Here is a 1,153,433-nt window from a genome sequence, read left to right on the forward strand (position 1 = left end):
AGGCAACATGTTTTTGAGGCTTGACTTTTTTTTCCTAAATGTAAAAGTATCTTTGATTGGTATGCTTACATTATTTATCTTACTATGGCTATTAGTATGGTTAAATTTAAACCTCCATCTTGCTGCTAGATTTCCATCTATGTCTTCTTCATTCCTCTTTCATTGTTTATGGCTCTATTTTGTATTCATTAGTTGATTTTCATGACATTTTCTACTTTGTTTTTTATATTGACCTGTTAGTTTTAAATTATTGCTTTATTATTTTGTTTGCTTGTGATACAAATGGTGTCAATACCTTCTAGCTAAAGATTACTAGGAGAACTAAGTTCATTAGAAAAATTCATTGGAAAAGTACTTACCTAGCATGTGGGAGGCCCTTGGATCCCTAGCACCACAAGAGGAAATAAATTAGCAGGGGAGGGAGGCAGAGGATGAGGAAAGAAAAGGATGACTACCTGGAACACACCTGTGATGGCTCGTTTTATGTGTCAACTTGATTGAGACCTTAGTTACCTAGATATATGGTCACAAATTATTCTGAAAGCCCGATGTCATGGTGTACACCTAGAATTCCAGCAACTCAGGAGTCTGAGGCAAGAGGACTGCAAGTTCAAGACCAGCTTCAGCACCTTAGTAAGGCCCAAAACAAATTTGTGAAATCCTATCTCAAAATAAAATTTAAAAAAGGGCTGGGGATGTGGTTCAGTAGATAAACACCCCTGGGTTAAATCCCCGGTACCAAAAATATACGTAAATAATCTGAGTATCTATAAGGATGTATTTCAAAACATTAAAATTTGAAATAGTGAAGTTAGTGAAGGAAAAAAGCATACGGTTGGGAACATCCTAGGAAGACGTTGTTAGGAAGGACTTAATACAGAATCTGGGTTTGTATTAATTTTGGGGATAGAGTTAAAGGACACCAGGCTTTCCAACTGAATAAAAGCTGACATGAAATTGGGAAAGACTCTGCTTGGTTATATTAATACATTTATATTTATGGCACAGGGAATTAAATATAGGCTTAAAATAAAAAATCAATAAAGAAACAATTGTAATTCATACTGGTCAGAATAAAGGGATGTTGAATCACTTTTTTTTGTTGTTTGGACTATGTTTATGCTTTTGTCTGTGTCCAGTCAAGATTTTTTTTTATTTATTCTTCTTCATATATAGAACATTGAGGTATATTTTGACATATCACAAAGTTATGAATATAATTTGCTCTAGGTCAGTCTGTAGCACTTATCTTTCTCTCTCCCCTTGGTCCCCTCTTTCTACTTTACTAATTTTTCTGCAATTTATTTATAGATTTTTTTTCAAATTAGTGTCCTGTGTTTATACTTGATATTGGGATTCACTGTGTTGTATTTATTTATGTAGATACAAAACTTCAGTCAGGCTCATTCTACTGTTTTTCCCTTTTCCGGTCCCTTCATCCTACCTGCCCCCATTTTTTATTAGCTTTCACATATCACAGAAAACATTTAAATTTTGACTTTTTTGGACTGGCTTATTTCACTTAGCTTGATAGTCTCCAGTTCCATTCATTTACTGGCAAATGTCATGATTTCATTCTTTATGACTGAGTAATACTCTATTGTGTGTGTGTGTGTGTGTGTGTGTGTGTGCTATATCACATTTGCTTTATTCATTCAGCTGTTGAAGGAGGACATCTAGGTTGGTTATGGAGTCAAACTTCAATATTGTGAGTTATGCTGCTAGAAACATTGATGTGGCTGCATCACAGTAGTATGCTGATTTTAAATCTTATATATGCATCAAGAAATGGGATAGCTGGGTAATATGGCGATTGCATTTCTATTTTTTTGTGTGAACTCTCTATACTGCTTTACAGAGTGGTAGCACTAATTTGCAGTCCTATCCAGAATGTATGAGTGCACATTTTTCCCCCATATTCTTGCCAACATTTATTATTTATATTCATGATAATTGCCATTGTGATTGCAGTGTGAAATCTGAATATAGTTTTGATCTGCATTTCTCTAACTGCTAGATGTGTTGAACATTTTTACATGTCTTTTTTGACCATCTGTATTTCTTCTTTTAATAAATGTCTGTTTGGTTCTTTTGCCCATTTATTGATTGGGTTATGTGGTTTATTTGGTTAAAAGTGTTTTGAGTTCTTTGTATATTCTGGATATTAATGCCCTATCTGAGGAACTGCTGGCAAAGATCTTTGCCCAATCAATAGGCACTCTCTTCCTGCTTTTAACTGTTTTCTTTGCTGTGAGGAAGCTGTTTAATTTCATGCTATCCCACTTATTGTTTTTTTTTTAATTTTATTTCTTGAACTTTAGGAATCTTTTTAAGGATGTTAGTTTTTGTGCCAATAGGCTGGAGTGTTGGGCTACGATCTTCTAGTACTTGCAGAATTTCTAGATTAATTCCTAGGTCTTTGAATCACCGTGAGTTGACTTTTGTGCAGGGTGAGAGAAAAGGGTCAAATTCCATTCTTCTCCATATGTATGTATTTCCAGTTTTCCCAGCATCATTTGTTAAAAAGGCTGTTATTTCCCCAACATGTTTTTGGCATCTTTGTCTAGTTTCAGATAACTGCATTTATGTAGGTTTTTCTCTGTGCCTTTTATTCTATTTTGTTGGCCTTCATGTCTGTTTTGGTGCCAGCACAGTGCTGTTTTTGCTACCATGACCTTGTAGAAAGCATTTGACAAGTATAGCACCTATTCATGTTTAAAACATTAGAGAAACTAGGGACAGAAGAAACTTACTTCACCATTGTAAAGGCTATATATGATAAACCCAAGGTTAACATTAGACTGAATGGAGAAAAACTGAAAGCATTTCCTCAAAAATCAGGAACAAGACAAGGATCCACACTTTCACCACTCCTTTTCAACATAGTCCTTGAAACTCTAGCCAGTGAAATCAAGCAAGAGAAGGAACTCTGGGCACTTGATAGCTGAACCACATTCCCTGACCTATTTTTTATTTTTTTTTATTTAGAGATACAGTCTCACTGAGTTGCTTAGTTCCTCACTTTACAGAGGCTGGCTTTGAACTTGCAATCCTTCTGCCTCAGCCTCCCCAGCCACTGGAATTACAGGCATGTGCCATTTCACTCATAAATCAATTGCATCTCTATACTCCAATAATGAATCTGCTGAAAAGAGAAATTAGAAAGACTATCCCATTCACAATATTCTAAAAACAACAACAACAACAATAACAAAAAAAACAACTTTGGAATCAATATGACAAAATAGGTGAAGGACCTGTATAATAAAACTATAGAATTCTAATGAAAGCAATTGCAGAAGATATTAGATGATGGAAAGACCTCCAATGTTACTGGATAGACAGAATTAATATCATCAAAATGACCATACTATGAAAAGCAAAATACAGGTTTAATGCAATTCCCATCAAAATACCAATGGCATTCTTCACAGAACTAGAAAAAGCAGTATTAAAATTCATATTAAAAATAAGAGACATAGGGCTGGGAATGTGGCTCAAGCGGTAGCACGCTTGCCTGGCATGCATGAGGCCCAGGTTCGATCCTCAGCACCACATACAAACAAAGATGTTGTGTCTGCCGAAAACTAAAAAATAAATATTAAAGAATTCTCTCTCTCTCTCTCTCTCTCTCTCTCTCTCTCTCTCTCTCTCTCTCTCTCCTCCCCCCACTCTCTCTTTTAAAAAAAAATAAGAGACACATAACAGCCAAGACAATCCTTAATCAGAAGAATGAAGCTGGAGACATAATATCAGACCTCTGATTATACTTCAGGCATGATTTTTCATTGGTCCAATCTTTGTTTTTTTATCCAGAACATTCTTTTTTTTTAAAGCTAAAGTTTTTTTAAATTTTTAATTCTAATTTGTTATGTATGACAGCAGATTGCATTACAATTCATATTACACATATAGAGAACAATTTTTCGTATCTCTGGTTGTAATCAAAGTATATTCACACCATTCATGTCTTCATACATGTACTTAGGGTAATGATGTCCATATCATTCCACCCCCATGCCCTCAAAAGCTCATGTCTATCTCACCATGCAAAATACATTTAGTCCATTTTTAAGCATCCTTGCAGTCTAAATAGTTTTAGTATTGCCCAAAAGTCCAAGTCCAAAATGTCATCTGAGACCCGAGGCAAAATCTTAGTGTGAACCCTTATAAAAATCAGAAGTAGATTACATATATCTCATACATGAAGCACAGAGTGAAAACTTCCCTGCTGAAAGAAATGTATAGGGACATAGAAAGAAGAGATGGAACCAAAGCAAAATCAAAATCCGGCTGAGAAAACAAATCCATTATCTCTACAATCAGTATCTGGGACACATGACATCATGATGATCTCTCCAAAGGAATTGTGCAGCTCTGCCCCTGTGGCTTTGTTGGTTGCAGCCCACATGACGTCTCTGCTCAATTACTTCAGTTTTCATTGGCAGTCATCCCATGTTACTGGCATCTCTTAACCTTGGGGGTCTCCAGAGCTGCTTCAGCTTCCTTCTTGCATCTCTACCCACGATTTTCCCTCTCAGGGTCTCCTAACCTTCTGCATTTTGCCTGGCCTCCCAAACCTTCCTTCAACATCTCAGTGGAAGCCTCCATGACCCCCTTATTTCAGCGTCCTGCAGGCTTTTAGAACCAGAATCTTGTGATTGACACCAAGGTCTGCCACTATCTTGAGCAGTAGCCAAGACTCCTGGAACCCTGGCCCCTGGCAGCCTCTGAGTGCCTGGGTAGCTGAGCCTGGTGAAAGAACTTCCTAACCTCTCCCAACCATCCCCACCCTCAAGCATAATGCCTCCAAAGTCTCTTCTCAAGGGAGTTTTTACTTTTACATCATTGAGTTTGAGATGGATGAGGTCTTTCCAATTCCTGAGATGCACTGAAGTCATTTTTTTTTTAATTGTCTGTAGGTAAAGTATTTAGCATTTCTTTAGTGACCATCAAGTCTTTAAAACCACAATTTTAACCCCAGTTTTACTTGCATTTTTCTGGCCAAATTTCAAGTTTTTCAAGTCTTTCTGTTCCCAGTTATCACAGCAAATTTGGCTTACAACTGCCAGCAATGTCCATGTACCAAGGAATGCTGTGCTGCCTTGAAAGTTCTCTGCAAGATTAATTAGTTCATTATTTTTAAATTCAGCTTTACTGAAAGCCTCAGTATACATGCACAATATAGACAACATCTTATCCAGAAAGTATTACAAATGGCATGTTGTCCAATTTCCAAAAGCATTCTCCTCCTCTGAATTCTCATGGGCCCAGTCTTTACTGTCCACAGTTTTATTGGCATTCAGTCTTCTGAGCTGCCACAAGAATCACCCATTAAGCTCCACTTACAATATTATAAAGCTTTTCCGACTGAAATCTTTAATCTTTCCAAAATTCCTACCACAAATTCCAAGAAGCTTCAAAAATTTCTGAACCACATGATTGGTTGGTCACAGCAACAACTCCACTTCTTGGTACAATTTGTTTTAGTCAACTTTTTCACTGCTGTGTCCAAAAGACCTGCCACAAACAATTTTAGAAGGAAAATTTTATTTTGAGGCTCACAGTTTGAGAGTTTTCAGCCCGTATATAGATGGCCAATTCTGTCGCTCTGGGAGCAAGGTAGGAAAAGAGTGTGGCATAGGGAAGCAGCTCAGAACATGACAATCAGGAAGCAGAGAGAAATAACTCTGCTCAACAAGGACTAACTATAAATCCCAAGGCAGGCCCCCAAAGATCCAAAGTGCTATAGATATCTACAGTTACAACTCAGCTAATTCCTGTCAGTGGACTAATGAATTGATGAGATTAAGGTTCTCATCACTCCATCATTTCACCTCTATCTTTCTTGGTGTTACACATGAACTTTGGGGGAACACCTTATATATATATATGGTTTGTCTTGAATAACAGTTAATTACTGCCTTTCTTTCATAACTGTAGAGAATGACTACTAAATGCCCTGTATCAGTTATTCTTAGCTGGAATCCATAATTAAGAAAATAATCTAGATATCTATGTGTGGGAGTGGTTGGGTAAATTTCTGCATATATATTATATTGTTTTTTTTTTTTATTTTATCAATTTGATTCTTTCTAAAAGCTTAAATTATATGTAAACTATACAGAAAAATTATCTCCTTGATTTAAATACAAACTAGTATTTGAGGTCCTTGCTTAGCATCTCCATGGCCATCTGAAGTGACAGCCCTTTCACTTTGCTACTCAAGGGCATTTCTGAGAAAGGCTCACCACTCCCTCAGACCAACCCAACCCTTCACTACCCCATTAGGACCCACCCTCCTCTAACTTCTGAGCCTTCCCCATAAAAGTTGTGGACCCCAAGCCTGTATTGCCTCTCTCCATCTATGGAAAAATGGCCTTTATTTGTCATTTCTAACAAATAAACTCTCTCCTGTGTATCTCTGTCAGGTCTCTGTCTTTCCTTTCTTGCTTGCCCTTCTCCCATATATACATACACATTCCTATGTGTACATGTGTATGTATATATGTGTGTGTGTATATATATGTATATATATGTGTGTGTGTATATATATGTATATATTTAGAGAGAATATATACATATATATATATATTTAGAGAGAGAGAGAATATAAGTATGGTAAATATCAACAAATGCTAAATCTAAATAAAAATTCCATATTAATGACTACTCTTTCAACTAATTTGAAAGTTGAAATTTTTAATAGTTTGAAAAAATATAACACCCTATTTCTAAAGAATAATAGGTACTTCATAAACTCTTTGGGGTTATAATTTAGGCATACACAATAGTCCTTTGTTACACATAGTCATGAAATCTGTGTAAATAAAAATTATAAAGAACATTGAAGGATAATTTATGAGTCAATTTACATGGAATAAATTTTCATATGGATTTATTTTTATACCTCCTAATACCTGATTACAACTGATCCATAATTGTTGTGAAAGACTAAGTGATTAAAATAATAAAATCATGTTCATTAGTTTATAGCATATAATTTAATTCAGATTGTGTTAGATATACTTACTCTGGGCATATCACACAAAATGAAAAAAAGAGATTAATCTGAAATAACAAAAGAAATTATGGGAAAAGAAAATACTTAAATCCATTAACACACTGATAAGAATGATGTTTTATGTTAAGAAAAAGAGAAAATATGATTTTCACTTTAACAACTATTTAATAATCACCTACTTTGTATAAGATACAGAGGTAGATATCAAAAGGTTACAAAGATGAATAAGTCATACTTTGCTTTTAAGGTGATTTATTTCAATAACTTGAATGTATTTGTAATGTTTGCTTAAATTTATGACAAATTAGTTTGTTTTTCTTTTTTTTTTCTTCAAAAGGCAAATTACATGTTTGGAAATATGCAGCTCTGCTTCTTAGTAACTAAATACACTTTTGTTTTGTTATCAACAGAAGGGAGAAAAGCTATTTGATCCATTATTGGGTTAGCATTGTATTTTTTCAATGGAAAAATAGCTCTCATATTTAATGAGTCATTTTATATTCCAATTTCCATTTTTGTGGACTAATTTTATCTACTATTTTTTGTTATTCTAAGAAATCCACATAATCACAGAAAAAAAACATGTTACTCTAGAAAACTAAATATATTTCAATGTTCTTTTAAACATTTGATTTCATTAAAATTACATAAGTTTCTAAGATCAAAATATTTTAAGGATATTTCTAATGTGTGCATTCAAATGTTGATTAGTGATGACATTTTTGATGGGTTGTTTATCTTTGATCATATAACAGCAATGTGGAAATTCAAATGCTTTCATTTAGAAATTTGATGTATATGATATGTTACTAAATAACTGTTGTATAATATGCTAAGCAGAAAATTTGGGATATTCAGAGTATTTTCTCAAGAAGTGATTTGATGTATTTTATGCTTCATTAAAACTGCTTTGAAGTTGCTCTAAAGAGGATAGTAAATGATTTAAATGTAGGCCTACCCCTTTTAACAAAAATTTTAAGCTTTTACTAATTTGTTGCTTAATTAACAGATTCTATCTTATCTAAATGAGACTTGATATTCATCTATAATATGGATATGTTCATTTTGTTGTCATGGAAAAGAAATTTATGTATGAAAATATTTTATTTTTATATACATGAGGATATATACACATATATACACCTGTGTTAGTCAGCTTTTTGTTACCTACCCAAGTTCTTCTCTGCCATCTAAATCTTGATGAAAAATAACATCAGCTAAATCTTCCATTTAGAGTACCACCTCTGTTGTTCTTGCAAGCAATTTAAACTCATTTTGTTTGACCCTGAAGTCAATTACTCACTCTTTATAGCACATACTCTAGGATTTCAGCACAATGGGTTTTTATTGAATTCTGAATATCAGGTCTGCATGAAGCCTGACTTTTCAACTGCTGGGTGAGTTTTGTATGCTTCAGTTTTCCTTGTATGTGTACTTATCCTTCCCTGTCCTTTTCTGTCACAGCAGCATTAACTATTTGTGGGACTATAAAATTTATAACAATCTTGCTAGAATGAAGGACTATAAAACTCAAAGTCAATCACTGTTAGGGTGAACATTATATCCATAGATTATAGCACAATGCCCATTTTATCCATGGTTTTCTGTGAACTAAAAACCAGCCTCTACCTCAGAGCAAAGCCTGTCCAAGGAAGAGGCATGACCTTTATCCTGGAAAGACCCACAGAGTACTCCTAGGCAATACCCACCCCGCTGAGTTGTTTCTCTACAAATAACAGGAGAGATCTGCTGGCCAGGTGTCCCTGACTCAGTCAGACTAAGTGGGGACCCATAGCAACCCCCTAGCAGCCACCAATCAGCATGAGACAGGGAAATACTTGGGATGACAGATGACCCTCCCAGTAGTTTATGGTGGTTGATAACGTGTTGGGAAACCATGTAGTTCAGCATGAACATCCCTCTTAGCTTAAACCAATCAGTTCAAATGAATTCCCCTCTTGTAGTAACCAATCACCTTTATCCAACTTGTTCCTGCCAGTGAACATGTGCTAATCATGTTTTAGAGTTGTTATTTGATTTTCCCGCGGTGTGTGATGATTTGCTAAGAGATGCTATGATGTATGTGAAGTCCCTGCCTTCCCCAAAGAGTGTATAAAACTGCTGCAAACCCTGGGCTCCAGACCTCTCAGCGTCACCAGTTGCTGTGTGTGGGCTCTTTGCTGCTTACATTGGTATTGGTTTCTGGTGGTCTTTTGGGGGTCCCGAATTCGAGCATAACATGAACATTAGGAATGAATTAATAAATACTTATTTGTGTCTATATGTGTTCTTACAATAATAATTCCTATTATTTAAGTTAATATTGAATTTGTGACTTCTTTGAAATAGGTGTTAGCTACTTGCAAACAACCCCTTCTTAATATCATTCTTTTCCCTCTAAATTTTTGTTTCTGCTGTTCTCATTTCTTGAAATGTCATCTATCTACTTTTTCCTTTGGTTCAGTTCTATCTATTCTCTAAACAGAGTTCAGGTTGTACCTTTTCCTTGAATATACTAGCCTACTGGTTCAGGTTAAGTGTCTCTGTTTACAGACTAACACACACACACATTTATAATGGCTAATATAATCCCAACTTTCTTGTATTTAGAAACCATTGTCTAAGAGATTATAAGTATGTTACTGTTGAAACCATTTCAATTTTTTCATTTTTTAAGGGATACAACTTGTGACCAGTTAATATTTGTTGAGTAAAAAAGGTTAAAATCCTGTCTTTGCTTTAGAGAAACTCACTCCATCTGTTCTTTTCACTAGAAGCAAATTCCAAGTGTTTCACAAATCTTACCTATTAAAATTCATGTTACTACTTCAGTCATTAATTTAATATATGAATCAATTCACTTTTAAACATCATATGATTAAGCGATTGAATATATGTTAAGCACTGAGCCCTAGGACATAAAGGGTGCTCTAATATAGGCCCTGAAGAAAAAAAGTTGGAAAAAATGACAGCTGATTATATCAGAGCTGCTGATCTGTAAGCAGATGTAATATGGTGTATCAAAAGTAAGCCTCAGATATGGTGGTAATACTGACAAGGGAATACTCAGCTCCACCAAAAAGCAGAGTTAATCAGGCTTTTGAGCAAAAGCAGTGGTGTGTTTGAAGGTCAAGGACTGGTTGTTTTCTGAAGAACAAAAAGAAGGAAATGATATGAAAAGGGATTATAAGTCTAAATTAATAGAGAGAAAAAACAGCACATCTAGAAAATAATAATTATCTCAATGTTATTTGAATATAGTATGTAACAGGGAGAAACTAATCAATAAATGTGCGAATGAGTTCAGCAGAGGTTATCCTTGGGGTCACATGTTATGCTGTGCTAAGTTTCTGATCCTTCTGTGCAGTTAATAGGAAATCTTTAAGAGATTTTAGTAAGGAGGGATATGATTATTTCTGCAGAAAGAGAAACCTGTGAGGAATATCTACATTCTGAAAAGCAATGGCTAGATCAGTTTTAGAAGCAATTCTAAGCTCAATAATGATAATTCAAATGTAATAGGTATGGAAAATATTTTTAGTTTAAGAACCCATGGATTAAGAGAATTTAACAAGTGGTCTGTTTACATATTGCATGTATTAGTAAAGAGCTCTCCAGGACATCTTGCCCACAAGGGTACACAATGTTGATAATAGCTGATTTCTAGTTTAGCCAGAAAATATCACATTTGTGCCAAGGGAAACATGGAAAGAAACAAAATAAATGAAGAAGGAAAGAAGAAAAGAAAAAGAATACACAAAACTTATTTTATGTAAAAAATTATATTAATATTAATGAGGCAAAATATTAATAATTTCATAATATTGCTTGTTAATGAATATTATACTTGGTTAGTGAAAGTGATTGACGTTTAGACTCTAATCATGAATGTGATTCATCATTAGACTCTAAAATTTCTACTAGTGTTCCTTGTGGATTCAAGTAGAAATGTATAGCTTGTCAGAGGTAATCGAATGGAATGAATAAGTGTGGCAAAGGATACAATATTCAAAGAATTGTGGTTATAGATCCTTGTTTTTTGTCTATTTTGACTTATCCTATATGAAATTCACTGGAGTAATTTCATAAGAATATAAGAGTATTTACACAAAATAGCCCCAGAAAAAGAAGGGAAAAATGGTAAGTAATTACACAAAAATTTTGATCACAGTTTATTTTCCCTAAAGTAATGAAATGATGTTGCATATAAGAATGAAATTCTTTGTCAGTTCGTCCTTTCTTCCCACCCTCACTCTTTAGGTTTTATTTGTATTTTTTTTTCTTATTGTGTTTTTATGTAAAAGTTAATAAGTAAACTGAAAGTTGCAAAAAAAACTATACAGCAAATCAAATTGGTATTATTGATGAATTTCTTGAAGAGCAATAATATCAAACACTGTTAAAGAATTTAATATCATAAACCCTTATTCTAGAAGCACTGATGCAAATTTTTCCTTGCATTTCAGGTTGCTAAGCAACAGGCTTAAAAATGTTTTTGTTGACCATAAATACAATGCTGTGCAGTCCCAAAAAACATAGGCATTTCCCCCAATCATTTTTGAGTTATCATACCACATTATGCAAGCAATGCTTTCAAAATAACAATGTTCTATGTAAATAAGAACACTACATATGAAATGCAAATGTTTTCATATAGGATTCAAAATTTCTTTCTAGTCAGTAGCTATTGTGGCAGTACAATTATAATTAAAAGAAAAATATTGGATATGTAATTAGTTTGGATGCAAGTGGTAAAAAAAACTTATTTTTAATATATGTGGGGAAAACTAGAAATAATTATTAAAATAAGTCAATTACATGACAAGAAAATGTAGAAATTATTCTATATTTTATTCAAAAATAGAAGATACTGCATATAATTGGTAGAGATTTAAGTTGAAATATTTTGTTCTATGATTTATTGTGGTTAATGAATTCTATGGATTTATATATGTTTTATATATACATATATGTGTGTATGTATGTGTGTGTATATATATACACACACATATATATAATAATGTTTGATAATATATATATATAATGTAGTTATCTGAATATATATATATATATGTATATATATATATATATAATGTAGTTATCTTAATATCAATGTAAATTTACTTGAAGGTAGGGATAGGAATAGAACTCTAAAGAATTAAACACTGTACAGATACTTCTGGGAAAAATATAAAAAGGGGAACAAGGATTGTTTATTCTGTCATAGATATAAGATCAACAAATCAAGAGCTATGGGGTTATACATTATAGAAAAAGAATGTGGGAAGATTATATAAAAAATAAATTCACACTTCTAGAGATGAACTGTATTTGATACCCCTTGTGCTTTCTGAGGGAAGAAAATTGACCCATGTATTTTCTTTTTTATAATTTGATACCTTGGTAAATAAGAATCTAGTCTGTAGGGAAATAATAATAAACAAATACATTCTTTCTAATTTAACCCAAACTTTATATAATTCAATCATGAAATTTAACTTGTAAATCTAGATTATAGATTCCATAACTAATGGCAGACTTTTTTTAGCTATTACATTTTAAACATAATTTGTCATTATTATGACCACATTTGAAGGGGTGGGGCCAAGTCATGTTGAATCACAGGCTCAAGTTCATTTAAGATTTTAGTAAATAGCATTTATAATATTTTTCTCATTCCTTTTAATATGTTTCATAAGAGGAATAAAGCAAACAAATGTTTTATCAGTTGTTCAGGGAAGTAATGCTAGATTAAAAAAAGAAAAGTTACATAAATACATAGAAAAACAAAAGAACCAGTAATTCATTTTCTAAGAAATGTAAACCTACACTGGATTAGAATGGCAAGTATATGTAGTGCAAGAGATAGTAATAGAAAACGTGTAACAAAGCATAACTTTCCAGCTTTTTGTTTTTTTATTTTCATTTTAAAACATTATTTTTGTTTTTTAACCTTTTTATCTTTTGTTTGTATATAAATTGTGTAGTATGTGATACAATACAAATTCTATCTCTACTCCTACTTTCTCTAATGGCACCCAGTGATAACAGTGCTGAACTGTGGCCTTGGGGCCAGACTACCTGTGTGCAAATTTACAATTTCCAGTTTGTATAAACTTCCTTCATCTGTATGTGCCTCCTTTTATGTATTTTCAAAGGGCCTATGATAAAATCACATATTTTATAATTTTAGTGTGATAATTCCAGGAGATAAAAGCTTATACAAAAAGACTTAGAAACGGGGCTGGGGTTGTGGCTCAGTGTGGTAAAGCACTTGCCTAGCATGTGTGAGGCACTGGGTTCCTGTCTCAGCACCACATATAAATAAATAAAATAAAGATCCATCAACAACAACTAAAAAAATTTTTTTAAAAATTTAAAAAGACGTGGAAACATATGAAGTATGTAAAAGATATGTTATTCTTTTCATTATTACCCCAAATGGTAGTCATAGCTAATTATACTTACTTATTTGGGGTCCAAATTTTGAAACAATAAAAGAAGCACTCCTGTCTTTCTTTCTATTTTCATCAATGAAAATGCTCATAATTTGGTCACATTCATTCCTAACTGGTAACTAATAGAGGTTATGGCAATTACCATGCTTGATTTAGACCAACAATGATTATTCTGTGGAGCTAGTGAAAATATTTGTGCTAATCTAATCCAGCATATTAAGGCTCAAACAGAATTTGGGTTTAATAAACTAAGGAAGACAAATTGATAGCAACATACAATCAGCTTCTCTGAATTAATTGACACTGCTTGGCCAAAAAGTGGTCAGAGAAGCAGTTAATATTTTTATGTGATTTGTAGATTCTGTAGAAGAATCTGCTACTAATTATTCAATAACTGCAGTATCAATATTATCCATGCTTAATTTTCATTTATAAATTATTAAGGTAGCATGCTTTTAAGTCTAATGCATTTTAATGTTATATTAATGTTATGTGTGGAAATATATCTAATAGCAAATTCTCATTTTAAGTAAAGATAGAACTAGATATTTTATGATAAAGTAATGACTTAAAGTTCTAGAAAATTAAAAGTATTTAAAGTGCTCTATATTCAATATGGAAAATAATCAATTACTAGGAGCTGAAGATGTAAATTTCTAAAAATACAATGTTTATGGTTTTAAAGCTGTGGTTGTTACTAGATAAAAGCTTATAGAGCTTTTACTGACAGATCAAATTCATTACAGGTATTAAAAGTATACCCAAGCATGTGCATAAATTTATGTGATTATGTTTAAAACATCTGAAGATGTGGAATAGATTAAATATATTAACATGTAATACTGTAGAGAAGCACACAGGGACATGCTTAAATGCAAGCTATTCCATTTATTTAGATAAATAGAATTCATAATGCAGTAGAACCACAGATGATTGCAATAGTAAATTTTATATTTCTGTCTAAATAATAAAAATTTTGCATGAAATAAAGTTTCTCTTTTGATCCATATCAATTTGTAAATGTAGGCAATTCAGTTTGCTATGAAATATATCCTTATGAAGCATAACAAAATCCAATTTACCAGTAAAATCCATTTAAATTAAAATCAAAGACTAATCTTTATATAATCCTTTATAAGTGAGTACTACAATGATGAAAAATGAACAGGTACCTGAAATGAACACTTACACTGATTATTTTCATTTTTATTTGATAGAAATTTTCTTTAATAGGGGATAAAGGTATATGGAAAAGTCACATTATACACTTTTGTGACCAGTAAATTTATTAAAGCTATAATAGAAATATATAAGGCTGTCCACATTTTCTCAGTTATAGAGAATGGTCCACATAAAATTTTTCTTTAAAATCAAGCCTGAAAATTGTAAAATGTTTCCAATTCCCACAAAATTCTTCTAATCCAAGGATCAAACCTTGTGATGTGCCACCCTTCAGATGATCGTAAAAAATATATTTGTATACAATAAAATTGACATGCTCTTTCAAAAATGTGTCTGTAAAGGCAAACTGCTAAACATGGAGAAATATTGAAGGAAAAAGATGGATTTTTACCCTTAGATATCAAATTTTATATGCAGTCACAACATATATGCAGACACTGAGTGGATTATCGATTTGAACTGATCTATAATTATAGAAGGATCACTCTTACCCCTTGTTAGTAGAGATCTGAATGAGAGGCATATTCTAGGAGACCCAGGAGATTTTAGTGATTAGCCAGGAAAAACAATGCAATTTCTATGGTGATAACATTGAATCTAATAAAAATTTGTGAGATTATGATTATATTTTGAAGTTATAAGCAATAAACTTTTTGTATACATTCCATGTGGAATAAAATAAAAGTGAGAAATAAAATGCATCCCCAAGTATTTTAGTTTGAGCCATAAGGAGCAAGAAGTTCACTTATTCTAAAGTAGGGATGACCAGGGGAAAAAAGCATGTTAAGTTGAGGAAGTGGAACAGAATTGTCCAATATACCACTCAGTGAAAATATATTCTAAGAAGTATAGAAAAGAAATATAAAATTGGTTGTAATCAAACTCATAACTACTTCACTTTGAAACATGCTTAATTCTTATTTTCTAGATATTTGAGATTATAAGTATTTTCCAAAAGGTTTTTATCATTAAATAGAGGTTTTTCTTGGTTTACTTATTTTTTTCAGATTCTTTCAGCTTTGGTAATTCTTTCAATTTGTTTCTGTGCTTCTTTGGGATTACTCCATATTAGAGTTCTTTTCTCTTTTCTCACCTCCTTTCCTTCACTGTACTTTCTTTCTTTCTAATATTACAATATGCTCTGGACTGATTTTACATATCTTCTTCCCTGGTACTAGAATCAGTCATTTTCCCACTGATCCCTAATTTTCTTTTTTTAACTACAGAAGTTTATTAGCAAACAAGGTCTCAGTGCTAGATGTGCTTGTTATAAGCTTTCTACAATTCTTCTTGTTTCCATTTCTAAATTATACTATTGCCTTCTTTTCTATGCCTTTATATCGTTTTCTCAACTCCCAATATTCAGTCCCAAAGGCCATATCCCATATTTTAGATTTTCTTATAGAGGCACTGAATTTTAGGGTACTAATATCTTGATCTTTCAGCTATTGATTCAATAATGATTAGTAGCACTCCATTTCAAACCTCAGTAACACACAATGACTTATTCTCTACACAATGACTTATGTCTACAACCTTATGAATCAGCTAATGTAGGTGGGGATTTTTTGGGGGGCGGTTTCTACCTAACACTGTGGATCTGAATGGGCTTCAATATCTCACTATGCATCACGTTGACAATATCCTCCTTGTGAAAAAAAAAAGTCATAAAGAGCACAGATACATGGAGGAATGGATTATTGAGAATTATAATGCAATCTATCACAGTATCACTAAATTTATGATAATTGTTTATATTAATTGTCATAACTTTAGTTTACTTCAGTAGGAAATTATGGACTCTTTTGATAATAAACAGTTTTTAAAAATAATTATAAGCCAAGCCTCAAACAGGCAACCTGTAATAATTTTAAATATCATAAATAAATTACCAATTTACCAGTGGAAATGTAATATTCTCACTTATGTAAACGCTTTAACCTTTGAACACTAATTTTAACTCAATTTGTTCCTAATATATTTTCACAAATAGAAGAACCTCAAGGTCAATTCTGCCTGCAAGGAGACAGACATGGCACAGATTTTAAAGCAGATTTATTTACTCACCTTTGTTTTGAAGCAGTTTTCCCCTCAGGCACTATTTTGAGGAAGGTCAATTAAGTCGCAAAATTGTCTTATTTTTGCAAGCAGTCCCTTTCCCATTCACGTTTTTTTGTAATTATTTGCTTACCCTTGTTTAATTGCCTCTAATGTTCTACCACTGACTACAATAATTTTTTGACTTTCCCTTCAAGCCAGAATCACAGCAAATCATCTTTATCCTACTTTTCAACAAAAGACTAGTATCTCTCATACTGGAAAACAAAGCAGAGGTTCTGATCTCAGGCTTCCATGTGATCTTTGATTTGTGTCTTCTAGCCTCTCCAGGAACACATGACAGAATATTCTAGATGGAGTTGACTGTATCTTCCAGTATCCACAGGCAGCATAAGGTTCAATTACCTTTCCATTTATGAGTTAGGGTAATACAGAGATTCTTCTGTATTTTAAATATCCTTACATGTGCAGTTTGGCACAGTCTTCTCTTTGGTTAATGACCACTATTCTTACTTTTTTCTTTAACTCATTCAACAAGCAGATTCAGCAACATTCTGGTAGTTTGAATGGTTTGTTCAATACCCATGGGTAATTTATTATAATATCCCTAGAAATGAAATTAATAGGCAATAATTTATTCAGTTGGGCTGCCATAACTAACACCACAGACTGGGTGGTTTAAACAACAGAAACTTATTTCTCACAGTTCTTTTTATTCCAAATCCAAGATCAGGGTGCCATCATGGTTGGGTTTTGTTGAAAGCCCTCTTCCTGGCTTGCAGATAGCCCCTTCCTCACCCTGTCTTCATGTGACAGAGAATGGCTGGGGTATTAATGGGGTCTCTTCCTCTTATAAGGACAGAAATCCCATCATGTAAAGGGCTCCATTATCATGACCTCATCTAAAACTAATTACCTCCAAAAGGCCCTGACTCCTAATATTATCATAATAGGAATTAGGGCTTCACCATACGAATTTGGAGCGAACACAAACATTCATTGCATAACAGGTTATAATTAAGGTTGTGCTTAGACTACACAACTGAAAAATCATGATCAATAATAATATATCTAATGTGAACAACAGAGGCTGAACGGGACCACATATAGTTATGGATTCTGACCTAAATCTCAGGCTTGGTCAGTTCGAAGAATGAATCTCTTTGAGACTAAGACTGATACATTTCATGTATTTCTAATAACATGAGAAATTAATAATGTATGACTTCCTCCTGGAGTCTCCCCCAAAGAACTCATAGAAATTAAACAGAGTTATGGTGCATTAGAGAAAGGGAAATTCTTCATGATTTCACAGTGGTTCTGAGCTCCAAGAATCCCTGTTACATCAAAATGCCAAAAAGGATAATAGTGATCTAAAGGGATGAGGTGATGCATGGAGTTTTGCCTCAAGTCTGTCTCAGTGAAGGAGAGTGTATCCAACACAAAATACACTTTGATTCTTTCCCTAGCTCTTAAGAGATTGATTGGAAAAGAAATACGTGACCATTGCGCTATATATACATTGGGTACCAGACTGTTGTGAGTGCTGTTATTGAAGAATGATCAAGTATCAGATCAGATGGAATCTCACCCTCTCATTCCAAAATGGTAAACTAAAATAACAATAAGTCTGTTTTCTAGGTACGTTCTAATACACAGAGATCAATGACCCAGTTACAAAAACTAAGACAAATGACAAAAATGCTTATTTTTAAAGGCATGAAACAGCTGTGGAATAAACAAAAGAGAGATCAACAGAAATTCCAGGGAGGAGATAAATTCTCCTGAGTTACTGATTGGCTACCGTCTTTTTCAGAACCCCAGGAACATTTGCTGATTCTGGGCATAGACTGTGGATCAGGCATAGCTCAAGCAGAGAGGCTCTGCTGGAAGAAGGAGAAACCAGAAAGCTTTTTAGTTTATATGCAGCATTGGAATAAAAAAGCAGGAAACCAAGGGGCCTCAAATGCTTGACCAATTCTCTCAATAGGACATTTTCTGAGCTCTGGGACATGTGGGAGTCTGAGGAGCTTAAAAAAAAAAAAATGTTCTGAAATGTAGGCTGCAATGTCCTGCCATCTACAGTGCTTATGAAACAAAGTCCTGCTAAGGGAAAGTGACTGGGTTCAAACTGAGGATAGGCTGTTGGATCCATGAGAGAGAAAATTTGAAGCTTGGCTAGGAAAATTTGAAGGGCAAAGCATGAACTTTTATTTTAAGAAGCATCTAAGCTATCTCTTTTTATTTTTCCTTTGGCAAATGTATCTTGTTAAAGTTTCCAATGGAAAAAAAAAAAGAGTTGAATGATTTTCAAACATTTCCAAAGACTTATGATGCTCTGATTTACAGAAAACATAATGTGTTGCTAAAGTAATCATCTTTCACCTGCTTATAGGCCATTAATCAGGCCCCTGGGTCACAATCAAACATAAATCCATTTTATGTGAAGGTAGTACTATTCTCTCCACTACCTTCTCATCACTTGCTGTTGTTCATTTGGCCTAGAGTCTTCTTCCCCACTAATTTGATATGTGTCACTCTTCTAAGCTGAGATAGCCAAACTGTTGGAGGTAGGCCACACTATGTTTTCTTCTTATACACTGTTTACTTCTAATAGTTTAGAACAATTTATGAGTACTATATATTATCTAAATTAATTTTCTCTTGCAAATTCCCACTCCAGAATATTAGCATCATGAGTATAAACCATTTTTTAGTGTGTTTTTCTTCTTTGTATTTGTCCACAATGCCTAGCATGTGCCAGATATACAATAATTGCTTCAAAAATATTGGTTGAATTAAGCTTAATCAATTAATAAATGTTATTATAAGATGTGTGTTGTTATAGACACTATGCTAATTTCTAGCTTATTTTCGCTATTTTTAGGATGATAATTTTTTTATTATTTTTAACTTCTTATGCTTTGTCCATGAAAGAAAACACACATTCAAAGCACAGTATATCATGCAGCTTTTGACATCTTATTATACTAAATTATGGTTCTAAAAAAGAAAATAGACTATACCCTTGATGTTATGGACCAATATTTACAATGAAGTGGTTACTGAACATAACATTATTTCTGTTGTCTTATAAAAGAGCAAGTTTAATATACCTTGTTTAAAATTATTCTTTTGTTAAGATTTAAAACTTTTGTAAATATTTTTCTTAATTTCCAATTTCCATACTGAGAGATAATAGTGCATGGAATTCCAGTAAGTTATCCATGACTTGATGTCTGTTTATAACTATCCCGTTGACAAAACAAGTCAGTGTTAAGCTTCAGTAGGCTGATAAATTTAACATGATTAGTTCTCATTAATGTCAGAGTTAAGCTTTTTTCTCATAATAAGACAGATCCAATCCATCGAGATTTTTATAGAACCCAAATATCTGTCATACAATGATTGTCCTTTTGTGCACCATTAATTTCAGGTCAACTAACAGAACATTAAAGGAAAAGCAGCTCCAAAATTGAAAGGCCAGAAGCTAAAGTAAATGAAATAAATTTTATGAAATAGATACATATACAAAAATAAAATTTCTCTACTATATACATTTAACCCAAATTTTAATGACATTTCATATCTAATTTGAAATGTCAATGATTAAAAATATGCAAAAGAATAAAAGCTAAATAATAATCAGCAAACCTAAAACCTTGTGAGAATAGCCATCTTCATGTCAGTACATTTCTTTCTTGTTCTCACTTGTAGCATTTCTGAGGATGACCAAGATTAAATCATTCTGATAAGCATTTGTTGAAGAAAACCCTCCAGGAAAATAGAGCATTCCTTGACATCTTATTATGTGAAGTTATGAATCTTAAAAAAAAAATAAAGACTTTACCTGTGGTTAAAAAAAAAAAAAAAAAAACAGGTTAGGGGACTGGAATTGTGATTTTGATATTAAAAATAGTATAACTCACAGGTTTGTGAAGCATTTCCTAAGCAAGGTAAAAACCATTTTTTATCTTGCATTTTTACTTAATATTTAATAAAAATGTCATTTTTTGCATTATATTTGACAAAATTTAAAGACAGAGTTATGAAAAAACATGCTCACATATTCCATATCTCAAATAAAAGAGAAATAAAAATAAATGAATCTCTGTCTTTCTGGGCATTATTGATTATTTTCAAAGGAGTAAAATACCAATATATGCTGAAACATGAAAATATGATACATATTAACAAACTAGTACTTCAAAGGGTTTTACATTCACACTTCCCCTTCTTGTTATGAAGGCAAATATTTAAAAAAACTGTGAGTACCAGTTGCTATTTCTTTTAATTATTACCTAACATGTACGGACACACATCATATAAATTTTATAACACTGATTTCTATTTATAGTAAATATTTCTGAAATGTAAATTAGTTATTTGATCTTTCTTAGAAAATTAGTTATTAATATTTCAAAATTCTACTGAGATACAAGTACTATAGCTGCAGACAAGTAGGTTCTTTGTCATACAATGGCACCATATTCCCCAATTATTTATAATAAATCCTAAAATAACAAGCAAGAGAATTCTGTGAACAAAGTAATGTTCAGAATTTTATCAAGCTTACACATTATGAAATAAAGAGCAGGAATACTAAAGAGAAAACAATACCATTGCAATGTGCATTATATTGGAAAGAAAGAGGTAATTTTATATTTATTAAAATGTAATTTATTATGAATATTGCAACCTAAATCCAATAAGTATAAACTACATTAATCTGCCTTTTAAGCTAGCAATACATGACAGAACATAATTGGTATGAATTTTTCACACAGAAATAAACATAACACTCAATGAATGACTTTAAAAAATATACACGAATAGTGAAAAACAAAACAAAACAGGATAACAGTGAATTTGATAGTATATGCCAAGAAAAGGGAGGCTATCAAATATGATGGTTAGTCCCTGGTTCCCCCTTGATGTTAGTCACTGGTAGAAAAAAAAACTGTATGGAGTTGAGAATTGTCTTCACCTGGGAAATATTAAATCTGTATGAAAAAGTTTAATACAGAGTTGAAAATATAGAACACTGGGTATGGTAAAAATTTGAGAATAATATAAAATAAATGAAATAATGGCCATGGTGGACGGTGGACATAATCACTATATATATATATATATATATATATATATATATATATATATATATATATGTATATATTTATAATAATATATATATATTATTATTTTTTTTTTGAGTGATTCTGGCAAGTTGGAGACTAACCCCTGAAGGACTGAAATGTTAATTCCTTCAGAGCCTTTCCTCTACTCTTACCAAGAACGTAGCCCTGCTCTTATCTGTTGCCATGGTAACCTGTGGCAGGAATTTCCCTTCCCTACAGGGAGCTATAAGGTTGTTAATGAGCCTTTGGCTACTTCATCCTGCCATTCCCCCTTCAGCTCACCTGTTTCTCACCTTTTGGGCATCCTACCAACATTCCTGGGCCTAGTCATACAGGAAGGGGAAAGATAAGGGGAAAGAGGGCAGGAAAACCAAGGAAGCCTATGATATATAAAAAGGGCAGAACACCTCACTTCTTGGGATACCAGGATACCAGCTATGGCCCCCTTCTCCCTCCTGGGAGAAGTCTATGTTACTTCTTTTTAAATAAACCCTGCCTCCTAAGCTTGCTAGGTGTCCTTCTCTAATGTTCAAACTTCAACATGTGGGGAAGCAGGACTCATCCCCTGATAACCAGCAGTATCATGGTGAGAAAAAGAGAGCAGGGATTTCAAAATTGTGTCTTATTTGACAAGTGTAATGGTTAAAATATAAACACAAATTATTTTATGCAAGATTTATGTTTTCCCATTAGGCAACCCCCCACACATACACTTATTATATTTATCATTAAGATCTTCGCCCAGTTATATTATTTGCATGTCTTATTTCACACTTTTCAATCCTTGTAAAAGATTAAGAAAAATAAAAGAAATTTTAGGACTCAGCTTGGGAAAATTCAAACTGTGTGCACTTGATTTTGGAATGTAATACATTTTCAGACAATTCTTACCAAAATATCTGAGCCAGGACCAGGTTTTCTTTTTCTTGTTTTTTTCTTTTCCTATATATATTTTCTCTATATATGTATATACACACACATAGACATAATTTATAAATATACATATGTGATTTTTTTAATTAGCACATTGAGTATATTTATATATATACTTATATGTATTTTTAATTAGCAAGTTGAGTTGATATATGTATATTTGTATATATTGATTCTATTTATATATATTGATTCTATATATTAATTCTATTTATATATATTGATTCTATATATTAATTCTATTTATATATATTGATTCTATATATTAATTCTATTTATATATATTGAATATATATGTATAAACACACACACACACATACTCATATTTATGCGCGCATGTATGTGTATTTTTGGCACCCTGAGTGTTGGAACCTTCATTAATATTCTAGCTTTTAAGTGCTAGCATAACAAAGCACCATAATTTAAGGGGCTTACACAGCAGAAATACTATGTTTCCCAGTTCCCCAGTCTAGAAGTATGAGATTAAGGTGTCATGAGGTCATCAGGGTTGATTCCTTCTAAGGGTTTTAAGGAAGAATTTGTTCTATGTCTCTTCCTTAGCTTCAGGTAGTATGCTGGCAATATTTAGTGTTCCTTTGGATGTAAAAATATAGCCAGATCTCTGCTTTTATATTCATATGGCAGAGTCCCTGTGTGGGTGCCTCTCTGTCCAAATGTCCTCTTTTTATATGAATACCAGTCATACAGGATTAGGGTTAACTATCATGACCTCATCTTAACTAATTATATCTCTATAAACCTTGTTTCCAAATAAAGTTGTGTTCTGAATTGTTAGGAGTTAAAACTTCAACATGTGATTTTGGAGAGCACACAATTCAACTCCTAACAGTAATTACAATAATAATATCAGAGGAATGTCAATTGCTTCAAACATTTTTAAATGCTTTCTCTAGGAGGCCTATATTTAGAAATGCAGATTTGTTCAAAGGCACAAAGAATACTTAAAAATATTTGGGGGTGGTAGACTAAAATGCAGAAGGCTAGAAAGGGTAAGTTACAGTAAATCTGTATCAGATGCATTTTTTGCTTTGAAAATTTTAGGATAGTGTTCTTAGGACCATGTATCTTTTGCCAGGCAAGGTATTGTCTCTAGTTTCTGTCAGTGGCAAATCCTGTGCCCCAGGGTTCTGGGATTCTCTTTTTCTTTTGAAATCTTTATGTAGACTTTACTTTTCCTCTTCTACTAGCCCTAGAGAAATCCATGCTACCCATGACCTGCTGATTATTTCTCTGTTTTAATGAAAGCCACATATTAGGAAAGTATTTATGTATCTTTGTTTGCCTGATTCTAATCTATTTTACATCTCTGTATAAGAAGCTGTTAATGGAGATTTTTCTATATTTAAATCCTCTTTTCTGAAGTACTACTTTTTCAAAATCAGAAGTACAAGTCATCCTGAAATGGCTAGCAGTCTGGTATAATTTTCACTCTAGAAAAAGGTCCTGGGCGTTTGTGATATGTACATGGAACTCCACTTTACTCATCCCTTCTTTTCCTACTCACGTGAGCTTTTTTTTTAGGATTTTCTTCCTCCTGAAAATCAGACAAGAATAAAAATAAAAATTATGCTCTTAGAACTCTTACAAAATTGGGTAAACTTTCCTGAACATCAGCCAATAATTTCTTTTTTTAAAATCACCTTTATACATAAGAATAATCTGCTTTGGGTTGCAGAAAAAAATATATATAACTTTGCATGCAATCATGGTCTTTTTAAAGAAGTAATTTTAAAGTATTACTTGAAATTTTGAAAGGTCAATTACAGGAATTATAAGAATGTTACAAGAATATTTTTATACTAAGGAATAAAGTTGAATATATCATGTAAAGTTCTAATAGCAAAAATGAAAAGTAGCCAATAAATTTATATTAATAAATGACTAACAATTATTTGAATTATATCAAGAAGTAAAACGAATAGTTACCATGAATATTTTCATAACAGAACCTGTTCAGATCCTATTTTATACTATAGACTCCAAAAATATCTAAAAGTTATACCTTGTTGTTCATGGAACCGCTAAGACCATAAAAGGATAAAATATCCTTTTTATCCAAAAAGGATAAAACTAACAAGTTTTGTGAAAAAATTAATAGTAGTGCTATATAAACTATTAAAAGAATGAAAGTCAAAATAAGTTTTTTTAATATGTTCAGTTTTGATTTATACTGTCCCTTTGGCGCTTTTTCTTGAAGTTTTGAAAATTACTGTTTAATGATGTGACAACTTATTGAAAAGGAATGCCACTATATAATTTACAGATATTTTAAGAAATAAATATTTTTAAAGTACAAAATATGTAACATCTTCTAGACTCTGCCAACTTGGTGTAAATTACTTTCTTTTATTTACTTATTTATCTATGACAGCAGAATGTATTACAATTTTTATTACACATATAGAGCAGATTTTTTTTTAAAATCCCTGTTTGTATTCAAAGTATATCCACACCAATTTATGTCTTTATACATGTACTTTGTATAATAATGATCATCACATTCCACCATCTTTTATAACCCTATGCCCTCTAACTTCCCCTCCAACAACTCCCCCCTATCTAGAGTTCCTCTATTCCTACCATACTCCCTCTCCCTATTCCACTAAGAATCAGCTTCCTTATATCAAAGAAAATATTTGGTGTTTGGTTTTTTGGGATCAGCTAACTTCACTTAGCATTATTTTTCTAACTTCATCCATTTACCTGCAAATGCTATGATTTTATTCTCTTTTATTGCTGAGTAATATTCCATTGTGTATATATGCCACATTTTTTTTTTAATCCATTCATCTATTGAAGGGCATCTAGGTTAGTTCCACAATTCAGCTGTTGTGAATTGTGTGGCTACAAACATTGAAGTGGCTGTGTCCCTGTAGTATGCTGTTTTTAAGTCTGTTGGGTATAGACCGAGGAGAGGGATAGCTGGGTCAAATGGTGGTTCCATTCCCAATTTTCCAAGAAATCTCCATACTGCTTTCCATATTGGCTGCACCAATTTGCAGTCCCACCAGTAGTGTATGAATGTACCTTTTTCTGCACATCCTTGCCAAAACTTATTATTGTTTGTATGCATAATAGCTGCCATACTCACTAGAGTGAGATGAAATCTTAGAGTGGTTTTGATTTGCATTTGTCTAATTGCTAGTGATGATGAACATTTTTTCATATTTTTGTTGATTGATTGTATATCATCTTCTGAGAAGTGTCTGTTCAGGTACTTGGCCCATTTATTGATTGGGTTATTTGGGTTTTTGTGGTGCTTAGCTTTTTGAATTCTTTATGTACCCTAATGATTGGTGCTCTATCTGATGTGTGAGGGGCAAAGATTTGCTCACAAGATATAGGCTCTCTATTCACTTCATAGCTTGTTTCTTTGCTAAGAAGAAACTTTTTTAGTTGAGTTCATCCCATTTATTGATTCTTGATTTTAACTCTTGTGCCAAAGGAGTCTTATTAAAGAAGTTGGGGCCTAATCCCACATAATGGAGATTAAGGCCTACTTTTTTTTCTATTGGACACAGGGTCTCTGATATTATTTCCAAGTCCTTGATCCATTTTGATTTGAGTTTTGTGCATGGTGAGATATAGGGGTTTAATTTCATTTTTTTGCATATGGATTTCCAGTTTTCCCAGCACCATTTGTTGAAGATGTTATCTTTTCTCCAATGCATGTTTGAATATGCTATCCTTTCTCCAGTGCATGTTCATGGCATCTTTGTCTAATATAATTGTAGTTTTGTGGGTTAGTCTCTTTGTCCTCTATTCTGTACCAGTCTGTTTTGGTGCCAATATCATATTGTTTTTGTTACTATTGCTCTGTAGTACAGTTTAAGGTCTGGTATAGTGATGCCACCTGCTTCACTCTTCCTGCTAAGGATTACTTTAGCTATTCCGGATCTCTTATTTTCCAGATGAATTTCATGATTGCTTTTTCTATTTTGCTGAGAGCCATAGCTAAGTAAGAATGACACATGGCATGACCCAGGTCATTTTCAGTGACATTGCATGAAAGATGACTTTGCTCAAGGACCAGGGCGGATCCGGGTTTAGGGTGGATCAGAATTTAGGGCACTCCTTGGGTTTAGGGCAGTTCCAGGTTTAAGGTATACCCTGCTGGGAATAGGGCATATCCTGCTGCCTCAGGCGCGCCCGCTCCTTGAGTTCCCATTGAGTTCTAGTGGGATTCAGAGAGTATTTTGAGATAGAGCCCAGTGGAGGTGTGGATTTTCCCCAGAACGTGTGTAGAGTGCCGGTGACAGTTTGAGAATAAAGAGTTGCTGTTTGAATCTACAAGGCTGTGAGTGGCTCATGATTTGGTGCCCAGCCAGATTGTGGCATTTGGTGGCCTATACGCGGAATGTCTGAAACTTGGAGGTAAGTGAAATTGCTTGCCCCTGAGGGAAGGCGAGAGAATGGGTGACCATTTCAAAAAACAATGTTTTCTTGTTTTGATTTATTTTGGTTTTGTTTCAAGCTGCCTATCCCTAGAAATTTCTCAGGCAAACTGGGAAAAATGGTTGGCTCAAGGTTTGAAGTTTGTCGGACCTGAGGAAGAGAAAATTGATACAACGATTTTTTATTCCGTTTTTGTTTCACTCAGTTTCGGTTTTGTTTTGTGTTATCTTATTGGGTTGTGTTATCTTTATAGTAGATTAGAAATTAGTAAAAAACAAACCGAAAAAGTGTTAAGTAAATTGTTAGAGGTTCAGACCATGGAGAAAGACATTTTAGATCAAGCAAAAGAGAAGGTCTCTCGAGCTAGTCAGACAGAGGAAGAAAATTTAAAGGAAAAGGGGTTATTGGAAAAAGGCTACAATAGGAGGCTGTTACTAACTCAGGTTTTATCACCAGAGGGTGTAATTCAACCAAAAGCCCCACCTATGGAGACAGCTGAGTGGCCCTCAAACCCCATAGTTGATAAATGGGATCCTGAGACAGGACCTCAAAGATTAGCATGCCCTGTACTTGAACAGGTAGGAGGGCAGCGAATTCACCGTGCTTTAGATTTTAAAACAGTGAAGCAGTTAAAGGAGGCTGTAACAACCTATAGTCCCCAAGCACCCTTCACGGTAAGCATGGTCGAGTCCATTACTAACTTGGACATGATGCCATAATAAATTTTCTAGTCATAGTGTAGAAAGAGGTTCTAGGGATTAGGCTCCACAGGTGTAGATTGGGCTATGCTGTCTTTAAATTTAGATTCTTGCCCCATGCTAAAATTAAATATTCAAGGACATGACTTTAATGGGCTACTGGACATAGGTGCTGACCTTAGCATCATATCTCATCAAGAATGGCCAAAACATTGGCCATTACAACAAGCCACTCAAACGCTTCAAGGCCTAGGAGTAGCAACTAATCCCCATAGAAGTGCAATGGTATTAGATTGGAAGGATCCTGAAGGATGTGAAGGAACTATAGAGCCATATGTATTGGATCATCTTCTTATAAATTTATGGGGACGAGATGTCCTAGATCAATTAGGTTTGACGTTAACAAATAACATCAATCCTAATGCACCCACTACTAGGGCTAGACAAGGTTTTAGGAAACAAAAAAAGATTAGGAGAACAAGAACAAGGTATAGCACCACCAATACAAATAGGTCAAGGAACAGACAAACATGGGTTGGATTTTCAGAAAGGGCCACTGAGACAATCAAAATTACTTGGAAATCAGAAAGACCAGTGTGGGTTCCTCAGTGGCCTTTGACTAAAGAAAAGATACAAGTAGCCCATGATCTGGTCAAACAACAATTAGCAGAAGGACATATACAACCTTCCGTATCTTCCCATAATACTCCCATTTTTGTCATTAAAAAGAAATCTGGTAAATGGAGATTATTGCAAGATTTAAGAGCCATTAATAATGAGATGGTTATTATGGGACCTGCTCAATCAGGGATTCCTCAATTGTCTGCTTTGCCAAAAACCTGACATGTTTTAGCTATAGATATTAAAGATTGTTTTTTTTTTTCAATTCCAATTCATCCCGAGGATATTCCACGTTTTGCATTTACTATCCCTGCACTAAATCATGAAGGTCCTGATCAGAGATAAGAATGGAAAGTACTCCCTCAAGGGATAGCTAACAGTCCAACTAGGTGTCAAATCTATGTTAACAAAGCAATTCAGCCACTTAGAAATCAAAATCCTGAACTACAAGTATTTCACTATATGGATGATGTATTATTAGCACATAAAGATAAAAACACATTGCTGGAATAATATGCCACACTTACAAACTTATTAAAAAATTATAATCTAGAGAAAGCAATAGATAAATTACAATTAAATTTTCCAATTAATTATTTAGGAGTTTTATTATCCTCAACCATGGTCCGTCCACCAAAAATTCAAATACAAGTAGATCAACTCAAATCACTTAACGACTTTCAAAAGTTATTGGGAGACATAAATTGGATAAGGCCTTATCTAGGCATACCATCAGGAGAGCTAGGACCTTTATTTGATATCCTAAAAGGTCCATCAGATCCAAAATTCACCCCGCATGTTAACACCTGAAGCAAGAAAGGCATTAAAAATCATTGAAACATATATGGAAAATATGCATTTGGATAGAATTGATATAAGTTTGCCTTTATTATTTATTGTACTACCAACAAAAAATATTCCTACAGGAGTATTTTGGCAAGAAGGTCCATTATTGTGGATATATTTATCTTATTCTCCTAACACTATTCTTACTAGGCATCCTGAGGCTGTAGGACAATTAATACTCAAAGGAATAAAAGCAGCAAAGGGAGTGTTTGGAATTTCTCCCAATAAAATTATTACTCCATATACTATGGATCAAATTGATGAGTTAGCTAATGAGTTAAATACTTGGGCAATAATCATGTGTAAATCTAATGTTACATTTGATAATCACTTAGCATCTACTCCTTTGTTGTTTTTTTGGTCTAAGCATCCTGTAGTTTTTCCAAAAATGACAAGAAAAACACCTATCATGAATGCTCCAAATATATTCACTAATGGGTCAAATAATGGTACAGCAGCAGTAGTTACCCCTGAGCAAAATTTACATTTTTAGTACCCAAACAATCAGCTCAAAAGGTAGAGCTTAATGCAGTATTACAAGCTTTTGTGATTTTTAAAGATTCTGTATTTAATTTATTTTCTGATAGTCAGTATATAGTTAATGCTATAGTATCCCTTGAAGACGCTGGTAGGATTTCTCCTTCCTCTACTGTTTTCTCTTTGTTTTCCACTATACCAAGTCTAATCTGGGACAGAAAAGATCCATTCTTTATAGGAAATATCAGGGCACATACAGGATTGCCTGGAGCCCTTAGTTTGGGCAATGATTTAGCAGATAAAACTACACATGACATACATATTTTCTCTACACTAGAAGAAGCTACAAATTTTCATAAAAGGTTTCATGTTAATGCTAATACTTTACAAAAGCATTTTAAAATAACTAAGTAACAAGCCAGATATATAATAAAACAATGTCAAAATTGTGTGACCTTTTTACCACAAGTTAATCTTGGAGTCAATCCTAGAGGACTGATACCTAACCATATTTGGAAGATGGATGTCACACACTTGCCAGAATTTGGAAAATTAAAATATTTACATGTTACAGTTGATACTTCTTCCAGATTTTTGATAGGCTCCCTTCATGCCGGAGAAAAAAACTAAAGATGTTATAGCACAATGCTTACAAAATTTTGCCACTGTGGACATTCCAAAACAGTTAAAAACAGATAATGGTCCTGGCTATACCTCTACCTCTTTTAAACAATTTTGCTCATCATTTGGTATTACTCATATAACAGGAATCCCATATAATCCACAGGGACAAGGCATAGTTGAAAGAGCTCATCAAACTATTAAAACGTACTTATTAAAGCAAAAAGAGGGAATTGGAAAGGGGTATATATCCCCCAAAGATAAACTTAAAATAACCCTTTTTACTCTAAACTTTTAAAATTTGGACTCATCAGGACTTAGTGCTGCAGAAAGACATATGTATCCAAAAAATGTACATAAGCCTAAGGTACTTTGGAAAGATATTCTAACAGGACAATGGAAAGGTCCTGACCAAGTGATTGTTGGGGTTCTGTTTGTGTGTTTCCACAGGGAGAACAGCAGACAATTTGGATTCCAGAGAGATTTACCAAAGCAATTTCTACAGACCAAAAAGAAGATGATTTGACTCAAATCCATAACAGCTAATATCCAGAGCTCCAGCTTGGCTATTCTTACATCTGCAACAGTGATTAACCAGGATGCTTTTTTTCAATATCTATTTTATTATTACCTTTTCCCACATCATAAAGTTCTATTTTATTTTTTGTGCTCATACAAACCTAGGTTAATGTTTTTCTGATCAGTTTTATTTTTTGACTGTGGAGTTTTTAAAGATTGCTCTGGAAATTTCACCTGTGTAAAGCTACAAGGCCTTTACTATTGTCTTATGTGTTGTACATTTGTGTGCACTCTTGTGTCTTGTGTTGTGTGTCTGTATGTGCGTATGTCCATATTTCATATATGAGGAGCGCTCATGAAAAAATGGATCCAAATGTTTTTTTTATTCACGTGATTTAAATGGTTTAATTTAAATTAGGTAAACAGCTGTTAAGGATTGTTTTTAAAGGAGGTTAACAGATCTGTTTGTTTACTTTCATCTTTCCTTTTCATCATATTTAATAATTTTGTTCAGGATAATGTCTCTTTAGCATCATTGCCAGAATTCCTATCTCCATCCCAGTGCCAGTGAAGACAAAGATAAAACCAAACTAAAGCTTCTATGATAGTTATCACAGTAAACTGCATAAACTGATGCATCAATGAATATAACTCAACAAGTAATGCTAAATCAAGGAGTCAATTTACTTTGGGAGGAAACGGACATATTGATAGACTCCTCCACTTTGAACCACTTGCAGAACTTGCCTGGACTATGTATCACTTGTATACATTGTGAACTATCGTTTGGTGCAGCGAATTGTGGTAGTGCTGGCATATCTTTGGTGATGGTGTCACCAGTGATGCAATTTTTCCAAAGAAGCTGTCAATTGGCTTGGTGTCATGGCATTTCTATATACTCCTCCCTTCTGCTAGTGATGGTCTAAAATTTGGGGGCCAACAGAGGTGAGGCAAAGAACCTCACCCCCCCCCCACTGGTGCATAGGCCTATCCACAAGTATGGCTATATGCTGGACCGGTAGTCAGTGACGGGTATGATCCAATTGCAGTGTTATCAACCTAAGACAGGAGGCTGACGCCTAGAGGTCAGTTTTTCCCATGACGGGTAAGAACCATATGTTGAATTGGACAACCTACCAGGCAGGGTCCTTAAGCCACATTGCTTGTTGTTTAATTAATCAGAATGGGGGAGATGCTGAGAGCCATAGCTAAGTAAGATTGACACATGGCATGACCCAGGTCATTTGCAGTGACTGCATGAAAAGTGACCTTGCTCAAGGACCAGGGCGGATCCCGGTTTAGGGTGCTCCTTGGGTTTAAGGCAGTTCCAGGTTTAAGGTGTACCTTGCTGGGAATAGGGTGTATCCTGCTGCCTCAGGCGTGCCGGCTCCTTGAGTTCCCGTTGAGTACTCATGGGATTCAGAGAGTATTTTGGGATACAGAGTCCAGTGGAGGTGTGGATTTTCCCTAGAACGTGTGTGTAGAGTGTCAGTGACAGTTTGAGAATAAAGAGTTGCTGTTTGAATCCATAAGGCTGTGAGTGGCTCATGATTTTGTGCCCAGCCAGACTGTGGCACTATTTCTATAAGGAATGTCATTAGGATTTTGATCAGAATTGCATTAAATCTGTATAGTGCTTTTGGAAGTACGGTCATTTTGATAATATTAATTCTGCCTATTCAAGAGCAAGACAGATCCTTTCATCTTCTAAGGACTGCTTAACTTCTTTCTTTAGGGTTCTGTAATTTTCATCATATAGATCTTTTCCCTCTTTCATGAAGTAGATCCCAAGTATTTTATTTTATTTTTTAGGCTATTGAAAATGGGGTAATTTTTCTTGTTTCTCTTTCTGAGGATTTGTCACTGATATACAGAAATCCCTTTGTTTTATGGGTGTTGATTTTATAGCCTGCTATTTTGCTGAATTTATTTACTAGTTCTAGAAGTTTTCTGGTAGAACTTTTAAGGCCTTCTAGATGTAGAATCATATCATCAACAAATAATGCCAATTTGAGTTGTTCTTTTCCTATGTGTATCATTTTAATTTCTTTTGTCTGTCTAATTGCTCTGGCTAGAGTTTTAAGAACTATGTTAAATAGTAGTAGCGAAAGAGAGCATCCCTGTCTTGTTCCTGTTTTAGAAGGAATGCTTTCAATTTTTCTCCATTTAGAATAATATTGGCCTGGGTCTTATCATAAATAGCCTTTATGATGTTAAGATACAGTCCTGCTATCCCTATTTTTTCTAGTGTTTTGAACATGAAGGTGTGCTATATTTTGTCAAATGCTTTTTCTGCATCTACTGAAATGAGCATATGATTCTTATCTATTGATGTGATGAATTACATTTATTGATTTCCATATGTTGAACCAAACTTGCATCCCTGGGATGAATCCTACCTGATCATGGTACATGATCTTTTTGATATGTTTTTGTATTCGATTTGCCAGAATTTTGTTGAGAATTTTTGCAACTATGTTCATTAGAGATGTTGATCTGATCTGAAGTTTTCTCCTTCCTTCCTTCCTTCCTTCCTTCCTTCCTTCCTTCCTTTCTTTCTTTCTTTCTTTCTTTCTTTCTTTCTTTCTTTCTTTCTTTCTTTCTTTCTTTCTTTCTTTCTTTCATGTGTCTTTGCCTGGTTTTGGAATCACAGTGATTGTGGCCTCATTGAATGGGTTTGGAAGTTTTGCTTACTTTTCTATTTTCTGAAATAAATTGGAGAGTATTGGTATTAGTTCTTCTTTAAAGGTCTTGTAAAACTCAGCTGTGTATCCATCCGATTCTGGGCTTTTCTTTATTGGTAGACTTTTGTTGGCATCTGCTATTTCGTCACTAGAATTTGATCTGTTAAACTTGTGTGTATCATCCTGATTCAATTTGGCAAATTATATGACTCTAGAAATTTGCTGAGGCCTTCTATATTTTCTATTTTATTGGAGTACAAGTTTTCAAAATAATTTCTAATTATTTTCTGTATTTCTGTAGTGTCTTTTGTGATATTTCCTTTTTTCATCACATATGTTAGTGATTTGAGTTTTCTCTTTCCTTCTCTTTTTTAGCATGGCTAAGGGCTTGTCAATTTTATTTATTTTCTCAAAGAACCAACTTTTCGTTCTGTCATTTTTTTTTCAATTGTTTCTTTTGATTTAATTTTATTGATTTCAATTCTGATTTTAATTATTTCTTGTCTTCTGCAGGTTTTGGTGTTGATTTGTTCTTCTTTCTTTAGGGCTTTGAGATGTAATGTTAGGTTGTTTATATACTGACTTTTTATTCTTTTAAGGAATGAACTCCATGCAGTGAACTTTCCTCTAAAACTGCTTTCATAGTGTCCCAGAGATTTCGATATTTTTTATCTGTATTCTCATTCACCTCTAAACATTTTTTAATCTCCTCCTTGATGTTTTCTGTAATGTATTGTTCATTCAGTAGCATATTATTTAGTCTCCAGGTGTTAGAGAGGATTTTATTTCTTAATTTTATCATTGATTTCTAATTTCATTCCATTATAATCTGATAGAATGCAGGGTAGTATCTCTATTTTTTATTATATTTGCTAACAGTTGATTTGTGACATAGCATATGGTCTGTTTTAGAGAAGGATCCAGGTGCTGCTGAGAAGAAAGTATATTCTCTCATTGAAGGATGATATATTCTATATATGTCAGTTAAGTATAAGTTATTGATTATATTATTGAGTTCTATAGTTTCTTTGTTCAGCTTTTGTTTGGAAGATCTATCTAGTGATGAAAGAGGTGTGTTAAAGTCACCCAAAATTATTGTGCTGTTGTCTATTTGAGTCTTGAACTTGAAAAGAGTTGTTTGATGAAAGTAGATGCACCATTGTTTTGGGCACATATATTTATAATTGTTAAGTCTTGATGGCATATGGTTCCCTTGAGCAGAATGAAGTGTCCTTCTTTATCCTTTTTTGATTGACTTTAGATTGAAGTCTATTTTATTTGATATGAGGATGGAAACCCCTGCTTGTTTCTACAGCCCATGTGAGTGGTATGATTTTCCCCAACCATGTACCTTCAGTCTGTGGATGTTTTTTCCTATGAGATGAGTCTCTTTGAGTCTCTTGGAGGCAGCATTATTGTTGGGTCTTTTCTTTTCTTTTCTTTCCTTTCCTTTCCTTTCCTTTCTTTGGATCCAATCTGCTAGTCTATGTCTTTTGATTGGTGAGTTTAGACCATTACCATTCAGGATTATTATTGAGACAAGATTTGTATTCCCAGCCATTTTTGTTTATTTTTAGTATTTAACATGACTTTATTCTCCTCTGATTAAATTTTCCTTTAGTGTAATCCCTCCCTTTGCTGATTTTTTTCATTGTTTTTCATTTCATCTTCTTGGAATATTTTGCTGAGGATGTTCTGTAGTGCAGGCTTTCTAGTTGTAAATTCTTTTAACTTTTGTTTAACATGAAAAGTTTTTATTTCATCATAAAATCTAAAGTTTACTTTTGCTGTATATAAGATTCTTGGTTGGGATCCACTTTCTTTCAGAGCTTGGTATATGTTGTTTCACAATCTCCTGGCTTTGAGGGTGTGGGTTGAAAAATCTGCTGAGATAAGAATTGGTCCCCCCCTATATATGATCTGATTCCTCTCTCTTGTGGCTTTTAAGATTCTATTTTTATTCTGTATGCTAGGCATTTTCATTATAATGTGATTTGTGTAGATCTGTTGTAATTTTGTAAATTTGGAGTCCTATAATCCTCTTGTATTTGTTTTTCCAATTTGTTCTTCATGCTTGGGAAATTTTCTGATATTATTTCATTGAAGAGATTGTGCATTCCTTTGGTTTGAAACTGTGCCTTCCTCTATTCCAGTAACTCTTAGATTTGGTCTTTTGATATTGTCCCATAATTCTTAGATGTTCTGTTCATGGTTTCTAACTTTCTTCACTGTGTGATCAACTTTATTTTCCAGATTGTAGACTTTGTCTTCATTATCTGACATTTTTTTTTCTAAGTCATCTTATCTGTAGGTTATGCTTTCTATTGAGTTTTTAATTTCATTTCAAGGATTTCTGACTTTTTTTTCTTATTCAGAGTCTCTATCTCTCTCTTGAAGTAATCTTTTGCTACCTGTATTTGGTCTCTTATCTCATTGTTGGAGTGATAAATTTTTGCCTGTATTTGCTCATTTAGGTTATTCTTTAATTCACAGATCATTTCTAAACTCCTTCTCTGACATTTCATCAACTTCGCTGTCCATGGATTCTGTTATTATAGTTTCTTGGTTTGTTTGGGGCACTTTCCTCCCTTGTTTTTTCATGTTGTCTATGTGTCTTCCTTTCTTACAGTGTGGATCTTAGATATTATAGTTTCTTCCCTATATTTTTGTAGTACCCATGCAGATTGTCTGTACCTCACCTTGATGTTGGACTTCCAACCCCTGCTGGTGTCCCTCACTGCATGTGCTTGGTGCATCCTTGATCGGGGTCCTGCTTAAGTTGGAGTGGGTAGATCTGGGCTATTGGGCTTAATCTCTCCTGGTAGTCTGCTGGTTGGAAGAGGAAATCCTGCACCAGAGGCTAGGCTCTAGCTCGTGTCTGCCCCACCAGGGGAGGGGTGGACCAGGCCTGCTGTGCTCCTGGGACCCACATTAGGCCAGTGTGGGTGGATCTGGGCTAAATTATTGTTTATTTGTCTCTTTCCTTATTAATTTTTAGTCTTAGCATGAATGAGTTAATATTTATAAGTGAGTTACTATTGCTTAAATGTGGCATATTTTAAAACATTTAAAGATTTTATTTTATGAAGCTTATTCTTCACTATTAATTTGAAAACTTAATTTTAATATTCTGTCTATGAGACTTTAAGTTATATTCTTTTAGTTTTGATTTAAAAATTAGGTAATTGTATTAGTTGGCTTTTGTCACTATGACCAAAACACCTGACATGAACAACTTAAATGAGAAAAGATTATTTGGCTTATGGTTTCATAGGTTTAAATCCATGTTTAGCTGGCTCAATTTCTATTGGCATATATAGAAGCAGGGTATCAGGTTGGAAGGATGAGGCAGGAAAGCTGTTCCCCTCTTAGCAACCAGGAAGCAGAGAGAAAGGTGAAGAAAGGGCCAGGGAACAAGGTATACTCTTCCAGGCTGTGCCCCCAGTGACCTATTTCTTCCACCTAGTACCCTCTGCCTACATATTCTATTACCTCTTGATAATGCCATCAGATATAAATCCCTCCATGAATTAATTTATTGGTGAGGTCAGGGCCCTCCTAAATCTAATCATTTCACAAAATCTTCACCTGTAAATATTGTGGCATTGGGGAACACACCTTCAATATTTGAATCTTTAAGGATAATGAAGATCCAAATCATGGCAGTAGTACAAGATATAAATTATATCTTAATTTAGATACTATCACTAGTGCTAGGCAAAGTATCAGATGCAAAATAAAAATCTGTTTTTGTTGTCTTATTTAACTTGTGGGACTAGCTTGAAGTTAAATTAGCCTAGAAGAGTGGAAACATGGGCTGAAAACAAGCAGATAAATGATGAATCATCTATTGCTTTAGGTTCTAAGTATCCTTCCTCTCCCTCCACTCATCTTTAAAATAGTAATGATAATAACAACTTTTTCATTATATGATGCAACCATCTATTATGCAGCTAAAGATTTTTGACCATCTTCCAACATGCATATTTTAAAATAGAGTATACAGGTATAAAATTTAAGGAATAGCAAGTCCAATGGATTAGAAGATTAGTGCCATTGAAATATTATTTTATTATTTATAGCTCCCACTGGGGCCACACAAGAAAGCACAAATTTTGCTCATGAAGAAAATAGGAGAAACTGTGGGCAAGAGCTTTTATTATGATTTTCACAGAATAGGTTGAACTACCTAGAATTGGGTAGTTCAGGCTCCAGGGCATAGGGGATACTCTTAGTCATTTGGTATGTGGCTCTGGGTAAATTAGAATAGGTGTAGTTGTCTAGTAAATTAGACTATAACAGCCCAATAAAAAAGGTGGTTGGGAATGTAGTTGGTTTATGTTTCAAAAGTGTGTTCCTAATAGTAGACCTCTACTCCAGGAAGGAGGAAGGAGGGACAAGGGACCCTGGAAGCCAAGTCAGAGTAATGCAGGCATATTATCAAGTTGTCCACAACAACATGTGCCTCACACTTTCATGCAAGGCAGGTTAAAGCATCTGTTTATAAAAACAAGAAAGGTGAGTAATTTACTGGGCCACACAAAGATGTTAATTCCTCATCAATTATAGTCACATTTATCTCTGGATATTCTCCAGTTCCAAACCAAGTTGAAAGGTCAACTATTAGTACTTCTTGTATAAAGGGTTAGGACAAAATTGTAGAAGATAAAAATGGATAATACGTCAATGCAACTTGTCATGTGGAATGTTTTAAATTATTGATATCTTCATTTACTACCATTTTCATTTCTCTTTACCCTCAATTTGGACTTTATCTTGTCAAAGACAAGTGACAGACTGATTTACTCAAACCCACATTCCCAAAGGCCTGAGTGCCAATAGTTGTATAATTGAGGTAGAGAATTTTTCATTAGCTCCTCTTCTCTATGCACAGACTTACTTAGAGGTATCCTTGAAGGAACTTTTGAATTCTAAACCTATTCTTCTTTTGCCTCCATGGCTATTTATTTTCTGCTATACTGAAATGAGAAGTTATTTAATGATAACTTCTACAAAATAAAAGATTGTATTAGATGCTACATATTAAAAGTGATCAAGACAAAATTAGGTTCTCATAATTGTGTTGGCTACAAATATATAAAAAATTTCTAATTCAAAGAATGACTAGGGCAATCATAATGACAATAAGAACCAATAGGATAAAACAATAAAGACACAGGGAAAAAGCTGTTCATTTTCAACACCTAGTATATAACAGAAGAATGCTCACTGTTAGAAAACAGCAAATGAATGAGATCTCTTGGCTTTGAGCTACAGTCACAGTGTTTCAGCTTTCCTAGTATGTGACCATGCTGACTTCAGTATGGACAATGGCATGGAAGAGAGGAAGCATGCAACCACACAGAGGCACACATATTCTTATCTATCAAGATTTTCAGTACTCATCAATTTTCCTTACCCAGATTCTACACATTTCACAGTGCTGTTTTGAGTATCTATTTTATCAGGTCACAGAGGTAAAGAACTACTGACAAAAATGAAGACATCAGCTTATCAACCTCAGCAACACAATCTGAAAATTCTAATGCCAATGATTTTAACCTTAGATGTTCGGAGGAAAAGAAAAACAACAGTCTCCAGGAGTTGGAAGTGACAAGATATAATGATTTCTTTTTATTCAAATCACTCATACTAGCAAGTAATTGAATATAGCAGAATTTTCTTCTAATATGACATGTATAAATTTTGCAAATTATTTTATTACTTTCAACTTTTTTTTTGATTCTATCACATAGAAACCAATTTTAGTAATTATCAGAATGAAGCCTGATAGACATGTATTAGAATTAATAAAGGAACTTATCCTTGGAGAATGCTGGGATTTTAATAAAAATCACAACTACCATAATAATTATTATATTGTAGTAATTATATAATAATTACATTAGTATAAAAAATGGCTACAATACAACCCATCAAGAGCAACAATTAATATCTGGGAAAAGTTGTAGCTTTAAACTCTATAACAATATAGAAATAGTAGAAACATTATTATCTTTACAGACCAGCAAATGAATGAAGTTTGGCTTTGAGCTCATTTTCATAGATGAAAATGACATGCCAGATGCTATGTATGCTTATTATATAATTTATTCATACAGCAGGTCAAAATTTTAGGTGCTTTTTCAAGAGAAGACAGTGAAAAAGTACAGACAGACCTGAACTATTTTTATGTTTTGCACCTTAATGGTAGCTTCAGTGTCTATAAATTAGTGGAAAACATTTTTTTGCCTCTTTGTCATGTTAGTTTGGGGAATCCTTTCTCTCAAGTATCCTAAACAACAAGGTGACTCATACCTTCTGTTGTCTCCATTGTATGCTGTTCAGCATGGCCAATGTCAGTACCAGCATTATAACACTGACATTAGTTTATAATGACATAAATCTCATCTTCACTCAGTTTGCTACATCATAAACTTCTAAGATTAAGACAAAAGTTCTTCACCAACCTTCTGCCAGATGTTTTTAAAAGTACAGTAGTCAGATGGTTCTTGCTGGGCAAAAGTGTGACTTTTGTCGGAAAGAAATGGGATTTTTCACTTTGGGACAGGTGACAAGATAAAGTGGCTGACAACCTAAATATAGAGTTGAGAGATGAGAGTTCCTCCATAAGTATTCACGAGGAAGAACTCCTACCCACTTAACTTCTAGGATTTTAAGTATTTAGTAACTCAGAACAGTCAATGTCTCTGGGTCTACTAAATTAGCACTTTCCCAGAATCCTCACACTACCACTTCCTTCTTACAACTTTCCTAGCCCCAAATATCTAAATAGGTAAGTCATTAGAAATACTTTTCTTCTTACTCTTCCTTTTTTTTTAAAAAAAAAAAATTTATACCATGGATGTTAGAATGATTCAATTTATGACAATAATTGACAAATCAACTGTGATAGTTTAAGATTAATCCACTGATGGATTAACTGGTCAGTAACTGTAGACAGGGAAGGTGTGACTGGAGGAAGTGGGTCAATGAGTGTCGCGACCCCTTGCCCGCAAGGAAGACGCAACTCGGGAATCTTCTTTCAGCGGTTTATTCAGGCCCTTGATATTTCTTCTACTAATCCCTCGGATGCCCCTCCCAGCCTTAATATAGCATCTCAAGCCCCAATGCGAAGCTGCCACGTGGAACTTTCTCATAGGGTGCTGAAAAACCATGCGCCAACTCTCCCAAATAAGGAGTTGTTTGTCACATACCACAGCGGAGCCAGCGCCATCTTGTAATGGCAACCATAATCTGCATAAGCGGCAGAGGCGGCTCACCACAAATGAGCATGACTTTGAGGTTTATATTTTGTCCCTGGTGAGCAGAGAGCGCTCTCTCTCTCTCTCTCTCTCTCTCTCTCTCTCTCTCTCTCTCTCTTTCTTTCTGCTTCCTGGTTGCCATGTTCTGAGCTGCTTTCCTGTGCCACACCCTTCCACCATGATGCTCTGCCTCATCTTGGACCCAAAGCTATGGAGTCAGCTGAAAATGGATTAAATTTCTGAGACCATGAACCAAAATAAAATTTTCTTCCTCTAAGTTGTTCTTTAAAAAAAAAAACAAAACACTATTTATTTATTTATTTATTTATTTACTTATTTACTTATTTATTTATTTATATGTGGTGCTGAGTATCAAATCCAATACCTCACATGTGCTAGGCAAGTGCTCTAACACTGAGCTACACTACCTGCCCCTCTCTAAGTTGTTCTTGTCAGGTCTTTAAGCCACAGCATCACAAAGTCTACTAAATCATCAACCAACCAATATTTATTTTATGTTTCTCAAACACAAGGAGTAATCAGTTTTCGAACATACCCTAAAAGCAAGAAGGGTAGATGGATGGCACTAATAACAATGTAAATGTGAATACCCCATAGCAGCAAGAAAATATATTAAAAGTCAAAATGTTAAGGTTTATATTGAACATGTAATATTCTATCATTGCCCAGGATGAACTGGTTTATTATTACTAGTCCAGTACCTCCATTTGGTTCTAAATTATTCTCAGAGAAGAAAAGCAATGAAAAGAAGGAAAGAAGATAAAAGAGGGGAGAAATGCAGCAGCTACTGGTGATTGACTAAAAATATTATATTAAACTTATGCATGGAAAACTTTTGAGTTAATTCCAGTGATTTTTGAGGTCATTTAATTCCTTTTATTCTTATAAATAACAGCATTCCATGCTCTATACTTATAGAACACAAATGCAATGTACAAACATTTCTCATAAAATTATATCAAACTATATTGCCACCTTGGTAATTTTTAGCTCCAAACATTTTTCAATACAAAATTCTATGAAGAAAAGCTTACTGCACTATGTATGTTTAATAAATGAAATATTTTTATGTGGAGCACAAAAATAAGGAGAAATAGTCCTATTCTTTTCCCCTTCACACATCAACATCAAAAGACATAAATTGCAAAGTAATTAGAAATCTTATGTGAGATAGGCTGAAAAGTACCCCTACAAAAGATATCATGTCTCACTTTTAGGGGAGTTACTTTATACGGTTATAAAAGCCTTTATAGATGTGATTTAGTGAAGGATCTTGAGATGAAGGAATCAGCCTGGATTATCCAAGGGCCTTAGATGTAATCACAATCACATATATCCTTAGAAGAAGAAGTCAGAGAGAAATTTCACATCCATAGAGGAGAATAAATGTTAGGATGGAACAAAAAGGGATTTAAAGATGCTGGCTTTGAATATTAGAGTAATGGCACCACAAACCTAGCATTGTCAACATCTACCAGAAGATGAAAGAGAAAAGAAACCTTTTCTCCTCTGGAGCCTCCAAGGATCTTGCTGAAACCTTTAATTTCAACCCACTGCTACTGAGTATTAATGAAAGGTCAAATACAGCCATATGTCACTTAACAGTAGCAATATATATTCTGAGAAATGTGTGGTTAGGTGTTTCTGCCACTATGTAATATCACAGAGTATATTTAATATATATCATAAAGTGGCCTACTACAAACCTACGCTATGTAATGAATCCTATTACTCATGGTCTATAAACCTATACAGCACATTAAATAGTTCAGGTAATTGTTGCACAATAGAAAATATTTGTGTATCTAAACTTCTAAATATGTGTATATGAACACATACACGTGTATGGGTCTGATGTTTGTCTTTCTGGGCAAATGTTTTCTGGAACAAATCAAGATGAAGTCGAAGATCAGTGAAAACTTTCAATATGAAGACTAAAATGTGTGGGGCATAAATGAAGCCAAAGTTTGCAGTTGCTTTTATACGAAACAGGGAGAATTCATTCATTTTTACTACTATAGTTTTATATTTTGAATACAACAAAAGTTTCCAGAAGAGTGTATGGAAACAAGAACATAGATGGAAGAATTTATGTAACCAAGGGGAAACATCTTCTTTGTCTCTTCAGATAGGGACAATGGGAAAAAAAAAAAAAGAAGCATAAATAGAAATGTTAGGAATGGCAAAAGTCCATATCATGTACAACTGCAAGAACAGAATCCTAATTAGAATAAATTATACTCCATATATGTATAATATGTATAAAATATACTCTCCTGTCATGTATATCTAAAAAGAACAAACAAAAATTTAAAAAAATAAAAAAAAACGTAAAAATTTACTTATAAAATCAGATAGTGAACTGGTTTATTTTTCTCAGATCTAGAGATTGATGGCTTTGGAAATGTTCCTAAGAAATAAACTTCAACTTAAAGATTTATAACATACAGAAAATGACATCCTATTTGTAGATTATCTTTCATAAAGATGTGGTAATGCATCAGAAACATTGATGGCCATAGAAATAGAGATTCTACAATCATTCTGGACTTACTCAAGCAGAAATTCCAGAAGCTGTTTGCAGTTCTGTTTCCCTGAAATCTCTCACGGTGTCCTTGGTGTTATCAGTACCGCATATGACTAAGCACAGGAGAAGGATGCAGAACAAGAAAGTGAGCTTGGAACATATACTTGAATAAAACCGAAGCCATCCTGAGGAAAAGTTCATGTTGGGGGGCTAGGGTTGATAGAAGGCAAACATGAGTGTTGCTTCTACTTTACTCAAGCCTGAATAATAAAACTGCCAACTGTGTTTTAACACGTTTGTTTATTTGTTTATGTATTTATTTAATTAATTTATGTATTTTTGGTCCTGGGAATTAGGGGCACTTAACTACTGAATCAACCCCTTTTTTTGAGACAGAGTCTTGCTAATTTGCTTAGGGCCTCATTAAGTTGCTGGGGCTGGCCTGAAACTTGCACTCTTCCTGTCTCACCTCCCCTGTTGCTGGGATTACAGGTCTGCACCACCATGTCTGTCATTAACACAGGTTTATATATATATAATATTCTCTCTTGAATATGGTGTCCGTTACTAGAAGTTTGGAGCAATTTCAGATAACGAAGCTTCAAGTTCTGAGAATACATTACAAATCTTATTGAATTTAGGTAAACTCTTCTCAATTTTTTTTCCTCTATCACAGATTTATTTACCAATAGTACACTTATGCTTCATTATGCAATTTGTGTTACCCTTAAAAATGCTCTCCTATCACATTGTGGTAAATTATTTGTTAAGGAAATTATCAGAGTTGGCATTATTGATTATATATCTGCCTTCTTCAGCGAAGCATGGCTGTGAGGAGGTCAGACACTGTTCCATTTATCATGGCACCCTCAGAATTACGCTCAATAATTTGCACATAGTCAATACGCAGATTTAACAAAGGTAAACTCCATTTCACTGAAGGATTAGAACAAATTTTGATGTTAATCAGTTCATCATGTAGAATAAATCTAAAGGGAGAAAAATATAAAGGGAAGATAAGAAGTAGGAGATAAAACTCTAGCAATGTTATAATAAAGAGCATGAATCTGCACACACTCTTGTACACATGATATGAAATCCAGAGAAGGAATGGAAGGAAAAAATGGATATTATTAGAAGTAGTATCAAATGAGAAAAATACCAGAAACCAAAGAAAACTAAAGTAAAGAGGAGTGCTGGTCTGTGGAAGGACTAATCACCAAGTGGTAACACCTATGTAGTGCATGGTCCTTATAACTACCTGTTAGCTGTACTGTGCCTCTGGTGTTGAAGACGAATATGCTCAATGCATTTGACCATGCCTGCTTTGAGTGTCAATACGAGGCCCATTGTTCCTCACTCAACAGACTGAGTGGCATATTCACATTTATTACAACATGGATTAACCTGTGCTGATCTGAAGAAGCCAGTCATAGAAGAAAATGTTTACACGGACACTGATAGTAGATGAGGACTTGCTGAGGGAAAAGGCTGAGAAAAATTGTTCCCAAACTAAATAGAGGTGATGTATGCATTACTCTGTGAATACATTTTTAAAAACTATTGAACAATTTAAAGGGACATATTTTGTGGAATATAAATCATATTTCAATAAAAATGTCATAAAAATTAGATGAAAACAATTTGATACATGATCAAATAACAGAACAAATAATTGAAACCAATTCTTCTTTGGAAAATACATTGCAGATAGCATATCCAGCTTTATATGTCTTTTCCTTAGTTTACCATGCCCTCTATAATTTTAAAAAAATTTAAAAATATAGACCATTAAAAAAATCATAGGTCTTATTTCCCAATGCCACAATAAATGTTTATTAGGAATGTATCCTGTTTTCAAAACTTTTCAATGTATAAAACAAATAAAATACTTCACATCAATGTAAATGCCTCTTAAACCAATGTCATATTACTATTTTGTTAGAAACCAGAATTTGAAAAAAAATATTTTAAACGATATGCTTAAGCTACTCAGTTCCCTAATCTATACTTTTCTGTTGTTATATTGGGACCTAGAGAGTACAAATCAGCCATCAGTTATAAATATGAATATTTTCAAACTACAGTTAAGATTCTTGCATTGCAAAGTACAAAAATAAAATGTTCATCTAAAATGTCAAAATTAATAAAAACATTGTTATCAATCTATAATAAGAGAGGTAATGACAGCCATAAGAAATATTTCTGTCACTACAAGTCAGTTAGTAAAACATCTACTTTTTTCAGTGAATAAAGAAAATCTTGAAATCAAAACAATTGGGAAGATGACAAATATTCAGTTTTTGTTTTATTCTCTTTTGAGCTTCTTAAAATGATATTTTGGAGTGAAAATAGAAAAGGGAAAGAATATAGAAAATATGATGAGTTAACTAGTTAATATAAACCAAGATTAATTGTAGCATTTTAATAGGTAATAATTTGAAAAAGAGGAGCAGAAATTCTAATTACATTTTCTGAAATTCAAGTTAATTTTAATTTTGAGCTCTCATCTCTTCAAATTGGTGAGAAACATAAACATAGCCATTTATGTGGATCTCCTGAACTTTTCATAGGTTGGAGTCAATGAAAGGATGGGATTCTCAGTAGTCCAGAATGAGCCTCCTCATATGAGTAAGTAATCTCTGTGCATGTTATTACAAATATGTGAGAAAATTGACTTAGAGGAAAGCTTTATTTTGGGTAATAGTTTCAAATGCCTCAGTTCACCATTGGTTGGCCTCATTGTTTTTGGCCTGCACAATTAATGTCTAAACATGTTATCCTCACTAGGTGAAAGCATGTGAAAGAAAATGTCTGAAAGATGTAATAATCTGTTCTTGATGTTTGTAAATGGCAAGCTTCCTAGAACATTTAGGAAAGTGAATGTATAAGGCACAAAGAAAACATGCTTGTTGGAAGTTTTATGTTTCTAAAGAATTAAAACTACTCCATTATCCATAACCATGTTTTGACACTCAGGGTTTTTGAATGTGACCTTTATGTAATACATGTGTTTTGTTATAGAGCATTAAATGTGTTAAGTATAATAAAAAATAATTTTAAAACACTTAAATTTTTATGCTTTCAGTTAACTGAGGCTTATTTCAATGTTACAAAAAAGTTTGTTTTGATGATTTTGTAAGGGATTAATCAGAGAAGCAAACGATTTTTGAATGGAATTGTGTTAATTTCGATGGGTTTTATTTAACATATTCATTAATTTATCAAGAGCATTTAAAGGTTAGGTTTGTCTTCTTTAAAAGAGTCTCATTGAAGCTAAGAGAAGCAGAAAACTAGAAAGAGGATTACTTTCATCTGATAACATTGATAAACCTGAAAAAACTGCACATTAATTGCCATTTTTGAACCCATCACAGAACTGAGTCTGCAGTGCTATTAATAACTTATTGGAGGAGAGCCAAATGCAACATAAAACAGGCCCCAATTGTGGAGTGAATAAGAAACACAGGAAAAAATTCTCAGACAAACTGTTAAGGACCAAGTGTAGTCTAGATGGGTGTGAAAAGTCCAATAGGACTTCATACTTAAGATGTTCACAACCTTTGCAGAAATTCCCCTTTGACTCTGACCAGGAGCTCACAGAAAAAGATCAGAATGAAGCCAAAGTCAGTTGCTTCTGCTACTAGCTAGAAATTGGAGGCTTTTCCCTCAAACCCTTTATCCAGAGCCCACCTCTTCTACCTCCTATTCAGAATGAAAGATTAAATTTTCAGAATGGAAGATTAAATTTTTAGAGAGACAGTAAAGTGAAAACTGTCATCTAAAGTTCCTGGCGGATGTTAATAGAAGTGAAGAAATTATATTGATTGTAAACAATATCTTCCAGAAATAAAAGGGAGTAAACAATTTTCGACTCATTCTATAAAAGCAGTATTTCTTTAATAACAAACCAGACAAAGTCATTAAACAAAAAACAGAGACCAATATTTTGGAATAGATGCAAACGTCTTCACCAAATAATTAGATATCAGATTCAGCATGTATGCTAAGTAGGGATTGGCTAACTTCACTTAGCATTATCTTCTCCAAAGCCACCATTGACCTGCAAATGCCATGATTTTATTCTCTCTTAATGCTGAGTAAAATTCCATTGTGTATATATGCCACATTTTTTTATCCATTCATCCACTGAAGGACATCTAGGTTGATTCCACAGTTTAGCTATTGTGAATTGAGCTGCTAAAAACATTGATGTGGCTGTGTCCCTGTAGTATGCTGTTTTTAATTCCTTTGGGTATAGTCTGAGGAGAGGGATAGCTGGGTCAAATAGTGGTTCCATTCCCAGATTTCCAAGGAATCTCCGTACTGCTTTTCATATTGGCTGTACCAATTTGCTGTCCCACCAGCAATGTATGAGTGTGCCTTTTCCCCCACATCCTCTCCAACACTTATTTTTGTTTGTCTTCATAATGGCTGTCATTCTGACTGGAGTGAGATGATATCTTAGAGTAGTTCTGATTTGCATTTGTCTGATTGTTAGAGATGATAAGTATATATATATATATTTGTTGATTGATTGTATATCTTCTTCTGAGAAGTGTTGGTTCAGGTCCTTGGCTCATTTGTTGATTGCGTTATTTGATTTTTCAGCACTTAGCTTTTTAAGATCTTTATATACCCTAGAGATTAGTGCTCTATTTGATGTGTGAGGGGTAAAAATTTGCCCCCAGGATGTGGGCTCTTGGTTCACCTCACAGATTGTTTCTTTTGCTGAGAAGAAACGTTTAGTTTGATTCCATCCATTTATTGTTTCTTGATTTTAATTATTGCACTCTAGGAGTCTCATTAAGGAAGTTGGGGCTTAATCCCACATGATGAAGATTAGGGCCTACTTTTTCTTCTATTCGATTCAGAGTCTCTGTTTTAATTCCTAGGTCCTTGATCTATTTTGAGTTAAGTTTTGTGCATGGTGAGAGATAGGGGTTTAAAATCAATTTCTTGACACTGTGTATTTTATTGTTCTTTTAAATGGGTTATTCTCTTCCATTACATCTTGTAGCTATTTATTAATATGAATGGAGGAGAATAGGGCAGAAGCAGCAGCTGAACTGTGCCGCAGGCTGGATGAAGCCTCAGGCAGCTTGGTGTTAGGATGCTCTGCAGCAATAATTGCCTATGGTGAGGTGGTTCTTTGCAGCTGAGGTAAGACCTTGAAGGTGCTGTGAGCTGGAGGCTATCTCCTAACTTCAGTCCCAGCAGTTGGGCCACAAGTTTGTCTGTGAAAAGCAGATTGGGCAGACTATCTTTCTCATACCATCTGGGCTTCATTGTTTGAAGCTCAGGGAGATAGCTTGAGCATGAATAGCTAGTGACAGAGAACCTTGAAGAATTCTTATTGGAGAAGCAGAAGAGGGAAAATCTAAAAAGTAGACTGAAAAGAAGACTTTGATTGGAAAAGGTTTTGGAGCTCTGATAAAAGAAAAATAAAGAAGGAAAGAAAGAAAAAGGGGAGAAGCATAAAGATTGAAAAGTGTTTATTTCTTTATCAGATAATTTATTTTTCAAGTTTTGACTATGTATTTTAAAGTAAGCATGAATGTTTCCTAACATAGAATATAAAATGGAATGTAAAAAGGTTTTTTTTTAAAGTCAATTTTCAAGAAAATGGAGACTATTATAATTAGGAAAAATGCAGAGTAAAAATTAAGCTAAAGATATAAGGTAAATGGGTACTAACTGATTGATACTTAGCATTCAAAAACACTGAAACCACATATGAAATAATTGTGTTTTAGAGGACTAGGGACATTTTATCCATTGTGTTTAGACAGAAAAAGAAAATGGTTATGTGCGAAGTAAGTTTGTGGTGTACATGGCGATAGCTTAATGGAGTTTGTATGTGAAAAAGTCAAAATCATTTGCTGAAGTGAGGAATAAATTGGATATAAAGTTTAAAGAACTTGGGAAAGCCCAGCTCTGAACAATAACAATAGTAAAGAGAGAAAGCTAAGAAGGGACATATATTTGTTTGCTCCACTGAAAGACCAATTAACTTAACCAATTAACCAATTAACCACAAATGTAAATTGAACTTGGTATTTGATGAGAACGAGTCATGGAGAGAAAAAACTAGAAACATTCTATCCTGAGTGAAACAACAAAATAGAAAGGTAAATAGTCTTGGCAAAGTCAAATGTGAAGCAGAACAGATTCAAAGCTTCATTGGAGTTCAAAGCGTCAAGGAAAGACAAAGTCAGGCAGAAAACATGTTTGTGTTCTGAGGTCACACAAGAAGACTGAAGGTTTGTAATTTATTGGGAAATGGTATGGTGAATGATAGATATGAAGAACAGCAGGAATGATATAGTCAGGCCATAGAGGGATAAGTGGAGAGGCAATGTGGACTTGGAACCTAGTCTTAGATTAGGTCTGTGAGCCAACAACAGTGGTCATATTTTAGTCTGTCATTGTAACATTATTATTTTCCCTACATATGAATGAAAAAGTAACAGAGCACAAATGAAGAATCATGAGCTGTGCAGCTGGATAAATTTGTGCCTCAATTCCTAGATCAAAAGCCCTTATCTAGCATTAAATTTAGGCAACATTTCATGACTTCAAAAATTTTAGTTTCTTCATAATGGAGATTATACTATTCATCTCTAAAAGCATCATATGGATTCAATATTTTGATGCATAGAGCTCATCTGCTACTCAGTCCATTTAATTTTCCCACTGCATTCCAGCCATACGCTTGATTTCAGTTCCTTGGACACACCATGTTCATTTTTAACTACATATTTTTGTTGCTAAGTTCATCAGAGAAACAGAACAAGTGGGAGATAGACATTAAGAGATGCATTCCAAGAAAATCACTCTACAAAGTTGTTCATGCAGCTTAGTGGTGAGCACTGAGTGCTGTTGCAGGTGTCTGTCTCCAGACCCTGTCCAGTGTCCCTGGTTCAGGCTAACTTGTGAAGGGGACTATGGCAGTGATTGCAGTGGCCCAAGATGAAGGGGACTGGGGGAGCCCCACGCTGATACATGGGGGTTCACACGGAGCAGCAGCTACAGGGTCCTGCCTGGGTGGGCAGTGGGGGTCCTGCACAGACACTGAGGCTAGGGGACATGCATGGGCACAACAGCCTAGATTCCTGTGACTCAACAACTGTCAGGGGTCCTCTAATAACTTGGAGAGAAATAATATACCCAACACTTAAATCCCAGGTCCCAGAGTGACAAGGAATGCAGCCTTTCTCTAGCCTGTCATCTTGGATCTGGATCTCCCCTACTGGATTCTTACCCAGCAAAACCTTATAAACTCAATTGACTTGTATTGCTCTAATTCATTCCATTTTTAAAAAATTACATACTTTTCAAACTTGCCTACTATTCCCTTTTCTGTTCTTTAGTCACATCTTTCCATCTTTCTTAGACCATGGTGTATCTCTCCTAATCCCTCTTTGTCACAAGCATGTCCACTCTCCTCACTCCTTGAGCTTCATGCTTCAGCCTTCTTATATACTCCATATTTGATTTTTTTGTGGGGGTTACCAGTGGTTGAACTCAGGGGCACTCAACCACTGAGCCACATACCCAGTCCTATTTTGTATTTTATTTAGAGACAAAGTCTCACTGCATTGCTTAGTGCCTCACTTTTGCTGAGGCTGTTGAACTTGCCATCCTCCTGTCTCAGCCTTCCCAGCTGCTGGGATTATAGGTGTACACCACCACCTGGCCTCTGTTTGATCTTTCCACCATTTGCCTTTCTGCTCCTACTCCCAGCTGGCTTCAGGCTGTAGGTCAGAGAAAGGCACATGATTGTTCAGGTGTGTTTTTCAACTTTATCTGGGTGCTCAGCACTGCTCTGTGATCTTTATTCATGCCCTCAGTTGGTGTCCTCATCTGTTGCTCATAAGAGTTCTTATAGAACTCTGTCCTCAAATTTCTTCAGCAAAGGTATCCTTCTTGTTATCACAGAGTACGTTAAAGCTATTAACCATGAACGTGCCTCATCTCTCTCCTCTAATTTATTCTCAACAACCACATTAGACAGTGTGAAAATACCATCATTTCTAGAGCATTTTTTTTCTATTGATGGGCATACATTTTATTCCAAATCATAGCCCTATATTCAATGCACAAAACACATCCAAGATACTTATTTCCATGGAATACAGCCAGGAGATTTATGTTCACAGGGTAGCTTACCAAAAGAATCTCTGTCAATTCTCATTTCTACTGATAGTCCTCTCTAAGTTCTGACCATACATAGATCTTATAGCTCTTCTACATTTTGCCAGTCTGATTAGGTAAATTAATATAGATTTTTTAAAATTTTGAATGCGTGGTGTGTGTTTAGCAAATTTTCATCATGTAATTTCATATTCATTTGTCCAATTGTAAACAGCTAAGTCTAGATATTTTTTTCATGAAAACTATTATTTAAAAGCCATATTTTTTTCTTTCTGTTTTTGTTTGTTTTACTTTAATAATTATAAATGCCCTTTTGGCTATTGGCACATCTCAGAGAAGATGGGTAGTGCTTGAATTTCAAGGAGTAATCTTAGTCCATATTGGGCACAATTAACAGAAAAACTGACTGATTCCATGTTTTTTTAAACTTTATTTTCTCCTATTTTTCTGCAGAAATAAAAATTGAAGTCAGTTTATTTGGAAATTAGATTGTTATATGTTATTTCATAAGTATATTATGTTCAAAGTTATTGAGTCATTTTGAAATTGATAATAAATTTAAGCAAGACAGTAAATGTCATATTTTAACAAAATATACATATTTCTAAGATTGACAGAAGCAATTTAAGATAAAAACTGTCAGTTTCTCTACTGATTTTAATTTCTACTACTGACAGAAGTATATCTGTACTAAAAATTGGACAGTTAGTATTAGTTAATGTACATATTTAGGAATGAGAAAGTACATGAAAACTTGGTCTGTTTAGGAAAATTCACAGGTGTGCTGGGAAATTTTTAAAAGCCAAACCATGTGTCTCACTTATGAGTGCAACATTATGCATCCAGTTCATTAGGAGATATTAGACTTATAGCTGAGCTTGAGTATTCATTTATTCCTATATTAAATACATTTCTGTTTTGACTACATTTTTAGGAACTGTAAGTAGCACACACAATTATATTAAAATGTAACATCAGGGAACATATTTGTTGTTTAATGAGATTATTGTGCCTTCTCCTCATTTAAAATATAAGGTACATGCAAAATGTAAATGGACCCATAACACTCCTTTTTTTTTTAAATCACATATTTTAAAGCCAGTATTTTTGTTGTTGTTGTTGTTGTTTTTAGTTTACTGCACAGGGAGTGAAGAGCATGTGAAAATCCTCTATTCAATTTAAAATGTCTCCTTTCACTTAGGAATTTCATCAAAGTTTTAAGTCACTTTACTCATGTTGATACTAGCTATATAGTTGAGTCTCTATAACATTTCTGAACTTCTATACTTCTCTCCCTCTCTAAGGGTTACTGCTGGTGGTCAAATTCTCCTTAAGTTTTGATCAACCTGAATCAGTTAATAGGGCACTGCAGAAAATACCATGGTGGTAGAAGCAGATATAAGCTTTAGAGGTAAAAATAATAAATAAATACATAAAAATAAAAGGTGACAAATTAATTTGACTTTGGCTTTCTCTGGGCTTGAGTTCCAACAAATATAATATGATGTGATACCAAAGACTACAACTAAGACCACATGAGAACTGTAGGACAGGTCCTGTGGCTGGCTGCCATATGTGATATGTTACCTCTAGTAGCAAAATTTTCTGATCACTCTTGCAGAATGAATGTGAGTAACTATGAGTGCTTGAGAAATTTATTGAGAAATTTAGTAATTGTACTAACTTGCACCTATTAGGATTTTTTTTCCTCCTAAAGATGAAGTCCAGTAGACTTTAAATTTTATTTTTCAATTCCAAGGGTGATAAATAATAATTGTGCTAGTTTTGAAAATACAAAATGATTAAGTTGTGCTCCATAGCTTCAGGTTTTAAAGAAAGTGTATATTGATAAAGTCTATTACCAAAGACAAAATCATCCAAAAGGAAACAAAGAGAGAAAGTTGTAACTTGCGTGACCTTGTTGGTCTTTTCTATAGCTTTTATCCAAATTCTATTTTTCTTTATTGGAGAACATTTTGTTAAGGGAAATAAATTAAAGGTTAAAGACAATCATGCATGTTTTCTTTTATATTTAGTAGCTAAAAAATCATCAACCTAAAAGCAATCTAGAGATTGAGAAGGCTATGGGTTGGGGTAGGGGTGGAAAAGGGGCCACTGGATCTGATCAGTGCATCCTATATGCTTGTATGGAAATATCACATTAAACCACATTAATATGCACAATTAAACATGTTAATGAAAATACTATTCACTCTTTAAAAATTACAGTGAGTAAAAATCAGTGAAGCCCTTATATCTTACATCAAAAAACAAATGTAAAATCAGCATTTCACAATATATGTTTAGTTTTATTGTCTATGATTCTTAAAGTCTACAGTTTTGTTTTATTTTTTTCTCTTGAGTGTTCCCTAGCAAATAATGAAACCACATTTTAAGCATGGAGCCATAAATACTTATGGCAATATATTCCACATTACAGCCCCTTGGTAGACTCCTTTCTTTCTCATACAATTATTCTTTTAATAAGTATAACTATCTTAATATTGTAATCTGAAACTTGTTAATGTGAGAAATCAATATCTTCAATGAGTGAATGTACTACATATATAATCTTTAATGAGACATATCTTTAAAGCAAATCCTTATCAAAATGTGAGTATTCTGGATCTATATATTATGGAATTATTTAGATATCTGCTCTTTTTTCTGTCATCAATGAGTAAATGTACTACATATATAATCTTTAATGAGACATATCTTTAAAGCAAATCCTTATCAAAATGTGAGTATTCTGGATCTATATATTATGGAATTATTTAGATATCTGCTCTTTTTTCTGTCATTTGGATTTTCTGGCAAGTTTCCAGCAAAGAAATTTTGCAATGGAACCATACTAAGCTCGCATTATCTGCCACCTATATTGGTAGATGCTAGGGCAATTTCTATGTTAGTTTATCTGGCTCACGATTCCCATTGCTGGATATCTAAAGCACAAATTTGTATTGACCACATACACTGTGTTTTTCTGTGAGGGTGAGTAAGAAAGACATATAATAAAGCATTTTTGGTGCTAAAATGCCACATCAGGCACCTTAATTTGCTGCAAATAAGACCAAATTAGAGTTTAAAATGAGAACATTGCTACCTTGTGTTTCTGGTAGCAATGCAGCATCCTAACAGCATGTGAGCCATCACAAGATTTAGAGCTCAACTCAATCAGTGGCAACAAAATTAGAAATAAATAGAGGAGGATCAATACAAAGTGTCGTCTGGAATAATGAAACAGTCCTTGGCTGGAAAAATCTATTTTATTTTTCCTCTCTTAGCTTGGTGCTCTGGAAATATCTGACTAGCCCAATAGAAACTAACTCAGCTTATAAAGAGAAGAGTCAAGGGTAACTATATGATATGTAAACATAAGCATACACATATAGATATGCATAGGTACATGTGTATGTTTTTAAAGTTGAACTGACTGGAAAACAGAGTATTTAGGGACTACAATTTCACTATGAAAATTATAACTCCAATGGATAGAACAGCTTTCAATTTTTTTGAAATAATATTGCTATTATTTGATACAGTATTAACTGTCCACTACTCATTCTTTTTACTATAATGTGTTTCTTCATGTTTAAGCTTGTGTTATTACTTTTGAAAATCTTATATGAGGAGTTTCTAATACATTTTAGTGTTGAGGCAGGTGATATATGATGGCAAAGGAAAAATAATAACCAAGGTTGCTCATAGTATTTGGAGGTTCTTGAAGTGCTAGATGTAATCTTTGAGCCTGAGGAGCTCTGAACTGCCTAATTAAGTACAGGATTCTCCCCTCATGTTATCAGGGGCCAGGATTCAAAGCAATGTCAGAACATTAGCCACAGCTCCTTCTGGGTCAGCACTGATGTTAAGTGGGAGAACCAACACTTCTTAGGGCATTATCAGGGTGCTATTTTCCAGTTCTTATGGTTGCAACTGAAATGTAGCCATCCAATAGCAGAACTCACAACATCAGCCTTTGGTTTGGAAACCATGAGTTCTTACCTTTTGATAGCAGCTGGAAATGGAGTCTTAGTATACACACTTGCAAATGTGAACCATGGGCTTGTCCAGTTTCCATATGTTGAGAAGGCAGAGCACTTGACAGATGATCATTCCTAGGACATTATCTCCTAAGTTCTCTTTGAAAATGACTTATAATACGTGTGGCTCTTGAACACTCACTAAATACAGAGCTGATGTGAATTTTTACTTAAAAATTTGGGTCATGGAGAGATGAGAGACTTTAATGTTAAAATGGTTTTTTTTATAAGCTTTAGGTTACAGTATATGTACCATAAGCCAATATAATATTTTTTGAGACTAAAACACTTTTATCCATTCATTCACTGAAGGATATCTAGGTTGTTTCTATAGCATGCCTATTGTGAGAATTGAGCTACTATAAAAAACGTAGGTGTCTTTCAATGGATGAATGGATAAAGAAAATATGGCATATACACACAATGGAATATTACTTAGCCAATAAAGAAGAATGAAATAATGTCATGTGTTGGTAAATGCATGGAACTGTAAAAAAAGCCAATCCCAAAAAATCAAAGGCTGAATGTTCTCTTTGATTTGCGGATGCTAACCTAAACCAGGGAGGTTGGGGAGGGAAATAATAGAAATACATTGGATTGGACATAGGGAAAGTAAGGGAAGGGATCAGGGAGGGGAATAGGAAAAGCAGTAGAATTAATCGGACATAACTTTCCTAGCCTTGTATTTGAATACACACCCAGGGTAACTCTGCATTATGTACAATAACAGTGGGATCCTAAACAGGATAAGTTACATTCTATGTATGTCTAATTTGTCAAAATACATTCATTCTATTGTCAGATATAGCTAAAAATAAATAAATTAATTAATTAAAAAATGAACTTTTAAATAAAATTTCAAAACATAGACATCCATACACACACATCAGAAAAATCTTAACAACAAAGATGAATAGCATCACAAATTAAATATATGTCCCTCATCTTTTCCAGGAATATAAATACCAAATTTCTATTTCAAATGGTTATTTCCTCATGGGGAATCATCCAGTAGGCTAATGCTAGTTGTTTCAATCATTTGCTTTTATTTCAATTCATTCATATCTTTATTTTCAACTTTTATTCATCCTATAAATGTGTTGTTGGTTAAAGTGAAATGTATGTCTGCACACACACATATGTGCATTCTTGAACAACCAAAACACAACAAAAAATTTATGGCTCTTGTTTCCAAATAGTTAAGTGTAAAATTTTACCATAATTAAAGGCAGAAATTTAGACTTTGTTTTCAAATTTTTTTTTAAAGTTTGATTTTGTACTGTTTGTGTATAAAAAGGACTGACATATAAAAATATTTCTTTTTCTTTTTTTGTGTGATGGTACTTTATTTTGTTTTTTATTATGATTTTTATTTGTTCTAATTAGTTATACATGACAGCAGAAAACCTTTAGTTTTATTGTACAACAATTGCAGCACAACTTTTCATTTCTCTGGATGTACATATTGTGTCACACCATACAATCATACATGTACCTAGGCTAATGGTGTTCATCTCATTCCACCATCTTACCTACTCCATCCTTTTTGCCCTATCCAAAGTTCTTCCATTTCTCCCATGCCAACCCTGCCGCCCAAGTTATGGATCAGCATCCATTTATCAGAGAGAACATTGGGCCTTTGGTTTTGGGGATTGATTTACTTAGCTTAGCATGATATTATCAAATTTCATCCATTTAACTGCAAATGCCATAATTTTATTCCCTTTTAATGCTGAGTAATGTTCCATTGTATATGAAATATTTCTTTTTCTTAGTTATTGAGTACACTCTTCAGGCTATGCTATAGTACTCCATGTGCATTTTTGCTATTACATTCTTACTGGGTTTATATTTTTAAAAATAGAAATGTAAAATGTCAAACGTCTTCATCATATCTTGAATTCAAAATGATTGTTGGTACCAGGTGCCTTCAAGTCTAATGCCAGTCTAGGTTGGCAGTCATTTGTACTATGCGTTTTTAAAAAAAGAATTTTTATAGAAAACATAAAACATTTTAATGCTAGAGTTTCATCTACTAGTGATTCTAATTTATGTGTGCATATTCAAATGAACTTGGGTTTTAGTTAATCAACTAAAGCCAGATGTGTAATAAGTCATTTCAGAAAATAAACCATTTGCCATTGTCATAGCTAGAGGTAGTCAAGAGTGAATCCATGTTCTCAATAGACTGGCCTATCTGTGATTAAAGATGAACTCAGCACCTAATTAACATCTTAAATCTCTGAAAAAGTGAGGGAAGTAGCTGTTGTCCCCCAAAGTTGGGTGATAATGGGAAACAGCTGCTTTATTTTCTATTCCTTTGAAATGACCACCTGAGATAGCAACTCTTTTTCAGTTATTCAGAATTAGGTGAATGGTATCAGAGTTCTTAAACACCATTTGCAAGACATTAGCATCATTAAATAAAAAACCATGTCTCAAATTCCTTTATCAACACAGTGAAAACATATAAAATAAAATTGAAAAATAGGTTTTCTTATAATCAAAACATTATACTCCAGTTGAAATTTAAATCACCGCTTCCTTGGGTTCTAGGTGTCAAAAGAGGTGAAACACTATGCAAACATACAGTGAGGGGAAAAGTTTCTCTAACTGGTGTCTATATTTTACTCCTTTTTTTCTCTTTAGAATTAATTTTTTCATACTTTTTGCACAAGAATGAGCAGTTGTATGTTTCTACCCTCTAATAGCAGATTTGGGGGTAAATTTCATAGCAGCCATGTAACTTCTTTTTAAAAATATTTTAATATAATCATCTTCACTATAGATTAATTCTGCCTGATTTTGAAGATCATTAAATAAAACCTCACTGCTATATTCAGTGTTTCATTTTTTGCACATAATGTTTTGAACATTTGTTTTTATGGTAATACTCTACATAGTAGTAATTCAATGTTTTCATTACTGTGTAGTATTCCTTTGTAACCTACAACAATTTATTCATGCAGTCTACTACTGATGAATTTTTGGATCTGTTTTCTCCTTTCTTTCAACTGCAAATAAAGCTGTTTAAATGTTTGAGGACATGACTTTTGTTGGTCATATATGGTAAATATTTGGAAGTGAAATTATTTTATTTAGCTTCAATAATTAGAGCCAAACAAATTTCCAAAATGTTTTCACTTGTTTTTTTAAAGTCACTGACTTCAAGTTCAATAATTTTATCTTCCAATAAGACCAGAGTGTTGGAAATTCCATCTAATGAGTTATTAATTTCAGGTGTTATATATTTTGTCCATTTTATGTATTCTTTCAATACTTTTTTGGACTAAAAATCTTCTGTTGGAAAACCCTATCTTTTCAAATTTTATTGTTTTTGTCTACCTTCTATGTATTTTTCCATATTATCAATATTTTATTATCAATATTTAAAGATAACTCTTATCTGAATCACTTGTGGGTCTTCCTATCTTTTCAAATTTTATCATTTTTGTCTACCTTCTAGGTATTTTTCCATATTATCAATATTGTATTATCAATATTTGAAGATAACTCTTATCTGAATCACTTGTGGGTCTGTTTCTATAGTATATTTCCACTACCTTTTGATCACCTCTTGATCTTTAACTCAAACTTCTGAATCTTCAATAGAACCCCAGATATTGTCAATAATAAAATTTCAAAGTGACTGAGTGATACATTTTTCCACGCAGCCTTATTTTTTCCTCTGCCAAATGGACAGCATACCAGTAGATCACTATGTTTGCTTGGTTTTCCACTCTCATAGGACAATGAAACCAGCATTGGTATCTGAATTTTTTTAAGAAGTTGAAACTATCATTTTTATATTAAAGAAGAATTTTTTCTTCTTAGACTTAAAAAAATATTACTATTAATATTAATATGGGTTTCAGTAAATGCAAATTCTGTAGTTTAGTAGACTTTCAGAAGTGTGGCTGAGCTGACAGCAGCAATCTAAGATGTCATGTGGGAATATCCTTTTCACCAATTATCAAGCAGGTGCATATTTTGGGGAATCTTCTGTTCCTGATTAGCTGACTATCATAAGTGAGAGGCTGGCCCAGGTCAATTGACTAATAAATGTGTATTTATTGTTTTTCCATCAATCAATTCAATAATACAAAATGATTTAGCAACAGTGACCCAGAGAATAAAACAGGATATTTGCATAGGTTATGTTTTATGCTTTACTTTCCTCAATGATGATAGACTGCTTAAATCTTTCCTCTACTCTTTTTCTCCAAAACATTTCAAAATACTTTATATATTTTGTGGACCATTTACAGTTACATTCAGCATGAGAGTCAGTCTACTATGAGCTAATTTATCTCTTCTGAAACAGGAAGAATGTGAATAGAAAGATGAGTTAAAAAAATTAACTCAAGAAGATGTAGAACTGGGTCACACTCCAAGGCAGCATGCTTTCCCAAGAGCTAGCAGATTTACCATGGCCCACACAAAGAGCATCCACACATAGGTGGACAGACACTTTGAGATAGAAGCCAAGAACCTCCAAATAAGTGGTGACTTAAAAGTTCCACTTCTCAAAGTGATTTTCCATTGATTTGTTTGACTGAATGCCCTAACAGTCCTTGTTAAGTGGTCTTTTGAGATGATGCCTTTTCTCTATAAATCTGACTTTTCTCTATCACTTTGACACTGGGCTTAATCATGGAACTTTATTTGTCCAATGAAATAGGAAGAATTTTGTACAAAAATTGTGAAAAACTATTACTGCATTTCCATTCTCACTCTTCAAACCCTACCACTGCCATGAGAACAATCCAGGCTAGATCAAAGGAGGATGAGGAATATGAGAGAACATCCAGATTGATGAAATCCTGGGGTCGCAAGCCTCCAGTTAACCCATCAGCTCATCTCAAATGCACAGGTCTACAGGAATAAGCTGAGTCTCACTCAAGTCAGGAGAACAACCTTGCTAACATACAGGCTCATGAAAAAGAACCTACACTTTATGTTCTATGCTTTTATGCATTAGGGTAGATTGTTATTCAGAAATACCTAATAAAGGACAAGGGGAAGGTGCACATAACATTTCCTGTACAAGTGGGCTTGCTTCGCACATACTGTTCCTCCCTCCATATTGCTCCTCTAGTTTCTGCTTGACTTGGTGGTTCACTTCTTCTTGAAACATAATGAGACTTTTCTAATCATTCTGCATAAAACACTGCCCACTATTCCCCATTCTCCTCCCTAACTCCTTTGCCTGTTAATTTTTGCATTAGTAATACATCACACACACACACACACACACACACACACACACAATTTATTTTTAAAATCTCTCACTAGAATTAAGCTGCAATGCAAAGATCTGATTTTGCCTAGTGCAATTCAACAATTTAAAGGTCTAGAAAATCTGAAATGATTTAGATGATTGGTATATGATTGTTCAATTAATAGTGATAGAAGATATATATGTATATAGTGGCATCTCATCTTAAAAAGTAAAATAGTTCAAACCAACAATAAATGAGATCATTAGGACTCCTTGAACCGTATCTAAGAAGCTACTAATAAAACTAAATACACTGATTGAAGAGAGAATAAATACATAAATAGTTTGAAACCTGAACTGAGGTTATTTTTTTTTTCTTGAAAAGAAGTAGATATAGTTGAAATTAATCAAAAATAAGAAATTAAAATAGAAAATATAAAGGTCAGCTGCAATGAGAATATTAAGAAAAAAATAGTGCAGGGCATGGTGCTTCATGTCTGTAATCCCTGTAACTCACAAGGCTGAGGTAAGAAGATTGCAAGTTCAAGGCCAGTCTCAACAACTTAGCAAGACCCTAAGGAACTTAGCAAGACCCTGTCTCAAAATAAAAATTGAAAATTGCCAGGGATGTGGCTCAATGGTAAAACACTAAATGGGTTCAATCCCTGGTGCCCAAAACAAAACAAAACAAAACCTAAAAGCAGCTACCATATAACAAATCAATTTCCAGTGTAAAAGAAAAATATACTTACATATGGAATATCCCCTCTAAGTTCTGAACAGCATGATTATAAAGAACTTGGCACAAAAATGCTAACATTTTAATAAAAAAAAAGCAAACAAGCAAAACCATAATAAAAAATGAATACATGCATATTTGCATACTAAGTGGAAGACCTTCAAAGACATCAGATGAAGTTATCCATAGTTTGTTAACTCACACACAACACTAGCTTGTGGAAAGCAATGTTGAAATTGTTACTTATTAATCAAATTTAATGATGCAAATACAATTTTTCAATCCTGGCTCAAAGTGCTTGCAATATATTCATGTAAAAAAGAACTGAAAAATGCCTCTACTTGCCCCCTATCATTAATAACTTTGAACTCTAAATATCAATGACTAAATGAGCTTTCAAATGGCAAGTTAAAATAAATACCTTTTCAACATATAAGCACCCCAGAAATTTATCAGCCATAAACTAACTTGAAAGATTTATCAGAAGGTTTATCAGAAAAATGAAAAATGAACCACAAAAAAAAAAGGAAAGAGGGAGAAGTCAAGGGACATTTTGAATATCTTCTTATATCAACAAATAATCTTTTTTCTTTTGAAAAAAAAAGGAATTTGGGGGCTGGGGATGTGGCTCAAGCGGTAGCGCCCTTGCCTGGCATGTGTGCGGCCTGGGTTTGTGGGTTTGATCCTCAACACTACATACAAAGATGTTGTGTCCGCCAAAAACTAAATAATAAATATTAAAAATTCTCTCTCTCTCTCTCTCTCTCAAAAAACAAACAAACAAACAAAAAAAGTAATTTGGTATTATTTCTTGGTCTTTTGGCTTAGATCAAGTGTACAAAAGAATTAGCTAACTCTTATTATTAGGCAAATTGCATCAATTATTTGAATCCCTTTGCTGGAAAGAAAATATAAATATTACAATAGAGACTGCCAACATTCATTGCTTATCAAGTTTATCAAATATTGCAGTTATCTGAAACATTGGAATGCTACACCCCTCAAACGTGCTCCATACCAAACTTACACGTGAATGTAAAATCCATAAATATTATTAAAGCAAAACCAATGACATCTTAAACATGTTTTAAAATGAAATTCATTTCAGCATTCATGGAAATATATTATATGCATTAATAAATCCATGAACACATCTATTATACAATATGTTAATTTGCATTGCTGCATGACAGATTATCTCAAGATTAGCATTTTAAAGCAACTCACATTTATTATCTCATAGTTTTTATAGCTAACACGTTCAATCACACTTTAACTAGTTCTTATGCTTTGGGTCTTGCAAATTAGCATCCAAGATGTCTTACCTAATGTCTGGGTTTTCTCCCAGGATTACAGGGTTATTGGCATTACTCAATAGCATGCAGTTGTAGGACTAAGTTTCTCAATTCCAATTTTTACCTCTCTTTATTGACAGCCTGCACTAGACTTGAGAGCTTCTTTATGGCCATGGTGAGAATATCTCTGGTGCTTCTACTCTTCACTTCCTGTGGTCTGTGATCTTGAACCCTTCTTATAAATGACTAATCCTATTAGATGGAACCCTCTAGGATAAGTGCCCTTTGGATTAAAGTAAACTAATAAAGAACCTTAATTGCATCTTCAAAATTCTTTTATTTTCTTTGGTCTTTCTAAAGATCCCAACAACATTTGTTCTAGAATATATTCTCACATGTGTTTGTATAATAAAAAGTTTGGAAGATGGATACAATGTCATCCTACAGAACAAAGGAAAAGTATGTTTATTGGCTAGGATAGTAAATATAATATAATAATTAGACACATGTATCTTCCCCAAGGGCAAAGGTTGGGATAGTTTAAATGTTTCAAATGGAATTGGAAAGAAAAATATAAGCTCTTTTTTGCTATCCAAATATGCATCTGGAGATACTCTTCAAAATCATGTACAGAATACAAGAATAAAAAGACAATAAAGAGGCTGGATTTACAATCCACATACTAAAAACAAATAACTATGATAAAAGAACAAGGAATAAAAGGAAATATTAAAAGAGAAATTGCTTATGATTGCAGAACTTAAATATTCTTATATATAAGCCCATTAATATCAAGAAACTTTACAGATAACTACAAAGTATATTTCTAAATGACACAAAGTAGATCTAACATAAAAAAATGTAATTTATATGGATAGGAAATTTCAACCTCCCCAACCAAAAAACATAGTTTTTTCCCCTAAATTAACTTATAAATTTTTTAAAAAATGACCAAAATAGTGTCCAGTCCTTATCTCCAACACAGAGCTGCACAGGTTCATTAAAAATTTTACTTATAAGACAAAGAAGTGAGGTTATCCAGAAAACCCTGAGAAAGAAATACAAAGTAGATTGCTAGTAAATCAACTGAGAGACTAATGGAAAACTAATGGCTTGCACACATACCCTATTAATCAGCAAAGAGTGACATTTTAAAAAACACTATTGGGAAAAATAAAATATTGAGCTCTTCCCACATAGCCAATAAATTTAATTCCAAATTTATTCTCTTTACATTTACTATGTAAATATACCAAGTGGAAAAATAAAACCTACACAAGGAAGTATGTGTGATTTTTTTTCTAATCAGGGAATAAGGGATCTTATTCATGCGAACTCAAGCAAATCAATATCACAATGAAATATCACTTTACTCTAGAAAAAAATTATCAAAAAGACTAAAGATAACTAGTGCTCATGAAAATGTGGTGAAAAAAGGAACACTATGTTATGATTCAGCAATCACATGACTATGTATTTGCAAAGGACACAGAATCAGTATTGTAGAAGAGACACCTGAATTCTGATGTTTATTGCAGCAATATTCATAATAGTCAAGGAATAGATACAGCCAAGTGTCCATCAACTTATAATGAATGATGAAAATGTGCTACATGTATACAATTATAAAATAGTCATAAAAAGTGAAATTCTCTCATTTGTCACCACAAGGATGGCATAAGAAATTATTATGCCAAATGAAATAAACCAGGCACAAAAAGACAAATACCACATGATCTTACTCACATGAGGAATCTGAAAATTTAGACCTTATATAAGTTGAGAGTAGAATGGTGAGTATAAGAGGCTGGGAACATTGGGAGTGGGGGACAGAAGAGAGGGGGAGAAGTTGATCAATGAGTAGATAACAATTTTGTACTGCATAACATAAAATACTACAAGACTTTTGCTTGCTTTGCCTAAGAAATGATTGATGTTTGAGAAGACAGCTATACTTAACCTTATTTAAATGTTACAAAATATGTATATATACCAAAAAATTACACCATAAATATGTACAATTTTTATGCATCAGTTTAAAAAGAAATTTAAAATATATATATGGGTTGCATTCAGGGACACTTGACTACTGAACCACATCCCCAGCCTTCTTTTACACTTTATTTAGAAACAGCATCTTACTGAGTTGCTTAGTGCCTTGCTTTTGCTGAGGCTGGCCTTGAACTTTCGATTCTCCTGCCACATTTTCATGATCAATAGTTATCTTTACTCTTTTTGATAATTTTTGCTGGAGTAAAGTGATATTTCCTTGTGATTTTGATTTGCATTTTCCTAGTGATTGGTGATGATGATTATTTCCTCTGATTATTGACTTTGAACATTTTTTTCATATACTTGTTGACCATTTCTGTGTCTTCCTTAGATAAATATGTATTTCGGTGTATTGCCTATTTTTGTTTAGTTAGTTTCTTTGTTTTAATTTTCTTTCTTTCTTCCTTTTTCCTGTTGATTTTTTAATATTTATTTATATATTCTGTATATTAACTCCTTTATATATGTAGGGTTAGCAATTCTTTTTTTGTCATTCAGAAAGTTGTCTTTTCACTGTGTTGATAGTTTGCTTTGTTATACAGAAGTGTTTCAATTTGATGTAATTTCTTTTACCTATTTTGTTTTTGCTTCCTGTGCTTCTGTATTCTTATCTAAAGTATCCTTGCTGATTCCAATGTTCTCAAGTATTTCCCATAATAAAAATGAGACATTACAAATGATACCACAGAAATACAAGCTGAATAGCTTTCCTCCACCATGCCTTTCTGCTATGATGTTCTGCCCTACCTTTAGCCAACACCAGTGGAGTTGGCTGAACATGGCCTCAGCTTCTGAAACCATGAGAATTAAGTAAACTTTCCCCCTGTAAGTTGTTCCTGACAGATATTTTGGTAACAATGATGAAAAGCAGAAAAACACACTCAGATATTGGGGACATATATGTTTACAGTTATTTTTTCTTCCTGAATTGATTCCTTAATGACCTCCCTGTCCCTTTGTTCTGCTTTTAATTTTAAGTATATTTTATCTGGTAGAAGTATGTCTATTCCTGCTTTCTTTTATATACCCTGGACATGGACTTTTTTTTTTTAATTTCATCCTTTCACCTTCAGTTTATGTATGCCCTTAGTAGTGAAGGAAGTGAGTTTCTTATAAACAAAATATAGTTGAGACTTGCTTCTTCTCTTGAAGTCTTTTTCTTTGGAGAATTTTATGAATTTAAATTTGAGGTAAATATCAACAGAAAGTCTTTCTGTGGACGTTTTGTAACTTGTTTTCTACTTTTATTGTAGTTCCTTTCTTTCTGTCTCCCTTGCTTACATTCTTCCATTGTGATTAAGTTATTCATTTTAATAGGGTGTCTTGAGTTCTTGCTTAGAATTTTTGGTTTATCTATTATATATTTTGCTTTTTGGTTACATTAGACTTACAAAAGTCATCTTTTGATTATGTCAAGCTATTTTAAAATGACAGCAATTTAACATGTGGGAAAACAAAGGTAATAAAAATAAAAATAATCAGAGAAAATACTAAAATCCTATACTTGCAATCCATTTCTCCCCATGTTTAGAATTTTTGATGTCCTAATTTACATATTTCTAGTATCCTATCTCTTAACATAAACATGAATGGTTTATGCATCATGATTTCAATGTAAGAGCATCCCAAATTTGTCTATATACTTATTCTTACCAGTTATTTTTGTAACGTTCAATGGTTTATAGTGATTAACATCACTTTTTTTAAAGCTTGGTCAACTTCTTTCAGCATTTTTTAAAAAGAGCAATCTGATGGAAATATATACTCAACTTTTCAATGACTTTAATTCTCCATTGATAATGGATAGTTTTACTGGGCACAGAATTCTTGGCTGGCAGTTTTGTTTTGTTTTCTTCTATATTGTGAAAATTTCATGCTACAATTTTCTGGTCTCCAAGTTTTCTGCTGAAGAATCTGACATCAGGTAAATTGTGGCCCCTTGATGTATTGTTCATATTCTCTTGAGACTTTGAAAATATTCTCTTCATCTTTTACTATCTCGAGGGCTTGAGTGAATGTATTGTGGATAGACTTGTTAGAGTTAAATCTGACTGATGAATTTTTACCTTCCTATACCTGGATTTTTGTATACTTCTCTAGATTTGGGAAGTTTTTTGTTGTTATCTCTTTGAACAAGTGTACCCCTTCAGAATGTTCAAGTCCCACTTCTGATTTTTTTAATATCTCATTTCACATCTTTCTAAGTAACCTCTTAACATAAATATATGAGTGGTTTATGCACCATGTTTGCAATGTAAAAGCTTTCTGAATTTATGTGTCTCAATAATTTGAATATTCGCTTTGCCAAAATTCCCCAAAGTTTTATTCATTCGCCCTCCCTTTTCTTTTTTCCTCCTTCGACTGTTTATTTTCAGCTAATTCTTTCTTCTGTCTGATTCATACTGCCCTTGATGTCTTCCATTGCATATTTATTTCACTTAGTGGATTTTTTCTGCTCATGAACTCATGCTTGACTTAAAAATTGCTTCCATCTCTCTGATAAGCTTCTCTGTTAGAATATTGAATCATTTAACTATGTTTTCCTGAAACACATTGAGTTTCTGTATAGCAACTCTTCTAAATTCTCTTAGAGTTCTCCCATAATTATAACTATCTAATCAGCTTCATATTTTGACTGTTAGATGAAGTTGTATTTTCTTGAAAGCTTTTGAGACTTGATATGTGATATCATCTGGGTATTGAAGGATTGTGTGTTTATTCTAGTCTTTATAATATGCTTTTGTTTTTACCTGTTTTTCTAGAAATTCTAAACAGCCTATTTTTCTCTGAAACTTTGTTCATTTCTGCTATTTCACCTCTAGATGTTTCCCTAAATCTAGGTTTGCTGTGAGTTGACTTTTAGAATATTGTCACTATTTCAACAGTAGAGGGCAATCCAAGTTCAAGTTTGTCCCAAATCTGTTGTTGGTATGTTGTTCAGCATGAATCAGGAGGGTAGCTATAATGGGTAGTCCATCCCCTTAAGCCTCTCTCTGGAGTTAGGATAGGACCAGAGGCCTGATCAAGGTCATTGGCCTGTGGTCTGGCACTACACGATTCACTGTGGAGAGACAATTACTAAGCTCCCATATGTGTTACAGATAACAACTCAAAGCTGTACCCATTATGAAGCCAACAACCTGAAACAAAACGGCACAGTACTGGGATAGAATCAAGGCCCACACTGCTATGGGCTGCCTTCAACTGAGGTGGACTCAGGGCTCAAGACAGCTGCAGCCAGACACTGGTTATGCTGGCCAGAATAGAATTTGATAGTCTAGAGCTGCATGTCTCCACCTGGCACTGGGTCTCTTCCACAGGCTTTGTCTGAGAGAACTTTCCTAGTGGTGAGGGCTGTTAGAATCTTCCCTGTGCTAGGCTGCACCAGCCTGGCACTAAGTTCCAAAGCAGCAGTCTGTGCTAACTACCCAGTCCTACCCTTAGCAAATGTAGTCTTGCTCTGTACACTGTGGTGCCTGAAGTTGGTTTAGTGTTGGTAAATGTAGTCCTTTGTCTGCTGATGGTAAGCTGGTTGCACCTGAGTCTCATAGCCACAGAGAACTGTGCAGTCTAGGGGAAGGGGTACACACTCCAGGCCAACTCCACAGCTAACAATGATGCAGTCCAGAATGTGAATCTGACTCACTGATGCTCATGTCTCCACTGATGCCAGGGAACATCTAGAGGATTCATCTGTGAACTCTGGCCTGGTCTTAGGACCTGTGGATTTTCTGGCATTGGGTCTTATTATAGTGGTCGTAGTACTGAGCTCCAATACAAAGATCTGTTCCTCAGTGGGCATAGGCTGACTTACACCTGTTTGGTATATAAGGTAGGTGTTGGGGTAGTGAAGTCTGTTAGTCCTAACCAAAGTAGTTCCAGTGGCTCTGTTTTGAGGTATTGGGCTTCAGGTAGTGTTCATGGTACTTTTCCTGGATTTCATTGTACTAGGCCTGATGTTAAGGTTTAAGTATAAACTCTGGATTTACCACCCAGCAAGAGGGAGGCATCTTCATTGTGCTTAGAATTGTGGTAGGGGTGATACCAGCAGAGTTTTCCTGCCTTCTTTGATGCATAATTTTTTTTTTCAACTTAACAAAACTGGTCTTTTGTTGTTTCACTTGGAAATCATAGCTTTTGTGGTACATAAACCAACAGCTTTTGGATATGTTTAATAATTTTTGGATATGTGTGTCTGTGAGAATTAGATTATTAGAGGATCTTTCTCAGTCACCATTTTCTCTACCTCCTCAATTTCATATTTAGAAAATACTTAGCAAAAATAATCACAGAAAATTTTACATTAAATCTCTAATTTCCAGAATCTTAAGTGAAATGGAAAGATTATTCCAAGTTTTTGATGAGAGGATAAACTTTTAACAAACTTAGAGACCTTAAGGGTAATTGCTTAAAAATCAGGCTTAGTGACTGACCTCTCAGATTCTCCAGTCTCAGTATTCAGTAGTAATCTTTGCTTTTCAGAGCAATCTCACCATCTAATATTAAACTATATTTAAATGCATTTTATTTCCTTTTCTTTAATAGTCTACATTCAGCACTAACACACCACTTATGTATTCAACTTTTAATACTTACTTCTTTTAGTATTTTTGAAACATTGCTTTAACACCCCCAATTTCAAACAATATGTTGTGTAAACTAAATCACACTTTTCATCTCCTCTTTCTTGTGCTCTAACTTTGAAATTTATAGGATATTATTTTTCGCTTCTCAAATAGTTAGCAGGTTGAGACCTCAACTCTTCAGGGCCAAATCGAGGATTCTACCAGCACCACTGCTATTGGTGGATAACATTTCTTCTTCCATTACTCTAGCAGTTCATACAGTTACCTATGTTCCAAATAAAGTTGGTGCCTACCAAACAAGCACCATCGCCTGAGGCATCATCGCCTTGGTGTATATACAATTTATTGGGAAGCAAGCATGTATTTTTACTCATATTTTTACTGAAAATCATACACCAACATTTTATTTTCTGATGAATCTTTAAACCATAGAAATATCATGACAGACTTCTGCTGCAGTGCAATTTATATTATACCATACAGTGACAAGTGGAAAGCTATTTTTAGTGTTACTTGCGTGCATGCTCACACATACACACACACACACACACACACACACACACACACACACACCAACTTTTGGGGGAGGAATCAAATATTTAATGGCATGTGTATTGTTTTTATTTATTTTAGTCCTTTTATAGCAACTTTGAAAGGTCATGTTCATACCTTAGAGATTTTTCTTGAATTCCATTTTTCTTTAACTTTAGTGAAACATATCTTATGTGTTTGTCTTCCTTAGATTTTTATTGTTGCTTTCCTATTTTTATAGTCCCCAAGTTGTTCTGTGAGATTCTTTCATTATTTTTTACTAGTTTACTTATTTTAAAATGGCAGGCCCATAGACCCTTGCCATGATTTTCACCTTGAATGTGGCAAAAGCATTGTCAGAATAATGATTTTGTAGTAAGGTAGCATTTCAGCCCTTTTATTTTGTTTTCAAGTTGAGCACCTATTGATCTTTTGCAATTTCCAGATTACAGTGTAAAATTAAAGAACACAAAATACACTGTTGAATCAAAATTGTATTATACTGTTCTTCAATTTATTATGTAAAAAGTTTTAAATTTCTTTTTCTTGAGGAGTACAGTACCTTTTAATTTTATTAATTCTTCTATGTTTTTAAGTTATAGCTCCTCAGAAAAAAGTGTTATTTCTCTAGCATTAAAATTGAAAAATAAGCTGTGCTTATCCATTTTGAAACTTCAATTTATTAAGCATGACAATATTCCAGCCATTGTCAGTTCTGGAGTATAAGGAAGGTCTAAATGTCCCTTTGCTATGTTTGACATTAGAGAACATTTGCTTGGATTAAAATAAAATGAAATCAAAAGCAATAAGCTTAGTATTCAAGGTGCAAAATATACCGGATGCAGTTACTTATTGAGTGAGGGTTTTTTTCCTGTACTTCCTAAAGGTAAATAAATTTTACTTGACAACAATGACTTTTTTCTTTGTCTTCTGTTCTTCACTTTTGTTTTGTCTTTTGATAGCTGTTCGATGAAATCCCTTTTGTTTCCACAGCGGGTCTTTGGGTCTCCTCACCTTCTGTACTCTCACTCACCCATGAATCATGCTGCTTTAAATTCTGTCTTATGTTAATTAAAATGGATCTATCTTCTTCTTGACAGTTTGTCTATTGATTGCTAACACTATCTTAACCTCTGACTTCTTTTATTTTTAATGTATCATATTATTTATCTGTACATAAGATTACAATGCTTATTTCGAGTTTTCTGTTCCCAGTGTAATTGCTATGTTAATTCTCTCCCATTTTCAGTTTTGAAGTTCAGAGTAACTGGGCAGTTGGAAAAGAGATATACTGTAGTCAGCCTTTATCTACTGATAAATGTTAATTGTTCCTTTGATTGCTATGCATTTTCCAGCAACTATTTACTTTCTATAGACTGATTTTGTTTTGTTTTGTTTTGTAGAATACTCATTGAAGATGATGGATGAAATCATTGTTTTCTTAAGGCTAAATTCTCTTTTATTGGGAGGAAAGAAAGATAATATATTAAAACACAAATACAGTATAATAGCGGTAAGTGCCTTACTAAATAAGACAGAATAAAGGGACAGAGAGTATGAAAGTGAAAACAAGCTAATCTTTTTGGAGCACTCGGGTAATTCCTCTTTAAAGAGTAGCTAGCTGGAGCTAGTCAAAGGGCAAACATTCATGCAAAGAGATGTATCCAATTAGACTAAAAAACATTTTAGCAGAGGGAAGAATAGGAACAAAAACCCTGAGGTAGGAATGAGAGCAGGTTTTTTGTAGTATAGAAATGAGACTTGCAGGATTGAATAGAGCAGTGCTATGAACAAGCAAAAGGAAGGGGTCTTGAAATAAGATAGATATCACCACATTTTATTTCCACTTTGGACATGTGATTGTGATGTCTTTTGAAAAGGTGCACCAGTACTATATAGTCTATTCACTCATATTTATCATTTATTTTCCCTGGCCCAGCATGTAACACTTTTATTTGACCATTTTTCATATTTAGTCATCACAAAATCTTTGTGAAAATATAAAATCAAACATTACAGTGAATTTTGAGGAAGCAAATGAGTGAGGACTTGTCTAACAATCTGATAAATGATGTATTTGTTATTTATGAGGGCTTCTTTCTGCAATCACTTAACTTTTTAACTGTGGTCTCCCCTATTAAAAAATAATGCTCAAACAGTCAAATTGACATCTTCATTTAATTTTAGTAAGGTTGGCGCAATAACTCAAAAATCCTTAAGCCTGAATGAATGTAAGAAGCAGACTACAAATTCAAGCTGGAGACAAAATGAGATTTTCCTAGCAGAGGTCTGAAATCATGACTTGAGGTTTATGTTTCGATAATTTGCTTCCACATGCAGTCTGAGTTCATTTTCCTAGACATTTTCATGCACCGTCTCAGTTTTGTTTCAACAATTCTGTTAGCTTTCAAAGCTTTCAAAGAGAGTGGGTGAAAAAGAATGGAGTATCCGAATCCCAGAAGTTAGGTCTTGACATCTAAGACTGTAATCAAGGTACCATCTGTAGCAGGGAGCAGAATGAGACTTCTCTTCTGAACACCCGTTGATGGTGAGATGAGGGTCAGCTAAGTATCCCCACCTTGGCAGTAATGTTATTCAATGATATTGGACTCTCACCAGCTAAAGTGATAACTCCTTCACCCAAGAGAATGTGTAGAGGTCAAGAGAAGGATTGTAAAGAAGAATCAATCTAGTTGTCCTTTTGATATCCTTCCTTCCAAAGGTAAAAGGACATGAGGTCTTAAGAGGCGGAATAGTGATTCCCCTTCAATTACCAAATGTGTAATTTCTGAATAACTTAATTATTTTCTGTCCATTATATTTTTTCCTTGAAAAATTTCCACAATGTAATCAAATGGACAAAGTAAACAATAGTGGAGGAGAATTGTGAGAGCAGCCAAACAGCATGTAGAAATTAAAGCCAGGGTAGAAAAGATAATTTAGAAGATTTAGAAGTCTAGTTATTAGTTGTCTATGGATGCATAATAGATCATCCCAAAACTTTTTGTTGAAACCCAGCAAAATTTATTATCTTCATTTCTGTTTTTTAGGAATCTGGCTTAGCTAAATCCTGTGGCTCAGGGCCTCACACAGGCTTCAATCAAGGCATTAGCTTGGGCTGTAGTCATCTGCAGCCTTGGCTGGAGAAGGACCTTCTTCCAAGTACTCTCACCTGGTTGTTGGCAGGATTCAACTCACATGCTATTTAAATGAGGGGCTTGATTGCTTGCCTGCTATTGGCCAGATTGCATTTAATTCCTCATCAGTTAGTTTCATTAGCAGGTAGCAAGAGAAAGAGACAGAGACAGAGACAGAGAAAGAGAGAGAGAGAAAGAGAAAGAGAAAGAGGAAGAGGAAGAGGAAGAGGTAAGTCTCAATCTTCCATTACCTAATCTCTGAAGGGACTTTCATCATGTTGACTGTATTATTTATTAGAAGTGACTCACTAGATTCTGCCTACGCAGAAGGCAAAAGTTTGCACAAAGGCATGAATATCACCGGCAAAAATCACTGTGGAGCACTTCAGAAGCTGTTTACCATATCTGTGTCCAGATGTTTACTATATAGTTAAGAGCAATATGCCAAGAACAAGATATTTGAACGTTTTTCAATTTCCCAAGAACAAAGCTGTTTCCTTATCTGTGAAATGGGATTGTGATACTTCACCAGAAAGCAATATTTTGTTTCCAGAATTATGGAGAGGTGTACACGTAAAAATATGTTGAAGCTTCAGGTACAATGAGAGAGAATTGGAACTGATATAATTAATAATTAGTATAAATACAGTCTAATTAGTGATATTGCTAAAATAGCATATGTGGGATGAGGTTAGAATTCGGAGTCTTAAGAACAATATACTAGCTGGACATGGTGACATGCACATGTAATCCCAGCTACTCCAAAGGCTGAGGTAGGAGGACCACAAGTTCAAAACCTGCCTCAACAACTTGGTGAGGACCTGAACAACTTAGCAAAAACTTGCCTCAAAATAAAATATGAAAAAAGGGCTGGGAACATGACTCAGTGGTTAAGCACCCCTGGATTCAATCCTTGGTACCAAAAAAAATTGTTATTAGCAGAAGCCAAATATGCGACCCTAATGTTTAGAAGAATATTAGGATCCTAAGGTAAAAAACTCTCAGAGTGAAGGCAACAGGCATTCATTTACTTCATAACTATTTCTGAGCAATTTTTAATTGCCAAAGTAAATGTGGTTCAGATGTAGATCTAAAGGGGGTTTGGTTTATTTGAGTATTAATAATCAATTTGAAGGAAATAAATTTATCAATGTTAGAATAAAACTAAGGCAAACTTCATATTCTACAAAAGTGAAGAGAGGCAGGTTGAACTTTCCCTAGATTTTACAGCAAGTGAGCAGTAGGGTCTTTTCTAGAATCCTAATCCTCTGATTTTGGGGCCAATAATTCTTAAGAAAGACTGTGGTTTTTATTTTCAGATTTTTAAAAAATTCCATTGACTATTTTGTTATTTTTAATAGGAAGAAAATGAAAAAAAAGAGGAATGGATGAAATAGTATAAATTAATATTTTATCCCAACCCCACAGACTCAGAGGTATCTTTCAAAATAGTATGGTTACATTTTTGGAAGGGTGAGGGGGTACGAGGGATTAAACTCGGGGGCACTCAGCCACTAAGCCACATCCCCAGCCCTATTTGGTAATTTATTTAGAGACAGGATCTCACTGAGTTGCTTAGTGCCTTCCTTTTTGCTGAGGCTGGCTTTGAATTCAGGATCCTCCTACCTCAGCCTCCCAAACCACTGAAATTGCAGGCATGTGCCACAGTGCCAGGCTGGTTATATCATTTTAAATATTGAAATTTTTAAAAAAATGATGTCAATATGTTTTGTCTATGTGATTAAAAATGATTTTAATGAAAGTACTATCAAAGCACTAGAGTGTATTACAAGGGGAAGTAAACATTGTGTTCTTTTGGCTTGCACAAAATTTCATCATGAGATTTAAAAACCTAAACTCCTAATATTTTAACTTTCTACTTACAGACATTTATGGAGCACACAATGGAGAGTGACTCTAAGATAACAGTTATACACCAGAGTGTGTACTTGAATACTGGATTAAAAGAGGTTCTTATCACTGCTTCTAGGAACAAGAAGTTGAATTTTTTATGAATAGGGAGTAGAAAAACTATCAAGAGCTGGGGTGGTTGGGATTGGTGAGATGTTGGTCAAAGAACAGAAAGGTTATTAGGAAGAGTAAGTTCAAATCATCTATTGTACAACTCAATGGTTGTGCTTAATAGCAATGTGTTATATTTTCAAACTTACTGAGAATAGATTGTAAGTGTTCTCACCACAAAAACATAATGATAAACATTTGAGGTAATGCATATGCTAGTTAGCTCATTTGAATTATCCCACAATATATGTTTCAAAACATCAAGCTATACTGTGTGTGCATGTTTGAGTGTGTTTGTGTGTTTGTGTGTTTGTAACCTTTCATCACTCTAAGAAATACCCAAGAAAGGTATACTTAGAGAAAAGGTTTATTTTTGGTCACAATGTTAAGAGGTGTTTTGGGCCTATGGAAAGGAGCAAATTATGTTGAGGGGAAAAAGCAAAGTTAAAATTTTCCTTAATTCATTTTTCCCTCTACTAAGTACATAGTGGAGAAAAATCACACAGTTCAAGGCCGGAAATAAAAGAGAGAAAGAGACTGGGATCCTGCATTCCCCTTCAAATAATACCACCCTAGGGAATAACCTTAACACATGGGGCTTTGGGGACATTCCAGATTCAAATCATAGCTATAATAACTATATATATATATATTTTTTTTTACACACACATACACAAATACATGCACATTGACAGTTCTCAGAACTGACAAAATAAACCAGAATCTATGGGACTAGAGTCAAGATATCAATATTTTCAATGTTCTTTCAGTGATTCTAACACTCAGGTAGGATTGAGAACTCAAACTACTGATGTGAATTCCAGAGTTGTATGCATACACTGAAACCACCTAGTCTAAATATTTTCCATAAAAGAACTTTTTTTGATGTTTTTGGTATTCAAACACAGTTACAGTTACTTTCTCTTATGGTGCTCTTTTGGACTAATATTTTTGATGGCTTGTAAAGAGTTAGAACCATCAAGTTATCAAATTAATGGTGTGTCATCACCTGCTAACATGAAATAGGTGTTATGTTGCTAACAGCAAATGCTAGATGAATGTCATTTTAGTCACAAGAAGTTCAAAACCAATTTCAATGCTAATCAGTGGTTGAAAGAATAGATTAGTAATGCGGTGAATGCCTTTACCCTTTCAAGCTTCTCTGTTATGTGGTGCTTCCTGCTGAGGTGAATAAGGTTGTGAGGCTGTGATATCATAAAGCAAGGGTATCAGTTGAAAAAAAGAAGAAGAAGGAGAAAGAAAGGTAAAGGATTTGGCAGAGGAAAAAGCAAAATTAAAATTGTCCATAATTTATTTTTTCCCTCTACTAAGCTACTATATCATCACCACTGTGAACTTATTGTGATTAAAAATAAAAATTTAAATGCCCTCTGAATTGAAAAAAGAAAGAAGCTGAACAATTTTTGAAGATTTTAATATTACATCATTTAATTTTCAATGCAAAGTTTTTAAATTCATAGCTGTTGTTTTATCTCTGCTGTGCAATGTTATTTTAGAAATATATTGTATCTGCTCCACTATATTATTAAAATAACCTAATTAATAGAAGGTAGTGGCATGATGATATTCCCATCAGGAAATATGATCTTCTTACTTTGGTTCAATGATAATAAGGGAATGATCCAAAGTTCATCTTCTTACAAGTGTCTCATTCACTTCCAATGCAGGTTTGAATGATATTCTATATTTGTAGTTAGATTGTGTGTACATAAATCATCAATAGAAACAAATTCTGATTGATATGAGTAGATTTTCAATAAAAGGAAGTTATTTAAAAACTTAATGAGATTGTTTATTTTGGGCATGATAAATATATCTACTTTAGAAAGGCTTAGTTAACAAAAGATTAAAATATTCTTCAGTGTGTTTTGCTTTAACTTGTGGCACTAAATCCATGAATTTTGTGTAATATTCATAGCATCGAAATTGAAATGAAGAGCAAAATGCTTTATGTCTCTCAAAATGGACAAGTTATGTTGAAAAAAGCTGTGAGTACATGTACAGCTTCCGTACCTATCATAGGAGATGAGATGCAGTACATTCCCTTATATTCTAAGTATATCTTTTCTTTTAAGCTAGAATTTATGTGTTTATGTATTGTTAGGAATGAGTTATTTATTCTTTTGGTACCAGGAATTGAACCCAGAGGTACATACTCATTGAGCCACATCTCCAGCCATTTTTACTTTTTATTTTCAGAGTCTCGCTAAGTTTCTTATGGACTGACTCCTTGCTAAGTTCCTGAGGCTGGCTTTGAACTTGGCAATCCTCCTGCCCCAGCCTCCCAAACCACTGGGATTAATAGTGTGCGCACCACACCCAGCCTAGTAGTGATTTCTTGAGTCATTTTTATTTTGTGTAATTATTGTTGAACAATGCCTTCTTGATATCTTCTTTGTGCAGGGAAAAGAGCCAAACAAGTAGAATTGAAAGGACCTGTCAGGTGCTATGTGAATCCCATTCCTTCTAACATTGAGTCACAGGATGCTATGACCTTGTTCTAACCTTGTAACAGGCAGCTAGATTTTATCTTGAAGTCCTCTTTATTAATAAACAGTTCTCATTTTTATCATTTAATTTAGACCAAGTATCAGCTGTCTTTTCCAACCTGACACCTGAATTTATTGACTCTTTTATGTTCCCTGTCATTCAGTACAAAATAGCCAAGTTTTTTCCTAGTTATGTTTCTTATAATGTCTTGTCAAACACAGCAAACAGAAAAAAAAAATAAATGCTACCAACAAGATGTTTTTAACCTTCTATGATCCCCTACCCCTAAGTAAATTAGATGCATTGTCTGTACAAATCTTCCTATTTATTCTGGCATATTGTACTGAAGATTTCTATTACATATTACGGATACTGTCTTGCATTCTGATAATATTTTTTTTCATACAACCTACTATTTAATCCCTAAAACAATAATATTGGATTTCAGTTTTTGAGGCAGTATCCCATTTATAGGTACTAATTTATGTTTCAGACAGGATGAAGTAAATTATGCTGCTTTAAGAAGAATAACAAAAAAAAAACTCAAAGTTTTTCTATTTCTGATTCAGAGACTTTATTTTTTAGAGCAGTCTTAGGATTACTGAGCAATGAAAGAGAAAGTACAAAGAGTTTGCACACATCTCCCTCTTACCCACACAGAATTTTTCTGATAATTAACATTTTGTATTAGTGTGGTACATTCATTAGCAACTGACAAATCAATATCAATACACTATTATTAACTAAATTTTATAGTTAATTTTTAGGGTTTATGTCTAGTTTTATATGGCTATACACATTTGAAAAAGTATATATCCTGAGTCTATCATTACATATAAACAGAATAGTTTCACAGCGCAAAAAATCCTCTATGTTCCACCTATTTATTCTCCCCTCTGTGAGAGCCCCTGGCAACCACTGACCTTTTTACTGTCTAATTTTGCCTTTTGCAGAATGTCATACAGTTGAAATCATGTGGTATGTAGCCTTTTCATACTGGACTCTTTAACACAGCAGTACGCATTTGAAGTTCCTCCATGTCATGTCATTTCATGGTGTGCATAGTTTATTTCTTTTCTTTCCTGAATATATTATGTCCTGTGTGCACCACGATTTGTTTATCCATTCACCTTTTGAAGGGTGTTTGGTGGCTTCCAAGTTTGGACAATTTTGAATAAAGCTGCTTTAAACATCAGAAGCAAGTTTTTTGTGTGGATATGAGTTTTCAACTCATTTGTGTAAATACCAAGGGGTGTGATTGCTCAGACATATGGTAAGACTTTAACTTTGCAAGAAGCTGCCAGTATCTTTAAAATGAGACTGTACCATTTTGTATTTCACCAGTCATGAATCAGAGTTCCCTTTGCTCCATACCCTGTCTGGTGATTGGTGTTGTCCAAGTTCTGGATTTTAGCCTTTCTAAAAGTATCATTATTGTTTTAATTTGCAATTCCCTAGTGATGTATAATGTTCAGCGTACTTTCATTTGTTCATGTGCCATCTGTATATCTTCTTTGGTGAGGTGTCTGTTTCCATATTTTGTCTATTTTTAGTTTTCTGTTATTGTTGAGTTTTAAAATTTTTGAATATTAGGAAATGAGTACTTTTTAGTTAGGAATTTTGTAAATATCATCTTCCAGTCTATGGCTTGTCTTTGCATCCTCTTAACAGTTGTATTTTTCAGAGAAAAATTTAATTTTAATAAATTTTTGGACTTTAATTTTAATAAAGTCCAATGTCAATTTTGTCTTTCCTGTAAAGTGCTGTGATATATTAAGAAATCATCTCCAAATTCAAGATCACTGAGATTTTCTCCTATGTCATCATCTAGGAGATTAGAATTTTTAAATTTTATTTTGAAAATTTAGGTTTATGATCCACTTTGAGTTATTTAAAAATGTTTAAGGTCTATGTCTATATTCTTTTTTTCCCCCACTGTTTCTGGACTTTCTATTCTATTCCTGTTATTAATTTGTTTTTCATCCCTATTGCCATATCTTCTTTAATATAGCCTCATAGTAAATCTTGAAGTTGGGTCATGCTGGTCTTCTAATTATTATTGTTATTTTTTAATATTCTGCTGGCTATTCTGTATCATTTTCCCTTTAATAAAAACCATAGATCAATTTGCCAATAATCTACAAAATAATTTCCTGGGATCTTCATTGGAATTGAATTGAGGTATTAGACTAAGGAAGGAGGAAATGGCATCCTAACAATATTGAGTTATTATATTCATTAACAAAAAGAATCTTTATTAAATCTTCTTTAGTGTATTTTGTGAGTTTTGCAGTTTTCCTCATATAGATATTTTACAAATTTTGTGATACTTAAGCATTTGTATTTTGGGTGCCAATGTTAAGAGTATGCTTTAAATTTCAAATTGCAGGAAATTCACTTTTGGATATTAACCATGTATTTTGATAATTTGCTATAATTGCTTATGAATTCTACTTTTTTCTATTCTTTGGGATTTTCCCCCAAATAATCATTTCATCTATAAACAAATATGTTTATCTCTTTCTCCCAGATAGTTTATTTTCTTTCTGTAATATTTTGTTAGCCATTAGAATGTTGTATAGGAATGGCAAGAAATGATTTCCATGGCTTGTCAGATCTCGGATGAAAGCATTTAACTTCTCACCATAAAGAATGAAGTACCTGTATTTTTGTTGATAAATATTATTTATCTGGTTGAACAAATTCCCCTCTGTTTCTTTTTTGCTGAGAGTTTGTCATGAGTAGGTATTGGATTTGTCAAATGCTTTTTCTCGATCTTTTGATAGGATCCTATGAATGTTTTTTTCTTTAGACTGTTGATATGGTCTGTTATGTGAATTAACCTTTTGAAAGTTGAACCAGTCTTGAATTGTGATATTAATCCGAATTGATCCTATGTAGTATTTTTATACATTGCTGGATTCATAATGTTTACATTTTGTTGAAGAATTTTACATCTATCTTCATAAAATATTCTTTCATAATATTCCTTTCTTGTCATAATTTTGTCTGGTTTTGTGGTAGAATAACACTGGTCCTACAATATGAGTTAGAAAATATGCCCCCTTCTTCTGAAATTCTAGAAGCAGTTATAGAGAATCAGCATGTTTCTTGGTTCGAATTTGCCAGTGAAGCCAGCAAGGTCTGGTACTTTGTTTTGGTTATTAATCATTCATTCAATTTCTGTAGTAGACAAAAACCTATTAAGATTACATATTTTATATATTATTTTAGTAGGTTATATCTTTCAAGAAATTGTCCATTTCAACTTAATTATACACATAGAATGATTTGTAGTATTTCATTATTATTCTTTTAAGAAAATGAGTAGTTACATCCCTGATTCCTTTTATTCTTGAGTCGCCTTACTGGATGTTTATTAATTTTATTATTTTTTCAAAGAACCAGCAGTAAGTTCTGTTGAGTACCTATTTTTAGATTCATTGATTTAAAAAATGTCTACATTCTTCTGCTTACTGGATATAACTTGATTATTTTCTAGTTTTGTAAGTAAAAGTGTCAATTATTAATTTTAGATCTTTGATCTTTTCCATTATATACATTCAGTGCTATAAAGTTCGCCTGAATATAATTTTCACTGCTCCCACAAATTGACTAGTTTTATTTTTATTTTTCATTTAGTTCAAGTTATTTTGAAATTTATTTAGTCCTGTGTTATTTAGAAGCCCACGTTTTTAATTTATAAATGATTTGTTTTTAGCTATCTTTGTTATGTATTTCTAGTATAATCCTATTAGAATTTAAAATCAATTTTTGTGTGGTTTCTATTCTTTTTAGAAACATTTTTCTCTTTGCTCAACATTTCCTCATCCCTTTCTCTCCCTGCCTATGGCAAACATTATTGTACTCTGTACTTCTCTGAGTCTGAATTTTTTAGATGTTACATACTAGAGAGATTAACAGTATGTGTCTTTCCATGCTTATTTCACTTAGCATAATGTCTTCCAGATTCTCACAAATGACAGAATTTCATTTTTATAAGATAAATTGTATTATGCTTTGTGTATGCATCAAATTTTATTTCTTTTTTTAAGAGTCCATTTTTACAGCCTCTTTTAATTGATGTACTTATTCCATTTACATTTAAAATGACTATTGTTAAAGTTGGTTTTACTTGATTTTATTTATTTTTTATAAAACCTTCTCTTCCCTTTTTTGATTTCATTTTCTTTTCTAAGCATATAAATTATGTTTTGTTAAAACAATATTTTGTGGTTGCCTTAGATTGTTCTAAGATGCAATTATAATCAATAGTTTTACTTTAAAATAACGCTACGATATTTCTGTAATAGTATATACAGTAGTTTGTAACAGTGTTTTCAGCTCCTCCTATTCATCGATTTTGAAATTGCATTCATTCATTTTACTTATCCATAAGTTATAATAACCTAATGCATTATTATTTTTATTTTGAATATAATTATAAGAAGCAAAAATAGTATTAGGTATGCAATGTACTTTGAAGTTTCTAAGTGTTCATGTAGCTTAATATCTGGTCTGAATAATCAATTGATGATAACCATTTTTTTTATTTTTTCCTGGTACTGGGGATTGAACTCAGGCTACATTCCTGTCCTTCTTTATTTTATTTTGAGAAAAGAGCTCACTAAGCTGCATAGGCTGACCTCAAATTTGTGATCCTTCTGCCTCAATTTCCTGAATAGCTGGGGTTATTTATGTGCACCACCCCCCTGTCTAAACTGAAGCACCTTTAGATTGTCTTAGCCACGTTATTATGTTTATTCAGCAATGTCAAAACATTCTCACATACTATAGGTTGTAGAAATGTAATTTAAATTTAAAAGTGCTTATTCTCTTGGTAGGGACATGAAAAGCACATAACATTCCTAGTATTACCTCAAATTATTACTTTAGTCATTTCTTTCCAAAAATGAAACAATCTTAAATGAAGAAACTATATTAATGGTAATGTTAGTAATAGAATTTATTTCATGTCTAAAAAATTCAAAATTAGTTATCAGCTTCAAAATTCAGAAATGGACTGCACGAAATGTTCTAAAGAAAGAAGTTAGGTATGACTGACAGGTGTCTTTGAGATAAGTTACTTGAAAAAAATGAGTATGTAAATATTATTCTAGAAATAAAACAAAAATATGTTCACAAGTTAGGATAAAAAATCCCTTACTTTGTAAGAAAATTACTTCAATATCCATTTTCACTATCTATAATAACAGATTATTTTCCTGAAATATTTTTGTTAAAATGTAATAGGAAAAAGTTTCCTATTTTCCATATAAACCTAAGAATTCCAGTAGACTGACAATTTCCTAAGAAACTTTTTTCTTTTCAGTAGTTTATACATTTTGTATATTCTAATTTAAGCTGGAATGCAATGCAATCCTATCCATAAAATACCAATAATCTTTTAAGATTTGATAACTGAATGTTGAGTATGAAAAAAACTATAATAAATAAATATTTAGTATTGCCTTAAAAACTCATTTCAAATATATTCAAGTCTTTCTCTTCAGAGTTCCAGCTTTCATTGGTTTTAATTAGATAATGTTTCTACTTTAGTGCTAGGATATGTATAAATATTTATCATGTAGATAAATATCTCATAAATAATTTTATTTAAATATTGTTAACAGTATTTACATGTAATATTAGAATATATCTGACAAATTTAAGTATGTCTTTTTGTTTAAGGATTTTGCAAAATTAAAACAGTTAATGAAATATTGGCAAATAGTTGTTTTATTGTTAAGTACTGCAATAATGCTAAACCAGAAGTACTGAAGCAAGATCCAGCTACACTGAAATAAAATAATGTCACCCATAATTCCACTGATGACATAATTACATTGCATATTTTTACAATTAATAATAATTATCCTTCTATTCTTATGGTTCATGATGCAGGATCATTCAGAAAGTGAGAAGACCATTAGGGGTAATATGATCTTCTGGGTTCTTCAATAATAAAACTCTTTTAGCATTAAAATCTCATGTAAATTAAACAGTACAAAATATGTGCAAAATGCTTCAACATAGTATCTCTAACCACAATTATTCAGTGACATTTGTTAGAACACTTTATTTGATGAACTATTCTTTCCCAATAAAAGAAAAAATATATTGTTTCCTAATAGCAACCATATTGGATTGTGATTTAAAAGACTGAATCAATGGTCAGGGTTTAATCACTGAAAATCTGAATTTTTGTTTTGATGTAATATTTTGTAACAAAGGCTATTCTTGTCTGGTTTGAATTTTGTACTTTCTACAGTATCACAGGATGTAGTTCAGTCTCTTCTTTCATCTTCAATAGTTTTTAAATGTTATTTTTAGTCACAATAATCCTGTATGTGTAATTGTCATTAATGGAATAAGATATTTCCAATTTTATAATGTAACTTTGCTCATGAAGAAAACACACATAATGTTTTGAATCTACTCCAGGCTTAAATCTTATAAATGTTTACTAAGGATGCTATAATCAATTCAGCTATATATTCTGTGTCCAATATATATGATATTATTCAATATATTATCAGTTATATATGTAGAACATAAAACTATGTAAGGATTCAGGAAAAATTCATAGTAGTTATATTTCCACAGTGTATTTTGTGATGATTAAAACAAATGACATTTGTATCTTAATTAGGTAGAAAAAGAGACAGAGCAAACTTTAATTTAAAAACAAAACTTTCCTTGGGGAAAATATGGATTTTTTTATACCACAAAATTAGGCATATTTCCATTGAGATAGGATGGCTCAAAAATTTCTCTCAGGCACTGGTAAAATAAAAATTTTTATCATATAATTAGCCAAAAAGATATTTTGCTACAAGTAATACAGAATATGAAGCTAAATGACATCTATATTTATCTTCCAAAAAGTTCTGTTGTTTTTCTACAATTCAGGAGATTGGGAAAAATCCTTTGTTTTCACACTTTACTATGAACATGAAGCCTAATTATAATATTGTCTGTTTTTCTATTTGAATGTGTCAGTTTTCATATTATGATTTTCACACCTGTACTAGCTAAGATTAAACAGTCATGTCATCTGAGACCAACCGACAACTAAACTGTGAAAATTAATTTCAATTTCACCTAAGCACAATCTCATGCTGTTTTCCTATTACTCCCATACCAGGGTATTTGTGACTTTTGCCTACCAAATGGCTTACTTATTATTATGGAAAATACTCTAAAGAGTTGTGGTGACAAACTCTATGTCATATTTCAGAACAACTTTAATAAACACATCTTATGTTAGATGAAAAGGTATTATAAAGTGATTTTTCTAGTTTTTCATTGGCAGATGTTTAACCAAATATCTCTTGATGATACATATTAAACTCTCAAAAATATTTATGAGATGATAATACCTGTAGTTATATAATCAATTTATACATATCTTTTTCAGATATTACGAAGATACTATTTATAGGAAAAGGTGTTTAAAAATGAATGAAACAAAAACTGACAAAGCTAAAAAAAAGGAAAAAGCATTAGCACAGATGGAGATTTAATAGTGATCTCTTCATTAAATGAAATGTGAAAGCCAAACAGTGACAATTTAAGGAAATTCTACCCCAATTTGAGTGTATGTACGTGTATTGTTGTTATGTGGAAGCTTTCCTAAAAAATGCATATTTAGAATCTACCCATGTATAAAAGGGTAGCAACAGAATTTATCTTGGAAATTCAAAACTGTTTCAACTTTGAAAAAATCAGTTTTTTATATTAACAAGATAAATGAGAAAAAAATGTTCATTTTCTATAGGGGATATATCACTCAATAAAATTTTTAAATATCAGGGAATAATCTTAATCTAGTTTCTGATTAAAACCAGAGAGGAGAGGAACTCCTTTAATTTCCTATAGGGTAGCTCAAATAAAATATACAAAAGAAGCTAGCATAATACTATGCTTAATGATAAATATGAAATGCTTTTCCTTGAGAATTAATGAATATCTGAACTCTTTTGCCTTTCTTGCTAATGTGGTAACATGATCCTAGGAAATTCAAAGACAGAGAGAGAGGAGACTATAGGTTAGTTTACATCTTTTTGGTGATGATGTGGTTGAATATGTAGAATATTATTCTAAGGAACCTCAAAAAGAATGGTTAGTCCTTATAAAAAAAACTTATGAGTTTAGCAAGGCATAAGTTGGTAGGTCAGTGTATAAAAATCAATTACATGTGCAAACAATTGAAAATAGAAGTTTTTAAAAATTTGAAATCTAAACAGCTTGAAACTTTAGAAATAAATGTAACTGTACATGCAAGATCTGTAAGCTGAGAAATACAAAATACTATCAAGAGCAAGTAACATGTACAAAGCAAAGAGCTAGACTTTTTTGTTTTTCCCCTCCATGCTGAAAATGGAACACAGGGCTTCCTGTATGGCAGACAATTGCTGTACCACAGAACCAAACTTCAGCCCTAAACTGTTTTATTGGCTTAGAAGAATCCGTAGGGTTAAGAAACAGTTTATCTTCACATCAGCCTATAAATTTCTTGCAACAACTCTTAAAATCCCAGAAAACTACTGTAAAATTTGACAGAGTAATTTCAAAATGTGTATGAAAATTCTAAGATCCTGGTATAACAAAATCAAATTTTGAAAACAAGGAACAAATTTAGAGAACAAACACTGCCTATTTTGCTGGCATATTATAAATCTACAGTGATCAAGACTAGGTGGTATTGATACTAGGATAGACATATGAACCAAAGGAACAGCAAATAGATCCTCAGATATAGATCCTCACTTGTTCAGTGAATTGATATTAAATCTGTGGAAGTAATTCAAGAAAGTTTATTGAAACAGTGGGACCTTCACATATAAAAACAAATATCACACCTTACACAAAGATTATCTTAAAAATAGATCACAGACTTAAGTATTAAAGATAAATCTATAACATCTGGGAGAAGGGCTGGAGTTGTGGCTCAGTGGTAGAGTGCTTGCCTAGCATACATGAGGCACTGGATTCAATCCCCAATATCACATTGAAAAAAATAAAATAAAATCTGGGAGAAAACACTGGAGAAGTCTGTTACATTGTAAACATTTAAAAAGTATGTTCATCAAAATTAAAAGCTCTATTCTTTAAAAAGTGCTTTTAAGAAACTGAAAAAAAAAACATTTATATGCATAAGCATAATACTTTTAATTTAACATTTCAAAATAAGATTACCAATCCATTGAAAAATAGACAAATGTTTTGAACAGGTATTTAACTTGACAATTTTATAGACATACACAAACATAAACAGTAATAGGTGATGCATGAAAAGGGTTGCTATATCACTATTCATAAGATAAATGCAAATTAAAACTATAATGAAATACCGGTATAAATCTATAAGGGTAGAAAAAACATGATGTGGGCAATATCAAGATGTGAGGAAACTGGCCTCCTTTGGAAAACAAATTGTGAATTTTTTTGAGCATCAAGTATACATTTACTATACAATCTGGTAATTTTCCTAGGCATTTATTTTAAAAATGAAAACATTCAGAAAACACACATATCAAAAAGTCCAGCAAATGAATATATAAAAATTATATTTTTATAATTTTTGGAAATTAAATACTACTTGGCAATGAAAAGGTCAAATTAATACATGTAACAGAGGAATGAACCACAAAGCATTTTGTTCTCTGTTAGAAGGCAAATGTAAATACACACTGAATAAAATCATTTATATGAAAGCCTAAATCAGGAAAGATATACCTGTCGTGGCAAAACTGACATCAATGGTTTCTTAGTCTAACAGATTCATGAGACAGTGAGGGGGTATGTGACAATAGGCTTAGAATGAGTCAAAATGAATCATCTGTTTGGTTTGGTGACATTTTTTTCCTTGTTGATTTGGTGGTGCTTGCTTTATTATCTCATTCGGCCACAAGGAACTGTCTTGTATACATAAAATGGGAGGTTTGGACACGAAAAAAAATGGCATGCAGGATATATCTACTACCAACCTAAGACCAGACCTGATTAAAGATTTTGAAAGGAACCAGTTCCACAGCTGTTAAAAGAAAAGAAAATTTCCTCATACAAGAAGGAATAAAAAACTAAGAAAGTGATGAGTAAGACAGGATAGGTTTTTGGAAAAGTATTTAAAGAAATTGCTGCCACTGTGTCATTCCCAACCCCCAAACCACACACTCTACTACCATATCCATGCACTGAGATGAGGTGGGTGGGGAGAACATGTTTTTAAATGTAAAGTGAGAGGGACCATTTGAAGACATTGGTGCATATCAATTACATGGTTAGATACTCTTACGCATTGAATTGTGCCTCCAAAAAGATATGCTGAAGTCCTAACCCTGGACACTTATGTATGTAATCTTATTTGAAATAGGACCTTTGCAGATATAATCAAGTTAAAATGAGGTCATTAGTGCACACCCTAGTTCAATATGATTGTTGTCCTCATAACGAGACAAGAAGAAATTTAGAGATACAGGAGAGGACAATGCCCTGTGACAACAAGACAAAGACTGAAGAGGCATAAGGGGTCTCAAATATGTCTAGAAAACTTCAGAAGTTTGGAGGAATCACAGAATGATTCCTTCTCTACAGGTTTCACAAAGGGCATGGCTCACCCTTTACCTTGATTTCAGAATTGCAGCCTGCAAAACAGAGAGACAATATATTCCATTATCTTAAGCTAAGTCTGTGACATGTTGTTTTTCAGCCTTAGAAAGAAAATAGAGCGGTAACCCCTTATTCACGGGGGATGTGTTTGAAGAACCCCAGTGGATACCTGAAACCACAGATAATATCAAACCTTGTATAGATTGTTTTTCCCTATACCATACACAATATAGCCTAATTTACAAATTAGGCACAGTATGGAATCAATGATAATAATGATAAAATGTAAAAATAACAGTATACTATAACAAAAGTCGAATTACGTTTAATAAAATGTGATTATAATAGTATACTATAACAAAAGTTGAGCAAATATGGTCTTTCTCTGTCACAATAATGTCATGATGTACTTAGCCTTCTTGTGGTTATCTAAAATGATAAGGTACCCATGTGATGAGAAGAAGTGAGATTAAATACATGGTCATTGGGCTGTAACCTAAGAGTTTCCCAAACACAAGTACTGCAGTACCATGAAAATCCCATGACCAAGATGACTACGAGGTAATGGACTGGTAATGTAGGCACATAGATATAGATAATCAGAAAAGGGATGATTCCTGTCCCAGGTGGGATAGAGCAGTATGGCATGAGATTTTATCACATGACTCAGAGCAATTTATAATTTAAAACTTAAAAATTGCTTATTTCTCATACTTTCTACATCATATTTTCAGAACACAGCTGCATTCATGGAAAATCAAGCCATGGATAATGGGGGGACTGCCATACAGACATGTTTAGTAACCTCGATTAAAACTTTCATAGAGGGATCTAAGAAGACAAGATATTTTATATCATTGGAACAAGATTTGGGTTAGTATCAGCTTGCTTCTGTGTTGAGCTGAGCCTGTACTCTCAGATTTTATCATAAGCGTTCTGTTTTCGATAGAGCCAGGATGGAGATAAACCATACCCAAGTCAGACTGCAGATCTTTGGAGAGGATACCTAATTTGGGTGGAGTCTACTACTGGAAAGTGAGACTCTGGAAAAAGAGGACTGTCAGTCCATCTGGTCAATATCAAGCCAGGGAATTGGAGTTGATGGGCCCGGAACAGATAAGCAAGAGGAAGAGTATATTGAAATATTTATTTGCCCAGTGTGAAATGTGCTAAGCTCTTTTATGAGACTAAGCATCAAGTAAGCAATTTCTCATAATGCTTGCTTTTCTTTTTGTTCTTTTTTTTTTTTTTTTCCTCATCCAGGGAAGTTTGGAAACAGTTCCTAATTGAGTGGTGAATCAGGAAGACAAGATATAAGTAAATTAGAATTTTCTTATTACTTCAAAGGATTTTGGAAAATCATGATATTAATCCAGGGATATATTTTATATACATACATATATTTGTTTTTATATTATTTTATATTCCACTGATCCTAGCTGTACATAACTCAGAAGGCAGATGAATGGAAGTCAGGCATACACATGTGATCATTGCATCATGAGACAGGATATGAAAACATTTACAATTTACTACCTAGTGATTTTTATCCAATCAGATAATTTCTCTGGATAATTTTCTTTTTCTGTACTGGGATTTGAACCCAGCAGTGCTCTACCACTGATCTATAAAAACACCTGGAAATATCTATCTCTTCTTATATTTGGTCTTGCCAAATTGCCTAGGCTGGCCTCTAATTTGTCATCCTTTTGCCTCAGCCTCCCAAGTCACAGGGATTACAGGTGTGCATTACCACACGAAGTTTGCAGAAATTTAAATGAAAGAGGCAAAGAGGGAAAGTAATTGGAATAGTGCTATCCAAGAGACACAAGGATAAGACAAAACAGAGGTGAAAATGTGGTTGCAGGTTTTAGTAAATCAATGTTGTGAAGCTTAGAGGTAGAAAGGCGAGCTAGTTCTGGCAATTAACATGTGTGAAAATTCTGTGATGGCTCTCTGTGTCTCAGTAGAGCAGATATACTTCCAAACTTTCCCTACAGTTTTGAGTATTTGAATCCCTTTTGAGACACGGAAGTTGTCATTGTATTCTGGATAAGAAAGAACAACAATTACTGTCAGGAAAGTAAGAAAAGCTTTTTGTATTTCCTTACCAAGGTGTGACTTTTAAATATAAGCTTTCATCTCTAGGAATAATCTCCAAGGATAGCCCTGTATTCTAAAACCTATAGACAGTATTTAACCATTTAATGATAACCACTATATAAATTATGTTTTCTCTGTGTCTCTCTTTTCTCTCTCTCCACCTCCCTCCCAACTCATACTCTTATATAAACAAATGTGCACATACACTCAATATTTCTCAACACACTACATATTTAACAATATTGATAGTGGCATAATATAAATCCTGAATACGATATTATTAAGTGTAATGTTTTAGTCATTCTTTTTTTTTTTTTTTTTTTTTTGCCTCTGTGACTTAAAGACGAGACAAGAACGGGTCTCCTGTTTTAGAGGAGGGAACGTTTATTTTGGTTTACAGTTTCACAGGTCTCTGTCCATAGATGGCCTACTTGTTGCTCAGTACTGGAGATGAGGCAAAGCATCATGGTGGAAGAGTGTGGGGGAGGAAGGCAGCTCATGACATGGCAACAGAAAACAGAGATTGAGAGGGAGGGCAGTGAGAGCACTCTGCTCATCAAGGACAAAATATAAAGCCCAAAGAAAGGCATGCTCCCCAGGACCTGTCTTCTCCAGCCATATCCCACCTGCCTATAGTTAACACCAAGTGAATCCCTAGGGATTAATGCACTGATTAGAGTAAACCTTTTTATAACACAATTATTTCAACTCTAAACTTTCTTGCATTGTCTCACTGATGAGTTTCTGGAGGACACTTCATATCTGAACTGTAGTTTAGATATGTAATTGTAAGTACTCATCATGTTATAAGTTACCTCTTTAGATTTGTTCATCCCACATACCTGCTATTTTGAATCTTTGAGCTATACCTGTCCATTTCCTCTCCATCATTCTTTCTTTGATAACCATTTTTTTATATTTTCTCTGTATATTTGGCCTTTTTAAAAAAATTCTACCTCTAAGTGAGATCATGTGGTGTATTTTCTTCTGTGTCTACCTTATTTCACTTAGCTTGATATCCTCCACGTTTACCATACTGTTGCAGATGTTCTCCTTTTTAAAGGCTGAATTATATCCCTTTGTGTATTTATACATATATCACAGTTTATTTATTTATTTTTAAAATCTTATCATCTATCAAAGAACACTTAGGTTGTTTCCATATATTGGCTATTAGGAATAATGCTATAGTGAACATGGGAGTACATGTATCTTTATCAGGCAATTTCATTTCTTTTGGGCATAAACTGAGAAGGAGAATTTCTGGCTCATATAATGATTGTGTGCGTGTGTGTGTGTGTGTGTGTGTGTGTGTGCACGCTCGAACCCAAGTTTTCTCTACCACTGAGCTATATATCAGCACTTTTAAAAAAATTGTACTTATTATTGATTTAATATTTTGTCTTAAGGAGATGGGACCCAGGAGCACTCTATCACTGTGCTGTAACCCCAGCTTTTTTAAAATTTTATTTTATTTTTATCTTGATACAGTGTCTTGCTAAATTGCTGAGACTGGCCTTGAACTTGTGATCTTCTTACCGCAGACTCCTGAGTAACTGTCATTTCAGGTGTGCTCTACTATACCTTGTTCTATTTTTAAATTCTTTAGGAATCTTTATATATGAATCTTCATGCATATGAACAATTGTTTATAGATTCTTATAGGTAAATATTTGCACCTTTTCGTGTTCTTTGATAATATATGTCTAGGAATTGTTTTACCCAAATAGAAATATTAGATCAACTTATACATGCATCAGTAAATTCTTAATATCTATACCCAAGTTGCTCTTAGGTCTTCACCTAGTGTGTTAACCTTGTGTCACTGTGAACAAAATACCTGACAAGAACCACTCATAGTCGGAAAAGTTTAATTTGGTTCATGGTTTCAGAGATTTTAATCCATGATTGACAGACTTCATTGTTCTGGGCCCAAGTATAGGTAGGGCCTACAAAGGAAAGTTGCACAGGACATGGTGGTGGGATAAGTGTCAGACAGGCAGATGAACCTTCCAGGGCAAACCCCAACTTACTCTCTTCAGTGGTATCCCACTGCCTATAGAACCACCCGGTCAGGCCATTCAAACTATGGTGGACCAATTAGGTTTTGCCTCTTATATTCAAATCATTTCATCTCCTGTATTAACATAGACACTTTGGAGAGGCATCTCATACATAAACCATAACACAGTTAAGGATTCTTTATCTTCTTTATCTTACTAAAATATATTTAAGGAATGATTACTAATGTAATATTTTCATCAATGCTGTTTCACAGAACATATTTTTTTAGAGTTTTAAATAATTTTAAAAATACAAACTATTTAACAATGTGTTTCAGCTTATACCCTGCTTTAAGTCATATTTTTCAATTAAGCAAGTATATGTGTTAGAAATTCAAAGTTTGCTAATCCACAGAAAAAATAATTTTTGATTAATTAAGGAAAACAATTTATAAACAAAAGCTTCACACAAATTGAGATGCTGAAGAGTGTGCATAAACTTTTATTTATCTTGTCCTTTGGAGATGACCAAGACAACCTTAAAGTTCCCTTCTCAGTTTGAACATAAGAAGTCTTTTTTCTTACTCTGGGCATCTGAACTCCCTTTGCTTGGAAATTTAATATTAGACAGTATGTAATTGTAAATACTTTTCCTGCTCCTTTGATATGTAAATTACTTACAAAGCCTCTTTCCTGTTTTACAACCCACAAGTGTCTTCTGAAGTACTCTGGAACAGTCTCTTTGAAATGTAATAATCAAGGAGAAAAAAAATCCCCTACCTCCCAGTCTTTGGGAGGGAAGGTAGGAGCCTAAAATTAGCAGATACCTTGCAAGTCATGGAACACCTCCTGTCAGAAAGATAGGAGATACCTTTTGGTAACGCTCACTGGCAAACATAAATGGTCTTAGTCCCCACAAACTCACAAACTCTGCTCTGTGGCAAGCTAGGTGATACAGCAAGTTTCTCACCTTTACAAATGGATTAACATAATGCTTTCAAAACAATCACATGAAGTCATGTTATCCAAAATTTCAATCAATCCACAGTGCCTATAAATAGCAAAAATAAAAATTAATCAATGTTTAATATAATAATTGAACTTTTTGAAAGTAATGTAGATTGATTATAGTATAAAAAGGATATGATGGATATTCTACCTTTAAAATATATATATAAATTATAATCAATGTGAAGACATTGGATTTGGCTTTAGTGTATTTCAACTCAAACACTCCTTTAAAAACATAGACCATATTTAAGTAAAATTGTAAGGGAATTTTATATTTCAAAGTAATATTTAAATTACATATGTGTGGGTCTATGTGTATGTTTCACTGAGTTTTTTGTTTTTTGGGTTTTTTTTTTTTTTTGGTACCAGGGATTGAACTAAGGGTTGTTTAACCACTGAACAACTTCCCCACATTATTATTTGGAAACAAGATCTCACTAAGTTGCTGAGGCTGGCTTTGAACTTGCAATCCTTCTGTCTCAGCCTCTGGAGCCACTGGTATTACAGGCATGCACCATTCCCTCACCTTTTAACATGTGTTTGATGAAATAAATTAAAAGGGATTATAAGGAGTCATGATTATATTCAAATAACCTGGGAGTATAAGATTATGACTTTACCATTTAGCTAAATGAACTTTAGATTATGTATTATTTGAAAAACTACAACTTAAAATTATGAGGAGTTGGAACAATGCCACATGTACACACATACACTGGACAAGAAATAGCTGTACAATGAAAAACCAAAAAGACCACATATGAATCCTTTCCTTTTACTCTATAGTGACTAACAAATGCATAATATTTGCACAAGGATATTTTAATGTTTGGTATATTTCTCATAGTATATATTAGCTTTTATCTTAGGAAAATGTCTATGTGACACAAAAGAGATGTCAGAAGAAGACAGATTTGGCACATCTTAAAAGATATTTATTCATAGAAAAATACATCCCAATATATGTCATAGATCTTCACAAGTACACACAAATTTATATACATGTGCACACAATATTCTTGCAGAATCATTTTCTATCTGAAATAATCATTTTCTACTTCTAAAATCTTAGAGGAAGGAGGAAGATGTGGGGAAATGTATCTTCGAGAAGAGTGTAGAAAAATTTGAGTTATTTTAGGTACAGTCAATAAGTGTTTAATTATATACCAAGACATTCCTTAAAAACACTTCTAAAGTCACAGTCATAATGACTTTGACAAAGATTCCTGCCTGCATGCTAAGGCCTGAGCTGACTGTCTTAGAAAGTAGACTCAATGAAGTCAGAAAAATCTCTGTTCAGCCATGAGTGCCCATGCACACAAGGGCTCTGAGGCCTACTGTTTGTTAAGTCCATTGAGAGCTGTGAAAGCAGATTTTCAACCATTATTTCATTGTCTTCTGTTGTAAGAAGCTTGTTGTCCAGAGGAGGAGAAAGACTAGCCCAGGTAAAATGAACTGTAGCAGACACTGGGATGCACCACATATATATTGGTGGAAGCTAAAAGATTGAGCTTATAGAATTAGAAAGTAGAATAATGGTAGCTAGACAGTGGGAATATTGAGGGAAATAGGTTTGTTGAGAGGTTGTTTAACAACTATAGGGTGCAATTGGATAGAAGGAATCATTTAAGGATCTATTGCACAGTAAGATAACTATTGTTGACAACAATTGTGTATTTCAAAATAACTGGTAGAGAAGATTTTGAACATTCTTGGTACAAAGAATAGAAATTTTTGAAGTGATAGATTTGTCAATTTCCCTGATCTGATTACCACACATGTAGTGTAATTGTCCCACTATACCCCATAATATGTATTGAAACTTGCTCTCTGGGCTGGGCATGTGGCTCAATCGGTAGCGCACTCACCTGGCATGCATGTGGCCCGGGTTTGATCCTCAGCACCACATACAAAGATATTGTGTCCGCTGAAAACTAAAAAAAACCCATAAATATTAAAAAAATTCTCTCTCTCCCTCCCCACCCCCCCTCCCCCTCTTAAAAAAAAAACTTGCTCTCTTTAAGCTGTTCTCCATCTATAAATCCAATCACCTTTGCTAGGACCATCAGAATACTTACTCTGTTTTATGGAACAAAATGTTGCCTGATTCTAGAAAATAAAACTAGTTAAGAGATATTTAAAAAAAAACAAAAAACTAAAAATATAGTCTAAAAAATGCCTAAATAGAAACCACCTGGAATCTTTCTTTACTTAACATAATTATGTGCTTCAAACAATAGGAATTTTATTAGAATACTTGAAAGAACATCCTTGAAAAAGTTTAAAATAATTGTAATAAAGGAATACACAGATATTTTAAGAACTATTATTATACAACTCTATTCTAACAGTTTAAATTATCTCTCTTGGAATATGTACATGAGAGTAACTAACCCTCCTAACTTTTTAGTTCTATGAATTGAGGATTTTGATTTACATTACTAATATGTATATCAGACTTTTTAAAACTAAACCCTGCCTTGTGTTGTAGCCCTATTGAAGACAGGACTCTGGTGACATACTGTGACAGCCTATCAGTCTGAATTTCCATATGGTTTCTGCTTCTAGATTCTTTTAAGAGCCTCCCCCACTTCCCATCCTACTTATTGGAACCCCATTGTTTTAGTCAGCTTTTTCCTCCACTATGACCAAAAGACATTACAAAAACAATTTTAGAGGAGTAAAGTTTTTTGGAGTCTCATGACTTTAGAGGTCTCAGACCATAGATGACAGCTCCGTTGCTCTGTGCTCCATTGAGTTACCATAAAGAGTCCCAAATGGTTACATATCAGGAGTGTTGGCTGGGGTCATGAACAATTTTAGACTGTACTATTATAATTAAAATGAATGGTACTATAGTAATTTTTAGCAATAGGGAAGTAAACAAAGCATATGTGTAGGCTATGGTAGTTTAAATATTATAGTTTCTTTTTCATTTAATTTTTAAGTATTTCTCAGAGGCACCTTCATTTTAATAGATGGTAAAATTAACACAAACTGATAAAACTTTGAAAATTGATTTCTTAATATTTTATGTTTCATAGGTAAAACTTGACTTTAAAAAGTTTCACACTTATTAACTACAGAATTGCATTCTGATAATTTTATTCGATCATGTATTCTCTGCCACAAACATGCCATCAAAGTTTCATCACCCTAAAAGTTTTCCTCTGTCCCTTTGAAGTTGATGTCCCACCTTGAAGTCCTGTCAAAATTGGTGCCAGAGCTGGCCCCAGTACCTCAGAGTGTAACAGTATGTGAGATGGAGCTTTCCAAAATGGAATTAAGGTGAAAGCCATATATATGGGTTCTAATCTTTGATGTATTTGTAAAAATATATTAGGACACTGACAGGCATACAGGAAAGACCATGTGTAGACAGGGAGAACACAGCCATCTACATGCCAAGGAGAGAGGGAGGCCTCATATGAAATCAACCCTACTAATGCCTTAATCTCAGACTTCTATTGTCCATGCCTATTAGAAAATAAATTTCTGCTGTTCAAGCTTCCTACTCTGTGGTACTTGTTATGGAAGCTTAGGCAAACCAATACATCCTCTTACCCTCAAGAAATCAGTAATTTCCAAGTATCATTATAGTTTCAAAATTTTTCTTATAAGTAGAACTATTGGGTATGTCACATTTTGCTGTTGACTCTTAATATTTTTGAGACTCATCCATGTTGTTCTATGAATGAGTATTTGAACATTTTTGTTGTTGAGTTTTCCATAGTATGGAGATATCACAATTTTTTATCATCTTCCACTGGATAGACATTATCCAGTATGTGGCTATTATAAAGTAATTCCACTGTGAAATGAAAATGTGTATTCATATTTGAACATAGTTTACTAAGAAAGTACCTAGAATTAGGATTATTAGATTCTATAATAAGTATACTATTAACCTTGTATGATACTGCCATACTATTTTTAGAAGTTGGTGTCTGTTTTGAATTTCCATGGCAATACGGAAGAGGTAGGACCAGTACTCATTCTAACAAGCACATGGTTCTGTCAGACACTTCTTTATTAAGTATGTTGTTATATTTGACTGTGATTTTAATTTGAACTTTTTTGATAACTAGCAATATTGATTATCATTCCATGTGTTTATTTACCACCCTTCTGCTTTTGAAGTATCTTTCGTAATGATTTGCCCTTTTGTTATTGGGTGATTTGGTGAGTTTTATAATCTTTTCATATATTAGAACATAACTGCTTCTCAGATATGTATTTTTGAAAAGTTTGTAACTTGTGCCTTTATTTTATTCAAGGAGTGAATAAATAAATTATGGTTAAAAAGCACTTAATTATTTTATTTCATAGGCTGTGCTTTTCTGGGAATCCTGTTTGAAAATTGCCTAACCCAAATTTCACAAAGATTTTCTCCTATGATTTCTTCTCAAAATTTAAATTTTAATTCTTGTACTTAAATATATATCCATTTGATATTTTTATCATGTGTAATATGTATTGAATTTCATTTTATTTTGTGGATATGCAGTTTTTGAAAGGCAATTATCTTTCAACTGAATAACATTGGGTACTTCTGTTAAATCAGTTAACTAGCAAAGTGTGGTCTAGATCTGGACTCTGTTGTGTTACATGTTGATCTGTCTTATTCCAATATCACAATGTAGCCTTAAAGTAGTCTTAAAATTAGGTAGCGCTAGCTTCTAAATTGCTTTCCCTGATTCCTTCTGTATCCTTTACCTTTGCTATTGATTTTAAAATCAGCTTTCCAAGTTAGTCAAAATTGTCTGTTATAGTTTTTATTGGAATTGCATTAAATCTGTTAAATTTGATGAGAGTTTTGATTTTAATGAGATTAAGTTTTTCAGTTGATGAACATGGTGTTTTCCTCTATTTAGAAGTTTTTTAGAAGTCTTGGTAAGGTTTCATATATTTTGGGTTAAATATCTATACAATATGATTAAATATATTTCTAGGTTTTTATGTTTTTATACCATGATAAGTGGATTTTTTGAAGGTTTACTTGATTATTTCACTGTCTAAACTTCATGGCTCACACATGAATAACATTGAGTTTGTAGACTGACTTTTTAACTTGCAAACTTTCAAATTTACTTATCAATTTCTATAGCCATCTTCAAATAAAGTCAAATTAATTATTTCTAATAATTATGCCCATTACATCTTTTGTTTGCATTATCACAGGGATTAAATTTTCTAATGAATAAAAATGGAAAGCAGATGAAGATGTGAGAAAAAAAAGAATAGCGTGATCCTAGATTAGGTAGAGAGAAGTGATGGGAGGGGAGGGAAGGGTTTGGGGAGATAGGAAGGATAGTAGAATGAAACAGACATTATTATTACTGTGTGTATATATGTGAATGCATGACCAATGTGATTCTGCAACCTGTATACTCAGAAAAATGAGAAATTATATCTCATCTGATTCAAATGTGTGATATGTCAAGGTCATTGTACTGTTATGTGTAACTAATTAAAACAAATAAAAAATAAAACAAAAAAAATGGAAAGCAGAACCTCTTTACTTTTTCTCCTGCTATTCATGGGAGTACACTCAGCCTTTCATCACAGATGTAGTTATTTTTCTTTCACAGATGTTTATCTAGTTGAGGAATTTTCAAAAGGCAGATCAAATCATGCTGTTGTATACATTTTAGAAATGCCACTTTGGCTAAAGGGTATATATTATAGAATGCTTTGGACGATGCACAAGTAGAAACAGAAATCACTCAAAAGGTAAGCATGGTAGTCAAGATAAGAAAAGTAAACAGGCAAACATTGCATGACTGCAAATTGGTGCAACCAGAATGGAAAGCAGTATGGAGATTTTTCAGAAAACTTGGAACAGAACCACCATTTGACTCAGCTATCCCACTCCTGGGTTTATACCAAAGGACTTAAAATCAGAATACTATAGTGACACAGCTACATCAATGTTTATAGCAGCTCAATTCACAATAGATAAACTATAAGAACTAACTTAGATGTCCTTCAATAGATGAAGGGATAAAGAAAATGTGGTATATATACATGATGGAATATTACTCAGCCCTAAAGAAGAATGAAATGATGGCATTTGGTGGCAAATGAATGGAGCTGGAGAATATCAAGCTAAGCAAAATAAGCCAATCCTCTAAAACCAAAGACTGAATGATTTCTCTGATATGTGGATGCTGATCCATAATGGGGTGTGGGCAGAATGAAGGGAAGAATGAAGGAACTTTGGATTAGCCAGAGGGGGAGTGAGGGGAGGGAAGGAGTGTGGGGGTGGAAAGAATGGTAGAATGAGATGAACATTATTACTTTATATTCGTATACAATTAGACTGCTGGTGTAACTCTGCATCAGGTATAGTCAAAGGAATGAGAATTTGTGCTCCATTTGTGTACAAGTGTCAAAATGCATTCTACTGTAGTATATAGCTAATTAGAACAAATTAAATAGTAAGAAAAAAAAGATAAGAAAGATATATTCTACTGATCTAAGAAAGTAGTTGAGGGGATGAAGAGGCATGAATTGGCTTGAAGGATTTTAATGTGTAAGATCAATAGTATTTGTTTAATGGGAATGTGAGTAAACAGAAATAACTGTTAAGGATACTTTCATATAACAATATGCATGGTTGCACCAGCTACTGAGTTAAACATTGGAAGATACTGTTTTGCAAGCCACTAATAGGATAATATAACTGTGTTTTTTAAACATATGGAGCAAATTTCTTAGTGGGTCTGTGAGGTGGGCTTGTACATCTGGAGCATTGGTGAAAAATAATTATAATATTTTAAGAATGCTTGTCATGATACATGATAAAACTTTGTTTTAAACATACATAATTCTTAGTCTTTAAAATCCTTTTTGACCTCAATGAGCTAATATAAATTGATTCTACCCTTGTTTTATGGGACAGACCTTATAAAACATGTTAAAAATTTTTTAAACATCTCTGAAACACTTTTCCTGAATTTATTTTTTTCCTTCTTGCTTTCTTTTATCCCTTTATTCCAGTCTCTCACTGATTCCCTTGGGGCCTCTACTCTTACAGTAAAGTGGGGTTTGGTAAGTCTTTGCTGTAAAACACTAAAGAGTAAATATTTTAGAAATTAGGGGACCACTGTTTTTGTTCCTTGATTCTATTTGTTTGTGCAGCCTTTAGTAGTGTAACAATCATTCTTGGTTCATGGACCAATACAAAAACAATTCACAAGTCAAAGTTGGTTTCAGGGCCATGGTTTTTCAACCTTCTCTCTGATTTTTGCCAGTCTTTACTCACTTCTGGTAATCCATCCTGACTACTATTCCTTTCTGACCTTAACCATTTTCTCAGAGCATTAAAAGAAGTTTTTCCTCTTATACCCAATTTGATTTATTCTATAAAAGTTCACTTTAAATTTTTTCTTGATTCCACCCTCAAGTCATGTTAACCACGTCCTTCTTACATTCACTGTAATTTTGAAATATTCTATCATATTTAGAAGTTTCTATGGTAGGTTTTCATTTTATGTTTGCCTGTCCTATTAGATAATGTCTGACAAGATCCACGTCTTCTAGATGCTTAAAATATTACCCCAGGTCAAGAGAAATTACCTAATATGTATCTATATTTACTAATTTAATTAAACAGAATAAAATATATTCAAATCTCTCTATTTGCAACTAATGCTAATACATAATGCTAATTAATGCCATTAAATTACAAGAGGCAGCATGCTATACAGGTAACTTACTGGGGCAGACACGTCCAGAATGAAGCTTTATTTCTTATCTGTACTAAAACTCTGGCTTTAGTTTATCTTTCTATTTTTATAGATGTGGATAGTGATAATTTCATTTACAATGTTCTAGCATGGGCTGGTCAAAGAGTGTGGTGTTATCGCTATTTTTAAATCTACACTGAAGTCCTACACAACACATTTATATTTCAATTAGGATTTTCAATATCTTAGTTCAAATGAATTATCAGGTTAAATACCATTATGTATGATATATTTTGTATAACACTCTTCTCTCTCTCTCCCAATCTAAAAAGTTAATTTTTCTTTATTTTGCTTGCTATGAAACACTGTCACATAGATTGTACACAAGTGACAGCTAAGCTTATTGTAAAACTTCATAAGGAATTTATAAGTGTACAATAACATTGTAAAAATGAAATATTGCTTGCTCTAAAAATACAGGAGTAATTTAATTTAGAGACTTCTGTAATTTTTAAGAGTTGTTCAGTCTCTACGGGCCTACAATACACACAAACCCATTCCTTGGGGATTGGTGGTGGTAAGAAGTTAGAAAGGTCCAATATCTGTAAGATTAAATTAGACTGGGAAAAGCTACAGGGCTCTCCTGTGTTTCGATGATGCAATTATTCCAGAAACAAACTTGATTGTATCTAATAACATAGAGTATTCATCATAGGATACTCTGCCATTGGAGACATTATCGCAGCATAGAAGGTTTTTTTTTTTTTCCAAACCCATCCAAACAGATTATGTTATAAAATGATTTAGTAGTTGTTTAATTTATCTCATAAAATAGCCATAAATAAGTATCAGCTTACTTGCAGAGTAGAAAATGCCCAGAACCAATAATAACAATTAACGTGTTATGAGATATAACCCTATGAAAAAGCAATGTAATTACATTTAGTGACATGCTACAATTTGATTAGGGCTAATTAAATTATACTATTGGAAACTTTTGCTTATTTGCTTCATTTAAAAAAAAAACAAGTGTGATTTGGAGGTTAATTGCAATATTTATAAGATAATAAAACTGCTTCTCCATCAACTTTTTCCCTTTATAAATGAAGATGGATAATTCTGTGACTCTGTAAATAAATTTGTGGGTTTATTTTTTAATATCATACACTAAAGAGCATGAAGAACATAAAAAAGCATAAATACAAAATTTAATTTTAAATGAATAATCACTCTGTATTTCTTTTATGTGGGGGAATGATTATTTTTCAAGCCGAGGAGGATGGTCTCCTCTGTTTAAGTAGTCTTACTGTTGTGAGATTCTCAGAATCACTGAGGTTTTGATAGCAATTCCATTGTGCCCACTATTGTTGTTCAGTCCTTGTATGCTCTCAGATTCATTAATTTTTTTTGTAACCCTTTACCTCATTTTCAGAGTTTCTAACAAGAATTCTTAAACTTCATTGGGCTTATGTCTATTTTTTAATAGATAATATTGTTGTTTCTTTCGTAGGTGTCTTTATTCTTGTGAACGTCACTATTTACATGTTTCCCCTAAATTTTGTCATTTTTGAGAAGCACTTAGTACTTATTAAATTATCTAGTTTTACAATATTTCAGTAAATAACTTGTCTTCCCAACTACCAATATAGTATAAGGGGTGAGAGTTTCAGGCTACTCAGGTTATATATATTTGAATTATAATTCTTCCATTTACCAGCAATATGGCACTATGCAGTATGCTTAAAAACTCTAATCTTCACTTCCTTCAACTTTAAAACAGGGGCAACACTAAAAGTATTTTGATATTAATTAGATAATGCAACTAGCCCATGTTACAACTATTTTAATTATGGGCTTTGTTTTTCTGCAGTGAACTTCTCAGTAAAGTCTAAGTATTTAATACTATCTTTATTGGTGACTTGTCAGTTCTATACATGTAGAAATACAGGTCAACAGGTGAACATTACTATAGAAATTTCAGACCTCAGAATCCACCATAGATACATGTGTTTAGTGAAGAAAAAGAAAGTAGCTCTTTGACCTGAAAGATAAAATTGAGATATTAATGAAATGTTTTGTTACAAATAAAACTGTTTAATTTTTCCATAGGCTCCCCGCTATGTCTCAGTAACTTGATCCCAGGCTGCTCTAATTCAGCTACATGCTCAGTTAGGGGTATAATTAAACAAGGTTATCTCAGGACCTAAAATCAGGTAGAATTGGTACTCAGACCATTAGACACTGAAGCAGAATTTTTTCCAACAGAGCCAAAATAAAATCAAGTGTTCTATTTGGAGAAACTGTGAGCAAACCATTGTAATATGAGCTGTGTCTGGCCATGTAAGAGATTGAGTGCCTCCTAAGCTTAATAAAATAGCTAAGAATTTGGGGAACAGAGAACATTTGCCTCAATTATGATTAGTTTTTGTTTAACATGAATCATATTCTAGATGATTATCATTTTTTTCTGCAAGGGCAATAAGTACATTTCATAATCGAAGCTCATATTTTCATTTTTTAGTCTATAATCATGTGTCCCTGGATAGAAAACTTAATATTGACAAATATAATTCTAAAATGTTGCAAACCATTTTTCAATACTGATAAAACAAAATCTCATATTCCTTGTCTTGGGATTTTGTTTTATGGTCCTTATAAATTAGAGTGTTTGGAAAATACATTGGAGAGACTTGCACTGTGAAAAGATAATCATTTCATTTCATGTAATCTTTTCATGATGTACTAAAATTTCTAACATTATGATATGATCTGCTCTAATTTATTTAAGTCACTACTCTTTCACTCTATGCTGTACAGATATGAAAATACTATTGAAGTATTCATAAATGTGCTAAAGATAGTGGAATGATTCTTTTCAAAACCACCTTCTATCAGCATTTTTGGAAATATAACCTTCTGATATAATAATGTGAAATATAGCGCTAAAATAAGTCATATCCATTCAAAGATGTTACTATACAAGTTATATTTTTCCTGTGCTACTTTTTTAGAAGCTTTGAATAAAACTAACAATGAAAAGCCACAATTGGCAGGATTTGAAAGAGAATTTGCCTCTTTCTAATAAAAATACATTTCTCATTTGAGGATAGACATTATGATTTATAAATTTTTTAGGGTCATACATGTAAATAATTATCCACATTAAATTATATTTTTAAATTACAAATTTTAAAGCATTTCACAAGTTTGACAACTGAAATAGTCGTAAAATATTTACTTCGTGACTACATATGTGTGTATTTAGAGAAATTGAGAATGACACAAGTGCATAAAATATGAAAATGTTTGCAGCTCATGTGTTTTAAGTAATGCAAATGTAGAAAATTACAGTCTTGCTTCCTAGTACACCATAGATATTTTAGTTCAGCTCGTAATTCTAAAATAGCATAAAGTGATTAATATTCATCAAAAGGAAGTGGGAAGAGAAGCATCATTTTATTTTCAATTAATAGAAAACATGGCATTGTCTATTTTTAGTCTCCTAGCTATTTATCCATTCCCTATGGAAGCAAATGGGCTGCCTCACTCCTCATCTGCTTTCTTGCTAAAAGTGCTTGCTTGTGCTGCCAAGCTCACCGCACAATTTCTATTTGGCATTGAAGCACTATCTTTTTCAGCCATGCAAGTCTGTGTTCTGTGATAAAGTTCAGTTATGGGCGGCCTTGCTGACTACGCTGCCATAGAAAGAACTCTCTTTTGCTACAGTTCCATTTGAAACTCTTCTGATTCTTGACTTTCTTCTGAAAATGTACTTGCATCCTAATGGTTGTCTCTTTAATATTTTAACACATGGTACTTGTTTAATATGAAGTAGATATTTAATTCTAAATTTAACGGCAAAGGAAGTTGCTGACTACAGAAAGTAAGTTTTATAAGGGATTAACGACAACTTATATACTTGATTTAATCCAGGACAGATCATTTGAAAGTGTGGATTTATACTTGCCAGGTTACTATGGAAGTAGTTTCTGACTTGTGTTATGTTGCTCTGTTCATTTCAAATTCTACAAGATCTACAGTGATTATTTCAGCCAACACAATAGCATAGTACTCTGCCTCTGCAAATTTCTGCAGTGTGAAAAATGAATGGATCAGTTGCACTATCATCCGTGCATTGAGTTTAATGTATGTATAGGCATCATATTGGAGCATTCGTTTTTGGTATTTTGTGTGAACCTGAATTCTTGACTATTTCAAAAAGAGAATGATAAATATACTTTTTAAAAAAGATTTTAATATATATTTAAAATTTAGCTATCAGAAAATGCAGGCACCAAAAAAAATGGAAACAGTAAATTATTGAGCAGTATTAAATGAAAAAAAAATTAAAACGTTGAACAAAGCAATTTTGCGAGGGATGTAGTTCAGTGCTAGGTTGGGTGCTTTTTATGCATGAGAATCTGGGTCTGATCCTCAGCTGTGCAAACAAAAGAGAGAGAGAGAAATTCTGCAGAAGTTCTGAGTCATTTGTGTTTAAAGGGAGGGTGAAGGTAAGATCTCCCTCCTTATTGTCTCTGTATAACTGGGGATAATAACCTGACAAGGAATCTACATTTTAAGAGAGATTTGCAAAGGGAACCCTCCATACAACTATATTATTTTAAGTGTTATAAACCTCAAAAACAAATAGTTTGACTAAGAAGAAAAATCATTAAATCAGAAGGTGTCAGAAAAACGATTATACAATTGTCTAGTCTTGATTAAAAAAATAGAGAAAAAAAGAAAAAGTTAACTAAAACATAACAGCAAAACAAAAATCTAATAGGGTATATACATGTGCACCAACATTACACAATATTTCCAGAGATTAATTAAAAACATCACTAGAATTATATTCAGAATACAAAATAAAAAAAAAAAACTACAAGACAGAACATTCAACCATTGAGGAGATATAGCACGAAAAAAATAGTATCTGACCTTCAAGGACTTCAAATAATGAAATCATAGAACAGACTGTAACATAAGCATGATGAAATCTTATTAAATATGGTTAATGATAAAAAATGAGTAAATACTTCCTTTTTGTTATAAGAAGCAAAATGGAAAAGAAAAAAGCAAAAATGGAAAGAAACTATGGAAAAAAAATATTTCAGAGAAATTGAAGTGTACTGTGCCAATGAGAACTTCTGGACCCAAACCTACAGAGGAAACATGGAAATGAGACTTTCCCTTTATGGGTTAATGGAGAGGCCATAGAAAGGCTTAGAATCAGGAAAACCAGTAGAGATCATGTCAATTTGACAGGGTAAGAGATACCAAATTTAGGATTCTGACTGCCAAAGGCAGCATCTCTCAAGGACCTGATATCTGGGAGAAGCAGGATCCTCAGAGAAATGACAATGACATTTAGCAACTCTTCGCTCATCAGTCTGAAAGCCAGGGCAGTACGCTCAAAAAACACAGAGGGAGCCTCTGATAAGCAGAGGCAGGTTCTTTCATGTAGCTGAAAAGTCAAAACTTAAATTCATAATTTTTGAAGAGGGTAAAAGACCAGAAAATCCTTCCATGTCAATTGGGATAACAGTGATAAAATATTGAGATGTCTACTGTTGAGACTGAGAAAAGATGTGGCTTCCGGCCAAAACTTCCTGCATTAAAAATTATACTGCAATTCTAAGCCAGTAAGATTTAGTGGGGAAAACACACACACACACACACAAAAAAAAAAAAAACTAAAGTTTGGAACAATAGCAGTAAAGCTGTCATTATTGTAAGTCTAAATGATTAGGTTCATGTAACACATATACTTTGTTGTATTAAAATTAATAAGTGAATTAACTAAAAGCATGAGGATACAAGATAAAATATAAAAACTCAAATGTTTCTTTAAGTCACCAACAAACAAATTGATTTGAAATTGAAAACTACTATTTACATTACCACCACTCTTTTCTTTTGAAATAAATTTAATAAATGATATATACAACTTCTAAACAGAAAATCACAAAACATTATTTAAAAAATAAAAGCAGTTCAAAATCCAACAGGGGTGTGTGTGTGTGTGTATGTGTGTGTGTGTGTGTGTATGTGTAAAATGATAAATGAAAATCTGATATAGGAATTATTCAGAAATGTTAAGCAACCTAATATATGGCATATGGCAGAAAACAACAATACAGGAGGGGGTAGTGCCTGGAGACGCAGGTTTTAGACCTTTCCCAGTCCAAGTGAAGAAGTTTATAAAGTAATAATAAAAGGATCCATTCAACAGGAAGTTATAATAATCATTAATATACATACATAAGAGCAACTAAATATATAAATCAAATATAAAACAGATGTAATAATAGTATAACACTTCATATTCCACTTATTAATAGACAGTAGACTTGAATTACACTGTAGACTAAATGACCCTGACAGAATTAGAACAGTCCACACAACTGTAGCCAAATTCACATTTTTTTCTCAGTTGTAGCATGGATTAAAAAAAAAGTCTTAACAAATACTTGGTTAAAAAACAAGTCTTAACAAATTTAAGAAATTGAAATCATACTAACTACCTCTTCCAACCAAAGTGGAATAAGTTAGAAAAGAATAACAAAAGGGAAATTGAAAAAAAAAATTCAAATATATTAAACAGCACAATCATCAACCAATATAGGGTCATAGCAGAAATCAAAAGGAAAATTAGGAAATATCTTCTGAACAAAAAAAACCTCACAATTTATGGGATGCAAATTTAGCAGTACTAAGTGAGGGACAATGAGTTTTATAGGGATCAACTCATATGTTGTAAAAGGAAAAAAAAAAAAACTTTAATCTAGTATGACACCATAAGGGGCTAGAAAAAGAAGATCAAACTAAGCCCAAAGTAAGCAGAAGTAAATGGAAAATCAGAGCAGAAATAAATAAAGAATAGAAAAATGATAGAAAAAAATGATGAAATCTTGTTCTTTGAAAAGAACAAGAGAGATATTATAAGCAAAGTCACAACATTTTTTTAAAGAATAATTATTAGGAACAAAAATACACCAAAATATCAGACAACCTAAAGGAAATAGATGAATACTAAGACACAGATAATCTCTAGAATGAGGATACAGTTCAGTGGTAGAGTTCTTAGTATGCACAAGGCTCTAGCATTAATCCCAGCACTTGTGGGGGCGGGGGGGGGGGAAGAAACCACTGACCAAGAATCAATAAGTAAGAAATAGAAATTATTATCAGAATTATAATAAATAAGATGACCATATCAGTAATCAAAGTCTTCTGAAAAAGAAAAACTCAGGACCAGATATCATTATAAGTGAATTCTACCAAAAAGTTAAAGATAATAGCAATTCTTCTGCCAGGCATGGTGGCACATGCCTGTAATTCTAGCAACTTCAAAGGTCGAAGCAGGAGGATCACAAATTCAAGGCCAGTCTCATCAACTTTGTGAGGCCCTGCCTCAAAATTAAAAATAATAATAATAATAAAAGGGTGGGGCTGGAAATGTTGCTCAATGAAAAAGCCCCTCTGATATAAATCCCCAGGACGCCTCCCAAAAAAGAGGGAAAACTTGAAAACTCTTTATGAGGCTAAACTCTTGGCATCCTCATGCCAAAGCCAGAAAAAGACACAAGAAAAGTAAAGTGAATACCACTGATAAACATGGATGTAAAAGTGCTCAATAAACATCAGCAAAATAATGCAGCACATTACCATGACACAATGGGATTTATCCCTAGGAAGTCATAATGGCCCACCATTCAAAAATCAAGTAATTCTTTATACCACATTTACAGAATAAAGAGAAAAATCACATGAACATCTCAAAAGATGCAGGAAAAACACTTGAAAAAATTCAATGCCTTTTCATAATTAAAAACTCAGCAAATTCAATATAAAAGGAACTTAACATAAATAAAACCAAATATGAATATTCCACATAATTAATCTTATACTCAACCATATATCTCTCTGTCTCCCCTTCTTCATATGTCCTGCCCTCATTGAAAAGCTTGGAGATCATCTAGGTTGGTTCCACAGTCTAGCTATTGTGAATTGTGCTGATATGAACATTGATGTAACAGTATCCCTATAGTATGCTCTTGCTCTTTTAAGGTCTTTAGGGAATAATCCCAGAAGGGGAATAGCTGGGTCAAATGGTGGTTCCATTCCCAGCTTTCCAAGGAAGCTCCATACTGTTTTCCAAATTGGCCGCACCAATTTGCAGTCCCATCAGCAATGTATAAGTATACCCTTTTCCCCACATCCTTGCCAGTACTTGTTGTTGTTTGACTTCATAATGGCTGCCAATCTTACTGGAGTGAGATGGTATCTTAGGGTGGTTTTGATTTGCTTTTCTCTGACTGTTAGAGATGGTGAGCATTTTTTCATGTGCTTCTTGATTGATTGTATGTCCTCCTCTGAGAAGTGTCTGTTCAGGTCGTTGGCCCATTTGTTGATTGGGTTATTTGTTTTCTTATTGTTTAATTTTTTGAGTTCTTTGTATACTCTGGATATTAGGGCTCTATCTGAAGTGTGAGGAGTAAAAATTTGTTCCCAGGATGTAGGCTCCCTATTTACCTCTCTTATTGTTTCTCTTGCTGAGAAAAAACTTTTTAGTTTGAGTGAGTCCCATTTGTTGATTCTGGAAGGAGACCCTCATTGTTATACAAAATTACATATAAGAAGAAGTGAGGGGAAAGGGAAAAAAAAACAAGGGAGAGAAATTAATTAATTACAGTAGATGGGATAGAGAGAGAAGATGGGAGGGGAAGGTAGGGGAGGGAGGATAGTAGAGGATAGGAAAGGCAACAGAATACAACAGACACTAGTATGGCAATATTTAAAAACGTGGATGTGTAACCGATGTGATTCTGCAATCTGTATACAGGGTAAAAATGGGAGTTCATAACCCACTTGAATCAAATGTATGAAATATGATATGTCAAGAACTATGTAATGTTTTGAACAACTAATAATAATAAAAAAGAAAAGCGTGGAGATACATGCTTAACATATGCCTAAGTAGAGCTACATTTCTGACTGTTCACTATTATAAATAGCTCAACATGAAAATCTGAATGTTTTTTTCTTTATGATCAAAAAGATATGTCTATTTTCATAATGATGATTAAATATATTACCAGAAATCTTAGCCAGAGAAATTCAGACAGAAAAAGAAAAAAAATCAAGGACAAAATAAGTAAATCGATACATGCACATGGATATGATCTTATATTCAGAAAGTCTATAAACTTAAAAAAAACTGATAGAACTAATAATTTCAGCAGCATTTCAGTATACAACACAAATCAGTTATAATTCTATACAGTGAAAATAAATTATCTGAAAATTTTTAGAATATTCACAATCACATAAAAAGAATAAAATACTAAGGGACTAAGAAGAAAGGACATGAAAGATCTACAAACTGAAATATAAAATTCTGATAAAGTATACAAAATGAAGACATAGTATTTTCATGGATTCAAAGATTTAATATTATTTCAATGTCTACACTAGAACGTTATAGATGAGTGCAATCATATCAAAATTCCAATGGAATTTTCTTAAAGGTTTTAGAAAAAAAATTCTAAGATTTGTGTAGAACTACAGAAGAACCCATATAGCCAAATATGTTTTGAGTAAGTTAAACAAAGCTAGAGGCATTACACTTTCTGGTCCTCAAATTCATTACCACACTATCAGAACTTTATGATACTGACATAAAGAGAGAACTAAATATTAATGGAATTGAACAGAAAGTCCATAAATAAACTCATGCATACCATACTAGTTGACCTTTGACAACAGAGCTAAGAATAAATAATGGGAATAAGATAGTCTCTTCAAGAGATGAGCTGAGAAAACTCTGCATGCAAAAGAATGATATTGAACCACATCATGCACAAAGGCAAACTCAAAATGGGGTGAATATTTAAACATTACACAAAACTTTTAAAACTCAAAAAAAGAAATCTTGGAAAAAGATACTTGGATATTGGCCTTGGAAATGATTTCTTAGATATATCTGAACTGCAGGCAAAAAAAAAAAAAAATAGACTAGTGGGATTAAGTAAAACTAGAAAGCTCTGTACAGCAAAGAGAACAACCAACAAAAGGGAAAGGCAATCTAAAGAATGAAAGGAAATATTTACAAACCAAATATTTGATAAAGTGTTAAGATTCAAAATACATATAAAATACATGCAACTCAATAACAGCAACAACAAATTAAAAATGGGCAAAGGACATTTCTAGGAACAAGATACACAAATTATCAGATAAAGGGAAAGGTGCTGAAGATCACTAATCATCATCTTGCAGAAATGAAAACTACAATATCACCTTACACCTCTTACCACAAATTTTAATCAAAAAGAGTAAGAAATATTGATGAGGATGAGGTACAGAAGTGCATTAGTTGTACGCCGCTGTTAGGTGATATAGCCACTATGGAAAGCAGCATGGAGATTCCCCCAAGACCCAAAATAGAACTATGATGTGAATTAGCTTCTCACATTTTTTTCAGAATGATTTTGTGGCATAGGATTATCAAAGATAAAGATGGTCACCCCTTATCAAAAGAAAAAAAAAGTCTCTAGGTCAGTATCTTGATGCTCTGCTGCGCCCCTCCCCTGACTCAGGCAATGGCAAGGCCCTACTGTGGTGGATGGCGCAAGGCGTCCATCCTCTGGAGGAGCGCAGTATGTTTCTGGGAATGGGCTGATTTGTTTCTGTATTCCTTTAATAAGTATAGTTGTGACTTCTCATATGACCATTAAGTATGAAGGAAAAAACAGGACTTTCCCAATTAATGCAACTACTTCTAAAGCATAGATCTGTTTGCTCTAAATGCAATAATTCAGCTGTGGAGCGTAAATTGTTAATGTCTAATGAAAAACTCCCTGGATTCCTGTCAAGGAAGTTTTTGAGAAATTAAATTAAAATCTAGAGAAGAAAAATTAATGTTAAGAAGACAGATTAGTGCTTAGTACTGGGCAACTTGTTCTTGTTCCTGTGCACAATGGTTTGTGTTCTTACTCATGTTTGATTAAAATCAATAACAAGTCAACCCCTTGCCATAACCATGGCACCAGTTCCAGTCAGTAAGTCAAGAAAGAATAGTCAAGGTATAGGCCAATAGTTTGGGACATTTCTAACTATTATTAAAAGTTAACTAAGCAGAAAAAGCTCAAAGCAAAACTCAAACTGAAAGTACAAATGCTTGCTTATGCATAAGCCAAGATACATTCTTCTATTTTAATTGTAGCTACGTAATATTTTGTTTCTTTGAATAATTATTCCTGTTTTGTAACCACAAAGTACTGTGAGCCTGCCCAAATGAAAAGTATATATGATCAACTTCACAAGTAAAGATTGGGATCAACACCTTCACTTTGGTGTCTGTGTTGTTTCTCCACCCCTCTTTCGCCGACTCCTCACCATCCGTTTGTCTCCTGAGACCCCCTGTTGGAGCTGGTCTCCGACAATGCTCAAATTATACACACACAATAACATGGGGATGATTTTGTATATTAAAATGTTTTAATAAAAAAGAAAATGCATAAACTTCATATAAGATTATAACATATCTTTTAAAAATTACTTAGTGTATTTTTAAGACAACAATGTTTTGAATGTTTGTGGTATATTATTATTAATAACTATCTTAAGTTCCTATTCAGATAATTTATAGTCTTCAAACTTTTAAGTTAAACATATAAATCTGTATTATTATTTTTATATATAATAAACAAATACTTCCAGCAAGGCTTTTGAACAATATAAATGAACTCAAATTAAGCAACTAAAGTACTCTCCCAAAATGTCTTAAATTTTTATAAATACAAGCTTACAAATTTAAATTCTTGTATGTATCCTAATACTTTTAACAGAAAAACAAAACATCTTAGATATTTTTGCTCAAGTAAAATTTCAGTTATGCCATATTCCCCTAAATATGAGAAGCACGTACATTACATTGAGAACAATGCAGAATATTCTAATATTAATAATGAAGTAGTAGGGTTCGAGACTTGGCTCCTTTCTTTATGTCTTGATTCTCTTTTAGTCAGGGGCATGCTGGATGCGTCCTATTTTCTGTTGTAAGTTTGTGGAATTATTAACATTTTTGTTTACCATTTATACATTTGAAGTCACTTTCATGCAACCAGGCTCTGTTCCTACCAGGTACTAGTTAAACAGGAACAGTTTTAATGTTGCACCATTAGATAGATGGAATTCTCCACTCTTCTATTTACAGCCTAATTAAATTCCCTTGGTTCCCATGATCTCCACTGCAGTTCTAAAAGGCATTTTGATGCTTTCTCCTCTGGCTCTGGCACAATTCTAATGGTGTTTTAATGTCACTCACTGAATTTCAAAATTCTTCACATCTTCACAGATGTTTTCAGAATCTATAATTCTTGTTTTATTTATTTATTTATTTTTGTCTTATTTTGGTACCAGGGATTGAACTCAGGAGCACTGGAACACCGAGCCACATCCCCAGCCACTTTTTGTATTTTATTAAGAGACAGGGTCTCACTGAGTTGCTTAGTGTCTCGCTTTTGCTGAGGCTGGCTTTGAACTCACAGTCCTCCTGTCTCTGCCTCCCCAGCTTCTGGGATTACAGGCAAGTGCTTCCACACCCAGCTCAGAACCTACAATTCTGATGTCAGGTTAATGACATTTTAGAAATAATGAAGGAAATATATGAATAGTAGAAAAAATGATGTTAGTTTTTTTTTCCTGTATTGTAGACTGTTTAATTCACTCATAAATTGTATTAAGTTGTTTTTCAAGTCATCTTCTTATGGACAATGGCATGTGAAATGTGTTTTTCATATAGGAAAGGACAAATGTCAGCTTTAGACAATATCAAGGCCAAATTTCAACTGAGATCCTGAAGTCACAGTGTAGAATACTCATGAACACAAATTTTAGCATTGGATTTAGTATCAGATTGAGTACTAATCTGGTTTTACCAGCACCACCTATTTGACTTAGAAAAATAACACTTAAGTTTTAGATAATAGTTTCCATGTTTTTATATCTGGTGTAACTATACACACTATACTGATTTGTTGTGAAAATAAAATTATCTCATATTTCTATAGTATATTTTAAAGTATTTGACCCATATATAATGGTTATTAAATTAGAATTGCAATTAGTTCATCTACCAATATAGTCTTCATGGAGGGAGAAAATATTCATGACTAATATTAAATATAGCTTCTAAGACAGATTTTACTTTTAAGTTCAGTGATGCAAAGAATTTAATTTTAAATCTGCCATCTTTCATGCAAATGTCACAAACTGTAAAGAGACTGAGATTTTTTGCCTTATATGTGAGCTAAGTCAGCCTGCCACGAGTTCATGGATAGTGCAAAAAGACACATGACTCCTGCATAGGAGAAAAGGGAAGTTTATTACAGCAACAGCAAAAGTCAACATGGTGTTCCTGGTACCAGTTTCCCAAGCCATATTTCCCACAGGGTGACATGACAAGGTCTAAGTGAGGCCTGTTCACAGTAGGTTGTACTACAGAAAACTCTTGAGTTTAGTAAACCCCCAGTCTTTAAGGAGATTGCTGCTAAACCTACCCAGCCTTTGCCCTGGAGAAAGACAGTGCCATTAGTGATATAAACAGCAAATCAGTATACCATCTTCTTGGGGGATGACATAAATCTTTTAAGGCTGTGTATAAGCATCTTTGAAAGATAGTGTGAAACAAGCACTGTTAATACCTTTCCTTAGAAAACATAGAAATGGGTAGGAAACTCATGGAGAGTTGTTTCCCAAAGCAGAATAATACTAACTTTGGCCCTTTTAATGTAAAAATCAGGAGAAATTTGTATAAGCATATTCTTAAGTCCAACATTTGGCTGTATCCAAAGTGTTTAATTCCTAAAACCATATATTTATGGGCATTGTAAAGGAGACTCCTTACTTAATGGTGTTTCATAAAGTGGAAGAGGAAGTTCAGATGTTTAAGAGGCTTTGTGGGTTATAGTTTTAGGCAGTTGTGGGGATTTTTTGTTTGTTTTGTTTTATTTTGTTTGTTTGTTGGTTGGTTGGTTTAGCTTCCCATAGGATTGGTGGACAGACCATGGCTGAGTTTCATCCAAATACGTTTTTCTAAAGTTCTTGAGAAGAACAATAATGTTGTTTACATATTTTCTCTTTCTGGGCAACGGCTTCTGGAACAGCAAGATGAACTTAAAGATCAGTGAACTCATGTTAATATGAAGATTAAATTGTGTAGGTATACATGATTTGGGTTTTCAAATGTCAAATGACCTTCATCCAATGTCTGCTATATCTTATATATAAAACTGAACTGATGGCAGAGGGAGAGTCTGTTCATCTTAGTGCTCTAGTTTTGCATCTTCAACACCCAGGTGAGACAAAGGGTAGAAGAGAATATATCAAATGAAGAAATAACAGTTTGCCATGCTTTGTATTGAAGTGACCTATTTAAGTTAAAAAAATGCATAGGGACAAATAAACGGGAAAGAAATACATGCAAAAATTATTACTAAAACACAAAAAATGAATACAAGGATATAATATAATCACTTTAATAATAAGGAATTTCTTACTGTTGAGTTTAGGCTTATGGAAAAAAATCCTCTCATAAAACATGCCTGTCTAAGTGTATTTACCTATTTAATCTTCTATACAAAAGTGCTTCTTTGAGTAGTATTTTTAAGATATTTACCATGATTCACAATTTGCAGCCAGCTGAGAATTAATTTGTGTCTCTCCAGGTATTCCAATTTTTATTTCTTTTCCTATTTTCACTCTGTTTATAGATCTAATTTTTCCAGAGTCAACAGTTGTACAAATCTCTGTAGACAAGAGATAATTTATAAGCAAAGAGGGTCATCAAGATTAGGATGGCGTTCAAGAGAAGCTATAAGAGAGAAATTACTTGAGAGAAGAAAAGTCATTTTATGTTCCAATACAAATTCACCAAGCCTGTCATTCTGAAAACAAACTATTTAGAAAATGAAACATTTCTAAATTTGAAAATCATTTTTTTAACATGGCAAATAAGAGCTGTATAGCCAATGGACTTCCATATCCCAAGGATAATTTTTCAACTATGAGATGACAATAATGTGTATACATTTAAAACATTAATTGTTAGTTTTTCCCAGAGAATTGACATCTCTTCATGAAGTTTAGTAAACATTTTTTTTTCTATTCTGGCGCTCTGAAACCCATTATTGTAGCCCAATATAGCGTCATTCTCCCAATTCACCCATATTCGGCAATCTTGGGCCAATTGTTTAAATATTGTGATAGCAGTATTAAGCTGCCACAGAAAATCTGGACAGAGTTTAGGGTAGATGGCTAGACAGATCAAAGTTAAAGCCTTAAAATTGATTGTTTAACTTTTAAGGTGAACACTTATTATAGGTGAAAACGGAAGTATTTCCCATTTTCTCATGAAATAGATCTGATAAAATAATGCAATTTACTTCTAAAGGATGACAGAGCTGAGATGATATAGTAGAGTTCCTTAGTCCAGATTTTTCTCTAGAAAAAAAAAACTGAGTCAAAATTTGTGTAAGTGTGGTCTATTTCAGATTGTTATCCCAGGAAATGTTGGAATGCAAGACAGGGAGAGAGAAAAGGGAAAAGTAGAAAAGGTGACACCACCATGTGGTATTAAGTTGGATGCTCTTCAAGCACTATTCCTTGTTCCCACTGGGACCTTAGAGGAGCCATATAAAACAGAATTGACCACCCAAATACAAAACAGAAATATTTGTTGACTATCCTTTTTCAGGGTGGCCCTGTTGACATTCATTGCCAAAGTAATCAGATTGGCTGACATCTCCTCCTTAGGTGTCAGAGAAACTCCAGGGTAGAAATCACATTGAAACGTACCAGAGCTGAAAGCAAGTCACTGTGAGAATACAGCAATGAAAATTGGTTGAAGTGTGCATGATCTGGTTGCTGTAACCAGAGAATTTTCAAATAGAGTATAAGATGTGACCAGTACAAAAGGGTAGCAAGAAAAAACAACAAAAAACGTGTTGAGTCTAGAGTTTGCTGTTGCCTGAGGTTAGACAATATTGAAGGGAGATTTAATGATTTCAATGATTCAAGTACAGTGCATTCTAATGTATTTGACTCCAAATACCAGTTGCTTTCCAACACTTTCTGTATGATGGAATTATCTTTTAGGTATAATCCTAAATGTCAATAATGATAAGGGTCAAAAATATTTTCTTGTTTTGAATTTTGCATTTATAAAATCATATCAATATTACACAATTAAAAATAAGCATTTTAATACAAAAAGGAAAATTGAAAAGTGATGATTAAAATACCTCAACAATTTATGTTTGGATAAAAGGGAAAATAGGTAAACAAATAGCAAGTTTATCCCTATACCGGAATGCTACAGTGATGAGCAATAATGTGACATTTTTCATTTTAAAACTTAGTCCTTTCAAACTTATTAATGACTTTGTCAAATTTTATCTTTATATATTTGTACTCAATAAGTGGAATAGGTAGATAGTCTGATTTATCTTAAAATGGTTGATAAAAATGTTTTTTTTTAAATTTTCAATTTAAAAATCATTTCACTTTATGTAACACTTATTCTAATGGAAAATAATAAATAAAATGGTTTAAAGATGACTTTCATGTAGTCATAGCTACTTTATGTAGCATTTTCCATTGGTGAGATGAGACTAAAAAGGACAAATTTATTTTTCATGAATTCCAAAATAAATTACATTGAATTATAATAATTAGTCTGTGGAGAATCATAGAAAATAAATTTTATGATAAAAATCTAAGCATGCTCATTAATGGGCATGTTTTCATTCTTGCTTGGTTCTAGAAGATATCCTATATCTATAGCCCAAAAGTATCCTTAACAGAGCATTAGTCATGCATTTCCATCACTTTGGATAAAAATGTTTGATGTAAGTTCAAAAAAAAAAAACTACTAAATGTTATTTACACTGACTTCATTTGATCTATTGAATTATAATGATTATTCAGTTTTAGTAAAAAAACATTTGAGGTATTCATATGCTGTCTATTTGATTTCTCCTAGTAATAAAACACCATCATCATTTATAATGTCTCCTGACATTTTTCTTCTATTTTTGACTTTTTTCTATGCAAAAATTTATTTACTTACATTTTCTCATTGCAGAGTTAATAACCTTCTCTATTATTTCTGTGGACCAATATTCATGTAAATTATTCTGGTTGTTTGCAAGTATTTTTGTATCTCATTAACATTTGCATATTTTACCTTCAAAACAAAGATAACTCAGAAAAGAAACAAATAGGAGACAACAATGTCTGAGCTGGTCCTACTTGCACTCACATTCTCCTTCAGATCATACAGTACCTCATAGGTTGAATTAACTATCAAAATTTGTCTTTCCTATTCCTGGAACTTCATAATCGGTGCTCCTGTTTTAAAGATGACTTTCATGTAGTCATAACTACTTTATGTAGCATTTTCCATTGGTGAGATGAGACTGAAAAGGACAAATTTATTTTTCATGAATTCCAACATAAATTACATTGAGGAAATCATAAAAGAGTGAATTATGTTAAACTTTTGAGAATAATATTTGTGAAGAGAAAATAATAAATCCAGGTTCATTTCTTTTTTTCTTTAATATGAGCATGTATATTGGCTACAGTTGTAATGCTGTCATACTGTTGATTATTGTGCAGTTGCGTAAATATTTTGCCTATAAATTCAAAACCATTCTTATGAGCAATTTAAAAAACACTCAAAATTAATTTCTATATTTTGTGTTGACTTACTTGCATATTTATGTGTCTGATCAATATATGTGTGTGTGTGTGTGTGTGTGTGTGTGTGTGTGAAAGAGAGAGAGAGAGAGAGAGAGAGAGAGAGAGAGAGAGAGAGAGAGAGAGAGAGAGAGGGGGAGAGATATATGAGTATAAAGTTTGGATATGTTGTTAAGAATTTCAAACTATTTTATATCTGTAAAATTACATTTGTAATATCTGTAATTGTTGGGGTTTTTACCATAATTTCCCAGAAGATTGATGTAATTGTTTATAATCTCCTACTTGGAAGAAAAGCATACTATTCTTACAAAATGTTCTTTCAAATTGCAGTCATGAAAATTTCAGTCACTTCAACATAATGTCCTTTATTTGCTGATAACATGGTTTTTGAGATCAGAAAAGGGAATTTTGTTTGTCTGAGAGGAGAATTAGGTCCAAAATATGATGTAAAATTTATTTATTCTTTATCCATTCATATGCATTTATGTACCTATATTAGATCTAATATATATAGGTTATCATACACATATACATATCTAAATGTATATATTAGATACTAATGATTTTTAGTTCAGATATAGAACTACTTTCAGTTCAGTTTTGTTCCCAAAATCATGGATTGTAACACTATCACTTAAATATCTAAAAACTAAGAATTTTAGATTATTATTTTCACCAAATCTAAAATAATTTATAAAACTGAATATTAATGTTTTTACTTGATTACCTGAAAACAGATAAAATAAAGAATTTTATAATTTCAATCAACTCATATAAATTCTCAAGAACACAAAATATTAGAAAGCCATCAAGTTAAGAAATATTGACTTCTTTCTTTGTACTTTTCTCATTCTTACTCAGTTGCTCAACAATTTATTGTAAAACAATTTCTCTCTTATTTTAGTCAGGTTAACATTAAATCACCTAGAATCATTATTGATCGAATAGTGACACTGTATTAAAATTTTAATTGTTGTAGTTTTACAGAATTTGTGGTCTTGATATTTGAAAGCATTACTTCCTTCTATTATTATTTTTAGTACTAGTAGTAGTGGTAGTAGTAATATTGACTGGCTCTTTATGAGACTTCTTCTTTTTTTCTTTTCTTTCCACATTATCTGAGTTTAAGGAGGATAATTCATTTTCACCTTGCCTTATTTCTTATATGGGTGTTTTGGATGTTCAAGCTTGAATTTTATATAAATTTCCATGAATTGCAGACATGACTGTATTTGGAAAGGGTTAAACTTTTCAAGATAGATTTGAAAAGGGTTAAACTTTCCAAAGACAGATTTAGACAATTTAGTCATTTTTTTTCCTTTTCCTTGTGTTCAACTCCACTAGAAAGTTACTGTTTCATAGAGATAAGAGTTCCTCATTTCAAAATTCTTTACAAAACTTAGAATCAGTATGAACCAGTTACTGATTTCATAATAATTCTGTAAATGACTTCAGGTTCTAAAATTTCTTTTCTGCAAAAAGAAGAGTATAGTTATGTAGTTGATAGTAAACATTATAAACTTTGATCCTTTGGCTACAACCTGATATACTACTTTACTTAAATTATTTTTTTGTAACTGCCTATGTATATTTGATTAAAATAAAATGTTTAATATTCAATTGGGCCACTACTGAACTGATTCACTGGTATGAATTTTATTTTCATGATTTTTTTTGTTTCCAAAATAGAAAAAAAATTAACAATTTATACAGAAGAATAAAATCCAGTTTTGAAATATATAATCTGTATCACTAAAATTTATGTATAAATTAATTTAAACTTATCAAACAAATATTTTACATTTCTGAGCTCACATATTATTTTATTCATTTATATTTTAAGATAAAAATTAATTTTCTAGTGATCATATAGAATGACATAGTTAAAATAACTCAAGTTCTACTTTTTATGCAATTGGACTTTCATGTTTATTTTTATCTACTATTAAAACATAGTGATATATAGTTCTTTGTTGGTTGGGACACACACATTACCCAAAGGAGATTCAAGTGGTTACATGGCACTATAAATATTCTTTTGAAAAGAGTGACTGTATCTGAATCCACTTATGTTGGAGTCTGACTCTATAAATGACAGTTCCCTAAGTTAACTTCTATGTAGTAAACTGTATTTAACAAAGGACTAAAAAATATGTAAATCAGAAGCATATGTACAAGTTTTAAAATTTACCATAACAACAGCCTTTTAAATGTAGACTAATAAAAAAATTAAGGAAGGGTATTTTTATTACTTACAATTTAAATTGTTGTATCACTGACACTGTTTAAATTATTGAATCGTGTTGATAATAAATTACAGAAACTTTTCTTAGCTAATTTTATTATTTTTACAAATTATCTCCAGGCTTTGTCTCTCCATATTGCCTCCTCTTGGGCAGACTTCTCTCTCCCATGATAGGCAAAGGTCACATTGAAATGGATTTTCTCTATTAGTCAAGGCTTGAGGCAAATCTAGTACTCACTGATTTCATATTTATCACTAAAGGAAGTCTGTGAAACTGAATTTAGATAAAGAAAATACAACTATCTGGGTAGAACACAATGGAAATACAGGCAATTTAGTACTAGGATAACATTATTAATTTAATAAACAATTTAAATAGGTTAACTTAAGAAACATGTTTAAGTGTCATGCAATCATCTGACTTTTTCTGGTAGGATCAGGAGGAAGCAAAGAAAGAAGAAAACACTTGAGTGTTGTTTCTTGATTGCAGTAAAAAAGCTACTTTTATCCATAGACCTGTCTAATAACTTGTGGAAATAACTATGCTTGGGGAATCATATGACAGAAATACTGGTAACAGAGTTTCAGGGAAGAATTCTAAGGTCTGGGAAATAGGGATCATGGTACAGGCTTCTTGACCTAAACAATTCCACATTAAGATGCAATAGTAATAATAACCATTTAACCTAAATCTGAGTAAGCCATTTTAGGTTTTTCCTCTGGCAACTATAGCATTTCAAATGACTTTTGCATTTATAATATTTCATAGGTGTTCCAAAATGGTATTCAGCAGTGCCATTTTTATTATTATTCTTCAACAGCATCTGTACTATGTCCAGATATTCAGTTGAGTCAAATTAGTTTAAATTCTACTGCTATGACAACTCATTTACTAACATGGTTTAAATTCTACTGCTATGACAACTCATTTACTAAAATTGAACTTTCATGAACAATTCATTTCTAGTTTTATAACTCATTTTACCTGTTGCTGGATTGGACAAAGTATTTGATCAGATATTTTCCTATATTCCCTTCTTCATATGTCCAGGCTTCAATGAAATTCATAGAGATACATGCTTGCCATGTGCCTAAGTAGAGCCACATTTATGACTCTGTTCTATCTGAAACAGCTCCCCTTGAATTGGGGTTCCTTTATTCTTTAATGGTTGATGCTTTTATAAATTGCTCTAACTGTATCAAACTCCCCTTATAATGTATATATAATTGCCATAGAAAATGAAAATTGAGGTAAAATTTTGAGAATTTTTTATCTTTGAGATATATGAAAAGATTTCAAAGATTCATTGCTAAAATGGAATATTATTAAAATGATACATATTAACACAATTATAGCTTTCACATAAATAATATCCCCAAAACAAAATACTAAGAGGATAAATGAATATGTTAATAAAATAATGAAAATAAATGCTATTATTTTAAATCTATTTGCAATTACATTTTATTAATAAGTCGAGGAATTTTTTTTCATTCTTTGATTTAGTATTTACTATTCTTTTTAGGATTCATTTGTGAATCTTAAGAATATATACACTTCTTCAACTAAAGTACAAGGCAGCATGCTTCTAAATTGTATTACCCTAGAATAGCATTTTATTGTCTGTGGTAGAATGAGCATATATGGGGCAAAGTTGGATTTGGGGATAAGACCATAGTTGGAGTTTCTATACTGTGGACTTAATGGAGCTTTTCATAATCACATGCATGAGCCATGTTCTTTTTGACTTCCATACTTCAAAATTCACTATTTCTTCATTTCTTTGGGCCTTTCCTCCATACTCTATGTATTTTTAATTGATTTAAAAGCATATTTAAAAATGCCTTCCTTTGAAATTAAGAGCCCTTATATTAGTATTTTCCTCACTTTGTGATTCTATTTGATCCTGTGCTTATCTCATTTGTTAATATGCTTTTAAAATCATATATTTCAGTTTTCAGAACTTTCAAGTTCCAATGAAGCTTGTGGTGAATTTCTCCTTTTGCATTTCTTTTTCCATTTAAAGGGTAACATTTGTTATATATTTAATGCCATTATTTGTTGAATAAATATTTTTTTAAAAAATGCATAGAGCTTTTTTTTAATGGTTGTTCAAAACATTACCTAGTTCTTGACATATCATATTTCATACATTTGATTCAAGTGGGTTATGAACTCCCATTTTTACCCCGTATACAGATTGCAGAATCACATCGGTTACACATCCACGTTTTTACATATTGCCATACTAGTGACTGTTGTATTCTGCTATCTTTCCTATCCTCTACTATCCCCCCTCCCCTCCCCTCCCATCTTTTCTCTCTACCCCATCTACTGTAATTCATTTCTCTCCCTTGATTTTTTTCCCTTTCCCCTCACATTCTCTTATATGTAATTTTGTATAACAATGAGGGTCTCCTTCCATTTCCATACAATTTCCCTTCTCTCTCCCTTTCCCTCCCACCTCTTGTCCCTGTTTAATGTTAATCTTTTTCTCATTCTCTTCCTCCCTGCTGCATAGAGCTTTGTTAAAATCTTTTGCCAGGCATAGTGTTACATGCCTGTAATCCCAGCCACTCAGGGGGCTGAAGCAGGAATATCCTCATTTTTAAAGTCAGCGTCGTCAAAAGCAAGGTGCTAAGCAACTCAGTGAGACCCTATCTCTAATTAAAATACAAAATAGGCCTGGGGATGATGCTCAGTGGTTGATTGTCCCTGCATTCAATCCCTGGCACCCCAAAAAACCTTTTGACATGATAAACTTAACAGAGCTTACTTGAGAAAACAAAAGTTCATGAACTAGGTAGCACACAAAACCAGAAGAGATTCAGAGAGCTTCCCGGTAATATGGGTGATGCATACTTAATAAAATATAAGAGCAAAGTACTGAACTAACTCCATTGATTACAGCCAGCCTTTGCTTATTTGGACATGGCCTGATCAGTTGGTAGACTGTGATAGCTGAGGTTTAGCAGATTGTGATTGGCTAAGACCACAATATGTGTTACAAAATTAGACTTTTAAATTAGGTTTTGGTTGCTTTTTGTACTTAGTTAGGTTGCATTTTGTTACACAGAAAGTCAGAGTAAGGAGAGAGCTTCTGGCCAATGACTTGCTCATTTAATGTTGCAGAGTAAACATGTTGAGGATGATGAGGATGACAGCATCTTATAGTTCACCAGGTTATAGAAAAACAAACAAAACAAAAAGCTCACAGACAAATAGTAGCCATAAGTCCATCACAGATAAGAAACTGTTTTCTAATTTTTTAGTCCATTTCTAGTTCTGCCACAGCACCTTGCCCCGATTAATCATGGTCTCTTATGTAAAAACACAAAGAAGAATTTAACTACTTCTTAAACTATTTCTTTAAAATCCACTTAGGGGTTAATATCTGTGTTCATTGTTACTGACTTTAGTAATTCTGGTGCATAAAACTTGCCCCAGAACTGTAACTCATTGGCTCTCATTTACATCTCTAAAGAGCAAGAATTCCACCAATGAATAATGAATCACAGCAGCTGGACTTTTATTGCTGAACAGATATATATATAGTGCTATAAATAAATCAATATTTTTATTTGTGTGCTATGGCCAAAGTATTTTTTTTTCTCTCTTGAATTAAGCCTTAATGAATTTGAACGCTCTCTTGAAATTCAATGAAAAGTTCATCAGCAGACTACAAAGGTATTCCTTTGTGAGGTATTAAAATAGAAAAACTGCATGTTAGATGACCTGCTTTGAAGAAAGAAAGCACCTAGATTTTAAAGACCAATTAGATCTCACTCTTTATGTTCCAGAAAAGTTCTGAGGAAAGAGAATAATTCATCAACTTAGAAAGGGTAAGGTGGGGAAGTGGTGGGCAATAGAGGGTTGGATGGGAGTAAGAAAAGTCCAGACATAATACAGCATCCCTTTAAACACAGGAAAAACCAGAAGCATCTTCTCCTACATCACCTTTTTGTCACACTGATGCTGGATATGTGCTTCCTTTAGATCTCCAATTTATCTCATAAAGAAGAAATTTTAAAATGATATAGCCAGAGGAAAAAAGGTCAGAAAGTATGATTCTTATTTTTCTTCTCCTGAGTACTTCCTAACAAAGAAAATATGTAAAACTACTTCATAAATACTTTTTATTCAAGGCTAGTTAATACACTTCTTAAATATAATCATTTTCAAGAGTTACTGAGAGTCAAATAGTTTTCTTTATCACTGTGTTCTACTTGTTATTTATTTTGCAGGTGTCACATTATTTTATATTGTTAGAATAACAAAATAAGTCCCCTTAAGACACACTTCTATACCACTTAAGTTTAATTACAAATCATTTGCATATATGGTTGTTATATTCATTGAATTATACTTTGACATAATTTTTAATTTACAGACAAAATTAACAAAAATAGGTTTAACATTCTGAAATTACTGTTTACCTTATATTTTAAAATAAAGAAAATGTTATGTTATTTACAAAAAATCTGATATTAGGCTGTTTCAAACATCAACTGTTTTAATAAAAGACAATGATTAAATTTCCACAAAATTTTGTGGAAACATTATTATTCCTCAGTATTTATATCAATGATTAAATTTCCACAAAATTTTGTGGAAACATTATTATTCCTCAGTATTTATATAACTGTATTTACTCATTAAAATGAAGAAAATGGATTCAGACTGGTAACAACTACAGAAATAATAAAATAAATTTTAATTTATTTTAAAGGTACTTAGGTGTTATTTTAATGAATTAAAATATTTTTAATTTTTAACATTTTAGTTGATGCATAGAAATTGCATATATTTATGGCATAAGGTCTAACATTTCAATACAAATAATTATATCAGGATAATTGATGTATCTGTCACCTCAGACATGTATAATTTCTTGTTTGGGGGACTTTAAAGTTCTCTCCACTACATATTTTTAAGTATGCAATTGACTCTGTTAAACTATAGGTATCCTACTATGCTATAGAAATTGAAAGTTGTTCTTCCTACCCAATTGTACTCCCATACACATTAACTATCCTCTCTAGACCTCTCTGTACTCCACTCACCTATTGGGCTCTGGTCACCAGTATTTATTCCCTATTTCCTTGAAATCAATTTTCATCTTCCATCTATAAGTAAGAGTATGCAACTTTCTTCTTTATGTACTGGACTTATTTCCTGTAACATTATTTTTTCCAGTTCCGGCCATATTGCTATAAATGACATAATTTGATTGTTATTTTTGTGGCTGGATAGTATTACATTGTGTATGTATAACTTATTTCCTTTATCCATTTGTGTGTTGATGGGAAAACTACATTAATTCCATATCTTGGCAACTGTGAATTGTGCTGCAGTAACGTGTGAATACAGATGTCTCTGTGATATACTAAATTCAATTCCATTGACTATATAAGTAGTAGTAAGATTGCCAGATCATAAGGTAATTCTATTTCCAGTTTTTTGAGGAACACCATCCCGATTTCTCTAATGGCTATACCAATTTGTGTTGACACTAATAGTGCATTTCCTTGATGATTAGTGAGATTAAGCATTTTCTCATACACTTATTGACTTTTGAATAGCTCTTTTGAGAAATGTATATTCAGGTCAGAACTGATTGAATTCTAATTGAACACTACATATTTTTTAAGTCATTACAGTATTAATTTGATATAAATTAATTTTAGGTTTGATTTGACTATTATTGAATAATTCAGTTTTTAAAAAACTGTGAAATTTGGTTTTATAGTGAAAGCAACTTAACCATAGTAAAATTATTATTAATTCTTCTTAATTATCTTAAAGGATTATGTTCCCAAAAGTCAACTCATGAGCCATCTGTCTTCAAAATTTATTTTACCCACTCAACAACATGAATTGAGTTTGTTTCTGAGACTTAAATAGCTTTTTACTAGGAACACAGAAGATTCACGTTTCCAGACTGACAAAAAATATGTTCCATATATATCTTAACCATCAGCATTAACATAAAAATATTTGCCTAAGTTAATGTTGAGAAAATACTTAGCATTTTCCCTGGTCCCCTGTCTATGGTGAAGGTGATGCAAAAGTTCTGCTGTTGCTTTGTTATTTTTAGCACTCACAATTTTTGAAGCATTATGAGGATATATCCAGGCCTAATCATCTTTTATACTTTGATCCCCTTCTAAATAATTTTTTCTGGTGAAGGGAAATATTAAACTGAGTTTATTCTTTCAAGATATGTTTGAGAATGTATATCCTACTCCACATACCCATTGACCTATAAATGTTCATCAGTTTGTCATTTTAGTATTTTAGAAAGTACCTTTGTACTTTTCTATATTGTGAAGTATATAAAAAATAATTACATGTAGCCACTGAAAGTTTTAATATGAGATGATTCATAAAGGATACAAAAAGGAATGCAATTGAAAATAGCAAGATTTCAAGTAAGGGAAGAGAAATATCAGTGGCAGTCCTTAATTATGTAGACATAAAAAGTTTTGAGTGATTAGCTAGGTGTCATAGCCAATGCCTGTAATCCCAATTATACTGGGGTATGAGGCAGGAGGATCACAAATGCAAGGTCGATCTAGGCAACTTAGCAAGACCCAAATTAAAGTTGTGCTGGGGGTGAAGCTCATCTGTATAGCCCTCTCTTAGCATCCATGAGGCCCTGGGTTCAATCCCCAATACTGGAAAAAAAAATTCCCTGACTGGAAATTCTGAAAAATAATATTAGTTCTCTATCTTCATAAATTTTTTTTTTTCATTTCAAAGAAAGCATATGTGAGGCCCTAGTCTCGCTCCCCAGCAATAGGGAAAAAAAAAAGAGAGAGAGAGAGAGAATAACCTTAGAAGAATTTTGTAAATCTGACAAATTCACACCATTGTGAGTTAAATTCCCAGATACAGAAGGAATGTCCTGTAGTTTGTAGCATTGTGTTTTACAACATACCTCTGTTCTATATTTTACAAAGTGTAATAAATGACAGTTTTGTCTTTACTTCAATATATATCACAGTAAATTGTGAATGTTAATTGTGCACACTAATTGTGCCTGTTCACATGTACAGGCACACACACAAAATATGCTGTTACTCAATGAAAGTTATTTTAAGTATTATGTTGGATTCCTTATAAAGTTGTGATTAGAGTAACCAATCTGAACTCTCTGTTCACCTGCAGTAATAGTAGCAGCATCGTTAATATCACAATGTCACTATCCCCAGTTGTTTTTGAATTTTTTTACATTATCTCCTCTTCTTCAGTCTTTTTGACTGAGATAGTTCTTGATTTGGCTTATTTTATTATTAAACTCACCTTATTTTCTGTGCTGTTCCCTCAGTATTTTGGACTGACTCATGGTAAAAGCTCAATTTTGTTCCTGACTTCTTACTAAATTTATGACTTTGGGTAAATCACAGTACATAATGACCCCACAGTATTGTGGTAAAAATAGTGATAATTGTGAATATAGTAAAGCTTGGATGGCTTTATAAAAATGGAAGAGTGATTTCTCAATTAAATATCCAGAAAAAAAATTCTTAGATATTATTATTATTATTTTTAAATCCAGGAATAGGTTTTCAGTGAACAATTGTGGTTTCCAAAAGTCACTTGTGTTGCCATAGTGATGGCTCTCGTTAATTCTAAGTTATCCTGGACTACATAAGACCATTATTTCTTTACATAAGATATAATATGTTTCAGCTTCTGTTTTAACAGCTGACAATTGGTTCAGATCCCATGGAATGTAATGGTCAATGGCCAAGATTCCAGAGTCAGTCTACCTGAGTTTATATACTTTTTTTTTTTTGTACTACCACTGAGTTTGTGACTTTTTTTTTTTAAACTAGCAATAAGCTTTGTAAGTTTGGACAAATTACTGCAACTTTTAGAACATAATCTGTAAGAGGAAGATGATGATATTGTTGATAATATATGTAGGATTTATAAATGTCCATCAGTTTGTCCTAGAGTGTTAGTCAATCAGTTTTAGCCAGAACTCTTACTGTTGGTTTTGCTGCTAGTATTTTTAAAGGCCAAAAAATGTAGACCTAAAAAGGTCTTCTTAGGAACTTTAGAAAGTCGTGGATCTTAGTTCTTTAGCTTATTAGTAATAAATCAGTTTAAATTAATTATGTCCTTCCAATTTTCAAAGGCTTTCTCATTGAATTCCAAAGAACAACTTATAACTGGGTAATATATGACTAAACGTGAGACATTTTCCAAGTGGATAATGGAGAAAGTGAAGATATTTAGAGTATTTTATAGATCCCTTGATATTTTATTTGAAGAAATAATTAATTCAATATTCACTTAACTTTGTCCAGAACTTAAAATACTTTGATCGTTCTTGGATTTAATGAGAGCTCATTTGGCTGCACTACATTCCACTATATTTTAAAGTGGAATATCTTTAAATTCCTAATTAGACAATAGTACAGATAATTACCCTCTGAAAGCTTAAATGAATACAGAATATGAATACTTTATTTCAATTCCAAACTACTCAATTCAAATTATATGTAGTTATTTATAAATAAATTTGACATGACATTTTTTCATATAAATGCTATATCTTTCTCAGTTTATGTTTATTGTGCATGAGACTGCTTCTTTGAAATGAGTATTTCATTTGATATCTAAAGGAACACTCTTTGGTTTCTATTTTCCTTACTATGGAAAAAGTTCTCTACCTTTATTTTCTATACTATTAAAATTATAGTAGAAAAAGAAGTTGATAATATTGAACTTGCATCTTAGTTGAAATTTGGGTTCCTTAATTAAATTTTGAGATTTTTTTTTAGTTTAAAAAAAGGGGGGAAAGAAAATAACTTGATTTTTAAAATAGTAGTTGTTCCAGAAAATACTTTTCTCTCTTATTTTTTCTTTCTTATAAATACTGATATTAATAGTTTCATATTTGTTGAAAGAAAAATGGATGAATTTCTCCAGATTACAAAATAAGGTTAAGATAATGAGATCAAATGTCATCACCAAAATCTCAAGTAATTTGCACTAATGACTTCAGTAGTTGGCATATAAATTTATACCATAGAAACCTGGCAAATCAGCCCTAAAGGAAGACATGAGAATTTCAACTTGAATTCTAGAGGAAGATACTTGATAATGAATTAAGGACAACTGGTTAAATAAAGAGGAGACACAGGACAAAATTGAAAGTTGGCATAAAAAAAAGTTTTACATAGATTTGATTAATAGTTTCAAAAATATGAAGAATTAGAAAAGAAGGGCTTTTGTATATTATTAAGAGAGAGTCAATAATGAAGCTTTGAATTTATACCCATTGATAATGGGCACAGCAGTTAGGTTGTGGAAAATAAAATGTTTGGATTGCTAACCAAAAGTTCATAACAGGAACAACAGCCATAAAATAATTTAGGAACAAATATTGCATAGTTTATTCAGTAGTAGAAGCCAACTAAATGTAGACTACTGACAATTTGGGGTTTGCCTTTATTAGCTACTCTACACATGGATTAAGCTATAAATTTTACCAATATTCAGTAGCTTCATATTATAAAACACTTTAGACAACTTCAGTTTATTGAAGCATGTGGAATCATGTGCACTCAGTTATCCTGAGGTTTATCTTCCCAGAATGTTATAAAAATATGCCAAATAGCCATCAAATGGTGTCACTCTTAGAAAAACTAACAACATCTATAATGGTGGCTGCATCATATTAAGACCTACAAATGGGAAGTTTAGTGAGAACTTTACTTTGGTACATTTGGTGCTTTGTCTGTGATGTACTTTAAGTTAAAGGATTTTTTATATTAATTTTTAAAATTATTTTTTTATTTATATATGACAGCAGAAAACATTACAATTCTTATTACACATATATAGCACAATTTTTCATATCTCTGGTTGTATACAAAGTATATTTACAACAATTCATGTCTTCATACTTTGGATAATAAGATCCTTCACATTCCACCATCATTTCTAACCCCATCCCCTCTCCCTTCTCCTCCTACCTCTCTGCCCTCTCTAGAGTTTGTCTATTCCTCCCATGCTCCCCCTCCCTACTCCACTATGAATCAGCCTCCTTATATCAAAGAAAACATTCAGCATTGTTTTTTAGGGGACTGGCTAACTTCACTTAGTATTATTTTCTTTAACTCCTTCCATTACCTGTAAATGCCATGATTTTATTCTCTTTTGTTGCTGAGTAATATTCCATTGTGTATATATGCCTGAACAGACACTTCTCAGAAGATGATATGTAATCAATCAAAGAATATATGAAAAAATATTCATCATTACTAGCAATTAGAGAAATGCAAATTAAAACTACTCTAAGATTTTATCTCACTCCAGTCAGAATGGCAGCTATTACGAATAAAAACAACAATAAGTGTTGATGAGTATGTGGGGAACATGGAACACTCATACACTGCTGGTAGGACTGTAAATTGGTGCAGCCAATATGGAAAGCAGTATGGAGATTTCTTGGGAAATTGGGAATGGAACCACCATTTGACCCAGCTCTCTGTCTCCTAGGTCTATACCCAAAGGACTTAAAAACAGCATAATAAAGGGACACAGCCACATCAATGTTTATAGCAGCACAATTCACAATAACTAAACGATGGAACCAACCTAGATGCCCTTCAGTAGATGAATGGATAATAAATGTGGCATATATTGACATTTAGGTTTTTGTATGTCTTTATGTAGAATAGTCTCTCCTTTCCTTATCATCATTCCTGTTAAATGTTTTTTTTTATTTTGAAGAAATTGGATTAATTTTCTGTTATAATACCTCATAGTCCAATTTGTTTAATGTTTTTTCCTGTGTTATCAATGAATGTACTTATGTATCTCCTGTACTTAATGCAAACTGGAAGTGATATATAACATCTTGAGTAGATTCAGAATGAATGTATAAGAATACTGCACAGGCAATACCTTGTGCCTCAAACAGTGTCACATCAGGAGGCTGCAAAGCATCTTGGCCAATTAGGAGACATCAGTGGATTCAAGAGATGGCAACCTGTTAATACTATGACACAGTTACTCAACCATTATTTCTTTCTTTCTTTTTTTTTTTTTTTTGCAAATTTGATCATCCTACCTGGGGGTGTTTTATAATTGGTACCAATTAGCTCTACAGATTGGTGAGTTTCATTGTGGCATACTGGCACATTCATGTACTATTATTTAATGAGTTTCACTCCCCAAGACATCCCTTTGGCCTCCTTTCTTTACTACCCTGATCCCCATCTTCTACACTATTGCTCTTCCTTCTACTTTTGTGATATCCATAGTTATCCCCCCACCCGTATTTATCCACATATAAGATAAAACATATGGTATTTCTGAGTCTGGCTGATTTTTGTCTAACATGACATTCTCCATTATTATCCACTGTCCTGAAAATAACATAATTTCATTCTTCTTTGAGACCTGAAAATATCCTCAAGACCCCAGAAAGCAGAGTAGGAAATTTTACTCCTGTGACATTGTTGAAAGTGTTTGGTGTAGGTCTGGTTTTTTTTTTTTTTTTTTAATTCCCTGTACTTCTTTTCTTTTTCTTTACCTACCCTCTTCCCCTTCACTCCCCACACCCCCCAACTTTTTTTTTTTAACTTATGTCAGTAGTTAGCCATATGGTGTGTAATTTTTTTCTTCTGTTTTGGGAAGTCATATCATTTATTTTGACTTCAGTTTCTTCATATAAAATGTGGGGATCTCACTTGTCCCTCTCTCAAGTTGCTTCCATTTCTAAAATTTTGTTTTAATTTTCTGTTCAAGATTTTTCAGTGTACTCAAAACATATAGGTCTTTCTGCCAGTATTGACTAGAGTGATAAGTAGTGCTATGGAGAATATTCAAATATTATAAAATTTATAAGGTGAGATTCAATATGTCTGTATGCATATTCTCTTTTGTTATCAGGATGCCTGTGTGAAAGTGTGCTTTTCCTTTTATTTTGGAAAACATTTAGGGTAGACTGGCTGTAGGAATGGGTAGAACATGGGCTGATTGCATTGTTCAGATAATTATAATTTAATATGACATTTTTTAATGAATTGTTATATGTGATTTTCTTAATTTACATTTCTCAGTTAACCTCTGATGTATTATTTTGGTTAATATGCCTCATAAATTGTATTTCAAGGTGTTTTTGGAGTCAAAGTAATTTTTTATTTGAGTGGAAAAGAATGATTTGATTTCATATATTTGCAGGATAGTAAGTCACTATAATTTACAGAACGATAATCTGATAAAGTAAATAATCTGAAGACAGTAAATAAAATAAATTCATGCATCATAGAAAGCATCTACATATTTCAGCTGCATCTGATTTTCCCTATTAAAATTGATACTCCTACTAAATTAATATTCTTATACCTGTAACTCCTTTATATTTTTTCTGCTCATTCATACAGCAAATGGATTCTGCCTTGATAAATAGCATGACTCATAAAAAAAGCAAGCATTTAAAATTGCAATCCTCAAAATATTAAGAAAAATGTGTGCTGATGTTAAGTGAAACACACGAAATTCCTGCAATTAATTGATTATTTTTTGTGTGTATCTCTCTATCTATATAGATGCACATTTACATAGATAGATAAATAGCAAATTATAATACAGATTAATTTTAAAAAACCAAACTAAAATTATAGTATAAAACTTACACAGGCACATTCCTAATATCAAGGATAAAAAATAATTTCCTTGCTAAGAATGCCAAAATAAATTATATTTTCCAACTCAGAAATTTTCAATTCCATTAATACAGTCTTATGTATTATAATATCTTATAATTTTATTTTCTTCTGTGTATGTCATAGTTTCCTTTCAATTTTAAAATCCATTCATCTGTTATCTTAATCATAAAAAATACATTTTTCAAAGATATAATATTTTCATGTATTTACATACATATTTTTAAAATATATATTTTTCCATGTAAATGTATACTAACATATCTATACATAAATCACGGTTAATATGTTTAAAGATCTAAACTTTAGCACATCAATTCACATAACAATATATGATTTTATATAAATTATCAAATATATAATTAGATGTATCTAGTTAGTAAGATAATTTGAGTAAAAAAGTATCTGAATACTAAAATAATCAAGCCAATTATATCAATATTAAAATATACACATATCTATTATGTTCCTTAAGATTATAAAAATGCCATTTTAATTTTAAATGACATTAAACTTTTAATAATACACTATTAATAATTGTAGCTTTGAAAATGTGAGATTATCTGTATCACATATGTTGGCTTTAGTAGGAAATTGTCTAATATTCACATTTTTGTTTAATGAAATAGTCTGAAGGACGTAAGTTTGGCTTGAAATACTCTAGAAAAATGAATAGATTTGAGATTGGAAGTTTGATGTGGGTTGTAAAGAGATTACTAGAAATGGAAGCGGGATAAATCAGAGACTAACACATTGTTTAAGGAAGCTGCTATGTGAACTCCCACAAAAAATCTGGTACACCGACTTTCCCAAAAAAAGTAGTCTGGGGTTTGTGGGTGCCAGTTGTGGTAGGCGGGTAGAGGAAACAATTTTCAAAATATTACATATCTTACCAATAAAATCATTCTACAAGTGCTGAGAGATCCTGGATATAGTAATGTAACTTGACTATAAAAATAATCCTTGAACATGAGAGCCTACGTACACATGTATTCATATTTCATGGTTACATTCTTCGAATGATGCATGAATTTACAACGTTTAGAATTCATACATGTTATATGTCTGTAATATCATATGAGATCACTTTCCAAATGTAAAAAAAAGTAAATAAATCTATCAATCTATCCTGTCATTTGTGTCACATCTCAATGACAGAATTGTGCTTACATAAGCATGTACAGATTAGCAGTAGATTTGGGTGACTGAATTTAGTATTTTGTTGTCATAGCCATACTTTTGGTTGTCAAAACTTATAAAAATTGTTATAAGCCATGTTTAATAGCCAAGTGTTTTCATTAGGAGCAATTTGTTTGAATTAGCTTTTAAATATCCCCTAAAAACACAGCTCTTTTACTCTGTGAATTCTAATGTGGAGTACCATGTATTGTCTTACTCCTTGATATTGCTTTAAGTCCTTAGGAGCCCTGATGGCAAACACAAGCTCATTACACTCTGTGCACAGACCCATTGAAGAAGTGGGCAAGCCAGCCTTTTCACCAAAGTAAAATGTGGAACAAAGGCACCAAAAGTCAATCAAACAAAAGAACTTATTTTATTACAAGCTTCACTCCATATCCCATCTCCCCACAACATCCCATGGATGGAAAGTTTCTTTCAAAAACCCGTGAACTTGGCTTGGGAGGCTGAGTATGAGTGATAAAAATAATTAGTATTTTTCTGATAAGATATCTTTAATTTATAAGAAGTATCTTGTCTACATAAATAGAATTTCTTTAAAATTACTTTTAAAAATAACTAGAGATAGACACTAAATCGTAGACCTAATTCAACATGTCAATTAAATATAAGTATTCATAAATTCCCCCACATGAACATGATAGTGAATGATTTATTCTCCTTCATGAGTTTCATACACAATTCTATAAAAATATAATTTTAAAGTCAAATTTATTTTTAGAAATTATTTTTAGGATGTGATCTTTATAAATTTCAGAATCTTGTGATCTGTAAAAATCCTTTAATATAGTTATAATCCTGTATATGCAAACTTGATGTGCTCACATGTATTTTATTTTAAAAAACACCTTTTATGCTTTCCCTCCCTGATTTGACCAGTGTATACTATGTGCATGTGTTAAAATATTACATTTAACCCCATTAATAAGTATAATGAATGCATATTAATGAAAAATAATTCTGAATCTTTCTGAATCTTTTAAACAAGAAAATCATATTTTAATGAAAAAGTACCATTTTATAAATAAAATTATAAAATTTTGAACAAAAAATTCAAATGTGAATAAAACCTAATTTTTAAAATAAATTGACATCTTTCAATATAAGGGAGCAGTATTCTTAATGGATTAATATTAGAATTTTGGGCATTTGAAGATGTGATTTGAAAAGTCATATGAGATACTAGATGAAAAACTTCTAATATAAAGTGATGATTGTTGTGCTAATTAAATTGCATAATCAAGTAATGTCAAGGATTTAGAGATTATTATGCAGCTGCTTCAGAAGAATATGGAAAAATGAATGAGGATTAGTTACTGTTTACTCCTTTTTAACTCCTTTAAAACTTACAATACATTCAAGCTAGAGGTGGCAAAAGAGTAAGAAGAAATTACTGCAGGCTAACCCCTCTCTCACTTGAAAACTCTGCTTTATATCTTCATTCAGTATTCTCATTTTGGTGTGTTTGAATACATTTTCTTTAGTGCAAATCTGTTATTCAACTAAATGTTGTCATTGGCAATCACTTCTCAGTTTCATACTTGAAAAATATGCTTATTTCAAGGCACTAGACCCTATTTCCCACTTAAACCCCAGGAGGCCACCTGAATAAAATTCCCTTACATGTACAGAAGGCAACAAGACCAAATCCAGATGCACAGAATAATATTTGAATTTATTCATTTATTTTCACTTGCTTTGGGTGTTTGAGGTATTTGGTGGTTGTTGTTCACGGTGGGATTAAGAGTGAAAATCTTTATTAGCTAACATTTTCTTTTAAATATAAAGCTGATTTGTTTGGTTATTTACATACATGAAAACATTGGTTACATTATACTTCACCATTCAAAAATTGAGCATCTTTACCTAAAACCTTAATGTATATTTGTAGATAGACTTCAGTATTGATGCATTTTCATTCTTATATTTTTTCCCAAGAAGGAGTACCAGAATTTTATTGTAGACAAAGAACTTATATAAATAGAATCAAGCCAAATTTTGATGAAAGCGTTTTTGCTGCTAGTCTAGCCCTGCCTGAGAATGCACCATATCTGTCTTACTTAATATTATAACCCAAAATATGGAAGATAGTTGTCATTCAGCACATGGGTATTATATTTTTCATAGAGTATATTATCATTCATCATTTCATATGATAATGCAATTTTGTGATGTCTTATTTTTAAGATACTTTTAGTGTACTTTTATTCTTACTGTTGGTATTTGTGATAGTAAATAACTGATCATTAGAAAACTCTATGATATTATGTACTATGTACAGTGATCTGTGCTAGCACCTGAAATTGCTGGCTGATTAAGCAAACCTTTGCCTAAACTTTGATTCAAAGTTAAGTGTATAGGATATGCATATCTTATGGTTCTATCTGTATTTTCTTAAAATGATAGGGCCTTCTTGCATCTTATAATGTGTTTAGCAGATACATATAGTACATATAAAGAATCTCATTATAATCCTAATTTTTATACAGTTCAATATCAAAGATGACTGAACTTGTCTTTAAAATCAATTTCCATAACATTATCCATTTTTTGCTATAGGCTATTGTGTATGTTAATATAATGAAATACAACAGAAACACTGATTTGTCATTTAAAATGTATAAGTTTCTATGTAAAGAAAATACTATCAACTTTTTTGTAAATTTCAATCACATTCTAAAATTTGTTAACTATTCTTTTTGTATAATTTCATCTTTTTATGATCCATTTGCCTTTGTTCTGACACATTCTTAAAACATCTCAATAAAGAGATATTTTATTGTGATGGTACATTTTACTACCTTTCTAAATTTTGAAATGTGAATTATGCAATTAATGCCTGGTGATTTTTAAATAAGAGAAAGGATTTTTGGTTTCTGCTCCAAAAATATACAAAGAACTTAATAGTCATCACTCTTGTGCTTACAATAATAACTGAACAAAAGGAAAGTGAAGAAATGCTTTTGATATGTCAGATTACTAGGTTTACAAGGGAAATTACCACCCCAAAATCAGGAAGGGTGGGGAGGCAGAGAATCATAGCCAATATCTGCTTACCTGGAGTTGAATCTGCTGGAATAAATGGTGAGAATATTTAACTGGTAATATTGTTGAACTTTTGGAGGCTGAGTGTAGAAGAGCTTAAGAAAATCTTGGGGGTGGGCACTAAGTTTTGGAGAGCAAATTTTGTGGATTTTAATACAGAATCCCATCAGTTTCTCACAGTGAATATCCAAGAAGTTCCCCTTAAGTTATTTTGTCGAGAACTATAAAACTTCACACTAAAAGATTTATTTCCTCATTTATTTGTTTTCACCAAAATATTACAAGACATACTAAAATAAAACAAAAGACGCAATTGGAAGAAAGAAAGTATATCATAGAAAATCTACATGAGCATTAGTTCAGTCATGAGATTTTTAGCTACAACATCAAAATCATGATCCCTGGAAGAAAAATTGAACAAGCCAATCCTTATTAAATAAGAAAGTAAGAGTCAAATCTGAGGAACACACTAATAAGAGAATGAAAACACATATCTAATATCTGATCTAAAATGTGTATACCCCTCTCGCAAATCTACCACAAGACAAAGAGCTGAATTAAAAAATAGGCAAAGCAGCCATGTGTGGTGGCCCACACTTGTTGTAATCACAGTGGCTTGGGAGGCTGAGGCAGGAGGATGGAGAATTCAAAGCCAGCCTCAGCAAAAGTGAGATACTGACCAACTCAGCAAGACCTTGTCTCTAAATAAAATACAAAATAGGGCTGGAATGTGGCTTAGTGGTCGAATGCACCTGAATTTAATTCCTGGTACATATGTGTGCTTTTGTGTGCATTATATAATTCAAAGCAGTAATGAAGATGCATAGGTGGTAAATAAACATAAGCATATGAAAATGACCCAGTATCATTTGACACTGGGAATTGCAAATTAAAATATCAATGAGAAACCACCACATACCTATTAGAATGGTTAAGAATAAGAACAAACACCACCACTGGAAGACTGCATGGAAGTTTCTTGTAAAGGTACATAAAATCTGAATATATAATCCAGCAATCCTAGTTCTAAGCATTTTCCCAAATTGATATGAAAAATTGCCTCCATAAGAACCAGCATGTAAATTTTTATTGGAAACTAGGAACAATTTCTCACTTAGTGATTGATAAACATTGTGGCTGCATCAATACAAGTAAATATCATTCATTAATGAAGAGAACTATCAAATAATCAAAAACATCAGTGAATTTTAAAGGTGTGTTGCTAAGTGGAAGATTCCAAAATGAAAATAATGCATTCTGTATGACTGTGACTTTATAACATACTGGAAAATACAAAATTGAAGACTACAGAAATATCATCAACCCATCTTCTTGGGTTTCAGGGAAACGTGGAGAAAGTGAAGCATAGGGGATATTTTATGGCAGTAAAATTATCCTTCAAAATTCTGTAATGATGAATACATGTTACTATGCATTTGTCAGAAATTTACCCGCAGGGTATTAATATACACAAACTTTTAAAATATTGGAGTTCAATACCGGATTAGGTGCAAAACTGGCTACTATAAATTTGTAAAACAATCTCACCAAGAAAGGGGTGGGAGAACAAGATGTTAGCTTATATAATTTTGGAAAGAATAGAGTCTATATAAACACTGTATATAGGGTTGGAACTGGAACTTAAAGATAAGTAATGTTGAGCTCACTTAAAGCAGAAGGGAGAAAAAAAGAACAAGCTACATATAACGGGAAGAATCAGTATATATTCATGTATAGATTAACAGATGCTTATTTTTTTTACATGTAAAAATGTTTATAACTATAGAGCTACATGGATAGTATATATACATATATGTTCTTGTATTGTCAGTTGAGAGTGCTACGAAATGTGGCTACAGAATGTCTGAATGGTATTCCTCAAAACTATAAAGGTTGTCAAAAACATGGAAGTGAAAAACTCAACCGATAAAAGCCTGAAGAACATTAATAATTTAGATAATGTAATATCCATGAAGGAATCCTAGAACAGGAACAGAATATTAGGTAAAAACTAAGAAAATGTTAATAAATTATAGAAATTATTTAACAATAATGTATCAATATTAGTTTCTTAATTGTGGCCAGTATACCATAGTAGAATAATATTTTAATAATAGGGAAATAGGTAGAAGGGCATAAAACAATATTCTTTATGGATTTTTCACAATTTTTCTGGAAATCTAAAACTTTTCTAAAATTAAAATTAATTTTTAAAAGAGACTTTACCATCTATTTAAATAAAATCATGAAAACATTTTTGTACTTTTAGTACTATGATTTTTTTCTGCACATTTATGCCAAATTAAGCAATACATATATGCTCTAAATTTCTACATGATGATTTTTCAGTGTTAGTTACCTTCTCTATTTTCTTCCTACCACTAAATATATTGTTCATTTACTTTTACTGAACCCCATAATTTATTCTTAATAACACATTATTAATTATAATCTTTTGGAGAAATTTTACTGAATAGATTTTGTGTCATTTGCTAGTAAATTTGAATTTGGAATGATTGTGATAAAATTAAAATCTCCTGTGGGCTTATGAGAGCATTTAGAATGATGGCTTAGTAGTGTATTATGTTTCGGATGCACATTATTGAAGGACTGATATTGTTTAGAGCCTAACTGGAGTGCATGTACTACAGATATGATCATCGCCTCTTTTTTCTTTCATACCTTTTGAAATTAACTTGTTAACTTTGGATTTGATTTATTTCATTGAATCACCTATGTGTCTCAAACTAGATAGTGCACAAACTCTAACAGATTCTCTGCTGTTCCTGGTATATCTATGGGTATAGCTTCATAGGGATTAACTTTTCACAAATGTGAACTTCTGGCTGCTTTTTCTAAAGGCCGGGTATTTTTTGTAGTATGTTGAATTTGGAACATATGCCAGAAATCCTTATATGTTTTAATAATTTCTGTCCCCTGTGTGTTTTGCATGCATAATTTCAAGAGATTGAATAAGAATCCTGAATACACGATGCTTCTCCACTTATGAATTGAAAGATTTTTTTTGGATACCAAGGATTGAATTTAGGAACACTAGGCCACTGAGCCACATCCCCAGCCCTAATTTGTATTGTATTTAGGGTCTCATTGAGTTTCTTAGTGCCTCAATTTGGCTAAGACTGGCTTTGAACCCAAGGTCCTCCTGCCTCAGCCTCCTGAGGTGCTGGGATTATAGGCATGCATCACCACGCCCAGCGTAAGATTGGAACTTCCATTGTAAATAGATTATGATCAGCTATCATTAGGAAGTAATTTTATTGTTTTTTTTCAAATCTGCAGCTCCAAAATATATTTTGTGTTTAATAAGTCTCTGCATTGAATTCTCCTCGTTTTCTCTTTGTTTTTAGCTTTCTGTCATATTATTTCTGCCCTATGTAGCTTTCCCCCACTCATTTTACTGAAGTTATGCTTTCCTACAGAATTGATTTTAATATCTTACAGAAATAGCTACTAATTTCTTCATTATTTTATTATCTGGAAATCTAAGATTATTTCATATCATTATCAAAATTTTTATGTGGTAGGGTAATACTTTAGATACTTACATTTCCAGGCTTTTTATATATTTAAAGGCATTGCATGATATGATAAAATTATTACTGATCTAAAAGTGTTGGTTCCAGGTCCTCCGAGTGTGACTTTGGACAAGACAATAAGCCAGTAAATAAATAAAGGTGAGTTGATGTTCCTATCTTTAAGGTTCTTTCACAAACTGAATTTTTATAATTTTAAAATACTTCTCCAAAGGTATCACATGTTCTATATTTCATTGGAGCCTGAATGCATGAAAAAAATTTGAATAATACTATAAAATGGTGTGCAGAGCTCCCCACACAGTATTTTGGCTACAGGAAATATAGATTGTTTTCGTGATTCTCACACTCAGGTTTCTCATCAATCTAAGGGTAGCCAATAACACTGCTAGTATATAGTTGTTTTGTTTTGTTTTGTTTTTCTCCCTATAGTGAACTAAAACCTCTGCAATTACTCTCAAGAAGACTGCTGTCTGAATAATAATGAGAACCTATTCCAAGTATATCCATTGGCCTACATCAGGAACTTACTTGATACCTTTTTATTTGAAACTGCGTAATTTTACACATATTATTTACAGTTGTATAAACTCTAATCTTACAGATGTGTATTTTTTAACTTTACAAATTGAGTCAATTATTTTTTTGATCCATGAAAAAACATGGATCATGTAAATATTGAATTTTTAAGATTTCCATTGAGAAATATAGAATTTTGACCAAGTTTGATGACATATTTTATCTATTTGTCATTTTAGGTTTAAAAACATTGTTTGCTTTAATATATGAAATAACTGATGTTAAAGTTCACATCTAACATAAGCTTTATTAATGTATTTAAGAGTTTGGGAGGCCAGGCGCTGTGGCACATGCCTATAATCCCAGTGGCTCAGGAATCTGAGTCAGAAGGATCCTGAGTTCAAAGCAAACCTCATGAACTTAGCAAGACCATAAGCAACTCAGCAAGACCATGTCTCTCAATAAAATATAAAAAAGGGCTGGGAATGTGGCTCAGTGTTTAAGCACCCCTGGGTTCAATCCTCTGGACTAAAAAAAAAAGAGTATTAGGTGATAATTATGCTAATTATACTGATCATCTCTCTCAATTTTCTATATACATTTATTTTAATTGAGGACATATTTAAACATATCTAGTATTATTCTATGTATCCATATTTATTAATGTACTGCTTTAACAGCTTATGTTATCTACAAAGGTAGAATTCTTTCAGCAATGGTGTTCAAGTGGTCTCTTAAATTGTGTTTATGTACCTAATAAGCTACTCAACATTACTTAGAAAATGTGTTTAAGAAATTTTTAAAATAATACTTTCTATCAGAGTGGTTTATTATTTATAATAAAAATTGAACTTTTTTGAATCACATGTTGGTTCTAATGGGATTAATTTTGAATTCTTCTCCAATCATTTCATTTATAAGTAATCTATTTTCATGAAAATCAGAAATAATTCATGAATAGATAACCAAGATTGGAGTGCTTATCTTTTGGGTATGAATATAATAGATAAATAAGAAACTCATTTACCTTAGAAGAACAAAGCAGTTCGCTAATCCTTTTGCACATTTTAAATTTAGTGTTCACTTCATCAAAGCAGCAAAAATCTCACATGCATTTTCCCTTATCCTGGTTCTATCTGTGACATTTATATCATTAGACTTCTTGATGAGATTTCTGAAGTATTAATAATTTAGCTTTCTCGAACACAAAAGATAGTTGCATTTATGCTCTTTGGTTTACCTTATGATGTATAACATGAAATGTTTCAGATTTGTTGTATAATTATGAAGAATATTTTATCTCAACTGAGGCTACATAGCAACTTTGATATGTCTAGTTTACTTGCTATAATTACTTTGAATTCATAAATAAATAGTAAAAATTTCACTTTTAAGAAATAAGTCACTGAAATTTCTTTTATCTGTACCTTTTGACTATTATGTGCAATACCAGTAGGAAGATGGGTGCACAAATATCTCTTTGAATGGTTCTTTCTTTTTTTTTTTTTGTACTGGGGATTGAACCTAGGGACACTTAACCACTGAGCCACATCCCCAGCACTTTTTCATATTTATTTTAAGACAGGTTCTGAGTTGCTTAAGGCCTCATTAAGTTGCTGAGGCTGACTTTGAACTCACGATCCAAGTGCATTGACCTCCCAAATCACTGGGATTACAGGCATGCACTACCATGCATGACTCTCTTAGTTATTTTTTTAAATTTTTTATTTGTTTTAATTACTTATTCATGAAAGTAGAATGCACTTATATACTTTGACATATCATACATAGATGGGATATAATTTCTCATTTTTATGAGTATACATATTGTAGAATCACATTGGTCATACAGTCACATACATAAATACAGTAATAATGTCTGTTTCATTCTACTATCTTATCCCCACATCCCCTGCCTTCCCCTCCTTTCATTTCCCTCTACCTAATCTAAGGTAATGCTATTCTCTTTTTTTTTGCATTACAATTCTTAAAACATATATATATACCACAATTTTTGTATCTCTATATATAAAGTATGTTGACACCCAATTCAAGTCTTCATACATATACATTGTATAATGATGTCCATCACATTCCACCATCCTTGCTAATCCCCTGGCCCTTCCTTGTCCCTCCCACCCCTCTTCCCTAGCTAGAATTTATCTATTTCTCCTATGCTCTCCCTCCCAATTCCACTATGAATAAATCTCCTTATATCAGAGAAAACAGTTGGTGTTTTTTGGGGATTGGCTGACTTCACTTAGCATTATCGTCTCCAATGCCATCCATTTACCTGCAAATGCCATGGTTTTGTTCTTTTTTAATGCTTAGTAAAATTCCATTGTGTATATATGCCACATTTTTTTTATCCATTCAACCACTGAAGGACATCTAGGTTGGCACCACAGTTTAACTACTGTGAATTGTGCTGCTATAAACATTGATGTGGCTGTGTTTCTGTAGTATACTATTTTTGAGTCCTTAGGATATAGTCAGAGGAGAGGAATAGCTGGGGCAAATGGTGGTTCCATTCCCAGTTTTCTAAGGAATGTCCATACTGCTTTCCAAATTGGCTGCACCAATTTTCAGTCCCACCATCAATGTATGAGTGTATCTTTTTCCCCACATCCTCGCTAACACTTATTTTTGTTTGTCTTCATAAGAGCTGCCATTCTGACTGGAGTGAGATGATATCTTAGAGTGGTTTCTTTTGGGAATATAACTAACAGTGGAATTGCTGGTTTATTAGATAATTCTATTTTGAATATTCTGAGGAACCACCATACAGTTTTAAATATAGGAACACCATTTTACATATCTACCACTGGTGAACAAGTGTTCAAGTTTCTTAACATCCTTGTCAGCACTAGTTACATTCTGTTGTTCTGACAGTGGTCGTCCTTAATGGTGTGAGACAGTATCTTATAATTTAATTTTCATTTATCTAAGGATTAATAATAATCAGCATATTTTCATGGGATTTGTAGCCATTTGTATGTTTTCTTTGAAGAAATGTCTATACAAATCTTTTTCCTTTTCTTCGTCTGGTTATTTAATTTTGATGTTGGTGTTGTTGGTTTGTAATAGTTCTTTATTCTGGATACTAAACCCTTATCAGAAAAATGATTTGCAAATATTTTCTACAATTCCATGTTATCTTTTTGTTCTTTTGACTGAGTCCCTTTATGAACAGAAGTTGTTAATTTTAATGTATTCTAGTTTGTCTGGTTTTTGTTTACTTATATTGATTTTAGTGTTATATCCAAGAAATCATTGTCAAATACAATGTCATGAAGCTTTTCTGTCTTGTTTTCTTTTAAGGACTTTATAGCATAGTGTTACAATCTGGTCTTAGTCCATTTTGAGCTGATTTTTATATATGGTACAAGGTAATAGTATAACTTCATTCTTTTACATGAAGGTATCCAGTTCTCCTAACATAATTTTTTAAAAGATTGTCTTTTCCCCATTGAATGGTCTTGGTATTCTTGATGACAATCATCTGACCATATAGTAAAGGATTATTTATGGGTTTTTTATTCTATTACATTGGTTTTAATATTCCTCTTTATATCAGAATCACATTGTTTTGATTACTATAGCTTGTAATAAAGTTTTGAAATAAAGAAATATGACCTCCAATATTCTTTGTCAAGATTGTTTTGATTATTTGACCTCTCTTAAAAAATCCATATGAACATTAAGATAGATTTTTATATTTCTATAGATAAAAAAACATAAGAGCATGTCATTGCTATTTTGATCTGCAATTGAATCTGCGGATCTCTTTAGTTAGTATTAACATCTTACTAACATTAACTCGCCCAATCTGTGAGTACAGAATATTTTCAAATTATTTGTTATCTTTATTTCAGTAATATTTTGCAGTTTTTAGTGTATAAAATTTTCACCTCATTGGTTAAGTATATTTCTAAATTTAGGGTAAGTATATATGTTTTTTAAACAATGTTGCCAGTATCTAAGTATTTAGTATTTAGTCTATCTATGTTTCTTCTTGTTAAGCTTCCCATGAATATTTCCTGTCTTTTGGATCTATGCCAGTTTTATTAATAAACAAAATGCTTGTTTATGTTTATTTATTTATTTAGTTTCCCATGTTGAAATCATCCTCATGTTGTAAAATCAGCCATCTTAATATATATTCATGGAGAAATAAATCATTTAACACTGAATATTTGTGAATAATGAATTTCTGAGTTTTTTCTAAAAGTCAAATTTTTGTTCAAGTTATTCAAAAATAAATCTAAGAAGAAAGGCCTTATTTTAAAAAATCATATAATACACATGACATAAATCTTTCTGATTATTTTGATTAAAATTCATTTTGAGTAATGAAATTGGAATGCCCATTAATTGTAGAGATTTCTAAGGTATTTCTCTAAAAGTTATCAAGATAGGTTCAAGTTCTTTTGTGTAGATATGAAACAAGGACAGATAAAAAAATGGAAGAGGAATAAAAGATAATTCTATAAGTGGCAAAGTCAAGAAAAATAGAAGACAAAAGAGAGAAATAGAAGAATATCAATGAAATTATTAGAAAAAATAGCTGATAAAAGGATAAAAAATTCACCTAAAACTCAGAAGATGCAGATATACACAAACCTATGGAAAATAAGAAAGAGCAATAAATTGTGGAGAAAAAGAAGGAGGGAAATGAGGGAGAGAGAAAGTGAGAAGGGAAAAATATTCCAAAAGAAAAAATATATTTTATTTGCAATGGACATCATCAGGATATCACCAAACCATCACATTACAGATGCACATTGATTCAGAGAACAAAACTGACTCTGTGAGGAATCAAGATATTTTCAAAAAAGAAATAACAGTTAACAAATGTCAACCATGATGTGAAGAAGTTCTTCAGTCACACAGTTCAGATGAAAAACTGTGCAGAAGTGGTACTATGTACAATATGATAATATGTATTTTAGGGGGTAACTCAATAATGTTTTTTTCCTTTGGATGCTATCTGGTAAGAATAAGGTATTAAGTAAGATATGGCATATAATTTTAAAAACTTGGGACATTTAAGGTTCCAAGCAGCGATAAACTATTATGCTTGTTTTTGTAAACTGACATTATTACGAACATTTCAGAAGGAGAACTGATAGCAATGTAGGAAGAATTGATAAAAGAAATGACTAAAAACAGATCAAATAGCAGATTCTTGCCATTATATAGGTAAGAGATGATGAAAACTGGAAATAATGTTATGAAAGTTGGGAAATATGAGAGTGATATAAAGGTAAATAAAAATAGATGATGAATGGGGTATTAGAATAAAGAAACGAGACAAATATATGACTACAAGTTGTCTGGTTTGCCTAACTAGCTATGTGTTATGCTTTTTACCTAGAGAGTAGGACCTGAAAATTTCTCTTTCCAAAATGAATTTTTCTTTCATATTTAAGAGCTATGAATGGTTCAAAGACAGAATCCAAACTAACCAATAAAGTGCAAGAGACTCATCATTGCTCCAAACTCATCTCTGTTCATGCCCTTCATTTTTAAAGAAGGAGTGTGTACCCTATTCACTGCCATAGTTATCTGTTCCATTAATTAAAGTGCTTGGTATATGTGAGCATACTTGGACACTCCATCAACTGCCAGTTTTTAGATATACTTTTATTGTCTTCATTTGCTATATATATTGTAAACATTGAACACTGTGCATATCTTAGAAATGGCAACTGAAGCTGATCAAAGCTTTTCTTTTTCATTTCTTTCCTTTTCTTCTCTTTTCTTTCTCTCCTCTCCCTCTCTCTAGTAATTAAATAACATTGGTTCTTAACTGGAATAATGATGTTGCTTCTTTCCAATTCCCTTTGGTTCTTTGTCAGAAGAAGCTACCTTACGTGATGTCACTTCTGAAGAGGGAGGGATTTGGAAAAAAATCTTGCTATGGTACTTCATTTTGATTCTTCTATTTCTTCTCCCTTCCAACTCTGTGAATGAAGCTATATAGCTGCAGGGTGGATGGAGAAAAAGGGACATTTTATGTTACATAGGTAAGAGATGATGAAAAGTTGAAATAATGTCACAGAGGTGATTATATTATCTTTGCTTCCCCAACCTTATATAAACTCCATTTTTGTTAAGGAAGCAACAATTTGCTTAAATGTCAAATAATCAGACATAGAGCTGTGGCCCTGGAATGTGAAAAGTATCATGGGTTATGATACTTTTGAGTGTCTGATTATGTAGAAATTATTTCATATATCAAATCCAAGTGAAGACATGGATCTGAACATTTCATAACTTTTCAGTGTTTTTTTGTGTTGCCAGTATATCAAGTAGAGTATACATATTTTTTTCCTCACATCTGGGATTTTATTAAAATTCTAAAATAATTGCCTAAGTTATGGGGTAAAATTATCATGTAGTTTTATCATCTCACAATACATTACTCTTCAGCAATTAACAGAATTCATTAAGGCTTGTTTTTGTTTAGAAGCTAAATACTTTATAAACTTTAGTGTTATTTGGAACATATTATTAAGAAGGATATTGAGTAAATATTTACTTATGTATTCAGTTATCAGAATTAGACATTACACTTTCTTGTTTTGATGTAACTTTTGCAATTTTCCTGACATTTATATATGATGTACTTTTATATGGAAGTGCAATAACATAAATGATTATTAATCAAAATGCCATCATTCATAGTAAGAATCCTGCAATTTAAAGCAAAACCCTCTTCACACTATAAAATGTGGCAACATGTCTTTTATTTCCAAAAAGGAAATTCCTCTTATGTAAAATGATCATTAAAACTACACAAAGTGATATGATTTAATTTAACAAAAAACTTGGAATGTTTCTCAGATAAAACTGTACTAGTCTGATAGTATAGATTCTAGACTGTAGTTTGAAAGAAAGCAATAGTGAAAATAAATTTCATGCCAGTAGACACTTTAAAAACTAGATTTAGCAGCAGTCACATTAGCTTAGATAATGGGAGAATTTTTCTTCATTGAAAATGCTCTCTGTCGCTTAAGAAGAACTTACTGAGGCAGCCTGCCATCTAGCTTTTTCACAGAAAAACAGGCTTGCAGACTGCAGATGAGAGTCTGGAGCAGAGACAATTTTAACTTAGCCATTCCTAATTTATCTCAAGCGTTTTCAATTCATCTTCACTGCTCTATGCACACAGGAACACCAGATTGCCATCCCTGGGGAACAGAATGCAACCCGGGATCTAGAGAGCTGTCACATTCCAAGAAATATTTAAATTGTGCTGATTTTCTTCTGGAGAACTGAGCCCAGGGAATGAAACTCTCCATCAAGTCATAGCTTTGCGGGCAATAGATCAGAGGATATTGCCAGTTTTCTAATGGATTATTGTTATCGGGCAGGTTTTCTCTGAAGGTACGTAGTTATTTTCTCAATTCATTACCCTCTCCTATTTATCAGGTAATAGTCTAATGAGCTAGGGATCCAAACCTGTAAAAAGAGAAAGATGTTAAGTAGTCGGTATTCAATGAAGAATGACATTTTATTGCTGCATGCTTGTAGGTGAAATAATCTGATTCCTTTACTAAAGATGAGTAGGATATAGTTTGAATTGCCTTGTCAGCAAAAACAGGCAAAACCAAAACAAAACCGTGCTGCAGGCTGCATTATCATAAGTTCATATTAATTCTCTGAGGGATTTTCCTTTTGCAGCTGCAACATATAATGAAGGGAAATACATACTTTGGAAACTCAGGCATATGTATATTTGAATAACCATAATATTCTATCCATGTTTTCACAAATACAAACTTTGTCTCAAATGCTATTATTTTGGTTGTCATTGATGTTGATCACATATAAATACGTGAATTAGTATTGAATTTAGAGAAACTCCAGCAGAAGTCTGCTTGATAATACTATATTGGTTTACTTCGTTTGATAGATCTCATTTTTGAGCTTGAAAGAATTTTACTAAAATGAATCAGTACAGTGTTGGTTCATTAAATTATAAAAATGTTTTTCTAACTTTGTTCTGTTAAGTAAGAATGTTAATATAATCTATGGAAAGGTACAAACCGTTTAGCAAAGTAAAATGTTAAAAGCTGGAAAACTTCTGAACAGTAACTGAACCAATGAAAAGGCAGGAAATCTTCTCCTAAAATAAAATTTAGCTCATTATATCAATGATCTATTGCAACAGGAATGGTGATCTCTGTAATTTTTTTCCCTAAAAGTTGAAGGTGTATGTGTATATATGGGGACATGGTGTTCTGTCTCAGTGAGTGAATACAGGTGTGGGATAGAAAGCAAGCATAAAATAATCAGTGAATTTTTATAAAATTCTCTTTTTATAAAAACATGAAGAAATACTTAAAAATATGGTCTTAGGGCTTTTGATGCATTTTTAATGTTTTATTCCTGTGTGAATAAGCTTAGTGTAACGTACCTCATTGATATTGTTGTGTTAAAAATGGCTATTAGAATAGGTTTGACCTGGAGACTGGTACACCTGCTGCTGTGTTTGGATTGGAACACAGAGTTTGTGAACCCATCAGTGGGTTAATCACAGGCTTCAGAGAAGAAATGGTGGCTGAGCTTTGCAAAAGCACTTGTTAAATGTGTTCTGATTTCTTTGGAGAATTGAAGAAAGCATTAGAAGAATAAAGGAAACAGAGAAGAACCCCAAATAGTAACTTTCAGTGCCTCTTTCCTTATCCTCAAAAGGATTGTCAAAGGCAAAGAATAGAAAAGAGGAAAAAGAATAGAGTCCTCATAGGGTACTTCTAAGTCCTTCTTTTTTTCATGAACCATATAGGATTGGGGAAGGGGGACTTAAGTTTTTCCTAAGGATTCCTCCGTTTGGCAACCTTCTCCTCTTCTTTGTGGATTCTTTTCTGTCCACTCACTTAAAAAAAAATAAAAGAATAAGTTAGATTGCCCCTGACCTGGTTTGTTCCACAATAACTTGCTGCTCTAATATAATTCTATAGAAGTCCACTCTCTGAAACTGCATACACTCTTAGGTGGATCAGCCTTCCAATTCAATGGCTTATGAATGCCGGAATATGAAATGACTTAGCATCTTCTTTTTTTTTTTTTAATTACAACTGGTTCTTCTGAAAAATCTTAGGATATATTCAAAAGGAGGTACAAGTAGTGGTTAAAAAAAAAGAATTTCAGAGAATACATTTTATGTTCTTTTGTAATAAAATAGTACCAATGAAGAATGGAATGTAGTCATTTTATGTGTGAGCATGTGGAAGATATGATAACAGTTTAATAATATATCCTTAACTTTATCTTTTTTAATGTTAGAAGAATAGAACAAATATTAAAATCAGGAGAAGCAGTTTTATTTGTCAAATTGCTCCAAAATTTTTTTTTTATCACTCTGACCACCTATTAACCTTTTCTACAATAATCAGGTTAGTGTTTCCTCCCTCCCCACAGGTTTCCTTCTCTTACCCTGCCTTTGAAATCTGCTCAGCTTCCAGACCTAGTACTAAAACTTGTTTTACTTCATCTTATGGTGAATTCATTGCAAAATATATTACCATAATTTCATTTTATTATTGCTACTAAATAACATTTATTGAGTGCCCATGATGTTTGTTGCTTCCAAGCAACATGTAGGAAGAAAACATGTAATCATATTCTCTCTTAAATCAGCCAGTTTATTAATACTTCAGGACCTCTAATTGGTACACTAAAAGGAGGAAATTAAGCCCAGCTCTTTAGTGGCTTCTTATGTGCATATAGCACATGAAATGTCTTATATTCAGTCAATGACTTACATTCATCTTTACTAAGAACATTAAATATTGAATTGTTTTCGGATTCTCTCTTGGTCTTTTAATATGTCAAAGTGTTATAGTAGACAGAACATTGGACTGAAGATAAGGCAAATTAGGTTTATATAGGTTAAGCAAAATTGTCAAAGTTAATCAATCTATGTGTATATTTGTCCCATCATCTCTATAATGGCAATAATGTACCTACATTATACTCTTAATAGAGATCACATACATTAACTATCAGAGTTAGTGCACATTACATGTTTGATATATGGTACCTACTTTTTGAGTGTATTTTATCATAGTGTTTTATATAAGAATGTTCCAGTTGAAACAACTTTGACTCTTACCTTTCTTCAATGATGCCTGTGTGTTTGTTGGTTTATGTGTACAACGGTGTATTATATTAGATCTATTTATTTAGTAGTTTTAGAAATGAAAATAATCCATAGAGCATATATTTATTATTTGGTCCTAAAGTTTCTGTAGGTACACTAAAGCATTACCCATACATATTTAGATTTTGAAATCTATTATTTTGAGAAATTAGTCCGTATATTCTTTATGACTATCAAATAGCCAAATTATTAATCATAACTTATAAAGGAAAGCAGATAAAAAGAACTATATCTGATTTTGTTCTTATCCATTCTCCTAAAGGATATGGAAATAGAAGACAAGACAATAAATCCTCTTGCTCATTATATTGTACCCTTTGCCCCTTTCATTTGTGTTTTATTTTGCTACAGTGGATTGTCTAGTGAGATGGCCTCATATACCAGAGTAGTTCAAGCATTCAAATGTACCCCTCAAGGAACAATACAAATATATGAAAACTTTTATTAAAGTAAAAGACAGCTTCTGCTTTGAAAACATGCTAAACATTTTTTAACGAGAGTGAAAATGTCAAAGGTGAATGTTAAATTCAGCCAGATGTTGACCTTAACTGTGAATTTAAATCTTTATAAAAATAGTATCCATGCTAGAAACTGCTTTCACTGGTTCTCAAGGCTATTGAAAAATTTTTTGCTTGAATTTTCTGGATATATTTCATATCATGGTTAGAATATTCACGAAAAATATTTTAATATTTTTATATGCCAATGTTAATTCAGCATAACACTTATCTGCTTTATACTTCTTTGTATTGGTGTTTCCTACTTGGAACCACCAAGTAATTATTTGGAAAGTCCATTGCTGGAAAGTACATATCATTTTCTAATTAGATCAAAACTTGGACATAAAAGCAAGAGTCTGCTGACAAACCACCCTAGTTTGGTTTTTAACTTCATAGTGTCACTAAAATTGCTTCTATCATTACATTGCATTAAGTGGAGATGAGGTCATTAGGGTAAGCTGTAATTTGAGAAGAGGAAATTTGGATAGACAGACACACAGGCAAGACCCCGGGAACAACAGGGAGACCTATAGGCCAAGGAGAGTGGTCTGAGAAAATAATCATACTTGACCACTTGATTTTGGATTTCTAGCCTCCAGAATTATGAGAAAATAAATTTCTGTTATTTAAGCCACCCAGTCTGTGGTACTTTGTTGCAACAGTTCTTGCAAAGTAACACAGTAAACACATGAAGATCTTTGGCTGGGCACAGTGGCACACACCTGTAATCCTAACAGCTCAAGAGGCTAAAGCAGGAGGATCATAAGTTCAAAGCTAGTCTCAGCAAAAGTGAGGCACTAAGCAACTCAGTGAGATCCTGTCTCTAAATAAAATACAAAATAGGGCTGGAGATGTGGCTCAGAGTTGGAGTGATCCTGAGTTCAATCCCTGATACTCAAAAAAAAAAAAAAAAAAAAAAGAAAGAAAGAAAGAAAACAACAAAAAACAAAATCTTCAGCCCCCATAGTTCTTCCTTCTTTTCTTTTGCTTTTGGAAATGTAAAAAGTATTCTTGTTCACACTTTAAAATTTTTAAAAACACTCTTAGGCCAGATTTGGCCCAGTTTGCTAATTCTCAAAAGGTATTCCAAAGCCTTCCAAAGTTTAACTTAAAGTCCTAAATTTCATTTAATTGAACAAGATATCAACTCTGCAGATGGCAGCACTGATTTTGAGTCTCAAATATAGAACTTGATCTGTTACTTCTAGAAAAACCCCTCCAAATGCCTATATTTGATGTGAATATCTATGAGGATATTTTAATTTCATTGCTAATGGACACTTAGGTTTCAATGTTAAAATGGCATAAGAGAAAATTTGTAACACAATTGCAGTTTGCTCTTGGGCTGAGTACATTCTTTGCAATAAAGAACATTCAAAGCACTTACCATGTGTTTTCTAATAACTACCAACAACCTTACAAAGTAGTTGATATTGTAATCATTTTCCTGATATGGAAATAAAGGCACAGGACATAAAGCAACTGACTACTGTTTACTTAGCATAAGTAGCTATGTTGTTAGCCAGGACTGGATTCAGACAGAATCTTTGGCTACAATCTGGCATTTAACCACTATTGCACAAGAGCACTCAAGCCACAGGAGGATTTTATGTTTACTAGGAGAACAGCTGTGAAAATGCGGGAAAAAAACAAATATTGAGTGGCAATTTAGGGGAAAGAGAGGGAAAAATTACATGGTGTTCTTTAATCCCACATTCTATGTTATTACATTAGGTGTTTTTTTCCTCTAGGATTTTTTTTTTTTGTACTGTGAATTGAATCTAGGGGTGTTTTATCACTGAGCTATATACCCCCATCACTTTTCTTTTCTATTCTTCATTTTATTATTTTGCACCACAGATTAAACCAAGGGTGCTTAACCATTGAGGAACATTCCCAGCCTTTTAAATTTTTATTTTATTTTATTTTTTATTTTTAAGACAGGATCTCACTAAGTTGCTTAGGGTCTCCCTAAATTGTTGAGGTTCACTTGCCACCCTCCTGCCTCATTCTCCACAGTCACTGGGATTACAGGAATGTGTCACTGTGCCTTGCTCTACTTTTTATTTTTTATGTTGAGACAGACTCTCACTGAAATGCTGAGGCTGGTCTCAAACTTGTGATCCTTCTGCCTCAGCCTCCCAAGTTGGGATTACAAGTATGTGTCAACACGCCCGGAAGGGTGTGACATTTTATTCAGACTTTTTTCTCAAAATATTATACAACAAATGAGTATGGATAAAGAAGTTAGTTTTATCACAGAAAATCTAAAGAAAAATATAATATGGTTTTAAAAGTCACAGGAATTGTATTTTTAATTTTGCATATAAACTTTAATACTAAATTTAAAATTTCATTTTAAATGGAGAAATGATAAGTGAACTAATTGAACAAGTAGTCATGGATACTCTATTATTTCTAATCATTTTAACAGCATCAACAGGGAAGGTACTGGAATGTTTCTGTGAAAGGACAGGTTTAAGGAAAACTTTGCCAGGTGGCAATTCTGCTATAATTCTAAGAAGCATATGATAGTGTGTGAATTCCTGGGTTGTCCTTTTTAAGTTCAGTGATATATCTGATGTGTTGTTAGTATTTTTTGTTGAACTGAGTCATATTTTCTAGCCAAATTTGAATTTGGCACAGCATCTTTGAAAAGAAAAGTAGGCCAACACCTGCATGTGCTGTAAGTGCAGTTGACCTACTTCATGAATAATTCTTATGCTGCCTCATTTGCACAGTAGAATCCATGTCAGAATCCCAATCTAATATAAGAAATAAAGTCATAATTAAACAGAATACTGTTTCCAAGAGCTTTGGCTCATACCAGTAATCCCAGTGACTTGGGAGGCTGAGAAAGGAGGATGGCAACTTTGAGGCCAACCTCAGCAACTTAGCAAGACTGTCTCAAAAAAAAAAAAAAAAAGATGGGGATGTAGCTCAGTAATAAAGTGCCCCAGGGATCAAACCCAGTTAAGGGGGGGGGGGAGAAGAAGAAGAAGAAGAAGAAGAAGAAGAAAAAGAAGAAAGAAAGTAAATTAGTTGTCAATCAAACCTATCATTGTAAATAACCAGTAGCCATCTTTTAATTATAATTTCTATTATAAAGTTAAAAATATATACTTATCCATATGAAGAACTTTAACAAAACACTAATATTGTTTGGGAACACTTGAACAGTACTCTCTACATTCATGAGGCAAAATTAATAACAAACTATTCCATTGTTATAGAAGAACTCTTCTAAAGTATCTCCATCAATACATTTTCTCATTGCATAAATGTAGATATAAACAACGATGGATATGTATGGAAATCAGCCTTGTAATTCCTCTTAATTTTATCTACTAATGTTCTTTGGGTTCAGAAAACCAAATAAAATTAGTCAACTTTTTGATAGGTTGCTGTTGAAATTTACCTTAAGTTATTTGCAAGCTCTGTAATGTAAGACACAAGTCAGAATTCAGAAAAGAAAATAATCAATTTTTTTTCTCTAGGATGAGCAATAACAATTATGAATCAAACAAAAGAACAAAAACACTTGTGCCTCCAAAACATTATTAGTGTCAGAACAATTATTGTAGACCTTGGTCTTTTTGCTGTGGGTCACTGAAATAACTTTTAAGTTATAAATGCACATGAGTTTTTTTTAACTAAAAAAGAGAAAGAGAGAGAGAGAGAGACAGAGGAAAGGAAAATGCAATGCTACTGTGAATGAATGAAAACTTAAAGTGTGAATGGACAGATATTCGACTTTAAATTTTTAAAAACTTTTGACTTACATTTAACTGTTGAGTTATTTGAAACAGTTATTTCCCTTCAAAATTATATATTTTCCTTCAAAATTATAATGCTATCAATCAGATCATAAAACTTAACCAATTTTTAGAAGTATGGAAGGCTCTATGGACTATATAATTATATACATATGAAAATTATTTAATGAGTATTTTATCTAATAATAATGTAGCAATTGGTTCTTTTCAGTGATATGTGGACACAACTCAACCATTCAAAACTTTAAACAATTTCTCATATTTTAAAACTACCATTGGACATCATATCTAATATTCTTTCATTTTAATAAAAACTAAAAATTGGAATTTGTGTTTGGTTATGAGGTTACTTTTGATGGAACATAAAAGGCAATATTTTCCTTTTTGATTTTAGTATAGTGTATGTGTGTATATAATGCATACTTCATTCTTCAACTTTGTTGCGATAAAACTTATATGTCATAAAATTAATCAACTTTAAGTACATAGCTTAAAAGTTTTTAGAAATTTGTACTATTGCTATAATCCAAATTCAGAACGTTTTCTTCAGTCTCAAAAGAAACTATGTGTCTATGTATAGTTATTTCCATTTCTCACCCAGGACAGCAACCCAAGGCAATCTGAAAACTAAGCCACTTTCTGCCTCTATGTATTCGCCTTTCTAAACATTCATACTATAGGGCCATGTCATATGCAGTCTTTTGTTTTTGAGATTCATCAGCCCCTTTTCATTGCAGTAGCATCTTATTTCTTGGATATACCAGATATTTATCTACTAACCAGTTCATATACAAATAGATGGTTTCTGTAGTGACTTTTTATAGTGGTTCACTCTTAATAAAAAAAAGGATGGTTGTACTTAGATCTCTCTACTCACAGCATAATCATGTGTTTGGAAACTAATGTTCAAAATAATTTACACTGTATTGAGATTTTCAAAGTTCCTTTCTTAAAAGCTAAGGTTAAAACAAATGAATTTTTAAAATTTATTATGGAGGTATATTAAGATGATTAATAACTATATATTCTAGCCTGATAAGCTTAGGTTCTTTATTTAAAATATAATTTATATTATTTTAAATATTTCAAAATATAAATATTATGTTATATAGGCTATTTAAAATTCTTTATTATTGTGTTTACTGAATTCCTATTAAATATGGAAAAACTATCCTCTCAAAATATTTGATGTGTTCTGAGTAGATATTATGAAAATATAAAATCTATAGATAAGTGATTTCACTCTTTTGTTTGTAACAGATTTTCCAGATAAAGTGGATTTCTCAATTTCTGGAAATTTTCTACATTTAATTTTGTCCATTGTCGTATAACTTACTGGGTGAGAGCTAGATGGACTTTTTAGTTTTGATCTTTAGATACTGTTAATGAAAACATTTTGTGTATTCACTCAAAATCATGTAGATAACTGAGAAAACGTATAAATTCACTTACTTATTAATAGAGTTTCTGCTATTTCTTAAATTTGCTGATAGCCCAGACAGCATCTAAACTCCTCTTCAAGGATTTTACTCCATGACAATCTTTCTATTTATTCATTTACTTTTGATCAATTGACATGCTGCCTTTATACATATTTTGATTTTGCATTAGTCAACTTGGAAATGAAATGAAGCTTATTTGGATTTTAAGTAGATTTTTTTTTTCTGTCACACATGATATATATAAAATATCAAATTTAAAATACACCCTAATGCTTTCTCTATTTGTTTAAACATAAGAAATACTTAGTGTTCAAAGAATCCTTTCTTTTGTTCATCTCTTAAGTGTACATTACTCAGTTTAATTCTTTGCCTTTTCTATTTTTGCTCTATATTTGCTCAGTCTGGGTGATTTCATTCACTGTCCCATATTCAACTCTGTCTAAATCTGTAACCCTAGTCATGACTTCTTCCCTTTGATTCTGAGCTGGTAATTAAATGTTCAAGATTTAATAGAAATTTTGTATATTAAAGAAAGACTATTAAGAAAAACATTCAGGAAAGTTTAAAAGAAAGAAGAGTGTCTAATTCCTTTTTTTTTTTTTTTGGAGAGAGAGAGAGAATACTGTTTGCCATTTCATAACTTTGTGGACCATGTACATTGTTGCCCCAGGAACAAAGAGATTTTGCATTCTAATTAAATGCACTGTCTCCCATCATTATTCTCAAGGATGCTGTAAAACCAAACTTTTTGCTGCTAACATTTCCCACTTTCTACTTGGTACAAATGAAATTATTTTAGGTAGGTATTTCATATTAAATCATTTTGGCAATAAAAGTTGCAATTTCTTCACTATTCTTTTCTATAAAAATATTTTTATATTGACCATATAAATAATATCATTGAATTTGCTATGTAATACAATAAAAACAACTTTTCTAAAACATTTAAGTACAGTAATTTTTTCATTATCTTAGAATTCCGGGTGTTAATCGTCAAAATAACTAGAGCTGCTTGACTTGGTTTGAATCAATCTTTTTTTTAAGAGAAATCATTTTATTTATTTATTTTTTTTGTCATTTTAGGGGAAAAAAAAAAACATACATAGTCTAAAATCAAAAAGCCAGAAACTTAGCAGTTTACTTGTGAAGATTTGACAAAACATCCCCCATGCATACTTTATTTCAATTTATCTGTCACTTTGTTTTTCTTATTCTATTCCTTTGGTTTTCCTTTCTTTCATTAAATTATTTATAGAAGTTGTATTGTTATTGATTTTGTTTGCCTATATTTTTACAAATTTAAATATCTTAAACCAATAATTTGCAAGAAAGCTGTGTTAGTGAATGACCAGAGCTATGCCCCAGACTAGGCAGAAATTTCCTTATTACCCAAGATTTTCATTGATAGATTGGGTGCTGGTAAATGGAGCCAGGGCTTCCGGCATGTTAAACCTCTTCTCTAGTATGCATTACATTCCAAGCCTCCAGACCCGTGATTTTGAATGTGAGTGAAGTTAGCCTGTATGAAAATAAATGGCTTTAAGATTTTTTAGGATGCAAAGTTACTCCAGTTTACATATCTATAGAGACAACTTTTGCAAACATACATTTTCCATGTGATTTATTATTTGGAAATCCCTTGCTTGCTTTCTATGATCAAGCTGTTCCTGAGTATTTCTTTTCTCTAATTCATGTCTCCATTCCTACTTTAACAAACAAGATTTAGACCACATCTAAATATATGGCCTCATATTTGAGAAGGTGTCTTGATGGCATCTTGTGAAATTCCTAGACTTGTACATTTTTTTTTTTTGATATCTGCTTCATACACTCTTCTTTCTTCTTCACTGTATTTTTTATTTGGGGTTTCAGCTTTCACTTGGTTTTATCTAAAGTAGAACTTTGTGCTCTCAATTTCCTATCCTTCCATTGCTTTGAACCATTTTTTTTTTTTTTAGAGAGAAAGAGAGAGAGAGAAAGAAAAATTCCAACTTTATTCTTCTGTATTCAGAAGAAATTCTTTAATCTCATATTTTAAAACTATATATCTGGTTGGTCTACCTCTACTCAACATTTTCTAATAATTGCTTATGTTTTAATCAACAAGACAAAGTCCTTAAGGTGGTCCCCAATGTCCATAATTGGACCCAGATTCCAAATATGCTTTTACCTTCTCTCTTCCTCTCCTCCCTACAGCTCTACTCCTGCAGTCTCTTCTGCTATCAGCAATTATGCCAATATCCCCTTGCTGACCTTGATGTTTCCTCTCCTGTCATTTGTTCTTGCTTTCCTCTGTGAATAGAATCTTTTATCTTATTTCTGGACTGCACTTTCATTTAGTTTAGTTCCCATCCTAAAAATCTCTTCCTCTGAGAATCATTCACAGACAATTTATTGTAAATATCCCTTTACTCCCCTGTACATTTTCTTTATGAGTTACAACTCTAATATTAGAATGTTTTATTTTCTTTTGTGTGTTTTTTCTTTTTTTTATGGGTACCCCCACTAGATCTATGAGGACTGTGATTGCTTCCATTTTGTCAATGTTTAATATCCACATCTAGAAAAGTATCAGGCATTTTATATAATGATTGTAATGATTGTGTTTATAAAAAACATAAATTGCAAATGCCTAGGGTAACCCTATATCCAGTTTTCTAGAGTTTACTTTTGCAATACTTATGTAATAATTAATAGTATCATCTTTCACTGGTTATCTCAGTTTGGACAATAAAAGGACATCACACCCCTACCACCAATATCACTTGAAGTTGCCCCCAAAATTGAGATCCAATGTCCATAATAATCGTGTTATTGTTATATATTTTGATGAACATTAGTAGTTAATGAATTTTTAGTTGTATGCTTACATATGTTGCAGCAGGAATCATGTGGCGATTTCTCCAGTCTGAACAGCTTATATTTTATTATACTCTCCAAATGGTTTAAACAAGTTTGTCTTTTCTTCCAATCCATTTATCTAGTTTTCCTGTTAGCTGTCTGACTTGAATATTCATTCAAATTGTTAGGATTTAATTTTGAGGCATACTTTTCCATAGGTTTTATTGGAATGATTGTTATCCAGTCAAAAATAAAAAACCCTCTACCTTCAATTATTGGACATTTTCTTTATATGTCTTCTCTGACATGAATTTAAAACAAACCCTTATTAAATATAGCCCAGAGCCACACTATCATTTCAAATGGCATTATAACCTTCCTTCAAACTTTCTGACTCTGATCTATTCCAAATTTAATTAATATTGCTTTTCTTCTCTCCTCCTCCTCCTTCTCCTTCTTCTCCTTTTTAATTTTGGCATGGAGGACAATATTAAATCTGGGGGTTCACACATGCAATGGACATACCACTGAGTTACATTCCCAGCCCTGTTCATTTTTTTATTTAGAGACAGGGTCTCTCTAAATTGCCCAGTAAGGCCTTGAACTTGTGATCTTCTGCCTCACCCTCTTGAGTAGTTGGCATATGCCTGACTTCATATTGCTTTTCTATCCATATGATACTTAGATATACCTAGAATGGCTATTTTTTTCCTCACATTTCTGCAAAGATTCTATTTTTTTTTAAAGCACAACTCAACTGATGTTTCTTCAGTTAGGCGTCTTAGAGCCCTCTCTGTCACAAAGTTATTTTCTTCTCCTGAGGGGCTTCTTTTATTCATTTATTTTGATACTAGTCTTCTAAAATCCATTTCAAAGGCTCCATCATAACGTACCAGGTCTCTAGCACTCTGATCTGAAGTTGCATAATATCCTTTGCCCTTAGACACGAATGACATTTCAATAGCTTGGTGTTTTGTATCTTTTGCTGCATACCATCTCTTTCTAATTAACCTGTTTTGTTTATGAACACCCTTTCTTATAGATGATTCTTTCTTTCATCTTACTAAAATTACATGCATACTTCCAGATCTTTTCAAATATGACAGACTGCATCAAATTCCCAAAATATTTCTAGCCCTTCAAATAGTACATATTTTTTACTTTACTTTTCTTCTGTTATTAAACTTTGTATTCTGCTAATGCTATTTATTATATTGTTATCTTCCTCAGGAAGATCTCCCCTGTTGACTCAGGTTAATTCAGTTACAACATGTTTATTTTTGTTCACCACTGTTTTTACAATTCATCATTATGGCTGTTTTTGCTATTGTATTTGTCTTCTCTTTCGATTATAAGGTATAACTGGCTAATTATTGTGTTTAAAAAAGGGTCTAAAAGTATTAAATGCTGAATAATTATTTTTATTGTTTAAAATAAATGTATTAGCTTATTATAGTTAAACCTCTTTATTTTGGAAATGTGTTTTATAGGTAACTTTTTGTAACTTCTGTAGGATTGGCATATATTGGTCTCAATAAATATATATGTAATTAAAAATTAGATTAAAATATAAAGAAAAATGAAGTGCTAGAAAATTCTCCAGTAATAAAGATCCAGCAGCTTAACGTTACTTCAAATTATTAAGCAAACATAAAAAATAACAGGACCAGTGGGAAGAGTTTATCTCACTATGCTTATTTGCCATAGCTTTGACCTATATACAAGAATTATAGTAAAGGCATTCGAAGGCTATTATGAATATATTATAAAGAACTACACTGTACTTATATTTCTATAAGTAAGGTAGAACTTTAACTAGAAAGTTAATAAAGAGAAATTTTGGCTAAAGGATCCACTAATACTTATACTATTTACTTATCCAATTTAATTATTCTTTATGTTTCTTATTAATTAATTCTTCATATTTTTTAGATTTAGTTGTTAAGATCTCCTCAGTACAGAGTGGCTTCACCTCAGAGAAGTCCAAGAGAATCCTTGGAACCTTCAAATATGTCTCACATCCATTATATAAGTTGAATATTTATCATTTTATTATTTATATATTCAAATTTTTTTTATTTTGTTGGTAAAAAATCATTTAAATCAAGAAAAATTTAATTCTAGATCTTTGATTCATTTTGAGATCATTCTTCTTGCTTAGGGTTGCTTTTACTATTCTGGGTCTCTTATCCTTCCAAATGAATTTTTTAACTCTTTATAGTTCTGCAAAGAATGTCATTGATATTTTGATAAGGACTGCATTGGATTTGTAGATTGCTTTTTCTAGTGTAGCCCTTTTGATAATATTAACTTTGACTATTCAAGAGAACAGGATAGACCTATTCATTTTGCATAATGAAAATGTTACACCCTTTGACTAGTACCTTCACAATTTTCCACACCAAACCCCTGGCAATGATTAGTTCACACTTAAATTCTATGAACTTAGCTATTTAATTTCATATAAGTACACTTATATGCACTATAAAGTACCTACAGATAAAATAATAGATGTAAGTACTCATGAGTACTAAAATGCGACCTCTGTCTTTGAGCAAATGACTTATTTCACTTAGCATAAAGTACTACAGGTTCATCCATGTTACTACATTTGTAGATTTCCTTATTTTTGAGAGGCTGAAGAATATTCCAATGCATTTATATATCACATTACTCACTCATCTTTTGATAAACATTTATTTTTTCCACTTCTTGTCTGTTGAGAATGGTGCTTAAATGAATGTAGGAATGAATATATCTCTTCCAGTCCAAATTTAATGGTTTGGATAAAATCCCAGAAATGGGAATGTTGGATCATATGATAGTTATATTTTTATTTTTTTGCAAAGCCTGTATAGTGTTTATCTGTAGCAGCTACATTTTATTTGACAATAGTGTTTGTAGGTTCCAACTTCTCCACAACCTTGCCAACACTTAGCATTTTATTTAATAGTAGCCACCTCGAATGATATGAACTGATTTGTCATAATAGTTTTGATTTGCATTTTCCCAAGGAGTACTAACTTTGAGCATTTGTTTATAAAACATTGACCTAGACTTTTTTGTATTCACTGAAGAAATGTTTATTCAATTTCTTAGCCACCTTTTAATATGGGTTTTAGTTTTGCTGCTATTTAGTTGTAGGAGTTGCATGTGTATTTTGAAAATATCTCCTTATCAGATATGGTTTGCAAATATTTTCTCCAATTCTAAAGGTTGACTTTTTCATTTAGAATTTGATTGTTTCCTTTGCTAAAAGGAAGAATTTCTGTTTAATGCAGTCTTTCTTGTTTATAGGCATATCTTGTAGATGTTGTAAGTTTAGCCCTATATCACACCAATGAAGTAAATATGGCAATAAAGATAGTGACGTGATATTTTTAAGGTTTCCTGGTGAATGTAAAAATTATATTCTACTATCATGTATAACTAATAAGAATAAATTAAAAATAATAAAAATGAAAAAATATATTTACACTGTATCATAGTCTATTGACTTTGAATAGCATTGTGTCTGAAAAAAATGGATATACATAACTTTATTATGAAATACTTTGTTTCTAACAATGCTAATAAGTATCTGATTTTTCAGCAATATGTAGTCTTTTTGTTGGTGGAGGGTTTTACCTTAATGGCTACTAACTGATCATGGCAGTAGTTGCTGAACATTGGGGTCTCAGTGGCAATTTTAAAATAAAGACAATGAAGTTTGCAGCACTGATTGACTTCCATTCATAAGGAAATTATCCATAGCATATGAAACACTTTAATAGTATTTTACCCAGAGTAGAACATCTTTCAAAATTTGAGTCAATTCAAATACAAAACCTGCCACTGCTTTATTAACTGAATTTACATAAAATTGTAAATCATTTGTTATTTCAAAAATGTTCATAGTATCTTTACCAAAAATGGATTGTATCTCAGAAAACTATTTTCTTTGGTGTCCTTAGGATGCAACTTCTCATCCATTAAAAAGTTTTTACTTTTCTTAGATGCATCAGAGTATCTGTGTATGGCATCTATGTCCTTATGCATTGTGTTTCCTATTAATACTTAAAAGTCAGCATTTCTTTGTGACCCATGAACTACAGAATAGTTGTTGTGTTAGCAAGCATAAAACATTAATCTCATTTTACATCTCCATCAGAGATTTAAAGTATCAGGTGGATTGTGAGTAAGTAGTAATATTTTGATAGAATTTTTTTTTATTTTCTAAGAAGTTGTTCTCAACAGTAGGCTTAAAATATTTAGTAAGCCATTCAGTAAACAAAAAAACCTCTATTTTTTTCTAATTATTTATAACAGGCAGAATAGATGTAATATAATTCTTAAAGATCCTGGCGCTAGGGTTTTTGGAGTGGTTTATGACTATTGACTTCATCTTAAATTATCATCTGTAATAGTCCCTGTTCTTTGAATTTTGAAGCCAGGCATCAACATGTTCTCTGTAGTGGTGAAAATCCTGGATGGCATCTTTTTCCAATATATGAATATTGCATCTGCATTGAAAATCTGTATTTTAGTGGGGCCACTGTCATCAAGTGTTATATCTTCCAATTACTTGCTGCAGCTTCTACATAAGCACCTGCTGCTTCATCTTGCATTTGCACTTATATATAAAACTTTATACACACATATATGTATAATATGTATACACATACACACACACACACACACACACACACACACACACACACATAAAGGCTTCTTAAACCTCATGAACCAACCTCTACTGTATTAAAACTTTTCTTCCACAGCTTCCTCACATCTCTCAGGCACTGTAGAATTGAAAAGAGAGATTTACTCTAGATTGGATTTTAGTTTTAGGAAACATCATGGCTGGTTTAATCTATCCATACCACTCAAACTTTCTCCTTAACAGCAATAAGGCTGTTCTCTATTCTGATGGTTTCTGTGTTCACTAGGATAGTACTTTCAACTGACTTTAAGAACTTTTCCTTTGTAGTCACAACTTGGTTGCTTGGTGCAAAAGGCCATTCAGCCTATCTCAAGATTCAATGTGTCTTTCTCAATAGTCTCAATTTTTCCAGATTTTGATTAAAATGAGAGATTTGTAAATCTTTCTTTCACTTGAACACATAGAGTCCATTATAGGGTTATTTATTGGCCCACTTTCAATATTACTAAGTCTCATGGAATAGGGAGGAAGAAGAAGGAGAAACACAGGGGAATAGCCAGGTCCAGGTCAGTCTGAACACACATTTATCACTAAAGGTCTCCATCTCTAATTGATTTGTGTGGCACCCATGAGAGCTTCAATAGTAAAGCCAAAGATCACTGATTACATAACAGATGTTTTAATGATAAAAATTTTTGAAATATTTGGAGAATTTCTGACAAATTGCACAGGTATATGAAGTGAGTGCATGCTATTAGAAAAATAGCTCAGATAGACTTGCTGGACACAGAATGGCAATGAACATTCAATTTGTAGAAAAGGCAGTTATTTGCAAAGTACAATAAAGCAAAAGACATTAGAACAAGATATGACTTTTTTAAAAAATTTTATTGCCTCTGTTTTTAATGTTGTACTTATGGAATCATTGCTCAGTCCAATATTATAATGCTTTCCCCTTATTTTTTTCCTGTAGTCTTATAGTTTCAGACTTTACAGTTAAATCTTCAACTCCTTTTAAGTTGATTTTATTTTTTTAGAAATATTGTATGTTCTTTCATTACTTAAAATTATGCATTATTATTGCACATAATACTGGAATTCATTATGATATATTTGTACATGCACATAAGATACTTTGATCAATTACATTCTCCATTACTGCTCATTTCCCTTTTGACTTAGTTTTTCTGTAAAGCATAAGATACGGATCTGATTGAATTCTTTCACATGTGAATATCCAATTGTCCTGATACCATTTGTAGAAGACTATCCTTTCTTCATGTATACTCTTTAAAAGGTTGTAAATTGCAAGTACATGAGTAGATGTATGTCTGTGCTCTCTTCTACTCCATTGATCTGTATATCTAAGCTAGGACTATATGGTTTTGATTATTGCAGCATTGTAATGTCTTGAAATCAGGAATTTGATATCTCCAACTTATCTTAATCAAAGTTGATTTGAGTTTTCATAGTTTTGTGGTCCCATATGAAATATAGATTTTTTTTCCTATCACTGTAAAAAATGCCATTGGGAATTTTATAGGATAACAGTGACTCTGTAGATTGACTTGGGAGGAGAAACATTCAAATAATATAATCTTTTAATCCATGAACATAGTAGTCTTTCAATTGGCTTGTATATTTTTAAATTTCTTTTATTAATGGATTTTAGTGTTCAATATATAAGCATTTGGCTCCAAATTTTTTTCTTGTAACTATTCTTAATGGGGTATCTCTTTTAGATAATTTGCCATTTGGGTACACAAATTGATTTTAGATGCTGTTTTCTATATGCTGCTTTACTTAATTTATTTATTAGCTTTAGCAGGTTTGGGGGATTCCATTAGGATGTATTAATATATAAGATTACAGTGTCTGCTTTCTTTCTGGCTTGGATGGCTTGAATTTTTTTTTTTCTTTTTCTTCCTTGCCTAAATGCTCTGGCTAGGACTTCCAGTATTATGTTGAATAGAAGTGGCAAAATTGGAACATCTTTTTTTTAATTCATCAATTGAGAGAAAAATTCTTCAATTTTTCAGTTGTGAATGTTAGCTGTGGACTTTTTAGATATGGCATTTATAGTTTTGAGATAAATTTCTTATATACGGAATTTGTTGAATTTTTAGGATGAAAGAATATTGTATCTTCTCAAATGCTTTTCCTGTATCTATTTGGATGGTTTTATGATTTTTATATTTTCTTCTGTTAATGTGTTATATCAAATAAATTTATTTCCATATGTGGAACCATCTGGAATCCTAGAATAAGTCCCACTTACCCATAATATATGGTCCTTTTAATGTATTTTAATGTTTGATTTGCTAGTATTTTGTCAAATATTGTTGTATCTTTATTTATCAGGGTTATTGGCCTACAGTTTAATCACAGTGTCTTTGTTTGGCTTTAGTATCAAGGTAATGCCAGCTTCATGAAGTTAGAAAAGTTTATATCTAGTCCAATTTTTGAAAGAATTTGAGAAGAATTGGCTTTAATTCTTCTGTAAATGTTTGGCAAAATATTTCGAGTGAAGCCATCTGGTTCTGGGCTTTTCTTTGTTTGTAGAATTTTGATTATCAATTCAATCTCTATTCCAGTTGTAGGTCTATTCACAATTTTTATTTTTTATGATTTTTGCCTCAGTAGGATATACATTTCTGGGAATACATCCATTTCTACTAGGTTATCCAGTTTGTTGGCATGTAATTTTTCATAATGTCTTTTATAGTACTTTTTGTTTTATCAATTATAGCATTTCCTTTTTAAATTATACATTTTTTTTTGAGTTTTCTCTCTCTCTCTTTTCTTTTTTTTACAAGGGAACTATCAATTTGGTTTATCTGTTCAAAACACCAATTCTGTTTCATTAATGGGTTTTGACTATCCTTTATTTTTATTTGTGCTTTGATATTTATTTTTCCTTTCATCTGCTAAATTTAGGCTTAATTAGGTCTTTTTTTAATTTATAGAGACATTAAACAAGGTTGTTTATTTGTTGTTTCTTTTTTAAAAAATATTTTTTAATTGTTGTTGGACACAGTACTTTTATTTTATTTATTTATTTTTATGTGGTGCTGAGGATCAAAACCAGGGCCTTGCATGTGCTAGGCAAGCGCTCTACCACTGAGCCACCACCCCAGCCCATGTTTCTTATTTTTAACAGAGAAATTTACCTCAATGAAAATCCCTCAGTACTCCTTTTGTGTATGGCATTAGTATTTCTACATTGTGGTTTTGTTCTCATTTGTCTCGAACTATTACCTAATTTCCTTTTTATTTTCCTTTGACCTAATGATTGTTTAAGTATGTTTTGTTTAATTCCTACACATATGGGAATTTTTCATTTCTCCTTTTGCTATTCTTTTATAGTCAGAAATGACCTGGTATGATTTTGTCTTCCTCAATTTATTCATGTTGGTTTTGTGACCTGTGGTGACTAATTATGGTGAGAATGTATGTTCTGCTGCTGTGGGCAGTGTGCTCTATGTACCTGTGAGTTCTATTCAGTGTACAGTGTTGTTCAAGTCATTTGCTCCTTGATTTTCTTAAAGTCAAGAAACTTGGATGCTATACTCATAATTGAGAATGTGCTATTGAATTAGTCCACTTTTGTTGTATTGTCATCCATTTTCCCTTCAATTTTTTTAAATATTTGCTGCATATATTTGTGTATTCTTATGTTGAACGCATATATATTTAAGACATTTTATCTTTGGGACCAAACTTATCATTATATTTACTAATTCTTTTCTATCTTTTGACTCTTTCTAAATTAAAGTCTATTTTGTCGTTATAATTATAACCACCTCTGTTCTCTTGCTTATTATTTACATAATTTTGAGTCTATGTGTTTGCTTAAATCTAAACCGAGTTTCTTATGGCTAAGGTATAATTCAATTTTTTAAAAAGTCATTCAGCCAATAAGTATCTGGTGATTTTAATTTATTCCACATATATTTAAATTAATCAACAATAGAGATTACTATTGCCATTTTGTTAATGATTTCTCTTCATCTTATAGTTTCTTTGTCATTCTACCTTACTATCTTCCTGATTTGTTGATATTTTGCTGATAAGCTTTGACTTCATTTTATTTTTCATTTCTGTGACTTCTATAGGTATTCTTTTTTAATATGTGTGGCTCACTTGTGTTTTCAAAATCTATCTTAATAGATTTAAATATCCAGTGAACCAAATTCTTAATGAAATTCCAATTCTTGCATTTTTGAAAACAGGCAGATGATCTAACCTATAACTAAGTCTGTTCAATGTATTTTTAAAAGGTTACTTTTACTTTATCCTCAATGATAGCTCCATTTTCCCCCTTTATTTATCTTGTACTCTAAGTATTCTTACAGTTGTTGGAGCCACATAACTGCATAATGATGATTTTCAAGGTCTCTGAGGGTCTCTGAGGGTTGACATTCTGTTTATACTTTTTTACCAACTGCAAATTGTTTAATGTGTTATACACATGCTAATTCTCTAATGACTAAGTTAAAAAATGATATTTCTTATTTATTTAAACTTAACTTTATTTATGATTTACTGGACAGAATATATACTTTAAAAAAAAACAAGTCATCTAGTATAGGCTGGAAAATGTTTCATGATTCTTATCACTAATGAAGTGATGCTCTAAGAAAATTAAGTATATTTCACCACTGGATTCTTTCAATGTTTTCATTCATTACATCAAATATTGTAGAGTTTCATTTAATGTGTTATAGATGGGAAGTAGGAAACATTTATAATAACTTCTTAGACATAATCAGCAAAATAATTCTACTGTAAACTAATATTACACTGTTCAGCATGATTTATCTGTTTTCTCAGATATTTCCTTCACATTCAACCTGAAAAACCACATTAACAAATTTAAGATATTGTAAGTATATGTATCTTCTCATTAATCCATCTATAGTGGAATTCATGTGAAATGTTTGCATTGATTTATTTTTAAATGCTTTGAAAAGTTGAACTTGGAATGTCATTTTAACACTTTTGTAAAATACTTTTAAATAACTGTTGCACATGGTTAATTATTAGGGCTGTTCATACATACTGTGGTTCTTCTTCAAGGCAGGTGATTACTTTGAACTTATTGCCACTTAATGATAGACATCACTACTAGATTCTCTTTGGACATTGAGATCAGATATGAAGTTTTATATATCTGCTGATAGTGGCAGGGACCTGTTGACAGTGTCAAATTCTAATCTTCTCTTTTCTTGTTGGAGAAACCCCATGTGTGTACATTGTATCTCTGTCATACCAAATCCCAGAATTAGGGTCTTCCTCCCAACTCATAGTGGACATATAACACAAAATAATTGTTGAAATGTTGAGCCACATTTTATTTTGTTTGTTTTGGAAATATAACTTTTCCCACTATAACAAGAACAAAAAAAATCCTTCCTGTGGTTAAGATTTACTATGAAAAGTTTTCTAGATTAAGTTAAGATTAAAATCCTCTTCATATTTCCTAGCAGTTTCTTTTCTGAATTGCAGATAAAACTTTAAAACAGAAAACAACAAAAAAAAATTCCCTCAGGTGTTTCTGTACCACATGACAAATTATCCCATTATATTCTAATCATCATAACCCCAAAATTATGCTCAAATATTTTAGATATTTCTGATTATCAATTTTTTGTGAAGAGCTTTACTTAATTATTATATTTTTTAAACACTTTACTAAAACATTATTCTTCATATTGGAAAACTATACATTTTGTTATGTGTAAACTAACCCCTTAATTTCTAAGCCTCAATAGTGAACATTTAACTGATTTTCACTATTGATTAAGAAGAATATTGATGAAGATATTATGCATCTGAGTTAGTTATTTATATTTTAAATCTGAGTTAGTTCTACAAGGTGTTTCATGAAAAAAGGGATGTATTGTGAAATACACACACACACTCATAAACTGACTTCTAAAGGTTGGTTTAGAAATATAATATCAACTTTCATAAGACAGGTTTTGAAAAAATACACCAATAATCTGTTATTGGAAAAACTATTACTTCAGTTTTTCCCCAATATATTTAAAAACAATACCATTTTTACACACAACATATTTACAGACTATGAAATCACTAATTTGCATTGTATGATTTGGAAAAAATATTTAAATATTATAACTTCTAGAGGAAGAATGAACTATAATTTCTAGTGTAGATTTTTTTGTTTGTTGTTTTGCTTTTGTATTTTTTAAAGCCCAAAAATCCATACAGAAAATGGGAAATTAATTAAATATAGCATTCTATGCCACATCACAGTTTAAACAAAAAGGAAAATTTGTATCATATCTGAAACTCTAACTACCTGTTATGGGTTTAGGCAAGTTATTTTAGCTTCAGGTTTTTATTTGCTATTCAGCACCCTGGAGAAAACATAAGCAACTTAGAGAGATCCTGTCTCAAAATGAAAAATAAAAAGGGCTGGAGATGTGGTTCAGTGGTAAAGAGCCTCTCTATTAAATCTCCAGAACAGCAGCAACAAAAAGATAAAAACTATCAATATTAGTTGTGGTTTATATCAAAGTGGTTTATACCATTTTGCATTTGCATCAGATATGTGAAATTTGTCTCAACATCCTTGACAGTACTTTAAGACTTTATTTTTTACCATTCCATAAGTAGGTACTTTATTTTTTACCATTCTATAAGTAGGTACTTATGATTTTCTTTTGCATTTTGTTAGTATTTGCTCATATGCTTAATTATCCTAGTGAAATGTCTGCTCAATTTTTTTTTCTTTAGAAGATTTAAGATTTTTTATTTTTTTTTCCTTTTCCATACCTTATATCTAGATGGTGGATTTGTTCTCCTTAGGACCTATGTGCATCTTAGATTTAGATAGTAATCCTATAATTTCTGGAATATCTACCATTATTATTTTGTATTAAAACCATCTAACTCTACTTTGTAAATTCTTCTAGAGTTTGTCAATCATCTACCTGCTGAAAAATATCTGAGCTATTCCTAATTTGGAACTGTGATGGATAAAGCTGCTATGAATATTTTGTTTAAGTGTATTCATGTGAATAAAAGTTTTCATTCCTCTCTGATAAATGCCCAAAAGTTTAAATGATAGACTGGCGATTTTATGTTACTTCTTATAACAGACTGCCAAACTGGTTCCTAAAGTAGCTGTACCATTTTAAATTACCACCAGTAATATATGAATGATTCCATTTCTTTGTACCTCTGCCTGAATTTGCTGTTGTCACTACTTTTGCTTTACTTTTATTTTACCCATTCTGATAAATGTAGTGATGTTTGACTGTGGCATTGATTTGCATCTTCTTTCTGGATAATATTGTTGAATGTATTTTTATGTCCTTAGTTGCCAGAAATATTTATTTGACTTTATTTTTTATGTTCTCTTCTGATCTTTTGCCCATGTTCTATTCACACTGATTTTCATTTCCATTTTTCCTGTTAAGTTTTTAAAGTTCTTTATTATATAGTCTACATAAAGTATCAGTGTCATATACCTGTTTTGCAAATATGTTTTCTCTGGAGTTTATCATTTCAGTTTGTACATGAATTTCATAGGAAAAAAATATTTTTGATGAAATATATTTTAAATTTTTTTTTCTTATATAGATTGTAGTTTGGGGAATCCTAACAACTCTTTATGGAAGTGTAGGTCTTAAAGATTGTCTCCTATTTTCTTTTAAAAGTTTTAACTTTTACGTTATACATGTAAGTCTTTGACTCTTTTTGAGTTTCTTTTTTATTTGTTTTACAAAACGTGGTAAAGTGTATAGTTTGATTTTTTTTCATTTGATTCTCTTTAATTATACATAGCATTAGAATTCATTTTGACATAATTATGAAAGCATGTTATAAAATTTGCTCGAATTCAGTCTCTAGTCCTTCCTCTTTCCTCCTCTCTTTCCCCTCCCTATTCCCTGCTCTCTTCTACTCTACTGATCTTTCTGCTATTTACTTATAGTTGTTTTTGTTTGTTCATTTTTAGTTACTATCTTGTGAATATATGTGATGGTGAGATTCTCTGTGAAATATTCATATATGTACATAGGAATGTTAAGTCAGATTCATTCCACTGTTCTTCCTTTAGCCTGTCGTTCCTCCCTTTCCCTCAATCTGTCTCATCTAATCCCACAATCTTTCTTCTATTTTGATGGGACCCCCACCCTGCCTTATTTTGGAATAGCTTCTGCATATCAGAGAAAACATTTCACATTTGAGTTTTGGGGTCCAGCTTAATCTTATCATGATAGTCTCCAATTCCATGCATTTGCCAGCAAATATCTTATTTAGATGAAGGTATCAAAATATCTATTACTTGTTGTGAAATCTGAAATGAGAGCCAAATGGAAATAATATGACATAAATAAAATGAAACAGCTTTTTAAGAGATAGAATAACATGATTCAAGTATGTGTTTATTTTCTGGAACTTTGCTAAGGACATAGAAAAACTAAAAGAATTCGTGAATGAATGAATGATTTTCCTCAACATGTGGGCCTAGCTCACATGTGGCATGATGCCACAGGCCTGTAATCCCACTGGATGGGGAGGCTGAGACAGAAGGATCACAAGTTCAAAGCCAGTCTCAGCAACGTCAAGGTGCTAAGCAACTCAGTGAGACCCCGTCTCTAAATAAAATACAAAATAGGGCTGTTGATGTGGCTCAATGGCCAAGTGCCCCAGAGTTCATTCCTGGTACCCACCCCCCACCAAAAGAAAGAAAAAAAAAGGTGTGAGCCTAATGTAATAGGATAGAATAATGGATACAATTTTAAGTTTTAAAAGCTGTTAATAAAGTATTATATGTGCAACATCTTTTTATGTCAAGTACTTAGCACAGTAACCATTTATTTATCACAGATTGATTAAACGGAATCAAATAAATCTTAGCAAGAGCAGCAGATCTGTGAAGATACCCTGCTTATTTCAGTGCTGACAAAAGACTGGCATTCATGAGGTATTTAAAATACCTGAGCCATCATGACCTTTCAAAATTCTAAATATAAGGCACCTTGTGAGGGGGAGGAAAAGGAGGCTAATTCTGGGTTTACACAGGTGTCAATCATGTTGTTGTCAACTATAATATTTTAGAGACTATTTTAGATAATGGCTATTAACTAAGTATCAGAGCAGGTCCTGGGTTCCACATTAACAAGTCCTTAAGTGTGGCTGCAGGAATGTAAGAATAAAAAGAAAACAGGAAAAAAGAGAAGAAGGAGAAGGAGGAGGGGCAGAGGCGTTATTGAATAATTGGGTACTTCATTTACATAAGACTGATTTTTAAAATTCCAACCATAAGCCACGGCAATCTGACACCCCATTAGATGAGAAAATAAAATATTTACTTCAATATTTTGCATTACTTTCTTCTAAAAGAATCAGGCTTAGATATAATGGATATTCCCAGCTTTCACTGAATGTCTTGTACCAAGAAATTGAAGAAAAAATGATTCCACTTATAAAGTAATATATGTCAGATGACTGTCAGGGTGGTAAGTGGAAATTGGGAAGAGCAGAAATGACTCAACCCAACTTCATCCAGGAGTTGTCAGTAATTATCAGCACATTTACACTCCCATCTCCCTATCTCCCACCAACATTTATAGTCTTAATACCACTTTCTGCCTCATAACCAAGAGCTAAAAATCAATCCTTCACTCTGTTTAAGAAAACCGTTCAAGAGATCTTCTAGAAATTTGTGCTCTTTTCCACAGTGGTCTTCCACATTTGCTTTTCTCGTCCACATTTCTAACCTTCCCAAACTCTGAAACCTTAAAACTGAGCCCTGTGGAACTCAGTCTATTTCCCCAGTAAATGTCACATGTTGTTAACCTTTGTTTGCCATTCACCTGCCTCTTTCATCTTACTGAAACCTTGCTCTCTCCTAGGGACACTACTTCTCTTACAGCTTTTTTAAGTGGTGATTCTTTTTGTTCCAACATTTCAATTACTAAGGAGGTGACATGGTTAAATGAGGAGCACTATCTTTTATATTCTCCATTGCTGTTTCCTAACATTGTATCCTCCTTTCCCAAAACAACCTCTTCCCCAACTCTAAATCCAGTGTCTGCTGACTATCCATTTATGTCCCAGAAACCCATGTCCTTGGTCAGCATTTTGAATTCTTGTGAATTTTATGCATTCTTGTCAGCACTACTTCCATCAAGATTCTCATTAATTTCACTATCCATTAAAAGACTTTTCAACAAACAAACAAACAAACAAAAATAGACACAGGGCTGAAATAGTTAAAAAGGTAAAAGCAAATTTTAATTGGAACACAATTGGGCTCTATCTGAATAGACATGGAAACTTATAGCCAAGAAACAAACTATTGTTTCTGGTAGATGAGAAAGAGAAGATATCAAAGGTAGGAAGAGTCTGGTTAAGCAGACATAATGCATTTCTTGCTGAACACAGCCAACATGATTATATATCATCTGGAGTATGGTTGGGCTTAGAAATTTAATCAGTTATTAAGGGTGATCAGATATTGAGGATGGAGACTCTGGATGAAACTGACCTAACATGATTTTTTTTTTTGGTGAAATTAGACTATGCAAAGATGAACACAGAAGTACAAATGTTAAGTCAAGAAAATTGTTCAGAGGAGTCTGAATAAAGTTGGTCAAAGAGAGGAGTCTTTGTCAGGTTCTTTCCAATACCTTTCCCTCTCAGTTCTAGTTGCTCTTCTCTGATGATAACATATTCCTATAAGTATTTCTGACAATAATTTCCATGGCTAAAATTGATAGTAATTATTATAAATAACTACAGTCTTCCCTTTGTTTCAGTTTTATATATTTCATAGTCTGACTACAGATTCCTCTTTTCTTGTTTACTTCCTCTGATATTCATCTCTCAGGAAATCTTCTGTACCACCAGAACCCATAGTTCATTGATCCTAGTATCTCATTGCCAATTCTTCTATCATCTAGAGTACAATAGTAAAAACAGAACCCACTTTAGTATTTAGAATAGGTGGAATCTAAAGCAGGGTATTTGTTTTAAAATGATAAAGACTGCAAACAGGATATCTCAAATCAATCCTGAGATTACCAACAGTAGGATCACTACCAGATGGAAGGGACCAAAGAATGAGACTTACACTGCTAGAAATCAGGATACTGAAGCACACAGTATAAGCTGTTACATACTGAGTCTGTGTAGTGAGAATTGTCACCATAGATGTAAACTAGCACTATCATATGCCATATGAGGCTCAGGAATAAACAAGACACCGTACTTTATTCCTTTATCAGTGAACCATGCCATAACACAGATGACATGAGAGTCTTAAGTATAACCATCCAGAGATAAGTGGTAGGAAGGGCAGAGAAGGCAATGGTTGTATCTGAGGGCATCGGCAGGCTGGACCAAAGAGACCACATATTTTGCCATTAAGAATCCATTCTCTACTTTCGGCCCATGTTGAGCACAACTTCATGCATAATTCAGTGTCTCTGCCTAACATGAATCAACTACGCATTGCACAAACAAATGTGCTTACATTCCATCCTGAATTCACAGGCACAAAATCTAACTGGTCAAAGTATTTATTTCTGGTCATTATCTACAGGCAATATGCAGACCTGCCCATTAGGTTCAAGTGTAATTCTTAACTATCTGATGACTTACAATATAAACAAATGTAAACACTCTCAACAATACACATAAAAACAGAGAAGAGAAAATTTAAAAAGAAATAACTGACAATAAAGTATACACCTTAGGGGAAAAAAAATTAAAGGCCATAGGAAAGATCACATAGAAAAAAATAGTCGTTTCACTATTAAGTTGCTTCTGAAAAAAATATTTTCTTATGATTATAATTAATGGTTTATTAAAAAAACTAATATAATGATAACTTAAAGAAGAATGCTGTAAAATAGACAGCAATTTAACTTAGACCTCTGTATAGAAATGATGCATTTTAGAGAATATTCCTTTCAGGACTGACATTTAAAGTACTGTTTAAAACAGGCAAATTTTTGTTATTGGTCAAAAAATGGAAATAATATGGAAATAATGAGAAATTAGAAAGTTGATTTTGGACAAACAGTTTCAGAGGTTCAGTCCATTGGTTGACTATCTCCATTGCTCTGGACCCAAGATGATTCAGGACATCAGAGTGGAAGGGCATGGCTGAGGAAAGGTGTTCAGATCATGATGGCCAGAAAGAGAGAAAAAAAAGCAAAGAGCCAGGGGCAAAATGTCATCCCCAAAACGTATGGGCCCCATGACCCACTTCCTCCAGCCATGTCTATCTGCCTACAGTTATCATCCAGGAATCCATTCAAATTATTAACCCATCAATGCATTAATTCAATGATTGGGTTACATCTCTCATACAGGAGTCCATTAACCTCCAAACATTCCTGCATTGCCAGAAGAGCTTGTGGTGGACATCTCATATTTAAATCATAATACAGGGTGAGGTTTCATTACTTGAAGTCTGAAGAGCCCTTTACATTGCCCAAACAGAAAACGTTTAGACAAGGACAGAATGCTAAGGAATCAAAGACAGATGCAAACAGAAGCAGATAGGACAAGCAGTTACAAGAGCTGCAGTATTCATGGATGTAATGTTTATACAGAAATACTAAAGAGAACAAAACAAATGCATCCAGAATACTTAGTTATTTATAAAAGTATCTGTTGCATCTGGGAATGATTGACATAGTATAGTTATATGGTACTTATGGACGTCAGTGGTCTTGAAATAAGAGTTCAATGAAATGTGAGGAAGTTAAAAGAGCAAGAAACTTAAGAAAACTAGGAGAAAACAGAGAAAAACAAAAATTGAATAATAACTTTAGAGATTTGGGTATCAGGAAGACAGTTGTTTTATTCAGTTATTTATTGATTTCATTATGGGGAGCATTTGAGAGTATTCATGCTTATGGGAAGAAGCCAACAATTGAGAAGGAGAAAATAATATAGAAAATACCAGCACAGATTATATGAATAATGGAGAAAGGAAAGCAGTAGTTTGAATGGCTGTTATTTTTTTATTCCTGCTGCACTTAAATCCCTTTGTATGGGAAGAAGGAAATTAGATAATGTTACTACTTCAGGATTAGTACTGGTCAAGCAGAGCCATCCTTACTCCTGAATGTGGTCAGAACATCTTACCCTTTTCATTTTTCTTTCTTTCTATTTATTTATTTATTTATTTATTTATTTATTTATTTATTTATTTATTTATTTATTTATTTAGTAAGTATCAGGGATTGAACCCAGGGGCACACTTACTGACTGAGCCAAATCCCCAGTCCTTTTTATTTATTTTATTTTATTTTTTTTTACTTTGAGACAGGGTCTCAGTCAGTTGTTCAGGGCCTTGTGAACTTGCTGAGGCTGGCCTCAAACTTGCAATCTTCCTGCCTCAGCCTCCCAAGCCTCAGTGATTAAAGGAGTGCACCACTGTGCTAAACTCATTTTATCATTTTTTTCCCCAAATTTGATTTGTTTCTTATTTATTTTTAAAAATGGTACTCACATTGTGTGTGCTTACTGTGTACAACATAATGTTTTGGAGTATATATATATATAAATTGGGTAATGATTAATTCTAGCTAATTAACATATACTTCCCATGCTCATAATTTTTGTGATCAGAACACTACATCCATTGTCAGCATTTTTAAAGAATACAATACATGATAGAGTCACCCTGTACATTGAAGCTATTGAATTTATTTCTCCTATTTAACTGAAATTTTGTATCTTTTGATGAACATCCCTCCATCCTCTAGCTCCTGTAATCCTACTCTAAACTCTACTTTTACAAGATTAATTTTTATAGTGCCCGTTTAATAAGATCATGTGGTGGTTGTCTTTCTGTACTTGACTTGTTTTGGTTAACATGTGTTTCAGCTTCATCCTTGTCTCAAATGACAGGATTTCCTTCTTTAGAATAACAATCTTGCTTTGCTGAGTACCGGGAAGGCATGTTCTCTATTATGTCTCTTGGTACCAATAATACCAGCTCTGGCACTTAGCGAGTACTCAATAAACATTCGTGAAGAAAGGAGAAAGAGAAAAGAACATGATTAAAATGCAAGAAAGACAAGCACCTAGACATTTTCAGTGGTAATTTCGTGTGATTGGGAGCACATCAAGTGTGCAGGTATTATATATTATGCATATTATTATACAGATATAATAAACAACCTACAATAAACAAACATATCAAAGAAGTTACAGAAGGACTTAAAGTTCAAGTTACAGAGATTTCTTCCTGTGTCAAAATTATTGTATGAATGACCCAACACCAAGTAAACTTGAACATTTTTTTTCATGATCAGGATCTGCAAAGAATATTTGAGCCAACATAAATTTTTTAAAAGGTTGCTTGCAAAGCTGTATTTCCCTGCTCTTAACAATCATAAATCTCACATCATTCTGTTTCTAATTTTCCATATGGCAGTGAATGATTCCGCTTTCAAACCTACTTCTGAAGGGCTTTGGAGGTATTTATGTAAAAATCTCTATCAAACAGCAGGATTTAAAATCTACTAAGCTGGGAACAACTGTGCCATTCTGTATAGCCAAAAAATTTAAAGCAATGTAGGCACCAAAAGTTTCTAGATATATGCAGTAATTCCTGTGGAAAAGTTTGTAGGAAAATAGAAGGACAACAGTGGCTTATAGCAAGTATAATTGAAAATAATCAAGATGACTCAGACATATTTATTAACTTTCCTTCTTTCCATCCCCCTCTTTTCATGTTGGTCTCTTTCTCTATCTCTGTCACATCTAATATTTGTCCTTACCACTCACACCACAAATTCCATTTTGAAATTCACAAATTCAAGCCCAGAAGAAGAAAAACTCAACAATAGTACACAGATTATTTTTTCTTCACCTTTTCTTAATTATAACATAAGGCAAATAAGTTATTTCTCTCTTGTCATTGAGAAGCAGAAGAGTATTATAAGTAGAAAATAATAAATGTAGAGTTTCAAATAGAAGATTTTTTGTTTTATATTAAAAGAAAAGATTATTAACAAATGATTTATACATTTTGAAAACTAATTAATATATTACATGATATTTACCATAAAAATAATAATAGTAAATGAGATTTTAAATTGAGCATTATACGTATAACAAAATAGTAAACATTTTCTATCATTCCTATGAAGTAATTATTAAATCAAATACATTCTTGAAGCAAGTATTCACAAAAGCATAGGGTACAACCATTTGATTTTTATAGGCTTTTGTATTGTCCAAACATAGCTAAAAACAACAATGAAATTTTAGATACATGATGTCATATTTTATTCTAAAAAAACCAAAGAGAATATTTGAATTCTGTTTGTACTCAATTTTTCCCAACCTTGTGGCTTTAAAACAGTGAAAGGAGAGCTTGCAGTTTTCTTAGAAAATACTTTAAAGCATATTTTGAAGAATTTCACAGAGAATATGATTCTTTTTTCTGCTCCTTAGTATTTAATTTTTTTCTACAATAATTTTCTTTTAAAAATAAGTATTTTAAAGGAGAGTAAAATGATTTACCAGTAGTAATGTATTCTGGATATTAACTATACACTAAACATTAACATTACATAAACTTCTCCTTTCTAGAATATAGATTTTAACTGAAGCATGAAATACGTAGTGGAAAGAAAATGACTTAATCACTTTAAATAAAGTAAAATATTTTAAAAACTAATTTTATTAAAATTCATAATAAAAATGAATAAAGAACCTAGTTCCTAGCTTATTTGTTGAAGAAAATTAAGACAGATTAAAAAGTGTCAATTACTAAGTAAAATATAATTAAGAACATTCATACTGCTGCCACATTGAAACAATTAAATGGAAGTGTTTTGATGTCTTGATATACTATGGTTCCATAACATTTATTATAATTTCGACTCTATATTAATAGGAAATCATTAATTTTAGAAATTTACTTATCATTTTATTTTGAACAATATTTACCTAACTTGAACAATATTAACATAATTTCCAATATATGAAAAAATGTTCAACATCTCTAGCAATTAGAGAAATGAAAATCAAAACCACTCTAGATTTTATCTTATTCCAGTCAGAATGTCCATTATCAAGAATATAAGCAACAATAAATAATGTAGAGGATGGGATGGGAAGAAAGGTACACTTATACATTGCTGGTGGCACTACAAATTGGTGCAACCACTATGGAAAGTAGTATGAAGATTCTTAGAAAACTATAGATCATGTGGTGCTCAAATGGCACCACCATTTGACATAGATATCCCACTCCTTGGTTTATACCCAAAGGAATTAAAATTGGCATACTAAATGACACAGCCACATCAATTAGAACAGCAGCTCAATTCAGAATATCCAAACTATGGAGCCAACCTAGATGTCCTTCAACTGATGAATGGATAAAGACATTGTGAGATATATATATATTATTGACTATTACACTACCTTAAAGAAGAATGAATTATGGCATTTACAGATAAATGAATGGAGTTGGAAAATATTATGTTAAGAAAAATAAGCCAATCCCCCCAAACCAAAAGCCAAATATTTTCTCTGATATGTGGGTGTTAATTCACAATGGGGGGTGCTGCTAGGGGAAAATAAAGAATAAAGTTACCTTGGATTAGGCAGAGGTAAGTGAAGTGAGGAAAGAGGGTATTGGAGTAGGAAGGAAAGTAGAATGAATCAGAAATTGTTACTCTATGAACATATATCACAACCAGTGTGATGCTACATCATGTCACAACCAGAATGAGAAGTTATACTCCATTTATGTATGATGTATCAAAATGCATTGTACTGCCATGTAAACTAATTAGAACAAATTTTAAAAATTAAAAAATAAAAAGGCAATACACTCCATATCTGTTGTTTTTTCTTTGACATATTCTATTTTAGTATCTTTTAATTTGAGGGATAATTTTTTATCTATAGCTAAACTTGCTATAGAAATTCTGAATTTAAAGTAAAATAAAAGAAATCATGGAAATTTGAAAATTATTATGTTTCTCAAACATATTAATTGATATTACAATTGATATTTAAAAGGACTGCATTGTGCTTTCTAAGTCATTCCAATAACAGTATACTTATAACACTGTATAACTGAAGAATGCATGCTTTATTCAAAATAAATACTTGTTAGAAGTAGGTACTATTTAAAAAATACATCTTTCCTCTGTATTTATTGTTTTAATAATTATTGATTATTGGAGATCTTAATTAATGAGATCTCAATGAAAGTTTATAAATTTTGGTGATCAATTCAAAGTTATGTATTCTATAAGAATTACGAATATAGTACTCAGGTTACAATAAACACTACTTTATTTTTTTCTTTAATTGATCTCATTTTCCACTGTGCCCTGAAACTCACCACACCAGAAGAAACTACTGCTCTCGTTGTTGGTTGTTGATTGTACCCTCCATGGTCTAGAGGCCTTATGCTATTCTGCTATTTGTTGTTGACATAAGAATCTTGGTCAACACTTACTAGCATAAATTTCTATATGAACGTTTCTCTAAGTACCAGGTGCAGACTCCATTCAGATGTTTTTGGCCCTCTGTAATGTGCTACTAAGGACCTCCAAAGTCTATATCTCGCTTATTCCAAGCTCACAGTTTATGCTACCAACCTGGGTTTTTCTCCATCTCTTAGACAGATTCTCTCCCTCTGTATTTTTCTTTTCAGAGATGGATCTATCTCTTTATGTCTTCCCCAGCACACTCCAGAAAATGCCCTGAGTGGTTGTGGACTTCTGGAAGTCATAGCTGAGAAAGGCATGTTTGGTAAGGAGATAAGCTTTCTGTCTAGTCACAAACCTCTGCTTGAGCAAGGAAGCAGAAATGTTACTAAGTGCTTCAATGGGAGAAAAAGGAGTCAAAGCTGCAGGGAGAATAAAAAAGCATCTCTCAAATTCTTACAAGTAGGTCAAAAAAATGAGCACAGTACCACCTAAATGTTCAGAGGAAATAAAGCTTTTTATTATGTATAATTTAAGTGATTTTTTTTCCTCTCAAGCCTGAGACTTTCCCTCAGCTTTCATATTCACCCTGCTGTGGTTTAAGATTTAAAAATACAATAAAATAAACAAATAATAACATCTAATGAAGTGCCATAGTTTAAGAGAAATCTTTCTTGTAAATGCTCAAATATATATTTTTTAGAATCTGTTTTGTTTTTCTTTAATGATGTTTCTGTATATCAAGGAGCCCTTAGATGCATATGATATACCGAATATTTTGAGTGGGCTTCTCTGTTCTTGGGTCTTAATCATTTTCCTCAAATATAAAACTCCAAAATGCAGAGATCTCTTGGTCCAAACTCCAGCCCTTGACCCTCTAAGCACCTACTTGTCCCCTTAACAGAGCATACAGTATCTTACCTATCATTACTATGCTATGTTTAGGGGTATTGGAAGAATCTCCTCAGTCTTATCTTCCTGGCAACTTTCCAGAAATTTCCCAATGGTTCAGTTCTGCTGTTACCTACAAAATGTGGGCATTGATTATACAGTGAAGTTTTCTTAGATTATATTTTCTCAACATGGACTAAACATTAAAAACTCTCTCTCTCTCTCTCTCTCTCTCTCTCTCTCTCTCTCTCTCTCTCTCTGTGTGTGTGTGTGTGTGTGTGTGTGTGTGTGTGTGTGTGTATGTGTGTGTGTATATATGTTTGTGTGATTTACCCAAGAATATATACTGGGTAAATATATTGAAATATATTGGGTAAAAAAAATTTTACCCAATATATTGAGAGAGAGAGATAGAGATAGAGATAGAGATGAGAGAGAGAGAGAGATTGATTGATTTACCCAAGATTAAATTTAATAAGTCTGTAATGGGGATTTGGTATTGGCAAAGTCTTGGACTTGCCACTTTCTTGTTTTCTGTGGCTTAGATCTCCCTGCATCATGTGCAACTTTAAGTCAGCATTAATGGTGTCAGTGGTATATATTCAAAATTAAGGGAAAATTATATGATTTCATCTACAAAATTGGCTCTTCATATGTGAATGGAAGCTAGTATATCATATTGCTCTGCATCTTTTGTAAAGTCTGAATTTTAAGATTATTGCTTTAGTGTGCAGAGCAATACTTTTCATAAAAAAGCAAAACCAAAAAATAAAACTATCCACTGAAATTTAAATAGAGTCAATGGCTTTTTTTCTTCTAAATAGCAGTGACTCTATTTCATTTCCATAGGTTGAGATTCTTATAGTGTGTCTTAGACTATCAAGGAACATAATTATTGGAACAAATGGAATTCATCAAGGTAATAGGCTCCAAATGCAAATCTGATAATCTTATCTCTCTACAGAAATATTCAGTAACTGTCCTTACATGCACTTACATATTCTAGTAGTCAGAATTTCCAGCTGTATCATCAGTTAGACCTAGTTTGAATTCTAACTCAACCATTTATTGATTCATTAGTTCATAGTAGCTATTTAATGACTGTGCATTGGTTTTACTGTCTTCTGGAAAAACTCACCTTATTTCCTGTAACACCACTCAACTATGTTTATCACATGTGGTTGCAAGAGTTACTCAACTATATGCTCCAAAAACAAATGATGGCGCAGAATGATGACTGCTTTGTGTACTTCAGAGGCAGACAATTTCTGATCAAATCCAAGCCTTGCCATGTACACCTGTGTGAATGTTGTATGATAAATGAGATTCCTATTTTTCATCATATCATATAGTCACATACATGCACATTATACTTACTTCAAAATCTATAGGTTCATTTATTCAGAGACTTCAAAATTCAGAAAGTACTATAAGTTTTCACTACTGTTATAATGATATTCATGCTTATCATTAAACTGCACACAAATATATTGTTAGAACTAGTACAAATCCATCAACACATATCTTTATTGTTATAGGAATGAATTCCATTCTTCTAGACATGGAGAATCAAGCCAAGACTTTATCATGTTGAGGGATGAGACATTTGTATTTTCTCTGGACTCAGTTTTTACAATGTTCAATTGGAGTTAGTCATCCTGTAATCATGAAGGTTTATGTAATGAAAATTCCTGAGAGACTGAAGATTCAGAGTAAGAAGTTGAGACTTTAAATATTATTTACGTGTATTAAGCCTACACATTAACCTATTCTTTAAGACAACCCCTGTGCAAAAAAAATGTTTTTTTTATGTTAGCTGATACATTTTCTACTTACCAAAGTAAATGCAGATTGAGATTTCTGTTCTTGTGTGATCAAAGAGTCTTAAGAATTACGTGTTCTAACTGTAGTCTTGTGAAGATTGAAGGAGATAATCTATAGCTTTCAGTATAGATTGTTAGTTAATTCTGAGTATATTTCAACTATCATTTGTAGCAATAGTTGTTGGATATTAGCAAGAGGTGTGATGAATACCTGAAATCTAAATCAGTTGGCATTTTTAAATCATGAGAAATTTCTTCCTCAGTATTGTTTTTATAATGAGTCTTTCCTGCTTTTAGTTTACTCTTTTTATTATTTTAAAGGAAATTACTTGGTCATGAATGCAATTCTAGCCAACTACACATTTTCAAGTAATTGAAAATATCGTCTTTACACTATCCAAGAAGAAGCCTTGTTTTCTCAATACAAAGGGTGAATTTTATGATCTGGCAAGAAAATCTGAGAAACTTATTTCCTTTCAAAAATCCTTTCCAAGTCATAGTTGCTTTGCATATTGATTTGAGATTTCTTTCAAAAGTTAGAAGAGAATTTTCTACATAATGATGTCATAGAAAAACATCTGTACTATAATAAGTTTTTCACTAGACAGATTTTTAAAAAGAATCATCTATCAGAACTACCTATGAGAAACAATATTGTTTGATTCTGACTTTCATTACCTATGTGAAAAAAGTCATAGGATGTAATTCTGTTACTCTCTAAATAGAAGCATCTTGGTTTTAAGCAACAGAAATCAACTCTATGCAGCTAAAGGGAAACAAAAGGAACTATAGAAAGAATCAAGATAACTCATAGATCAAAAGAAAAAGAACGCTCTGTCAAAGGATAAAATGCATAGAAATGTGCAGGTCTAAGAAGGAAATTGATACATGCTACTACTATTGGAATATTTTAGCTACTCCAACTTTTTCTTCTTTATCAATGATTAAAGTTCAAATTTGTGGAAAGAGAATCAGAATGATCTCAATGAAAAGGGATATTTCCAAAAGATATGTTTTATGGAAATTAAATACACAATAAATAACAAATAAAGTAAAAACAGGTAAGAAATGTATGCTGACCAAAAATACATAACTCATCTAATTCTAGTCTAAACTCATTATCCAGAAACCCAAATCTTCCATTTTCATGACCCCCAGAAGGTAAAATAAAATAAAATAAAATAAAATGTGCAATCCTAAACATCCTGATAAAGGTTATGTTGTTAACACAGTTGTGTATTAACATCTAAGGGTGATGTCTGTTGGATTTGGGGGGATCAAAGGAGGTTTCAAGGAGGAAGCAGTGTCCAAAGTTGATGATAAACTTCTGTGACTTTGTCTTACTATAGGAAATAAGGGAGTCATCAAAAAGATGTGGGGCATATGATAGAACGATTTCCTTTGAAAAAAGCACATAATTTAGTGAGTCTGATATTTATAATTGAGGGGAATGATTCTAAGGATTACTAAAAGGCGACTTAGTTCAATGCAACAAATATTTATTTGAAACTTCTCTGTGCATAATATTATAGGTATAATAAAAAGTTAACAGAGAAAAATCTCCTGTGCAAAATGCTTACTAGTTATGGAGATAAGACAAGGAACAAGCCAAGCAATATGTAAACAGGATTAATGTAACTAATCACGAGAACTAGTGTTCTAAACATTCACAGATGGAAAGAGGAGAGCAATGGAGCTGAAATGAGAAGATAATCTTTAAACATGTACCAGGTCAAGACAGATTTTCATCCTTCTTAGTTTTATTTGAGATAGATTATTTTTAAGATAATGCATGCAATTCCATTAAAGAATAAAAATTTTAGCAGAGATTTGAAGGTAAGATTAAACTAGTGTATTTCATGAAAAAGGAAGGCCAGGACCAATTGTAGGAGATCGCTATAATCATACCAACCTATTTGGGTCCAAGATATCTTTTGCCTCATTCTTACTTTTATCTGAAAGAAAAGAAAAAGTTATGCTGACATCATTGGTTCATATCTGTTTGTTTTTCAAAGCTCAATCAATTACTAATCCTTTTGTTAAAAGTCTTTCTTTATAGTATTCTACATATAATAACAAGCCACTTCTTTCACTATATTCTCATAGATCTTGATTTATAAACTTTCATAATGGTTATCACATTACATTTTCATCAGATATTTACCTGCTGCTTTCCTGAGTATTTAAACTTTGAGAATACTCTTTTATTCATTTTTATTCCCTTAACATGTAACATGTGATGGCCAGCCATGTGGCATATGTAATGTCGAGTGATTATATATATTTATGGGCTGCAAGGAAGGTCATAGTGCTATATAGACAGAAAAAGGAAGGGAGCAAAATTGTGTCACAGGCTAATGATCTTTGCTTAATGATACAAGAGGTTAAAAAAAATAGAATTTAAGTTAATTTATTTAGGGTGTTAATCACTGGTAATTTCATAATGTGCTCTAAATCAAAAGAGAAAAGAGGGAAATTTGGATGACCACAAATAATCTATGCTTTTTTCAAATAATGTAAGATATCATGATATGCATTATAATTTTTTTGCATTAGCTGATAACTTAATTGTTAACATGTTGAAATAATAATGTTTCATTTAACACTGTAATAATAAAAGTTTATTATATTTGGCATGACCTATTTCACTTTTTATTGAATATTAGACATTGTTCTCACTAAAGTATAAAAATTAAGTAAATAAGTTTTATATTTAATGCTCCATAAGCCAAAAAAATTGTGTTTTGTGTGGTAAATCTAACCTATGTATAATATTTGCACATTGTGAAATGGAATTTAATTTTTCCTTAAGATTGGGACTTAATTGCTAAAAGCATTTATCTAATTTTCTTTTATGAACTTACCAAATAGTTTTGTATACACTATAAGTGTATAATAGTTTCTATATATTTTATTTTTTGAATGTTTTCATTCAATTTAGAAGTTAAGAGAAAAATGCACAGGAATGAAGAATAGATATTTTAGTGTCAGAGCAAGGGAATATTGCTGTTCATTATCTTGGAATCAATATAATGCATTCATTTTCCAGCAAATAGAGGCAGACATTTATGATAGCTTAGTTTTCTCATATTGAAATGATAAATAGTGCATGAAATAGCTATATAATTTAGCCACAATATTTATAGAGTTATTCCTGGCAGTTAATGCTGTCTTCCATTTAATCAAACTGTATAAAAAAAGAATGGTATAAAGAAAAGAAGTTCCTTAGAAGTTAACAAATGTTTTTTCTTCCAAACTTATAAAATGCATTGATCATAAGGCCCAGATTTGTCTAATTGTAAAACGTAACCATTGTTTCCTCATCTCAATCCAAGGCTTCCTATAATCCTTTCACTATCTCTTTAGTGTGATGTGAATTAAAACTTTGCCAGAACAAATTTGATATTTTACAATTTTTAAATCTTGCATGTAAATACAAAATGATAGACCCCAATAACTAACAATTTTTATTTTCTTTTTCTTCTTTAAGATTAGTATTAGCAGGAGCAGGGTCCTGTGTGTAGAATCTGGTCTTCACTTCTTGTTGCTTCATATAGGCTGCTCTTCAAGGGTCCACATGCTGTATTACTGGATACATGAGAATTCTTTCTGATCTTGTCACAGAATCCTGTGACACTCTGTTTGTTTCTTACCACCTCTTATTCAACTTCTCTAGAGACAAACCTTGTGGCCTTTGATAGTAGGAAGTGTTGCTACTGTGTGGTTCCCTACCACATTTCCTCCTAGGTGGACTGCTGGTGGGGTTGCCGATTGGTGCAGCCAATATGGATATTTCTTGGAAAATTGGGAATGGAACCTCCATTTAACCATGATGTAATTTCAGTGAATTTATTAGGCAATTAGGTACTGTTGAGAGCCACAGCAGAAGGGGCCCCAGCAAACTTTCATACTGCCAGCTGATGATTGGCTCACAGTGGCCCCAGCAACATCTAGCTGATTGGCTCCTCTGCAGTGATGCTCATTGGGCTGTTTCCCTGCCCTTTCAGACTGCCAGCTGATGATTGGCTCACAGCGGCCCCAGCAACTTCTAGCTGATTGGCTCCTCTGTGGTAATGCTCATTGGGCTGTTTCCCTGCCCTTTCAGACCTCAGAGCTGCTCATTGGGGGACTTTTTGGCTCCGCCCACATGACCCAGCCAATCGGCCTCAAGAGCAGGAGGATTGTGGGAGGTGGAGAGGCTGGTGGTTGGGTGAGAGGCTTGTGGGAAGCCAGTGGTGGCAGTTGGGCTCTGAAGGTTTTCCTGAGGAGCTGTTTTGTTTGGCGTGTGTGGTTCTAAAAATAAAGTTAGTTTCTTTTGACAAGTGGCTCCTGAATTGTGCCCAGCCAGACTGTGGCAAGGTACTATCAGTAATTTTATAGGTAAATATAGAAGTGGAGGTTGGGTCAGACAAAGTATACTCAAATGTCAATATCTTAATATAATTAAAACTTATTTCCTATCACTATCTCACCAAATTTTCTTCAAGTTTGAGAAGTGATAAACCAACCTTGATGAATGCTGAGGGTGTAGGAATCTCCCCTCCTATACTGGAAGGAAGATGGATAAAGTCTTTACCCTTATAAAAATTTCTCAATACCCCAAATAAATTGTCAGTAAGTACTATTAATTTACTTTTAGTCAGTATAAAAGATAAATTGATTTGATTTACGTTAGTATATTGTGGGTGACATCAGATTTTTAATAGAAATGATTAGCATATGTAAAATGTGATTATATTTTCATTAAAAAAATAAATTTCAGTTGGTTTTACAAAATACCAAATTTTAGGACCAAAAAAGAAAAAGCAGATAGTCTTTTAGGAGGGTTTGCTTTTAATTTAAACTCTATGAGTGTACAATAGGATATGCTTGTTAAACTTTTATAATGTTTTTTGAATTGTGGGGGATAAGTGAGATAATACATGTAAAATAACTTTCTCAATTACATTAAATTATATAAATATTTGATGATAAAGTTAGTATTTCCCTTTGTCAATCAAACTTTAACTATGCGCATGCTGCTGGATTCATGTTTCCATTTTACTCTTACGCCTTTCAGTCTTTATTCATTTAATCTGTATAGGTGGTGACCATGATATTACAATCCCCAAACCAGAATACTCAGCTTTGTGAAGAAACAAAGGTGACCACCAAAAAGCATATTTCTCTAAGTATCTGAATAATTATTGTGCTTATTTGTCATGATTTGGATCTGAAATGCTCCCCCAAAGCTCCTATGTTGAAGATTAGATCTACAATATTTAGAGGTGGGGCTTGGAAAGTGACCGGATCATGAGGGCTCTGATCTCATCAATGGATTAACCTGTTGATTGGTTTATAATTATGTGGAATTTTTGCTAGACAGTGGAAAGTGTAGAAAGTGGGCCCTAGTTGTAGAAAGTAGCTAACTGGGCTTATGCCCCAGAATAGTAGAGCTCTTCCCTCACCCTTTCCTCTTTTTCTCCTTCTGTGCCTCCTGGGTGTCATGAGATGAGCAGCTTTGAGCCAGCTAACCATGAACTAAAACCTCTGAAACTGTGAACAAAAATATTTTTAAGTTAATTTTTCTCAGAGATTTTGTCGAAGTCACAGAAAACTGACATTTATCTTATAGTTCTGAAAGCTTGAAGTCCAAGATTAAGGTTGGTTTCTAGTCAAGGCTCTCTTCGTAAGTGGCAGGTAGTTGATTTCTGACTGTGAATGCACATAGTTGTACTCTGCACATACAGAGAATGAGAAAGAGATTTGGTATTTATTTCTCCTCTTAAGAGACAGAAAATTTTTTATATTGGTGCTCAATCTAATCATCTCATTAATCATATTTACCTTCTTAATGTCTCCATCAACAAATACAGTCACATTGGAGAAAAGAAATTCAACATATGAATTTTGGGAGAACAAAGTTTAGTCCATAACATAAATCTTGCATTATTTTGAAAAAACAAAGCACATTTATATCACTAACATTTGTGACATTTAGTATTTTATTAGTCCTATTCCAAACAAATTCTAACTGTTAAACTCTTAAGACAAAAAAAAAAAAAAAAAAAAAAACATTTTGTCTTACTTTTGTGTAAAAACTTTAAAATAACCAATGCTTATTTGGCATCAATTTTCTTAGCTTGGTATATATTGTTAATGGCAGCTATTATGAATATAAATAACAATAGGTGTTGGTGAGGATGTGGGGAAAGAGGTCCACTCATACAAGGCTGGTGGGACTGCAAATTGGTGCAGCCAATATAAAGATTTCTTAGAAAATTGGGAATGGAACCACCATTTAACCCAGCTATCCCCCTACTCAGTCTATACCCAAAGGACTTAAAAACAACATACTATAAGGATGCAGCCACATCAATGTTTATAGCACCACAATTCACAATAGCTAAACTGTGGAACCAAACTAGATGCCCTTCAGTAGATGAATGGGAAAAAAAAATGTGACTTATATACACAATGAAATATTGCTCAGCAATAAAAGAGAATAAAATCATGGCATTTGCAGGTAAATGGATGGAGTTAGAGAAGATAATGCTAAGTGAAGTTAGATAATCCCCAAAGACCAAATGCAAATGTTTTGTTTGATATAAGAAGGCTAATTCATAGTGGGGTAGGGAAGAGGAACATGGGAGGAATAGACAAACTCTAGATAGGGCAGAGAGGTGGGAGGGAAAGGGAGGAGGCATGGGGTTAGAACTTGAATCAAAATGTGAAATATGATATATCAAGAACTATGTAATGGAGGGGTAAGACAAGATAATACAAATGGAAGAATTGACTTACAGTAGAAGGGGTAGAGAGAGAAAAGGGGAGGGGAGGGGAGGGGAGGGGGGATAGTAGAGAATAGGACTGACAGCAGAATACATCAGACACTAGAAAGGCAATATGTAAATCAATGGAAGGGTAACTGATGTGATACAGCAATCTGTATACGGGGTAAAGTTGGGAGTTCATAACCCGCTTGAATCAAACTGTGAAATATGATGTATTAAGAACTGTGTAAGGTTTTGAACAACCAACAATAAAAAAATAAATAAATAAATGAATAAAAAAATTTTAAAAAAGGAAAAAAAATAAAATAAAATAAATAAATAAATTTTTTAAAAAAAAGAAATCATGGTGGAATGTGATGGACATTATTATCCAAAGTACATGCATAAAGACATGAATTGGTGTGATTATACTTTGTATACAACCAGAGATATGAAAAATTGTGCTCTATATGTGAAATAAGAATTTTAATGCATTCTGCCAACATATATAAAAAAGTAAATTAAAAATAAATAAATAAATAAATAAAATAACCAATGCTTCCATACAAAAATAAACAATTTCATGGTAAACCATCCAAAGTATGTGTATAACTACATAATTAAATTGTTAAGCTTTGAAATATAATTTTAAATGTCTTGTATCCACCTCTAGACTTTTTAACCTATAAAAGGAAAGATCTAGGATGGAGAATGTTGAATTTCAAGATTATGATCTAAAATAACATTGCTACATTGGAATTTTCATGAGGATGTGAATGATATTGAATCTTTTTTTTCTTTCTTTTTTTGCCACTATGTCATTAACAAATGGAAAAAATACCTTCTTCAAAATAAGTGTATTAAAATGTTTGTTGAAAGAATAAATCATATATAATTAGACCAACTACTGTAATATCCATTAGCACTTGACAATTCATCTGAAACTTATCTTAATATATGGAAAAAGACCAAGGTTGATACGGTTTCAAATACCTACAGATTTATTAGACAGAAGTTTTTCTACCATCATGCTTTTCCTGAGTGCTGTTACCTCTTTAATTCTTTATATCTTTAGTTTTTTAATTTTTAGTGTTCATCTAAGATGCATATTACATAACTACTCAATTACACAATTGTAGTTAGAATTAATATACCATATATTTAACTTTGAAATTAACATTGAAGAGAAAACAAAAGTAAATTATGTTTTCATTAATTATCATTTAAAAGTATTGGTGTTAAGTATAAGAACATAACTACCCAAAAGTGAGATTTTGGCAAGTATATTACCTATATGGCTTTGTGAGAAAACTTTTTTCATTAATTCGAGAACACAGTTAAAAATACATATTGTTCTGTTTTGAAAGTGCATTTTTAAATGTTGATGATCCATATTGGTAGGTAATAAATATTAGTTTTTACAGAACTTCCTGGGGAATATTGGGACATTTCTCAATCATCTACAGTTTTTTACTCTACCTTTTGCTGTTTTATAATTTCTATTCTATACAGCATAATTGAAAGGCAGAATGCAATAGAAGAATGGGACAAGATTTTTGTTTTTTTATTTATTTAAACACTTTTTTTTGAAGTGCTAGAAATTGAGTCTGTGGCTTCTTACATGCTAGGCAAGCGCTCACACTAAGCTGCATCCTCAGCCCAAACCCAGATTTTAAAATTAAACATAACTACATTTTAATCCCTGACAGTTAAGCTGCTTACCAGCTGTGTGTTCTCTGGCAATTTCTATACCCTTTGTTTCCCCTTCCAAAAAATTGACCTATAAGGCACAATAAAGATGGTTTCCCTCCTATCTTCTAGTAGAGGCTTTGTTTGCCTGTTTTGTTGTTTTGCAATAGTTTTGGTTTGTTACATATTGAACATTTACATATTTGTCCTCTATTATATTAAAATCAAGTCAGACTCTCTTGTGAGGAAAACTAGAAATATAAATATAGATCTCTCAACTAATGCAGCTAATTGCACTCTGCAGGGAAATTGAAAAGGTTTTGAAAACATAAAAATGAAAGTTATGCCTTGGTAAGAAAGCTACCTCCTAGAAATCCTGTTTTCTACATTGTAATTTCACAACAGGGATGATTTAAATGACATAAGGCTATGTATGACCTTCTGTTACTTGTTATTCACAGGCTTAGCAGCCATAGGATATTAGTGACAAATATAAAAAAGTAGACCATCTTTGCCCATTTTGCATGTAGTAGAGCTTCTTTCCTTAGATACTTGTCAAATTTAACCTGGAGGTAGTTTTCTGGTGGCTAGGTATATTCTGTTGCTTATCTATACATAGAGTTTTACTTTCTTTTTATACAGCAATCTAGTACTTGAACAGAGCTAACTTTTTCTTAAATTCTTTCAACTCTTTCCCACCATATTTCATTCTTCTATTAAATATTAGAAAGGAAAAATTTCTTAGTGTTGTATTGAGGTGTATTGAGGTACCTTTATAACATGCATATTTTCTAAAACAAGCATCTTTGTATACACCTACTTTTTTCTCTCTCTCTCTCTCTCTCTCTCTCTCTCTCTCTCTCTCTCTCTCTCTCTCTCTCTCTCACACACACACACACACACACACACACACACGAATAAAGATGGAAAACTACAAATACTCCCCAACATTACCATATCCGATGAGCTCGATGCTCTACAAATAAGATTCTACTAATCAACTTTCCCACAAGGATGGTATTATTCTCATTTTTATATGACAGAATTCTGCCTGGAGGGAGAAAGGTATTACTTGACATAGGCCACACTCTTACTAAACCATGGAGCTGGGATTAGAATTGCAGTTTATTTGATTGGATCCATAAACTGTACTTATCTTTTTCCTTCTAGAGAGAAAAAATTTAATGGTATGATTTTAAAAGAAATATATTCTGCCCAGAGAAATACATAATTCATATAAGAAATTTCATGAATATACTGCCCCAAAAGAAATATATAAACAAATTAACCAGTATTATTCAAAATTAAAAGTTTTACATTCTATATAATATGGAGAATTAATTTTAAATATGTAGAAGACTGACTTCTTATATATTATTATATTTTCCTGATTTTGTCAGCATTTTTATGACTTTAGACTCCCTTATTCCAAATACTCAGAAAACATTTGAATATTATTTCAAAGAATTTCTGGAGGGTGCCCATAATTTGGGAGTCAATTTAAATTTGTGTATTCCTAGGCCAAAAGGAATAAGTTTCCTGTGCTATATATATATATTTCACTTTTCATGTTCCTCTATCTCAGCTTTCTAGTTTTCCAAAACTAACACCCTTGAATAAGGGGAAATCTGTGCCAGAGACTACTTGGAATGTTTCCAACCGCAGGATTCACAAGCTCCAGCTGCCTCTAATTCGTTATCTCCAAAATATCCATCAGAGATTCAAGCCAAACACAGACCAGGCCAGGATACTTTTTGATCTGCCAAACAATGTGTGAAAGAGGAAAACTGGTCCAATTCTGATAAATTATCTGCAAACAAATTAGATATTCTTCTAGTAGAGAAGTGTCAATACTGTAACCAACCAGAGATGACAGAATTCATAAGAAGTTCTACCAGGAGAATATATGAGAGAAAACATTTTTGTAACATTTTCTAGCATAATGCTAAGCTATATTTGCATTTAATAAAAATTACTGTAAGAAATCACTAAATATAATACAGTATCTTGATTTGGCAATTTACCATTAAATTTCATGTATGAATGTTGCTAAATTAGACAAGTTTGTTCTCTGAAGTCATTTGATGAAGAATTAGATAGCTCCTAGGTACAGTTTTACTTGGCTGTAATTTTTAGTTAAGCACACAATTTTTAGGATAATTTTTGTTTTATATAATATCTAGACCAAAAACAAATAAACTGAATATTTTCAGAACTGATGTTGAATGTAACTTTAAAGTTATACTTAAGAAATATTCTTGAATTGGACATATGGGTATGAAGAGTGGGAAGGAAGAAATATAACATGGAAAATACTGCAGTAGATAGCTTGCTATATTTTGTCTAATTAGTTCTATAATAATTGTAGAAATATCTATATCTTTAGATAGTAAAACTAAAGTTTATAAATGCACAAGGTCAAAAATTAGCAAATGGATATAATTTTCTTGTTAAATTATCTTCTAGCCTACATAAGACTCTGATGAGGATATTTATTTATAATTACTATTTTGATAAGCTATTGAGTTATTTAAGAATGAATTTTTACTTCTGTTAAACTATAAAAATTCTGAGTGCTGACATATCTTAAATAAACTTATCACAAAGAACTTCATGCCTGAAAATAGATCCCTGAATTTAAGCCAACATTTTAAGAAAAATGCCTTAAATGAGTTTTCTTATGAATGTATAAATTTTAGGGACATTATAGTAGTATAACATTTTATAAGTATGCATTTAATATATCAATAATTGATTTTTTGTCTTCCCTCTATCTGATCTCTGAAACTGTCTCTTTTCCAATATTTCCTACCATAACTATTTCTATTGTCTGTTTGCTCCCTATGCTAAAAATAAAAAAAATAATGTGAACTATCTTATGCTTGCTCTTTCTACTCAACTGCTGTATCTACTCAGTCATCAAGTTCTATAGATTCTGTTTTTAGGGTTAAAAGGGGAAAAATATATGCTAGAACTCCAGAACATAGGAAAGTAAAACTTGTGAAGATTCAGAAACTGTAAATTGCATCATTTTGCAAATGATACGATTATGTGTTTATGTAACCCACATTTCAGTCTTCTTTGTTCTTCCAAAGGTCTTCATTCACGTATTAAATATTAGTGCCTCTGTGAGATCTGTATTAAACCCTTCAAAAAAGTTACTTTCTCATTTTGCCTTCCTGTAGTGCTTTTATACACTGGTAAGACAGAATTATCAAACTTCATTTATTTCCTTATATGTTTGATATCTGCCCAAGACTTTCACATTCTAAGAAGTCATGATGATGCCTTTTTGCATCTCTAATATACACTAGTTCACAAGAAACCAGACATACAACAGATAAAATTATTGTTAAATTTCTAAGTAACTGCAAATATATAAATGACTATATTAAATGATTTTATATCATAATAATGCACTAAAGGTTATATGCATAGTTTATTTGTGTAATTATTAAATTTGTTAAATATATATATGGATAAAAATGAATTGATGTTTTTGTCCATGTGTATTTATGTTAAGGGCCAAGGTTTTATGCTATGTTAAGTAGGATGTAAATTCTTACTAAATATTTCCCAGTTAAAGTAACAGAGGTGACTTACCACTTGCCTACTCTACAGTAAAAGATAATTTATGCCTCTATGCAAAAAGCATTTTAGAAAACCATTTTCAATGTAGAAATACCCTGATGTTTTTAATAATATAATATATATTTAAAAGGCAGTCTTTGGTATTCTTTTAAGAAAGAACAACTCAGAATTATTTCTTCTTAAGAATAATTGACCTAAAGATAATCTATTATATTGATATTTTCCTTGCCAACACTTCTCTCTTACATTTCTAAAAATCACTTATCTATGGGGTGTTACCTCATCACATAATTAAGTACTCATGAGGCCTCATTAAGGAACCAACTCTATTTTCAATCATTAATTTAGTGCTATTAATAAAATGAAGTTTGAAACTTCTTGAATTACTTTCTTGAAAACAGTTCCTAAAATATTTAAAATAATTCTGAATGGTAAATGTAAATCCTTTGTGGTAATAATGAATTATATTTTCAGGTTCAGGAAGCTAATTAGAATTATATTGATAAATGTAGTGAATTATTTCATATACAAACTGCATTGCTATAAACAAGATTTCTTTTCAAAAAGAGAAAAGTATGAGAGTAGGTTAATTACTTGAGAATGCAGTCAAGCCCAACCATGAGATAAATAGCTTCAAACAAATATTTCTTATGTCCTTTTATTTATGTTTATTTACATGACTGAGCAAAAACACAAGATACCTTGAAAATTTATTTTATTTAAACTAACATGTTTTGACTCAATATAGTTAGTCATCTACTGCAAATCAAATAATCTATATTTAATTAGCTATTTTACAAAACTTTTGAAATACTTTGGATGCTTTTCGTAGTATGCTATATTGTATATAAACACAAATAAGTGTTTACAGAATATGTTCACTGAGGAAATTATCACACACATACATATTATAATTTGAGAATAGATTCGTATATATGTGTACACATATATACATAATCTTATAATTTGAGATATATGTGTTTTCATACATGCACACAAACACATAGGACTGGTTTTACAATAGTTAAGAGATGAATACAAATTATTATGATTATTATACAATAAAATTATATAGTATGCAGTTCCTATGTCAATTAAAAAAAGTGTTTCCCAATTTTCCAAGGAATATCCATACTGCTTTCCATATTTGCTGCACCAGTTTGCAGTCCTACCAGCAATGTATGCATGTACCTTTTTCCCCACATCCTTGTCAACACTTATTGTTATTTGTCTTCATAATAGCTGCCATTCTGACTGAAGTGAATTGAAATCTTAGAGTAGTTTTGATTTGCATTTCTCTAATTGCTAGTAATGATGAACTTTATATATATATATTTGTTGATTGATTGTGTATCATCTTCTGTGAAGTATCTGTTCAGCTCCTTGGCCCGTTTATTGATTGGGTTATTTTTTGGTGCTTAGCTTTTTGAGTTCTTTATATACCCTAGAGATTAGTGCTCTGATGTGTGAGGGGTAAAGGATGTAGTCTACATCCCAAGGTGTAGACTCTATTCACCTCACAGATTGTTTCTTTTGCTGAGAAGAAACTCTTTGAGTCCATCCCATTTATTAATTCTTGATTTTAATTATTGAGTCACAGGAGTCTTATTAAGGAAGTTGGGGCCTAATCCCACATGATGGAGATCAGAACCTACTTTTTCTTCTGTTAGACCGAGGGTGTCTGGCTTTATTCCTAAGTTCTTGATTCATTTTCCATTGAGTTTTGTGCATGGTGAGAGACAGCATCAAATCTAAGTACAAAATATTATATAAATATTGTCTAAATCAGGTATGAATGAGATGCTAAGCATGATTAAACCTGAGGGAAAATTTCTTTCCAGCCATGAATTTGTAAAATGAGACAAGTTTTTGCCTTTCAAAATACAGTGGTAGAACACATGTAGGGTAGACATTCCAATTTCAAAAAGAACAAATTAGAAAGAAAAGACCGACAGGTTTCAAGACAATCCAAAACTTAGCAGAGCAAATTTCAATAGATTTTAAGGCTCAAGAATGGTATTCTTTAGCTCAATTCTGTGTTTTCTGGGGTACAAATCCTATGTTTTAGATCCAAAAAGGTAGCAGCCCCATATTTTGTTGTTCAGTGGCAGTTTCCTGGCCCTCTGAAACTTCAGAAACTTTCCTGGAAGCAAGTCAAAGAAGTGTATACCCTGTACCTTTATTGTATAGGTTCTTTATGGTAATGGCAGCCCTAACAACCTGTGAAATGATTTCAAGGTCACTCTTCCCATTTATTGAAGAGTGATGCATATTCACAGCATATTAGCTCCATCAATCTCTTCTGGAGAATTCTAGAAGCGCAACAACCATCCTTCATTGTGTCCTATTTCTGTTTCTTTCAGTGCAAGCTGGGAGGGTTTCAGCTTTATAAAGTATACAAAAACTTTTCTGGCCTCACTCAATTCCAAATCATCAGACAAATAGATCCTATCCAGATCTTTCTTAAATACCCACATCTTTATTCCTGACATCTCCGGAGGTGGTTGAATCCACACATCCCCTCAGCAAATTGTCACATAAATGTATCCTTGGTGTTCTCTCCAGCTCATGCTTTCCACATGCAGTGTGGGTAACTCAAGGAGGTTCCATAATTTCAAGTTCTGATTCCTTTTAGCTTCATGATACTTTTATTCAATTTATCTCTTCCCTCTCACATTTCTCTCTCTCTCTCTCTCTCTCTCTCTCTCTCTCTCTCTCTCTCTCTCTCTCTCTCTCTCTCTCCCTCTCTCCTTCTTAAGAATATATCTCAACTTTTAAGAGAAAACTTCTTAGCTAAATATCCCAATATATCAAATTCTGTTTTGTGAAAAAAAAGTAGAATACAATTTTACTAAGTTCTACATAAACTATTCTTCCAGTTTCCAATAATATATTCCCCATTTCCACCTGAGGCCTCACCAAAGGTACATTTAACACAGACATTTTCACCAATATTTTGTCCCTGATGGTTGATGTCTTTTCTAAGATAATCAAAACCATTTTTCATAGCTCTCCTTACCAGAAATGCCTTAACATCCATATTTCTACCAGCAGTCTTTCCAAGGATATCTAGGCTTTACCTAACATATGCCATAAAACTCTTCCACCTTTATTTATCAATCAATTTGAAAGCTACTTTCATAGTTTTGATAGGTGTCACAGCAGGACCCCATTCTCCAGTATCAAAATCTGTATTAGCTTTGCTAGATTGGCTATAGTCAACTGTCACTTACTGAGGGCCTTCAATATTAGGAATTTATTTCCTCACAGTTATGGAAGCTAGAAGTGTGTGGGGATGGTCAGGGTTGTTTTCTCTGTAGGCTATGAAGGAAAAATGTGTTCCAAAACCTTCTCCTTGCCTAACAGTTGGCTGTATTCTCCCAGCGTCTTCCCATCGTCTTTAGTCTGTACATGTCTGTGTCAAAATTTCCTCTTCTTATAAAGAGACTAGTCAGATTGATTAGGAATTAACAAATGATCTCATATTGATTTAATTACCTCTGTGAAGACCCTGTCTCCAAATATAGTCACATTCTGATATACTAGAGGTAAGATTTGAATATATGAAGCAGAGGGAAGGGATACATTTCAGCTTATAACACCTCTGTTCAAATTAACACTGTATTATATGACTAAAGGTTTGTAGGAAATCCACTCAAGTTCATATTCTTAAACTCTTTCTTATTTATTTTATTTTTTTCCTGATTTAAATCCTAAAATGTTCATAATGCACACGTTGGTCATTAACTGTTTTTAAGACTGAATTTTGTTTTAATGAATTACCTGGATTTTACTTCCATATTCTATGATAAGTGCATTATCTATGTAAAAACAAAATGAACAATTAATTAAAAATTGTTTTTAACTGCCTTTTGCAAGCTCAGTCTTATGTATCATATATAATTTTTGGCACAGTTTCAAGAGGCCTAAACATATGTATAAAGAGAATCGCAGAAAGCTACAAAGAACATTGCCCCCAAGAATTTGAATACTCAACAAAATAATAATAGAGTGGTATTAATTGTATCTGGTCATTTAATAGTCACTTTTTTCAGTATGAAACCAATATTGGGTAATAAAAGATTAATTAATGAAAAAAATATATATCTCCTAAGGGGATGAGTGTAAAGTCAGCATTTATAGCAGTTTGGTATACTGGATATATAAATGTAGTTATTTCACAATATCTATAAGATTGCTGTCATCATAAATGGGTATTTATTTATTTTTCCTTCTTTATTCATTCATTATGATTATACAAAGTTTTAGAGTTATTTTGATATACCTATACAAACATGAAATATAACTTTCTACAATTCAGTCCCCATTACTTTCCCTTTACTTACTCCCTTTCCTCTCCCTGTTCCCTTTTATCTACTCCACTGTTCTTTTCCCTATTTATTTATAATTTTCTTTATTAATGCATTGTATATGTGTATATATATGGTTAAAATTCACTGTGGTATATTCATATATGTACATAGGAAAGTTGGTTGTAGCAAAACTTTCAATGCTTTTCCTTTTTCTAATCCCTCCTCCTTCCTATGCAGTCCCTTTCTTCTACCCCACTGATCTCTCTTCAACTTTCAATAAATTCTTCTCCATCCCTTTTTCTTTTCTTATTTATTTATTTATTTATTTTTATTTATTTTGGTCTAGCTTCCACATCTGAGAGAAAACATTTGAACTCTAACTTTTTAGTTCTGGCTTATTTCAATTAGTATGATGTTCTCCAGTTCCATCCATTTACAAGCAAATGCCATAATTTTATTTTTCCTTATAACTACAACTCTGTTTTGTAAATATGCCACATTTTCTTAACCCATTCTTCTATTGATGAACATCTGGACTGATTTCCTAATTTGGCTATAGTGCATTGTACTGCTATGAGTGTTGAAGTGGCTCTATCATGATAGTTTGCTCATTTTAGTTTCTTTTGATAAATATCAAGAAATAGGATAGCTGGGTCATATAGTATTTCATTCCTAGATATTTGAGGAATCTCCAAACTGCTTTCCAAAGTGGTTGTACCAATTTGTAGTCCCACAAACAATGTATGTATATACTTCTCCCCCATATCATTGACAGAATTTATTATTATTTGTATTTTTCATAATTGCCATTCTGACTGGAATGAGATAAAAATCTATTTTTTTTAGTTGGTAATCTTTTACCTTAAAAAAGAACTAGGCAGAAGATTCTTCAAGGTGATTTAGTTCACATGCAGTATAGCCTAATGGATACTTTTACTACCTTTTAAAGAAGCAAATGCCAGATTTATAAAACAGGTATATTAACATATAGGTAACAATTATATGCATCAGTTGGATCTCCTGGTAAACTGAAAGCAATTTTAAAAAATATTTCCCACCATCCTTTTAAGACAACTTTCAGGTTACCCAGGAATAGGAACAACCACATTAAAATGAGTTAAGCTACGAAAAATAAAAAGAGCCAAACTTTTATTTAGTATCTACTATAATATGTACAAGTGACATATGGTGCTAATTTTATTTGCAGATATACTATTTCAATCCAGGTTTACAAGTTACACCTGTGCCTCAGCCTTGGCTAAATCTTGAATTAGTGAAGAATTCAGTTGTGCTAGAGTGCTATTCTTTGCAGGCTTAGATGTGGAATACTTGTTCTTGAGAGTTATATGCTTTGTAAACCCACAAATCACCATGACTATATTCTTAGCTAGATGATACTTAACAGGAAGTATAGATTCTTTGGTATATGACAGGTAATGCTTTAGAGTTGGTTTTGATTTGCATTTCCCTGATTGCTTTTTCTTTTCTTTGTTGAACATATTTTCAAAGGGATTTTGTCATTTTTTTTTTTATTATTTTGAGAAGTATCTGTTTAGTTCTTTGGCTCTCTTATTATTTGTGGGTTTTTTCCTGCTGTTAAGTTCTTTATATATTTTGGATATTAATCCTCTATCAGAGGAACAGGTGGTAAAAATCTTCTCCCATACTGTAGGCTCTTTCTTCATGCTCTTGTTTCTTTTGCTGTGGAGCTTTATAATTTGATGCTTTCCCACTTATTGGTTCTTGGTTTTGTTTCTTGTATTTTAAAGTCTTGTTAAGGCAGTTGATGCACATGACAGTATGTTGGAGTATTAAGACCTGCATCATCTTCTAGCAGTTGCAGGATTTTTGTTCTAATTCCTAGGTCTTTGATTCAATTTGAATTGACTTTAATGCAGGGTGAGAGAGAGAGAGAGATCAAGTTTAATCCTTAGTTCTTATATTTCATTCTACATAATCCTTCTACATATGGATTTTCAGTTTTCCACCATTTGTTAAAAAGGCTGTGTTTTCTCCAACATTTTTTTGGTCCTTTTGTCAAGTATCACATGATTGTATTTGTGTGGGTTAATTAAAGGGCTACAAATAAGAAAATAATAAGTCAAATTATCTCTGTTTACTGATAACATGATCTATATTTAGAAGACCCTAAAACTTTACCAGAAGACTTCTAGAGCTAATAAACAAATTTAGCAAAGTAACAGGATACAAGATCAGTGCACATAAATCAAATGCTTTCCTATACTCCAATAATGAATCTGCTAACAAAGAAATTAAGAAAACTATCTCATTCACAAAAACCTCAAAAATTATTTAATAAAATTCTTAAGCATATGTCTAACCAAGAAATTGAAAGACCTCAACAGTAAAAATTACAGAACACTAAAGGAAGAAATTGAAAACCTTAGGACTATGAAAAGGCCTCCCATGTTCCTGGGTAGGCAGAATTAATATTATCAAAATGAATGTACTACCAAAAGGATTATTCAAATTCAATGAAATCCCCATCAAAATACCAATGATATTCTTCACAGAACTATTGAAAACTATTAAAATTCATTTGAAAAAATAAGAGATACAGAGTAGCCAAAACAACCCTGAACAAGAACAATGTTAGAAGCATCCCAATACTGAATGCCAAATTATACTACAGAGCTATCATTAAAAAAAAAAAAAGAAAAACAAAAACAGAGTGCTGTTGGTATCAAAATAGACATGAAAATCAATGGAATAGAATAAATCAGTATTTATATTAAAACCACTTAAGTTTTCCTAATTGTTCATGAAACTCAAATGTTTTATGAATAATATACTCTTTTCAAGAATGAAGGAAAATACATTGATCATAAATATAAACACCAATGTTCAACTTTGTGTCAATTTCTAATAGAATGGCTTCAGTGGCATTCTTAACTATATTCTATATGTAGAATTCAAGTGTTATTATAGTTACTAGCTACAGAACAATATATAATACACAAACATATTAATGTGTTAAGTGTATGTTTGGGTCCGCAACAATAAAAAAATTAAGTATTAGATTACAACATGCACAAAGTAATATAAAATAATTTAATCAGACTTATTAAAATTATCTGTAGAAGTATTGTGCATTATTTTAGGGTTGTATTCAAAGCATAGATATAGACACTGATGAAACAGAGAAATATGAAATGATGTGTGTCCTCTAGTTCACAATTTATTCAAGCATATAATATGTTTGCAAAATAATAATGAAATTCAGTAGAACACACTAATAGGATAGTAAATTAGTGTCATATTCAATCAGTATAGATTTATATATGGTTGTAATAAGATGAAAAAAAATACACATGAATATAACTCTGAAAGAATGGAAATTTTATATGCTACCTAGTACAATATATTCTTGTAGAGACAAAAATTAAGAATTGTAGAACAGATTCATAATTTTGCCAGAAGCTAAAGAGACAGGTATCACTTTTTAAAAAATGTTCCCTTGTTATTGACATACAAATTTATGTTTTCAATAACATTGAATCCTTTTCTCAGATAATTTCTCTTTCTGACTTCACAAAAATCAAACATGAACATGAAAATGTGCTTTATTTTACTATTTTTAAACCAAAAATAAATATTATTATTTTTAAACAAAGCCTTATGACATGCTTATGTTGCCATATTTTGTAACATTCTTCTCAAAGTATCAAAAAATTCAATAGGGACATTTTGTTACAAATGTCTTCAAGAAGAATAAATTCCATGGAGAGCAAAAATGTGTGTCATGACTCAGTGTCTGATTTATGTTGAAAACCTGCAAACTAGAGGGTTTTGTATTTGCTTTTTATATGAAAATGGCAGAAAAGAGCACTGAGCATCGTCAGGGTGGCTCTTTATTTATGTACCTTAAACCTGCTTCTGCTTTATGATGGCAGGCTTTTATACTTTGGAAATGTGTTCACTGTTTACTTTTTAACATGTAATAGATTGAGCTTTTAAAAAAAGACCCAATGTTTTTAACTGTCAAAAATACCCTCCAAAAGGCTTCTGCTTTTTCTTAAATCTCACATGAAAATATTTGATGGGCTTTTCATAGCTTACTTAAATGGGAGAAAATGCTGAGTGACACAGAAGACTTGTAAAAGACACCATCATAATGAAAGGAGAAATTTTCTCTTGTTAGTTGGAAAGAGCAGGCTGCTGTATTGTAAAAGCTGTATTGTATTACCAAGTCCTGAGAACAGCCTCAGGTAACAGTGATGCCCTCAACTGTCAGTGCTTATGAACTCAGTTTCTGTGGTCTGAGTTCTGCCCATAACCTGAATGAGTTTGGAAGAAGACCTTGAGCCTCCTACAAGGTTACAGACCTGACCATCCTCATGATTTCACTGTGCAGAGACCCTGGCAGAGGACACAGCTCATCTGTGTAGTGGAATGAATAATAGCTCTTCCAAAGATATCCTGTTCTAATCCCTGGAACCTTGTCTGCCAAGGCAAAGAGACTTTGCAGATGTGTGTTAAGTATTTTAAGAGGGAAAATTATCTTCAATTATTTGAGGTGGGATGGGGAGGAGTAGAGTAGATGTAATCACAAAGGCCCTTACAAGGGGAAGGAAAAAGATCCCGGGAACAGCAGGCAGTGTTAAAATGGAAGCAGAGATTGGAATGATGCACTTGAAAGATAGTGGAAGGAACCAAATCAGGGAACACAGGTGGCCACAAAGCTGCAAAAGAACAAGGATACAAATTCTTCTGTGAGAGCATCAAGAAGGAACCAGTCTCACAGAATCCTGACACCTGGACTTTAACTTATTGAAACTAATTTTATACTTCCAAATCACCAAAAATATAAGAGAACACATTTGTGTTGTTTTAAGCAACCTAATTTTGAATAATCTGTTACAATAGTAATACAAAACTAATATATCCATGCTTGAATTCCTGATCTCACAGTTTGAAACATTAAATTTGTTATATTGTTTTAAACTTCTAGATTGGTGATAATGATTACACAGCAATAAGAAATGGAGGTAATAACTTTGTAGATAACTATTGCCACATAATAATATTTAACCTGAATCTACCTCTCTAATAATGACCCACATTAACTAATATTCAAGCCAAAATATCTGTTACAATTCTCTGAAACAACATACTTCCACTGTACTTACTTGTGCCATTCATGAAGCAGAAAATAGTCTTTCCTTTCCTTTAATTTTATTAAATGCCATTGGTCCATGGAAGGTCAATTAAAAAATCTAAAATTTCAAAAATATTATGTCCAAGCCAGAGTATTTTTATCTTTGCTAATATATCATTGAATACAATTAAATTCCTGTGATTTAAGATTTAAGAATATCATTTAATACATTTGGTACAGTTATAGACCATCACTAAAAGTAAGATAGTGACTATGTTCATCACTTCCAAAAGTTACCTTGTATCCTCACATGATCTCCTCCAAGTCCTTCTTAAGTGACTTCCCAAGGTGAGCACTGATATGCTGTGTATATAAATTTGCATTTTTAGTTTGCATTTTCTAGTTTCATGGAAGTGGTAGTATATACAATGAATATTTTTTTTAACTTTTGGCCTGATTTCTTTTACCTATAATTATTTTGAGATTGTTGTAGGCGCAATTCCATTCCCTGAAGTAAGAGTACTTTCAGCAACATCTTCTCAACTCAGGGGATATTTGGAATTCCATTGGATCTTTTCTTTCTTTGCTAAAGAAAATAAATAATCTAGCTGTTTTCTCAAGGCAATGAGTTTAGCTATCATGAGACTCACTATTTTCTTTCTCAGTGTTCTGGGAACATTCTTCTTTCTTGCCTAACCCAGTGTCTCCAGATCTCTTGTGTCATAATTTTGTATAGAATTATTTTTTTTCTGTTTATCTTTTGGTTATTTATGACAGGAAATCCCTGACTTTATTTGGAATAGAAGTCAAAGCCATCAGTTGTTCAAAATTCTCATATAATTTATTATTCAAATCATGCAATTTTGCATTTTCCATTTGCTACTTTGTAAAGATGCTTATGTTTTAATCTACAAACTAGGAAATATAGTGATTTCTTATATTTCATTCTAAATCCATCACCATTATAGTGTTCTGGTCATACTTGTGCTCAGAAAATTCTGTACTACGGTATTAGTAACATAAGCACAGCTCAAGGAAAGTCTGTGTGCATTTATGATGATGTAATCCTTAGAGCTGCCAGAACTGCCTAATAAAATATCTACAATGTGTTAATGCAAATGATACAACTTCTTTGAACTTGATCTTTTGCATTGATTTGAGTTTGAAAATGTCAGTGTTACATAAATACAGATCCATTCAGGAAACTGTGAGCCAGAATTCTATTTGAATCTTGATTTTGTCATTTTTGTCACTTACTATAGAAATGGATTTGATAAATTGACTTAGTCTCTGTGCCCCCATTTTCCTATCAAGTAAATCAACGTTTCATAAATGTAGTTCTCTAAAAAAGGTTTGATGAGTTGATAAAGAATTCTACCTAAGAATAGAGCTTTAAATTTTTATTTAAAGTTATATATTTTATTTAAAGTTAAATGATGTATTTATTGTTTTAAAAATCAGTCAGAAATGAAAATGTGTCCTACCCTTGTTTTCTGACATCTTGCAGCTTTTCAAAATTCCTTTGATTCATCTTTATCCAAATATGTGCTTCTTTGATAACCTGCCAACTTGGTCTAGCAAAATTTTTAGTGGTATGTGATTGTGAAGTTTTGTAGCAATTTATTTTGGTGACACAGATGCAGGACCAAAGGAACCTTGGGTAATTGAAATGTAGTTTGTTGCATTTCTGTAGAAGCTCATAATGCAAGATCTCAATCAACAGTTCTGCCACCTATCATAAGAAAAATGTAAAGTGTCCCATAAATTGTGCTCAATATAAAATGTTCTTTGGACAATTTTTGAAAAGCAGCTATTAGAGAAAGGCATTTTCTGACTTACTTTTCAGTTCACCCTGAGGATACTAAATGTGATATCCATTGGTTCCATCGTAACTGAATTTAAGAGGTTTTAAAAGTGACCAGAAATGACCCATAGAGGACATAAGAATTTCAGTTGTTAAAATTGAGGTGAGGCTACAGTTTTAGCAGAATAGGAAACTGAATTACTACTTAGTGTAAGACAGGATGGTTATCTTTTCCTGCCTTGAGGTTAAAGTCAGTGGGAGGGCAAGAATTGCAGGGTTGTACTATATTACAGGGAGCCATTTCCGATGTAGCAGGCATATGATCCCATTTGTGAGTATCCTTTACACTTTTAATAATAAATATCTATTCCAAGAAGAGAAAAATCTGGACATTAAACATGAAATGGTATTCAAATATCTCTTAAAACTTGAATTTTTAAATCCTTTTAGTAGCATGAAGAAACTAAGTTTCCCTTTAGTTATCCCCAGTACTCAGGCAACAAAGTAGACAGATACAAGTCCATATTCCTGCACTTACACACACCTTCCCACTTTATTAGAGGGTACCTTCAGTCTAATTTATATCCTGTGTTTCAGTAAAATATTTATTTTAAAATTTCTTACCTAAAACCAATTTGAAAGTTTCTACCTTACAGTATTTTCCCTTCAAGTGGGAGAAATATATGTTATCTTATGCAATGCACAAAGACGTTTTTGAATATTTGTGTTTATGTTTTATGCAGAGTTTTTGAGAATTATTCTAGATATTTTAGATAAATTAGTTGACAACATCAATTTTTATATATTATTCAATCTGACAGCAGCCGATTGTGATTGCACTATTATAAAATTGAAGCGAAGCTAACACTGTGTTCATTGGAAACCTATTCATGTTTCGTTTTTAGAACAGCTATCTCTCAGGGCTTTGAGGGCAAAGTGAACACTAATGCCAGAACCGAGTTTCATCATAGATGCCTTTTTTTCTCTCTACTCCACACTGATATACAGCCTTTTATTTTATGGATTGGAAGATATTTTAAGCCAAAGCAAAAATAAGAAAAATACAATGAATTGAATGGAAATAGTTCTTGTTAATGCTTTAACAATGATGCTGGGTGAATCAATTATAGTATTTAATAAAACAAATAAGTAATAATATTCTAATAAATATGAAATCCCAAAGAAAATAAGTCATTGGTTTTATTTGGAGGAGAGCATTTATGTATTTCTGTGAACTAAATTGCTTCACTCCAAAACTCACATTGAAGAACCAACCACCACTCTGAAATGACTCTGGAAGATAATTAGGATTAGATGAACTTGTAAGGATGGAATTAGAGCCCTTTTTAAAAAAACACCAGAGAGTTTCTTATGCATTTGTGGGCATCACCTCCACCCCTCTACCCCCCACTACTCCCACCCCCACCCCGGCCCCACCTAACATCATCCTCACCCCCACCCCACCCCCACTAATGTAGGAAAGGCCAAGTGGCCACAAAGCAAGAGGTGGCCATCTGAAAATGTCAAAAAAAGCCATTCACCAAAAACTAAATTGCCAGCAACCTTATCTTAGATATCTTATGAAAAATCTAAGACTACAGAATCAAGAGAAATAAATGTCTGTGTTGAAGCCACCAAGCCTGTGGAATTTTGTTACAATATCCCAGTCTAACCACATATACACATATACATTGGGCTTACTTAAAAAAAATCACTTTAAAAATTATAAGTCATGCTTTAAATATAAATGAACATGATTATCTCAAAATATTTAATATATTTTATTAAATGTTTAGAATATGTTATTAGCTTTTTGGTGAAGTAACAAGCATCTTGGAAATCAGAAATATTATCCCTCCTCATGGTAAGTCTACAAATCAGTGCATATTATATTAGTAATTATATAAATTAGAGTTCTCCATAGAACCAAAATCAATATGATACAGACATAGGGAGATGAAGATGTAGCTAAGACACAGATGCATATGTAGTAAATGCAGGTGGATTAAGAGCTTTATTATAAGGAATTGGATCATGTAGTTGTGGGAGCTGGCAACTCCAGAATTTGTGAGACAGGACACCCAGTAGGAAACTCAGGAAAAGGTTGGTGCCACAATCTTGAGGCAGAATTACTTTTCTGGGAAACCTAGTTTTTATTCTTAATAATAATTGCAACTGGCTGATGAGACTATGCACAATAGTGAATAGTAATCATGTTTATTTAAACCAACTTAAAGTCAAGTGAATAAAGATATTAACCACATTACAAATGCCCTAACAGCAATGCTTAGATTGTTTTTTGATAAATAATTGGGTGCTGTAGCCTAACCAAGTGAATACATGAAACTAAACATGACAGTTTCCTACCAAATCTCTCTAAAGGGAAGCCTATGAGTGAAAAATCTAGATCCAAGTCTGATTGGATACATGAATAAAGTTACAGAAATAATATGCTGATTGCTATTCAGAGTATCACAGAAGCAAATACAGTGAAGAAAGAAAGCACTGAAACTGATCTTCTCATCTCTGTCTAGGGGAAGAAAGTTTGAGGAAAAAACACCATTAATTTTGAAAATCCTTTTACTCTTGAAAAGCATGGATACAACAAGATCATATAGCCTAATTTCATTAAGCAATCATGTACTTTGCCTAAAAGTACAATCATGTACTTTGTCTAATCCAAGGAACTACTATTCTTTCTTCCCCTACATTCTTACTATGTGTTAGCATTCACACACATCAGAGAGAACATTTGGACTTTTTCTCTCTTTTTTTCTAAGTTCTCACCAATAAATATAGTTATTTGCCTCCTAGATATCATTTTTACATGGATAAAATATCCACTTTCCAGGCTCCAATCCAAGTGACGTTTTTATTTTCTGTGTGTCTTTACAAAATTGCTAGTTTGATTGTGTGCATCTTTTAAACAGTTCTATTGGAATATAATTGAGATATAAAATGGCTACACATATTTTAAATTTTCAGTTGGTAGATTTTACCTTATACATACAATCATGAAACTAACAGCACAATGAAAACCATCATTTGTAATGTGCTACTATAATCCTTGTCTCCATCACGCCCCTGCTGCTTAAAGATGAGTTTGCTTTTCTAGAATTTTGTGTAAATGGTGATATAGTATGTACTTTTTAACCTGTCTTTCCTATATAATTATTTTAAGACTCATCCATTGCATTGAATGTAATAAAAATCCATGTCTTTTTATTGGAATGTCATATTTCCTTGCAAGAAAATAGCACAATTATTTCCTTATCAATTTAACATTTTGAAGGACATTTAGGTTGTTCCCAGTAAGGGATATTATAAATAGAGCTGCTATAAATGTTTATATACAAATCTTTGTGTACAAATAGGCTTTAATTTCTCTTGAGTAAATTTTTAGGAGAATAGTTAGACCATACATATATTACACTAACCTTGATGCAGCTACCCCACTCCTCAGCAAATACCAAAAGGATTTAAAATCAGCATAGTACAGTGACATAGATAAATCAATGTATATAGAACTCAATTCACAATAGCTAAGCAATGGAACCAAACAAAGTGCCTTTCAACAGATGAATGGAGAAAGAAAATGAAATATTACTTAGCCATAAAGAACAATGAGATTATGGCATTTGCTTGTAAATGGATGGAACTGAAGACTATCATGCTAAGGGAAATAAGCTAGTCCCCTAAAACAAAGGCCAAATGTTCTTTCTGATATGTGTGAATGCTAACACACAATAATAGGGCAGGGGAAGAAAGAATAGTAGTTCATTGGTTTAGACAAAGAGGGATGAAGGGAAGGAGTGGGGATGGGAATAGGAAAGTCAGTAGAATGAATCAGACCTAACTTCTTTACTATGTTTATATATGAATACATGATCAGTGAAACTCCACATCATGCACAAGCACAAAAAATGGATAAGAATAAGTTATAATCCATATATGTATAGGTCAAAATATACTCTAATGTCAGTATATCTAAAATGAAAAGAAAAAAAGAAGAAGAAAAAGAAGGAGAAGGAGGAGGAAGAGGAGAAGGAGGAGGAGGAAAGTAGGAGGAGGAGGAGAAGGAGGAAGAGGAGGAGGAAGAGGAGGAGGAGGAGGAGGAGAAGGAAGAGGAGGAGGAGGAGGAGGAGGAGGAGGAGGAGGAGGAGGAGGAGATGTCATCAGATTGTTTTCCAGAATTGTGCTATTCGCCTCTCATCAACAGAATATATGTTCCACTTGTTTCACATTTGGCCAGCACTGGGTATAGTTGATCATTTTAGTCTTAGACATTCTTAAATGTATAGTTCTGTTTCACTGTGATTAAATTTACATTTCCCTCATGACTAATGATATTAAAAGTCATTTCATAAATGTATTTGCCATCCACAGATCTTTCTGGTGAAGCATGCATACAAACTTTTATCTACTCTTTAATTTGAATTGTTTTCTGAATATTGAATTTTGAGGATTTTTTATTTGTTAGATGTATGCTTTGTAAATAATGTTTCCCATTCTAAGACGTTTCATTCTTTTCCAATGTCTTTTGTAAGACAGAAATTTTAACACTAAGAGTGTCTAGTTTATAACTTTGCTTATATGGCTCATAATTTTGGTATCTTAACTGAAAAAATAGTTGCCTAAATCCAAGGTCATAAAAATTTTCTCCTTTATATTTTTTTCTAGAAGTTATAGTGCTTAGGCTTGACAATTTCTGTGAGTTATTTGGAATTATTTTTATGTGATATAGAAGTATAAAATAAAGACTTGTTTATGCATATGGACAGAAACTTGTTAGAGTAAAATTATTGAAAATGCAATAATTTTTTGTTATTTTTTTGGTGGGTTTTATGATTTCAATTTGGTGTCCCTCAAAATATCATGTATGAGATAATGCAAGTAGGTTTGGAGGAGAAATGATTGTGTTATAGCCCTAACATAATGAGTTGATTAATCCCTGATGGGATTTACTAAGTGGTAACTGGGGGCAGGTAGGGTGTGGCTGGAGAAAGTGGTTCATTGCAGGCATGGCTAGCACGTATCTATCTTGTAGCTGTAGAATGAAGTTTCTCTTTGCTTTCTGAACACCATGTGAGCTGCTTCCCTTTACCACACTCTTCCGCCATCATGTTCTGCCTCACCTTGAGAACTGAGAAGCTGGCCTTCTATGGACTGAGACCTCTGAAAACAGGAGCCCCCAAATAAAATTTTCATTCTCTATAGTTGTTCTGGTCAGGTCCTTTAGACACAGCAGTGAAAAAGTTGACTGAAACAGTGGACTTCTTCTTTTTTGGAACTGTATGTATGTGGGGGTGGGGAACCCAGGGCTTTGTGAATGCAAGGCAAATGCTGCTTTGCCATTGAGCTACATTCTAGCCCCAAAATGCTATCTTTTTTGAATGAAATACCTTTATAAGCTTTGTCATAAATTGTTTGTCCAGATATGTATGGGTCTATTTCTGAACTCTGTTCTCTTACCTTGATTTAGTGTTCTAAATATGCTACTACCATGACTACTAAAATAAAATAAGAAAGACTGAATGAAGTAATATATTATTTATTAGAATACTCAATATTCTAAGATATTAATTTTCATTAAATCAATTTATAAATTCCTGTAATCCTAATCATAGTATTAGCAAGGATATTTGTAGAAAGCAACAAACTAGTACTAGAACTTAAATGACAATCCAAAAGACCTAGAGTAGCTAAAGCAAATTTGAAAATAAGGAGAATTAGCATTATCTGATTACAGGAATTATTCTAAAACAAAAGTGATCAAAAGAGAGTTGTATTTGTATATGCATCCATTTAATAATAAAATTTTATATTTAACTTTCTAAATCTAATAAACTCTGGAACATTGATGAGTCTGAGCATCACTAATTGAATTTTGAGGGCCAATAACAGGGTTCACTTAATTTATCATCTTGGGAAGATAAATCACTATAAATTACATATCCAAATTTTAGGTCTCTTCAGCTAATACCCCTTTACAGTGCAAAATATTTTAAAATATTAAACATCTATAGTATTTTATTTAGTGATCATTACATTTTAATTATCTCATTCAATATTGTACTTTTTTCTAATTGGAATTGATATACTTCTTTAAAAACTTTTTCTGTATCTTTTTGTTCTCCAACTTACATGAAAATAAAATAATAGTTATTATTAAAATGCTAATGCATTTTATTGAATATCTGGTTTATGTCAGTTTAGTATTAGATGAAGCCTGGTTCTAAGAGGAAAATTTTCAGATTTTATATGCTTAATTTTGCAATGTACTCTTCTATTTACTCCTTATAATTGCACTCTCATATACTATGGCAAACTACCTAACAAAAGTTGAAGGACGTTAGACTTATATTGACATTTTTCTTTCATCAGACTTAAATTTGCCCACTGCTGTGGCATAATTTACCCTAAATTATCATTAAATTAAACAATGTACCTAGAATTTCCCAAGATACCAAAATCTATAATCCAAATTCCTATAAAGAATTCAAGAAATATAGTAGTTAGCTTAGAACTATTAATGAATACATGACAAAATCAGAATTTTTTTTAAATGAGTCATTTGAAAAATGATATTATTGTGCTTTAAGATGCCCATTAAGTAGCTGAGCATGGAAAGGGTGGATTGGCATAGGGAGCAGGAAGAGCTATGTTTGATGGTTTCTAGCTATTCTTAATCTCCTTCAATTTCACTCTAATTTTCTGACACCTTACAGCATTACTTCTGCCTTACAATGACCTCTGCACAGTTAGCTGGTTAATATTCCTTAAAAGTATAGGTGTATCCTCACAAATTGATAGGGCCAAGAAATTAAGGAAAAGAGTAGCTTACAAGAAAATTACAACAACTGTATGATCTTTTAATTTATAGTAGATATATTCTGTGTGTGTATAACTGAAACGTTACGCTAACAAAAATTGATAGAATAGTATTCTCTATTCTATTCCCTAGCTGGGGCCTTTTAGAAACTAGTAGCTTTTCTTGGCAGTACTTCTCACCCTTATTTCTTTCTTTGGTCCCTTTCTTGTCATTGGTTTCCTAAGTTTTTCACTGGTAAGGTCTATTTACTATGCTTTCACCCCCCTAGTCTTTGATGTGCTAGGCTCTTGTGGTATGGACTATCCAGGTAAGTAACAGCCATTTCCTAGCATCCTAAACACTACTTCTACTAGATGCTGGCTGGCCAACCTATAACTCTAAATATTTACCACTGAAGTAAATGTCTGATTGCTGGAGTCTAGCACAGAAGCCAGACCTTACCTTTCTGAAAATTCATACCTGCCACCATCCCACACTACTCCCACCCCATCAGTCTTCATTCATGGTCCTATTGGAGTTGGTGAACAAAAGATACTAGCTCTCTGACTTTTAGGTTTATCATAGCTCTGAAGTCCCTGTTCTGTATTTATTTCCAAAGTTACTAGATAATTAAGCCCATGTTACCCACATTGGTCTTTTTCTTTCACATTTGTTTCTCACTACAGTATTTTTTTTTCAAATACATTCCCAAATAAATTACTTTCATTTGAATTGTTTTCTCAGGATCGTTTTTTTCTGGGAAAAACTGAAATAGTACTATGGGTAAGTTGGTTTTATTTTGTTTGCCTAAGCAAGGCTCTCCTACTCCAATGCCTTGGGGGCTAGTCAAAAATGTAAAAAGTAAAGCTTATCTAGTTTTAAATGACTGGGAATAATAAGTAGAGAGCATTTCCCTTGCTATTGATTTTCAAGTTTACTTTTAAGACATTCAGTACAAACAAAAACATATCTTCCAGCTGAACTCAGCCTGCTCCATGATGATAGCTTATGATACAAATGATTAGTAGTTGCAGGGTTTTAGCTGAGCTGTCACCTTCCTGAGAAACACATACCTATTCTATAAGGCTTTACTTCAGCTCTTGTAAAGGATTAACTGCATTTTTACAGTTACTTGAGCCTTAAACCAAATCATTTCTCCTATCTCTCAATAGGCCCTTATCGAGGGCTGCTTCCCTTTTGTCTAAATTTTGACATTATACTCTTCATCTCAATTTATTTACATATGCACCAGGGAAATAAAAGCAACAACCCAACAAATATGTTGATTCTTCCTATGCTCAACTTTATTCTAGATGCCCTTTGTAGTTCATGACCAAAGTTTTTACCATAATTAAGCTGAATAAACCTTGATCATCATCACTCAAGCCACATAAATCTCTATCCTCCATGGTTCTTAACATACAGGAGACATGTTGGGACAGACTTCAGTTAGAATCTCTGCTTCAGCTAACTGGGACTCTATAATTACCGAAGGAAAACCTTCCCTCAGACGTTTAAATGTCTTTGGAGCTGAAGCAGTGTCAGGCATGAATTCTGAGTTTGACACTGTATAATCTCTAAAACTGACAGCATTCTTTGCTGTGTGACAAATTATTTTTCCCAGCCAACTTAACCAAGATGTTTGGGGTAGAAACCGTGTTTGTCTTAAATTATTTGCCTGTTAGGGGAGGCAGGTGGATTATGGTTGGCATTTAAAAAACAAACAAACAACAACAACAAAAAACCAGTAAACATACACTATTTTCTGCTTTTTTCTCTTTATTAGTAAATTCTGTGATCCTTTGAGGATAATGACTTGTCTTCAAAAAAGAGGAAATGATATCAAACTAAAAGCTACTACTTTGCATTCAATGACAGCCACTATTTCTTTATGAAATAGTTGAAGGACAATGTAGGTTTTATATTAGAACCCTTACTGAAGTGAAAGTTTTTATGTGTTTTATGCAAGCTAATGCAATAAACTTAACAAAAGATAGATCATCTGTTAAGTACTAAAGAGATTTCACATTGTCTTAGTTTATTTCTATATAACAGTAAACATTGAATAAAATATTAAAAATGAAAGTCTATTATTTAAAAGTAAAGAAACTTGGGAAAGATGTTGAATGTTAAGAAAGGCTGCCGTTTATAAATATCTAATTATTCTTTATTTGTCGGCCCCTGTTTGGTCTGACTAGGCAATCATTACTGATATGAGATAAATGAAGGGGACAAATTCACAATGGGCAATCTCAAATGGGTGAATGCCCAAATGAGAGTGTTAGAAGGAAAGGAAAACAATGTGTCAGCTATTTTGTATGGTACCCGGATATAATCAAATAAGAAAAGGATGAAGAAAATTCCTTCAAGTTAAAATTTATAAATAAAAACAATACTTTTAACTAATAAAGTAATATTGGCATCTGATATGCTCAATTTTTAGTTCTTTTGTTTCTGTATCATTTTGTTAACATATGGCTTTGTAAATGTAACAAAAATAATTTGACCCTAGTAAGACATTAAAATTTATTTCTTGTACTGGCTAAAATCTCTATAAATATCCAGTGATTGATTACTGTTCCCCATCAATATTCTTGTTTGGTTTACAAAATATCGTACACTCTATATATTTGACCCTGGTTGCATCTTCTCTTATTTGCATTCCAAAGGCAGGTATTCCCTGTAGTTTTGTCCTCAATACGCCTCTATTTACTTTTTATACATTCTTCCTTGATACTCCTGTACAATCATAACCTCATCTAGTATCTTTATTCATACCTTTTCCAGATGTTAAAGTCAATTATCCTTGAATAGATTGGCATGTTAGGTACTAGAGTTCAAGTCCCCAATGATTTGCTTTCATTGATGAATGATTTGGAAATAAAGTGCTGAATTCCAGGCTATTTACCAACTTTCCAGTTTCTATAATTATAGATTCTTGATATTATCCAGATGCCAGAGGTCAATTCTAAGATAACTCTATCTTTCAAATTGATGAGAACATTTCTAACTGCATATGTTATCTGACACTGAGTTGATGACAGTTTTCTATAATCTATCTCAGTGTGCCTGATGATCATCCATTTAGTTCTACCATTTAGCATATTAATAGATTAACTTTAGCACTCTTTTATGAGCTATAGATGGCATGGTCAAATAAATTGTGTATATATCTAGATCCTACTAACCAAATATTCACTGACACTGATAATCTATAGGAATTTATATTGGTAAATATAGAAACAGTAATATAAGGTTTGGATCCTGTTTGTTTTAAATCTACATAAGAATTGATTCTAATCAAATTAAATTTCCTTATCATAATGGTGGTGACAATATGTGTTACAGAATTCTTAAATATTTTGGAATTCCAAATTCATTTTGTGGATAGAACATTTTTCTATGTGTTTGTCTCCTTATTCTGTGTCCTCCCTTCTGCACATATGTGACCCAGATCTGTGATCTTTCAAATTGAATATATCAGGTGTTTATTACGAGCCTTTTTTTTTTTTAATTTCCTTTCTAGCTACCGCTGAAAATAAGACTGCTGGTAGTTTTTAATTTCATTTTAGACAGCAAAAGACATATCTGCATGATTAAAATGCCAGATATCTGTATAAGTGTTATCAATTATATTAATTAAGGGAAATTGTAGTTAAATTTTCTCTGAGGGGAAAAAAAAGAAAAATAATATCCTAAAGCCTTTATTAGCACACATTTGTGAGTAACCTATTGTGTTTCTTATAATTTAGCTATATTTTGTCTAATTTTAAAACCCAAAAGTTTAAATGACTTGGAGAAATTGTGGTTTTAAGGAGAAATAATTGTGAAATTGGTTCACATGACAACTGCAAGTAGCTATTTTGAAGTGAATTAAAACAACCTCCACAGGAGTACGGGCTGATCAAATAGAGAATTGACTATTTTTAAATACACTCTTAGATGAACAGTCATTTACATTTTCTAATAAGGTGCATGGTCAAGAAAGTTTTTCAGCCATTTTAAAAAAAATAAAATTTAAAGGTTAGTTAAGTTAGAAGGTTAGAAAATTGGTGTTTGAATTTATAATGATTATAGCTGTAAATCAGTATTTAAAGAAATTTTCCATGCATTAGTTCATTTAATCCCCACTGAAATCCTACAGGGTGAGGAGCATCAGAGGATACTTTGAATTTATTAAAGAATTTCCCAAGATCACACTAATGGAATTGAGATAGAGATTCAAAATCAGTTTATCTGATTCATAGTACCATCTCTATCAATTCATTTATTTTTGAGCACCTAGTTAGTATCAGTGCCTTGTAAATATATCATAGGATAGGGACTTGGGTAATAAATCTAAATAGAACAATACTTTTTTTTCCCAATTGCTTAAAATGCAGCAAGTGAAGTGATTATTAGGTCATATGATTTTTAAACAATGATATCCAAAGTAAACAACATGTGTCTTTCTAGTACCTACGAAGGAGACATTACCAACATTTTGAAGGGGACACAAAGAAGATATTTAAGGGAACATTCATTGATCTTCTTATAATTAGTTGGGTGTATGGAGATGGAGGATTGTTCCAGAAGAGTGAGAGGCACATAGAAGAACTAGAGGTTACAGTAACGGTGCTTGCTATATGAACTGTGAATAATTCACTGTAGCTGAAGTGTAGTATTTCAGGGAGAAATATTCTAAACTGAAGAGATTTCTCAGCCTTCCCAGGAACATTTGGAAATATCTGGAGATGTGAGTATATGATGGAGATGCAATGATGGAGAGGCGGCATTCCCAAGAATTAGTCTGCATGGGGCAGGATTTCACAGTAGGTACAGTCCAGTACAGTGGATAGTTAGTTTCTTCCTTAAATAAAATCTTGGACTTCTGAGGAATACAGAGAGCCTTAGAGAATAAACCAAGCCATTTGTGCACTATTCTGAGGCACTGTGAAGTGCCACTAAATAGTTTTAAGCAGAGCCTATATACAATAAGATTTCCATGTTATTTTTTTTTTCTGGTTCTGGGTCAAGAACCCAGTGTTTCATGCATATTAGGCAATTAATCTATCACTTAGATATATCACCAGCCTAAGATTTTCACTTTTAAAATATCCATCTAGGTGCTTTGTGGATGCGGGGCTAATAAAGTAAAAAATGAGACAAATGTTGGTTCCACTTTGCATAAACAGGTCTAGAAGAGCAATAGAAATTTGATCAGTGGTGAGAAAATTTTACTACATTGACTCTATGCAACACAAAACAAGAATGCCAGCTTCATTTGAGCATAGGCGACAGGAGGGTGTGAATTGTGCTAGACGAACAAACTCCAGTAACAGTCTTACAGAGGCTGGAGCAAAAGCCACTTCAGAGAAGAGTGATGTTCCCTTCCAAAGATTGGACAGCTTTACAATTCTGCTTCATTAAAAATATGCCTCAAAGTTTTGATTAGTTTAAAGTCCTGAAGTTGAATTTCTATTTCTAAAGCTGGAAGAAACCCTTATTGATTTACATAGGAGTACTCAGTCATTCTGTATCTTGCATTTGACACAAAGTCATTACAAGAGACAGTGGCTTTAGTAGTTCTTTTTTTAATATTTATTTATTTATTTCCTCTTTTATTTTTTAAAGATTCTTTCAGGGAGCTAGATTTATTAACACCTTCTTTATTTTATCCATCCATTTACTCATTTACTGTTAATCAATAGAGCTTCATTGTGAGCATCAGATTAAGCATCAGATAGATACAAATTATGTTCAAAGTTTACTCTTTATAGGCAAATGTTTCTCAATATTTTTCTTGATATATCCAAGAATAATTGTATTATTTTGGTGTTTTTATTTCTTTTGAAACTTATTCACACTAGGAACTTAGGCCTACGACATTGTAAAGTTTAGCTTCCAAAATCAGAACTAGAAATCCAAAGCATAGATTATATTCATAGTCGTATGTGAATATCTTCTGAAATTGGTACTTCATTTATATCAAATTTGCCTTTAGTTCTTCAAAATACTGTGATTACACAGAAATAGGAGATTTCCTCATTTTCCAGATGCAAACTGCTTCATTTACATGACTGTTTTGGATCTAAATATACATGCCTCTCTTTGTACAATTTAGTTATTCCAGACTTTCTATGCCATTTTAAAAGATGAAATGTTTTTCAATAGCTGACAAGAGTCTTTAATTTTTTTTTTTTTACACAGGTGTAACACAGGTGGTACGCCCTTTCCTCTCTGCCCCATAGGGTGTAGCTCTAACTACCCTCTAGGGAAGAGAAGGTTGGGTGAACAGCCTTACTATTTCTCCAGCTCAGTAATTACCTGCAGATATTCTCTTCACTCCCCAGGATTTCTTAAGGCCATGCAGAATGGGCTTGCATCATGATTCTTCTTTCTCAACTCACTTCAGTCCCTTGCCAAACCTAAAACAAATATAAGGTATTAAGTGTATATATATATACATATATACATATATATATATATATTTTAGGGTTCAGATCACTGGTATGAAATTGTTTGTATTCTGGTGCAGAGATCTCAGATGTGGTTATCCTGACTGATACTTTTACCTAGTGGCACACATGGAGAAGTTTTTAATATATTGAATCTCAGAGTGATTCTATAAAGACATATTTTCACCCATACTTACAGATCTGTAACTCTGACCTTGTTTTACTGTGCATGTCTTGGCTTTCATACTGATGCCACCTCAAAATAGTAAAAAATTAGTAATGGAATATCACAATCCCTTCTGATTTTTACATTTCGAGAAGCACTGAGAACTGATTGATTATTAAGCATCTGTAGTTGCCTCAGCCCATTAAATCACTCCATGGAGAGGCAGAATTGCATGTATATTTTAGATAAATAAAAATGTTCTTTGAGCCAGGCACTGTTGTCTCCCTGTAATCCCAGTGGTTCAGGAGGCTGAGGTAGGAGAATTTAAAGTTCAAATCTAGCCTCAGCAAAAAGCAAGGCACTAAGTCACTTAGTGAGACCCTGTCTCTGAATAAAATCCAAAAACAGGGCTGTAGATGTGGCTCAGTGGTCAAGTGCCCCTAAACTCAATCCTTTATCCCCCCCCCCAAAAAAAAGATGTTCTTTGAACTGGTATGGGGTGAAACACAGGGAGATATTTGGGAAAGTTCTTTGATTTACTTTGAAACACTAACTAGATCTGATAAATGTATTCACTTTACCCCTTTAAATCTACCTCTTACCATTCTCTACCTGTCCTGGTGCCAGAGAACCCATCTTTGAGAACTTTATCAATGACCTCTGCTTTGTCCTCAGCATCCTGCTGGGTTTGACTAATGGAAGCCATTGTTAAGACAGGTGTGGAGTGGAGTGGAGATATTTTGTTCTGTGATTGTCTCCCTGCCAGTCAAGAATTAGCCTTTGCTGAGTTCTTCCACACATTCCACAGTTCTTGTGGGGCAGTACTGTCTTAGAGTACTCTAGCACCAGATGCAGCCTAGCCTGCTCTGAGTTTCAGTATGTGTTTCTGTCCAATGCTTCCTTAAACCAAATGATATTAATGGATTGCTGCTCTTGCTCACCTCTGGTGCTTCAATATGCCTTGTTGGTTTTCTGTGAATCTGCTCTCCAATTTATAAGCTAACCCTGCATTAAATTCTCCTGAATTACTACATTTGAATATGCTACATTTTTCTGTTGTAACCCTGACTGATACCCACATTCATTCTAATTCATACTTAATAACTATTTAATTGAGTTAAAAATGAAAGAGGGCCACAATTAACTGTGAAAAATAGAAGTGAATTCAATTTTACAACTGTCAAATTTTAAATGGATGACTAGTATCCCAGAAATCAAATGTCTTACTAGGTATTCTTTATTTTGTACTAAGTAGAAAAGAAGAAACTTAAGACACTCAGAAATCCATCATAGCCAGTAAAACTTATGTGAAAGCTGAGATAGTTACATTGTGCCAATATTTCCCAAACAATTACATCAAGTGTAGGAGTCTCATCAAGGAAGATCTTATCTTCCTGTGATATATATTATCTCTTTAAACATATAGTGTATATGTACCATAAATTATTAAATCACTGAAATATGTTACCATTTAAGGCAAAATATAATAGAGAATACATTTTTTGTACATAATATATGCATAATGTTAAAAACTTTCAGAAATTTATACAACATGACTATTTTCTATGTTCTCTGTAAAGAAATGCTTGCTTTAATTCTACAATACCCATGGTATCTTAAAGGAAGCCAAAGAGAATTCTGGGAATGACATCTAAATTAATTGTGTGTGTATCTGTGTTTTCACATATTTTCTTGGCCTAATGTGGTTCTTCTATTTTTTTTTTTTTGAAACCAAGAGGTAAAATATCTTTCAGTCTTTGAGACATTCTAAAAACATCTTTAAAGTTTTAAAGGTTTAATTTGAGAATAATTCATCACCTGTGAACATTATTTAATTAAGATGAAAGACTCATAACATTTTTTTATCATCTTACTTGCTCAAATTGGTACTAGCTTCCAGTATTATGTATACCAGTGTGCCTGCTAAAAAGTGTTAGTCTGTTTTCTGCTGTGATAATGCTGTTTAACAACACTCCAGAACCCAAGTGCTGCCCAACATTGACTAATTTAATCTCAACATTCTGCAGGTCAGTTAATTCCATCCAGGATAAATGGAGCTAAAATGGATCACAGCCTTAGGGTTTATGTGTAATCACTGACTGAATAAGAATGGCTAATTAGGGTTTGTCGTACTCATGAAACAAGGTAGAAGAAGAAGACATTTCTGTTAGGGTATCAACCCAGATGTCAGTTGTCACTTATGCATTGATTAAAGTAAATCATATAGTCAATTTAGCATTAATAATTTATGGAAGCACACTGAATCTTGACAAGAGGTACTTGGAAAAAAGAAAAAATATGGATATATAATACAATCTACAAAATAAGACTGTTTTTTTCAAAGATACTGTGCACTTAGTTGGTTTTAGTTATTCAACCGATATTTATTATGCTTCAATAAGTTTCAGAAATTAGTACCAAAGCAAGTGTAGTTTGAGGTAAATGATATATAAATCATTAATATCCTTAAGCCCCAAAGGAGATGCAAGAACACAACACAGATAAAAATAAATTCAAGACTAATACAGGAAATTATTCAAAAGAACCATAAATTACCTGTACTTGATTAAATATCAATGCTTACATAAATGGATAAACCTTATAAAAAATAAATATCTAAAGATGTGACACTGATCTTAAATAAGCCCTTATTAATGACAGTTCTATATTATATTTAGTGATTGAAAGGGACATTCTATTTAAAGGTAGCATCTCAGGTTTGAAAGAGTCCTTAGATGACATGAGAATCTCAGGTAGTTATGTAGGAAGAAGAGGAAGATGATTCATTGTGCACAAGCAAAACTATTCAAGGATACCTTCTATGGGTAGAACCAGAGATTGCTCCTGGCTATTCTTTGATAATGATTTAAAAGTATGTTGCTTCCTGTCAGTTATATAAAAAGTGTCCATGGAATATTTACACTTTGGATACATAAAATTGCACAAACCAAGACATCACACTTAATAACGAGACAGAAAACTTCAGGTACTTTCTTAGGAAATTAATTCCCCCAAAATTGATTATCAATTCAATATTCATTTCCATGACTTCATGAATATTTTACAACTTTTTAAAAGTCTATTTATTAAGAGATACAAGTAATCGATATAATGATATATATTTAACAGGGACAACATAATGTTTTAAAAATATATACATTGTAGAATGGGGAGTTTCATGAAAGTAATTTTATTATTCTCATAGAAAAAGGAAGGTTAAAATATCTAAGCTTTCTTATAATATTATGAAATAAAATTGACTCTTTTGTCCTCATAAAAGCATAGTTTTCAATAGTGGCTGAAAAGAATTTGGAAAAGGATTGAGATAATGAAGGGTTCTTATTAAAATGAAAGTGAACATTTTGCTTCAAATATCTTTATGATTTTGAAAATAATGCTTAGGAATCAGTGGCAGTTATGAACTTAAGGTAAAAGTGATATTTCTCAGTATTCTTAAAAAAGCTTTTTAGCTATGGGTAGCTCTTAAGGAACATTAGATTATGAATAGACTCTTTCAATTAAGGAAAAAATGTCTATATTACCTATATGTGTTGTATTTTGGGATATAAATATATATATTTGCATATATATTTTAGAATATTTATATATGTGCATATATAAATATATATATCTGTGTATTACTTATATATTTTACCAAAAGTAATATAGGCTTGAAATTATTTGAAAGTTACTGAGGAAATATATTTAAAGTCACATATATGAACATATAAATTATAATTTCGAGTGAAATAAAAATATATTCGAATTTTCTCGTTTATTCTAACCATGGATAAAACATAGACTTGTAGTCATAATTTCATTTTCTAAGGTTGGATACAATGATTTGCCAATGTCTGCTTTGCATTTAAGTTTATAACACTTATATGTCATTTGTTTTATCTTAATTTTAACATAGGGTTTTCTATAAACAAAGGAACAATGCTTTACTAGGCATTACTAGGCATCCAGTAACTTCCCTATGTTTTATACCTAAAAAGCAGTATTTAAGACAAATTTGAGTATAATTTCTAAACTTTCTTTTTTTCTTTTTCAGCTCTAAAAGTAGATAGGCATTTAATAATATTTTATGTTCAAAGAGTTCTGCAATGCTTTATGTTAATCTTTAATTTTTAGAAATGAGATCTTTAAGGATCAACTAATTTTGTGGCAGACAGGAAATTCAACTCCAAATTCCTAACTAATAAGTTCAATTTTGCACTATTAATTTGTTTTACAATCGAAACACCTAAAAGTATGTGTCAGATCATTAGCACTATTTCCATTGGTTATAAAATTTGATATTTTATTAATAGAGACCTTGATTTCTAAAAGAAAAGTTACAATTAAAAAACATATTTCAAGTAGAATTTCTATGAATTAACATAAAATAAGAGAAAATTCCCACTTTCATTAACACATTTATTATGGTGGGGGAATAGAAAATAAATAAGAAACAATATAAACATATGCCATATATTACATTGTGACAAGCATTCAAAAAGAAATGAAAAATAAAAGGCAGATGGAAGAATATTAAGTGGAGGAATTGTGAAGAAAATTTTAGTGAGCATATGATAGGCTGGAATGAAAAACATAGTTCTTTAAAAAATAAAGTATCTTGGGGCTGGTGATGTGGCTCAAGCGGTAGGGCGCTTGCCTGGCACGCGCGGGGCGCTGGGTGTGATCCTCAGCACCACATAAAATAGAGATGTTGTGTCCACCAAAAACTGAAAAATAAATATTAAAAAAATTATCTCCTCTTCTCTTCTCTTCTCTTCTCTTCTCTTCTCTCTTTCTAAAATAAAATATCTGAAAGAAACAGAAAATGTTTGGGAAGAGCATCCCAGGAAAAGGGTACTTAGAGCAAAGACTTAAAGTACAGTTTTAGTTTGCAGTTTTGAAAATTGGGAAGAGGAGCAGAAATTGAGAAGAGTTGCACTGGGTGAGTTCTGCAAGGACAAAAAGTCAGATTGTAAGTGGTCTAACAAATGAAGACTACAACATTCATTCAAGAATGAAACCAAGATTGATTGAAGGCTTCCTAGGAGAAAAGTATTGTGATCTGTCCTGAGTGTTTCTAGGACGACTCTCTCCTCATCATGTACAGCAGATTAAAAGGTGGGAGCAGGATAAAAAAGCAGGGACACAGGTGGAAGGTCATTTCAAACTCTAGGCAAGAACTGATATTGGCTTAAATTTGTGTGCAAACCAGAATTACTGAACTAATATTGTGAAAGAAGTACAAATAGGATTTTCTGATGAAAAGTATGTGCTGTGAGAGGGACATACTAAAAGAAGGATCAATATTTTCTAATCAGGCAACTGAAAGGAAAACAAAAAATCATTGACTCTGTTGGAGACACAGGAAGCATAGATTTTTGGGGAGGTGTAAAAGTCTTAAATTTGATTATGACTGAACTATGTAGCTGGATAAATGAGTCTAGAACACAGGAAGAATGAGTAGTTGGAGACATAAACACCAGACTAGGCATGAGATTTAAGTCTTTAAAACAAGAAAATATTACTTTAGAGGAATTAATATAGAGGTGCAGTTCAAAGTCTTAATCTTAGGGTAGTATACTCTTTAGGTATTTGATAGATGATTTCTTTTTAAAAAGACTGAAAAAATGGTAAAAAAAAAAACAGATCTGTTTGTTCTTAGGAGAGTTGGTACCACTAATCATTCTATCCAACTTAAAATATAATGATTAGTGGTACCAACTGCTTCTGATAGCTCCAAAATGGAAAGGAATGAGAACTGACTATTGGTTTTAGTAATGTGGAAACCAATCTCAACAAAAAAAAAGCCAGTTTTTGTGGAGTCATAGGGATAAGAACTTAGTGAGTTCAACATAAAATGGAAAGAAAACAATTAATAAATCAAATATAGATAGCTAGTTTAAGATTTTTTTTCTTTATGGAGAAAAGAGAAATGAAGTCATATCCAGAAAGTAAAATGAGGTCAAAAGAATTTATTTTTATAAGATTTGCAGCATATTGTTTCAATATGGATGGGCATGATCCACAAATATTTGATAATTCAAGAGACAGATGGGAAAATTACTAAAGCAATATTTTTGAAACAGGAGAGAAAAAGTGGTAGGCTGAAATACACAATAGAAGAGCTATATTTACTTGGCGATCAGTCCATCCTAAACAGAACATAAGTTAGAGCATTCAAAAGTCAACACTAAAGAGGAAGTTGGTGAAATCATTTTTTAATTTTTAATTTTTTGTATTGGGGATTGAACCCAGGGGCCCTTAAACCCTGAGCCACATCTGCAGCCCTTTTTAATTTTTAATTTTTTTTTATTTTGAGACAGGGTCTCCCTAAGTTGCTTAGGGTCTCGCTAAGATGCTGAGGCTGGCTTTGAACTCGCAATCCTTCTGTCTCCATCTCCCGAATTGCTGGGATTTCATGTGGGCGCCATCATGATTGGCTAAAATTTCTCTTTAGAATGCTTTATTTTCTTCTATAAAATAGAGAAAAAAATTTACCATCTGAGTGTGGAAGAAATTAAGGCAAGAATACACAGTGCAAAATAGTTTAGTACTACATTTAAAAGAATGAAAATACATGGAGCTAGTAGTGCACATGAATTTAGAATAAATCCAGAACTGGTAGTTTTGGAATTTCCTCTCTCCTGGAACACTAGAGGTGCAGATGCACAGTACATGGAACACTGGATTAACTATGGTTGTTGTTTAGTTCAGAAAGTACATAAATATGATAAAAATCAAAGAAATTGATGTTTCAATTAAGTTAAGAACTTTATGATACTTAGCGAAATTTGAGTTGGAAAATGATAGCAGTATGGATGTTAAGTGAGGATTATAAGATGAATATAAATAATAAAGTCTCAGTGACTTCAAAAGCTTACTGAAGTCGAGCTCCTATACATACCTGTGAACTGGAACAAAAGAAAACTGTAGCAAGACATGTTTGAAACTGAAGTTTGGGAAGAGTTGTGGACAAAAAAAAAAAAATTGGGTGCAATCACAGAAGTTAGTTTTAGCATTCAGGTGGGCACTGCTCATTGAGTGGGATGGAGGAGCCAGTTCTTTGACTTTGAATTCACTAATACACAATTAGTGTTGGAGATAGTTGCAATGAGTCAGGAACAAAAATTTCTCAAAGAGAAGAGGGCATCATAGATGATAGCCACAGGGAAGGTCTTACTGAATGAAGCTCTCATTCAGATCTGGAAGATTCCCTGAAGGCCCACATGCTATAGCTTTGGCCCATAGGTTGGTGCTGTTGGGAAGCTGTGTAAACTTTGAGAATGGGTTCAGAGAGGGTTCTTAGGTCACTGAGGGTGTGCCCTCAAAGGGTGGGACCCCAGCCCCTTCTTCTCCCTCTTTTTCCCTTCCTGGTCATGGGTCAAGTGGTGGTTCTCTATCGCATGCTTCCTTCATGACATATTGCCTTGCCACAAGCTTAAAAGCAGTGAGATCCTTCCATCATGGACTAAGCCTCTAAAACCAAGAGTGAAAATAAATATTTTCTATTTATAAACTAATTAACTCATGTATATGTTACAGTGACTGAAAAGTAATGCAAGAAGAGAGATCAAATTGTCTAGAATAAGATGACAGATGGGCGACTTTGAGGCTAAAACTACTGAAGTATGCAGAAGAAACAATCAATAGGAAATAAATAGATCTGCGTAAGACAAACACCATGAGAGAGAGTTTGAAGGAAGAAGTTAGAGCTAATTTTTCTAATGTCTGAATTGGAGGGAAAAGAAAATGTGCATGGTGAGTGGATAGACATTCAGTTTCAAAGGAGACCTTGGAATAGAAAGACCTTCAGGGATGATATAATCTAAGCTGACATCCCAAATCCTCTGAACAATATAACTAACACTGATCCAGTCTCTTTTATAAATATTTCCTATAGCTAGCTCCTTCCAAGGCTGCACATTCCAAAAATGAAACATTTTTTTTTCTATGTTCAAAAATGTTTCCTTTTATCCTACAGTCAACTGTAAGTCTGTACACCACTAGTTCTTCATGAGTATGAGTTTCCCTTGCTTTTTTTTGTGGCTCTTCTTTATACCACCACACTGAAATTGTCTGGCTTCCCCACCTTTTCCTTTATAATGATGACTATTTATAAATCCCCTTGGTATTGGATTCAGATCATTGATGATTTCTATAGACTGGCCAAGTTAACAGCCACCACCAGCACAAAGCAACTTCAGCATCCAAGTGCCTGTCTTCCTTATCCCCTATCTCACTACTTCCCCATTCTTCCTCCATGCCCTCTTCTGCTGTATCACATTTGCTATTACACTATTGAAAGTTTTCTCGAACTCCCTGGTTCTAATCTTACACTACTGGACAGAACTGGAACTCTGGAGAAGGCTTTCTCTACCTAACAGCTAAGCCCTGAACAGTAGAATGGAGTCAGAACAGTTTTCCTGTTCATCAGACTCTGTGGGCTCTCCAAATACACACAAGAAAAAAAAATGTTTCCTTGACAAGTTTACACTGACTTCCCACATAAAGTCGCATTAATCTGCTCTACTTAAATCTTTTGGCACTTCCTTAATCCCTCTACTAACCTCAGTGCATGATTTCACTTCTTAAAAGAGTAAATACATCAGATTGTAACAACAGAAATTTAGAGAATCGGCTTGTTTTCTTATCATTTATAGGAGTCAGGTCAGGCTTCTATAACAGGATATCATACACTAGGTGGTTTCAGCAACAACCATTTATTGCTCAGTTCTGGGGGCTTAGGAGTCCATAGTTAATGAGCAACAGATCTAATGTCTAGTGAGGACACTGGTTTGAAGTTAGTTATCTTTTTCTTATAGATTCACAGGGTACAGAGCAGAAAGAATAGGGAAGCAAAATCACCGGGGTCTCCTTGATTAGGGGCACCAATCTCACTCATGAGGGCACCACTGTCATGACTTAATAACATCTCAAAAATCCATCCCTCTTATAAGACCTACCCATTAGGATTAGGATTTCAACATATGAATTTAAGTAAGGGAACACACAAATATTCAGATCAAAGCACAACTCCTTCTCTTTACCATGAATGAAACACTGGTCCAGTCTGGACACTTAGCCAGCAGTTCTCTGAATCCACTGCCCCTCAACCTCTTTTTCTCTTTCCTGAATCTTCAGCATCTTGGTTTCTACTACTCACTCCCTGGGGTCATTCAAGCATGACAAGTTCTATAATCCTAAATAAAGCAAAACAAGCCTTGTCTTGACCTCATATCTTCCTTTAATTAATGCTTTAGTTTTTTGGTTTTTTATTTCTCTTTATAACCAGCTTTTCAAGGGAGTTTGTGTGTGTACATGTTTTTTCTTTTTTTCTTTTAACATATATTACTGTAACTTTCTCAGCTTCCATCTAATTTTCCACTCTTGCCACCCGAGGGTTCCATTCCCAGTGTCAACAGATGGTGCACTGCTGCTAAATTCAAGATGTTCCCATCCTACTTTAGTTTCCAGCAGTAGTACACAATGGACCACTACTTTTCCCTTGAAAGACTGTCCTCTTGATCTTCCAATGTGAAATTCTAAAACTAAAGTGAACACAGTATATAATTTTGTTTGTTTGTTTGTTTATTTATTTATTTATAGCCACTGTTAGATTCTGATGCAGATTATTTTCTGCTGGGTAGGAGAAACAGTTAACTGAAACACTTCAAAGTAAACTCAGTTTCTTCAAAATATTCTCAGGACTTTCAGGTTTTAATTTAGTTATTTCAAAATCTCCTTTCCATCCTTCTTTCTTTTTTCCTGGATCAGTTTAATTTCTGGAAATTATATGTAGAACAGTAATATCAGATGGTGAAGCATCTGCATTTCAGCCTTTCTTTGTCTGACATTGGCTTCTGCAGTGTACAATCATGTCACATACACTCGCCACCTTGGCATCTGGTGTGATCTCAGTATTCCCACCTGGTTTCTTGACATGCATTCTACTTTGATCTTTGTTATAATTTCCTCTCATTATCTTACCACAGACCCCCTCCAACATCTGCCTGCTTTCTGCCTCTCTGCCTCTTGTCAGAGGCAAAAGGAAATCCTGTTGTTCTCTCTTGTTGGTCAAGGACCCCCGGGGACCTGTGTGATGGGGGATGGACTTCAGGTAAGCTACCTGTGTCCTCTTCTCTGGCACCAAGCACTCATCCCAGCCCCCTTTTTTAAGTGAGGGAGAGAGAGAATTTTTTTAATATTTATTTTTTAGTTTTCAGTGGACACAACATCTTTGTTTGTATGGAGGATTGAACCCGTGCCAGGCGAGCATGCTACTTCTTGAGCTACATCCCCAGCCCTCATCCCAGCCCTTTTGCTCCCTTTTCACTGGGTTACTGAAGAAACCTAAGAGGATATTTCTTCTCATTTTTCCAAAAAAGATTAAGGGAAAATATATCCTCAAATCTTGGATCTCCAAACAGCTGTGGGTTCTATAAGCAAGTCTTATATTCTTCAGTAACTTAACAGCAGACTACATAATGAATAGAGCTTCTTTTTAGGTTCACAGGGTCTAAGTGTTTTCTTTAGTGCATTTTTTAACTATTATGTGTACCAGAGAGAGTAATTATCCTTTTATTCTTAAAAGAGGTAAGAGTGATTTAATTTTTCCATTCTTCCAATTATGTGTCTATTATATCGGTAACATAGCTTTCACTAACATAAAATTCAAATATTTGGCATCTTTGCCCTTAGGTCTCTACTTTTACTTCATTACAGCTTGCTGGTCTTAGAAAAAAAAAAAGGAGGTGGGACCACATGTAAAAATTAGAAGTTATTTGATGAGTAAAAGGAGAGAGTTATATTTCTGCAGTATGACAAAATGATTAATCTGTCCACTTTAAATGTTGAATATATTGAAACATTTAAATGCATTGATGAGCACAATAGAAAGTAAAGAATACTCTGAGGCAAAACTAAATGAAAGTATAAAATGAAAGTTAATGAAAGCAGAATACTGATACTACCTTCCACCTTGAGGGCAACTGCAAATTCTAGTGAATTTTAGTTTTAACTTTCAGAGATTTGCAGAATATAGGGAATAAAGAGAAAAGTCCAGTTGTGGCTTAAATTAAGAAGTATAATTCCATAATAGAATTAGATCCATCAAAGAGGCTAGATTCTAAAATAATTGTAAATGGGAAACAAATATCCACTCCTAAGAGTTTTACAAGAGGATATTCCTGTCCTGAATCCTAGTGCTAAATGAAAGGGGAAACTAATCCTTCTAGCTAAAAACCAGGCTCTATGTTGAATTCTAGTGTAACTTGACTTGTGCTATGAAAAAAATCATCAATGCAATATCACAATTTAAACTGCTCCTAGGTTGGTCTAGGCCCCAGGGACGTGGAAGAAACAATTGCAGATTTCCTCTGAAAGAATTTGTCTGTAGAGCATGCCACAAATTGTTCCCACAGTTAAAGTCCTAAGAAACACAAGTATATAATAAAAAGCACAAAACATTCAAGGAAATAAGAACTGCCCATTGGAGCCTCCAGAAATACAAGACAGAATACCATGAATGATACATAAAACATACTTCATAGATTGTACAAATAAATGATAATCCTGAATAAATTAAATAAAAAAACAAGAAATAAAGAGACCAAGAGGATTTGAGATAAGACTCAAGAGAATGCTGTGATATTGAAAACTACTGTTTGAAGTCAAGGTCCCTGGAAACAGACTCTAAAAGAGAGATTTGCATGCAGGAAGTTTATTTAGGTTTATTCTTGTGGAAAAACATCTCTAAGGCAAAAAGCAAAAGCTGGAGTGAGCAGAAAGCAAGAGAGATGCAGTTGCAATAGAAGCCTTTGCTGATTATATTATAAATTTAGTGCTAATTACTCCAAAAATTATTACTTAAAACCATGTCTGTCTGTCTGTCTCTCTCTCTCTCTCTCTCTCTCTCTCTCTCTCTCTCTCTCTCTTTCTCTCTCTGTATGTGTGTGTGATCAGAACAGCTACCACCCCCCAGGCTGAATATAATGTCTCTAAGGGTTAAATGAGATCACACACACACAGGTATGAAATTTCTTTATGAACTAGTAAATATTGTACACAAATGAATAATTTTGACTATCTACACAAAGATCAAACAATCAGTCCCTGGCTTCAGATAATCTTAGTTGACTTCTCCTTCTGACACATCACTAACTAGTTGACCAAAAGCAAACTACTAAGTCTCTGTATTTAATTCTCTTAATTCTAGAGTAGCATTAAAAATAAGTATCTTATCCTGACTCTTTCTGTGACTCTTTGTATGCACGTATGGTAGAATAAAATTGTAGATCTTTCATTGGTCGCAATGTATCACATATTTTCATAGTTACATTATTCCTGGGTCTACTTATTTTGGTATATTCCAACACTTATTCTTTTTATCCTAACAGTACATTAACAGAACAACTATAGATTATAGAACTAAGGCTTTATTGACAGAAGCTTCATTGTTAAGCAAACAACATTGAAGTACATGTTTTTCATCTGTGCCCTGAAAAGACTTAAGAGTTCTTCTTGAGTCTGTTATTTTCTTTCTAAACTGAGAACAAGCTGATGTGTAATTATTCAATTAAGTTAACTCCCCCCACTTATTTTTTTCCTGGCTCTTTGAAAAGAGCAAAATTGCTGTTAATTTTTATGGATAACATTTTCCATCTTCGGAATAGCAATTGGAATAAATCTGATATTGAATATGATCTACAATTTGATTCCTTTGCACAAATAAACAAGAACTTTGTTTTATTCTTTATGTTTCTTCAGATTTATCCTCATTTTCTTTAATGAAAATCTGGGTCTACTTGGCCTCTATGATAAACTGTCAGATGAAAAATCCACACTGTAATGTCAATTTGCAATGCTTGTTGTTCAAAGTATATTTGCAACACATGTGATTTATTTTTCAATCACCTAAGATTTAATAATAAAACTATGCCATGATTAATCTCAAAAAAACTGAGAGGCATTTTATTTTTAGAAATTTTGGTTGAACAATATAAAGCATGCAATTTCTGAACATGCCATTAAGAATAATAGCACAACAACTATTGAAGTTTGTATAGTGTAAATATTCTTTAAAAAGTCATCACTTAAGACCCAATAAGATACTCTACTCCTATTCTGGAGAAAGACTCTATGATGGTAGATATGGAGAAGTAATATGTTATAGTTTTTCAGGGATTTTATTATGAGATTAGGCATCTATTCTTCAAATGCAGGTCATCCTATTGAATCCTTTGAACACATGATAATTTATAACAATATATACACATTAGTTTATTATTGATATATATATATATATCAGTATACTAAGTTACTGATATATACTAATTTACTGATATATATATATATATACATACAATTTACTAATTTACTAATATATATATATCTACATAAAATAAAAATTCATCAATGTTGGAATAGCTTCACTGTTTCAAAAGCCCTGACTCTTGATTTGGGGAAGTGACTTCAAGCATTTCTTAGCATCAAGCTCAATAAATCTACTTTATAATTAATCTGCCAATATCCACTTTTATCTTTTATTGTGTTCAGGAGTAAACCTCTCAAATGTGATTTTGGCTGAGTAAGTGCTCAGCTTCCTTAGTTATGTAATTTTTTTTTTAATGTTATCATCTATCATTGCAAATTATATCTAACATAAATTCTCCTTAAGGGCTTTTTTTTTTGTTTTCTTTTTAAAGTACTTTAGTTTTGTTGTATTGTAACTACAACAATGTATTTAATAATAGACAAGTCTTAATAAATGCAGAATTATTCTATTACCAAAGCAACATAAATTAATTTTACTTTTTATTAAAAGTACATAATCATTAAATAATTAAATATATTTAAACTAATATTGAAAGATATCTAAGATAAATTACTAAAACAAAAAGTGAGTTGGTGTATTTTCATAATTGCATAGCAGTATGTAGAGATATATTTGTGTTAGATAATTGTTAAAACATGTTGGCCTGTACATAGAAAAATATCTGATATCATAGGCAACAAACTCAAAAGTAGTCATTTCTTGACAGAATAATAGTAAACATTCATTCCTTAATTTTACATATTATTTGTTTTGGTTTGATTTAATATCCAAATTTTTGTATAAGACATGAAGGAAATATGAGGCATATAAACTAACCTATTAATAATGACTAAACTCCCAAACATAAAACTATAGTTGATATTAAATTTCTTGCTTTTTGACTCTGGTTTTAAAATCTTTGTTCATGATTAAGGGTTATTAATATGTGTAATACAATGTAGAATTTTTCTGATAGACTGATATTCGAAAACTTCTTCATTTATGGCACTTAAAAACATGTCTCAATTTATGGCACTTAAAAACATGTCTCATTTCTCATACATTCTTCTTTCTGTTAAAATAAAATTCTATAAGCATTTAAGTTTTATTTCCAAAAACTTATCTATCAATAAAATCAGTGAGAATATGGAAAAATCACCAAACTAAATATGGTACTTCACATTTCTAATTTATTGCTTGGCCTTCTTCAGAACTTCAGCCTTTAACTTCATGGGGATTGGCAATTAAGTGGTTTTTTTTTTTTTTTTTCCTGGTGATAATATCACTACTTTTATTTACAGTCACAATTAATAAAAGTGAAAACCAACATACATCTTTTCATATATAACAAGAAAAATACATGCTTTCTATTTATAAGAAATATTTTTAAATCTTAAAAGTTTAAAGAAGAATTCTTTAAGCCAAATTTTACATATTTCATTTTTTTAACCTTTTAATGCTGCATTTTAATAATCACTTTTCCTTATGAACCACGTGGACTTTTAGATTTCATTAATTTATTTTAGAATTCTTGTATCATTGACTGTGCATGCTTTATTTCCTAATTATCCTCTCAATTTGTCTTCTTTCAGTCACTTTCTTTGACTTCTGGTTTTCTTTGCCTCCTCAGTCATCTATAGTAATATTTATGATCTCTGATCGTTCACAATAAATCAGAATACACTTTCAGGATCCAAGCCAATCATAATGTTTATATACTTAATCATGACTGTAAATAAAAGTAGTGATATTACCACCAGGAAAATAAAAAATAAACATCACTTACTTGCCAATCCCCATGCAGTTAAAGGCTGAAGTTCTGAAGAAGGCCAAGCAATAAATTAGAACTGTGAAGTACCACATTCATTGGGTGATTTTTCCATGCCCTCAAAGATAAGGCCTTCTGTTGATAGATAAGCAGTGTTTATGTATTCTGAACTTGCTAACTACTTACTACTTCATACTAAAAAATACACACTGCTTGACTACTGAGGCTAAAGAAGCCAGGTCATCTGACTACCAGCAACCTAATTTTTACATAGCTGCTTATAATTTTCATCATCTTGTAATTCCAATATGATTTATTAATTCTTTTGACATTTTTCTCCTTGACAGCTTATCAGCTGCTGTTACATCTTCTTGTATGGGTAAGTGCTATATACTATTTTAAAACTGTCCATCAAGTATTATATGTTGATAATAATTATTTGTTTTAGGGTACTTAGTTTTCTCTAAGAAGAATTTAAATTTAACAGTTTAAGGGTTCAAGATGACTGAGGATAAAGAAAAAGTGTATTTGCAGATATAATTGTAATATGATCTATTTATTGCAGAGTGGGTTAAAATACAGTTCACATCACATTTGTACAGATCCAAGTATTTTACTCTAAATGGAGACTATACCTCCATGTCCTCCATAGTATCTTATGAGTAATCAAATATTTTGATTTAAAAAATTAGCTACAATATTTAGAAATTGATACCTTTTAATCAATTTATTTTTATTTTCATTTTAATTTAAAGGTTTCAATAATGAGTTATAACCACTGATTCACGATGATGTTTAGCACTCTATATATGACTTACATTTTATTTAATTACTGTCAAATTAGATTTGATGATGCTTACATATTATACATGTTAGAAACAATAACAAAACCATTGGATGGGACTATGTATGTAATAACAAACATGCAGAGTAATTATTTATCGCATCTGAGCTGTAAACCAGATTGTATCTCTAGACTTACCACAATAAATAAATGAATAAATAAATACATAAATAAATAAAACAGAGAGAGGATGAGAGAGAAATTATGTGTATTATAAGTTCCCTCTGTCTGGTAATACAAGTAAATAATTTTTGTTTTATTTGGACAAATACATTTTTTCATTACACTAAATCCAGATGAAATTCAGGCATATATACTATATTAGGCATTATCATATTGTCCATCATGGATTTATACAGAAATTTCATTCATATGAGTGATTTATATTTCTTAATTTCTGTTACCTCTATTGCCTGCTTTTTTATTTATTGCCTGTTCATCCCATCTGTATAGATTTATATCTTATGTTAGTAAAAAAAAAAGTAGGAAATAAAGTTTATATGGATTTGTAAAAATACCTTTTGATCTAATTTGGTACATTTATATTAAAATTTGTAGACAATTATATAGTTATATCCATGAGATGATCTCCGATTTCAGTTGTTTCCATTTTTGTCGAGTGATAGAATATTTTTCTATTATTAATATTGAGTTTTTGAAATGTCCATCTAAAGCATATTTTCCAGTGTTGATTGAAGGATTAACCATAATCTTTGGACACTGACATTTTTCTGTGACTATTTGGAAATATGTTATTTTCTCAACTATTCAGAAGTGTTCTTATATATTTATTCACAGATGTAAAACAAAGGATTAATTGCTAAACATTTAATGAAAATGTCATCATACTCTAATTTAAAATATTGTTTCAATCATACAAAAAAGCTTGAGAAGGCACAATTTTTTACCATTTTACTTTAAAGTCATAATGTATGGCTAACATCTTAAATAGATGTAGTGACTGCATAAAGTTATACAGGATAAGAAGCAAACATTGGTGATTTCAGTCTCTGTCCAGTTTCTTACAGTCTTTCCTCTGGGTAATTCTAACTCAAAATCATTATCACTTAACACCCAAAATGCTTAAGGCTGGCAGTGTTCTTCCCTGAGAATCAGCAAACTGGAACATATCCAACAGAGAACCAAGTAACAAGAATTCCTTGTTTAAAGAAAGGTAAAACAGGAAAATCTGGTGTACTCTTATCTTGTAAGGAGGTAGATTCCTAAGTTCCAATCTCTTCTTTGATAATGTACAGAAGGTAATAGCTCTTTCCATAAGAAACATATTGATTTTCAAGTCACTAGTTTTTAAGCTATTAATTACTAACAGAGATCCTGTTAAAATTAGGTAGTGTTGACATTTAAACTTTCAGTAATTTTAACAAATTATTTATGTTAACATTATGAAAATGACATTTTACCAACTGCAATCTCTATTTTTCAAAATTAGCCCCTTTTTATTTTCATCTTGTAGTGACAAAGATTAATGAACTAATGTGTTATTCTTGTTACTGAATGTATAGTGAGAAGTTAAGACAATTATTAAGAGTCATTTTTCCCAGGCGCAGTGCCACATACCTGTAATTCCAGTGGCTCAGGAGGCTGAGACTGGAGGATCATGAGTTCAAAGCCAGCCTCAACAAAAATGAAGTACTAAACAACTCATTGCGACCCTGACTCCAAATGAAACACAAAATAGGACTGGCATTTGGCTCAATGCTCAAGTGCTCCTGGGTTCAATTCCTAAAATTATAACAAAGGTCATTTTTAAAATTACAAACATTTTAATCATAGACTATCTATGTTTCCAAAGCTATTGCTTAAAATTCCTTAAAACAGGTTCTAGGCCAATAAAAGTGAAGGATCCATAGAGCTCTGTAAGTAATAAGAAATAAAAATATTAATAATAAGTGTTGAATTATTCATATTTTAACTTTATCATTAATAAGGAAAAGTTGATTTCAGAAAAATGCCAGGCATATATAATCCCATCAAAGGACAATTAAGTAAAGATTCACAATTTAAGGAGGGGCAGCAAGACAAAGAAGTGACAAATATTGTCACCTTTTGCTTACTTTGTGAAAGGCAAAATTTAAGAGAAGTTTGACTGTTGGGGTGTTTGTTTTGCATTAACTGTTTTGAAATAAAAATTAATGGAAATGTTAATTTTGAATTATAATAATATATCCTAATTTAAAATTATATACATATATGATAAAAATTTATTAAATAAATTTGTATTTTAGTTTGGATTTTCTCAGAATGTTATAAACATGGTCGATATAGAAGTAGAAAGTAGATATGATTAACAGTGGCTTGGGTAGTTGGCAGTATGGGATGTGAAGATATTAGTCAAAGGATTCAAAATGTCAGACAGAAAGAATAATTTCAGGAGATTAATTGTACAACAGGATGACTATAGTTAATAGTCTATTGTTTTCTTGAAACACATTAAAAGAGTACATATAAAGTATTATTAGCCCACAAATAATAAGTATGTTGGGTAATACATATATTAGCTATATCAGGCATTCAACAATGTATATATTTTTAAACATTTTTACAGAAAAATTTTATACAATTTATCTGTTCACTTAAAATACATTTTTTTAAAAAATCAGAAAAAAAAGTTAAATTTACAATGCATGGGTACTAAATAGAACATAAATATTGCCTGATATAGGAAAATTTGGCTTTATTCTTTTAATTGTTACCTAAACAAGAAAAGGCATACACATGCATAATTTGCAAACATACAATTTAAGAAAGTCTTTTAGGGATGAACAATTTAATTACATGCTATTTGCATATTTACCAGTGAACTTTGTTGTAGTTACTACATTTTACTTTTATTATAACCTGCATAGAAATAAAAAGATTATAAGAATAGTTTGAAAATTGTTATTGAAATCTTTTAAAAGTTAAACTGTTGTTTGGAGAAAATTGTGAGGAAAAAAAGGAAACTGCCATGATTTGAATTGTGTCCTTCCTAAATTCATTTAGAGTCTCCCAGAACCTGAAAATAAGAACTTAACTTAGAAATAATATCTTCACAAAGGTGATCAAATTAACATGGTCTTTGGGGTAGGCTCTAGTGTTAAAGACCCCTGTCCAATGAAAGACCCTCAGTATCCCTGTCCAAGGAGAATCACACGAAACACTGGCTGCAAAAGCAAGAGGTTTGTTTATTGGGACACAGGCGCCTGCAGGTGCCCAGCAGAACCTCAGCTGGAGCTTTGGTGAACTGGCACACCGGGCTTGGGGATACAGAGATTTTTATAGGGTTTAGGACAGGTTTCCAGCGCGGGAAGTGACAGGTTTCTTATTGGTTTGTTTAAATCTAGCATATAGGCCACCTAGGGGGTACAGGTCTGCATTCCAAAAACCACAGGTCTGCATTCTATTCTCTCTGTTCCTGCTTATCTGTTCCTGTTTATTCATTCATGCCCCAGGATGTGGGTACTCTGTTCTTCAACCCATTGTCTGGAAAGCATGCCTGGTGCCTGAACCTGTTTATGGCTGCCTGGTATCTTGGTTTCATATCTTGGCCTTAGGTAACTGGGCTAACTGGGCTAGGGTCTTTCACTAGTCCAATATAACAAATGTCCTTATCCAAAGAGGAAAGTTGAATACACAGACTTAGAGGGAAAACAAGGGAAGCAGATCTGGAGAAGATGGCCATCTATAAGCCAAGAAATACCCAAGGCTACCAAAAGTAGGAGACATGCCTGAAATAGATCTTTCCCTTGAACTTGAGACCAGACACTTGATTTCAGACTTCGGGATCCCCAAATGGTGAGACAATAAATTTCTCTTTCTTCCTAGCCAATCAATTATGTTACTTGTTGTAGCATAACTAGATATATTATCACAAGAAACATTTCATGTCTGAGGTAGAGATTTTACTTCCACACCAACCAACTGGATAAACGTGTAGAATATTGGACACACAAAAAAATATTTATTAGTGAATTTTGGGAGAGAAATAATGAAATTAGCAACATTTGTGAATTATCTGAAAACTCAGTATAGTAAGAGCCAACTTTTTTAGCCAATTGTTTATAAATTCTGAATAAGCACTGTGTAATGGGCCTATCAGTATATAAATTAGTTGTGTAGACTTGGAACATGAATTCCACCTCGAATGCTGTACATTTTTCTAAAGAAGCAGCAATAATGAGCAGTAGAACACCTGAATTTAGAATACACTCAGAATATGATAGAGATGCAGTTTTTATATAAATATATAATTACCCTACTAAAATAACCCAGATCAGTCATGAGTATTAATTAGTGAAGACCAAGCTTTTCTCCCTTCTAACCTTTAAAACCAGAATGACAGATGGATGAATGATTCAGGTCTATAAAATTCGAGTTCATTGCTCCCTTGATCACAGAGATTTGTTTAGAAGTGTGTGAAAAAAACAAATTGGGTCACTGCTTTTGTCCCCGTTTGCTACTCTAGGAGAACAGAGTTAAGCAAAGCTAACATGTAAACAGACAGAGGCTCTATTGAATGATTTGAGACTTAGAATCTTTCCATTATCATCAGCCACCATATTTGCTTAACGTATCTATTATTAGGAATTGATTTTTTTTAACTTACATTTAAAATTGCTTATGTTTATGGGATACTGGTATATGCATTATAAAATCTTTAAATGGAGTTAAACATATCTGTCTCATCACCCATTTATCATCTTTATGGTGAAAACATTCAAACTCCTCTCTTCTTTCTAAAATATACAGTACATTATTATTTCCAGGCATGACACTCTGTAGTAGCCTCCCTGAACTTCTTATTTTAATTATAATTAACTATTCTAGATGGAACTGGAAATGATTGTTTTTAGTGAAATAAGCCAACTACAGAAAGACAAGCACCCCATGATCTCACTCATAAGTGGAATTGAAAAAAGTTTATCTCACACAGGTTAAGGATACATTGGGGACTGTTTCTTGATGAATCCACTAAAGATCTATTGACTTGGTGTGATATGATAATTTGGGACTTCCATGTCATCCTCTGAGGTAGCCCTGATAGTATGCTTGACTGTATCCCAGTGCTGCTTTATGACAATATAAATTTTTCACAAAAATTGTTAGACTAAGGAAGCATTTAGGCATATGCTTTCACAGTTTTTGTGTGTATGTGTGTGTGTGAGTGTGCATGTGCATGCATGCTTATGTATAATTTCTTTAGCAGATAAAATAATTACCAGGTCAATATCTTTAATATAATTGCAAATTTTCCATCTTTTCTTGAAATCTAAAGAATGGGCCTTGACTTCACATGCTTAACTGTTTTGAGGACATTTGCTTTTTTTTTTTCCAGTGTCTTTTAGGATCTTTGGCTGCATGCACAGAGTCCTATGTAGCCTGAAGCAATGCTAGATTTCTATCTCTCAGTTTGCACCCTGCTTGCTTCCTGTTATGCATAGTTAACAGTGCCCTCCCTCCTGCTGTCATCCTCATTTCTTTAGTTCTTGAGCTCACTGATGGGAGAAGAGAACCATTACTAAACAATGACTGCAAAGTGCTAAAATGCTCATTCAGCCATAAGATTCTTCTATTTACTGCCCTTGTTATTTATGTTGATATTTGCTTAATCTAGGATGTAAGAGCTTGAGTTATTGGGTGATTTAGCAACACCATGGAAATAAATATTATCCACAGTTCTTTCTATCATTAAATGACTTGACATTAATAATATCTAGGCTAATGATTCTACTCACATCAAATATCACAATAACATCTTTGGATTTACTCTTTTAAAATACACAGTAGAAGATGCTATTGAAGCAGAGTTTGTTATACACCATAAAGAGAATAGACTTAAACACTTGGCAAACCAGATTGGACCCCCTGGAAGACCTCTTGCAATTTTTGTTTCCTAATGTGTTATCAAAAGCCTTGTGGTCACTTTAAGACAAAAACACAGTCCTTATGTGTTAAAGGATTGGCTCACACAATATAATGATGAAATTCTAGATGTAATTTCAGGATTTTTCTTTCCCCATCCAGGGATTTTCTATATATGTCAAAGAAGTGGTTCTTCACTCTGTCCTACCTAGCATTCTGCCTTACATATTGGGTTTGTATTGTGGTTTAGATAGGAAGTATTCTCCAAAAGCACCTGAGACAATGCAAAAACATTCAAAGTTGAAATGATTAGATTATGAGTTGATTTATCCACCAATAGGGATTAACTGGTGATGACTATAATCAGGTAGGACATGAATGAAGGAGGTGGGTAACTGAGGGTCTGCCTTTGGTTTTTTTTTTTTTTTTTTTTTTTAACTTTGTCTATAGTGAATGGAGCTCTGCTTCCTAATTGCTTGTCCTGAGCTGCTTTATTCCACCACACCCTTCTGCCATGATATTCTGCCTGTCCTTTGGCTTAGAGCAAAGAAGTCAGCTGTTCATGGACTGAGATCTCTAAAACTGTGAGTGCCAAAAAAACTCTTCCTTCTCTAAAATTGTTTTTGTCAGGTCCTTTGGCCGCAGAAATGAAACAGGTAACTGAAAAACACTTTATTAGCTGAAAATTATTCTGCATCTATGATCAAAGTATTTAAGGGAAGAGAAGAAAGTGAACAAGGAATATTTTAAATGTGAATTCATATCTCCTGGACTAGATGGACTACTCAGTTCAAATTTTATTTCCTATGAAGGATTTTTGTGACTTTCTCAAGTTACTCTTGGGGGGCCCATTCCTTGGAAAAATCAGCATCTCTTTTAATTATTTCTTCCAATTAAACCTCACATGGTGACATCATACATACCCACAGCCTTGGCTAGATCTTCAGGCCCCAAAGTCATTCTATTGAACAACATCCCTTTCTAAATGATTGCAGCCAGTGTTCATCCTACAAGATCCACACACGTTACACTAGATTCTTTCATTTTCTATTCATCATCAGGACAGTCTCTTTATTTTGTACCTGTCACCTACTGTTTCTGCTTTGGTTTTCTCAAGCACAAGTCAAACACCATTCTACAGTATCCAAATACCCTCAGTGAACATATATCACTTTTACTTATTGGTTTGTTAACTTTCTCTTGCTAATTTGGGATTAGTTTCACTCTTCATTTCTGATATGCCTATGAAAATGGGATTACTGGGGAGAGCATAGTGTACAATTCACTGCTCAACTCTGTCCAAATAAATTTTCCTTCCATTTTTCTTTCTTTATTTTAAAATCTTTTCCAGTTTATGTCTTTGATTTGAGTGAAGAGATTTATTTTAATTCTCTGTTCAAACATCTATAAATGATCCATACATTTTATATTGATGACTAGGACAATAGTTTTTTCTTAATATGTTGTCACATTAGTTTATATTCTAGAATTGTGTTTCATATTTTAGAATTTTCTTGCACTAACTAGTGGGTGCCTCAAGGTCATGAATCATGTACTTTATTCCTTTTATTTTTCTTTATTGGTCATGACACAAATAAATCATCATTAGCAATTTTGGATCAATGATGGAGTTAGATTTTAAATTTAGCAAGAGTTGAGAGCTAAATTCTGATGGAAGGAAGGCTAAATCATAGGTAGGGTATAGACATTGATATTAACAGGACCTAATTGGGGTACTTCTTCAAAAGAATGATAACTTATAGAACACTGCAGTAGTTTTAAAATGTGTCACAAATGATTTGATTCTCCTCTCTTCAGGAAGTCAAGTGTGTGTCCATTCTTGTTGGACCTGGGTGATGTTGTGACTGCTTCAGTGGATACATTCAAGGATAAGTGATATTTCATACTTCTGAAAGTAGATTACAAAAGGCTGCCAAGAAAATCCAACCCCCAAGAAGATGCTATGTGAGGAGATAACAAAGAAAGAAAATCAGAAAAGAAAATATTAAGTTTTAATTCAAATTTAAAGGAACTGTAAATCAATAAGTCAGGATTTTTTTTGAACCTTCCTCACTATTTCCCCAGTCCCTATTTCCCCAGAAAATGTTTCTCACCCTCAGAATCTCTAAACTTCAAAATATTTTCAAGTTAAGATGTCAATTCCAATCAAGGTTCAAATTCAAAATGGACTTTTATTAAGAACTTAAAAATATCTGAAGTCAGGCACTCTCTGGTAAAATGCCTTCTGAAGATATTAACTGCATTTCTCATAGATAAGTCTCATTAAATAATAGAGTATCTAAGAACTTTAAGTGCTCTTCCATATTAGTATTATAAGAACCCCCAGGCAGAAAAAAAGCTTTATCCAAAGAAATACACACTCTATGTGTGTATATCCTTTTTTCTTTTTAGGAAGGTTTTATTATAAATGATTTTCAGTTTCATATTTGTTTTGTTTCCTCAATATCATTAATAAAAATGTATTTTTTACTTTGATTTTTTATTTTTAATTTGTTCTAATTAGTTATACATGACAGTAGAATGCATTTTTGTACATTGTACACAAATGGAGCATAACTTCTCATTCCTCTGGCTGTACACGGTGCTGAGTCACACAAGTAGTGTAATCATACATATATATAAGGTAACAATACCTGTCTCGTTCTACTGTCCTTCCCATCCCCACAGCCCTTCCCTCCCCTCTGCACAATCCAAAGTTTCTGAACAGTGGCCCTGTTTACTTTTAGTGTCAGATAGTTTTTGTTAGGAGGTTGCCCTGCACATTGTTTAGCATCAACCCTAATCAGACGCCAACTGCTTATAAGCATTCTAAGTATCAGTCAGGACTATAAAAAATGTCTAGAGACACTGCAAAATGACCTCCGGGGGTCAAATTACTACTGATTGAGAACCTCCTGTATTTTAGTGTCACTGCAGTGACCAAAAGACCTGACAAGAATAACTTAGAAGAGGAAAAGTTTATTTTGGCACATAGTTTTACAGGATCAATCCATGGTTAGCCAACTCTATATCTCTGTGCCTGAGGTAAGGCAGAATATCCTGGTGGAGGGTCATGATGGAGGAAAGTGTTTCAGAACATAGCATCAAAGAGCATAAAGAAAGCTCTCTTCACAAGGGCCAAAATATAAACTGCAAATGCACCCCCTCTCAGTGACCTACTTCTTCTAGCCTTATTCTGCCTGCCTACAATTACCACCTAATTAATCCACATCAGAGAATCAATGAACCAATTAGGTTAAGCTTCTCATAACTCAACCATTTCACCTGTAATTTTTTTTTTTTTTTTGCATTGTCTCATATATGAGCTTCCGGGGGAAACCTTATAGATAAAGCATAACAAACTGTTTAAATAAATTTAAGGAACAAATAGAAGGAAAAAAAAAACAGAAAAAAATATATAAAAGTTTATAATCTACATAGTCAAAAATTCATATCAAATCTGCTAATAATAAACCAGGAAATAAAGACTATTGAAACAAGCAAATTCCAAAATTAGGTATTATGTTTACAAAGTTGATAAGAGTTACATGCTACCTTATGTGAACACATAGAACTAGATTTCCATTAAGTTTTGAAGTTATCAAGGCTAACCCAATTGTTCAATAAATTTCTGGATTTATTCCTCTTCATGCTTCACCTGATTTTTTTAAGTTATAATCTATATTTTTCAATAAAAGTACTTTTATCAATTAACGGTTTTCTAAGACATGAGTTTTGTCCCTTAGATAACCCCATAATTTAGCATTTTGGGGTTTTAAAACTACTTATCAAGAAATAATCACTAATTGAGACTAATTGAGACTAATGTCATATGGCGTATATTCCTGACAGCATAATCTAACACTTCAAATTTTGATGATAATAATTGCATGAATTCAGAATTCAATCTGAATTGTTAGTCATGAAACAAAGGAGTTAGATTTGGAGGTGAGGGGACCTAAGTCTTAGCATCCATGCTACTCTTGAATTTTTAGTACTTTAAATTATTCACATTCCTAATTTTTGTTTTTGTTGAATCTATATTTTTGTGGAAGATAATTAGGAATGGACTATGTGGTTTGCAGTAATTTGTTACGTTTGCTTCAGTCTTTTCTCTCTGAACAACCAGATCATGGTAAAAATTATAAGTTTCTCTCTCTCTCTCTCTCTCTCTCTCTCTCTCTCTCTCTCTCTCTCTCTCTCTCTCTCTCTCTCTCTCTCTCTCTCTCTCTCTCTCTCTTACTTTCCCCCATCCTGTACCTTTCTCTTGCATCCACTTTTAAATTGTGTTATAGGCCTGAGGAGGTTGGGTGAAAAGAGAGCAAAATATTCCCCTCCCCATCCTGAGGCCAATGATGATGCTCTTATTTCTGTTTCCAATGCTGTGCTGTCACAGCCATGAGAAACCATGAGTAGATTAGTGCAAATCCATTTTCACTACTGGAAAGTGTGAATCCATCACAAGAACAATAAAAGCAGCTCAGAGTGTAGTGTATACTGCTAGAAAGTAAGAAGAATCAGCTTCATATTTAAAGAGCAAGGATTCATCCACTCCCCAAGTATTAGCATACTTTTGTTCAACTAGGAGTTCCAGTAAGCAGGTGCATACCTCCTCATATTCCAGAATTAACTCTCAAATATAAGAGACATTCTAGCCAATCCCTAAAAAACAAATACCAAATGTCTTCTTTGATATAATGAGAGCAACTAAGAACAGAGCAGGGAGGAAGAGCAGGAAGAAAAGATTAACATTAAACAGAGACATGAGGTGGGAGGGAAAGGGAGAGAAAAGGGAAATTGCATGGAAATGGAGGGAGACCCTCATTGTTATACAAAATTACATATAAGAGGTTGTGAGGGGAACAGGAAAATAAACAAGGAGAGAAATGAATTACAGTAGATGGGGTAGAAAGAGAAGATGGGAGGGGAGGGGAGGGGGGATAGTAGAGGATAGGAAAGGTAGAAGAATACAACAGTTACTAATAGGGCATTATGTAAAAATGTGGATGTGTAACCGATGTGATTCTGCAATCTGTATTTGGGGTAAAAATGGGAGTTCATAACCCACTTGAATCTAATGTATGAAATATGATATATCAAGAGCTTTGTAATGTTTTGAACAACCAATAAAAAAAAAAAGAGACACGTTATCATTTTCCTGGTCATTGACGTGCACTGCTACAAGGCATATATCTGTCATCAGTTGATAGAGTATACTTATCAGAGGACATTCATTAACCAGAAAATTCAAATAGATTAAGACCATTTTTCTCCTTTTTACCATCTTTACATAGTTCAATGACTTATAAATTAATTTGTAAACTATTCATAACTTCTTGGTGAATTTATTCTATACATTCTTTAGGAAGGAAAGGATTTACAAAACTAGATAGATCTAGCATGCCAGTATATTTACCCTTATATTACTGCTGTTGTTAATGTTACTTTTCTTTTCCCAAGGGAAATATGCTAAATGAGATGAGATAATTTAGATTTTGTCAGATTTTCTCTCAAAGAGTAATGAACACCAACCAAAGGAATCAAAAAGATAACAGTTGGTAGAGGCATGTTGTGAAGGAAAGGCAGTAGTTACTACCTAAAAGTGAGATGAGATTGCACTTGATTTATCAAAATGCTTTATTATTTAATGTTAATGACTATTCAAATTAATTTGGCACGTATTAAATCTTTTTGATTAATAATAAATTAATGTTTTGTTCTATTTAGTATCTATATGTACCTCCTTTAGCAGATTGCTGATAGTTGATAAAGGTTCTTGGCAATTAGTGGACAATTTATCTCTTTTAGAAAATCAGGAGGACAGTCTATGCAAACATTATGTATTGATCTGTGTTGAAACAGTAGGTCTTAGATTATAAATGGACTGATTAATTTTAAATGGATAAATTGAAATATAAAATAAGAACATAATTTCTAGTTTTGCTTGCTGTTTTTCTATCAAACACATTAAAACTACTTGATTTAAAAATAAATCTTTATAAAAGACAAATGCACTCCCTTTTGAAATTCAGTAAACATGATTTTGAAACTTAAGCATTCATACGTAAGAATACTAACCTTAAAGTATGCTGATTAAGACATACTAAGTCCAGAAAATATATCTTATAGTTCCAAAGTAAAAGGAATAGACTCTGGACATGTAAAATAAACATTGATTAGAAAAACAAACAAAAGCATGATGAAAAATGTTGAAATCTAGCTGCTTTGGGAGCTTGGGTTTGAAATTTCATCATTTTATGATTTCTTCTCCAATTGTCGTTGTGTCCACACATAACCCCAAATGGACAACAGTAAAGTCAATGAAATTTTAAACATTTTTTTCAAGCACAATATACATATAGAAAAACGTGCAACTTGACAAATGTCCACAAGCCAAACATAATCATGTCACCAGGCCAAGGTAAAAAAACAACATTGAGCAACCAAAATCTCTCCTTGTGTTCTTTAACTGTGAGTCAAACTTCAAGAGCACTCAACTCCTGACTTCCAACTGCATGGTTTAGCACATTTGATCTTTAGTTTTGTTTTGACTTTGTTTTGGGTAAGGTAGTTTGCTTGAAAAAAATATTGTAGGAAAATGTGGTTATACCATAAAAATGATGCTGCAACAAAAATTCATATTTTTGAGACCGTATTTAAAAGACTTTGTGTGTTGGGGAACATGTCTGAATAAATAAATTATTACTCATTTTTAAAAAATAGATAAAATATTTAGAAATGATCTATGATTTTAAATAATTGATTCTAACATAATGAGGTAAACTTTCATGGGACTTATAGTGGAACTGTCACCAAATCATAGTTATTCTTCAGATTTGGTATGTTATGAGATGATCTTAGCAAAAATAATTAGTCTTCAATTTTTTTGCAGGTCTTTTATTTTAACTCCTCTTCCAATAGCTCTACTGCATTCAATACTTCTTAAATGATGTCCATTTATTTTTCAAAAGGAATTTAGTTCTGTGGTTCCATGTATGAAATTTATTCCATGTTCAGGGTGACCCACACAATGCAGTACAACATATTATGTATAAGTCAGTTTCAAGAGGCTACTTCTACCATACCTATCTGTAGCACAGGTCTATAAACATTCAATAAATGTTTAAAATATGTGTTGAAAAAGGGACCTCTGAATTGAATGCAAGTATTTCCATATTTCCATAAAGACATAGACACTGGTGTTACAGGGTCTAAAATCAAGTCTTTGTTTCTCCACTTCCAAGATACAGAACTTTGGATAAGTTACCCAAATTCTTTAAACCTCAGCATCATCATTCTTAAGACAAAGATAAAATGGTGATTATTTCATAGAGTCTTTGAAACAATTAAGTAAGCTAATATATATAAAACTATTGATACATAGTAAAAGCTCAGGAAATAAACTTTTGCTTGCATTTTTGCTTTTTAGTCTTATTTACTACATATCCATAATCAATATTTTTATAAAACTATTATTTTTATAGCATAGTTCTTCAAAAGCTGTAGATATATAGATGGATAACTTTTACTATGGTACAAGTGTTTATAATACCACAAACAGTAAAAACCCCAAATATATCTCATGAATATTAATATATGTTACCCCCATCAGCCTTTGACTGTAAGAGATGCATTCATTAGAATGCAATAAACCAGGAAGATGAATGAAGACTTTCAGAATAAATTGATGCATCCTGAAAGGTTAGGGTCAATATAACACTTGTTGGTTGAAATGTTCAACAGTTGTTTGAACATATTATCATTTTGGTGGGGAGAGAACCAATTCCTGGAAATCAACAATTTCACAAAGGGAGTTGTGTGGTCTCATAGATATCTTATATTAAATGTCTAAAACAACTCCATCATTCAAACCATCTGTTTTGAATAAGAGATACAACTTAGCTGCAACACTGTTGTTTCCCATATAAGCAAAAGTGCTGGACATAGTAGTATAAATATCATGTGTGTCTGTTGTTTGGGTTTGTGTGTCAGGAGTACATATTTGAATGGAATGATTTCACAGTAATTAATCAGAGTGAAAACTTGGTCTACAGATATTTTCAGAATAAATAATTGGCAATTACAGATGGACTAAACTGTTGTACCGCTAACCTTTGAACAAAATCTCTATCCATGAAAGAGTTTTAGCAGTGCTCATTATTACTCTCATGGGGATGGGTGACTTTTTGTTTTCTAGTTTAATGGCTGTAGATCAATAGGTAGTAGGTTGTGGAAAATCATGGACTCTTAAGGAAGGGAACCAGAGGAGGTAAAATTATCAACAACTACTAGATGCTATGTAGATTGAACTTGATAGAGCACATCCTTCCTGATAGTTCAGTTGAGACCATATATACTCTGGTTATTCTATTTGCAACTTCTTCCAATATTAATTTTGTTTTACATTTTGTTATGACCAGCAGATAAAAAATTTTCAAATGCTTAGTTTTAATGATTAATACCCAAACTAAAAGTTAGTTTTCAAAATAATGTCATGATTCAGAGTGACACAACATGACTCAAAAACTATGTGAAGTAGACTTTCACTCATGAAATGTTGGACACTCATCAGGCAGATTCCAATGTCCCCTGAAGACTGATTTCTTCTGTGCTGGTAATATACAGCCCAGTGCAATGAATTCCCTGAGATTTATGAGTTTCTGCTTCTGACTTTTACAGACTGTCCAAAGATGTTTTTTCATATTTATTTTTATTTATTTGTTTGTTTGATTATTTATTTATTTATTATAGGCAGTCATTGATTTTGTTCTTTATAGGTCAAGAACAGGTAAACATCTTAACCTTGGAAAACATTTTATTTTAAATATTTAATCTTTTTATTGTTTTTTAAATTAGAATATTATGTTTTATTGTTTTCTTGAGTTAGAATATTATGTTTTATTAATTCAGAGTAAAGAGGAGTAAGTTTTATATTTATACATTTCAAAGTTATTAACTTTTAAAAATTTTGGATATATTTTCAGTATATAATATATTTTATGCATCTGTTTTCCACATGTATCTTCTATAATCTTAAACCAAAATGTTCTTATTTTACAATATAATTAAATAGGAACGTGGCATTCATTTAGAATCTAAAAGATTTTATCCTTTACATAGACATTTATAAAGCATGAGAAACATTCTTCAGCATATGGCAATGTATAAAAATTTAAAATCTCTCCATTTAGAGCTATAGTATCTGCTACCAGGCAGAATAGCCTCCATAGCTATATGAACTGTCTGGAACAACTTGAAATTCCCTTGCTGGGTTTGTGACTCCACTGTTGTCTTGAGATGCTTAAGAGTTTTTAAAAAGAAACCACACATTTTCGGTTTGTATTGGGTCAATCGAAAAGTGTACCTGGCCCTGACACAGAATAATAAAATTATGGAAAATGCCAAACTCTCTGAATTTGTGTAATTCAACATGTTAGGAATTGTAATATAAAAATACCAATTTAAATAACTATCTTTGTAAAGAGAGAGCCAATCTGGTTTCTATATCTTTTTCTTCTTCCTCTTATCCTTTATTCCAAATAACTTGTATCTTCTTTTAACTTGACAAAAAGAAAAAAAGTAAACAAAAATATTAAATTAAATTTTAAAAAACACACTAAAACAAACAAAAAATAATATCAATGAACTAAATTTTCATGAGTTTAACAGTGTAGGGACCATTTGACATGCAAAATTTTGAGTTTTTATTTGTGATTATTTCTAAAACCAAAACCATGTGATAGATCTGCTAGGGAACATTGACTGAATCCTCTTTATTATTTGGTCCAAGCACCCATCTCTGAGCCACCAGGAGAGTTGGATGCTAACATCCAAGTTTAGCTCACCCCAGCTTCCTCAACTGACAGATAAGGGAGTAACTCAGGAGAACCAGGGACAGACTTTACCTTAGACACATCTTTCCCTGGTTTGAGCTCTTTCTCTTTCACTACTCTATTTTACTTCCTGCCATAAGAGTCAATAAAATATATGTGCTGAAATCCTTTCAGAGGCTTGAACTTTTTACTAAAATCACAAGTAGACATATGATAGTTTAAGTCTTCAGGAAGCAATTGTAAGACAACATATTCCTGGTAGTGGAAACAAAGAGACAGTTATTGTTATGATTGGAGAAACTGCTTTCTGGAAATATTACAGAACGCCATACTGTCAGATGTTCAAGATTCTTCACCACATGTTTATCAACATTTATTGTTTTGTGAAAAAAAAAAGCAGGAGATATCCAATTTGAGAGCGAAAAATGACATCTCTTTTTTAATTTCACTATTTTTCAATGCTTCGTGAATTTGAAAGATTTTTAATATCTGTTGGCCATTCTTACACATTCTTTGGATTCATATTGGCATAGAAGTAGGAATTGGTTTACTTCATCATATAAAAATCTCATAACTACTTTTACTTGAAGAAGTAGGAATTAATTTATTTTATTGTATGAAAAATCTCATAACTTCCTTTTTATATGAAGGAGAATTTACCAGGGTCATCAATCAATAAATTTCAGTTGTTATTAAGATCAGAAAAAAAAATTAATTGTACTCAAAGAACTGAAGGATTTTTCTTTTGTATGTATGCAGGAAGAACTTACTATTTGCTGGACATTGTGTGAAGGTAATGCTCCAAACCCCACCTAATACTCGTATATTATAACTTACCACCTCAATGCAGATGTGTCTCTCCTTCAAATTCTCCTCCTTCAATGAAATCATCTTCTCTTAAAAGTCTGCAGGTCTTCCCTTGTGTGATCCTCTTTCCAGTCCCTCAATATCTATCCTTGTCTAGGACCATTGCAATATGCATGCAATTGTTGTGTTTTCCATCATACAGAAAACCCTTCCTTGTAGTGTTGACTCTTCCCACTGGGGTCCTCATGGAAAGTAAAGACTGTCTTCCAGGCCATGTTGTTATAACAGAGATTGATTCAATGATTCTCACCTCTCCCTACTTCCATTTATCCTACCACAAGAATGTTTCTTTAAGAGAACTTTAATCATACATTCAAAAGGTGTTCAATAGTATATCAGCACCCTATTTTCTCAAGTAAGGATGCAGTAACTCACAAAAATGGAATAACTGGTCCAGTGTCTGCTGTGGTAGTCAGCCTAGTGCCAAAATCTCCTGAGTCTCAAAAATTGTTTTTTCAACTTCATTGTGCTTTCTCTTGTCGCTTTTCATTCTCTCCAAAGTAACTTTCTCTTATATATGAATCTCAAATTCCTCTTTTAAGATTCACAAATTGTATTATACTGTATCAATGAAGCTTAATTGTTGATTAAGCTCTAGCCTGATCCTTATGATTTTAACTAAGGTATATCTTCTTGTCCCACCAATAGCTCACAGAGTTCTACATATTGAATCCACGATAGTTCCTTATAGGGGGCTATGGATGTAGCTCTGTGGTAGAATACTTCCCTAGCATGAATGGCTCTATCCCCAGCACCACTAAAAAAAACACAGAATTTTTTTTATTCCTTTGCTAGAATGCCTTTTTCCTCTCCTAAACCCATCCACCTTTCAAATACCCAGTGGATTTCTAATACTATTATAAAACCTCCTCTAACTTCTTATTCTCCTTTGAGGTTTGATCATTCTTAATAGTGTGTACTATAAAATTTAGTACTTAATCATGTGTTTTCCCGTGACTAACCCAGCTTCTTGGTGGCAAAAAATAAAATACATTCTACCTTGTTCAGCCTTTTAGCATTTTAGGTAGATAAGAGACAAAGAGGAGAAAAGAAGGGAGGGAGGAAGGAAGTAAAAGAAATCAGGTAGATTACTAAACACTTAAGGCATATATTTTGAAGTCTGTGCTGGCAGGAACAATATATTAAAAGGGTGTAACTCTTCTGGGAAAGGAAAATGTACCTGTGGTAGACAAATCTCAGAAATAAATCAAAGGTCTCTTGTGTTTGAGTCTGACTACTGGGGCCTGAATAACACACTTTCACCTTTCATTGAGAACAGCTTCAAATACTCATTCTGTTTATAATTTGAAAAGGTGGGAAAAAAAAATATGGTCAGTTACCTGAGCATGAAACTATTCAGTATGAATGAAGAAAGCACAAAACATGAAAACATTCACTATGACGGTATGAGTTTTGTTATATGTATGTTTATCTTGTTATTACTAAAACCATTTAAATCTTACAATTAGAATATCATGTGCTAAGCTTCTTTATACCAAACTGCTGAGTTCAAAACTCTGTTCCATAGAATGATTTTTAGCCAGAAAATTAATTTCACCACATATCACTAATGAAATTTACTTTTTAAATGTTGTAAAATAAAGTTTGCTTTATATAATGATTATTAGAACTGAAGGAAATAGCATAGGTGCCCAGTACAACTATTATGTACTTTACTTTCCTAGTTTCCTGTTTTTCTTTCTCCAACATAGATTATTCTGCAAATATTTATTAGTACAATGATGAACATATAAAGTTAACTGAAATATTTCTATCTTGTTATCAACAGATTTGTTAATAGAAATGATAGAATTTATAATTTAATGCTAATATAAGCACATTTATTTTGCTTTCCAGCATGCAAAAATCCCTACTTACATATTCTTCAAACTTCCCATTTAGCATCATGTGGGGAGATGAGGGTGAAGCCTGATGTACATAATAGAAACCAGAGTTCACCTTCTCCCACTTGAAGCCCAGCACAGAGGGATGGCCCATAACTTGAATTGGAATAATGTTCTCTTCCAAGAGGGTAAAATTGTTACCCAGGACAGAGAGAACTTACTTAATAGGATAATTATAACTTTTTCAGAGATTATTTTAAAAATTAGATGAAAATGTTCAAACAGAAGGCTTAGAGCCCTGAATATTATTAAAGATCATTAAAATGAGCTCTGGATTATTCACTTATTACTGTAAAAGATCATATTTATCATCATATTGCCTTTGGGTTGCTTTAACCAAACTATGTTACAAATAGCTGCTTCCAGAAATTCCTTGGCTCGTTCTTTCTTTCTTTCTTTCTTTCTTTCTTTCTTTCTTTCTTTCTTTCTTTCTTTCTTTCTTTCTTTCTTTCTTTCTTTCGTTTGTTCTTTCTTTCTTTCTTTCTTTCTTTCTTTCTTTCTTTCTTTCTTTCTTTCTTTCTTTCTTTCTTCTTTCTTTCTTTCTTTTAATATATATGTATTTTTAGTTGTAGTTGGATATAATACCTTTATTTTATTTATTTACTTTTAGGTGGTAATGAGGGTTGAACCCAGGGCCCCACATGTGCCAGGCGAGTGCTCTACTGCTGAGCCACAAACCCAGTGCCCCCAACCCTGTTTCTATTATTGCCCCCAAATCTCATGCCATGGATTCCCATGTTTAGGCCATTTGCTAGCCACAGTTACATTTTGTGGCTTACAAAACAAGGACTGTAAGTGACAAAAATATGAAAGAACTTTGGTTTCAAAATTTTGATCGAGAGCATTGAATTTCTTTAATTATTTGTCAAATGTATGAATTTTGTAGTTTAAAATAGTTGATCTGTCCATGTTCCTCAAACTGAATAGGAAACATGAAAAGATACAATTTGCAGACTAGGTCTCTATTTAAAACACTGAACAACAGAGTTTTCATATAGCCTCTTGACAAATTTTTCATATCCATGTTTTTATTGTATTTAAGTTCCTTAAAAGATTCTATTTTATAGTTTGATAAAAGTGGCTCTGTCATTTGTCAGTTCCATAGTGTTTTCTCTAATATCATTAAAACCTAATTTTCTCACTTTTGTAGGAGGAAAGTAATACTACTTTCTTCATACTATGATTTTCAGAAAAGATTATGAAGTAATTCATACAGTGCTCTATATCGTATTAGATTTTTTAAATCAAAAAACATTATAGGATCAACATTTAGAATAATAAGAAGAGTCAGCATTACTCAATTATTGAAGCAGGCTATACTAAGATTATGGTCATATATTAGCTTACTTTAATCAAAACATTCTTTTTACTAGTTCTTTCTAGATAATACATAACTCCCTGTATATGAACATATTGTTATATATGCATCACTTTTTCTTGGTTTTCATTAAAAGATTATTATGTAGAAATAATACTGTCAGAGTGTCATTTCATTTAAACAATGTCATCATTTCCTTTGAAAGTTATTAGATGAGCATAGTCACATGGCTCTGAAAAGCTTAACTTGCTTTTCATTGTCTTTTCCAGTATGTGCCTTATATTTTAATGAACCAAGGTGTGGAAAACAATACTTATAAACAATTTAACTTCTGTATGATCAGGTCTATGCATAGAAAAAGATCATGAAATTAGCATAAAAGTTAATGTTGCTGTTTTATATGTTTTTTATTGACAATTCAGTTTTTAATGTGTAAGTGTATTTTAGCCATTTATCATAGAAAAGTTTGGTTCTTCTTGGAAACAGTTTGCTTTTTTCTTGAAAGAATTTTTTGATACACTCCAAAATTGTTTTTTTAATCTTCCAAAGAACATTTTTAAAGTCTCAGTTCAATATAAATATGTTTAATGTGTGTGTGTGTGTGTGTATATATATATATATATATATATATATGTATATATATATATATACTAGAGAGATACATACATACATAAAAATACTTTGTGCTATGAATGTTTGAATTGCTCTGACTTTATTTAGCTACATATTTTCCAGGCACTACTCACCTGGTTCCAATATGGGCACTTTTAAGCAATGTATATTATTTTGCATTTTGTATTCATCTGTTGGTTTGGCTCTCTTCAGGATTTCTTTGCAGCTATTAGTAGATATTAGAGAAAAATAAATTTTTGATAAAAAGTAAAAACTAAGGCATATGCACATACTGTAAAATTACTTCTGTTTTGGTCAATGTTGTATGACTTTGAAGCAATATACATGCTCTGATGATCTAAGTTTATAAATAAATTTAGGTCCATTTATGATCAAAACCCAATCAGAAATGGAGTGAATAAATGAAAATAAATATATATCCCTCCTCAAAAGACATAGAAACACTACTCTATTGTACACTAAAAACAATCTAAGTGCTTATCCTGCTACAGCATATTGATTTTCTGACTGTAGGGATTCATCATGATTGGACAGTAAAATATCCTATTTAATTTGCGGCAGTGTTGTCAGAAGTATGTAATTTAGAATTATATACTAAATGAATTTAAATAAGTCCCTGGGATTTATTTATTTATCTTCTTTATTTGAATTAAACTTCCCTTCTGTATGGTAATGAGAAGATATAGAATCCCTACTTAATGATGAAGAATGATTAGAATTTTAACATTTCTTTTGGAATATAAATTAATCCTCTAGTTAGTAAAAATGGAGAAAAATGTGCCTGGTTGCTCCAAAGCACTTAACAGAGAATGCTATCTTGCCCATTAACTACGAACTTACTGCCTCCTTTTCCTTGCATATTTTTCTAATCAAGGACATACTTTCTCCCCTGAGGCACGTGGGAGTTTAGCAATTACTTGCAGCTCTAACACTAGGCAATTTCTTCTGGGACTGCAATCTGTTAGAGTTCAATTTTCTCAACCACAGACAAAATGATCAGAATGAATTCATTCCTTCAGAATGAAACCAAGTGAATAAACTAAATGTGATTGAAATGAACTTATGTGGCACTCATACATAAATCAATAGGATACCCCAGCACACATCCCCACTGTACATGCTTACCGCATACATTTCCTATTCCAGTGACTTCTTGAAAGTTGGTTTTCTTTTTTTTTTTAAATCTTCCAAAGAACATTTTTAAAGTCTCAGTTCAATATAAATATAATGATTGTAATTATGTGTTGCTATCACCATATCATCTGGGAAAGATGCTGTATACATTATATTTTCTCTACCATAAGAGGTGTAAGGATGTAAGACATACTACAACCCTACTGCTTTACTAATGGTTGAGGGGTAGTAAATATTTTTGTCTTTCCCAAGCAGTTAGGTTAAAACACACACGCGTGCGCACACACACACACACACACACACACACACACACTCTCTTTGCTTGCACCCCAGGTTGAGAAATGTTAAGCATTTTTTATATGTTTATTGGCTATTTATTTATAATTTCTTTGTGAATCTATCATGACCCTTCCTTTACATTTGAGTGGGATTATTTTTTCCTTTTTCTTTGTAAGAGCTCGATTTCATTTAAAAAATGGAGTCTTTCATCATTTGTGCGGCAGATTTTTCTCAGATTTCACTATGACACAGACATTATTCCATTCCTAAATCTGTGGGGGAAGATTCACAAAACTCTATGCATTGTTGCATGGTTGGCAAAAGCTAAGAAATAAATAGAGTTCACACAAATTTGGTGAATAGAGTCCTGATTGGATGCATTATGGTATATACATCCAATAGAATACAAAGCTATTGCAAAGGATGAAGCTGATCTATTTGTGATATTTAAGATAAAGTATGAGAGAGATAATACTGGAGAGTGATTTTAGGTGGCAAGTAGAGAATAGGATCAGGGATAGAGCTGTGCATTTCATTATGTAGCCTTCAGTATTACTTTAATGTTTAACAATGAACTTCCACTATCTTTGTCACCACCACCATCAGCATCAACATTGTCGTTGTCATTCTCATCATTGCTCTTGTTTAGTTAATCACAGTGAATTTACATTTAATTGAGATTTACCCAAATTTCCTAGTTTTTCATTTTCTAAACCAAAAGATCTGGAATAGCATTTCATTCTAGTAGGTAAAAAAAAAAAAGTGAATAGGAAATACTTGGAATGATAAAATTTAATTTGTGCAGCAATTTGGAGGACAAGTTCTGGTTCTGATTTTTCTAGTTGTGACTTTTGTGACTCTTGCCTTGCTAAGCTGAATTTCATTTCCCAGAATCCCAATCATACTGTAGCTATAAGATGATAAATTTGGACTGAGTTACCATTTTTACCAGTTCACTAGGATTCCCTGGCTGTTTCATTTCAATATCATAAAGTGATCAAGATAGCAGAAACACTCAGCATTAATCAATGATAAAGTGGCAGGATCACACAGGCAAACAACATGCATTTGTGAGACTAAAAATGGAAAAGTTGTAGTTAATGCCATAGTCAATACATATAGGAAATCCTAATCAGTAGCATACTGATTATATAACTTAATCACCTGAGTAGAGTTCATGGAGCTTCTCCAAGGGCCAATTGCGTTACCAAAAAAAGGAGATATCCATTCTTGTATATGAAATTTGCTGTATTGATCCATTGTTGATCCATTATTGATCCATTAAAATAAAGATTTATCTACTAAACACTATAAAATTTGAGCAAATCACATGATGATTTGGAGAGAGAAAAGGAAAAAGAAAGGCAAAATGGAGGCTATCTCCTACATCGAAAATTTGCAATAATTCAGAAGACAGCCTTGTTCCTTTTAGGCTTGAAATCTGATTTAAACTGTACACTCAAAACAATTTTCTCTTTGTTCAGTGGCTGCTTATACAGTGAAGCCATTAAGAAGATGTTAATAAATTACAATGCTGCATGACTAGTGTTATTTTTATCTAGGTAGGCCCATAACAAAAGCTAAATCACAAACAGAAGGTTGTCTGGAGACTATAGCTTTGTAACACTAAAAGTGAAATTAGGCTTAATGCATACTAAAATATCCTCTTAAAAAATTAGATGGTCATAAAAATGGCACCAGGGTTTTGAGAGTCCTTTCTGCATCTACTTCCAAAACAGGATGGACTTGGCACCAGGTCTATGTTTCTCAAATGTCTCTTCTCAAATTTTATTTATGGTGGAATAGTGTTTGTGAAGACTTCTGGATTTTTAAAAATAATTTATCATGTATGCTTTTGGTGCACCAATCTCATCTTTAGACTAGCAACTTCTTTTTGACATGTGAATATTCTTAATAATTCAAATGCTATTGTTTATGGGAACATTGCTGTCAATTTTCCAAGTGACCTTTATAGGTGTGCTTTGATCTCTTTCAAGTAAATTTTAAATTATATAAGTCAAGGAAAAATTTCATCAAATCATTAAAATACTGGTAATATCTATTTCTTGATTATTATAAGAAGTGCAATTCCAATTTTCCTGTACTTCCCTATTAAACATTTTTTTTTTCCTTTCTGGTTTCTTCATGTCAATATATATAAAATAACTTGAAAATTCGAAGGAAAAATATGTTAAGGAAACTAGAGTTTTCCCATTGGTCTCCCATGTTTTCTTATATTCAGTATCTATGTTGAACATGTAAGGAAAGACATTTATCAAATGTATAATAGAAAAAATGAGTAGCTTATGAAGAATAATATGGTAGAGGTAGTGTCCAAGAGAAGAGCAAAGGAGAGCCATAGCATATGATTTAACATTCACTAAGAAACCTGGAAATGTGGAAAGACACAACAGATAGATATTTCATTCAATGCATTTAGAAATATGTCTGGAAATTAATCATAATTTATTTGGAGACAATATATGTGGCAGAAGAATCTGTAAGTTACACGTTCAAAGTGTTTTTCTCCTCTATTTTTGGGTACCAGGGGAAAAACAAAATACATATATATTTTTAATTCCAAATTTGAGAAAATAAACTGGAAAGAATTGGACACCACTTTAACTAAGACTCCTACATATTTAGACATTAGTATTTACTGGCTAAAAGGAATAAACTGAAGAGTTTCTAATAAATTAGAGAAGATAGACTTCATGCCAGACACAAGGTTCACAAAGGAGATAGGAATAAAATTAATTTATAGTTGAAGTAACCCAATATCTAAAATTTCTTCTCATTTCTTACAATTTTAAGATTAAGTTGACCAATTAGGGAATGACAGTTATATAAAATTAATTGTTTCTTTTATCTTGTTAAATTTTCTTTGCTCCTAATGACTATAACTATCATGTAAGTGTTTTGTAAGAATAGCTTATTTTTTTCTATCTAGATAACAAATCAAGTATTTTTACACAGAGACACACACAATTATGCATCCAAGGCCAATTAGCTAGTACATATCATAACTAGAGATTAAATTTAAGTCAGCCTAACACAAAAGAGGTCAGAATAAACCAGATACTGACATATTTTAACAATACTTACAACATACTTCACAGTTTGGCCTTTAATTAACTTTTCAACATCATTCATTTATTTAAAATCTTTTATGGAATAAATAGCTTTCTAAACTTATTTACTTATTTTAATTAAGTACATATGACAGCAGAATGAATTTTGATTCATTGTACACAATTGCAGCACAACTTTTCATTTCTCTGATTGTCCATGATGTAGAGTCACACCATATGTGCAGTCACACCTGTACCTAGGGTAATAATATCCATCTCTTTCCGCCATCTTTCCTACCTTCATTCCCTCTCCCCATACCTCCCTCCCCTTTGTACCATCAAAGTTCCTCCATTTTTCCCATGTCCCCACCCATAATGAATCAGCATTCACTTATCAGAGAGAACATTCGGCCTTTGGTTTTTGGGAATTGGCTTACTTAGCAAGATATTCTGCAGTTCCATTCATTTACCTGCAAATGCCATAATTTTATTATCTTTTAATGCTGAGTAATATTCCATTGTATGTGTGTGTGTGTGTGTGTGTGTATAAACTTCATATATATATATGTTTCTTTATCCATTTATCTATTGAAGGGCATCTAGGTTACTTCCACAGTTTAGTTATTGTGAATTGAACTGTTATAATCATTGGTGTGGCTGTGTTAGCTGATTTTAACTCTTTTGGGTATAGTCTGAGGAGTGGGATAGCTGGGTCAAATGGTGGATCCATTCCAAGTTTTCTAAGGAATCTCTATCCTGCTATTCAGAGTGGTATGCCAATTTGCAGTCTCACAAGCTATGTATGAGTGTGCCTTTTCGCCCACAACCTCACAATACTTAGTATAATACTAGAGAAAAAATAATCAAGAGATAAATTTCTGGTCCTCATTAAGTTTTGCAATCAATCAATCAATCAATGTGTAAACAGCGTATAGTGACAAATGACATAAATAATGAAACAGAATGAGGTAGACACTAGATGAACTGCCTCACCTGCAAAGAGTGTTATCTGAAGGTGGCCTTCAATTATCAAACACTTCAGGGTTTAATTTAGCTACAAAGCACTGATTTACCCTAAACTACCCTTTTCCAAGGGTGGCCCAGGAGCAAAGGCTGACCCAGGCACGTGCATAAAGGTTTGACCAACCTGAGGGTGAAGACTACTCTCAAGGGCCACTCTAGTTACAAAAGGCCCTGAGGACAAACAAAGCTGTAGGTCTAATTCTGTTGAATGTCCTTTTTCCTGCCATCTTTGTTGCTCCCAAGCACTCTCCTTAATGAGCACTCTGCCTGCTACAACCCATCTCAGAATTCTATGATTGAGCACTCTTCATTTAAAAAAAGATAATTTTCCTGAGCTCTGTAGTACCATGTTTCTATAATTTAAAAGACTATGTACAAATAAGGGTCTTTATGAATATTAATATTATAAATTTTAAAATCTTTGTGCCATTATTGTTCTCTCTTAATTATTAAAGCATAGAATAAAAATCTTGCTATTTACAATGGTAATCTTATTTTCTTCCAGATGATTTTTACCATTTGTGTCTTTTTTTCACTGCTAATAGCAGTGAAATCATGCTGGGTATTTATCATCATTATGTTGAATTTAAAACAAATTGGTGAGAAATAAACTTTACAAAATTGAGTCTTTTAATCTATAGCATGACATACATTCCATTTATTTATGACTTCATTATTTCTCAATCAGAATTTAGTTTTTTTTTTAGTAAAAAGACTTGTACATTTTTTATTTAGATCTTAGTATGTTTTTAAAATTTTGTTCTTTTTAGTTATACATGAAAGTAGAATGTACTTTCAAAAATTAGCCATACACAGAGTATTACGTATTCTATTTAGGATCCTATTTTTGTGGTTGTTCATGATGCGGAGGTACCTTCAAATACGAGTCTAGGAAAGTTACGTCCATTTGTTCTTATTTTACTCCCTATTCCCATCTCCCCTCCCTTCCCTTTCTTCCCCCTTTCTAATCCAATAATTTCTATTCTTTCCCTCCCCATCTTCCACATGGTATACATACATGATGGAATATTACTCAGCCATAAAAAAGAATAAAATTATCACATTCACTGGTAAATGGATGGAAATGGAGAATATAATGCTAAGTGAAATAAGCCAATACCAAAAAAACAAAACCCAAATGTTCTCTCTGATATAGTTGATATTTTTGACAATTTAAATATAGTTACATATCTGCACATATTTAATTGATAGCATTTAATTATATACTGTATGTGGTATGTAGATCTTTCTTTGGATTTATACTGTTTACATCACTGACTTACTATGTTTTTTATGTCTAAACATTCCCAAATAGTCTTTCTTCAAATATTGTTGCTGTCCCATGCTCCCTTTCCTCTCCCCTCCTGCAAGTGTGGTAGAAACTCACATTACAAATATAGTTGACCTTTCTAACATGGCCCAGACACCTTTTGTAGTATTTACTGTATTTTCTCTGACTTTTATACATTTCTCTTTATCCTTTTAAAATATTTCTTCTATATTAACTTCCTTTTCATAATTTACTGGAATTAGAAAAAAGTATACTCGAACAAAATGTATACAGTTTAGAAATTGTGCAAAACATTGATTAGGAAGATGAAATTGGGTACAGTCACTGAAATTAATGCTCAACCTACTTTTCACTGCCACTTCCATGAAGAAACTCAGATAAATAAGCCACTGGCTGAAAAGTCACAGCAGAGCCTATTTGAACATTATGTAGGACAGGAAAGGTCCATCTTCTACAATAATACTGCAGACACATCAATAAGAAGTTCTCCGTGGCATTAGTGGAATGTTCCTCAGAGTCCATCATTTACCTGAGACATCAGCTTTCCAAGACCAACACAGGAAGCATTAGATGTAATACAAAATAAGGAATTCTTTATTATTGATACAAAACTCATTCATTAAAAATAAATTAAGATTCGACAATTCTGATGTTGCCCCAAAGAAGCTAAGAGCTTTCATGGATGTATCCATTAAAAGGACCAGTGCGAATGATTCACTCACAGGAGCAAGGCACAAAACTCCTGGGCCATTCACATGGCTCCATTTTTATATGGCATACTTCCCATTTGACTCATCTTCCATTGTAATGATTCTTTTCTCCACTATGACTACTATGATATTGAATCTATTTACTGATAGTTTAAATCATAATTTTTAGGGTTTTTTTTTTCATTTAGTTTTTTTTTCTATATACTCAGAAGACTTATTCTCTAAAAGATTTCTGCATTGTCATTTAAATGTGTAAACATAGATATTACAAGCTCTATATAACTTTATTATATAAGTGTCCTAAGATTTTGCTTGTTACCCACACACATATACACGCACATTCTGTATTTGTTTGGACATATTGTGTATCCTGCATGTTGTACTAAACATCAGATATACAACAGATTGTGAAGATAATTTGATAATCTTTAATCCTTCTGGATACCAGGTAGAATATGGAAAGATCACCGTAATCCAATTAATAACTTAGCTAGTTGGTGACAGCTTCAGTGCTGCAGCAAGCTGGCCACTTCAATTCATTCCTGTATTCCTAGGGAATAACCCTTTAGGGTTACAAACTCCAGCCTTAAGGTCTTTACCAGGGTACCTCTTTTTTGACTCTATCTCATCAACAATTTATGTCTTCAGCACGATGACATTGCTGAATACTCTTATATTTCAAAATCTTACCTGTTGCATTGAGTCTGCTGCACAAAGAGAAAAAGTGTTTCAAATTCTGGGATTATTCCACTTGACTTCTCTCCTCTACCTCATCTTGACTCTGCTATTCTTGCTGCAATGCTAGATACTGAATGAAGATTATTATCCAGTAATAATCGGACTAAGTGATAACAGTTATATTTAGAAATCCCCACTGGATAGAGTAATGTGTCAATATAGGAGAAATTTGAAAACTAGTTTTAGGTGAGATATTGGGCTATTTTCAAGAAAGAAGAAGACGAACTGCAGATATTAAATACCACTTTTTTTTTTTTTTTTAGCAATTTCCTGTAATGGGGAATGAATAATTGTGGAAAGCAAGAAGGACATGAATTAAACTGAGGATTTTTTTTCTTACTTAAATGGGGAATTCTTTTATAAATAATTGTGCACAAAGCAAAAACTGATAATATGAAAAAGGGAATATTTTCATTAAAATGTTTCATACCTAGAGAAAGGATGCAACCTGCAGGGCACGAACAGACATGAGCCTCAGGTGAGCAAATGGGCAGCTTTCCAGCAGGAAAGGGAAATGGAGAGGCAGGCACAGGTGCCCGTGCCATGGGTTGTGACAGTGACAGTGTGATGTGCTGGGGACATGAAAGAGGGACAATAATTATAAATTTGAGGAGAGAAGTGTGAATTCCTTCAGGTAATGGGAGAGTCACTCAACCCAGGAGGGCAGTGTAGTGGACCTCTCCACATCGTTGACGAGAGTTAACATGAGACTAATTAGCCCACTGTTAAGTCCCATGGATTTTTTTTTTCTGGTTTGTTTTTGTTTTGTCTTTGTCCCCAATTAGTGAGTCCTTCAGCCCCACTCATCTTCACTGAAGTAGACATAACTCCATCTGGAATTTGTAAGTGTTCTGTTTTTGATGGAAGAGTAGTTCAGGTCTATTTAATACAACAAAAGAAGGATTTGAAGGGGTAGACAATGAAATTTAAGCTAAAAGTACAGAAATGAAAATATGAGGAGGATGATTCATTGTGTTCTATAATGCTGAACTGTAAAGCAGATTTCCAAAGTCCTGTTTTATGATTTGGAAAACAAATAGAGAAATATATATTAATATATAATAATATATATAGTCTCCTCAGTGCCAAATAGGTTCTCTTTCTTCATACTTTGATTTATTTAATACTTGTAACAATTATATGAGTTATTCTTATGTCCATTTTATATTTAAAGAAGCTGAGGCATAAGGCTATTATATAACATACCCCAATCACAAAATGAGCAAAGTTTAAATCAGCTCCAAATTCAAGGTGCTATGCCCTGGATTCTAGTTTCTTAAACTTCCTGCTGTTGTTCTAATCAAGTGAAATATCCTGTCACTTTAAAGCCATATCCCTCCAAGAGAAGTTTGAGGAGTCATTTTAAGTTGCTAGACCTACATAACACGGGAATTTAAAAATGTGAGAGGTGGTGATAGTGGAGTTAGATAAGCATATCCTTCTTGATAAACCCTAACACTGTAGAAAGAGGGAAACATAGATCAAAATCAAAGTTTTTAAATGGAGTTCTTAAAATGTATTTGCTATTATATTTCTCTTTGCAGGCCATGAGCTGTATATCTTTGTCTGTAATCTATACAAGTGCATTTTGTACTAGCTCATTTACTAAGAAACTCAGAGAATGTAGAATTTGTCCAAATGGATTCATAGCACTTCAGGTTATAGTGTGGCAAATGATTTTTTTTTTCTAGTTATGAATCCCGCATCTAGTTGTCACAGTAGTTACAAATCAAGAGAGCCCCAATTATTGCCTCATTCAATCATAAAAATACTGAGCTAGAGCTAAATATACCAGCTACCAATGAAAAGGGTCAAGATTGCTTTAAAAATATACATCTTATGTAATGATGCAAAGAGGCATAATTTTTCAAAAAATATTGTTTATCCATTAATTAACTGAAAGTTATATTATGATTAAAACAAACATTTTCTTAAATGGTGCCAAAAATATTTCAGAACTCCCCAAAATAAAAGAATTTCAGTCACAGAAGTCACTGGGCAAAATCGTTTGTCCTTTGCCATCAATTTCATAATAAGTTTGTGCTTTTAGATTTTTCTCTTCTACTACATATGATTAATTGATGTCTTTTCAAGAATTTTTGACATGATAAAAATAGCATTGCTGTAAGTTAATTATATCTATATCCTCAGGAATTTGTTATTCAAGTATTTATATTGAAGGCATTATTCTAGGTACTAGACATATGAAGAAAAGTAAGAACTTAGTTTTTTTCTTATTGAATATTCTTATAGTAAATCTCTTAATTTCAGTTTTAAACAAGTTACTACTTGACTTGGAGCCTCAACCAAGAATTTTATTAGGAAAACATAGTACATTTAAAATAAATAAATGTCATATCATGTATTAAAAAAATTCCTATCTGTTCCCATGATTTACCCTTACTAAAATTTCAAATTAATAAAAACATACATATATATTTAATTTCCTGAACCATAAAGGTTGTTTGTGAATCATTAGCACTGTATTTATAACTGTTTATATCCTGATCCCATTTTACATAATAATTATGCACCACAGACTTAGATTTAAAAAATCTGAAATCTGTGTTCTACTAGTCACCAAAAGTTATTTTTGTGTGCTCTAATTACCATGTTGTTCATGTTTCCCTTCAAAATCATATTATATGCATGTCCAGTATGAACTAAGGGATGTGAGATAGAACAATGATGGTAGCAGCAAAAGTTGTCCAGATTTCAAATCATGTTTCTTCATTAAATTTCCACTTTTCAAGGTTCTAGAACTCAGAAACTTGCTTTTGACTTCAATTTAAGGAAGAATAAATTTTTCATGAATGAGTTTATGTTAAGCTTATTAAAGCTTTACATATCAGAATTTCAATACAGTAATTTATAATTAAGACTCTAATAAAATGAACCAGAATATACCTATAGTTGGAGCAGATGTCACATGGATGGAAAGTGACAATATAATTGTCGATTTCTTTGCATGTCCTACTAGTTTATAGAATGGCCTTTAGAAGATTTATCATTTCATGTTCATCTTTTTACTCCAAATAACTAGCATAGTACTCAATAAGTAAAAAAGTGTTTGATGAATGAGTGAGAGAGTGTGTAAATGAATTTGGGTGGCATTATCTTAAATGATTATTTACAATTAAAATAAAACCTAACTGATTTATCAGAGCACCATGTACATAATCTTTTAATATACATATTCTATGCAGAGGGAAAATCTCCTATTTATGGGGATTGAAAGTTTCATAGCCTATAAAGTAATTAATGTAAGAGCCTGGCCTCCTTTACATCAAGCTCTGTAGTGTGCACCACTTTTGATATATAGTGTGTATTTTTTAATCACATCAATGGCAAGCTAGTTAGTCCTGACACAGTTATTACAGAAGCTATTATAGCACCGCAGAATTCATAATGAAATCTAAATTCTCAAAGATATGATGATGGAATATTTTATGGATTAAAATACAGTATCTGTACGTGGAGAACAACATATTTCACAGGAATTTCTAAGTAGTGTATATTTTCTCCTTTGTGAATAATAGGTCCTTTCTCATAATTTTTATTTAAATAAGTATGCTAAGGAGGTTTGGAAATAAATTACCGACATCTTGAAAGCAGAATGCACAAGTAGTCTCAGGAGCATGATGTATCACACACCAGAAAAACAGTGCTTGCAGATGTATAACAAATAGACCTGCCTTCTTAGCCTGTTTCTTCATGAAGTTGTGGATTCAAACAGCTTTAAATTCATAGCCATAGAAAAAAGGAATGAAAAGAACCACAATGTAGGAACCTAGCATTTATAAATTATGTAGAATTGTCCTATCACATTCAGTAATATCTATCTCATTCTGTTTCAAGTACATGGTCATGAATTTACCTTCAGAGCACTGTAACAATGAATGTAATGTTTCTTTTCTGCCAGGAAATTAGATAGGTTAATTGCTATTATGTTTCTAAACCATTGTTTATTTAGAGGGTAAGATATTTGAATTGCTTGCTTTTTAAAAATGCAGACTTGTCTTAGAAACTGTGTAACCATATGGACAGGATCTGGTGTTCTATGTATCTTTTAAACTACATTGAACACAAAACAATTACACATCAATCCTGATGCTCAGCTGCTTAGGAAGAGGTCTGTAAAGAGCTGGGATTCTTCACTAACTCCCAACCATTCATTAGATGTCAGTTAACTTCTTTTATCCTAGTCTCCTTAAGTCTTTCTCAACTATGATAATGGTATCAGATAACCTGTGAAAGGATTTCACAAAATCTAAGGCCTTATGACATCTTCAATTAGTTTTATATACTGTAATGCAAATTCCAAATGATATCAAAGTAGATGAGCCATCTCTACAATGTGTCTGCAGACATTTAAAATACTATGTTCATTCATCTAATATAATTTATATATCATCTACTATGTGTCAATCTTTAACATTGAGAAATTGGCCAAATTCTCTGCCTTAGGGGCCTATGTTTTAGCATGGAATATAAACATATGATATATATATATATATATATATATATATATATTCATTCAACATGGGAGTATAACAAGATAATGAGAAGATCTGTCTGAATCAGTGACATTTTTCCAAGCTCTGGAAGACTTGAGGATGTAAAGAGACAATAATTACATAGGCCAATCTAGAAGAGTACGTTGTTTCTGTTCAGGTGGCAAGTCTCAACTTGTTTTAGTCTATTTAGGCTGCCATAACAAAATACTATATGCTGAATAATTTATACAGAACAGAAATTTATTTCTCACATTTTTGGACGCTGAAAAGTCTAAGATTCCATGTCTAGTGATGTCCTGGTTCTTGGTCACAGAGCAGAATGTCACCTTCTTGCTGTGTGTTCACATGGTAGAGGGGGCCAATTAGCTCTCTGTGGTCTTTTTTTTTTTTTTTTAAAGGTGTAACAATCCCATTCAGGCATTCAGGAGGGCGCCACTGTCATGATTTAATAAATCCCAAAGGTCCTATATTGTAGTATTAGGAGGCATCATCCTAATTTTTGTGGGCTAGGATTTTTGTATAACTTATTTCATGGTTGGAGGATGCAACTGTTCACTCTCTGTAGATGTAATAATCTTGCCATATGTCAACAACCATGAAAACATAAAAATTCATGGTGGGTTAAGAGTTTGCATTTCTGGTGCATTTTTGGTGTGATATGAAGTCATCAGAAAAATTTGGCCCAGAAAACATGACCTAGTTTGCATTTCAATGATCATGCAGGCTACTGTGTTTAGAAAACTTACAGTGAAAAGGGAAACTATGTTTCAGAGGTTGTTGAATTGAGGAGGAGATGGATGATACAGAACTAAACAGTGGTTATACAAGTGATGAACCAGAAGGTCTCAAGCCATTGAGTGTTAGGGAAGAGTAAGGTAAACCAAGATAGAAAGTATGAGCCTTGTGTTTTGGGCCACTGTAAACAAAAGGGAGAAATGGCTTGTTTTGCTTTGTTCCTTTTTCAGTGCAAATTTGAGGTTCTCACCAGAGATAATCCAAACAGAGAAATGAAGTTTTCTGTAGTGCAAGTGAATGTGCACATCTGGGTGTATTTGGAACTGGTGATACAGATGAGAGACTCATCAGCATTCATTTGGTATTTAAAGCCTTGGGACTGGATGCTGTTTCCTAGGGAAAATGGGTAAAAATAAAGAGTTCTAAGAGCTAAACACTTAAGATTTTTAATATTCTGTTGAACACTGAACAAATTTTGTTTAAGAATACTAATCTTTTTTTCTAAAGAATGAAGAAAGGTGTATTCAATGTTAATATGGCCACACTAATGACTGCATAGTATTATGCCTATTCTATTTAGTATTTTTATTTTTAACCAACACGAATTTCAACTATTTAACCTAAATAAATTAGTGTGTATAAACTCATTAACTTGCTATATCATCATATATTTATACAAGTTTAATTATTTAGAATAACCAGAACAGCTATTCTCTTTTCTTTTCTCTAAGGAAAAAATCATATTAAATTTTCAACATTCCTTGGCAAATTTTCTAGAAGTGAAAAATATTAATGTCTTTAAAAAGCTGCACAATGTTTCTAGACATATATCTTATGGATGGTTTTACAAACAGATGTTAAGAATAGCATGGAATTTGGAAGATGTGACTTAACTCCCTGATTCCTTAACTAAAAGAGTAATCCTAGGAAGCATATTTATGAGTAGCTGTCATGTCTGTGTCTGTGCTTTACCATCTGTATCATTTTATGAAGCCATGTTTTAAATGTCCTATAGTTCTGCTTCTCATGCTAGTGTGTGTTGCCTTCCTAGGATCAGCCTTCCAATGTAGATGTGCAACATGTTCAGTCCCCTGTCTCATAGTCACCACTTCAACAATGACAAATCCTCCTAAATTGACTCCTGTACTCCCTGTCTCAGGGATTATAAATGGTAAACTCATCTACACAGTTTCTCTAACAGAAATCTGTTCTTGATTATTGCAGTGAAATCTGAATGCCCATTTTGAGTCAGGTTTTAGCATTAGTATTTCATTAAAATCACAAATTATATATATATATATATATATATATATATATATTACTTCATAAGTATTTATTACATAATTTTACTTTATAAATACTTACATAATTTTACACAGTAAAATAGGCTATAATAAAATAAGCATACATATTTTTCAAGAATAAATGCTTAGATTTACTAACCATAGTAGCACAAATGTAAGAGTTATGACTAGAATAATCATTTCCATAAATAGGTCAAAAAGTGGGCTAGGGTTGTGGCTCAGTGGTAGAGCGCTTGCCTAACATGTGTGAGGCCTTGGGTTCGATCCTCAACTAAAAAAAGAAATAGTAAAAACACAAAAGTATAAATGCATATCTCTATGGTTGGTAATTGTGTGCACCCAGCTTTATAACTGCAGTTAACTAGAATACCCTGATGGATAACTTAACTTTTTTTTGTTTGTTTTAATTTTTTTTTGTTTTAAATGGATAAAATACATTTTATTTATTTATTTATTTATTTTTACATGATGCTGAGGATCAAACCCTGTGCTTCACACATGCTTGGCAAGTGCTCTACCACTAAGTTACAACCTCAACCTCTAACTTAAAACTTTTGACAAGATTGATTGAAAACTGCTATGGGTCATCACCATATTTTCAGCTGTCAAAGAACTGCAATTTTAAGAAATGTTATTTTCAGTAGAAGAAGACAGACATTATTATGCTATATACATGTATGATTATACTACTGGTGTGACTCAGCACTACGTACAGTCAGAGGAATGAGAAGTTGTGCCTCATTTGTGTACGATGTGTCAAAATGCTTTCTACTGTCATCTGTAACTAATTAGAACAAATTTTTAAATTTTTTTTTTAACAAATGCAGGTATACAAAAAGAATAACTCTTCATTTATTAAAGAAGTTTAAAATTTTGATACACGTGATTCCACCCAATATAATGTAACTATGCTGCATATAATTAGAAAACATAGTTCAGTGATATGGTCCCCAGGGGTCAATTCCCAGTACCACTCCCCTCCAAAAAACAAAACAAAACAAAAAAATGAAGAGGGATAAAAGCCAATTGTTAGAAAAGGGATTAAAACAAATTATATATATATTAAATAAAAGATAATCATGTGCTAATATTTCCATAATGGTCATGGAATGTAACTTGTGTTTGATTTTTCTCAAGATTCTTTAATGTCTTCCTTTTGCCTTTTGAGTTTAAAAAAAAAGGAAGAAAGGAAGAAAGGAAAATTAATTGACATCCTTGGCAGGATGTACAGGTTCCTCCGTAAACAAGCTCCAAGCTCATTAGTGAGGACAGGTGTCTGTGCTTTCCATTTATACTACCTGACACACAGACCTACATACTTAAAAATCCCCTCAAACATCCTATATTATTCTATCTTTTAAACTTTACATATTTTCCTCCTTATTGGTAATATTTCCTCTAATCATTTCTTTTTGCACCTGGATGAGTTTTTCAAGGTTAAACTCAACTCTTGCTTCCTCCTGGTGTCCTCATTCTACTCCACTCCTAGGCTGGTTGCCCTGCCCATCTGTGCTGCTGTAGAAACCTACAGATGTCTTTGCAACACTGGTTACAATGGTCTGCTCACCTGCTCATTCAATCACATTTATCAATGAACTCCATTACAACAGAGACTTTGCACTTTTGTTCTTTTCATATCTGTGAATATCAAGTGCATAGTAATAGAAATAAAATGGTGCAGAAAGAAGGATACAAGAAGTTGAGGGAGGGAAGCAGAAAGGAATATACAATAATATATTGTATAAACTTAAAAGTTTATATTTTTAAATTACATACATGTGTATATATATTTTGAAATCTTAAATTTGTATGTACATTATTTATTTATTTATTTATTGCAACTACCTAATCTAAGCATTTAGCTGGAGAGACAGAGAACTGAGAAAAATTAAAGAAGAAATACTAAATAGGTTTGTGACAAAGAGGAAGTCTTTGCCTGAATATACAGAACAGTGTACCACCTTCAAGTGATGAAGAGGGTGTATGTTTCTTTGTCTCTGTGTGTGTCTAAATTACTAGACACTGTATACAGTATAAGGTATAGTGCTTCATTTAGGAACTTATAATTCTTTAAGTTGTGGAAATGTTACATTTCAGATTTAAAGATATTTTAGCATTATGTTTCTTCAGCCTGTTTGCATATTAAGAAAAAATACAACTTCAAGAGCATTTAAAAAAAAAAATACCAGTGTTAAATCCCCATTTCATGTGAGTAGTGGAGTCTGAGCACAGTGATTCAAATACATAGTCAGAGTTGAGCACCACCGGTCTGTTAAAGCAACCTCATTTTACAGTTGAGAAAGCTGAGAACGTTTACATATAATCTTTAAAAGCCTTGGTCATCTGGTTCCCTGACCCGAAGTCACTGAGCAGAATCAGAGCAGAAGGCTGTTAGAAGGATGCAAGCAGGATGATTGCAGACATGACAGCTGACAGCTTGACAGGTGCTGCCTTGCTGCAGGGTGTGATAATGGCTGTTCATGATGGAGACTGTGAGTCATCAAGATAAGAGCAAATTCCTTTTAGTGACCTCTTTTAAGAAGACAGGCAAGTGTTAATAGTCTTCCAGAAGATTCTTATCAAAAGATGATTAAAATAAATGTTTGTATAGGACCCAAGAGGCACTTTCCACTTCTGGAACATTCACTAGACCCATTCCCCTTCAGTACTCAGTCATCTTTGGGGATTAAACAGAGACCCGGACCATCATTCAAAACCTACATTCAAATTTTGACAATGGCATATATTTGCAGCACAATCTTGAAGATAAGACATAATCTTTGTCAGACTTTTATATTCCCTCACTTAAAGATGGGGGGGTGAGTAATAAATATCTAATAGAATAATGAAGACAAAGTAATGTTAAGTGTGTTCCTGTTCTAAAAGGAATGCAAGGAGGCCAGATAAAATCATGTGCTAATTATGTACTTTGACTTATCAGGATTAAATAAATAGAAGATTCGGTAATATCCAGTGAATACTATAACCATCATCAAATATGATTTGTATGTATTATTCTTAGTTATATCCTTTTTAGTATAAACTGCGTATTCCCACAAAGTAAATATTTTTGTGATAGTTGTGATAAATGATTAGAGCAGAGTTCTATTTAGCTTTAAAATTATATATTATCCCTAAAAAAATCTGTCCTTGACTACTAAGAAACTGGCCTATGATGAATGTATAAATCGAAAGAAAACCTTTGATAGAAATGAGTAATATCATCTGGTGCAGTAGCGCATGCCTATTAATCCCAATAGCCTGGGAGGCTAAGGTGGGTGGATTGCAAGTTCAAAGCCAACCTCAGAAACTTAGGGAGTCCCCAAGCAATTAGTGAGACCCTGTCTCAAAAAATAAAACATAAAAAAGGGCTGTTGATGTAGCTCAGCATTTAAGCACCCCTGGGATCAATCCCCAGTACCAGAAAAAAATAAAATAAATAAGAAAAGTATTGTGGAATATTCTTCCACCTTTGTCAAAGAGTCTCTTTTAGAAAAACATTGAAAAATTTGATTATCATAATGAAACATAATTTGTGTATGATTTTAAAATATTAGAAAATATATCCTCAATATTTTAAGAGATATTTTTAATCTGTACATCTAAGTGGAATTTTGAGAATTTAATCCTACATCATTGATTCAGATATTTCATAGTATACATAATCCAGCTGGAGTTTTGACCACAGTTTTGTTTTCATGGTGGTTTTGTTGTTTGTGTCTCAAAGTTTGGGTTTTATATGACATTAAACCTGTAAACATTCATTTTAGAACTTATTTTTAAAAGGATCTGAGGGCAAGAATATAGGAAGTTTTATACTTTAGTAGCAGTACTGTCATTCATAATATATAAACATTTGAAGCTGAAAACAGCAACCAAATTGTTGAACTACTTTACCCAAAGGCAAATTCATAAATATGGAAGTTGGAATTCATTTCTATTTTTAGCTTTCTTATTGAATTTTCCGTAGTACAAGTAATATTCTAAACATAGAAATGCACATATAATGTTCAACCAGAGGCACAGAGTCATTTAAATAAGATGAAGAGTAATCTGTTAGTAGAATATCGTTATCTGTTTCTTTTCATTATAATCAAAGGTGGTTGTTTGATATTGCTCTCTTTTGCTCAAATCTGTGCCCTTAAAAATCATCAAGTAACTATTTTGTGAAAGTTAAAACTTTTTTTCTCTTCCTCTAGTAATTGTTAGATTAAGTATTCTTAAATGCTTTTGAACAAGGTCTATTTCTATGATTTAGGTGGGGAATTTAATTAATAAATGTTATATTTAAAGTTGATCAAGATCCTTTAAAGCTCACTAAGAGACATTTATCTGGATCACCTAATTTATCATACTTACCCAAATTGTGTGTGTGTGTTTGCGTGTGTCTGAGTGTGTATGTGAATGCTACTATGGTTGATCAAGGAGTTTGTATTAATGAACAAATGAGTCATTAAAAATGTTTTTTGATAATGATAATAAGCCAAACATCTCCATAAATCCAATTTTGTGTCAATCTCTATTTTAAACTGTTTACATAAGTGACTTTAAAACAACCTTATGGAATAGTTCTGTTGTGTAGGTGAATAAGCTGGTGTACAGGGTTCAGGTAACTTGCCATTTTAGTCAGCTTTCTGTTACTATAAAAATTACTTGTTATAACCCATCTATACACATGGCAGCTTTATTTTGGCCCACAGTTTTGGGCCAAATCAATCCAGAATCAATTGGCTTCATTGCTTTGGGCCTGTGTGCATCAGGGATGGAGTTCAGGGCCGAGCAAGCTACTCACCTTGAAGGGCTAGAAGTGAAAAAGAAGCTGAGGCTGGGGTCCCACTATCTATTTAAGTGCACACCCTGGTGACCTAAACATCTTCCCCTTGGCTTCATCCTAAAGGTTCCATCACCTATCTGGGGCCAAAGTCTTTAACACATGAGCCTTTCTGGGACACCTAAGATTTAAGCTGTAGCATTTGCCAAATTCATATAGTAATAAGGAATAGAACTCTCATTTGTACAAGTAATCTGTCCATATAGAATACTCACTTCACAACTGTATATGCCTTAAAAAAAAACATGAATACTGTCTTTCAAATTAGTATAGTAGTATCATTTGGATACTCAAGACTGAAATTCAAGTGACTGCCATGTGATAAATTAGATATTTTGTTATATTTAACTATACATTAGAACTATACAAATTTTATAGAAAAAAATGACTATTTTAAAATACCCTTTGATTCTCTAAGATAGATTTATAATAGTGATTGGATTAAGATTCAAAAAAACTAAAATAATACTAGGCTGGATCTGCCAAACTTATTTAATTTCTTTTATTTTTTTACTAAATTAAGCCATTAGGCTCTTATGTCAGAAGAATTGAATTAGAATACTACAAATCACTGATGCTATTGATTTTTGGAAAATAAGTTCAGAATAAAAAATCCCTTTAAAAACAATCAAACTGGCTTTTACATATCGCCAACATCAAAGAAATATTCTCACTTATTATACAGATTTCTGTGTACCAGGGTCAACAAACTACAATACATGGTCAAAGTCATGTCATACCTGTTTTTATGTAACCTGTGTTCTAAGAAACATTTTTACATAGTTTCAAATGATTTTAAAAATATCAAAATAGAGTAAAATCTTCAGTCATGTGAAAATTCAAATTTTATTATTCATAAATAGCGTTTCATTGGAACCTGGTCATATTCATATGTTTATTGTGTATGGCTGCAAACCCAGATTATAAAAGCAGACTTAAGTACTAGTGACAGAGACTGAAGGAACAGCTGATATAACATTAAAGTTTATGGAAAATGTTTTGCTAAAGCCTGCTTTATACATTTTATCTTTATACACTGATTTTTTTTTCACCTAAGGTAAGTGATGTTTGCTTGCCTGTTCAGAAAATGAGTTTGTATTTTAGTGATTTGCAGGATGACCAATGTAGGTTTTTGAAATTCTGAACTTCGTTTTACCATCTCAAGATTAAAAATCAAAAGTTTACGTGTTGGCCTAGATTTGCACTTGGATACTGTGTCAGTTCTGCCTAATCTAGCTTGTGTTTACCAAGTGACAGGTGTGTTTCCAATCCCCTGGTCTTACCTCAAGCCTTTCCTGGAGCTTCACAGGGATTCTATTCTTAGTTCTTATACCTGATTTTACCTGCTGTCCTTTTTCTTTTAAATATACATTCTGTAGTTTGCAAACAAATTTCCACTGTGTGTGTGTGTCATAGATTGTACTTAAATGATCCAATCTCTCTTCGATTATGGAAGTTTAATAAAATGTAGGAAATGGCCATCAAACAGTAGCATAGAGCAATATCTCTATGCTCCATGATCAAAATGCTTCCCAAATGTGTACATTGCACATCTTTCCCACAGGCACCCAATCATTTAATGCAAGCTACTGTTAATTCTCCTGACAGTTGTGCCTACCAGGGGAAATGATGTTGGGCTTCAGTTCTATAAAAGTGAATTTGAATGGTGATAACACATTTTTGAGAGCTGTGCATTTACTAATGTGATCTGGTTAGCATTTATTAGACTGATAGATGTTTACCAAATGCCAGTTCTGGAGAAAGTGGCTATTCTCATGCCTAGGAACACCTGATTCATAATGTGTCAGAATGACTGGTCAGGGTGCAAAGCTCATGATACCTCACAGAAAATACTTGAAATCTTTTCCACAGAGATATTTTTACCTTTCTTTGTGTTTCAAATGAATAAAAAACACTTGTGGAGGAAGAAGGGAGTTCCTTGTTATGATCCTTGTTGCTTTTCATAAGATGATAATTTTCTTTGTGATTCACATCAAAGAAGATGATAGTCCGTGAAAATGAAGATTGATGAAGTAATAATTCTCAGTAAACTTAGAATATTTTGTGCAGTTTGTCTTTTGAAAAGACAAGCAAAAAAAAAAAATGCCAAAAGATCTTAAAAAAAAAGGGTTGTGAACAAATAGGATGCTTTTCTAAATGTGGTGTGACACATCAGTAATATTTTAAGGTTGAATGAATTACTGGCATGCATTGGAATAGGATTTAAATGGCTGAGGATTTGAAGATATAAGAAACTTTCATTCTTTGCTCTGAGGCTTTTTGAAAGTAAATATTGTTTTTTCATATTTAATTGTATTATGTTAATTTAAAAGACAATGATGATCTTAGAACTAAAAAATATAATTAGGCTAATGGTGTCAGAGTGCAGGGATTCAGTAGACTGACTAAAAATGAGAGGTTTATAAGGAAAATAACCTAATGATTTACTTCAGAGGCCTTCTCTGGTGTGTAGCACCTTTGTGACATGGTCTGTGAACAGGTAGAGCAATGTAAGAAGGTATAACATTTATAAATAATATTTAAATTCTAAATGGTATCAAGTTTGTTTGCAGAATTGCAGTTTTGAGCGCCAGGTCATTCACTAGACTAAATGACTAAGGAAGACAATTTTGTGCAATATGCCTTTAAACATGTATGTTTCCTTGAATCAGAAGACTGTGAAGGAAAAAAAAATAAACAGTTGTTGCTGTTATGTTGTTATTCTGTTTGCTTTTTGGAACTACTTCTTAACGTCTCTTTTTAAATAGAGGCCAGCACAAATAGACTTATCCTTAGGCAATATAATTTGTCATCTCCAATTTTTCCTGAGGAAGATGATCACTTGCTTAGACATCCCTGTGCTAACCACTCTTATACCCTCTCCCTAATCTCACTATTTCCCGAGAACCAGTCAGAAGAACTCTTTAGAGAAGCAGAAAACTAGTTTGAAATTGTGTTGCCTCACCTGGGCTGGCTTCCCACTGACCACAGTATCACATAATTTAATTCTTAGGCAATGGGCCAATCCTATTGCTAAGTTTGCTACTTGACTAGGTTAAAATAAGCTAATTCTGTATGTGATGTTCTTTTAGGTAAATCCATTTTTTTTAAAAAAAATTAAGATACAATAAGGATTAGCAAGAGGGCTAAATTATTGATTATTCTACCATGTGACCACAAGAAATTTACATTGTCTTAGTGATCATCAAGCAGAAAATAAGGCATACAATTATACAAAACAATATAAGAGCCCTGATCAAATATTGTAGCAAATTGTAATAATTTAAAGGCCTACAAATCTGAATAATACGTGTATTATTATTTTACATAAATTACTGTATTCAGGTTGGCATTTACTGTTAACTACAGGTGAGGGCAGTGTTATACATCTGTAATCCTAGTGACTCAGGAGGCTAAGGCAGGAGGATCGAAATTTCATTGCCAGCCTCAGCACCTTAGTGAGATCCTCAGCAACTTAGTGAGACCCTAAGCAATTTAGTGAGACCCTGTCTCAAATTGAAAAATAAAAAGAGCTGGGGATGTTGCTCAATGGTTAACTGCCCCTGGGTTCAATCCATAGTATCAAAAATAAAAATAAAAGTAAAGTTAACTATAAATGCAAAAGAGAAGCTCAGAATTTTTTCTATAGTAATACATTGATCAAAAGCCTTTAGACCACATAACTATAGATTTTTAATATTTTGAATGATAATAAGCTCAATATTCTGTAGGTTGATAATTTGTCTAGATAGTAGGTGCTTTTTTGTTCCTTTAACTTATTTTCTTTCAGGCAATAATCAATGTCTGGAAAAAATTGCTCAACAGAGCCCCCAAACATCAATGTAGCATTCTTAACTAAAAAAAAAAAAAAAAAAAAAAAAAAAAAAAAAAAAAAAAAATCTGAAGTTTTCAAGAGCACCTAAGTGAAATTGATTTAACAAGAAATCGTTGCATAGACATAAACTAAAATCCTAAACTGTTGAGATAAAAGGTGGTTTTCTATCACCATGTGGGCAGTATTGCAATTCTTATTATTTCACTCTGTCCTGTTCAATCTGATACAAATAATAAACTCTGTTTTCTGTCAGAGCCATTTTACATGAATACTGAACTTTCAAGTCAAAGGATTTCTTCAGAGCTTCTAAATTTAAATAAAAAGAGACAGAGAGGAACTCTGAAAAGAGGAAGGAGAGGGAAAGAAGAAAGAATAAGAAAAGGAAGGGTAGGAGATGAGAGAGAGAGGGGGGGGGAGGAGAAAGCAGGGGCAGGGGAGGGAGAGAAAGGAATATAGAAGAAAAGTAGGAGGGATTTATGGAGAAAAGAAATAAAAAGAAAATAAAGGCACTGTCTCCAGAAGTTTCTCCCAGGTAGATATGTAGAAGAAGGTATTTGAAGCAAAAAGACTGTTGCCCGTGCATTGCCAGATGATAAACAACCTTCTTCAAAATTGTGACAGTTTGTTGTTGTTTGTTTTCTTACATTGACTGAATAAATACATTTCCAAATGCCAGAACTCCAAGTCCCAACAGGTAATAAACTAGAATCGACTAATGACAGCTGTGAAAAACAAAGCCTGATTAAAAGAAATACAGAACCTGCAAGAGCCAATCCCTTCAAATAACTTGAACTTCATTTTTGGCCTAAATCCAGGAATTCTTTGCCCATAAGCACAGGGGCCTTGAAACAGCAAGTTCAGTTCCCGACTCTTAAAATCACCACACCATTGCACTTAAAAAACTAAGAAACTAAAAACCTTTATTCCCCTTTCAGAAGTAAGTAGAACTCTGAAATAATATTGCATGTGCTGGGAGTGGGGGGTGGGGGTAATCTGTTAAGTAGTACTTTTGAAGTCCCATTTTATCTTTCTTCCACATTTGACCATCCCATTTTTGTTCTTGTGTTTTCCATTGGTTGTCATTACAGACGAGAATAGTGTAGTAAAAGCCGTAGTTAAGGATCTAGATGGAAAAATCAATAGGACACATTTTCCAAGTAAAAATCAATAATACTTAAAACAACTTTTTCTTACCTTAGAGGCAAATCCTATTGTGGCAAATGACTAAGTTCCTCATGTCCTCTGACCCTGTCATGTCTAACTTACTGTGTACCCTTGTTTTTATATGAATGGTCATCTGATCAATTAATTCTGACATTGCTATTCTTACTGAATAACAGTTCACTACTGTGAAAGACACATCAATGAATGAATTAGTCAGCATGAAATTATTTGAACTGTAACTATCAAATATTTATTTTATTTTACTAATGTCTCCAATTTAATTTAGAGGGAAAGTCACTGATGTTTCTAAAAAGAGGAACAGTGTTCATTTTTTTTTGACATCCATTAACATAGTTAATTGCCTTGCTTTTGTCCTTTGAAACCCCTGCTAGTTGATCAAGATAGTTTATGGTTGAAGGTTAATGCTTCTGCAGAGCAGGGCTAACACAGTAGCTGTAAGTAGAACAAAAATGAGAGGTGCCACTCTCTCTGTTCCCCTACACTGTGCAACATGCTTTACAGGCATTATTTTTAAGCTTTGGTATAATCCCTCCAGGTTGTAGCCTATCCTCATTTAGATATTAGAAGATTGAGGATCTGAGATATTGGGGGAGGGAACTTTACTGTCAATAAGAAATAGAATTGAGATTTAAAGCCACACATTTATAATATCAGAATTCTGTTTCATTTGGTTACAAATGTTCCAATGATTTATTAAGTAATGGAGGAAATATGAGCTATGATCATATACATAGGTAATTGCCAATGCTTCTCTGTTTGTAATCTTCATAAGGAAATTACTTTTCAAGTCATCTTGAGATAAATATACAGTATACAAATATGAATTTTCCAGCAGCAGCTATGAATTTTCTGCTAGTCAAGACTCTTTGCCAGGTTTAATTTTTTTCATTCATGTTTTAATTTGTCTTTCCTCCCAATGTAATTTTGTGATGGAGCTCAATGTATATCAATGACTTAGGGGAAACATGAGTAAATCTGCTATTTCTCTAAGTTTTGGAGACTGCTAGGGTTTCTGAGAGTCTGGAACTCACTAATGTTTGAGTATTTGTACATCAGTGAGGGTCTTCTTATTGTCCTGACTTGAAATAAATACTATAATTAAAAATATTCTGTGCTATTCTTAAGATTGGGCCAGATTAGGCCAAGGTGGTGTAATGGACACAAAAATGTATACATAAATAATATCTGAGTAAGAATGTGTATCTCTGTCTTGATTATATTTGATTTCTTCATTTATTCCCTGCCAATCTTCTATTCAAAGACACTACATTAACTGACCTTGGCATATTTTTAGCATTTATATTATCGTCTCATACTTTTTCTTTTTTTAAAACTATAAACTATATATTTTCTAACTTTAAGATATATAGTTTTATATTTTATAATTATTTGGTAATGAATTTAATATTTATATTTTGCCTGAGGATTTTAAGAATATTGTTTTTTCACATCTTTAAATATATATCTCATTTATTATAATCTTTAAATCTCATTGCTTTAGCTTTTAACTTTGATTTTATATTTTATTTTTTATTTATGTTCATTTGTGTAAAATTATTTACCTTATTTATGTGCATTATCTTGAAAATTTAGCTTTAATTTTCTAATGAAATCTTTACTTATTTTCATTTGGCTTTTCTCATTATCCTCTTTTATTAGATTCTTATAAGTTTTTCTTAATTGTACAATTTTTGCTTTTATAATTACTGACAGGAATGTGACTATAAATTAACCATGGACTTTCCAACCATAGCCGCCTGGCTTCTCCAAGGGATCTTGTAACTCACTTAAGAATTATTGTCTATGAAACTTCTCTGGGAGAGCAAGCTCTTTCTACTCAGGGTCATGTGCCCCATGCAGATGGTGCTCTTGATTAATTGTCATGATGTTGCTTCCCAATAGCTCACATCATTCATTGTATGAGAAATTATAAAACTCCATGATCTGCTCATGGATAAGGGAGCCCTGTCACGGTAGCCATAAATGAGAAAAGAAAAGGTGCATATGGAATGTGTCAACTCAGGAAACAAAGCCCATGGACCTCATAAGGCTTAACCTTGATAAGGAAATAAGTGATACTAAACATCATGAGGGAAGTCAAGGTAACAATGGTGACTTTTAAATAATAGTGTCATCGGGGGTACTTATCCATTCCAGCCTTCTCTTTTCATTCTTTATGAGATCATCCAATTTTAATTATATTACTAGCAACTCTACACTTGTTTGAATAGCAAATGTTTAATAATTATTTGGAACAGAAAGTGCAAAATCTATATCCTAGGTTTTGTCTCACTCCTAAGCTCCAGATCCTTATATCCAATCACCTAAAAAGAACACTTCCCCCTAGATATGTAGCATATAGCTTTACTGTCTTCATTCTCCATAAGTCTCTTTGAAAATCCAAGATGATTTTCTTCCTGAATTCCTCATGTCAGGAAATTAATCCTCCACAGGCAATCTAGGAGTTTCTGACTCCTCTTTCTTCAATCACACATTGAATCTGTCATCAAATCCTGTCAAGTCTACTTTGCTAATTGGCTCTACTTGTCTCTATGGTATCCACGCTCTTTTCCAGTTCTTTGGAACCATCATCAATATCTGTTGCTCTGAGTGTCAGTTATAAGCCTATCAACTCCAAATTCATGCTGCATTGCTTGACCTATGAAAAAAAAATCTGGACTTTTTAGTTATTATTTATTTTTGCCAGTATGGTTTTAAGCTTTGCCTGTGGAAGATGCTAGACAGATATTGCAAGAGAAAAGGAGTTTTGCTTCCTCATTGTAGTATTCCAACATAGCTTCTTCATTGCCCTGTTCCTACAGTTTACTAGACCAGCATTAAGCTTGGCATACTCTCTTGAGTGGTTGAGAAACAGATTGCCATAGTGAGCCATTGTCCAACCAACTTTTTTTTTTTTTAAAGACAATGCTTTTCCAGCAAATTCCACAGGGACAGCAACAGAGTAACATCTCTACTATATAGTAAGTCATAAGAACAATGTTCACTGATGAAATGTGTATCTCTGCTAAGGTTGGGGAAAAAAAGAGTTGAAGCTCTTTCTTGAATCTTCTATCTCAATCCTAGTGCTAATATTTGTGGCTGAGTGTGGCTATTTCTTATATTTGATAATATTATATTCTTTGCAGTTCCCTTTTTCTCTTACTTGACTGCCCCTTTACTCGAATTCTCTGTTACTGTTAATTTTTCTGCACACTAAACTTGACATGCTCAAATTTCTGTGTAGTTCTTCTCCCCTGAACAGATAAAGACTCTTTGGATAAATACAATAACCTTGTCCTCCAATTTTCTGTCCTTCCTACATTGATTCATTTTTTGCTCTTTATCTAGAAAAAATAAATGAAGTTGTTATAACTCAGCCGCTTGTATTTCTTCGTAGGCCTTTTAGGAAGATTTTGACCTTAGTTTTCAATGTTTTTCCTCTTTCTATCCACCTTCCATTTGACTAATGATCACCAGAGATTTAACTAAGTGCCAGGAATTCAACGATGAAGAGAAAAAAAGTCTCTATCCTCATAAATCTTAGTTTTACTTATGGATGAAAGATAGAAGTAAATATTACAGTAATATATAACCAGTGGGGAAAAATGCTACAAGAGTAATAAAACACATTAGAGGAAGTGTTTCTGCTATATTTCATGAGGTAGCTATTTCCCTGAAAATAGGCTGGAATATGCTGTGATAACAATCAAACCCAACTCTTTGAGGTTTACTGCAGTAAGTTTAATTTTGGCTGAATCTGTGGGTTGATCCCAGGTCAAGGATGGTGTTTCTCCATGTTGTCTTCCTTGGGGGATTCAGGATGATGAGGATACTTCTATCCAGACCACTAGAACACATCTTGGCAAAATGTGTCCTAGACAAAAATGTGAAGTTGCTTAAGGCTTCAGCCAGGAGGAAGAATCACTTCCTTTCACATCCTATTGGACAAAGCACGTCAGAAGGCCCACCTGAAGGCAGTGGGCAAGAAAGTATTATCCCCCTGGAAGAGGAAATAATTGTATTGCATTCAAAAATACAATCTAACACAGGTGGCAAAGAAAACCCTTTTTGAGAAAATGACATTTGATCACCTATATCTGAAGACCAGAAAGAAGTAAAAGAGAGTTGTGAGGCTATCTAGGGGCAGATCATTCCATAATAGGCACATAATAACTACTTTTATTCTTTTTGTTTTAAGTGAAAACACTTTAAGTGCAGAGAAAATGATTCTTTTAATAGTAATTCTCTTGACAGTAATTGCTGTAATATGTCATGCCATGTATAGTTAGCCTGTGAAGAAAATGAATCGAGTGAATCTTCTAATAATTATTCTTCTAGTGAATGATGATTCAAATAGACAAGAGGATAAGAATATCCTTAAACGCTTCCCTCTCTTGAAACTTAATGGAAGTTTGTGTTTTAAACAAAATATTCTCCAAGTATGATTTTTTTGTGAAATACTTTGTCAGATCCATCTGTTTTATCCATTGAGAAATTCTTTTCAAAACTCTGTTATTCATTAATCGCCTCATAAATTTTTTAATTATACAGAGACTGAATTTATGAATTGGCATAAATTCAGTTTTATTTAACACTTGATACAAACAGTAAACACTATATAAATACCTTTATGAAAACTATTCATAAAACTATGTATTTAGTTATTCTCACTTGACATATCAACACTCTGCTTTGTTTATATGAATAAATGTAATCATTAATCATCTTATGTTCACTTTAAAGCTTTTTAAAGGCAGAGATTAATCTTAATAAATTTCTTCCCTCATGATTAAAGTAAGTTATATTGTTTACTGAATGTTTTCAAAGTGTTAAATAGTTTATAAAAGATTGTCTCAAATCATAATAATCTTTAAACCCAGGGAACCACTGTTTGCAGATTATGTCCTCTTATTTTTAGAAAAAATTTTGAACAAGGTGCTTATTTAATTTTTTTTTAATATTTATTTATTTATTTTGTAGTGCTGGGGATTGAACCCAGGGCCTTGTGCTTTGAGGCAGGCACTCTGCCAGTTGAGCTATATCCTCAGCCTGCATGGTGCTTATTTAATGATACTATTTCACCCTATTTAAATTTTCTTTGTTGGTTTAAGCATTGGATTGATGCTTTTCCACTACATTTTTTCTATACAAGCATCCAGTTAATTTACTAATGTAGCAGTGTTCATAACATTCTCACATTTTTAATTGCTCCCATTGTAGTTATAATTGTTCTCATTAAACACTCCATAAACTTTTTCTCTCTTAATTAGAGCTGCCAGAAACTTATCAATTTAATGTATTTTAAAGAACTAAAACTTGGTTTTATTTAGCAATTTTATGATTGTCCAGTTACCTCAGCAATTACTTTTTCCTTTTTCACTATTTCTCTTCTTTCTCCTACAGTTCAATAATTGGGGCTGGGGGATGTGCTATCTGAGTATCAGAACCTTCTTCAGCACCTCCTCCCTTGCCCTCATTATTTTTTCTTTTGTAAAATATCCCATTGAGGAGATACCATTCTCCCTAGGGCCATGATGACATTCTGTTATCAAGAATTTCAGCATTAAGTTGAAGGAATAAAAAAAGAGTCCATTACTTTTTGCCTCACTTGGAGTGTTGTTTTAACTCAAACTTTCATCTTTTAATTTCATATATATTCTTTCTAGACTCATTCACCTTATTGATTCGATCCCAAGTTTCATCTTTTTGTTTCATAGAGATTCTTTCTAGGGTTTTCCAGTGTATTGACTCATATGCTCAGATTTTATTTTTATTAAATTTCTGCACATACACCTTCCCCCTTTTCATGATCTTTTTGAAATGAGAATGTAATAGGAGATAAAGGAAATGTCCTAGGTTTCAGATCCTGAATGAAAAGTTGACAGAAGGATTTTCATTGAAATCAGACTACTCATAAGTGAAATATAAATAATTCCAGAATATTCAGGCAAACAGAAATTTCTAATGTTATGGGATTCCATCCTGGTTTAATTAGAAAAGTTTGAAAATTCCCTCAAGTAGCTGAAATTTAAAGAAAATAAAATAAAAACCTCATTTCAGATATTTCCCTAAAGCTTTACTGAAGCTCTGCTATGAGTAAGTTTAAATTAATTAGAGAGGTATTAAAATCTCAGTTATTGAATTTGAAAAGCAAAGTCACTTTTGGCTCAGAGTACATTTAAGTTAGTATCAAAAGATGTATGTTTTATAGTACTCCACAAAACCACAAGCTTTCAGTATATATGCAACTTGTAATATGTTTTTCACACTCAAATTTATTCCCTGATATGTTTTCTGGAACCATTAAATCATTTTTGGATATTAAGTCAAGGAAGTGGTAAATACCATAAAAAGTCCAGTATACATGTCTGTAATTTTTCTGTTTAAAAACCCAATCCTCATGTGGATTGTTTAATGCCTTTTCCAAGTCAACCAAGAATACTGATTCAGAAAGAAAAGAATAAGGTTTTAAGAAGTATAGTATCATAGATGTATTGGCATCTCACATCTCCAATATCTCTCCTTTATTGAAAGCTGATTTAACTTTTTCTTTTCTTTCTTTTTTTTTTTTTTGCATTGATGCTGAATTTTTTTAAATGTAAAAATCAGGAACAAACTTGGTGTTTTATTAAAATTACTCTGTAATTAAATATACTTATTTTCTTCATGTTGAAATGCTTTTCCAACTTACTTCTAAAGATTTCTATGTCCATATACTCAGCAATATTATGTTATAGTCCATCACAGAAAGACTGTTAGTTTCAAGGAAGAAAAATAATTATGCTAAAGATTTGCCTAAGTTTCTCTAGAATCCATGTTAGTGGAACAGAACCATTCTCTTTTTGTCTTTCCCAGAATGCTTCTATAGACATTTCTTTCTTCTTGGCACCTTCCCTCCATTCCTCCCTCCCTTTATTTGTTCATTTCTTCCCCCAAAAGCACACCAAGTGCAATCAATGGGAGTGAAGGGCAATACCCACTGCTACTCATTTTATACTGCAGCTTTCTGTACCTGGACCCTAACTGGTAACTTAAAATATTTGTTGAATGAATGTTGACCATTAGCTTCCTTGCATTTGTTTGTGTGTTTGTGATTCTAGAGATCAAACCCAGGGACTCACAAGTGGTGGACAAGCACTCTATCATTGATCTATACCCCAGCCTTCTTGCATATTTTTTTTTGCATCAAATATTACTTAAAACTTTTCATATCTTCTATCTTAATTTCTTTCTTTTATGTGCCAAAAACAGTAGTACATCATTTTTTTTCAGTGATGTCTGTGTTCTAATCATTTTGCATGTGTAATTACTGATCCTTACCACAGCTTTACTAGTTTTTTTTTTTTTTTCTCAAATGTCCTCATAAAGAAACTGCTAATGACAGCAAGGAATCTCTTCCCCAATTCACACAACTAATGAGAATCAGAACCAGAATTCAAATTCAGCTTTGCTTGGCTAAGTTTTCTCCTCTGCTTCTAACACTTTTTAACTCATATTCTAGTAATAAGAGAGGACATTTATTTTACTTGTAATACTATGTAATACTAAATGGCAGAAATAGGATTTGAAATCAAGAAGAGAGCCGTGGAGTTTGTTCTCTTAACTAGTCTCCTTAAATTCAGAGGGAAGGCACCTCGCCTAGGAAAAGTAGGTTGTTTAATGTGTTGCCTGTGGGATGATGATCTAAGTGACACATTCTTGTACTTCTGCTACAGGAGCATGCTTGAGGAGCTGTAGACAAGTAAGTTTAGCTGAACAAACAAGGCTTTGTTTAATTGGCTGTGACTCTCAAATAGTGGGTATGCAGTAAATTGGGCTGCATAATATCTTGTCAGAAACAAAGAGCAAGAAAACCTAGGACAGAAACCCAAGGAAGTGTATTGAAGGTGGGGAGACAGTGGAGGCAAAGGAGGTTTCAAAGAATTTGTAGTAAACAATATTTTTGGTTTCTGCAAGAAAGGCACAGTAGTTTTACCGTATTGTTCAAATATGGGTTTTAGAGTTTAATGAAGTTTAGTGAAAAGGAATAGGGAAGAAAAGCAATTAGGAACTGAAAACTATCACAAGACGTATACAGGTCAAGAGCTAATGCTGACAAAATGGGCACAATCATTATTTGTTTCTTTTCATTGTAATAGTGCAAAATTTTATTGATTTTTCATAATTTGTATGATATTATATGTCAGTAATGGTCCTGCGTACCACAGAAACTTTAATGATGGAGAGAAATCTAGAGAAACAAATAGATACAGGGGAAAGAGTATCTTTCCCCAAATCACACAACTACGACATTGCAGGAAGAGAATCTGTTTACTTTTTTTTTTTTTTTTTTGGTGGGGCTAGGAATTGAACCCATGGCCTTGTGTATATGAGGCAAGCACTCTACCAACTGAGCTATATTCCCAACCCAAATCTGTGACTCTTGATTCTAAATTTATGTTCTTATAGCTAAACTAAAGGAAGATTACATGAAGAGGCCAAGTAGAATGTGTTGTTACCAAACTTCTTCAAAGAACTAATTCTGCTTCACGTTGATCCTAAAATCCAAATGAAGGACTTTTCATTTTACACTTTAAAATTTAGAACTAAAATTTGCCTTACATACAAACAGATATATGATAAATTGTGGTATAAAGGCTTATTAAGAATTGTAATGCAAAAAAAAAAACAAAGAAAGCTCATGCCTAATGGCATAATTTGGTGTAAATATACTTTATATACAAAGTTACGAAAAATTGTGCTGTGAATGGATAATTATCAATGTTATGCATTCCACTATTGTCATGTATGCAAGAAATAAATTAAAAAAAAAGAAAGCAAATGAATGAGGACATTTGGATGTATATATGAAAAAAATATATATATACATACATATACATACACATACATATGTTTATATGTATATATGCATATTCGTGTATATTTTTCTATTTTAATGCTTTTTTATATCATTCTGTTTCTCTACCACTTTGGAAAGAAAACTGATTCCCTTAGTTTTGAGGGGAAAGGAAAAAAAACTCAAACTTATTTTCCAATACTTTCTAACTTCTACATTAGATTTTTTTTTTTATCTTTCTCACATTAGCCACAATTTGTAGACTTTACTCTCCTTGTCTGATGCAATCAGTGTAAATGAAATGGAGAATCGAAAGGTCGATACCTTTCTAATCCAGGAAACACCATCTCATTTTTGCTTTCTTTAGTTTCTGCTAAGCCATAGTTCCTTGTTCATCAGTGGTTAAAATTTTGAAACCATAGTGCTTTTAAGTGTTTAGACACTTTCTTCTTTAATTCTCTCTAATATTAAAGCTGTTCTTACACCATTGTGGCAAAAATGACAACTCAGTCTCATTTGTATAATATTGGATCTTATTTTTATTTCAAAACTTGTTTTTCTATTCAAACAAAATTATAATACTGTTATTTATAGTGAGAAAAGCTCTATAAGAAGAATGATGGCCTGTGATGGTCTTTAGAAAGTTAATGAAACATTTTATTTCATATTTTGGTCTATTAAAATATGTTTAAGTTAGTTTTTTATTATTATTTATAAAATGAGCAGAATCTTTAAATGAGTAAAAAACATTTAATTGATAATTAATAAAATTCCTGGCATGATTGCTTCTGTCAAACTATGATTTCTAAGTATTATCATTATGTAGGAAAAATATATATAATAGGATTACAACAGGGCTAGGGTTGTGGTCAGCAGTACTCATCTAGCTCCTGCGAGGCCCTGGGTTAGATCCTTAGCACCACATAAAAATAAATAAAATAAAGGTATTAAAAAAAATAACTACAACAGAAAAATCATTCACTGAGAGAGATACTAATTTCTCACCAGTTACCCTCTCTTCCTTTCTTAACCCTCCACTGCTAAATTTTAGCCAGTTTGATAAGTTAAAAGATTTCTCATAGACATAAGAATGACTATTTGTTAAGTCCCTGTTGTAAGAATATGAGCATATGTGATATGTGCAACTTTCATGATATTTCCTTAATATAAAACTGCTTGTCATCCCTCCTTTATTCCTTTCACTTGATATGGAAGGGAGATTTCTGTAACTATGAGTTTGGATCCAAAGTGTGGGAAATCACATTTTGAGAAAAGGTTATAGCCAACCTCAGTCTCTGGATGAACACATGAAGTAAAATCACCTGGAGCACTTGATTAGCTAGAAAACTATGAGTAAGAGAAATAAACATCTGTTATTCCAACAAAATACTCTGGAAACTCAGATGTGCTTGAACACTACTATAGAGTCCAATAAACCATCATAAAATATTCAAAATAAAAATGTCTTTAGTGCACCTAAAATAACAATACCATAGATTAGCAGCACAGTACACTCAACAGTACCAGTTGCTTAGCCTCAGGATCTTGTGGGAGTTGTAGCTCAGTGCTGCTACCCAACATCCCAAAGATCCTCATATCATGTATAGTAATCCTCCAAAAAATGAAAGTTCAAAATATGAGGTATAGTTTCTACTGAGTGCATATGAGTTTTGCACTGTGATATGGCCTTAATATTTTTAAGTTGAAATATGGTTTAAGTGAAGGAGCAACATTATTATAAGCAGATATATTTCTATTACAAATGACAACATCAAACATCATAATTCTCTAAAATAACTCTAGTATGTGCCACAAGGAAAATATCAGTGAATTTATAATTTAAAATTAGTACCTATGAGCAAAAAATGTCAAAATCACGAGTTCATATAAGCACCAACTCTCTAGAAAATAGTCATTCTGAGTCTTTAAGAAATAACAGGTATGATTATCTTTGTTCATATAGGGTCATAATCATTTATATCTTGTTATCAAATAACAAATGCCCACTCAAATGAGTTTAAGTGAGGTTCGAGTGTATCAAAATATGGAAAAGAGGAAATAATTGTTGAAAATACATGGCAACCACAGCAGAGGTGTCCATCTGCAAAGAAAGCATCTGCATCTCTTTCTGTGTTTGCAAGACTTTGCATCTCATCTCCATATGTCTCTGTTCATTTTTTTGCTCTAAAGATTCGCTTCTTAAGCAGAGTGTTTCGTTTTTTATTTCCCCCAAATTTTCCTTGACCATTTATTTAGCTGTCAGTGGCACCAACAACAGTACCAATAACATGGGTGCTCTTAAAACTGTTTTCCACATTAATGACCTCAGTCTCTCCATTAACATTCAAAATTCACCAAAGAAGAGCAAGATGATTTGCCAAGGCTGGATTAGGAATCTATTCTCAGGCTTCAGAATCTCATCAATTTTCCAAGCAGCTGTATTGAGGGTTTGATATGGATGTGTTTCCAGTGAGATAATCTGAATTTTCAGGAACAAATTTAAATAAAGGGTGGGAGGAGATGGGATAAAATAAAATCAAATTTAAAAACCTTTTTGCTTTGTATTGGTTCATTTTAGTTTATAAATAACTTTAGAATTCATTTTGACATATTTATAAAAGCATGAAATATAATTTGTTCTATTTCATTTCCCCAGTACTTTCCAGTTCTCTCTCCTCCTCTCTCCCACTATTCCCTTCCCACTACTGATCTTTCTGTTATTTACCTATAGGATTTTTAATTTTTTTTTTTTTTTTTTTTTTTTTTAGTTTTTGTGCATATACATGATGGCAAGATTCACTGTGAGGTATTCATGCATGTACATAGGAAAGTTAGGTCATGTTCATTCCACTGTTCTTTCTTTTCTTTCTTTCTTTCCTTCCTTCCTTCCTTCCTTCCTTCCTTCTTTCTCTTTCTTTCTTTCTTTCTTTCTTTCTTTCTTTCTTTCTTTCTTTCTTTCTTTCTTTCTTTCTTTCTTTCTTCTTGATTATTTCAGTGAATTCTTTTCCCCTGCAATGTTCAGCCAATGCTATTGTCCTTCAGAGAGACCTAGATTTCTCTTTTTTTTGCCAGAAGATGCATGTGCCCACTCCAAGAACACTACAGTATCTTTATTTTAGTTTTTATTTTTTTTTAAATTTTATGTGTAACAGCAGAGGGCATTACAATTCTTGTTACACATAATTATACACAATTTTTCATATCTCTGGTTATATACAAACTATATTCACACCAATGAGTGTCTTCATACCTGTATTTTGGACAGTAACGATCATCACATTCCATCATCATTAATAACCCCATGCCCCCTCCTTTCCCCTCCAATCCCTCTGTCCTATCTAGCGTTCGTCTTTTCCTCCCATGCTCGGTCTCCTTATCCCACTAAGAATCAGCCTCCTTACATCAAAGAAAAAATTCAGCATTTGGATTTGTGGGGTTGGCTAACTTCACTTAGCCTTATATTCCCTAACTCCATCCATTTACCTGCAAATGCCATGATTTTATTCTCCTTTATTGCTGAGTAATATTCCATTGTGTATATATGCCACATTTTTTAATCCATTCATCTATTGAAGGGCATCTAGGTTGGTTCCACAGTTTAGCTATTATGAATTGTGCTGCTGTAAACATTGATGTGACTGTGTACCTGTAGTATGCTGTTTTTAAATCCTTTGAGAATAGACCGAAGAGAGGGGTAGCTAGGTCAAGTGGTGATTCTATTCCCAATTTTCCAAGGAATCTCCATACTGCTTTCCATATTGGCTGCACCAATTTTCAGTGCTACCAGCAGTGTATGAGTGTACCTTTTTCCCATATCCTTGCCAACACTTATTGTTGTTTGTATGCATAATACCTGCCATTATGACTGGAATGAGTAAAATCTTAGAGTGGTTTTGATTTGTATTTCTCTAAAGAAAGAAATCAAAGAAGACCTTAGAAGATGGAAAGATCTACCTTGCTCTTGGATAGGCAGAATTAATATTATAAAAATGACCATACTTCCAAAAGCACTATACAGATTTAATGCAATACCAGTCAAAATTCCAATTACATTCCTCATATAAATAGAAAAAGCAATCACAAAATTTATCAGGTAAAATAAGAGACCCAGAATAGCTAAAGCAATCCTTAGCAGAAAGAGTGAAGCAGGTGGCATCACTACCAGACCTTAAACTATACTACAGAGCAATAGTAACAAAAAAAGCATAGTATTGGTACCAAAACAAACGGTTAGACCAGTGGTACAAAATAGAGGACACAGAGACTAACCCACAAATTTGCAATCATCTTATATTAGACAAAGATGCCAAAAACATGCATTGGAGAAAAGATAGCCTCTTCAACAAATGGTACTGGAAAAACTGGAAATCCATATGCAACAAAATGAAATTAAACCCCTATCTCTCACCATGCACAAAACTCAACTCAAAATGGATCAAGGACTTAGATATAAACCAGAGACCCTGCATCTAATAGAAAAAAAAAGTAGTAGGCCCTAATCTTCGTCATATGGGATTAGGCCCCAACTTCTTTAATAAGACTCCTGTCGCACAAGAATTAAAATCAATAATCAATAAACAGAATGGCCTCAAACTTAAAAGTTTCTTCTCAGCAAAAAAAAAAAACTATCTGTGAGGTGAATAGAGAGCCTATATCCTGGGAGCAAATCTTTACCCCTCACACATCAGATAGAGCACTAATTTCTAGGGTATATAAAGAACTCAAAAAGCTAAGCACCAAAACAAACAAACAAACAAATAACCCATCAATAAATGGGCCAAGGATCTGAACAGACACTTCTCAGAAGTTAATATAAAATCAATCAACAAATATATAAAAAATGTTCATCATTATTGTTCTCTCTTTGTCCTTCTCCTTCTCCTCAGTCCCCTTCATCTAATCCATCAATCTTCTATTATGATAAAAACCCTCTTCCCCCCTTTTCTCTCTCTCTCTCTCTCTCTCTCTCTCTCTCTCTCTCTCTCTCACACACACACACACACACACACACAAATCCTTATTTCAGACTAGCTTCTACATATCAGAAAAAAATGACTTTTGACTTCTAAATTTTTTTTACTTAGCATAATAGTCTCCAATTTGATCAATTTACCAGTGAATTCCATGATTTCATTCTTCTTTATGGCAGAGTAATACTCCATTGCATACATATGCCACTTTTTCTTTATCCATTCATCTCTTGAAGAGCACCTAGTTTAGTTCCATGGCTTGGATATTGTGAACTGTGCTGCTATAAACATGAGATAGCTGAATCCCTATAGTATTGTGACTGTGGACCTTTAGGATATGTACTGAGGGGAGGAATAGCTGAATATTATGGTGTTTCCATTCTTTTTTTTTTTTTTTGAGGAATCTTCCTACTGCTTTCCAAGAATGTACGAGTGCACATTTCCCCCATCACATCTTCCCCAATATTTATTGTTATTCATACTCTTGACAATTGCCATTCTGACTATAGTGAGATGAAATCTCAATATAGTTTTAATTTGCATTCCCTAATTACTAAAGATGTTGAACAGATATATATATATATATATATATATATATATATATATATATATATATATCTGTTTTGACTCTTGGTATATATATATCTGTAACCTAGGACCTAACAAATACCAGTTAAACACACTACATGCTACCATTGGGCTACATTTCCAGCCCTTCATTTAAATTCTATTTTGAGAAAAAGACTTGCTTAATTGCCCAGGCTGGCCTCCAACTTCTGATCCTTGTTCTTCGGCCTCCTGAGTAGCTAAGATAATAGGTGTATATGAGAGAGATGGGAAATAGCATGGAAATGGAACGAGACCCTTAGGTTTATACAAAATTACATACAAGAGGAAGTGAGGGGAAAGGGAAAAATAATACAAGGGGGAGGAATGAATTGCAGTAGTGGGGGTAGAGAGAGAAGAGGGGAGGGGAGGGGAGGGGAGGGGAGGGGGGATAGTAGAGGATAGGAAAGGCAGCAGAATACAACAGACACTAGGATGGCAATATGTAAAGCAATGGAAGTGAAACTGATGTGATTCTGCAAGCTGTATAAGGGGCAATATGGGAGTGTATAACCCACTTGAATCAAAATGTGAAATATGATATATCAAGAACTATGTAATGGAGGGGTAAGACAAGATAATACAAATGGAAGAAATGATTTACAGTAGAAGGGGTAGAGAGAAAAGGGGAGGGGAGGGGAGGGGAGGGGGGATAGTAGAGAATAGGACTGACAGCAGAATACATCAGACACTAGAAAGGCAATATGTCAATCAATGGAAGGGTAACTGATGTGATACAGCAATCTGTATACGGGGTAAAGTTGGGAGTTCATAACCCGCTTGAATCAAACTGTGAAATATGATGTATTAAGAACTGTGTAAGGTTTTGAATGACCAACAATAAAAAAATAAATTAAAAAAAAAAAAAAATAACTGCACCTGGCTACCGATGCTTACTTAAGATACATAACTCCACAATTACAGGGATTCTGGCCTCAATTACCCTAACATTTCATTTGGTTAATATACCATGAAGCATCATCTTGTGCTTCAATAGATCACAGTAATATAGATAGGCTAGAACTTTATTCCAAGGTGGATAGCATACACGATATATTATTACTTTACATATCTTAACATTACATATAATTAGAATGTTAAATGCCACCAACTATGCTTTATAAATTACAGCTAATGCACCTCTCGCCAAAGTGTTGCTCACCTGCTGAGCAGAGGCATCATATTTAAAACCTGTTTCCAAGACTTCCTATGCCCTCAAGGGTAAGAAAGACTAAAGTAATGATACAATTGGAACTGCATATAATCAGCTCCTATAAAAACATCTAGTCCTGATTCCAATTATGCTAATTCACTGCAGCGGGAGTGTACATTTCAATCACCAGAAGGTTCAATGCCTTCCTGAAGCCCCTTGGCAGCACCAGGCAGTCCCCATGAAAGTATTTAGCAAATCCCTTTGTGATGCATGAGAGGTTTAAAGTAGTAATAAACCAATCCCTTTACACTGATAAATTCCTCTTAAGTCAATGAGGGCTTCTCTAGGACTGAAGACTGAGGATTTTTCTTTTCCAGTTTAGTTTCCCAAAGAATCTCAGATAATATATAATAATACAGACATCCATTTTCAACTTTTAGAGCCACTAGAGGGCAAGAGGATCATTATTCACAGTAGAACAACAGTTTAAATCTGAGCCACCCAATTTCAGTCCCTTAGAAATGCTACTTGTACTTTTTCTCCTGAATTTGGCATTTAAATGTGTCACTGTTGAATTCTTGTGTGCTTAATAGAGCTCTCAAGATATATTTGTTGTCTTGCTGTAGAAAGGAATACAATGCCATATTCTTGCTTTACCAGTAAACTCCCTTTATACAAAGAGGCTGATTTTTAAGTCCATAGCTAAGTGTCTAGCATAGAATTCTACTGAAGCAGAAGCACAATTTCATTTGAAGGCCAAAAGGAATACTGAAGTTCCACTCAGAGAACTATATGCTTAGTAGGATTGTTAACCTGATCTCTGACTAAATTATTTTATGTGGAGATCTTTCCCTTAGAATTTTTTTTTCCTAACATGAAGTCATTTATTAATGACTAATATACCTAATGTTGTCAGAGGAAATATATTCTGAGTGGAGCAGCTATTGTAAAATACAGAATGCCATGAAAAAGTATATTAAAGTTTATAACTCCAAAAGCATGACTTAATTAAGAATTGTGGTCTGCAGCAGTTATTTAGCAAACCTTGACTCTTCAATTTTCCAGACTGATGGTGCATTGCAGTAGGGAAAGTCTGACAAGGGTTGTCCTACTGACTTTGAAATTCTTTTAACATTTTTAATATTTTAAAATATTTTAAATGTTCTAATTTACAAAATCAAATAGGAACTGCAAATATATGAGACCAAATATATGAAGCAGAAGTTTTGCTGTGTGTAAATTATCAAGATCCTATGGATGTATTATTATTATCTTGGCATATTACCAGACATTTATTTATTTTTTTAATATTTTATTTAGTTGTAGATGAACATATAGTATCTTTGTTTATTTTTTTTTTAATGTGGTGCTGAGGATCGAACTCAGTGCCTTAGATTTTCAAGGCAAGCACTTTACCACTGAGCTATAGCCCCAGCCCCAGACATTTAGTTCAAAGTTTTAAAAGAATCTATGAAATAATTACCCTTGGATTAAAATGAGATCAGATCTTCAGTTAAATATTACATCTTCTTTGATTTTAACTCTTGGTAAAAGATAGATTAAATATGCTCAAACTCATTTTATATATAAAGTATATGTTAGAGCAGCATCTACATATCTTTGTGTCTTCTATTGTAGCTTTTATATACATATAATAGTTGTATATCTGAATCTGTCTATATATCCACATTCTACTGAGAATTTAAACTCTTTCCTATAGTACATATTAGATACAGCCATCTAATATCTAAATAAAATACTTGAGTTCAAAGTATTTCTTAATCACCCACAACATTAAATCATGTGGTAATAAATATAAATAAAAATTTCAACAATATTTTACTCTTCTCCTCAAGGAGCCTATTGAGTGAGTAGAGACTCTAAACAGATCATTTCAACAAGGTCTTAAACCATTCCAATAGAGGAATTCCCCGAGGTTTATCGACTCAGAGAAGGGCAATCAAAGTGGTCAGAACTAACATTGTGGAGAAAGTAATATTTTTTTTTACTCTCAAAAGATGTTGAAGTGTAAATATTAGGTATCTGAGGACACACAGTTTTTCAGATAATGCCACTTAGTATTGATTGTTGCTAATACCATTAAAAAAATTACATGTGTTTAAATTTCTGTTAAATATAAAAAGGATTGGACACATTGAAGGGTCCTAGGTAAAATCACTGTAATGGAATAACATAAAGCATAAACTGAAATCAAGGACTTCAAATTTTATAGCATGCATTGGAAAAATTGTAAAAGAGAAAAAAATTTTAGAACATAAGAAATTGATATTATTTACAATTATGTAAAAGTTTTGAGAAATGACATTAATCACTACAAAAACTAATTTAAAACATTGTGTAAGTGATTTATCTTGAATTCCACAATATGACTCATGATTGAAATAAAATGCTCTCTTAGTTCTGACTACTATAACAAAATATCATAGATTGGTGGAGTTAAATAAGAAACACTTACATATAACATTCCTGGAAAATGGGAAATCCAAGATCAAAGTGCCTGTCCATTTGTTTTCCTGCTGAGTTTCAGCATCTGGGAAGGTCCCATTTTCTGGTTTCAAGACAGGTGCCTGTGCTTGCAGTCATTGATTTCTTGTTTCTTTTCCACAAGTTCATTAATTAGTTCCATCCTAAGTTCACCACCCTCATGATCTAATCTAACTCCAAAGTCTCTATGTCCAAATATCATCACATTGTGAATTAGGGATTCAATATATGAATTTTAGGAGGACAGAAACATTGAGACCATGCCAAATTACAAAGACCAGATTAAAGGAAAAGCAAACATATTTGGTTCTGATTAAGTATTCTCATTTGACATAAAAGAACCTAATAGTTGGTGACCACACAGTGTATTTCAAATACATACATTACGAGTTTTTTCACATGACAGAACACCTATCTCACAGGTACTGTGAATACTATTTAATGCTCAATTTCTTTCCTTCTTACTATATTCCTGTACATGTTTCATTTACTAAAATTTATATTTTCTTTTCTTTACTTTGAAGATCCAAGACTAATTCAAACCAAATGTCACTATATTTTAAAGATCCCATTCATATTAAATAGCAGTATTCTTAGACAAAACATTTTAGAATCAAAATAATATATGTTAGTGGAGGTTCATTCTGAAAGATTTAGAAATTATAAATGGTATTTCAGAGGTAGTATTAGTTTAAAGAAGTAAAATTAACAGCAATATGAAGAAATTGACAAATTCACTATAGAAAAGCAAAATTTAAACAAATTTCTTCTGATGATTTGAGCTCCAGCAACTAAAATGTTAATAAGTATATATAATATTCATACAAAATAACTCCCAATAATAGAATTTTACTGAAAAAATTAGAGATCATATATTTCTTAATATCCAGTAATACTATGAAAATTGATCATCTACAAGATAACAAAGAAAATTCCCACACTTTCAAAGAATTAGTCACATACTTGTTTTGTTCTTGACCTTTAATCTATCAAAATAACAATGTAAATACATTGTAATTTTAACAATGTAATTACATATCAAAATTATATATAATCACTTTGTTAAAATATTAGTGCTGTCAGATGAAGAAATTTAAGCATTCACATGAATGATCAAATACAATGTTGAATTTGAAACAATATAAATTTTTCTCCACAATAACTGGTCTTTATATGTTCAAACTAAATTTATATCTTTGTAGATAATAAAAATAATTGAGAAGAAATTTCTAATACAAAAACCTAAAATGAAGTTTTAATCATTCACTAGAATCTGAAATCTGGAAAGAGTAAAACTTGCATTCATTCATTGAATAAAGACTTATTTGGCAAACATTGTTAGATCCTGAGTTTATAATTGTGAAAAAGAAAAATATGGCACCTAGTTTCATGAATTTTACTGTCTATTGGATAAATGAGAAGTCAAACAAGCTTATTTAACCAAAGAAACACCAAAAATATTACATGAATATGTAATTTTAATGCTCAAACTAATATTGGATATGAAGGAAGATTTCTGGGAGGAAACTATATTGAAATATTGACATCCATATATTTTAAAATTAGCAAGTCAACTAATCTTTCATATAATGAATATTTGGTGTTCTTGACAACAGGAATTTATTCATGCTTAATCCCTTAAAATACATATTATCTCTCTGGGTAAACTTATATTCTGTATGTATATCTATGTCCATATGTATGTTTGGTAACCAGCTAAGGATTATATCTTGTGACTTACTGAAGATAACCAGTGCATCCCAAGGTCAATTAAGTCAAAGAGAAAGTCCTAGGATTTCTAAAATTATAATAACTTGAAGACAGGTAAACACTTAGTTTAAAATTGAATACAGATGATAGAGTACAAAGGAAACTAAGATAAAAATCAGGTCCATTCGGTCAGTAGCGTTTGAAACAGTCACATTAAAAAAAAAAAAAAAAACATGGAACTGTGTCTCTGAATTTCAGAATTAGGTGAAGCAAAATATTCCCTCTTTCACTGAGTGAGTTTGAGGTTCGAATTAAAAATAAAATCCTGGGTAGGGATATATGTTATAAAATAGCAAAATAGTTGAATCACATAATTTTTCTGAATAAAATTCACCCCAAAGTTTAGTGGCTTAAAATAGAAACAATTTATTACTCATCATGTGATGACAAAAAATTACGGTTATTCTTCCAGCTCTATAAAACTAACTGGAGCACGACTGAATATATACATTGAAAAGCAAGAATCCTTTTCTTTGGGGAAATTCTCATAATTGCTGAAGAGTATCATGGAACACTGGAAGCACAAGCATTACCTATGTTGAGTAGAAACAAAAATGACTAGAATCTCACAAATAATGCTGTTTTGAAATTACTGGTGTGGTCACATTTCACTTTTAAAAACAAGCATAAAAGACCACTTCTGTCAAGAAGAATGGAATATAGAAAGTGCCTGCCATATAGATTTGACATGGGATCATAAAATATTGAATTGTGAAATTTTAAAACAGATTTACAAGAGAAATGTTTCCATGTAATTCCACTGTCATGAATACCTTAAAAACTTGCTGAAATTTTAAAGTTTGCAGATTTGAGATGGTACAGAAGATCAGGATAGAAATATTACTAAGATTTTACTTTATTGCTTACTGAATATTGTTCACTGCCTGATAATGCCTTGACTGATTTTTACCACAGTGCATTTCCTTAATAATGGTGCCACATTATACTGAGATGATTTAAACTTATAATTCAGAAACTCTAATGAGAAAAAGTGTATTTGATGTTGCTTATGATTTTTTATTTAAAAGTATATATGTAATATGTGAGTATCTCAGTAAAATAAAGTTTAAATTTTTCAGAGAGTTTCTGCTTGTCTCCATCATCGTAGACCAATATCCAGAGGTAAGCAATGCTAAAATGTGTCTTTCATCCAACTAGATTGTTTTTTAGTATTTATAAACTCTGTATTTGCTAGATCTTATATGTGTAATGCAAGTTAGCTATGAATACAATATATTAAATATAATATATAAACAATTTATGAATATCATTATCCTTGGAGGTATTTATATTTATGGATTCACACATTATTATATTAATATGTTATTCGTTGAATTAAATGTTTAAAATTGTTTACATTAAAATTTTACAACCCAGGTCCGGAGTTGTCGCACAGTAATAGAGCACTTGCCTAGTATGCTTGAGGCACTGGATTCGATCCCTGGCACCACATAAATATAAACAAATAAAATAAAGGTATTGTGTTCATCTACACCTAAAATCAATATTAAAGATATATATATATATATATATATATATATATATATATATATATCTCCCAGAGAAGAATGCAGAAATCATAACAAGTCAGTTCAGTGATGGTGTAACCATGTACTAACTCAAACTATAAAACCTTAGCAGAATCATAGAAATTCTTATTCATGACCTTCTGTAATGAATGCATGTTGCGTTCTTCCTAAACTTAAACAAAATCATGATTTCTAATACATGGTTAGGTTTGTATGTATTTTTACTTCAATTAACAATTTTATTTCATTTTACAACCAAATGTTGTATAGATGCTAGCTGATGGATTTTGAGTTAAAAGAGCAACACACTGCACATTCTTCTCATGGTTTATGGCATACACAGGCATTCATCTTGATGTGTGACACACCAAAGAAGAATTCCTAGTTAACAATGTACACAAATGCCCATCTTTAGTAGATTATGTGAAAGATTTTTTTCTAAGCTACAATACAAATTTGAATTTCCACCAGTAATGTACAGAGGATGTTGTTGCTGTTGGTACTTGAGGTTGCTGTTCCTTTTAATTCTATTGTTTATATAATTTCATTCTACTGCTCTTTAATCAGTAGTAGATGCTTTTGATTTTCATTTTAATTTCCTAAGGAGGAATGTGCATTTTCTAATGTGATTAAGCATTATTAAATATATTAATGGATAATTTTTATATCATATTTGAGAATTTCTGTTGAAATCTGTTTACCAGTATATAATAAGGTTATTGTTAATTCTTACTGATATGTGAAAGCTTTAATGTATTCTGAACATAAAACCCCATAAGTTGTGAATATCTTTTTCAACTTTTTGAATTATTTTTACTCACATGTAGTTTATTTGGAATAAGAGCATCTTAATTCTAAATGATTAAAAGTTATCAAGCATTTCAAATAATTTTAAATTTATTGGTTTTTACTCTCATTGAAGTTTATAATTTTCTTTAGAATATACAGACTCTATTTATCTTTATAATTAACTTTAAAATCCACCCTTAGGTGTTTATTAGTAGTAGTAGTAGTAATAGTAGTATTAATAGTAGTATTAAGATATAATTTACATAATCATATTCACCTGTTAAAATGTATAATGCAATCAGTCATGGTGGTGCTTGCCTGTAATTCCAGCGGCTTAGAGGATTGTGAGTTCAAAGCCAGCCTCAGCAACTTAGTGAGGCCCTAAAGCAAATTGGGAATACCCCGTCTCCAAATAAAATATTTTTTTAAAAAGGGACAGGGGATATGGCTTACTGATTAAGTGCCCCTGAGTTAAATTCCTGGTATTAAAAAAAAGTATAATTAAGTGGCTTTTATGTGTATTCACAAAGTGAAACAATTAATTGTGCACTAATCCTAACATATTTTCATAAACACTGAAAGAAACCAAATACTGTTAGATGTCCTATCTCATTTCCCTCTTCCTCCCATCCCTTTGCAATCACTTAACTTTCTGTCTCTGTGGATTTATCCACTCTGAATATTGTACTTATATACTCTGAATATTTCTGAATATTGGCCCTTATTTCTGGCTTCTTTCATTTAGTATAATGATTTCAAGGTTCATTTGTATTACAGTATGTACCAGTATTTCATTTCTTTTCACATTTCTTGTTCATTTTGCATACAATCTAGATTTTCCTTGTGCATCAGTTAATGGGCTTTCATGTTATTTCCACTATGGACTATTATTATTAATGTGGCTATGAACATTCATGTTCATGTTTGGAGTTTGTATATGTTTGTATTTATCTTGGAGATATATATATATATAATTTTACTCTGAGATATATATATTTATAAAAAATTTTAATTTTTTAATTTTTATAGTAAAATTTCTGGTGCTCATTTTAGTTTTGAGGGCTATCAAATAATTCATCAATGCAAACATACCATTTTACATAGTCTATCATCAGTGCATGGGAATTCAGTTTCTCTATATCCCCATTAAAACTTATTATTCTCACTCTCTTTTTTTTAACTATAGACACTCTAATGGATATGACATTTCATAGATACAGAAAAATGGTCTCCAACTTACAATGATTTGACTTATGATTTTTTTATTTTGGAATGGTATGACAAAGAAACCAATTTAGTAGAAACTGTACTTTGAATTTTGAACTTTGAGTTTTTCCTGAGCTATCAACATATGGGATTGTACTTTTAAGCACATGACAGTGACAGCTCCCAATCAGCCACGTAATCATGAGGGCAAACAACTGATAGTCTAGAGTGTACTATGTTGCTAAGCTATGAGATTTGGTAGATTAGGTGTGTGAACTTCATTTTTTACTTATATTTTCAAATTATTATGGGTTTATTGAAGATATAATCTCATTGTAAATTGCAAATTTACAATGTAAACTGAGTACCATGTGTACATATACATACACTGTATACAGTAAAACATGAAACTGATATTTTCAAAACTTTGATTCTCTGAAGTATTATGTAGCCTAAAATGGAAAGTGAAAGAAATAATTCAAAAATGAGGTTAAATTCCTAATGGTTTGAATGACTTCCCTCTTGTTAAATTTCTAGTAACTGGCATAACTGTTCCCTAGTTCCTTTACTGTCATCCTGCCACAACAGTCAATTTGAAAAAATTCTTTTTGCTTTTACTGGGGCAAATTCCAGAACTTGCCTCCTTTCGACAAAATAGTTCAAATGTTCAAAATAGCATTTTATCATGAGTCACGTAAAAACATAGTATTCTGCCTTGTTATACTTTAAAAACATTTCAAAATTGGTGAATTCCATATTCTGTTAACTTACTCATGGCTGTCTAATCAACATTGTCAATGGGGCAAGAATGAAGAGGCTCTGTTGATTCATGTACACTTAGTCATTTACCCTGGCCATGAGCCTACCAACAAGGGAAAGAGCAGGAGAGGATTTCCCAAGATGTTCCTTAGCAAATAGATTGGATTCCTTGTCATCCATCTCTCATACTCTTATGTATATAATCTCAGATTTTGTTTACAGCATTAGTTCATCTTTATCTCAGCATCAGTTACTTCACAGTTTGTAGTCACAATAACCATGCAACTGCATACTCTTTCTCCTTGCCTTTCTACTTCATTCTTATAATATCAAGGAAGGTATATTCTTCTTGATCCAAATATGTTATTATTAATAGAATATTTTAACTGAATATATATTATGACATCAAAATCATTTTTAACTAAAACAATGAAAAATACTTCCAAATAGGACCATCTACAGATCCACTGCTGTGTTTTTGTCCCCACACATTATACAACTTAATGATTCATCTTTATTTAAATACTAATATCCCTTTTCAACAAGAACTGTCTTCCAATAATACATCAATTCTTCTTTATTAGGAATGTTATATATGTTCTTTTGATTTCAACAAATAACTTTTTTGCTGATTTGCTGATTAGATGCTCTCTTTCTGGTTTTATCAGACCAACCCTATTCCTTGCTAAGCATGATTGCCTAGAGTCCTGTAATACTTCCCCATTGTTACTTTAATAAGCTAGAGAAAAGCATATCAAACTCAGTGCTGCCCATGTCTTTCCTCACACATTCCTATCAGAGATCAGGGCCTCTTCTTAGAATTCTTAAAAGTTATGGGCAGGTTGAGATAATTTTCTGTTTATTTTAGGACCTCTAATTTTAGAAAAACTCCCCATATTTAAATTTAATGTTAATTCAATCAAAATAACATCATCATTTATTACCATAGTTAATTATATTGTTGCATTTGACTTGGGGATAAAATTGTGAACACTGGCTATAAAAAGCAGCATAAAATATTCCCATGTAGTAAGTAAAACTGATCTTTATGTTTATATACTAATTTTATTAATCTGAAATATTCATTTAAAAAGATGTTATGGGATATAGTGTGATGTTTTACCTATATGTATATTGATTTGTAATAAGTATCTTTTTTCAATAAATTAGACAAAATTGAGCAGATATAACAAAAATGGAGTAATTTACAGTAATATCTAAAATAACTATATATATATAATATTATTTAATATAGAATTTCAGAAGACTTATTGACTAGGTCTGTAACTATCTGATCAGGCATCCAGTACAGGAGGCCAGTGTTCAAAGAAGCTTTATAATCTTGATGTTGCTGCATTTCCTATTTTAGAGTTGGAGAGTATCAGTTGTTGATTCTAGTCAAAACTATGATTAAACAGTTGGAAAATATTAACGTAAATTAGATCCCTACTATGCAATACTATTAATTGATTTTCTGCATTCACATTGAGAAGATTTTTTTGTTGTTGTTTTTAAGCATATGACACAGAAACATAAGGAGGGAGAATTGCTGCTTAGTGGTGGAGAGTCTGTTTAGAATGCATTAGGCCCTGGTTCAATACCTAGCACTACACACACACACACACACACACACACACACACACACACACACACACACACAGTATAAATATACATTATGAGTAAATCTTATGCCAAATGATTGCAAATGATACTTCTACCCAACTAATCTAGGAATGAGCTACATTTTGAAGTTCAAATAGTGATGATCCTTTTAAAAATCTTTTATTAAATCAAATAAATTGTCTGTAAGGTTCTGGCTTCCTCTACTTGGTTTTTTCTAAAGTCTTTGCTAGGTTGACATTGTAACTTTTTAATTTTTTGTTTCACTTAAATTGACATGGTAATTCAGGTAAAAGGTATATCTTCTTTCCATCAACAATGGCTCAAAAATAATAACAGAGGGGGTTGGTAGAGTGCTTGTCTTACATCTAAAAGGCCCTGGGTTCAATTCCCAGCACCACAAAAGTAATAATAATAATAATAATAATAGAGAAACTTATTATAAAATACTCTTAGTGACATTTTCAAAGTCACCTGCATCAAATGATCTTATTTTATAATAGCATCAATATAAAACTAAGGAACAGACTGCTTGATGTTTTAAAATGTAAATCAATATGTAGCAATAATATATACTTCAATTGTTTGAAATTTCTCTTTTATCAGATAAATTTTATAAGAAACAAAAATATAATTATGTATTGAGTAGAGAAAAATAATTTTTATGAATGACATCATGCAATAAGCCCAAGTTTGAAAAAAGTGAAATTCAGTCTTAGAACAAATAAGGTCCAATATTGTTATTGACATTTTCCAGTTGTTCATATATTTCTGTATACAAAGTCAAGGATCTTTTCCAACATCTTACATTATGTTATACTGTAACAGGGAGAGATTATAGGACTACCAAAAAGTTTACTAAGAAGATTTCAAAGTTAAAAACAATAATTGGAAAATGGGCTTCCGGCCTGTCCAAGCTGGGGGTGGGGGACATTTTCATGGTTTACAATATGTATGAGAAAAAAAGCACTTTATTATGGCCACAATATTTATTAATTATAAAACCTCTATGAACAATGGGGAACAAATTTTACTTCACTCATATAATTTTGCAAGTATTCATTTTAATGATGTAAAAAACCATTTAGCCTCGTATCCCATAAGCACTTAGTAAATGGTAGGTATCTGTTCTCCTTAGCATTGTATCACCAGTACCTAATACAGTGCCTTCCACAAAGTAGGTGCTCAGTTAAGAGCTATTGACAGTGAAATTAAAATGAATGAATGTTTTCAAAAAAGTAAAGATAGGAAAACTTTAACAGCTTCTGCATCTAATTAAACAAAATCACTTATATCAGTACCATTTTCATACTTCTGACCCTTCTATCTGCTTTCCACATCCACTCAAAGACTCTTAAAAGCACTGAAGTCAAATACTTTAAACTATGTCCATCCTAACTGGCTCTAACGTAACACCTACCAAAATATTACTTAGTAAGTAAAATAGTGGCCTTAAATTTTGACTTTCAGAATTTTTGCAGTTAAGATTCATGTAACTTTTTACCCCATAAAATAGAAACATAAAGCATAGAGGAGAGTTGAAAACAGTTGTTGGGTTTGTCAGGAGAAAGGGTCTTACAGAGGGTTAAATAGCAACTGAGGACAGAAGTAAGATAGTGTAAAAGTGGACCATCTACTTGATTTATATGATTGTTGTAGGTAAAAGAATTGTTTTTTGGCAGCAAAAGAATGAAAGTACTACTTACATTAGAAGTCTAGAAGAAAGATGAGCTTCTGAGTAGATTAAAAAAATGAATGTCTAACCCAACTATAAATATAGACAGAAGCTTCAGTAAATTAATTCACGATTTCATTTGAATATTTGTAGGCTCTGGACAGTTAATGTACTAGGACCTGGCAAATATAAGACTGAGCAAGGGCATGTCAGTGATTTAAAAAAAAAGAAGAAAGAAGGAAAGAAAGGAAGGAAGGAAGGAAGGAAGGAAGGAAGGAAGGAAGGAAGGAAGGAAGGAAGGAAGGAAGGAAGGAAGGAAAAAAAATGATATTCCAGTGTTGTTTCACTCAATCCAAATTTTAGGACCTATATTGGGTTATAGTAAGCATTAAAGAAGACTCTGAATAAGATTTAGAAGAAAAAAGTGAGAGAGTGGAATGTTTTTTGAAAACAAGATTTTAGTGACGTCTTCTTTCTTTAAATGGTAGATTCAAAATGAATGGACTCTTAAGCATGAGGGGGCAGATTAAACTTTTAGGACTATCTCTGGGGGGAATGATGGATGTTCTCACAACACCCCTAATAGGAAATCTCAAGCATTATGTCATATGGTTTTTGGAGAAACAATATGATTAAGATTCAAATGATAATGCAGTTAGGCAGACAAAATTCTAAAGATGTTTCCAAAGATTCCAAGTTTCTAAATTTTCAAATACCAATCTGGATTTTGATATGAAGGCAGTTTTGGGAAACCAGAAGAAACAGTCAGAAATCACACCACAGAAGAGAAAAGCACAGGAGAAAAGAGGCAGAAGATGAGGTCAGAGAAATTAAAAGCATGAGAATGAGTCTACCCACCATTGTTTACTTCAAAGCTGAAGGAAAGTGGACCAGAACAAAGGAAATTAAAATGCTACATTTAGAAGCTTAAAATCACACCCTGGGTGAATACCAGCAAAGAAACAGAAAACTTAGTTTGAAAATTACATTAAGATATTTCTACCTAAGTAATCTAGAATTCAGATTCTGTCTCAGAATTCTTAGGAAAAAATGCAACACCAATATTGCTGTTCATTTCATCTCATTGAGATACATGTTGACCACACAGTGAGAAAATATATTGTTTTAGTCAGGTTTTTTTTTTTCTACTGTAACTAAAAGATCAGACCAGAACAATTTTAGGGAAGCAAAGTTTATTTGAGGGCTCATGGTTTCAGAGGTCTTAATCCATAGAAGGCTGGCTTCATTCTTCAGGGCTGGAGGTAAGGCAGAGCATCATGGCAGAAGAGTGTGGCAGAAGGAAGTATCTCACATGATGATCAAAAAGCAGAGAGAGAGAAGTTTTTCTTGCCAGATACAAATATATACCCCAAAGCCATGCCCTCAATGCCCCACCTAGTACAACTGCATCTAGTTACCACTCAGTTAATTCCATCAGACATTCATTCACTGATTATTTTAGGGCTCTTACAACCTAATTATCTCCCCTCTGAATCCTGTCACATTACCTCTCAAGTAAACTCTTGGGGACACCTCCCTTATAAACCATAACATATATTTACTTTTTCTGGAGCTGCTACATTTGTGCTAATTTGTTATGGAATCATTGGGAAGCTAATATAATGATATAAAAATCTTATATCACACTGAAGGGCTGTAACTGATCTGAGAGAATATAAAGAGAAAATTTTTCCAAGGGAAACAGTCTGTCAGTGTCTTGGTACAGCAAGATGTACCACACACATAGAACACAGTGTTATTCTTCCCAGAGACAATATTTGGATGAATCTATTGCTTAATAAAATTTTAATTTCAAAGGAAATTAGATTCTGGAGGGAGAAAAATTTAGCTTTATGTAATCATTAGATATGTTGAGTGGAAAATATTCAGCTATACATAAAAATACTGTGGAATATGTAAATAAATATAGGAGTTGTGGTAATGGTAAAAATGCAGACATTATTTGAAGAATTTATGGAAACTATTTTTTGAAGTTAGTAATTTTATTTTTGCTGGATTTTTTTGGGGGGGAGCTAGGGTGGGATGAGGCAATAGTCATCTTTTACTTACATAAAAATGTTAGAAGCTGGGTGCAGTGGCACATGCCTGTAATCCCAGCAGCAGAGGAGGCCGAGGCCAGAGTATCACCAGTTCAAAGCCAGCCTCATCAACTTAGTAAGGACCTGAGCAACTCAGTAAGACCCTATTTCTAAATAGACTATAAAAAAGGGCTGGGGATGTGGCTCTGTTGTTAAGCACTCCTGAGTTCAATCCCTGGTACAAAAAAAAAAAAAAGTCTGGATTCCCAAAGTCAATAGTCCTGACAGTTTGGATTGGGCACTTAGGTATTATTGGAGACTCTACCATTGTAGGATGTTTAGAAGTATATTAGTTTTTTAACCACTGAATGCCATTTGCAACCCACATACATATGCTCTGGTTGTGATAGCCAAAGATGTTTCCAGACATTACCAAGTACACCCTGGGAACAAAATCACCGCAAGTCAAGAGCAATTCTCTCTAAGTATTGAATAAGTTAGTAGAAAGTAGAAACCAGAAGACCCTTTCACAATATTAAATAGTCATAAAGTTGGGCATGGTGGTGCATACCTGTACTCCCAGCAACTTGGGAGGCTAAAGCAGGAGGATTCCAAGTTCCAAACTAGTCTCAGCCACTTAGCAAGACCCCAAGCATCTTAGTGAGACCCTGTATCAAAACAAATGAAAAAAAAATTTAAAAAGGTCTGGAGGTGGGCTGGGGATGTGGCTCAAGCGGTAACGTGCTAGCCTGGCATGCGTGGGGTGCTGGGTTCGATCCTCAGCACCACATAAAAAAAAATAAATAAAAATGTTGTGTCTACCAAAAACTTAAAAATAAATATTAAAAAATTCTCTCTCTCTCTCTAAAAAACAAAAGTAGGTCTGGAGATATAACTCAGTGGTAAAGCCTTCTTAGGTTTCATTAAATAAAATAAAAATTAAAAAAAAACTGTAATTGAGCTGAAAACAAAGTAGTTTTCCTTTTACACTATAATATTGGAAAGAATCTAATCCCATTTTGCCTTTATATTGATATGCAATATTTTTTCATAATTCTGTTTCAAGTATACCTGCTATCATCAACTGGAAGCAGTTGGCTTAGATTCAGTGGTACTACCACCCATTTTACTTTAGTAATTGATAACAATTACTAAATATAACAAAAATAATTTTGAAATTAATAGTAGCTCATGTGACAGAGTAGAATTTCCTTATAATAATAAATTGAGATTTTAAATAATGAAAGGTTAAACAAAAAAAAGAGCTTAATTTGTAGCAATCATGAATATGGTCTAGTAATTTATTTCAAGATTTGGACCACTTCAAAATAAAAGCCATGCTTACTAGGTCTTTTTGGATTTGGAAAATTCCTTACACATAATTGTGATTGCGTTATGCAACATGGGTTGCCATAACAAAATCATGGTAAAATGTTTATCTTCAACAATAGGAATTCTCACAGTTCTGGAGTCAGGCACAACTAAGATTAAGCTATTGGTTAATTTGGATTCTGGTGAGTGCTCTTTCCCTGACATGAAGATGTTCTCTCTAGCTATTTATATGACTTCTCCTCAGTGTAGAAAGTAGCAAGTTTTCTTTTCAGATACACACTAATCCCTTCATGTGGCTCCACCAACCTCATTACCTCATCTAATGCAAATTGTAGTCTCACCTCTAATTACCATAACTTTGGGGGTTAGAACTTCAGGACAAGGATTTGAATGGTATATAAGCATTCAGTTCATAACAGGGACTCGAGATGTGCTGATTTGTCATTTTGAGAGATATGATTAGATGTCCTCGATGATATATGAAAGCCTTTCTCATAAGGAATTCCCTGCTCAACCAAGCTCTATAATTAAATTGAACAGGTATTTTCAGGAAGATGCTAAGGGGCAAGAAATAAAAGGCTGCCTCATGTCCTAAGAGCATAGTTCTACTTCTTCAATGATTTAATTTCTGCTGTATTATGTGCAGTGAGCCCACCATGTGATTTTATATTAGATTCAATCAAAAGGTAAATTGTTTATGGATGAAAGTAATAAAATGATAAAAAGATAAAGGAAGGGAGTGAAGAAAAAAAATGAGCAATGAAAATTACATTTGGCTATTTCCCACTGCTAGGACAAAATACCTAAGGCTGGGTAATATATAATGAAAAGCAGCTTGTTAACTCTTTGGATCTTTTTAGAATCTGAAATTCTAAGATCAGGAAGTCCTATGTGTTCAGCCTCTAGTAAGGACACTCTTAGGTGCATCACCTGGTGGCAGATGACGTCACCAGGAGAGTGCATGTAAGAGGGAGAGATCACATGTCCAGACAGGAAGCAACAGAGAGAGCATAGGGTCTGGTCTCACTGTTTGGTAACAACCCAGTCTGCAGGGATTATCTAGGTTCTACAAGAACTATAGTACTCTTTCTCAGGTCAGGCCCCAACAAGGTAATTACCTTATTCTCAGCCCCACCTCTCAAATAATCCACAACTTATGTCAACACACTGGGGATTTCCAACCCATGACACTTTGAGGGCTAAACCCTATCCAAAGAATGATAGAAAGTAAGTCTTCTCAAAGGGTCAAACTGCATGTTGAGGAGCTGTGCCCTTTGAAATAATATAACACTCAAAATGGTGTACAAAGCCTTATTTATTTGATCTTAATAAAATTCATTACCCATAGTCTTAGGAACCATACACAGGAATTATGAAAGTTTCTTTAATTCTGTCAGACCAAGACTAATATAGATAATGTAGATATAATCTTTCTGCTTCTAAACAAAGAAATGCTAGTGATTGAAATAGTTTGGGAAGATTCTAAGTTAATATGATGCATGACAAAGACATTTACTGAGATTTCAAAAAAATATATATCACATAATCATAAGAAATAATATCTGGATGACTTTTTAACTGACCTGACCATCAACAATTGAACACCTTATATAGTTGAAAATAATCAGTGAGAAAGAAAAAAGCCAAACAGAGGCTCTGGGATATTTTCTATTGTTTAAGTCAAGTTGGGGACAGGAGTTCCAAGATGAGAAGAGCAACCTTTATAAATCTGGCCTGATTGTAACCTCAAAATCTTGGACGATAAGGCTAGAAATCAAATGTTAATATAATTCTGGGTATTTAATCAGGGAGAGATTTTCATTATGTTAACATAAATGGAATCAGAATTGTGTAGTTTGAAATCCTAGAATACTAAGCTTAAAGAAAACAATTATGAAAAAGATGTAGACCTCAGAGTACCTGAATGTAGAACATGAAATTGCAGCCCACAGTATAGCTTACTACCTGCTTATTATCATGAATAAATATTTATATTTAGTGAACAATTAGCAGGATGATCCAGATTGTTACCTCAGAGGCTAATGCCCAGGGGCAATCAACAGTCTATAATTAATGAGTGCTACTTTGGAACTCATTTTTGCACTGAGTTGTCCTTAATAATCAGTCAGTGGTTCTGACCCCAGAAATATTTTCGAATATAATCACTGAAGATATTCTGTAGTCCTCATCTCCTTGGTTAAGGTGGCAAGGCAGAGGATATGTCTGGCAGTAAATACCCCTAATAATGACCAATCCATGGCGTGAACAAAAATTAAAGCTTGAATGATACCGAAAGATGTATAATTATGGGTTTATTATAGGACAGAATGAATTCACATGAGTAAATATTTTGATAATATTTACTGTGTAATTATTTGGCATTGGTAAATTGAAATGATAACCCCAGTGCTCTTTAAAATATAGAAAACAACTGTATACTTTATACAAGATTATTAAGAAAGTCACAGGGCTGGGGATGTGGCTCAAGCGGTAGCGCGCTTGCCTGGGATCGATCCTCAGCACCACATACAGACGAAAGATGTTGTGTCCGCCGATAACTAAAAAAAATAAATTAAAAAAAATATATAAAAAAAAGAAAGTCACAAATCAGCAAATGTACTTGCTTAAAAAAATAAGTATTTTTTAGAAAAGGTGAAGGACAAATTATTCAGTTGTTCAAGCAATTTAAAAATTTCTATGAAGGAACATAACACACTATTGTTAATTTATATGATAACTACTTCTCCATAGCATTTACCCCATTAGGTATTTGATATACTGACATAGAAATTTAAAAAAAAATAAGATTTGAGATATTTTCTGGTTTATAATAATTACTGTGAAATATATATAATAATAAAAACCTAATGAGTTAATAAGATGACTATAGCATGTAGCAGGCCAAGAAGTATATTTAAGTATTAGATTTTAGGAAGAATGTAAGTTAAACCTACTTATAAGAGAACCTCAGAGGGAAGCATTCAGACACTCATCCATCTGCCATTCAACCTGGCCCACACTCTGCTAAGCATGGTGCTGGTAATGGTTTTCAGGATATACCAAGCTGACTAAAGCTATGGATGTGAATGTTATTAAATAAAATGTATTTTTATCATATTATGACGCAGGCCAGCATTGATTGAAATTGCTCTATGCCCTAACGTGTTTGGGAATGGTCACAGAGACTGACTTTAGTTTTTATTCAGCAGCAGAACATGACTGATTCTTTACCTTGGTAAATTTAAAAATTTTCTAGGAATGCAAAACCCAGGGAATCACATAACTTCCAGGAGAGTTTAGATGCACAAGAAGACAGCAAATGATTGGTGTCCCAGAAAAATACTGAGAGGAAGAATCTACAAGAAATTTTTTTTGAAGAGGGGTGTACTGGGGATTGAACTCAAGGAACACTCGACCACTGAGCCACATCCTCAGCCCTATTTTGTATATTATTTAGAGACAGGGTCTCACTGAGTTGCTTAACCCCTTGCTTTTGCTGAGGCTGGCTTTGAACTCGAAATCCTTCTAGCTTGGCCTTCTGAGCAGCTGGGATTAAGGTAGCCTAACAGTGGAGACATTTGTTCACAAATCAAAGAGAGGCATATGTTAGAGACTAGAAAAGCTTACAAGCTACCACTAGCAGTGGAAGCAGAAAATGCAAGATTATTGGGGATGGGCTCCACTACTTCCCTTGGCCCTCCCTTCCTCCATTCCTCTTTCTCCTTTGTCTGTTCTTCTGTTCTTACTTCTATTGATTTACACACTTTTTCTTTCTACTGGTGTATTATAATTATACAAAAAAGGGGAAATCATTGTTATACAAGCATATAGCGTAATTTGCTCAATTTTATGCCCCCATCCTTCGGCTTTCCCTACCTTCCTCCAATCTCCTTGATCCCCTACTTATCTTTTTTAAAAATTTTTATGAGATCTGCTTTTTAAAATTCCTTTTCTCTCTCTCTCTCTCTCTCTCTCTCTCTCTCTCTCTCTCTCTCTCTCTCTCTCTCTAGCTTCCTCAAATGAGGAAAAATATTTGACCCTTGACTTTTTAAGTCCTGGCTGATTTTGCTTAGCATGATGTCCTCCAATTTTAGACATTTACCAGCAAGTGAATTGATTTCATTTTTTATGACCAAGTAGAACTAATTGTTTTTTTTTAAATTTCAAACAAACTTATGGAAATGTGTTCTTATTTTTTTATCCTCATATATATGTATAATAAGTCCCTTTCATTAACCAAAACCTATTTCCCTTCCCCTATTCTTATTTTCACTTTAGAGTTAGAATCACCCATGGGAATGTAAATTTATGTTACCTCTTGACCATTACTACAGCAAAAAAATATTGTGAGTAAAATAAAGGGATTCACGTATTACCTATGCAAGAATGGAAGATTGAACTTAATGTTCTAAGAATTTCGTTTCATCCTGGAGCTTCTAAGATGAGCTTTTAGTGTTATGGCTAAATAATACAGTATGATTTAGTTTAAAGTTTTGTTTACTTGTTAGGTTTCAGATAAAGCTATTATTTTACCATAGCACAATAAGAATAAAACCAGGATTTTTCAGTTTTAGAGACTCTCATACATTGATTTGTATGAAAACAACTGTACAGTCACAATATTCTACAGTCACAAAGCTAAGATGTTGACAGGAATTTTATACTACTTTATGATGTCTAATTATAATTGAGATTACAGGCATTTTTCTTGTATCCTAAAGGGGAAAAGTCAAATTAAATTGAATTATTTTCTTAATAATGAGTATTTGAAGGATTGTGCTCATATTTTCTTACTACTCACTGCAAAATATTCCACCAACTTTGAAAATTAGAGAATGCTGAAATATTTAAGTATCCCTGTAAGTCTAAATAGGAAAGACAGTTAATTCTAAAATATGTAATATACTTGATATGACTAGAAAGAGCAAACATAGTCTAATTACATGTCTTAGAATTAGTTATTATTACAATGTTTTATGGTCACAAGCTGAACATACTTTTTAAATAAAAACATGGATCATTTAATATAATAACATGGATGAGAAGGAAAATAATGGTAAGGTTCATCCTCAACACCATCATGTCCCTAATACTCCAAAGATATTTACTACTTCCTACTATGGACATATGATAAAGTATAAAATAAATAGCTTCATAAAGTGTGTTGTTTACTGACCCTTCAAATATAATTAATATACATATAAAATAGCAAAATATACTTCGAAATATGAAAGACAATAGTAAAGCTCTTTTTGTATGTATTGAATCTGAGACTCCAAATCCCAGTAATCATCTCTCCCACACAGTTGTCCAGCATTTTAGGGCATAATACTTGTTACCATTCTTTATTATTATTTAGTATATGTTCTGAATATGTTGCTGAATTTTCAATGTTATTGTCTGGATCTGAAATGTCCTCAAAATCTCATGTGTTTAGAGGTGGGGCTTTGGAAGTGATTAGATCATGAGAATTCTGCCCTCATTGGTGGCTAATCCACTGATGGCTTTATGAACTACTAGGAGGTAGAAGGAAATAGGTCACTGGTTCATGCCCTGCAAGAGTTTATCATTTCTTTGTCCCCTTCCTTTTCCTTTCTCTGTTTTCTGACTGCTATGAACTGAGAATTTTTCCTTCACCATTTTTCCCTTCTTTCTGCCATGATGTTCTGCTTTTTCAAAAGCCCAAAGCAATGGAGCTGACCAAATGTAAATTAATATTTCTGAAGCTGTAAGCTGAAATTACTCTTTCCTCCTCTAAATTGTTCTAGTCAGATATTTTTGTAACTGGAATGAAAGGCGAAGACATTCAGTATCTACAAACCTAATAATAGAAGTAGGATATATCAAAATGTTTCAGCAATTAGTCTAAACAACTACATCCTGTAGCAAAAATTTAAACTCTGACTTGCTGCTTAAACTGCTTTATAGAGTACTATTCTCTTTGATAGATGATAAGCAACTATCATATCAGCAAAATGATGTCATATAATAAAATCAGAACATATTATGGTTGTCCACATTGAATAGAGTGAAAAGCATTTTAATCAATTTTATCTACTGAAGCATAATTATCTTTGGCAAGAAATGGTTTTAAAATAGATTTTTTGCTGATTGTTTTAAATTTAAGAAACAGCTCAACAATATAGGTTATTTATTTTAAATATACATATTATATGTATTTTTTGTGACTGTCATCTAAGAAATTAGTTTTTATATTCTGAGCAAAAATACAACCTTCTTCAAAACAAATATTGTGTATATAACAATTTTAATTTGTTACTTCATCTGGCATAGTGTTTGGCTAATAGTCATGTAACTACTCTGGCTTTCTTTTAATTCATCTTTGTAACTTTTCCATACTTTTGCTTTTTATTATCCATATTTTTATTAAATATAGTTTCCTAGAAATTAACATATAGATATGTCTTACTTTTTTATTTAATTTAATATCCTCTCCTATTTAATTGAGATATTTAGCCCTTGTACATTTAGTATAATTTGTGATATAGAATTATGTCTACCATCTTTATTTATTTTTATAATTTCCACATCTTTTTTTATTTCAGTGTAGTTTGGATTAACTTTTTAAATTCCATTTTACTCTCATTAGTCTTATTAGATATAATTCTTAATTGCATTATTTTTGGTTTCTTTAGAATTTAGAAAGTACCTGTCTATACTAGGATAGCCAACTTAACAGTTACATGTTTTACTTTCCTTGCAAGGTTACCATTATGTCTGTTACTATGTTTGCTGATGCCCAGAGATCTCTCAGACTAAGTTGCCCTACTCCTCTTGCCCCTCCCCCTTCTCCTCCTCCTCCCCTGCCTTCTCCTTCTCCTCCTCCTCCTTCTCTTTCTTTTTCTTCATGTTCCTTAAACTAAATCAACACAATTGACTCATCCTCAAGTTTTTTTTTTTTTTTCTGCCAACTCCTACTTACTGTTGGGTTCCCCTACTAAGCTTTTCATTTCCATTAATACTGTATTAACTCCAGACTTTTTAAGTGCTTTTTAATAATTATTTTGAAGTTGTATTACCTAGTTTAATATTCTTCATGTTTTTATGCTTATGTTCATTAAGTATATTGGATAAGTAGATTGCTATTCTTATTTCATTTTGAATGCATTTTATCATTTCCTCAAATACCTTGTAGATTTGACTCAAAATTAAACCAGGAGTTTAATTTTGCTCTTTCTTATCTTTGTTTAACTTCCTCATTCTTTTCTGTATCTTTTTGAATATACAAAACATAATAATAGTGGTTGTATTATTTTAAAGTATTTTCCCCTAATGAGACTTGCTGTTAAGATTTTTTTTTAATATGGCATCAGTGCAATCTTTAGTCAAGGATTAAATTTTTTTCACTATTAAATGAAACTATTCCTTGGTTCTCTAATCTGATGCCACTATTATTGTCTTTCTCTTAGGGTTATCCCTCAACATTTCCAGTCCTGTGTGAACTCTCAAGATTGTTTACTCTAAAATCATTATCACACTTCTGTCTATGACTTGTGTAGTTGTCTCACATGGATATGTTAATCAGATATTGGTGATGACTGTAGGGTACCCTCTGTGGAACTAGAGAGGGCTTTCTGTACAAGCTTCTCATTTTCAGTAGTCTTTCCTAAAAATTTTTGCTGCCTTAATTCTGTGGATCCTTATGAGAAACTCTTCACCTTATTCTCAGGATTTACACTATTTCCCTTACTTGCAGTATAAGACAAATGCTCTCAATATAATACAACATTGTTATTCACAGGGTTTATTTATTTTATTCCCCTTGCACAGGGGGATAGAATTCTGTGAAGCCTATTTTCCTAATATCTGAAAGTCACTGTTTAAAATATTTTGTATAGTTTTTTATTGTTTTAAGTAGGAAGACAAATCCAATGTTTTCTTGTGCTGCCAAAGCCATGAACAAATGCCTTTTCACTTACTTTATATTTTCACCTAGATTTTTATTTCTTTTTTTTAAGTTAAATGTCCTCATTTTATTTTAAGTAATGACTTAACACATGCTTGCTGAATTGGAAAATAATATGAAACTGAAAAATAGTGTCTCAGGTAAAAAATTAGATCTCAAGAAATTATGACTAAAAAGTTCCTCAAATCAAATTAAAAGACAAAATCCTACATTTCCTTTCAAAGAATTTACTAATCATATGGTTACTTGAAAATCTATGCATTTTCAATAAATGGAATGGAATCAAATTAAAAAAAAATCTTCAGAGTAAGTAAAGGAAACAATCAAGAATGGGAAACAGAGTCTACAGAATGGGAGAAAATCTTTGCCCATGACATCTCAGTTATAGCATTCATTGCCAGGATATATAAAGAATTCAAAAAACTTAACACCAAACAGACAACCAATCAATAAATGGGCAAAGGAACTAAACAGGCATTTCACAGAAGAAGGAATAAAATTGGTCAAAAATATATGAAAAAATGTTCAACATCTCTAGCGAAATTTGAGAAATGCTAAAACTATACTGAGATTTCATCTCTCTCCAGTCAGAATAGCAGTGATCAAGAATACAAGTAACAATAAATGTTGGCAAGGATGTGGGGAGAAAGTTAGTCTCATACATTGTTGGGATTGCAAATTGGTGCAACCACTATGGAAAGCAGTATGGAGATTCATTATAAAACTTGGAACGGAACCACCATTTGACCCCGTTATCCTACTCCTTAGTTTATACCCAAAGGACTTAAAAACAATGTTTATAACAGCTCAACTCATAATATCCAAGCTATAAAAACAAATTAGGTGTCTTTGAATGGATGAATAGATAAAGAAAATAGAGTACATATACACAATGGAACTTTATTCAGCCATAGAGAAAAATGAAATATGGCATTTGCCAGTAAATGGATGAAAATGGAAACTATCACGCTAAATGAAATAAGCCAATCCCATACAACCAAGGGCTGAATGTTCTTTCAGATCTGCAGATCTGAAATAAGGGATGGGGGAAGGAAGAATAGAAGTACTTTGGATTAGATGAAGGGGAGTGAAGGAAAGGGAGGGGGAATGGAATTAGGAAAGAAAATGGAATGACCAGTGTAACTCTACATGATGTACAACTGCAAGAATTGGAAGTTGTACTCCATGTATATATAATATGTCAAAATACATTCTATTGTCATGTATAACTAAAAAGAACAAATAAATAATTTAAAATAAATTTTAAAAATGCAAAGAAAAATAAATAAATAAACTTGCCAACATAAAAAAATGTGTCTGAAGGTGAACAACATAAACTAGATATTTGAACCTGTACAAAGTAATAATGCCTTTTTAAGGCCTGAATGCTATCAATACAATACTATGCTATCAATACTTATATTAATGTTTTTTTTTTCTTAGCAGATTTTTGTTTCTTTAAGAAAGTTTTTCTAGCCAGGCCCAGTAGCATACACCTGTACTCCTAGTGACCCAGGAGACTGAGGTAGCAAGATTACAAATCCAAAGCCGATCTCAGCAATTTAGCAAGGCCCTGAGCAATTTGTCAAGACGCTGTTTCAAAATTAAAAAATAAATAAATAAAAAGAAGGTGGCTTAGTGTTTCAGTGCCTCTAAATTCAATCCATGGAACCAAATAAATAAATAAATAAATGTTTTTCTATATATAAGGTTGAGGATGAAGCTCAGTTGTAGAGCATGTTCCCAGCATGTGTAGGAACTGAGTATCATCTAAATAAATAAATAAATAAATGAAAGAAAATCTTTTAAATCTATAATGATTTATTATTTCATATGATAAATTGTTGAGTACTATAGAAAAAAAACTATAACTTTAATCGAATTATTTCAATAATTATGTAGTGTTTTCTCATATTAGGTCTATTTAAAAATATTTATCAGAGGATTCTTAAAAGGTCTTTTCACTTAATAAATTTGCAGATATATGGTAGAACAAGATAAGCATATCAACAAATACCTTTTAGTTATTCCTGTCAGAAGACGCAGACTATGTATACATTGTGAAGAAATTATTTTATTTTCTCTTGGACTCCTGGTAGAATTTTAACAGGTGAAAAGGACAAGGAATATCTTTTAATGAAAAAAAATAGAAAAAGCAATATAAAAAGAGGCAAGAAGGAATAGATGCAGGAGATGGAGTGGGGCAATAAGAACTGACAAACTAATGTATTTTTTCTGCAGAATATATGAGGAAAGTTCAAGAAGACAAAACTTCATAAAAGGGTAAAATATTTGGGAAGACATAAACTCCTCTAGTCTATGATAGAACTTCATCTGTGGACATTAAAGGAGAAAAGGGGAGAATTGTGCTGAAGTGCAAGTGTTTCTCAGACTTGTGTCATGAGAAATTGGCCCATGGCTGTAGATTGGGAGACACACTGAAGTGAGGGAGTTTCTTAAGGATTTCATGCTGTGGTTTCTGTGGGGGAAATAGGATTATTAATAGACTAAACGAGTCATGAGGTCAAGAAGGTTTAAAAGAGAAAAATCGGAATTCAGTTTTAATGCAAACAAGATATGTAGAGATGATTTTTACTGAGAAGATAATGCAAGTACTACGTTTATCTAAATAATAGTTAGAAAACTGGTCAAGATTATGGAAGATTAGAGCTTGCTCTGACATCAGTTTTATTACTAGGTTTTTAGCCACCTGGACCAATCTGTTTCAATTCATGAGGAGAATCAGGTCCTTCCTTTATATAAAAATAATATTTTAGAAATATGATTAATTCATATAGTGATGTAATAATACATTGTTTCTCAATTGCTAAAATTATTACTTACTGTGAGATACAGTTTTTCCAGTGATCTATTGCTGATAGTTGAACACAAGTAACACCTTTTGAGAAGTAAGCTTTTGAAAGACTGATTTCCCTCTGCGAGACCAAAATATTTATCCTCCTGCCTGAATGACTTGTAATATCAAAAAATTGATAGATGTGTATATACCTAGGTTTGTTTTTCTCTTCCTGGACTTTTGTATGTCCAAAGGTTGTAACAAACATTTTGAGTGAAAACTGTTTTCATTGAACTTGAAGCTGGGCAAAAAAAAAATGTTCTGTCAATCTAATAAAAGACAGTGGAGATCAAAACTATAATGATGCATTTTGTGTCATAAAATAGTAATGCTTACATTAACTGTTCTTTAAAATGTCCTCATGAGTGTCAAAATTTATTTTTGTTCATTCTTCTAATTCTTAAAAAACAAAATTCTCATTCTTGAAAAACAAAGTCAAATATAGCAGTTATTTAGGTTTACTTATGTTTTTAGTGATGTTGATTTGAATAACAATTTAATTATAAAATTTAATTTCTATATTAAATTATAAAATTTAATTATAAAGAACATTCTGGTGACTTTTACTTTTTCTAATTCAGAATCATTCCTTTAACGAAAAACACATATCTACTTAAAAAAATCCAAGTATTAAAAAAATAAGCAATTTTGCAATGATAGCAGGATTCTTTTTTAAGATTAAACCTAGTAATTTTCAAAACAAAGTTATTAGTAACAAAAACAGATACTATGGGGGCTGAAGTTGTGGCTCAGTGGTGGAGCACTTGCCTAGCATCTGTGAGGCACTAGGTTCGATTCTCAGCAGTGCATATAAATAAATAAAATTACGATCCATTGGCAACTAAAAAAATATTAGAAAAAAAAACAGATGCTACACTGTCATATGAATGCTGGGTTCGGGAGGACTAAATCATCACCATCTAAGGTATTCTGTGCATATTGAGTTTTCTCTTGTTTTTTGCTCTTAATATTATATTTCTAAAGTTGTCTCACTTTCCTGCACAATTTTAAATAACAATTATCTATCACTAAGGTAATAATCTTAAGTATAATAATTCATGGTTTGCCAGAAGCATAATTATCCATAATCTCTTTAATTATTATCTTAATAATTAATAACCAATTAGGGCTTTTATCCACACATTCACCACAGTATCAAAGCACAGAGAGCTGACTTACCTTTTTTTCACCTTTCAGACATGTCTTCCACATCCTGATCCAAATGCAGAGTTGTTTGTGCTATAGTAATTTTATAAGAAATACTAACCTGAAATTAATGTAATATTGGTTTTAGGTAGTTTTGGAATATGTAATCCACTTGCTACAGGATGGCCTGTAATAATGTAGGGAAATGATTTCTGAACTCATCTAGAACCAAGAAATATGGCCTGGCTCCTAAGAATCTGGTATTTTACATCATGGATTCTGTAAATCTCATATCTGCTTGTAATACCCTCTATTAGGAAGTTCAAAAACTCACTAACAGTCCATGTTTGATATTTGTAGAGGATATCACATACATCATGGACGTCATGAGCTAAAATTAGTTTTGAGTCCTGTTTATTGCTTTACTCACACAACCCTTATCCCTAGTCTTCTCATATCTTTTATATTGTATCTCTATATGTCTTTCACTGTGTGGCCAAACTATTTCTGAGAACTATAAAAAATTTGTATTTATGCACCCCAATTATACAGAATGTTGGGTTTCATTGTGTATAAAAATAAATTTTAAAAAACATTTCTTACTATATTTTACATTTATTTCTTATTTTGATCAGTTCTTCAATTTGTCTTTATTTGAATAAATAGTGAGAATTTTATAACATGGCTTTATATGTTGTTTGATTCATATGAAAATTGTTTGAGGTACATCAAATCTAGAATATAGAATTTAAAAAATTCTCCTGGAAATTACATAAAAACCTTCTACATAATGTTCTTCTGGTTATAGTAAACACAAGGTCTCTGAAAGATTCTCAGTAAAATGTTGAGAAAATTCTATAAGTATGTTCTTTAAAGAGTCATATTTCAAGACTATGCTTTTTGACAGCTGTGAAATAACAATATAATTACATTGTAACTGTGAAATATGACTTCTTGCTAGTATAGAGTAGATATTTTGCCAATTCTGGCATGTATACAACAGAAGCAGGGCATCTAATGTTTCCTCATTAATTAAGTCCTGATATCCATCTTGTCAAAGTCAAGCCACATTATTTAAAAGTTGAGATAAACAGACTAAAAAATGAAATCTAGTAGTTTGGAAAATACAAGCATACTTTTTTTTAAATTACATATCGGGAGATGCTATATATTTTAAAATGTGGCTATTCATATTTCATGCTAATACACCAGTTTGCTAATTAAATTTTTTATTGACAGTTCTAGACAGCAGAGATTTCCAACAAATTGGTAGAATCATCCTCATATATTAATTAAAAAGCTTTCAATTTTCCCCAAATGACTCTTTTAATTTAGATATATAATGTAGAAGTTCAAATCATTAACTTATATATCACTTACAGGGGAAAATTATGTAATTAATCCTTTTAGAGAAAAATGAACTTTAGATACATATCATTCAGTAATAAGTTTGGTCATATTATCATAAAAGGAATGCAAATGCCATTGATTATATTTTCTAATTCAGTTGGTAAGCACTTTATATTAAAAAGGAGAACATTAATTGCAACAATTTTTGCAGTTACATGAGAGCTTTTTAAAATTATAACATAATAAATGACTGGGATTTTGGTGAGTAGAATTTTAAACTTCTTGAAAAACAAGCTTGATTGTTCTTTTTTATGGCACAGCTACCATTTTAATTCAGTCTTCATGTTTTGTAGAACATCAAAATAAATCTTTATCTGGATATGAAAAGCTAAGGACTGAGATAAATATATAGCAGGTATTTATGGAGCATAAAGAACAGAAGAGAGCATGTAATAGCTGGTAGAAATGACAGTAAAACCAAGGCTTTGTGTTGAGAGCCACAGACAAGTCAAGATGGTGCCTGGCACTTTGCCAAGAGGAGTTGTTTGAGAAGTAATGCCAGCGAGCCATTAAGATGATAGAGATTCCTTAATGACTGACTGCTGTGTCTAGATTATGTCAATTAAGCTGTGTGTAATCATTAAGATGATGAAGATTCCTTATTGGTTGACTTCTGTATCTAGTTTATGTTAATTAAGTTAAGCTGTGTGTAATTAGTTGGGTATATATACTTCTCTGTCCGGTAATAAAGCGGCTCCCGCTGTATCAATCTTCACAAGTTCCTTGTCACTCGACACCCCCTACTGCCGCTGTTATTTCGCCCAGTCAGCGGCAGCTTTGAGCATGTTTGTGATTTTACCAGGTTGAGAAAGATGGAAGTATATGAGATCCTAGTGAATAGTATAATTAAAGAAATTAAAATATGAAATATTCTAGTATTTTCAACTATAATGCATTCAAATTCCTCAGTATCACTTATGGAGAAAGTGTGAGATACAGAATATTGAAAGATAAGTTTGACTAGGAGAGTAGATAGAAGTACTGGAATCACATGTTCAAAAGTTTGAAATATATGATAAGCCTAAGGATTGCTAAAATTTAGAAATCCTTCAAGTTGCCAAGGACCTTAAATGGTAGTTTTTAAACTTTCCACATACATCCAAATCCTAAGTTAAATTCTTAAAATCTATTTAAAATATTTTAAAAAATCTTTATGTATATCAACTATCATAATAAATCATAAAGTCTTAATATTATTACTTGATCACTAAACAATGACAATGTTCACTAATAATTTGCATTCAAAATAGTGAAATCCATACAATTAATGTTATAACATATACTTTATATATAAAATAAACACCGTACATAAAATATGACAATAAATTATTCAGGAAAATATGATTTTAAAAGGCTATTTACTGTATTGAATCATTACTAATTCACCAAATATGATTAGATTAATACTGGAGATAACTGACATGGTAAGAGACAAGCAAAGCTGACTGTGAGTTACAGAGTTGCTGGGGGAGGAAAAGCAATTTAAGGCAAACATTCAGAACTAGAGAGTCTGACTTATATTTCCTATCATTCTGTTATTGGTGTAGAGACTCCAGAAATGCAAGCATTACAAAAAAAAGCACAGAATGTTTTGAAAAAAATTGGTTTTTATCCATTTTATTTATGTCCTTGAACATTTTATTTTGTATGGTTCTGTAAGTGCAGCAGCCATGGACATGTGCCCCTCAAAGTTCCCTTCAAGAGAGAATCTATTTCAAGGAGTAGTTAGCTATACCTTCAGGACCTATTACCATTGTTATGGTTTAGATATGAGGTGTACTCCAGCAGCTCATGTGTGAGAAAATGAAAGAGCTTTAACCCCATCAGTATAATAATTCTCTGATATGGCTTATTTGGGCTATAACTGTAGGCAGGTAGGTTTGGCTGGAAGAGATGGGTCATTGCCGGACATGATTTGGAATATATATTGTGTAAGCTCAATTTAGTCTTTTTATCCACTTCTTTTTAAAACTTTATTTATTTCAATATGTAATATAAATAAATAAAGTTTTTAAAATTTATTTATTCGGATATGTAATATATGATAGCAGAATGCATTTTAATTCATACTACACATATAGAGTACAATTTTTCATGTCTCTGGTTATACACAAAGTAGAGTCACTCCATTCCTTTCTCCATGTATGTACTTGCGGTAATGATGTCTATTTGATTCCACAGTCCTTCCTACCCCTTGCCCCCTCCCTTTACCTCCCTGTATTGTTTATATTTTCTTTTTCTTTCTTTCTTTCTTTCTTTCTTTCTTTCTTTCTTTCTTTCTTTCTTTCTTTCTTTCTTTCTTTCTTTCTTTCTTTCTTTCTTTCTTTCTTTCTTTCTTCTCTCTCTCTCTCTCTCTCTCTCTCTCTCTCTTTCTTTCTTTCTTTCTTTATATATTTATATATATCCTAGAGATTAGTGCTCTATCTAATGTGTGTGCGGTAAAAATTTGTTCCCATTCTGTAGGCTCTCTATATACCTCACTGATTATTTCATTTGCTAAGAAAAAGCTTTTTAGTTTGAATCCATCCTATTTGTTGATTCTTGATTTTATTTCTTGTACTGTAGGAGTATTATTAAAGAAGGTGGAGCCTAATCTGACATGATGAAGACTTGGGCCTATTTTTCTTCTATTAAGCACAGGGTCTCTGGTTTAATTCTTAGGTCCTTGATCCACTTTGAGTTGAGTTTTGTGCATGGGGTTTAATTTTATTTTGTTGCACATGGATTTCTAGTTTTCCAAGCACCATTTGTTGAAGAAGCTATCCTTTCTCTTATATATGTTTTTGGCACCTTTCTCTAATATGAGATAACTGTATTTATGTGGGTTTGTCTCTATGTCTTTTATTCTGTACCATTGGTCTACAAGTCTATTTTGGTGCAATACCATGGCATTTTTTGTTACTATTGCTCTGTAATATAGTTTAAGGTTTGGTATAGTAATGCCACCTGTTTCACTTTTCTTTCTTTAGCTATTCTGGGTCTCTTATTTATTGAGATGAATTTCATGACTGATTTTTCTATTGTTATGAAGAATGTCATTGGGATTTTGATTGAAATTGCATTAAATCTGTATACTGCTCTTGGTAGTATGGTTATTTTGACAATATTAATTCTGCCTATTTAAGAACAGGAAGATTTTTGCATCCTCTAAGGTCTTCTTTAATTTTTTTCTTTAGCATTCTGTAATTTTAATTGTAGATGTCTTTCACCTCTTTCATTGATTCCCAAGTTTTGTAAATTTTTTTTTTGAGGCTATTGTAAATGGGGTAGTTTTCCTAGTTTCTCTTTCAGAGTATTTATCACTGATATACAGAAATGCCTTTGAGTTATGAGTGTTGATTTTATATCCTTCTACTTTGCCAAATTCATTTATTAGTTCCATAAGTTTTCTGGCGGAATTTTTTTTTTTGGCTCTTCTAGTTATAGAATTATATCATCAGCAAATAGTGCTAATTTGAGTTCTTTTTTCTTTTTTTTTAAAAAGAGAGAGAGAGAGGGAGAGAGAGAGAGAATTTTTTTAAAAATATTTATTCTTTAGTTTTCGGTGTACACAAGATCTTTGTTTTGTATGTGGTGCTGAGGATTGAACCTGGGCCACACACATGCCAGGCGAGCACGCTACCACTTGAGTCACATCCCCAGCCCCAGGTTCTTTTTTTCTTGTATCCCTTTAATTCCTTTCATCTGTCTAATTGCTCTGGCTAGAGTTTCAAGAAGTTTGTTAAATTATAGTGATGAAAAAGGGCATTCCTATTTTTTTCCAGTTTTTAGAGGGAATGCTTTCAATTTTTCTCCATTTAGAATAATATTGCCCTAGGGCTTAGCATAGATAGATTTTACAATTTTGAGATATGTTCCTATTATCCCTAGTTTTTCTAGTGTTTTTAACATGAATGGGTGCTATATTTTGTTGAATGACTTTTCTGCATCTATTGAGATGATCTTATGATTCTTATCTTTAAGTCTATTGATGTGATGGATTACATTTATTGATTTCTATATGTGGAATCAACCTTGCATCCATGGGTTGAACCTCACTTGAACATGGTACACTATCTTTTTAATATGTTAATATATGTTCAATTTACCAGATTTTTTGAGAATTTTTGCATCTGTGTTCATTAGAGATATTGGTCTGAAGTTTTCTTTCTTTGATGTGTCCTTTTCTGGTTTTGGAATCAGGGTGATATTGGCCTCATAGAACGAGTTTGAAAGAGTTCCCTCTTTTTCTATCTCATGAAATTATTGGTATTAGTTCTTCTTTGAAGGTCTTGTAGAACTCAGTTGTCTATCCATCTGCTCCTGGGCTTTTATTTTTTCCCTTTGGTAGGTTTCTGATGGCATCTTCTATTTTATTGCTTGAGATTGATCTGTTTAACTTGTGAATATCATCTTGATTCAGTTTGGGCAAATCATATGACTGTAGAAATTTGTTGATGACTTCTATATTTTCTATTTTATTGGAGTACAAATTTTCAAAATAATTTCTAATAATCTTTTTTATCTCTTTAGTGTCCATCATATCTTCTTTTTCATCACAGATATTAATAATTTGAGTTTACTCTCTCTTCTCTTTTTTTGCATGGCTAAGAGTTTATCAATTTTATTTATTTTTTTTAAAGAAACAACTTTAAAAAATTTTAGTTTTGTCATTTTTTTCTTTTATTTCAATTTAATTGATGTCAGCTCTGATTTTAATTATTTCGTGTCTCCTACTGCTTTTGGTGTTGATCTGTTCTTTTTCTAGGGCTTTGTGGTGTAATGTTAGATCATTTATTTGTTGACTTTTTTCTTATTTTAAGGAATAAACTCAATGCAATCAACTTTCCTCTTAGCACTGCCTTCATAGTGTTCCAGAGATTTTGATATATTGTACCAGTGTTCTCATTTACCTCTAAGAATTTTTTAGTCTCCTCTTTGATGGCTTTTGCAATGATTGTTCATTCAATAGCACATTATTAAGTCTCCAGGTGTTGAAGTAGTAGCTTTTATTTTTTTTATTGCATGATTTATTTCTAATTTCATTTCATTATGATCTGATAGAATGCAGGAGAGTATTTCTATTTTTTTTTTTTTTTTGTATTTGCTAAGAGTTGCTTTGTGGAATAATATATGGTCTATTTTAGAGAAGGGTCCTTGTGCTGCTGAGAAAATAGTGTATTCACTGATTAATGGATGAAATATCCTATATATGTCTGTTAAGCCTAAATTATTGATTGTATTATTGAGTTCTATAGTTTCTTGATTAGCTTTTGTTTGGAAGATCTATCCAGTGGTGAAAGAGGTGTGTTAAAGTTATCCAGATTTATTGTGCTGTGGTCTATTTGACTCGTGAACTTGCGAACAGTTTGTTTGATGAACATAGATGCTCCATTATTTGGGGCATATATATTTATAACTCTTATGTCTTGTTGATGTATGGTTCCCTTAAGCAGTTTGAAATGTTCTTCTTTATCTCTTTTGATTAACTTTGGCTTGAAGTCTACTTTTACTGTTATGAGAATGGAAACCCCTGCTTGTTTCCACAGTCCATATGAGTTTTTTATTTATTTTTTCCAGCATTTCACCTTCAGTCTTTGAATGTCTTTACCTATGAGGTGAGTCTCTTGAATGCAGCATATTGTGTAGTCTTTTTTAAAATCCAATCTGGCAGACCATGTTTTTTGATCGGTGAGTTTAGGTCATTAACATTCAGGGTTATTATTAAGACATGATTTGTATTCCCAGTCATATTTGTTTGTTTTTGTGTTTAACTTGACTTGGTTTCTCTTTTTTTAGTATTTCCTTTATTGTAATACCTCCCTTTGCTGATTTTCATTGCTATTTTTCATTTCCTCCTCATGGAATATTTTGCCAAAAATGTTCTATAGTGTAGGCTTCACACTAGTAAATTCTTTCAACTTTTGTTTATCATGGAATATTTTTATTTTGTCATCTAATCTAAAGCTTACTTTTGTTGGATATAAGATTTGTGGTTGGCAACAATTTTCTTTCAGAGCTTGGGGTATGTTTTTTCCAGGTTCTTCTAGATTTTAGGGTCTGAGCTGAAAAATCTGCAGATATCCTAATTGTTTTCCCCCATACATAATCTTATTCTGTTCTCTTGTGGCTTTTAAAATTCTCTCCTTATTCTCTTTGCTAGACATTTTCATTATACTGTACCTTGGTGTGGATATGTAATGATTTTGTACATTTGATGTCCTGTAAGCCTCTCACATTTAATTTTTCAATTCATTCTTCATGTTTGAAAAATTTTCTGATATTATTTCATTGAATAGATTGTTCACTCCTTTTATTTGGAACTCTATTCCTTCCTCTATAACATAATTCTTAAATTTGGTCTTTTAATGTTATCCCATAATTCTTGAATGTTCTGCTCATTGTTTCTTACATCTTCACTGTGAGGTCAACGTTCTTTTCAAGATTATATATTTTTTCTTCATTGTCTGAGTTCCTGTCTTCCAAGTGATCTAATCTGTTGGTGATGCTTTCTATTGAGCTTTTAATTTAGTTTATTGTTTCTTTCATTTCAAGGATTTCTGTTTGGTTTTTCTTTAGAAACTCTATCTCCATATTGAAGTAATCTTTTGCTTCCTATATTTGTTTATGTAGTTCTTTATTGAAATTATATTTGCTGCTTATATTTATTTTCTTATATCATCCTTTAATTCACACAACATTTTAGTTATGTACATCCTGAACTCCTTCTCGGTCATTTCTTCTGTCATCCTGGCCATGAAATCTAATAATATAATATCTTGGTTGGTTTGGGGCACTTTCTTCCCTTGATTTTCATGTTGTTTGTGTCTTCCTTTCTAGCACTTCAGATCTGAGGAGTTACCTTTTTTACCCTATAGGCTTATAGTGTCCCTGCAGGTTTCCAATATCTCTCCTTTAATAGGAGAACAATGTGGACAGATTCCAATACAGGCACTATACAACCTTAAACCAAATATCTATTTTTTAAGATGTTTAAGGTTTTGTCACAATATACAGAAATAGTAAGTTCAGTTATTATCTATACTATAAACAGTACGTTTGCAAAAAGCTCTACAGTTTCTAATGGTGGAAAAAGAACTGGTGATGAGGTATAGGATGAGATGTTGAGGGCATAGGAGGTGAGGACGTAGAGTTATTAGATCTTAGAAAGCATGAAAGAGGAATCTAAAGAAGTTGGTTAGTAGGAGGAGAAGAGAGAGAAAGTGATTTGGGGGAGAAAGCAGAGTAGGAAAAAAACCACAAACTTAAATATTAAGAAAAGTAAAAATAGGAGATAAAAGAATATATATAATACCACTGTAATATACTATTCAGACATCCCGGTCCTCAGTAGCCTAATTCATGAAAAGTACTTGATTTTAAAAACTTTTTGGATGTGAGGGTGAGAAGAGAGAGAGCAAGATAAAAATAAATCTCAAATGAAAATACAAGAATTTTTTTGTTTGAGATCAGCATCTTTCAAGTTTCCCTTCTCATCTAATAGGTGGGATTTTCTGTTGTTTGCTTCTATCTCCACCCTCAGGTTAGTGAAGGTTATTAGGGTAAGAGGCTTGGTCCTGGGAACATGGCTCCTAGAGGTGAGATATTGTACTTGATGGTCCCTGTTGGGAAACTGCACCCCAAGGATCTCCTTTGGGGCCCACTCATGTGATGTGAGCACCTGGTCTATCTCCTTATATTGCCTGCAGACCTCACAATTCCTGGTCTCTGATTTAGTCTCTAAACTGTATCTCACTCACTCACATGGTTTTTTGAGTTATGGGCCGGCCGTGAACCAGGCAAGGACTGGCCATATACCACAGGCATTGTACTGGGTTAGTGGCTGCAGGGAGAGAGGCATGTTGGGGACTTTCAGTATCTCCCCAGCAGGTGTTCCAAGCTGGGAGTTGCCCCAACTAAAAATGGCAATAAAGGTGTTCCAAGATGGAGGTGGCTGCTTTCAGCAATGGGGTGCCACGTAAGGTGGCATTTAACAGCGTGTTCCAAGATGTAGCTCTGTGGTGTGCAGCATTATGGTTGGCGGCTGTCATAGGACCCAGTTTAGTGTCCCCAGTTTCAGGTTCCTGTGTGTAGGAGACTGTGGCAGTGGTTGCAGTGCCCCAAGATGGAGGTGACTGGAGGAGCCCCACATTGGTACCATGGAAGTTCACAAGGGAGTAGTGGCCAGAGTTCCTGCACATGGGCTGCAGCCAGGTGTCCTGCATGGGAGAGGCAGCCCAGATTCCTGTGCAGTAGGATGGCCAGGAGTCCTGCACAGGTGCTAATGTCTGTAGTCCTACTTGGGGACTGACGCTGAGCCTGGAGGCCTCTGTGGCACAGGGACCATGAGTCCTGTGCGGGAGCAGCTGTTGGGGTCCTCTAATCACTTGCAGAGAAACAGTATTCCCACTACTTGAATCCCAGGTCCTGGAGCGACAGAGAATACAGACACCCTCTAGCCTGCCACCTTGGATGCCTCTATCTCACTATTTTTTAGTGGTCATGTTGATATCAGTCGTACGGATTAGGAACAAGTCCTTATTCCTCAGTGTTGAAGATGAAACACCCAAGAAACACGGAGGCAAGTGTACAAAGCATTTTTATGTAAGAAAGTGATAGAGACAGACTTCTCTGAAGAGAAGAGGGCTTTGGAGCCAAAAAGCCCATGGGAGAGTGTGGGATGCCACACGTGAAGTTACTTGAGTGGTCTCCTACTAGGTACTAAGCCATAGGGGACTTTGGTCTCCGCTTGGGAACTACTCGGCATTCCTGTGTGTACACTGCCCAAGGCATGAGATCTGTGCCCTTGCTCTACTAGTGGGACAACTCTTGTAGCCCCAGAGTTGGGCAAAACCTGTTGGAAACTGGACATCCCACCTCCTACCTTATTTGGCAAAAGAACATTCTATGGAAAAACCTTTGATGCTTCTCCCATATTAATAAAATATATGCAGGCTCTCGCCCTGTCTTTCCAGTGTGGAAGCTTGACCTCTAAGGTCGAAGAGCCATTCCATCCCTGCTTTCTAAAATTACTTCCTGTGTCCTAAGTTTTCTTTGCTGTTTTCTCTTTCTCAGTTTCATTTCGCAGCCAGGATGTTTTACGCAGAGGAAACCCAAATTCCACCACCTGCACAGATCATAGTTGAGAGTATGTGGTATGTTTAGCTCTTTTATAAACTCCAGAACCCCTCTTTTAAATTATTGTCTTCTCTTTCCTCCTCACGAACTGCCTGAGAAATGGGATGTGGAGGTTAATTGTTAGCAACCCAGAGTGTCCCGGAACACAATCTCAGAGATTAATAACCCATTGATTTCTCTTTGATCAGAACCAGTCATCATCCTTTCTCCACCCCATTATTCTTTACCTACACTGACTGCCTGACTTTGCCCCTGCCTTAGTTTAGTTAGGAATGTGACATGTCCTATGCTTTTAGGCCAGGCATGGCTGCAGGCTTGCCTTTTCTCCAAATAAAACAAGTGTGGGTCAGCACAGTTAGGCCCATTTTATAGAATTATTCTCTTAACCCCATGTCACCATCATTCTCATCTGTCTATCACCTTTTAATGTTATGAGCTACTTTCCTCCTTCACACCCTCTACTGTGATGTTCTTTCTGCCTCATCTTGGGCCCAGAGCAATAGAGTCAGCCATCTGTGAACTGTGACCTTCGAAACTGTGAGCTCCAAAAATATTTTTCTTCTCTATGCTGTACTTCTTAGATCTTTTGGTCACAGCAATAAAAATGCTGACTGAAAAAGAAATTGGTGCTGAGAAGTGGGGTCATTGCTGTTACCAAACTGACCATGTGGTTCAAAGCCTTTGGAACTGGTTTGTAGGTGGAGGAATATGAAAAATTTAGAGATGCAAGCTGGAAAAGATTTAGAAAGTTATAAATGGAGCTTAATGGGTAATGAGCTCAGAAGATCAGAATTCCAATAGAACTGTGAACAGTAAAAACTAACCTCGTGAGGTTTCAGAGGACTCTGTTGGAGACTTGAGGACATTCATGTTATGTTCTTTATAAGAAGTTGTCTATATTTTGCATATGTCTGAGACTCTCTGGGAGGCTGAATTTAAAGATGACAGACTAATTAATATAGTGGAGAAAATTCCAAGATAGCATAGTCTCCAGGGGGTGGCATGGACATTGCTGGCAGCTTTTAGTCAAGTTTACTGTGATAACAAGGACCGAAGAGCAAAACAGAAAGATCTGATAATTTTTTGGTTTGACCAGAAAAGTGCCAATAAAACTGGGGCTAAGGAAGATGGGTTTGCATTATGGCCATTAAAGAAATGCTAAGTCCCTTAACCAGAGACAATAGGAAAGATGTCTTGGGGTCATCTCAGGAATTGGCAGGACCAGTCCTATCTCAGGCTCAAGGGTATGAAGCTAAAATTCCTTTGAGAAGAGACTGGTGGTCCAACATACTTGCATGGGATGGCCCAGGAAGTAGCTTCACCATGCATAGCTGCCTAGGCACAAAGAGACTGCTCCAGCCAGGGTCCCAGGAGATTTGGCTACTGTTTGAGATGGTGGCAGACCTTAATTTCAACAGCATAGTGCTTGTTCTGCGGGATTGCAAGATATTGGACTTAAGGAGTCATGGAGGCTTCCACCAAGATTTCAATGAAAGGCCTAGAAAGCCAGACTACATGTAGCAGGATCTGCATGCTTGTGAGCTGCCTGAGAGGGTGATGCATGGAGATATAGGAGCAAAAATTTCATTGTAGGCCTCCTAGATTAAAAACACCAGTACTATGGGATGTCTGCTGAAGAAAGTTGCAAGGATGAGCAGAGAGAATCTAAGAGAGAAGTCATGGTGGCTGCATGCACCTGTAAAGTCATAGGAGTGTAGCTATACAAGCCCTTTGGAGAGAACATCATGATACTTTATGCCCCACATGATGGGTATAGGGCTATAGGACTTGTTTGCCTCATTGGATTTGGGTTTTATTTTTGCTTTAATTCCTTCTTTCTATGCCTCTGTGCCCCTGTTTCTCCCTTTAGAATGGAAATGTTATTCTGTGCCTGTGCCTTCAGATTTTGGATATATATAACTGACATTTTAAATTTTTTTAAAAATTTTAAAAATTCTGTATTAAAAATTTAAGCCAGAGTCTCACTAAGTTGCCTAGTGTCTTGCTAAGTTCCTGAGGGCCTCACTAAATTGTTGAGGTTAGCCTCAAACTTGCCATCCTTCTGCTCCAGCCTCCAGAGTTGCTGGGATTAGAGGCTTGCAGTGCCATGCCCAGCTGTAACTTGCTTTTGATTTTTATTAAGGCTCATACTGAGAATTTTCTTAAGTCTCAGAAGAAACTTTGAACTTAGATTTTTAGACTATGTAGAAATAAAAATGTTAAGACTATGCGAACTCTTGAAAAGGAACTAAATATATTTTTCATTGTGAGATGGGTGTGAGCTTTTGGGGGACCAGGGCAGAATTTTATGGTTTAGATATGAGGTGTCCCCCAAAAGCTTATGTAGGAGATAATACAAGAAAGTTTAGTGAGAAATGATTGGGTTATAAGAGTTTTAACCTAAGTAGTATATTAATCTCTTGATAGGGATTAGCGAGATGGTAACCATAGATAGGTAGGGTGTGGCTGGAGGAGGTGGGTCATTGGGGGCAGGCCTTTTGGGGTATATATTCTGTTCCTGATGAGTAAGGTCACACTCTAAGCTTCATAATAGTCATATCCTAAGCTGCTTTAATCCTTCACACACTTCTACCATGATATTCTGCCTTCCCTCACCCCCAGAGTAATGGAGTTGGCCATCTATAGGCTTAGACTCTGAAATTGTGAACTCCAAATAAACCTTTTCTCTTCTGTGTGGTTCTTGTTAGGTCTTTTGGTCACACAAAAAAAAAAAAATTTAAAAGCTTACTAAAACCATGTTCCCACTAGAACTATACACTTTTAGATTGCCCTTGGCCTTTGTGTCAGCACAGCAAGGAAACCTACAGAGTCCACCATGTCTGATTCATGTATAATGCCTCTCATGGATTGGGAAATCTTAGTTCTAGGGATGCGAGCCAGATTCTGAGGCTCAAACTCAGAGCCTGAAAATTTATTATATAATCTTTTTTCCTTTTCTTCCTCTTATTTGTTCACAGATATCAGATCTGCGTTGTTATTCCTCCTTTACTTTCCCTGGTGTTTCTGTAAATAAATCTGTTGAACTTTTCATTCTTCCATGTTGTCTACTGAACTAAAATTTCTAAATTTGAACAGTAAGAGACATCAGGCAAATTGTCCTCTTAAACAGAGGACAATTTAGCATATATGGCCAACACATCTTAGATGGTATTCAGCATAATATTTGCATGGCCCTACATTCCTTCAAAGTTGATGAGAGTTGTGGTTTGACTATGGGTTCCTGAGAATTGTCTTCTTCATCTTCTTCCAACCAGGCTCATACCTCCTCCTGAAGAAGTACAGAAGTTCATTTCTCAGCATGGGATTTCAAGAGCTCTTTAGCATCTATCTTTTCACCAAGCTCTTCAAAGTTAACATCCCTATTCAAGAATAATTTTCATTCCATCCTCAACCACCTTTACAAAGCCTTTTTAAATCAACCATAAATTGTGGCATTAGTTTTTTATTATATGGTGCTGATAATAAGTAAATAAATAAATAAAACATTTTTATCATGTCTGCTCAGTAAGTTGTAAAACCTTTTATATGTCAAAATAATATTTTAAAAAATCTTTCAGTTAGACTTCTTGTTTGATTTCTGCACCCTAGACCAGGTTTTGAATAAGCAATAAATAATGTCTTAGCAACTATGGTCACCTTATGAACTATAAACTCATGGTCCATGGGTTGCAAGAGCAGTGTCATATGTGGAGGGAAGAAAATCACCTGGGTTTTAGGGCTATATTCTATATCAAAGGTTGAGTCTTAAAGGATAAATACTTTTGAGGGATTTATTTGCAAGAATTTTCCCTCATACATAACTTTATATTAATAAAGAAATATGATCGTACATAATCCTCAAAAATCTTTTTTTTGTCAAGCAAGATTTGAGAACCTCTAGACAACTGGCAATTTCCTCTAGCTATTATTTTGAGTAAACATTGTTTTTAACCAGTATCTATTTTAACAGTATTTTTAGCACAAATTCTAGGATCAATGAAGTCAGCCTATTAGAAGTGTTTGCTGTGACCAGAAATTTTTCTTCAGAAGGGTAAACCAATAGGACAACATCTGCTTTCCAAAGTTCTCTGTCTCATTGACAATGGCATTTTGTTTAGAAGCATATCTTCTTTTTGATTATTTCAAAAAAATAGAACAGGTTCTATTTGTGGTATTTCATGCCTATAATCCCAGAAGCTTGGGAGACTGAAGTAGGGGGATTGCAAGTTCAAAGCCAACCTCAGCAAATTAGTGAGGTTCTAAGCAATTGAGAAAGAACCTGCATCAAAATTTTAAAAAAGGAGGGTGGGGTGGCTGGGGATGTGGCTCAGGAATTAAATGCACGTGGGTTCAATCCCTGGTACCAAAAATGTTAAAAAAAAAATAAAGAAATAAAAATATGACAGGCAAATAACAATTTTCTTGTTGAACTAATGTTGCTTCTATTGTTACTTTGATAACATGAGTACAGCTTAAAATTTGATTCTGGGACTGGGATGTGGCTCAAGTGGTAGCACACTTGCTTGGCATGCGTGCAGCCTGGGTTCGATCCTCAGCACCACACACAAATAAAGATGTTGTGTCTGCCAAAAACTAAAAAAAAAATAAATATTAAAATTCTCTCTCTCTCTCTCTCTCTCTCTCTCTCTAAAAAAAAAAAAAACAACAAGCAAACAAACAAACAAAAAAACTTGATTCTGTTGATTTTCTAAGGCTTACTTTGAAAGACTACTCCATTGGCAGCTTCTTTCCATTTGCCGTCACCTGTACCTTGAACTTCAAATGTTATTTTCTTCAAAGTCAACATGTAGAGAATCTGAGTCTCTGACCACTCTGACTCTCAAGCCATTTTTCCAAGTATTTGCATATTTTTTCCAACACATTGTATTTTTGTCTTCATAATACCCGAGAAGGCCATTTCACTGTTTATCATTATAGTACCTACCTTGACGATGCATTTTTCATAGTGCTTTCAGCACATATAATTCCTTCAATGTGTTCTTTGCTTAAACATTTTAGTTTATTTAATTGAAATTAGTTTTTATTTGATTTGTTTTCATTTCACTTTTATAACATTTTGAACTATATTTTGACTTATAGAATAGTAGGCAAAAGCAAGAGCCAGATAAATGCAAAAAGGCCAAGAATGTCCAATACTGTGTCCAATCTTGTGATACTTTTCTTATTCTCATCAACAAGAGCAACACTTAAAGACATTTCAAATTATTTCGTGTAATACTGAAATTCTTCCAATTGTATTGGGGATATAACTCAAGTTGCTTTTTCTGTTGTTGTTCCATACATAGTTTTACTTTATTTTACTGCAAACAAATTGCATTGAATTTTGGTGAGATAAAGATGTATGCTCTATAAAGTATAGGCACACTTTGGTAGGACAAATCATATTAATTCTTTCAATTTTTCCTATGATATCTTTTGTTCAAAACTCTGTTAGACTGTGTAATATATTGGGTCTCTCTATTATGGATTTTGCCATGTGGTATAATTAGGTTACCATATTTGTCTTTTCAGATTACTAGCTACTTGAAGACAGAGAGTCTTATCTTTCATTTTATCCTTAGTTATTTTCATGCCAAACCATGAAAGACATCTTCATCTCTAACACTTATTATATTAAATATAGAGTGCACATTAAAATTTTGATGGTATAAGGAAAGGCAAAACATGTCATGGATTTTTTTTTTCAATCGGCATGACTCAATCTATTCTAATAAACTTTGATATTGGGAAAATTTTATAGACAGAGAAGGAGCATTCAAAGGCAATTCACAGTAACAGTGAATTCAAATGAATTCATTCTACTTTTCTTATGTAGACTTTCAAAGGTCAACCCTCGCTATAGTTTCATCCTTATTTCTTCTCTAAATGTGTTACTTGTATAGTAGGGAGAACAGATGTTAGTAACTTACAAGTAGCCTAACTCAAGAACCACTATTTCCATCGTTTACTGTGCACATGACATGAAACTGTGCAAAGAAGTCCTGTGTGGTTTAGAATAATGTCTCATGCTAATATAAATTTAATTACTGACGTGGCAAAAAGGGACACCAATACCAAAGAAGCATAAGAAATATTCAATATATATTTTTATATAAGATTGACTTCCATTCAGTTGGTATATAATCTTTGAAAGAATTTTTAGTGATAACATCAGAGATTGTAAGTATAAACGTATTTTTTCTTAATTTTATAATCATTTCCTAAGATCTTAGGAACCAATGATTATTTCAAACAAATTAATAGTAAATCTGATTTTAAAATATTGGCTTCCAATTTTCACAAAGCCATTTATAAATTATAAGAGTGTTTTTTTGTGTTTGTTTGTTTATTTTGTTTTTGGGTTTTTTTGTTTTTGTTTTAGTACTTTAATGTTCTAAAAACACTAAATGAATGCTAGGAATATATCTCAGTGGTAGAGTGCTTACCTAGCATGTGCATGGGGTTGATCCCCAGGACCACCAAAAAAAGAAAAAAAGAAAGAAAAAAAAGCTAAATTGTATGTGTTTCTAATGAAAAGAAAAAGGGAGAATTTCCCTTTCTCTCCATGATAACTTACTCTTCATACATTAGTCATCTAAAAAGATTCAGCTTCTTTTTAGTTGCAGTGCATTTGATATGATTTCCAAAAATTAGAAAACAACCTCAAAACCTAGAAATGGTATTAAAAAAATCAGTGTGTACACTATTGAGACAGGTTAAGAATCATTTAAGTATCTGAATACTATAGGTAAGTTTAAAATTAAGAAATATACACAATCTACTCCATGCACACTGTACCTTTTTATTTAGGAGAAATTTTTATAGAAACCACATGTCGTCATGGTCTCTAAGTGGGTAGAGTTTCAGTGCCAAAAGATTTGTTTTATCTATGGAAATGTGGCCTTTTTTATCCAGAAATTCTGGTAGTTGTTTGCTTTAATCAAGTAACACTGAATTCCAATGAGGACAGTGGCTGTTAAAAACACTTCTTTCTGAGGTGGGCATTCAGAGGTAATATGCACAGCTGTGTTTTCTGAGTGAGTTAACAGGGACTGGAGTTAGGAAATTCTCAATCAGCAAGCAAGCTGCTGATTACAACGGCTGCTAGTTACAAAGTACTGATAGAAGACTATAGGAATCTGTATTTTTTTTATTTTACAAATTTACATTTGCATAACATGTGGTATTGAAGATGATATGAGAATAAAATAATTATGTAAAATTTAAAAAATAAAAATGTATTTTCTGTATGCACATGTTCCATTAAAATTTTAGGGGTGCAGAAATGCAAGTCACTGGAGATATATTAAAAGTTAGTTTATATTTCATTAATATTGATATTTATTATACAGTTGCCCATGTACTCACTCTATAGTTGCTACATAGTTGCTTCCTCCATGTGCATACCTTCTATTAGCCCACAACCATTGATTATCAGCAGGTCCTATTTAGCTAAGGAAAGTGAAAAGCATAACTTGATTGAAGTTGACAGTGATCCTTCATGCACTTGCTGGGGATGGAATGCTGCAGAGTTTCAAACAAAAAGGAAGTCCTCTGACTGGTCAGATGTTCCAAAAAGAGTTATCATTGTCCATTTCTCCTAGATGGATAGCCTTAACAAAAGACCTGTATCACTTTCAAACTAACGATTACTAGATCACAAATGACTTGGACAGTGAGATTGTTCAAATGGAAAATTGAGAACTAGGTAAGGAAATAGACCTCTCATAAAAACCCAAAGACTAGAAATATTTTTGACTGATTACCAGAAGTTCCTGCCCATGTCCCACGCAGGTGATGAAAATGGAGTTCCTCTTGGTGGAATGAGCTGGCTTCAGAATAAAAGCTTAAAAAGTTTAGAGGTGAAAAAAAACACAGGACACAGAAAGTATTTTAAAAGCTGGGGTGGGACAGGCTCCTGATCTTAGGAATCAAGCTTCCACACTGAAAAGAGCAAAATGGAACCCACGCTTGCTTTATTTATATCAGGGAACATCAAAGGTTTTCCGTGGAATGTTCTTTGCCAACTAAGGTGGAAGATGGGCTGTCCAGTTCCCAAAGGGCCCAACTCTGGAGCTACAAGTGGGGTCTTCCTAGTAGAGTGGAGATAGAGGTCATGTGCCTTGGGCAATCTATTGTGCTCCAGGGAGCTGGGATAGGTCCCAAGAGAAACCTAAATCTCCATGGCTCCATATGGAGTGAAGTCCCTCAAATAATTCAGGGGTGGCTCCCCACAACCAGATGCATACCATTTACATTATCGTATTAATATATTTGACCATCACAAATAAAGCAAAAGAGGTAATTAGGAGAACTTTACCACAAAATGTTTAAACTATCCATTAGGTAGTGTGGAGGCCATCAAATTTTGGTTTTGTAGTAGAATGATTAACTTTGCATTTTACTAAAATCACTATAGTAACATTATTTTGATGACTGAGAGAGTCATTGAAAATTAATTTCCTTGATGAACTTATTTCGCACAGATTTGTAAATAATTACACCATAACTTGTTTAGGTTTTGTCATGAAAGGGAATTTTTGGTAGTTTTTACCTGTATAATTAGAAAGAGAAATGGTTTTTAATTTGAAGTCTTAAAGGCTTAACTCTTCCTAGTCTAACAGGAAACCACAATTCATGGTTAATTTATAACAAATATGCTTTATGTTTATAGACTGTTTTTCAATATGTAGAAGTATAAGTATGGTATATTTAATGTGATATATACATATATATATATATATATTTCTACATTTCTTACTTATTCCCACTGAAATGAATAAGTACACTTTGAATTTATTTTGTGATCTTATAAACATTATATATAAATAATACATTGTTAATCACTACTAAAGAAAAGATAAAAGACTAAATAATTTGCATATAAATAAGTAAAAATCCTTAAGGAAAATGCTTTTCTATATCTATATAATTAGAAAACTATCATAATAGCTTACAGAAGGGTTATAGTTACCTAAATTACATATAAAATAACTACAAGTAGAAATTTTGTTGAAAATATGATGTTCCTTTGAGTCTCCATAATCACTTTTATTACATGTATTTTGAAATGCATAATTCAGAATATTTAGATAGCAAAAGAAGTACTTGTGTTTTTTTGTAGTCCAGACATCTGAAAGAAATCTTTTAACTTCTTTTTCTACCCATTTGATCAACCCTACTCCCATAATCTGGCTGCAGAATTTGCCACTACATTAAAATTCTTGTATTTTTTAAAAAAGATAGGTGAACACATTTTTTCTTAGTATGAAAAGGATTAACAAATGTTATGAGTGATTTTTTAAAAAATGGTCTAATATCAATAGTAAAATTATTTGTCATCTGAGTTAGAAAATTATTGTGAAAATTTATAAACCAATATTTTATATTTAAAAATTTACATTTATGCTGGGTATGGTAGAGCACAATTTGAATCCCAGCAGCTCTGGAGGCTAAAGCAGGAGGATTTCATGTCCAAAGCCAGCCTCAGCCATTTAGTGAGGCCCTAAACAACTCAGTGAGACCCTGTCTCTAAATAAAATACAAAAAAAAGGGGGGGGGCCTAGGGATGTGGCTCAGTGGTTGAGTGCCCCAGGGTTCCATCCCTGTTACCAAAAAACAAACAAACAAAAACCCTATATGTATGCAATGATGTTGCATATGGGGACCCTCTGCATAAATTCAGACTATAAAATCTTTCTCCCTTGTGAATATTTTCTCCATAGTGTTCTGACACTTGAGCATAAGAAATAAATCTTTCAACATCTCCTTATTGATGTCTATGACAAAAGTTAAAAGTAATATTTTTGTTGGATTTCCCTGGTTATCTTATGTTGTATGTTAAAGGTGATAGGGAGTCACTTTTGTGATTATCTTATTATCAAATTCTCTGTGAAAAGACTAGCACTGAAGATTCTACTGTTGACCTTGAAGAAGTAAGCTACCTTCTTGTGAGATAGTCACTTGGCTGGGACCTGAAAATGTGCTTTAGATGCTGACAGTAAACCCTAGTCAATAGCTATCAAGAGAATAGAGACCTCTATGTGACAACTAAAAGGAACTTAATTCTGCCAACAACCTATATAAATCTGGAAGAGGGCCTCAAGCTCAGAGGAGATCAAAGCTCTGGTTGGCACCTTAATTTTACCCTAGTGAGACCCTGAGCAGAGAAACCAGTTGCAACTACCCTGGATTTCTGACACTACAAAACTGTGAAATAATAAATAGTTGTTATAGTGCTGTTAGGTCTGTGGCAATTTGTTCTGGAGAAATAGAAAATTAATAAACACATGGGGCAAAATCATAAATTATGGATTAATTTGTAGCAATAGCAGCATTCTTATAAGTTAAATATCTGCATGTTCAAATGAAGACCACTCATAATACACCCAAAATATCTTTTTCACTGTCCTATTATCAGCTAAAAATTTCCATCTGAAAGACTGAGGAATACATCTGGATTTTGTTGTTGCTTTTCTTTTTTCCAGTATGACAGTATTCCTAACATGCTGACTTGCTCATTAGAAATTATAAAAAAAAAAAAATCAGTGTGAATTCATTTAGTAAATGGCCTATTAAGACACTGGTTTTCTGAGATGACATAGTCCTTACAATCTAAGGATGATTCACAAACCTGTGTCATCAGTATCATATGAGAGATTAGAGAAACACATCTTAAGCTCCAGAAAGACTCTCTGAGTCAGAACCATTATTTTAATAAGATCTCCTGGTTATTGGTACACACATGGTATTTTGAGAAGCATTAGATACAAAGATATCAATCATGGAACAATAACTGAATGCTGACCCCATAATTTCAGGCCCTGGAGCCATTTGTCCTATATGCATAGATGAAAGATAATCAATGGGGACGTGCTTTTTCTCTTAAGCAGTTCTTCTTAGAATTCACCTGATATAAAAGCATTGCTTTATAATGATTTTATATTTAGTGAGTTTGAAAAGTCAGGGAGGAATTCTTGTAACATACAGTGAAAGCAAGAAACATAAAACAACCACCACCACATTTGAACACAACACCCTAAAGATATATAGCAAATAAGGGAATATTTAAGAATATCCACTAAAATTTGGTACTGTGAATACTAACACCTGAACTGCAAGTCTGTGTTACTTAGATTTTTTTTTTGCAGTTGTTTTGTTTATGTTTATTTTTTGTTTGTTTATTTTGGTACATGGGAGGTGCTTTACCACTAAGCTCTTTTTATTTTTTATAAGTTCCTTGGGGCCTTGCTAAGTTGTTGAGGCTGGCCTCAAACTTGTCATCCTTCTGCCTCAGCCTCCCAAGTCTCAGGATTATGCATATGCATCACCATGTCCTACTGAGTCTGTTATTTGAATTAATATTGGCACCATCGCATTTCTTTCCAGCTTAGTGAAATGGAAACTCCACTTCAGTATATACAGCCAATAATATGGAACTCTTTTCAACCCTCAGATCCCAGGTGGAGGAGTATTTTCCCAGGAGGACAGGATATCAACATTTTTCATTCTGTCCTACTTACATAATGCTTAAGCTAAGTTCTCAAGAGTACAGTGCAAGGATAGTTTCCCTTCATCTGTCTGGTCCCTTCTAGTGGATCAGCAGCTCCATCCTTGGTGCACTCACTGCTGAATATACTGGGTTCTTGACTGCCATTGCCCCAGGTTTTCTCACAGGGGTCTCACGCTGAGAAAGACAAACTAAGGAGAGACCTATAGCCACTGCCTTACTGTCTACCAGTTTCTCAGTTCCTAAACTGGGGAAGCCACTCTAAAAACACCAGAGTCATGGTTCAGAGATTATGACTGGGAGAGAAGCAGATATAAGAAGATACTCTCAAACCTCACCAACTATTTCTAATGGACATCTATGGAACAATTTACCCAATAACAGCAGAATATAGTTCTTCTCAAGAACATATGGAATATTTGCCAGAATAGAACATATGCTCAGACATAAAAACACACTTCAGTTTATTTAAAATGATAAAAATAATTTAGAAGGTATGTTGTTTAAGCACATCAAAATGAAATTAGAAATACATAACAAAAAACAATTGGGAGACATGCAAATATGTAAAAATTAAACAACATAAGGCCAAACAATAGCTGAAGGAAGATATCACAAAGAAAATTGTAAAATATGTTGAGATGGAAGATAATGAAAACAGTATACCAAAATTGGTTGGATTCAGCTAGAGCAGTGCATACAGAGGAATATATTAGCTGTAAATTCTGATTTTGAAAAAGATTTAAATTTTTAACTCATGGTATTTGATAAAGGGTAATTAAATATAAAGCTAACACAATGAAAAAAGGCATAAGATTAGAATGGAAAAAATGAAATAAAGAATGGAAAAATATTTTTTAAAATGTGAAAATAAATTTTTAAAAGACTAATAAAATTAATAAAGTTTAGCTCTGTTAAGCAAGAACAAAAGGGAAAAGACTAAATGAAACTACTCCAAGGATCAAAAGTGAAAGGGAGGACATTACTCTGAACTTGCTGAAATAAAACGAGTAAGTTATAAAAGAATATTATGAATAATTGTGTGTCCGTAAATCATACATCTTATATGAAATGGACAAGTTTTCAGAAAAATGAAGAAAATCATAGAAATACAGTTTAAAAAATCCATAGACATTGGGAATTAAAAGAAGACAAAAAGAAGGTAGCATCATAATGGAAAGCTTAAGAATACTGCCAAATTGACTTAATTATGACCTGGTGTATTTTAAAATCTCTGGATATTTACTGATTGATATGATTGACTGCTTTGCATTCTTTTAATCACCAACAGTTGATACAGTAAAATATAAGTAAAATATTGATGTATATTAAGAGTTTGACAAAGAAGAAAAATCATTCAATAATTTTGGGTGAAAAGTAGTTAATATTAGAAAAATAACATAAGATGCTTGGAAATATTTAGGAGAGGAGTATATAAATTTATTGGATTGGACAAAGGGGAACGAAGGTAAGAGAGGGAGGATGGGAATAGGAAAGACAGTAGAATGAATAGGACATAACGTTCCTATGTTCATATATGAATACATGACCAGTGTAACTCCACATTATGCACAACCACAAGAATGGGAAGATATACTCCATGTATGCACAACATGTCAAAATCCATTCTACTGTCATGTATAATTGTAAAGCACAAATAATTTTTTTTAAAAAAAAAGCAATTTAAAGGAAAAACAATCATGGAGAAACTAAATAAGTTTGGGTAAAATCAAAAGTAAAATTCTCAGCCTGAATGATTAAGGCCAGCGCCTCCTAAGAACAATTGCATTCTGCTGAGAATTTCACTTCTGCCCACACACTATCAGTGGCTGTGGCTGCCTCTGGCTACCACTGAGTTATATGTCCTCTTCTAGTTTCCAAATGTTGGACATGTACACATACTTGAAAATTTTGATTAGAAGTCTAGAAAAGTATCTTCTGGTAAAAATGTACAGAGACTTTAGAATGTGGTGAGAATGACTACAAAAAGACAACATAGGATACTTTATATGTCTAGTCAAAAGACTTTTGTATATATTTGCTGTAGCTAGGATGTGTAATATCCTCCAAAAGCCCTTGTGTTAATGGCTTAGTCCCAGCCTGTGGAGCTACTGGGAGGTGGTGGAACATTCAAGAGGTCTACTAAGCCAGCTATCTCATACCTGATGTATATGCAAAGGTAATGAAATCAGCATACAAAAGAGTTACCTGCATTCTCAATTTTATTGTGTCACTATTCACAATCACTAAGTTATGGAATCATCTACTTGCCCATCGACAGACAAATGGGTGAAGAAAATATGGTATATGTACACAGCAGAGTATTAGCCATAAAGAAGAGTGAAAGCCTGCCATTGGCAGAAAAATGAATGGAACTAAAAAGACACCATATTAAGTGAAATAAGCCAGATACAGAAATATAGGCACCATATATTTTCTATCATATGTGAAACTAAAAGAAAAGATGAACTGAAACTAGAAAACAGACTTCCAGGAAAGGGACAAGGCAGTAAAGTTGGGAGTTCAAGAAAGGGAAGAAAGGAAGGTGGACAGTATAGATGCATGTATATAAATTTCACAATGAGGCCTATTAATTCATAAAATCAATATATGATAGTAATTATAACAAAATAATATGGGACATAGTTGGAGGAATTAGGTCATTGGTGTATGCTCTTGAAGACGATATTGGGACCCTGGTATCTTTCTGATTCTCTCTTTGTTTCCTGGCTACCATGAGGTAAACAAACCCCTGTCCTCACTCCTGTTGTGATCTACTCTTCAGCCACAGGCCCATACAACAGAGCCAAGTGACCATGGCTGAGACGTCTGTAAAATGAGCCAAAATTAATTTCCTTCTTTACACTATTTATTGTATTGATTTTGTCACAGCAACTGGGAGCTAATACAACATTATATCAATAAATATTGCACAACTGTTTTGGAAGATAAATATAATACTTATTTAGCAGGTAGGCATACTGAGGCTCATTGGTCCTGAAAGACATATTCACAATCACACAGCAAATAGCAAAGCTGAAACAAACTTCAGGTCTTTACCCAAAGTTGTGCATTACATTCCCTCACAGCTGCTTTCATCCTTCTAAAGTCATTTTCTGTGTTCCAGTTTCTACAAAGAATGAAATCTGTATTTGATTTGAGATTTGCCAAATCAATCTCTACTAATGAAACAAATGTGAAATCAATAATTACAAAAGTCTCTTCTCTTTGTATCATGTTTCCTTAACATAAGCTTTCTTCTCTATACAATTGAATTTTTCTCATATCTTTTCCGTATCACTATAACAAGATGAATAAATTCATTTAAATAATCTGATCTTATTTATTAAAATATTGTCTAAATTAATTCAGGGATAACAAAGTTTGATTTATTTGCTGACAACATGCTTTCTTTGCTTTTTTTTTTTAACAATAGAATACTAAAAACCTGAAGAGGTAAAAATGGTAATATAATGCATTCTCATTTGATGAATTCAGATAAGTAAATAATTTGAATACCAGAAAAAGTTGAGAAGATTCTTTAAATTTCATTTTAATAATTAATATCTTTATGTGAATACATTTGCCAGGAGGTAAGATAGTATTCAGCATATATGGTGATTTAAATTCTAAGACATTTGTATATCTACTTCTTGAAATTTATTTAAACTAAAGGCATAAATATTATAAGTTAATGTGCATTATTTTAAAGACATCTTCATAAAACCATGCTATTATGCATAATGAGTTCATTAGTATTCTCTTTATTTCAACATTTATTTTGAAACCTTAGTGACTTATTTGCATTTCTTACCCCTTTCTTTCTTATTAACTTTCAATTGCTATAAAAGCTAGTGAAATAAAATAGCAATGCATTCCAAAAATTTTAGTAATCAGAATATTAGATGGGAAGCTAAAATATGTTTTATTCATATAAAGCAAATGTACTATAATGAATAGTATGATTTGATTTCATTAGTAATAGACATGAATTTTTAAAAGTAAATAGCATCATCTAAAGGTTGACATCTTAGGAGTAAGTAAGGAGATTTCTTCTTCTGCCACAAAAGTGTTATTTTGATTCCCTAGTTAATTTCCAGGGGTAGCTGCAGGCTAATCAATTTGTATTTGATCTGAAGAAGATCGTAGCAGATGCAAACTCCTATCTGGTGTCTACACCATTATTAGACTTCAGCACATTTTAAATAAATGATTATTAAATTACATGACAAAATATAACTCCCCTTAAAAGAGAAGTTAGTTCTAATGAAAATGAATTTTGAGTTTGAAGTCACCTCCCCATTGCTATTCTAGAAGGTTATGCACAGTTTCTAATAAAACTGCTGACACCTCTCACCATGTAATATTATATACTCAGGAGAAAGAGATACAAAGTAAAAATGTGCAACATATTTTACTTGATTGGCTATAAACCCTCTGATGCATTTCCAAGTGCTGAAAATAGGCTTTCTTGATGCATTTCAGGAATAAATCCTTTGTATCTGATTAAAATGCAGATGAGTATCATAAACTATTGTAATTTGAAAGGACTGAACTCATGATGCAATCTGCTTCCATCTGCTTTCAGGTGTAAAGCAGGAGGGAATTTTGCTGAAAGTAACACTGAATTCAATTAAGGTTAAAATTCAGGAAATTAAACATGCCAGTCTGATTCCCCAATTTTTTGTTTCTGCATTTGTGTCATTTTGCTGTATGGCTTGTGTAACTTTCGGCCATCTGCATAATCATATTGCTGTTAATTATGTCAAAATATATTTTTCATGTTTTTTTGCAGATATGAAGTCATACATATATGAAGAAAAAAACACCTAAAATTATTGGCAAGGTTTTGAAAGAGCTTTGGAATTAAATAGACTGCCATAGGCTTATTTCTTCAATAAGTTGTTTGCCTTTTCTAACATTTTTCAGCAAATATGAGAGCAGTGAAATGGAGCCATATGCAGTGAGCAGGAACCCATTAAATAGCAGACACCCAGCTGAAAGTCATTGCTCCAGGGTTGGGGTAGCACAAAGACAGGGACTTTGAAAAGGACAATGTAGGTATGAAAACTATGTCATTTCCCTAATAATTGCATGGTTCAGGGGAATTCTTATAATTTCTCTGAGTTTCAATTTCATCCTTGGTAAATAGTCACGATTAATGTGCATCTATGCATAGTACTTATGAGGGGATTGTGGCCAGAGAGCAACTAGGGAGAGTTTACACATTACTAGTGTAAAATGCATGTGGTCTGTTTTTACTCTGATTTTTATCTACACAGCTGTATTTCCTTTATTAATGGGTAAAAGAGAGAGGATGGACCATTAGTATTCTTCCAAGAAATCCCTTGACTTATTCACATGCTTCTAGAAATTCTATATGATACTGTTTACATGTTGTACTTTATTTTTGTTTTTGTTTTGTTTTGTGGGTAGTAGATATAACAGTGGTCATACTTCATAGTAGTTACAGTGGTAGTAATAAAATATTGCAATTAATTTTGTTTTAATATGAGTTTTAAAATGCAAAAAAACATCCTGAATCATTGGGTAACTGATGTACTTAGAATCATATTACTTCCAAGTAGTATTATTTTATAACAAGCAGCCTGTTTGAAAAAGTACAGCAGTCTTCATGAGGCTTTAGTCACAACTGAAGCCTGAATGATATCACAATATGCTGTAAACTGAGCACAGCTTTCAGAAGCCAAAAAGGCTAGGTCTATTGTGTTATCACAAGGTCCACTGAAGTCCATCTAAGTTAGTCCCATAGGAAAGAAACTGTAACCATTAATACCATTTTCACACAGTAAAGGACATTCCACACTGAAAAAAATATCATTTGTCATATTTAATTATTCTGTTTGGGTTTTATTATTGTTCTTAAAATTTTAAATTCCACCCATTACGATTTTACCTTTCACATAATGTAGGTGCCATAGTAAACAAAATTAGAATACCTAGTTTTTTGCATTCTACATATTTAAGTAGGCTTTAAAATTTAACTTACCTTTGGAAACTTGCAATAATTTTGGTTTAGAATAAATTTTCCAGTTCTACAAATAAAGGGAAACAATATTAGTTAAGTTTATTAATGATGAGTTAATTTTGAAGAAAGACAGCTATCTATTTGAAAGGAAAAGTCTCATTTTATAATGCCTTCGAAGCTGTAAAACTATAGTAATGTTAAAACAAAACATAAGAGAATATATATATAATATATTGTATAATATATATTTAGTGTGTCAAAAAATAAATTTTTTATTTGTTAAGAAAACTATAAGCAAAGATAAATGACAGATGACATGCTGAAATAATATGAAGTAAAATGAATATTTGGTTCAGCTGTTCTTAATTATCTTTTGTACAACAAAATTTATCACACATTGACAGATCTATATGATTCAACTTGATAGTTGATATATTTTACATAAATAGTTAATATTTCCACTTTAAACCCAAATTTGTGTATGTTAACAAAATGAAGAAAAATGAGCAAATATAATCAGGAAATCCTGATTATAATTACAAAAGATAATTAAAACAGCTGAACCAAATATTCTCTTCTTTGGAGAAGAGAACCTGCAAATGATCATCCATGAAAATAGGTTCCACTTCCCTAGTCATCAAGGACCTGATAACTGAAACAGTGAGTTTTTTTTTTTTTTTTTTTTTTTTTTAATATCAGGTTAACAGAAATCTAAGAAATCTAAGACTGATCATATTCAGTGCCACAAGGATGTAACACAACAGTGATCCCCATCCAATGAAATTGGACTTTATTCTAAATTTGGTGCAATTCTAAACATTAAAGCACACATATTCATTGACCCAGCAATTACCTTCTGGGCCTTAATCAAATAGAAATTGAAGTGTCATCATACAGAAATACTGTGCTCAAAGGATTTTCATTATACTTTATTTGAAATTTTAAAAAAATGATAAAAAACAATCTGAATACCTATCAATAAGTGAATATTAAGTAATTTGTGATGAATTAGTAATCTGGGAACTAAATTCAAGAAAAATACATTGGAAAGTAAGAAAATCAAGATATAAAATAATTCTTTCATCTAATATTATTTTTCTTAAAAAAAGACTTATAATTGCCCCCACAGGGCAAAAATGATTGCTGAGTCCAAAATTATATAATCAAATGTTTGATATTATGGTCAAATTTTTTAAAAATATTGTGTCATAATTATTTAGAATTAATTTATATCATTTGAGATTTCCAAATTCTCCATAAAGTCACTGACACAATATTTTGTTGTTTTTTTTTTTTTTAATTTCCAATTTAGCATTTTTACCCCTGTCTTGTTTGTGTTTCATGGCACTTGACATATACATACATTCAATACATGAATAGGTATCTAGTGGATCATTAGTGACTTTTAAACTTTTTTATAATATGTTTAACCCATGTATTTCTTCCTTATTATTTCCTGGGTATGATATGTTTGATGAGAACTTAGAATATTTGATTTCTATATTTAAGTATCTCAATATAATAAACTTAAGCCTATACTTCTATTGTTACTGAAATTAGAGATAAAAATCTAGCTGCTACTTAATTTAAATGATTTCTCAGTATTGAGGACTGCAAAGCACAAAGAATGTTTGAAAATTATTTTGTAGGAATACAATAACTAATATATTTTAAAATATTTCAGTTTTAAATAGTATAAAAATTTACTCAAAAAAATTTAATTTTAATTTTCCTTCTAAGATTTTGAACTATTCATGAAGGATAATAGATCTCAAAATATTCAAAACCTATTTGCATAGAATGACCACTGAAGTAAAGTAAAACTTCAATGTGCACATTTTATTTATGCTCTCAGAGTAGAACAAAGGAATAGTTAAACTTTTACTACCATTTAAGTACAGTATTAAACTTGAAATTGCAAAGCTTAAAAGCTGATGTTGGTATTTATTGCAGATGTGTTGACCCTGATAAAGGAGTTCAGTCATTCAGTGGCAGATATTACCACTGAAATGAAGACAGAGGGAAAATAAAAAGCTCAGACTAAAAGAAATTTTGCCTTTAAAATGGGTTGCTGTTGCCAATAGTTTTCTTTATTACTTTTGTTATTGAGAGAAAAGTCACTGAATATTTCATTTACTTTAGTTTCAGTAGATGTTTTGATACCCCGAGTGTCCCTTTATTGGAAACTCATTTCCTGGGGGGAAAAAAATACATTTTAGAGTAAATCTAGGAGATTTGAACTCCCTAGGGGTCTTTTACTTTGTTTTCTAGTTTCTTAGTGTTTTGTGTGAAATATGTAGTCCTGAAGGCATAATGCTATTTAAAACACAAACTTTCTAAACTCTTCCTACAGAGGAACTATTCTGATTTTGATTTTCTAAAATTTTGTGTGAAAGAGGTCATTGCATCTTTGAAATAGTTTGTGTAAGCCAGAGGCAATATAATGTAATTTTAATGTCCTTATTTTCCCTTGAATATTCTTTCCCAGTTTACGCCAATTTCTTATCTGTATTTATATTGCAGAAAAGTTGAATGTGTTATTGTGTGTTCTTATTTATATGGTCTTTAACTGTAAGGAAGTTCTATTTTCAAAATAGCTCCTTTTGTTAGATTTGCAAGTGGCCTGAGAAAATATGAATGCAGACTGGGTTACAGTCATTTCTTTTTCTTTTTTTTTTTTTTTGTCATTACCAGATACAGTCAGGGAAACACTCTAAGTAACTCTTTGTACCTGGGTTCTGTTTCTATATTTTTAATTTAAGCATAATTGAATCAGTTCATCAGCTGTCACCAGGATGCTTGACCAGACTGTAGACCTCAGATGGTTATTCATAACATAGTAAGTATTCAGCTGTCATAATAATATCTTTGGGAATGAAACACTACGCATAATTTTAATTCACTGGATTTTTATGTGTTCATCATACCAATAACCTAAAAATAAAATTACAATTTTGCAAGTCTTACTAGTCTATCAAATCAACTACAGTGAAATTTCTGTTCTCTACCAACTGTTGTACATTTGCACTCATGAATTTTACATATTTGTAATCATGGGGTGGTCATAATTGGACCTTATTCAATCTTAAATCAAACAAATTACCCCAAATAGCTTTGTTCTCCTAACTGTGGGGTATAAACACTATATAAAGTTCCCTTGATTCATCTTCACCTAAGGCCAAAATATCTTACTGAATTATTAATTATTAAAAAGGACTGCTCATCATTTTATATTCAGAGTTATAAATTGCACAAAAATATAGTCTTATGAAGACTGTCATTTCTATCAGCAAACGTAACATTTGTCTCAACCATGAACATTTGAAAATATTATACTGATCTTTGTATATATATGTGATAACCTTGTGATATAATCAACAATAACGCTCTCCAGGGACTTTTAAAGATAAAAGAAATTGAATATGTTTATGCTGACCTATGAAAAATCCTTAACTAATAATATGAATTATGACAACTTAAGAAGTTGAAGATGTAAGCAAAAATTCCTACTTTTCACAGATAGCTACACCAGAGATTCCTATCCTAGAAAATCTATAAGACTTAGAGCATATCTTTTTCTGCTAATAAAAGAAGCTAGGACATATCAGGCTGAGTCAACTACTAATTAAAGATTAATCCTGTGGATGTACAGTGCCTGACTTCTACAAGTTGAATATAATTTTATCTATACAGAACAGCATATCCATTCATTGTTAATAACTTGTTATATATTTTCAATATCGCCAAAACCAGAGGTAGATAAAATTGTTAATGAATCTGTGATTTTCATTTAAATCAAGAGAATTTCTCCCCAGAAATATTTATGCATAACAGATCTATATGAGGTAAAATTTCCTGAGGAGCAATCGGTTAGAGAGAGTAATAATTATTTTAGATCCATGACTGAAGTGTAGACATGTATCAACCTTCATTAGTATGAGGCTTAGGCAGACTGGTCAAGGACACTCACTCACTTATGGAAAGATTAGATTAGCAGTGCTGTGAATCAGGAAGCTCTATAGTACATTTTAGTATGCTCTCAGTTGCAGGAAACAGAAACCTGTTAAAGTAATTATTAGCAGAAACAGATTTAATACAAGAATATAGATGCTTACCCATTACTTGAAGGGCCTCTGGAGCTAATGCTTAAAACCACCCCATCTAGAACTTTAGCAATATCTAAAGCCAAATAAGAATGTTCTTTCCTGCACTTCTTCCTTAAAATCTCAAATGTGTTTGTAACTGACAGCTAACTTATATTAAGACACCTTGTTGAGAAGGTGTCTTGAGAAATGTTTGTGGATTTCCAAACTTTGGATGTGATATAAATGATGCTAAGTGCTAATCCACTCTGCCCAGCCCACTTAGTGTGCTCTTAATCCCTTTTGTTGTATGAATTTATGTTTGCCCAACAGGTAACCTAACTATATGTTCTGGTTTGCTTGTCGATGTGTATCTGTTTTCTTTTTATCATTACAAATAAGGCCTTTTTCATTCTTAAATGAGTTTTGGCTTAGCAGATAAATCCACATTTACTTCACATTTATTTATCTGCATCATATCCAATAAGAGGCAGAGGAGAGAAGGAAATGGCATTAACTGTTGCAGGTTTTCTAACTCATTATTCCAAATAAATTTTTGACAGAATTGTTATTGTTTCACATCAGAGGATACAAGGCTTAAAGAAAGTACTATCATGTGGTCACAGAAAGGAGAAAAGCAGGGTTGAATTTAAATGTAAACCTATCTGACTATCAAGGACATGATTTGGGGTTAATTATATGTGTGCAGGTCATTGTAGTTTTACCTAATTTATTGGGGACAGCAGGCTTCTTCAGACATTGTGCATCTACTTATTCCTCCCACAAAATATTTGAGTATCTACTATAATCCCAACTATGAACTATTCTTAGAGATATAGAGTTGGACCAAAGAGACAAAATCCTTACTCATATTAACAATTTCGAAAGGGGGCATACATTTTTAAAATAAAATAAAAGTCTGTCTGATATTTAAAAGTGCTATAGAGAAACATAGAAAAGTTAGAAATGCTGGGAGCGCTGTGGTGAGAGAGGCTATTTAAACCTGAGCAGAGTCTCTAGTATAACGTTTCATATGAAATGTGAAATAGGTCAACTTATAAAATATGAAAAATCTCTGTAAATGCATTTAAGTCAGAAATATAGAAAATGTAAACCTTGCAGCAAGAGTGAGTTGGAAGAGTTCAGAGAAGGGCAATGAGGCTCTTTCAGGTAATGTGAATGAATGAGGTATTAATAAAAAGTTAACTTTGGAGAGATTGTGTGTGTATCTGTGTGTGTGTGTGTGTGTGTGTGAGTGTGTGCATGTGTGTGTGTGTGTGCATGTGTGTGTGTGCATGCATGTGTGTGTGTGCATGCATATGTGTTGCTAGCAGGAAGAGAAGATTGCCCATAACAGTCTAATGCTTTGGCTTTAATGTGAGATAGGAAGCTGGCTTACTGATTTAGCACACTGGTCTATTTCAGTCAACTACTGATATAGTAACTTAATCAGCTTGGAAAAAGAACACTATTGAAAGTAAAGCTTTAGAGTAAAAAGCATAGGAGTAATTTGTAATATTTGTATATCACCTAATTTGTGGAATATTCAAATCCCTCACCATTAAAAATAGGATAATAAAGATGTTATGTAAGGATTCAAATAATTTATAAATACACTTTACTAGAACAAACTAAATGCTCAAATAATGTAGACAGTTATTATTAACTTAAATGAAAAACAATTTTAATAATCTAAGCAGAATGTTTTGCTAATTGCATTTTTTTGTTTATGAACAAAATAACTATCATTAAATCATGCAAAATTTAATCATGGATCCATATATGTATATCATTGGTCTTAAATTTAAAAATGAACAACAGAGGAATCCAGCTGGTTCCAAATGTCATGATTAAATTTTTTTTAATTGTTATATGAGTTTGAGAGGATGATTTAATTGTAAAATAGATTAGGAAATTCGTGTTGGGTTTAGAAAATGTATTCTAGAGTTAAGGTCAAGAAATAACTGTTGAGGATCTGTGATATCTGAGGATCTGTTCAAAGTGCTGCCATTTTAAAAATAACTAAGACACTTCATCTCAATATGGGAGATAATAAATTCAAAATTCTCATTCTTCATTTTCTGAGCAGAGGAATACATTTTCCCCTGCTGAATCTGGATTGGAGCCTTTTAAATAAAAGTTTGCTGAGGAGATGGATCTCAACTCAATCTTTCTCTTTCTCCCCTAATGCATGGACAGCTATCTATATCCTAGTTATTGTATAAAAGAGGAAAACAGAAAATAGGGTTGTGTTTGGGAGAAGGGAAAGAAATTATACTAATTTCCATTTAATTGTTTGTCTAATTTTAGGAAGTGAAAAATGAAATATTTCTAAAGTTTCTAAGAAAAGATGATTCAAGATACTTTATAAAAGAAAGCCTGTGTGGTGTCTAGGGTTAGTGTGTGTGTGTGTGTGTGTGTGTGTGTGTGTGTGTGTGTGTGTGTTTAAATATTGTGTGAGAGGAATGTCTTGATTCCTCATAAATGTAGTCCTATTTACAGGGAACTGAAGGGGTGTGTTCAAGTTTCAGGTTCAAGGAGATGTGTCTTGTGAAAAGTAGATAACTTCAGAGAAATATGCTGTCAGTGAGCTTTGGATATTGAGGATGATAGATAACATTTTGAGAGACAGATAATGTTAAAGCCAAATGATTAGAAAATCAAGTAATAAATCCTAGGAAGCCAACTTAGATGTGCACTTGAGGTATCCTTTTTTTTTTTCAAAACCTTGAAATGGATACAGCTATATCTTCCACCATATTAAATGGACCTATACAATGACTACGGTATTCTCTAAGGAGTGATAAAGTTGCCTCACATCATTCTTTCCAGCAATGATAATGATAGTGGTACAGAAGTCCAACAAATTCATCTTAAAATTGAGTTATATGTAACTATCAAAATTGAATCCATTAGTAAGTCTATTTTGAATATGTGGGAGTTCATAAAATTAGAATATTACTAAACCAAAGGGATTTGAGTTCTTACTGTTTTATGAACGTTAACTGCAAAGTTACTTAATTTCTCTGTTTCAATTATCTTATGGTTTAAATGAAACAACAGCAAGATTTCTGATGAACACTTTTGGCTAAATTCACTTTTTATATTCTTTAAGTATATCATATGTTTTTAAAAATGCATGTTGTTTTGACCAAATGTGAAGACTTTATTATATGTAAAAATAAAATAAATAAAAACAATAAATTAGCTAGGATTTATGGTACACTTGCCACATACTGGGCTCTGTGAAGTTTTCTTTACTTATTTCAGCAACTTGATGAGTTAGGTACAATTAGGTACTCATAAAGAAACAGACAGAGGAAGTTAAGTTCTAGGTAAATATTTGTCTCTGCTTTTATAGGGTAAGAGTAAACACTAGGAGGAGAAAACAAACAAAGATGTTTTATCTTACAAACTGACATATTAAATTGGCTCTAATTATACATATCTGTAATTCGAAAAACTAGTGTTTTGATGGCTAGATAAAGGAATGCATAATACCCTTACCCTTAAGGTGTTCATTGTTCTTAAGAAGGAGAGAGGGAGAGAGAGAGAGAGAGAGAGAGAGAGAGAGAGAGAGAGAGAGAGAGAGAGAGAGAGAGAGAGAACAGGGAAGAAGAAAACAGGAGAGGATGGGTGAGGAGAGAGGGAGGTTTTGATGTACATCTTCACAAGGAACCGAATAAAACATTACTTGTGAGAGCCAGTGTTGACATAATAGAGAAGGTGAATTTTGAGTTGGTTTCTGCAGTAAGAAGTTTATTGAGACAAACAAGCTATAGAAAAAAAACTTTATAAGTCAGGAGGGCAGTCTATAAAAATACAAGGAGTGTAGGAGTGAGCAGGACACAATTGATAAGGACTAAAGAGCTGGGTATGCCTGTATAGCCCCAGGCTTCACACGGATGGGAGACATACATACAAAGCTAGATGTATGTGAGAGTGAAAGGCGCGTTCTTCAAAGGCACCCTGACAAGATTTTGAGCTAGAGGATGACAACTGGGATTCTGTATTAATAAGAAAACATTTAAATGAGTTAAACAAAGTTTGAAAAATACATTGACTATAGAAATCATGTGGCTGACTTAAGACAAAAACATATTGAATGTGCAAGAGAAAAGGAGATGAATTTTCAGAAGTCATGTAAGTAATTTCTAGCTAAAAATTGACTGATTATTGATTTTTATATTTTATTTTTAACTAAGAACACTATACTATTTTTTAAATGGCTCTTCGTCTTTAAATTAATATCACATTGTGTTCTAGTTAAAAAAAAACTAATCTTTAAGGGAAAAATATTCTTCACTAGGAGAAATTTCATTGTGACATGAGAAACATGGTAAATTATTCATTTTTGTCTTTATGAATATCAAGATTCAAACACATAAAGGTAATATATGCTTCAAATGTCATCATGAACTGTCACAAATTATCACTGTAATTTTTTGAATGGGGAATAATCTTAATGATAAAAATAGAAAAAGGAAAAGATAAAATGAAATATAAAGTGAGTTACAATAAATAGGATTTATAACCATGCATTTAAATGTGAACAGCCTGCTTAAAAGGACTTCTGAAAATTTAGGCAGAAGTCTAAGTACATAATCTATATTTCATCGATTTAACCTGAAACTTACAGAACATTTATTTACCAATCAGCAATTTTTTCTTATACAGATAAAAGTAAGTCTTTTATAGTTAACTCTTCATTATCCATGCTAAAACAGAATTGAAGCTAATAAATGATGCATGTTTGTGCACACGTACACACATACACTCACATTTGTAATGTCTTCATTAAGAGTTTGTCTCATCCAGAGACCCTGTGCCTACTGGAAGAAAATGTAGGCCCAACTTTTCATCATGACAGCTTAGGAAATGAATTCCTCAAAAGGACTCCTAAAATGCAATAAGTAAAACCAAGAATCAATAAATAAGACAGTATCAAACTAGAAAGCTTCTTCTCAGCAAAGGAAACAATCAAGAATATGAAGGGAAAGCCTTCAGAATGGGAGAAAATCTATGCCAGGTTCACTTCAGATAGAACATTAATTTCCAAGTTAGAGAAATAACTAAAGAAACTTAATACCAGAAGAAAAAATACCAGAAAAACAGGCACTTCACTGAAGAAATACAAATGGTCAAGGAATATATGAAAAATTTGATAGAGTTTCAGTATTTCTAGCAATTAGAGAAATGCAAAAACTACACTGAGAGTCCATCCCAGCCCTGTCAGAATGACAATTATCAAGAATACAAGTAACAATAAATGTTGGAGAAGATGTGGGGAAAAAGATTCACTCATGCATTGCTAGTAAGAGTGAAAATTGGTACAACTACTCTGAAATGCAGGATGGAGATTCCTCAGGAAACTTGAAATGGAACCATCATTTGACCCAGTTGTCCCTCTCCTCTGTATACACCTAAAGGACTTAAAATCAGCATACTACAGTGACACAGCCACATCAATATTTATAGCAGTTCAATTCACAATAGCAAAGCTATGGAACCAACCTAGGTGCCCTTCAACAAATGAATGGATAAATAAAATATGGTATATGTTCACAAAGGAATATTATTCAGCCATAAAGAAGAATCAGTGGATGGAACTGAAGACTATCATGCTAAGTGAAATAAGCCAACCCCAAAAAACGAAAGACTGAATGTTCTCTGGTATGTGAATGCTAACACATAATAAGAGTGTGGGACAGGGAAGAACAGAAATCCACGGGATTAGACAAAGGGGAATGAAGGGAAAGGAAAGGAGATAGGAATGGTAATGACAATAGAATGAATTCAACATAACTCTCCTATATTTATATATGAATGCATGACCAGTATAACTTTACATGATGTTCAACCCACAAGCACGGGATTCTAATTAGAATAAGTTATACTTCAGGTATGTATAAATATGTCAAAATACACTCTACTGTCATTTATATCTAAAAATAATAAATTTAAAAAGTAGAAATAATAAAATACTGAATATAAGATAAACTCTCCTAGGACACACCCTCAGTGAACTATTTTCTCCAACTAAGTCCCACCTCCCAATAGTTCATTCAGCTATCAATTCATCATGTAATGGATTAACTATTTCAATTAGTCCACTAATGAATTCAGAGCCTTCATGATTAAATCATTACCTTAAAGCCCCAACTATGAACCTTGTTGCAATGGGGACCATATTTTTTAACACATGAAATTTTGGGGAAAATTCCAGACCCAAACCATAACAGTACCTATACAAAACTTTGCAAATGTTATGTTTATATTTTTCTTTCTGTGTTTAGTGTACTGTCAACCAACTGGTTGTTGTGCTTCGTAAGAATGATTTACCTCTATACCTAGTAAATTAATTCTTTGCACCAGGACTTGTTTTCTCAATATTTCATTGTAGAAAATATTGCAAATACAAACTGAATTTTAAAATTAGAGTTTTAATTTTGAAATTAATACAAAATAGAAGTAGCATCAAACTCGTGACTCATTACATTTTACTCATTAAAATAAAGCTACAAAAATTGATTCAAATTAAAAGAAATTTCTAAGTAAACAATAATGGGGTAATATATGGTTATTTCTAAAATTGAAGCAGTTGTATATAAACTAAAAGTAAATAAATACATTTAAACAAGTCTTATTAAATACAAAATAAATATATATTTTGAATTAATTAGATTTGTAGCTATTTATTTCTTCCTACTAAAAGCAGGTCCATATGTGATTAAAAAGAAGATCTATTTTAACAAAAATGTATATATTTATGGTATACAACATGATGTTTTCATACACATATACATGATAGGCTAAACCAGACCAATGAGCATAAATATTACCTGACATACTTGTCATTTTTTTGTGGTAATAATACTTAAAATCTACTATCTTACCAATTTTCAAGTATATAATTTATTACCAACTGTAATCACCACTGTGTGCAATAGATTTCTTGAATTTATTTCTAACTGTAATTTGAAAAATTTTAACTGACCCTTCACCAACATCCCTACCCCCATCTTCTCATACTCACCATTCTACTCCATATTTCTGTAAGTTTGTTTACATTTCAGATATGATGACATCATGTAGCATTTTTTCCTTACCTGCCATATTTCACTTCATATCATGTCCCCCATGCTTATCCATGTTGTCTTCTCCAATGGCAAGCTTTAATTTCTTCTTAATTCTGAATATTCAGATGTCCTACATATAAAATGTATGTGTGTGTGTGTGTGTGTGTGTGTGTGTGTGTGTGTGTGAGAGAGAGAGAGAGAGAGAGAGAGAGAGAGAGAGAGAGAGAGAGAGAGATTGATTTTCTTTGTCTATCACAGGTTGTTTGCCTATTTTGGCTGTCATGAATAATGATGCAATGAACATAAGATATCAGTATTTTTTACAACCTAAATTCATGTCCTTTTGGATATATACCCATCGGTGGGATTGACAGATAATAAGGTATTTCTCTTTTTATTTTTTAGGGAATTGGCATAAATTATCATAATCTGAAAAACACATAATGCATAACAAAGGGAAATGTCAGCAATAATTAGTGCATGCATTAAAACTATATTTTACTTTAAATATTTTTAGTATCATTTTTGGTGTCCAGAAAAAGAAAACAATTAAAAATGCCATTTAAGAATGCGATGGGAATGCTGAAAGATTTTTCACTCAAAACCTTAAAATAGATACCTTTCCTATCATTAATTGTCATATTTTGCTTCTGCTTTATTGTAGAGAAAGAATATTCATGGGAAATATCAGATTACAAAATTGCCTATTAATATATTTTTTGGATTATATGTGAGGTACATTGTGCATTTATTATGTAAAGTTTCTCAAAAGAAATATAATTGATATAATTATTGTTTGACTTAAAAGAATTTGCAGGTTCCATTCTTGCAATTTTATAATATCATACTACATTTTTTCTTTCACAAAGAAATACTTTATGTTACTTGTATTTAGCTTGAATCTTTCAATAAGTATTTTAATTTGAAATTCAGGAATTTAACAATGACCACTTAAGACTGTAAGTGGATAGAAGAACAACACTGACAAAGTATACCCATACAATAATTCCTTCTAAGCCACATTTGTCTTCTTCAGGTATATCAAATATATATAAATATATATATATATATATATACACATATATATGCTTATATATTATATATATGCTTATATATAAATATATATATATGCTTATATATAAATATATATGCACTTGAGAAAATATAATTTCTACATTATATTTGCTCATGCATTCTTTCAATTGAAACATTTTCCAAGTTCAAGTCACTCATTTATATTTACTTACAAAATGTTCCATTTATATTTATTTCTCATTGATACTATGATCTTTAAAATTATTGTATGACCTATGAATTTAGAATAATCTATGCTTTTTAATAAGCAGTACCCAGATAAAAGAATGTACAAAAGCAACAGTCTTGCAAAACTGCAGCTAATAACAGCAACTTTGTCTACATGACAGTAATTCATACTGACAATTATAAATATTCAATTCAAGCACTGCAGACAACATGAGCCAACTAGATGTGAGAACAATTTGAGAGTGTGGTTAGTTAGATGACTCCCTTTAGTCTCAAATTTCCTAATATCTCTAAGTACACAGAGAAATAGCACATGGCAAAAATCACTAACGTATAGTAAGATTAATGGGGACTCACTTGTAAAATTCCATATCCAATCTCATAGTCCAAGTCTTAAAAAGTAACAAAAGGACATTTAGTATTCTCTCATATTTTCTTCTATGAACAGATAAATCAAAGTAAGTCTTAAGGAAATGTAGTAATTGAGTAAGAGCTTGAATTGAGAAATAGAAATAAATCAGTATGTGGTAGTCAGGAAAAAGTATTGCAACAATCCACTTAAAAAAAATAAAAAAAGAAGAGCCTAACATGTTAATGGTAAGAGACATGAAAAAGAAGAGTTAAAGAGATAGGACTGATAGAAACCAATGACCATTGGCTGGGGATGGGAGGAGAGGGGGAGAGGTAAAGATTAACTCCTAGGTTCCTAATTTAGAACTGGATAGATTAAGGCTTATTTCACTGAGTTATGGAGAAGATAGAAAGAAAGAGATTTATGGTAGTGGTTTTCAACTGAGGATAATTTTGCCCCCATACAATCTGGCAATATCTAGAACCATTTTAGTTGTTGTAACTGGGCAAGGGTGTGACTGGCATTTTGAATAGAGGCCAGGGATGCTGCTAAATATGTTAGAATCAAAGGGACGCCCCTTGCTTCCCAGACAGCACGAGCCAGTTGCATAAGAAAATACACAATGAATCGTCATTCCACAATGTCATTAAGAAGTTAGGAAACACTGGAATATGGGTAAAAGATGAAACACTCATACAAGTTTGAGTCATGAATTATATAGGATAATAGTTTGCCCAAATATGTCCACATTTTAATCTTCTAACCTATGAATATATTACTTTAAATGCCAAAAGTGACTTTGCAGATATGATTAAACCACAGATGCCAAGAAGCAGGACTTGTTTGAATTACCTAGATGAACCCAAGGTAATCACAATGTGCTTTTATAAGGGAAAGAAGGAGTCAGGAGAGTGAGGAAAAAATATGAGAACAGAATTAGAGGTCAGTGCAAGAGGGAGAAGAGATTTAAAGATGCTGTGCTGCTGGCTTTTAAGATGGAAGAAGGGCCCATAAGGCAAGGAATTAAGGTGCTCTTTATAAGTGGAAAACTCAAAGAAATGGATTTTTCTCTAGACTTTAGGAGGAATGCACACATCAGCTAACACTTTGATTCATTTCTTTTTTAACCAATAAACTAAAACCCCAGACCCCTTTTCAGTTTTTTTTATTGTTGTTTTTTTGTTTTTGTTTTTGTTTTTGTTTTTGTTTTGTTTTGTTTTTAGTAAAGAATATCACTAAGTTGCTGAGGCTGGACTTGAATTTGTCACCCTGCTACTCCGGCCTCCTGAATCCCTGAGATTACAGGCCTATGTCACCATACCTAGCTGACACCTGGATTTTTAACTTAATGATGCCTGTTTAAACTGAGGACCTTCAGAATTATAAAATTAGATTTGGATTGTTTTATGTAACAAAGTTTTTGACAAATTATTATAGCAGCAATAAGAGATTGATATAGGAATGCTGAGTTTGATTTAGATACCAAGTAGAAATATTTGGTAGTGAGAAAGGATATGGCCAGTGATACAGTGTCCTCACACTTTGTAATTGTTGAAACTCTACATATTGATGTGATCTGTTTGAAGAAAGAAAACATGCAAGTTGGAAATATAATGGGATCAAGTAGAAGTACTGGATATGTCCAGGAGTAATGGGAGGTAACAGAAGAGAATCATATGAGAAAGAGTAGGCAGAGAGACAGGTATAGAGGTAAGAGATAGGAGAGGTATTACAGCAGACATGGGGGTGAGGGGGTAGATTTCAATAGGAAGAAGTAGCAAATAATGATACATGTGTCTAAAGGTAAAGATTGAAAAGGTTTAGTGGACTTAATGAGATCATTAGTCTCCTTATTCAAAGCAAATTCTTTGGCATATCAGGCACAGAGAGTATGTAGCCATGGTTCAATAAGTTAAATAAAAGATCAGCCATGGAGATCAAGTGTTTTTTGCCTATAAGATATATGAAAAATAAAAATATCTGATTGAGGGGATCATGAGTTTCTCAGAAAATGTGTGTGTGTTCAATTTCAAGATAACTTTGGGTTCGAGGAAGAAACACATGAAAGTTCCCTGTGGTATGAGTTACATTAATTATAAGGACCACATTGATGCAAAAGTGGAAAGTTAAGATGGAAACATGAGGATGAACTGAAATCATCCATAAATGGGTACAAGACCAAGACATTTTGGAAATTTTTGACAGCTTGTCTTTATTATCTTGTCAACTTGAAAGAAAGTATCCAAGGATAAATTTATGTTTAGATGAGGGAAGTGATATAGGATGATAAAATTGAAAGACAAGATTCAAATTAGAATTTCTGAGAATGAGCCTGTTGAGTGATAATGCTATATGGTTTTCAGAGTGCCAGCTTCCCGAGACTGCACTCTCAAAGGTTTTGTGGAATTTGTGGAGATACAATACAGAGTCATCTGTTGAAGCAAGAACTGTAGGTAAATGGCTTCAACAGAGAGAAGCACAATACCAGGTAAAAGAGAGCTGGAGATTACAATTTTAAAGATAGATGATAACAAAACCAGTTCCTGTTTAGGTGTGAAGCTGATTCGATGGGAGTAATTACAGAGCAGTGAGGAGGATGACAGATATACAGGGCCAGATTTAGCTCTTTAGTTACATGCCTCATAAGTCTATGTTGAACTTTCTTATAAAACTTCATTCATACACTATAACTTCATTTTTTTTCTTTGCTTTTGCTTAGAATTTAGGTATGTGTGAGTTTAAATACTTAAACTCAGAATAACTCATATAACATTATTGATGATGGAGCCACCACCCCTAAGAAGAAATGGCCCAAGGTCAGTTATAGAATATTGAATCACACTTTCATTAAGTCTGCAACAATTAGAATTAATAGAATTTTCTGCACAGAATAAAGGTTATGCCAAGGTTTTGCTGACTGGACTGCAACATTATTGCCATGGATTAGATATAAAAATGACCTTAAGTAATTTTCCTGATAATTATGTGCTGGTACACAAGCTTTCAAATTACTTTACAGAAATACTTGCCTAGGTAATATGATATCTAATACAAAGGAAATGATTATTATTTCAGTATTCTTTATCACTAAGAAAGATTATGGCCAATATCAAACTAGAATATGCATTGTCCTTACACATATTTTTGATGCAGCTCATTAAAATCAAGAGAAGTGTCTATGTAATTTACTTCACAATAGTTACCTAGCAACACTTATGAAATCAATAGCTTACTTTACAAAGACTTTAATTTATAACTCCCTTCATGTTTTTTTTTTCATTTTCCCTACCTAATTTTAGTTTGAAGTTGTCATTCATCATTTAAGGCTCTAAGAAGAAGCAACAGTAAAATGTTTTCAGGATGAAAAATAAGTCAGTCTTTCTAATTGAAATAAAGCAATATCAAACCTAAATATATAACAAATATACTATAAATTATCTTCAGATTGTAAAGAAAATCATGTCATCCTTTCAATCATAAGTCAACAGGTATAACCAACAATTGAACTTTTCAGATGACTCAATGAAAAGCTTTTGATGGAAATTCAGTAGTAGGCATGGATGAGTAGCCTCATAAGGTCATCTCTTATGAAACAATGGCAGCCAGATGAACCTCATGTTCATATAGCAATAATGCTTCCTTTCTTTACCCAGGAAAAATATTTTCTAAGCAATACATGTTAAGTACACAAAATAATGAAAAATAAAAGTCACCCATAACCTCACCATGCTACTGTAATTTGTCCACATGTCTTTCATATTATTGTGGGATCGTTACTATCAGCATCATCATTACCATTGAAAGAGCTCACATTTTATAGAGTATTACTACACACAAGACCCAGTAGTAAGTGCTTTTCATATTTAACTCATGAAATCCCTGTGAGGCAAAAAAGTGTTATCATATTCCTAGTCTCATAGGAAAAATAACTAAAGTAGCTAATAATTGGTAGAGTCAGGGTATAAAGTAGTCAGACTTCTCCTTCAGTCTTTTTTCCCTCTTTTTCCAGAGGATTTCTTCTTGTGATTTCATATTTAAAAGTAGCAGATAATATACATATTGTTTTTCTATTTGTTGTTTTAGATATATATGACGGTAGGGTATATTTTCACCTATTCTACATACATGGAGTGCTACCCGTTACAATTTTGATCTCGTTACTGTGGTTGAACATGATGTGGAGTTACACTGGTCATATATTTATTGATGAGCAAAGAAAAGTTATGTCCAATTCATCCTACCATCTTTTCTATTCTCATCTCCCCTCCCTTCCCTTCATTCCCCTTTGTCTAATCCAATAAACTTCTGTATTTCCCCTCCCTACCCTCCCTTGTAATGGGTTAGCATCCACATATCAGAGAGAACATTAAGTCTTTGGTTTTATTTATAACATGCTACACCCAGTTGTTAGTTACATGTGTTTATCTTCACAAAATGTGTATAAGTAATCTTTAGTATATTTTACAGATGATAAGTTTATGCCCCAACTAGTGATCAAGCAAGTTGCTCAATATCACACATTTAATAATAGGAAGAACCAGGATTTGAATCAAATTCAAAGTGGTTGTAGAATCTGTGTTCTTAACCAGCAATCTGTTTTTTTTTCTTCAATCCTTTGATCATCTAACTGATGTACTTTGGTTTTATATTCTCCACATGGCTGTTTGGGGATGTTCTCTTAGTTATTTTGGAAGTCTTTCATGACATTTTGACTTTCCAATTCAGTATATGTTTCAGATAAAAGTATGTGTGCTTATGTCCAAGTACATACAGCATGGAGGGGGGATACAATTTTTAAATCATTTGAGTAAATATGCTTTTCACAGCAGGCAAAATTTAATCATTAAACTGTTACAACAAAAGAATTTTTTTAAAAAATTGCTTCCACTTAACTTTCTGACCTTTAAATCAAAGACTAATTTGACCTGAAGCCTAGAAGAAAGACCCTTGTGAATATAAAAATATTGGGGAAAAAATATTCCATTTATTCTTTAGCAATGAACAGAAAGTTTTACTCCTACTGAGTTTCTAAATAAAGCATCCATGCAGAGATGCATTGAGAAACCTAAGCCTTTTATTCCTTTTTCTATTCCATATCTGTGGATATTAAATATATAAAATAATATATAAATATTTGATCATTTTTTATTTTCCACTTCATGATACTGTGGTAAATAGTGATAAAACTTTACAATCTCAGGAAGGTAAATGTTTCTTAAAGTCACTGATGAAATTTTTCGGTGAATATTAGATACTATAACATGGAAGAAGAGAATTAAATACACAAACAAGCTACAAGCATTTCATCACGAAATTCAGTTATACAGATTCATACAGTTTTAGAATTCTGCAGTTCAAATGTGATCAAGATAGGGATGTGACCTCAATTCTATGATATTAATGCCATAAATATCAGGATCTATTTTTTAATTAATTTTATTGTGGGTAATGTAGTAGTAACCTAAAGCAAGTGTTCCTGAGATTTTTTTGCTTTGAGGAAAAAGGAATCTTTTTTATACTTTTTAGGAAAGCAATTTAATAAACACTTCAGGTATCATTATTATTCCTTGACACCTTTATAAAAGAGATAAAAATTTGATTCTGTGACAATTTTCTTACTATATTTATTTTTTTGTTTTTCATTGGTTGTGAGCCTTAGTGGTTTTTCAAATTAATTTCAGTTTTTTTTCTAGGTCAAAATACTGTAAATCCCTATTTTATCAAGCTGAGATTCAAAGATAATTTTTCTTATATTTTCAAGCATTTATATGCTTTCAAATATTATCAAAATAAAGGTTTATTTTATTTTTGTTGCCTGCAAGAAAAAGCCACACTATTTCTAAAATCCTGAGCAAACATTTAGAAACATATGGTAATTGAAAAGTCATAATCTGGTACTATAGTAACAGCCTGTTTATACAAGAGGATTTTGTGATTTGAATTTTGCTGTCATATAATCTGGCACAAAGATGTAATACCAAAAACATGCTTTATTTAGAAGAGACACAGCTTGTGGTTATTTAAAATCAGTCAGCCTATATTGAACCATAGACTATATTCTCATTGAAATAATCATTTGGTGATGCAGCATCTACTTCAGGTTATCAAAATTACCACTTCATATTAGCCATTTTAGGGAAAAAATTATACTATATTATCCAGTTGCTACTGCATCTATTTTAGAAAATGGATTCATATTCAATGAGTTTAAAACACAGTCTTGTGTCAATAAGTTGTATTACTTTGTGTGCAAGTGGATAAGTCATCATTTACGAATCAACTCACATTTTAATATGCCAGAGAGTAGCTATTGAAAGGAATACTGTGACAAATCAATTTGTAAGTTTAATGATCATCACTTAATTTACCCCTTTGGATCTATATCATGGAAATATTTGTAAATTTTTCTGAGTTCAAGGATCTAGAATTTTTGGAGACTCACTTGAAAGAACTAAAAGACTAAAAATGAGATTAAATAAATTAACAGTGATTATAAAGCAATCATATTAAATCTAAAAAGGATGGGATAGTGAATATAAAAGCAGGCATAGTAAATACTTTATATAATTCATTAAACACCTCTCAGAGTCATGTATATATGGGTATATAACAGTTTAGTGTCCTGACCACATGCTATAATACACTAATAAGGCAATATATTTCTAAAGTTCAAGATATAATCATTTGTTTTCACTTCTCTTGAATGATATATTATGACTTTTCTTTCATATACATATCAAGCTACATTCTATATATTGACTTGATTGGGCAATCAATACTCTAATCTTATATATTTTCTAACTCTATGTATGCTGTACCTAGTTGTAGCAAAAACATATTGTATATATTGGAGAAAAAAGTATTAGTAGGGTTTCCAGGCATATCATGTACCATAACATACTGACTAGAAACTATTAAGGAAAGTGATTCTATACGAGATGTTTTTTAACCGACAAAATCTTATGGCTTTGGAATGGCTTCTTTTTCTTGATTACTAGTCAACTACAATTAACATTCAGATTTATAAAACTATCTTTATGGAAATAAGCTTCAAAACGTGATGGAAAAGGTAAATTGATGATCTCAATAATGTTACCAAGAATATATATTGCACAATATGTTTTGTAAATTTTAATTAAAATATATTCAAATAGATTTAACATATTTCTGAGCAATTGTGTATGTCTTCAAACAAATAATAACCAAACTTTTGGTCAGTTGCATGAGAATATTGGCTGTTTTCTCAATGATACATGCAGGAATGTGATTGTATCTAAAGTGTGTGCATTATTTGGATAAAAGCACAGGTCTAACCATTGCACAGTGGGGAGTTTCTCTTCTCACATCTGGTTTGGCTTTGGGACTTGCTTTGCCAATGAGACATTAGCTGATATACAAGCAGATGTTGGAACGTACTTACAGAATGGAGCTTGCTTTCTTGCTGAACGTTAAATGCAGATGCTATCATGTGAACAGCCTGAGCCAATATTACGGGAAACCCTCATCAAAACAGGTGAGGTATTGTGACTACAATAGACTAACTGCCAGGTACTAGGGACATCTTCCTAGACTATTATGGCCCCAGCTAGCCATATGGATCAGCTAAGCCAACCCAAACTCAAAGAATTGTAGAACACTATCCACAGGATGTAGAAAGTAATGTCAATAAATCTGAAAATGAATCAGTTTTAAATAAAAGATATTTACTCAGGGTCTTTTGGTGATCCACAATATGAAGAGACATGGGGTGCATTAGCAACTGAGCTGTGTTCTATGGGAGTGAGGAAAAGAGCAGAGTTTCAAAAAGCAAAAACCACAACTGTGAAAATTATTTTACAAAACTTATGATTAGTGAAGGAAAATAGTTAATTTTGGGGTCTAAAATTCTACTAGTTGTCTCTATCTAGTAGTAGCAAATTCAGTAAAAACAAAGGAGGTTTCAAGATACTGTGGTTCTCGTGATTTAGTTCAGAATAAACATACTGAGTTGAGAAGATGAATGAATTCTCCTTTGATGACTCCTTTGCTTTATTTTGGAGATTTGAATCAAAATACTGTCATTTTGTGATCTTAGTTTACAATGATAAAAGTTAGTTGTCTCAAACCATTTGTTTTTCAATTGTGACTACATGGCGTTAACTGACTTATTTTTATAATCAAATAGACTTAGGTGTAATTTATGGGTAGAATACAAGCTGCCAACATTTCCTGATGCATATATTGAAACTTTCCTCTGCTTAGTTTCATACTAGGTTAAATTAAATCTAAAGTTTATTTTAGAAATTTTATGTATAAGTAGTGCAATAATGTAGATAAAGAACATAATACTTCATATAATTTAATTACTTTATTTTTAAAATCCTATCTTTTGAACAATGTGTCTTTTGAAAGAAAAAAATGAACAATATAAGAAAATTTTAAAAAATTTAATTGTCTTTATTAGTGCATTATAATTATACATAATAGTTTAGTTCATTTTGACATAATCACACATGAATCTCTTTCCCTCCATGCTTCTGTTCCCTGTTTCCCTTCCTCTACTAGTCTTTCTTCTACTTGTTTATCTTTTCCAATGGAGGCCTTATAGATACATAAAATGATGGAATTCACTGTGGCTTATTCATATGCATACACAGCATATCTATGTTAATTTCATTCTGCATTCCTTCCTTTTCCCAACCCTCCTCCTTCCCCTCAAACCCCTTCCTCTATTCCACTGATATCCCCTCTCTTTTCATAGGATAACCATCCACTTGTTCCTTACTTCACTCTAGCTTCCAAATATGAGAGAAAACATTTGACCATTGACTTTCTGAATCTGACTTATTCCATTTAGCAGGATGTTCTCCAGTTCTGTTCATTTATTGGGAAATGCCACAATTTTATTCTTCTTTATGGCCAAGTAAAACATATTTTTTATATATATTTTGGGGTCCAAAATTCTACTAGTTGTCTCTATCTAGTAGTAGCGGATTCAGCAAAAACAAAGGAGGTTTCAGGATACTGTGGTTCTTGTGGTTTAGTTCAGAATACACATACTGAGTTGAGAAGATGAATGAATTCTCCCTTGATGGCTTTCTTGCTGAAAATTAAATGCAGATATTATCATTTGAACAGCCTGAGCCAATATTACTGGAAATATTGTATATTTAAAAACATACATACATATTCATACAGTATATACATGTATATTCATATTATATAATATATACATACAAATCTACAAAGCATATATATATATATATATATATATATATACACAATGCATATATACCACATTGTATTAATCCATTCATCTGAAGAACATCTAAATTGGTTCCTTAAGTCAGCTATTGTAAATTACTTTGCTATAAATATTGATGTGGTGTGCTGATTTTAGTTCTTTGGGATAAATACCAAGGAATGGGATAGTTGGATTACAGGGAAGTTCCATTTCTAATCTTTTGAGGACTCTTCACACTGCTTTCCAAAGTGGTTGTGTCAATTTGAAGTTCCACGAAAAATCTATGAGGATACTTTTCCCTCCACTTCCTAACATTTACTATTATTTGTGTTATTGATTGCCATTTTAATTAATGTAAGATTTAATCTTAGTTTTTTGTTTTGATTTTAATTGTTCAAATTGAAAACGATATTGGACATATTTTCATATATTTGTTCGTCATTTGTATTTCTTTTTAGGAAAGGTCTGTTTAACTCATTTGCCCATTTATTGATTGGATTATTTGTATGTATGATGTTGAGGTTTTTTTTTTTAATTCTTCATGTATGATGCATATGAATTTCCTGTGAGAGGAGCAACTGGGAAAAATCTCCCACCCTCTAAGCTCTTTCTTCACATTCTTAATCATTTCTTTTGTGAAAAAGGTTTCAATTTGATGCCATCCCACTTGTTGATTCTTCGTTTTATTTCTTGAGCTTCAAAGGTCTTGCTAAGGATCAACAGATTGCCGGTGCTAATATGTTGGAATGCTCACCCTATATTTTTGTCTAGCAGTTGCAAAGTTCATTATTTAATTACTAGGTCTTTGATCTACTTTGATTTATCTTTTGTACAGAGTAGGATATAGGAAACTTGTTTCATTCTTCTACATAGGGACATTCAGTTTTCCCAGCAACATTTGTTAAAAAGGCTACCTTTTTTTTTCTAACATATATATTTGTCAAGTGTCAGATGATAAAAACTATGTGGTTTTGTGTATGTGTTCTATTACCTTGGTCTTCATGTCTATTTTGGTGCTAATGGTGTGCTGTTTTTGTTTCTATAGGTCTGTAGTATAATTTGAGATCAGGTATTACACCTTTACTATCACTCTTCTTGCTCAGCATTGCACTGGCTATTCTGAGTCTTTTATTCTCCCAAATGAATTTTAGAATTTTTTCCCTAATTCTGTGAAGAAGGTCACTGATATTTTGATGTGGATTGCACTAAATCTGTATAACATATTTGATAGAATGGCCATTTCAATAATATTAATTCTGCCTATCCAAGAATACTGAAGGTCTTTTCACCTTCAAAGGTCTTAATCAATTTCTTTGTTTGTTCTATAATTTTTCATTATAAAAGTGTTTCACCTCCTTGGTTAGATTTACCCAAAGTATTTTGTTTATTTATTTATTTATTAGGTTATTGTGAATGGGAGAGTTTTCCTGATTTCTTTCTGCACAAATTGATCACTAGAGTATATGAAAAGATTGATTTATGAATATTGATCTTTTATTCTGATACTTTGATGAATGAATTTATCAGCTCAAGAAGATATCTTGTGAAGTTTATTTTTTACATCTTCTAGATATAGGATCATGTCATAAGCAAACTGGTAATTTGACTTCTTAATTTTCTAGTTGTATTCATTTATTTATTTTTTCTCTTTGCTGATTTCTCTGGCTAGAGTTTCAAGGACTATGGTGAATAGGAATGGTGAGAGTGGACACTCTTTTCTTGTTCCTAAATTTAAAGAAAATTTATTTCTTTCTCCATTAAATATGATGTTGGCTTTGGTTTTGTCCTATATAGCCTTTATAGACTTCAAATAAGTTCCTTCTAGCCCAGTTTCTCAAGCATTTTCAGTATGAATGGGAGTTGGATTTTTGTCAAAGCCTTTTCTCCATCTATTGAAATGATCTTATGACTCTTGTCCTTAATTCTATTCACATGGTAAATTACCTTTATTTGTTTGTGTATTTTGAACCAGTCTTGCATTTCTGAGTGAAATCCACCTGATAGGGTGTACTATCTCCTTACGTTTTTTTGAATGTGATTTGCAAATATTTTATTAAAGATTTTGCATCTCACCAGAGATATTGGTCTATAGTTTTCTCTGCTTGATGTGTTTGTCTAGTTTTAGTATCAGGGTTATACTGACTTAATAGAATAAATTTGGGACTGTTTCCTCCCTTTTTATTTTATGGGTTAATTCTTCAAATGTCTAGTAGAATTTGGCTGAGAAGTCATTTGGTCCTGGGATTTTCTTTGAAGCCTTGGGTAATAGCTGCTTCAATTTCATTGCTTGATATTGGTCTGTTTAGGCTCTCTGAATCAGTATGGTAAGGTCATATATGTCTTTAACTCTGTGCAATACCATAGCACTCTGTAAATTTTTTTAAATTTTAGGATAATTTTTCTTTTGCAAACATACATTGTCAGAGACTGCCCTGGGAGTTAAACTGAATGTTTTAAGAGTGGCACAAGAATGCAGTGAGAAACTTACCAGTGAGTACCCACAAAAAAAAGTGCAAAAACTAACAACATACAGCAAGTATACTATTAATATAAATACTAGGTAATTACTTTTATAATTTCATTATAATTAATGTAGCAGGTATATAAAACTAATGCCATATAACTTTTTAAAATTATTTTGTCTTTTAAACTTTTTGGGATGTATGTGTGTAAAAAGTTTATTCATCATCTTCTTTAGTAATATAAAAAGAACCCACTCAGGTTCATTTTTTTTATTGACTAATCTTAAAGGAACAAAATTAAATTCTTTTTAAGCAGAAGTAAGAATTGCAAGCAAACATAAGTCCAATTAGATGTAGAAGAAGCATAATGGGAGACTATTTTATGCTTATAATTATGGAGGAGAATCTCAACAAGGAATAAAACTAGATTTGAATATATAAAATTTTATCTGAAAGTTTAAAAAATATTTCAATACAAAGTCAAAGTTTAGGTTGGAAAAAAATGTCTATCAATGAATTAATAAATTTATTAACTATCCTAGTATTTGTTATCTGCCTACTATGTGTCACAAAAATAATTTAGAGGATTCCAGTGAATAGTGATATATACATGATCATCAAGCATTAATTCACTTCACTCATCCATTAATTCCATGTGTTATTTAGCATATTTATTAAATTTCTACATATAAGATACTGATATAAGTTCAATGGCAAAAAAAAAAAAAGAAGCCATATGATTGCTCTCAAAAAGTTTGGGATGAAAACATACATATAAAATAGTATATCCCACAAAAATGTAATGAATGAAAATGGAAATAACTGAATGTCCAGTAGCAAAATGTTTGAAAGTTATGATAAGAGAACTGTTCTGTGGAAGCACAGTAAAGGAACACTGGACATATTTCGAGATGTAGAAAATATAAAACATATTCAAAGAATAGATTACTACTAAAAGTAAATTTTATGTAGAAAATAAATTGTCCATTGGAATACACTTTTGAAGAAAAATTAGATAACTATTGAAAAACTGAAATTGTTCAATATTAAACATTTTCATTGTGCAGACAGTTTTTCTGTTATTTTAAAAACTTATTCATTTAATGTGAATCTCTTTGATGAGAGATACTAGATTTGCTTGCACTCTACCACAGTCTTCTGAGATAAAATATACCGATGCTCCTTGACTTATGATGGAGTTACATACCAGTAACTTAATTAAAACTTGAAAATATTTTTTAAGTTGACAACACATTTAATATGTAGCCTACCAAACATCATAGCTTAGTCTAGTGTGTGTTAGACATGTTTAGAACACTTACATTAGCCTTCAGGTGGGCAAAATCATCCAATGCATAGCTATTTTATAATAAAGTACTAAAATTGTCATGTAATGTAGGAAATATCTGTATCCAGAAAATACTGGCAACACAGTATGCTGTAGCATATCAGTTGTTCCTTATAATGATCATGTGGCTGACTGGGATCTGCTGTTGGTTGCTGCTGCTCAGCATCTTAAAAGAATAACAATCTGCCTATCACTTGCTTGGAAAAAGATCAAAATTCAAAATTTAAAAGGTGATTTCTACTGAATTCCTATTCCTTTTGCACCATTGTGAATACAAAAAAAAGTCAAACAGTTTTAAGTTAAGAATCATCTATAGTTGAGTATTAATTTTTCTGGCTTCCAAATTGAATAAAAAATAACATTATCAGATTTTGTTACTAGAAAAGAGTTATTGGCATCTCTTTCCAGCCTATAATGCATTGTAGTATTGTATGCTGGTGAAGCTCTAATAGTGCCTGTTTCAGAATGGTTATTTACATAGTAAAAGAATAAATTCTTCCTTTGTTTTTGTTCTAAATTGAGTCTATTAACATATTCTGTGCTTCTGAATTAGGTGTGGCAGGTAGACCTGAGTCAAAATCTCTCCTTACTTATATCCTAATGTGAGATATTTTGTGTTTGCCAATAAGCAAGCAGAGTTCTGATCATGTCTATTGGTCTGGTTCCCTCCACATACTTTTTGTTTTGTTTTGTTTTTTCCTTTTATATATGGCAGTAGAGTCTATTCTGACATATTTATACAAACATGGAGTGTATCTTATTCTTATAGGATCTTAGTCTTTTGGATGCAAATTATGTTGATATTTACTGTGGTGTTACCATACATGTACATAGGAAATTATGTCAGATTCAATTGTTCCTCAATTTTTAGTGTGCATCAGAATCATGTGGAGGGTTGGTTAAAAGACAAGTCAGTAAGCCCAACCCCACAAGTTTCAGATATATTGTGTATAAGATGGGGTCCAACACCTTGCATTTTAATAGGCTCCCAGGTGATACTAGTGCTGCTGGTCCAAATACTACACTTGGTGAATCACTACTCCAGTTAGTAAAAATTCCTCTCAGACACCTAGAAAGGTTTAGATGTTGTGTTTTGATTAAAGAGTATTGATTTTTTTTCTGCATCAACATTATTGGAGATATTTTTAATAAATATATGCTTGCCCTATAAAAGAAGAGTACCTGAAAGAAACTAAAATCAAAATCAAGTCCAAAAGGAGCCTTTTCCTATAATGTCTATATTGATTTGTCATGTAATACTAAAGATGAAATAAAACTAAAGGTTGTGGTGAGAGGTGATTAGAAAGGAATTCACAGTGGCATCTGTTATCAAAACATTTTTATAAATCATTACAAATAAATGCATTTCACAATTATCTTTAACTTCCTATTTTTATAATAACTTTATAAAGAGTGACTTTTGGCTCAAAATATAATTTGGTTTCTAAAATTACCTAAGTGTATAGTTTGGCTGAGTTTGTTTTAACTCTCTTATTTGCTAAAACTGGACTTATTGAACATTTGATCAATATACTTTAATTTGCCAATTTTAGCTGCGTATTTAATAAGCTACAAACATGATTGTGTTTATATTGCAGTGCTTCAGGTTAAATCAATAACAATAAAATCAATGTCATTCTTTGGGAAATCATTTTGAACTTTTTAATCAGTTTTTTGAACTGTTGCATAATCTGCCATCCAGTGTGCACCAGTCATCAATAGGTTTAATTGATTGTAGTATGTAAATTATATAATGTTCTGACTTCTGGTTAACTTTCATAGATTTAGTCTGATTTTATATGAACTAATTTTGATGTTCAAAGCATATTTACTATATCCAAAATGCATTTCAAAATGTTCCAGTTGTTGAATTTTTGGAAGGATTTTCCCCTAGGCTATATTGGATTGGGTACCCCTATTGAGAACACCATGAAAGACAAGGCAGGTTTAGTATATTTATCTCTCTCTCGCTCACTTTTTTTTTTTTTTTTTTGGCAATATCTTATGTCAATCTTATATTTGTGCTGTTTTAACTTAGACCTCTAGGGGAATCAGGTAACTTCAATAAAAAATGTCTTACAAACCAACTCACTGATATAGCCTTTCTGTTTCAATCTTGGTTTGGGTAGGTATGGTAAAGATGGGACAAGAAAAAAAATGACTATTTAAACAATTTAGAAATCTCTTCTTCTCTCAACTAACTCTAAATGAGTACCTAGTTTTTTTTATTGCTGCTAAACACATTACCCCCAAATTTAGTCCCTTAAAAGAATAAAGAACATTTAATATTTCACAATTTCTCAGGGGTACCAATTCAGGAATTAGAATCTCCAAATTCAAGCTATGTGGTTCTAACTCAGGTTTCTTATGGGATTTCAATCAAAATAGTGTTCCTGAGTATAGTCATGTGAAGGGTAATGAACTGCTACATTTGTGTACCTGCTTTCAATAGCTGATCCCCTGACTTACTGAGTTGCTTGAAAAGTTAGTGTTAGATGTTGACAGGTAACCTCAGTTGTTCAACAGTTAGATCTATCTCAGGATAATTGGTTTTCCCCAGAGAGAATCATCCAATAGAAACCATACTGGAAGCCACAAAGGCTTTAAAGATCTACCCTCAGAAGCCATACTCTTGATATTTCAGAGATATTATATTTCCCATTCCATGTGGTAAGGGAAACCCACCACCCCCCCACCCCCACACACACAAATAGATATCAGGAGGAAAAAAAGATTAGTATGTTATCTTGGAGATTTGCAACCACATATTATAAGAGAAACCATGAACAGTTCTTTTATTTGTTCTAACTTAGGAGTCTAAGGCTAGAATATTAATATTTCATCTTATCTCATCAAATTTACTGAATTTTTGTCTAGAATGGAGGCAGCTCTGTGTGTGTGTATGTGTGTGTGTGTATGTAACTACTTTTTTCTTTTCCCCTAGTAGCTCATCTATATATGATGATTATATACTTCTGAAATTTTATTTCATGTCTTTTTCTTTAAAACTCTATTTTGGTTAGGCAATATTCTATTAGGCTAACATATTAATTTTTGTTCACATGTAAGTGAATTCTAATACATCCAAAAACACACACAAAAAGCTTCTGAATTCAGTAATTTTTAATGAATACTTCAAATTTAGAAAGAGTAATGAATCTTTTCTTGCTCACCAGAAATTCAACAGTCCATCAATATTAATGCACTGATATTTAGATTCACTTTGGTTGAGTGGTTTTATATCATCACCTAATTCATTGGGGAACTCCAGGATTTTTCATTTTTCTTCAGAAAGTATTCTTTCCTATTGAGGCTAAAAATTACTGTTCTAAGAAAATTTCACCTATAATCATAACTTCAGCTATCTTTTGCATATTATTTAGACTCAGAATCTGTATTGTTTGTCCAGCCTTATCTCCTGAGCTTCCAATCCAATTTTCAGCTACTAGTTTTGAAAAATGAGGTATTGAAAACATAGTGAATTTTGGAGTTAACAGACATAAGTTTAAGTTCTGGCTATGTTATCTGGATTAGCTTATGTGGTATTATACACATTACCTAATAAATCTAGCTCCTGCTTCACATTTATAGAATTACAGTAATAATAACTCTCCAGCAAATTTATTGTGAAGATTAAAGATTTTAACATATGGCAAAAAGTATCCAGAAATTATTTCATCACTCAGGGCACATTTGGCAACATCAGGAAACATTTTTTGTTTTTATTGCCACAGAGAGGCAAAGGAAACACTACTAATATACAGTATTTAGAGGCAAGAATCGCTGTTAAACAAACTCTAATACACTAACAGCATTCAACAGTAGGATGGATAATTTTATGTACCAACTTGACTGGGCTACACTCTAACCAGATACGTGATCAGAAATTATTTTGAGTGTTCTTTAAAGACAACTTTGAAAGAGGTTAACATCCATACATACACAAGAAGCTTTGAAATCCAGTAATTTTTTAATGAATACTTCAAATTTATTAAAGAGAAATGAATCATTTTCTTATTTTGGTTTCTTCCAATGATTATACTGAGTAGGGCAGAGTCCTCTCCTACATGTGGATAGAACTCACTCAATCAGTTGAGGGCATCAGTAGAACAAAATATGGACCCTCTCCTGAGAAAAAGATGTCTCTCCTTTCCAGTGGCCTTTGATCTGGGACATTGACTATTTCCTGCTTTCAAATGTGAACTGAAACATCAGCTCTTGGGGCTTGAGCTTGCTGACTCACTCTCCAGAACTTGTGACTCAACCTCTATAATCACAGGACCCGATTGTGTGTAACCAATAAATCTATTAGGCAAAAAACACAAACAAAACCAAGCAAAAAACACCTGATTAATTTGATTTCTCTGGAGAATCTTGAATACCACAGTCACCAAAAAGTATTGGGCGTAAAGTGTAAATACAGCCCAGATTGAGAAAACTTTGAGAGACATCTAGCACAGTACCTCATAGGTATAAGGAAATCAATAAATTTTTGGTGAATGAAAAAACAGAAATCATGTTTCCTGTATTATTAAAAATTATTTAATGCCCAAGATTAATTAGGTAAAAGTGATTAGTCTGCTATAGTAACATAATTTTCAATCCTCCTCAAATTCATATGCAGATTTTTTTATAAAAGGGTTTTAAAATTTTGGTTTTCTGATATTTTCATAGCTCTAATCTTCTTGTAAGTAATTCTGTAGGCTTTTTTTGGTTATTGGCAGACTGTTTTATTATTACTTTTTACGTGTGTTTATTTGCATGAGAAAAGCATTACATCACATTTTCTTTCTCAGTCCTTTTTGTGCTCTTTGGGCTTGATAATAAAATATTTCCAACAAAATACAAATTGAAAGTCTAAGTTCCATATTCAGTTGATATATTTGCATAACAACTATTGCTTATCTCTAGAGAAAATATCCTACTAGAAAACAAAAACAAATGTTGTGTTAATATTTTTAATCAAAATGAGTAGTGTTTTCTAATTTTTTAACTCTCAAAGGAGAGATATTGGAACTCTACAGGGACACTGCAAACCTATAGGGTAAAATGGTAACACCCCAGATCCATAGTACTAGAACAGAAGACACATGAGCAACATAAAAAGAAAAGGGAAGAAAGTGCCCCAAACAAATCAAGATACCACATTATTAGAATCCGAGGCAAGCACAGCAGATGGAATTACAGAGAAGGAGTTCAGGATGTACATAATTAAAATATTCTGTGAATTAAAGGGTTATAAAATAGAGCAGATATGGGCAGCAAAATGTCATTTTGATAAAGAGCTACATAAACAAATACAGGAAGCAAAAGATTACTTTAATATGGAGATAGAGGTTCTAAAGAAAAACCAAACAGAAATCCTTGAAGTGAAAGAAACAATAAACCAAATTAAAAGTTCAATTAAAAGCATCACCAACCAGATTAAGACCACTCAGAAAGCAGGACTTCAACAATGAAGACAAAATATATAATCTTAAGAAGAATGTAGACCACACAGTGAAAATGGTAAGAAACCATGAGTGAAATATTCAAGAAATATAGTATAGCATAAAAAGACCAAATTTAAGAGTTATTGGGATAGAGAAAGGCATAAAGTTCCAAACCAAAAAAAATGAATACATCTATTCAATAAAATAATATCAGAAAAATTTCCAAACATGAAGAACAAATTGGAAAACCAAATTCAAGAGGCTTGCTTACAGGATGCCAAATGTACAAAATCACAACAGATCCACACCAGGTACATTATAATAAAAATGTGTAACTCAGAGAATAAGGAAAGAAAATTAAAAACCACAAGAGAAAAGAATCAGATTACATATGGGGAAAACCAATTAGGTGATGTGCAGATTTTTCAACCCAGAACCTTAAGGCTAGAAGATCCTGGAATAACATATATCAAGCTTTGAAAGAAAATGATGGCCAAGAATCTTGTATCCAACAAAATTAAGCTTTAGATTTGATGATAAAATACAAATGTTTCATGAAAAACAAAAGTTAAAAGATTTTACACTAGAAAACCTGCACTATAGAGCATTCTTGGCAAAATATTTTATGAAGAGGACATGAAAAACAACAATGAAAATCAGCCAAGGGAGGTATTACACTAAAGAAAAAGCTAATCATAGGAGACAAAAAAGTCAAGTTAAATAATAAAAATAAACAAAAATGGCTTGGAATATAAATCATGTTTTAATAATAACCTTAAATGTTAATGGTCTAATCAAAAGACATAGGCTAGCTGATTGGATTTTTAAAAAAGAAGATCCAACAATATGCTGCCTCCAAGACACTCATCTCATAGGAAAAGACATACTCAGACTGAAGGTGAAAGATTGGGAAAAATCATACCACTCACATGGACTGAAGAAGCAAGCAGGTGTTTCCATTCTTGTATCAAATAAAATATACTTTAAGTTAATCAAAATGGATATAGAAGGACATTTCATACTGCTCAAGGGAACCATACATCAATAAGACTTAACAATTATGAATATATATGCTCCATATAATGGAACATCTGTATTCATCAAGCAAATTCTTCTCAAGTTCAAGAGTCAAATTGACCACAACCCAATAATTCTGGATGACTTTAACACACCTCTTTCACCACTGGATATATCTTCCAAACAAAAGCTAAACAAGAAACTATAGAGCTCATAATACAATCAATAACTTAGACTTAACTGACATATATAGAATATTTCATCTTTCAAAGAGTGAATATACATTCTTCTCAGTAGCACATGGATCCTTCTCTAAAATAGACCATTTATTCAAGGAAGAGATTAAAAATTTCTTAGAGGTAAATGAGAATGCCAATACAATATATTGAAATCTCTGGGACACTATGAAAGCAAGAAGAAAGTTCATTGCACGAAGTTTATTACTTAAAAGAAGAAAAAGTCAACAAATAAATGACCTAACATTACATCTCAAAGCCCTATGAAAAGAAGGACAAATCAACACCAAAAGAAGCAGAAGACAAGAAATAATTAAAATCGGAGCTGAAATCAATGAAATTGAAAGAGAAGAAACAATTGAAAAAATTGACAAACAAAAAGTTGGTTCTTTGAAGAAATAAATAAAATTGACAAAACCTGAACCATGCTAACAAAGAGAAGGAGAGAGAAAACTCAAATTACTAACATATGTGATAAAAAAGGAAATATCACAACAGACACTAGAGAAATACAAAAGATAATTAGAATTATTTTGAAAATTTGTACTTCAATAAATAAAGAATATCAAGTGCATCAATAAATTTCTGGAGTCATATGATTTGCCCAAATTGAATCAGGATGATATACACAATTTAAACAGATCAATTTAAAGTGATAAAATAGCAGATGCCACAAGAAGCCTACCAACCAAGAAAAACCCAAGACTAAATGAATACACAGCTGAATTCTATAAGACCTTCATAAAAGAATTAATACCTGTACCCTTCAAATTATTTTGTAAGACCAATATTACCCAGATTCCAAAACCAGGGAAAGACACATCAAAGAAAGTAAACTTCAGACCAATATCTCTAATAAACATAGATGCAAAAATTCTCAATAAAATTCTGGCAAATTGAATACAAAAACATATCAAAAAGATAATGCACAAGTAGGGTTCATGCCAGGGATGCAAGTTTGGTTCAACAAATGGAAATCAATAAAAATAATTAATCACATCAATAGACTTAAAAATAAGATTCATATGATCATCTCAATAGATGCAGAAAAAGCATTTGAAAAATAAAACACACATTCATGTTAAAAACCCTAGGAAAACTAGGGATAACAGGAACATACCTCAACACTGTAAAAGCTAGCTATGCTAAGCCTCAGGGCAACATCATTCTAAATGGAGAAAAATGGAAAGAATCCCCCCTAAAAACTGGGACAATACAGAGATGCCCTCTTTCACTACTTCTAGTTCTTGAAACACTGGCCAGAGCAATTAGACGAAATAAATTAAAAGATATGGATAGGTAAAGAAGAATTCAAACTAGAAGTATTTGCTAAAGATGATTCAATATCTAGAAGACCCAAAAAAATTTCAGCAGAAAACTTTTAGAACTAGTAAATGAATTCAGCAAAGTAGCAGGATACAAAATCAACACCCAAAAATCAAAAACATTTCTGTATATCAGTGACAAATCCTCTGAAAGGGAAATGAGGAAAACTACCCCATTTACAATAGTCTCAAAAAAAAAAATTGGGAATCAATTTAACGAAAGGGGTGAAAATCTATATAATGAAAATTACAGAAACCTAATGAAAAAAGTCAAAGAAGATTTTAGAAGATGGAAAGGTCTACCTTGTTCTTGTATAGGCAGAATTAATATTATCAAAATGACCATACTTCCAAAAGCATTATACAGATTTAATGCAATTCCAATTAAAATTCTAATGATATTCCTTATAGAAATAGAAAAAGGAATCATGAAATTTATCTGGAAAAATAAGAGACCCAGAATAGTTAAACCAATCCTTAGCAGGAAGAGTGAAGCAGGTGTCATCACTATACCAGACCTTAAACAATACTACAGAACAAAAGTGGCATTGGCTCCAAAACAGACTGTAGACCAATGGTACAGAAGAGAGGACACAGAGACTAAACCACATAATTTCAATTATCTTATATTAGACAAAGGTGCCAAAAACATACATTAGAGAAAAGATAGTCTCTTCAACAAATGGTGCTGGGAAAACTGGATATCCATATGCAACAAAATGAAATTAAACCCCTATATCTCACCATGCACAATACTCAACTCAAAATGGGTCAAGGACCTAGAATTACACCAGAGACACGGCACCTATGAGAAGAAAAAGTAGGCCCAAGTCTCCATCATGTAGGATTCTGCCCCAACATCCTTAATAAGATTCCTATAGTACAAGAATTAAAATCAAGAATCAATATATGAGATGGATTCAAACTAAAAAGCTTCTTCTCAACAAAAAAACAATCAGTGAGCTCAATAGACCACCTACATCTTGGGAGCAAATTTTTACCACTTGAACATCAGATAAAGCACTAATCACTATGGTACATAAAGAACTCAAAAAGTTAAATACCAATAAAAAAATAGCCCAATCAATAAATGGGCCAAGGACATGATCAGACACTTCTCAGAAGAGGATATACAATCAGTCAACAAATATATAAAAGTTCAGCATCTCTAACAAATAGAGAAAAGCAAATCAAAACTACTCCAAGATTCCATTTCACTCCAGACAGAATGGCAGCTATTAAGGGTAGAAACAACAAAAGTATTGGCAAGGATGTGGGGGAAAATGCACACTCATGCATTGCTGGTGGGACTGCAAATTGGTGCAGCCAATATGGAAAGCAATAAGGAGATTCCTTGAAAATCTAGGAATGGAACCACCATTTGACCCAGATATCCCACCCCTCAGTGTATACCCAAAGGTCTTGAAAATAGCTACATCAATGTTTATAGCAGCACAGTTCACAATAGCTAAACTGTGGAACCAACCTAGATGCCCTTCAGTAGATCAACAGATAAAGAAAATGTGGTATATATACACAATGGAATATTACTCAGCAATAAAAGTGAATATCATGGGTTTGCAGGTAAATGGATGGATTTGGAAAATATAATCCTAAGTGAAGTTAGCTAATCCCCAAAAATGAAATGCTGAATGTTTTCTCTGATATAAGTTGGGTGATTCATAGTGGGGTTGGGAGGGGAGCATGGGAGGAATAGATCAACTCTAGATAGGGCAAAGGAGTGGGAGGGTAAGTGAGGGGATGGGAGTAAAAAAGATGGTGAAATGAGATGGATATAATTAACCTAACTACATGTATAAATACACAAATGGTGTACACAAATGGTGTAAATATACTTTGTATAGAACCAGAGATACGAAAAATCATGGTATATATGTGTAATATGAATTGTAATGCATTCTGCTATCATATATAACAAATTAGAATAAAACTCTAAAAATATACATAGAATATTAATGTGTATTCATAGACATATTTCCAGAACCACCAATGTCAAGAAATACATAGTTATGTATTTATCTTATTATCTTATCTATATCAGAGGCATTCATCAACAAATATTGATTGAGGTTCACTATATTCCAGGATTTGTGCTGGGTAAAGGACACATAAAAACAATACAGTGAGAAAAAATTCATGCTCTGAGCATATAGAAAGGAAATTAAAACACAATTATTACTATTTATTTTCTTCACTCTATTTTCTACTTTTTGGTTGACAAAATATACATTTGCTAATCTCCTGATAATTATTATTAATTAACTCTGTATACTTCACTTTTAAAGAGACATTTATTTTTATGGCCATATTAACTAACATTGAGAAAGACTTTACTGTTGATTTTTCTTTTTTTACTATCCAGATAGGGAAACTGTGGTGTATTTTCTGCACATTTGTCTGTTAATGACAGCTCTGCTGAATAGAAAATTATTGAATCATAATCTTTTTTCCTTAAAAGTCTCCAGAGATTGTCCTACTTTACTTAATTTTTTTCTCTATTAGCAACAAACTTTCCCTGCCTGAATGCTTAAAGTGTTTTCTTATTATGTTTATATTCTTCAGTACAAGGTTGTTCATCGCTTAATTTTGTTGATATACAATGAATCCCTTTGACTAAACTCTTGCTTCAAGTTGAGTAAATTTTTATTGTGTGTTACCTTTTTAAAATATTATTGTTTTTCTTTCTTTTAAAATGTCTACTAAGAACCTACTCTTGAGCAGGTCACTATACTTCTATTAATGATCTATGTTTTAACAAGAATATATGGCATATTTATTTTCAAAGCTTAGACTACAATTTTTTGCCCTTTGTGAACTTTGGAATTCTGTTAGATAAATAATGAGTATAGATGACTGTTGTCATATCCATAATGTGTTTCTTTTTTTTTTCCATTGCCAACCCAACTTCTTCAGTGGAAGTCAGTTTTAAGGATATTTTTTAATTAAAAAAAAATAAAGATCAATTGGGACAATACTCTGTTACTTTAATGAGATTTTACATGCCAACATGCATTGTCCTTTTAAAGTAGTCATATAGTTTTTGCAACTCGTGTGTTGTGCACATTTTTAAATTTTTAAATTTAATTGTAATTGTATATCAATTAATTACACTTTTACTAAGAAAATGATATTATAGGTGTTCCTCAGAGAAAAATCCCAAGAAGAAAATTAAGAAGCAATGAAATTATCTAAAATAACTTTGTATCTGTTTTGTTAACACATATAATTCTCTTTTACACATCTCATTAAAATCCAGCTTTCATTGAAATAGTCTTAAAGATTCAATTACTAATGAAACTCACCGTTCTCAAGGATGAGAACAAAAAAAAGTGGTAATCACAAACTGTAAATTCACAGAGGAATAATTTATGTATGTATTTGCATTTCTAGATGCCTTATTAGAGATTTCGGAGGATTGCTTCAGGAGGATTAATTGCTCGGATTTGCACAAGTTCTTTATTTATCATCATTAAAAGGCCTGTTGAAGGAGGTTTTTTATGGTGTAATGTATCACTTACTAAAACTCTCCTTTTGGCAAGTTAACAAAAAACTATCTTAGTTGTTTGCTGTCTAATTACATGGTTTGTATCTAACAATTATTTCCAATTTGCTGGTCTCAATATATGAGGATAGAGATTCTGAGTCAATCAGCTTTTAAATCTCTTTGAATGAGAACTGTGCCTGCAGATAGTAAACAAAGAGTTTTGAAAACTTTAATATATAATGTCTATAAATTAGACTTGAGATTGCATTATACTTTTCCAAAGGATGAATTTGATTAAAAACTTATACACAAATATAATCAGTTTATCTAAATTAACTCATAATCAAGAATCATTCAATAATAATTATAAGTTATGGAAATTAATATTGTTTAGACTTACATAGCTTGCATGTTGTTCTTTTTGAAGTAAAACATGTCTATTTTATTCAAAAAATATATGGGTTATTGGCAAATTATATTAGTTTAAACAGATATGTTAAAGATATTTTAAAGGCAATATACTTATTCTGATATGAATTACTGAACTGAAAATACTTCTACTCTAAATAATATTCACAATATTCATAATATTTCTTCACTCAATGTTGTTTATCTTTCTATTTCCAGGCAAACATATATTTAGACTTTATTCTGCATACATCTTTTGCTAAGTATTCTGTGTATGCTTTAGTTGTGAGGGTAAGAATGGAAAAAAATCCATTGGGTTGGTAAAATTATTTGAATAAACATATTTCCCTATTGTAAGACTGAGGAAGACCTTGTGTAAGTTATTCACAAAGATACAGCAGGAGACAAAGCCATGTGTCGTAGAGCAAGGTAAACATCTGTGCTCCTACAATTCATAACAAATACGCTTATAATAAACAGAAGTGAAAATGAATGAGAATTATATCTATTGGGTAGCAAAATCCATTGAATTGTTAACTTGTGAGACTGCTTGGTTTAAGGTAAAGTGGATTTAGAATCAGATGACATAGTTACTATCTAAGCTCTCCTACTTATTTGTTTTGTAGTCATGGACAAATGTCAACTTCTCTTAGATTTCTGTAAAGGAAATAATAAAAATCTATCTCATACAAATTGGGCAAGGGATAAATGAAGTTAACATAGACATGAATGACTGTTCAGTGTATCATAGAGATCTAATGAACAGATAAAAAAATCTGAGAATCTAGAAAAGCACATAGCACCTTATGAGAGATAATACTCAAACAGTCCAAGTGTCTGCTAGTACACAGAATGGGCTGCAGTTCAAGCTAGTAACACCTTCCATGGAAAGTTGTTTCAAAAGAAAGTTGGATGATAACCTTGTTGAGATTACACAGAAGGTTAAATAGACACTGAGTGGGAGGATTTTCAAGTCTTCTCCAATCTTGACCTTCAGTAGTTTGTGGCAATGACTACCTTGCAGTCAAACAGCTGTTCTACCAGAAAGAAGTCATAGTGGGTTTTGGAAACCAAACTGATACTGTTCCTATTCTGACAGAGATACTTTAAGATTACATAAATTTCAAAAAATTATATCACCATTCTAAGGTAGGTTTTTAAAATCTGATATCATGATAATCATTTTTTTTCAAATCATTATCCAAAATTAAAATGAAATAGTTAAGTTATAGGCTTATCAGAGTACCTGGAACAGAGAAAGTGGTTTCTGTACTTGTGTTTTATCATTTGTAATCTAGCAGACTGGTACAAATGACAAGCCAAATCTCACTCTATCTAAATCTCTGTATAAGGAAACTTTGAGAACAAAGTATAAAAATATGATGACTAACTAGCTGAAAATCAGGACAAGATTGAGCAATAAATTGCTTATTAAAATAAATACACAAAATGACATTCCTATTGAATATAATGTAGTTGTCCAGGGACAGCAGCCCTTTATGATACTGCCTTATCAGGACAATGTTTAATGTACAATTATCAAACCCATCCTGGTAACTAAATTTGCATATATTTAGAAATATTTTCTAAGGGTTATAGACATCTTGGCAAATAAATTATTCCACCATCTTAGGTATGTGTTGCCAATACTTCTAAAAATAATAATATCATGATAACGAGACAGTAAATGGTTCAGAAATACAATGTGACTACTATACTGCAGTTATTTATTGTATTCTCTTTTGCATTTTGACTCACCAGTGGTGTCTTTGGCTTGTGGTTTATGGTAATTTGTGCTGCTAAGAAAATTACTGTGATTTTCAAATTTTCCACATTTTCAGAGTCAATTACTAAACCCTTCCAAACTCATTTTTTGTCCCATATAAAAAGTAAACCTACTTTGTGTTTAGTTAAAAATCTAAGAGAACATTTTAATCTGAAAGTTTGCACTACAGATAACCAAAATTTTTTGAATTTATCTTTCTTTGGCTTAACACCAGATTTTGAGTTACCTATCAAAGCTTAAATCTTCCTAGCTACCTATAATTAATTAAGGTATTGAATGGATATAAAGACTTGTCAATATGAAATATAGCCCTGTGCTTTATAGCAAAAAAAGAACTAGGTTTTTTCTGCCACCAGTCAGTAGATTCCACTAACACACTGTTGGGAGTATTAGGTGGGAAGGCTATAGCAGAGCAAGGACATTTTCTCCGAAGATTTTAGACTCTGTATCATTGTTAGCTTTAAGGTTGGGGGAGAAGAGTGGCCTACTAAACTTAACAATACACTAAGCTTATTTAACAGTCATGGAAATGGTAGATTAAATACAAAGGTTAACAGTAAATAGCAATTTTTTCTCAAGGTTCTAACAGAGTCTAAGAAAAAATTTGGCTCTTCCATAAAACTTTCCATTTCTCTATAATTGGATATTCTACTCAGCCAAATTCAAACAGTCTTTAGGATCTTTAGTATAGAAGCACCTTCTTCATAGAACTTCAACTTCACTCTTCAATCAATCCTTATTGCTAATTATTACAGTTTTGCTCCCCTAAATATAGTTTGTAGGTTCTTTTTTTCATGTAGCCTCATCTAAAGAATTCAAGTTCAGCTATTTATTCTAGTGGCTAAGAAGTGCTCATATTTCTAAATTCAGGAATCCATAAAATCACTATAATATCTAGACATTATTAAATAAAAGTTCAGATATTATGAAAGTTAGATTGAATTTACCATCCACCAATTGAATGTTTCCATAGGATTAAATAATGCACTCAACTATCTGTAAAGCCATCACCCAACTCTTATTACCTAGCATGCCGATAGACTATGAATTTCCTATTTATCCCAAAAATAAAAATTTTATAGTTCAAACTGTTATTGAAAGCTGTAAGAACAAAACTCACAATATTAACTTAAATTTTCAATTTCAGAAGTAATTAAAATCTTAAATGCACACAAATGGATCATTTTTCCTACTCTGCTTTCTGATGAGATTTTGGCCTGTATGAGAATGACTCCATGACTGAATGGGTTAAAGTCTGGCAGGGTTGGGTGGGTAGGGTGGAGGGGGTGTGGAAGGGACTCTCTTTATGGTAAAACTGTTAAACTTGAAAAGACTGAGAGTTAAGTTTTAAACCTGTAAATGGTTGTCTTCACTGTGAATAAAGGAAAGGGCAATCAGTAAACAAGTGAAGGCCTTTACCAAATACAGCTTTAATGACCACAGGCAATACCTAGCCTCACACTGGGAAGCAAATTGGTAGTCACTGGAGACTGCTGTGCATTGGTGTGATATTCCCTGAGGCTAAAACCAATCAGCAGCCAAGCCATTCTGTACCCCATGAAGTCTATAAGTGGTTTCCAGGGGTAACTTCTCTGAGAGCACATTTGAATAATCTAATTTGGAGTTTTAAATGTGGAGAAAATGATGGACACATTTCATGCCAACTGGCACCATTCTTTAAGTTGTGATAGAAGGAATCTCATCTGAAATTGTTTACAATGCATTTTTTTTAAAATACAACCAGTGTTGTATAAGCTACTTGATAGCACAAATACAAAATTATTTTTAAATACCATATATTTTTTTTAAATCTAAGAATGATTTTATGTCTCTGAATAGTTGAAAGTCACTTTTTCCTTTTTGAGATAGTAAAGAGAGGGATCCTATCTTTATCTTCAATAGTGTTAAGCATATTTTCTATTTTGAAAGACTGAATATTTGTAAATTGTCATGTACAGGACTGGACTGCATTCATGTAAGAAATATTTAGGGAACACATTTGGTTTTACACACTGTACCTAAAAGGTCCTCTCTCTCATTGAGCTTATATTATTCCTTCCTAAAGGTGGAGAGAAAGTCATGTTGAGACCTTTATCAGCGATGCTTCTTCTTTCAGTGGATTTCTAAGGATAGCATCCTTGAAAGGGGAATAGTAAACAACTTGTTTATGTGAATTTGTTCCAGCTACTAAATTGCTTTTTGAAAGATGAGTGCTTTGTTGAACTAATATGTGCCTACAGGAGGAATTACCACATCAATTTCAAATATTTACTCTTTTAGAAAAGTAGAACTTAGAAAACTTAAGAGTGTAACAAATAAGGTATGATTTAGTTCACTAAGCTACCTGCAAGTGTCTGTGTTACATCTAAAAGCCTACCATTTATTTCTAGAGAATCTGTTGGTCTTAATAATGTCTAAGGAACATACAGTATGTCTTTGCTTCATCATTAATAGTACAATAACTTGAACAGTGGCATATATACTGAAGTGTAGGGGGAAAATGGGGTGAAAACAAGATTTAGAAGGCTTTAAGAGGCTGTCTTCCTAGGGGAGAGCTGAAAAATGTCATTCATTAGAAATGATTGAAAGAAACTGAGCAAAAAATAGGATAATATGGAGAAACCCAGAGAATTAGGAAAATTAAGAACTGGTTACTAATATCATGGTTTAGAGAGTTTAGTTTTCACAGCAAAATTTTAGTTATAAAGAACTAAAGAGTTTATATAGGATTGATTCTTTCTAAAGGAAAAGATGTGATTTATTAAACAGCCACATGATCCATGGTCTTAAAAAAAAAAAAAAAGCTAGTCTCTGTCTTTCTCTCTCTCTCTCTCTCTCTCTCTCTCTCTCTCTCTCTCTCTCTCTCTCTCTCTCTCTCTCTCCCAGTGTGTGTGTGTGTGTGTGTGTGTGTGTGTGTGTGTGTATTTTTACTTTGGAAGATTCTACCATGGGAATGTACAAAAAGAACTGAGGTATTGGACCTAGGTAGCAAGATACAATGATTGTAGATGACTGTAGACAACACAACAAATGCTGAAAATTAGGTCTGCAGTGTCATATCTCAGGAGGCAAAAAGTGCATGTAAAACATTCAGAGGTGAGAAGCCATTGGTTCATAGCTCCTTGAATCTTAAAGAAAAATGATTTTCTATGCAGATATTGGAACAAGTCTGAATGCCTGGATCTGTGAATTAAATAGTCAAGGGTCTGATTGTCAAATGTGCCATCCTTTTACCTACAGTACCCAGAGGGAAAGGAGAAATAGGCTGCTTACACTGATGCTCACTCTTCTCTCTAATAAAAGTATAGCCTTCTGGCGAAACAAATTGCTTTCATTCCAAAAATAACAATAGCATTATCTTCAAAGTGGACTTCATTCAATTGCACAGGATCTTCATGAGGGGATATATTTCTCACTAAGTACATAATTCAGAATTGAAAAAGGTATTTTATAGAGCAAGGTGCAATTTTTGGTATGTTTAATGCACTTGACCCTTGATTCATAGTCAAGGCTAACATACCAAAGAGGGAAGAAAAGGAAAACCATTCCCTTCTCTCTCTCTCTCTCTCTCTCTCTCTCTCTCTCTCTCTCTCTCTCTCTCTCTCTCTCTCTCTTTTTTTTTTGCTATGCTCACATCAATCTTGCTGTCACTATAAAACTGGAAAAGTGAATATCATGTACTCTATTTTGAATATGTTTTAGTATTAATAAATGTTTTCACATAGGTTTGATATGATAGTTTTTATTGTTTCCCTCTCTCTCTGCCTCTCCCTCTCCCTCTCCCTCTCCCTCTCCCTCTCTCACTCCCTTTCTTGTAAGAATTACAAGAAAGAAGAGTTCAATGAATATTGAAGGGAAAATATAGAATAAAAGAGCCAAAGCATCCAATGAAATCTTAAATCATTAAATGTATATTGTAGATGAGAAGTGGAAGATTGATGATTATATTTTTCTAAAAGTGGAAAACTTAATTTTCCACAGTAAAACTTATACTTTGTTTAATTTTATATGTTTAAATTATTGATAAGATTAATTTCTTACCTGTCATCAGCAAAATTTTAAAAAATTAATACACAATAAAATATCTACTTTTGTAACAAACTTTCTATCTTAAGATACATTGTATTTATATGCTGTTTATTCTTATTTGACTTAAGTACACAAAATGAAACAAAAGGGACTAAAGAAGGGTAAACATTACATATAATAGAGCTTCAAAATGCTAGAATATATAAAAGTCCTATCTCTGTGGAAAGAATGAAACTGCCAGTATAGTGAAGCCATTCCTGTTTTGAAATACTGATCAAGTTTCTGGCCATGAATGCTTTAGGCTGAATTATAATTGCCTCATTCACAATAATAAGTTACTTTTGATCTTACAAAACTATGCTAATCAATTATTCTACCTTCAAATGTGTTTCTGCATCATTATTCTAGAAATAATATTTTATAGAAAACTAAAGATGGTTATATTTTGTAGAGTAATTTTATCCTTATCAACTTCAATAAAGTGTTACTTTTGGCAAAATGCACACATATCAAAGGAATATTTTGATGATACTTGACCAAGTTCTGAACTTGGGGAACCATTACAATCTGGCTATAAAACTTTTCCATTTCAAATATCCCCAACAAAAATTTCATTCCATTTCCTCAGAGACAATCCCCATCATCTGTCCAGTCCAGATAACCCCCATCTCTTCTTATGCCAGATAAGTTTTGTTTTCTCCAGAATGTCATATAAGCTAGAATAATGTAGAATATGTCATTGTATGTTAGTCTTATTGTGAACAATATAATATTTCTTGATTAATTTATGCATCAAATTTTGTTTCTTTTTAATTGCTGAATAGGATTCCATTGAATGGATAGATACACCAAAATGGGTTTGGAATTTTCCTCTCAGCAAACATTGTCTTCCAAATTGTACTACACTTAATAAACCTAATATAAACATTGGAGTACAACCCTTCATAAGCAAATTATGGTTTTATTCTTTTGAGAAAAGGCCTAACGAGTGGATCGGATGGGTCATGAATACACATGTCAAATATATATATATGTATATATACATATATATATATATTTGTATATGTGTGTTTAACTTTATGGAAGCTTCCCAACTGCATGCCAGAGTAGTTACATCATTTTGCATTCCTTTCACTGTTTGAGAGTTGTTGTTCTTCTACATCTCTTGTAATAGGTACTATTGAGTTTTTCTGATTTTAGTCAAAATAATGTGTGGATAGAACTACTTCATTGTGCTGAGGTACAGATCGTTAATGAGTAGTGAAGTTGTGCAAACCAGCTTTTCATCACTGTGACAAGTATCTATGAAAAACAAAGAAAAAAAATATATTTTGACTCATGGTTGCAGAGGTTTCAGTCCATGCTTGACTGAATCTTCAGTTCATGATTCCATTGCTTCGAGCCTGAGGCAAGGCAGGTGGACTAGTGTGGCAGAGGAAAACTGCTCAGCTCATGGCAGCCAGGGAGCAAAGAGAAGGAATGGAAGGGCCACACACAAGAAATACCCTTTCAGGGCACACCCACAGTGACCGACTTCCACTAACTAGGTCCCATCTCCTGCAGTTTCCATCACCTCCCAATAGTTTATTAAAATTATTACTCCATCCTATAAATTAATTCATTAGTGAATTTACAGGTCTTGTGATACAAAAGGCCCCATCTCTGAACATTACTGCACCGGGGACCAAGCCTTCAGCATCAGTTTTTGGGGAAAACTTTATATGAAAACCACAACAAAATTTGAAAATGCTTTCATGTGATTTGTGGCCATTTATATAGCTTCTTTATGAAGTAACTTGTTACATTTTTTGACATATTTCTTTGCTTTCTCTTTGTTATTTATTTTTTAAAAGCTACTGAATTGTGTTTAAAAGCCAAATAAGTGTGTGTGTGTGTTTGTGTATAAATATATATATATATATATGTTCCTATTTATGACTTGATTTTCCATTTTTTTAAAGATCTCTTTATATTTTATTTATTTATTTATGACGTGGAATGCATTACGATTTATTTATTTATTTATATATGACAGTGGAATGCATTACAATTTATTTATTCATTTACATATGACAGTGGAATGCATTACAATTTATTCATTTATATATGTCAGTGGAATGCATTACAATTCTTATACACATATAGAGAACAATTTTTCATATCTCTGGTTGCATACAAAGTATATTCACACCAATTCATGTCTTCTCCCTCTCCCTATCATGCTATGAATCAGCCTCATTATATCAGAGAAAATATTCGGCATTTATTTTTTTGGGATTGGCTAACTTCACTCAGCATTACCTTCTCTAACTCTATCCATTTACCTGCAAATACCATGATTTTATTCTCTTTTATTGCTGAGTAATATTCCATTGTGTATATATGCCAATTTTTTTTAATCCATTGGTCTATTGAAGGGCATCTAGGTTGGTTCCACAGTTTAGCTATTGTGAATTGTTCTGAAATAAACATTTATGTAGCTGTGTCCCTGTAGTATGCTGTTTTTAAGTCCTGTGGTGTAGACCAAGGAGAGGGATAGCAGGGTCAAATGGTAGTTCCATTTCCAATTTTCCAAGAAATCTACATACTGCTTTCCATATTGGCTGCAGCAATTGCAGTCCCACCAGCAGTGCATGAGTGTACCTTTTTTCCAACATCCTAATGAACACTTATTGTTGTTTGTTTTCCTAATAGTTACAATAATGACTGGAGTGAGATGAAATCTTAGACTTTTATTAATTTTCATTTCTATAATTGTTAGCAATTATGAACTTTTTTTATACATTTGTTGATTGATTCTATATCTTCTTCTGAAAAGTGTCTGTTCAGATCCTTGGCCCATTTATTGATTTGTTTATTTGTTTTTTGGTGCTTAGCTTTTTGAGTTCTTTATATACCCTAGAGATTGGTGCTCTGCCTGATGTATGAGGAGTAAAAATTTGCTCCCAAGATGTAGGCTCTCTATTCACCTCACAGATTGTTTCTTTTTCCAAGAAGAAACTTTTTAGTTTGAGGTTCATCCCATTTATTGATTCTTGATTTTGATTCTTGAGCCAAAGGAGTCTTATTAAGAAACTTGGGGCATAATCCCACATGATGAAGATTAGAGCCTACTTTTTTTTCTATTAGATGCAGGGTCTCTGGTTTTATTCCTAAGTCCTTAACCCATTTTGAGTTGAGTTTTGTACATGTTGAGAGATATGGGATTTAATTTCATTTTGTTGCATATGGATTTCCAGTTTTCCCAGCACCATTTGTTAAAGATGCTATCTTTTCTCCAGTGCATGTTTTTGAGGCCTTTGTCTAATATAAGATAATTATAATTTTGTGGGTTAGTCTCTGTGACCTCTGTTCTGTACCACGGGTCTACCAGTCTGTTTTGGTGCCAATACTATGCTGTTTTTGTTACTATTGCTCTGTAGTATAGTTTAAAGTCTGGTAGAGTGATGCCACCTGCTTCACTCTTTCTGCTAAAGATAGCTTTAGCAATTCTGGGTCCCTTATTTTCCAGATGAGTTTCATGATTACTTTTTCTGTTTCTATGAGGAATATCATTGAGATTTTGATTGGAATTGCATTGAATCTCTATATTGCTTCTGGAAGTATGGTCATTTTGACAGTATTAATTCTGCCTATCCAAAAGCAAGGTAGATCTTTCCATCTTATAAAGTCTTCTTTGATTTCTTTATTTAGGTTTTTGTAATTTTCATTATATAGATCTTTCACCTCTTTCTTTAAGTAGATTCCTAAGGTCTTTGTTTGTTTGTTTTTGAGGCTTTTCCCTCTCTGAGGATTTGTCACTGATATATAGAAATGCGATTTACGGGTGTTGATTTTGTATCCTGCTACTTTGCTAAATTTGTTTACTAGTTCTAGTAGTTTTCTGAATCATTAAAAATAGTGACAATTTGAGTTCTTCTTTTCCTATGAGTAGCCCTTTAATTTATTTCATCTGTCTAATTGCTCTGGCCAGTGTTTCAAGAACTATGTTAAATAGAAGTCATGAAAGAGGGCATTCCTTTCTTTTTCCAGTTTTTAGTGGGAATGCTTTCAATTTTTCTTCATTTAGAATTATGTTTGCCTGGGATGTAGCATAGATATCCTTTATGATATTGAGATATGTTCCTATTATCTCTAATTTTTCTAGTGTTTTGAACATAATGGGATGCTATATTTTTTTATTATTTACACATGACAGTACAATGATCTCAACATATACATTTGAATCAGATGGGTTATAATTTCTCATTTTTCTGATTTTCAGGTTGCAGAATCACATTTGTCATACAGTCACGTATATACATACAGCAATAATAATGTCTATTTTATTCTGCTGCCCTTCCTATCCCCCCTTCCCCTCCCCTCCTCTCCCATCCCTTCTCTCTACCCAATTGAATGTGACATATTTTTTTCTCTCCTCACAACATCATACATGTATTCTGTATAATGATGAGGGTCTCCTTTCATCTTCCATGCAATTCCCCTTCTCCCTCCTTTTCCCTCACACCTCTCTTCCCTATTTAGTGGTAACCTTATTCTCATGCTCTTCTTTCCTATCCCATTTTGAGTCACCCCTCTTATATCAGAGAAGACATTTGGCATTTGTTTTTTAGGGATTGGCTAACTTCACTTAGCATAATCTGCTCTAATGCCATCCATTTCCTGCAAATGCCATGATCTTGTAAGTTTTTAGTGCTTAGTAATATTCCATTGCATATAAATGCCACATTTTTTTTATCCATTCATCTATTGAAGGGCACCTAGGTTGGTTCCACAGTCTAGCTATTGTGAATTGTGCAGCTATAAACATTGATGTGGCTGTGTGTCTATAGTATGTTCTTTTTAGGTCTTTTTGGTATAGTCTGAGAAGGGGAATAGCTGGGTCAAATGGTGGTTCCATTCCCAGTTTTCCAAGGAATCTCCATACTGCTTTCCAAATTGGCTGCACCAATTTGCAGTCCCACCAGCAATGTATGAATGTACCTATTTCCCTGCATCCTCCCTAGCACTTATTGTTGTTTGACTTCATAATGGCTGCCATTCTTATTGGAGTGAGATGATATCTTAGAGTAGTTTTAATTTGCATTTCTCTGATTGCTAGACAGGGTGAGCATTTTTTCATGTATTTGTTGATTGATTGTATTTCCTCTTCTGAGAAGTTTCTGTTCAAGTCCTTGGCCCATTTGTTGATTGGGTTATTTGCTTTTTTGTTGTTTAAATTTTTGAGTTCTTTGTATACTCTAGAGATTAGAGCTCTATCTGATGTGTGAGGGGTAAGAATTTCCCAGGATGTAGGCTCCCTATTCACCTCACATATTATTTCTCTTGCTGAGAAAAAAACTTTTTAGTTTGAATTCATCCCATTTGTTGATTCTTGGTTTTAACTCTTGTGCTATAGGTGTCTTATTAAGGAATTTGGGGCCTGCCCCCACGTGATGAAGATTAGGGCCAACTTTTTCTTCTATTAGATGCAGAGTCTATGCTTTGATTCCTAGATCCTTGATCCATTTTGAGTTAACTTTTGTGCATGGTGAGAGAAAGGGATTCAATTTCATTTTGTTGCATATGGAATTTCCAGTTCTCCCAGAACCATTTGTTGAAGATACTATCCTTTCTCCATTGCATTCTTTTAGCACCTTTGTCTAATATAAGGTAGTTGTAATTTTGTGGATTGGTCTCTGTGTCCTCTATTCTGTACCATTGGTCTACCAGCCTGTTTTGGTGCCAGTACCATGGTGTTTTTGTTATTATTGCTCTGTAGTATAGTTCAAAATCTGGTATCACGATATCACCTGTTTCACTTTTCCTGCTTAGAATTACTTTAGCTATTCTGGGTCTCTTATTTTTCCAGATGAATTCCATGATTGCTTTTTCTATTTCTGCAAAAGAATGCCATTGGGATTTTGATCAGAATTTCATTGAATCTGTAAAGTGCTTTTGGTAATATAGCCATTTTAATAATATTAGTTCTGCCTACCCATGAGCAAGGTATATTCTTACATCTTCTAGGGTCTTCTTTTATTTCTCTCTTTAGGGTTCAGTAGTTTTCATTGCATAGATCTTTCACCTCTTTTGTTAGGTTGATTGCCAGTTTTTTTTTTTTTGAGGATATTGTGAATGAGGTAGTTGTCCTCACTTCCATTTCAGAGAATTTGTCACTGATATACAGGAATGCCTTTGATTTATGGGTGTTGATTTTATATCCTGCCACTTTGATGAATTCATTTACTAGTACTTTTTGGATCTGGTAGGTATAGGATCATGTCATCAGCAAATAATGCTAATTTAAGTTTTTCTTTTCCTATGCCTATGCCTTTAATTTCTTTCATCTGTCTAATTGCTCTGGCTAATGTTTCCAGAACTATGTTGAACAGAAGTGGTGAGAGAGGGCATCCCTGTCTTGTTCCAGATTTTAGAGGGAATGCCTTCAATTTTTCTCCATTTAGAATGATGCTGGCCTGAGGCTTAGCATAGATAGCTTTTACAATGTTGAGATAAGTTCCTGTTAACCCTAGATTTTCTAGAGTTTTGAACATAAAGGGATGCTGTATTTTGTCGAATGCTTTTTCTGCATCTATTGAGATGATCATGTGGTTCTTATATTTAAGTCTATTGATGTGGTGAATTACATTTATTGATTTCCATATATTGAACCAGGCTTGCATCCCGGGGATGAATCCTACTTGGTCATGGTGCACGATCTTTTTGCTATGTTTTTGTATTCTATTTGTTAGAATTTTATTGAGGATTTTTGCATCTATATTCATTAGGAATATTGGTCTGAAGTTTTCTTTCTTTGAAGTGTCTTTATCTGGTTTTGGAATCAGGGTGATGTTGGCCTCATAGAATGAATTTGGGAGTACTTCCTCTTTTTCTATTTCCTGAAATAAATTGAAGAGTATTGGTATTAGTTCCTCTTTAAAGGTCTTGTAAAACTCTGTTGTATATCCATCTGGTCCTGGGCTTTTCTTGGTTGGTAATCTTTTGATGGCTTCTTCTATTTCCTCACTTGATATTGGTCTGTTTAAGTTGTGTATATACTCCTGACTCAATCTGGGCAGATCATCTGACTTAAGGAATTTTTCAATGCCTTCACTATCTTCTATTTTATTAGAGTATAGGGTTTCAAAATAATTTCTAATTATCTTCTGTATTTCCGAAGTGTCTGTTGTGATGTTGCCTTTTTCATCTCGTAAGCTAGTAATTTGGGTTCTCTGTCTTCTTCTCTTTGTTAGCATGGCTAATGGTCTATTAATCTTATTTAATTCATTTTTTTAAAGAACTAACATTTAGTTTTGTCAATATTTTCAATTGTTTCTTTTATTTCGATTTCATTGATTTCAGCTCTGATTTTAATTATTTCTTGCCTTTTACTGCATTTGCTGCTGATTTGTTCTTCTTTTTCTAGGGTTTTGAGATGTAGTGTGAGGTCATTTATTTGTTGGCTTTTTCTTCCTTTAAGGAATGAATTCCATGAAATGAATTTTTCTCTTAGTACTTCTTTCATGGTGTCCCAAAGATTTCAATATGTTGTGTCTGAGTTTTCATTTACCTCTAAGAATTTTTTAATTTCCTCTTTGATGTCTTCTGTAAACCTTTGTTCATTCAGTAGCATATTGTTTATTCTCTATGTGATGTAGGAATATTTCTTCCTTATTTTATCATTGATTTCCAATTTCATTCCATTATGGTCAGATAAAATGCATGGTAGTATCTCTACTCCTTTGTATTTGCTATGATTTGACCTGTGACATAATATATGATCTATTTTTGAGAAGGATCCATGTGCTGCTAAGAAAAAAAAAATGTATCCGCCTGATGTTGGGTGGTATATTCTATATATGTCAATTAAGTCTAAGTTATTAATTGTATTATTGAGTTCTATAGTTTCTTTATTCAACTTTTGTTTGGAAGATCTGTTCAGTGGTGAGAGAGATGTGTTAAAATCTCCCATGATTATTGTATTGTGGTCTATTTGACTCTTGATCTTGAGAAGAGTTTGTTTGATGGACATAGCTGCACCATTGTTTGGGGCATATATATTAATGATTGTTATATCTTTTTGGTGTATAGTTCCCTTGAGCAGTATGTAGTGTCCTTCTTTATTCCTTTTGATTAACTTTGGCTTGAAGTCTATTTTATTTGATATTAGTATGGACACCCCTGCTTGCTTCCGAGGTCCATGTGAGTGGTATGATTTTTCCCAACCTTTCACCTTCAGTCTGTGTATGTCTACCTATCAGATGTGTCTCCTGTAGACAGCATATTGTTGGATCTTTTTTTTAATCTAGTCTACTAGCCTATGTCTTTTGATTGGTGAGTTTAAGCCATTAACATTTAGGGTTACTATTGAGATATGGTTTGTACTTTCAGCCATATTTGTTTATTTTTGTTATTTAACATGATTTGTTTTTCCTCTTTGATTAGTTTTTCCTTTACTGTACTACCTCCCACTGTTGGTTTTCATTGTTATTTTTCATTTTCTCTTCATGTAATGTTTTGCCTAGGATGTTTTGAAGTGCTGGTTTTCTAGCTGCAAATTCTTTTAACATTTGTTTATTGTGGAAGGTTTTTATTTCATCTTCAATCCTGAAGCTTAATTTCGCTGGATACATGATTCTTGGTTGGAACCCATTTTCTTTCAGCATTTGAAATATGTTGTTCCAGGATCTTCTAGCTTTCAGAGTCTGTGTTCAAAGATCAAACATTAACCTGATTGGTTTACCCCTAAATGTAATCTCTTTCCTTTCTCTTGTGGCTTTTAAAATTCTCTCCTTATTCTTTATGCTGGGCATCTTCATTATAATGGGTCTTGATGTGGATCTCTTGTGATTTTGCACATTCGGCATCCTGTAGGCTTCTAGGATTTGGCATTCTGTTTCATTCTTCAAGTCTGGGAAGTTTTCTCATATTATTTCATTGAACAGATTGCTCATTCCTTTGTTTTGGACCTCTATACCTTCCTGTATCCCAATAACTGTTATGTTTGGTCTCTTTATGTTATCCATATTTCTTGAATTTTCTGCTCATGGTTTCTTAACAGTCTCGCTGAGCTGTCTATGTTCTTTTCAAGTTGATATACTTTCTTCATTGTCTGATGTTCTATCTTCTAAGTGTTCTACTCTGTTGGTAATACTCTCATTTGAGCTTTTAATTTGGTTTATTATTTCCTTAATTTCCAGGATTTCTGGGTTTTTTTTTGTTTTGTTTTGTTTTGTTTTTTGTATAACTCTATCTCCCTGTAGAGTTGACCTTTTGCTTATCGGATTTGTTTATGTAATTCTTTGTCAAAGTGATCTTTCATTGTCTGATTTTGCTTTCTAATGTCTTCCTTGAGACTCCAGATCATCTGAAGCATGTATATCATGAACTCTTTATCTGACATTCCATATGCTGCAGATATTACCTTTTCTAATGTTGAATTGACCTGCATTGTTTGTGGTCCTTCCTTTCCTTGTCTTTTCATACTGCTCACATTTCTTTTAGCTCTGTGAAACTGTTGGTCTATTTTAAAGAAGGATCCATGGGCTGTCTGTCATTATAGAAAAAAAAAGTATATTCTCTCGTTGAAGGTATATATATATATATATCAGTTAATTTTAAGCTTTTTATTGTATTATTGAGTTATACAGTTTCTTTTTTCAGCTTTTGTTTAAAATATCTATATAGTGGTGAAAGAGGTGTATTAAAGTCACCCAAAATTATTGTGTGGTGGTCTATATGACTCTTGAACTGAGAAGAGTTTTTTTGATGAACATAGCTGCTCTATTGTTTGTGGAACATATATTTATAATTGTTAAGTCTTGTTGGTGTATGGTTCCCTTGAGCAGTATATAGTGTCCTTCTTTATCTTTTTTGATTGACTTTCACCTAAAGTCTACTTTATTAGATATGAGGATGGAAACACCTGCTTGCTTCAGCAGTCCATGTAAGTGAGATGATTTTTCCCAACCTTCACCTTAATTCTGTGGATATCTTTTCCTATGCTATGAGTGTCTTGGAGGCAGCATATTGGTTTTTTGTTTTGTTTTGTTTTTTTTATCCAATCTGCTAGTCTATGTCTCTTGATTGGTGAGTTTAGGCCATTAACATTCAGGGTTATTATTGAGACATAATTTGTATTCCCAGCCATTCTTGTTTATTTTTGGTATTTAATGTGACTTTGTTTCTCCTATGATTAGATTTTCCTATGGTGTAATCCCTCCCTCTGCTGATTTTGATCATTGTTTTTCATTTCCTGTTCTTGGAATATTTTGCTGAGGATATTCTGTAGTGCAGGGTTTCTCATTGTAAATTCTTTGAACTTTTGTTTATCATTGAAGATTTTTATTTCATCATCAAAACTAAAGCTTATTTTTGCTAGATATAAGATTCTTGGTCTTAATTCATTTTCTTTCAGAGTTTGGTATATGTTGTCCCATAATCTTCTGGCTTTGAAGGTCTGGGTTGAAAAATGTGCTGAGATACGAATTGGTCTCCCCCTATATGTGATCTGATTCCTCTCTCTTGCAGCGTTTAAGATTCTATCCTTATTCTGTATGTTAGGCATTTTCATTATAATATGCCTTGGTGTAGATCTGTTGTAATTTTATATATTTGGTGTGCTGTAAGCCTCTTATATTTGGTTTTCCAATTTGTTCTTCATGCTTGGGATATTATCTGATATTATCTCATTGAAGAGATTGTGCATTCCTTTGGTTTGAAACTCTGTGCCTTCCTCTATCCCCATAACTATTAGATTTGGGGTATTTTGATGCTGTCCCATAATTATTGGATGTTCTGTTCATGGTTTCTTACTATCTTCACTGTGTAATCAACTTTATTTTCCAAATTTTATACTTTGTCTTCATTATCTGACATTCTTTCTTCCAAGTAATCTAGTCTATTTGCTTATGCTTTCTATTGAGATTTTTGTTTGATTTATTGTATCCTTCATTTCAAGGATTTCTTGTTTTTTTTCAGTCTCTATTTCTCTCTTGAAGTAATCTTTGGCTACCTGTATTTGCTCTCTTAACTCTTTGTTAGAGTGATCGATTTTTGCCTGTATTTGCTCATTTAGGTCATTCTTTAATTCACAGATCATTTTAACTATGAACCTTCTGAACTCTTTCTCTGACATTTCATCAATTTCGCTGTCCATGGGTTCTGTTATTATAGTATCCTGGTCTGTTTGGTGCACTTTTCTGCCTTGTTTTTTCATGTTGTCTATGTGTCTCCTTTCTTGCAGTATGGATCTGAGATATTACCATTTCTTTCCTATATTCTTGTAGTACCCATGCAGATTTTCTATACCTCACCTTGATTTTGGAACTCCAGACCCTGCTGGTGTCCCTCAATATATGATACTGCACCTAAAATTGGTGGCAACAATAGCAGAGGTAACTCAAAATAATAGTTAAGGTGCCACAAGATGGAAGTAATGTCTTACAGAGATGGGGCTAAAAGAGTGGACCTCACACTCCCTTTGGGTTGTCAGTCTTAATGAAAAAATCATACTGAATCCCACCATCATGCCCACTCAGAATAATGGGGTTCTAATTGGAATAAGATATATTCCATGCTTATATAATCTTATCAATATGGATTTTACTGTCATGCATAATTAAGAAAAAACAATAATAAAAATACCATATCATCTGTGTAATTGTTGCTCTCTAGTAAGCTTTCAAATTGTGCAACCTGAGTCTTTTAACATGGCTTTTTTTCTCTTTTTTTCTTTTTAAGATTAATTTAGACATTCTGTACACCCTTTTTCTGTTATGGTTTGTTGTTGGTTTAGTTCTTATTTACTTAGTGACTTTATTGGTAAACTATATTTCTTGTCCTGTATCACCACAAAAGCTTTTTGTAAATTGTAAGAAATTAATAAGAGAGAGATTTCCTTAAATACCTTGAACCAAATTCTCTGAAATTGTATTAAGATGTGTGTGTGTGTGTGTGTGTGTGTGTGTGTGTGTGTGTGTGTGGTGTTGGAACATGCCTTTAGCCATCAGTCCAGCAGTTAGCACATCTGTTTCAGCCTTTATTTCCTACTTGTACTTCCTGATTGTCAGAGGATGACACTTCTTTAGGGAAGTACCTTTTCTAAACTTCAAATATTTTAAGCTCCCTCCAGTGACTGCTAGGTGTCTGGTTATCACATATATCATGATTGTAAGACTGTTGGTTTCCAAAGCTACTGTTGATAGAGAAAGAGATGGGTCTAGGTCAAATTTTGAATAGAGCTCACTTTCCTTACAAAGAATTTGTTATTTTCCTTTTATGAATACTCCAAGAATGTGGCTCATTTTTAGAGTTGTAAAAAGTTGACTTTGATTTTTTTTTCTTTCTTTCTTTTTTAGTTATATAATTGCTTTTATGAAGGAACAGATATTTGGAGGACCTTGATTTACCATTCCCACTGGCAACACACTAGTTTCATATTTTTCCTAAAAAGATATTTAGTTGTTCTAGTGTATTAGCTTCAAAAAATACCTTTTCTCCATTAATGTAGCTCAGTGCATTTGTTGAAATCTATTAATCATATATGCATGTCTTTATGTCTGAATTCTCTATGCTATTTCATTAATCTATATGTTAATACAAATGCAACATTACTCCAGGAGTCTCTTGTTTAATATCAGTATCTATAAACTCATGACAGGCCAATTTATTAGCTTGCAAGTACAGAAAATTTTTGAAGATTCAAAAGAAAAAATCTGAATTGGAGACTATTTAGGACCATTCATTCATGAAGGGGACTTGCACTTGGTATCAAACCTGGGTTTTCCCTCTTGAATAAAATGTAATATCACCCTTATTTTTAACATGCATTTTAGCCATGTTATGTTAAATTTATGGTAGCTACAGGTTTCTACTTGCAATATTTTCATATGGATATATGTAATGTCCAAATATTTTCAAATGGCTACATCATGACTTTTAAATATAATGGTTGCTATTTTATTTCTTAGTTTTTAAAGTAATCTTCTTTCATGAGTCTTAAAGTTTAAACAAAATTATTAAAGTTTGTGGGGAATGCAAACATTTGCAATGCCACCTTATTTAGGTCTCTGTATGTTAATATTCAATTAAGAGCAATAATAATAAATAAAATACCTATTACACATAGCACTATGTGAGAAATGATGTCACAAGTTAGGCATCTTCAATAGCTAACACAATTTCTTTTTACTGTTTTTTATTTTAGTAAGAACATTTAACATGCAGTCTAGCCTTTTAACAAAGTGGAATTATATAATAGAGTATTATATAATTTTTACAATAGAACAGCATATTGTATACTGTATACAACACTGTGTATAATACAGTATACCATTATAGGACTGTAAAACAGACCTCCAGAACTTATTCATATCATATAACTGAAACTTTATGTCCATTATAGCAACTCCACATTTCTTCCTCTCTACCCAGCATCTGACAACCACGATTCTGTTTTGCTTCTGTGAGTATGACTTCTTTGGATATCTTCTATAAATAGAATCATGTATATTTATCCTTCAGTAAATGACTTATTTACTTAGCAGAATATTCTTCAGCTTAATTCATTATGAATTTCCTTATAAATTGATGAATTTCCTTATATTTGTAGGATGAATCATTTTCCATTATTTGTAGACCTCATTTGCTTTATCTATTGATAGACATTAAATTATTTAGGTTTTTGTTCTTATCTTGAATCTTGTGAATGATGCCACAATGAACATAGTTGTGCAAATATCTCTCTGAGACCCTGATTTCATTTGTTTTCTGTAAATACCTAAAAGTAGGATTGTGGATCATATGATAGTACTATTTTTATTTTTTTGGGAAACTTCCATACTGCATTTCATAGTGCCTGCACTAATTTACATTCCCCAAAACAGTATACAAGATGTTAATTTCTCCCCATCTTTTCCAAATACTATTGCCTTTTTAAAAAATAGTAATCATCCTAATAGATATGGGGGGTCTCTTATTATGAGTCTTATTTTCATTTTTACAAAGATTAGTAATGTTGAATATTTTTATACATATTTTTGACATTTATGTGTCTTCTTTGGAGAAGTGTTTGTGTAAATTTTTGCTTATTTGTTAACCATCTTTGTGGTTGATGTTGAATTCTAGGCTTTCCTTTCATATTTTGAAATACATGGTTTGCAAATATTTCCTACAGTTCCATTGGTTGACTTTCCTCTGTATAGATTGTTTTCTGTGCAGAAGTTTTTTAGTTTGATGTAGTCACACTTGTTTATATTTGCTTTTCTTGCCTTTTTAAATGTCATTTCCAAGATACTATTGCCAAGATCAATATTATACATTAGTCTCCTTTGTCTTCCTCTGGGAGTTATAGGATTTAAAGTCATTTGTTTAAGTCATTAATTCATCTTGAGTATATTTTCATGGATGGTCTAAAAAATAATAACTATTAAATGTAGATATCCAATTTTCCTAAATACCACTTATTGAAGAGAACATTCTTTCTCTAATATGTATTCTTTTCTTTTGCCCCCATAATATAATTTTATTGTAATTTTGGCAACATTTTTCTTTTTATATTTTTAATTTTTTAAATTTATGGGACAATAGAATGCATTTTGACACATTGTACACAAATAGAACACAATTTCTCCTTCCTCTGGCTGAACATGGTGCAGGGTCACACCTGTAGTATAATCATACATGTAGATAGGGTAATAATGTCCCTCTCATCCCACTGTCATTTACATCTCAACACCCCCTCCCATCTCCTCACTCCCCTCTGCACAATACAAAGTCTCTTTATTTCCCCTCCCCCATTATGGATCAATATCCACTTATCAGAGAAAATATTTGGCCTTTGGTTTTGGGTGTTTGGCTTATTTCACTTAGCATGATATTCTCCAACTCCCTTCATTTACCTGCAAGTCATATAATTTTATTCTTCTTTGAAGCTGAGTAATATTCCATTGTGTATAGGTACCACATTTTCTTTATCCATCTAGTTTGATTTCGTTATCTATCTATTGTGAATTGAGCTGCTATAGACATTGATGTGGCTGTGCCAATGTTCTATGCTGCTTTTAAGACCTTTAGGTATACCGAGGAGTGGGATAGCTGGGTCAAATGGTGGTTTCATTACAAGTTTTCCAAGGAATCTGCATAATGCTTTCCAGAGTGGATGCACCAATTTGCAGTCCCACCATAAATGCATGAGTATACCTTCTCCCCCTCATCATTGCTAACACTTAACATTGCTTGTATTCCGGATAATTGCCATTCTGACTGAAGTGAGATGGAATCTTATGGTAGTTTTGATTTGCATTTCTCTAATTGCTGGAGATGTTGAACATTTTCTCATATATTTGTTGATTGATTGTGTATCCTCTTCTGAAAAGTGTTTGTTCAGCTCCTTGGCCCATTTATTAATTGGTTATTTGGGGGGTTTTTTGCTGTTAATTTTTTTGAGTTCTTTGTATATCTGGAAGATTAGTACTCTATCTGTGGTGTGCATGTTAGAGATTTTTTCCCCGTCTGTAGGCTCTCTCTTCACATAATGCATTGTTTCCTTTGCTGAGAAAGAGCTTTTTAGTTTGAGTCCATTCCATTTATTGGTTCTTGATTTTACTTCTTGTGCTCTAGGAATTGTGTTAAGGAAGTCAGATCCTAAGCCAACATGGTGGATATTTTGTCCTACTTTTTCTTCTATTAGGTGCAAGGTCTCTATGCTTGGGTCTAAATCTTTAATCCACTTCCAGATCAGTTCTGTTCAGGGTGAAAGGGGTTTAATTTAATCTACTACATATGGATTTTCAGTTTTCCCTCACCATTTGTTGAAGAGGCTAACTTTTCTCCAATGCATGTTTTTGGCACCTTTATGTAGTATGAAATAATCATATTTATGTGGGTTTGTCTCCCTGTCTTCTCTTCTGTACCATTGGTCTACATCTCTATTTTGGTGCCAGTACCATGCCATTTTTGTTACTATTGCTCTGTAATATAGTTTAAGGTCTGGTATTGTGATGCCTCCTGCTTCACTCTTCTTCCTAAGGATTGCTTTGGCTATTCTGAGTCTCTTGTTTTTCCAAGTGAGTTTCATGATTTCTTTTTCTAGTTCTATGAGAAATGTCATTGAGAATTTAATAGAAATTGCATTAAATCTGTATAACAGTTTTTAAAAATACTAATCAAAGGTAAGTTGATTCTATATGTGTGGCTTTACCTCTATTTTATTTACATATCTGTTATTATATCAGTATCATACTGTTGTAAATACTATAGCTTGAAAGTACTTTAGCTACATTTTATACATAGTGAATTATCTGAAAGAAAATAAAAAGAAACTCTTGTTTATAATAGCATCAAAATAATAAAAATATAAAGAAACAAACATAACTAAGGAGGTAAAAAACTTGTGCCATAAAATTATAAGCATTATTAAAAAAATTAAAGAAGACATAAATAAATAAATAAGATAGCCCATGTTAATGAAGTGGAACAAAATTCCTTAATATGTCCATACTACCCAGTGCAATGCACACATTCAAAATAATTCGTATCAAAATTCCAATTACATCTTTTGCAGACATAGATTTTTTTAAACTGTAAAATTTCTATGGTCCACATATGCAGCTAAACAAATCTTACAGAGGAAATCAAATAGACACTCTGCATTTCCTGATTTCAGAATGTATTACAAGTCTAGAGAAATTAAATAAGTAACTTTTAATAGAGTACTTTTTAAGGATGTGCGTTTTAGTTGTTTTAACAACCCCCAACATTAGTCAACTATTGCCATAACAATATTTCATAACAGTTAACGTCAAATTTTCTACAATTTTCAAAATCATTTATTACTTTCCTACTCATTTGAAAGTGAGCTTGGATCTGGTTCTAGGCTGAGTTCTCCTGGGCTTAACACCAAAAGATAAGCTGAAGTAGTTTTTCCTCATGTCTCTAATCTTTGAACAAATGGAAAACGGATTAGTAATACTCTCAGGGTAAATGACAGGACACTAGAGAACAAGCCTGAACATTCATTCATCCTATTTCAAGTGTTGGGTCACCCTTATCAAGTAACATTTCACTGGGAAAGCAAGTCAAATGTACAATTCTCAAGGGAGCATATCAAAGTACCTTTTTGACTACAGTTAGGCCAAAGAAAGGTCACTTGACAAATCTTCATATTAGTGGACTAAAGAATGGAAGCATATATATGTGCACAGCACAGGGATAGAGAGTGGCTATTAACTGAAAAATAATAGACTTTGCAATTTTCTGGAGCATTTTTTTCTGAATATTTTGGATTGGATTTACTGAGTCAAATATTTTTCCTGCACATAACTCAGAGATACTTTTATCTCACTACTTAGTAAAAAGAACAAAAAAGTTTTGTTGAAAATGAGTATAAATGTATAGTTTGTTATAATGACTTTAAAAACAGTACTTATAATAGTCATTGTCATTGGCCATTCTACATCTAAGTCAGACATATTTTACTTTTCCAGTAATTTCTCATCTTCTAACTACCCTTTTAAGATGGCCACACTATACCATCATGGTACAAAATGCTAGAAAATCTTGACTGATCTCTCACCAATAGGAAGTAACAACAACAACAGTAATAATAATAATAATAATAATAGGAGTATTATTGGAATAATAAATTTTAAAATACATAACAAGAAAAGTGTAACCTTTTCCTTTCACCCTAACCTTTCTTCTTTCTTCATTTATCAAATATCACACAACCATTAAACCATAAATTTGAAAGATGCATAACAAAGGAGATTAAGATAAAAACAAAGGAGTTTGAATTTTGATGACATCATAGAAATGCTAGACTACCTCTGGGTTTCTTGATACAAAAAAAAAGCAAATATATCTTTGTAGTTAAGCCATAGGAAGTTGAACTTTCTAATTCTTATATCCTGATGTCATCACCTGTAGTAACCTACATATGAAAAAGTATTTTGATTAGTAATGTCTAATGGAAAATTACCTAATTACCTTCAATGTATAATTGTGAGAGCTTTTTATAATAGTGCCTACTTTATTTCCTAAATCTTTTTGGAGAAATGCTCTATTTTTGAAATTATTTCCTGCTGACTCTGTTCTGAGGGCCCCCATACATTCTTTATTTCAATTGCATTCTCTTTCAGCTATTCTCAACATCTGCCAATAATTCCTTGTTTTCTTTCATTTTAAGTTGTAAAAATATTTATGTACTCATTTACAGGCAAAACAAAGCAATTTAACTCTTTTCCTTGATTGTTCGTCTTTCTGTTGGTCTCAGCAGGAAATAGCAAAGGATGATACACTCCTCTTAACAGACAGTAAGCTCTGTTTGAGATGTCTTTAAAATGAAGTATCATGTAATTCCATCTTAACAACTGTGACAGCAGCTAATAGTTTCCCCACAGAACCTCTTGTCTCATCTCTTATCTTTTATTGGCTATAGGGTCCTCCAGGATACAGGTTACATTCACCAAATTTCCTTGAAGTTAGATGTTACTATGTGGCTAATTCTGACAATGTCTACAGGTGATTTGCCAAGCATCCTGGATGTGTCATTCACAGGAAGTGACATGACCTATCATATTTCCTTTATTCTGCTGCCTTCTGCTGAAAACGTCTAAAAAATATGTCCAAAATCCCACCTAGACCATTTTCCAATGGGTTTTTTCTTTAGAGATGATGGAAGAAAGTTAGAAGAGGCCTGAGTCTAAAATGACTTTTGTAGTGCTTTACTAGAACTGAATTATGCATATGTGAATTTTAACATGATAGAGTGATATATCTCTGTCTTGCATAGTCCAAGGTTATCTCTAGCACATGCAAATGAAGTCGGACCATAATTGGGGCAAAGACCTTGAGTGAATTTTCTTAAAATTATTAAATACATTAAAGAGCTTGCTTAGCTACAAAAGTTAAATCTTTTGTTTAACCACTTGGCATCCCTCTGATATGCTATATGATGCTATTATGTTCAGTGAGGGAAAAATAAAAGAAATTTTAAAAAAGAAAGTATTCAGGAAAAAGACAATGGTAATCTTCTAAAGCTGGCATTTGTCCCCTGTCCTACTATGGTTTACATAATAATAGAATTTCAGGTAAACCCTAGTCTGGCTCATTTAAGCTGATGTATCCCTCCCTTTTGCAAGCTGAATGTTAAATCAGCCTGGTCCATGGAGTTTTCTTGATCATGTGTTGGGTCTTCATTTAATGTGTCCTGCTTTAAAGGAAGTGGTTGTGAAAACTTCTAGCACATTTGTTTTATTTTATATTATTTATGAATTGTATCTCTTTGCATTGAACTGGAAAGCAAACATCTAGCTAGGATTTTGTGTCTGTAAAAAATTAAGAGAAATCACAGAACTTTAAGCATCCTCTGAAAAAAGCCCAAAGTTAACTTCTCTAAAGATTTGATATAATCCTTACTTAGGTATTGGTGGCAGGTATCACACTATAGCAAGGACCCATGATGAGGCTAACAGGGCCACACATTGAAATGAGAATATGTTGCTTCTTCACTTTTCTGTATAATTTGAATACAGATAAGAATCTTATTTAACTAATAAATAAAAAATATATCATTTTACTGTGTATGTGTTATTCTTTTATTAACTAATATCCCCTAATATGAAGAAAGGCAATAAATCCTAATGATTCAGCGATTGGACTCTGGAAATCAAATTAACTTGATATTTTTATTAGCTCCCCCACTTGTTAGCCTTGTGAAAAGAGTCCACCATGTCTTTGCCTTGGTTTTCTTAATGGAAATACACAGAAATATTTATACCTCTCTTATCATTGTTATGAGGATTAAATGAATTTATAGACTTGAAATAGTGTATGTGTAATTATTACACTAAATGCTATAAGCATCAGATATTATTATTACTATAATTGTAATTGTTACTCTATCCTTTTTGAACAACAAGAATGGGGTGGCTTTGTGATATATATTTGTATTTGGCAAGTGGAAATCTCTCTCTGCTTTCTGATCATCAGGTAAGCTGCTTCCCTCTGCCACATTCTTCTGCCATGACGCTCTGCCTCACCTCAAGCCCTGAAGAATGGAGCCTGCTATTTATAAATCAAGATCTTTGAAACTGTGAACCCCCAAATAAACTTTTCCTCCTCTACAATTATGCTGGTCTGGTCTTTTAGTCACAGTGGCAAAAAAAAAAAAAAAAAAAAAAGCCAACTAAACCACAAATATTATTAGTATCACTATCACTATAATTACCATGTTAGTCTATCATTTTGATCAACACATTTCAAAAATTACAGACAATCCAATTAAAATTTTAGTTGTTAATTGATGGACACAAGTATTGATCCAACCTATATTAATTTAAGGCTAAATATGTGCTTTTCACTCTTCTGGTACTTGGGTTATGGCAATTTTATGGTTTGATGTGGTGTCCCCCGAAAGCTCATGTGAGACAATGAAAGAAGGTTTGGAGGAGAAAATGATTGGGCTATAGTTTTAACCGAATAAGTTAATCAATCCCTGAGGAGATTAACTGAGTGGTAACTAGAGGCAGGTGGAGTTTCCTTGGAGGAAGTGGTTTATTGAAGGTGTGGCTATTGGGTATACATTTGTATCTGGTGAGTGGAAACCTCTCTCTCTGCTTTCTGATCACCATGTGAGCTACTTCCTTCTGCCACACCCTTCCGCCATGATATTCTTCCTCACCTCGAGTCCCAAGGAACAAAACCAACCTTCTAGGGACTAAGACCTCTGAAACTGTAAGCCTTCAAATGAACTTTTCTTCCTCTACAGTGGTTTTGATCAGATCATTCAGTTAAAGCAGTGAAAAAGCTGACTAAAACAGGCAGTGAAGAAAATGCTATAAAATATGCTAAGAACTAATAAGAACTGTAACAATGACACTCATAAAGAAATAAATACCGATAGTGGGAAGTTATTTAAAAAACAATAGTCAGAAACGTTCATTATGAGTTGGTAATGTGTAAGCAGAACCCTGAAAAAAATAAGAAAGTGTGTTATGCAGGTATTTGTGGTAGTAATATTTCAGAAGAGAGATCAACAAATACAAAAATCCTGAGGAATTTTTTAGATACAAATTGTTTGTTGCAAATAAAGATTGCAAATATTGAGTGCATTTGGCATTTTTCAAAGACAGCAAATGAGGCCAGAGTAGCTAAAACAGGATGAGCTTTGATGAGGAGGAGAGGAAGCCTCAGTCTATATTCTATGGGATCTTGAAAACCATTTTAAAGAACTGGGATTTCACTTAAATGTTTCTAGGTGAGGGACAGTCTAGTCTGAATTAGATTTATTTTTATGTAATAATTTTATGAAGTGTATATACATATTCAGTAGCTTATTCATTTTTCAGTATTGCATAAAGCATCTTATCACAATTATATTCAAATTTATGCTTTCTAGTGTAGATGGGCATTTGGACTGATTCCAGCTTTTATCCATTGTAAATTATGCTACTGTGAATATTCTTACATATGTTTTTACTTATATTCATATCATTTTCATTTGGCTCCATTCTCAATTTTGGAATTGTGGGGTCATAGCATGTGCAAGTACACCTTAAGTTGGTAGTAGAAAACCTTTTCAAATATATTAAAAATATATGAGAGTTACAATTATTTTCCATCCTCACTTTGTATTGTCAGGTTTTTAATTTTGGCCTTCACGATATATGTAGATGCACCTCTGTATATTTAATTCACATTGACTTGATGACTAATGATTCTGGGGACTTTTAGCATATATCCATCAGCCATTTGGATTGCCTAGATTGGAAGTTCCCTTTCACATTTCTTCCATATTTTAAATTGAGTTCTGTTTTCTTTTTTATGTACTAGTACAGAAATTTTTTAGACATATTTTTGTGGAAAATATAGATTACAAATATCTTCTCTCACTCTGTAGAATAATTTTATAATAAATCACTTTTAGAGAGGTTTTGGGTTCACAGAAAAATTAAACAGAAAAAAGTGTACATTTCTCATATACCCATCCACTCCCCCAAGCAAAGTTTTCCCTATTCTAACATCTTGCATTAATTTAAGTAATATGAATGTTATAACTGATGCATCACTTTTATTAATTAAAGCCCATAATTTACCCTAGGATTCACTATTTATATTGTACATTTCTAGGGATGACAAAAGCCTGATGTTACCTATCAGATAGTATAATAGCATACAGAATAGATTTTTGCCCTAAAAGTCCCTTCTGTTCCACCTATTGATCCTTCCCTTTCTCTCCACAAGATTGTGACAATCGCTGTTCTGTGATCTCTGGAGTTTGCCACTTCCATAGTGTCCTAAAGTTGGAATTATATAGTATGCAGCCTTTCCAGACTGCCTTCTTTGATTTAGCAAAATACAGGGTAAGGGTTCTTCAGATTTTTTTGTGAATATGAAGTTCATTTCTGTACATTCCACGAAAAGAGAGTAAAGATTATTCAGAAAAAGTAAAAACTTTCATATTTACATGCCAAGGAAATACATGAAAAAATTTAAAATCCTGAAAAAGGGGAAATGGCCATCTTTTTAACTAGTGAATTTGAGTAGAAGAACTGTAGGAGCTAAAGATGCAAAATGAACATTGCCATTCTGTTTAGGAACAATGGGTCACAACAGAGTCAAACTTCATGAAAAGTCAGTTTGTACATCCTGGGAGCTCTGTGAAGAAAGCTGATATTAGAAGAATGGGCCCAGCATGCTCTTCATGTCTGGAAAATCTCATGCATCAGGCACCTTCCAGATTCACTATCTAGAAATAAAGGTGTTCAAAATCGTCACAGGCAGGCTATCAGAATTCACTTCTGAAAAACAAGGATTTGATCAGGTTTCTGTGCACTGGCACTAAATATTTCAGATGAATTTATTAATAAACATAAATAAGCATTTTCTTCTTTTTAAAATTATTGTTTAATTACTATAGTATAAAACATTGATAAAGGCAATTTTAAAATTCAATTTCTCCTCTCCAGGTCAAATATTAAAAATGCTGCATTAATTTTGAAATGACACGGCTCATAGGTATATATTCCTAAGAGGCTAATTTATCACTACTTAATTCTTTGGATTATTTTCTTTGTGGCAACTTGGTTTTGTTAATGACATAAATCATGCATAAAGAAATTAAGTAATTTAAAATCAATTACAACGAAGAACACATTTTGAATTAAAATAATTGTAATTAACTAAATCCTCAGCAATCATAGCCATCTGGATTTTATTGGAAATATTTGTATTTCAATAGTATCTGAAATTTTAAAAGCTATGTGATACGTGTTCAAAATTTTAATCTTTTAACATTTAATTCAAGATTGTAAATGAAGGGTAAATTTTGATTATTCCTTCTGAGAATAAATCTATTGATATCTACTCCCAAATTTAAATGTTATTAGAGTCATTTTAAAAGCTTCATCAACGTGGTTTTATGAGAGACCCATTATATAGCAGGTATATTTTCTATTATACATTATAGTGCTTTAAAAAATATTCAAAGCAATTACATGATTCATAAAATATTTAAAAACATTTAGTGATAAAAGTTTTATAAATGACTGAATGGTGACCTCAATTACACTGAATCAATTAACTAAAGAAGTGTTTTTCATAATTAGTGTTTACTTTAAGTAGAACTGCATATAAACTGTGTAAATATTTATTGAGTGATTTTCCATGTAATCAGGTTTGTTGATTTTTCAATCCTATAACTTTCATTTCTTAAAGAAAACACATTTTACCAAATGAAGATGCTTTTTCATTTTCATAGATATTTTTAATTATTCCTAATAAAACACTATTAAACTTCTTGCCACATAATTCTAGATTGCGACACTCATGCTTCTGTGTCTAAAAAGATTGACAAAGTTCTGACATTTTCCCTAACAGAGAGCTGAAATCCATGAAACCATGAGAAGTTTTCAGGTACATGTTGTTTCAGTCAGCTTTCTGTTGCTGTGACAAAATACCCAAGAATATGAGCTTAGTAAAGCTTTATTCCTTCTCATGGTTTCATGGATTTCACTCTGTGGTGACTTGGCTCTCTAATTCTGGGCCTGTGGTAAGGCAGAGCATTATGGTAGGTAGCATAATATACAGCTCACTTCATGGTAGTCAGGAAGCAGACAGAAAGACAGAGACAGAAAAGAAAGAGACTGCACCAGAGGAAGAGACCATGGACAAAATATACCCTTAAAATGTCTTCTCATAATGACCTACTTCTTCCAACTAGGCCCACCTCCTAAAGGTTGTACCACCTCCTAAGAATGTCACAGAATGGTAAGCAAAAGTTTTGTCAACTTTTTTCCTTGCTGTGACAAAAAGATTTGAGGAGAACAATTTTAGAAGAGGAAAAATATTTGGGACTTATGGTTTCAGAGGTCTCAGTTCATCTGGGTTTGAAGTGAGGTGGAACACTATAACAGAAAGATGTGGTGGAGGAGAGCAATTCAGGACACTGAGGAAGCAGAGATTGCTCTATTCACCAAGCACAAAATACATACCCCAAAGGCATGTCCCCAGTGACCTATCTCCTTTAGCCACACCCTATCTTTCTACAGTTACCACCCAGTTAATCTTTATCAGTGGATTAAAGTATTGATTAGGTTAAAGCTCCCATAACCCAAACATTTCACCTGTACACATTCTTGAATTGTCTCACACATGCGCTTTTGGGTGTCCTTAATATTTAAACCATAACACCAACCCTTTAGAATATGATCTTTGGCAGGGGTACATTACAGATCCAAATCATAACAAAGTGTAATATTAGCAATCAATTTAATTTTTTATTATGCTATTTACTGAATGTCATCTACAAAATAATTACTAGGATAGATCTGTTATTATATAAGATAAAAGCTAATAACAAATATGCTTAAATATCAGAGAAAACCAATCAAAATTTTATTACTCACTTGGTTATTATCAGTAGAGCCATTCAGGAGCCAGGCTCCTTACTTTTGACTTTATCGCTCCATAGATATCAATTGCATCCATTAGAGGACTGAAATTGAAATTGTTGATATCCCTAATTTGGTAGTGGTTAATTTAATTTTTACTTATAATCTATTGGCTATAACTCAAATTCATAACCCTATCTACATGCAAGCAAGGTTGAGGAGAAGCCTATTCATGTGCCTGGGATTCAAAAAAGATTCTATGTTGGTAAAAATTTAGTATTACCACCCTAAGTCAATAAATTCAAATGTTCAACTCCTTACCAACATAGACTATTTCTTTAACCCTGGTACCTGTCTAAATAGGCTATTTCTCAACCAACTTGGCTTGCATGTATGTGAGGCTATGTAACTGTGTTTTAGTCAATACAATGTGAAGAAAAATTATTGAGGATAACTGAATAGGAGAACTGAGAAGGTTCCATTTCACAGAGAATGTAATGATTCAATTTTTAAAAGTTTTATTTTTAATTGACAAATGATAACATATAGGTGGCATACATCATCATGTTTTGCTATATGTTTACATTGTGGAATGATAAAACCAAGCTAATTAGCATATCCATAACTTCACATACCATTTTTTTAGTAATAAGAATACTTAAAATCTATTCTCTTAGTAATGTGGAAATATATAATATTGAATAAATCTACAGAACACTATGCAAAGTGAAATGAGCCAGGCATAGAAAGACAAATACCATGTAATCTCATATGTGGAATCTAAATAGGTAATATTCAGAGAAATAGAGAGTTAGGACAGTAATTGCTAGAGGTTGGAGGAGTAGGTGGATGGGGAAAGGGGAATTTTTTATTTAAGGGTACAAAGTTTCAATTAGGAGAAAGCAACTTTAGTGGTTCATTACACAGAATGGTGATTATAATTAATAATAATATATGTTCATTTCATTTTTATTTCAAAAGGTAAATAAAATTTATAGATAGACAGTGGGGTATATAAATTTATTCAAAATTAGAAAGGATAAAATTACTTGATAATAATTAATAAATCAGAGAGTATTTCATTTTAAATTTTTAAAGTAATTTTAAAAGAAAAAGAAAAGCAATACAGAAATCCACATACACACAAACCAAAATTAATAAATATTGACATTTTTCACATTTGCTTTAGATGTGATCTAAATTATATGTGATGTGATATGATTGATTATATTATTGGCCTCTATTCTTCTTATCCCTCTCCAATTTTAACATGTTACTTTGAAGTTTTTCTCAAAAAGGCAAAGCATGACCCCTTCCTCCTCCAAATACCTTACATTTGGAATAGGCCATATGAATTGCTTTGCCCAAATGATTTTTTTTAGGTATTATTTTCCCATGGGAACTTAAAATGTGCTTGTGTGGTTGGAGATGCCCTCTTGTGCTAATGCTGTCTTCAAAAGAACTTTCTATGCATACCTGCATTCTTTGAGTTTGGAACCCAGTTTAAACACCTTTAAAGTGGAAATGAGCAGGCAGATCTGCAACTTGAGGCAGAGCTGCTTAGTGGAGCCTAGTCTATAACTACCAAATACCAGCTAGTCTTCAAATACATGAGTGAATACCACTGTACTATAGCGTTACCCAGTGCAGCATAGATATGCGAAGTAAATTATTGTTTTTGTCATTGAGATTATGTGGTTGTTTATTATGTACAAGAACTGAGATATGAAGTGTCAGTATTTATAGAAAAGCAAGTATTACAGATGGTGGTAAACTCCCTTTGTTTCTCCTTTGAGGCTTTCTTCTCTCCTTCTCTGACTAGAATAAATGTCTACAATCAGATAATGTGGCCTTCATTTACAAATACCAGTAAAACAATTTATTAAGTTTATCAAGCTGCCTATTTTTCTGTTTAAGAGAATATATGTTCTATACATGACATGTGGCCATGTAAACACACAGATTATATTTAAGAAATTCTTAATGTTTAGACTGAACATTATTCAAGAGAAGTTGTAGTGCGTATTCTTTAGAGTGGAATTCCTAGCATTAGATATATAAATTTTATTTTTATTAGAGGTAGACTTTATATTCCTAATTTCATTCTCCCTGACTCTTGGTAATATCAGACCTCTCAATTTTTATCATCTTTTGGTTATGCAATCATATTCCATTATTGTTTCTATTTAAATTTCCTTGATTGTCATAAAGTTTAAATTTCTTTATATTCTACTGGTACTACTGGTAATTCAGACTTTTAGGAACTGCTTTGTTTTTTTGCTCTCTCGATTTTTGTATTTAAGTTGCCTTTTATGTGTTTAATTCAAAGTATTTTTTGTCTTTTGAAACTAAAACTTCATGTTGAACTGTTGTTTTCTCAATGTCTTTATTTTAATTTTGTTATAGTATTTTTCTATAGGTAATAAAGCACAAATATTGTTCATAACTTGTGCTTTTTTGCATCATTTATAGAATGCTTCCTATTCTGAAATCTCTCAAATCTTCTAAAATATTTTTCCTTAATAGTCTGTCTTTAAATTGCCAGTCTTTATAAAAAAGAAAATATTGGAAAACATATAGCTGGAAAAAAAACTGGAGGTTAGGGGATTCAAATGACTAAAAAGGAATATAATGGAACTTCTTAGAGTGAATGAGATGTTTCTATTTCTCAGTGTTTTCTTAAAAATTACTAGGTTTGGAACAAAGATATAAATCAAGAAGTTAGAAAATAAATTTACTGATATCATACTCATATAAACATCAATCCTTTGAATTTTTCATTGTTTTTCATGAATTTATGCTTATTCTAAGAGTTTGTTTGCAAGTAAAAATAAAAATGCATATCTTTGTCAAGTTGATTATTACAGAAAACACTGTTACTATGATGATAGGCTGAGAATTAAACACAAAACTAATGGCAACATTTGAATTCTATTCTCAAAGACTAACTTTATGAGAATGTGATAACAGTTATAAATTTTGTTGTGAAAGCACATTTACAAGCAAGTGGTCTTCTTTTAGATGACTGAAACTTTACATAAAAATGGAGCAATATTTCTCTAGTGGGTGTATTAGAAGTAGATATATCCTAGTAAAATCTGACAATATTCTAGAAATTTTTTTGGAGTGACAACAAAACTTTCATTGATTTATTTTGTTCCCTAAAGACTAGTTTGTTTCTTTATATATGTGCATTGTATATGTATGTAGTGAGAAATCTAGATATAAGTACAAATAAGAAAATACAATTGATGTGCACAAGAAAAAATATTCTTTCAAAATCTAGAGATTATCCCTATCAAAGATAATTAGTGTATATTCTAATATTTCACATATTTTGAAATATATATATATATATATATAATTTGAACTTTTTCATATATTTAAAAAATGACCTTTTTCATATATTGAATGTGTTTCAATAAGAATTGTTTTCTTTAAAAATCTTTTTGGATCACTAACTCATATTCTATGTATGTGTCTCATAATATACCTAATCATATATATGTTATTGGACATGTGGACTGCTTTTAATTCTTTCTCTCTCTCTCTCTCTCTCTCTCTCTCTCTCTCTCTCTCTCTCTCTCTCTCTCTCTCTCTCTCTCTCTCTCTCTCTCTCTCATATATATATATATATATATATATATATATATATATCTGCTGCTGTGGAGAGTGTTTCCTTGAATATTGTGTGTCTTTCCACCATTTAAAAAATGTGAACCCTAGAAATTGAAATGCTGCATCAAAGGGGAATACATACATTTTTGGCTATTAATCTTTGTTGTAACATGGGACATCAGAAAAATTTTAACAATATATACTTCTATCAACCAAGTAAAAGAACAATCATTTCTCTTAACTATCCACTAAGTTTTGTAAGTTTCCAAAAATCTTTGCCAATTCATTTGGTCCTAGGTATTAGTAAATCTAGAAATCAATAATTTCTGACTCTCATATTATCCTCTCTTCCAAGCTATGAAATAAAAACTATGCATTTTTTTCAACAAGATGTTTACAATAACGAAATTATATGTAAGTATTTCCCATATAGAGCATTAGAATGTGTAACATTCTAAAACAGTAAATCATTATTTAGTTTAATATTTCTCTTCTTAAGTTGAGGAGACAATTTTATTTTTCCTTAATTTCATATGAACTCTTTCAATCACTCATCTAGCTCCTTTGAATTAAACCACATAAATATTTTGAGACTTTAGGATGTCAGAAATAAAATCTCTTAAAGTGAAACATTACAAAATAAAACATAATCATAGAAAATGATCCTAACAACCTCAAAGAGAGAATGTCCTACATTAATAAAACGCAGAGAAGATCTTTTTAATTGAGAAAGAAAAAAAGTCAATATAGACACTAGTTTTCTGGTACAGGAATCCATAAAGCATCAATAGGAACAAGAATAATTTATTACCCATTGTACATTAATTTCTATATTGAGGTTAAGAGAAATGATGAACTACATTTATATGTGTTCTTTTATTATTAGCCTACAAATATTAATATGTGAATTATATAATTTAATCTTATGGCATATTTTTATGAATTCTCTTTTCAGAAAAGAAATCTCATACCAAAAAAATATATTTTATGTGATGGAGTTTAAAAAGTAAATATGTATCTGATTAAGGATTCAACCCTGTTTTAAGTGTAATGTTTCGTTCATAAGGTTAGAAAGCCCTTATTTCAAAGATCCTCCTTCCTTTAGATATATATGACTTGTCCCCTCTGAAGTTCATGGAGAAATTTACTTCTTGTTGGACTGGTGTTAAGAAGTAGAGTCTTTAAGAGGTGATTAAATTGTTAAGCAGGATCAATTAATTTCTCAGGGAACATGAGCCTCCCCCTCATGTTTTGTCTCTTCAATACATGACCATTTGCCTTACCAAATTTTCATCATGTTATGATGAAATATGAGGACTTGTCCAGATATAGCTACCCTGTTATGGATTTCCAGTCTTCAGAACAAAGAGCTAAATACATTTCTTTCCTTTATCAATTATCCACTCTCAGGTGTGCCATTATTGTAATAGAAAATAGACTAAAATAATCCTGAAATAACCCCAGGGAAACTAACAGCAGTTTAATTTCTGGTCCTGGGTCTTTTAAAGAATCAATAAGAAATATGAAATATGTTTATTAGACAAGTATAATATATATATTTCATATACACATATATATATATTTAAAAACATGCTACTGCTAATAGTTGGTGCTAGCACTACTCAACAGAAATATATTATGAGTTGCAAATATTTCACATACATAGTTTAAAAACTTTTAGCAACCACTTTTGTAAAATAAAAAGAGATGAGATTAATATATTTTATTTCACAAAATAGACCCATTATTATTATTTCAACATGTAATCAAAATGAAATTATTAATAAGATATTTTACATTCCTTTTCTCATACCAAGTCTCAATTTCCATTGTGTAATTTTAGAGTAGTTGGACATCTCAGGACTGGCCAGATACATTTCAAGTGTTCAATAGCCTTGTGTGTTAGTCAGTTTTCATCAATGTGACCAAAATATCTGACAAGAACAACTTAGAGGAAAAAAACATTTAATTTTGACTCATGGTTCTAGAGGTTCAGTCTATAGTTTGCAGACAGTATTGCTCTGGGACCAAGATGAGTCAGAACATCATGGTGAAGGGTGAGGTGGAGGAGTGTTGCTCACAGCAGGACAGCAGGGAAGAGAGAGGAGAGGGAAGGGGCTGCAGGGAAGATAAGACCCTTCAGAGTACAGCCCCAGTAACCCACCTCCTCTAGCCACATGACACTGACCTACAGTTACCACTCAGTTTATCCATTCAAGTTAGAGTGGACTGACACCTAATAACATCATGTATAGGTAGTAGCTACCACGTTTAATTGTTCACATCAGTACTTTGAGCACTCATGAGAATGCTCTTTAACCTAGTGTTCCTGTTTCTTAGTAGGATCTCTGAAATATTAGTCAATTTTCTATATTTAGTCTGAAAGAAAATATTAGAGTAGCCCAGTGAAGCTGAAACGTAGCAGCCAGAGCACTACTTTACAAAGTTAGGAAAAAAGCATATCTTTAATTCAGTAGAATAATCTCCCCAATACTGTAACCTTCAAAACCCCAAACAACCTGAGTCACCTCTGTTTCTCTACCTCATCCTATAGCTGTCTGTAATTTACTTACCATACTTTATATCAAACTCCCTTTTCTTTCTCAAATGCTAGCATTTAATTCCCACCTTTATCGCACAGATGGTCATTATGGCTCAAAGCCTCATTTCATGTATTCTTCTCATATGTCACCTCCTCAGAGTGACAATTCTGTCTCACAAAGCACCTATCATCATTCTCATTCATTTTCAACCTCTCAATGTTTTGCTCTTACTTCTTTCACATTATTTCTTTACATTTTGTATCTATTTAATTTTTTTTATATCTTATACTGCCTATTGAAAACAGGTTCTGTGACAGCATAGATTCTGATTTTGCTCACTATATATCTACTGCCAAGAAAAATTAGTTATCAAAAAATAATTGTCGAGATAAATTAAGAAATAAAATGTTGTATAATTATTATTTTTAAAATTACAACAATTATTTTATTAAAAAATTATTTCTTTTTAATTACAAGTGTTCCAATAAAAATGTCAGTTATATTTTAAATATGAATCATGGTCATAGAGAACAGAGGAACTGAAAATAATGGAAGGATCAAACTGCAAAATAAAAGGGATTTTTCACCTTCCATTTCTTTTCTTTCATAAAAATTTCCAACACGCTTTCCACAAAATAAATTCTTTAAAATCTGTTCTGCAACTGCAAACTGGGAAGACTGACCATATAATATTTCAGAACCTACATAAGAGGGAAAGGCTTATTTACAACCTAAAAGTCCAAATTATACAGATAGCAATAAAAATCTAGCATTCTTTATGAATAGTGGTATCACAGGAAAGTTGTCAGTCATTTTTTAATTGCTGTGTCAAAATACCTAAGAAGATCAACTTAAGAGAAGAAAGATATATTTTGGTTCATTATTTCAGAGGTTTTAGTCCATAATTAGTTGGCACCATTGCTAGGACGTTGAGGCAAGGCAGAACATTGTGGCAAGGAAGGTATGGCACAGCCAAAGCTGTTCATCTCATTACAGAAAGAAAGGAGAGAAAGAGAATAAAATGAGTGAAGGGAAAGACACAGTGTCCAAAGATATGACCTAAGGACACACTCCCTCAACTAGATGCCAGTTTCCTCCTGCAGTTTCCTCTCCCTCTCAATAGACCATTAATCCACTGATTAATCCACTGATTGGATCTTCATGACCCAATCACTTCCCAGGACTTCCAATTCTGAATATTGCTTCTTTGGAGATGAAGCCTCAACACATGAACCTTTGGAAAGACACAAAAAAACAATACGTTCTGTGACTTCCTTACCAAATTATACATACTCTTGTTTTCCCTAAATTCTATAAAACCCATTATCTGTGGGTTTTGTATAAAAATCTCCTTATGAAACTGTTTTAAAATTAAATCATTTAAAAATTATATTTAGAAATTTGCTAAACTTTGTTTTCCTAACATACATTAATTTTTTTCCATAAAAGTATTTAATCATGACCTGACTAAAATATACTTTACACTAAAATTTTTAACTGTTTATCTTTTATAGTACAAAGAATGCTTTTTATAGTATAATAAGGATAATTATTAGAAGATAATTATAGGATAATTTTTATTTTTCCCAGTACTAGAGATTGAACCCAGAGCCTCACAGGCAAGCACTCTACCATTGAGCTATTCCCAATCCAAGACAATAATTTTTAATTGAGAAAATTTAGGGCATTTTTAAAGGTTTTTTATAGAACCAAATTTTCTCCTACATGATAAAATTTTATGTTTCCTGCCAGGTGTATTGGCAAATGCCTATAATTCCAGTAATTTGGGATGGTGAGACTCAAGGATCCCAAGGTTAAAGTCAGCCTCAGAACTTATCAAGACTGTCTCAAAATAAAAACATAAAAAGAACTAGGGATATATGTCAGTGGTAATGCACCCCTGGTTTAATCCCCACTATCAATGAACAAAAAAAAAATTTCCTGAGAAACTCTGGAAATATAAACATTTCAACACATTTTTTCATTATTGACTGGAAATAACAAAATTTTTGTTACTAATATGTAAAGAAAAAGTGTACAATTTTAAATATCTAATAGAGTGAAAATTTTAGTAAGACCATGACAATACCACTACATACACATGGCTATGATATATTTTGAATAATAGCAATAAAAATAATGATATGAATTGAGGTAATTTAGGTTGGTTTTTCAAATTTAAGTTACACTGAAAAAGAAATGTGTGACTTCATATAAAACACACACATACATTTATATATATGCATGAATATTCATAAAAATCATAATAATCATACTAAAGTTGCTACATTATATTATTTAAAATTGTTCAGTTTTCAACCAAAGAAAGCACAAGACATGCAAAAAAATAAGATCATGGCCTATACACATGAAAAAGAACAACTATCAATAATTTTTCCTGAGACACTTTAAACATTGTACTTCCTCTATGAGGACATTAAATAAACTGTTCTTAAAAGTTTAAATAACTGAGGAAAACTCTCTGTAAGAACAAAATTATGAGCATCAGAACTCACAAAATATGAATTATCAATTAGAGCTTAAAAACTAGTCAACAAGTAGAAATTCCAAAGTTAAAATTTAAGCACCAACAATGAAAACTTCACTGGAGAATCTCAAAAGCATAGTTGAGTTATAAGATCAAGTGGAAACAAGCTTGGCGTCAGGTCATATTTGTCCTAGGGATTATAAGGAAAATTGTAGAGAAATGAAGAACCTCAGAGCTCCAGTGGAACCCTGCAAACATGAATATACACATAAGAAGTCCCAGAAGGAATGGAGAGAAAACTAGGATCAAACACTATACTTGAAAGTCCAATTTTAATGGGAAATATTAATTTACACATTAATGAAGCTCTCCAAACTATAATAAAACTACTAAATACAAAGATATAGGCGAAAAAAATTGAAACCAGCAAGAGAGACATGAGGCATCACTTCAGTGATTTTTAGTGAGATTACAACAGATCCCCAAAATGAAATGATAGAGAACAGAATGCAGTCGGTTAATGTATTCAAAATTTTAAAAGAGAAAAGTTTTCATTGAGAATTCTGTACTCAGAAAAACTGTCCTCAGAAAACAATAAAGGGGGTCCTATAGACAGAAATAAAAAGACACTAAATAGTAACTATGGTCCATATTTAGAAATAAAATACAGTACTAAAGATACCTATATACTTATAAAGAGCAGCATAGCTATACAAGCAAGTACAGAAGGCAGCATGAAAGAGTTTTCATCTGAATAAGATATACAGAGCAATAACAATAAATTTGCACTGATGAAAATACAATGTATAAAAAAGTAATTTTCATGACAATAAAAACAAAAATAAAGAGCAGGGAGAATGAAAACATACAGGAGCAAAGTTTTCAGTTAATACTGACCCCTTCCTCCATTTGTCTTTATGTTTTTCATTGATGCAGTATAATTATGCATAAAAGTAGAATTCATTGTAATATTCTCATACATGAACATAGCATTATTTTGTCAATTTCATTCCCCAGTATCTCTCCCTTCTCTTTCCTCTTCACTCCTCTTCCTATACTCTCCTAGTCTTCCTTCTACTATTGTGAAATTCCTCACCCCTGGCTCTTTTTTTATTTTTTTTCTCTCTAGCTTCCACAAATGAAAGAAAAAAATTTGACACTGTCATTCTGATTCTGGCTTATTTCACTCAACATGATGTTATGGTTTGGATATGAGGAGTCCCCCAAACTTCATGTGTGGAACTGCAAGAAAGTTTAGAGGTGAAATGATTGGGTTACAAGAGTTTTACCTTAATTAGTGCATTAATCCCTAATAGGGATTAACTGGGCAGTAGCTGTAGGTAGGTAGGGTGTGAATGGAGGAGCTGGGTCCCTGGAGGCATGCATTTAGGATATATATTTTGTCCTTGTTGGGTGGAGCATGTCCTGGCCTTCTATGGATTGAGACTGTGAACCCTAAAATAAACTTATTCTCCTCTAATTGTTTTTGTCAGGTTATTTGGTCACAGCAGTGAAAAAGCTGACTAAAACATAAGATGGTCTCTAGTTCCATCTATTTTCCAGTAAATGACAGAAATGGTATTCTTTTTTATTATTGAGGACAACTCCATTTGTGTGGGGGTTTGTGTTTGTGTGTGTCACATTGTCTTTATCCATTTATCTGTATACAGACACTGTGTTTAGTTCCATAACTTGGCTATTGAGAATTGCATTGCTATAAACACTCAAATTCATATACCACTATAATATGTGGATTTTAATTAGTTTTGAATAAATACCAAGGAATGGTATAGCTAGGTCATATGGTGGTTCCATTCCTAGCCTTTTTGAAGAATCTCCACATACTGCTTTCCATATTGGTTCTACTAATTTGCAATTCCATCAACAATATAAAAGTGTTCTTTCTCTCCACATCCTTATTAATATTTACCATTATTTGTATTCTTTTTTGGAAGTACCAGAGATTTAACTCAAGGGCACTAGACCACTGAGCCACATCCCCAGCCCTATTTTTTAATTTTATTTAGAGACAGGTCTGACTGAGTTGTGTAGCACCTCACTTTTGCTGAGGCTGGCTTTGATTTCTTGATCCTCCTGCTTCTGCCTCCTGAGCCACTAGGATTACAGGTGTGTGCCACTACAGCATTATTTGTGTTCTTGATTTATATTTTAACTAGGGTGGGATGAAATTTTAGTGTAGTTTTGATTTTAATTTACCTAACTGCTATAGATGTTGAACATTTATTTTTCATATATCTGTTGACTATTTGTATTTCCTTATTGAGAAATTTCTGTTAGTTCATTTTGCCCATGTTTGCTTTTTTCTCTTTTTTTTGGTGTAAAGTTCTTTATATTTCTGGATATTAGTCCTTTGTTGGAGGAACAACAGGTAAAGACATTCTTCCATTCATGCTTTTGTTTCCTTTACTGCACAGAGGCTTTTCAATTTGACACTATCCCACTTATTGATTATTAGTTTTACTTCTGGAGTTTCAGGAATCTTATTAAAAAGTGAATGCCTGTTTCTATCTATATGTTGGAGTCTGACCCTATGTTTTCTTCTTGAAATTCCAAGATCTAATTTCCTGATCTAATTCCAATGTCATTGATCTACTTTGAGTTGATTTTTGTTTATGGTGAGAGTTAGGATATAATTTCATTTGTCCACATAGAAATATCCAGTTTTCCCAGAATCATTTGTTAAAAGGACTGTCCTTGCTTCAACATATTTTTTGGCACCTTTGCATGTATGAGACGACTATATATATGTGAGTTCATCTTTATGTCTTCTACTCCATTGATTTTCATGTCTGTTTTTATGCCAATACCATGAAGTTTTTGTTATTGTAGCTCCATAGAATAATTTGAAATGAGGTATTATGAAGTCTCCCACCTTGTTCTTATTGCTCATAATTGATTTGGCTATTCTTTCATATGAAATTCATATGAACTTTGTGAGTGTTTTTCTAGCTTTGTGAGGAATACCCTTAGCATTTTGATGGATCTTGCATTGACTCTATTGAGTTTCAAAACCACAATGAGTTTTTCTAAATTTTCAAATTTCTTCAAGAATAAATGTGGAAGCCAAGTGAAGTGGTAAACATCTGTAGTATCAGCTGCTGGGCAACTTAGTAAGACTGTGTTTCAAAATCTAATTTAGAAAAAGAGGCTGGGAATGTAGCTCAGTATGAAGAAGCATTTGCTAGCACGCAGGCTTATTCCCTGGGTAATGGGGGGAATGGAAGGAAGGAAAGAAGGAAGGAGAAAAGGAAAAGGAAAAGGAAAAGCAAGAGAAGGAGGGAAGGAGGAAGAAAATGATAAAGAAAATCTGAAGATGCAATCTATTTATTGAATTGGATATATTGAACAGACAGTTTAAACTAATCAAGAGCAGGCACACACTCTACCAACTCAGCTACATCCCCAGCCCTCCACTTAAATTTAAGTACACATTCTTTTAAATTGTCAGGCTGTGTTTCTGAAATATTGTCAAACTGCTTTAAAAGCTAGAAATATATTCTTCTGTTTCATTTTTCTTTAAATGCAGCAACCCCTGGTTCTCTACGATTTTTACATTAAAGAAAAGCTAGGTGTTATTAAAAACAACACTAATGACAAGAGTTTGTTTTTTAACGTTATGTTTCCTTCTTGTATTCTTTTAAAATTTTCTTCCACATACAACAAAAAATAATATGCTTCTGAGTCTCTCTGTAGTATGTGTGAATTTGAATCAGAAAAGCATAGATTTTAAATTTTATCTCAAAGAATTTGCTTACCTACATGATCAAGATATTCATTTAGTATTAATATAATATTAAACTACTGCTAAATAAAAATATCATAAATAATTGATAATAGGCATCGTCATGTTTCATTTTAGTCATTTAGTATGATCACTTCCATTCTATTCACTTTTGCAACTTGGGTTTCTAGGAGCCTTCATTACTGTCAATTTCATTTTTATAAGACTTCATCATACCAACAATTATAGCTAGATGCATGTAGTTTTTAAAATAAAAGATTCTGCTTTTGCTCTATAATAAAGTAATTTCACTTACTAAAAATTCCATAAATTGCTTGGAGATTACTGATGACAGGTGCTATAGATATTTCCTATCACTGTAGTCATTTGCTAATCTTTTCTTTTATCATTTAAATCAGATTTAGAAAGAGTTGTTATTACCTAACATATTTCAAGTATAAAAAAAAATCTAAGATTAATGCATCACATGACCTTTTAGAAGGTAACTAGTTCAATGTGAATCTACTTAGAATTTGACCACTATAACTCTTTCAAACAGCAATGCACCTTTATGCTTACACATGAATGTGTGTGTGTGCACACACACGTGCACACACACACAACACACACACACCAGCTCTACTTCTTCCTCTGAGTATCATGATTATATATTACATGAGACCCAAAAATGCTAAGAATATTAAAATGCTTACCTTGCTCTCCTACTTCTGATAGCAATTAATTTCCCACATACCACATTTATTTATTAATATTTATTCTTCATTTGCTCTTTCTCTCTGCAAGCTCTTCATTCAGAACAATAAATCTTGGTTTTCCTGCATGTAAGTGTCTAAGTACTTGAAATAGATGAGACAAGGTAAATTTTAATGACAAATATTAAATCATATTTCAGGAGGTTAGTAGATTAGGATTAATTAGATATCTTAAAGTTTGAAAAGTATTTGTTATTTGATTGTGCTCTTGGTTGCCAAGGCCAATGTCTCGGCTTGGCACCAGAATCACGAGGCACTCACAGCTTTGTAGGTTCAAACAGCAATTCTTTATTCCAGCTCTCACACCGCCTCCACACAGGTCCAGGGGCAAACACGTTCTGCTGTCTCCCGCACAAACCACCTACTCCACGAGGCTCTCTCCAAATCCCATTTCAATCTCACGAGAACTCAACGGGAACAAGCAGCAGGAACACCCTAATCCCAGCAATAATCTTCAACTTCCAACTTCCCTAAAACCCATTATCTTAAACTGGCAACGCCTTAAACTCAAGGAGCCGGTTACTTCCTCAAACCTGATCAGCTCTAAACCCGGATCTGCCTAGGTCCTTGAGCAAGGTCACCTCATTAAAGCATGCATGCAATGTCCCATAAATGTCCTCTAAGCAGCATGGGGTACGCTTGGCAAGGAAATTTCGATGCGTCATTCCTACTTGGTAATGGCCCTCAGCATCTCCCCCCTTCTGATTAATTAAACAACAAGCAATGCGGCTTAGGACCGTGCCTGGTAGGTTGTCCAATTCAACATATGGTTCTTACCCGTCATCGGATGAACTGACCTCTAGGCGTCAGTCCCCTGTCTTAGGTTGAATCCACTGCAATCAGATCAACCCGTCGCTGACTACCGGTCCAGCATTCAGCCATGCTTGTGGATAGGCCTAAACACCAGTGGGGGGGTGAGGTTCTTGCCTCACCTCTGTTGGCCCCCAAATTTAACCTTGGTGCTAGTGGGGGGGTGAGGTTCTTGCCTCACCTCTGTTGGCCCCCAAATTTTAGACCATCACTAGTAGAAGGGAGGAAGATACAGAAATGCCACGACACCAAGCCAATTGACGGCTCCTTTGGAAAAATTGCATCACTGGTGACACCATCAGCAAAGATGTCAGCATTACCACAATTAACATGGGGTGCGCTGGCAAGGAAATTGCATCACTGGTGACACCATCAGCAAAAATATGCCAGCAGTACCACAATTCGCTGCACCAGACGATAGTTCACAATGCATGCAACTGATATATAGTTCAGGCAAGTTCTGCAGGCAGTTCAAATCGGAGGAGTCTATCAATATGTCCATTTCCTCCCAAAGTAAATCAAGTCCTTGATTGAGCATTACTTGTTGAGTTATATTCATTGATGCATCAGTTTATACAGTTTACTGTGGTAGCTATCATAGAAGCTGTAGTTTGGTTTTCTTTGTCTTCACCGGCACTGGGATGGAGATGGGAATTCTGGCAATGATGTTAAAGAGACATTATCCTGAACAGAATTATTAAATATGATGAAAAGGAAAAGTGAAAGTAAACAAACAGATCTGTTAATCACCTTTAAAAACAATAGTAAGCAAACAGATCTGTTAATCACCTTTGAAAGCAATCATTAACAGCTGTTTAACTAATTTAAATTAAACCACTTAAATCACGTGAATAAAAAAAAAAAATTCGGATCCATTTTTTCATGAGCGCTCCTCATATAAAAATATGGACATACACACATACTGACATGCAACACAAAACAGGGCACACATAACATACAACATACAAGACAATAATAACGGCCTTGTAGCTTTACCTAGGTAAAATCTCCATTGCAATGTTTAAAAACTCCACAGTCAAAAAATAAAACACAGTCAAAAAACAAAACTGATCAGAAAAACATTAACCTAGGTTTGTATGAGCTCAAAAAATAAAATAGAACTTTACGATGTGGGAAAAATACAATAATAAAATAGATATTGAAAAAAAGCACCATGGTTAATCACTGTCGCAGATGTAAGAATAGCCAAGCTGGAGCTCTGGATTTCAGCTGTTATGGATTTCAGTCAAATCATCTTCTTTTTCTGTAGAAATTGTTTTGGTTAACCTCTCTGGAATCCAAATCGGCTGCTGTTCTCCCTGTGGGAACACACAAACGGAACCCCGACTCCAGACAATAACTGGGTCGGGACCTTTCCATTGTCCTGTTAGAATATCTTTCCAAAGTACCTTAGGCTTATGTACATTTTTCGGATACATATGTCTTTCTGCAGCACTAAGTCCTGATGAATCCAAATTTAGAAAGTTTAGAGTAAAAAGAGTTATTTTAAGTTTATCTTTGGGGGATATATACCCCTTTCCAATTCCCTCTTTTTGCTTTAATAGGTACGTTTTAATAGTTTGATGAGCTCTTTCAACTATGCCTTGTCCCTGTGGATTGTATGGGATTCCTGTTATATGAGTAATACCAAATGATGAGCAAAATTGTTTAAAAGATTTAGACGTATAACCAGGACCGTTATCAGTTTTTAACTGTTTAGGAACACCCACAGTGGCAAAATTTTGTAAGCAATGAGCTATAACATCTTTAGTTTTTTCTCCGGCATGAAGGGAGCCCATCAAAAATCCGGAAGAAGTATCAACTGTAACATGTAAATATTTTAATTTTCCAAATTCTGGCAAGTGTGTGACGTCCATCTGCCAAATATGGTTAGGTATCAGTCCTCTAGGATTGACTCCAAGATTAACTTGTGGTAAAAAGGTCACACAATTTTGACATTGTTTTATTATATGCCTGGCTTGTTCCTTAGTTATTTTAAAACGCTTTTGTAAAGTATTAGCGTTAACATGAAACCTTTTATGAAAATTTGTAGCTTCTTCTACAGTAGAAAAAATATGTATATCATGTGTAGTTTTATCTGCTAAATCATTGCCCAAACTAAGGGCTCCAGGCAATCCTGTATGTGCCCTGATATGTCCTATGAAGAATGGATCTTTTCTATCCCAGATTAGACTTTGTATAGTGGAAAACAAAGAGAAAACAGTAGAGGAAGGGGAAATCCTACCAGCATCTTCAAGGGATGTTATAGCATTAACTACATACTGGCTATCAGAGAATAAATTAAATACAGAATCTTTGAACATCACAAAAGCTTGTAGAACTGCATTAAGCTCTACCTTTTGAGCTGACTGTTTGGGAACTAAAAATGTAAAAGTTTGATCAGGGGTAACTACTGCAGCTGTACCATTATTAGACCCATCAGTGAATATATTTGGAGCATTCATGATAGGTGTTTTTCTTGTCATTTTAGGAAAAACTACAGGATGCTTAGACCAAAAAGACAACAAAGGATTAGATGGTAAATGATTATCAAATGAAACATTCGATTTACACATGATTATTGCCCAAGTATTTAATTCATTAGCTAACTCATCAATTTGCTCCATAGTATATGGAGTAATAATTTTATTGGGAGAAATTCCAAACACTGTCTTTGCTGCTCTTATACCTTTGAGTATTAATTGTCCTACAGCCTCAGGATACCTAGTAAGAATAGTGTTAGGAGAATAAGATAAATGTATCCACAATAATGGACCTTCCTGCCAAAATACTCCTGTAGGAATATTTCTTGTTGGTAGTACAATAAATAATAAAGGCAAACTTATATCAATTCTATCTAAATGCATATTTTCCATATATGTCTCAATAATTTTTAATGCCTTTCTAGCTTTAGGAGTTAACATTCGGGGTGAATTTGGATCTGATGGACCTTTTAGAATATCAAATAAAGGTCCCAACTCTCCTGTTGGTATGCCTAGATAAGGCCTTATCCAATTTATATCTCCCAACAACTTTTGAAAGTCATTAAGTGATTTGAGTTGATCTACTCGTATTTGAATTTTAGGTGGACGGACCATGGTTGAGGATAATAGAACTCCTAAATAATTAATTGGAAAATTTAATTGTACTTTGTCTATTCCTATCTCTAGATTATAATTTTTTAATAAGTTTGTAAGTGTGGCATAACATTCCAGCAATATGTTTTTATCTTTATGTGCCAATAATACATCATCCATATAGTGAAATATTTTTAGTTCAGGATTTTGATTTCTAAGTGGCTGGATTGCTTTATTAACATATATTTGACACATAGTTGGACTGTTAGCCATTCCTTGAGGGAGTACTTTCCATTCATATCTCTCATCAGGACCTTCATGATTTAATGCAGGGATAGTAAATGCAAAACGTGGACTATCCTCGGCATGAATTGGAATCGAAAAAAAGCAATCTTTAATGTCTATAGCTAAAACATGCCACGTTTTTGGTAAAGCAGACAATTGAGGAATCCCTGATTGAGCAGGTCCCATAATGACCATTTCATTATTAATTGCTCTTAAATCTTGTAATAATCTCCATTTACCCGATTTCTTTTTGATAACAAAAATGGGAGTATTATGGGGAGATACGGAAGGTTGTAAATGTCCTTCCGCTAATTGTTGTTTGACCAGATCATGGGCTACTTGTATCTTTTCTTTAGTCAGGGGCCACTGAGGAACCCACACTGGTCTTTCTGATTTCCAAGTAATTTTGATTGTCTCAGTGGCCCTTTCTGAAAATCCAACCCATGTCTGTCTGTTCCTTGATCTATTTGAATTGGCGCTGCTATACCTTGTTCTTGTTTTCCTAATCTTTTTTCTTTCCTGATACCTTGTCTAGCCCTAGTAGTGGGCACATTAGGATTGATGTTATTTGTTAACATCAAACCTAGTTGATCTAGGACATCTCGTCCCCATAAATTAATAGGAAGGTGATCCAAAACATATGGCTGTATAGTTCCTTCACATCCTTCAGGATCCTTCCAATCTAATACCATAGCACTTCTATGGGGATTAGTCGCCACTCCTAGGCCTCGAAGCGTTTGAGTGGCTTGTTGTAATGGCCAATGTTTTGGCCATTCTTGAAGAGATATGATGCTAAGGTCAGCACCTGTGTCCAGCAGTCCATTAAAGTCACGACCCTGAATATTTAGTTTTAACATTGGGCGAGAATCTAAATTTAAAGACAACATAGCCCAATCTACACCTGTGGAGCCTAATCCCTTGGAACCTCTTTCTACATTAAGACTAGAGAACTTATTATGTAGGCTGGGTAGTATTAACAACTGTGCTATTCTATCTCCAGGTGAAATTACTGATATACCTCCTGGAGAACTAGCTATAATTTTTATTTCACCTACATAATCGGGATCAATTACCCCAGGACTTATCATAAGTCCTTTTAATGTAGATGAACTACGTCCCAACAATAAGCCTACTGTTCCTTGGGGAAGAGGTCCTTTTACTCCTGTGGGAATGATTTGAACTCCCATCTCTGGAGTTAATACTGCTCTGGCAGAGGCGCAGATGTCCAACCCTGCGCTCCCTCGGGTTTGTCTGATGAGGGATTTAATGGACAATGTGTCCTGGGCACCACCCTGATGGGGTTTCTGGGTTCCTCCACTGCCCCGTATATTTGTGGTTGTGGGCCCCGGAGCATTGGGCCCCCCAGTCCGTTTTTTGGCAATGAAGCCTGGTGCCTTTCTCCACGATATCGTGGGTAAATACCTGATCCTTGTCCGTTTTTTGATAAGGGAGTACCTTCTATGGTGGTTTGAGAACGGCATTCATTAGCCCAGTGTCTCCCTCTACGGCATCGTGGGCAAATACCCGGTATTCTATTCCTTTGATTTCTAGTTTTGTTAAACCCTCCTCTTATGGGGCAACTCCTTTTAAAATGTCCTGTTTGTTCACAATTATAGCATGTTTCTAGCCTGGCATCTAAAGCCTGTTGTACTGCAGCTGCCAAGACTTGCCCTTGTTCATTAACATCTCTACATAATTTAATATATGTGTTTAAATCTTCATGTCTCCATGGTCTAATAACCTCTCTGCAGCAACGATTTGCTTGGTCATAAGCCAGTTGTTTTATTAATGGCATTGCTTGTTCTGTGTCACCAAAAATTTTGGCAGCCGTTTGAATAAGCCTATCTACAAAGTCAGCGTAAGGTTCATTAGGTCTCTGTATTACCTTAGATAGCTGACCTTGTAAATCTCCATGTCCTTGTAAAGTCTTCCATGCCCTAACTGCGTCTGCAGCAATCTGTACATATACAGCAGGATCATATTCCATTTGTTGCCGCTGACCCTCATAAGGTCCCCTTCCTAATAACATTTCAAGATTTCTTTGAGGGTAACCGGCTGCTGCATTTCGCCTAGCTGTCTCCATGCAAAATTCCTCATTGGCAACCTTCCATAACAAATATTGTCCTCCATTTAGCACAGATTTACACATGCTAGCCCAATCTGCTGGCGTCATGTCCAAGTTAGTAATGGACTCCACCATGCTTACCGTGAAGGGGGCTTGAGGACCATAGGTTGTTACAGCCTCCTTTAACTGCTTCACTGTGTTAAATTCTAAAATACGGTGAATTCGCCGCCCTCCTGCCTGTTCAAATACAGGGCATGCTAATCTTTGAGGTCCTGTCTCAGGATCCCATCTATCAACTACGGGGTTTGAGGGCCACTCAGCTGTCTCCATCGGTGGGGCTGTTGGTTGAATTACACCCTCTGGTAAAACGGAGTTAGTGACAGCCTCTGGTTGTGGCCTTTTTCCTAATAACCCCTTTTCCTTTAAATTTTCTCCCTTTCTCTGACTAGCTCGAGAGACCTTCTCTTTTGCTTGACCTAAAATGTCTTCCTCCATGGTCTGAATCTCTAACAATTTACTTAACACTTTTTCGGCTTCTTTTTTAATAATTTCTAATCTTCTATAAAGATAACGCAACCCAATAAGATAACACAAAACAAAACCACAACTGAATGAAACAAAAACTGAATAAAAATTCACTGTATCAATTTTCTCTTTCTCGGGGCTAACAAACTTCAAACCTTGAGCCAACCATTTTTCCCAGTTTGCCTGAGAAATTTCTAGGGATAGGCAGCTTGAAACAAAAACGAAATAAATCAAAACAAGAACACATTGTTTTTTGAAATGGTCACCCATTCTCTCGCCTTCCCTCAGGGGCGAGCTATTTTACTCACCTCCAAATTCAGACGTTCCGCGTACGGGCCACCAAAATGCCAAGGCCAATGTCTCGGCTTGGCACCAGAATCACGAGGCACTCACAGCTTTGTAGGTTCAAACAGCAATTCTTTATTCCAGCTCTCACACCGCCTCCACACAGGTCCAGGGGCAAACACGTTCTGCTGTCTCCCGCACAAACCACCTACTCCACGAGGCTCTCTCCAAATCCCATTTCAATCTCACGAGAACTCAACGGGAACAAGCAGCAGGAACACCCTAATCCCAGCAATAATCTTCAACTTCCAACTTCCCTAAAACCCATTATCTTAAACTGGCAACGCCTTAAACTCAAGGAGCCGGTTACTTCCTCAAACCTGATCAGCTCTAAACCCGGATCTGCCTAGGTCCTTGAGCAAGGTCACCTCATTAAAGCATGCATGCAATGTCCCATAAATGTCCTCTAAGCAGCATGGGGTACGCTTGGCAAGGAAATTTCGATGCGTCATTCCTACTTGGTAATGGCCCTCAGCACTTGGTTGCACAGTGATTTTTCCCATTCATTCTGATAAAATTCTTCTCAAATTAAGAGAGCATGAATATATGGTGTAATATTCACATACTTTTCAAATATGTACCATTTCAAAACTTTAGAATTTTATCTTAATGCTAAAGAATAATTTATACTGAGATAATTCAGAACTTAATTTTTAAATTGAAGTTAATGAAAATTCTAATTTAAAAATCATGAATTTCTTTATTTTTCTATTTCTTAATAACTGGATGAGATTAGGAGCTACTTTAATCCCCGTTTCCCTGTTTCTTTAAAATGGGCATAACTTGTAACACTATTGTAAGAATAGAATTACTTGATGCATTGAAAACAGATAAAAATGTTGATGTGGGGCTTTACTTCTTATACATTCTTAGCAATAATGATAATGATGATTTTATAGTCAAAAAATCATGATAGTTTACCATATTTGTTTCAATTTGTATTTACTACATGCATATCATGAGAGAGTTCCATGAAAGTTGTTGAACCCAAAATGAGCTTCCACCTTTCTTATCTGGTGCTTTTCTGATGAAATAAATCATTCATATGGCCATTGGATAATATATTATCGTTCTTTTTTTTCCCTCAAGACACAGGTTTTAACTTGCTGTGCATGCTAGGCAAGTTCAATACTCCCAACCCAGCAATGAACTCTGAAAAACATATTTTAAATTGTTAAGTATTTCAAGAAATCTATGACCAGAGACAAACTGAAATAGAATGCATACCTTTTATGTAATTTGTTGATTCTTGTCTTACAGAATAATTCCTTCTTCCATGAAGTCTCTTGAAATCAATGAGTAATAAGTTATTGTATAAGAAATCATACCATATTTAGTTCAAATCTTCTAATGATAATAAAGTTAAAGCATCAATTTAGTAACACAAACTTTTTTTCTCCATGTATTTAAAAATTGAATCTGCTTTTAAAGAATATTTAAATTCCTTGTTAATTATTATACTATATTTAATATGCATATATTATTCTGTACAATTATGTTTGTGATCTTTTTATCCAAATTCCATTTAATAATGATTTATAGAATAGCAGATTCTGAGAATTATACTCTGTCCTTTGTATATTTTCACTTAATCACTAAAATAAATCTTTGCATTAATAAGCATGTTCTTCACATATTAAAATTGAGAGAGCTATGTTTTAACACATTTAAATTTATCAAAGATTACAGAGTAGCCAGTGCAATGATGCACACTTATAATCCCAGCTTCTCAAAAACTAACAAAGAACTAGGGATGTAGTTTACTAGTATAGTATCCCTGGTTGCAATCCCCAATATCATAAAAAGAAAAACAAAAGATTAAATAGCAAATAAGTAGGCATATTGGAAACCAAACATTCTGACTAGTGGGTTATTCCTTAATTTCCAAATTATGAGTTTCCTTTTATAAAGGTTTATCAGTTTTATAATGCATATAAGATCTATACAGCTTAAAACTTAATTTCTAACTTTGATTTTATATTTTTAATGTCTTTTAGGATGCTTAAGAAGTTTGCATGTGTGTTTCTGAACATATTTTCATGCATATATTTGTATTATTGACTAAATAGAAATTGAATAACCTAAGTGTTATTTGCTTTGTACAATGCAAATATAAGGTGTTATGTTTATTTAGTCTCTGTCTTACATGGGTACAAAAAAGATAGGTTGAAAGATTCATAATATTGAAATCATTAATCTGACCATACTCTCTATATCCCACAATGGGAACCCTGTATTTGCCTTTAAACAATGTGTCTTCTTATAAGGAAGAAGGATTAAAAAAAAAAATAGAACATCCACAATGTGAATCTTCACCAGTAAATGGAGAGCTTTTGTCATTTATGCAATTCATGAAATTACTTTAACCTCCCCAGACATAAATGTATGTATCTATAATTTAGGTACTTAATTACTTCTGGTCAAGAGGGAGGCTTAAACACTTCTTGTCCCTGACTTTCTATTTGCTAAGAAAGATCTCATTATTACTGTCTATCCTGGGGAGACTGTGGGAAAGGGTCCAAAGGGAGAAGGGCATTATATAGCATCAAAAAGAGAACAACTATGACATGGTCTTGGTTTTCAATTTATCTATTGACAAAAATTCCTGGGTTTTGCTGTGTAATAGATCCTCTTATACAAATTCTCCATAGTCTAAAACAGATTGTTGCAAACCATCATGTCTGAAGTATATCTGGTATGAAAGGCCCACTGTCTCTATGCAATGTCTGTCTCGCATTCTCTCTAACTTGTAATTTCTTGTTAAAGTAGACTATATTCACTAGGCCAGAAAGGATTGAGTATGGCCCTATTATAGGGAAAAAAAACCAGAAAGACTAAGCAGAGTTTAATGACCTTAATGCAGTAAACAAAAATTCTCCTAATTTTTTAAAACTAAAATTGAGTACTATTTCTGTTTATTTAATTAATTCATCTTCCTAAACTGCTTTATACATGTTTTTCAGTATTCTTGAATCAGTGAATGGCAGATCCTTGGACTTCATATTCCAAATCACAAGATTTTTCTTATAACAAGTTCAAGAATTTTTTATTAGTTGTAACATATTTTTCCTACATTAGTCTCTGGGTATACACAAGGTTTCAGCTATCAGGAAATAAATGCCAGTGATAAATGTGCTACCTACAGACACATAAGAGGAAAAATATGTATTAGAAAACCTAAGAGTTACAATCTCTGATCATAGTATTGACTACTCAGTTTGCCTACTTAGTTTGACTACTCAGAGATTGCCTGCTTACCAGGCATCATATCATATTTCTTGGTGATCAACTGCCATGCCTATATAAATGAATTTTATCAATATCTAGTTTCCTTTTCTCTATGTTTCTCATTTATCTCTTATCTACTATCTATATTAGAATATGTTTAATGCAGAAGATTTCTACCAGTTATTTCTTTTTCTTTTTTCTTTTAATTGGGACCCTAAATGAATATTTTGTGACTGAATATTTACATTTGTTGATTTCATTGGCAATGATTATTTTATAAAACTATACTCAAAATTGCTTCTAATACAAGACTTGAAAACACAATATAGTAGTTTTACTAGAAGTTACTTGTCATAAAAATCCCTAAATTAAATTATACGATATTATTACATAATAATATCGTATAATTTATCTCTAAAATAATTGTACAAATTTGTAATTTGTCAATTATGTGATAATTTGTTAGAATTTTTAAGCTAAAAGAAAAAATTCCTGACAATCAGATTTTACCTATATAATGAAACATAAAATGCCACGTATAGATGTACAAATAGTAAATTAGAAATCAATTTTACCAAGTTTTCACTAATGAATGCAAACTTAATCAAGATAAATATCATGCTTATCTGAAGAGACTACCAGAACCTCTGGTGTCTGAGAAACAACTCTGAACCAGAGGAGAGCCAAAAAGGGATCTGACCTTCCTATTGACACAGTAGCAAAAGATCAGAAATCTCCTTAGGAACTTGCCATCAGCCAATTTATCAAAAGTTATATATAAACAAAGTTAAGATGTTTCATAGGATTAATTGTGCCATTTTCTAAGAAGCCAGAATACCAGAAGAAATAATGTTCAAGAGACCTATAGTTGCTTGAGTCAGACAAAGAGAAGGGAGGCAAAGTACAGAGGCAAAAATTTCCAAGGTCATCGCTTTATTCCAGTCCAGTCCTATAACTGGCTCTTCTTATAGGAACATTAATTTGTCCAAGAATTAACATATGTATGTTTTAGGAAATTTTCTACTAAATGCATTTAAAATAAAAATAAGATAAAAACCCATGGCATTTATAAAATATAATATATGACGATGGTTATATTGTAAAACACTCTTTTAAAATTATTTACTAATATTATTTATAATAAGTATAAATATCCCAGTTAAGTTAAAATACTGAATCATGTGATTTGGAAAAAAAACCCACTTCTATATTGTATTTTAGAATAATAGTAGATAACTTATAATATATGTGAATAATAGTAAACAGAAGGCAATACCTCAATTTTTCACTGTATTGCTTTTCCCCCAGTTTATTTTCTCTCTTGTACATCATATCATGGGTTCACTCATCTGCTCTGAGGTATCTACTCTGTTGTTCACTCCATTTCTCCTTATGAAGCCAAATTTTCTCATTTAACTGACTTTATATTGTGCCCTAGACCTTACACTCCATTTTTAAAACACTTTCTTTTACATAGTGTGTATTCGGATTTTGCTCCTCAAATTCCCTTTCCTACTTCCTGCCTTATTTGGAATATATTTAGTATGCTATTTTAATGAATTTATTGGCTTTTTAGCTCTTGTAGTTTTTCAGTGTTTTCTCTATGGGTTACACAGAGAACATGCCTATATTTTCACAATATATTTATTAAGTACAATGAATAACTCAATGTTTCAAATAATATTTAGAAGACTTATAACCCTATAGGTCATTTTACCCTTTTGTATTGGCTTCCAAGTCATAGTTGTCATATACATTACATTACATGTTCATACATACAAATCTCCAACAGATAAGTATTTTTTTCTCCCAATAGTTTTAAAGATGCTAAGAGTAGAAAAGGTCTTTTTTTAAACATGTTTTTATTAGTGCACTGTAATCACAATCATTTGATACTTCATGAAGTTGTCTAAAACATATGTTGGATAAAATCCTTTTTAACAAATGGTGCTAGAAACACTATCAATATGCAGAAGAATGAAACTAGATCCCTAGCTCTCAGCCTGCACAAAAGTCAACTCAAAAAATGGTTCAAAAACCTAGAAATTAGACCAGAAATTTTGCAACTGCTGGAAGAAAACAATATTTTAACATTCTGGCACAGGCACCAACTTAACAAAACCACTAAAGCTCAAGAAACAAAACTAGGAATCAAATTAAAAGGCATCTTCCCTGCAAAGAAAACAATTAAGAGCATGAAAAAAGATCCTACAAAAGGAGAAAACTTCTGCCAGCTACTTTTCAAACAGGAGATTGATAACCATAATATATAAAGAACTCAATAAATTTCACACATGCGCACACACTCACAAAAGCAACCAAATAACCTAATCCATAAGTGAGCAAAAGAAAAAGAGTCTTTTGTGTTATCCAAATGTTTGACATTTCTATTGTTCTTCTTTCTTTGTAAAGATTCAGACTTCCTTTCCGGTATCTCTTCCTTTTAGCCAGAAACTTTCTTTAGCCCGTCATTTGAAAATGCTTGCTGGATAAACTCTTGCTTTAGCATTACCTGACAATCTCCTTACTTTGCCTTCAATTCTTAAAAATACTTTGGCTAGATATAGAAACCTGGATTGAGGTTTTTTTGTTTTGTTTTGTTTTCCCCCTTTGGGAATTTTTCAGATCCTTTTTTCCATTGACTCCTGGCTGTGATTGATGTCTGGTTAGAGGGTTAGGATTATTTAAATTCTTCTTCTCCTCCTAGTAAACTAAGAGTAGTGAAAATAAGTAAATATATGAATAAGGAGAGAATCAGAGAGAGAGAAGAAAATGAATTTATTTTATGTTAAATGACCATGTGACAGTTCACTTTAGTGCTCATGGTTACAAAAGTAACTATGATGATATATTTGCTACATTATGTCCATGTAAGTCTTGGAGGTTCTTTAAAATACATTTTTTGAGTGAAGGAGTAGGCAAAAACAGAGTTTTGAATGGAGGATTTGTTTAGTCCAACTTTCATATTTTTAAAAAAATCACACTCCTGGATTAAAATATATTATAGGCTGATAAGAGGAAGGTTTTTGAATCAGGGAAATTATTCAAAAGACTGTAGAAGATATCTAGGAAGAAGTGATGGCATATTGGCTATAGCACTAGCAATAAAAGAATTAAGAACTGGTTATGTTCTGGAAAATAATTAATTTATGTTTTCCAAGCTACCATGTAACTGATTTTGGCTCAAGAGCTCTGGTATATTTAGATTTCCCAGATTTAACAGAGACTATTACTATTTACGTCACGGAGCTTATAAACATTATTTAAATTGAAGATATAAAAGATAAACATTTCTTCAAATAGAAAATATTTTCAATTATCATCAAATTGTTAGACTACCCACCTGAAAATATGCAGGTGCTCTATTATGTATATATATATATATATATATATATATATGTATATATATATATATATATATATATATAATACACACACATATGAGTAAATTATACAATTGAGAACTATAATATATTAAAAAACTATTAATATTATTCTGTCCCTGTGTGTGCATGTGTGTTTGTGTTTGTGTGCACACACATATGTTTGAAATATAGGCTTGGATATTAATACAAAGGCCCCAAATCACACAGGTTACATAAAAAATAGAAATCTATATTTCTTATACAGTAACAATATATAATGTGTGAAAATATTACCAAAGGTTAACACATACCACTCTGTTCTATCTTGGTCTCAGGCTTTTTAAATTTTGTTGTTTTGCCATCTTTAACACAGAGCTTTTTTTCTCCAGGTCTAAAATAGTTACTGAGATTCTCATAAACATGTATACACTATATCTTTGGGGAAAAAAAAAGAAAGAATATAGATTATTTACTTTTCTTTTAAGGACCTAGTAGGGAAGTTAAAATGTTGCTTCTATCCCCTCTCACTGGCCCTAAGCTAGTCTTTGGTAACATGGAGCTTCAAGGAATGACAGAAAACAAAGTATGTAGCTGCATGAATGAATTTAATGGAAACCAATATCTTCTATTTTATATGGCAGTTAGAATATCATTAGTGAAGTCTTACATTTTTATTTTTACGTAAGAACAATATATTTTAAAATGTTAATGTTTTGTATTCCATGTGGCAGAGTCACATAAATAGCTTCAGATTACCGAACAATGTGTAAATTGGGAATTTTATAGAGATTAAAAGAAATTATGCAAATATTAAAAGAAATTTCCAAATATTTAGCAATATGTAGAAATAAAAATATTTTTTAGCAATGACTTTTTAGAGCATCTTGAGATTCACTGCAAAATTGGGGGAAAGTAAAAAGATTTCTCATATACTCCCTCCCCACACACACATACATTGTTTTCCTCATTATCAATGTCCCCCTCATACAGATATATTTGTTAAAACTGATGAAACTACTTGATACATTGTACATTATAATCATAATAGCCTCATAGTTTATATGAGGATTCACTCAATTTTTACATTATGGGTTTCAATAAATATATAATGACATGTGTACATCATTTGGTATTACTCAGTATAGTCTCAGTATTCTAGATTCTTCTATGAACTATTTATTCATCCTTCCCTCCCTCCTAACTTCTCACAATCACTGGTCTTATTATTGTCTCCATAGTTTTTCCTTTGCAAGAATATCACATAGTTTAAATAATACAATATGAAACCTTTTCAGATAAGCTTTTTTTTTTTCATTTTAGTAATATGCATTTAAGTTACCTTCATGTCTTTCATGACCTGATAGTGCATTTCTTTTTGGAGATGAGTAATATCCCCCTGTCTAGATGCACCACAATTTGTCTACTCACCTATTGAAGGCCATATTGATTGTTTCTAAGTTTTGGAAATTATACTGAAAGATGCTTTACATATCCATTTGCAAGATTTTGAGTAGAAACAATATTTCACTCACTTGGATAGATATTATGGAGTTTTATCATTGGATCATATAGTAAGAATATGCACAGTTTTGTGATAAACTACAAAACTGTCTTCCAAAGTGGCTGTACCGTTGTGTGTTCTCACTATTAATAAATGAGAGTTTCTATTGCTCTAAATCCTTGACAGATTTTGGTATTGTCAATGTTAAGTGTTTTGGTCATGACAATAGGTTTGCAGTCATATCTTACTTTTGTTTTAATTTGCAAGTCCCTGATTTTTTAGGGTGGTTAGAGGTATTGGGGATTGAACTCAGGGTTTTTGGCCACTGAGCCACATCCCGATCCCTTTTTTTGTATTTTATTTAGTGACATGGTCTCACTGAGTTGCTTAGCACTTCGCTTTTCGTGAGGCTGACTTTGAACTCTCAGTCTTTTCTGCCTCAGCCTGGCAAGCCACTGGGAGTAAAGGCGTGCACCACCATGTCCAGATGGTGCAATTCCCTGATTTTCTCATATGTTTACTTGCCATCTATATATTTCTTTGATCTATCAAGATTTTTGGCCTAGTTTTTTTACAGGATTATTTTCTATTGAATTTCAATAGTTCTTTGTGTATTTACACTAAGTTGTTTACCAGATGTCTTTTCAAGACATTTTTTCCTAGTGTGCATTTTGTTTTTTTTTCTTTTGACATAATCATGTGTAGTGAAGAAATTTTTAATTTTAATAGAATCCACATATCAATTCTCTCCTTCATAAATTGTGACTATATTGTTGTGTTTAAGAGACCATCATTGTACCTTAGATCCTCTATGTTTTATTTGCTAGGATTTTCATAGTCTTGAATATTAGATTTAGGTGTGTGATTCATTTTCAGTTAAGTTTTGTGAACAATTAAAGTCTTGTCTACATTCAATTATTTTTTGCACATAAATTTTTTATTGTTATAGCATCATTTGTTCAGTGACAGTGATTTTTAGTAGATAGGGTTTAGACCATTCATACAGAAAATCCAGATATGATCCCTGACTCTAATCATTTACTAGCTATTGGTCTGTTGGTAAATTACCAATTCTGATACTGTTCAGTTACCTGCAATATAGACTAATAGTACTTCTGCTCCCTATCTCAAAGAGTTACCAGAATAATTTAGCAAAATTTTATGGATATCAATGTGCTTGATATAGCACAATTTGTCTTAAAAATATAATGTATTATTTATATTTAATAGTAAGCTCATATATATGAAAGTCACGCATTTATTTTCAAAAAGTAAATAAAATGATACCAGTATCAATAATCAAATAATTCTTTCTCCTTACTTAAGAGGGGTATATATATTTTGTGAATGATAATTCAGTGTTAATTTTTATAAAAAAGTCTGTAGAAAATTGAAGTGAATGAACAGTTAGTGCTTATTTGGGGGGAAAAACTCTGAATACACATGGATAGGTGGGAATAACATTAGTAAATTTTGAAGGACTAGATATTTAGGACCTTATCTTCATAAACATAATTTTCTTGAACATCTGCAGAAATTTGAATATATAATGATCAAAGTAAAATTTAAGTGTAGATGAATTAGGTGTACATGGAGAGTATAGATGGTTATTTGAAAGACTGATGTTACAATCAAACATGAGCAGGTGCATACGTTTGAATGATCATGACTCCTATATTCAGTGATTTCAATATAACATCATTTTAAGAAGTGCAGATGCAATTTTCTCTATTCCCACTGCCTATTTTTTTCTTTCTTAAGTATTTCAAAATGATTTTTTAATGTTTTGAGTAAACAATTTCCCTCTAACTTTAGAGAGCTCCATTAAATTGGCGGAAGACTCAGCAGCAACACTGTATGACATTCTATGTGGTTAAAATGCCTCATATTCTCCAAATTGCCTACTAAACTTTGCTGGAATCATCAATGAAGCTTAAGGATAAAATAATGTGAAGCTACTGGCCAAGTAGTACCATCTTAATGCTAAGATGTAGTCTGACAGCACCTGTGAAGACACCAGATGATGAGCAACTCAAAAAGCACTCAGAGAAAGGCTGGCTAAATAAAAAACTCATTAACTCTGTGGTACTGCTTTTCTTGAGCAATAACATCTCTGAAATAGCATAAAGAATTAGATATGACTAGTAAATCACAAGACAGATTACAAAGCATTGATTTAAATAAAGCACTTTTTAGTGCATTTTTAAGTTTTGGATACATTTCTACCTATCACTCTCTTTTAGACCATATTCCCAGCACCTACAGATTTTAAGAATCAATCAGCCAAGTAAAGAAATATATAAATTAATGCAAGAGAGAAAGTTTTATGATTTTTTCTTTCATTAAGCACCTAATGATTATTCTGGTATTCTTACTGCAAAGAGTGGATATTGACCAAGGAATTAAAACAAAGATGAATGTTGTTTTAAAAAAAACAATTTTAATGAAGATATTTGATATGAAAATAAATCTAACTTATTAGTCAGGGAAGTTATACTTGAAAAAGTGATTATTAAGTAAAGTCCTACAGTATTAATAGGACTTTGCAAAGGAGGACCAAAAAGGATATTTGGTAGTGCTTGGCAAGTATTCTTGGTGGAGGAAATATAGTGAACAAAAGACTAGAGGCAAAGAAAATTCCAGAAGCATGTCAAGAACTATAGAAAATTTACTAAAGTTTGAACCAAGTGCAAAATTTTTCAAAGATATTAGTTAGGTAACCTACTTATGTAAAGATACCATACAAAATAATATCCCAAGCAAAATCGTGATAGAGTACTTTATTATGTGAAAAGGTCTTTTTTATTTTTCAAATGATTGCTCAATAATGACTTTTTAAAATTCTTTAACTTCTTTTTTAGTTATTTGTTGGAAAGGATATAGTCAATGCTTCAGTCATAAATTAAATTGTTCTCAGTTATTAATGCCTAGCCCAAAGGCCAGATTGTCCTGCCTGGACTCCAAAATTAAGCTCAATTGCCAATTGTTGCAACTATCCATATTGAAAACCTAAATCCAAGAGACCATGAAAATACCACAAACCTAGTCACTAAAATGAAGGTGCTCAGAATGCTCTATATGTTGCCAATGTTTTATGACATCTCTGTCTTCTCCACCTAATCATGATCTTATCTTGAAGGCAGGGATAATGTCTTATTCATCTTCCTAAGCAACTCAATATTAAATATAATACCCGAAAATAACAAGTGCTTAGTAAATATGTGTTGAATGAGTGACAACATTTTTAAGTCAAAAAATTCCTATGAATAAACTCTAAGAGTAAGTTTCCTCATGTAGAAAAACGGTTGCTAAAGACACATTATGTTTAATATATTCTAGAAAGTGAGAAGCCTATTTTATAGTGAACTAAACTTCTGTTATATCAAGGAATGCATGCAATATCAGTTATTTTAATGCCCATATTAGTTTAAACTGAGCCTTTTACCATCTGCTCCATCTCTTAACCATGAATGTAAAAGAACACATTTTCCTATTACATTTGTAAAATGTAATATATAAATGATTTAAATACAGTTATATACTCATGAAGTCATGCTGCATGCAGCTGGTATGAGGCTCCCTTATGTTACAAACAGAAATAAAGGAGAAAATCTGCTTATCTTTGACACAGAGGGGTTTGTGTTGTATGACCTTTTTTTTAACAGCTATGGAAGGTCAAGTCTTTACCACAGCACCAAATTGACTTTTCTCAGTAATGAATTTCATTCATACACTGTAATTTCCCCATCTCTATTTTGCTAAACTATTAGTGCATAAGTGTGTTTTAATTTCTCTAAGAAATTGGTTCAATCCTGTGAAGTCTATAAAGAGTGAGCATTTGCGCCTATATTAGAATTGTGAACCTTTATTGATTTTCTGTATGTTCTTTGCATTGAGGTATAAAGTCAGGCCTGCCAAAAAATCGTTTACTGATAACAATTAAAATATAGTCATCTATAAAATCATTGGTAAGAAAACCTTTTCAAATTTTAAAAATATGTTAATTTTTACCTTCTGTACCAGGAATTTACTGCAAAAATATTTTTTAAAGGATAAAATGTGTGTTTTTATGCTATTCGTTATATCTACATTCATTCCTCATAATAAACACTTGAATGGTTTTGAGACCTACAATTTCCAGAGAGTTATATTTCATAAAAAGGACATAAAACAATAAATATGTATTTTTTGATGAGCACAGAAAATAAGAATTGGCAGGAATAGTATGCCAAGATTTCAAAACTTTTTTTGTATTGTGTTAAGATAACATGTTTCCCTTACCCCCCGAATAAAACCAGACATAAAATTTTCATTTGCATATAAATTGAGAAAGTAGGCTATTTCTGTGATGGCTTAGTTTACTATTGACATTTAGTGAAAATATTTTAAAAATTGCAAGGAGTAGAAATTTAACGGTTTAACTGCTATAGATTAGATTAGTGACTCTCAAACACTGTATGTATGCAGTACATTCCTCAGAGAAGGGAGAGCTAGCAGACCTTATTTTTACTTACTTCTGAATTAGCTTGAGAAACACACACTATTTTAAAGATACCATTGTTTATTAGAGAGAAAATCTGTACAAACACACAATACTGAGTACTACAGCAAAACTACTATAAGACTGTAAAAGTAGTTCAAAAAAGGGCATAGAAATTCAAACAGAAAATCTGCTAAATATCTGGTTTCAATGTGATATTTATAAGGTACTGTATTCTACTTAATTTTAATTGTGGCAATTTGCCTATTCACTAAAATGTTCTAACTTTTTTTTGGCCATATTCCAGAATCATAATATTGTTGATCCACTGAACTAAATATCATAACTTCAATGTAGGCTCAATATAGGACAAAGTTTGTTTAGTGTCCTAATTGTGACACCTGCCAAAGGAGATGAAGTAATTTTTTTTTGGTACTGAGGATTGAACCCACAGGCACTTAATGACTGAGACACATCCGCAGCCCTTTTTATTTTTTATTTTGAGACAGGGTCTTGCTTAGTTGCTTGGGGCCTCACTAAATTGCTGAGGCTGGCTTTGAACTTGTGATCCTCCTGCCGTAGCCTCCTGAGCCACTGTGTATGTGCCACTATGCTTCGAGGGTAAAATAACTTAAAGAATGCTCAAGATGTTTTTAGGATGGAAGAACTTGAGTTGCAAGTTTTAGAAATCAGTATATTGTCAATACTTAACTAATGATGTCTTAATATCATAAAATATCAGATATAAAATGTGTCAAAACAGGAAGTCATTGAAGAATAAATTTCTATTCATGTAACAGTTGGTGATATGTACTTGTTACATAGGTTAAATTATTAATCTCTCTTAACCTCTCTGTCCTTGCAATCCTGGGTGAGAGTAGAATGGGAAAATTGGAAAGACAAGAAATGGGCTTTATTTCTGTGGGTACAGTTGTGAATACTTCCCCTTAAGTTAGATTTCCTCAGACCCAGACACTCTAGGACATGCATATAGAATATACTTTATATATATTAATTTTTACCCATGTATGTGTTGGCTCCTCTGCTTAGGGTATCATCAACCTGACATAAAACTGTGATTCTTGTCTGAGACTTAGAGTCCTTTTCTAATATAACTGATTTTTAGCAGATTTTTATTTCCTTGTTTCTTGTGAGTAAGGTGTTCATTTTCCTCCTAGCTGTTAGTCAAAGCTGATCCCAGGTTCTGGTGACTCTGTGCATTACTCTCACTTTCCATGTGGCCCAAAAGCAGTTTACGCTGTTAGCTTTTCCACACCAGTAGACATCAGTCTTTCTGATACCTGCCCAAGATAGTTTCCTTTCTGCATAAGTCAAAGTAAACTGACATGTACCCTAATGAGAGGAGAAACAGATTCTGCCCACATTTATGAGAAGGGAATTGTAAGGTGTTTCACACCAGGGTGAGACTCTTGGGGGCCGTTTTAGAAAGTTGATTATCACACTAATGCTAGCATGGAGTCATATTTATTAATTCTTAGTTTTCTAAGAATTAATTAATTAATTAACCTCCTTTTCATCCTTTTAAAAGTTCTACTTTATCTATTACTGTAGTAATATCTAAATGGTTAATAAATGAATACATATATTGGGATAAATTCTCAAAATGTTTTCCTATTAAGTTACTTCTCTAAGAATTTTATGTAGTGATAGGTCTATAGAAGTACATGAGAATATTGCTTTTAGAAAATTAAAAATCAAATGTTTGGAAATGGCCTCTGGAAATGTACTTCATGCCTGCTTGTATTACTATCTATAAACTTGAGTCAAAGTTAAATAGACTGACTTTGGTATTCTTACATCCTCAAAATATTCTATACATTGTAAGTTTTCCCAGAAGCAGATTGAGCAAAAAGAGAACATAATAATTATCTTGCTGTAATTAACAATATTGTGAAATGATCACAGTTTAACTACGTTTTAAAATATTGTATTTGATTCAATAGGAAGCTGTGATATTCATCCCATGTATGTAGATCATACCTGTTTATTTTTTATAACTTGTTATGGTTTGGATATGCAACGTCCCTATGGGTTCATGAGTTGTGTCAAAGCTTTGTTCCTCAGTGCAGCAATGTTCAGAGATGGGGCTCTTAAAAAGTGATTGGATCATGAGGGCTCTTATCTTCCTGAGTAGATTAATCCATTGATGGGTTCATAATTTGATAGTAATGAAAGATAGTGGAAACTCTGGAAGGAAGGACCTAGTTGGAAGAAATAGATCACTAAGAATGTGTCCTTGTCATGTACCCATGCCCTTGCTCTCTCCGTGTTTCTATGTCCTAGTGAGTTGAGTAGCTCTGCTCTGACATATGCTCCATTGTCATAAAGTTCTGCCTCACCACAGGCTGATAGCCTGGGGCCAAAGAACGATGGACTGAAATCTCTGAAACTCTGAGCTAAAATACATCTTTCCTATTTTAACCTATTTTCCTCAGGTATTGTATGATAGTGATGAATGATTGACTAACACTATACTCTAAAGAGGACTTCCAGAATTGTGAAGAGTAAATCAAGCTCTTGTGAAAGTACCTAATATTAGTAACTAGCATATTTTGAGCATCTAGTGGATGACTTTTTTCTTCCTTCCAGTTTCGTTCTTCCAAATGGAGATTTATGATCGTACCTGAATATATAAGTTTAAATACAAATGGACCCTAGCAATATGATTTATGCAGATTCAGAAGGATACCACACTGAGAATGGGAAAACAGAGAAACCTGGCATCACCAGGGAAAAGGCTAGTTTTATTTTTCAGAGCTCTTAGAAAAGGAATAAGGAGAATATGGGCCATTTATTCAATGGATTGAATTAACATAAGAAAAAAAAATAAATAAATACTAAAATAGAAGACATGCTATGCATAATGACACATGGTCATAATTTCCAGTGACTCTGGAGGCTCAAGCAAGAAGGTTGTGAGTTCAAGGCCAACTTAAGCAATTTAGTAAGACCCTATCTGAAAACAAAATGTAAAATGACTTAGGAAGTTGGGAATGTAGTTAAGTGGTAAACTGCCCCCCTGGTTTCAGTCCCCAGGACCAAAAAAAAAAAAAAAAAAAAAAAAGAAAGAAAGAAAGAAAGAGGAAAAGGAACAAAAGAGACATGTTTAAATTTCAGAGTCTGTAATTATTTTAAGTATTTTTTGATGTTATTGATCTCTGCTCTTCTAAAAGGAATATGATTGCTCTCATACTTTAGTTAGCTAATCCCAGATTGCTCAGCTTTAAAGGTAATATTTAGTTCAGAGATTTATGAAATATTTTCCATGTTTTTCAAAGGTCATATTTTCCTTTTAACTTTAATTTTGATTTGAAATGACAATGAAAAAAATCCTAGGTAGCTTATGTTTCAATGATTTTAAATCTAAAACTATTTTTTAAATTATTCAGTTAAGCATATTATTTACAAAAGTATCATTTCAAAATAGAAATCCACATGGATTATCACACATTAAAGCAAAAGAAATAAGAAAGAAGGGAGAGAAAATATCTCAAAGTTTACTTATAATTAATTTTTGGTGATTTTAAACCAGGATCTGCTAAAGCAATATGCTTTGATTTTTCTAGAGATACTACTATTCTTTTAGCAGGTGGAATAGTAGGTATTGCTGTAGCTTCATTACCAGTCATATCCTCTGGAGTCTAAATCTGTGACCACAGTCCTTTTTGCTGAATAAATTAACATACTATTTTCTTTTCCTTTGAAACTAAGATGACATTTCACTTAAATTATATTGAAAATAGCTTTCTACATTGAAAAATCACCTGAACATGTATTCTTTTTATGTACAAAAGGGCATCAATAACCCTAAAATAATATTATCTTTCCACCCAGATTTTACTTATAAGGAAAATGTGTATTTTCATAGACACATTGAGAATAATCTATTATTTATAAATTATCATATTAATCCTGGCTTTTGTGCCAGTTAGAATGTAGTAGTATTAATTTACATTTTGTATTCCATTAATTCTCTGTGCTATGTGCTTTGATAATGGAAGTTATGAAAGTCAAACAAAGAAAAATTATATGGCTGAATTGGGCAAGAAATTCTATAACATTGTGAGTAGGAGACCACTTATAATATTGTTCAACTCTTCAAATAAATCTAATATACTAAATTCAATAGTTCAAATAAAATTTTTTTAAGAGACAGAGAGAAAGAGAGAACTTTTTTGTTAAGGTCTGTAGACAAGTCAAAATAACACATGGTATTTTGCCAGAGAAATGTTAGAGTTCATAAACAAGTCTGGATGGTGCCTGGCAAAATGCCAGAGGGAGTGGTTTGAGAAGTAACAAAAGTGAGCTATTAAATGTGGTTGACTGATGTATCTAGTTTATGTTAATTAGATAAGCTGTGCAAAATGTATAAATAGCTCTGTTGTCCTACAATAAACGGCTCCCATTCCTGCTGTATCAACGTACACAAGTTATTCGTCCCCCCCCCAGCCGGACCCCGGCACTTTTTAATATATATATATTTTTTTAGTTTTCAGTGGACACTTTATTTTATTTGTATGTGGTGCTGAGGATCGAACCCAGTCCCCTGCACATGCCAGGGGAGCACGCCATATCCCCAGCCCCCAAAATAATTTTTTTTAAAAAAGAATCTTTTCTAAATGTACAAACCTACCAAAAGCTTGTTTTACGATATATATATATATCACTATATTCTTATCCTACATGATTATCATAATTACTTAAGATGATTGAAGTAGGGAGTTTCCAGAACATTTTGCCTACCTGATATTCCAGTTCAAGCATTTTTTATATATTCATTTTTGGTAATCGCACATAATAACTGTATTTTATTTATTTATTTATTTTTATGTGGTGCTGAGAACCAGGGCCTTGCACGTGGGAGGTGAGCACTCTACCACTGAGCCATAACCCCAGCCCCTATTCAAGCATTTTTAAAAATGCTTCTTAGGTGTTTCTTGTGAAAATAATTGAGTTCATATCATTAGGTTGATATTGAAAACCACCCTTCACCAGGAGGTGATGAAGCATCAAACATCTTCCTGGGAAGACATAACAGAGATTGAAATGCAGAACTCCTGTCAGTTTTCATATTGTGCATCTTTCAAAATGTGCATTTTTAGATCATCTACCTGTTTTCCTCACATGTCAGACCAATACCCTCTGACTATTTGATAAATATGGCTCCTCCCCAGACTTTCTTTATTAAATGAATGAAAGAGAAGTTATTGTGCTCTCCCAATCTCTCCCGCAGGTCAGGAGGGAAGGGGCTGCATCATATTTTTATCCTTACATCATCTCTGTAGCATCATCAGGATGTTGTTAATGATGATGATGAAGGAGAAAAACAGTAGATTATTGGTTTCCTAGACGCTGGTTGCTTGGTGAATTTTACTTCAACTTTTCCTTCCTAGCCTACTGAGGGTTATCCTCAATACATTAAACAACTCAATTCCCTGGGATGTCCAGCACTGCACCAGGGAATTCTTGCCTGCTTGGAGGGATAAGCCTCTCGAGAAATGAAAGTCTAGAATAATTAGTGAAGAACAAAAGACAAAGAGTCAGAAAAAATAGTTTTAAAGATGGAGCCCCTGATAGATTAGTCCACACAGGAGCTGGAGCTAGACAATTTGAAAATGACTCCAGTGATGTATTTAAGGGGTACATCAAAGGCAAGGGAAGATTTCAAGGGTGGAGTCTTGCTTTCTGATGTCTTGCAGTCAGCAGATTGATTGGCATCTTGGCAGGCCACACCCATCTCAGAGGGGCAGTGAGGCTGCAGCAGGTCTCCCCATATCCAGTTCTGTGTGGGACCTGGTAGAGCTTCAGTAGGGCTCACAATGTCTCTGGACAGTCAACCAGAGGAAATGTCCACTGAAAGTTCCCAGACACCAGATATCCCTATTCAATTAGGCTGCGAATATGTGACATTCCATATGAAGCCCACAGATGGTTTGCAATACATCTCTTTTTAAGTTTTTATTTGTATTTGCATTAATGATAAGAATGAGAAACGGGAAGGATATATTAAAATACTGTCTTATGCTAACTACTATTTTATGTAGCATTTTAAATTTATTCTCCTGAGATTTGATAGTAGAAGTATAAAAGCCTTAGTTCAAGTATTGCACATACCTTTTTCAGGTAACTTAGAACCCAGTTTGTTACAAATAGTGTGCAGTCTTGGAATTTTTCAATTTTGACAGAGTGCTGAGTAAAAGAACAATGCTGTACCTTGTCATAAGATAGGGACATGCCCAGAGGTTTGAAAACTAGATGTCATTAATTTGGGAAAGTCAAAATATCACTGACAGAATAATTTGTATTTGCAAAGTTGTCTCCTATTTGTGCTTACAAACATGGATATGTGACTTGAATTACACAATTGATGATTTTAATGCTATATTATTTCTGGAATTTTATTGGGACATATATTCAGAGAGTTCTTTCAGAAGTAACTGTGGGAACCTCTGTCTGGCCTGTCACTAGGTTCTATCCTAAACTCTCACTTGCAGAGAATTATTGTTCGAAAGGCTTTTTGTTGTCCCTATTAAGAAAGACACTTCATTTGTGAATTATTCATTTTTCTCAGAAATAGTAAGAAATTTGAAAAGCACTATTTTTCTAGTAAATTACAAAAGAAAAAATTCTTTCAGCCATTTAAAAAGAAGATATATTTAGTAACACAGGTTAAACCAGGGTCAACTTCATCCAGAGGAGCAAAAACTTTCCTCAAGCAGACATTCCTCACACAAGGATTCATTCAGTTAATGTATTAGCATATATACACTTATTGCTACTGGGAAGAATTATGTTGAATAAGCTGGACATTCCATCAAAGGAAGTCCTGTAGATATTCCTGGATTATTTTATACTTCAATAAAGCAGAAATTCATTTTCATCCAAACACATTTATTACCTTCTCTTTTGGGACTAAAGTTATATAGAAATAATATAAGTACATCTTAAATTAAGTAATGGATATATTCAAAAGCAACCCAAGCAGTTCAACTGTAAATATTATTAAAGCCATTGTAATAGTGTAACTTGGTGGTCAACTCAAAGCCACGTTGACTACTTCTCCCCACTGAATGGTCCAGCAAGGTGTAAGAGAAGACGTATTAGAGAGGGCAAACAAAGCAGTGTTAGGAGATAGAAACAATGAAAAATCTCCTAGATAAGATACCTCTAGGTAAGAACTGGAAGTTACTTATAATATATTTAAACTGAATGCCTTCAAATTTTGAAATGATTTCAAATATTTTCTTTATTTGTGGGTTTAGAAAAACACTGTTTGCTTTACAAACAACTGTTGCTACTTTAAAATTGTTCAATATATCTCTAGATTTTCTGATCACTTACTTCCCCAGGGCTGCAAATCCAAGATATTCAATGAAATCCTAGTGTTTTATATACTTTTTTGCTGGTATATAAACATGTTTGAACTGATGCACAAATTCCAATCTCTCTATATGTATAATTATATAGATATGTACAAAATTACATCTAAACTATGACATATCAATAGTTCCCCAAAATGTCTCCTAAATATTAGTAACTCTATATATTTCTAGGTATTTTACTGAAAACAGAAGTTTTCTTTACAAAAAAAAATTGTGAGAAAATACATAAAATATGTTTTTTTCTGCAATAGTTTTCTTAGTCTTTTATTGACTCTTTACAAACACTGAGTCCAAAAGGTAACACATGCAGTCTTTTTCCCATTGTAGTTCATCATGACTTGAGAAAAAGTAGGTAGAAAATAAAAACTTAATCACATGCATAGTAAATGTGTCTAAATTGGTTGGACAGATTTGGTTTGGAGAGGCAATATGGCATATCTAAAAAGCTGTATTTACAAAAGCCTTTTGGTAATAGAAAAAGTTTTTGACAGAGTCCCATAAGCAGAAGTCCTCATAATGCCTAGGGAATTCTGCTTCTCTGACCTAAGAATTATGCTCTCTTGGTTGCCGCCAACTTCCCTCTCTTATGATAATGCATAGATGATTCTGGAGGAGGACTGGTCAGCAAGAGGCAAATATGAAGACAAGGCAGAGGTCAATGACTATAAATAGGGCAGCTGAAAGATTGAGGAATGTAGTACCTAATGTTATCTAAGAGTAGCCACATGAGTCTGGCCTGTCACTGGACATGTTGCTGCAGGAAAAAAGAAATCAACCCCTTCCTACTTTGAGGTTTCTTTAGACAAAGCCACAGGCATTCCTACCAAACCACTAATATAGAGTGAGGTTATGTATGCAGTCACTTTCCTCTTATTAGTCCAAAAGATTTACATAAAGCGATAATATTTTAGAAACAGAGCAACTTAATGAGTAATATTCAACATGAAAAAATATTTTGTTTTTCAAATAAAACTATACCTTACCCTCTTATTGTATAATTATTTTATATTTTTTTAAGAATCTATGACTTGTATACTGCCTAATATTATCATGATGGTAATACTGGCTATTATTGTTTGTTAATGAACCAAAACAACAATCATAATCTCTGCCCCTATAATCACTTGTAATGTGCTCTGCAATGCACTTTGCAACAGAAATATTATTATTCAAGATTTATATTTATCCCCATATAAGAAGATGAAACCAAAAATTACAGAGTGTAAATGACCTAGATCATCATTTCTACATATAATGTACTGACTATTTTCAAACTTACTCTCCCACTGAAAGCAACAATAAGAGTTAGAAGAATGCAAAGGATATCTTGAAGGCATCAAGATAATCCATGCTTTAGACATGTCTGAATGGAGAGATGCTGTCCACCAACTCACTGGGTTAGAGATAAAAATTTTGGAGTCCATGTGATGAAGCAGTCTGTATTTAAGAGGTAAATACCTCTTAAATATTTTTATTTAATTTTTACTTGGTGCTGAGTATTGAACCCAGTGCCTCCTGCATGCTAGGCAAGTGCTCTACCTCTGAGCCACGCTTGAATCAAATATATGAAATATGATATGTCAAGAGCTTTGTAATGTTTTGAACAACTAATAATAAAAAATTTAAAAAATAAGAGGTAAATATCTCAGAAGAAAAAGAAAGTGTAGTGAATTGAGCCCAGTATTCTACATGTTATTGGTCTTGAGGCATTTATTCACCCACTAAAGAGAATGTACATGAACCAAATAAAGAGAAACCAAGAAGAAAACAGCTGCTAAAAACAAAATGGAAAACCTGGAAGTCACACAGCACAAAGAAGTCAACAATAGGAGTTCAGGGACTAATAGGAAAGAGTGACACTGGTTAGGATCCTCAGCAGCTCTCAATGAAAATGTCAGAAAGTTCCACCTAGCAGAAAAAAACAAGCAAGAAATAGGTCCACCTTAAGTGGACCTATGAGCTTCTACCTGCCTTCAATTAAGCAAAAATAATTGGTCCCACTAGAACATAGGAGCAAATTATTGTAAACCAAGATAAATATTAAGGAATAGTCATCCAGGTTACCTTGGCTGTGAAATTAAAAAATATGAGCTTTAAAACAATTGTGATTAATATGTGCAGAAAGGATGCTAAGAGAATAGAATATTGAATATTGCAACAGTGAATGGGAATTTGAAATATGTGTATACTATGTGTAGGGGAATGTGAAAATCTTAGAAATGAAAGTTTTGATAACTGCACTAAAGAATTCATTAGGTGGGTGTAAAAGAGGATTGACACTAGAGGAGAGAGGATTACTGTCTAATCTTCTTTTAAAGCCATGTATTGAATTAAGTAGAGAATATCTATCTTGAAAAAAGAGACACAGAGACAAAACAAAAGGATGGGACCTATGTGGAATTAGAGTCCTGGAAAGAGAAAATAACAGGCAAAAACAAAATTCAAAGAGACACTCAACAATTTTCCAATCTAACGAAAACTTAAATACCAAAGTTTAAGAAAAGAAAATCTAGCCACTTCACAGTAAACCTGCTGAAAAAGAAACAGGGGAAAAAAATGGAAAGGAGCCTGATAAAAGGGCATACTGCTTTCAGAGGAATAAAATGAGACTAGGAACTGACCCATTCCCTTTATATAATAATCAGATATTTAACAAAAATGACAATAAGATATAAGATAGAAAGGATAATATTTTCTATGTTTTCAGCTGGATATATATACATATATATATATATATATACACACACATATGTGTATATATATATGAACATATACACAAATACACATTCATACATGTATACAAATATATTTATGTGCACACCCCACATATACATACATAAATATATGTATATTTATGTATGTATATGTATATATAAAGGAAGAGGAAATAGAAAAAGGAAAAATTTTTATTGTTACGCCACATAAAGAGAAAAATTAATTCTGAAATACTTTCGACCCAAATGTAAAAGGCAATATAATGAAACTTGTAGATGATAAATTATCCTTATGATCTTGGGAACTAAAAAAACCTTATAGAGGAAAACCATGGAATATTGATCTAAATTAAGTACTTCTGTTCACTATTGAAGAGGAATCACAAGGTTAGGATATTTTGACGATTTAAATAATTGTCAGGGAAACTTTCATCTTATAAAGAACTTTTATCTAGAATACATAAGAAATTCCTTAAAATCAGTTTTCAAAAGCAACATAATGAAAATTAGGTTCCACTTTAAATAACTATCCAAATACCCAATACACTGATATAGAGGTGTTCACATCATTCAGTGTCTGGGAAACGCAAATTATTGCCAACCACAGTGGGAAAAGACAAACAGTGTTGGCAAGTATATGGGGGAACAAAATCCCTTATTGACCATTGGAAGTAGAAATTGGCCCTGTACCTAGAAAACCTGGCAATTTCTATCAAAATGGACTGTGAATACTCTAATATGAAAAGGCAAAAACAGTAATAGAATGTTCAAAGGAACATAATTGTTTTTGCTGAGACCAAAATCATAACACAAAATTATTTTAAAGTGTACAATTAAATGGTATTTGACACATTTATAATTTTGTTCAACCACCACCTCCAACTAATTTGAAAACATTCCATTACCCTGAAAGAAAATACTGCATCTATTAAAGACTCAAAGCAAAATAACTATTAGTGGGCAAAAAAGATCTCGGATTTCCATCAAATTTGAAATGGGTAAATCAGATGTGCTCATTTGATGATTAGATGTTAATTGTTTAGGGTAATGACATACAAAAAGTGAAAATGATCAAATGAGGACTACAAAGAACAGCAGTACTACATCTCACATTTTGAATGTTCTGAAAAAAGAAATGAGATATAAAATAATAGTGTTATTATGCTTATACATACTTCAGAAACACACCAAGTTAGTCCATGTAGGAAAAGTAAGAAGCGTGATTACTCCTCCACAGTAGGGGATTGTGGTGGTCTACAGGGGCAGGAGGCTTTGGGGACCCTTGAAAGATTCTGTAATTGAATTTTTTAATGACTGAATCAATGAATGTGTTAACTCTATAAAGAATCATCAAGATGTACAGTTAGAAGTTGTGCATATTATCTTGTGTGTTATTCTGCTCTTATAAAATATTTAAACATTAAAATATCAGCAGTAATTGCTCAAGAATAATACATTTGAAAAATGTTAGAATTGGAGACATACAAGTCTGTCTGGCTTCAAATATTTTCAAATACCAAAAGGTTATAATATTCCCTTTTCACAGGAATTCAAAATGCTTTCTAAAGAAACTGCAGTTTATAAGAAAAGAGATATCATCATTTTATATAGTTAACATTAACAGAAACTTATTAATAGCATATTACCAAATTTACATTGCTTATTTAGCATAGTATATGACATATCACTCAGAGAGCTCCTGTCCCCTATATTATAAATTGATTTGCATACAATATTTCATATTCTAACTGTCTTTCTCTTTCTCTATACATAATATGCTACTGGCCTAACTCTTATTAGTGACAAAAGAACTTGAAGAACTTTTGGCTGCACATCTGTAAATTAAATACTTGCTAGACTCATATGCTGTTCAGTGGTAAAGATCTGAGACTGGTTGTTAGAGTTAGGAAAGGTTCCAATGTTTGAGTTTCCTGGGCAGTTTAAAATGATATTTATTCAAGATTCAAAACTTTCTTCATATTTTAATGAGATAATTTTTGGCATAACACTTGTACATTTATGGGGTATAGTATAATAATTTGATACCTTACGATATATAATGATCATATCAAAGAAATTAACATTTCTATATCCTCAAACATCAATTATGTCTGTTTTGGGGAATTTTTGTACTCTTCTAATTGCTTTGATATATAACATAGGTTGTTATAGACTACATTTGCAGACTATTGTAGACCATGGAACATTGGACCTAATTCCTCCTTGTTTTGGTGCCTCTTACTGAACCTCTTTCCATCCCCCATTTCCCTCTACCACCCACTCTCCAGTGAACATTACTCTTGTCTCTTATGACAACAAGTTTTTGGTTTCCAGAAATGAATGAGAACATGTGGCATTTGTCTCTCTGTGTCTGACTTACTTCATTTGACAGGATGTCCTCTAGCTGTGTCTACTTTGATGCAATTGACATGATTTCAGTATTTTTAGGGCTGAATAACACTCAGTTCTGCATATGTACCACATTTTTTTTTAATCTATTCACTTGTTGCTAGACACCTTAGTTGATTCCGTATTTTGGCTATTGTAAATACCTCTTATAAATATGGAAGTGTAGTTATTTTTTGATAATAATGATTTATTTTCCTTTGATTATATCCCAACATTGGGCTTGATGGATCACAATTTTTTGGCTTTTTAAAAAATTACCATACACTTTTCTTATAGAGACTTTGCTGATTTGCATTCCCAACAATAGTGTGTAAAAGTACTTTTTTTGTATTTTTGAAAATATTCAATGAAGTGATATTATGTCATGATTTTGATTTGCATTTCTTTGATGATTAGTGATATGGTTGTTTTAAAATATACTTGTTGGATTTATGTATCTCTTATTTTGAAAAATGTCTATTACTCAGACCATTGGTACATATGTTAATCAGATGACTATTATTTTTGCTGTTGAATATTTTAAGTTTCTTATATATTTTGTATATTAATCTCTTTTCATATGAATAATTGTTATATTTACTTTCCCACCAATTATTTCTTCATTATTTGATTGTTTCTTTTGCTGTGTGAAAGCTATTTAGTTTGATATTTTTTGTTTACTTTTACTTATGTTGCCTGAGCTTTTAAGTTCTTATCTAAAATTGCATGGAGTGATGCCTTAAAGTGTTTCTCCTGTGTTTTCTTCTACAAGTTTCAGAGTGTCATATATTACAATTATATATTTGATCCACTTGAGTCTTTTGGGTTGATTTTTGCATATAATGAGAAGCAGGGACTAATTTTATTCTTTTGTATGTGTGTACAGTTTTGCCAACACAATTTATTGAAGATATCATCCTTGTTCCAATATATGCTCCTGATGCTTCTGCCATAAATAATTGTCTGTGTTTTCATGGATCAATTTTCAGGTTTTCTATCCTGCAACATTGGTCTAAATGTCTATTTTACTGCCAGTGCCATGATGTTTTGGTTATTATTACTTTGAAGGTTGGTTTGAAGTCAGGTAATGTGATGTCTCCACCTTTATTTATTTATTTATTTTTGCTATTTATTTATTTATTTTTGTTATTTGGGCTCATTTAAGTTTCCATATAAGATTATGGAAATAATCCATATAAGATTATTGTTGGTCTGGAGATGTGGCTCAAGCGGTAGTGCGCTCGCCTGGCATGCATGAGGCCCAGGTTCGATCCTCAGCACCACATACCAACAAAAGATGTTGTGTCCGCCGAGAACTAAAAAATAAATATTAAAAAAAAAAATTCTCTCTCTCTCTCTCTCTCTCTCTCTCTCTCCTCTCTCACTCTCTCTTTAAAAAAAAAATAAGATTATTGTTGTTGTTGTTGTTGTTGTTATTATTATTAGGTACCAGGGAGTGAACCCAGGAATACTTAACCACTGATACACATCCCCAGCCCTTTCACTTTTTATTTTCAGAAAAGGTCTCATTGAGTTGCTTAGGGCCTTGCAAAGTTGCTGAGGTTGGCTGTGAACTTGAGATCTTCCTGCCATACCCTCCTGAGTCTCTGGAATTACAAGAGTGCACCACAAGTGCAGCCTTGTGTTTCTTAATTCTGTGAAGAATGTAATTGTTATTTTGATGTGGATAGCATTGAATCTGTAGATTGCTTTGGGATGTAATAATTTCTTGCTTTGGGAAGTATCATTTTAACAATATTAATTCTTCCAATTCACAAAACTTAGATATCTTTCTATTTTTTGTTTGTTCTCTAGAATTACTTTCATCAGTATTTAATAATTTTTCTTGCCAGCTGCAATGATACATGCCTGTAATCCCAGTGGCTTAGGAGGCAGAGGCAGGAGAATCATGAGTTCAAAGCCAGCCTCAAAAAAAGTTCTAAGAAATGCAGTGAGACCCTGTCTCTAAATAAAATACAAAATTAGGCTGGGGATATGGCTCAGTGATCAAGTGTCGCTGAATTCAATCTCCAGTACCAAAAATAGTAATTAAAAATAAAAATTATAATAATTATAATAATATTTTTTTTCTAGTAAACACCACTTAAATTTCATCCTAAAAACGTTCTTTTTCTTTTTTTTATTATTGGTTGTTCAAAACATTACAAATCTCTTGACATATCATATTTCATACATTTGATTCAAGTGGGTTATAAACTCCCATTTTTTCCCAGTATACAGATTGCAGAATCACATCGGTTACACATCCACGTTTTGACATATTGCCATACTAGTGAATGTTGTATTCTGCTACCTTTCCTATCCTCTACTATCCCCCCTCCCCTCTCTCTACCCCATCTACTGTAATTCATTTCTCTCCCTTGTTTTTTTTTCCCTTTTCCCTCACATCCTCTTATATGTAATTTTGTATAACAATGAGGATCTCCTTCCATTTCCATGCAATTTCCCTTCTCTCTCCCTTTCCCTCTCACCTCTTGTCCCTGTTTAATGTTAATCTTTTTCTCATGCTCTTTCTCCCTGCTCTGTTCTTAGTTGCTCTGCTTATATCAAAGAAGCATTTGGCATTTGTTTTTTAGGGATTGGCTAGTTTCACTTAGCATAATCTGCTCTAATGCCATCCATTTTCCTGCAAATGCCATTATTTTGTCATTTTTTAGTGCTGAGTAATACTCCATTGTGTATAAATGCCACATTTTTTTATTCATTCATCTATTGAAGGGCATCTAGATTGGTTCCACAGTCTAGCTATTGTGAATTGTGCTGCTATGAACATCGATGTGGCAGTATCCCTATAGTACGCTCTTTTAAGGTTTTCAGGGAATAGTCCAAGAAGGGGAATAGCTGGGTCAAATGGTGGTTCCATTCCCAGCTTTCCCAGGAATATCCATACTGCTTTCCAAATTGGCTGCACCAATTTGCAGTCCCACCAGCAATGTACAAGAGTACCTTTTTCCCCACATCCTTGCCAGCATTTGTTGTTGTTTGACTTCATAATGGCTGCCAATCTTACTGGAGTGAGATGGTATCTTAGGGTGGTTTTGATTTGCATTTCTCTGACTGCTAGAGATGGTGAGCATTTTTTCATGTACTTGTTGATTGATTGTATGTCCTCCTCTGAGAAGTGTCTGTTCAGGTCCTTGGCCCATTTGTTGATTGGGTTATTTGTTTTCTTATTGTTTAATTTTTTGAGTTCTTTGTATACTCTGGATATTAGGGCTCTATCTGAAGTGTGAGGAGTAAAGATTTGTTCCCAGGATATAGGCTCCCTATTTACCTCTCTTATTGTTTCTCTTGCTGAGAAAAAACTTTTTAGTTTGAGTAAGTCCCATTTGTTGATTCTAGTTATTAACTCTTGTGCTATGGGTGTCCTATTAAGGAATTTGGAGCCTGACCCCACAATATGTAGATCGGAGACAACTTTTTCTTCTATCAGACACAGTCTCTGATTTGATATCAAGCTCCTTGATCCATTTTGAGTTAACTTTTGTGCATGGTGAAAGAAAGGGATTCAGTTTCATTTTGTTGCATATGGATTTCCAGTTTTCCCAACACCATTTGTTGAAAATGCTATCCTTCCTCCATTGCATGCTTTTAGCCCCTTGATTGAATATAAGATAGTTGTAATTTTGTGGATTGGTCTCTGTGTCCTCTATTCTGTACCATTGGTCCACCCACCTATTTTAGTACCAGTACCATGCTGTTTTTATTACTATTGCTCTGTAGTACAGTTTGAACTCTGGTTTTGCTATACCTCCTGATTCACACTTCCTGCTTAGAATTGCTTTTGCTATTCTGGGTCTTTTATTTTTCCATATGATTTTCATGAATGCTTTATCTATTTCTACAAGAAATTCCATTGGGATTTTGATTGGCATTGCATTGAACCTATAGAGAACTTTTGGTAATATCGCCATTTTGATGATGTTAGTTCTGCCTATCCAGGAACAGGGTATATTTTTCCATCTTCTAAGATCTTCTTCTATTTCTCTCTTTAGGGTTCTGTAGTTTTCATTGTATAAATCTTTCACCTCTTTTGTTAGGTTGATTCCCAAGTATTTTATTTTATTTTTTGAGGATATTGTGAATGGGGTGGTTTTCTTCATTTCCATTTCAGAAGATTTGTCACTGATATACAGGAATGCCTTTGATTTATGCATGTTGATTTTATACCCTGCCACTTTGCTGAATTTATTTATTAGATCTAGTAGATTCTTTGTAGACCCTTTTGGGTCTTCTAGGTATAGGATCATATCATCCACAAATAGTGGTAATTTAAGTTCTTCTTTTCCTATCTTAATGCCTTTAATTTCTTTTGTCTGTCTAATTGCTCTGGCCAGTATTTCGAGAAATATATTGAATAGAAGTGGTGAGAGAGGGCATCCCTGTCTTGTTCCAGATTTTAGAGGGAATGCCTTCAGTTTTTCTCCATTTAGAATGATGCTAGCCTGAGGCTTAGCATAGATAGCTTTTACAATGTTGAGGTAAGTTCCTGTTATCCCTAGTTTTTCCAGTGTTTTGAACATAAAGGGATGCTGTACTTTGTTGAATGCTTTTTCTGCATCTATCGAGATGATCATATGGTTCTTATCTTTAAGTCTATTGATGTGGTGAATAACATTTATTGATTTCCATATATTGAACCAGCCTTGAATCCCAGGGATGAATCCTACTTGGTCCTAGTGCACGATCTTTTTGATATGTTTTTGTATTTGATTTGCCAGAATTTTATTGAGGATTTTTACATCTAAATTCATTAGGGATATTGGTCTGTAGTTTTCTTTCTTTGAGGTGTCTTTATCTGGTTTGGGAATCAGGGTGATATTGGCCTCATAAAATGAATTTGGAAGTTCTCCCTCTTTTTCTATCTCCTGAAATAGATTGTAGAGTATTGATATTAGTTCTTCTTTAAAGTTCTTGTAATACTCTGCTGTATATCCATCAGGTCCTGGGATTTTCTTGGTTGGTAGTCTTTTGATGGCTTCTTCTATTCCCTCACTTGATATTTGTCTGTTTAGGTTGTTTATATCATCCTGACTCAATCTGGGTAGCTCATATGTCTTAAGGAATTTATCGATGCCTTCACTATCTTCTATTTTATTAGAGTATAGGGTTTCAAAATAATTTCTAATTATCTTCTGTATTTCTGAATTGTCTGTTGTGATGTTGCCTTTTTCATCCCATAAGCTAGTAATTTGGGTTCTCTCTCTTCTTCTCTTTGTTAGTGTGACTAGTGGTCTATCAATCTTATTTATTTTTTCAAAGAACCAACTTTTAGTTTTGTCAATTTTTTTTGATTGTTTCTTTTGTTTCGATTTCATTGATTTCAGCTCTGATTTTAATTATTTCTTGCCTTCTACTGTATTTGTTGCTGATTTGTTCTTCTTTTTCTAAGGCTTCGAGGTGTGGTGGGCGGTCATTTATTTGTTGGCTTTTCCTTCTTTTAAGTAATAAACTCCATGAAATGAATTTTCCTCTTAGTACTGCTTTCATAGTGTCCCAGAAATTTCAATATGTTGTGTCTGAGTTTTTATTTACTTCTAAGAATTTTTTAATTTCCTCTTTGATGTCTTCTGTAACCCTTTGTTCATTCAGTAGCATATTGTTTAATCTCCATGTGATGTAGGATTTTTTCTTTCTCATTTTATTATTGATATCCAATTTCATTCCATTATGATCAGATAAAATGCATGGTAATATCTCTACTCCTTTGTAATTGCTAAGATTTGCCCTGTGACATAATATATGGTCTATTTTTGAGAAGGATCCATGTGCTGCTGAGAAGAAATGTATCTGCTTGATGTTGGGTGGTATATTCTGTATATATCAATTAAGTCTAAGTTATTAATTGTATTATTGAGCTCTATGGTTTCTTTATTCAACTTTTGTTTGGAAGATCTGTCCAGTGATGAGAGAGGTGTGTTAAAATCTCCCATGATTATTGTGTTGTGGTCTATTTGACTCTTGAACTTGAGAAGAGTTTGTTTGATGAACGTAGCTGCTCCATTGTTTGGGGCATATATATTAATGATCGTCAAGTCTTGTTGCTGTATGGTTCCATTGAGCAGTATGTAGTGTCCTTATGTATCCCTTTTGATTAACTTTGGCTTGATGTCTATTTTATTTGATACAAGTATGGACACCTCTGCTTGCTTCTGGGGTCCATACGAGTAGTATGATTTTTCCCAACCTTTCACCTTCAGTCTGTGTATGTCTTTACCTATCAGATGAGTCTCCTGTAGGCAGCATATTATTGGATCTTTTTTTTAACCCATTCTACTAGCCTATGTCCTTTGATTGGTGCATTTAAACCATTAACATTTAGGGTTACTATTGAGATGTGGTTTGTATTTCCAGCCATATTTGATTATGTATGTTACTTAACATGATTTGTTTTTCCTTTCTGATTAGTTTTTCCTTTACTGTACTACCTCCTGCTGTTTGTTTTCATTGTTATTTTCCATTTCCTCTTCCTGTTATGTTTTGCCAAGGATGTTTTAAAGAGCTGCTTTTCTAGCTGCAAATTCTTTTAACTTTTGTTTGTCTTGGAAGATTTTTATTTCATCTTCAATCCTGAAGCTTAATTTCGCTGGATATATGATTCTTGTTTGGAACCCTTTTTCTTTCAGTGTTTGAAATATGTTGTTCCAGGATCTTCTAGCTTTCAGAGTCTGTGTTGAAAGATCAACAGTTATCCTGATTGGTTTACCCCTAAATGTAATCTGATTCCTCTCTCTTGTGGCTTTTAAGATTCTCTCCTTATTCTGTATGTTGGGCATCTTCATTATTATGTGTCTTGGTGTCGATATCTTATGATTTTGTATATTCAGTGTCCTGTAGGCTTCTAGTATTTGGATTTCTTTTTCATTCTTTAAGTCTGGGAAGTTTTCTAGTATTATTTCATTGAATAGATTGCTCATTCCCTTGGTTTGGATCTCTATACCCTCTTGTATCCCAATAACTCTTAGGTTTGGTTTCTTTATGTTATCCCATAATTCTTGGATATTCTACTCATGATTTCTTAACTTTCTCGCTGAGCTATGTTATTTTCAAGTTGAAAACTTTGTCTTCGTTGTCTGAAATTCTATCTTCTAAGTGTTCTACTCTGATGGTAATACTCTCATTTGAGTTTTTAATTTGGTTTATTGTTTCCTGCATTTCCAGGATTTCTGTTTGTTTGTTTTTTATATCCTCTATCTCCCTATAGAGTTGATCTTTTGCTTCTTGGATTTGTTTATGTAATTCATTGTCAAAGGGATCTTTCATTGTCTGAATTTGCTATATAATGTCTTCCTTGAACTCCAGATCATCTGAAGCATGTATATCCTGAACTCTTTGTCTGACATTCCATCAGCTGCAGATATTACCTCATCTAATGTTGAATTGACCTGTATTGGTCCTTTCTTTCCTTGTCTTTTCACACTGCTCATGATTCTTTCTAGCTTTTTGAAACTGTTGTGTTAATGGTTTTCCCCTTTTATATTCGTATTGTTCTTGTAAAGCTCCAAAATCCCTCTTTTGCGGAGAAAGACAATGTTAACAGTTCCCAATATCAACAGTACATCATCCAAGCACAAGTTTTCATTATTAATACATTTATAGTTAGATTCTAAGTATAGATATTGGTTTTAATTATTATTTAAGAATATAGTCATTAGTTTCATAAAAGGCATACCATATCTAGTGGCATATAGAAAACTTAATTTCAGATGAAGGATGTTATACTTAGAGGGAAAGGAGTGAGGGTATGAGGTTAAACTAACTTTTCACCTTTGGAGAACTCTAACCAATAGACTGGTAATTTATGGAAGAATGTGTAGACTCAACCTCCTGTCCTTATTTAGATAGTTACCCTATTATAGATAGCAAAAGTTAGGAGATTGAAAGTGGGATAGAGGGAATATGAATGAAGAAAAGAAAAAAATAACAAGGAAGAAAAGAGAAATAAGAGAAGAAAAATTAAAGTAAGATAGAAATAAAGAAAAAAATGGGGGAAGGTGGGGTATATGCAATTCCTCTATATTATAATACTTTGGTAATTCGGTTGTTCATGCACAGTTCTTGGTTGCACGTATGTTGGAGTTGTGGAAGAGAGAGAAGAAAAGAGAGAAAGAGAAAAAAAGTCTCTCAGAACACTGTTTTCCTTGCTTCCAGTAGGTGTCGTTGTCTATTCCTAGCTTGAGCCTCTGTGTTCAGGGTGGTGGGTATAGCCAGTGTGAAAGGACATGAGCTTCCACCTGTATCTTCCCTACTCTAGTCTCTGAGGTAGAAACCAGGTGCCAGTACAGTTGTTGTTTTGTGTTAATAGCTACAACCCTCAAAAGCTTGTGGAAAATATTTTGAGTTATCGCAGCTAAGGGTGGGGGAGTTGGAAACCTGGTACCTGGATCAGCCGCAGATCTGTGCTAGTAGCCACATCTCCTTTGATGGGTTTTAAGGGTTGATGATCTTCCTCTGGACTAGCAGGTGGGGCGGGGCTGGGCTTCTTCCTCAGGTCTGGGCGTGGCACCGGGCTTCCTCCTCCAGTCTGAGCTGGCTCTGGGCTTCCTCCTCCCATCTTAAAAACTTTAGTTTTGTAACTACTTTAATTGGGATTACTTTCTTGATTACTTTTTCAGCAATTTTTTTTACTGATGTACAAAGTTTCTACTGTGTTTTTTTTTTTTGTATGCTGATTTTATAACTGCAGCTATACTATACTTATCATTTCTAACAGTTTGGATGGATTTTTTTAGTTTTTTTTCTATATGAAATAATGTTGACATAAGCTGATTAATTTTATTTCCTCCTTTCCACTTTGATGCCCCTCCTTCCTTCCTTCCTTCCTTCCTTCCTTCCTTCCTTCCTTCCTTCCTTCCTTCCTTTCTTTCCCTTACCTAAGAGTTTTAGCTAAAACTTAACTATTCTATGTTGAATAAGAGTAGCGAAAGTAAATATCTTCTTTGTTACAGAACTTAGAGGAAATGCTTTCAGTTCTCCTTGTGCAGTATATTGAGTAGGGGTTTGTCATGTGTAGGCTTTATGCTTTATTGATTTGAGGTGTGTTCCTTCTATATCTAATTTACTGAGAATTTTTACATTGAAGGATGTCGAATCTTACCAAATAAGTTTTCTGCATCTATTGAGATAATCATGTTTTTCCTTCTTTATTCTGTTGATGTGATGTATTATGTTTATTGATTTGCAAATATTGACTCATCCTCACATCCTTGGAATAAATACCACTCAATCCTTGCATATGATCTTTTTGATGTGCTATTGGATTCAGCTTTTTGTTGAGAATTTTTTTCATCTATTTTTATCAGGGATATTGGTTTGTAGTTATTTTTGGCTTCATAAAACATTTGGCAGAATTTCTCCCTTTTTGCAAAATCATATTGCCATTTATTATATTAGGATTACCTTTGACTTGTCTGGAAAAGAAATGTAAATTTTAGTTAAGCATATTCTCTTTTCTATTTCAGGGGGCTATCTTGTCAATCTCAGAGGAAAATGTTTTTGTTTCTAGCTAAATTCATTTTAAGATTCATTTTATCATTTATTCCTTAGAAAATAGAATTTTATTCTGAATAGCTTATTATTAAATATTTTCCAAATAGCAGATATTATTTTAGGTACTGCAGATACAACAAGCAAACAAAATTTTCTGCTTATAGAGCTTTACTTTCTAGAGAGAGTTTGGAGAATAAGCGAACAGTAAATAATACAATTTGTCAACTCATATCAATGGAAAGGAGAATATTATTATAAAGTAAGAAGATCGCTATGCTTGTTTTAGAGTGGAGTTGAAATTTTATTCAGGGAGGTGAGATGAATTTTGCATATAAGAATGTGACTACCTTAGGGTATGTTCCCAGGAAACTGAGTCTGAAACATAGGGTTGGGTACGGAGATTCTATAGTTTTTGTGAGGAGGATTTTATTTCAGTATCAATCAGATAAATGAACTGGAAGCAGCCAGAAGCAACTAGGGCTCAATCCTACTCTGAGATTCTGAGAATTTGAGCAAACCATGTCTCACAGGATACCATCCAAAGGATGACAGGTAACACTTAACTATTAATTCCCATCTTTCACTAAGATGGGCAGACTTCAGGGTATTTTAACCTTCTAACCTACTCAATATGCAAGCTCTTGTGGCCAGTGGAAACCACAAAGTTTTTGGATGCTTTCTTGTAAGAACTCATAGGACATAAGGAAACTATCATTGTCAAGGTAGAATGGACAGGACATGGAAAACTATTACAGTGACTCTTTGCAAAAACCTAAAAGGGGTGAAGGAGAATGTTATACAGTATTTGGAGAAAGAGTCTTGTTGATTGAGAGAACAGCAAATACAAAATGCTAAGCAGGCAAACATTGCTTATAAAAGTGGTTTCATTCTACTTACGTGTGTGTGTGTGTATGTGTGTGTGTGTGTGTGTGTGTGTGTTCAGCTCTGAATCTATATATTACATTATCTATATATTACATGGCTGACCTTATCATTTTAGGACACTCATTCACTCATAAACATATAGAGCAATCACTATTATATATTAGAAGCTAAATAAATTCTAATTAAAGAAATGAGTTAGAAAATGAACCAGTTCATTAAAAACTGATGATCATTAGTATATAGATTTATGAAGTTTCTGAAAAATGTTACTGTCTTTAAAGCTGCTCTATATTTTGCTAAATGAGACTACATGCACTACGAGAGAGACATTTAACACAACATTATAGTATCAGGATTACCATAGTTTTTATTTTCAAATTGTTATCATGTATAATCTATTTTTTAAAAATATTCTGTCTTCAGACAGAATCTGTTTTTTTAAATATAATTATTAATCACAGTTTTCAGTGTAATAGCTTCCAAATAGTTGTTAGGAAGACCATAGCATTGAACTGAATTACTTTAAAATGATGAGTGGTTCAACTAAAAACTGTAACACCAGAAGGGAAGTTTATTCACTAGATGAGAGATACAGAGTAGTGATGTTGACAATTTGAGATTCAGAGAAGGAATTTCAGATTGCCCGAGGAAGAAAATGTTTCAGATGTTTAATTTGGAGGGGTATTAGAAATTCTAATGGAACTTGAACACAAACCTAAGACTGAGTTTGAGAATAAATAATACCAATACAGCCATAAATACAATGTTTGCTTTTCTACAAATAACAAGGAAAAAGCCCAATTGCTAACATAGGTTCATTAGTCAGTAGGTAGAAGAAAATGTAGCAATACAGATTAATCTTCTGAAGAGTTTATTATTAAAATGATACCCATGAATATGGTGGGTTCCTCAAAGTAGAAGTAAAAATAAAAGAGACGAGTTCCTTTGAAAGTAGATGATGAAGGACCTAGTAAAGGAGGTATGGCAGATTAAAGAAAGAAAGTAACTTATGCAATATGTAAAACATTCAGACTAGCACCTGGCATATAAAAGGATTCCATAAATATTAGTTGCAATAATAATGAGAAGAAGAAAAAAAAAGTTGAAGAGAATGAGGAGAGAAAAAGGATAGGATAGGGAGGCTAGAAAACTCAGAAGAGAAATAAGGATAAGGAAAAGAAAAAAAGGAATAATATTTCAACTCAAATTCAATTCTTAATATAACATCATCACTCATTATTTACATGACATTTTTTAATGGTTATTTTATAGTGATAGACAATTCTATTATAACTTCTTAGATGCTTGTTTAGTATTTTTAAAAATAATATGATTGCTGTCTTATTTATCATAGAGGAGATTTTTATGCTGTATCAAAAGAATATTCATATAATTTCATGTAACTACAGATTTCCACATAGCTAACTTTACTAAGTTGGGAAATTAATATAAATAAGAGAAAAGGAAGAAAGTGCACATTACATAAACATTTCACAGAGAACGTTTAGTGAGACTATGGCCTGACATGAGGGCCTTCTGTGGAACAAATTCAGGAAAGAGTAGACTATAGGATTTGTACAGTGACGTCGGTGCACTGAAAATGCCAAGTTCTTCTAGGCTCTTGGTCCAGCCTTCATAAGTGTTTTTCCTACTATTAATACATTTTATTGAGATATAAATTGCAAACAATGAAATAAATCCCTTTTAAGTGCACATTTTGATGAAATTTGATAAAAATATGCAAGTATATGTACATGACAACATGGAACAATTTCACCACCTTAACCAGTGTCCTTTTCAACCAATACCTCGCCCACAGAGAATCATTTATCTGCTTTTCAAGACCTAATCATTAAAAACACAGTCACATTGAAAAAGAGCTACAAATTGTTTTGCTCCTTAGAAGAGGCAAACAATGTTAAAAGACTCATGTTTAAGATGATTAGTCTTACACATGTAATTTATCAAAATACTGCCTTATTTGATGTCATAAAATGTCATGACATAAGCATGTCATGGCCAAAAAAAAAAAAAATGAGTCAAGGTGTGAACCTTAATCAATTTTTTCCTTCCTTCCTTTTTTCCTTCCTTCCTTCCTCCCTCCCTCTCTCTCTCTCTCTCTCTCTCTCTCTCTCTCTCTCTCTCTCTCTCTCTCTCTCTCTTTCTTTCTCTCTCCTTTGCTGTCATCTCTCATCTCTCCCTCTTGTGGGAGATCAAAGACAGTCTTTTCACTATTCAAGGTGACCTCCCTTTTTTCCCCTGAGAAAATATTGAGAAACACTGTAAATCAAGACTATTTTTAGTAATATAACTTACAATTAGATCAGACTGTGGTCTAAGGCTTTTCATACAAAGCACTTCTATTAAACTTATTATTTAACTGTTATTTATGCAATGAATTGATTTTACCTAGTGATAGATATTAATATCTAAACTTTTGTAAGTCTATTGACACAGTTCATGTTACTTTTATACCTAGCCATGATGTTGCCAGTCCTTTTCTCACTCAGGCCAAAGTGCTCAGTCACAGTTAATATAAGCAAAAGCATACTTTGACCAGAAAGGACATTCTTGGAACTTTCCAGCTATATGGTCCTTGTTCTAATACCCTGTTCTTCTTCTTAGTGTTCATTTATTCATTTTATGACATTATACTGCAAGCTTATCTTTTATATAAAATACTAGTGACATGAGGCCAAATGAACATCTTGATACTAGAGCATGATGTGGCAATGCTAAATATTTAGATTAAACATTTTTATTTATTTGTATATAATGCATAATCCACAATGCATGAAGGTCTATTTTAGTCATGTCAGGCTTATTATGTTGTTGTCTCCTGCCAGGCTATAGATTTAGTACTGTCATCTCTCATTTTTTTTTACTTTTTATTGATCAGTACACTATTATTATGAAAGAGGCAAATATTGAGTTGAGTGCTTAGCACATACAATTATTTTTTAATTGATTAATTTTAATTAGGTATATATGACAGCAGAATGCATTTTGATTCATTGTACACAATTGCAGCACAACTTTCCATTTCTTTGTACACAATGTAGCATCACACCATATGAGTAGTCATACATGTACCTAGGTTAATGATATTCATCTCATTTCACCATCTTTCCTGCCCTAATACCTGTCCCCCTCATTATGGATCAGCATCCATAATGAGGATGAGAACATTTGGCCTTTGGTTTTTTGGGGATTGGCTTACTTCACTTAACATGATATTCTCCAGCTCCATCTATTTACCTGCAAATGCAATACTTTTATTCTCTTTTAATACTGAGTAATATTCCATTGTGTATATTGATGTTCCTTTATCCATTCATCTATTGAAGGGCATCTAGGTTGGTTCCACAGTTTAGCTATTGTGAATTAAGCTGCTATAAACATTGATGTCGCTGTGTTACTATAATATGCTCATTTTAATTCATTTGGGTATAGACCAAGGAAGGGGTGGGATAGCTGGGTCAGATGGTGATTCCATTGCAGGTTTTCTGAGGAATCTCCATACTGCTTTCCAGAGTGGGTGCATCAATTTGCAGTCCCGCCAGCAATGTATGAGTGTGCCTTTTCCCCCACATCCTTACCAACAATTATTGTTGTCTGCATTCTTGAAAACTGCCATTCTGACCTGACCTGTGAGATGAAATCTTAAGAGTAGTTCTGGTTTGCATTTCTGTAGTTACTAGAGATGTTGAACATTTTTTCATATATTTGTTGATTGAATGTATATCTGTTTCTGAAAAGTATCTGTTCAGCTCCTTAGCCCATTGATTGATTGGTTTATTTGTTGTTTTTGTGTTAATTTTTTTTTTGAGTTCTTTAGATATCCTGGAGATTAGTGCTCTATGTGATGTGTGTGGCAAAAATTTGTTCCCAAAATATAGAATCTTTCTTCAACTATTGATTGTTTCTTTTGCTGTGAAGAAGCTTTTTAATTTGAGTCCATCCCAATTATTAATTCTTGATTTTATTTCTTGTGCTTTAGGAGTGGTTAAGGAAGCCAGGGCCTAATCTGACATGATGAAAACTTGGGCCTATTTTTCTCTATTAGGCCTAGGGTCTCTGGTCTAATAGATGGGGAAAAGCAGGCATAGTGACAAAAATTTATCCAGATTTATAGATTTTCATCCCTACTTCTGTGTAACTGGTACCCTCTTGCTTTTCAGCACCATCATCACACCCATACAGATCAGAAGCATGAATTCCATTATGTAGCTCCAAGTCCCAAGAGCAGTTCTTACCTTATTACATGAATAAGAAATAATATAAAACAATACATACCATGGTATTAGTAATGTGGATTTAAAAAGCAATAAGATAATAATATGACACTACCTTGTTTTACTTTTTCTTTAAGATACTGACTTTGTAAATCTGCACAAAAATAGTTATTTTCCCTAAGTCAGAACCTCAATATATTTTATAATAAACAGATAATGTGGAGTGAATACAAAGTAGTATCTCTGCTATAATTGTACACTATTTTGAAAATAAATACATTATTTACCTGGTCAATGCCATTTCAAACAGCTTTCCTGGAATGAATATTTATCCAAATGACTACTTTCATAACAAAACATTTTAACCTTATCCATGTAATTGCTTTTCATTATAAGGACAAAATTTACTTAGCAGTGTTTTCACAAATATTTTAAGTTATATGTTTAGCATTAAATAACCTGTTCTAAATAAGTCATATCACAGTGAATTTTATTATATTTGTATATGTATGTTTTCATATCTTAGAAGAAGTTTATTGAAGCATAACACATATCCAGGAGACTAGAAACTCTTAGCGAACAACCTAATTCGTTTTAACATTACCAACGTTTGAGGGAATCATTTTGTTTCTCCTCTGAGTTGTTAAATATACTTTATTTGAAGATAATCAGAAGATTGACTTCTTTCATAACATTTTAGTTTTATACATCTTGAAGTACATATAAATAGAATCATAAAAGATATAATCTTTGTGTAGAGAATCCCATCTCAACATTATGTGAGGTTTACCCATGCTGTGTAAAGCAAAAGTTAGTTCCTTTTCATTCATATATTGTGTTCTATTTTGTGAATATTTCAAAACACATTCAGTCACTTTGCTGCTAATGGACATTTGGATAGTTTCCAATTTTTAGGTACTACAAAGCAAGCTTCCATAAAATTCTAGTAATCTGATGTTTGTATCTTTTGGTGTCATATGTGTGTACATTCTTAATGTGAAACTAGGAGTAGAGTTGTTGACAGGGTCATAGGATAAGTACATTTTCAGCCTCAGTGTATACTGTCAGTTTTTCATAATGCTTGTACTAATATGTTGTCCTCTCATCAGTTTACACAAGTTCCACATGTTCTACCTTCTCCCCAGATCTTGAAGGAATCCATTTTACAAACTCTACTCAATATAGTGCAAACTTCCCTGAAGGACAATAATGTTGTAAGCTCCTTTATACAATATTAGCCATTTGCTGAGTCTCTTTTGTGAGGTTCCTTTACATTTTTTTTCTTTATACATTAGATCAAGTATAATTCTCTTATTTATTTTAGGGAGTCTTATTTACAAACATTATAAACATAGTACTATTTAATTGACACAAACTATACATATATAAAGAGTAATTTGACAAGTTTTGGCATGTACATACACTCATGAAGCCATCGCAATGTAAAAAAAAAAAAATACAACTGTCACCCTCAAAAATTTCATTTTGATCCTTTGCAATCCCTCACACCAGCACTTCCATCCCTCCTTTCTGGTCCTTCAGGCAATAACTGAACTGCTCTGTCACTATGAAGTTTTCATTTTTAGAATTTCACATGAATGAAATCATACAGCATGCACTCTTTATGTTTAGCTTCTTGAACTCAGTACAATTTAGAGATTTTTCTCCACTTCTGCATATATTAGTGGGTCACTCCCATTGAGGAGTCATTTAATGGGTATAAAGTTTCAATCTTACAAAATGAAAAAAAAAAAGTTCTGAAGATCCATTTCACAGTAATGTGAAATTACGTAACCTACAAATAGAAATAGTTAAGATGGTAACCTTCATGCATTTTACTATTATAAGTATTTAATGTAAAATTTTAAACTTTATTTGCTTGAGCAATTATTAAGTGTCATTAAAATATGGAAGATTAGAGAAAGGTGTGACTTTCAAAAATATGATGTGTTTGAATTTTCTATTTAGGCCACACTTGGATTTTAAAATCCTATTACAGTCAAGAATGGATATTGGTACTCAGATGGAGAATCTTATTTGGAGTACAGTGGTGAGGTGAGGCAACAGATGTAAATTTAGCAATCAAAAGAACATAGGCAATATTTGAAGTCAGGAAACTGGAGGAGATCACCTACAGGGAAAGCGCAGATGAAGAAGAGAAAGGGTTTCAGGACCAGTAAGGATATAATCCAGAACTACTCAGGGGGGCAAAAGATAAATCATCAAATGAGACCAATACTTATAAATAAGGAGTGTTTAACTTCCATGCTTTATTGTTTATCCTTATTTTACCTGAAGATTTCAATTAGTAACGATTAGCTTCAGATATTTACACTTGTAGAGTACCCAAGATTTTTACGTGCTTATAGGAGACTACATATTTTCATAATTTATACTTCTTGGGTATATTTATAAATCATTTGTATAGTCCTAACCTGTTTTGTTATACTTCTTTAATTTGTACACATGATGAAAAAAATGACAGATATAAAATGCAATAAACCCATCCCTTCTATGCAGTTGACTCTTTTTTCAAATGATGGTAGTGCTCATCACCATTAATGAGCCTTTATGTATATGGGAAGCAAAGATTACATCTTCATGTCATTGTAAGATCAACATATTGCTTAGATCATTAGAAAGAATGATACAGATTGATACTGTGTTCTTCACTGGTACTTTTTTCTTTTTTGATCTAGCGTTCATATTCTCTTGGAAACAAGAATATGTCATTCACAGTTATAACCAGTTAATGCTCCCATAAAAGTTGAATGCTTAAAAATCTAAAAAAAAAAAAAAAAGCCGTGTGACACCCTTCATTGCTCCCATAAAAATTAAAGGATTGATTGTGTCTGGGCCCCTCTGAAGATTTGGGCAAAGGAACAGTAGAATATTTAACAAGACTTAGAAATCCAGCACAGTTGGTCTCAGACTCTGGGGTATGTTGCAGGCATCATTGATGTGGCTTCTGGGCAAAATAGAGATGTAGACTGTTCAGTTGACTTTTATCAAATAGTAAATGAAAGAGACTTAATAATACTGATATCTCATTAGAATATAAATGGTGGCCTTAATATTGTCAAATTTAAAAACAAAGACATACAGGAGCTAAGTACATGTTTTTATTGGACAATTTTATCTTGATTTAAAATCATACGTATGTGTGGAATTTTATTTGTTGTTGTTTCTTTGTTTTTAAGCCTTAGCTACAAGTGCAAGTTTCAGAGGTATTGACATATATGGGATCTGGCACTCATAAATTGAGGCTTTCTTTAAAAATATTAATATCAGCTTTGAACAAAGATAAACAATCAACCAGAATTGAAAGAAGAAATGTAATTGGCCTGTTTGGAAAAAGTTTATAAGGGTAACAGTGACCAGATTTAACATGCAAGTGCCATCATGATGAATGTTTACAACACTTTTTTGAGAGCCAATTATACTGGTTTTTTTGTGCAGGGGCTGGAGATCAGCCAGATCAGTTGTATGCACAAAGCTGCTTTGGATCTGCCTTTTCAAACAAGAGCTGCAGAAAACAAGACAGCAAGGTTGAAGCTTTATCCCACTCTGGTAAGAGAAGCTTTCTTTTTCTTTGTGTGGTGAGAGTTTGATAAGAAATCCTTTCAAACCATAATGTGGTCAGGCAGAGGAGAGGCTCTTCTGTGTATCACAAGAAATAAAATGTTTTTTTTTAAATGTTTTCTTGGGGTGTTTTTTTTGCCTTTATGTTATAGCAAGATAAACTGATGCACTAAGTCCTCTTGCACATGTTAAATCTGTATTGGAAATTGGAAGTAGGGGACTCTTAAACTACTCCTCTGTCAAATGAAATGTGGGGTTAGTTTATGTTGAATACTAGGGATCTTCTGGTTGGGATAAAGAGGACAATAAGATCAGTATTTTGATGCCATGGTTGAAAGTGAATCCATGTGTTTAAGTTCTCTCATGATCAATGGTGTTATTAAAGCCCAGCAGATCAACTCCGCCCAATTGGTCCTTTGGTTTCCTTGCAGACCCTTTTGACCACTCTAAGCTACTCATCTTAAAAGTTGATAAAGCTGGAGATTCTAATTCTGTGAGAGTTAGTGTGTATATGACTTTTCACTTTAGCACAAATCATATCACTAAATAATATAACTGCAGATGTAAACAGAGTACAAGATTTTTGTTGTTCACATAAAATTTGGGGCTTTCAAACTGTATCTAAATTCATGTCTATGTTAAATGATAAGAAAAAACAAGGATATATATGTATATATAGAGAGATACACATAAACATGAATAAGTATATATGTATCAGTAATACAAATATTCAATATATGTATAATTAATTTTAGATAGTGGTAAGTATATTAAACAATGTAATAGCATTGTAATGTTACATAGATTTATAGTTTTTAGTTTGTAGTTGTATAACTTTTCATAGTCTTGGTAAGCATTAGTTCAAAAAACAATGATGACAAAATCATCAAAAATATTTTATGGGACTGGGGCTGTAGCTCAGTTGTAAAGGACTTGCCTTGCATATGTGAGGCACTGGGTTCGATTCTCAGCACCACTTAAAAATAAATAAAGATACTGTGTGTTCATCTACAACTGAAAAATATTTTTAAAATTTTTTATAATCAAAAAGCTGCATTTGAAGATTAATCAAATTTTTAAAATGACAATGAACTTGGTTGATGCAATCTTAATTCTTCTGAGTTGCTCAGTTGTACCCATGATTTAATTCAGATATCTGTTAGACTAGAATATAACACTTGCCAGGGATTACCTCAGAGTGGCAGTCTCAGTTTCAAAAATATAAGCAACTTGCCATGCCTATCTAATTGGTTGCTATTACATATTCCTGCTCAGTTGATCATTTCTATAATGTATTGATTGAGTACTTTGCTGAATATATCAAGAAGGAAAAATGTGTGACTTATAATAGAAAAGAAATATCAAATATTTATACCAACTTAGCAGAAATTTATCAAACATGTTTGAAAATAACTAATTTATAGTAAGGGTGTGGTTAAGGAAAAGCAGAGAAGGGTGTGCAGAGTCAGGAAGAGTAAGAAATAAGAATTAAATGTAATGAGAATTAATTCTTCAGATATAAAAAGTAATTTGCCTTTTAATGCATGAGCTTACCAAACAATAGCAATGCCATTTTCTCGTCTTCGCCTTCATCTAAATTATGCAGGCATTTAAGACAACACATTTTTAGTATTTCTGCTATGTATGTGGTACTGAAAGAAAAATAACAGCTTTGCTGTGAAATGAGATTCTGTTATAAAGGAGAGCTGAGACAAAAAAAATATCATTAATTATATTATTATGTGGTTTCTGCTCTCTAAGAGATTGTTGCTGTAGGCACCTGAAGCAGGAAACCAAAGTAAAAAGTACCAATTCCCTCAGACTCTGTCTTTCCCGCTTTTGAAATGACTCTTAGATGGAAATAATATCCTTTGGGGGTGAGAACCACCCTTAGCAGTATATATACATATTTTTTCCATGATGTTCTTTGCCTTTAGAAACTGTAATTGTTAAAATATACGCACATTCTGAATTTCAGATGGCAGGAAAGAGAAGCAGGTATGGCACCTTTGCCCCTGATGACTATGGCACTGCTGGACCTCTCAGAATATCCTACTTTCATGCCTTTAGTTTTGTTACACAGGCCCCAAAACACTGCTTTATCTTTTGTTCTCATGCCCACCTTCTGCTTATTCTTTATGGCTCAAAGTAGAGGATACTTCATATGATTTTGTCTTCTCTTCAAGCCTCAGAGTGATTCCTTTCCATCTTAGAACCTTCTTACCACTTTATGATCATGGAGAAAGAACTAAAATTTATGAACAGAATGCAATTCATTACTCCCAATTACAAAAACAGTAAGAAAGCTTTGTCACAACTTCTTTCCTTTCATACATTAAGAAGTACGCATTTTAGCAAGTTCCATTTTTTCCCTAATTCTTCAAATTTCCTTTGCCTTCTTTGCCCTCCTTCTTTCCTTATAGTTGATAATATTCCTTTTAATTTCATTGAGAAAATAGAAATTATCTGATGCCCTCCCCCTGGTTCTTTTGCCTTTAAATCTACAAAGCTTATTCAGTCTGCACTCAACAATCTCTGCTTTCCTCCTTTTGTGTTGATATGAAACACCCCAACTTCCAGGACTCCAACTTCTACCTCCTCTCTGTCTGACTTGTCAGGTATTTTACTTTGAAATACTTCGTATTGGAAGTCTATGTGAATTGTAAAATCCACCAATCCATGGCTGTAATGAGCATACTTCTCTAGATGATATCCTTGCATCTGCTACCTACACAGACTTCTCAAAGGGATTTTGCCAATACCGTGCCCATGTCCTTATCTTTCATTTTCTGTAAACTTCCTGGGTCCTCATAACTCTTCCAGAATTTCTAAGGTAGCTACATGACTGACCTATTGCTAAGTCCACTAGACACTTTTCAGTTCTCATCTTGTTTCCTACTGTGTTAGTCAGCTTTCTATGGCTGTGACAGAAACCAAGATCATAAACCAAATTAAAATGGTTAATTTGAGCTCATGATTTAGGATTTACAGTCCATGGCTGCTTGGTCCTCTTGCTTTGGGTCTGTGGTGATACACTGTATCACAGCAGAAACATGTGGCAGAAGAAAACTGTTCTCTTCATGGCTGCTAAGAAGCAAAAACAAAGAGAAAAGAAAGAAAGGGGTTGGGGTTCCAATATCCCCTTCCAGGGTATGCCTTAGTGACCTAACTCCTTCCACTAGGATCCACCTCCTAAAGGTACCACTGCCTCACATTGGTGCTGCAAGCAGTGACCAAACTTTTAGCATGTGGGACATTTAGGGGACATTCACATCCAAAACATAATACCCATCAGTACTTAAAGTGTTATATATCAATCCTCATTTAAAGATTTTTTTGCCCTTTTACTTCCCTGACACTCTTCTAATTTCGTTTTTTTTTTCTGTTTCTTTAATAACTTCTTTTCATACCCCTTCTCTTCTAATGTATTATACTCTGAAGGGATCCTCCAGACACTGTGCTGAGCCCAATATTTCTTTTTTTTTTGTTTGTTTTTCTCTCTCCCTCTTTCTCTTCCCCTTTTCTTCCTTTGTTCCATAGTATTAAATACTATACCTTTTTAAAATATTAGCAATCTTACAGGGAACCCTGATATGTTTGAAGAGTTTGGTGCATTCACTGATACAAAATGAATATATTTTACAGGAATATTATATTTAGGGTTAGTTGATAAAAATACTTTCTCCCCTGAATAACTCAATTAGGTTCTATAATATTTATATTTTAATGTGTCTGCATCAGAGTGTTGAATTTTACTACTTTGTGTAAATAACTATTTATTTAGATAGGAAAATTAGCAGAAATGGAGAAAGGGAAAAGCATGTAAATGTGGTCAAATAAATAGGTTTTTGTTACAAAAATATTCATACATTTTAACAAAATAAATACTGAAGCCTGAGAGGCATGTAGGAAAGATGCAAGTGCTAATATAGTTATCTGGATTTTGATGTCCATGACATCAAAGTATAGAATCCTAATAGTCTTTAATTAAGTTCAAATTAATTGTTTGAGAAAAAGGTTTGGATGTGGGGATGCTGGGCTCTTTTGGATTATAAACAACAAGGAGAACAGGAAATTGCCCCGCCATTCTCATGGAGAATATATTTCACAATAGAGTACTCTCAAGAGCAAACACCACTTTTATTGAGGAATATTAGTAAGTCACATAGTGTACCACTCCAGATAGTGTTTGGCAATTTGTCCAGTATTAAATGTTCAAATCTAATTATACAGCTGTAATAATGAAACAGCATGGTATTTGTGAAAAATAGACAAGTAGATCAATGGAACAAGAGCACAGAGCCCAGAAAGGCACAATCATAGTGAACTGATCTTTTGGAAAGGAGAAAAGTAAATATGATGAAGATGAGATAATCTTTTGTATAAGTGGTTATTTGATAACGATAAAACCACATGCATAAAGTGAATTTAGACAACAAAACTTATACCTTTACAAATTTAATTCAAAAATTGATCCCAGACCTAAATGTAAAACCCAAAACTACAAAATTCCTAGAAGATCATATATTTGACTTTAGCCATGGTCATGGCATTTTAGGTACAACACCAAAGTCACACTCTATAAACAAAATTATTAATAAGCTGGAGTTCATTAAAATTAAGTTTCTGTTTATGAAAAAGTGTGAAGAAAATGAAAAGATAAGCCCCAGAAAAATATTTGCAAATGAGATTGCTATGAAGTATTATTATTCAAAATATACAAATAACTCTTAAAATAGAAGAATTCTTAGTGTTTTTAAACAATTAAGATAAATAAATAAATAAATGGAACAAGGACTTATACAGGTAGCAGATAAACATATGAAAAGATAGTCCATATTATAAGTCATAAGGAAATTGCAAATTAAAATAAGGTAACACTCTAGACTTATAATGGCCAAACTCCAAAATACTGATACCACCAAACACTGGCAAGGATACAGAGCAATGATTCATCGCTGGTGGAAATGCAAAATGGTACCACCACTTTGGAAGATAACTTGTCAGTTTTTTACAAAACTAAACATACATTTTTATAAGTTTCAGCACTTGTACTTTTTAATATCTACTAAAAGCAATTAGAAACTTATGTCCACTCAAAACATGAATATGAATATTTATAGCAGCTTTATTCATAATTTCCAAAGCTTTAAAATGACCAAGATAGTCTCAGGAAGTGAAATGAAAAGTAAACCGTGGTATATATCTGGACATTGAAATATTATTTAGTGCTATAAATAAGTGAACTATGAAAAGGCATAGAGGCAACTTAAATTTACAATACTAAGGGAACAAAGAAAATCAGAAAGGGCTAAATGTCCTATTATTCTAACCTTATGATATTCTGAAAAAGGCAAAACTTTGGAGAAAGTAAAAGGACTAGTACCTGTGAGAGGAAAGGAAGGAAGGAGGAAAGAATATGAATAAGCAGAGCAGGGTATTTTTTTATAGTAGACCTATTCTGAATAATTCTATCATGATGCCTACCAAATATATCTTTTATAGGTTAGTCAAAACCCATAGGATGTACAACATCAAAAGTGAATTCTAATGCTAACTGTGGGCTCTGGATGATAATGATATGTCAGTGGAGGTTCATTGATTTTAACAAATGTGCCACTCTGGAGCAAAATGTTGATCATAGGGGAGGCTTTGAGTATATAAGAGAAAAAGGAGTATGAGAATTTTGTATACATTCTGATCAATTTTATATGAACTAAAGCTGCTCTAAAAAAGAAAAGCCTATTGAAAGTGAAAAACAATATTGAGGGGAAAATAGAGCAAATATGGAAGACTTTGTAGATTGGAAGCTCATACAAATGTGTTCTTTCTCCCCAAACAATATGTTAGATTTAAAACATCAATAAGTCATATTAACATGTATGCATATACATAGATTAAATCAGTATTAAGCAGCTTTTATATGCTTTTAAAGCCCTATTTTAATAATTATCAATAAGATTTCTTCAAATCCGCAACTGATGGTAGGTTATTGATCATATAGCATAGGTAATTCTCAAACTTAATCGTCTCGTCTCTGAGTCCTAGTAGTTATACATATCCCTTCCAGATTCACAGGGGCTACAGAAAAACCCAAGGTCTTCATGAAACTATGTTTCTAAAATGACAACCTATAATTTTGTTATCTAGGGCATATGAAACAACTTTGTTTATATGCAGTGAGAACAAGAATTAAGTGGTAAAACAGCTTTATGGACAAATGCATATGGAAAGGATTAGGGTTAAGTATGTTCTACTTCAGGACTTGTGATTTTCTTTTTAACATGTACCATTCATTGTCAAGAAGGAATATTTGAAAGGATATAAATAATACTTTTTAAAGTTGTTTCCATCAATTAACCCTCTTTTTTTTTTACCACAGAGAGTATCTTAAAGCAGTGCTTTAAGTAACACACTTTGGAAAATAATGTGGTACGAATCACTAGGACTTTAGAAAATATGCTTTAATTTTCATCCATATGTACAAATATGAATATTCGCACTAGTCCAAAAGGTAGTAGAGTATATTTAACTAGTATATCTGATCCTGTTATTTCCTTGAAATAAAAACTCCTTAGCACAGGTGCCATATTCCACATTAGCCAGCTATATCCATCTTACCCTTGTTGTTTGTCTCCATGCTCACTATCCTCCAGCCACCTGGTTGTCTCTGGAATTCCCTGAGCACATCAAGCATGAACTTTCCATAGTACACTCATATATTTACTCATCCCTCTTCCATAAACATCATTCTCATAGGTCCTTGTGGACAACTCCCCTACTTATTTGCCTTAAATACAACCTCAGATTGCTCAGCTCCTTCATCCTACTTGATATTTTATTATTTACCTAATTGGTTTCTTTTTCTCTGCTCAGATTAAGTCTAATTATTTATGGGAAGTGTGTGAAATATTAAAAAAAATTATGATTATATTACATTAATTAACATCATTCTTTCACTTAGATGGTCTACTTCATATGGCATGTGAAGATACCCAAAACCTATGTCCTACTTTATGGCCAGCACATACGCACATGCTCACATAATATACTGTAAATATTAAGCAAGTTTATAACATTTATTTAAGAAAGTATAAAAAAGGATTTGTTTTTTGCTGATTAATTCACATACATTTTTATTTTGATAAGAATAAAATAGTAATTTTCGTCATACAAGTAGTTTATGGGCGCTGTTATTATTTATTTCTTTTTATACTAATTTGTGGTAGAGCCAAGAATTAAACCTAGGGTATCACACACGTTCTACCACTGAGCAACACCCCCAAGTCTCTTTTATTCCTCTTTAATCTTTAGTCAAGGCTAGTAGATAAACCTGAGGTCCTGTGTGTGACAACCTTTGTTTTAATTCTGCTGTCATTTACTGTTTGTGAATTTGAGAAAGGAATTTAAACTCCCAACTTGGTTTTCTTATCAACATAATGAACATAATATTTTCTTCTCTATAAGGGATTAAGATGAAATAAGAAAAAATAAATAAAATACTTAGGTGCATCTAGCACACATCATGACAATTTAGTCATTACTACTTTAAGATGTTTCAATACTTCTGGTATCCAATGCCAATTACTTTGTATGATAATGCTCATCAGGCAACTGGTCTTCTTTAAATACTTTTCTTAGGTTATTTTTGCATAAACTGATTTTTTCCAGTTTTTAATAACCATCATTCTTACTTCAGTCTGCTTCTAAAGGTGACTATTTTCCTCTGTCACATACCTGGCATGTGCCAATACAATCAAATATTGAGCCCTACAACTTTCTGTCTCAACATCTCTCATTCCTGAATCATCTTTTCTATTAACTTACCTGTGATTTGTACATTTGTAACTTTTCACCCAAATTATTGAAACTTCACCAATATGTTCTCATTATTTTTAGTATTTGTCCCTACCAAGTTTTCCAACTTAAGTACTAATCATATCAACCCTACCAAAATAATGGCAATGGTGCTGAAATTGGGAGTGAGATGAGTACCACCTGAAATTCCTGATTTCAATTTTTATGGTTATCTGCTACACTATTTGCAATTAATGCCTACAACCAGTGACATGATGCAATTTGTCATCTCTGCTCCACACATGTCCTTCTAGACCAGTAGGCTAGCCAGAATATACTTCATAGTGATGGAAGAAGTGTAAGAAAGCCCACTCAAGGACTTCTCAAGGGGCTATTAAGGTCACTAATATTTTATTGGCCAAAGAATGTCAATAGCAAAGTCCAAAGTCACAGGAATGGATATAGAGTAGGAGGAGAATAATTTTTCCAAACAATAGTGTAATTTACCCCTAGTATTTAAAGAAATGCTGAGAAATTCTATTGTAAAAGAAACTGCACATTGGTGATAACAAGAAGAAGAGCATGAGGAAAAGACTAACAGTAAATTAAGACAAATGGGGGGAGAGAAAGGGAGAGAGAAGGGAAAGCATATGGAAATGGTAGGAGACCTTCAGTGATACACAAAATTATAAGAGGTTATGAGGGGCAAGGGGGAGGGGGAAAAAAGGGGAGAGAATTGAACAACAGCAGAGGAGGTAGAGAGGGAAGATGGGAGGGGAGGGGAGGGGAGGGGGGATAGTAGGGGATAGGAAAGGTAGCAGAATACAGCAGTCACTAATATGCCATTATGTAAAAATGTGAGTATGTAACAGAAGTGAGTCTGCATTATGTATTTGGGGAGTTCAAAACCCAATTGAGTCAAATGTATGAAAGATGATATATCATGAGCTCTGTAATGTTTTGAACAATCAATAAAAAAAATGGAAAAAAAAAGAATATAACACTCCAGAAGTCTCATGTGAAAAATGTAAAATAATCAACATGAATCTGTTGGCTACAAAGAGATTTATATTTGTATAATAAAGTAAAAAATCATATATATAATGAAAAAATAGGATTTTAGCCTTTTGCCTACATAAGTTTCAATTATTATTCCAGAGTGCTATTTAGTTTTTTTTATGTCTTCATTAGTTTACCATAATTATACATAATAGAAGGGTTCAGAATGTCACATTTACCTATGTATATAACAATAGTACTCATACAAGTATAGAGCATAAGTTAATCAATTTATGGCCTTGTTCTTCCCCTTTTTTCCCCATTTTTTCTTCCCCCTTGATTCACTATCTCTATTTTACTGATTTCTCTTCTGTTTTCATGAGATCCTTTTTTTTATTCCATTTTGTTCTCTAGCTCTGCATGTGATAGGAAATAATCAACTACAGACTTTCTTAGTCTCATTTATTCCACTTGGCATGGTGTTCTTCAGTTCCATCCACTTGCCAGCAAATAACATAATTTTATTTTCTTTATAACTGAGTACAATTCCATTGTATGTATATGCTACATATTCTTTATTCATTCATCTGTTCAGTTTTAAATCATATAAACTATGTTGTGAATTATGAAAACTAAAAATTTTATCCAGTAATATTGATATAGCAATATCAATGCAATTTCATTTTTGTGTGGTGGGTATGTCTTGTTTGATGTCCATTTAGAAAGACCTTTTCAAGCTCAATTTAATTTTTCAAGGGTGATCGTATCATTTCATGAGTTTCCTGTAAAGTTTTAAGTAATCTTGTATTTAGTTTGTGGAACTTTCTTCTTGGGAAGGCTGATCTATTTTCTCTTTACCTATTTTAAGCAAATATCTTCTTCAACAATATATATTTTGTTTCCCAGATGTTAAGCAAAGAATATAATGAATTGACACTACTCTTTTAAAGTAAATGACATGATAATATTAAAGAGTAGAACAATTTGTAATATAGATAAATCATACAAGTAGTTTCAGGCTTCAGTATACCTAAATTTTAACTTCATTATGAATTTAACCTATTTTTTCCTGCTAATGAATTAATATGTATTCCTACTTGCAATTGGCTTATATTTTCATAGCCAAGTATTTTTGAAACTGTTATTTTTCTCTTTACCTTACTTTTAACTATTTAAATTAATTATACATTTTTTAGAATTTATGTTTGCCTTAGTTTAGTACATTAAAGGTTCAATTTGTTGTTACAACTACTAGTGAGTACAGGAAATAAACTTTTTGTAATATTGTTCTATTTGTATTTTATGAGTTTCTTGACTATAAAATAAATATGTGTACATCTACCACATTTCATTAGAAATATAATCTATAGGTTATGCAGGTTTTGCTTTTAAATTAGCTAATATCTTAAACAATTTTTATGAAACAGGAAAATGAATTTTCTTCAAGTTCATCTATACATATTTTGCTTAAAGAAAGACCTTACTGTGGATTTCCACCAATAATGCTAATTTTAGGACACAAAGATTTAAAGAAACAGCTTTGGAAAATATTTTCAAGGAAGTTTTTGAACAGAAATAAGGGAGGCTTTTATATTACAAAGACCATTCATTTGTCTTGAGGGAATTTTGGATCAAAAAGTGGAAAATGCAAACTACACACTAAACAGAACCTGCAGTAGAACAGGAATGATGGTTTCAAATCCTTTATCAGAAATTAGACTGTGACACCCTGAAGTCTTTAGAGATGAAATGAAGTGGCACCATTAATGTGTGTGGATATCATTTTCACAGAACATGCAGCTTAGAGTTCCCCAGGGTGAATACACCATTAGGAAGGGACTATGTCTGGGGCTTTTATTAACATAAATTTTCTCCAAAAATGTCTAAATTTTACTCTAATAAAACAACTTGGGTTTGTTTATTGATTTATTTAGGATGAAATCAAACTAGAAATATGTGACCTGTTAGGATAAACATTTGTATTCATAAGTATCTAGAGATGATATTTAATTTTAAGCAACACAGTTTTTAGTTTCAAATGTAATCTTAGTATAGTCCACATATAACTCCAAAGCTCAATAGGACAGTTTAGAAACTCCTATAACCATGGTATGCAATTTGATGACAGAATAGACCATAGAAAGAATCATCAAAACTGATACTGGGGGACAGGCTGCAGGCAGAATTCAGTGGGAGCAGACTGGTAGCACAGCTGCTCCTCAGTTCAGTCACTAAGGTAACTCAAGTCTGAGAAGGGCCTCTACGTTGAAGTCACAGAGTCTTAGATATAGAGTGCAGGCGACCTTGGTTTATATACTAGGTCTCATCTTTCATCTTATTAGATATCTAAAGTTATCATCTATACATATTTTGCTAAAAGAAAGACCTTACTGTTGATAAAGTTACTTAAACTCAGCTTGGGAGGCTGAAGCAGTAGCATTGCAAGTTTGAGACCTGCCTCAGCAATTTAGCAAGACCAAAGTAACTTAGCAAGATGCTGTTTCAAAATTATAATAATAAAAAATAAAAAAGGACTGGGGAGGTATCTCAGTGGTAAAAAGCCCCTGGGTTTAATTCCCAGTACCCAAATCCAAAAACAATAACAACAAAAAGACGTATTTATAAGAATGAGACTTTGAGGGAAATAGTGCTATAATTGTTCTAGATAAAATTTTAGTGATCTGTTATATTTTATTTTTAATCAATTACAATGAATATATTAATATTAACAATTTTATGAGGAAATGTTTGGTTTTCGTTCAGTTTTAATTGGCCAGATTATACAGCACAAAGAACTTCTAACCCATAAGTATATTACTTCTGTTGTTTTTATTGCTCATGGTATATTATTGTCATAAACAATTGGATTTGATCTTATAAAACAATTGGATTTGATTTTATAAAACCCTGTGTTTAGGGCTAAGGTTGTGTCTCAATGGTAGAGTGCTTGCTAATAAATTTGAGGCACTGGGTTCGATCCTCAGCACCACATAAAAATAAATTAAAAAACAAAGGTTAAAAAAACTGTGTTTATTTGTTCTTATAATTACCATACATTGGTTATTTTGCATCATATCTGAAGTTAAACAATTTTTATGAAACAGGAAAATGAATTTTCTTCAAGTTCTCTTACATATTACAATAAACAAAAGTTGGTCTAAATTGCATTACACTTTACAAAGAAGATATAGATGGTGATAGATGGACAGGCAGATGGCATATATGTAACTTTATTGATTTTCCAATGATCCACTTGTAAATCCCAAATTAAACCTGTTCTTGAGTCAAATTATATATTCCATGAGTTGAAGCTTAGAATTTTATATTATATTAAATTATTATTTTATTGTTTCTTATTATTCTTTAAAATTTGGAATTTAATATGCCATTAATTACACATAGAGATAGATACATACATACTTACATGGAATCTCCTATGTAAGACTTTTTTTTAATATAAAATATTTCTGACTATACCCTGGAAAGCAGAGGACTGTAGAATATTAATTGCTTCATTGCTTCTCAGGTTATATTGACCATGTCTGGTGCAGGGGATGGAGTTGGGGTCACTCTGCATGAATTGGGCTGGCAACAAAAGACCACACAAACACAGAAATACCTTTTCTGGGGGTTGGGGAAGTCTCTGAAACCTCAGGTGTCAGGTTCCATGCTGGAGGGCAAGAGAAGCAAGGGAGGCAAGAAAGAGTGAACACACCCCAAATCCCTGTATTTATTATGGGAAAAACATTCAATATAATATTTCACCCAAATAAGGTAAGGGATTGTATTCCAGGGAGTGTAGCCCAGTCCCATTGGGTGACATCAAATCCCAGAGCTGCACTTCCTTACGGAGCAAAGGTAAGGCCCACTGGCACTGTGTGCAATGCCAGTTTAATACCCCCATTACTCAAGGCTAAGGGGGAGTGCACAGCTCCTGTTCAGGGCGGTCCCCTACAAGGCTAGTCTTACTATGATAGGAAAAGAACCAGAATATTTTAGTATCAGAATCTTGATGCCTACTTCCTCACTGTGACAAACTGATGGGACTTTCCAGCATATGTTTGAGAGTGAGCCAGGGATAGGAATGAGCACCACTCTTCCAAGACTGCTTTCTGCTGTCCGCCAGCCCTACTCTCTATAGATTCACAATTAAGAACAAACACAGTAGAATCAGAGTCAGAGAGTCTTAGTTCAAATATTAGGTTTGTCACCTACCAGTTGTTAAAACTTGAACAAATACCCTTAACTCTACTAATTACATTTCCTCATCTTTAGCATGGAAATCATAATATCAATTTTATGAGATTAAATGATATAATCTAGGAAAATAATTAAATATGAATTATGTATAATATATGTATTTATTGTTTCTATAACTTGACATAAAAATAATTTGAAGCTGAGATTTTATAATATATTGGTTTTTATATATACCATGTGAATAAAAAGGTTCATCTTTTGTGACATTTTAGAAAAATATGGTGATCATATATTTTATTCCAGCCAATATAAATAGAATAACATTTTCTATTATTGGACAACCAAGAATATGACTAGTAGGGATATGAGAGCTTCCCTTCACTAATGTGTGGAGGGTGTGTATGTGTGTGATTTTGTGTGTGGGTGAGAAGGCTAGGAGACCACAAAATGTTTCTATAATCAAAAAGGATGCTCAAATCAGCCAATATTGGCTCTATTACATTAAAAACTTTTCATTTTGAAGGACTGGAAAGTGTGAAGCAGAAAACGATGTATCTTAAGAGGTTTGAACATTTCTAACTGTACTAATATAGCATTGTAACTATACTATGTCCAGCACCTCCTACTTAGATAATCAAATACAGGACAATAAGGTGTGAACTATTGTCCATTTGTGGTCCACACCCTTCCAGGTGGAAATATAGAATAAGAGCATCAGAGTTTCACACTAAAGAAAGGGGAAACCCTTCCTTGAGAAACAACTCTCTTCATTCCTTGAAGCATAGAGAACAAAGGTTCAGAAACAGAATCCAAACCTGAAAATACCTTTCTTTCCCTGGTACCTCCTTCCCCCATTCGCTAACATTCCAAAGGCATGTACACTTCAATGGGACACTGCTGTAGGATGGTCTAAGAAACAAACTTTTACGTGTGGCTTCTCTTTACACTGCAAGCCTGTCTCACATGGTTCTGGAGAGCAGGCATTAAGAGCAGTGCCTGAGATAACAGAAACGTTTCTGTTACAGGTTGGCTATAGAAGCCAAAGAAATTTGTCTAACATTTCCATGCTTTTGTTTCCTTATTTTCATAAAGTGAATAATGCTCATTAGGTCTACAAATGATTCTTATACTTCATATATAAAAAATCACCTTAGATAATAAATTTATTTAGGATAGTATCTGGTGCTTTGTAATTTTTAAATAAATTATAATATGGCTTATTATTATGATACATTCCTCCTTCTACTATTCCCCATGTTTGATAATGCAGCAAGTTTATTAGCCAATGGGGAAAGAAATAAGAGCATAAGATTGCACATTTTCTTGAGTTAAACATACACTAATGCTGTAAGGACATTGCTAAAAAAGAAAATATCTAGTGCTCTAAGGACATTGCTAAAATAGAAAATATCTAGAAAGTCAATAGCTGTAGTAGAGCACACATTCAGAGGAGACACTTGTCAAGGGACATGTGTATTGCCCATCTGAAGAAATACCAATTAGGTACTGTCCTTCTAATACTGCACATATTTTTTAAACTGGAGAATCCTCATTAGATATTTAAATATGTATCTTGCATTCACATAACACAGAATTGTGAAAAGAGTAAGTTTTTTTTTACTTTTGATTTATTTGAGATAAAATACATCATGAGCATACCATGAAATAGAATATATAATTTTTTATGTTGGCACAGATTATTACCATTATGACTCATTGCACCAATACTTTGCTTTAATTATGCAAAGATACTAAGTCATTTGCAAGATCCTTCTGTAATCAGAAGAAATCTTTAGCTATAAAAATGTGGGTTCAATACCAATCTATTTACCTTGGAAAAACCCAATGTTTTGATAAAGTTATGCACATACAATACTCATTCTTTTCATTGGAGAAAGGATTTCCATGTAATTTTCTTTGGTGGTTGGTGCAAGACACTCCTGATATGGAGTACACAACATTAGAGAATGGGCTCACTGAATCTTGCCACTAATAGGATCCAAATGGTCAAATAGAGGTATAATGTATATAATAGCTGTGAAAATATTAAGTCAGTGTATTTCTCATTCTTCTTAAATAGTGTGAAAGTCTGCATCATGTTATAGTTATACCAATAAACCTGGAGTGGTAACTTTGCTTTCTGGACTTCAGTTCAAACTCTATCACATAATGACTGTTTAGCTATGGATAGATTAGTTTATCCCTCTTTGCCTTACACTTATCTTTAAAATGAATATCATTATAATTCCTACTTCATTGTGTTGTTATAAGAATTAAAATGGTCAGTAAGTAAATTCTTAGAATCGTGCTTGACATAAGAGATTAAGCTGTATATTAAGATTTGCAGTGGTAAAGACATTCATGCTAGCCCTCCTCACTAAAGAATCCGAGCATATAAGTGTTTTAGGGGCTAAGCAGATTTCTATAACACTCAGTCATTGAGCAATTCTGACTCTCAAATTATTTTGGTAAGTCAGTAAGTAGAAGGGTAAACTTGAAAGCTAATAGTTAAATTTGATTTTTTTAAGAGCTATAGCTTTCCAAAATCTTTTAACATACCAAAAGTAAAGAATTCTTCTACAACCTAAACAGAAAACTGCATATGAAGTAAGAAAAGTTTTAAAGATCTAGAGAAAGCATTGTGCATTTTCAATGACTGCTGGAGAAATAAGTGTGTGAAATTTACTCTGGTTAAACTTGTACTTAAAGTGAAGGGGAGGAGAGAAGAATAGGAACAATGGGAGTTAAACCTGTTGTATTAGTCAGATTTTGATTGCTGCAACTGAAATACCTAACAAGAACAACTTAGACAAGGAAAAGTTTTAGAGAAGGAAAAGGTTTGTTACCGCTCTTGGTTTCCAAGGGTGCAGTTCTTGGCCAGCTGATTCTTTTGCTCTGGGTCTAAAGTGAGGGCAGAACATCATGGTGAAAGAACATGATGGAGGAAATCTGCTCAGCTCATGACATCCTGGAAGAAGAAAGAGAGGTGGGGGGAGGGAGGGAGGGGAGAGGAGTGGCAGAGACAATATGTAAACCCCAATGGCATGTTTCTAATGACCTACTTCCTCCAGACATAACCTACCTGCCTACAGTTACCACCCAGTTAGTCCATTCAATTTTTAAGCCATCAAATAAAATACACTGATTAGATTACATTTTTCATAATATGAATATTCCACCTCTGCACATTTCTGCATTAACAAAGAAGCTTTACAGGGACACCTCATGTTAAAACCAAAATACCTATTAACAACCATTAGCAGCATTTACTTGATTCCCCTTTTATGGAGAAGGAAATGGAGGTTAGGGAATGTTAATATGGGGTAAAAATGGTTCTGGAACCCATATTTTTCTGACATTAAAACTAGTGCTCATGCTTGATGTGGTGGTGCATGCCTGTAATACCAGCAATTAAGGTGGCTGAAGCAGGAGGATCACAAGTTAGAGGCCTGCCTCAGCGACTTAAGCCCTAAGCAATTAGCAAGACCCTGTCTCAAAATAAAAAGGGCTGAGGATATAACATCTCTGGGTTCAATTCCCAGTACCAACGAAACAAAAAAGGTGCTAATAATAGTTTTGTTTTGTTTTGTTTTGCAAATAATTCTGGTGAAAACGGCAGGTTTTACCTCCAAAAAGCACAGGTAGCCTTATTTTCCCATTACTTTGTTTTGAGGCTCCTTTTAAAAATATGGTTTATGTTCCTTATGGTTTATGTCCCTGAATGGGCACATATTGCTTTCTCATTATTAAAGAAAAGATTGCTCATCCTAATATAAAGAATCATACTACTAATTAGCAATATATTTATAAATTGCTATTTTAATGCACCAGGTTTTGGATATTTTTTAAATCCCTTCTACTATAAGGAAATTTCAGTATCATTAAATTGGTAATTACATTACAATATAATTCAGTTGTCACCCATGCACACACATATAATCAATGATGGATGATATATAGTTGATAGTCAAAATTTTAGTTGTTCTATCATAGAGAATTCCATATTTTTTGTAGAATAAAAGGAATGTGGCTACCATACATTTTCTGGAATTTCCCAAAGATAATTTTTCTATGGAAAAAGAATACTTATAGGCTGATATATAAAACTCCAGCTTAAATAATTTTATTGCATTTTAAATGGAAGTAATACTAATACTACTCTAGAACTTTTAAAATTAATATTTAATATTATTTTCTTTAATACTCCCTGATTGCATAACACAGTGAAACATATAACATTTTGATACAAATGGAAAATGTTTTGTAGTCCTAAGACATTCATTAACTAAGTAGTTTTAACAAAGGTAGGTATAACTTACATTCAAGCAAGCAGTATAGAAATCGCAGAGAACACAGGTAATTTTCTAATACTTCTTGCATCTTTTTTTTTTTTTTGTAGCTGTGTTCAGAAAGACCATTTTATTCTGATGTTTGTGTAGATTACTTTCTTCCCATGTACATCTCTCTCTACACCGCACAGCAAAATGAATAGGCGATAGCTTCTAGCATTTGACACTGGCGGGAAAGATTAGCAGGAGTGTTGACTTTGACAAATCAGATATATTAAGCCTTTGCTGGAGGGATGCACTGTAGAAAAGCTGGTTTGTCATTGTAACCAAGATAGTCTTTATTATTTTTCCAAAAGAAAACAAAAAACTCTCAGAGTAGTATGTTGAAATGGCACCCAGTTGCCTGCACATCTTCATTTTAAGTTATTTTATAATATCCTCAATGAATTCTGTGATGTGAGCATAAATGTTGACCCATATCATTTTAGAAAGAGAAAATACAGGTTTTATGTTTCCTTTGAATTCCGAAGTTACCACGCACATAAAATTGCTTTTAAAATATTGCTACTTTCACACAGAAGTTGCTTTTTGGCCAGAAAATTTAGACCACATTGCATCCTCACAACCAGAGCTATTGGTGTGTTTGTGTTTTATATGTTATAGCAATTTTTAAGATTGTCAGGAGTTGAAAAATGATATTTTTCCAAATGCATGACTCTTTCAGTGATATTGATGTTCTTTTAACTGATTTGTGAGTGAGTTTTGAGAAGAAATTGGATTCCCTTAAATTCCATTTTAATGGTTAAGGCAGCTATCCACAGCTTTCAATGTTCCCAAGTTTTGAACATTAACTACATGCCTCCTGGTAGAATTTTGTACTTTCGTTAACCTTGTATTTTAGCTGAAGTGAGTGGTGGGGGGAAGAAGGATAGGAGACGTGGAAGGGCAGGTTTTAGTAACAGAGTTTTTGTGTTGTGCAATGTTTAATATAAATTATATCTTAATATATTTCACAGGTATGTATCAACAATTTACCTCATATAGTCATTCTGTATCATTATATTTCTTCTTTTTATGAAACTTCAGTTTTCAACTTTTTTAAAAAAATCTTATTTTATGTTAATCCACTAGTGACATAGTTTATCTTCTTATGCAAATCTTGTATATATTTTAATTGAATATCTCTTACAAATTAAAATATATGATTTCTGCTCATGCTTCATGTTTATATATATTTTATTTCCTTGAATTATGCTAGAGATATTTAAACATGTTGTAGAATATTTCCTTCCATTCTATGTTTGCTCTGTAATCCAAGATCTTTTAAAAAGTATAGGGCTGTTTGACAAATAATGAAATATGGTTCTTTGAGAAAATATTTCTTCAAAAAGCTATCCAAGGTAGAATTAACATATAACATAGCAGACAGATTTTGAGAACCAAGGATATGAGTTTCATTTGAAGTCAATACTTAAAGGCTAATTGGATAAATGTCAAATTTCTAGAAATCTAAATGTTGATAAATCAGCAAGCGAGAGCAATTACCTTAAACATAGATACATCCTAAACACTTTTCTGAGTAATTGGCCACCTAATCACTAATTCTATTACATTGAAATATGTTTAACATAAATTATATTTTCATATATTTAACATATATTGATTAATTAATTTTTGCATGTAGAGACACTCAAAAGTCAGAGCAGAATTGAAGGTATGTTTACTAACCGAAAGAGATGTTCAGATTCTAACTTGTATAATGTTTTGTTTGCTTCACCTTGTGTCATTATATTTTCTGAGAATGAAAGAACTGTGAAATGTGTACCAATTTGAAGCAATATTCAGAAGTTCAACCTCACTGAGTTGATTGTGATTCAAATTTTTCCAGAAAAATATTACATCAGGTAAATATTGATCCATGGCAGGATGGATCAATATTGATCATGGAGGATGCCCTATGGTTTGAGCATTTTCTCAAACAACTCTTAGGTGACTTAGAATGAAAGTGGTAGCACCCGAAGGCACAATGTGGTTCTTAATGTGTTGTGAATTTCTTCTGTGTTTTATGATTTCTGCAAAGGAACTTATAATGTATGGAGCTCATCTCCATGATGGCTTCATCTAAGATTTGCCTTAGCCCTTTTGCGATACTATAATTTTGCCCAAATTTAGAGAATCTATGAATGAGCTTGTTATATGTGAATTAGAGTATTCAGTAAAATTTTAAAATGCCTTTTGTCCAAGATTACATGAATAACACAGTTTCAAATCAAACTTGAAAAATTTAACTTTTTAAAAATAAAAGCATAGACTTATAGCACTTCCTTCAGGACAGAGAGAGTCATATGTAAAATAAGTGTAGGAGCTTTCTTTTCTAGCATGCTTTCCCTGACATTATCATAACATTATTTCCACCTGACACAAACATATAGAGTGTCCATGCATGGCTCCACCTTCATTCATGGTAGAGTCAAAATTAGCCTTCCTTCACCCAGTTCCCCTACAACACATCCCTCATTCTCATCACAAGCACACTGATTCCCTGGGTATTTTGTGCTTATTTTCTCTTTATTATACAACCATCATAAGAAAACCTCACAAGGTAACCTTATCAATACTAGAATCCCAAAATATAGTATTATTATTATTATTAATTGATCTGTGTGTTGGAGTGTGTGTGTGTGTGTGCACGCACGCATGCATGTGTGTTTGTGTGTGCGAGCATGTGTGTGTGTATTGGTACAGGAGATTAAAGGGAGGAATGTTTTCCCACACAGTTACATGCCAAGCCCTTTTCGTATCTTTAATTTGAAATAGGGTCTCACTAAGTTGCTGAGGCTGGCCTTGAACTTATAATTCTCCTGTCTTGGCCTCCAGAGTTGCTCCCTTCAGAAATTTTGTTGAAGACTAAAATGTCCACCTGAAGTAAGAGGTTTCTTACCTTGATTCAGGAAACAGGAAAACTGGTAAAGCGAAACAATTTTTGAAGCAAATTTATATAATGTATCAATTTAAATATAGTATGATATACATTTATATAAAGAGATGATAAACTTCATGTTACATACATTTTATATATGCATATACGTATGTGTATATTTTTATGTGTGGATATATATGTATGTGCATATATATCATACATACATAGTATATATGTACCAAAGAGGCTGAAAGAAAACCAGGTTTCTTTGTTTCTTAACTTTTTTCCAGTGTTGAGGATGTATACAGCAAGGGCCTTTTTATATGTGAGGCAAATGGTACTCTATTCCTGGACTATATCCTCAGCCCTTTGTTCATTTTTTAACATTACTGGATTCAAGCCCTTAGTGATTAGGGTTTGAATTTGAAGACACTAAACAGGAATTCATAAACAATCTGTAAAATTTAAGAAATCCTCCAAATTTAAGTATAAAAAAATTCTAAAATTTAAGTAAATTCTCTCTGAGTAATCCCCATAATTAGACATTTTCATAAAAAATTCTGAAATCTAGAAAGATGGAGAAATTATGTTATATTTTTTCCAATGAATATAGTAGATTGAAACTCACTATACAGCAGAAGAAATTTTAGCAAATGTTTTGTTTTGCTGTTCTCTAACATAAACCATTTGCAATAACTATATAATTCCCTAAACTGCAGAAAGGTCTGAAAATTGTTCTAGGTGAAAAAAAAAAAATAGGATTTTTCTAAGAAGTCATTTCAGTAGAATATTTGACCTCAACTTTCTGCCGACATTATATTAGCAACATATAAATGGTTTCTTGGCAAAGTTCAGTCAACTTTCTGTGATTTCCTTCCTTTGCTCAGTTATATTTGCTATGTCTTTAACACTATTTTTTCCTTTTATCTTTCATGAAACTTTATTTTTCTTCTAATATCATTTGTACCTTTTCTCTATACTGGTTTCTCTTTTTATACTAATTGCTAATGATTTCAGTCCATTGAAGTATTCTCTAAATATTAATTTAACCACATCTACTTATTTATTTCTTTCAATATAAAATGAATACTTATCCATTGCCTACTGTGTATTAAAAACAGGCAACCCATCAAACACTCTGGCATAATCCAGACATATATTTTTATGTAACTTCACAAATCATAGGTTCTATCCACTCAGTCTGTTTCCAGTTAGTTAAAAATAGACTTGAAATGAGAAAATTAAGGTAATACATATTATCAATAGTCTTTTGTAATGAATTTTACTTAAAAATGGAAGAAAGTGCAGTGAATGCATACTCCTTGGATACATGTCTATGACACATATTCATGCATTACTCATTAACCATATAGAGTTCGGAATATGACTAAACTTCAATTCTGTCTTTCTTATTTATATGATGCTTAGCTATACATTCAGTTCTTTATGCATGTACATCTATAATATAAGCACAAAGATTACAAAAACATCATAGCCATTTTTTTATTTTGAGAATTAAATGAGATAGTTCTTATAAAATCTATAATATTATGGGCTCTCCTTAAAGCTAGATTTTTCTATTAATATCTTTATATTATCACTTTTATAAAAGTAAACTATTCACCTCTCTTCTTCCCTGCACATACATAATTGATTTGGCAATAAATTTTTCCATTATGCATATTATCTATAAATAATTACCATTCCAATAATTTAAAGGTACAAATGATATAAACATTTTTAATAGTCAAGATTCATTAGTCAAACAATATGAATAGGCAAAGTGAATGTTTAATTATTATATAGCTATGTTTTAAATTATATGAATTACAATTTAATTATACATTATGTAAAAGTTGAAAAACAGAATTATTATTATATATGTTTTGAATGTGATTGGAAAATGCAAATAGATTTCCATTTGTGGATTTTCAACATTGAATGATGTAATATACTCACAATTATGTTTTCCTTTTAAAAAGAATCATTTAGACTGAAACAACATTGAAAATTTAGGCTTTTTGACACTAGAATGTGTAGCTCAATGATAGAGCACTAGTCTAGTAACGTGAAGCCCTGGGTTTAGTCCCTAGCACCACCAAAAAAAATAAAAAATAAAAAAGAAAGAAGAAAAACTCAATATTGTAGAATACTGTGGTTATTAGACAACTTAATATTAAAAAAGAATTTTTAAAAAATATTGAGTTGTGTAAAGGGCTTTCAAATTCACTTGTTCATATACTTGTCATTTATCTCATATGCCAACCAATTATTTAAAAACAAAAAGCATTTTATGATTTTTGTATTTACAATTAGTTATCGTCACATTCAGACTGTTCATGAAAACTCCTACTGGGCATTTCAGTTTCCTGAAGTTACTGTGACGACATCAGAAATTAGGAAGTTTAAATCTGATTTATTATCTCTTGGCTCAGGGGGCTAGAAAAGTCTGCAATCAAGGTGTTGATAAGACTGTGCTTCTACTGAAACCTGTAGACATAAAATCTCTGTTGGCAATTTCTGGTTTTTGGTGTTTGCCAGCAACGATCTTCTTCTGTATGTCTGTCTTCACTTGGTTTCCCAGTGTATTTTACTGTGTCTGTTTCCAAACTTCCCCTCCTGTATGGACACTCTAATGGCATCATCATAACTTGATTACATTTGCAAAGACTATTTTCAAATAAGGTCAAATTAACCAGAAATTAGGATTTTAACATATTTTGGAGAAACACAACAGAACCCATAAGAATGAGCATGTTGTTTCTAATTTATTCCTTTTCCTTATCTTTCACAACTTCCTCCTGACTACAGTTCCTTGCATATTCATTTAAAACCCATGAGATTTATATCAAATGTTATGTCAATAGTACCATACCTTTTTTTTTTTTTTTTTTTTTTTAGTACTGGGGATTTAAACCAGGTGTACTTAACCACTGACCCATATCCACAGCCCTTTGTTATATTTTATTTAGAGACAAGATCTAGCTGAGTTTTTTAGTGCCTTGCTTTTGCAGAGGCTGGCTTTGAACTCATGATCTCCCTGCCTCAGCTTCCCAAGCCTCTGGGATTACAGGTGTGTGCCACCACAACTGGCATCATTCTTATTATTCTATATATATTAGCTAGTCATTGCCTCACTCCCAAACTTGACCAAATGCTTTCCCTTCATCTGCACTTATGACTATATGCAGGTCCCTAAAATAAGATGGTTTAATATATAATTTTTTTTACTTCATAATGTGCAAAATTGATACTTATTCACGACTAAGTCAGCCACATGATCATGTGAAGAAACAACCAATACTGTGCTGTGTACTGTTTTGCTCAGCTGTGACATTTGGTAGGTGTATTAAATGTCTTTTTTACTTAAATTATAGTTTCTCCTTATGTAGAGTTTATGGTCATATAACTACTTGTAAGTGGAGAATCATCTGTAATTCTGAAGGCATTTTTGAAAACGATAAATATGTGTGCTGCTACTATCCAGGTAGAGTCAGTCCTCAACTGTATTATCAGTTTCTTCTGTCAGTATTTCTTAATGTCTTAGCTAGTCTCCCTTCTGTTCTCTGTGAGTCACTTAAATGTTTTCAGTGTTAGCTTTAAGCATCCTTCTACTTTAATACAAATTTGATTCATATTTAAATCAATTGTTGATTCTTAAAAAAAAAAAAATTTAGGAACGGGTGACTTTTTCAAGCCCATAGTTAATAAGTCCGGAAAAGTTGTATACTTCTTTCCACCCCAGCAGAAGACATATTCCTTCTCCTGAATAAAAAATACTTTCAACTAGCTTTGCATCTTGTCTACCTTTTTCACCTATTTTGACTTAGTTAATATTTCCACTCTTTGTCCATTTTTAGTCTTTGTCTCTACTGGATTTTAACTTTTAACATCTACGTGTGTATACATCTCTTTCCACAGAGCAACCAACAACAAAAATCTTATTTCCCTCTCTCAGCAGAATTCCACCTGGTTAAATGTGTTCATTTCCTAATTGTGTAGTCATAGTCTTACCTCCAGTAATTCACGAAACTGCTCTCAAAGATCCTGTTGACTAACACTGGTTGTACAGTCTGATGTACTTTTTGTATTGGGTTTTCTTTTGTCATTTGTGGAGAGCAGTGATTTGAATCATGGTCTCTCTGACTGCCTCCTGGCTGCCTTTGGGTCAGGAGCTTCCTGTGTAAAGGTTTAGGTCAAGATGGTCCAGTTGCTATGGTGACACATGATCTGAGGAGGCTTTGTGCAAAGGCGCAGAACTATATCAGTCTGGACCTTGAGCTCAAGACCAATTCCCAGAGATAAATTCTGGACATAACAAGATAACCTTGATGTCTCGAAAAGTTTCTCTGTGAACATTCAAGTCTGCCTGCTTTACTGAAACTTTCTCACAAATAGCCTTTTGATGACAAAACCTACACAATAAATGTGCTGAGCCAGCTCTGAGGCACTGTTCCTCCATCAAAGGACAGTGTCCCACCTGGTAGGAGCTTTCTCTATATATGTTTGTCTTTTCTCAATCCCCATCACCCCTCATTGTTTTTTTTTTCTATTTTTTAAGAGACTCCTTTATTTTTTAAAAAATATTCCTTTAGCCTTTATTTTGTTCACTTATTTATATGTGGTGCTGAGAATCTAACCCAGTGCCTCACGACAGGTAAGCGCTCTACCAATGAACCCCACCCTCAGCTCCCCTCATTGGTTCCTGAATTAACAGCTGTGGCAGAGAGGTTGCAGCAGTCATACATATAATCCATCCTGGCATTTTTTTACTTCCCCTCTCTGGTTGTTCTTTCTAAGAATCCTATGAGGGCTTCTCAAAATATTTTCTACGGTATAATGTTTAGACTTATAATTTTTAGTCCTCTGTTTCCATCATTCTGTATAATTTGCTCAAGTAATCATATCCATTCTCAGAGTCTTCTCTGTCAAGAGCCGTCCATCGGCTGAGCATGTTAATTATGTGCATAGTATAGTAGCCATGTGAGGGGACAGGTCAGGCATTGCACACTGATTGGACTGCAGGATGCAAGCCTCCTTCCCTTTAGCTTTGCCTGTGATCCCACACAGCACCTTAGATGAGTGTTACTTGCCAAGATGTCAATCAATCTGCTGACAAGACATCACAAAGCAAGACTCCACCATTGAAACCTCATCCCCTGCCTTATTTGGTGAAGAACCTTTATCGAAACTTCTTTGTATGTCCCCATATAAAAATAAAGAGATTCCAGGCACAAGCTCTCTTCCCAGCGCTCCTTTTTCCAGCGTGGAAGCTGGAACTTAAGGTCGCAGAGCCATCTCACCCTCAATATGATATTACTTCTGAGTCCTGTGCTTCTTTAACGTTTTCTTAGCTTAATGTTGCAGCCAGCTCTTTTGAACCTAGTCCATCTCATCTGCACAGGTCGCTGGCAAGAGTCTTCTTTAGCCCACAACTATCATATTCCCACTAGATTCTTTGTATTAATGTAGAGTGCATAAAAAATGAGGAAAGGGGTATGTTATCCATATCATTCAAGGATTCATTGAAATTTTCTCCAGTTAGAGCACCTGAAATTAATAGAGCTTTCTTCCAAATTTCTAGCTTTCCTGATGTAGAGGTGTAATTTTCCTTTCATAGATATGGAGGGCAAACAAGTCCTGACATCCAGATGTCACATTACCTCTCACCACTTCCCCTGTAGATTATGTCTGTTGCTGCTGCTAGGAAAATAAAGAAAGGAGAGATTTTTCTAGCATCACCAGCTCAAGCTCCTTATGTACCTTATTACAGTTCATTGTTGTAAATGTTATGTACTGCACTACAAATAGCACTCAGTTGCATTAGGGGTTAAATTTGCTTCACTAAGAAGGTGCAGTGGGCCTTTAAAATGAGCTATCATTTGTAACATGGAATACAGAAGGTTCAAAAAGCTTGGTTTTCTATTGATGAAATTAGGGAAACGTCAGTTTGGGAAAAGTAGCTTGAATTAATAAGCAGTTCTTCCCATGCAGTTAAAAATGAAACAGCCCTGTAACAAGTACACTTGTAGCAAGACATCTAATCTCCTATTGAGCAGTCAGCCATTAAGGTACACTAGTTAGGAAAACCAAAAAAGACACGATGATTAGGATTATAGATCTTCAACATGAAGTGAATTTATTTTGGCTCAAAAAGTAACTAATGATTGTTTTAAAACATCTACAGTTGGGAAATCTTGTTATAGTTCCACAGAAATGGCACTTTCTGACAACTCATATATTGTCTAAATCAATAAGAAGTAACTAGTATGTGTCCCGCATTTTATAAAAGAGGCTCTTGGGTTTGAATTTGTTCTTATGAGAACAGGATTAACTTGCTACATTTTGCTGAACATGCATAATATTGTCAACACTAAATCCGTGAGGGGAATAGTTACAATACAAGAATCTATTTTTCTGTGTGTTATATCGATTAATGCATATGATTTCCTGATTTGAGAATTTGTTTAACACCGATTAAAATCTATTCTTCGAATCTCCAGAATTATTTCTCTTTTGTCTTCAGGGTTATTTCCCACAAGACTCAATTTAGTTCAAGGTCTTGATTCTTAAAATTGATTTAAGTGAATACAAACTATCATATTTTATGTTTTCCTATCTCGCCTCTCAATACTTTATTAGTATTGTTCTTCACATAAAGAAATAAAAAGAAAAATATCTTACCTTAAGAACTTTACTAGAAATGTCTGTCTTGAAATTCTTATTGTAGGTAGTCAAAATCACTATTAATAATACATTTTGTGGAGACAATTCTGATTATTTACAGAGCAGTTGCAAAACAAACAGTTGTGTCTCTTTCTCCTATACTTTCTTTCTTATTCCTCTCTGTCTTTCCTCTGATCCTCCTCATCATACAAATTTAGCCAAACTCCAACCAGGTTAAATTCAACGCTAATGCCAATACCTATGAAGATAAAGATGGCAAGAGAATAGCATACACCTTTGCTGTCTGGTTTCATGTTCAATTCATGAGTGATAATTTAGGTGGGCCCTTAGTGTAACAGCACAATACCACTGCTTTTCTCAACAAACATTATTCTTTTGAAGCTTTTACTTTTTAATATCTCAGCTCTGCTCATATTTCCTGGGTTTCTTCTGTGTCTTCCTTTGCTTTCACTAATAAGAGCTCTCAGAAGAGAATTTACATTACAGTCTTAATCTACCATCCACACCTCACAGGCAATAGATCTCACGCCTTCTCACCTAATTTAGAATATGATTCCATCAATTTATCATTCACAAACTTGTTTCTGGCTATTTATATACCCTTCAGATCCAAAGACTTGTATTAAGTTTATTAGGTATCTTACCTTGAAGATCAATATTTCATTTAATTTATTTTCCTACCCAGGGACACTTAATGCGTGTGCCACATCCCCAGCCCTTTCTTCTACTTTTTAAATTTTAAGATGAGGCCTCAATAAGTTGCTTAGGGACTCACTAAATTGCTGAGACTGTCTTTGAACCTGAGATCCTCCTGCCTCTGCCTCCAGAGCCACAGGGATTACAGGCATATGCCACCACACCCAGCTAGTTCTTTATCTCTTATTAAGATCTGTCTGCCAATTGTTTTGGATGAAACCTAGAAAAGTAATTCATCCTGAACTTCTTCCTTTTCCTCAGTAGCAATTTCCACATTAATTACTCTCTTATCTATTAAATGTCTACAATTGGTCCATTTCCCCTCCATTTTTATTTAAAGTACATTTTTAAATGCTCTAAATTATATCTAGACTCTTTGAAGTTCACCACAGCTGACCTCTTGTATAGATCTCCTCTGATACATCTGTGACCGATAATTTTAGGTGAAAATTGGACCTCAGAACTCAAAGTTCTCCAGCCTTTGAAGTGCAGAACTGCCACTCCTTCTTCTTTCAGCCCCATCCCCATCCTACACTAACCCACTTGCCATGTTCTCAGGCCTTTACACTGAGCCATGCTACTGACAAGCCAGTCTCTCTAGCCTGCACCTGGCTGTTGTGGAACTTCTCTGCTTTCATAATCATATGAGCAAATTCCCCTAACAAATTCCCTTTTAATAAATATAAATCTATATCTATTGTATCCTATTGGCGCTCTCTCTCTCTCTCTCTCTCTCTCTCTCTCTCTCTCTCTCTCTCTATATATATATATATATATATATATATATATATATATATATATATATATATATCAAAACCTAATTTTATTAATACACATAGTAGTCAATTTAAATGCAAATATAATTGGGCAAATTGCATTACCAAAATGCCTTATACCAAATTTAATAATTTATTAGGTAATAGTATATGAACTCTGAGCTAAATTGCCTAATTTTTAAAAATATTTATCTTTCAGTTGTAGTTGGATACAACACCTTTATTTTATTTATTATTTTTATGTGATACTGAGGATTGAACCCAGGACCTCCCACATGCTTGGTGAGTGCTCTACTGCTGAGTCATAAACCCAGCCCTAAATCGCCTAAATTTAAGTAACAGTTCTCCCACTACAGGATCTTTGCTAACATTTTTAAAATTTTATGCCCTGTTTTCCTAGTCTATAAATCAACAATAATAATAGTAATTTGTTGGGCTGGGATTGTCACTCAGTAGTAGAGTGCTTGCCTGGCACATGCAAGACCCTGTGTTCAATCCTCAGCACCACATAAAAATAAATAAGTGAAATAAAGTTATTGCGTCCAAATACCACTAAAAAATAAATTTTAAAAATAGTAATTTGTAAAAGTTTTATAAATATGAAATTATACAACCCACATAATGTTCTGAAATGCCCAGAATATAATGAGGCATCTGTGTGTGGCAATTTGTATTATCACTAGTACTTTCTTATCTTTGGATTCTTTAGGTTGTCCTTTAATCATGAAATAATATTATTGATGTTATCATTTCCAGCACCTAGCACAATTGCTAGAACATTAGTAATTATTGGGTAAAATATTATCAGGCCAATGAATAAAGCTGGAATTTGTTTTTTATTAATATTTGTACCAACTAATCTCTATTAATAAAGTAACAATAGAATGAGTATGGTGGAATTTTTAGTTCATTACATAGCAGTGTGAGGTAGTGGAGTATTTTCTCTTTCTGAAAACACTTTCTTTCTCAGATACACAGTGTATCTTTTCATAAGATCAGTTCCTCTTTGCCCATTGCACTGCAACAACTCAATTATCAAGCACACATGGGAGCATCATAGAAAATATGTAGAAAGAAAATATCTCTCTTCTTTGCAAAAAGAAATTGCTGAATCTAGACAGATGCAAACTGTTCTGCAAACAATTTCTGAAATAAACCAGCCAAACCTATATATGACTTAGAGGAAAGCAAAATTGATCAAGGGAATAGATGGGTATTTTGTCTGCAAAGATGGAGACTGAAGTTTTATTTCTCACTTTGGATAACAAACTAAATAGATCAACCTAGTTGCTTCTTTAAAGAGGAAAAAGAGAAAAAGTTTGGCAATCTTGCTTTGTTGAATTATAAATATTATATAATTTATTTTTATATGTCCCTTCCTATTAAAAGTTGTTATACATATTCCTTTTCTAATAGATTATGTGCATGAATTTCAGAGAGGGCATCTATCTCTGAGAGGTCACATAGGAAAGAAAAGTAAAGCTTAAAATATAAAATTAAATAAAATAAGAAAAAATTTTTGAAGTCTCCAAAATATAAGAAGCTATCTGTACACTGCTTACAATATAACACTCTCTAATTTTTTCCAGTTATACAAATGACAAGAAAAATCATATCATTGTTTTCCATTTGATATTTTGCTTCATAAAAATATCTTCAGTCATATAAATCTCCTAAGAACACTACATTCCTCTCAGAAAGTAAATGGCTTCACTTGTTAAATATACTGTGAATGACTGAAACTCTATGATAGGTCATATTTTTATTAAAGAACTGACACCATGAAACATACTACAAAACAATTTCATTTTGATGTTACCCATGTGTACATTTAAATACATTTAATATTCACGCTATTTTTGAAAACACAAAAGCTTTTGGCTTTGGTCACGCCTGAAAACTGTGTGTGTATTTGTGTGTGTGGTGTCCTGACACCACCAAATTACAGGAATTGTGTTTAATCTGACCAGGGAAGTTGCCTGGCAACAAGATTGGAGTCGCAGAGTGTAATTTATGCCCATGTTCAGAATCGCTATTTATCTTCATTATAATAAGTAATTTAAGTTGTCAACTCTCTCGTGACTATTGGATGTCTGTTAACTATATATTTAATGCTTGACTAGACTGTACTTCCAAAAGAAAAAGCAGCTATAAATTTCTGTGTTAGCTTTAAACCTTATGTCTGGCATAAGGCTCTAATATGTCTTCATCTTCCTGAAAAAACATTGTCTCTCTACCAAGAGTGTACTAAATGGACCTTACAGAGTAGTGAGGAGTGTGATTTATTCACAAATTCATACAGGATAAACAGTTTTATGACACTCAATCAGATTGCACCTTAGGGGATTGTGGAACCAAATGGCTCACTGATGAAACTTTAAAAAAAAACCAAAAACCTGTAATACCCAACTTTAGTAACTTCCACTTTAAAATTATATTAATCCTATTGAACTACAGTAAAATATGCATGTTTAAGCAAATAAAAACCTCACACAAACTTTCTTTTTACCCACAAATATTGGAATCTACATACACAGTATTGTCATAAAATTGTTTTTAGAATGAGAATAATCAACTGTCATGCAATCTTTTTCCCACTGCCCACTATAGTTACCCTTTAGTCTTCAGCAAGTACCATTTTCCATAGTGTCTCTTATCACAATTTGCTATATATAGTGCCAGAAATTATAATTATGAACAAAGGTGCTTGATTATATACCCCATGAGAACATTTTAAATAAATGCATTAAATTCTATTATATATTTTAAAGCATAAAATTTAATAAATGAGAATTATACTTGGTCCTTATTTAAATATACTATATGTCTTTACAGATAATGGATTGATTAGGAACTATTTGAAAATTGGATATGTTATAAGAAAATTGCAAGACAGTTACACTTATTTAAAGAAATATAGCACTTCCATTTAACATAGTAATGGAATGATTGTTTTATATATATATATATATATATATATGTGCTGTTTATTTTCAAAATTAAATATTGATCTCATGGTCATCACTAACATATAAAGTGTCCAAAGTGTTGTACCTGGGTTGAGGGTGTGTAGCTCAGTGGTCGAGCACTTACCTAGCATGGGTGAGGCCCTAGTTTCAATTCTCAATACCAAAAAAAAAAGAAAACAATGTTATAGCTAATGATTTATAAAATAATGGTAGTAGTTTGTAAATTTTAGATTGTTTTGACTATATCCCATTAAATTTCATAACAATTTTCAAACTGATAAATTTCAGATGTATTTTTGTAATCAAAGACTATTTTTCTGACTCTGAGTAATTAAGGCCAAAAAGAAATTAAATTGACATATAGGTATATATTTGCTTTGTCTCTTTTCAGTTAATAATGTTAATGAGATTTTTTTAAAGTCTTGTCATGAATTAAAAATTGTTTTTATCAATGACTGTTTTATTATAGAAGAACAGAAAATATTTTATTAGAAAAGAGTAAAATTGTTATATTTTGTTGTTACTTAAATACTAGCCTAAGAACAAAAATATTTGCATAAAACATATTTCATTTATATTAGAATCAAAATGAACAATTTTTAAAGCTTAGATACCCTTTAGATTCATTTCTCTGAATGGTGGTATAAATTTTTTAAATATCAAAATAAGTAGAGCACTCTAGTAATAATTTAATTGACATAATACTTATTATACTCTTTAAATCATAACCACAAGAAACATCTCATTATTTTGGTCCATTCTCTGACATTGCTGATATCTTAATTTACCATTTGGAGTTGGCTTAGTCCAGTGGTTATAGTACAGAATTTACATTTCCTAAATGACTATCATGAATTTGATGCCACATGAGGCACTTCTTATCCATCAAATCATCATTGGTATTTTATTGAACTTGAGATAATAGACAATGGAGTTATGATTTAAATGTAGTATTACTTTTCCCCTCAAAGTCTGTTATCCTAGGCCTGCTATACTGCTCCCCTTGCCAGAAAAATTAGCACTGAATGTTCACTCCTGGTTTCTCATGTTTGCTTATTTTTTGACTTGGTACTTCTTTTGACGGGTTTTCAGTTGTCTTTTCCCCCTTTATATATTCTGATTAATTATTCTCTGACAAAAGATTTTTCAGAGTCCGAATGTGAAGTCTCTTCACCTGTTTTTTTTAAATTTTCTTTAAGACATTTTAAGAAAGAAAATTTTAATATGCCTTTATACCACAATTTATCATATATCTGTTTGTATAAAAGATATATTAAGAGTTGTAATGCAAAAGTAAGAGAACTCATGTACAATTTGGCATGAACATACTTTATATACACAGTTATGAAAAAACGTGCTGTGAATGGATAATAATGAATGTAATACATTCCACTATTGTCACGTATGAAAGAAATAAAAAAAGAAAGAAATTTTTAGTTAAACTTTTTATTTTGAGAACATTGTATAATCACATGAAATTTAAACAATAATTCAGGGAGGTAACATGTACTGCATACGTCATGTCCCCTAATTGTATCATCTTGCAAAACCATAGTTTAATATCACAAACAGAATATGTACATTGACAAAATCAAGGTGCAGAACATATGAATCTCATCTAGTATCCCTCGTTGTGCCCTGTTACAGCCACATTCACTACCCATCCCCCATTTCACCTTTCTTTAATTTATGAAAACCATTAATCTGTTCTTAGTTTCTATTACTTCTGTTATTTCAGGAATCTCCCTCCCCCTGCCTCAAGAAGTTTTAACAATTTTATTTACATTAATGGCCATTTTTAATGTTTTCAATTTTCATTTTTTATAGAGCTTTATGATTATACATAGTAGGTGGGTTCACCCTGACTACTTTATACCTGTATGGAAATCAATTTCAGTTTTAAGTTGAATAACGCAGTTATTAGTACAATATGTAATTGGCTTTTTCACTGAGCATCTAACTCCTTGGAGATTCAACAAGGTATCAATAGATAATTCAGGAGTACATTGTATCTGTCCTTTGATGAGCTTCTGAGTTGGTAGAGGTATCAAGGGCTGGGAGGGCAGTACACCCCAACTCCATAAGGATGGGCATACCTGGGTTTGGGACCCTTTCAGATCTGACCCTATGTGCCTCTTCATCTTGTTGTTAATCTGCATTCTTTATAATAAACTGCTAAATATGTTCCCCTGAGTTACATGAATTAGCACAGAAAATTCATCTCATTCAAAGAGAGAATTGTAGGAACTCTGCTTTATAAATAGTCAGTAGTATGGGTGACTAACATCTGAAGAGGGGGTAATCTTGTGGCAAACTGCCTGGCAGATATCCTAATTCAGTTGAATCAGAGGATACCAGGTATCCTCAAGTAATGGAAAAATTACTCGATGTGTGGAGAAAAACTGCCACCTATGTTTAGTCACAGAAGGGTTCTGTGTTGAAAGAGCAGAGAAGAGGAAAACAAATGGTTTTTCCTTTACAGAATACAACTACTTAGTTTTATAAAGTGCGTTTCATGCCAAACTGATTTCAGGAGTGTCAGTACTAGTTCACGTTCTCAACAATATTGGAATGAACCAGTTTGCCTACTTTCTAACCAGCATTTAATATTCACTATTATTATTATTTTTTATTTTAGCCATTCTTATGGGTGTATGGTGATTCAATTTCCATTTTCTTAATTGCTAATAAAGTTGAAAAATATTTTAGGTGCTTGTTTGTCATTTGTATATAATTTTCAGTGGCATGTCTCTTCATTTTTTGGCATGTTTTATTAGGTTGTTTGCTTTTCTACTGTTGTGTTTTGAGAATTCTTTATATATTTTCTCTAATAGACTTTTACATATATATGGTTTACAAATATTTTATACCCAACTGGAACTTGTTTTTTCATTTCCTCATAGAGATTTTCACAGAGCAAAAGTTTTATTTTTAAAGAAATCCAATTTTTCAATTTTTTCTTACATTTCATACTTTTGGTGTCAAGTCTGAAACACTTTTTAACTAGCCCTAGGTTCCAAATATTTTCATTCATGTTTCATATTTTATATTTAAATCTATGATTTATTCAGGATTATTTTCTGCTTTAGCTCTAAGACTTATGTCAAAATTAATTTTTTTTGGCTGTATGGGTCCAATTGTGCTGGCACCACTTGCTGAAAAGCAATCCTTCCTCCACTGAGCTGCTTTTACAACTGTGTATATCAGGCTGAAGGTATATCTCAATGGTAAAGATCTGTAGGTTGAAACCCCAATATTAGAAAAAAAAAATCAGTTGGTAGCTAGGAATGATGTCATTTTCCTATATTTCCAGCACTCAAAATGCTCAGGTGAATCTCACTCCAGTAAGATTGGCAGCCATCATGAAGTCCAACAACAACAAGTGCTGGCGAGGATGCGGGAAAAGGGTACACTTGTTCATTGTTGGTGGGACTGCAAATTGGTGCAGCCAATTTGGAAAGCAGTATGGAGATTTCTTGGAAAGCTGGAAATGGAACCACCATTTGACCCAGCTATTCCCCTTCTCGGTCTATTCCCTAAAGACCTAAAAAGAGCATGCTACAGGGACACTGCTACATCAATGTTCATAGCAGCACAATTCAGGATAGCAAGATTGTGGAACCAACCTAGATGCCCTTCAATAGATGAATGGATAAAATAAATGTGGCATTTATACACAATGGAGTATTACTCTGCATTAAAAAATGACAAATCATAGAATTTGGAGGGAAATGGATGGCATTAGAGCAGATTATGCTAAGTGAAGCTAGCCAATCTTTAAAAAACAAATGCCAAATGACTCCTTTGATATAAGGGGGGTAACCAAGGACAGGGTAGGGACGAAGAGCTTGAGAAGAAGATTAACATTAAACAAGGAAGAGAGGTGGGAGGAAAAGGGAGTGAGAAGGGAAATCGCATGGAAATGGAAGGTGATCCTCAGGGTTATACAAAATTACATATAAGAGGAAAGGAGGGGTAAGACAAGATAATACAAGTGGAAGAAATGATTTACAGTAGAGGGGGTAGAGAGAGAAAAGGGGAGGGGAGGGGAGGGGAGGGAAGGGGGGATAGTAGAGAATAGGATAGACAGCAGAATACATCAGACACTAGAATGGCAATATGTAAATCAATGGAAGGGTAACTGATGTGATACAGCAATCTGTATACGGGGTAAAATTGGGAGTTCATAACCCACTTGACTCAAACTGTGAAATATGATATATTAAGAACTATGTAATGTTTTGAACGACCAACAATAAAAAAATAAATAAATAAAATAAAGATATAAAAAATTCAAAAAAAAAATGCTCAGGTGAGACAATTCCTTAAATCTACAAGTTTTAGACCAGCCTGGGCATCACAATTAAAAAAAAAAAAACATACAAACAAACTCAATTGTCTATTGCTATTATCAACCTAAGATGAATGACAGACATACCAGCCACCAAACAAAACAAAATAAAACAACACAACACAAAACAAAATTAAAACACATCATTTTATTCAGGAATGCCAAAGGGTTGCAATTCAGGATACCCATGCCATGGCAGACCACAGGCATATCTAGGGAGGCAAAAGAAGGCTAAGGCATTTTAAAGGCAAAATGAAAAAATTACGTTAATTGTTTTGCAACAATTATCCAAGGTAACAAGAGCACCAAGGATGATTTAGTACAAAAAACAGTTGCTGGTCAGGCATCCTTGAGCAAGTACTCTGGATGCAAATTTGTGGTAATATTTGTACAAAGTTGTGGTTTGGCAAAATCTCTTGTGATAGTCTCTGGTTTTTGGCAAATGCATATAATGGGCCTTCCTCATGGTCTACCAGTTCAATGTTCTTAGGGTTTCATGTAAGATATTTCATTTGGTATTGGAAACTTTCATACTGTATAGATTTATTTCTGAGCTTTCTTTTGTTACACCAAACTATGTCTCTATCCCTCCAACAACACCACACACTTGAATTACTGGAGCTATATATTTAGTCTTAAAATCAGGTAGCCTAATTCCACTCACTTGATTATCCTTTTAAAACTATTTGTAGGGCTGGGGTTGTGGCTCAGCAGTAGAGCGCTCGCTGAGCACATGCGAGGCCCTGGGTTGGATCCTCAGCACCACATAAAAATAAATAAAGATAATGAGTCCAACTACAATTAAAAAGTAAATATTAAAAATACTGTTTGTAGGTCTCCTAGCATTTTCTATTTCCATATCAATTTTAAAATAATGTCAATATAAAAAGAAATATTTCGGCAATTTTTGATAAGAAATGTACTAAGTTTGCATACATTTTTAGAGGACCGATATCTATACTATGTTCAGCTAATCAATGCATAAACATAATATGTTTCTTCATTTTTTAGATTTTTATGATTTATTTTATCCATGTTATATTGTTTTCAGCATACAAGTTCTAAATACATCTTGTTATACCTATATCTAAATGGTTATTTGTATTAACAGTTCTAAATGTTATAATATTTTAAATTATGGCATTTAGATGTTCTTTGCAGATATATAAAAAGACAGTTGATTTATGCATGATTATCTTGTATCATGTAACCATTCTGAACTTACTTCTTAGTTCCCGGGGCATTGTATAGATTTCTTGGGAATTTTTACATAGGTATTGATTCCATTTGCAAATGGGCATCCTGATTCTTGCCCTTTTTGCATTGTCTGGAACTTCCAGCAATATTTGGAATGGAAGCTATGAGAGTGGATGTGCTTTATTTTTCTGAAGGAGGAAAGTATTTCATTTTTCATTAAATATTACATCATTGTATTTTTAAATCTACATAGATCTTCTTTTTCAACTTGAGGAATTTATCATCTTGTTTTTCTGAGAGCTTTTTATTGTCAATGGGTATTGCATATGGAAAAAAATGATTTTAATTAATGCATATTAATAGGATCATCTGGCTTTTCTTCTTTAGCCTGTTCATATATAAGACTGTCACACTTGCATTGGTTATGGTATAGAATATTTTTTTTTAATTATGCTCAATTCTATTTTCTAATATTTTGTTAAGGATTTTTATATCTATATTTAAGAGGAATAGTATGTTGATTTTAGTTCTTTAGGATAAATACTAAATAGTGATATATCTGGGTCATATGGTGGTTCCATTTCTAGTCTTTTGAGGAATCTGCATACTGCTTTCCAAAGGTGTTGTACCAATATGCAGTCCCACCAACAATGTACCTTCTTCTCAAATCCTTACCAGCATTTGCTATTATTTACATTCTTTTGCATTCTCGTTAATTGTCATTCTAACTACTAGAGTGAGATAAAATTTCAATGAAGTTTTCTTTTTTTTTTTTTTCCATTTCTGGTACCAGGGATTGAACCCAGAGGTGCTCAACCACTGACACATACCCAAGCAGTTTTATTTTTTATTTAGAGACAAGATCTCACTAAATTGCTTATGGCCTTGCTAAGTAACCAAGTCTGGCTTTGAACGTGCAATTCTACTGTCTCAGCCTCCCAAACCACTGGGATCATAGGCTTGTACCATCGTGCCCAATATCAGTGTACTTTTGATTTGCATTTCCTTGATTACTAGGGATTGAATATTTTTTCATGTATTTGTTGGCCATTTATATTGTTTTCTTTGGAGAAGTGTCTTTTTAGTTCCTTTGCCCATTTATTGATTGGATTATTTGGGTTTTCTTTAGTGTTCAGACTTTATATATTCTGAATATAATTCCCTATTGGAGGAGCAGCTGGAAAAACTCTTTTTCCATTCTATAATTTCTTTCTTCATACTCTAAATCATTACCTTTCCTATGTAGAAGCTTTAAAAATTTAATGCCATCCTACAATTTGTTCTTTATTTTATATCTTAAGCTTTAGAGTTCTTGTTAAGGAAGTTGGTGCTTGTGCCCATATGTTAGCATGTTGATTCTATGTTATCTTCTATCAATTGCAAAGTTTCTGTTCTAATTCCTAGGTCTTTGATATACTTTGTGCAGGGTGATAAAGAGACATCTAGTTTCATTCTTCTATATATGGACATACAGTTTTCCAAGCATCATTTCTTTTTTATAATTTTTAATTTATATATAACAGCATAATGCATTACAATTCTTATTACACATATAGAGCACAATTTTTCATATCTCTGGTTGTATGCAAAGTATATTCATACCAATTTGTGTCCTCATACCTGCACTTTGAATAATAATGATCATCATATTCCACCATCATTTATAATCATATGCCCCCTCCCTTATCCTTCTATCCCTCTGCCCTATCTAGAGTTCCTCTATTCCTCCTATGCTCCCTCTCCCTATTCCACTATAAATCAGCCTCCTTATATATATAAAAAAAAAAAACATTCAGCATTTGGTTTTTTGGGATTGGCTAACTTCAGTTAGTATTATCTTCTCTAGCTCCATCCATTTACCTTCAATCTCATGATTTTATTCTCTTTTATTGTTGAGTAATATTCCATTGTATATATATGCCACAATTTTTTTATCCATCGATCTACTGAAGGGCATCTAAGTTGGTTCCACAGTTTAGCTATTATGAATTGTGCTGCTATAAACATTGATGTTGCTGTGTCCCTATAGTATATTGTTTTTAAGCCTTGGGTATAGATGGAGGAGAATTATAGCTGGGTCAAATGGTGGTTCCATTTCCAACTTTTCAAGAAATCTCCATACTGCTTTCCATATTGGCTGCACCAATTTGCAGTCCCACCAGCAGTGTATGAGTGTACCTTTTTCCTCATATCCTTACCAACACCTATTTTTGTTTGTCTTCATAAATAGTTCCCATTCTGACTGGAGTGAAGACTCCTATGGTGCAAGAATTAAAATCAAGAATCAATAAATGGGATGAACTCAAACTAAAAAGTTTATTCTCAGCAAAACAACCAATCTGTGAGGTAGATAGAGAACCTACATCTTGGGAGAAAAATCTTTACTCCTCACACATCAGATAGAACACTAATCTCTAGGGTATATAAATAACTCAAAAAACTAAGCACCAAAAAAGCCAAATAACCCAATCAATAAATGGGCCAAGGATATGAACAGACACTTCTCAGAAGATGATGTACAATCAGTCAATAAATATGAAACAATGTTCATCATTATTAGCAATTAGAGAAATGCAAAGCATCATTTCTTTTAAAATTATTTTTCTCCAACATGTGTTTTTGGTACTTTTGTTGAGTATCTAATGACTGTATATATATAGATGTGTACCTATTCCATTTGTCTTCAGGTCTGTTTTGATGCCAATGACATGCTCTATTTGTTACTATAACTCTGTAGTATAATTTGAGATCCAGTACTGCAATGCCTTCAGCATCACTCTTCTTGCTCAGTATTGCTCTGACTATTCTGGGTCTTTTATTTTTCAAATAAATTTGAGGTAGGACTGTTTTTCCTAGTTCTGTGAACAATGTCATTGGTATTTTGATGGGGACTTGTTGAAAATGCATAGTACTTTTGGCCACATGGCCCCTTTTTTAAAAAAGTATCTTTAGTTTTAGATGGACAAAATACATTTATTTTGTTTATTTGTTTATTTTTTTTTTAATGTGGTGCTAGGGGTCAAACCAAGTGCCTCATGCATGCTAGGAAAGCATTCTACCACTGAGCCACAACCCCAGCCCCACATGGCCATTTTGACAATATCAATTCTGCCTACCCAAGAACACCATGGTAGGTCTTTCCATCTTCTAAGGTCTTCAGTGAATTTATTAAGTGCTGTATAGTGTAGTTTTCATTGTACTGGTTTTTTAACTCTTGGTTAGATTTATTCCCAATTTTTTTTTTTAAGTTATTGTGAATGGAATACTTTCCTGATTTCTTTCTCAGTAGATTCATTTCAGAGTATGGGGATGTGATTGACTTATATATGTTGAACACTTAACCTGCTACTTTGCTAAATCCTTTTGTATCACCCCTTGAAGTCATCTGGTAGAGTTTTTTTTTTTTTAATTTTAGATAAAAAATAATGTCATCAGCAAATAGAGATAATTTGAATTTTTCTTTTCGTATTTGATTTGTATTCCTTTTATTTCCTTTCCTTGCCTGATTGCTGTTGCCAGAATTTTAAGCACTTGAATAGGAGTGGTAAGAATAGATATACTCGTCTATGATTTTAAAGAAAATGTTTTTAGTTTTTCTACATTCAGTATGATGTATGTCCTTTATTATCATATGTAGCCTTTACAATGTTGAGGTAAGTTTCTTCTATCCCTAGTTTCTCTGGCATTTTTAGTACGAATGGGTGCTAGATTTAGTTGAATACTATTTTTCTGAATCTAATGAGATTATTATATAATTTTTATCCTTAATTCTATTTATGTGGTGAAATAGATTGATTTTTGTATATTGAAGCAAGCTTGCATCCCTAGTATAAATTCTATTTGATTGTGGTATATTATTATCTTAATGTGTTATTTTAAATTCAGTTTGCCAATATTTTATTAAGAAATGTTTGAATCTGTGTTTATCAGGGATATTAGTCTGAAGTTTTTTTTTTCCTATTAATGTGTTTTTGTATGGTTTTTTGTATCAAAGTTATACAGGCTTCATAGAATGAATTGGCAGTGTTTTCCCACCCCCTTTATATTTCACACAATAATTTCAGGAGGATTGACATTAGTTCTTTAATGGTCTGCTAGAACTCAGATGTAGATCCATATGATATTGAACTTTTCTATATTGGAAGGCTCTTAATTGCTGCTGCAGTCTCACTGTTTGATATTGGTCTAAGTTTTCTATATCATCATGTTTCAACTTGGTTAGGTCATACATGTCTAGAAATCTGTTATTATCTTCTATATTTTCTAGCTTATTGGAATATACATTTTCAAAATAGTTTTTAATGATCCATTAATTTTTAGAACAGTCTGTGTTGATATCTCCTTTTTCATGTCAAATTTTGTTGATATGGGTCTTTTCTCTCTTTTGATTGGCTAAGAATTTATCAATCTTTTCACAGAAAAAACTTTTGTACTTTTATAGCAATAGTCACTTATTTCAGTTTTGATCTTATTTATCTTCTATCTTCTAATGATTTTGAAATTAGTTCTTTTTTCTAAGATATTGAGGTACAATATTAGATTATTTATTTGGCATCTCTTTATTATGTAAATGCAGATACTCAATGATATTAATTTGCATCTTAGAACTGTCTTCATGCTCTCCCAGAGATCATGATATGTTGTATCTCTTTTCTCATTTGATTTTAAAAAATAATTCTATTTTTTCTACAGTCCATTTTTATTTAAATGTATATTTTTAATCTCCTTGAGTTAAAATGGTAAATGGTTTCTGTTTTAGATCTTGGTTTTGAATCCTAATTTCATTCCATTGTGATCTGATAAGATGTGAAGAATTATCTCTGTTTTTTGTATATGCCAAGATACAAAAGATGTGCTTTATGCCCTAAGCTATGATCTATTTTAAAGAAAGTTACATGTCCAGCTGAGAACAAAGTGAATTCAATTGTCATTGGAAGAAATATTCCACAGTTATCTGTTAGATACAGAAAGAACTAAGAAGTCAAATAATATAAAATAATTGGTTTGCTCTCTTGTTTATACATTTTACCTATTAATGAATTAATTTTGATCTTCCTGTACAAAACTAAAAGTTTCTCATTTTACCTTTAAATGTAATCTAAACTCGTTCACAGATAATGAGTAATCTTTTATGTTTATCAGTAACTTCTTTTAAATAATTTTTATATCATTTTCTTTTCTTTTTTATATTTAATATGAGTGAAGAAGGTATTATATTCCTGTGGTGGATGTGATGAATTACCACCAACTGGGTAGTTAAAATGACATGAATTCATTCTCTCACAGTTCTGAAGCCCAGAAGTTCAACATCAGAATCACTGAGCCAAAATTAATGTGTATCCGTAGGGCTGCACTTCTTCCGCACACTCTGTGGGAAATCCATTCCTTACTCTTTGAGACTCTGGTGGCTACAGGTATTCCTTGACTTATAACCACGTTATTTCAATTTCTGTCTCCCTATTCAAATTTCCTTGTGCTTGTCTGTGCTTCTAACTTCTATCTATCTCCTTCTTTTAAGGTTACATGTAGGGCTTTTATCCATTTAAGATCCTCCTGCATAATCCAGGAGCTCTCTATATCTCAAGCTCCTTAACCACATTTTCAGAGTTTCTCTTACTAGGTAATATTTAAAAGTCCCACAGTTGAAGACCTGATACATTTGTGGGCCATTATTTACACTCCCACAGCAAATTTACCTTATCTTACTTTGGTAATGTTAGTTTTATCATAATATTAAACACTTATGACTCAGTTCATTCAATTATGAAGTTTTAATATAAATCATTATTCTCTTGAGATTTTCGATTCTCTTATTAGCACACATATGAAATTCAAGATCTTCTAAGTGATTTTAGCAAATTTCATTGCTCAGTTGCTTTATTATAGAAAATTCTCCTAAGGTAATGATTTTAATGTATTTTATATAAGATTCTCTTCTTGCTATATAATAGCTTTCATATCAATGTCTTCCAATTATGAATTAAACTATCATGATTTTTAGTGCAATAAAAAATGTAATTCATACAATAGATTTAAATATGGTTTGAGAGATTTTTCATCTTCTTTTAATTCTCCAAAACATGATATATAAGTAATATTTAGGTATTATTTATATTTTACTTCTTTTAGCCTTCTTTCCAAAATTTCAAAAATTCAAATGTGTCTTGGTCCCAATACAGGCACTGAATTTAAATAAAAATAATTTTTAAAAATCAGGAAAACACATTGGAAAGGAAATCCTGTATTGAATGCCATATGTAGAGCACAGTTATGTTATATGATATTATACCTTTTTATGGTCAAAATTTCTGTGATCCTAGTAAGTGCTTCACCTCTGCCCTAGCAAAATGTTCATTGAATTTTTTTCCTTGTATAAGGAAAGAGAGCCTTCTAATGTGGGATGTATATTTATTTTCTCTCAGTACAAATAATAAGTTACAGAAATAGTTCTTGACACCTCCCTTGGTTTTATGTGTTTAAGAATACTTTTCTGAACTTATTAAAGCCTCAGTCCCTGAAAGAAAATTGTCCTCAGGGCAGGCTAGGGCAACTAATACCCATCAACGTCAATTGGTGGAACGCAAACTTTCTCATTCATTGAGCCAAGTGTAACTACTGCTAAGGAGGTAAAACCAAACCGATTGCAGTTTCAAATAAAGATGCTACATCAGTCAGCTTTGCATCTCTGTGGCCAAAGCACATGAAAAGAACAACTTAGAGGAGGGAAAGTTTATGTTGGATTACAGTTTCAGAGATTTACTCCAGAGTGGGCCAATTCCATTGCTCTATGCCTAAGGTGAGGCAGAACTTGGGGACAGAAGGACACAGCATAGGGACACTGCTCAGAACATGGCAGCCAGAAAAAAAGAGGGAAAGAGAGGATGAGGGAAAGGGACCACAGAGAAGATTAACCCTTACAGAGCATGACCTCAATGAACAACCTCCTCTAGCAGTGGCTGACCTACCTATAGTTAACACCTAATTAGTCTATTCAAACTAGGATGCACTGATTAGTTTACAGTTCTCATAATCTAATCATTTCACCTCTAAACATTCCTGCATTAATTAACACAGGAGCATTTGGGGGACACTGCAAATCTATAACAGATGCCATGACAGTACTGTATGGAAGAAATAAAATAAATGGGCATTGAATCAAAGAGTGAATTCGAATTTGATACTAATTGCTTATATAAATTAAGCAAATTATTTAACTTGTCACAGATTCACCTTTGCCATAAATATTAATCAATATTATCTAAACTCAAAAATCCAGTGTGAGAGTGAAAAGAGTGGTTAAATATGTAGTTCTTAGTTAAGAATCAACTGGGAGTAGATGCTCAACAAATTACAATTGCATTTTTAATAATAAAGTTTAAAATTTTAAATCACCTTAAAGGAAAGAAATTCCATCAGCAACACTGCAAGTGCTCAAAATACTTGAACAAATTATCTTTTAGATTTGTCTTCATGACCAGTATAAAATGAATTAGAAAAGTTAGGCTATAAATCAATAAGAACCCACTATATATTAGGTTCTTTGATAAGTTGAGAAGTGTTAGAAATCCATAATAAATAATTGAGGCAGTCATTGCTTATAATCAAGAAGAACAAGAACAAAAAAAGAATATCAATCATCTATCTACCTATCTACATTCCAAGAATACCAAATTGTCTGTTAATAATTATGATAGACTCTCATAATTTTTCTACTAGAGGTACATTGTTTTTTTTTTAGATTAGAGAGAAGGGAAAGATTGAACTGTTCTCTACCTCTCTACATTTTTTCAAATTGAAAAGAACATTAGTCTGCTTATTCAGTATTTTAATGGACTTTGCATAAAAAGTCAAGTACATGCTCAGAGACAGAGTTTTCAATATTAATAGTGTTCAGAAAAACATATCATTGTCTGTCAATGCAGGAAATGCAGTTTTACAAAAATATTCTTAAATAGTCAGCAGTTATTTACATACTTGCAAATTCTTATGTAAGTGCTAAAATATCAAACTGACTTTTGAAAATCTTCCAAGTGTGCTTTTATACTCAAAGTTTACTTTTAGAACCAGCAATTTTTATTTTTTTCATGTTTCATATATTCAAATAATAAAATATTTTTCTTAAATGCAAATTTTTGTAATAATTTTGTCTTCAAAGGCATAATTTATCAGAAGCCTGTCATTAATATTATAATATGCTATAAGCTATAATTACATCAGAAAATGTGAAATGACAATTTTTTCTCTTTTTGTTTCATAATCAGAAACTAAAAGTTATAAAAGTGAATAAACATACAGTAGTTTTAAAAATCTCTTGCACTTTTTGTCTAATTGGGCACAATTTTAAAGAGGTAAAAAAATTTGAAGTGAATCATAGTGAATCATTTTATTTACTTGACTTTTTCTCAAGTTATGTAATAAATGCAACATGGTATCATGGAAAAATACAGGGAATTTCTGTAGTTCAAATCATGTGTACTATCGAGATTCCAGGATTTCTTTTACTATGCCACTAACATAACAATGGCTTTAAATGTATTTGAGAATCTAAGAAACAACCATAACAGAAATCTGTGCATGATCTACAACTTTTATATGGGACCTTTAAAAATTTAATTAAATTGAAATTTATATCCCAACAAATGAACTCATTGAAAAATCAGTGAGTTAAAAAAAATCCAATTTATACTTGTAAATACTGTTGTTGAATACCTTATCTTAAAATACTGAAATAAATTAAAATTGGTTTTTAAACATAATAATTTCTTTATAAATGAAGGATTTGGCTTATCCTTGGCAAAGCTTCTCCAAATATGCTGATGCAAGGAGGGAGAAAAAAAACTCACTAAACTCACTAATTCTTACTGTTGGATCACCCTACTACCCTACTCAAAGCCTCATGATCAACACTCCAAATAACCACATAACCATTATTCAGCTATTTGTACCTGAATCCCAGAGAAGCCACCTATCTCTTTCAGCCTTATGTAGTTTGAGAAAGATTCTATGTTGACTAATGTCATTATTATAACTGTGTATGCTTTATCCTGATGGTTATATAATACACCTAACTTCATCACTAACTTTACAAAACTGCCACATTTGAAAACATCTTTCTATTATTTGAGATACCATCACTGGGTTTATGCAGATAACCCAAATGAGTAACAGAATTTTTCTTTCTCATGTGTATGTTCAAGTTTATATGGCAGCTGTGCTCAAAGAAGTCTCCAGGAGCTGATGCTTCTTTGTTTTTCATCTTCTATTTCTTGGGATTATTATGGTGTGTTTGGTCAAGCAGGGGTCATCACCAAATCTGCAATCCAACCAGTGAGCAGGGAGAAGAGTGGAAAAGAATCAAATCTCTCTTCCCCCTAAAGGCATGGTCCAAAAGTTTCCCACTTTAAATTGGCCCTAATTCCATCATCTGTCTTTGCCTGTGAATAAGGGAGGTTTACAGATACAGTCTTTTATATTCAGTAAAAATCCTAATGCTATTCATTATGAAGAGAGGTAAATATTGGGGAAAAACTGAAAAGTTACGTGTACCACAATGTAAGTGGCTGAAAATGCCTTCTAGAAATTATCAAGTCCTATTTCACAGACCTGTAAAAGCTACTTTAGAGTGAAAAATAGTCTTTGAAAACTAAGTTGCAATAGATCTTCGTAGTTAAGAATATTGCAGCGGAGAGATTGTCCTGAATTGGACAAGTGGGATTTATATGCAGTCATAAGGGTCCTTAAAAAAAAAAGGCAAAGGGAGATTTGACATGGATGGAAAAGGAGCAGGCAATTTTTCCAAGACTACCAAATTGTCTAAAATAATTATGATAGAATATAAATAATTATGATAGCCTTGAAGAAGAGAATGGTAGGATGTGGCCACAGGTCAGAGAATGCTGGCAAACACCAGAAGCTGGAAGAAGCATGAAATGAAATCTCCTCTAAAGTCATAGATTTCAGCCTGGTGATACAGATTCCAACTTCCAATCTCAATAACTGTGAGAAAATAGATTTCTATCGTTTTAAGCACCAAGTTACTGATGTTTGTTATAGAGGATTTAGGAAACTAATACAAACCGCATAATATTAGGGTTTATTTTTTTTCTTATCGTTTTTGTTATAACCTTCTAAATGATGCTAATTGCTTCTTAGGATGCAAACTTTGAAATAAGCCCATCCTAAAAACTAACAAACTGTTATGTAATTCTAATAAAATTTAAATTGTAATATTATTCCAAAAATTGTTGTTGAGGAACTAATATACACAAAGCAGGAGTGAGAGAAGAAGAGCAAATCTACATATGTCTGCGTACCAGATAAGGGAAAGGTTTGACTTATTGCATGGGTTGGTTTTGATCTTTTAATCTGTGATCCAGGGAAGTCAAGAATAAAAATGTGGTTTGAGGCAAAAGTATATGGCTTAAGGAAAATGGTAAAAATCAAATTGGTAAAATCAAGTTTTCAGAGGCAAAAGCACTGAATTATTAATTGAGAGTTTGAGTGTGATGAATATCCTTGATTAAACCATTCTTTTATTCCATATACATACATATGTATGTTGCATACATACACATATACACGGTGTGCTAAATTTTGCTAGTTGCTGGGTATACAAATGAAAGGAAATATTTCCTGCTGTCTACGAAGTTTCTCTGTATTTGGAAACACATCCAAAAAAGTATGGCAAGAACTATAAGGCAAATAGTGTTCAAATATGAACAGGCAGAGGATCAATATAATAATGAAAATATAGGCAACCATCCTTGAAAATTGATTTCATTATGCCTGAATAAGTTTTTAAAATGTGTTGGAATTGGTAGTTTGAATACAAGTGGTCTTCAACTGCACTTTGAAGAATGCTTCAGTGGAGAAAGGGAATGAATCCCAGCTGAAGAATAACTGTATTATAAAAAAGGGGAGGGGGAGACTAACCAGAAATGAGACACAGTAGGTAGAGAAAGATGTAGCTTGAAATTCACCTGAACTTACTGTCATGGAGCTATTTTGATTTTAACAGTTATGGCTGCCATAGATAGTGCTTTTTCATGAATGGATTTAATTATTTCTAATTTAATTTACTCGAAAGAGGTAATTAATTATATAAAATTAAACTACAGAGTGGCATTGTATCTTTATACCTTTTTGCCCCATTCCCCATCTGTCACCTACCATTTTTTCTGTATTTTGACACATCTACTTCCCTACCTTTTTGTGCCTACCCCCCCACACACTATTTTTTTTTGTAAGAATGAGATGGTTTGAACATGGGTTAAATTATTCCATTAGAAATGTGAGTGGCCAAATATTCAAGGACATCCAGATAATGGTCAATGGCATTGATTCCATGTTGTTGGTCCAGTGCAACACCAGTGTCTTTTGGCATTGGCCTGAAATAAGAATGCAGCTTTTTAAGGTTTATAAAACTTGATAATCTCCAAATCTTCTACAAAATGGTTTGATGCCTAACACTTATTTATATAAACACATAAGTTTTTGGTCAAAGGCTCTCAATTTGGTTAATACAAAAGAATCACTTAGAATGTATTTTGAAAATATTGAGAGAGATGCTTTAGTCCAGAAAAAAAAATTAGGATGTTTGAAATGTAATTTTTCTATTACAATTTTTTGTTAGACCTTATAGTTATACTTAGTAATTGGGTTTATTCTGACAAATTCACACCTGCATAGAATTCAATTCAGTTCACCTCTTTTTCCCTCCAGTCTTCTCTCCCCTCCCCTGTTCTACTTTATCTTCTCTGCTAGACTTCCTTTCACTCATTTATTTATTTATATTTGATTTGTTATTTTTACTTATTTATAAGGGTGTATATTTACATAGGCAAATATATATAATTCATTCTGCATTACCTCCTTTTTTCCCCTCCCTCCACTCTTCTCTCCATCTCCTTTTCTACAATATTAATATTTCCTATATCTTCATTATATTCTACCCTTTCCTCTTCCTTTCCTTTATTTTACTCTAGCTCCCAACATATGAGAGGAAAACATTATACCTTTGAGTTTCTGAGTCTGGCTTAGTTTACTTAATATTATGTTCTCAATTTCTATCCATTTATCAGTAAATGCTATAGTTTCTTCTTATGGCTAAGTAAAATTCCATTATGTATATAATACCACAAATTCTTAATCCATTCTTCTATTGATGGGAACCTGGGTTGACTGCATAATTTAACTATTGTGAATTTTACTGGTATAATGCATTGAAGTGGCTGTATTGGTATAATATGCTGATTTTAGTTATTTTGAATAAATATCAAGGAGTGGGATAGCCCAGTCTTATGATTGTTTTCATTCCTAGGTGTTGGTTGCTGGTGGTGTTGTTATAATTAGTTACATATGACAATAGAATGCATTTTGACACATCATTCATAAGTGAAGTATAACTTCTCATTTTTCTGGTTGTACATGATGTAGAATCACACTGATCATGTAATCATATGTACATAGGGGAATAATGTCTGACTCTTTCTACTATCCTTCCTACCTGTACCCTCCTCCCCACTTCACTCCCCTCTGCCTAATCCAAAGTACCTCTATTATTTCTTAGCCCCACCCCTTATTGTGAATTTGTATCTGCATATCAGAGAAAACATTGTGCCTTTGGTTTTTGAGGACTGGCTTATTTTGCTTTGCATGATGTACTCCAGCTCCATCCATTTACCTGCAAATACCATAATTTCATTCTTCTTTAAGGCTGAGTAATGTTCCATTGTGTGTGTTTGTGTGTGTGTGTGTGTGTGTGTGTGTGTGTGTGTGTGTGTAAAATATCTTCTTTATCTATTCATCTGATGAAGTGCATCTAGGTTGGTTCCATAATTTGACTATGAATAGAGCTGCTATAAACATTTATGTGGCTGTGTCACTGTAATATGCTGATCTTAAATCCTTTGGGTATAAACAGAGGAGTGGAATAGCTGGGTAAAATGGTAGTTTCCTTACAAGTTTTCTGAGGAATCTCCCTACTGTTTTCACTAATGGTTGCACCATTTTTCAGTCCCATTAACAATGTGTAAGTGTACCTTTTTCCCCACATCCTCACAAGATTTATTGCTGCTTTCAAGAATGTTGTACTAGTCTGCAGTCCCACCAGTAATGTTCAAGTATATATTTTTCCCCACATCCTCACTAGCATTTATTATTGTTTATATTCTTGATCATTGCCATTCTGACTGGAGTAAGATAAAATCTTATTTTTTTATTGCATCTCCCTGATTGCTATAAATGTTAAATTTTTTTTCATGTAATTGTTGGCCATTTGTGTTTCTTCTTTTGAAAAATTTCTGTTTAGTATTTTGTCCATTTATTAGTGAGGTTATGTTTTTTGTTGTTGATTTTTTTTGTTTATTCATATATTCTGCCTATCAATCCCCTCTCAGAGAAGTACCTGGAAAAGATTTTCTTCCGTTCTGTAGGCTTTCTTTACACACTTAATTGTTTGCTTTTATGTGCAGAATATTTTTAATTTAATGGCATCCCATCTATTGATTCTTGGTTTTATTTCTTGGCTTTGGAGTCTTGTTAAGGATGTTAGTACCTGCACAAATACAATAGAAGGTTGACCTTATGCTTTCTTCCAGTACTTGCAAGGGTTCTGATCTAATTTCTAAGTATTTGATCCATTTCAAATTAAATTTTATTGGCATCAGTATTTTTTGATGTCCTAAATAAGTCTAAGAAGCAGGTTTTAGGTCCATCAGATGAATATAAAAGCATGTACATTTTCATTTTTACCTTCAAAGTTCTTTATAGAACCTAAAATATTATTGTTGAATGTTAGTTATTATCCGGAGCAAAAATTAATAGAAGAAAAATAATGGGAAACAAATAAACAGAACCTAATGATATTTACTGCAAATTTTAAATGTGGCCAAAAAAGCTAGCAGGGTAGAAATTAACTTAAATAAAAATGTCTAACTTACAAAATTTAAAATGTGAAATTAGCATGACAATATTTCTACATATAAAACAGATGGGTTTGTGTGAGGAGCACACTTACTTTTGAACTGTGTTATAGATTTCAAGGGAAAGAAAATCAAAGACTTATTATACTATTATAGTTACTGTGCACTGAATTATAAATCCAAAAGGCCACTGCACTTATTTAAAATATAACAGTTCAGTCCTACACATCAAAAACCTATATTGGTTGATGGTGCATCACAAAGAACAAATTTTACTGGAGGAGTTTAAGTTGTATTCAGATTTGAAGCCGACAATCTAAGCTTCAATAATTCAGTTAAATTCTTTCTTATTTTTGGATTGCACACAATTCCTAGAAGTATAGTATAGTTTCCGTTTTTCTTTGCATATTTAAAAGCATGATTTAAAAATGTGCTAAATGTGCCTTAGTTTAGCTGTTAAAATGTTTTTTTTCTTGTGAATGCTTATAGATATTGGAAGGATAAGTAACCCCAAGCTATCATACAGAAATAAAAGTTTTTTTTTAAATAAGCCAAATCATTTGTATTGAATAATGCAAAGGATAACTCTTCCAGTTCTAAAACTTAGCAAAATTTTTTACTAAATGGGAAACTGGTATTACTGCAATCACAAATCTTTGTTTTCTAAATTAGTTGGATTATCTGCTTTCTCAAAGTCATTTATTATGTTCCATTTTTTCCAACTTTACAAGCTTTACTAAATTATGTAATGTCTCTATTATTCAAAGACTATGTTTTTTCCTTTTTTTAAGATCTTACACCATAGTTTCTTTGTAAGAGAATAATGACAAAAGGGAGAAGACTCATGAATGTACTCCTAAAATATCACTTAAATAGTGAAAAAAATTACTCTTTTGCCCTTCTCAAAAAGTATTCAAAAGAAAAAAGTTTCAAAAGAAAACAACAACAATGAAATTCAACAAGATGTTTAATAACTTAAAACTCATTGAAAATATTCAGTTGACTAATACCAATGGATCACATAATCACTTTAAGTTGCTGATGGTGTCTTTTAATTTCTAAGGTTGGCCTCAGACTTGTGATCCTCCTGCCTCTGCCTCCCAAGTCACTGCATTACAGATGTGCACTACCATGCATGGCTCATATAACCCCTTTAAAACAAGCACCAACTTTAGAATTATTTAAAAATAGCTCCAAATCATTCCTATATTTCATTTCCAACTATGAAATTTATCCAAGATACCTGTTATTTCTGTTAGCATGCCTTGAAAAGTGAATGATAGGTACCCTGATGAGCAGTACTTACTTAATTCAGCTAAATGTTTTTTAGTTGAGAGTTACAGAAGTCTGCATGCCCCAATTTGGTTCAAAAACCTTTCCATCCTTGTTTTCCATCCTTTTCTTTTCCTGTTATACTAGTGACCTCCTCCTCTTCACATGGTGACTGCTCAGCATCAAGTACTATATCCTATGAGGAGAGTGCTCAAGGCAATAAGAGTTCATGAGTAAGCATGAGTTTGGTTCATGGGCTTCCTTTATACTGAGAAGGAAAATCAATGAAGTCTGTAACAGACTATTTTACATGTTAGTGGTAGGCACTGGGCAACATACCCATCCCTACATTAATTCCTGGTAAAATGGGGCAAGTTCACCAGGATTAGTTAAGCTGGTATTTCCAATTGGCAGCATTGGCATTTTGTATGAGGTACTTCATTGTAGTACAGGAGAGTCTTGTGATCACTGGGAACAGAATGCCTGTGGCCAGACTCCATGACAGCCAACATCACTGTGCATGCAGGATGAAAGAGCAGCCTCAGCACCCACTGGGAACCTGAGATTAGAACACTGAGGTTGAGTATGCTGCCCATATAATAGAGCCTCTGTTAATCTGGGGAAGGGAGGACTGGGCTAGTCTGCCACACCTCTGGAAGATAATATACAGAATGTGTTAGTCTCAATTTCAGTTTACTGTTTCATTGGGAAAACACTTTCATCTCTAAGAATTTTGATTTTATTATCTATGAAACAATGGCTTGGGAATACAGGATGCCTATAGTGCTTCCAGAACAATTAACATCAAGCCTCAGGTATATAATTTTTTTTTGCATTGGATATTGTAGATGAGGTATGTTATAACTGAAAAGTGATACAAAAAATTCCTATTAGTTTCTGTAGCTTTTCACTAAAGAGTATTCTGTATTCTTCAATTGCCTTTCATAGCATTTAAAAGTCTTTTAAGTAGAACTGGTACAAAATCATGACTATGTTTACTAGCAATTACTCAGTTACCAGTGATTTTCAGGGGAAACAAATTTTGAAAATCCCATGCCACAAAATGAGAAGAATAAAAAATTTTAAGTGATTCAGTAGCCCCACATTCTTTGGCACTTTAGGTCCTTTTGGAAAAGTAGAAATAGTTATTCATTAAACAACAACAACAACAACTCCATGCAAGTAATGCATGAATAATAGAGAGGTCATGGAATCAGTAGAGTTCAGCTCCTGGTTACAGCATGTGAAACCTCTATGTCTTTGGACCTAATATTTCATATTAAGTTATAATCCTATTTACTATATGACTAATTATTGTTCCTTTATGACTAAAATTTGAAAAGTGTAGAATGGGATTCACTTATCCTTTTATCAATAAAGAAACACGTGATAAAGAAAAGGTTATAAGTATTAGTCTCCAAATTTGTTTAGGTAATCTTTAATAGGCAGTGATTCAAATTTTGAGTTGAAACTGGCATTCCAAATGTTTGCTATTTGTGCATAGATATGATTTGTATTTCTATGTAGATGTCACCTTAAGTTTGTCCAAATGTATTGTCTATTGAAGATACTTTAGCATTGATAAAATAACAAATTTTGTAATGTAGAAATCTTAAATAAATTTCAAATGATGTATGAGTTATTTATTTTAATGTTTATTCATTTCTCAAAAATATTTACACGTTTTTCTCCAGTTACACTCTATATAACAATAAAATACTAAATATTTCACCTGAACATTTGAATTTAATCTAGTAACTTAATAACATTAAAAGATTCTCATAGTACCTAACAAACTATAATTTAATTTCTTAAAAATAGTATTCCAGAAGATACATGTGTGTTTCTGAGTTATAGAACTACAATACTGTATAACGAAGTACCTCAAAACTCTGGCTAAAAAAGGGAGATCAGTAGAGAAAAGAGATTAGGGGTGGAAGGTGGGTATGGAAGACAGAAGGGCTGGGGAGCGATATTGGTCATATTATATTGTTATATTATTTGCATGTATGAGTATGTAACAACAAATCCCATAATTATGTACAACTATAATGCATCAATTATAAAATGTCGGGGGAGGGACTGGCTACAACAAAACTCACAGTCCCATGTGTAAATAGTGGCATTGAGCTCAGCTGGGAGAGACTTAGTGGCTCTCATGTAAGCTGTGGCCATCTGGGTCTGGGCCTATACATCCACTTGGGTACAGGTCTGCCTCATGAGCTATATCAACAGAGAGCTACAAAAAAATTGCATGTTGCTTCAAAGGGGCTTCTAGGGGCCATTACTCAAATGAAATAGCACAAGAACATTTAAGATTTTTGTCCTCTCATGTTCTTTGATATAGACAAAGCAAGTCCCATGGTTATTCCCAAATGCAGTGTATTGTGGAGGTATTCTATGCCCCAAGAGAGAGAGAAAAAAATAACCATGCATAAACAATAAATTCATCACATGAAATGTTCATTTGGAAATGATGTACCATTTTGGCAGTCATGTTCGGGAGAAATTCCTCAGTATTACACATAATTTTGAAATATAACTATTTGATGCTTAGTAGGTTCAGTGAGAATTTACTAGTTTTCAATACTTTTCCTGTACTAACAGAAATATTAAATTTGTAGGCAGGAATGAAGCCAAAAGTTTATTAATCATCCCTGTCAGGTAGCATGGTTCCATAGAATAAACTTAATTTGGAGGCAGTTTGTAATTATTTTCTATGAACTTCTCAGATGAATTTAGGTGGCCCATGTGTAAACTAAGTTGAATGATTTGATAACAAAAAAACCTGCTCTTTGAAGTTACAGTCTTGCTTCAAATCATCACTTCATTGTTACCAATACTACTTTACATATGAAAAGAAAAATCCTAATGAGCTGACTTCTCATTTCAAATCTTGAAAAATATACAAAATGAAGTAATTGTTCTCATATTGGAAATCACATTGCATTTCCTTTTCTATAAGGATGATAAAATTAAAAATTATGCAGTAGATACTGGTTTATTCATCACATTTATATTTTCTCTTCAAAATGTATATTTCAAATCCAACTCAATATAAACTCCTAAATAACATTGTGAGAAGCTGATTTTTTTCACATTTTCCTTATGGAAAGATAACTCTAATATATTAATAATGTATAATCATTATAGCCTTCCTGCTGCATTCATAAAACTTCATTGGAAGAATCATTTAAGATAAACGACTTGGATATTTATATTATGAAGGAGAAAGAAATTTCAGCAGCCATGTCTGAATTATAAACACATATTCTGTCTTGTACATAAGTGTCTATGCATTAATATCTTGAAACTACACTCTTACTGAATTTCATAATACTAGCTCATGTTCCTGCTTCATAAAACAATAGAGCATTTTGTCACAGTGCCTTTACGATATACATTCATCAAATTATGATTAGCTAAGGTCAAGCTTGCAGCTACAAATAACATCCACAGTATTTGATAAATAATGCAATAAAGTATCATTAACTGCTCACTGTAATGGATGATCTACTTTTTTCCCCTTCTGTTGCTCAGCTATAATCTTTAGGGCTTCAGAAGTCACACTAGAGCTCCAGTAATAATGGGCTTGTTATTGAATCCATTAACTTAATATTTTCCCATTTTATTGCACATTCTAGAAAAAATAACCAATTGACAACATTTATAAATAATGTCATTGAACATTGGCTAAATAGGTTTTTATTATGCTTTCTCCCTCAGTTTTTTGTGTATTATTCATAGATTAATTTAAAAACAAAAATATATCTAAGATATAAATCTATAATATATGCATAAATGTTTTTATAATCCCATGTACAGAAAAAGTCAATATAATGTTTTTGTAAATGCTTTATTTTTAATTCTATTTTGATAATAATATAGTGTAACTTATATATTAAATACACACAGACATATGGTTATACATATTTATATAGCAATAATAGTATGAAAAAGAAGGTTCCTTGAACATTCACACTTGTGAATCTAAAAATCAGAGATACATAATCATCATTGTTGATGGATTAGGGTTAGTAAGTAAGTAGGTAGTAAAATGTTCATTGCTGTGGGCTTGAGATCACTTGTAAATTCATCGAGACATAAAGGAATTAATTCAGACAAGTATTTACATTTGTATTTAAAAGGGTGAGAAGCTGGTTATAGTGCCTGAAAGGTTGACATTAGATATGTAATATTCATAAAATTGTGCCAATATTTAAGCTAATTTATATGAAATGAGAAATAAATATGGAAAATTATATCCATGCAACTTGCTTAAAATTTTATTCATTTGAGAGCTTAGACTACTGAGAGGAAAATTATTTTTAGTGATATACTTTATTATCTAGGCAAACACAACTGCTGAATTGAGCATTTCATGAATATAATTGTGCAATGTAGTTAATAAGTCAAATGAAGAGACAATTTTTATCAACACTTTGGATATATAATAATGTAAATTCAATTTTTAGTATTTTACTGAGAAAATTTAATCACCATCAAGTTTATTTTCCAGAGTTTCTTCTTCAATTGAGAACAGTAATCCAAATTATTAACTTGTTTGAGTTTAAGCAATTTCTCATCTTTTTTTTTTTCTTTTGGCCTATGGTCAAAACATGAAGCAAACTTTGAAATAAGCAGAAAGAATGTAATTGAAAGAGAGACGAAAAAGCTATGTATATAATGCTATTTCACAATGTGTACCTGGGATAATATTTCAAAATAAAATATGTTTCACTGTGATCTTAAAGTCCTGAAAATGAGCAGAGACTTTTCCATATAGGACAGGGGAAGCTCATTCATCAATGTGCACTTATTATCTATTATGTGACAGAGACTAGGAACATAGGAATGAAAGGCAAGTCCCCTTTCTGCCTAGGCAAAGGCAGTGCTCTTCCCACCTGGACTCTGAACTCTGTGAAGACACACAGGGTGAGCTGCCATTGTGTTCGCCACTGTATCTCCTGCGTTCTTGGGAACTAGCTGTACAACAGCTAGTTGAGCCTCAAAAATATAAAGAGTCATGATTTTGTTAGTACACATTTCAGAGGGAGCATATAGGATGCTGTCTTGGTCAAAGATGTAAGACAGAAAGGTTTCCTTAAGAAGCCATTATCTGAAATTAATTTCAATAAAGGAAGCATTAAACAAGTGAATAAAAGGACCTAATGAGACAGGTAGAGGACACAGCATAGAGACAGGAGAACAGACAGACCCATCAATTTTATGGTGCTCTTTAGACAGTTTCCCGTGGCTGAAGTATAGCAAGAGATGGGACTGACAAGGCACGAGGACTAAAACTTGAAAATATTATACTTGCCATGTGTGAGCAATTAAGATTTTCTCTTACAGACTGTTGAGCCATTGGAAGGTTATAAGCAAGAAAGGTTCAGGTTAATATTTTCTATTTGTAAAAAGCATTTTAGGGTGGATGATGTAGCTCAGTGATAGACTGTTTGCCTAGCATGCATGAGGTGCTGAGTTCAATTCCCAGCACCACAAAGAAAACAACATAACAACAAAAACAACAACAAAAACATTTTAGCATCCAATTGAAGGAGCATAATTGAGAAAGGTATCTCAGGAAGAGATGGTTGCACTGTTACATGACATGGGCAGGGACTGAAATAAAGAACATTTAATAACAAATTAGTATACATATTTGAAAACTATAATTAACAGGCCAGAGGAATGGGATTTATCCTCAAGGCAAATATGCTAGTATAGAAGAAGCCCAGATGAACTAATATACCTACAATTGTTTTATAATAATATAATTAATTAATAATATATTATTAATTATATTATTATGATGTAATTTATATATTTTATCATTTAATTGATTTACATGATCATGCTATTTTAAAGTTGTCAGTTTAAAAAAATGTCTGATTTACAGTTTCAGAAAATGTTTCTGTGTTCCTACCATGTAAGGAATCCTATGTCATGTTTTGGAAATATGTAACATGTTAAATTTCTATTACTATAACAAATACATAAGAAAATCAACTTACAAAGTAGGACAGATTTGTGGCTTATGGCTTCAGTTCATAATCCTTGGCTCCACTGCCTTTGGGCCTGTGGTAAGGCAGTATATCATGGTGGGGAGCATATGAAGGAGAAAGCTCCTTACCTCATGATGGCCAGGAAGCAAAAAAGAGGAAGAGGAAGAGATTGGAGTACCACAATCCACTGTGAAGGCACACCCTCAATGAGCTTACTTCCTCTCCCTAGATCTTCCCTTAAAGGTTTCACCTCCTCCCAGTACCATAGGCTGGCAAACAAGCTTTTAACCCAGGGGCCTTTGTAGGACATTAACCAAACCATAGCATATAGGAAACTGGCATAGAAAAAGGTGAAGTATAGAAGAATATAGATAAAGGGTAAGAACTTAAAGGAAATGAAGTGTGTCCAAAATTAGTAGAAATTGACATGGTAAATCAATCATGTAATAGGATCCTGACTATGGCAGGTAAGGAGACAGCTATCTACAGTGACTTGGGAGCAAGAGTATACCTGGGGAGGATCTGCATAAAGAAGCCCTGTAAAAATGAAGTAGCCTTCACAAATTTGCATTAAGCTTAGATCCTTTCCCATGCAGAGCACTGGATGTTTAATAGGAAGCTTCTTCTATATCTATCTGATTAATATGTCTAAGCACTTGATTATGCTGATACAGAAAGGAAATCAGGATATGTAAATATTTGCTATGCTTTATTGTTAAATTGGGTAAAAGAAAACATTCTTAAGTGATAAAATTGATTTTTAAAATTGCTTAAATTTTATTCTCTCAACAGGAGAGTATTTTTGCAACTTAGATTTCATTTCTGGCTCTGTTACCTATTGATGAGAGCATAAGTTTGATTTAATATATTTGGCATCCTTTAAGCTTGAGCTTAAAGTAAAGGCCTGCCTTATTGTTTTGTTTTTCTTTTCATGAGGATTAAGTGAAATGATGCATATGAAGGGCATAATGAGTACCTGCATAATGTTTACGTTTAATCTAATCATGATGTTTCATTCCTTCACTATCATAGACAATTAAGAGATAGTGCTTATTAAAAAAGAGAAAAAAAATCCATGCCTTTATAGAACTTACCTTCTACTGCATGAAATCATTATAATCATTAGTTTATTTTAGCATTGGTAATATTTTCACCTCTTACATGCTAGCAGCATTCTAATGGCTGGCATAACTGGGGAAGGTATAGTTAATGCCACAAAGCAATGAGTTAAATTATTGCTATCAAGAACTATTAAGAGAGTAAGTCTATTTAATAAAGAGAAAGTGAAGCACAATATAAAAGCATTTCAAACAATTGATGAGTTTCTAATAGCAGTGAAGCCTTCTGTGGTGCCTCTCATTCTTAGCATATTCTCCTTTGGAGGAAGAAAGTGCATTGTGATGTGGATCAAGAATTAGTTAACAAAACATATTTAAAATATATTCAAGTGCTACAGAACATTAGTCAATGTTAATCACAGAAATAAGAAAAAATGAATCATGTAAGAAATAAATGCATTAGGCCTACCCATTTCTAGTGTTTGCTCTTCCAATAATTATCTAGGTACCAGCACATTTAGAAGTCATTGAGTCAAAGATTAAGGTACTACTTAGGGAATACTGAGGTACTCTCTCCTGTCCAATGCCTGATAATGAATCCCCACCATTTTTTTTCTACTGTGCTATGGTTGTTCATTTATAAGTTTCTCTTGGGATATTTAAGGAGGAACTTTAATAAAAGCCCTATATGTTTTCAGGAAGGAAAAAAATATGTATTTAGATTGGATAATACTAGTATAGAAAAAAGTTATAGCAACATGTAACATCATTAAAAACTGTAGTAGTAATGAGCAAGCTTTAGATCATAATGATTGAAAGCATAATTTTGACCTATATTAAATTAAAAAACCTCATATTATTTATATAAGGTGCCTTTAGAATGATAAATATATACAGCTTTTTCATTCACTCATTCACTCAACAAATATTACCTAATGATTACCCTGTGCCCAAACCCATTCTAGACAGTGCAGATATAATCATGAGCCAGTCAGGCATACTTAGTGCTCCCAAATACCCTATATCAGAAACAGGTGGCAGTGATGTTTATGTCAAATATGATAAAGCTTAGCACATAATGCAATTTTCAGTCATACCTACTCATATACCAAGGCACAATTTGGAATAAATTTTCTTAGTATCTGTTTTACAATGACTAATTTCAGTTTTAACCAATGGATTCATCAGTAGCTGAGTGACTGCTAAAGTAATAAGGGAGAATTTGGACCATATGGAGAAATGAACAACTCAAACCATATTTGGGTCAGGTATAAAATTATGTTAACCTACATTTAGGATTTCCTTTAAATACCTTATATGTATTTATCCACTTAACTTTTAGACAAAACTATGAAGTAAGTCTCAGTATCATTTTTATTTTAATTCTAAAGAAACTGAAGAATATGAGGTTATTCTAATTATTTACTGCATTGATAAAAGACAGTACTCAGATTAAAACAAAATAAGCTGATTTTAGACACCCAATATTAGTTTTAAATCTGTATTACCACTAGAAAAAAAATTAAAATAAAAAAAACATCAGATTCCCCTTTCTTGTCTCAAGGTGAGTGATTTAGTCTATTTTCTTTGGCTATTAGAGAATACCAAGACTAGATAATGGATAATGGAAAGAGATTAATTTGTTTGATTTATGATTCTGGATGCTGGAGAATCCAAAAACATGGTTCCAGTATCTTGTTGGGGCCATCTTGCTGCATCATAACAAGGTGGAGCACATCACATGGGGAGACAGAGAAACGTGTCGATTCAGATGGCTCTTCTGCCTATAAAGCTATCATAGGGGCCCCACCCTCAGGACCTCATCTAATCCTAATTACTTCCAAGTACCATTCACCTATAAAATTTAGGATTAAGTTTCTAACACATAAACTTTTTTTATGTTGTTATTCTTTTATTTTGTTTATTTATATCGCCCCCTCTTTTTATTTCAAGTCATTTTTTGAAGAAACTATATCTTTGTCCTTTACATTGACCACATTTTTAATTATGATTCATAAGATTCTTGAGACCTTTGGTGTGTATAATAGGTTGCACAAAGTGAGCTTAATATTAATATTAAATTTTAATTAATTAATTTTAATATTAATATTAAATTTTAATTAATTAATTATGAAGGTACAATAAAAGAAAAACTAACTTCAAATTCAAGCCCAATATCATTACCAATACACAATGGCCCTTCCTTTCTACAGACAAAAATAATAATTAATATTGTATTGGCCGTTCCTCAAAAAAAATGTTAAATTATCATTGGATCCAACAATTCCCTTTCCTTGCATACACTCAAAATAATTGAAAGTTGGGTCTAAAAGAGTTATTTGTATATCCATATTCATAGCAGCACTTATCACAATCGCCAAAAGGTAGAAGTAAGTGAAATGACCATCGACAGATGAATGGATCAACAAAATGTGTTTATGCACACACTATGGAATATTATCTACCCTTAAGAAGGAAGATACTGCAAGGAGGCCACAATGTGGTTGAACCTTGAAAATATTATACATTGTAAAATAAGCCAATCACAAAAGGAAAATATTGTAAGACACCACTTAAAAATATAGAAAATACTCAAATTCATAGCGAGCAGATACTATAATGGTGGTTGCAGAGCTGGAGGAGTTAGTTATTTAATGTATTCTGATTTCAGTTTGGGAGATGAAAAAAATTCTGAAGATAATAGTGGTGATATGATGATGTTTTCACAATATTGTGAATGTAGTTAATTATACATTTGAAAATGGTTAAAACGGCAAATTTTTATGTTATGTATATTGTGCAATAAAATGTACTGAAATAAATATTTAATCACTATTGGTCTTTTGTTAAAAAAAACTCAGTGAGATGAAAAATTATAAGTATTTTCTGATGTATAAGTTATCATTAACATTACAGTATCATGTAATTGAATGTATGTGTGTGTGTGTGTGTGTGTGTATTGCTATTCTCTTTAACATAGTAAATACTCTGAAAGACCTAGATCTTAGTTAAGCCTCATAATAACTTCTGATTATTTATTCTAATTTTATTACAAATTAATGGAAAAATACACTTAATTTCTTGGGGGTAAGAATATAGATAGCTAAATACAGAAAAAAATTATTTTTTTCTTTTAACAAAAGAAAAATCTAAAAAAAAACACAGAAGACTGGAGAGGAACAAATATCATAAATTCCACCAGTGACAATTATTTAAGACTGCATTTTTCCCTACAGTTAGTGTGTGTTTATGTCTGTCTCTCTCTATCTCTCTCTCTCTCTCACTCTCTCTCTCTCTCTCTCTCACTCTCTCTCTCTTTCTCCTCTCATAGATTGTTTTGAATGATATCACTTAACCAATTCAAGTCTTCTTTATATTTTTCCTATGGATTAACTAATGATTTTTTTTAAAGAATCATAATGTATCTTATGGTGCTAAATTTATGGTTATTCCTCTGATTTTTCCTTTGTCTAGAGACTTACTTTTTATTTGTATTTACTATTTATACTTAGGTGTCTCCCATGTAATCATTCTATAAGTATTTATTGAGATCTTCATTAGATTTTGAGCACTGTTCTAGATAAGGAAATATAATAATATATAGAAATGCCTTTAAATTGTAGAAATATACATACAACAATTTTTGTTTCATTTTTAAATTTAAATATACGTTTGGATATTTAGGGGCAGGAAAAGAGCATATTTACTGACTTTCCATCTTTTTGACTGACATATTTTTCTATTCAAGATAACTTTTTTTTTCCTTTTAAGTATCATTTCTAGAAGTATATATATTGTCCTACAAGTGGAGCAGAATGTAAAGATCACAACATAGAAGGTTCTCATTGTTGTTAATGACAATATTTATTTTCTTTATTGTTTCAAGGTTTGTTTATATGAAAATCCTGTTGTTAACTTCTAGTTGTAGGACTTAGCTTAACTTCTAGAAATTAACATTTAAAAATAAAAACATAAATCCCTATGTTCAGGTATACAAGTACTCTAGTTCCATGAAGTTCCTAATGTTATCTACTGTCATTTGGCAGAAATCTGTCAAATATTTAATTACACTTAGATAAATTCCTCTTCCTTATCTGAAAATTTTAAAATTTTAGTAAACAGACTTATCAGGTTTAGAATAAAGAAAAAGATTTGGACTATTAAGTCCAACTGCAGTCAACTAATATCAGTAGGCATTGTTATCTATTCAAATATCACTTTGTGTTCACATTTTTATTTTTTGAGGCGATCTACAAAGGAGTTTCCCTACTGCTTAGTAATGACACACACAGCATTTTTGGGCATGGAATCTCCATGTCATCTCTCCATTCTCTCTCTGCTATTATCTCCAATAGTGAATACAGCTCCTTGAGTACTCTGTTCTTTTGTGTTCCCGATTTCTATGTCTCTGTATGCAAAGCTGCTTGAAAAGGAGACTTAGGAATAGTAGTTTCTTCTCTTAAATAACCCAGCACTCACTCTCTTTCTCATTCTATTCATAAGAAATCAAAATTGAATGACAAAGAGTAACACTTAACAGAATTTTTTTGAACTGCAAGAGAGAATATGCTGGCAGTAAAGAGTGCTAAACACAGAGAAGTGTTGCCAAGGGAAGTGGATTATCATTCCTAGCATTAAAAGGCACAATTGTTTCCCCTTAGTTTTTGTGTCCTGGAGATAATTTGTTCCTGAGGTTCAGTACATCCTCCGGAGAGTCTGTGAGAAGTATTCCTATACAATGGAGCAGTCCTTCATCGTGGTGCCTACATTACAAAATTAGTCATGTTTTTAATAACCCCAAGAATTAATATTTTGAGTAGTTAGGGTAAGCCGTCAGTAGATGCACCATTAAACAGAAAACTTCACCCCAAATCCTGAAGGTGTACTCCATTTTCTTCTTGAAGGGCAAGTGTAAATAAGCTATGGAGCCAGAAATGACTGGTTTCCAATCTAGGCTTAGAAAACTTCTGTACTGAACTTCATTTCCTTGTTTATGAAAATAGAATCAATAGCAAACATCTTTCAATATATATGTAATGAGTGCAAAATGCTTATAAGATCGGACTTACTGTCTTGATAGATCATTTTCAGTGTTTAAAGAGAACTGCTATTGTTTTTATTGTACACATTTATGAAAGAATAGAATACCCTTTTAAATGATTGCAATGTCTCTCTTTATAGCACTATTTCATGAAACTGTTGGATATATAATAAATTAATTCACTTGAGTGCTGGATATTTTATATTGTGTGTACTCAGAAAAATTATTTGTATTAAACTATCACTTTCAATGTATTTTTCCAGATCAATTTCCTTCAGTGTTTCCATATCATCTATGGGTTCAAGTTATAATCCTTTGCATGAAATATAAGTACTCTGTAATTGTGTTTCAACACATTGTTCAATCTCACCTCACACTGGCTGAAACCTGCATGACAGCCAAACACACCTCTCATTTTTATACATGTACCTTTTGTTTATATATATATTTTTTCTACTACTTCCACAGAAAAGACAATAGGCAAACAAAGTAACCTAGACCTCTTGCTTCTCTGATAGGTCCTCAAAATAAGGGTCTAGACTATTCATTTTTATACCATAGTAATAGTGGTTCCTTCACCTTCTGAATATAGCCCTCCTTGTCTTATTTAAAAAACAAAAACAAAAACATTTTTTTCCTCTCTTCTTACCTCTTCCCCTCCTTAACACGATTAGGGACACACTTTTATCTTTTCTTCCCCTAATTAATTGCCCTTGAACACATCCCAAACAGGAAGGAAATGCCTACTGAGGATATGGGAAATAAATATGTCCCAAATTAACAAGTGAATTCTAACAAGCCATCTGGGTACCCTGGGATCCCCTGTCTGAGCATACCTGGAATGTAGCCTTTGAAGAACTCCTTTAAAATCCCCCTGTTCCTCCTGATGGGACAAGAAATTCCCTGTGTTTCTCCTTTGCTAGCAAAGCAATAAAACATTTTTTTTTTTTACTTTTTCTCAAAACTGTGTCTTCATTATTATGTTGGCATTATTCAGCACTGGGGACAAGGACCAAGCTTTTGGCAACAACATGATACATAACACAATGCTTGATATCTAGTAAGCACTTACTTTATATTTGGCAAATGTAATAATGAAAGTTACAACTATTATGATTACTGAATAAATTAATAGCAAGATGTTAAAAGAAGGTGGGTGAAATCTTCCTAAATAGCCTTATTTCAAGTTCTTTATCTATTGGCCTCCTCACTATGAATTTCCTAGCTATTTAAATCTGCTTTACTATGACTCATTCATTCATAATTGAGAACAGTGCTATATTCCCAAAATACTCTTTTCATTCTTTTTGGTGATGACATTTTTGTTTTTCTATTTATTTAATAGGAGTAATAGGGATTGAACCAAGGGGGCACTCTACCACTTAGATATATTTCCTCTCTCTTCTCTCTCTTCTCTCTTCTCTCTCCTCTCTTCTCTTCCCTTTCTCTCTCTCTCTCTCTCTCTCTCTGTTTTCTGAGACAGTTTCTCACCAAGTTGACCAGGGAGACTTTGAACTCATGATCCTCCTGCCTCATCCTCCTAAGTTGCTAGGATGATAGGTTTTGAATCCTTTTTATAATCACTAGTCTGAAAAATTACACAGAAATATACATTTCTTCTTTAATCTACTATGAATATGCTATTTATACTCTTATACAAAGTTTAAATACTTGATTTTATATACATATATATGTATATGGAACAAATAAAGACAACAAAAATATAATGTAACTATATTTACTATATGTAATCAGGATGACAGAGATTCATTCTGGTCTGTTACACTTTTGTGGCCTCCAGTGCTGTACAATCATAATAAATGTTCAGAGTATAGTCAATCTCAAGAATGATCTCTGAATAATTGAAGGTGAGAAAGTTTTGTTAAACTCAAGTTTTAAGGAATGACATAATCAGTTTAGAAATGTTACATTGAAAATGATATAGGATTTGCCGTCACAAACATTCTAAATCTGTTTTCTTGAATCTCAGCACTCTCAGTTACTCATGTGAGCACTGTAACTGAATATCTCAGCCTCAGATTTATCATTTGGGAGGTATATGATAAGGCTTTGTTCTTGATATTCCTGTGAAAATTAAATGGATTAATATGTGAAAATACTGGTACTAAAACATTATAGAGGGAAAATCTATATTGAGAAATATTAGCTGATGCAAGCTGTTGCAATTGAATGCAAAGTTGTATAAATACATGGCAAGGCACAATATCTGAGATATATTTGATAATATGTTACACATCATTGTCCAATTCGGTTGTTTTATTAGAGTGCCACTATATAAGGACCCAAATCCAAATACATAAGACTTCACATACACTTGGGTTTTCTGCCTATATGAGCTTTTAAAGCAGAAATATTCCTTATTCTTTCAGTAAATGGACTGCATAATTTATCATTTCTGTAGTGAGGTCCCAACAAAAAACTGCCACTGTTTTTACTTTGCACCCTCTATGAAATATGTAACAGAAGAATGATGTGATTTTAAAGTATTAGTTTTGTTCTAGATTAATTGCTTTTTTTCCCTTTTAATAAGAAGTGGGAGACACATTATAGGATTAAGATACTCCAGGGTGTGTTTTATTGATCCACTAATACATGATTTGGGCAGTTAAAGCACTTAGCCTTTAAGTTTGCAGCTCATAATGTACCCCAGGCATGAATAAATGGAATAATAAAGTGTACCCTGGAGTGTCTTGGTGTCATATTAAAAATAATAAAACACATGAACTGATATATTCTGAATTCAAATAAAGAAAAGGTTAGCTGTGCAAACATTCGGTACTCTGATTTGAATTAAATTGACACTTTGTAAAAGCTTAATAATATGCTTACTACACACAAAATATTATTCTATACATTATAATTGGTTATATTTGTTTTCTAAAAGTCTTCTAATGGACTTGAAAAAAAAAATCTTGGTTAATTTCAAAAGACCCAAAAGAAAACATTGAGTATTTAAATACTGAGGTATCCTACAGAAACATAAAGGTTTCTGATTTCCAAACACTGTTTCTTTCATGATTTGTTATATTATTTCATTTCTGAATCCTTTTTTAAAACTATGTTTTTCTTTATATTTTATTTTACATTAAAATGTATTACATACTTTCCATATGATAAAAACTGAGCCTGGAACTGTGCCAAGTATGAGGAATCAAAGGTTTATAAACACATTCTCTACCTTTAAATGTTCAGGGTCAAGAAGTGAAACTGATATACTTGTACAAGCATGGAATAAATTTGATTCTTATGGATGTACACGATGTTGGGATTTACTGTAGTGTATTCATATAAGTAGACCAAAAAATGAATTATATTCTCATGTATAACTAAAAAGAACCATTAAAAAAAAAAAGGGAAACTGACATATGAGTAATTTCATGTGCAGAGAAAAGTTCTGTAATTCAGGGTCTTATCTTTTGGATATCTGTAGGATAGAGTGGAGAGAGGGAAGTTTTGCAAGAAAGCACACTTTTTGTTGTTGTTGTTGTTAATGAGGTTGAGAGAAAGAGAAAAAGGACAGTCCTTTTTGCCTTGAGGGGTTTGCTACTCGACACAGGAGTTTGGACTTTTCCCTGAAGGCAACAGAAGATTGCTGAATGCTTTTGTTGTTGTTTTATTTTTTTTAGCAAGGGAATCATAAGAACAAATTTATCTTTTGGAAAGATCCCTCTAGCAGCAGTATGGAAGATTGATTGTACTGGAGTGAGGTAATTACTGAAGTTTAAGTGAGAGCTGGTGAGGGACTGAAGAGAGAAAGAAGGAAATGAAGGGCTGCATTTGAGAGAAATGTCTGAGTTAAAGCATTCTTCCAAGATGCACAAAACTTGAACAAGTCTTAGTCACTAATAAGATATAAGATGTTGGGGGCCAAGGGCACAAAGGAAAGCAAGAGAACTTTTAGAGTATTTAGTCCTCCTTAGTTAGAGTAATAACTAACACTAGCCCCAGGTCAGTTATCACCTTTACAGTTTTATTAATCTTACAGGACTCAGTATAAATTTTATTTCCTGCTGGAATATATCCTCAGACAGCTGGTCCAATCTCTCTGTTCCCATATATACAGCACTCTGTCCATGATTTTGTAGAATCATTTTGATATATTAATTGAAAGGGCCATCTCCTACTTCCTCGCTACTAAAGAAGTAAGGCAGGAAGCTATCTATTTATCTTAGTATTTCTAGATCTTAGTATTTCAAAACTTCTTATAAGACATCATCAATATTATTGAAAAAAAATATCTGGGGAATTATGCATGCATATTGATTCAGAGAACTTTCTGGGATTAAATAGGAAAAGAATAAGACAAGCCGATAAACAATTTACTAGGGAGCAGTAGAGCTACTTTCTCTTGATCAGAATTATTCATAGATATTTTGCCCTCAGAACTCTGTTCTGCCCCTACAATGACCTTTCAAATTGTAAATCTACTCAGGTAATTTCCTTTGTTAGCACTTGTCTCTATTTCTTTATTACTTTCCAAAGGAAAAACAACTTCTTTTAGCAAAGACATTTTGAGGTCTCATACATGCTTACACCTGGAAGCTCACTGAAACCCATCACTGGTGAAGTTTTCACATATACCGTTTGGATTCATTATCTACACTGATATAACTGCATTTGTCTTACCCATCATGTTCATTGGATGCCTGATATTTTTGTGCATGTTATTGTCTCAAGCTAAAGATTTCCATTTCCTTTTCAAGTTCCAGAATGTCACTCCCTGGTAGAAGACTTCTCTACCACTCTGTGAATGAGATTTTTGGCTTTCCCATTCCATAATGCATCTTTATTCTATATGGTAATTATATCATTACTCCCTTGTTTTTAACTCTGAACTGTACTTCATTTCTGGGGAAGCACTTGTTACAACTTTGCAACTCAATATTCCAGTTGAGTCAACAGGAAGCTTTCTTTCTCAAGTCCTTTATACTCCATTCAGTAGTTAAGTGTGCCTCTTCTATACTCTAAATAGGAAATATGAAAGAATAGTGAACTGAAATTGTTCTTTAGGAAACTGAATTGTTAGTCAAATTTTTTTTAAAAGGAAATAAAAAAATATATTAACAAGCATTCAGAGTACCTATCCACAATCTGGAATCAGAGAAAATAGCACTAAATCTACTTTTACTAAGTGAGCTAAGCACTTTATGAAAGAATCTAATGGGTAGTCTATTGAAGAGTAAAAAAGCTCTTTAAAATCATAAGCAGACATTTTTCATTTCTTTTTTAAATTGACAAGAAAAAAAGCAGTGCATTATATAGGATGGAATTATAAAAATACATGAATACTTATTTCCAATATGTTTTAAATTTCCAAACATTTAGATATCTTTTTATTGTAGATTTTTTAGAATAACTCAATGACATAAAAAATTCATTATGCTATCCAAGACAGGATCTATTTTCACAAGTGTTCCACATACACTTGAGAATGACCTGTGTTCTGCAGTTGTTGGGGGTGGTATTTAGTTGATTGGTAACATTCGTCAGGTGCTTTATTATTTTTGCTTGTTTTCTGTGTATCTGTTATACTATTTACCATCCATAAGAATACTGAAGTCTTGAGGTATAATTTTTGGATTTTTCTATTTTTCTTTGTGGTTCTATCAATGTTTTTCTTCATGAATTTTCAGCTTGGTCATTAGATATGCACATATGTGGAATTAACATGCCTTTTGAAGAACTGACCATTTGATTTTTATGTAATTTGGGAAAATACAACCTGTTTAAAATTGGGAAAATACAACCTATTTAATTTACCTATATATTGGTTATTTCCTTAACTCTTTGTCATTACTCATTGTCATTCTGAAATCTGTTTTATCTGATATTTTCATATTTACTTACACTTTCTTTTAATCACTGTTATGACTTTTTAAACTTCTTTTTATAATTATATTTAAAGTATATGTCCTGTGTCACTAATAGGAAAAGAATAACTAGGTCTTGTTGTCTTTTTTTTTTAAAAAAAAATACTTTTTTAGTTGTAGATGGACTCAATTTATTTATTTATTTATTTATTTTGTATTTGGTGCGAGGCAAGTGCTCTACCACTGAGCCACAGTCCTGGCCCTTGTTGTCTTTTTAAATTTAAACCAATCCAATAACATCCATCTTTTTATTTATTTATTTGTGTGTGTGTGTGTGTGTGTGTGTGTGTGTGTGTGTATGTGTGTGTGTGTGTGTGTATGTGGTTCTGGAAACCAAACTAAGCCCTTGCTCATGTTACTCAAGTACCCTGCTACTGAGCTGTATCCCTTTTGTTGGTTCTTTTACATTTACATTTAATGTAAATTCATTTACATTTACATTTACTTCATTCACATTTATTTACATGATTAGATTAGGTTTACTTCTTTATTATTAGGTTCTTGCATTGTTGCTGGTGGTAGTAGATCTTGGCATTTTTTTTCCTCTATTAATTTCTGTGTTTTCTTAGATTATTGAATATATATATATATATATATATATATATATATATATATATATATATGTATTTTAATTATTTTTGGCATTCAACTACATATTTTAAGAAGTAAAGCAATAATTTAGGAATATAAACTAAAAATGTAACTTCACAATCTGTGTAGAATTAATATTTCATCACCTGAAATAAAATATAAATTATTTATCACCATATAATTCCCTTTATTTGTGTCATTTCCTCTATTCATATAGTCATTATCATGTGCTAGATTTATATACTCTGAAAATACTCTTAATTTTATAGTTTTTTGCTTTCAATACTCATACATATTTTAAAGAACTTAAGTGAGAAAATACAACCTATTTAATTCCCCTATATATTGGCTATTTCTTTAACTCTTTGGTCATCCCTCAGATTATAGATTTTCCTGTTATTATTTTCCTTTATGTTTTGCTTTTTTTTTTTTTTTGAGAGCCAGATTAATGACAAAATAATCTGGCAGTTTTATTTAAGAAGATCTCTATTAGTCTATCATTCTTAAAGGATATTTTCAGGAAGCATAGGTATAAACATTTTCAATTTTTTTTATTTCAGCACTGTAAGCATTTTAATCCTCTTTTGGTTTTATATAACATGCATTTTTTTTTCTCCAGATGCCTAATAGTCTTTCATCTATGTATTTGGTTTTCAGCAATTTGTGAGGATAGAATCTGGGTACGGTTTTATTTATAATTTTCCTCTTGAGAGTTTTCTGAATTTCTTAAATCAGAGCCTTTATTTATTTTGCCATATTTGAAAAGTATTTAGCCTTTATGTCTTAAAAATAGTTTTTCTTTATTTATTTTTTCTCACCCTCAGGGAATGCAGTGATATCTTGTCATCTTGTCCTCGTAGTGATCCCTCATGTTTCTATTTTTTTTTTAACTTCATCCTCTCTGTTGTGCAAATTGAATAATTTTTATTAATCTATCTTCAGGTTAACTGCTTGTTTCCTCTATCCATTTCCAGTGAACTTATTTATTTCTAATATTATAATTTTGAGAGTTAAAATCTGTATGGTTCCTTCTTACAGCATCTAATACTTTCTCGAGGACTCCTACCTTTCTACTCCTTTCAAGAGTTTTTGACCTTTATGGAGATACAGTTATAAATATCTGTTTTAAAGTCTTTACCAATAATTCTAACAGGTTATTGCTTGATAAAAAAAACTGTTTTTCTCTCTCTTTTATTAACACATTTTAATTGTATGCATGAATGGGATTCATACACACAATGTGTGGTATTTCCATATATGCAGACACTGTGCCTTGATCATATTGATTCATCCTTTCCCCATTCTATTTTCCCACCCAGACACCTTTCCTAGTCCGAGGTAACTGAAACTGGATTTTTCAGTCTCTACTACTGGAATATCACATCAGAGCATAGCCTCCTGCCAGTTTCTTCTTTATAGGTTTTTGTGTTGCAGATTCAAGGAATGACATCCATAGATAAGGAAGAGTAAGAGTCCAAAAGTAGGATTTATTCAAGTGAGGAGAAAGAGACTGAGCTCCCTCAGCGAGACAGGGGACCCAGGAGGAGTAGCCACTTAGGTGTAGTAGTCTAGGGGCTTGTATAGCTACTGGGTAGGGTCATTGGTCAATATTAGGCTAGTCAAATATTGAAAAAGTACCAAGGATATTGGTCAAAATGTATGCTACTCGGGTATTGGAAAAGTGCCAAGGCTATGGATCAAAATCTATACTAAACAGGTTTTAGAACAGTGTTAAGGCTATTAGCCCTTCAGTCTATACCTTTCACTCAAGTCTGTCTCACCTCCTTTTTCCCATCAGAACAAAGGGAGAATGTTTGGAATGTTATTACAGGTTAATTTCCTGGAGTGGCCTTTACATTTAGTATAGTCTTTTTGGGTCCCATTTTCTTTACTGTCTGCCTGATTTACTGTCTACCCATTGTATCCTACTCAGAACCACTATTCTACCCTTAAGTTGACTATTTTATTTTATTCTTTTCAGTTTCCATATTTGAAAAACAAATGGTACGTATCTTTCTGTGGGTCTTCTTTTAGTTAACACAATGGACTCCAGTTCCATCCATTTTGCTACAAATAACAAGATTTCTTTTTAATGGCTGAATAATATTCCATTGTGTGGTGTGTGAGTGTGTCTGTGTGTGTCTGTGTGCATATGTGTGCTTGTCTTATATTTTCTTTATCCATTCCCCTGTTGAAAGGCACCTAGGTTGATTCCATATCACATATTTGATATTGCAAATACTGTTTTAAAAAAATGACAGATATCCCTTTGTGTATTGATATCCATTTCCTTGGATATATACAGGAGTGGGATTAATGGATCATAAGATACATCTATTTTTAAGTTTTATTATTATCTATAGTGACTATGCTAATTTATATTCTCACTATCAGGGTATAAGAGTTTATTTTTCCTATATCCTTGCTAGCTTTTTCTATAAAATATGTAATTGTATTCTGACTCAAAAAAATATAAAGATTATGGAAAGAAACTAAAATATAAAATATAATGAACTTAAAAACAGCAGGAAAAAAATAAGAAAATGATACAAATAAATACTTCTGAAAAGAAGAAATAGAAATGGACACTGTTTCTTAATTGCATTAAGAACGGACAGTCTCTCACAGTTACTAAGCTTTGCATAATTCCTTGATGTGTTGACTAACAGAGGATTAGACTGCAGAGATTGTTAGTATTATGATATGAAGCTCTGGGTTTTGTGGAAGTCTTCTGGATACATTTTTTTTTTTTTTGGTTTCCTGTTTTGTTTTGTTAGATAGTCATCAGATTAGGTTCAGACAAAGTGATTACTCACTTTCTAGTCAACCTTAACTCCAATGTCACTGTAGTTCCAAAGCCTTGGCAGCGGTATTCTGGCTGCATGCTAATTTGTCACCTGGAAATCTCTAAATTTTTGTATATCATACATTAGTCCTCAAAACTTCTGACATGTTGCTTCGGTACCATATATGCATAGTTTAGGGATGAACCTCAGACTCTAGGTGTAGACCCTTAGCTCTCTCTCTGTCCCCTTCATGGGTGCTCCACACTCTCTGGGTATGGAGTCCTCCGTTTTTTGACATTCTGTTAACCTCTTTTGTACTTCCTATCACCAGGTACAACGTGGAGTGAAAAGGAGACTGTAGGGAAAGCAGAGGGTTCCTTCTCCCACATGTCAGAAAACAAAGATATTATTTTCCAGTTTCTTTGCTAAGAGCATTTTGTGTTTCATTTTTTTTTTTTCCTGAGAGGTTTAAGAAGTTTGAAGTCCATTGATGCCACCATCATTGCTCCCCACTATCACCACCTTAGGGATTCAGATTTGGGACTAGAAGTTCCAGGAGGCATGTCTAGGAGAGTAGAAAGAGAAACCGCAAAATAGAAATTTCTTTTCATTCTCTCCATCTTTTAGAGGCCTCACTTCCTAGTGTTCTGCACCAAACAGTGAGCTTTTTCCTTGAATATGTTTTACTGTCTGTGCCAGCAACACATTTTCTGGCTTCACGCTGGTACAGAAGAGATGGGAGAACAGCAATAGGAGAACTCACCTCCTTGTTTATTTTTCCTTGAGCTTTGATTTTTCTCCTCAGTCAACTGTTGCTATTTATTTTTCAGCATCTCCAAATGAACGCTTTGTATTCTGCTCAGGGTTTTTAGTTTTATTCAGTGGAAGAGATGGAGGGATATATGTTTACTCCACCTTATCCAATTCTGGCAGTGCTACCATAACTTTTGAAAAGATAATTCCTATTTTTCTATTGTTTTGAAACTAGGTTGTAAAGCAGACAAGCATTGGAAGTATGAGATCATTTAAGAGGCAATTATATTCATCCAGGTGAGAGATGATGACAGCTTAATGTAAATGGGAAGTGGTTGAATTATGGATATATTTTTAAGATAAATCAACAGAATTTCCTAACAAATTGACATTGTGTGTGAGCAGAGGCTTTAAAAAAGAAAGAAAGAAACTTTACTTTTGACTGTGATGGCTTGCAGCAGCCTAATAAATATAAGAAAAAAAAAACAACAACTAAAAATGCTGGATGAAATATTTTAGACAGATATTTATGAATAAGGACAGAGTGGATGCATCCATATACTGGAGAACTATGTAGTCAATGGGAAAGAGGAAGCACAAATTTGCACTGGTATGGAAATGTTTCCAAGATATATTGTTAATTGAAAAAAATCAATCTACAGTAAATTATATATAGTAGGTTATCATTGGTATAAAATAAGGTAAAATTATATACACAAGTATGTGTATGTATATATGGATATATATGTGTATATATATATATATATATACATATATATATATTAAAAATTGACAAATGATGGTGAGAGGGAAAAGTAATTTCACTGTGTATTATTTTACCATTCTTTGCTTCATATGTATGTGTTACCTACTCAAAAATAAACTAATTCTTAAGGGACTTCAAAGTTTTATATTCTCCTAATATAACAGACAGATATTTGTCAAAATCTTGCCATTTAAGCAAAGTAAGGCAAATTAAGTTCAATAAAATACAGACAGATCTTACTTTTAAAAATTATGTGGTAGCATCTATTTTATTTTGGTTGTCTAGTACAAAACCTACTTATACCAAAACTTTATAAAAGCAATTGGTAAAGTTAGAAAGGTTTCAAATCAGTATCAATTAATAGGTATACAAGCTGCTTATTCTAATGGTATAATATAATTAAATTCATTTCCGGTCAACTTAGAATTTCCTTGTTTTATTTTTACCATGATTTGTACATGTTTATTACAAGAATAACAATGAAAAATTGAAGGAAGCTCATAGCAGTTCCAATAGCCCAATGCTACTCTTTCATGTGTTGAAATGTATTAGACCCCTTTCACTTCTTGACCACATAAAGGAGTACTTTTGATTTTATTCTGATGGTCTTGACAGTTTTTCTGCATACAAAATGGATTTACAATATAGCTATTGTCATTACAGTCTGGATTTTAAGCATGATAAAGTTGGTGAAGAAAATTTTACTATTTTTCTTGCTTTAGATTAAAACATCCGTCACTAAAATCAATATTAAAAATGAGCATCTCAATACCCAAAGCTGTATTCTTCATTTGATTTAATTCCTTAGGATTATTTAACAGAAATAACATTATTGTGTGAACATATATGCATATCTATGCTTCTCGATAATTCTTTCTAAACTGCTTTTCAGTATCATCATACTGAAAATAATTATATTAGGATGATTGGATTATGTATTATTTAATTTTAGATTTTAATTAATTTTTAAATTTTATTATAATTGAAAAATATATTTAACAATCTGTTTTAATTTTTATTGATTATTTATGTACCTCATTTCTACATATATACTATGGGCCATCTCTACTGTTTATAATAAAAGGTAGAAAGTGATAAGTAGAAAAAAAATATATATATATATTGACAAATTGCAAGGTGAAACAGAGTGTCTTACAAGACAGTCTCAGAAGAAAAAAATAATAATGTTAATGTGAATTTGGCCAAGGTTTTGAACTAAGTAACTTCCTATACCTAAGGAGGCCCCCTGTTTTAGGCCAGAGATCTCCTTTTGTTACAAATACATTTGTTAAAAAAAAATATTATCTACTGTTGTTTCCTAGAGAGAGATTTAGGAACTGTTTTGGTGAATGTGACAATTTCATTCACTGTTATAAACTTGTTACCCAAGGACATCCAAAACTTTTTTACTATAAGCATTCAAGATTTTTTTTTTTTTTTTTTTGTGAAACCAGAGGATGGGCTTAGAGAAGCAAGTCCAAAAAATGAGGTCAATAGGTCTCAAGATTTTGCTAAATTGAATAGATAACTACTCAAAATGTGCTTTTATAATTAAAACATGAGTGATTACTGCCTGGGAAATACTTATTTCCTTAGGAGCTTTCTTTACTATATAAAGTGTCTCATTCCAACAGATGAACCATAAATTTAAATGTCATCCATGCTTTCTGCCAAAACTAGAAGTAAATATGTGTCAATGTGAGATGACAAGTATTTAAGTCTGAAAACATCTCATAATGTTATTGGCAGCTAAGAAAGCACTGGCAAGTAAAGTTCCTATGGATTCAAGTAATTGGCCATGTATACCCTTGGAACTGAGTCAATGGACCTGTTCCAAGATATATAGATACTGAGTCTCCTTATTAAGCATGGAACTGGAAGGCATCAGTATATTTTTCCACAGTTGATATTTCTCCATGAGCCTTGGATTCAGAGAGCTTTACTAAAAATTTTATAATTAATCTTAAGGTACTAGTGTTTTTAAAATATACCATGCATAATGTAAAAGTATATTTTCAAATTTCTCCAATGAGAGACTTGAAAGCATTTTATATTAAGTGACAATATTTATTAATTTGTCATTGTTAATAAGAATGTCTCAACTTGCCTGGATAAATCAATTACATTTTGTTAACTTTAGTAGATAAACTCTCCATTATGGCACTTTATATTTGTATAGCAAGTAATAGATAACCTGTTTCTCAACTGTAATTAAAATTCACTCCAGATGAAAAAATAATATTCATAAGTTATGTGAATAAAGTTCAAATTAGTTTAAATTTGAAAATTAAATTAATTATTGAAATCCTTTATTTGTTACTTCCCTAAAAGATATCATTTTAAGAAGTAAGAATAAAAATTTTTAAGAAAACAAGTAATTTGAGTTCAACTGTGAAATCCATTTAGAAATTTAATGTTAGTCACTAATTTATATCTGATATTCTTAATACTTTTTTAGCAAATGAGTATATTACATTAACTTGACTATAGTATGTGGGAAATATATATATATATATATTTTTTTAAATTATTCATTTATTTTCTATAACTGGGTGTGTTGAATCCATGGGGCTTTACCTCTAAGCTATATCCTCATTCCTTTTCATTTTTAATTTTGAGAAAAGAGCTCATTAAGTTGCTAAGGCTGGCCTCAATTTGAGATCCTTCTACCGTAGCTTCCCAAGTTATTGGGATTACAGGTGTGTGTCACCACACCCAGCAGGGATTATAATTGTGTGTTTTAAATATTTTATGTCAAAACTTTAAAAAGGTAAATGAACACATGAAAATACGACACATAAGTAATAGAATACCTTTAATTATTTTTTCTTCAGAGTGCTCATAGAACATGCACAAACCAGACCAAACCAAAACAAAAAATGTGTGTATCTGTAAATGGTTGTCCAATTAGTCACAGACTAAACAGAAACAACATATATATTTGATGCAACATATTATATATAATGTGACATATATATATTTATCCAATGGGTAAGAGCCTCCTCTAGAGTAATCTTATGCTTGGTCTTTCTAATATCAATCCTTTCTGTCTCTTCAGAGATTCTCACATACATACATGCACTGAAAACTGTGTGACTAACACTTAAAAGAAGTAATATTTTTCTCAACTAAGTCTTTTATATCTTAGGAAATTTTAAACATTTTTGTAGTTTTTATTCAATGTGTGGAAGGTAGAATCAATGGAAACCTGTCTGATATTTCTGACACAATGAAAATAAGCCATAGAGAAAGAGGATTTAATTTTAACTGTATTGTTCAAAAGTGTTTGGCAAAAATGTTTAAAGTACTATTTTTCAGAAGTCAATTCACTTTTCTTTTTGCTCTAGGTACACTTTTATTTTTTGGATTAGCAAAACTGTCATAGAGTAAAGTACTAGTCTAGTTCTTGAGGGCCTTACCTAATCAATTTAAAATAAATTCTCTTTTCATGGAAGAGTTCCTGAAGGAAAGTTAAAACTAAGCACAAATGTAAAAATGATTTCATTTCAAATTATAGTACACACTAGATTTTTTTGACAACAACTTGCTTTCAAGTTTATTAAGACCACCCAATTAATTTTCAAGTCAATGTCTTTGATTTTCCTGAAGAAATTCCCTTTGAATTTCATGTATCAGGCTTCCTTTTGGAATGGGGCGTAAAATTGTGAATCTGTAATCCTCCCTTCATTGTGCCAGATAATTCAGTTTTCATTTCAGAACTAGTAACTGGAAAATTAAGCAAAGAGGTAAAATGAAGAAATGGCAGAGCTGCCAAACTTCTGATTCAGGTTGTGTCTTGTGTGGATTCATTGTTTGGTGAGAAGAAAATAGCCAAACCACAAGTATTCAGTCACACATAAGTACACAAGCATATGAAAATGCATTCGAATCCCAGGAAGAAAATGCTCCCCAGTGCTTTGGCTTAACATCAGTAGTTTTTGACATCAAACATGGACTGAATAAGCCTTTCAAAGCATAGAGAAGAGGGTAGTTGGGGAGAGAGATGAAATGTCAATGTCTCATTACTTTGTGGAGATACACTTGAAAGTGGACAGAGTGTATGTTGTTTCTTTGTGGGTATTTCTGGAATCCACAAGGGTTTGCTTTTGGGCTTGCCACGGTAGATTGCCCAATTCTTAATATTCAAAAGCATGAATCCAGTTCTAACCTAGGTTTCCCTCATTTAGAATTTTGGCATGATAGGTTTAAAAGAAAACTCATAATAAAAATTACTTGCGAAAACATATTTTCAGGCTTAGTTAAGAACAAGTGAACACAGTTGATGATGTGTCTGTTCGCCCTCATTTATTTCTATTTTCTGCTTTCTGGAACCTGTAAAGTTTACTTGGAGCTGAAGTAGCAACATTTTAAAATCCTTGAAGGTAGAAGTCATCAGCTACCAGTAGCAAAGCAGGAAGGAAACTTGGCTCAATGACTACAGGCTGCCAAAACAGCCTTCGATATCCTATCTTAAGCTTCTTTGAGTCACTGAATTAATTATTATTAACTATTATATTTTGTGTTTATCTGTATGTGCCATTTAACAAACACAGTTATTAAAAAATCATAACAAGTCACACCTGTTGTCTGTAGAGTCACTCTTCCTTTGGTAATTTAATGGGTAGTTTCCACTGGCTATTTCTTATGAATCACTCAGTGTGAGTACATGACGTGGTGCTGAGTCACACATCAGTTAGTCATCAAATATTTATTGAGCTGGCCTTGCATGAGGTGCTGGACATATACAATATCAAAATCAACAAGGCCTCTGTCCCTATGGGAAATATGCCCAGTAATAATTTTATCAATAATCATAAAAACACATGTCAAATAAGAACTATAATACCTAATAGGAAGGAAAGAGATTCTATACATCCTTGTTGCCATTAATGTGTCCGCTTCAAAACTCAGGTGTTGCCAACTTGATGGGGTTAAAAGGTAGAGTTGTTAAGAGGTAATTAGGCCATGAGAACTCTTCTCTGATGAATGGGATTAAGGCCCTTGTAAAGAGGCTTCATGCAGTAAGGCTCTCTCCCTTCCATCTTTCACATGTGAAGACACAGTATGCCTTCCCATTACCCCTCCATGGGCCATCTTGGAAACAGAGAGTGATAGTCCTTAACCGGTAATAGAACCTGTTGATGCCTTGATCTTGAAATTCCCAGCCTCCATAATTATAAGAAATAAATTTCTATTCTGTATAAATACGGAGTCTCTGGGATTCTACTATAGCAGCACCAATAAAATAAGATACTCATGAAAGGAGACAAGGAAATGTCTTTATTTGGAAAGTCACATAATGACCTTCTCCTGGTACAGGGTAATTATCTAACCATGAAGGAAGTGTAGGGTTGATCTAGGTAAAGAGAAGACAGGATAAAAAAAGCATGCAAGAAACCTGCAAAGGCAAAGATAGTGGAAGACCAAAGAATTGAAATATATGGATTTGTATGAGGTAAGAATAACAAAAATAATAGCAATAACAAAAAACATCAAACAGTATTATCAAACAGGCTTAAAATATGTTTTATTAAAATATAACATATATAAAAAGTTTACAAGTCTTAGGTTCTGTGAATTATTGCAAAATAAGCACCCACATGAAGTGACAAACATTATCAAAAATAGAACATTACTAACACTTCAGAGCAAACCTGTCAATAATTCCTCCATGACCACTTTGCCATATGTTAAATTCTAATCTTATATATAATATGAAATATTGGTTTTGCTTGTTTAACTTTGTACAAATGGATAGCTATCTATTTATTAAATTGTCCTCTATCTAACTTGACTTATTTTCTCCACATTGTGTTTGTGGGATTCCCTCATGTAGTGAGGGAATAGAACTAGTTGGTTCATTTCTTTGCAATGTGATATTCCATTGTGTGGGTAAGCAGTACATTAATTAATTATGGATGGATATTTGGACTCTCCTCAGTTTAGAGTTTGTTATAAATAGTGACATATTTTGTCACATACATGAATACAATGCTAAAGTGTATACCTCACAGTAGAAATTGGCAATGTGTATGCACATTTTAACATACTTTCCAAAAGTTCATCAAATCAATTGTATCAATTCATACTTCAAGGAGTATGTACAAATTTCAGTTGCTCCAAACCCTTGTAAGTTTGACATTGTCCATTTTCTTTATTACAGCTATTATGTTGGTTGTATCTCAGTGTGATTTTGTTCAAGAAGGAATAAAGTAACTTTTCATAATGTATTAACTATTTGTACATATACTTTAGTTATCTAGTCTTTTAATTATTTTTCTATTGGCATGATTTTTAGCCTATTAACTTTCTAAATATTTCTTTATATATCATTTGATCCATATGGATCATGTGTGTTGTAAGTTTTCTTCCTTATTGTTACTGGTCTTTTCACTTTCTTGATCACATCTTCCAATAAACAGAGCTTTCTAATTTTAATGTCATTTATCAATTCTATTCATTGTGGTATTTATGTCCTATATTTGTCCCAGGATCATAAAGCTTTTGATTTCATATGTCATTTCCAGAGCTTAAATTTTTTACTTTTTACAATAAGACCTGTAATATTGGTTTTTTTTATCATATAATTGTTTTGAGGCTAGAAGCTATTTCCTTTATATAATAATTCACAAAGACTATTTTTGGAAGTCCATCTTTTTTGACTTTTGTTGAAAATTAAGTGGTAATGTGGATCTATTTTTAAACTTCCATTATCTATTTGTCTATCAATATTATACTCTTTTGTTAATAACATTATATTTAATTTTGATATGCAGAAGAGTAAGAATTCCAACTTTGTCCAATTTTGCTTTCAATTCTATTTTTATTTATTTATTTATTTTTCTATTCTTAGCAAAAAAAGAAAATCTATTGAAATTTTGGATTTAATATTTTAGTTACCACAATATGTCTAGTGGGATTTGGGTTATTCTTTTCATTAATTGATATAACATATTAAGAAACATTAGGATTTTTATAATATTGGTTTTAATGTTTTATTTAAATCATATATACATCCATTAATTATATTTTCTTAAATTTTACTGGATAATATTTTAAATGCTTTATGTAGTAGTTGAGCATGTCAATTAAAAAAATTATTCCTAACCTTTGATGATACTTTAGTAAAATTTCTGAAACCATTCTTCCTATCTTCATTTATTTACTTGTAAAAGAAATGGTATTGATTCAATATTTACCTTGATGATTAATACATCAATTATAATATTTTGTACATGCTTTTGAAATCACACTGTATAACTTTGTTTTCTACAAGTAATATCAGTTCTTTTATATTCTTGTCTTTAGTGTACACTAGATCTACACTAAATGCTAAATAAGTGATAGTGATAGCTGATATATTTGCTTTGATCATTTGTCATTGTATAGAGTTGTGCAATCATCAGCCTAATTTGAGTTTGAGAACTTATGCACTATGTCAGAGTTTGAGCTTTTTGTAAATGCCCTTAATACATGAAGGTATTGTAGTCTCTTGTATTCTCAATTTGTTGCATTTTTCTATAACATAGCAGAATTTTTAGAACATGAAAGGTTGCTGTGAATTTATCCTTTATTGCAATTCTATGTGTATTATATTAATTGAATTTCAAATGTTACACCAAGGTATCACTTTTAGACTAAATCCCATTTGGTCTTAGTGTATAATCCTTTTTAAATGGTATTGGCTTTTGGTTTGCTAAATAGTTTTTGGGAAAGGGATTGCATCCATATTCAATGAATCCTTTTTCCTGTTGTTTCATACAATGAGTTTGAAAACGTTCATTCATCTGCTATTTTCTTACTCTGTGAAGATTTGTATTATTATTTCTGCTTTAAATGTTTAATGTAATTTAATCTGAAGCCACTTTAGTAACTTCTAAGTATAGAAAGCCCAGGCATGGTTCTTATCACAAAAAGAAAAGAAAAGAAAAGAAAGATCATTAGCAAAGAATAAAAATATTCCTTACAATTACAATCTACAATTTAAAGAATATTTTAAAATCATATAAAAAGAAGAAGAAATATATGTGAAAGGGCTGGCAATGTAAGATTTGGGAGAAGATTAAATAGGAAAGCAACACTGGTGGAATCTTCATATATTCCAAGAAAACAAAAACTATTGTGGCAAGAATATCTTAGATATTGGAATTTGTTTTGTGTTTGTATGTATTTGTATGTGTGTATATGTTTTTGTGTGGGTATTATAAGAGAGAATGTAATCAGAAATATCAAGTTAAGTAGTTTAAATTTTAGATTTTTATGTGACTATAATAGAAATACATCAGAACATTACTGGTGGTCCCATTGATTAAATATTTTATTTTATTTTATAGCTGTTTAATACAAGGTCACTTAGAATACTGAACCACCATATTTGATTGGGAGGATCAAAGAAAAGCAAATACCATTATACATCATTATTTAAAGTAAGCCATATTATTTTTAAGGAGGCAAATATCTTGTTCATTCTTTAAAATCTAAATAAAACATCATTTATTTGTGAAGCTACTCTGATTAACCCTTTTTGTGCTTTCAATCTTATTGAAATTTTTTCTTCTGCTTTCGCCCTAAATGCTTTCTTTGATTCTCTACTATTGTATCCTCACATTGTTGTAATCACCTCTGAGCTTTGCATACTGTGAAAATTATTTTAGTACTTTTTTCATACAAATTAAGTGCAAAAACTCTGAATCCAGACATTGTAGTTTGAATCCATGTTCTTCCACTTACTATGTCACTTGGGCAATTTGTTCAACTTCCATATGCTCCAAATTTCTCATCTGTAAAATGAGGACAATACTTATAACCACTTCATAGGCTGTTTTCAGGATGAAATAAGATAATATATGTAAGCTGAACAAAATAATATTGGACACATGTCCCAAATAAATATTAGCTATTTCTCTTGATTTTATTTTTGTATTATACAAAATAAAGATGGCATCCACTCAACTGATCTATTTGGTTAAACAAAACTTCCTTATGAAACATAATTGATTCTCACAAAGACTTCTACAACAAAGTTTATCAACATCCAAACCAGGACACTTTTATTAGTTAAAAGTTTTTCCTGCTACTACTAATTACACTCAGACAACAGTTTTAAAACCAAAGTAGATACACACACACACAGTATATATATGATCATCTAAAAATAGGTAAATGTACTTCTGTTTAGAGGTGGGATGTAGCCCACTGTTACAGTAGTTGCCTAACATGCCTAAGACCAAGAGTTCAATCCCTGGTGCTGCAAAATATATTTACCCTATTATTAGGCCATCTGATTATAAACTTATCACTTCTGCACATATTGGCTTTTAATTAATATATCTAACAATATTTACTCAAACAGAATTTCAGTTTCTGCTATATGTTCTCAGGCCATTATCATATCTTGCCTGGTTATAAAATTGACTTCCCAACATTCAAAACATTTTTCTGTCATCAGAATGCAATATTTTTGTTTGTTTGTTTGGTACAAAGGATTGAACCAACGGGCACCTAGCCACTGGGCCACATCCCCAGCCCTCTTTTATAATTTATTTAGAGACAAAGTCTTGCTGAGTTGCTTAGGTGTCTCATTCCAGGTGATTCCCGACGACTTAAAAACTCAAACTTGCCCACTCAGGGACACCATCTGCCGCATTGCATGGGACTAAAACACTCAGGGGTCATTCCAGGGGATCTGCGCTGCATGAAATAACCTCACAAGAGACAGAAATACCGTTTTCTTTGGGGGTGTTGTGATGGCTCCTCTGACCTTAAGGTCATCTGTAAAATGAGGACAATACTTATAACCACTTATAACCTGCAGAAAGAGAGAAAGGAGCATGTGCTGACCTCTTTGATTGAGGAGAGGCCATTCAAATGAGGCAAGGGGTCAGGTGTCAAGGGGCTGGGTTTTGCTTCATGATATCTGCTGTCAGCAGGTTGACTGACATCTAGGAAGGTGTCAGTTAGGAGAAGGGGACACACAAAGGGCATTTCCATGGGACATTCTATCCCAAACAGGGCAAGAGGTAATATCACAAAGGAACAGGTGAGTGTAGCTCGATCCCTGGGAATGTAGGAAGTCACACCCATGTATGAAGACACATTTGCATTTTCTCTACCCTCTACCATCTTCAGTTACTTAAGCAACCAGGTCACGGGGTGAGGGACAGTTCCACACTGATCAGAAGGGGAAGCAAATGCTGGTCACCTGCTATGTTGGCCTCCTATACTTGGGGCCTTGCCAAATTGCTGAACCTGGGTTTCAACTCATGATCCTCCTGCCTCAGCCTCTTGAGCTGCTGGGATTGCAGGTGGGTACTTCAGAGCCCTGCTAGAATACTGTTTTTTGGTTTTTTTTAAAAAATGTATTTCAAATATAAAATTAACAATATATCTCCATTTTTTTAAACGTCAGCAATTTCTCTTATTTTCAAATACTTCACCAAGACCTTCAAGGCCTGGGATACAGTATATACCTCATCATAAATACTGTGGACTATTTTCTGTTATTACCATCATCACCAACAACATAAATTATTTTCTGTGTACCCAAGACTTATGTTAAATATTTTATGTGCAGTTTCTCTTTTAATTCTCACAAAACCTCACCAGGTATTCTTGTTGTCTCCTTTTATGGGCTGGAATAACAGGTTTAGAGGGGTTAGACATGTTGCCTAATATCACACAAATTGTGAGAGACACAGGCAGATTCCAAAGCCTGAGAGCCTGACGCCAGAGCCTTCAGCAGTGATCTTTAGGTTACATTCTCTCTCCTATGAATGTGTTGTTTAAAATAAAAATGAGCAAGTATGATTCAATGCATCCTTCCTTAGCTCCCTGCTGTTTCATTTCAGACTCATGTCCTGCCTCTTCCCAATTTTTTTTCCTTTACATTGCAATGCTCACTTCTCCTCTAAGTCTCTCATGCATAATGGATCTCCTACCTGGAGCATTTTCTCTATCCCAGTTTCCTACAAGATGGCATCAATGGTATTTTTCATCATTTGTTTCACTTTTAGTCAGGTCTGTCCTTTCTTTTCTGCATGGTACTGGCAACAATCTCTTTTATATTTTTACTAGAAAATAAAAGTTTAATATACATCGTCTTTACATTCCTTATTACACATACCTTAAAATATTTTAAGAGCTTCATTGACGTATAATTGACACACAATAAACTCTACATATTTCAATTATACAATTTGATATTTTGGTATATGTGAAATCATTGCTGTGATCATGAAAGTTAATCTATGCATTCCCCACAAAACTTTTCTGTGTCTCTTTGAAATCTCTTCCTCCATCCCTTCCCACACCCCTCATGTAGTCACCAGGCCACCACTGACTTGCTTTAGTCATCATAGCTTAGTTTAGCTTTTGTAAGATTTTATGTAAATGGAATTTTATAGTGTCTAACTCATTTTTTTTCTGGCTTCCTCTCAGTGTGTAATTCTTTTTTTAAAATTTATTTATTTATTCTAATTTGTTATATGTGACAGTAGAATGCATTTCAATTCATAGTACACATATAAACACAATTTTTCATGTCTCTGGTTACACAAAAAGTAGAGTCACACTATTCATGTCCTTATAAATGTACTTGGGGTAATGATGTCCATCTCATTCCACCGTTTTTCCTATGCCCCTACTCTCTCCCTTCTCCTTCTTTCCCTTTACCCTGTTTCTTCCATTCCTTCTATGCACCCACCCATCCCCATTATGGATCAGCATCCTCATATCAGAGAAAACATTTGGCCGTTGGTTTTTTGGGATTGGCTAACTTCACTTAGCATGATATTTCCAACTCTGGCTAACTTCACTTAGCATGATATTTCCAACTCCATCCATCTACCTGCAAATGCCATGATTTTATTCTCTTTTAATGCTGAGTAAAATACCATTTTGTATATATACCACAGTTTCTTTATTTCATTCATCTACTGACAGGCTTCTAGTTTAGTTCCAAAATTTAGGTATTGTGAATTATGCTACTATAAACATTGATGTGGCTGTGTCCCTATACCATGCTGTTTTTAAGTCCTTTTGGTAGAGACTGAGGAATGCGATAGCTGGATCAACTGGTGGTTCCATTTCCAGCTTTCCAAGGAATCTCCATACTGCTTTCCATAATGGCTGCACCAATTTGCAGTCCCACCAGCAATGTATGAGTGTGCCTTTTTCCCCACATCTTCACCAACACATAGTGTTGTTTGTGTTCTTAATAGCTGTCATTCTGACTGGAGTGAGATGAAATCTTAGAGTAATTTTGATTTGCATTTCTCTAATTGCTAGAGATTTTGAACATTTTTTCATATATTTGTTGGTTGATTGTATATTATCTTCTGAGAGGTGTCTGTTCAGATCCTTGGCCCACTTATTGATTTGGCTATTTGTTTATTGTTGTTGTTTTGGTGTTTAGCTTTTTGTGTTCTTTATATATCCTGGAGATTAGTGCTCTATCTGATGTGTGAGTGGTAAAAATTTGCTCCTAAGATGTAGGCTCTCTATTCAGCTTATTGATTATTTCTTTTGCTGAGAAGAAGCTTTTTAGTTTGAATCCATCCCATTTATTGATTCTTGATTTTAATTCTTGTGCAATAGGAGTCTTATTAAGGAAGTTGGGGCCTAATCCGACATAATGGAGTATTGGAGGCCACGACCAAGTCAAGATGGCGCCTGGCAGTTTGCCAGGAGGAGTGGCTTGTGAGGCAACATCACTGAGCCATCAAGATGGTGGGGACTCCTTATTGGCTGATTGCTGTATCGGTAGGGGAGCAATACTATGATTGGATGATGCTGAGTGAGTCATGGTTTATGTAAATCAGATATATATACCTCAGCTGTTCCGCAATAAAGCAGTTCCCACTTAAACCTTCACAAGTTGCTTATCACCTCCCAGTTATTTGGCTCAGCTGAACTGCAGCAATAGAGACTTGGGCCTACTTTTTCTTCTAATAGACACAACGTCTCTGGTTTGATTCCTAAATCCTTGATCCACTGTAAGGGTTGTATTTTGTGCATGGTGAGAGATAGATGTTTAATTTCATTTTGTTGCATATGGATCTCCAGTTTTCTAGCACCATTTGTTGAAGAGGCTATTTTTTCTCCAATCTATGTTTTTGATGCCTTTGTCTATTGTAAGATAACTGTAATTAGGTGGATTAGTCTCTGTGTCCTCTATTCTGTACCATTGGTCTATCAGTCTATTCTGGTGCCACTACCATGGTTTTTGTTACTGTTGCCCTGTAGTATAGTTTAAGATCTGGTATAGTGATTCTACCTGCTTCACTCTTCTTACGAAGGATTATTTTACCTATTCTGGGTCCCTTATTTTTCCAGAGAAATTTCATGACTGCTTTTTCTATTTCTATGAGAAATGTCATTAGGATTTTGATTGGACTTATATTAAATCTTTAGAGTGATTTTTGTAACATGGTCATTTTGACAGTATTTATTCTGCCTATCCAAGAACAAGAGAGAACTTGCCATCTTCAAAGGTCATCTTTAATTTCTTTGTTTAGCCTTCTGTAATTTTCATTGTACAGGTCTTTCACTACTTTCGTTAAGTTGATTCCCAAGTATTTTATTTTATTTTATTTTTTGAGGTAGTTTGTAAATGTAGTAGCTTTCCTAGTTTCTCTTTCAGAGGAGTTTTCACTGATGTACAGAAATGCCTTTAATTTATGGATGTTGATTTTATATCCTGCTACTTTGCAGAATTCATTTATTAGTTCTAGAAGTTTTCTGGTGGAGTTTTTTTTTTTAATCTTCTAAGTATAGAATCATATCATTGGCCAATAGTTATAATTTGAGTTCTTCTTTTCCTATCCAAATCCCTTTAATTTCTTTTGTCTGGCTAGATTTTCATGGTGGAAGGGTGCGTCCCTGTTTTGTTCCAGTTTTTAGATGGAATGCTTTTCATTTTCTCCATTTAAATGATGTTGGCCTGGGGCTTTACATAGATAGCTTTTATAATGTTGAGACATATTCCTGTTATCCCTAGTTTTTCTAATGTTTTGAACATGAAAGGGTGCTGTAGTTTGTCAAGTGCTTTTTCTGTGTATATTAAGATGGTCATCTGAATCTTATCTTTAAGTCTATTGATGTGATGAATTATATTTATTGATTTCCATATGTTGAACTAACCTCGCAGCCCTGGGATGAACCCCACTTGTTCATTTTGCATTTATTCTTCACATTTTTTTGTATTCAATTTGCCAGAATTTTATTAAGAATATTTTGCATCTGTTTGCATCAGAAATATTGGTCTGAAGTTTTCTTTCTTTGATGTGTCTGTGTCTGGTTTTGGAATCAAGTGACATTGGCATCATAGAATGAGTTTGGAAGTGTTCCCTCTTTTTCTATTTTATGAAATAATTTGAGGAATATTGGTATTAGTTCTCCTTTGAAGGTCTTGTAGAATTCAGCTATGTAGCCATCAGTTCTGGACTTTTCTTGATTGGTAGGCTTCTATGATATCTTCTATGTCATTACTTGAAATTGATCTCTTTAACTTGTGTATATCATCCTTATTCAGTTTGGGCAAATCATATGACTCAAGAAATTTGTCAATGCCTTCAATATTTTCTATTTTATTGGAGTATATTTAAAAATAATTTGTAATTATCTTCTGTAATTCTCTAGTGTGCATCATGATATTTCCCTTTTCATCATAAATGATACTAATTTGAGTTATCTCTCTCTTTGTTAGCTTGGCTAAGGTTTTATCAATTTTATTTATTTTTTCAAAGAACCAACTTTTTGTTTTTTAATTTTTTCATTTTTTTGTTTCAATTTTATTAATTTCAGTTGTGATTTTAATTATTTTCTGTCTTCTATGCTTTTGGTATTGATTTGTTCTTTTTCTAGGTCTTTGAGATGTAATGTTAGGTCATTTATTTTTTGACTTTTTCCTCTTTTAAGGAGTGAACTTTCCTCTAAATTCTGCCTTCAAAGTGTCCCAAAAATTTCAATATGTTGTATCAGTGTTCTCATTTACCTCTAAGAATTTTTTAGTCTCCTCTTTGATGTCTTTTACAACCCATTCTTCACTCAATAGCATCATATTGTTTAGTCTCCAGGTATTGGAATGGCTTCTATTTTTTTATTTTATCATTGATTTCTAATTTCATTTCATTATGATCTCATAGAATGAAAGTAGTATCTCTACTTTTCTGTATTTGCTAAGAGTTGCTTTGTGACATAATATATGGTCTATTTTAGAGAAGGATCCATGTGCTGCTGAGAAGAAAGTGTATTTGCTCATTGATGGATGAAATATTCTAGATATGTCTCTTAAGTCTAAATTGTTGATTGTATTATTGAGTTCTATAGTTCCTTGTTTAGCTTTTGTTTGGAAGATCTATCCCATGGTGAAAAAGGTGTGTTAAAGTCACCCAGAATTATTGTGTTGTTGTATATTTGACTCTTGAACTTGAGAAGAGTTTGTTTGGTGAATGTAGATTCTCCATCTTGAGGGGGCATATATATTTATAGTTGTTATGTCTTGTTAATGTATGGTCCCCTTAAGCAGTATGAAATGTTCTTCTTTATCCCTTTTGATTAAATTTGGCTTGAAGTCTACTTTATTTGATATGAGGATGGAAACCCTTGCTTGTTTTCACAGTACATGTGAATGGTATATTTTCCCCCAACCTTTCGTCTTCAGTTTGTGGATGTCTTTACCTAAGAGTCAAGTCTCTGGAAGGCCAAAAGGTCTACAGTTTCTGATGGCAGGAAAAAAAACTGAGGATGAGTATGAGATGTTGAGGGGCTAAGAGTTGAGGATATAGAGTTATTACATCTTAGAAAGTGTGGAATAGGAATCTGAAGAAGTTGGTTAGTAGCAGGAGAAGAGAAAGAAAGTGATTTGGGGAATACAAGTAAGTGGGAAGGCAGTAGAGTACAAAAAAAAATTAAGAAAAGTAAATAATGTAAAAATAGGAGATAAAAGAATATACAACACTACTGTAATATACAATTCAACCATCCCAATCCTCAGGAGACTAATTTATGAAAAGTAATTGGTTTCACAAATGTTGGGGATGTAAGGGCAGGAGAAGAAAGAGAGAGAAAGAAAAAAAGAAAAGAAAAAACAAATCTCAAAGGAAAATACAAGGATTGATTTGTTGGAGATCAGTATCTTCCAGGCTTCTCTTCTTAAGTAATAGGTGGGGTTGTCTGTTGTTTGCTGGTATCCACCCTCAGGATGGTGAAGGTTATTAGGGTGAGAGGGTTGGTCTTGGGGATGGGGCTCCTGGAGGTGGGGCATAGTATGTGCTTGTCCCCAATGGAGACTGCACCCCAAGGACCTCCTTTGGGGCCCGCTCATGTGATGTGGGCGCCTGGTCTTATCTCCTATAGACCTCACAATTCCTGGTCTTTAATTTAGTCTCTAAACTATATTTCACTCACCCCCTCCCTTTCCTTTCCGTTTTCCAATCAAAAGCCTTTCTCTCCAGATGTCTCCTGTGCTGCTGCTCTGTGGGCTACACACCTGTAGGAGATCTATTTTGTATTGGGCAGTCCAGGCCTGGGTTTTGTGCATGGGTTTTGCAACCCAGTTTTCTGAGCTACAGAGCAGCTGTAGATTGGCTTTGTAGCCACAGGCACTGTACCAGGTTAGTGGCTGCTGGGGAGAAGGGGGAGTTGGGGACTTTCAGTATCTTCATATTGTTTCTAATCTCCAGCCAGTGTTCCAAACTGGGTTGCCCCTACTAAAGATGGCAAAGAAGGTGTCCCAAGATGGAGGTGTCTGCTTTCAGCAATAGGGTAGAGTCAGGCCTTTGCTTTGAGTGGTGTTTTCAGAAATGCAGCTCTGTGGCATGCAGTAATATGGCTGGCAGCTGTCATGGAACCCAGTGCAATGTTCCCAGGTGCAGGCTACCACGTGTATGGGACTGTGGCAGTGGCTGCAGTGCCCCAAGATGGAGGCGACTGGAGGAGCCCCATGTTTGTAGATAGTGGTGCACACAGGAGTGGCAGCCTTAGTTTCTGCACTTGGGCTGCTGCCAGGTTTTCTGGGAGCTGCAGACAAGATTCCTTTGTGGGAGGAGTGACCAGGAGTCCTGATAGTGCCGGAGGGTCCTATTCGGGAGGACCTGCGTGGACAAGTTTTTGGGAGTCCTGTGCTGACAGCTGAGGCACGGTAGCTATGATTCCTGTGGGGAGCAGCTGTTGGGGATCTTCTAATCATTGACAGAGAAACATTATTTTCACTACTTGAATCCCAGGTCCCAGAGCGACTCAGAATGCAGCCTCCCTCTAGCCTGCCATCTTGAATCTCACAACAATCTATTTTAAATGTGAATTTATTTGTATCTGTCTTTCACAAGATGATAGGTGCTATGAAGAAAAATACTGTGTCTTGCTCACCACTGAATTAACAGAATTCCTGCTAACACACAATAGACACCTGAGAATGTGAAAGAAAAATTGCACTCAAGAGTTAAACCGGTGAAGACAGCTTACTTCCGAATGACAAAAAAAGAGATTGAATTTAACTGCTAAAACAAAGATTGGCAGGATCTTTAACAGTCTGAGTGATTAAGTGGAAAGTGTTAGAGGACATTAGTTGGGAGGTTGGTCAATGGGATTAGCCATCAGTGTTTGCTAATTATGCTTATCTAAATTGGGCTCCTACTTTTTCATAGAGACTAGGAATTAGGGGCACTATTTTCTTGATCACTTTTCCAAAGGTCTAAGAGAAAGACTTTCTGCATAGCAAAATTGGCAGGAGACAGGAAGAAGATTTACATCTCAAAGGGGAAGATAAATTATTTACAATTGCAAGTTTTCTAAAGTAAGTAAGAATAAGAAGGTCAGGGCTTAGAGATAGTAAGAAGCCTGTCTACATTTTGATCCAGCAAAAGGGAATGAAAAGGGCATCTTGGTCAAGATCTGTTTGTTGAGTTAGTGGATAATTAACCAGCAAAATGTAACATTTCATTATGAAGCATCAAAATCTTGGCATATAATAATGAAGGAATCATTATGACTTTGTGTTGACATAATTCAAATAAACAGTTACACAATACTTACCTGACATTTAACTTCTTAAACATTCAAATCTATTGTTCTGATTACATTTTTAGTTTTTCTAATTCCTAAAAATAAAATAATATTAATATAGTATGGTGCTGCACAAGTAGAGTTTAACATTTTAATTGAGCATTTTAGTTCTGTATTTACTAAAGCTTTTAAGAAATTACTGATAACTTTGAAGTACATTGTAAATAAATCAGTATAAGCGTAGTAGTTAGAGCAGAAATAATAATTTTTATTGCCAGTTAACTGAAATTCTTTCATATTTAAAATGGTGTTTAATGTTGCTTGAATTATTGAGGCTATAAAGGAAATATATCCAATCTAATTAAACTTGTGTAATTTCAAAGAAGGTAAATTTAGTAGCTATACTTATATTCCCCAAAGTGTCTTTGGATATGGTATTGGTAACATTTTCAAGTTATTTTTGCTTTTATTTTTTGCATATTTGAAATACTATGAATCACCTCATATATAGGACAACATTTAACTTAGTTAAATCTATCATATTGTACTTTGATTAATTTATATGGCTCATTTTGTTTAGATTCCAGCATCACCATGTCTCTCCCAATTGCAGATGCCCAACTATTTTGCATGTTTATGGAGCTTAATCCCAGGCCTGAATTTCATTAACTGACCATAGCTTTACTTGAATTTCTACAGTAATGAGTTCATTCCTGAAATTTTGCAAAGATATGTGGGGAGAGGAGGGGAAAACATCATCTACATTTGAAAAGACCAAATTTACAAATCAGTACTCCTTAATGCAATTTTTTTCCCCTTGACTAGATGGAAGTTTATTTGCATGCATTCTAAGTGGCAGTAGAATGGGAAACTAAGATTTTTGTCATTTTGATTTAACACAGACTCGCCCAGAAAGCACAACCCTGATTTTGTATGAGAAGGACTATCTCTACAGAACCTAAAATGTGAGTCTTGTTGGTTTGTGATATTGAATTATTTAATGCTATGTCATTGACCTAGTGACATGACATGGAATTTATTAAAATAATGAGACGGTTTCCAGTAAGTATAATTGTAGACTACAGTAGAATTTGTTTTATTGTTTGCTTTTAAAAAAATTATAGTAGTTAATAAATGTTTGACTTTGCAGATGATAAAGAATTTTTACGCTATTTATTGATATTTAGTTTAATGCACTTGGTTTTGTATGGTTTTGATATTCCAATGTGTTTATAGTTGATAAGGTACATCAATATGATCCCTCATATATAAGCTTTTTCTGTGTGTGTGTGTGTGTGTGTGTGTGTGTTTGGTTTGGTTTTATTGTTTTTAATTTTCTCTGTTACCAATATCCCTAAGTACTTGGAATATATCTTTAGCATCTCAAAATTTCCTCAGAGTTTTTTCAAACAGAATAAATGGTCAGTTAAAGATGAAAGCTTGATACACTGTTCTCCCTCCCTCTGTCTAGATCTGTCTTTCAGCTACTCACTAATGGTTGGCATCTCTTTTCCCTGTATGGCCTCTGATAAGTTGTCTTTGATAACCTGCTGTTTTGTTCTTGAACCTTGCAATGGCTATAAGTCTGGGATATCAGAACTGTCAAAAATAAAAGTGAAAGAGCAAAAAGCACACAGCCTGTGAAAGTTAGAGAAGATATAAGATGTGGTAATCGACTGATGAATTTTCAACTGGCAGATAGCTTTCACTTTATCCCATTTGCTGTCACAGTAACTGAAATAATAAGGGGATTTTTCCCCCCAATAATGGATGATGGGGGTTGTTTGCTTTGTGAGAACTGCCAAGGCGACAGGCCACATGGAGTTATCTTTGAAAGTGAGGGTAAAACAAGCTTGCCTGGCTGTAGATAAGAGACTTAGAAGAAATCCTATTCAGATGTACCTGTCACTAATTTATCTGAAGGTTTTGTGATTCATACATACTGTTCTGTGTGCAACGGAGCATTAAATTGCTTTCCTCTGGGAGCAGGTCACGTTCAGGGGTTCTCAGACCCATGCTGTTGGGCAGTGCATGTTTGATTCATATAGCTGTTTGCTTTTGAATTTATATCTATTAGAAAGCTGATAATCTGAATATATGTGAGATGATCTCTTGGAACTTTTCAATAGTAAAAGGATTGACCAAAACTGTACTATCTCTTAATATACAAGTATTTGCAACAAAAAAATTAAATCAACACTTCTGTTACCATAGTCAATTATTCTGATAATGATTATATATATACACAAACATATATTGGCCTAGATCTAGATCCTGGTGAATATACTTTTATGGTTCCTTTATCTATTTAAACAGAAAAGATGTTCTTAAACTCATGGATTTATTCTGAAGAAAAAAAAAATCCAGAGCTGCTTTAAAGCAAGACTCATTAAACAAAAAGCTTTAGAAAAGAAAGATCTTCCAACACCCCCACTCCCAATTTACAGTTGTTTTCATCTATGAAAATTCCACTTTATTACTGGGTGTATTTTGTAAAACAATGGCATACCTTCTGAAATGAAATAGATACTGGCTTTAATTTGAACAGAGCATAAAAGTAAGAGATGCTTATTTGTGTGTGTTAAGATTATGCTGAGAGATTTTAGTATGGATTTTTCTTTCTGGATGTGGGTTCTTTTGTAAATATAGTACCAAAAAAAAAAAAAAAAGGTTTTCTTCATTTTATTATTTCCATGATGAGGTATGTAGAACTAAAACCTAATATCTTATCATGGGTCTTAAGTGTGCTTCATTTTGTGCAAAATTAAGTCAATAAATGGCAAAGTGGCAGTTAAATGGAAGCAATCAGTGAAATCTTTCTAAAGTATTTTTAGCATGCCATGACAACAGTCTTTAGTGTGGGTAAATGAGCAACATAAACTGATATGTTCTCTCTATTTTTTTAAAATTTAAAACTGTTCATTATATTCTGTATCGCAATGCAAAACAAATGTGATCATTTCATGAAGTGGCAAAAAGAAGATTCTTTCAAGTGGATAAAAATCATGATTTTATTCTGCATTTACGAGGTATAATTCTTTAAATTCTGTCCCAGTTGTGAGAATGTGGAGCATCCAATATAAACCAGAATTTTCCTATTAATGAATTAAAGCATAATTAGGGCATTGCTGTGGGGAACCTATTAGATCTTTCATGCATAATTCACTATATTTAAATGAGATATTCCTCACATCTCCCAATCCTTAAATTAGACTGTGACCTGAAAACCTTTTAAGGCCTCCTATGAAACAGGAGCACAGAATCAAAATATTTAATGATATTATTGTAGAACTTCAAAATGTTCTGGTAAGCATTTCTCTTATGGAAAAATAAAAAGACAAAGAAAACTAGTTCATAATATTAAGGAAAAAATACCATTAGAGCATCTGCAAAGTACATGTAATGGGCATATTTTTGACATGTTCTCACCATCCTAAAATTGTGCTTTTCACATAGAAGGAAAAATGGCTAACTTAAAATTTTCCATGTTTATAAAAACCCATGTGGTGTCTTAGAGGATATATTTTCTTTCCTTCATTAATTTCTTCCTTTCTGTCTTCTCTCCTACTTCTTTCTTCACTGAAAACTATTTTAAAACACAAACTATATTTATGTTATTTTTAAAGCATTTCAAACAACAGACCACTTTGTTAGAGATATTTAAAATATTTTGCAAACATTTTTCTGGTCAAATAATAGCGATTTTTTAAACAGTTCTATCATATTAATTTTCCTCTGTTCTATAATAACTAGCTCTCCATTTCTTACATCCTGCATAGAGAGCTTCTAGAGACCTTTTCAAAAAAGTCTTTCCTAACCATTTGACCTACTCATCCTCTTGCAAGCTTCTTTGACCTCATGTCTTTCATCATAATTATTAAGGATATAAAATATATACAATTATATATTGCTTATTTTCAGATCACTTAAAAAAATAAGAGTTAAATCTGGTGTCCTGCAGAGTGCCTAGACTCTATTAAATACTTAGTACAATTTGTTGACTGAGTCAGAGGGAATGGTGTGGGCCTGTTATCCCAGAAATTTGGGAGACTAAGTCAGGAAGATCACAAGTTCAAGGCCAAATCAGCAACTTAGCAAGATTCTATCTCAAAGTAAAGAATAAAGAACTAGGTATGTAGCTCAGTGACAAAAATGGTCCTGGGTTCAACCCCCACCCCCACCCCCCAAAAAATTGTTGTTTAGATGAAATGAGATAATGAAAACGAGGTAATTCTGCAAATAAGAATAACAGAAATATAAAGTCCATATTAAACATATAAAGCTAAGAGTTATATAATCACTGATTTAACTAAATATTTACAGACCTACTTTGTATTTAATTAGAAAATTCAGCAAATTCCATACCTCAGCAGCTTCTTTACTGTATAACTAAAGCCACAGTGTCAGTCAGATTTTAGTCTGTGGAACAAATACCTGAGAAAAGGTTCTTAAAGAGAGGAAATATTTTATTTTTCCTGGCAGTAGCTTCAGTCTACAATCAGCTGGTTCCATTACCCTGAGCCTGAGGTACGACAGAACATCATGGTGGCAGATAAAGCTGTTCAAGAGGCAGGAAATTGAGTCCCTTGCTTTTGCCTCAATTTTTTTGCCCCTTAATCTGCAGGAAATCGAGGCCAAAACAGGGGACTCAATTTCCTTAACTCCAACTAGGTAAGCAACCATGCCATTATATCCTCCACGTATCCATGCAGTTCCCCTTCTGTTACATTACATTCACTTTTCACTAGCTCTGGGCCCACTGTGCTCACTCCAATAAGCTTCCTTTTAAAAAGCAATTTTCCCAGCCAAGTGCAGTGGCGCAGGCCAATAGTCCCAGCGGCCTGGCACCAAGCAAGCCAGTGAGACCCTGCCTTTAAATAAAATGCAAAGTAGGGCTGGGGATGTGGCCCAGTAACCGAGTACCCCTGAGTTCAATACCCAGTACCAAAAAAAAAAAGGAATTTTCCTGAAGCCTTGCCTGGCTTAAGTCAACAGGTATGCAACAGGAGAAATGCAAGGTCCAAAATACAAACAAGAACACAAGTTACCTGTCAAACAGGCCAAAACAACCTACAGCTATCAGGCACATTAAAGACTTGAAAGTCTAATGTCTTCTGTTGTCAATCAAAAGTCAAAAGGTGGACCTGAGTGGACATCTCTGGAAATTTCCTGGGACTCCCGATAAAGGGCAGGAGAAGCTCATACCACCTCTACAAGAGGGTCCACTCTTTCCTTTAAGAGTGTCCCCTTTTCCCTTTTCCTATTCCTTCTAATAAACTCATGCCTACTACTTCAAGTACCATGAAGGAAATCTTTCTGACATGATTTCAAGAACCAATAAAGAGGCCACCTTCACAGGTTCCTCAGCTCTGTGCTGCCCATCCATGCCTTGTCAGTACCATTTAACTTCGAGGAGAACTTCTTTCAGAACTGGAATCCATTCTTTCAAATTCTTCTGTTTTACCAACTAAGTCTGTATCGTATTCCAGATACTTTTTTGTCATTTTATCAATCTTCACAGCATAATTTCTAAGAGTACACTCCCTCTCAAGAAACCATTTTCTTTTCTCAGCCATGAGAAACAATTTCTCATCTGTTGAAGTTTTATCATGAGATTGCTGCAATTCAGTCTTTTCTTCAGAATCTAAGTCTACTTCTATTGTTATTTGCACATCTTAAGTTTTTTCCTTCACTGAATTCTTCAAGTCCTCAAAGTCATGCATGAGAGTTGGAATTAACTTCTTATAAATTCATGTGAATTGTGATATTCTGACCTGTTTCTGTGAATCAAAAGTTTCTTCATGGCATCTAGAACTGTGAATCCTTTCTAGCTTTTCAATTTACTTTCCCTGGCTCTACAAGAGGAACCACAATGTATGAGAGGTATAACTTATAAAATGTATTTCTTAAATAATAAAAGTTTTCAAAATTGCTTTTTGGTCCATGATCTGTAGAGTGGATGTTGTGTAAACAGGCATGAAAAAAAGCATTAATCTTGTTGTAAATCTCTGTAAGATCTCTTGGGTGATCCAGTATATTTTGTCATTGAGCAGTAATATTTTGAACTCCCCCCACCCAGTAGTAAGTCAACCTTCTTGACACTTTGAGAGTATACATGGAATAGCATAGACATGGGCAAAGAGTTGTATCTTCTTCTTTTTACATACATAGTTCTTTGCCCAAGTCTATGCTCTTGCATGTGTACTTCCAAAGTGCCAATAATTATGTGGAGAATCTCTACATAATTGTGTGACTCCTGTGCCTTTTAATAATTTAAAAAGCACATGTCAAAGTTTCTATTATGTAAGTTGCCTCAGTGAGACCAGTGAAGGGTTAATTAATTATGGATATATAGACAATGAATTCTCAGTGACAATTTCTTGGCAGAAAATAATTAAGATTGACAATGCCACTTTTAGCAGTGCACCAAGAAGTTCGAAGTTAAGATAAGGTGAAGCAGTTTGAAACTGGCATCTCCTAGTTATTTTGTGTTCTGCAGATAAGTAACAGAAGCAAAGCACTTAGCACCTGGGTATAAATAAGCTTTTTAACTTTCTGAAAACCACGACTTTTTTTTTTTAATCTATTTGCTCTAGTTCTTCTTGACTATATATTTTTTTTTCATAATGGTAAATTTTAAGAACCAAGAGAGGCTCAGTGGAACAAAAGGTCATATCAGTTTATTAGAAAGCTTTGTCAAGACTCTAATATCTTAATGGAAAATCAATTCATACCAGATTCATGCTTCTGGTATTTTTTTTTCTTCCTAATCCACTAATGTGTCTTAGATCACATCCACAGAAGGTAAAACAAAGATTTATTTGGCATTAGTTTATCATGCTTCCTTTCTAAGTTGCATAACTTAAAAGTTTCTTCCATCTACAGTGCATGTACTACAAATGTTATCCTCTGGTTAAATAAACCCAAAAGTCAGGCAATAGCCTAGTATTTAGCATAGAGTCAATTCACCCCTTTAAATCTTATTTATACCTTTATTATCAATGTTCAATGTTCTTATTCAGTATAGAGATAGTTTCTTTTATTATTTGCCTCTAGTACTGAGATAAAGTTTAAAAGAGATGACTTACCCTTTAAGGAGGGGTCTTGTAAGTTCTTCTTCTTCCTTGTCTTTCTGGATTTGTATTTAATGAACTGTTAAAAGGCTTCCTTGATGGTCTTGTTCTTCCCTGGTGGAATTTCACATGCATTGTTATTACATTTGACTGAAAGTGTTCTGTTGTGTTCTTCATCATTTTTCTCTGCTTTCTGCCCCCCCCCCCCCCCCCCCCCCCCCCCCGTTCAGTTTAGATGTTATCTTTCCTGGGAGATTATATCTTGCTTACTGCACTGTGGTCCACTTCTTTCTATTTGTACCCATAGTACCTTGAGATTTTTCTCCAATATCACAAAATTCAGATTGTAAAATATGGTCGTTTATAATTCTATTTTTCCTAAGAGTTTTTATCCTGAGAAAAGAGTATATTATCTTGTACATAGTATATAACTTGTAATCTTTTTAAAAAATGAGTACATTTTACTCATCTTGACTTTCATTACAATACTTTTGGCTCACCTCATTCTATTGTTGTGCTTTTAAAATTTATAGAATCTTAAAAACACATTAAATGTTTACAAAGCCAAATTTCAGTAAAAGTAGTAGGTCAAACGTTTACATCTAAGTTCCATCCTTAAAATATTGATACTAAGAGTCTATCTGTTTTTATTTCTTTCATTCCTTCCTTCCTTCCTTCCTTCCTTCCTTCTTTTTTTATTTCATGACTCATATTTCAAGTAAGAGAAATCAGGAGTCATGAGTGATTGCAACAACATTTTGAAAGCTGGGAGATCTCGGGACTAGAGGCAAATAATAAATGTGTGAGAAAAATAAACCCAAGTTGTCAATAAAGAAAGATGAAAATAGTATCATAACACCACACCACAGAATTCCCCGTTTTTAAGAATTTACAGCAAAGATAAATTTTATGCTGTGGATGAATTATGGGAAGGGTGGATTTAAAGAAAAAGATTAAATAAACACCAAGAACTCCTGTTAATTTTGATTCTTCCAAATTTTGAAAGCAACTTCCAATTCATGGTGGCAATATCTTTGTATATATTTAAGCATATTAACCCAGAATTTTTGTTGGTTTTAAAATTTTATTCTCTTTCTTATCTCAAATCCATGCAATTTTCTATTTAAAAATAATTTCTATAATTCCAGTTTTACTATACTAGAAATTATGTTTTTGATTTGAGTTAGTAACCAGCTCATTAAAAACAAAAGGCTTCAATCAGCATCAGATTTACTAAGCACTAAGAAGGGGTAGTCAGGGGTAAGGTAGAGCACTTGTCTCGCACATGTAAGGCACTGGGTTAGATCCTCAGCACCATGTAAAAATAAAGCAAAGGTATTGTGATCATCTACAACTAAAAAAATATTAAGCAACAAAAAAGAAGAGGTAGTCAGCTTGTATGTTAAACAGGTGGGAGACTAGATTGAAAGAAGTGACATTCTAACTGCGAAGTTTGAGGGTACACCAGACAACTTAATAATAAAATGAATTGTACTTCAATAAAATTATTTAAAACTTTTAATACTTTAAGTACCTTAACAAGATAATTTTTAAAATAATGACAAGATCAGTATACCTGATTTTTTCTTTTGCCTCAGCTCTAATATGACTTAGCACAGGACTGCAATGTAGTGTTGAAAGGAAAATGAAGGCAATTCCCAGGAAGCAAAGTGAGAAGACAAATAATCTAAAAGGAGGAATAAAAATGAGCAAACTATTGGATTCATCCTGAAATTCCATTATCAAAATTATACAATGTTAAAAAAACAGATATAAGGGACTGGGGATGTAGCTCAGTGGTAGAGTGCTTGCCCATGGTGTGTGTGACTCTGGGGTTGATCCCCAGAACTACAAACAAAGTAAACCCACCAATAAAGAAGATGAAAAGAATGGGAAAATAATTACTGAAATAATTCAATACAATTTGCAAAAGCCTAGGAACATAATTTTTCCAGATTGCAAATAACCAGAAGATATACATGGGGAAAGTACCTAACTTCACTATCAGGAAAATGTAAATCACAACCACAGTGAAGTATCATCTCACTCTATTAGAATAACTCTCAGGAAAATGAATTGAAGCATAATTAGCTAAAATCCTTGATTACTGCTGATGGGTACGTAAATTGGTGTAGCCTTTGGGGAAAGCAGTATGGAGACTTAAAGACTTATTAATTTCTCAAAAAATTAAAATGGAACCATCTTTTGAGCCAGGAAATGAAATCAGTGTCTCAAATATGTATCTGCAATCTTGTTCATGCCAGCACTATTCATAATAAGAAAGATGTGGAAAACGCCTAAATGTCCCCCAGTGAATTAATAGATGAAGAAAATTGGTCAAGGGAATATTAGTCAGTCTTAAACAAGAAAGAAACTCTGCTATTTGCAACAACATGGAAAATGTGTTATGCTAAGAGAAATAAGCCAGACACAGAAAGACAAGGAGAAATAAGCCAGACACAGAAAGACAAATACTTCATTATGTCATATATTGTGGAACCTAAAAATGTCAGTGTCATGGAAATAGATAGAAAATCATTACCAGAGGCTTAGGGTTTAGAATTCGAAAAGATATTGGTCAAATTGTAGGAAGTTAGATTTAAGCAAATTAAATTCATTCTGTAAATAACATGGACAACAAGGTAAATATGGTTACTAATACAAAATTGCATTTTTTCAGATATGCTGAGGGTAGATCTTAATTGTTCTCTGTACTCAAAATAATTGGTAACTATATGAGGGGACAGCTATGCTAATTACCTTAGCTCATAAATATTTCACAATATCTACATATGACAAATTATCAAACTGTACAGCTTAAATAAATCTATTTTTGACAGTCACCTGAATGTGAATAAAGTTGGGAAAGCAGAAAAAAGTTGAGTGAGCATTTGCTGAAGTAGCACAAATACATGCAGGTTTCCAGCAAAGACGGCCTATTTCAGGTGACCCTCAATGATTGCATGATTATGTAGGACATGTTGATGAAGCAAATGAAGGGTGGCTCCAAACATAGCACCCAAATCACCTACAGGACCTCTTTACAGATACTAGAATCATGGACAAGCTTTTCCCCTCAGTCCAGCCCACCTCTCCCTTACGGAGTACTGTCGTCTAAATCAATAGATGACCAAGAGGATATATTTGATTTCAACAAGCTAATTAGAATGGGTCACAAATGGAAATCTTGCAGAAGGCTCTTGTCATTACCTGTATATAAAGCTGCTAATCTTTGCATATCCATGGTGACAACATATTGTGGTCAATTTACAATGTGGGGCATTCTAGTACTTAACATAATTTTGAAATAATATGATGTCTTTTGATATGTTTACGATAAAATGATAGCAAGATAATAGCAAAAGCATATTCTGCAGTCTCTTCACATTAGTGCTTGTATGTCTCATATCTAGGTATACTTAATGATTATAATCATTTTAAATATATGGTCTTAATTATTTTGAATGAAATAATTTAAGAAAGGGAAGCTGAATGCCTAGATAGACCAGTTTTGTTCTATTGTTTGAAGCAATCATTTTAAAAGTTTTCCTGACACCTAAAATACGTTTTTTCTAAATTACCTTTCATAAGTACTTTCAACCACAATTTGCTTGTTTATGGAGGAGTGAAATTGGCCTCTTTTAGAATGATTTTATTAGTTAAGAAGTTTTGGCTTCTATTGTTAAAGGCTTTTATTTCAGATTATTCATGTTCTGTTAAATTATTTTTTAGATCCAATAGGAAAACTGGTATGATACTTGCACACTTCCAAAAATGCAGAAACTCAAGGGAATTTCTTAATTTTTTTTAAATAACATTTTTATATAAACAACTTCTCTTCTGTGACATAAAATATGATCCACTGTATTTGGAAACTTAAAGACTTATTAATTTCTTCAAAAATTAATTCCATAAACTTTTCCATAATATAAATTTTACCATTTTAATTCAGTCTAATGGGTTTAGAGCTTATAATTCTTCTTTTGTCTTTGTGATTACTTTTATTTATTTTTCAGTTTGAGTATATATGTTCAAGTAGTATGTTTTGATATACATTGGAAAATGTTCACTATAATCAAGCTACTTAATGTATACATATGTCACAGAGTTATGTGTGTGTGGTTGTGTGTGTACATGTCTGTGTGTGGTGAGAATGCTTAAGAACTACTCTAAATAAATTTCAAGTAACTATTACATTATTATTAATATAATCATCATTCTATACATTAGGTCTTTTAATTTTCTTCATCCAAATGGTAGAGTAGGGAGTAAAACTAACGTTTACTGGATACTTATTATGAAACATAGTTTATCTCAGTTACTCTTCCAATAATATTGTGTAAAAAAGAACATGATCCTCGTTTTTCTAAATAATTGCCATAGAGATCAGTAACATACTTTGCTTGAAGTTACCCAATTAGTACAGTTAAGAAGGTCTTTCTAACTCTACAGCTCATGCATGTTCATCACAGTGTTCTCACATGAAGAATGTAATAGTAACAGAATTGAAATGACTCTATGGAGACCTGTGTCTAGTACTATTTTTATTGATTTCAATGCTCTATCTGCTTCAGATGCTTTTACTTCAACCACTTTATAGATGAACGAACTGAGCTATAGTGATCTTTGGATTTGTCCATGTCCAGAACAAAACAGTAAAGTCAACATTAAACTGTAATTTTTTTAAATCAAAAATTTAGAACTGGAACATTTTGCCAATATTCTATTGTGCATTAATTTGTGAATTTGGGCAAGGTATTGTTTTTACCTTACATCATGAAGCTACAGTAGATAAGGATGTAACTGTTTGATATGTCACTGGAATATGTAATGATTCATGAGAACAGGGTAGGGAAAGACTTGGAAAGGAATCAATATAACAAGGTTGCACATATCAAAAACAGCTTTTATAATCTTCAGTATTAGGAGTTACTGTGAACTAATTTACATTAACAGATAATACAATGTAAAACAGCAACAAAACAAATGCCTGTATTTGAATGTCTACCTGCTCCAAATAAACATGTATAGAATTGGTCTGTTAGCTTCCAATTGTTGTTCATCCTTGTGTGGAGCATAAATAAAGAAGGCAGCATTTATATTAAAACAGTGCCCTGCTTGTAAACATCTACTGTGTGTCACAAAATTGACATTTATTTATAACATGCATTAAAATACTTGAAATAATTTTTTAAAACAATCACTCAGAAACTGAACATGTCATTTTAATACTGCAGGGCTGAATAATAATCACTGGGAAGTGGTACTTTGGGAAAAACAAACAATTGTCTTTAGATTTCTAAGACTGCCATCCAAGTGGCTCTAATAAACCTCATCTCTTGAGAATGATACAAACCAAGTAAACATCCCAACATAAATCTGGGGCAGAGAGCAAATGTTTCTGGAAAACAAATATTGATTGTTTTTCTAATTTTCTTTGTATAGACAGAAGAAAAAAAAACTGTCTCTATGGATCAGTTCCCAAAGTGTTTATATTTGTACTATTTTAGCTCCTACTACTGAATAAGAATATTATAAATGGTACAAACACTGTTATTCAAAGAATTTGCCTTTAGAATTCACTCTGAATACAATGGCTTCTTTGAAATATACTCTATTCCTATTTAGATCAAATGTTTAGCAATGAAATCTACAGCTAAGAACAATTTAGAACAAAACATAAATAAGAAATTATATAAAAATCAACAAAAATAAAATGACGTCAAAATAACATTTAATAAATAAGTTACTAAAATGTGAAAAAAAAAAAACCAGAATGACAGAAATACAAGAATTTGAAAACATCTCATGAGGAAACCAGAGACACTCTCTATTCTGAGTCCAGAGCACTTGCTTTCCACTGGGGTATGTGTTGTCACAGTGTCCCCAACCACTCCTTGGGCATCCTTGATATCTTTGGTGAACATGTGAGATAAACAACTAATAGAGAGGGCCAATATGTAACCACAGATAAAGAAGCTGTATTTTGTTTTTAACTATGGAAATTTAACTTCCTGTTTAAGAGATCAATGAGTTTGTGACAATGTTTGATTTACATTGCTATACTCAATTCAAGGAAAATACATTCTACTTCTAGTAATAAACCAAAAATAAAACCAATTGAGGTTCATTTTTTATTCCCAGATTTCTTTATATATAGAAAGTCTGGGATAAGAGCAATTGAAAGATGGCAAAAGATAATAATCATATTTGGAAATGACTCAAATAACTTTCCAGGAGTTGATTCACTTGACCATTTTAATTTTAAAATTTTTCTACCTAAGAATACCAAGAAAATCTCAATTTGTATATGTAATCTCATGCTGTGTGGCCATCAATTTATATGATGTCTGTGTTTCAGATATGTTTTTCTAAAATACAATTGTAAATATTTTGTGGAATTTTAGCATATTGAATAAATATGTATATTATAAAAAAACAGCTTGAGGTCTCATGAAAATGCTGACCTATACCTTCCAACAATTCTTGACTTAATTAAAATAATGTATATTAGGACCTATATCATTTTTAAAGCAAAATTATGTAAAGTAAAAGAAGAAACTCCAGAAAGACTTTGTTAATAAGCCTTGTTATTTTTTTTCTTGCTTGTTTTCTTTTATGGAATATATTTATGAAAAATATAGTTTAAGTATTTGAGGTTAGAAATATATGCACATAATTGTGGACTTTTAGTGTCTGATAGCTTTATTATTTTTGTAATATATTTGTGGACATTAAGTTTATGCTAATACTCAGTGTACATACATTGTAAATGGCATAAATACAGAATCTATCTGGAAATAGATCAGAATTGATATCACTTAAGAACATTGTATAAAAACAATGTCAGGTCTATAGCTTAAGAAGATTATAGAATATATTTTTATACAATGTGTTGATTTTGGTCATTGTTCATTGGTAATTCTGAGAAGAATACAACTCTACAGCTAGAAAAGCTGCTAAACAGATTTTCCCCTGGTAGCCCAGTTCTCCCCAAGAGCCACTAAAACAAACAACCCTGCCGACAAAGTGATTTCAGCTTACTGAAACTCATTTTGAACTTCTGGCCTCCAAAAGAGTAAGATAATAAATTTGTGCAACTAAGTTGTGGTATTAGGTGGTAAGTTTGTGGGGGAATTAGGAAATATAATACTCATGCTATGGACTGATTTCTATCTGCTTTAAAACTGTCTCAAGGCCATTCTCTCTACATCAATCAATTTCTTTCACCTTTTAAGTCTTTGCTTAAATGACAGAGAGGTCCATCCTAAATACCCTAATAAAATTAAAATTGCATGGCTGGGGGTGTGGCTCAGTGGCAGATTGCCTAGCATGTTTGAGGCACTGAGTTCGATTCTCAGCACCAGGTAAATACATAAAATAAAGGTCCATCAACAACTAAAAAAAAATTTACAAAAAAAAATTAAAATTGCATATCCTTCCCTTAGTCTTTTCTATTTTTTCATATAATTCATAAAATTTATTGTATTAGTTTTTACCTATATTTGTTTTTTGTCTCCTGCACTAGAATATAATTCTTAAAAAGTAACATTTGTTTTTACTCTCATCCATGCATTTTCTGAATGAATGAATGAATGAATGAAAAATGAATGAATGTTCTGAGGTAGAAAGAATATTGATTGTACTAGTGAATTAAATTAATGAGGAATCTGGATATAGAAAGTAGTGAATACTATGGGTTTTTCATATATGGATTTTTGTTTGCCCTAAGCCCATGCAAAAGAAGAATGGAGACACTGAAAGTAAGAGAAACGAGAAATATTTGTGAGAAAGGAGTGTTAAGAACACACTCTATGACTGACCTATTCTCATGTGAATTTATTAAACAAGAGCATTTTTAAAGCTAACATTATCCTTTCTTAATATTACTATCTTCAAAATATAATTGATTTTTTGGGAGAAAAAGAAAAACGTGAAAATTTTGCTAGATTTCTCAAATCTTGAAATTTTCAAATATATAATGAAGAGTTAAGTTTCCTTTAGATTAAATATTTTTCTAAATATTCACTTTAATTTTATAGATAACTATTACATATATGATACATAAGTTTTATTTAGGATCACATTGCAATATTCAAAGATTCTAAAAATCCTCCTCTTTTTCCTTTTTTTCACAGATGTATATGGCTAAATAACATTGTGTAGTTAATACAGCAAACAAATTCTCTGAGAATAGTGCTGTGCCCTTTATTAAGATTTTCAAATCCCTCTAAAATTATAGTACCCATTGAAACTTGTGTGTTACTAAATTTTACAGTAGCATTTTTAAACGCTAATACAAAGCCAATAAAAATGAGCAACACTTGTGATGGGTTTGTAATCTTCTTAATAATTCCTTGAATAATGAATGAAATCTGAATTAACTCACCCTCCATTTTCTAGCAGTAAACTAAACATATACACAGAAACTGAAGTAGGCATTACTATACGTTTAAAACTGTTATTTTTACAATCTAAAGTGGTTTTATCTCACACTTGTACAATTTCGCAATCTTAAACGTTTATGCTCTATGATTCATAAAGGGACATGTTATTGGGCTTGCAAAAATGGCAGGAGGTAACATTTGGAGAAAGCGTTTTGCATTTTCCAGTCAAAGCAATTGAATTGGCCTTCTTGTTGATCATTTCCACTGAATTTCAATAAAGTAGCAGCAGTGACAGCTCTACCAGCAGGAGTTTTCTTAAAAAAAAAAAAAAAATTCAAGGAACCTTTAAATTTCTTGTTTCTAAACAAGAAATTCAATATAATACTGACCTTGCTAAAATCTCTTTAAAAAGTATGGAAAGGAGCAAAGCTGCTGATAGGATTATGAATCTAAAAAAGGTATAGTGACCATATTAGTTTAATATATAGCGCAGTGGATTAGAATACAGAAACATGAAAGCAAAAAAAGTATACAGTTTGAGGACATTTTTTCAGAGAATTTATTGATAATTGAATAAATATATAATATACTGAAATGAACCTCAGCATGTCTTGAAAATATCCATCTGATAGTATTTTCAGTGATATTGTCCAAATATCTCATTAGCTATTGATTAAAAGTAAATAAATTCAAGAATAAATAATTAAAAAAATAAATAAATTACAAACTATCAAGATTATTTTCCTAAAACTCAGAAGAAGTCAATCGAAAAGTTTTATTTAGTCTAGGAAATGACACATGTTTTTCTCTACAGTCAGGAGTAAATGATTGAACCTCATTAATATGTACAGTTTATGTATGCTAATCACAAATAAAATAGTAAAAATGAGTAAATGATCTATTTGATGTCTGAACATAGCTGTAATTAATATAAGGAGCTGAATATTAGCATGTGAAAGCTGGATTTTGTATGTAAGACATTATGTTCCTGGGAGGATACTTTAGATAACTTGATATGCAAATTATTTATTTTGCTATTAGTTATTTGATTGCAAAATGTTGAATGACTGAGTTTTACATAAAGAATACTTATTTGGACTCTTAATATTAACCAAAGTCAAATTAAAACCATGTTTTAAGAAATTGAAATAACACCTATAAGTGGAAACACATTTTAATTCAAATGTTTGCTAACAATATTGAAATGACCTTTTATCTGAAAATAAAAATTCTCATTTTTTTCTTTTTTTTTTTTAAGAGAGAGTGAGAGAGAGAGAGAGAGAGAGAGAGAGAGAGAGAGAGAGAGAGAGAGAGAGAGAATTTTTTAATATTTATTTTTTAGTTTTTGGCGGGCACAACATCTTTGTATGTGGTGCTGAGGATCGAAACCAGGCCGCACGCATGCCAGGTGAACACGCTACTGCTTGAGCCACATCCCCAGCCCCTCATTTTTTCTCTTAATGTCAAATTTTTTAAATAATTTTTCACATATAGATTTTAGAAAATATTTGAAGGTAAAATACAAAGATTACTACCTTAAAACCTTTTATTATTGAAAAAGCATAGTAGATTTTAGTAGATTTCTTTTTGAGGGATGCATTTCAAGACATCCAGTAAATGCCAAAAAATGTCTATGTATGTACATGCATTTTTCTCTTGTATATGCATCTGTATGATAAATTTCAACTTATAAATTAGGCACAATAATATTTAGGTTAACAACAGTAACTCATAGTAACAAAACACTGTACTAAGGGTCATGTGAATGTGGTCTCTTTCTCTCTCCCACACTATATTATTGTACTGTACCTAACCTTCTTTGATGATGATGATGAGAGATTATATAAACACCTCTGGATGAGAAAAGGATGAATAATGTAGAATTTCGGGATAGCATTAAGATAGTACTTAAAGATTACTTGAAGATAAGCATTAGTATTCTGAAAGTTGGTCTGATCACCAAGAAGGTCACCAAGTGATACTAAGTAACTAAGAGTTGGGTAGCATATATAGTATAGATATATTAGACAAAGGGATAATTTGTGTCCTGGATAATCTGAAGCTATTTGAAATGATTCAATTAAACTAATTAGAATGGTATGCAATTTGAAACTTATGACTTGTTTATTTTTTCAATTTTTCCATTTAATATTGTTGAACCACAATTCACTAAGGGTAACTGATACTTTGGAAAATAAAACCATGGACCAAGGAGAGACTATCATATTATATAGCTGTTAATTTTTGATTCATTAAGAAAAGATGTGATGTGGTAACATCAGAGCAAGATAAAAATATAAGTTGCTACTTTATGATAATGTGAGCTCTTATTCTTTACAAGAAAGGGACTTTACTACTATTCAGGGCTTATTATTGGGGGATTCTTGCATAGACTTTAGTGAAAGATAAGTTATAACCCAATTCTAAGACTTCTTTTTCTTTGTGAGAAGGTGAAGAAAATTATCATTTTTAAATCATTCAGATCAAATGTGAGTCCCAGCCCCACTACTCACTGGCAGAAATACCTTTAAAATGCTACTTAACCTATTTAAGCCTGCTTTTCTATAAAATAAAAATTTTGGAATGAAAGTGATTTTCTTTAATATAGCTATGCAAATGAAGTGAGATAATGTTTGGAAAGCATTTGGCAGAGTTCCTTACATAGAAGATATAGAAGATCTTTGATAACTTAGAATGATAAATTTTAATGACCTTTATTATTATTGTTCCCATTTAAAACATTTGAATCCAAATTAGTATTAGAAGGAAATGTCTCTGCTTGGTGGTCTAGAACAACTTTAGGTAACCACCTTTTTAGAGGCATAATTTGAGCTGAAAGAAAGATAACATATGCCCTGCTGGAAATTCCAACCAAAATCTCCTTCCTTTGGGTGAATGGTGGCTGTTGAAAAATATAAACTTCTGAAAAAAGGTGAGTTTAGCCATTATCAGACATCAGTAGTTTAGTGCCGAATGGAGTATCTGACTAGTTCCTTTACTAATCTGGGAGTCAGAGACGGAATTATAGAATTTAGAAGGTTGTGTGATGAAAGTCTTGTGATGACAGGAGGTTTGGGTTGGGCTACAGGTGCCAATGTAGAACTGCCAGTGTCAGTCTGTCCTTCCTTGAGACTTGTAGCATTCTATACTCCAAATGAAAAAAACCATAAGGACCATAGAGCGGGTTTCCATAAGGCTAAATTGACTCCATATATTATGAAGTTATGTCTTTGCTACTTTAAGGAAATTGAAATTTTTCATTTCTTTTTCAAATTAAAAATACATTTTATTTTTTTTAGTTTATGGTTTTAATTTAAAAATTAGCATTCATTGAATTCTTAGATAGTAGGGATTAAAGAGATGACCACTGGGTCCTTTCCAACTTTCAAATACTTGATGCCAAGAGGGGAAAGTCTGGGATGTTCATACAATTACATGTTTCATAATATTTTAAATACAGAAACATTTGTTCACTCACTTACTAAGCTGTTTATTCATTCACACATTTAGAAAACGGGCAATGTTGCGGATGTTAGGACAAGAACAGGAAGGAAAAACAATCCAAATACCTACTTTATTATATATACAATATATTGCAAAGAGCGAGAAAACAAACTACCAGTATTGGCATCAGTAAATGCTGAGTGATATAAATAAAGGCAAAGGAGTAAAAGGATAAATCATTTGTTAGAGGCATCAGTAATGCCTCACTAAGTACAATAAGCTTAGATCTAGCACTTAGATCTGAACAGTACAAAGAATCATCTATGCCTGATGATCTAAGAGGAAAAAAAATTGACAAGGTTTTGAGATGGTATAAGGAACAGTGTAGGGTATTTGGATGCTATCAAGAAATTTACTAACACTTAAATATAAAGCTACTAGGAAAATAACTGCAGAGGATAAAGCCGCCTAAGCCATCTAGAATAAGATCATGAAAAACTTTGCATTCTATGCTGAATGTGCTAATTCATTTGAATTTTACCCTGTAAATAGTGGGGAAGGATTTTGAGGGGAAATGACAGAATCAGAATTGCACTGTAATAAGATGAGACTGGCAATATGGAGAGCCAGTCTTTGTGTGCGGAAAGAGGGAGGTCTTAAAGGAATTTGTTGACTGCCCAGTACAGGAGTGCATTCAGTGCAGCACAAAGACTAGTATTACACCTAATTCTTGCAAGAGAGGAATGTTTGTTAACATATCCGGGGAAACAATAGGGCTTGGATGATAGACTTTGAAATTCCAGGCAAAATGAGAAAATGCAGACCTGGAAATCATGTCTGGATCACATATCACTTTCTGGCTCAAGTATAAGGTCATAGAGGTAAAAGGTCAAAGCTACAATTGGAAATCTCATCTCTAAGAACAGTGCCCCCAAAGCCATTATTGACAGGAACTTAGAATGATTCTGAATAATTTAACAGCAAAAGACTGTACCACTCATTATGAGGGTGTGGGTAAATTCTGAGAAGAATTATATTTTATATAATGTAATACAATGGAATATAATTAATATAATTATAATATAATGTAGTATAATGTCACTTTTTTAGTTGTAGATGGACACAATACTTTTACTTTATTTACTAATATTTATGTGGTGCTGAGGATCGAACCCAGTGCCTTACACGTACTAGGCAAGTGCTCTATCATTGAGCTACAATGATAGAGCCCCAAAGATTTCTTGTTTTTATTAGTGGCATAGATCTGAAAGGCATATAGTAAACTTATAGTACAAAAATCATAGTATTGAAAGAAAAAGACATTTACTTAACTTATATGGTCTAGAATGGAGCTCAGTGAGGAAACATAACAACTGGCGTTGTCCAAGAATAAAATGGTCTGGCTTTTTAGCCAGCAGCAACCCTTCCTGAGAACTCACTTCATTTAGATGTTATCAGTCATCAGGGGGCAGCCATGTATAGCCCAGCTGTGCTCCAGCTGTTTGCACAGGCACAGGCTGTGCTGCTTAATACCAATGTGCCAGTTCTGTGAGGAGTCTTAGAAAGTTCAGGATAAACAGAAAATTCAACATGATTTTATCCTCTGAGGTGTGAATTCAAACTGAGAATGAACAATAAGAAAATCCTCATAAAATACATTATATATCTTATATTACCCAAAGAAAGTTAAACCAAATAAATCTATCCTTATAGAACCAATTTCCCCTTTATAACTTGTTTATGTACTTCTAGCTTCTTTTCTCCTTTGATTTCTCTGAGAGGTTTTCAGCCAAAGAATCTTCAATGGAAATTCAATATAGGCTTTATTTTGCCTTCAGTTAAATTAAATTTGTTGCTTTATTTCTAAAAGTTGAAGTTCTTTTTATGTAAGATGAACATGGAGAAGGAAAAGAAGTTTGAGATTTCTCGTTGCAAAAATGAAGTTATTATACTTTAAAAAATAATTTGGTTTAACATCTAGTAGCAGTTCTTTGAAAATCTTTCTGCTAAACGCATGTTATACGAGAAAACCTCTGATTGGAATGTCTCTACATGTTGGAATTGTCCCTCAGTTATCATATGGTGAATTCGCTCTTTATACGGTATTTTATTTCAAGGTGTTTTATTTCAGTACTATTCATGAGAAAAGCCTTCTGTATTTTCATTAAAAGCTGCTTCATAGTGTACATTTCAGTTTTACATGCTAAATATTATAATATCTCCATGAAAATATTTGCATTGCTATTTGCATAATATCTACCCAAGGTAAAAACTTCCTTCTCAGGTATACTTTCTTCCCATTACTAAACCCATCCCCAGAAAAAAAACACATTTTTCTTAAACTTGTTTTTTTTGAAACATTGAAGTCTCTTAATAAAATTCTTATACTGTTGAATGTTGTTATGGTTTGGTGGTGACGTGTCCCCCAAAAGCTCATATGTTGGACAATGCAAGAAGGTTCAAAAGAGAAAGGATTGGGTTGTGAGAGCTTTAACCCAATCAGTGAATTAATCCCTTAATAGGGATTCATTGAGTGGTGACTGAAGTGGGAGGGTGTGGCTGGAGGAGGTAGGAATTGGCACATGGCTTTGGGATATGTTTTTATATCTGGTGAGTGGAGTCTGTCTGCTTTCTGATCACCATGTAAGCTGCTTTTCCTCTGCCACACTCTTCTGGCATGATGTCCTGCTTCACAGGGAACCCCAGGAATGGAGTCTGCTGTCTACAGATTGGGACCTCTGAAACCCTGAGCCCTCCAACAAACTTTTCCTCCTCTACAATTGTTCAGGTTGGGTCTTTTAGTTACAACATGGAAAAAGCTGTTTAAAACATATATTTTGTCTTATTTTTCATAGAACATCTGCCTTTTTTCTACCAGGAGTTTATATTGAACCCAGAAATGTATATCTATGATTTTTAGTCTCAAACCACGTTCTTGTTTCTTCCACCAGTGATATTATCTGTTGACTGTCCTTTTTAAAAATTATATCTCATTTCTTCCTTCAGTTTTCCCGACCCTTCTGACTCATGAATTATGTCATCTGAACTCATATCTTTGTTCTCTTAAGGTAGGAACATAAATACTGTTTTGAAATCAGACTCTTCTAAAACCCCTCCTTTGTTAATAGATTGATTAAAAATTGAAAATTAGTACACAGTTTTACCATTATGCACATTTGTTGTTCTAATGCAGTTGTGCTTTTCTAGAATTTTCTTCTCTATCTCTGTCTGTTTCTCTCACAGATCGTAGAAAATATGTGATATGAAATCTACCTTCTTAACAAAATTTAAAGGATATAATATGGTACTGTTAATTATAAGCAGAGGCTTGTACAGATGTTATGGGTTACATGTGAGGAATCTCCCAGGAAGCTCATTTTAAGCAATGTAAGATTTGCAAAAGAATTAGATTAGGAGGGCTGTAAATGCATTGGTGTATTAATCTATTTGATGGATTAAAAATTTGAATAGATTACTATGTGGTAATTGTAGGCAGGTGGAGTATGAAGGGAAGAAATAGATGCCTGGAAGCATGCCTTTAGGGATTCTATATTGTCCCTGGCTCTCCCCTGCACATGTATATTCTTGTCTCTGCCCCTGCTCCTCTATAGCTGCCAGGGTTCAGCACATTTCTCTGCCAGGCCCTTTCACCATGTTGTTCTGCCCTGCCTCAGGCCCAGAGCAATGAAGTCCTTAGATCCTGGACTGAGAGAGATCACAGAAATCATCCCCCATAAATAACGTTTCTTCACCTAAGTTGTTCTTGTCAGGCATTTTTGTTACAGCAGTGGAAAGTGTACCAAGACTACAGATTTCTAGAACTTTTTAGTTTTGCTTGAAAAATATAGGTATAAAGTTTTAATCATGCAAAATAATCTATTTTTTTTTCTTATTAGATTTAGATATGTCAATAGCTGTGTGATTGTTATTGACTGAGTTATGGCCCCACAAATATATTTACTGAAGCCCTAATTCCCAATATGATGATATTTGGAGAAGAGGTTTAGGGAGAGAGGCTTATATGAGGCAATGAAGGTAAGGCCCTTATGAAGAGATTAATGTCCTTATTAGAAAATATGAGGGCTCCCTTTCTTTTTCTTTCTCTGCCATCTGAGGACACAACCATAGAAAGAATGCAATTTTCTATAAGCTAGCAAGAGAATTCTTGCCCAGAATTGACAATGCTGGCACCCTGTTCCTAGACTTCTAGTCTCCTGTGAAAATGAATTTCTGTTGACTATGCTGCCGAATTGGTGGTATTTCATTATAAGAAGCCCAAGGAGATTAATATAGTAATCATGTTAGGCTATGGTTTAAATTTTCATTTCTCTAATTTTTAAAATAAGGTATTCATGTTCAATGTAAATTATGTTTCTATTTTAATTGGAATTACTGTGAATCTATAGTTAAATATTAGGTGAATAAAATGTAATTTTGTGTCTTCCTAATCCCACGAAAAATGAGAATTAAATTTTCTTTTTTGTTTTAGATTTAGATCTTCTATTTTTTTCCAGTAACACTTTATAATGCTTTACATTTAAGTGTCATACTTCTTTTGTTAACATAATTATTGATATTCTATAGCTTTGCATTCTGTTTTAAATGGAGTCAGATGAATAGTGTCAGAGTTCATCTATTTATTTATTTTGCTATTAACTCAGAATTTTTTTCTCAAGATTTTCCCAACCCTCTTTACTTATAAATTCTTTTAAAGTGCTACTCAATGATAACATGATTCTATTTTTATTGGAAATCTTAAAAAATTATTTTAAATATAAAAGTCTAATGATATTTAAGCTGCTTCAATCAATCATAGTTTGTACAAGACAAATTTATCTTTTTCAAGATTTTACAAAGTATTAAATCTTTGCAAGTGTCTGTTGAATATGTTTAATTCTCTATTGTTTTGTATCACACAGCATATATTGTTGGTGGGAGTCTGGAGATTACAAAGAGAAACATTTTGCTCAGGTGTTCTTCGATATACTTTGTAAATCAAAGATCTTAAAAAAAAGGTGAAATAACTAAGCCTTTTCTTGAATTTTGAATCAGAAATTTTAGATTTTATGTGTTCAAACACAAGGGTTTTCATTTACTAGGGATCAATGTTATTTCTTCCTGTCTTTACCATCTTCTATCTCCCTATTTTTATCAAATCCACTCTATGTGCTGTTACAGAGTCCTATAGAAACTTCATTCTATTGTGCTAAGGTTTTAATGACCTCTACAAGAAGGCAGAGAGTGATTGAAGCCAAAAGATTGAAAAAGATATGTGAAAAATCAGAGGGGGAGTTTATTGCTCTCTTGAAGTATAGAAAACATTTGTCCATTTTCATTGGATACAGAACAAGAGGACATATGCCTAAATTAGAGCAAAGTTGGTTCTGTTTAAGTCATTGAAGCAAAAGTGTTTCATTTAGTTACTTTAATAGAAATTCATTCCAATGACTATTTAGGTTCCTACAATTTCAACAGTGATTTAAACTTGTCTCATACTCCATTTCATGGTACTAGCTCTCCTTCCATAGACATTGCAGATCACTTGGAAAATGCTTTTAGATATTCATAAGCTTTAACGCTTTCAAGAATTTTTTTTACAAACCAAATGATTATTTCTAATAATCTTGGCAATTAGAATGTAGTTATCTTTATTATCTTAGCCCTTTTGCTAAGATGTAATTTAGTTAACCAAGTTGCAGGCAAATGCTGAATAAATTATGTTAACAAAATCATTTTCCCATATTTTCAAATAAACTCTATTGGTTGTATATGGTTTTTTTTTCCAAATTCTAAGAGAACTAATTAAAATTTTTATTTTGGCTTTTCTCATTTGTGATAATGAGATCTGTTCTTTTAGGTAACTGCCTCTGTTGATTACTATCCATGGTTTAAATAGGTACATAGCCGACACTTAAGCACTGACCTACAGGACATCATTTAGTAAGCAGAATAAGAGTTACTTAAGGCTAAAAATGCTAATTTTATAATCTTGTGAAAAAATCATGAATTGGTAATACAAGTAAAATTTGTCTGTAAAAAATTGTTTCTATATGTCTGTGACCCAAATTGTGAGTTTTCATGGTAAGATGGAACAAATTAGTTGTTGCATTTATGAATATCCACAGTCTATTCTCAGATTAAAGGTACCCAGTAAGAGATTCATATCTTATTTAGAATTTAATTTTATCTACTTTAAGCTCTTGTGATTTCACAAATGTTTTTTACTGTGTAGTATATGTGAAAATTATCTACATGCCTACTCTGATTTTGCTAATTTTCAATTATCACAGACATTAGCCACCACTCCACTTTTATTAAAATACTTACGCAGCATGGGCTAACTAAAATACATCCCCAATTTATGCAAACTAACTGTTAACACATCCAAACAGATGAGGAATTTTTCATTATTTAAGAAAAAACTTTTAAGTTGAAAAATTATAAGTGTCGTGCTTGAGGTTAGCTTTGTCACTAAAAGGCACTCTTGTCATCTCCACTCTTCCTTACAGGGGAAATTGAGGGATCCATCCAGGTCTTGGGGTAAGGAGCTTAAAAGCACTGTACAATGACTTCTGATCATTTCAACTATGATTACCAATGAGTTGTATTTTACACAAAAAGCAGTTTACCTTGTAGGCTTTAAAATATTAGAAGTATAAAATATTTAAATTGCTTATTGCTGTGATTTAGATATGAAGTGTCCCCTAAAAGCTCATGTGTGCTACAATGCAAGAAGGTTTAGGTGGGGTCATGAGAGCCTTTATCTTAATCAGTGCATTGATGCACTGGAATGGACTAACCAGGTGATAACTCTACAGGAGGAAGTGTTTTGCTGGGGGCTTGTCTTTGGGGCTTGTCTTTGGTGAGAAAGAGTTCTCTCAGCATTCTGATTGCCATGTCCTGAGCTGCATTCCTCTGCCACACCCTTCCATCATAATGTTCTGTTTCATGTTGGGCACAAGGCAATGGAGTTGTCCCTCTAGGGACTAAGACCTGAAATTGTGACTCCAAAATAAACTTTCCTTCCACAAAAATTGTTCTTGTTAGATCTTTTGGTCACAGGAATAAAAAATCTGACTACAACACATATGTCTATTTTTCATAAGACTATAATTGTGTTAAAAGCTACGCATTATACAACATATTTGTTCCATTTGCTAGACCACATTAAATCTGAACAAACTCTAATAATGTTATTAAAATTACTTTATAGAAAAGTTAAATTGGCTAAGAAAGACTAAGTAACTTTCCACAGGCCACCCATTTTTAGTAAGTGGTAGAATGAGAATTTGAAGTTTTTCTGAATATATCACAGCTCTGCCTTACACACACTATATGTGTAAGAAAATTAAAGTGAGCAAACAGGTGTATTAACAGGAATAAAAAGTGCTAGTTATAGTCTAGGTAGCTGCTTTTCACACTTCCTAGATTTAGGGTATAGAGCAAAGTCTGCTTCTAAATAAAACCACTTCTCATTTCTCTTAACAAAACTCTTTAAAACTCTCAGGTTTTGTTAGACTGCTTAATTTTTTTTGTTTTATGCAAAAAAAAAAGGAAAGGAAAGAAAGAAAGAAGGAAAAAAAGAGGAACGCGGAGGAAAGAGTAGGTCAGCAAGGATAAAGTACCTGGGAAAGCAATCTAGCCACATAATTTCAATGCCCATATTAAGGAACAAAAATCCAGAACCCATTGTTAAAAAAGTAACCATGCATTTTTTTTTTTGTGTGTGTGTGTGTGTGTGTGTGTCTGAGCTGACAGTGTTTTCATTTTTTATTTAATATTCTGACACCTCGAGCATGGTGTACTTGCAGAACAAGCATTGTGCCTCACAGGTACCTGGGACCCAGAGCCATGAGTGTTCCTGGAGTGTATGTGCATTACCCCAATTCTAATAGCACCAGGACCAGGCCTCTGATGGAGTAGAGAGTGGCAGTGGTACCCAATCAGGAGCAGGGCATCGGTGACCCATTGGAGAAAGTGAGAAGATGGTGGAAAACAGTATGAGGCAGGACAGCTGGTGAGCAAAAGTTTTAGACTACAGTTATGATCTATGTCCTATCAAATCTCAAAAAATACATATTTAAATAAAACTTAATAATTTCAACAACAACAACCACAGAGTATTCATAAAATCCAAGCACAGGACTTAGTGCACAATCTTTTGCAAATGTAGTGACCCCATACCCTTGAAGCCAGCCATACGGTAGCCCATATGCAGTTGGTGGAAGAGGCTGTGTAGTTGTCCTGGTTGCTTTTGTTTTCTTGCTAAGTCCTAGACCATAGATGACAATTATGAACCAGATTTTGGACATAATATGACTTCCATTAAAAAAAAACAACAAGATTATAGTAAAGCACAGTACTAAAACTCTTTTAAAATCAAAAAGCTAATGAAAGCAGAAAACAGGTATAGTTGCAAGGCAACTTCTCACAGCCCATGCCTGGAGCACTATGTGCTAGTTTCATCAGTAGGAAAGTCACCTGGAGCAGAGCACAGAAAAGAGTAGGGTCCATCAGACCTGAATGAGAGTTAGAAGTAAGGTCAAGAATATTATTTTCTTGCAGAACATGGTGCCACATACCTGTAATTGGAGCGGCTTTGGAGGCTGAGACAGGAGGATCATGATTTCAAAGCCAGCCTCTGCAAAAGCAAAGTGCTAAGCAATTCAATGAGACTCTATCTCTAAATAAAATACAAAAGAGGACTGGGGATGTGGCTCAGTGTTTGAGTGCCTCTGAGTTCAATCCCCAGTACCAAAAAAAAAAAAATATATCATTTTCTCCCCCGCCTCTGACTTTTTTTTTTTTTTTAACAGTAAGCATGTAACCTAGTATCTTAGGCCAAAATTCCCTCCCAAATTGTAGAAGTAAAATAAATATAGGATGATGAGAATGTTCACATCATTTAAACTTTTTTTTGAATCAGTTGTCAATATTTCAGATTTCTTGTATCATTTGAATTTCACTTTCTTTAAAAATCAGAACTACTGCCATTATTGGTGTCATGGTTTAGATGAAGTGTTGTCTGCCCAAAGCTCATTTGTGAGATAATGCAAGAAAGTCCATAGGTAAAATGATTGGTTAATATGAGCCTTAACCTAACTAATGTATTAATCCACTGATGGGATTAACTGGATGGGAATAGGAGGCAGGTAGGATGTGGCTGGAGAAGTTGGGTCACTGGCAGGTGGCAGGCAAAACTTTGAGGTTTATATTTTATTCCCAGTGAGCAGAGATTGCTCTTTCTGTTTCCTAATTGTCACTTCCTGTGTTGCTTTCCTCCACCACACCCTTCTGCCACGATCTGCCTTACTTCAGGCCCAGAGCAGTAGAATCAGTCATCTATGGACTGATACCCATGAACCTGTGAGCCCCAAATAAACTTTTCTTACTCTACATGGTTCTTGTCAGGTCTTTTGGTCACAGCAGCAGTGATACTAAGTTGACTACAGCATTATGGAAAAGATGAATGGTGGCAGTCCACTGCCCTCTTCTACAGCTAGCATGAACACCAGCCACACTATTCTCTATTCTTCTCAAGAGGCTGAGGATGACACTGTCTTTAATCATTTCAGTGTTACTGTTTTTTTAAAGAGAATTCTTATTTATTTATGTTTAGATCTCTATCAAATGTGAGGAAAGCCATATAATGTAGACCAGCTGTGTTGTTCTCACCGCCAGCCCACTGTAATTATTATTTGTACCTGTCTGGCATCCAAACAACAACAACAAAAAAATGGAGTCTGAAATGCTGATTTAGCATTTCAATCTTGCCTCATTTTACCATTGGCTCCTGGTTCCTCTATTTCATATCTTTCTTTTTCACTTTCTTGCCTTTTTGCTATTATAGATTTTTTTCTTCATAGAATCTTTTCCTTCCTCCTTTTGTAACTTTATTCCATCTTCCTTTCCTCTTTCTTCTTTCCATTTTCCTGCCATTGCCTTTTTCTAAGGATTATATACTTCCTTATTATTATTTTAGTTTTTAGTGGACATTATGCAAAAGAAAGCACAAGAAATAAAATTATCTTTTTTACTTTAGTCTCTTCTAGGATCAAACCTGATTGAATCTCGGGGTTTTACTGAGGTAATAAAATTATCAAAGAGAAGAGACAGGCAGTTCCATCATTTCCTAACATATTTGTCACTAGGTTTTATTGTTTCAGAAGAATTTCAAATACTGTAGGAAAGTCAGTCTCTGGGCTTCTGTCTCTGTCTTTCTGTCTCACCCGCTCTCTACCCTCCTCCACAATCTTGTATCCAGAGATTGAGACACTGGGTGCATTTTAGTGGATCCAGATTGATGTTCATTTCTGCATGCACTAGCAGATTCCCACCTTGTAGAGTCTTAGAATTAAAGGTCAAAATATTTATTCAATTTGGTTTTGTATCATCAGGCAATTTAAAGATTAGAGGATTGGCATAATATGGTACTTTTGTGGATACTGTTAGCAGCTGACTAAAAGAATTTTTTGGTAGAAATATACCTGATAGTGTGAAAACAGAATGAGTTTATATAAAAAAATAAATAAATTTGACCTTTTTATTACTAACTTAAAAACCAGCACTAAGTAATCTTTTCAAACAGTATCTCCTTCTGGTTACAGATATTTGGTTCAAATTTGCACTGATGACTTCAGACAAGTCTCTTCCTCCCCAAAGTTGTCTCTGCAAAAAGAAATATATGAAACAGGGGTAACAATCTAACATTACAAAGTTGTTGTGAGCATCAAATGAGATAATGGCTATAAAACACTTAGCACAGTATCTCAACAGTAGTAGATTCATGCTAAACATTAGTATAAAAGAAAAGAAAATGCAATTACCCCTTGAGGGCTCTTGTATTTGATTGAGGCAAGGAAAAAAAAATGACTTTCTCTGTGTTTACTATTCAATTTTCTTATATTCTGCCATTCTTTTTTTTAATGGTCTATTTATTAGAATCATTACCATCATTGTTAGATTGTTACATGACCAAGAAAGCAATCAAGGTTTTGTTAAAACAACAAACACATAAATAAATGCTGAAATCTCAATTTGAATTTTTTTCTTTGCCCAAGAAAATTCCTCTTTTTATTTGTATTTTTTTCTCTGCCTGAGATCTCTTTTAAGTGAAAGAAAGTTTGAATTCATTACTGGTCTCATAAGCATTTAGAGATTCATGTAAATACAAAGCTTTCAGAAATCTATGCTTTGAGAGAAATTAAATGTGAATCCTTGAAACCACCAAGGATAGGTTTGGTATTTTATTTATATTTTTCTCTCTAATATGTACCTAGCACAAAATAGGCATTTGGAAATTCTTTTATTTTAAATGAACATAGTAAAATAAAGTTATCACAGTTTTAAAAACATAAGATATTATTCCAGTAGGAAAGTTGTTCAAAATTATTATATATACATTATGCATGTCTCTGTGTTTGTGTATGCATGAATATTTTTTTCAAATTATTCTTTAGGTGTCATACATTAAATATATATATATATATTTATATATATATATATATTAACAAAACAAGGAGCTGAAAATATTGTCTTTAAAATATCTCAGACAAAATAAATAGAAAAAGTTGTTAAATTCTACATAGAAAACTGTATGCTTCCTCACTTAACATAAAGTTATTGAAGAAAAGAAGTGCCCACAATCTTGCATTATTTGCCTGGGAGTGTGACCTTTTGACTAGCTCCTGTTAACAGTTAGATGGTGATGGTTCTTATCACTTTGAATGCAATGCATTTTCCATAAACATTTATTTTAAATGTACTATGATGAACTCTAGACAGGGCAGAGGGGTTAGAGGGAAAGGAAGGGCTCTTGGGGTTAGAAATGATGGTGGAATGTGATGATCATTATTATCTAAAGTACATGTATAAAGACACAATTTGGTGTGAATATACTTTGTATATAACCAGAGATATGAAAAATTGTGCTCTATATGTGTAATAAGAATTGTAATGCATTCTGCTGTCATACATAAAAAACAATAAAATTAAAAAAATAAAATGTTCTATATGATAACTAATATATTAAATAAGATTAATAAGGATTTAAGCAGTGTAACAATGAAGAAATATATCACACTGTATTCAATTCATCCTAATGCTTCTATTGAATAACTATATATTTGCTATAATATTTTACTGATTTCTCTTACTCATGATGAAGCAACTGTCAGTGCAAACATTGTATTAGGGAGTATGTAATATAAAATTTTAATTATAGATGTTTAGTACAACCTATCAGTAACAAAACTATCTTACATGGTGGTTTTCTGTTCTGAGTTCAATGAATGTATATATGTTAAACATTTATGGATAAGTGACTCTGGAAACAATTTGGTTGAAGAATTATGCACATAGAAGTAGCACCTTTCACTGATGCTATTAAGAAAATACACTCTGAAAACTATTGGTGCACATATGTGAGAGTTTCAATAAAAAATTTCTAACATTTTTAATGAAAATTGTTAACCATGCTAAAAAGTAGAAAGGATTTTATAATGCTTCCATACCCACATTAGCATTTACTTAGACTTAATATCTTATTACTTTTTATTATACTTGCTTTTTCATTTATCCCTCCATCTTTTATGTAATTTAATCATGTTTTTATTTTACATATTTCAAAAAATATTTGTAGAGATCAGTATTTGTATACTTTAACATGTACATAATAATTAAGGTCATTATTTATTTATAATTTATTTAAAAATAAAATTTTAGATAATAAAATTCAAGTCTTAGTGCATCATTTATACATTTTGACAATTGTATATACTTGTACAATCCAACCCTCTATAATAGGATAGAACTTTACCATCATACAAGAATAATCTTCATGCAGTTTGATTTTTTTACCCTATCCTAGAGATAACCACCATCTTAATTTGGCCTCTTAGAATAGTATATCAATGAAATGATACTACATGTACTCTTTCTGGAAGTCTTCCTTCAGTTAGGCTGAATGAGACTCATTGATGTTATTGTTTATATCAATAATTTCTTCTTTTTTTCTGAAGTATATCATCAAATAAATATACCTCATCTGGTTTATTATCCTGTTGATGAAAACCTAGAAAGTTTTCAGTTTTAATTTATTTTGCTTAAATCTGAAATGTACTTTTGAACAAATCTTTGTAGACCTATGTTTTCATTTCTCTCTGATAAATTTCTAGGAGTGGGACTGCAGGGTCAAATCTCTTTAGATTTATAAAATACTGCCAAATCTTGCAGCCTCCCCACTTCTATTTCTTTTATCAAGTCCCAATTTGGAAATTAGACTTTTCTACCTAATCAATACTAATAGTTCTTTTTTTGTAATATATACCTATTTCTTCATTATCCAGTAAAGGAGGATTCGCATTAAAGATGCATTGCATTACCTGGCAGGACACAGGGTACGTCTGGAAGACAAGCAGTTTCTTTTTTTCCTTTCTACTTTTTTTTTGTGTAGCAATTTATTTTAAAGATTCATAAAACTGAACATGAACTGTTTTATATAAATGCAAGCACATTATTTTTTAGATAGATTCAATTTTAAATCATTATATGTAATACTAGGGATTTTATTGAAAATAATAGATCACTGTAGATAATCAAAATGTAACAATTTCTTAGGTTAACCTTCAGCAAAAGTGCTGAACCAAAAGTACAATATTGAAATAAATAATATAAAAGATAACTAAAGCCAAATTTGTTTGGAATATAGACCTTGTGTGTTTGTATGCACCTTTGGAATATAGACCTTGTGTGTTTGTATGCACGCATGTGTTTTATCAGTTTCCTATGGCTATCATAACAAATTACCACCAACTTGGTGACTAAAAGCAACAGAGCTTTATTGCCTCATAGTACTTCAGACTAGAAGTCTGAAATCAAGATGAGGGCAGGACTGTGCGCATTCTGAAAACTATAGGAGAGACTCTTTCCTTGACTTTCTCCTTGCTACTAAAGGTGTGTGTTAGTCCCGGGCATCATGTGACTTGCAGCAACAGCAGTTTGATCTCCGTCCCTAACATCATGTAGTACTCTCCTGTCATGTGTGGGTCTCTTCCACTTGTATAAGACCAATCATATTGATTAAGGCTACCCTAATGACCTCATCTTAGTTTGATTAAATCTTCAAACGTCTTACAATCTCCCCTTAACTGCTGATTTGCTTTTGGAAACTTCCATTATCAATGGTCAACCAAGGTCCATAAATGTTGAATGGAAATTTTCAGAAAGAAACAATTCATAAGTTCTAAGCTGTGCATTGTTGTGAGGAACATGATGAAATTCAGAGCTTCTCTCACTCTTTCCCTTCTCCAACATGAATCTCCCTTGGTCTAACATATCCTTACGATATATGCTACGCACTTATAATCACTTCATAACCTTCTAGGTTACCTGTTGACTGTCACAGCATCTTGATGATTGTTATCAAGGAACCCTCATTTAATAGTTACCCCAAAATGTAAAATCAGTGATACTCATTATTCAGATATATTTAAGAGATGCTTAGATAGCCCCTTATAGGGGCTTCCTTTAAGTGAATATGTGAAAGTTCCTAATAAAAAAAATATTGTATGTTTATTTTACTAAGGTCTCTAATAAAAAAGAAGTAGGTAGAGAAAAACATTGTATATGTAGGGTTGGGTAATATACGAGGTTACAAGAATCCACTAAGAGTTTTGGAACAGGTCTTCCATAGATAATCAGAAACTGCTACAGGAATGCAGGAATGGTCAAATTCACACTAACATGGTTTAAGATTTCAATACTTTTAGTCGTCACAATCAACCCATAGCACAGACTGAATGATATTTGATTTATTTCCCATCATGACTATGTTTGAGATAGTGAAAAGATTAAAGTTTTAGTCATTACTTCTTAAATATATTAAGATACTTGATGCTGCAATAAAGATATAAGTGTTAGAATGAGTATATTTTGTACTTAGCTAAAAGTTTATTTTTATAATTTTAGTCTAATAGCTTTAGAAACAATAATACAGAGAATATATAAATGATTGCTTCCTTCAAGTTCTTCTATAAAAACACCAAAACCAATAACAGCCTCTTTCACAAAATCGGCAAAACATTATATTACTGATTGAAAGAAAAAAACAGATTAAAGAGTAAGCTTATAGAATTCTACAACTGGGAAAACTATCTAAAACCAAAAACAAACAAAATCATTTATAAAAATTTAATAATAAGTTCTGATTTTCAAAACTAGTAGACCACAACTTCCAGATTGGACTAATAATTATAGTCCTGGAAAAGCCACTTATTTTCTCTCTCAATCAGACTAACAAAAATTAGGGATGAATAGTGGGAAAGCCAGTCAGGTGTGGACGCACACGCATGTAATCCCAGCTACTCAGAGGGTGAAACAGGAGTATCACAAGTTCAAGGACAACCTGAGCAAACTTAGAAAGATTCTGTCTCAAAATAAAATGTAAAAAGGACTAACAATGCAGCTTAGCAGCAGGGTCTGGGCTCAATTACCCCTACATATGCCCCCTCCCTGTCACCACACATAATAATATGGAAGCTACTTACAGTACTGAAATTCTATAAAGAAATAGAGCTTCCTCAACCCTGTATTTTTCTGAGACGTTTACCTATTATCACCTCAAAGCTTTACTTACAATGCCTAACTTCTACCTAGTAGACAAAAGAAGCATGATAAGGATAATTAAAAAAGAGAAACAGAGACAAAGATTGGTTTAAAGCAGTATAAGATGGTAGTATAACTAGCACCTGGTAAGATACCTAATTCTTTGAAAATTATTCTAGCAACGATAAAAGAAAATGTACTAATTATCTTATGAATCATGAGCAATCTTGTAATTTTACAACAGGAGTTTTCCTCCTGTTCTTGCATACAGGAGATAGAATCTGAGAGCCTCTATTACCGTGTGCAGAAATTGAGGGCTAGAGTTATCCAAGGTTACACAGCTAGATAAGTTTGGGAACCAGGAATTTATTTTCTTTAACTCCAGATTTAGTAATTGTACTTGTCCATTTGTTATCTTATCTTCCTTTACTATTCTCTAGGATTTCCCTGATAGCTCAGTTCTAAACTTCAGCAGAATCAAGGTAGAGGGATTTTCTAATAACATGTAATACTAATGTAATGCTGTCTTAAGATTCCAATTTCACTATTCCTATAAGCACAGTGTGGGTAATAGTCTCCTTTAAAGATTTAAAGGCTTATATCTATGTCTAAGTAATTCTATTAGATTCTAATTTTTGTGGCTTATTTAGAAAAGAAGGCTGCATAGTTTGAGGGTTGAAGGGAAAATATAGATACAATCAACAAATGGTAACAACTTTGAATATTCACTTGAAATGAATAGGTGAGTCTAAATCAAATACTAAGTTCTGCTATTGTTTTTATTAGAGCACATAACTAAAATCAGTTCCACTAAAGAAGGGGATTAAACTGTTATCCAAGTTAGAATGAGAATCCTAGAAAAACCTATCAAAAATATAAGTAAAATTACTATCAAAAAATAAGAATAAAAGAGGATTAAAACTCAAAATTCAACAAAACCTTGCCTCTTTATAAAATGTGTGGGAATGACTCAGCCCTGATTTTTTTTTTTCCTCAGAATAAAACTCGTCTTTGCTTCTTGGAATCTTGGTCTCTGTCTTTTTCCCTAATAACACCATTCCTCAAGTCCACAGTTCAAAGTCACTATTTGGCTTGCTGTATCAGATTCCCTAATCTTAAGACAGAAAATAGATCAAGTTAGAAACATACATAAATAGCAACAATGAACAAATAAAATAAACCCTAGTTGTTAGCTCTCCTTGTCCAAAATAAAGATCCTTATACATCAATGGCTATCAAATTCTCCTAAGGCTAATTTACAGTTTGACTACTTTGTACATAGTCAACTATTAAATTACAGATGTTAAAACTTAGATATATTTGAGTATTTTGAAAATTCTAAATAAATAATCATTTCTATTACCAGAAAGTGTGAATACATATGTAATTATACATTGTAACAAAACACCAATTTGGAAAATAATTAATTTGATGGCTCAATATTAATGCTATATTAGATGAGACAAGTGGGGTTGTATTTCAAGATAGAATTATTTTATAGTTTCAAAGTAAATAAAATGGATTAGTATTTGAGTAATTCAGACCATAAATACCTTTGATTTTAGGAATTTACAGGAGTAGATGGTGACTTTTCATTTGTTGGTAAATATTCTTAGGAATGCTATGTTTTGTCTATTCTAAGGTACCATCAATAATAAGCAATGCCATAAATATTGATTGTACATTTTGTGTGAAATATTATATCAATGCACATAGCAATTTAGGATACATCTTGATTTGAGATACATTCAAATGAGAAAAATATATTTTAAGAAGTAAAGAAATAATGGCACGATAATTGTTTCATTATTTATTAAAGTGGAAACCCTTTACGAAGCAGAAGACTACAGCCATCCTGAGGTATATCATACATCCACATAGAGAGGCTAATGAAGGTGGAGGACATTTTGTCTTTCAAAGAAAAGGGAATGGAAGAAACATCCATGAAAATACAGTGTCAGACATTGGGTAAGAGACTATGTAAATGAAAAGCAGAACAATTTCTGTGGCAAGAAATATGACAGTAATTGCAATATATTTTAGAGTGGTGCTAATTTGTAGCTCATAATAATCCCAGTATATTGCACTGGAATTTGCTTTCTATATTATAAAAAAAAGGTTTTCTAAGCAAATTTACAATGTAAACAAGAAAATCATTTATCCTACTGAAGAGTGAAAGAAAGCAAACTTCAAGTCTTGGAAACAAGGCTTCTAAAACATAAATGAGCTTATGATTAATGATTCTTATCTCTAAAAGTACTCATAAGACTCCCTCAGATACAAATACCTGCTTAACATTATATATTCTGTTCAGCAATCCTTTGAGATGGCCTGTATTTCAGACTTTTCATAGTTAGTGAACCTCTGCTTGTGGATGAGTTAAGGAGGGCCCAAGACCTTGTGTTGCCACCAGATAAAGTGTGATATATTAAAAGGTAGAATTAAGAATTAATGTCTCTGATGCTACTTCCTTCCCTTGCCATACTAAATTTGGGTTCGCCTCTCTCTGACCCTACAACATGCAGCAACTAGATTAGAGTATGAAGCCCACGACTTTTGATTGACTTGGTCATTCTTAAATGTCTCTTCTAAGGATGTAAACTTTTCTAATCTAGGATCCTACAGAGCATTACTTTGTCTCTCTCAGTAGCTAAAGGCTGCCTAGAATATTATGATGCTTCAAAGTGTTGAGGTGATTTAATTGAGTGTTATTTTGGATTGTTCATGAAAAAAAATATGCTTCAGTTGAGTTTCAGGTGAATTTTGATTAAAAAAAAAGATAGCTTTCAGTTGTGGTTAATGATCATGCTAGTTTACATTGGTAAATATACATGAATATATATATTTATATTCATATATATGAATAGCAGTATTTTCAAAGCCAAGTTTTATTTTATTATGCATTGATTTGGCAAAACCACATTCAACTGTACATTATTAAAACCATACATATATTTTTAAAGTAGTAATTTTTTTTTCTGGTTAATTAGTGTTTGTTGTACATGTAAGAAGAAAACACTCACCTCTGTCCTGGGCTTGGAAAAGTGAACTTTTCTGCATCCTGTGTGTATATTTATCTGTTTGAATTCTCCAGCATTTGCCTACAAGGCCCTCAAATATTCTTTGTTTTAGGATTTTACTGAGATCTCCATACTATGAATTGAGATAATAGTATCTCTCACTTGCTGGATTTGCTGCTTTACTCAGTGCAGCTTTGTTTTAGATCCATTTCATGAAACGCAAGTAAAACTGAGTTTTCATAAAAATTCAGACAGATAGGGGAAGGGGAGAGCTTTGGTTACATGGTAGATTATATTTCTTAGAATATAAAATGCAAGCTACACTTTTCAGGGACAGAATATCGACAAGTTGAATGTATATGGAATTTGAAGTTGCTTAGTAGTGGTGTTATTTCTTGGATAAAACGATCACTTCAAATATGTCATTGTCATAAAAGAACCTCTCCTCTCTTTTACTTTCTCACTTTTATTTCTGAATAAATACTCTCTATATAGCTAGACATTTTTTTTGGATCAGTTTCTGGTTATCTGATTTAAATATGCAGTATTCCATTTTATTATTTTACAATAAGACATGATGAAATTTTCTGATGTTTTCTTTTCTTTCTTTTCCTTTTTATTTATTTATTTATTTTTTATTTCATGACCATGTCTTAATGGTCAAAGGCAGACAACTGGTTTCTGCTGTAATTTACTTTTTAATAGAAGAAAAGCATGTTATTCTTCCATGACAGGTATTCTGGATGACTTGCATCTCAGTGTGAAGTTCCTTTCAATTTCTAACTAACAACAAAAGAAAAAGAATAGAAAAAAACTGAATGCACAGGGAGTAAAATGCCATTTCACACTGGGTGCTTTGTAAATGTGAGCCAACTCACACAAATCCTTTAGGCATCAGTAGAGATGGAGCTGAGCCAGAAGAGAAGAAAACATGTCCAAATAGAGAGAGTTTGCTCAGCAAATTGAAATTCAAGCCTAAAATTGAAAAGTTTGAGTTAAATCTACTGCAAAGGGCACATTTTATCCTTTACTCATTTTTTAAATGCAAAGTTTATTAAATATTGATTTTGTTACAAATTCTTCACATATTTACAGTCTCTCCTGTAACTTGATTTTCTGATATAGTAATTATCACTCAGATAAATGGGAATAAAAACATAATGATAAATATTTGAACAATTTTACCTGAGTATGCACACAGAAAAGTAAAATGTATTACTTAGTGTAATCACCGCTCAGCAGGGAAAATATAATTTGGCATTCATTGTTCCAAGGCAAATACCTCTTATATCATTGAATAATATGTTTAATTTAGAAGAACAGTTTACTTGTAAATTAGAACACTTTTACATTGAATATTACATAATTTCATTATTTGAATTAGGAATATTAAGTTTATGAATGTGAAGATATTTTGTAATCTAAAAATTAAATTTAATATGAGAGGAGGGTTAAATATTACCAACAAAACCAAAAAATGAAAGTGAAGTTAATAATATACTAAAATTATTTTGCCCCAAGTGACCCAACCTAAGACACAAATATAGCCCTCTCCATTTCTGAATTCTGACTGACAGTAGTATTTATCAACATGTGGGATAGGCTTGATAAGTTAGAGCGTTGGTGAAAAATCAGTTATCTATAAATTATACGATTCTTGAACAATAACCCAAGCAGAGTAAAGCAAAGCATATGTTTATTCCTAAATCTTACAGGAAGTTGTGATGAATAGATACAGTATTTAAAGTAATATTATAAAAAATATGCTCATTGGTGAGAATTTCTATATTATAGAAAAATATAAGAAAAGCAAATAAATAAATATAAACACAAATGTATTCTCTTAATTATTTACTGAGTGGCTAGTATATTCCAAGTGCTAGACTAAGTGTTGAACAGTTAGAGTTATTATCCTCATTTTTGTTTGATTTATTATCAGAATATATACATCACTACTATTAATATATTATTTTTTTTCCTTTCGACATAACAGGGTTTCTTATTATGCCTTTTCCCATTTAATATAAGGATTTTGAAAAATTCTTTTAAAATTCCCCCCAATTTTTCACAACTACATCTGGTAGACTGTTATTAATTATTTAATCTTGTTGTATTGTTGAAACTTTAGGTTTGTTCCAATGCTCACTCTATGAAATAATGCATTAAAATATAATTTTACATGCTTTGATTATTCCTTTGTCATAGAATTCTGGAAAAGGGATTCCTAGGCAACCTGGGTCCTACCTGTGCTAGGCAAGTGCTCTACCGCTGACCCACAATCCCAGCCCCAATTCTAAAGTTTTAAAGCCCCTGATGAAGAATATTAAATTGATTTTTAGAAGGTTACAGCAATTGCATGTAATGTTTAAAGCAATATGCAAGTTAGTATTTCATCAGACATTTGTAAAATTGGAATATTATAATATTTACATTTGATTCATTAAAATATTGTATGTTATATTTTCGTTCTTTAGGACTAATTTGAATACTTTATTAATTATTTGTATTTCTGCTTCTGTTTGTCCCTTATTGAAAGTCATCTATCATACTGGTTTTAGAGATTGTACATTAAAACCAAATCTCACCAGGATACTGTACCCTATTAGCAAGGCATAAAAATTTTCATTTCTTCATATTTTTATAATATAATTTATAAATATTTAATTTTATTGAACTTCTTAATTTTTTAGTATATTATTAACTTCACTTTCATTTTTTGGTTTTGTTGGTAATATTTAACCCTCCTCTCCTATTAAATTTAATTTTTAGATTACAAAATATCTTCACATTCATAAACTTAATTTTTTTCCTGATTACAAGGATTTGGGCTTCCATCTGTAAATTTGTTATTTATAGTCTTAGTCAATTTGTGTTAGGTTTCTTTTCTTTTTCTGCTTCATTTACTGGAAACAGTCTAATATTAGTCTGTTAGATATAGATATTAGTCTACAGTCTGTTAATATAGAGATGAGCCTTCTGCCAGATTTGTTGCAAATTTTTTTGCACAATTTTGTCCCTCACTGAGTAGAAATCATTACTTTGATATAGTTAAAGCTATCTACTTACTTCTTTAAATTTTACTCTTCTTTTTGTAAAACCTCTATTGTTTTTCTTAGAACCATGGTCACAAATATATTGCCCTATATTTTCTTATGTTAGTTGTATGAATATATTCATGCATGTATATATCTATCTACTTATATTTATTCACTTATCATTTGCATCTGCCTGTACTTTTATATTTTTATCCATATAATGTACTATTTTTCTAACACCATTTACTTTGATATTCATTATTTATACCTTAATTTTTGTTCCATTTTCATTACGTATCAGGCTTTCATATTGAAATGATCTCTGTATTCTCTTTCATTTATGTGTGTTAGTAGCATAACATTTATAATGATATGGCCTTAGAGTATGTCTCAATAAATAGGACTAGCAATCCCATCTCTTTGTTCTTAGTTAAAACTGAATTAGATTTCATAAATTTCCCAAGCTGTATGTGAGTTGGAGAACATATTCAATGACACAACAAATATTTAAATTTTATTAGGATCTGTTCTGTTGTCTAACAATAGTTCCTCCTCTTGGTATCATAGGAAATCTCAGTGGGAATTCCTTCAGTCTCTAATTCATATGGCATTACCCATGAGTCAAGGATTTAGGTAGTCTACATCCAGATCTTAACCTTTTTGCAATGAACTTGTTTTCAGAATTTCTTCTTTATAAATATGCAAAGACTGAAAAGTAATTCAAATAAAACATCAGCATGCAGATGGAAAAAATCATAAATAAAGTTCATTTATAAATTTTTCTCATAATAACCATTTATATTCAGATGTAAACATATACTATATATCCTATCAAATACAGAATCATAATATTACTGCACATTTAACATTCAGAAATATCACCGTTGTCTCCACTCTCCTTTTATTTATTTATTGCCAGAATAAATTCTCTAGGACCAATTCAGCACAATTCTTTTCTTTTACCTTTTTTGTGGGGGTGAGGTGGGGGAGTACCAGGGATTGAACTCAGGGGCACCTGACCACTGAGCCACATCCCCAGCCCCATCTTGTATTTTGTTTAGAGACAGGGTCTCACTGAGTTGCTTAGTGCCTCAGTTTTACTGAAGCCGGCTTTGAACTCATGAACCTCCTGTCTCAGCCTTCCTCAGCCACTGGGATTACAGTTGTGTGCCACTGTGCCCAGCTAAGTACAATTCTTAAATATTCACAAGCTAATGTCAATTATCAATTTTCACATATTGATAACTTGGAGCTGTTATATAGGATTTAAAAGCTTAAGTTACTCTGTCAATAGTGAAAATAGAGTATTAATTTGAAGCCTTGTGGATGTCTTTTGTATTTATTTCCTTGGAGTTATATCTTCTGCCATGCTTTTCCACTGTAGAATTTAACCTTTTCTTTCTTCACTTGGGAAATATTTTCTTTTCCATGGAAAATATGTACAATTTCAGTTTGTCTTTATCTGGGTTCTTTAATTTAATCCTTGCCTGTTACACTTATGAAATAGTGCAGAGTCCAAGTTATCAAAAATATCTTATAATTTTATAAATTAAGATATAACAGGATAGAATTATTACAATATAAGGCCCATGTTTAGCAAAATACATATGTATGTCTACAATTATATATATTATGTATGTACAGTTGAATATTGAATGACTTGGAGTTTCACAGCATGGAGTTTAGGAACATCAACTTCCTGCACAATTGAAAACCCAGATGTTTCTTTTGACCCTCCAGGACTTATACTAATAGGCTGTTGTTGATCAGAAACTTTACCAATAACACATGCCATTCACTAGCTTATATTTTGTGTACTGTATGTATTATATATAGTGAATATGTGTGAGAACTGTGAGAGATCACTTTTTATTATGATAAGAAATATATAGAAAGAACAACTGTTTACAAGGAAATAATCAGCATCACTGAGCTCCAAGTGGATACTCACAATACTTAAAATCCTATAGTAGCAACAGGATATGACTACAAAATTACTACAGCGGTAGAGCATGTATTCCAGTTAATTTAAGCAGTTCTGATATAATATTGTAGTTATATTTGTCTACATTTCCTTTTAGTATGACATTGTGTATTAACTGGATTCATGTAAGTCTTGATAAATTTTACTTTTTATATTTGTATATATTTTATGATAGTAAATAATAGAATAGACTATTATCTATATGTCTGGTGCATTTTATGGTGGAAATAATTGGTGCATAGAGTTAAATAGTGGCACACAATAGATTTAAACAGTTTAACAATAGAGTTAAATCTTCCATTGAAACAGGCAAGGAGGCATACATATGCCTAGTTTGTTCTTAATATTTCCTGATATTTCTAGGCTATTCAATTCATCTGCAAGTTTCCAAATATTTCAGATCTCCAGAGAAAATTTATATTTAAGGGACCTGTTGAGTTCAAGCTCATATTACTTAAAGATACTATTTGAATAAATTATTTGCAAATTTTTTCCAGGAACTGAACTATATTGAGATAAAGGTCTGAATAAGATATCAAGTTGTTAAAAGCTTTTATTGCAAGGGGGTTATAGGATCACATGAGCTTGAGAAACATGCCCTTGTAAAATGAAGGAAATGTGCAAGCAAAGGAAAAACTGTCAGTAAGTTGTGGAGCTCCACCCTGCCTCCACCTCTGTCTGCCCCTAGCACTGGCCCTCTATAAATATTAACACTCCACACCAGCAGGTTGCTGTCTCTTTCCTGGAAAAGACCTGCATTCTCCCTTGAGTGCATATTCCTTGCTTTTTCCCCAAAGATTTCTCTCTTTTGAGATTGCCTCCCAATACACACACACACACACACACACACACACACACACACACACACACACACAACCCTTCTCTCTTGAATATATATCTACTTTCCTAAATAAACCTCTGCTATGCCTTTGACTGGTTCATGCTGAAATTCCTTTCTTTCACATATGCCAAGAATCTTATTGGTCTGAAGTCTTGCCCCACTTCTGAGAACTCCTCAAACCTTTCTTCAAAGAAATCTCTTTCTCCTGAAACATGCAGTTGGAAGTTAATCAGACTAATTAATAAATTTTATAATGATTGAAAAATATTGTTGGGTCTTGCTTCTCAATCCAATCCTCCAGTTTATGTCTTTTCATTGATGAGTTTAAGCCATTTACATTCTGTGTTATTATTGAGAATTCTATATTCCCTTTCATTTGCATTTCTTTCTGGTTTTTAATTTGAATTAGTTTCTCCTTTGATTGCCTATTCTTCAGTGTAGTTCCCACTTTTGTTGGTTTTAAATTTTGTTTTCCATTTCTTCTTCAAGAAATATTTATTAAATATGTTTTATAGTGCACGATTTCTTGTTATGAGTTCTGTTACCTTTTGTTTATTGTGGAAGGTTTTAATTTCATCATCAAATCTAAAGCTTAATTTCTCCAGGTATGGTATTCATGGTTGGCATCCATTTTCTTTCATTGCTTGAGTGCATATTCTAGGGCCTCCTAGTTTTTAGGGTCTGGGTTGAAATATCAGCTCAGATCTAGATTTGTTTCCTTTTAAATGTGTCTGGTAGTTTTTCTCTAACAGCTTTAAAAATTTTATCAATTTTATCTTTATTCTGCATTTTGTGCATTTTTATGATAATATTTCTTGGTGTAAATTTTTTTTATTTGGAGTTCTATAAGTCTCATGTATTTTATTTCCATTTCAATATTAAGGTTTGGGAAATTTTCTAATTATTTATTTCATTATTTCTATTTATTTATTTCAATAAATGATTTTATTAAAAAGGCTGTGCATTTCTTTGGCTTGTATTTCTGAATCTTCATCTATCCTAATGAATCTTACCTTTAGTCTTTTCATGTTATCCCAAATTTCTTGAAAGTTCTGTTCATGGTCTCTTAATATCTTTTCTCCATGGCTGTTTTAATGGGAATAAGGAAGGAAATCTGTAGACAAAGATATGACTGGTAATGTTTATGGTTGATTTCACATGGGGTGGATGAGGATGTAGGGGTACATTAAAAATGCTAATAGGTTTGTGGTTTAGACAGCACATTTTGTGTTCTTTCTTCCCATCTTAAGAGCAATGTTTTCTGAGATTAAGATGATGATTTCAATTATAGGCTGGTTAAGTTTATCAGAATATTATCTAAATGCAATATGAACTAAATACATAAAGGAAATAAGTGTGGCATAGCCTAGAAATATTTTGGAAGTAAACACCTGCTGTTTCCTACCCAGAACTCTTCTCCAGGATCTGACAGCTGACTTGATTTTTGCCATCTCTTCACATGGTTCTGAATTCCCATTTCTATGAACCTCACACAAGGATTCTTTCCATTATAATATGCACCAAGCTTTTATCAGTCTTAGAGTTTTTCTCCAACTCTTCCTTCTTTACAGAAGATAATTTCTGCCTCCCTCTCTCCACATTTGGTTCCTATATTAACTATAATTTATTTACTTTCCATGACTAGTAGTTACAGTCATATGTGAATGAATGAATTCAGGAGAAGATAAGATTGACCAGGGAATGCTAAGTGAGGAAAAGAGGAGGTTTATAATCAAATCATGAATAACATTGTCTTTTGGCAAGGTAGGACATCCTATGAAGGTGTAAAAAATAGGAACCCTAAATATGGCAGAAAACCTCTGAACAGCAAAATAAAACTCCAAGTTGAAATCATTGAGAAACCAGTGGGAAGTGAGAAAACAGCAAAATGAGAACATTTTCTCATAAAAAATTGTTTTTGAATGGAATTAGAATATGAGCATGTGGTATCTGAGGTGAGTACTCATGCGTTTATTTTACCTATTTTATCTTGCTTTGTCTCAAATACAGTATAGATTTGAGTTTATTAAACTATAATTAGGAGAGTGGGAGATTGAGTCCAAATAGAAAGCTTACCTTAGTCATGAGGAAATAGAGTTAATCTTCCATTGAAACACAGTAGGAGGCAAAAAGAGTGGGCACAAATGCAGGTAGATTTTCAAACTTGGAGTCAATAAAATGGGGGTGTTCTTATGAGTAAGTGTTATTGACTTGCAAAATAGGAACTGAAGTGATCTACTCAGTTGGCACAATAGGCGAAAGAATCTGAAGTCTGAGACAAGTGGTAAATAAAAAATATTAAGTTTTTTTTTCTTTTAATATGTAGTTGCCTAAAATTCAGAGATAATAACAACTTCCCGAGCCATTTTGCACTGCCTTATGAAGAATGCTGTACTGAGATCATCATAGTAATTAATCTGAAGCTACTTTTGTACTGGATCATATTCAGATCTTTGTTTTGTTGTTGTTATTGCACATGTTGTTGGGTTTTTCTTTTATGCTGTTATGTGAACTTCAGATTTTGCTTTCACCTTTATACTGGGCCTATCCCTCAACTACCCCTAAACTCACAAGAAATACTTTTTAAGAAAAAGTTGGTATTTAGTATTTTGCCTGAAAGAGTGGAGACAAGCATGAAAGAATTAGATCAATGATTAGAATCAGGATTAGCATGACAGTATAAATTCATGTGAGATGAAAGCAGGGTTCTATTCTAGGGATGTGTCATCTATGGAAGGAGAATTTGATTACATGTTGGGACCACATCCCTTAAGCTCTGAGGAAAAGATAAGAACTTTGACATATAGTTTCGAGTATGCTTGAAAACTAAAAAACTGTAAATTTGGGAATAAGGACATAAAATCAGTATATTTGCAACAAGCTGAAACACAGTGTTCTATAAGATGAGAATGAAATGCAGGAAGGAGGACTTAGGAGAAGAAGATATAGGAAAAATGTGAGCAATATTATGAATCAATGTAAGGCACAATGATAGAATACAAGGAAGAAGCAGGTTTCAATAAGAGGGTAAAGGTGCAAACTGGCGAGTGTAGCAAGAGGCCTTGAGAAATGAGAACCCAGAAAAGACCATGAAATTCTGTAATTAGGAAATATGAGCAGCTTGGAGAGGGCAGATTCATTAGGAGAGGCATTTGGAAGTCTCATTTATACAGTTAAGGAAAAAATGGCTAGAACTCATATGGTGGCCATGAATGTTAATCATCACTCTTAACAGTTTTGTATAGTTGCAGAAAAGAGAAAACCAAATTGGGAGAAAAGGCAGTAGAGTAACGTGAACCACTTTTTGCTGCTTTTTGCTTTCATTTTTCAGAATAGTCAGGCCCTGTGTGTACTTGCATGCAGAGAAGAATGAGTGCAATTGCAAAGGCATGTGGTGCTAGACAGGAAGTTAATAAATTCAGAAGCAAAGTCCCAGAATAGAAAAACTAATAAAAAACAAGGATTTAGAAGAAAAAGGAGCTTTAGTGAGTGTGACTAATACTTTTCTCCCTTTTACTGAAGAAATACAGGAAAAAAGGAAGGTACAGATAAAGACAGACGACTTGAATTTGAGACAAGCCAGGGGAAAGGTGGGAAAAGAGGCCCAAGGAGAACAGCAATACCTGTGGTGATTTGAGTAGCTGCTGGTGAGCTAAGTAAAACAGCTTCCTTAAGAGTCAAAGATACAGTTGAACTACGTAGCATTATCTTTTTAAATATCAGAAGTTCTATGAACCAGGCACCCCTCTCCTACAGTATTTGTTTTAGTCTCTGTCTATCCTGCTGTAGTTAATAGTACATAATTAGAGAGATGATAGAGAGATAGATAGATAGATAGATACTTAGATAGCAGAACATCGAGCAAAATAAGGAGAAAAGCGAGAAAATATTGGATGGAATGTGGACTGTTTACCCTCTTATTCATTGAATAGCAAATATAACATGATGGGAAATGACCCAAGGCAGGGCACTGTAGGGCATACCTGTAATCCCAGCACCTCTGGAGGCTGAGGCAAGAGGATTGCAAGTTCAAAGACAGCCTCCCAACATAGAGAGGCCCTAAGCAACTTAGTAAGACCCTGTCTCTAGATAAAATTTATAAAACCGGCTGGGGATGAAGCTCAGGAATTAAGCACCCCTGGGTTTAATACCCAGAACCCCCAAACTCCCCCAAAAAAGAAAGTGACCCAATTGTTGAATTTTTTCTCTACAGAGTGAAAATATTTTTCATTTTATAACACACACACACACTTATGCACACGTGCACACACACACATACACAACACACGCTGAGTAGAAAATTCCTCAAAATTTAGAATTCAAACTCTTCAATAGAAAGTAAGTATTCTTTTATTGCCAAGTAAAGTGAAAACCCTGAGTTATTCTTGTTAAAATGAATTTTGCCTTATAGTTATTTAAGAAAACAGATTTAAACAGGAAAATATGAAAAGAATGATGATAAAGGTGAAAGACAGTATTTTCTTGGAATAGCCAAATGCACTACCTCATAATAATTAAGCAACATTTTATAGGAAGATGTCTTAGGAGACTCACTATTGATCCAGTGTTTTATCACAGAAATAAAAGAAAACTAACAATAACTATCTATTTTCTTTTTAACATCCAGCCCTTTTCCTCTCCCTCATACATGCATGGTGAACAACTGATTCAAATCAGTTAGAAATGAGATAAACCTATTTTTTTCTTAATTTTTTAATTTGTTCTTCTTACTTATACATGACACTAGAATGTATTTTGGCATATTATACATACATGGAGCATAACTTACTAGGATTTTATTCCTGTGATTGCACATGATCCTTGGTTACCCTGATCATGTTTTCAAAAACAAGGCTAGGAAAGTTATGTTCGATTAATTCTACTGTCCTTTCTAACAATAATCATTCTCAGTCTTCACTTTCAACCAAAATTTAAATATTAAAATAGTCGACAACACGTCTCTCATAAATAGCCTTTTTACCAGACATTGTTCTAATGTTTAGAACATTTTCAAATGTTCTCTTCTTTGATAATTTGTGCGTGACTCTAAACCGTATCCAAATATTTTCCTCATTTTTCCTTGATAGAAATAACATAGCCGACTAGCTTTCATTCATTCTTCAGAGGTTAACACAAACACTTTAAACCCATTAGTAAATTTCCAGTTATAATTGAAAAGCCCCAAAGTTTCAGGTTAGGAAAACTCAGTCATTTTTCTTACTTTTCTGTGTTCCCACTAATAACAGATAACTCAAGAAGCTGTTTTGTTTTTTTTCTGTCAGGAAAGCTGTACCTACATGATTAAAATGGCACTCTCAGCTCTACCTGTTATCAATTACACCAATTAAGGTCAAATAGAATGGAACAGCAGTCTTTGTGGAAAACAATATGAGCAATCCAAACAGTTATTAATTTAAAAGCATCATATTACCTATGACAGCTTCCCCAGAAGTTACCATTAATTATTTCTAGACAGTCACCTATAATCACTTCTCTAAAATCCTCACATAGAATGTCCTGAGTTAGTTGAATTGTGGAGGAAAATAGGCCCCATGAAAATCAGTGCTTGCCAAGTGGAATAGCTTTCAAGATCTCTTCTCTGAAGAAGTATTATAGGAATTGTTTTCTTACTCTTTAAATAATAGGTCTTGAAAATTTTGAAGGCTGATAACTTTGAAAACAATTCAAAATGGTCAAGTTGTTTATAAGTTTAAATAATTTTTATACTTGAATAACTAAAACGTGATGCCTATTTTTTTCCTCAAAAGTAACATTTAATTTTCCATGACAAGGAATATTTTTAAAATGTTTTTTAGTTGTAGATGGCCACAATGCCTTTATTTTATTTGTTTATTTATTTTTTTAATGTGGTGCTGAGAATTGAACCCAGGGCCTCACACATGCTAGGCAAGTGCTCTACAACTGAGCCACAACCCCAGCCCCCCCATGACAAGTAATAATTTTTAATTACAACTATTTCTTATGAAAGTATCTGTCTTAGATAGGATTGTAATTCTAAATACTGTGACACAATATCTCAATGGCTTCATGTATATAATATATGGTTTATCTGTTACTCATTTGTTCCTGAGGGGTTTAACTACCGGTAATGACCACAAGTTTCTAACACCTTCACGTGCTACCATAAAACAGTTAGTGAATGTAGAGAATTTTACACACATATATTAGTCACATGATCCTTAACTAGCTAAAATGTAGACAGAAAAAGAGCTTTAGCTTGAGTCCAGAAAGAAATGGAAATCGGTTGGTAAGTCTGAAGCAGGGTCTTACTTAGAGTCAACCCTCTCTCACATTCTCTGCTCCCCTAAATGAGACACCAATTAAGGTCAAATAGAATGGAACAGCACAGATCCTCCCAATCACTGTATCCAGTTTCTGTTCTGGACTTTTGGAGGATGACAGTTGGCCTCCAAAAGGCCACCTGTAGAACTATATTTGTGCTTTTGAAATCTGCAAATGAAAGCCCATGTGTTCTGCTCCCTGATCCATCATGTACACATACTGACAGACAGAGACAGAATAACCAAATTACAACTCTCCTTTGGAAAACAGGAAAATAGGAGGCAGAAAGAAGCCATTAATCTTTGGCATTGACAGAATCCAGCTAGTCAGACATTGTGAAGTCCCACTTCCTAGAGAGAAAATCAAGGTTCTCCATTAGACCTGATTATATTTCCTGGGAGGAGCTCTCTTGTCAAGAAAATCAATTTAATCGAGTGCTGTTTCTGCTTATCCTCCAGGGCTGTACCTAAAATAGGCATTTGTAAATAAATATTTCTTTGCTGTCCAACTTACAGAACCCATCTGGAGAGTTCTTTTTCAGATGGTAGAGTCAAAGCCTTTTAATCTGGATTTGTGACTGTTCAGCAGTATAATTCTTTAATAAGTTAGCAACCTTTTTGATTCCAGTTAGTTACAAGTAGCCAGAACCACTAGATGTTGTTCTCTAGTATGTTTAATTTTTTTTACTACCTTCTTCCATGCCTCTCACCATCTCAACCTAAAGTCAGGGAAGCCTGATGCCATCAAGGTTGAGTGGGCATGACACGCCTCTCCTATGATATTTGACATAAGTCTGAATCGCTTTGTTCTGCTAAGACATCTCTCCAGGTCTTGGTTGATAAAGTCTTTTAAATCCCATGTCTTACCTACTTAGTTTTCTGGATTTCTTTATTCCTTTTAATTACTAATTTAAACTTGCCAATTATTTTCTGAACTCATGTCTTTCTTATAATACTTTGCTAAAACCATGAAAAAAATAACGTGATACTGGTATCTATTTTCTGAGTACTTCTATAGCTATAATCTCAGTAAGATTTGGTTTGACTTCTTTTTTTTTTTAAGAGAGAGTGAGAGAGGAGAGAGAGTGAGAGAGAGAGAGAGAGAGAATTTTTAATATTTATTTTTTTAGTTCTCGGTGGACACAACATCTTTGTTGGTATGTGGTGCTGAGGATCGAACCCGGGCCAGGCGAGCGCACTACCGCTTGAGCCACATCCTCAGCCCTTGGTTTGACTTCTAAGTAACTGTAGGTTACAGTTTTTAATTTTTTCCTCACTGCAGTAACAAACAGACCTACTTACTCTATCCATTTTCTTGTCATCTGTTGCCTCACTAGTAAGCTAATACTATGTTTCTTAATTTTTATTATATCAGCATCTAACTTCCTATATTGCTTGGTATAATTAATGATAGTTGCTACTATAAACAATTTCAGTCTCTGTGACATTCCTCATGCAAAATCCAGCATGGATATTCCTGATAGTATAGTTTTCCTAGGCAGCTCTTATCCCAAATGTGAGTTACAGAGTCAGTATCCTTTCATTTGCTAACCCCATTCTCTATAACATGTGACCTATAGTGACTCTTTTTGTGGAGTAAACAAAACATGAATGATCTCCTATGAACTATTTATGGGTGGGCCTTAAAGCCCACATTTCATTTCCTATTCCTGTTCCCAGAGTAAATGAAAAGGACACTGTGTTACCTAGCTTAAATGTAAACTCAGGAAAACAATTGCCTCAATAGTAAATATCTCAAATGGAAAACATAATACAGCAAAATAAAACTTAATAATAAATGGCCCAAGGAGGTATTCTTATATATTTGATTTTATGTTTCCATAATTATGACTTTTGAAAAATTCACTCTCAGCTTATAAAGTATATTCAAAATGTCATTAATAGTCAATTGTAAAAGCTTTATGCTTAATAAATAGTCACTTCACTGCCAAATTTAAAAATGTAAATGCTTGTTAGAGAAAAGAATGTTGGCCCATTATTTGCATTATTTTCTGTATTCCAGTTTCTGTTTCTCAAGCAAATTGAAATATGTACCAATTTTGAAACACATTTTCATGGAAAGCTTAATGTGGAAATAGTGCATAGCTACTAACTGGTAAAGGGGGTTTAATTAGGGCATCTCTAATGTTCTTTTTATTGCTATCATTTTATCATATATGACACCCTCAAACTTAAGCAAAAATGCTATATAGAATTTTAATGTTATGAAATATCACACAATCTCTTTACCTCACTAAATGTAATAATTGAGATTAGTTTTCTCATGCTATCTTAAAGAACAAAAAATTGAAATGGGGATTGCAAATGAGAGCACTTAGGACCATTCTTGCCCTGAATTGTAAGCAGCATGATTCTTATATAGATAAGAGGAAAAATAAAATAAAAAACAAACATCAAAGACCTCATCACTCAAAAATAGATAAACTCTTTCTACTTTCTGTTTATTTTGTACAGCATGGTTTTGTTTTATTATGAATATAATTTATAAATCACATTTCAGTTCTCTATTTTTAGTATTTCCACATCATTTAATAGTCTTTGAATACATGATTTGATATCTGCATAGTGTTCTGTTATATAGACTATATATTTAGTAATTTAATCAATTTTTACTAGATATTTAGGCAACTTGCAATGATTTGCTGACATAAAAATAACTGCAGAAAATATCTTGACATAAATCTACAGTTCTGAAGAATTTGGGGTATATTAATTTTTTAGGAATTTGAGTATATATTATAGAATCAATGTATCAGTTTACACTTTGAACAATGTACAAATATATGTATTCTATCATTCCTATTTCAAGTGTTATTGTATTTGTATCCTTTTCTAAAATTTTTTTTATAATTCTAATCAATTATATTATTATCTTGTTCTATTATTTTTCACTCTGATGATTGAAAAGTTCTTAAAATGTTTAATTTCCTGTACAGCTGAATATTTTTGTAAGCTATTTGAATTGTGTGTGTGTGTGTTGTGTGACTTGGTCATAGCTTTTTTTCATTTTATATATATGTTAACTTTTTACTACTTCTAAGGTCAAAATGCTACACACTAGAGCCACAGAAGTAAATATAACAGTCAGATTTCTACCCTTAGAAACCCTAAAATTAACAAAATAAATGCACATTGAATATGTGCACTAGCAGCCCTCTTTAACAGGTCTTTATGAAATTGATGAACTTAGTCAACATCCTTAATTCCAAGAGCAAAATATCTGATCTATGGGAAGGCAAATGCTTGTAACTAAGGCTGTTGTCTGACAGAGTCTGTACTGCCATCATGTAAAATTTGTTTGTCCAAGATGTCTGCATATAACAATTTTTAATTTTGATGGCTATTAGATAGACAAAGAAAATATAAAAGAAATATAATTGTTTCTATGAAATGTTTAGAAGAAAGTTCAGTTGCTAAAATTTATATACCACTAAGTGGATATATAATGACTGTCTAGATGATATATGTACTTGGGATTTTCTGATTTAGTTATTTCTTTCACTTAAAATTAAAAACAATTGGAGTTTTAGCATATTCATTGTGGAAGGTGAGAGAGACTGTGTAGATCTCTAGTCAGTAATATTCCCCAAAGAGAAAGCCTTAGTTATAAACTGGAAATGAAAACAAACTGTATTAAATGCTTATGTGATTTATGTCAAAATGTTTAATACATGCATATATGATTTTTCATGGTTTCTTTATTCCATTGATACTCTTTAATTAATCAGAGTTTGATAGTAAGAGGATTTCTAATACAATTGAATGTTAATAAGGATGAGGGGTAAAGGAAATTATGAAATATGTTCCCTTGAAAAATGTGATTTGTTTTCTGGGTAAGATTTTAACAAGTTTTCTCATAGTAGCTTAAACTTTATTTTTTCTTATAAATAGAAAGATTCTGGATTAGATCTTACAAATAGGTAAAAATCACCATTACCAGAGAGGTATCTCTAGAGCTGTGACTTGCAAAGACTATGGTAATTACTTTTTACTTTCTCAAAGTAAAGGGAAAAGGAGTATATTGTAACCCTTGAGCAACATAAATTTGGAGTGCAGGTGTTCACTCATATGAGGATTGACTCTTTGGAGATCTGCAACAATTTGAAAAATTTTTCAAACGATGTAGCCTAGAAGTATCAACAATTAAGAAAAATATAGCTATGTTAAGCATGCATTAAGTACATTGAGGTAATAGTCTATTTACATTATTTGCCACCATAAAATATACACAACTACATTATTAAAAGTTATGGACATCACTCTCCAAAGTACATGTATGAAGACACGAATTGGTGTGAACATACATTATATACAACTAGAGATATGAAATAAGAATTGTAATGCATTTTGCTATCATTTTTTAAAATCAATTACAATTTTTTAAAACATAAATAAAATTTTTTAAAAAGTTAAAATTTATCAAAAATGTAGACACAGAGACAGAACATACAGGACACCATTTACAGTTGAAAGAAATGTAAGCATAAAGATGTAGTATTATATTATATTGCAAAAAATTAACTATTATACAACCTGTTAATTCTAAAATACTTCTGTTGTTACCATGCTGAGGTCAAGCACTGCAGCTCTCTCCTTTAAATGCTATGTGACACGTGAACAACTTGAATGTTCAGTGAATCACATGTCATAGTAAAATGATCTCTTAAATTGCAACAGTTAAAATATGTGATCTCTTAAGTATCTCACATATTTTTCCATATATATATATATATGTGTGTGTGTGTGTGTGTGTGTGTGTGTGTGTGTGTGTATAATCATAAAAATATGTTAATGGGTGTATGTATTATCATCAAGGCTTCCAGTAATCAACAGGTCTTCAGTAAAGATTGTGGGGATCAGAAGTACAAAGGCTTGAATCTGGAATGTCTTCCAAAGCCCCATGTGTATGTGTTAAAGGCCTTGTCTTCACCTTGGTGCTATTGGATGGTGGTGGAACCATTAGATATAGAGAATAAAGAGAGGTTATTGGTACATGCCCTTGGAAGTGTTACTCAGGCCCTGGCCCTTTCCTGTGTGTCTTTCATTCTGGCTTTTAGGTGAAGGGGCTTTTTCTGCAATGAGCTCCCACTACGATATGCTACCTTGGTTGGTAATGAAGCCAACTTTACTATAGACTAAAGCCTACAAAATTGTGAGTCAGTATGAACTTTCCCTCTTTTAAGTTGATCTTCTCAGGCATTTTGTCATGGTAATGGAAAACTGAGACTAACACAAAAAACTATATGCAGATTTTTTTCTGCATGGGATTTCAGCATCCCTAATGCTCACATTATTGAAGGGTCACAAAATATATATACCCACACACATACACAGTTTTTTCTTTTGAGTATATATATGCATATTTTTTTCCACTTTATTTTCTTACTTTCACTCAAGAAACTAATGGGTATTTTAATTTTAATGTACTATTAGGTTTCTCTATATTTTATATTTTAAAGTTATTTTACAAAGAAACAACCTATTGTATATAAATCATTGGTTCATATTTTCCAACCCTGGATCAAATATTTCTGTTTTATATTTGATTTTATTCATAATAATGTTGTTTGACCTTATAGTTAATCACTGAATTCGGCATAGATTATACAAAAACGTTTAAGTTTAAGCCCACTTAATTCTTCGGAAAACTTTATCTGTATTTCTTTTGGCTCTATAAAGTTCAGTGCAACATGTAATGTTGGTTATAGTAGATTCAATACATGCAGCAGATGATTAGATTGTAAACATTTTGAAGTAGCAGTGCTTTAGCACAAAGTGTTGAACATGCTTTGAATTCCATATAGTGATATACTGTATCTTTACAGAACTGTCAGGGTGAAGAAAAGAAGTGGTGCAACAGTTATAAACATATCACATACAGACATTTATTCAGACAAATAGAGATGTAGCTGGGTGTCATTTTAAAGCTCAAGTATTTATGCTCTTGGCAGATAGTTGAAAACAGAATGCATTTGTAACTTGGAGTATTGAAAATATAAAAATAACCAGCAAACAATGCAGTACCCATGATAAGTGTGTCAGGATTAGTATAAGAATGTTAAATCCTGAGGTATTTTTATTTCAATTTATTAATCAATCCTATTGATAGAAAATAAAACAGTTAAGGAAAAACTAAGTCCTTTCTATTATGAGGGTTTTTTAAAATATGTTTTCCTTCTTCTATTCCTTTCTTATACAAGATATTAGATTTTTAAAATCTAATTTTTAATTGACAAAATTATACTATGTACATATATGAATAAACCTCAGTGATTTCACCTTTATGTATGTCTATAAAGCAAAATTATTTTTTAAAAGCCCTAAAAATTAATATAAGACTTGTAGAGAAGAGGAGGCCAGACACAGGGGTGGGGAAAGGAGAAAAAGAGGAATTACTGGGGACTTTAATGAAGCAAATTATATTCTATGCATGTATGATTATGTCAAAACGAGCTCCACTATTATGTATAATTATAATGTTCTAATAAAAATATTTCCTACTTCATATAGTATTTCAGACAAATAAGAGTTATTTCTAAATATGATAATGGAAATGTCTTTATATATAGATACTTATTTATACATATTTATTATATACAGTAAATATTATACTATACATATATGTTTTTATATAGCATAACATAATATGAACATACCATTTTTATTTCTGCCCATGATAGACATTATTTAATAGTTCTTCCACTATAAACTACTCTAAGCCCAGATTAAACAGGTGGAGCAATAGTATTTAGAATTGGAATAACAGACCACATAGGTCTATGAAGAAATATAGGAGGTGAACCTCACAATGACATCAGACTCCTGTCTGGAAAGACCTTCTTGATCCTGGAGCAGGACTGAGAGTTGTAGCCCAAGTAAGACATGCTGATCTCACTGTGCTAGGGAGGTAGACAAGAGTAGAAAATAGTGAGTGTGTTGAAATTGATGATGCAGGTTTCATAGAGAAAGAAATATCCAGGACTTTGCATAGTTTTGCTTTTATGTCTTTGCCACACACTGAGCTGCACACACCCAAGGTAACATTCTGCAAGTCTTTGCTTAGTGCTTCGATCTATTTTCAGATTCTGAAACTCACACCATGTAGAGTAAACCAGAGTGTTTTCCCAAATATCCTATATAATCAAGATTCCTATAAAGACATACCATATAGCAAAGCCTTTGCAGTGGGGCTGCTATAAGCCTAGAATAAAGGTCACTCTAGAAACATACTGAACAACCATCAAAATAAAACAAAACAAAACTACAGCTGAAAAACAAGACTTATGATAATAAGATACCAAGTTGATATATCAATAAATTTATTATTGCCAAAACAAAGCTCAGTTCCATAAAAGAAGACACAAAAAAAATCAGATTCTCAATAATACAATCCATAATGTAAATGTACAATAAATATTTACTAGATTACAGAAAAAACAAAATGTGACCCATAATCAAGAAGAAAGGATCATTAGAAAACAGAAATGACAAGTAAGTCAGAATTGCTATGCTTCAATATTTGTTTGCTCTTATAAATGAGGAGGTAGAGTAAAAAATCTTAATATGAATTAACAGAAAATAAAACTCACTGAAATAATGATAATTAAAAAAAAACCTAAATGAGTATTTCAAAGCTGAAAACTATAATATTCAGAATGATAAAGTAAAAAGCCCTGGGTGAAATTAACAGAAGAAAGTTTATTTTAAAAGAAATTGTTTTTCATATTGAATATTTAAAAATAGAAATCAGTGAAACAGTGCCACAGACTGGCTGGGCACAAAATAACCGAGCCACCACAAAAGCCTTGTAGATTCCAACAGCAACTCTTTATTCCCGAATTCTCACTGGCACTCTACAAGCACATTCTGGGAAAATACACTCCCTCCCCCGCTACTCTCAGAACCCCGCCAGAACTCAACGGGAATTCTAAAGGAGCAGGCTCCTGAGGCAGCAGGATATGCCCTAATCCTGGAGCCACCCTATTCCCAGCAGGATCCATCCTAAACCTGGAGCTGCCCTATTCCAGCAGGATCCACCCTAAACCTGGAGCCGCCCTAATCCCTGAGCAGGGTCACCTTTCAAACCAAAATGCCATGTGTCATTCCTACTTAGCTATGGCTCTCAGCAAAACAGAGAAAAATTTTGAAAAATGAAAGTGCCTCAGTGTCAAAGAAAAATATAAAGCAGTCTAACTTCTGTGTAATTGAGATATCAGAGGGGAAAGAGCAAATATATGAGAAAAATAAGTAAGTGCAGATGTTCTTTGACATACAATGGTATGATGCACTGATAAACCCATCATAAATTAAAAAAAAAAACATAAGCTGAAAACTGCATTTAATATACCTAACCTACAGAACATCACAGTTTAGCAGCAAAGCACTCTGTAGAGGTAGATGGTTGTTACCCTCATGATTAAGTGGCTGGCACATTTCCACTGCCCCACATAGGAAGAGAGTATCTTACTACATACTGGTAGCCTGGGAAAAGATCCAAATTTAAAATATCAAAGTATAGTTGTTACATTATACATATTGCTTTTGTATGATCACTTTTACATCATCATCCACTTGAAAAAAATGTTAAGACGTATCATTGCAAGTTAGGGATGATGGTTACCCATCAACCTGCAAAGTAAAGAACCACAGCAAACCCTGAGTAATTTAAAGTTAGGAAGCCACACATGGCCACAGAACATCAAAGTGCTGAAAGTCAAATATAAAAGCTATTTTAAATATGGGCAGAAGATAACATCCTACTTCTAAAGGGAAGAATAATAACTTGGAATTCTTATTTTTTCATTAAAAAGTAAAATAAAACAATTAAAACCTAAAAGGGAAAATAATTGTTGAAATATCAGAAATAACTTTCTATCAAATGTAATTCACACCAAAAAAAAGCAAAATAAATGTTTTTACTAGTGAACAAATGCTCAGAGAATCTACAATTGGCAGTCTAGCATTATATGAATGTTGAAACAGGTTTGTTTTTCTAAACAAAAATAATGCCATATAGGAATCAGAACCTATACAAAAAGAGGGGAAAAGGAGGATTCCTCACATAATAAATATGTAGCAAATATCAAGTGCTTGTAAAAATCATATCTAAACATTTTTCAAAAGATAATTGTATAAAATTTAAATATATTGTGGTGATACATCTATATACACATTGATGTATCCATATATCTATGCATGTAAAGAAGCCAAATGATTGTGTATGTGTGTGTGTGTGTGTGTGTGTGTGTGTGTGTGTGTGTATGTGTGTATGTATGTAGGGAGGGAGGGAGAGAGAGAGAGAGAGAGAGAGAGAGAGAGAGAGAGAGAGAGAGAACACCAAGACATGACAACAACTACACAAACAAAAGTAGAGGGAAAACTGGAAATATATCCATAAAAATCCTTAAATTATGTATAAAATAGACTCCAGGGTAGACTATTTTGGCAAATCAAGGATATATACAGAAATTCATATTTCAGAACAGAAAGGATAGTTTTACTTTTCCTTGTATTTTTAAATATTTTTACATGTTTACCTTTGATAATAGAAATGTATTTAAATATATTCATGAAAAATTTCCTTCTGTTAAAATGTAAATCCCTCATCCTATATAACAGTATTTTTTCAATATTTTCAACTAACATTTATTTACAAATTATTATGTTAGTATACTAATTTTCTCTTGCTGCTGTAACAAATTATCACAAATTTGCTAGCATGGAACTATATAAATTTATTATGGTATAGTTCTAAAAATCAGAAATTGCTATAGTTTGGCTAATGAATGTCTCTCAACGGTTAATATTGACAAAGACTTAGTCCCTAAGGTAGCATTATTGGGAGATGGCAGGACCTATAGGAAATGTGGCCCTATGGAAGGTCCTTAGGTCACTGGAGGCCAGACTCTGATGGGGATTGTGGGACTCCAGTTTGTTCTTCTTTCTCTGTTGCTTCCTGGCCAAGAGGCAACCAGTTTGCTCTGACGCATTCTCTCTCTGTAATGTGCTGCCTTGTTGGAGAACCAAAGCAAAGCATACCCCACTTCTTGAACTGGAATCCCTAAAACCATGAGCCAAAACAAGCCTTCTCCCTTTTTAGGTTAATTTTCTTGGTATTTATTTATAGTAACATGAAGTTCACTAACCTACATCTAAAAAAGAGTCTGCACAACTATATTTCTTCTGGAGATTCCAGGGCAGAATCCTTGTCTTTTCCAGCCTGTAGTGGCAGCCTGACATCATTTGGCGAACGACCCTGTTTCAGTTCACCTCAAGCTTTCATCCTCACATTCCTTCCCCAATTAATTTCCTTCATCCTTCTTAAGGGAACTTTTTATGTTATATTGTGCCAGCCTATATAATTTGAATAATATCTTTATCTCAAGAACATTCATTTAATTGGTTTGCAAAGTTCTCTTTGGCAAGTAATATTTTGTAATCACAGATTCCAGGGATTAGGACATGGGTGTCCTTGAGGGCCTTCCTGACTAACACAACAATGCACTGTGCTAATTGCTTCATATTCCTTCTTTCTTTTATCTGCATAACATCCTTAGGAGATGACTTCCCTTCCATACAGGAAACAAGTTTAGAAGGATAAAGCAGCTAGTGTTGGGGGGGGGGGGTTCACACAGTGATTGAGTTGGGAAATATGGAAATGGAACCTTTATCAGAATGATTATAGAAGCCTATTCCAAATCATTTTGCTGTATCCTATCATTAATATCATCAGATTGATTTTTGGCATGGGTGATTGTGAAATTAATATATTGATATTTGAATTTCCAGTGGCAGGTAATATTTGTAAAGAATATTACACATTGGCGGAACCTAAAGAAAGCGTGGCCTACTGATACTTTTGAAATTTAGAGGTGAATCCATTTTTTTGTTAGATTAAAATTATTTGGTTCTAAAAGGTATTTTGGCAGTTTTGGGGTCTCAATACTAGGCTCTCTTCTCATGTGAGAAGATAATTTTTCATTATAGGTTTTTATATGTAATCTATATACTAATTAATCTCCAAATCTTGAGTCCAGGTTTGATCTATTTCTTGAGTTTTCATGCTTTTGTATTTTAATTTTCACTTAAAGTTGCAGCTTATGTATCTCACATTAAAATTAAAATTAAATTAAATTAAAATCACTAAAGTGTTGACTATATTTTTGCTTTGTTTTCCTTGAGCAAAATAATCATTTTTTTTAAACAACTTAAGTTCCACAAGTCCCAAGTAGCTATACCAACAGTCTGTAGTCCCTCACCATATGTAAAAATACACTTCAGCCAATCTTTGTGGTCCAATGACATGAAGATTTTCTACAAGAGGAGCTTTTGTTATTCTGTAAATGTTCACTTTTCTCACATTCTTCTTTTCACAGAATTGTGTTAACTCTTAGGCAGAAATTGATTTTCAAGCCACCTTATGTATTCTGCCCTGGCAAGTTTGAAGGCAAACAGCTGACCCCAGTGTTGTTTTTCACCTTACTCTAATAAGATGACTACAGCAAGTCTGGGTACATAATGCGTACAGAGGATGGCCAAGTGTTCTCATGTAAATACAGATTTTCTTTTAATTTAGGCCCTGAAAAACTGCTTTTGCAATAGTCCAACTGTAAATATGTATGCCAAGGAGTTCTTGCTTACCTAGCTAGTCCCATTTTTACATGATTATCTGGTCCAAAATCTCAGCAAAATGTACATTGACTGGTTTATTCTACAACACTGATGTCATTTGAGAGCTGAACCCCCTTGCTTTATATTATGTTAATTCATATTTATATTTAATGCAATCTCTTATATAATGCCAGATGTGTGTGTGTGTGTGTGTGTGTGTATGTGTATATATATATATATATAAAAGATTGTTATCTGAATGGTAGCCACCTTTTAAAGACTAGGTGAAAAGAACTACTGATATTTTTGAAATTTAGAGGTGAATCTATTCTTTGTTAGATTAAAACTATTTGTTTTTAAATGGTATTTTGGAAGTTTTGGGGACTCACTACTAGGCTCACTTCTCATGTGAGAAGATAATTTTTCCTTATAGATTTTTATATGTAATCTGTATACTAGTTAATCTCCAAGTTTTGAGTCCAGGTTTGATCTATTTCTGAGTTTTCATGCTTCTGTATTCTAATTTTCACTTAAAGTTCCAGCTTATGTATTTCACAGGCAAATTCAATATGCTCCTTATAGAAATTTATCTTTTATTGCTTTCTATCATGATAAATGGTATCATTCAATCTTCTTACCATAAACCTGGGTAGTAATAGTAATGTCTTTCTCTTCCAAATATATTTAATCAACAAATTTGTTTAGTTCTCTCTAGGTTTCACTTTTCTAAAAGAATTATTATTTGCTTCATTTAATTCTTATAAATACCAGTGAAGTAGATAACAATATTATTCTCATGTTATAAATGAGGAAATTTTGACACAGGAAGTTTAAGTAACTTGCCCAGGTCACAGATTTAGTAAATAATGAAGTCGGGATTTGAATTAAAAAAATATACCTGAGCATTGTATTTTTTTAATATGCCATTTATGCTACTTCCAGGAAACTAATTTTGCCAACTCTAGTTTTCAAATATTTCTTCATCCTGATTTCTGACATGCTATCTGCACCACTATCTCCTGTTTGGATGACTACAAAAAGCCTTCTTAACTCACCCTTTCTTTGCCTTGTCAGGGAAAAAGGAAATGATTAATTGACACCCAGTTTTTATTTAAGAAGAGCTCTGTTGCTATTTATGCAGCAGAGAATTATTACCAGCCTAACCTGAGATCAGGTCCTCTGTCTGCCATCTGTGCAATGCAAAGATTTATTTTACATATCCCCATTGCATTAGTTCCTGTGCTGAACTATTGTTTAGTTTCAAAGGTAAATAAGCTCTAAGGTGTCTTAGCTGAAGAAGCATGTGTTTAAAATAATATGTCTCAATAGTTTGATGATTCCTAAAACAGTGGAATATAGAATTACCACTTGATCCAGCAATTCCATTTCCAGAAAAATATCCCAAGAATTGAAAGCACAGATATTGGTATTCCAATGTTCATAGCGGCATCATTTGCTGTAGCCAAAGATGTAAAGAACTCAAATATCCATGTGAGAATTAATGGATAGACAAAATGTGTCCCACATCAGTAATGGAATAGTATCAGTTTGAAAAAAGGAATGAAATCTGACACATGCTATTACACAGATGGAATTTGAACAGATTGAGTGAAATAAGCTAGATACAAAAGGACAAAATATTGGGTGATTCCACTTATATGAGATACCACAGTCATCCAATTCATAGACAGGAAACAACACAGTAGTTTCCAAGAACTTCAGAGAAAAAGGCATTGGGGAGCAATTGTTTAATGGTACAAAGGTCAATTAGGGTAGATGAAAAGGTTTTAGAAAGGGATGGTTGTTCAGCAATAATATGATTATACTTTCTGCCATTAAACTATACCTAAAAAAGGTTAAAACAATGAATTCTATATTTTTTAAATGTTTTAGTCAGCTTTCTAGCTACTGTAACTAAAGACCAGACCAGAACAACTATAGAGAAGGAAAAGTTTATTTGAGAGCTTACGGTTTCAGAGGTCTTAGTCCATAGAAGACTATTTCCATTCCTCAGGGTTCCAGGTGAGGCTGAACATCATGGTGGGAGAGTGTGGCAGAGAGAAGGAGGTCACATCATGATCAGAAAGCAGAGAGAGAGAGAGAGAGAGAGAGAGAGAGAGAGAGAGAGAGAGAGACTCTACTGACTAGATACAAATATATACCCCATAGCTACACCCACAGTGAATCATTTCCTCCAGCCACACCCCACCTGCCTCCAGTTACCACTCAGTAATTCCCATTAGAGATCAATCCACTGATTAGGTTGAGGCTGTATCCCAAGCATTTCTCCTCAAAACTTTCTTGCATTATATCACACATGAGCTTTTGGGGGACATCACGTCTATTTCATAACTGTATATTTTACCACAATAAAAAAGGTATAATTCATATGAAAACAAAAGAAGTGTTCAGTAACACTATCTAAAAGGTTAGGAATCAGCTCCTAAAATATAAACAGCAGAACGTTATTGACCCATTCGTACAGATCTGCCATTCTGATGGACTAAATATCACCATCTCTTGTTTCCTATATTCCAGGGTTCATCTATAAGCCAACGAGTCTCCATGAGGTCATTTAGCATGAAGTAGGCACCGCCCTTTTTAGTCAGTTCCTCTAAGAAGGAAAAAGGAGAACAAGTAAAAAGAAATAGGCATTTCTAACACAACTGGAAACCAGGTAAAAACCTTAGTTGGAGAGTTTATAATTGAGGTAACACTGTCAAATTGCTTTTGTCCTACAGAGTATCACAATGGAATATACTAGCAGTTCTATTTTATGATTGTAGTTAATTTTAGATTTTCTTTACTAATGTCAAGAATATCAATAGAGCTTAAAAACCGTAGCTAAACTTACTTAAAGTGACCAACAGAAAAAAAAATCAGAAAAAATATTTACTTATATATTTCTTGGTAATAAATAGAAATAAAGATATTAAAATAAAGCCTAAAGTTAGAAATATGCAGATCAGATAAATGGTGTTTAAATATATTATGAGTCACCTGACAATATAAAACATAATTAAAAATTTCTTTTCAAATAGACAACATTTAAGACTGTTGTGCTGTAAATTTATTTTTTTACTAATTTTCTGAAGATATTGTCAAATCCTCTTCAGGCCTTAAACAAGCTCACTATGGATCAATAAATGATATGGGGTCATTAAAAATTCCACATAGTATTACAATTAAAAAAATTCCACATAGAATTACAATTATATATATATATATATTTTATATATATATATATATATATATATATATATGAAAGAATATACACAAAAGGTAATATGGGGTGTGTGCATGTGTGAGCAAGGGTGGTGGTGGGTGACAGGGAGTAACTATATTGCTTTTTCTACTTGTTTTATAAAAAAAAATAACAGTGCTTTTAAAACTTTAAATATATACATATCATTTTGATGTCACTATATTTTTCTTCAAATACCATTTTTTTAGGAAAATAAGACTTATTGGTAATAACTGAAATAAATAATAAAATGAGGTTACTGATAGAACACAGAAACATGTAGTTAGTATTTCTTCATTTATTTGAACAACAGCATCAATTAAGTATGTAAAACAAACTATTTTAGTAAGGTGGTATCTTCTCTGTATTGAGGTTTTTAATAAACATTTCAAAACTCAATCTGTCCTTAACTAAAAATATGGTAGAGAACAGCCTTAAAAGGGGAAAAACAAAGACTACAAAGTATATTCACTAAAGTATAGAAGAAAAATAAATCTGCCATTCACATTAAGCTCTTTATAAAGACTATTTTTTCCTATTTAGATGAGCAATATTTTAACAGGCTAAGCAATTCTCAACTGGGCCAGTTAAACTAAGTTAAGAAGCATATAACGAAAAATAGGGTTTTGAGAACCAGAGCCAGCAGGTCTAGCTTCCAAATAACGATATCCTTAGCTATAATGCCCTAATTTAGTTGATTAAAAATCCTGAATTTACTTTTTGTGTCTGTTAAGTATGTCATCTGAAAGAGATAATGATATCAATAATTTCTCAGGCCCTTAGCAACCGTACCATATCAATAGACTGTAAGACTAATATCAATATTTTCCTTATTAGCTGAAAAGAACATGTGATTCAAGGGTGACTGATGAGGCCTTCATTCTATGCATCTTCTCTGAGAGGAATCCCTAATATGTCAAAGCCAATCTCACCAGGATCTGGGGATGTCACCATGGGTTCCAACATATTCTAAAGCCACTGGAAACAAGTATCTATCTACCTGTAACTAAGTGACTCACATTTTCATGAGAAATGTGATGTCACAGTTATTCAGAAATTACATATCTATTTGGAACAGATATATCTGTGTAATACTGTGAATTTCATCTTTTTTTTTTTTTTTTTTTTTTGGAACCGAGGATTGAACCATTTGAGGTCATTTGACTACTGAGCTACATCCTCAGCCCCATTTTGTATTTTATTTAGAGACAGTCTCACTGAGTTATTTAGTGCATCATTTGCTGAGTCTGGCTTTGAACTCTAGATCCTCCTGCCTCAGCCTCCTGAGCCACTGGAATTACAGTTATGTGCCCACAGCCCCAGCTTGAATTTCATCTTATTAGGGGAAAAGAAAACCCTCAGTAGTTTTTGGTCCAGATATTCTCTTTACAAATATATTCATCTGTACTGATAAAGAGTTTTCCAATCTAGGCCAAACTATTGGCTTCTACTTTCTTTATATGCCTTTATTGCTTTCAATTTTATTTTAGTTTATGTATCCCCTCTTCACTGAGTTAATACTATTTAATGCATGTACAAAATATTTTAAGAAGATATCTCTTAATTAAGACAGGTTTGAATTATGGAGATTTGATAAATACAATATTTTGTTTAAAAATTGCAGCAACATTTATTTGACATTCCTAAAACACATAGAGCTAGACCCAAATCACTGATCTGTGATTTCATTTAACAATTTATACAATTCCTTCACAACCTCAAGTTATTTTGAAAAAATGAGACAAAAACAAATTCGCCTTAATATAGTAAGGAAAAAAGCTAAGATTTTACAGAAAATATAAAAACAAAACTTTTTAAACCAATAACACTGCTATCACAAAGCATCATCACTATATATGAGAATAAAGTTGAAAAATTTCCCTTATGGGAATTCATTGGGTCAAAATTTATGAAAGCTTAAATAAATAAAACATTTTATTAAATGTCTAGTAAATATATTAAGATAACTTTTCCCCTAATTCTGACATCAGGTAGAAATTATATTCTAAAAGGATTATAAAATAAAGATGATGTGAGCAGAATACAACTGATACTAGGATTGCTGTATGTATACACATGTATGTATAACCAATGTGATCCTGCAATCTATACACGAAGAAAAATGAGAATTAATATCCCATTGGATTCAAATCTTTGATATGTCAAGATCATTGTATTGTCTTGAGCAACTAATAAAAAAAAAGATGATGTGAAAATTAAAGGTAAAGGGCTATGTCACCCCTATGACTTTAAGCTTATAAACCTATTTTGTGTGATTTACCAAATAAATGTAGACATTAGTTTGGTCTACAAAAATGTATTGAGTGTCTACCCCAGAAAGTAAAAGTAGAAAAAAAAATCTGTTTTCTAAGGACCTTATATTCTGGTGAAGGATACAATTATTTAGAAAGTCACAGAAATTAATCTATTGCTATGATAAATAAAAGAAAGCCATTGGATTATGAGAGAACATAATGGGTTTTGTTATAATTATCAAGGCCCAAATAAAATCCTTGAAAAAGTGATGACTGATGTGGAATGTCTATAGAAATCTAGATAAAGGAGAGGATGGAGTGAATACAATGATATTTAGACAGAATAGAAAACTTATGCAAAAGGCCTGTGGCTGAAAGATGCAACATGATTATGAATAAATGATAGGAAGTTCAGTTGACTTGAAGTATGAGAACAATGACCTAAGTGAAAAGAAGCAGGTATTATAAACATTCCAGGGATAAGTAACTGCCAGGATATATTAGCAGGCTCTATAGCAAAATAAATTATGGCAAGAAATGGCACTAACTCTGCCATTTGTAATGGAGAAGAGGGAGAACCAAAGAGTGAGTAATAAGGCTAATGAGAAGTAGGACGAGAGAGACTGGTGAGAACACAGAGGACATTCTAAACCATATTAGTATAATAACCTTCCCCAAGTTAGAACTTCTGAAGGATTTTAAAGATGGTATGGGTATGGGGGTGGTGGGGTGGGATGTTAAGAGTTTGCTTCATTTCTATTACAGGTCCCATTCACTGTGATTCTCACTCCTTTCCAGCACAGAGCGAAACCCTAAAGGGCAATATACCTCTGGTATACTCTCAATTAATCATGAACTACATTGCATTTAATCAATCCAAGATGATTCAGAAGGTACTTGAGTGTCTTGATATGCCTCTTGGTCCCGGTTGTGCATATTGAAAATCAATAAAGTACTATGGATACAAAGGTTGCAGAATATTGGTCTGTATCACTCGTGACATTATTGTACATCTTAAAAGTTGCTTTTCTCAGGAAATTGCTTCTAATAGTTTGCTGAGTGCTTTTCTTATTAATTCAAGACGGAAATGGAAATATTTGACATTTCAGCATTGTAGGTAAACTTAAAAACATTTATCTTAAGTGATCAATAAGAAAATTGGTGTGCTATGTTTTATTTGATGTTTCAAACTGTCCCTTGGCTTAGAGTTCCTCGAAATCGAAGTATGAGTCATATTCATGTTTGTATCATACCAATTAATGCCATGTCTGACATCTATGACATCATCAATATTTGTTGATTGAATGAATGGGAATGAAATCAATGCAATTTTTATATGTACAGATTTTCACTAATTCTTAAAATGTCAAATCAATTGGGTACATATTTAATGAGTTGGTATGCTGCATGAGAAAGTGCTAGACACTTATTTATAACTGCCTACAACTGTTTTCAGATTCTACTGCTATCAGACGTGGTTTTGTTTTACCATATGCTGTACTGTCCCTCCTGGTTCTGTTGAATACTTATGAGTAGTTATAAATTCTATTTGGAGAACTAGCCTTCTTCAATGAAAAAAAAATCTACACTTTTTTTTTGCCTATTTCAAAAATAATTATGTAAAGGTAATGTGTCATTTGGGGAAAAATCCATGCCTTCCCTAAGTGATTAGCAATTAACAAGAGCAAAATAATGATCTAAATAAATTTCAAAATTTACTTCTTTTTAAAATAACTTTAAAAACTCACTGAGATTGGTTACAGTTACAATTCCCTCTTAAAGAAAGTTAGGCAGTCCTTTTTATAACAGATAAATAACTTACTCCTTTCCATGATGACATATGGTGTCAATAATTGAACTCAGATCTACGCTGTATGCTCTAACCTAATTCTATTATTAGAGGAGTTATAAAGAAAAATAAGTATAAATGTTAACTCAGTTTACTGTATGATCCTATAGAAACACTCTTGCTATTAAAATCTTTTAGATGGAAGAGTTCTAATAGAAAATCGGCATTTAGTAGGTTATTCAAGTTTACTTTGATGAAGTTCTAAAAAGAAGAGAAAAGGGTCTTAGGATTCTGGCTGGGGTATGGCCGTGTCTGTATCAAATACCAATTAAAGAACATTCTAAAAAAGCAATGGCTATAGGGAAGGGTAAGTTGAGAGACTAGTTTAGAATTAAGATAGTATTTTAAGAGACAGGGACATTATTAATTTCAATGGGAATTTAGGATCCAGGCAACGGGAGCAAGGGAGTAAAACAATAAAATCTGTGATGGAAGTCAGTTATGGAGAACAGGAACCTTCTTTCAATGTGTCTTTAACTCTCCTAGTACCACCTTTGTCCTTGCAAATCTATTTATGAGGTTTTGGATAAAATTTTTCATTCTATATTCCACTTATCTGTTCATATTTTAGCATATTTAACTTGACTATTGCCCCAGTACCATATTTGTCCTGTAGTTATGCCTGGATGTAGTGAAGTAATACTAGTGAATAAAGTCTACACTTGAATTGGTTAGCTTTCTCTCACAACCCGCAACAAAATTTGTTCATTTGTTCATTAAGGTGTTATAATTTAAGTATTGTTCAAAAATAGAAAATTTTTTTCTCCACAATGGGTACTCCAGGTTTTATTCAGAAGTATAATCAAAATAAGATCTTTTATCTACACTGTTGTATTTGTTTTGATATTGGGACATATGTGATCAGTCAGAGTCCACAGAAGTGAAACCATGGAAAGACTTTGTTCTACTCATGCTTCTCAACCTAAAATTTACTTATTTATGATTAAGTCAGTCAGTAATAAGATTAATTTTTAGACTATCCTTAATACCAGAGGCAAACATGTTTCTTTAAGGTATTAAATGAATCACCCTGAGTTACATAGCTGACTTACATGGAAATACATGTAAGTCATAAATCACAGCTAATATCTATTGGCCATTTATTAAGTGCTAGGTGCTTTATATGATGCATGTCACAGAATTCACTCAGATGTTAAATAATTTCTCAGTTAAATGGAGAGTGAGGTTTAACTTCAAGCATCCTACATTGTATCTGTTGAATATATGAAAAGCATATGCAACCATGCAACCATACACTTGATTCCTTAGTTATTTTTTACAAACGTGAATACAGTATTTTTGTCCTTTGTCTCTCTACCCTTCCAATATACTTATGTTACATTTTAAAATTTAAAGAAGTATTCAGATTTATAGTAGTATTAATAGTGGTAGTAGTAAATCCCACTTACTGTAAAAATCTTTTAGTTTTTCGTCATCTTAGGGCCTATTTTTTGTTTGTTTGTTTGGTTGGTTGGTTGGTTGCTTGGGTTTTGGTTTTATTTTGTTTTCTTTGTTTTCTATATACCTCTGCCTAATGTAGACTCAAGACTTCCTCAGAAAAATAAACCATCCTTAAATATGTTCAAACCCATAAAACAATCTGTCAATTTTATTTCTTTATAGTTTGATTTTTATTCAAATATCTTTCCAAGAGACTACTAACCTCTGTTCTACTCTATACTGATTTCCCCTATGGTTCCTTATGGCTGTCATCCTAAGAATCTTTTCAATCGCTGTCAGCTAGAAAATTCCCATTGTCAATTCAGTTGTTAGATTCCTCATTTTCTGAACCTGCATTTTCCTCTTTCTTGGCTTGACCCATTGCTCTGATGGAGTAAATCCTGCAGTATATTTTCAAGAAAGGATATGGGAAGGAATATAAATTTCCATGTGTTTATATGTATTACAATTTCCTGGTTCATTACCTCACATTTATTTGCTAATGTGAATGAGTATAAATTTCTCAGTGTTTAAAATAATTTTGTAAGCATCCACTCTTCCTTTACTTCCTTTCTCAGTTTTGCTGTTGAGAAGTCTGGTAATGGTATGACTCTGGAATTTCCTTATATGACTAGTTCCTTTCTCATATCAGACATCCAGAATCTTCTCTTTATCGCCAGTGTTTTTAAATTGCATGAAGAGAAGACTTGAGGTGTAAGTCAGTAGTAGAGCACTCTTCTAACATGCATGATGCCCTGTGTTCAATCCCTATCCCTTATTACAAAAAAATAAGATAAAATTTTAAAAATAAATAAATGGCATGAATATATTTCTTAATGTCTTTTTCACTCATGTTTCTGGAGACCCTATGGGCACTTTGAATATAAAAATATGTGTTCTTTTATATTTTGCTCTATTAATTACATAGAAGCAGAAAAACAACTCTGTTTCTATTGTGGAAAAAAATCACTGTGGAAGAGCCTAGGATCCTAAGATAATTTTGGCAGATGCCATGCTTTTGATTTTTAAGGTATCAACATACCTTTCATAGAGATAAATATGAGGCATTTTTTTCATTGTTTTATAATTATATTAGAGTAATTTAGAAATAAAAGACTAATTTCTATGTCAGGGACAGTGTTGTTGGAGGAAGAGTAATTTATTTGAGAATGAGAAAAATTTAGCAGGCGTGGTACAGCATGGCATAAAGAGGGTGAACTCCAAACCCACTTCCACTCCCTATATCAGAGAGGCTTAAGAACAGCACCATAATCAATGGGAGAGAGCCATTGATTGGATGGCTCTGTCTGAGATCTAGAATTTGGGGCACTATTAGTCAGCCTTTCAACACTATGACAAAATACCTAAGATAATCAACTTATAAGGAGGGAAGATTTATTTTGTCTCACAGTGTCAGAGATTTCAGTTCATGGTTGGTTAGCCCTGTTGCTCTAAGTCAGCCGGTGATGAGGCACTACATGGTGTTAGGAGAAGATGGCAGAGGAAGCTGCTTACCTCATGATAGCTGGGAAGTAAAAAAGAGAGAGAGAGAGAGAGAGAGAGAGAGAGAGAGAGAGAGAGAGAGAGAGAGAGAGAAGGGCTGGATCCCCAATATCTCTTTCACGGCACACCTCTGTTTCTTAATTTCCTCCCACTGTGCCCAACTTCTTAATGGTCCCACTGCCTCCTAATAGAACCATACCTAGGCTAGCAACTAAGCCTTAATGTATGCACCTTTCAGGACACTCATCCAAGTTATAGCTTGTACTAATGAGATCCTGTGATCCTAAAGCATACACAATTCCTGAAGGTTAGACTATATTTTCTAATAAATCTTATAGTAAAAAAAAAAAAACTGTGTAATACATTTATATTGATGTGTCTATTTCCAGCATCTTTTTAACCAATTCTGAATTCAAGCTGGTGGAGCGGTAGAAACATCTCCCTTTTAACCTACAAGCAGTTTTGTTCCTTTGGTAGTAACAGTGTAAAACAAATATACCAGGAATAGGTATCATCTGGCAGAAAACAAACAATTCCTGTTACTGCCAACATCTTCACATTGTACACCTATTGATTTTTTTTTTCTGACTTGACCTGAAAAAAGCTAGTTCATTTTCCATGTCTACAGTTTCAAACATGGACTCGGAGATAATAGATAAATATGCTAGTTATATCATAAAGGCTTCTATTGCACCCACTTGTGATTTATTTTGACAAAGCATAAAGATCTGGTAGCCTTTAGAGTGACCCCTTACCTTTGATGTGTTCATGGATTACGTGGAATAATGAGCTGCTGAGCTACAGTAAACTGAGATCTTGTCTAAGATCATCAATTCATGCTGCCTCTCTATAGTGTCCTGAACTGATGGATATAATTTAGCCACTTAAAAAATGGCTAAAGGACCACCTAGCTATTTTTTTAGAATTTTATTTTGTGAATAAGAATACTTACAGGTAAACTATGAGATAAGATGAATTAAATAATATCAATTAATAACAGAAATAGAAATAAGGTGCAAAAGTATAAAGGAGATTTATTCAATAAAGCTTAAGAAAAACATAAATGTTTAAAAAATTATGCTAGTCCTTTCCACTGAAGACAAGAAATCCCTGAGAAATGGTTAAATGATGTGAGAGTTAAATGAATAGGGGAACAATAATGCTGCTGATAGATCATCATGACACAAAGAATAAAAAGTTTATATATATCTATATATAGGTATATAGATATAAATGATATATATCATCAAATATAAGAAGAAATAATCTAATAATGTTACTAATATAGAAAGAACTAAATTTGACATATAGAACAACTCTAAGAATTCACTAGAGTGTTATTATTAAGTAGCTTAAAATAATTATTATGTATTTATTTAAAACCTTTCATTACATTTACTCATTTATCTATTTATGTATGTAGATAAAGAGATACATGCAAGTCATTATGAAGACTCAACAAAGAAGAGTAATCTCATTCATGTTTAGAAATGAATTAGAATCTACTTTATTACAGATGATGCTTAATGACTAATCCTGAAAATATATTTAAGCAAGTATAATTTAAATGTAAAATGGGGGCTGGGGTTGTGGCTCAGTGGTAGAGTGCTAGCCTAGCATGCATAAGGCACTGGGTTTGATCCTTAGCACCACATAAATATAAAATGAAGATATTGTGTCCACCTAAAACTAAAAAAAAATAAATATTAAAATATAAAATGGAAAGCTAAAGCAGATCTCAGACATAAAGTTTATTAATAGAGTTCTATGAGATTACAGAGATTGCTATTATAGAATTGGTTTTCATAGGATTCAAACCTACCCAAATACAGATCCTGGTTCTTTTCCATTCCATTTTTTAACCCTCTGAGTCAGTGGGTTTATCTTAGGTCTTTGAGAAAAGTGGAATATCCACATAGGGAATTTAGGATGAGACTCAGTAATGTTTTGTGGCAAGAAAGGGCATAACTTTTGCCACATTGTGTGCAGGAGAAATCCTCACTCACACGAGGACTAATGAACTCTAGATGTTGACCTGGCTTTTAAGAAAATTGTAACAGTAGCACCTGGTGCTGAAGAGTGATCTTTGGTTGCTGAATAGGCCTCTCTTTGTGTAGTTCCCTCTTTGGTACTTTCATTTTCTTAGCCCCTACTGACCTCGCATAAAAAATGCTCTACTTCCTGCTCCTCTTCAGAGTTACCAGGCAGGTAATACTTACCTTGTCACCTCGGTGAGATAGGAAATTCAATTTTTCCTTTATTCTATCTCCAAACTATTGATTAACATAAAAACTACACTCTTCTTTTTATTTCAGTTTTCCTTTTAGGATTTTTGAACACTTTTATTTATTTTAATAAAATCTAATGTTGCACACCAAAACCTTTGGCACACATCTAGGGAAGACCCAAATGTCAGTGACAACCATCTCCCATTTTCAGAGATTCTTACTCAAGTAGTTTGAAACAAAGAAGGTACAGTCATTCAGAGACATGTAAAAAGCAAATTCCTATGTCCACAGGTCTTTAGGTTTCTTAAAGATTAACCATGGCATTTGAAGGAAGTCTAATCAAATAAATTAGACTTTATTAAATTGGGTATTTCAAGGAAATGTAATGTTTTCAGTTTTCATTTTAAAACATGGTGCTAAATCACTAAGACAGCATTAGCTTCTTACTTTCATGTCTAAGAGTTTGTATTTCTTTGAGAAGAGAGGAAACCTTTCTTCACCCTTATTTAATTATTTTCTCTTTCTCCAGAGTAAAATTTGGTGACCCATAAACATAGCTAAACATATTGGGACTACTCATTCCAGAGAAGAAAGGTGATATGGCCTAATAATTTTCAAACTTTTATCTGCATACAAAACAGAAACAAAGATAATAAACTGAAGCTGCCACACAACAGATTTAGAGTAGTCATAAAGAAAAGAGTGACAGAGAAGATGACTAAATATAAAAAAGGAATACAAGTGAGGTCAATAAAAAGATATTCTTATGAGGTTAAGTTATTTGCTGGCTGGAAAAAAAAATAATTCTTAGATATCTTTTACTGTACCAGTGAATTATCATTGGCACAAAACAGTTATTTGAGCACCAACTTTGCATTTTTATAAGGAATAGAAGTTCTTTTGAAAGAAAATTAAAATCAGTTCCTACACATAGACTATACTCAAATAAATTGGGGGAATGAAGCATTTGGGCACTTTGTTAGCCAAAAATATAATGTTTTGAAGTTATGCATTTTAAGATTTTTAAAAATAATTGCTACTTTTCAATAAGGTTTCTTAAATATCTATCCTTTACCACTTATTCTTAAACTGAAACATTACCTCATTCTGAAGATTCATACACAGCAGTTACTTATATACTTGAGATATTACGTTTTGTTGGAAAAGGATAAACTAGTATATGGAGTGTTAGTGGCCACATAAACAGAGCTGCCATCTTGTGGATAACTAGGTAATGGGCTAGCTGCAAGGCATATCAAAAGCTGTATTCCTACATATCTAAGAACACAGAGTAAGTCATCATGTTAAAGCAGCTTAAAATACATTTACATTCCTCAGTTCTGTCTATAAAATCATCACCTGAAAGATATGTTCATTTCTTCTGAAGTTAGTGTTAGCCTAAGCCTTATTAATATGTAGACTGGGAAATATTGGAGGATGGTTTCTCCAGTTTAATTAGCCTGTAGTGCTGATTTGTTTTGATAATATAAATAATTAGTTTAACCACAAAATTGATGTAACAGAAATAATTGTCAGGCAATTAAATACGGCAATGATTTTAGCTCCTGGGAAATATATAGTATATAAGTATAGTTATAAATTTGAGATGTACTTTGTTTGAACTATAAAATATCTTCTGCTTGATTTGTCAAAAATTATTCTTTATAGATTCCATGTTCTTCATCTCAGAAAAATGTTCACTGGTAGAAATTTACTAAAAAAAAGAAAAACAAAATTCACTCTACATTAACTCCAGAGGAGTTTCCCCATTTATCGTACACCTTTACATGTTATAACATTAAAATATTTTATATTCTTTGGAACTCTCAAATGCTTGCTGGTTATATAGTTGGAGAAATATACTGAGACAGCACTGGTAAGATATATTTTAAAAGTTAATGTTTATTTTCCTTTTATGAAATTAGAGATTTTTCAGAATCTTACATGTCTATATTTCTGTGTGCATATATTAAAAAGAATATTCAAGAAACAACAACATCCTTGTATTTTTATTGCAAGACTTTAATATTTTGACATTTCTGCCTTTTGGATTTTTTTAAACAAATGCAATCAGGTTGGATTTCTTAATTATATTTTTTATGACAGTAGTAAGCATTTTTATGATATCAATTTTCACATCACAGGCACACAATGTTATTTTTGGCTTTAACTCAGATACATGTACAGATTGATATTCAAGTATTATATTCAAGACTTTTCAAAAGGACATTTTGCAATAAATTACTGAAAGGCCTTGACCTTCAGTGTCCTGGCTCTTCCTAAAGAAACACTACCAAAGGATGACTAAAAACTTCATAATTTCCACTCTTCATTCATTTCTAACAATTACCACCCACCATAAGAAAATGTATTTTTCTTAACTTATATATAAAATATTACTATAAAGTATTTAACAGATTTTCAAATCTTATCCATTACATCCTATATTTACCTGAAACCTCCTTGAGTGTATGCATGTAATTATTTAAAATTAAATATAAATTCTGTCCTAAGGAATTATAATAAAATTTAACTTGATTTATTAACTTATGGGCTGAAGATTTATTCATATTATAGATCAAAATTAATAGGGAATATTTCTAGTACATTGTCCTTCTTCACAATCAAATATATTCCAATCATTTTGCTATTTTAATATAATTTAGATTTTAAATGTGAAATTCTCTCATGTTTAATAGTTGGACTTGGTTAGAATTTTACTGATTCATTGATTGATTTATATCTTGTTTAATATTTAATCATTGAAATCTACATTCTTAAAAAATCTTATTTATATATTTTAATAACACAGAACCAGGGACTTGTACTGATAATTACTTATTAATGAATTTTGTGTATAAAGTGGGAAATTGATACAAAATGTCAATGGAGCACTAGGAGTGTCTTATCTCCCTATCTTCATAGTGCCCTATTAAAAACAATAACAATAAAAAAACTTACTTTATGCATCATAACACCACCTGAATGTTATGTTATAAATACATAACAAAGTAAGGAAGATTGTAATTTGTGTGCATTAAAATCACCAGGATATTCATTTATCTTAAAAAATTAACTGAATTGCACATATATCAGCATGTTTTCTGCATGCAACAGGATATAATCTAATTTTGCTAGTTATCTATCTCTTGTATTAAATATTTATGCCATTAAAATTTTATATGAAGTATGGAACAGAGAAGCATATTTGATTTTATAAATTATTGTCTCCATGACATATCCTTTTAGCAATTATAATATCTTAGCTTTATCATTTATCTACAGTTGAAATTCCCATTGTCCAAATTCATCTTTCTGATCTGTAATTTAATTTCATGTCACTTTGCATGGCAATGAATCTTTTTCTATACACATTTCCATCTAAACTCCCATGTTTTAGGCAGAAATAAATGAACAGTGTCTGTCATGTAAGCCCAAAGTACAATTTGACAAATAGTTTTCTGGAGTTTTTGGATCATACACTTGACTAATATGATTAAATTCTGAATAATTCTGGGAGGGGCAACAACTTAAAAAAAAAAAAAGACCGCTAAGCCTGTCAGTGTTATAAATCAAGCTAATTTGCAACATTACTTCCTAGTTGAAATTTTTAGAGTTTAAGATAATAAGCTTTGAGATAATATTTAGAGGACATTGAACTAACTTTATAGTTTAAATCCACAGGATGTCTTTGAAATGAATGTTTGATCTTTTGCATAACAACAGTAATAGTAATTATATTTTATATTAGATAGTACTTTTTTATGTAACAAGCTTCCATACATTGACTTATCATATTTCTATTATCAACTTTGCTGTATATAACGTTGTCATTCTCGTTATGTATATAAAAAATGTTAAGTTCTCAAACTTCTTACAGACAGCACATGGTGGAGGTTGGGTATATTGAACCTCAATCCAGAATTCATATCCCAATATCACACCTTAACTTGCAATTAAGAGTCGTCCAATATACTGAGAGTCATATGAGCCAAACTTGAGAGAAAATTTTGAATGTATGATTTATGGAAGTTTCCTTTCATTATTATCAACTTTTAGAACTCTTATTGAAACCATCCAGTAAAAATAATTTACTGTCATTAGAAATGTGAAGGAATTATAACAAACATTTGCCCTGAATCCATTATGCAGAAGGAAATGAACCAATATAAAGGCCTGCAAGTGCATTGTTGGTTGACTTTCCTTTCCCTTAAGGTGGGCATGGATGAAGAGAATTTTCTCACTCTCTCCCAGGTGCGAGTACTGTTTGCATGCTGAGCTGTACAGCTTTCAAAGGGCTTGCCCTGGGATATGGCTGCACTGGATTTAGAAGGAGCTTGGTCATTGAAGAGCTCTGGTAATTCTTGTATCTCACAGTGATGCAGCTGACAGCTCCTTTTGGTGGGGAAAGCTGGGGTATATTTCAAGGTGATTGTAGTTTTGTCCCTCTGGCAGCAAGTGCTGCAACCAGCTTAGCCCATTATCCTCCTCTCCCACTGGATGTAAGCCTGGGGAGAAAGCTGGGACTTTTGTCAAGATAGAAGGTAAGAGATGGATAATTATTTCCCATTTGTGTTCAAGGAGAACAGCACTCTATCATAAAGTAGCTTTCAATTACTGAAATGGGATTATCTATAGATCCAGTGACTTATAAATTACTCTTTGCAAAAACCAATATTTAATATTATTACTTTAGTAATGTTATGCTTTTAATATCTCATACTTTAAGCTTTATTACACAAAACTTTGGAGATGCTGTTTAACAATCAGGGAATAAAATGCATTAACACTTTTGTATTTTTATTAGAAGATTTTAAAATACAGATGGCTGTTCTGATCAAATCGATTAAAACCTCTATTGTACAGTTGTCTACATTGTAATTTTTCTCAACAACTTTTTTAAATCTCGTGGGGTGGTACTGTAAAATCAATGAAAAGTAATTAGGAAATTTAAAATTCCAGATGTTGGGATTGCATTGATCTTTTCTGTTAATATTCACCCTGTGAAATACCTTTCAAAAGTACTATTATATTTAATAAATGTGTTTGGGGAATACAGCTCTTTCCAAATCTAATTAATCAATTAATTAGGCAAATAGGTCCTGGTATATTTAAGGGACAGGATTTTCAGTTTGTGATTCTCCAGCAAGTCAGCATGACTTTCACTCTCCTTTTCAGCAGAAATTCCAGTCAGAGATGAGCATTTCAATTTGCAGCTGACAGTTTAGGGTTAAGATATGATTCCAGGTAACAGAAGCCAATGAGAGTACACCCAGTTGATGTTTGTGACATCATCTTCCAGTCGGGAGTACATAGAACAGCTGAGGTAGCGTTCAGTTTCAGCCCCAGTGCCATTATGATGGATGTTTACATCTCTTCATTGAGAGCCAATTATCTCGCTTTTGTGTGAGGCCCAAGGATCACTCACGCTGCCAGGCTGCACACAGCACTGTTGGATCTAGCTGAACGAATTGTTTTCTCTGTCTCTGGTAAGAGCCTGTTCGGTTTTACCTTCTCTTTCAAAATAAGGGTAGATGTGTTGAACAGAGGAAATAGTGTAAGGGTTGAGCAGGATTACTATCTGGTAAGCTATTAGTCAGAGTAATGTTTAGCATTATAAAAAGGAAGTGTGGATTTAGCAAAATGAACGGAAAGATCTTGCTTATGTGTACCTGACAAACTAATTTGCAGTACAAAATGAATGGCAGGTAATTCATCTTTTCCTTAGAAAAAGAAAAGTAACTGAGATTGCACCACTATTTTGAATGGGCTTTAAAAAAAAAAGCATATATATGTATACCACTCTGCTTCATTTCTTTATATTTTGCCATGAATAGTGAAGAGTAGAAATAGTCATGGTCAACTGAGTAGTGTTATAAATTTAAAATGAATCGAAGTTTCTAATTGTTAAACGATAGTTCTTTGGGACAGTTTTCCAAAGTTGTGGCTCTACAGGAAAAACAAAATTTATTAAGTGAGCAAAAAGCTTGAGCTTCTGAAATGAACTTGGAGTACTTTGTGTTCATATTTAACCCTGAGGAAAATAATAACAAATAATTTTAAAGAAGAGTGTAGGGGAAATTTTTTCTCCTATGAAGTTATACAAAAATAATTTCTTGCATTAACTGCTTTTGAACACATAACAGAATACTATGTTTTGTGCATCATAGAATATTTAAATACCAAAATAAAGCTATCATGATTTAAATTATTGTCAATAGTAATATTTGCATCTCAGGATCCTTGTTATATTGTAGCAAAAAAAATGCATTTACAGCTGTTAAGCTACTGTGGAGATTGGTGATTGAATCTGACAGGGATCTTGAAGAATTAGATATACTAAAAGCTTTTAATTGACTAAGAATGTTCACTTGCTATTGAAAGAAGAATTCAAAAATACTTTTAACTCCTCAGATGTTGTCTAGTTTTTATGATTTAAAGTAGCAGACTATTTTATTTTACAGTTGAATTCAGTTTTGTATGAAACAAAGATATAGAAAGATGTAAATTGGTGCTGTTTAATTTAATGTGCTTTCTATTTTAATAGCATCTCCTGTTCTCCTAGAGCAATAAAACTTTTGAATAATGACTTATGCATCAGATTTTGATAGGCTTATACTTATACTTAAATCTGAATTATACTTATACTTAAATCTGAATTATACTTATACTTAAATCTGAGTTTATTTTCAGTCTTATTTTGACATTGAATATTTCTGCATTTGCGAACCAATAATTTTGATAATTAGAAATTAGGATTTGAGGTGCTCAAGTTATACTTAAGGGCATCTGTATTTTCTCAGCTATGTCACACTTATGTATCTTCTACTAGCCCAGTCCTGTTTGGCAGCTCCTGACATTACTGTTGTTCGATTTGTCTCTTTCAGTCAATTCAGGTCTGAACAAACCTGAGCTTATAGAAAATGTCAAATGCATATTAATGGAATCTTAAAGAACTGAGCTTGTTGTCTCAGTCAAAAAATATATAATCAACCAAACCTCAAAAGATTACAAATAGACATTTAGAGCTTTTTTTTTCCACCTTCAAGAAATTTGTGTGGGTAATGTCTGTGACTTTTAAAACCTCATAGTAGGAATCTAGAACTTTTAATAATGTAAACTCAAAGCATAGTGTTCCACTTCTCTAAACTGAAGTTGGTTTTCTTTTTTTTTTTCCTTAAATACTTTAAAGTAGAATTGAAAAAACGCAGGGATATTGACTCTGTCATTTTCACAGGTGATCAATCGTGGCCAAGGGAAAAACATTTGTTTCCAAACAGAATTCTCTAAAAACGTATTTATACCATTATTTCAACAACAAAGAAAATCTTAACTTAGGCAATGAACACTCCTGACATTTAAATTTTATTTTATTGCATATAGGAGTGCTTCTGTCAGTGTTAGCCACTCTAATCACAAATGTTCTGTTTTGGCAGGGTTACAATGTTAAATGGCTTAGCTATTTTTTTTTTAAACAACTTTGTGCAATGTAGATATGCCTGGTATCTACCTGACTGATGCATTTCATTGACAGAACGTTTTTGCTTTTTATTTTATTTACTTGAAAGAGGATATGAAGAGAATCATAGTAGTTCCCTTTGCCACAAACTCCCTAGAAAGGACTCTCAGTGCAGGGTGACAGAGGTAAAAGATATGTGATACTACATGTATTGCCATACTCCCTGCCTGCTTTCTAACACAAATAGGTTCTTTGTTTGAAATAAACATTATTATTATTTTAAAGTTATTCCTACACTATAAAATCTCATCTAGTTTTTTTGTATGTTACAAAGTGTCAGGTTTTGCTAGTCTTTAGAAAAGATAGAAAAGATGTATGGTAATAAATAGATTCCTATTATCTCTTCTGAAGTTCTCAGTATATCCTAGATAGTGAGAGAAATGCACAATTTTCTTTTAAAAATTGTTCCTTAAATTATGTTCTTACCTATTTCTATATGATACTCATTTTTTGATGTGCCTAAAAACTTTGCTAGACTTAGTTTAAGTCATTTAATTAGCTTCCTGTAATAATTGAATACATGATGCCATTTAGTTCTCTAGCTTCTCAGTTCAAGAACTTGAATGTATCATGAATTCTGTGCTTGTTCTAACAGTGTAAAATTCTGGCCTTCTCAGCCAACTTTTTAGTTAACACAAAAAATAGAGTAATTGTTATGCTGTGTTAGATGCTTTATATTAATATGTGAATGTGTGGATATGTAGGGGCATATTTTATGTGCCTAAATATAATATTTATACTTATTTCAAAGTTTAAAAGATATCTTTATAGACACCATTATTCATTTTTAAACAGTTTGTCTGTGTTAAAGTAAGTGATATTAAGCATCTAGAGTGAGAGAAACTAATAATTCATAACTTGTTCCCCAAGATCAACCAGTCAGTAAACCAGTAATGGAGGAGGTGAGATTCAGAACCTGAATTGATTGATTTGAATGCCATGAATTAATCACTCATCATTCAATCAATCATCTCTGCCCATATATTAGTCTATCTAACTGGATATTAATTTTTTTGATTGTCCACTGTGTGCCAAGTGCTCTTCTAGTTACTTGATGTGTAAAGTTGAACAATATAAAAGATCCTGCCCCTATGTATGCTGTTTTCTTTTTTCTGATAAGCTCTCATCTTTATGTTATAACAAGTACAGAATTTAAGGTGTGTCTGAATAAAACCAAGAACTTTCTAGGAAATGAGAAACATGCATTGATGAGACTTTTGCATTATTTGTTTCTGCATGTCTTTAAGATATTAGATATGTTTATTTTAAAATATATTTGTTAATAGTTTATGCTTTTTTGTAAAAATGCTTACAAATGATGTTATAACTCATTTAATTTTGAATGTAATTGCTATAATATTATAAAAATAAAATATTTTTCAGTGGATTCCAAAACCAACATCAAGTATTTTTAGAAAAAAAAATCTTGTATTTATAGTGTATATGTAAGCAATCCAGTTTTGTATTTATCTTCTACTTTATAAAGTCCTCAATGGTAATAGGAAATTGAGTTTGTTTAATTTTGGTTTGGATCTAGTAGTATAACTAGGGAATGAAATATGCAGTCATTTTATCTTTTGTTTTAATTTGAAAAATACTATTGTTCAAGTAAGAGTAGTTTGTGTTTGAATAAGCAAACAAAAGGCAATGTGAAGTTTAAGATCAATTTTTTTTAATAGTGAAGATTATATTGGTACTAGTTCTTAGGACAGTTGATCCAAAAGTAATATTAATACCTATCAAATTTGTTTAAAGATGTTTAGTTATTTAAGAGGAAGTAAAATCTGAAATATACAAGTTTCTCAGAGAAAATCAATCTGTAAGTAGAACCTATAGGTTGAAGATAAACCATATTTTAAAGATGGTATCATTTAATTAGCCACTGTAGAGACTATCTAGAGATACACATATAAATTTGTGAAACAATTCAGAGTTACCTGCACACACTTGACTTGGCAAAAAATATTTGACTCTTGTAATATTGCATATTAATTTTAAAAAGCTCTAAAATTAGTCCTTTTATTAATACCCATACAAAATGTGAAGAATGAAGGAGTAAATTGAAATTCAATGATTAAGAGTATGAATATGATTTTTTATCTGCTTTCCATCTCAGCCCCAGAAGCCTTAACCTCGTAAGGTGCCCTTTTCAGGGGTTAATAAATTATAAAGACTTTCACTTTTTTCAGTGTCAGAGACAGAGAAGCTTGCCCACATTAGAATTGTATAAGAAGAGAACATAATCCAGAGGTATTAGCTTTGGGTGCTTTGCCAAGAAGTTTTACAAGGCAATGGGTCAGTTATTTTTACCTCATGATAGCCTCAAATTAATTTTGATAATATTCATGATAAAAAATATATAAATCTATAAATTGAGACCAGAGTGTTTTGAATGTTAAATTCTGCTGAAAGCTGACAATTGGTTGTTTTTGTTGTGATACTGATTTTAGTGGGGAGGAATTGACCATAGTAAGAAGATTGTCTTGGCCACACTTACCACACAAAAGTGGCTACACCCATGAGCCATTGCCTAACATAAAACCCTCAGCCATACACTGCAGCATTTGTGTCAATGTGGAAAACAGTTTTACTGAAATCGAGTAGACATGTGAGTGCGGCTAAGGAATCAAAAAGGAACTTAGCTAGACATTCAGTGTGGTGTGCAGCAGGATAAATTCTGCTATGATTAACAGAGAAGCATGGTATGAAGTTAAGTTCCAGAAACTTTCCTTATTTGAACTACTGAGGAAGTACAGTCTGGTTAGCACACAGTTCTGCTCTGTTGAGCAAGAAAATGGCAGGTGTTTACAAAGATACTTTTTGTTGTTTACTTGTTTGCATACCTTTGTGGTGAGAATAATGTTTTTAGCACCAGTCTATGTGAGTATAATTTCTTGTCCCACCTCTTTCGGGCCTTTGGGTCTTTATAGGAAGGAAGGAAGGAAGGAAGGAAGGAAGGGAGGGAGGGAGGGAGGGAGGGAGGGAGGGAGGAAGGAAGGGAGGGAGGGAGGGAGGGAGGGAGGGAGGGAGGGAGGAAGGAAGGAAGGAAGGAAGGAAGGAAGGAATTCCTCTCATGTCTGCTGTGAAAATTTTGTGAACTAATCTTATGAACACTGAGAATGGAGTATGGCATAGAGTAAATGCTCAATTAGTATTGCCTCTCTTTAGTATTTTCATTGTCATTGACTTGCTGGGTTGTGTGTGTTCTTTAATTAATTCAGAGTTCTCATTAAAGACTGATATTTGGGCTGGAATTATATCTCAGTGTTAGAGCATTTGTCTAGCATGCACAAGGCACTGGATTTGATCCCCAGCACCACACAAAAATAAATACATTAAATAAGGTATTTAAAAAAAAAAATAAAGACTGATATTTACCAACATGAAAACTCTGGTATATTAAAAACCCCAAAACTTTGTGATTTCAGAAGATATTAGCAGTAGGCACAGGCTTATGACTAACTACATGTCAGATTGCTGATATGACTTTCAGTTTTAAAAGTGTAATCTGTATTTCTATAAGTGAAATAGTTTTACTTTAGTAAAAAATGGATTGAATTTAGGTGTTTTTTCCAACTCTAAAATTATATGACATAGTTTTCTTCTGCACATAAAATTAAAAATGTATAATACAAATGGAAAGATTTTGTTTACCTCTTACTCAACTTCACCCTATAATTATTATTATTATATTTTATTAATTCTTTTTATAAGTCCACAAGAGTTTGAATCCTGAATTTATAAAAGATTTTATTTGTCTGATATGTGTGTATATGTGTATGTGTGTTTGTGTGTGTTTATGTGTGCTTTGCTTGTTGCTTTGTTTTGTTTTAAGGGAACATTTTGCCATGCACCCAATACATTAGGAGAGATACAAATAGAAAAACATAAAATAACTCTTTCCCACAGCTCCTAAGCTTTAGAATCAAGATGTTAATGGAAGTGTAAAGCATAAAAGAACAAGTTATTTTTTCTTTTAAAGAACTCTGATTCATTCAACAAATTATGTAAGGCTCAGATGCACAATTATTGAGTACCTACAACATTCTAACAGTGAACAAAGACCATCCCTGGTTTTAAGCTCAACACAAAGTCTGAGGAAGAGTCCTTGTACTGTATTCTTCCCAAAGTGCTTGCAACTGAGTTTGGGAAAGAGTCCTTGAAACCAATATTTATTCACCATTGTTGATATGGAGCAGACATTGGTCAGGGATAAAAACTATGTAATACTAAATAACAATGTTTCAATATTGGGCTAGGATCTGCAGGAAGTTTCAGTGAAATTAATTCCCCTTCTTAGTGAATAACTCAACTCATTTACTTATTTTTCAAATTACTTTGATGATATTATATAATTGCTATTTATTACATAATTATCTGAGATGAAAAAAAAAACATTGTGTCATTGCCTTTTTGGTATAAGAATTTTTGAAGATGGCAACTGACTTACAATAAGCACAGATTCCAATAGAGGAAAATGTACTAAGCCTATTAGAGCAGAGAATAATACTAAATACTTTCACAACTGTCTCTTAAGATTCTCTCCACAAATTTTATTCTGTTTGCTTATACCATAATTGGGAACTTCCAATATAGAAGAATAGAAGGCATATAGAGAAATGGGAGTTAGTGGTATTGTATGAAGAAAATGAGTGATGGGTTCAGGATGTAGCTCAATGGTAGAACAGTTGCTTAACAAGCACAAGGCCCTCTGTTTAATCCTCAGTATCACGGGGCGGGGGAGGGCGGGGGGAGGATGCTTCACAGGTTACTAGAAACAGTAAAACAGGTCATCCTAGGAAAGGCAAGTTAGCTGTCTATCTACTTCCAGGGGAGCTGCTTTTCTAGACCTTTGTATCAACTTTCAGAATCATATTACAGGAAGGACTGCAAGTGATAACTTAAGAATGGCTCAGAGGGCGGGAAAGGGGAGAAACTGTGAAGCATTAGGTTGGTGGAGTTCCAGGAAGGCAAAGATAGGCAGGCAAGTGAATAACTCAACTCATGATAAAAGTATTCCAAAAAAATTCACTTGAGACAGGTTTGGTACTGTTTTGCATCATTGTTACCAAAATACCCTACAAGAACAAATTTCTTTAGGGAAAAGTTTATTTGGGGTTCACTGATTGAGAGATCTCAGTCATTAAATGCTGATTCCAAGCTCTGGGACCATCATAGTGGGGAGCACCAGGCAGAGGAAACCTGCACAGCCTGGAAGGGTCAGGAAGCAGAGAGTAGGTGGAGGCATAGGCAAGATACACACTTATGGAGAAGGCCCAAAGTGACTCGCTGCCTCCAGCCATCCCCCACCTGTACATAGTCACCACACGGTCAGTCCATTCAAACTAGGATGGACTGGTTAGATTGCAGCTCTCATAAGCCAATCATTTTACTTCTGCATATTGTTGCCTTAGCAGGAGTATTTGGGGATACCTCAAGTCCAAACCATAACAAGTACCTAATCATAATGAATATTTTATCATGTTGCCGTCAACAATTCTCCCTAATTCTTTGTTGAAGACACATAGTCTAGAAAACAGGTTTATCAGATGTTTGTTAAATGAATGTCTGCCTAAGGAAGGGAAGAGAGCAGAGGAAGGAAAATGCTTTTTGAGATGCCCTTTAAAGAACCAACATGATATATCTGGCAGGTATTGGATATAAACTGTTGATGTAGCTATGTGACTGAAGTCTATCAACTAAAAAAAAGGAGCTTTAAGAAAGTCTATTATTTAGAAGTTGTGAAGAAGAGAAAGAACAAAGACTCAAAAGGAGAGAGAGCTAAATCTAATCTATCAGAGCTTCAAGTTACGAAGAAATGACTATGTTGAGTGTGCAAATCCACTCAATCTTCTATGCAGAAGATAACTGAACATTTGAACTTGACACTCCTTTACCTTCCCCCCTCTTTAGGCTTTTCTGGCAAACCTGGTGGGTTTAACAAGACCCAACATGGTAGTATATATATGTTTAAGCAGCATTCTGTATGTTCAAGCAGCATTCACAGTTTGTCTTATCTCTCTGTCTCTTTTCTATTTCTCCATAGGCTTAGTTATGTCATTCCCTCTGGTTAGCAGGTTCCTCTGAATTTTCTTTACCTAACTACCTCCAAGTCAGCCCTCAGATCTCGGTTTAAAAAAGTGCCAAGAATGTGCAGATACCTTAGGAAGTAAAGACAAAAGACACCTTAAAGAAATCATCTTCAACTTTCCTTCCGTTGTCAAATCCCCCCCATGATAAGCTTTTAAAACAAGAGTTAGCACTTCTAAAAGTTTCAATTGGAGGGTTTTGTTGTTGTTTAACTCATTAATGACAGTTTTCTTCATTAGACTATAATCTTCATGAAAGTAATAACAAGATCCATTTTAAATCTGGCCTTTTCTATGACAAATTAGGGTAAGGAGATCAGCTAAATAGATATAGGCATGTAAATTCATAATGTAGGCAACCAGAAATCTGCAAAAAGTGTATTTGCACCCGGGAAAAACAAAGCTAGTGAGATGCTAGTGAATGTTAATCATAGAAAAGAAAATGGAATGAACTTTCTTAGAGTATTAATAAATCAGTTTCTCATCTCAGCAGCTTTCTTCCCAACAGTATGTTGATGACTACATAACCAATTATATTTCACAAGGATCTAAGTAAGATTAATGATTGTACACTGCATTTATGTGCAGAATAGAAAAAAAAATCTATCAATATCTATTTGTAAACTCTGTTATAAATATAATAGTGATAATTTGGGACACACAGATGGTTGAAGTATGAAGAGATAAAGACTCTGCAAAGAAAGTGAGTGTTGTATTAGAAAACTTATACCAGGAGATCGTCACTTCCACCAGAGTAGAAGTGACACTATTGAAATTGGAGAGTATAAATGAGAATGTGGTGGCCAATCATATAAAAGGCAGCAGAAAGGCTCAAAATGTAAGAACAAAGGAAAACTACACTTTAAATTGAAGGGAAGGTCACTGGTGGTCTTTAAAAAAAATAGTTTGAGATGCTAGACAGCTAGGAGTCCAGCAAGAAATTGAAAGTTAGGAATTGAAGTCATGTTCAAGCAATTTAGATCTAAAAAGGAATAAAGACCTGCTAGACAGAACTGTCGAATAATGACTCCTTCAGAGATGGAAAAAGTTTATTTGGTGGGGAAATGTGTGGAAAAGTAACATTTAGTTTTGTTGATTGGTCTTCATAACTTATACAAAACAAATATGTAGCTTTTTTTAAAATTAAAGATCTAGTTGTGTTTAACGACTTCATCACAGTTAGGAAAAGAAAGACATTTTATCCCCAAATAGAGAAAATTGTGAGGGATATTTGCTTTATTCTGAAGAAATTATTTCTGTTTCAGTACCATCCTAAACCACTTACTTCTAAACACATTTAGAGTCGAGAAATAATTCTTGTCTTTATAAACAGATGAACAAGTGAACCTCTTCACATTAACTTGGACAGTCCAGAAAGACACAGAGCATTTTAAAATGCAATGATGCAAGAATATTTTTGACTTTATAAATAGAAGACTTCCCTTACCTTAAGAGATTGGAGAAATTAACCAAAAATGAAAGAAATATGTGAGATAGGCACAATGAATATAATTTTCATATAAAAATTATCTATTTATCTTTATCTATGCAAAGATCTATATGTAGTGATAGATAATTATGTTTTACAAGTTGATTATACATTGAAATATTTTTTCTCATAGCTTTATGATTATTGTAGAATAATTGTTAAAAGATTTCTGAGTTGCTTAAGAAATAAACACTTTAGTTAATTTGTTTGTTCTTGTTTCAGGGAAAGGCACATCTCTGAACCATCTGGACAGGAGAGAAATTATATCTCCCTTATTTCCAAAGTAGCCTGAAAAATAAAAATAACAGGATTTGGTATTAACCATAGCAGCTGACATAGAAGAAGGAAGGGGACACACCATGGATTCAGAGAAAGTGAGGTCACAAAGAAGTTTTGAAATTCTAGAGTAAGCTATAGCTTTCAGACTTTTTTATGTTTTAGCCTCAAGGGTATTTTCACTCAATCTCCTTCTTCTTCTTCTTCTTCTTCTTTTGTTTTTCTTCAGTGATTTGGATCAAAACCCAAGTACCCAGGACATTGCCAGTCAAGCACTGTACCAGCATAGGGGTTAGGGATGTGGCTCACTGGTACAGTGCTTGACTGGCAAGCCTGGGAACTTGGGTTTGATCCAAATCACTGAAGAAAAAACAAAAGAAGAAGAAGAAGAAGAAGAAGAGATTGAGTGAAAATACCCTTGAGGCTAAAACATAAAAAAGTCTGAAAGCAGAAACCAAGCCTGACACCTGAGTTCTGATAAGAGAGATCTAGGCAAGGGAACTAAACTCAATAACAGCACTCATTTACAGGCACCTGAATCTAGAAACCTGGCATGCTATCCAGGGACCACATAATGAGGATCCAGTTATTACCAAGAACTGAAGGACTAGATAGAGATTCTGAAGTGAGAGAAATTCCAGAACCTGGGATAGACTGGGACCTATAGGTTGAGTTAGTAGCTATCTTGATAAAAGATATCTGAAACCCTGAGATTTGGTGTATTTGATTTACAGATTGAGGCCTTATAGTGGAGGCTCAGAGTATGGGTTTTAGAGCCAACTAGCTAGGTATTAATTCCTGGTTTTACTATTCAAGCAGTGTGGTGAGCATCAACTAAAAAAGTTAATTTCTCTAATCCTCAGTTGCCTCATCAGAGGGCTACTGGGAGGATCAAATGGGGTAATATATACCATTCCCTACCCACTGCAGCAGCCCATACTTTATCACTAGCCTGCTAACACTATGCTTCAGTCTTGCTGTTTCTGGAATTCACTTTGGATAATGGTACCTGTTCCTTCTTCTTGGAGTGGTCTGCTATGTCAGTATCTTTTCATCCAGCTAGGTCTCACCTCCTAGGAGTTCACATATCATTTCTAGTGAGGTTTGGAGATGAAGTATCCTCCTTTTGTGCTCAGAGAGCTCTCATACTTCCCTATTATGCATTTTAATTGTCTGTTTCCTTTTGTGTGTCTCCTATTATACTCTAAGCTCTGTATATTTGGGGGATTTTATTAGTTGTCCCCACTGCTATATCAGCAATGCTAGCACAGACCAGAAGCTCAGTAAATGTAAATGACTGTATGATAAAAGATCCCAGATTTAGATCCTTGAAGGAAACCATAATCTGGAAGGATTTGTCTATTCTAGCTTAATTTGGGGGCTGGTAATTGTATAGCTATACTATAAAGTTTGAGGTGAAGAGTTGAATCCTTTTCAGAAAGTGGTAGTGACACCTACCCCTCTACTAATCCATATCTGCTTTCCTGCCTCAGTGGTGTTACTAGGAAAAGCATTCACCTTGAGAGTACCTTGCACACTGCCATGCTGCTCTGGCAGTCACCATCTTTCCTTATCTAGTTGGTGTAGATTGCCTGGAGACTAGTCCACAGCACTATCAAACAAAGGAAAGTGTTCCAGAAAATAAACAGTATATGTGCTCTTGCTTGCTCACATGCAGGCAAGTGAGCTATTCAGCTCTTTGTTGCTATGACCAAAATACATAAGAACAATTTAGAAAAGGAAAGATTTATTTTGGCTCATGGTTTCAGAGGATTCAGTCCTTGGTCTGCTGGCTCTCAGGCAGAAATATTATGGCCAAAGGGCATGGCAGAGGAAACCAGATCAGCCAGGATACCTGAAAAACAGAGAGAAGAGGAAAGAGAAGGGAGAAGATAAACCCTTCTGGAACATTCCCTCAGTGACCTACTTCTTCCAACAAGCTCCATCTCCTAGTAGTCCATTCAGCAATGGACTAATTTATTTGATGGACTAATCCACTGATATAGTCAGAGCCCGCATGATCCAATCATTGCCTAAAAGTCCCACCTCTGAATCTCACTGCACTGGGGACCATACTTTCAACACCTGAGCTTTTGAGGGATGTTCTAGATCCAATCCTTAACAGCATGTTTTATTAAAGATGATGCGATTCTGAATTTCCATAAGTTCTTATCTTACATTTATTTTATCCTAATTCACTTTGTTTTGTGAAAATAACGGTAAAAAAATTCACCATAACATTACCTGCTAGAATGAGATTGGGGGTTTAAATGCTACAAAGACTCTGAAGAGGTAGGATTAATTCATAAGAAGAGGTTGGATTATGGCCATTATTTTATGTTCCCAGATTCTTCTTACTCCATAGAGAATGTTATTATATTTATATTGCTGTGTAACAAATGACTACAAACTTAAAGGCTTAAAACAGACATTGATAATCTTGGTGTCAGTGGGTCAGTGATACAGGCATAATTTTGGTTTGTCTGTGATTCAGACTTTCAAGAGACTGTAATAAAATTGTCTGAGTCTGTGTTCCTCTCTGGAGTCTGGAATTCTTTCAGACTTTAGTAGGTGTATTCCTTATGGCTGTAGAACCGAGTTCCCTGTTGTATTCCTGCTGGCTGTCAACTGATGGATTTCCGCAGCACACGTATACTGCCTTAGTTCCTTCCCTGGAGGCTCCCTCATGGTCCTTCTGATAACATGGCAGCTTACTTTTTAAAAGCAAGCAGGACACTGTCTAGCTCAAGTCTGCCTCAGTGGAGTCTTAGGTAACATAATAGAATCATAGGAGTAATATCTCACAACATTTTCTATGGGCTAATCTACAGGCTATAAGTAAGTCACAGGTTCTGCCCACACTCAATGAGAAGGAATAGACAAGAGTATGCTTCCGTGGGGGTCGCCTTAAGGTATGTCTACCACAGAGAGCAATTGCAGGATATTCTCAGAAATATCTACATGAACATCAGCTGCCACTGCCAAACCATTTCTTAGATACTATAAATCTTTCTGGACTTGCAAGTGGCAGAACACACACCATTTTGTTTGAGAAAAATGAATGAGTAACCAAGAGGAAGTGATATTGGAGGCCAGAGAAGAGGATTTGTGTGCTCAACTAAGAAAAATCCATAGCTTATTGTAGGTTTGTAAGATGGGTTGTAGTGTTGGACACTGAGTAGATAATTTGGAATGGGTATACCTATTTCCCTGTCATCAAGATAGTGATATTGCTGATATCACAGGAAGCCACTACCATTGTGTGTCTATCACATAAGGCAAAACTTCAAAAAGTTCACCTGTTTCTGGGCTCTGTTAGTGATTAGTTTGTTCCATTTCCTGTATTATTTAAAGCTCTGAGGGCCCAGCTGAGCCATTAAAAAGGTAACAGGTATATGTTGTATGGGGTGTGAGTGAATATAGATGGGGAGTGGGAGTAACTGACTTTTACATATGACCTTATATAGAGATAAGGGTGCATAGAATAGCTAGTTTTTCAGCAGCACCTCTTCCCAAGTTTCCTCCACTTTTATCCTTCATATATACCTCAAAACCCTGTTATTTTATTCTAATGTATAATCCTAGACAATCAAACCAAAAAAATCTCTTGAAACATCTAGCCCAAAGTCAATGTGTCCAGATAAACAGAAACTAAACGATAAAAATGCACATAACACAGTGTGGAAATTCAATAGAAGAAATAACATAGATGTAATGTAAGGTTCCAGGGCAGTTCTCACGTCTGAGAGGACCACCAAGGCTTTACTCCATCACTAAAATAAGAGAAATAAAGTAGATTCAAGTGTAAGACAGATTGAACCAGAACCAGTACCTGTGTTTTCTATGCTAGCCTTCCAGTCAGAAAGTTGGAAGAAAGGACTGTTCTTTTGTCTGTCTTGTAGGCTTCCACAATTGGAGATATTTTTTCACATATACTCTGGAGTTGAACTGAGTGTTTGCATTGCTCTGACCAACCTTGGTTGGTAATTTGTTTATAGCCAGAAAAGAAACTTGACTATGTTTGTCAGGTTTTCATTGCCAAGACAAAATGCCTGAGAAAATTAACATAAAAGAGGAAAAGGTTTATTTTGGGTACTGGTTTCAGAGGTTTCAGTACATGGTCAGTTGGCTTTGTTGTTTTGGGGCTTGTGGGGAGATAGAACATCAAGGTGAGGAGCATGTGGTGGAGTAAGTTGCTTACCTCATAGCAGCTGGGAATCAGAGAGAAAGAAGGGGCTAGTGTCAAAATATCACCTCAAGAGCATGCCCCCAGTGATCTAAATTCCTTCCATTAGGCCTACTTCCTAGAGGTCACTGGCTGGTGACACAAAGTCTGAACCATACTACTGGTCTACCTGGTGCCAAGGCCCTAGAAGAGAACTCAAATCGAACTCCAAACCCTTAAATATTTTCTCTGAAGTTTTAGCAGAGTGGAGGGGCCAGCGAAAGGGAGACATTTGGGCAATTTGATGTAATAGAAAAAAATGCGGGTTGGTGGCAGAGTGAGGATAACTCTTGAGACACAGGGAGTCCCCATGAGATAAAGATGAGTGGTCTCCTCCATCCCCTCTCCTTTCCAATCTTAGATGATGTGAAAGTTGGGTTGGCAAAGCAAGTTCAGGCAAGGCTAAGGAAGAATGGTTTCATTGACCAACCCAGATGACTAGTCAACTGAAGCCAAAAGCTGCAGTATTGTCAGCTGAGACTGCAGTGGCATGTGACTAAGCACCTGCAGTCAGGTCTGCAGCATATTTATATGACATTTACCTGGCACTTTATGAAGTGTTCCTATATAGAAGAAGCATGGAGGGAACCATGGCCAGCCCTGGATCAATGACCACTGCAGCAACCTTTGCTGACACCTGCTGACATTTCCTCCTACACAGGAGGAATCTGTTCAAAGCTGAGCCCTCCTTCACCTTCAAAACTGAACCCATGATCCAATCTGGGATATTGTCAGAACCAAGATTATCAAATACTGTAATTAATTATAAGCCTTTGGACAAAATAGCAATACTTGAGATCATATGAATAATAAATAGAAAAGTAAGACAGGAGAGATGGTCCTTTTGTACATTAATATTCAGCCAAATGATAAATGTAGAGACACAGTGAGAGTTGGAAAATTTTCATTTTGTTTCCAAATAGTAAGCATTGTATCAGGAAATGTGTTTCTTGTAGTAAGTGCAAAAGACTACTTATTAGTTGCAAGGAAAAACAAAAAGTCATATAGTGGATAATCAGGCAACAGGTAATTTCATTTTCAAAATTAGTATCATCAGTGAGAGTCAAGTAGATAATAGGTGCCCCAGATTTCCTTCCCAGAGAACAAAATCACCTACATATTTTTTTTTGTTGTTTTTTGGCCTGGAATGTATTATCTAAAACTGACCATGAAGAACCACAAGGCAAAACCCCAAATAAGGAACATTCTATTAGAAAGGGAGCATAAGAGATTGTATTCTTCAAAAGTATCAATGACATAAAAAATGAGAAAGTTATCAATGTCATCACAGAAGGTTTCTCGTAGGATTTGAGTTTTTTTAAAGGAGGCTAAGTGAACAACTGAACTCAACGCCTGATCCCAGACTTACTTACTTACTTAGGAAGATAATTTCTCTAAAGGATATTTTTGGTCAATGAAGCAAAGTTAGAATGTGGACATATATTATTTTATTTTCAAGCATTATATCAATATTCAATTTACTGCAGTATAGAATTTTGCTATGGCTATATAAAAGAAAAACTTTGCTCTTGGGAAATAAAAATCAAAATATTTAGTAATAAAAGTTTACAAAACTTCTCAAATGAGTCAGGAGAAGATGAGTCAGGGAGAAATGAAAGAAATAATAAAGCAATAGGGTAAAATATTAAAAAGTGCTGATTCTGAATCTAGGTTAAGCATATATGGATTTTTTTTACTATTATTTTACTGCTTTTTTGGTAAATTAGAAATTATTTCCAAGTGAAGAATTTATAAAGGATTATCCCATTAATATTGTTGTTTTAAAAAGTAGTTCAGTATATGTCTATTGCTCTCAGTGGTTAAAAAAACATAAATATACCAGAAAAAGGACACACATGCTTATTGATATGTATGAAAGTGTCTAAAAAGATACATATGATGAGAAAAATTTATAGTCATAGGCCTCAGGGTCAGAAAATGTATATCTGAGTGGCAGAGAGACCTATTTTTCACTGTGTACACTTTTGTGATGTTTGAATTACAAAACACATAAGTATGTCCTTTTAAAATGAAAAACAAAGAGGGCTTAATTTAGATCAATTTAATGAATATTTATTAATTGCTTCCTATGCATTACCATAGGGACAAGAATGTAATTTAAAAATTGTGTTTTGAATGTCCTGTCTTCAAGGAGCTCTTGTTCTATTTAGGGAGAGAAGAGTAAGATATTTAATCAATGAAGAAACGTTTTAAAAAAAAACCCTAGATATTGTTATTGAAATGAAATAAAAAGAAAAGAAGTATAAAACTTTAGTTGTGTATCTGGTTCGCCTAGTGATATAACTTCCGATCTCCTAAAGCCTTTTACTTTGCTTTTCTCATTTGATAAGAGGGGCAATGAAATTTTCTCCACTGCTTCTTACAGGAGTGTTCTAAAGATGAATAAGATCATTTTTATGGAGATTCCTGAACTTTACTTGGAAAGAATACTAAATAAATACAAAAAGATGATCATATTACTGATATCAGTTGTAAAACATAGTTCTTCCATACACATTCAGTCAAGTGTCAGTAGAGGGAGGGGTGAGAGAGAGAGAGAGAGAAACCTTGAATTAATTTAAGGTTTTTCACTGGCCCTTGAAAATTTCTGTGTAATTTGGCATTTTACAGCAAATTTAGTCTGCTCCTTCCTCTACAGGGTCCGTGAAGAAAAATTTTCATGTTATCAAGTCTAGATTTATTGAGACATCCAAAAATGTGAGGACTTTGGGACTGTTACTTTGCAGTCACTCCACTGAGACTGAATCAAGGTTTGCCGTGGTCTCTGCTGACTCTCCTGGAGCATGTCCAGCTTCAATAATGCAGTTCCTGTGGAACATTTCCTAAAGGAAAAAGACAAAAACACTAGCAGAACACCACTCTATAAAAAACAAACAAAGTTAAAAGATTGTGTGCAGAAAGGATGGCAAGGGTCAAACTTTAAGATCACAAAAGCAATAAATTCCAAGTTTGAGGTTAAAATATGGTTCTTAGTCTTTCCCATGCTACCATATATTACAGTTTTTATTGAACACTTTCTAATGTTGTTTTGATGGATAACCCCAGAACCCATGACATGTACTAGAAATGAAAATTTTCAGGCTTTAATGTTAATACTATGAGTTTGTATAATGCTTGACCTGTTTTCAAAGGCTTCTGCATTCATCATCTCATTTGGGAGCCTTAGCAGCTTGTTCTATGTCCTTTTCATTAAATCACATCCCCCACTCCAGTAACTTTTTGTGACCGAAAAGTACACCTTAATTATAACCATAAATAATTCCATGTTTTACTGTTATGCTGGATGAAATATTGATTATTGAATAAAAAGGGCTTAATAATTTGAAGATGACATATAATACAAGTTTAGAACTGCTGTGAAGCTAGTTGTATGCTGTCCATGTTTTCCAGCACATTAGTGCTGTCTGTTCAGTCAACAGCTTTGTAACTACTGACCCTGAAACCATGCAAGCTGAATTCAAATAAATTCTATAACTATATAGATGTACATGCCCATATGTGCACAGGAATGCACTTTTTATCATGTTTTGGTAAATCTGAAGATTGCAATAGAAAGGATCAGATATTGTGGAACAAGAAAGGATCAGATATTGTGGAACAATAAATAAAATTATGAAACTGTATGATAATAAAACACATTAGACTCAAAACAAGTAATTTCTTTTAGTTATGCATCATTCCTTGCAAACAGCTCAAAGCATCTTCTTTGTGTTCAGGCCTTTATATTATTTCACTGTATAATGTACTCGCAGAAAATATGCCTTGCTAGTTTTAATATTTAGGATTTGACAATTTCTTCCTAGGAACTTTATTGGAAAGGGAAAGACCCTAAAGGATTTTGATACTAACTTCCTAATTTTATTATGGATTCACATAATTTATCAATAAGAGACAAGATTAGACTGCTAGTCAGTCATTTTATTAATTTTTGAAAAGTATTGAATTCATAGTGATGAATAAAATTGACCTAAATTTTACAAAATAATTCTATATATTTCAAATAAATTTATAACTTCAACATACGCATTTTAAGGTACTTCTACAAAATGCCAAGCCCACAGGATATACATAAATAAAATAGTCTTCAGTGCAAACATTTATTGATAGGAAATGAAAAGTCACTTTTCTTATGGAACATACGCAGTTCACTTACTTTCTCTGAGATTCCTCAAAAACTAAGTTAAATAATTCTGTTGTTAGGGATTCACAGACCTAAATAATATGACTGGATACTTGTCATGTTTCTAATACAAGTTAACATTCCTCAGATGTTTGTGAACCAGAAACTGGTTGCTCTAAGGACTTAGTGATAGTACATCATTCTTCATCACCTATGAAGTAGCTATCTTTCCAGACCTCAGGCTGACTTCAGAGTGCAGTTTCACCACTTTAAAAGGTTACTGAGGATGCTCAGTGGTGTTGTGGTCTTTCATGTGTGTGTTCCTGAAATAGAAAATACGTTCATGATATTTTCAGGATGATTTTTTTCAAAGGATGCAGCCTACTTAGTTTCTGCTTCATTGTTTAATGAGATTATTCTCATTTAAAACCATGGTAAGGATTGTGATTTACAGAACTTAGTGGCCATCACATTAAACCATTCTTAAGAATCATCTAGATATTATTTAAACTAATGTTATAAAGGGCTGACGTTATAAAATATAAAAAAGACAAATTCCTTTTCCTGTGGGATTAAAAAACAAAATTACCTAGTATTCACTGTTATAGTTAACTTCATTAACCTCATTATATCAATTTTCATGTGTTCTTTCATTTATCTTTCTCTCTCTCTTTCTCTGTCTCTCTCTGTATCTCTCTCTCACTCTCTATCTATCTATCTATCTATCTATCTATCTATCTATCTATCTATCTATATGAACTGAGCTACATTATCCCCAGTCCTTTTTATTTTTTATTTATTGCTATTGCTAAATTGCTTGTGGTCTAATTGCTGAGGCTCCCCTTGAACTTGTGATCCTCCCAAATCATGGGATTACAGACATGTGCCACCATGCCTGGCTGAGGTGTCCTCTATTCTTTCTTCCTTGATATAATAGCACTGATTCTTATCAAAACATTTTTTATTATTATACTGTGAGCCTTAAAGAACCTAAAACAGGACAGATTTTTCCCCTAATATATAACATTTTGTACTACTTTACCATTTCTCTTAATTTCCACAGAGATATGAATAAAGAGAAGATGTACAATTGACTGACACAATAGCTTTGATGTACTCATCAAGTCTGATGAAAGAAAAAGTTTCAATTTGCCATTTAAAAAACCTTTATGAATGAGATATGACTTATCATCTTAGTACAACATAATATCACAAGTATAGCTAATATCTATATGTGTTTAGAAAGTTCTAGGCACTGTGGTAGGCTCTGTACTTTTCCCCTGTCACTCCCCACAACAATCTTAAGAAATGCAAATAATTTTTTTATCGGAATTTTATTTGTAAGGAAATCTAGGGTTGTTTGGATAGTCACAGTGCTAGTGAGTGATAGGCAAGGAAACAAACATCAAGTAGGTTATCTCCAGAACTTTTATCCATTTTTTTAATTAAATGGACAAATTGCCTTTTGGTTCATCTGTGTGTGTGTATTTGTAAGTCTTAACACATGGAGTGTGTTTCTATTTTCTACCTACTTCTGTTTATACTAAACTGTTTTTCCATACCTTGTGTTTTTCTTCTCTCTAACTTTCTGAATATATAATTTTTTAAAAAAGTCTAGGCTAATTGAATACACTATATTTATCTTGTTAAAAATAAAGTCTTTGCCAAGTGCACAAACATGGCTGAAGTTACTTAAAAGCATCTCTATTCATTATTTACCAAGAAAACTATAGTGAGTGACTTTGCTTTTGGGACTCCTGGTTGCAGAATACTTTTGGCTGTTATTAAACTATTTCTGTTAATTTCGGGCAATCAACTTTTATGTTCTTTCAAGTTAAAACTGAAATGATTCTTGAATCATTTAACCAGGATATTTTCTTACAGTTGCACTGTTTTAACTGAACATGTAAGAGCTCCCAAATTCCTATTTCCATCCATGTTATTTGTATGATTTTTAAGAAGGAAATGCACCCTGCGTGGGGCTTCAGAACCTAACTAGTGGCAACCTCCAGGCCTTTAGTTTTGAGTTGGTGGTGATGGTTAACTCCTTGACATCCATTTTTTATATCCCTCATCTTTAATTTATGCCAGTTATTATAATCCTGTCTCCTTTGCCAACAACTGAGAGGTGAAATGGGACTTAAAAAATGATAATCTGAAACCTGCTGGATTGAAGGTGGAAATGAAGAGATTTTTTTTTTCTACAATGAAGATAGAGATGAAATCCCTTTTATGGCTCTGCTGCAGATTTCTTGCCAGCTTTAAGTAGCCAATTAGCATCGGGAGGCTTGAGAACTGGAAAGAATCCAGGGCTTTGATGATTTTATGGAGCTACTACACCAATCAAGCCTGAAGATGCCCTATCTTCACTGCACCAGGATGTTAAAAGTTACTGATGACGACGATGTGACTTGAACAGAGATCATAATGTGAGAAAGAAAAAAAAAAATAAAGTAGATGAGTTTCAGCAAGTAGAGACAAAAGAATATGCATTGTTTACAGGGGAACATTGCCATGGGAATCATAAGATATAAGTGAACTTGCTCATTTATGGATAGTTCATCCATAGAAGTGTTTGGACGATTTCCACAATTGAAGAAAAGAGTTGTGTTTTGTTTGTTTATTTATTTTCAGAAGAAAAGAGCTAAGGACAAATATTTTTAATACATCAATATTTAAGAAGAGGCAAAAAATGGATAAGTTAACAAAAAACAAAGAGAATAAGTTAAGAGTATTTCATGAAATTGGAAGTTAGTACCATTTCATGTGTGAGAAAAAAAAAAATAGAGATGTCCATTGGTTTTAGCAAAAAGGAGGTCATTGGTGACCTTGGGAATAGCAGTTTCAGTGGGATAGTGTGTGATGAATACAAATTAGAATGAGTTTAGGAATGAATTAGAGGTAAATTAGGGGAGACAAAACTCAAACTAATGTGAAGGGAAAAGGGAGGTCATTAAGTAGAGGAGGCAACTGGTGTTGGCCAAGATCTCCACACTGATGTATGAGTTGTCAAGAATTCTGCCTAGGTACCCAGGAACTGTCAGTACAAACAGGGACTTATGCTTGCAAATACTGTTTACCAGACTCAGATTGGTGCCTATTTTGCATTTAGAATGATACTCAAACCGCAACAGCATGCTGACTCAGCAGAGTGATTCATTCTTGATGGAGAGTTTCTCTCAAGTGTGCATACAAAGTGCAATGTTAGGCATACAGTCATTCTTCAATAAGCACCATGTGACACAGTTAAGGGGCTTGGTATATTAATCTTGGGTTGCCTATCACCATATCCTTAATTTTCTTTGTAATTTCGTCTCCAAAACTGGTCTTTTATTAGTACAAAGTGATGTTATATCACTTTCTTTTTGAAACAACTGAATTTAAATATATTCTTTCACATGTTCCTTAGAATTCACATTTAGAGAACTATATACTCTTTAAAATTAAAAAAAACACCTAAATCATATAGCTTTTCAAAGTGAACTATATGTACAAAATAAGACATCTTTTTGGCCCACTTTCATGCTATTGTTGTTGTTATTTGCTACCTTGAAACATATATTATTCTGAATACTTAAATGGTTATTACCTAGTATTGAGGGTAACATGTCCAGTTTCAGATAAGAACACAACCTATTACAAAATTCATAAATCTGTATTAATTAGAAAATAGATCACAAACTTTGAAGTCACAGTAAAATGAAGCTGAGCTTTCCTTGATTTTGATTGTAAGAAATACTAGAAAATGTATGTGTTTGTGTGTGTGTGTGTGTGTGTGTATACACACACATATTAAAGTATTATTTAACAGGGAAAATATGAAAAATAACTCATCTCAAAAGAAAAAAAATCAGTTCTTTCCATGAGTTATTTAAACAGAAGTTATGAACATTTTCTCATAATGTCATATATATTCAGAAAGGGAATTCACAATCAAATTAGAAAAAAACAAACTGAAAATCAATATAATTGTATTCCTGTGCTTTGCTATCATCAAGGACACTTAGTTCATCCTCTCTAGTTATGTCAGAAAGAAATTTCACCAACAAACCATTAAGGCCAAGGTGATATAAATGTGAAACTTTGCAGCTCTGAAGGGATTAAATGTTCCATTCCTTGAAACACAGCAAGACTGTCACCTATCAAAGCCTGTACCTTTGGAGTCTTTATAATAAAGGTCTGAAGAATAATCTAAAGTGCCACTAACATCAAAGTGTCTGCCAGCCTGCAATATTGGTTTTGCTTTAAACATATTGAGTACTAACCACTTGGATTGCTTCCAGGTTCTCAGTTGCTTACTGAGTAAGAACTGAAACTTTATCATGGAAACCTAGTTCTTTGAAAACAGGCTCTCATATATATTGCTTATGGAGAAAATTGTTTCCTGCAAATACCATTTTCTTTTCTAAAACATGTTTAATTCACATTCAGCAGCAAAGGCATTAGTCTTTCAAAATTCCTATTATTATACCACATATGACACAAAAGAATAAATCTTGATCCAAACATCTAAAACAGAATCACCAAGAGTCTCCAGCCCTTACCTGTATCACTGAGCGTCTTCTACTGATAGAAAATTATAACTGTTTATTCTACGGTTTCTTAAAACCTTACCTATCATTTAACATGTAATGTTATCCATATTGCCATGCATTGATTGCTGTGTGGGATCAGAGTTTTTATTTCCATGTAATATCAAATGGCATTCAACAGGAGACAGTCATAGATATTCTGTATTAGTAAATGATGGCATTTCAGGAACAATCCTCACTTGCTCATTTATGAAATTCATATTCTTACACTCTTCTTTTATTCAACTACCAACTGTTACATTTGTTTGCCTCCTCGAGGCATATAATGTGTACACATGGATTCACTGATTCATTACCAAATAAGCAGAAACCACACTTTATTTGGCATTTTTTTCCAATTAAAATTATATATATATATATATATATATATATATATATATATACACACACACACACACACTCACACACACACACACACACAATCTTAGCTATTTGGAGGCTGAGGAAAGAGGATCATAAGCTTGAGGCCAGCCTTGACAATTTAATGGGAACCTGTCTCAAAATTTAAAAAAAAAATGAGCTAGGGAAGTAGTTCAGTGGTATAGGGCCCCTGAATTTAACCCTCAGTACCATAAAAACAAAACAATTGAATGCTTATGTTAAACTTCATATGTGTCCTATTTTATTCATTCACAGCATAGCCCTCTGAAGTACATGTTTTTTCTCCACGTTCATTATTAAAAACAAAAAAAGCAACCATCAGAGGAACTTGAAGGATAGAGGATAAAGGAAATAAGTAATCTAAGAACAGATGGCTTGCAGCCAAGGCAGGTTAATCCAAAACAAACTGGTCTCAGATCTATGCGTTGAAGTACTCTGCTATGTGGCTTGTCCTTCCAACATTGACCACAGTTAAATTGATATATCAGCTTATTTAAGAAGTCAATTTTTAAACACTTTCATGAATTTTGTCTTGGTCAATCACCAGAAAAGGAATGGTGAGCTAATATTGGTTTGTTAAATAAACATAGAAATTTTAAATTTGAATTTGTCCAATATAGCTAATCAGAGAAATGGTACCATCTTGTTGAAACTAGAAAACCTTAGCAAATAAGTTAATGCCTTTAAGTTTTGGTTTGCTCATTTCTAGTTAAATTTGTCTCCATTGGAGTATTTTTTGTTATTAAATAATACAATTGTCATACACATTCATTTTCAACTGGAAATTCTTACACTAATACAGAATGTTACTATCATGCATAATGTTATCAAAGTGTAAAATTAGAATTCGGAAGTCTATATAATTTGGGAAAATTTAATAGAGAGAAAAATACTCATTAATCACTTACCACATGTTCAGAGGAAATTAAATAGATTCTGAGCTATTTTAATTCTATTTATTAACATTAAGGCATTTTTATTTGCATTTCAGTTATGATGATTATTGTATATATTTCATTTCCACAGTTAGATTGTTCTTTGGTTAGTTGAACACTCTGCCTTACAATACCTCAATTCCTTTCTAAATGGTGCATAGGTAGGTATAATTTCAGATGATTACAAGGGCAGAACAAAACCCACTGGTTAGGTACACATAGATATTAAAATAGGAATTTTGCTGTATCCCAAATACATGAGAATTCATAAAAGGAATAAAAATATTTTAATGGATCTTGCCTAAGGCTAAGTTATCTTTTTTAAAAATTGGTTTGTGCCAGAAACAGGCTATTTTCAAAAATATAGAAAATATCATCTCTGCCACTTCTAAAACAAATATCTTGCTAAAGGGAATGGTTTAGAAAGCCTCTATTAGTGGGAAAATTCTGATTTATCATCTCTACGGATTCCTAATACATTATACCTGATTACCAGACCATTGATGATATTAAAATTTCAGGCACAGATTTTTACAGAAGATTTTGTTTTGATTTGATCAGTTATTTTATCAGTAACTGCTCTATTATAGTAGGCATCCCTTACTGTTTTGGAGTCTGGTAGCCTTGAAAAACAGCAGTAAAGGAGATTATAACTGATTCATCATATAATGGAAAGTTCTTTTCCCATTTGGCACCTAAATTAGGAAGAGAATGGGCAAAAAGGGCAAATGTTTGAAGTATATAGACATCTGTTAAAGGTCAGATTTCCAGAGACATTTGCCACACATCCAGAACTATTCAAAATTCTTTGCTTTATCTTGCAAAAGCAGAAATGAATTCCTTTTGTTGCCAGAATTTTTCCCTTTGTAATATTCCCATATAAATAAATGAAAGAACATTTTATTATTGTCTTTTCAATTCCTTTTCCTTATCAGAATAACAAACAATATGTTGGCATCATGAGCTTCTCCTTTGTGATTTTCTACTACATAATTAGATCAACTTACACTGGGCACATTCTGTTTTCTCCCAAAGATGACTAGTTGAGCTGAAATTCATTTACACAAGTATTATAATTTAAGTGCTAATAATGCCTTTGAGTTAAGGGATGAATGAAATTGAAAAGGTCAAAACCTATTTGACTTCCTCTAAGTGCTTGATAGCTTGTTTACTTAAATTTATTTTATTTGAAATGCCAAGACATTTGCCCTTTTCATGTAGATTGTAGGGCTCTTCATTAATTTTTCCCCTTGCACCTGTTCATTCCAAAACATTAAACATTGTCCAGTACATCTATATGTTTATAAAAGTTAATTAAGAGGTAGAGCCTGGAGCAGTGGTGCACTCCTATAATGCCAGCGTTCTCTCCTCCTTGCAATATAGGACATTATTTTATGTTGGTCATATTGAAAAGTCACATGCATAACCACTTTTTGCTTTTTAAAATGCTCTTCTGTGCTACAAATTATATATAAGCTTCTATTTTGCTTACAAATGCATAGTGCTATTTTCTACTATGTGATCCAAATTCTACTTTCAGTGCTTTCACCATGAAGTTTCTGACTCTTCCTGACAGAAGTCTATTTCATTCTGCCCTGAAAACTCTTCAACCTTTTATAATTTCTTCTATGATGCCCATTTTATTTTTCACTTGTATATAATTATGTGCTTCATTAAACTGGGACTAGATTGAAAGCTACTTATAAGCACAAAAACACGAGTTGTCATCATTCCGTTGTGTCTGGAACAAACACAGTCCATAACTCATACCAAGTACATATTTGCAATATTAAGCTGAAATATAAACAATGTAAATTAAGAAATATAACAAAGAACACACACTTACAAATACAATATATTCCACGTCAAGAATTCTCAGGTTGAATTTTGGCATAATTTGTAATCATGTTATTTTTTTTTTAGCTTTTTTTTTTAATTATTGTTGGTGGTTCAAAACATTACATCTTTCTTGATATATCATATTTCACAGTTTGATTCAAAAGGGTTATCATGTTTTTGTCCACATAAATAACTTAATACTTCTCATATTTTCCTATTAGACATAAAACTAGTTTCTGATTCTTATATTTTCCCTTAGAACAAAGAAAAAGTAAACAATTAAAATGTTATTTATTATGTTGATATCAATAATAATTTAGCCACCATTCGTGTTATTCATGTTTTAAGAAATATGCATCTCTAAAGTCATTTAGATTATTATATTTTTGTGAGCATATCTTCATATCATTATGTTAAAAAAGTAACTATAACATAATTATTCATTACTTATAGCTTTATTATTCATTTGCCTTCTAACTTCTATAATCATTAATTCAGGTTGCTTATTAATTTATAAATAACACCAGTTACAATATATGAAGCAAAATTAGAAAAAGCATCAAGCTAATTATTTTCTCTTTCGAAATCTGCATACATTTCTTGATCCCTCTAGACACAAGAAGCTACAAGTTCACATTGTCTTGACAATGGCTTTGATAATCACTGATAACATTCACTAGCTAGTGGATATTGGTTCCCTAAGGAGTTAGTCATTTGACAGGCTACCTTTGTTTAGTTTGACTTTGCTGATCTTAAAAGAATTAATTCTCCTAGCTGTGGTGAATATAAAAGTATTGTAAAGATATGCATCTAATTTTGCTATGCTGACTAAAATTTTGAGGGGGCCTTAAATTTGTATCTTACATATATAAAGAAAAAATATTAGGATTTCTTAGTATGAGGAATTTGTTTTTCAAAAATGTAAATTAATCCTTATTTACAGTTAAGGATTGAGTAGAAAATTTGAGGATAATACAGTGTTCACTATATTAGAGTGCCACAATTCCTATAAATTGAAATTTCACTGGGTCCACCCCTCCCCAAGAGACTTTAAGTTGTTCTCCTGAGCAGTTCAAAGCACTAGAAATTCTTGTGTGTTCAAAGAATTTTCCTCAGTTCAAGTCAAATGAATCTATAACTCATTGGTGTAAATAAATATTTCTACAAAAAGCATTTGTGTGTACATTTTACATTTGATTATAAAATAGATGAAAATGGCATCTTAAAATTATCTGGAGATACATAGATACTGTACTCCACACTATCAGGAATGCATACATAAAATTTTTAAAAAACTGATTTTTTTTTTGCCATTTTTTCTGTTCACATGAACTTCCCTGAGGTATATTTAATTGATTCCCTTTGGTTTAAATCCCCTTTTTCTATGAGATTTCTTTTCCTTTGTCTGCAGGAAAGTCAATAGATAGAAGTGATGAATGTGGATGCACAGTTTCCAAAGAAAACTGGAGACATGTAGCTCAGAGCAGCAAATATGTCACATTCATCCTTTCACCCCTAATATCTAATACAGTACTTGATGCAGAGTGTAGTTCAATAAATATTGGTTGAACTGAACAAGCTGTACATGGAGGTCATGGGCAAGATTCCCTGAAACAACACACTGTTGTACTCAAAGAGAGAAGCATGTAAGGAATATTAAAGAGTCATGATTCTAAAACTTTTCATGTGAAATTCTGGTCTAATATTAATATGGGAAAAGATTCTGGCTCATATTTCTAGCTGTACCACTATGATTTAATAATAGCACCAACATTTTATTATGTTACTCCTTTCTTCCATCATCCACACAAAATTACTTTTTTAAATCAGGCAAGAGAATCTCTGGTATCAGATAACCTATTTTTGCATCAAATCCTTTCAAATAAATATTCTAAAGTATTAAACTTTTTAATATTTCATTCATGTATAGACTCATGAAAGATGGATTCTAATGCTGGATAGGGACAATCAGGACGATATCCTATGATTATAACTATATTTAGCAAGAAACTAAGTCTGAAAATCTATTCTATATTCTGCTTTAAAATAAAAAATTCAAAATATAATAATAGAAGTATTATACGGAATCTATCAAGAATTCACTTATGTGAGCAGCTAAGTCAATTGGAAGGATCAACTACTTTATTCTTGAAAAACTTGTGTCTGGGCCCAAGTGGATGGGTACAATATAAGGCAAGAGTGTTGAAGAACTCTACTGTGAGCCCCTGGAAGCACATGCGAACATCAAGGGGGTGACAGCAGTGGTGATGAACAGAACATGACATTCTCCACCAGGATACTATTACTGCTCATTGGATTTTGAAATACTTTCTAAGCTGTGAAAGGGAACTGTTCCTGGGGGAGATGTATTCAGAGGACATCACAGCAGCATCTCAGCTATATTATTGCCAAAGCAGGCTTCAGAAGCCATGGTAATGGAAAGAGTATTGGCATAGAAATCTCAGAAAACTATGACCCAATATTGGAAATAAAGAAAATTATAGAAGCCACAAAGCAATAAAGAAGTATATCCAAATATCCAGGGAAAAATATATCAGGCACAGCGAGCAAATGTCTTTGTACTTCATGAATACATATGAGATATTTCCAGGGCAAAACAAAGCAAGATGGGAAAGGATTTGAGGAGACTAGAGGTCCTAAGATGAGCATGTAGGGATAAACAAGAAAAAGCCATGTTGATATGTTACTCCCGCATTAATACAATAAGTAGAAGCATAAGGTATATATGCTCAAAAATTCATAGGAAAAAGAATTCAGAATTAATGACCCTAAAACATAATAATGCTTATTGTTGTGGTGTTGGATTTATATAATTTATTTTTATTTAATATTTTTTCTATTTTATAACACAACTGTGGTTTATTTGATCTTGTCATTTAAAAAAGTGCCTAGTTGTAAAATATTTTTAAAAGAAAGCAATCAAGGTAGTCAAAACTACCCCTAATCCAGATAACTTATGCTCTGACCACCTCTGCATTTCACTTCTATTTATTTCTCTTCATTCTATTATCCCTGGTCTTAAAGGATGATTTCTGAGCTCAGAATGGTTTTGAAATCCTGAGTATAAACATTTGGAACAGATTCAAAATGCAAAGCATAATTTCATCCATTTGCTTGATGGCAGGGAAATGACTAGAGTCAGGCAGTCAAACTTCTACCCCAAACCAAATATACCATTGGCTCCAGTAAAAACACACATGTCTTTCTTAGACTCCTTTGAGCCCACACCTCCTTTGCGTATTGGTAGCATATCTGTGTGAGACTTCAAAAATGAATCTGTGTTTCAATATTTACACTGAGTTTTCTTGTTCATAGTTTAATTTGTAAATGTAAGGTCTTGAAATAATTTGTTTTTAAATCCAGGGAGTAAAACAGATAACTTTTCCTTGTGATGCAGAAAAGGCATTGCATGTTTGATAAAGTTTATTATGCAGAACATTTAATATGAATGCATGAATCTGGTTATCAAGAGATTCAAAACAAGAGCTGGGGATATAGTTCAGTTGTTAGAGTGCTTACCTCACATGCACAAGGCCCTGGGTCTAAGCCCCAACATCCCCACCACCACCACCAAAAAAAAAAAAAAAAGGAGAGAGATTCAAAACATTTTCAGACATTTATACTGTACATTTGTCAGAAAGTTGGAATTGTTTGGGGAGCCATTATTAGGGGAAATGGGCATTTGAAGAGGGTGAATTTTATGTCTCAGACACTTTGCCATCAGCAAACTGTTTATTTTCACAGAGCCCACGCCATTATTGAAAAAATAATGTTTTTAAAAAACAACGAAAAATAGGTAAATGCAACATGCTTCTAAGGAGTAGCTATTAAATTTGAATGCTTCCTTAGTATTCAGAAATACTAATGTCCACTATATGCAAAGGACTGTTTCATTTCCAATTTTATTTGCTTTTAATTTTCTAGCCTTTTTGGAGTACCACATGATCGCTTCTCCTAGATCCCATTTTGTGAGGTTTTTAATGATGATTTATCTATGTATAGTTTAAATTATATACATATGTATATGCTTACATATTTGGATAGTAACTCTGGGCTAGACAAGAGTTCTAAACTCTGGATATATAGCAGAAAACAAAGAAAAACTGCCATTGTTGTTCCTTACATAATAGTGAATCTTTGTGGAAAACAACAAAATACTTTCATCAGGTCACAAAAACTACTAGGAAGAAAATATATCAAGATGAGGGGCGGATATGTTAAATTAAGATATCTCAGGTTGGGAAATGTAGACTAGTGGTAGAGCATTTGCCCAGCATATTCAAGACCATGGTTTCTATTCCCAATACCACAAAGAGGAAAACAAAAACAAAACAAAACAAAACAAAAACCCCAAAACAACTCTCTGACCTTGTAACCTTTGATCAGAATAGTGAAAGAAGTATATCCAAACATCCATATGTGAATATTTTATGCAGGTAAGGCAAATGCTTTGAATTAGGTTGTGTTAGCTTTCTGAAACAAAATACATGATATAATCAACTTAAAAAGAGAGGAAAGTTACTTTGGCTCACAGTTGGGGAGGTTTCATTCCATGGTCAGTTAACACTATTATTTTGGGGGCCTCAGCTAAGTTAGTACATCAAGGTGGAAGCAAGTGACAGAGGAAATTGCTCACCTCGTGGTAGCTCAGAAGCAAAGAAAATGAAAGAGTGGTTGGAGTCCCAATATTCCCTTTGAAGTACATCCCCAATGACCTACCTTCCTCCTATTAGGCTCCATCTCTTTAAACCTCTACCACCACCCAATAGCACTATGGCCTGGGACCAACCCTTTGGCACCTGAATCTGAAATATAGCTTATGCCCATGTTGAAACTGAAGGAAGTCATTGAGGATGAAGTGGAAGAAATAAAGGGAAAGTATTCAGTCAGGTTAGGAGCACTAGTGGCTTAGATCAAGATGGCAGCAATGAAAGTGATAGAAGCTTCTTGAATTGTAGATACAGCATGTAGATAGAGACTCCACTTGAGGACACAGAGGTGAATAACTGAGTAGAAACCAGAATAGAGACTAAAAAGAAGTGTTTATTGAAAAGGAATGATCAAGTAGAAGGTATCTTTGATGCCAAATAAAGACAACAAGGATATAGTGATGAAATATGTCACAGATTGAGGAATTGCGATGAAGACTGGGGGAGGGAAAGATAATTGAATGAGACAGCCTGGAGGAAAGTAGTGACTTTGTTACTGGAAAAATGGGAACAGAGCTTTTCTGGAAAGGATTTTAAAAGGTTGGAAAATAATGTGAAATAATGAATAAAACCCAAACTTTAGAGATCATGTATTTGTGTTTCTGGAAATGTGAACAGCAACACAGCACTGGTTGGAATGAGTTTGAGAGTGAAAAGAGGTTCTTTCTTCAGATGGGAGACAATGTACAATGTCTGCATTCTCTTGTGGATATAGTAGAGAGGGAAAAAATTAACTCCAGAAATAATTTAGAGAAAGAGAAAAACCAGCTTAAAATTAGCTGTGTGAGTGTACGCAGAAGGGGATGATATCTGGACCATTAAGTACAGGGTTGGTTGCAGGAACACTATGCCTTCACTTTATCATCAGGAAAGACAAGAGAATTTAGTTGAGTATGAAGATAGGTCACAAGATTTAGGGATTTGGGCTAAGGTGGAAGACAAGTAATCTAGTTCTCATTTCTCTCATTTTCTCAGTAAGATGAGGATAGAGAGTATCAGGTGAGACAGAGTAAAGGGAGAAAGAATGGCAAGTTTAGAAGAGGGAGAGATGGTTCTTTGGGAACTGGGTAATTTCCAAATCTTAGGAGAAAGGGAGATGAGCCTAGGAATTGATTCAGATTTCCTCACCAGTAAATGCAGATTCCCAGAAACCCTTGTGTATTCACTGTCCGGCCATATGGAAGTTTTTCTTGTTGGTAAATACAAGCTCCCATTTGAGGTCCTTGAAAATTCTATTGCTCTTATAGAAGAATATTTAATTCAATTGTTCTTTGAATCTCAATTTAGATTTGAAGAAGCTTTTTTTGTACAAACCTCAAATTAGATCTATCATATCACTTACATCATATTGCACATACTTCTACACCTCCAATCAACACACTGCACGTTCCTCTCTTTGAGGTTTTGCATATTAGTGGGTATTAGTAAAGACTGTATATTATACAATGGCATAGGTCCATGATTACATGCATGTGACATGTTTCTTCTTTCCCATTAAAATTTAATTCAGCATTTATTAAGTACCTGAAAATTTTCCTAGTAAATTTGTATTTAGAATTATATATTGTCTTTAGAATTAGAAATTGTCAGAATCATTTTGTTTTGTTTAAGTTTGACAATAACATACACAAAAGTGAATGGAAGCTGAAATATCCAGTTCAAAAATGTAAATCTCCTTCTTATTCAAAGAGAGAGAGAGAGAGAGAGAGAGAGAGAGAGAGAGAGAGAGAGAGAGAGAGAGAGAGAGAACAACTAAAAGGTGAGAAAGGAATAATTATTATAATAACGCTCCAAAATCTTAAAAGTTCATTTTGAGTTTAATCATTTCTGAAGGGATTAAAATTAAGTATAATTCATCTTCCAGGTAGCTGAGATTTTTTAATGGTGTTCCATAATTAACTCAAACATGTTATTCAATCTTTAACTTCCATACAAATATAAAGGTATAATTTAAATGGATAGAAAGACCTTGCAATACAACAATGTGACAATAAGAGACTTTTTCCCCTTATTTCCTTCAGTGTAAGAAAATATAATAGAAAAATCTGTCACATTTGATGGAGAACAGAGTATAATTAAATTTAATTTAGTCTTACTTGAGACCTCTGTTTCAATTTGATTTTCAGTTAACTAAAGCTCATTGTTTGGTTTAAAAGCTTGTAAATTTGGTTTTCTTAGCTGCACAAAGGGACACATTTAAAGCACTGCACCTGATTTTTAAATGCACTTTCAGTTCTATGTGATCTGCATTATAGTTTTTTTTTCATTTAAACCCGATTCTGTTTTAATTTCCTTTCTGAGACAGAGAAAGGAAAAGAGCGAGTACACATGTGCACAGATACTTGTATTTGGGGGTTTTTTACTATGTATTACACCTATCTGATGTGTGTTAGAGGTTTTCTTTGAGAATCCCCATTTCTGTCTTAGACATTATTTTTATCAATATGGACATAATAACAACAAGAAACAATCAGGATCCTGAATTAATTCTCTAATGAGCTAAGTTTATTACAAATATCTTATGTGATATATGTGTATATATGTGTAAACAAGATAGGAACACAGAAATACTCTATTTGTTATTGCTTTACTCATTATGGAAACAACCAGGGAAAGGTGCCAGAAATTGATAAATAATTTTTTATAAAATTACATACATAAAATACACAACTTGTGGGAAATGTAATGACAGAAGTAGCATCCGCATGGCTATGGTTTACTTTTAATTTGAGACATATTTATAGTCTTGCTTGTTCTATAATGCACTGTAGAGTTCCTCCATTCTTCTCTAACTGTCCCCTCCCCCATCATGGATCAGCATCCACATATCAGAGAAAACAGTTGGCCTTTGGTTTTGGGGGATGGACTTATTTTGCTAAGCATGATATTGTCCAATTTCATCCATTTACCTGCAAATGCCATAACATTCTCATAGAACACAGTCCCTACTCCATAACCTGAAGGCTAGTGTGTTATTCTTCTAAGACTGGGAAGTGGACGTAAGCCACAAAGACCTTTGAAGGTTATCAAAACTGAGAAAAGAACCTACCAATGACTGATACAATAGCACCTAACCTCAGAATGATGGTATTGGTTTCAACTGATAGTAGCTTACCTTTATCATTCAGCAAATGTTCATTGTTCATATATTATGTTACAAGTATTATTCTATAAGATGGGAATAAAGCAGTGAATAGGCTACAAGCTATTTGTGTTCTCCAAAATTTGTATATTGAGACCTAAATTCTCAACCTGATGGTATTTATAGAAAGTAGTGAGACTATGAGTGTGGAGCCTTGATGAATGGGATTAGCACACTTGTAATAAGAGAGATGGTTTCTCTTGCTCTTCCTTGTGAGGTCACAGCAAAAAGTCTGCTCACTGCAATCCAAGAAGGGGTACCTGCCAGACCATGCCAGCTGGCACCTTGATCTTGATCTTCTCAACTTCGAGAAATGTGAGAAAATTTTGTGATTTCAGTCACGTGGTGTATAGTATTTTGTTATAGCGCCACTAATTAAATAAGACAGAGACAAAGTCCTCTTCAAAAAACTTTTAAATTTTTGAGGCATAGAGATTATAATTAAAGATTAGATAGTACCAACTATTCCAAAGAAAATAAAACTGAATAACATAATAAAAATTGATTAGCATAGATGACCTAAACAAGAATAAGCCCTCTTTGGTGTTTTGTGCAGAGCAGAAAAAGAGAAACATAATCCAGACCAAAAGGGTTCTGTACAGAGGATACAAGAAATACAAAAATGCAGAAATTAGAGTGAGCTTGTAAAGTTACATAAACAAAGAACAATTTGGTTTATCTTGATTGTAGATATTAATTGGAAGGATAGTTGGAATTGAGGTCATGTCACTAGGATGAGGAAAAGATGATGTAAACCTGGAGTCCATACAAGAGTGCAGTATGATATGAAATGTAGTGGACACTTAGGGAGGGATGCAACATGACCTGCTTAATTTTTACAAAGATCACTCACACCTCAGGTCGAAATGAATTATATAGGCACATAACAGAAGTAGGCAGACGACTGAGAATAAAGTAAGGGGTGATGGTGAGTTGATGATATGCAGTTACATAGAAGAGGACAAAAGCAGAACTTGTGCTAAAATTCTTCTTTGACACCTAATTTCAAATCCCTTCTGTGAATTTATCTACTTAACTTTTTAAAAATTTGTTCTAATTAGTTATACATGACAGCAGAATGCACTTCAACTCATTGTGCACAAATAGAGCTCAATTTCTCATTCCTCTGGCTGTACACAACGCAGAGTCACACCATTCATGCAATCATACATGTACATAGGGTAATAATGTCAGTATCATTCCACCATCCTTCCCTCCCATACACCCCCTCCCTTCCATTCATTCACTTCCCTCTGCACAATCCAAAGTCCCTCCATTCTTCCCTAACCACCCTTCCCCCATCAGGGATCAGCATCCACATATTAGAGAAAACATTTGGCCTTTGTTTTTTGGGATTAGCTTATTTTGCTAAGCAAAATATTCTCCAACTCTATCAATTTACCTGCAAATGCCATAATTTCATTTTTCTTTAAGGCTAAGAAATATTACACAGTGTATATACACCACATTTTCTTTATCCATTCATCTGGTGAAGGGCATCTAGGTTGCTGCCATAGTTTACCTATTATGAATCCAGCTACTATAAACATTGACAAGGCTGTGTCATTGTAGTATGCTGATTTTAAGTCCTTTGGGTTGTAAACTGAGGAGTGGAATAGCTGAGTCAAATGGTGGTTCCATTACAAGATTTTCTGAGGAATCTCCATATTCCTTTCCAGAGTGGTTTCACCAGTTTGCAGACCCACCAACAATGTTTGAATGTACCTTCTCCCTGCATCCTTAGCAACATTTATTGTTGCTTATATTCTTTTTTTTTTAAAGAGAGAGTGAGAGAGGAGAGAGAGAGAGAGAGAGAGAGAGAGAGAGAGAGAGAGAGAATTTTTAATATTTATTTTTTAGTTCTTGGCGGACACAACATCTTTGTTGGTATGTGGTGCTGAGGATCGAACCTGGGTCGCACGCATGCCAGGCGAGCGCGCTACCGCTTGAGCCACATCCCCAGCCCCTGTTGCTTATATTCTTGATAAGTCCCATTCTGATTGGAGTCAGATGAAATCTTAGAGTAGTTTTGATTTTCTTTTCTGTAATTGCTAGACATGTTGAACATGTTTTCATATATTTGTTGATTGATTGTATATCTTCTTCTCTGAAGTATCTGTTCAGTTTCTTAGCCCATGTATTGATTGTGTTATTTATTTATTTATTTATTTATTTATTTGGGGTGTTAAATTTTTTGAGTTTGTAATATATCTTGGAGATTAGTGATCTATCTGAGGTGCATGTGGTAAAGATTTTCCCCATTCTGTAGGCTTTCTCTTCAAATTATTGATGGTTTACTTTGCTGGTAAGAAGCTTTTTAGTTTGAATCCATCCCATTTATTGATTTTTTATTTTATTTCTTATGCTTTAAGAGTTGTATTAAGGAAGTCAGGTCTTAAGCTGATGTAATGAAGATTTAGGTCCTTTTTCTTCTATTGTCCAGGGTCTCTGATCTAATTCCTAGGTCTTTGATCCACTTTGGGTTGAGTTTTGTGCAGGATGACAGATATGGGTTTCATTTCAATCTACTACATATGGATTTCCAGTTTTCCCCTTACCATTTGTTAAAGAGGCTATCTTTTCTCTAATGTATGTTTTTGGCACTTTTGTCTAGTATAAAATAACTGTATTTATATGGATTTGTCTCTGTGTCTTCTATTCTGTACCATTGATCTATATGTCTATTTTGGTGCCAATACCATGCTGTTTTTATTACTATAGCTCTGTAGTATAGTTTAAGATCTGTTATTGTGATGCCATCTGCTTAACTCTTCTTGCTAAGGATTACTTTGGCTACTCTGGATCTCTTATTTTTCTAAATGAATTTCATGTCTGCTTTTTCTATTTCTATGAAGAATGTTATTGTGATTTTAATAGAAATTACATTAAATCTATATAATTCTTTGGTAGTGTGGTCATTTTGACAATATTACATCTGTCTATCCAAGAACATGGCAGCTCTTTCCATCATCTAAGGTCTTCTTCAATTTCTTTCTTTAATGTTCTGTAGTTTTCACTGTAGAGGTCTTTCACCTCTTTGGTTTGATTGATTCCCAAGTATTTCATTTTTTTAGGCTATTAAGAATGGGATAGTTTTCCTAATTTCTCTTTCAGAAGATACATCACAAATGTATAGAAATGACTTTGATTTATACATGGTGATTGTATATTTATCTACATTACTGAATTCATTTATTATCTCTAGACATTTTCTGTTGTAATTTTTTGGATCTTCTAAATATAGAATCATGTCATCAGCAAAGAGTTGTAGTTTGAGTTCTGCTTTTCCTATTTGTATCCTTTTAATTTCTTTCATCTAATTGCTCTGGCTAGAATTTCCAGGACTATATTAAATAGAAGTGGTGAATCTTGTTCCAGTTTTTAGAGGGAATACTTTCAATTTTTCCCTATTGAGAATGATTTTGGCCTTGGGCTTAGCATAGATAACTTTTATATTGTTGAGGTATGTTCCTAGTATCCCTATTTTTTCTAGCATTTTGAACATGAAGGGGTGCTGTATTTTCTCAAATGCTTTTCTCTGCATCTATTGAGATGAGCATATGATTCTTATCTATTGATGTGATGAATTATGTTTATTGATTTCCATATGTTGAACCAAATTTGCATCCCTGGGATGAATCCCACTTAAACATAGCACACTATCTTTTAAATATGTTTTTGTATGAAGTTTTTCAGAATTTTATTGAGAATTTTTACATCTTTGTTCATCAGGAATATTGATCTGATATTTTCTTGCCTTGATGTGTCTTTGTTTTTCGTATCAGTGTGATACTAACTTCATAGAATGAGTTTGGAAGGGTTCTCTCCTTTTCTATGTCATGAAATAATTTGGGGAGTATGGATGTTAGTTCTTCTTGGAAGGGCTTGTAGAACTTGGCTGAGACTCCATCTGGTCCTGGGCTTTTCTTTGTTTGCAGGCTTTTGACAGCATCTTCTATTTCATTGCTTGAAATTGATCTGTTTAAATTGTGTATGTCCTCCTTATTCAGTTTGGATATTTCTATCTCCTTAGTTTTTAAATTTGATTTGTATAACTGAAAGTCCTTATTAGCATATAGCTTATGAGATTTTAATAGAAATTGCATTAAATCTGTGGAATATATGACATGGTGCTTATAATTTTTAATTAAAAAATAACCAAATGTCTAGCGTATTTTCTGATTGATATCCTGGCTTCTGTTAATTCATTTATGGTAGAGGAAACTCTAAACATAAACTCTTACAATGATGGTAAAATAACGGTGTAAAATATCTACAATCTCTATTTACTATGAGTTTTAAAAAAAAGCACAAAAAAGATATTTATTTTCTTGACTTAAATCTGGTACCATCATGACTTTACCACTAAGTGATCATTTTGCCCCATATCTGTGAGCCGATCAATCTGTGGCAGATTCTCAGTAGGGGTGGCCTTGAGTAGGAAGAGCAACAGCAGTTCTTGGGAAGCAGCATTAGGTTTAAGACTTACTTTTGGAAAGAACTGGACAAGTACAGTTTTCTGTCTCCAATTGATCTGTCAGTTTAGATCACTGTAGCCAAAAATCAGAAAGGCAAAGTTTTCAGGAAATTTGGAGTAAATTAGAACCATATCCTCCAGCCACAAATTCTCTTATCCTTCAGCGCACAAAGTTAATGGTGCAGGAGTTTAGCTATCAAGCTGGTAAAGGAGATGTCACACCCCAAAGTCCATGGGGAAATATGTCAAGCTGAATTCACAAAGCACAATATTTAAGGCTTACTTTTAAAGACAGTCCATGACAGTAACTTTTACTATAATTTACAAAAAAACAGAAGTCTAACTAATAGCAAAAGAGTGCTTTTATTAATTTGTGGCTCTTTTTTGGCAACTATTAAAAGCTTTTGTATAACTATTTGCAATAAAAATTAATATTGAAATATCAATTAGGCAAGAAAAGTAAAATTCAGTAACCAGAAAAAAAGTATTTAAATTTCTGCTGTTTCCATTTTTTAATCTTGGGTTCTGGCATACTACTGTCACAGGCATATTTTTCCAGTCTTGTTGAGAATGGCTACACTGATTCTTAATTCTTTTTTTTTTTTTTTTCTCAAATGATAGATGGCTTCCATGTCCAAAGTCTCTGATAAGGAAAGCGGTTTTTTGTCTGTTTTATTTTGTTTTTGTTTATTTTTTTTCTTTTTTTGGTACTGAAAATTGAATCCAGAGGTACTTAACCAGTAAGCCACATCCCCAACCTTTTATTTTATTTTATTGTTTTTTTTGTTTTTTGTTTTTTGATTTTGTTTTTTTTGAGATAGTGTCTCACTAAGAAGTTTGGAGCTTTTCTAAGTTGCTGAGGCTAGCCTCAAATTTGTGATTCTCCTGGCTCAGCCTCCCAAGTTGCTGGGATGAAAGGTGTTCACCAGTGAGCCTGGCAAGAAAAGAGTATTATATGAGAAGTTCCATATAACGCCCATTACTTGATGTGGAATAGATTAGAATATTAGCAGAGAAATTTCTTAGTTAGGTAGAATGTGAATGGTTTAGAAAAAAAACATGTAGTTTTCAAAAAATGTTTTAATGAACATGCAAAAGAGAGAGCTCTCCTTGTCTTTGCTTTTCTTGATTCTCTACTAGCCATAAAGGAATAAAGATTTTAGGGTTACTGTCATTGAGTTCAGGAAGGCAATAATTGTATATCTGTCTTGATATACAATGAATATGACTGATATCATTATCAACAGGACTCAGTTTTCAAGTGCAAAAAGAGGGCAACATCACCAAAACAAAACTTTTGTCCAGTTCAGATCCTCTGGGGGTTGAATACCAAGAGCAAAAGAAACTAACAGAGGGATTTGAAAAAGACATTATAAGAGGCAAGGAAGTTAACATGGGGAGACAGAGTGAAGCTTAGAAAAAGTATGACTTTGTCCTGTAAAGATGAATGGCAGTAAATATTGCCACGTGTTACTCCAGTGTGCAAGCTCTGAGCTAGGTGGCTATTCTCTATGTTGTAGTACATTGTGCTAGTGCTCTTGTCACTATGTCATGATTGTTGGTTTACTTCCCTTTCCAATCAAATCATAAACAGACCGAGAACATAGTGAAGTCTGTTCTTCTTTATCCTAGTGCCTAGCATGAGATCTGAAATCTATTACTTGGTTATCAACTATCTGTCAGATGATTGAGCCAGGTTTAGCATGATTATCCTGAGGGGGGAAAAAAAAAGTCTTCAACTAAATATCCAAAGCAAAAGTAATGTTAGTGTGAATCTAGCATAAATTCAAATATAATATTGAACTATACAAAATTGACGTGATTCCAATCAAATGCACATGTTTGACACATTAACTAGACTAGGTGAATGATATTTTGTAGTAGGTATTTTGAAATATTAAAAATGTATATGGGGCTGGGATTGTGGCTCAGTGGTAGAGTGCTCGCCTAGCATGCATGAGGCTCTGGGTTCGATTCCTTAGCACCACATAAATGTAAAATAAAGATTGTGTCCACCCAAAACTAAAAAATAAATAATTAAAAAATGCATATGAATGGTTTAGTCAGCTTTTTCACAACCATGACCAAAAGATCAGATAAGAACAATTTTAGAGGAGGAAAAGTTTATTTGAGGATCATGGTTTCAGAGGTCTCAGTGTTTACAGAATGATTCCATTTCTCAGGGCCGATGGTGAAACAGAATATCAGGGCAGAAGAGTGTGATGGAGGATAGTAGTTCAGGAGAGAGAGATATATATGAAGAGAGAGACTCCCTTCACCAGGGACAAAATATATACGCAAAGGTACTACTCCAGTGACCCACATTCTCCAGTCACACCCTATCTACCTATGGTTATCCCTATTGGGAGATTTGTGCACTGATCAGGTCAAGACTCTCATAACCCAATCCATTTCACCTCTAAACTTTCTTGCATTGTCTCACATGTGAGCATTTGGAGAATGCTAAACTATAGCGACGAATGCTTCAGTTTACCTTTATTGGTTTGGAGTTGGAAGTCATTGGAGTAGAACTCAAGAAAAGCTTTCTGAACCTGAATTGAAGCTGAGTCTATGGATGAATGGTCAGGTGATAACCAACTAAAGAGATGAAAGTTGTTAACACTGAGAAATAAGAAAAAGCATAGCCTTTCACATCACAGTCTTTTATACTGAACCAGTTTATTATTAACATTTGTTTACTGCACTTCTAGATGTTGCTAGAGAAAAGCACTATTGAGAGAGTAGCCAAATACCATACCTGCAACTCAGAACTGGCCCTAAGGTAAATTGAGACATCTAGAATGACCTTATGTTTATAGTAAAGATTAAGATCACAATTTAATTAGGGAATATCTGTAGAAGAAACTACTAAATCTATCCTGAGCTTGTTTATTTGCATTTAAAATCCTTGATTCAAAAGGCATATTCTAAAATTAACAAGTCTTGGTGATTAATGGACTAGGTAGGTAATTTGGAGAGCAAAACTGTTACAAGAAAAAGGAAAGTAAAGAAGTTGAGTCTAAGTTTTCAGATTTCATCTTGAAGAGAACAAAATAATCATGTTGGGGCTGGGGCTGGGGCTCAGTGGCAGAGTACTTGCCTACCACATATGAGACACTGGATTCCATCCTTAGCACAACATACAAAAATTTAGCAAATAATATAATGGCATGATGCCCATCTACAACTACATTTTTTTTAAAATCATGTTCATTATAACTATAAAGAGGCAAGTTGAAAACAGTTGAGTAAGAAAATTAGAATTTCTATTTTGATCGAAGAAATGGTATTCCAAAACTTTTCCTAGAGTAATATCTGTTTATAGACTAACAATTAGAACTTCTTACATTTATCTTGGATGATTATGGAATAGAGAACTGGAAACTCTGGGGGAAAAAAATGATAGAATGATGGGACAAAATACCACCTTCTCACTTATGACAACCTAGATCCCATAAGGGCTTACTTTACTTGTTTCACAGTGGTTGGGCCTGTCTTTGAATCTCCTATCCACAGCTGGGTAGAAAATATAGTCCACTTAATTAAAATCATGTTCAGAAATGTAGAATTATTTGCTTAATTTTAGTTAATTTAATTAAACATGAAGCTGTAGTTTTATATGTCCTAAATCTTAAAGTCCATGCAAAACATATTAGGAATGTTGTAAGTTGCTAAACTTATTGTCACTTGGAACTATGAGAATCATATTAAAATCTATATGAATTTAAAGTTGTGACATAGTTATATTCATATTTTCCTTAAATATTATTAAAAAATAATTCCTTATGCTAAAGAATACTGATAGGATGATAGCTTTGAAGATATTGTAACTGAGAAATCACAAGGTAGATTTAGCTTCATTATATTTTACAAGTTTTTTTTTTTCCAGAAAGATGGTATCTGGCTTTAACACAATGTAACTTTTAAATTGTACAATGCTTGCAACTTCTATTAAGTACTATTTATATTCAGAGAAAATTTAATGGAAAAGCTATTAATATTGGTGGATATGAAATATGAGTTCCTCTAAAAATTATTCATACAGAATGTCATCAGTTTATGTTAAGCCATATTTCCTTCAATTGTGATCTAAGGAAAATCTATGAAAGCTGGTTCTTATGCATAATAATAGTAATACTCTCATTGAAAAAAATGTACTCTCATATTTTAATGCAATGTTCAGCTTAATGAAGTCCATACAAATGAAAAATTGAGTCATTTTTGAAACTAAAATAAAATTGTTATAAAAGCAAATAGTGAATTAATATGTCCTTACAGAATTTATTTTGTACTTTTATGATTCTTATTAGTTACTTAAATATATCTAATTTAAGTGTAATCACTATACTAAGAATATTAGGTACATAGTTGGAATTTGGAATTAAATTGAAGCTGGATATTTACTCTCCAAAATGTTACCATCCTCAGAGTTTGAAAGATTATAATTATTTCAATGCAAAAATTAATTTCCCTTGCACAAGAAAATTAAACAGGCAAGGAAAACTTTATGATAGGCAATTAGGGGGAAGTTAAGAATACATTCTGAACTCATCTCTGCTGAGCATTTCCAAAGAATGTCTCAGAGCTCCTTGGTAATGACATTGCTACATTGTAAACCTGGGAAGAGGGCTTTAACAAAGACTTGCATCTTTTTAGGCATGGAGTTAGGGCTAGGGCTTTACAAGTATTCTAAAGTAAATATTCCAGGAAAGGGGAATATTACCCTCTGTGGGTAGGCCAGGTAGATTCTGTTAAGGCTGGGATTACAGGAGAGTCAGATGCCTAGAGGAAGGAAGGAGCACATCTAACCATTTGTCAAACTGAGGGAATTTATTAAGCCCATTTTAAACAATTACAGGACTGTTGAAGGAATTCAGGATGGGTTTTAATCTTTGATTTGGTTTTATCAAATAAGTGGTCCTTTATTTTGTCTTAAGTATCAGTTAAAATATATTTTGTTTATTACAATAATATGATTCTTACCATATTTAAGCTGTCTTAATTTAAAATATTTTCCAGTGATTTTGAATTGTAAATGTTAATTAATTCTTCATTCTTAGGAGAACAAAGATCAAAGTTCTAAACATTACTTTTTCCCCAAACTAGACAATCTATCTTTTACACTTTGAATCCCACAACATATTGGCTCCCTATGATTACTACAGGATTTGGAGAATTGAATGATTTATGGTATTGAGAATACTTAGAACTAGCCTTTAGTATGTGCTATGAACGTGTTAGCAACTATTTTTCTCATTCTACTTGTTCATAGAATTATTCCCTTCCTCTTTATTATTATTATTTATTTTATTTTATTTTTATTGGTTGTTCACAACATTACAAAGCTCTTGACATATCATATTTCATACATTAGATTGAAGTGGGTTATGAACTCCCAATTTTTACCCCAAATGCAGATTGCAGAATCACGTCGGTTACACATCTACAATTTTACATAATGCCCTATTAGTAACTGTTGTATTCTGCTACCTTTCCTATCCCCTACTATCCCCCCTCCCCTTCCCTCACATCTTCTCTCTCTACCCCATCTATTGTAATTCATTTCTCTCCTTGCCCTCTTTATTATTTATTATTAATTTTGTTATTGTAATAATCTTCATTATTATCTTCTAATCCTGAAAAACATTATATGAGCTATTCAAATTGTGTGGTGTAAGGGATTTTCTCTGACATTTGATGTTCATGAATTCTTACCTAAAAACATAATTAATCTGAATCTCTCCTTCTTCACACTAAAGTGAAAATAATAGTGATCATTTCATGGAATTTTGAGGATTGAATGAGCTAGATTAAGTGAGCTTCTGTATGAATGCTGGTCTTTTCCTTGCATCTTTTTTCTATACTTGTAAAGATGTTTTAGATTCCACATCACTATTTAGGACTTCTAAATAAAGATGTTCCTTGACTTAGGATGAAATTGCATCCTGATAAACTCATTGAAAATATTGTAAATAAAACGTATATTCAGCATATCTGTAGTACTGAACATGGCAGCTCACCTATACAGTACACTGTAGAGTATCAATTGTTTTCTTCCTGATCACATGTGGCTGAGAGCTGTGTACAGAATTGCAAGAGAGTGTCACTAGCCCAGGTACAGGATAAAATTCAAACTTGGAAGAATAGTTTCTGCTCTATGTGTTTTAGTTTCTCATGATGGTGAAGTTGAAAAATCTTAAGTAGAAATGTCTTAATCGAGGGACCATCTATACTCAAAATGCAATTTGTAATTACCCTTTTATATTTTCTTTTGCCTTTCCAACTTTACTGGAGCATCAGTGACAAATGATTTGGTAGTCATTTGAAAAAGTTTTGTTGAAAGAAATGAAAAAGGTAAAGGGAACATTTTTCTTTTCTTTTTATACTTTGACCATATGATTTCAGAGTTCTCTGCTTATGGGTATAGAAAGCAAAATGTTCATCTGTGAATTCTTTATGCCTTTCACATAATATATCTTCAATAAAGGTGTGAGCCAAGACAGAGAGAGAAAGAGGGACTGTGGGAGAAAAAGAGAGAGAGAGAAGAAATAACAGAAAAAAAGAGTCAAGAAGGATGTAGAGGATTTAGGAAAATAAAAGTGAAGGACAGAAAATGCTAAGGAATGAAAGCAAAAAATAAATAAAAATCATTTGGTTTTAACTTAAATATCACCTACCTCTCTGTACCTCTATAACATTTCTGCCTCTAAAACCTATTACCTGCTGTCTTGTCTCAGACCAGTCAGCCTTCAGCTCCCTTATAATTGACCATCTATTATGCATACATATGCTACTCAATTTACAAGATTATGTCCCAATAAACCCACTGTAAGTTGAAAATACTATAAGGTGAACATGCATTTAATACCCCTAACCTACTGAGCATCATAGCTTAGCCTAGATTACCTCAAATTAATTTTAGTACCCAGGTAAATAATTTCGTCATTTAGAAGAAAATCTGAGTTAACATTTTAGAATCTAGAGTCAAGGAAGAAAATATAATGATTGTACAATATTTATTACAAATTAGCTAAAGCACAAATTTACAGTCTGTGTTAAATCCTTTTAGCTGTTGAAGAGTTTTGAAATTAATTTTACAGGTAATCTTATATATAAAAAGTCATTCAAATAATTATGTGTACTAATAGCTAAACTCTATTTATATATAGTGTCATTAGAGAGTATCTAATTATAAGTTAAAATGGCAATATTGTTTTTAGAAGATTAACATATGTACATACTAAACAAATGTTGAAAATTATATATATTTTACAACTGATATTACAATAAGTCATTTATTACTCCACAAATTCCATGTTCAAATACTATATTTAAGAAAGCAGCTTTTCAAAGGGAAATTTTAAAGTTGATAACATTACTTAGAAAAAATAAATAATTTAGTGTAGCATTAGTTATGTCTTTAAGAACCAAATTTAAAAAAAAAGAGAATGATTTCTCAGTGATTGCATGAATAAGAATCTGAATTGTTTAATTACATTTAATTTTTCACATCTCATGATTTCATAATGAAATGTTTCTGTATAATTAAAATTGCATTATGGGTTATACAGACTGTTAATTTTTTTAAATTTCCTGCTCTGAGCATTAAAAGTTTTTATGTAAAGTACTTTCTTGATATTTTACATGTCCACATATCCTGTTATTTCAATGCAAATGGCAAATGCATTTATTTATTCTCCATGTACAGTACCACCATTAGCTTGGGTCATGTATGTTTATGTGATTAAAATTATAAGGAAAATAATTGGCTCCAATTTAACATTACCTTGACAAACAGGAAATAAGATAATTTGAACAGGAAGAAGAAGAAATTACAGCCAACTGAAATGGATTCTCTAGGAATTCACTTCTATCAGTTTGAAAGATGTATATTCTGTTTTTAATTTTTCTGATATTACTCTAATATAAATACATGTGGTAATTTAAAAAATCTAATATTTATCGATATTTTTGCTCATCATTCATGATCTGATATTTTAAAACATGTTAATGCCCTTTATTCCTATAAGCAGATTTGGAGACAGAAATCAGAGTTTAGAGCTACTATAATATCTAGAATTTGATCAGGGAAGTAGAAGGGACATAGCACTGGAAGGGACTTCAAAATTTTGCCTGGAGTTGTTTGAGAATCTTTAGCTAAAAACTGAGATTTACATATTCATGGTGAAACTCTGCTTCATCATAGGTTAAACATCATATTAGACACTGGAGAAAAAAATGAAGTGGTAAAGTTAATGGCAATTCAGTAGAAATATAGCTAAACTGAAGATTCCAAAAAGTGAAAAAGTAGAGATTTTGTGATGTATTGAACAACATCATGTAATGTAATGAGTTATCATGGTTACAGGGAGAAAAAAAAAAAGAGAGGAAAGCATTTAAACTAATAATGGATTAAAATTTGTCAAATTAGTGAAAAAGATCAATCTATGTATCTGGAAAATCAGTGACACACATGCAAAGATGAGCAAAAATCCTTCAGAAAATATTAGCAAATTCATTCTAGTAATAAGTAAAAAGTATAATTTATTATGACTAAGTGGACCTTATCCCTGGAATGCAGTATTGTTTGATATTTTTAAAACAATTAGTATAAATAATAACATTAATGAAATAAAGAAGAAATTTAAAATGAGTATACAATTCAATACTCTTTAATAAACAGTCATGTTAATAACTCACAGTAAGATGAGAATTATGAAAACTTTTTAATCTGATAAAGTATTTTTCTGAAAAACCTAAAGCTAATATCATAATGGCAAACTATTGATACTTTTTCATATACGATAAGTATGTGAGCTGTTATCCATGTATTTAATATGGTACTATATGTCTTGCCAGTGGTATCTGGCAAGGAAAAAAGAAATAAAAATACAATATAATGACCAAAAAGAGGTAAACTTACTTGTTTTACTACACATAAATAACATCACTGGATCTGTAAAAAATGCTGAGACACATACAGAAAAAAATATAATAGACAAGTTATTTAAATTCACAAGTTGTGGATAGATAATAGATTAATTATATACAATTGGAAATTTAAATTGAAACAATATCATTTGCAATAAGATAAAAACTATAAAATCTCAGCAATAAATTTGAAATTATGCACTATCTCTGTTTTCAACACTAAATATTCTGAAAAAATAAAGAAGATATATGGTAAGGCAAATAATGTTCAGATTTTTTTAAAAAATCAATAGTGCTAAAGTTTGTGCTCAAATTTTATAGATTTTAAGAAACTCAAATAAAAAGCCAAATGACTAATTGTAACAAATTGACTAACCAATTCTGTGATTACTCCAGAAATGGAAAGGACTTATGATAGAATAATACCAATTTTGGAGCACATACAGAGTCTGGTTTCTAGATTTATTATATAAAACATTAATAGAGATTGTGTGCAATTGACATCAGGATGGAAAATTAAAATGATGGAACAGTCTATCCTTATATGCACTCGTACATACACATATATACATCCAATTAGCTTTCAACAAAGGCATCAGGACAAGTTGATGATAAAAAATCTCACATCATATAAAAAATTATTTTGAGATGATTTATACATAGATTAAAAACACTTAAAATTACAGTTTCTGTGATTAAGCATAGAAAAAATAACTTTTTATCCTAGAAAATATAGCCATGCCTAGGCGTGATGGCACAAGTCCGTACTCCCAACCATTAGAGAGGCTAAGGCGTGAGGATCATGAGTTCAAAGCCAGCCTCAGCAAAAGCAAGGCCCTAAGCAACCAGGTGATACCCTGTCTATAAATAAAACTACAAAATGAGGTTGGGGATGTGGCTCAGTGGTCTAGTGCCCCTGACTTCAATTCCCGGTATCCCCCCACCCCACCCCCCAAAAAAGAAAAGACAAATGAAAATATTAGCCACGACCTGAAAGAAAATAGTTACTAATAATCTATACTAATCTGCTTGGGCTGTCATAAAAAATACCAAAACAGGGTATTTTAAAGAACATAAATCTATTTTCTCACAATTCTGGAGGCTAGAAGTTTAAGAACAAATTGAACAAACTGCCCCCAAAGGACTGGTTTCTCTTTAGTCCTGTGTTTCTGTTTGATAGAACTTTTTCAGTGTGTTCTCACATGACCTTTCTCCTGTGTCTGGGTGGGAGTGGGAGAGGGTGGTGGTGGGAGGGATCTGATTTTTTTCTTCTTCATATTGGACTCCAGTCCTCTTAGATAAGACCCTCTGACTCCTTTAATTTGTATCACCTCCATGTAGGCTCAATCTCCAAACATGGCCACGTTGGAAATTATGGTTTCAGTATATGCATTTGGGGGACAAAATTCAATTCGTAACAGCATCACCCTAAGAAAGGCATTGTATGGAAAGTACACAAAGAAATTCAAACTGTGGAGCATGGTGCCTCATGCCTATAATCCCAGCAGTTTGGGAAGCTGAGGCAAGAAGATCACAAGTTCAAACCAGTCTCAGGAGCTTAGTGAGGGCTTGCGCAACTTAATGAGACCCTGTTTCAAAATAAAACATAAAAAGACCTGGGGAAAGCACCTCTGGGTTCAATCACTGGTACCAAAAAAAAAAAAAAAAAAAAAAGTCAAACTTGATGCAATATGGGCAAAATATTTTTTAGAAATCCAGTGAGAATGAGAATATAAAAATGTATTCATCTTTATTCATTTCCCGAGAAATAATATAAAAGTATTAAATGTGTATTATATATATTGTATATGTATTATATAATATGTAAAATAGGATTATGATTCTTTAAGAAGACTTAAAATTAAAATGATTGACAGCCAAATTTGTGGAGGAAGTACAGCAACATAAATTCTTAACATACTGGAGGTAAATAAAATTTTTTACTATTTTAGAAAAGGACCCAAATAATTATACCATTTTGTAGTCAAGTTTTTGCCAAACACAAATAAAAGTATATGTCTATAAAATTACTTGTTCAAGGATGTTTAGAGAGCTTTCTAGATAATAGCCAAAGATTGGAAACTACAAATATCTATCAACAGGATAATGGATACTAAAATATAGCATATTAAAGAAGGGAATATAATAGTACATATATCAATAAAATCAACAACATAAATTAATCTCCAAGCTAATATGGTGAGCACAAGAAACCAGACATAAAACAATATACACTTTACAATACCATTTTTATGAGGCTAATAACAGGCTGCATTATCTACAAGGATAGGAGTAAAATCCTTATAGTTACTATGTATAGAAGAGTGTGACAGGAAAGGATTATGAGGAAGCTCTCCAGGGATAAAAGTGTTCTATATTCTGATTAAGATTTAGTTTGCACTGTGTTTTTATGTGTTAAAGCATCTGGGTGGCTGGAGTTATATCTTAGTGGTAGAGAATGTGCTTGGCATGTGTGAAGACTTGGATTCAATCCCTAGCATCAAAAACCAAATAAAAGTCTTCATCTTATTAGACACTTAAGAGCTATGCATTTTGCTGTGTGGAAATATTAAGTTCGATTAAAAAAAACACTTTGTGAATGATGAATGGTAAGTTTTCATGAGAAAATTTTTGTATTTGCAGCTCTCTGACATGACACTAGTGACATTCATGCTCCAAAGAATTACAATGTTACATTTATTTATATATTAAACTTTATATGTTTGTACTTTCCTATACAATTTACATGCATAATGTTAGTAAATAAGACAATAAAGATACTTGTTCCATAACATAATTTCAAAGTCCAAATTATGCAAGTTCCATGAAGAAAGATATTTTTTAATATTTTGGTGTTTACTAATACATTTGCAATACATAAAATGGGCCTAGAGGCTATGACAAATGCCCATTAAATACATGGAAAATGAATGAATGAATGAATGAATGAATGATTAAATGAAATATGATCTGAAAAAATATGATCTGTCACTGTACTCTTTATGAATTGTGTGTTTTTTAGTCAGTATATGATTTCCAGATTTCTTCCAATTTTTTCAAATATTAAGAAAGATCATGATCAAAAATTAAACAATAACTTTAAACCATTCCAGTCAACAGAGCTCTGAATTTAGAAGGAACAGCTTATTCAGAACAAAATTCTATTTTCTTCTAACACTATCATTCTTACTGCTGTGTAAATCCACACTCCATCACTGTGACAAAATATCTAAATTCATCTGTAACTTTCCTCTTATAAGGAGGAAAGTCTTATTTTGGCTCATGGTCTCAGAGATTTCAGCCCATGGTTGCTTGGTCCATTGCCTTGTCCTGTAATGGGAAAGAATATCATGGCAAGAACATGTAGCAAAGCCTGAGAAGCAAAAAAGAGAGACAGGAGTGGGCTGGGAGTCCACTCTCTCAGAAGGACATGTCCCCAGTGACCTAACTTCTTTCCACTAGACCCCACTTCTTAAAGGTTCCACCACTTCCCAGCAGGGCCGCAGGCTAGTGGCCAATCCTATCAGTGAGACTTTAGAGAACGTTTAAAATCCAATCCATAGCAACAGCTAATCCTGCACTCTTCTGTCCCCTTCCTTTTTTTTTTTTTTTTTTTTTTTTGTCTTTACTTCTACTTACTGCCGTAAACCCTGGACAACTGCGACTTATTGTTCCTTGTATTCTTGAGGTTCCCACAAGCATCTTTATACTCCCATTACAGATACAGTTCCTATTAGGGTAGAAGTAGTAATAGCCACCTGAAGAAACTGGAGACACAGCAGTGGCAATCTATTAGTAAACGGTAATCCTGAATAAATGTTTGGGACAGGTCAATTCAGCATGATCATTTAGGCAATCGTTATGAATTATGCTATTAAATTCCTCAAGGGCATTTTGTTTCAAACAGTTGGCAATTGTTCTTTTAAAGTTCTGGCTGTGTGAAAGGAGCACGTTCTAGCACAGGTTTGAGCATTTGCTCCATGTAGTGGTTCAGGGAGCTCAGTGGTAAAGTACTTGCCTAGCATGTGTGAGGCCCTAGGTTTGAGCTTCAGCATTGGAAAACAATTCCCCTTTCTAAGGTACTCAAGGTCTACAAAAAGTATTTCATAAGATTGTTGCATTTTTGTATGCCTGGATACCACCTATGCAAGGGGTGGTAGTGTATACCTATAATCCCAGCAACTTGGGAGGTTGAGGCAGGAGGATCACAAGTCAGAGGTCAACTTCAGCAATTTAAGAAGGCACTAAGCAACTCAGTGAGACCCTTTCTCAAAATAATAATAATAATAATAATAATAATTGCTGGGGATTAACCACTGCTCGGAGTCAAAACTCCCCTGAATTCAGTCCCTGGTACACACACAAAAGAAAAAAGAAAAGAAAGAAAAGAAAAAAATTCATTCTCAACATTTTCTTAGTAAAAATGAAAAATTGCAATTAAATACACTTTTTATGTGATAGATTTTTGTTTCAAATGTATCAGTTTACAATATTTTTAATGATGGTGGTATACATAATTGACAATTTCCTTAATTTAGGCAATAATTTAGTTATAAAATCTATTGAAACTACTTAGTTGAATATTTTTGTTTGGTCAATTTAATAAAACCACCCTTTTACGATTTTGCTTTTTACTCAGCATTTATGTATACAAAATGCTAAAATTTGGATATCCAAGGCATTATGTTAAAAATCCATTGAAATATTCAATGGCTTGAAATAATTACAAACAGCTGCATGGGTAAAACAATTAACTTATCAGGAAATTGTCTATAATATGTCAGAAAACTTATCTGTTAAAATAACTGGTCGGCCCTGTCACTGTACTCTTTACTGAATTGTGTGTATTTTAGTCAATATATGATTTTCAGATTTCTTACAATTTCTTCAAATATTAAGCAAGATCATGATCAATAAAGATATGTGATCATATTCACATGCTTAAAACTCTTTGTATAAACACCTAAAATTATGTTTTTATCTTTAGTCCCTAAAGCCATATTTGAAATTGTTACATATTTCCAAATATTTCGTCAAGTTCTTTACCTTTGGGCTCCCCTAAGATAGTGAAGCATTTTAGGTCATGGAAATTGAGTTAACAAGGAAGCTATTTAACAATCTGAAATTAGGGTACTTTCTGATAAAGGTAAAGACAGTATACAATATACAAACACAAATTATAGAAATTTGGCATTAGGCATTAAACTGAGCAGATAGTCTGAAAAAAAAAGACTAAAAAGGATGAGCAGTATTGGTTTGGCAAGCCATTATAAAAATGTCCTTTTTAGATAAACTTTCTTGCAAACAACTACTTGTTTATCTTTATATGTTTTTATATGTATTTATGTGTGTATTGTGTATATATATACTCATTTATATTTATAGGATATATACACACTGTGTGTGTGTGTGTGTGTGTGTGAGAGAGAGAGAGAGAGAGAGAGAGAGAGAGAGAGAGAATAGTTACATATGTGTATGTGTATGTGTATTTATGTATGTATACAAAAAAATTTCCTTAAAAATTCATATGTTTAAATATACTCACCCCCTATATGACTATATTTGAAGATAGATCCTTTAAAGAAGTGATTGGGTTAAATGATGTCATGAAGGTGGGGTGGCCCAACAGGACTCATGACCTTATAAAAGAAAACACACTAAACCAGCACTCACATTCTCTCTCTCTCTCTCTCTCTCTCTCTCTCTCTCTCCTTTTCTCAATGTCTCTTTCTCCCCTTTCTTCTCACTCAAAAAGAAAAGGTGATAGAGGGAGATAACTACAATAACTGCAAGGTGAAAAGAGAGGCCTCACTTGCCGCAGTCTGGCTGGGCACAATTCAGGAGCCACTTGTCAAAAGAAACTAACTTTATTTTTAGAACTACAAACGCCAAACAAAACAGCTCCTCAGGAAAAAAGCCCTCAGAGCCCAACTGCCACCACCGGCTTCCCCCAAGCCTCTCACCCAATACAAGCCTCTCCACCTCCCACAATCCTCCTACTCTGAGGCCGATTGGCTGGGTTGCGTGGGCGGAGCCAAAGAAGTCCCTCAATGAGCAGCTCCGTGGAGGAGCCAATCAGCTAGATGTTGCTGGGGCCACTGTGAGCCAATCATCAGCTGGCAGCTGGAAGTTTGCTAGCAGCTGGAAGTTTGCTGGGGCCCCTTTGGCTGTGGCTCTCAACACTCACTAATCCTGCTGACACCTTGCTCTTGAAATTCTAATCTCCAGAAATCTCAGAAACACATTTCTATTGTTTAAACCTTATAGTCTCAGGTATTTTGTCATGGCAACCCAAAGTAATACGAATTTTGGCCTCATGAAGTGACCCTGCTTTAACAAATGCCTACTTTTATGGAAGTGGCTTTGAAACTGGGTTGTGGGTAGAGGTAGAAGAATTTTAAGGTACATGCTAGAAAAAGCCTAGACTACCTCAAAAGCCTACTGGTAGAAATATGGGTGGTCAGTGTAATTATGGTGAGGACTCAGAAGAACATAGGAGAGCTATAAAGAAAACTTTTCCTGTCTTAGAAAATTCACATGCCATCAGGAACAGAACCTAGGTAGAAATATGAGCTGATGAGGACTCATGCAGAAGAGAGAAATATCTTATTAGAAACTGGAGGAAAGGCAATATTGTTATAAAGTGGCAAAGAATTTGATTGAATTATGTTCTAGTGTACTATAAAGGGTAGAGTTTTTGAGTGACAAACTTGTACCTTTAGCAGAAAATGTTTCCAAGAAAGCACTGAAGGTGAAGGTGGGTTTCTCCTTCCTGCTTATTGTAAAATGGGAAATGAGAGATATAAATTCAAGGAACTGGTAAGGAAGAATGAGCCAGAACTTCAAGATTTAGAATATTCTCAGGCTATCCATCTTGCCACAAAATGTGAAAGCATGCTCTAGAAATAAGACCAAGGGATGATTGAAGTCTCACTCCATAAATTAATAAATAAGCTAAGAGCAGAAATGGAATTGTCCTAGCAGGAGCACTGACAACTGGGAAAAAAGGAAACATAAAATGAGATGGAAGGATGGGAGTGTCGCTCAGTGGCAGTGCGTGGGCTTAGCAAAGATGTGACCTCTGATCAATCCTTAGCACAAAAACCCAAGAAAGAAGAAAGAAGGAAACCAAAAGGGGGGGGATGAAAATAGGGCAAAATGAAGGATGTCAGACTTCTGGCTTTGTACTGGCACAGCACAGTAGAACTCTCTGACTTCAAACAATACTACTCTTCAATCAAAGAGGAAAAAGCCCGCAAGGTACATTTGGAAATCTTCAGGGTCATGCCTCCCATCATGGGTCCAAGAGTCAAGGCTGTTTCCTCCTTGGTTTCAAAGGGACGGTTTTCCTCAGAGGTCTCAGAAGGCCAGAATACTACTGCCCCATGCATCAGGAGCAAAGCCTAGATCACAGAGCTACCTCTGTGCAGAATGGAGAGGGTGAAACTGATACCCAATGCACCCAAAAGGTACAACTTTGAGCCAAAGAGGATTATTTTTGAGTCTTAAGAACTAATGAAATACCTTGCTAGGTTCTGAGCCTGTTTGACAGTTCTCACTTCTTTCTGGTTTCCTCCTTGTGGAACAGGAATATCTATTTTATGCCTATGCCATTATTGCTTTTGCAAGCACAAAAATTGTCTAGTTCACATATTTATAACTGGGGATGAATTCTGTCACAGAATAATTTATATACTGAGTACCACTTATACCCGTTTTAGCTGGTATTTAGATGAGAGTTTGAAGTTGAAAATGATGTAGCAATGAGTTAAGACTTTGGGGGCTTTGGGGATATGATGATTCATTCATTTTGCATTGCAAAAGGACATGAGCTCTGGTGGGGCAGACAGAATGTTGCCTTGAATTATACCCTCACAAAAAAAAAAAAAAATCATGTAATGGAGTCCTAATTCCCATTATGGCTATACCTGAAGATGGGTCCTAATTACAACTAAATGTGATAAGAAGGGTAGGTCCTAATCCAAAAAGTAAAAATGTCCTTTAAAATACAGGAAGAGACAAGAGCTCTCTGCACAGTTAAGGACCATATGAGGACACATCAAGAAAGCACTTTCTACAAGCCACAGAGAGAAGCCATATAGTAAACCAACCTTGATGGCACCTTAATGTTGGGCTATTAGCTTCCACACTATGAGAAACTAAATTGTTATTTAACCGGCCTCGTCTGTGGTGTTTTGTTATGGTGCTCCAGATAGACTAATACTTTGTGTTATGAGAAAGAGGCAGAGGCAGAGGAAGGGCAGAACAGGTAGGAAAGGAAAAAGATTTGCAGCTGGGCAGAACAGAAGCTTGGTTCATAAAACTCATTCTTAAGGTTTTGTTTTTCCAGAACTGTCTTCTGTATCAAGATTTATCTGTTAGCATTCTCCAGAGAAAACAGAACCTATAAGATGTGGGCATGTATGTGGGTGGGGAGACAAGAGGGAAATTTAAAGTAATTGACACATGTTATTACAGGGCCTACAAAGTCCAAAATTTGTGATGCAGGCCAGTAGCTGCAAAATCAATTAAGAAACATTATAGTCTAGAGTCCAAATTCTAAAGTCTATAGGTCAGCCTGGCATGCTATAAACTCAGATAGGCTTTTTAAATTATAGTCTTAAGGGGGCTTTCAACTGAATAGATGTGGCCCACCCACATTGTCAACGATAATCCCCTTTACTTAAAATATCAATTTAAAGCAAATGTTACATGTTAAAATGGGTGTTTCTTAAAAGTTTCATCAAGTCTACAAAAGACCTTCACAACAACCTCTAATCTAGTTTATGACTAAACAACTAGGTGTCACAGCCTAGACAAATTGAAACATAATATTAATCACCAGAGAGCATTTACTCAGAAATAAAATTTGGCTCATTGAATGATCATATATGCAAGAACATGTCACATATGCTATTGCAAAGTCAAACCAGAATTCTTATAAAAGCACTTTATGTCATGAAGAAATCAACTGAAAAGTTATGGATTGCCAGCTAAGATAGACAACCTACAGAGGTGGTTAGACGAATAACATGTGATCTAGTAAAAATATATTATTCACTCATTTAAAGATCTATTCATTAGCAGCTATTGCTGTTACTTTAATGCTACAATTAACAGGGTAAACTCACTTTACATATGGCAAGCTGATTATAAAGAAAACTTGTAGCCTGTTTGCACTTTTGATCATAATTTTTGGATAGCATAATCTTTTCAAATGGTGAAAAGAAGTGTCTCTCCTTTAATAATGCTATAACAAAAAAGAAAATATCAGTCATGTGAGACTTTTAAGGTTTTCTTTTCTTTTCTTTTTTTCCAGTTTCTGCATTTATTCCCCACATTTATTAAGAATTAGGTAGATATCAACACTGACAATAGCAATTTGGACATGAAAAAATGTGTTATCAAATATCCTTCAAAATCAGAATTTTAATCCATGAAATACCATGAGAAATATTTAGCCCTCCCTATAAAATGTTTTAAGTACTTAAAATACTAGGTAAAAATCGCAAAAATGTAAGCATGTACAAGAGGGAACTGAGATCCTTTGAGGATCATTCCATTGTACCCAAAGGAGCCTGTGATTGGCTGCCTGAAGGTACATCTTTCCTTGAACACAAAGAGAGCTGTGGAGAGAACACAAGAGGATTTAGAAAGTGAACTTCTAGCTTTTTCCCACAGTCTGACTATTCTGTGATGTTTGTTGTTTGTTTTCACTTTCAAAGAAAAGAATTTGATTTTGAATTTAGAATAGGATGTTCCCATATTTGCATATGCAGGTGTGTTCAAAGGTGGTGAGTTTTTAAGAAATAAAAAAAAAAATTCCATTTTTATAGATCTTTATTACAAAGGGGAAATTTTAAAATTATTGCTAGACTCAAGTTTAGAGACTGGCAATATACTCCTGTATCTCAGCATAAAACCTACAAATCCTGATCAGGAACCCCTACCCAGCATCTTTTAAAGTGTATTCTTGAATTTATTTAATTCTGATTATTGATATCACTTAAAATTTTGAATTTACTATATTACTTAATAATGGACTTAACATTTTTATTCAAAATTTGTTAAAAATTGTTATTATAATGAAATTTTAATCACAATTTTTTCTTTTATTATTGTCAGGTAAATCAAAAGTCTTTACATTGTTTCTTGTTCTTTTATGTTGAAGTAAGAAAGTTTGAAATTTACATTAGCCAATGAATTTCTCATAAAGTCATAAACATAAACTATAAAGCACAAACCAATTGTTCCAAACTTCCCAAATGTCACATTTCAACTAGAATTATTTTTTCTTTCTCAGAATGATTTTCACTCACATAATTTCTTATTTCTTTGGGGGTTTTATAGTCTTTTGGGAATATCTCTCTTACACATACGCTATACATTCTAATGCTATCTCCAGCTTGCCTAGAATGGAAATAGTGCCTAAGCATCTAAAGACCAAAAAGGAATCACAGAGTGGGAATGAGCATGTCCCTCCCGTTTGGCAGTTTTTCCTCATACTGTATGTATGTTCCATCTGCTATGCCCTGCTGCCCACAGGCAAGGAAGATATAATGTTTACACTCTGGAGGGAATGTTAAATACTGTTCCAAAGAATTCCTTTTGTATTCTGTCACTGAACTCTAACAACATATGCAATTTTCAGTCCTATTTTTCCCACTTGAAATCATCACTATGCTTGAGTGAGTAACATAAACTCCATTCCTCTAAAATCACTGGCCTTCTTAATCAGTTCTCATCATCATTCTGTTGGGTTGTTTCATGTTCCTCTTTGAAAAAAAATACTTCCCTAGCAGAAGTTGAGCAGAAAAGTTGCAGCAGAAAAGAGAAATCCAATCTCTGCTCTAGGGAATGTAATTTTAAGACAGGCAAAGGCCCAGCAGGTTCTTATCTCAGCAGGGCACAGGCCTCATCTTCAATCTCAGTACACTTAGGATGTGAAGGCTTTGGTTATCTCATTTGGGAACCCTGAGATAAAATTGCCATTTGATTTGTTAAGGTAATTTTCCCCTAATTCAAGAATACTTTTGAATTTCTTAAGATCATCCATTCTCAAATTGTATGAAATATTCTTAATATGGTGCACCTTAGATAAATAACCCTCTTTTAATATTTTCCAGCCTAGAGCCCTGGAAAAATATGGATTTTCTTTGCCATAAGAAGGCAGAAAGATACTATACCTTGAAGCTGAGTTGTACTACTATTTCATTAGAACAACCCCCACCCTAAATTCTTACCCTTTATGTAACAATGAAGTAGTTCTTAAAAAAGACAAGATTAATCATAGATGTTCTAGGACAGGCAAATCTAAAGGAATGCTAATAATATTGATACCGGCCAGTTACCAGAGACAAGTCCTGCTTCCTCACATGTTGAAGTATAATATTACAGAAGCATGCCAAAGCAAGCATATAAAGCCTGGTTTATTTAGAAAGGGGTAATTTAGACTTCTCCCAGGAAGGAGAAGGGGAACATATCTGGTATCCTGGTATACCAAGAAGTGAGGATGTTCTGCCTTTTTATATGTCCTAGGCTTCCTTTTTCTCCTGCTTTGGTGACTAGGCCTAGGAGTTGTTTGGTGGGATGGCCAAAAGGTGAGAAGCAAACTGGACTAGAAAGGCCAAGGTGGAATGATCTGGGCAGGAAGAGGGCGTAATTAACAACTCTCTATAGGGAGGGACAATCTTGATAAGGATGGAGGAAGGGCTTTGAAAGAATTAATATTTTAATCCCTCCATTTTCTGGAGCAAGCCCTTGGCTATCTTTCTGTGTAATTCTGGCTTCAATATCAGTAGTCTCTAGTCTCAGGGTAGGGACACAGGGGGAAAGACAGATTAAAATGATACCAACATTTTGAAGAGTGAAAAGACTTTTATTCTGATTATGGTAGTGATAAAACTGTTACTCAGTGATATTACTCCTCAGTTCTTCTCCAAAGAAAAACCTAAGTCGATAGACTTGGATGGAATAAGCACAAAGGGGTTTATTTAGTGAAATGGAAATAATATTCCCAGGTGTGTAGAACAGGCCACCCTTGATAGAAGAAATGGCTTGGTGTTTTCAACATGGCGGTTTTATATATTTAATATGAACATCTCCTTATGTATAATGAATTTGGAGCAGTTACCTCAGTTTCCCACCATAGCTTAGTGCAGTGCTCTGGACATGCTCCAAAGTTGGAAATGCTCTTAGGCTACTGTGTTAGTCAGCTTTGCCTCACTGTGACCAAAATTCCTAATAAGAACAATTTAAGAATAAGTCCCTAGACCAGCACAGCCAAACTCCTGGTTCCGGCAAGGGTCAAAGGGGAATAAGAAAACTAAAGATACACACATGCAGATTTTGAGGATTAAGCTGGGGTCAGTGGAATGCTGCTCTCTGATGGAGAAGCAGATCTGAAAAGTTATGCCAGCAATCTTTAGTATGGAAGCATTATTCTTTGTATTCAGAAAGTTACAGAACTAGAAACATCTATGCAGCTTTTCTACAGTTGCAATCCATAGTTGCAATGTGCAAGTTTAGAAGCCTTGTGTAGTTCTCAAGAAGGTCCATTTTTTTAAAGTGACTGTTAAGTGGGCAGCCTATTATGTAGCAGAACTGATAAATAATGTGGTTGTCTAGCTTGAGAATTCCTCTATTCTCAGGGCCTATGTACCTGAGATCAAAGTTGAAATTGATATGACTCTTGCACAGAACCTCCTTAGGCAGGGCTTTACCATAGCAGCTAGGCATTTTATGTCCTTGCACAGGCATCAGGCACACTACAGCCATGAGGTCATCAGCGACTCCCAATCTCAGTTACTGCTCTCCCATTCTCTGTTACCTCTCTCCTCAAAGAAAGAAAGTTTATTTTGTCCTGTGGTTCCAAGGGTTTAGTTCATAGTCAGCTGAGTTATTTGCACTGGGTCTTACCATGAGGCAGCACATAAGGGTGAAAGGGCATGGTAGAGGGAAGCTGCTCCCCTCATGTAAGCCAGGAAATAGAGAGGGGGGGGGGAAGGAAAGGAAACATGCACCCCTCCAGGTCATATCCCAAGTGACCCATCTCTTTCTGCCACTTCTTACCTGCCTACATTTACCCAGTCAGCTCACAGAAACTAGGATGGGCTGATTAGGTCACAGCTCTCATAATCCAATAATTTCACCTTCAATATTCCTGCATTAACACAAGGGCTTTTGTGGGACACAACATATCCAAACCACAGCCTTCCACCCCTGACCTTCCAAAGCTCATGTCCATCTCTCAATGCAAAATTCTTTGGGTTCATTTCTACAGGTCCCATACCCTTACCAGTACCAGCATTGCCCAAAAGTCCTAGTCCAAAGTCTCACCTGAGACTCAAACAAAATTTGTGGAAAATTTTGTAGAAATCAAAAGCAAGCTACATATAACCAACATAGAGTGACCCAAAGTAATCATCTACATTCCAAAAGAGAGGACCAAGGACATAGAAAGAAGAGATGGGCCCAAAGCAAGACACAAATCCAGCTAGGAAAATATTTCTTTCTGTAACTCCACATCTGACATCTGGGGTACCTTATTGCAAGATGTGATTTCCCAAGGCCTCAAGCGGCTCCACTCCTTTGGCCATACTTTTAGCCTGGCTCTCTCCACTGCCAGCAGCCTTTACTGATATCTCTTAATTTACATTACTGATATCTCTTAATTCCATGGGTCTCTATTTCAGCTTTGGTTTTACCTTCACATTTTCATGCATTACCCTCTTGGTGCAGTCTGTAGAGATTCTGATCCTACTACACTCGACCTGGCCTCTCAGGTCTTCCTTGGCAATCTAAGGGAAAGCCTCCATGACCCATTAATTTCAGCATCTTGCTTTCCTGCAGAATCAGCCTCATGTGGATGATACTGAGGTCTTCTGCCACTTCATACATTAGCTGGGGTTCCTGGGGTCATAGGTACAGAGGCCTCAGAGTGACTGGGTGGCTGAACATGGTGAAATAATTGCCTAGTTTCTTTTGTGTGAGAATGGTGACCCTCATGATCTCAAAGGAATTTTCCCTTCTACATTTTTGAGCCTGCAATAGGTATGGTCTTGCCAATCCTGAGATCCTCTCAAACTGTCTTTCCTATTGTCTCTGTCCAAAGTACTTAGCATCTCCTCTGTGACTAATTTCTTTTAACAACCTCATCTTTTGTTAGGATATTAGGTGTCCCCCAAAAGTTCATGTATGAGACATGCAAGAAAGTTTAGAGGAGAAATTATTGGGTTATGAGAGTCTTAACCCAATCAGTGAACTAATTCTCTGGCAGGATTAACTGAGTGGTAACTATAGGCCCATAGGGTGTGTGGCTGGAGGAGGTAGGTCTCTGGGGACGTGCCTATGGGGTATATATTTTGTATCTGGTGAATGATAGCTCTCTTTCTCTCTGCTTTCTGATCTTCATGTGAGTCACTTCCCTCCGCTATATTCTCTTGCCATGCATGTTGTTCTGCCTCACAATGAGCCCCAAGGAATGTAGCCAACTGTCCACGGACTGAGATCTCTGGAAGCTTTGAGACCAGGGCAAAGAACAGGTAGGTAATTATCAAAGAAAAGAAAATGGGTAGTTGGCACTCCCCATCACCTGGTTGCTAACAAACTAAAGGGCAGCTGAAGGATCACATTTTCCAATGCAAGCAATCACCCCATGGTCAACTCTTTTTCTGCCCTTTTGATCACTCTTGGTCAATAGGCAGGGTAGGAGGAGGGGCAAGAGAAGAAAGGAAACCTGAAATCCATAAAGGAGCAAGACACCCCACTCCGTTGGGTACCTGCTCTGGACCCCTCAGTCTCTGGATTTTCTCTTTCTCCCCTATCCTATCTTTTAAATAAAACTTGATTTCTTTTCTCCGGGTTTCTCTGAGTTTAATCTTCAACACAGGGGGAACATGGACCTAAGCCTCATTTTTAATACCAGTTAATCATGATTCCCCCAAATAAACTTTTCCTTCCCTAAAATTGTTCTGGTCAGATCTTTTAGTCACAGCAGGGAAAATGCTAACTAAATCATTTTCCTTGGCCCTAGTTTTACATGCACATTCCTTGTGAAACTGCAAGTTTTTGAAATCCTTCAGCTCTGCTTTTTTGCTCTAAATTCTCAAAGTAAACCTGGCTAAAAACTGCTTGCAAAATCCATGCCTCTGCAAGAATGTTGTGCTGCTTCGAAATTTCTTTGACCGGATTTATTAGTCCATCATATTTAAATTCAGTTTTACACAGAAAGAGAAATATAGAAAATATTTTTAAATATTTTAATAAATATAGACAAGTTCTCAGCCAGAATATAACATGAATGGCTGTTAGTCCAATTTCTAATAGAGTCCTATTTTCCTCTGCACCCTCATGAGGACAGTTTGAATTTCTATTGGTATTCTGATCTCTGGGCTCTCACCAGAATTGTTCATTAAGCTGTGCTTACAATTCCTAAGGCTTCATTAACCTGCATCTCCAACTTTTTCCAAACTTCTCCAGAAAACCATTTATTTCCAAAGGCTTCTGAACCACATGGTCAGGTTAGGCACAGCAATGTCCCTACTTCTTGATACCAGTTTCTATGTTAGTCAGTTTTGCATCTCTGTGACCAAAACATTTAACAAGAACAACTTAGAGGAGGAAAAGTTTACTTTGGCTCATGGTTCCAGAGTTTTAGTCCATGGCCAGCTGAGTCCATCTGGGTCCCCAGGTGAGGCAGGCAAAAGGGTTTGATGGAGGGAAGTTTTCCCCTTCATTGCAGCCTAGGAAGCAGAGAGAGAGAGAGGGGAAAGGGGCCACAGGGAAGATGTACCCTTCCAAGGCATGACTACAGTGACCCATCTCCTCAACCATGCCTCATGTGCCTACACTTATCACCCAGAATTGACTATACCAGTTTCTTTTAGTTTTAAGAGGGAGGTGTCTGATCATGAAGGAAGTAGAGTTATAGTTTGGCTATTTTATCACCCAAGGTAGAACGATCTTTTGTCACTCAAGATGGAATGAGTCCTATTCTTCCTCTCTTCACTCCCTTGCTTATGTCTGCCTACTGATTTTAACAACACTCTTCTTTAAATTTGTTAAGAGTCACTGAATTGTACACCCCAAAATGATGAATTTTTCTAAATCTAAATATTACCTTAATAAACAAAAATGAGTATTTACAAAACACCCAACTCATAACAATGGAGGGTTCCAGCTGTGTGAAACTAAAACAGCATTTATCAGGGAGAATCTTTGGGAAAATTAAATTTGTAAATTAGACTCTCATACGAATTCAAAATTTTCAGCCTACAGTTCATTATTAGTTTTAAGTCAGAGTGAAATGTCTCACAGATATAGAAATGTGATTTTTTTTACATCAATGAGTATTTATAATTAGGATGGGAAAAAATTAGATTATATTTGAAATTGTGCCATTTTATTATTTGTTTTCAAAGACTGTGTGTGTGTGTGTGTGTGTGTGTGTGTGTGTGTGTGTGTGTGTGAAATCTGAAATACAGTGCTTCAAATACTAGCTATGCACTGATTACTCACAGAAATTTCAATCAGGAAAATTAGAGAATTTTTGAATACAAGCTCTAATCTGTTCTTAGTAATTTTTGAGAAATACCTATGATATCCTAGATATATTTTAAACACACCACATATTATACTCTCATTTAGAAAATGATGGCAAGATTATTTACCAAAATGGAAATAGTACATAGAAAAGTAAAGTTGTGCTACTTATGCATAGGTGAAGCAAACAAGAAAGAAAGAAAAATGAAAAAAATCCAATGAAAGAGGTAAAGGAGTATCAAAGGAAAAAGTTACGTGGAAAATATCTAATGGGCTCTAATTTATAAATCTAGAATTGGAGAATATTTCATTCTGTAACATATGAGTGTCCAGATCACCTGAGAAGACAGAATTGTCTTCATAAACAGAAAAGTACCGGGAAAAGCAGAAATAAGGAATAAAAAGTAGAATAGACCTTTATAGTTACTTTTTTAAAAAATAGATTTAAAAGAGAGGGACTTGCTTATGGTGACTCGGGTTGACAGGAATCTCTTATTTCTTGGTTGGTTAGTTGGTTTTTAACAGGTTCATTTCAAAGTTTAGTGCTTAGCACTAGTGACTCCATTCTGGTTTGGACTGGTGTGCTTAGCCCTATGGCAGGAGGCTAGTACAAAACAACTTCCATATAGTTTGTTTAATAGAGATTGTGTAGTTAAATGAAGTCATGAAGGTGGTCCCTAAAATGATAGGATCGTTAGTTTTGTAAGTGAGATAGTTATTTCGTTCCCTCTCTCAAAACCAAGTTAAGGTCAAGTAACAATGTAAGAATAAGGCCGTCATCTACCATGCAGAGGGACCCTTCTGGAGACTGAATTGGCCAGCACCTTAATCTTTCCAGCTACAAAATTGTGAGCAATAATTTTCTAGGTTAAGCCACTTAGGCTACGATGTTTTTTTTTATGGTACCTGGAGAGGACTAATACAATGGCAAACTGATAGATGTAAGGATATCTTTGTGTTATCCCTGTGTATCAGACACTTTACTGGAGATCCAGAATAAAATGTCTATTTTAATACCCATAAGTTGTCTGAGGTTGGTAGGATTTTTCTCATTTGCACAGATTAGGAAATTGAAGCATAGAAGAGATTAAATAACTAGCTCAAGATATACCGCTAATACGTAATAGAGCCAATCCTTGTCTGAATCACTCTGAGTCATCTCTTCTTTCTAAATAAACTTTCTTCCACTGGTGATGGAAGTAGATGTCGATTGTATTGAAAAGTACAGGGTTCTTTCAGAAACAAATTAAGACAAAAATCAAGCTCAGAGCAGTGAAAAGTATAAAAAGGCAAAAATGTAAATAGATTGTATATAGGAAATCCATGTTAAAACTTCTTCAGCAGGAAAATCAGTAATCTACTTTGACCAGGTAGTATTATCCTTAAAAACATAAAATGACAAAGAAAGCGGTATCCATATCTGAAATCAGAATAGAACCCACAGTTTGACCGCAACCCACATCTAAACTAACCTATTCAAAGAGCTCTTCCAATCTAATGAATAAATACAACCCTGGGTCTTGGAGTTGAAGACAGAATTTTCCAGAAGATATGTCTCCTGAACTCAGATAAAGACTGCCTACATGTTGGTAAGGATTCAGATATATATATATATATATATATATATATATATATATATATATATATATATATATATATATCGCTCTCATATATAGACTGACTCCACTGACTTCCTTCATCGTATTTTATAAAAATAAGCTGCTTAATATAACCACCAGTGTACATGACTGCTTTTATGTCAACCAGAACTATCCTTGACTTTTGTCAACAGAGTGATCATTCAGGAAGAATAAAAAGGAAGGAAGGAAGAATGAACTAGAAAGGAAGAGTAGGAAGAAGATGAAGGGAGAGAGTAAAGGAGAAAAGAAAGTGAGGAAGAGAGGGAGAGGGAGAATGAAAAGAAGGGAGGAAGGAAGAAAGATAAGGAGCTACTGGATAAAGCAGAATGGAGGAGGTGAGATTTACAGTTAGCACATGGGAATGAGCTTGGGAATTTTAGTTGAAAACAAAAGTAAAAGTATTTCCATGTATTTAATTTAAGAACTCAGCTGTATTAATTTAATTATAGAGTTCAAATTAAGAAAGTTATTATCCATACTATATATGTAACTCTACTTGCCCTTTTAGAAAAACAGGGTCGACTTTGAAAAAAACAGGGAGAAAATTGAGGTTTGTTAGCCTAGTGAAACAAAGACACAAGAGAGAAATGAAGATTGTCTTCACATACTAGAGGAAATCTAAAAGGTTGACATATCCAGTGACTATTCTATGTCCAAAAAGACAGAGGAAGGCAAATTTCAACTTTGTATGAGAAAAGTATTTTAATACATAGTTCTGAACCAAAATGTACTACTGTGCAATAGAAAGAGTAAAATTCCTGCTTTTAAAGATGTTCAGTGTTTTTAAGTATAGAAGTGAATGAACTAAATAATTGATGGTTGGTGTCACTGATATAAAAGAATAAGTATAATTGGAAAGGTGACAATGGTTTGATTTTTAAAAATTAGAATATAATCCATTATACATCCATCAAAATCAATTAAAAATGTTAAGATCAAAAAGCAACTCAGATCAGTTGTTAAAATTTGTCCCATATAGGTAAATGTATTTAGGATCCTGGAAGCATCCATAATCTGGAAGATTCCATAAATGTGTTCATAATGTCAGCTGCTATAACTACTAATTTTTTTCTATCACATTATATAATTTAATGTGCTAATTGTCTGCCTGTTTGTCGAATTTTGTCTGTATTACCACTTCTTATTCTGAAATATTCCAACTCCATGTCTCCTGCACATCACATACTGATACATCAGTACCAGTGTAGGGATTGACCATTTCTGACAAGGCAGGATACATTCTAAGCTACTGTCAAGCAAGACTTTACTCTAGAAACAAGTATCGCCCCAGTATTTGGACAGAAGAGAAGTGGAAAAAGCAAATAGAATGAAAGAAAGCCCTTTGAATATAAGGATCCAGGGGAAAATTGGGAGCAGGGTTGTAATAAGAAGGGGAAAGTATTGGGGAATGAAATTGACCAAGTTATATTATCATATTGTGTGTATGTATCAACATGTAACTTTAAATTCCACTGTTATAAATAAGTATAATTCAATGATTTTTCTTTTTTAAAGATGAAATTATAATGACCAGAGCACTATTGGTTAAGAAGGTGTAGAAATCTCTCAGCTAAGCTTGGCATAGTTGAGACTCATCTGGTTACAAAAAAGAAAAAGAAAAGCTGGGAACATAACTAGTTATCAGATGCAAGCTAGTCTTAAATGTAATGCAAACATTTTAATATTCATTCAATGATTTCGAAATGAACTTTAATTGTCTGTCTTTCCGGTTCAGACTTAAAAGAAGCACTCATTGTCTTTTAATAATCACTCCCATGGAAGGTGCAGGCATCTCTGATTAAGGGAGAACAGTGAGGAAAAAAAAAAAATTCTGCTGAACTTGTTTGACTACAAACAAACACCATTACAATAAAAATGTGATGAATAAACAAAATGTGCTAGGACAAGAAATGTCATTTTAGTCTTTTGAGACTAGCTAGAGCAAGTAGGATAAAAAAAGTCAACATTCTCCTATTAATTACATTCTCAGCATAACTCTGAACATGCAGGCCCTCCACCAAGGAGTATGGGGAGTAAAAATGCTCTACACAGACAATGTGCTCTGAGGAAATTGTCAAATTAATTTTCTTCCCATCAGTGTGCATAATAAACTTCCATTTTATTTTCACATTCTCAATGCATTTTGAACAAATACAAAATTCAAGAGTATAAGAAAATTGACTTTTATATTATGGTAGCAACTGAATATATTTTTAAAATAACTACTTCTAATGGGCCAGAATTCTTATTCAATATTAAATGATAAATCTCAGCCTAGTGAACTAATCATAAGCATCTGTCCTTCCAAGCATGAAAATATACGGCTAAGATTGAGATGAGAATGATCAGTACAAAAAGACATATCTCTAAGTACATTGTATTATACTCTGTAATCATAGGATTGTTTCTGCAAATCCCTTTAAAGCATATTACTTGTTTTATGAATAATGCTTTTTTCTCAAATAAATCCTTTTTGCATATGCATTATTTTAAGTACAGGGTGTTGATGACATAGAGAATAAGTTATTTTTATGAATTCTCAGTAAGTAAAGAGTGTACTTTCCATCTTTATTCTTAGATATTTGGAAACATAATTTTTAAGATAAGAGATTTCATTTGCAGGTATATATGAAAGAATTTTTCTGAGAATATTAAAATACTTTGGTAGTTCATTTTTATTTTACGTATACATTAAAAATCATTTCTGCTATTTTGTGAAAAGTGTTGCGCACCAATTCTGGTCAAAGAAAGTTAAAAGAAAAGTCTATATATCTTTAGAAATATAAGGGGGTAGTTTCAGAAAATATTCCAAGAAAAGTAATCCCATCATAGTAAAATTGTATAACTGAACAGTACTTGCCAATAGTAAACTGGTGTTGCAAATTAATTTAATAAATTAGTGAATTGTTGCTTGATATGAACATTATATCTCCTTATGCCTTCAGTAATCCTAAAGAAAATAAAAATAGCAAATATATAATTTGTTTCACCCTAAAGTATTGTATGAAATATTGTGATACTGAGTATCATCGTTTTCTCATTAGACTACACAACCCTGTCTCCATTCCTTCTCCATTCTCTGCTGTATTCCTGAGAATTCCCCAATAATTGCTGCATCATCATCATCATCATCATCATCATCATCATCACAATAATAATAATAATTGCTAGAACTTACACTTGAAACTTACATTATCTTAAGAAAGCTCCAGGGCTCCAGGTCAATTTTATAAAATAGTAACCTAATATTCTGATACAAATTTTAACAACTTCAGTAATTTGGGATAAAATAGAAAGGAAGTTGGGACATATTGACCTGTGGCTTTAACATTTACTGTTCTGAGTTTTCAAAAACTGTGTGACTTTGAACACTACTTGCTAATAGCAAGCTTTGACTCATATTCCTTTGACCCATATTGATTTAATTAACTAATGTATTGTTACTTCATATTAATATCTTTTCTTATTACTTCAGTATATACTTGATTAGAAAAATAAAAATAGCAGGTCTATATTCATTTTGACTATAAAGGGTCTTATAAGATATATAATTTAACCAATATTCTATGTCATTGTTAAAAATTCACAACACTTAAGAAATTACCCTTATTTACAAAAAATAAAAATAGACATAAAAGGTATTTGTTAAAAAAAGAAACACATAAGTAAACAGTTTGAGGAACATATTTTAATTTTTATTTTCATTACTTTCCATTGATTTGTGTATGTTTCACATTTATAGAGATAAAATATTATACATTTATAGATCTGAAATTCCAGACACTTTTCTCAATACAGAGGGATGAACAAGACCAAGAGCACTCAAAAGTAGTATGGCAAAGTTGAAAAAAAATGCAAATTACATTTTGGTCAGTATAGTGATATGGGTATGCACAGGACTCTCTAATCTAATGGGAAGGACATACAAGAAGAGTTTGGAAACATGTCAAAGTTTAAATTATGTTTGAGATGAATCTTGAATATGATCATAAATCGGGTATTCATGGTTGTGGAGTAACCTTATGTTCTATTACTTACATAGAAATACACAAGAGCTCACGGAATCTAGGCCTCTATGGAATGTGAATAAGTTTGAGAATAAGAGATTAGGGCTGAGAATGAAACAAATAAAGTAAAGAAGGACATATTAGGTCACATTAATGCAATCAGTTCTCAGAGAATGAAAATTCTCAGAGTATGTTTCCTAAACGGGCTATATTAGTACCATCAGTAAACCTGTTAAAAATGTAAATTGTCAGGGCCCACCCAATACTACTGGATCAGAAACTGAGGAAGTCTTCCACAATGCTTCTTTTTTCCCCCTTCAGGTGATCTTAATCCATTTAAAGTTCGAGCACCTCTGCACTAAAATGTTTATTATTTGTTTGGCACCACAAAGCTCTGTGCTCACAAACCTAAGAGAAACTTTAGGATAACCCCTGGAGAGATATATTGAAAAAAGATATGAATGATTGCAAGAGAATAAATTTAGTAATATTTCAGAAGTCCAGGAGAAAACTGATGAAAACTGATGGAAAGACCCACTAAATATATGAGTAGAAGATAGAGTAAATTTAAAAAAAAAAATTGGGGTATAAAACTTACATTCAATAAACAAGAGGACCTTTGATGAAGCATAAAAAAGAGTTCTGATTTCTAGTTTTCTTAGATAGCTTCACAGACTTTCTGATCCAGTTATTCAGCATACTGTCAAGTATTATTACATATATTATCAATTTACATACTTCTTTTTAATTATGTCTTTTAAAAACTGATTATACTCTAAATTTTTGTACGTTCTTAGTTTAAGTCAAATGTATCTACAATCAATAAGGTGACAACTGATTTTCCTATTTACAGATGTATACACTATCTAGCAATTGTATTTATCAGCTGATATATTTTGGGATCACTTTTTTTAGAAATATGAAAGTAATTTTTAACATGCTATTAATTCTAACCGTCAAACAGGTCAAATGATATTTTTTTAAAGTTACTCAAGTGAGTTTTAAATTTACTTCAGAAAATGTAAATAAGGGTGAAAAACCAAACAATGCATTTTTCATCCATTTTTTAAAATTGTAAAATAACAATTTTATTCTTACTTCTCAAACTTTTAAAATCAAGGTACCACTTTTATCCTAAGATGGAGTTTTGTGAAGCTTGTTCTAATATTTTTCATCAGGAATATTTAGGTTATAGAATTTGCCAAATTTTTTTCAGTAGATAGAACCACATACTGGAGCTATGGAGGTGAAAAAGTAATTGAGGCAAATTCCCAAGGAAAGCTTAGATTTAGACATGGATACAAAAGGGACTCAGGTCAATGATACATTCATCCCATGATATCTTTTCTCCAAGTACTGTGAGAACACCAAATTAATAACCTAATTTAACCCTTCAATAAACTACCAATTAGGTAACAATATTTGTTATTGTAGATAGTAAAATGAAGACACTAGTCACTTAATTTGGAGAATGGAAGATAAAAACAGCATAATATGTGTCCAGATGTATCAACCTGTGAGTCCTTAATGATCATTATTTATCATCTTGCAAAAAGATTTTTTAAAAAGTCACCAGGAAAGTACATAAACAGCAAGGTGAATTTAATGCAATAATAAAAGCAAATAATAAAGCATCCAAATTAAAGTTGAAGTTAAGTCAGTTATTTATTCCCATGTGTCTTTATGTGAGAACAATCAGCTTTCAACTTCACTGTGAGAAAACACAGATAATAGCATTGGAGGTATCTTTTAAATATATATTGCTTGCTTATTTCTTTTTTGTGTATGAATGTTGCCAAAATTGTTCTGGGTGGACATGCAACAAAAACATTGGTTATTGGAGGCAAAAAATTATAAAAACAAAGAAAGGAGGTAGAAAATACCAATATAATATTTTATTATTTTTAAACATGTTTTTAGTTGTCAATGGACCTTTCTTTTTATTTATTTATATGCAGTGCTGAGAATCAAACCCAGTGCCTCACAATGCCAGTCAAGTGCTCTACCACTGAGCCATCACCCCATTTCCCCCAATATAATATTTTAGCATAAAAGAGTGCAGCATTCAAAATATAGAAAAGTAAAGCAATGTGGAAAAGGCAAAAATAAGAAATATCAAATTAAATTCTCACTTTTTTGTCTGTACCCCCAAGCCTAATAATATATTTTAAAAAATTTTATCCCAGTTTATACAATCCCACACACATTGTTTATATCACGGTAATAGTATATATTATATGAAATGTCAATATATGATAACATTTCTTCATAAAATTAATAGTAGGGTATTCTATTTCTTAGAAACAAATAAGTCAAATAAAATATCACATTACTACTTTGAATAAAAGTATAGTTTTCAAAATGCAAATATATCATAATTGTGTAAAATATTATAGCTCATTGTGACCAATTTCTGTTATTCTGTTGCATATTTGTTTTTTAAGGAAATGATAACATTTTAAATAATCATAAATAAACTAATTGGAATATCTTTAAGTAAATGTTCTATTATGAGCGTTACTGCTTGAGGTATGATAATAATTACAAAACTGGCATCAGCATTTCTAAAAATATATTGTCCTCTTGCAGTAAACTAATGAGAGGTCCTATTGTTTTAGAGAATTTTCAGAATATATAAATGTTCACACATAATAAACTTAGTTGCACAATATGAAAACTGCTGATATAGAGTTAAACTAAGTGTTCTTAGTAATAAAAATCACTATTAGGTGAGGAATAACAGGAAGCTCTTCTATACAATATATGAATCCCTGTTTAGGTTATTCTTTTCCTTATCCCAAGCAGTTTATCCCAGCCTGAACTGGAAGTCTCCCGCAGAACATTAATGCTTGCATTAATGTAGATTTTGCTAGCTAACATTTTTCTCTGTGACAGTTTCATATTCAAAATTGTATATGCATGACCCTCTACGCATATAATTTTATGATTATATTTTAAAATATAATGGCTCTATAATTTCACACCTGGAAAAGTCATCAATGGCCCTAATAACTTTAATGTATTTAATTATTAATATTAATTATTAAAAAGATATGTAAAACACACTGAGTCAGAATACCTGCATTTGGGACTCTGTCGGCATCATTAGAAATAATCACATTTTTATTTGAATCATCATCACTAATCAAAGTAAAAAATCAATTGAGACCTAATTATTAAAGAAAAATGATTATCTGTAGTATGTGTATAGGGAGCTGCTCTTTTTGCTGTTAGTTGAAATCTAAGGTATTTAGCAAACTGACAAGATGTACAGACAAGTGAATCAATACCATAAATCCAAAGGTATGGATGGTAAGTTACATGTGACATACAATATCCATCACTGATGTTAACCTGAGTATGGATTTACTATATGAAATTACATATTTGTGAAACTGTGCTATTATTTCTGTATCATACATTAGGATAAAAGAAAAGGAGAATTTTACCTTTGTAAAAAATATTTCATCCCCAGTGACTACCAAAGGGCCTCATACATCGCCATTATACAATATTTGTGAAAACAAATAAAATGAAAAAATATCAGTTCTAGCCAGGCTTGGTGGTGCACACACACCTGTAATCCCAGTGGCTCAGGAGGTGGAGGCAGGAGGATCACAAGTTCAAAGCCAGCCTCAGCAAATTAGTGAGGCTTTAAGCAACTCAGTGAGACCCTGTCTAACAAAATACAAAATAAGGCTGGGGATGTGGCTCAGTGGTCAAGTGCCCCTGAGTTCAATCCCTGGTACCCTAATAATAATAATAATAATAATAATAATAATAAATATAGGCTCTATCGGGTAATTAAATTGTGTTAAATACTGAACAAGTGTTTAATTTGAAAATACTATCTGATTTTATAGATGAAAAATTTAGCTAAGTGAAAATAATACTTGCAATATCAAACAGGAGGCTGAACCTGTATTAATTTCCATTTAAGTTTTGAGTAAGGTTACAGTAGCTATTATTACCCTAAGGGTAATAATAGTAGGTGAGTCATATAATAGTTAAGTGCCAGATCCTGTTCTGAGCCTTGTATTCAGATCAGCTCATTCAATCCCTGTAACAATCTTCTGAGATAGGTAGGATATTGTAGGAGACCAACCTTGCATGTAACTAGGTCACACTCCCTGGCTGAGTGCTGAGGCGCTCAGTCACAGAAATGTGGCAGAGCTTTCCCCCATCCTTCTTGGGTTTGAGGGTCAGTGTCTCGTGCATGGTTGTGTTTTGCTACAGCCCCATGGGTGAAGCTATGCTCACCTGTTCCTTTGTAATATAATCCCTTGCCCTATTTAGGATAGAATCTTCCATGGAAGTGCCTTGTGTGTGTCCCCTTCTCTTACTGTGCCCTTGGGTGTGGCCTACCCAGGTGTCAGTCAACCTGCTGACAGTGGACATCATGAAGATAGACTCAGCCCCCTGAAACCTGACCCCTTGCCTCATTTGAATAGCTTCTCCTCAATAAAAGGGGTCAGCGTGTGCTCTTGCTCTTTCTGTGGACCCTTAAGGTCAGAGGAGCCGTCACTGCGACCCCAAACAAAAAGGTATTTGTGTCTCTTGTGTGGTTATTTTGCGCAGCCCAGTTAGCCCAGTTCAACTGGAGTAACCCCTGAGCCTTTTAGTTGCAAACAGAAACCCGGCAGTATATTAATCTAATTCTACCAGAAGAGAATATGAGGAACAGAAAGCAGTAATGATAAGAAACCTACACATAGTCACACAGAGACAGCATGTAAGAGCTAGCATTTTAAGTCTGATCTCATTCCAGAGTCTTTCCTTTAACTGCTATACTTCACAGTTTTTCAGATTTCCCATTTCTGCTATGTAATCATGTGATCACTGTGTGAATCTATTTTAAAGAATCACTCACTGGTCATGACAGAAATTAATTCCAGGTTGAGAAATACTCTAGACATGCAGACCGACTCACCCAGCAAACAGATGAAGTTTCAACATAACATGAATAAGATGTGCACATCTCAAAAATTACTGAAATTCATAAGCCTAAGAGAAATGTTACTAAATAATTATTACTTGGTTATATGTATTTGAAGTAGCCTAGTAAACTAAAATGAAGATGAACATATAAGAAAAAATCTTGGATTCTACTCTGCAGCTATAATATCAATAGCCATTGAACAGTCATTTTGTTCACTTGAACACCAGGTATTTGGTCTGTTAAATGGAAATTATAAATTCTTAACAGATCTGTTTTAGAGAGCTTTTAGGATATTTGTGAAGTGGCTGTGCACACCAAAGTGGCATGCAAATTTTCAGTAATATCTTAACTCTTCATGTACATTTGCAACTATCATGTAAAATCGTAAACTTCTTAAAAACAGTGTACCAATGCATCCTGAAAACTCCTAGAATATCCAGTAGGATGTCTTGTGTTTAAACTGTCCCTCAGTGCACAGACTATCAAAGCATTCAACCTCCAACATTGCATGAATAAACATGGGCTAAAATCACTCATTAGCTCTGCCAGCTTAGGCAAATGACTTAATTCTTTAATTTTAAATTGCATATATAAAATAATTTTATCAATGACTACTCCATCAATTATTTAAATGACATATTGAAACAATATCTTTCAAAGCAGATAGCACATGGTACTAAAAGCATAGTGAATATAATATGTAGATAAGTGAGATGACAAGTATTTATTCTAAGAAAGTTAATTTATAAACAATAAATTAATTGTTTATAAATCAATAGCATCAACCATACCCCTTCCAAGGACATCTGTACTTTAGCTTAAGGCAGAAGCTTCAATAGAAGAATTTTGTAAATCATCAAGGTTAAATGGAATGATTTGGTGGATAAGAAGACCTCTTTGGTGCTCTTGTAACCATACTGAATCTATGAAGTCTGGCTTCTTTACACATCAGAGAGTAAAAAGTTCCCAGTCACTTATTCCCTGTCAAACAATGTGTTATTTGTTGAAAAAAAATGAAAATGACATAGGAATACAACTGACCCAACAAGCAATTACACAAGTGGGTTTTGTTTGTTTGTTTTTCCCAGAAACACTTCTCCTTTGCTAAGCTCTAATAGGGGAAAGAATTGTATATGGACCGTTAGATTTACAACTCCTTTTATTTATCTTTTTTGATGTATTTTCACTTTGTATACACTCTTCTTTCCTAGTTTTTCCATATCTTTTGATTGTTATTGTTTCTGAGCCTCAGTGATATTTGAGTATAAAAAATACACCAATATGTCCCCCAACAATAAAAGTAGAGTGGATCAGAAAAGGTTGATTTGAATTGTTGATGTGTACATTATTTCTGCTCTCTAAGTGTTCCATGCCTCTCAGCTTCGTGCATTCAATCATTCATGGAACATCTGCTGTTTGGCTCCCCGTTAAGTTTAGGCAGGATGAAGACAAGCTGCAATGGAAACCTACTAATGTGAATATTAAAAAATAAGCAAAAAAAAAATGTAGAATAAATTGTTGGGTGTGACTCTGTGTTTTTAATGGAAAGAATGTGAAAGAAATTATATGGAAGTAAAGGTGAGACTGGAGTTGAAAAAGGAGTAATTTTTCTTCAATTGAAAGAGGTATAAAAAGAAGAAATCACCATCCCTAGTCAGAGAGAACCAGATGGACATTATAAAACACTCGGATGTCTTAATCCATCTTGTGCTGTTGTTAATCAAATATCAAAGGATGGGTGATTTTTTAAATGACAGTTTATTTGGCCCATGATTCTGGTGTCTGGGGTCTCCAAACACATGACATTGGCATCTTGTCAAATTCCCTCTGACTATATTACAACATGGTATACAGATGCAGGAAGAGAAACAGCTGTGTGCAGAAAGAATGATGTGCCTGGGGTTGCCTTGTTTTTTAACAACTTGCTCTCCTGGGAACAAATCCAGTTATGCAAGATCTAACTTGCTACTAAACCATGGACATCGATCCCTTCTATGAAAGACAATTCCATGATGGAATCACCTCCTACCAGTCCTCACTTCCTGAAGTTTCCCCTACCTAAATACTGTCACATTAGGGCCAAAGTTGCAGCACATTAATCTTTTGAGGGATAAACCAGATCCACATCATAACAGGTGTGTTCAACTAATGAAAGTGGTTCAAGTCAGATAGAACATAGGACAAGAAGAAAGATAAAGTTCAATGGGAAATTTGGCTAACAACTTGGCAGAGGCAAGCTGATGAAGACCCAAGGCATGGAGATCTTGGCTCTCCTCTCTGTCTCCACTTTCATGATGCTTGTCTGCTTATTCTCTTGTAATCTCCAAATTTAGCAGATTGAATGGAAAAAAACACACAATAAAATGATGCATTCTCTTTTCTATCATCACTAATTATCACTGAGTAAGATTCACAGATGATAAAAAGATAGTGAAAACTAGCAATTGGATTTATTATGAGCCTTTGACTCACATTTTTGAAATATTTTCTCCTACATAATTTTAAACATTTATACCTATTGTTAAACACATTAAAAAGCAAAACAAATCATCACAAACAAGAAAACAAGACTTAAGTGCTAAAGTTTCACATTTGAGGAATTTCTGATCTGCTTTGATTTTGTAAGATTGTACTCAATAAAGAATGAATGGAAGCAGTAATGTACATACAGGGGTTGGGCTATAGCAGAAAGAGGAATAAAATGTGAAGATACTAAACCAGATGCTGGGTTTTACATTGTCTGCATTTAGAAATTTTCATGTGACATTGTTCCCTCTCCTTGTCCAAGCAGTAGGAACAAGGAAAAGTACATGATCCCAGTACAAGTATTAGAATCAGGAAATTGACACATTTACAACAGAAGTCAAATCTACATATTTCACTAAAAGCTCCAACTGTTTCAATAATATCCTACATTTCATCAGAAAATACAGAATCAAGCATTACATTCAGTTGCCCTATTTCAATTTTGTTCAATCAGACATACTCCCTGATTTTTTTTCCCCCCATCACTGATATTTTTGAAGAGTTCAGAGCTATTTTATAAAATCCCTCAACTTGAGTTTGGGTAATGTTACCTCAAAATAAGATTTTGATTATGATAATTTGGCAAAAATACTCCATGATGATATTGTTGTACATCATACATCATACTTGATTTTCTCTGTTACTGGTGATAATTGCTGAAAGAAGAATTCAGTATATCAAAATGATTTAACACAATAAATCTGTGGGTAGAAAAATTAATTTTCTAGTGAAGGACACTAACCTTTGGATTAGTTCGTGTTGTGCTATGTATACATGTAGAAAAATAAAACAATTTATACAGATTTGTGCTTGTCTAAAACATATTTCTGACCATGAAACAGATTTTGAATATTTTAAATTTTTTTGAATAAATGACAAATTTATTATCACCAATGACATTTGATAAAGTAAGCACTGTTTTGAATATTTAAATCCAATTATAGGTTTATTTTAAAAGGCCATCCTGGTTTGTTCTTCTACTTTACTGGAAAACTTCATAACAACATATAACATAGTTTATAAGCTTACACTAGGATGCAAGCTCATGAGAGTAGAAAGCATATCGTATTTACTCTTTGACTCAAGACCCAGCTCATCAGTGGTTCTAAATAAATGTTTCAGAAGAACTAAGTTGTATTTTTATTCCTCCTTCTTTTTTTTTTGGTACTGGGGATTTAACAAAGGGGCATCAACCACTGAGCCACATCCCCATCCCTGCCACTATTTTTGTATTTTATTTAGAAACAGTGTCTCACTGAATTGCTTAGCAACTTGCTTCTGCTGAGGCTGGCTTTGCACTCATGATCCTCCTTCCTCAGCCTCCTGAGCTGCTGGGATTACAGGTATGCCACTGTGCCTGGCCTTAATTGTGTTTTTTAAAAGATATTTTAAAATTCAAAATGCTCACCCATTAAGATTAAGCTCTCTAGTTAGTTTTAATCAATGAGCTTCTACTGTGTTGGCTAATTTATTAACCAGCATCTACATTTATTTTTCTCAAAATGCTGCAATAAGCACTGTGAACTGAATGGGAAGGCATGATCCTGGACCTTAAACATATACAGTTTTATATGGCTATGGACAGGAAGATGACTGTGCTATTGTCTTTTTTTTGTTTATATGTCATAATTTCGATTTAACATCAGTTATTGGAAATGTGCTTTTCAACATCTAACTTGCCATAGAATAATTATTGAAAGCATGATGTTCAGGGATAGAATAAGAAGCCTCGTTTCAGGTTGTAGACCTATCTCAAGAAGTGGCACTTTGAACACATCCCATACATTAAGAAAGTCTTGGTTTATTCGTAAACAGGTTGTTGTGAGATTCAACATGAATGAGATAATGTACCAAAAGTTGAGGTACAAAATTTTAATTCAGAATTGGCAAATGAAGTTTAATGGACTATTTCAGAATTAAATATGCTTGCTAATGACAAGTTCAATATTTTGACTTGACTGGCTTTTATTTTCTAGTCCTAATTAATCTGAATTATTGACTTATCCTTTTGAAAAGAGTGATTTATTTATTTGATATAATTTTCATATGTGTTACAAGTAATATGCTATTGCTACACTTAGAAGGATAGGAAGTAAGAGTTACTTAGGTTTTCCAATATTCTTGCACTATGTTTATTGAAGAATTTTTCACAGTAGTCTACTTAAGAGTCAAAATTTTATTTCAAGCACAAAGCTGTGTTTTTCTTTTCCTTTGAAGTAAAATTCATCCTTGAAAATATTATATCATGTTTGAAATCAGTAATAGTTTAGGATTTAAGATGCACTTTATTACTTTAATAATTTTGTAAATCGTTTGCAACCTGTCAAAAGATATATTTATCCACAGTTGAGCACCTAATCCATTATAGCTGACAGTAATTCTATGCCTATGTGCCCTTGCTCCTTGAACGCCAGTATATGTAGATAATTTTGGCAATGTCACAAAAGTAATAAAGGTAAGGAAGGTGCAGACAGCAAAAGTAACATTTACATTCTTTAAGCATATATTTTCCTGGCATGCACAGTGCACTATCAAAATTGTGTATAATTTGGAATCATGTTAAATTTAAAATTTCTTGAGTTTGTCATTTACAAAATAATCTGTAAGCACTTAGCTTAGTTGTTTAATCCCAGATATTTGTTGGGACCAGTTTCAGCTTTACTTTGACCACAAAATTTCTTTCTGTTAACACGAAACACAGAAAATTAGATGAAGTAGGTATATACTCTGTTAATTAAATAATATCTATGTGTTGTTGATCACTGTTTATAATAATGCTTTATCTTGAAATATGTTTAGAAAATTGAATATTATCAAAATAGTAAATATCCCTGATTTATATGATAGTTTTAATTTGATTTCAATTGGAATTTCGCAGGTGACTTTAATATCACTTGACATGTATTTCTAAAATTTTAAAAGTGATTCAAAAGTGGACCATACTAGGAAAACAAAAAGTGTTTTGAGAAGAAAGAATAATGAAAAAAAATTGCCCTATCATATACTTAAATATACTGTGAAGCTCCAATTAAGCAACATGTTTTGTGAATTAATAAACAAAAGGAAATACTTTTGAAGGAGCAAAAATGTTTAGTCTTCAGATGCACTTTTGCATTCATGATATATTTTAGTATAGTGTGTCAAAAACATGCAAAAGTATAAAGGGCTATTCTAAAATAATTCTTACATTATATGTGATCAAAAAGAGAACCCATAATTTATACATCTATAATATATTTAATTTTTAAAGACTATACTAACTATATAGATTTGTTTTATTGGCAATAAATGCATTATGGATAATTATATGGAAACATGCCATATATGTATTTTTCTGTTTTAATGAATGAGCTCATAATTCTTTTCATTACCCTGGCTAAAACCCTATTTTTTATAATTGAAATTCCCTCTTCCTCACAGCCAATATGTTCCTAAGTTTTACTCTAAATATCCCTTAAATCTGCCTCTTTATCTGCCAAATTATCATAATCAAAATTTAATATTAAGTTTTACTTGGATAGATTATTCATTTTAGCAGCCAATGTCCACGGACATTCAATAATATCCTTCTATATTCTAGTTTAAATGAATTGTTTTTAGTTCAATGCCAGTCTTCTTCAAAATCCTTCTTTGAGTAACCACTCTTTTTTTTTTTAAGAGAGAGAGGAGGGGGGGGAGAGAGAGAGAGAGATAGAGAGAGAGAGAGAGAGAGAGAGAATTTTAATATTTATTTTTCAGTTTTCGGAGGACACATCTTTATTTTATTTCTATGTGGTGCTGAGGATCGAACCCAGCGCCCCGCACATGCCAGGTGAGCGCGTTACTGCTTGAGGCACATCCCCAGCCCAACCTCTCTTTTTAAGACCTATCTCATTAATGTCCTAAATGGCCCTGCTAATTGAACTCCTGCCTCCTTCTCTGTCCATATAGCTTTTCTTACCCTAACTTTGTTCAACACAAACATTATTTCAAATCTCCAAATGTATGCTTCTCCCTGGCACAACAGGACAACTCTCTCCTCTGCTTATAATGATCTGTCCCCCAATCCTTTACAGAGAACTGAGCTCAAAGTCACTTATTTAGCAAAATTTTCCTTGCAATCCTAATGTATGCTCATGATACACGGAGCTATTTTACATAGACATCATCATGGTTTCCAGTTATAAAGACAGTTGTGTGACTATTTGTGTGTTTTCTGAAACACTTTATTTCCCATTTTAAGAACACTGGAAATCATTTAATTTATACCATAATTCGTGTCACTTAGCTCTTTTATAGGAATTATCAAGTCAACACAGAGCTTGTAGGATAAACTTCAAATCCTTTGGTCTGGCAGACATAAGTCTAAAACACAGCTACCCTTTAAAGGCTACCTTTTAGAACTTATTTCACACTTTAACTCTCTATAAAGCCTTTGTTTTTTTTTTTGTTTGATTGGTTTTTTTTTTTTTTTGTCCACTTGATTTACTATTTGTCTCAAAGGTATTCCACAGCTTCTGTTTCAGAACATCTATAAAACCCTTCTTCCCTTTTTGCTAATCTAATTTCTAACTACCCTTTAGAACCTACTCAGGTCCCTTCAGCTCTACAAAGTCTTACCTAGCAGAATGTCAATCACCTTCTACTGCACATATACATAAAAATGGAAATATGGCTCTTCTGACTTGCATAGTTTCATATCTTTATGTCCACATATATCTTTTAAAATCAGACTTTAAGATATCAGATTACCTAGTTTCATGATGAATTTATGTTTCTAATAAGGTTGGGTAAAATATTGATTGATGAACTAAAATTGATCTATTATGAAATACAATTGTAATACAAATGAGTGTTCAGTGGTTTCATCTGATATTCTATTCTAATTAAAAAATAAGTCATACCATTAAGTTAGGATTCCATGAAGTTTTAATTTTTTGATTGGCAGCCATAGACATCCTTATGCAGAAAATGTCCTGATTTAAGCAGTGATTTTTTTTTTCAAGGACTTATCTAGTTATAACAGGAATCTATTCAATAATTCAACAAATAAATCTGTAATGTTGCATGCAAAGGGGTCAGTGCTGAGGTTATAAAAGTTTGTGAGATGGACAGGGTCTGATTGCCTAAGAATTTTCAGTCATAAAGGTGATTAATATTAATTCATAGTTTATAATAACATGGGAAAAGGCAATAAGCAGCAGTTCTAGTAAAAGTTGATAATCATTGCATTAAAGCAGAGTTATACAATAAAGATGCTGACAACGAGCTGCAGATGAGTAAATGTAGCAAAGGAAGATTGGCAGGATTTAGGTACTGAATGTAGAGGTTTTGCTCAGAGAAGACTCCACAGAGTACAGGAATAAGACTTGCATGAGATGTTTATTAAAATGCAGATTTTCTGGGGCCCATTCAAGTCTTACTAAATCAATCTTTATGAGTAGATAACAGACAAGAAGCCATTTAGGATAACAATATATTTTTTATCCTGAGAATTAGGAATATAGTATTTAGGGATAAGATACAAAGTTTGGTTTCTACATTTGTGGGAAATCTAAATAGAATATTTCACAAAATTCAGAGATGTATGACATAACTGTAGTAATTTTTTAAAGTAATTTTTAATACCTTTATTTTATTTATTTATTTTTATGTGGTGCTAAGGATAGAACCCAGGGCCTCACATATGCTAGATGTAGTAATTTTTAATATGGGAGAAAAAAATACCTAAAGGCAATTCATTTATCCCTATATAAATTTAATTAAAAAAAAAATTACCTTACCAGCCTATAACATGATCTAATGCAATGTTGATTACCAACAAATATTCATTGTCCTGGCCTGGGACATTAAAGCCCCAAATAATACTTTGTGAATGATTGCAATTGTGTTAGTCAACTTTGCACCACTGTGCCAAAATACGTGATATTATCAATATAAAAAGAGGAAAGAAGGATATCCATGATTTCATAGGTTTTGGACCCTGGTCACTTGGCCCTTTCAGTCTCTGACAGTACAATACATCATGTGACAGAAGAGACCTATTCATAATAACCAGGAAGCAAAGAGAGACAGGAAGGGGAAAAGGTCTCAAATTCCCCAACAAGGGCATGGCCCCCAATGACAACTTCCTTCCTCTCATTCCCACCTTTTAAAAGTTTCTACTTCCCAATAGCATCATGGGCTGGGTATCAAGCCTTCAACACAAGAACTTTTGGGGAACATTCAATGTTCAGTCTCTAACAGCAAAGTTTATATATGATATTAATTGTAGTTATAAAATTTTATATTGTATTTTTCATATTTTATGTAACAGTTTTATAGTTCTCTTAAATAGACATATGAAACTGAAGGTTTACAGCATACAGTTCTATGTGTATTTTTATTTTATATTTGGCTAGGTGTGGTGGTGCATACCTGTAATCCCAGTGACTAGGGAGGCTAAGGCAGGAGGATGGCAAGTTTGAGACCAGTTCCAGAAACTTAAGGAGGCTCAGTCTTAAAATTAAAATAAAGAAAGGGCTTGGAAATATAGCTCAGGACTCTGGGTTAAATCCCTATTACCACAAAAGATTATTTTAATTTGATAATTTAGAATTATATGTATTTATGGGATAAAAAGGTTGTTATAATTTATGAATTCAGTGTAGAATGATTAACTCAAGCCCATTATAATAACATGGGAAAAGGCAATAAGCAGCAGTTCTAGTAAAAGTTGATAATCATTGCAATAAAGCAGTGTTATACAATAAAGATGCTGACAATGAGCTGCAGATGAGTAAATGTAGCAAAGGAAGATTGGCAGGATTTAGGTACTGAATGTAGAGGTTTTGCTCACAGAAGACTCCACAGAGTCAAATTTGTATCATTTTCAGTGGTGAGTACACATGAAAGTTATTCTTGGTGGTTTTAAAATGTATGATACAGTATTATTAACTGTATTCATGCTGTGAAATAACTCTCCAAAAAACTCTTTATTACTCTTGAGATTTTGTACTCTCCAACCATCCTTTCCCTTTTCCCCTACACTCCAGCCTCTTAGCATCTTTCTTTCTATTTCCCTGCGTTCAGTTGTTTCAGATTCCATCTGCATGTGAGAACACGCAATATTTGTCTTTCTGTGCCTGGATTGTTTTACTTAGCATAATGTTCTCCAATTCCCTTCTTGTTTTTGCGAATGACAGAACTTTCTTCTCAGGTAAGGCTGCACTCCATTGTGTTGATGTATGGCCTTTTTAAAATCCACTCATTTTCAGTGGTCCCTCAGTTTGATTCCTTATCATGGCTTCTGTGAATAGTGATCCACTGAACCAGGGACTGTAGACATCTCTTTTGACAGACTGATTTCCAACCTACAAAAAATGTATCACTGTCATGAAATTGGTATTATACTTTTGACCTTCATTTGGGTTATGTGATTTGATCTTTACTATTTTCAATCACTTGACTATTGCTGCTTCCTGAAGAGAAATATCTATTTTCCAGTTGTTTAATATTCTTTATCACTGATTATAAATGTCATTTAAGTGGATTTATCATTTTCTTAAGCTTCTTAAATCCATTTTATCTACCTGTGTTACAAGAATATTCATATTTTAAAAATGTGTGGAATAAGAGAGGAATAATGATATTTCCCTAATTTACATTACATAATACATTCTTTATGCATTGCCTTTAATCTCATTTGTGAATAAATGCTTTCACTTGAAGAATGATTTTAAATTATCATATCTTAAATTTCATTTGGATATAGTTTATTATAATTTTAGATTGAGGATTAACCAATGGTCAGTATTCATTTTCTTATAATTACATAATAGAAAGTCATAACTTTTAAAAGAGAGAAATCTAATCATCTATCTAGTTGATGAATGCTTTTCAGTTAAAAATTTTACAAATATATGTGCTAAAATTGTAGCAGTATATGTAAGCTTTTTCTATTTCGCCTACATGAAAGTGCTTCAAACCATGATAATATTTGAATTTCCTACAGGATCTCTACTTACTGATTTTGGAGTCACTCTTCTGGGTAAAATAATACAGGTTAAGGGAGAGTTCTACAGTATCCAGGACCTAAATTATAGCAATCACACACACCAGGGGCGGGGATAGAAATAAAAAGAGGGAGATTGCCTAAATTGCCCATTAGCTCTATAACAAATTAAGTCATTTTCATATGGAGAATTATCTTACTTTTATAGAAAAAAAAAAACATGAATTTTTGAGTCAGACTGACCAGGGCTAGATTTGCTTTCTAACATTTTTAATTATGAAACTCTAAGAGTACTCAAGCTTTCTGATCCATAATTTACTCAATAGTAAAATGAAGGTATAAAAACCTCCTAGAGTTTTTCTGAACATGTAATTAAACAGTATTTATGTTCTTTCTACTCTGGAATTGTAACCATTGTAATAAGTTTTTCTGGGTTCTCTTTTTATGTAATCTTATTTATCTGGTAGCTATAGTCTACATTGCAGTGACTACCAGATTTATATTTTAAACCCTATACCTATTAAATTTTTATTTTTAAAAATATAAACTCAGTAATATCATGCAATATAAAATAAACATGCTGAGGATTTTATTTAACTCATTAATTTATAAAAATATTAAAATTGGCCCAAATAACCACAAGAAGATAGTTATGTGTTTATATAAGATAGTATTGTTTATATATGTGTACATGCATGTGTATAAAATAGTCAAATATTTTTTAATAAAAGTGTGAAAATTCCTGAATTAGTGCTCAAATTGGTTATTGTCTTATTAGACAATGAACTGCAACCTTTTTCCAAATCCATCAGAAATAAATTTTATTCATGTAACTGAACAGCAGCAACAATGGTACCAATTCTACAAGGTAAACTCTGTCCCTTTTTAGCTGAAAAATGGTCTAGTTAATAGAAAGTTCAGGCCAACACTGCAATGAAAGAATGATGTTGGGGTTTTTAGTTTCTTCTATCCACTCCATCCCGCAGCAGAGAGGCTTAGGAGAGCATGCCCCAACCCGGACAGATCAAGAAAGGTGAGGGTCAGCAGGCCACCAACCCAGCCCTCCCCACTGGAGGACAATCAGATGCACAGGGGAGACCAGTTAAAGCAGGATCTCATTTATTGAGGAAGCACACACAACTTATATAAGGACTAAAAGCCAATCATTTTAAAACACGGAAAAGCGGGAACCAATCAACATAAAGGTCAAGTCAGCAAAAGGAATTAAAGAGCATGAGCTGTGCATGAGCAAGGAAGAGAAGTAAACCAATCAGGGAGGTTTCAAAACAACTTCAGTGTCCTCCTACTGGCATTTAGCCAGGCGCCTTCTTAGTTTTCGGCTCCACAGAATGACAGCTATCTCTTTTGTCTATTTCCAAGTTTGAAATAATTTTTATGACACTACTTTATCAGATTTTAAGTATATGCAAAATTTATACATATATATGTATATTCACATATATAAAAAGTTGTCTATTTACACACAATACATATGATATTTATGTACATAGGTAAAATCATGTGTGTATATATGTGCACATATATATGCACATGCGCGCGCACACACACACACACACACACATACACACATATACAATCTTTTTCACCTAGTTGGTGTTCCCAACTGTCTAGCAGAGTCTTCAGTGTTACCATATCTGAAATGCATAAATGTATTCAATCTTTGCTTCCTAATTTTTACATCCCAAATCTAGTCATTGTATTTGATTTCTTGATTATTCCCCCCTTTTATACCCATGCTACCAAAATCATGTTCTATTTAAAGTACCCAACCTATTCTGCAAAGGTGTCCACTTTGTGTTCTTCTCCTTGCTACTCCTTCTATTCCATGATGCAATTATCTCTTGTCTATATCAGTGCTATAATACCATATTAACCATCATTTCTTCCAGCCTTAACTTCTTACCACTTACCATGAATTTTTCTTACACATTCCGTTAAACTATTGAATGGCTACCCATTACACTTTCATACAAGATCATTACCCTTGCCTGCAAGTTTCTATGAGCTTGCCAAGTTCTTCTCAGACGATTCTCTGCTACACATATGCTTCTATCACACTGATAATTCAATTTCCTGACTTCTCCAAGCTCATCTCCACATTTCAGTAGCTAATAATACCTGTTTCCAAAATGCTCACCCCAGGGCTATCTTATTTATTCTGCTTGTTGCTTAAATATCAGGTCTTACTAGAAGCTTTTCCTGACCACTTAATTTAAATGATCTCTATCTCCTTATTCTTTATCATGTCATCCCACTTATTTTATCCAGAACACAACATTTATATGTTGTGTTATATTTTGTTAGTTAGTCCTATTTTCACTAGAATGTACACTCTATGAGAAGAGCTGTCTTAGCTCTCTGATTCAGCTCTGTATCCTCAGAATCTAGAACAGGATCAGGCACAAGGTAACCTCCCAACACATATTTGTGTTAATGAATGAATGACATGAAGAAATATGTTAGTTATATAGAAAAATGTAGGCTCTCAGTAAAACTAGGGTTTCTTGGTGCAGAAAATGGTTAGTGCACTAAACCATAAATTCACTTATTTCTTTCATTGTTCTAGCCATGGTTGAAATTGTAATTAAATATATTGTCACAAACAGGAAGTCACTTTGTGTGAAGCAAGTCCACTGTGCACTGGCTAACAAGTTATTGGAGACTGATGGGGCAGAACACCCACACATGTAAGTTGCATGGGACAGGTTTGTTTTATATAGATAGCCAGCAAGGAACAGCAGAAGCCTAGAACTATTGTAAACCTGTTCACAGGGTTCAGGCAGTCTCTCTGGGTGGATAGATTCTTGTTGACAAGTGCCACACTTGCAAAGCAGCCCAGGGACCTCAGAAAGCCACCTGGCCCTGGGATATATACTTCAGGGGTAACATGATACACTGGGATAAAACGTTGAAGTGGATGGTATTTTAGTCAGCTTTTTTGCTACTGTGACTAAAGGACCTGACCAGCACAAATGTGGAGGAGAAAGTGTATTTGAGAGCTCAAGGTCTTAGGTCATAGAAGGCCAGCTCCTTTCCTCAGGGCTCCAGGTGAGGCTGAACATCATGGCAGGAGAGGGTGGCAGAGGAAAGCAGCTCACATCACAGTGATCAGGAAGCAGAGAGTGAAACTCCACTCTCCAGATACAAATTTATTCCCAAACCCATGCCCAATTCCCACCTCCTCCAGCCATAGTTAATCCCAGCAGGGATTAGCTCACTGATTGGGCTAAGAATATAACCTGGTTATTCCTCCTCCGAATCTTCTTGCACTGGCTCATGTGGGCTTTCAGGGGATACCGCACATTCAAGCCATAACAGATGGTTTAGTAGAATATGTAAGAGAAATGTTCTCATTCTGGGGATGGGTTGCTGAGCCAGAGCTTAGCCTCTTCTGACCAGTTCCTCCTTATCTCAGGATGTTGCATTCCCAGCATAGACTACAGTTAATCTTGAGAACTACAAGTGAGGAAGGGGGAAAGCTGGATAGCTAAATGATACCTGGAGAACTGTCTTCAATTCCTCAATTAACACTTGGGATAATGGAATTTGGAGTTTAACAAACATTCGTCATCAAACAAGAATTACCTTCTGGTGGCAAATGCATTTTGTCTAAATATGATTCCCTATAACCTTTCTTTTCAGCATGCTTTGATTGATAATGTTGTTTTATATCACCAAAATGTTTTTATCTATAACATGAGCCTCTTATTTCGGTTATAAACTTTGTACTCGGAAAAGCAGATAATACTTACAATGAGAACAGAACACGTGAAGCCCTTTGACTTTAGCAAAACTTTAAATCGTTTTTGTGACTTTTAACTGAACATGTGTGATGAACTATAAATGGAGTCTTCATAGGATTCAATGCCATGTGTTTATTGTGGTTTTGGGAGATAATACCTTCATGATTTATCTTAGCGACAATTTATTAAATATTTAAATTTTGTTATATTTGACAAGTGTGTGCTGATATACTAATTTGAAAAAAAAATTCTATGCCAGTGATCTGAAAATCAATGTATTTAATAGATTTCCTCCAGGAGTAGGAGACTGGAAGCCATGTACTTGTTGGTTTTATAGCTATTTGTGAAGAGAGAGGGAAACTCATTTTGGTTTTCTTTGTTTTTAATGTGAGGGAGGCTGTGGCCCTTTGGCACACTCCACCACATTTAGGGACATGTAGGGACAAAGAGTATTAGTTTAAAATAATTAGTGCAGACTGGGATCTGTGAAATTGAAAATAAAGCTTGTTCTTGCAGTTGGAGTACAGTATTTTCAGTGGGATTGAAAAGGGAACTGAGCTAGATTGGATCCATGCAAAAAAAAAAAAAGCACTAAAAACTCCATTGAACACTGAAAAAAGAAAGAAAGATGCAGAGGGCTAATTTGAAAATCATTTCTACATGCTGACCTTTTTCTTGTATATAAGGAAAGACTGGAACATTCTGTGGGGGTTGTATATATACATATATATTATAAGTATATTTCAACATAGACATTCCTTGGCTAGAATTACATACATGAAAATTTCCCAATATTAGAACAGTGCCTGATATTTAATGGCAACTCACAAAATCACTAAATACATGTTGAATGCATGCCCTGTGAATCAAGACAAATTTCTCTCTGATGAAAGTACCTTGTGAGTGAGATCTACCATATGAGGAGAGGAATCCATGTAAGTACCTGGAAATAATAACATAATTGCTATGAGTGTGTTACCTGAATTCTTACATGGAATTTTAATTACCCATGGGATAGTAGTAAGAGGAGGGGCCTTTAGAGAGTGATTAAGGCTGGCGGGTAGAGTGGGTGGAATTAGATCCTTTATGAAAGTGGGAGAGGGGTTTACTTGCCTTCACTCATTCCAGCATGTGAGGACATGGCATTTATACCTTCTTCAGGACAAAGCCACAAGGTACTTACTGCCTTAGGAGCAACATCAGCCCTTATCAAGTACCAAATCATCCAGTACCTTGATCTTGATCTGCCAGTCTCCAGAACTAAGAGATATCAATTGTAAGCATTCTGCTATAACAGCACAAGTGGATAAAGACAATAAGCTTATTGACCATGGCAGGGTACATCTTAAGAGAAAGCTACGGGGAATTCAAAGGAGTCCCTTCTGTCTAGTGAAATGGCAGGGAACTGAGGAATAGAAGTAGGAGTGCACACAAGTAGTCTTATAGAGTTCCAGCAGCAGGTCTGTGTGTAATTGGATTCCTGAACTTGACAGTTGAGAGTCTAGCATTAGCAGTGGATTAGAAAGCCATACTGGATCACATTAATCAGGGTGCAGAGCTGGGAGTTCTGGTCCCAGGGCTTAGAATTTTCCTGAAGATACTAAAAGTAATAATATATAAATAAATAAAAATTATAGAAATGGCCCTATTGGCAAAAAAAAATGGTGAGGACCCATTCTAGGAATTAAGGTTTAAAGGCATAAACCAGGTCATAAGACATAACTACCAGTCAGGTCTAGTTTTGAAAGACACATCTGTATTACTGAAATATGTGAGGCAGAAAAATAATTTAAATGTGGATTTTATTTAAAATTATGATTAGGAAACTTTTTTCTATGCCTGAGGTCTTGGGCCACGTTTTACCAGTTTAATCAGATAGGTTTATGGAAACAATATAATTTAGGGTGAATGCTCGGAAACAGGTTGTAATCCGAGTAGCTGAGGCCAGTTGCATAGGCATTATGTTCTTATACCACTAATCTCCCATAGAAAATCCTGGATAGTAATGCTTGAATATCTTCCCTTGTTGGCACCACTTTGATCAATATAATTCCTGGAAGAATCAAGTGCATACGAATGAAATTACCCTGGGAATAGACCCTTGGGACTTTTCTATCTGGCTTCTCTGGACATTATTTCATGCATCTTTTCCCTTTGTTGATCTTAATCTATATCTTCTCTATAATAAGCTATAACTGTGAGGGCTCTCTAAATTCTGTGAATTCTTATAGCAAGTGTCAAGCCTGGGGGTCATCTTGAGGATCTCCTAAATAATGTCCTTTATAAATCACACACACAACACATAGTCTATGACTTCTGGGTTTTGTTTCCTTGACGAAGGAACATTTAATAGTTCTTTGAATCTGAGCTCAAATTCCTGCCAATTTTTTGATTTTTTAATTACATGAAAAATTCAATTTGAAAAAAAATATGTATGAGAAACAACACAATTGATCCCTGGCTGACATATAAGAATTCTAAATAAAGTTGAAGTGTAGAGATACTTGACTCTTAACTAGTAACTTACACTCACTTAGTATATAGTATTTGGCAGGAGTTCTGTAGGCACTTTATATGTCTTAACTCATTTAATTCTCAACCCTGTCCATCAAGAGATATCTACAAAGGCAATGAAATATACATTAAGGATGATTCAGGAAAGATTTGATTTTTCAATTTAGCTTATTATCTAAATAGTTTTCCTAAATATTCCCTTTAATTTATAGATGGGTTACATTTCTATTTTACTGAGAATCATGGCATTTCCACAAAATTTTATGTTTGGAGATACAATTTGACACTGATATTCTAAATAACTACAAGTCAGGTGTTGGGTGGACACAATATACTTTGAAACTCTGTTCAAGAATTATGTTCTAAGTGATCATCCCACATGGAAGTTCTTTTTACATAGTTTCTGTGCAGTCTTGTCAGTTGATAGTTTCAATGGAAATGAAGACATTGTGCTTTATCCTCTTTGATAATTAAGGAAAGTTAAATGTCACTAGACTTTCTATGAATGTGCAGAGAAGAGGGCAACATCTAATACTAAGATGTTTTTAATTTGTCTTAAGAGAAACTCATAACAATGAACTCATTTTAAAAAGTGACATAAAGAAATGATTAATTTTGGAGTTTGAAATATTGAATGTAAACTTTAGTCCCAAGTTAGAATGAAATATGTAATTTCTTATTTAGTTTGATCTTCAAAGGACATATACATGACACATTTATCTTCTTTAATATTATAATGTAATAATGAAGATTTCAGAGGTATATAGGATTTTCTTTAGATGGAAATGCCATTAAGTCTATGAATGTCAATCATTTTAACATTAAATACTAGCATGTCACTATTATTGTAGAATATGGAAATCGAAAGCTTTAAAAGATTTCTTGTACTTGGTATCAAAATCTATTCTTCCTGTTTTTTTTAACCTATAAGAACTCTTCCATTCAATACTAGAAAGAAGAACTTAACATGACATATATTGAAGATCTTCCCACTGATATATCGTATCAGGGCTCAACTTTTATTTTCTTTTCTATAATTGTTCATAAAAACGAAAAAGGGGGCTCAACAGTGCTTGAGGAGAGATATAAAAATCAAACATTAATTTTATTCAGATGAGATGATTTGTATGCAAGCTGATCAGGCTACAAGCTTATCTCATTACAGCTCAAGGCTGTGAGTGTTTCATCATTTCTCAGATGCCATTAAGTTTAATAATAAGACTGCCTGTATTGTGTATTAAAAATGTGTGTCTGTTCTGCAATTCTGTATAATGGTGAAGTGTTTGTGAATATTTATTACTTCGTCTTTAGTGCTCTCAACTTTATCCTAAATAGCAGAGTTAATTGCCTATACTGCTCTAATTGCATTGTTTAGAGCATCTTCTAGCCTCTTTCTCTTCAGTTGCAGAGATATTAGGAATATGTAGATTTTTTTTTTAAATGCAATAATTGGCATGTGAAAACTTGAACAGATATATAATTGCAGCCCAAATTAAAACACCATGGGTATGCTTGGTCTCTGGCAGGGTCAATTAGCTCCATGTCTTTTTTTCTGTGAATACGAGTAGCCAGTCCTGCTGATTTTAAACAGTTTCAGAGGCTCTGATTTGCATATGTAATTCGTTTCAAGAAATTATGGTAAGGGCCTAATTTTTAAATGCTAACCAAAGAAATGTTTGCAAGAACTCTTTTAAGAAATGGACCTTTTAATTAGTCATTCACTTTATTATTCTTTTCAAAATTAGTAGTTCTACATGAAATGCTTCAGAATGGATTTTGTAGTCATGATTTATATTCTACTTTGCTTTTATCAAATTCTTTCTCCTTTGATTTTATCTCACTGGATGTCAGTAAATATTTTGATAGTAAATAAAGCTCTGAAGATTAGAGACCTGAGACTTAGACTCAAATTTGTCTCTCAGATGTTGTCTTAGATAAATCATTTTACTTTTCTGTATGTGCTTCCTCACTGTTCAAAAAATGCAACATGTATTACCTATATATTATGACCTATGGTGCCTTCTCTCTCAATTACTACCATTAGTGTAATCACAAATAATTATACTAATGTTTTAAGCTGATAAATATTTTTAAAAAGTGGTCAATATGACCTATATCTTTCCCCTTTCTCTAAATAATTCACTATGCTTTAGCAACTTTTTAAATTTCAAAGTGGGAAAGCCAAGGTTTCTTCTGCAAACATCTTTGATAATCTACTCAAATGAGACTCATACTTCGTTTAGAGACATGCTATTATTAGAAGGGAAGAAGTATCATAAATAAGGAAAAACTGTAATGCTTAAAAATGGTTTTTATAGATTACTGTTTTCTTATGTATTCTTTGTACCCTCATTTCATCCAGCCTTAGGCACTTCAGTATCTAGAATGACCTTTCAAAGACCTATGAGGGTCTAAGACAGATTTACCCTTCTATTTGAAAATAAATAAATAAATAAACACACACAAAAGTGCAAATACCCATTTCATAATTTCCAAGGTACCACACATTGTTAAGCCAAGAAAGAATGCACAGGATGTTGTTCAGGTGGGCCAATGGTTTAGTCTGTCTGATGAGTATTATATGATGGAAAGACTATACAATTTTACAGAGTATACCAATTTTAAGTTAAGAGGTTGCCAGTTATGGAAACAGGAAAGAAGTAGTCAAATATATACAAAAGTGCATGTTATGATCTGGAAAAAATTAAAAATATTAAAATGTATGAAAAAGTATACAAAAAGATAGATTGTTGTTGAATTATAAAGGTTCTAATCTCAATGATAAAAATAAAATGCCACTAAAAAGTCACCAAATTTTAGCAAGTAAATAAAATGGTGTTGTGGGATATATGAAAAGAGAAGAGAAGCTTTCAAGAATTTGAAATGCTCAGAAATATCTAGTGTTGCAGTATCTATGAAAAAAACTAGAAAACCCATTGGGTTAGATAATTTTAAGACTTTCAAAGATTTAAATAGAGTAAGAGAACATGGAACAGAAGCCAGAAAATACTCTTTTACTGAAAAACCTTTTTTAAAAAATGCAAAAAGACTGAATGGGAGGTTAAAAAAAATCAGAAGGGCTATGCTGAAGGAAGAAAAAGAAGGATAAGAAGACGTGGGAGGAGGAGATGAGGGGGGAGGGAGGGAGAGAGGGAAGAAGGAAGAAAACTATATCTCATTTTCTTCAATGAGCCGAGTACACACTTCTAAGCTAATTAAATAGAATGATAATCATTAAACTGAAAAATAAGACAATGTGTTCCTCCAAGCAATCAGGGATGTTCATTTTTCCACTGATCTACACAGAAAAAAACGGCCAACCACAATTAATTAGACTGCATACCTAACAGAAAAGATGACCTACCTATACTATGACTCTCTGATAAGTAAACACATAGAACTCATTGCTGGGCCCTTGGATCCTAGGAAATAAAGTAAGGAAATATTGTTGATATATTATTCTCTGGTTGAAATTGGATAGTTTTCTTCACCTGTGTTTCTGATCAAAAGGAATAGCTATGCCATGCTTTTCATATCCCAAAGGGATCCTATAGACTTTTTAATGCATAATTATAATTATTTAGTCTGCCAATTTTTCTTTTGATAAAAATGCTTTTTCATGTCCTACCTGGTAGCCAAAGATTATTACCAAGGTTATGGATGGTAATGTGTTGTGTAGTGTTCCTCTGAGTATTATATCTGTCAGGTTTCCTTAGTTAGGGTGAATGGTTTTTAGGGTAGCTATATTTTTCTTTGAATATATTTCTAATCCTCTTTCTTTTTAAAAAAATGTTTTTAGTTGTAGACGGACATAATACCTTTATTTTATTTATGTGATGCTGAGGATCAAACCTAGTGCCTCGCAGGCTAGGCATATGTTCTACCACTAGGCCATAACCCTAACCATTTTTCTTTTTCTTTTTTTTTTTTTTTAAATTTTTAAATCATTAACAAGATTTTGTTTATTTTACATATTTCTAAAATAATTTTGATCTCTTTTTACATCTGTGTTTTAAGTAGAGATCCGATGTGAATAAAGTAGATAAATGACTACCAAATTAACATGAATTCCTTCTCACTATTTTTTCTCTCATTATTAGATCATCCTCAGATATAAACATGTTTAATTTTCTGATATGCATGGTAATCCATGACAGAATACAGTTTCTACAGAAAGCAGTTTCTGAACACCTGATTATCTCAGAAACAAGGATGTTTTCACAACATTAAAATATAATTTGGTCTAGCTTTGGCCAAATGCAGGAGAAGGATTTGAAAATCTGCTACCTCGTAATTAATGACTAATTGTTGGTAATTATGTTGTTTAGTTTTGTGCACAACCCAATTTATTTATTTATTTATTTTTGTACTAGAGCCCATGCCAATTATACTTTGGCCACAACTATCAAGGCTATCAACAAATTAAGTACTGATTGCTGGGGCTGTATGATAATGGTCTCCTACCAATTTGCATAAAGTAAGTAGGCTCTTAAGCCAGAAAAAGCAAGTCTGTGTTGGATGTTGTATCTCTCATGTCATTTCTAATTATATGCTAATAGCCTTCCAGACCAGAATTTAACTCAGAAGCTAGAGGTGTATGGGCATATAAGTACTAGAGATCTATTTCCTATCAGGTTTAAAATATTTTAGGCACCATTTAAAATTTGTATGGCCTGAGAGAAATTTTAACAAGATTTTGCATTTAAACAGTTTTCTGATTTTAGTTGCTTATGATTTGCTTTAGAGTAGCAGAATTGAGTCTTTAATATTTTGCTTCTATTGTTTTTTTTCCTGCAAAATATATACTTGGTACCAGTGGAAACCATGTAAAATGAACAACATGCATTAAAAGTTCTTAGTATCTTATTGATGAGATATTTTTTTCTCATAAAAGACCTCTTAAAATTGAAAATAACTTAAATACTAATTTTGCAGTTTAACCTATGAATATTTTTAAACTCTTGTTGCAGAGACAAGTTCAATAACTTTGGACATGAGAATTAAAACATAAAATCTCTTGTAAAACCTTACTACAATGATAATTATGCTACTTTAGCCTATAGCGTACAATAAAGATGTGTCACTGAAAATATGTTACACATTACAGTGATGATGTATAATACTGAGATCCCTAATAAAATGAATCCTCAGAGTGAAGGTATTTGGGGTTATAATTCATGGAAACAATAGCTTTTAGTGCTCAACAGTATATCACAGGAGTGACAACTTGGTGATGAAATGTACTATATAATTCCCTTGGTCACACACTCCAATTTTTGTCTGACCTGAAGAACATTTTGTCTCTATTTTAATAATAGTGCCATGATTCTTAGCATTGTATAGTAAGTAGATATAAGACCTGTACTTGAGGGTATAAGCAGCAATGTAGTTTCAATTAGGGGAAGCTATCAGCATTTTCACTGTACAGAGCTTTCCTGGTAAAAGAAATATTTCACTGGCTGAAATAGAAGAGCTTTCATTAGTGTGTCCTACAATGACTGTATATTAAAGCTGAAATAAAAAATATGAATTCTATTGCATGCTATGGGCCAGGACACCCAGGCTCATGTAAAAAATCTAAAGTACATGCAAAGTCTTTCCTGTCATTCATTTACATTTGCTTTACTGGTCTTTCCTGGATGCTCAGTGTACCCTTGTGGCTTCATCTTTAGCAAACCCCACAGTTGGACCTTATTATGCTCATCATTTCTTTTACTGGAATTTATTGAACACAAATTATGTGCTAGGTACTGTGCTAGAGGCTGAGATCACAGAGAATTCAACATGATTCCCATGCTGGAAAGCACACCGTGGAAATCAGTCATCTAATTCATTTATTATCACAATGAAGTCCTCGCCCCATGATCTTTTCTATTCTTCTCACCTCCTATCACTGGCTTCTGTTGCCTTCATGAGTTGGGTTCAGCGAGACTGACAATGGGCTGACACGGTATGATTAATATTTAGGATTTCTGATCAAACATTTTCTACTTCCTTTTCTTCTTACCTCTGTTTTATCCCACCAGGAATTTCAAGTGTCAGTTTGTTTAAATCTTAATTTCCTACATTTGCTTTTTGCTTCTCTACATGAGCTTTTAGATAAACTAAGCAAAATGAAATGAAAAAAAAAAAAAAAGACCCTAATGGTGAAGAATTTCAAGTGTTTGAAGTTTTCCTTTTTACGTCAGAGAGGTTTGGCTGTGTATAACAAACTAACAAAACCCCCTAAGTATAAATTTCCCTTTGTCTCCAATTAAAGACTCTTCTTCCATAGCAAGTCATCTATACCTCTATTGTAGTGCTCATTCCGTTGTCCTAGTTTGTTGTTTATGAGCTTTCCTTTCTTTCTGCATGGCTATGTCCTCTAGATCAGATGACAAACATGCACATTTCTGGGTAGTAATATAATAACTGTTAATTGGTTTTGTCCAGAAAAAAAATTTCATCTCAATAATCTCATGGAAGCATGTGTGCTGTATGTGAATGATAAACAGGAAAGCAGGTTTCATAGATGTTTCAACTTGTAGGTTGCTATGTTTTCCAGCTTTACTATGCATAAATTTAGGGAAACCTGAGTAGAAATTGTCTTCTTTTTACGCATGGGATTTTAAAAATATCTGTTTGTCAGTTCAGGCCGTCATATAGACCATATCATAGATGAAGTGACTTAAATGACAGAAATTTATTTCTTGGAGTTATGGAGGCTGGGAAATTTATATTCAGGTAGCTGGCAAACTTGATTTCTTGTGAGTGTTCTCTTTCTGACTTACAGATAATCCCTTTCTCACAAGGCCTTTTGTCTACACTGTGTGGAAAATGTGAGTACTCGTCTTTTTATAAGAACATGAATCGTACCTGATCAGGGCCCCATCTTTATGGCCTCAATTTAATTCCCTCCTTATTAGGCATATCTCCAAATATCATCACAGTGGAGATTAGCACTTCAGTGTAAGAATTTGGGAAGGGACATAATTTCATACATAGTGGTATCTTTCATAATATAGATTAAAATGCATTGTAGTCTCAATAACCTCCACTTGTCTATAAAAATAAATAAAATATACTAAAATGCCTCACTCCATAGTAATAACCTTTAACATATATACAGTCCCCTATGTACAAAGATTTCACTTTGCACAAAGAACTACAGCTAAAAGAAAGGAGAAAGCAGAAAAGGAAAACATACAGGCATTTTCTGGAAACTAGCTGTTGTGATTACAGACTTTCAGGTTTGATGTAAAATATCTCAGTTGGCTGTAGGTAAGTTTGATAGCCAAATGAGTGGCCCACTGTCAGAGGTCTTTTATCCCTTCACTTACATGAAAGGAAATGTGTGTACACAGGCCCCCTGAAAGGCAAGAAAATGGAAATGAGAAGCTCTTCATAACCGGGGGAGGAGTTTCCATCTTTAGTCTCTGCGTGTATGCTTGACTGTCTTGAGTTTTTTCTAAGCATGTTCTCACTTCCTCTCTTCAGCATCCAAACAATTACCTTAAAGTATTCATGTTCATAGCACCTAACTTCCAGGCAAATACTGTACATCTGATAAACTAAACATGAATTTCAATTCCCAGTTTTTAAGAAAGTCAAACTGGTTTAACTTAGGCTACAAGTTTGTCCCTAGAAGGACTGATTGTAGCCAGAGGGGAAAGGTCAGAAAATTTATGAGTTTTGCTTAGAATCTCTGCTTCTGCATATGAATGTTGTCTGGATCCTGGCACAAGACCACCACCCTATAAGAAGGACAAAAATTCTGGCTCCAACTCTATATTGAGGTGAAGTAGATGGACTTTGTAGCCTTTTCCTTCCTGACCTCCAGAAGCTGGATATATTTCTAGCTCTGGAAATTACTTCAACCAAGAATAGTCTAACAGTATATATATTTGCCCTTGAATTGTATTATTTTATGACTTAACTGGTATGCTGTTAGTTATGATACAGCTCTGAAACTTAAATGGGTCTTTTTCTTTATGACTGAAAATCTAAACTTCAATGTTGGGTATAGTTGGTAATTGGTTAAGAGTATTTTTTATTTCAGCTTTGAAAAATAGGGGTCATCCAAAGAAAAGATTACAAAACCTTTTCTGTACAGCTAATGGAAAATGTTCAGTTTAAAGCATGCCCTTAAAATGTTAACAGAAATCATCTGTAATAGTTGATAATAGCCATAATCCTTACTGTTTTATATCCAGACACATGAAAGAATTTATGTGGTAAAAGGCTTATAATCACAGTTTAAAATCCAGAATTTTCAATGCTTAATTCTGTATTTTATTTTCATCCAAGTGTTTTGAAAGAAATGTATTTGAACAGCTATTCATGTTTCAACTAAAATTTATTTCATTTTATTTTATTGAGAATTACTTGTTAAAACTTGTCTCTGTTAAACTTATGTCCTTTTAAGAACTGCATCTTTTTTAAAAATTATCTGGTGTGTGTTAACTTTTTTATTTCTATAAATGACTATCAAATCTCAGTGGCTTATCAAAAAAAAAGTGTTTATGTGTAATCTGTGGATCAAATGGTATTAGGCTTAATCTGTTTTAGTCTCATGTGATGCTTATCCTTGAGAGAACAGCAAGGGAGTTGAAGCATTTATCTCATGGTGATGCTGGAAAGCAAGGCAGCATGCCTAAAGGAACAGCACGTTCCAAATTTGTGAGTTGATGATACCTTCCATTCATTGGTGAAAGCAGGCCATAGAAGGTTAACATGAAAGGCATTGAAGGTATTTCTGACTTAAGAGGTAGGACAATCAGGAGTAAGAAAGGCATGAATAGTTTTTGATGAACAATATTACTTCCAAAATAAAAATTGGTATAAAGTGTTGTACATGTGTAGGGACTTGTCATTCCCATTTAGTGTATATTAGTACACAGTGACTATCAAGTGCCTTCTAGTCACTTTAAACAAGTTTGTGAACAACACAAAATAAGAAAATGCAATTGACCTCATTATATATGAAAATTATTAGGGGTCACATTAAAAAATTATCCCGTTATTTTTATGAAAAATACTATATTTAGAAAACAGTAGTGAATGAAGGGGCCTATTCAATCCTAAGTAATCAATAAAAGCTTCCTTGTTGTAGTGACACTTACTGTGAGTCTTAAGGAGCAAAGCTAATTAGAAGAAAAGGTAGAATGAAGATTTCCAGAAGAAGTTTATCATGTTTGAAGGCCTTGGGACTGGAAAGAGAAACTTAAGGTCAGTTTGGAGCAGAAGACAAGAGCATGATATTAAAAACAAAGTAATAGAGAGGTCAGAGCATAAGGGATCCTTCAACAATGTTAAACTTTTGGAATTTATATTAGAATCATTAAGAAACCATTAAAGGATTTTAGATAGGGTTTGGGTGACTCAATCAGGTTTGCATTTAGAAAAGGTCATAGTAACTACAGAATGAGGAATGAATTAGACCATGCTAACAAGTCCTGATGAAAATACAAAGCAGCTAAAATTCTCATAAATGAATATGATATTGGTACAAATGGTTTGGAAAATTAATTGGCATTCTCTAGTGAAACTGAGTTCTTACAACCCAAATAAACAGTATTTCTACTTAGGGTTGACACTCTAACAAATAGCCATAGAGAAGAGTTTCCTCAGTAATACTACTATAGCTCAGGAAATAAAACCAAAAATTAATAAAAGGGATGGCATTAAATTAAAAATCTTCCTCACAGCAAAGGGAAAAAGAGCATGAATAGACAACCTCCAGAATGGGAGAAAATCTTTGCCAGCTGTTCTTCTGAAGATAAATATCCATAATATGTAAAGAACATTTAAAAAAAAACCTTAATACTCCCTCAAAAAAATCAATAAATGGGCAAATAAACTAAACAGACATGTCGCAAAAGCAGAAATATAAATATATATTATAAATTATATATTATAAATTCTATGAATATAATATATATGTATAATGCCAACAAATATAGGAAATATTTTAGCAATCAAGGAAATGCAGATCAAAACTGCACTGAAATTTCATCTCACTTCATTTAAATGACAATCAGTAAGTACAAAAGTAATAGTAAATGCTGGTGAAGAGGTGGGGGAAAAGGCACACTTAAACATTCTTGGTGGGAATGTAAATTAGTATAACCACTATAGAAATCTGTATGGAAGTTCCTCAAAAGACTAGGACTAAAAATACTATGTGACCCAGCTACATAACACTTCTTAATATTTTTCCAAAACAAAGTCAGCATACTACAGCAATGCATGCACACTCGTATTTATAGCCACATGATTCAAAATAGCCATGAGATGAAACCAACCTCAGGTATCTGCCAACAAAAAAATGGATAAATAAAATTTGTCCTATATATACGTGTGTGTGTGTATACATATACATACATACATACATAATATATAATATGTAGTTTTTCTCAGTCATAAAGAAAAATAAAGTTATTTCATATGTAGGAGGAGAAAATCATTCCAAGTGAAATAAAAGGGAAGTCAAAGGTCCTGTATTTTCTGTCATGTGTAGGACCTGGATAGAAAAAAATGGGAAAATAAAAAGTGACAGGGACTGGGGTTGTGGCTCAGTGATAGAACTCGTGTCTAGCACATGCAAGGCCCTGGGTTTGATCCTCAGAACCAACATAAATAAATAAATAAAATAAATGTATTGTGTTCAACTACAAATAAATTTTTTTTTAAAAGTTTAGAAATCTCACAAACATAGAAGGAAGACTGCTAAATAGGTGGTAGAGAGATTAGGGAGAGAGAGGAGAGCATGCAAAAGGGAATTGTAGGGAAATTAATTTGAACAAATGACAAAAATGTGAAAATATATAGCACACTGAAGCCTACTAATATGTATAATTGTAATTCATCAATTTTTTAAAAAAAACAGTATTTCTATTCTTAGGTATTTGAGACCCTTGCATGAATGCATTAGAAGACATATATAGCCATGTTTATTGAAATGCCTTTTTTAATATTTATTTTTTAGTTGTAGTTGGACACAATACCTTTATTTTATTTATTTCTATGTGGTGCTGAGGATTGAAGCCAGTGCTTTGCATGTCCTAGTGAGCATTCTACTGAGCCACAATCCCAGCCCCAGAAACACTTTTTTTATAATTGTAAATTATTTATTTTTTAGTTAGTTTTCCAAAAGGGATATATCCTCAAATATTTGTTGGTATTAGAATGGATAATAATTTGTGTTATATTTATACAATGGACTATATACAGCTATGAAAGTTGAACAGTTCAAGCTTTATATAACAAATATCAGGAATATAATTTTGAGTTGAAAAATAAAGTAATAGGATACATTTAACATTATCTCACAGTTAAATATTTTAAATGCAAGAAAAATGAACCATATAATTGAGGGATACAGACATATATGATAAAGTTTTAAAGAAATCTAGGGAATGAATGATAAAACTAAAAAGACGTATAGGTATATCGTATTGGAGAGGAGCATACAGGGATTTGTTTTCCTTTTTTAGTTGTTCTAATTTGTTATACATGACAGTAGAATACATTTTGAAACAGCATAAACAAATGGAGCATAACTTCTCATTCTTCTGGTTGTACATTATGTAGAGTTTCACCAGTCATGTAATCATATTTGCACATAGGGTAATAATGTCTGATTCATTTTACAACTTTTCCTACCCACATACCCCCTCCCCTTCTTTCATCTCCTCTGTCTAATTTTTTGGTTCATTGGAATTTGCTTATTTTGCTTAGCATAATATTCTCCAGCTCTATCCATTTACCAGCAAATGCCATAATTTCATTCTTTTTTTAAGGCTGAGTAATGTTCCATTGTGTATATATTCCATATTTTTCTAACCATTCTTATGTTAAATGGCATCTAGGCTTGTTCCATAGTTTAGCTATTGTGAATTGAGCTGCTATAAACATTGATGTGACCATGCCACTATAGTATGCTATTATTAAGTCCCTTGGGTATATACTGAAGAGTGGATATCTGTGTCAAATGGTGGTTCCATTCTAAGTTTTATGAAGAATGTCCATACTGCTTTCCACGTGGTTTCACCAGTTTGCCATGCCACCAGAAATGTATAAGTGTACCCTTTATCCCACATCTTTGTTATAATTTATTATTGCTTGTATTCTTGATCATTGCCATTCTGTCTGGAATGAGATGAAATCTTAGTGTATTTCTCTAATTGCTAGAAATATAGAATTTTATATATATATATATTAGTTGACTGATTGTATTTCTTCATCTTTGAAGTATCTATTCAGTTTTTAGCTCCTTTATTGATTGGGTTATTTGTTCTTTTTGGTGTTAAGTTTTTTGAGTTTTTTGTATATCCTGAAGATTAATGTTCCATCTGAGGTGCATGTGGTAAAGATTTTCTCCCCTTCTCTAGGTTCTCTCTTCACATTCTTGGATTTTTCCTTTGCTGTAAAGAAGTTTTTTAGTTTGATTCATCCCATTTATTAATTCTTGATTTTACTTCTTGTGCTTCGGGAGTCTTGTTAAGGAATTTAGTTCCTAAACTGACATGGTGAAGATTTGAGCCTACTTTCTCTTCTATCGGGTGTAGGTTCTCTGCTTTAGTGTCTAAGTCCTTGATCCACTTTGAATTGAGTTTTATACAGGGTGAGAGACAGGGGTTCAATTTCAATCTACTACATATCAACTTCCAGTTTTCCCAGCACCATTTGTGTGAAGAGGCTATCTTTTCTCCAATGTATGTTTTTGGCACCTTTGTCTAGTATGAGGTAACTGTATTTATGTGGGTTTGTCTCCACCCATGGATTTTTAAAGTAGCTGATGGATAAATATAATGGCATTTTAGCCTGATACATTTAATCCTTTTCATAATTATTTAATTACACATACTCCATAAAAATTATAAAAGTAGACCATAAAAGTGTGAGTGTATACAGACATCATTTTGAAAGTTATTGGTATAATCTAGTAGTCATATAATTAATCACTCTAAGGTGAGGCCAATGAGATAAAAGAAAGTCATGAAGATATAGAAAGATGATGTTCCAAGAGATTGTAAAGGACTGAGAATTTTCCACAGGAGATTTTACCATCTCATCTTGCAGATTTCCTTTCCCATATCCTGTGGCTCATGACATTAGCTTCCATCTGTTCTTCTGTGTCCCTTTTCATATGAGAATATTCATTGGATGCTAATCCTTTAGAAAACTTCCCTTTTTCCTGAAATTAACACAATAAAATTTTCAAGTAAGAGTGATCCTTTGGTACCAGCTCATATTTATTGTTTTTAGTAAATACTTTCACTAACAATTTTTTTTATTGACTTTACTCCACAGTGTGAGTACTTAATATATAAGTGCATGTTGCTGTGGTGAACATGTCCCCCAAAAGTTTATATATTGTGAATTTGACCCCCAATTTTTTATAATGATGATATTTGGAGTTTGGATCATTGGGAAGTAATTAGAATCGGATGAGGTCAACAGAGTTTGGCCCCCATAATGGGATTAGTGATACTATAAAAAAAAAAGAAAGAGATACCCAGGTTTTCATGCTTGCTCTCTTGCCATGTGATGCCTCCTGTCATGTCATGAAACACTAAGAAGATCAACACCAGATGCCCCTTGATAATGGACTTCCCATCCACCAGAACTGTAAGAAACAAACCTGTTCTTTATGAATTATCCAGTTCCAAGTATTCTCTGATAGCAGCAGAAAACGGACTGAGACATATTTACAATCTATAATATCTAGAATAGGAGTTGACCTAGATCATGATTGCATTGAGTTGCCTGACATCCAAGAGGGAATCTTGAGGCAGCAGATATGTTGTCTAAATCTCAGGAAAAAAGGTTTAGACTAATGGGAAAAAAAATAATGACTGTAACTTTTCACATTGGCATAGATGAAATTGCCTAAGTAGAAGATATAGAGTACAATGAGAAGAAAATCCGAGATTGCTTACTAAGGATCTCAAGCATTTATATGTTGAATGGGAAAGGAAAATCTGACAATGGAGAAAAAAGAAGAGGAACCAGGAGGTCTGAGGAAAATGGAAGAGGCTAGAGGTTTAGGGCTTACCTTCAGAAGCAGATATCGAGAATTCATGATCTAGTGATTTATTAGAAAAGTACTTTAAAAGACACTTGCAAGGGATCATACAAAAGGAAAAAAAAAAGTGTCTGATTTAAGCAAAGACTCAATCATGGCCTGCTTTCTTGGGCATGATTTAAAGGCTGACTTGTTCCTCAGAATTATTTTATAAAAAATAATATGAGTTGGACTTTTATATTCCCATAGAGTATTTGCAAAAGTGTGCTTCATGTGTTTACTGACTTCTGAGTACTTCCTCTTCTGCAAAAGGGTTGCAATTGCCTGAAGACAGGCCTCAACATTGAATTGCAGCTTTGGGAGGTTAGAAACAAAGATCATTGGAAGAGAGCACCAAAATAGTAAAATGTAATCAAAGGGAATCCAGCCATATCACCTACAATAAATCACTTGAACATGAATCCTAATGCTAATTATGGCATTACAGAATATTACAAGGTCTCCAGGAATGGTAGCTTTTGCTAAATACCTTACTTGGGAGTTGAACATAAGAACTAATAAAGATTTATTTGACTTAGTCAAAGTGGTTGCTTAAATTCAGGACTGATTTTATGACTAATGATTTTCTTTGTATAGATTGGACTTTATTCTTTAGGCAGTAAGAAATTGCTGACTGATTTTAAGAAGGAGTTTGACAAAGTCATATAGACAATTATCTCGGTAAGGCCATTATAAGGGTAAATGAAAGTATTTTATTGAAGCCTACTTTGGAAGCTATTACAAGAGTTAAAGTAAGAGTTTATAAAAGTTTAGGCTAGTATGAATGGGATATAACCGTTTCTTCTTTTTTTATTTAAGAAATATTTATGAGGCGAAATAAATAGAAGGTTATGGATTCATGAAAAAAAATTATTAATAAAAATTATTAGCTAGGCATGATGGTGCATGCCTGTAATTCCAGTGGTTCATGAGGCTGAGGCAGGAGGATTGCAAGTTCAAAGCTAGTCTCAGCAAAAAGCGAGGAGCTAAGCACCTTAGTCAGACCCTGGCTCTAAATAAAATATAAAATAGGGCTAGGGAAATGGCTCTGTGGTTGAGTGCCCCTGTGTTCATTCCCTGGTACCAAACAAACAAACAACAAAAACAAAAAGATTACTAATTTTTGTTTAGAAAAATAGAAATAGGTTACTAACTTTAATATTAGAGATCATATAAAGGAAGATAGAAATAATTCATTCCAACTTTAAAGGTTTTATATCAGGTCTGGCTGGGACATGCCTGTTGCAAAAGCTACTATCAAATTGAATATAAAAGTCTGAGCTTGGAAAGTCAGGATACCAGATAGGAATATGCACATCATCATCTTATTATATTTATCATAAGTGGATAAGAGGACAGGGGAAGAGGTTTAAACAAAAAAGCTGATAGAAACCCAGGCAATATGACATTGAAAGAATAATGGAGCCCATATCAGATGTTACGCAAATCTTTCAGGTTGGGTGTCTGTATGATTTAACTGTATTTCTAGTCTTGTCATTTCTGTTCACATAACACATTCAGAAGGCTCTTCCTAACCACTCTATCTAAAACATTGTCTTTCATCTCATCATTCCTATTTTTCTCTCTCTCCATACTTCCTCTTTTTTTCATAGCACATTCAACTAGCTGATGTATTCATGAGCACGTCTATTTTGTATCTTCTTTAGTAGAATGTACACTTTATGCAGTTTTTTTTTGTATTTTCTCACTACAGCTCTTATTTTTGCAACATATCTTGAAACACAAAAGATGGTCATTAAATGAATGACAGAGTGATTTTTTTTTAATGAACTTTGCTTACTGCCGTGTTAAAGCATTCAGTTTGATAGAATCAAATTCCCTCTTTGTATTACAGAGTCTGTGGGAAAGTAAAGAAAAAAATGATTCTGCAGACATGATACACATTCTCATATTATTTTTAAAAATCCAGAAGTACAGTTTTTGTCCCAGTGAGCAAAATGGCTTTCTTCTATCATCTTTTCATGGTTAAAGCATATCCCAAAGCCAATCAAGTCACATCAAAGAATCAGCATACATTTCCTGAGCAATTAGTAGGTGTCCAAATTCTCCATACCTCTAAATTAAGCAATATTGTATTGGCATTCGAGGTTACTGATCCTCTCTCTCTCTCTCTCTCTCTCTCTCTCTCTCTCTCTCTCTCTCTCTCTCTCTCCTCTCAAAGTTATTAATTTGGTATACTTCTTCTATATGATATTCAGTTGCTGCTAGGTCAAAGACAGTGAGGACATTTTAGAACTACCAGATGCTAATCAGTGAAGCACATAGCTTTAGGCACTATTTACATGATCAGTATACTTTTATGGTTATTTAAAAAAAGGAAAAAGAAAGAACAAAAGAAGGTATAGTTCATAATTTTCTTCTTATCTTCTGGGAAGTCTTTCTGTGCCACCCTGCAACTTATCTTTTATTTTTATAATGCTATCTCAACATTCCCCTGGGTAATTATACCAGTCAGTCTGTGCTTAAAAGTTACAAATAAAGTGATGTACAAATTCTCCCTCCCTTTCTCCAGAACTTGAGTTTTAAACTCAAAAATATTTAAAGTAAAACATAGTCAAGTAATTTCTACCAATATCATTAACCAATAATCTAACTAGAAGTTTCAAACTTTTAGAAACATTTTGGATCCTCTTCTGCCTAATTTTAACCTTTCCTGGAATTCTAGAAGCTTCTCTATATCCTTCTAATTAACTCATGCTTTTATTATTGTAAGGTTTGTTTCCACTGTGTGTAGTCAAAGAATGTCAACAAATGCAGAGGCTCTTCCTGTGATTCTTTTTAATATGTACAATTTGAGTAATATATATCATCCAGGAGAAGAAAGGATATAATAAAGGTGCAGTTTGATGGCATTACTTATGTACCATTACTTTCTGGATTTTTAGACTGTTTATCTGCTTGAAAATATTTAGTTATCCAAAGGTGTCCTACAGAATTGCCCTTGGTGATTTGAAATACCATGAAAACCTCATCAGGAAAGTTTCTTATTTCTGAGGTTAGCTGAAATATCGCATTGTAGGTAAGCCTGTTATGTGATCTTCCCATGTGACAAATGCCTTTCTTTTAGCCACTCTCTCCCTCTCCACTGTTCATCATCCCAGCCTTGGATATCAGCACTCTTCTCCTTTGAATGCATTAGTCATTCATGAATAATGACATAAAAGCTTAGCAATGCTCCAAAATGAGAGCTTTTTATTATACTTTTCTAACAACCATTAATATCTATAACACTCAGCAGTTTTCTAATTTTCTTTTATAAAAGGATAAGCTGTAACTACATGACAAAATGGCATGAGGTCCCAAACTATTACCAGTTTCATTAGTGATAATGAGAAAGGAAAAAATAGGAAAATGGGCTATACCTCTCCCAGGTACAAGAAACTTCTGACAAAAATATTTAGGGGTAGAGTATATTCACTGAGTTCATTCACATTCATTACAACAACAATAAAATACTATATCAGAAAGGGGTTTCTCTCTCAATCTTAATCATTTAGGATTGCTTCAAGAAACAAAAACTATCTGTTGGCTAAAATTTTGATGCTAGGATAGATAATAATAAAATATATTTCCATAACATTTGATAGAATATTATCTAAACAAAAACACTGAATGAAGTTACTAGTTAATAAAATAAAATATTAATTTTTAGAATGTTATTTATTAACTATTTTGTCAATGTTAAGAATATTACTTAAATATGTGAGACTATCATAACTGAAAGAAATGGCTACAATATATGAGTTACATAGAACTATGGTAAAATAATTGGAATTATCTTAAGTGTCTATTGTTTTCTCTTCTCAAATTTAAGAAAAATTGAAAATTCGAATGCATTTAATGTTTTTCTTTTTAGGTATGTTTATAGCAAAATGAATTTAAGAAGAAAATCTTTTAGACATGAAATAAAATTTAGATTTATAAATTAAATTTCTTATCTCTAAGTTTTTCACAAATTAAGCTGTTTTACTTTGGTTTTGTTTTATTTTACTTATTTCTAGTTGAATATATATCATCCAAAAAGTATAGTACAATACATTCATAACTACTTAAATTTTTACTACTGAAAAGGGTACAATATTTTCACATATCTGAATGTTTATTAAAGAAGATTTATTAAACTGGAACTTTGCTTCTATTGCAAATTGCAGGTTCCTTTTGAATTTTTACATAGAAAGATTTTTAATACACTTATGAAAGAAATTACAGAATAACCTGCATTTAACATGTGTAATAAGCCAGTGTGATAAACACTTTGTTAATTCCACTTACTAATCTACTAGAAGAAACCTGACTGTGCTTATTTCCACAAAAGAGAATTTATTTTTACTATCATGTTTCCAATTAGGGAAAATCATTGAACTGATCTCTTCTTTGGGATTCTCTATCAGTAAACTGCCAAATTCTTTCAAAGGCTTAGAAAGGCAGACAGGTAGAGTTTTAGTCAGATTTTTTTGCTGTGATGAGGAAATCTTAAGAGAATGAAAAGTTTACCTGGTTTACCTGGGGTTCATGGTTTCAGAGAGAATTCTCAGTCCATAGATGATCTACTCCACAGCTCTGGGACAGATGAGGCAGAACATCATGGAGGAAAACAGCTCAGGATATGACAATAAGGAAACAGAGAGCTCTGTTCACAAGGGACAAAATACATACCCCCAATTCACACTCCCTGTCTGTAGTTACCACCCCTTTAATCCACATCAGAAGATAAATGCACTGATTAGGTCACAATTCTCATAATCTAATCATTTCACCTCTGAAAATTAACTTTTGGGGAACAGCTCATGTATAAACTATAACAAGTAGCAATGTCTTCATTTAGAAATAAGTAGACTAGAAGTTAAAGTAATGACTTGATTTATATGGGTGGCAGACTTCTACAATATTGATGTATTTATCCCTCAATCTCTCTGGTCTAAGTTCTCCTAGATACCAATAAAAAACAACCTGAAGGAGAGATTTTCCATCGTGCTTGAATCAGAAAATGTTGGTGGTGTATATTTTCACTATCAGAATTTTATAGAGAAGCTAAACCACTGATCCTGCTACTTTCTGTATGGAGAAATTTAAAAGGAATATAGTCTATACCGTATCTAGAGAAGTAATTAACTGGCTGGAACCTTATTTTCCTTCCAAAAGTATGGAACGATTTTCATAACATCCATGAGTTTATTTACTGCTTGTGTGAAAAAATATAACATTTTATGCCCAAGGTCTGAAAATCAATTGCCTTTTATAACATATTGTGTTTTGTTTTGTTTTAGTGGGGGGGGGGTTGAACCCAGGAGTGTTAACCACTGAGTCACATCTCCAGCCCTTTTTATTTATTTATTTATTTTGAGATAGTGTCTCACTAAATTGCTTGTTAAATTGCTGAGGCTGAGTTTCAATTTGAGATCCTCTTGCCTCAGCCTCCTGAGCTACTGGGATTACAAACTTGTGCCCCTGCCCCTGATTTGTAATATAACACTGGAGAGGGCAGTGTGAGTCTCATGATTAAAGGCTATTTTCTCAGCCATCACAAGAGAAAGAAAAATATGTCATTTGAATAGGTGAAAAACCTCTGATTCTTTCTGACTTTGTGGTAACTATGAAAGAGAATTAATTATTATAAAAACGAGGAATGAATAGTCTTTACATAATGACTGTCTACCCTCCCTGCTTAATCTCCTTGCTCATTCTTTTGTTCTGCTCTCTGGTGAGGAAAGTTTATGTTACCTTCTTCTCAAAGATTCTGTGAAGGGTAAAAAACAGAATTTCTCTTTGAATTCCTAAAATACCCATATTAATAAAATTTTATCTTCTTCTAGATTTTTGTCAAATAATAATTTTTATAATTGCTATATTCAGTTTATTTTTTCTCAGGGATAAGAGTTGACTGATCATTGTTAGTTTAAGGCACTCCATTATCTGAATGCAGGTTTCTTTACCTTCATATACATACTCCTCTATTGGGACCTATCCCAAATATCTATTTTTTCTTATCTTTATAAGAATCCATTTAAAGAAGATGGTATGTATCTTGAATTTATGTGAATCTTTGAAAAATGCTTAGTATGTTTGTCTCAGTCCAGATAACTTTGTGACAAAAGCTCATTATCTTTTTATTTATTCCACATTTTAACAGTGTCTTTGAAATACAGTTTATAAACTATAAAATTTACCCATTCTCATTGTACAATTCAGTTAATTTTACTACATTTATAGAATTGGGTAACATTCACCACAGTCTCATTGTAAATTGATCTTAGGTAAATTTTCAGAAAATGTTGAAATCTTGTTTCTTTAAAATCACTCTCTGGTTCCACCACTAGCCTTCAGAACCACAGATCTGATTTCTGTCTCTATATATTTGTATTTGGGGAAAATTTTTATGTAAATAAACCCTGTAACATGTTTTAAGGACTATATTTGTTACCTAACATGTATAGCTTAACAGTATCTCTCAGTTCTATACACTGATGCCTGGATTCCTCTAATCAAGCACTCTGCTGTGAAAACAATGTTGCATAGTACTCCTGCATGATTCTAGTTCAAGCATATCTGGAGAACTTAGAGAAGTTTATTGCTAATGGGATTTACATATATTTAAATTTATCAGATATTACCAAATTTCCTACAATAAGTATATACTAGTACACATATCGCAACAGTTAGTGATGGTTATAGATTCTAAATATCTTCTTAATGTAGTAGTATTGAATTATTAAAAAATAATTTAATGAGTATAATATTATTAAAGCTTTAATTGTCAGTTGTTTTATTACTTGCAAACTAAATGTCTATATACTTATTAACTATTCAGGTTTATCCTTTAATAAATTTTATATTAGCAGTCTTCTTTCATTCTGCTTTTGAATTTTCTTATTCCTGAAGGACACTGAATCTCTGTTATTTTGAAAGAATTCCTTTTTTATTCTATTATTAACTTATGCTTTTAAAATCCCTTCTCCCAGCTTGTCACTATTCAGATTGTCTATTATACATATACTTAAACAGAAATTGACCAGTATTTGTGTCTTTCTATACCTCTTTTAAATAAAATTGTGAAAATATTGCTACAAAGCAAACCATTAACAAAGCATGTCTTTCAGATCCTTAGAAAAATGCTTACGTCTCAAATAGTTAGCAGATGATACTCTCATAAAGAATTGTGGAGAACAGGGTACTTTCCTTTTAAGGTAAGAAAATATGTAGAGTCAGTAAAGAAATTGAGTTTATCAAGATAATTAGTGAATGGTGCCATGTCTAGAGGTAAACGTATACTGTGACTTATATCAGTTTGGGATCCTTTCAACAGCAGAACTAATAGCATCTAATATTGCCAATTTTATTTTTTATTTGTGTCTTAGTTACAAGAAAGCTTCTCAAGTAGTGTAATTGTTTTATAATTTCACATGATTGTAGAAGAACTGGTGAAAGAGTAATCTTAGATCATGAATTAAATAGGAAAATGCAGGCAAAAAAATACCCCTCATTTAAACATTATTGAATTTTAGAATCATTTATATTGACAAAAAGAAAGCTCATAGTCTACTCAGCATGATATTTTTCATTGCCTCCCATTAGAAGACATATCCTATATTGGCCTCTAAATAAAGAAATTATTTAAGATGTTCTTGCCAGTCAATCATGAAGTATTTATTGAACATTCATTGAATATGTTGATGCTAATTTTAGGACAAAGAGACAATTTCCTCTTTCTCTTTCTCTCTTTAATTTCAGCATTGAAATAAAAATTCTTAACCTTTACAGAATGGCATTTCCTAAAATAACTTGATGTTGAAACTGTCCAGAGAGACATCAAATTCTCACCATCAAAAGAAATTATGGAATTATTCTATTCATTTTAATCATTTTTGCCACTTACAATTTTACTACCTTTAGTGTTTTCTATACTGATTTGAAAATGTACTAGAGAGTTTTATTCTCATAATTGAACTTGATAGGCCACCAAAAAACTTTATATTTGAAGAAGACTATTAATCATGGGCACTATTAGAATATATCCAAAATTATAGTTTTATAATATACAGCCTAAATGGCTTATTTTTACAAATTAAGTTAATGGGTTTCTTGATAGATATGTAGTACAGACTGGCAAAAATAAAATTTCTTATGAAATGCCTCTTTAGTACAACACTTTTGCTTATCTTTAGAGAGTTAGGAGTGTAAAAAGATAAACAAAAAACTTGAATAATGATATAAAGAAATAAGATTCATTAAAATATATTAGTACAATTTTGTGGAGACTATAAAAGCAATTTCTAATGAAAAAAAAATAATTTACCATTATCCCTCTGTATCCTCATTTTCTACATCAACATATTTAATTAGCTGTGGTTTGAAAATACTAAAAATAAATTACATCTGTACTAAACATGTACAGACTACTTAAGACATTTGTTCATAAACAATAAAGAATAAAATTTACATTGCATTAGGTGTTATTTGTAATATAGAGATGATTTAAAATATAAGGAAGTATGTGTGTAGTTTATATGCAAATATTCTACCATTTTATAAAAGAACCTAAGCATCCACATATTTTGGTATACCTGTGAAATGTTGGAAGCAACTCCCCACAGACACTGCCGTACACATGTATAAATAAGAAAATAATAAATGCTGAATTCATTATTACTCTGAATTTTTGCCAAATGTTCTACTGTTGATGATGAATGATGAGTGCATCAGCTATTATTTATATCCTTGTAGTTGAAGAAAATATAATTAACCTACCGATTGCCCAAATGTGAGTACATGAAATTATGAAAGAAAGAGAAAAATCACTGTATTCCTGTCAAGAATATCTCAAAAACAGAGACAGGAAGTTAAGGGTCAACTGCCTGGGCTAGAATTAAACTAGAATTTATTGATTCCTAAGAATATTGTATACATTATTAGTCCCTATATCCAGGAATTACATATATGTTATCATACCATTTTTCCTCACTTTTACCCAAAGAAGCATCAATCCGTCTAATTCTAGTATTAATGTTTATTGAAACTAATATTCTGTATTAGATATCTGACTAGCAACCAACATTACAGCAGGACACTTATTTAAACATTTAATCAGAGAGATGACATTAGATTTAACATCAATTAGGACTCCAATTGCCACAATCACATTTATTATTTTAATTCCACTTACAGTTCTTGAATTTGTGGTAGCTTTGATTCAAGTTTATTTATTCAATCCATCAGTTAGCTTATGTTTATATGATAATACTTAATAACCCACCACACCCATGCTTAACCTTAGCCCTTGATCACTCACAGTAACTCTGTCAGCACTACTGACATCCCATTTAGTAATGTGATTTCACTTTAATTCTAGAACTCTAATAATGTTAGGGCTTAATATCTAAGTTATTAACAATATACCAGTGGTGACAATATATAATATCTGAAGGTACACTTCAAGGTCATCCTAGAACAATTGTCCAAAATGAATTATGTTATAAAATAATTCTGTTCATTCTTTCTGAATCTTTCTTTTTCATAGAATTTTTCTGAACTTTTTACCAAGCCTAGTCCCAATCCCTGACCTAGGAAGTTAGGAGGAATTCATCCCTCAAATCCTCTAAAAGTTTCACTACTGAACACTTCTGTTCTTTTAGCCTAAGGAGTCTCAATTATTTGCACTCTTTATAGTTTAATAGAAGGGAATCAAAAACATACAATTCACACTCTCTTAATTAGCATCACATTATGATTATATTTTATATTTCTTCAAGCCTCAGAATATCTAGAATACTTACTACTTCTGATGCATTTATGACTTCAAATTTGTATAGCAGCAAAACTTTATGGATTACATGTAATTACTTGCTTCATTTTCTTCCTGTGTGCTTTTCACATCAACTAAATTTTAACTTCTTATCTAATCATCACTTTGGCTTTGAGGCTGATGGTTGATTCTAACATTTCATTGATGTAGTATAACTATTCCTATATGTTTCTATTTCTTGATGAGTATCATATTCTTTTAGTATTATATAGAACAATTTACTCCTAATAACTTTGTTTCGGTTCAATCTGAGAAAATAATAAATTTAACAGTAATATTAATTAATATAACATTAGTTGTACTTCTTATTTCTATCAAAATGACTAATTGTATGGAAAAATCAAATCTATGTGAATATTGGTTCAAGCCTGTAGAATCAGCCTGCCTACCGTTTTCCATAAAATTTTTTCTTGTCACTATCACCTTCGTATTATTTGATATATAAATCACCCTACCTTTGCTATATCACTGTCAAGTTTTATAGAAATAAGCTGAGAGAATTAATTACTTGCACAAACCCTACTGCTAGTAATTGACATGATCTTTCTGTTCATAACACTGTGACTCAAATTCTGATCCCATCCACCACATGAAAGCTAGAAAGTTTCATTGTAGAACTAATAAAAAACTATTATTATTTAATGAACAATCACTATTTTAATAGCTGAAGCAGAAGGAGTAAATCTTTTAATCATGCTAGTAGTAATCCAAGTGGAAATGTGATGGTGATGGTGGTGGTAATGAAAAAATCCATAATCTTTACTAGTACTGATTGCATTAATACATGTTCAAATTAAAGCAAAAGTAGTTCTAGATCTGTGGAAAGTTTAAGTGAGGAATATTTTGGCCACCTTTGTTGGATTTTTGTAAATTTAAAATGAACTTTATATGCAGATATTAATATGAGTATTAAATGACACATGTACTATTATAAACTCAATATCTACTTCAGAAGAAAAAAACATTGAAAACAATATTTCTCCTAGAATCTAACTTAATATGATAATCTTGTTTGTGTTTGTATGTGTGTGTGTATAAATATATACATATATATATATATATATATACACATACATATATATGAATTTTTTAGCTTTCTTAATGAAGAAAGGTAACACTAAATAAATTCTTTTATTAGATACAATGTTAAAGCAATTCCTTTTTATCAAACAAGGAATGAATTGCCATATATTATCTGTTTAGTAATATATATGTGTGTGTGTATGCATCAATGTATATATACACTGATGAAACATTATTTGTAAGAAACTTTTGGAGTCAACATAAAGGGAAAATTTGTTTCTCAAGATGGCATGAAATAAAATTATGAGGTCTAAAAATTGCTGCAGCTAGTTTGCTATCATGACAGTCTGGAAACAAACTGCACAGTTGCCTGACAAAAAAACATGTTTATACTTGCCTTTGCACTGAATTTTTTGTTAAATAAGCCAATTAAGTCTCTAATTAGTGTTTACAATTTGAGAGAAAAAAGAAGGTCCAATAAAAAGGTCAATAGTACAGTGAGGTAAGATGAAAGTTGTGAGTGAATGGTATACAGGAAGCCAAGGGATTAAAATATTTTGGGGAAGAAATAGGTTGACTTTATCAAATATATATCTATGTATCAAATATATATATATTTATCAAATATGTATCTATGCACATATATATGTTTATGTATGTATACACACATATCTATATATATGCATATATATGTAACTTTTCTGGGTTGTAGTTATACTAAGAAATTCAAAGTTCCAAACATATTTTTGTATGTAAAATGTTGCCTATCCTTCTAAAATTCTATTATAAATCATTTTATTACATTTGGCATGGAAATCATCATTCTCACATTTCTTATATTACATATTCAATATGGATTTATGTAGAAGTTTTTATGTTTGGTATAATAATATCTAATATTTACTTAACAAAACTAACAAATGTTGTTACGAAAGATTAATTTTAAATCTTTGAATTTTGACAAAAACTTATAAGAAACACACAAGGTCAAGAGTCAACTATCTTTTAGCCTGTAAGAATAAAATAAAATAATATAATTCATCATTTTAGGCAACAGATTAAATGACTCATGGTTAGGACCTTGAACTTAAATTACATCATACATAACCAATTTTTATCACCCCTCCGAGTTAATGTCCTTTTCTCTTAGTAAAAATGCTCTGATTCTGGAGTATCCCAGGCATTTTTATGCTTCAATCTGCTTTCTGTACTAGGGTAGACTTTGATCTGCTTAAATCATTCTGCATATCCTATTTACTCTAATGCAGGGGTTGGTCTGGATGCCTTCAAATGGATGACCCCAGGCACACTGATGCAACATTATTTGTAGGAAACTTTCAGAGTCAACCTAAAGGGAAAATGTCTTTCTCAAGATAGCATGAAATAAAATTATGGGGTCTAAAAATTGCTGCAGCCATTTTGCTGTCATTATTATTTTGCTACCTCATTATGTTGGCTATAACTTTTAGGCAAATGTTAAACTTAGTGTGATGTGAGACAGCTATAGTTTGTTTCTAATTTTAAAATTGATGCTTCTTCTGTTTTATCACTGCTTAATAGTGTTCAAAAGCAAAAAAAAAAACTGAGGCAGTTAAATTTAACAAAGTTCATTTGAGCAAAAAATAATTGTTCTAGAACTGGGCAACATTCTATAACAACAATTGTTCATAATTCCTCCATTGCCATGATGAGCTGTATTTATAACCAGAAAAACATAAAATGGCATGCATAGATTGGTGCAGTCAGTGTTTGCATTAGTTGGGCATAATTTGGAAGCTTTCAGTTTGGGATTGGCTGCAGCATTGGCTGCCATGTTTGCCCAAGGCTTAGTTGCTTCTTACTAACATGCACACTTAGGTTGAGTCACAGCTTGCCTGCCAACAAACTTCATTGCACTTCCCCATATACTGAGGCCAGCCTGAGCCAAATTAAACAAATTAAACATTATAAATATAATCATAGTAATACTCTGGGAATAAATTCCACTTGTTTGATTCTTTTGTAGTAGTGATTAATGTTGTTTTATTTAATTTATAATTTCAGATTTTGTATTCTAGAGTAGTCAGCCTTTATATAACTCATTTTTACCTAGGTCATAATTAAGATGTACTAATGCCCTATTAAAAAATAAAAGAAAGAAGATGTGTAACAACTCTATATTACACAAGAATTTTTGAATTTATTTGGATATGTAGGTCGGCAGAGTGTCTCTCCTACCAGCACTCGTTCAGAGACCTCTACCCTATAGCTATGTAAATTGTTATTTAGAACCATATCAAACTTTGCATCCACACATCAAAGAGAAAAGTAAGAGGAGGAGATGTTGAGTAATTTTATGAGCCAGGACTTGATGTGTGTGGTATTCATCCCTTTTGCACCTGTTTAGTTAGATAGAACCACCTCTGATACCATGAAAATCAGAGAAAATCTTTGTCTAGTAGTGTGTCCAGAAATAAAGTGAAAATGAATTTTGGTGGATGGTGAACATTCTTTCCTAATTAGGAAAGAAGGAAAAACCTAGATGGCAGTGGTCTACAGCAGTGTCAGTCCTACTGTATGTTCATTGCAATCATCCTCTGATCAGGCAATAGACAGAATTTACTCTCTAGATTTCTTTGTCTATTAGTTTTTGTGACTCTGAACTCCATCTGCTCTGAGGTTCTCCTTTATCCATTATCCTCCATAGAGATATCTGACAAAGGGTCTCCTTTGGGCCTATCATCTGTTACAGCCTCTTCCTTCTCAAGTCTTCTTAAGGGACCAGAGGATCATTCTAATGTTCAGAACAATGTAATAAATTCTAGATCATTTCCTGAATAATACGAACATTTTAAGAATTAGTAAACTTTTGATCCATTTGTTTTTAGTTATTTTAGTATATAATCAACAACATTCAAAATATTTTTGTATTCATTTTTATAATGCCTTATTAATGCAGAAGAATTACAAAATTCTATTTTATAGTTTAATGAAAATATTGTGCTGTTTTGGCCTTTTGTAAGTTATTGAGATGGATTTTAATTTTTTCTTGTTTATTCTTTAAGTATCAGCTCCATGCTTTGATTGATCAATAGATAGAAAGATCTATTTCTCTCTCTACATATATGTCTGACTAACCATTCTACATTTGTTTTGCGATTCTCTTCAACCTGAGTTATCTCAGATGATAGATATTTATGCATATACCTTAATATGTTATATTATGTATAAAAACTTAGTAAATATATTTGCATATTATATATATATATGTATATATATATACATACATATATGTGTGTGTGTATGTATGAAATTTTTATTTTTTTTTAAACCTGTATTATCCAGCTTTATTACAAAGTCAGAAACCATGATATATCATTTTTGTATTTGACTATTAGGACTAACTTTTGAAAACACATTATGACTTCTTAAAAGATTTTTTATTAAAATATCCCATGCCAAATTTAATATGACTATTAAAATGACTTCATTAGTTCTATAATTTAAATGCTATGTATTATTTTTTAATCTGTCAAGAACTAATAAATTATGAATTAAAATTCTCTAATTTTCTTTTGTTAAAATTTTAATATTATCTGCTGTGCCTTAATGCTTTATAGTTTGTGAAATCTCCCATGTGTTTTTGTTAAATAGTATTTTAAAATACTATTTATTATTTACATTTTTCTAAAACTTTTTTATTTGCTATTAAATGCTAATATTTTAATTATATGTGGGATCTTAAAGAAGGATTTACTTGAAGTTAATTTTAAACAATTTATTCCATCTTGACTCCAATATGTGTAGGTAGTTGAATTTTGCTTTGTATTCCAATCTGGAAGTCTTTGTCTTAAAACTAATGGCTTTAGTCTTCTGCCTTCTGATTTAATGTTTTCTGTGAATTTTTCCCCTCATTTTGCTCCATTTATTTTATATAGAATATTTTTTCTTTGAAGGAATAAATACTTTTCTGATTTCCAATAGACATTTTTCTTTCTCTTGTAGAACTTCTTTGTTAATATATACAGCCATCACAGACTGCCTCAATTTGGGACTATTATCACTCTTTAATTTGGCATTTCCTGACTCCATGAAATCTTTGCTGTTTCAAGATTCTAACTTATCAATTCGACAATTTTCCCTAAAATTCTTGGTATATTATCATTTTCAGTAATATTTTCAGATATAAGTAAGGATTTCACAATTTCTTTCTTCTCCTTGTAATAATTCTATTTCATAGAATGAAATCTATTCTTTTTTCACAGGGTAGTCATATAGAAGATAGATTTTATTGTATTTTTCCATCTTTGCTTGTTATTTGTCCTTATCTTTGCTTATTTAACAATCTGAGGAACTGAGGTCTTCTATGGATTGAGAAAAATGGGAATGGTTTCATTACTTGGTTGAACCTCATCACTTCAGAGATGTAGTAATATTAAAATGACTAAAGTCTCCAAATACAAGAAACTTACTTTTTGCTGTAGTTTTTACCTGTGTTAGATCCAGTAGCCTGAAACTACCACAAGCAAAATATTAGTTGTCCTTGATAGTTGATGACCTCAATGTCTATGTCTAATGTACATGGGTGTAATCCTTGCTTGGTATGTTCTCCAGTATCTGGTAAGAACTGCAGTGTTGCTGGTTACATTCAAATGCATCACCCAATCCCTTGATCCCACAATTCCTCCCCATACATAGAGAGAGAATACTGTCATACCTAACCTTCATTCTTTCATGTACGGTAGGTAATGGGTTTTAGTTAGAATCTGACCCACTTTCCTAATAAGAGCAGTTATCATATCTGAACATGGAGTTATGGGTTGTGTTACTTCTTTATTCCTTCTAGTCACATTTCCATTCACTCTCATAGTATTCTGTATTCATACCAATATATAGGATATGTATGTTATCTTTACCTAGTTTTTAGATTTGATGCAAATTTCCCCAATAAAGAAAAAAAAAATAGTGTTGGTGCCAGAGATATGCTCTTATGCCCAAATGGAAATTTACTTCACACTTATGTGGTCTCCATGTCTGCAAAGGTATAGTACTCAGGGGAATCCACAATATTGGTTGTATCACCCTGTGTGTATGGCAGGTAGAAACCATAAGTCTCTCTAAACTCCATCCTAGTGCCTAAAGCAACCTCTCCTAGCTTTCTGAATAGCATATCTTCTCTAGGATCACAGAAGCCTCCCAGTGCTAGAATTTTTGAAGAGTGATGATCATAATCATATTTGGTCCAACTTTTATGAACCACATCTGCTCTACTGGCCACAAACACTCTCCCTACAGATTAGGAATGTTTTGTGAGTTTTGGTCGGATAGCACATATTTCTTAGGAATACTATAACTTCACAGGATGGGAATTTTTTTTTTAATTCTCTCTGTGTTTTCTTGTTGTGTTTTACACTTAGCAGAACACTTGGCATTCATTAAATAATCAAAACATGCTGTTACATAGTAATTTTTAATATTTTTCATTTTAACTTTAATTAACTTTAAATTTAACTATACATAATAGACTAGTGAGATGTAAAGAACAGTTAGATGTAAAGAATAGAAATCTGTTCTTAAGAAGAACAGATGCTCATGGTGTTGATAAAGTAAAAATGATATCACATATAATTCACATGCTATATTTGAAATCAGCTCATTGTTTGAAAAGAGTGTGCAGTTCAAATCATCTTTAAATAATTCTTAAATCACTGTCAGCTATCTGGGAATTACAGAAAGATAATTTATTATGGCTTATTTTCGTTTAACCTTGACCTTCTTATCTTTGGATAGTTACAGACAAGTTTTGCATTGAATCATTTATGGAACAACTCAAAATGAAATTTAGGGGGGTAATAGTAGAACTATTGTTTTCCCTTATCTCAGTTTATTATTGAATTAAATAAGTTAACTACTTTCTAGTGTTCTAGTATTTATTGCAACAGGAATTAAATAATATCCTTACTTTAACTTTTTTAAAACAACCTGATTGCTATATTTCAAAAATACTTAAAGGCATTAAAGACTTAACAAAAAATAAAGAATAATGGACCAAATTTAAGTAAAAATTAAGTATGCAATAATTAGGATCCCCATAGTTTTTGCTACAATGACATTTAAAGATGAAAATATCTCACATTCAAATTTAAATTAAGAGAAAATTATATAGTAAGTCTCAAGTCCCTTGCTGATATAAGGAAAGGAAAATAGAGACCGTCACCATATGCCTCAAATATTATATATATATATATATATATATAATATTTCTTTCAAATACAACATTTAAAATCAGTCAAAGATAGCCTGGAATGCCAGTGGGAAAAGTATGTTATTAAATTATCAAGAGCCAGAACAGAATTACACAGCAAAAGCAAACCAATAAAGACTGCAGAAAAGAGAACTATCAATTGGAAGTTATGAAAATCTAGATTTGCCAGCTGTGGCGTTGGATACCAGTAATCCCAGTGACACGGGAGGCTGAGGTATGAGGATTATAAATTTTAAGGACAGCATCAGATATTTAGTAAGATGCTTTCTTTAAGATTTAAATCTTTTAAGATTTAAAAAGTGCTGGGAGTTTAGCTTACAGGGAGAATGCATCTGAGTTAAATACCCAGAAATGCCCAACCCCACAAAAAGAGAGAGAGAGAGAGAGAGAAGAAAATGTAGACTTATTATGATGTAAGAATTAAAACAAAAATCTTTCAAATTTTGGCAAGGAACCAGAACCTTTTAAAGGTAACATAACAAATTTACAAATCCACAAAGGACACAACAACGAAGCTTAAATTGTTTGGACTGGTTTAATAATAAAGAAAGTTGAACAGCAATTTGAAAATTTGGAAGATGTTACAAGAAACTGTCCAAATAGCAACACAGAGAGACAAAAAGAAACAACATATAGAGTTAAATGTGAAAAGAACAAAGAAAATGATAAGATATAATGTAAAATGAAATTATTTTTAGAAAAAAGGAGAAAAGTATTAGAACAAATATTAGAACAAATATTTGAATGTATGACGAATGAGAATTTTCCACTATTAACAAATATCAATCTACACACTTAAATATCCTAAGAAAATCCCAGAGAAATATATGTATATATATTTCAAGCATTTCCCTTTATTCCTGTTTATTTTGTTGATTTCTCATATATATATATATATATATATATATATATATATATAGTTAAAATACAGTAACAGATTAAAATCCACATATTAAGATTTAACGAATCAAAACTGTATTTCTCACTCATTGTGGAATGAGAAGAGTGAAAGTTCTATTTCACATGGACACCCAGGACCCATTTCTGTATAAATCTCCATTGTTTTATCACTGTATCTACAAAAAATAATGGGAACAGAGAAGTTCAAAGGGGCTAAATGCAAAATTTATTGAGCACAAATGTTGTTGTCAATGCTCAGGAAATCCAATGCAATATTTGGTGAGTATTAATATTTTAACTTCTCATACTTGTTTTAAGAAAAAAATAATAACCACTAAATTGAAAAATCTCCAAGCATCTGGGAAAATATTATTCAAAAGCACAACTAAATTGACAAGTGACATTTTAAACGTAATAACAAAGATACTGGAGTGCTACATTTAATGTGCAAGAAAAAAAACTGCTAAGCAAGAATTCTTACCCAGTAAAATTTCTTAAATGAGTGAAAGCTTACTCATGTCACAATATTGAATTCTTTAAATGAAACACAAAATAGTGAGAACTTACTGGGCATATTTCCCTCAAAATATACTATATCATCTACCAAATCATTATACATCTGCCTTTCTTTTTATGATTCACTTAAAACATGTAAAAATAAAGATGCATTTGTATCAACACAAACTGTACACTTTTAATGCTCTATTAAGAATAGTATTATTTTATGCTTATTTAAATTTGTGTATGCACACATATATACATACATACATTAAAAGAACTTTCAAGCATTTTCCTTTATTCCTGTTTATTTTGTTGATTCCTCTTTTATATACTTTATAGCATCTCTTAGCAAATTAATTGGAAGCTTAATGGAACCATTTCCATCAGACTAGATCATCTTGCAGTGTTTATATTTCTGTAGCATAATATTTACTTTCTTCATTTATATAATTAACTTAGATGAAATGCTTACACAGTACTGCAGAGATGTTATGGATTAATTACTTATTTAATAGAAGTGTCATATAAATTTTAAACACGCCAATTATAACTTTTTACATAGCTATAATTGTACTAAGAGAGTATAAGGAAGGTGCCACATTAAAGTAATACATAATATAGAAGACAATAATAAAAACAATGATACAGTTTTACTAGATTTTTATATCTTGGGGTTTTGAAAGAAAGAAATGGGTCAAAAAAGTCACATTTCTTTTTATTGAATGACTAAGTCTTCAATTTTTGTTTTCATTTGTAAAAAACAAAGAATGTGACATTTTTACTAATAAAAGAATACATTTTAAAATGCATTTAATTCTTTATGTGATAACTTTATAAACTCAAGTTTCTAAATTATTAGAAAACCTTATTACATTTTAGGAAGCATAATATTGTTTTTCCAATAAACAATGTGGTGCCTCAACATTTTATATTAGCAGCTACAGTTTGAAAACAGTATTTGATTTTCAAATTTTTGCACTGTGAATGATATAAGTCAACAAAGAATTAAAAGGAATTACATACTATCTTACATGGATTATTCATTTGCTTTAGAAAAGATGTGTATAATCACAATTGTGCAACATTAAAACTAATAATATATTTAACCCTTGGGCAAAAAGTTTACTCCAAAGCTATGCATTGCCTCATTAAATGTGAATAATTGGTTCTTTGTACACAGGAAGAGAAAATGTGATCTGCTTTTATTACATACCTTTTTGTTAAATATAGTCTATTGTCTATTTTTTTTTGTAAAGGTAACATATTTAAATGAAGTTCATCTTATATTGATGATTTGTATTGTAAAACAAACAAAATACAATCAAAACCTGTATATTATCAAAACTTCTTGAGCAGTTTGAATGATTAACTGCAGCCAAATAAATGTAATATGATTATAGTGGGACCATTCCAAGGATATTGCCTATTGACATTTCTCTAGACCTGAGATTTTATTATTATCATTCTAATATTTTATTAAGAAGAATGCTTAATGGAAATGGGAGTTTGTTAATCCTCTCAAATGATGGGATTTAAGGAAAATCCTTTCTAGGACATTTTATTAATAGGTGTTATTAAATAAAATATCCCTAGAATTTTTTCTTTTTTAGTAATTTTGTTCTGAAAGTGGATCTTTTCCTTCATTTCTCTGTGTCACTGATGTAGAATTAAAAATATAAATATGATTTTTCAGACTTCTGAAAGATGATTATAACTTTAAATATAAATTTTCACATGATCTACATCTCTTTTTATCTTAAATTTGACCATATCACTTCAAGAAAATAAGTTTGTAACATTGTTTTCCATTGTGTAAATTTTTTAAAATTCTACTATTAATGTGATATCTTATTTCATAATTTCCACATATTCATAGTCAATCTGTAGGACATGATGAGCTCAATTTCATCACTGAAAATGGTTCATCTATTGAAATCATATATCCATTTAGACTAGTAAATTACCATTTCAGATCCATATCAAATGTTAGGGGATATATAAAAATGTTCTTCCCAAAGGCATATATCTTTATATTCATCTGTAGTCATCTACTGTTTTAGTAATCTTATCAGAACAAAGAGAATATATTTTATTTGGTATAACTTCATTTCTATTACTACAGTAATTCATACTAATCTTTGTTTATTCTCAGAATATGTACAAATCATGCTTTAAACAACCTTTTATAGAAACATATCTAATTTAATATTACAATGTTACAAGCCCTTGGCTTAAAAACCACATAATTTTTTTCATTATTATAAAAAGTTTGCATTCAGCATTACCGATGCCCTTGGTGAGAAAAGCTCATGGTATTAACCTCTCTTGCATTAGTTCCTATTTGCATAAGTTAATCTTTTCATGATCATATTGCAGAAGTACCATGTAATTTAGGGTAAAGAGAGGTCCGTGTTCACAGGATGCTTTAACTTTATGAATACTGCATACTCCTCTGAGCTAGTTGCCTTTTGCTGGACTCTAACACACAAAGATCCATGTGATCTGTACTTATGACCATGACTCTCTCCCAAAGTTTGTCTTCTGTGATGCTCTATCTTGTTTCTTTCAGAACCCTGAAAAACAGGACAAGCCATTGCTAATTTCCCATAAGCAATAGATACCCATTCTTTAAGCCACTTCTTCCCCAAATACCATTAAAAGATCTGTAAGTTTCTGGGTTTTTTTTTTTTTTTTTAATCCCTTGCCCCAGTGCACAGCTTTATTAGGAAATGGCACTAGGTCTCTTTAGGAACTGATCAGGGAAATGTTGATCATGTACACTGATGACAATTTTGCAGTCTTTTTTCAATCAATAGGCTCTAATTATCTGAACTTGCTTAGATCTACAAACTAGGTGAAGAATTGAAATTTTTCCTTTTGATGACTGAAGTTTGCTTTCTTTTGCCAGTTTGTGATTTTTTTCTGGTTAAGCAAGTTGAAGTCACTTCAGATGTCTGACATCTCTCTCACTCTAGAAACACTCTGGAGTGTTTAGTAGCCATAACCACAGATTCTTGTACCTCACAGCAGTTTGTACTTCTGGCCATTATGCTCATTATAGTGATTAATTAAGGCTACCTTATCTCTGATAGATGAATAGCCCTACATATTCAAAGCCATTCTGAAATCTTATCAATTGCAGTAATGTTAGAGAATTGGCAGCATTTCTTACTCTTAACCTTGATTTATCTAATTCAGCTACCCTATGCTTTTCCATGATAGACATACTGTCACCAATAGTGAATTTCTTACTGTTTTGATGAAAGGAATTTCTTATGTGCCCTTTGGGGAAGTTGGTTGGTTGATTGATTATTCTCCATTCATAAAAAAAAAATTTAAAAATCATTCTAACCTTTCTACCCTTTCTCTGCCTTTTCTCACTATGTTCGTTCTTCCTTCCTCCCTCCCTTCCTTCCTTCCTTCCTTCCTTCCTTCCTTCCTTCCTTCCTTCCTTCCTTCCTTCCTTTCTTTCTTCTTTTTTTTTAATAATATGGATTGAATGCATGGGTGCTTTACTACTGATCTCCAGCCCTAGCCCTTTACATATATATATATATATATATATATATATATATATATATATATACACATACATATTTTTTTTTTTTTTACTTTGACAGAGGGTCTCACTACGTTGCTGAAGATCGTCTCAAACTTGCAATCTTCCAGCTTTGGCCTCCCAGGTCCCCAGGATTGTAAGCATGTATCAGTATGCTTGACTCCCACCCGTCCTTAAATTTTGTCACAGTAGTTCATGTATCTCATCAAATTTATCATATTTTATCATAATATATATGCTTCAAAAAAGCATTAAACTGGTATATTAGGACCAGAACCAGATGTTTTTATGCATAAAAAATAGGAAGGTACTATCTTAAAACAATTAACTTTATTTTTAATTGATGCATAGTAATTTGTGCATATTTAGTGGGTAAAATGGGACATTTCATTACATGTATTCAGTACTTTTTGAACAGACTTGGTAAATGGCATGTGTATTCTTTTATACTTATGTCATTTCTTTGTGTTGGGAATATTCAAAATTCTAACAGCTACTTTGAAATTTTCAATTAATTGTTATTAACTATAGTTTTCCAGTTATGCATAGAAAATTGAAAGTCATTTCTGCAATTCAGCTGCATCCTTGTACCCATTGTCAATCCTCTCTCTATTCCTCTCTCCCCCACACACTTATCAAGCTCCAATAACCACTATTCTATTCTCTAATTCTTTCAGATCAAATCTTTAGCTTCCACACATAAGTGAGAACATGTATATTTGTATGTCTGTGGATGACTTATTCAAATAACATAATATCTTCCAGCTCCATCTATGTTTCTGCAAATGACAGAATCTCATTCTTTTATGGGTGAATAGTATTCCATTTTATATACATTTTCTTTATTCTTTTATCACGTAGAAGACACTTAGGTTGAATCTATATCTTGGCTCTTATGATTAGTGCTGCAATAAATACGAAGTGCACATTTCCTCAACAGGTTGATTTCATTTGCTTCAGATATATACCCATTATGGAATTGCTGGATCATATGGTAGTACTATTTTTAATTCTTTGTGAAGACTCCATACTGTTTTCCCACGTACATGTGTAAATGTTCCCTTTTCTGCACAGCCTTGTAAACATTTGTCTTTTGCTTTTGTGTTGTTGTTGTTGTTGTTGTTTATAGATATAAATGGCAGTAGGGTATATTTTGATATATAGTACATATATAGAATAACTATGACTTGTTCCAATTAAGATACCATTATTGTGATTGAATATGTTTTGGAATTACATTATTCATGTATTCATATATAAACACAGGAGAGAGATGTCTGAGTCATTCTACTTCCTTTCCTATTCCCATCCGTGCTTTTATCTTTTTGATAATAGCCATTCTAACAGATGTGAGGTGATACCTCATTGTGGTTTTAATTTGCATTTTTTCTGATTATTAGGAATGTTGATCATTTTTTCATGTATCTATTTTTTCCTTTGCATATTTTCTTTATTTTTTGCTTTTAAAAGTTTTTATTACTTCATTATAGTTCTTTTGAGAAATATGTGTTTGGGTCATTCATCCATTTTTAAATCAATTTCTTTTTGCTGTTGTTTTAATTAATTTTCCATTCTGGAAATTAATCACTTTTTGGATGAATAGCTTGCGAATATTTTCTTCCTTTCTTAGGTTGTGTCTTTATTTATTCTTTGATGAATAGGAACTTTTTGGTTTGATAATACAATTTGTCCAATTTTACTTTTGTTTCTTTTCTATTAGATTCATATCTAAATAATATTTGTGTTGACTAATGTCCTAAAGTATTTCCCCCATATTTTCTCCTGGTAGCTTCATAGTTCCAGGTCCTACATCTGAGTTGAATCTTGTGTTTGGTGAGAGGTGGGTGTCTATTTTCTTCCATCTGGGTATGGATATCAGTTTCCTCAACACCATTTATTGACTGTATCGTCCATTCTCTAATAGAAGTTCTTGATGCTGTTGCTGAACATAAGTTGGTTGTAAATATGTGGATGTAGTTCTGGATTCTCCATTGTGTCCAATTGGCTTATGTGTCTGTTTTTATGCTCGTACCATGCTGTTTTTTTTACTATTGCTATTCAGTATGTTTTGAAGTCAGTTGCTATGGTACCTCCAGCTTTGTTCTTATTATTCAGGATTGCTTTATCTACTCAGGGTGTTCTTTTGTTCCATGTGAAATGTAGGAGTGTTTTTGGTTTTCTTTCTATTTCTGTGAAAAAAAATCCATTAGCATTTTGATAGAAAATACCACTAAAAGTGTAGATTGCTTTGGGTAGTATGAACATACATTTTAAGTGTTGGTTGTTCTAACCTATGGACATGGGATGTCTTTTATTTTTAAATATTCTCCTCAATTTCTTTCATTAGTGTTTTATAATTTTAATTACACAGATCATTTATTTCCCATGGTTAAATTTATTCCCAGCTATTTTATTATCTGAAGCTATCATAAATGTAATTGCTTTATTGATTAATTTCCCAGTAATTTTGTTACTGATATATAAAACATTACTGATTTTGGTATGCTGATTGATGAATCCTATAACCTCACTGAATTCGTTTATTAGTTTTAACAGTCTTTGGTGACATCTTCATTTTTTTAAATCTCTTTTTTCTGTATAAAAGAACACTGTCTGCAAACAGATATCTCCTCATTTCTTAATAAAATGTCCTTTATTTCTTTCTCTTTCCTTATTGCTCTAAGATTTCCAATGCTATATTGAATGAAAGTAGCAAAAGTGAACATTCTCATCTTCTTCTTGATCTTAGATGAGTCAATTTCAGGGTTTTCCCATTCAGAATGGTGTGGGCTCTCGGTTTTTCATATACATCCCTTACTATGTTGAGGTGCATTCTTGTTATGCATAATATTTTGAGAGAGTTTTATCATGAAGTGATGTTGGATTATATTGGATGCTTTTTCTTCATGTTTTCAAATGGGCTAATGGTTTTTATCCATCCTTTTGTAGATATGTTTTATTACTTTCTTGAGCTGTGTATGTTGAATTATTTTTATACCCCTGGATTAAATCCCTCTTGGTCATATATTAATCTTTTTCATGTGCTGTTGAGTTTGATTTTCTTTTTGTATTTTGTTGAGAATATTAGCATTAATATTTGTCAGGGATATTGATATACAGTTTTCCTTTTTAGTGTGTCCTTGTCTGGTTTTGGGTATCAGAGTAATGCTGACCACATAGAATGAGTTTGGAAGGGTTTCCCCTCTTTAAATATTTTGGAGTTCTTTGAGAAGAATTGGTGTTAGTTTTTCTTTAAAGATGTGGTAGAATTTGGCAGTGAAGGCTTCCAGTTCTTTGTTGGGAAGCTTGTTATTACTGATTTAATTTCATTACTTGTCTTTTCAGGAGTTCTTTGTGCTCATGGTTCAATTTTTTAAAAACATTTATTTGGTAGTAGGTGTACACAATACCTTTATTTTGTTTATTTATATGTGGTGCTGAGGATATAACTCAGGGGTCCACAAATGCTAGGTGAGCGCTCTACTGCTAAGCCAAAACCCCAACCCTCATGATTTAATTTTGATAGTTTATAAGTACCCACGAATGTATCTGTTTCATCTAGATTTTTCAAATTATTGGCATTTAGTTGTTCATAATAGTGGCTAATGACCTTTTGTATATCTGTAACAATACCTCCTTTTCACCTCTGATTTTATTTGATTGGGTCTTCTGTTTTGTCTTAATTAGTCTAGCTGAAAGTTTATTAATTTTATTTTTGATAAAATTTTTCAAAAACCCAACTCATTGATTTCATTCATCTTTTCTAATTTTTTTTTTGTAATACCCTTCACTTATTTCTACTCTGATGTTTGTTATTTCTGTCCTGCTATTTCTGGCTTTAGGTTGTTCTTGTTTTTCTAATTCATTGAGTTGCATTGTTAGATGATTTGAAATCTATTTTTATATAGGCATTTATTATTGTAAATTTTCCTTTTAGTACTTCTTTGGCTGTATCCTATAGTTTTTGGTATATAGTGCCTTAATTTTTGTATGTCAATATTTTTAAATTTCCCTTTTGATTTTTTCATTGATCCATTCATTTTTCAAGAAAATCTCATTTGATTGCCACATAGTATCCTATTTCAAAAGTCTCTCTAGTTGATTTCTAGACTTATTTCATTATAGTCAGAAAACATCATTTATGACATGATTTCAGTTTTTGGTGTTTGTTTTTCTAATTTTTACAGACTTGTTTTCTGACCTGATGAATGTTCTGTACTGGAGCATGTTTAATTTACTGATTTGAAAAAATATGAATTCTGCAGTTGCTGCATGAAGTGTTCTGTAAATATCTTTTAAGTCTGTTTGGTATAAAGTAAAGTTTAACTCTGAGGATTTTTTGTTAATTTCTCATCAGAATGATCTGTCTGTTAACAAATGTGAAGTGTTGAAGTCCCCAATTATTATTGTATTTCAGTCAATATCTACTTTTAGACTTGATAATGTTTACCTTATTGACATTTAGTTGTTCATAATAATGTTGAATAGCATTAATAGTTGTTCTAATTGGACTACCCCATCACTGGATGCACATGTATCTTCAGTTAACCCCTACTGGTGAATTGATTCCCTTACCATTATATACTGACTTTCTTTGTCGTTTTGTACATTGTTTTATTTAGAATCTATTTTATATGACATATGTGTATAGCTACTCCTTCTCAACTTTGGTTTCTGATTGCATGGAATCTCTTTTTCTATCCCTTCACTTTCAGTCTATGTGTGTATTCACAGGTGAAGAGAGATTTTTATCAGGCAGCTTATGATTGGCTGTTATTCTTTTTTTAAAAATACATTTGGACAGTTTACACTTTTTAGTTGGTGAATTCAATGTATTATATTCAATGTTATTAATAATAAGCAAAGCCATAACCCAGTCCTTCTATTATTATTATTATTTTGGGGGGAGGCATATCCTTTGTCTCTTTATTCCTCTCTTGTTTATCTTGTAGTTTGACGGTTTTCTGTATTGGTATGGTTTGATTTTCTTTCTTTTCTTTCTTTTTTTTTTATATCTTCTTTAAAATTGAGTTTTGTACATTTTCGGATTTTCATGATGGTGGTTACTGCCCTTTCACTCCTAGTATTGTACTCCAGGGAGAGTACTTTATTTAAAAATATTTTTTCACTTGTTCAATCTTATTTTCTTCCTTCTGCTCCAAATCCCCAAGATATAGTCCCATGTATGTTTCTCTGGTTCATTTCAATATATATTTGCAATGATATGCAATTTTTTTCAGTAAGAAGGTTATTTTATTCTTTAGCCAAAGCTGTAATTTCTTATTCAAGGTAATTCATGCCCTGACCTATTTATTGGACAGAAGGAAATGAGGACAGGCATAGTACACCTTTAAGTCAAATAAACATTCCATTCCAAGATGTAGCTTCATCTCCAGGCAAGGTTATTACAAGGTGTATAGGTATAGAGAGTTTATTCAGCTCTACTTATTAAAGAGAATTGTTTCTCATAATGTTGAGGGTTTAGAAATTGAGAAACTTATGATTCTCAGGCATCTCTCCCCCAGTCTCATCTGTTATGTTTTAGAATTCATAAATTTTCATCTTCTAGTAGTCAATACATTGATGATATTTATCCATTAAAAATGTTCCTCAAAATATTGTCATCAATAATTTCTGATAATTAAATCATCACAAATGTTTGTAAGAATGTAAGCCATTGCCAATATAATCTCTGAAAAGATTTATTTTAGTAATAAAATCTTAGGATTGAAAAAAATTAGATTTCATTCATCTCTCATCTTATTCAACTCAAGTGACAAATACTTATTGAGGCAACTCAATCTGATGTTAGACAACTCTAAGTAAAGAAACTTTTGTAAATTCTTATTAGATCTACTTTTATATAATTCCCATATTAGTTCTTATTAAACTTTCTCTGGTATCTAGAATGGCTTTTCTTTCAATTTAAGAGCTGAGGAAAAACCAACTAATGGCTCATTATTCCTCCATTAAAAAAAAAAATCTCTGATCTGAACACTTCTCATGAATTTACAACTGCTTAATCCCAGCCAGTATCTTTTTCTGTCGGACTACTGGCTTGAGAGATTCTGACTGATCTGCTTGCTCTTTCTGTTACCCTGCATGTCAATGTCTACGGATATTTCAGAGTACCCATTGATGAATAATTCATATTGTCTCCTACTTCTACTTCTAAAGTTGCTTTCCATTAAAAATCAAATGTAATGCAGACTCTTTCCCAAGTCCCCCAAGTTCCTATATGATTTGACCTCTGACTGGCAATCTCATTATCTACCATCTTTTTGATGTGCTCTGGCCACAGAAGCATTTTTTTTATGTTCCTCAAATGCCAAGCATATATGTTTCTCAGAGATATTCTTGCCTTCTGGAATAGCACTGTAAATTTCTTTACATGGCTACTGTTGTGAGCCGGATTGTGTCTTCCCCCAGATTCAGACATTAAAGTCATAATTCTTACTGCTACATAATGCGAATTTACCTGGAGATAGAACCTTTAAAAAGGCAATTAAATTAAAAGATCTTAATTTAGAGCCTAAGCTAATATGGTACCCTTATAAGAAGAGGAAAAGAAGGCACATATAGACACAAAGGGAAGACCAGAAGATACAGGAAGAACATAACCATCTATAAACCAAGGAGAGAAGCCACAAAAGAAATCAATACTACTGTCACTGTGATCTTAGACTTACAGCCTCAAGAACCAGGAAAAAATAAAACACTGTCTTATCTACCAGGTCTTTGATTCTTTGCTCCGACATACCAAGCAATTTAATGTAGCTATTTTCTCATTTGTGCAGTGACAACTCAAATGTCACCTCCTCAGGAAGGCCTTCTCTGAGTATAATAACTGAGTGGGTTAAACATATTAGTCACTCATTTTATTACTCTTATTTTTCATAGCATGTATTAATGTGAAAATCATTTGCTGTTGTTGTTATTTTATTTTATAAATGGCCTCTATTTCTTGAAGGTAAGATTTTAACTGTCTTGATCATTAAATCCTACTACAACATGCATACTCAGTAAATAATTATCAAGTAAATGTCATATATGCACAGTCATTGCTCTGTCTTTCTACTATATCACTTATTTTATTTTCTGCTAGAATAGATATTTCTTTCATGTTTTTTCTAATGCTTTTCTATCCATAACTCTTGACATCTTGCGTATATCCCTGATTGAATTTAAAAAAAAATGTATTTATAATGAATTTCTTTAAATGACTTGGACCATCACTGAGAATATTCAGTTATCTGCAACTTATTTATAATGACCTAGTGTAAAAACAAATTTTAATTCTATTTATATTCAACTGCAACTTTAGCATTTTGTTTTTATGAAAGCAAAAAAATAAAAAACTGAACATTCTTCCAGCTAACTCTTTTTCTACTTAAAAAAGATATCTGAATGTAAGATATAGTAACATTTAATTTAATATTGCATCATTAAATTAACCGTAGTTCAACTACAAATCTGAAAAATTTGATCATGATTAATTAATCATCTTGAAACGGTCATCTCCTTTTTCCTGTCTTGGAGTCACTTTATACATTTTTTGGAATCTCTTTTTTTTTTTTTAATTTGTTCTAATTAGTTATACATGATAGCAGAATGCAGTTCGATTCATTGTAGACAAATGTACAACTTTTCATTTGTCTGATTGTACACATTGTAGACTCACAACAAATATGCAGACATGTACTAGGAAAATGATGTTCATCACATTCACCATCATTCCGTCTCCACAATCCATCTCCCCTTCCCTCCCTCTCTTTTGCCCAATCGAAGTTCTTCCATTCTCCCCATCCCCACCCCCTAAATTATGGATCAACATCCACTTATCAGAGAGAACATTTGACCTTTGGTTTGGGGGGATTGACTTGCCTTGCTTAGCATGATATTCTCCAATTCCGTCCATTTACTGCAAATGCCATAATTTTATTATCCTTTATTGCTAAGTAATTTTTCACTGTGTATATGTACCATAATTTCTTTATCCATCTGTTGAAGTGCATCTAGGTTGATTCCACAGTTTAGTTGTTGTGAATTGAGGTGCTATGAACATTGATGTGGCTGTGTCACTATAGTATGTTGATTTTAAGTGATTTGGGTCTAGACCCAGGAGTGAGATAGCTGGGTCAAATAGTGGTTCCATTCCAAGTTTTCTAAGGAATCTCCATACTTCTCTCCATAGTGGTTGCACCAATTTGCAGTACCACCATCAATGTATGAGTGTGCCTTTTCACCCACATCCTCACCAACACTTATTGATTGTATTCTTAAAAATTACCATTCTGACTGGAATGAAATGAAATCTTAGAGTACAAAGAGTAGAAATCCTAGACATGAATGCTTAGAAGTTTGCATTTCTCTAGTTACTAGAAAAGTTGGACATTTTTTCATATATTTGTTGATTGTTTATATATCCTCTTCTTCTGAGAAGTGTTGGTTCAGTTCCTTAGCTCATTTATTGATTATTTATATTTTTGGATTTTTTTGAGTTCTTTATATTCTGGAGATTAGTGCTCTATCTGATGTGCATGTAGTAAAGATATTCTCCTACACTGTAGGCACTCTTTTCTCATTATTGATTGTTTTCTATGCTGAGAAGAAGCTTTTTACTTTGATTTCATCCCATTTATTAAATCTTGATTTTATTTCTTGTGCTTTAGGAGTCTGGTTAAGGAAGTCAGGACCTAATCTGACATGAAGATTTGGGACTACTTTTTCTTCTGTTAGGTTCAGGGTCTCTTGTCTAATTCCTAGATCCATGATCCACTTTGAATTGAGCTTTGATCAGGGTGAGATATAGTGGTTTAATTTCATTCTGCTGCATATGGATTTCCAGTTTTGCCAGCACCATTTGTTGAAGAGACTATCTTTTCATCAATGTATATTTTTGGCACTTTTGTTTAATATGAGATAACTGAGCCAATGTGGGTTTTTCTCTGTCTTCTGTTCTGTACCATTGTTCTACATGTCTATTTTGGTGCCAATGCCATGCCATTTTTGTTACTATAGCTTCATAGTATAATTTAAGGTCTAGTATTGTGATGCCTCATGCTTCGCTGTTCTTATTAAGGATTGCTTTGGCTATTCTGTGTCTCTTATTTTTCCTAATGAATTTCATGATTTCTTTGTCTATTTCTATGAGGAATGTTGTTGGAATTTTAGTTGTAATTGCATTAAATCTATATAAGGCTTTGGTAGTATGGCATTTTGACAATATTAATTCTTCCTATTCAAGAACATGGGAGATCTTCTAAGATCTTCAGTGTCTTTCTGTAGTCTTTTGTAGTTTTCATTATATAAGTCTTTCACCTCCTTTGTTAGAGTGATTCCCAAGGTTTTGTTTTTTTTTTTTTTTAGGCTATTGTGAATAGAGTAATTTACATAATTTCTCTTTCTGAGGGTTCATCACTGATGTGTAGAAATGCATTTCATTTATGGGTGTTGATTTTATATTCTGCTACTTTGCTATATTTATTTATTAATTCTCCAAGTTTTCTGGTGAAGTTTTTTGGATCCACTAAATAGAGAATCATGTCATTGGCAAATAGTGATAGTTTGAGTTCTTCTTTTCCTATTTGTATCCCTTTAATTTCTTTCATCTTTAATTTCTCTGCCCAGTGTTTTAAGGACTATGTTGAATAGGAGTGGTGAGAGAGGACATCCCAATCTTGTTCCAGTTCTTAGAGGGGATGCCTCCAATTTTTCTCCCTTTAGAATAATGTTAGCCTGAGGCTTAGCATAGATAACTTTTACAATGTTGAGGTATGTTCCTACTATCCCTAGTTTTTCTAGTGTTCTGAACATGAAATTATGTTATATTTTATCAAATGTTTTTTCTCCATCTATTGAGATGCTCATATGGTTTTTATCTTTAAGACTATTGTTATGATTAATTATTTATTGATTTCTGTGTGTTGAACCAACCTTGTATCCCTGGGATGAACCCCACTTGATCGTGGTACACTATGTTTTTAATATGTTTTTGTATGAGATTTGCCAGAATTTTATTGAGAATTTTTGCATGTATGTTTAAGGATATTAGTCTGATGTTTTCTATCTTGATGTGTCTTTGTCTGGCTTAGGTATCAGAGTGACACTAGCCTCACATAGAATGAGTTTGGAAGCATTCCTTCCTTTTCTATTTCATGAAATAATTTGAAGAGTATTTTATTAATCCTTCCTTGTAGGTCTTGTAGAACTCAGCTGAGAATCTATCTCGTCCTGGGCTTTTCATGATTGGTAGGCTTTTGATGGCGAGTTCTATTTCATTGCTAGAAATAAATCTGTTTAAACTGTGTATGTCCTTGCTATTCAGTTTGGCAGCTTCTAATTCTCTAGAAATTTGTTGGTGTCATTGATATTTTTTATTTTATCAGAGTATAAATTTTTAAAATAGTTTCTAATTATCTTCTGTATTTCAGTGATATCTGTCATGATACTCCCTTTTTCATCTCAAGTTTTAGTAATTTGAGTTTTCTCTCTCCTTCTTTTTGTTAGGGTTGCTAAGGGTTTATCAATTTTATTTACTCTTTCAAAGGACCAGCTTTTTGTTTTGTCATTTTTTTCCAATTCTTTCTTTCTTTTTAACCTTTATTTTATTGATTTATATGTGGTGCTGAGGATCAAACCCAGGGCCTGGCACATGCTAGGCAAACACTCTACTGCTGAGCCTTGACCCCAGCCTCTCAATTGTTTCTTTGTTTCAATTTTATTGATTTCAGCTCCGATTTTAATTATTTCCTGTCTTCTACTGCTTTGGGTATTGGTTTGTTCTTCTTTTTCTAGGGATTTGAGATATAATGTCAGGTCATTTATTTGTTGACTTTTTCTTCTTTTAATGAATGAGCTCAATGCAATGAACATTCTTCTTAGCACTGCCTTCATAGTGTCCCAGAGATTTTGCTATGTTGTATAGAAATTCTCATTTACTATAAGAATTATTTTAATCTCCTCCTTGATGTTTTCTGCTATTCAGGTGTCATTCAGTAGTGTATTATTTAGTCTCCAGGTGTTGGAATAGCTTCTATTTTTTATGTTATGATTGATTTCTAATTTCATTCCATTATGGTCTGATAGAATGCTATCTCTATGCTTTTGTATTTGCTAAGAGTTGCTTTGTAGCATAATATATGGTCTATTTTAGATCAGGATTCATGTGCCACTGAGAAAAAAAGTGTATTCCCTCATTGATGGATGAGATATTCTATATATGTCTGTTAAGTCTAAATTATTGATTGTATTATTGAGTTCTATAATTTCTTTGTTTAATTTTTGTTTGGAAGGTATACCAGTGGTGAGAGAGTTGTTGTAAAGTTACCCAATATTATTGTGTTGTAGTCTATTTGATTCTTGAAATTTATAAAGCTTTTCTTGATGTACATAGATGATCCATTTTCAGAGGCATGAATATTTACAATTGTTATGTCTTGTTGATGTATGATTCCCTTAAGCAGTATGAAATGTCCTTCTTTTTTCCTTTTGACTAACTTTAGTTTGAAATTCATTTTATTTGATATGAGGATGGAAACCCCTGCTTGTTTACACAGTCTGTGACTAGTATGTTTTTTTCCCATCCTTTGATGTTTAGTCTGTGGATGTCTTTCCCAATAAGATGAGTCTCTTAGAATACTGTTGGGTCTTTTTTTTTAAATCCAATCTGCCAGTCTATTTCTTTTAATTAGTGAGTGTAGCCCATTAACTTTCAGGGTTATTATTAAAATATGATTTGTATCCCCAGTCATTTTGGTTTGTTTTTGTTTTGTACTTGACTTGGTTTCTCCTTTGGTTTTCCCTTTAGTGTAATTCCTACCTTTGTTTATTTTCATTATGGTCTTTTACTTCTTCATCATGAAATATTTTGCCAAGAATATTCTGTAGTGCAGGCTTTCTCACTGTAAATCCTTTTAACTTTTGTTTATCATGAAAGATTTTTATTTCATCATCAAATATGAAGCTTAATTTTTCTGGATATAAGATTCTTGATTGGCATCAATTTTCTTTCAGAGCTTGTTATTTGTTGTTCCAGGAACTCTTAGCTTTTCGGATCTGGGTTGAGAAATCTGCTGGGATATGAATTGGTTTCCCCCTATAAGTAATCTGAAACTTTTCCCTTGAAGCTTTTAAAATTTTATCCTTATTCTGTATACTAGGCATTTTCATTATAATGTGCTTTGGTGCAGATCTGTTGTAATTCAGCACATTTGGTGTACAATAAGCCTCTTATATTTGATTTTTCAATTCATTCTTCATGTTTAAGAAATTTTCTGATATTATTTCATTGAAGAGATTGTGCATTCCTTTGGTTTGTACCTCTATGCCTTCCTCTATTCCAATAAATATTATATTTGGTCTTTTGATGTTATCCAATAATTCTTGGAGGTTCTGCTCATGATTTTGTACTGACTTCACTGTGTGGGCAACCTTACTTTCAAGAGTGTATATTTTGTGTTCAGTATCTGAGGTTCTGTCTTCCAAGTGGTCTAGTCTGTTGGTGATACTTTCTATTGAGTTTTTTATTTGTTTTATTGTTTCCTTCATTTAAAGAATTTCTGGTTATTTTTTATCCTTCAGAATCTTAACTTCTTTCTTGAAGTAATCTTTTGCTACCTGTATTTGTTCTCTTATCTCTTTTTTGGAGTGATCAATTATTACTTGTATTTTGCTCTCTTATCTCTCTTGGAGTGATCAATTGTTGCCTGTATGTTGTCCCTTATGACATTGTTTGATTTGCAGATCATTTCAATTATGTACATTCCAAACTCCTCTGACATTTCATCTACTGTGCTTTCAAGGGATTCTATTGTTGTATCATTTGGGTTTGTTTGGCGCTCTTTCTTCCCTTGTCTTTTCATGCTTTCCGTGTGTCTTCCCGTCTAGCAATGCAGATCCTAGGTATTGCAATTTCCACCCTATAATCTTATAATGCCCCTTCAGGTAATAGAGATTTCACCTTTAAAGGGGAGATCAACATTAACAGCACCCAATGCAAACAATATACAGTCTTAAATCACATAGTTCCTATTTAGATGATTACATTTTTTTTGTCACAATAAACAGGAGTGATGTGTTCAATTATTATCTGCAATATGCAAACTAGATTTGCAAAAGGGTCTACAGATTCTAATGGTGAACAAATAGAGAAACGGCGGGAGGGAGGGTAGGGTGTGATGTTTATAAGGAAGGAAGGAAGAATATACAGGTATTAGATTATAGGAAGAGTGAACAATGAACTAAAATAATTTGGCTGTTAACAGGAGAAAATAGAGAAAGGGGACACCCAGTGCAAGGCTCTCTCCTGTCTCTGCAATAAGATGGTGGCTATTAGCAAATCTTGTAGGGATACCTCTGATGTAACCAAGCCTGCAGGGACATTGGTGATGATCTTCTGGTTCTGGTTCTTATCCCTACATGGAAGCAGCCATGTCTGTAGTTGGTAGCAAGGTAGTGTCAACTCTGTAAGTACCTTAGTGTTGGATTTCCAGCCACCTGCCAATGTTTCAGGATAGGAGTTGCCACAACTGGATTTCTTTTGAATGTGTCATTTTCTCTGTAAAATAAGAATTTTAGCAGCCTGTACAATAGATGTGTTCTGTTGAGCTATCTGCTACTTCATAGAATGGGTTCAAGGATGTTGTAATACCAGGTTACCCCTCAACTACCTTCTTGTCACCAAATACCACATTATTTGCTTAAGGCAGATAATAGATTTTATAACTTCTGATAGGTTCGTTTAATTTATTTGCTTGTTTTTTTTTTTTGGGGGGGGGGACAAGGGATTGAACCCATGGATGCTTTACCACACAGCTTCATCCCACATCCTTTTTAGTTTTAATTTTGACATAAGGTCTCGCTAAGTTGCTAATGCTGGCCTCTAACTTGCAATCTTCTTGCCTGAGCCTTCCCAGTTGCTGGGATTACAGGCATTTGCTACCAATTCTTGGCTTTTTAATATCTTTTTAAAATCATGATAAAGGAATAGAAGGATTGAGGAGAAGATAAGAAGGAAGTTAGGAGTGGAGAAAGAAATGGAAAAAGTAGATCTTTAGAATCAGAGACATAGTGGTTCCAATCTCAGCTATGTTAACTATCAGTTCTTTTTCCTTGGGCATCTCAAAGAAGCACTGTGGTGCCAAGGTCAATGCTTGGCATCAGAATCACGAGCCACCACACAGCTTTGTAGATTCAAACAGCAATTCTTTATTCCAGCTCTCACACCACCTCCACACAGGTCCAGGGGCAATCGCGTTCTGCCGTCTCCCGCACAAACCACCTACTCCACGAGGCTCTCTCCAAATCCCATTTTAATCTCACGAGAACTCAATGGGAACAAGCAGCAGGAACACCCTAATCCCAGCAATAATCTTCAACTTCCAACTTCCCTAAAACCCATTATCTTAAACTGGCAACGCCTTAAACTCAAGGAGCCGGTTACTTCCTCAAACCTGATCAGCTCTAAACCCGAATCCGCCTTGGTCCTTGAGCAAGGTCACCTTATTAAAGCATGCATGCAATGTTCCATCAAATGTCCTCTAAGCAGCATGGGGTACGCTTGGCAAGGAAATTTCGATGCGTCATTCCTACTTGGTAATGGCCCTCAGCACTGTGGAAATTATTCTCCTTTTCTATTAGGGCATAAATTATATTTACTGGCATAAAAGTTGCTATGAAAATTGTGGATAATACTTGAAGATAATAAGTGAAGCACTTGATTGTAGTAAATGCCTAATTCATGAGTTTGTGAAAAAAAATTAAAAGGCTCTACATTCAGACAGATTAATGATGTCTTTGGTTGTTATAACAGCACTTTTCTCATAGACTTTATGTTTCTTGCTATGTGCGTAAACCTCTGTTGAAAAGTTCCCACATTTTAGTTATCATGATTTTTAGTTCATTGACCTCACACTCTGGCCACAATGATAAGGATTTACCCCCGTGAGCTCACCCAATGCCCTGTGAGGTACACCAGAGTCTAATTTTCTACTAAACTTTCTACTTTCTACTAAACTGTGATGACTGACCACAGGAGTCAGATCTTCTCTGGATTTTTAACACAAATAAAACCAAAAGAGGTTGACCTCATTTTAGAGGCCAGAGGGAGGAGAGGTATGCTGGGAGGTGTTCATAAAAATAAAAAATAAAACATGGAAAAATTAAAGCCATATGAGACAAAATCTGATTAGACAGAGTTCTCTGACTAGAAAAATAGGAAAGTTATTTGCTAATCAGGTGCAAAAGGAAAACAGACACAGAAACAGAAACAGAGTTCATAAGCTTAGCAATCCTCTGGACTGTTGCTTTTTGAAAGGCACAGGAGTAATGCTTTGTTTCTTTTCAGACCCACTGTAGACATTTTGTGATTTTTCCCTGCATCTGTTGCTTTTCTAAGTCTTTTTGTTTTGTTGTTTCTAATGCATTGTCTGAACTAACCTGAGTGCCCTTCTGTTTCTTGTGGTCTGACAGATTCTAATTAAAATGAAACAACTAAAAATCAACTAGGACAGGCTGCTTAGTTTATCAATTAACAAAAGCTTGTAACCACCCCCACCCCACCCCCATCAGCCAGTTACTAAGACACAGGGAAGGATAAACCTAGTTTCACTTCTCTTTCTGCTTTGAATTTACACTCTGAATTCTCCTCACAGTTGACAAGGTCTCCAAACTTCAGCTCAAGCTTCATGATTCTTGGCCTTCATAGTATATTTCTCCTTTTACTTTTCAAGTTCTTCTTTTCTCTTTATGCTTTAAGATTTTTATTCTGTAATATCTTTTTCATCACATCTAAGGAGTCCCCCATGGAATGTAAATTTTTTTATGACAAAAATATTCCTAAATGTTTTCTCTAGACCAAAAAAAAAAAAAAAAAAAAAAAAAAAAAAACAACAACAACTTGCTCTCAGTTACTTGTGGCAATAATGAAATTAGGTATCAAATTCAGTGTTGGGCAACAGTATATCCTTAAGGGTTCATTCTTGAATTTTCTTCTAAAAACCACTACAGATATTTCACCACACTTCTGAATTTAAATTAACATTTTAAAATAAAATAAATACTCTGCTTAGTAATACCTGAATATGTAGGGTAAGAATTTGGCTGGCAACAAAATCAAGGGTGTAGTTCTCTCACATTTTGTCAATTAACATTAATTCCATCAAGACTAGGATCTCTCCATATGATGCAGATTATTTCAATGGTCTTTTGATTTCTTGTTTCTAGCATCTTCTTTCTCAATTATATTTTATTTTACTCCTGCATAAATGGTGATAAAACACACTGAAATATGTATTACTACTACTCTAAGAGAATCTCTCTGACTCTCTATTTGCTCCCAGACACTTCTACATTTCAAGCCCCTACATAATCATTCCTATCTATATCTTTCTCCTTATTTCCAATAAAATAATACTCCCCAGTATAATCTGTGTTTCATAGGGCTGACCTTCCTCACTGTGTTTCTTCCAAACTCTTTTGGGAGACTTGTCTAATTCATGAATCATTACATGGCTACTACAGTCCACAATCATCTCCCTAATTGTGAAATTTTGTTGTTTCCACTGTCTTTTGGGATCCAACTCATACTTTGTTGATCTTTATATCATGTTATTTATTTGGTATGTGTATATAAATATTACACAGTAGAAACCAGATAAATTAAGTTTTGTTTGCACTGCTCTCAGTGGTTAGGACAGTAGAAGATTTACATTAGAAATTCAATAAATGACTTTTGCCTATTTAATCAAAATTAAGCTTTCCTGAAAATGTGAATAAGGAAAGGGCAATATTCTTGCTGATCTTTCCCAATATAATCATGGAATTTTCCAACTATTTCATAGAGGAAGATAAGCTCTGCAAGGACAATAAGAACACATATAGCATTAAATGTAACTAAAAAAAAATACTGGAAATCAAGACAGAGAAGAGAAAGGAAAGATTTCATAGCACCACTTAGGGAATATGGTAATGTCATCTACCCTTTCAAGGTGATAGAGATTTTAGCTATAGAGAGCTAAATGTTGCCATAAACCTGAAGCTTACTTCCATAGCTATTATCCCTGATTATAAGATTTTTCCATGCATGAATAATATGTAGGTGATACGCATTTCAATCTTCATCTTTTCCATTACATTTAGACAATATTTACTTGTTCATCTATTCAAGTGTGTGGATTCTACTCTTATACCTATGTATATTTATACAATATATGTATGCATATATATATAGAGAGAGATAGATATTTGACATTTTATGCCAACAGCATTTTCTTGTAGTGATATTATTCAAGTAATCACATTACTAAAATGACTGGTGATACACTTTCATCCCTAGGTGGCTCTCTTTATCATTCAGAAGTGATTACAGAAAGATTGAAAAGATATTTTGCTTTCCATTTGTGGTTATCTTTTATTGAACTTGGTTAATGTAACATGCTTCTGTGATTTTAGGTTTTAAAGTAAGTACAATCCCTTTGGAAGTATTTGAACATAAGTGTGGGTAAAAAATATATAGCCATTCTAGTTTAAGTTTTCAGAAAGTGATTTTAGGAAAGATTTGGAAATGAGGCTCAGATTATGGACTTTCTTTAATCTGCACAGGTAAGTCCCACTAATCATAAAAGTAATTAAAATACACACACACAAATAAATAAACACACACACATATATACACATACACAAACACATATGTATGTAAGAAAAATCATTATCTCTTTTTGTTTAAGATATTTTTAAACCTCTTTCTCTGAAAGAATTAAATATAAGACTATTATATATATTTGACTTAATGGGAAATGTAGAAATTAAATAAGCCTGACATTATGTGATTTAAATACAAGGAAACAAATTTTTATTTTATAGTCTTTACATTTATGGAGATAACACTGATATCATTTTGCAAATAAACAGGAAGACTGAAATTTGATTTCATTTGCAGAGTTAAAAATAAAAGCAGTAATTATCCCTTTACAGATTTCTCACAAATGCATGATAGACTACAAAAATGTCTGTCCTCATTTTCCTATGTCATTAACTTTGAAGTAGTTTACTGAAGCATTTATGTTTTTATACCTGTGTAATGAAGTGTCTTGTGTAACATGGCAACATTACTGCCTTAAATATATAAATACAGAAGATTAATCTTCCTATAATGCCAGAAACTTTCTGTTTTTCAAAACTGCATAAATTACTTTGAAATATTAGTATTTCTTAAAGTATTCCACTACTTGTATTTAAAAATGAAATAAAAATAATGAATTTTAAATACATAAGAAAAAGAAATATTCTTAGGATTCTTTTTTTCTATTTTTTTTTTTTTTTAAACCACTGAGCTATATCCCCAGTCTTTTTTGATTGGGTCTTGCTAACTTGCTGAGGTTTTCACTTTGTTGCTATGCCTAGCCTCAAACTTGTGATCCTCCTGACGTAGACTTCAGAGTACCCTACCACACCTGTTGTTTAGAATCTTTAGATTTTAAAAAGAATGTGTTCTAACAAAAACAATAATCTCAGTGGAATCTGCATATCTCAAATTCCTTGGATACCAATATAATTGTAATTTTTAACTTGAAAGTGAATCTTTCATTTCAAAGTTTCCTTACAAATTTTAAATCTTTCATGAGCAAATTTTCATTTTTAAATGTAACTACAAAATATAATCTTTTAGATAAAAGTTTTATTAAAACTGACAGAGTAGAGTAGAATACCTGGATATTATGTTGAAGAAAGTTATTTGCTATAATTTCTTTTGATGCTCAAAACCCTAAAACTGAATTGAAAGAATTTTTAAAAATCACTCAGGGTGTGTTCAGAAGACAGGGTTTTCTCAATCAAATATAGATAAAATTAAAAAATTGAATTGACATCATATATTATACTTAATTTTTCTCTGTCAAAAGTAGGAAAGATGATGGAATAAGATAAATATCATTACCCTACGTACATGTATGACTACACATATGGTGTGACACTATATCATGTACACCTAGAGAAATTAAAATTGTGCTGCAATTGTGTACAATGAATCAAAATGCATTCTGCTGTTCTAAGGTCAGGCACCAGTTACCAAAAACTTTTCCAGTATTGCTCAGTAAAATTATAATTAATTAACTCTTAACATGGCCATTTATTTCTCACATGCATCCTCCACTAGAGTAAAATTTCATAAAGTCAGGGATTTTATACATTTTTTGCAACATTTTTTTGTTTTTAGTTTTGTTTTATAATGTGTGTGACTGCCAACACATTAGCATGCAATAAATGTTTGTAGAAATGAAGGAAGAAATGAAGATATTTTGTATTCTTCTTTTTTATGCATAGAATTATATCATAAATTAATCTTGATGTTTCTAAACCATTCTCATCATCATTTCAATAATGATGATGATGATGATGATGATGTTTATATAGTATCATTTACAAAGCCAATTTATTATATATTTGAATATTTGAAATGATTAAATTTTTGACTTCATAAATAACATTGATACTAATACTTTTATATACATTACTGCTTTATTCTATTTAGTGAATTATTTAAGAAAATTTATCAAAAACAATAAATAGAATAAGAAAATAACATCTTTATATTGCTACAGATAACTGTTGAAAGATTGTTATCAATTTACAATAGCATAGCTATATTCCAGTTTCTCTGGAAACTCATCACAAATGGGTTGAATTATTTAAATGTTTATTTTTCTTGGAAAACAAGAGGAAGACACAATTCAAAGAATTTTGGTGTGACTGTCTAATATCCTTTTCTTTTTAAGGATATTTGCTAGAAAGAATATTTGTCTCCCTTATGGCCACTGATGATATACAGTTGATTGACAGTGATAATCTGGATTTTGTATGGTGGATTTACTGGTGCAACAGGTGCTTTACTTCTGTATATTGTAAGGGTCCGGGGAAACATCGGAGGAAGAGACCACAATAGACCAGCTTCATGCAATGAGCAGGAGGGAGTTTATTGAAGAGGATCCTAATTCGGCGCGCTGAGGCCCAAGGCTCACTCAGGAAGGGAGAGCGGCGCAGAGCCCAGAGCAGAGGTCAAGCAGAGCTTAAGTACACTTTTTAGGGAGGGCAGGGGGCTTTGCATACATCAGAACAAATCATCATGAGGCGCAGGAAAATTGAACAACAACTCTGAGACATGATTAGTACATTCATTGGCGGGAAAAGGTCAGCGGGTGTGATTGGTCACTCCTAAGAGGGGTACACATTCAAACTGATTGGTTCAGGCCCTGTGACAAACTGCACAGGGCCCTAGGCTAAATGGCCAGTAGGGCATTGTCTTAACTATCTCAGGAATTTCAAGTTCTGGGTGTAGCAGAGGAACTTTGCCATGCCTGGTCTTTTACATTTTAATTCAGGCTTTGTAGCTTAGAAACTTTACCCTTTCAATGTAAGTCAGAAAGTCCTATATAGTCATTTCTGTGGTTCAGAATCTACCTGAAATTTATAAGCTTGTTTGAGGGTTAGGTTTAAAATTTTTCTGTATAGACCAACACTATTATCAATTTATGATCTCTTTTTTTTTAATTCAAGTTCATATTGGCTTATCCTAGAATAAATTTATTGAATATAATCCAATTGGGAGTAATGTTTCCTCAATCAAATTTGAGAGCAATTCAAAATTCAAAGTTATTTAAGATGACTTTAATAACACATAGGGTTTTTTTTAGAGAGTAAGAGTTTTTTTAATATTTATTTTTTAGTTTTCAGTGGACACAACATCTTTATTTTATTTTTATGTGGTGCTGAGGATTGAATCCAGCACCCCTCGCATGCCAGGCGAGCACACTAATGCTTGAGCCACATCCCCAGCCCCAATGCATAGATTTTAGTCATTTAAAATAAATAATTTTCTATTAATAAATTTATTGGAAATCTGCTAGTAAGCTATTTACATTAATGACTTTGTTACCGCTGTTGACCGGTGAGGAGTTTTTGCTTCCCCAATGTTGAAGAATAACACCAAAGAAGCACGCAGAGGCAAGGTCAGAGTAGAAATTAGAAGTTTATTAAAGAACACCAGAAAAGACTTCTCCTGGAGGAAGAAGGGGACCCAAGAGGTGGAATCCGTGGAAGTGTGGTTGTCTCCCCTTTTTATAGCTCTTTCAGTGATGGCATGTAGGTGGGAAGGCCCGGTGGGACACAGGTGGGCCAAAAGAGCAGGAAGGACTTTTGGGATGGGCTTATCACTTCTCTGGGATGGGCTATCTCCAAATCTGTTGGGGGCTATTCATTAATACTTCTTCCAGGTGGACTTTGGCCTAGGGCCTTTTCGGACTTCATTAACATTCCATGAATTGTCCTGTGTTTTCCCTGAGTCGTTCCCAGCATGGCCTCCATTTTAGATTTCACTCCATATTAGACCCGATTTACCTAACTACACTGGCTACCTAATTTTAAATCTGGCTTCAACTTCATTAAAAAATCTGTCATCAACTTTAGTTGATTCTCCTAGGAACCAGAAATGGCAATCCATTTGTTAAGAGTAAGTTTAGGTAAAATTTTGTGAACATAGCAATATCGGTAACAATAATAACTAACAAGTTAGAAATATATAAGATGTCATTCAATACTTTGTTCTCTTAGTAGGGGAGGGACTGGCTACAAAGTTCAAGAAAAAAAAATCATATTGACGTACTTAGTATCGTTTGTGCTAACTACATGAAAATTGAAAAACCCATAATATAAATTTGAAGTTTTATTCTGCTTTTCTTTTGGTTTATTCAAAATAGCATTGTTGATTTATACTTGTTCTATAGTGATAAATACATGCCAGTTTTATAGTGAGATCACTATCTTGTTCCTTAAAAAAAATAAAAAATTCGCCCAAAGATTTTCAGAAATTCTCCTTCAGAAAGGAATACTGGCTATTACAGGGCACAGGATTGCTGTGAGACAAAGGTAGCCAGCCCACCACCCTCCTTCACCCAGATTTCTAGGATATGGTCAGAAATATTTCCTACATGTTGCTCAAAGTAACCAGCATGAATTTATTAGAAGAGATAGGAAATGGGAAACGAGAAACTCTCAAGGAAGAGAATGGATCCTGAGAAGTTTCCGGAGTCCTGCCTAAATTCACATTCTGACTTTTGACTGATAGCACAGAACTGCACAGACTGCTTCTTAGATGGTGTGTTGCTCAGAGTTGGAAGATTTTAAGAAAACTGAATCTCCTATTTTTGCCTACATTCCCGGATCCCTTAATTAATTCATTACCCTTTGAATAGCCCTCAGCATGCTTTCTTTCTGAAGGTTTTAATTGCCAGGGTAACTGGGGTTGTAATAGTTTCTGTGATTAAGGGAGGGTCCAGGCTACCTGATAGGATGTAACCTGATCTTTAAACACTGTGGTTTGTTTTGTTATTTATTGAGTTATTCCTGAACTCAGTAAAACCTCTAAGCTACATCCCCAGCTCTTCTTTATTTTTGGAAAGGATCTCCCTAAATTGCTAGGGCCTTGCTAAGTTGCTGATGCTGGCTTCGAACTTGCAATCCACCTGCCACAATCTTCAAGAGTCATTAGGATTACTTGTATGCACTACTGAAGCCAGATTTAAAGATTGGTAGTTAGTGTAGTTGGGTAAATCGGGTTTAATATCTAGTCTAATAAAGCAAATGGAGTCTGTATCAAAAAATGGAGTCCTGTCTGAGCTGGGGGAAACCAAAACTACAAGAAATGTTAATGTCCACAAGGACCCAGGTCCATCCTAAAGAACTGTTAATGAAGCAGCTGCAGCCAAACCGAGAGATTCTAATCAAACCCTAGACCTAGAAGGCTCCTCCCTGCCCCATAGGTCCACCTATTTCTCACCTTTTGGCCTTCCTACCTGCATCACCCATATGGAAATAAAGGACAGGAATGTGGGAGGACAAAAGAAGAACTTAGATATAAAAGGGAGAAGACCTCCTCTTTCCACTGATTGGGTCCCCTTCTTCCTGGTGGGGGGTGGGGAGTCTTTTATGCTACCCTTTAATAAAGCCTTTCAATTTCCACTCTCCACTTGCCTCTGTGTGCTTCTCTGGTGTTACACTTCAGCATTAGGGAAGCAAGGGGGAAGTCTGAACAACCCAGACCCCCATCTTCCAAGGGCTTGCCTGCCAGATAAGACTTCCCAGGGATTTGAGTTGGCCTTCATTGTCCTTTCCTGCTTACCCATTCACAGCTGACTGGAGACCTAAAGCTATCTCTGAATGAGTAAATTGTTATTCAGACTTTGCCCCTATTTATCAATGTAAATGGTTTCTAAAATATGCTAGAAACTAGAATTTTTAAAATACAAGGCTTATGTATTTACAACTTGAAATCAGAATGTGAATATATAAGCTAGATTATCAAGCCTTATCAAATTCTCAATTCCAAACTACACTCATTTACTGAAGTAAAATTTCTAAGTATAAGAGCATTTTTAAAAACTTTTAGTGCATTAAGCCACAAAGGGCCTCAAGAGCACAGTAGACCTAACAAAAGAGCACTCCTCATATTTGAGGTTTTTCAGCCCATCTTCTGGAGAAGTCCTGGGCTGCACCTCTTCACAAAAACTCAGAGAATATTGATTCTCATTGCATTTTTCTCTATGGAAAACATTTTTTTTATTTTAATCTTATTCAAATGCAAAATCAACATGATCCTACTATGGAAAAGATGTATTATTTCTCATTACAAATGGGACATTGAAATGACAGTACATTTTCCTGAGAAAATACCTCACAGTTTATTTCTGTTTGGCAGAAATAGACACACAACTAAATACTTTGCACAAAATTTAATTTAGTCAGAGAAAAAAGTAGAATCGTACCATTACCACATTCAAAGAAAGAGAATGGTGCTTTGAGACCAAAAAAAAAAAAAAAAACTTCTAATATGGAAAGAGAAAAGAAAAACAGAATATAAACTGCATATCACACAATAAGTCAGTTCAAAAAAAGGTGAAAACGAAAACTATGATCAGTACCATCCCAAGTTTGTTAGAGAAAAAAATATCTATAATGCATAAAATTTAGAACACATTAGAGTCATTACTAATATCATTATTCATAATTTTGGGGGTTTGGGACTAAAATAAGAAAGAATATAATGCTAAAAACTTATGGAAGATGATGTTGGAGACAACAGCTTTCATTTACCCCCTAGGTTCAGCTATTAAACTATTTTGTTGTTTATCACTCTTCAAGCACACAACACTCTATTCAATATTTGTAAAATAAGTAAAAAAAAAAAAAAATAGGTGTAAACAATGCACAAAATAGTTTGGCACCATTTTGGGCAGTCTTTAGTAATATACATTCTATAGTAGTTTATTTATTTGGATTAAGCAGTAAATAAATTATCACAGCTATGGAAAGCATCAGTTGTATGTAAATGATAATTTTTTCTTCCTTTTCACTTGCACTACTGGGAAATACAGTGTGTAATATGCATTTATTTTTCTTATACATCTCTTGCTGACATTTCTTTTGATTCTCTGCTTCTGCCTTCTCTGTTGTAGCAAATGCCGCATATCTTATTCACAATATGTATGAATAAATCAATATATGTTAAGATAAAAATATTACCGTTATTGACTTACTGCTTTCAACAATATGTATGCTGATGAAGTCTGTGTGAGAAGTTGGAAAATCATACATACAATGCCTTGCCTCTAATATCCTCTAGCCTATTCTGTATTAATCACCAGTTAATCCCTCAGTGGATTAATGCACTGATTAGGTTAAGGCTGTATACAGTAGCCCAATTATTTCATCTCTAAACTTTCTTGCATTGTCTCACACATGAGTGCTTTGGGGACACCTCATTTCTAAACCATAACAGATGAGGAGAAGAAAGATGTACAAGGCTCAGAGTACAGCTCTGAGTTCTGCTAAAACTGATAGAGTCTGTTAAGCATGGATCCACTCAGAAACATTTACAGTTTGTAAAAATTATCAGGTTTTTCACGTTATTTTGAATTTACCTAAGTGTTTCAGTTAACTGATGTCCATAAACATACTTTAAAAATTTGGTGTCAGGGGCTTGGGTTGTAGCTCAGTGGTAGAGCACTTGTTTGGCATGTATGAGGCACTGGATTTGATCCTCAGCACCACATGAAAATAAATAAATCAAATAAAGGTTAAAAAAAATGGTGGCGGTTCTGGGAGATGCTGGGTACCTTGAAGAGGTCTGTGCCCACTGAGAGGTCCTTAGGTCATTGGATGTGTGTATACTCTAAGTAATTATGGCATCCTATTCATCTCATGCTCTCTCTGCTCTGTTAGGAAATGAGACCATCTTGTTCCTACACTCACTCTGGCCATGATGTGCCCCTCACTAGAGGCCAGTTGAATGAGGCTTCTCAATCTTGGGCTTGGACCTCCAAAACTTTAGGCTACATGAATATTTTCTACTTAAAAAGTTAATTGTCTCTGGTATATTGCTATAGAGACATGAATCTAATACAGTTCTAAAGACACTAGAATTACCCTATCTAAACATCAGCAAAGTGGCAATCCTTACAGAGACTCTAATTGAGAATTTATTTTTTGTTGCTTTAAACTTCCAATAATTGTTGACATCAACTTGTAGGACTACACTCTAATCTCTGCCTCTTGTTACAATGCCTCTTCCTCTTCTGTGTATATTTTTTTTCTACATGTTTTCTAAAACTCCCTGTTGGAAAGATATATGTACTTGCATTTAGGGACCAACAGAAAATCCAGAATAAATTCCATCTCTCAAAAGCCTTACCTTAATCATATATTTTACCATGTAATGTATCATCTATCCTTTTGATTTATAAAATAACATTCTCAGTTTCTGGGCTTTAGGACATAGATGTCTCTTTCTGGCCACCAGTAGTCCCACTATAGGATCCACCATTCCAATTGACTTGTAATCAAGATACCAATCAGTTATTTCTTCCCTCCCTCTCCGCCATTCTTTCTTTCTTCCTTTCTTCCTTCCTCTCTTTCTTTTTTTCATTCTTTCTTTTTTTTTTACTTTCTTTCTTTCTTCCTGGGATTGAACTCAGAGGCACTCAACCACTGAGCCATGTCCCCAACCCTATTTTGTATTTTATTTAGAGACAGAATCTCACCGAGTCACTTAGCACCTCGCTTTTGCTGAGGCTGGCTTTGATCTCTAGATCTTTCTGCCTCAGTCTTCTGAGCTGGTGGAATTACAGGCCTGTGCCACCGTGCCCTGCCCAATTAGTTGTATTCTGTACAAGCAGAATACAGAGTGCCCTGCCCAATTAGTTGTATCTGTACAAGCAGAATACAGAGCTGATGCAGACATTATCCAGTACTTCAACCTATTATATATGATTGGAATGCAGTTTTTCTCCTAAAAATGAAAATAAGTGTTATTATGAAGTTAAAAATATTTCTTTCTTGCAAATACCAATATAACCATTCCTGAGACATTTACTCTTCTTGGACAAGAGAAACAAATGAAATATATCTTATATGTTTATCCCCAATTTTCTGTTTGTCCATTGCATGTTGTAGAAAAATACTAAATATTACTAAATTTAAAGAGCTAATATAAAGAAAAAACATTAGGCCTATAAATATTGTGTAAAACATTAAAATTTTAAACATAGAATCTATAAGAATTGTAATAGACTACTTAAAGCAAAAATTAATGCCTGTTTTTTAAGGATACATTAGTGTTGGGTACTAAGAATAATTACTTTAAGATGATATTTCTAACCTTTTATTCTTTATGGACCCTAACCTTTTTTTTTTTTTTTTAGCTAATGTATGCTGTATTGGAAAAATTCTTTTTTTTTAAACTACTGAACTATTTGCCAAACTAAAGTACTCAGAAAAATGAAAATGCATCATTTTCATACTACTTTGATTATCTAATATTAATGTCTCAGTCTACTGTAATATTCTATTTATAAAATTTTACCATAAATAGTTGTTACTTTTGAGTTGCTTTAAAATATCTGTAGAAAGTAAACATACTTTCTGTGAGGTTTTTTTTTTTTTTTTTTGGTTTGTTTGTTCATTCTGTTTTGACTAATATCAAGGTAATGGCTTTAGGTAACATGTTACTTTATTCAAAATATCATTTTTTAAAATAAATAGAAGTACTTAAAACAGCTAGTAAAATAAAAAAAAATGTCACCTTAGTTGCCTATTGGCTCTTTTATTTCTATTAAAGTTTTAATTTGTTGTCACACCAAACTTGCACATACACTCCATTCCATTTCTCCATCAACAAGCATGGTTATTGTTCAGATCCTATATTTTGGTTATTCAAGTTTGCATCAGTATTTGGCTTCTCTCCTACTAATTATTTTTAATCTAATGAAGTATGAAGATTACAACTTTAAAATAGAATACAAGAGGCATTAAATATTTATAATTCCTTTGAATCTATTCTGTCATTTGTGATTAATTAGGCCAGTTGACAGCACGTATTTTGAGTAAGAAACATTATTCTTTCCAAAAATAAATGTTCAACAGGAAAATATTGTTTGATATATGAAATTCAGTAGGAGGTTTTCAACTTGGGGATTAAAGGCATTAATTCCATTAATTTTAGTGCATAATAACTAAAGAAACAATGTGCATTCTTTGAGGCTTTATGCACACACATTATTCTTGAATGCATAGTCAGTGGGTAACATAGCAGGGGTTCATCTATTTTCTTAGGATTTAGACTAAATCATCTCTATATTATACCTCTCTCATACCAGCACCACCCTCAATGAACCCCAGATAAAGAAAAGCTAAGTAAGTGTCTTAATAAGGAAAGAAAAATACTATATCTTGCTATTTCACAGTTGATATATGCATGGGAAAATTAGCAATAGCAAAAACATTCCAATATCATGATTTATCGGTTTTTACATAAAAGCAGCTTAATTTTATGTAGTAGTTTATGATTCATACCAGAATCATGGGATAATCTTAGAATTATGAATGACACAAATTTCTAGATGTGTATTGTTCATTTTCCCCTCTTTCCCTTTAGTATTCAGCCGTTATGCTAGTCCCAGATATGGATACTTAAGTCAGGAAAAAAACTTGTGGGGAAAATTCCAAAATTTTATTTGATGCATTCTGCCTGGAAGTGACTACACTGTTACTTACATTTGTTAGTATTGGTACCTAGACATAAAGTTATTTGTAGTTATAAGAAAAAAATTAAGTTTATATGTATTTGATTTCATCGATTATGAATATCTGTACTTAACATGAAGAATAGTAGATTGATGGAAATAGCAAACCATTGGTATATGTCAAAGTAATAAGGTGGTATTATATGTTTTAAATTGACAACATTTGATCTTTTAGACTTTTAAAGAATGGTGGTTACCATAGGTCAGGAAGAATGGGGTAGAGGGAGGGATTGGAAAGGTTGATTAAAGGATACTAAGGTATAGTTAAGTAGGAGCAAGGTGACTAAAAATAATAACAATAATGTCCTGTACATTTCAAAAAGCTAGAATAAAAGATTTCAAAAGTATTCACTTTAAAGGAATGATAAATGTTTTAGGAGAGAAATATGTTTAACCTGATTTAAAGATTTTTCAATGTATACATGTATAAGAACATTGCCTGGTAGACATTAATATGTATAGTTTTTATATTTGTCTGTATCACATGACAAATTTTTAAAAGGTAAAAAAATGACAAAAGCTATGGTGATCTCACCATGGCAATGAGTGGTGGACTTTGAGAGATAGGAAGCAGAGGGGTTTTTGTCTTTTTTGGAAGTAATATATAAATAAAAATTAACTTGAATGTTGTTTTAAAATCTATTTTAAACATTTTATTTTTAACAATTTAATGAATTGTTACTTTAAAAATTTTAATTCAATAAAGTTAGAAAAGAATAAAGAATGAATAAGTGATGTAAAACAAGGTGTCATTGCTAAATCCAATGCAGTGCAATATTAAAAGTAAATGTAAATAAACTCCCTTATTGAAAAATTCATATTAAGATAAAAAATTTGGCATAAGTTATTTTCTGGAGCTATGTATGAAATTAAGTAACATGAAGATTGAAGAAAAGATGAAAATTCCAATGAAGAAAAGTAAGATAAAATATAGTGAAGATAAAAGACTGTGAAGAGTTTATGGCAGTTAAAAATTAGATAAAAAATGTAAAGAGCAAACAAAAATGAGAAGAGCATTAGTAAATAACTCACATCTAATAGAAAAACATAACAAACTTTTTAAAGATCAGCAGTCCAAGGACACACACAACAAAAATAAATTTTTGACCAACAGAAAATATTTATTTTTAAAATGAATTATGAAACATTTATGAAAATTGGCAATAGGCCAGGCCATAATAAAATTACAACATATACTGAAGTACAAAAACACCACCTTTTAGTTTTTTTGGCAAAAGCTCAATTAAAAGTTTAGAATTTGATGGAATAAGAAAATAGCCAAATGGTATACATTCCCAGACCATTTTATTTTTTATTTTGAGACAGTTTCTTGCTAATTTGCTGAGGTTGGCCTCAAACTTGTAATCATCCTGTCTTTGCCTCCGTAAGGTTTACAGGCACGTGCCATGGTGCCCCAGTGCTAGACTAATTTATGAATAATTTGCTTTTCTTGTGGGGGCAAAAGGAGTACCAGGGATTGAACTCAGGGGCACTGGCATCCTGCTATTCTATGAATAATTTTAAGTGAGGAAAAAAACTTATGCTTCTCAATGCAATATTTTAGGCTTTGTAGTTTTTTTTAAACATGAATGTGTATGATTTTTTTATCTATAGAAAGATTTATAGAAAATTGCTATTCATTTGAAAAAAAAAACAGCCTCCTAGCATATATGTATGTATTTTGTGTGTGTGTACTCACACATATATATTTCATGTAAACACTTTGTGAAATAAGTTTTATTAATTCAGAAGAAAACATGCAATATGTATGTATCATATGGTTAAATACAGAAAATATATTATACACACATATATAGAGAAAAGTCTCATTTACGCTTTAAGAATCTCTGTTACTTATGGGGAATTAGTGATCAAAAACAGAACATGAAAGAAGACGGAGAACTTAAAATCTCATCTACAGCTTCAGTAGATTTGGCAAGATTGCAAATGGCATGCAATACGTAGTTTCTGCCTTCTGAACATTCACACAGTGTGAAAGCAAGACAAACCTAAATGAAATAATGAACAAAATGAAGACAGTACATGACTGTGCAGGAACATGTCCCATTGGCAATCAATCACACATGCCTCAATGCTTACAACTTAAACTCCCGGGTAGTTGCTTCAAAACCTTTCTCATAGCATAAGGTCAAATTATTTTTGACAGATGCATATCCTAATATTAAAATTTAGAAAAGAAAAAAATAGATAAAGGGTCATGTGAAAGGGCAATGGAGTACAATAAACTGAAATCATTCTAACTTTTTCTGAATTCTTTTCATCTCTAGTAGAAATTGTTAACTACAGTTTATGCATTACATACAATACGCCTTGAGTACAGGAAATGATTCTCTTAGAAACTGTTTTTCTAAACACAGAGCCATTTGAAATGTGTGGGGCAAATAAACTGTTAACTGATAATAAATGTAATTCAAGCAGGTATTTCTTCTATTAGGATAAGTTTCAAATGATAAATCACTGCCCTCTATTTTACCAAAATTCCAATTAGAATTATTTTGGAAATGAGACATTAGTTATTTACAAAGTCAAAAATGTCTTTTCAGGGGAAGATACTGTAATGGAATATATACTACAATAAAGACTGTTTCTTACTTAATTCATACCTGGAGTTTTCTATTGTTGTACAATCTACTTTAAATGAAATTTCACAGAAAAAAATTGCTTTTAATAATGAAAATAATAGACTAATTTTAAATGAATTAAAATTATTTAAGCACATCTATTTAGTATTTAATAAGGTAAGAAACTAGATAGATGTGCTTAAATAATTTTAATTCATTTAAAATTAGTCTATTATTTTCATTACTTACATATTACATACATATACTTCCCTCTTCTATTTTAATAAGTACCAAAGTACATACCTCTTATGAAAATCTACCAAACATTTGCAAGTGTAATATTCTCAGGACATGCTATTTCTATTAAGCAAAATAAACACAAAATGAAAGATTTTCCCCTAAGATTTTGAAAAAGGTAATATCTAGATAGGATTTGGATAAGAGTAAATAATTATATTTTGTCTTATGCCCAGGATTGCAGTGGTGATGCCTATTACATTTTTATTCTAAAATTAATGTTGTGTTTTTCTTGTAAACAAATGACAACTTAAAATTATTTTCTACAAATACTTCTTATACTGTTCTCCTTATCACTTTCCTCCTATGAATTTTCACTACAACCTCTAAATAAAATATCCACATAATAAACTGCAATGCTAATTACAGAAAGAGACTGTTGATTGGGGGCTGATTTGAAATCAAAACAATTAAGATGATGAGATTCTAAGATCAAGATTGTGTGTGAACATGTTAACAGGAGATAATATACTTGAACATAGAAGAAAGCCCACAGGTTGGCCTTGTACACAGGTATTAGCTGCACAGGTATACCTCTGAGCATAAATGGATATATGACAATGAATATGAATACAGGAGCAAAAAATGAAATGTCAAAGACACTACAAAGCCAAGTGAAGAGTCTGGGAAGGAGAAGAAATCAGCATTCCAGAAAGATGGTTATGGGACCTGAGAAACAACCACAAAGATATTTGGTATTTAGGGAGAAGAATTCACCCTGGAGAAGATTAGAAGTTCTAGGACCGGATCTTAGTCAGATTCCTCATGACATTATTAGGAAAAGAGAAAAAGGAGAAGGCCATCCCAACAGTAGCATAAAGCTATAATTTTTAAATATTTCCAATATTAAGGAAAATAGTACAGGATAGAAAAGAACAATTACAATCAGCATTAGAAATAAAATGATAAATTGATCAGAGAAGATGAGAAGAAAAATATTATCAATAAAAGAAAAAATTCACAAGTGAAGATAAAAACGGTTGAAACATGAAAGTGACTCAAAACATCAGATGATGAACTAAGATAATTAAAAGATGAAAAGGGAACTTTTTGAAATACTAAAGAAGAAAAGGGAAGAAGAAGGGATTTATAGATGAAATGAAGATGAAGGAAGAAAATAAATAAATTAATTTTAAGGAAAGTAATAAATATAGAATATAAAAAATGTATAAAAGCCTTGGAAAGAAGTCAAAGTGATAAAGAAAACAAATAAAAATTATAGTATACAAAATCTGAAATAAGAAACTATACATTGACAAGTCATGCCATGTATTTGGGAAACTCAACCATAATGGCATAAAATATGACTTTATTAATAATAAATAATTAAGCTTTAGAGAAATTTTTAAAAGTCCATCGAGACAAAGTAAAGCTAATTCTAAGGGAAACAGAAGTTGCGATCAAATCTTTGACAAAAATCATTTATTTTTACAGCAATATATCTATATATGTGTGTGTGTGTGTGTGTGTGTGTGTGTGTGTGTGTATTTTTTTTTTGCCAGAAACATAGTAGTAGTGTTTTTAAGATAATCAGGGGAAGAAAATGTGAGCCAAGAATTTTATAACTAACCAAACTTACTTAAGTATAAAAATGATATGAAACCTGATATAATTATGGAAAATTTAATAGTGTTATTTTCATTTGGTCTTCCCTTTAGACAACAAATGATGAGAGAAATATAAACATAAGCGTTAGAATTATATATATATATATATATATATATATATATATATATATGTCTATTTTTAAAGCTAAACAAATGTCAATAAAAGGAGATCAATAGTATGCTCTGACATTATGAATATAATACAACTATCAAAAATCACAGGAGGAAATGAATATAAGAAGAGAAGAATAAGCTTAAAGCTTGACTTTAAGGAATAAACTAGGAGAGGAATGTTACTACCAAATAGGTGATATAGAGAATAAGAGGGGGGAGCAGAAGAATATTGCAAGAAGAGGAAAAAGTATATATTAGTCCCTCCCAAACTGGTGAACTAAAAGCATTCATAAAAGCATTAGTAGATAGATCAATTCTAGAACCAAAAGCAACCATTTCTAAATTATATATATATATATATATATATATATATAATTTAATTAACAATAAAGGGAAATAGAAAATATTAGAATTTTAACTGAGATTTTGAAACTATGTAAATATTTTACATAATTATAAAAATGATTTTAATACATCCTTTCAAAATCAAATACAAAATGGGAACATTAACTTAAAATATGTATTCAGAACCACAACAGAAGAAATGATGCCAACTTATTTTATATATATAATCAATTTGACTATATGCATTTCTAGGAGTATATTCTAGGAGTACATATCCAAAAAATTAGTTTAATTCTCAAACTTTTTAAAATTAAAGTAAGTCTGCTAGAACTCCAGAACTCCAGGCATCATTCTACTTGGAACATGTGCTAACTGTCATCTCTTTAAGAAAATTTTCACAAACTGCATCAAACATTTTCCCCTTGTTATGTCAGTAGTAAGTACTTACATATATGTAATTTCTATCAGTATATAAATTTAGAAAGTATATTGTTGTTATCTGGATGCAGGGCCATTATCTTCCCAATTGGAGTTTAGACCCCAAAGGAGGAATGAATGCTAGAGTCTTAGCTAAAATTCTCTTCCCCCACACATTTTTTTTATGCATGCTCTGATGATAATCAGGTGCCTTGAGTTCTGCTCTTGTCTCTTTCAAGAGAAAGAATTTATTCTTATTCTATAGCTTAATGTACAAGAGCATAATAGGTTCAGAGGCAGTAAGTTAACTAAACCCTTAAAAGATGAATAAATCCTTGTGATTCTGCACAGAGGCAAAGTCCATAAAGAACCAAACAAACAATAATAGCTGTGAATTTCAAAGTCCCATATTCAGAAGAGAGAAAGAGGAAGACAGATAATTATAACAATCAAATCATGAAAATCTTATTTTTGTAAAATTTAACAGAGCAAAAGGATTTTGAACAATCCTATTTTTCACTAGAGAAATGAAAAACATTGAAATACAAACACATGACTTAGTTTTATTGATAGAATGCATTTTGAATTTTTATATCTTTAAAAATACTGTTTAAAACACTTAACAAGGTATAAGATATGTTTTTATGTACATATTTACATTTATCAATATTAATATAATATATACTTGATATTTACCAATATACAAAGTTACTACTATTTACTTTCAGTCCAGTGCAATTTTTGTTGCATACTAACTTCCTTTTCATCCATTTGAAGACACTTAAATTTATATACTGTCCTTCTAAGTCAATTTCTTGGAACAAAAAGCATGGTATGCTAATTTTACAGTTGTTTTTTGGGGTAAAATTCAAGATATTCTTCCCCTGTGTAATTTTGCAACCTCTTTTCTTTTCCCTTGTTTTTTCACATTGCCCAATTAACCTGTTCTTTCATCATTCATGCATTATTTAATTGAACTCTCACCTGCAACAAAAATGTGCATGTCTTACCCCTTTCAATTCCCTTCTTTGAACATTTTTTTACATAAATTAGTCACTATCCATCCTGCTGTGCAATTTGAAATTAATAAGTATATCAACCACGTAGGAAACTTCAATGTCTATGAGAAAGACATTAAAGTAAACTGCTTAATTATAAGAGGATGAAAGGAATGTAAAATTTGTATTATATTGAAGATGTGTAGAAATGGCAGCAACTACATTTGCCTAAGGAATTAAAGACTACACTTAAGAAGAAAATGTATTATAAGAATAAAAAAATCAAAGAATGTTTGTATATAAATAATAATCAATAAGGGCATTTTGTGGAGAGAAAAAAAGAATCAGATTTAAAAACTCATAGAAATGCATAGTGAGTTTGCAAAAGCCTACAGATTTACACAAGGCAATCACCAGTGATAAAACTGGAAAAGAATATTGGTAATGTTATGGTTTGGATATGAGATATCCCCCTAAAACTCATGTGTGAAACAATGCAAGATAGTTTATACGTGAAATGATTAGGTTATGAGAATTTTAACCTAATCAGTACATTAATGCTCTGATAGGGATTCATTTGACAGTAACAGTAGGCAGGTAGTGTGTAGCTGGAAGAGGTATGTCCCTGGGGTGTGCCTTTGGAATTTATATTTTGTTCTTGTTGACTGAAGTTTTCTCTCTCTGCCTCTTGGTGCTATGTCCCATCTGCTTTCCTCCATCACACCCTTCTGGCATGATCTTCTTCCTCACCTGAACTCCTAGGAATAGAATCAGCTGTCCATGGACTAAGACCTCTGCAACTATGAGTCCCCAGTTAAACTCTTCCTCCTCCAATTATTCTTGTTAGGTCTTTTGCTCACAGTGGCAAAAAGATTGACTAAAACAGGTACCAAATTTGGAAGAATTTTATATGCCAAGTTGGACTTTCAAATGTAAGTAAACTATAGAGTGGAATCTGAAATATTTCTCAAAGCATTGGTTCTTGGATTAGTTCTATCCTGCTATTACTGCTCTACAGTAGGTGACTATGGATAATGATAATGTATTAAATATTTCGCAAAGAAAGAGGAATTTTGAAACTTTTCACCGTAAAGAAATGATAAATGTTTGAGGAAATACACTTAATCTAATTTAAGCTTTATGCAATGTAACAAAATATCACATTACCCATTAATAAGACAATTATTTAGTTTGATCAGTTAAAATATAAACTGAATTTTTAAGATTAAAAAGAGGAAAAATTACTTTAGAGAAAGCAATAAGACTAATTAGAAAATTGCTATAGATACAGATTAAAATCACTGTCATAACATTTTGTAGCTCAGATCATCAGAGATCAAACAGTTTGCTCCTTTTTTCTGTAGAAAGTTAAAAAAAAAGCCACTGTCAATCACTGCTTATGGAATTTTAAATTTGAACAATCTCTTGGGAAAACAATTATTATCTATTCAAATTTCATGCACAAATATTTTTGATCCAGAATATATTCTAAAGATTATTTTTCATATGTAAGTAAAGATTATTTTTCATATGAAAGATTATTTGTCACATTATAATAGCAGAGATTTTGCCTAAATGCATAGCAGTCAGTTATTGGTTAAATGAAATGTAGTATATCCATACAATGGAATCAAATACATTTTAAAAATCATAAAGCCTCTTGTGGAATGATATAAAATAATCTATGGGATGTATTGAGTGAAAGAAAATTGACAGAATAATGTTAATGTATGATCCTATTTTGTTAAATTAAAACAAAAAAATTAAACAAAAGCAAAGGAAAAAGAATGAGTACATACATATTTGCTACAAATATTTTTAGAAAAAAGTGTGATTCTATCTTGGGGAGAAACTGAGCAAGTAGGAAACACATATGGAAACAAAAATGTTACTGATATGCTATTTGTACTTTTTGAATTTGAATCATAAGAATTTACTACCTATCAAACAATTAAACAAATTTAAAAATTAATATCACATTATTCAAGCAATGAATTATAGGAGCCCATATGAAGTTAGTAGCAGTGAGCCTGGAAAAATAAGTCACATGTATGATATTTTTTAGATATAATCACTCCAGTTTAGAATATAATGCAAGATATCCTAATAGAGTTGAAACTAACTGTCCTGTGGGAGATGATCATAGAGTGAAAGGTGTATGAGATAGATATAACATCATGGACATCTAGGTGATATAAATACAATGTATGAGAGAGACTAGATGTAGATATCAATAGCTATACACTTGTTGACACAACACATGAATAGTGACAGGAATACAGTCAGTCAGTAATGTTTATAAAGTAGATTAACGTACAAGATTTAGAACCTTTACAAGCCAAACTAAGGTGGCTAGGATAGAAGCCATGTAATAAAGTAGAAGTAGAATAATGGGAATATTAAGGAGAGAAGTACTCTGGATTTGTGGCAGGAATCATTTTAAGAAGAGCATTGTATTCAACATTATCCAATTCTACTTGCAATTTGAGCTTAGACTCTCTTACATCAAGAATTATTTTCAATATATTGTGTGGAATGTCTTTTGTTAGATATTACCTACACTATGTAAGTCTCTTACTATTAGGGGCTAAATATACTTTATATAACAAAGTAAAGTGATTTCATAAAATATATTCAAAATAAATGAGTACTCATGAGATTTTTTTTAATAGATCCATTTTTTTCCAGTGTGGTCAACTGTAATAAATACATTTGAAAGATACAGATGAATAGGTAGCAAGAAGGATTTCAAGAGTCGGTCACAGAGAAAGGGGGACTGTGGAAACATCCTGTCAAAAAATAAAATTCTGGGGAAGAGACAATGTGTTGTGAATCAGAATCAAGAAAGTCAAAGGAAGCTTTGAAAAACAATGTAAGCACTTTAGTTATGTAAGGACACAGTAGAAGGGATATACTGATAAGGTATGGAAGATGGGAAAAAAGGAAAATGAGCTTGGAAGGGGAATGAAAGAGAGCTCAGGGTTAGCTTTAGAAGGAGGACTTATTCATTTTTTTAAATGTTTTATGTAGATGAAAACATGGATAGAAACAAAACATGGATGGAAACCATGATGAGATCAAGAGGGTGATTGCAGAGATAGCTTTAACTGTATAGTTAAAGGAGCAATCAATTGTATGCTTCTTAGATGGTATGTTCTTGCCATAACTCTTCAGATGCCTTCAATCGTGCAGATGCTAACAATTCAGTTAAGCTAAATATAATGACAAAGAGAAGATGTTCTAGACCCTTGAGAATAATGGTTAAGGGTAGATAGAGAGTCCTCCTGGAAGTCAAAAAGAAATTAAAAAAACAAGAGTTATCAGAGAACTTAGTTACTGTGAATTTATAAGAACTCGTGTTAGAACACACATATTTTATGCATATAAATCCCCAATGTTTATAATATTATATTTAACATTACTTTTTATTAGTTTGGTCAATATAATGATGGTCTTTCAAAATTAAATATACTCTCTGGACCTCAGTTTTACTATAAATAAAATAATGGGATAACAATGATTTCTTTCTATCCTTCTTCTAGCAATTTCCAAATATTATTACCTAGTGAAAGAGACTGATAATACAGGTACAAAAATGTTCACTTTGCATCTCAACTGGAAATTTTTAAATTTTCCCTTGTATCTCATTATTACTTATTTTCATTTGCACATGAGGTGTTTTGAGGTTGAGAGAATTATGGTCTGTAGTAAAACATCCAAAAAGTCACTTGACATTTTTATAATTATTTTCATCTTGTCACCTATAAAGAAGAGCAAGGGTTACTTTAGGATAACAGAGAAAAGCTACACTTACTTCTCACTTCAGGGGATAGGATTGAAAAAGAAAAGGAAAGACCATTTCTAATTCTTCCTGTGATACTGGTGAGCATGCCTTAGCGCCTTTGGGATTCTCTCTGGGGAGCTATTATTAGATAAAGGAAAGGCATGCTTCTCTCTCATAATGACTTTTTGTGTCTGCTGAATGCCAGAGGAGGCATTTGTAGGTTATGTGACACTTCTTGGTGGCATAGAGATATTATATACACTTCAAGTGCTCTCCATTGAGTTAAGAGGTATATAAGAACACACCTTTGTGTCAAGGAACATCATTTTATTTTCTTCTGCAATTCTATATTTATGTCATTTTTTCAGTGGAATAGCATAAAATAAAAATGGTGTTATAAAACTATGAGTTTCAATGTCTCAGTATTTCTTTGAGAATGCTATGTATTTTTTGCATAAGACTTTCAGCCATTTCAGGACAAGGCCTAATATTCTCTAGATGATACTGTCATTTATACTTAAATTCTTCCTGCCTGATTAGCCGTTTTATGCTGTGCTTTCTTTTGCATTTGGCAAGTGATATCAAAATGCATTAGTGCTCCACGTAAAACAAAAATATCCTGAGCATTCTCATGGCAATGTTAATATTGGAACCAGTAGGGGGAAAGTGGTTAACAACCCATCATAATATTCACGTTAAGAAATTTCAACAATTACACATTAAGGTTTTGTGTTTCTGCCTCATTTACTCAATTCCTGGGAAATAGCTGTTATTCAAGGCTACTGCTTTTGTTCTTTCCTTCCTAATAAATTTGTTTTGCAAGAAACATCTGAGACAATATTTTTGTCTTATAATACATTTCTATTGAAACACCAAGAATTAGAATATCCCTAGGCTGGCCTTTCATTCTTTATGCTTGGTATTTGATATTTCTTTTCTAGTTGGTTTCTACTTCATGTGACATTTTTGCAGGAAAGAGAAAGGGAGGTACATGTTTCGTTTTTCATATAACCCATTTCGACAAGTAAATCACTTGAGTTATGTTTTCCTTTGTATTTTTGTTCTTCAATGGTGAATTAAACAATCATTTTTGGTTAACAGGTTTAGAAAAATGTATTTAGGAAGAATCCAGAAAGACAACCTAAACCTGTGGTCATTTTTCTTCTGCTCACCTTTCTCAAAAAGTACTAGTAGGTGTGATGTAACTAATGGATCTGGAAGACATGTCCAAATATCTGTAGCATTAGGTTTTCAGAAAACAAAGTTAAGTGCTAATGTGTGAAGGTCCACATGATCACCAATAACTCAGTAGTCTCTAAATAAATCCAGTACTCCAGAAAAAGATATAGACTTGTGTTAGAATTCTCAACAAGACCTTGAAGTCTATAAAACAGTGAAAAATATTTTTAGATATAAAACAAGTATCAACACCCAGACTATAAATCACTTATATTTGAGAGCTAAAATTAGGTACAATGAGGCAATAAAGAATTCAGAAATTATATACTCCTGAGGCTTCTACATAATAATTACCTGAGGTTTGCTTCACTCAAATCAAAGTTAAATAAGAGAAAATATCTGAAGGTGGATGATATTGTGTCTGAGAAATAGTGATGATCAATGAATTTACTCAAAATTTCAAAATAGATCAGAATACTACAATTGTGAGCTGTGATATCTCTACAGAATCTGACAGTCCAGACAGCATTTTCCTAGAAAGGAATAAACAATAATAGTACATTTTAAATATAAAGTTAAATATATTATCAAAGAAACAAAATCAACTATAGCACATGAAAAGAAATGGATTATTATTTTGTTAAGTTTACTATTTGAATAAATATGTTATTCAATTTCAATTAGCCATCCAAAGTGATCAACAAGGCAAAAGATTCATGAAACATTTTAGAAGTACACAGAGAAGTTGTTAAATCATAAGCATGGCAAGGATTTTAAAACATTTTCCTGAGAATAATTAAACCAATAGGATGGAGGGAAGAAGGACAGACATGAACAATTTGAGTTCACACACACACACACACACACACACAAAAAAAAAAAAAAAAACAGGCCAATCTAAAACACATGTGCTATGGACTTTCTGCTTGATAATTTTGTACTGAAACTTACAATATACCATTTACCATTTACAACTGTGCTGGGTTTACTTTCTCTTTTCCCTGAAGAGGCCTAAACTGTGGTTGATATGTGTTACTACTGAATGTCTTTTAAGAAAATCTCACATTTGACAAAAAGATGTGCTTCAGCTTGTCTCTGAAGAAATACAGTGAGATAAATGAATTGCTGCCTACCGATTTCTTTTTCAGCATAAACTTCTACTTTATTTCCTGTTAGTCAAAGGTATCTTTCCTTTGGGAAAGCAAGGACACATTGCAATGCTGAAAAGAATCATAGGATTTCAAGGTGAAAAAAAAAATCTGAGATGGTTTACTCCAAAGCCTTCATTTTACAAATGAGGAAACTGAGGCCAACCTGCGGTCACACAGTTTGTTTAATGGCATTTTCAGAATTAGAAACACCATCTAGGTCTCTGACTAGGGCATTTCTTTTAAATTATACTGCTCTGTGGTCACATTGTGACACCTCTGAAAGAACATTCTCATAAAATGTCTATGCATGAAATGGTGTTTCCAAGAGAAATACTTCCCCTGCAGAAAATGCCTGCCACGGATTGGATTCTGCTACCAAGAGCTCCCACTGGGCTAGGGGTCCCCAGACAGTACACTGTGCAGACTGTAATGAGCTATATAATGTCTCCATTCTCTAGTGACATGGAGTCTTCTCAATGCAGACTTTTATTTTAAAAAATGAAGATTTGGTCATCTACCCTCTGTAACACATCTCATGAGACAGGACCTACTGCCTGTCACCCTCAGCCCTAGCTGAAGACAACAGGGTGATGTTTCAGGGTAGTTGGTCTATTTGTTTAGACCACATTTTCCCCCTTTCTCCTTTTAGAAATCAGCGGGATCTCTCTAGTCTTTTCTGTAACTGAGCAACTAAACAAGGCAACTAAACATGCTGCATTCACAGTCATAGTGCAAAATGTCAGAGATGTCACACCCAGACTTAATTCAGTGCTTGTAACAAATAGCTTCCATTCTGTGTGCCAAAAGTTTTATTAGACATTAGCCTCTAGTTTTGCTAGATGAACACTACTCTTGAATATTTGAATTCATGGTGAATTTGTAAATTTCTAGGGACAAAACCAAAGCTACCAAAATATGTATAACCATAATAAGCAGAATCTATAGGAGATTAAAATGATGTCCCTAATTTGTGTCCAACAAACACTTTTCTCTGCTTTGGACAAAAGACTCTCAAATTATAATCACTATGATTATGCTGACTTCTTTCATTCCCAAAAGTCACCATAGCAACAAATCAGTGACAATGAGTTTATTATTGTTCCTTGACATCTATATGTGGCCAGGATACATTTTTTGGAGCATAATCCATAACCGCAAACTTTTCAAATGTCTTTTTTTTTTCACTATACTGCTTTCCTAAAAAAAAAAAAACATATTTTTTTTAGATGAAGAATGCTAAAACTGTGTTATATTGAAGCATACGACTCCCTCTGCCCATATTCCCTTGGATCATGGAGAAATGGTGATTTCCATCATATTGACATTGTTCACTTTTTCTATTTTTTTCTTTAGCTTAAGTAGAGAACTTATAAAACATATATGTTATTTATGGCTTTATTTAATACATAATTTCTTTAAAAACAAATATTTTCATGCTGATAGCATAATCCCATTCTAAAAATTAAATACTTTAATTATCTTACTCAAAAATATTTTATAGCCATGGAAAATTGTAATTGTGTTTTAAATCATAGTCACACTGGGAAGCTAGCTTTATGAGGCAACTTGTTAATTTGAATGTCTCACCCCCAAGTTAATAAACCCCTCTTTCTTTTTCTCCATACCTATGCTTATTAATTTTATGTAGAATATAGCACTGCAACTTGCATCTGCCATTGTTACAGCAATAGACATAAAACTCTGATTTCAACATCCTGATGCCAGTTGAATTCATGGTACAGATGTGTATATCCATGTTCTCTGGCATGCTTTTATAAGAAGATGAAAGCACAAAGAGCTAGTGAGATTCTTTAAGCTGTTGTTTTTTTTTTTTTTTCCTGCTATAATAGCAGTTCACATGGTTCTGAGGATTTTAAGTGTTCTATTTGGTCATTACCAATTTTAAAATATATGTTGCACATTTTCCATAATAAAAGTAAAATACAAAAGTCAATAATATGAATGTAAATAAAAATCTAAGTGTGTGATAAAAGCCAGAGTTGGTTACTTGGAGTTAAAGCAAACTGCATAAAAAACCCAGAATACTAAGTATAACTGTTTTCCCAGCCAAACAAAATGAATTGCTTGAATTGGGTCAGAAAAAGCAATCACTTTTACACTAGAGTATTTAGATATCAAAGAGAAGTGCAATTCACAGTGTGGTAAGAGTAAGTTACCCTGTCAACAGCATGAACTGAAACAAGAATCAAACTGTGTCATGGCAGACTAGGGCTGGCAAGATGAGTGTAGCACTTCACTCCTTGTAAAGAAACATCTGGAAGGTTGGAGCAGTAGTCTTATCCAAGGATAAAGACATTATGGGTCTTAGGTATGGCCACTGAGTGTAACAGAACTAATAACAGTAGGGAGAACTTCAAAGACCTTCCAGGTGGGAGTAGAATAGAGAACCAACTAGAAAGAAAAAATGGGGGAAGAGAGCACAGAGAGACAGAGACGGACCCTGAGATTCAAAGAAAGAGAGCAAGTGAGTCAGAGAGATGAGGCTGATGAGTTAGCCATTCTTTTTAATGAGAACAACTTGGAGTTGAGAAGAATAGAACTGTAAATCTGTTCTCAACACCATCTCCATTTCACTTCATTCTTAGGGTTCAAGTATTTCTAGTGTCTAAAGATACAAAAATATAGTTGTATTTGTAGTGAATATTTTAATGTATATTTCAGAACACATGAAAACATTTTATATATACTATCTCTACCACACACATATATAATCCTCCATTTATGCACATCTACAGTTATTTAAGCTGACATACTACATAAACCATTTTTTACTATAGATTTTGAGTTAAGAGGAATGTTTTCTGTTAGAATTCAAGTTTTTGTTACTGGAAATAGATTATTCCACCCCCCATCCTTTCCCATTATGTAGTAATGTTTATCATTAATTGATCAATACTTTCATTAGACATTTTAAGGAGGGGATTTCTGAATGTGTCATTGTTGAGTCATGGTTTAACCTTGCTCTCCTGTTTCCCTAATCCAGCATTTGAGACTTCAAATCTTACAAGGATTTCTTCACTTTGGATATTGGATTTATCTCAGCTGAAATCTTAATGTTGGAATAGGACAGATTCTCTCCTGGATCCCTTACAAATATAGGAGAAACTAAGGTGGTTTTCCATATTCTTTTATTTCTTTGAACAAATTCTTCAGTTCCAATTCTTATGAAAAAAAATGCTAATTAAGTGCCACTCTAGTATGACAGTACCTGGCTGGACACCCATATAGAATATTACTCTTGTCAGCCAGACTGTTTCCCCAGTTCACATTAATCTCTTTTCAAGAAAGAAACAGTCTTTCTAACCCACACTTTTCCTTATTAACACTTTTCTATCTTTATAGTATCTTCCTTCTGAAATCTGTTCTCTTATAGGACTAATTAAGAAAAGAAATTCAGCTAAGTTACAAATTAAATGAGCTCAAGTGCTTGCTTATATTTACAAAAGTAGCTTCCACACTTAGAAATGATAATAAATCAAGGACAACATGCATTTCAGGGATTTAAAAACCTCATCTTTCAGCTTTTCACTATTCACAAAATCCTTGCTTTGCCACTATTGCTAAGAAAATTATGATCTGTTTTTCAGATATGTTGTGACGAAACAAGTTTGAGAACTAGTCCCTTAAGGAATTCAATTGATATCTTTATTCAATTAGAAAGTGATTTTGAGAAAGTCCAGTTAGAAGAACAGTTGAAGTCATAGTTATTTTGCCACAAACATGGTTGGTAGAAACAAGGTTGGAAAATTAAGGATACCAAGATAATCAGGCAAAGGTCTGGTGAGTTGATAATACCCTCTGCAACATACTGTTCTTTTGTCTGCTAAAAAAAAAAAAAAAAAAAAAAAAAAAAATGGAAGAGCGTTGATACTTTGTATAAAATATTTTGTCATCAACAAGAGGATTTACATTTTTAAAAAAAGTTTAATATAAAATTAAACTTCATAATAAAAGTAACTGAAGTTCCTTACCTGAAATTGTATGGGTTTTTTTCCCTCTTCTATTGAATTAAATGAGAATTTCTGAAATAACAATGTAGAGGGATACCTCCACTGTGGAATATGAGTTTGAAGTTTGAATTAAGTAGACATCTGTCTTCACTTTCAGAAGCCAAAAAAATCAAGATTAACTCTTCTCTTCATACTTTTAAAAAGGAAATGGTAACTTAATTGAGAGTTCCAGAATGTCTGTTAATTTTTAATTAAAGAAGCTATTTTATTCTGATTAGTAGCACACATAATTTTTATAGTAAGGAGATATGCAAAAATTCATTGCTAGAAGAAACATTTTCTCATTAACAAGAATCACTTAACTGAATCTCAGGAACTTCATTAGCAGAAGTACCTATTGAAAATACTTGTTCTTCCATCTCCATTACTGAATAGGATGCCACAATCAATAAGCACTTGGAGTCTGTACATTGTGGGAGGAAGAATTCATATTTTGTAGAAGAAACCAGTGCTCTAGTTTGATTGTAAGTGTACTTTACATAAGTCTCTTCTGTGTCTATTATGATTCTTCAGAGCCCTTAAAAACTGAAAAGTATTGGCTATATTTTAACTTTTCATATGAACTTCTTTTGAAGTATGCATTGAACCAGGGAATTGATGTAACTCCTAGTTCTCACAGATGTTCCAATACCCTGATACTATTAATAATATGAGATATCTGGTATAGATTAAGGAGTCTCAGATATATTTCTTCCCCAGAGAAGAAATCTACCTGGATGAGGAACTACATAACTAGCTAATTCTCATAAACCCCTCTAATACAAGAAAATAAAGTACATAGATATAATGACACACTTTCAGTTTTCTTAGTTTTTTTTAAATTTAATTTGTAAATCTGTCTCTTCCCATCTACTTATCTACCTACTTACCTTTTTACCTATGTAATTGATCTATCCCTTTATCTCTATATCCATCCAAACAGACTTCCCTCCATCCTTTGTTTTTATGCTCAAAATATGTGAGATAAGATAAATAATAGAATGCCCGTCTGTGCACATATCATCTAACTGTCTGTCTGTCTGCCTGGAAAAAAAGACTTAAAAATCTACATACACTCACAAACATATTTGGCTTACTTGTAGTTACAGAATTTTTCCCTCCTATTTCATGTGGACAATAATAACAAAAAATGGATTGACGTGGATTTTTTTAAATGTGAACAAAAAGACATAATAAATGAATTCCAGGACTTTCCAGAAAAGCTCTGATTTCATGTGCTTTAGAAAGTTTTTTTTCTGCATAATTTCTTCAATGGTGTTTCTTTGAGAGTTGAAGACACACTTCTTATTAGCTCTGTAAGCTTCAGGAAATCACTTAACCCTCCAGTCTTCAAAAGGAGGAGGGTAATAATGGTAATAATTTTATAGGACTATTATGAGGATTGAATGCATTATTTTTCTAAAAGTTTTGATAGTATTTTGCACACAAAAGTACCCTATGTACTAGTTATTACTTATGGTCTGAATACTCTTATAGAAATAAGAGCTCATGAGAAGGAGAGGTTTGCTCTTAAGTTCACTGCTATTTCCGAGTACTCCATTTATGCACACCTAGAGTTATTTAAGCTGACATACTACATAAACCATTTTTTACTATAGATTTTGAGTTAAAAGGAATGTTTTCTGTTAGAAACACTAAAGGTATTCAATAGATTTTGTTTTGAATAGGCAGAATAATGTTCTAATTAAGATCATGCAGACAGACTCCCTATATTGAAATCTAGATAGATCCAATACTTATCACCTCTTCTGAAATATGTAAAATGGGATAATAACAAAAAGGTCTACTTCATAAAATCATAAAGAAGGTTAAATGAAGTGGTATATGTAAGGCAAGGTGAGTACCTTTGCTATGACATCACCTGATGGTAGAGGAAAGCATTCATGTGGAATTGTATGTGAACACGAGGAACAGGATATGCTCCCTAGAGTCACACAACTTGTCAGCCCTTGTAAGAGCTGCATGGTTAGCCACTATCACCTGTTCATTACCAGGAGTGCTGTTAGGAGAAAACTGAAAAGCACATTTTAATGAATTATTTATATAGCTGGGTCTATCTCAGGAAAATCTTTCAGTGTTGTTTGATCCTCTGAGTTTTGATTTCTAGGACCTGTTTGATTATTTCTCTCAAAAGGCACTGAGTCTTAGCTTTCACTTTCACTTTGGATTCATACTTTCTACATATCTGCATATTCCCATGACAATAACTGATACTGTTGTAACTGTCTGCAAAACCTGAACAGCTTTGGCTGTGCTATTTCCACGGTTCATTCACCCTGGTAGTGTGCTCCCTTCTCTGTGATTTGTCATGTCATATTCTTCATGACCTACCTATGCATTTAAAAGTAATGTTGCTTTGGAATCTTAACTTGGAACTACCTATATTATTTCATAAGCTTTGAATAATATTTCCTTTGTTACAATTTAGAGTAAGGATGATATTTCACATAATATTCTAAATTTTACTCTTATTTAGAAACATCACATAGTCTTACAAATTAAATACATTTTATCCAATGGGCTTTCAAAAATAACAACTTTTTCTTGCTTGACCATCTTTTTAAAAATCAATAATTGACTGCATTATTAGAACTTTGTTCAAAATGAGGATTCTGATTTTGATTGCTTATGAATGTGGTGAGGAGATAACTAATCTAAGTGTGTTCTGATAAGTATATCCCTGAATATTAGTAGGAAATTTTGCTTATTTTTTATGGAAATATCTTTAGGAGCAAATAGAGCTTCAAAATCTCAACTCGTTCAAAAATATGAAAAGAGAGATCCATAGATCTCTTTATCCATAGATCCAAGATGCTGTTTTAAAAAAAATTCTGTCATCTATAAAAAATAAATATTAACAAGGAAACAGTCAAAATAGGTCATCAACTTTATACTAAAGTTGAAATTTGGGGAAAAAAATTTGTATTTAATATCTTGGTTAAATCTATAAACAAGAAATTAGTGAACTAACCTTTTCCTCCTTGTTGATTCATTTTTTTTTCACAAATATTTTTACAAGTATTATCTACCAGATACTTGTAAACTATCAGGAAAAAAGACTCCTGTTCTTGATAGTTTGTAATCTAGTGTGAGAAGACATATAAAAAAAAATAAACAAATAAGTTAACTAGGTAGTATGTTAGAAGATGATACATATTGTTAAAAGAAAAAATGGGTCAGGTTTAGGAGTGTTAGAAGGCCTCTTTGTAGGGAGGAACTTGCAGTTGCATGGTTACAATTGACTTTATTGTAATTATATTTGAACAGTGACTTGGGGTATAAGAGTTAGATCCCTGGGATTACTTAGGAAGGAAGGAAAGAAAGGGTTAGAAGGGAGAGGGAAGGAGGGGAAGGAGGAGGAATGGAAGGAAGGTAAGTGAAAGATAAGGAAAGAGGTAGAGAGGAAGGAAAAAAAGAAGGAAGGGAAAGAAAAGGAAAAGCATCCAGCACAAAATTCCTGTATCAGGCACCTCATAAACATGTTCATCAAACACCAAGAAAGGAGGTGTGGCTGCTACCGAAGGAGGAACAGGATATGAAGTCAAAGAATGGACAGGATTAAGATGGGCCCTTTAGACTGATGTGATTGTCTTTTTTTTTTTTTTTTTTTGGTATTGGAGATTTAACTCAGGGGTGTTTAACCACTGAGCCACATCCCAGCCCTTTTTATTTTTTTTTATTTTGAAACTAGATCTCACTAAGTTGTTTAGATTTTCTCTAAATTGCTGAGGCTGGCCTCGGACTTGTAATCCTTCTACCTCAGCCTCCTGGGTCACTGGGATTACAGGTGTGTGGTGTGTGTTGCCATGCCCCAGCTTGCTTTTATTTTAAAAGCATTTGTAGAATACTAAATTTTATGTAGAAGAACTTAATTATCTAACTTACATCTTGATAAAATCATTCCAGGTAATTTATTTAGAATGGATTAGGAAAAGTAGAGAAAGCAAATTTACAAAAGTAAAAGCATGGAGATGAGTTAAAAAAAATATTACTTATGGGCTGGGGATGTGGCTCAAGCGGTAGCGCGCTCGCCTGGCATGCATGCGGCCCGGGTTCGATCCTCAGCACCACATACCAACAAAGATGTTGTGTCCGCCGAGAACTAAAAAATAAATATTAAAAATTCTCTTTCTCTCTCTCTCTCTCTCTCTCCTCTCTCACTCTCTCTTTAAAAAAAAAATATTACTTAAACCCAGGTAAAGAATCACAGTAGCATGAACAGGGCAGCATGTTTTCTGAGCCCATATGGTTATGGAAGGCATGTATCCTGTAGGTTGAGTCAGTCTACTTCCCTGATGAGTTAAATATAGATTCCAAGATAAAATTAAAAATTACTCTAAATGACTTGGGCTACTAGAAGAATAGAATAGAATCAACTAATAATGAGAATATTGTGTACATTTATTTATTTACCACCCTTTCATATTTCACCTTATTCACTCCACCTTATTGCAATCACATTCATAGAATATGAAGATTGGAAACGTTTGCTCTACAGGTACTAAGTTTCTAACAAACATTCTAAGTAAAATCTATATACTCTATGTAGAGTGTCACTATTAATTCAGTCACTTGTGGAAAGATGAACATTTGCTATTTACTCCTATTTGAGGAGTAAATCTCTATTATATCAGCTTTGACTTGAGTAGGTATCTTTATGTACAGGGTTGTCTTCATTCAAGAGAAAAAGAAGAGATTTGTGGTGAGATGTTTACCAAAAGAATACTTAGTAGTGAGTCAGATATATTTAAAAAGTCATATTTTTTAATTCCCCAGAGAACTGAAGACCAGATTCCAGAAAAGGATCATTCCTCACTAGAATAAAAGAATCACATGATTGTTTCCATCCCTGAGGCACTGCAGTAGAATGAAATGACCCTCCATTGACAGGAAGGAGAAAGCAGTCCAATTTGTAACTAGGTATTAGTGGTCACATTTGGTCTGAAACGGTGAATTATAGTTCAGGATTCTCTCTCGAAAACAACTTTGTGCTATTGACCATGTCTCTTGCAGAAGACTTCTCCAATGCAAGGCCCATGTTAAGAATAAAATAATGGGGAACATTCTTCCACCTTCCTCCAGGATGCATATGCATCTTCCCTCCAATTGTACATTGGGATTTTCCTGGCCAATTTTTTCAGTATCGTTGAGAAACACCCATCCACCAGGGGTTTCCCTGACATTCCTACCCAAACCACTTCTTGAAAGAAGAAATAAGTCCTTGCTGGACTGACTTCCACAGATGAAAATGCTTCTGAAGGTGCAGAATTTAAGCAATCAATGTCTCTATTTCTTTTCTTAAGTCATTTTTGTCTTTTCTCTTTTAATCAATAGCTACAAAATAGGCGATTATGCATTTATTCACTTCACAGTTTTATTGAATTATAACTTTATGACAAAATTTGATAATTGAGTGTGATTTTTTAAATTAGAAGTATATATACCCATTATTTCCAATTAATACAACTTTTAGGTTTAATTGCTTTGCAAGCATTGCATCGGGATATGATTAAATAGACAAATAAGCTAAAATGTGTATTTTGCATGACTAAAATTTAGATAGGTTGTCACCTTTATAGAACATTTCTATTTCCTAAAAATTAATAAAACAATTGTGAAGGACTCTCGAACTTTATGGAAATATTATATTGGTTTACATAAACAAATAAAAAGTCTTGTAGGCCCTAGGAAATACTATATTAGAAAAAAAAAAAAACAACAACTATTTTTGCTTTCAGTGAACTGACAATTAAGGTCAATTTGCCTAGAGGCCTAGCTTTGAGTGTGAAAAAGCTTATTATAGATCTTGAACTACAAATATATAGTCACAGGATCTCCACTTCCTTTTGAGGGTAAAAAAAAAATCTAGTTCTCTTTTTATACTATAATTAACTTACTTAACAAAATTATTCATAGTAGATAGCCTTATTACAGGTTTCCATCTCAATTCTAATACAAAAGGAAAAATAGTTTTTTATTATTTCTGTTCTTTTCTCATTGTCAGCAAGACCTTTCTCTCCCCATCCCTTGATCAGTTTTATTGTGCTTATTAGACAGTGTGGGTGCTAATTTAACTCTACTTGGTGTTAAAACCCTGTAGAGAGACCACTGCTCTGATGTTCTTTACATGAAGAGATGGTCACTTGAGAGAAGCCTATGTAGAGCCTTTATCAACTACACAAGTCAGATAAGATTGAAGCTTTTTAAATAAAATGATTAATGCATATTAATTGTACAAATTAATGGATTTCACTGTGATATTTCCATACATTGCATATACAGTGCTTTGATCTTATCCACTGTGAGGCTTTCAATATCCTCCATCTGCCCTTGTAACATGGATCTGCATCTTGCAGGAGGGAGGGATGAGGTGGATTGGGGCCACCTGCCTCTTATAGGAGAATGGAAAAGACAGGTGAGTTTCTGATCCTCATAAAGGAAACTGAAAACACTGAGAGCTCAGCTCTGCAAAACGATTATTGTTTCCTTCTGAAGGTAGAAAAAGTCAGCAAAGGGATACAAAATATGTGAACAGACATGAATAGATGACAAAGAGAGGGTTAGTGTGAACATTAAGAAGACATGTTAGATCTTTCAGAGAAAGGGAGAGTGGTGGTGTATGAATTGAATAAGATGTTCAAGTAAAATGTTATATTCTTTAAATTAAATTATACTTCCTCAAAATAATGGAAATATCTTTGTAAATGTCTTATCTAGATCTAAGACTGTCCATTAATAAGATGGGACCTCTGGGTAGAATTTAAGGACAAAAACTGAAAATAGAGTGTGTTTACACCTTAAAGATTTTTTTAAAATGTTAAAATAGGTGTTTAAGCATATTTGGATATAGTTGAATTAACTCATCTTCTTATTAAGATGATAGACTGTCAAAAATAGAGACATTATCTGCATTATATCTATGAATTAATTTCAATTCAAACCTAGAAGATATATATTTTGCCATGGGGAAATTACCAAATCCCTTGTGATCTCACTTTCCTAATATAAAAGGTAAAAATGGTATCAAAAGTTTCTGTGCTTGCTTCATAAGATTATGTAAGAATACATGATAATAACATATTTAAAGCATTTCTTAGGTTTAAATAACTAAATTTTAAAATGATTGTTTGTAAATCTTATTGAATAATATTGCAAAATTCTTATGGAAATATTTCTCACTATTAATATGCTATTGAGTTTGTTTTGCTTGCTGAAAGAGATCGTGGGAGGAGTTTGAACATACATCTGGCATGTTATAAAGTTTTTATAAAATTTAGGGGCATATATACTGTTTACACAACTACTAAAGAAATAGAAAGAACTCATCTTTCTCAGGAGACTTGTAAACTTGCATTATCTTTCTCTAGCAAAATTATATGCATCAAATATTATGAAATATATTATAATTTTATAAATAACTCAGGCCTCAAAATATCATTAATACCTAAAATATCTAGACTTAAAACCAATTTACTGCATTAATTTACTGTAGATTTTTATTTACAAGTCTCTTGTTTTATAAAATCCTTCTAAGCAGAGGCTTTTTAAATGTCTAAGCAAAGAAATAAAGCAATGAAGGTTAAAATCTCGATATAAAAAGCTCCCACATTTAAGCAAACATACAATGATGTATTATTTAAGAGGTTCAGAAAGAACTGCCATATCCAAAGTGTTTTTTCAAATAATTGTGTATAGGATTCAAAATTCTATCTACCAGAAAAATCTTACTATTTTCTCTAAAAAGTTCCATTATTGCAAAAATGCTATGTGGATCTGTCATATTAGTCTTTTAGCAAGCAATTATTAAATATCTGTCATATTGAAAACAGATATAATATATTCTGATTTCTGATCTTAAGTTTGCAGCATTGAGAAGATTCAGACGTTCACACAAAGACTGTAGTTGGATGTAGTTAACCCTCTATCCATGGTCCTAAGAAGAGAATCCAGTATTGGTGCAGGGCTCACAGACATTCTGGAAGTAGTGACAGCTGATCAGGGTTCTGTCTAGGAAAATGGAATGTATGTTCAAAGTCACTGAAGCATTTAATTCACATGAAATATGTTTGGAAAATAAAAGGTGGTTCAATGTCTCTGTCACAGAACTCTTAGTGGGGATAAAATATACAGCTGAGAAATTTATTTAATGAGACCATGAAAAATGAATAAAAGTATCAGAGTCAAGAGTGATCTGACCAGATTTGCATTTTAAGATATTATTTTGGCAGCAGAGTTATCTGATTCACTTGTCTAATTTGATAGGAATGTGCTATGTAGACCAAAAGGGTAGGTGCTGTGAAAACAGAAACATTACTTGGAGGCTGAATGCTCCAAAGAAAAATCTGAAAATTACAATGAGAAAATGCAGAAAGTGTTTCCTTAATTTCCAACCTTTCTCCAATGTCACTATTATGTGCCATCATGTCACAAACATGATTTCAGCTGTTCTTCTCCCTGAGAGTCACCAGTTAATTTCTTATTCTACTCCTGGGGTTGACTGTACAGTTCCTGTTTGAATTTCTACTCAGCATTCCTGGTTTCAGAAGTGATGAAAACACTGTGAAGTCTACATTACACAGGAATTTTTTTTTTTATATATACAAACTTATGGGCTTGAAGGTCAATAGACAAAAGAAAAAATACCTCAACCAAGTCCCCAGTCTTCATACTTCAATTTAACTTTAATAAAAAATTCCATTGATCTTTCAGGAAGCTGTAACTATCAGAAAGTGATTCGTAAAATAAGAAAAAGGAATTAACAAGCAGCCAACCAAAAACCAATGTTCTGTTATTTAGTAAAACATGGTCCCAAAATTGAAAAGCCATGCCTTAGAGTCAGTGATGGAAATCATGAAGGAAAAAAGTGAATAGGTGTAAGAAACTAAACTCAATAATTGTTTTGAATAGGAGAGAAGAAAAATGTGAAACCAGAAGTGGGCTGTATCTACACAAAGATCATCAAATAATCTTCATCAATATGATCAAAAACAATGTTTCAGAAATGTATGTTATGTGGAATCTGTACATTTATAGAATTTTTGAGTTCTAAAGAATATGAAGAAAATTCTGTATTTTTCATTGAGTGTTGTATAACTCTAATTAATTTAATATTATTTTAAATTAAACTACTTTGATTTTGAAATCAAGGTAATGCAGAAATTGATACAAATCTTTGCATACCATATTTGCTTATTTTTTTATTTTATATTGTTGCTTTCAATATATCATTTTATATACTGCATGCTTTGAAAGTTAAAATGACATTGTTTTCTCAAACTGCAACAAAATTAACTCAAAATAGTTATAACATAATAGAGTTAATGAGTTATTGGCAAAATAAAGGCTTCAGTGAATATAGAACTAATTAAAAACTATTCAGAGGAATGCCTGGAATAATATTAAAGAAAAGAGTATCTGTTGAAACCAGTGATATAGCTAAACTAGTCACTGTTTTATATCTCTAACAAGTATTGAGAAGTGGCTGTTTTCCTCTGGAAATGGCTCATTGGCTCCACTTCCATTTGTGTGACCTGGATGAGGATGCTGAGGATTTGGGCAAACAAACTGGGGATCAGGGAATGAAAAAGGACAGATCTTTAATTAAGAGAAAAGAGATATCTAAAGATACTTAAATCACAAGTAAAGAACGAATGAAAAGAAGACATGTCCCCTTCTGCTCCTACTCATTGGAGGTCCACAAAGATCTAAAAGTTTGACACACCCAATGACCCTCTAGAATATGAGAAAACAATCATTCTCACACACTTCCAGTAATATTGTGTTTGCATGAGTCTTGATGCTGTTCCTTTCCATTTGTGCAATATTTACTTTCCAATTGTTCACATTTCTACTACCATAATTAAGTAAATAAATCTTTTAAGGAGCTACAGTAGTTGGTTTTTACAGACAGGTGATGTTCCCTCATGAGTCTTTCTAAGCTACTTCATCCTCAACAATATCACTTAAACAATGTGTTGTTTATATACTTTTTGATTTATGTGTATTCATTCAAGTGTTCTCTTTATCATTTATGTCCTTTCATTTCTTTGTGCCTAAGACCTATGTAGAGTTACACCTAATATATTTTCTTGTCACTTACTCTGTCACATTTTTCATTAGTTTTATGAATATAACTTATTCCCCCTCCTAGATGGTTAACTCTTCCAGGCCAGAAATTAATCTTAGATATGTTAGTATTAGCCAATTTCTAACATAGCACTTTATGTAAATGTAAGATTAGTAGCTGTAGTTTTTTATAAATGATCACTTTTACCCCAAACATCATTGAGTATTATGAGGTAAGAGCATGTTGGTTGGCACTGACAAAAAAGAGAAATATTCAAATCTGTTGGCAAAATCTTAATGAACACCTATTGCTTGTCAACAGTGCACAAGATGCTGGAAATACTATTCTGCTTCAAAATAAACAGAGTCCTACAAATAGTCTATGAGATCAGAAAAATGTTAAATAATCACATGCAATTAAAAATTGAGAGAAGGGCGCTGAAGAAAACAAATATAATTGTTTCATGTAGTTTTGAACTCTAGATTTTTTAGTGAAGAAAAATATTTCTTCAAACATCAAGGTTTTTGCTTTCTGATTATGCACTAAATACATTGTTCTGGGAATTATCTTTTCACCCATACAAGGGAAACATCCGCAATTTCCTGTGATTCTAGGTGGCCCTGTGCACTAGGTAACCCGATGTGATTATGATGTATGTTGTTCCTGCTATTGTTGTTTCTATTGTTGTCTTATTTCATTATTTACTACCTTAATTTAGTTTTTTATTATTAATAAATACAAACGTATTTTCATGGACAATATGATGTTTTAAAATATATACCCATTGCAGAATGGGTAAATCAAACAAATAAGATACGTATTACGTCACATGCTTATCATTTTACTTTTTTAGCAATTTAAATATTATTAACTATAGTCACCATGGTGTGCAATAAATCTCAGATTTTTTTTCCTTCTATCAGTTGATGTGTGGATTTTGGTACAAAAGATATTTTGTATCTTCTGGTGAACAACTCCCAAACCCCAAACTCCTAAGCCACCTCCAGCTCCATTTTACCCTCTGATTCTATGAGTTTAATCTTTTTAAATCCTACATATAAGTAAGATCATAGTCTCTGTGTCTGGTTTATTCCACTTAGCATAATGTCCTCCAGGATCACCCATGTTGCTGCAATTGAGAGGATTTTCTTCTTCAAGTTTGAACAGCATTTTTATTTAAGCATAATACATTATTTTTAATTCATCCATTGATGGACACTTACGTTGACTCAATCTTGACTATTGTGAATGATATTATAATGAATATGGGACTACAAATACATCTTCAACATACTGACTGAACTTCCTTTGGTTATATATTCAGCCGTAGGATTGCTAACTATATAGTAATTTATTTTTAATTTTTTGAGAAAACTACATACTGTTTTTCATTGTGGCTATACTAATTTACATTCCTACCAACAGTAGGCAAAGATTCCTTTTACTCCACATCTTTCTCTAACACTTATTACCTTTTGTCTTTGTGATAATATTATTCTAACAGGTGTGAGGTGATATCTCAGTGTAGTTTTACTTTTTATTTCCTGGTATTAGTGATGCCGAGCATTTTCTCATATATCTGTTGTCCATTTGTATGTCTTCTTTTAAGAACTATTGACCCAAGTTTTTTTGTCCATTTTTTAAATTGGACCATTTGTTTACTTGCTATTGAATTGAGTTCCTTATATATTTAGGACATTAACTCCTTATCAGATAAATGATTTGAAATTCTTCCATAGATTGTCTTTTCCTTTTGGTGATTATATCCTTTGCAGTGTGAAAGTGTTTTAATTTGATTTAATCCCATTCTATTTTTGGCTTTTGTTACCTATACTTTTTGGATCTTATACAAAAAAAAAAATCATTTCCAAAAGCTATGTTATAGAGCTCCCCTCACCCATTTCTAGTTTTGAAAGATAATCCTAAAGTATTCTTCCCTGTTTTGCTTTTCGGTGGTGACAACTGCCTAGAGAATACTCAGCCACAGAGTCATAGAGGAAGCTACATGGAACCCTTGGTTCAGCTAAGCAAGCCACGTTATGCTCAGCCAAGGGCAAAACAGGTTGCCTTTCAATTTGAGGTGTTTGAAGATGGTTAGTCTTTTAGTCACCTTATCTATAATGCAGAGAATTTCCAAGACTGAGCTAATGGTTTTAGTTACCAATGGTGATAAGGTAGTGGTCTAGTTACCAAACTTTCTTATAAATGTTGAAATAGAAGAAACAAAAAAGTCATTGCAGCTAAACATCTCATTTAAAAGTTCAAACAACACATATGCATTCACACATATAGGATGAAATAAGCTGATAAGGAACTGACCCTCTTCATAGTTCCCCAAAGATCTTTCACTGTGCTTGGCTGACTTTGCAGCTCCCGTCAAATGCAGCCAGACTCCAGTAAAAAGAAATGAAGTGAACACTTTGCCTTCTTGTACCTTTGCTGCGGTCTGCATTTCACCACTCAGCTTATAGAGATGAAATCTATTACTCGGCAGGCACTGCTTGCACAAATGAAAGATAAATTTTTCTTCTAGATGGAACAGATCAGTGAGACTCATAAAATATTAATGATGAAAGCTCTGGGAATTAGATATATCCCTGACCATAGGTTTCTCTTGACAGTGAAGCACAGTCAGTTTAACCCATTTTTTTTTTTCTGTAAGATTCACATCGAGAAAGATATGAAGGGAAAAGAATACATGATTTAAGATTCAGATGAGCATAGATTTTTGAGAAAGGTAATCTTTCTGTCTTTCATTTTCTCTCATGTTTTGTGTTCCTTATCTGCCATAAATTTTGCTGAGTGATGTAGTGTGGTCGATTTGATTCTTGAAACCATTCATGTACTCATGGAGGGAATTGCCTGGGATGAATGCAGGAAGTACATATTTCTTAATGTTTAATTTAACATACAATATAGCAAACACTAACATTCATGTGATTAAAACAATTCATGTACCCCAAAATTAGGAACCTATTGAATGAACATTCATATATCTATAATGTTAATTAAAGACCTCACTTTTGCTGATTAAGATTGTGTTGTTTGCAAACATTTCAATAACCATTACAAATTTATAATCCTTTTACAAAATATATGTATTAATAGGTTGATCAATTACCATTACTCTGCAATTTTTCAACATATATTTTTTAAATTTTATACAGAAGCAGAATTTACACTAAAATCTAAAGATGATAAAATGTATATTTGTTTTATTATGGCAACCTGATTAAATTAGACACATATTTATAAAATATGTTTATTAATCTCGAAGCATTTAAGATAAATCTGAATAATGTAAATTTATTTAAAATAATTAAATGATTTCATTGAAAATGTATAGGTCTATATATAACAGAACTAAAATGTTTTAAAATTATTTGATATAAATATTTTATTGTTTTTGAGTCATGCAAGCATGGTGCACAAGTAGAGTTGTCTACCATTTGTCCCCCTTACAAAAAGGCATCAAAACAAAGAATAAACAGCTATAATCTTACTGAAGTGACTGAGAAAGTTCTCTGGAGAATAGCAGAGAAATGACAAGATCTCTGTGCAATGCAAAGATGTAAGACAACACCACAGAAAGGAGAGTGAGGCACCCTGCCTCTCACATACTCTCATCTCTACCCAGATCTGCTCAGAGTCAAAATAAACTTCCCTTTACAGAGAACAGGTAAGCTACAGACCGGCTAAGAAAACTGTTGGCATTATAGCCGCCCACAGGAGACTCCTACAGCCCTCAAAGTTCCCAAACATAGTTTGCAGAGTTGCTTGGAGATCAGGTGGCTGTAATGCCATTGAGTAGGAGCCTATGTTGTATATCCCTTAGTCCTTCTGACTTAAATTGGTATAGTTCAGTAAGATCTTGGAGCTGAGCACATTACTAGATATAACCCAGTCTGGGCCCAGAAGCAACAGAATATTTCTCTTCTTCATACTCTGCTGTCATTTCATCCCATTCACACAAGTGGCTACAAGCCCAGAACCACAGCTTCTCAGAGTCCAGCAGAAAAATCTAAGGTTATAACTTCCAAATTCAGATGGTACCATATGCCTCAGGTAATAGATGAACCCGCAAAGAGATACATAGATGATACATAGATGGCATATATAACAGCCAAAATATCAACTCTGTCCTCCTGGATAGCCCTCTGCACAATCTATGAATACCCCAATTATGGCCGTGTCCACACCATGTCTCCCATATAGCCATTAAATCACATACAGTCACCTGAAGCTGGTCCAGTTTGAAGGCAGGCGGTAATCTTTCTCCCCAGAAAGCCATACAGCACCATTGTGGCTGTAAACACATGCAGCCTAGACAACTGACATAAACATGGAAAAGAATTACATCTAAAGAAACTGCACAGAGACAACACTACAGAGACCACCCCATGAAAGCTAACACACCAGTCCCAACCAACATTTTAGCAAACATGTGCAAGAAAAGGGATCTTCCTATGGAAAAAAATATAAAATTGAAAAAGGTAACCATTGTATATAGATAGCCATGTAGAGACATGTGATCACGCATATACAATATGACACTACTAAAGGAACACCAATTCTCCAGTAACAGAACCCAAAGAAAGTTATGAAATGCCTGAAAAGTAATTCTAATAACTATCTTGAAGAAGGTCTCCAAATTATAAGAGAATACAAATACAAACAAACAATTTAATGAAATCAGGAAAAAATTCATAATTTGAATGAGAGCTTCCATGAAGAGGTAGATGTTTAAAATAATTAAACAGAAACTTTACAGCTAAAGAATTCAATGAAATAAAATATATAATTGAAAATCACAATGATTAAAACATAAAATAATTTTTGAACTTTATAAAAGTTCTTTTTAATTAACTCAGACAGATGAAAGAAAATAACTAATACTGAAGAAAGCTTAAATGACCTATGGGACACCATTAAGTGAATGAATATTTGCATTATTGGAGGTCCATAAGAAGAGATGGTTGAAGACACAGAAAGTATTTTTAACAAAATGGTAGACAATTAGTTCAAAAATCTAGTAATCCACATCCATAATCCTTAAAGAACCTCAACTAACCTCAACCCAAAGAGATATTTTCCAAGGTGTATTTTTAATCAAACTATCAAAAGTCAAAGACAAAGCAAGAATTCTCTTGTCACAAGAAATCCTTATTAGGGGCTGGAGATGTGGCTCAAGCGGTAGCGCGCTCGTCTGGCATGCGTGCGGCCCGGGTTCGATCCTCAGCACCACATACCAACAAAGATGTTGTGTCCGCCGAGAACTAAAAAATAAATATTAAAAATTCTCTCTCTCTCTCTCTCTCTTCTCTCTCACTCTCTCTTAAAAAAAAAAAAAGAAATCCTTATTAGGATTTCTCCACAGAAATATTTCAGGCAAGGTAAGAATGGACTCATATGTACAGAGTGCTGAAAGAAAGATAAAAAATCTGCCAAGTAAGAACATTATAATCACAAAAGTTATTCTTCAGAAATAAATAAAAATGAGATTTTTCTCAGATAATAAAGAATTGTGAAAATTTATCACCACATGACAACTGATGCCACAAAAATACAAATGGTCATTAGAGACTACTATGAACAATTATTTGTCAACAAATTAGAAAACCAAGAAGAAATGGATAAAGTCTTGGGCACGTGTAACCTACTAAGATTTAATCATGAAGAAATAGAAAACATAAGTAGACCAATAATGTGAGACAAAATTGAATCAGTAATTAAAATCATATATATATATATATATATATTATATTATATATATATATATGATATAATACTAACACACACACACACATATATATATATCTCACATACACACACACACACACACACACATATATATACTCACACACATACACACACAAAAGAATAAAACTAGACACCACTTTATCACATACAAAATTAAAATTAAACTAAATTTTAAAATAAACTGAAAATGTGTTTAAAAATAACTTACATGAAACTAATAGAAGAAAACATAAGAGAAATGCTTCAGATCTTTGCTCTCTGCAAAGATATTTATGGAGTTATGATCCAGAAGCACAGACAGCTAGCAGAAGTATTGTCAAACAGAATTGCATCAAACTAAAACTTTTCTGCACAGCAAATGAAATAGCAGAGTAAAGAGACAACCTACATGATGGGAAAAATTACTTTAAAAACTACTTATTTGGCAAGGTCTTAATTTTCAGAATATATAAGAAACTCAATAAACTCAAAAACAAAGAACAAATAATAAAATTAAAAGTGGGCAAATGATTTTAATAGACATTTTTCAAAAGAAGACACACAATGCACCAGCAAAGTAAAAAAATGCTAAACATCACTAATCATTAGGGTATTTTGGTTTAGATATGAGATGTCTCCCAAAAGCTCATGTAGGCAACAATGCAAGAAAGTTTAGAAATGAAATGATTAGGTTATAAGGGCATTAACCCAAACAGTGCAGTAATCCACTAATATGGATTAAATGGGAAAGAACTATAGGCAGATAGGGTGTGGCTGGAGGAAGTAGGTCAGGAGGGCAGGCCTTTGGGGTTTATATTTTGTCTGTGCTTAGTGGAGTTCTCTCTGCTTACTTGTTGCCAGGTCCCAATCTGCTTTTCTCTGCTATACCCCTTTGCCATATTTTGTATCATCTCTAACCCAGTGCAATAAAGTAGGGCATCTATAAATCGATATTTCTGAAACTTTGAACCTAAATAAACTTTTCCTCTTCTATGTGCTTCTTCTCAAGTATTTTGGTCACAACAATGAAAAATCTGACTAAAATATGAGGGAAATGAAAATCAAAAGCAGAGTGAGATATCATTTCACCCAATTAGAATGACTAGTATAAAAAAAAAAAGACAAAATTCTGTTGAGACTACAGTGACAGGGAAATACACTGTTGGTGTGAATATAACTTACTTCAGCCATTAGGGAAAACACAATGAAGGTGCCAGAAGAAAAGAAAAGAAGGGAGCTAGGGAGAAATGCTGTGTCCTGGCTGTTAATTCAGGTTCCCAGACCAGGCATTGAGGGGATAGAGAAAAGACAAACAGATACACAAATAGAGAAAAAGTCGAGGCCTGGTGGATCCCTAAACCTTGATAGGGAAATATTTACCACAAGCCAGCTTGGCATGTTTATTATATAGGTTTAAACATCAAAAGGATTTATTATGAGAAAGTTTCTTCAAGATAAACAAAACCCAAATTGAGGGTATAAAAAGCCCAATTACGACTATCAGCTTGTATTCATAATTCTCTACCCCTGGGTACCTGGGGTTTGAACCCAAGGGAAAGAACTGATAAGTCCATGGCTGGCACAGAATTTCTCTTTGAACAGGGCATCACCACAGCTGCTGAGCAGTCTCAAATTGATACTTTCACACTGAGAGTTCCCTAGAGAGATATTGCCTCTGTCTCTGGACAGCTCAAGAACCATAATTTATTTGCTGCTCCTGACACAGGGGTAGGAAAAGAAAAAACAGAACTACAATATTATTTGGCAAACCCATTACTGGGTGTTTATTCAAAGGAAAGGAAATCAGAATGTTGAAGAGACATCTGCATTTCCATGTTCTCTGCAGCATATTTACAAGAGCCAAGATATGGAATCAACCTAGATTTCTTTTGTTGCATTAATTCTTAAAGAAAGTATGCTATATATACACAGTAGAATACTGTTGAGCCATAAAAATTAATATACTTCTCTCATTTGCAGTAACTCTGTAGAACTATACAACACCGTGAGTTAAAGAAGCCAGGCACAGAAATTTAGTATGTTTACACTTACATATGGAAGTTCAAAAAGTTAATGTCCTAAATGTTGCAATTAAAATAATTTTTATCAGAGATTGGGAAGGGATGGTAATGGAGAGAGAATGGCTAAAGGTACAGGGTACATTTAAGTAGAAAGAATAATTTTAAACATCTTCAAATACAACACATTTTAATATTTTATTTAACCTGTCTAATGTTCTGTAGTGCCGTAGGGTAAATACACTTGGGAACATTTAACTGTATATTTCAAAAAGAGTGGAGAGAATTTGGAATGTTTTCAACATATAAAAAATGATAACTGTTTGAGTCCATGAATATATTGACTATCCTTATTTAAACTTTATACATTGTATACATGATTTAACATATCACACTGAAATCCATAATACATATGGTTATTTGTCAAAACAAATTTTTAATCAATCTATTTTTAATGATGATAAAGAATAGAAGTATTTTACTACTTTTTAAAATAATAAAACTTCATAAAGGGGACCATTACCCCCAAATGAACCGAAACAATTAAATCATATCCATTTTAATTGTAGATCACATAGTAAAGTCCATCTAAATTGCTAAATATTACATTTAGAAAAAGTAAATATTCTTTTTTGATTCATATTCTATTTCTCTACCTAATGAAGCATTCTTATAACAATAATTTTATTTTATATTAAAATACTTATAAAACAAAAATATATAATTTAATCTGAGAAAATTGTCTTTGCTTAATTACCTTTTACTTAATTGAACATCTTGTTTCATAATAATTTTTTCTATAGTACACTCCCATGATATTTTCCCTCAGTATGTATAAAAAATTATCAGCAAAATGCAATCCACATATACTACTCCAGAGTTCCTGATTTTCTATACCTACAGTGTTAAAAATTTTTTTATATCAAAATGTTTTTTATCTTGCTAAAGAATACAAGTATTTTTATTTCTATTAAGTTTTCATTTGGTGATATCAGCAGATTTCATTTTACTTAATCAGCCTTTTAGAAAACTTTTCAACTATCATTGTAAAACTGAGAGTTCTTAAAATGTATCATGAAGTATGTATTTTACTAGTAAGTGGAATCAGAAAACATGTCCTTTAGTAGACTTCACCTGGTCTGAGAGGATACTTTAATATTCTCAGAACCAATTCTGTTTTCTAGCTTGATCACCTGTTAACCATCTTTAGTGCCTCCCATTATCTTGTGTTTTAGCCAAAGATCGAAAACACAAACTTCTTAAGACAAATACCTGGCTGTGGCCACATACCAATGCTTGCCTGGAATTCAATCTACAGCTGCTATAGCTTTCTTCAGACCACATTTCTTTGGATTTATAGTTTGCCCCTCTAAATTCTGACTCTTTTCTGCCCCATACCAATGATTGGCTCTGGTTGAAGGTCCTGTTCCCTTTGTTGTGAGATGTAACAAGTTAGCTGTAATACCAGAAAAAAAAATATGCTTATTTAAAATGAGAATGCCAAAATTATACTAATATTTTGAAACGCCAATCTCTAATTGCAACTATTCTTGCTTTCTCTGAAGAAGCTATCAAAGAAAAGAATCGAGGAAAATATGTAAATTATTAAAAGTGCATTGTCCATAGAGGCTGACCACAACACATCAATGTAGAGATGAGAAATGTTGATAGAGATGTCAGGATATTTGGAGAAATCTATGCCTCAACAGTGAGTAAATTTTCACAACTGAGTCTTATCTAAAGGAATAAATGGTTACATAGCATCAAACTCCAGAAAGCAACATTATTGGTCCTTCTCAGAGGCACCTAAATAGCCCAGAGTAGCACTGAATTTTTGAAATATAACTAGTTCTTTTAAGTATACAGGGTAAAAGTAATGCAAAATAATAACATATTCATTCCTTAAGCTACCTTTGCTTAAGGAAAATGTGCATGACTTTAAAGGCATGTTATCTTTGGAGAATTTTCTTTACATATCCACTATATTATAGTTGCACAATTTTCTTCTGAATACCCTTGTTAACATACTCTGGCAGACATTCGATAGCAAACTGTGTTCCAGGCAATGAATTTATAATATTGTAGCAGGAACAATCTCTTGAATGTTGTAAGCCTTTATATATGATGGAAAAATCAATAACATGGATAAATGTGTAGCAAACTAGCCTATGTACTTTTTAGGTGAAGTATAGTTCAGTAATATGGACTGAAGTTGTTTTTTAGGGCAAATAATCCTGTGCTTATGTGGAATATTATAAAATATATTATAAAATATATACTATAATAGACAAAATAATGGTAATACTAATTTATAGTATGTATACTAAGTATGATAGATCAATATTAATATATTAAATATATTTATATTATTACATAATACATAATCCAAATATTTGACTACTTTTAGTACATAATTTAACTTGATACAAAGAAATGTTCTGTACTGTACAAATGAACTGTTGAATTGTTTATTCTATATTCTTCTTTCCATTTAGAAAAATATAATAAAAGTGTGCATATAATACAATTACACAGGAAACAGCAATTTATATAAAATATTGTTCATTTTTCATTTATAAATAATGAAACAATAGGATGCTTTTGTAATATTGTTCTTCCTCTTTTTCTAGATAATCAACAGTTTCTGTACAGGACAGATTATGACAGCTTCTTTCTTAAGGTAAGATTTTGTGTCACAGTGGTATCCTTCTGAGAAGCTACAAGTTTTATGCACTATCAAAAATATTCCATAAATAAAATTGTCTTCGAGTAGCTCCATCAAAGCCTAAATTGAGAGTATTTTCTCATTAGTTTTAACATTTGTGATAGTTTTTGTTGAACAGTACTATTTTTACAATAAGTTCTAGAGGATGTTTCTTGGATATTTCCAAATACAAAGGATACAACTTGTTATTTTTATTAAACATAAATAAGATCATAGGACAAAAATGAAATATTCTGATTTAACTAACACAATTAAAGTATCTCCCAGAGGGTGTGTGCAATTTATGCATGTCGAAATATACATACATGTTACTATCTTTAATATTTTTTTCTAAAATGCAAGCACATTAGACTGATTTAATTCTCATGAGTACCCCAGACTCTGGTGTTGATGTTATATGTATATTTTGCTCTGTCTTCTTCATTATTCCAAGAGTTAGAAATTATTCTTATTGTATAATGTTAGTTATATTATTTTGACTCATATATTTACCAGTTTTTTCCCCATTTTCTTTTTATCAGAACTTCCACCTGATATATCTCATAGAAGTATGTTCTTTAGAATTATCTTTTGTGAGCATTTTTTAGTTTTTCGGTGAGAATATTTGTACTTCTCTTACTCTTGAAAAAAAGAAATTTCATGGACCATAAGTCTAACTCATAATTTTTCTTGTACCATTAAAGATTTTATTCCTTTTTTTTCTGGCTTCCTATAAAAGGTCTATTTAATAGCTGCTTTGCTTTTTAATTTGCTTTTTATACATAAACATGACAGTAGAGTATATTTTGATATATTATACATACACGGAGTATAACATTCTAATTAGGACCCCATTTTTGTGGTTGTACACAAGGTGAAGTTTCACTGGTTCTGTATTCATATGTGAACATAGGAAAATTATGTATGATTCATTCTATTGTATCTCCTATTCCCATGCCGTCCCCCATCCCTTCCCAGCCCTTTCTGTAATCCATAAAATTCTATTCATGCCCACTCTTTAATGTGTGTTAGCACTCACATATCAAAGAGAATATTTAGCCTTTGGTTTTGGAAGGCTGGCTTATTTTACTTAGCATGATAATCTCTAATTTCATCCATTTAATAGCAAATGCATAATTTCATTTTTCTTTTTGGCTGAGAAACATACCATTGTGTGTGTGTGTGTGTGTGTGTGTGTGTGTGTGTGTATCAATATCACATTGTCTTTAATCCATTCATCTGTGGAAGAGTTCGAGTTCCTAGGTTATAGTTCCATTGCTTAGCTCTCATGAATTGAGCTGCTAGAAACATTGATGTGGCTACAGAACTGTAGTTTGCTGACTTTAAATCTTTGGGGTATATACCCAGTAGTACATATTCCTCAAATGAAGCTGAGTTGAATGGTGGGTCTCTTCCAAGTTTTCTGAGGAATCTCCATACTGTTTTCCATTGTGGTTGCACCAATTTTCAGTCCAACCAGGAATGTATGAGTGTACCATTTCCCCCATGTTTACCAAAATTTATTGTTGCTTGTATTTTTGATAATTGCCATTCTGATTGGAGTGAGATGAAATCTCAGTGAAGTTTTTGTTTGTATTTCTCTAATTGCTAAAAATGTTGAATATCGTTTTAAATATTTGTTGACCAGTTATATTTCTCCTTCTGTGGAGTGCCTGTTAAGTTTCTTCACCCATTTATTGGTTATTTGTTGTTTTTTTTTTCTTTGTTTGTTTTGGTGTTAAGTTTTTTGAGTGTTTTGTATATCCTGGAGATTAATGTTCTATCTGAAGTACAGGTGACAAAGATTGTCTTCTATTCTCTAGGCTCTCTCTTCACATTCTTGATTGTTTCCTTTGCTGTGAAGATACTTTTTAATTTTATTTCATGCCATTTGTTGATTCTTGATTTTACTTCTTGGGCTTTTGATGTCTTATTGAGGAAGTTAATTCCTAAGCTGACATGATGGAGAATTGGGCCTACAATTTCTTCTATTAGGTGTAGGTTCTCTGTTCTAATGCCCAGTCCTTGATCCAATTTGAGTTGAATTTTGTTCAGGCTGAGAGATAGGGGTTTAATTTCATTTTGCTACATATAGATTTCCAGTTTTCCTAGCACCAAAAAGTATGGTTTGGGGGGATTGGCTTATTTCACTTAGCAGTATAGTCTCCAGTTCCATCTTCTCTCCAAAGTATGTTTATGGCTCCTTTGTCTAGTATGAGATAACTGTACATATATGGTTTTGTCTCTGTCTTCTATTATGTACCATTAATCTTCATGTCTGTTTTGGTACCAATACCATGCAGTTTTTGTTACTAAATCCCTACAGTATGATTTAAGTATTATGATGCCTCCTATTTCACTTTTCTCACTAAGGATTGATTTGACTATTCTAGGACTCATGTTTTTCAAAATAAATTTCATGACTGCTTTTTCCATTTCTATGAAGAACATCACTGAAATTTTAATGAGAATTGCATTCAATATGTATAGTACTTTTGCTGGTATTGCCATTTTGACAATATTAATTCTGCCTATCTACAAACATGGGAGATCTTTTCACCCTCTAACATCTTCTTCAATTTTATTTTAAGTGTTCTGTAGTTTTCATTGCAGAGGTCTTTCTTTTGTTAGATTGATTCTCAAGGGTTTTGTTTTGTTTTGTTTTGTTTGTTTTTTAAGGCTACAGTGAATGCAGTGGTTTTCCTAATTTCTCTTTCAGCTGATTCATCACTAGTATATAGACATGTAATTAATTTATGGGTGTTGATTTTATATCCTGCTACTTTGCTGAATTTATTTATGAATTCTAGAAGCTTTCTGGTAGAATTTTTTGAGTCTACTAAATATAGAATCATTTCATTGGCATTATTCCTATTATCCCTAGTTTTTCTAGTGTTTCAAGGATGAATTCATGCTGCCTTTTGTCAAATTGTTTTTCTGTATCTATTTAATCATGTGATTCCTGACTTTAATTCTAGGGATGTGTTGAGGCACATGTATTGATTTCCCTATGTTCAGCCAACCTTGCATCCCTGGAATGAACTCCAATTGCTCTTGGTGCACTATTTTTTAACATACTTTTGTATGCAATTTGCCAGTATTTTATTAAGACTTCTTGCATCTATTTCTAGCAGGGTATTAGGCTGAATTTTTCTTTCTTTGATGTGTCTTTGTCTGGTTTTGGGATCAGGATGAGTCTAGCTTCATAAAGTGAGTTTAAAGTTTGAAAGTTTTGTTTTTTTATTTATTGTAGTGAAAATTTAATCCAGGGGAACTTAACCACTCCACCACACCCCCAGCCCTTTTATTTTTTATTTTGATATAGGGTTTTACTAAATTACTTAGGGCCTCTCTATTGCTGAGGTTGGCTTTCAACTTGCAATCCTCCTTCTTTTTTTTTTTTTTATTGATTGTTCACAACATTACAAAGCTCTTGACATATTGTATTTCATACAATAGATTGAAGAGGGTTATGAACTCCCAATTTTACCCCAAATGCAGATTGCAGAATCTCGTCAGTTACACATCCACAATTTTACATAATGCCCTATTAGTAATTGTTGTATTCTGCTACCTTTCCTATCCCCTACTATCCCCCCTCCCCTTCCCTCACATCTTCTCTCTCTACCCCATCTACTGTAATTCATTTCTCTCCTTGTTGATTTTCCCATTCCCCTCACAACCTCTTATATGTAATTTTGTATAGCAATGAGGGTCTCCCTTCATTTCCATGCAATTTCCCTTTTCTCTCCCTTTCCCTCCCATCTCATGTCTCTGTTTAATGTTAATCTTTTCTTCCTGCTCTTCCCCCCTGCTCTGTTCATAGTTGTTCTCATTATATCAAAGAAGACATTTGGTATTTGTTTTTTAGGGATTGGCTAGCTTCACTAAGCATAATCTGCTCTAGTGCCATCCATTTCCCTGCAAATTCCATGATTTTGTCGTTTTTAAATGCTGCGTAATATTCCATAGTGTATAAATGCCACATTTTTTTTATCCATTCATCTATTGAAGGACATCTGGGTTGGTTCCACAGTCTAGCTATTGTGAATTGTGCTGCTATGAACATCCATGTGGCAGTATCCCTGTAGCATGCTCTTTTAAGGTCTTCAGGGAATAGTCTGAGAAGGGCAATAGCAGGGTCAAATGGTGGTTCCATTCCCAGCTTTCCCAGGAATCTCCATACTGCTTTCCAAATTGGCCGCACCAATTTGTAGTCCCACCAGCAATGTACAAGTGTACCCTTTTCTCCACATCCTCGCCAGCACTTGTTGTTGTTTGACTTCATAGTGGCTGCCAATCTTACTGGAGTGAGATGGTATCTTAGGGTGGTTTTGATTTGCATTTCTCTGACTGCTAGAGATGGTGAGCATTTTTTCAAGTACTTGTTGATTGATTGTATATCCTCCTCTGAGAAGTGTCTGTTCAGGTCCTTGGCCCATTTGTTGATTGGGTTATTTGTTATCTTATTGTTTAATTTTTTGAGCTCTTTGTATACTCTGGATATTAGGGCTCTATCTGAAGTGTGAGGAGTAAAAATTTGTTCCCAGGATGTAGGCTCCCTATTTACCTCTCTTATTGTTTCTCTTGCTGAGAAAAAACTTTTTAGTTTAAGTAAGTCCCATTTATTGATTCTTGTTATTAACTCTTGTGCTATGGGTGTCCTAATAAGGAATTTGGAGCCCGACCCCACAATATGTAGATCGGAGCCAACTTTTTCTTCTATCAGACACAGAGTCTCTGGCAATCCTCCTTCTTAAGCCTCCTGAACTGCTGGGATTTTTAATATTTGACTGCTTTTAATACTTAAGAAACTTCTCTTGATCTGTGATTTTCAGACTCCACATAAACAGAAATAATATGCCATTTGTGTTTCTTTGCCTGGCTTATTTCATTTAAAATTTTGATCTATAGATTCATCCATAATATTGGCAATAACAAAATTCTATCCTTTTTTATGGTCTTTTGTGTTCTAAAACTAGTTAAGAAATGTCTCTGTTTTTATGTATCCCATTTTGGAGTATCCTGCATCAGAGTATAGATGTTTTTCATGAATTCTGGAACTCTTTGCTCATTATCCACTGCAATGTGGCCTCTGAATGTTCTTTTATCTTTCATGCCTCTTAATAATTCTTTCATGACATTCTATTGTTTTTCAGTTTTTTGATCTATAACCAGTTCACTTATTTGATCAGCATTTGTGACTTATTTTAACTTAATCTCTTTATACTTTTAATCTTTATTTTTTGTGTGTGAATGTGTTAAAAATTTGCATTTGAGTTTTTCAAAATTCAGTAGTCTTTTCTTGTTCTTATGTTCAATGCAAGCTTATCTTAAATGTGCTTTTGATTTCAATCTCTATTACTGCTTGGAATCAATCAATTTTATCCCTTATTGTGATTTTTTTGCTATTGTTGTTAGTTGATTGTTTTAGTTATGATTTCACATATGTGGATTTGAAGTTCTACTCTTTAAGTTATCCCTTTTACCAGTCACCCAGAAGGACTATCAATATCAACCCAATATTTAAATTAAATGCTTGCTCTACGTTTTTGATCAAATAACATGAATTTAATCAGATCTCATATCTGTAATAAGAGCTTTATTTTCTGTAATAAGATTTATTTTCACAAACTCTTAATTTCTCTTTGCTTTTGTTTTCTTCTTACACCACTAGGAAAAAAATGTGTATATTTTCTTTAGATCTTTCTCTACATAAGGTTTATTCTTATTTTAAGCAAGCTACATGAAGACTGTCTTCTATAGTACTTTCCACTATGAGAGGAACATAAGTTTATCTAGCATTCTGTTCCTCATGAAATATTCAAAATGGAAGCTCAACTGTTCCGTAACTTTGTGGAAATTCTCATGCTGAATGCTGAATTTGATGTTTACTTGCTTATTACGTCTCCTGCTTTACTTTGGTCTTAGGTGTTGCAGATTTCTTTCTTTTTTTTTTATGCTTTATCAAAAAATCTTATAAGGTACATACATGCATATGTATAACTAATTTTATTTAATTTTTTTTTCCATCTGGAAAATATCTACATAGTTTTGGCTATACAGATCCAATACACTAGCTTAAAGCAGAAAACCAAGGATTTTTGGCTTATAAAGATTATAACGCTTGATGTTTTCACATTTTGCAGATAGTATAAATAATGATATATATTTCTTCTTTTTACTTTTTTGACTCAACTTCAATAAGTAAACTGCTAAAAGTCTCCAATCTTTTCCTCCCATAATTCTGGTTTGCTTCTATGACTTCTTTCTGTTCCCCAAAGCTTTATCACATTAATTGTACCTAACTATTAATATTTGTAAGAAAATGGGGATGATCTTTGCTTGAGTCGGCCTTTGAAGAAAGTAGAAAGGCATAATCTCTGTCTCTTTTTCAGTGTTTTATATTCTTCAAAGACACCATATTAATTTTTTTCCCTTTGAGGTTCTTATAATTACCATTAATACATACTGTTTAACTAAATGGAGAATTATAAACCACCCATTCAAGTTTGTCTAAGAACTTTCCCATCGGTTGTTGAAAAGGAGAGCTAGAATTGGATAGAACAATCACAAGCCTGTTCTTATCTTTATCAGTGTGGAAGAGGCATACATAAAACAGCTCTTACGGGCATCTCCTGGCATAAACATTTCAAATATTTCTATTAAGTAAATTTGGATGTTGACACTTTTACACTGATTTAAATCAGCATGATTCATTTTTACAAAATAGTTCATTTACTATTTACTATGTTCATTTACTATGTTCTTTACTAGAAAAACGTTTTTTAAACTTTAAAATGCTTCACATGCTATTTTCTTTTTTAAAAATTTTCAAAGAAAAAATGTAAAAATATCATGACAAAATATTGAATTTGTAAAATTTGAAAATGTGAGTATTGAACCCACTTTCATAATCTATTTTTAAATTTTATTTTTAACCAGCAATGCCCAATAACAATTAGAATTCATAATAATCTTTATCTTCCCAAATATTTGTAGTGTGTGGGTTTCATTTTTTCTTTTGCTGTAATGGTGGGTAAGATTCTGTACTTACATTTCCTTCTTCCTCATTTCCACTACTCCAGCTAGCCAGTTAAGCCAAAGATTTACTAGTATCATACTAATTAGAAGAAACTAGTTTGTCTAAATAAAGTTGAATTAGTCAGTTTCATATGAAGTACTTTGGTAACTTGCTGTGCAATGAAGCTCAGGATATCAGCCGTGAAAATTTTTAACTGTTAGGTAAGGCTTTCATTACAGCAGATATGTTATCCCATAGTGCCTGTCATTCCTGATATGTATGGACTCATCAGGAATTTAGAAGTTATCCTCTCATCTTTCATTTCATTTCTTTACATAAATTAGTGTAGTAAGTCATTCTCAGCTCAAAATATCCACTTTTGATCTGGGTATGATAACATTTATGAGAAAGTTAATCTTTCCAAGTACATCATTACCACAACCACAGTGGGATTCATCAATCTTCAACCTCATACTAAATTTGGAAAACCTTTGAAAGGACACTCTGTATCTTAAAGTCCTTTGTTTTTATGTTCTATAGAAACAATGCTTTGGTGTAAAATTGACAATATTTGCTTACAGATTAAATAAATGAATATTAATCAGTGTTTCTTTCTGTGTAGTAGAAATGAAATAAGCCTCATTTTTACTTATAAAATAATAAGTCGGAAAATGACTCAACATTGCTTAAGAAATGAAAAGTATGTTCATGGTCTATGGATTTAAAGGCTATGATCTTCAGAGCATGCTAGATAAATTATGTCATAAAGAACAAAGCAAAACATGCTTATTTTTCTTTAGGAACAATTTCTATTATTCTCAGAATGAAGATATGCTGCATAAAGAAAAAGTGTAGCAGTTTTCAACTTTTGTTCCCTCATGGTCTTTTACATTCTTAAAAAAATATAAGAACTCCAAAGAGTTTTGCTTATGTAGATTTTATGATTAATACTTACTCTATTAGAAACTGAAATAGAAATTGTTAAGTACTTGTCATTTCCTTTAACAATAACAAAAACTCTTTACTTGAAACATAAATAGTATATATTTTTGAAAATAATAAAATTTAATAAGAAAGAGCATTGGTATGCATTTTGCTAATATCGATTTCAAATGTTTCATATCTAATTCTGTATTCACTCTTCGAATATCAAACATAATATATTCTTTTGAAAAGTCTACTATGCACTCTTTTCAAAATGAGAATTAAAAAACAAATAATGTCTTAATATCATTCTGAAAATGTTTTTGAATTGCACTTGTGCAGAAAATTTTTTAGAGATCTCCAGGAGACCCCAAAGTTCAGTTTGGTAACTGCTGACTCAATGGCTTAAAATGCCATTTTCCTTCTTGAGTCTACAGATGGAATAGATCATTCTGGACTGGGCTTGACTGAGCTCATTTGATCAGCTGTTGAGTTATTCTAGAGTATGGCTGCTCTCGGCTGGCCTCTGTTAAGATGATTAGTGCCTCTCTCTATATAATCTCTGTACTTACAGTAGCCTAGCATGGATCCATTCCCATCACAGAAAGGGAAATTTCCAGGAGGGACAATTAAAATTCAAAAGGACTGTTGAGTTTAAATCTTACATATTAAAAAGTCAAACCAAATTTATGTGTGGGAAACAGACTACCCCCACATTTTTTTTTTTTTTTTTTTGGTATTGAGGATGGAACCTAGGGGCATTTGACCACTAGTCATATCTCCAGCCCTTATTTAATGTCTTATTTAGAGATATGGGACAGGGTCTCTCTGAGTTGCTTAGGGCCTTGCTAAATTGCTGAGGCTAACTTTGAACTACAATCCTCCTGCTTCAATCTGAAGTCACTGGGATTATGAGTATGAGCCACCATGCCAGGTACCAGACTCCACCTCTTGATGTGCTAAGTTATGAAGTCATATAAAAATTGTGTGCACATAGAAGCATGAACAATATAGAACATTTCACTGGTCAACCTATCATATCATCTTAGATTTCCAACAAAAACACAAGATATTTTTTTCTTTCCCTTGCTTTTAATTGATTTAAACTCTGATGTATATGTGATAGAAATCTGCAAGAGTCTATTTAGAAGTAATGGAGCCATTATTTAAATTCAGTAGTTTTGACTCTATATTATAAATGTTCATTTATAGTCAGAGCTTCAGTTATAAGCAGATCCTCAGAGAAAGCCTTATGTTAAATACATGTATGAGACCTTGAAACTGATGACAACTTTGCTCATTTCTTAATTTGTAAAAAGAAATGTGAACACTACATAAGTTAAAAATACGTATATGTTCATAATTGGAAAATCATTCACTATCACTATCACTATTCACTATCATGCCATCCAAAATTCGCTTTCACAGAGAGTAGATGTATATAGCAAACTTTGAACATATATTCCCATTATAAGCAGATAAATACAGGTATTGGAATGCTGTTCTCAGATTATCAAAATAAACATTTGGATGTTTGATAAGTAAGGATGGAATGACTTTAAGCTAAGAGACTATATATGAGACCCATTGGTTTTTGTTTTGTTTTGTTTCTATTTTCTTTCATGATAGAAAGTGTTTAAAGGACCTATACTGCATCTTTTACAATCTCAAATAAAATTATGAAAAACAGAAATACCAAAAATTTTATAGCTTGGGCTCTCTTTTCTCTGGATCAGATGTTGCATGTGGAGTCATACAGATTATGTAAAAAAAAAAAAACTGACTGGTATAGTATTCAAATTTCAAGAAATATTGAATATTGCAGCAAACAAGAATCTTTTTCATATAAATGGAATTAACTTATTATTTACATCCAGCCAATTATAACAATGTGAGTGTGAAAGACTGTTATTTCTAAATTTCCAATTTTAAAGCTAAAAATGAGATCCAGATATTTTTCTAATATTCTTCCTTTTTCACAGAGTTTTTCACAAGCCAATTTCATTAGAATCTAAATTCCCTTCCAGGTCTCCAAATGGATATGTTTATAAAACCTATGTTATATGAACATAAAATTCCATTTTTGAGGTCATTTTTCAGTTGTGGTACTGCTGTGTTATTGATGTTAATATGCTTAAACAGATTCATAAACTATTCTTTATTACCCCTCCATCTACAAATCTGTGCTTTCTTTTGTTGTTGTGCATTAAGATATAGAAACAGCTTAAGCAAACTGATTCAAATAAATATCATTAATTAAAGTTTAGCAAAATGAGAATGAATGGGACAGTGATAGAAACAGGAATTTTTATAAACTTTCAAGCAAGTTATTTTGTGAACCACTTCACTTTGTATGTGACCCTCTGAATGAAGTAGATGTAAATCTGTGCCATTTCCTCTAGGTATTATTCCTATAAGTGAGCACTTATTTACATTGAATGAAATGGTGATACTTTTGCAGTGCATACAAGATATTGAAAGTCAAATTGATTATATTTGGTACTCAACAGGAAAAACACAATCACTTATAAGGTGGGAAGAAGCATTGACTATGATGAATTCAATTTGAGATAGAATATTACTCTTAATTAAGGCAGAAAGTCACTACTCCCAGGTTTCATTGTACATGTGTTAGGCTTTTGTTGGTGACTAAATTTAATGGCTGCATGAAACACTATGACCTTATGCTCTAAGGGCAATTTTACATCTTTTCAAATGGATGTCACTGAAAGTTATGAAACTTTCAATTTTCAGTTTGATTTTAGGTCATTTTAAAAAATAATTTACTAAACAGTAAGTTATGTTTGAGCCACTGAGTGAAGGGATAAACATTTTCCTCTATATTATAATATAACTGATCCTACTAGGATACATTGCATAAATATTATTGCATCAAATCAATTTGAATTCTTGTCTCTCTTAACTCATTTATTTTTATTTTTTCCTTAATGATGCTTGGTATTGATCACAGGGACCTGTACAAGGCAGGAAAGTGCTCTGCCACTGAGCTGTACCTCCAGTACATAACCTGCTTTTAAAAATGCCAACCAATTCTTTGCACCTAACAGATTTCTTAACAAGTGCTCGATTCTTCACTGTTTTTCATTATTGGTCTTTGATATGGTGAACATTTTTCATTTAATATGCTTTATAATATATAGTAAAATCTGTAAAGAAATTCATATTCATTAGTGTGAAGATATATCAAAATAAAAAATGTAGTCACTCTCACTAGTATGAAGACAGTATGGATAGTAAAGATCATTTACTCTGGCATACACTCTCACATTTTTATTCCATAATCAAACTTATTTCAACTTCAGAATCATTCTACACAGATTTCTCACAATTTTTCATTGCACCAGTTCACATGAGAATTTAAGATGTATCAACCTAAATAAAAATTGTATTTATGTTGTTATTTAGCATGTGTATGAACTCGGGAAAATTAGTTAAATTTCTGATCCTTCTTTGTCTTTTCTGTGAAATGGCACATGACTTATTTTCCTTCCTTTACAAGTTGACATGTGACACAATATTCCAACATAGGAAAAAATTGAGTTGATGGATTTTTTACTTTATTTTCAATGTGTTCTTCTTAATAGGAACAACAAACATTTGCCCGAGTCCATTGTTCTTTGTAATTAAGAAGTCTGGTGATTAACATTAAATGGCTGTTTTTCTATACTGTCTATCCAAATAGAGTTATATGCAATTAAAATTAAACTCTAGACACTCTCTGTTCTATAATCACTATACTGTCACAGTTCTTTTTAATGTTAATAAAAGCTAGACACATTCATCAATAAATAAATAGAAAATGTAGGGCAAGAGTCTAATTGCAATACATCTAGCCTACAAAGTTCCTGATTAGGTGTAAATAAGGTGTCATCACTACAATCACAGACAAACATATTAAATTAGACAAGCCATTCCCTTCTGGCCAAAGAAAATTAATTTAAAGAAAATGATAAATTAATTTATATTTTTAAAGAATTATTTAAGAAAGTTTTACCAACTCCTTTTCCTTTGGGATCCAGAATCCTGAAACTTTTGAAGGGACAGAATTGTAATTGGCACAAATTGAAGTGTAAGTATGTATTTTTACACTATTAGAAGATTTTACTCTGCTGGCTTTTACAATACATGCCTGTCCAACTATTTTAAAAGCAGTTTGTGTTTCTTGGAATGGGCTATTTACAAAACATTCTAAAATCAGCAGTATATCTCCAACATTTCCATTATAGCTGTTCTTATCAGTGAAATCATATCCAGTCCCACAGTGGACCTGGCTATACACTGACTTTCTTTCCCAAGACTCAATTATCAACTTTTTTTTTTTTTAACCTCATACTCACATACAAATTTGCCTTAAACTACGGCACAATCTAATGGGACTGGAAAACTTCTCAAATCCATTGATTCATTTTATTTAATTTATTGACTCTGGTCAAGAACAAATAGTATAGGAATTGAGGTAATAGAAGTTGAAAGTTTATGTAAGCACAATCATTTAACTCTTTGTGACCAGTGATAGAGATTAGGGCTAAGAAAGTATAGTGTACTCTTATTATGCATGATTATAATTTAGAATTTACCTATCTATTCAACAATTACTTATTGGCAGTCCAGTTGTTCAGCACATGATTAGATTTTTAATTTTAAAAGACACATAATTTTTCCAGGCGCCAACACACATAACTGTGTAATCCCAGCGACTGTGGAAGCTGAGGAAGGACAACCACAAGTTCAAAGCCAACCTTAACAACTTAAGTAAGGCCTTAAGCAATTTAGTGAGACCCTGTCTTAAAATAAAAAATAGAAGAAGGACTGGGGATGTTGATCATTGGTTAAGCACCCCTGGGTTCAATCTCCAGTACTGTAAAATAAGAAGCATAATTTCTATAAATTCTGAAATAAAAATCTGAATTGGAAAGTTCTCTTCAGCTGATATCAGGATAAGGAACTTAACTGATACACATATATTGTGTCAACCAAGTTCTGATTACTTTATCTCATTTAATCAAAGAAATAACCTTCAAAGTCAGGTATTAATGTCCAACTTTAATATTAAGAAACTGAAGAATGAGACCATTTCTAAAATCACATTAAGTAGAAAATTCAAGATGCAAACTCAGAGATACCTGACATCTGCATTCTCTTTCTACAAATGATGCAGAAAAGATGATATTTAGAATTGAGTCTTTAACTAAGAATAAGAGTTAATTAAAAATCAAGGAGGAATAAAATTGCAGGCATGAAAAACAGTCCAAAAAAGGGCATACAACAGAAGTGAGTGGCATAATTCAGAAAGTGAGTTGGTCCTCCTAGCTATAAGATTAATTTCTAAAATGGAATCCCTGCAAACTAGACTGAAAATATAGGCAAGAACCAAGTTGTAACACACCTGATACCTAAGACAAGCTATAATTGTCACATTTCATAGATGAAAAAAAAAAGTAAATGTGATCTTTACAAAGAAAGTGCTAATTAAAGCACGCAGAATGGACTAAAGGAATGAGAGTTGGAACATGGCAATTAATTTAAACTGCCACAACAATGATGGCAAAGATGAGCAAGTTCTGAGAAGTATTCGTCAGGAACATGGGCTTCTGAGTATACTCAAGTTTTTGTACCAATGTGCTCTAGAAGTGATTGAGGAATTCATTGTGGAAATTTTACAGAGCACTTGACTCTGTTTGGCAAATAGTGAGACTCCAAATGTAATGTATTAGCTGTTATTTTTACATTGTTTTGTAAATAGTGTTAATGTGTTCACTTAGCAAACATTTGTTGAAGCCTGTTCATATGGCAAGAACCCTTCTAGGAAGTGGAGATACTACAGTGAATAATAATAATAATAAAAAGATATAGCTCTTACTCCTAAAAACTTGCTCTCAAGAAAGGGTAAAGGTGCCTGGGTGTGATAGGAAGGTAACAAAAGAGTAAAGAGTAAAAGAAAACTGTCACAGATATACCTGAAATAGAACTGACACACTGCATTGTCAGACAGTGGGTGCCATAAGCAAGAGCAACAGAGGAAATTAAGACTGATGTCAAGATTTCTAACTTCCACAGGATAGAGACACTGTGTTATTGCCATCAGCCAAACTGAGACAACAGAATGAGGAATACTCATAGTATAATGGAGAAGATGGTCATAATGTGAACCTGGTTTAGAACATACTGAGTTACAGAAGTCTATGAATCCAGCTAGAGTTGATGTTCTTTGAAAATTGCTTTTTAACAAGGGCTTGCATATGATATATAATTCTATTTGGTTTATGTATATTTATGTCCAACCACCATCTGAATGCTTGTGCATACCTATATTCATGTGATTTGTTGTGGAAAATAATAAACGTATATTTTGCAGAATATTCTATCTGTATCTCTGTGACTAACTTTCAACAATATTATTTTTAAATAAGTTCCCTTTATGTTCCCACTTTTACTGTTATTTCACCACATCATCTGTCAGACAGATGCAACTGGCAACCTTGTGTTGTTTGAATAATATGTTAGGTTTATAGTTTCTCTGGGGTAGGGATAGTATTAATAGCCCTTCCTGTCTAATTTTCTCTGCTAAACATAATTACTACGAATTGACATTTAATTAGAATTGAAAAGATTCTCCAAAGCTTCTTGGGGGAAAATAATATACTTAAATTTTTATCCATGACATATTCAGTAACATAGACACAAAGATGTGACAAATAAATTAACAAATAAGGAAGAAAATAAAAACATCATGAATTAGGGAAATACATAAACAAAAGCTAAATTATTTGAACTCTGCACATAATCTTATCTGAATACAAATACTATGATTTCAAAAATCACTTCTAATACTTAAAGTTGGCTGTATTGAAAATAAGTAGAATATATTGTGTGATATTATCTTACATTTTGAGACCTTTATATAAATAACAATGAACATCCTCAAATCAAATTATAAAAGTTGAAAGTACTTGTTGTTTGACCTCATAAAGGCTGCCATTCTTACTGGAGTGAGATGGTATCTTAGAGTAGTTTTAATGTGCATTTCTCTGATTGCTAGAGATGATGAGCATTTTTTCGTGTATTTGTTGATTGATTGTATATCCTCTTCTGAGAAGTGTCTGTTCAGGTCCTTGGCCCATTTGTTGATTGGGTTATTTGGTTTTTTTGGTGTTTAGCTTTTGAGTTCTTTGTATACCATAGAGATTAGAGCTCTATCTGGTGTGTGAGGGGTAAAAATTTGTTCCCAGGATGTAGGCTCCATATTCACCTCACATATTATTTCTCTTGCTGAGAAAAAAAACTTTTTAGTTTGAATTCATCCCATTTGTTGATTCTTGGTTTTAATTCTTGTGCTATAGGTGTCTTATTAAGGAAATTGGGCACTAACCCCACATGATGGAAATTAGGGCCAACCTTTTCTTCTATTAGACACAGAGTCTCTGGTTTTATTCCTAGATCCTTGATCCATTTTGAGTTAACTTTTGTTCATGGTGAGAGATAGGGATTCAATTTCATTTTGTTGCATATGGATTTCCAGTTTTCCCGGCACCATTTGTTGAAGATGCTATCCTTTCTCCATTTTAGCCCCATTGTCTAATATAAGGTAGTCATAATTTTGTGGGTTAGTCTCTATGTCCTTTATTCTGTACCACTGGTCCACCAGCCTGTTTTGGTGCCAGTACCATGCTGTTTTTGTTACCATTGCTCTGTAGTATGGTTTAAGATCTGGTATAGCAATACCACCTGTTTTACTCTTCCTGCTTAGAATTGCTTTAGCTATTCTGGATCTCTTATTTTTCCAGATGAATTTCATAATTGCTTTTTCTATTTCTGTGAGGAATGCCATTGGGATTTTGATAGGAATCGCATTGAATCTGTAAAGTGCTTTTGGTAATATGACCATTTTAATAATATTAATTCTGCCTATCCTTGAGCAAGGTATATCTTTCCATCTTCTATAGTTTTCATTTTATAGATCTTTCACCTCTTTTGTTAAGTTTATTCCCAAGTATTTTATTTTATTGAGGATATTGTGTATGAATGGCAGCCATTATGAAGTCAAACAACAACAAGTGCTGGTGAGGATGCGGGGAAAAAAGGTACACTCATACATTGCTGGTGGGACTGCAAATTGGTGCAGCCAATTTGTAAAGCAGTATGGAGATTTGTTGGAAAGCTGGGAGTGGAACCACCATTTGATCCACCTATTCCTATTCTCACTCTATACCCAAAGGACCTAAAAACAGCATACTACAGGGACACAGCCACATCAATGTTTATAGCAGCACAATTCACAATAGCTAGATTGTAGAGCCAACCTAGATGCCCTTCAATGGATGAATGGATTTTAAAAATGTGGCATTTATACACAATGGAATATTACTCAACACTGAAAAATAACAAGATCATGGGATTTGCAGGGAAATGGATGGCATTGGAACAGATTACGCTAAGTGAAGTTAGCCAATCCCCCCCAAAAAAATGCCAAATGCTGAATGTCTTCTCTGATATAAGGGGGGGTGACTCAAAATGGGGTAGGGAGGAAGAGCATGGGAAGAAGATTACCTCTAGATAGGGAAGAGAGGTGGGAGGGAAAAGGAGGGAGAAGGAGAATTCCATGAAAGGGGGAAAGAGACCTTCATCGTTATACAAAATACAGGTATGAAGATGTGAGGAAAAAAAAAAAGAATAGTGTCACCTTAGATTGGGTAGAAAGAAGTGATGGGAGGGGAGGGGAGAGGATGGGGGGAAAGGAAGGATAGTAGAATGAAATAGACATTATTATTACTGTGTGTATACATGTGACTGCATGACTAGTGTGATTGTGCAACCTGTGCACTCAGAAAAGTGAGAAATTATATCCCATCTGATTCAAATGTATGATATGTCAAGGTCATTGTGATTATCATGTGTAACTAATTAAAACAAATAAAAAATTTTTTAAAAATTCAAATCCATAGATAACCAAAGAGACCAAATTGTGATTCTTTACCTAATTTTTACAAGTGTCATAAAAATAAATGTTGGAATGATCCAAAAAAAAAGTTGGAAGTAAGTTGGAAGTGATTGTACCATACTGCAGAGATGACTTCATTTAAAGGAGTATCTATTCATGTAGAACAAGATAATGTACTAAAGCTTTGGAACTGTTCAAACTGGTTTCAACAGTGTTTCAAAAATTTTTTGGAAAGGAAAAACCACAAATTACTACTAGAATTCTGATTTTTTTCCAATTGGTTCAACTGGATTTAAAACTTATTATAGAATCATAATTATCCCAGTTAAAAGAAGAGACAATCTTCTGTAAATAATATACTTTATTTTTAAAATATTTCTCCATTTACATAATTTGGTTTTAAACATTTTATTCACATGTTAAATGGTTGCTCTATTCCTAACACATTGTGGATTTTAAAATTTTTTACCTATAGATTTCCCCTATATCTCTGTATTTGGGGACTAATTTACTAATAATTTCATCCCAAGTTCAAAGATAGAAGATTAATCTCTAAAAGTGTGGGCTCTAAAATCAACTGTGTGGGTTCAAACTCTACCTCATTTGCAATTTGTATATCTTTAATCTTTTAATCTCAATAGCCTTATTTCCATGTGTGCAAAATATCAATGATGACAATGAATCCTGTAGCATGTTTGCTATGAGAATTAGATGATTACATCAGATAGCATATAAAGCCTGGCACATACTGAGAACTCTATATCAGTTATGTTTGATGCTGAAAGTCATCTGATTTTGACATGAACATCATTATTCATTTTAATAGTATCAGGCCATTACACTACTTCTTGTCATTAATTGATTATCTTTTAAAGTATTTTGCAAATGTTAATCATATGAGTCACATAGTTAAACACTGCACATAATTGTTAGAAATTTGAAGATATTGTGCTTTCAATTTCAATTTTCAACTTCAATTTGAAAGATAAAATAATGAAAAAAATCTCACAATTACATGTAAAGTGAAAATATAGATAAATGAGAACAGTAATAAGTGATTGTAGGCCTTTATTGATGTTGTTGTTACAGTACATTTTCTCCTCTTATTTCCTTCTTGAAAGGTTTTTGTTAGTAGAATGATCCACTACCCAACCTCCAGAATCTCCAGGCACTAGGATCAATATTTCACCCACACTTTTCCATACAATATAGCAAACAGAAGAGCAAAATAGCATCTTATAGTTTGAAACATTTTTTTAGAAATTCTACTAAAGATTTCTCAAGTCTTGATTAAAGAATGCTTTTGTCTGTGTTTTCATGTGTGAAATCCAACCACTGAAAATCTATTGAAAAGTGCTGGGAAATGTCTCTGAAGTATCCATAATGCTAACATAATGCTAACTCAATGGGGCCAAAGTTTATCAAGAATAAAAGAATGTGGAGGGAGTTGTGGCTTAGTGGGTAGAGCACTTGTCTGGCATGTGTAAGGCCCTGGTTTCGATCCTCAGCACCGCATATAAATAAATAAAATGAAAGTTCCATTTACAATTAAATTTTTTTTTAAAGAATAAAAGAATGTTATAAAGAAATAAGAGCCAGAGAGTGTTAAAGGTGATATGATGGACATATTACAAGTTGCATTCTGGAATCTTGCCCCCAAATATTGATCAATTCTAATACAAAAGGATCAAATCTGGCAATGTTTCATAGTAGGAGCATCACTTGAGCTGCTAAGATGAAGAGTTTGGAGTATGTCAGCAGACATTTTACTCAGAATGATGTTGGGTGTGGAGTGCTGTCAAGTACTTGGGAAAGACAAGGTGACAGGAGCTTGTAATGACATGCACAAATTTTGACATTTGTGCTACCAGCAGGTGGAATTATGGAATGTCTCAGGCTTGGGAGTGACATGGTCAGATATGTTTAAAGAAGATTTTGAAAAGTAGTGTAGCAAAGAAATGTGAAAGGTGCAATTATCATTTAGAGACAGTAGTCGATGGAACAATTTTAGAAGAATGTGTGTGATACTTCCTTGACTTGATACACTTGCTTGTAAATGCAGGGAAAATTAAATAGCTTAGGTCAGTGAAAAAATGCATAAAACCCAGTATTATATTTATTATAAGCTATTAGTATAATATTTTATGTTGATAAATAATTGCTACACATTTCATTTTTCTAAAAAAATGAAAAAACTCATAATAATTTACCACTGTCACATAAGAGATGAGTTTTGCAAAGTGAATTGAATTTTAAAATTATTCAGATCTCTGGAAAATGATAGTGAAAGCTATAATGATGGCCATAGGGCAATGAAAGAACTCTTTTATGAATCATGAAATATTAAATTATGCTTAACATAGTTTCAGCCCTACATGTATTTACATAAATTCTGAAATTTGATTAATAGTTAAAGTAGTTAATTTCCCATTAAAAGGAATATTTTAATTGTACTACAAGTTCTAAGTGGATAGTAAAGAGTTAAACCATATATTCGTAACAATGTATTTCTATGCTAATGCTTTTCATTACATGAAATTGTGGACAAACTGTGTATATTTAAAATATTTACAAAAATTTCCTATTCCATTGTCTGGGCCAGAAACACAGAAAGGTACACTATATGATTCGATCTAATTAATTAATTTGACATTTACTATTAGAATAGAAAATGGAGCATGAATGAGAAACCAGATGTTTTTAAAAATATAATTTTAAAAATGAAAGTGCAATAAAATTTTATGTGTGGATATTTCAACTTAGTCACTGGAGGGTTATTGAGATACAAGGAATGTAGGATAAGTCTTTTGATACTCAGTAATCAGAAGAGCCAATAGCCAGGAAAATACCAATAAATATGCTGCCTACAGGTTTCCCTGAAACCCCTTCATCTTCTATTTATGTTGCTCTATGTTCTGTTTGCGTATGAAGCAAGGTATGCTGTTGAAGTAAAAGATCCTTTATATCCTGAAAATTTCCTAATAATGACCCATTATTATAGCTTTATTTTTTTACTATTTCTCCTTCAAAAATGTGGATGTATTTATAATATTCTGAGGACTGGTTAAAAATGATTTCAGGAGCCAAATCCAATGCAGATTGAAGCATGTGTATTTTCTGTGAGGATTTCCTTATACTTAGTAAGTGACTCCAGACACAAATGCCTTGCTGTTGCTATTTAATTAGGAAGGACCCCTTTTGGTAATGTTTCTAGACTCTGGAGGAATTATAAATACACAGATTGGAAAAACTAAGAAAGCTTATTTAACTAAGCTGTCAGCAGCAATAACTCAGATCTGCTTAAATTTATTTGGGGGAGATCATTAAATGCTGACAATAAACACAGAACCACTTATAATAATGTTACTTTCAATGCATGAGGATAAATCACAAGATTAAAGAGAGCTGGCAGCATCTAGCATAAATGTGCCTATCCTTTGACCTGACGGTTTTACTTATGGGATTATATATCAAAATATGCATAAAGGTGTATTTAAAGAATTTTAATTGCCACATTTTTGTAATAGAGAATAGCTGGAACAAAATTACATGCAATTATAGGAAAAGTTTTAAATAAACACATATTTTAACTGTTTCCCAATTTTAAATAATGAAGTATATTTACCTGTGCTAACATGGAAAAAGATATCCAAAATATATTAAAGATATGATGTAGTACAATTTATATGTGTTCTATTTAGACAGTTATGTGGGAATTACATGTGTGTATAAAAAGTCCTAAAATTTTACATTACGGTAGAGATGGTTTATCTCTAGTAGAATCTATAGAAATAGGAGTGAAGAGTTGCCGCAGTCCGGCTGCAGCAAAATAACGGGGGGGGGGGGGGGGGGGGGGTGGTGAGATGAGGAACTTGTGTAGATTGATACAGCAGGAGTGGGAGCCATTTATTGTAGGACAACAGAGGTATTTATACATTCCACACAGCTTATCTTAATTAGCATAAACTAGATACATCAGTCAACCAATAAGAAATCTCCATATTTAATGGCTCGCTGGCCTTACTTCACAAACCACTCCCTCGCCCCATCCAGACTTGTTTACAGACTCTAACATTCCCCTGGCAAAATGCCAGGCGCCATCCTGACTTGTTTACAGACTCTAACAAAGAGTGACAGTCACCCCTTTTATTTTTTATAATTATTTCATTGCTTGTGCAATTAAGCATAATGGTTCCTATTTTCTGTCTCAACTCCTTGTCAATACATTTTGGAAACTCTCTTTGCTTATTACATTATGTGTTGTTATTTTATATTTGCAAAATTATAAGAGATCAAGATTGATGGCATAACATTCTATCACAACTGCCAAGGTTAACAATAGTATTATGAACAGGATCCTTCCTAATTGAGAATTGTACATTGGATATAATGAAAAAGTTTGATAAATAAATATGGAGAAAGGAGGAGAAAGATAAGAGGAATCCAAAACATTGGGCTTTAGTTGATAATGAATTCATTTTACTATTTGAAAAGAAAACTTAGCATAATGCCTAAGACCACAATTTTTAGAGTCAGATAAGCCTTAGGTTTACATCCCCAAAGCTATGATTTGCCCTTGTCCTGCACAGGTGATGGAATTAGGGTCCCTCTTCATGGAGTGGAGGTGGCTGTGGAATAAAAGCTAAGAAAGAGAAAGGGTGGTTTCCCACACTATGAATCCTTGGTAAACCTTGTCAAACACCCCTTAACACTTCATGTTCTTCTTAATAAAAAATTGATATAATATCACATATTGGAGTTCTAGGAACTAAAAAAGATAAAGCATTAGAATAACCCACCACATAGCATCTTCATACAAGAAGCTTCCATAAGATTTAGGTGATTTAGTATTTATTTCATAGCCTTTGTTAATTAGCCTGTTTTTCTCATAAATTATATAATTCCTCAAACATATTGGAAATATTGTTCTGTAAACCTCTCAATGCTGGATATTTTTGCAAAACACTTTAATTCTCTAGAGACAACTTTAGCTACCAAAAGTAGAATTACAAGCATTTTAGAATGATACCACCAGAAATTTGCCATAGAGAGATGTACTTTATATAATGCTATCATTCAAACTGATTATCTACATAATGTCCTGAATCAGTGATATTTTGGTTATACATGGGAAATAATGTAAAACAGATTACAAATGAATGTAGAAAAATTGTTTTTCGGTGGTGAAAATATTAATATTCTTCTAAAATGAGTTTTTATTACAGATTTTCATTATGAACTCAGACCATAGTTTTCTAATCAATAAAATAACTTATATCATGGGGAATGAAAAAGAGGAGAGACTGAAAGTTTGCTATAAAATCATGTTTAAGGAACTGGTAATGAATGCAGGTTAATATGTCAATTTTAAAATTCATTTATTTTTTTATTAGAAACTATTTAATAATATACTTTAAAAAAATTATAACTAGGAGGACAGGCAAAATTTCAATTCTGTTTCTATGTGAGGATAAATCAAATGAATCAAGACTCTTATTTAGTTTTTAATGTAGCTATATTTAATTCTTGGGTCTGGAAATTGAAAAAAAATAGATTCATTCATTAGAATTTTTTTACGGTTTCTTAAAAGCTTTAAAAGAATGGGAATTGGGACTTTAAAATACATTTTTAAAAATGTGAATTATGTCATTTTTATAAATATCTCTAGGCCTCAGATGTTTATGGTTTCTCATTTGACCAATGAACTATGGAAATGTCCATTTCAATTTTAGTAGACTCAGGTAGTACAATGGTTAATGACATTTTTCTTCTTATGTCTAAATAATCACTGCTAGTCAACCAGAAATTGCTTCTCATTAATGTTCTATAAGATACATTTTTGTGGCCTGATATGTCTATTCAAATATCATAATATAATTGTAAGTTTTTTATAAACAAATATTATATTCCCCCTAAGGCTAATATATGAGCAATAATGTTACAAAATGTGAAAAGAGAAAGAATAATTGAAATACTCTTAATCTCAGAACACAGTCGATTTTTACCTATAAATACTCCCTTCTATTATTTTCACTCCATTTTTTATCACTCCAATGAGAAGTTAATCAAGCTTTTATTTATTTATTTATACATGGCAGCAGAGCATTTTGACACATTATACACAAATGGAGCAGAATTTCTTATTCCTCTGTGTTGCGAGGGAACAAAATTGTGACATATGCAGTCGAGGGGGAGAAATAAAGAATGTCCATGTGCTTCTGGCCCTGTTCAATGCTTTATTCACTCAAATTACTCAATACAATTTCAATCTATAGATTCTTAATCAAGAAAAAAACAATCCTTAATTCGAGGCACTGCAATAGATATAATCCATTCACATCAAATAATTCTAGATTAATTAACTTACTGAAAACAATTCTAGATTAATTCTAAACACTGCAAACACATTTAATCATGACAGGCTAATGACAGACATTCCCTCTGCATGATAAATTCAAAAGTCTCAAGCTTTAGGCTTTACATCCGGCAGATGCACACTCAGACCGTGTTGATCAGGCCCGGAACCAAGGAAGGCTTTTCTTGGTGTGGAGTGGACAATTGGTTGAGGAGAGGGTCCTATGGAGAAGTTGCAGCTCTCACCAGGGTCCAGAAAAGGCAGTAGAGTTTGAGAGCAGTGAAGATCATGCAGAGGATCAGGAAAACAATGACATGTGATGGGGATGTCAGTCCATGTCCTCATCAGGCTCTCCAGCTCGAGTGCATCATTGTTTTGTCTGGCTGAACCCCTATTCATTAGCTCTATTATTTATACTAAATTTGGGGGCTTTTGACCCAAAATCCTTTCAATCCTTATCAGCTACCACTGGATTTCTCTGTGACATCATTTACCCTGGGGTCAGACACATCTGGCCTGGTGGTCTCCACCCTGATCTTCTCGCCTTTCCCTCTTAACAGGCAAAGACAGTCTGCCAGAGGCTTCACTCTGTTTCTCAGGTTGCGGGAAGTAACTTGTTTGAGGCCATACTGGAGGGATCTGTTGGATGTGCCTAATGAGACTGTAGTTTTTAAAATGGAGTTGCTTAGGCTCAGGCTCTGGCTGTACATGATGCAATCACACCATTTGTGCAATCGTACATATTATAGGATAATAATGTCTGTCTCATTCTATTGTCCTTCCCACCCTTACATTCCCTCCTTTTCCCTCACTCCCATCTACTTAATCCAAACTTCCTCTATCCTTCCCTAGGCCCCCTTCCATAATGGATCAGCATCTGCTTATCAGAGAAAACATTCGGCCTTTGATTTTGGGGGGATTGGCTTACTTCGCTTAGCGGAATATTCTCCAGTTCCATCCCTTTACCTACAAATGCCATATTTTCATTCTTATTTAAGGTCAAGTTATATTTCATTGTGTTATATACCACATTTTCTTTATCCATTCATCTGTTGAAGGGCATCTAGGTTGGTTCTATAGTTTAGCTATTGTGAAGTGAGCCGCTATAAACATAAATTTGGCTACATCACTGTAGTATGCTGATTTTAAGTCCTTTGGGTATAAATCAAGGAGTGGGATAGGTTGGTCCAATGGTTGTTTCATTTCAAGTTTCCTGAGGAATCTCCATACTGCTTTCCAGAGTGGTTGCACCAATTTGTTGTCCCACCAGAAATGTACGAGTGTACCTTTTTCCCCACATCCTCACCAACATTTATTGTTGCTTGAATTCTTGATATTTGCCATTCTGATTTGAGTGAGATGAAATCTTAGAGTAGTTTTGATTTGCATTTCTCTAATTGCTAGAGATATTGACCATTTTTTCATGTATTTGTTGATCAATTGTATTTCTTCTTCTTTGAAGTATATGTTCAGTTCCTTAGCTCATTTAATGATTGTTTTTTTGGTGTTAAGTTTTTTGAGTTCTCTATATATCCTGGAGATTAATGTTTTATCTGAGGTGCATGTGATAGAGATTTTCTCCCATTCTGTAGTCTCTGTCCTCATGTTATGGATTGTTTCCTTTGCTGAGAAGCTTTTTAGTGTGAATCCATTCCATTTATTGATTCTTGATTTTACTTCTTGTTCTTTAGAAGTCTTGTTAAGGAAATCAGGTCCTAAGCTGACATGATGGAGATTTGGGCCTACTTTTTCTTCTATTAGATGCAGGATCTCTTTTCTAGTGCCTAAGCCTTTGATCTACTTTGAGTTGAGTATTATTCAGGGTGAAAAATAGTGGTTTAATTTCACTTTGCTACATATAGATTTCCAGTTTTCCCAGCACTATTTGTTGAAGAAGCTATCTTTATTCCATTTTTTTTTTTTTGCAAAATTTTGACAATGTAGTATATGCAGATATTTAGGTTCTTCTCAAATATATTTTTCTAAATATGTTACATGCTTGCATATTTAAGCAGATAGGAAATATATAAAAATGTAAAAAAGTAAAAACCATTTCTATACATTTTTTAAGCAAATACTATCACTGTTAATTTGTCATTGTAGTCTCTATGCATTTTCATATAGTTAAAATTTTGTATCGATTGAATAATACTAAACATTTATAGGTATTAGATAAAAGGTAGCATGTATAGGTTTTTTATTGATACATATTGTATGTTTTCTTGAAGAGTTTTAAAAATACAGAAAAAATAATATTTCTCAAATTTCTTGAAGTAACATTCAGTTACCCAATTCAATTCATTCTGCCTGAAATGAACAATTATGGCAATTATTCTTATAAACTCCCAAATATGTAAATATTATACCTGTTGTCAGTAAATTCATAGATAGAAGAAATCTAGTTACTGCTTCAAGCTTAATAATGTATCTACTTGAGTTTTGGATACAGTTGTAGTAATGTATTTCTTGATTCTGGAAAGTTCAAAAATATAAAGGGGAACTAAGCTTTCAAGTACTTCACACAAACTCCAGCCTCTCTGCTGAGATTCAAAAATCAACATAACACAAATCCTCAGATATTTTAAATTCAGAAGCAAAACTAAGTAAAGGAAGAATTCCAGCCATTTTTCACCAGGTCCTTCTGTCCATTTTTGGTTCATAATTCATCTCTGAAATGACTTTACAGAAATCCTTTCTTCTTCTTTTTTTTTTATACCAAGGATTGAAATCAGGGGCACTCGACCACTGAGCCACATCCTTAGCCCTATTTTGTATTTTATTAGTGACAAGGTCTCACTGAGTTATTTAGTATCTCCTTCAATTGCTGAGGCTGACTTTGAACTTGAAATCCTCCTGCCTCCCCCTCTGGAGCCACTGGGATTACACACTTGCACGACCGTGCACAGCTGCAGAAATCCTTTTTTAAAAAACTGTTTTGTTTCACAATAGGTTACATATTCGAATATAATATTTTATTTTGTCCCTGAAAAATAATGAGAATTTTTTTGAACTATAATAGTTCCCTTCAAAAGTTTCAAGATATTTTCTCCTTATGTTTCTTTTTAATAAAATTATTAGAGACTAGTTTTGTCATGATCTTTGTTTTAAGGACAATGGAAAAAACAACTATTTTCAACTGAAACATATGTTTCTGTTGTTCTTCCTCTGTAACTTTTTTTTTTCTGTTTTAGTTAACCTAATATGAGATTGCAATCACGGTGCCTCCCACAGTTACCTGATACCTAGTATAAACTCAATATATGCTTGAATGAAAGAATAAATAATAGTTATTAAGTATCTATAACAGTCTTATTCTTTTTAAAAAAATTTTTTTAGTTGTTTATGGACCTTTCTTTTATTTATTTATATGTAGTGCTAAGAATTCAGCCCAGTGCTTCACACATGCTAGGCAATTGCTCTACCATTGAGCTACAACCCCAGACCCCTTATTTTTTTTTTTTAATTTAATAACAAGCTTAGGAATAACAATGCTTACTTTAAAATATTCTGATACTGGGAATGGAAAGCTGGGAATGGAACCACCATTCGACCCAGCTATTCCCCTTCTCGGACTATTCCCAAAAGACCTAAAACGAGCATACTACAGGGATACAGCGTCATCAATGTTCATAGCAGCACAATTCACAATAGCTAGACTGAGGAACCAACCTAGATGCCCTTCAATAGATGAATGGATTAAAAAAAATGTGCATATATACACAATGGAATATTACTCAGCAATAAAAAACAACAAAATCATGGCATTTGCAGGGAAATGGATGGCATTAGAGCAGATTATGCTAAGTGAAGTCAGCCAATCCCTTAAAAACAAATGCCAAATGTCTTCTTTGATATAAGAGGGGCGACTTAAAACAGAGCAAGGAGGAAAAGCATGAGAAGAAGATTACCAACAAACAGGGACAAGAGGTGGGAGGGAAAGGGAGAGAGAGGGGGAATTGCACGGAAGAGGGAAGGAGACCCGCATTGTTATACAAAAATACATATAAGAGGATGTGAGGCGAAGGGGAGGAAAAAAATAAATAAATAAGAGAGAGTGAGAGAAATGAGTTATGGTAGATGGGGTAGAAGGAGGGGAGGGGAGGGTGGATAAGAAGGGATAGGAGTGGCAGCAGAATACAACAGACACTTGTTTGGCAGTATGTATAAACATGGCTGTATAATCAATGTGATCCTGCAATCTGCACAAAGGGGAATAATAAAAATTCATACCCCATTTGAAATAAATGTATGATATATTTTATGTCAAGATCAATGTAATTTTTGAGCAATAAATTTCTGATGTTAAAAAAGATTCTGATACTGGTATTTAAATATAGAAATATTTTCAGCATGTCTTGTTTACTCAGATTTCTTGTTTGGTACTACTGCAGTCATTTTAGTTTACTAGGCTTATTAAATATTTGTCAATGTTATTGAGCTCATACAATATTTCTCTTTTATAGCATAATAGAAATTATGCATAAATACTAATAACATTGCTTTGGACAAAAAAAAAATCATCTTGTATATTATCTCTTTCTATTAATGGTAGAAACATGATTGCTAAAGTTATTCATAATTATTGCTTTAAACAAATTTTATCCTGATTTGGAAGCACGTAGTTTTTATGTCTGTTGGATAAGTTCTTTGTGTTGAATGGGGATATGTAAGAAGTCAGAGATTTGGAATGAAGACCTGAATTGAAATCCTCATTGCTGCTTAACTATTCTTATAGAGCATACAGTTTTCTTATTTGTGATGAAACAAGAATGTTCATAAATATTCCAGTAATTTGGATGTAGTTGTCCCCCAAGGGTTTGTATGTTGGAAATGTAGTCTCTAGTGTGTTGTTATAGAGATATTGGAACCTTATGAGAGATCTTTGGGTTATTGGAAGCATCCTGTCAGGAAGGATTAAAATTGGTCTTGTGGAATTAGTTATCTTGAGAGAGAGTTGTTATTAAAGAGCCAGCCTAGCCCCTGAATGCCTCTCTGACCTTGCCACGTGATCATTTTCAAATATACTCCTGTACAAGTTCTTGCCCTTGTAATGCCATTCACCAAGAGGGCTCTGCCAGAGATCAGACAGATGTGGCTGCTTGATCTTAAACTTTCAACCAAAATGGAGTTAAATAAACCTTTTTTTTTTCCTTTATAAAGCATGCCAGCTTAGATATTTTGTTATAGCAACAGAAAATGGAGTAATACAAATATACTCCTATGGACCTCATGAGTTTTGTGCAAGACTTATTAAAAAGATTTTTAATTTTTTTGCCCATTGAAATATGTAGTTGTTATCATCAGCAGTATTGTTTCTTCATCAACGTAACTTAAAACAGCATTCACTGATGTAATGTTTCTTAACATGAAGTCTGACATTTTGTTAACGTATTTCAATATTTATATTATGGGTTCCACTCTAGTCAGGCCCTTTTTCAGCTCAGTAATCAAAACCTGAAATTTATATGGAATAGATATTCTAAAAGGGAAATTATTCTAAAGTAAGGTATAACATTGATTTTCATATTTAGCTTCAATATTGAAAAAGGTTGCTGTTTCTTTCCAAGTCTCATCTCACATTTTACTATATTATAGTCAATGATAAGGAAACGTCCATCATGCCAATGCTACACATTCTCTATGTTGAACTTAAAGTAAACCAGAAAATAAATCTTGTCCAGCATTGCTGTGAACCCTATGGAAGAGTCTTTCTTCCATAATTTTTCACTTCACTACCACCTATAGCTAGAAATGGACAGTAAAATTTGAGACTGAAAATAAAAACATAAAATAGAAAAACAATTACATTTGTTCCTATCAATATCTGAAACCTTTGTACAAAATACAATGATAATCATGTTTTGTAAAACCTTTCTGAAGCTTTGCTATGTCAGCAACATTCGTTCTATTCATCAGAAAGTATTGAATACTGCCCTTAAGGCATGTTCAGCCTTCCACAAAGAAAGTAGAGAAACAAATTGGGCATGCATTAAAAAAAAAGCAAGCCAAGCAAGTCCGATATACACAGTGGCACATGTCAGATAGATAAATGTTAACTACAACACTTCTTTCATGTTTTCCCTGATGTGGGCTAAGTTGCATACAATTCCATGTAATTTGAGGAATAAAATTGTAAGGGTCCGGCGGAGCATTGGAGGGAGAGACCACACAAGAGACCAGCTTCATACAATTGCAGGGGGAAGTTTTATTGAACCAGCATGCTGCGGCTCAAGGCTCACTCAGGAAGGGAGAGCAGCCCAGAGCCCAGAGCAGAGGTCAAGCAGAGCTTAAGTACACTTTTTGGAGAGGGTGGGGGGCTTTGCATACATCAGAACAAATCATCTTGAGGCTCGGGAAAATTGAACAACAACCCTGAGCCATGATTAGTACATTTATTGGCGGGAACAGTCGGGGCAGGGGTGATTGGTCACCCCTGAGCGGGGTACACATTTAAACTGATTGGTTTTGTGGCCTGGATGCTTACATCTGAGCTATTTGGAGCCCTTAGCTAATAAACAACCAGGGAATCAATGGAAATATTTACTGGGCAGTTCAGGTATTGTTCTAACAGCTACAGAAATTACAGGTTCTGGGGTAGCAGAGGAATTTTAACAATACCTGGCCTATTATTATTATTTTTAGCCTAAGCCTTTCAATTTAGAAAACTTACAATCCCCAGTCTTTTACACTTTAACTCAGACTCTTGCAGCTTAGAGTCAGCTTAGAAATTTTACCTTTACAAAATTTACTTTTGCATTGTGTTACTTTTAACACAGACAAATAACATATAAATTACAATTTAATCCCTTAAAGTATATTAATGTAGACACATTGTTTTAGTTGGGTAGAAATTTGGTTTTCTTTTAATCCAACGTCCTTATATGCCCATACTATAGTTTTCTTTAGAGAAGTGTGATTTTTTTTTTAACCTGAAAAGCTAGAGGGATAGAACTGGGCTCATTAATATTTGGTAGTTTGTTGCATATGGTCCAAAAACATGAAGACTTTTTTTTTTTTTTTTTTTTTGGTACTGGGGACTAAACTCATCCCCAGTCCTATTTTGTCCTGTCCAGCAGGACACATCAACGTGGGCAGCGAACCTAGATGGGGAGGAATGAAGGGACAAGAGACACGAAAGGTGACAGCAAGACAAAAGTTCTGATCAAGCTGCAAACTTTTATTGTTCACACAGGGGTATTTATATGCTGGGGATGGGGAAGCTCTCCGCAATTGCTGGATGTGGGTGGTAAAACTGCCAGCTGCAAGATGTCTGATGATCCTGATAACCGCAGGATGTTCCAGGGAGATAGGTAGCTGTAGGATGCCTTCCGGGCAGGATGTCTCCCAGGGGGCTGTCAGGGTAATCTTTGAAGGAGAATTTCCTTCTAGTTCCTGACACTATTTTATATTTTATTTAGAGACAGGGTCCCACTGAGTTGCCTAGCACCTTGCTTTTTATTGAGGCTGGCTTTGAACTTGAGATCCTCCTGCCTTAGAATCCTGTGAGCCACTGCACCCAGTTACATGAAGACTTTTTGATTACATACATACACATATGCATCGTAAGCAGACAGCTCTATAGTGTAATAATTCACTTGCCACTTCATATTAGCATCAATTCTTTAATAACTGAGATTTTTTTTGAGTTGATGAAAACTAGCACACAAATTTCCACACAGTGTCTTCCCAAGGAAAAATATGCAATGAAGTTTATACACCTAATACATAATTTGCCTCCATAAACTATGAATGATTTGAGTAAAATAATATTCATAGTGTTCCCGTAGAATATTTCTATGTACATATCTGTATGCATGCATGTGAAAATAAGTTGATGGCTTAGTGGATTCTAAATAGTCTACCTAAATAGTCTGCTTAGTAAAACTTTGTACTATTTCTGAATTCTCATATTGCTGGATGTGGCATGTGTCTATAATTCCAATGGCTTAGGGAGCAGAGGCAAGAGAATCCCAAGTTGGAGGCCAGCCTCAGCAATTAAGCGAAGCTCTAAGCAATTTAGACCCTGTGTTTCTAATGGACAATGGGGGTATAGTTCAGTGGATGTAGTTCAGTACACCTGGGTTCATTCCCCAGCACCAAAAGAAAAAAGAAGGAAAGACACTTCTAGCATATACCAATGACCCAGTTCTGAATATCCAAAATGTCTATATTACTTGTGTGTGAGTGCATTTCTTAAATATCCTAAAATTTTGATTTACAATAATAATAAAATATTTTAATTGACAATGAAACTAACAAGTGGCATTATCATGACATGTGTCCTCAATAAATTATAAATAAATTTTTAAAAAAGGCTTTTGGGCTTTGTTTGTAGACTATATTAAATTTGATTTGTTTGCTTGCATTTTTCTAAGTAAAGCACCCAAAGATGACACAGTAGGTCTAGGTCATGATGGGGAACCTCTTAAGGAAGTTTTAAGAATGCTGGAAATAAGTACAAATCTTATGGTCTTGTATTTTTATCTGCAACTCCAAATCCAATATTTCTGTGATATAAAACATCAAACACACATAGGCACACAAATGTGCACATATACACACTCAAATCAGAGCGTTAATAGTCTGCTTTTATTTTAAACATTCCACTAATTACTCAAGTTACTTGATAAAAAGTTTTGTAAAAGTATTCTACACTTAAGAAGCTCAGATAAAAAAATAAATAAACAAACAAACAAACAAACAAATAAATAAATAAATAAAATATATATAGATAGCAATATTAAGTAGAAAGTATTAAGGAAACAAAAGAAAGCATCATAAAGTTGTAAGAGAGTTAAACAAGAACTTGAGATTCATCAGCAAGACATCTTCAGCAAGAATGTAACATTTTGGTGACTTGAAAATTCATTTTTAAAATAAGAGAATTGGTAACAGAGGAGAACAAATCCATGGAGATTACAATGTGAGGCAAATGTGGAGAAGAGTAATTTTCTTCAACCAATGCACAGAATGTAGCAGACCTAAATGGAAAAGGAGTAGTGTAGGAAAAAAATGAGTGCATGCAAAGCAAAGGGTAGGAAGCCCTTTAAGAAATAAATGGTTACACCAAAAACATCCTTCTTAGCTTTGTGCATTTCTAAATAATTTAATCTCTAAACTCGTCTAATAAATCCTTAAATTTTTCTAACTAGCACACAAATTGAATTTCACCTCCATATTACTTGTTTACCTCTAATGTAGGGCTGATGTTACTCAATGTTCAATTTCAAATAGAGTTGTAACAGAGCTTTTTTGGAGACTTGCTTTACCCCAGGAGATAGCTTTGGGATGGGGGATAATGATATTAGTGTCAGGAAATGGCACAGGTGCCTTGGAACTATACAGTCTTTACACATTTGTTTCCAGTGGGTGGGACTTCTACCTAACAAGCCCAAGTCTTGCAAGTTCCTTTTTCCTGTTATTTAACCTGATTATTCAAAATCTTCTGGTCCTGAAACGGCTCAATGGTAGGTGATTTCAACCCTGTGATGAAACTTGACACAAGGAAAAAGTTATCTGTCTTATATGATAGTTTAAAAAAAAAAAAACCCTGTATAAATGTTTGTTTCTAAACAAGGATTGTCTTGCTTGACTGGTGTCCTATGTTTAGTAGATTTGTGGATGGCAGCTCATCAAAGATTTTGGACCCCATTCTAATTTCCCTTTCTTTTCCTTCCCTTCCCTTCCCTTCCCTTCTTCACCGGTCCATCCTCCAAGCACATTTAATCCCTTGAGCACTTTATCTGAACTGTCTGGAAGATTGTCAATCTTTCCACCGTGTTCAATGTGAAGTTACAGTAGTTTAAGGGCTGCATGTATAAGGAAGGGGTGGAGTTCATTGCTGTGAAATTTATGCTTGCTACCACTCACAGTGGAGTTTTGAAAACACAGATGGTCAATCTTGCAAAGTTTCAAGGGAATGAAATTAGTTTGACCAAAGTCTTTGACTGTGATGGTATGGTTTGCATTTACAAAAATGTGGAATTATTCACAAGCAAAGCTCTAAGAGAAATAATTCTATGTCATTAAAAAATAGAGGAAGGACATTGAAGTTGGAAGCTAGGATACACTGAGTAACCATTTGAAACTCTCTGATGAAGCAGAGAAAGTTTCATATTTCTTCCTTCACATTGCAGCAATTGCTAAAGCTTGTGTCTCAGCAATCCAAGTCTCACTATGGTGGCAAATTTGCAGTGTGCTTCTTCATTCTAGATGGCTTTGGGGAAAATTATGTGACCTGTATAATTTCAATATTGTCAGAAAGAAAGAAAAGAGAGAGAGAGAGAGAGAGAGAGAGAGAGAGAGAGAGAGAGAGAGAGAGAGAGAGAGAGAGAGAGAAGGAAGGAAGGAAGGAAGGAAGGAAGGAAGGAAGGAAGGAAGGAAGGAAGGAAGGAAGGAAGGAAGGAAGGAAAGGAAAGGAAAGGAAGAAAGGAAAGGAAGAAAGGTAGGTAGGTCAGGTCTCCACCTTCCATACAAACAAGAAGAGATACTGGATCACAGTGCATTTTCTGCTGATCCTTCAGCTCCTCAGGGTCCAGTTGAGTGCATGCCACAGCCACAGCAGCTGGAAGAACAGTGTCAAAAGAATAGAGGGCTCTCTAAGGCTACTGCCTTTGCCACAATGAGCCTCAATTGTTGCCTCAGTTGTCCTTCTCCTCTTCTTAATTTTCTGGAGAAGTTTTATTTTTACTATTGTTATTATTATTATGAAATATAAAACTACTTTCACAATTACAAAGCAGCACAAGCTTTGGTTATTTTGCCAAAGGGGAAGTAGAAGTAAGACCGAGGATGAGACCACTATAGACCACTATAGTTTCCATCAAAAAAAAAAAAAGGTTCAGGCATTTTGCTCCCTTCCCTTCCCAAATGCTCCTCAACTCTTTCCAGAGTCACTTTCTCATGAATTATGAAGTACAAATAAAAATGCAATTAATTCAAGAATTTGAAAACACACATACACACACACACACACACACACACACACACACACACACATTAAAAGACATTTGGTTCCCCATCCTCTTTTTGCAAAGAGCATGACTAAAAGGGATCTGCTAGGTATGACCTCAGTACAGTTTGAACAAATCTTGGGGTTCAGATAGCAGAAAAGGCCCCGGGTGAAAGGCCCGCACCCCGGTACTTTGAGCAGAGCTGAGCTTCCCGCTCACAGGTAGTGCCGCCATGTTGCTTTGTCATTGTGAACTGAGTCCATTGACAGGCGACCTCCTTGCTTGAATCCCTGAGACATAGCAGAGATTGATTGTTACGTTTTCTCCATTAACACAGCCAAACAGGCATCTGCTGGCAACCCCCAGGCGGGAGCACATGTCCTAAACTCCCCTTAGCTGCCCATCTTCCCACTTCCCTTTGGGGTGGAGCTTCCAAAACTAGCTTCCCTTTTCTCACTTAGGGGCCCCATACTAAGCAAACAAAATGATAAAGAGTGAACTTGTAGAGAATACCATGGGTATTTATTATTATCATCAAAGTTAAAGGAAGCATCAACCTGACCTTTGATTGTGGGAATGAGAACTATATGGAAGACGTTGTGTCAGGTGAGAGATGAGGGAGGAGGCCGCGTGGCTTCTCTGGGAGCAGAAGCTGTCACGTGTTTGGGGAAATAATTTGAGGAGGGGACTAGAAAACCGAGCCTACCAAAAAGGAGACTCTGGAAGAAGCAGGCTGGAAGGGAAAATCACACTAAGGTTTTATGTACATTGTGTTTGAGTGTTTAGCAGAAAAACTAGGAAGGGACAATAGTCACTATTCAAAAATAGGGAATAGCATGCAGGAAGAAGTCCTTGCTACAGGTCAAATTTAGACTTTTTTTTCAAAAAGTTGTTGAGGGTTAAGTCCTGTAATGTCAACGGTTGTAAAGATGAAAACAAAGAGAAGATTGAATGGCAGAAACAGTGGGAAAGAACAATATTTATAGGAATAGGAGAAGGTCTTATTAAGAAGGTCTTGTTTTCTTAGATGGTGGTTTGTCAACTTAGGAGGCAGAATTCAGTTAAGACCAGTATTAAATATGGAAAATAGAATATTACTATCTTGCTGATGTATTTATCATTGCTAGTGGATATAATTTCATTTACATTTGTATATTTGTGAGTATATGATGACATAGGAATATATGTCACACTATAAAAATTTTATTTGTATGTGAATACAGAATATTTAGTACCTGTTTACAATTTTGAGACTCAAATTTTATTTTAAAACTTCCAGCTTGTAAAGGATGGTGGGCTTATATCTGTCATATTCCATGTAGCAGTTTTCCCATGCTCATAAGTATTATTAACACATTGTATTGACAATTTTTCTTTTTTACATTATGATTCTGGATGACTAATGTTTTGTAGTATCTATAGATTTAAAAATCTCCATTCAGACAGCATCAGTGACTACTCTGTAACTTTATCCTGCTATCCAGGTTTAGCTTGTTTTAGAATCTCTCCACCCTGACCCTTCTCATTTCCACTGTACTATCATAAGCCTCCAACATCTCTCTTTCTTTGTTGGAATATTTTGAATTATAGTAGTTTATGGTCATATAGGAAAAATCCTTAAACTCTCTATAGATCATATATACTTGGTTGATCAAAACACAACAATTTTAAAATTTGAATTTTTAGGTTCTTTTTGTTTGTGATAATTTTTAATTACCTAAATTGTCAGGTTCTGAGAAAAAGATACTAATATCCCCATTGTGTTTTTGCTTATGGTCTTAATTTGTGCATTTGTCTGTTGTTATATTGAGCAACTTTTGACCTCTTGACCTGTGTTGGGCTGCAAATATAAAAGAATGCTCTCATTGGTTTTTACTTCCTGCATTTTTTTTTTTATGGTTTCTGATTTAGAAAGTGGCTTGTTGTGTTGTTTGGATACATTTTATTTAGAATTGTGGCATTTAGCATTATAAAGAGTGTTTTATGCTTTTATCATCCATATTTACCTACATATCTCTCATTTTACTTCCTTGATACTTTTGTTCATCCCTTGGTTGCTAGTTTTTAATGAATCACTTTCTTTTAGGTATGTTTCATTTATACAGTTTAGAGTTAGGCTTTATGTGTGTTTTTGTATACACAAAATCTTTTTTTTTTTTTTTAATGAGCTAGACCCATTTGCATTCATTGATATTACTCATGTGTTTTGTCTCAATTCTGTTATCAGTGTTATGCTTTGCATATTATGGGATGTTTAATATATTTCTCTATGTCAGTAGTTGTTATGGTTTGAATAGGAGGTGTCTTCCAAAACCTCATGTATGAAACAATGCTGGAACAACTAGAAATGAGAGGATCAGATTATGGCTGTAATCTATCCTAATCAGTAGATTAATCCACTTGATGGATTAATAATTTAAATGAATTATATGGTAAATATAGGGTGGTAGGACATGGCAAGAGAAAGCAGGTCATTAGGGGCATACCTTTGGGGATATATTATCCCTGGCTCCTTGCTCTCCTTCTCTCTCTCTTTCTGCTTCCTGGCTGGCATGAACTGAGTGAGCAGCTTTCTTCTGTCACTGCCTTTCTGCTATGATGCTCTGTGTCACCTAGGACCCAGAGCTAAGGAGTTGGCTAATCATGGACTGAACCTTTGAAACTGTGAGTCAAAGTAAACTTTTCCTCCTCCAGATTTTTCTTTTCAGGTCTTTTGGTCACAGCAGCAAAATTCTGACTAGCACAGAAGTTTTGCAAGTATTTTTGTTTTACTTCTTTTAGTATTTTGGAAATTTTGTATTTCTGTTTCAGTAGCTACTTTTACTAATACTTTTAATGATACTATTAGTCTCATATTCTTAACTTTTGTTTCTGACCCTTGCTTTGTCTGTTTTAAATAGTAGTCTTTGGCTTGTACCTATACTCTACAGTGTAGATGTATATGAATTTATTCTACCTCCCCCTTTAGTATCTACTCATTTTCAATTGTTTATACTTTTATATTTTCAGAACACAGAATAGTTTCTTTCTATTCTTATTCTCCATACTTCTCTTTAAAAAATAGTGTCTTTCTATTCTATTTTCTTTGTATTTTATCCATGCTTCTCTTTAAAAAATAGTTTCTTTCTATTTTATTTTCCATACTTCTCTTTAAAAAATAGATCTGAAATTAAAATTTTTAAAAGTGGTCTGTTGCTAAACTTTCTTCAGTATTTTTAATCAAGAATGGTGAGGTTCAAGACATACCTGATTCTTTAACCCTAAAGTTAAATAACTATTTAAGGAGCCTCTAGGCTATATGATTTAGTTATCTTTTTTGTTGCTGTGATCAAAAGACCTGACAAGAACAATGTAATTTTTGGCTCCTGGTTTCAGGGCTCAGTTCCTGGTGGGCTGACCCCAGCTTTGGGCCTGAGGCAAGGCAGAACATCCTTGTGGAACAGTGTGGCAGTGTGATGGCACAACTAGACCTGATTATTAAATAAATTATAAGAACTTTATGATGAGAAACCAATGCCTGGGGAAGGGTTAATTCTCCTCTTCTTTTATCAGCCTTTCTTTAGGACTCCTAAATAATCAAGAGTCCTTACCTTTTGGATTGTAAATAACTGTCTCCTAGGAATCTGACTACTCCCTCTTGAAATGTAAACACCAATGTGCCAGGCTTTCAAGGCTAGAGAGTTAACAGATGCCTATGAAAAGAGTTTCTTCTTATCTTTCTATAGACATGCTTTATGTTAGAGACACCCCCCTCCCCCCCACACACACACATACACACATACACACAAGGCTTTCAATCATGTAATTTAGGATTTTTTTAAAAAGAGGAAAATAAATGCTAGGATGGGTCTAAATAACCAAATGACACCAAATAACCTATAAATATTGTGAAAAACTGTGGATAAGGGCTCAGAATTTGGAGTTTGTTCTCTTCTGGGCCCACTGGCATCAAATATAGTAAAGTAAAGTTTGGAGTTCTTCTCTCTGAGTGCTGCTTTCTGCTTCTAGACCAGTTGGTTTCTCATGATAGCAGAGGAAAGGAGCTCAGGTCAGGGATACCAGGAAGCAGAGAGAGAGCTTCACTGACCAGGGATAGAATATAAACCCTAAAGGCACACCCCTTGTGACCTACTTCCTTCAGCCACAATGGTTCTGACTACAGTCACCACCTAGTTAATCCATATCAGTGGGCTAACCCACTGATTAAGTTAAGGCTTCCAGAACCTACTCACTTCACTTCTGAACATTCTTGCATTGTCTCACATAGGAGTTTTGGGAGCACCACATATCCAAACCATAGCCTAATGCAACTCATTTATTTATATTTTCAAGTTACTTATTGTGGAAAGAAAAGCAGGTAGAATTCATGCCTCAAAGTAAAAAGCAAGACAATAATGGAGCAATATTTTTTAACATATATTTTTAGCTGTAGATGGACACAATATCTTTATTTATTTTTATGTGGTGCTGAGGATTGAACCCAGGGCCTCACATGTGCACGGTGTGTGCTGTAACACTGAGCCCCAGCCACAGCCCTGGAGCAACATTTTTTAAGAAAATAAGGTTTGGCAAAAAAAAAAAAAAGTGCTGCTGATCATGATTGAGAAGTACCAGGTTTGCCTCTCTCCTTAAACAATTAAAAAACTAGGCTAAATATATGAAATAATAGTTTTCAGCAAATCAGACAACCAGGAAAAACAAATATGGTGATTGCAAACAGCTTCATGCCCAGAGTGTCTAGGCTGTGACTCAAGGAAAGGGAGCCCAAATGGCAATGTGCCTGAGTTGAGGAAAAATAGTTTAAATTTGGTATTCACTGGTGGCTGGAATTCACAGGCAGATGTCAGAAGAAAGCTATATGGAGAATACAACAGCAGAGAGGAGCACATAGAGGGAAAGCTTCAAAGATCTACAAAGATCCTTCCTTTTCTCAACTGAACATTTATCACTTCATGTGTGTGAGTAACATCTCTCTCTCTCTCTCTCACACACACACACACACACACACAAAAAAAATAAAATAAAATAAAATAAAATAAAATAAAACTGGTAAAGAATCACTAGAAAGAAACTGCTGGGACAATTTCTAGAATGTAAACAAAGACAGAAATAATTCAGGTTTCTATAGATTGATTAGTGCTATTATAACATCCTCAGGACCAAGAAAACCTGATACAAGTTCCAGGTTATCATATCCAGTTAGCATAATATTGATACCGCCAGTTATCGGTGTCGAGTCCTGCTTCCCCACATGTTGAAGTTTGAACATTAGAGAAGCACAACGAGGCAAGCATATAAAGCAGGGTTTATTTAAAAAGGGGTAACCTAGACTTCTCCCTGGAGGGAGAAGGGGGCCAGAGCTGGTATCCTGTTATCAAGAGAAGCAAGGTGTTCTGCCCTTTTTGTGTGTCCTAAGCTTCCTTTGTTCTTCTGCCTTTTCCCCCTTATCTTTCTCCTTCTTGCATAAGTGACTAAGCCCAAGAGCTAGGTGGGATGGCCAAAAGGTGGGAAACAGGTGGGCTGAAGGGGGAAGGGTAGGATGGAGCAGCCAAGGACAAATTAACAACCTTATAGCTCCCTACAGGGAGCAGCAGCAATTCCTGGGACAGGTTACCTTGGTAACAGATTAGAGCAGGGGCAGGTTCTTGATAAGGGTGGAAGAAGGGCTCTGAAGGCATTAACTTGTCTCAGAGGACAGTCTCCAACTTCCCAGACAGACTTAAAATTGGCCTCCTTGATCCGACCTGACTTGATTTACCTATCTACCTGACTGCCTATCTAATTCTGGCTTCAGTATCATCAATGTAATGGGCCACTGTGATATTGTGTAAGTGAAAAGATGATCAAGATCACTGAGCGGTAATTTATGACATATTGCTAAGAATTATTGTAGGTAGGACAGGGCAAATGTATTGCTTACTTTGCTGGCTCAGAACAAACTACTTCTCATGGGCTTCATGGGTAAGTATGGAGAATAAGGCATTTGCCATCTCAATATCTTCATACCAGGTACCAGTGCTTTTCTCAAGCACTGAAATCATATCTGTACAACAGCTGGATTTGGTATCATGCATTTGATTACTTTTTTAAAAAAAAATCCACTGTTGTTCTGGATCCATCTGTCTGTGGTTTTATTTTGGGTTTTCTATAGGCCAGATAGGAGCATTAAATGAAATTTTGGTGTCATTACCCTTGTATTTTTCAAGTCCTTGGTGGTTGTACTAATCTAAGACATCTCTCTGGAAAATTGATATTTCCTTTTGAGATATTCTTTTCCTGGACCAGGCAGTTCTAATGCCTCTATTTGTCATTTCTCACTACAATATCCTCATTGCACAGATTGGGCAACCAATATGGCAGTCTTTCCGGCTGTTTATATTTCAGTTGTACATTCGACAACTGGGGAAATAATCCCACTGTGTATTCCAGGACTCATGTGCTGCATTCAGACTTGACCTAAAATTCTGTTAGTCAGCCTTTTGCTTCAGTGACCAAAATACCTGACAAGCATAATTTTTGGAGGAGGAAAAGTTCATTTGAAGCCCATGGTTTCAGATGTCTCAGTCCATAGTATAATCTTATGGTCAAAAGATGTGGAAGAAAGCACCTAAGAACATGGGAACCAGGAAGCAGGAAGAGACCTCTGCTCATCAGGTGCAAAATATAAACCCAAAGGCATATCCTCAGTGACTGACCTCCTCCAGCCATACCCTATCTACCTACAGTAACTACCACTCAACTAAATTATTTAGTTGTTAATGTACTGATTAGGTTAAGGCTTTTAAACCAATCATTTCACCTCCAAACATTCTTGTATTGTCTCACAAATGAGCTTTTAGAAGATATCTCAGATCTAAAGTGTAACAAACCCCATTTATCACCTTCCTTTTATAAAGAATCTACTATGACTAATGAGCCAAGGTGATGTCTGCTGTCTCCTAGAATCAGTGCCCATTCAAGTCAGTATTAGTAGTCCCTGAAAGGCCTGATTATCTTGTCCCAGTGCAAGTTAACCTAGTAAAAGTCCATAGGTCCCTTTGGGGAAGGCTTGGGAAGAGATGAACAGTATGGGGGGAGAGAAAGGGAGAGAGAAGGGAAAGCATATGGAAATGGTAGGAGACCTTCAGTGATACACAAAATTATAAGAGGTTATGAGGGGCAAGGGGGAGGGGGAAAAAAAGGGAGAGAATTGAACAACAGCAGAGGAGGTAGAGAGGGAAGATGGGAGGAGAAGGGAGGGGAGGGGGGATAGTAGGGGATAGGAAAGGTAGCAGAATACAACAGTCACTAATATGCCATTATGTAAAAATGTGAGTATGTAACAGAAGTGAGTCTGCAATTTGTATTTGGGGAGTTCAAAACCCAATTGAGTCAAATGTATGAAAGATGATATATCATGAGCTCTGTAATGTTTTGAACAATCAATAAAAAAATGAAAATTAAAAAAAAAGAGATGAATAGTATACATATTTTGGTACAGTACTGGAGTTGCTCCTCAGGGGGACCCAACCTCCCCTTCATTTAAGGGAGTCTGGGTTTTTAAACTGGCTCAAGTCTAGAAATTGAAAGGCCATGAGCCTCTATTTTTTTTATGATTAGAAAGAATTAGAAGCTTGTTTAATTGTCCTGGAAACTTTTTGGTTATACAGATCAAGTAAAAATTTGATAATCTTTCTATTTCCTTTCTTGAAATACCATGATGAACTAGTCAATATCGCAGGTCTAGATGTGTCAGGTTAGTATAATTGTTGCTTTATTTCTGTTGTCCATTATGGTAACTGTGTATACCTTACCTTTGGTGATTGAGTGTCACTCCGTGGTCCCTGCTACCTTTGGATTCAATTATCCCCATTGCATGTAAAACTTACAATTTAGTGACTAATTCCCACTATAACCTCTGGACTATAAAGAAGAACAAAAATAAAGTTCCTCAAGGATGCTGCCTGTCCCCTTCATAAATCTGTTATCTCAGAGTATTAGTGAAAGGTATACCTTATGAATCCTCCCTGTGCAGATGATTTTTATGGAGCAAATTCACTTTAATATTTCAATCTCTATAAACTTCTGAGTACTTTAATAAACCAAGGGAGATTAGGCATCTCTATCACATTTATGGTGTGCTCTGATCCTTGTTGCCGTCAGCCAAACAAACTGTTAGCCACCTTTCTAACTCACTGTGTTGCAATATTAAATGTAGAATCTCTGCTTAGGTGACCCATCTAAGTCCAGTCTGATCCAACTTTATGTCCCTTGCACTGTTTTTCCACATACTTGATATCTATGTACACACATGTGTCCCTGTATTTCTGCTTGTGTAAAATAGAAAATTCAAGTAGTTCTTTTGGAGTATATTGCACTTCATCCTGGGTCACACTCTATACCAAATCTTTAAAGGCCTTCTGGGACTTGAGTCTAGTTATAGGTCTGAAAGTAACTATGGGTGTGAGAGTGGGTCATGAGAATAGAAAACTGCTCTACCTGACAGCTGCCTCCTGAGAAGCCATTATGTTTCCTTAACCAATACACCACTAATCCTCTTGGGCAGAAGGAAAAGTCAATAACACTGAGGGAACGAGAACAGCTGTAGCTGGGGATAAAGAGGCCACTTCTACTGCTAGAAAAAAAAATAATAATCTCAAAAAATTTAGGAGTTCAGTGTTTCCAACATCATTGTGATATTCCCAATCATCCCCATCCTAACTGACTGAGTCACATTCTCTCTCAATCCATTTTAATATAGTACACATCCTTCAAGGATGAGAGTGCAACTTCCATTATAGTTCAGCCAGTCCTACGATGAGAACTTATTTTTGCTTTCAACCCTGCAGCTGGGAGAAAAGATTTTCCCTCAGGACACATTCAGAAGATGTGAGCTACTTATATCAAACTGGATCTGAGAATTTGAATCCCCGGGCTCATCCTTTGTCCAGTGACATTAACAGCAACCAACATTATTACATTCTCAGTTTCCCCACAAATGTTCAAAAGTAGCCTAAACATAGCCACTAACATGGTTGCCTCTTACAAATGTTCGATTAGGACTATCCAATGCAGGGAGATGGCTCCATTTTGCATAGCTCTATAAACAATTTAAGAATGGACTGTCAGTTTTCTCTGTATTATTTGAAGTAGATCACACACTTAGCTTGTTTAAGGCTTAACTCCTTCTGGTATGAAACTCTATGTCAGGGGTCTCCAGAGACAGAACCTATAAGAGAAAGATGATCTAGATCCACATATGATTATTGGCAGGAATATGAGAAGGTATTTACTAGGGAAATTGGAACATGTGATTATGAAGGCTGAGATATCCCACAGAGGGCCATCTGAAAGCACTAGGGAATCCATAGTGTGAAATAATCCAAATCAGAAAGCCTCAAAACCTGAGAAGACACTGGTGCAAATCTAAAAGTCCAAAAGCCAAAGAGCCTAGAATTCTGATGCCAAGGGGTAGGAGAAGAAGGGTGTCTTAGCTACAAAAGGAAGAGAGGATGAATGCACTTTTCCTCTGCCGGTTTGTTCACTCTGGGCCTTGAGCTGATTGGGTGGTACTGACTCGCACTGAGAGTGAAGCTTCCTCGCTGAGTCTGTCAACACATAAGTTGATACAAATACCCTCACAGATGCATCAAAATAATTCCTTATCAATTGTCTAAGAATCTAGCAATATATTAAAGTTGACACGTAATGTTCATCATCACAGACAACAATATTTGTCAATCCCTTGTCGTGATTATGAAAAGAGGAAATATTTTTCTTTCCTTTGAACAACCTAAGTCTATTCTTGTTGGGTTGCCTTCTCTTCATTAAAGACCAACTGAACCATCTTTTGAGACTTTGTTAGTAGAGATGTTTGCTGTTGAGTGTGTGTAGTTATAAATTTCATAAGGGGAATTTTGATGAAAATTTAAAAATTAATATAGAAAACACAGTTTTTTTACTTAATAGGGAAGCCAAGTGAATGGTTTCTAGACTAGAAGAAGGTTGAGAGGAAGGAAGGATGGATGAGAAAGAGGAGGAAATATGTAATTTTAAAAAAAATTATTCTATGTGCAAAAATAAATATGTCACAGAGAATTTCACCTTTATGTATGAGCAGAAAGGCCCAATCAAAATTAATATGTGGGCAAAAGAAACATCAGCAAAGGAAAGAGAATGGGGAGGGTTGGAGGAGAGCACAGGAACTGAAATCAAATTCCAGACACATAGGATTTTATAGGGATGAACACAACTAGTATGTATAACTATAATTCTCTAATTAAAATAAACACATATCTTTTGAAGCTAGGAGGGCAAATCAAAAACTTACCATCAGATTTAATTTGCAGTAACTCTCTTCTTAGGTTTCCCAAAATATCGCAGGGTTCCCAACTTGCACAGCAGAGAATTTCCTTACTCACCTATAAGGCTGGGGAAACTCTATGCCTCTTATTGGGCAGTCTTTCCAAGAGAACCTTGTAAAATTTGGCCCCATGAAGTCAACTTTCATTCTTTATATCAAGTCCTATGCAAATCATTCTCAAATATGACATCATAATCAAAGCCTCAAAAATATAATCATTATTTCCAATTTTATACTGTTATAAGGAGAAAAGATTTCTATTGAACTTATACAAATAACCATATTGTCATGAAAGTAAGAATGCTTACTATTTTCCCTTGTAGAAGGATCAGTCAGTGAGAAAGGATATTTCATTTATACTTACAAAAGTATAATCTACTAATTGTTATAAGTACAAATGGAAAGAGAACAAGGAAAGGAGTTCCTTAAATTCAGAAAATACAACATTAAAGAACCAGTATAGTTTCAAACTAAACCATAGTCCCAAGTAAATCTTTTTCCACTTATTTACTAATTTTACAAACCAATAGGTTTCTCCATTTGGTTCTGGAAATCCTTACTCAGTTCAGGGGTATGGTCCTAAAGTTAATCACAATGCCATCATGAAGCATTCTGAGCTGTAACAAATTGAAAATGTTTTTTGAGAAGGAATAGAGTCAAACAATAACTAGATCTGAATGACCAAGTCTTAAAATTATCTCTATAATATAATCAATAAGGGAATTTGCTTATCAAATTTGTTCACGTGTTTGCATACAACACTAAGTAATAATTGAAATTATGACTGGTGACATTACAACAGGATATGTAGTAGACATCCAGGATATTGACACATTACTTGGAATTTCATACAATTTCTAAATTTCTTTTGTAATAATATTTATACAAATGTTACCTAGGAAATTTTAAAGTGTCTCTTTTTATTTGGCAGTTTTTTCTTATGCAATGCAAACCAAAAAAAAAATTTTTTTTTAATGTCTCTTTCAGACTATGAAATAACAATCCTTTGATTTTTCCCTAACCTTCTGGGAAGGATCAAGATCAGTTTGAGAATAAGATTTTATTTAAGACTTGATTTGAGAAGGGAATGTTTTCAAAAATGTAAAATATTTTTGTGCTTTTAGAAGTGAAAAAATTTCAGTTCTCTTAAGTAATCAAGGATATGAAAAACATTAATGTAAAGGAAGTTATTCTGAGAGGACCCCAAATACTATTGTCTTAGGAAAATTACTTAAAAGGTAAAGAAAAACTTTTACAAATTTTTCTTAAGAGAAAGATTGCCTTGCCTATAGCATAAACCTGTAAGCTCAGCAATTGAGGCAGGAGGATCACAAGTTCAGGGCTAGCCTCAGCAATTTAAGCAAGGCCCTAAACAACTTGGTGAGATACTGACTCAAAATACAAAATGAAAAGAAAGAGAGCAGGGGATGCTGAGGATGTAGGTCAGTGGTAAAGCACCCCTGGTACAATTCCAGGTACCAGGAAAAAAAATTTAAAACAGCAGGATGATAATTCAAGAAAATCTTTTCATTTTTGCATAGAGAAAGACAACCCCTAAAACAAATTCTAGTCTTGCATTAATACAGTATTGTGATCCTTAAAAGAAGAAAGAAAATAAGAAATAACAACATTATGGGAAAATTCAGTCAATTTTACCTAGTTGACCACAAATAAAATTCTTTTTCTGCAAACTTCTTGTAACTTCTTTAGCCATTTTCTTTGTCCTACAGTTTTCCTTTTTCTCATTCTGAAACACCCATTTTATTTTAGAAATAATTTATTCTCTTTTTCCCTTAACAAAAATACATTCTATATTCCTTGTATACTTTTCTTTATTGTATATGTCCAACTTTTCTTGCACACTCTACAAAAAAGGATTTTTATCTTTATTACTTCTAGTAGTTTTCATTGCTTGATTTGAACATAATTTTTAGCCATTAGTAACTTTTATTTTAACAGCAAACCAGGGAGTAGTTGATTGTGAATTGTGTTTTTTTCATTAGCATTCTTTAGCACACTAGCAAATTTTATGAATATGCTATTTCACTATTTCTGATTGAGTTATTCTCCCTTATACTATAATTTTTTCATGTGTCAAAAATAACATTTTTATGAACAGACCCAAACACTTTTAATCTCTCTGTAAAAAGAAGAGGTCAAAACTATATAAATTTAAACTTTTAAATGGCTGTTTCAATAACTTCTCTTGCTTTAAATTGTCTAGATATTTAATGAATATCTGTTGCTTAATTTAGCTTAGCATAACTTTTAAAATGCAAATTATCAAAAAGATTTTGGAAGCTATTTTTCAGCAAACATCAAACATCAAACAAAGCTATCCATTATCTCAAGTTATTTCCCTGTTAACTCTTTTTAAATTACAAGCATGTTAGCCTAGGATTCCAAAAGCAAAAGCTGAAAAGGTAAACACTTTGTTTTGGTTTTATTGCTGTCCTTGATATACTCATTTTTTTATGTAAATTACTGACATCAAACAGTTCTTTTTTACTGCATCTTGTAAGTTTGATTTTATATTTTTTATAATCATAAACGTCTAATAGACATAATATCATCTTATTCAACATGTAAACTCAAGTAAAAGAAATATTCATGTTATGCTGATAACACAAAAACCTTTTATTAAACTAACAATATTAAAATAGTCTTAATTACCAAAGATATTGTCAACTCATTGAACTTGAAAAGCATTTGAGTTAGTTTCTATATGTCTAGGAGTTCTTGGAATATTTAGCTTAAATAAGCCCTCATCTATCTTTAAGCCAATTGGAACAGTAATCCTTTATGGGATTTTATACAGTAACTTGATAATACCATCCAGAGATAAATATATATATATATATAATTATATATAATATAAAATATATAAATGTTATATATATATACTATATATTATATATTATATATAATTATATATAATATAAAATATATATATATATATATATATATATATATTTTCCGCATGTGTGTAATGTAATGGACAGATAATACCAGAAGCAGAGCCTGCAAATATTCAGCTACAAGCCAAGAGACACCAAGAACACAGGAGCCACAGAAGCTGGGGGAGCCATACAATTGTAAACAGACAATTATAAACAAAAATTTTCCAAATTTCATTATAAAATTTAGCCTTGAGTCAGACAATAATAACCTCTTCTCCTTGCTCACATTATATTTTACTCAATTTGTTTGTCTAAGAGTTGTGACAAATTAAGATTACTTCCTCTATATGAGGGTAAAAGCTTTGTACCAATTTTTGTGGAGGAGAACTAAGACCTTCTTTGCCCAGATAGGTTATCTTTGGGAGGATATGACTATATCTGGATTAAATATTTATTTTTCAATTATCTTTATTTTTTTCTTCTCAACCTCATACAATTGCTTTCGAGGGTCCTTGAGTCTCTCAGAAGCACAATGGGAATAGAAATTCTAAAGTTCAAGTGACTAGGGCCTGAAATTGAAGGAAAAAGTTCTGGCAGGACAGAGGAATGGAGGAAAAAGAGGTTTGAAGAGAAAAGTATCAAATAATTCAAGGAACTGAAGGAAGATTAAAGGAGTTAAAATGAGGAAGAAGTAGATGGGGCAATAAGAAGGAAGAGAGTTTAGAGGATCCAGTTGGGGGAGACCTTCTGTTCCCCTAAGAACAGCTGAAGTTCCCCTTTATCCTCAGAAAAATCATTTCGAGAAGAAAGGAGTGAACAGAGTTGGTGGTGTATGTAGTCAGCAGGGGTTTGAGAAAGGGGTTTTAGTTGACTGAGAAGTTACCACAGGAGAAAGAGGATCAAAAAGAGAGAACAGAGAGACCACATAGAGAGATGGGCAATTTTCTAGGCTGGGAAATGAGGAAGCAACTTGCCACTTGAAAGAAAAGAGCCAGGAAGACAGACTTCCAACCCAGCAGGTACCTTTCAAACTAATGTACTCCAACCCAACTTCTTATAACTGACAACCCTAGGACTATAACAACCTGGTTTGCTGTGGCTCTAACATGGCTCATATAGAGTACTCTGAATCTTAAGAATCAAAATCTGTTCTTACTGTTCCTTAACAGACTGTCATCAGAAGAACTGGCTCAGAAGTTGAAACCATCAATGGATCCTCCGTCAATCCGCCAGGAGTAAAGGTAAAGGATCTAAAGTTTGTATTTGGGGTCCTGTGTGAGAAGTCCAGGGATCCAACAACAGATCCTATTTAAGTCACAGCACCAAAATTGTTTAAGAAAACAATATTGATGATAGTTGCCATGAATTTCAATATGTCAGGGTAGACTATCCAAGGGCCTTGGGATTTTGCGGTCCAGGAGAAAAACTCTGAACATAACTCCTGGTACTTCCATTTCTCCATTTAACCTTTCTAAACTTCCCTTCAGCTCCTTTAAATCATTTGATATTAATTTGTTCAAGCCCCTCATTGCCCCATTCCTCTATTCTGCTAGAACCTTTTCCTTTCTACTCTAGCCCCTCTGTCACTTGGATTTTAGAATTTCAACTCCCATTGTGGCTTCTGAGACAATCTGAACATAACAAGGGAAAGTACAAGTTTATTACCAAGGATCAGGATGTGAATCAATGGATGGAAGATGACTAACAAGGCAATTGATAAAGGAACCTAACAAATTCTGAAGACAGGCTGGAATGATCAGATAATGCCTGGAGGCTGATGGTGGATGATGAACTTAATTAAATAGTGAAGACCATCAAATATGGAGGCAGGGATGGGGGCATTTTGAATGAACGGACTAGACAGGATTCTTGCTAAACTTACCCCTGCAGACATGAGAAAGGATGGGAGCTAGTAGGGATAGAGACATCTGACTAAAGTTGGCTAAAAAGAAAAATTTAACACAAAGACACAGCAGCACTCTAAAAAAACAATGAAAATGCATCAGTATAACAATATCTTAGATTAACAGCTGAGTGAACAATATATGTTTAAGAAAAAAAATAAAATATTTTCATTTATAATATCATTTAGCAGGGAGAACTCATCTCACTGTTCTGTGAAAAGAACCTAACTGCCCTATTTTGCTAAAAGATATGGAACAGTATTCATTCATCTTTTATGCACCAAAATTTGCCTGATAAGATTGTTAGCACACAATCCTGCAGCAGGTATGTAAACAAAAAGGACTGGAGGGAAGCAGATGATATAAAAATGAACTTACTGTATCCAAACCTAATAATGAAAGGTATAACAATTATGAGTCAGATAAGGTTGTCTTCTCTTCAACAAAATTAAGGGCCATCAAATTCTTATTGTGTTGAGTATAATAAGTGTAAGAAGAATCCAGGGTAATGGTAAACAAGAACCTACTGGAAAATTTCAATAATGTTTGTGTTAGCTGTCTTTAAATTCTTACTAATATTTCTAATAAAGTTTTCACTATCATTTTCTATTTGAATAAATTATTCATAAGATGACCTAAAATATCATAAAATAAAAATGCTTTGCTAGATCCATAGAGAAGGAATTATTTATTCCTCTTCTAGTATCTGTAAGATTTTGTGTAACATTTGTATTATTGTTTTCCCTTAAAAATATTTGGGGGAATTTATTCATGAAACCATATGGACATGGAGTTTTGGAGGTGTTTTTTACTATAATTACAATTTATTGAATAGATATAGGATTATTATATTTCCTCAATAGACTCTGATGATTTCTGTATTTCAAGGAAGTTACCTTGTTACCATTTTTATTTTTCAAAATACTCCTATGTTGTTTAATATCTGTAGAATTTTTGATGATAATTGTTTTATTCCTGATATTAGTAATTGACTCCTCTAGCTTTATTGTTGCTTGTCTTAGTCTTTGACTTTAAGTTTTATTTATTTATTTATTTATTTATTTATTTATTTATTTATTTATTTATTTATTTACTTTTTACTTACCTTTGGCCTAATTTCCTTTTTTGAAAGCTTGCATTGGGATTAGTTTGCACTTGTTTATCACATTTCTTGAGAAATGAGAAATTCTGGTAAGCCAGATAAGTTATCTTAGACATTTCTTCTTCTCTATGAAAACATATGATGTTATAAATTTCTCTTCAAGCCTTTCGCTGCCTGCCTTGCACACACTTTATGTTATGTGTTTCAATTTTATTTGATTCAATATATTTTTCTAATATCTTCTTTGAAATAATCTTGGACATGTGGGATGTTCAATAGTGTGTTGTTTACTTTTCAATTGGAATTTGTCTACATCTTTCTAATAAACTTCTCGGTTGTCAGTGAACGTATTTTGTATACAATTTCAACGCCATGTCTTATGGCCCAAACAATTTTGTCTTGACAAATTTTCTTCATGCATTTGAAAAGAATTTGTATTCTGCTCTTGCTGGGTAGAATGTTCTATGAAGGTCCATTTGATCAATTTATTTGACAGTGTTGTAGGTATTATCTATAGTTACTGATATTCTATTTACTGATAGCAGTCAGTTACTGCGGGTTAAATACTGAAATCTCTCAGTCAAATTTGAATGTATTTCTCCTTTCACATATCAATTTTTCCTTCATTTATTTTGAAACTCATGTTTGGTTCTTGCAAGTTTAGGATAGTTATGCTCCCTTTGACAATTGATACCTTCACCTATTATCAAATGTTTACTGTTGATGTTATTAATATATTACTCCAGCTTTGTTTGATTAATGCTTGCATACTTTATCTTTTCCTTTTCCTCTATTATTAGCCTACCTGGCATCTTTATACTTAAAGCAAATTTGCCATAGACAGCCATATAAAGTTATCTATTGTTGCCTAAGAAACTACTTTAAAACTTGTGTGGTTGAAAACATTTATTGTCTCATTGGTTTTGTGGATCAGGAATTTTGGAGCTCTTTGATGGGATTTTTTTCCTCTCTCTCTCTTTGCTTAATTTTGTATTATTTTCACCGCTGTATTTTCAATAGTTCATCTTTACACCTGCTCTTCCTTATTTGTACTTAATACTAGCAAGTATATTGGCTTTTTAGATATTATGTGTTTTTCATTTTATAAGCTCAAGTTTTTAATATCCTTTATTTCTCTATTCTTGCCAACAACCCGCACTGACGAGATAAACTGGATCTAAAAGAGCTGGCTGTGACATTAAGCTAAGAAAGCAGCAAAAAAGCACAGGGCACAGAGTAATTTTTATACCGAGGGAGAGATAGCTCAGTGACCTTAGGGGTCAGCTTTCACACTGGAAAGAGCTCTGGAAAAGAGAACCTGCACTCAGAATCTCTTTATTTTTATATGGGGACTCACAAAGGAGTTTAGATAGAATGTTCTTCACCAATTAAGGCAGAGGATAAGGTTTCAAGGGTGGAATCCTGCTTCCTAGTGTCTTGTGGTCAGCAGATTGATTAACATCTTGGCAAGTCACACCCATCTCAGGTGCTGTGTGGGATCACAGGCAGAGCTAAAGAGAAGGCACACTTGCATCATACAGCCCAGCCATCGCCAGGCCTGTCCCCTCACGTGGCTACTATGTGCATAGTTCACACACACAGCCCATGGATGGCTCATGATACTATAATTTTTGTTTTACTACATCTTAATCCTAGGGGATTAAGGACATGATAATGATAATAGTTTTAATACTATCTTACTATCTTCTTTTAATTTTAATTTTACCATTTTATTTTAATTCTGTCATTTGTTGATTTTTTTTGAATGGTTTTATTGTAGCTATGGATTATATATATTGTCCTGTACATACCTGGTAATTTACATCCCCTGAGTGAATTCTAAATATTTTGCATTTATATTCTTAAGTTCCAATGATTTTATATCATGTAAAGAGTGCTGTAATTTTTTGTTTGTTTGTTTTTGTACTGAGGATTGAACCCAGAGGAGTTTTACCACTAAGCTACATGCCCAGTTCATTTTTATTTTTTCATTTTTAAAATTTTGAGACAGGGTCTTGTTTAATTGCTGACCTCAAACTTAGGATCCTCCTACTTCAGCCTTCCCAGTCACTGGAGTTACAGGTGTGCACCAAGAGACTGGCAAGAGTACTATACTTTCTAGTGACATGGACTGAGTCTTACGGGATCATCTGATGCTAGCGTTTTTTTTTTTTTATTTTCCCCCTGTGGTGCTGGGGATTGAACCCAAGGCCTTGTGCATGCAAGGCAAGCACTCTACCAACTGAGCTACATCCCCAGCCCTGATGTTAGCTGTTAAGCATATGTTAGAACAGTCCTGAAACATCTAATTCAGCCCCAATATTAGAATGATAAGCATCTGGACTCTTCTTAATGTCCCACTATTCCCCAGATCTGTGCAGCTAGTGAACTTGGCTAATAGGTAACCGTATTATTACCAACCCTGTTTAGGCTTCAAGAATTTCTGAGGCCTGCTGCTTTTTCATGGGTCTGTCTCTAGCCTTATGTAATTTCACCACACACATGACAGTGTTGAGGATAAAGAGGCCTTCTGCAGAATTCTGCCTCTTTTATTTAAGTTCCTCCCACTAAATATTCTGCCCTTCACATTCTAAATACCATTTTCTCCCTAAACTCATCTCTGTCTCAAGTAAGCAGGATCTCTGGCTTCTGTTTGGATTACTCTCCCTGCCCTACCTTTTGGAAACTGCCTCCTTGCACTACACTAGAGAAATCAAGCAGCTTGCTTATGTGTTTGCTTTCCTTTCTTTCAGGTATAATGCCCTGTGTTGACCATTGGTCAATATTTGAAAATATCCATCATCATTAGGGATAAACATTGTTCTCTTAGAAATGCAGGGTAGAACAATTAATATTTTTAATTTCCAATTTTGAAGGTCAGAAGACGGGCAGATATTACCTTCACTGTGGCAAACGAAGTTTCCTATTTTTCATTTCTCTTTTTAGCATTATCACCATTTCATAATGAGTTTATATTTATTCAGTATTTTACTATCAATCATAGTCATATTTTTAATCATCATTGTTCCCAAATTTTCTCAATGGAAGTGTCTTCACATTTGTTTTCAATGTCCTCAAGATACATTCCACCTTCCCTAAGAGCATCCTTGCTTTGTGGCACAACAAAAAGATGACCTAATCTCAGAATTTTCCCCCAACCTGAAATGAGCTATTTGTTTTCCTTTTCATAGTAAATTGATGTTCTGTCTGGGGTTTTTGTTGTTGTTTATTTGGTTGGTTGGTGTATTAGTTGGAGTTTTGCTCTTTAATTTTTTCAGAATTTTTCATTTTAACTTTCCTGGACACAGGTAGTGTAGGAGATAATTCTGCGTTTTAGATAAAGGAAGGGTTTAGATACCCTTATTAGCTTCCTTGATTTTTTTTTTTTTTACTATGATGTAATCCAGTGTGATTTGTTTAATGTGTGATACATATTTTGGTCTGTCTTCTGATGTTTTTCTTGCTTTTTTGGGCTTCTAACCCCATTCTGCTTGTCCTGGGTGTTAATATTAGCTCATGCTACTGTCTACTAGTTATCCTGAGAGTGTGACTGTGTAAGGTTTAGATGTGCTTTATGTTGCTGTAAGCTGATTTTGGAGGATATGGCTATTAGGTGGCTGTCATGATTCTCTAAGCACTTTAGCAATTTTTCTTTGTAATCTAGAATTACATCTTTGAGATTAGTTGTTGTTTTGTTGTATTTTGCATTCTGGGGGACAAAAATGAAGACTCTCCCCACAAAGCATCATTTTTAATACTTCTGAGACTGTTTAGAATATCATCTATCACTCAATTATTCATATTTTTTGTGTGCTTGTGTATATATCTGTACACATCTCTCTCTCCCCTTGTCTTTCTCTACACACAATGTAAAAGAAGTAACCCTTGAGAAAAATACAAATGAAGAAAAGGAATGGTTAATACATATAACATTTCTTTTTCAGAATTCCATTCTTCATGTTCGTTAAGCCTTTATTCCAATTCCTAATATTTTTTACTTTATAAGAAATTCATAAATTCTTTCTTGATCAGTTCATCAAAGAGATGTTATTTGCCTGTTGTCTTCTAGGTTTATATCTAAGGATCTAGGATCTGGCCTCTTTTTCTTCCTGAAGTCCTTCTTATACATAAATACTTCATCCTAAAAATGAACCCAGATAGACTACATAGCCACATAACACCATTTACAGATTATCTTTCTGTTGGTTTTAGACAAAATGCAATTCTGCTGACATGACAGGATCATTCCATATTGTATACATGCATTGTATTATAATATGGTACACCATCAAAAGTACAAATATTGTATGTTGCTTAAATATACTTTCACTAGTCTGTTGATCCTTCCAGATGTGTTTGTTCTTTTAAAATCCACAGTCAATAATCTAATGAATCATTTTTGTAGTCTATCACAAAATTTAGGAATGAAATATAAAAAAAATTAGCTTTCCAGTAATTTTGTAATCTCATTTTGCTTTTGTAAAGTCCATGAATTATTCCAAACAGTCAACCTGCCAGTTTGATCAAACAAAGCAATGTAGATATCCTATTCCAGGATTTATAATTATTTAAGAAGAAACTTGAAAAACACAAAAATTTTAACTCAGAAGTTCTCAATGTGTATATGGACCTATCCCTAACTTGTGACTTCTCTTTGTTCAGATTCCCACTGAGAATTTTTAGTGCCTCTTATTCTGAGACCCATATTTATGATTTCTTCCATTTTCATTACAATGTAAGTTAGGAGTTAGATTTTACCATAATTCTATACCTCATTGATAATAATTGACATGTTTTTCTCTCTTTTATTTTTTGTTTTGTTTCTCATTGAAGGGCCTGTTTTATCTAACATTATTACTGCCAAATTTCATTTTTCAATCAATAATTTTAAGATTTTTTTTCATTTTGAATTATTCTACATAAATATAAATCACTGCATTGACCTTAAGGTATCTGTGTCACAATATATAATTCATATAATGATATATGTCAGCATTATGCATAAAACTTTAAATGAAATTTTAGTTCAAATATTTGAAGAGTGAGACTCTGTAAAGGCTTTATTTCATACAGATATGAAATAAATAAATATACATGTGTATATATTTTTATATATATTATATATATGAAATATTTATATCCAAAAGTAAATGTTAGTAATCTGTGCCTCTTTTCTATAGGAGAGAATGTTTAAATTTTATCAGATGAAACAGACTTTTCAAATACTGGATAAAATGAGATGCTTGCGAAAACGTTCTACAGTGTCATTCTTGGGAGTTCTTGTCATTTTCCTCCTATTTATGAATTTGTACATTGAAGATAGCTATGTTCTGGTAAGTTATAGAGGTTGATTATTTTTTGTTCAAATTAAAGCATATGTCAACCTAAATTGGCATAATTGTAAGCTAAATTGAATCCTCTGCTGGGCAGGTAGACTTAGCTTAAGCAAAATTATAATATATATATATATTTCCTACCTAGAGATTTTTTTTCTATAAATCATAATTTTTCAATATTATACTTGTTTTAACTTATGTTGCATTAATCTATTTAATACTGTATATATTGTGTTTCAAATGTGTATCTAATTACAAAGGAATTATTTATCATTATTATGCTGAGTTAATAAGGACTATAATTTGAAATATATAAAATAAAATTTGCTTCACAAGTATTATTCCTTACTTTCTCTACTTTTCTTATTGAAATTTTATTGTCTAGATAAAAATAGTATCTAATTGTGCTATTTTGTTTATGTAATATTTTGTTATAATATTTTTGTTACTTTTGGATTTTGAATAGCTCTAAATGGCCACCATTATATATATAAAGATCTCAAGTGATGAACGTATTATGTGGAAATTATTCAGTGGTTAAAAATATATGATAAAAGTCAGTATATAAGAATATACAAATTTGTTTTATGCAAAATATATAAAATAGAGAGTTTATTCTGGCTAATAGTGAGAAATCAGTTTGTATTTTTCTTATTTTACTTATGGTTATAAATGTCACATAATTTCATATCTTTTGATAATAATATGAACCTTGTTGTTTATTCAATTTTTTTCTACTAAGCCTAAGATATCTGCCATAATTTTTATTTTGTTATTACTATTTGCATATTTCAAAAAATCAAGTCCTTTGCACTCATAGGGACTAAATAGTATTGTAGCAAGAAAGATTATAACAATAATGATAAAAAGCATTCCCAATAAAATGTCTTATTGTATTGAGCATGATTCATTAATTATGTACTCTTTGCCAGATAGTATACTATATCTTATGAATCCACCATAAAATCTTAGTACAGATTCTTCTAGTAGGTTCTCTGTAAAACATCTCATATCCTTTAACTCTGTATTTTTTATAATGAAATTCTGCCAGAATCCTAACTCTTGACATTTGGCCAGATTTTTTGTCATCAAGCAAAGATCCTGATTTTTTAGACTCTTCATTCTACTATCCATGATCAATTGACAATATAGTGGAAATCACCAGAGATTGAAAGAATTTGACTAGACATCATTTATACCATAGAAAATTGAATAAACTTTCTAGTTATGTGAATTTGGGAATTTTTTTTTGTAAGGTTCATGTGATCTAGCTATATTTTCTTGATAGAATTTAAGATGATAAATTAACTAAAGAGTCTCCTAATAATGATTTAGTTTTTTAAGAAAAATTAATTGCATTTTTGTCTACTGGTAAAAGTATATCAAATTTTATAAATCAAGAACATGCTATTGATTGGAGTTTACTATATTTAATGACTTTTATGTTTATAAGAGAATTTCAAGTGCATTTCTAATCTTTCATTTCGCCATCTCCATAAGACCACTAATATTGAACATATACCACTTTTTGTAACAGAATCTCTATAAACTCATAATTTCATGTAAGAAATAATATAATATTTATCAATAATAAAAATAAAATGCTATTGCCCTGTTTTGTGAATTTTTACAGTCTACTGTAAACATTGATTCTAGCCTGCCAATGTGAAAAATAAGATTTACGGAAATAACTTTATGGAAATAGAGTACTTTTTCAGTGAAATTTCTTTGACTATATTGAGCATGTATTTAGTTATATTTACAAATTAATCCATCTGCAAAGAAGAGATATATTTCTCAGATTTGAAAATGATTATCAAAATCAAAACAGAAAGATAATTTTTAAATATTTATGTTAAGTCAGAAACAGTGAACAATGAATTAATTGTGATCTTTAAATATCAGCACCCCTCCTTATTATAAATTCAATGATAACATTTTTGTTATTTAATTTTTTAGTTTCTCATATGATTTCTAAGTAAATTTCATTTTGAGCTGGCTTAATAAATATTTGAAACATCCAATCACTAATATTAAATTTCATTAAAGATAGTCTTCTGAAAATGTATAATATCTATGGAAATCTGACTACTTTCAAAAATATACTGCGGTTCTTTTTAAATACTTTTTTCTTTTGACTTTTTCATCTGAGTTTCATTTTTAATATGCTAGCCTTGACCTCATGATTCTATAATGATACCATTTCCTAAGCATAGATTTTAGGAGGTCTTTTATTATTATTATTATTATTATTATTATTATTATTATTATTATTATTATCATCATCATCATCATCATCTCCTTTTTATTGCTGGAAAACAATTCTTACAATTCAGAGGAATCAAATGAAGAGTTAGAAGTAGTAAGGTCGCTGGAGTTACTCAGCACATTCTACTCTGCTCTTTTTGCTAGAAAATCCAGCTGTGGACTGAAATCCTAGGAGTATTAACAGTTTAGTATATTAGCTTATGTATTGGAGACATATGACTTTCAGTGGGAAAGGAAGCTGAGCTCAGTGGAAGAGACAAATACTATTACAAGTCAAGCTAAGTAGAAGAGAAGCTGCATGCCCAATCAACTTAGCCTCTTGGCTGTGAGCATCTTCAAAGTAGCCACTAGGGTATATATTTAGTCTGTAGCTAGTCCATTGAATTTCATTCCCATCCAGAAAATGATTGTCATAAAACTTTGTCTTATTACTGAGAAACACACTATAGCATAGTAACTACAGAAAGAAGGTATCCAGGGACAGCCTGGCTGTTCAGTTAGATGCCTCTGGAAGCAACCAACAAGGCTGACTCAGGTGAAAGGTGCATTATTTATTTATGCTGAAAAGTGTAAAGAAGGTTGTACTTGAGAATTTAATTAAGTACTTTCATATCAGTTCCATTGCATTTTATATTCTGTTATGTCCTTCAATCAAAATGAATGTATTCCATCTTATCACAGAAAAGGCTGAGATTTTTACACGTTCAGGACAGAATTCTTAAAGAGATATTAAATCCTGCAGTTTCTTTAGAACGTAACATCTCATAAGAACAAAATGATGATGTGAATTCAGTACTGTGACTACTGTGATTTTTATAGAAATTTCTTCTACACCCTATGGATTATATACACTGTTACATTGCTATTAAAGCAGTTTATACTAAAGTGAGTCCATAGATACTTCTTGGCCACTTTTAATTTTGTTTATTTTAGTCTAAGGATTTTCATAGGTTTGCTTATGGATATGTGAAAATATTTGTGTGTAAATAATTTAAAATGATCATAGATCAATGGGTGTTGAATTGATTGTTTAGCACCTAAGGTTTAATTTCAGGTATTTTGAAAGTCTATAGCTTTTGTAGATGGCAAATCCATTATAAATCTTTTAAAGATCAAGTGTTTTCTTTATCCAAATTATCAAGGCAATATAAGATATAAAAATGCAGTATGAAAGACCAAATGTAGATTCACAACATAATTGGATATACAGAGAATATATTTAGAATGAATATTGATTTAATAAGGTCCATATAAAAAGACCTTTTAACTCTCTAGTCATACTTTATTATCTTTAATTTTTATTCCAAGGAAAGTCCAGTCTGACCAGACTTAAAATGTGAGCTAATCATCTTTTTCACATTTCAGTTTGAGACAAAGTATTGAATGTTCTCATCAAGGTAAAACTTGTATTTGAATCTTGTCCAATCTTTTAGAACAGAGGTTTAATTAAAGTTTTATTGACCACAGACAGGTAATATCAAGACTGAAGTTATTTAATGCATTGACTTTCTCTGTTTGATGACTTATACATGATTGGCCTTACATCCTGTACTGAGTATTAGAAATAGATCCATAAAATGACACACCTTACCAGAAAAAATTCTCCTTAATTAGGTTGCCCCAAAACATATATTAATAAACCATATACCCAAGCCAAACAAGTCATTGTTTTGCTAATAATGTATAATCAATAAAGACTGATCAACTATGAGTTAAGTAATCAATATTTGCCATTGAACTTTTACCAAAGAAATGGAGGCAATTAATGGATAACAAGACATATTTTAAACTGAAAGTCAATATTTTCATACACTTAAGCCTTTCTGAAGATTTAATAAAATGTAGTCCACTACCATGTGTAAAAATGATCTTAAATATTGAAAAAGCACACTAACAGAATACCACACAAAAACACATGTGCCCTCCCCCCCACACAAGCAAAATTATCATAAGACCAGTATAAGGTTTGAACACAAATTCTTGACTTGGTAAAAATGTGTTCTCATTGAGGTTAATTAAAGACAATTGAAAAAATTTAAAAAAACACTACTATATCATGAGGACTTCAGTGGGCTGTTCTCAACATCTTTTAATTAATTGCATATAAGCAACTTATTAAAACTCCTTACTTAATAAATTATGCAAAATCCAATGGTTGTGTCTACATTTGCATCTTCCTAATTATTCCTAAGGTTTTACAATCATAGACATTATATGTGGTCTTTAATTTGAGATTGTTTAAGAAAGAATATTTTACAGGATGGTATAGGAGACAAGAAAAAAATCAATTTATTATGACTCAAATATGGGAAATTCTGTGGTAACTGGCCTCAGATGAAACTAAAATAGATTACCGTTTAATTTTTAGATTGGTGATTATTATAAAAATTTTGAATTCTAACATGAAGGTACTTGGAATTTTCTTTTCTTTTTTAAAAATATTTTTTAGTTGTAGATGGATACAATATCTTTAATTTTAGTTTTTTATTTTTATGTGGTGCTGGGGACTGAACCCAGGGCCTCGCACATGCAAAGCAAGTGCTCTACCGCTGAGCTACAACCCCAACCCGGCACTGGAAATTTTCATGTAGATACTTGCTTATCAAGAAAATACCATCATTTTTGTGTACACTGTAGAGAAGCAAATGAACTGTAATATAAAGAATGGAATAGAGGAGAGAGAAAGTGAAACAAAGGCTGTAGGTAGGAAATTAGGAGAGTGATGGTGGTCTTCAGCCTCTGAGTCCAGTGATTGAGATTTTTCTAATGTTCAATGTTGTTGATAGTACCCATATCTTCATGGTGTAAGGAGAAAATTTAATACATGACCCTCTATATTATTTATTTTCCTTGCCTCTTCCTTGACATTTAGGAGGGTGACAAACAGCTCATAAGGGAAACATCCACACATCAACTAAATTCAGAGCGCTATGTTCATACTTTCAAGGATTTATCTAATTTCTCAGGGGCCATAAATGTCACCTATCGCTACCTAGCTGCCACACCTTTACAAAGAAAACGTAAGTATCCTTAAACTTTTAAATTAAAGAATACATAAAATACTTTGTGAAAAATAATGTTTCATTTGCATAGCAATAGATTTTTGAGATTTATTGATTTAACATATACTTTGATAAGAACTTCAGTGTATCCCAACTTGTAATTCTGTCACTGACCAAATTCCACTAATAATGAAAAAGTTGTGTCTAATTTTAATATGAATTTTTTGGCAGTCTGATACAGGATGGTATATGACACAAGGAAAAGATGACTTACTTTAAATTTTTTAAGTTAACTTTAAAAATTAACTATTTCTGTGTTGTTCTATTTTCAGATTTTCATAGTTTAGTTTTATCACTTGCCACCAGTTTGAATTACCTTTTAAACTACAAACTGGGTGGCTTAAAAAACAACAAATTATTATTTCATGGTTCTGGAGGCTAGAAGTTGAAATCAGTTTACTGGAAGACCCACAGTCCCTCGGCCCACTCTAAGGAAAAATCTGTCAACTACATGGCAAGCTGAGGTTCATGTGTATAAAAACAAAGAAATTTTTGAGGATTATCAATATGAGGATGATCACCTGGAGGGGGAGGGACAAATTATAGCCATCTAAAATAAGTGTTCACTAAAAGTGGCATGAGAAGGGTGTGGGATTTTAATGATGAAAAAGAACAAAGGAGGAGGTTATAGCCCCCATTGATGGTTATTGTTACATTGGATGGCAATAACAACATAACATTTGATTGTTAATTAGTCACTGATATTATACATTCCATATAAGAACTATAATAAGAAATAAAAGGTTTTCATTGTGGTTATTTATTGTTTTTATGGAGTCAGAGAGTTGGCAGAAGTTTGCCACTCTGGGTCTGAATGACCTGACTATCATCTCTTGCATCATGTTTCCCTGTGCTAAAGAATTCTGTGTGTGACATTTTGAATTATTTCTCAAATCCTTCTTTGGTTCTTCCATCTTGTGGTGGCCCCTGGCATTATATTTCTTGTGGCAATGATAATTCCTGCCTCCATTATCATTGGCCTCCTTCCTTTATTCTGTCTGTATCCTCTCCTCTTCTTATAATGATATCACTTACTGAATTCAGGGCATAACCCTACATGTGAGATTAGTTCATCTCAAGATTTATAATTAATAATATCTTTACATATCCTTTTTCCCAATAAGGTCACATTCTCAGGTTTTATGTAGACATGAATTCTTAGAGTAAACTTTTCATCCCTCTGTAGTATGAGAAAAAATATTTGAAATTAAGTAATTATATACTATATTTCATAGATTCCAAGACATCATCATTTATACAAAGTACCTTATCCAATGGTGTAACATTAATGTATAACATTAATGTATCTGATTAATAGACCGCTGTAAACATAAGCATTATCAATTTTATATATATATGTGTATATATATATGTGTATATATATATACATATATATATGTATATATATATATATATATATATATACTGTTAATTGTAGTCAGACACAATACCTTTATTTTATTTATTTACTTTTATGTGCTGTTGAAGATCAAACCCAGCACTTTGCACATGCTCGGCAAGCACTCTACTGCTGAGCCACAACCCCAGCCCCAGCATTATCAATTTTAACAATGAGACACCATCAATTGTAATTTGCAACTTACTATTTAAAAGTTTTGGTGTGAAAAAATAGAAATTTTAAATCAATGAAACACAGTGACATCATGACATTTTAATAGATTATATGGACACCACAAAAAATTTTGTTCCCCTTTTAAGAACTTTTTTATGCAAGGGAGTTTGTGATAATCAACTTGAGGAAATTGGTAAGTTAATTTAGGTTTAATTTAGAGTTCTTTTCAATTCTCCAGTTCAAATGTCTAGTCTTCTTCAGCTTTCATTTAACTGCCCAAGACTGCCATGATTCTTTTATCCCCATGTGTCACACCACCTCTGTCTAAGCTTTACCAATTCCCCTTTTCCGTGTTTAATTTACTAATGACTATTTGCACAAATACCACCTGCTTTGTACTAAAGAGGCAATATAACAGAGCATAAGAGAGGGGCAGTTGAATCCTGACATCACGCCACTTACTAAGTGTAACTACAGTTTGAATGAGCTGCCTCATCACACAGGTCCTGATTTCCTTTATGTAAAGCATCTTGATGGCAATAACTACCCTGTCCCAAAAGACTGCTGTGAACACTGAAGATGCATAATGAAGTTAAAGGTGCATAGACTCCTGCTTCTGACGTACAAAATCTTTCCTAAGTGTTGGCTAGTATTGGATCTTAATCAAATGTGGTGACTTAAAGTTTAATAATGATATCGTGTGACATATATGTTTCAGTAGAAGTCAGAGTTTTAAGCTCATGTATTTACACAAAATGTGTAAGTCTCAACTTCTAAAATAGACTAATAAGAAAGGTCTAACCTGGAAGAGGTTTTTTGTTTTTTGGTTTTTTTTTTTCGTTTGTTTGCTTGTTTTTAGTATTGTAGAAAATCAATGATTTTGGTGCATATTAACATTTCCTCATTTTGCAAATGGTAATTCAAAAACTTTATTCACTGAGTTATGTGAGAATGAGTTCTTTAAAAAGTGAAAATATTTCAATAGAAAGACATGTAACACTTCTTAGAGGTGACCTGCTTTTCTCGGAGTTTTTTTTTTAATTCCTAAAAATATCCTGTCTCTACTTCTAGATTTTAAATGTCTGAATGACGTTGTTTAATCAAAATTTCTATAATTTGTGTCTCAAAATTAAGAAAACAATAATGTTCACATCTTGGAACAATGTGCCATACAGTTGAGCGTTGATAAGTTTTTCAAATATATCATATGATATTGCTTATTTTCTAATTAACCTTCTATGTAAATTTCAAAATAACAATGTGAAGTTTACTTATGAATTCTTCTAGTGTAAGAAAATGATCAAAGTGAAAATATGTGACAGGCCCTGTGAAAAATTTAAAGTCGATTAAAATAATGTGCTGCTCTTATTTTTCTTTTCTACTTGAGACTACTTTATGAGTCTCAATTGTGAATTCTATTTCTTTTTTTGTAGATTTTTGAAAATATAATTTGTATATTAGGTAAACATTTCTCTTCTCTAATGGGCACATGTGAGAACATTAAGCTTTAGAACACTTTAAACCTTTCTTTTGAATTTCATAAACAAGTGATCAAGACTGTAGGGCCCATATATCATTATTCTTAAGATGCATTTATTTTCAGTGGAAAATATCAAAGAAATACTATAGGCAAATATTTTCTCCTTTTTTTTCTGTTATTCAGAACTCTTTTCACATATGTCTTTCTTCTGAATTCTTTTGTTTAGGGTATCTTACCATTGGACTTTCATCAGTGAAACGAAAAAAAGGCAACTATTTACTTGAGACAATCAAGTCAATTTTTGAGCAATCCAGCTATGAAGAGCTGAAGGAAATTTCAGTAGTAGTCCATCTGGCGGACTTTAATTCATCCTGGCGTGATGTCATGGTCCAGGATATTACACAAAAGTTTGCCCATCATATCATTGCAGGAAGATTAATGGTTATACATGCTCCTGAAGAATATTACCCAATCTTGGATGGTCTTAAAAGAAATTACAATGATCCAGAAGATAGAGTCAAATTTCGTTCCAAGCAAAATGTAGATTATGCTTTTCTGCTTAATTTTTGTGCCAATACTTCATATTATTATGTAATGCTTGAAGATGATGTCCGATGTTCCAAAAATTTCTTAACTGCCATCAAGAAAGTCATTGCATCCTTAGAAGGAACTTACTGGGTAACTCTTGAGTTCTCTAAGCTTGGCTACATTGGTAAACTTTATCATTCTCATGATCTCCCACGTTTGGCACATTTTTTATTAATGTTTTATCAAGAAATGCCTTGTGATTGGCTGTTGACTCATTTTAGAGGTCTGTTGGCTCAGAAAAATGTGATCCGGTTTAAACCATCTCTCTTTCAGCACATGGGTTATTATTCCTCATATAAAGGAACTGAGAATAAGCTGAAGGATGATGATTTTGAAGAGGACTCATTTGACATTCCTGATAACCCCCCTGCAAGTCTGTACACCAACATGAATGTGTTTGAAAATTATGAAGCAAGCAAAGCTTACAGTATTGTTGATGAGTACTTTTGGGGAAAACCACCTTCAACAGGAGATATCTTTCTTATTGTTTTTGAAAATCCAACTATAATAAAAAAAATTAAAGTGAATACGGGGACAGAAGATCGGCAAAATGACATTTTGCATCATGGAGTCCTTGATGTTGGGGAAAAAGTTATACTTACCAAACAAATAAAACGTTGTGATTCGTACTTAAGACTAGGAGAATTCAAAAATGGAAACTTTGAGATGTCAGATGTGAATCAAAAAATTCCATTTGATATACACTGTATGAGGATATGTGTCACCAAAACACAAAAGGAGTGGCTGATTATTAGAAGCATTAGCATTTGGACTTCTTAGCCAATTAAATCAGTATGTTCATTTGCTGAAACAGATCTTTCTGTTTCCTTTTTTGCTAACTTCCTGTTTTGCTACTTTTATCTGTTGGGAGGAAAGCAATGGATGTGTATGTTAAAAGAAAAGTCCATTAGTTTTGATTTACACATTGTCAATACAATTTTACTCTACACATTTGTGTTTATTTTTACTTTTGAAGTTAAATATCATCCCATGGTAGACTCTACTTTCATTTATACTTTTAGATGTTCTTAGTGTCACAATTGCAATTGTCTAACGAGTCCATATGAAAGCTATAAAATAAGAACTTTTGTTGGTTGGATGATAATTCTTGAAAAATAGTTGCCAACTATATGTACTTATTCAAGAAGTGATAATTTCTTGTATCAGATAGATTTTTATTAAGTATCTCTATGAATATGCAGTTGGCTACAATTATAATCTGTTTTATTTTTCTTATGAATTTAGGTTTTCATTTACTTCTGTGCATCTGCAGTGAATACCTTCACATAGAAGTGGTGTCTTTACAACATATTTTTTATTTGTAAGTAGGGCTATGGGAAAAATAATTTAAAATATCTTTCCCCTAATTATTTATATGAAAGGGAACCTTGATCATTGTTTAAAACATTTAATTGAACATTTATTATTAATAAATTTTCTGTGGGATAAAGTCTTTTTCTAGTTTCCCTTTTACAAAAAATTTTAAAAAGAACAATTAAACCCAATATTTTCAGGTAACATGGGGCCCCTGCATTTAATAGGAAAAAAAAGAGAGAGAAGGCCAATAGTTCATTCATAAAGATATTTTCAGTATATACAGAAAATATTTGAAATTGATTTTATACGTTTTATATTAAAATTTGTGTGACTGAAATTATTGTAATTTATCATATAATTTTTTTGGAGTTTAAATGGTTATCTTATAAAGGATAAAAGTGAGAATCACAGAAATTAGCTGATATTTCTATACTCAGTGAGCTATTTCTTAACAAAGCCAGAATGAGAGATCTGCTCTTCTGATAATCAGACAATGCTCTGTCTCTTGTATGGAGATTGCTTCTCACAAGTTATGCTTTCTCTTCTCTGCTATGTAGTTCTCAGATAATAAGCTATGCCTTCTGGAAACAGCTGGTTTATTTTTTCCATAAAGCATACTATTATGCTGTGGAATAATCCTGAAGGGTCCTAATGGATGACTTTGTGGTATTTGCACTCAAATAGTAAATAAACGTCTCAATTTTTACTAGTAGGGACTAGACAGTTGTGTCCTTCAAACAACTTAGGACACCCTAGTATATCCTGAAAACCTAATGTTCTCAGAATATCCTGAGCTTGTCTCATCCTTCTTATTTCTTGATGAACAGTAAAGATGAAAGATTCATTATGAAGAGAAATACAGGGTACTTCACATGTGTTTGTGGAAAAATTCAAATCCAGTTTGTATAGCCTATATGTGTATGTATACATGTGTACATATGAAAACTAGACTTGGGATAGTAAGAAGAAATGGGGAAATCTTTCTGTTCTTCCATCTATCCTGAAATACAGTCCTTGGATTTACTGGTATGATATAATTAAAAAAAGATTAGAATTTTTAAAATTTTTTTCATTCTATCCAAATCAATTAAATTAGAAACTCATTTGAAAAATTAAGAAATTTTGTTCCTTTCTTCACATCTTAGCTGTATGTATTTTCTTTGTACCAAGTTACTATAATGTTAGGTAGAGAAATCATTATCCTTTAAGAAGACAGTAAATATTAATATTTTATGGCACATCTGAATCTGAAGCTCATAGGAAAATACTAGCACAACTATTTAAACTTATCTTTACCTTGATTTGGAGATTACTTGCCAGACACTTAGGATTCTGTTTTCCTGATTTTTTTTCATTCTCTTTTATTGACTCACTAACTGTATACTAATGTACATGTTTCTCAGAATTTTCAAATAACACTTTTTCCTGAACTTCAGTGATAAATTTGCACAACTGTGTTACATAAACTATGAAGCCCTAAACAGACTTCATGAAATGAACTCTAACTTTCATATATTCTTTTGAGAGTGTGTTTCCAAAGACCAGCTATTGGCATATATCAAGTTTTGGAAAATACTTCAGGAAGGACTTCTGAGGGTTGTAGGGAAGTCAGATGTTTACCAGAGAATTATAAAAGCAAATGTGAGCCAAAGAAGTCACATTGCATCCTAAGATCCTTTCATTACTAAAACTGAAATTGGATAACTTGTCCGATCACCTGAAGCTGTCTGTATATTTTCTTTGAAAATTGATGTGTGTGAAATAACCTGAAGAAAAGACTGAGGTTGACAAGAACTGCTTCTTCATTAAAGATAAAGTAACCACCCTCCTTCAAAAGAAAAAATTTTGAAAAATGTTTGTTTTTGACATTTCTGACAAAACATTATTTACATGATCCAATGTTGCATTTCCTATATTTAAAAACTCTGAATAAGACCGTAGGCACTTTGTCTCAGAGGCTTAGAGTCCAAAATACAATTATTAGGTTTATACCTAATAATCTGTTATAATGTATTATGTGATCTCTCTCTTCACAGTTTATATATATATATATATATATATATATATGTTTTATATATGTAAATGCATATGTGTATATTATATTTGCACATATGTACTTTATTTTCTTTATTACAATATATCAATTGAAAAGAATTGGGATAGATCTAAATAGCTGAGTCATGAAAAGATACCGGCAGATTTCAAGCACAAAAAAAAATACATATACATTAAATAATGTCTCAGATTATAGAAGATTAAGCTGATGATCCAAAAGCTTATGTACACTTAAAATTCTCCTGAAGGAAACTTTTCCAACATTTATGTACATTAGAGTAAAACATTTGGTAAATAGCACAATAAGATTTGAAAAATATGCATTTTTAGAAAAATAAACATTTTAACAGCAGTAACAAGTGTGAATATAAAACCATACACTAAGAATTGTTAATATAAACACTTCTACATTGTTGTTAAAAATCATAGTCTTGGGTAACTTATAAAGTAGATATTTTTCATATATAAAAATGTAGTTTAGAAACCATTGTGTCATTTACATGCATTTCTGTCATATGGCTGCACTTACGAAACATGAACACACAATTCCTTATTGGCCAAATTCTTTGAGATTTTTCTGATTTGTCATAGAAAAATTGTGCCATATAATAGTGGTGTATAAATGAAGCAACATTTGCAAATTATTGTATATGCTGTGGGAGGGAGAGCACTGTTTTATATACCCATGGCAAACTTCATTCAATATTTGCCAGTTCCCTTTAGACTATGGCACCAGGATTAACACTGAAAATACTACATTCAATTACCTCTAACCAATGAGACAGTGTAATTCTTTCTGTCACCTTCCCAATACATCCATTAATATGATAAAATATTGTTTTTTAGTACCATATTTGGTAATGGCCCACAGTCAAACTTTATGGTATTTATTACATCGTTTACTGATTAAAAATTATTTACCATTCAGAACATGTTCATTTTGACATTGAAGTTTTTAAGATAATATTAATTTAAAGAGAATTTTGTAATATTTCTTTTGACCCATGATTCCACACTTTCCAGATCTGGATTCTGTCATCCAGTGTCTTATCAGAGCTTCCCAACTTTGTGATTTCCCAACTTTGATCTGTATTGCCTTTGGTCTTCATAGGAGATACAGCTGACCATTCCTACAGGCCTGAGCTTAAAAGCCAGTTCTGCAATTACTAGCTTCCAGGTATGAAGAGGAAGGCTATTTTACTTCTTTGAAACTCAGTTCCCACTTCTGTAAAATAGGAAAAAATTAACCTTATAAGATTTTAAAAGGTAGCAATTTTGCCTTGTGGCTCTGTGTGGTGCTCGAAATTAGATACCATAAATTGAGCACAAACAATAAGCATATATTTCCCTTTTATCTGTGTGATGTGTATGTAAAAGGATATGGCTCTGAAAAGCAACCAGAGATTATTGATCACCATCCTAAATCAATAGATATCCTACTCTTGTCATTCTGATCTATTACTTTAGAAATGATAAAAATATCACATGTATCCATAGTTTTCCATTTAAATATTAATGATCACTTTTGATGAAAATCTAAATACACTTAGTTCAAAAATTAAAGAGTTCTCTGATTGCTAAAATTTTGCTCAGAATCATTAAGTTCACAGAGATTCAGTTTTCAGAACCATTTCACTTTTTAAGGAAAGTGTAACTTCTTGCTTTTTGGCATCTTTTTTAATAATTGCAAAAGTTATCACTGTAATAACTAATAAATTACCTGGGCAATGATGTTCAAACTTGAAAACAGGCAGCTTATCTCTTGATCTGCCTTGGGTTTCAATATTTAGCTCCCACTTCTTCAAATTTTTTCTCTGCTAAATTTGGGATTATTCTCGTCAGGAGGGAAAAGGCTGTAAAAAACACACTTTAATAAGATTTTGTTCTTTGCTTTTGTTTGCTTTTAACATTTTTTATCTACTCTAAACAAAAAAAAATCTCTATTATTGTTGTTTATATACACTGAAATCATTGATCTCCTCTGTATGTTCATATATGTGCAATATGTGCATATGGGCATATATTTCCATTTTTGCATATATTTGTAAACTTTATATATGCATTTATGTGTATATATGCAAATATATGTATACATACACACACACACATACATACATACATGCACACACACACACTCAGAAAGTAAGAGAGAAGTTCATTCTTAGAATTATTATCAGCACCCACCCCTTAGTTTATTCTTGGCTTTAATTTTTCTATCACATTCTTGGTTTAGATCCTCATTCTGAACTCATTTTTGATTATGTGTCCTCATGTATTTCACACATGATATCTTTTGAAAATAAACACTCTACAAACTTTTGTGCAGCCTTTTAGTTTCTTTATATCACTTTTAAATATGTTCATTCTCTGCCATACTTAATATACATACTTATATATTATTATTCCACATTATTTACTTACCTTATCAATAAGCAAAAATACTATTTCAAAAAGCTAAAAGAATTGTCTTGTGTCCTTTATTATTGTCCAACCTTTAAAAACTCATTATCATTTTTTATTAGTGAATCCCTTCTTGCTCAGAAGAGGATTTACCTTTCAGAATTTCAAGTTTATTTTTATTTTATGTGTATTCCTTAAAATAAAAGGTCAAAACATGAGTTATAAGGCATTCTCTTTCTAAATTATCAATATATTAAGTAATAAGCTCATATTTTCTCAGAATTCTAGTCCCCTCCATTTCACTAATCTGTTCATCATGGTTGCCTAGGACCAGAAGAGAACACATCATTAATCCCAAAGTCTTCCAAGATTTTTTAATTTTTATGTTTTTATAAAACTGAAATTGAAATATAGATTTGAGACCATTTTCTAGATAATTAGATCTGAATATCTATTCTGAAAAACATATTTGAAAACAGTAATTTTTATTTGAATTATTGCTTCAGCTTCACATTTTGCAGCTTGAATACTCTCTTAGAAGACTTACCTATAAGTTAAATACATTGCCTAAGAAAATGACATGCCCATTTTACTTGCTCTTAGAAAATTACACCACATTAAGAATATAATGTGCAGATTTTCATTTCTTATTGGATTGAAAAGTATACCCTTGGTGGCCATATTTTTTAATATATAAGCCAAAGATGTACTAATAAGATTCTCAATATTTTTGCTATTAAATGAAAATTTCCATGAAGCACACACTCATTGATGTAGTATGTAGGAAAGAATCACTTTATTTCATGATTATTTATGACTGAAAAATGACAGCGAACGACAAATATCCAGAAAAATTTAATAATTTTAATATCTTATGCTACTATTATTTTTCATTTGTTCTCTTTAGATATACATGACAATAGAGTGTATTTTGACATATTATACATACACTAATATAACTTCTTCTCATTAGGATCCCATTCTTGTGGTTGTACATGATGTGGAGTTTCATTGGCAATATAGTCATATATGAACATGGGAAAGTTATATCCGATTGAAGTACAATAGCCAGTATGGCTTATAACCATTTTACTCACAGGCAATTATAATTTGGATATTATACAAATCATAAAAAACATCAAGGTATAAGTGAAGCAATAGAATATGAGATCACTCATTATTGGAAGCTACTATAAAAATATTTAAAATATTTAATTTATGGTATAATAAAAGTGCTGGAAGAGATATAGAGAATTTTCCTCTTCTACTATTTTACTCACTTTACTATCTGTCATTAAGATACCTAACGTGCTGCACAGAGATATATGGCAATGCCATTTTCAATCACCATGTTTTGAGCTCTATTACAAACCAGACATTTAAAATATACTTTTATCATAACTTCATCTCAGTCAATTTTCTCATTGAAGAATAATCTATTATTTTCTATAAAATGTCTCCAAAATATTAAAAAAAAACATTTAATGTATACTCTCTCCATAAAATACACATCAACTTAACTATTTAACATAAGTACTATTTTCCCATCTTTATAAAGACTTTTATAGTTTCCGATCACTTTTAAATGTATTCATTTTTTGATATACTTAATATACTTAAATACTTGAACATTATTATTTGACATTGTTTAACTTATCTTACCAATGAATGAAAATATGGTTTCAAAAAGTTAATTATCTTGTGTCCTTTATTATAGTCCATCCTTTACAGCAAATCTGCTTTGAATACAAATTACACCTGCAATCTAACAATTCTATGCTATTGTTCATTAGTGGACCATATGAGATGGTATCAATAGTTGGTAGGAGTTCCTCATTAGTGGTGAAAATAAACTCAATAATATACAACTACAACTTACACTTAAACACCAAATATTACTGAAAGATATTGAAGGTTTATAACTTTATTTCATATCACATATATTCTTGAATGATAAATACTTTTCTACAAATGGCCATATTATAAGAGAAGAATAACATATAAGGGAATAAACCCCCTGAAAAGTCATTCCCTTCACTCAGAAATTATCATTAGACAGCTATTTTTCAAAAGGGCAAAGAATCTGTGCTGATAGAATAAATAAAACATTTTCCCTAAATGAAAAGATCTATAATCTTAGTGTAAGCTGTTTTTTGAGGGGGTGGGGGAATCTGTCATATAAAGGCATTTTTAACTTTCCTTTTGTTTTTTGAAATTTTTTAGTGCTAGGGATCAGACCTGGAATCTCAGGCTTGTTAACCATGAGCTTAACAACTGAGTTTCCATTTTGCTGTTTGAAAACTTTCTCAGTGGACTTATTCATAAATTAAGTACACTATTTAATTCTTCAGTGTTAGCTTTGATTTTTTAACATTTCCTAAACTCCCAATCTCATGTAATTGGACACAAACATTTTTTTTGCATGTGGTACATTTACCCATTATATTGATAATCAATTGTCATTAATATCCTTAAAACTTATTTAAATGAAACAATTATTTTTGATGAAACTTTTGGTAAATTCATCATTAATTGTAAAAAATATTTCCAAGATTTAATGGTATATATGAAAGCATTTATAATGTAAGAGTTGTGGATATGTTCAACCATGTCCATAAGCCAGATTAAGTAGATACATGTACACACACATATATCTACCTTCTTAACTTTCTGTTGATTTACAGTAGCCAATCTTAAAGTAGGCAAGAAAAATCTACTCAAAATATTCCCAACAACTTATTGATCCTTTAACTATGGCTGTTGATGATGTACTCCTTTCAAATGTTGTGTAAGGAGAGTTTGCTGAGCATATAGGGAATGTAAAAGTAACAGGAGATTTGTTACATATAAAGGTGAACGTGTGTGCAGAGTAAACCTTGTCTTCATGATTTTGCCTAGAGCAAGTTACCTTTCTTGTCAATATTACAAATTATTATGGTTCAACTTTTTAGTCTTTAGAATCCTCCAAATTGTCATTCAAGCAAATCAATATTCGATTCTGTGAGAATGTCAAAAAATAATTTAGGAGTCAATCTAGTGTTTTTACTACCATGATCAAATATGCCAAGCTTACTCTTAAAGAAGTCAAATTCCAGAGTAGAACTGAAGCTCTATTTTACTGCCTTCTCACTAAATGGATAAACTTTAAATGCCACACAATGAATTGTACTAAGTTGTTTGAACTGATTAGAGCATTGATGAATCTGAGTCAGGTATTTGTTACTAGTCTGACACAAAATATAGGTTCCCTTCTAGTTAAAACAACCTAAATTGATCATTTTGGGGGAAGTAACAGTGAATATTGTAACTTTCTTTTTTCTAACAAGTTTCCCAACTGACCAAACTTTTAATGTTGATAAAACTCTCCATTATCAATCAGCATATCACCAAATAAGCAGGTGCTTAATAAGTAGTGTTGATCTGACATAATACTAAAAATAGCTACCACAAATACTATTTTGCTTTATAAGAAAAAATAACAATTGTTATTTTGATAATATCAATTTTATTTATATGAACATTTTTTTTTACTCTAAATGTGAGTTTTGTTAATATAAAAATTTCTTACAAATATACAAAACCACTCTTCTGATTTGCATTAAATAATAACAATTATTACAATGAAATTGACATTAATATTAATTTTTTTAAGTCACAAATGAAGCAGTAGCTAAAAAAAACAACAGTCCCTTAGCTACTGCTTTATTTTATTTAAATTTCACAAATATATGATTAATTTGGTGTTTTTATCCATCCATGTGTGAGAAGTCACAAAGAGTTACAAAAGCACATATTTATTAAGTCAGGAAATCAACTCTATATACTATGGTAGCATTCCAGAATAGTTAATTTATTGATACTGCCATATAAATTATTATATAAAGCATTGATCATTTTTATTTAAAATTTTAAAATGCTTAAAATTTCTCCATTTGTTTCAAAGCAAACTGAATGACAAAAACAGTGGGAATTTGGAATAGTCACATCACAATACATTTAATTAGTACTGCACTGGCTTTCTTCATAATATGTTTAGGAAAGATAATTTATTAAAATGAGTATCTGCAAGGAAAGTAATTATTTCCAAGCAGACTTAAAATGAACAAAAATATGTGATAGTTACAGATGGAATATAACAATGAGGCATTCACAGGTTTTGAAGAAGTGTAAGAGGAATTTTAAACAGTGAATGTAAAATATTGGTGAGGAGCATAGGTTTTAATTCTGCAGATCTGAAAATCCATATAGCTATGGTATAGTATTCTGGAAGATAAGACTATATTAAAGTAATATAAAAATGAATATTAGTTTAAATAATTTATAATTTCTTCACGTGAAACTATTTTTTTTCTAATTTTTACAAACCTGTGCATCGAATATACTTTTTACTACAATTTATTTCATCCATAATCTAATTTCATTTATTCTAGAAAAAAAAAAAACAATTCATAGATTTCTGGTGTTTTAAAGACTCCAAAAGTAAATTTTAATTAATTAATTATATGATCATCTTTCCTAACACCAATCTCAAATCTACAAAGTTGTTAGTTTAGCAATACGTATACAACATTTTTTATTGGGTCATTGAATTTTCAGAGTTCAGCTATTACTTTGGAGAAGTTGGAAAGCATCAGTAAATTCTAAAGTTGTGTTTATAAGCTGATAGCTTACATGTGCTGAATACTTTGTGTGTGTGCGTGTGTGTGTGTGTGTGTGTGTGTGTGTGTGTGTGTGTGTAGTATATTTTCCCAAGGGGTTTCTTTAATTATTTAACCAGAAAAAGGATTTTTACTATTTAACCATTAAAATAATTGTTATCACAAGTTACTGTACAAAATCATCACCATTTGATTGATTCCTTAATGAAATTGCTCATCAATTTACTGGACAGAAATACAAATATAAAAATTGTGTGTACAATGTATTGAAAGCACATATTCCAGACTATAGGACTCTTACCAAATCTGGGCGGGAAAGTTTTAATTTACTTTGGTTAACACTGATGCAGGTGGCCATTAACTCCTTTCAGAAACAATGCACTAGCTAGACCCACAAAACTGTGTGAAATGAGTATTATCCTCACTTCATGGATGAGGAATCTCGGGATTACAGGTAAGTCATTTGCTTAAGGTCACATAATAGAGACGCATCAAAATCCAGACTTCGTTTGTGAAATCCTGAGCCCAGTTTTTCTGAACACCATTAATCCTCCCCATCATTTTTTTAATCTAAATTATTAGTTTTTTAGTCCAGCTGCTCATTACTATCATTAAAAAAGGATTTTACCTGTCCCTGATCTCCACACAGAAAGTCTATAACAGTTACTGAGAAGTTTCTAGGCAACACTTTTTTTTTTTTTACTCTCTCCTAAGTAATCCTAGTATGCAACCAGAATTGAAAACCACTGTCATTAGAAAAGATCTACATCACAGTAAAAATCTTAAGTTTCTTATTTATCCAAGTAGAAAAGGCTATAGATTAGGAGATGAATCAGACAATGTAATTACCCTTTGTTGTTTCACATCTTTTTAAGCATTTTATTATTATAATTGGCCTGAAAAAAAAAAGCTTCAGTCAATTTTTTATTGCTTTGTTAAGTTTTAGAGGTCAAAATGCATGCTTTCTTAAAAATCTAAGATTCTAGTTGTTAGCTACATAAGTGATTTTTTTAATGAGTCTTGACATATGAACCTCATTAATTAGAGACTATAAATCTGCATTTTAACACATTAAATCTAATCATGCCATCCTTTTAGTTAGTTAAAATTATAAGAATATAAAAAATAATGCTTCCAACCCATTGTTGTTTGTAAGCTGAATACTTTCCTTTTACAGTAAAGTTGAGTACACGTCAAGAAAGAAGGAGATAAATGACTACTTTCCCATAGTGAACTTTGTTTTCCCATAAATCCTCCACATGTCTGAACATATGTCTTTCTACATTCAGTCAAAGCCAATATAATCCAAATCTCCAATTTATTTGTTTTTCTTTTTTCCAGTAACAGGGAATTTAAAAATGTATTTGTCAAGTTTTCAAATATCAGGTAACTGAAACAGAGAGCAAACACATTGGCTTACTCGGGGTGTTCAGAAGTTATTGGATATAGGCCTTGATATATATCCCCACAAAAGAAATAAAGCGTTTATTTATAAATGCCCAAAAAAGTGGCAGAAACCTTAGAGAAAGCTATTTGAATCAAAAAGAACAAAGGCAATGCTAGTAAATAATGTACACATCAAAATGTAATTCACATTCACATATTTATACATATTTCCAAGGAGTCTCCATATCAATTCCAACTCACACATTCTCAAAAATATCTGATGAAAGAGAAACATTTCCATTTAATCAAAATTGCTTTTTAAAAAATGTAGTCACAATTTGAGATCAATAAATGTAGTATTTTGATGTTTTGTCTTACTCAAAATTCAATTTTTTACTGCAGTGTCTAGCAAAAATGAAGTACAGTTTTCAAATGAAAAGACTTCATAAATCATAATTTGAGGTCAATTTTTATCTTGCACCACCAAGCTGATTTTTTCAGATTTAATCTACATAATATTAGTTTCAAGAATTTTGTGTTACTTGTGTATTCTGTGCAAATATTATTTGAAAAGTCAGATATTATGCTTGGATTATGGGTTTTATACATTCATACATAATGTATATAGAGAGATATCATATAATTTCATAGTCTTTAGACAATCAATTTTATCTTTAACCTTTCCATTGATTAATTCTAAGAAAATAACACTTTTCCTTAAGATGAAATAAAACTCATTCTAAAGCAAACACTATTTAAATTCAAGAAGTTGGAGTTGAACATCCTCAATTGTTAGATGATGAATCTTCAACCCTAGAAGTTTTCAAAATTTGTTCAAGGATTTACTGAAATTTACTATCAAGGACAAAAACACAAATGAGTGTTCTCTCTTGAGGATCTAATACTCTGTCTACCATTTGGCAAGTGTATGGATTAAAAAAAAATTATATTCTCAAATAAGTAAGAAAAATATTTTTGGTTCTGTTGTTAATGTGCACAGTAAAATTATATAGCCCAGTTAATGGTTTGGCTAACAATAATAAAGAGAGAACTTGATTAAATACGTACATATTCTTATGGAACCCCAGAAGTTTCAAGTAGGTAGATGATAGGTCATATACAGATAGACAGGGAGAATAATAGAATTGTATGTCAGCTTTCGAAAAGGATATCTACCATTCATCCATAAGTTTAGCAAAATAGATGCTGATCATGGTGATGCATGCTTATAATTCCAGGAATTTTGGAGGCTTAAGTCAAAAGATTGAAAATTCAGCTTCTCACATCATGAAAAGCACATTTCTTAATAATAACTTTCTCGTTCTTGCTGTGCTTAATGCACATCCCATGAACTTTCACCACAGGTGGCAGCAAGGTTTCATGACCTCCATTCTTGATGGGACAAAGGCTCTAGATACTCTCAATATCCCAAAGGAGTTCATTGATACTTTATTTGCCTTTCCTAAGGGATTCCTGATGTCCTTCCTACCTTACCTGAAAGTGAATGGGAATTTTAAGCATCAGCTCACAGATCATCATCTATCTTGGGAGGAAGAACTTATAACAAACTATATTAACTAGATGGCCACTCACTCTACTTATCCATATAGCATACTCTGTAGGAAAAAAAGCAAACACTGCTGATAATGGTTTTTCCTGTACCATAGAACTGTTGGAAGAAACAGTAGGTGAAGATTTAAATTTATGTTGTAATAATATTGGAAAAAAAATAATTATGGTTTTCACAGCAGCAATTCTGGCCTATACATTCGATGAGTACATTGGGTTCATAAATAATTAATGTTCTGGTTTTTTTTTTCCACCTTGTCAAATTTCTTCAGCTTGATTCCCTTATGTTCTAAAGTATAGTTATTAGAAATCACTGAATGCTTTAAAATTGTATGTATATAAAAATATCCAAATCATCCCCCAAAACTAATATTCTGCAAATTCTTTTGGTAATATGAGCATTAAATAATTGTGTAGCCACAGAGAAAATATATTGTATATTTGTTTTACAATTTTATAAAATAGAAAATAATATTTGGGAGTTAATTTTGAAATCAGCAAATTATTATGGGGAATTTTGTTAGTGGTATAACACTTCTATTCAATATCATATGTAGCATCTCCAAATCACAGAATCTAATAATTGGAATTTTATGATTTTTTTTCTTAAGATTTTATATATTTGATGAATACTGATGCTAATTTTCTTTCAATCACACCACCAGTATTCTTTCATGGTATTTTGAATTTTATCTTCTAGTTTTGTTTTTTATATGTTTGATTTAACTAAATGACAATCTTAGTTATAATCTGATAACTAGACAAAACAGGTATTTTAGGGAATTTACTTTGGGGTGATTTTTATGAATATTATGTGCCTAGTGTCTATTTTATATTTTTTCCTCTGTATATCTAGTGTTTTTCTTTCATTTTTAAATTTATTCATATATTTTAAACAAATTTCATCCCCAAGATGATAATAATAATAATAATAATAATAATAATAATAATAATAAGTATTATTATTATTATTATCTTTTGTTTCATTTACTTGTTCTATTGGTCTTTTTTAAAAATTTATTTTTATTAGTTCTAATCCGTTATACATGACAGCAGAAAACTTTTCCATTCATGGTACAAAACTGGAGTGCAACTTTTCATTTCTCTGATTGTACACAAAGTAGAGTTGCACCATATGTAGTCATAAATGTACAGGGTAATGTTGTTTGTTTCATCCTACCATCTTTCCTACCCCCATGCCCCTCCTTTTCCCTCCCTCCCCTTGGTCCAATCAAAGTTCCTCCACCCACACCCCACCCCCATTATGGATCAGCATCCATTTATCAGAGAGAACAGTCAGCCTTTGTTTTTTTGGGACTGGCTTACTTCACTTAGCATCTATTTACCTGCAAATGAGATAATTTTATTCTCTTTTATTGCCAAGTAATATTCCATTGTATATATATACCACAGTTTCTTTAACCATTCATTTATTGAAGGACATTTAGGTTGGTTCCACAGTTTAGCTATTGTGAATTGTGCAGCTATGAACATTAAAGTGATTGCGGGATAGCTGGGTCAAATGGTGGTTCCATTCCAAGTTTCTAAGAAATCTCCATTCTGCTTTCCAGATTTATTTCATCAATTTGCCACACATACTTTTTAGTTTCTAATCTCTTTTCTATCGCTCACCCCACTTACACGGTACATTGCACGTTCAAACAAAGCCTTTCCTACTAGGTCAGTGATCACAATCTGACCTTCATCATCTATGACATTAAACCCTGGGCTCAAGTAATATCTGCTTGAAGTTATTCAGGGGACACTGTTTCACTGAAAACCACTTCCTAGAATAGTCATTTATGGATGCCAGGAATGATCATTTGTGAAAAATCGAATCAAAAGGTCTGTGATTTGGTAATTATGATCCAAAATGATCATTTGTGGAAAATCAAATCAAAAGGTCTATGACTTGGTATTTACGATCCATAATAATCCCAAGAATAATCTGCAATACATCTTTAAACTTCCTAAAGCTATAATCTTTATGTTTAAGAATATTTGTACTTTCATCACATTTTCAAAAAGCTTTAGGCCCCCAAAATTGTTAATACCACTGAGTATATGCCACTCATTACAAAAATATTTTCTTATGCAAAAATGTATCCAGAGAATAACCTATACTTTAAAAATAATTATAAAGAATCAAAAGCTCATTTCTTACAATTCTTCCACTAATTTTTTTTTTAATATACTAGGGATTGAACCCAAGGAAGCCTTAACCACTGAGCCATATTCCCAACCCCTTTAATTAATTTATTTATTTTTATTTTGAGACAGGATCTCACTAAGTTATTTAGGGACTCACTAAATTGCTGAGCCTGGCTTTGGACTTGTGATTCTCCTGCCACAGTCTCCTGAGACACTGGTAATAAGGGTGTGCACCACTGCACCTGGCTTCCACTGAAAATTTTCAGGATGTGATTTTTATAATAGCTTCCAAAAATCTTTTAGAAGCACTCAAACAACAGTAAAAGTTGCTTATAACCCTGAAAACAAAACAATTTTTTTCCAATGAGAATACAAAATAAATATTACTTTAGCAAGTGGGCAGCTATTTTAATGAATTTAAGTTTATATTATTTGCATTCCTTATTATGCTTTGTTATTGGAAAGGATCAATGTTTTAATGCTATTAAACACTTGGTTTTTATATAATCCTTTTTTGAAAGTAAGAAAAATAAACTTAATTAACAAATTCCCTACAATAGTAGCATAAAGAGCTAAATATTTATGCATCTTGTTTTAAATTTTCAGATAATTATGCAGTAGCCTAACAGTGTTTTTCAAGAGGCTGAGCAAAAATAAAGAACTTTATAAGGAATAAGTTATTTCAGGTCTCTGAAGAAATAAAATTTCTTAGGATTAATGAAATTAATAATGCTTTATTTAATATCACATAAAATATAACTATGGCACAGGTGTATAAATAATGTTATGAATGAAAGTAATAGTATATTCTGAATTAATAGTTATAGTTTTTCACTTTTCCTTCATTCAATCATTTAATCCAACCCTGTTTTATTTGAAAAACATGATTTTTAAAGTAAATTAATAATAATACATAACAGGTTGAACTTCTGTGAGGATCAAAAAGCAAATAGTCATAATTTCAAATTATTATTAATATTGTATTACCTAAGTAATTACACAATTCAGTCTTACTTTATTGCACCTTGCAAACTGTTTTGAAGAGTATACTATTGGCAGAGTAAATATGTATTTTTTGGGGGGGGTATCGGGGATTGAACTCTGGGGCATTCCTAGCCCTATTTTTATTTTATTAGAGACAGTCTCACTGAATTGTCTAGAGCCTTGCTAAATTCGTGAAGCTGGCTTTGAACTAGAGATCCTCTTGCCTCCAACTCCTGAGCTGCTGAGATTACAGGCATGTGCCACTGTGCCTTGGCTGTAAATATGTATTTGAATCAAAATGGTTGCAGCAGTCCTTAAGTTCAAATACTTGTTTTGTTCTACATGTTTTGAAACAAAAGATAATGGTAGAATAGTCATAACAGGAAACATAAGATAATACTACATGTAAAGGTTTGTTAGACACTAGTATAGAGATGACAGTTTAATTCCACGTTCTCTTCCTTCAGAACTGATTGGAGCCTACCCAACTCCTTGACATGGGATTTTATTCAAAATAACTTTGAACATCTTTAGAAGACCTTTGTAAAGTCAAGTTTTTAAGAGTTTGTAAAAAGACAGTATGGGTATACCATGTTTTTGTTTGTTTGCCATATCTCATTGAGGTACACAAAAAGAATGAATAAAACCAGACAGTGTTCAATCTTACTACTCAGACTTGATGATGTACAGTGGTTTTTCACAATGAGTAATCAAGTGTTACTTCATGAGCTCCATCATCACAGAATAACCTTAGAATCTTAAAGAAATTCTAGGGTTTCAGGTTGCATTTAATAGCTGCCAAATTTGAGCCTTCTAATTGTTAAACTAATCTCTTAGGATCAATTAAAATTATATATCAATTTATATATGGCATGAATATATCAGGTATAAATTTATATACATAATATAAATGGAATTTTCACATAAGCAAGGTTATGCTCAAAAAATAAATTTAAAAATATAGAAGACTCTATTTAAGTATGTATTTATTGTATCTAACATAGAAATCCCTTAGTATAAAGTTAATATAGTGCCAAACACAAGATATTAGGACATAGCAAAAGAGAATGTGGGAGGAATTATATGATGAGGGCTGACTACAATTTAGAAATTAAAACTCAACTATATATGTATATAAATATCTTGATTATCATTAAAATCCTATGCTCATTACTACCATTCTCAGACATATCCCCTTTGTTTTTTTTTGTTTGTTTGTTTTGTTTTTTTTAATTTTCCTCACTTTCTGAAAGGGAATAAGAGAAAAAGGAGATGTCTAAAGGTTTTTGCTCGACATTTTATTCCTGAGCCCATAAAATACTATTTGGTCATTTAATTTGTTCTTTTCTGCAATACAGCTACAAGAAGTTCCATGTTTCAAGGCTGCTAAACAATGCCATAGAGTTGACAGTCTCAAGAATGACTGTAAAATGATGGAGTTAGAAACAATAGGTCACATTTGGTAAATCGACTGAAGCATTACTGGAATGCTAATGAAAGTCAACAACCGTTTCCTCACCTGCTCCCAATTTGTAATTCTTGCCCTGGTGGCACCTATGTTACAGCAGGAATATTGTTTTCTAATTTATATTCAGAAAGTCATTGAAGGGACAACGACTTTGTTCTTTATATAGGTAATAAGTTTATTATCTTATTCAAAAATGCATACTGCTCTGGAAAAGTGTGTGAATAAAATAATCTTTAAAGTTAAGTGTAGTTTTATAAAATGAAGTGCCGTACATTTTAGAAATAAATACTTAAAGGCTTAGTATTAATCAAACAAGGGATTTGTACATCTCCTTCAGGTACACAAAAAAAATGAATAAAATTGGGCCTAGATGTCAATCTGATTATTTTAATTTGATGATGGATAATGAATTTTGACAATGAGAAGGGAATTTCTTCAATGTATGACTTTCATTTCAAGTTATTATTTTTTTTCAATTTAGTTTAATAAGAATTTGTGGTATTGCACAAATCAAATCATATCCAAATAAGCAACAATTATGAAAACTTGTCCATCCTTTTAATTCTTTCAAGACAGACTTCAAAATAGTTTCCCTATTACTCACCTTGAAAGATATATCCAAGTAGAGAATAGTACAGTCCATCCTGCGTGTGAATTCTTAAGCTAAACATAGAATGATTTGCAAAGAGCTCATTGTATGCTAAATCTTGTTTTAGATTTCTCATTTATTCCTCTCATTTGATTCAAACCACAAATATATGTGGGCAGTAGTGTTATCCTTATTCTAGCAATGAGGGCATAGTATTTAGAAGTGAAGTTAGGATTTGGAATTATGAATCTGCCTTCTTGTCAATTTATTCCTCAAAATGAGAAGTGCTGGATCTTAGTTCTGATTCGGTTAATGATGATGTCACTCCTTTTTTTTTTTTTTTAGGTCCTTACTATCTTTATCTATATAATGAGGGAATAGGACAAAGATGTTTTATAAAAATTTCTTCCAATGGTAATATGTCTTTGTTTTTAATGAGTCCTTTCTAATGTGGTGTGGGATTGACTAATGACATCCTGTGACCACTAAAATTATAAAAATAAAAGAAGTGACAAAACAAACAATACCTTAGTAACAACAGATTCTAAGCAATGTAGTTAATGCAGCAATTTCTTATATAGTGACTTTTGCAGTTTGAAAAGCAATTTTGCAGTTTTACAATGTAATGGCAAGATGGAGAACAGGATATTATTTTTACAATTTTACAAAGGAGTGAAATATTAGCTCTGAACTAAAGGGGAGTGGGGACAAATTTCAGTTTTTTAATAAGCTGAAGACTTGATAAATTCAATGAAGGGCATCAATACTTTCTTTAAAAGTTGTTTGATGAAATAACTAATCCTGAATTGAATCCGTTAACTTTAAAGAAAGTTAACCTAGTAGAAAATAATAAATATTGATCTCAAATTCAGCAAGCAGAAAATTTTTTAAAAAGGCAGAAAGCCATTAGAAATGTTTAAAGTGAATGACAGATGGACAGAGATTGCTTTGAGAAAATACAACACAACTGATTTATTCTAATGCCAGAAGTAAGTTTAATGACATGATTTCAATAAAATTTTTATTAATTTTTTTCTTCTATCTATTTAATGAAGTAACTTTAGACTAAAGCAGAATATGGATTTTCCTTCTCATATCCAATGTAATTTCATGGTTTTAAATTATAGGAACTCTTGAAAAGAAATGTCAAAAATAAAAGAAACAGAGACAAGACAGAAAGTAAGAATGGAAAATACATTGAAGTTCGAAAATGAAATATTTTCAAACTTTAGAGTCCATACCTTGTCTTTTTTTAGCATATATAAAGAAATTAAAATGATTTCTTAAGAGTCTAAATATTTTAGTCTTCATAAGACATTTCAGCTTTTCTATCTTCTGTATTGATTATTTCTGGTTACTTAAGTTTTTCATTGCTTATGCATGAATCAGAAGTTCTTCTTTATTCTATCATATTATCAGGTAGAACTTGAAGAGTGAGAATATTAGTTCAGGTGCTGAGTGTACCTATCTTGTATTAAGTAGTTAGCATAAATGTAACGACACAATAGAACCATTCACCTTCTCTGTTGCATTCTATTTTTCTTATTCTAAAAATATGAAGATAGTGACTTACTAGTATGTCTTTCTATGTCTTGGAAGACAAAAAGATTGATCCATAGAGAAGTTAAATGAATTTTAGGTATGAATATATTTGGCTGATTGAACTTACAGAAATCTAAAAAGTTGAAAATTTAGTACTATTTTGGAAGATTGATGAATTGTAAATTTGGTTACAATTAATGGCAAACCATATAATCCAAGTGAAATAAATTTGGGTCACAGAAAAATGTCCCCAATTTACAGGCAGAAAAAGCAACAGGCTCAAAATAATGGCATTTTCCATTACTCATTTTATTCTTTACTATCTTAAACTAAAGTTCAAGTCCTGCAACACCTACACTGCTTTGAACTGATGGATCTTTTAGATGAAGGATTTAAGCTTGTATCTTTACCACATGATCTGCCTGGATTCATTCTTTACATAACTGCAAGCAAAGAATAATTCATGTGTTTTTTTTTTACATAACAGAGAAATATTCAGATATATTTAAAAGAAAGTTACCAGGATCAAGGTCTACCTTTTTTCGTAGCTAACTGCTATTTGGAGAATACTAAAAAATAATTATCTTTTATAGCTGCTGCTCAACCTCCACAACCATTAAGTCTCTTCCAACCACTACTTGATTTCATGCATGCATTAAGAGGTGGGTGAGAGGGACAAGTTTTGTGTCCATTTAATGTGACAATGCCCTTCAAAAAGACATCATAACTATAACAGATTTCTAGGATTTTTGTAATGACTGATGTGACACAACCTCATTGTAAAGTGAGATACAAAATCAGTAACCTTAATTTTTCACAAATAGGATGCCTTCATTTACAGATTAAAATAAAAAGTCAAAAGAAGCATAAAGCATAAACATAGCTGAGCTCTGTGCTTCTTGTCAGGATGATGTTATTATTTTTATGATGGACAACTCATTTCTCACTAACACTCTTTAAGAAAAGCTACAATGACAAAAAACTTACATCATGTTTTTTAAGCTTCAAAATGACACAATACTTTTGCCCATATTTTGTCATCATTTTGTCTGACCAACAAATGTTTCCATGCCTGCTTGCAAAACTTGTAAACACAAAATCGTCTTTTATAATGGGAAGACCACCATTGAGCAGTTTTCTAACTTACTTCAGAATTGATACTTTTACGTGTTGATTGGTATATTTCTGTGTTTGTGTCAACTCAACAAATCTCCCCAAGAAAGTTTATTCAAACCTAAGTTGGGCCATGATAAAAGAAAAATAAAAGTCTGTGGATTCAGAATCACTTTCAATCTCATGTCATAAATTATGTGTTTCTCTGGTCTTTGACTCTGTTTTATATTTGCATGATTAGCATTGGCTGAGAATGGAATTGGACCTCATGCTTCATTGTCTAATTATGTAGTTTTCCCCCCTGTGGTTTGGGTTAAATCTTACATAACAAGCTGAAAATTGAAAATTATAATGACACTTTTGTTTTCTCTACCATCTACCAACTATTGCTGTTTGGATGAAATAGATCTTTTCTAAAGACTAAATATATGCTAAACAGTGTATTGTGAATCTTCTCAAATCTTGAAACAGATATCCCCAAATCATGTTGTAGTAATTTCATCAAATTGCTTCAAGAATTTTAAAAATCTTACCTTGAGGTAACTAAAATGCAAGCACAATGCAAATATTATCTTTTTTGTCTCAGTATAACCAAATACTGAAGTTACTGAGAATGGATTCCCATGTCAATATAAAAAACAATTTACACTTCACTTTTCTGCCAGTGTCATAGATGGCAGCCAATTGGCTTGATTGAAAATTTGATAGTTTTGTATTCACATAGCAAAAGATAGCCAATTTTTTTTTTGAGACAGTGTTACAATTCCTACTGTTGTCTACACAAAGTTAAATGTTATATCAAAAATTTTTAAAACCCAGAAAAATCAAAACTACCTACCATTTATATAATATCCTTTATCATCTAGAAGTGGGGTTTTAATTGTGCTTCTTTATTAATTTGGTTTTGCAAAAAACAAGCTTTCTAGTAAGCCAATCAAAAAGACTACATTTTACTGTGTGTGGCAAAAGACTTAATTTCATTGAAAAGTATTGTTTACTGTGCCAGAAAAAGTGTAATCACACTATTCTTGTGATTGACATTTACTGATTGAAATGTGTACATATATAACATGTAAAAACCTATGGCCTGGATGTTTCTTAATTAGATAGAACAAATAATTATTGCAAATACCTGTCCTACTTTTTTTTTAAAGTTTGCAACATGGTGAAGTAGTATTGCTTGATGATTTTAATATCTGTGCTTGCAGTTTTTATTCAGTTGCAGTAACAACTTGAGAATTGTTCAAATTTGTAAAGGCTAAAGAGCATGAAAATGTTGTGTTTTTCTAATAAATATTTGCTTTCATTTTCTTATTCTTGTACATATCCCCCAAAGGAAAAACAAAAATCTGTCAATTATCTTAAGTATAATTTTAAAGGTGATAAATAAGAGAATCTTATGAAGTGAAATGGCAAAAAATATCTTTTCTTTTATTTTGAATCATGGGTGCATATAAATCAAAACTTTTCTACGTGAGAACAAAATTGATGAACGAACACAACCAGAAATGGCTACTATGCTGAATTAAATGTTATAGTAAATAAAAAGTAAAATTTATTCAAGATAAGAAAATGATTGAACATCCCCACCAACATTGAAGATTTTGTGTACTATTCAATTGCAGATAACTAGATTAGGTGCACCATCTTGTGGCCAAATTTTGCAATTCTCAGTATGAATGTCTCAATGACTTCTTTTCCCAGCATTTCACTTTGCATTTTTTTAGTTAATCATTTCAGAAATTCTGAATGTTTTATAAGCAAGTCTGAGCAGCATTCCAAACATATGATCATATGCTCACTTAAAGAGAAAAAATACATAAATCAACAAAGAATATGATGAAAAACAAAGATTTTGTCTTGTTTCATTTCCATTTTTTCCCATTTTGCTATATGAGAGGATTAGTTAAGAAGAAAAGACATTATAAAAGATTATTGCCTGAACAAAAATATAACCTACTACATTGTAAATTTATATAACACATTGATCATAGCTTAGGTTAGTCAGCTTTTTGTTACTGAGGCCAGAACACCTGACAAGAACAGTTAATAGGAGAAAAAATTTATTTTGGCTTCACAGTTTCAGAGGTTTAGTTCATGGTCTCAGTCAATGGTTGACCAGTTCTATTGCTCTGGCAAAAGGCAAAGGGCAAGTCAGAGAAAAGCTGCTCAACTTATGGCAACCAGGAAACAGAGGGAGGGAGAGAGAGAAGGTAGGGAGGGGTCAATTCACTTCTGAACATTGTTGCATTGACTAAAACCTGAGCTTTCTAGGGGGACATTATAGATCCAAACCATAACGTTGTTATTACATATTTAAATAATAATACTAATGATTTTTATATCAATAGGATGGTTCATCAAACCCCATAAAGGTAAACGGTGCCTAATAAAAATTAAGTTGAAAAAAAATTAAGTGACTCAAGAAACATTATTCTCTACATAATAATGTTGAGGAATCCCACTTAAGCTTCATAATGATTTTCTCATAAGTTATGGGCTAACCAACCATTTTTGAAGTTGTGGATGTTTTTTTGGAATTTTAAGATCCCTGTGTAAATACAGGGAAAGAGAACATCAAATCTGAAATTTAAAAAACATTAAATGGCATCACTATGATCCCAGACTAAAAAGTAAAAACAATTCCAACTAGTAATTATAATGATTTATTCTTATATGAAATGATAATAGACTGATGAACTTAACTTATCTTTTAAAACACACTTTATTATAATTATTAACACAGATTAATTGTACAAATTAATGCGATTCACTGTGGTATTTTCATACACACATACATCATGCATTGATTATATTCATCCACTCTTCTAGAGTTTCTCAGTCCCTTCCCCCTGCCTCCTTTCCTCCCTAGTTATCTTTTTTATATTTTCAGGGGTTTTGTTTTATTTCATTGTGTTTTAAGCTTCTACATGTGAGAGAAAACATGTGACACTTGTCTTCTCTGTCTTATTTATTTTGCTTAACATGATGCCTTCTAGTTACCTTTGCTTTCTTGCAAATGATAGGATTTTACTCTTATATGTGACAGAATAGTACTCTATTGTGAATATTTGCCATATTTTCTTTATACATTTATCTGATTAGCACCTGGACTGATTCCATATCTTAGCTATTATGAAAACTGACAAGGTAAAACATGGGTATGAAGGCTTCACTTTTGTCTGTGAACTTCAATTACTCCTGATATATACCTAGAAGTGGTATAACTGAATCATATGGTAGTTCTAATTTTAGTTTTAGTTTTTATTGTTGTTGTTGTTGTTAAAGTTTTTTGAGGAATGCGCATGCTCTTTTCCCATCAACAGTGTATAAATATTCATTTTTTCCCCCTTTTCTTACATTCTTGCCAGCTTTAGTTATTTGTTGTTGTTTTGAAAATAACCATTTCAACTGGGGTGGAATGAAATTTCACTGTAGTTTTGAGTTGCATCTCCTGATAGGGATTGATGCATTTCTCTGAAAGCTAACAATATTAAGCTTCTTCATAGCAAAGTAAACAATCAACCTAGTGAAGAGACAACTTACAGAAGGGGAGAAAAAAATTCACCAGCTATTCATCTGACAAAGAGTTAATATTCAGAAAATATAAAGAACTCAGAAAACTCAACAGTAAGAAAAGATGCACAAATAATCCAAGTAGAAATATGCAAAAGGTCTAAATAGACACCTCTCCAAGGAAGAAATAAAAATGGCTAATAAATATATTAAAATGGCTGGAAATGTAGCTCAGTGACAGGTGCTTCTCTAACATGTGTAGGGCTTTGGGTTCAATTCCCAGCACTGCAAAAAAAAGGTAAAAAAAGCTTTGCTATGAAGAAGCTTTTTGAACTTGATGCAATCCCATTGGTCATTTTTCTGTTTTCCTTTCCTGTGATTTTGGAATCATATCCAGAAAATCATTGCCTGTAAAGCTATTTTTAAGTTCCTCTATTTTTCCTTTAGTAGTAACAGAATTTCAGGTCTTATATTAAGATTGTTGATTCATTTTAATTTTATGCTGTTTTCTTGCTATTCCAAACCATCAGTGATGATTAAGTAAGTACACCTTTGTAACAAAAACAAAAGAACAAAAGCGTACAATTGTAAAAGATTCACTATCCAGGTCTGGGGAATACATGATATTTAAATATGTATATCTCATTAGTCATGATCTAAACATACTAATAGTGACTAAAAATACCAACTTTAATATTCCTCAGGTAATCTGTTCTACTCCTGATTTTATAGAGCTGGGAATGATTGCTAACCAATGATTGATCAAGTCAATAAATGAATCATGTACCAAAAGTCAAAAGTATATTTGGAATGGTAAGAATTCTACTCTACAGAAAGCTATAAACTTTAGGTTTCATTCAATATAATATGGGTTTGTTAACATATGTTCAAAGAACTAACATATATAAGGCCAAAAAAGAAATACAGAAAATATTCAGAATGGCCATTGCTAGGGAACACAATTCTTTTTTTTTTTTTTAAAGAGAGAGTGAGAGGTGGGGGGGGACAGAGAGAGAGAGAGAGAGAGAGAGTTTTTTAACATTTATTTATTTTTTCTTAGTTCTCGGCGGACACAACATCTTTGTTGGTATGTGGTGCTGAGGATCGAACCCGGGCCGCACGCATGCTAGGCGAGCATGCTACCACTTGAGCCACATCCCCAGCCCCCACAATTCTTAATTTATAATACTTGCCAATTTTTATTCCTCCTTCCATAATTATTAAGACCTATTTATTAATAAGGATATACAATGGCCTGAAGCTCCACTAGTAATGAAAGAAAATATTGATCAAATGGAATCTTAATTAATATCCATTCTATATTTTTGACAGAAAATGCAAATATGTTGCTAGTAGTAAGATTTTTCTTACTGGAAATAAATTTGAAAAGTTACTATGGCCAGCTATATTTGTGTCTTCACATTCTTGATATAAAGATTTTATTCTAAAAAATAATTTGATATTTTCAAATCACAATAGACCACAAGTAACTGAAAAAGCAAAATCTCAGGGAGGGAGAACTCTTTATCTATGTAAGATAAGCAAGTCCTGTTGTTCTCTCTCTAGAAAATTCTGATTACTACAATCATGTTGGAAAGTCCTCCTAATCAGTCTAAGTATGATCCTGCCATGTTTCTAAGAAAAGGAAAGCAGCTTGTGAAAAAAAAACAATAAGCATTCAGTATCAATAGAAAATAAGTAAATACACAACACTGAATAGACAAAAGTCAGGGTTTGTAGCTTAGTGTTTGTGCCTAAGTATTTCTTCTTTCTTGAAAACTTAAAATATGATTATTAGGACCTGGGCTTAAAATAATATTACATGTTATATTCTTGTCTCTTTCAGTAGATCTGTGACTATAAACAGCTCTGTGACTTCAAAATATTGTAAACTTTGTTTTTAAACACCCAATTTAACCACGAGGTGGCAATATAATTCAAATAATGAACCAGGCAAAAAAAAAAAAGAGAAATAACTAATTTTTCTGAAAGTTAAGGTTGGTTCTCTAGCTTTCTTTAACTCATGATTTGTTTTTAAATGTCTATGTCCTTGAGTCATAAGTAGGACTTATAAATGTTAATTTATACTCATCATCAATCAAGTTCTTTAGGTTGTTATGGTGGGTTACAGAAAAAAATACTAAGAAAACTGTCTAGCATATGTAAAAAGAATTCTTTTCTATTTACTAGATCATAATCAAAATCTACTATATGCAATTTTTAATTTTAATGTTGGGTGTTTTAATCATAATAAAAAGTATGTGTTAGAATTTTATGTGTTAGAATTATTTAAAAAATCTATATTAAATCATTTCTAGAACAAAAAATAGAACACCTTTTAAGTTACCACAGTTTACATTTGAAATAGTTAAATGATGTAAGTTTATATTTCCCTTAATATTTACTGAATATGATTTCATCTTTGCTGATTCCAAATGATACCAGTGCTCCAGTGTACCTGTCTTTGGACCTCACCATGGATGGTGGTTCAGTTAAGGAGAGAGGTCCCCTGAGTTAGTAATGCTCCTCTATCCATAACCACCACCACTTCTGAACCCCACTGTATACAATAAGGTTTGGGCACCCACTATTCCTGGCTTCCCATGTGTTCTTCAAAGTGTATCTACGTTGTTTACTTTTCGCTTCAAAATTTTCCATGAACAGTAATATTAACCTTACTTAGGATAAATTTAAACATTCTTGAACCATTGAAATACCACTATTCTCTTACATATAATTGATTTTAGACAAGTAAATGATAAAGCACAAAAGTAATAAAGACTAAGATTTCATTACATGAATGATTCATTCACATTTTGTGGATCCTGCATTTCTTTATAATTGTGTTCCACTTACTGATTTTAAATTAATAGTTTATTCCCTACTTGGAAAAATGTTTCCATCACATCTACAAGGCATATATATATATATATATATATATATATATATATATATATATATATATATTTCCAACTCTGAAACATATAAAATATTATTTATTTAAAATAACTCTAAGTTATTTGTCCTCAGGGAAAAATACCAAATGTATTACAAAGTTAATAAAATACTACTCCAGATAACTTGGCAAAATTTGCTATATAAATTTCATCAAAATGAAAATTCTCTACATGATGTTTGGGGAATGTTTTTATTATTTTTTTAGATTAAAGAATTTTATTTATATCTGCAAAAATTGAAATAGTTGCATTAAATGATTATGATAGCTCAATAAATAATGCATAAGTTGGTTCTTAAAATTTGGATTTTAAAATTTGGCTTTCCCTGCTCTTTCTTTTCTCCATTATTTTCAACTGTACTTATATTTTAGATTTGAAAACAATTTTTAATTTTCTGTTTTACAGTGGAGGCTCTAGTTTGTTGTTTCTATCCACAGTGAGTGATACACAGTAATTAATTGATTGAAACATGGGTAAACAATCAAAAAACATTGTTTCTATTAGTGGTAAAAATAAAATGCTAATATGAGCTCCAGTTCACATCTAAGTATAAAGTACCTAAATTGTAACATTATTCAGGCAATTAATTTAATTAAAAAAAACAGGCTATGAATTATATATTTAACATTTCCATATCTTTTAGATTTACAGACACATTTTGAAGGAGGTACTCACTTCATTAAAAACTTAAAATATTTTTACACTAAAGTCTGCATCAAAATATTTGGTAATAGCTTTTTCATGCTGGAACTTATCTGTATGAGTTTTGAGAAAGTGATGTCTAAATGGAAATCCTTCAGCCATTATGCCTAATCACATAAGTGAAACTATCTATACACAGAATCTGTTTTATAAGTATTACAAAATGCTTTCATTTATGATACAGAAAGCTATAAAAACTATAAAATAACATACTCAATTGAAAAATGACATAAACTTGGGTAATATACAAAAATTTTAAGTTTTGGGGAATCTATCAAAGAGAAGAGGGCGCAAAGCAACCAGGAACATGGAATTTGAAATGAGATTAGGAGCACTTGCTTTGCAGGACACGAGAGAAGGAGATGGCCACCATTCACACAAACAAAAGAGGAAGACAGCTAAAAATTTTAATTGAAAGTTTTAAGGAATTCTGTAGGAGTTAAGCAAATAGAGTCTTTCTCTACTTTCTTTCAACTAATACACATAGCCAACTTAACTTATTATATTACTTTTAAACAAAATTTAAACTAGGGAGGAAGCATTGAAACATTTTTATAACTCTATATAATATCTACTTTTACATATACAACAATGTCAGATTTATACATATATATATATATATATATATATATATAGTTTTAAAGTCATTCCTTTTTTTCTACTACTTTTTTTTCGTTTTTACATTGAAAAGAGAGGTAATTTTTTCCAAGTTTATTATTTTTTCGGAGCTTTGGGGAATTTTTGATTCTCAAACCACTGGTCTTCTTATACTCTAATGGATACTCACAGACATGAATATTTTTTTTCCACTTCATTAGTCTCAGTTAATAAATTAAAGTTTCAGGAAACAGAAATACAACTCTTTAGTTAGTCGTGGTATTGAGTATTAATTTTAAAATTTTCTAAATGAAATATGCATGACATAAGACATCAGATAAGACTTATGTGTATTCCGAATATTTCAATAGAAACTAAATATTTGCAAAACCATACTCTATTATTTCCATATAGAACGTTTCCTCATACATTTGATTTCTTCATTACAGTGAGATTAATTTGCAACAAATGAGTTAAAACAAAAGTACCTAAGGGTGTAATTTTTGTAGGTTTTTCTTTTTAATTTTCTTAACTTTCCTGTTAAAATCCCTGATGACTAAGGCATCTCCTTTCTGAGAAAGTCAAAACAAGAGATTAAGCATTTGAATTTGACATAAACTTGTATTTCTGTTTGAAATGCCTGGATTTCAAACTCAGCTAAACTAACTTCAGGCTTAGAGACCCTCATTTCATGAGGAAAAATCACTGCAATCTCTATCATTCTGTTATTTTCCTCCATAATGTCTTAAATTTAAAATATTAATTTAAACAGGATTTCAAACTAACCATTTAAAAAGTCATCAGTTTTAAAGATGTATAAGATACACATTTTAATCACAAAATACTCTCAGCTTTTTGTAACTTGAAACTGACAATATTAACAGTTATGTTTATTCCATTAAAAATTAAGTTTGCTCAGCAATTATAGTGAAGAACAGTAAATCTATGTTTAGTAAGAATGACTGGATAGATGTACATTTAAAAATTGGTAATCAAATATTTTGGAATTGTTAAATATATAACTGTATAGTTTGCAATTACAAAGGACAGTAATAAAGACATATGATGAAATAGATATTTAAAGGTCCTAATAGTTAAGAAGGGAAGGTACATGGATTTTTAGAGCCTCTCCACCATCTTTTGTAGCATCTGGAGATTTAAGAACGAAAAACATCATGCCTAATGTCATCTTGTAGAGCTATACGTTACAATAAAATTTCTCACTTTACTTCAATGCCTGGAAATTTTCACATTGTTTCTGTCTAATAATATTAAATTAATAAAATAGCCAGCAAACAAAATCAAAACAAACCTTTGTTAAATGCTAAAGCTTTACTTTGATTAAAATTAAGTTGTCAATAAAGCAAGTCTTAGCAGATTTTTAAAGGACTGAAATAATCCAGAATTTATCCTCTGATCACAGAAAAATTAACCTAGAAACTAAAAACCTATGTAAGATAGTATTGCTGTTTTTAGTATTCATTGGCAAATCCAAAGTATCCAGTCATCACAGGGTGGACTAGGGAAGCCGTGTTGGATAAAGGCCAGGATATGAGGCACACTTGAGGGAAAAAAAAAACAGCCTGGCACTTTTGCCCCCGACTCCTAAATCTCCTATGAGCATTTACTGTTCTGTTTCATATGGAATTAAAGAATTGAGTCCCTTGACAGTGCATTTATTCTGAAAATGTAGATAATTGAAGCCAAAATCGTTTTTGATTTGAATGATTGCCACTATTTCCATTATATTATCTCTAGAAACTCCCTTTGAAATTTTAAACAAAAGACAAATTCATTACATGAGGAAATGGCATGTAAATTATACACTCATATTAAATTATCTTTGTATCAAGAGAAGAGTATATTCAAATATTCGTGTCTCATACTAAGAGAGAAAAAATAATACATTTGCTCTAGTTATCACTGCTTTAAATAACTAAACTATTATTACAGTACTCAGAATCTTCATATTTTTATTAAATGATAATAAACACAAAATACACTCATAAAACATTTAAAAACTGAAAATTATCAAACTAATTATCAGCATTTAACAGTGAACTATACTAGTGAATAAAAAAAAATACTGATTTTTACTTTAAAATTTCATTATATACACTTATAGTGAGTAATTACCTTAATGACTAACCTAAGAAATAACCATTCTAAATGATTTGGAAAAACTAAATCAAAGTGAGGAAAAGCAAAGAATCCTGGTAGGAACCACACAATATATCTAAATTCAAGAAATGACACAGATATTTAAAATAGTGTACACCGAAGGATCGAAATTGGAAGAGTTAATTTATTTTTTCTTCACCTTTACTACTTCATTCCCCAACAAGGTCACAACATAAGGTACCTGTATAGCCATAGTGATATTCTAAATTTTAAGATTTTATTGAATAACCCATGCTTCAAACTTGTTCGTTAAATGACTTTTGTTGAGGTATTGAATAATTATATAGACATTTTCACATGAAAAGGCTTGAAATTCCCATTTTTAAATTATATTGTTTCTCTTTTCCGCATGAAAAGTCTTTCATTTATTCAAAGATTCCATCTGAGTCTTACTTTCCCATCTTCAAACAAATTAGAACATTTCCTCTCACGATGAAACTCATGCATTTCTGCTCTATTTAGCATGACTTCATATTCTCAATTTTATTCAACTACCACTAAGTAAGATTATACACTCAAAGGTTAAAATTGTGAGTTAGTTTCATCTTTTAGTGTATAGACAGCCCTTTATGTAGTTGATGATTTTTCCTCTACCACCCTTTCCAAATTCCTTTTCCCCATCTGTCAAACTGGGTGGTGACTTGGGTGACCCAGATCTGCATTTCTGAAGGCACTTGGGACTTAGTCATCAGTACCTGGTTGCCAAACATGTTTTGGGCAAGAAGTTCCTCAGGGCATCCATTAAGTAACAAGAACCCTACTGCCTCTAAAAACTCAGGTCAATTATCTCCAACTGTAACTTTGCTTGCTGACATACTGACACATGAAATCCAAAGTGACCAGTGTTATTCAGAGCTTTACATTTATTAGGAATCTTACTGTAATACACATTAGAAACATTCTTCTCTCTTGGAACAGGGCTTCTCAACTCACAGAGACATAGACAGAGGTCAAAAGAATAAATTCTGCAAATTACAAATAGGTATTTGGGAGTGATTATGAGTGGAGACACCAACCTTGGTTTGTGGACCAATTAATGCTCACTGAGGACACAGTGCCACATAAACATCATTAATAGTGGGTGATAAGGGAGTCTGGGCTACTTGCTTGTAAGGCTTACTTGTCTCTTACTTGATTCTATATTTTTTTTAACCTGATCCCAAATGGACCATGTCCATTTCAAAAAGCTTATGACAGATTATTTCTCCTTATATTTTTTGACTTGGTAGATCTTAAGATGCCCAACTTATGATAGATATGGCCAATTAATTACCCATGATTTGATACTAGTCTCTCTCAAGACTCAATAACATTCAAATGGCTGTATTTGGGTGATGCACATCTCCCATCTGAATTTGGCAAGCCTTTCTCTGGAAATTTAAGATAGTTACAATGTAATTTTCCTAGTGAGCATACAGATGTTTCACATGGGATCAACATCTACACAGATAATTTTAGTATCATAAAATCTGCCTGGATGTGTGGCCTAAATATCAGGGCTGCTCACACAGCAGGCTGTAGAAATCCTTTTTATGTTCTGGGTCCAATTCAAATTTTTAGCTTTTGACATCACAAAACAAGTATGTCAAAGCAGTATGGTTACTCTAAAGCCAAAGAGGCTTAACAAACATTGTGCATACCCCAAGAAGTAAAGGGTTCAAGACTCAATTATTCATATTTTAACTTGGGAGAAAGGTTCCAAAGTGTCTCAGATTATTGAAGTCTAATAATTTCAACAATGTAGTAGCAGCCTCTTGAATTTTTATCAAGGTTTATCTCCCACCCTCTGGAGTGCATGTATCATTTAGGCACCTAGAGTACTTTTAGTAGTCCAAAGGAGTATGAATATATACTGTTCATTCCAAGTTAATGTGAACTACTGATTTTTATCCTGATAGATATTTGAAAAAAACCCACATTTTCCATGTTGAAAGCAATATATCATAAACAGGACTATGTTAACGTGCTCTAACAAATACACCACATTCCAGTGCAGTCACAATTGAAGCTACTTCCTGGTTAAGTTTCTGATATTTGACTGTCAATGGCCACTATCCTGTCCATCAAAAATCAGCCCCTTGTCTACACCTAGTTGTGGACTATAGAGGCTTAATGGTGAACATAATAGGATTATGATGGGATCCACCATCTTGATTGCCTTATAGCTAATGTGTGTCATTAATAATGCTAATCTGTGTCATTCCTGATGGGATGCAGCATTATTTTAATTTGCTTTTTTGGTTTAGGGTACAAATTCAGGAGCTTGCATTCAGCCTTTAATGCCAGTAGACATCTTACATTATGGAGAAGAAACCAATGTGAAAATTCTGCCAAAGTTATAGTGTCTCTATAGACATTATCACTGGCGATTGGGGAAATGAGTTACGACTCCATGGAACAACTGGACTCCAATTATATCTGGCCCTTTCAAGTCCCTCATTTAACATGGGAGGGTAAAATAGTGCCTCAGATACTCTCAGAATATATCAGAACATTTACCAAATCATTTTCAGCAGACATAGGTATTTCCTTTTCTTCACTGTATGATTCTCTGAGTACATGGCTGAAAACTTCTTTGGGAAAGAACTGAGGTCAATAACTACTATATACATTTGTCACTTGCTATGGGGTTCTTGCTCAATGGACAGATTCTAGGTGTGAGAACCAGCTAAGGTCTGGAAATTCAGTATGGAAGCGGGACTTAATTGTGAAATCCTTCTTTAGTCTTATGTTCATCCATTCATGTTCTATTTTAATTAGCATTTTGAGCAACATTTTATTGGATGCTCATTTGTCTTGCCCACAGAACAAGACTATTCCATTCATGTTCCAAATGTAGTTGTTGTGTAACTCTGACCACCACTCCAAACTTGCGGATTATTATAAGAATGTTATATTCTCTTTTCCCTGAGTGGTGTCACTTGTCCTCTATTATTATTGGATTCTTTCATTGCCTTTATTACTTAGGAGCCCAGATATGATAATAGCATCATCTAATACCAGTCTCATATTATAGAGGACACCTGCCACTGAGCTTCTCAATGATTCTGCTACAGTGTGCTGCCTGTTACCAGAACGTTCCTTGTCACCTTAAGAAATATGTGTATCCTCTGTACTATCTCAAGGAATAAAGCTTCTGGTAGATTTTCTGGTCTTTTAAAGTAGATACATTCTATCATATTCCTTTACCTGAGTCTTTTGTTCCTTTTTCCTACTCCACCATGAGCAGGCACAACATTTCCCTAATTAGACTTTCTGTGTTTTAGGGTTGGTCATGGGCGTGCTGGTCAGAAGAGAGGGGATGATATAGTCTGAAGACGAGCATTGAATACTAAGGCACGTGCTACTTCTAAAGTCTCTGCACAAATTGCAAACAATGACAGCAGTATATTCCCAATAAGAAGAGTGGGCACTTCCATAGGCAGGAAGATGGAAACAGATTTGGGGGACCTCAAGTGCATCTACCCAACCTAAGAATTAGTATTCCAGTTCTTCTTATCAGGGCTCTGATTTGGACATAGACTTCCTGCCATGAATGATGATAACACTCTTCTTTGAAATTCTTCCACTGGCACAATTAAGCCATATGCCTGTTCTTTACTCTTTCTGATCTTTTATATCAATAGCTTTTCTTCAATGCATTGAAGGAGGTTCCCTTCCTCACAAAATTAGCTTTATATTGTTAATTAATAAAACTAAATCTGTCGTTTTATCTTTCTTTGACCACATCCAGCCAGTAACATAGTAGGTACTATTTCTTATATCTATTAAATATTAAGATATTTCCCTGATTAGTTCAGCCCTATCTTATTTATTCTGTTTGGTTCATGTGAGCACCTGCACACATTAGTCTTATCAATTGCATTGCTGTGGTATGCTTGGAATTACTAATACTCCACCTTCCACCAGTGATGTACTTCATCTTCACCGGGACTCATCTCCAGAATTCCAGCTATTTCTATAAAATCTGCTTTGTTGAACAATTTCTAGTTCCAGTACTTTAGGTCCATTATTCCATACCCACTATCTTAGGTCAGGTTTCCTAAAAACAAAGACAAGGATCCTTGACCAAGTGATTTATGGGGGGAGTGTTCTCAGGAAAGAAAGTAAGGGCAGAGGAAAAAAGCTAAGCAAGAAGGTGACCTCAAGTGATCAGCTTCAGCTTGGTCCCTGATATCAGGTAATTTAGAGCATAAATCACACCTTTGATTTGGCCATATCTTGAGGCAGGTAGTCTATAAGGCTTTGACATTCAGAGTCCCTTTGAAACCCCATATCAACAAATCACTGCTTCCACGCATGATAAGGGAATTCTCATTGGCCAAAGGCAATTATATCTGACAACAAGGAGCTGTGAGCCTATATCCACCAGTACCCTCAAGAGCAGGAGGTTCTAGTCAAGCTCCCAACAATGACAAATACACTCAGTATCTACTGGCATCATCCTTAGCGTTGGACTCTTAACTTCTTAATTCAGCAACAGGCATGATAAATGGAAGCAACAAAAAAAGCAGATTCTTTAACATTCATTTCATACTTTTATTCGAGCTCATAAATACTACTTTTAATTTACCATATTTATTTTTATTTCTTCCTAAAAATAGCAAAAAATTAAAATAAAAAAGGGTATCAGGTCACATAGAGTTACTGGCATCAAAGACAACAGTAAATTTTCTCTCATATGTGGCAGCTAGACTGAAAAAAATGGGGAGCACTAGTAAAAAATTGAAAGGTGGGAGACAGGAGAGAAGAGGGAAGGGAAAGGAGGAGAAAAGGATGCTCATTTGTCTTGCCCACAGAAAAGGACTGTTCCATTCATGTTCCAAATGTAGTTGTTGTTCATCTCTGACCACCAAACTTGCTGACTATTATAAGAATGTTATATTCTTATAATAGGTTCTAGGGAATGAAATGGACCAATTTATATCATGTGAAGATACAAATATAATGAATCCTCTTATTATATATAATTATAATGTACTAATAATTTTTTTTCAAAATGATCATAAAATGGTAAAATAGTAGCATTAGATGCCACAGGTTGCATATTCAAAACATGGCTTTAAGAGTACTAGAATGCTAATGAAATTGAAAAATCAGGCCTTTATCTGAACTCAGGTAAGAGTTAAATTCTATGTTAATTCTAGGCCTTATGGTATATAAGGAACTGTAAAAAATACTGTTTTTCCACTTTATGATAAGAATCTCACTGGAATGACTGGACTTATTTCTGTATAAATAGATAACATGTTTATACATCTCAAAATGCATACATCTCTGCACATTCTGCTGTTAAATAAAATACAGCACCCCAAAGAATAATTTCTGAAAGTAGAATTCCTGGCAAGAGATATTGGTTGACTTATGTCAAAAGAGTTCTTTTTCTGAGAGAATAATTTTGTTTTGACCACTTTTATCTTTTTGATAATGTTTGATGCCCATAACACTTAAACAAATAATGCAGGTCAAAACTATACCTATAATTTTATGACTTATCCAAGATTGTGACTTATTCAAGTTTGTTACTTGGACTCAAGTAGCAGAAACTGGATTTATCTGTTCACTAAGTCTCTTTATTATCAAGAGTCCCCAACTCAAATCACATGATAAATCCACTCAATAAAAGTAGAGATGCCTACTTTGCTGGAAAAAAATAATTTAGATACTTCTTTAGGATCTATTAAAAATCATTGCAATTAGGATGAAGTTATTTAACATGGAATTATTTGTCAGGGAAATATTCAAATTATATTCCATTTTAAATCAAGTAGGGCCTTCCTGATATTACTTATTTCCTAGGATCAAATAATTAAAAAATAAACCCCTTTTGGTCCACTGAGAAATGCTTCCTATGCAATTGCTCCCAGGACAAATGAAAGTATAAGATTTTAGGGAAAGTTCGGGAAAGATCTAGGCTCTGTTATTAACTGGCATAATCTTTTTTTTTTTTTTTCCTGTACCTGGGATTGAACCCGGGGTTACTGAATAACTGAGCCACATCCCCAGACATTTATTTTTTTATTTCGAGACAGAGTCTCACTAACTTGCTGAGGCTGGCTTTGAACTTTCAATCCTCCTGCCTCAGCCTCCAGTGCCACTGGGATTTTTAGGTATGTGACACTGCACCTGGCTCTTGAGTGGCATAATCTAATGGCATAGTTCATAGTTTTGTTTTTAAGTAAAGATCCAAGGTATCATACATTTAAAGCACTGATGAAATAAATATATAGAATAGCAAAAATCAACCTTGAGCCTTATCCTGTGTATCATTATGTGGCCTTTTCCCCCCCTCTCTTCTCTTCCTAACAAACTTTGCACTTTTATCTCTACCTATCAACTATAGCCCTTGTGTCTTTCACTTTTTTTTTTTCAAGCTTATGGTTCCCTGGAATTTAATTTTTATATATTTTTTCAAATTTATTATTAACTTTGCTAATAATTTCTGCATACTTTAAAACCATGCACTTTGTTTTTATTTCACTTATGTATATTCTGAGTTCAATTAAGTTCAGGAATTTGGGGTTTTCCTTTTTATTTTAAAGAGCTCAACTGAATTTCTCATTCTACTGTATTATTTTCTTGAAGTCATATTGCACATTTATTTTAAACTCACTATCATGGCTCCATTATCAGTGTCCAATGAATATCTATTTTTATTGTCTGTGCTTCTCTTGGTTACTTTTTAGGTTGTTTCTCCTTTCTGTGTTTTCCTAGAGAGAAACTGATGTGACTCCATTTTTGAGAAACCAGCTTCTACCTCAAGGCCTGTTCTAAGGAAGGGGGTATGATCCTTGTCCTGAGAAAAACCCACAGAGCCTTTCTAGGCACATACCTACCCTGCTGAGTTGTTTTGTCTGCAAATAACAGAAGAGTTGTTTGATTTTCCTGCGGTATGGAATGATTTGCTGTGTGATGTTGTGATGCATAGAGTATCCCCCCAAAACCTATAAAATCTCACTGGACAAAGGACCAGGACTCACTCCCTGGGACCGCTGCATCAGAAACAGTTGTGAGTCCAGGCTCCAGCTTGCAATAAAGACTCTTGTGTGATTGCATCGGATTTGGCTCCTGGAGGTCTATTCGAGGTCCCACAAATCTGGCATTACACTAGTTGATTTGAATTGCATGTTAATCATTGAATTTTAATAAATTCAAAAATATTTTGAGACCTAGAATTGTTCTTTCTCTAAAGAAAATGTCTTCGCTTTCAGCATAATCCTAGATTTATTTTCTCAGACCTGTGAAAGATCAAGGTGTTTTCAAACAGCTACAATCTCTAAATGACCATATCTCTCTCAAATCATCTTTCCTTTTGGTATGCAGTCCATCAAGATGTGTAACAAATATCTGGGGCATTTACTACCTGTGTTAGTCAATTTTCTAATACTATAGGACATACCTGAGATAAATCAACTTATAAAGAGGAAGGGTTTGTTGTGGTTCACAGTGTTGGAAGTTTCAGACCACGACTGATTGTTCCATTCAGGCAGGACAGTATGTTAGGAACATGTGGTAGATAAAGTCTGCTCACCTAATGGCTGAATAGGAGAGAGAAAAAATGAGATCAGGGTCCCATAATCCATTTCAGCCCCACCCCCACCCCCACCCCCACCCCCACCCCAGGCCAATGCCCTAAATCTTCCCACTAGGTCCTGCCTCATGAAGTATTCCCTCCTCCCAGTAATGCCACTGTGGAGAATAATCCTTCACTAAATAGGCCTTTGGGAAATGTTTCAGATCCAAACTATAGCACTACATATTAGATAGCTCCTGGCGGGAGAAGCCTCAGAATAAAATAACTCCAAAATCAAATTTACCTTCCTGGATTCCTTCTTTCCCTAGATCCTTGCTCTATGTGCTGAAATACTCACTCTTTTATAATCTTCATTTTATGCTCCAGTGTTTCTAGCCATATTCAGTAGAAGTGAGTCATAATGGTCTGGTTTGCCTCAATTTTATCCAGAAGAACTTCAATACTGTTAATAGATAAAATTGAATCAGAAAAATACATTGCCTGACTTCTAATGTCTTTGAATCATCCACCCCCATATCATTGAGATTTGTTTACTTATTTATATCAATGATTCTTAAAACTTTTCTTTAAACTTATTCAAAACTTTAAACATATTGTAGATCTTATTTTGGTTGTTTTTCTTCACATGCTACACCAAAGAACGCATTCCAGCATTGAGTTTAGAAGCTCATCAGCAATTTTTCCCCACAAAGATATAGGGGGAAAACTTATCTTATAAATTTTACATTAAATTTATATAAAATACATCATATAAAATTTTGCATTAAAGATTCACACTAAAGTTCTCTACTAGTAACACAGACTAAGTTTCATTATTTCAACTGACAATTTTATCCTCACCTGCAGACACAAGTAGAAATAGATTTTCAATAGAAAATGAAGATAATTTCTATAGTCTTCTCACAATTTAAGAGATCTGCCCAATTTTTAAAAAGAGAATTCTTCAGAATTTCAAATAAGTTGATTTCATCCCCTTTTCATCAGTGCTATTGCATTCGATTTCCTTTTTTCTGACTTTGTATAAAGTAGGATTTAATCAGTAATACCTGTGACTGTATTTACACAAGAGTTTCCTTTGGACAAAGATGGTAACACCGTTATGGCTTAAAGAAGGCTTTAGGCTGACATTCCTGTCACAATTTATCCTCAGGAATTTATATACGTAAAAAAATATGATAAATAATGTCCTAAGAGTAGTACAGAAACCTACTGTAAACAATGGCCCAGTATTATTTTAGAGTCTTGAAAATTCTAAATAATTGTGCTATAGATTTTACTATTTGGTTTAAAAGTGACTTATTTGCACCAACTAAATAGGTACTGTATAAGGCTGTAAAGACTTACCAATGTTAAAATCTGCACATAAAAGTATTTTTCTTTTAAAAATGTTAATTTTTGTTAAATTTAATTAAATCTTAGTTTTTAAAGGTCTTTCAAGGGAAAAGTCTGAATAATTAAGATTTAGTTTGCATTAAAAATGGTAAACTGTTGGAAGATATCAATTGTAAACTGTTCTATTCGGGCATTTAAAAAACAGTGGCATAAAGCAAATATGTCTGTGTTGCTGAAATTCAATGACAAGATATTTATATAAACAAAACTCATCAATTTAAATCTCACATTGAAAATCAGGCCAAAATAATATAACAACTAAATTGAGATCTTTAATTAAATTTCTATGGTTTAGGAACACCACCTAATGGTTAGTATTTATCAATTGTCCTGTAATTTAAATGCTTTCTCTCAGCTTGTTCTTTGTTAATTTTTATTTCCCTTGAGCATACTATTATTTTTCTTATAATTTTAGAGTTTTGAACTGTCATAGTAAAAGGGTAAACCCATGAGGACCTATTTATTCAAAAAGAAACTGGTAGAAATATATCAGAATATAGGAAAACAATGCATTATTAAAATCTATACATTTGAGTGACATAAGATCATTTTGATGAAATTAAAATGGAATGCTAAAGTAAGAACTTAACAAAAATACTAAAATGTGCTTACGATCTCTTTGTAAATATGTCAAATATTTTAATAGGAGAGTTATACTGATAGTTATCAACATTCACATTCATTTCTTCCAGTTTAAATTGTTAACCAAAGGTGCTGGTGATGTAGCTCGGTGTCAGAGAGGTTGTCTATCATTTCTGAAGCCCTTATTTTGATCCTCAGCACTGCAAAAATAAATAAGTAAATAAAATTAACAGGTTGTAACTGATTCAAAACTTATTGACCTCTATATAAATATAAATATATAAGGCTATTTATGTCAGCTACCTAGACTGCTAAGCTGAAGGATCCTGCTTGCATAGTTCCATACCCCAATTCTCAGGAAACTTCCAATATTACTTTCTATGGCAAAGGGACTTTGTAGAAGTGAATGAGTAAGGATTGTGAGCTAGCAAGATTATTCTGGATTATCTGGGTGGACTCCTACTCACAATTATCTTTATAAGAGGGAGGCAGGAAGAATAAAAGTCAAGAAGAAGGCTACATATGGGGAAAGCAGAAACCTGAGTGATTGGCTTTGAAGAAAGAGGAAGATCTACAAGGCTAGCAGACACAGAATCTAGGTAGCCACTTGAAGCTGGAAAAGATAAGGAAAATGAAAACATAAATTATAGGAATCTTACATACTATTAGGAAAAGAATTAGGTAGCATTTACTTGGTATTATGAAACCTCCATTAAATGGAACTCTTTATTTTAATTGCAGACTAGATAAAGTTTTAAATTAAGATGCAAATACAATCTTGTATTTTAAAATTCAAACTATATTGTATGATTTATGCTCAGTACATGTTCAACAAAAATTTTATGACCTATAATATTATGCAAAAAATACTGGTTTACAATGTCACAGAATGAAATGACATTCCTCTTTTTATGAACTGAGAAATTTCAGGAGGGAGCAAAGATTTGGTATTAGCTCCATTTTTCTTTTGGTGGCTCAGCAGGGGAATTATCAGCTCCCTGTAATAGACAGATAAACATTCCTTTTGTTTATAAAAAGCCAGGATTACTTAACAAGGACTACTAAATAATCCCTATTAAATAGGGTTATTTACTAGAATAGATATTCTTATTAAGTACTGTCTAGACAGTATAGTCTTTGTAAGGAAATTAATATTCAAGATGATGGTTATGTGTTTGTCTTCAGGTAAGCTACTTAACCCCATACTCCCACAGCTCCTGAACTTTTTCCCCTCTTATTTTCTATGGGTCAGTGTTCATGTCTCTAAGCAGATGGGCAGAGAACAAAGAAAAAGGGATACATTCTTAAAATATAGGCAAGAAACAAAAGAGACTTGAGACTGGTTTTCCATTATTTTATGAAGAGGGATGATGTACGGAAAAAGATGGCGCTGAAGTCAAAGAAGAAGTTTCAAAGAATGCTTGGGATGGACTCTGGAAAGCTAAGGGAGCACTCATAGGTAAGATTTTTTTTTTCTTTTAATGTATGGATGCTTCTAAAAGCTTGATCATCAGTATATCTCACTTCTCATTCCTCTTGTCTTCTCCTATACACACAAATGTAGACCGTGGGTGTATGTTATTTAAATGTCAACTTGTAAATCATGCTGTTTTTGAGAGCTCACATTAGCCCTTCATTAAAGAACTCATTTCTGTGTCTCATCAGAGGTCAGTGTGTTCACAGAGTGAGGAACTCAGGACTTAGTGAGTTAAGGCTTGCTCTCATCAATTGGTGGGCTGACTTCTTCCCTGCTGAAGAATGATGGCCATCAGAGACCCTCATGGGCAAGTAAAGACTCTCCCTCTGCAAAGTAAACTTTAAACAATAATCATTTTGTAAGGTTCCCTTTTGTATCCTCTGGAGGGCAACCAGAAAAACCTAGCTGAGTGACACAAAGAAGATATGTCTTAACACTTTGGAATAAGAGTCAATTCAAATTGAAAATATCATTTTTTTTTAATTAAAAAAGAAGGCTAGCTGGGCATGGTGGCTCATGCCTGTAATCCAAGCAGCTTGGGAGGCTGAGACAGGAGGATTGCAAGTTTCAGGTCAGCCTTAGCAATTTAGCAAGGTCCTATACAACATAGAACAAAATTTTAAAAAGGTCTGGAGTTATGGCTCGGTGTTTAAACAACCCTGGGTACTAAAAACTAACAAACAAACAAAATAGACCCAAAGAGAGGAGGAAGTAAGTAAAACACACAACGAATTGGCCAGAATGCTAATTAGTCAAGCATTAATTTTAATAATAGGTTCTATAATCAGAACAGTTTGAAAATGCATTACCTTCTCTGCCAAAACATGGGATAATTCACAGAAATTCATTGTTTTTTTCACTCAAGTGAACTTTTCAGAAAGATTAGAAAAAAATCCAAAAACCCTTATGGGATGATGCCATGTTTACAATCTCCCTCAGTCTCATTGCTGGATATGACTAAGAGTCTAAAAATCCAATTTCTTTTATAAATAATTAAGAGTCAAGCACAAAATAGCCTACAGGTCTTTCACATATGATTGAAATCATGTAGTTCTTGTCTTTCTGTGCCCAGCTTTTTTCACTTAAATTAATAATTTCCAATTCTGTTCATGTTAATAGAATTTTGTTCTTTTTTTTCAACTTTTTAAAAAATATTTTTTGTTTGTTCTAATTAGTTATACATGACAGTGGAATGCACTTTGACATATAAATGGAGAACAACTTCTCATTCTTCTGGTTTTGTATGACGTGGAATCACACTGCTCATGTTGTTATATATGCATATAGGATATTAATGTCCGATTTATTCTACTATCCTTCCTATCTCTATTCCCCCTCCCTTCCCTTTAGTCCCCTCTGCCTAATTCAAAGTAATTTCATTCCTCCCTAGCTTCCCCTCCCTTACTGTGAATTAGCATTTGCATATCAGAGACAACATCCAGCCTTTGTTTTCTTTTTTGAAATTGGCTTATTTCACTTTTAGCATGATATTCCCAGCTCCGTCCATTTACCAGCAAATGCCATCATTTCATTCTTTAAGGCTGAGAAATATTCCACTGTGAATATATACCACATTTTTCTTATCTATTCATCTGTAAAAGCGCGCCTACGTTGGTTCCATAGTCTAGCTATTGTGAGTTGAGCTGCTATAAACATTGATGTGGCTTTGTCACTCCAGTATGCCAATTTAAAATCCTTTGGGTATATACCAAGGAGTTGGACAGCTGGGTCAAATCATGGTTCTATTCCATGTTTTCTGAGGAATCTCCATGCTGCTTTCCATAATGGTTGCACCAATTTTCAGTTGCACCAGCAGTGTATGAGTACTCCTTTTTCCCCATATCCTCGCCAGCATTTATTGTTCCTTATATTCTTTTTTTAATTTTTTATACTGAATGCATTACAATTCATATTACACATTAAGAGCACAATTTTTTATATCTCTGGTTGTACACAAAGTAGTAACGCCATTCATGTCTTCATACATGTACTTAGGATAATGATATCCATCTCATTCCACCATCTTTTTTACCCCCATGCCCCCTCTCCTTCCCTCCCACTCCTTTGCTGCCCTATCTAGAGTTTATGTAATCCTCCCAAGCTCCCCCCACCAACCCCACTATGAATCAGCCTGCTTATAAGAGAGAAAACATTCGGCATTTGGTTTTGGGGGTTTGGCTAACTTCACTTAGCCTTACTTATATCATCCAAATCCACCCATTTACCTTCAAATGCCATTATTTTATTCTCTTTTATTGCTAAATAACATTTCATTGTGTGTGCATATCACATTTTCTTTATCCATTCATCTACTGAAGGGCCTCTAGGTGCCTTGCTTTTTTCATTTAAATTAATTATCTCCAATTCCATTCATGTTAACAGAATTTTATATTTTTCAGCAAAGAGTTAATGAGTAGCCCTAGGTGACTCCCTTCCTGTCTGCAGCCATGGGCAGCTTCATTCCCACCCTTGGATCACTCCACCTTTTGGGTTCTGTAAACTGGATGAGGAAAGAGCATGAGAACAAAGGAAATTTAAAATGTCTGAAAGGGGCTGGAAACACCCACTTTCCCAGACACTCACCTCTGGCGTCCCTTCTATTCAGAGTAGTCTATCTCTGTTCTATCCTTTTAATAAAACTTGTGTTATGCCAGATTCGTGGGACTCCAATAGACCTCCAGGAGCCAAATCCGATGCAATCACACAAGAGTCTTTATTGCAAGCTCGAGCCTGGACTCACAACTGTTCCCGATGCAGCGGTCCCAGAGAGTGAGTCCTGGTCCTTTGTTCAGTGAGATTTTATAGGTTTTGGGGGGATACTCTATGCATCACAACATCACACAGCAAATCATTCCATACCGCAGGAAAGTCAAACAACAACTCTTCATTGATTAGCACATTCACTGGCGGGAACAAGCTGGGTAGGGGTGATTGGCTAGTACAAGAGGGGGGGTCGTTTGAACTGATTGGTTTAGGCCACGAGGGGTGTACGTGCTGAACTACAAGGTTTCCCAACATGTTATCAGCCACCATAAACTACTGGGAGGGTCATCTGGCATCCCAGGTATTTTCCCTGTCTCATGTGATTGGAGGTTGCTAGGGGGTGTTGCTATGGGTCCTCACCTAGCCTGACTAAGTCAGGGACACCTGGCACCTCAGACCTCTCCTGTTATTTACAGACAACTCAGCAGGGTGAGTATGTGCTTAGGAGTGCTCTGTGGGTTTTTCCAAGGACAAGGGTCATGCCCCCTTTCCTTAAAGGACAGGCCTTGAGGTAGAAGCTGCTGTTATTTATTTATTTTTAAAAATGGAGCCACATTAGTTTCTCACTGGCTTTCTAAGCTTGCCTAGGCATTTCTCAGGGTTCAGTCCTCAACGTCAGGGAAACAGGACTTCATCCTGATTCTCATCACTGGTACCAACAGGAGTGGAGTTGTTTCTTAGACATATCAATGTCATTTCTTTTGGTTGTATAATAGCAATATCAGTGCTTGATCATAATTTTTTTTAGAACTCCATGCTGTTTCCCATAATGGCTGGACTAATTTATATTCCCACCTATGGTGTTCAAAGTTTCCCCTTTCTTTACATCCTCTCCAGCCTGCTGTCTTAAGGCTTTTTGATAATAGCCATTCTTTACTGGATTAAGGCAATATCTTACTATGGTTTTGATCTGCTTTTCTCTGATAATTAGTGATGTCGAGCACTTTTTAATGAACCTATTAACTGGTTTCATGTCTCATTTGGAGAAATATCTGGCTGTGTATTTTAATCAGCTTTTTCACTGACAAAAAGACTTGATAAGAACAATTAGAGGAGGAATAATTTATTCTTGGGCTCATGATTTCAGTCCATAGACGCCCAGCTCCATTGCTCTGGGACAAAGATGAGGCAAGATGTCAGGAAAGAAGAATGTGGTGAAGTAAAACAGGTCAGAATATGGCCACCAAAAAGTGGAGTGAGAGAGCCCCAATCAAAAAGAAAAAATATATACCCCAAAGGCATTACCCAAATGACCCACCTCCAACAGCCATGGGCTCTCTGCCTGCAGTTACCACCAAATTAATCTTTATCAGAAGATCAATACACTGATTATGTTATTGTTCTTATAACCCAGTCATTTCACCTCTGAACTTTCTTGCATTGTTTCACACATAAACTTTTGGGCAATACCTAATATCTAAATTAGAGCATTCTATCTATTGCCCATTTTTCATTGATATATTTGGTTTGTTGTTATTAACGTTTTTGGTTCATTATATATTTTGGAAATATACCACTTGCTCTCTCTCTCTCTCTATATATATATAGTTTGCAAATATTTTCTCTTACTCTGTAGGTTTTCTGTTCACTTTGTTGATTGTTCCTTTCCTGTGCAGCAGTTTTTAGGTTTGGTATAATTCCATCTGTCTATATATTTTTTGTTTCCTGTGCTTTTATAGCTTTGTCCAAAATATCCTTGCACTTTCCAGTGTCCCAAAGTGTTTCCTGACTTTTTTTTCCCTAGTATTTCATATTTTTGGTGTTAAGCCAATCTTCTGGTTTTTAAATCTTTAGATAAGCATTTTTTTGACTACAAGGCTTTCTGACATCAAGATGTTACATACCTTTGTTTTTCATATCAGTTGCAACCATTAGGTGGCAACATAATGCAAAATATAAAGAACAGCTTTCAAAAGGCTCTAGAATGGGTTTTACTCATACAATTTTATGAATTTAATTTTTTTGCTTCTCTCAAATTTATCATTAATCCATGAATGAGATCCTATTAGCTGTCTTATGGTTGAATCTGTTTCCTTTCCATCTGTGCCATGAAAATCATGACATGAGTAAGAAAAACCACATGTCTTATATAGTAGAATATGAGATTATTTGACAATGCACAATTGAAACAGAAGGTTATAATAATAGTAACTTTAAAACAGAATATAAACTGTTATAAGAAAGAACACTAGAATGTGATAAGATAGTTTGTAGGTTCTCTTTTCTGGTAAGATCAGGAAATTTGTAGTCTCTACACATTAAGTGTAGTTTCTTTTAACTCAACTTTGTTTATACCAAAGAAGTATATTGGAGATTTTCCAAAATGCCAATGAACCAGGCCCCAGGAGTTATAAGGCCTCAGCAACAGCCAACTGAAGAATCAAAATCAACCCCACCTTTCGGGAATCAGAGCTTTTAACATGCTGACATCAAGCTCTTTAACTTATAGTAGAGATGTTTAAATAGAAACATAGTTCCATCAACATTCATTAAGCTACCTCTATTTACTTATTATCTCTTTAAAATTCCCATAAGTATTCATTTTATTCATTTTCAGTACTATAAAATTATTGAAGAAAATAGACATACTCAGGATAAATAGACACATCTCTGTATTCTTTTGCAAAAGATATAATTTTATATAGAAAGAACCCTAAAGATTATAAACACACCCCCATCTCCTGCAAGAATAATGAACAATCTGAAAAGTAAATTAAGAAGACAATTCTATTTGCAATGGTATAAAAAAGAATAAAATACTTAACAAAGTAGATTTTAAAAATGTACAATAAAAAACTATAATGATTTCTGATAGATATTAAAGAAAACATGAATAAGTGAAAGCTATTCCATATTTGTGGGTTAGAAGACATCCCCTGCAGGTGGTGGAAATGGGGTTCCCCTCAGTGGAATGCACTGGCTGAGAAGAAAAAGCTAAGAAAAATAGAATGATGAAGAAAACACAGGACATAGAAAATAATTTCAAAAGTGGGGGCAGGATGGACAAGCCATCAGGCGGATTGAGCTTCTAGACTAAAGGGCAAAATGGATCCCACGCCGGCATTATTTCTTTCAGGAAACATCAAAAGCCTTCCTAGAATGTGCTTCACTCAAAAAGGTTAAAGGTGGGCTGTTCAGCTCCTAACAGGTTACTCCCATCTCCAGAGCTACTGTGAGGTATCTTCCTAGAACAGTAGAGATGAAAGTTAGACATTGTATTGGGCAATCTATTGTTGTGAGAGAGCCACGGATAGTTCACAATGACAAATGTAAATTTCCCTGGCTACCATACCAAGAGAATACCCTCATGTAATCCATGGATGGAGGGCTTCCTGCACCCACCCACACACATTTAAAGCTAATAAAAACACTCAGAAAGATAGCATGATAAAAAAATCAACTCAGAGAAATAGTTGTAGTTCTATGCAAGAATAATGAACAATCTGAAAAGCAAATTAAGAAGACAATTCTATTTGCAATAGTACAAAAAAGAATAAAATACTTAACAAAGGAGATTAAAAAATGTACAATAAAAACTATAAACTATTTCTGATAGATATTAAAGAAAACATGAATAAGTGAAAACTATTCCATATTTGTGGGTTAGAAGACATGATAAGGTTAAGATATCAATACTACCCAAAAGTGATCTATAGATTCAATTGAAATCCCTATTGAAATTCCTATCAATATCTCAATATTTACTATAAAATAGAAAACTCCACACAAAAATTCATATGCAATATCAGAGGATATAAAATACCCAAAATAACCTTGAATAAGACAAATTTGGAGGACTCAGGTTTTCTTAATTCAAAATCTAATGCAGAACCATCTTGGGACTACAGCATGTCCAGAACTTAAAGAAACTGGAAACACAGATCCAAGAGTTTGCAACCAGGTCTGCATGAGCCTGTCTGAGCCTAGCAAACCTGTGGAAAGTTAAAAACTGGGAGCATTTCACCCAGGATCATACAGGTTAGAGAGGCTGGAGAGAGCCAGGCTCTCCCCAGCCCTGTGAGTCCTAAGGCCTACAGGGACCAATAGGGCCAGCTACAGTGGGTTGGAAGGATAGAAGAGAGTGTGAGGGCATTTTGTTCTTGGCTCACTCAGCCAGCAGGTCTGGTACCCACTCAGGCTGGTACTCACCATGTCCTGGCATCAGCTGGTCCCCAACTCCCTCCCCAGTCCAGCACCCGCAGGTACCCACCAGGTCTGGCATCAGTCCAGCATGCAACATGGTCCTCTGGCTTCCTGGTCTCCCAACCCCACCCTGGCCCATCCCTCACAGCTTTGTGGTCGGCCTACAGGTCTCAAAGCCTGTTCTTGATTTACCCGGCACAGACCAGCTGGGCCCCTGACCTGGCTGCGCCTCCCACACAACTTCACCTTAAGACCTGCCTGGTCCAGCATAGAGCCTCCCCTCACCAGCCCCCAGGATCCAGTGCTAGGCCCAGATGTACCTGCCACCAGGATGTGCTCAGCTACTTTGCTGCTTCCCTGCAACCCAACCTCCCCTGAATGCCACATCACCTCCAAGTTTGCAGCACAGTCAGCCCACACTAATCTCTCAAGAAGGGATATTAGGAAAGGAAATTTAACCCCAACCTTCAACATAATGAGCAACACAATAACAGAAAGAACACATAACCCATGGCCCACACCCACAAGCTAAGATCATAATTCAGGAAGAAACAGAAAGAACACCAGACAGGCACAGTGAACATACACACTGACTTTTCTTGTGGGGGGTGTACTGACAATTGAACTCAGGGGCATTCCACCACTAAGCCACATCCCCAGTCTTTGTATTTTATTTAGAGACAGGATATCACTGACTTGCTTAGCACCTTGCTTTTGCCGGGGATAGCTTTGAACTTGGGATCCTCCTGCATCAGCTTTCAGAGCCACTGGGATTATAGGTGTGCACCATGAGTTCAGCCTTATTATTTTGTCCACGATAGAGGATACAACTCTTTAATTTCTTAACATTTCACCAAGATTTTGTTGTGGTGGTGGTGGTGGTTTTTTTGTTGGGGCAGTAGTTCTGTTCAGCCTTTTGATTTTGTGTTTCCATATTGGATTCTTGTTTTACTTGGATACGTGCAGCCTGATTCAAGGACTCTTACATATATTCATATTTGTTTCTCTCATCTCACTTTTTGCCTTGTTTTTCTTTTGTTCTTCTTTCTTTCCTTTTTCTTTCTTTCTTTATTCTTTTTTTCTAGTTTGTTTTGTTTTGAAGGTATTATTTTCATATGCTCTTTATTTTGTGGGTTATGGTTTATGATTAGGTTATTTTAATTTTGTTTTGTATGATATTTATCACTACTCTATCTCCTTCTCTCATTTCTATATTCCTGACACCCAAATTCCATTCTCTCTATCCTTCTTTATATTCTTCTTCTTTTTGTCCCTTTTCAAACTAACAACGTATCCTAAGTTACCACTGCATCTGCCCTACTCACCCTTTGAAATTTCAAACACTTTTCCACTCTCCTATTTCTTCTGCTTTATGTGATTTGACTATACTTAACACTTCTTAATCTAGTTGAGGTATAGAACATCTAACCCTAACACCAATGTCACAGCAATAATTAATACAGCAGAAGGAATAGATAACACCTGGTGTTTGATTTTAAGCCAGACATAATACATGATTATTTACTGTTTCTACTGATGGAAATTGCTGATCACACTATCCTTACATATCATACCAATTAATGCTAGATGCCAAAATACGAATTAAGGACCTATTCTACTGCTATATATTGTTTGCATATATTATTGCTATGATTGTGCTGTGCACCCCAATCTGTGAGGCACTAGTAACATAGAGGGATTCTGTAAACCTATAAGGTACAAATTCTACAGAATCAGATCCATCCAGATAGATGATTAGACACATAAACAATATGAACTATGAACTATCCCAAATAACCCAAACCACTTCATCAGTAGACTCTATTGACACAACAGTGGAGGAAAGGTCAGAGATAAAACTCAGAAAGTTCATGGTTAAACTGATCTACAACGTAAAAGATGATGTAAGAAATAAAATCAGAGAAAGAATACAAGAAATAAAATACTATTTTAACAAGGAGATAGAGATGCTGGAGAAGAATCAGTCAGAAACCCTCAAAATGAAAAAATCAATCAACCAAATCAAAAATTCAATTTAAAGGATCACTGATACATTAGACCAATTTGAAAATAGAGCTTTAGGTAATGAAGACAAAACTATAATCTAGAAATCAGTTGACCATGGAGAAAAGATGTTAAGAAACCATGAACAGAATTTCCCAGAAATATGTTATAACATAAAAAGACCAAATATAAGATTTTTCAGGATTGGTGACGGCTCAGAGATACAAAGGAATCCACAATCTTTTCAATAAAATCATATTAGAAAATTTTCTAAATTTTAAGAATGAAAAGGAAAACTAAATACAGGAGGCTTACAAGACCCTAAATATACAAAATTACAATAGATTCACATCAAGGCACAGCATTATGAAAATGCCTTACAGAATAAGAATAGAATATTAAAGGCTGCCAGAGAAAAGTATTTAGATAAGTATCCATGGATACTTCAAGCCACTTAACATTTAGAGTTACATAACATTTAGAGTTAAATCAATTCTGACCTCACCTGATTTCTCAACCCACCCCCTCAAAGCTAGGAGGTCTTGAAGTAATATATACCAAGTCAAAAAATAGATGACAGGAAAAATTAAGCTTCAGAATTGATGATGAAATAAAAACCTTCCACTACAAACAAAAGTTAAAAGAATGCACAACTAGAAAGACTGCACTAAAAAACATACTCAATAAAATATTCCATGAAGAAGAAATTTTTAAAAAGTGAAATGCAGTAAAGGGAGGAGCTACAGTAGAGGAATAATCAATCAAAGGAGAAACTAATTCAAATGAAAAGCACTAAATAAATCAAAGTTATATGGAATAAAAATTATATCTCAATAATAACATTGAATGCAAATGGCCTAAACTCATCAATCAAAAGACATAGAATGAGAGATTAAATTAAAAAATGAGAACCAATAATATGCTGTCTCCAAGAGACTCACCTCATAGACAAAGACCTCAACAAACTGAAGGTAAAGGGATGGGAAAAAGCATATCATTTACATAGATTCCTTAAACAATCAAGGGTTTCTATTCTCATATCAGATAAAGTGGACTTCAAGCCGAAGTTAATCAGAAGGGACTAAGAAGATCATTTTATACTGCTTAAGGGAATTATATAGCAACAAGACAACAATGGTAAATATTTATTCTCTAAAAAGTGGAGCACTTATGTAGATCAAACAAACCCTTCTCAATTTCAAGAATCAAATAGACTACAACACTATAATACTGAGTGACTTCAACATGCCTCTCTCATCACTAGATAGATACTCCCAAAAAAATACTAAATAAAGAAGCTATTGAGTAGATGAATACAATTAATAATTTAGACTTAATAGACATGTGTAGAATATTGCATCCATCAAGGACAGAATACATTTTATTCTTGGCAGCACATGGATACTTATCTAAAATAGATCCTATCTTAGGCCACAAAGGAACTCTTGGAAAATCAAAAAAATAGAGATAATACTTCATATTCTATCAGATCATAATGGAATGAAATTAAAAATCAATAATAAAATAAAAAATAGAAGCTACTCCAACATCTGGAGATGAAATAATATGCTATTGAATGAAAAATGAACAGAAGAAGAAATCAGGGATAAAAAAATACATTTATTCTCATTTGTTAGTCTTTTTGCATTCACTATGGAAAAGAGAAATTGAGAAATCACTTTTCCAAAGATTTAGAAAAACATATTAAAATTTAATTTAAATAATGAGGTTTTTAAACTTAAAATTTTAACTCCAGGAAGGAGATTTTTTTTTTGTCTAAGGATTTGACAACCCAACCTAAAGTTGCCCCCATAATTTTCCATATTATTTAATGTTTTTTTGTAAATCTACTTATCAAGTAAAATTTTATTGTTAACTCCTTTTTTTTTCTTTATTATTTTCTCTGTTCTTAAATCTAGAAAAGAAATGCCATCAGAGCAAACCTTGTTCTTGTGTTCCTGGTATGTATAACAGTATTTGAATATAACAAGAGTGCAGAAAATAATATAGTGTTTTGGCAGATGATATTTTCCAAATGTACACATGAACATTTTCAAGAAATATGTCATTAAAGGGAGTTCCGGGTTTAACTAGTTTAAGAAATACTGCATCTTATATTGAATGACATTCAAAGTATATTAGTTTATTAAGGACTATAAATGATCCTCGAGTCAATTGTTTCACTTTGCTGAGATCAGAACTCTTGCACACATCCTACATGGGTGAGGGAAAGGGTTCCTCTTAGGGGAGATGGGCTGGCTGAGAAATAAAAGCTAAGAAAATAGTACTATGGTAGTACAGGACACAGAAATATAGTTTGAGAGCTGTGGCAGCAACGGGCCAAGCTGACCAAAGGGTTGCAGCTTCTAACAAAGAAAGGAGCCCCACTTGCTTTATTTATGGCAGTACAGATCAAAGGAGATTGGTAGGCATAAGGTTTCAGTGTGGGAGGAGTCTTGACTCAGTGCTTGCTTCTTCATGAAAAGCAGAATACAGTGGAGGCAGCCAGGCTGTTTGGCTCTTGGTGGGTAATGCCCATCTCCGGTGTTGGCATGGGACATTTGACAGAGCTGGGTGGGAGCTTACATGTATGGGTCTTCTCACCAGCTGGAGTGCTGCTGTGAGTTCCCAGATACCAGATCTTCCCACTCAATGGCTTCAATACTAATCTAGTCCATGCACATTTCACGGGTGGCTTCCAGCACAGAACATCGCTAAATTTTGCATCAAAAAAAAAATTTTTTTTTTCAGGGCAATGGGTCAGAAGCTTGCCAAAAACAAGCAGTCTGACAAAATAAATCCCAAGGAAGTTACAGCAGACTCAGAAGAGGATACAGGAGTTTTCAGACTGTGGGACTGTATGGCAAAAGTGGCTTCCCAGGTTTCAAATTCTTCATAGGAGATACAGTGGTGTAACTGGTAATGATATTCTGCCTTCCCTGGAAGAGCTCCCTCAGGTCACTGAAAACTGAGATTGGGGATTTTCAAGCCTCTCGCATTCTTAAACACATTCCATGAAATATGCGCATAATTCTTTTATAGGTTTTACAAAAACCTTATTTTTGCAAGAGCTATCTTCTGTATTTTATATCTGTGTTCAAGGTATAATAGATTTCTATCCCCAATCATAAACTGTTGCTTATGCTCATGACCAGGCATCAAACTTGTGATGTTACATTAAACATACAATGTGATGAGCAGTTCCCAAACAATTACAATGATTATATGCAATGTCTTAAAGCAGTGACCAACAGGCTGGGTAGGACTATTACTATTCCATCAAGGAAACCAGTTGTTTTTTTTAAAAAACATTAAAATTCAAATAATTAGTATCACATGTAAATATTTGAGCACCAATGTACCAGGCAATATAATAAATGTGTGTGTATGTGTGTGTGTGTATATATATATTTTTTCAATATTTTTTACTGAATTTCTTTAAACCCTGGATAAAAACACATGGACAATGTTTCATTTTTCACATATGTATTTTGCTATCATGTAAATATAACTAATGTCCATTAACTTGATATTTGTCAGGCCATTCCAACCTAGAGGTAAAAATTGGATCACCTGTTCGTATTTTTTGGGAAAAAAATATCTGCAAAAACTACCAAATTTCACATTTCATTCAATTTTTCCTTTGATACAGCAGAATTGAACTTGTCTCACTTTTGATCACTAAACTATAGAAAGAAAGTAGAAAAGTCCTTTTCTTCCTCTACTCTCAAATTGGCATAAATATTCCCACTCCTTTATAAAATCACTGTCTTTTCCCCTTACATATTCATGGCCACCTTTCTGACCCATAGGCTGGATCATTCCCTTGAATGTGTGATTCTACTTTTTTCATTCTTAAGGAGGGTGACCTCCTTTCAGAGGCAAGATGCTTCTAGGAGCTGTTTGTTCCAGCTTTTAATTACAGTGATGGAAGGGGTGGTTTTGCAATATCACTGACTACTCCTCTGGATGGAAGCAGCATGCTGGCTGATTGCTCCAATAAGTGCTTCTCAGAAATCACCTATTGCCAAAAGCAGAGAAATGACCTAGGTTGCAGTGTAGCCTGACACAAAGAGATGAAGAGATTCCTTTCAAAGAAGCAGATGACAGTGTTCTGGGCACTTTTCATCTTTCCCTCTAGCTGAAGGATCCAAGTAGAACTATATTCTTATTTCAAAGACTGTTTTGATTTGCTCGAGAGAGGGAAAAACAGGATTCAAACAGGCTCCTTCTATCAAATCATGGATTTTATTTATTGAAGTTGTCATGCTTCTTTGTAGTTCATATAAATGTCTCATATATATATTGTCCATAAGTACATAGAGATTCTGACTCTGGTCTCAGCATGTCTATTTATTATATTATTTTCCAAACTAGGATGGAAAACAACTAAGAGTGAAAAGGTCTTTGGTGGTTGGTAGAAATAAAATTAGTTTTGCATAACCAGCAATTTTCCAACTTAAAGCTTTTTACATTTTTTCTATTCAAAATACCCTCATTTCAAAATTTTCACCTCCATAACTAATTATATGGCACAGTAATATGTACACACTTTTTATGTAGAAAATGGATTTTTAAATTAGTATCATAATAAGAGAGAATAATGTGACAATATAGTAGGGTGAAGTTCAGACTATAATACCTTCCTGTTTGTTCTGACATGTGATAATGTTCTAATGTTTCTTTAATTCATGAGTTTCACGTTTCTGTCTTTCATACTATACTTTTTGTATATCCTTAAAGAGTTGAAAAATTATGCTTGTAAGCAATTCTAATCATTTTTCTTCTTTAAAGCTCAATGTATAGTCTTAAGTTCTCTCTATTATGTTTCTACCTAATATCTGCAATGCATATGGTAACAAATGATTGTTATTCTTAATTTTAGAATTTGCACCTTCACCTTGATCTCTGATTTAAGCACTATCTGCTATATCCCACCATTTATCAAACAGTTCACATTTGGGATTATCAAAGTATGGCACAAACATGTGAAATTCAATATGAATCAGTGTCAATTCCGGAAGTAGTAAATTTCTCTCTGCTATTATGTCCCTCTAAAAATCATGTATTGAAGCCTCAACCTCCAGTAACTCAAAATGTGAAATCATTTGGAATTAGGTCTTTGTAGATGTAATTAGTTACAGTGAGGTTTTAACAGAATAGGACAGACCCTTAATCCAATATGACTAGTGTCTTTATAAATAGAGAGAAATTTGAACACAGACACACATACACACACACACTTTTCTAAATGCCACATGAAAATTAAAGAAGAGATCAGGTTGTCACTTCTAAAGAAAAAGAATGGAAAAGATTCCTTCTGCAAACTGCCAGAAGTTGGAAGAAATGCACAAACACATTCTTCCTTCAGTCCTTAGAAGAAGCCAACCCTACCTATACCTTGATAATGGAATTTAAGCCTCCAAGAATGAGACCATAAACTGTGGTTCAAGCCATCCAAACTGTGACACTTTGTTCTGACAGTCTTAGGAAATGAACACATCTATCCACCTAAATGAAGAAACAACCACAACGAAACACAAAATACAAAATCAAACAACATCATATTTAGTATTTCTTACTTTGTCAGGGAACTGTGGACTGCATAGCTTGGAATCTTAGGAGTCATTGTGAACATGCCTTATCCAAACACCAAGATTGCTGTCTTCGTTTCCAAAACAACCCATTATCATCTGTCTTCATATGATCTCTGACCTGGAATATTATGAAAACCCTGATTGTCCATGGACCTTTTCTTATCTTTTCACCTATCTACAGAGAGAAATATTTTTAAATGCAGATTTGAAAAACCACACCTACCCTTACCTCATTGCACTCATTATTTTTGTGATTAAGAAACAGAACTCTGCTTTAACCAACAAGAAATTTTAGATCTGAGTCTCTTTTGCCATCCTATTTTTTCTGTATACTTTCAGCACCATGAATAGGTCTTATTTCTTTCTGCTTTGGGGATGCTAAAATGCTGTTCTCTCTAACTGAAAAATTTTCTCCTCCTCCTTTCTACTTTCCATCTGTTCATTTCCATGTCATATATGACTTGTATATAATATATATTGCTATATACATTATATTATATATGATTTGTCAAATAATTTATCACATCTCTGCTAAATTATCAAATCTGTTTTGTGACTCTCTGTTATAAGCCCTTACAACACTGTTTGATTATTTGCCTCGTATAAATTACAGTTTATAGTTCATTTTAAGTGTTATGCTGAGATTATTGTTGTCTCCTGTTCTCAGTAAGTCTATCAGGACAGTGCCTGCATCTGATTAGCTAACTATAATGTCTGCATCACCTAGCTTAGAATGTAGAATAAAGATAACACATAGCACATTTAATGATCAGTTGACTACATGTCAACTACATGCAAACCTATTATTCTTAGCATAAAGGAATGTAACTTTAGCTGGAAGTGGATGGGGTCAAAGCTTCATATCACCTTCCTGGACAGATTCATAGATAAATTCATGTCTAGCAGTCAGCCTGTGTTGAATCCAGGGTCTACAACTAACCATAAATGTTAACCTGAAAAGTTTATCTAATCTCTGTCTCATTTTTCTCAGGCAATTCATGGAGTGTTTTTTTTGTTTGTTTGTTTTTTTCTTTTTTAAGAGAGAGTGTGAGGAGAGAGAAAGAGAGAGAGAGAATTTTTTAATATTTATTTTTTAGTTTTTGGCGGACACAACATCTTTGTTTGTATGTGGTGCTGAGGATCGAACCAGGGCCGCACGCATGCCAGGCAGGGGTGCTACCACTTGAGCCACATCTCCAGCCCCCATGGAATGATTTTGATAAATTAAGTAATTATGATTATAAAAGTTATTAGTACAGTACTTGGCACCTATTAAGTATCCAATATATGACAGCTGAACTTTTGGCTGACAATCCTGCTTTCTCACATCTCACACTCCTCTACTTCATTTTTTACTCAATCTACTCTATCAGTGAGTGAAATCTCCACTAAAAACATGGATGGCTTAAAAGGGGGAAAAAGGTGGGACTTTTAAAGCTCTCTGATTTTCTTCTTCTTAGAATTACCTCTTCTCTTATTTTGCACACACAATACCAATTTCTGGTGTTTCTACTATTCCTCTTCACTTTCATTCACTATCTCCTTTTCTATGTGCTTTTATATATTTGTGCTTAATATTTCCATCTTCGGTTATCTTTTTTTCATTACGTTCAGTCCTCTTAGGTTTTCTCATCTACTTCTATGATTCTCAGTAGCATCTCTTAGGATTTCTCTCAAATCCTACAACTCTAGTTCTAAACTTCTTCAGTGCTCTATATTGAGAGGCTTTGGGAGATGATCAAGAGAGAGACAGGACCACAGAGGGCAATGACATACAGGATATTCATTGGGCAGTGCTTGGATAGTGTTGCATGAGTAGAGAAGTCCCTCCTAGAAGAACTTCCAGCCATCACCTCATTGGTGAACAAGGCACTAAAACTCCCAGTGAGTAGAGATGTGCTGAATAAATTCCATTCAATATTAAAATACCTTTGATCAATTTGTGTAGGTATTCAATATTTTTTAATATTTTAAAAATTATTGATAAATTCTATAAGCTCTTTCTCCAGGGAAGAGGTTTCACAAACACTTCCAATCATGGATCCAAGAAGGCACCAATGACTAAATTATTTTACATTTCCTGTTCCCCCCCCCTTTTTTTTTCCTTTTTAAGCCACCTTCAGAATTTACTGAACTGATTCTCTCCTTTTATTCTGTCCTTCCCTCATTTCTTTTTCCAGTTATGAAGCTACCCACTCTGTACCTATTAGTTTGATATTTTATTAAATAAAGTCACACATTTTTCATTGTATTGCTATTATCTTAATTAATTTAAGGACCTTGAATAATTTAGTCTTCTGTACTTATATTTCTAATATGATAGTGCTGACGAGTAATTCCAGTATTATTTTGTGAAGGGTTTTCTTTTTTTAATCCCTTAAAGTGCTATTTTATTCTCATTAATGTGATTATTAGTGATTTAATTTATATTTAGATTTATCAATATCTTTACTCACTACTCCTTTATTGCAAACCTTTATAATGGAATTTTTTCTAAAATAATTTTTATGATATCAAATCCTCTAAAGAAGTTGTTATTTTGTGCCTATTTTGAAAGATTATTTTTGGGCATAGAAATCTAATTCTATTTGTGTCTCTTGGCACATGGAAGACATTAGTTACTATTTTCTAACTTCTCTTGTTGTTATTGAAAATTCAGTCTATTTGACTTTCCTTAGTAGGTGAGTTGATCTTGTGGAAATATAATGCTTTGCTTTTCTAAGATTGTCTCTTTGTGTTTAAAATTTCACCTATAATTTTTAATTATCATTTTATTTATTCTGTTTGGAAATACTTAAACTTACTTTAAATTCTCAGATGTCGGTTCAAATATTTCTTCATATTTCCATTTTTTCAATCTTCCATGTTTCAAAATGTCTTTGTCATGTTTTCTTTCTGTTCATGCTGCATAATTAGTAATTTATTTCACTTTACATTTTAGTTGCTTTGATTGGTTGTTGTGCGAGATAACTTCCTGGAGAAATTATTTGTGGTCTACTTGGTGAAGAATTTATAAGGCAAAAGGAGATTAGAAGTTGATTTGATCATGATTCTGAATATATAAACAGAATGAATACCTTAAATGTACCAGTACCTTCACAAAACAGAAATGTTTGTTTCATCTTAATGTAAAAATCCAGAGGTATATCCCCCAGGGCTAGTAAGTTGGTTTTGAACCTCAGGAACACAAGATCCTTCTGGGTCACTGTTGAGTCATACTTTGTTTGCTTCCCTAGACATTATGACCAAGATGGTACCTGTGTTTCCAGAGACAGGATGGAGGAAATAGCAAACCAAAGTACAAAGAGTTTTTGTCAGCAACCTGTGCACAGAGATTCTAAGAAGTTGTCACAAAATGTTCTTTTCTAACCACTGGCCCAAATGTAGTCGTATGAACACAACATGTAATTTGGAAAGGTATTATTTACTTATAATAAGAAGCATGGCTTTATCTCAGTGTTCACCATGCCTCAGAGAATAGGTTCCCAAGAACTATTTAATAATTAAAACCATGAAATTAATTTTTTTTCTACAGCACAAGTATTATTTTACTTTTAAGCTCCATAAATAAATAAATAAATCTCAAGATTATAGAGTACTATCTGCACACAGAAATTAAGCAGTTAGGTTTTTGATCCTACTACTGACTCATTACATTAATTGTGAGGCTGAAAAAAATTGTACCAAAGAAAAAGCAGTAACACCTGCCTATCATTCACATTCATGAATTTGACTGCAAATATACATAAATGATTTTTTCTTATTATTATTTTTATCAGATTGAAGAAAAACACTTCACTGATAGACCTGACAGTCATATATGGTAGGAAATAAATGAGTCCATATGGAGAATACTTCAGAAGAAAAAGTGACGTAAAGTATTAAATCTTCAATTTTGATTGAGAACTTTGTGCTTCTCTTTAGAATAATCTATCCAGTAAGGAAAGGGAAGTATGTTTTTAAAATAATCTTAGCATCTGTTTTAAACAATCCCGATCTGTTTCTTGTTCTCATGCAGATCAGTGGTCTTCTGTTTACATTACACGCGTAACTGCATCACACATCTATTTCTTTCCAGTTCAAATTTTATGAAGTCATAGGCAATCACTACTATGTTCCCCATTATTAAATAAGACAGATATTTAGTTAGATAAAATTTTCTCCAATTTTTTGCTTGTGAAATGTAACTTTGAGGAAGTCCAAAGTAAAAAATCCCCTGACCCCCAAATCCCCTGACCCTGAAGACCTGAGATTCTCTTAACAGTGACTTTCAGAGAGAAGTGTTTTTTTTCCATGAAATTAATTTTAATAGCTATATCCCATTTTTTGTCTTGATGAAATGGAGATCAGAGAAACTGCAAAAATGAAAAAATAAAAGAAAAAAAAAAACTTCAAGATTTAAACTCAAAAGTCTGATGCTCTTAGAAAACTAACCAGCCTTGGAACTCTCCCTGGTGTCTGCATGATCATGTCCCAGAATTTCCTGAAAATATTTTGGCAGCTCTTCATCAGTTTCATCTGGGCACATTTTAGCTATCAGGATGACATTTCAGGAAGACATAAATTGAAGATGTCTAAACTGCTCTGTCTGCAGGCAGCTTTCTCTTGATTAAAAATTGGTGAGGAATAGCAAATGACTTAGATTGCTTCCCTAAAGACTGTTAAACAGCAGGCTTCTGTTTACTAGAAAAGTTCTTAAGTGCACAGGAATTAGCTCTACAGGCCTGACAGTGAGGACATTTTGACACTGAATTTAAATTCAGGGACATGAAGTCTTTCCTTGCAAATATTAAATGCCTTGTATTCAATTAAGCTGTCCCCCGGTAACTGCTACCATGCATTATATGAATTCACATGTCCTTTAAAAGTTACTACTAATAATCTTGCTAGAAATGTTTTAAATTCCTTCACTTATTTTCTTCCATAATCCTGCTGAGAGCAAAGCTCTTGTTTGGATTCATTTGTAACATATTTCCAGCTGCTAGTATTTCAGTACCATGTGGATTGTTCTCCTAAAGTGAAAGTCCATATATTGAATGCCCTATAACTGTCTTAAGTAATTTAAATTAGAACAAGGTAAAAATCAGATGCAAGCGTTTGTGAAATGCTTGAAAGCACTGAAAGATTTTCTGTCACAGAAACCCTAACTGCATTTAGGCTATCGTTTTTAGGCAGAGGAAAACTGGTTTGAATTGGTACTTGTCAGAGTAGCAGTGCCTAGTAGAGGGAACAAATTTGTGCACCTGGGCTTTATAAGAGATTAAGCTTGGGGTGTCTCCTGGATGGATATCATAGAGCTAGAGAAGTTCATCCTGTACAACCTCGTTACATATGTTTGTTATCACAAACTGAATTGATCAGTAAATTCTTGATGTCGCTACCTTCATAAGATGCTAATGGCACCCGATTTAGGGGGAGAGTTCCATCAGCATTATGAAGTAGGAATGTAAGAATTGCTACATAGAAGAATCTCATAGGTGATTATACAGCTGAGTCTACAAAGGGAAGATATGGTTCTTTATAGAGGGCATCCTTTTGGATAGTTATCCAAAAGGGACTAGTGAGAGAGTGAGTGATTACAATTGTTGTCCACCTCAGATAAGCAATGATTTATTTATTCAACAAATATTTCCATGAGTCCATACTATATGCCAAAAACTGTGCAAAAGATGCAGAAATGAACAAGGTATAATATCTAACTTTAAAAAGTTCAAAGTATCTTCAGAGAAGCATACAGTCTATTACTATATCATGCAATGAATTTTTCTAATAGTTCATTTTCTAAAAGAGTAAGATATTATTTCAGAGCCAAAAGGTGGACCTAACTGAGGTGTGGATGGTGAATTATAGATGAGAAATACTTCCAAGTACTGACATTTCATGTTAGCTGCAAGAAAATGAACATTATCAATTAGATAAGAAAATAATGTTTAGCAGAAGAAATGGCATGAGAAGATGCATGGAAAAAAGAGCATATACATCATTGTAAATGCTCAGATTTTGAAAATGATAACAGGAAATGGAGAGACAGTCATATGATAAATGTTTGTATGTGCAGTACTAGAAGTCAGGTAGCTTATTCAGATGTGTTTTTATATTTAAACAAACTCAGAGCATATTGCATATTCAGATGATCGTCTATAGTTTTAAGTCTTAGCAGCAAACACAACTTGAAAAAAACTTGTACTATTCTTGACCCTGTGAAATGAAAAATCAAAATGGTTCATAACATCAAGTTCCTCTGATTCAAGAGTACTTCTATACCATTAACAATCATCAAACCCGAACTGTAAAATCAGTTCTATGAAGAAATTAGCTGACTTATCATCTCAGTGCTGGGTAAAGGATTTGCGGTGTAAGACATCAGAGGAGATGAGTTAAAAATACAAAGCTGTACAACAAATTCCCACTATAATATGGAGCAAGAGAAATTCTCATTTATTGCTGATGAGAATGCAAAATTATATAGCCTCTAAATATACTCTGAAACCATATGACCTTGCAATCATGCCCCTTGATGTTTACCCACAGAAACTGAAATTTGTCAATGCAGAATAAACTTGGAAAGAACCAAGATGTCCTTCAGGAAGTGAATGGTCAAATAAGTTGTGGTACGTCCAGATAAAATATTACTCATTACTAAAAAGAAATGAGCTACCTGCCATCAAAAGATATGCAGGAAACTTAAATTCTTATGGGTAATTGAAATAAGGAAACTTGTGTGATGCAACACTCTGACATTCTTAGAAAAGGGACAACTATGGAGACAATAAATAGTTCAGCAGTTACCTGGTTTGGAGTGAGAAGAGGGTTGAACAGGTAGAGCACAGATTTTTAGGACAATGAAAATACTTTATATAACATCATGATGGATACATGCCATTATTTGTGTCAAAACACACAGAATATACAACACCAAGAGTGAAACCCAACTACTGCTTTGGATGATAAAGACTTTTGGATTCATCAGTTACACAATATAACATTCTGTAGGGGGATGTTAATAATGATGGTTGCTTGTATAGAAGAAGGACATACATGAGAAATCTCTTTATCTTTATCTTAGTTTTAATATACATTTCAACTACTCTTAAACAATGAAGTTTTTTAAAAACACAAAATAGTCTCCATTCCATTATCATTATGTTTCTGCTTGTGAGTAGTAATGGAGGGTAAAATAATAAAACTTTACTGAGCAATTTCAGGATTCCCATGCTTTCATATATTCCTGTTTATAACATAGTTTAAAAGTTAAATAAATTTAAGTTTTCTTTATCTGTTTCCCTAGATGAGTCAATACTGGTTCTTTTTTTTTAGCTTTGAACTTAATACACAGATTATCTATGCAAATTAAACAGATCTCTGAAAACAGCTAATAGCTATTCAAATTTCTGGAGTAGTAGCTTATTTTTTAATAAGTAGTAGCTTATTTTTTAATAAAAGGGTCAAGCTTTACTCTCAGAAATCCTGATTTATTAAGTCTGTAAGCGAGTCATAGAATGCGTATTTTTTAACTCAGGTGGAGAAACCAACCTTCATTTGAGAGTCACTTAGTTTAGAGTCTGTGTTCACAACAGAAATTCTTGTTTAAGTTCTGTGCCCCAAATTTGGACTTTTGCTCTCCATTTTTAAGTCAGCTCAACTTGGCACAGTAGTTTGATAATTTGTAATGCACCAGATTTATTTGCATCAGAAGGCTTTTCTAAGTGAGGAAAATATGTACACGAAGGAATAAATAGACTTTGCTTCTCACCCTACCCGTATAATAAATTAGCTGTGCAACCCTAATACATGCCACTTTACTTTTCTGTACCACACTATGTCTGAGACAAAGTTAAATATGTTATACAGAAACAGTCATGAATCTTCCTCCTCTCTGGCCACTAAATTGAACATGGCAATTACCAGTAAAGCTAATTCAGAAGGAATTGTTCATCTGGGGGGAACTGTAATGCAGAATCAACAAGAGGTAAGAGAAATCAAAACCTAAAAGGTAGGGGAAGGAGCCCAGTGTACAAGAGGTTACAAGTTCCCTGTCCTGGATGTAGTTTTATTCCCAGCACTACCCTCAACACCTAGTCTACAGCATCAGTTCAGGAAATATTTGTTGGATAAATCAATAAACAAGGAAAGTTTGTTCTAAAATTCCTCTACTTTCTATGAATGATTTTGAAAGAAGTGATTCTTTCCTGCAGATTAAGATTTGATTCCAAGGCTAGGGCTGTAGCTCAGTTGTAGATCACTTGCCTATCATGTGTGAGGCACTGGGTTTGATCCTCATCACCACATAAAAATGAAGGTATTGTGTCCATCTACAACTAAAAAGAAAAAAAAAATAAAGATTTAATTCCAATAGGAAAATAATTAAATTCACGTTAATAAATATTCCTGTTAATAAATTCACTTTGGGGAAATTCATGTTAATAAATATTCATGTTAATAAATTCACTTTGGGGATTGAAAAGGTATGAGGTCCTTATGATAAACTTATCACCCAGAAAAGGAAAAAATGATGAAAAATCAATGGGGGAAGGAAACAAGGAAAAAATTGTTTATTTATTGTTTTGCTCAGGACTGATTTTGATTTCCCAAAATAATCATAGCTTAGCATATAGTGAATTGGAATTAAGGTTCTTTCCTAAAATCTTTTTTGTCATTTCAGTAAAAAATAAGTTGATATTTATTAAATACTAAACATCAGACTTACAGAATGCGCTCTCTCTCTCTCTCTCTCTCTCTCTCTCTCTTCTCTTTCCCTCTCTCTTTCTTTCTCTCTCCTGCTAATGTAAGTAAAGACTGAAATTAGTATCTGGTTGAAATTTGAGTTTATAATCACTTTTCAATTCTTTAGGTTGGCCAGTGTCAGTGTCTCTATTTGTGTAAGATGTGTTCTGCACAAGGGTTTTCCATAAAGAGGGCAGATAAGAGGTAAAATCTTGACCACAACCATAAAAAGATAGCTTGGCTGTGTCCCTGGGTACAGGGCTGTATCTGCTGGGCGGTCATGACACTTCTTTCCAATTTACCCTAGTGTCAACCCAGGTGTTTGTTTACATGTGTTTTGTATTCTATGGTGATCTGGTAGTTTTTTAGGAGGATCAAGTTTGTTTATTTGCAAGGCATATCCTAAAAGGAAATAAAAGAAAGGTAAGAGTATTCCAATTTTTGAAAATATTTTAAAAGTCAAGATTTTGAAAGAGATGTATTTTATAATATTACTTGTTATATTTCACAAATAGCAAAAAGATTACAGAGGGTCAGACAGTGCAATTTTATGTTACTTTTAGTAAAACAAAGTATTCATACTTTGGGGAAAGTAGATGGCTTTTGTTTTAAAGAATCTTGTTTTTTTTGGCATTCAATAAAAAGCTAAATTATGGTTTCATATGCAAATCAATGGAAATGAATAGTTACTAACCTTTTCAGTTGTTAAATGATTTCCATACTTGTTATTTTACATGTCTAAAAATGTAAAATGGAATTGAAATTTTGTTGACATTTCAGTGTAGGGCTTTGAAGATAAGCAGGTGCATTTTATAAGTTTTTGGCTGTATTAAATTATTTGCAGGTGTTCAGAGAAGTATGGTTTGCTCTGACTTGGATATTTTCAAAAAGTGAGGACAATTCTTTGATTGAGTATTAGTAGTCAGAGTCACATTAAGTAGCAAAATACCTGAGATAATTAACTTATAAAGAGTTGAAGCTTATTTTGGATTGTAATTCTAAAGTTTCCAGTCCAAGATCAGTTGGACCTTTGGGTTTCTGATGGAGTGGAGGTATCACATGGCAGTGGCAGAGAGTATATGGTAGCGAATGTGTGCTACACCTGATGCTACAAAGCAAAGAAAACAAGGAAGGGACAAGGTTCACCTAATCCCCTTGAGGCAATACTGCAAAGACCTGAGGACTATCTACCAGGTCCCACCTCCTAACAGTTCCATTATCTCCTAATAGCACCACTAGGTTCAAACATTTACCACGTGGACCTTTGGCAGTCTTTCAACATCCAAAGTATAGCAATTGAGTATTATGACAGTCTTTATCGAGAAAATGAGAAGAATGGAGCAGAGTTAAGGTTGTCATTATTAAAAAAGCAACACTCACTCACATCTAGGTGGGCAAAGAGGATGTTGATTATTGTTTTGGTTTGCAGTGTTCTTGTTTTTGTTTTTGCTAAGACATGGTTCATTCTTACAGAGTTGTTTTGTTTATGCTTTGACCATGATGGTGACAGTGACTCTGTCTGATAATTCAGTTATATGAAGTTTAACCATGGCCTAGCTGATGGTGACAGGCCAGCTTCCAGCCTCTAGCTATCAGAGACTGTTTTTTATTTTCTCTATTTTTCTCCTTTCAAATATGAAATGAAAATAAATAAGTGAATGAATAGATACGGACTCAGAAATGAAGGCTATTTAAGATGGGGTGGTTAAAAAGGCCATATTGTACAAAGATCATTTGGCAGAAACCTAAAAGATATGTAAAGATAAACCATGAGAGGGCCTGGAAGAAGGCATAACAGCTAAAATACTGGCTGAGATGTTATGACAGTGAGGCTGAAAAAAATATAGAGCTATAAATCAGTTAGAAATGTATTTTCTCTTTCAAGTCCTGGTCTGATCAGTCCAAGCTAGTGAGGCAGGTTTGCTCCTTGTACAAGGTTGTTAATTGGGTCCAATTTGTCAATCAGTACCACCTTCTAAAGACTGGCATTGTGTGGTTAAAATAAATAAATCCATGTTCAAGACAAAAACAAGGAAAAAAGTTCAAGGACTAAGATTTTTCTTTAGTTATAAAAGACAGACAACTTGTACACAACCTTTCACTCCATATTCATTTGTTCCAATTCCTTAGCAACTCTGGGTGGAAAAGAATGCAGATAATGTAGTCACTAGCTGGGTGTTTTATATATTTACAAAAAAGGATTTTCTGCCAGAAGAGGGCTCCAGAAAGGGGGTTTCAGCAACTGCAAAAGTTCTGAAGCAGAAACAAATCAGCAACATTAAAGGAATAACTAGGCCAGTGTGAATATAGAATTAATGGAAATGAATATTGAAGTAGGTAAATTCCAGAGCATTGAAGGCCTTCTAAGACAGAATTTGTGTTTTATTCGGAAAGCAATCAAATACCATTGTGAGATTTTAAAATACACTTTATTTTCACAGTAGTTGTAGGTTCAAAGCAAAATTAAGAGGAAGGTGCAGAAATTCCTTATATAACCCTTTCCCTCAAATATACATTGCCTTCTCCATTAATAACATTCCCCACCAGAATGGTGTATTTATTACAACTCATGAATCTAAACTGATACGTCAACCCCCCAAAGTCCATAGTTTACAATAGAGTCCATTCCTGGTGTTGTACATGCTGTGCACTTGAACAAATGTATGATGTGTCCACAGTTATATCATCATACATAGGATTTTCATTGACGGAAATACCTTCCTGGCTTAGCCTATTTAAACATTCCTCCTACCAAAAGTTCTGACAAACACTGATCTTTTTAATCTTTCTGATATTGCCTTTTACAGAATATTATGGAGTTGGAATCTCACAGTAGGCAACTTTTTCAGATTGGCTTATTTCACTTATTTAGCAACATGGATTTAGATTTTCTCTAGTTTTTTTATGGCTATATAATTCATTTTTAGCATTGAGTGATAGTCTATTGTCTGGATGTACCAAAGACTATTTATCTGTTAACCCAGGGTAAACATTTGGGGTTTTGCAATTATGAATAAAGCTGCTATACATAGCTGTGTACAGATTTTTATGTGGGCATAAGTTTTCAAATTTTTGATTTTTTCTTAAAAAATATGATCCTTAGATCATATGGCAAGCTTGTATTTAGTTTTTCAAGAAGTCATCAAACTCTTTCAAAGTGGCTATACGATTTTGCATTCCCATTAGCAGTGAATAAGCTGCTGTTCCACATCCTCACCTGCATTTGATATTGCCTGCACTTGGATTCTGGCCATTTTAATAGGTTTGAAGTGGCATCTCTCATTGTTGTTTTAGTTTGCATTTCCATAATGACTTAAGCTGTGGAACATCTTTTCATATGCTTATTTGTCATCAGATGTATCTTTGGTGAAGTGATAAGATTCTTGGCCCATTTTGTAGGGTTGTTTGTTTTCTTGTTGAGTTTTAAGCATTCTTTGTATATTTTGGATGCAAGTTTTTTATCAGCTATGTCTTTTGCAAATATTTTCTCCCACTCTGTACTTGTCATTCTCTTAACAGTTCATGGAGCAGATATATATATCTGCATATAATATATATATATATATATATATTATATGCTGTTTTTGTCAAAACTTTGTTTCAATTGGTAAACTTTGTTGTAAGTTAATTATACCTTAATAGTTAAAAAATACCATATAAACATAGCAGGTAGATGACTCCCCCCAAAAATTGAAAACAGCAATCAATATTTGTACATGAATGTTCACAGCAGCAGTGTTCACAATAACCAAAAGGTGGAAACAACTCAAATGTCCATCCATGGATGAATGAATAAACAAATTGTGATATTAGCACACATACATACACATACACTCACAATGGTATATTACTTAGACATAAAAAGGAGTGAAATGATATAACTTTGATGAACCTCAAAAACATGGAGCAGAAAATTTTAATTGTAATGAAAACTGCTTACCCATTATTTGGCTGCCTATTTCACATTTTATTTCTTTAATAATGTATTTAAAATTCATTGTCAATCCAAAGTCATCTAGATTTAATCTTATATCATCTTCTAGAAGTTCTATAGTTATGTGTTTTATATTTTGGTTTTTGATTCATCTTACATTATTTTTTGTGAGGGGCATGCAGGGTCTCTCTCTTGATTTTTAAAAATTCTTTGTTTGTTGCAACACTACCACTCATTGGAAAGATTGTCTCTTCTCCATCATTTGCCTTTGCACCTTTGTCAAAGATCAATGGACTTTGATTTCTGTGATCTGTTTCTGCACTCTGTTGTGTTACACTGATTTGTTTGTCTGTTGTTTTTCCAAGTCCACACTGTCTTGATTAATATATCTGTATAATAAATCTTAAGGTAAGAGAATGTCAGCCCTCTAAATTTGTTCCCTCCTTTAGATATTGTTTGTGTATTCTGAGTATTTTGTCTTCAAATTTAAACTTTACAAAATGTTTGTATACATTAAATAACTTGTTGAGATTTTTACTGGATTACATTTAAATTTCAGATAATGTTTAGGAGAACTGATACCTTGATAATAATATTCTTTTCTATTTCTGCTCTAATTTTTTATTATTTCTTTTCTTCTGCTTATTTTGGATTTAGTTTATCGTTAGGACTAAAAATAAATAAATAAATAAATAAATAAATAAACAAAATAGAACCATATTGCTTCATGTGTGGTGTGTGAAATAATCCTAATTTCTCCTTCACACCCTGTGTATCACTGATGTCATTCATTTCAAAAATTATACATAAGCATATAAAAGCATGCATATATATACTCACGTTACAAATATGTATGTGTATACTATATACATATACATGTTATCATTTAATGACAGCACTATGTTGAAAGAAATGCATTTTAGGGAATTTTATCACTCTGGAAAAACCATAAAGTATTCTTACATAAACAAAGAATGCAATGAAATTACTAGGTGATATAATCTTTCAGGGTCACCGTTGTGTATGTGTCCCACCATTGACTGAAATGTCAGTATGAAGTGATAACTGTATGTAAATAGACGTATACACACATTTGAATTCTTTGTTACTATTGTGATTTGGAACAAAGTTTGTCTGATATTTCAATTAACCATAAGAAAATAATGTGTTTTTATTCATGTATATTTATTCACTCTCACATGCTATACTTTTGTAAAGCTGAGTTTCTGAACTATTTTATTTGTTTTTCTGTGTCTATAAACTTTTACCACTTCTTATAAAGGGAGTCTATTAGCAAAAATTTCCTCAAATTTTGTGTATTTGAGAAGGTCTTTATTTCTCCTTCACTTTTAAATAATAATTTCACAAAGTAGAGTGTTCTTGGCTGGTGGTTATTTTCTTTCTCCCAACATTTAAAATATTTCACTTCACTCAATTCTTGTTTACAAAGTTTCTGAGGAGATTTCAGATGCAATTCTTATTTTTGCTCCTCCATGGAAGGAAGTTTTCTTCCTTTGGATCCTTTTGAATTTTTTAAAATCTGATTTTCTAGTTTGAAAGTGAAATGCTAAGTTAAAATTTTTCTGATAAGTGTACTTCTTGTATTTTCTGATAATCTTGGATCTGTGGTTTCAAGTGTGATAATAATTTCGGGACATTTTCAATTACTCACTTCAAATATTTCTTCTTCTGTTTGAAGTGTTCCCACTGTTCATGTATTATAGCTTTTATAGTTGCCCCACAATTTATGAATGTTCTACTCTTGTTTTATTTTCCTTTTTTTATTTTAAGAAGAGGTCTTTGTTCTTTTTCTTTGTAAGGTTTGGAAGGTTTCCTCATACATATTCCACTCATAGGTCCATTCCTTAGTAACATCTAATCTATTAATGAGCCCATCAAAGAAATTCTTCATTTATGTTATGTCATAATTTTAAATATTTATTTTTGCTTCCTAGAATTTCCATCTCTCTGATTATATTGCCCATCTATTCTTGCATTTTGTCTACTTTATCCATTCAAATTCATAATATACTTATCATAGGTATTTGTGTTGCTCAGATTTTCATAACTGTGATGAAACACCTTAGAAAATCAACTTAGAGGAAGGAAGATTTAGTTTGGATCACAGATTCAGAGGTTTCAATCTAAGGTCAGTCAGCTCCATTGATTTGGACCTGAGGTGAGACAGAGTGGGAGGGTGTTGCAGAACAAAGCTGTTCATTTCATAGTGGTTGGGAAAGGAAGAAGTGGGAGGAAGTCACTCAAAACCAGATATAGTCCCCAAGGACACATCTCTAAAGGACGCATTCACTTCAGCTAGGTCTTACCTTCTAAAGATTCTACTACTTTCCAATAGTACAATAAAAATTCAGATTATGAATCCATCATAGTATTAATCCATTGAAGAGACTAAGAGTTTTCATGATTTAATCACTTCCCCAAAACACCAATTTTGAACATTGTTGATTTGGGTACCAAACTTTCAACATATGAGTCTTTGGGGGAATTCCAGATTCAAACTATAATATTCTGCTGCTGGTCCCCAAATGTTCATGACTGTCTCATAATATAAAATGCATTCAGTTCCTCTCCACGAGTTCCTAGTGTCTCAACAGTTCTAGCATTGCTTTCAAAGTCCAATCTCAATTTTTCTCTCAGACTCAAAGCAAAACTTAGCTGTGAGACCCTATAAAAGTCAAAAAGCAAGTTTATTCTTCCAACATACAACATAACAGGGTAAACATTGCCATATTAAAAGGGAGAAATAGGAGGGAGGAATGAAAAATTCTGGATTGTGCAGAGGGGATTTAGGGGGCAGGTGGGGCTGTTGGGGCTGTGGGGATAGGAAGAACAATAGAATGAAATAGACATCACCCTATATACGTGTAGATTACACTATTAATGTGACTCTGCACCATGTACAGCCAGAGGAATGATAAGTTGTGCTCCATTTGTGTACAATGAGTCAAAATGCATTCTACTGTCATGTAAAAAAGTGGGGGCATGGAAAGTGTTATGATTTAGAAATGAAGTATCTCCAAAAACTCATTGTGTGAGACAATGCAAGAATATTTAGAGTTAAAATGATTAGATTATGATAGTTGTAACTAAATTGGTGGATTAATCCACTGATATGAATGAACTAGATGGTAAATGTAGGCAGGTAGGGTTTGGCTGAAGGAAGTAGGTCAGTGGGGGCATCACTCTGAGATTTATATTTTGTCCCCAGTGAGCAGAGCTTTCTCTCTGCTTCCTAGTTGCCATGTCCTAAGCTGCTTTCCTCTGTCACACTCTTCTACCATGATATTCTGCCTCATCTCAGACTCAGAGCTATGGGGTCAGTTGATCATGGACTGAACCTCTGAAACCATGAGCCAAAATAACCTTTTTCTCTCTAAAGTTGGTTTTGCCAGTTCCTTAGGTTATGGCAATGCAAAGCTGATTGAAACAGAAGTGAAGGACGGAACAAAAGCCAAACGTAAAACCCAGCAGGACAAATATGAAGTTCTGTAATTCCATGTCCAGTAATCAGTGCAGGTTGTGTCAAGATGTGAGCACCAGAGTTCTTGGAGAGAAAGCTGCCTTTTTAACCCTGCCTATTGCAGGTCGCATGGCCTCTATCTGTCTCTGGTTACTGCTTGTAGCTTTCCACAGCAGACTTCCATGTTTCTGGCAACTCTAACTTCCTGGGGTCTCCACTGCAGCTTCAATTTTATTCTCACAGCTTCGTGTATTACCCTCTCAAGGGCTGACTACAGAGGTTCTGACCCTGCCACATATTGCCTAGCCTCTTAGGTTTCCTTTGAAACCTGTATGATGCCAAACTCTTTCATATATTTATACCTATAAAACCAGTATTGCCTGGATGACACAAGGGCTACCACCAGCAAGGCCAGTATCCATATCCCCTTAGAACATGATTTTGGTGGTCTCTGAGTGGCTGGACAACTGAATATGATGAAAGTGATCCTGAGGATACATCTTCTTAGTCATCCATGTAAGTTCAGGGTGCTCTGCTCTGAAAGGCCAGTCTTTCCAGGAAGCTTAAATGTTATACCACTGATGAGCGAGTCCTGCGTATTTCCGGAGATGCCCTCAAAGCATCTATCCGATTGTTTTAGTGTAAAATACTTGGCTTGTTATCTGCAATCACATCTTTCTTGGCCCTGATTTTACGTGTAATTTTTGGACCAAATTTTTTACTCTGCTTCTTGCTCTTGATTCTCACTCTAAATCTGGTTAAATGCTTCCAACAATAACCATGCCACTATCTGAATGCTGGGCTAACTTGAAATTTCCTCTACCAAATTCGTTAAAATCACCTTAAAATTCAGTCTTACACAAAAATCTCAGGACATAGACAAACAAAATATAGGTGTGTTCTTCACCAGAATGTGTCAGGATTGGTGTCTATTTCAGTTCCCACTTGACACTTCACGAGCACAGTCTTGATTCTCTGCATTCCTAACATCATTCAGGCGGCTGAGCTCACACCAAAATCATCCATTAAACTCTGCTTATAAAATTCTAGTGCTTCTCTAGACTGCATTTTCAAATTTCTTCCACAAACCAGTTGTAACATTTCTGAGCCACATGGTTGGTTATAATCATAGCAACTATCCCATTACTTGTATTAATTTTCTGTAAGTCAACTTTTTGTCACCGTGACAAAAATTTTTAGCAAATCAACTTGGGGTAAGAAAGATTTATTTTGGATCACAGATTTAAAAGTTTCAGTCTAAGGTCAGCCAACTCCATTGTTTTGGGCCTGAGATAAGACAGAGCCTCATAAGTAGGAAGGATGTGACAGAGCAAAGCTACTCACCTCATGTGGTTGGGAAGGGAAGAGAGAAGGTGAGAAGGGGTAGAAGTTAGATATAGTCCCCAAGGGCACGCCTGCAAGGACCAAATCACTTCAACTGGGTCCCACCTTCTGCTAACTCCAAATAACAATTCAGATTATGGATTCATCATTGGGTTAATCCGTTCAGGAAGGTAGAGCCCTCATGATCAGGACATCCCCCAAACACTTCTGGGCAACTGAATATGATGAAAGTTCTTGATATTCATTGCTGAAGTTCATCATATTCATTGTTGACTTAATGTTTCAAACATTATATCCAAAAGGTCATGTGTTTCAAACATTCAACACATGACCTTTTGGAGGACATTGCAGTTCCCAACTTTGACAGAATTTTTTAAGGTTTGGATATAAGGTGTCTCCCCAACAGTTTATGTATTGGACAATGTGGAAATATTAAAAGTGAAATGATTAGATTAAGAGCTATAACCTCATCAATGGGTTAATCTATTTGCTGGATTAATTGTGGGTGGGCATTGTAGGCAGGTGAAGCATGTCTGGAGGAAGGAGGTCCCTGAATGCAGCTGGTCCCTTGCTCCTTTCTTACTCTTTCTGCTTCCTGGCAGCCATAAGCTAAGCAGCTTTCCACCACCACACCCTTTTTTATTCTGTCTTACTTCAGGCCCCAAACAATGAAATCAGCCAATCATGGAGTGAACCTCTGAAACTTTGAGACCAAAACAAGCTTTTCCTCTTTTAAGTTGTTCTTGTCAAGTGTTTTTGTCAGACTAATAGAACATTTTAAATATCAGACCCCTGGTCTCTTAATTCAACAACCTGACCAGCTCTGAGTCAAGTTCAAATATTTCCTCTGTTTCTTTAAGTTGTTTTTTTTTTAATAAAACCTCTTAGTATGCTTTATAATCTTTTCTTGGTAGCCCAACGTGATATACTAAGTAAAAGAAATTGTTTTAAGAATTCCTTGATTATTGTGGTGCTGAGGAATGAGGGGAGTGTGTGAGAGAAAGTGCATAATAGAGGCCTTTAATTAGGTTTTGTTCCTTTAGTGATGCTGTATCTCTGTATTGTAAACATCACACATGCTTCTGCATTCACCCCCTGCACTGTCTTAATCAGAACAGAATGGTTATAGAGAGCTGCATTTGGGTATTTCTCTTTGTTATCAGAAGCTAGGTTTCTCATCTCTTGGGTCTTTGTAAGAGAAAAGTTGCTCAAGCAAGACACAAGGCCTAGTACAAGTATGGCAAAATTTATTAGATGAGAAAGAAGAGAAAAAAGACACTCTCAAGGGAGAAAGTAAGTCATTTCACATAGGAAATCAACAGCTGCCTTCTTTGTGTCCTAGTGTTTACTGGAGTTAAAGGGCATTCAAGCATTGCTCCTACTTCTTGATTGACAGTTGGATTGTAGCAGACTTCTAAATGTCTATTGCACATGTCTTACTCATGAGGGTCTAAGCAAAATCTCTTGGGTGGAGGGTAAAAATGTATAACTACAATAACATTAAATAATATGCCAAGGACTTTGTTGGTTATAATCATAGCAACTTTGTTCATCTTTGTGTTGACCAGTTTTATCTGCAACTTGTGTGGTTTTTTTTTAAATTTTTTTTGTTGTTGTTATTGTTGTAGTTGGACACAATACCTTTATTTTATTTATATATTTTCATGTGGTGCTGAGGATAGAACCCAACACCTCGTACGTGCTAGGTGAGTGCTCTTCTGCTGAGCCACAACCCCAATGAATATTTTTTAAAAAATAGATTTTGTGGTAGTCTGAGAAGAGGACAATTTGTCTTCCTCTTATCAAAGGAGAAATCTTAGGTAGATATCTCTTAGTCCTGAGAATAACATGTTGTTTATTGTGGGCTATTATCTTAAATCACAAAAGGGCCAGGATGACCTTGTGTAAATTGTTTCTCTAAAAAATTGTTGAGTAGAAGCACATAGGCTCAATCTATAGAATTAACCCTGTAATCTCCATGTTCCCACTACTCAGGGCTCACCTGTTCCCACGACCTTCCTCAAGGTCAGTGAGACTCTGATAAAATCCTAACAAGTTATGCTATAGTTAAATAGTTTCTACTGAGGACAGATCTTTTTAAAAAAATAACGAAATACTCAGGTATATTTTTAAATGATTCCTTTTTCCTTATCCCTCTCAGAAAAAAAATAGGAGTTTCCCCAGTATTCACTGTATAAAATAGGTTGAACTAACCTAGGTGTAATTCAAAAAGCATGAGGGCCTTCTGAGGACTGGGTCACCCTGTATTTTTTTCCTTCCAGACATATTCACAGTGAACCTCCAGGGATTTTCTTATTATTTCAGACCTCCTACTCAGTCAATGGTTCAAATAAACATTAGTACTTGGGAATTTCCATTTCATTAACTTGGAATTACTGTACATACCTGCTTCACTCTCTAATTTCAGGGACAGTGGTTTGCCCCATGACTTCTCTTATGAATCTAAAGATTAATTCATTTTTCAGTTTGTTCATCTCTTTATTGTTGATGGGATGGGGAGGAGACATCTAAGCTTCTCACATGGTGAACCAGAAGTTGGATAACCATTCTGGGATTTGGAGAGAGGTATCAAATTTATGACTTCTTTTAAAAATGGTGCTATGCCATGTGAATGGATGAAAATTTCCAGGGGGAAAATGACTTAGATACTTGTGGATGTGGCAAGAAGTACATCAATTTGAGGTGTAGTTTGAATACAAAGTCAACAAACTTCTTAATGGAACTACATGGAGGGTTTCTGATAAAGAAAGGAGTTAAGAATGATTTCTAGTGTTTTAACCTGAACAAGGTTTTAGACCATTTACTGAGATGGGGAAGTAAAGAAATGACCCTGAGAAGAGAAGGGCATTTCCTTAGTGAAATGGAAGGGGAGGAAGAGAGCAGGGGATAGACACAGGTTTGTTGTTATAGTTGAAAGAGAGAGGAATGATCCAATTTTCTTCTTTAAAAAAAACTTGGTAAAATAGTTAGAAAGTCATTACAAGGAAAGGAGGAGAAAGAAGAGAAGACTTGAAACAAACATCAGTGAGAATAAGATGCAAAAACTATTAGGAAAGTGTAGAAGAAATTCTGGATATAAAAAAGGGCTTGAGAGCTGTAAACAAAAAATTTAGGTGTTAGTTCAGCAAGGTTAGGCACTTTTCTCCAAGTATATTACACCTTCCAGGTGAGGTTAGAATCAGGAGAAATTTGTGTTTAACCAGTTGTCTTTTGACATGCTCAATTGAGATAGGGCAGGGAGTTAAGGGTAAGAGTGATTTCACTTTTGGAATGTAAAATCCGAGCCAAATAAAATGAAACTTGAGGCATTATTAGAAGGTAAAAAACAAAAAGAGTTTGGTTTAATTGATTGGACTGCATCATAATTGTAAATGCAAGTACTAGGTGTATGTGAACTGGAAAGAAAGATGATAATTATAGAACAGAAGGCATAAAGTTTAGATTTTGGAAGGACTGACAATATTAGCGGTGAAAAGTTCTATGTAATGACCATGGAAGTGATTGGTTGAGATGGAGTGGTAAATATTTATTATAAATAAAGATGTTCAAAAACTGAGAAGGGAGATATCTAGATGGATCTTCTACAGGTATGCACATCCTAAAGGATAGTGCATAAAGCAAGTAACTAGGGAGAATAGCTGTTCAAAACATAGTAGATGGAATTGTCTTATGCTCTTCACTTCAAATAATAGATTTTGAATTGGAAAAAAGAAATGGTATGGAATTTTCCATAACACACATCTCACTTCCAAACCCTATAATGTGCAATGTGAAAGAAAAATCAGTTAATAGCAGAGAAGGCTGTTTGGGAAGCGATGACTATGAGTTCCAAAGCAAATCAGAAAGGGTGTAAGAGATGGAAGATGGTAAATATTGGCTTAAAACAGAATTTTGATGACAATGTATGATCTAGAAGGGCTGAACTATTGTTGGCTAATGAAGTAAAGAAGGAAATATGTTTTGTGATGGCTGTTTCCTTAACAGAAATTGTTATTAATTATAACTACTAAATTTAGTACAATTTCAGGGACAATTCTAAGCATTTTATGTATACATGTCAGTACATTCAATCCGTCCAATCCCTATCATTATCCACATTGTACAATAAAGAAACACAGATGTTAAATAAGTTGTCCAAGGTTGCTAGTGAGCAGATGAGCTGAATCTGAGCAATCTAATTACAGAGAACACAATCTTAATCAAATGAAGTAGTTTCCTTATAATTGATCTCTTGGGTGTGTACTGATGTTGAATTTGATGAAATGTCAAAAGATAGTGGGACACAGGTTGTGAAAAGTAAGGGTTTTATGGGAAAATACCAGCTTTCTGTAGCTGCTCTTAAATCATACTGTGAGTGGATTAAACCAAGGAGAAAGATAATCTCATCAAAAGAACTGGATTTCTAAAGAATGTATAACAACTTAAGCCCTGATTTCACCTTTCAGAGATGACAATGATGAGGCTACAATTCTATAAGAAGAGGTCTTCCTAGACAGACCTCGGTAAGAGAGACTCTGAAATTCACTATTCATGATGAAATGTAAAGGCTATGTAAGAGGAATTTTTGAAGTATAGCTTTTGGCTCAAATATAACCCCCAAAAGAGAAAAAAATATTAGTCACATAGATAATTCTGTAAACTGAAAAATAAAGGTGTCATGTCCTGGGTCAAAATGTGAAAATTGGGAAAAAGTCCATAAAAACTAACTCTTCCAATGGAAGTAATCTGCAGAGAAGCATATAATTTTGATGGCTTATTGTCTTTTTATTAGCTATCAAATTCATTGCACAGACAAAATTTCACTTGAAAACCATTCACTACAGCAGGCAAAATTAACAACAGGCCACTTATCAGTCTTTCTGATGGGCCTACAACAACTATCCTTATATATGAGATACATGAGTGAGTCTTGAAAAAAGAAAGTATTCCTCTCAATTTGATAAAATACTCAGTCAAATAACAGAAGATGTGCCATTACTTTGTTTTGTATTAATGATAATATAGGCTAGACTTTGCTGTCCTACTTTGTTAGAATTTCTCATAATTTCACATAAAATGTCAAACATTTTGACTGTTTAAACAATCCATAATGTGTTTTGCAAAACTACAAAACACGCTATATGTAACGTGATAGCTGTTTATTCCAATTATACATAACACATCATGCTCAAGATGTAGATTTATTTGAAAACATTTAGTCCAATTTATATGTATGCAGAAAAATCACACCCAGTACACCACAATTGTGGAAGAGTCAAAATTAGCATATTTTGTCACATTTTCACACATATATAATTAGTATTCAAACAAGGATGATAAATCACAATCAAATGTAAAGAAAATGAATATCTCCTCAGTAGTAGTAAGACCCCCTTTTAAGTATGTAGGGTCTTCTTGGTTTATTCTCATACAGTTGCCTTTTCAGGATGTAAGGAATTTTTCTCTTTATGACTTCTTCCTTCTCATTTTTTTCATTTCCATTATCAAGAATGTCTTCCTGAATTATCTGAAAAATAGGACATAAATGAAACTTATATGCACAAAATCTCTATTTTGGAGCATTTTTGTATATTTTATCCTATTTTCTGTCTGGAGCAAAACATGTAACATCAAAGTAATGGTTTTATTAAAGGATATATGACTGTCAAATGCTCGAGATGGGACCTAACCTGATCTTTCTGATTCTCTGTTCAGTGTCCTTCCTAGTTTATTGGGCTGTAAACACAGGAGATCTCTGTAAAAATCTCTGTACATTTAGAGGTCTAACACTAATCTCTCCAGAGAAGAGAACACACCAAATACACACTTGAATACTTTTCATGCTTGAATTTACGATGAGGAGACCAAAATTGTATGAAACACATCATTTGTCACAACAAAAATAGTTTTGAATCTGGTAAATCAACTTTAACTGAAAAATTAACAGGATTTTATATTCAATTAAGTCAATTTCCAAGGTGACTTGAAGGCCATTCTAAAATTTATTTCTTAGTCATACAAGAATGCCTGCTCTGCCTTAGTTGTTATATACATCAGCATTTAGGAAAGCTCTGTTTAACTCACTAAGATCTCTTTAGTTATGGTTATTTTCTAAACTTCGAGGTCACTATAACTAATACTGACATTTAAATTATAATGAACATGCATAACATCATATCCTCATGTATTTTATTTCAACCCACAGCTATTCAGTTTCAGAGAAGGAAAACCAGCTACTGTCAGACAATCTAGTTCCTTAATCTTTGGTTTCTCTGTGCATAGTCTGTAATTACTTGTACTATACTCAGAATGACATTATAATTTTATTTTTAAATCACTCAAACATTTAAAATAGCAAAAGTTCCAATCTTATGTGCACTGACTTGTCTGCATAATAGTTTATTCAGGTTTTTTTTTCTGGATAAATAACATATAATTGACATTTCCCCATGTTTAGATTTGTATTTTCAAGTTTTATTGACCTAAACAATATTTTGAAGAATAAACTATTTAGCCAGAATTAAAATTAAAGAATGAATATTACAGCAAGTAAAATTAAAACTAATCTTTTTGGCTTTTCATCTGGAAAGCATCTTTTAGTTTACTGGTTAGAATAAACACTAGCTATTCTGCTTGTATTTGCCTTTCCTGCAGGCATCTCCATGGCACACAGTCACAAGTTAGTTATAAAAGCAAGGAAGGCAGCCTCAGATCTTGGGTGTTTGTGTAAACTCAGTACATAAAACATTAAGCAAATTTTTCACGGAGGTTAATCTGAAAAAAATGTTTCTCCTGTTGAGAAAATTGTTAAATATTCCTTTTTTAAAAGCATATATTTATCTCTTCTCTTCTTTAACCTCAATATTTTTTTCATGTTTCCAAAACTCTAATTTATCTTTTACAGCAACTTATATCAATTTAGTCAAAAAATCATAAAGTGTTTTGCAATACATTATCTTTTAAAAAATTTGTTGTTGTAGATGGATACAATACCTTTATTTTATTTATTTATCTTTATGTGGTGCTGAGGATCAAACCCAGGGCCTCATATGTGCTAGGTAAGCACTCTACCACTGAGCTACAACCCGAGGTCCAAAACATTATCTTTAATAATTGTCAAACTATTAAATTTTACAAATAATTTTTCCTTTAATGCTCTCATGTTTGCTTATTTATTCAGTAGGAGAGAAGGGGTGGAACTAGAATTAATATGTAGGGAACTGAAGATAATTGTGGTTATACCTAAGTTATGGTAGCTTAAATGTTGGCATTTAAGTTGCCTATCCAAAGGAAAAACAATTGTTGAAATTGTTTCAGAATATTTAATTGGAAGCTACACTGAAATATGGATGAACATAACTTTGATGAATGTAGAATGTTTTGACTAGTTTTATTACTCTGTTTCTTCACAGATTTAATGCTATACATTTAGATTATGCAAACCCAAGAAAGAAGTTTAAGTTACTTTCAAACTATCTTCTGGTTCTAAATGGCTAGCTCTGGACATTAACTAAATACAAGTCAAATTTCATTATTAAAGCACTTTTAAAATTTTGCAAACAAATTAATATTTGTAAACCAAAGTCAGGAAGTCACCAGTCTAGTCCTTTGTTTTAAATCTGTATTATGGCAATTGGCTATTTTGTCTGTGATAGACCAAATTCAGCTGCTCAGAATACCTGAAATCCACCACTCAATTATAATAGGAAGATAGATACACATACAAAGTCACATGTGTTTATCTATAAATAAGCACAGACCATAATGGTTCTTAAAACCAGAATGATGCAGATATAGATTCCTATTTTATATATATTTTTATAAACTAAACAAATTTATTTACCTAACATATTCAAATACAAAAGCTCCCCAAACCCCTTATGAACAGACAAACCTGGGAGTTCTAAATAAAACTGGAATAAAAGAGATACAGATCCTGATTTTATACTTTTACTTATGCAAATATATTTTTATTTGACTAATATATTCAAAAGGAACATTTTGTGTCTTTATTCCCATTTTATTTGAACACTTTTTGTCTTCAGTGTTTGTTTATAGATAAATACACATACATGTGTTTTTAAGAAAACATTCTGAGTTTCTTAAATTTCTTAGACATGCCACTAGTACCACCACCAACAAAGATTGCCTAAGTATGCCTTCCATTTATGCACAGTAAAAGCATATGGATCAAATCTGCCTAAAGATACATCCTTCTTTTTAAGATTGAAGAAAAAGTGTTTTTGCTAAACTCCAAATATTTGAAGGACACTTTGAAGATCTGAAGCAATGTTGACCTCAACACATGGTTTATTCTTCTTTAACATTTGTAAGTCTTCCGGTTATGATCTGGCCAGGATATAAAAATCAATACAAATGAAAGCTAACTAGTATAAATATAATTATACTCATATTTTGTTTTCATTTTACCTCCCAGTGTTGAAAGGCTCGGCTGTGACAGATTTTTTGGAGCTGGTAGATTGTCAGCATTGCTTCCAGGCTAAAGCCATCTAGAACAACAGGAAGTTTCCTTCTTGTAACAAGCTCTTCCTCATGAACCTCTCCTGTTTCCTCAGTTTGGCCGTTGAAGTTATTTATAAAACTGCAAACATTTAGCAGGGTCATTTTCCATGAAGGAACACTTGCTTTACTGATCTGAAATATAGAAAAAAGAAAAGATATTGCAATCAAAATTATACAAATAAATACATGAACTTCTGTTGTGTTACACAATTATACTTTAGAGTATAATAGTTACTCTATTACTAAATATAGTACTATCAATTGAGTACCTTCATTTCACAAAGTTGCATGGTGCCAGTACCTCATATTACCTATGTAATAGAATGGGATGAAGTTATACACACATACAGATGCAGATACACACAGAGCAAATTAAGAAAGAAAATAACAGTAGAAATCTATAAATATGTGTGTATATAATCAGATGAAAAAATTCAAAATTCAAAAATACTATTCTCTGTTATATTTCAGCTTAATGTGAAAGGAAGCATGGAATAAATTTTTATTAATAAATTTTGACAATCACAATAATGTGAGGTCATTGAATATTTCACACATTAATAGTTGTCATGGCCATTACCACAACTGACCAAGTTATTTGCAAATTTTAATATTTTATGAAATTGTCTTTTTTTCTAATAATATTTTGTCTAAAACTATAATTAATATAATCAGCTATTCTTCAATGTCAAGAGTAACCAATAAGGAAACATGTAAAGAAATAGGAGAACCTATTACAAATTAATTAAAAATTAGCAAAAATTTGTAAGAGCACAGATAAAGGAAAGTGTAAACTTTTCCTGAAGGACTTATAAAAGCTACAGAGTTAAATTATGACAAAGACATGATGGACAGGCTTGATAACAATATCAGGTAACCATTTTCTCTGAATTACTATTGAAATATAATGCAATTTGCAAATCAATGTCTCAACTGGAAAAAATGTGGGGAGACTAGAAGTTGTATGAGGATTTGGCAAAAGGAGGTAAATTCAAAGGATGACTGTGTCAAGAATAACCATGAAGATTTAGAAAAATGAAATAGTAATAGAAGATTTAGAAAAATTAAATAGTAATAAGGAAAGTCTTACCATGCCCATTATTAAAATGCATTTTAAAGCTGAGTAATCAATGGGATAGATTAAGAGAATAGCAATAAACATGAAACCTACTAGAAGAGAAGGCAGTGTTGAAAAACTGAATCGGGTACAAATGAGTAAGTAACATACAACAAAAGTAGCAGTTCAAATACTTTTAAACAGTTAGCTGTGGGGAAATCTGGATGTAGATCTAGTTATAACCTTTCTTGACATATTATAGCCAAATGATAAATATCACTTTTGATTAAATATGAAGAAAAACAAATTACCATGAAAACACATAAATGAATTTGCTTTTATAAATCTGGAAAGATGTCAGTAAGCAAGTATCTATTACTAAGCAGAATACACAAAGTAAAAAGTCACCAAGCCCCTGTCCCACTGAGGAAGCACAGCAGGAAGAAGCATCTTGACCAAAGGACAACCAAGGGACATATATTTGGAAACATATTTGTAGAAGCTTTGAACTACAAAGGGCTAACTTTCTAATATTGCTCATGATGTTTCTCAAATTTCTTTCCTGTATTAAATGTGACCTAAGTGGTATGATGAACTGTCACTACCTGTTATTCACTGAACTCAGATGAACCGAGCAGATAGATAAATTGAAAGACTTCACCAAATTGAAAATAATCAAAGTCATCTGTCTGTCATGGAGTTTCGAAGTTTTTACACTTGAATATGAAATATGAGTTTATTAACAAATCCTGCATTCCAATTGTTAATTCATAAGCATCTTTTGAACACCTTGTATATGAAAGGTATTAAGTTTGATCACAGTAAATTACAATATTCAATTAGCTTTTTGATAGTCTAAAGATATACTATATCAGGTTCTCTTTCTTAACAAGACTATATCAAAACACTAGCATTGATAATAAAGACAACTGTTTATGAGAAGAAGAAAATTCTTCTCTACATTCCATTTCTTTTCCATTAGAATCTCTCTTCACTTTCTGTTGCCTAGGTGTATTTCAGCAATAATATTCCAATATCTAAACAACTTTACTATAAAATTGATAATGCTCACTTATCTTACCTATGAAGTAGAAAAAAGAAAAACTAAAGCTTTCTAGAGAATTTAATAATAGAGTTGTATTCATACCAACATCAAATACTATTCTTATCCAATGTTTAAATGTAGCAATTTGTTTAAAATGGTTGTAAATCTAGAGTTCTCACTTGCATAGTGCTATAAACACAGCATAAATGATTGAATAACCTTTCTTATAAATAAATGATAAAATAATTTTATAAAAGTAAGAAATAAGCAATGAAATTGGAACAATTAAATTCTGTGACCTACTTATCTTAGATTCTATCTCTTGATTAAAAAGAGGCATTGAAGTTCAACTTTTTTCTACTTAATGAATTTAAGAGAGAAATGGGAAAAAATTATTCATCCTATATGTTTACAGTGCATTTCTCTTAAGAGAAAAAATTAAATCAGTCCATATACCAGGATTAGTTTATCTTTATAATATCTTGGTCAGAAAAATAATTACAACTCTACTCTCACATAGGTTAAATAGCTCCCACTCCCCAAACTATTTCATATTTGGGAGGATTATTTAGGACCTTTCTGTGCTAATGTAGACTTGAAATTTGAGAAATAAAATCTATAATATTTCACCAAGCATTGAAATCTAATCTATTTTTCAAAACAGGCTAATGATTTCAGTTATTGTCCTACTTTTGTGTAGGAGAAAGCATAAAGCTACTGTGATTCTGAATAAATGGTAGCAAAGGGTCTATTATCATAAGGTTAAATACTTGAGTTAGTAAAACATTAACTTGATACCATCATGGTTATAGTCTCTTCAACTTTGGTACAGCATTGCTATAATTATCATGGTACCAAGTGATCGCCTCAGCTGGAAATTTTTCCTACAGAAGAAATCTTTTGATTGGAAACCTATGCCCTGACAACATATTTAGATACCCATTGGTTGACTAACTCTGAGTTATCAATGTAGTATGGTAACATGATTATCAGACATATTCTAGTTGAGTTTTTTTTTTTTTCTTTCTAGGTAAAGGTTGAGAACTAGAAAATTTGCTTTTAACATCCCAAGAAAGGATTAATAAGGGTCAGGATACAAGGTTTTACTTGGTTTAATAAAAACAATTATCAGGTACAGATAACTCTTCCATTACAGGGACAATTTAAATGTTACAATACAATAAAGAGTACAGCTTATAACTTTTGAAAACATTACAGAACTATAAATTTCTAGATGATCGTAAGCTTCAATCACTGCATTTAATAAAAAGGAAACAAAGGAAAATCCAGGCTACTCAACTGAACTGTTTAAGATCAAATAGTTTGTAAGTCACAATTTCAGGAGTAGACCTCAAGGCTACTGTTTGCTTGTCTAGTACTATTTCCTCTTTAGCACATTTCCTTCACAGGTTGTCATACTGTGTCATTTTCAATTTAGGAAACCTATTTTATTTTCTACAATGTAATAAAAAAGGTGAAAAGTTCATTTAAGTGCTACACTAGAGGCCAATATACCTTTCATCATACATGATGCACTAAGGATGGAAGTCAGTTTCTTTAAATACATTTACATGACCACATAAATCATATGTGGCTACTTAGTAAAAGTTGCATAATGCTGATTGAGTTACTGTAGTTTCTTTCCCTGTCACATTAACACCCTTAACTTCTTAGAACTCAAAGTTTACCCCAAAAGGAAATGCCTCCCAAGGAACTTTTCAGTCTTGATGTGAAGTTATTACTATAAGAAAAGGACACCATATGTACAGTGAAAATTTATATATTCTTCACCCTCAAGTTAAAGAAAAGAAAGTTACCTTTGACGTATGTATATTGGTCAATAAATCTGCTTCTAATGCTTTCATTTCCTCTTCAGAATCTGAGAAAAAATCAAAACCATATGTTTACTATGTAATCACGCACTATATAATTATAACTTAACCTACATATTTTAAATTAATCTTAAAATTTAGTCTTAGAGGCTTAGTGTCTTTTTATGCATTTATTTTCTTTAAAAAATATATTCAGAATAAATTAATGATAATTTAATTTTAGGCTAGCAGGAGACTAGAAGAATAGAAGCACTTCTAAGAAAATAAGCCATGATTATTTGTGATTTGTAGCTGTTTAATCTCTGAATCTCAGTAACATTTTTTATTGTATGGTATAACATGGATTTCATCAAATATGCTGGAGTAGCTTATTTTTACCAGCAATAGTTCACACATATAGAAAGTATGTATATTGATATTTCATAATCAACATAATGAAAATATGAGTAGAAGAGACTTTTTCAACACAAAACAAAAGAGAATTGATGACTGATAACTTTAGGATAGAAAAGACACTGAGATTTATTTCACATGAGATGTCATTTTACAAAACACTCCTTGAAAGAATTGTTTTCTACTTTAAACAAGAATTTGAATTATGATTACTTTACAATTTTATCAAGATGAGTAAGGAAAAAGTGGATCTGTCCAAAAACATATGTAAAGTAGTGTTGAAAATGAATTTGAATTTTTTAGAATATCCTAAGTTTCCACTTATGAACATACTATGGAAAATAAAAACTTTGAAAATTCTACAAGTAATAATAACAAGTTGTAGAATACCATAGTAACATGACAGTTCATACTTAGTGGCCTTTTGTGATAAAACAAGGCATATATTAAAAGTGGCTCTATTCTTCCTTTTACGCTGCACTTTTATAAAAAGTAAGTATCACATTTAGAGAATCCATTCTTAAAACTCATATCTAGGAACTAAATTATACCAGAGAACTTTTAACTCAATTTGTTGAAGATGCAATATGCTGTTGAAAAGGAAAGACAAATTCTACTATTCATTTATGAACACTGTTCACCAAACCCCTGTAAATTTAGGCTTATCACAGCAAGCAACTTCAAGTTAATAGACACGATGTTCAATTAATTTTTTTCTACATAGTCTAATTATACCTTTAATCTCATGTGTTAGATAAAATCACAATTGTAGAAAAGTTGGTATTTTTCTCATAAAATTTTGCAAAATTCTTTTTTAATTATTAATAAAGGAAAGCTTTGTATAAATTAATTTTATGTTCTAATAGGTCTTACTTTTATGCTTAAAAATCATGAGTTTGAATTGAACATCAATGTTACATATGAGGTATCAAAACTATAAAATCAGGTTAAATGATTTTAATGTATTTTTCTCCTTTTCACTTTAATGTGATTATTTAATTATTTTTCAAGCATTAGCTGAAGCATATTGTAATTATTATAATCTTTCATGTTACTTCTTTAAATTTAAAACTTATTCTCAAGATATGTTATTTATAAATATTTGATAATATATGCCTTCTGCTTAACTGTCATATGTAAAACACTCTAAAACTAAAATATTTCCATTAACATTAGAATACCAATTTTCCAATTATGTTTTGCATCAACTTAAATGACATGCAATTAAAAGCAATTATATGAATAGCATGCTGTATCATATAAAATACCATAAAATATTTTTTTTTATAAAGAACTTGGAGGATTTTATATTTTCTAGAAATATTTTTTTTTGCAAATAATGCTCTATTTATTCATCAAATTTTATTTTGTTTTAGCCTAACACAGTGACTTTTTAAAAAAATTAATTGAAGTCAATTACAAAGATAAGTGAGGGGAAGACACCACTTTCCAGGAGAATTTCTGATGATCAGAATAAAGCATTTTGAATGGAATGAGTTTTAATGATGAGCTTGCACATCGACAGTCACTTTCCCTGTACTTCTCATTATATAATGCCCAACCTAATTCAAAGTTTTGTTCATTTGTTTGTTTTTCTCTCATCATTGTATGACAGAGGGGGCATGCAGTGTTACCTTAAATCTTTTTTTATTGCTTTGCAGATTTTAAAAAAGGAAAAATAAATCTCTTTTCTTATACACAGAAAGACAGAATAAGATGATATTCACAGTTTCTATCAACGAAAAGGCAAATCCTGAATAAAGAGGAAAAACTCTTCTCCCTGGATACATTAACATAAGTAGCAACACATTGCAAAGAAATCACTGAAGGGTTTTGTGAAATGCTGTTCGGCTTACCTGAGCACAGACTCCAGGAGCTGCAAGCCAGGAGTATCATGCACACCAGGTGGATTTTCATGCCTGCCATCATCTCTCTCAGCCTTCTCTCAAGCCAAGTCCACAGAAGTCAGACACTGAAAGGCTTTCTGTAGAGCTTTCTCTAGCCTTCAGCTGACTCTGAGAGTGAGAGAACTATAAGAGATGCTCTGGCCATTCCCTATATATATTTAAGCAGGAGGATGATGTCATGACTGTACAGGGATTAGGGGTGTTCCTGTCCTCATTTCTATCCCTCTCTTTCTCCCCCCACTTCCTCCTCCCTTTTTCCTTTGTCCCTCATCTCTTCCCCACTTCTGAACCTTGACTGTAAGTGACGATATTCCCTAATTGCTGCTATTGCTCCGGATTTCTGACGCACAGAAGGAGTCATCCAAAAGCACTGCCATATACAGCATCCTGGAAAAGAACCCCAGCACCCCTTCTCCCACCCCCTCCCCATTTTCTTTCATGTTCCCACTCCAGGAATTTGTCATTCTGATTTTGTGAAACATAAAGTCTATTATTTCTAGTATTTAAGTAATGTGTCCAGGATGAATGCAGGAAATCAAGGGTTTCTTTGGTTTGGAAGTTCCTAAAAGAATTAAGAGTATTTTTTTGTATAGCCTAAACTTCTGAGCAAATGTTTTGTGGTTTCAAAATGAATATAAGTTTTAGATAGTACAGGCTAAAAGAAAAAGGAAGGTCATCAGAGAATCAATTATAATATAGAGATTAAGTCAAAGAGTTTAGAGAAAAGGAAGAAAATCAGTAGAGAAGAAAGAATAGTGGCTCCAAGGAATAGAAATGATTTCCTGTTAAACTGTAAAGTTTTTATTACAAGTAACTGAGATAATGGATGAATTATATATGTTGACTTGTGGTTCAATGTTGTAGAAAACTAATTTCATGTTTATAAAATGAAGCTATAAATTGTTCATGTGTTAGAAGGTGGAAATGTGTATCACTATTATTAATATTTTTTTCTGATTCTTTATTCTTTTGGTGTTTGCATTGATCAGCTAATTTTGGATTCATTCCTTCTTCTATTTCTCATTCTTTTAATATTCCTTTTCTTATTATATTTCACCATGGCATCAAATTTATTTCCCTGATGTAGTCTTCCTTTTACCCCCTCCCCAAAAAGGATACTGTACTTTCAGAAAGAAGAAAATTCTATATATCCACCCTTCTCCACCCAGAGTCACATTTCTAAGACAGAATCTTCATGTATTTGGTGAACTTAAATGATACTTATTCCCTTCTCTGGGTTATCAAAAGAAAATTGTTCAAATTGTCTTTTGAAATGAAGCTTTCTCCTTGCATTAGATATTTCTATCACTGAAAGGCAAATCCTAAATAATGAAGATCCATGAAATGAGTTGAACAAACACTGCTATTTGGGATGTGAATAAAGTTAAAAGTGCCTGATTTTTTTGATTTTTAAACAATAATGCAGATATAATTGAGAGGAAGATATGGATTGATTCCCATAGAGTTGACTTATATTGTACAATCTATATTATGAGATTAACTGCTTCATTTTTATATTAAACCTTAGAAAAGGAATTAATACCAAACATCTAATGATTATTTCAAATAGCAAGGAATCATTCCTAAAATTTAATGACCTGAAATTTAACAATAGCTAGTGTTTTTATTACTTTCTATATTTTAACTTGTATAAAACACATATTGAAAACTACTGCCCTGGAGGGAGTTTTCTATAAAGAATAATTAACTGGAAAAGAAACATAAAACCTATGTCTAGATTTTTTTCTTTCCTACCATTAGGGGGCACAGTGGAAGTTTAAAAGCCTTTTTATTTTCACTTGTTCTGATCACTGTGTTTACTATTCCCTTATTATATAAAGCATCTTTTTGATAGAATCCTTAAAGCCACTTTGATGAAGAAATCCATAAATTATATACTTTGCATAGTATTTAAATTAGTTCTCCCTGCTTTTGAATTGCAAATGCAAAGAATAATTTTTTAAAATGTGTGATAACAGTCTAATAGTAAAAAGGAAGTGTGATTCCTATTTTCCTAAAGTGATTCTTCACTAAGTGAAGCTCAGGGAAATGCTGACAAAATTATTTCTAATTAATTAGGAAACAAAAGAGAAGGAATGATGGAAATTCATTTTATGTACACAACATGACTATTAGTTGTTAATGTGAGAAATTTTTTTTACGTATATGACAAATCCGAAAGAATTGGAGAATATATATTAACTAATAACAAATAATTAAAAACTAAATAGATTTTATATGCAATTTTACTTTGGGGGGAAAAAGATACCTAATTTTTTCTGTTACAGTTATGATGTACATAAACAATATCTGACCTCTAATAGGTATTTTTAAAATAGGCCACCCTTTTCCTTTTTAGCCCTAGTATCTTCAAGCTACAGAACAACCAATTAGACATTTTCTTTTCTTTCTTTCTTTCTTTTTATTTTTTATTTTTTTTAGGAAAGGAGATTAAGTGTGGATATTGATATTTAAAAAGTATCCTAAAACTGATGAATTCAGGACTTTAGGCATCTTTCTGTAGAGATGATTGGACTATTTTTATTCTGAACACTTTTCACCTGAAATTCTTCTAATTTTTATTAAGTTTTTAAAGTAATAATAAAGAATGTTAGCACTGTCATTTAAAGATCTTCCTGTGTTTATCTTCCAGTGTGAGGTCATTAGTTTCAAGAGGATGCAACTTATCTGGGTACTTGTCGATTTCAAGATTTCTACAGTATGTGGGTTTCTAAGTTTCTACTGTGATTTGTCAGATATTTATTAAATACTGGCTAAAAAAAATCAATGGAGATCCCTGAAGAATTGACAAATTAGAAGGTGTGATCTATAAGCTTATTTAATTTGGAGATGGGGAAGCTCCAGAATTGCTTGATGAATGGCACTCCTTCCATTCTATGTGATCCTTCCACCATCTTTGGAGATTTACTCACCTCATTAGAGCTCCCTGGTCCCTCTTACACACACCTAAATTATCTATGGCTTGTCCTGTGGCATTTCTACTATGTGGAATCTGTGGTCTATCTCCCTTTGACCATTCTGTCTATCCCTCTGTGATGTTATCTCTTATTTTCAAAAGACTATCTTCATCAGGAGCAGTGGTGCACACCTATAATCCCAGCTACTCAGGATGAGGATTGAGGCAAGAGGATTACAAATTGGAGGCCAGTCTGGGCAATTTAGCAAGATCTTGAACCAAAATAGAAATACAAAGGCTGGGGTTGAAGCTCAGCGGTAGAGCACCCCTGAGTTGAATCCCCAGCATATCAAAAAGTAAAGCTGATATATTTTATGTTCTATTCAAAACAAACCTTTGTGTTAAAATCCTGAAAATATTTTTATCCATTTCTACTTTACCTAGTTTCTGCTAAATGCTCATCAGTAGTTTGCTCATACTGTTTATGGTGAACCATTGAAAGAAAGGGACCCACTGTATTTCTTCCAAGGTTTACACTCCATAAATGCTCAAAACATACTACTAAACTGAATTAAAATGTTAATTATTTTAGATATCTGATGGGTCATGTTTCAGTTTTTATCATTTCTTTCATCTATATCTCTCAGAACTCCTGTGTTATCATTAATCTTCTTATTTTACACAAGCCTTTTGAGTTATCCAGTTTCTCAGCTTTTTCTTGGTCACTCTTTCCCTCCCTGATTTGAAAAATCAACTCTAAAACATCATTTGGGATCATGTGCATTTATCAGTAGAATGTTTAGGATAAATTATGGGTTTACTCTATTTCTCTAAGTGAATCCCTGGTTTGAAGCTACAATTCTGATTCATCTGAACAAACAAGGATGTCAAACTCTTTGTAAACCAAATTGATTTTTCTCTTCAATTAAAGACCATTTTCTAGATATACAGATAGATATGTGCATGCATACACCCACACCCACACATACTATATTATACACTAAATGTGTATAATTCAGACCTTGGAGACTTAGGTAAATGGAAACCAAATGTTCAATTTCCCAGTCTAAGTATAACCACAGTTTATCTATAATCTCTACAAATTCCCAGCTCGTTTCCTTTTGGTTCTTCCTGTCTCTGTTCTTGCATCCTCCTAGACAATTAACTTGTAAAAATTGATAGTGGATTTCTGTATTCAATGAATATTTTGCAACTTAAATTCTAATTGCAATACATTCCCTGCTTGGGACTCACATGTTAATGAATCACTATATTTAATTAAGAATATTCCATATGGCCATATTGCTTATTTCACCCATAACTGTGTTTCACATATCTTGGAAAATAAAGACACCCACAAACTCAACACCCACTACCTATGGATAATGCTCAGGTAATCATTCTTGGCTTCCTTTCCGCATAAGACTAAAATAAAAGCATCACAGGGGAAAAAAAATGTTCCTGACAATCATCTCCTTTTATGTTTTTAGGTTTAAAAATTAGTGTAATTATCCAAACTAAGAAATGAGATGAGATTTTTTTGAAAGAAAATCATTTCTCTAACTTCCCCATTTTTAAAATTTGTTATAATGTCTAAGAAGATTTCTGTTTTACCTGCACTGCTCCAAACTAAACAGATGTACTTAAGCTACCATTTAGCAATAGTAGATTCAATGAAATGTGACATTTTATGTTTGTGGGGTTTTTTGTTTCATTTTCATTTTATGTAGTTTGCAGTGTTAGGGATCAAGTCCAGGGGCTTGGGCAAACTGGATAAGCATTTTACCACTAAGCTTAAACTCCAGTCTTCAGTGAAGCACTTTTTGTTAAGATCATATTAAATGTTGAATTTACAACATGGTGATTTTATATTATATTTCTTTATTCTATTTTTTTTAATTGATGGTCATTTCTCAGTGATCTTGATGAGTTCAATGAGTTTAAAACCTATTGTTGTTATTGTTGTCCTCATATTTCCCCAATTTGAGACTCTGATGACCCAAAGTGTGTATTTAATTCCATCCTTGGGGGCTCTACTTGGAATGTCATGGGATTAACTTACTGTCCACAGTGAAACTTTTGATTTATCTAAACAAGTTTCTAAAAATACCCTCCCTCCTCTAGTTCAATTATTGTAACCAGGATTTACTAAGTGGCAAATATCACAATACTGGGATCCAGTTACAGTTGTATTTTTTTTCTTCCCCAGCCCCTGCTACCACTTTCAAGCTATCAAGAACCTGTGGAGGTGCAAATCTGCTATCAAAATATATTCCAAATCCAACTGTGTTCTCATACTTGACTTTCATCACCCAGCTTCATGTTACCAGCATCTTTTCCCTGAGCCGCAGTGACATCACCCAAATACTCTAATTAAAGTAGTCTTGATCCCTTTCAATGTTGTCGCCACACAGTGGCCCCAGTAGTCAAGTTCTTATCAATCTTTTTAAAACACTGAAGGTTTTAATTTATACTTAGAACCATTCCCTGACAACAGCTGTCTCACTAGTCTCTATTTCTGTGCCATCGTATCCCATCATTCTCCCCTTCAGTCCCTATGTTTCAAGCACATTTGCCTTTTGGTTTTCTTCAAACATGTCAAGCTTTTTTTCTCAGAGGTCTTCAATGAACACTGATTCAAGTACTGTTTGGCAAATATGCCTTCCCTGCCTCTTCCTGTGCCGAAGTCTGGCTTGGCACAAATCAGGAGCCACTTGTCAAAAAGAAACTAACTTTATTTTTAGAACTACAAACGCCAAACAAAACAGCTCCAGGGAAAAACCCTCAGAGCCCAACTGCCACCACCGGCTTCTACAAGCCTCTCTCTCCCCCACCAGCCTCTCAACCTCCCACAATCCTCCTCCTCTTGAGGCCGATTGGCTGGGTTGCGTGGGCAGAGCCAAAGAAGTCACCCAATGAGCAGCTCCGTGGAGGAGCCAATCAGCTAGATGTTGCTGGGGCCGCTGTGAGCCAATCATCAGCTGGCAGTCTGAAGGGCAGGGAAACAGCCCAATGAACATCACTGCAGAGGAGCCAATCAGCTAGATGTTGCTGGGGCCACTGTGAGCCAATCATCAGCTGGCAGTCTGAAGGGCAGGGAAACAGCCCAATGAACATCACCGCAGAGGAGCCAATCAGCTAGATGTTGCTGGGGCAGTCTGAAGCTTGCTGGCAGCTGGAAGTTTGCTGGGGCCCCTTTGGCTGTGGCTCTCAACATTCCTGGAGTGGATGGAATATATTTCCTTACTCTTTGACCTTGACTTTGGTTATGGGACTTGCTTTGGTCCATGGGATGTCAGCACATATAAGGAAAACAAAGACCGTGTATGTGCTTGATGCATAATGCTTGCCTTCTTGTCCTACCATTGCCAGGAGAAGAACTTTATCTCAACCTGAGTAGAAACTTATGGAAGCAGAGCGTTCCCACCTGACTTGCAAACCAACACAGTAAGGCAGACATCCTTGAGTTTACAGCAGGGTTACCTGGGCTAACACAGACAGGCTTAAATGACTAACTATGAGTAACTGATTGTTTGAGTAGTTATACAGAAATTTTGGGAAATAGCTGATACAACTTTCTATTTAAAACCCACTCTATTGCTACTCCATTGAATCTCTGACGGTATTAATTTTTACTCTTGCATTTTATAAGTAAGAGCAGGTAACTTTTTGTCCTGCTTCCTTAAGTTTTCAGAACATAATGCTTCTATGTAGTAGGTATTCAATAAATATTGCTAATTGCATGAATTAAAAAATTGAACACAGTCCTTCTTAGTAGTTTTAGGATAGCTATCTCCCTCTCTCACCTGTCATAAAGACATTTTTATTCTTCAATCTGTGAATTATTAAACCCAGGAAGCAAATCTCCTTTTAAAGTGATTCCTAGCCAAATGAGACAGTATGAGAGAATGCTTTCCTTCAAAGAGTCTTGAATATTGTTTTAAACTGCAATTCAGGGGGCTGGGGATGTGGCTCAAGTGGTAGCGCGCTCGCCTGGCATGCGTGCGGCCTGGGTTCGATCCTCCGGCACCACATACAAACAAAGATGTTGTGTCCGCCAATAACTAATAAAAAAAAAAAAAAAACTTCAATTCACATTTCATGAGATGTCATTGAGAGTAAGTGGATGTATGATCATGTTAACAGGAATGTCAGTGTTTCTGATTTGTATAGAAAGAATAGTACCAGCAAGCTCTCACAGATGATGAAGACAGCAGGATAGCATTTTCAGCCTAGAAAGAACTACTATAACAGACCTAAGAATAATCTAACTCTTCACCCTGAAGTTCATTCATTGAAAGCTGCTTTATAACAGTATGATAGGCCCTATGCCAGGTTAATTTGACTTCATGTACAATAGCACACAGTGTTCACAGGATTATATTCCCAATGTATATATTTTAAAAAAGAGAGATTAGAGAGTTGAAAAGGAAAAGTGGACTTGTTATGTTGAGTGGATAGGACTGAAAATACATTCATTTCAAAGCAACAGCTAATCTTTGACATTAATACCATATCCAATTAGCAATTCAAAAACAAGATTATATTAATATGCTGCCAGAAACATTATATCAAATAAAAGGCTAGTACTTTTTACTTAAAAGTACATTTAGTAAAAACTCAGACATGATTTTTATTCTAATTTATCATTTAAACAATGTTTTTCTCCCTTTGCAGGCTTAGTGTGTTATACATCTTAAATAAATATGAAGATCATTCATCAGAATCCTTTTTATTATATGGACTATGGAGAATCTACGTGGCCTCTGTATGGCTATATTGTTTTAACTGAGGTGCAATATTAGAAAGTGTGGAAAGAATAATCATCGAGAGAGTGAGGTTGCTGTCCAAGGGGACTGGAAGCTAGTGGCCTGGGAAGGAGAACATTTCTCAGTTTGTACTCTAGGTGGAGGCACTAGTATGTACAGGATGGAAAGAGCAGACAGGAACTCTTGACTTAGTCTACATTTTTAATGCTATAATCCATTTATTTCTAGGGTACTAAAACTAAAAAGAAATTAATGAAACTAGTCTGATACTTTCATATTCCAGAGAAAGAAACATAGTCCCCATAATTTAAGTGCGTTATAAATTTCCTTCACCTCCCAACTCTAAATCAGATTGATTCTGACTGCATAGGTCTGATCTCACATCTCTTCCCAAGGGAAGAACGTTATTTTGAGAATTGAATTTATTCTTCGTGAGTTTTGAAGTATTAACCTAGCATTCTTACAACAAGTTAGAACACATCCAAAAAGTATTAGTCACCATAAAAGGGGCTTTCCTTTAGGACAAGTCTGTCTTTGTTGTATTTATTCTAGGCAATATCTTGCTTTTGGCATAAAAGTTCTGTTGCTGTCTATCTTCCAGTAAACAAAGACCTCTGGGCCTCTGTATCATGTATCTAAGATAACCTTTTACTTCATTATCTCCTTTCTTCTTTGTCCTCTTTGGCTATGAAATCCGAAGAACATGTTTATAAGTCACAGAATCATACTCAGAAACTTGTAAGACCCAGGCAGGCAACAAGTCCCACTTTAGTCTGACTTAAGACAGCCCTCTCCTTGCTACTAAACTTTAGATGTTCTTTCTCCATGTACACTAGTATTGATGTATGTATATACCTGGCCATATAACCAATGTGATTCTGCAACCTGTACACTTGGAAAAATGAGAATTCATACCCCATTTGATTCAAATGTATAATATGTCAAGATCATTGTATTGTCATGAGCAACTAATAAAAAAAAAAGAAACAGAAACCTGGAACAGAAGATCTTTTAGTTTTGGGGGAAGAATTAGAGAATGGTTTTTGTCCTTGTTGGTAAACAAGTTGTAAAAGTATGCCACAAATTACTTAAGACATGAGTAATGAATAGTTTTAAAGATGAATAGTTTAAAAGTTTAATACTTATATTTCAGTGTGACCATTCTATGAAACTCTCTACTAATTTTGACAATTTAGTCACAATTACCAGTTTGAGATGCTGTCTCAGTAAGTATTCATTATTGGAGTGATTAGTGTTTATTAATGATTTCCTTATGTTAGCTAACATGCATTTGTTTATATTTTTCAATTTTCTGCAATTCTGTAGGACTTAGAGAACATTCTCTTTTTATTGATGATATTGTTATGTTTTCCTTTTATTTTCTTGATCAATTTTGCTAGGAATATGTCAGTTTTATTCATCTTTTCAAAATAACAACTTTTGTATTTCTTCATTTTCTCCATCATTTCTTATCTATTTTATTGGTTTCACTCTTATCATTATTATTTATCTCCTCAATGTTTTTGATTGAAATTATTGTTCTTGCTTCTTCTTCTTTAGGTTAGACTTAGAACATGGATTACAAACCTTTTCTTTTTATTCAATATTAACCTTTACATCAATAAATTTCTACCAGATCATAGCTATAGTTGTTTTCAACTGGAATTTCTAAGTTGCATTTTCATTATCATTCATTTAAGAATATCTTCCAGATTGAAATAATATCAAAGATATTTTCTAGCCACAATTTTATGAAACTAGAAATCAATAATAGGAGAAATTTTGGAAAATAAAAAAATTGCATGTTAATTAAATAACATGCTATTTAACAATAAATGGACCAAAGAAGTCATTTAAAAAAGAAATTTGTAAAATATTGAGATTAACACAAATGAAGACAAAGGCTAAGGAATCTTATGACATACAGGAAAAGCATTTCTAAGTGTAAAACACAGCAATACACAGTTAGATCAAAAAAAGGAAGATCCCAAATAATCAACTTAACATTATACCACACAAAAACAGAGAAAAAGAGCAAACTAAGCTCAAAACTAGCAGAAGGAAAGAAAGATAAAAAATAAAGATCAGAGTAGAAAAAAATGGAATATAGACTAGAAAAATAGAAAATTTTTTTAAATATACACAAACAAATCAACAAACTTGTAATGAGTTTAAGGGCAGAAAAAAGAGAAGATTCAGATACTAAAATGAAATTAAAAGGAGTCATTATAAATGATCCCACAGTAATACAGAGGACATTATACTACTATGAACAATGATACATCAAAAAATTAGAGAGCCTAGGAGAAATGGACAAATTCCCAGGAATACAAAAACCTACAAAGACTAAAGAGAAAGAGATAAAACATTTGTACAAATAATGATTAATTAAATTGAATCAATACTAAAAAAAACTCCCAACAAAGAAAAGCCCAGTACCTGATAGTTTGCTATTGAATTCTACCAACCATCACAAATCATCAGGAAAATCAAAATCACAATGAGATAGCACTTTTAACATTAAAAGATTAAAGATAATAAGTGTTGGAAGGATGTGGAAAAAAGGGAAGCCCTGCATGCTTTTGTTGGTGGGAATGTAAATTAGCACACTCATTATGGAAAACCATCACCAAAAACTTAAAAAAGACTACCACATGACCCAGCAATTCCGCTAGTGGATACATTCAAACAAAATAAAATCAGTAGGTTGAAGAGATATGTGCACTCCGATGTTCACTGTAGAACTATTTACAAGAAATGGAAACAAACTAAATATCCATCAACTGTTTAATAGATAAAGAAAATGTGAAGTATATACAAAATGGAATGCTATTCAGTCATAAAAAGTATGAAGTCCTTCACTTGCAGCAATATGGATGGAATTGGACATCATTATGTTGCGTAAGCTCACTACATAAGTTCACTCATGTGTGTCATCTAAAACAGTTAATATCACTCACAGAAATGTGTGGAATGGCAGTTACAGGATTGGGAGTAGTATTGGGAGATGTTGATCAAAGCATACAAAATTACAATGAGGAATAATAAGTTCAAGAAAGCTACTGTACAACATGGTGACTATAGTAAGTAACATGATATTTTTGAAAAATGCTGAAAGAGCAGATGTAACATGTCCTCACCATATATATGATAACTATGTGCAGTAATGCAGATGCTTATTAACTAGATTAACCATCTCCCAATGTATGTATACTCTCAAACAGTATGTTTTTATGAAGTGAATACACAAAATTTTATCTGTCATTTAAAAATTAAAAAATAATAGGAATTTCTTAATTTATACTAAGATATTTAACCCCCAGTGTCTGATTTCACACCATTAGGTCAGGACATTCTTTTCTTTTACTAGTTTTTTATAATCAGAAATTGTTTTGTGAGAATCAAATTAGCACCAAGACTGTTATATGATAAGAAGGATTTTTAGCACCAGGCCCTGGTAATTTCGTAATGCTTTATCTTCCCCATCATAATAGCCAATATTTATTGAGCCATTAGTTTCTTAAAATATATCCATTAGGTATAATTATACACCTGCATTTCAAGTGGAGAGGTAGTGTGAACAAACAACAAGAGTCCTACTCAAGAGTTCTGTTCCCAGGGGCTGGAGTTGTGGCTCAGTGGTAGATTACAGTGCTTGCCTAGCAGGTGTGAGACTCTGGGTTTGATCCTCAGCACCACATAAAAATAAAATAAAGGTATTGCATCTAACTACAACTAAAAAATAAATATTAAAAAAAGAGTCTTGTTCCCAACCATTCTTCTTGGAGCGTATGAATAGTCCAGTATGACTCTTAGGATGGACGATACTTCTATTGAGATTGCTTGGATAGATCTCTTCTTTTTCTTCACTTTTCTAGGCTTCTCTAGCTGACAAATGCCTCTTTGACTAAGGCATTATTTCTTTAGATATGATAATGCTGTCTATCATGTCACTGAAGTTTGTCAGGTGTCTTTGAACAACTCTCCTTAGTTATTAATTTATAAGGAGATATTGGCCCAGAACACAGTAGGTGGTCCACATTCAAAAATGTTAAATTTGGTTTTATCATTTCAAGGAATGTAAATTGATGCCACTCATTTGATGTATCAAGTTTTCACATGTTTTTTAAAAAATCCGATTTTTAGGGTTTTTCTTTAAAAAAAGAATCTTTAGAAATAATAGATCCATTCCACATAGAGACAATCTGCAAAAGCTATCCAGGTCTGCATATTCATTTGCATTACTTGCTTTATCCTGTCAGACATTTCAGTTAGCAACTCTTGATACATAGTTTTACTTGCAGAAAAATAACAACTTCTATCATTTCATTAAATTGTCCATAGGTCTAAACTATGTTATTAAATCTTCATATCAAGTAGTCTATAATTGGAATACATTATTTATTTAATAATTATCATATTAAAGACATTCAAAGTATTATTTAGCTGGGCACAGTGTTGTAGGTCTGTCATCCCAGTGACTTGGTAAGCTGAGGCAGGAAGATCACAAGTTCAAAGTCAGTCTCAGCAACTTAGTGAGGCTTTAAGCAAGTTAGCAAGATCCAGTCTCAAAATAAAAAGTAAAAAATGGCTAGGGATTTGGCTCAGTGGTTAAGCACCCCTGGGTTCAATCCATGATTCCAAGATATATATATAAGATTAGATTATTATAAATTATATATATATATATATATATATATATATATATATTAGAGGCAGCCTACTATAATTGTTAAGAGCACAGCTTTAAATCTCTGTTCAGCCACCCAGCAGATTTGTGACCTCAAGGAAATGCTCCTCCCTGTTCCCAGATTCCCTTATTTATAAAATAGTGATTTAAAAATGAGTTGATCTAATAGTCTCCTATAAGCATTAAGAAAATGCCTGACATATAATGAGTGCTTGCTAGATAATTTCTTTATTACCATTGCACAAAATAATGCAAAAGTACACTTTTTGTTCATTTAGCAGAAGCATTAAGCATTGAAGTACATATGTGCTTTAAATTTTTTAAGATAGTATGTTTCCTAAACAGGGATTTTTCAACTCAATATTCATCAATAATATATACACTGGAAAATGCTGGATATTATTACATTTTTAAAATGTGAAAAATTAATGTTTAAGAAGAGCTTGTTTTTGTTGTTTTATTTGTCTTTCTTTGATATTTAGTGAGCCTAATTGTAACACGAATTGAGTATCCTTAATCTGATTAGCTGAAATCTGAAAAGCTCCAGAATTCCTAACTTTTTTTGTAACAACATAATGCTCAAAACTTTCAGATTTTGCCAGGCACAGAGCAACAGTTTGTAATCTGAGATACTCGGGAGACTAAGACAGAAGGATTACAAGTTCAAGGCCAGCCTCAGTAACTTAGTGAGATCCTCAGCAACTCAGCAAGAACCTGTCTCAAAAGTAAAATAAAAGTCCTGTGTCCATCTATCAATCAAAAATTTTTTTTCAAAGGTTATGTGAATTATCTTTAGTAAGTATATATATATATTTTTTAGTCTAGCAGGATACTTTTATTTATTACACGATTCTATAACAGTGAAACTCAAAGGGAAGGTATATCTGAGACCCAGAACTTCTTAGAAGGATTTTAAATCTGATTACAAACTTGTTCAATTTTTTTCAGGAACATAAAGGACTTTAGCTAGCTTTTTTTTTTTTTTAAGGTATTCACTGACATCAGTTTCTCACCATTTTACCTCTCCAGAGGGTTGTTCACAGTATAACTTCATAACTTCCCCCAGAGCAAAGTAGAAGCCAGTCAGTCTTTTTTTTTTTTTTTTTTTCTTTTCCCAAAGGTTAAAAGGTACTTTGGTGTCTTTCTCCAAGGTACTTCTCAGCCCAAGTTCATCTGCTGCATATTGGTGGTGTGTTAGTCTGCCTGGGCTATCATGAGAAAATATCACAACAGAGTAGCTAAAACAAAAGAATTCCTTAGAGTACTGGAAGCTAGAAGCCCATGATCACAGTGTTTAAAAATGTCAGTATGTGATGCTGGCGCTCTTCCTGGCTTGTAGATAGAAGGCAGTCATCTGGTTGTGTCCTCACATGGACTTTCATCTGTGTCAGAGTGGTGAGAAAGAGAGTTCATGTGTCTGTTCCTCTTTTCATAGAGATAAGAGCCCTATCTGATCAGAGACGCATCCCTATGATTTCATTTAGCTATAATTACTGCCTGAAGTCTGTTTTCTCTAAGTGCAGTCACACTGGGGGTTAGGGCTTCACGTTGATTTTGACCAGAACTCAATCCAGTCCATAACAATGGTACTAAGTGCTTTGATACACATGAAGCGAATATGTTCTCCATATCATAAGAAACCTGGTATAGTAGTGAATTTGGATTACATCCACAAAATATTTTAACAAGTCTAAAAAGGGAAACAACTCCAAATACACTTACTCTCCAAACCTATAAAAAAATCAAAGTTTTTCAAAGGTGATGTGATACGTGATTGCTAACATCTATAAAATGGCAATGACTTCTAATGATGTGATTTTCTTTAACCCTCTTTGATAGGTTTAATTTCTTCTCCCTCTCCCCTCCTCACTGCTATACTTTATACGTAGCTTGATTCAGAGAATGATATTTTATATTATAATTGTTTTTTCCCATTCATACAGAGATTTTGCAAGTCAGATCTGTGCCTTTTCCTCTTTGAATAGCAGTCTTTTAATTCATTGCCTCACATATTCTAAATATTCACTGAGTATTTTTTGTATTAAAGAATAAATTAAGTTCAAGTCAATGTGTCTGTTAAACATGAATCAAACATAAATGGTGAAGAATAATGATTTCCCATCAAATTCACTAAGATTCTGTTTGCATCTTGTTAACACTAATAATTTAATTACTTTAACATTTGTTAACAATCATCATTTGTCATTACATACTTTTTTCAAATTCCTGAAGATTCCTATTTCAAATTCCAAATCACATAATGCATTTCAAAAAAGAAAACTCCATGTAAAGTTCTACTTTTTTGTGTGTTAATAATAGAAGCAACCCCTAGAGTTTTAAACCAATAAATATCAATCCTTTGTAATACTTTTTGTTGGGGAGGAAGGTACCAGGGATTGAACTCAGGGGCACTCCATCACTAAGCCACATCCCCAGCCCTATTTCTAATTTTTATTTAGAGACATGGTCTCACTGAATTGCTTAGCGCCTTGATTTTGCTGAGGCTTGTTTTGAATTTGTAATTCTCCTGCTTCAGCCTCCCAAGCTGCTGGGATTACAGGTGTGCATCACAGGTCCTGGTTGTAATACTTTGTAATACTTTTAAATGTCCAGAATTGAAGAATGTTTGGATTATTGCTGCATTGTATAGATTCTAGCTTCCAACACATTCTTTCCAGTACCCTTGTTTCTGATTCTGTGCAGCAAATTTCTCTCAGTTTGAACTACTTAAAATAGTGTTTAATATCCTGACTGAAAATCTATGGAATCTCTTGAGCTTTCTATATGCATCTATATTTATTAAAGGAGAGTCCTGAATCATAAAATTAGTCTTCAATAAAACAAACTAAGAAAAATATATTTCTAGTAATAAAATACCACACATCTCTACAAGAATTCTATGTATTCAAGAAAAATTAAATAGTCCTTTATGGTTTCATAAACATTTTAATTAACACTATTTTTAACTAAAAGATTATAATTTCACAATAACAGCAAATTTCAATTCTGATTATAAAAATTATAGGTGAATATGGTGAATATTAATTAGCTTGATGTAATCATGACACACTCTCTCTCTCTCTCTCTATATATATATATATATAGAGAGAGAGAGATTATTACATGTAAAAATTTCTTGACATTAATTAAAAATATATTGTTTCCTTAGAAACTATGAAGTAGTGGTGAGATTTGAACCTCAGGTATTTGAATATCACTAATGAATTGAGCCTAGAGAGTTATATAATTTTTTTTTTTAAGAGAATAGCCCCAGGAGAGTTGTATTCTAAACCCATTACTGTGTCAAATTTTGAAATTAATTTGTTCCCTTCTGGATTCAGAGTTCTTGGTAGAAACATGAGGCCTTGCAGGGATAAATACTAAGATTTGCTTTAGTCTGTAGTTTTTTTATATTGTTCTATTTTATATTTCAATTCAAAATAAACTATAACTGATTTATGAATGCAGTCAGCCAGGTCTGTTCTTGGTTCTAATCTATGCTAACACATGTCCTTGAAGAATTGCATGTATCTCTGGGCCCCACATCCTTTATTTACATAATGAAGAAATTACATGGAATATATCTATGTTTCTTACCAACTGCAAAATCACCACTGATTCTAATTTGGCTCTGATTTTTCTTTGAGTAATTATTCATTCATCACATGGCTCTCAACATCAATTTTCTCAACCATAAAATTCTGATAAAATTTTCTTTCCTGCTGACATACCAGGATCAAATAAGATATCATATATAGAAATGCCTTGTGTAAAACACATGACATAATAATATTACTTACTACAAAAGGTGAATGCATATTTAGAGGTATCTATATACTTGTATGCCCATATTTAATTTTATTAAGTATCTCTGTTTCGCAGCTTTCAAAACTTTCTTTGTAGTTGAGCAACCTAGAAGAAGCCAGCCTTATATGGATTTGTCACTTTTATCTCATTAGAGTTAATAACAGCCATGGCTACTAAGTGAAGAAATTTGGCCTTTTATTTAGGACACAAGTATCTGACCAACACCCAGCCAGTCAGCTATTCGAATCCTGAGTTTAATTAATTAGAAGCTTTTTTAATGGAAGTGCCTATTGAAGCTGGATGAGTAATTAGACACACTGGCTATGTAAGTCCTACAAAGCTTAGGAGTGTCATTCTAAACCTTTATGGAGAATCAAAAGAACACTGCTACCATAGAATCCTAGAGCTGAAATGGCATCTCTGTTTCTGAGCTTTACTCAGCTCAAGTTCTTCACTTTTCCCATGCTTAAAATCTCTTGGGTTATTTCACAGCTCAGGACACAGACAGTGTTTAAAAAGTTTTTGTTAAAAGTCACATCCATCACAAGTTTTAGACACAGTTTCTCTTACCATGAGAAAATTTAAGATAAGAAGGAACTGAAAAAGTTAGATACTCATTGTAGATCGTAGTAGCAGCAGCACCAGGAGCTCTGGATTCAGCTGAAGTATTCATTCACCACTAACTTTCTTTTTTTTCCCTATCTTCTGATATAGACAACACCATTTGTTCCTTTTGTAACATCTGATTGCTCAAAGATTTGCATACAAGTTTTGGACCCACCGTTCTTGCCAGCTCTGATTTCTGAGTTCTCTTTTGTGCAAAGGAGGTCATTTATCTTATTATTCTTCTTTTGATTGGAAATGGGATTTTGAGTAAGTCAGATAGACCCATTGATTTTAACAAACTATTTAGCTTGTTATTTCCTGACAGATTACTACATAATTGGGGACAAACTGGCTCACGGTCAAGTAACCATATGTAATCCAAGACTCAGAGTCGTAGCTCTGTTGTTCTTTTTATGCAGGCCCTGGGGAAAACTGGCTCCTACCAACACAGATGCCCATGATAAATATACTAGTAAACCAATTTAGTCATTAAAATGTGGAGAGGAAATTAGTAAGAAGAATACATTATATCTACATAAGACAGATTTGTAAAAAAAAAAAAAAAAAAAGGTCCTCTTAAACATTTAATGAAAAAGAGAAGATTCATATTGTTACTTTCTGCCTTTCTCAGATAAGAAAATTGAAGCTCCCAAGGATAAATAACTACCCAAGGTCTCTACTAGGAAATGGCAGAGCTGTGATGTGGACCTTCATCCACATAGCTTCAGTACTCCTGCTTTTAACTCCTGTTCTATATGTGCCACTATTTTTTTTTAGTGATGTAGTACACGCCACAGTCAAAATCAGTAAGACCCATATAATGAAGAACCTTGAATACCAGACTACTTTTTAACTTAATTTGGAAAAAATCTAAAAGGATTGTATATAGGAACAAAAAATGACATTTTAATATTTTTATTATGTATATGTATGTAGACAACATAAGATACACATGTTATAGCAAAGCAGGGAGCTAAATCACCAAACCTCACGTCTTGTGTTCTGATGAAATAAAATTTAAAGTCAGACACCAAAAGTCATGCAAGAGAACTTATTATAAGTGAAAGAGAAAATGAGGTGAAAGTAAAAATAGCAAAGGGAGGCTCAAGCAGAGAGCACTCTCTAGTGGGCCATCTCAGAGCACAGAAAGGCAAAGGAAACAATGCTGTCTCCAAATGTATTACTGTTTGGTGTTTACCATAAGAACTTGGGATCACCTTCTGTACTCTTTGGAAATCACGTATTCAACTCCTCCTTCACATTGGGTGGTGGAGTTTTTGAGCATAGTTGGCTCTTTGCAGAACTGTCATAGTGGCCATCCTATTTAGTGGGGTGGGCGGCTTCATCTACAAGTCAATCCCATGTTAATGTGGGCACTGGGGTCAGTAGCTGCTCAGATGTTACCTTAGTGTGCCTGTGCTACTAAAGGAATCTTCCCTCCCAGACAATTGGAGACACCTATAGCCATAATGCCTAACTTCACATCAACATCAATAGTCCTTGTCAAGAGTGAGTCCCATTAATCCTTTGCTTTTGACATATTTTCTCATTAGCTCCTTTACTTCTGTTTATTTTCTACAAATTAGCTACCATCCTTTGCTTTCTCATCTACTTTAAAGAAGACTCTAAAGTAATTGAAAGAACACTTGTGACCTTGCCATGCATTTCACTGCTCTTTGCTAGCTACCCCCTAACACACATACAATAAAGCAATTACTAAAGTGGGACATATAACATGTATATCATCTCACATAGTTACCCATTTCTAGGTCTGTGGCAGGAGCAGATGTAATCTACTCGTAGGCAAAGTCCTAAACATAATACACTGACTGTAGACCTCATGCTATACATTAGACCTCTACACCTATGTAATGACTGCCTTGTGTACTTTGTTTTACATCTCCCCATTCCACCCCAGTGGTAATCAGGGGGGGTGTTAAAAGATTAGTTTTATAATGTATTAGAGAAGGAGGAGGATGAAATGATGATATAATTGGTGAGAGCCTGTGCTAAGATTGTGTGCTCCACGTTGTGTATGCATAAGATTGGGTCAAATAATTTTGAAATTTAGTTGTCAGAAAGGGAGTCAATTCTTAATATGAACAGAGGTTACAACTATGCTCTAAAAAATGAACTAGTCCAAGAATTAAACATTTATTTTCTTGGCAGTATGTCCTTCTAAAGGATTTTCTGTCAGAATATGTTTTAACATTATTTTGTTTTTGATACCAATTCAACTACAGAATAAACAGTCTTCATTTAATCAAGGAGATTGTTCATTTTTCATTATTAAGTGTCATTTATTGTCTTCCATTTTGATTTTTCAAATGTTAAGCTAAATATGTAAAGGAATATATATTTTCTATCTCTTTGGATGAACTTCATATTCAGAGATGAGCAAAAGGACATTCTAACCATATTCTGTCATCAAACCCATTTAAAAACATTTTGTTTTAGGGAATGTGGGAATTATATAGCTGAATAATCATTATCATTTTAGAAAGAATTCCTATTGGCTCATAAAGGATGGAAATATTCTCATAGTTTTCAAAGTGCAATTTCCAAAAAGCTGACATGTATGAAATTGTTGCAAATATATACTAGAAAAGTGTCAAAAAATTAACTTATTAAGGAAGGATCCAACAACTGTAAAGCTGGTCCAAAGGAGATATTATAGTTAGATAATGAAGACAGAATGCTGAGATAAAATTTTTTACATATTATGAAATCAGTTGATATTATACATGAAAATAAAACCAAACATTTTGGGTCATCTTTCTTACTGCACAAAAACTATACATATTGCTCCCGAACAAAAAACCATTTGTAACTTATTCATTGAACAAAAGGTTGTTTGTTTTACAACTTAACATCATTCAATAAATAGTTTAAAAAATGTATTATTCTAGAGTGTTGGATAATTTCTGAGATGGATTGTTAGACAATACTCCACTATATCATTGAAAGGACAGGCAGTCTTTTATTTACCTTATTTTCAAGTTTCATATAATTTTTCTTAACACCTTCTACCTCTAGAAAAATACTTAGTATTTAGGCGAATACTATCAGCCCTTTCTATGAATTATTTCATAGTTTTTAAATGGATATCTATGAATATAGGCCTTTTAATAAAATGGATTATTTCTTTGGGAAAAATTGTTAAGAGAAAAGCTTGGAAAAAATTTGCATATTTTGAGGTTATTGCTATATGTAGTCAATTTTTTTTTCTAAAAAATGAAATGCCAATTTATACTTTTATCCAGAGTATAATATTCTGACCGTCATAATGACAGAGATGAGCATAATCTTTTTCAAATTCAGCCAATCTGTTTGATTTAAAATAAAATCTAATTACAATTTAATTATATAGTATGATTACTGGTGAAATGTGACTTTTTAAAGCATGGTTTTATTATTTTCTTTTGAAATTGTTGCTTGCTTACTTTTCTATTTAGGAATTAGTGTCCATGTTTTCCATTTCTTTCTGACTTTAATATCTGAAGGACAATAACCCTTTGTGTTTTTGCCCTGCTTTATTGAGGCATAATATGTACAATAAAGAGTACATAAATTTAATGTGTATAAACTCCTCTGTATTTAGTTCTTAAACATCAAAGAGCTGGTCATGAAAAGAATTTATAGGATATTTTATGCAAGGGATAACAACATCCTAAATGAACTTCATTTGTGATAAGTTGAAACTCAACCTAAGATTATGCTAATAAAGATGTAATGCTGTATCCTCTTTCTACATTAAAACTCTTTTATTGAAAAATGCAATACACATACATACATAAATGCATTAATTAGGGTAGAGAACAGAAACCAGGGAAACATAAGGATATTTGAAAATGTAAAATTCTTTGCAAACTAGTGACTGCAAAACTCATATTCATAAGTAAATAGTATAGCTTTAGGGGATTATATTTTGAACAACTTAAGAGTAGCTGGGCAAACTTCCACAATAGCTTAAGTCATTTTTTTGTAAAGTGCTAGCAGAATTAAATGTAGAATTGAAACAACAGTATAGCTAGGATTATGTGGGGTTTTTTCTGTTGCACATAAAGAGTATTATACATATGTATATATGTATACATACACATGTATATGACATGTAAAATGCCTTTGTTTGCTTAACATGCTCATATATATAAGCATAAAATATGTGATTGCTATTTCTATTATTGTAAAGGTTCTCTCTGGTACCATTGACTATAGGTCATCTTAAAGTATGTATGTATAATTAACTTATTCTGCTGGGAATATAAAAACATAACTGAATTACAACATTCGCTATTGTAATTTCTTTTACTCAGAACTACTTGGAAATCTATCTATCTATCTATCTATCTATCTATCTATCTATCTATCTAGATAGATAGATAGATAGATAGATAGATTATGAAAAAAATATATTTTTCTGAGCACTGTAGACTCCTGCTTGAATCAGTGGGTAGTAAGAACTATAAACTGTTTTGAGGTCACATTTCGTTTCTGTTATTGGGGATAGTGGTGGGGAGGGCTCCCAAAGAAAGTGTGAGCCATTTATGTGCTTTGCAAGATCTGAGAGCCTCACCAGCCTGAGAGTGATGCAAAGGATCCCGGTCCCTGGGTTTCCACCCCTCCCTTGCTCACCATCAGCTCCAGAAGCCCTTGATCAGAAGCGTGGCCTGGCTGGGAGAGGAGGTGGGGGGCGGGGGCAGGCGGTGTTGGGGGCGGGGGCGGAGAACTAGAAGAAAAGTCCTGGGAAAACTCTCCAGGGCTTGCGGCTAGACAAGGCTTTCCCACGGCATTGCTGTCCAGGGCTCCCGGTCCGCTCTGCGCGGGGCCTCTGGCACCCGGGGCTGGCCGGTTCTGCGCTGGCTTCCCAGAGGTTCAAGCGCCTAAGAACCAGGGGAAGCCCGTGCTCCTCCACCTGCACTGCCTACATGAGTTCCTTGAAGTTCTCTCTCACTTTTTCCATTCGAGAAACACGAACAGTTCGCTTTTCCTCAAACTCCCAGGAACCTAAAACTAAAAGCCCATTAAATGCCAAAATGAGGCAGCGGTTGATGTAATGCCCAGTCAGACGGAACCCTCCAGAGGGTGTCTGTGGCCATGCTAAGACGCGTCACCCCTGTGCCCTTTGGTTTATCAGCGGTTTATCAGCCTTTGGAAGATGAACTAGAGAGAAGTGGAGTTGAAGGAACTCCTGGGATCATGAATTCAGGAGCTAAAAGTCCCAGGTGGTCTGTCAGTCCACTGGGACCCATTCTCCAGCTCCACTGCACTTTAACTTGCTTTACTGGCACCAGGGCAGGGGATTTTTGCATCGGGTGGATAGGCAAAGACGTTTTTTGGCCCTCAGTCCTGCTTGCCTCTATCAGATTACATTTCACAGACGGAAGCTGGCTGGGAGGTGGGGGTATTTACTTTTAAATCTTTTATGTGTGTTCACCTTGTGTGGTTGGGTGTGGAAAACGGGGGAAAGGGTGTTTCCAAATCGAGTGAAATTCCCATTCCATGGGTATTACCATGCCTGTGGGGTTGGCAGTTCTTAAAGTTTAGCTAGTCTGCAAATAACTACAGAACACAATAGAGTTCCCCTCCCTTCCCCTCTTCTCTCTCCTCTCTTTTCCTGCTTCCAAACGCCTTCTTGAGGCTGGAGCTGGGCAGGTCTCCAGAGGTGCAGCAGCCACAACAATCCCGCAGTTCAAAGTTAAGCAGCAGTTGCACAACTTCCAGCAACTCTCTCAGCCGACTACTAATGAGCTGAAAGCCAGGAACTTCTGAGGAGGTGAAGAGGAAGCTTCCAGACCTCCTCCCTTCACCCTAGAAACCCAGATACTGCCACCCCAGCCCCAGATCACTGAGATTCACTCCTTGTTTTTCCCTTGCCGGGCAGACCATGGCTCCCTTTGGAAGAAACTTGCTAAAAACTCGGCATAAAAACAGGTAAAGTCGTGTGTGTGTGTGTGTGTGTGTGTGTGTGTGTGTGTGTGTGTGTGTGTGTTTGGTTGCATTTACTTTCTGATAAAAAAAAAAAGAAAAAGAAAAAGAAAAAACAAAACTGCTTTGTAGTACAAAGCCCTAGGGTCTTAGATCTAGTATAATACCTAGCTGGTAAGGATATTTTTCCAGTATGGATGATTGCAGTGATCAGCATAAAACTAATGAGTGAGGGTTTTTGACTCCCTTTTTTGCCGTTTTGGTCTTTTGATTCCCCAAATAACTTCAATATTTTCTCTGGGCTGCCCTGAACATTTGAGGGTAATAGGATGACAAGTTTCATTTGGCTTGAACTGTAGAATATTGTAGAAAGGGTTAAAGTTTTAAGATAGAACTAGAATTCATAGCCACTTATTAGAATGAGAAACACTGCTGCTGATATAAATCCTGAAACAAAGCTTTAGTTCCCCTTGGGAGAGGGACATTCCTGAAACCTGGAAAGTTCCCAAGTGAAAATGCTCTGTAGAGAAACTTTTCTTTTTGTGAACTGATTCTCTTGAAAGTCTTCAAAAAGTTTAGGTGGTATTAGGCACTATAAAAGGATTCCAGCACTTGTTTTCCTTAGTCCTTAGTATTACTAGTTTACTTTGATATTTCAAGCCTGCAGTGCCCACCATATAAATTCGTACATAAAACAAGTGTTAGCGCGGACACACACACACACACACACACACTTTTCTTGGGTCAGTATGTACATTTAGGTCCTATTAAACAGTTTAATTATGAATCAAATACTACATTTTTATGCCAAAAAAGTGAGGAGAAATTTAGAGATGGGCTTTATTTTTTAATATATTTGTTTTGGCACAGGGGCTTTGCTGATATGCTTCTCTCAACCATGCCTGACTGTACTTGTCATAATTTGCTTAGTGTAAATTTAAAAGGATACAATTACATGGTAGGAAATGATATAATTATTTTAAAGTGAGTATCTGCATGACAATATAGTGATACACTTTAAAATAAATCTTCATATTTTATTTTGTACACAATTTATTTAAAAATTATGTTTCTCTTTCCAAATATATTAATCACTTGATTATTTAAATTTCCTTAAAAACTCAAATAGCCATAGTAAATACTGTAAAACTTTCTTAACCAGTTTTATTTGATAATAACACAATCATATAAATGTTATTTATGAAATAAGAATGCTTTGTTATATATTTTATAATAAAGTAGTTTGGGTAGTTTTTAAAAATTAATGGTGGTTATGAAAACCTAGTTTGTTTTTTAATGGTGACATTGTATTCAAAAATATTCCAGAAGAGCCACAACCAAAATATTATTTTAGGTGATTTTTCTGTAGTGTTGTTATTGTACAATTATTTTCACATCTGTTTAAATGCCATCAAGATATGTAAATAGTTACTTTGAAAAAGTGTATTGTTTTATAAAACAAATTCTGTTTCTGGAAAATTGTGTGTACAGAGTTTTGTTTGAGTTTTTTTTTTTTCTTTGTAAAGCAATATAAGAATTGTCATTGGTATGCCAGATAACAATGTGATAAACTTTTCATGCTCCCCAGTGACTTTCCCTTAGAAAAAGTACATGCTCCACTTTCATCACATTAGTGTAGCCACCCACCAGCTATTCATTCTACCCATAAAACTAGCTATCATTAAAGGAGGTGAGTACTCATTTTTTTTAACTGACATTTTCTATGTAAAATTATGAAAAGGTAGATAGAATATGTTTCTCTGAGAAAACAGAAGGTGATGTTTTATAACAAATGCAAGTGTTTTGGCAAAAGTGGTTAGTAATATTGTGGATATTCTTCAACTGCTCTGATAAGTGCTAGCATCCTTTGTAGATATGTACTTTTTTAACCAGTAAGAAAAAATACAAACCACAGCAATGGCCAAGAACATAAATATATGAGTATTTCAACTTAAGTAACAAACGATTCTTATGGTATATTGAAATGGAAGTAGTATATTTAGTGTTGTAATATATGAAGTCTTTTTTTTTTTCGTCTTCTCAAAGTTGAACTATAGACCAAAATTAGTTACATGGTTCAGTTTATCCATTTCGATTACCAATTCCATGATAATTAAATAAGCCTCCTTCAATATAGAGAACCAAACACTTTTTTTTTCTAAATGATGAGTTATATACTCTTTTATCAAAAGTGTAACTGATGATAAAATAATTATTTGATAAGTACTAATGCATTCCATTATATATAATTTGTTGTAAAACACCAAGAAGATTTTGAGTAATGTATTTGTACTCTTGTGATATGTAACTTGATGAAAAGAACACTTTATATTTTATGTTTTGTATTTATCAGCAGGAAAAACACACATTGACAAAAGGAATATTGGGAATTTGAGATTATAGCATTTTGTTTACTGAATTTTTTGCTTGTCTTTTTATTTTGTTCACTCTTAGAGTACTATTTAATTCCTCAAGATTCAACATGAACTATAACTATCTCCTCATGAGGTAGTTCTGTAATTTTTCGCATAATAAATGGATATTTGAGAGTTTTAGAGACAAACAAGATGGAAATAATACTTTGAAGGAAGTGGTATGAAAACTCTTAGAAAACACAAACTAAAAAGCTTGCAGACATATGGGTCCATATCTGTCTAGACAAACCTATGTTTTCCTGCCTAGGACAGTGTCTGCATGTAGAGAACCTGTAATACAGTTGTTTGTTTAATTTTGTAAATGAAAATTATAATTTGTATTCAAACTAGAACATAGTAATTATTTTATTGCTTATTCATCATGTGATACAAGCTAGCATTATATAAAACTGACTGTTTTTGAAGGATTGATTGACACTTGCTATAATCTAAAATGTAAAAGATAGTCTAATAATTAAATGAATTTGGACATGCAGTGAATCTTACCTTACCAGATAATTTATTATAAATTTAATAAGCATTTAATTTAAAACTAGAGAAAATAATCTTCAGGTGACTAATTTTGGATCCCCAAATATGTTGAAAATAATACATGGTCCCAAAATAATTCTATTTGGGCATATAAACTTTTTAGGCTTTTTTTATTTCAAACTTTCATATAAATAAAAGACATGGAGCCAACCTAAAATTTTTCATGTTGATAATCAGAGCTAATCTCTTAATATTTTATAATTGTAGTAATGTTTAATTGAAAGCATACAGTTTTAAGAGGGTCTCTTGGTCTTAGGAGATAGATTGTTTACTATGGTTCTGGAATAATAAAATATTCTGGCACTGAAATCTGAACAGTTTGGTATATACCAGTATATTTCAGTCTTTTGTTCAACAAGAAGAATAAAAATGATGGAAACCTAGATATCATTTTCAACAAACTATTCAAGTTTCTGAAATTGTATTGTATGTCACCAAGCAGCCATTGTTTCCTACCTGAAATTCAAAGAAGTAAATAATAAAGCACAGATTAATTTGATAGTTGACTTTCATGTGGACATTCAGTAATTGAATTGAGTATTAACCTATTTAGCTATTTAAACAGATTCCATTTGCAAATGTGACTGTCTTTAGGTTAGATTATATTTTCAAGTTAGCAATTCCCTCACTACTTAATGTGTCTCAATAGCAATCACAAGCTCTTCCTAAAGTTAAGAAAACTAATGTAACCATAAAGCTTTTTGGAGCACTTGGTGATGAGACATGTTTCCTTTGTCTTCACTAATAAAATGGCTGGGTGGAGGGGCACAGAAAATTGGTTAGAACTTCTGTCAATCTTTGTTAGAAAGAGGAAATTATGGTAGTGAAACAATGTCTCATATTTTTGTCTAAGATTTGAAATTAATTTACGTAGGTGATTTAACATGATAAAAGATTACTGACTACAAGAATATTTAATCTGGTTTAAAAAAGCTTCCATAATAAATTTTAAGTACTATTTCAGCTTCTCTAGGTTTTTGCTTTACTAACCTCATGTCTTTCCTTGACTTCTCCTTAACATTAGGATATGTCTATCATTGGCTATACCAGATGTCCTCATAATTTCAACCCCAAATTAAAAGGCCTCCCAACTGTACTTGTAATCATTTCATTTGAAATAAGTATTACAGTTGCATTGTTTTATAATTAGTGAATAAAGTTTTCATTAATATTTGCTTTGGACTCTATTTGAACATATGTGGCCAGGTTTTTTTTCCCCTCCTTAATCCAGGTACATTATAATGTCACCATAAATAAATCATGTAATGACTGCTTCATCAGAAGTAAGAATTAACTTTTGCGGTTAGGATAAATGTTTTGGCAAGAAGCATTTCTTAATTAGAAATATGGTAATTTATGAATTCCACAAAAAAGAAATGATCATGTACTATTTCATACATGCTTCGAATAAAGATTTAAAGTGTTCCCAAAACTGGATTGAGAAATGCCAGATATTTTAGTATGTAAAGATTCATACTTCTCTGAACTTCTTGAAAGATATTTCCCCTGATGATACCTAGTGATTTATGTCGTTAGTTGGCAGCAGATAAACCCATTGTGAATGATGACTGGAATGCTTTATCCCTAGCAAAATTATTTTAAAAACATTGGCAGGGATGAGATTGAAGTTCAGATTAAAACTTGACTTGCACTTAAAAATACCTAAGCCAGAAGAAAATCTACTATATAAGATGTTTGTTGTATTATGTGCCATATCCATGCATAACACTTGTCAAGGAAAGAAGTTCTTAGGTGGATTTTTTGGAAACAAGTTTCAAAAAGTTTATAGCTGGTTGACAATATAATTTAGGAAATATTTTGTAACTTAGAAAGTTTTGATGTTGTTTGATTGTTATGCAGGTCTCTCTCTCTCTCTCCCTCTCTCTCTCTCTCTCGTTCTGAAAATAAGAGAAGTTGAAATAGGGGTATGTGTCTATCTCTTTCAGGTATTTATGGATACCAGGATATCTGAGCAATTCATATGTCAAAGGGAAAAGTTTGACACACTTACATATTATAATCTTCTTTAATATGTACTTGCTTATGGAGTTTTTAAAGACATTCAAATGCAACATTGGTAGGTTACAATGTTGATGTCTTGAAGCTCTTTATTTACTATTTTTAAATAGATTTTGATGCCTTTACTGTGAAGCCAGTTGTAATATGACACTTGCTAGAGAAAGTTCCTGTATCTGTTGTGAAGCAATTACTAATAAAGATGATCACGCAGTACAAAGTAATTATTCTATTTAACTGGAGTTGATTTCAGTAAGGTATTTAATAAACAAGTTTTTCAAGAATGTTCAATGGGTATTAAATGATCTACATGGAAAAGTTTCCTCAAAGGTTTATATTTGATTTCTGGAATACACTCTGTTTTTATAAATAAAGTGACATAAGATTCCTATAAAAAATTCTCACTAAGTTGCTGGGCACAGTGGAGCATACCTGTAATCCCAGCAGCTTGGGAGTTAGAGGCAGGAGGATTCTGAGTTCAAAATCAGCCTCAGTAACTTATAGAGGCACTAAGCAACTCAGTGAGACCCTGTCTCTAAAGAAATTATAAAAAAGGGCTGGGGATGTAGCTTAGTGGTTAAGTGCCCCTGAGTTCAATCCCCGGTACCAAAACAAACACACAAAACAAACAAACAAAATACTCAATAAGTATAGGCAAATGAGCACAGGGACCTTACCTGTCTTATTCCTTGCTAGATAACCAGTGAGTAGGTGCTTAAGAAATACTTGTTGAGTGAATAAAATAATTCACCATATACTCTCAAAATATAGCTGACCCCAAATGGTACTTGAGTCAAAGTGGTAGATCAGGGAACTTTTTATGGAATGAGTGCATGGGTAATTTCAAGGATGGATCCATAATTTCAAGTTTGACCTCTAATCATCTCTCTTTCCGGGCTCAACTCCTTACCTTCATATAGTGAATGTGATATCTGACAAAAAGATGCTATGGGAAACTTTACTGAGTTTCTGATTAGAAAAAAGAAGAAGAAAATCCAAACAAGAGAAATGTGACTAGTTCTTGTCTGGTGATGCTCTTACCTCATTTCAGGCACCTTGAATGCAGCCATGTGTGTGTTATGAGTGAGAATGGTGCTTGACAGTGCATGGCCACTACAGACCCGCAGCTGCATGTGGAACATTTACCCTTTCTTTTGAGAATAGAGGAAAATATGATCAGGAAATATTTCTTATCTCACGTGAAAGGAGGATTTATGTTTTCTCTTTCAAGATTTTTGCAATTTGTGAGACAAAGGAAGTGTTAGAAATAGGCAGAAAATTTTGGGCTAAGAAGTTGAGCTCTCTGGCAGCCTAGACTTCAGGGTAAACCCAGCTATGTCACTACTAGTGGTGTGCCCTGGGGCATATATTTAATCTTTCTCATACAATAACAACAATAATTATAACATACAAAGGGAACCCCACATTTTTCAATGTTTGTGTGTAGAAAGGGAGCTCTTTAAGTAAAAGAATATACAAGTATCAATTTTTTAAAGAATTCTGAATACTTTTGGGGCTGTAGAAAGTGACTATGAAAATGAAGGGACCCTGGTGGCTTAAGCTTCATTGACCTCATGGTAAATAGATCTCAATCTGCACTTCTTATAATATGTCTTTTGTTTTTGTGATTTACATAAATCAACCCACTGGATGTTTTAAATAATGCCATGAGGGTACTATGATTTTCCCTATTCTTACATGTGAGGTAGCAGTGCCCTAATGCGATACAGAGCAGTACAGTAATTAATAAGTGGCAAAACCAGGATTCAAATTCATGTTCTAAATCACTGTCTACTTGTGGTCTACTAAGGATTTAGTTTTTCATCTTATAAATACAGTTATTTCTAAACCATTAAGTGTTTGTATTAAACCTGATTATGTATGAAAGACTTAGCTTAGTCCTAGGACATAATAAAAGCTCAGTAAATATTAATTTATTTATTCAGTCCTGTTTGATGCAAAATGCTATAAAATATATCTCAGGTTCTAGTATTTTCTTGTACTGTGATACTTGGGGCTTTGAAATACTAATGTTCACTCACTAGACTTTCTGTATCACCACTGATAACTTTAAACTTTAGGTAATAAAGAGATAAAGTATACATTTTTGAACATAATTAGAAGTGAGTTGACAAGTACTCTACAAATTTCTCTTTGGATTTTAATGAAATACTTGAATTCCAATAGCTCTTTAGTTTTATTTTCATACCCCTTTTGAGCTAATTTTGCAACACATAACACAATACATAGCACATCATAGTTACAAACGTTACTTGTGTTTTGATAAAAAAGAAGATAATTATTAAAATAATTTAGTTTTATATTTATATTATAAAATGAGAACTTAAACATTTGGTAGAGTCTCTTCATATCTAAGATTCTATGATTTTAAAATGTCTTTTGCAGAGTTGACTTAAATTTTATTTGTACCAATATTTTTCTTTTTGAAGATAACTAAAGAAAAATTGGAATTACAAACAGAAAAATAGATTTTTTTTGTAATTTTACTTTATCAAACACATGGTGTAATGACACATAACTTCTATCAAGAAATTTAGCATTATGGTGAAAGTAAAATATTCTTATTTTCTTTTTAAAAAAGATGTAATTAGTTCATCAATGATAATATGTGAGAACTATTCACTGTTTAGTATTTGCTAAACCCTGTTCTAAGTTTAGCAACATAATTGTGTGAGTTTTATGGGAAATAAAAATGTTATTTTATTTCTTTAGGATTGGTAAACTGTGTCATGGGTACTGTACCAGACATGCAAAGACATAACTCCATTCCTAAGAGATTAAACTCCTAATTGAAGAAAATAGCATTATAGTTAAATAGCTCATGCATAAACTTTTTTTTTAAAGTCACTCTTCTGTGGGAAATGGTCTTTGACAAGGTCGATAAAATCATAATCTTTACAGTACAATTAAGAAAATGAGAATATAATCTCTTGGAATTTGAAAGGCTACCCCTCTGTAGAGTAGGTGTTAAGTGTTAGTGATTAACTCCAAACTCAAAGTCTAGGAGAGAGGAGTAAATGGAGGCAAAGAAAAATAAAGGGTGAATCGTCATAATTAGGTAGCATTTATTAGACACCCACAGGTGACAGGCTTGGACAAGAGAAGGGAACACAATAAGATACACAAAAATATGTAGGAGGGGGCTGAATCACAGAGAGCTAAGACTGACTCAGACAGGATTATCAAAAGAGAAAACCTAGGATTCAGGTAGCAATATGGTCAGTTTGGCAAGGGTCCATAATCATGGTCGGGTAGAAAACAATATTGTACAAATTAGGTTACAATGGAAGTGTTTAGGAAAAATTAAGGATGTCTTTATATAATGGTGTTGGGCTTGAAGTCAACTATAGTGGACTGCTCTTCTATTCTCAAAAATTAAATCATCAGTTTATCAGACTAAGGAATTAAGATATTTGATTATTTTATGAGTCTTTTGAATTTTAATTTCGTTTATGTAGATAGTGGACCAATTTCAGCAAATTTTTATGCCCACCAATGATAGTGCATGCTTGATAGAAGTTTAGTGTTTGAAGCTTATTGATATTCCCCATGTTGATGTTGTTCTCACCCAAAGAATGGGACATATTATAGCCACCTCAGGTATCTTTAGTTACTTAAGTGCTGTTTACTTACTCTGATCTCTTTCAATTGCACTGGAATTCCCTGCAGTTATGGTTAACTGAGGAAATGTGACATCCCTTAGGAGAGCATTAGTTTTGAAAGAGCAATCTCCCGGAAATGGAGCTTGAAGATCCTTATTTTTAGCTAGGCAAATAAGACCTCACAGTTGCTTGGAAGCTAGGAGAGATGTTATTGAAATACCATGGATAAATTCCATGGGTAGAGGCATAGTAGCTTCATTCACTGATGAAGAAAAGAGTGCATAATTGGAAAAAGCATTACAGAAGCGATAGAGGACCTTTGAGATTCCATCTTTACTAATAGTGCAGGAAGCGTGGCACATTCTAGTGGAAGCCTGGAAAGTATTTGTCTTCATTTCTTTACTGCATGCTCTATTCTCATAGAGAAAGTCAATTATTTTCCTATAAATATTAGAAATGGTCACAAAACTTAGAAAAATTAACTTTTTAAAAAAGTTTGAGCATAGTAGTTTTACTTTTAATTAGGAAAACTTACCGTAATTATAATTTAGAGGATTAAGTTAAATGCTGACTCGTATAATATAATGTTTTACCTAGTTGTGTGTACTTTGTGTTGTTTTAAATATGTTTTAGCATCTAAAAGAAAACAGTTATGAGCTGTCCTGTTTTATTATATTTGTGATCTACATATATGTTTAAAAGTATATGCATATGACTATATATATTTGTATGTATTTCCCTTGTTATGACTCAAGATTATGACTAATAATCTAAAAAAATAAGTGAACACTACATTTTTGGGTGCATTACAAAACATTGGTGATAAATCCAACATGGAATATATAGTGCAGTGGTTGATAGACAATACAAAAACTATAAACTAATGAAAATTTTCAGATAGTGATTATGGCTACCAGGAAGGAAAAACCAGAGTGCTATAATGAAGAGTGCTAACTGGTCTGAGAAGAGGAGGCTTTTCAATTAAGACTTAAATGAATAGAAGGAATCAGCTTTAAGGCTCTGGAATGAGACTGTTTTAGACAGATGGAACAGAAAGCGCAAAGTCATGGCTATGGAATAGGACTTGGAGTTGTGAAAGGAAAGAAGAGCAGCCAGTAGGGGGTCTAAGAACAGGGGGGATAGTTGAGGGAGGATTTAGATGAATGCATAGGTTTTAGGTATTTATGAAATACAAGGAATACTGATTATACTTTAAATTCAGGAGAAATCTATCAAAGGGTTTTTAGCTGGCAGAGTATATGATCTTTTGTTTTTTAAAAAATTCAGCCTGGGCTGGGGATGTGGCTCAAGCGGTAGCGCGCTCGCCTGGCATGCTTGCGGCCCGGGTTCGATCCTCAGCACCACATACCAACAAAGATGTTGTGTCCGCTGAGAACTAGAAAATAATAAAAATTCTCTCTATCTCTCTCTCACTCTCCTCTCTCACTCTCTCTTTAAAAAAAAAAAAAAAAAAAAAAAAAATTCAGCCTGGCTGCTATATGGAGAGTACTACAATAAGACCAAGAGAGGAAGCAAGACATCCAATCTAGAAGTTATTGTGATAGTTATTGTAATAGTTTTTTATAAGCAAAGAATGACTCCTTGTGGAATGACCGTAAAACAGAAAAGAAAGTGGCAAAATTGGTGGATTCCACTTTGGAAGGAGAACTTAACAGGAATTTTAATGAATGAGAAAAAATTAAAAATGAAGCATGATCTGAAGTTTTTGACTTGAGCAATTGTGAATTTTGCCAACTCTAGATAGGGGAACATTAGTATAAGAGCAGATTTTTGGGGAAGTGTGAGAAATTAATGATTCTACTCCAGCCTTGTTCTCAGATGCCTATTAAGTATCTAAGTGGAAGTGTTTAGTACAATATTGCTGATTGAAGTTCAGGACCAGAGATACAGGTGCATTGGGATGTTAGGCAACAAAGATAGAGTAGTACCTCTCTGCAGTTTCAAAAAAGATAAGTAGATTTAGACCTAAATGAGATGCAAGATTTGCATACAAAAAGATGGAAAAAAGAACATTGCAGACAAAGGGAAAAAAATAGGGAAAAAGACAAAGTGTTTGACACTCTTATCAGTGTATTTTTTGGAAAGACAAACATTATTTTGCTTGTTTTATTTTGCACTAAAAGCCCTAAAGAGCTGTGAAAAAGAAAATCACATGATCATTATGTAGCCTTTTAAACAATTATCTAGATGAAATATGCAAAAAAAAATTTTATATAGTAGAGAAAGAATATGAGTAGGCCAGTTAGGGGATTAGTTAAAGAGATCTCATATAAAAAGTGAAAACATTTAGATACAAGAGTTACCATGGAGGCAAAATTTATAAGAATTCAAAACTTAATGGACAGAGGTAGAATCAGGATGAATAAATGGATCAATGATAACTATAATTTTGGCTCTGAGTAACTGAAGGTAATAAGTGTGTCATCATGAAGAGCAGAAAAACAAATGGCAAGGATAAATTTTGGAAGGGAAAAACATTGAGGTAAAGAGTGAAAAATTCAAGGTGTCACTTCAATGTTTCCAAGTATTCCACCTCCAAACACCTGGTGTTTGGACACACTGCACCTGAGATGGGCCTGTGAAACTGCCATTCACCCAGCCTACTCCTGGCCCTATTCATATTCATATGGGGCTGATTAATATGGAGCACGCCACACCTGCAGTGGGGCTTCAAGGGCAAAACACACTGGTTTCCAGTCAGGGCCTTCAGGCTGACTAATCCTGTCTTAATCCCACTCAATCAGCATGAAACAGGCTTCCCTTTAATGATTCTTTAATTATTACCTTTGGTTGAAATTGCTTTTGCATAGTACCATAACTTCCATTAGACGATGTTTCTTTTTGTGTAAAGATTGTGTTATTTTTACCTTTTTATCTCTTAAGGAACCCCATATAGAATACTTTTATAAATACTGAAGTTCAAGAAAATGTTTTATCATTTAAAAAATAAAATTGATGTTTTTGGTGCAGATAAATTATCAAAATTAAGAATTCTCAAAATTTGGGGGGTTAAAATCACATAATAAATATTTTAGGTTTTGCTAGCAATAATGTCACCAACTCCAGTACTCACTCTGTCATTGCCTATGAAAAGAACCATAGACAATACATAATGAAATGAGCATGGCTGTGTTTCGATAAAACTTTATTTACAAAAACAGTAGGAGGACCAATTATAACTAGGTATTATTTTTTTTAGATCCACTTGATCTTGACTAATCAGAGTAGATTTAAACTTTAATTATCTAGATTTCTATATTGAGAAAAAAAATTTTTTTTATTTACCTCTCTAAAACTCCCTTCCTCCTGTCACCCTCATCGAAATTACGAAAGGAAGGAAGGAAGGAAGGAAGGAAGGAAGGAAGGAAGGGAGGGAGGGAGGGAGGGAGGGAGGAAGGAAGGAAAACTTAACACCTATTATGTTGAACCTTTAGGTTTCAAAATGAAAGATTCAGTCCAGGACCTGACTGGAAAACTAGTAAAAAGAAAGAATTCTGCTGTTGCAAAGGGTGCACTAGATTCTGCAGGAGCATCATAGTGGGCTCCCATTTGCATCTGGGGTCAGGGCACTGGGGTTATTCAGAGGGAATCAGGGAATTTTCCTAGGAGAAGCAACATTTGAAGCATAGTAAGAGTTAATCAGATGGATAAGAAGAAGAAAAAAAAGAGTATTTCAGGACAAGGAAACAGGTTGTCAAAAGGCCCATAGACAAAATATAAGCACTGCTGATCCAATCTAGCCATCAACAAGGTGATATATGGGACAAAATGCTAGATATGTCAGAGATTGGCATGGCAGTAGGAATGACTCATTCCATGTATATAGTAGAGAATTCTTGGCTATAAGTTGGAGGGGTCAGATCATCGAAGAAAGCCTAGGAATGGGGAGAAGAAAGTGAAAATAAGGAAGAAAGAAAAGGAGAAAGATTTAAAATGAAAGCCTTGACCCTCATTTACATATTTTAATCAAGTGAATTACAAAACTAGAACAGCAGCCTAGTAACCTTGTAGGGTACAAATGTGATGTGGACAACATTTTATAATAATATGGTATGTAATAGCTTACTAAGTAATATATAGTAAAACCATTGTCTGAATTGCAATAGTGAAGAAGGTGATGAGGGCAGATATTTTGGACATTTAATAACTAGGATAAAACAGACATAGTGCCTGCTTGTTAAAGGCAGATGAAAGAGACAGAGGCAGGGCGTCATGATTGTATTCAGTAAGAGAAAATCAAGAGATAAAATAGTTTGGAATGTGACAGAAGGTGATGCATTAGTTTTGATGTGTCAAATTTGAAGTCCCCCTGGTTATGCAAATACAACTATATAGATGTGAAAAAGGAAATTAGAAATATGGGTCTGGAGTTCAAGGCCAAAATAATTAGACTTGCGAACTATCCTCCAGTTGGTTGATATTGGTGTGGGTATCACACTGAACAAGAAGAATGTGTATGATAAGAGAAGAAATGAGTTAGCCCAAAACTTTGGGGATGGCAGTTGCATCCATTACTACTTTGAGCATGGAAAAAAACCTCCAAACTTAGTTGCCTAAAGCATTAACAATATTTTCCATGACTCTGTGGGTTGGCAGGGGTGGTTTTTCTGCTGGTTTCCTGGGCTCTCTCTCAGGAGCAGCTGGTTGGGGGTAGAAAAACTGAGGAGTTGAGATCTCCTTTCTCTCTCTCTCTCTCTCTCTCTCTCTCTCTCTCTCTGATCATTCATGGCAGGCTTTTTCATCAAGCAGCAGTCTCAGAACAGGATCCCAAGGGGAGAAAGCAGAAGCTATACTTTTTTGAAATTTGGGCTTCAGAATTTGTACAATATGGCTTTTGCCACATTCTTTTGGTCATCAAAATCTCAAATTCTAATAAAGTGGTGAAAAAAATAGACTCTTTTTTTTTTTTTTTTTGATGGGAGGAACTACAAAGAATTGATGGCCACGTGAATTTTTTCTTGAATGACACACCTGTTGAATATGTGGATGAAGAAAGTTCCATCTGGGAACTGGAGAGGAAGATGTTAAAGTAAAGGAAGAATTGCAAGAGAGTGACCTTTTCTCAGTCAAGGATCAGAGGGCCACAAGAATGGGAAGAAGGGGTCACAACCCATCATGTAACAAAGAAATCAGGTCAGATCAGTTCTGAAAATGACTGTTAGTTTGGCGGTTAGAAGGTTCCTGATAACTGTAAGTGAGGTATCTCCTTGAGTTAAGCTGGGTAGTGGTCACTTTGTGATGGATTGAAGAGCCCCTAGAAAGTGTTCAACAAGAGATAAGGACTATGGATTGCTATTTAAATTTGTGAAGGAAAGATGTTTAGGGGAATATGTGGTTAAGCTGAAAGTTCAGAGCAAAAGGTAGGAAATAAAAAGGAATTTAAGGAAGGATAAATTATGAAGCAAAGTCCTAGAGGAAGCGGAGACAGAAAGATTCAGATCATATTAAAGAATTTAAAACCTAGGGAAGAAAAATGGACATGCAATACTTTTGATATAGGTGCCTGGTGTTCCTTATAGATAATGTTTTCAAGTATCTCTCCTTTTTCTTAACAAAATGATATGACAAGTCCTGGCATACTCTGATTCTCTCAATTATTAATTTGCAGTACTCTTTAGGATATTTATTTGTGATTAATGTGAAAGGCCGATTATTTTTGATGAAGTTTCCAACCAGAAGTATTGCAGTGTTCAGAAAATGAAAAGCGCAGATAAAGGAGCTCACCCTCAGCTCTCCTGGATAATTCAAATTCCTGTTTATTTCAGGTGTTATTCAAAGATGCCTGTAATCTCAGAGCTCATTTAAAAAGTGAAGAGCAGGTGGCTGCAGGCAGATACAAGCTTAAAATCACTGTCATTAGGAAATATCTTCAACTATGAAAGCAAACCAATTATGGTTTTGTCTGTCCAAAGGAAAACTAATGCTAATAGTTGAAATAACTACAGCTATCATTAAATGAAATATTTAATGATAACATTTATTTTAATAGATATGCTTTGTTTTATGAAATATCTCTCTACAAAACATAAATGAGTAAGGAAACTTTACATATTTGCCAGGTATAGGCACAGGTAATACTTAGAAGTAAACAGTAGAATTTCCAATGAGATTAGTTTCTCAGCATTCAATTTGGTAAATACTACATGTTAAATATTTACATTTTGATTATAATCAATTTCCGGAATTTGAACCAGAGTTTGTTTACTTAACCTCCAGGAGTCTCTAATGCACATTCTTTACACATTCCCTTCCCTTCCTCTGCTTATGGGAGTTATGTGCTTTAGCTATTCTGTGGTTGTGGAATGTCTGGGGCTGTTCTTATCCTGCTTGACTGGTTTATGCTTTTACTTCCTAAAAAAAAATTAGACTGGCATTACTAGAGCATGAAACTGGCAAACACACACACACATGCACACACACATCAAATTTTAATTTTCAGGATAATTTTTTACCATCTTATTTATCAATTTTTTTTACTGTTCCATTTTTTTTTCCATAGAAAAATTTATTTTCTGAAGGGCAACAATTTTGGAAATACTTTAAGAAAAATATTAAGGGTATGTATTTGAAGAAAACTATTTGTTAGCACTACTTTTCATGCTTCACCTATCAAAACGATGATTCGAATTTTCTTAGTGACCTAGAGAAAGATCTGTATTATTAATGGGTGAAGGTTCTGTGTTTACCTCTTCTTAAGACTGGCACTGCTGTGATCCAAGAAATGTTGCTGTTGAGAGCATTTACTGCACAGTGAGTCAAATCAAATGGACTTAGTTTGTATGTCAGAACTTCCATGTTATTTGCCTGCTTTATTAACTCTGATTTTAATTAAATTTTATTCTGTATGTGTATGTGCGTTAAAAAAAAAAGGGGGGGCTGGGGGTTTTAGCTCAGTGCCAAAGCGCATGCCTCACACATGTGAGGCACTGGGTTGGATCCTCAGCACCACATAAAAATAAGAAAAATAAAGGTATTGTGTATGTTTACAACTAATTTTTTTAAAAAATGGCCAATCAAAATTGTTACTTAATATTGCTACCTTTTTTTGTTGTTTTTCTGGGGATTTAACTCAGGGATGCTTAACCCACTTAGTCACATCTCCAGCTCTTTCTATGATTTGAGAGAGGGGTTTTGCTAAGTTGCTTGGGGCCTTGCTAAGTTGCTGAGGCTGGCTTTGAACTTGCTATCCTCCTGCCTCAGCCTCCTGAGCAGCTGGGATTACAGGTGTGTGCCACTGTGCCAGGTTAACATTTCTACATCTAATTCATGGATAGCATATTTGCTTTACTTATAATGACTTCAATTTTCCTGAGATGATCGTGATAATCATTTTTTTTTTTTTTTAAGTACAGAAAACTGTGAAACACACTTAAAATAGAATTAAGTGGTCAGTGCCGCTTTTAAAGGTTGGGAACAAGTAAGGAACATTGATGCCTTCGACCTAATAAAAATAGATAGTACCAAGCTTAAAAAAGATTCAGAACACTCTTCTGAACTGTCAATCAATGTGTGTCTTTTTAAAGATTGTAATGGTTTTGATAGAAGAATTCATCAGCATATTTTTAGAGACCTCTATATAGCCATATTTTGTTTATATAAGAGAAATATTATTTTCTTATTAGAGTGGCTTAAGAAGAAAATCATGGCATATTTCATTTCACATAGTAAAAAACATAACTGAATTCATGTGTTGAAAACCTTATACACAGACCACAAATTTTCTGAAATGTGCCAGGAAGGTCAAATAAGTCTAGGAAATATTCTACACTAGAGTCCTTGTTCATCATTTGGGAGTTTGATAGGATAACGTTGGCATATTAAATGCTCTCAGAATAAGTAAAGGATTTCACTGTGCTTACTCACAAATAGGCAAACATTTTTCTGAAGAGTTGGATGGTAAATATTTTAGGATTTGTGAGCTATAAGATCTCATTGTCAACTCCCCAACGTTTTCTTTGAAGAGTAAAAATAACCAGATAGTACATAAATGAATGATCATGACTTGGTTTCAATAAAACTTTATGAACACTAACATTTAATCATATGATCTTCAAAACTCATAAAATTTTCTTCTACTGATCTTAAAACATTTAAAAATGTAAAACAAAAACAACATTCTTAGATCTTAGACCATACAAAGCCAGCCTATGGGCTGGATGGGATCAAAGGCCCATAGTGTGCTAACCCCTTTTTAACCAGATGTTTTCTAAGTTTATCTGAATGAAAAAATACTGATTTATCACAAACTTATAGCAGTCGACTAGTCTAAATGAAACTGGAAAACAGATTGAACAAGTTATGTCTTCCAATATTTAGTTTCCAAAACTAGCTTTGTATGTTCAGATGTCTAGACAATGTGCTCATATTTACAAGCAATGTACTGGTGTATTCACAAATATTATTTAACCACAAGGTCTTCTCCGTCTCCTTCCCCTTCTCTATCCCCACCTCCCTTCTTCCTCCTTCTCCTTTCTCCCTTCTTCTTCTCTTTTTTGTATTCACCTTCTCCTCTTTCTCCTCATTCTCTCCTCCGCCTACGAACTTCTTTGTCTTCATCTTTCTGGAGCAGAAAAGGAACTAGCAATTACTGAGTGCTAATTGTGTATGAATCACTGACACAAGACCTTCATGTATATTATCTCATTTGATATTTATTATAGTCCTGTGAATTGTGTGTTATTTAGATGAGAAAGCTGAAGCCTACAAATATAAGTATCTTCCTCAAATAATTTTAAAATAAATGTCAATCAGTCTATATAGCAGAAATGATATGGTAAATAATCATTTGTATAATGGGGAAGAGTTAATACTTGAATATGATATGGTAAATAATCATTTATATCATAGGGAAAGAGTTAATACTTTAATTTTAAATAAAATTAGTAAGTGTGAAATGATCTATAAAATAACAAAATTGTAGTACATCCTTCATTTTGGGTGATGAGGATTAAATGAACAAAGAACATGAAAATTATAATAGGCAAAGGACATAGAGAATACCTACTAAATGTTGGTATTACTAATATTGTGATATAAAAACATGATGTATATGAAAAAAAAAGTATTAAGGAAATGAGTATTTCCCTAGGTGCTATGATAAATAAGTTACTTTGAATTTTCTTGTCCAAAATCATATTTTATTAATTTTATGATTAAGTATCATTAAGAATGAGTAAGATTTTTTTTAATGCTCAGCTTTACAGACTGTGGGCTAGATATGATTAAAGGTCCATATAGGTTGCCAACCCTGTAGTTAAAGTCCATCTGAAGTACATTACAGTTTCACAGTAAATTAAACTGCTAAGTAAGTTTTTAGGTACTTCTTAAAGAAGTACAACAAAACTCAATAAACCAGAATCCCATGAATGAAGGAGCCTCCTGATTTCCAAGAAAGTCAATCTTTCAATATTACATTGACAGTTGATCTGCATGAATTTATAATATATAAAAGTAGATGATATGTATTGCTTTAAGTTTTTCTTATGATGCCACAGTCTTTTTTTTTCCCAAAAAGCTCACATGCTTGACTTGGATTTATTTTGTTTGCAGAGGAAATATATATAATAGACTTAATAGAGAATTTGTCAATGGTCTAGTTCAGTTTAACTCATTTATCTAAACTTAATTTAATCTCTTATGCTTATTTTTCCTAATCTGTATAAAGGATTGACAATAGGAACCTATTAGATAGGATTGTGATGAAGATTGAGTTTATGTGTAGAAAAAACATACAACAATGGCAGGCAATGTAATGGGCATGTAAAAAATTTGAGCTGTTATTATTCAGTATATCCTCTCATCTGTCCTCCACTGCTCTTTTCTCTCATCATGTTACTATTAAGTCCTGTTCCTCAACTACCAAGCCTACAATAATCACATTAACCCACAAGTTCAATAGGTCTGCCTCACAAACATGATTCAAACCAGCATCTTTCTTCCATGTCAAATCCTTTGAATCTCTCAGACTGACTTTCTACAAAAAGCTGTTGGGCTTTGAGACAATGTCTTATTTTTTCTTTATTATATTATTTATTTATTCTAATTTGTTATACATGATGGCTGAATGCAATTCATTTCCAACTACACATATAGAGCACAATTTTTCAAGTTACTGGTTGTACACAAAGTATTTTCACACCATTCATGTCTTCATACAGGTACTTAGGGTAATGATCTCTAACTCATTCCACCATTATTCCTACCATCTTGCCCCCTCCCTTCCCCTCCTTTCCCTTTGCCCTATCTAAAGTTCCTCCATTCCTCCCATACTCCCCTCATGGCCATCATGAGTCAGCATCCTCATATCAAAGAAAGCATTGGTCCTTTGGTTCTTTGGGATTGGCTTACTTCACTTAGAATTATATTCTCCAACTCCATCCATTTACCTGCAAATGTCATGATTTTATTCTCTTTTAATGCTGAGTTATGTTCTATTGTGTACATATACCAAATTTTCCCTATCCATTCATCTATTGAAGGGCATCTAGGTTGGTTCCACTATTTAGCTCTTATGAATTGTATTGCTATAAACATTGATATGGCTCTGTCCCTGTAGTATGCTGTTTCTAAGTCTTTTGGGTATAAACCTGGGAGTGGGATAGCTGGGTCAAATGATGGTTCCATTTGAGTCAACTTCTATGTCTTTTGATTATTTATTTAATACAATTTATTATTCATCTTTTCATAACTTTTATAACACATTTGTTCAGAGTGTATCTCATTACTTAAAATGTTCAATATAGTCTTGAGCTTTTAAAATCTCTTTCTCTAAACATCTTATTTTCCCTTCGCAGCTACAGAAAAATGCCCTGGATATCAAGATCTTTTTTTTAACCTTCTTTTTTTTTTTTATCCTGAGTATTCAAGCACATTTTGTAAAACTAAAGTTCCATTAAAATTGAATATTGAAACAAATAATTCATACATATGCTATAATTAAAAATGGACAGTTTATTTGGAGTTAAACTAACTTATATCCATTACTTTGACTTATGTACAAACTTTCTTTAAAAAATGAAAGATTTAAGTATATATCTTTACCAATTTCATTACTAAATTTGTTTATTTTTGAATCATCCTTTCCTTTTATTGGGAAGCCAGTTGGTCATGTTCTACACAATTATATACTGATTTCTTATATAATAATAATGAAATTATAATTAGTTTATTAGATTAATTGTAATTGCATTTTGATAGACTATGATTCTTAGAAAAATATACTATCAAATTTAGAAATCTGGTATTTCAGTTTGAAAATAACTGTGACATTTCATTTAACTCTTCAGCATCATAACTGATTATTTATGGCATCCTAAACACTTGAAACTTCATAACTAAAATACAGCTAGGTTTGTAAATTACAATACCACTGTACAACCTCAGGCATAGAGCTTAAAAATAATTTAGTGAACTTGTTCTTTTCTCAAACTCATCTGTTCTCTTTAATTTATTATATTATTTACTTAAAGCAATGTGAATTTCTACAAATTATCACCACATTTGAGCCTGAAATAAATACACTGAAGTCAGACCTTGTCCATTATTGTATGGCTCTCCTTCATATTATCATTTTGAATCTAGCATTGTGGAGTAAATTCTAAGCATTATTTGCTGACATGTTTTTAAAATTATCTCTATGTACAGTGAAGTGTTAAAGGGGTCAGTCAGGTTGTCCTCATTCATTATGAGACTTTGTGATTTGTTTTGGAGAGATGTTTTGAAGAAGGGACTGTCTTGGAAGGGTTTTCATAACTGTCATAGTCATTTATATTCTTCTTAAAAAATATGGGTGCTCTGAGTCTTTAAAATCTTTTTCCTGCTATATCAGATTATTCCTTAATTTTTTATTTTTGTCATTAAAATTATTTTACATTGCATTTATCAGAATATTAGAACACATAGATGAATAATATGCATTCAATTCTCCATGTGAGGTTTCCCCATTTCTGGTGTCAACGATAAATTGAAAATACCAGAAAAAGATTTGCATTTGTACTGACATGTACACCTCTTTCTTTTTCTTATGTCATTATTCTCCAAACAAGACACCATAACAGACATTTACATGGTTGCATTTTATTAGATATTACCAGTGGTCTAGAAATGACTCAAATTATATGGGAAAATGTGTATAGGTAACCTGGACATCCTTAGATTTTGGTTCCTTGTAAGGACGGGTCTTGAAATCAAGCTCTATGGATACTGATAAATGACTTCAGGTTGTACTAATTCTGTTTTAGTTCCTTGCTAAGACTTCAAATTGTATAGTAATAACATGGTAAAATAAACTTATATCTACTAAGGAGTACATGAGATTGAGACAAAAATTTTAAATTTACTTTTAATTGGCACATTAATATTTTACATAATAGTGGGATTCATTGTAATATTTATATACACATATAACAAAATTTGGTGCCTTAGCACCTCTTCTTTTTATTTTTTAAATTTTTAAAAAAATTTGGTTTAGTTGTTGATGGACCTTTATTTAATTAACTTATTTATATGAGGTGCTGAGAATCAAACCCAGTGCCTCACACATGCTCAGCAAGTGCTCTACCACTGAGACAAACTCCAGCCCCTCTCATTTTTCTTGCCTCCTTTCTCTCCTGGTCTCCATCATTTATGTTTCTGGTCTCCCTTCTATTTGCATGTCACTCTCCCATTTTGTCCCCCTTTTTTTTTCACTTTAGCTTTCACATGAAAGAAAAACTGACCCTTGACTGTCTTGAGTCTGGCTTATTTTGCTTATATAATACTCTCAAGTTTCATCTATTTTCATGCCAATGACATAATTTTATTTTTTTCTCTGGTTGAATAAAACTCCATTGTGTATGTATACAACACACTTTTGATCCTTGAGTTCAAAATTTTAAAGAAATTTATTATAAGTTAAGAACATACTGGGAATGCAATTCTCATTTCCTTATGAGATGAGACTTTGCTGTGAAATGCATTTATTTATATTCTAATGCAAGGATAAAACCATTCTGTGACACTATATTACCTTAATCAGAGGCTGACAAAATGTAGATTATTAGTAACCTTCTGCTTTTATCAATCAGAAGACACAAATCACCAGATTTTGGGGGGACGGGGGGGGGAAGGTGTACAATATTGTTTCCCAGTTCATGTGAATCATAATGGTTTTAAGATGGTATTAGATTCCAGATTGTCTTCTGAACAACCAAAGCAGGGTAATGTGATATTCTGTGTAGTTTTACTGCTAAGTGTATCACAAAGCTGTCTGATTTACCTGGTCCTGTTGTTCATGTGTACAACTCACCCAGCAATGACTAAATGAGAGAAGATTTTTAATTTCTCTATTATTACTCACAGTTGTCTCTGGGGATTTCTCTTCTGTTCTCTAAAGACTGTAGGTATTGTCTTTCCTTAAACACTGAGTGCCTAGAAATCCGCCTTCTTAACTCAAATCTTTTCTTGTCCCTTCTACCCACAGCAGAATGGATAACAAGGAAGGAGTAAGAGAAAGATGCAATGATAATTCATTCTGCTAATGTCCAACTCACACCACCACCCTGGCATTTCACTAGTGTCTTTGTCCATTCCCATCACACAATATCATCCACATGTCTTTTCACCCAATCTATTTTTTTAACATTTTTTTATTTTAATCTTTCTCATATTTTTTGTTGGTGCATTATATTTGTACATAATGGTGGGATTTGTTTGTACATACATTCATATATGCACAAAACATCACAATATAATTTGGCCAGTATCATTCCCCAGAATTTACCCTTTCCTTTCCCTCCTGTTACCCATAATCCTTTTCTTCTACTCTACTGATCTTCCTTTAATTTTCGTGGAATTCCTCCTACCCACATTTCTTTTCCTTTTTTCTCTCTAGTTTCCACATATGGGATAAAACCCATGACCCTTGACCTTCTGACTTTGGCTTGTTTTGCTCAACATAATGTTCTCAAGTTCCTTCCATTTTTCCTGCCAATGACATAATTTCAGTTTTCTTCATGGCTAAATAAAATTCCATTGTGTATGTAACCCAAATTTTCTTTATTCATTCATCCACTGACGGATACATAGGCTGGTTCCATAGTTCGACTATTATGAATTCTGATGCTATAAACATAGGTATGCATTTATTACTATGGTATGATGATTTTAATTCTTTAATTAAATTTAGTTCTTTAGTAGAGAAAAGGAAACAGGAAGGAGAGGAGGAAAAGGGGAAGTTCTGAGGACTTACAAAAAATTATATTTTGTGCTTTTATAATTTGGTCAAAATGAATCCTAATACTATGCATAACTAAAAAGAATCAATAAAAAAATTAATTATTTAATTATTTTAATTCTTGTCCCTTCTATCCTTCTGTCCCTTTAGGACAAATACCAAGGAGTGGTATAATTGGGTCATATGGTGGTTTTATTCTTAGTTTCTTAAGGAATTTCTTACTGATTTCCACATTGGTCGTGCTAATTTATAATCCCACCAACAGTGTGAAAGTGTTTCTTCTTTCCCCCATATTCTCTTCAGTATTTATTATTATTTGTGTTCTTGATGATTGCCATTCTGACTAGAATGAGGTGAAAACTCAGTGTAGTTTTGAGTTGCATTTCCCTAATTGCTAATGATGTTGAACAATTTTTATGTATTTCTTGGCCACTTGTATTTTTTTATTTCAAGAAGAGTCTGTTTAGTTCCTTTGCCCCTTCAATAATTTTTGTTAAGTTTTTTGTTTTCTTTGTATATTCAAAAGAGTAGCTGACAAAGGTTTTTTTCCCATTCTATGAGTTCTCGATTCACACATTTGTTTCCTGTGCAGTGCAGAAGCCTTTTAATTTGATGCCATCCCATTTATTAACTCTTGGCATTATTTTCAGAGCTTTAGGTGTCCTGTTGAGAAACTCATTGCATGTGCCTATATGTTGGAGTGTTCACCCTACATTTTCTTGTAGAGGTCGAATTGTTTCTGGTTTGATTCCTAGGTCTTTGATCCATTTTGAATTGGATTTCATGCAGAGAGATAAGGGCTTCCTCTCATTCTTCTAAATATGGATAACCAGTTTCCCTAGAATCAATTGTTTAAAAGTCGGTCTTTTTTTAATATATGTTTTTGGCAACTTTGTCAAGAATAAGATGACTCTATTATGGAATAGGTTAGAAAATATTGGTATAATAGTATTGTTAACTACTGTTGTGAGTTCAAGAAGGCTACTGAGTAAGAATACAAAAACACCTGTCTCTAAGTAATAATATTGGTAATTTTGTTATTGTGGTTAAACATATATATTTATACCATATATTTTTACAATGGACAAAGCTCTTTTACTCTTTCTACTTGATATTTGCAGCAGTCTTTTAAGGAAATATTAGTGAAATACATGCACATTGCAGTATTACAGTTGCTGGTACATGGGATTAGAAAAATTAACTTAATTCAAAATGTCTGTTAATGGTGGTTAATATGACATTTAAAATTTACATTTCAGCTTTGTAATGTTTTGAACAACCAATAAAAAAATAAAAATAAATAAAATAAAATAAAATAAAATTTACATTTCAATTTTGGGTGTTTTCACTATTTTTTCAAATATTTACAAATGAATCTCATGAATGTTGAGGAGAGAAAGAAGTCAACAAATTAAATAAGAGTATATTCATTAAAATGATGAATCTTTATTTTCTTTAGTATACATATTAATAATTTCAAAAAATTATGATTATAGACAATTTTAAAATAAAATTCAACAGAAGTATGCTAAGTTACAAAACAATATTTCTGAGAATCATGTTTAATATTATCACATTAAATATAGTATTAAAACACATATATAAGAATATTATGTGCATGAGAAATGTCATTAATTTTTGCTACATAATTATACCTCTATGATAATGGGTTTGGAATCTGTAATAAAATCTGTTGAATAACATTTTAAATCACTTTTAATTCAGTTTTCATTTACCAAAACATAGTAAAAGATAATTGCATGAAATAATTATATGTTGCTGGGAATCAGTTTAGATATGACTACAAGTATAATTTTTTGTTATTAGCCATTTTTGAAAAAAACAAGCTAGTTACAGTTAATCCAAAACACAACTATGATATTTTTCAAATTTTCAAAATATTAATTTCATTGTAAAATTCATTATTTTACTGATTGTGGTATGTTAATTAAAACCAAAATATAAGATACACTACTTAACATTATGCAAGGCAATATTTTAAATAAATATTGTTATTTATTAGTTACTTTTGCCTGCTTAAAGTAGACATCTGGTAAATTATCTTGTTCTATGTGATCATGTAGATAACTGATTGAAATCTTTCTAGCCATATAGTTTATCCAAGAAACTTCATGGATAATAAAATGTTAGGAATGCAAGTATTATACTTTTAAACCGATGACCTGACTGGATTTTGGCATATGAAATTTCATATCTATTTGCAAATCACAGGAGTGAACAAGTTATTCAATTAAGCTAAAATTTCAAATTTAACTGGTGTGAATTAAATTTGAGTACGATGGTCACTTTATTCTTATACATATACAATTTTTAATGTTTTTAATCTGTAACACACAATCCTTTAATCTATGTAGTCTTTTATTTTAAAACCAGTGAACTTATAACTAACCTATACTTGGAAATAGCTATTGTATTTCTGTATAACCTCCCAACAAGATATCCACCTTTTGGTTACTCTTTCCCAGGGTATCAACAGAGGACCCCTTCCAGAGCCACTGTCCATTTTAACCTCAGCGTCTATCATCAATCTCCTTGTCCCTGTTCCCTCACTATTAAAGACTCAGATACATGGGACTTTGAATACTTGGCTTTAGACTAGATGTTCAAACAGAAGAATGCTACAGTTAAAGGAAGGCATACTTGTATTTTACCAAAAAGTGTTCAAACCAGGACTTTGATTATAGCTGGGGAAATAGTAATTCTATGGGAAAAACATATATTTAATTAATTAAAAATAACCATTGACATGTAACCTGTTCATAAATTGTGAAATTGTTATAAGATGGTAGGTTATTCTAATATATTTTCAGGGATTAGTACTAGACTAGCATCAAATCCAGAACTGGAAGAAATGTTCCTGCTTCCTAACTGTGTCACTTTAGGCAAGTTGTTAGTCACTCCTTGTCTCAGTTCTCTCATCTGTGAAACAGGGATGATGTTCATATATGTTGCATTAAAATCAGAAGGTACGTGTCTCAAGCAATAGATCTGAATCCATTGGATAAGAACTGTTTATTACATTATATTACATGAATAACTAATTTTTCTGGTTTGTTTGTATCTTTAACCTTTTGTTACATGTAGATGTCACTACATTTACTAGAAGTACACTCTCAAAGGTTGGGAAAGGAACGCCTTTATCTTATTTATTCCCAATTCTAATGTTAAATTATTTTACTCACCCAAGATGATTAGGTTTTCTTGGGGGCTGTGATCAAATAAAAACTATTATATCTTTAAAGCAATGGTGATTTATTATTTCTAAATCAGCTTAATTTTGAATAATATATACTTTCTCTCCTTTTTATATTTTTATTGATTTTTTTTTACTTTATGAATTGATGCTGAAGGCCTCCAGCCTGTCAGTCTAGCATTAGAGCATCACTAATATAACAAGAAACTTAGCACTATAACTGAAATTAAATGAAATGTTACCTTCCCAACCATATCCCTGTTTCCCACAATATGCCAGAGATACTGTCCCATAAATCGTATGTGGCTGTATTGTGCACATTTCCCATGACAGTACCAGCCACAGAGGAGGTGCTCAGAGAATATTTATTGAGTGAATAGACAGAAAGTCAGAGCCATATTATAAAATAACTACAGTTTTCAAAATCCTAAGCATGCTATAAAATAGACTCTAGACATGATGAAGCATATGCTAATTGTGGGAGATTTACTGCCTAAATTCTGTAATGAATGGTCATTACTTTTAAATGTGTTCCCTCAAATAACAGAAGTTTGGAAAATTATTTGGTTTGAATGATCATTGTAAAAATTCTAGAAAATATGTAGTAATAGCTGACCTGAATATGTGAGGACTCTGTACATACTTCTAAAAACTTAAAAAGAAAGACCTGGAGCCAGTGAGACTGTGAGGTTTTTAATAAAAGCATCAGTTGTCTCATATGTAACATGGAATTAATCACATGTTTCTTGGCTGTGCATCATGACCATAGTGCTACTTATCTACAGGAGTTGAAAACTAGCAGGCCTCTTGGGGAGGCAATATATAAAAGAAATGTGGTCCTTACAGAGCAGAAGCATCCTAATTGGAATAAGTACCAGGAAATTGCCACATATACAAATATTGTTATTCTACTATTCAAAAGGTCACTGCTGCTGAAGGTTCAAATTTCTAGTGCAGGGGGTTAAGAATTTAAGTCATGTGTCATCCGCAGCTATAGATCCACAACTGATGGCCTTCTCCCCTCCCATAGAAAAGAACAAGACGCGAAGACTACTCTGAGAAGACAACAGGAAGGACTTTTGAATATATGAGAGATTCCTCAACTAAAGAAGATGTCAAGACCACTCAGAAAAAGTTTATTACAGAATCAGCTTAGGAACAATATTATGGTTTTTCAAAGGCACAGAAGGCAACATATTCAGGGACACATTCTTCCATGACTGGCCACTGGGAGAAGTCCTTCCCTGACCAGCTGAGTACTTTAAGGGGACACTCTACTTTCATTGCTGTCATAATTTATGTGATAAAGTTATTTTTAAAAATAGGTTTTTTTTCCAATTAAATCCATGTGCATAAATAAATCATTACATTTATAAATTTGCTTTTACAGTATATTGGTTAGGACTGTAGACCCTGGAACCTATTTTCTTGATTGAATTTGAATCCTCACCAGTACTACTGTGTGACCTTAGGCAAGTTGCTAACATCCCCAGAGTTTCCTAATAGGTAACATGAGATTAATGTTACCACCTATAATACAGAATGGTGGTGACTAAATAACTTAATATATACAAGAACTGAGAACAGTGCCTAGGATATTTTAAATGCTTTCTATTTGATAGTGAAAATCTTCAATGATGTATATTTTAGTAGGACTTTTTTAAAGAGTTTATCCCTAAGCACTAAAAAATAGCATAAAGATGTCTCTGGTTTAAACACGGACAGCTCATAGCATCGTTATCTAAGGTTGATATTTAATCTTGATTTTTAATTTAATTTTACTATTATTTATGAGAAGTTCATATGAAATTAGTTTGAATTTAACATGCAGTAAATACAGAGTTTGAGTACTGCTTTTCAAATCATCCAAATAAGTTTATGCCTAATCAAATGGTAAAAAACCATTTATAGTAATTTTGAATATTGCATACAATTATTAAAATATATCAAAGTGAGAATTTACTTAGAGCTAATTTATGCAATATAGCCATAATACAGAGAGTAGTTGGTATCAATCAGTTCCTTTGAAAACATGTTTATTTTGTTTAGAACATTTTAATGTAATGTTTTTGCACTATTGTACTATTTTCAGAACATAAAAAATAATTTAACTTCATTTGTTTTACTGTTAAGAATCATTAAATGAGGAATTACAAGCATTGTCCCAATATCACACTTACTTCAAAATAGATTATCATCACATTCTGAGTCATTGAATGCAAAACGTTGTGTAAGAGAACATTAACAATTCACTGTGGATTGTGAGTAACCACTTATAAAGTGGTTAAGTTTTCCTGGATGCTCTTCATTAGGAGCTAGACCTCATCTTTTATATTTCTTGGTGTTGTTGATTTATTCTTCCCCCTTTAGTAGTCACTTTTTTTTTCTCACCTCAGGAATAGGTGTAATAATTAGCTCATTTAAAATAAATGTGATGGGCTGGGGATGTGGCTCAAGCGGTATTGTGCTGGCCTGGCATGCGTGCAGCTCGGGTTCGATCCTCAGCACCACATACAAACAAAGATGTTGTGTCTGCTGAAAACTAAAAAATTAATATTAAAAATTCTCTCTCTCTCTCTCTCTCTCTCTCTCTCTCTCTCTCTCTCTCTCTCTTTAAAAAAATTAAAAAAAAATAAAATAAATGTGATAACATAGGATCAGTCACTATTGCTACTAAAATATAAGCCCTATAAATTCTTAGTGGTGAAAAAATTCTAGAAACTAGGAAAATAATCTTCAGTGTGTGCTTCCTGGAGTCATATGCTTTGAGGGTATTATATAAATAAAGCAATAAATGAGTTTGCCTTAACTTTTACAAGAAGACAGTTTCTACTCAAAAAATTTTATGTCACCATAAATCATATTGGAGTATAATTTATTTCATCTCTTTTGTTTCTTAGCAAAACCTATTATGAAAGACATAGTCAGTTTCATTTATAGTCACGATGGGAAATATGATCTTGAAAATTCTCCAATAAGAATGGCTTAGAAATCATGGCACTTCCTTGCTTCTCTTACTAAAGGAAACTGTTTTTCCCTCTAGAAAACTATTTTTCTCCTCAGCATTGTCACTTGAATATGGTTTGTCCCCCAAAACTTCAGGCAGTAGGTTAATCTCAATGCCATGTGCTAATTGTACTAAGAAAATGGAAGCTAATTCCATTCATGATGCCAGAGATGAGTCATTGGAAAGTAATTAGGATTAAATAAAGTCATTGTGGTCAAGTTACCATGATTTTATTTTAGTGGCTTTATAAGAAAAGAGAGAGAGAGAATACACATACATGTGCAAGCTTGCCATCTCTTGCCATGTGATGTTCTGTGCCATCTCCCGAGTCTGTCAACAAGACCATTATCAGATACAGAATCTAGACCTTGCACCTCCAAAACACCTCCCAAATAACCTCTTCTGTTTTTTTTTTTTTGATAAAGTAGGTTGCCTCAGGTATTCTGTTGTGATAATAGAAAATAGACTAATGCATCCTCTCCCAGTTTTTATAAGAGAAAGTACTATCAAAACAATATGTATATGTATGTTCCAACTCTGACCCCTTCCTACTATGTGCATTGATAAAATTCTGGTCCAAGATACCATTATCTTTCTCCTAGACTGCTTCAATAAGCTTCCAACTTAGCCTTCCTCCCTCTATTTTTCTTTTTTTAAATAGTTCATTCAACAAGCAGAAACCAGATACACGAAAAATGTACACAAGGTCATGGTCCTACTTTTCGGGCTTCCCATTAAAACTAAATGCGCTTATTTCTGTGGTCTCTTTCTAGAATTCTTCCCTTAGGTTTCTGATTAATTCCTTTATGTTCCTAGTTAAATGTCACCTCCATAGAGAAGTCTCTCCTAAGCTCTCTAAGTAGAGCTCTTGTTCTTCCAAGACATTTTCTATCCCTTCATCCTGGTCAATTTTCTTCATAGCATTTACCACTATCTGATACTATATTAGTTACATATCCATGTCTGTGCTCTTGTCCTCTGTGTATTACTATATATTTAGTATCTGCAGACATGTCTGGCACATAATGGCATATAATAAACACTCCCTGAATGAAAGAATCACTGGTTTCAATATTGGACTGTTTTTGATTTTATGATCCAATATCATCTAGTATCATCTCCTTCCTTCCTGTTTTTGTGATCCTTCTTCAGTTTTTAGTCTTCAGCATAAGTGGGCTCATTTTATTTCCTCTTATTCATCTCCTCTCCAATTACTGCCTTAACTCTAACAAATCTGACTGTGGATATACTGTGGTTAACTTCTAAAGACAAATAAACATAGCTTCAGTTGTCTTTCTTGATAATTTGCTCTTTCCATGACCCATTAGGACATTTTAAAAAAATAAATATACTTTCCACAGTTGTTGGTGATGTTCTTCCTCCTCCTCCCTTCCCCCTTTTCCTTCCTGCCCCCCCTGCCAACCCACACTCCCTTCTTCTTGTTGTTCTTCTTTTCTGGGATTAAGTCTTCTGAGTTTTATGTAGTCACGACCTCAAAGTGCATCTCTCATTAAGTGCAAAATCTAGAAAGGGTATTAATGTTAGATTGTCTTTGTGAGTTTACACACGTGATGACAGAAATATAAGGTACTTTGTTTTTCTTTCAGATCTCCAACTAAAGACATGGATTCAGAAGAGAAGGAAATTGTGGTTTGGGTTTGCCAAGAAGAGAAGATTGTCTGTGGATTAACTAAACGCACCACCTCTGCTGATGTCATTCAGGCTCTGCTGGAGGAACATGAGACAGCATTTGGAGATAAACGATTTCTGCTGGGGAAGCCCAGTGACTACTGCATCATAGAGAAGTGGAGAGGCTCAGAAAGGGCTCTTCCTCCACTAACCAGAATCCTGAAGCTCTGGAAAGCATGGGGAGATGAGCAGCCTAATATGCAATTTGTTTTGGTTAAAGCTGATGCTTTTCTTCCCGTTCCTTTGTGGAGGACAGCTGAGACAAAATTAGTGCAAAACACAGAGAAACTGTGGGAGCTCAGCCCAGCAAATTACATGAAGACATTGCCACCAGACAAACAAAAAAGAATAGTCAGAAAAACTTTTCGGAAACTGGCGAAAATTAAGCAGGACACAGTTTCTCATGACCGAGAAAATATGGAGACATTAGTTCATCTGATTATCTCCCAGGATCATACTATTCACCAGCAAGTCCAGAGAATGAAAGAGCTGGATCTGGAAATTGAAAAGTGTGAAGCTAAGTTCCACCTTGATCGGGTAGAAAATGATGGAGAAAATTATGTTCAGGATGCGTATCTCATGCCCAGTTTCAGTGAAGTCGAGCAAAAGCTGGACTCGCCCTATGAGGAAAGCCAGATTCTGGAAGACCTGAGTGAAAGGGATGGAATTGTACAGCTGGAAGAAAGACTGAAATATTACAGAGTGCTCATTGATAAGCTCTCTGCTGAAATAGAAAAGGAGGTAAAAAATGTTTGCATCGAAATAGGTGAAGATGCAGAAGGGGCAGTTGCTAGTGAACTGGAAAGCCCTAATTTAGAAAGTGTTAAGGGTGATCTGGAGAAAAGCATGAAAGCCGGTTTGAAAATCCACTCTCATTTGAGTGGCATCCAGAAAGAGATTAAATACAGTGACTCACTGCTTCAGATGAAAGCAAAAGAATATGAACTCCTAGCCAAGGAACTCAATTTGCTTCACATTAGCAACAAAGATGGCTGCCAGTCAAAGGAAAACAGAGGGAAGGAATCTGAGGTTGCCAGCAGCAGTGGGGAGGCTCCTCCCTTTACTCAAAGGGCATTTAACACGTATACAAATGACACAGACTCGGACACTGGCATCAGCTCCAACCACAGTCAGGACTCAGAAACAACTGTAGGAGATGTGTTGCTGCTGTCTACATAATTCAAATCGTTCTTTCTGACTTGCTTTAATACTGCTCATGTTTGTGGGGACTATTTTAAATATAACTACTAAAAATGAATAAATCATGTTAAGGTATTCAGTCATTAATACAAACTAGTGAGATTGGTTTTTTGTTTTTGGTGTAAGATTTCCAGTGTACCTTTAATTATCATAGGTTCAAGCAGTGAACTATTTATTAGGAATGCAGCAGATCTAGCTGATTTAATGGGAATTATTTGATAACCTCCTATAGCTTCTATAGAAAGTGAACTATATAAATGCTAAAACAATTCTCAATATTACACAAAATATTGAAACTGTACGCATGAAGAAGTAAAATTAAAATGTGTTGTAATATCTTTTTCAACATTTTATAGTTAGAATGTTTAAATCTGTGAATTATATAACAGCTATTAACTGCATTCATTCAAATTTTAGTTCTTTTAATATTTAGATTTTACAGCATATCATGTCTGCCATTTCCTCTACCCTTCTATCTATTTAACCCTATGCAACAAGTGGCTCTTGGGACATGTGAAAGTCATGGCAGAGGATCAGAGCGGGTCTAGATGAGGCCAGGCCAAGCTCTGCATACAAACAGCGACTTTTCTAAAGAAACTTATACTAAGAGTTATACATTGGCTTTTGCTGTCTGGTAATCTAGGTCTTATAAATAATAAAACCAATGTTTTGTATGTGTTCATTCTTTGAGTGATGTATGTGTCAGAGAGGAAATCAAAGAGTCATAGTATTGTTTCTTTATTCTCTATTTACCTAAGTTGAAGCAATAAAGTTGAAGTGATAAAATTCAGTGTTCCTCAAATGGATAAAATAGTGATCTGTATACCAAAATTATTAGCATTTGTCTCTGAACATAAAGAGGGAAACTTGCGTGATAAAAAGACTTATTCTGGTATACTATCAACAAAATTGTCTTCGTAGTACTTTATCTAAGGTGCTTAAAAAAGCTAGGTATTTACAAAAGCACTAGCACCATCCCAAGCATTCTAGTAAAAATCTGTGAATTGAATGGATTTTTTAGGTTCTATCTTGACCGACAGTCATTATAGTGCCAGGATGCATTTGGTTGCCTGATTTTAATTAGAGATATATTTTCTCCCTCCTGTCCTTCTTTCTTTCCTCACTTCTCCTCTGCCTGCTGCCTGCCTTTCTTTCCTCCTTTCCTGATTAAATTGCTCCCTTCCTCCCTGACAGTGAACATGGGAGGTAATCATATGCAAAACAGTTTTATCATTTTTATACTATTAACTGAATCCTTCTACAGTTTATTTTATTTTTTTAGCTGACCCTTGCCCTATATGTCAGGGTATGTAAGTAGAAATGTTATTTCACGTAGTTCTAATTTGTGGATATTGATTAAGATTCTCATTGTTTCCCATTTCTTTCCTTTTATTCATACGATAGTGCAGGTTTGAACTCAGTGTTCTTTCCTTTTGTTTCCACTTTTAAATTTGAAAGAATTTGATTTTTAACAATTCTATCGCTGAAATTCTCTTATCTTGTTCTTTCATTCCTTCCTCCCTCAATTTTCCACCCAACTTTGAGAAATTATTTCGAATTTCCATAGTGTTACAATTTTCAGGAACATCTGTTATCATTTCTTGTACCAAGGTTTTTGTAGGCCTTATTTGAAGTTGGCTGACAAGATAGGAATTTAGGTTCCATGGAAATTGTGATAAACACTAAGTAATAATGCTAACATGGACTTTTTTTTTGTTTTAAAGAAATAATCAAATAAATCACCTTTGAAAGGAAACTTTACCTGTCTAGTAGCTATTAAATCATTAAACAAAATGTTAAGCTATTGACATATTCATTGTTCACTGCTAGGGATTAAATTCAGATCACTATAAGTGATAACCCCATTATAAAGTTGTTTTCTTACAGTGAAAGTAATCCCTTTGGATTACTCTTGTGTTTAGTGAGAAAATAAAGGAACACTGCCTATCTCCTTATGTAATCTCACTAGTTACTTGAATTCAGAAGAGGTTCTGAAAAGAAATAAAACAGGAAAAATAGTTTCATTTCAAAAACAGAATTAACTTCTGCTTTTATATAGGTAAGTACAGTGATGCATTCTAAAGGTCAATTGTTCTATATTTTACAGTAAACAATGTTTAAAACTCTTAGTGAAAGGCAGAATTATTGATTTTTCAATTCACTTTAGAATTTTGATTTGATCTTTAGTTATGTAAATACGTTAGTGCTTTTGATCACTATATGTTAAACCATTAATTAGTTACCATGGTGAATTTCTAATTCAGAGTTATATACTCACATATTAATACAAAAAGAAATGTTAAAATACAATGCCCTCGTGTTTCTATTGAGGTATTCATTATTGAACCAAATAAGAATTAGAGTTAGGAATACAGGATTTGATAAAATTTTAAGGCTTTTATTATCAATAGAGTCTTTAAAATATTTATAAATTCCTCAGTAACATGACAGGTTAGCTATGAAATGGCTATATACAGCTAGAAGAAGCAAACCAAACCCAACTACTTACTATACATTTTTATAACTAGACCTGGATTTTCACAGATGGTACCTTGCTTATCCTTCCATTGGGGATAACTGTTTTTATTTACTTTTTTTCTTCATTAACCATCTACTTAAATGTTCCCATTTTCTCAGTGCTTAAATATGCTCTTTTCTCTAAAACATTTTTTTGCATTCCACCAGTTGTAGTCTCTTATCTCTGAACCCATGAATATTTTAGATGAACTTCTCATTTAGTTCAGCATTTATATTCTACCCTAGGTTATACTTATTTATATTCTTATATCTAATTTCTCTTTCCCCACAGAATCCTTATCAAGCTACCTTATCATTTGTCTTGCTAACTTTGGTCTCTCCCACCAACCCCTTGCTCAAATTTATAATTGAATCGCTAAATTTTTGATAGATGTGACATTTCATATCTGTATTTTTTTTTAACATGGTAAATGACTTGTGCATTTTATACATAAATATGCATTTCTACGGGCATAAAATATCAACAGGAATTCTACATATAAATTTTGAGAAAAAGGCACAAAATTTTGTGGTTATATATTTTTTCAATGTGGCATAATTTTTAATTGACAATAAAAATTGTACTTTGTACTGTAATGTGAGGTTTTAATACATGTATAGACTGTGCAATGTTCAAAACAAAGTAAGCATTCAATTTTAATTTATTTTAATTCACAGAACTACTGATTTAAAACAACTGAAATATTTTCTTTTTAAATAATTTTAATTGCAATTTATAGAATTTTTTCAACATTTTGTACTTTTAAGAAAAATATGTAGAGTTGGGCTTGAAGTGATAGAAACACAAAAAAACTTTGAAGTATCCTAAATAAAATATATATGTATATATATTTTATTTCTCTTTATAAAGAATAAATCATCCCTCATTAGTGTGTAGAAGCTAATCTGTTAAATTTTTATTTTTATATTTATTTAAACATCTTCTGTATATAACAAAATATATTTCTGAGGCTACATTTTATCATTTTTCAAAATAGATTTACTGCTATCTATTTAAAATGTGTTTTTCTAGTGACAAAATAATACTTTATAATTTTGATGTGATTTAAAAAAAATTAGGCTATTTCTTTTCATATTGCCTGACTTGATTAATAAACATTATAGGACAAATAAAAATATATATCATTTCTTCAAGTTGTTACTAATCCAGAATAATAAAAGAAATAATTGTACCTTGTCACATGATATTTCTTTGGGGGTGTGTTAATTTGCTACATAAAAAATAAATTTGATGCAAAGTTTTAACTATATAATTGCTAAGCTCTCTCATACAATTTATTTTAAGATTATTATTTCATTATGGTATAAATATATAGCAAACAAGAAATAACAAAACTTAATAGGTTTCATACGTGATTGTCCCAGTCTGTCATGAAAGAATGTCATAGTACTAGGGATTAAACTCAGGGACACTCAACCACTGAGCCACTCCTCAGCCCTATTTCGTATTTTATTTAGAAATAGGGTCTCACTGAGTTGCTTAGCACTTTGCTTTTGCTGAGGCTGGACTTTGAATTCATGATCCTCATGTTTCAGCCTCTGGAGCCACTGGGATTACAGGTGTGCATCACTGAGCCCAGCTGTCTGTAGTAGCTCTTATGTTGATTTTAATCATTCTTTTTTATTTTATTTTATTTTATTTTTGCTTTCTAGAATAAAATCACTTTAATGTGAAAATATATAATAAGTAAAGGGCAAATCTACTAGAATTTATTTTGTCCTCTTTCTTCTCAAAATAAGCCTCCAATTTTGACTGGCTTAAATAACTAATTCACTTAAGCCATAAAGAAATTCACTGCCTCATTCTATGAATGACTATGAAATTATTAAAATTGTACATAATGTCCATCAAAACAAATAGGAATAAGTTAACCCCATTTTTAGGCCAATATAGTCTCAATAGTGAAAACAAAATGAGCAACTCATTTTCTTAATGTAAATTTAATTTTTGTATTCAAAAATGGTTGGGATAGAAAATCATAATTTTGTAATTGGTAGGTTTATGTCTGTTATGGTTTAGATATAAAGTGTCCTCCAAAAGCTCCTATATGAGATACTGCAAGAAAGTTTGGAGGTGAAATATTTCAGTTATGAGAGCCTTAATCTAATCAATACATTAATTCATTTGAATTAATTAGCTGGGTGGTAACTGTAGGAAGGTAGGATATAGGTGTAAGAGGTAGGTCCCTTCAGGGTTTGTATTTTGTCTGTGCGAGCAGAGCTCACACTGTGCTTCCTGGTTGCCATGTTCTAAACTACGTTCCTCCATCCCCTGCTACCATGATGTTCTGCCTCACCACAGGTGCCAAGAAATGGCGTCCACTATCTACAGACTGAAACATCTGACACCATAAGCCTCAAGTAAAATTTCTTCTCTAAAATTGTTATTGCCAGGTCTTTTGGTCACAGCAGCAAAAAAGTTAACTAAAACAATATAAGAAAGTGAAAAAAAAATCAGTGATTACCTTAATTTCAGTGATTATCATAATTTATATAACTAGTTCTCTAAATGCCAATGGGCATTTAGATGGTTTCCTATCTTTACCATTATACATAATGTTACCCTGTCAATGAATTTCTAAGATGATAGCTAGATTGCTTGATATAGAAATATTGGCTGAAATGGTGGCAAATGCATTTTTAATTTTAAGAAATATTGACAATTTCTATGGAAATAAGGAATTCAAATATTCTATTCTTATGTAGACATATCAGACACCTTTTATAGAAGGCAGCTATTACATTCTATACATTTATCTATATGCATATATTTATATAGAGAGATATATTTATGCATATAATGGCATATAAGTATTTACTTTTGGGTAAAACTCAAATTACATTTAAAAAAGTACATCACAAAAAGTATCTCTCTCTTCTGTGGCCTAGTTACCCAAGTTTCCTGGTTCAAGCATATCAAATGTTAAATTTGAATTTTATGTATTTACATACATACATTTTTATCTTTTTTCACAAAGTGTTGCTGACTATGGAGACTGTCTGCTTCTTGCTCTTTTCACTTAACACATGTCTCATTTTGATATGGGGCAGTTCTGGGGATGGTTCTCTGTTGTTCTATAGAGATTGCTTATTCTGTTTGATGGCAGCAGTTTCCTGCAGACCTATTGCATAAATTACCTAATTTATTTAACTAGTTCTCTAAATGTCAATGGGCATTTAGAGGATTTCCTATCTTTACTATTAAAAATAATGTTACCCTGTCATTGAATTTCTAAGAGACTAGATTGCTAGATATAGAAATATTGGCTGAATTGGTGACAAATGCATTTTTAATTTTAAGAAACATTGACGATTACTATGGAAATTAATTTTCTGTGACCTAAGTTGAAAATGTACTCTTCATTTCCACTTTGTTTTGTTTACTTGTATATTTTAATGCACACCAAATTTAAGTCATATAGTTGAATTAGTTGAATTTATGGATTAATAACTCATGATCCTTTTTGTTTTGTTTTTCTGTACTGGGGATTGAACCCAGGGGTGCTTTACTACTAAGTAACATCTTCAGGCCTTCATATTTTTTTTATGTTGAGACAGGGTCCTGTTAGATTGCTGAGTTTTGTTTCAAACTTGCAATGCTCCTGTCTCAGACTCCCAAATCTCTGGGAGTACATTTTTTTTTTTTTTTGTCATTCTTGCAAAGGCTTTTACACTATGTCATAAATAATCTTAAAAATAAATTTCTCCCCTGCTTTTTATAGTATATTTACTTTTAATTGCAAATTTTGCAACCATCTGAAATTAAATCTTTTACAATGGTTAGAATAAAAGGAGAAAAATGGAGATAACTTATTTTTTTATATGATTAAAATTTATCCCACGTCATTTAGTGAATATGTTTATACCATTGTTTTAAAATGTCATCTATTTTGTGAACCAAATTCTGTTGCATGTTTTATCTGTGGCTGGGACTTCTGCATCATTATCTTGATTTGGCTGATCTGTATATTCATGTTCTAGCACTATATTGTCTCAATTGTTGTGAATTTATAATCCTTTTAATATTTAGAGTATTACAATTATTTTATATCATTATTGTTTTTCAATATTTTTCTATTGCTCTTCTCTCTTTGATTTTGCAATATCTGCAATCATCTTGTGCAGATACAAAAATAATCTGTGGATACTCTAAATTGGAATCATTCTACATTTATAGCTACCTTTAGGGAGAACTGCCTCCTTTGATGCTGAGACTTATTATCTGAGAACCCTATATTATTTCTTTTGCACCAAGTTGTCTATTGTGTTTGTTCCTCAGTAGCATTTAAACCTATTCCATATTTAGTTCTTGGACAAAACTATTAGAGTTTTGATTTTTAGGTTTCTTACCTTTGGGGTTTCAGTCATAAATAAGGTTTTCTCTTCTTATTGGATGATTCAACTAGTTCACTCCTCTTACATGAGGCAATTCTCTGTTGATTGCCTGTTTTAATCCCATACATTAAAACTACATTTGATAAGACCACAACTAGAGGGTAGCAAGAAGTTCTGGAAGTTTGGCACCATGCTAAAATGTACTGCCCTGGGGAAAATATCAGCAAATGGGAAAAATGGGATCATCTCTCTCTCTCTCTCTCTCTCTCTCTCTCTGTATATATACATATATATATATATGTATATATACATATATATATAAATGACAAAGTTATTTTCAGTAAAATATATATGTATGTGTATATTTATTTATTTGATCCATTGAATTGATCAACTACACTGAATGTAAGGAATTTGGACTACTCTCTTTTACTTTCATACATACAGACTTTCTCCTTTATGATATTTAATGCACACCAGAGAAATAAACTGGAAAAAATAGAAAATTTTATGAAATTTTGAACAAACTATGTTTGTTTACCTCTGAAAAACACACCTTTTCCTGACCAAAAAAAAAAAAAATAATAAGATCAAAGAAATTCTGCATGTAAAGAAGTCCTCTGTGTAGGATAGAATCTGTGAAGCATAACTAGTAATGTTGTAATAGCCACAAGATAGATGAAAATAGAATAGCTGTTAATATTGCATCATCGGTCAACCTATAACATTAAATGGCTACAAACGAATGTTTACATAAGAAAAAAAATTTAGTAGGAAAGTTTTTGCAATTCTAGCTTTTCTCATTAGTTGTAGAAATTTTAGCACCCCTAAACCCCTTATACCATATGTCAATAACATCTTGTACCCCTCATGATCTGGGACAAACAAAAATGCCTTTTCTCACTCACTTCCCAAACATCCATTAGTAGCCAATAGTGTACATTTGCAATGATGAAATAGTAAATGGATGTTCAATTATTGCTAAAAGAAAATAGCACTTATATTTAAATAATAAAATTAATTAAAGAATCAAAAGCATAGGCTATTACATTGAGTACAGAAGTACAGAACATTCCACATAAAACAAAGTAATTTATTTCATGGTAGGTCAAATCCAATAATAATTTAAGGGTATGGGACATAAATATGGGGATTAAGAATAAGTTAGGGTTTTAACAGAATAATTTTCACTATCTCTATTTGTGAGGAATTCAGGTAGTCTAATTATCCATTGACTTGATCAATTCTACTGAATATATTTACTAAATAATGAAACAATTATACCAATTTCAAGTACAACACAATGGAAAGCAATTTGAGAATACTGATACAGCTCACTGACCTTCAAATTCACAGCTTTTCATAAGTACTCCTATAGTTGGTAGTAAACAGCAAGAAAATATCTCAACATTTGTGAAAACACATATACATGAAAGTACTTATCTTACCTTTAAAGATGATAGCAAATTACAAACCCAGTACTAAAATGTTACTGATGGTTACTGGACCATACAACAAAGAAAAGTATTTTAAAATAAATGAATTTTAGTAGATTAAACATGTTACAGAAAATAAAAACCACCATGGCAAGAAGCAAATCTATATGGAATTGGAAATGCATAATTGCGTGCTCAGAAATTTTATATTAAAGTGATAATTTAGTAAACAGAGACATGAGATGGGAGGGAAAGGGAGAGAAAAGGGAAACTGCATGGAAATGAAGGAGACCCTCATTGCTATACAAAATTACATATAAGAGGTTGTGAGGGGAATGGGAAAATAAACAAGGAGAGAAATGAATTACAGTAGATGGGGTAGAGAGAGAAGAAGGGAGGGGAGGGGAGGGGGGATAGTAGGGCATAGGAAAGGTAGCAGAATACAACAATTACTAATAGGGCATTATGTAAAATTGTGGATGTGTAACCGACGTGATTCTGCAATGTGCATTTGGGGTAAAATTGGGAGTTCATAACCCACTTCAATCTAATGTATGAAATATGATATGTTAAGAGCTTTGTAATGTTGTGAACAACCAAATTTTAAAAAAGTGATAATTTAGGACACAATATGTTCATTTTTCACCTAAATACTTCAAAACACAGAATCTTTATCATTTAAAAACAATGTGTTCTAGGTGAGGTGGTCCACACCTATGATCCCAGGAGCTCAGGAGGCTGAATTAGGAGGATACCAAGTTAAAAGCCAGACTCAGCAAAAACAAGGTGGTAAGCGACTCAGTGAGACCCTGTCTCTAAATAAAATACAAAAAATGGCTGTAGTCGTGGCTCACTGGTCAAGTGCTCCAGAGTTCAATCCCTGGTACCACACACACACACACACACACACACACACACACACACAAATGTTTCCTGCATACAATTTCTTCTGCCTTTCTTATTTCTTTGCTGAGACTCTTTTAAGACTTTCACAGGTATAAAACAGCTAGAGAGTGACGAATAATGACAAGGGATCTGCAAATCTGAATGCTGTAAGCAAGCCATTTGAATCTAGAAGTCAGGTTCTTAGCCATAAAATAATTTTAATGAAGGAAAGAAAAAGTTGAATAAGTTAAATTATCCTAGATAATACTTTGTGTGGATTTGATATGTGCACAAAAAATACTAGGTATTTTCTTATTGTTCACACCTCTATTCTTTTTATTTTATCCTTGTGTAGGATATTTTATCCTTATGTGGAATACCCTACAAGTGATGAAGGAGGGAGTTAATACAATTCTGCTTCTCCCAACATTTTATATCTCATTTATTTCCAAATTAGTTAGGGTAGGCTTTAGGGGTGTTGCCATCACCCTTCACAGACAAGAGTTGTGGATGTGTTAGTAAGTGTTCCCAAGGTGACTTGAGAGAGCTGGTTGGCTTGAAAAAAAAATTAAAAGCCTCTAGAGTACTAAGCCAAAGGTCTTCAGGAAAAAAGAACATCATTTGTATTTCCAGGACAGAAAAGCTATCTGACAAAGGGAGATGGGAGGATATTAACCCGTTATTTATTTTATCTTTCCAGTGTCTAACAGAGATAAATACCTCATATTTGCCAATTAATGTTAATAAAATGAGACATGTAACCAGGGCACATAGAACAGTTTCTAGAACACAAAAGTTGTTCTCTAAATGTTGACTATTGTTATTGTAAATAATAAAAGTTAAACTTCTACCCATGTGTAAAGTATTGCTCACATATTGAATTCAGAATGAACACAACCTCTTTCCCTTTCTATTTTTTTTTTTATAACATAACACACATACACAGGTACTCTCAGGTGTTCACTTTGAAATTAAGATTTTTCTATTCCACATTGCGATTTTAAAGCTTTTCATTTTTTTTTTCTTCTAAGTAGCATTTGCCAAACCCCAGGAAAGAGATGAGGAAAATTTGGTAGCTTTTCAAAATTAAAACAGATTTTAAATTGTTCATTAGCATCAACTTTTTATATGTGAAGTCATTTCTACTTTAGTAAGTACAGATGACAAACATTGTGATTGTTAGTTATTTTTCTGTTTTTCAAGTTTAGCTCTTTGACCAAAAATCTAAATTATCTTTAGGAGAAAGAATCCAAGGTGGATGACAGAGCTATATGTCTCTTGTTCATACCGCCATATACCAACCCTAAGATCATCTTACAAATGATTATAAAATACATAAATGTCAAATACTTTAGAGGAACAGCACTTTTATTTGGGATGCAGTTAATAATGTTCACTGGAATTTATCATTCAGAAGTAGGACAGATTAAGAAGAGCTCTGTCCTGAGTTAGAGACTTAAATTTTAGGTCAACCTGAGTCATAGTCTTTCTGAGGGAATTTCTAAACTTGTCTCCACAACAAACCACAAAGGGTCCCTGTTAAAAATAAAGATTCCTCTACTTCACCCTGGAGAATATGATTCAGGACGTCTGGATTGCAGCCCTGGCTTCTGTGTTTTTAAATAGCCACACAATTGATTCTAAAGCAAAGACTAAAGAATATGGCTTATTAATTCTAGCAGAGCTGGTGTCTGAAGAATTTGCCACACTGAAATGAGTGATGTGACAAACAAGTATTCCCAAGGAGACTGAGAGAGCTCATTGGCTTGGGGAGGGGAGAAAATTTTAGGGTCCTAAGTCAAAGGTGACCTGGGAACAAAAACTTATTCAAAATTTCTCCAGAGTCTATGGATGGTCAAGGATAGAAAACTTGTTGCCTTATTGTTAAGTGCTGCCTAATCTAAGGTGACATTTTTAGATGAAATTAGGACATTGTGGGAACACCTGCTATCATGTGAGTACTACAAATATTTTTTGTGTGTGTACCTTATGCTCTTTTCCTCAAGTACACCACTAAAATGAAAATAAACTGTATGAAAGTGTTGTTTTTGTTGGCTCAAATTATATGTGACCTATTCTGCAAAAGAGCTAAGACAGATCCCTTCACAAACCTCAGTTCAAACATGGTTTCAGTCATTGTTATCTGCGTGATTTAGTTAAATTATTCAACTACTTTGTGCTTGAATTTTCTCAATGGGAAAATTGAACTGATAATAAAATCTGACTTTTTGAAATGCTTAAAGAAAAGATATGTACCATGAAAAATAGCTACCATCTCACTTGGTACACAGTGGGGTTTCGTTATTGAAGGAAAAAGGTTGTGAGTTGAAAAATCAACAGAAATAGAGCTATGAGATGAAATATAGTACATGTCTTGTAAGCAATGCATGCACACTTTCTTAAAGGATAATGACATGCTTCTATTTTATGTGGATCAACAACTGAAAGTTTTGTAAGACCAAAAAAGCTACCATAAATGTGCACTATATTTGATCATTAAGGATTTACTATGCAAAGAAAACACAATGTAACTAAAGTCAGTAGAAATTGCCAAGTATCTCAGAATAGATGAGAGAATTTTCAAAATCAAGAGAGGTTGATGTGAATTATTTATGTGTCCTAAAAACTCTCTCTCTCTCAGGTACCAAATGACAATTTGTCAAAAATATCTGATATTTGTGCCGAATGCAGTGTCACATGCTTGTAATCCCAGCTGTGTGGGGGGCTGAGACCGGAGGATTGCAAGCTCAAAGCCAGCCTCAACAAAAAATGAGGCACTAAGCAACTCAGTGAGACCCTGTCTCTAAATAAAATACATGATAGGACTGGGGATGTGGCTCAGTGGTTGAGTGTTCCTGAGTTCAATTCCTAGTCCCCCCCCACACCCCAAGAAAAATCTGAAATTTTCAGGAAAAAATAATTTCTTATAATATTTAACTTAATTCTGTTAAGAAATGAAGTTAGAACAAAAAAAAGTACAGATTTTTTATATTCAATGTTTTTCTCAAAATAAAGAATTCACATTTATAAATATATATTAGGAAGGTCAGTATTTTATGTTCATATAAGTAGTCATAAAAAATGTTCAAAAGTGAATGAGAGCAACACAATGATTCTTAACTAAAAGAGTTAGACCTTAACTTCTAATATGACATGGAAAAATAAAGTTACATAATTATTGGTTAAAAATACCATAGCATGTATCATTTCTTTTATTCCTTAAAAACTGCTTTGAGCAAGTCTGCATTATTATAAGCATAGTACTGTACATTTTACTATTGCAATAACAGATAACTTCGAGTGACAGAATCAAGATCCCAGTTACCAACAGAGGCATACAAAATGTTTCAAAAGGTTTTTTTAGTATATAAATGTAGCTAGGAAAAAATTAATTGCTATGCAAAGGAATACTTTATAAAGGCAAAGGTAAAAATTTATCCAAATGCTTTATGATGGTTAGTTTGGGTACTTATGCAGAGTATAAGTACACTCATAGTAGAGAATGAAAATTTCTAAAGAAAGGAAGTTAAAATGGAAAAAAAGAAACTTTGTCAAAGATGAACAGATAATCCCATGATACGCACCGCCTCAGGAGGTGATGTTAAACACGTGATTCCCTGTAAGGAATTACCAGTGAATTTTGAGGTCTGACATTTGGATTGAGTTTTTCCTTCTCTGAGATTCATTTACATGACTTTATCCTCAAATTTCAATAGTATCTTTTCTGTGCTTAAGATTGTATTAATAATATTTTGGAGAATGAAGAAGATGATTCTATGTCTATCCACTAGAAAAAGTGGAGAAGAAAGAAACCCAAGGAAATAAAATGATGAGCAGAGAAACAAAAATAACATGGGAGAACCCAATGGATGGGTGAAGTGTTCAGTGTACTATAATCATTGTAAAATACTGTGTTCTGAAAAGTCAGTCCAAATGAATCAAAGGCATAAATTATACCAGAAACCTTGCAACTGCTGGAAGAAATTATAAGCTCAACACTTCATCATCTTGATATTGGCACCAACTTCCTCAAAAAGACCCCTACAGTGCAAGAAATACCACCAAGAATCAATAATTTGATTCTTGCTATCAAATTAGAAAGCTTCTGTTCAGCAAAGGAATCGCGAAAAAATTTTAGAAAATTTTTGCTAGCTGCTTCTCTGACAGGGAGTTAATATCCAGAATATATAAAGAGCACTAACAATTTAACACCCCTCCCCCCAAAAAAATAATAACCCATTCAATAAATAGGCAAAGAACTAAACAGACATTTCTCAAAAGAAGAAACACAAATGGCCAACATATAAATGGAATATGTTCAACAACTCTAGCAATCATGAAAATGCAAATCAACACTATAATAAGATTTCATCACCCTTCAGTCAGAATGGCAATTATCAAGAACACAAACAATAATAAGTGCTGGTAAGGATGTGGTAAAGAATATATACTGATACATTGCTGGTGGAACTGCAGACTATTATAACCACTCTGGAAAGCACAAAGAAAATTCCTCAAAAAGCTAAGAATGCTTCTTCAGTTTTATTCAAAAGAACTAAAATCAGTGGGCTATAGTGATACAGTCACCTTAATGGTTATAGCAGCACAATTCACAATAGACAAATTATAGAATCAGCTCAGATGCCCATCAATAGATAATAGATTAAGGAATTGTGGTATATATACACAATGGAGTTTTACTCAGCCATAAAGAAGAATGAAATTATGGCATTTGCTGGTAAGTGGATGGAAATGGAAAGTATCATACTAAGTAAAATAAACCTGAGCAAGAAAATCAGGGTCAAATGTTTTCCCCTATATGGAAGCTAGAACAAAATAAAGGAAAAGAGGAGTGGAGGACTGGGCATCATAAAGACACACAGAAGATCACTGCAGTAGAATATGGAGATAAAGAGGTTGAAAGGGAGGATAGTAAAGGAGGGGAAATGTGGAATGAATTTTTTAAAAATCATGCTATGTGTATATATAAATACACTACATGGAATTTCACAAATCAAAAATAAATCAATAGATGAGCAAAAGGAAGAGAGGAGAGGAGATGAAGGAAAATGTGGGGAGGGAAAGGGGTAATATGAACTGAAATCGAATTCCATTAATGTATGAATGAACCTGACTACTATGTGTAACTAGTATAAAAAGAAATAAAAATTTCTGGGTTGTGTATTCCTTTTTTTAGTGTATAGAGGTCATAACTGTCATATGAGCATACAAAATATTTAAGTCATTTGGTATAAATTTAATTCTACTGTTTTGGGGTAAAATATATGTATATGTATATACAAAAGTTACTTAGTTTCTCTTGTTGTGTCCTTATTTTTATGCTGCTACAGAATGTTCTGTGCAATATGCCTGTCTATTACTGGTGAATACAAATTGTTTCATAAGAATCTTATGAAAAAGTTAAAATGAATACAAAGTTTAGTCTTAAATAAATATATAAAAATTAGACTCCAAAAAAGTATTAAACCAATGTTTTTAAAAATATGTTTTTCTTCAACACCAAATACAAACAAAATGCATTGCTACTGTTTGTAAACAGAGCTTTCAAACACACCCCAGAATATTCTTTTCTCAAAGAACATTTGTCTTATCTCAGTGAAGTAACTTGTTATTTGTTTGAACATGGTATGGAACACTACAAAACACTAATATTTTCCAAGTCTTTGTGATTCTGGATACTATAAAGCAATACCTTTAGGTTGGTATCACATAGAGGCATATTTGTTAAAGCCTTGGCAAACAAAGTGAGGATGTAAATTTAAGTTAACAAAACTCTCCCAATGTGATTTCAAACAAGACAAATGAAAACCTTACAAAGAAACCTAATAGAGGAAAATAAACATGGAACAAAAAGGACAGAAGCATTGAATTTCCCTGACATTTAATAATCCTAGGAAATATTGGGGAGATACATTTATTCCCTAGAGTACATAAGAGTAGGACTTCAAGTGTTTTTATTTGACTATCAGAATGAAAGATAATTCCAGAAGGCCAGAGATGATGGGGATAGTCAGGTTATTCAAAGTAAGGCAAAACAATTTTAGAAAGACACATGTGACATTTAAATCAAGATGCACTTTAGAAATGAATTCTGACATATTAATTAGGTTACCTACAATATTTAAGAATATTTATTGAAAATTTTCAAATTATATATGCATAATTATCATGGACATTTGTTCATCTTCCTCTGATATTACTTCAGTTCTATTGAGCTGGATTGGAGATAATTTGTGATTAAGCTTTGACATGGAAGGAGTTACATTTTGGATAAAGTACAGTTGGAAAAAAATAAAACAGATGTGACTTTTATCATATTTCAGTTTTGAAAAGATTATTTTAGCAATCAACATGCTGGCGATTCAGATGATAAAAATCCCATTCATATTGTTAATTGATCATTTTTGGCAAATTAGGTTTAGCAGTGTTTATTTAAACAAAGAAAGGATTCATGAATTAAAGGACACCATGCACAGGCAAAGAAAGCACCTCCTAGCTCTGTAGAGACAAGCAGTGTTTATACAGTAAAAGAATTGACACACAGAAACATCCTGAGTCCTTACAGTTCAAGATTTGCCTTATTTAGACACTCAGCAGTTTCCTGTCTGTGATTGGTTGAAAGCCGGCTACTGTAATTGGCTAAATCGTAGTTACTGGTTACAAGATTATACTCTTGAAATAGATTTCAGTTTATTTACAAATAATATTAGGTTACAGTCTGCTACATAGAGAGACAGATTTAGGCCAAATTTAATTTAATATAACAATAGGAATATTATTACATGGCTATTATGTCCCACATTAAATATAAATGCAACGATTAAAAAATGAAGAGTTTCTAAATTAAAAGATAAAACTCTCTGCTCATCTTGAACTTAAAATATTTCCAATTTTTCATACAACACAAATAAATAAGAAACTTCCCATATATGATAATAAAACTAGAGTGTGATTTAGGAGTTGAATACTCAAAGCCTTGATGCAATGATGTGTCATTCTAAATAGTCTGTGTTTTGTGAAGGCCTCCATCACCCTGGAATCACAGTGGAAACCTGCCCTATCAGTCTCTGTCTCCATGTCATTGCACTAAATATAGCCATCAGCTATGCTCACGGGTGGTCACTGCATTAAGCTTTACCCTACTATCTTACATTCATAATTAGAGGCCATGCTTAGAGTATTCATCATTCCTTGTAGATACAAATTAAATGAGGCTTGAAGAGTGTATGTTTTCTCCATGCTGAGTAATGAGTTTTTATGCATCATGCCAGGGGAATTTCTGTAGATGGCTTGAACAAGAATATACAAGTCAGGGGAAAAAAGAAAAAAAAAAGATTAGTTATAGCTTTCCCAGGCAATCAGGCTCAGATGTTAAATATGTAAATCACCCAGGCTCTGCTGCTTTCTCCTCCTTTTGCCTGTATTTTGGGAGAATTAATAGTTAACTTTTCTAGAATTGTTAACCAGATATCAGTTATCCAAATTGGATACCCCCAGAATCTTCTTAGACTCCTCACTCTATGGTATTCTCTCATTCCGTGTCATAGGGCCCCTTAACCTTTGACATCTGGGTATTTGCCCCCAAAAATCCTGTGGTTTTTTTTTTTTTTTTTTTTTGAATTGTAACCTTTTCCACTTGGATCTGGGAGAAATTGAAGAATTCATGCAGTTCAAACCTCTCAAATTACAAGAGTAGAAAGAATTGCACACAACTTAAGTTTTATAGGTAGATAATAGTAGAATTGTTATAAAGATTTCAATCCCTGAACTCCCAATAGAGTGTTTTTATCTCTCTTTCCACATGTAATTTCTAGAAAATTAGATTCTCACAGTGTTGGTACTACTGGATCACTTGCTGGTCCAGTTCTGAAATAAATAAATAAATAAAAATCCTACTCAGATGCAGCTTAATTATAATATTTTTCTTAGTGTTGTTTTCTTCTTTTGTGGGGAGGAAGACAAGGAAACAGAAATGATAGAAAAGTATCTTGTAACTTCAAAAGTGCCTAAACCACGAACTGAATCCTTCCATAATTCACACACTATCCAGAGAATTTACTAATGAAAATGTCGGGTGTCATGTTTATATTTGTTTATCTGACTTTCCTTTCTCCTTCACTAGAAATATGGCAATAATTGACAAGTATTTAATAAATGTCGACTGAATTTATATTACATCAGTCATTTTGTAACCAATAGCACAATTAGGAAATATGTACCTTTCACCTTCCTGAACAGTTCATATTTTTCTATACATTTACTACAAGAAAATCAGCAGCTGTTTTTAAAAGAGCAGAAGAGGAATAGTTTCTGAATGTTTTATGTATTGGGTTTCATTTATAAAAACATAATTTCATTTAACTTTAATTTTTAAATGTTTCATTGTTGTCTGTTCTTGTATCATAGATAATATATCTCAGTATGGGTCATCCATGATTTATAAGCTCCTAACATGAATGTATCACATATAAATAAGTAGGTTCCTTACTTAAGAGTTTTTATTATCATAGTGTTTCCTCAGTGATTACATTATTTACTCCAAGCTTAATGATGGCAATGGTAGAAGAACCCTCTCTTCTGGAACCATATCAAGAAAATTATCTCATTCATTCATTTGATCAATAAATGTTTGTTGCTAGAGGCTTTTAGGTTGTTGGTTATTAAATCTTTGAGAAGGGAGTGATACAGCCATGTTCCAGAGGTCCTCTGTGAAGCCTCCCTATGCAGCATGAGTCACACTGTGGAGTCAGCCTGCCTGTTTCCCTCATCCTGTCCTTTCTGCCACTCCCAAGGGACACCCTAGGAGCATTCATGCAGGGTGAAATCTCTAAACCTATTTGTTTATTCAGGTTGTCCCATTAGAACTCATTATAGTAGATAATTAAAAGTTGACTGTACTCTAATTATGATAGAGACATCTTGGGATTTAGTCTGAAAGTTAAAGCATACAACTCTAGGGATGGGTGAAGAAAACTTGGATAAGCCTGAACTTCAGGTAGTTCATTCAGCAGAGAAGGGAGGGGAGAAGAATAGATAATAGCATGTAAACTAAATGATAGGAGAACAAAAAAGTCATAACTAACAAGAGATTATTAGTGGCAGTAGATGTTGGCTATGGGGCCTCCACTGCCCCTATCACTTGCTGCTTTTCTTTTCACATTATTATATTTTATTGGATGTGAAAATAGCAAAATGTCTTTTACAAGTTGAGGTGTTCAAACCCTGGTTTGGTAGCAAACTTCCAGCAGAGAGTGTAGACTACAAGAAAAATTTCTCCTGTTTCAATGGGAAGCCAATCACTTTGTACAAAGAAACCTTCCATTACCTGTGTTGATCAAGAGTCCAAACCTCCCCCAAAACTTCAAATCAACATAACTTGCAGAGTTTGCTGGTAGCTTCCATGAAAATATTATGAAAATTCTGACTCCAACAGCTACAAGAGGAATCCTCTCCCCTGCTGCATTACCCTGCCAACTGCATGACACAGGAACAGTCCATGTTTTTCCAAACTGGAGACTAAAAATGCTCTACTTCCCTGGATTTAGCCATAATCTTTGGTGGGTTTGAAAAAGACTATTTTACCTGAGCCTGTGGTAAATTTTCTGCAAGACTTTCAGCTTTGGTACCCTAGGAATATGCACACTAATAGACTCTTATAAAAAATGGAATCAGTTACCTTGGACCAGAAGATGGATTTTTGTACATTTAGAGGAGATTGTGTGTTTCAAAGGGAAACAACAATTAGACAAAGTCCTTTGTGCAGTAAAATAGATATAGTATGAGAGACATATTTGTAATAAACAACACCTGACCTTTGCATGCTTTTTTAACCTTCAAAAGCTTAAAACAAGAGTTTATTTTGATAACACGTATCTTCCAAAAGGCTAAATTTTAAATCACAACCAAAAACAAATAAAAAATGAAAGCACAGATATTTCAATTTCAAGTTAACTGAACATAGTTAGCATGCACCATCATGAAAGGTAGAATCACACGGTATTTTTCATTTTGATGTTTAAACATAAGCTGCGGGCCTAGGTTGACATGGGACCATCTTATCTTATCTCATTGGCTATTTTTAGAGCTATACAAGAGATTTTATTGTTGATTTTTTTTTTTTTTGGAAAGCAAAATGAAACAAAACACTGGAAAAATAAAAGGAAATTGCAACAGTAAATTGAACATTCTAAATCTGGGAAAAACACATTGGCACAATATAAAAAACACATTGGCCCAATATGTACATATAATGATGATCTGACTTTATTATTATTATTGCCATTAATTAATGTTTTTGCATTGCTGGGGATAAAACATAAAATTGCACATATGCTAGGCAAGTGATCTATCACTGTCTACATTCCTATGATGTCACTTTAAATATAGTACTGCTTTGAAGCTTTCCAAACCTTCAAAAAGCTTCTACCATACACGATAGCATAACAATAACTCATATGAAATGAAGGTAAAGACAATTTTCTTACATATTACAGGCACAACAGAATTCTTTTTTTTTAACTCCCCCAAGAACTTCCATATGTTTAACATTAAAGGCATGAAAAAAAAAAACCAAATTCTCTGCTTTCCTATGCTATATTTGCATTTTAATTTTCAAAAATCATTTAATTTTCCATTTTTTTATTGATTTATTTTTCCTTTCTTTGTTTTGCATTCTCTTTTCAAATACTAAAAGTTACATGTCTTTGTTTTACTTCCGTTTTTCTGCTACAAATTAGAAGCACCCATGAAATCCTTCACAATTTAGACCTGCAAGATTTTGGTTTTTATTTTAGTACAGATTTCATAATTTACTTAGTAACATGAATTCAACAAATATTTGATAAGCCTGCAATGAATATAATACATATTAAGTACTCTGGTGGACACAAAAGAAGTATGATTCAAGCCAGGAATGCATTCTCTAAGAGCTTATTGAAGGGGCAAGACAAACAACCATAAAAGAGCTGAGTGATGATAATAAAATGTAATGTGATAGAAATTTAAGGAAGCCTTCATGAAAGCAAGAATCAATTAGGAAAAGAATCTAATATTATTTAGCTAAGGATTTTGCAATCATTATCTCATTTCAATTTCACAACTACGAGAGATTATCATCTCAACTTTTTAGATTAAAACAAACAAAAAATTGAGGCCAAAAGAGAATCATCAAATGTTCCATGACAATACAACTACATTTTAAACTTAATTCATAATGTTAAAGAGTTTATTTTGGACTTTGAGTGTCTTGGGGAGTTAGATTTAGAGAAAAAACAATCACCATAAAGGAATACAAAGATGAATCAAGGAGCAAAAAATTGAGAAGCCGGGGCTGGGGATGTGGCTCAAGCGGTAGCGCGCTCGCCTGTCATGCGTGCGGCCCGGGTTCGATCCTCAGCACCACATACCAACAAAGATGTTGTGTCCGCCGAGAACTAAAAAATAAATATTAAAAATTCTCTCTCTCTCTCTCTCTCCCTCCTCTCTCACTCTCTCTTTAAAAAAAAAAAAAAAAAAAAAATTGAGAAGCCTAGTTTAGGTAAACGGATTTGGGAAAGGTGAAAAAGAAAAGATCCATGAATTTAATTTGATTAGGAAATAAAATGATCAAATTGTTTTCTGAGAATGTTATTCTGAAGAATACACTGAGTGGATGATATTACCAAAGTCTAACTGGGATTCAATGAGGCATTTTTAAATGGTGGCTACAGTTGGAATTAGAGATGTGAGAGACTTTCTGCAAAATTATGTGTAGAAAATTATTTGAAAATTCGCTTGATAGTAGAACTATTAAAAAAGACCAAAAATAGCTGTGCATGATGGCACACACCTGTAATTCCAGTGGCTTGGGAGGCTGAGGCAGGAGGATCATGAGTTCAAAGCCAGCCTTAGCAAAAGCGAGGTGCTAAGCAACTCAGTGAGACCCTGTCTTTATTTTTTTTTAATTTTTTTCCTGGATATCAAATTCTGGGTTGACAATTCTTTTGTTTCAGCACTTGAAAAATATTATCCTACTTCCTTCTGACTTCTGTGGTTTCTTCTGAGAAATCTGCTGTCATTTTAATTGTTTTTCCACAAGTAAAGTGGCTGCTTTCAAGATTTTTTCTTTGTCTTAGTTTTCTGATATTAAATTATTATGTTTATGGGGGTGGAATTTTTTATTTTTATCCTCTTTCGGATTTTCTCAGAGTACTGAATCTGTAGGTTTACATTGCTTGCCAAATTTGGGAAGTTTTCTGCCTTAAAAAAACAAAACACAACACAACAACAACAACAACAACAACAAAAACTGTATTCTTTAGGCCCATTCTCTTTCTTTGTCCTGGTACTTCAATGACACAAATTTAGTTTCCTGCGATTTTTTTCTTTTTTAAATTTTATTTTCTTTCTGTTTTTTAGATTGAGACCCTGTCTTGAAATTAAAAATATATATATAAAAAATAGGGCTTAGGTTATAGATCAGTGGTTGGGTGCCCCTGAGTTCAATCCCCAGTACAACCCTCCCCACCAAAAAATAAAAATAAAAAAAAATTGACCAAAAATATAAAATTGTAAATTGATTTAGACTTTATATAATTAAGAACAGATAAGAAATTAAAAACTATAATTTACCAATGTCGGGGCCTTGTTAAAATGGATAAAGCAGTTGTTAATTAAGAGAAAATCCACCAGCAGCAGCCTTGGGCCTTGTCTGTTCAATAAGACTTTTAAAAGATGGTTAGAATCCCAGTATCTAGGCTACACTCAGACCAATTAAGTCCGAATCATTGGAGGTAGATCTAGTCATCGATAGTTTTTAATTCTTCCCAGCTCACAGCCAAGGAGAGGCAGCACTGCCATGGAGGATGTGATTTGAAGTCATGGATACAGATGGGTGAGATCACCACTTGGTGGGGTCAATAAATAGACATAATAAGTGCTGAGTTAGCAAAGCAGACAGAGATGAGGCCCCAGATAGGTAGGGAAAACTGGATACTGCAAGATCTTAAAGGCCAAACAAGAACAATAAAATAAGAAGTCACGTAGGAAAGGATACTCAATGGGCCTACTGTTCACACACAATTTGTATGAGGACTGAAAGAAGGTTTCAGGTGTGCTGATAAGTAAATTAACTGTTGAGGAAAGAATCACTTTCAGGAATGTGGCAAAGATCATATTGCCATGGATTGAGAGAACCGATGTCGGAAAAGGAGAATTAGTTCATGTGAAACTAGTCTTTGGAAAAGAAGTAGTCTGGGAATGGGGAAGAAAGAAAACCAAGGAGTTAGGTATTTTATGTTATGATAAACCTGTGCACAGTTTAAGATGAAGGGGAAAAAAAGATCAAATGTTCAGAAAGGTTGGAGATGTATATAAAAGGAAAGGTTGATGAAAAAAAACCCCCGGGGAATGTAAGAAACAATGAGATGCAAAATGCAGGCAAATGATTAGCCCTGACAATAGAGAAGCTTTGTTCTTGGAAAATTAGGATTCTCTGAAATTTAGAAATCAAGATTATTATTGTCTCAAAGTGGGATAAGCACTTTCAGGAAACTCAAGAAGACATAAGTTTATGTGCAAAGTTTGGTAATGTTATCAACAGCACACACAGAGATTTCATAGTAGCAGGGGGCCTTGGTGAAGACTCATGAGAAGAATTTATGATAAACTCATTAGCATAGTTTTGATGTACCTTTCAATAAGGCTCTGTGCTTAGTGAAGTTGGGCATAGGATAACTGTGAAATAAGATTTCTGTTTGAATAACAAGTGTTTAGAAACTGACAAGGAAAATAGAAAATAGAGAAAAATCTATAGACCATAAAATTCTATAGATTCTGAAGTATTCTATAGGAGTATTAAGCATATTGTAAAAATGCTTAATGGAGATTCAATCAGTTATATTGATTAAAGAAATCCAAAGTAGGGAAAAGAAGAAAGTGCACGGAAATACTGAGATGTGAAATAATTGGGAATTGTTAATTTAAATAAAGAAGGGAAAGACATATGATAGAATAAATGATAAAAGAGAAAAATTTCAAGTTTATGATTAAGAAATCCATGCCAAAATACCTTAGGGTCTGATGATTAGGGGAGGAAAGGCCACTGGGCTTAAAAGTTTAAAGGTATATAAAGCTATGATGTTAGAAAATCTACAAAAGACTTAATGTGATCTACATAGACCACTAAATAGAATCTACTGCAAGAAACAGCAGGCTAAGCATTCAAGAAAATTTTTTTTTGATATTTTTATACAAGCATGTGCTAAGAATTTCTCATTTAAATACTATTCATGTCTTTCATGGCTGAAAATTTCCAAAATGTCATTCTTTTCTCTGACATTAGATATTGACAATGCACATCAATGTTAACATATTAAAAGATTTAAGAGTATCTCATGTAAGAACACTACTCTAATTTGGATCTTGAATGTCTCCCAAAGGCCCATGTGTTAAAGTCTTGAAACCCAGTCTGTGACACTGCTGGGTTATGGTAGAACTTTTAAAAAGTGGAATCTTCTGGAAGGAAGTTGGGTCTTTGGAGGCATGCCTGGAAGATGATATTGGAAATCCAGTCACTCTTCTTCCTCCTTTCACTCCCCTGCAACCATGAAGTGACTAATCTCTTTCGCCATGGGCTTCTGCCATGATTTATGGTCTCACCACAGGTCCATTGCAACAGGGACAAGTAACCATCAAATAAAACCTCTGAAACTATGAATCAAAGTAAATCTCTCGTGTTTATAAGCTGATTATCTCAAGCATTTTGTCATAGAGATGGAAGGCTGACTAACACAAGCTCATACACGCAAGATAATGATAAAAACTAACAACACCTGCTTCACTGAACATAAAAGATGTTCAAATTTGTTGTTATTGAACTTCCTTTTCTTCTGTTACATGTAGAAATATCCACCAAAATAGAATTTCATGAACTATTTTGGGTTATAGTTCAATTTAAATTGTAGGTTCAGCCATTATTTTTTCAGATTAAGAAATCCATCTAGAATTTTTTTCTGGCCTTATTTACTTTTGACTTTATATAAATTGAAGCATGTATTTGTTTACTATCAAAAACTAAACACACAATAACCAGATTTCAAAAAAATTAGAGAATAATTGTTATGTAGTGCTTACCTTGAAACATTTATAGATAAAAGCATGATAAAGATTACTACAGTAACAAGAATTTAGGAAAAGATTGTTAATAGTGCCATTAACTGTACACTTTTTCTATGCAACACCCCCATACAAGATATGATGCCTGTACATGTATAGATTTATATAAATATATAGCAGAACAATCTAAAAATTATATATAATTAATAGAGGTATTCTACATAGAAACTTACTTTAATTTTTTATTTGTTTTTTATATGTTCTAAGTTTTGTATTGTTAAAGAAATTAAATGAAACATCATTAGATTCAGTTAGCGCTAACACTTTGCATTCCTCTGTATTCTACTTAGATGCTTTAAATTTTAATGTGCCAAATTTATTCCCCGCCTTTTTTTTTTTTTTTTTTAATTAAAGCCCTGTGGATTAAACCCAGGGCTTTACATGTGCTAAGCAAGTGCTTCACCACTGGGAACATCCTCAGTCCATTTTGAAATTTTATTTCAAGATAAGATCTAAGTTGCCAAGTCTGGCTTCAGACTTGTGATCTTTTTGCCTCCGTTTCTTTTCTTCCTTTTTTTTTTTTTTTTTAATTGGTACTGAGGATTAAACTCAGGGACACTCAACCAATGAACCACATCCCCAGCCCTATTTTTTATATTTTATTTAGAGACAGGTTTACATAGGGCCTCACCATTTCTGAGGCTGACCTTGAACTCAAGATCCTCCTCAACCCACTGGGATTATAGGCATGAACCACCAAGCCCAACCCCCAGTTTTTTTAAGCTGCTGAGTTTACAAGCATGTGCCACCATACCCAGTTCAAAGTTTATCTTCTAACTCTATAATTATCTTATATATTTGCAATACTTAAAAAAATCAATTTGATCACATGTTTAATGGATACCAAGTAAAGTTCAGTGCTGGTTTTAAAAGACTGACTCATGTGCTCATATGTAATTAAGAATAGACAACTGAAATAGAAATATGATTCTGCTGCATATGTAAGCCCACACCTGGATTGAGAGGCAAGTTAGTTGTTATCTATAATATTGTGATGTGAAAATTCTGGAAATATGTTGAAAATGTTATTATAATTGAGTTTGGGAAAAACAAAATCTCATATGCAAAGGTGTTCCATGGATATTAAAACAATATGGGAAGTAAATATACATTTCAGATCAATAAAAAAACCAAATAAGATTAAAATTTCTTAAAAAAAAGATAATTGGAAATCAGGTATTCTGCTAGGTTAAGCCATATTAGAATTATTGCTATTAAAACATTTTTTTCAATTTTTAAAACTGCTGTTTCATTTAGCTTAAACTAACAATTGACCATGAATAAAATGAGGAAATTAATCATTTCTAGTAAAATATATCTGCTGAATTTAAGGTTAGTTCTTGTCTTGAAAGTAACATGAAGGAATACAAGAAGCATTTTTGTTGTTCAGGAATGCATAAATCATAGTTGTTTTTCTTATTTCCTTATAGTTACTGGTAAGGAGTTCCAAGAATAAATAGTGGATAGTTTTGAGTTACATTATATTGAAGATACATAATTAAGTTTCAGGTTGTAGTTAGAGACATATTACTAAGTGGTAGGAGAAAGAAATTTAGTATTTTTCTTTCACTAATCTAAAAAAAAAAGAATAATTCAGGCCAGGTTTACAATAAACATTTGGTTATAGAGAAATTTAATTTATTCACCAATAGCAGAAAATGGCATAATAAACACTTGCTTTCTAAGATGAAACTGCCTTGTATTTGAGTTCATGACCAAGGTAACTCTGCTTGATGTACAAATACAAGAGTGGGGTCCAAAATAGGATAAGTTATACTCTATGTATGTATAAATTTGCTAAACTACATTCTACTGTCATGTATAACTAAAAAGAACAAATTAAAAAATTTAAAAAGATAACAAGATTCTCTATTTTCAATCTTCACTTGCTGAAAACTGGACATGATATATTTGACACAAAGGTACCCTTTCCACTGACGTCCTGCTTCCAGTTATGGATGTTTGGAGAAATTATAGATTGATCATCTTGGCTTGGACCTCTAACCTGTACTGGTTTTAGTTATGGCCAAGGCTTTCTCATGATCAATGCTTTATGTGTCTTGTTTTTAGAAATGTCTACTGTCGTGTTGTGACACAAACATATTAATTGAATGTTGCTGAAATATAACAGTGATCACTAAAACTCTGATGATATTTGGTGCTGTTTCTTTGGAATACAAGGTTTTAGCTAAATAAAAGAGGAAAGATGCACATGTCCCTGTGGGGAAAATTTTTTGAGTACATCAAAGAAAAATAATATGAATCACATAGCGAGAAAAAATAAGGAGGTAGTGAGAGATTATGTGGTCAAAGAATTATCTAAGAGATGTGCCAAAACCAAAATAAATAGAATAAACTGTCAAAAAAGGCCCCAAGAGACATTGAAAATGGAAAGTTTTACAGAAAAGTAGCTTCTTTTAGAAACAATAAAATAGAACATGTGGACACCAATGGAGTGCAATAAAAAAAAACATGTTTGAACTTTAGATATAATTTATGATAGGATTTTTTATACCGTCTCCTTACATTAATTAAAAAAAAAGCTTTAGAAATTTTTGATAGCTCAGATCTGGGTGATGATTCCTTTGAGAGTTAAGAACATTTTATTTTAGAAGAAACTATATTTTACTAATAAAATTCTACACAACCAAAAATAAGTAAATAAAATGTCTTTAGAAATCATCAGAGAAGTTGGGGATTTAGCTCAGTGGCAGAGCACTTGCCTAGCATGTATAAGGCCCTGGGTTCAGTCCTCAGCCATGGGGGAAAAAAATAAAAATAAAAAACAGAAACTGAGAAAATCAGAAAAATTTATTTCAAGTTCTATGTACATATAAATTCATAACCAATATTAGTTATCTGTTGTGTATAACGAATAATCAAAAATTTAGCAGCATAAAAGTAATATGAATTTATTTTTCCCCAGCTTTTGTGAATCAGGAACTCGGAAACAGCTTACCTGAGTTTCCTACTCCAGAAGTTCTCACAAGGGTATAATCAAGATGTTGGCTAGGGCTAGAGTCCCACCTGAAGTTTCATATTGAAAGAATACTTTCTCAAGGTCACCAAACTAGATAAATATACTCATATTTACTTTATTTAAAATAAAGCCCACAATGTTTGAAATGAAAATGATTAAAGACAATAGTTTTAAACAATTATATTTGATTGCTACAGTGTAAATCATAAATGCCACTATTCCATTTACTTTTTCCTTGTAGATATCTATTCTTTCATGAAGTAACTATTTTTGAGAGACTGTGTATTTCTGAGGCCATGACAGTGAACAAAATATTGTCCCTGTCCTCATATAGTGGATATCATAGTGAATGGCAATAGAATATAAACAGAAAACTCAGTGTGTTAGATGGTGGTGTTTACTATGAGAAAGCAAAGAATTTTACAGGAGTGTGGCCAAATTTATATAAGATACCTGAAGGAGGCAAATTAGCAAGTTGTGCAGATAATAGGGCACAGAACATTTCAAACTGAGGGAGAAAGTACATGTTATGGTTTGGAGATGAGTAGTCCCTCAAAGCTCCTGTGTTAGAAGAAGTGAAATCATTAGATATGAGTGCTGTAAACTAATCAGTGGATTAATCCACTTGCTGAACTAATAATTTGAAAGGACTAGTGTACTGGTGGTAACTGTAGACAGGTGGGAAATGACTGAAGAATGTGGGTCATGGAGGGTGTGCCCTTGGGGATGATATCTTGTCCTGTGTCTCCTCCCCACCCCCTCTCTTTCCTCTCTGCTTCCTAGCAACAATGAGGTGAGTACTTTGAGTACTTCTCCTCCACCTCACCCTTTGGCATGGATTTTTTGTCTTACTAGGTCCCAGAGCAATGAAGTCAGCTGACCATGGACTGAACCCTCAACCATGCCCAAAATGAACTTTTCTAAGTTGCTCTTGTGAGGGATGAAAAGCTAGACAAATGATGCATAACCTGAACTGTAGGCAAAATGTGCTTGCACAACAGTAAGGAAGAGAGGGTAGCTGGAAAAATGCTAAAAGGACTTGGTGATTGACAGAGAGGAAACTTCAGGCTAGATTGCATAAACCTGAAAGATCATCCTCAGGGCTACCACTTCTCTGAATAAGCTAGGAAGACATAAGAGACAAGAAATCTAAATGTCAATGGGATGCCTCTGGAAAATGTGATTGTTGGAGGTGGGGTGAATAGGACAGTAATACACAGAGGTTTTTTTTATTATTATTATTAGTTTCTCAGGACAATACAATGATCTTGACATATCACACATTTGATTCAAATGGGGTATGAATTCTTATTTTTCCACATGTACAGGTTGCAGGATCACATTGGTTATACATAGAGCGATACTAGTGTCTGTTGTATTCTGCTTCCCTTCCTGTCCCCCCTCCACTCCCCTCCCCTCCCATCACCTCTCTCTACCTAATCTACTGTGACATATTTCTCTCTCTCTCTTTTTTCCTTCCCCCTCACACCATCAGATATGTAATTTTGTATAACAATGAGGGTCTCCTTCCATCTTCTGTGCAATTCCCCTTCTCCTTCCCATTCCCACCCACCTCTCCTCCCTGTTCAGTGGTAATCTTCTTCTCATGCTCTTCCGCCCTTCTCATGCTTCTTCTGTTTTGAGTCACCCCCCTTATATCAAAGAAGACATCCAGCATTTGTTTTTTAGGGATTGGCTAGCTTCACTTAGCATAATCTGCTCTAATGCCATCCATTTCCCTGCAAATGCCATGATTTTGTTAATTTTTATTGCTGAGTAATATTCCATTGTGTATAAATGCCAAGTTTTTTATTCATTCATCTATTGAAGGGCATCTAGGTTGGTTCCACAGTCTAGCTATTGTGAATTGTGCTGCTATGAACATTGATGTAGCTGTGTCCCTGTAGTATGCTCTCTTTGGGTCTTTTGGGTATAGTCCGAGAAGGGGAATAGCTGGGTCAAATGGTGGTTTCATTCCCAGCTTTCCAAGGAATCTCCATACTGCTTTCCAAATTGGCTGAACCAATTTGCAGTCTCACCAGCAATGTACAAGTGTACCTTTTCCCCCACATCCTCGCCAGCACTTGTTATTGTTTGACTTCATAATGGCTGCCATTCTTACTGGGGTGAGATCGTGTCTTAGAGTGGTTTTAATTTGCATTTCTCTGATTGCTAGAGATGGTGAGCATTTTTTCATGTACTTGTTGATTGATTGTATAACCTCCTCTGGGAAGTGTCTGTTCAGATCCTTTGCCCATTTGTTGATTGGGTTATTTGTTTTCTTGTTGTTTAATTTTTTGAGTTCTCTGTATACTCTGGAGATTAGAGCTCTATCTGAAGTGTGAGGGGTAAAAATTTGTTCCCAGGATGTAGGCTCCCTATTTACCTCTCTCATTATTTCTCTTGCTGAGAAAAAACTTTTTAGTTTGAATATGTCTCATTTGTTGATTCTTGATTTTAACTCTTGTGCTATAGGTGTCCTATTAAGAAATTTGGAGCCCAACCCCACGTCTGCCTCATACCACTATTCTTTCCACCACACTGAACCATAATTTAGCTCCCAACTCTTCCTTTCATCTTTATTGATAAATTTGGTTTGACTATAAGAACTATCAATACATAGAACAATTTTTTTTCATTTTAGAAGTGACTCTGACTAATAATTCCCAAGACTAGCTGAAATTTTACAGCCTCATCTTGGTAAAACATTATGAAATTCTTTCTTCCTTTTCCAAGACAAAATGTTCCTAGAAAGCACTTTTTCTCAGAATTTTCTAATAAAGTCCAAGCTAATAATACTCAGATTTTCTTTCACCAACTGGATAGAAAATTGAGCAATACATCATCTAACAGTGCTGTAAGAACCTTGCATGCTTAATCTTGGGCATTGCTGCTCTCAAAAAGCTGGAAGCGAAAAGAGGAAGGCAAAGAGATCAAAATAAATACAAATGAAAAAATAAGATTTAATGAAATTAATAAAAACTCAGACCTGCTTTATTTTTTTCTCATTTGGAATATTTATAATGAATTGAACTAAATATTAAAAAGTTTATCAATTAGGTCTCTCAGCTGCAAATGAGAGAAATCTACTCAAACTACATGAAGTAATTAGAATTATGTCTGTGAAGAAGAAACATGTTGAAAACAAAACTTGTTATATTCACCAACAATTTATGTATGAATTGGAGAAAACTATGAAATATCTGGTTTTGTGGGGAAGCTAAATATACCAGAAATCATATCTGCATAATTTGTTGAACGGTATAGTTAGCATCTCTTGATTTTTTTTGTCCTCCTTTTAACCCTCTATCTTTGAGAAAAGTTTTTTTCTTCCTTTTTCTCTCTTTCTTTTTCTTTTCTTTTTTTTCTTTTCTTTCTTTTTCTTTTTTTTTTTTTTTTTTGGTAATAGGGGGAATCTGTCAATCATCTTATCCAAACCACTCCCAGATTTAGAAGGTAAAAGACTCATTATCCTGCCTCATTATCCTGTCCAGTGATTGTTTTAGAGGATGAGCATATAATTTAATCAAAGATAGAACATTAATTTTTTGCAAGGATGAATATGAATTATTCCTGGCTCTGGGTTCCCAGTGCAGGAAGGATACTCAGTGCTTGTTTTACCCATCTTCTCTACCACATGAGAAAGATTGTCTTTAGTAACAGAGAATGTAGCCAAAATACAGAGAGAAGTAGAAAGCAAGATTTAAATAGTATTATAAGCCCTAGAGCCTTTCTTAATGCCTATGTTATTTTCATCCAATTAATGTGAAATTTGTCCTGCAGTTTTACTTCTATACTTAAGATTAGGTTTCTGTTGAATGAAGAATAAAACTTAATGCACAATATGGACTAATTTTCCACTGCTTTTTCAGTAGTCCAGTTTATCATTCTTCAGAAGTACATTTGATGATGTTAATAATAATAATAATATTGGGCTGGGGATGTGGCTCAAGCGGTAGCGCGCTTGCCTGGCCCGGGTTCGATCCTCAGCACCACATACAAAGATGTTTTGTCTGCCGATAAAGCTAAAAAGTAAATATTAAAAAATTCTCTCTCTCTCTCTCACTCAAATAAATAAATAATAATAATAATAATAATAATATTGACATTATGAAAGATTTCTTGCTGGGTGTGTTCAGATAAAAGTGAAAGGAGCTAGATATATACTGAGACAGATTTGAACAAAAAATTAAAATAATTTAATTGTGTGTACATACAAAGTGATTAGATTCTTTTGACTGACCTTATCTGGTTCATGAAATATTCATTTCAGTCTTTGTGTTGTTTCTAAGTTATAAATTAATATTGCATCTGATCCAACTGAATATTCACAGAAAAATAACCGTGAATAATGTTAGGGTGTTTTGGAAGGGATGGTGCTGAATTCTTTACAATGTCTTTCTGGAATGTTTATTTTCTAAACTCATATTCTCTGTTGAGAAATTCTTTAAAAGTCTCTTACATGGTATATCATTTGTATCTAGATTGATTTACTAAATAGAAGCTTTTAACCACAGTCAATGTGTTGTAATTTATCAATCACATGAGACTGTTATTTTTGGAGTGCTAATTTAGTAGTTCTTCCAATCTTGCAATACACAACCTGACTTCAGCATTCTAAGGTATCCTCACCAACAAAAACAACTATAAACATATTTCTTCACTATTAACATACCTTGTTGACTTAAGGATAGCTGACACTAGCATAAGCCAAGAACATCTTGCAAAACTAGGTTGTGTGGAGGCTGATTAACAACACAGCTTGTCTTTGTAGGATTTTATAGGGCATCATTCTGTGGTGGTGTGTTCTTTGAGGGTTGACTCAGTTCTGACTTTATACTTTCTTATAAGCAAATCAATATTTTCCACTGTGATGATCTCAACTATGTATCCTATAGAACATAGTAAATCACTTTTCTGAGTCACTGTGTTTCTGAGCCGTTCCACACCTTTATTCTCTATGGTTGTTCTGTCCCTCAAAAATACCTGATTTCATCTGTTGGAGAAGGATGAGAAAATAGTTTCAATTTAATCAGGAATTTTTTTTTTTTTTTTTTTTTTTACCGGAAACTAGTTATGGCATTTAAGAAATGTTGTTCATTTTCACTTTATTTGATTAAGAAAGATTCTATTTCAGATCTTCAGAATCTAATCCTGTTTTTTTTCCTTTGTTTTAAAATTTGCAACAAAATTAAAACAAAGCATGTCTAGATTTTTATTGATGTCATCTAGTCCCACCCTTCCCTCCTTCCCTTCTCCTTTTTTTTTCTTCTCTACCTTTGCTAGACTGACTTTTGACAAGAACCATGCCCCTAAGCCAATAAGGACCCCAGTTGTATTTATTTTAGTGAACATTTATAAATTATTCTCAGCGAATTAGAGACAATGACTTCATTTTCTCTACAAGATGCATTGTTCTTAATTAGCTTCCTAATCTGTAGCAACAGGAATAAAAAGGCACCTTGTATGAAAAGGTTGAAGGTGAGCAAAGGTGGATAAACTTGACATTCATATCTGTTCGCTCACCAAAATAGGAATTGACAAACAGAAAAATCTAAAACAAACAAGTAAAAAGCCTAATCTGTACCATGTTCCAATTTCTGTGGTATAGAGTGTATCCATCATGACCAATTTCTAAGTATCAACCTGATGCCACCGAACACTCAGTTGGCTCTAGATACGATGACTGGATCTACCTAGCCAGCAGGAGCCTGCTCCAGCATGTTCCTGAATATGGGTCACAAACAGAGCAACTTATAGTGTTCTATAACTCCTAATTCCCTCTACATCCTTTATGGAACACTGCTGTATCTACACAATGACAGAGTGAAAATGGTATTTTCTAAAATCAGTACCAACATCAAAGGAAAGATGTGTATTGAAAGAAAAAACGTGTGTTGGGTGGTAGAGGGTAGGGAGAGCGTTTCTTTGCCCAGCAACTCTGAAGACTATGCATGCATGCTCTCAAACTGGAAACATAACGCATTGCTGTTTTCAGACATAATTTGAAGTTATTAAAATTAATGATAAGTAACATTGTCAAGATATGTTACAGACTGATGTCTGGAATCAATGATTCTTATCTAAGAATCAATGAAGATGAAAAAACAATTATTAAAGTCCATTCAATCACTTTTGTTGGTTTTGGAAATGGCAGAGATTGTGGTGAATCATGGAGTTGTGTACATAAAAACAGAAGGAAAAAAAGGAGAAAAGATGTTATGAGAGAGTTAAAGAATAAAATTATAAGAAATTGAAGAAAAAGCTCTAATTAATCTAAATACCAATTATTTCTGAACTCCACTCACCAAATTGGAAAGAATCTTCAGTGACCTTTACTAAAGTTTACTGGTATTTTCTAAATAATAATCCACAAAACATCTGTACCAGAATTACCTGGAATGATAATTTAAAACACACAATTTTGAGTCTTGCTGTATGCTACTGAATAAAAGTCTCTCCTTTTGTAAACCTGAAATCTGCCTGTTTCGTATATTTCACACATACATCTTAGACAATGTAAATGTAGAAATCTGCACAGTTATTATGCAGAGTTGGAATTGTAACTCATTTCTGTAGAACGGCAATACAATAGCAGATATATTATTTTCTTACTATAAGGACCTTCGTCAAAGATACCCAGAGTAGCCTTGATAGGGAAATTACCCATATAGAGGAAGAAGCTTGTGGGAGTTGAGGCCCTTGTTCGTTTCTTTCAAGAGCTGTACCAACCTCACTTGATTGTTACTTGAAAATAAAACAAATCCTATTTGTTTTAAACACTTTGAATAAGTCATATTTGAAACCATTCTAACTTCTATAGGCATTGCTGTAACTTCAAAAGAGTAGAGGTAATCACAGCAAGGGAGGAGATTTGGTGAAAACTAATGAACATCATTTAATATCAACAACTGTATACAGCATAAATATGTACATAATTCAATTTGACATATTTTGATTTTTTTACATTTAATTCTTTACAAGTTAACTGATTACTGCTTGTTATACTCTTTGTAGACCTTCTATTACACAGTGCAAAAACAAGAATTGTCTGGTAATCCTTTCCATCTAACTATAAACACTTTCAACAGCTTGCAAAAATTTAAATATAATTTTTATCATTTTGTCTAAATATGATGTTCTTCATTAATATGAAATAACTACAAAACAAAAAAATATAAATAATACTTTAAAAAATCGTGTATGTGCATTTAGGATCATTATATTTCCCTGGGTGTCAACTCTATAATCCTTATGAAATTTTCACTGTTTATTGTTAGTAACTATCCTTGCCTACATTCTGTATAATAAATTTGCTACAGCAACTTAAAAGAAAATCATGATAAAAATGTACATGAAAACAGGAAACAAACTTCCCAAAAGGAATTTACCAAAGAGTGTGTGAAAAAGATTAGGAAAAAATACAATGCTAAGCAGGAAGTGTGAATCAGGCGGTATAGCAATACCAGACTTCAAACTATACTATAGAGCAACAGTAACAAAAATAGCATGGTACTGGTACCAAAACAGGTGGGTGGACCAATGGTCTAGAATAGAGGATACAGAGACCAATCCACAAAATTACAACTATCTTATATTTGATAAAGGGGCTAAAAGCATGCAATGGAGGAAGGATAGCATCTTCAACAAATGGTGCTGGGAAAACTGGAAATCCATATGCAACAAAATGAAATTGAATCCCTTTCTCTCACCATGCACAAAAGTTAACTCAAAATGGATCAAGGAGCTTGATATTGAATCAGAGATGCGGCATCTGATAGAAGAAAAAGTTGGCTATGATCTACATACTTTGGGGTCGGGCTCCAAATTTCTCAATAGGACACCCATAGCGCAAGAGTTAACAACTAGAATCAACAAATGGGACTTACTCAAACTAAAAAGTTTTTTCTCAGCAAAAGAAACAATAGGAGAGGTAAACAGGGAGCCTACATCCTGGGAACAAATCTTTACGCCTCACACTTCAGATAGAGCCCTAATATCCAGAATATACAAAGAACTCAAAAAATTAGACAATAAGATAACAAATAACTCAATCAACAAATGGGCCAAGGACCTGAACAGACACTTCTCAGAGGAGGACATACAATCAATCAACAAGTACATGAAAAAATGTTCACCATCGCTAGCAGTCAGAGAAATGCAAATCAAAACCACCCTAGGATACCATCTCACTCCAGTAAGATTGGCAGCCATTAGGAAGTCCAACAACAACAAGTGCTGGAGAGGATGTGGGGAAAAGGGTACACTTGTTCATTGTTGGTGGGACTGCAAATTGGTGCAGCCAATTTGGAAAGCAGTATGGAGATTTCTTGGAAAGTTGGGAATGGAACCATCATTTGACCCAGCTATTCCCCTTCTCGGTCTATTCCCTAAAGACCTAATAAGAGCATGTTACAGGGACACTGCTACATCGATGTTCATAGCAGCACAATTCATGATAGCAAGATTGTGGAACCAACCTAGATGCCCTTCAATAGATGAATGGATAAAAAAAAAATGTGTCATTTATACACAATGGAGTATTACTCTGCATTAAGAAACGACAAAATCATAGAATTTGGAGGGAAATGGATGGCATTAGAGCAGATTATGCTAAGTGAAGCTAGCCAATCCTTAAAAAACAAATGCCAAATGACTTCATTGATACAAGGGGAGCAACTAAGGACAGGGTAGGGACAAGGAGCTAGAGAAGAAGATTAACATTAAACAGGGATGAGAGGTGGGAGGGAAAGGGAGAGAGAAGGGAAATTGCATGAAAATGGAAGTTGATCCTCAGGGTTATACAAAATTACATATAAAATGCCAAGGTCTTACCTTGGCACCAGAATCAGGAGCCACCACACAGCTTTGAAGGTTCAAATAGCAATTCTTTATTCCAGCTCTCACACCGCCTCCACAGAGGTCCAGGGACAATCACGTTCTCCCGTCTGCCCACACCATTCACCTACTCCACGAGGCTATCTCCAAATCCCATTTCAATCTCATGAGAACTCAATGGGAACAAGCAGCAGGAACACCCTAATCCCAGCAATAATCTTCAACTTCCAACTTCCCTAAAACCCATTATCTTAAACTGGCAACGCCTTAAACTCAAGGAGCCGGTTACTTCCTCAAACCTGATCAGCTCTAAACCCGGATCCGCCTTGGTCCTTGAGCAAGGTCACCTTATTAAAGCATGCATGCAATGTCCTCTAAGCAGCATGGGGTACGCTTGGCAAGGAAATTTCGATGCGTCATTCCTACTTGGTAATGGCCCTCAGCAATAAGAGGAAAGGAGGGGTAAGAGAAGAATAATACAAGTGGAAGAAATGATTTACAGTAGAGGGGGTAGAGAGAGAAGAGGGGAGAGGAGGGGAGGGGAAGGGAGGGGGGATAGTAGAGAATAGGATAGACAGCAGAATACATCAGACACTAGAATGGCAATATGTAAATCAATGGAAGTGTAACTGATGTGATACAGCAATCTGTATACGGGATAAAAATGGGAGTTCATAACCCACTTGAATCACACTGTGAAATATGATATATTAAGAAATGTGTAATGTTTTGAACTACCAACAATAAAAATAAAAAATAAAAAAGCTAGGAAAGGGAATAGGCATGTTTTTCCTAAGACTGTTAAATAGAAGCAATTGAGTCTCTTGTACTAAGAGGATGAGTTTTTGTTCCTAAATATTTTTTTTAGTTGTTGATGGACTTTTATTTTATTTATTTGTCATGTGGTGCTGAAAATTGAACTCAGTGCCTCATGCATGCCTCACGCAAGCACGTTACCACTGAGCCACAACCACAGCCCCTAAGAGTATAACTTTTAAGATTGCTTTTCTTTGTTTGCATGATTATTCATGCTTAGAGCACTGTATATTATTTTTCTTATTTCAAGGAAATTTAGCATTTGTAAAAGAAACCAACTTCCCATTTAAAATTGTCTGTTAACTATGAAAGCAGTATACTTGAGTCATTTGTATATCTCTTCATTCTGTAGTGGTCTTTCCTTTGTTATTGATTGATACAGTATCCTAATTACAAGGTTATTTTGTACTTGTCTTAATACCTTAGTATAATAACAACTGCTTAAAAATAAAATAAAATAAAAGTACCATGTGATATTAAAAAAATTATGAAAATGATAAAAGACTATGTATAGCAAAAAGTGGCAAGAGACAATTTCCTAGTTGCCTCCGATAATCTTTTGAATTATTAACTATCATTATTTCATTATTTCATATTAGCATTATTACTTGTCAGACTTTAAATGCATCGTTACATATGAACAATAAAATCTAATCAGTGTAGAACATTGGGATGAAACCCAATAAATTCATTTTTCAAAATATCTTCACAGTGTCCTTTCCTATTTACAAAATGTTTCCTCTGATTTTCCTGATACAACCTGAAATAAAGGCAGGTGCTAATAGGACTGCTGAAGGAACTCACAGAAGAAGATACAATATTGGACCCACCTGAAGCTCTGTTGCCAGTAGAAGGGCTACCATAGTATCTTAATAAAAAACTCACAAATATTTTATTACAAGATAGAGACTGGAATTAACATTTTCCCCATGAAACAATATTTTGCAGGTGTTTAACGCAAACGGCACAGCTATGCATTGGAAGTTTGGAAGAACAGAGAATCCCCAGCCCAATTCTCCTCTGAGGAAGTCATCCAGTTATCTGATTGCATCCCATTTCCCTCTACTGAGTTGAGAAAAAAAAAATTATCAGTTTCTTCTGATTTTATGCTGGTAAGGTGGTTATGAAGTGTGTTAATCAGCTTTTTGTTGGTGTGACAAAGACACTGAGAGAAACTACTTAAAGGAGAAAGGATTTTTTTCTTCTTTTCTTTTTTTTTTTGGCTCAGAGTCTAGGTGAGCCAGCTCCATTGTTTCTGGGCCTGTGATGAAGCAGTATATCATGGTGGAAAGGTGTGGCAAAGCAAAGTTGCTTACCTCTTGTTATCAGCAAAGCAGATAAGAGAGGAAGAGGCCTGAGACAAGATGTGGTCTCCAAGGACATGCCCCCAAGGGCTCACTCCCTTCAACTAGGTTCTGCATCATAGTTTCCAAAACCTCTCATTTAACAAAGAATCCCTCAGTGGATTAAATCATTGATAAAATTAAAGCCCTTGTGATTCAATCACTTCACGAAAACCACATGTCAGAACATTATTTCATGGCGACCAAGATTTCAACTCATGGGACATTCTATATGTTGGGAGACATTCCCGATCCAAACCATAAAATGAAGGAAAGGTTAACATTCTCTTCTGCTATTAGAGTGAAATAACTTTAAGATGAACACATTTCTTGCCAATACTAACTTCTTCTTTCACATAGGCTGCTGACGCATTAGGGTAGCTGAGATTTAGCTGCCTTTTATCAAAATCGTATCTGCCTTGACCTGTTCCTCATATTTTGCATAAAAACCAGTGAGCATCCTGGTCTAGAGCAGCATCAAAAATGGCATACTCTTTCAAGAAGAAACTGTACAAAGAGAACTATAGAGAAATGTAGAAATTTCTCATTATTTGTAGCAGAAATTTCTTTTGGAAAATCTGCACAGGTAACACAGCCTCAAGAGTTACCAAAAAAGAAAAAAAAATTCTACATTACGTTCAATCCACATGTTTCTGTCCATCTAAAGGGAAATCCCTGGAGTTGTAATCATTGCCTTTCATTCCTAGCCACAGACGAAGAGTGACTAATATGATTGGAGAGTCTGAAAGATGCTAATCCAGGGCCTTACATCTCCTCTTTATGGCCTCCTTCCTGCTCTAGTATTTTTTGAGGTCTGCAGTTTCCGAATTTCCTGCATCTGAGCAGGTAAATGTGATTTCTCACCTCCATTTAACTGGAAGCTAATGACTAAACTATATTCATTTCTTTCTGAAAGTTAAGTCTCATTGTAGACACATGAAATATGTTGAGGATACACAGGGTGTTATATAATACTTTTCCTGAGTTATTACTTTGTATTTCTTATTCACTGAACTCTCTACATGAACCTCACTTAGTGGTAAGTGTTTGAATGCTCTTTATTGTTTAACTTAACTTTTACTGAGTCTCTCTAATGGTTTGGATATGAGATGTCCTCCAAAAGTTCCTGTTAATGCAAGGATATTCAGAAGTGGTTTGAATTCAGAGGACTGACTGACTGGACACTTTAGGCAGGTGGGGCATAGTTAGAAGAGGTATAGTCACTGGAGGCATGCCCTGGATAGGTGCCCCTTCCCTGTGTCTCCTTCACCTCATCTTTCTCCCTCTCTTTCTTCTTACTGACCCTGTCATGAGCTGATCTGTTTTTTATCCATCAGTGGGTCCTTCCCCACTGATGTGCTGCCTCACCTTGGGTCCAGAGCCATAGAGCTAGCTGTCTATGGACTAAGACCTCTGAAACTGTAAATGCCAAATAAACTTTTCCTTCATTAAGTTGTTTAGGTCACAGCAATGCAAAAGTTGACTGAAACAGAAATTGGTACGAAGAAATGACTACATACCAGTCACTATGACTAACCTGATCATGTGGCTCAGAAGCATTAGAAACTGGTGTGTAGGGGAGTAATTTTGAAAAGTTTAGAGATGCAAGCTGGAATATCTTTAGAATGTTGTAAGTGGAGCTTAATGGGAAATTCTGTTAGAAGATCAGACCAGAATACTGACTGGAATGCATCCTGTGCTCATGAGGCTTCAGAAGAAATGAGAACTCTATTGGAGTTGTGCTAGAGATCACCTGTGTAACATTCTGGCAAAGAACTTGTCTACATTTTGCCCATGTCCTCAGACTGAGGCTGAATTTAAAGGTGATGAACTAAGTAATCGGGCAGAGAAAAATTCAAAGCAGTACAGCATTCAGTCAGTGGCATAGATATGGCTGGCAGTTTACTGTGAGAACTGGGATTAGAAAGCAGAACTAAAGAATTTTAAAAACTTGCAGTTTGACCAGAAAAGTGCATGTAAAGCTGGGGCCAAGGAAGATTTTTTTTTTTTTTTTTTGAAGAGGTGACTGCTTCTAAAGAGAAGCTAAGCACTTTGCACTGCAACAATAGGACATTGTTTTGAGGACATTTCAGAATTTGGAAAACCACACTCACTGAAAGCTTCGAGATATAGAAGGAAAAAAAATTTTGCAAAAATATCACAGGAGTATCCTGCTCCCACAGGGGGGCCTAGGAAGTTTTTTCATCATGCTGAGCTGTGAGGGCACTCAGAGGCCCTTGCAGTCCTGATTACAGGGGCCCCAGTTATTGTGCAGGTTGGCTTCATTGGCTTTAACCATATAATGCTAGTTCTACAGGAATGCAGGGTGCTCAAGTTAAGGACTCATGGAGGCTTCCACCAAGATTTCAAAGAAAAGACTGGGAGGTCAGGCAAAGTGTAGTATGGTCAGAGTTCCTGTGAGCTGCTCTTGACAAGGCCGTGCACGAGGCAATCAAAATGAACCTGAAGCTTGAATGAAGCCTGAAAAATTATGAGATGCCATTCACATAGATATCTATTGAGAAAAGCTGCTGACTGTGGAGAGAGCCAGACTCAATTAGTCCATGTGCACTGCAACCAGCAAGGATATCTATTGAGAAAAGCTGCTGACTGTGGAGAGAGCCAGACTCAATTAGTCCATGTGCACTGCAACCAGCAAGGCTGCAGACCTGCCAAAACCCCTGGAGATCATTTCTCACATCTTTATGTCCTAGATACTGTTCACAGCATCACAGAACCTATTTGCCTGGCTGGATTTCAGGCTTGCTTTGGCTCCCATCCTTTCTTTGATCTCTATTCCTTTCCTCCCCTACCCTTCTGTCTCATTTCTGAACCCTCAATGAACTGAGGAGCTTTCTCAACTTGATCCTTTCCCCATAATGTGCTGCTTCACCTTGGGCTCAATCAATGGAATCAGCTGTCTGTGGACTGAGACTTCTGAAGCCATGAGCCCCAAATAAAACTATCTCTCCTCTAAGTTGTTATTGTAGGGTATTTTGGTTACAGTGATGCTAAAGCTGACTCATCAGTCTCCTTTCTCCTTCCTAAGTCGGTTCCTTATTAAAAGCTTTGAATGCTGAATTCAAATTTTCTCTTAGTGAAGACATATTAACTGTAGGAGGGTAAGTCTGATATTTTAGTGGTCCATCACAACTCTTATAAATTGCTTTTTTATATATATATTTTTGGGCAGAAACATTGGGTTACACACTCTAGAAATTATGTTACAGATTGATTTTTTTCTTTTGTTCATACATTAAGTTCCTAATCTTCCACCATCTTTTAGATGATTGCTACTATTCTGGCCATAATATAATTCAACTGTGGCCTTAGTTTTGTACAATTAAGTCTCCAAAAAATTTTCATTGTTGAATTTATTTTTCTTTCCTGCTTTTTCTTTCTTTCTCCATTTCTTTTTTCCTTTTGACATCTTTTCTTTCTTCCATACTTCTCTCCTTCCTTCCTTCTTCCTACTCTTTTTGTCTTTCATCTTTCTTCTTTTTAAGAATTCTCTCAATGGATTTCTTCTAATATGGAAAAAGGCTGCTTCCTCAAGGTCAATGCTAAAATTTATGCAATAAAGTCCCTTTATCTACAACGATTCTTTGTAGATTGTTAAAATTTGGATAAAAAGATGAACTATTGATGTATTTTCTTTTTTCCATAAACTTTTCATACAAATTGATAAATATCATTAATTGGAAATTTACTTTTTATAAGTGTTAGTAACTTTTAAATAATTTTTACTATATGCAATTTTCATTTTAATTTTTTGTAAAACAGACAATTTTCATTCAGAGTACAACAATTAGGCAGATTATCACTTTGGTGTAGCTTTATAAATCATTGTACTTTCAGTAACTGGGCTGCTTGTAATGGACACAAAATTATGTTCAATTTTTTAGCAATTCTCAAATATATTTGGATGGAGTGTGAAAATTATTAGAAATAATCACTTATGAGATTTGAAAAAGTATATAAAGTAGTATTTAAAGCAAATAATGTTCTGGGAATTAAATAAATGCATCAGAGAATACAAATGGAGGTACAGAAAGGAAAGTTAGGCAACATGTGAAAATAAAGCAATAACAAAATAAGGAGTAGGTGTTTAGTAGAAAAAAATATAGTGCGAGATGGAGTATGAGTGATAAGTTATCCACCAATCTTTGAACAGAGGTGAGAGGCATCTAGGTCATGTTAGGATATAGTTTTTATTATGCCAATGTTATAAATTAAACAAAGGAAAGAATGATTGCTCCATTTTGTCTTCGATCCCTTTTAAATTGAAACATAAATAAAATAACAGTGTAAAAGAAAAAGAATTGGAGAAGACAAAAAGAACATAAATATGGAATCTATCTAAGTTAAGTGTACAGCAAGAGAAGTAGAAGTAAATTAAAAAGTGGGGAGATATTAATTTAAAATAAGGAATTTATGTTAGATTCTATTCAAATCAAAGAAATGCAATATTCCTTAAAAAGTCTATTTAAATGTTTTAATTGCTAAGAGTGTTGTCCAAGTCACATTTTACTCTGAGCATATCATCATTTGCATTTGTTTGTTTGTTTGTTTTGTTGGTTTTTATAAAGTTAATTAACAAATGAAAACCAGAAAAAAGGTATGAATATTTATATTCATAGAGGGATAGCTGGGTCAAATGGTGGTTCCATTCCCCATTTTCCAAGAAATCTTCATACTACTTTCCATGTTGGCTGCACCAATTTGCACTCCCACCAGCAGTGTATGAGTATACTTTTTTCCCACATCCTCACCAACACTTATTGTTGTTTGTATGCATAATAGCTGCCATTCTGATTAGAGTGAGATGAAATCTTAGTTTTGATTTGCATTTCTCTAATTGCTAGTGATGATGAACATTTTTTCATGTATTTGTTGATTGATTGTATATCATAATCTGAGAAGTGTGTGTTCAGATCCTTGGACCATTTATTGATTGGGTTGTTTTTGTGGTGTTTAAGTTTTTAAGTTCTGTATATATCCGAGAGATTAGTGCTCTATCTGATGTGTGAGGGGTAAAAATTTGCTCCCAGGAGGTAGGCTGTCTATTCACATCACAGATGGTTTCTTTTGCTGAGAAGAAACTTTTTAGTTTTAGTACATCCTTTTTTTTTTCTATTCCATATCTATGTGAGATCATGAGTTACTTTTCTTTCTGTCCCTAGCTTATTTCACTTAACATAATGATTACCAATTCCATGCATGTTGTTACAAAAAATAACCTGATTTTATTCTTTTAAAGGCTGATTTGTACTTTGTACATGCACCATATTTTCTCTATCCACTTGTCAGTTAATAGAAAATAAGTTGTTTCCATTTCTTGGCTATTGTGAATAGTGATGCAATGAACATGGAAATTCAGGTAGCTCCTTGACATATTGAATTCACTTCCTTTGGATAAATGCTCAGTAGTAGAATTTCTGATCATATGGAATTTCTATTTTTAATTTTTTATGGACATTTATAATGGCTGTAGCAATTTAAATACCCATCAACAGTGTACAGGGGTTCCATTTATTCTACATCCTAAGAAACACTATCTTTAGTCTTAATCATCATTCTTACTGAGGTGAAGTATCTCATTGTGATTTTAATTTGCATTTTCCTGATAATCAGTGATATTAAAGAATTTTCACATTCCTTTTAACCATTTGTATGTCTTCTTTTGAGAAATGTCCATTTATGTCTTTGCTCATCTTTTAATTGGGTCATTTAGTTGTTGTTGTTTCTATACTATTCAGCTTTTGGAGTTTCCTTTATACTTTGGATATCAAACCTTTATCAGATGTATTAACCAAATAATTTATACCTTTAAAATTACTAGTGTAATATAAGTCTACTGTGAACAAAATTTATAATATGTAGGCGCAGAAGAAAGATGATTTTTCTGCACGTTTCTCCTAGATTAGCCAAAACAGAGGAATCGTCTAATTACAATGAGTCTCCACATACATTGTAGCCAGTAAGCTGTATTTATACATACCTAGCATAAACTTGGAAATGTTCAAAGTTTTATTTCACCATAGTATCATCGGGTTTAAACATAACACCTGAAAATAAATGCATATCTATCATACATATTTCAGATAATAAGTTTAAATTATTTACAAGATTATCTCTTCTTCTTCACACTTATCTCACGATTAAAATCCTGAGTCCCAATCTTTTTTTTGCTTAAATAAAAACCATGATTTATCTTAAACTATAAGAAATGCAGAAAAAAGTAGAAAATTACTCTAAGAGAAAAAAATATTTTAATGTCATCACAATAAATGGCAAAAAGATGTCTTACTGATTTTTTTATAATGGAAGCTTTAATGAAGCAGATGTATTACAATTTCCTTACTGTGGATTTTCATAGAAATAGAAGGTAGACCAACAGACCAGAAAATGGGAACAGGGATAGGGAGGAAGAGAAGGGAAAGGAGAGGTACTGGGCAACAATATTGATCAAATTATGTCATATATCATTTATTCCAAATATTTTGTATGATTTTAATGCACTAATTTAAATTTCTTCCTTTTAAAAAATATTTCCAAGAACAAAAGTTTTTTTTTTAATTTGTAACTGAGATGCTTTTTATGAATTATTTTGTCAAAATTACCTATTGAAAGTTATGATCTAGTTAATAAATTTATCAAACATATGAAAGCATGTAGCTTCGTAAAGGTGGGTATTAAGAACTATCATTTTTGTAGATGGCATATGAAAGTTTTAGATTTCATTTTAATTTTGCAAAGAATGAAATCACCACTCAAGCACTTCAGACAGCATCCTTATCATAACACTTAGAACAATGCTAAGTGATAACTCTTTTATCATCTTGACAAAGAGAAAGTGATTCATTTTTATCAAGAAAGCAATTTATATAATTTAGCAATTTAAAGTTTTAAAGTGCTCTTGAAAATAAACAGTTGATAAAATTATTTTTCCTTCATAAGATAAATGAAATGCACTAATTTGATAAATCTCTAATAAAGTAATTCATAATGCAATTGTCTTTACCAAATCAGCATTTTATGAATATTTGAGAAAGAAATCTAATGAATTAACTATTTTAAAGAAAATGGAAAATGTAGCATAGATATGGCTTTCATATGGATTTTTAAATACCCATTAATATGAAAATGCACTATGAACGCTAAATAAAATATTACAAACCAATAATCTATTTTCACCACAATGTGATTTTATTATTATTTGAATGAAAAAGCAAATTTTACCATATATATATATATGTAATTTTTATTGGGTCACAATTCATCTAACAATATAAAAAATAGGAAGAAAAGCTGGTGGGTAGGTAGGTACATGCGCACATGCACATATGTATTTTTATCTTCAATTACACTAATACACATCTTCCTTAAGAATTTTCTTTTTACCATAATGTAAAGAGAAAAGTTTATCATCTCTCACATCACCTTTTTTTCACCTTAACCAATTGAAGGGTGAATTAAAATATTTGAACTGTAATGTTCCAATAATTTGGGGGAGAAAGAAAAAACGGGTGATTGTAGCATTAGTGTGTGTCATTTTTTTTTAAGAGAGAGAGAGAGAGAATGTTTTTTAATATTTATTTTTTAGTTTTCGGTGGACACAACATCTTTGTTTGTATGTGGTGCTGAGGATTGAACCCAGGCCGCATGCATGCCAGGTGAGCGTGCTACCGCTTGAGCCACATCCCCAGCCCAATAGTGTGTACCATTATAAAACAACACTTTCACTTTTTCACCTTAACGTCTGTTCTTCCATATTAAAAAGATAAAAATAAAAAATTCAAGAGAAGGGTTAGTATGTGTTCCATGTTGCTTGACCATAATGCAAAAAGGATCACAGTTTCCTCCAAAAAACTAAGAAGGAATAAACATTTAAAATGAAGCTTTTCTATAAGGCAAGTAGAGTGAGAATATCAAAACATAAGGAAGAAAAATCTTAAAAAAAACTATCAAAGTCAACTCACATATAAGGTATGAACTGACAGATTATAGAAAAATTGATTTATAACTATTTATGATCTTGAGGATAAAAATTAATACAAAGCAGTAATATAGTATAGATTGCTTTACATCAGTCACTTGATACAATACTTGATTATTGATTAGATGGGTTTTCTTCTTGACTATGGATAATTTTTTGTATATAGAAATGCAAGTGTAGAATCTGTGATTGCAAAGCAGAATGTTGTTATAAATAATTATCATCCTGATAAAACAGAACATAGTTAGATTGTCAGTAAAATAGAAGCACTGCTTTAAAAATTCTCGTCAAGAGGAATCAAGGGCATTTTAAAATAAACTTTTAAATTAATAAGAGTTCAAATTTACTGAAAAATTGCTTAGACAGAACAGAGAAAATGCTTTTACACCATGCAATTTCATTGACTTTGCAGGATTTATTTTTCACAAAGAATGAGCCATTATTCACAGGTGACAGTTGACCAAATCCCACGCTTTATTTAAATTCCATTTGTTTATATCAAATATCTTTTTCTGTTCCAGGGTGTCATCTGAGAAATCATCTGACAATGTAGCAGTACTGACTCCTCTTGGCTGTCACAGGTTCTCAGCCTCTGTTTTTGATGGCCTTGACAGTTTTAAGGAGTAGCAGTCAGGTGTGTTGTAGAATGTCCCTCCACTGAGATTCCTCTGATCTTTTTTTCATGATTAAACTGGGTTCATATGTTGTGGGGAGGAAGAGTGTGGAGGTGAGTTATCTTTTTCATCAGACAATATTGAGGACACATAATATCAAAAATGAATTATCACTTTGATGTTGACCTTGACCACCAGGCTGAGGGACTAGCTGTCAGGTATGTCCATTTCTTTACTGTAAACTTCCATTATTTCCCCTGATATTTTACCCTGAGGTTTTTGGAAGGAAGTTTCTCTGTTTCAGCCCACATTTAAAGAGTGAGAAATTTTACACCAACTCCTTGAGGTCAAAGTGTTTACATAAATTATGTAGAGTTCATCTAAGTGGAAATTCTTCTATTTTCTCCTGCTTGTTGATTTACTCAATCATTTATGTATACAAGAATAGAATTATGAATATTTATTATATGCTTGGGCTAAATCCAAGTTCTATTTTCCTTAGGGCACTGGGGATTGAGCCAAGTGTTGCTCCATCTCTGAGTTATATCCACAGCCCTTTCTATATTTTATTCTTAGGCAGGGTGTCACTAAATTGCCCAGGCTGGGCTCAAACTTGAGAAACTCCCTCCTCAGCCTCCTGAGTAGTTGGGATTACAAGGGCACACCACCCAATTTTATCTCCTGTTGCTTTTGTTGTGCAGATTGCACTAGTTTGGGGCACTGGAAATTCTTTCAGTCTGACAGCCCATGCTTGTGTTTAGTTCCTAGCACTTTTTTACTTCCAGCACAAGATGCTCCAGTGTCAGGAGCCACCCATGGGCTGTTGGGAGCTGTGTGCATTGTAGCCATATGAAGGGACAGGTGTGGCATTGCATGCTGATTGGGCAGCTCCATGCAAGTGTGCCTCTCCTCTGTTCCACCTGTGATCCTGCATAGCACCTGAGATGGATGTGACTTGCCAGGATGTCAATCAATCTGCTGAGCACCCTTTGAAACCTTATCCCCTGCCTTTTTCGGTGAAGAACATCTATAGAAACTCCTTTGTGTGCCGCTGCCCTTAAAAATAAAGAGATTCCAAGTACACTGTCTTTCCAGTGCCTTCCAGCGTGGAAGCTGACCCTTAAGGTCGCAGAGCCGTCCTACCATCAACATGAAAATTACTTCTGTGTCCTGCACTTTTTCGCAGTTTTCTTCTTAGCTTAATGTTGCGGATAGCTCTTTTGAACCCAGTTGTTCTTGTCAGCGCAGGTCGTTGGTGAGACACCCAGTGCTAGAATTAGCCTCTTCTCCTTCTTCATTTGGCTTTGAAACATATTTCTGTTTCAATTTTGTACTTGCATTACATGTGGGCATGTCTAATGTTTATAAATTCACTTTGGACAAAATAATGAGAGTACACTATGTAGCTCTGGCTTACAATGTATGACATTGTCAAGAATTCTCCTTCTGTAACTTTATTTAACTTCTCTGTTGGAACCACATCCCTGTGGGGAAAAATGAGGTTTTCTCAGAGGACTAGATACTTTCCAACCAAGAGTTAAGACATTGCACTTTCTATAGCAAGAAGGCCCAGCACAGTAGTGCACATCTATAATTCCGGCAACTCTGGGGCCTGAAGCAAGATGATCACAATTCTAGAGCAACCTCAGCAATGTAGCAAGAGGCCCTAAGGACTTAGCAAGACATTGACTCAAAATAAAAACAAAAAAAAAGGCTGAAGATAGGGCTCAATGGTTAAGCAACTCTGGATTTAATTTTCAGAAAAAAAGGAAGGAAAGAAAGAAGGAAGGAAGGAAGGAAGGAAGGAAGGAAGGAAGGAAGGAAGGAAGGTAGGAAGGAAGGAACGAACGAAGAAAGGAAGGAAGGAAGAAAGGAAGGAACTACAGAAATACTTGCCAATAAAATCATTAGTTACAGGACAATGACAACTGCCAACACAAGTAAAATGTGCTTTACATAATTTTTAATAGAGATAGAAGCAGTGAACTCAAAATATTCATTGAAATTCTTAAATAAATTTGATATATTTAAACAAGCCTATTGAAGGCAATCAATAATTGTCTTGGTGAATTAACCACTATCATGGTTAATTCCTTTTATACTAGAAATACTTAATTTTATTTAAAAAATTAAAATCACATTATTATTATTTTAGTATTGAAAATTGAACCCAGAGGTACTATGCCACTGAGCTATATACCCAGCCCATTTTTATTTATTTATTTATTTTTTTGAGATAGTATCTCACTAAGTTGCCAAGGCTGGCCTTGAATTTCCAATCCTCCTGTCTCAGTGTCCTGAGTTGCTGAGGTTACAGGGAGATTACAGGATTACAGGGATGCTGAGATTACCATGCCTGGCTATCCCATACAATCTAAAAGTAAAAGTGTTTTAAAAGTTATTCTACTGACAAAAGTTTACAGTTAAGGAAACAGGGCTCATAGAATAATCAAAGTTAACAATAGTAGATATAAACAAAACTGGAAGCTGCTATTCAAATTTTCAAATTATGGTACTTAACCTCTACTATCTCTTGGTTAAAATCATAATGTAATTTTAGATGACTTTATTTTCTAATGTATTTTGCCATTACTTTTCTTAGGAGATAAGGATATATATCAGCTTATATTAGAAGAAAGAGAGGGAAATTAAGATATTTTCAGAAATGACATTGCTTCCTATTTTAAATACCAATGGTTGACTTTCCAATAGTTTTGACAAGAAGATGTAAAATAAGTCTGAATTTGCACATTTCAAGTTAGAGGTAATCTACTCTGGGGGTTAAAAAAAAAAGCTGGTTCTTTAATAAGGTATTCAGATTATAAAATGCATGCAAAACACTTTGGGAACATAAAAAAAAAAAGCAACAGCATTGCTTGGATCTATTCTGTAAGTGTGCTAGTTGATTGGTTTTTGCCCAAAATAACTACTAAAAAGGTAATTGCAGACACTAGGTTGACTCATTTAAGGAAAATAAAAAGAACTAAACTATGAGATTTACTGACTCATTATCTTAACAAAGTCCAAAATGTACAGATATCAGTTCTAGGCAAGCCTGATGATAAAAATAACAGATGGAAACATGAATATTTGGAGGAATATTGGGACTTAGGTTACTCCAGTTAGTCATACCTAATTTTTAGTCTTACATGACTGTTCAGTCATATATCCTATTTTGAAATGACTAAGTCTTTCTGGGAAACCTTAATTCTTTAAATATGTAGTGTGTATTCTTGCTTTCTTTGTAATTCTCTTACTGTACTTTTCGACGATAGTTTTCTCTCAACACTCAAGGTTTCATATTATCCAATGATCTGTTGTTCCATCTTCTTATCTTTCTAGAATCATTTTTTTTAAATCTCAGAGTTCAAGTATGCTAGCTAGATGACTTTTAAATATAACAGTTTTAGCATTGGCCTAGGCTAAAATTGTTGAATAGTTTCAAATCTCATCAGGTAACTTGATATGTATAAATATATATGTATCAATAATATGTATATGTATATGCATACATTTTTTGACAAAATAACATAAATGTAGCATTTTCAAAATATTTTATTTTCGAAATATTTACATTTAGTATAATTGTTAATGTCACTAGGTTTAAGTCTATGAACTTTATGATTTTTGTCTTTTGTGTTCATTAGTCCCTTTTTGCTTTCTGAAGTATGGTAAAGATGGCCTTAGCCTAAGCAACTTCATTTTAAAACTCCATTTTAAAATAAACCTGCAGTCTCACCAGGCACAAGCCTACTGAGCCCTCCAATATGTCATAATGCATAGTCTGATAAAACAAGTCACTTTCCACAACCCTGATAAGAGTCAGAATGAAGTCACTTGAAATAAACATGTCGTGTATCTTAATCCTGATAAGAACCAGAAGGGTAATATCAGGGCAGAAACCACCAGACCATATGTCCTCTCTAAGATGTAAGATGTCACTAAGAAACCTGGTAACAGCTGATAGGGACCAAAAGGGCATGCAGAAGCTCCCCAAATTTAGTATAAATAATGGGACAAATGAAAAGACATTCAAACCAGCTGATGCTGATGCACACACACCAGAGAACCTGATGAGGACCTGGACTGATACCCCAGCTCTTCTCATCATCTGCCTGATCCTCTGCATCATCCTCACCACTCTCAAACTCTACTGCAGCCTCTTGATCCTGGTGAGAAAGGCAACTTCTCCTTACGACCATCTCCTTAGCCAGCTGTCAACTCCACACCAGGAGAAGTCTCCATTGGTTTCTGACCTGATCGCTGCCATCTGAGTGAGTGTGCATCTCCTGGACTTAAGGCCTAAGACTTAAGACTTTATTTAAATCTAGCACTTAAGCTTAGCATGCAGAAGGAATGTCTGCAATAGGTCTGTCATGATTAAGTGTTTTTGTAGTACTTAGAGTTAACTTAGAATTTGTTTGCTTTGATTTGATTAAGTTTATTGCATTGCCCAGCATTAAGGATTGTCATTTCTTGATTAAGAATCTATAGAATGAAATTGTAATGAGTGATTTTGAGTGAATAAAGCATTGAAAAGGCATAGCACATGGACATTCTTTATTTCTCCACTTGACTGCAGATGTTGCACCTTTGCCCATTGCAACAAGTATATTTTTTACATTTAAGGAGTGTTGTTATCATTCCCTTTTAATTCATTTATTGACATTAGCCACAGTCTTTATTCTTTCTTTTTTCTTGTTTTTGTTGTTTTGTTTTAACATTGGATAAATTTTTATAGTTTATATCTTTAGCTTGTGACACTGTATGTTCTGGTGATATTATACCATTCTGCTCATGGTATGAAAACATTAAAATAGTCCATGTTTCGGACTAATAGGATTTGCTTTACACGTAACAAATTCATATTACATTATAGTGAGGTTATAAAGCTGAATTAAGAAAATTACCTTATTGACTTTATAATAAGGTGTATCCAAGCATAACTTAGAACTCTGAATGAATTTATTTCTGTTGAATTTTATGTGGCTATATACTCCAAACTGATTGTGCAGAAGTTAAAATTTGAAGGAGAAATTGTGTGTGTGTGTGTGTGTGTGTGTGTGTGTGTGAGAGAGAGAGAGAGAGAGAGAGAGAGAGAGAGAGAGAGAGAGAGAGAGAATACTTGTGTGGTAGGCTGGTAGGCTCTCTCTGCAAATCCAGTAGAATAACCACAGCATTTAATGATGGCTTTGGGCTGTGTCTGATCAACAAAGGTCCTTAATAAAATCATTGGAATTGTTTTTAAAATTCATTTTTCTAAAATGTAGAGTACAAGGCACTCCACTTGGGCAGGTGAAGGTCACACTAAATCATGATTTCAATTACAAAGAACTGAGAAAGCCTCCAAAAAATTGTTTAGCAACTTAAATCCCCCTTTAAGGATTGAAACCTCAAAGATGAAGGCCTTTAGTAAATCTTTATTAGGCAACGGTTTTCTAAATAAATCTCCAAAAGGAACTAGTCAGCATCAGACCTTGTTCTAGGAGTTTTAAAAATGTGCTGGTTTTATTTAATCTTCAAAATAAACTATCAAAGTAAGCACTACTAATCCCATTTTTATAGATGAAAATCTGAAGTGCTGAGAGAAAGCATAACTTGTTTCATCTTCTAAGCCAGATTTCACATGGAGATGTAGTCCATACCCACTGGAAAGAGAGTCCAAAGGTTTATCGTGCCAGTGGGGGACCAAAGGTTTGAAGACAGAGACTTTTTAGTTTTCTCAGTGGAGGCTTTAAAGGGAGGAAGCCAGGAAGCACCCTTCAGAGAATGTTTGTGCAGTGCTCTATGAGGGCAGTAAGATCTTTTGTGACCCTCTGCTGATTAGGCCTCCCTTTACATACCGGATATCCTATGGGAAGGAAATAAGACCTCCCAAGAATATACAATCATGAGCCAGAAATAAAGATAAAAAGCAGAACTGAAGTAAAGTTAGTACAAATACGACTGAACACAAAATTGACACTTATTTGTAAAGGAAAAAAGAATCACAGCAACAAAAATAGCAGGTCATGGAGAGCTCAATCAAGTTGTGAAAGAAGAACAAGAGCAAAGTATAGCAATGATTTAAAGGACTAGGGTGTGGAAGTGAGCAGCATATTTATATTATAGGATAAATGCTATTGATGAAGTTGCTAAGGGAGCCTCAAAGATTTCTGCAACTCAACTCAGAAAATTACCCATCAAAAGAATATTGAGATAACACAAAGCCTTCCCAGATTGATAACTATTACCACTGAGTTTTATTCAAAGAGCCCACATAAACTCATTTTATAAATTTACATATAAAATTAGTTCTAATTCCTTTAGGACACATTCCTTTTCTAGACACATTAGTCATATATTCTTAAAAAGCTCTTTTTGGAAAAAAAATCCTTTTGTGGAAGATTAATTTCTGAATCTAGGTAGAGCTGTTCTTATAATTTGTGTTGGGGTAAATTTCCTGTACTCTCTATCTGCCCTTGAGGCCCCACAAAAGGGGAATCTGCATTCTGAATGCAGGTACTTTCATGAACAGAGCACAAGTTTTACAAAGACAAGTTCTGGTAGTGATGTACAACTATAAAGAGGATCACATGTTTTCAATGTACTCTCCAACCCTATTCCCCTAAATTTCTCCTCATATTTTAGTCATGACAATTAATGCTGTAGCTACTCCATTTGATAGAGATTCATTATAAATCAAAATTAATCAAGCTTAGTTATTAAAGCTGTCTTGCTAAGTAACTCTTTGTACCACATTGATGGCCCTTGATTAAATTAATTGTACACTATCACTTCATACAGCTTTTGTAAGCCTATCATTTTAGGATACTCAAAAGGGTATTTTTTAAAGAACTTCTTTAAATGCAAAGATAAGTTATATAGGAGAAATAGTCTAAGAATATTGGTAGTAGTATGCTACATACTACTTTGAATAATTCTGTGTTCAATGAAGGCATTTATATGGTCAAGTTAAAACATAATCTGAAAGAAAGTTCTTAATGTATATTATATGCCCTAATATATTTTTAAAAGATAAGTGAGAACATCAACCTCAAACCTGAAATAGTTTGATAAGTACAAAAATTTGCTTTATAAGTACAAAGAGCTCTTTAATATATAATAGGTATAAAAGATACTTCAGATGTAGTGTAACTGAAGGAAAAAGAAAGTACCCACACAGGATTGTGTCTTTTATTTTCAAATATGTGCTGTTTAAAAATGCAATAACAAAATTTTAAGAATTAGATGTTTCTCTGGATTGTCTGTCATTATAGAGAATAGTGCTTTTTTTGTAGTTCAAAGGATATTTTTAATTACACATTTAAATCATAAAATTAATAAATGCAAAAAGCTATAATAGAAGATAAGGCAGTGCAACTTTCTAGAGGATATATAGTTAATAAGAAAACAGTCTTTTTTTGTTATTTTGATAGTATCCAGTATAACTTTAAATGTTATACTACTATTTATTGTTTAGTAACTTTTTCTATTACCTGTTAGCTGCCTGCCATGAAAAATAAGTGATGGATACACTATCTCACTGGCCTTCTCCTATAACTTCAGGTTTTGATATTTTTATATTGTTTCCTTCTTGCAATGCTTATGAATTTTAAATTCTGTGCTGATAAACATATTCAATGATTAACCAATTTTAATTAATATTTTAACTCCCTACTATAAAATTTGATGCTATTATTATAATACATGCCTTTTCTAATTTCTTTCCTTTAAATATTCTAATTTTTATGACTTTAAAATGTCAAAGGTTATTTATTGGGGCATGTGTTAGTCACTTTGTCATCACTGTGACCAAAATACCCAACAAAAACCAGTTAGAGGAGAATAAAATTTATTTTAGTTTATGGTTTCAGAGTTTAGTCCGTGGTCAACTAAGTCAATGGCTCTGGACCCAAAATGAGGCAACACATTACAGCAGAAGGATGTGGCAGAGAGAAACCACTCAGGACATGGCACTCAGTAAGTAGAGAGTGGGAAGGAGAAGGTGATACAAGGAAGACACACACCCAGAAGGTACCCTTGCACCCAGTGACCCAACTGCTCCAGCTCTACCCCATTTCTCCAGTGCATTCAAATAGGATGATTAGTTTACAACTCTCACAATCTAATCATTTCAACTCTGAATATTCATGTATTAATATGAGATGGGGGGACACCTCATATGTAAATCATCTGTAGCATTCTACTTTGGCCCCCAAAACCTACATCTGTCTTACAATGACAGATGCATTTAGTCCATCTCCAAGAGTTCCATAGTCTTAACAATTCAGCATCATCCAAAAGTCCAATCCAAAGTCTCAACTGAGGCTGAACACAAACTCTTGGCTGTGAATCCCTGTGAAAATCAAAGCCAACTTATATATATCAATATATACTGTCACAGAGTAAATATCCCCATTCCCCAAATGGAGGAATAGGGGCATAGAAGGGTTGTAACCAAAGCAAGATCAAAATCCAGCCAGGCAAAGAGTTCCCATAACTCTTCCTATAACCCCTTCTATAGCATCTAAGACAGTTGTTTGAGAGATGTTATTTCTAAAGGGCTTGGACACCTCAACACTTTGATCTTGCTGTTTGCAGCCCATGTAGGTCTATTTTAGGTTGACTTTCACTGCAGGCAACAGTTCTTGGCCCACAGTCCAAATGACTGGCATTTCTTAATTCCTTGAGTCTTCATTCCAGGTTTGTCCTCACCTTGGTTTCTTTATACATTAGCCTCTTTGGGGCAGCTCTCAGGGACTCTGACATTGCCAAACTTTACCTGGCCTCCTAGGTCTTCCTTTGAAATATCAGTGGAAACATCATGATTCCCTAACTCCTGGACATTGCATTTCTGCAAAACCAGCAGCACATAAATGATGACAAGGTCTGTCGACAGATTGCGCAGTACCTTGGGCGCCTGGGATCATTCCTGGATTCATCTCTGAGCTTGGGCAATTTAGTATAGTGAAACAAATTCTTAGACCCCTTGTGTGATCAGAGTACTCTCGGGATCACCTCTCAAAGAAAATTTTCCTTCTACATCTTGGGTATGGTTTTGCAAATTCCTGAGATGCCACCAATGCATCTTTCCAGTTGTCCATGTGCAATGTACTTAGCATCTTTTTAATGGTTATACTCTCTTTATAAACCATATCTTCTTTGGTCTCAGAGTTTCATGCAAATTTCCAAGTTTTTAATATCCTCAATCCCACTGCTTTCTTCTCCCAATTCTTACATTAAATCTGGCTAAAGACAGCCAGAAAATTCCATGGCACTGCTTGAATGCATGGCTGTCTTGAAACTTTCTTCTTTAGATAAACCAATGAGTCCATCAATTTTAAATTTAGCCATAAATGAAGTCTCAGGGCATAAGTGAAATGTAGCCAATTTCTTTGCCAAAATAGAACCATGAGTAGCCTCTAGTCCAATCAGATAGAGGCTTCCTTACCTTCTCAAACCTCATGATCCCAGGCTACATTCCTATCAGCATTCTTGTATCTGAGCTGACTAGATTTTCTCATTAAGGTCTACTTCAAAATGGTCTAAAGATTTGATAGCTTGTGTCTTCAAACTTTTCAAAATTCCTCCTTCACAAACCAGCTCCCAAAACTTCTGAACTTCATGGTCAGGTTAGTCACAACAATGACCCCACTCATAAGACCAATTTATTTATTATTTGAATTTTTGTCATTGTGACCAAAATGTTCAACAAGTAAAACTTAAAGGATGGAGAGTTTATTTTGGCTCATAGTTTCAGAGTTTTAGTCTATTGTTGGCCAAGTCCATTGCTCTGGGCTTAGGGGAGGCAGGACATCATGGCAGAAGGAAGTGATAGAAGAAAGCTTCTTAGGACCTGGCAGCCAGGAAAAGCAAGAGAGAAAGAAAGGAGAAGAGACCACAGGGAAGATAAAACCTTCCAGGGCATTCCCTCGGAGACTCAACTCATCTAGCCATGCTTCATCTGCCTAAGGTTATCACCCATATAGTTCATTTAAACTGGGATGCACTTATTAGGTTACAGCTTTCATAATCCACTCATTTCACCTCCAAACCTTCTGCATTAATACAGAAGAATACCTTATATCCAAATCATAATAGAAGTTTTCCTAACACCTAGAGATAATCCTCTGCTTCTCCTGACAACAAGAGGGTGTCTAATGGATTAATTTGCTAGTAATTTTACCTCGAATTAGAGCTGATTCTACTACTCAAAGGCTTAGTCCCATGACTGATCCCCATGTCAGATGCTAGGTAATTTTAAACAATCTCCATATTTATGATGGGCAGAAAGTTCCAACTCTTTAATCTCTTGGTCTTTTTGATAACCAGCTCCATTCTGAGGTGATTTCGATGTTTCATGTGAAGAAAATTTATTAGCATAAACTCTGGTGTGATTAAAGGGCTACTTTTTAAATAATGAAAGATAATGTATCACTCAGAAAATTTCAAGTAATTTAGTAACTCAGTGAGATGAGCCAGGGAGAGAGACCAAATCTAACGTATATGTTATTTGCTAAATTTATTAAGAATTTATTGCTTAATTTGATTAAAAGAACTATAACCCAATAAAGAACATTCAATTTTATTCATAAAATTATTTATTGTAAAACCAATAGTGTGATGGGAGGCCAAATGGAAGAAGCATGATATTTTCACTGAAATTTTCTATAGTAATGAGGTTCTTCCAAGTGGTGAAGCTACTGTATCTTTTTTTACTTTTTGATACTGGGGATTCTATTCAGGACCTCATACATACTGAGCCTTTCCCTTTTTAAATAATTTCAGATTTATTTTTATTTCTGTGTTATACTTAAATATTACTTCTTATATAGTATTTTCAACTTTCTTAGGTTCCTTTTGTATTTAGATATAGTACAACTCTGAGTCATAAACTCATGGGCTATGCTTTAGTAGTAAATTGGGCCTGTAAATTTCAAAGCCTGCATATTTTTCTTCACATTTTACTGAGAATTTAACTATGCATAAAATCTTAGGATCATTTGTTATGTATTCTTCAGTGCTGTTAACATACCTTTTAATTATTCACTATAATCCAGTTATTGATGATTTACCTGGAGGCAGTCTGATTCACTCATGTATTCATATATTTTGCCAATACTCATTGCATTCTTACTGTGTGTTAGTAATTATTCTAGAAGCTGAGGATTCACCGGTGAGCAAACTACAGAAACATAAAATAAAAATCTACTTGAGGTGGGCTGGGGTCATAGCTCAGTGGTAGAGCGCTCACCTAGCATGTGTGAGGCACTGGGTTTGATTCTCAGCACCACATAAAAATAAATAAATGAAATAAAGGTATTGTGTCCATATTTAACTAATTTTTTAATCTACTTGACGTATTTCACTAAAAATATCTGATGATTTTATAGAACAACAATGCTTGGCACATTTCAAAAAGTTTGAAGGAAGGATTTTGAAAGTTTTCACCTTGAAGAAATGATAAATGTCTGAGGAAATAAAACAAAATACTGACTTCTGTGTCCTATGAAGACCAATTGAATCAGAATATCCAGTGAATATAACCTGAGAAGTAGAACTTTGTAAAGACTCTCCATCTGATTGAGGCCTGCCATTGAAGACTCCTACTAAAGGAGATGAAACTACTTTGTTCTATCATTTATGTCTAAAATAGCTGTTCTGTTTTTGTGGTGAAAATACAGAGAATAATAATTTCTCAAAATGGAATTCCTTAATACACTAATAATTTCCATTTCTGCTTATTGTTAGTTGCTGCTACTAAGTTTTGAGCTTATCTGGAATGTTCTTGGGTAAGTCTTGCTTATTCCCTACATTTTCAGTTGGGGATTATTCTGTTCTGGTTTTAGGAATTTATCTTTCTTCCAAAAATTTTGTTATTCTGATGGCACCCTTTCTCTTCTCTGGTATAATGACCTCAAATTTTGTTGAACGAAAATGTTGCATTGATTCTTTTGCATCAGTTTGTCCACTACTTTAACTTCTTCAGTGAATATACAATGAATCAAGGTAATCAATAATCCTTTCATCCAGAGTAAACATAAAATTTTGAAATGTAAAGAAAGCATTTTCTTCAAAGATTCCCAGAAAAAATCTTCCATGCTACCCATCTGCCATTCTAGAGAGTTATATGAAGCATAACTTTCAAAACGTAACATATGTAAAGTAGAATAATGTAGTTGTAGCTCAGTGGTAGAGCGCTGGCCTAGATTGTGTGAGGCACTGGTTTTAATCCTACCACTACATTAAAAAACAAATAAATAAGATAAAAGTATGTTTTTTTTTAAAGTAATGTATACTAAAGGGAATATCAGAGTTATCTAAAATAAAACCCACAAAAAAACACATAATTCCCTCTGGGAATTATTAAGAACTGACAGGTCATAAGATCATTGTAAGGCAGAAGAAACTAAGAAACTAAGGTGAAGTAAAAATTTTCTTAGATAGTACTATAGCAGCATGTACTTGTTTTCCCACATGCAGAATTCAAGATGCATTTTTTAAGTTTTTTTTTTTTTTAAGGCCCCTCTGATTCTAAAATCTTCTGACATTGTTCTCTCCTCTTTGGAAAGTCTTCTAGAAAATGGACTTTTCAAAAAATCCATGGAAATTCTTCCCTGCCTATAGTAAGTATCAACTAATATATAATTTACTCTTACAAATTCTCTGTGTATACCGGGATTTAGCATATGAAACAAAAATCAAAGTTCAACAATCATGAGTTAAGTATTCTCTGCCTATTTCATGAAGTCATAATAACACTGCATTGCACCAAGGAGTTAAATGCTTTCTTCCTTTCTCTGGCTTGTGATTTCCATTTCTGAAATTTTCCATGTTCTTGGCAAAAATTATGTTCAGCCTTTTCATTTGACTTTAATACAATAGAGATTCAAGCGGTCTGTCAGCCTGACTGATCCACTGATTATTTCTACTAGCTCCCTTTCAATTTGCTATGCTCATTCAAAAATTTCAATCTGTTTTTCATCCTTTTCAGTTTTAATATGCACTCCCATGGTTCCCACTTTGAAGTCAATGGGAAAACCTTTGTGTGGGAAAGATGCCTTTGAGGGATAAAATAATTCAAGCTCTTTCTCAAATGAACATAAAAAATTGAGCACATTCCAGGGATTGGAGATAGAGTCTGCCCTTTTTCTTCCATAGTTAAAAAAAAAAAATCCTCATAATTTTTAACATTTGTAGTCAATGCTCTGAGCATGGTGACAATGTCTTGATGATATATTTGAATACACAACCAGTGTAAACTCCACATCATGTACAACAATAATAACAGGAACTTACATTCCATGTACGTATGATATGGCAAAATATATTCTACTGTCATGTACAACTAAATAGAATAAATAAATTTTAAAACTAAACATGACATTATTTTTCTATACAAAATGGTAACTTGAAACTATAATCTAACCCTTTACTAGATTTCAAAATTTAGTTTTTCCCTTATTTTCTCCCTCAATCATCATCATTAGCAATTCAGTTAGATAAAGATGTACTTTTAAAAGGAAACATGAATAGAGAAAGCACACATTAATTTATTCTGTTGTGAGTTTGACTTATTGTAACTATCAGAAAAACTAAGTTTAGTATCAAGTTTAAGCTTAATAACAAAAAAAGATGGATGTAATATTCATATTGCTAAAATAAAAACTAAGATTGGACATGAAAATATAGAAAATATAAATATAATTCAGGCATAATACTAATATTAATTTTAATTGCACTTAGAATATGTACCATGACTCTTTAAGATCGATTTTTTAATAAAAATGTTCTTATATATGTCATTAATATTTGACATATTACTGTTTTCATACTGGCTCACAACACTTCCTTTGCAGATGCATTAAGTGAGAAAGAAATCTGGGATATTTAAAGCCAAAAGAACCCTAACAGAAAAGGAAATCTGTTCTCTCTGTTGAGTGCTAACTCTCCTTTCAACATTTTTGGTATGCCAACTATACCATCTGTGCTCAATTACTTGTTATTTTCTAATGTCAACATCTGCTTATAAGAAAATATATGCTTGCACATACTAAAGACTTGCTTTCCATACAAGAATTTGCAAGTTCTTTATGCCGCTCCACATGTAATTCATTCTTCTTTCGTTTTGCTTTCTTCTGAGTATTGAAAGTTTAGGCACTAGAATATTAGAAAAGGAAAGACCTACAAATCTAAGTTAGAAAACAAGAAGCAAAGATTTGAGGAATTTCATTTATGTAGACCTATATATTTCATTGTATATAAACTTTTGTAATAGGTGATGATTTGTTCATCTTATTTCAAGCTCCTTTTCCCTCTATCTGTTAACCAATATCATTACATCATGAATGCATTAAATTTGTAGATATTACTCATGAATCTTTATTTCATATTCCTGTAAGACAATGCTTTCGTGAAATTGAAATTGATGATGGCTTTTTTTTTTTTTTTGTGATACTTCCGACTATTGTACTGACTTCAGCGAGTTCTACCATTGAGTAATACCTCCAGCTCTTTTTATTTTTATTTTCAATTAGGGTCTTGCTAAGTTGCATAGGGTCTCACCAAATTGCAGAGGCTGGCCTTAAGTTTTTGATCCTCCTCTCTCAGTCTCCGGAATCACTGAGAATGTGGGAATGCACCACTAAGCCTGACTAAAAATGGCATATTTTATTTGTTTAGTTTTCTATGTTACTATTTATGTATTTCTTTTTAAAATAGAGCAAAAGAGCTGTCAAAAATTAGAAATAATTATCTCAAATGCTCCAACATATAACATTGCCCTTTAAATGTTTTGTATGTTGTTCTTCTGAGTGCCTGTCTTCAGCAATTGATGCTTAGGTATCATTATGGAGCTTACCTTTTCTCCTGCAACAATGGAGCAATGAAAGTGGATAGGATACAGGTCTGCTAGAACCTTAGTATTATTCTTTCTTGGGTTACTCATTTTTGTACTGAAGATCATTCTTTAAAAGCTTCCTAAGTGCTTGGAAGTTAAAACTTGTGAGTCCTCTCTGAGATCAGGAAATTACATCACAGACTAAGATATGGGCAAAACATTACTGAGGGTCCTTTTTATGGAGTGTTGGGCATTATCCAGAAAACCCTTTGGAGATGGATTGATCTATAGGAATGTCCTCTCTGAGAGTATCTTCTTTGACTAAACTTGTAGAATTTTATAGAGTTCTACAGATATTGAGATGTTCTTTAAAATTATCTATTTAAAGCAATGCAAATGAATTTGTTCAGAACTTAAAAATACAACTGGAGAAAAAAAAAGATGCAAAACATTATGTTATTGCTCTATTTGGATAAAAACTTTGCTTATTTTGCAAATAACATTTTGCTATTTTTTTGTGTGTATATATATGTACACACACTCATATATATATATACATATATATATACATATATTTCAAATTATCCTTTGAACTGTTGTTTTAACTTCAAATAAAATTGTAAAATTTTTGACTTGCAAATTCATAAATCTTCCTGTGTTTCTTTGGGTAGTTGGTGTGTGTGTAAGTATTAATATTAGATTACTGATTTTTTAGTAATTTCTATGGTCATATTCTTAACTTCCAATTATTTTCTACTTTCACCTGATTTTTTTTTTCTTCCTTCATGGTAGTCTTGTTATGATAGGAATACAATGTCTAACAGTTAGAACTAGGATGATAATTGGGCAAAGAAAGCACATACAAAGACTCCATGTCAAGAGATTGGAATTTGGAGAACATATAAAAATGCTCACTGGGGGAAGGGAAGTTGTAAGAAATGGGAATTAAGGGTTGTCTTCCCTCTTATGTTATTTTTCCTGTGATTTCTCATTTAACTTACTCTTTCTTCTGGTTTCTTTCTTTAATATATTTTTACCTTATCATTTTCTTTATTTTCATTTTTTAAAACTTAATATCAAAGATTTATTCTAATTCTCCAAAGTAATATTTATTTCTAGTACACATCCTACCCTCCAAAAAATATTTTCTGTTTGAAAGCAAACTTTCACCTCTGTCCCTCCCCATCCAGATCCACCCTATGTCCCAGATTTCTATTCTGACATTTCCTGAGTACTCAGCACTTATACCAGTTTTGTGTGTCACCAATATGATAAGGAAAACTACTTTAACTCTCTGGGCTCATTTTCAACATTTCTGAAATGTGGAGAGTAATTCTCATCTTAAAAGATTGTAGGTAGTATTCTATGAGATAATGGCATTACATTAACACCTGATCAAAATCACCTTGAATTCTGCACACTGAACAGCAAAAGATGAGGATAATCAATTGTATTTCCATAAACATCACTTTAATGAATACATAGTGTTTAGAACCAAAGTGCCTTTGAAATACATTTAGAAAATTATGGTTCCATTAGCATACAGTGCTGACACTACAGAAATCATTCTTACTCATTGAAATGTCTATACATCAATGGCAAAGACACAACTTATAGAGATTGTTAAGACCCTTGGAAAATATCTTGCCTAAGCTCTCATTTTTTGTGGTTCCATTCTGTATCATGAAATTTAGCAACTAATTAATATGCTGTTTCCATTTTTATCTAAGAATAATTGTATGACAGTTTCATCTCTTAATTCTTTAAAGAGAGGAACCTAATATTTACTTTTTTTTACTCCTGAGAGTGACTTTCAGACTAATAGTCTGCCACATTTAATTAAAATAACACTTATTAATTAGTAGATGCTATTTATCTGCAGTTAATAGTAATAGTCTATTGTTTACTCTTTAAGAGCAGGTGAAAAGTTTATTCTGGACTCTGGGGTACGGACATGTGAAATGTTTCCATTAAGGTAAGATCAGTCTGGCTTTAGTAAAAAGTAGTTACAAGGCACCTAGTTTAAGGAAAGTCATGTTTTTCTTGAAACAGAACAAGAAAAGGGTATCACTGACCCCTTGTAGGCCAGAACAATGATATCAGAGACAGTCTCCAGAGAGTTAGTTGTATCCAGCAGAGAGAAAACTGCCCTGACCTGCACAGCCATTACTTCAGAAACTAGTGAGGGGTGACGGAGAATTAAGACAAGACACACTAACATTTAGAGAGAAAGGTGGAATCAGGTGGGTACTGTCCACTGTTGGAGGAACAGTGATCCAAAGCTGGTTCCTCATGTTTGTTAGATAGGTTTCTATCACCAAAAGGTTATTTGTGAGAAAGTTTCTGGAAAGCAGGCAGATTTGAAGGCTATATCACAGGTGAGACATTATGAATGATTATCTTGCTATGTTCAAAATCTTCTATTCCTAGGAGATAGTGTCTGCAACTCAAGGTTAAAACTGACATCTCTGAACATTTGTGCAGAGACCAGGGGCCAGTATGCTGTAGCAACTGGGGAATGTTAACCCTGTACTTTTGCACAGGGAAATGTTAACCCTATTCTTTCGGGCAGGGAAATCCCAGTGCAAGCACAAAACAACCACAAGGTAATCAGAAACCTTGATTCACATCACCAATTCCCACAAACAACCTCATAGGCTTCAACTGTAGCAGCATTAACATGAGAGCATCAAGAGGCCTAGGGACAGTGGGACACCTGTATTCAGCATTCCTCATCTGAGAAACTATCAGAAAAACATTGAGGCCATTTGAGAAGGAAGAATAAATTCTGGCAATGAAACTGAAGCAGCCCAATGACATCACTAAATGGAATATTTAATTTTATATCTATAGCTATCTTTCTATTATCTTAGAGAAATTAATGAATATATACTTTTCATTCTAAAGTTTTCCTCAATTTATGATATTGTGTATGAGCTCATTAAAAATGTTTTAAGTGTAACTTCAAGCACAATATTCCATCAGTAGATGTTTCAAAATTTATTTAATATTTACTCATTTGCCTCCAATTTTCATTAGTATTCTTATCCCAGTAATATTTTGATATTATATTACTTATTTTAATATCTTTTTACTTGTCCAGATAAACTTTAGAATAGTTTTGTCAAGTTTTTAATTGTATTAAGTTTAAAGTGTAAGTTATGTTACATTAACTTTGGCTTTTAAATATTGTCTTCCTATTTAGAAACAAAATATATAACTCAATCTATTCAAGTCTTTTTACATATGTATTATCAATGAGTTAAACTGCCTACTTTTTAGCTGTGAAAATTATTTTATTTTTTATTCATTTTGTGCTGTACTTGAGGTTGAAAACTGGGCTTCATGAATGCTTAGGAAGCCCTCTACCATGGAGCTACATCCCCATCTCATGAAAGTTATTTCTGATCTATTTCCTATATGCTTTCTGAAATACACATTAGAGCACTCAGTTTGGGTATTTATAGCTTATGTCCAAGATCTACCCAACATAGACAGTTTGGGGGTTTTTAAATGTTTGAATCATTTTTATTATTTATTCATTTTACAGGGTTCCCCTTTGTTTTCCATGCTGGTCTTGAACTCACATTCTTCCTGCCTCAGCCTCCCAAGTAGATATTTTATAAAATTAATTGTCCTCAACACTCTGACAGAATGATAGTGATATTTTGTTTTCTTTTATTCTCAGTTTTTCAGACTTGCTTTTGGGAACGTTTCCATTTTTATTTTTATAATCAAGAATGTTTCTGATATTAAACAATTTTCAGGTCTATCAGAGAGTCATTTAAAAATGTAACCTATTGACATTTTAACATACTTCTTAATGTAAATGAAGCACATTTGGTTCATAATTGTTATGGATTGAATTGTGTTTCCTGGAGAGATATGTCAAAGTTCTGCATGTAAATGTTTTTGTTTGTTTGTTTGTTTGTTTGTTTTTTGTAAATAGCATTTTTGCCAATGTGATTAGTTAAGATGAGGTCATAATAGCATACAATAAGCCCTTAATCCAATATGACTAGTGTCATTATAGGAAGATGATGAGAAGAAAACGAAGGAGATACCATTTGATGATCAGTCAAGGTACATCAAAAATTGCCAGCAATACCAGAGGACAAGAGTAATGCTTGGAACAGATTCTACCCTGGAACTTTGAAAGGGCACAGTGCTGCTGACATCTTGATTTGGGACTTCTGGACTCCAGAACTGAGATAATAACTTGATGTTGCTTAAAGACATATACATCTCTTTGTTACAAAAAACTTTAAAATTCATGTTTAGTTTGACTTTTTAAAATCTGCATTGTATAAGATAACAAATAACCCAATCAATAAATGGGCCAAGGACCTGAACAGACAGTTCTCAGAGGAGGACATACAATCAATCAATAAGTACATGAAAAAATGCTCACCATCGCTAGCAGTTAGAGAAATGCAAATCAAAACCACCCTAAGATACCACCTCACTCCAGTAAGATTGGCAGCCATTAGGAAGTCAAACAACAATAAGTGCTGGAGAGGATGCGGGGAAAAGGGCACTCTTGTTCATTGCTGGTGGGACTGCAAATTGGTGCAGCCAATTTGGAAAGCAGTATGGAGATTTCTTGGAAAGCTGGGAATGGAACCACCATTCGACCCAGCTATTCCCCTTCTCGGTCTATTCCCTAAAGACCTAATAAGAGCATGTTACAGAGACACTGCTACAAAGATGTTCATAGCAGCACAATTCACTATAGCAAGATTATGGAATCAGCCTAGATGCCCTTCAATAGATGAATGGATAAAAAAATGTGGCATTTATACACAATGGAGTATTACTCTGCATTAAGGAACGACAAAATCATAGAATTTGGAGGGAAATGGATGGCATTAGAGCAGATTATGCTAAGTGAAGCTAGTCAATCGTTAAAAAACAAATACCAAATGACCCCCTTGATATAAGGGGAGTAAACAAGGACAGGGTAAGGACGAAGAGCTTGAGAAGAAGATTTACATTAAACAGGGATGAGAAAAGGGGAGGGGAGGGGAGGGGAGGGGAGGGGGGATAGTAGAGAATAGGACAGACAGCAGAATACATCAGACACTAGAAAGGCAATATGTCAATCAATGGAAGGGTAACTGATGTGATACAGCAATTTGTATACGGGGTAAAGTTGGGAGTTCATAACCCACTTGAATCAAACTGTGAAAGATGATGTATTAAGAACTGTGTAATGTTTTGAACGACCAACAATAAAGTAAAAAAAAAAAAAATCTGCATTGTAAAAGATGTGATATTATATAGTATTTCTCTTCTCTGTGCTTCTAGAATGTCAAAATAGTTTTATGTAAAAATAAATGTTATATTTAAATATTGCTAAAATCCATCTCTAATGTCATACAGATGGATTTATAGTTTAATTATTTGTTTAATTATATTCTAATATATACATATCCTATTGTCATTTAAAAGATTCAAACATCATAACATTGGCCCATATTTGATACTTCTTCAATTTATTTCCCATAGTCTCTCTACTTAATTCTTCTTCATGGTAGAGGAACAAAACCCCATTTGAACCCCAACATCTATGTATTGTACAACACAGGGAAATAAAAATTTAAAATGTGGATAGATAAAATTTAATAGAAATTGTGACTCTACACTTTTGAGAATCTCTAGTTACAAGCTTAGTGAAAACCCAGTAATGTGATTCATGTAGGCGCACAAATAACTTGCCATTTTATGTTAATCTACAAAAAGACTTTCAAAAGAGCAAGTATGTTTGTCAGCTTTAGCATTTCTGTGAGCAAAATTACCCAAAAAGAACAACTTAAAGGAAGGAGAAAAGGCTTACTTTGACTCACCATATCAGAGGTCTCAATCCAAAGATGGCCAACTCCATTGCTTTGGACCCAAGATGAGATAGAATATAATGGGAGAAGGGTGTGGTATAGAGAAATTGTTCCTCTTATAGCAGTAAGTAAGGAGAGAGAGAGAGAGAGAGAGAGAGAGAGAGAGAGAGAGAGAGAGAGAGAGAGAGGAGAAGTGGAAAGTGCTATAAGGAAGATTCATCTTTCTAGGGCACTACACCAGTGACAAACCTCCTCTAGACATGCCTCATGTGCCTATGGTTATCACCCAGATAGATCATTTAAACTAGAATGCACTGATTAGGTTACGGCTCTCACAATTCAATCATTTCACCTTTGGACATTCCTGAATTTACACAAGAGACTTTGGGTAACGCTTCATATCCAAACAGTTTCTAAAATTCTGCACCTGACACCTAATGTCCATCTCACAATGCAAAATGCATTTAGTCTTTCACCAAGAGTCCCATAATCTTAACAGTTTCAGCATTGCTCAAAAGTTGAAGTCCAAAGTCCCACTTGAGACTCATGGTAAACTCTTGGCTATAAGGTCCTGTAAAAATCAAAAGCAAGTTACTTATATCCATTATATAACATGAATATATCTTGCCCAATAATCTGAAAGCCTGAATAGAATAAATACTGATTTTACAAAGCCTAAAGTAATATGGAAACAGTATGAAATTTCTTAGAACATTAAAACTACAGTTTGATCCAGCTATACCACTCCTGCGTATATACCTGAAGAAATCAAAGTCAACATATTCTGGAAATACTTGCATACCCATATTTATTGAAGTAATATTCACAATAGCCAAGTTAGGGAATCAACCTAGATGCTCATCAGCAGATGAATGGATAAAAATTAATGTGACACACACAAACACACACACACACACAGTATTTTTCATCCATAAAGAAGAATGGAATCATGTCATTTGCAAGAATATGGATAGAAATGGATAGTATCATTTTAAGCAAAATAAGTCAAACTCAGAAAGACAGATATTAAAGATTTTATTTCATATGTAAAATCTAGGAAAAAGGGCTGACATGGAAATAGAAGAGGGACTATTACAGAGAAAGAAAGGACCAGGGAAAGAGGATAAGGGCGGGTGAATAAAATCAAAGCATATTATATGTATGTATGAATCGGTCATAGTGGACCACATTATTTTGTGTAATTATTATGCACTGATAATTATTTTTTAAAAGGAAGTAATGTTATCTGCAAATGGCCTGTGGACTTGAGATGTAATATTAATTCTTCCCTGTTCTCCAGTTTGATAGTCTTTTTTATGTTTGTTTTTTTTTTTTGATAGATTTTTTTTATGGTTTGGATCCAGAATATCCCCTAAAAGCTCATGTGTTAAAGACTTGGTTCCCAGTGCAGCAGTGTTCAGAAGTGGAGCTTTTGGAAAGGATTGGATCATGAGGGTTCTAGCCTCATCGAGGTATTACTCTATTTTCTGAATTAGTCATTTGAATGAGTTGTTAGCAGGAGGTAGAAACTAATAGGCAGGTGGGGCCTAGTTGGTAGACATAGTTCAGTGGGGTGTGCCCATGGGGACTATGCCTTATCCTTGGCCCCCTTCTGTCTTTCTGTGTTGGAGTTCTGCCTGTCTAGAGTTTAGCAACTTTCTTTTGCCATGCCCTTCCTCCATGATGTTCTGACTCACCTCAAGAGCAAAACAATGTAGTCATCTGTCCATTGATTGAAACATCTAAACCATGAACTAAAATAAGTCTTTCCACATTTAAGTTTTTTATGTCAGGTATTTTAGTCACAGTGACAAAAAGCTGACTAACACAGGCTTGAACTATAAAGCAGCTCCTCCTACATGCTATAGATTTAACCATGTCCCCTTAAAATTCAGATGTTTAAGCCTTAATTCCCAATATGACTATATTTGGAAGCCACGTTTTAGAAGATAATTAAATTTAAATGAGGCAATAAGCATAGAATCCTAACCTGAAGGGATTAGTGGCTTTACAAGAAATGGAAGAGATCTCTTTTTTCACTCTCTACCAAGAGAGGACAGAGAGAAGATCCTCTCTAAATGTCAAGAAGAGAGCTGTAACCAGGAAATGAACTCTGCTAGACTTCCATCTTGGACTTTTTCAACTCCCAAACTGTGAGAAAATAAATTTCAATTGTTAAAGTCACATTCTATGGTAATTTTTACGGTGGTCCTCTCAGGGTCTCTATCTTAATAGCCTTCAACTTGAATAGTAACATTGTCTCTTAACTGGGTCTTCAGTCTGTTAGCTCATTGGGCAGATAATGGGAATTGTCCTTCTCTATTACCACATGAATCAACTCTTTAAAATAAATCTCACTCTCTCTGTGTACACATCTTATTGATTCTATTTCTCTGGAGAACCAAGAGAGTATGTATGAAGGGAGGAGTAAGGAAAAATAACTCTAAGGTCACTGAGACCATCATGATTTCCATGTAATTCAAGCTAAGAGACTCATCATTATCCTAAGAGCTCTGCAGAGTGGTTCCCAAACATTCAAATTTGCATTATTTTTTGTAAGTCGAAACAATCCACTCACAATTCACAAATACTTATGGGCATATGACATTCTATGTGCTTTTGTTTCTACTTGGATGTTATCTTTCTTATTTTCCAATCTTTCCTTTGTGTTTTGCTGAACTTTCTGGAAATATATTTTCTCTATTTTGTTTCATCATACATTCTCACTTCTGCCTACCTATTTATTTACCCACGTCTCATTTGAAGTAGAAATTACATTATTTTTGTAATGCACAAAGTTGTTTCTTGTGTCTTTAATCTTTAGAGAATGTCTCAAACATGAAAAGATTCCTGGTTTGGAATAACAAGAAACTCAAATAAAAAATTTCAGACAAAATTCACTTAGTTTCTAATATATTTACAGGTTTTTTTTTTTTTTTTTTTTTTACTTTAAAGAATAGGATACAAAGGAATCAGAAGAGCAGGAAGGCAGGAAGATCAGTGAAGCTCAGGAGATATGTCCAGGTAAGAAATAACTGGAGTTTAAACCAAGTAGTGCCAAAAACAGTGGAAAGAAAAGAAGGTTCTGAATTGGTGTCAAGGACACGGTAACAAAAAAAGGAAGCCCTTTCTTTCTCCCTATTTCTTTTTTGCTGACGAACACAAAATCAAATTCAGTGGTCTTCTAAGACCATTCAGTTTTAGTTTAGAGGAATCTTCTGATACTTCAGATTTATTTCCTGTTAGTTTTATATGTAGCATATTTTTCATACCATAACCATAGTGCTTATCATTTGGAATCACACATTGGATAATTGTCATATTACCCCTAAAGACAAGGCTTCAATTTAATTTGGCTTTTGCATTCTTCATTATAGCTTGGCTTGAGGCAATAAAATAATGGAGTAAAATAAGACAGGCTAACATAAAAATGATTGAATAAATGAGAGAATGTTGTTGTAATTAACATAAGAAATTTATGGGCAAGAAATAATTTGATAGAAAATTTGACTTCAGCTTTATGTTGTTAATTTTGACGTGATGGCAATTTCTGAGGTATAAATGCACAGTTAAGATATTGAACTTAAAAATGACTCTGCCTTCACATAACTATTAAAAATGCCTGGAATTTCAGGTGGATATTGAGATTTTATGATTAATAAACTAGATATACTATTTTAAGAAAACAGGTTGAGATGATGTTTGAAGGAGAAAGAATGTGAATACCACATATGAATACAGAAAGGAGAGTGGGTGGTGAGAGATCTAGCTCTGATCTGTACTTAAATTGAGAATTTCAAAGATGGCAGTGTATTAGCTATGGTAAGACTGTTGGAGAATAACTGGAGAATCTGAACCAAGTAGCCTAAAAATTAAGATGAATGAAGTGTTATAGGAACTGAGAAAGTGATTTAAAATACTATCCTGATACTACAAATTTTACTCAAAAAAAAAAAAAACCCACTCTGGATTAATAATATAAGAAATAGTGGTAATTTTTGAGAGGACCAGTGTTTTAAAATAAAGTGTTATTTAAGCATTAAATTAAGATTATAGTATTAAATAAATAATACTGAATTTTCTTTGTTGGTAAATGTTTAAAATAAAACTAAATTTTATTAAAATAATATAATAAGAGAAAATATGATGTAAAATGGAAAAATATCCCTCCTATTCCACAACTTGGTTGCTAGTTTACTCAAATTTTCTTGCCCCATTTATTTGATTTCTTCCTGTCTCATATTCTCTTATTAAATCAAAACACATTATGGTGGCAGACATTAATATGATTCTCCCAGTGATTCCTACCTTCTGATATTTACATCGTTGTACAATCATATTTCTTGAATATGGGCAAGACCAATGACTCCTATTACAAAAAAAAAAAGAATATAGCAAAAGTGAGGATTGTTACTCTCATAATTCAGTTATCTAACACAAAAAAAACCTGATGCCATTTTAATGGTATTTTTACATAATATTCCATCTTAACACAGCAAAGCTGGAAACTCTCCTTATGAACACATTGGAGAACACATATAAGGCAAGAATCTGTAAATAGCCTGTTAGAGCTGTGGACAGCCTGTAGGACCTGAGGGCTTCCTATAGCCAATAACCAACAAAAAACCAAGGCCCTCAATCATACAGAAGCTAGGAAATTAACCCTGCCATTATCTAGCATGAAGTTGGAAGTGGGGTCTTCCCTAGTTAAACACAATATGAGGATGCAGCTGATACCTTGAGTGTAGCCATTAAGTACCCAAAGGTGAGGGTTCGCCTGAGGTTCACCTGGGCTCCTGACCTTATCTTTTTTCCACAGGCCAGGGAAGAAAGCTCCGTAAGAGATGTACTTATAGGGACACTGAGATTCAAACAGTGTGTTTTTATAATTTGCCCAATGAGTGTAATGAGCTTATTTTCTACTTATCTACCTATCTTTCAGCTATATCCTTTAGTAGTATTTTATATTAGATCTTTTCACAGTATTAATTCACTATCTGTAGGAATATGTTGTGTAATGTAAAAAGATAAGTAGCTTCGAATGAACAAATTTCCTTCAACTTAAAATAATACTTCAAATATAATATTACTTGATTTTTTTACTGAAATGTAACTCATTATCCTATTGATATGTGATTTTTCATTGTGTGAGTTCATTAAATGAAAATGTTCATTTAAAACTTTTGTGTCATCACATCTGTGAAAGACATCAATGGAAATAAAAATATCAGATGTTGGTTGGATTACTTTTATAGAAAAATCTGAAATTTCAGTTACACTATTAGAAGTAAATTTTGAAAGTTGTGAAAGGAAGAATGTTTGATTCTTGTCATACTTTTAAACCTGATTGATTATGTTACATAAACGAAGTTAGAAATTCTTGTAAAACAGAAAATATGTGACATCTCCTCCCACTTGCAAAACAAAAAGAGAAAGATGTTTGTCAGTAGCAACTATGCAATCCTATAAAGTTTCTAAGTGCAAAGACTGATTTTGAAGAATTTTTTTTCCCAACATCACAATGCTTTTCTCTACTTCAAAATTTCATTAAATTACACAGCTGTCACAAAGTCATGGTCTGTGAGCCACAACCATTACTGTAGTAGTATGTGCTAAGAGTACATTGTCGACTTCCTGCCATTATATGATGACTGATATTGTTTCATACATAGATTATTCATTTTTTTCATAATTTTAGAATTCATGACTGTCTGAAAAGATTCATGAAATACTACTAATTCTACTACTTGATTTTTTAATAACCAATTATAAATCTTTGACTTTGATGCATACATGAATACATAAACACACACACCACAATGTAAGTGTGCATATATGTTTGCTAAATGTTTAATTTTGTCTAAAAATTTGAAGTCTTAGGTATTATGTATGCTTAACTACCTACTAAATATTTGGGTTATTCTTTCTGTGAAGTCCTCCAATTTAGCTTATATAAAACTCAACTCATCATCCCTGACTACTCTTGATTCCCAGGATTCTTTAGTCTAACACAAGTTATACAAGTCTCACAAACTTTCAATTACTACAAATGGCACTATTTTGCTTATTATTAACATCCAAAATTGGTTCATATCTAAATATATCTTATACCTATCTCATGTTCATTGTAATATTCTTACTTTTATCGATTTCCAAAATAGTCTTCTACTCAGAAGACTCTCCCTGCTGCCATTATTTCATGACATTTGAGTCAGATCTGGCCCCTGAAGGTTGGTTAATTAATATTCATGACTGGTGAGAATAAGAACATAGAATTGGTTTAAGTTATATTGACCCAAAAAGATAAGATATAAACAACGTATACCACCCCAATGTGTAACTAGCTCCCTATTAAAGCAGGAACAAGTTTTAGTGGTCAACACATGCAGACAAATATACCAGGTTGAAAGCTAAGACTCATCGTTGAGATGGCTAATGAAGCATAAAATAACAGACATAATTAAGTATAATTATAGGGTGATGTGTGACTCAAGAATTCCACTTAATTACATGAAGAATTATAGGAAAGGCAGGTCACCAAATATTCTGTTGCTCTACAAAATATAAGTCAATAACAAGTATGAAAAGAACAAGAGGTGGGAGAAAAATATTGATATGACTTTATATGATATAGAAAATGATTTTCAAAATTGATGGTCAAATAACAATATATACATAATTAAACTTTAAAATGATATTTTTGTCCCTAAATGGTTTCAAGTCTTCTTTATATGAAAAGATATAAATTATTATTCTAAAACATGTATCATCATGTTGAATTCTTTTTTTTTCTTTTTTATTAGTTGTTCAAACCATTACAAAGTTCTTAACATATCACTTGACATATCATATTTCATATATTTGATTCAAGTGGATTATGAACTCCCATTTTTATCCTATATACATATTGCAGATTCACATCGGTTACACATCCACTTTTTTACCTACTGACATACCAGTGTATGTTGTATTCTGCTGCCTTTCCTATTCTCTACTATCCCCTCTCCCCTCCCCATCCCTCCCCTCCCCTCCCTTCCCATCTTCTCTCCCTACCCCATCTACTGTAATTCATTTCTCTCTCATTTTTCCCCTTTCCCCTCACTTCCTCTTATATGTAATTTTGTATAACAATGAGGGTCTCCTTCCTTTACCATGCAAATTCCCTTCTCTCTCTCTTTCCTCACCTCTCTCATCCCTGTTTAGTGGTGATCTTCTTCTCATGCTCTTCCTCTCTATTCTGTTCTTAGTTGCTCTCCTTTTATCAAAGAAGACATTAGGCATCTATTTTTTAGGGATTGGCTAGCTTCATTTAGCATAATCTGCTCTAGTGCCATCAATTTCCCTGCAAATTCCATGATTTTGTCATATTTTAGTGCAGAGTAATACTCCATTGTGTATAAATGCCACTTTTTTTTTATCCATTCATCTATTGAAGGGCATCTAGATTGGTTCCACAGTCTAGCTATTGTGAATTGTGCTGCTATGAACATTGTTGTAGCAGTGTCCCTATAGCACACTCTTTTAAGGTCTTTAGGGAATAGTCCAAGAAGGGGAATATCTGGGTCAAATGGTGGTTCCATTCCCAGCTTTCCAAGGAATCTCCATACTGCTTTCCAAATTGGCCGCACCAATTTGCAGTCCCACCAGCAATGTACAAGTGTACCCTTTTCCCCATATCCTCATCAAGACTTGTTGTTGTTTGAAAATAAAATACTTGGGAATCAACCTAACAAAAGAGGTGAAAGACTTATACAATGAAAAGTACAAAACCCTAAAGAGAGAAATAGAAGAAGATCTTAGAAGATGGAAAAATATACCCTGTTCATGGATAGGCAGAACTAACTAACATCATCAAAATGGCTATATTACCAAAAGTTCTCTATAGGTTCAATGCAATACCAATCAAAATCCTAATGACATTTCTTGTAGAAATAGATAAAGCAATCATGAAATTCACATGGAAAAATAAAAGACTCAGAATAGCAAAAGCAACTCTAAGCAGGAATTGTGAATCAGGCGGTATAGCAATACCAGGTTTCAAATTATATTACAGAGCAATAGTAACAAAAACAGCATGGTACTGTTACCAAAACAGGTGGGTGGACCAATGGTCCAGAATAGAGGATACAGAGACCAATCTACAAATTTACAACTATCTTATATTTGATAAAGGGGCTAAAAGCATGCAATGGAGGAAGGATAGCATCTTCAACAAATGGTGCTGGGAAAACTGGAAATCCATATGCATCAAAATGAAACTGAATCCCTTTCTCTCACCATGCACAAAAGTTAACTCAAAATGGATCAAGGAGCTCGATATCAAATCAGAGATTCTGTGTCTGATAGAAGAAAAAGTTGGCTCCGATCTACAGATTGTGGGCTCCAAATTTCTTAATAGGACGCCCATAGCACAAGTGTTAATAACAAGAATCATGTTGAATTCTAATATTAGTTTCATAAGAAATAAATATTATTTTCATTTTGGAAATTATATAACTGAGACCAAAGATCATACTAATTGTAAAAATGGAGAAATCTGGATTTTGAATTGAAATTCTACATGTGAACTTCGTCAAGTCACTTGCAATGATTTTACAGACTAGTAATCCTCAACTGAAGTGATTTTGCTCTCCAGAGAGCATTCTCAACGTCTGGAGATACTCTTGGCTGTCAGAGTTGCAGGGAGGTTGCTACTGACATCTAGAGGGTAGAGGCCAGAGACATTGCTAAATATCCTACTATGCACAGGACAGGACCACCCTCTACAACAAAGAATCATGTGACCCTTAATGTCAATAGTGCTGAGGCTGAGATGTCAGAAACAGATGTAATGTTACCCTGTTACTACAATAAGAAATAGAGAGTAACACAGCATTCCATAGGCCATATAACTTGAGGAATGCATAGAAAAAGTAAGAAAAGAAAATATATTGTGGAATTAGTAATAATAAGGCAAAGCAATCATGAATATCAGTAACAGTTTATATATGACTTGGCTATGGTAAGTTTTATGTCATTAATAGATGACAGGGAATTATGAAAAATTTCTTCCTTTTCAAGACAAAAAGAGAAATGTGATTTTTAATCATTTTAAACAGAGTTTGTACAAATAAAATGCAATTGAGCAGGGATTTACTTTGTGGAGTATTTTACATCATTTATAAAATAAATTAATTTTTACATATTTCCTAAATTCAAGACAGTCTACATTGTAATCCTGAAAGCCAATGAAAGAAAAACAAGAACAAAGCATTGTGTTTTAAAAAAGAACTGCAACGGTGCATTTTCATATAACTGCAGATCATTTTAATCTTTAGTATCATAAAATATACATCTCTTCCTCTTTTTTTCCTGATACCATGGTTTGAACCCAGAGTTCTCATGCATTTTGAACCCAGAGTTCTCTTACTCCCCAGTCCTTTTTCCTAATACTCAATCCACCTAAATGATATTCTGAATCACTTCTACCAATGCACACCAGCTGACAGACTGCTTTGATAGTCTGCACTTACGAGCTTGAAATTGTTTGCATTTTGAAGGACTGCAATTTTACAACATATCAAAGAATTCCAGATTTTCATGTCTATTCCCTATTTAATAAAAACCCAAATTATTTGTCTTTTCAGTGCTGGAAGTCGAACACTTCTTGAAAATTTTGTAGATTTTGACAGACATCACTTTCAATGACTGAGTGATAGCTTTTTGTGACATGTCAATGAAACAGAAATTTTCCACAGTTTTATACTTTCTCTGATGGTCTAAAGATATGTGGTTATTTCTATTCCCTAAACTGGATTTCTAGTCTTGTGACAGATAATTTTAGTGGGAGAGCACTTGCTTAGCATTTATTGAGAGACTGGTTTCAATCTCAAGCATGGAGATAAATATATTATTTAAATTACATATATTTATTATCTATAACTATATTTTTTAATTTACATAATTTAAATTAAATTTTGCTACTTCTGTAAATAATTCAGGTAATGATAATTAGATAGAGGTGTATTCTCCATGTTCTTCTCTTCTAATTCCTTTGGACACTCAAGGATACACAGTGAAAATGGTAATAACCAGAGAGTCAACAGTGACTTCTTATCCTATAGATAGATTGGTTATCATGTTACTCTGATTCCAATTTTTTAAAGTGTTTTAAAATAATGGCTCTATAAATTTAATACTAAGATTATTGATCTTTTCATTAAGTTAAAATCATTTTAAAAGCAAATTTTTTGTTACTCAAAATGATTTATTTCATAATCTTCAAACTAAACTTTGTGGCTTAAATAAAAAATAGGTGTTCAGCATTATTATTGTATAATACAGAGTTTTATTCCAAAATGACAAGCTTTTTTACTGTAAGAGAAGCATACATTATTTAGAAAATACTAGAGGCCATCAAAAATTATAGTCTTGTATAAAATACTGTAAATACTGAATCAATACTATATTGGCATAAAAACATATTAAAGTAATGCTTCTGAATAAAGCAATATTCTTTGGGAAAGTTAAAACTACTCTTAGAATCATGTCAACAAATTGACACAAGATTTACACATGTTCAAAATATTCTCTTTGATATTTGTCATCCTCATTAAAAGTAATTAGGCTTTTTAAAAAAACTTTTTCTTGTGAGAATTTTTTAAGCACTGTAACTTGAAATTGTTTTTTTCTTGGTTGCTACTAGTAACACTGACAGTTACTATAGCATCAACCTGATAATTACATATTTTGAAGAAATACTGGCAAATGGAAGGTGACTATAATCATTGAAAGTTATTTAAATCATACATTTATAAGGTTATTAATAGATTTGCTTCTGATATAGGTATTATTAGCACATCTAACATATGGAAAGAGATGTAAGATCAACTAATAATAAAATCTATATATGCATGCTTTGAAGAGGAATGTATACCTAGAAATGTATAAATAATTGAATAGTTTTAGTGTCAGACAATTAGAATTATAATATCTATAATTGTTCCCTTAGTGAAAACATTGTCTCCAATTTTATATCAGTTTAGAAAATTAGACTCATATAGCTATTTCAAAAGAAACAGTTTCTTGTTTTTTTCTTTGACACAATTACTTAAATTTTATCTTGAGTCAAAGTTGAAATTTTCTTCACTAATTTGCTATATAATTTGCCATCTTCCATTACATTAAGACCTTTTTATAATTTTTTAGAGACAGAACATAAGAGGATTAAGTGGGGATAAACAACATAATATAATTAGGAGAAACATTCCACACTGTTGATGAGATGCCTCTGCACTCACCTGAGTAATTGGCTGACTGACAATTTCAATTATCTTTAGCCTATCAATGGTTTTCAATGATTCAAGCATCCTTTGCATCAGACTCACTTAAAAGGTGTGAACTAAGAGGAACAGTCCATTTATTTGTGTGGTAAAACAATAAGCAGGGTATGCTATTAAACTGCCCATATCTTCTTTCTTTATTAATTACAAGGAAGAAGACTGAATTATGTGCACATTGTTTTTCTCTTGATGGATGAGATTGATACATGTAGGGTTAATGGCTCTTTTGGAATTATGACAAATGAGCTGTTCCCAGCATAGATTTGTATGTAAACTCCCTTCCAGATATGAGAAAAGTCATGCCAACTATAGCAGTCTGCGTTTTCATCCAGGACCTGGACTATTTAGGGTACATTTTGACATATTTATTGCATTTGAGACTGGTGATAGATTCAATTTTCTCCAAAATTATCCTCTGTCTTCCTTCCTGAAACATGAGTTTAGCTTTCTGATTTGTTTTTATCCAGTAGAATCTTAGCAAGTGTTAGAAGAAGAGGTTGGAAGACTATGTCCATCATTGGTGTTCCTCTCTTGTGCATATGTCCACACAATGAGAATATAAGCCAAATATGACAAAAGAAAGAAAAACAAATAGGACAGAGCATAACCAATAACAGTCTTTTCCCAGATGCATGAATGTGAACAGCTGTGATCAGCTGAAATCAGTAGAGCCTCCAAGGAGGGTGAGCCAAACCTCCATACCTTCAGTTGACCTCTAGACTGAAAAAATCATGTATTGTTTAAGTCCACTGAGTTTTAAAGTGGTCCTTTTAGTGGCAGTGTGTGTGTGTGTGTGTGTGTATGTGTGTGTGTGTGTGTGTGCCCGAGTGCGTGCCCACTAGATAATACTGATTTGGGAACTTATGGAACAATGAACATGGAACTGAGATATAGCATAATTTATAAGCCAACAGCCATAAAACCATTTAATATGTTTAATGCTGCATGCTTTTATGGGTAAAAGAAAAACCATTTAATATGTTTAATCCTGCATTCTTTTATGGGTAAAAGAAAATGTGGTAGAAATGGCCAGTCATGCTTGAAATGAGGCAGAATCAACCAATAAGAACATATTTCTGAATATTGCAGGACAATCTTTAAAAGAATACTTAATTTACAAACTACTGTTACACTTATGAGAAACCTATAGCATCACTCCAACATCACAGGAGAAAAACTTCATAACACTATGACTACATGAGAAATATTTTTGCATTCATTTTTATGAAGTCACTGTATGGTAAAATGTAAAGAACATGTAAGTAAAACTAAACAGAAAAATTCAATTTTTTTGTGGGGGGCGTGGTACCAGGGATTGAACTCAGGGCACTTGACCACTGAGCCATATCACCGGCCCTATTCTGTATTTTATTTAGAAACAAGGTCTCATTGAATTGTTTAGCACCTTGCTTTTGCTGACTCTGGCTTTGAACTTGCAATCCTCCTGCCTCAGCCTCCCGAGCCACTGGGATTACACTCGTGTGCCACTGCAGAAAAATTAAAATTGAAGCATTCAATTTTATATTAATGTAGCATTCTAAATTTCAGTATTATCATCTATAAAATAATAATATAATTTCATTAATGTGCCTTTTAAAAAATAAGATATGCTTCACAATAAACAGGTGTTATTGCTTGTATTATTCCTGGGACTGGATCAGATGCTAGATCATAGTGAATTCCCAACAAATGGTAATGATGATTATCTTTGTTGTTCAATAAAAAATTTAGCTTTTTGTGAAACTATACAATAAAAATTAGGAAAGAAACAGTTATGGAAATATCAATGCTTCTGATATAGATTATATATTTTAGCTTGATTGATGAGTGATTCAGAAGTCACTTTGAATGATAGCAAGCCTTTTCTATAGCCGTATACTTGATCTACTACCAAATAAAAATAGAAATCATCTTCTAGGAGAAATTTATGGGCTATTAGAAAACAATTCAGAGTTAATATGGGGGCATAAAATAAGAACAATAAAATGAAAATATAATGAAGAGAACTATTTGGCTTCTCATCTTAAACAATTCAAGATTGTGTTCCCCAATATCACAGAAAAGTAGGAGGGACAGAATTACACTTTAATAATGCTTATGGGTACTGTATTATAAATATATACTTTAACTACTATTTTGGGGGGCTCAAGTTATATAAATTTACATTCATATGTGGATTAGACCTTATCTGGAATTTCACTGTTTTTATAAATTTATGAGTTGGAGAATCTCTTAATTTATAAGCACAGATGTTTAGTAGAGGCAACACTGATGCTCATACTAATAATTAACATTCATTATATGCTAGATGGTGAGCTAAGAGATTTACATATATTATTTAATCTATTTCTCCCCAAAGTCTTCATTTTGCATATGGGAAAATTGAAGTTTCCAAAGAATAAGTAATTTGTTTAATGTCACAGTCGCTATTAAGTAGAGGAGAAAGGTTTTGAATCTGAATTTGTTTTCCTTCAAAGCCTGTGCTCTTAAGCCTCAGCATGTGCAATTTTTACACAAGAGATTTGAACATAAACAGTGTTATCTTTGTGCCATTGTAGCTGGATTTAGTTATGTATGAAAGCACTTTAAAAACTATATATAAGGATAATTTATCTATGTCCACAGAAAGTTGAATAGAGGAACTCATGCAACAACGTGTGTCCTTGGGCAAAATATTCAATATTCTGATGCCACTCACCATCTGCATTTTACTGGAACAATTTGACCTTTTGTTATTATACTTTTCTTTTAAAAAAGTTTTTTTTTTTTTAATTCATGTACTTTCTTTCATGGGGCCAGTTTACTCTGATTACAGAGATATATTCCTCGCTTTTGGACCGTTTCATACATCTGATAATTTTTCTCTTTGTGCTTCTAAGTAATCTTGTAAACCACACCTCCAACATCCTGGTGAAAACAAGTAGCCTGGCATCAACTAGGAGGCACAGAGTGGGACTGGAGCTCTTTCAAAGCCCCATTTGCAGAGAATTTTCATCTGCAATGAACACTTGATGAGGCCTCCTTATTCTCATGTTGAAATTTTAACCCCCCCAGGGCTGGGCATGTAGTGCAGTAGCTCAGTGGTAGGGCTTAAACTCTGGCTTTCTTCCATCAGCACAGCTCCTGCCAAAAAAAAAAAAAAGAGAGAGAGAGAGAGAAAAGAAAGAAAATCTTAACTCCCAATATGTTGAAACTAGGAGGTAGGATATTTGGGAAAGAATTAACTGTGAATGTGAAACCCTCATACCCTCATGATAGGAAGTTCTTTATAGAAGCAAGCCCAGAGAACTCTTTCTTCCTTTTACTGCACGTGAGAAAATGACTAAATTTGGCAGTCTGCACCTCAGAAGAGGACTTTTATATCATAATCCAATGAAAAAAACGTACCGAAACTCTACCATGCTAGCACTCACATCTCAGGCTTTCAGCCTCCAGAATTGTGGAAAGTAATTTTTTGTTGTTTTACAGCCTTGAGGGTATAATATTTTGTTATGGAGCCCAGGATAACTACCCTTATGGGATGTATCTTCATTTGTTGTGATTTAGACACTGCTCAGGACAAATAGTCATTTTTCACATGAGCATTTGTGGAAAACAATTATAAGTAATTATTTAATATTGCAGCTGCCTGAGGCAACAGAGTAAATGGTATGAACAAGCTGACAAACAAAGTTAAAAGAGAAAGCTGAAGAATGAGAAATCCACAGGAGTTTCAAAAAGTATAAATATATACTTTGGGAACTTACAAGGTAAATACATAGAAGTCTAAGAAAAACCTGTGAATGCCTTAACCTCTTACTTATGGCTGACTATGAGGCACTGAGAAAACAAGAAGTGGAGGTTAGGATCGAGTTATAAACTGGCTGCCTAAACATTCAACACACACTCTATAACACACACTCAGCTCTTTGGAAAAGCCAGAAAGACATAATAGTTCAAGATATTTAAGGAAATATCTGTCCAGGCACTAGTTAATCTCCAAACTAACCCAGCAGAGACTTCAGGGGCTATACATGATGATAAATTTGGATATGTGGTATCTCCCCAAAACTCAAGTGTAAGACAAATGCAAGAATTTTTACAGGTGAAATGGTTAGATTATAAGTGTTAAGTGGTAACTGTAGGTAGGTAGTGTGGAGTTGGAAGTGGTAGGTCACTAGGAGTATGCTTTGGGGTTTGTATTTTGTCCCTGGTGAGTAGAGTGCTCAGGCTGGTGCTCTCTCTCCTCTCTCTCTCTCTCTCTCTCTCTCTCTCTCTCTCTCTCTCTCTCTCTCTCTCTCTCTCTCTCCTGATTGTCACATCCTGAACTGCTTTCCTACTCTATGCCCTCCCACCATTATAATCTGTTTACCTTGTTCCAGGACTGTGGAGTCAACCCTCTATGGACTGAGACCACTGAAACCATGAGCTAAAAATAAATTTTTCCTCCTATGATTGTTCTTGTCAGGTCTTTTGGTCACAGCAATGCAAAAACTAACCTAAATGACAATAAAAATTTTCTTTATAAAAATTAATTTTAGAAAAACCACTAGGCAAATAAACACAAATAACAAAAGGAACAAAAATCAACTATAAAAAATAAACCTGGGAAAAAGAATCTAATTTCCATGGTTGTCATATTACAACTTTTAAATGTTCAGTTTTCTACCAATTTTATGACATGTAAGGAAACCTTAAAGTCAAGAATGATAAAAGTACATAGAAACTGTACCTGAGAAGTCACACTTGTTGGACTTACTATGCAAATATTTAATTCTACTACTTTAAATATAGTCAAAGAACTTTTTTTTTTAGTCTAAAGAACGAAAGGAAAATATGAAAATACCACCAAGTCAGACTATCCATAAGGAGATATAAATAATTAAAAATGAGGCATCCAGCAGCTAAGAAGTATAATACCTAAATGAAAAATGTGACAGGGCTGGGGATGTGGCTCAAGCGGTAGCGTGCTCGCCTGGCATGCTGCGGCCCGGGTTCCATCCTCAGCACCACACACAAACAAAGATGTTGTGTCCGCCAAAAACTAAAAAATAAATAAATATTAAAACTTCTCTCTCTCTCTCTCTCTCTCTCTCTCTCTCTCTCTCTCTCTCTCTCTTAAAAAAAAGAAAAATGTGATAGAGGAACTCAATAGCAGATTTGATCTGGCAGAAGAAATTTTCCATAAACTTGAAAATAGATCAACCAAAATTATCCAACCTGAAGAACAGTAAGAAAAAAAATTAAAGGTACATAAACAGAAAATCAAAGATCTCTAGATATTGAATATGCACAATGATGGTCCCAGAAGGAGAAGGGAGAAGGAAGAACAGAGAACAGAAAAATTAACAGCCCCAAACTTTCCAAATATCATGAAAAAATATTAATCTACACATCCAAGAAGCTCAACAAATATCAGGTAGGATAAACTCAAAAGATAAACACAGAAACATAAAATCCAACTTTTGAAAGCCAAAGACAGAGATGGTCTTGAAGCAGCAAAGGAGAAGTGATTCTTCACATAAGAGATGTTTTCTCACAAGAAACTGGAATGCAAAGACACCAGGAAGACTAAGTGCTTAAAGCAAAAGACTACTAATCAAGAATTCTCTATTGGTCAAATTGCCATTCAAATATAAAGGAGAAATTAAGACATTTCCAGATTAACAAAAACAAATCTGCACTATAGCAACTACTAAAGGGTGTCCTTTAAGCTGAAATGAAAGGAAACAACATAGTATCTCAAAATGAAAATGGTTTAAATACTTCTGTCAAAAAAAGCAGACTAGCAGAATGAATTAAGTAACAACAAAAACAACACAATTCTACTTCAAATATATATATATGAAATTTTCCTTTGGTATCCAGAGGTTTTTGCTTTTAGGACCAACTATGAATATCATGATCTGTGGATGTACAAAATCCCTTATGTAAAATGACATAGCATTTGCATGTAACCTTCATGATCTTCCCATATACTTTAAATCATTTAGAGATCATTTCCAATACATATACAATGAAAATAGTCTAGTCGTCTTGTGTTACTTAGAGAATAATGGCCAGAAAAAAATGTTTTTACACGTTTGGTACAGATGACATTTTTCCCAAATAGTTTTATCTGTTCTTGGTTGAATGAATACAGGGATGCAGAACTAACAGATACAGAAAGACAAGTGTAGGTTGAAACAAAGAGGATAGAAAAAGGATATTCCATACAAGCTGTAATTTAAAAAGAGATGGAGTGGCTACTGATATCAGATAATGTGGACTTTAAGACACACATCTAACCAGTAATCATTAATGGAAGAACCCAAAAAAAGTAATCCAAAAAATGACAGAATTACAAGGAAAATGGAAAATTCTAAAAACATTAGCTTTCTATGCCTTATTTTCAATAGTGAATCGAATAACTATAAAGAAGATTCATGTGGAAATGGAAAACTTGATAACTCTACAAATTACTAGACTTAATAGACATCTTCAGAACATCCATTCAAAACTAATAGATTATAGTAATTTCCACTTACATGTGGGGCATAAGTTCCAAGACCCCCAGTAGATGCCAGAAACTGCAGGTAGTACCCAAACCTTAAGTAGACTATATTTTTTCCTGTACATATATACCTGTGCTAAAATTTGACGTCTAGAGTAGGTGCAGTAAGAGAATAACAACTGACAATAAAATAGAATAATTATGAAAAGTCTCATGAGTGTGCTCTCTCTCACACTCAGACTATTTTCCTGTCCTGTTATGTGCTGTTGATGCAGTGAGGTGAATGACAGCATCATGACACTGCATTAGACTACTACTGACCTCCTCATTACGTGTCAGAACGAGGATCATCTAATGTGGTTGAGTGAACTACAATTTCCTTTCTTTCCTTTCACCTTTGCACCTGAAGCATATTATGTCTTCTCTTTGGTCTATCCAAATTGCCTTCATCGATAGAAAAGGCTTAGTATACTTCAGGTGCAAAGTTGCAAGGAAAGAACAGGAATCCTAGTGAACTAGGGATGATTCACATACCTGGTAATTTCAATGGAGAACAATACAAGTTTTTATTATACTGATCAAAACAGTGTATAATATAAAACCTATGAATTGCTTATTTCTGGAATTTTTCATTTAATATTTTTGGACCAGATTGACTACCTGTACCTAAAACCATAGACAGCAAAACTGCAGATGGAGGTAAATTATATATTTGTCAAAATCACATGTGAAGCCAGGTGCAGTGGCACGCTCCTATAATCCTAGCAGCTGAGGAGGCTGAAGCATGAGGATCACAAGTTCAAAGCCAGCCTCAGCAAGGCTCTAAGCAACTTAGCATACTCTGACTCTAAATAGAATATTTTTTAAAAAATGGCCAGGGATGTGACTCAGTGGTTGAGTGCCCCTGGATTCAAACCCCAGCATTAAAAAAAAAATCAATGAATTTTTAAAATTAGACAAGTTTAAGAACAAGAAAAACCAGGGAGATAGATAGAGTAACACAAGAGGAGTGATAGAAGATGAGATTAAGAAAAAAAATGGGCAAAGTCATAGATAGTAAGAGGCAAGGATTTCTTAAAAATATTGTTCTGTGTGTGATAGAAGACTCTGGAAGGGTTTCAGAAGGCTGAATGATCAGAGGGTGTGGCTAATACTCTATGACCACATTTTGTGGGACACCACTTATTTAAATAATTTAAAAGCTACTTTGGGGGTTGAGTGGAACTATAGGGTAGGAGAGAAAAAAGGCAAGCCATGAAGTTAAGAGAATACTAAGGATGAACATTAGTTAAAGTGTCCAGACTAGGCAAATGGCAGAGGTAGGAGAAGCAGTCAGAACTGAAAGTCTTGTGGATATACTGGATGAGAGGAGTTAAGAATCAAATGATTAAAGGACCATTCCTTCTTTTGGGCCCTGAGCACATTGTTGAAGGTAGTGGGAAAATCTTGAGTAAGAGAAGGTTTTAGAAACACTGTGACGTTTAAAATGTCTAAAATTATTTCAATGGAGATACCAATTAAGAGTTTATTTTAGTAGTCTGGCCTACTCACGTTGAAGAATAGATCTAAGATTTAGTAGATTGGTGCCAAAGTTGTTAAGATCACAGAATCAGAGGAAGAAAAAAAATTTTAACAAAAAGCTGGTAAATTCCTGGTTAAGGAATACCTACCTTTATAATTTATATGCACAAAAGGGAAATGGTCTGAATAACAGTCTCCTTGGATGATGAAATCCTTGAGGGAAGGCACTGTGAGCTATTCATTTCTATGCCTTTTGTGTCCAACACAGAACATATGAAATAGTAAGTTTCAAAAGTCAATGTTGAATAATTTTAAAAGAACACAAGTGTATGGAGGCACCGATTCTATTATGACTGCCAATACACGAGTCTTTTTTGCATAATTTTCAAAAATAATTTTATGTGTAGTTCAACGAAATTGAAATGCTTGCTGATAACCTTTTAGTTTTTGCTGCATTGAAATTTAATCTGGCTTTGTAAGGATAGAAAGATTCCATTCTGCAAGTAAAACACTAGAGTAATTCTATGCAAGAGCCAAAACATTCAAAACTAACACTCAAACTTTTTGTTTCTCCTTTTCTATTATCTACCATGAGTAATTGATTCCCAAGACTTTGAAAGTATTTGATAATGTCCATGTTGTTTAAAATATATGGCACTTGGAAAATTCAAATATCTTTGTGGGAGGAGTGTAGAAATAATAATAGAGTAACATTTTCTACTGTAGTGCCATGTTTAATGAGCATTAATAAAAATGATGTTAAATATATAAAAACAAATCTATAATTAAGAAGGAAAATTTTTTAAAATTAGAATATGTATTAAGAACAAGAAGGTTCATGAGAGGTTTTTACTTGCTTTGGGAATACAACAATGTTTTGTGCTTGAACAATTCTTTTCAACTTGCTATTTAGTACACTGTTTTGATCTATAAATAAAAGCTGAAAATTAAAACTCAAGTCAAGCTTGATTCTTCCCAGAATAATCAGATATCATTCATAGTTTGAAAAATAATACCCATGGAAAACATCCACAAAGCTGAAGCTAAGTAACCTTTATTTTTTACCTTTTTAAGTGCATGCTGAGACAAATATAGTAGGTTATCAAAAATAAGACCCATACAAGTGTTAGAACCCCTGGGAAAGAAAGAACTTGGAACAATTATTTGTTTCTTATCCCAAGATTTCTGTAATAGAGACAAGAATTCTGATTTTTTTTTAAAGTGCCATTTTGAACTCATGTCAACTGGATTCTCTCAGATTAAATAAGAGCTCACTTTTATTAATTACTTGCCATGTGTTATCACTACATGTTGCTTTGTTTAATCCACAAATTCCCAACTGAGGAAGCTAATCATTCCATTTCACACAGATAGAAAATTGGGCCAGAGATATATATTAAATATCTCTTGCATAGTTACACATTTAGTAAGATAAAGCCATAATTCCTACACAGGTCTGTCTTACTGGGGAAAAAATATCTCTTTTTTTTATTACTTGACATGATCTTAAAATACTTTAACACTAATTGGTGTACTATCCAGTTATTCACAACAACTATTCCAAATTTCATGCACGGTTCTCCAGATCCTCATTGTCCCATTCACTTTGCTCCAGACAGAGCATTTTATTTTACTTAGACCAAAGATTAAATTCTTTTCTCAAACTACTTGGTGCATCCCACTCTCATTCTAGGTTTTCATTGTCCAGTTTACCTGAACCTCATTTATGAGGGCTGTCCTTAAAGTCAACAATGACTTCTCTGTTCCTAATAACTGCTATCATTCTTTAAATTCTATTTTCATTTGGTTTCTCCACAAAGCTGATCTTGGGGCAGATTTGAGCTCAAGAGCACCACAAATGTACTTAGTAATCCAAGGAAACACTAATAGGGCAATGATAAAAGAGAAGTCTAATCAATAAAGCCTTTCTTATTAGTAATTTTGCTCCTGAGAGTAACTTACAGGTCAAGCAAGCTGGGGAACTGCAGAGTAACTGGGGCAATTCATATACTAGGTCATTTCAACTATTGGTTGAGGACCACTGGTATTACAGAGAAATTCTCTGACACTAGCCTGTGGTATGAGCAAGCACAGCACGTTCCTGGGATCAGAGAAAGTTTTCAGGCAGTGCAGGTACTAGAGTTGGAATTTGGGCAGCTTTGGAAAAATCTGGTAAGTATGAGGACATATGGGTACAATACTGAACAAATGTATCATCTGTTGCTTACAAATGATTCTAATGTTTGTAACTGATTATTTTCTTTTTATAAAATTTCTCTGTATGGAGGAATGAGATGGACATCATTATCCTAAGTAAATGTATGAAGACATGAATAGTGTGAATATACTTCATATACAACCAGAGATATGGAAAAATGTGCTCTATATGTGTAATATGAATTGTAATTCATTCTGCTGTCCTATATAATACATTAGAATAAAAAATAAAATTAAAAATTAAAATTCTTTCTATTCCTTTCTAAATCTTTCTTTCTTTATTTTTTGGTGACTAGAATTCTTTTTCTTTTCTCATTACTGTTTAGTAATTTCAATTCTAACCCTTGTTTCTATAAATCAATATAGATGACCCCATGTCTACATTCAATTCTAATCTTTTTTCTTGGTTTTTGGTACTCGCTGAAGGTATTATCTTACACTCTAAATTGCTACCAGGAGGCCTTTCCCCTACATTTGATACTTGACAATGTTCAAAATTGAGCTAACAATCTTCCTTAGAAAACCTTCATATTTGAAAAACTCCTTACACATTTTATCAAAGCCAAATTGTCAGAAAATTCCTAATCATCTCTAACACTTGTACTTACTTGCCCCAAAATTGAGTTCATTACCGTGTCCTGTCAATTTTTCCTCCAAAATATCTCTCCTATTTCTTTCCTTCAATTTCCAGTTATCACCTTCATTCAGATCTAAGGATTTTATTATCCTTGACCTGGGATGTTTCAATAGCCTTCAGACTCTCTCTTTTTTTTTTTTTTTTTTTGTGAAAACTTTGGTCCATGTCAGTGACTAGCAAGTTAATTTCTTAAAGTACAATTTTGAACACAACATTTTTTTGCCCAAGAGTCAGAAAGGCGTCTTATCATTTACAGAATGTTGTTATAATTTAAAGAACATGAACCTTAGGTCAAAGAGAACTGATCTAAATTTCTGCCACTTAGCAACTATATGTCACTGATAAAACCATTATACTTTTGTAGGTTTCAATATCCCCATCTACAAACCAAGAATAATTGTACCTTGTTGCTATGATGTCACACTAAATAAGGTTACTCAAGCTATGATCTGAAAATCATAGAGCTCTGTATCAGCTATGTTGTAGGCACTCAGTAAACAGATTATTTTCCTTCCCCCCACCCCAGGGCTCAATAGCATGGTGTTAGGAGTCCTTTGGAACTTATGGATATAATAACAAACTTACTGCACAAATGAAAGGCAAACAGATTCAGGAATTATACAGGTGATTTTTTTTTATTATAAGAAAGAACTTCTAGACCAAAAAGTAGCAGAAAAACAACAGCAATAAATTGATGGCTGGAAGGACATGATTTGTTTTCTTTTTTATTAAAGACTCTATATCAAAAATATCCAAAATAAAGTGATGTATGTGTGTGTGTGTGTGAATGTGTGTGGGTGCATATAAAATGTATGTAATGTATATAGCAAAAGCCTCTACTAATTAAGAAAACAGTCTGGCATGGTGGTACACACCTGTTATTTCAGTTTCTGGTAATCCTGAGGCAGAAGGATCAAAAGTTTGAGGCCAGCCTGAACAACTTAGTGAGACCTTGTCTGAAAATAAAAAAGATCTTGGGTTGTAACATAGTGGTGAAGGTTCAATCTCTAGTACCAAATAAAAGAAAATATAAAAACAATAGTAAATTGTATGAGTAACCAGAATTGATAAGATAATATATGATGAATAGATATAAAAATTCAGTACTACCTGAAATAATAAAAATTAAAGTATCATGTTAGTAAATTATTATTATTTAATTTCCTCTTCTATTCAGTTTCAATCTTTCTCACTATAATCTCCATTTATTCTTAACTCCCAAATCTACATGGAAAAGACAAATTTTTAGTTCAAGTATCTCCTTTCTACTAATTGAAATAATTCATGATTTTCTCATAGATTCTCTTCCTAATAATGGCTACTTACTTCAATGACCACTTACGTTACTTAACATGAAGTCCATTGCAATTTCAGCATTCAGAAATGCCAGACTTCCAGAAAATGTTTGATTGTGGTGCCTGGGGTTAAAAATAAACACCCTGGAATCACAGGAGCAGAAATGGGCAGATCAGTTGTTAGATCAGTTGTTTTCAATTAGGGTAAATTTTGTCCCTAAGAGGACATTTTGCAATGTCAGCACTATCCTAGTATTTTGCAGCTTGGGAAAGAGTATTTCCTTCTGGAAAATAGAGGATAGAGACTAAGGATGTTAGCAAACACCTTGCAATGCATAGGAAAGCACCCTGTGCATTGACAAAGATCTATCTTGCCCAAAATAGCAAGAGCACCACAATAGAGTAAATCTGATTTAGATGATGCGTTAAGCAATATCATACACAAAGAAAAGAAAGAAAACATTTTTTTTTATTTTTTAAATTATTTGTGATTTTTCCTTAGGGAATGGGCCTCTATACCAATGGATATTATCAAACTTTGAAAAAGATTATTCACTGAATAGCTCAATAGTGAATTAGAAATTTTCCTCTGGAGTCCATCATCCACAATTTCTTTTGTAAATGTTGCTCTCTTTATGAAAATGCTTGCATTCAGCTTGAGAAATAATTTATTTGGCTGATCAATTGCCTATGGCGCTAGTCTACACTTTTATTTCCAGACTGATATGGAGGCTATAAAGAGAAATTGGTTGCATATCTAAGGGATGAGTGAAGTAACAATTTGTAGTTAAATTGAATTGAATGGAGGAGTTCTTGACAAATATTAGTAGAAAATTTTATTCTACTTGAAAATTGCTTCAATTATTTGATTATGAGAAAAGAATATAGTGTGAGACGGATGGAAGTGCATACATCCCTTTGTGTGCAATCTGCACAAAATATCAGTCACAGCATTAACCTAATATGTCCTGAATCCCATTTCCCTTGTATGAGCAAGAACAAGTAATAATACCATGAAGTATATGTACCTATTGTGTAAAAAAAATTTCTGACACCAAAACAAAATCTTCCATTAAGAACATAAACTTTAAAGCAATACAATTATCTTCTTGTTAAACATTAAGTATACAAAATTTCCTGCTTTCTTATTTCTAAAGGAATAGGCTGAGTACCAGTATACATGATCACAGGTAATAGGATCTGGGCCTGTGCATGGCATGAAAACCATAGCAAAAGAGGTGAAATCCTAAGTGAAGGAGCAATCTCCTTGTTTGTTTTTCATAATAGTAGCCAATGATGTTTTCCCTTCTTTAATAGCACTGGCTCATCACCTGGCAAATAGACAATCAAATAGAAAGACACCAGAATAACAAATTCCAAGTGACTTGTGATAAAATAGGAGCCCATTAGGTTCTCTCAAGAAGAGGAAAGTTGTTGAGTTTTTTTTTGTTGTTGTTGTTGTTGTTGTTTTGGCAGAGCTTTTTTGATACCAGGGATTGAACCAAGGGTACTTAACTACTGCACCACATCCCCCAGACCTTTTCAATAATTTGTTTAGAGACAGGTCTCACTAAACTGTTCAGGGTCTTGCTAAGTTGTGGAGGCTGGCTATGAACTCATGATCCTCCTGCCTCAGCCTCGATCCTGCTGGGAAGAGGGAAGTTTTGATGATGGGATAGATTGGAGTCCCAATAATAACACTGCAAATATTTGTTGCACTGTAATTTACCTTCATATCCAGGGGGAGGGAGGGACTTAGAAGACACTTGAATATGAAACCATCATCATGTGAAGAACAGTAGTCGCTTGAATTGGTATTTAAATTAGTATATTTGGATATCAGGAATTAATAAAGTAAAATTTAACCCACATGAGTTTTAATCATTATTTGATATTATTTTGCATGTTGAAATCCTCATTCCCGGTACTTCAGAATTTGACTATATTTGGAAATAGGATCTTTAAAAAAGTAACGGTGTTAAAGAAAGGTCATTGGGGTGGGGGTAAAAGACAAAAGTCCTTATATAAAGAGGAAACTTGAACACATAAATGTGCAGAGGGAAGACAATGTGCACAAACACAGAAAAGGTGGTTATGTGTAAGCCAGGTAGACCTACCTCAGAGAAGCAACACACTGACGCCTGGACCTAGGACCTCTCCACTCCAGACTTTGAGAAAATATAATTTTCTGTTATTTAATCCACTCAGTCTGTTTTGTTCCTGTAGCCCTACTAAAATAATGCAATCTTCAAAAAAATGTTTTTCTTGCAAATGGCAGATTTTTGAACGAATGTCACAATATTTTAATCTGTATAGATGATTTACTCCCAATAATTTAAGAATCTTTCAATCAATTGTTACTTTTGGTTTCAGAGATGCAGTTTAAATTTTTAAACTAAGTTATGATTTAGATGCAATGTATTTTATTCTATCTGACCTGTTGTGGCAGATTTCTACCCAATGAAGAACCGTTCCATCATGTCCCAAATTCTTCCAAGACCTTGATAGTCCCAACCCTCATCTTCCCTAATTCTGAACTTAGTGTTCTCTCCATATAGCTTTGCCTTTTGCAGAATGTCATATAAATGCAATCGTGCAACTTGTTGTTATTAGAGACTGATATATTTCACTTAACTTAATGCACTTGGGTCTTACCCAAATTTTTTGGAGTATTCTATTTCCTTTCATCTCTGGGTACTATTACACTTTGACTATGTGTCAATTTGTCTATTCTCCGGTGAGGGATATTTGGATTGCTTCTTGGCAATTACAAATAAAATGATTCAAAACATTTGCCTTTAAAGACTTTGAGTGAATATAGATTGGCTTTTTACTTGGGTAAATACCTGTGATCTAGATTACTGAGTCATATGGTAATTTTTTGGTAATTATAAAAAAAGTGGCTGTGGTATTTTATATTAAAGTGGCTGTGGTATTTTATATTCATGCCCACAATATATGAAAATGTTATACTTTATTCAGTATATATATGTGTATATATTATATATATTCAGTATATTTAGTATTGTCAATATTATTTTTAAAAAATCTTAATTAATTTATTTATTTTAATTGTAGTTGGACACAATAC

The 1,153,433-nt window shown here is 33.0% G+C and overlaps 3 protein-coding genes across 13 annotated transcripts; 2 read left to right on the plus strand and 1 right to left on the minus strand.

The window, feature by feature from the left end:
• The first annotated feature begins 149,277 nt into the window (after positions 1 to 149,277).
• Positions 149,278 to 936,021, plus strand: Mgat4c (MGAT4 family member C). 10 transcript variants are annotated; one of them, XM_040280229.2, is made up of 11 exons: positions 149,278 to 149,624; positions 237,887 to 237,918; positions 304,373 to 304,415; positions 486,059 to 486,169; positions 580,056 to 580,118; positions 850,842 to 850,891; positions 899,541 to 899,612; positions 901,408 to 901,466; positions 906,558 to 906,710; positions 911,854 to 912,001; positions 915,323 to 936,021. In XM_040280229.2, exons 9-11 carry the CDS (start codon positions 906,564 to 906,566, stop codon positions 916,462 to 916,464), a joined length of 1,437 nt encoding a protein of 478 aa, XP_040136163.1. In that variant the 5' UTR covers positions 149,278 to 149,624; positions 237,887 to 237,918; positions 304,373 to 304,415; positions 486,059 to 486,169; positions 580,056 to 580,118; positions 850,842 to 850,891; positions 899,541 to 899,612; positions 901,408 to 901,466; positions 906,558 to 906,563; the 3' UTR covers positions 916,465 to 936,021. The 10 variants fall into 10 exon arrangements, with proteins under 10 accessions (XP_040136163.1, XP_077909174.1, XP_077909172.1 ...); XM_078053048.1 differs by lacking the exons at positions 304,373 to 304,415; positions 901,408 to 901,466 and adding exons at positions 183,291 to 183,388; positions 244,696 to 244,829 and having other exon boundaries at positions 149,279 to 149,624; XM_078053046.1 differs by lacking the exon at positions 901,408 to 901,466 and adding an exon at positions 183,291 to 183,388 and having other exon boundaries at positions 149,279 to 149,624.
• Positions 936,022 to 994,605: 58,584 nt separating this feature from the next.
• Nts (neurotensin) lies at positions 994,606 to 1,004,917 on the minus strand. The gene is made up of 4 exons (XM_005324414.5): positions 1,004,551 to 1,004,917; positions 1,002,287 to 1,002,348; positions 998,275 to 998,499; positions 994,606 to 995,371 (listed from the first exon to the last, which is right to left on the minus strand). Exons 1-4 carry the CDS (start codon positions 1,004,621 to 1,004,623, stop codon positions 995,219 to 995,221), a joined length of 513 nt encoding a protein of 170 aa, XP_005324471.3. The 5' UTR covers positions 1,004,624 to 1,004,917; the 3' UTR covers positions 994,606 to 995,218.
• Positions 1,004,918 to 1,026,910: 21,993 nt separating this feature from the next.
• Rassf9 (Ras association domain family member 9) lies at positions 1,026,911 to 1,061,022 on the plus strand. Of its 2 annotated transcripts, XM_078053051.1 has the most exons (3): positions 1,026,911 to 1,027,324; positions 1,054,401 to 1,055,116; positions 1,057,985 to 1,061,022. In XM_078053051.1, the coding sequence occupies exon 3, from the start codon at positions 1,058,001 to 1,058,003 to the stop codon at positions 1,059,243 to 1,059,245; it is 1,245 nt and encodes a 414-aa protein (XP_077909177.1). In that variant the 5' UTR covers positions 1,026,911 to 1,027,324; positions 1,054,401 to 1,055,116; positions 1,057,985 to 1,058,000; the 3' UTR covers positions 1,059,246 to 1,061,022. The 2 variants fall into 2 exon arrangements, with proteins under 2 accessions (XP_077909177.1, XP_005324470.2); XM_005324413.3 differs by lacking the exon at positions 1,054,401 to 1,055,116 and having other exon boundaries at positions 1,026,913 to 1,027,324.
• Positions 1,061,023 to 1,153,433: the final 92,411 nt, after the last annotated feature.

The sequence above is a fragment of the Ictidomys tridecemlineatus genome, chromosome 6, assembly GCF_052094955.1.
Source record: "Ictidomys tridecemlineatus isolate mIctTri1 chromosome 6, mIctTri1.hap1, whole genome shotgun sequence".
NCBI lineage: Eukaryota > Metazoa > Chordata > Mammalia > Rodentia > Sciuridae > Ictidomys > Ictidomys tridecemlineatus.

What these genes read in the sequence shown, in the direction of transcription:
- Mgat4c (XM_040280229.2), top strand. Translation starts at nt 906,564, where the DNA reads ATGTTTAAATTTTATCAGATGAAACAGACTTTTCAAATACTGGATAAA. An exon ending in TTGAAGATAGCTATGTTCTG is followed by an intron (nt 906,711 to 911,853) that starts GTAAGTTATAGA and finishes CTTGACATTTAG; the next exon opens with GAGGGTGACAAACAGCTCAT. An exon ending in CACACCTTTACAAAGAAAAC is followed by an intron (nt 912,002 to 915,322) that starts GTAAGTATCCTT and finishes TCTTTTGTTTAG; the next exon opens with GGTATCTTACCATTGGACTT.
- Nts (XM_005324414.5), bottom strand. Translation starts at nt 1,004,623, where the DNA reads ATGATGGCAGGCATGAAAATCCACCTGGTGTGCATGATACTCCTGGCT. An exon ending in CCAATATACATACGTCAAAG is followed by an intron (nt 998,500 to 1,002,286) that starts GTAACTTTCTTT and finishes TCTATATTTCAG; the next exon opens with ATCAGTAAAGCAAGTGTTCC. An exon ending in GAGCCTTTCAACACTGGGAG is followed by an intron (nt 995,372 to 998,274) that starts GTAAAATGAAAA and finishes CCTATTTTTCAG; the next exon opens with ATAATTCAGGAAGACATTCT.
- Rassf9 (XM_005324413.3), top strand. Translation starts at nt 1,027,278, where the DNA reads ATGGCTCCCTTTGGAAGAAACTTGCTAAAAACTCGGCATAAAAACAG. An exon ending in AAAACTCGGCATAAAAACAG is followed by an intron (nt 1,027,325 to 1,057,984) that starts GTAAAGTCGTGT and finishes TTTTTCTTTCAG; the next exon opens with ATCTCCAACTAAAGACATGG.